The 991,491-nt window shown below is 38.8% G+C and overlaps 5 protein-coding genes, 2 long non-coding RNA genes, 2 other non-coding genes and 1 pseudogene across 23 annotated transcripts; 6 read left to right on the top strand and 4 right to left on the bottom strand.

Moving 5' to 3' along the window:
- Window positions 1–35,298: 35,298 nt before the first annotated feature.
- On the top strand, window positions 35,299–116,991 carry LPIN2 (lipin 2). 3 transcript variants are annotated; one of them, XM_067015756.1, is made up of 22 exons: window positions 36,976–37,066; window positions 38,230–38,423; window positions 38,523–38,663; window positions 77,347–77,547; window positions 85,615–85,710; window positions 87,962–88,263; window positions 95,097–95,204; window positions 95,832–95,955; window positions 96,457–96,769; window positions 100,058–100,157; window positions 103,134–103,321; window positions 105,291–105,384; window positions 107,424–107,493; window positions 108,441–108,530; window positions 110,784–110,866; window positions 111,764–111,908; window positions 112,815–112,963; window positions 113,813–113,899; window positions 114,870–115,022; window positions 115,327–115,441; window positions 116,053–116,156; window positions 116,457–116,991. In XM_067015756.1, the coding sequence occupies exons 4-22, from the start codon at window positions 77,356–77,358 to the stop codon at window positions 116,599–116,601; spliced, it is 2,658 nt and encodes an 885-aa protein (XP_066871857.1). In that variant the 5' UTR covers window positions 36,976–37,066; window positions 38,230–38,423; window positions 38,523–38,663; window positions 77,347–77,355; the 3' UTR covers window positions 116,602–116,991. The 3 variants fall into 3 exon arrangements, with proteins under 3 accessions (XP_066871858.1, XP_066871857.1, XP_066871856.1); XM_067015757.1 differs by lacking the exons at window positions 36,976–37,066; window positions 38,230–38,423; window positions 38,523–38,663 and adding an exon at window positions 35,299–35,409; XM_067015755.1 differs by lacking the exons at window positions 38,230–38,423; window positions 38,523–38,663.
- A 5,028-nt stretch (window positions 116,992–122,019) lies between these two features.
- EMILIN2 (elastin microfibril interfacer 2) lies at window positions 122,020–174,491 on the bottom strand. 2 transcript variants are annotated; one of them, XM_059039404.2, is made up of 8 exons: window positions 174,053–174,491; window positions 173,390–173,512; window positions 149,604–149,779; window positions 141,297–143,207; window positions 126,835–127,221; window positions 125,465–125,497; window positions 124,829–124,957; window positions 122,020–123,047 (listed from the first exon to the last, which is right to left on the bottom strand). In XM_059039404.2, exons 1-8 carry the CDS (start codon window positions 174,184–174,186, stop codon window positions 122,710–122,712), a joined length of 3,231 nt encoding a protein of 1,076 aa, XP_058895387.1. In that variant the 5' UTR covers window positions 174,187–174,491; the 3' UTR covers window positions 122,020–122,709. The 2 variants fall into 2 exon arrangements, with proteins under 2 accessions (XP_058895387.1, XP_066871855.1); XM_067015754.1 differs by lacking the exon at window positions 124,829–124,957 and having other exon boundaries at window positions 174,053–174,439.
- On the top strand, window positions 147,301–147,407 carry LOC131742985 (U6 spliceosomal RNA). The gene has a single exon (XR_009331643.1). It is a non-coding gene; the product is annotated as a U6 spliceosomal RNA (small nuclear RNA).
- Window positions 174,492–195,580: 21,089 nt separating the features above from the next.
- SMCHD1 (structural maintenance of chromosomes flexible hinge domain containing 1) lies at window positions 195,581–322,190 on the bottom strand. Of its 2 annotated transcripts, XM_059039426.2 has the most exons (48): window positions 321,590–322,190; window positions 311,323–311,398; window positions 310,502–310,663; window positions 305,985–306,067; window positions 305,193–305,323; window positions 292,592–292,706; window positions 292,351–292,470; window positions 287,779–287,945; window positions 285,749–285,839; window positions 284,842–285,052; window positions 282,353–282,473; window positions 282,091–282,274; window positions 279,926–280,120; window positions 278,010–278,123; window positions 277,327–277,433; window positions 276,517–276,599; window positions 276,218–276,331; window positions 271,138–271,215; window positions 270,939–271,058; window positions 267,148–267,292; window positions 261,822–261,918; window positions 260,406–260,478; window positions 257,818–257,957; window positions 257,048–257,182; window positions 254,855–255,082; window positions 251,844–251,992; window positions 250,832–250,920; window positions 250,109–250,227; window positions 246,688–246,855; window positions 243,297–243,422; window positions 241,077–241,156; window positions 240,685–240,842; window positions 238,439–238,554; window positions 237,096–237,160; window positions 231,871–231,958; window positions 231,117–231,248; window positions 230,069–230,218; window positions 225,905–226,031; window positions 225,615–225,734; window positions 224,551–224,636; window positions 223,829–223,951; window positions 222,539–222,729; window positions 220,629–220,738; window positions 220,172–220,242; window positions 211,343–211,514; window positions 203,381–203,539; window positions 202,976–203,078; window positions 195,581–196,634 (listed from the first exon to the last, which is right to left on the bottom strand). In XM_059039426.2, exons 1-48 carry the CDS (start codon window positions 321,764–321,766, stop codon window positions 196,610–196,612), a joined length of 5,994 nt encoding a protein of 1,997 aa, XP_058895409.1. In that variant the 5' UTR covers window positions 321,767–322,190; the 3' UTR covers window positions 195,581–196,609. The 2 variants fall into 2 exon arrangements, with proteins under 2 accessions (XP_058895409.1, XP_066871975.1); XM_067015874.1 differs by lacking the exons at window positions 195,581–196,634; window positions 202,976–203,078; window positions 203,381–203,539; window positions 211,343–211,514 and adding an exon at window positions 218,104–218,244 and having other exon boundaries at window positions 321,590–322,187.
- A 3,108-nt stretch (window positions 322,191–325,298) lies between these two features.
- On the top strand, window positions 325,299–325,812 carry LOC131742163 (chromobox protein homolog 3 pseudogene; annotated as a pseudogene).
- A 23,737-nt stretch (window positions 325,813–349,549) lies between these two features.
- Window positions 349,550–412,582, bottom strand: NDC80 (NDC80 kinetochore complex component). The gene is made up of 17 exons (XM_059039428.2): window positions 412,423–412,582; window positions 410,977–411,086; window positions 409,291–409,368; window positions 406,091–406,214; window positions 405,814–405,986; window positions 404,801–404,903; window positions 385,741–385,830; window positions 383,485–383,578; window positions 381,914–382,020; window positions 381,013–381,157; window positions 378,385–378,590; window positions 375,386–375,538; window positions 372,369–372,458; window positions 365,064–365,156; window positions 364,404–364,534; window positions 363,488–363,590; window positions 349,550–351,558 (listed from the first exon to the last, which is right to left on the bottom strand). Exons 2-17 carry the CDS (start codon window positions 411,075–411,077, stop codon window positions 351,421–351,423), a joined length of 1,929 nt encoding a protein of 642 aa, XP_058895411.1. The 5' UTR covers window positions 411,078–411,086; window positions 412,423–412,582; the 3' UTR covers window positions 349,550–351,420.
- Window positions 412,583–412,586: 4 nt separating this feature from the next.
- METTL4 (methyltransferase 4, N6-adenosine) lies at window positions 412,587–931,345 on the top strand. Of its 10 annotated transcripts, none has more exons than XR_010837044.1 (18): window positions 412,621–412,968; window positions 413,422–413,818; window positions 415,306–415,368; window positions 424,024–424,393; window positions 426,535–426,604; window positions 430,725–430,899; window positions 433,312–433,418; window positions 433,805–433,896; window positions 537,102–537,178; window positions 745,925–745,974; window positions 874,359–874,478; window positions 912,261–912,356; window positions 918,299–918,429; window positions 919,666–919,738; window positions 921,856–921,892; window positions 922,259–922,378; window positions 924,000–924,079; window positions 931,327–931,345. XR_010837044.1 is itself a non-coding variant. In XM_067015869.1 (10 exons), exons 2-9 carry the CDS (start codon window positions 413,429–413,431, stop codon window positions 468,851–468,853), a joined length of 1,317 nt encoding a protein of 438 aa, XP_066871970.1. In that variant the 5' UTR covers window positions 412,621–412,968; window positions 413,422–413,428; the 3' UTR covers window positions 468,854–468,868; window positions 478,807–478,836. The 10 variants fall into 10 exon arrangements, 5 of the variants coding, with proteins under 5 accessions (XP_058895412.1, XP_066871970.1, XP_066871971.1 ...); XR_010837043.1 differs by lacking the exon at window positions 931,327–931,345 and adding an exon at window positions 924,451–924,513; XR_010837045.1 differs by lacking the exon at window positions 931,327–931,345 and adding an exon at window positions 924,451–924,513 and having other exon boundaries at window positions 922,205–922,378.
- Window positions 545,504–545,576, bottom strand: TRNAW-CCA (transfer RNA tryptophan (anticodon CCA)). Its single transcript has one exon. It is a non-coding gene; the product is annotated as a tRNA-Trp (tRNA).
- A 2-nt stretch (window positions 931,346–931,347) lies between the features above and the next one.
- LOC136792743 (uncharacterized) lies at window positions 931,348–946,149 on the top strand. Its single transcript, XR_010837048.1, has 5 exons — window positions 931,348–931,436; window positions 935,974–936,034; window positions 937,088–937,238; window positions 945,437–945,572; window positions 946,007–946,149. It is a non-coding gene; the product is annotated as an uncharacterized lncRNA (long non-coding RNA).
- Window positions 946,150–951,042: 4,893 nt separating this feature from the next.
- Window positions 951,043–964,061, top strand: LOC136792671 (uncharacterized). Of its 2 annotated transcripts, none has more exons than XR_010836805.1 (3): window positions 951,043–951,241; window positions 951,618–951,920; window positions 963,868–964,061. It is a non-coding gene; the product is annotated as an uncharacterized lncRNA (long non-coding RNA). The 2 variants fall into 2 exon arrangements; XR_010836806.1 differs by lacking the exon at window positions 963,868–964,061 and adding an exon at window positions 956,480–956,545.
- Window positions 964,062–991,491: the final 27,430 nt, after the last annotated feature.

Here is a 991,491-nt window from a genome sequence, read left to right as displayed (position 1 = left end):
TTACTTTTGTTTCTTATCTAGGCCACATTATGCTTGTTAACATTTCAAAAAAATTGCTGTGCTCTCCTAATGCTGTATTAAAGGAGGTCATTGCCTTAAAATACAAGGCACCAAAGAAAGATAAAAGCTGTAAGTAAAAATATAACGATAAACCATTTAGCTTGAGTAATAGAAAAATGTTATTTGTGTTTTAAAACAGGCTCATGCTAAAATCACTCTATCCTATAAAATAGAGAGACTTGGATGTCCCCAGTTCTGCTAGAATCTGAGTCAATGACATTTGAACCACTTTTATGAAGTGGAAGCAGATTGATCTCCGACACAGCAGAGATGTAGAGGCATCTGGTTCCATTTCCACCCTAATAATACAAAACGAAAATAAAGGGCAAGGTTTACCTCCGCAAGGCTGAAGTAAGTGTTCAGGCCTCTGCTGATAGATAATTTAAAGCAAAATAAATCAAGACACTAGGCGAAGTTAAAAAAAACCCCGATAAACAAAAACCAAAACATTACTTGATATGCTTATTACAGCGGTATAGTATAGTGATATAGTTGTATATTATTATTATTGTATTATTTGTATATTATATATTTATATTTAGAGATATGGTTGTATATTATTATTGTATTATAGTTGTATATCATCAAGATACACCCATGATTAAAAATTAGGGGACTTGAACTCTCAGAAAATTGCATAAAGACCTTAAAATAGTAAGACATTTGGAACGGGGCCTCATTACTATGGTAGCCACAGCTACAGAAATGCAATGCGTTCCTTGTCAACAAAGGAAGTTTGTTACAAAGACATGATTCAAAAGAAGAGTCGAACTCTGGAAACTCCCTTTAAAATGAAATGGGGGAAAAAAATCAGAGTGTTTACTTCTCTAAACTTTAAAGTATTTTATGCAGAAATTAGACAAGTCACTGCAAAAGAAAAAAATCTAATCCAATTCACTTCTACTGTGGATGAGTCCTTGAGGATTTCACACCACAACTGCATGACCTTCTCTCTTGCTAAACGTAGCTCTCAGCCTGTACAAAGGTACACCTTAATTTCATGCCTCTTCCACCCAGGCTTTCAAAGTGCCCACCTTGAGTATGTGGCAAAAGTTGTGCTAAGCAGGTAAGGTCTTCAAATGAGTCAAATATTGATCAGAGGTTTTGGGAGAACTTCTCAATACTTGACTCCATATTATGACATAGAGGTCAGTCTGGCTGTTATTTTTATTACTCATTTATTCCTTCAACACGTATTTATTGAGCACAGACTGTGAAGATACAAAGATGAACCAGCAGGAGATTTGCCCTCAGGATGCTTACTTCTAACTGATGCAGTGACAGGAACGTGAAAAGCCATAATATGCGCCACAAGTTCATGAGGTAAGTACAGACAACATGCTATTGTTATCCGAGTTCAGAGGAGGAATGCAATACTTGCTGTAGCGTGAGGTGAGCATAGGGAGAAGGTGAGATACCGGATTCAGAAAAGGCTTTGTAGAAGTAGAAGCTTTTTATCTGAGCTTTGATGAGCAGGTGGGTTTAGCCATTTTGAGACTGATTAGAAATCACTCAGCACTGTGAAGGCATCCCAGAAGGAGACAAGTCTGCACAGAAGTGAGCTGGAATACATGCTCCCAGAGGAAGAAGATGTCCAGCAGAGTTCATCCTGTCCTTATTACAAGCTGAATTGTGTCCCCTAAAATTTATTTGTTGAAGTCCAAAGCCCCAGTACCTCAGAATGTGACTGCCTTTGGAGACAGGGCCATTAAAGAGGCAATTAAGTTAAAATAGGTCATTGGGGTGAGTCCTCATCCAATGTAACTGGTGCTATGTTTTTCTTTTTTAATATTTTTATTTATTTTATTTATTTATGCTGTGCCAGGTCTTAGTTGAGGCATGCAGGATCTAGTTCCCCGACCAGGGATCAAACCCGGACCCCCTGCATTGGGAGTGCAGAGTCCTACCCACTGGACCTCCAGGGAAGTCCCATAACTGGTGGTCTTTTCAGAAGGGATTAGGACACAGACAGGTACAGAGGGAAGACCGTGTAAAGACACAGGGAGGAGACAAGCCATCTACAAGCCTAGAAGAAAGGCCTCAGAAGAAACCGTCACTACTAATACCTTGATCTTGGATTTCCAGCCTCCAGAACTGTGAGGAAATAAATGTCTGTTGTTTAAGCCACCCAGTCTATGGTACTTTGCTGGCAGCCCCAACAAACTAATACAGTCCCCATAGAGGCTTTAGATATCCCCTGGTTTGGACCTGTAAGCAGATAGGGTGGGGGGTTGGCACAGCAAAAGAACCAAATGTAACTTTGGACAGAAGAGAAGCCATTTTAGGCCTAAGCCATTTTGTGATCTAAGCCCGGCCACAGTGCTTGCCCTTGAACATGTCTCAGTAATAATGCTCTCAAGGGGACAAAAGAACAAAGACTGTTATAGTAGCAAAGATAATAAATCAGTTGTAAAGACTCTCAGTTCTGAATGATAAAGATTAGCCTGAAGCACTTTCTGAGCTGTTTTGCAGAATTTAAACCCCTTTCAAGGGCTCAAATCATCAGATCAACTGGAACCCAAGGGATGATGTTGACTTTTTCTCACCTTCATGATTTCAATCAACTAAAGTTTGGACTCTGCCAACCTTTGCCCTAATTCTATGCTGAATTCTCCTTGGCTCAAGTCCTTCATGAATATGCATGTACCCTTAGCTTAAAACTTCTCCAGTTTTGCTGTTTGGGGAGACGCTGCTTTGGGAAAGATCCCCGGTGTTCTCCTTACTCGCTGCAGGTAATGAATCCTTCCTTCTCCCACTCTTTGGCTTGGTTGTGTCTTTTGGCTCCATACCCACCAAGAAGTGAACCCAGTTTTTGGGTAACTGACCGGGTTTGGTTTCTGGGCTCCCTACCTTGCTCCAGCTTACAACTCAGCCCAGCCATACCGGTGACTGAATCTCACCAGCGTGCCCTGGCCCATGAGGCATGCAGATGGTGGAAAGCAAAATACAACAAACAGGCAACAATAAAGATCTCTTGAAGACCTACTAGTCACAGAGCACTGGGTTTAGCTCTGGATCACTGTATTCGCCTTCTCAGGCTGCCATAACAAGACACCACTGACTGGGCAGCATAAACAGAGGATATTTATTTTCTCACAATTCTGGAGGCTGGAAGTCCCGGGTCAAGGTTGCAGCTGATTCAATTTCTTTTGAGAGCTTTCTTCCTGGCTTGCAGATGGCTGCCTGATCACCATGTGCTCACATGGCCCTTCTTTGGTGTGTGTGTGTGTGTGTACACACACACATACACAAACACACACACACACACACACACACAGAGAAAGAGAGACTATCTTCCTCTTTTTATAAGGCCATCAATCCTATTGGATTAGGATCCCACCCTTATGATCCTTCATTACCTCCTAAAAGCTCTATCTCCAAATACAGTCACATTGGGGGATTAGGGCTTAAACATGTGAATTTGGAGGGGAACACAATTCAATCCATATTAGTCCATGATGTTTGTATTGTAGCTACCAATTAATAAGTACTTACAACATGTCAGAAACTGTTCCAAGCACTTTACACATTGAATCCTCCCAATAAGCATATAAGGAAAATACTATTATTGGACTTCTTTTCCAGATGAGCAAACTGAAGCCCCAGGAGAAATTTCTGCCCAAGGCCACATAACTAGTAAGAGGTTAAGTTGGTTTTTTTTTTTTTTTTTTTTTTTTTTTTTGTGTTATGAGGGCCTCTCACTGTCGCGGCCTCTCCCGTTGCGGAGCACAGGCTCCGGACGCGCAGGCCCAGCGGCCACAGCCCACAGGCCCAGCCGCTCCGCGGCACGAACCCGCGCCCCCTGCATCGGCAGACGGACTCTCAACCCCTGCGCCACCAGTGAAGCCCAAGTTGGGTTTTGAATGTAGGTATTTAAGCTCCAAAGTCCATGTTTTTAATTGTTAATTATACTCAGCTGCCTCTCAGGTTAAATGTGGCTAGAGATATTTCCACTGTCTTCAAAGTAGGCTAGAAGCCTCACCATCCTCTCACCTTTGCAGGGGCACAGGTAGGAGAGGGGTGGCACCTGGGCATTCCAGCAGGATGACCTGCTACAGAAAGACACCCTCCCCACACCACCCCATAGACACACACACTCCAGACACAAGGAAATGATGGATAAAATGTAACAAAAATGTTTTTTAATACATTTAGAGCATGGGAGAAGAAAGAGAAATCTCTGGAATGTAAAATCCTTGAAGACAAAGACATTATTTTCTTCATTTCTGATTCTCTAGGGTTTAGAATGGTGCCTGGCACACTCGATAAATATCTGTTGAATGAAAAAAAGATTTTAGGGGCTGGAAATGAACAGAAAACTCAAAGCCAAAGTAGTGTGCAAGAGTAAAACTGAATGGATAAAGGAGGTCCTGGAACCTGACACAAGCTTTAGGATTTGGGAGCCAGGGTTTTGATGTTCATACATCCGATGTTCATTGATCAAACCTGTGATGTTCACACATGTCAAAAGATGAAGCCACTAACCTCTGTAAGAAGGACTCCCTGTATAAGGCTGAGGGGTTGTCCCATCTGTAAAACAGAGACCAGAATACTCCAACTGGGCAACCAGTCTTGAGAAGCCACAGGAGGCTGACCTGCTCTCTCTGTAATTTGTCTACAAAACCCAAGGAAGGTGGACTCTCATGGAAAACAACACCCACCTCAGATGAGCTCACAGGTGAAAATTACAAACCACCAGGAAATGAACTACCCCAGGGAAGAATCACAAAAGAGATAATTCCCATCCAAGAACTAGAGGCAACAGAAGAATCTGAAAGAATCTTTAAAAAAAATTGATTTTGAAATGTTGAAAGAGGTAAAGGAAGAAATATAACATATAAGAAGGAACAGGATATTATGGGAAAAAGAACAAATGAATTTAGGAAAGAACAAATAGAAATCCTACACATGAAAAGTAGATTACCTATTGGAACTATAAAAAAAAAAACCTCAGTTAACTAAAAAGAGAATTAATGAAGTGGAAGAAATACTTCAGAATTCAGGCTAGAGCTGTAAGGAAGAAAACCATAAAAATCATTTAAGAGACCTAGAGACTAAAATGAGAAATACCAAATACATTGAACTAGAGTTCCAGAGAAGAGAGTAAGAAGAACACAAAATAACATTATTGAAAAAGGATGGAAATTTTTTCCATAACTAGAGATATGTGATGAAGCTCCCTGTATCATGAGCAAAATAAGTAAAAAATAAATCCACACCTAGACCTCTGAGAATAAAATGCAGAATATCAAAGACAAAGGGAAAATATTAGAACTACATGTGTGAATAAAACCAGGCTATTGAGAAAATGGCAGTAGGTGTAGAGAGCAGGTAAGTGGCCAGTCTATGCTTCATTCTTGCCCATTCTTCATGAATTTTCATTTCAGTGGGCGAAGAGGACCCTGCTTTGACAGGGGAATCAGAGCTCTGCCTTGTCAACAGTGGGAGGTGGATAGATTAGGAGGAAGACAGTTCAATTGCCATTTTATTACAGTCTCAGAAACTATCTCAAATATAGTGTTTAAAAGGACGGACTCTGAAGTGATGCCAGTATATTATTTGTAATTCAATTCACATTTCTCTCAACTTTAGCCTGTTCAGTTTTGGATACATGCCCAAGCATGTTCTTTATCAAAGGTATATTAAAGAATAAATCAATCAGTGAACAAGTTTTACTGAGCAGCATGAGTTGTTTATTCCAAAAAAAAAAATATTATCTACTAAGAGTAAGATACTTTGTTAGAAATTTTAATTAAGAATTATGAAAAAAAGAAAAGAAAAAATGAGCCATGAAGACATACAACAGGACAATGAATAATGGGTTTAAACTGGTTTAGATATGATGATCCAGGCAGAGGGTTCAGCAAGTGCAAAGGCCCTGGGGCAGGTTGGCACTTACCATATTTGAATAACAGAAAGTATGCCAGTGTTCCTGGAACACAGTGATTGAGGAGAAGGGTAGTATAAGGTCAGTAAGGGAAGCAGGAATCAGGCCATATAGAGTGGGGTTAGGAGTTTGGACTTTATTCTTAATCCAATCAGCATAGTTGTGCAACTTGTGCAATATTCAGTTGCACAAGTGTAGTTATGATGGAGCAGCTTCGCCCAGTGAGTAAACAGAGAAAGAATGGAGACGGAGGTGTGGGGGTTCACAGGAAGTGATCAAGTTGGACCATGGAGCCCAAGGCTGGGCAAGAAGGGTGAGAAGAACATTTGGAAAATGGTGTTCAATGGACAGCAGATCCCAGTGAGATAGAACCATTTGGATTTGAAGCATTTTAGTAAGTAGGCCAGAGGACAACACATTATTCAGAGAGTGAAATCCTTAAATCTGGGATTTCAAAGACTGGTTTTTTTTCCCCCTAACCTCCCCTTGTGAGTAGACAGAATAGATAACAATCTGTGAAATGAGATTCCAGAATTAAGAAAGTTTTGTTGTGCTCACCTTGCCCAGAATGTATCCCCTCACTTGCTCAGAGTTGTCTAAAATCACGCAAGTAGAAAGCCATTACTCCATCATCAAGGGCCTTCCTATTAAAATGTAAACCCTATGGGAAAGATGATTTATTCCAAGCCAGGCAGGGACACCTCATCCTCATCTCTCTCCATAAATGTGTAGTGAGCACCTCTCAGCCAAGGGCCCCGTGCGGCCAACCCACCAGTGCACAGCATGGGACAAGACCAGCACTGTTCCCAACTTTATGCAACTGAGGTCCTCGCAAACTTCATCCTCAGGTGAGAATTAATTTTTCATATTATTTCCAGAGAACAGGTTTTTATGTGGGAAAGAGCAGAAGAGCAGACATATTGAGCACCCAAAATAGAAGGTTTGGTCCTTCAGAGTTTGCCTGGGCCTGGCATTGTTTCCCTAAAGTTATAGCATAACTGAAAGTTTTGTAAAAAAGGAATAAAAAGCAGAACTACAGGTTGAAAATCTTTCAAATGCATATAACCTTAGACACAGAAATTCAACAATTTGTCAAAAGGAAATAGAGATGATGTACTAAGATGTTTGAGTTAAGAATGTGCATCACAATATTATTTATAATATCAAAACATGAAGAAGCACTGTTAATACTAAAAATTGGAGATCAGTTAAGAAAACTATAGTAATCCACTGAGGGAACCCTTTGTGGCAATATTGATTGATATATTGCCTAATTGGAAAAACAAACGCACCTTCCTTTTTTATCTTCTTTTTTTAAATTTAAAATCATACAAACAAATTGCAGAGGAAAAAAGATAAAAGACATATATCAAACTGTTAATGGATTTTGGGTGAGTCTTAGTTTGTATTGTTTTTTGCCTTTGTGATTTACTGTGTTTTTGTATAAAAGCAAAAATAAATGTGAGCGTATTTAATCATCAAAGGAAATGACCAACTTGATTTTATTTCCTAATGTGCGAGATATATATATATATATATATATATATATATATATCAAACAGCCTCAAAATTCTATCGTAAGACTTAATTAACTTTAACAAAGCTTTTAATTCACAATATTTATTCTGATAGCATCTATCACAAAGAAGCAGTTGATGCAAACTGAATTACCTGATTGTAAAAAAAGAAATGATTCTTGTCAGAAAATAACGATACCTATGAATAGACAAGAAGCCACAACATTCTTTTCCTAATGTATGTTTTTTCTGATAACTAAATTATCCTACTTTGGAAAATGTCATTAATGCAGGCTGACCTTGAGGACATGCAGTATTGTAAGGCTTGGCAAACATAGCTCTGGCGTCTTCCTGGAGTCAGAGTGGGAGGAAATGCCAAGTGACAACTGCAATGACTGCCATCCATCCTGCTGGACTCAGGAATCAGCAGGCTGCCTGTGCTGTGCTGCCTTTTATCCCGTTTCCTGGGCTTCCACTTTAGACTCACAACAGACCAAGAAAGGAAAAGATGGAGAGAAAGGTGGGCAATGAATCCGAAGGTGGAAAAGTAGAGAAGATTTTAAAAGAAAGAAAAACAGGAGGTAGAGAGGTGAGACCATCTCACTTATTGTATCCCCTCTGGAATAAAGGAGGGAGGGTGATTACATTTATTTTAATGAGACATTCATTTATTCATTCATCCTCTCAGCAAACACTGATTAGGCCCCCACAATGGCCCAGGCCCCATGTTATGACAAGAAAGAAAGGCATCTTTTTAATCTCAGGGAACACAACCAGACCAGTAGTCTAGAATGTGCTTTCAGTTAATCCTCTGCTCAAGAACCTCATGACCTTGGCGCATTATCTAGATCCATGAGCTTGGCTGCCGATTTCCCGACCCCTGAAATCACTGTTTCCTCCATGTTCCCTAGCCAATCTGAATTGTTCTTTGCTGTTGATCTCTTCCATGAAGTAATCCTTAACTTTTCTCTCCAGGCCATGTGGCTATTTCTTCCTTGAACTCCTATTTCATTTATAATGGTACTATGTTTACATGTTAGAAGAAATCATTCTCTTTTGTTGTGTGTTTTCTACTCAGTTTGTAAGGTGGATCTTGTGGGTTCCTCACGCTAATTAACACTGAAATTGACATATGGTCAATACTGATTGATAAATACCATTATAATAAACATTTAGCTTGTCCTTTGGTAGCTGAGAAATAACACAGAGCAGGTTATGATCACTTGGTTATAGCAAGGATTTATAGAAATGTGCTGATTTATTATCATTTATTCATTCATTTATTTATTCATTCAATAAATATTTATTAAACATTCAATCATTAGGAAGATACAGTCCCTAGTTTTCTGGTTGTTTTGCTTTTAACCAAAAGAGGGGAGTGAAATTCCGAATGGAATAGACAAAGATCAAGCAAGTAAGCTGATGAATACTTGGGTAAAGCCACCCTTGACTATGAATGGCACCTTCTGCACAAAAACACATATTTTGGGTGTATATTTATTTAGGCAAATTGCAAGAAGTACCTTAAGTGCCTGGAGGGGAGGGGAGCTAGAAAGGACAAGGTATCTTTTTCTTTTCAGATTCTAACACAGGAAAAATATCCCACAGGTACTGATATTTCAAAACTAAAGCTAACCATCATCAGGCTCATCCATGTCAACACCAAACACGTATTTAGCATCTCTGTGAACTGTGAACTGGGCTACATGTGAAGAGTGGAACATCCACCCTGCCCAGGAAGAGCTCAGGTGGAGAGAGATAAGAATGTCACCTGCAAGTTTGCTGGCAGTGTCCAGAGGGTTGTGCAGGTGACCATCACCAAGAGAAGACAATCTTACCAGTAACCCAACGCAAACACACCCTGCTCTAGAGACTACAGAAAGGTGTCTTCATTTTCCCATTCAGTCATCCTGCAGTTCACACAGAGCCCATTCCATTCAGGTGTTCACTACGAGTCCCTTCAACTTCTAGTTTCTCGCCCCCTTTTCTTCTTCCTTTACATCTCTGAGGTCTTTCCTACCCCTTTGCCCCCTTCTGCAGGATCCCTGAAACCCTGGACATTGTCCCAGGTTCCATGGTGCCAGGACAGCCATAGGCCCCCACTGGCAAACAGACCTTGCTCTTGCTAATATTGACACCATCTCTGTAATCTGTGACGAAGGTAGTAAGGGGGGGGGGGTGACAAAGGAGGAGAAACGTCCTGTCCTGCAGTATATCCACAGCTAAATAGAATTCAAAGAAGAAATGTTACTGAAAAAGTGGTGTTTGTTAGCAATAATGCTGGCTCTGAAAAATAAAAACCAAAAATAACAGTGACTTAAACAAAATAGAGTCCTATTTCCCTCTTGCATAAAATTCCACAGGAAGGAGTCCAGTCCAGGAGCTACTTCATGAAATTCCCAGGAACCCAGCTCCTTCCAGCTCATTGCTCTGTCGTTTCTAGGATGTGACCATAATCTTCATGATCCAAGATAGCCACTAGAGCTCCTGCCATCAGGTCCCCATTCCAGACAGCATGAGAGAAGTCAGGGCAAAAAGAAGAGACAAGGAATATAGGTCGGTTGTCTTTTGAGGAAGTTTCCCAGAACAACAGTACAGTCATGATTACAACTCCTTAGTGAGAGGAGTTGTAATCACGTGGTTACTCCAAGCCATAAACAAGCCTAGAAAATGGAATCTTTCCTGAGTGACCATGAGCCCAGCTAAAAATTGAGGGTCTTTCTATGAAAGAAGGAGAGAACAGATATTGTAGGAGAACTAGCTTCTCAGCCACAAATAGCAAACAAGACGCTTTAGGAGTAGAGTAGAGAAAGATCAATCTAAAAGTAGGAGAATTGTAGGTTACTTCATAGAAGATAGGTGGCTCTTGAAAGTTGTAGTATTTGGACTTGTGGAAACAAAGAGGACGTAACAGATGGAGTGAATAGAATGAACAAATGCACAGAAGTGGGAAAATGTACATCCATTCATTCTTCCTGGGTTTTTTTTTTTTTTTTTTTTTTTTTTGCGATATGCGGGCCTCTCACTGTTGTGGCCTCTCCCATTGCGGAGCGCAGGCTCCGGACGCGCAGGCTCAGCGGCCATGGCTCACGGGCCCAGCCACTCCACAGCATGTGGGATCCTCCTGCACCGGGGCACGAACCTGTGTCCCCTGCATCGGCAGGCGGACTCTCAACCACTGCGCCACCAGGGAAGCCCCATCCATTCATTCTTTCATTTCTTTATTCGTTAACTTTTTAAAATGTTTATTATGGAGCTTTTCAATCATACATAAATGTAGAGAGAGTAATATAATGGACCTTAAAGCCTCATCAACAATTTCAACAATTATCAATATCTAAAAATTATCAATAAACATTTACAAAGTGGGCTTTCAACTAAGAATACTAAATGACTAAAATGAAATGACTCAAATGCAAGGGCCCCTAGAGGTTGTGGAGAAAAGGGAACTCTTGTGCACTGTCGGTAGGAAAGTAAACTGGTGCAGCTACTGTGGAAAACAGTATGGAGGTTCCTCAAAAAACTAAAAATAGGGCTTCCCTGGTGGCGCAGTGGTTGGGAGTCCGCCTGCCGATGCAGGGGACGCGGGTTCGTGCCCCGGTCCGGGAGGATCCCGCGTGCCGCGGAGCGGCTGGGCCCGTGGGCCGTGGCCGCTGGGCCTGTGCGTCCGGAGCCTGTGCTCCGCGGCGGGAGGGGCCGCAGCAGTGAGAGGCCCGCGTACCACAAAAAAAAAAAAAAAAAAAAAAAAAAAAAACTAAAAATAGAACTGCCATATGACTCAGCAATTCCACTCTTGGTATATATCCGAAAAAAACAAAAACAGTAATTCGAAAAGATACATGCACCCCAATATTCATAGCAGCACAATTTACAATTGCCAAGATAAGGAAGCAACCTAAATATCCATTAACAGATGAATGGATAAAGAAGATGTGGTATATGTGTGTGTGTGTGTGTGTGTATATATAATATACATATATATGTATATATATATATATATCCTATAAAAAGAATGAAATGTTGCCATTTGCAGCAACATGATGGACTTGGAGGGCATTATGCTAAGTGAAATAAGTCAGACAGAGAAAGACAAATACTGTATGATATCACTTACATGTTGAATCTAAAAAAGTCAACAAACTAGTGAATATAACAAAAAAGAAGGAGACTCACAGATAAGGAGAACAAACTAGTGGTTACCAGTGGGGAGATGGGGGAGGGGCAATTTAGGGATGGGGGAGGGGAAGGCACAAACTACTGGGTGTAAGATGGGCTCAAGGATGTATTGTACAACACAGGGAATACAGCCAATATTTTGTAATAACTGTAAATAGAAAGTACCCTTTAAAAATTGTATAAAAATATTTTTAATGGTTTTAAAAACTGAAAAATAAAAATGTAAAAATAAATAAATAAGAAATAAATGCAGTGGCCCTGGGAGCTTATGGTATAGTGGGTACATCCAAGGGGGTAATTCATTAAAGGAAATGAATGAACACTCAGTGAAGATGGGTGGGAATGTAGCAGCAGATGTAATTACTATACAGGGCTACCTGTATAGTAATTCTCTACTGTGTTCCAGTCATTGAGTTGGAGAAATTTGGATGAAAAGTTCCATCTCAGTTCTGTGGATGTTTACAGTCCTGCAGAAGTGCTCACAGTCTAACGGAAATAAATAGGTGCAGTTACGGAAGGCCTGGGCTATCGTACCATGAGGTATGAATGTTACTCAGGCAATAGGGAAACCAGAAAATGCCACAGTATTAAACAGGATTTTCAGATGAAAATCAGTGCTGGTATGAAGGATGGATTGCAAGGAGGAAAAAAAATAGGGAAATGGTTAAAAGTGAATTTCAAAACAACCTGAGTAAAGAGAAAAAGAGAAAAGAATGAATGTATTTTGACATCTCATTGTGCCACACACTGTACTAGAGGTGGCTGACCTGGGCTTGGTTGGTAGGTTGCACACAGTGAGATCAGAATTCAAATCTGTTCTGCTGGCCTCTTAGGCCTCTGCACTTGCACCTACACCACTGTGCCACCAAGTCCTGACCTACAGGAGTAACAGAAGGAAAAGGGAAGAGGGCGCAGATGTGAGGATGCTCCCCCAGATCAGAATTTGGTGAGTAATTGAGGCGGGGGGGGGGGAGCGGGGGGGGGAAGGTGAATGGAGGAAGCGAAGTCGGCTGGAGCTTCACGTCTGAATGGTGGGAAGATGGTGGTGTGTTTATCTGAGATGTGCATGACAGAAGAAATGGAGTTTGGGGAACAGATAAGGCATTTGATTTTGGATGTGTTGAAGCAGAATTGCTGTCTAGCAAGCAATTGTAAACCTGGGTCTGAAACTGAGGAAAACATCACGCCCCTATATACACGTTTAGGAGACACTGGTGCGGGTGTGCCAGCAGGAGTGCAGAATGTGCAAGGCCTCCCGGAAGAAGGGACCTGTAAGAAGAAACAAGCACCAGACTCAGAACCTTAGTTAATGCCCATATTTCCTGGATGGAAAGCGGAGCCAGGGCAGCACCTAGAAAAGACTGTCCGAAAACGGAAGGAGAAACAGGAACAGCGCCGTGTCCCAGAAATCGTAGGTGACAACCCCAAGATGCACAGGTGGGTGAGCGGCGACTGTCGCAGAGCTGGGAGGGTCATCAGCGGCGGCACGGATGCACCCTCTTGCATCAAGAAATTCTCGCTTGAAAAGAGGGAAGAGCTAGAATAGAAGCCGGAGAGGAGATGCAAGGTGGGAGGAAAGCTGCTCTTTTCAGCATGAAGGGTATGGGTCAGTCTGCGAGCAGAGAGAAAGGTGCCGTCAAAGAAGGCACAGTTTTTCCTCTGGGACCGGAGGGGAGGGAAAGAGGCCAGAGGGGAAGGAGAGAGAAAGCATGAAGACAATTGCATTTCCTGATGTGCTTGGGCGGGATTCCAGGAAGTGGAGAGATAGGTCAAGTGACAGGCGGGACAGAAGCAGGGCGGGGGTGGGGGTGTGTGCTTACAGCTGGAAGAGCCTGGGAGGGTCTGGAACAGGATGCGGGAGCATCGTCAGGGGAGGCTGCCCGGTGCAGACTGCGGTGGGAGCAGCCGAGTGCAGAGCTGAGGCCCAGGCGCCGTGGGCTCAGCACTGCTTGTACCCCGGCGTGGAAACCTAGGGCTTTCCGGCGGTGGGGGCGGGGGGGCGAGGGGGAGGGTGTCCAGCGTGGTAGGAGGAGCTGAGCTGAAAACAAAGACTGTGGGCCCGGACACCACAGAGGGCCCAGCGGAACCTGGCAGGGCTGGCAAGTTCCTTGAGGCCAGAAACTGCCTCTGATGACTCATTACAGCTGCCGACTCTTGGCCCATAGGAGCTTCTCCATAAGTGTTTTGTTATAAATGAATGAGCGGAGTATAAGGCAGTAGGCATGTCTTGATGCTTTATTATGCTTTATTACTATTATTATCTGTCAGCTACACAGACAGATTCAGGAAAGAGAGGGCCCTCAGGAGGTCGGAGCAGTTGAGAGAATCCTTTGCAGACTTACTATTGGTTTACTTCCCCCATCAGTGTTGTTGGTCCTTCTGTCTTTTCTTTTGTGACTTTATTAGTTATTTCATCCCTCCTCTTTGCACCCGGCACTGTCTTGCACAGAGCAGACATTCGATGCCTGTTTACCGAATTGAATGCAAACCAAGCCGCAACAGGTACATTGCTGTTGTTGTTTATCCATCAGAGTACAAAACCAACTGAATATAGGAATTGCTGCTTCTGCTTCCTGACACCGTCCATCCCTTGGCCTCATCATGAGATCATCTTGTTCATTTAAAAAAAAAATAAATTTATTTATTTTTGGCTGTGTTGGGTCTTCGTGACTGTGTGAGGGCTTTCTCCAGTTGCAGCGAACGGGGTCCACTCTTCATCGCGGTGCGCGGGCCTCTCACTGTCATGGCCTCTCCCGTTGTGGAGCACAGGTTCCAGACGCACAGGCTCAGTAGTTGTGGCTCGCGGGCTTAGTTGCTCCGCGGCATGTGGGATCCCCCCAGACCAGGACTCGAACCCGTGTCCCCTGCACTGGCAGGCAGATTCTTGGGTTTTTTTTGCGTTACGCGGGCCTCTCACTGTTGTGGGCCCTCCCGTTGCGGAGCACAGGCTCCGGACGCGCAGGCTCAGCGGCCATGGCCCACGGGCCCAGCCGCTCCGCGGCATGTGGGATCCTCCCGGACCAGGACATGAACCCGCGTCCCCTGCATCGGCAGGTGGACTCTCAACCACTGTGCCACCAGGGAAGCCCAGGAATACATTTTTGTGGAATTTTCTCACGTAGTTTGCCCAAGTGCCTAAACACTTCACTGACACTATTTTATTTTTGTATGAAATATGTTAAGTGCTTCCTGGTTGGGGTGGCACTTTAGCGTACATGAAGTAATACGTCAGCCTGTGGAGCAGTGCAGGGTCAGGCTATTGTCCTCATTTTACAGATGAGCAAACTAACACTCAGGGAGGTGAAGTGCTTCGCTCAAGGTCATGTGACAAGTATGTCCGGGAAGTGGGGAACCCAGGTCTCTCAACACCCTGCCCCAGTTTCTTTCTCTCCCCAGCTGCACTGAGGTACTAGTCTCCCAAAGTCCAAGGGGCCCAAAGGTGGAAATACACCTTTGTTAGATGAGTTTGTGACCTTGCTGCTAGAGTATTAGGGGAACAATGTCCTTGACTGGGACGATGGGTAGAAATGTCAGCTGCCCCAAACACCTAGGATTTCCTCTATTTTGCTCCCTTGGAAAATCTCAACTTCCCAGGATCCTCCTGGAAAGTCTAGCACTATTTCTCTCGCACTCTCTATTGAGATGAGTGAAAGCTTTGCCTCGGAAAGAACAGAGGGACAGTGGGAGGGGATGAGACAGAAGATAAGCATCAGGGCAAGAGTCTTGTTCTTAAGGAGGTTTTCATGATTTCATGGAGACAGATGGTAGCCGTCTATAAAATATGCTTGCAAGTCCTACTTCCTTCCTCATTTTGGTTTGTTGTGACAACTGAATTTAAGCTTTAGGCAAATAAATATATAGGATCATATTTTTCACTCCAAGTATTGGAATAATTAAAGCAATGGGATGCCTCACAAATTTCTCCCTTCGCTTTATACAAGAAAACATCTTCCTGCGAAGTGAGTTTTACTCTGTTTTCCTGGGTTGTGATGAGGAGGTGGGGGGAGAACATTATGATCCAGTTCTCTGATGGTAACAGCTTCTAGTATCAAGTCACTAATCAGTTAGCCGGGATCTGTCGTTCAAGCAGGGGGATCATCCTTATTCTTCTTCAACACCATGCTCTTGTGAATTCCGCTCGGAGCCTATTCACTGGCCACTGGTTCCTGGCCCCTCAGTCAGGCTTGTCTCCCTCCACAGCCTCCTATCCCAAGAACCAGCCCCCGTCCTGATGTCCCATCCTGAGCTTCATTTCCTCACTGTCCTCCAAACAGAGTAATGGGACTCCTAGTGGAAAACTCTAATTCCTTTTGGAAAACACATTTTATTTTAACAAAGGCCCCCAGTGCTAAATCTGGGGTTCACAGTAGGGACCATGTTTTAGGGGAGCAGGGTCTTTCAGGATCCCTGACAGGCTGCCCCTGCAGAGCCAGCTGATTGATGGTAAAGGGTGGTAAGGATCCCGCCCAAATACTGACACACAGATCGTCTCACTTTGCCAGTTGTCAAGAGAGCATCTTTCCATGTGACTCAGACGAGCACCTCCAGGAAAAAAACAGAAACAAAATCGCTGCACAACATGAGTGGCTGACATTCAATGCAGCGAGAACTGAGTAGCCAGGGTCAGAAGGGAAACTTGGCACAAGATTAGGAGTCAGAAAGAGACCTGTGAGGACAGGTAACAAAAGGAGATGACGTGAAAACATGCAGAAATACACTTCATGGAAGGAAACTCTGGACAAGGAATGTCAGGTGCAATTAGGAGCAAGAAGGAAATAAAGCGAGATGCTTCAGAGTGGTTGCTCTGTGGTGTGATGAGCATAATCTGACTTGATTAGACTCTCCAGGTTCTGATTTACAGAATGCAGGGATAGATGCCCAGTAGTGACCTATTTAACGTTTACCTTTGAAAAGCCCTATGCTTTTTTGTCTTATTTGAAATTCAGACTTGGTGGGTCCTTTCATTTTTGTGATGTCAGTTTGTTTCTTTACGGTATTTTGAGATGTTAAAAACTGACTTAGGAGACTATTGCCTCCTGAGAAATTAAAAATTACCTTTATGGTTGAAAGGTGGAAGACATTAGCTGACTTAGCAATGCCCCTCTTGGACCTTAAGCAGGTTTAAAAATATTCTCTCTCTCTCTTTCTTTCTCTTTCTCTCTCATGCCTTTTCCATGATTTCTTCTATTTACACTGATTTATACACATATTAAAAGTTTCCTATTTCTGGACTCCTAATGATTGAGATGACATTGTTTTCCTGCTTTATAATATTTTAGTGGGTCAGGGCAGAAAACAATGTAAGGGAAAAACTAAATTTTTTGAAGATATTATATAAAGTTGACCTCACGATGGTCCATTTCTTATATGTGCTAATTGGGCTTATCTATCGTGGCTGCTGACAATCTAGGCCTGGGAGCCCGCCAGCCTGGGGCCAATAACCGCCTGCTAGTTATGTGACCCAAAGCAAGTTGCTTAATATTTGAAGCATCAGCTTTTCACCTGTAACATGGAGGTAATAATAATGCCTACCTCTAAGAGCTGTTGTGAGGATGGAGTTAATATACATGTAAAGCACTTATTAAGACTATGCTTTCACTATTATCCAATAAATTACTCAGAGAAGCCTCAGAAGTTAGAGGTTATGCCCATTTGAATACTTAGATGAAATCATTTAGGTAAAACTGTGATTAAATATATATCTAAATGCTCTTTACTACTGTGTTTAAAAAAAAATCAATTTCTTTTGCAAGTTACTTGAAAAAAATCCAAATACAAAATGCTAAACAACATGGTTGAGAAAGAGACTTTATTTGGCTTAGTCAATAGCTAGAACTAACGTATATTTAGCATGATCGTCTAATAAAGGGCAATTTTTTTTTTTTTTTCCGGTACGCGGGCCTCTCAGTGATGTGGCCTCTCCCGTTGCGGAGCACAGGCTCCGGACGCGCAGGCTCAGCGGCCATGGCTCACGGGCCCAGCCGCTCTGCGGCATGTGGGATCTTCCCTGACCGGGGCACGAACCCGTGTGCCCTGCATCGGCAGGCGGACTCTCAACCACTGCGCCACTAGGGAAGCTCTAAAGAGCAATTTTTAAGAAGAGCCTGTTTGTTTTCATAAGTTCTGCTTAAAGTTTTGGCCTGGTGATAAGCATTTGCCATCTGGTAGCTGCACAACGTCCAAACCCCTTTCTTATGTTCAAGGAACACCCCACTGTCTGAGTCTTGGTGGGGAAAGCCATGCCTATTTCTCTCTGTGTTGTGCCATGTTCAGAACCTTCCCAGGTGTACAATGTATATTGGTTAAATTGAAAATGTAAACAGGAAGAACAGTTTTGCAACCCTGAATGGCTACACAGTGAATCAGGGGCTCATGCCCTGTTTCCCACTAGCTCCACCAAAATTAACCGACTGTCTTTGGGCAAGTCACACAACTTGCCCAGTTAGCTTCTACTTTCTGCATCAGTGCATATGAAGTGCAAATGAACCCAGTGACCTAACTGGAGTGATGGAAGGATTAATCAATGCATGAAAATTAACTGGGGATATGTATATAAAAGTGTAGTTCTATTATATACTAAACAATAGAATATCTTTAACTCACAAATACTTTTCCCATTCTAAGTGTTTTTAGGATAATTTAGTGAACTCCCAGAAATTTCTATACTATATATTATTACAAACTTTAATTTATTCTTCAAACAATTATGAAAGTAAAATAAATTTTCTATCCTGTGTCCAAATTCCAGTTTCTGGGCATTTAGGAAATATTTCTTCCTCAACCTTCCCTTTTAATTATTGGAAATTGATTTAATAGTTACCAGCTTTTTTTTTTTTTTGCGGTATGCAGGCCTCTCACTGTTGTGGCCTCTCCCGTTGCGGAGCACAGGCTCCGGACACGCAGGCCTAGCGGCCATGGCTCACAGGCTTAGTTGCTCCGCGGCATGTGGAATCTTCCCGGACCAGGGCACGAACCCGTGTCTCCTGCATTGGCAGGCGGATTCTCAACCACTGAGCCACCAGGGAAGCCCAGTTACCAGCTTTTAAAGCTTTAATTAAATTGTATACTTCTACTCTATTATTCCATATTCTTTTCTCTCCTTTAAGGGGCTTCTATAAATTAAGCCCCCATATTTTTCTTAAATAGATGCATTGCTTACTGAATTGAGAAATGTGAAATAAAAATTTCCCATGACTCCTGTGATTACTCTTTCAGTTGCCTCCAAATGTTTCAACCCAGCTCTCCTAAAATATGTGATCCAAGGTTGAATAATCAACTTTATCTTTTAACACACATTTGCACACAACACCATGATTGGAACACACACATCCATACACAGACACTTCTCTGCTTTATGCTTTTCCTCTCATTTTCATCAACCTCTGAGGTTTTTGCAAAGAGTAAATCATAGCCACTAAGTACAAACAGATCAAATCCCCCTTCCCACCATGTGTGGGATTTATGATGCTAAGTTTAAAAGAAATATCACTGCTGTTCATTGTTCTGCCCAGCCATTTAATAGCTGTTCCCAGTGAAATGAGACAGGAAAACATTTAATTAGAAGTGCATTAAATTTGGAAGACATGAGTGTTTAGCAATCTTTGCAAATTTAATACTGCATATGTGGGAGAGATACAGATGTACTTCTCATCATGTAATATTGTCGCCATGCTCCTGAGAATTTGAACATGAAAGGAATTTTTTTAAGTGAAGCTTAATTCTTTTTAAAATCTGTCCTGAATCTTTTTATAAAACAAAGCTTCCTTCTGAGCAATAAGCCTCTATTCTATCTTTATCAGCATGGAAGTTAGCCTAGAACTAAAAATGCATTGAACTTTTAGAAGTTTGTTTATTGAGTCAACAAATATTGAGCACTGTCTTGGTTCTGGCTGCTATAGCAGAATACCATAGACTGGGTGGGTTAAACAACAGACATTTATTTCTCATAGTTCTGGAGGCTGGGAGTCTAAGATCAGGGTGCCAGCATGGTCAAGTTCTGGTGAGAACCTCCTTCCTGGTTTCAGACAGTCATCTTCTTGCTGTGTCTCTACCTGGCAGGGAGAGAGAACGACCCTCCATTCAGTCCATTATAAGCACCTACTAAGTGCCAAGCACAGTGCTGTCCGCTAGGGGCACAATGGTAAACGAAATAGACAAGGTCCTGCTCAAATGAAGTATACAGTCCAGCAGGGGAGAGAAATGACAAACAAACCAGCAGACGGTTACAGAGGAAGACAAGCAGGATGATGAGGGGGGAGAGAAATGGGGGAAGCAAGTCTAGAAAAGGTCATCAGGGAGAGCTGCTCTGAGGAGGGGCCCTTTGAGCTGAGGTTGAAAGGCTGAGGATGAATCAGCATGTGAAGAGCTGGGGAAGGGCATTCAGGTGTGACATGGTGCAGGAGTGAAGTAAGGCTCCAAGGAGGGCTTCTTGTGGGGCCTGGGTTTGTCTGGTGGCCCTAGAGGAGAAGGTTAGAGGTAGGTGGAGGCCAACGTCTCAGCTCAACATTCTAGTTCTATTGCTTTAAAAAAGATGTTGTTTATGATGGCATCTTTAAAGTAGGGTAGTTGTGTGGACTGAATGTTTATGTCCCCCCAAATTTATATCTTAAAGCCTTACCTTTCATGGTGATGGTAGTAGGAGGTGGGGCCTTTGGGAGGTGATTAGGTCATGGGGGTGGAGCCCTGGTGATGGGATTAGTGCCCTTAGAAGTCTGCGTCTATAAGCCAGAGAAGGGTCCATGGCCATGCCAGCATCCTGATCTCCAACTTCCAGCCTCCAGAACCGTAAGAAATAAATTTGTGTTGTCTATAAGCCACCTAGTTTATTGTAGTTTGTTATGGCAGCCTGAGCAGACTAAGGTTGTAGTATATCTTCAGAAATTCACAGGTTGGGAATTCCCTGGTTGTCCAGTGGTTAGGACTCCGTACTTTCACTGCTAAGGTTGTGGGTTCAATCCCTTAGTTGGGGAGCTAAGGTACTGCAAGCCAAACGGTGCAGCCAAAAAAAAAGAAGAAGAAAAAAGAAAAGCATAGGTTAATTTAAAAAAAAAAAAAAAAGATGTATTTCTTCCGTTATGAAGCTCAACTGCCATAGTGTGGGAGCTGGGGGAAAAGAGGATGTAATGGAGGTATATTTTAAAGTAGTAATAATAACAGCATCCACCTGGTGAGGGCTTACTCTGGGAGATTCTAAGGGATTTACATTATTATCTCGTTTACCCTTATAACAAACCAGTGAAATAGTACATTAGAAATGTGATCAGCTGCAAGTAATAGTAAACCTCAAAGACAGTGGCTTAAATAGGTAGATACTGAGGGTATTTTTCACATAGAAAAAAAGTATTAAGGTGTACAGTCCTGGGCAAGGAGAGCTGCTAAATGATGCTGTCAAAGACCGAAAATCTGGTTACTGGTGAAAACTGTGACCCACTGCCAATCCTAGCTGTAAGAGCGGCAGCATCCTCAAAGCAGCATCAGGAAAAAGGATATGGACCTTAGTGACTATCTGTTATTGTCATTATTACCAAAAATATTTATAACCAAAACTTCTAAATGACAGGGCTGCAAACAATTAAAGGACACATTTTTGGTTCTTGAGGGAGTTACAAATGAGTTGGTTGAGCCAGACTTCAATATAAAAAGATAAATAACAATGCAGTTTGCTGCAGTTTAAGGGATGCAACAATATAGGTGCTAGAAGTTCCAGGATTGGAAAGATTAGTATCGTAAAATGTCTAACCAGAAAGAACTTTAAGACTGCGTCATCCAAGGACTCATTTTATAGATGATGAATGGTCAAAAAGGATGAAACAAATTGCCCAGCTGATAGCTGAGCAGAAACTAGAATCCAGGGGTGGTGAATCTTCATCTGTTGCCCTTTCATCAGAGCATGCTGGTACTGTTATTGGAAAACTGGGTTTGCCTCTTCGTGGGTGTCGAGCTAAAAGACACAACCAAGCCAAAGTGTGGGAGAAGGAAGGATTCACTACCTGCAGCTAGTAAGGAGAACATCAGGGATCTTTCCCAAAGCACTGTCTCCCCTTCACTTAAAACTGGGGAAGTTTTGGGACTTCCCTGGTGGCGCAGTGGTTAAGAGTCTGCCTGCCAATGTGGGGGACACGGGTTCAAGCCCTGGCCCAGGAAGATCCCACATGCTGTGAAGCAGCTAAGCCCCTGCGCCACAACTGCTGAGCAACCCCCGCTCTCCACAACTAGAGAAAGCCCGCACACAACAACAAAGGCCCAATGCAGCCAAAAATTAAAAAATTTTAAAAAAAACTGGGGAAGCTTTAAGCTAAGGGTACATGCATATTCATGAAGGGGCTTGAGCAGAGGAAAATTCAGCCTAGAATTAGGGCAAAGGTCGATAGAGCCAAGCTTTAGTTGTTTGAAATCAGGAGAGTTAGAAGAAGTTCCAGTTGATCTGGTGGTTTGAACCCTTGAAGGGGGGTTTAAATGCTGCAAAACAGCTCAGAAAGTGCTTCAGGCTAATCATTACCGTTGAAACAGAACGGAGAGTCTTTACAACTGATTTATTACCTGCTATTGTTACTTTCCTTGCCTTTAATAGCCTTTGTTCTTCTGTTCCCTTGAGATCATTATTACTGAGACCTGTTCAAGGGCAAGCATTGTGGCCGGGCTTAGATCACAAAATGGCTTTGGTCTAAAATGGTTCCTCTTATGTCAAAAGTTACATCTGGTTCTTTTCCTCTGGGGGCCCCTACCTTATCTGCTTACACTACCAAGGGCTAACCTGGTCAAGGAAAGCTTCTTGGATTGGGGGGGGGTACTTTAAACTGAGCCTGGAAAGGAGGGCAAGACTTAGACAATTAGAAGCAGTAGAGTAGGGCATTTCGGGTAGGAAGAAAGTCATAATAAAAGCTTCAGACGGAGAAATGAGCCTGACATTTTCCAGCAGTGATGAGGAGATGAGCTTGGCTGGCAGGGAGAGGCCAGGGGAGGGGAACAAAGTTTGAAATTGGTGGAGGCAAGGGCAGTGGGCTTTGTGTTCTAGCTGGGGACACTGCTCGTTGTCTCTCATAGGACGTCAGCTGTATGGCACGATCCGCCACTGAGTAGATGCAGCTTTGCTCTTACTCAAGGCCACATTCATCATTTGTGCATCAGATATTTATTAAGCTTTTTTCTGCAATGAGTTAGACACACTGTTAGGTATTACTGAAGCAATGATAACAAACTAGCTATGGATCAGGCAGTCAACTAGAAAATGATCCAGAAAGAGAGATTGGATTTACTTATAAATAATCACAATGCGGGACCTTGTGTGAGATACCAATAAACTGCTTTGTCATTCAATAAAATGAAAAGAAAAATTACATCCAACTAATGAAATTAGAGATGACTATTGGAAAGGCAGCACAGAACCTGGAAGAATAAGCAGAATCAAGGGAACAAGAGAACATTCCAGAAAGAGGGAGCAACTTGAGCAAAGTTGGAAGGACGTAAATGGGAGGACAGGGGTGTGTCTGGTTAACAGATGGACCAGAGGATGGATAAAAGGAGTGGGGGCAATTAGAGGGAGTGATGTGTGTCACCAAAACCATCCCTTTAGGGCTTCATTTGTCTGGTGGAGGCGGGACCATACAGGTGATGTTGCTACTGTGAATATCTCCAGGTTGCTGGGTTTTCTTTTTTTTTAAATTTTTATTGGCATATAGTTGATTTACAATGTTGTGTTAGTTTCAGGTGTACAGCAAAGTGAATCAGTTATACGTATAAATGTACCCACTCTTTTTTATATTCTTTTCCCATATAGATCATTACAGAGTATTGAGTAGAGTTCCCTGTGCTATAGAGTAGGTCTTTATTTGTTATCTATTTTATATATAGTAGTGTATACACATCAATCCCAATCTCCCAATTTGTCCTTCCCATCCCTTTCCCCTCTGGTAACCATAAGCTTGTTTTCTACATCTGTGACTCTATTTCTGTTTTGTAAATAAGTTCATTTGTACCTTTTAAAAAAAATATTATACATACAAGCGATATCATATGATATTTGTCTTTCTCTGACTTACTTCACTCAGTATGACAATCTCTAGGTCCATCCATGTTGCTGCAAATGGCATTATTTCATTCTTTTTTATGGCTGAGTAATATTCCATTGTATATATGTACCACATCTTCTTTATCTACTCCTCTGTCAATGGACATTTAGGTTGTTTCCATGTCTTTTCTCTTAAAACTAGCCCAGGCATTCAAAGGCCTAGACTAGCATTGGTAATCTATAGAAACTTTACATTGGGGAATAGTTGGTTCACAACACCAAGTCAGTTAACATCCAAACAAACATACTTCAGGTCCCACTATCTAATAGTGGTCTGGAAAAACATTTCAGCAAATGTTAATAGGAGGTTTCCCTGAGTACACCCAGAGGCAAGTTGATAAGACTCTAAAGCCAAGGGGGCTGGCTTTCTGGGGTGCTTCTATCTCCAAAACAGAAACAATGTAAAACTGCCTCTCTGAGGCTAAACTAGAAGAGGTAAAGGGATGTGAGCCTGGCAGGACAAGCTTTTCAGGCCTGGTCATGCTCTTCCATACTGTAATCTAAATGTAGACTCAAATGTGAGAACAGGAAGACAGATTAAATGTCTGTTTCCATTGTAAATTCAACATTCCCAGTTTGAATTTCCTTTAGTACCTTATAGGATCCTTTCAAAGTCCCCCCTATCTGCACTGGCGTCCGACTGTAGGTACACAGAGCTGTGGTTTCTGGCATAGGATCACAAGAAAATTCCAGAAAGTTTGAGCAGATGTGAAATCTGGAAAGGAAGGTGGTTATTTGCTGGTGATAACATCAGGTCTGGGGAAGATTTTCTCCAAGGCCACTCCACCTCCACCCATGAAGTGCTCCTGTTTCTGTTTGTGGGACAGTCGGTTATTAAAGCTAACTTCTTTTCTTTTCTTTTTTTTTTTTTTTTGATAAATTTATTTATTTATTTATTATTATTTTTGGCTGCATTGGGTCTTCATTGCTGCACTCAGGCTTTCTCTAGTTGCTGTGAGTGGTGGCTTCTCTTGTTGTGGAGCATGGGTTCTAGGCACGCGGGCTTCAGTAGTTGTGGCCCGAGAGCTCTAGAGCGCAGGCTCAGTAGTTGTGGCGCACGGGCCTAGTTGCTCCATGGCACGTGGGATGTGGGATCTTCCTGGACCAGGGCTCAAACCCGTGTCCCCTGCATTGGCAGGGGGATTCTTAACCACTGCGCTACTAGGGAAGTCCCTAAAGCTGACTTCTAATTATGTGCAGGGTCCTGGGCTTCTTATCGTTTTCATCCTTGCCACTCCCCTGTTTGTACCTTTCCTTTATCTTTTCCTTTTGGCCCAAACAGAAAGTCCCAGCCGTGTGAGGGGAGGATGGAGTGGGGGTGGGCTGTGTTGGCTGAGGTCGGTTGGGAATAGCAGACGTTCCAACAGTGAAACATTGGCGAGTCCCTGTTCCATGCCGGCTGAACCTTGCCTTTCCTTCTGTGTTCTTGGAGACAAGCACTGTTTCTTTCTCCACCCAGAAGATAATACTCACAAACCAGGCCATCCCCGAATTTAAAAGCAGTTCCTTCCTCATACAAGTCTGTGGAGGGTACACAGTAACTCACTGGCTCCAGGAGAGGCTCTGTAGATTAGCTAGTTAATTAATAAGGATATAACATTCTAAACTTGCTGAGCATTTATTTCATATATTCTGGGGATTGTTACTTAATGATAAAAGACACTCCTAGTGAGAATAGTAAAACTCAATTTCTAACAAGAAAACAATCTACAAAGCTATACACCTTCCCCTGATTTTTCTAACATTGGAAGAAATTTCTCTAACGTTAGTAATCCTTTTAGAGAAATACGAAAGAAAGGGGAAAAAAAGAAAATGAATTTAGTGAGAAGAGCTTTCATGAGGGAGAAAATGGGGAGGACGAGAGAAGGTAAAGGGTTGATGTGGCAACAGGGATCCTTAGGGAGAACCAACACCCAAGACGGAGGAGGAAGATTCTCAAGTCTTCCGGAGAAGTTTAAGGAGAGCAGGCGTCCTCAGCAAACGGCAAACACACATTTTCGAAGAACAGTTCGGGGTCATCCAGACATTCCATTCAAATTAGTGGCTGTTCTGGAAAAAAACAGACAGTAGCTGCTGAAACAAGCAATCTGGAAGTGCAAGGAAGTTAATGTTCACAAATGGAAAGTTTTCCAGGCTGGTCTCCAAGTCATTGCTGTAAGGCGGTCTCTGTGAATTGCTGTGGCTTTCCAACAGGCTTGGGGCAGAGCCCTTCCAAGGAGAGTTAAAATCCTCCCACCTCCCAGAGCTTCTAAATTTAGTATTATTGTTAACATTATTTGTACAGTTATAATGTAAAATACGTGCTGCTGAAAGCTTAGCTCTACAAGGAAGCAGAATAATCTTAAGCTGCTGGTAATCAAATCCTTCTCACACAGAATTTACAGAACACATTTTCTCTATGCTGCTCAGCTACAGAAGGTGATGGGTATTCCAGTGAGATAATGATTTTTGGAGAGATTCCATCTCCTAGGTGACATCGAGTGACCTCAGGAAGGTCTCCCATAGATAGCTCTGCCGACCTAGGAGGGCAATAGACCCAACTGCCCAATGGACAGAGTGCCCCCAATGTAAATAACTGCCCCCCACTGGAAGGATTCAAGCTGAGACTGGACAACTTGTCCAAGGGGATTTCTGCTCTAGTAGCAGGACATATGGGCCTCCGAGGTCCCTGGTTTTATGACCCTAGCAGCACAGGGCCAGTGAAAATAAGAAAGTTGTTAGATGGCTTTGTTCTCCGGACTTAGAATTATAACCACTGACTAAAAGAATGCAAAAAAAAAAAAAAAAAAATGAGGTCCAGTGGTTAGAACTCTGTGCTTTCACTGCCAGGGGTGCGGGTTCGATCCCTGGTTGGGGAGCTAAGATCCTACAAGCCACACAGCACGACCAAAAATTTAAAAAAAAATAAAATAAAAGAATACAAACAAACTTAATGAGATGATTTGGAGGTAGGTATATTGTGAGTGATTTCTTAGAAGAGCTTTCATGCTTCCTTTTGCACTTCTGGTCTGCTTTATATAACTTTTCTTCCTCATCAGCTAGGATTTATTACAAAACAGACTGAGACACACTGTTGAAAACAAACCATTTCTTGCAGCTTCTTTGGAAAGTGGTAAGACGTACTAAGTTTGTCTTATAAGTGCTGAAGGTAAACTTACAAAGCTTGCAGGCACATAATAACATTTAAAAAATACAGAGATGTATTCATTTATTAATTCATTTTCATTTGTCCTTCATTAAAAAATTTTTTTTCTTGTGAAATAAAGATACACACAAACACCTATATACAAATCACCCGAGCCAGGAAATAGCACATCACCTGACCTAAGACCCTCTGCATGCCCCTCCCAAACTGCACCTGTCTGCTCTATCAAAGTCAAGTCTATCCTGAAATTTCTGTTACTCTCTTCACTGTTTTTCTCTATAATTTTTATTACCTGTGCTTTTATCCTTATTGTTTAAGAGTTGCCTGTTTATGAAATGGAATAAATAGAATCATATTTTAATCTTTCATTGCTTCTTTGCTTAACATTTTATTTTTGAGATTCATTCATGTTGATGTAATTGTGTAGTATTTCATTGTATGATTATACCACAATTTAATGATCCAGTCCACCTTTGGTGAACATTTGCATTGTTTCTTGCTTTTTGCAACTATGAACAATGCTGCCATTGATTCCTGTATGTGTCTTTGAGTCTACTTGTGCAAGGGTTTTTCTAGGATACATACCTACATTGGAATTACTGAGTCTTTGTATATGTGCACATTCAACTTTCTAGGTAATACCAACCTGTTTTTCTAAAGTTATTATACATTTGAATTCCAACCTGCAGTGTGTCTGAGTTCTGGTTGGTCACTCCACATCAACAGCTGGCATTGAACAACTTTTTATGTTAGCCGTTTTGATGAGTGTGTGGTGTTATCTCATTGTAGTTTCAATTTACATTTCCCTGATTACCAATGAAACTCAATGTCGTTTGATAAGTTTATGAACCATTTACACTTGTTCTTTTGTGAAATTCCTCTTCATTTATTTTGCTTGCTTTTCTATTGATTGCTAGATTTTTATTTATTGATTTATATGAATTCTCTGTATCTTTTAGATTCAAATATTTGTTTGATTATATGTGTCACGAATATATTCTTGCTTTAGAAATACTTCCTTACCCAGAATTTGTTAACATATTCTCCTACATTGTCTCCTAAAAGTTTTGTATCATATATCATTGAATCTTAAGTTGCCACTGATAATAAGAAAAATCACAATTTCAGAAATGGTAAAATGTGAAAAAAGTGGATCCTTGAAATGATGACAGCAATGCAATTTTGCTTTTCTTATATAGGTCTTTAATCCAACTAAAGCTGATTTGGTGAAATGGTGTAGAGTGGGGTCCACATCTATTTTTTGCTATATGGATAATCAACTGCCTCTTCATCATTTATTGAAAAGTTTATCTTTCCCACAATGATCTGAGCTACCATCTCTACCATACACTGAGTTTCTGTATATGCCAGAGGTGTTTCTGGGCTCTAATTTTTGTTTGATTGGTCTGTCTCTCCCTGAACCTATACCACCCTTACTGATTACTATAGGTTTGGTATATAGAAGGGTAATTCCTCCCTCTATGTTCTTCTTTAAGAGCCTCTTGAAGAAGAGACCTCTGTTGGGATTTCAAATGGAAATGCATTGAAGTTATAGATCAATTTGTGGAGAATTAATATTTTTATGAGATTGGGTCTTTTTTTTTTTTTGCGGTACGCGGGCCTCTCACTGTTGTTGTCTCTCCCGTTGCGGAGCACAGGCTCCGGAAGCACAGGCTCAGCGGCCATGGCTCACGGGCCCCGCCGCTCCGCGGCATGTGGGATCTTCCCGGACCAGGGCACGAACCCGTGTCCCCTGCATCGGCAGGCGGACTCTCAACCACTGCACCACCAGGGAAACCCGAGATTGGGTCTTTTTTATCCATAAATATATTTCTCTAATTAGGTCTTCTTCATAGCCTTTCAATGAAGTTTTATAATTCTCTTTGTAAAGGTCTTACACATATTTTATTAGATCCATTCCTAAGTATCTTGTTTTTTGATACTGTGGGGGAGGGAAAAGTTTTCCTTGACCATATTAGGGCCCCTGACTGGGTCTGAAAATGAAATTGACAAAGACAGATTCACAGGAGAAAAGCATACAAATTTAGACTCAGGAGCCTTGGTAAGAAAATGATGACCTGAAGAAACAGTTAAGACTATGTATTTTTTTTTGAATTTTATTTATTTTTTATACAGCAGTTTCTTATTAATTATCTATTTTATACATAGTAGTGTATACATGTCAATCCCAATCTCCCAATTCATCCCACCACCCCCACCACCCCCGCTTCCCCGCCTTGGTGTCCATACGTTTGTTCTCTGCATCTGTGTGTCTATTTCTGCCTTGCAGACCGGTTCATCTGTACTATTTTTCTAGATTCCACATATATGTGTTAATATACGATATTTGTTTTTCTCTTTCTGACTGACTTCACTCTGCATGACAGTCTCTAGGTCCATCCACGTCTCTGCAAATGACCCAATTTCGTTCCTTTTTATGGCTCAGTAATATTCTATTGTATATGTGTACCACATCTTCTTTATCCATTCTTCTTAGACTGTGTATTTTAATGCTGAGTTTGATTTTTAAAAAAGGGCAGTAGTATAGAAATATGATAAGGAGTATAATTATAGTAAACATTGTATGGCATCTTTCAAAAAGTTTCATTTCTGTTTATTGCTGGTATATGGATGCTAATGATTTTTGTGTATTGATTTTTGTACCCAGAAACATTGCCAAACTCTCATATTCATCTCAACAGGCTCTGTACACATTCTTTTGAATTTCCTACATATACTATGTCATTGTGATTTCTTCCTTTCTTTTTCTTGCCTTACTCCACTATTTAGGACCTTAAGTATAATACTGAATAGAAGTGGAGATGGCAACACACTTATCATGTTCCCCATTTTAAAGGGACTGGTTACATATAATGTTTGCTGTAGGTTTTTGTAAATACCTTTTATCAAGGAAAATATTGCTAGTTTTCTATGAATTTCATCTGAGTGGATATTGAACTTTATCAAAGAATTTGTCTGCATCTAGTGAGGTCATTATATGATTCTTCTCCTTTAATCCTTTAATGTGGTGAATTACATTAATTGATTTTTCTCATTTGAAATTAACCTTGTATTCTTGGGTAAACCAGTATGGTTCTGATTATCATCTTGCTGGATTTAAATTGCTAAAATTTTGCCTGTGACTTTTCTGTCTATATTTATGTGTGAGATTGACCTGAAATTTTTTGTTTCTTACATACTCCTCATCAGATTTTAGTATAAGTTTATGCCAGCCCCATAAAATGATTTGAGAAATAATACATCTTTTTCCATACTCTAGAATAGCTTGTGAGACACTGGAATTACTTGAATGTCTGGTAGAAGTCACTGGTAAAACTGTTTCAGCCTGGATTTTTCTTTGCAGAAAATATTTCACAACAGATTCAAGTTCTTGAATGGTTATGAGTCTATTCTGGTTTTCTATTTCAGTTTTTTTTTAAATTTATTTATTTTTGGCTGCATTGGGTCTTCATTGCTGCACGCGGGCTTTCTCTAGTTGTAGCGAGTGGGGGCTACTCTTTGTTGTGGTGTGTGGGCCTCACACCACAGTGGCTTCTCTTGTTGCGGAGCACAGACTCTAGGCACGCGGGCTTCGGTAGTTATGGCTTGCAGGCTCTAGAGCGCAGGCTCAATAGTTGTGGTGCACGGGCCTAGTTGCTCCGTGGCATGTGGGATCTTCCTGGACCAGGGCTCGAACCAGTGTCCCCTGCATTGGCAGATGGATTCTTAACCACTGCGCCACCAGGGAAGCCCTATTTCAGTTTTATTAACATATTTCTTGGAATTTTCCCACTTCATCTAAGTTTTCAAATTAATTGGCATAAAAATGTTCACAAATATGTCCTTGTAATTTTTGCATCATGTGTGATTATAAAGTATATAGGAATATAGTTTATTCCTCACATTGTTTGTACCTTTTCTTTTTCCCTTGATCAGTTTTCACCAGAAGTTTGTAAAATGTATTAGTCTCTCATAAATCCAGTGTTTGGCTTAATTGGTTCTTTCTGTTGTATGTTTGTTTCCAATTTTATTTTCTTATTTTATCTTATTTCCTTTCTTCTGTTTTATTGAGCTTTATTTTGCTGTTCTTTTCCTAACTTTTTTGCTCTTTACACTTCCAACTATTTTCTAATATAAGCTTTTAGGTCTAAATTTCCCTTTAACTATTTGTCTAGGTTTCCTCTCTTTTGCTTCCACATGTAGTATCGAATATTTGTTACACAGCATTTAAATACTGTCCCATTTTCATAAGTATTTGTTCTTTGACCCAAATGTTTCCAAACAAATGGGTTTTTCTAGTTTTTTTTTTTTTTTTAAAACTGATTCTTGACTTAATTGCATTGTGGTCAGAGAATATGCTCTGTATGATATGAAATTTTCAAAATTTGTTGAGACTTGCTTTATGGCTCGATCTATGACCAATTAGTAAGGTTTCTGGGTGGGTTCAAAATTAATTTTTTCCTTACTCTATGATTTTGCACTTGGGGTCCCACCTTTATTAGGTCTCCCATGAAACTCTCCGCTTAAAGCAGACCCTATGCTTTTACTTTTGTCCCCAAGACTCCCAAGGCTGCAAAAACCAATATTCAGATTCACTAGATTCAGCAAATACCTTCCAGGCAAAAGCTGACTTTGGCCTCTGCTTACCTCTCCTGGGTTCTGGCCTCTACTCTGTCCTAGGACTATTTCATAACTTCTTGCCAGTTTTTGGATACCTTCCAGAATATATTTTTAATATTTTACCCAGTATTTTTGTTGTTCTTTTCAGTGGAAGAGTTAGTCCAGACACCCAGCCGAGCATATCACTAGAAATGGAAATCCTCTTTTATTTTTCATCATATATTTATTGGACACCTACTATATTTGGAATAAGCACTATAGTTGTGATCTGTACAAGGTGGACTGGTAGCGTGAGAAAAAGAGATGCTGACTGGGGTAGGACAGTAGAGGAAACTAACAGAAGATGGCAGAAAGGTGATTAAAAACAAGCAGGCCTGGGGATGAAGCCCAGGATCTCAGCTTACTAGCTGTGAGGCCTGAGGCAAGTCACTTAACCTCTCTGTGCCTTCATCAATAAATTGGTATTAACAATAGCAGCTACCTCATAGCTTTGTAGTTAGAATTACTAGGAAGCTGAGGAGTGATGGCTCAGAAAATGCTATCTAGCCTGTGTTCTCATAGAAGAGATGCAAAAACTAGGAACAACAAAGTTATTTCTCTACGACTTAATCCCCTCCCCTGGGAGCTGCCAGACAGAGGCATAGGACCACCTCCCTTACAACTCCAGGCTTGGGAGACTGGATTCTTATTCCAGGGAAAATCCTTCACTCTTCCGGATTCCCTCAAAGAAACCCCTTCTCACCAGCCCTCTCCCTCCTGACTTAGAGAGGGGGGGCGGGGAGAGAGGGGAGGAAATGTATGGAGAAAAATGGAAGTTCGTATTTTAAAAACTAGCCCGGGGCTTCCCTGGTGGCACAGTGGTTAAAAATCCACCTGCCAATGCAGGGGACACGGGTTTGAGCCCTGGTCCAGGAAGATCCCACATGCCGTGGAGCAACTAGGCCCGTGCACCACAACTACTGAGTCTGTGCTCTAGAGCCCACGAGCCACAACTACTAAGCCCTTGTGCCACAACTACTGAAGCCCATGTGCCTAGAGCCTGTGCAGTGCAACAAGAGAAGCCACCGCAATGAGAAGCCTGCGCACCTCAACTAGAGAAAGCCTGTGTGCAGCAACAAAGACCCGGTGCAGCCAAAAAAAAAAAAAACCAACAACAAAAAACCCTAGCCTGGTTCAAAAGGGATGGCTAACGCACACCAGCTAGAAGGAGCAGGACAGAAGAATGGAGAGGAGAAGAGCACCCTAGATGCCCTGCTAGGGAACTTGGGCTTTTTCCCCTAGGCAGTGGATTGCCGATAACTGGTGCCACGGTCAGATCTGCAATTCAGGGTGGAGGGTGTTAGAACTGCTCAGGAACTGAGCAGAGAGACCAACTTGAATATGCCCCCAGTGGACCCTCAGAGATGTGGTGAGGGTGGGCCTGATGGCTAGAGGATGAGGCCTCATGCTGTGGAGCTGTGGATGCCCTTGAAGGCGGCCAACATGGTAGCTCTGCAGAGGGCTTTGGAGAGTAGAAATGACAAGACGTGGTGGACACGGCAGGGGAGAGGAAGGAAATGAGACTCCTTCCTAGGTTTCTGGCAAAGATGAGTACATGGATGATGGTGCAATTAGCCAACATAGGAGATTCAGGAGGAGCAGGTTTGAAGAAGCAAACACAATGGACCTGAATTTGGGGTCAACACGGGCCATGCTGGTGGAGGTGTCTAAAGCCTCTGAACACAGGCATGGGGCCCTCTGGGTTCTTGCTGATGTGAGGAGGAGGGAGTTTCCAGAAGAAATCGTGGTCAATAGCATCTTATTCTAGAGATTGTGAGGGAGGGCCTGAAAGGGTCCACAGCATTTGGCAACCAGAAGTTTGTTGGTGACGCTGGCCTGAGGAGTGTCAGGGGCAGAGGAGAAATGAAGGCTGTGAAGAAATGAAAAAGGGGAGCCTCCTCTTTCCAGGGAACTTGGCTGGGGAGCGAAGCTGGCAGAAAAATTGATGGCCTAGGGACAACAAGGTCTGCTACTTCTTCTCCTGCTTCTCCTCCACCCCGTGCCCCTCGCTGCTCCCTGGTGGGAGACGCCTGAGCCTGCTAACTGAGGGGTGAGTCCAGAGTTGAGGGAAGGGACAACTGGCAGGTGAGGTTCCTCCCACAGAGCGGAAGGGGGTGTGGTCACCACAGGTGAAGGAAGAGCTTCCTTCCCCCTACATTCCAGTGGACTCAGTGGGAATCCGGGGCTCCCCACACACTTCTTAGGTGTCAGGGGAAGGAAGTGAAGGCCTATCGTGCAACACGTATTTCATGAGTCTTTTTTGCTTAGGGGGTCGTGTAAAGCAGGTAGACACCAGAGAATTTGGAAATCGTAGACACCTGAACCAATCATTCAGATGAGGGATCAAATCTCAGATGGGTTTGGAGGAAGGGAGGATGTCTAAGGCTTCCTGAATGATGAAAGGAAGGAAGGAAGCCTAGCAGAATAGTTCCTTCCCAAGGCAGGAGGTAGTGAAAATAGCCTGAAAGAAACAGGAAAAATCCAAGTGGGAAAAATGGAAAGAAAAAAAAAAAAAAAAAAGCAAACAGCAACAGCACGCTTGGGTCCCAGACGCTAAGCTAAATTAGGCACTTTACATGTAATGGTGTGCAGTCCTCAAGACAATCTCGTGGGAAAGTCATTACTGTTTCCATTCTATTGACGTAGAAACTGAGGATCCAGCTATTTTTCTCGCTTTAATGCCACTTCTCCAGAGCAGAGTGAAATGCTCTGAAATGTGGAGGGGAAAGTCCAGTCCTTGTCTTCTCGTGAAGCCAGGTGAAAGGCACCGAAGAGGAAAATTCTACTAGTGACCTTGGGCCGAGGAAACCACCTTCGTTTCCCCTGGGCCTTGGTTAAGGATGGGGCAAAGCTTGGCTGAATGCTTGAGAAAGGCAGAAGGAACTTGGATGAGGAAGTGGTTGCCTGGGTTCCTTCTGCAGAACCAGCCCAGGGGCCCCTATAACAGGGCGCTGGTCCCCCTGTCGCAGCACAGCCCAGTCACACCACAGTCCATCTCTGGGAAGAGACTGTGCTGCGGCTGACTCGGCACGCAGGAGCTTTATATAAATGCCTATTTTTCAGTATCCCGAAAGGCATCATCCACAGGACGCGTATTGAGAAATTAATGGCATTTGGAAGGAACACATGTACTTCCATCCGTAAGTTTCAATAGCGGAAAAGGCAGCAAAGAGATCAAAACCAGTGTGCAACAATATACAGCCCTGGCAATACATTTCTTTAAACAGTATATTTTTTAAAGGGGATGTGTAGTAGGATTTGGGGTGGGGGAGAGAAAGTAAGCAAAGAAGCAGATGCGCTACTGGTGATCAAAAGTGGATTATAAAACATTCATGCCGTGAACATTTTTTGCACTTTAATATTTATTCTTTTTCCGTAATTGGGCTCTAAGTTCCACGTGACCCGCCGCCGGGTTGCCATGGGGACCAGAAGAAACTTGATTGTGGAAAAGTAACGTTCGGGTTGCCGCAAGCCCGCGAAAGGCCGGGGCCTTCCCGGGAGCGCAGGAGATGGGCAGCGCGGCGGCGCGCGGGGCGGCTGAGCAGGAGGGAGTCCGTCGCGCGGCGCGCGGCAGGGAGCTGGCGGCGGAGCGCGGCGTCACGTGGCGGGGAGGGGCCTGCGCACCGCCCGCCCGCTGCCGCCGCCGCCACCGCCGTCACCGCCGCGCCGCGCCGTGTCCCATTCATGAGGGCCGCCCGGCTCGTCTGCGGCCCAAGCGGCTCCCGAGGCAGCGGCGGCGGCGGGCGCCCGGGCCCCGCGCGCGCCCCCGGCCGGCCCCGCCTCCTCGGCTGCCCGCGAGCGCGCCCAGCCGGGCAGGTCCTCATCGTCGCCGTTCGGCCGCTGCTTGCCCTCGGCCGCCTGCGGGCGCCGGCGCGGGGCGGGAGCAGAGTCGCTGCAGGTAAGCGGGGTCGCCGGGTCGGGGTCCTCGGCGGCGGGGTCTCCAGCGCGGCGCGGGTGCCGGGCCACCCGGCAGAGGCCGGGACCCTCGGGCCCGCGCGGGCCGAGCCCCCTGCCCGCGCCCCGCCGCCGGCGTCATCTAGAAACACGGACTCGCGGGGCGGGCTCGGGGGTCGCGGCGGGCGGGGAGACTCTGAAAAATTTGGTGCCCCCGCCGCGCGAGCGGAGGGTCACTTCGGACCCCCTCTTCCCGGCTCTGCGGCGCTGAAGCTGGAGCTGCGGCCCCGGAGACTCTCGGCCCAGCGGGTCCCGGCGAGGAAAGCGCCGCCGGAGGCCGCGTTTCCATCCAGCCCCCGGGCCTGGGGGAGGGGGCCCGGCACGTGATACGCTTCGCGGCGGGGCCCCGGGAAGTTGCAGTTATTTCTCTGCGGCCGTTCGTTTGCCCGGCGTCTCCGCCTCAGGGCTGTAGACCGGATCCCCAGTGTGAGTAGTTTTTATCCTCCCAAACCCCCTCCCCTCAGCACATCTTCATCTGTGTCGAACGTGTTAAGGTACAGTTGATGTTGAGGGCTGCTCTCTCAACTTCTATCCCCGCGGGTCATCGTTTCTCCCCGCGCCCGGACAAACGGAGACTGTTCTCAATTGAAAACTAGGGATGTCGTTTGGAAGGCACACTTAAGAAAAACAGGACCAGAAAGATCATCCTTCCTTTCAGAAAGTGTTGGAACTCTGAATATTTGGAAATGTTAAGAATTACTTAACAAACCTCTAGGCTAATTTAAAATGTACGTTTGGGGAGTATTTTTCCATACTTTTTTTTTTTCTTCCTTTTCCCTAATGAAAAAGCGTCTCTTGCCTTGGTGTCACGCCAGGCCCTGTTAAAGATGCTTGGTAAACGCTACTGGTTATTAAAACTTGGCCTGGCTAGTTTGTAATGCTTTGAACAACACAGAGTCAGTTTTGAAATATATTTTGAAGAATTTACAAGTTAGTTAGTGACCCCCTAATGACTTATATGTTGATGGTTTGATACTGATGGTTCTCAGCTGTTTCAGATTGAAAAGTGTGGCAGGTGTAGCAGAGGTGGGAGGGGCGGGGGAAGGATTCGAGTAATGTAGCCCTCGGCGTCTGGTCCCCCAGTGCAGCATCCTCTTTGCCTGAAGGGCAGTTACCCTCAGGCCATACTCAGCCAGAGTTTGAGAAGCAGGCCCAAGGCCACGTGTGGAAGAGCATTGGATGGTGTGGGTGGCTGCTTCCCTCCACTTAGATGTGGTCGTGATGTATCAGGTATCTCCAGGCCCAGATGTGGGTGGTGATGGCTGTCGAATGAGACGGTCGGTTCTATTGTTTGATGGCATGGTTGAGAACCAACAGAGAAGCTTTGTTTTGGAGGAACAGGAAATGGGAGCATTGGAGAGCTCTCCAAAACTGTAGTGAAGCCACTGGTAAGAAGCAAATAATAGGGTCAGCTGGGGCTCCGTGTCCTTCATTGTTACATTGCCATAAAAGGTACTCATCACTTGGATTGTCATGTTTCGGTTACTGACTGTGTTGTCTCCTGCGCTAGACCGAGTCCTTGAAGGCCAGACTCGTAGCTGCCGGCACCAGCGCAGAGCCAGCTTTTAGAAGAGACCCCTGCGGAGGTCTGTAGAATGAAGGTAGGAAGCAGCAGGCAGTGTGACCTGAGAGCCAGTTCACTCAGCTGTCCTGAATTGTGAGCTCTGGATGAATAATCCTGGCATTACCACTCACTAGAGGTGGTAAAAGGTTAAATTAAGCTGACGAGCATTACAGTGAACATTTTGCAATGTTTAGTTTAAATATTAATATCGAGTTTAAATATAGCTTGGTTCTCTGTGTGGACAGCTATTTCTCCTGGGTGTGCATCTTCATGTACTCATTTCCTCATATGTGACAGCGCGGGGACACCGGGCTGGAAGCTTTGTCTTGTTAGGAGGCAGAATGAGCTGCCTCCCGTGGGTGCTTAGCAACCTGTCCGGAAGTTTCCCTATAAGTCTGAGTTAAGTCTGCCTGTCTTTAATTTAAATCCTTTCCTTTTTGATGTTACCCCAGCGGCTGTCACTGCGTGTGTATGTGTGTACATATTGACTTTCTCATCAATCGCTGGGCAGTGGTTTGGGACCTTTATTTTGAAAGCCTGTTTTGATCTGTCTTATTCCCTTCATTTAGAAGTAAGTTTTCTTTCTGGCTGAGCCCCAGAGTTCTCTGACCTCTCATTTGCATTCTTTATGATGAGACAGCTCACAGGTTGGCAAGCAGAGCCATCAGTTGGCAGAATCCTATATAAATGATGTCTTACTAAAACTTTGAGGATAGTTCCCACAGGCTGGAGCAGTAAGCTTTATTGCTATATTTTGGTAATATGGTTTTTTTTTTTGATACGCGGGCTTCTCGCTGTTGTGGCCTCTCCCGTTGAGGAGCACAGGCTCCGGACGCGCAGGCTCAGCGGCCATGGCTCATGGGCCCAGCTGCTCCACGGCATGTGGGATCTTCCTGGACCGGGGCACGAACCCATGTCCCCTGCATCGGCAGGCGGATTCTCAACCACTGCGCCACCAGGGAAGCCCGATAATATGGTATTTGAATAAGAAGTCGTCTTGGTGACTTTGCTGGCTATTAGCTCTGATTTTTGGAATCCACCTTCCCTGCCTTGGGCTTGATTCTTTATTTTAGTAACACACTGTTACTACCACTAAACACTTTGCATGTGTGGGGTCCTGTAGTCTAGGATAATAATGGAGAAGTTGCTCACCCCCGGGTCCAGATGAAATCACTTGGTGTCTCTGTGCGTCTGTGGCAGCCTGTGCTGTGTGGCCGCTCCAGCCTCTGCGGTGCCCCTCTCAGCCGCCCTGACTGACAATAGGAAGCTGGGCCCAGGTGATCTGGCCCTGCTGTGGAACCCTGGGACTGGAGGATTCTGCCCGAAGTTTCCATTCTATCAAGAGGGAAGGAGAAGGAAAAAAGAATCCACTGGGAGATAAACCGTGCTGCCATGTAAGATAAAGCCCTTAGTGTGACTTTGGGATTAGAATGATGATATAGTACACATTTTTTCTTATTTGATTCACTGATTAGAATCTTTTCCCTTTAAAGGCTTTGAATGCTAAGTTTCGGTGCTGCTGTTTGTCAGTTAGATTGGTGTTAAAATTGCTACAAAGAAATAAGGAGAAAGGAGCCAGAGATCATTTTCCCTTGTAAAGTGTGGCGCTGCGGTTGCAGCATCAGATCCTGCAGGTCTGTACAAGGAGGGCGTGGCCAAAAGGCAAGGGGTTTATGTGTTGTTAGCAGTGGGACCTTTGAAAATTATTTTTAGATTATTTAGGTCAAATGTATAATTTGGGAGACTACATAAATGTATGGGGGGAACTAGAAAGTGATCTTTTAAAAAGCCATTTGGAATGTGCTGCCTGTTTTTGTAATCTCAGAATTTAGAACTTTATTATGCCGTGTTTGTGTCGATCTGCAGTGTCATATATTTTAAAAATGAACTATCCAAGTAAGGCTTTCCTACTTCTTTGGAGGAGAAACATTGGCTTACAGAAAAGCACTCCTTATAGTGTCTGGGTAGCTGGTGGATTGCCTTTATCTGACTTTTTGGCATATTTGGACAGTTTCGAAAGTCTTTACTTTTATAGTTAACTTTATGAACAGTAACTGCGTTTGTTGCCTTTATTTCATTTCATATCCTTATTTACTTTTTGTACCAATTCCCTTAACTTTATTGTTTAGTTATAGGTAAATTTGTCTGAACCGTTTCAACTTTTTTTTTTTCAACCAGGCAGAGTATAAGTACAATTCAAAGTGGTCCACAAATTCTAAGTTGTTTTCAACTTCAAGCATCTTTTTCATCTTTCCTGTTCATGAATCTTCAATGGTCTGTTCTCGCCTATTTTAGCAAATTTGAGTTTCTCTGTGCTCTCAGTTCAGTTTTTTCCCAACCGTGTCCACCTGTATTTAATCCTCAAGACTCACTTCCCTTGATCAACTGCAGGAGGCAAACCCTTCACACGTGTTGATATGGTTGCTGTTTTGCTTGTTCTGTGCTACATTGTGTTTGCTCTCAGGTCACCTGTGGCTTTCCTCTAGCCTTAACCAGGATTAGAGGAAATAACGGCTGTCTCCTTAATTTTCAGACACTCCCTGCGGCCACTTTGCCTCCTTCGCTCTGTAAATGTTCAACCGAGGGCGGGAGTAGGAGAGAGAGATAGTGTTGGGTGGAATAAGAAGCCAGCCTTAAAGGTTTGTCAGATTCCAGTAGAGAAAGGACAGCTTGAGTAGGCGGAGGAACATTTAAACATGGGCACTGTTGGGGGACGGTTGTGGGGACTGATCTGTAGATTTAAAAGTCCCCTTGAAGGGGAAAGAGGGGAAGGGTCGGGCCCTCCCAGGTCGATGAGCAGGAGGAATCGGAGGGAGCCCAAGTGGCTGTGCAGACCTGGTACTTGCAGGGCACTGGGGGCTTTGAAGATCTGTTGTGCTTTCTCCTATTGTTTTGATTTTTAACTTTTTGGTCATTTGTTAATTTAGTTGTTGTACGTTTTCTGTAACAATATAGGGAGTATAAAGGAACATGGATTTGAAAAGTTTAAGAAACATGATCGAAGTCCCTAATATTTCAAAGAGAAGAGGTACCATTATCTAGGTTTAAAAATTATTTGGTTTTGGTGGTTATAATTAAGTAGTTATAGACAAAGAGGAGAAGCTGAGGATGAGGAAAGCATCCTTCAGAAACTCTAAGGCTGGAACTAGTGACTTTCCTGCAAGAAGGAAGATAGGTGTATGGTACCAAGTTACACCTTTAGTGACTCATTGAATTTCTGCATTTACCTATTTCTGAAATATAATGGAAGGGAGGGTTTATCCCATCTGTTTTTAAATCTATAGTAAGATGTTTTCTTTTTTATAGGAAAAGTATCATAATTATAAACAAAAAAGTTCATTGGTTAATCTGGAATTGAAATCTACCTAAAAGCCTTTTTTCTACCTCTGAATAAACAAACAGGAGTTGTACAATGGCCAGGATGGTTCTCATCTGTTCAGTTCATGATGATGTGACATTTCTGGCTCCCGGCAAGATAGGTGTGTCCTGCTGTACTAGAGACGTGCTGTTTCATTCATTCTAAAAGAGAGGCCCTTGAAAGGTAGGAGCTATTCAATATAAGTCATCTGTTAATTTTATTGTGTGATTTTGTATTGTTATCAACTGTGAGACAGCAGAACCATCAGGCAGTTCATGTGAATTAAGAAATCTGAGTTGCTGCTCCCTGATGTGATATGGTACTTCCCCCAAAGGTTGGAGTCGTAGGTCTGTGATCCTTGTAAAGTGATGCGTCTTTTTCTGAACCAGCATAAGTCAGGGAATGCTTGGGCTTACAGCAGACCCGTAGGGAATATACTTTTTGTTTCCTTTAAGATTCTGTGTGAATATACTTTTTGCTTCTTTAGGATTCTACGTGTAATTATTTTTTTCTTTGTAAAACATTCCAAAGCATCTGCCCACATATTGTATTTCTTTAAAATTTCAACAGTTTTTTGGATGAATTTCGAATAACGTTAATAGTCATAACATCTCTACATACAAACTACACAGAAACAGGCCTTATTCAGGGAAGTATCACTTAAGAGAGAAAGCTCTCTGTTTTATAATTTAAAATGTGTATTAAACAAACACCTTTTGAGAAAGGACTGATCTTTTGTTGTAGGGTTTTCTAACTGGCTCAACCAATTAAAAAAACTTGCCTAAGTAATGTTATTTGAAAAGTAAGAATTTGGAATTTGGGGGTCTTTAAAAGATGGCTACTGAGACTCTTCCTCTGTAAAATGGTGCTGATGCCTACTTTTTAGGAACACTACATTTCTAGGAGGTGTTTAATGTTTGTGAAAAGGTTGTCATTACTGTTGCAGTTACATGATTGAACACTTTCTTTGGGTGAGGCCTTGTGGTTTACACAAATTATCTCAAGAGCCACAATGACCCTGCAAGATGGAGATAGTAGTCCCATTTTCTAGGTGATGCCGGTGGGGCTGAAAGAGCTTTGCTGAAGGCTCACAGCTTTGCGGTGGCATTGCCCTGGCTCCATCACCACCAAGCTGCCCAAGGACCGTAAGAATTCTCCTGCGTCTGCTTGACATCAATTTTAGGGTTTTGTTTTGACTTGATTAGGTGGACCTGGAGAACTTACTCTTAATGTCAGCATCTATAAATTCCTAGAAAGATAGCACCTGCTGTATAGGAGGCTTGGGTTTCTCTGAATCATTTATATGTGCAAAACGAACTGCCAGGGCGAGAAAAGCCAGCGGAGAGAACAGTGGAGGTGGTGCTCCCCCTGCGCCCCGCCCCCCGCCCCGGGCAGCTCTGGAACGAGCTGGATGATGTGAAGCTGATTTCCCTCTACCCGCTTCCACAGCGTGATCACATCGCTATGATAAGTCAGGACAGAGGGTTTAAAACGGGGCCCCTAAACGCTGGCTAAATATTGCTGTCAGCTGAGTCTGAGAGGAAGGTGGTTCTGCTTAGTGTTGAGAAGGAGAACTGGGCTCAGCGACATAGTTTGTCAGAATCCAAACCCACCCCCTCTTGAAGGATCTTCCCAGGTACCTTTGACTGCTGATTTGAGGAGCATCCTCTGTGACTCCTGGTTACCTGGGACTGGACCACGCGTAGCAGCACCGAGGTCCAACATTCCAGACTTGGACGGAGCTTCCAGCCTCCTCCTCCGTATAGGAGCCTTGTTCCCCCCTCCACCCACCCATGGGGGCAGCTGGCTGAAACCCCTAATGTTGTTGAGTACCTGAGTTTGAGTTTTTGTGAACTGGTGCTCTTGTCACTGTATCGTTTGACTCACTTGCCAACTACGTCTGCAGAAAGATCCTAATGGAGGTTTTGTTTTGTTTTGTTTGGCTGCGGTGGGTTGTCGTTGCTGCACATGGGCTTTCTGTAGTTGAGCAAGCGGGGGCTACTCTTCGTTGCGGGCTTCTCTCATTGCAGTGGCTTCTCGTTGCAGAGCATGGGCTCTAGGTACACAGGCTTCAGTAGTTGTGGCACACAGGCTTAGTAGTTGTGGCACATGAGCTCTAGAGCGCAGGCTCCGTAGTTGTGGCGCACGGGCTTAGTTGCTCTGCAGCGTGTGGGATCTTCCCGGACCAGGGATCTAACCTTTGGCCCCTACGTTGACAGGCAGATTCTTCACCACTGCGCCACCAGGGAAGTCCTCTAATGGAGCTTTAATGGTGTTTTATTTACTGTGAATAAATTAATGACTTGGGATTTATCAGTTGCTAAGTGCAGGGGAACTTCCCATTAAAACAGAAATACATTCATAGACCTTCAGGAATTTTCCAAGTCCTTGAACACACTTTTGGTGTTCAGTTTACTCAGTTGTCTCGTTTGTAATGTGGAGACCACAGCAGTACCTTCTGCTGGGCTGATTCTGAGGATTAGAGGAGGTTGTGTGGTAAACCAGAGCCTCAAGCCACCCTGAGGAACAGAGGCAGGGTGGCAGGCTGGGAGCTCTAACTGGACAAGGGACACCAGTGTCTAGAGGCTCAGGGCAAAGGGCAGAAAGGTGAGTAGAACAGCCAGCCGCCTTGCCCTGAAGTAGCTTGTATTCTTGTAGGGGTATGCTGATATTCTTGCCATAGAATGGAAAAGGGGCTTTTGTGTTAGGACATTTTGCTGCTCCAAGCTGTGCGGGGAGGGATTGAGAAAGGAGTACTGTACATGGGGATTGAAAGGAAGCAAAGGAAGCATCTGGGAGAGAGCTTCTGTGCTTACATTTTTAGCATGAGAATATGACATTCAGTTGAAAGATGTTTATGTCTCAAAAATATTGCTTTCTGTACTTGAAACTTCTTCCTTGACCCAGAACGTTTATCTTCATGGTGTCAAAATAGGAAATATATTTTCGTAATTTAGCAGTTTTGTATGTGTCTTAGGCACTATGTATGTTTACAGATTTAAGCCTTGTGATTTTTGCTGTCATTTTATCTCTGGCTGTATAAGTTTTGTTGTCCAGGGCTGCAGGTAGAGCCTTATTTTTGTAGTATCTAGAAAACAGAGCTGTCTTATATACCTGGTATATATAGTGCAGGTGAACACTTAACTAAAAGAAAAAAATTCTCTTGCTGACTAGTTTATAACGTGTCTAAGTAGTTGACATTTTTCTGCAAGCTCTAATCATTTTCATTAAAATTTCCTTAGATTATAAAGCTACATGAAATTTTATCCTCTACTAGTTGAAAAATACTAATAGACCTGTATTGTTATGGTAGCTGATCTTTTTTTTCATCTGCTGAATGTCATCCTTTTAAATGTTGGCTAAATCTTTTGCTGATATCCTTGCAATAGAATGGAAAAGTGCTTTTGTGTTGGGACATTTCCCTGCTTCAAGTGAATCAACTAGATAACTTGATAGGAACTTTGCTGTATTTATTTATTTAATAAATTTATTATTTATTTATTTATTTATTTATGGTTGCGTTGGGTCTTCGTTGCTGCACGCAGGCTTTCTCCAGTTGTGGTGAGCTGGGGCTCCTCTTTGTTGCGGTGCTCAGGCTTCTCATTGCGGTGGTTTCTCTTGTGGAGCACAGGCTCTAGGCACGCGGGCTTCAGTAGTTGTGGCACATGGGCTCAGTAGTTGTGGCTCGCGGGCTCTAGCGTGCAGGCCCAGTAATTGTGGTGCATGGACTTAGTTGCTCCGTGACATATGGGATCTTCCCAGATCAGGGCTTGAACACATGTCCCCTGTCTTGGCAGGCAGATTGTTTACTGCTGTGCCACCAGGGAAGTCCGAACTTTGCTATACTTAAATTTCCTGGTTCATTTGTTTTGTCTTGTTAATGAGAGATACCTAAATCTCAAATGGACCACAGGGGCTGATGTTGAGAGTTGGAAAAGAGCTTTTCCTCATTAAAAGCAGAACAAAACAAAGCCCCACAGTGCTCATATTTGTTTGGTGTTTATTTTTCTTTTCTTTAGTAGTTTTCATTCCTGTGAATAAGATTCATTTTATAAGGCTGCATCACATAGTAATGCTTTTCATCTTAAAACATTTTAAAGTTTTTTTTTTTTTAATGTAAAGTTTAAAAATTCACATGGGACTTTGAGGTATGCAGTGAAAAGCACCAGAGTCTCTTCCTTAGGGCTGTTGACTGCTTCTTAGAAGCAACTCCTTCAACTCTTTTACCTGTTTCTTGTGGGGCTGGATTCCATGCTTGTTAGTTGTTGTGTTGGCTTGTGTGTCAGGCCCCCGATTTCCGATTACCGACAGAGCTCCAGACCCCTCGCCTGGTCTCTGTGACCCTCGCCTGCCTTGGGTCCCTGTGTCGGGTCTGTTTCCCACTTCTCCTTCTGCCTCCTGGTCCCGCTGGGCGTGGAGGAAGGCTTCACTGGAGGGCGAGTCCATAAGGTTTACGCATCTGGAAATGTGTTCTAGCCTCGTCCTTCATCGGGAGGCTGGCTGTAGAATGCTAGAGTGGAAATACTTTTCCTTTAGAATTTTGAATTGTTACTGTTGCAGAGTCCCAAACTTTTAAATGCCCCTGTCTCCCCCTCCCCACCCCTCTTCCTGTCCTCTCCCCTATCCGGGTGCTCTCGCCTGCTCTTTCTCCTCGGTAAGCCTCCAGGGAGCTGCTTGCTTCATGATCCCAGCCCTGGTGGTGGCCACGCTGGGATGGGTGTGATGGGGATCCGGGGCCCCGCCCTGGTGGCTTGCGAGCGGGTCTGTCCGCTGGTCTCGGTGGGTCAGAGGCCAGGAGGACACGCAGGGTGGTGGGCGCCCCTTGGCCTGTGTGGCTTCATCCCCGCAGAGCTCCCTGCAGCCACACATCCTCTGCCCAAGCCCTGCACGGTGTCTCTGAACCTTTCCCTCTGGGACACAGCGGGGCCCTGGACACCGTCCACGGCTCCTCCCATCGTGACCGCCTTCTGCGGAGCTCAGCAGGGCGGCTGCCGCTTCTCCGCTGTGCTGGGCCTCGTGGGAACGTTCAATTTGGAAAATTGTGGCTTTGACTCAGAAATTTTCTTAGAGTTGTCATGGTTTTTGACATCTCTCCACGCAGGAGGGCTTTTGAACACTTCCTGTCTAGTCCTCCTTTTTTTCTCCATCCGTCTTTCATCTTTAAAAAACTTGACCTCTTCCATTTCCTCTAAACTTTCTCCTTGTACTTAACAGTTACTCCTGTTTACATTTCTTTCCTGTTGTGTTGGTGAGTGGATTCGTTCGCTATGGCCACCATCACAAAGTGCCACAAACGGATGGATTAAATAACAGAAATGTGTTGTCTCAAAGTTCTGGAGGCGGCAAGTCTGAGATCGAGGTGTCAGTGGGGTTGGTTCCTTGAGGGCCACTCTCGGTTAGCTGGCGACATTGGGCATTCCTTGTAGGTGGCAGCACCTTGAGCACTATCTCATGTTCTCGCAGCGTTCTCCCCGTGTGTGTGTGTGTGTGTGTGTGTGTCTGTCTGTCTGTCTGTCTTTGTCCAGATATCCCCTTTTTATAAGGGAGCCAGTCATTCGTTTAGGGCCCACCCTAATGACCTCATTTAAACTCAGTTACCTCTGTAAAGATCCTATTTTCAAATAAGGTCGCATGCTGAGGCATTGAGGGTGAGAACTTCAACTTACTCTGGGGGCACAGTTCAGCTCCTAACGGTGAGTTTCAAGAGGGAATGAAGATAAAGTGTGTAACATCCTCTGTGTCAACAGAATGTCTAGTTATTATAACATTTTAAAAGATGCTTTTAGCCCCATCTGTCTTCACCAAAGATCAGAAAGCAACTCTCAGGAGGCAATTTTTAGATTACAACTGGAGATTTTTGTTCAGACTGTGTGACTGCTAAAATTTCCACTGGTTTCCTGAATGTTTTATAACATAGTATCTGAGTCACCTCATTTTCTACTCTGGCTTTGTTTCTAAAGTAATTTGCAGGTTGGCAAAATGCCTAAAGAAAGAACAGCAGCAGTGTCTTGTGAGAACATGAATCCTGAGTCTGCCCCGGCGTAGTTAAGTGAACACCATCAGCCAGGTCCTGATGCGCTGGTTCCCATGTTAGCTGTGCTCTGTTTCTTTTCCAGGTGTGGCTTTTACCTGAAGTCACCCCTCCTGCCCTTCCTCCCATATACTCTTTCACTTCCTTCATGATAGTTATCCCAGTCTAGAATTGTGTTTTTCATTTGTTGCCTCTTTCTCTCCTTAGAATTAGAATCTAAGTGCTGGGAGGGGAGGTACCTTGTCAGCCAAGTTCATGGCTTGATCCCAGCTCAGAATCGAACAGTGAACAGCACATCAGAGTAGATGCTGCTTTTAAACAGATCGATGTTTGAAACGGGCTTTATTTTCCAACATTACAAATGTTGCCTCACTGACTCGCTGTTGCTCTTGGAAGTCCTTCTCTATCATTTTGCAGGAGCTCGTGTGCAGGTCAGCTCGTGAGCCCCCGCCGGCGCAGCCTAACCTGGTGTCTGTTTGCGGAGCTGTGTGACACTAGGGCACCACTCAGTGATGTGCGTGTCGGGTGGTGCTGGCAGCAGCGACACAGCTGCTCCCGTATCCTTTATCCACCCAAGTGTCCACCCAGAGCCCCGAGAGGGATGTCCCCCTCCTAACACGTCTGAAAACTACTGGGGCCCCGGGAGGCACTGTGCACGGTCCAGCATGAAGTTGGAGCTGTGTGTGTTTTCACTGTCATTGCTGGAAGACTTGCCCAGGTCCACAGCCTCGCCCAGGCCCCTGGGCCCCTCTGCAGCCGTGGTCTGGGATGCGCGGAGCTGGGTGGCCACCTGGGAGGGAGTTCACGTCCCTGCCTCCCAAACTTGTGGTCGCCACGTGCTTTCTAACTGAGACAGGTAGTCCCAGGCAGTTCCAGAAAGAAGAGTAGAAAGCGGTGGATTTGTGCTTCCTGATCTAGAAGACTTCCCTCTGAGAAACTGGGGGCTGCATTCCTGAGAGTTAAATGCAAGGGAGCCTAGAGTTTGGCTGTGCAATGCTCCCATGCACAGTTTGGAACTGTGTGTTACAGGAGCTGAGGAATTCTCCTGGTCACTTCTATGACATCAGTTAAGTAAGCTGATGGGTTGGTGCTTGTTTTTTTTCTTGTTTGTTTAATTAGTGTGCTGCTAGTAATGAGGGAAGTCCCTCCTCTCTGCTACTGGAGTTAAGAGGTGATCGATGCAGTGGGAGAGGCTGGTCGAACTGTTATGCGGCAGAAGTCACCTCTTAACTAGAACTGAGGCACCATGGCCCCTGATCCCATTGCAGCTCCCTGACACCAAGTGAGAGCTGTTCTGGCACAGGGCTTCACACTCGGATAGTGTCTCGAAGGCGAGGGCTGAGCTTTGACCTCACTAACACTCCTTTGAAGTTGAGTTAAGTTTACAGAAATACAAGCCTCCAAAATCCAAGTGTGCGTATTCATGAAGTATTGAATCTGACACCTCTTACGCAGAGGTTTACAATCAGCCTTGGAGGTCCTGGCAAATGTAGAGAACTTGGTGCCGGTGGAAAGGTCTCTGTAAAACCAAGTGGTGGGGAGGGGGAATGGGGTGTGATTCTGTTGTTCTGGGGTGTGTGTGCGTGATTCTTGCTGAATAGATACATGCATATGTACATACTGTTCTGGGATGTGAGCAAATAGTCATTTCTTTTCTGCAGTCTCATGCTGCCTGCTGAGGTGGGAGTGATGGATGGTGATAATTGATGGACATTATTCATGATGAAAAATACTGCTGTTTAAATTACAGATGCTTCTGTTATTAATAAGTCTGAAGTTTACCCCTAAGATCTAATTTACCTTAAGTTCTTCAGTTTTGTACTCCATTACAAATGGGTAATAAGGAATCTGTTCGTACTCCTATAAAAAAATGTCTCTCTGAAGGAATATGACTAAAAACGTATGCAATCAAATTGTACTTTGCCCACTTCAGTGGCAATATATGCATTTCAGTGACGCTGTTATTATGAAAAACATTTTGAACACTCCTTCCTTTTTAAATTGCTTCAGTCTTGAAATATATCCTTTTATGCTCAATGGTGGAAGATCTTTACCCTTCAAGGTAGGTTAGGTTTTTGGAAATAGCCAGAAGTCATTCAGAGTAACATCAGGCATGTCAGAGAAATGAATCATACTTTTGTACTGTTTAAGAGTTGTGGCTGCATAGTAATGATTCTGGGTTTTATCCTGTGTAGCACTTAAATTTAATTTAAAGGTAGGTCTTTCAGAAAAAAAGAAGAGTTCTAATAATATGCTGGACGGTGGTACAAAAATGGGATTGTTCATTGTGTAGCCTCAGCAGTGATTAAAGAATAGCATTCACATTGAGTAGAATTAGGTAGCGTGGGGAAGATGCCTTCCTTGTCTCTTGGGGAGGGCAGTCTGCTTTGGACACAGGGTCAGGGAGTAGCTGGATCTAGTAGTTTTTACCTGAAGACCCTTCCCTATACCTCTAGGGCTCTTCTCACCCATGTCAGTCCTAATTTGGCTCTTTGAGGCTGGAATATGAATTAGACTCATACTATTTGCATAAATAGGCTGAAGGGTAGACCTCATTTGGATGGGCCTTAGGGAGCGGGGAAATGGTTTGGGAAGCTAAAACAAAGAGCTAAAAAGAGCTGCTGATTGAAGTGGGAATTAGGTCATAAGTCATTTGTTTACTTTCCTGTGTCCCTCACTAAATAATGGGCTCCTTGATGGCAGGGATCCTAGCCTAACAGTCACCCATTAGGCACCTATGTGGCATAGGTCTCAGAGCTTTTCAATACAGATCTTCCTCGGCTTACGATGGGGTTACATCCTGATGAACCCATCCTAATTTGGAAAGATCCTAAATCGAAAACGCATTTAATACACCTCACCTACCAAATATCATAGCTTAGCCTAGCCTACCTTAAACGTGCTCAGACACTTCAGTAGCCTACAGTTGGGCAGGATCATCTAACAAAGCCTATTTTATATGAAGTGTTGACTCTCTCGTGTGACTGATTGAATACTGCACTGAAAGTGGAAAACAGAATGGTTGTCTGGGTGCAGAATGGCTGTAAGTGCATCGGTTATTTGCCCCCAGGAGCTGGGGCTGCCTCTGCTCAGCATCACAAGAGGGGATCGTAGGGCAGGCCTATCACTCGCCGGGAAAGGATCAAAATTCAAAATGTGAAGGAGGATTTCTACTGAATGCTTGTTGCTTTCACACCATTATAAAGTAAAAAATTCACAGGCCAAACCATTGTAAGCTGGGGGTCATCTGTACATTGTTTTCTAATGAAAGAAGGAAGGGATCTAATATCTGTGAAGTACCTAGTAGTTTCCAGGTGCTACTGCTACTGAACCAAACTTGGGTCCACTCGCCCACACGCAGTAAAGCCCATCTACTGACACTGGGTCGTGGTGAAGGCAAGTGCAGCGTTTATTTCAGGGCGCCAAGCAGGGAGTCCAGGGCAGCTTGTTCTCAAAACACCCAAACTCCCCATGGCTTTCGGCGAAGCATCTTTAAAGGCAAGATGAGGGAGGGGTGTCCCAGCTCATGCACAAAATTCTCTGATGGCTGATGGTGAGGTAACTTGGTTGATGGTAAAGTAACAGGGTGTGTCACATTATCAATCCTTAGATGCCTGTAGGTCTCATGGTCATCAAATTGTTAATTTCTTCCATTTGGTGGGGGTTTTAGCGTCTGTAAAAACAACTCAGGAAATGTGCATCAGATACCATTCTCTAGGTACTTCAGAGAGGGGCTACAGCTGAGGACGTGGGGAGGGGTCTGTCACGGGAAGGCCCCGTAGGGTCCTGCTTGGTTACACCACTTCCTTGAACTGTGGAAGTGGTCCTCTCTGGCCACCGCTGTGACCCTGGGGAGGGGTCGGCTCTATGGAGGGGTTGTATGAGGCTCAGGTCAAACTGAAGCTTAGGACGGTTACGGGTTAGGGTACCTGGTAAGTGGTGGAACGGTAATGTAAAACTCAGTCTGTCTAAATTCGGAGCCCAAGCTGTGTGTGTGCCTGCCTGGCCCACCTCCAACCAGAACCAGTGTATAAATACAGGGCCACACGCTATCTAGATAAACACGTGGTTCACAACTGGAAGAATTTTGCTCCCAGGGGACACTCAGAAGCAGTGGAGGCATTTTTGATTGTCACAGCTGCAGAAACTGCCACTGACATTGAGTGAGGAGGTAAGGGGTGCTGCACCCTCCACACACTGGAAAGGTTTTTCTCCATCCTCAACACTTTTCTATTTGGTTTTTTAAAAAAATAGCCATCTGTGAGTATGAAGTGGTATTTCATTGTGGTTTTGATCTGCATTTCTTTGACGATTAATGATATAGAGCAATCTTTTCATGTACTTATTGGCCATTTGTATATTTTCTTCAGAGAGATACTTACTCAAGTCTTTTGCCCGTATTTTAATTGGGTTGCCTTCTGTTTTGAGTTGTAAAAGTTCTTTACATATTATGGACATGAAACTCTTATTAGATATATGATTTGCAGATCCTTTCTCCCATTCCATAGGTTGTTTTTTCACTTTCTTGATAAGGTCCTTTGATGAAGGAACTAAGTTTTAGGGAGTTCCCTGGTTGCTTAGCGGTTAGGATTCTGGGCTTTTACTGCCATGGCCCGGGTTCAATCCCTGGTCAGGGAACTGAGATCCTGCAAGCCGCATGGTGTGGCCAAAAAAAAGGAAAAAAAGTTTTAAATATTGATGCAATCCAGTTTATCTTTCATTACTCATGTTTTTGGTGTTATATCTAAGAATCATTAAGTTTTATGGTTTTACCTCTTATTTAGGTCTTTGATGCATTTTGAGTTAATTATTCTATATATAGTGTCTTATACATTGGGTATTTTGTATGTGTGAATTAAACACCAACGGTATGGTTAATTGGAAAGGCTCTGGAGTCAGAGTTGTCTCTGAACCATATGTGGAAGAGACTGTTCTTTCCCCATTGAATGGACTTGGCACCCTTGTCAAAAAACAATTGGCCATATATATTTGGGTTTATTTCTAGACTGTGGAATCTGTTCCATTGGTGTATATGTCTATCTTTATGCCAGTACCACATTGTTTTGATTACCATAGCTTTATAATAAGTTTTGGAATCAGGAACTTTGTTCTTTTTCAAGGTTGTTTTGGCCCCTTGCAATTCCATGTCAATTTGAGGATTGACTTTCTGTATCTGCAAAAAAAAAAAAAAAAAAAAAAATCTGTTGGGATTTTGATAGGGATTGCATTGAATCTGTAGATTGCTTTGGGTAGTATTGACATCTCAACAATATTAAGACTTTGTATCCATGAACACAAGATATATATTTATTTTAGTCATTTTAAATTTAGCAATGTTTTGTAATTTTAAATATGTAAATGTTCAGCTCTGGCTAATTTCATTTCTAGATATTTTATTCTTTTAGATTTATTGTATTTGAGATTTTAAATTATTTATTTATTTATTTATTTTTGGCCATGTTGGGTCTTCGTACTGCGCGCAGGCTTTCTCTAGTTGTGGTGAGTGGGGGCTACTCTTTGCTGTGGTGCACGGGCTTCTCACAGCAGTGGCTTCTCTTGCTGTGGAGCATGGGCTCTAGGAGTGCGGGCTTCAGTAGTTGAGGCACACAGGCTCAGTTGTTGTGGCTCACGGGCTTAGTTGCTCTGCAGCAGGTGGGATCTTCCTGGACCAGGGATCGAACCCGTGTCCCCTGCATTGGCAGGCGGACTCTCAACCACTTCGCCACCAGGGAAGCCCGGGAACTTTATATTGAAGTAGGCAGATTCAGCCTCTGAAAGGCAGTAATCTAACAATTCTGATTTTTTGGTTTTAATTTAACTTTCACTAGTTAAGTAAAATCTGGTAACAGACTTAAATGTAGCACTAGAATCTTCCAATTGTAAGAGTAAATTCCTTAAGTTATTCTCGTAGCAACGTGGTTTAGTTATGTTTGCTGTTCATTTGCCAAAGAACACAGTGACCTGCATACAGGAATTTGAGATGCTGAATATTCTGATGGGAGGGAAGGGTGATGAGAATGCAGTCAGGTTGAGAAACATGGAAGTTGGAAAAAGAAACAGAAAATGGGAGAGCAGGCTGACCACAGAAACCAAGCAGGGTTTCCAGGCTCCATTGGATGCCCATTTAAGGCTACAGACCATCTGTCCTGTGGGGTGGCTCTTAGCCGCACTCATGATGATTCTTTATTAAAATGATAGTCCCAACTGCTTGGGTGGTATTTTCTTTAAGCCTGCTAACATGATAGCAAGCAAGTTGTGAATTAAACACTAACAACATGGTTAAAAGCAGAGGCTCTGGAGTCAAGCAGTCCTTGGTGTACATCTTGGCTTCTCCATGTAAGATGTGAAAAGGTTCTTGATGTTGCTGATAGTTTGTCCTTTGTATACGTGTCTTTTGAAATCCTAGTATACTTATTATTATTTGTATGAATTTTATATATGCTAGAATTTTTACATTCTCCCCAAGAAACTGCATATCCAAGAGATTATTGCTGAGTTCTTGGCTTCTGAATACTTACTCAGCATTACCGTAGCAATTTGTTTATCCAGATGGAAGACGGCAGGAAGGAGAGTACCAGCTAATTACCAATATTTTTAAAATAGAGAAAATTGTAAGCAATTTTTTCGAGATGAAATCACAGCAGCAAAATAATTAAAACCACCATCACCAGTTTTTCAAATGGTCCAGAAAATCTTTAGTGAAAAATGTTGTGCAGAACCAGCTATAGAAGTGGATATGCCTCTTAAGAATCGAGGAATGTGAATGTGACTGACACGGGTCCCTACAGGATGCTGATCTCACAATCTGTGACATTTTCTCCTGTTCTTCTGCGGATTGTGTTAATAATCTCATCTGTCCTTGATTACTTCGTTTGTTGTAATTTCCTTTGGTGTGCTGTGAGTCATCTCCCGTGGACCCAGAGTGGGGAACCCCAGCCCTGTGTCTCCTGATGTTACCTGTACTTGGTGTCACTCCTGTTGTGATGCGCTGTGTGCTTCTGCTAGGTGTGAGTTTATAGCAGAGAATTTGTTGCTAAAAGGTTAAAGCACCACACTTTTAAAATTATATACTGTTTTTGAATTTGATAATAAAACGACTTATGTTTCAACAGGATTTCTAGAGTGTGAGCAAAGTGGGGTGACACAGCCCTCATAGAGAAAATTGCTTATTTTCTTAGAGTGTTGTCCCTGAGTGTCACCCTGGGTACAGGACCATTGCAAACTGCTCTTCAGAGGGTGAAATGAGAGAAGAAATAGACAAACATTTAAAAGGAAACAGTTGTGATTAACATGACACAGACACCCCACCCCCACCCCAGTGAGGCTGCTGCCCTGGGGGTTCTGAGCAGGGCAGAGGGTTTCCCACTTGGCTTTATTTTATTGGAAGTGTTGTCCAGAATGTGGGACCCAAGTCGAGCCATGATTCTTCTGATCCTTAATTGGGCTGTTTAAGCTTCGCTCTTAACGATCCCACACTTGACTGCTGCTTGACTGCTGCGGACAACCCAGTATTGTCTCTCTGGTCTCAAAATATGAGGTGAAAGTTTGACCTAAAACATTAGAGTCAGAGAAATAGAGCTCAGAGATTGTTTAGTCCCAGACTCCTTAAATTGGGATGAGTACACTGAGGATATTCTAGGCCATTTGTACAGTGAACATGGTACATTAACCCTGGAACTTGGTAGAAGAAAACTTTGACCAGTTAGCCTTTTTTTTTCTTCATATTTTAAAAAATGGATGTTTCAAAGTAGAATGCAAAACGTGTTGAATTTTAAAGGTAAAATGTAAGCCTTCAAGAAGATTATTGTTGGTAGAGTCACTTTAAGCTGGGCCTTCTGACCTCAGGAGACTCTTCCTGTTTTTTCTCCTCTGATCCTAGAACGACCTGTTTGTGTTTGATCATTCATTCATTCACAGCTGAAATGAAATTGTCACTAACTATGCTGTTTAGAGTTTTGGTGGTTGTATGAGGACATAATGAAATACTGCAACTTGAGTAGATGGGGTGGCCATTCTCCAATAAGCGGCTATACTACAGAAGTTTGGAAAACCTCAGAGTAGTATCAAGAAGAATTTCTCTTGGTTTTGAAGAAAACGTATCTGTTCCTTTTGGGTTGTTTTCATAGGCAAACATTAATTACAAGTAATTCCAGATATGGAAAGAAAAATTTTATATGCATTAGTGTAGGCTCTGGTCCTTTTCTTTTCTTTTTTTCTTTTTTTTTTTTTTGCAGTACACGGGCCTCTCACTGTTGTGGCCTCTCCCATTGCGGAGCACAGGCTCCGGACGCACAGGCTCAGTGGCCATGGCTCACGGGGCCCAGCCGCACCGCGGCATGTGGGATCTTCCCAGACCGGGGCACGAACCCGTGTCCCTGCATCGGCAGGTGGACTGCGCCACCAGGGAAGCCCTCTGGTCCTTTTCTGTGTGGGTCTCTGCCATGAGTGGCCTTGAAAATGCAGCAATGCGCCTGAGTTAATTCCTTCATTGTAGAATAATTTTGGTGGAGATTATGAATTCTTTGTAACTGAGGCTTTAAAAAATATTTTCATCATAATTTTTTACTAATGAAAACGTCTTAGTTTTCTCACCACTGCATTGGTAATTCAGTAGAAGTATGTTGCTATTCCACATTATGACCACTGGGAGGGAGTAGATTATGTATCAATATTTTCATGTTTTGCAGTAAAAACAGAGTATAACTTGTGGCATAAAGGTATTTCTGTTTAACCAATTAGCCCAATTTAATTAGCAAATTTCATGTTAGGAAATTATAAATTCTTACATTTTGTTAAGAAGCCCTTTATACTTAGTCTCATACATTTATGGGATTAGTGGTGGAAAAAAATAAAGAAGGTATATGTTTTACAAGCATCATCAGCTGTGGAATCGGAAAAACATTCTGACTCTCCTGGCCAGCATTTAAGTTTAGTGTCCCTGAGCAGGCTCAGCGGCCATGGCTCACGGGCCCAGCCACTCCAAGGCATGTGGGATCTTCCTGGACCGGGGCACGAACCCATGTTCTCTGCATCGGCAGGCGGACTCTCAACCACTGCGCCACCAGGGAAGCCCTGTTTTTTTTTTTTTTTTTTAAGATTATTGAAGATGCTATGCAAAAATAAAAAGTAGGTATTTTTTGATGCATAACCATTCATTCTTATCTTTGCCTGTAGAGAAAAAGTCTTGACAATACAGTAGAATTTTTCTTTGAAAAAAAATCATAGGGATGATGAAGAATTGTTGGTTGTGATTTTTAAATTTTATTGACCAAGTCTGAAAAGCGCCACCACCAACTTAGAGAAGCGGTAGGTCCCAGCCTGGGGGCAGGCGGTGCCCAGATGCAGCAGGAGGTACGAGCCCTGGTGCGGAATCGGTGTTGGGAGAGTGAGCTCACCCTCTGTCTGGGTCCATGGTCCATGCTTCTTGCCGTCAGAGCATCTGAGAGTCATGGATCCAAACCACACCACATAGTGAGACAGCACCCAGGCTCGCCGGAAGCCCAGGTGGCTGGCCTGGAGCCTGCTCATTGTGTAAGAGGCAGTGAGATCAAGGTTGCCCGACAGCCTCTGCCCTCCTGGCTCAGGCCTCGCTCCCCTTCCCCCAGCACTTCCGCTCGGGGCCTCAACCTGGCAGCATGTGCCCACTGAGCGGGTGGCCTTGGGCTAATTGCGTGACCTCCCTGGGCCTCAGTTTCCTCACATTTAAAATGGGTCAGGTTTTTCGCATTTTTCTTTTCCCTGTGTCTTCGCTCTCCACCCACCATCCTACTTAGTTTCCCCTCTCCTGTCGTTCCACTGGCATATTTTCTTGTCTCTTCAAACTTCTATTTACTCTGCTTTTCCCTCTTCCCCATCTTCCTTGTAGCTTCTCTGGAACCCCCTTTCTCCGTCTCTCCTCACTTCGCCTTCTCCCTGACTTCCCACTTCTCCATTCTTTCCCATGGGCAGCACCCCACTGTGGGTTTTTATTACCATATGATGCTGAGGATCTGGGACTGCAGGGGGACATGGCGGAAGGAAGAGGTTTAAAGTTTTATACACTGTGTAATAGACCAAAAAAATCACTTCCCTTGTTGTGAAAGGGGGAATTTGTGTACATGCTGTGTATTGACTTGTATTACAAGCGCCCGTTGGCCCTTCACGTTAATGTGTGGGTAGAAGGCAGTATAATGCTTTGAATGCAGGATACATTTTCCCATTTCTAATTTTGGTGAAATTTGTTTTAAATTTTGCCATTTAACATTTTTATTATGTGTATCTTGGTGGTATATTGCTGTAGTAAACATTACCAACAACCCCTTGGTCAAATATTTGGAAGGTTTTTTTTTTTTTGCGATGTTTAGACATAGAGAAAAAGTTTAATAATGTGAACATTGTTAAATATCTGAGGATCAGTTAGTATATTGATGAATTTAACTACTTCTTTGGAATGATGAAAACTCCTGTCACCCTCAGCTCTTCATTAATGGAACTCTGGCTGAATGTTCCTTTCCGCCCTTGTTCTCAAGATTGTCTCAGGACCATAAAGTTGTGCTCCCGTAGAAATATAAGGGGAGCCACATTGTCATTTAAAAATTTCTAGTAACATTAAAAAATAAAAAAAGCAGGTAAAATTAATTTTAAGAATATATCTTATTTAACTTAGTATATCCAAAGTATTTTCATTTCAACAAGTAACCTTATATATATATATATAAAATTATGAAATTATTTCACGTTCTGCTTTCATTCTATGTGTTTTATGCTCACAGCACATATCATTTGGCACTAGCCACATTGCAAATGTAGCCATGTGGATAATGGCTATTTTTAACAGACAGCACAGTCCTAGACACTGGCTTGCAAAAAATAGTGTATTTTAATTTAAAAATTGATGTTTTGTCTCTGTTAGTGTGTTTTAGGTTTTTAGAAAAATTCACTTGAAGTTTCTGTATGTTGACTTACTAACAGCTGGAAAGGAAATACCAGGATGTTTGAATTTTAGTGTTGTATTGTCATACTCTTGAAGTTAAATTGTTTGTTATTATGAAATGTTACTATTACAACATTAATATAACTAATGCTATGTTAACATACAGTAACAAATTGTTATTATAATTTGTTCATTATTTACAGTGCTGAGCAGGTTAGCTCCCATTCAGAATTGTGAAAATATATTGGGTCATGGCAATATGACAAAGCAAAACATTTCAGTGATTTGAGTTCTATAAAGCATGTGTCACCTGGCTGTCTTTGGAAAGCTCACTGATGCTTAGAAAGTATATGTAGACTGTGTTCCCTTACATGATTAATTTATTGAAGATTACTTCTTCAAATGTGTAGTTGCTTTGATTTCTAAAAATGAGGATGTAATTGATTTAGGGCAATTTAGGGAATCATTAACTCAATTCGTGTCCTGTGTGATGGAAGCACAGTGAGGCTCCTGTGCTTGGGCAGGACTTGGTACCTATCAGTGTAAACACGCACTACAGCCCATCCCATGCCGCCGCTGCTTATCTGCTTCAGAGGGACAGGGTTGAGGCTTTCAGCAAATCTTACTGGTAAAGTCATGCATGTATAGCTTTTTTTTTTTTTTTTTTAAGGCATTTCCTTTCAGTTTTAACCATATTACTGTATCTGCAAACAGTTTGCCCAGCAGAACAGCTTTCTGTTTTGATATCTTAGAAGTGTGCCTGCATCTCTGAAAAAAAGACATTCTGATGAACTAGTTCAGTTTTAAGATGTTTTACTTGGAAGATGATAGTGAAGATGAGGAGAAGGTTGCTGAAGGTGTTTACGGTGGAAGGGCCCCTGCTGGCATCTTGGTGAGTTACATCCACCAGCTCCTGCCTCGCGGCTTACTCCACCTGGGATATGCTGTGAGGAGGGGGTGGGAAGACCGCCAGGGAGATCGGCTGATGCCTTTTCCTTGGAAAATGTAGCATCAGAGTGAATTTTATTAACTTTTAAACGTATTCAACAGAAATCTTTGGCTACCTGCTCTCCCTTCTTCACTCTACACCATTTTTCTACCCTTTTCTATTTATTATTTAACAAATAATAACTTTCTGCCTAGAAAAAAATGAAGTTGCTGCTTTAAACTGAGAATTTCTTTGAAACTAGGTTTCCCAGGAAATGTATCTCGTTTTACTTTCTCTTTGCATCTAAGTGTAGTAGTTGAGAAATAAAAACCATTGAAAAGGTTTATGGGTTTTTTTCCCCCCGTCTTCCAGATTTTTTGACTGCCTTCATCCAGTTCCCCATCCCCCAGCCCCAGCCTGCCTCTGGTGGCCATAAATCTGATCTCTCTTATGAGTTTGTTTGTTTTATGATTTTTGTTGTCCTAGCCAAATATTTGTGAAAACTAAACTAATGTTTTGAAACTGGCATCTTATTCTGATATGTGATAGGGAAGAGTGACAGCAGTCTTTTTTCTCCTGTGGTGGCAAACAAAATTTCTAATATTGAAATATGTGGGGAAAAATGCAGATTGTCTGAGTTTTTTATCTAGAGTTTCCTCTCTTATGAGACATAAAATAAAACAGGTCGCATGAAAGTGTAAGTTTTCGAAGTCTGCATTAAGGAAACAATTAGGTGAATTAAGGACAGTATAATTTAACTTTACCTATGGAAGCCTTTTCTGTAAAAATGATTTGAAGTAAATGCAATGAGGTGAAGGTAGTTTTTAGAAAATGAGGGGTGTACATTTTTATGAAAACAAGTGTAAAATAAACAAGACAAAAATTATACAGTTTCTAAAATCTGTGGCTCATAATCAGGTTGATTGTAGTTTTAAAGTTGTGCAAATTTTGTCTCCTTTAAAAATGTTACACATCTGTGTGCTTTTTGCTTTTGGACCTGTTGGCAAAAATGTACTCGCTGGGGATCTCGGGAACTGGTGGAACTAGACATAGTTTGACTAGGAATGGAAGTCAGGGGCTACGGAGAGAAGTCATTTACTTTTGAAATTTCATTTTAATAGTACAGAGTATAGGTATATACGGATTCCTGCGCATTTGTTGTAAAGATCAGGAGGGAGAATGGTGAACACAGCTGGCTATGAAATAGTTTAAAAATTCATTTAGTGAGTAGCACCAGCAAACGCAGACCACTCATCACAGGAAGACGTTTGCTTCCTGCTGCTGGTGTCTTCTAGAGCGAGGGCAACCTGTGTTTGGGCTGCATTTTATAACATTTCTTTTTGTGTTAACAGTAGAACATTGAAGTTCCATGAGTCACCTCCCAGCTCCAAGAGAAACTTGGGTTTTCTGAATGGCTGGTGTTCAGGACACGGGATTTGCTATCTGCTTAATGAGCTGTGCTGATTGTGTAGGAGACCTTGTAACCTGGGTGTGGGCAGTGAGGGGGAATCTCAGGGTCCAGGCCCTCAGTGACCCCGACGCACCTTGCTGGTCGTATGCTGTTTGCGCACACCTCCTGTTGGAACGTGAAAGTCTCCATCATAAAGGAGATGATTTTATGTGTTTGGAATGTAAATGTAAAAATCTCATAATTTAAAAAGCCATGAGGAAACTTCTGGGCTTTATTAGAAATGGGAAATTTTTTTTAAAAATCGTATTTCTATAATTTTTAAACAAAAGAATATAATTCCTTTATTTGGCAAGGGAAAGGCCAAGTTATTTCATATTCAAATAACCTTGAAGTTACAAAATAAACTGCTGGCCTGATTTTCCCCCACTTATTTTAAATTACTTTGCGTTTTTTAAATTAGGGCAGAATGTACTACAGGAGTTCTGAGCCAAAGTTGTAATCCTAAGAAATGCTCCTAGGATCGAGTCTTTCTGTGGGTTAGAGCTGGAAGGGGCCCTGGAGGGCATCTGGCCGTTCTTACTAGAGGTGAGAACCCCTGCACGTCTTCGCTCCTCTGTGCTCTTTATCAAAGGGCTTGCTCGAGTATAAAAAGCTCCCCTTTTTCAGAGAGAACTTTGTCTGTTTATATTACTTGCTGTGCGATGCAGTAACATAAACAGAGGTGGAAGACAGCAAGTCACCCTGTAGGCGGGGCAAGTGCCTTATGCTGAGTTGGGTGCAGAAGTGGCTGCCCCCAGCTTGGTGCATCTGATATCACCCCCTGCTTCACGGAATCCTGGAACCACACTGGTGAAGGGGTCCAAAACCAAATGCTTTCCTCTAGGTGGACAGTGGTCACAACACTAATGAAATATTTAGTTGCACAGAATTTCATTTCCTCACAGAAATGTGGTGATGTTGCCAGTCAGGCATTTTGGGGGAGCACATTGTCCAAGAATCTTTGTTTTTACAACTTGATTGCCTGTTAATCCTGATATCTCAGATGAGCTCAGGAATTTGGGGGAGGGTAGCTTAGAGGCTGTGGCCAGAAGTGTGTACAGGCTGTTTGAAAGTTATTTATTATCCATTTTTGTTTTTATGCTCCATCTGTTTTCAGGAGAGACTTAGTGGTGGTCCACAGTTAAAGCACACACTGCTCTGCACTGCTGTGTGGTGTGTGACTGAACCACCAGCTCAAAACAAAATTCTCTTTGTTCAGCAAATATTTATCGTGCCACACTGAATCCACTAGGTGCTCATTTAAAAAATAAATTTATTTAATCTCTTTCTGGCTGCATTGGGTCTTCGTTGCTGTGTGCAGGCTTTCTCTAGCTGTAGCAAGCGTGGGCTACTCTTCCTTGAGTGGGCTTCTCATTGTGGTGGCTTCTCTTGTTGCGGAGCATGGGCTCTAGGCATGCGGGCTTCAGTAGTTGTGGCACATGGGCTCAGTAGTTGTGGCTCACAGGCTCTAGAGTGCAGGCTCAGTAGTTGTGGTACACGGGCTTAGTTGCTCCACTGCATGTGACATCTTCCTGGACCAGGGCTCGACCCTGTGTCCCCTGCATTGACAGGCGGATTCTTAACCACTGCGCCACCAGGGAAGCCCCCACATATACTTTTGTTTGCAGTAACTAATCTGTCTGGATTATTTGCTGCTCTGAGTTTGTGAGTAGCACAGCTGGATAGATTTCCACCAGATGGCCGTGTGACGAGCACCTCATTTAGTTTGCCTGGATGCTCAGTCCTGGGAGCCCGGCTGTTGGCCCCGTGGACCTGGGTGAGCCCAGGACTGCAGGTCTGGTATGGGGCCGCTTTGTGTGTAGGATTTGAATTCCATCCCGTGTCTCTAGCTGTCTCGACCAGGTGTCGGTCCAGTCTAGAGGGATTGGACACAACTCCCTGAAGGGATCTGAACAAAAACGTTAACCTCGGGACTTCTCTGGTAGCGCAGTGGTTAAGAATCCACGTGCCAATGCAGAGGAGACGGGTTCGAGCCCTAGCCCTGGAAGATCCCACATGCCGGGGAGCAACTAAGCCCATGTGCCACAACTACTGAACCTGCGCCTTAGAGCCCACGAGCCACAACTGCTGAAGCCTGTGTGCCTAGAGCCTGTGCTCCGCAACAAGAGAAGCCACCGCAGTGAGAAGCCTGAGCACCACAAGGAAGAGTAGCCCCCAGCTCGCCGCAATTAGAGAAAGCCTGCACACAGCAACGAAGGCCCAATGCAGCCAAAAATAAAATAAAACAAATAAATAAATATATATAAAAAACCCCGTTAACCTCTCTCAGCAAAACTCTTACCGTTATATATAATTTGTGTTTTATATTCATATCTTAGTTATTAAATTCAAAACCAACTCAGTTCTTCTGAAGAAAAGATTAGACACCATTTCTAGAGTCATTCTTGCATAGGTACTGTACGTTGTCTCATTGAAAGTAGGGAAAATGTTTATTTGATACTTTTGCTGTTTTGCTGCTTGTTCTAAAAAATATGTATATCTTTTGTATTTGTCTCTTCTTTGAAGCCTGTTGCGTAAACTAGAATCATCTTTGCTTAATTTAAGACATTTAGGAAGGGTATTTTTCAATGGGTGGAAATAACAATATGCTGATCTTATTTTGTTGGATATCGTTTCAACTCTGACGAAATCATCTCAGAACTGTGTGTGCCCTTGGTGTAGCATCTCGGCCTCAGCCCGGATCTGTGTGGAAAAGACCTTCGTCAGAAACGTGCCTGAAGCCGGTTCTGGGAAGGCTGGAGGGGAGGTGTGTTATACTAGAGTGTCAGTCACTTGTGGAGATGCGGCTGAACTCCACTTGACCTGCACGTAGAGAGGCTGCATTCAGTCAGGTCAAGGGGCAGTAGCTGAGATTGTAAAAGCCTTTGGTCTTTGTTTTACATTCTAACAAAGCTTGAAGTCGTAACTGCGTAACTGTAACCATAATAGACGGGCACTCAGAAGGTTGCAGTTACATTGGAATCGTCATTCCTTCAAGGGAAGCAGGGCAGGACAGGCACACCCCTGGGTTCTGTCCCTCCCCGAACGCTGACCCACTTGCCTGCGGTCATCAGACACAGCTTGACAAGCTGCCGTTTGGGGTCAGTTGTCCCTGTCACTTGGGGTGGTCTGGCCATCGGGATTCCTCAGGCCTCCTCGGTGATTCCTGAGGTCACCAGAGCCCCTGCTGAGCTTTAAGTGTAAAATATAGATTTCCCAGACAGACAGAGTCAGAATTGAGGAGGCAGTGGAGCCCGGGAATTGTTGTCTTTAAAACTGCAGACTTCGTTTAGATTTTTCCTGCTAAAGGCCTTTTTTATTTGAGGATCCAGCCTGGATTTGCGTTTAGTTGGTCACGTCTGTCATCTTCCAGTCACTGACTGCCCTCAGGCTTCCCTTTTGTGACATTAACTGCTGAGGTGAGTGCTGGTCAGTTACTCTGTGGAGCTCCCCTCAGCTGGAGTTTGTCTGTGGTGTCTCCTAATTAGATGGAGGTCGTGTGTTTGTGGCAGGAACAGCACAGCGGTTATGTGCTCTTGTCAGTGAATCATGAGGGGTCCCTGGTGTTGGTTCTCTTGTTACTCTGGAGTTTCCCTACTTATCATTAAGGCGGTTTCTGCCAGATTTCTCTCCTGTGAAGTTACTTTTTCCTTTGATAATGAGTTTATATCTTGGGGGAGATAATTTGAGAATATACAAACACCTTGTTTCTCTTCAAACTTTCATCCTCTATTTTTAACATCCTATGACCGCCACAGGTACTGTGGTGTTCTAGTAGTGGTCTTTTATTTCCCTCATTCTTTATTCATTGGAATTCATCTTTAAGAGAAATCTGTCCCTTCTCACTACTTACTTTATGATTTATATCAGTGTGGCCTCAAGAATATTCTGTAGGTTATAATCTGTCATTATTTTGTTGCTCAGTTTGTTCTGGGCACTGTTTCACATTGGCTTCTGTGTTCCTTTAAAATGCCCCTAATCCTTTGATTTTGAGCACAGGATTCCTACTTTCTGGCACTGTGAGATGTCCCAGCCCTGGGACCTTTTACTGGAGGATGGTATTTATTTATTTATTTTTAAATTTGTTTTGGCCATGCCATGTGGCATGCGGTATCTTAGCTCCCTGACCAGGGACTGAACCCAGTCCCCCTACAGTGAGTGGAAGCACGGAGTCTGAACCACTGGACCGCCGGGGAAGTCCCTGGAGGATGGTATTTAGAAACTAGGATCTGGGCTCTAGGTGTGCATGCTGCTTCTAGTGTCCTTGATTCTCGATCGTGGCAGAGGGAGTAGGGATATTAAACATGTGTTCTAGCCCAGGTGTAAGAACATCTGTACTTGTGCATCCGTCCGTGGAGACTTCCGATGCCTCGCCAGCACCACAGGGTTCATGTTAGCCCTCCTTCTAGGAAATTGTATTTTTAGAAGCTTCCCAGGTGTTGGGATTACTCAGACTTGGGGATACGAATCTGGACCCAAAAGGCTCTTGTGGCTTTGAGTACTCACTACTGATGGATGGTCTCTGACTCGGTGAATCATCATTTCCATTCTGGCTTAGTCGTCACTTCTTCTGACACTGAAAAGAATTACTTATTTATTTATTTTTAAAATTTTATTTATTTATTTTTATATTTGGCTATTTTGGGTCTTCATTGCTGCGTGCAGGTTTTCTTTGGTTGTGTCCAGCAGGGGCTACTCTTTGTTGCAGTGTGCAGGCTTCTCGTTGCAGTGGCTTCTCTTGTTGTGGAGCACGGGCTGTAGGCGTACAGGCTCAGTAGTTGTGGCACACGGGCTTAGTTGCTCTGTGGCATGTGGAATCTTCCTGGTCCAGAGCTCGAACCCGTGTCCCCTGCATTGGCAGGCAGATTCTTAACCACTGTGCCACCAGGGAAGTCCTGAAAAGAATTTTTATGTCACTCTTAGCCCTTGTAACTAAGGGATCTCAGCCTCCTAGGAGTAAAAGTCCCCCGGTCTTTGTAGTGGAGTAGAAACCCATCCATTTTCATGGCTAGCATTCTTACAAAACTTTTTCAGAGAAACTGAGCACACCTGAGGAAATGTCTAGTGGCTTGAATGCAGAGGAAGGCCGTGTGTATATTAATAAACACACTGTCCATGCAAACAAGTGACACACCAGTTGCCCTAAATTTCACTAAAACCAAATTTATCTTAATCCTTGCTTTTCTTTTTGATAAGGCAGTATGCATTTTTTTCCCCTAAAGTGTAGCTTGCTTTCTAAAGTAGGTATTTTCTCTTACCAGACATCAAGAGGATAAACCCTTTAGCCTTGGTTGTTGAGGATGTTTGGTTTGTGAACTTTAGGCTTCCATGTGCTTGTTAGGTTAGCAGCTGTGAAGTTAGTTCAAGTAGTTGCAATGAGTGGCCTTCAAATCCTACTGGATTGTTCATCTGGCTTGTTTCTACCTGAACTTAACCAGGTACCATGTGATGCAAGTGGAGAGCCTTTCAACCCAGGGAATTAACACATTGGGACAAGTTGAAAATTTGAACTTAATTTATCTGTGATATTAACTAAGGTTCTTTGAGGGCATGAGAGGGAGACAGATTAAGTTTAACATGTCTTTCTGTAGACCTGCAAACTCCAAGAATATGTCCATTTGTTCCCATCTCACAGCTGTAATTTCAATTGCAAAAGAGTCATGATGTCAATTCCTGACTTCTAGGTCAGTGAGTAAATGGAAAGAACTTCAAATAAAGTCATATGTTTCAAAGGAAATTGTATCCTACCAGTGTCTGGACTAAAGTGATAGTTATCACTGAAAATACTACATATGGTTTACATAGAAACTTGCTGAGATTATGTGCCTTTCATGTGTGAAAGTGAGCCAATCAGATTTCCTGTTTTATTTTCAGTTGCTTATAGTTATCAGTGATCACCACCAAAATAGATTAGCCACAGGTTCTTATCCAAGAAAGTTTAAGATGAGAACATGTTCCTTAAAACATACATTTATGATCATAATGTAATCACATCATCTTTTTTTTTGCGGTACGCGGGCCTCTCACTGTTGTGGCCTCTCCCGTTGCGGAGCACAGGCTCCAGACGCGCAGGCTCAGCGGCCATGGCTCACGGGCCCAGCCGCTCCGCGGCATGTGGGATCCTCCCGGACCGGGGCACGAACCCGTGTCCCCTGCATCGGCAGGCGGACTCTCAACCACTGCACCACCGGGGAAGCCCCTGTAATCACATCTTGAAGGCTACTCCTAATGAAAAGCTTTAACATTTTTCATGTGTGGTAGCATGCGGCAGAATCGTGGCCTTCTAAAAGCACTTACGAAATTCCTCCTCATTCGTAGTCCTGAAAATTACAAAAACCTGGCATTGGTGTGTTTAGGAGCTTGTGGCCCCAGGATACAGAAGGAGCCCGGGCGTTTGAGGCAGACATATCTGAGCTTTTCTTTGTGCTTGTCACTGTTTAACCATCTGACTCCTGTTATGTTGCCTGTTTTCTCTGAGCCCCAATTTTCTTGCTTGTTCAATGTATCTAAGCTAACATTACCTCACCTAACCGTGAGGATTCAGTGAGATGAGATGTGTACAGTGGCGTTTACTCCATCACTGCCCCACGTTAGAGTACTAAATTGTAGCTTAGGTTACATGTGGTTTCTCAAGGCTGCACATAGTTTCAAATGTTAGGACGTGAGTAAATGAAGAGTTTGAATTGTCACCAGTATAAGTGGACCTATTTTAAGAAGCTTGCATATATGAAAATCCAAGCTCATAAAACAGTTAAATTATTACCATTTTGTACAATGATTTAAGGAGGGATTTATCTTAATAACAAACCCTTCTGAGTGCACTGAAGACATCTTTAAAACAATACTACTCCTAAGTGTTTACCCAAATGAAGTGCAATTATGTTCTCACTAAAGCCTGTACACAGGTATTTTTAGTAGCTTCATTTGTAGTCTCCCCAAACTGGAAGCAACCCAGGTGTCTATCAACTGGTGGATGGATAAACAAACTTTGTCCATACAGTGGGATACTACTTAACAACACCAAGGAACAAATTGCTGATAGCTGCAAGAATATTGGTTAATCTCAAATGCATGATGCTAAGTGAAAGAAGCCATATTCCAAAGGGTACGTACTCTGACTCCATTGATAAGGCATTCTGGAAAAGGCAAGACTATCGGGACAGAGAACAGGTCAGTGGTTGGCTTGTGATGAGGAAAAAGGATAGACTACAAAAGGGCATAGGGGCATTTGGGGAGGCAGTCTAGTTCTGTGTCTTGATTATGTTGATTATGGTGCTCGTTACGTGGTTGCATGGTTAAAACTATGAAAGGGTTAATTTTACTCCATGTAAAGTACACCTCATTTTAAAAAATCTGTCTTGAACAGTTCAAGGTACAGCTATTTGAAATCTTAAAATTACATTTCGTAGCAGAGTTGGCATGAACATTTAGCTGGTTTTTATGTGTTGATAGGTATAACCATTACAGAAAGGTTGACTAATGTCTTTCATGATTAATTATAAAGTCTTTTTTTTTTTTTTTTTTTTTTTTTTTGCTGTACTCGGGCCTCTCACTGTTGCGGCCCCTCCTGTTAAGGAGCACAGGCTCCGGACGTGCAGGCTCAGTAGTTGTGGCTCACGGGCCCAGGCGCTCCGCGGCATGTGGGATCTTCCCGGACCGGGGCACGAACGCGTGTCCCCTGCATCGGCAGGTGGACTCTCAACCACTGTGCTGCCAGGGAAACCCTAAACAGAGTCTTAAACTCAGTACAATTTCTTAATGATTTTTCTTCCACGTTTCTCTCTAGTCTCTGGTGAGGTTAACCGTTCCCTGTAACATTCTGATCTGTCACCTCAGGTACAGGTAGATTAGAACTGGGCATGTTTTGCACCATGACAAGAAGAGATAAGAACTAAATTGCTAAAAGCTTCGTTACTCTGCAGTTTGGGAACTGAAGGGAAAAGCAGTGAAGCGTAATACAGGGATGAGAACCATTGAGTTTCATAGAGCTGACTCCGGGTTTGGAGCAGATTTGGTCATGGGAGTGATGTGAGGGCTGAGGAAAGTCCTTGGGGCCTCCTCCTCGTGTGCTGCTTGCCACACATTTTAATATGTGTAATGACATCTAAAGGTAGGCGTCAGATTGAGCCTTTAGCTCCCCTTGCTCTGTTACAATTCTGTTGAAGAAAATGAATGTCCAGGTACGTTGCTGAGCTTTAGGAAACTGAAACTATTGCGACCAGCCATTTACTGTGAAGGCTGTGCCTTGTGGTGTTGGGCGTTTTCCTATAAGTAGACTGGCTGCTAGAAAACGATGACCTGAGTGTGTCCTGTGTCATCTGTTTATCGTGACCGTCTTGCCCGGCCCCTGACTTCCCCCCAGGCCCCCGCTCATCTGACACAGCGGCTGCGGGCAACCTGCGTGGATGTCCTTTGTTCTCACAGGGATATTTTTAGATTTACCCATCGGAGGTGGGTGTCATTCTTAACTGTCACCCACGTAGACTAGATTTATGTAGGTTTTTTTGTGAGATCTTCAGGAGCATCTGGAGAAAAGCATTAAGTTCTGAATATCTGAGCATTGATTTTGGAACGTCGGGTTGGTCTCCTCTGTTGGCATTTAAAATATATATATACATATGTTACATACATATACATTTAAAAATACATACACACACAGTCTCTTCATCTACCTCTGATTTCTTTCGTTAGGTTACAGTGCAGCACATAGTGTGTGTTCCTCCTTCTCCTTGCTGTTCTGTTCATCAGACCTCGCGTTCATCACTCCATCCATTCTTTGATCCAAAAATGCTCCTTAAGGACTTCCTCCTGCAGGGCACTGTGCCAGGCTCTGGGGCGACAGTGAAACGGTGACACTTCTCCTTCCTTGGTCAGAACCGAGGGTCCGGAGGTGGGATGGACAGTGACCATGTGTGCCATGCTGTGCGGGGAGGGCGGGCGCCCTGGGCCCACCCAGCCCTGCGCTGCCTCCTGCTTTCTTCCTGACTGTCTTGCCCATCTCTTTCTGACCTTCTTTTCCATTGTGCTCTGGATGTTCACAGTCTATTGTGGACAGGCTTTATTTGTTCCCATCTCCCCCTCGAATAAAATATTAGATTGACAGCCAAAGTAGTTGATGGGTGGAGAAGAAAACTGGTGTTGGATTTTGAAGGGTTGTCTTGAAAGTTATTGGAACGGGGACTGTGGTGGAGGGTGGGGAATTGATGGTTTTTGAAGATGAAATAGGTGACACGTTCTTCCTTTAGTTGTATCTGTTGAAAAGCTGGAGCAAATAGTTGATAAAACTTAGGCCTCCCCTCAGGAAAGAACACATATTGCTGTGGTGACAAAGTGTCTTCCCTGTGTTGAACATTACTCAGCCTGAGATAATCATTCATCTACTTTGTAGATAGTGTGGTGACCTCATAGAGTAGTGAGCCCAGTGAGCAGAAGTCTGTGCTTCCAAACTTCCTTAAAGAAAATGTGTTGTGACATTCAGGGTCTGAATTTATCAACTGACCAGCCTTGACAGCTTAGCTTAAGGCAGCTTCATGTCCTTTCGTTTAAAAGAAAAACAATAGAGTCCAGATGCCAGCTCAGGAAGAGTTCCAGAACTCCCGTCTTCCCAGCACCCAGGGCTTTAAGCCTTTGCAGAGACCTTTTTACGAGAGTGATTTTGGAAGCAGCAAGAATAGGCATGGAATTTTATCAGAGGGGCTCTTTTACATGGAGCTCTGCTTCCCTAATCTGGCTCATCTTCATAATTAATTATTAAACTTTTTTTAAAATTCAAGAAAATTTGCATTTTTAAAAACTGTTCAGGACGGTTTTCATGTACGAAAAATTTTGAACCAGTATAGTAAGTAAAATTCTTGAAGTTCAACCTTACTGGGAAGTTCCTCACCAAATCTGCCCTTTTTGCTTCCCTAAGTTGATTTCGTCCCTCATTTAAACAATATTTGCTGAATCCCAGCTAGGTGCCAGGTGTGTTTCTAGCTCCGCCTAGAACTTGTGGCTGGATCCTGACCGTGCTTTCCCCTCCCTCACACCTGCCCTGGGTCAGTCACAGGTCCTGCTGCCTCAGTCCCCTCTGCGCCTCTTCTGCTCTTGGAGCTGTGCTGTCTCTTGCTGGAATTGGTTGTAAGAGCTTTGGAGATGGTCTCTGCCTCTAGCCTCCTCTTCCCCAGTTTGTCCTCCCCACCCCCTTGCCGACCAACGGTGCCCCAGCCTGCTCCTGGCTGGTTGCCCTGATGCCCTGAGGGTGAGTCCAAGGCCTTGCATCATCTCACCCTTGCCTCAGGCTCCACCACCCTTCCCCGTCCCTGTCCTCCAGGAACCTCCATTGTTTGGCCTGCTTAACCCTGCCATTTTCGCCCCTAGAACAAATATAAATATGTTCTGCTTCCTGAAGCGTTTCTTGACTCTCCCATGCAGGTTTTTTTCTCCCTTTGTCTAGTCTTCCTAAGTCACCAAAATAGCATCATCACAAGGTATTATGTAAATTAAGACAGTATTTATGCCTCTTTCTCTTGTTAGACCCAGGACTTCTGAGGGAAAGAGGGCAGAGTTTTATATCGTAGGGACTTACTGTGGTGCCTGGCAAGAAGCAGGTACTCAGTTTTGCTTGACTCTTAAGAAAATCGTCTCAGACACAGCCTGGGATGATGGCTGTTTTGATAGGTGGATTACACATCCTCTGTTGTGTTTTCCTTGAAGGAGTCGCGCAGTCCTGCGTGATTGTTTCTAAATTCAGTCTGCAGAGGTATTCCTTTGAGGGGCCTTCCCTGGATAACGCTTTCACAGCCCTCCTTTTCCATCCCGACAGGAAGGCCATATGGAGAACTTGGTGTGTGCAGGCAGTTTGCCGGGGGACCCTGGGTGTTGGTCTGTGGACTCGCGCACGGGGCCTTGTGGTCTGGGGATGGCGGAGCCCACTGCCCTGCGGGGCCCTGACCCCGTGCTCTGGACAGGACACTGGGGGCAGTGCATGTGGGTGCACGGCTGGCAGCGTTCCTCATGGACCTGGGGCTCCAGAAGGTCCGAGGGGCTCACGGACCGTCTGTTTGTGGGGCCCTGAGCCTGAGGGCCTCTCCTCGTTGAGGGTGAGGGACATTCCCGGTGCTGCTGTTTCCTGTTCTGATTTTATAAAGCAAGAATTAAAGGCAGCTACTATAAAATAAGAAAAATTAAACACATTGGCATTCTGCTCTGATGGCGAAAGAGACAAAACAAAACGGAGGGGTATTGCCTTGAGTCTCGGCGGGAACCTGTCCCCGGGGCATCTCCTGGGCCCTGGGACGTGTCTTGATTGAGTTAAGCCCCCAGGGGACAGGCAAGTCCCCTGGGCCCCTGCCCTCCTGGGGAAGTGACTGAAGATCTGCGCCAGCAGGGGGTGGGGGGAGGCAGGCATGTGAAAGGAGACTCCTTTTGAAGGTCAAGTGAGGTATGTTTGAGAAAGTTCTTGAAAGAGCTACTCAAATGCAGAATGTAAGCTTGGTTGCCTGGAGCATAGGTGGGAGCCAGATAGTGCAGGTCACCGTGTGCTAGTGTTTGTTTCCTGAAGTTTATAGAAGTCTGTTCCCTTAGCACATTCGTCAGGTCTGTGAGACGGTTGGAATGTTGAGGGCAAGTTCTTTGATAAAAGCTGTTCTTCTCTGTCCCTTGTGATCTCTCAGGACGTCCACTTTGCGGGGGTCCAGCAGCAGGCTGGTGGCCAACCCCTGCAAGGAGGCAGGAGGGCGGGTGTGGCTTTTTTTGGAGCCTGTAATCACTTCACATTTGTGTGGCCAAGTAGCATTATGTGAAAGTAATGCTCCTGTTGCTGAAAGCAGCAAGATATCTGGGGACTTCATCAAGGCTTTTATCATCATTGCTTAGAACATTTCTGTCACTTAGAGATGCAGTTAAGGACATAGGCTCCAGTATCAGACTTGAATTTGAATATTGACTTTACCACTAAGTGTAGTGACCTTGGACAATTCTGAGCCTCCCTTCCCTCCTGTAAATGGGAATATTGATACCAAAGTCCTGGGTGGTTCTGAAGATTACATGAGATAATGTACAGGTTAACACAGCACCTGACATGTGATGGACGTGTAACAGCTGTAGTTGTGTTTGTTCGTGGTAGTAACTAGTAGTACCAGCTAACTAGTAGTAGCCAGCATTAAGAAGGTAAAGTTAAAACTTATGAAACAGACTTTGATTATATATAAGTGTGGTTAACAATGTATGCATTTTTGTATTGATAACAATTTAGAAATCATAATATTTTAATAGCTACCTATGTCTCTGTGGTTACTCTTCCCTAATAAAAGTGTTTTTTGATTGAACATATCACCTTTAAATAGTTTGGGGGCAGTTTTTATCAGAGGGGGGTTTGTATTTGAACCCACTTACTGATGCATTCCATTTATAAATCTCTACTGCATATCATGATGATTGACTTTAGTTTCTCTGATGCTCAGGAACAGCTGCTAAGCAAATCTTTAAACCTTTGGTAGATAATTGAATCTTGAAAGCTGCCCATCTATTCCAGATACTAGTGTATGTTTACTTTAAAATGTTTGATAAGAAAAGTCTGATAGTGGGTACCACTGAATTTCATGCATGAAAGGACTATTTGGTCTATTGAATTTTGTGTGTGAAGGGCCATTTGGCCTCTATTAAGTATTTTAGTCGGTTACTGTCTACTGATTCTTTCCGTTGTCAGTTTAGAGATCTGTAAGTGCCTCCCTGTTTGGGGAGCTCCCAACATGTTAGCCGGCTCGTGTGCATTGTGCTCTCAGCATGTAAGCCTGGCCCCAGACACACACTGTGCACTGAGTGGATTGGGCATTGGTCAGGCCTGTCTGTGCCATAGTGTCTAGTTTGGGATCTTCCATTTAAAGGAAGTCAGTTCTCTAGTTTGTCATAAAAGTGAAAGTAAACTCAGTCATTTCAGCTATTTTAAGGACTAAGAATGCTTAACTCAGAATAGATGAGACCCAGTTGGGTTGTACAGTAAACGCTTTGGTGTGTGGTGGTGTCCTTTAGAAGAGGGTGGTGCATATGCAGTGGGATTTCTGGTGGACATAGTAACCAGGGCTGTCTGTCTGGTATTGGGATAAGCCTCCTCATGAAAGGGGGTGAGTCTCTGTCTACTGGAAGTATCCCAGAATTGAAAAGCGGTATAGCACATGATGCTTAAGAAGATACTTGTCTTCGGCAGCTCAGGCTGCTATAACAGAATACCACAGACTGGGTGGTTTAAACAAAAAGGATTTATTTCTCACGGTTTTAGAGGTGGGGAAGACCAAGATCAAGGTACTGGCCAATTCAGCTCCCGGTAAGGGCCCTCTCCCTGGCTTGCAGACAGCCGCCTTCTAACTGTGTCCCCACGTGGTGAGGACCATGCTCTTGTCTCCCCCTCTCTTTATTAAGGGCATCGATCCCATTATGCAGCCCCACCCTCATGATCTTGTCTAAGCCTAATTTCCTCCCAAACGTCCCACCTCCAAATACTGTCGCACTGGGGGTTAGAGCTTCAACATAGGAATTTGGTAGGGGTGGGGTACACACTCAGTCCATAACAATACTTAGCCTTTCCAGGCCTCAGTTTCATTATCTTAAACATATACCTGAAACCACCTGTAAAATGGTCCTGAGATGATAATGCATGTGTAAGCTTGAGAATTTGGTACATAGTGAGGTCTCAAAAAATTGTGATGATTGTTAACTTTACCGTATTTCAGAGATGTGATAAAAGCGTTTTTGGTATTTGTTGAAAGACAGGACTGGATAAATTTTTCCAGTTCTGAGAATCAGTAAGTGCATTTTAATACTTTCCTTTGTGCCTTTGAGCCTGGGGACAGGGATGCGGCTCTGTGGGCATCCTTCAGGCACACTTCGCTCCTTCTGTGTGTGCATCTTTACATTAGTTGCTGTCTTTGTCTTGTCTCTGAATTTTCATGTGTCTTGTGTCACTCTGTTCTTGAATTCATTTCCCCCTCTTTTTTTTTTCCCTCGTCATTCACTCATCATAAAATGTGACGAATAGTTTATGATATATATTATTTTGCTGTATTTTTAAATCTTTATTTCAAAAACCAGCATCTTCAGTGGGGGTGTCCCCCACATGTTAGTGGGTTACTTCATCCTCTGTCTTTTCTGCCCCTGTTCAGAGTCCCGCTTCGCTAGGTGTTGACGGGGACAGACTGGTGTCAGGGGCCTGACTTTTTTTCTCACTGGGCTCTATCGTGGCTGCTGCTGGGCTGGGCGTGTAGAAGTAAAGAGTTAGGTGCAAGAATTGGCTTAAAGAGGAAGCTGTTTACTCAGTTCTTTCCCCAGCCTGGATGGGGTGCCCCTCGTCCCCACTGTGGAGGCACCAGGCCTCCCTTTACTTTGTTTTCCCAGCCTTCGTGATATGAGCAGGGTTGTTTTATATCTGCTGAGAAAAAAACCAATGATTTGATAGCCTGCGTTTTTCTACATTTAGCAACTGGCATTTACACAATAGACTTTCTTGTATAGCAGCATATCCTTTGACCATGGTAATTAAAATCATCTCAAATAGATGTAGTTACACTTAATTATGGATTCTGTTCTCTAGTTGATGTAAGCTTATGACACATTTAGTTTATAAGACTGTTGTTTATGGCTGAATGTAGATGCTTAAGTTATCATTTTTCAGTTTCTTTTAAGAAAAGGCCTATATAATTGGTTATGAATTTTTTTTTAGATTCGTAACAAAACTCATTTTAAAATTGCTGCCATCATCAGTCAAGCATAATACAAAGCTTGATTACGTGGGTGTTGTTTGCCATGACAGGCAAAAAGGGTGTTGTGAACACATGTTACTTACAGAATATGAAAATTCTGATGGACTGTTCTAGGTTGCTGAAAAATACTAAAAGAGAGTGAAAAGATGAACTACTTAGGACTAAATCTCATTTCACTTCTGTTTTTGGAGACATTCTTAACATATAAAAATTGTACACCATGACCCCAAAAATAAGGAACAAAAAGATGTTTATTCCCTTTTCCTCTAAGTTAGTTGTAGTGCTCTTTTATAAAACAAAATTTAATTTTCCGCACCATTAGCCATTACGTAAATGCAAATTAAAACCAGTATCACTACATACCTGTCATCATGGCTATAATAAAAAATAGTAACAATGCCAAGTGCTGGCAGGGATGCAGAGACACTGTTACCTCTCAGTCATTGCTGGTCGGTGTGGAGAATGGTACAGCAACTCTGGTGGCAGTGTTTTTAAAAACTAAGCATGCGATTCCCATTCAGCCCAGCAGTCACATTCCTGGGCATTTTACCCTAGTCAACTGAAAACTTATTTTCACACAAAAACCTGTACATGAATGCTTATAGCAGTTTTCTTTGTGATAGCCAAAAAATCTGAAATAGCTCAACTGTTCCCCACAAGTGAATGGTTAAACTATGGTATATCCACACCATGAAGTACTAGGCATCAATAAAGGGGAACAAACTGTTGATACATGCACCAACCTGGATGAATCTCCATAGAAATATGAGTGGGAAAAGGCTGTCCCAAAAGGTTAGATACTGTGTGATTCCATTTATATAAATTCCTTAAAAATGGCAGAAATCTCAGAAATGAAGAACAGATTAGTGGTTGCCAGGGATTAAGGGGGGAGAGCAGACAGAAGGCAAGTAGGTGTGTGTGACTATAAAAGGCCAATAAGACAGATCTTTGTGACGATGGAAATGTTCTGAATCTTAACTGAATCATTGTTGATACCCAATTGTGATACTGCACTAGAATTTTGCCAGATGTTACCATTGGGGGAAACTGGGTAAAGTATACTTGGGATCTCTTTGTATTATTAGTTACAACTACATGTATGTGAATCCACAGTTATCACAATACAAGATTAATTTTTAGAATGTGAGATGTAATACGAATATTCTGATAAAACACTACCGCACGTTTCCTTTTTTCTCTTTTGCTGATGGTTCGTTTGACCATTCATTCTATGAATATTTAAGAAATCATTATTGAGCGCTTGATACGTGCTTAATTTGGCCTTACTATAGAGTTCAAATCAATTATTGTAGACCTGAAATCATACCAACTTGTAACTGTTTTAGACTTTACCTCATAAAGGACGCCTGCCACTGTATTCTGCTGTTTATTGGTAAGTTTTGCAGCTGGTTTACATCCTCAAAGCCAGCTCCTTCTGTAGGTGCATTTTGGAGCCTTGGTAGCATTAGCTTTAAAATATTCAAAATGTTTTCCAGGGTAAAGTTACTGTGGCTCTGCTCCATGGCATTAAACTGATGGGCCTTGATTACTGTGTACAAGAGCAGGAAATCCGGGCACTGCCCGTGGGTGCTGGCTCTCCTGTGAAGAGCAGTGGGTTTTTCTGCAGCAGGGGAGCTGGCAGGCCCCTGGGTTGTCCCGTGGATGGTATTCTTCTAGTTCAGCTTTGGACTTACCTGACAGCGTAGAATGTGCTCTCTGGGGACTTTTCTGAGCATGTAACTTTGAACTCCAGGCAGGTCAAAGGCTTTTGATCTGGGTTTAGAAAGACAGCTGTGCTTATGGTGAATACCCTGCAGAATAGGCTGTCGGGTGTCTGGTTGGGTGGAAGTCGGCTTCCAGATGAGCAGAGCTGTGGAGGGTCTCTGGTTTCATCTGCATCCCTCCTGTCCTCAGGAGAATGAGTTTTGCTCAGTTGTGCTTTAACACTCTGCCAGGAGAGCCAGTGTCTAATGAGTGAACTGTGGTCATATGGATAACTGGGAATAAAATTTGACAACCTTAGGACTAAAGTAGTGTGGCTATTTTTTTCCTAACGGATGAATTATTGGGGGCACAGCCCCCATCCTGTGGCCAGATGAAGCATGTGGTGGCCCTGCGCCCCAGTCGGGTACCCTTGCCACCTTTTTGACACTTTCTGGAGGACCCTTTACAGTCTGGTGATCCTGATTTGAATAGTGCATTGCAGTTAAGGTCTAAGATTAAAACCCTTTTCTGTGTTTTCAACTTTGTGGGACATGAATATATGTTCTAGTGAGTTGTGTTGAAGCACTGAAGGGATTTTCCTTCAAAGTACTGTTATAAATTGGTTAGACCCAGCCTAGCTCACCAGTTTGTTTGTTTAATCTAGCATGTCTCTGAACCATAGTCGATTGATTCCGTAGAAAACCCATCTCTCATAGCTTCCAGCAGGAACAGCGTGATTTCAGGTTCCTCTTGGGGGTGATCTTCAGTCACTTCTTGGCTTAGCTGCGTGGTCGGAGTGGATGCACTTTCCCCAGGTCCCCAGTTGTCTTGGGCAGGAGGGCTGTGTGGCAGTCGGGGCTCTTCGGGGGTCTGTGTGGGTTCTGAACTTTTGGGGGAACGCCTAGTGGCAGCAGGCTCGATCCGCGATGCTGGAAAGGGAAAGGGGACTTCTGCATGCCCAGCTGGGCTGCCTGTCAGCAGCAAGGTGGATGGGCGGTGTGGGGCTGCCCACGCGTGGAAGTGTGTAGCGGCCATATTAGCCTGACACGCAGGGGCCCAGCGTCTGCAGGGCTAATCATAGTCTGAAGTACGTACGAGCCATGTAGTTTTAGGCCCTGCGGTTTTTTTCTCTCTCACTGTCATTAGACCCACAAACTCAGCGTTAACATCTCTTGCACTTTTTTTATTGTCTTCTATAGTCTCAAACCATGAATTACGTGGGGCAGCTGGCCGGGCAGGTGATTGTCACCGTGAAGGAGCTCTACAAGGGCATTAACCAGGCCACACTGTCCGGCTGCATCGATGTTGTGGTGGTGCGGCAGCAGGATGGCTCCTACCAGTGCTCACCCTTCCACGTGCGCTTCGGGAAGCTGGGCGTCCTGCGGTCCAAAGAGAAAGTGGTGAGTGCGGGCGCGTCCTGTCCTCCAGGAGGATGAGACGCTGGGTGGCAGAGTAAATCGTTCCTGTGAGCTCTCAGGACCTCTGTGTGTGTGTTTCTGTTTTGAAAACCTATATGCTTTTGAAGACAGCAGTATGGGAAGTCCATCTTTTGTACTGTTTTTGAAGTTGCTTCTAAATTCAAAAAGCCCTGCTACAGGAAGTCTAGGGGGAAAAGAGGTGAACATCATCTTAATAATCCTATGTGTTGCAACTCAGAAAATCAAAACAGAAACTAGAATATATAAATGGGGAAATCAAGTGTATTTAGAAAAAGTTCCTTTACCTTTTACAGCACTTTAAAATATTTAATGTAATGCCTTCAGACCAGTTGTGAATGGAATAGATAGGCATGCTCAATAGTACATGTGTTTAAATGAAATACATTAATGCCAAATTTGTGCATTTATTTTGACAAAGCTGTAGAATCTTACTTGTAATCTAAAGTTTATTGTAAATACCAGGACTTTTTCCCAAATCTGACTGAAATGAAAATCCACAGGCTTTTATTTATTTTAGGGAAGATTCTTTCAGAAAGAAGGTATTTGTGTTGGTTTTCCTTTCTTTTCTTTTTTTTTTTTTTTTTTTTTACATCCTCTTTCCTTCAGGTTATGGAGCACTTGGAAAGTCTGTTAGTATATCTGATCTGATATCAATCATGTTAGAAAAAGCTGAGCTAACAGTAAACTTCACGGGTACATAGTGGTATTTTTCTTTCTACTCCTGTCCCACAGTATCTACTTAAACAGCATAAGGAGATTTTGTCAGGATTTTCAAGCACAATGAAAGAATCCACACCATTTTGTAGCACAGAAGTATGTGTTAGAGGACCGTTGTCCTAAGTTGAAAACATCTGTTTTCAGATTTCGGCTAATAACATAGCTGATCCTATTCTTTTTTTTTTTTTTTGGCTGCGTTGGGTCTTCGTTGCTGTGCGCGTGCTTTCGCTAGTTGCAGCGAGCGGGGGCTACTCTTCGTTGCAGTGCGCAGCCTTCTCATCACGGTGGCTTCTCTTGTTGCGGAGCACGGGCACTAGGTGCGTGGGCTTCAGTAGTTGTGGCACACGGGCTTAGTTGCTCTGCAGCATGTGGGATCTTCCCAGACCAGGGCTTGAACCTGTGTCCCCTGCATTGGCAGGCGGATTCTTAACCACCGGGCCACAAGGGAAGTCCCTGATCTTATTCTTTTTTTTTTTTTTTTTTTTTTTTTTTTTTTTTTTTTTTTTGTGGTATGCGGGCCTCTCACTGCTGTGGCCTCTCCCGTTGCGGAGCACAGGCTCCGGACGCGCAGGCCTAGCGGCCATGGCTCACGGGCTTAGTTGCTCCGCAGCATGTGGGATCTTCCCGGACCAGGGCACAAACCCGTGACCCCTGCATCGGCAGGCGGATTCTCAACCACTGCGCCACCAGGGAAGCCCCCTGATCTTATTCTTTAAAATAGAAATTCCCCTCTATTTTAATTGAACTTATGTTGTTTTAAAAGTGACTGGAGAGCCATGTTTCAGGGTGGCAGGGCTTGTGTGGTCCGGCCTCTGTTCAGAGTCACTTTGGAAACCAAAAGCAGTGGTGATGTACTGAGTGGCTTGGAAACTTTCCATTGCGAAACAGTGTTCAGCCACAGTTTAGCTTCTCCGAATTTTTTCTTTCTTCTGGTAACACTAACCTGTAGTACTTTAGACTGCATCTGCTTTGGAAGCATCAGCAACAAACTGTTTATACACTGAAATGTCCCATTAATTGTGCCAGGATCTATTTGTAAAGTGGCTTACAAACCTTCCCCACCCCCCTGCCCCTTTCCCATCTGTGATCTGGGTTTTTGATCAGCAGATTGGATAAGTCTTCTGGCCTTCAAACTGGAATCCGCAGGCTGATGTATATAAGCATTTGTGCATCTGTAAATGGGACTGGGCAGATAAGAGCTCTCTTTCTGCATGCGGTATGCTTCTAATTAAGAAAGTAGATGGTTTCTGTATGAGGCTACGCAAATCATTCTGCTCAATATCTTGTCAAACCCTTAACTTTTAGTAGAAGTCTATCCAGTGAGACCCAGGAAAAGAGAAAAGTTCTTTCCCTTGGTAGCCCAGAGACCCAAAGGATATATTTGGGAGGAAATTTGCCTATTTGAACCAAAGCATAGCATTCCTGTGACAGTAAAACCAAAACCATGTCTGCCCTGAGACACTCTGGCAATTTGGATGAACTATTTGTGTTATTTTAGGTCATTCTGGATTAGGGAAAGCTCTCCATTGATTTTAAATTAAGAACCCAGTTTTCAAATATGGGGACACCTATGAAGTGGACTTGAAATCATAACCACCGTAAAACTTCTGGTTAGAAAGATGCAATATAATAATTTTCCCACTGCCATTGCTATGTTCTTGTTTGATAGAACACAGTACTCCCTGTATATTTCATAACTCAGGAGTTAAATTTCAGAAGGTAAACCTGCACTTGATATATTTAAATATTAATTTTGTTAATTTAGCACAACTGATGATTTAATTACTTATCAAAGTTAAATAACCCAGTGTATTAGGACAGTTTCCATTGTGGATGACAAAAATCCACCTCACACTAGCTTAGGCAAAAAAGGAATTAAATTGGCTTGTGTAAGTAAAGTATGCGAGTATTTGAATGAGTCAGGGCTTTACTTAGGGCCTCTGAAGATGTTGTCAGGATTGTCTCCCCTCACCTCTCAGCTCTGCTTCCTTTGGTGTCTGTCTGTCTCATGCAAGATGGCTGCCAGTATCTTCAGGCTGACTTCCACTGACTTCCCAGAGGGAAGACAGCGTCTCCTGCCTACAGAAGGACCAGTGTTAGCTGCCCTGTCAGCCTTGGGTCGCGTGTCTCGGGAACTAGTTACCGTAGGTGTGGGTGGAATATGCTGACTGGCCTGGCTTGGGCAGCAGCCCCACTGCCGCTCTCTGCAGCTGCACCGGAAATAGATGGTCTGGAATAGAGGAGATCAGACCCTAAAGGAGACCAGAGACATTCTTACCTGAAGGATGGCTTGCCAAGACAAGTGTCTGCTACAGCCAGCATTTCTCAAAATCAGTTCTGTTTCAACATCTGTCACATATGTTGAGCAAAATTAAGGCACAGTGTAGGAAGTATGACTATATGGAAATGAGTGTTTTAGAAACCAGTTTACTAGAAGTAGTAACATCAAAATGAGTGTCCTCTTTACAATAGTCACCTAGGGAAGCAGTTATTCCAACTTGGTGCCATCTCTCAAAATATTTTTAGTATTTTTCCTTTGTGACCTAAAGAACTCATGGCATACATATTCCTTTAAGTATGCTCCATATTGGCACATATGATGTTAGGTTTAATTTTTGGAGAGAACCAAACTCCATTTAGAGTCAGATCAAGAGACTAAAGTAGTCGTATGAAGAAATGTCGTATTTGATCCCTAAAAATATGGGCTATAAATATAAACCAAAGGGTTAACAACTTTTCTAAAATAGTTTTAAAATAGACTGAATTTGCATCCTAAAGAAGCGTCATTCCCGTTTTCCCAGCTACATTAGATAAATGGGTAACCTGCAAAGGTGAAAATTTTGAAGGACGATATTAGTTTGAATCTGTTATTTTTTATTAAAGATAAAATAACTTTAAATATTTCATTTGTACTGTTTAACTTTAAAATTTCATATAACAGCAAATCAACGAACATGGTTATTTAAATTATTTTATATGTCTAACTTGTAGTTGAATAAATTTAATTAAGTCATCCTGAGAAACTTGAAATCTGGCATTATGGAGTGAATTTAGTTTTTCTCTATCTTCTTGCCTATAGTCCAGAAAAAAATTTTTTTTCATTACTCTTTCTGTTCTCACATAACTTTTTCAGTTAGAAGCATTCTTCCTATGATTGTGGAAGAAGCTGCTATTATTACAGCCGCTTTAGAAGCCTTAGATGATGCGAGATGCTTATGTGACTTCAGCTAGTTAATTATGAAAAAAAAACTTAAACACTTACCTGAAAGCATGTTTTTCTTTAGCCCGGGAATTTGTTGCCGTACTTTGTTGTAGAAGAGTTAAGAGTTCATACCATATGCAACTTTTTTAGCAGTAAATGTTCCCAGTAATAGAAAACACTAAGAAGGCTGGCTGGGAAATGAGTTAGGGTTAGTGTTTGTCCTATGGAAACTGCTTCATGCAGCCCTTTCTTTTAAAAAGTAGAAGAAAAATGAGTTTTTTGTAAAATAATTTTATTAACATTTCTGATATTACTTAGGGATTTTTTAGTATAGGATTTTTAACTTATTTTGTATTCAATTCTTAGTTGCCTGTTTTTCTGATTTCCTTTTATAGTGTTATCTTTTTTTTTTACAGCTTTATTTTATAATTAACACACAATAAACTGCACATTTTCAAAGGATATATTTGGTAAGTTTAAACATATGTGTGCACCCATGAAACCATCACCACCATCAAGATACGGAGTGTTTCGTTGTCCTGTCTTCTTAGTCTCCTCCACTCCGTGACAGTTCCTCAGTCTTTGTTTTTTATGATTTTCACATTTTTTTAGCTTATATTAATTTTAGATGTACAGACAAGTTGCAAATGCAGTTTTAAAAGTTTCCATATATCCTTCACCCAACTTCTAACCCTAATGTTCACGTTTCATGAAACCATAGTTACAATTATCAGAACCAGGAAATTAACATCAGTATAAACTATTAGCAAAAGACCTTATTACGATTTCACCAGTTTTTCCACTACTGTCTTCTGTTTTGGGATCCCATGTTGCTCTCACCCTGTGTTCTCTAACATATGACCTTGACTTCTGAAGAGTACAGAACAGTTACAGTGTAGATTATTGTCCCTCAGTGTGAATTTGTCTGGTATTTTCTCCTTTTGGTGAGAATAACACCGCACGGGGATGTGCCCTTCCTGGTGCCTCGGCTGAGGAGCCCCACCCTGCTGCTGTCTCCTTACTGGTGATGTTAACTCTGATCACTTGCTGAATGGTGTCTGTGAGGTTTCTTGGCTGTGAGTTTACTTGTGGGAAGAAGCTTTGAGACTGTGCGCATACCCTATTTCTTGTCGTGCTTACACGGTGGACTTTGTGGCGGCTATTGCTGTGGTGTTTCCCAAATGGTGACTTTCTATTTCCATTCTTCCTCCTCCATTTATTAATTGAAATTGTACTTTGTCGAAGAGCTTTTCTTCTCTTATTTACTGAATTATTCAGTTATTTAATTAGATCAGTATGGACTCATGGATATTAATTTTACCCTGTGGGTTATAGTCATTATTTCTGTAGTTGCTAAGATTGTCCCAGATTTGGCTGTTGGACGCTCCTTCAAGTTGAGTCCTTTCGAAATGCTCCCATCAATTTTTTAGTACTTCCTTACTCTCTGGCACCGTAAGATATTCCAGGAGACTCTACTTTCCCTGCCTCAGCCCCAGAATTATTTTTATTTCTCCAAGGATCCTTGGTTCCTGTTACTGGAGAATAGTATCTGGAAACAAAGACTTGGTCACTGGGTGTGCTCATTAGTCTGAGGTATAATTGCTTGTAGGCCCTCTCAGCCAGCAGAGCTAGAAAGTCCATGCATGTATACACATACACGTGCCCACACCTGCATCTCCGTCCATCTGTGAAAATCAGGAGTTCACCGGGATTCCTCCCTCTCCAGCCGATCGCCACAGGGTTCTTCCTCATCTCCATATTTGTAGCTTCTTTCTCTGACGGTGAGAAACATGCTTCTCATTATTCACAGTATGTTTACATATTTGTTCAGTACTAGAATACACATAAAGTAGTTTCAGAATTGCTGACCCATGTTTGTGATTTAAAAAATATTACCAACTACAGTACAATATTTGTTTATAGTTCTTTTTGTCTTCAGACTTAGAATTCTGTAGTCAACATACTGTTTTTCAAAGTTACCTCGTTTTCTTCTTCTTCCCTTCAATGTGGTTATGTTATTCATACGTAGAATTTTTAAAACAAGCATTGACAACATATGTTAACTAATATTTTTTAATATGATGTTACTTATCCCATCATTCCGTGGCTCCTGGGAAGATGGAGCTGCCTTCCATGACTGGATGTGAACCAGGGCTCGGTCTCTGGTCAGAAGCGGTCGTTGGTCTTCCTTGGGACACACCCAGCAGACCGTACAGTTGTTCCCACCACAAGGGCCATGCAGAGCTAAGGACACTGAGGTTATGGACTGTTCTACTTCTGTCTATATTATGCCTTTGTGTGTTCATCTTTATATCCCCTGAACAGTCTAAAACCAGAGTTTACAAGTTATCCATAAGAGTTTTGAAAGCTGGTATTTATTTTTGTAAAATATTTAAAAGTATTTATTCACAGCTTACAGATAAGCAGTTACATTATTTTTAAGTGATATGGTAGTACCTGATATATACGTGTGTGTGTGTGTGTGTGTGTGTATATATATATATGTATATGTGTGTGTGTGTGTGTGTGTGTATATAAAAACATTCCTCACTTTGCATAGTAGTACAGACCATAAAAATGGGCAAGCTGAAACCCTGAAAAAGGAAGCTTAGTCGACGAGGGACATTAGGATTCTTCCATGACCTCTGTAAGCTTTGGTCAAAACTTCAAAAAACTCCTACTATCAGTTATAAATGTATAAGAAAATGTAAAATAGTAAAATAGTGTTTGGTGCACTGCAATTTGAAACATTAGAAACAATGAGAACTAAATTTCTTTGTAAAAAACTCATCAGGAGTAGTTTGAACAGGGCTTACCTTCTTGATGCAACACGCTATGAAACAAGCATCTTTTATTTGTCTTGGTAAATTGTCCTACTCCTTTCTAAGTCTACATCAGCTTCTAGCTTTTCATCATTTGAAATTCCCATGTCATGAAGCATCTCTGGGAGTTGCTTCAACCTGCAGGTTTCTGCCTGTGTCCCTTCCTGTGGGTCTTCACATCCTTTCATCTCAGCCATGTTCCTCCTTTCTGGTATAAACTCACCTCCAGGTTCCTCTGGCAGCTCATCCTGAGTCCCCTGTTCGCAAGGTCAGCTCTTCTATAACTGCTGACGTTCAGTTTGATTTTACTTCCAGCACTAGTACTGTTTGTTGACTGCTCTTTGATCTTGGCCAGTTGCCTCTTTCAATTATCCATTTTATAAAATGTCAACTGGCTTTATCACTGGGAGACCAGGAGGCAACACAACCACATGCTTTGCCACCTTTGCCTGAGCTGAGTAACAGATGTGCCGGGACTAGTCACCGACAGACTTTGAAAAAGTAACGTGATGAGTTACTGATCATGAGGGGCATCTGTTATGTACGTGCAGTCGCTCTTCTATATCCATGGGTTCTGCATCCAAGGATTCACCCAACCTCGGATCAAAAATATTTGGAAAAAATTTTTTCCAGGAAATTCCCAAAGCAAAACTTAAATTCGCTGCACGCTGGCAAGTATTTACATAACATTTATGTTGTATTATGTATTATAAGTAATCTAGAGATGATTTAAAGTACACAGGAGGATGTGTGGAGGTTATATGCAAATGCTACATACACCCTTTTATATGTAAGGGACTTGGGCATGAGTGGATTTGAGTATCTGAGGAGGGTCCTGGAGCCAACCCCCTGCGGACAGTGCAGGACGGCTGTGGTGACCCGTGGATGGAAGAGCTGGTGGTGAAACGTGTGCCTCTCCTGCAGTTACGCAGTCAACATACTGTGGTAACTGAGATTTGTGCTGATCTAAGCCTCGCACAGTAAGGCCTGGCTGTGCTGTAACCTCCAAACGGGCTCAAGTGTGTGTTGACGATGACATGTCCCCCATTTTATGACATTTGAGAAATTAAATATATTTTTAAAATTTGTCATGAAAGTAGGTGATGAAACATTTTCTTTCAGTCTGGTGGTGTAAGGGTGGGACGTGGGGAAGGAGGTGGGGTCTCTCCGGGGCCGTCACCCTGGGAGCCTCAGTACTAAGTTTGGCCTGAGAGCCCAGAATCTAGGCTTAGTTGAGCTTGAATGACAGGCTCTTAATGCCAAGTCACACTTTGTTTTTCCTCTTAGATTGACATAGAAATCAATGGCGATGCAGTGGATCTTCACATGAAATTGGGTGACAATGGGGAGGCGTTCTTTGTGGAGGAGACCGAAGAGGAATATGTAAGTTATGGTGGGTCACGTCCACTTCATACGTTGTGTTCAGGCCCACGGTGCACATCCCAGAACAGAACGTTTAGTTTTCATGGTGAGTTGTGTGGACGATTGTTGCTGGTTAGACAAGCTTTAGTTTTAGGTTGAAGAACTTGGCTGTCAGAAAGGAGCTGGAGGGGCAGGAAGTTTCCCCGCACGAGTTCCAGGCTGCAGGGTGTGCTGAAGGCCTTGGCACTTACCCCTCTTGTGAGCTTCCAGTGACTTTATTAGGTGGTGTCTGTACAGTTTATACCTTGACCTGAATATACTCAATTCCACCTGAGTAATCACGGTATATCTCTTCAGGCTGTGTCTGCGTGTGTACACGTGTGACCTTTAAATTTGGGAAAAATGTTTTGACATTTTCATTAGGGACATTACATCCCAAACCTTGAAGAGTCAGATGCATTAGTTTATTACAGTCTCAAGAGATTGAAATTAATTGGCCTCTGCCCTTTATGAAGGATTATTGCACATTTGGCCTCTTTCAGCAAGAGAGCACGATTTGCCCCACTCCCCTCACGTATCCACTGATGTGAATGTTCCTGAGCTGTTCTTGATTGATTTAAAGTGGATCTTTTTAAAACTTCTTACAAGGGGACTTCCCTGGGGGCACAGTGGTTGAGAATCCGCCTGCCAATGCAGGGGACATGGGTTCGATCCCTGGTCCGGGAAGGTCCCACATGCTGCAGAGCAACTAAGCCCGTGTGCCACAACTACTGAGCCTGCGCTCTAGAGCCTGTGAGCCACAACTACTGAGCCTGCATGCCACAACTACGGAAGCCCGCGTGCCTAGAGCCCGTGCTCCACAACAAGAGAAGCCACCGCATTGAGGAGCCCGCGCACCGCAACGAAGAGCAGCCTCCGCTCACTGCAACTAGAGAAAGCCTGCAAGCAGCAACAAAGACCCAACGCAGCCAAAACTAAATAAATAAAACAATTAAAGTAAAAAAAAAAATTCTTAGAAGGCATCGTTAATCTTTCATCATAAAGAATATAATCTCAGATGGCTAAAACAATAAGCTTCAAGTTGTTAAGGGCACGGAGCTACTTTTTTGGTTTTGAAGATGAATTGCCAGTTTGATGTCATAAGTTCACAAAGAAAAGATAAACAATAGCAGAATGAGATTGTTTCCCAGTTTTTACTTTAGCCTGGAAGCCAGCCGCGTCAAGTAATGTTCTGTAAATAGTAGCAAAGAAACAGTGTTTATGAAGGGGAACCTACCAGACCAGTATTCTTCCTAGTATCTTAATTATTTGTTTTTATATTATGTTATTTGCATTTACTTGGCCTAGAGAAAAATTTTCCTCATCAGAGACAGAGGCAAAAGGCAGAATGAAACAGTAAGCGAGCTATCATAAGAATAAAACATTTTTGATGTAACCTGTCACACTGATTAGGCTCTGAATAAATCAGCAGATGCAGTCAGTGAGAGGACTAGGTTCCTGAGAGTCTGTTGCCTGCTTCTCACGTCAGTTCTCATGATTCTGTTTAAAACTGTGCTTAGCAAGGTCAACCTGGAGAGTGTCAGCTTTCCAGCCTTTTTTTTTTCCTATTCCATGTATGACCAAATTGACTAGATTTTCTTTACTATAATGTGCTTTTTAAAAAAATTTAAAAATTTAATTCATTCAACAACCCTGGAATTACTGCTCTCTGCTACAGAGCATGAAGACAAGTCCCTCTCTCCAGGGGCTCACAGTTTAAAGGGGGATAAACATTACCCGAACCCATCTGACTTCCAGTTACTGACCTTTGGTTTCTCTCACTGTCGTCGTTTAACTGTATGTCATCAGCCAAGTCAGAAGCTCTAGGTGGAACTTTGTCCTTTTACTAGCTGCGCGGTAGTCCCTAGTGTGGATGTACCACAGCACCGTTCCTCGAACCGTGCGCGCACTGATGGACATCGAGCTCATCCACCCCCGCAGCAAGTGCATTGGCTGAGCTTCCGCGTGCTCCGTGCTGACTCGGCATGTCGATTCCTCCGCTGTGTTCAGCGATGTGGACCCACATGAGCTGACGCTAAGCCCTGCAGGGGGGTGGAGACCTATCTAGGTAGGGTGGGCAGTGCCTGAGCTTAGTGTGACATTCTTACCTTCAGGAACTAGGTAGGTATTCTTTCTACCACTGTGAAATTTAGATCCACCAAAAATGGTGGTGGTTTTGATGCACTGTACCGTTTGTCACTGACAACTTTTCTTTCTCCGTATTCTCTTTAAGGAAGAGCTTCCTGCCTACCTTGCCACCTCACCAATCCCTACTGAAGATCAGTTCTTTACAGATATTGACTCCCCTTTGGTGAAACCAGGTGGAAGTGAAAGACCATCTCAGAGTTCAGACGTCTCCCACATCCTGGAAACAGAGACAGTTTTCACCCCCAGTTCTGTGAAAAAGAAAAAACGAAGGAGGAAGAAATGCAAACAGGACAGTAAGAAGGAGGAGCAGGCAGCTTCCCCTGCTGCAGAAGACACCGTGGGTGTGGAGCTGAGCTCGGATGACGACAAGGCGGCCCAGTCGGCAAGGTAGGGTGGGGTGGGGTGTGTGTGGGGGTCTCCTTGCGCAGGTGCCGTGGGCAGAGCTCGGCTGCAGCGGGTGCTGGTGCTTCTCCCTTGGGTCTACAGTCTGAGGTTTGGACTTGTTTTTCTCCTGTTGGCAGTTTATCGCGGAATAAGCGGGAGAGGCGTTTTTCTTTTTTCCTTTCTGCAGCTGTACAAAATGTGCTGTTAGACACCTTGCTGTGGCACTGAAATATCACTTGAAGCCAACTGGCAGTGTGTCTCATTTTACCCAGTAAGTTTCCAAAAACCAAGGAAATCATACATCATGTAGAAGATCTGAACTAGTGCCTGGCGGGCAGATGGGACACCGGGGGTGTTTCCCTACCCTGTGGTTGATGCTCTGTGTCTGTCTGTTCCTGAGTTCAAGGTGGTGGTTTTGAGTTTATCATCAACATCCTAGTAAGTTGAGGAGGAAGGAGGGTTTTGTTTTTGTTTTGAAGTGAGAAATCTTGATCACTGCTTATTTACCAGCTCAGTAGGAGAACTCAAAATAGATGCCAGTTTTCAAGTCAGCGCTGTCTGGGGTGTAAAAGGTAACAGTTTGGGGTAAACTATACTTTTTCATTCAGTACTCGACTTTCATAAGACTCTTCCCCTCTTCCACTGGGTGGCGTCCCCGGCGCTGGACGGACCATGGGTGTGGCAGCAGGGTGGTTCTTTCCCTTGGTGACTGCTTGACAAGTGATCCTGAATGTCCACACCCTGATTGAATTGGGGTGCAGGCAGGGTGGCCTTATGAGGTCGACACTGTCACTGTATGCTCTCACTTCGGCTGCTGGAAGGAGAGATTGTGCCCTCCTTGCTGGGAAGGTTACTGCTGTTAAGGTTCTCTTCATCATGGAGAAGAGGAGAAGTAACCAAATGTATACCAAGCATAAACTCTACCTTGACGTCTAGTGTTTTATTTACCAAGCTTTTATTTTAAATAGTCAAGTCAAGAAAAAAACTTACTAATATGTTGTTGTTATAATTATGCTGTTAGTGAATAAGGTAGTAGAATAATCCCTTTTTGGCAAAACTGTTAACTTGTTTTCTAAAATTTTTTTTTTTTTTTTTTTTTTTTGCGGTACGCGGGCTTCTCACTGTTGTGGCCTCTCCCGTTGCGGAGCACAGGCTCCGGACGCGCAGGCTCAGCGGCCATGGCTCACTGGCTTAGTTGCTCCGCGGCATGTGGGATCTTCCCGGACCAGGGCACGAACCCGTGTCTCCTGCATCGGCAGGCGGATTCTCAACCACTGCGCCACCAGGGAAGCCCTGTTTTCTAAAATTTTTAAATCTGGATTGTAAATCCCAGAACAGATTCCTACATTTAATAATAATCTTTCATACGTGAAATTGTTTCCTACTCATCAGCTGTCACATGGTGATTCACTCCCCCCGCAATGAACATATGAGACCTGGGTTTCTATTCTGATCGAAGGCAGAATTCCTGTTAGAACCAGACAACAGCAGGCCATAGTGGGACAGTACTTTAGACTCTGCAAAGCAGTGTAAACCGTTTATACATACAAAACTTTAAAGTCTGCAATAACAAATTTGTGTGCCCTTTTTTTTCAGTATCAAAATGCTAGGTGGGAAGAGCTTAATTTTGAAAGTTCTGAACTCTACTTTTATATCATTGATTCCCAAAAGAATTTTCAGCTGATGAAAAAAAGTTGCACAGTTTCTTTTTATTTTATTTTTTTTTTGCGCTACGCGGGCCTCTCACTGTTGTGGCCTCTCCCGTTGCGGAGCACAGGCTCCGGACGCGCAGGCTCAGTGGCCATGGCTCACTGGCCCAGCCGATCCGCGGCATGTGGGATCTTCCCGGACCGGGGCACGAACCCGCGTCCCCTGCATCGGCAGGCGGACTCTCAACCACTGCGCCACCAGGGAAGGAAGCCCTCTTTTTATTTATATATGTTTTTTTCTTATTCATTCATTCATTTATGGCCTCATTGGGTCTTTGTTGCCGCGCTCAGGCTTTCTCCAGTTGCAGTGAGCAGGGGCTACTCTTCGTTGTGGTGCGCAAGCTGCTTATTGCGGTGGCTTCTCGTTGCAGAGCACGGGCTCTAGATGCACGGGCTTCAGTAGTTGTGGTTCGCGGGCTCTAGAGCACAGATTCAGCAGCTGTGGCGCATGGGCTTAGTTGCTCCATGGCATGTGGGATCCTCACGGACCAGGGCTCGAACCCATGTCCCCTGCATTGGCAGGAGGATTCTTAACCACTGTGCCACCAGGAAGTCCCACAATTTCTTAAAAAGACACTCTTCCCATCCTTTTCTTCCGGCTTTCAATTTTTTAAGGGTTCTTTCTCCTTTGCTTCCCTAGGAGTACAAACTAAGAGACCCTTTCAGACCTTCCATTCCTTGATTTCAGTGCTATTAAGAAGAGTGTCTGGACTCCCCTGGTGGTCCAGTGGTTAGGACTCCGCGCGTCCACTGCAGGGGCAGGGTTGGATCCCTGGTTGGGGAATTGAGACCCCACATGCTGTGCGGCACTACCCCCCCAAAAAGAAAACAGAACAAAACTGTGAACTACAAGGAGAATGTAAGCAGTTCCTTTAAAAATTTTGGCTTATTTGTAATGTGTAGGTAGGCAGGAAACATGTTCTTTTGAGAAAAACTTGAAATACACGCACCTGGAAATTTTATTTGGGGTAGCACTGTAATACTCCCTTAAGCACCTTAATTCCTGGAAATATTTTTGCTAACTAAAATTCTTCCAGGATCTACCAGAAAAGACGCTGAAGTAACGTTTTGCCTCTAAAGGGTTGTTGACACGTGTCCTTTGTTATAATAGAGCAACGTTTAGAACTCCTAAACAACCTGCAGCTTCAATTTAGGAAGGTGAAACATTTCTAAAACGTGCAGTCATGTGCTAAATGCACAAGTCATTGTTCTAAAGGAATTTTGTAAGTGAATGCACTGCAGAAGTGTTAGTGTACGTCTTCCTTTTGCAGATTGTACGAAAGGCTGTATCAACCAAATCTGTAGGAGTGCTGGTCTGGTCGGCAGTGACAAATGCAAGACAAAATGTAACGGTCGTGCAGGTGTCGGCCTGAAATTCATGCTGAGCCGATAAGGGAGAGGATGAGGCCATTACATGTCTGATTGTGGTCACTCTGGCCTTCGTTTCTTAGTCTGTGAAATCCGAGGACTGAACTGCATGGCTTTGCCAGGCCCCTTCCCGCTCAGCATCCAGATTCTAAAATCAGAAATTTGGAGGAAGATATTCAGGGTCAAAAGTATTAACAGCATGTTAAATAGCACATTAAAGAATCTGAGAGAGGGCTTCCCTGGTGACGCAGTGGTTGAGAGTTCGCCTGCTGATGCAGGGGACGCGGGTTCGTGCCCCGGTCCGGGAGGATCCCGCGTGCCGCGGAGCGGCTGGGCCTGAGCCATGGCTGCTGAGCCTGAGCGTCCGGAGCCTGTGCTCCGCAACGGGAGAGACCACAACAGTGGGAGGCCCGCGTACTGCAAAAAAAAAAAAAGAATCTGAGAGAAAAAGACTAGGAAGTCAACTGCTTTTGCAGTTACGAGATCCACAGATTATGGGGATTTGGGGAATTTGTAGCTTTTAAATACCTTCCCCTCCTCAACCCCTACCATGTGGGAAAGAAATTTTGTTTTCAGAGAAGTTACCTAAAATTGGTTTTATTTCTATTTTGATAAATAGTATTCTATTTAAACTCCTTACTTTTCAAGAATTTCATTGATAATAGAATTAATGTTAATTTAGGCTCCTTGAAGGAGGCAGCAGAAAGATGAAATTACTCTTGGAAGCAGGTTGGTGTCGTGCAGCCAGAGGAAATCACTTTGTGGGAGCTGGAGAGGTCTAACCCGCACAGGGCTTTTTGTGAGCTGTGCCTGATGAGTCTCCCCTCCTGAAGGTGGACTTCTGGCTTGAGTATATCATGGGAGCCTTGTCCATCATTCCAGAGGACAGATGGATGGATGTACAAGTGTACATCCAACTGGGCACTTGTAGCCTCTGGGAAGGAGGAGACTTTTCACGTGGGATGATGCTATATCACAGTCTTGAGTGCAAATACATAAAACACTCAGCCACTGGAAATGCAGTAACCGCAATGGAGGGTTACAACTAGGCCGTCAGAAAGGAATCGACTTCTAATCCACCAGAGCAGACACACTTACAGAGTTAGATCTGGGGGCTGAGTGTCAGGGGCCTGGGACCACGTGTTCCCCTCTCCATCATTCTGATCCAGGAGACACATTGCCCAGCTCTCTTCTGTCCTGTTGTGGGGTATCTTTTGTGGGAAATGTCCTATATCCTAAAGCAAACTTGGATCATTAGTCACGGTGAGATTGATTGATCCGGCACTGAGGGTGAGGGTCAGCGCGGTGTTAACGGTGAACTTTGAACTTTGGTGGTGTTAACGGTGAACTTTGAACTTTGGTCGTGGTAGTTAGCAGCCTGCTTTATCTTTTACATACTTGCTGCCAGCTATGTAGACTAAAACTTATCTAGTCCTTCTGATTTATCCCACATAAATAATTCAGGCTACTGATTTTGACTTTGTCTTGGTTTTTGTCCCTGTTCTTTAAAAACTGAGGTATAACTTAGATACAATAATATTCATGGATCTAAGTGTGCAGTTCAGTGAATTTTGATAGTTGTATACGTCATATAACTTCTGGCTTTTGAATGAGAAAAATAATCATTTTACAAAATGAAGCTGAGCTTGGAGTCGCGGTGCTGAGGCGTCTGTGAAGGCTGAAGTCCTCTAGACGCACTTCTCATGAACTTCAGCTGAACCTCCACCAACCACCCTGACCCAGCCTTAGATCATCTGCTCGGCCGCGGATCCTCTGCTGTTCACCATTAATGTAGCTATTGGTCCTGTATTTCAACGTAAATAGAGTCAGTGTTCATACTGTTTCTCCACGTTCTAATCTATACTCTCCCTTATTACATCCTCGTGTCACATACTTAAAGTGACCCCGTTGTGCTTGGCCTCGCTGGCTGCCTGTCCTCAGCCACGTGTGCCATTTTGATTGTGCTCGGCAGGTTTTCAGTGAATCACAGGACTGAAAGGAACCTCAACATCAGCAACCTTTTCTATCACTCTGATGGGTCTAAGCTAATGGGCTCTATTTTTGTCCAGATCCACCCAGAGAAGACCATGTCCTGCCTTCCTGGGCTTGTAAATTCGTAAATGGTGCCTGGTCTCTCTCTCTCTCTCTTTTTTTCAATATTTTATTAAATGGAGTTTGCTTTGCTGTATTCTTCTTGGCTTACCTTTTATACTGTGGTGAAATACGTTCCAAAAACAAAATATGTTTAACAAAAAATTTTCTACGGCATTTACATTGCTCTTTTCAAACCACTTTCAAATATATGAACAGTAGTGGGCCAAGCTGTACTATCCTTTCAGATTTGGCAAATAAGGACTGTTCGTAGCATCCAATTTTCCTTTTTTGCTTCTGTACCATTTGAATTTCCTCTTTTAATCTATGGAGTATTTTTACCTGGATTTCAGCCTTTTTTCAAGTATATGTGTCTTTTCCTCTTGAATGAGGTGGTATGCCAGAGCTTAATCCTTCTGAGAGAAAGAAGATTAGGGTTAGGTAAACCTTAAATTAGGAAATGCAGCTACTTGGAAAAATAGTTACGTGTCAGAGTTAGTGGTAAATCAGAGCATGTTAAATTAAGGTGTAAAGAGAGAAGAGAGATAATACAAATTAATAAAATGGTTTCTATCCCTATTTTTAGTCTAGCAGATTAAGCGATAGATCGTCTCATCATTTCACATCTCATATCTGTCCTGGTAGAACATTGAATTTTCTGTAAGAAGCTCTTAAATTTGTTTTATATAGTGTTTTACACTTTTTAGAGTTTCTTTTTTTCTACTTTTCTGTATACTTTTCAGGGCTTTCACCACGACACACCACATAAATCTCACATTGACTCATCAAATAGACAGGACAAGAGAAAAATTTCCAACTTAAAGGTGAAAAACTGGGGCCCACAGTGCTTCTGAGGGGTGTTTTCAAGGTTATATGGCAAGTTAGTTATATTAATTTTGCAAATTCAAGGAAAACAGGGTAAATTAATTAAAACTTTACTAGCATTAGTTAAGTCTCCTACAGTTCCAAGGTCTGTGAATGAATTTTAAAAGCATTTATCATACTTCTGTGTCATCTTCCTCGCATCCCTACATCACATAGATTCTAAGAGAAAGTTCTCAAGTAATGCTTGGGCCCAACCAAGAAGAAAATAAGTTATGGGGTTTTAAGAGTTTTTAGGGTGTTTTTGAATTTTTGAGCCATAGCTTTTGTGTTCAGTTGTTTGCTTGCTTACATTTTCTGTAATATGCAGGAGAGTGCAGTGGGAAAGAACAAAGGCTTGCTTGATTTGCATCCAACTACTTAGGAGCTTTTTTACTTTGGGCAAATTACTAAACTCCCGTAGATCCTTGATTACCTAATACCTAAAATAAGACTTTACTACATCAGATTCGTAAGAATTGGATGCAATATATGTAAAGCCTTAGTTTTCTTCTTGTAGGCTCTGAATCAAATACCCCTAACAGATGTAAAAAGGAGTTTTTAATCCCATCTTCTTTTCTGTTCCTCCTCTTTATCCCATGTTTAAATGGTGATTGCAGTGGTGTCCGGTGTGTAGCAACAGTGAACCTTCTTCTCCTTCATATTTTCCTTTTAAGACAGTTATTAATCATTTGACTTTCTTCATATGTATAATTTAGAACAGTGTGTCAGTTAGAGTTGGGGGATATTTTAAAGCTGACATAGATGTCATTGTTTTGTCTGTCTCTCCCCCCCACCAATTCACAGAGGATCTTCAAATGCTTCCTTAAAGGAAGAAGAATATAAGGAGCCTCTGCTTTTCCATTCCAGAGACCACTACCCCTTATCTGATGGAGATTGGTCCCCCTTAGACAAGTAAGTATTCTTGAAATTTCTCCATTTCTTAAAGGAAGTATACACTGATAGCTTTTCTGTTATTCGACTTGATGATATTTCCACTTCTCTCATACAGAAGAGGAACTAAATGTGTGCTTTTAACACAAATATAGACCTTTCCCCTCAATAATTACTTTGTTCCTAAACTTGATCTGACTTATTCTCAGAGTTGGCCAGTGTAGACCTGTATCATCAGCATAGAATTTGACCCTCTACAATTCTTTTTCGTGTCAATTACTAACTGTAACTGTGGTTAATACTGTGAAGAAACGTGCAGTCACACTTTGTGTTCAAATCCAGTTTCTCTCTGTATTATGTTAACCCATCTTTCCATGCATTTTCTCTGCTATAAATTACCTTTCTCATTGATTTCTTGTGAGAATCAAGTGGCATAATGCATATTATTGAGGACCCGGCAAGTCCACAATAAATGCTAGTTGGCACTGTTTTTTTTATTATTAAAGACCTCAAGTGGAAAAGTAGCCTTTATATCTGCGGGTGAAATTGATATATTCAAACTTATATTTCTTTTCATCTGTTGAGCTTGGCAAGAATGAGGTTCCTGACTTACTAGAGTCATCACATTTCTTTGTCCTGTGTTTGCAGCCCCTACTCCCCGGCGGCCTGTCCTAAGAGCGACTCAGAGCTGGAGGTGAAACCCACGGGGAGCCTGCTCAGATCCGAGTCCCACATGGAGTGGACGTGGGGAGGATTTCCAGAGTCCACCAAGGTAGAGGGTTCGCCGGCCTGCGGAGTTGAGGATGAGGTCACAGGAATATAAGTGGTGGTGGTGCCCTCGTGTGGTCACATAAGCGAAGCCGGGTTAACATCTCTGATGACGTTTGTGCTATATTTATAGCGGAGGAAATCCAGCATTATTTTGTGTGTTCCTGTTTCATAAATAATGTTGATTATTAACATTTTAATCAGGAAAATTTTTAAGTTCTGAAAGGAAACTAAAATTTCCACTGAAATTTTAAAATAGGAAATTGATTACAAAAGCTTTTTTGCCAGCTCAGGGTGAAAGAAGAAAGAATTGGAAAGATGCATTTCCTGAGAGGAAAAAAAAATATTACACCCTCTAGTTTTTTTAAAAATACACATTTTTCTTATTTATGTGATTGCATTGAGATTTGACTGCCCACAGTAAGAAACTGCCCACAATGTTCCTTACGTTGTTAACAAACACCTTTGACAGTAGTTTAATTTCTAAACAATTCACCTGTTTCAGGTCAGCAAAAGAGAGAGATCTAGGACAGCTATGATTACTCCATCGGAAAATACCCATTTTCGGGTAATTCCCAGCGAGGACAACCTCCTAAGTGAAGTTGAGAAGGATGCTTCTGTGGGGGAGACGGTCTTTACCATCGTGAAGCCGAAGCCCCGGGCCCCAGGGAAGCTGAGGAGTGGAGCAGCCTTGGCATCAGGGCCTCGGGAGGCCCCCGAGGGGTCAGATGCCCACCACCCTCCTCCCCCGTCCTTTGCCGAGCCACCCTCAGTAGCTAAACCAGCCACTAAAGTCGACTCACCCTCAAAGAAAAGAGGTAATTGGTGGTTTGATTTGTCATCGGCTGCGCTAAATCTAGGTGGTAAATTTCTCCAGGGTTTCAGGTAATACTCTGGGGCTGCCATTGTGTCTGTGCTCCTGACTGGGACCTGCCACACTCGGGGGGTCAGGCGCCCCTGGAGGCAACTCTGACCTCCTCCCTCTCCCGGCCGTGGCTGCTCAGGCCCCTGAGAAGCATTTATTGAAAAACTTATGAAAGCATTAAAATCAGTTAATGACTAAAGTTAACCCCTTTAATGACTAGGTGTGTCAATAACGTGAAGTAGAATCCTAAACAGTTATGTTTAACAGAAAAAATTAGACTAGAGAAATGCTTACACCTGAAACATCTGGTTAGTTGAGGCCAAACTAAGTACTTTTGTTGCAATAATATGGGCCCTAAATAAATGCACACCAGTTACTAGTGTGTGTTCTCCTCTTTTGACTATTGATTGGAATCCTCTAACAGTTAGAAGACAGGGTGCAGCTCCTGGCTCAGCAGCTCTCACTTTTGGAAAGCAGTTGACATCCATCAGAACATTCTTACTGTTGAAAAAAAGTTATCCATTGATACTGGATACAGTATATCTGAACACTGGCTTTGGGCCTATTTTTAGGGAAGTAAAACCTTCCCTAAAAATACTCAATTGTCACATAGAGCCAAATACCTACTTCACTTTTCAAAAAATGCCAGCACCATAAGTTAGATGATCACAAACTGACTTAATGGCCACTACAGGTATGGACCTTCAAGGTCACTCAGAAACAGTTTATTTAAAATAAAAGAGTATGACTGTCAGGGGTGTTTGTGGCCACATGTGCTCACCCGGCTGGTGAGGAACTCGGTACCTGCTTCTTCCTAGCTCAGCCCATCTTCTCAAACCACGTGTGCTACTCTTAAGAACTGCTAAGGGGGCATCCCATGTTCCGGTTTTAGTCCAGGGAATAATGACCCCTGTTCTCGGCACTCAAGGCAGGAACTGACTGGAGATAGAACACCGAGTGGTGGTTTCCACCGTGGATTTGGCCTCATTCTTTCTTCCCCCCAACTTTTTATTATAAAAAGTTTAATCCACATTTGCTTTGTCTCTCCACTCACACACAGTTTATTTTAAGCCGTTTGAAAACAAGTTGCAGGCGTGATGACATTTCGCACTCAAGACATACCTTCTAAGGATAAAACATCCTCTGCATAACCACAATTCCACTGTCATCTTGAATTCATATTCATGTTCCCCAAATGTACCTAGAATAGCTTTTTTTTTTTTTTTTTTTTTTTAATTTTATTTTTATTTTTTGTGGTACGCAGGCCTCTCACTCTTGTGGCCTCTCCCGCTGCGGAGCATAGGCTCCGACGCGCAGGCTCAGCGGCCATGGCTCACGGGCCCAGCCGCTTTGTGGCATGTGGGATCTTCCCAGACCAGGGCATGAACCCGTGTCCCCTGCATCGGCAGGTGGACTCCCAACCACTGCACCACCAGGGAAGCTCTTGTGTTTCGGTTTTTTTTTGTTTGTTTGTTTAACATCATTGTTCTTTGGATATATATAAACTAAAACCAGAATGACCAAAATAAAAATAGTAGTGCCATCAAATGTTGGTGAGGAAGCAGAGGCATTGTATCATAATTCTGGGAAAATATACCAGACAAGTGAAAATTATGTTCACACAAAAACCTGTACGGTAATTTTAATAGCAATTTTATACTTAATAGTCTCAAACTAAAAACAACCCAGATGTCCTTTGAATGGTGAATGGATAAGCAACCTGTAATAAGTACTTCATACCATGAAATACTAAGGGGAAAAAAGGAACAAACTAGTGATAATACACAAGAACTTGGATGAATCTGAGGAAATTATGATGAGTAAAGAAAGCAAGAACAAGAAAGAAAAAAAGAAAGCAAGCAAGCCAGTGTCAAAAAGTTACATGTTGTATGATTCTATTTATATAACATGCTTGAAGTTACCAAGTTAGAGAAAGGAAGAACAGATTAGCGGCCGCCGGGGGTTAGCAGTGGGGTGGGGGAGGGAACAAGAGAGATGTGGGTAGAGATGTAAATGGTCGCAGCAGGATCTGTGTGGTGACAGTATTTTATATTGACTGTGATGGTAGACTCATGAAGTGCACGTGTTGAAATAGCATAGAATTAAAGAAACACGCACACACTTCTCACGTTTTACAGACCTCACTCACATTAGGTCAGGTCACGTGCACAGCAGCCACGTGTGGCAGTGATGAGTGGGCAGCACAGCTCTAGAGGTGTGATTGGATTTGGGTTAAATATTCTTTATTTATTATTATTATTATTTTTTGCGGTATGCGGGCCTCTCACTGTTGTGGCTTCTCCCGTTGCGGAGCACAGGCTCCGGATGCGCAGACTCAGCGGCCACGGCTCACAGGCGTAGCCTCTCTGCGGCATGTGAGATCTTCCTGGACCGGGGCACGAACCCGTGTCCCCTGCATCGGCAGGCAGACTCTCAACCACTGCGCCACCAGGGAAGCACTCTTTATTTTTTGAATTGAAGATGCTCCCTACTGCATCTCATCATGTCCCACTATGAGATGCTAACCGTGATCCTGTGTCGAAGGCATTGACTGCCAGGTTTGCCCATGGTGAGGGGTCCTGCCCTCCACAGGCACCGAGTGCACCCTGTTCCCCGCAAGCCTACCCTCATGGCTTTAGAATGATGGCCTCTTTCTCGATGCTGGTGGTCATGTCAGGTTCTGGTTCGGTCTCCTTTGTTTGTGCTGTAAATATAGTAAACGTTAACCTTCAAGTGTAAACGATTTAGGGCCCAGGATTATTCACGTGAGAGCAGGTGAAAGAATGTGTGACTCAGCGTGTGTTCATTGGGTGGCTGTCAGGAGTGCGACCCTAACGCCCTCTTCCATTCTCATGGATGATGAGAACCCACACAGGGAAAGAGGTTAGTTGACACCTTTAAAAATACAATGCAAGGGCTTCCCTGTTGGCGCAGTGGTTGAGAGTCCGCCTGCCGATGCAGGGGACACGGGTTTGTGCCCCGGTCTGGGAAGATCCCACATGCCACGGAGTGGCTGGGCCCGTGAGCCGTGGCCGCTGAGCCTGTGTGTCCGGAGCCTGTGCTCCGCAACGGGAGAGACCACAACAGTGAGAGGCCTGTGTACTGCAAAAAAAAAAAAAAAAAAAAAAAAACGCAATTCCAATCACGGTCTGTTTTATTAATTGCAAACCTTTGTTTTCTTGCAGAGTTGTAGATGAAGAATAACCAAGTTCTCCAATTTTTTTTTTTTAAACAAAAACAGGTGTCCACAAGAGAAGCCAACACCAGGGACCTGATGATATTTACCTGGATGACCTAAAGGCGCTAGAACCTGAGGTTGCAGCTCTCTATTTCCCCAAAAGGTACTGGATTTTATATTGAAGAGTGGGCAGCTCTGAAATATTCTCGATGTTTCTAGAGCAAAGCATTCTGTCTGAGAAAAAGGAGCAAGGGGGTGGTATCCTTTAGCTAAGTTGGATGATTGCTTCAGATTTTGGAAAATTCAGAAATTGTGCATGTGTTGTTTTGACTATAGTGATTTGAAATTAATAATTTACCTATTTATGAAAAAATTTTCAATACAGTAAGAAGGTAAGGTGCACTAGTGAAGCCTACATAAGGGCCTAACAGTGGACGTGACTTCAGTTTAGCACCTCCTGTTCATTAGCATTTGTTTCCTTTAGTATGTGTTTTAAAGGTAAAATATCTTTTGTCAGAGATGCTTTACAAAGGAGGCCTCCACTCTTCAGTGAGTCTCCGCTTGCAGTCCTGGGTCTGGTGGGGCCCCTTCAAGAGCCTGTGCACCCCTGGAGCTCAGCTCTCAGCACCTCCTGGCACCCCCTCCCCCTTCTCCTCCGTGACTCTCACCTTGAAAATAACACTGAGATGTCAGCAGAGATAGACTTGTGCTAGTTTCCCAATGTCACTTCCATTCTTGGGGAAATTCCATGATAATACTCTATCTATGATTATAAAAAACAATTTACTTTTCTCGTGAGAAGTATGGCTTCAATATACTGAGCCATAGTCACGCGTAATTAAACACTTTTAGGTAAATTATTGAAAAGCATGTCTTAAGTTTTTATTTAAAATAGAAAGATGGGATTGAGAAGAAGATACTTACATTTTTACAGATATTTTTGGAATATCCTTAAAACTCCTTCCTAGCTTTCTGCCCTACATTTGTCTCCAAGTATCCACTTCTTTTGAAGTAATAGCTGGGGTTTTAAGGTGACAGAACTGAAAACTGGTCCTTTTTTTTTTTTTTTTCCCCAATAAGAAAGTTAAAATATAAGCTGTCTTAAAATTATCTCTTTGTTTCCAGTCTCCCAGTCCTTAATCATTTATTTACACTGGGATTCCTAAGACAGATTTCTTAGTTTCCCTTTTACAGAACGGGGAAGCGTGACTACTGCAGTGGGGCCTCCCTGTGCTGTTATAACTTCACCGTCTGGGACTGTTGCCATTCACCAAGCAGGCCTCTTACCTCAGAAGCTGGTTGTTTCTTGAGACATTCATAAACATTTAGAGACAGTGAGATTATTGAAATGCTCGTAAGCATTTGTTTTATCTTCGTGACCATTGCTGTCTTGACTGAATAGCCAGTATTTGTAATTAGAGCTCAACTTTAACCTAAATCACATCAGTCTCATGGGTTTGGCGGCCTGTTGAGTCAGGTGGGTCCTCTATGTATTTAAGTGGTGGCGTCGGTGAGGGTCACACCAGCTGCTCTGACTGATAAAACTCAAGACCTTGGTGGCTTGACCACAGCAATTTATTTCTTGCTCACATGATGCTGTTCTCGTGCTGGTGTTTGGTGGGAGGCCTTGCACACAGGGGCTCAGGAACGCAAGCTCCTTCCATCCTGAGACTCCACCATGCCCTCCGGGGCCTCAGTGGGGAAAGGAGAGGATCACACAGGGCAGTTTATTCAGGGGCCCAGCTTGGGAAGGACACAGCACACACCTTCTGTCCACATGGACAGCTCAGTCATCTGATCAAGTGGCCACACGTGACTGCAGGGGGACCTAGCCGTGTGCCCAGGAGGTTGAAGACAAGGGTGTTTGTGTTTTACCCCGGGGTCGGCCTGCACTGGGACCCCAGCATAACAGCAGGTTTTGCTGCTTTAGGTGGCTTTGGCTTTTTCACCATTTCCAGTGAGGAACACATTCTGTTGATCCGATTGATCTCAATATTGTGATATGTGTGTACATTGCTCTTAGGAGAGAGAATTCCCAAAAACCTAAAGTTTTCTTCAAAGGCTCAAATACAAAACATGATCGTGTTTGAAACCGCTTTCTATTTATGACATATCTATACTCTGCTGCCACCTACTGCTCAAATTTCAAATTTTTTCCTAAAGATCATATAACTTCACTGGATAGCATACATTCATATACTGGCTTTTTTTTTTTTTTTTTTTTTTTGCGGTATGCGGGCCTCTCACTGTTGTGGCCTCTCCCGTTGCAGAGCACAGGCTCTGGACGCACAGGCTCAGCGGCCATGGCTCACGGGCTTAGTTGCTCCGCGGCATGTGGGATCTTCCCGGACCAGGGCACGAACCCGTGTCTCCTGCATCGGCAGGCGGATTCTCAACCACTGCGCCACCAGGGAAGCCCTATACTGGCTTTTAAAAAAAAAAAAAAAAAAAAAAGTAAAAGAATTTGAAAATTCCAGAACAGTATTTCAGTGTGACTTTGAAATAGGGCAGTAAACATTTATGACTAAGAGACTTACGGCACCATTTCCTTGTGTTTTTTTTTTTTCTCAAACTTATGCTCCATTACAGAAAGTTTCCTTTAGGATCAGCTTCTAAAACCTAGCTTCTGTGCCTTATTTAGAAAAGTGAAAATATTGAATATCCTCGACTTTGGTTCTGGCGCTCACTAGTTGTAAGAACAGCTTATTTCTAGTTTCTCAGTACATTTCTTTCTTGAGGTGTGTCTAGGCTCCTGAGAATTTTCACTTGGTTAATTTCTTCTATTTTGTGAAGTAACAGATGATTTAGAAAAAATTACTCTGTCATTTTCATCATACAGAGGTAAATAAATGCTTATAACTCTTTTACCCCTTTAAGTCAGAATGGCCATCTTTGAAAAGTTTTCATTATTGTGAATGACAGTAGTGATGTTTGTGGTATGTTCACTGTATTCAGTTAATTTCTCAGCAGTGCTATTAGGTTATTTTAGTGTCATCTATGATAGGATTCTCAACACTCCCTAAGGAAAGCTGTGGCCGATGGCAGGTCACTGCTCCTATTGAAAGTGCCGAGGGAGCCCTGTGGTTGGAAAGCTGGGAACGCGGGCAGTTGTGTGAAAGCCCGTGCTTTTCTCCTGCAGCGAGTCGGAGCCCGGATCCAGGCAGTGGCCCGAGTCCGACACGCTCTCTGGCTCCCAGTCCCCACAGTCTGTGGGCAGCGCGGCCGCCGACAGTGGCACCGAGTGCCTCTCGGACTCTGCCATGGACTTGCCCGACGTCACCCTGTCCCTCTGCGGGGGCCTCAGTGAAAACGGAGAGATTTCTAAAGGTAGGCCAGCAGCCACGCCTGCCCCCCTGAGAAAGCAGCCTCGAGCCGTTATGGGAATCCAGCTCGCGGGGTCTTGTGCAGGTAACCAGGGTCCCCCTTTGCTGTCGGACTCTTGGCCCTTCACTTAGGTACCTCGTGTTGGGGTGACTCCACAGGTAAGTGGGTGGGAGAGGACACGTGTCTGGGGCCGAGGTCTCTGGCGGCCCGCTTGCTGGGCGGCCGGGGTCATTGCAGCTCTGGCCACCTTCTCTTCTGTAAGGTTGTTGGAAGAATAGTTGTGGGACTGGGGCCTGGCTGCCCCGAGCCTGGGACAGGAGAGGAGGGCCTGGGGCTGCCAAAATTGATTATCTTCTGAGTAGATGGATGTTTCTGGCTAAAGGTAGAAGGGATTACTTTCTGTCTCATCTTGAGAGTTGGCGCAGGAGAGTAAAGTTGCTCAAGACAAGACAAGGGAACTGCGTAGCGGGGCCGGTTCAGATGACTCTGCTGTGGCTTGAGCAGCCGTGTGTACGTCTGTCCCAAGTTATTTGGCCTTTCTGGTTTTCCCTCCTTTTGTAAACTGAACTCTTCTTAATGTTTTCTCAGTTTGGCTAGTGGCCCTTGATTGACTTTCCTCTAAGGAAAGATTTTCTTTTTACAACTAACATCATCCTTCATCTTCTGCATGTGGTAGGCCAGGCACCCTGAGCCTCACGTCTGTGCTTCCCTGAATCTTCTTTTTCTTAGCATCACAGGGTGATCACTGTGCCTCTTTTCCACCTCTTAATTCTTTGTGTGTGTGTGTGTGTGTGTGTGTGTGTGGTACGCGGGCCTCTCACTGTTGTGGCCTCTCCCGTTGCGGAGCCCAGGCTCCGGACGCGCAGGCTCAGCAGCCATGGCTCACGGGCCCAGCCACTCCACAGCATGTGGGATCTTCCCGGACCGGGGCACGAACCCGCGTCCCCTGCATCGGCAGGCGGATTCTCAACCACTGCGCCACCAGGGAAGCCCTTAATTCTATTTGTTTAACTTTTTGCTAGAAATTAAGAGCGTGTTATTATGGCCAGTGGTTCCTTCTAGGGACAAAGTTAAGTAGGTCACATTTTAATTATAATCCTCCTAAGCCTTCACTTTAAAAAATATAGGCGGAGGAGGGGATATACAATTTATGTAAACTATAAAATTTATGCTTAAAAAGAATATTGTTCACTTAAGTAGAGTTTGTCAGTGGGGGAGGCAGAAATGGCAAGTAAAAGTAATAAATATACAGATTGCCAGGAGGAACAACCCCAGGGAGAATTGTCTCTGTTGGCCTGCATTAGAGCGCAGCGTTGCGATCAGCATACAGAAATTCATGCACAGTTCTCGTTTATTCTACAAGAGCTTGGGATTTATTTCTTGACGAGACCCTACGCCAAATTCTGGCGTGTGTTTGGTGTTTTTCCTCCAAGCCTTGTAAAATGTTTTGATTGTGTTTTCTAACGTAGCTTGTACTTGTGCACTTAACGCTGTAAGACCCCCACGAGTGTTCCCCAGTTATGCAGTCTCTCCTGCTTATAAGAACGAAGCTCACAGTTTTCCCTGGTTATGGAGTGGAGTGTGTGCACATCTGTGCCTTCGTATCTTCCTCCCTCTCGCCACATCTGTAATCTATTTTCCTAGGAGTCCTGGTTTATCCCTTTCTCCCATTTTTCTTTGTTTGGTTGGTTGGTTTTGGGTTTTGTTTTTTCCCATCTGCAGGAGGAGTGGTAGCAGAGGGGGAGTAGAAAAGAAGTGCTCTTTCTTGTCCTGGGAGAAAACAACCTCAAGTGTCTGACGTTTGCTTTTGATGCATATAGAAAAGTTAGTTGTTGGGTTTTTTGTTTGTTTCTTTTAAAGGACTTTTAAAATCTTATAGTCCCTTCAATGTAGGGAGTATTGTGATGATCTCATATGGGTATTTATTTATGTAATCTCTAACCAAATGGATAATTATTGTTTTACACTGCAGAGAAATTTATGGAGCATATCATTACTTACCATGAATTTGCAGAAAACCCTGGACTTATAGACAATCCCAACCTTGTAATACGGATATATAACCGGTAAATACTCTTGCTTTTGTAATTATTAAATACTCTTGCAGGTTTTTTTTCCCCAAGTGCTGTTTTTAACCATTACAGTCTTTCTCGCTATAAAATATGAGATTTCATATAAACGAGCTAATATGGGCAGTGAGTGACTTTGAAGTGAAGGTAAAGCCTCAGCTTTATTTTCAAATGAGGTGTTGAAATGCTAGTCTGTTTATATTGGGTGGGCCAAAAAGTGCCTTCGGTTTTTTAAGTAAAATGCACATTTTTCATTTTCACCAAGAACTTTATTGAACAACGTATTCACCCTCTCGTTCCACTACCTTCTGCCATTTTTCGGGCAACTTCATAATTCCATCTTCCCAAATCTTTTAATCTTTTTTGAGCAAAGAACTGTTCCAGGTGCCTTTTACAGTCTTCCCGGGAATTGAAATTTTCTTCCATTAAGAGAATTTTGTAAAGACCTAAATAAATGGAAATCCGAAGGTGCAGTGTCTGGTGAATATGGCAGATGAATCAGAACTTTCCAGCCAAGCTGTAACAGTTTTTGCCAGTCATCAAAGAAACATGCGGTCTTGGGTTATCCTGATGGAAGATTACGTGTTTTCTGTTGACTGATTCTGGTTATCCTGATGGAAGATTATGCGTTTTCTGTTGACTAATTCTGGTTGCTTTTCTTCAAGTGCCGCTTTCATTGGTCTAATTGGGAGAGGTACTTGTTGGAATTAATCATTTGGTTTTCCGGAAGGAGCTCATAATAGAGGACTCCCTTCCAACCCCACCACATACACATCGTCTTCTTTGGATGAAGACTGGCCTTTGGTGTGGTTGGTGGTGGTTCATTTCGCTTGCCCCACACTCTCTTCCGTTCCACATTGTTGTACAGTATCCACTTTTCATCGCCCAGCACAATTTGCTTTAAAAACAGAACGTTTTCATTACATTTCAGTAGAGAATCACATGCAGAAATATGGTCAAGAAGGTGTTTTTCCCTTAACTTATGTGGAACCCAAACATCAAAGCGATTCACATAACCAGGCTGGTGCAAACGATTTTCATACTCATGTTTTGAGTATGTCAGCTATCTCCCATGTGCTATAACGTTGATTGTTCTCAATTACGGTTTTGGTTTGATCGCTGTCAACTTCAGCTGGTCTACCCTGACTGTGGAGCATCATCCAGTGAAAATCTCCAGCACGAAACTTCACAAACCACTTTTGAAACCTTCAGTCAGTCACAGCACCTTCTCCATCCATACACTGCACAAATCTTTTTGTGCGTTTCAGTTGCATTTTTACCTTTCTTGAAATCATAAAGCATAATTTGCTGAAAATGTTGCTTTTTTCTTCCATCTTCAGTGTTAAAATGGCTACACAAAAACTCACCAGTTTTGATGTCTTTCTTTCTTTCTTTTAAATTTATTTATTTATTTTTGGTTGCATTGGGTCTTCGTTGCTGCGCGCGGGCTTTCTCTAGTTGTGGCGAGTGGGGGCTACTCTTCATTGTGGTGTGTGGGCTTCTCATTGTGGTGGCTTCTCTTGTTGCAGAGCACGGGCTCTAGGTGCGTGGGCTTCAGTAGTTGTGGTGCACAGTCTCCGTAGTTGTGGCGCACGGGCTCAGTAGTTGTGGCACATGGACTTAGTTGCTCTGCAGCATGTGGGATCTTCCTGGACCAGGGATCAAACCCGTGTCCCCTGCATTGGCAGGTGGCTGCTTAACCACTGCGCCACTAGGGAAGCCCCATAAGTCTTTTTTTTAATGTATGCTGTCACATGTCACAATACAATCTAACAAAATTGTTTCAAATGAAGTTAAAGACAACTGAGTGCTACTAGAGCCATCCTACGGAAAAAAACGAGCAAACGTTTTGGCCCACCCAGTACATTGTGCTGCTTCTCTGCTCAGAGAAGTTTGGCTTGAAGCAAAGATTACTTATGTGGCAAGCAACTGAGCTGATCATCTTTTTATTGAAGAGAATAAGGCATTTTATGTGGTATTTGTCCCTCCTGCCCTCTCCTCTCGTGTGACGGTCTTGCACGGTTTTACTCTCACAGTTACTACAACTGGGCGTTGGCGGCTCCCATGATCCTCAGCCTGCAGGTCTTCCAGAAGAGCTTACCTAAGGTGAGATCCTCCGCTATTTGTTGCCCCCTCAGAGGTATCTACAGCATGTAGTGCTTTGAAAAATCCAGATGTGCATATTTCTAAACTGGGTACTGTGCAGTGTTATTTAATATTCTAAAATTAATATTATCACTCAGATTATCTCATACCCCAGAGTGTAGGAAATTAGCTGGGCCGCCATATCTTTGCCATTTTTACTAGATATTTATACCGGTTTTTGATGGTATATGAAGGTTGAGAGATTTTACTAATTGTTAGTTAAATATAGAATAAATGAAAACATTTCTTCCCATTAATATGGAAAGAAGCAGCAAGAAGAGGGTGATGTGGCCACCAGAAGTGTGGCATTGGTGTGGTTCATTCAGCTCGTGGTTTAAAAGCCTGTTATGGGGCTTCCTTGGTGGCACTGTGGTTGAGAATCCACCTACCGATGCAGGGGACACGGGTTCGTGCCCCCGGTCCGGGAAGATCCCACATGCCGCGGAGCGGCTGGGCCCGTGAGGCATGGCCGCTGAGCCTGCGTGTCCGCAGCCTGTGCTCCGCAACGGGAGAGGCCACAAAAGTGAGAGGCCCACGTACCGCAAAAAAAAAAAAAAAAAAAAAAAAAAAAAGTCTGTTATGTAGAACATGAAGCTTTGCTTTGAATCTGTCCACCAAGACGACATCATCAGCCTAGCTGGTCCTCATAACTCATGAGAACCACATTTCCCAACGGTAGAGAAATGAGAGCAGGCTGCCTGCCAGCCCCTAAGAGGGCTGCTCCTATGTAGCCAGACCACCCAATCTCATTCCACAGAACTGCCACAGAAGAGGACACTGTCCATCTTTCAGAGGAGTCTGGGAGGTGTGGAAAGCGTTGCTCACCATCCTATACGTTAATGGTTGAAAGGAGTCAAGTGCCTTGTGACTGACAGATGGCTACACTCACCTGTGTTGATTGTTTTCAGGCCACAGTTGAGTCCTGGGTCAAAGATAAGATGCCAAAGAAATCTGGTCGCTGGTGGTTTTGGCGTAAGAGAGAGAGCATAACCAAACAGGTAACTGAGCTGGAGGTAATCCTTTCCATGAGCTGAAAAGAAGTGAGTCTCTAGTTTATTCAAAAAAAACCCTTTTTGCCAAGCACAAGTCAAGTTGGGCCACGTAATACTCTTTTAATATTAGTAGTCACCATGTTTGAACAGTTTCGTGTGCAAGTCTGATGCTAGGTGCTTCACATGCATTATCTCTCACCTTTACCACAGCCCAACAGTATAGGTGTTTGGATTCCTGTTTTACAGGTGAGGAAACTGGAGCACGAGGAGGTGATGTAGCTTGACCGAGGGCACATAACTGGTGAGGGCTGGAGCTGGGGTGTGACCTTAAGTCTACCCCCAGAGCTTATGCCATTTCCACCGCGCTGCGTCACTGGATGGAAGCCAGAGCTTGCCACCTTTCCCCACTGGAGGGAGGGGCATCAGCCCCCTCTGCTCTGCAGGTCCAGCATCCTGCTGTGGACCTGGTTGTATTACACTGTGTGACTGAGCTGGTGTTCTCAGCAATTCCTGCCCCTGACTTTGTGGTGGCAGCTTTTTGCACAAACAACATATGACTTCTGTCTCAAGTTTCTGTCCTTTTGGCTCAAACTAGAGGAAGTTTGTTTCGTAAGCGTTTTTTTTTTTTAAACATCTTTATTTGAGTATAACTGTTTTACAATAGTGTGTTAGTTTCTCCTTTACAACAAAGTGAATCAGTTATACATATACATATCTTCCCATATCTCTTCCCTCTTGCATCACCCTCCCTCCCACCCTCCCTATCCCACCCCTCTAGGTGGTCTCAAAGCACAGAGGTGAACTCCCTGTGCTATGCGGCAGCTTCCCACTAGCTATCTAATTTACTTTTGGTAGTGTGTATATGTCCCTGCCACTCTCTCACATCGTCACAGCTTACCCTTCCCCCTCCCCATATCCTCAAGTTCATGCTCTAGTAGGTCTGTGTTTTATTCCAGTCCTACCACTAATCTCTTCATGACATTTTTTTTTCTTAGATTCCATATATATGTGTTAGCATACAGTATTTGTTTTTCTCCTTCTGACTTACTTCACTCTGTATGACAGACTCCAGGTCTATCCACCTCATTACAAATAACTCAGTTTCATTTCTTTTTATGGCTGAGTAATATTCCATTGTATATATGTACCACATCTTCTTTATCCATTCATCTGTTGATGGACACTTAGGTTGCTTCCATGTCCTGGCTATCGTAAATAGAGCTGCAATAAACATTTTGGTACATGACTCTTTTTGAATTATGGTTTTCTCAGGGTATATGCCTAGTAGTGGGATTGCGGGGTCATATATGGTAGTTCTATTTGTAGTTTTTTAAGGAATCTCCATAGTGGCTATATCAATTGACATTCCCACCAGCAGTGCAAGAGGGTTCCCTTTTCTCCACACCCTCTCCAGCATTTATTGTTTCTAGAGTTTTTGATGATGGCCAATCTGACCAGTGTGAGGTGATATCTCATTGTAGTTTTGATTTGCATTTCTCTAATGATTAATGATGTTGAGCATTCTTTCATGTGTTTGTTGGCAATCTGTATATCTTCTTTGGAGAAATGTCTATTTAGTTCTTCTGCCCATTTTTGGATTGGGTTGTTTGTTTTTTTGTTATTGAGCTGCATGAGTTGCTTATAAATTTTGGAGATTAATCCTTTGTCAGTTGCTTCATTTGCAAATATTTTCTCCCATTTTGAGGGTTGTCTTTTGGTCTTGTTTATGGTTTCCTTTGCTGTGCAAAAGCTTTTAAGTTTCATTAGATCCCATTTGTTTATTTTTGTTTTTATTTCCATTTCTCTAGGAGATGGGTCAAAAAGGATCTTGCTGTGGTTTATGTCATAGAGTGTCCTGCCTATGTTTTCCTCTAAGAGTTTGATAGTGTCTGGCCTTACATTTAGGTCTTTAATCCATTTTGAGTTTATTTTTGTGTGTGGTGTTAGGGAGTGTTCTAATTTCATACTTCTACGGGTAGCTGTCCAGTTTTCCCAGCACCACTTATTGAAGAGGCTGTCTTTTCTCCACTGTATATCCTTCCCTCCTTTATCAAAGGTAAGGTGACCATATGTGTGTGGGTGTATCTCTGGGCTTTCTATCCTGTTCCATTGATCTATTTTTCTGTTTTTGTGCCAGTACCATACTAAGTTGCGGATTCAGAAAGCGGTTTTGCTCGTTCCTGGAGAGAGCTACTGATGAATTTTTGCTTGTCCGTAGGGGGAGAACTGCACGTTGTCATTGTTATCTTGCCGTTCCAGCTGCCAGAGGCCAAGGAAGGGAAGTCAGAGGTGCCCCCGCCCATGGACCAGCCATCGAGCGCGAAGGAGACGGCCAGTGGCAGGTGGGGGCCCCCGGTCTCTCCAGGCTCCCCCGCCTCGGCCCTTGCATTCAAGCTGATGTTGGCCGTTTTAATTCTTAGTCAGAAATGTCTTTGTCCTGAGGACGTGCATGACTGTCAGTGGCTTCCTTCTGCTGCTCAGTTAGCAGATGGTAACTTCCGCTTTGCTTTAAAAAGTATCATCAGCTTCAGGACTTCCCCGGCGGTCCAGTGTTAGGACTCAGCACTCTCACTGCTGGGGCCGTGGACTCGGATGCCCTGAAATGCAGGCCTTTGGGAAGCAGATCTTGTGGAATTGTGAGATGTGCTGTCCCTGGTTCCCTGCTCCCTGGCTGTCAGGCACAGCAGGGGAGACGTAACAAGATCTGAGTTGGGCGTGGGTCCCTTTCATTTCTTGGAAGGAGTAGAACCGCCTTGGACATGTGGATTGGCTGCCCCGAGGGGAGGTGCCACGACATACCCCATTCTTGTTTCTGCCACCCTGTTTCTTCCTCCATCAGGTTCTTTTCTCTTCCCGTTCTCTAAACACTTGGGTTTATCTATCTTCTTGCTCTTTACCCTCTTCTTTTGAAAGAACTATATAAAATCTTGTTAGTTTCTTAAATCACTAAGAAAGATTCTAAAGATTTGTATCTTTAGAAACATACATATCCTTTTCAATAAGAATCAGCGGACCTAGTAGCATTCACTGGTTGTAGCAGAAAATGGCCAGTCACAGTGGGCGAGTAACCGCTGGTCAGTTGTAGAGGGAGGAGGAATACGCAGGTGTGGACCCTGGGTCTGGGGAACGGCTCCTCTTAGAATGGATTTGGGATCTCTTTCTCTTCTTGATCCTAAATGAAAAGCTGTCGTCTGTAAAACGTCCTGCTGCCTCTTCAGTAACGGGGTTGTGTTGAACAGGCGGGCTGAGGAAGACTCATCAAGTGACGAGGGGTCCCAGGAGCTGGAAGAATCCATCCAAGTGGACCCCATTCCTACGGAGCCGCTGAGCTACAGCAGCACCACCTCCTATAAGAAGTCTCTTCGTCTGTCCTCAGACCAGATTGTGAGTTGCATGTGGTCTGGGTGGATCCAAGTCACATGAGCTCAGTAACTGTTTAACTTGACGGGTCTCCTCTCCTGTCCACCTGGCCCCAAGCCTTACACACGCGGCACAGTGTGTGGTTGTGGAAACGCTCACCTACGTCCGGGAGAGCAGCGTCCCTCACACCGGGACCACCTGAGGACATGCAGCACACTTCCTCCTCCTCCACCCCCGGGCCTCCCACCTCCATGTCTGGGAGTAAACCAGGGCATCTGTGTTCTCAGCCTGTTTCCAGGATGAATCTTATACATTTGACCCGGCACTGGGCCACACACTGTCTTTTAGAAGCCACAACCATAGGGAAATGACATTTTCTTACTTAGATGCAGTTTCCCCCTTCCTGTTTATTTCCCACTCCCTGACTTCCACCCATTTTCAATATGAAATTGTCCTGTTGTGCTCCAGGGCAGTCCTGGGTACGTAGGAAAAGGTTGGCGGGGGGCGGGGTGGATTGCGATCAGAAAAGTGCCTGGCACCTAACACATGGTTCAGGCAGTGGCTCGTGTGAGCCACGGGCACAGCCCTGGGCCATCCTTCTTGAGCTGGGGTCCCAAAACGCTGCTGCTGGTTTGGGGAATGTTCAGATTCTGTTCCAAAACTCTTTTCTGCTGATTTTCTTTGCTTTTTTTTTTTTTTTAACAGTTACTATGTCTTGTGTATTTCCGTCCATTCTTTCTGTGTTCACACACATTTATATATTTAAGAGGCTGGGATCCTTTTTCACATAACATTGTGTCATAAGCAATTTCTCTGACCACGTATTCCTGGAAAGTATGACTTAATTGTTGCATGTAATTCCATCAAAGTGATGTGCCATTAATTTTCAAAACTCTCTGATTTTGTTTATTCTTATACTTTTTATAAAAGGCAAAACTGAAGCTCCAAGACGGCCCAAATGACGTCGTGTTTAGCATTACAACCCAGTATCAAGGCACCTGCCGCTGTGCGGGGACCATTTACCTGTGGGACTGGAATGACAAGGTCATCATTTCTGACATCGACGGGACGATAACCAAGTAAGCAGGAGCCTTGGGGTGACAGGGAAGGGCGCCCAGCTCAGTGTGTGGTGGACAGGGTGAGTCCCTCACCTGGGCAACGAGCCACCATCAGGAGTGTTTTTTGTTTGTTTGTTTTGCGGTACGCGGGCCTCTCAACTGCTGTGGCCTCTCCCGTTGCGGAGCACAGGCTCCGGACGCGCAGGCTCAGCGGCCATGGCTCGCGGGCCCAGCTGCTCCGCGGCATGTGGGATCTTCCCGGACCGGGGCACGAACCCGTGTACCCTGCATCGGCAGGCGGACTCTCAACCACTGCGCCACCAGGGAAGCCCAGGAGAGTTTTTAAACTGTACACACTGAGACGTCCTGAGTGCGGTCCCCACAGAGTCATCTTATGGAGGGAGGAAATAGGTGGGACCGTACAGACGTAACGTCAAAAATAACTCTTGGGGAATTCCCTGGAGGCCCAGTGGTTACGAGTACGGTGGCCCAGGTTCTGTCCCTGGTGGGGGAGCTGAGATCCCGCAAGCCATGCAGAGCAGCCAAAAAATAATAATAATAATGATAATTTCGGGGAGGATTTAGTCTTTTGGTCTCCAAATTCTGTATGAGGGGGAAGAAGAAGCTGTTGAGATTAGGGAGGAGAAAAACATGATGTGTGGTGGTCAATTCCCACATGTCTGATCACTCTTCTGGAAGCTTGTGGGGTCCTTGTCTCCTGTGCACAGGCCAAGGAAACCGCCTTTAGGGATTGTCCCTCCACCCCTCCCCCATCCGGCAGCTGCTGGCAGCTGGTATTTAACTAAATAGGTAAACACTTGGCTTTATATGCTTGATTCCTGATACCTTTTTCTGTTTCTGCCCTCTTAGGTCTGATGCTTTAGGACAGATCCTTCCACAGCTGGGTAAAGACTGGACTCATCAGGGTATCGCAAAGCTCTACCATTCCATCAATGAGTAGGTATCCCGACCCACGTGTCTGGTGAGCTAGAATTTTGCTTGAACTATAGAAAAAGAGTGTCCATCATCAGCCAGTCCACAGAAATCTTGTTCATGATCCAGCTATTCCCGCTCTCCTTTCCCACCCCTTCCTAGAGCCACACGCAGGGGAAACTGTGAGCCACCATCTGGGGGATAGGAGCTCTGTGCCTGGCATGGTATGCGTTGTTACGCATGTTAACCTTGTCATCTTGTTTTCACAGGGCTGTGGGTTGTAGGCACTACCTGTGTCTATAATCATAGCTGTACTTGGGGGTTTTAGCTGTAATTTAACAAGAGAGCCAATTTTCAGTTTTGGTTTTTTGAGTATTTTTAATTGTATTTCTTTAAGTAGGTAATACATGCATGCATGGGGTAATCAATTTACCATGGGGTCCTCTCTGTCAGGGTACTTTTTTTGTGAGAAAATAGTGCTGTGGCCTTTGTGGGATCCCAATACCTATGAGTTAAGTTGATCTGCGGAATTACAGTGTCTTAAGCACAAGTTGAAAATGTCATAATATGAAAATTATGAGTATGTCAGTTACCCAGGTAAAGTTTTGCTTCTTGTTTTTTAGAATGACTTGCATTCTGGAAATTGCCTATATAAGTAAAATCCTTTGTATCTTTCATCTATAGCAGATTGTTTAAAGATAACCTCAGATTTTTGTCTGTTTTGTAATTTGGCTTCCATGGACCAGATGCTGAAGCTATATCATTACTTGTAAATTTAGTGTAATCCCTAGTTGCATGTACTTCCATTTTCCCCCCATGGTGTTTTTGATGGAATGGTGAGATCTTTATAATCCTAACAATTTTTCTATTAAATTTAAGAATTTGATTTTCATAGTAAACGAGAGGAACTTTATTTGGACCTTTAAAAAGAAAAACGCACTTTTTCCCCCTTTAGCCAAAGCACACAGGCTAAACAGGACGCGTTCTCTTTCAGGAATGGCTACAAGTTCCTATACTGCTCCGCCCGCGCCATTGGCATGGCCGACATGACCCGCGGCTACCTGCACTGGGTCAACGACAAGGGCACGATCCTGCCCCGCGGCCCCCTGATGCTGTCCCCCAGCAGCCTGTTCTCCGCTTTCCACAGGTGCCTCTGTGTGCGTGTGCGTGTGCGTGTGCGTGCACCTGCGCGCACACGGGGGCCTGACGAGACTGGATCTGTTGCAGAGCTTCTGCATCTCAGTTCTGTATTGTTCTAACTCACACATAGCTCACCTGGTCTGTGTCAGACACGGTTGAGAAGTCAGGTTGGCAAAGAAGGAGAAAGATACCGCTTATGAAGGATTTAAAAAATGGGTGGTTGTGAGCACTCTAAAATCTTTTTAGGACCACATACGAAGAAAAACTACCATTTTGGATTTGGTGATTATATTTGTATTTTCTTCTTCTAGGGAAGTAATAGAAAAGAAACCAGAGAAGTTCAAAATTGAGTGTCTAAATGATATCAAGAATCTCTTTGCCCCGTCTAAGCAGCCCTTCTATGCGGCCTTTGGAAACCGTCCAAATGTAAGTGTGTCTTCTGGGCTACACGTTCGGATGTGGTGTGTGAAACTCAGAGGAGTGTACTTTTAGGGTATAGCCCTGTGTTAATTCTCAGACCAGTTGTATAGGCACACTGAGTGTCTGTTCTGCTGAGTAGGCTTTCACTTTATCTTGTAAATTTTCTCCAGCAGTTGGGAAGGGCCTGTCGGTGGCGATGTGCCCCAGAATGTAGGTGTGTGACAAAGGGCATGCCCTCTGTCTCTGTGGCTTCAATTCCATTTCCTCACTCAGTTCCAACTCATGTTCTGAGTGATTCTAAGCCGAGTCTTGGATTCGCCCCAGAACCAGGTCTCGAGGGCCCCCCTTGATTACCGCTTCCCCTCTCCTGCTCTGGGGCCCCTGGCGTCCGTGGCACCCAAGTTTTCTGGCTTCCCGAGCGCCCTCTGCGGTGGCTCCGCTCTTTAGTTTGTGTTTGTCTAAAGCTCGGCTCCAGTGGCAAAGCTGCGCCGCACCAGCTCCACGTGATTTCCATACACAGTCTCCTGTCGAGGTGATTTTCTGGCTCACAGGAACCGCAGGATCATCTCCTCATTTCTTCTCTCTGTAATCACCCTGCCCCTTCTTTTCTGCTGCAGGATGTCTACGCTTACACACAAGTTGGAGTTCCAGACTGCAGAATCTTCACCGTGAACCCCAAGGGTGAGCTGATACAAGAAAGGACCAAAGGAAACAAGTCATCGTAAGTGCGTTCCCGCTTCTCGGCCTGGAGCCCTGCAGCCAGGGGCCAAGAATCAGAACTGCACGTGCCTTTGGAGGCTTTCCCCTCTGCCAGGGTATCTTCTCCTATGCCGTAGCTATTGGGGGGGTTGCTGAGGGGCCTAGACTTTGAAGAGGGCGGCGATGCCCTGAGAAGGAGGCCTGTCTGGGATCCTTGCCATCTGCGGAATCTGAGTGACTGGCTGCACAACCGACAGTCTGTGCGCTCAGGTCAACTGACGACTAACAGTTGCTGTGTTTCCTCCCTGCTGCCTTCCGCCAGGTACCACAGGCTGAGCGAGCTGGTGGAGCACGTATTCCCGCTTCTGAGCAAGGAGCAGAGCTCTGCCTTTCCGTGCCCGGAGTTCAGCTCCTTCTGCCACTGGCGAGACCCGCTCCCTCAGGTGGACCTGGATGACCTGGCCTGAGGCGCGCCTCCAGCCGACGCCCCTGTCACCCGCCTCGCAGCTGGGGCAGGTGACCGGCCCTTCCGGTGGACAGAGGACGTGGGGTCCCCTCCCGGCCTCAGGTGTGGGACAAGACGTGCCGACAGCCGGGCACCAGCAGGGACGGGAAAGCTGCTGGGGCTGGAACCGCCTCCCCGCTTCCCCCTCCCAGGCCCCGAGGGGCTGCTGCTGGGCACTACGGAGGGGAGCTCGGGCCTCAGGCCAGAGGCCTGGGCTCCTGTCGCTGGCCGGTCCTCCCCCACGCTCTGGGTTGTGTGCTGGGTGCTCCTTTAATTGCTTGATTTAAAAAGAAGAAAAAAGAAGCTAAGAGGGGACCAAAACGTTGCACAAAGTAAAGTGTTCTAATTTCCACTGGGCAGTTGAGAGTGTTTCTCTCTAAAAAGGAGGGCTTTCTTCAGGGGATCAGGGTCCAGTTGGTGATGTTGGTCCAAATCACCTGTGCACATTTCTTCTGTGGGCTCCTCCCTCCCTGCTCCACGGAAACGGGACGCTTGCTCGGGCCCCCAGGATGACAAACGTGGGCTTCGGAGGAACATAAGGTCCTTATATCATTGCCTTCTCACCTGTGACTATTCCACGGTGGGGACCTGAACTGAGGTGTCGTGTCTCGGACCGGCAGGAAGGAGCAGGTCTTGCAGGATGTATGTGATGCCCGTAAGAGCCGTCCTAGCAGCCGAAGTTGGTAAAACAGCAAGGAACAGCTCTGTTCTCAGGGAGGCCTTGGAAATGCAGATGGGCACTTGTGACGGGTCCTGGGAAGGGTCCTTTCTCCGTCCCCCAGCCTGGTTGTGACGAGCTCTTGTCGGACCCGAGCAGGCCGCCCCAGGGAAGGGGGGTTCTGTCCACAAGCCTCTGCAGAGCTGTGAGCACGAGCCTGCAGAGGTGAGGCTGGGTGTGGATGGTCCGACCTTGGTGTTAAAATCGAGAGAACTGTTAGCCAGGAGCTCTCCTGGGACCAGCAGGGCCCACACAGCCCTTCGTTGGGTGAGAGAGCAGTGGGCAGGTTCCAGAGCGGAGGGCGGGTGGCCGATGGGAACACTGCAGAGCAGTGCAGGCACGGCCCCCGGCCCCCACGGTTTCCTATTCCACCTGTGCTTTCCTTGTGCTGGTCTGGCAGGGGGCACTCCTCCTTGTAGTTTGCTCTACCGAAATAATAACTGATCTAGAGCTGGAGAAGTGGGGGCAGTTATTTTCCAGATTGGAGAGTTGAAAGTCCCTGACTCGGTTGAGCCGTGTTTCCCAGTGCTGTTGGGTGCAGGGACGATGGCATGGTCCCCGGAACGCAGCTCTCAGTGGCAGAGGCTGGTGGAGCCACACACGCTTCCTCCGGTGCAAACCGTCCCACCGTAAATAGCTCAAGAACTCATCATTTAAAGAATTTATTTATGTACAGTAGGTCAGGGAAAGTAGGTTGTGTTTGTATGAAGTTCTGCCCAGTTAGTGAAATCAATTCCTCGTACGGTGGCCCTGCAGTTACTTCATCTCATAGATGCCATCGGCCTGTTGCCCCACGTTTGCTTTAGGCAGTTACCCTGAGCTTCGTAGGGCTTTGCTATGTGTGGTACAGAAATCTTGATAACACACCTTCTGTTGTCCTTTGTTGGCTGTCCTTTAAAGAGTTTCTGACTAGACACTTTCTTTTTCTCGATAAGCTCTTCTCTCTGGACACGGGCATCTTAGAGGGTCAAACCTGGGAACCCAGGTCTCCCAGCCCTGCACTGAGGGGGGCTGACCCCTCTGCCCGGGGGCCATCAGCACTAGACTTTGTCATTTTGTCACCGCAGATTGATCCAGTGGGTACATATGCTAATTAACCTGAGTCTTTTTCCTTATTTAAAGGAGTCCCTCTTGCTCAAAGTAGATGATTACTATTACTATAGTGTTAAGAAAGTATTAAGTTTGTGCTGAAAATCCATTGCCATTTGGTACAAATGACATTTGTTCTTTCTGTGAAAGATGCCCTCGAGTGTGTTTGTACACAGACCCTTCTCATGGGAGCTAATGAAGGAGCAGCAGCCTCTCGCTGCTTTCGGGGACGGGCGACATGACGGCGGTGGGGGGGGTGCCGAGGTGGACTGGGCTCTTCTAATCACTCTGTCCGCTGCTCCGCTGTTGAAATGGCCGTGGCCCCTTTCCCTCTTTCCAGTCCAACCAGACTTGAATATCTATCTGCCTTGGTGTCCGCGTGCTGAAGCTTGTATGGCTGTAGTGTTGACGTCTGTATCTCTGCAGGGCTTACGAAGTGCACGCGTGGGCCCAGAGCATGCAGACTTGGCCCACGTGTCAGTATCATGTTTGCTGTGCTTTAAAACATCTGCATAGTTTTCAACTGGAAAGAAAAAACTTACTAGTGTAATGTCATGAAATGAAAGCTGTTGACAATCTAGGAACAAGAGCCAGCTAAGCAGCCGGAAAGTACTCGTGCCTTTGGCTGCACATGGCCCTTCTGGAGTGTGTCCTTGAAGCTGCAGGCAAGACCTGAAGAAATGGGCAGAGAGTGAACTCTCATGTTTCGCAAGTTGGTGAAAACAGACTCTCCCAGGGAATTTTATCATCTTTTCAAGTATCACCATAGTTACTCTGGGAAGCCTTGTTTTAGAGAATGCTGGGTTTAATGAAACTGGTTAAAGACTGAGTTTTTGTTTAAAGTAAGTGCTCTTTCCAGGTGAAAACAACTTTTTTGGTTTGTTTTAAAGGTAAGGGAAGGGAAAACTTCACTCTTAATTTAATCATTACATTCAGTCTGTGATGACATTTGATTATTAGGCACAGCAGTGCCACTAACAAGTTTTTTAAGTTGTCAGAAATTAATTGTAAACATCAGTTCAGTACTTAGTTTATGGCGAAGACAACTGTCTTAAGATAAATGGCTCATATTTTGGTGCAGTGTTTGATGTTCAAAACAAAATGTTACAACAATAAACAAACGTAAACTGAATGCATCTGACTGTCTCCTTCAGAGGACATTAAATCCTCTTCTCTAAACTCTTGCCAGAAATGGATAATTTCCATAAATTAGCATTTTGATCTTTGCTGACACTTATATTTGTGTATAGAAAGGACTTCTTTTTTGGTGCTTGTTTTTATAAAACCTGACTCCAGAGTGAGGCTACACCCACAGGAACTAACCTCTCTTGCTTTGTAGGTTCTGCCAGGCAGTGATCCATTCATACATATGTGATTTCTAGGGGAGTCTCCCTGGCACCCTCCAGGCTGCTTCCCCCGCCCCTCAGCCCTTCAGGGGTCCCCTGAGCGCCTTGCATTAAACCCTTCCTCTGGGTGAATACTACTTAGCCGTCCTGATGTTTTCATCAGCTGTTAGGAGAGTCAAAGTGATCTTGGATCAAAAACCACGTCCCCCGTGTTATGTTATTTGAGCATCTTTATCCCCCAGACGGCTAAGCACATACTGAGCCTGCCGGCTCTCACTGGCCGCTCGAGAGTGCGCCTCCGCCTCCACGTGAGGAAGCTGCCGCTTTCTGCGAAGCAACAGAGTGGGCTGGGCGAGGGGTGGTGGGGGGTGGGGAGGGAGCCGCGGCTCTGTGGGGTGTGCTCCGCGAGAGAGGGAAGAGCTCAGACAGGGAGGTTCACGATCAGGAACCGGCTGCCAGCGCTTGGGCAGGAGCGCCGAGAGCCGGCTCCACCGTGGCCCGCCGCGCTGCCAGACTGCGCTGTCCTTCCCCGTTGATGGGATGGGACAGGGACAGCACGCGCGGGTGTTCAGGAAGTGGGTGTGGATGCATGGAAAGCCACGTTTCACATGCCTCTGATCACAAATCCGTCTTTCGAACTGCAGATTGTGAGAAATAAGATAATAGGGTCACTGAGAAAGGTTAATGCACTAACACGGGAATGATGTAAAACGAAGTTTGCACTGATTTGTGGTCTTCACCGCTGGTCGTCTTTCGTTGTTTTTCACCATTTCAGCGTGAGGCCATTTGCTGATGTTAGATGTGGGGGCAGAACATCCCGGTACTGTCTCTGCTTCTCTCGGGGGGCGCCCTGACCTTCTCAACAACCCCTTGTTTCAGAAGTTGTAGCCTTGTGCCTGATCAGAGTCCAGGGGCCTGGTCCACACGTCTCACTCCCAGGCTCACAGCGCTGGGCCGCTGATGTCTTGAGGAGCTGCTCTGAGCCTCCCAGCCTGAGCTCAGCCCAGCTCGCTTCTCTCTGTGCAAGAGGACAGCCTTTCCCTTCTACAGACGCTGACTCCTGTGAACCACGGTCTAGCTTTCATCCCATTGAAGTCAACGCAGGACCTGCTGCAGTCGTGGATAGAGAGCGGAACTTCTCCGTTGTCAATAAATGAGTCAGGATGCACCGGCAGATGGGGTGTTTCAGTTGCTGCTCTAAGCACCGTCTGTGGAGTGGAGGAAAGTAATTCTCTACCTTCTGTCTGCTCCCTGCCTTTCTGGCTATTGAGCATTTGTCCCCTTTGGCACCAGGTAAGGTCTTTAAAGGGGGTGTGAGGTGGAGAGAGCAGAAGCATGTGCCCACTGGGTTTTCCTGAAAATGCTCCACTGCAGTGGGGTTTTTCCCATGAGTCATTTCTTGGAAGCCACTGCTAGCCAATTCTCCAGCTGTAGAAATGGGGCAAGCGTGCTGGCCCACCCCCATGCCCCGGACAGAGAGGCCCCGCCTTCCGTTCTTGGCCCCTTCACCCTAGCTGGTGGAGGGGGTGAGGGAGAAGGCTGGCCTCTCTGTCCACTGGCTGCCCTGGACTCTCATTTGCAAGCAGTCCTGGAAAAAGCATTCTTACAAGATACGAGTACCTTGGTGGCTTGATGTCGGCCAAGGAAACTGGTTTCTATTGTCCACATCTTTTCCCTGGGGCTCTGGGGGGACTTTCCTCCCCACAGTGGCACGTGGTTGGCCAACAGGTCTCACCAACCTGATTAGCAAAGACCACGCGGAGCTAAGGGTTTGGTGTGGCTGCCGGTACAGGAGTGAGGGGCCTGGGCTTCCCGGGAACAGAGCGTGCTCTCCACAGGAGGAGTCCTGCTTTCCTCAGATGACCTCGGTGTTCAGTGTGGTCGGTTTTGTGTTGGGCCTCTTGTTGCCTGGGAGCTCGGGAGTCCTTATAGCTGCATCTGCTGTGAGCTGGGCAGCTGCGGGTTCAATGTGAATGTTCAGCACCCCCTGGAGAAGCCCCCTTTTCAGCTGTGGGGCTCACATGGGGACTCTGACCTCCAAGCACATCTAGTCTGTCTGTCTTTACAAGCCAAGAACAACCCCCAAGTGCATGGCATGGATGCTGAGGGATAACAGTTGCATGGTTGAGATGAATTTACTCAAGCTTACTTTCTGCAGCCGTTAAAGTCATTTACTGTAGTTTGCTTTTCAGCAGCAACTCTCAATCCAGAAGGCATCAGACTGAACTGGAAGTGTTTTACATCTTTATTGACACTCCCTGTCTTTGCACTTAAGTCGTACATGTCATTCAAGGAGCCCAACAAGCCACATGACAGTCTCTCCTGTGTCCCTCTCAGTCAGGCAAACCCGGGGTGGGGGGAGGGAGCGGGGTGGCGAGCCAAACCTGGGACAGCCCACTGTCCACCCTAGGTCTGTGGTGGCATGTGCCACTTCAGTGTTTAAACTTTTCTCCCACATGCAGGATAAGTGAAGACAGAAGCAGCTGGCGACAGCTCTGCTCCAGTAAAGTCTGGCCACTGGTGCCAGTTCTGCCTCCTCTCAGCGGCTCGTCCTTCCCCAGCAGCAGGGCATGATCCCACCGGGCAGCAGTTGCAGCCTCCGCGGTCAGCACCCTGTAGGCCCAGCACAGGCCCCTCGGAGAGAGCTCAGGCCACGGCGGAGCCAGAGGTGGGAGCTGGGAGACGCAGGGGGAGGAGCTGGCGTGCAGGCAGGGGCGCTTCTGACTCTTAGGTGCCATGGCCACGTTAGCCCGTGGTTTACTCCTCACTGCCTTGGCAGCCAGGCGTGGCCTTTACCTGGGGGAGGTGGTGGGGTGTCTGCAGGAAACTAGACCAGTTCTCCAGTTACACACACACGCTGAATGCATTAAAGCTGCCGAGTTCCTACAACTCTTTCCCCTTCCCTTGCCCGGCCACCTCAGAGGTGGGACAGGAAAGGATATAAGAAAACCCCACTAAACGTGGAGTACATTTCGTCAAAGTCTGTGTGAGCCAACCTGCCCCCGGTCACCACGATGTTGACGCCGTCCCCTGCCTTCAAGTGCACGATAAGGTGGAACGCCCCTGGGCCCCCACAAGTGTGCACAGCCCCCTGGGGCCGGTGGTATTCCAGGAATTCTCTCTTGTAGCCGGCCGTGTGCAGCTGTGCCACACTGGCGTTGGCGACCGAAAGGACGGCTTCCACGTACGTGTCCCTCTCGGGGGTGAGCGTGGCCGAGATCAGGTAGCGCCCGTCGTACGGAGCTGTGAAGACCCCTGGGAGGAGGAAAGCAGACACCAGTGTTCACGTGACACCACCACAGCCTTTTGCGACAAGCTGACAGTTAACCCAGATGAAGGCAGACCAGCCTCTGGGTTTGCCCTGGGTGGCCTGGGTTTGAACTCAAAAGTCCTGCTCAGCCTCCCCACGGGAGGCAGGCGCACTCAGGGGCGCAGCCCCTCCGCACACTAAACCCACCCAACGACAGTGACAGTCCCCCTTGGCCCACACTGCTCTCTGCACTGACCTGGTCCTCACTGCAGACCCAGCAGCAGCCTGAGGGAAAACTGGCCCTTTACTGTGCACACTGGCCTGTTCCCCCTCACACAGGTTTTATCGGTAGGAAGCGGCCACACCGATCCTGGCTGCCTCTGGGGAGTTTTCTCTGTCACTGAAAGCACCTTGAGGCCAACTTAGTATCGACCTCACGGGAACAATTGCCACAAAACACCTTAGCTGCCTTCTGGGGAGGCAGGACCAAAAAATCCCCACAAGGTCGGTCATTAACGCAGGAAGAAGAGACACCGAGCCAGAGATGCAGCCACAGCCAGCCCTCCTCCGGTGGAAGAGCCAGGCTCCCTTCTGGACCAGTACCCAGGTGGCATCCACGCGCAGCCAGAAGCGAGCTGGTATTTAGACACACCCTCTGGGGCTGGGGAGGCAGGGGAAGGGCTGGTCGGAGGTGGGGGGATAAGGTTTGCAGATGTTGCCCATTTGCAAAGCAGCGGCACATGGGCCCACAGCCAGACCTAGTGCTGGCAGGAGTGGCCACTGCCCCAAGGGCTCCGGGGAGGGGGCCGGACATAGACCACGGGCTTAGAGTTGAGAAGGAATCTAAGGGGCCTGAGTCTTCAACCTGCCCTGCAACGTGCCAGGCCGCCCAGCTCCCTTCCCCAGCTCTTCTTAGTAATTTAGAGCCTGGGGACAGACGGGCCCCAGCACTCCAGGCACATGGCCGGCGTCTGCTCAGGGTCACGCAGAACTCCCTTTACTGAAGACCCGCTGGAGAGAGTATGGTTCTGGGCATCCTGGGAACAGGAGAGAAATGTAGGTCACGGTCCCTGTGTGCCGAGAGCACGTGGCCTGTTGGCGTGGATAAGCTGTCCCCATAGCTGAGGCTGCGTGGAGTGAGGGCCCTGGGGGAAGCCCGACTTGAGCACAAAGCAAGCAGCCTTGTCACACCCCCGCCTCCAAGCCCGTTAAAAACAAGAGTGTGATGCCGAGCTTCACGCCTATGGGCCTGGAGGCCATGAGCCCCGGTTTTCCACGCTCTGCAGTTCATTCACTCTGATGCTAGCTAAAACCCGAGGCCCAGGGTCCTGAGACCCGGGGCCAGGGCGGCAACTCACATCTCTGCCTGCAGAGAGCCGATTCCCTCCCAGGGGCCACGCAGAGCTCCGGCCACCGCACACACGCGACACCCCAGTCCGCTGGTGCCCATGGGTGGGGGGACAGCGGCGGACTAGGGGGTCCTGGCTCTCCTTCGGCAGGCGAGATGCCCGCGGCCCCGAGGACAGCAGCCCAGGCACCAGGGTGGCCTCCCGTCCCCGCTGTTCTCGGGGGCTGGAGATCACATGGACCGAACCCCCGGAAGGGCGAGCGGTTCTGCCCCAAAGCAGGCGCCCCGTGCTGCTGCTGACCCACTTGGGCCTCAGAAACCAGGGATCCTGCAGGCGGCGTTATGGGCACAACTGTCGTGGCAGCCGGGAGGGACCTTCCTTACAGCTTCCCGGCTGGGAGAGTCCTCCCGAGCGGCCGTGTAGGCGGGCGGACTCACCGGTGCTGGGGTCGTACACGTCCCCGTCGTTCACCAGCACTTTGTTAAAGAGGACGACGCCCGCATCGCTGGGGAAAGGCTTCCGGGTGAGCCCCGCGGAGAAGGACACCAGAGACGGCGCCGGGAACCCTGGGCGGAGGGAGGATGCGCCTGCCGTCAGGCGTCAGGCCCCGAGCTGAGGCCTGCGCGCCGTCCCGAGGGGCAGCCTGGGCCTTGCATTTCGCCTCAAAGTGGGCACACCCCCTCCTCACACCCTGGGCCCGACAGTGCCCTTGTCAGAGGGGCAGGCAGTTACTGGGAGTGCGCATGCGTGGACTGCGTTGGACGCTGCGTGAGCTGGGAGGCTTCGCGCATGCGTGGGCCTTGTGCATGATGTCTGGGGTGGGGGAGCTGAGGCCACACAAGGTGCTTCTGTGTGAGCTCTTGTGATGAGAGCTGTGAGGCTGTGCAAGCATGCGCGATGCTATGGCGCGTGCGTGCGTTTGTGTGCACACAAGCAAGTGAGCTGAGGAGAGCTGCACCCGTGCTAACGGCCCAGAGGGAGGAGACAGGACCCGCAGTGGGGTGGGGGTGGAGGTGGGGGGACGGAGGCTGCCCAGAACCGCCCGCCTCGGCCTCCTGTCCTGGCTAACGTACCTGGGGAGGCTACAGGCGGTGACTTGGGGTACCCTGAAAAACAAAACGCAGATGCAGTGTCAAAGCCCTAACAGCGCACCTCATTTTCCCGAGCCCCTCCTTTTCTGCCTGTTCCTCACACTGTGTAAGTAGACATTAAGAGCACCCACTCCCAGCTGCCTGCACAGAGAAGACAGCCCTGAGGATGAACTGGCTGGGAGAATAGGAAGAAGATGGACTGGAGCCTTGGGGCCCAAGCCAGCGAGCAGGCTACAGACTGACATGTCCACTCCCACGCCTGCCCTCCAGGAGCAGGGACTGTTCACTAGCTTTGCCCCCAGGTAGACTGGATGCAGTGTTTGTCGTATGGATGTGTGGAAGGAAGGACAGACGTACAAATGAACAAATTGCCCAAAAGAACAGAAGCATCCAGGATACGTGGAACTAACAGAAGGAAAACTGTCATCTTAGAAAAGGCACCACACCTGCCTAAGAGAGAGCTGGGATCACTGGAGCCTGGGGTGGCTGAGAGGGAACATCAGTGACCCCACCTACCCAGCAGCCACGGTGCTTCATTCAGGCAGGCTGTCCTTACCCGTGGCTGAGTGCCTCCAACTGTCAGTTTGGTTTAACTCTGAGGCGACTGGTTGGTACTATCCTGGGACAGCTGACGTGATCTACCCCAAGCAGCATCACGTGTTTATATGTCAGAGCCCAGAGCCTCAGTTTCCTCATCTCTCAGTAGACTATCAGTAGAATATCAACTTCACAGTGCTGTAGGGAAAGCTGTAGATCCAGCACCTAGTTCAGTCCCTGGCATGCAGTGGGTGTCCCATAAATGCTCGCTCCCTTTTCCTTCTCCCTCCTGCCTTTACCTGACTTCACCTCCTCCACCGCCAACACCTCCTTCACCACCACGGTGCTGACCTTCCAACTCACATGTAGCACTTAACTGGCCAAGCACTGACCTAGGCTTTTCTCCATCCTCACAATAACTCTCTGAAGTCCTATTATCACCCTCCCTTTGCCATTGACAGAGCTAAGCCTTGCAATGACATAGCTAGGGTTGGAGCCAGAACCTTCCAGCCTACCCACTTTGATGTGTGCTCATCTTTGTGGCTACGCAAGCTCCCAGTATCCTCTTGGTTTCCCCGGTACGCTTCCTGCTAGGGAGATCAAGGAGCTGCCTGTGTGGTCCAGGTATTACAGCCCATGGCACAAATATAAGTATGATGTACTATCCCCAGGGTACCACAGAACCTTTGGAGAGCCAAGTTTTGGACCTTGTACCCTGAAGGCTGCACCCAAGACCCACAGAGACCCTGCAGCAGCCCCCTCTGTGCATCCTCACCTTCTGTAGCTCAGATGGCCCAGCAGTGGGGGACCCTTACCTGGTGCTCCCGCGTAGCCTTCGGCCCTGGGGATGGGCCCTTGCCCAGTCTGGCCGTCCACGCCCCGGGGCAGTCCACGCCCCGACATGCCCATCCTTCCCGGGGGCCCGGCCTCTCCAGTCTCCATAATGACCCCGGTGGAGCCAGGCAAGAAGGGCAGCCCCGTCCAGCCGGGCCGCAGCAGCGGGGGCAGTGGCCGGGGGCGTCTCTTGGGCAGGACAAGCTGCTGGCCTGTGTACGGCTGCTGTCCAGGGTCCTTGGGTGGCGGGGGAGCACTGGACGGTGGTGGAGGGGTCAGTGCTGGAGCAGATGACTTGGTGGGGGCCTCTGCCGGGTGCGGGGCCTTCCCTTGGGGCAGAGGCTGAGGTGCTGCTGAGGGCTCCTCGGCTGAGCATTTGGAAAGTGGAAAAAAATACACAGGGTTCAAAACCTCAGACTTGACTGCTCGACCACAGGCCCCTCTGTGAGACTCTGTGGGCAAGGCTCCCTGGAAGCTGTGTGCTTGGGGGGCTGGCCTGTGGCTTCTGTGGGGTCTCTGGGCTGGGCCCACCAGCAAACACAAGAGCAGCCACCACAGAGTGGGGACAGCCTGCTTGGACCCCCTGCCCAGGGGAGGGGGATCTTCACCCTCTTTCTTCATGATGGTCGCACTCTCCAAAACAGCACCCAAAACTCCCTGATTTCACTACATGGTGATACCACAGGGGTATCTGCCTGCCTGCTGCCACCCATGGCCTTGCATTCTCTCAGACAAGCTAGTCTTACGGTCACAGTGGACAGCCTCACAAGCCAAGGGCCTGCTGGGTGCAGACATCACAGGACCCAGGCAGGTGTCAGGGAGCTCGGGCTGCCTCTGCAGCAGGCACAGCTCCCAGAGGAGGAGCAGCAGTGCCCCCCACCTCTCACCACAGCCTTAAGATCACCAATTGAGGAAATTTCCACTGCAGAAAAGTCCTGACTCACATTTCCCTGCCCTCTTGGGATGGCGCTATGACAAGCGGGAAGCTGCCACCCTTTCCTCCTATGAATACATTCCTGGAACTAACCTTCCAGGAAGCCCTTCCTGAAGGCCTGTAAGATATCTAAAAATAACCAGGACTGGTCACAATCCCATCCTCAAAAGCCAAACCCCACCCACCTCCTCAATCTGTATTATGCTTGCAATGGCCCAGCTTCCAAGGCTACAAAATTATGACCAAGCAAAATCAGTAACTGCATTGTGCCCCACTGCCTAGTTTTAAAATTCACAAAGCTAATTATGGAAGATCGAACCCATGCTCCTCCTCCACTCACAGGTTGCTAGCCTACCTTCAGCCCCAAAGGGAGACTATTTCTCAAATAGCCTTTCCCACCCAGTACTCCTTGAGAGGATTAATCCCTAAGGAAAATGATTTGAATGAAGGGATCACTTTCTAATTTCCCCCATGGATGGTACAGAACTAATACCATTCTAGATGCACTGAAGATAAGTTAATTCACACCATACAGTGGAAAGGCATCAGGCCTTAATTCTCTTCAGGACTCTGGTGGGAAGAGTTGGGTTGGGCATAGAAACTGAGGCAGAGCAATTCCCGACATGGGGACACCACCAGCCACAGTGAAGGACAAGAGTGAGAAAGGAAACCAATGAACAAAAAGGAACTTTAAAGAGATAATACAAGAAAATAAACATGTAATAAGGCGTGCTCCTCACTAGCGAGGATGCCCACAGGCTTCTCCAAGTGTGTAACTTTAGCTTCTGCCCTAAATAAACCGCTTCATTGCATGCTCTCCCACACGTACTGTGCTTCTAATAAACGCTGTGCCTGCTTTAAACAAAATCAAAAGTAATAATCTCAGAAACAGAAGACACTGCATCCAAAGCATAAGAATAGATTAGTATTGAGAGGCCTAACCAGAGAATAAAGATGAGTCTTTGCTGATTAAAAATATACTTGCCAAAATAAGAAAAATCAATGAAACAGTTAGACAAAATCAAGGTGCTCTTTCAGAAGGTAGACCAGGAAGAGAAAATAATGGACAATAGGAGAGAAACCAGAGGAAAATTAGACTCTCTCCTGAAAAGAAAGATCAGAAAAACGGGTGTAGGGATGATGAGGTAGTAAGGAGAAACTCAAATACACAATTTCTCAGAACTAAGAAAGATCCCAGCACAATTATTGAATGAAAGACCCAAACCAAAGCATATTCAGAACACTGAGGATAAAGAGAAGACCACACAAACTGTCAGGGGAAAACTAAAAAGTGACCTCAAACCAGAAGGGTGGCATCAGGCTTAACAACAGTACTGGAAACCAGAAGACAAAAGAACACCTTCAGATTTTGAGGGACTATCATTGCTAACCTTGAATTCTATACCCAGCTAAAATATCTGCCAGTTGTGAAACTAGAATAAAGACATTTCCAGGCATGCACTATTTAAAGACAGACAAACAAGCAAAACTGTCAAGCACCCTTTCTTAGAAAGCTGTTGGAAAATGTACTCCACTGAAACAAGGGAGTAAACCATGAAAGAAAGAGATGCAGAGTAAAGAAAAGTGTCTAAGACAGGAGAGAGGTTCAAGAAATTTCTAGGATGGTAGTGAAGGAAGTTTCAGATTGAAAGCCTTAGAGCAAGTCCAGAGAATAAGCAGTCCAGACTGGGTCAGGAAGAGAGAACTGGAGAAAGGTCACTAATTTAAAAAATGGACCTGACAAATGATCTGATACTTTTTATGGTAATAATTTTTATGAGAGGGTATCAGAGGGTGAGAAGAATCCAAAACAGATATGTAAAATCTAGCAAATAATAATGCAGCACTACTACTAATTCAGAGGAAAGCAAAACAAAAAGCAACATGATCATATTTGGCCATTACTGAGCTGTTTAGCTCCTCATAGCATAAATACTGACTTGATTTTTGTGGCATAACTCCACTGGCAGCTGGGAGGAGGAGAAGCAGGAGGAGACACGAGAGAGCCTAATACATAGGCTAATGTCTACAGCTGATAAGTAATACATATAATGTCAAATAATACCCATATAGAAATATCTAAAACTAATAAATTGATGGTAAATATCAGGGAGAGAAAACAGCTGAAAGAGTGGCCACCTCTAGGGTGAGAAGGGTAACAGGGAAAAGGGGGCAGGAAAGCTGGTTTTCATTATAAACTTCTCAGAACTATTTCATTTTTATAAGACATAATTATGGAAGACACCCAGGGCCTGTCTCTAAACTCTTCCCTCCAGTCCAAGCTCAGGTCCTTCCTTGTCTGTCTCCCCTCCCTCCTCACGCTGTTTCCAGGCTCACAAGCTGGCCTCCCTCCCAGGGGCGCAGGCTCCTGCCCTTGCCCCACCTCCCTTCTCTGCTGGAGATGCTCCTCCAGCATCACCCCTCTCTCCTCCGTCTCTTTCCTTCCACCCCACCAGCTCCTTCCCTTTAGCCCACGTTTATGTGTCTCCACCCCAAATTTAAAAACAAGTACTTTTCCTCAGTCCTACAACCCTCAATGAATTACAGTTGACAAAGCACCTAAAAATAGCCAAGTACAAGCCCTTCTACCGGGTCCTTATTTTCGTACCTATCCCCCACAAACCCTTCAAGCCAGCCCCCTTTCTCTGAAGCCCCCTGTCTGTCGCTTGCCCCATCACCTAGCCCAGGTGCTCTCGCTTATCTCTCTCTCTCTCTCTCTCTCTCTCTCTCTCTCTCTCTCTCTCTCACACACACACACACACACACACACACACACACACACACACGATCTGGGCTAAGTCCAGCTGATTGTAATTTTAAATCGTCCTTTGGGTCCTTCCTCCACACCTTTCTCAGAATGCTCTTAGAACGCATCCTAGTCATCTTCCCTGCTCAGAAATCTCCGGTTGTCCTCCACTGCTCATAAAATCCAACAGAATCTTCTCTGTCATCCGTGTCCCCACCCCCTGCCCCATCGCCTCCTGCCACCTTCAGTACCCCCACTGGTGCCCGGCTCTGAGCATCCCTGCCTTTGTGCTTTGCTGTTCGCACTCCCTAAAATGCCTCTTCAGGTGCCCTCACCGAAACACACCTCTTCCTGCAGTCCCGGTTCAGATATCCCCTCCTCGTGAAGCTGTCATGAATCTGCCCAGTAGGGCTTGAACATCCTGCCTCCGAACCATGAACCACTTTGGCCTCTCAGGGGTCTCTTCAGTTTTTTACATCTCTCCTTTCTTGCTGGATGATGACCACTTGAGGACACATTTTAATGATCTTTTATCCCCAGGGCCTGGCATGTGACATTGAGACATCCAAGTATTTGGTGAATGAAGGAAGGCTGGAAGTATACAGCAGGTACCATGGGCTGCACCCTCACTCCTGCCAACCATTAAATTAGGCGCCCTAATTTTGCCGACGATAATCATTCTGGGGTCCTATAAGGCCAATGCCAGTACCTAGAGTCAGTGATGGTTCTCTTTTATGTTCATCACTCCCTCAACACCCAGGCTTGTCATAGCAAGTGGAAGGTAGAGGGAAACAAATAAACGACCTGCTTGGGCCAAATATCCTCCACCGATCTCCATGGGGAGTCCGTGCAGCACACTGCGCAGGACAGGCGGCTCCAAACACCACTCACATCACAGCAAAGACGGTCAGGAGAAAGCTGCCCTGGATCCAGACTGCTCCCCAGCCCTGGCCCCCAGCACAGGCTCAGCCCAGTGCATCACGTGGTGTTTCTAAGGCACACATTCATTACATGGTTGTAACAAAGACTGGACAGCATCTTGCTCATTCTGGAAAGATGACTCTGGCAGTAAACGTCTTTCCAAAGCGAACATATGTTCCTAATCCAGAGAGTGACCATTTGTACTGAGTTCCTCATAAGAGCCAACTGTTGCTGCCCATGTTTCACGTGCGAGGAATGAGGAGGAAGGATCAGCCATACGTGTGCTTGCTTTTGTTCCAGAACTTGCCCCAAGACATTGGTCCTGATGCCACAGTGTGGCCTTGTGCCACTGTGTGCGGGATGGGCAGGGCCACAGCCTTACCAAGGATGGACCTGACACCATGTAGGAAAGGCCACCCCGTCTCCATTAAAGTTCTTATTAAAAGCCAATTTCAACTTTGCTAAGACAAAGACCTGCCTAAGGAAATCCCCAAGAGTCCACGAGACTGACATGCCTTCCTCCGCTGTCAGGAGCCTGGGTGGTCTGGCTCCTCCTGCAGCCGCCAGAGAACCCTGCAGAGTGGCAGCTAAATCGCCAAAGTTCCGGCCCCGTGGCTGTGCCTGGTAACTTGTCACAGAGCAGGGATGCGGGGACAGACACGGGCCTTGGACGTTAGAGTCTTGTTGGTGGCGTGGCTGAGGGAAAGCCACAGAAACCTCCTGAGTTATCAGCTCAGCCATCACTCGGGCTAAACCGGCAAAGCCTCCTGACAAGCAGGCGGAATCGGTGCCAATCAGATGAAGTGGTGGATGCGGGGACACGTCCCTGACTGCAGAACACTGTGCAGACGTCAAGGGCAGTTCCCAGCTGGGGGGAAGCTAAGCTGCCAGGCATCCCAAGGGTGTGTCTGCTGACCAAACCCTGCAACTCCGGGGGACTATTTTAAAGATGTCAATCAAGCCTTCTGACTTCATATTTTCTTTTTTTAAAAAAAAAAATCTATTTTTTGGCCACGCCCCACAGCTTGCAGGATCTTAGTTCCTCGACCAGGGACTGAACCTGTGCCCTCAGCAGTGACAGCGTGGAGTCCTAACCACTGGACTTCCAGGGAATTCCCAAAACTTCTGACTTAAAAAAAAAAAAAAAACCCATCCACATGCTGACATACAGCAGGCTAAGTGGACGGAGGGCCACACTGCCCGGCAAAGCTCAGTTCTTGGGAAGGGCCTGAGAAACGCGAGGCTCAACAGGAGGTTCCGCGGGACTGCGGTGCCCTCACTGACCGGCACAGGGCGGGCACGAGGCAGGGGTTTCCGAGGAGACGCTTGCCGGTCTCCCTGCAGAAAGGCCGAGGGAAGACAGGCCGTGGAGGCATGTGAAGGACTCTCAGGACTGGGAAGACAACCCACAGAAACCCTGCACCGCTCCGCTGACAGCAGAGGAAGGGAAACCATGCGTTTGCAGGAATGGTCCTACTCTGAGCAAATGGCAGTCAAAATGCTGCTTTGGACTTTGGTTGGAATGAAGAGGAAAAGCATTCAAGCTCGTCCAAGGGGCGCTGTGGTTCCATCACAGAAGGACCCGGACCGACTCTTCCTCTAGAGGACAGAGCCCACTGGCCCAGCCGAGAAAGGAGTCCAGGCGTGATCACACGGAAGCCCGTGGAATCAGCCTCAACAAGGGAAACAGGTCGACATTTCTGAAAAGTACAACCTAGAGAACACTGACACAGAGAGACGGCTCCGGCCACTTCTGTTGACATCGGGGGCAGCTCATTTGAGACAGAGAGTCGTTTGATGTCACTGAATCCCAGAGAGGTCGACCCAAGCGTCAGCATCACTGGGGGATTTTTTTGGGTAGAAATTCACAAGCTGATTCTAAGTTGTATATGGAAATGCAGAGAGAGGATCTACCTGATTTTCAGACTCACTATAAAGCTGTAGTAGTCAAGGCCTAAGGAGACACATCAACAGCGAAGAGCAGAGTCCCTCAGTGGACACGCACGTCACGGTTGGAGCTTGCGTGGGTGGCGCTGGGTCAAGTCCGGGATTTTATCCTCTCTCCTCACCGCCCTCCCGCCCCCGCTTCTCTTCTTCCTTGGCACGGCAGCCCCGGTGCTGCCTCTGAGGGGGCCTGCCTTCCACTTCTGGGACCAGAATTAGGGGGTTCTTTGTTTTAATTACAAATTTAATTACAAATTCCTGGATCTGACCTCATCCCTGCTGAGGCGGAATCTCCCGAGTGAGCCCAGAGTCCTTATTTTTGTAAAGCTCACAGAGGATTCTGCACGCAGCTGTGGGAGAGCCCTCCCAGAACATGGCAGTTCTAAAGTCAACGTTAAGATGGAGAAAAGCAGCTGCAACTTTCACCAACTAAACAGCTTTACAACAACCAGATGCTCACAGGGCAAAAGGGCAGGTATCGTCTGGAGTTGGTGTGGTCTGAGTGTGGGCAGTTTGTTTAGCCTTTAGGTATTTATAAAACTCTGACCTACTCCATCATAATATCTTGGACCTACACTGGCCCCAAACTCAGCCAATTTCAAGTTGAGGGCCAAAACCGTCATAACACTGGCATCAGGCCACACTTCCCCTGGCCATGCTTTACGGTTAAATACTTATTTGAAAAATCTGTGCTTTTTCATTCTTACAGCACAGCTTAGGCTAAGCAACTGGATAAAGACGGGATTCTTTTTTTTTTTTTTTTTTTTTTTTTTTTTTTTGCGGTACGCGGGCCTCTCACTGTTGTGGTCTCTCCCGTTGCAGAGCACAGGCTCCAGACGCGCAGGCTCAGCGGCCATGGCTCACGGGCCCAGCCGCTCCGCGGCATGTGGGATCCTCCCAGACCGGGGCACAAACCTGTGTCCCCTGCATAGGCAGGTGAACTCTCAACCACTGCGCCACCAGGGAAGCCCTGGGATTCTTAAATCTGTAATACCCCTGAATGAAACGTTATTAATATAATTCAAAACTAAAAATAGAACTACCATATGATCCAGCAATCCCACTCTTGGGCATCTATCTGGAGAAAACCATCATCTGAAAGGATGCATGCACCCCAATGTTCACTGCAGCACTATTTACAATAGCCAAGACATGGAAGCAACCTAAATGTCCACTGACAGAGGAATGGATAAAGATGATGTGGTACATACACACAATGGAATACTATTCAGCCATAAAATAGAATGAAATAATGCCATTTGCAATAACTTGGATGGACCTAGAGATTATCACACTAAGTGAAGTAAGTCAGACAAAGACAAATATCATATGCTGTCACTCATGTGGAATCAAATTTTGTAAAAATGAAACAAACGAACTTATTTACAAAACAGAATCAGACTTACAGATATCAAAAACAAACTTATGGTTACCAAAGGGGAAATGTCAGGGGGAGAGGGATAAATCAGGAGCTTGGGATGAACACACACTACTGTATATGATAGGTAACCAACAAGGACCTACTTTATAGCACAGGGAACTCTACTCAGTATTCTGGGATCACCTATATGAGGAAAGAATCTATAAAAAAGAATGAATATATGTATATGTATAACTGAATCACTTTGCTGTACACCTGAAACTAACAGAACATTGTAAATCAACTATACTCCAACAAAATTAAAATTTAAAAGAAGAGAGGAAAAAACGTATGTATGAGAAATTGCCATAAGACATTTGCATCAAGGGCATCTTTGGATTCAGGAGCTAACCAGGCTCTTCCTTGGGGGCAGGGGGAGATTCTGACTCTTAATCTGTATTGTGAGAAAACCCCAGCAGCTTCCATGATATTAAATCCAGGTCTGCAGTGAAAAAAAAAAAGATTAGATTAGAAAGAGGAAGCAGTGCCACTGTCACTGGAGTGTGCTGAAACAGTGCTGCGATGTCCGGCAGGCGTGGCCCTTCTTGGAACCGTGACGCAGGGGAGGAGAGCGTCCCTGACGCACAGACTATTCCTCTGCCCCATCTTGGCTTGGGTGGGAGCCCCAGGTTTCTCAGCAACAGGAACTCCCCTTATGTCCCCCAACTGGAAGGGGAACAGCAGAAACGTCACAGTCTGGTCCCGGGGCCCCAGCAGAAAGCAGACTCTGGCTTTCAGCCACGCTGGGGGCAGACCCTGGAGCTGCCAGCGACAGAGCGACCCCTACCTGACAATTTCAGTCAACTTGGGGACAGGTTGCAGCTAAAGGAAAGGGACAGGGTGCTGGGGAGATGGTGTGAAGAACCAACAATGAAAACAGGAGCCAGTGTGACGGGGCACAGAAGGCCAAAGCCTAGTGCCACATCCACAGAAGAACAAAGGACTTCCCCATCTCCTTGCCCTTCAGAAGCTAATTTATTTGAACATGAATCCTGAATGCTAGGAAGGGGAGATTTCTAGGCTTTTTACACTTTCTACCTGACTCCCAGTTTAGAAGAGAAGAAAAGGAAAGGGAAAGAAGGAAAAAAACAAAACCCTCTGGCTTTCTAGAAACATTTGACAGAGCAGCCAGGAGCCCCACACCCAGGGCTCTCATCCCATGTCTGCGGTGTGGACAAGCCTGCTCTCACTCCTCCGAGGCTGCAGGCCTGGGGACTGGTAGGAAGAGAAAGAGAGAACTTCACCCAAGAGCAGAATGAACATCCACCATAGGGGACAGAGGGTCGACATCACAGCTGGTATTTATTGAGGGATTACCAGGTGCCAGGCGCTATTTAATACTCCACTACTTAGGAATATTAATCCTCATACTAACTTTTTGAAGTATTATTATTATCATGATACTCTCCAGTTAACAGGTATAGAAAGTGAGGCATTAAGTAGATAAATAACTTGCCCAAAGTCACAAAGAATGTGTAGAGTAGCTGGGATTGCAAACCTGGGAAATAATAATCACTTCCTGGCTCTAAATTCTCCAAGACTTTCTCATGATGCTTAAAATCCAAATCCATTATCACAGCCTATAAAATCCCACCTCATCTGATTCCTACTCCCTGACCTCACTGCCTATGACTTTCCCCCTTGCTCACAGACCTGGTCAAACTGGCATTCTGAGTCCTCAATCAGGACAAACACATTCCTGCCTCAGGGCCTTTGAACATGCTTTTCCCTCTGCCGGGAACACAGATCTCTGCAGGGCTCGCTCCCTCGTCTTATTCATGTCTCTGCTCAAATGTCATCTCCACTGAGCAACCCTGCCCGACCTCTGATCTAAAATACAAAGTCCCCCGTCCTCTATCACCTTCTCTGTTGGATCTTTCCCCACACACTGATCGCCAGCTGAAATCAGATCTTCATTTTCTGGGCTGTGCATTACGTGTCTTACACACTAGAGTGTAAGGTCCTTCAGGGCTGAAACGCCAGCTCTAGGACATGACTCAGTAAGTATCTGTTGAATGAATGACTATATAAATGAAGGGGTGGGGCATATGGGGCCCAGGAGAGCGGTGTCACACCCATGTCACAGAGCGTAAGGTGAGACAGTCATGAAAATACAGTGGTTCTTCACGCTTTAGAAGTTAGGCAGTGCTGGGCTTCCCTGGTGGTGCAGTGGTTAAGAATCTGCCTGCCAATGCAGGGGACACGGGTTCGAGCCCTGGTGCGGGAAGATCCCACATGCCACGGAGCAACTAAGACCGTGAGTCACAACTACTGAGCCCACATGCCACAACTACTGAAGCCTGCACGCCTAGAGCCCGTGCTCTGCAAACGAGAAGCCACCACAGTGAGAAACCCATGCGCCGCAACGAAGAGTAATCCCTGCTCGCCGCAACTAGAGAAAGCTGAACACAGCAACGAAAAACCAAAGCAGCCAAAAATAAATTAATTAATTAACCAAAAAAAAAAAAAAAGAAGAAGTTAGGCAGTGCTCTGAGTCCTAGATGACAGGCACGGACCTTTCATCCAAAAAAGTAACCAAACATTTTTGTTTGGTATATAATCTCAAGAATCAGAGGGATAAATTGGGAGATTGGGATTGACATATACACACTAAATAGATAAGTAATAAGAACCTACTGTGTAGCACAGGGAATTCTATTCAATACTCTGTAATGACCTATCTGGAAAAGAATCTAAAAAAGAGTGGATATGTGGATATGTACAACTGATTCACTTTGCTGTACAGCAGAAACTAACATTGTAAATCAACTCTACTCCAATAAAAATTAATTTAAAAAGAATCTCAAGAATCTCTTTTGGGGCTTCCCTGGTGGCGCAGTGGTTGGGGGTCCGCCTGACGATGCAAGGGACACGGGTTCGTGCCCCGGTCTGGGAAGATCCCACGTGCCGCGGAGCGGCTGGGCCCGTGAGCCATGGCCGCTGATCCTGCGCGTCCGGAGCCTGTGCTCCGCAACGGGAGAGGCCACAACAGTGAGAGGCCCGCGTAACAACAACAACAACAAAATCTCTTTTAAACCCCAGGGAAGAACATCTGCATCAACGATGCGGGGGGTGGCAGGTAACAAAGAGACTCGGGTCTATCTGAGAGTCAGCTGAAGCCCCTTCTGCTCCCCCGGCTGCCTCGTGGGTAGTTCCGCCCCCTCCGGGTGCTTCTAAAGAAAAGAATGGGGTCTGTGAACAGGGCAGTAGGAACAGCAGAGTGCGAGTCCCTGGCCCAGCAATGTGGCTTCTGGCGCCTACATCCTGCATTCTCAGCTCTGGACCTCGGCTCGCAGTGGGAGAGATGATGACCATCGCTAATACTCCCTCGTTCCGACACCCACCAGCCGCATCACCTTGCCTTGACCAATGGAACGTGGCAGAAGGGACACCATGCCAGCTCCGGGCCTCGCCTGGAAGAGGCTTCTTCCGCTTTCACCATGTGATAAGTCTGACTACCCAAGACCACCTGCTGTGAGGAGGCCCAAGTCAGCCACACGAAGAGACAGAAGATGGCCGTGTGGAGGGACCCCTGCGGCACCGGACACACGACCCGTCTGCCTGGACCTTCCAGCCCAGCCGGGCCCACCAGCCCCCTGACTGCAGCTGAGTGAGTGACTCACGCTGACACCAAATGGAACAGAACTGCCAAGCCGGTTTCCTGACCCGCAGAATAATGGAAAATGGTACAGCTTTGTTGCTTTAAGCCACCAACATTTGGGGTAGGCTGTCACACAGCAGTAAATAACGGGCCCATTCACACAACTCCTCAGCAGGTATGTCCTCCCCTCCTGCTTTGCGGAAGCCTACCCACCCCTCAGTATGAGCTCCAGTAACGCCTCCTTCCAGAAGCTTCTCTCATCACTCCACCTCACCCTTCACCCCACCAGCCTCTGAACTCTCAACCTCCTCATCCTTGGAGGCTCCCTCCTCCAAGAAGCCCTCCCTGACTTCCACAGTGGCCATGTGCCTGTGCCCGTGACCATCTCTGTCTGCCTGTTTCCCCTCAGAATGTCACTGTCACACACACTATCACACATCCATATACTCCACAGACATAGCTCATTACTCCCACAAAGTACGGGTTCAGTAAGATCCAATGAACTAAAAGGATAAACCCTGACACCACTCACTGGGCCTTGACACACCACCTCATTCATCCCCTCTGCAGACCGGTGCATGTCGTTACCCCCGTGACTGAAAACGCCTGGAGGGTGAGGGTCATGCTACTCACCTCTGCACCCCTCACAGAGCCCTGCACTTGGTACGTGCTCAATAAATGTACTGTTGACTCTTTTTTTTTTTTGGCTGTGTTGGGTCTTCGTTGCTGCACCCAGGCTTTCTCTCGTTGTGGTGAGCGGGGGCTACTCTTCGTTGCAATGTAACGAAGGGGTAGTCATTGTGGTGGCTTCTCTTGTGGAGCATGGGCTCTAGGCGCGCGGGCTTCAGTAGTTGTGGTGCAGCATTTGGGATCTTCCCAGACTGGGGCTTGAACCCGTGTCCCCTGCACTGGCAGGCGGATTCTTAACCACTGCGCCACCAGGGAAGCCCCTGTACTGTTGACTCTTAACTGGTCCATGTGACCTGAACTCCAGATTCACCCACAGACCTCTCATGCTCAGGTTCTCCTAGACCTGGATGCACTGCAAGGATGGATAGACTCTGCCTTTTCAATCAATGAAATTCTCGGAAATCCATGCTTTCTACACTCACAACAATGAATTCATTCCAAAAGGATCATCTTTTGGAAGCCACATTCTCTTTAAAGGCACTCACTCCCGACCCCTTTCACAGCCAAGCGTGAAGGAGTTAACACAGCTTCCCACACTGCCTGGGAGCTGCAAATCAACTGGAAATATCTGGTTCAATCTGTTGTTATAAAGCGCAGTCCAGACAGAACTGTCACCATGAGGGACAATCATTCTATGAATACACACATAGTCCTGTGACCTTTACCCGACATTCCAGAGATAGGGGAGCTGCGAGGGCCTGTGGGGAGGGGAGGGGGAGGGCTATAAATATCGGGACTGCCTGGGTAATTCCTTATCTACAAACTCCTTATCTCTGGGAAGGTTCAAAGCACTCCCCCCCAACCACCGGAGACCCCCGCCTCCTGGGGACCAGGCCCTGGCTCTCCCCGGCCAGGCCAGGGCTCCTCTTCTTCTCCTACTCCAGCCTCCCCTTCTCAGGCTGCAAGTCTCATCTGGGACCCGATCCTAAAATTCTGTAAGCTCACACCAGGCCAGGCACTTGCATCAACAGGTAAGGGCCTTTGTCACCTGGAGCTGAGCAAGGTGGAAAGGTGATAAAGGCCAACAAAGAAGACAGGACTGGTCAGGAAGTGGGGTCCTTTCGGGCACATGGCTGACCCTCCCCAAGTCCTCATGGACCCAGTAAGTGTGCGTTCATCTCTGGGAGACATTGGGGAGATGTGTGCAGGCCTGGAGGACAGCGCCTGGGGTCCTCACCCCACCTCCACCAACTTCCCAGCTGTGCGACCTTGGAACACATCCCTGAGGGGACTCGGCCAGTGCTGATTCAAATAAAAAGCGCTCAATAAATGTGAGCTCCCCGCTCATCCGTCCCGCGTCCATTAGAAAAGGCTGGCTCAGTACTGAGGCTACTGAATCCAGGTACAAGGGATGCTCTATCCTTCAGGGATGATTGCTGAACCCCCAAATAACAGAAATTAACTTGAATATATCACTCAATACTATTAAGGGACCATTCATTCGTTCAATTCATTCATTCATTCAACAAACATTTGTCGAGTGTGTCACGTGCAGCCAGCATTGCTCTAAGCACAACTTATAAGCGTCCTTGTTCTGGACACTATGGGGCTTTAAACAGTTACTGCCCCTAAAGTGCTTTTGTCCACGGTCCTGTCTCTGTCTTTGGAAAGGAATACAACGCATTCTACCTGCCATCATGTAGGCCCTAGATTTTAGGGAACAAGAGGATGCTCTGTCATGATAATGACAGAGATTATAATGACACCAGCAAACAAAAGCGATGCCCACACAGAGGTGAATGGATACACACACAGGAGACTCCCTGAGTAGAAAACAAGACAACATATCCACTGCCCCAAACTGTTATGCCACAAATCTGACCCCGACTCTAAGCTCACAGACATGATAGTATAGATCAACCGTCTACCACCTACCTGTGGGGAAGGACCAGTTTTCCTTTTGTATTTCCAATTTGTTGTCGGCTGACAAATTGCAAAATGCACAGATAGATAGTGTGCTTGAATGCTACGGTGATGTCAAATTATGTTAACAGTTTCTACATACTTTCTCTCACTGTTGGTATTTGCCTTAATTTTCCCCAGCACCAAACGATTCACAAACTGGCCCCCGTCTATGAAGCACACTTTGGTTAGCAGTGACGTAGTTAATTCCACAAACCATCCCAAATCTAGCATAATACGTGTTGCGAACAATTACAAGAAATGGAATTGTAAAGGTCCACTTACTTGCCGATGGTTGAAATCTGATCAGATCTTGCAAGTCAGTAGAAATCTGGAAAACATGGCTATAGAACTGCTGGACTGAATTCTTCAGGCCAGAGATGTCTCTGGAATGTGCCCGGAGCGTCCCATTCATCTGCCTGACACAACTCCAGAGGCTGCTGACATGCTTGTTGAGCCCTTCCTTGATTTTCTGAAGACTTCCTGAGATGGAGTCCAGTTTGCTACAGGTTTTCTCCATATGAGACACCCTGTCCTCCACCATGGAGACCCCCCTCTGGACCCCGTGTGTCTTCTCCTTACAAGTGTCCAGCTCGGCGAGGACCCGGCCCTGCAGCTGCTGCCACCTCCCCTCCAGCTGGTCGCAGCAATGCACCGAGGCGGCCGGGGGAGACGGGAGGGGCTCACCCCCCTTAGAAGACCCACGCCCTGCAGTCTTTTTACCTTCTCTACCACTGCTCAGCTCATTATGAAGATGACTCACATGGTCTTCTGTGTGGTTTAGTCGAGAATAAAGAAAACGAAAATCCTGTTGAAGTCTTTGGATGCTACGCTCGGTTTCTTGAAACTTCCTATGCATTGTATCATTTAGAGATTTCAAAAGGCTCAAAGTGTCACCTGCTGAGGGGTCGTCTCCGTTTCGCAAAGTATCTTCTCTCCCACGAGGCTCTCCCTGGAAGTTCTGTAGGCACATATCCTCCACCACTTGCACTTTGTCCTTCAGGTGGTTTAACTCCACCACGACCTGTTCATTCCCAGCCCCCGACCCACCAGGCAGGGCTGACGCTGGGGGAGCAAGTTCCGCCTCCGAGCCGTTGGCCATCGCCAGGAGCGCGCTCCCCAGCCGTTCCTGCAGAGACTGTATTTTCTGATCAAGAAGCTGCTTCAAGTCATTTACCTCCCCACTGATGGTCCCCCGGAGGGTTTCTTCAATGTAAAAGCAGTGTTCCTCCGCGTTCTTCTCTGTCACGTTGATCCTTGCATCCAGTTCATCCCACCTGGCATCAAAGTCCACATCCGGCTCTGGAACTACGAGGCGGTCAAACTCATTGTCTAGTCGTCCGTTCAGCATTCTGGTCGCTTCAGCAACTCTTTCAATTTTCTGGTCTAACATCTTGATCTGTTGCCCAAAGTCACCATTCTCGGCACCGTCACAGCAATTTGCCCTGGTTGAAGGCTCTTGGACCCGGGCTCGAAGGTCACTGATTTCTTTTCTCAGGTTGGTTTCCTTCTCTCCTATAAGCTCGATCACTCCCAGGTAGCTGCTCCCATAGTCATCACAGTGCTGCTGGAGACCAATTAGCTTATACTCACACGAGTTCTTCAGATCAGCCAGCTTCCTGTCCATTCCCTCCATGAGCTCCTCTCTCAGGGCATCAATCTGACTATCGACATACGCTTGGTAGAGCTCATTGGTCGTCATGGTGACCGTAGGGCCCTGGGCCGCCTCCTGGAGCTGTCTGAGCTGCCCTTCATAGCCCTTCACTTTCCCATCCAGCTCTTCCAGCTTGTTACTCTTGGTCTTCAGAGCATCCTTGACTTCAGCCAATTCAGACTTGATGTCCTTCATACCAGATTCCTTATTGTTGAGGACACCAGGAAGCTGGACCGTTTCTGGTTCTCCACCAACAGCACCGTCAGGCACTGGCTGGGGGTGCAGGTTATTGAGCCATGATGCCAGCATTTTGCTGGCATCATCCTGAATGGAGTGTTTGAGGTTTTCATTCACTCCAGCAATGGAAGACTGGAGATCAAGAACCGTCCTCGTGAGTCGGAGAACCTTCTCCTCAAGCACCTGGATTTTCTTTTCCTGAAGCTCTAGGGGCCCCTGTTTTGGATCTGCGATCAGACTTAGTTCTGCTGCAGGAGTTGGTGACAAAGTCTTCTCAGGCTCTGAGACTCGGCTTGGCTCATTGTCTGTTACAAAGAAAGAGTTGGACATGACTTAACATTTTCTACCTTTACCCAGTTTCTGTGAAGACAATAAACAGGGTATTCATGGGATTCATTTACAGCTCCCTTGTCACCGCAAGTAATTATTGTCCTAGAGTAGAAAAGACTATGGGCTTTAAGTAAAATAGACCTCCAGGGGCATTCTGGCTCTGCAGTTTACAGTCTGCCCTCCAACAAGTTAACTCGCTTCTGTGAACTATAATCCCTTCATCTATGAAGCAGAGGTACTATCTTCCCTCTTGGGTTGTTAAGAGGATATTTACATGGCACATAATAGAGACTTAATGGCCTCTTTCACCCTGAAGGGAAAATTCTTTATTTGCGTTATCATATGAACACACATCATTCCCACATTAGTAACTGCACCCACACCCTGGTGGTTGACTGTATTTTGTAAAACCACAAGAACCCACTTGAGATCCACCCATTAGCAGTTGGGTGGTATGATATCACACGAGCAACAAGTTATCCTCCAAGCAACCCCTAAATATTTGCTTACTTTTAATAGCATCCTCGTGCTAAAAGACTCTCATAGACATTGTTCAGTGCTGTCAGGCAGCTGGGGAAACTAACAGCAAACGAGAGATAAAGCAACAGAGTCTACTGGCATCTCCCAATAACAGAGCTACATGGCCCTAAGTAGAGAGAGTCACTAAGTCAAAGAATACAAACATTGAATATTTTTGGGCCAAGCCTCACGTGGCTTGCTGGATCCTAGTTCCAGGACCAGGGATCCAACCCATGCCCCGTGCAGTGGAAGCACAGAGTCCTAACCACTGGACCACCAAGGAATTCCCCAAACATTCAATTTTTGATAATCCTACTTTAAGAAATGTACCCTGCAAGGAAACAGTCCAAAAGAAAAAAATTATTATAAAATAATTGTGATGAGTCATAAAATGAAAATAAACTAACGTACAGAGAGAGAGATAAATTAAACAAAATGCAGGTTATCAGAATCTGAGGCACTGGACTTCCCTGGTGGTGCAGTGGTTAAGAATCTGCCTGCCAATGCAGGGAACACAGGTTCGAGCCCTGGTCCGGGAAGATCCCACACTCCATGGAGCAACTAAGCCCGTGTACCACAACTACTGAACCTGTGCTCCAGAGCCTGCGAGCCACAACTGCTGAGCCCGTGTGCCACAACTACTGAAGCTCACGTGCCTAGAGCCCATGCTCTGCAACAAGAGAAGCCACTGCAATGAGAAGCCCACACACTGCAACAAAGAGTAGCCCCCGCTCACCACAACTAGAGAAAGCCCTCACGCAGCAACGAAGACCCAATGCAGCCAAAAATAAATTAATTAATTAATTTAAAAAAAAAATCTGAGGCACTAGGAGAATAAGCAGCAAACCACGCCCTTGAACACAGAATACAAGGAATACTAGAATACCATCGACAAGCCTACAGACGATACTGAGACCTATTGTGTAAAGTGGAAAAAGTCACACACAACATAGATTACAATGAAATAAAATGTATTAATGTACGCTGACAAACACTGGAAGTAAATTTAGAATGTTGTCGATATTTGAGCTTAATGTTCACTGTTTTTTCCTCCTCTAAACTTTTGCAGACAATCATATCAAGTTATTATTCATTAAAATCAACACAGTGTTAAAACCAAGACTGGAATTCAGATGTCTACATTCCCAAGGAGAAAACTAGAAAGAACACCTTGTTTTCCATACTGAAAAATGTATTCTATCTCAGGACACCAGAAATAAAATTCATTGAATCACATACAAATGAAATGCTGTTCTGAGCAAAGGAAATTTTTTTCAAAGGGCTGGAGAAGCGAGGGAGGATCAGGATGTAAGCAGATGTTTTTTTCATATACTACAGGTGACTATAAGAACTGCTACAACTTTCTGGAAGGATAATTTGGCAAATGTATCAAAATACTCAGAATCCTTTTGACTCTGCAATTACACTTCTAGAAATTTATTCTAGTAGATAATAAGGATGAATCCAAAAATTTAACAGGAAAAAATACTTATTCAAATACTACCTATAATGATGAAAAATTGCAAACAGTCTAAGTGACCAACGGTACAGGATTATGTCCAAACAATCACACTCTATGAAGCCATGAGATGATATTATAGTATATTTAATGACATGGATGTTTTTTCATTAAGTTAAAAAATAAGTTCCGGGCTTCCCTGGTGGCGCAGTGGTTGAGAGTCCGCCTGCCGATGAAGGGGACACGGGTTCGTGCCCCGGTCCAGGAAGATCCCACATGCTGTGGAGCAGCTGGGCCCGTGAGCCATGGCCGCTGAGCCTGCACGTCCAGAGCCTGTGCTCTGCAACGGGAGAGGCCACAACAGTGAGAGGCCCGCATACCACAGGAAAAAAAAAAAGAAAAGTTCCAAAAACAGTATGTTCATTATAATGATAGTGGATTAAGGATAAGCACTTCCTTTCATTCTCTTCTGAAATCCCACTAAAATGGCAAAAAACAAAACAAGCAAAACAAACCCCAACCAAGTCACATATAAAAAATTGGGAATCAGAATGGTTTTGGACTTTTTCACAGTGCACTGGAAACTAGAAGAAAAAACATTTTTAATTGAAGTACAGTTGATTTCCAATGTTGTGTTAGTTTCAGGTGTACAGCAAAGTGATTCAGATATATATATATATATATATATATGTATATATATATATATATATATATATATATATATATATATGTATATATATTCTTTTTCAGGTTCTTTTCCCACATAGGTTATTTCAAAATATTGAGTATAGTTCCATGTGCTATACAGTAGGTCCTTGTTGTTTATCTATTTTATATATAGTAGTGTGTACATATTAATCCCAAATTCCCAATTTATCCCTCCCCCCCAGTTTTCCTCTTTGGTAACCGTAAGTTTGTTTTCTACGTCTGTGAGTCTCTTTCTGTTTTTCAAATAAGTTCATTTGTATCATTTTTTTAGACTTCACATATGTGATATCATATGATATTTGTCTCTGTCTGACTTACTTCACTTAGTATGATAATCTATAGATCTATCCATGTTGCTGCAAATGGCATTATTTCATTCTTTTTATGGCTGAGTAATATCCCATTGTATATATACACACACCACATCTTCTTTATCCATTCACCTGTCAATGGACACTTAGGTTGCTTCCATGTCTTGGCTACTGTAAATAGTGCTGCAATGCACATTGGGGTGCATGTATCTTTTCAAATTATAGTTTTATCTGGATATATGACCCAAAGTGTGATCGCTAGATCATACGGTAGCTGTATTTTTAGTTTTTTAAGGAACCTCCATATTGTTCTCCATAGTGGCCGCGCCAATTTACATTCCCACCAACAGTGTAGGAGCGTTCCTTTTTGGAAACTAGAAGAAAATTGAATGATGCTTTCAAAATTCTAAAGGAAAATTATTTCCAACCTAGAATTCTGAAGCTGGAGTAAAAATATTTTCAGAATATCAAAAAGCTTACCTCCCATGCAATCCTCTCATGAAACTACTAGAAGATGTGCTCTACCAAAACAAGGGAATAAACTGAGAAAGAGCAAGCAGGGGGTACAGGAAGCAGGGAATGGATGGGAGAGAAGTCAGTTAAGGTCACAGGGTGGTGGCAGCTGTGAACAAGGACAAGCAAATGACCAGTCCAGGTGGGGCAGGTGAGAAGGCTCTAGGAGAGATTTCTTCAAGGAGCTGAAACCAATGTGTCTGAACATAACACGGGACATATAGATAACCAGTGGAGAGTCTGGGTTGAAATAGGGATAAAAATATAGAAAACCAAGCAAAGGAAAACATACTTATTAACTCTAGAGAAATCCAAAAACAGTGTAGGAAAGGCAGCATGTTCATAGTACACTACAGAGCTCAGCTGTAAACATTATATAACTACTACAATGTAACCAATGAATACTGAAGAGATAAAAACACAGTATAACTGAATGGAAAGGATGGCAGTATAGGAGCCCCATGTTAGATGAAAGGGACTTAAATCCTCACCTTCCATAATGAGAAGCCAAGGGGTGTGGAGGTAAATTCCAAAAGACCATCTAAAGAGTTTAAAGTAATGATCACTTCAGCAGCACATTTACTAAAATTGCAACGATACAAAGAAGATTAGCATGATCCCTGCACAAGGATGACAGGTAAATTTGTGAAGGATTCCATATTTTTTTTTTTTTTTTTTTAAGGATTCCATATTTTTAAGCAACCTAAGTGTCCATCAATAGATGAATGGATAAAGAAGATGTGGTATATATACACAATGGGATATTGCTCAGCCATAAAAAAGAATGAAACAATGCCATTTGCAACAGTATGGGTGGATCTGAAGGGCTTTATGCTTAGAGAAATAAAAGTCAGACAAAGAAAGACAAATACTGTGTGTTATCATTTATATGTGGAATCTAAAAAATAAAACAAATAGATGTATATAACAAAACAGAAACAAACTCACAGATACAGAGAACAAACTGGCAGTTACCAGTGGGGAGAAGGAAGGGGGAGGGGCAAGACAGAGGTAGAGGATTAAGAGGTACAAACTATGTAGAAAATAAATAAGAAACAGGGACAACACAGGGAAATATAGCCATTATTTTGCTGTAACTTTAAATGAAGTATAATCTATAAAAATACTGAATCACTATGTTGTACACCTGTAATTAATATAGTATTATAAATCTATACTTCAATTTTTTTTAATTTTTAAAGAGTTTAATTACCCCTGAGAAGGGATAAAACAGTGTAGGAAAGGCAGCATATTCTGAGAAGGGAAAGTGGGAGAGAAAGGGAATCAGTGCTTTTCCTAATAGTCCTTATAAAGCTACTGAACTCATTAAACTACATGTATGTTTAAATTTTTATAAAATAAAAAGTAAAACTAAACAAAATGAAATAAACTGTCCGCTATGATCCAACACGCCCCCTCACTACCTGTCTAGTGTCTACCTTCCATGCGTTTAGGGACTGTGTCTGCCTTGATTTTCTCTTTATCTAAGAACCTAGTATAGAGCCTGCAGATATAGAAGCTCAATAAATATTTGTGGGATGAATGAATTTTTCTTTAACAAAATGTATGCACAGAAGTAGAAAAGAGAATAGTGTTCTATAGTAAAATGTTAACAGTAGTTGTCATTTGGTGGTGAGATTATGTGTACTTAAATATTTTCCTATAAACATCCTGTAATAGATATGCATTACTTTTATAATAAAAATTATTTTAAAATCTGTTTTACGGACAATATTGGGAAACACGACTAGTTTCAAAACCAAAAATACAGGACTTCCCTGGTGGCACAGTGGTCAAGAATCCACCTGCCAATGCAGGGGACACAGGCTCAAGCCCTGGTCCGGGAAGATCCCACATGCCGCAGAGCAACTAAGCCCGTGGACCACAGCTACTGAGCCTGCGCTCTGGAGCCCACGAGCCACAACTACTGAGCCTGTGGGCCGCAACTACTGAAGCCCAAGCGCGTAGAGCCCGTGCTTTGCAACAAGAGAAGCCACCACAGTGAGAAGCCCACAACCCGCGACGAAGAGTAGCCCCCACTCACCACAACTAGAGAAAGCCTGCGCACAGCAATGAAGACCCAATGCAGACAAAAAAAAAAAACCAAAACAAACTGAAAACACCTCATGGGAAAATATAATCATTTAAAGACGACTCAAACATTTAACTCATAAGAAAATCTAGGTTTTTCTCACTGAACTTTAAAAAAGAAGAAAGATAAAGTGATGTAGAATAAAATGTCAAAATATTTTTATCCATAAAAGTCAGTTTTTAATGTTACACTTAAATGCCAAGGTGAAAATTATCATTGCTTTCTAAGCTATTCATTGAGTTTGTGCTACTTCATTTAAAAAAAAAAAATCAAAAGCAAATTTAAGAACAGCCTCATTGGACACTTCTAACTTGGGGCTTAGCTTTGCAAATATCTTACCCCAAACAGAATGAGAATGATTCTATTTACCTTTTTTTTTTTGAAAAAGAAACAATTTTAGTTTCTTCAAATTCAGGTTTATGGGAGCTTGTACATGAAAAGTAAAGTAAAAAACAACCCAAGCATCATTACCTCGTTACATTTGACTCTCTTCTGTGCCTCAGGCCATATAAGGCTGAGACCAGCAGCATCTCCCACTCTAAGGCCTTGGCTTTCACAACCAGTTGGCCCTAACAAAGCAATTTACTGTTTAAAAGTCTGTCTTCCGATCGCTAATGCCTCTGCAAATAAATTTGTGTGCCATGTGTCTACTGCAGGCATATATGCGTGTTTTGGGAAGACCTTGGAAAGCTCCACACTGTAACTCATAAATCCTCTAGTTTGAAGGAGCAGTGGCGGCCTGCAAAGCAGAGCACAAGTCAGAAGTTACCTGTGGCTTTCTTCACGCTGTTTCTCGGCTGAGCGGGTGTGGGGCGGGGAGTCTTCATGGGGTCTCTGGGACCTTCTTGGCAGTCTCCTCCCCTGAAGCCAGGGCAGCACCTCCATTCCAGCTGTGTCACCGTCTTGTACCTGGTGACATATCTGGGTCTGACATTCACACGGTAACTGCCGAAGAAAAAGGTGGCATCTCTCTTTACTGGCTGCTGTTGCAAACACCCCTGGACCCCTGGCTGAACCCGAATGAAGACGCTCCAGGTCACTGCTCTCTCTAGGCTGACCCAGCGGGGATCACTGGTCTCCTCTAGTCCAGCCCTGCTCCCCCCAGCTTCCTCCAGCTCTTGCATCCACCTGCCCCCAGCTCCCCTCCCACTAAAGGCTGGAGAAAGAGAAACTCAGAAAAACCTGGCCCATGAATCTCATTGGATGTGGACATTGTTCACAACCTGGGCTTTTATTTCACCAAAAAACTTATACAATTTGCTGCTTTGTGGAGGTTTTTCCAAGGTAGGTCAGGGCCATTTGGTTTGTGTTTAAGAGAAACACCCCGGGTGCCCTCGCCTCCCATGGCCCCCTGTGTATTCATCTCGACACCCTCTTTCCCAACACCAGCAAAGGGAACAGCGAGCCTCTGGAGACCCACCTCACGCTATTTGTGTTCAGATCTTTTTAAAAAGATGCCCCAGTCCACACGGCTAATGACAGAAATAAGGAAGCAGAATTGGAACCATTCAAAAATCCCATTTACGGTGCACTTGTGTATCACATAGAGACCCTGGCAACAAGCTGGAAAGTCCTATAGACCCAGGGCTGGACCTCAGCCCAGAACAGACAGCGACAATCTAGAGCCCCTGGGCGCTCAGAGGGACCAACGAGGAGCTCACCCCCCAGGGGCCCTCCTTGCTCACAGCACAGAGGCAAGCCGGCTCCTGGTTCACCCCGGCTTCTCTTTCTGACTGGGAACGACAGCTCTCTTGAACCTCGTCACTTTCTCTTGATTTCCAACAGCAGCACAAGCAGCTAGCCCCCTTTTGGAACCGATTCCCAGAAAGAAATGGGCTTTGCATCACGTCCTCAGGGTTGCCGTGTGCTGCTTCGGGGGGCCTGGTGCCAGCCTAGTGACTCCATCAGGCCCCGGCCTTGTGGCAGGTAGAATTCAAAGTTACATTCCTGAGAAAATTACAAATGGCTAAATGTAATGGACTTCTGGCATCCTCCCTGAGGGTCCAAACCATGACACCCAAAACCTCACACGCCAGGAACTACCTCACGTGCCAGGACAGGCTAGGCAACCCTTCGGAATTCCAGGAGGGCCCGCCGACAGCACTGCCCCAGCGGGAGTGTCCCAACACCTCACCGACCCGTCTCACCTGGTCTTGTAGGGCAGTGGTTCTCAACCTTGGCCGTGTTTTAGAATTACCAGGGACCTGTGAAAAACTACCCGTGCCTGGGTCCCACCCTCAGAGGCTCTGATTTAATCGGTCTGCAGTGCAGCCTGGGTGTGCAGATTTTGAGACGCTTGGGTGGGAGGCTTTTTAAGGAAAACTGATGAGAAAGGCCAATAAGTAAAACAGAAAAGAAGGGCTGCTCAAGGGGTCAGGGGCAAAGCAGGTGCAAGACCTCCCTTTCCGGTTCTTCATTCTCTCATTCCCGCCACGGCCCCCATCAAGGCCCCACTATATACATTATTCCTTTTTCACAAATGAGAAAACAGAGGCTCGTAGAGGTTAAGTGACTTCTCCCAGTTCCAATGATCAGGAAGGGCCAGGACTGGACTTTAAAGCTGTGTGCTCGCCTGTACCCTGCAGGGCCCTCCTAGCACACAGAAGCAGCCAGTCTCGCTGGCAACTGCCTTCAATTTGAAGCAACCACACCCACTCAGACATGCTCCAAAAGGGCCCACAAGCTGGGTAAGAAGGCAGCCTGAGCACTTAATTTGGTCCAGGTCCACACTAGCCCTCAGCCCCCTAGCACCCCACCTACCCCAAGCATCCTCTGTGTGGTCCCAGAAAGTACAGGAAAAGAAAGAAAAATTCCACTTCATTGTTTTGCAGGCTCAAGCACAGCATAATGCTGGAAAAATGTGTAATCTCAGAAAAACTTGGTTCCTCTGAGCATTTAGGATTGAATGTGAAAATGTGTCTGCTCTGGGGTTTTCTCCGTGTGCCGGGAGATGACAGCCCTCATTAAACCCTTCTGGCCGTGGCTGAGCCGGGCCGAGGGGCCCAAACCCCGCAGCTTCGATGCCGAGGGACGAGGAAGGACCCCCGACCCCACCCGGGGAACTTAGCCCCTCACCGCCCAGCTGAGTGCAAGAAAGTTCTTGCTTTTCCAACACACTTCATTCTTTTCGCTGAAGGCAGTGATGATTTCGGAGCTAGCGCATAACTTAGGAAAGCTCCCTGGAGCACCCTTCTTCCTCTCCGCCCACCCTACCCCTACCCCCTACCCCTACCCCTCACCCCCACCCCCCACCCTCCACCCTACTCCTCACCCCCACCCCTGTCTCACCCCTCACCCCCACCCCTCCCCTACCCCTCACCTCTACCCCTCAACCCCTTCCTCTACTTCTCACCCCTACCCCTCACCCCCACCCCCATCTCTCACCCCTCACCCTCCACCCCTATTCCTCACCCCACCCCTATGTCTCACCCTTCACCCCACCCCTCCCCCTTCCCCCCCACCCCTACCCCATCCCTCACCCCTACCTCTACCCCTCACCCCTATTGCTCTAGGTTTCTGGTTTCAGTGGACTTTAGGTTGACCGCATCTCCAACCAAGTTTCCAGCCCTTCGTGTGAAAGCAGTGACAGCTAGAAGCCACTGGGGGCCACCTGAGGTCACGGCCACATCTCTGTGCACGAGGACACGATCCCTGAGGCACCGGCAGGTCCCCAGGACTCATTTCAGGGGGGTGTGATGGGGGGAGGCGGGGGTGTCCAGCCCCACAGCCCTACTGGGATATCCCAGCAGAAACCGGGCTGCTGCTTCCACGGGGGCAGCCAGGGGGCCCCCCAGAGGATGGGGAGGCAACAGTTAGGACTCCCAGGCCGGACTCCCAGGCCTGCCCCCATGCCCTGGATCCGCGGGATAGTATCCTGGCCAGGGGGCCTTAAAAAAATGCCTAGGCCTTTACCCTCAAAATTCTAATTTCATTGGTGTGGGGCGGGGAGACCCAGGTGTCTGTACCTTTCAAAAACTCCCCACGTAATCGCCAAGCGCAGCCAGAGTTGAGAAGCGCACCCCAGACCCAGGCACCCAGGGGGCCGACAACCAGGCAGCAGCCCAAGCATCACCCCAGGGCCCCTGGGCAGTGGGTGTTTGGAAGATGCTCCGTGGACATTTACTAAATCAGCAAACTGCACCCAGCTGGGGGCAGCCAAGGAAGGGCCCGCAGCCAATGGGACAGAGTCACTGCCCGGCAGGGCTGGAGCCCGGGGGCTGACTGGGCTACAGCCTTGGTCCCCATCCCAGCCTCGGGTCAGGTCTGTAACAGCATCCTTTCCAGGGGTAGCCCCGATCAGCTGCCTCAGGCACCCCTGGGGGCGGGCAGTGAGCTGCCCCACAGCCCTGTCCACTCTCCCCAACTCTCCCCTCCCCTCCTCTCCTCTGAAGCCCTTTTGGGGGGTGAGACAAGGGCTCACCATTTTTACAAGTTCAGTCACCATGTCAAGGCACCAGATGGGCCCAGGAGATGCTAATGAGAAGGAAGTTGGAAGAAAAGGACTGGAAGAGTTGAATCAGAGCTCAGGGACCACATGACAAAGTGTCCCTGTGAAAACAGAATGGGACAAAGTGCATCCATTTGACGTCACCCCCACCAAGACTCCTTCCCACTGGTGGGTGGTGAGACCTCGCCTCACCTGATTCCATTCACACTTGTATTTGCTCATCCAGAGTTCATCCTCCCCGGCAACCGCGGGGCCCTTGAGGGCAAGAGCGCCTGTTGGCTCTGTTCTCTACAACATCCCCACTTTTCAACACAGTGTCTGTCCTATTGTGCATAATAAATAACTGAGTATTAATCGTTAATCAGTAACTGATTGATCAAACAATTAATTAATGACACTAGGCCTACTCTTGACAAGGTTTGGGGGAGTCCAGTGTCCATAATAACAACCCCAGAGCGACCCTCAGGTCTAACCCAGCTGAACCCAGGACGTTCAGTCCTCCCAGAACCCAGTCGAGCCCCAGGGTCCACAGTCATGTGAACAGGACAAGAATCAAACACCAGAAGGTGAGCCAGTGCTGGGCTTTCCAAGAAGACAGCCATTAACCGGGGGCGGCTGTTTAAATGTAAACTGATTAAAATTAAATAAAATTGAACATCTACTTCCTCAGTCACACTATCCACATTTCATGAGCTTTATAGCCACAGTAACTATGGTATTAAATAAACAAAGTGAATATCTCCAACATCACAGAAAGTTCTGTCGGACAGGACTGGGCGAGAGCGTCGCAGGATTGTCAAGGGAAGAGCAACGTGCTCACGTCTATCTGTTCATCTGATTTCTCCTCCCATCTCCCCAGCACTGCAAGTAGAACATTGCTCTGAAATAAGCACACATCACTGGCACAGGACCCTCTAGACAGTGGTTCCACAAGGTAAGGATCTTTTCCCTGCATTTAGTGTTTACCTGTATGTTATTTTAACACTCTGCACAAACTGAAAACCCAGAGGCCCCCTGGGGGCACTCATTTGACTGGGATTTCTCCCAAGAATGGACTTGAGAGTAAACTCCTCTCCCCTCCTCCAGTCACTGGCTTGCCCCCCAAAACCTGGAGTCAACTCTTGTTGCTTCATTCCGTGTGTGTAGCTCCACCCAGTATCAATCAGAACAGGACAGAGGATGGAAAAGAGGCGCCTCCCCTCCCTGGTAGGGAGCACCCAGGAAATAACCACCTCCCCAGGGACAAGGAAAATCCACAGGAAAAGGTGAGAAATCATCTCCCCGAGTTTCCAAATGTGCACCCAGGGCAGACTTGGGTGTCTGGCATTCAGCTACTGCTCCAAGTTTTCCATAGAGCAGTTCACTCCAGCCACAGCAATTCCATTTCTTAAAAACTGCAGTACAGTAATGTAAGTATGGAAATACACATTACATAAACTGTACCAGCTTAACCATTTTTAACAGTACAGTTCAGTAGCACTAAGTACATTCACAGTGTTGTGCAAACACCACCACCACCCATCTCCATAACTTTTTCATCACCCCAAACTGAAACTCCACACCCATATTAAACACTAACTCCCCATTCCCCGCCCCAGCCCCTGGGAACCAGCATTCGACTTCCTGTCTCTATGAATCTGACTATTCTAGGCACCTCATATAGGTAGAATCATACAGTATTTGTCCTTTTGTGACTGGCTTATGTCACTTAGCATAATGTCCTTGTAGGTGAGGAAAAGACTTTTCCTGTACCCTCTTAGATTTGTTCCTGGAGTCTGTGAATTAAACTGACAAAAGACAGATTAACAGGAGAAAAAGACATACAAATGTTATTGATATGAATATTTTTATGTGCATGGGGGCTTCAGGAAAGAAGTGAAAACTCAAAGTAGCAGTTAGACTCAGAGGCTTATGTACCATTTTAACAAAGGATGATAAAATGTGGAGAAGGAATCAGACAAAGGAAAGGGAGTTTGGGCTTCCAGGGGCAATAAGTTGTGGCAGTGTGGGTAGGACACTAATGGGTGATAACGGCTATTTTAGTAAGGTTTGTTTACACAGACTCCTCTCTGTGCTGGCTCTCTGTCTCTGGTGATTAGGGTCACTCCCCTCATCCTGGCATAGGAGAGGCAGGAAACTCACACCCCACTTTTGGGAATAAATGGGAAAGGCAGAAAGGTCTTGTCTCTGAGGTTTCTCAATGGCCTTCAGCTCAAAATAATCAATATGGAAAAGTGGCATGTTTTGAGGTGGTCTGTCCTGATCCCCTTCATCTCAGCCTCATCCATATTATAGCATGAATCAAGATTTCCTTTTTAAGGGGACTTCCCTGGTGGCTCAGTGCTTAAGAATCCGCCTGCCACTGCAGGGGACGCGGGTTTGAGCCCTGGTCCAGGAAGATCACATGTGCCGCGGAGCAACTAGGCCCGTGCGCCACAACTACTGAGCCCACGTGCCACAACTACTGGAGCCTGTGCGCCTAGAGCCCGTGCTCCACAACAAGAGAAGCCACCGCAATGAGAAGCCCGCGCACCACAACGAAGAGTAGCCCCTGCTCGCAACAACTAGAGAAAGCCCGTGCAGCAACGAAGACCCAAAACAGCCAAAAATAAATGAATACATTTATTTTTAAAAATTTCCTTTTTTACACAGAAATTCACTTTTACAAAGTTTGGTCTCAGTGTTCTAATTTAGAAATTGCTAAGACAGTGGACTGCTTTTCGAGGAACTGCTTGTGACAAATGGATTTGCTTTCTCTTTTGTTGTCGTTCTACCAATCAATGCATAAATAAGTGAACTTTTTATTGAAGTAACACTTTGCCAAAAGTAAATACAGCAGTGGCTATAAAGTTTGAAACAGAAGGGATTTCAGAACTACATGAAGGAAAAGTGGTTCTGCACTAGCAGAAGAGACACTTCCATCTGAATCCACTGTGTCTACTGACGATCAAAAAATTGGCCGTTTGAGGGGCTTCCCTGGTGGCACAGTGGTTAAGAATCCACCTGCCAATGCAGGGAACACAGGTTCAAGCCCTGGTCCGGGATGATCACATGTACCACGGAGCAACTAAGCCCATGAGCCATAACTACTGAGCCTGTGCTCTAGAGCCCATGAGCCACAACTACTGAGCCCATGGAACACAACTACTGAGCCCTCATGCCACAACTACTGAACCCACGCACTGCAACTACTGAAGCCTGTGAGCCTACAGCCTGTGCTCCACAACGAGAAGCCACTGCAATGAGAAGCCCATGCACTGCAACAAAGAGTAGTCCTTGCTCGCTGCAACTAAAGAAAGCCCACGTGCAGCAACAAAGACCCAATGCAGCCAAAAATAAATAAATAAATTTGTAAAAATGAAATTGGCCACTTGAAACCATGTGCAAGACAATCTGAGGTGGTGACTCAGATCCCCATTCTGAAAAAGTCTCCCCCCACGAGAGAGTGAAGAAACCAGATAGCCTTCTTCCAGGTTAAAGCACGTCACTCACACAAATCACAGTTCTCATCTTATCTTTTTCTGCTACATTGCACATTTTTAATTAGATCCCTGTCTGGAGAAATTAATAATGTGGAAGGAAAGAAATGCTCAATATTTTGCTTGACTCCTTAGGACAAAACATTTAAGTTTTAAAAGTCAGAAGGCTTGGGCAAATATATTTCTGAAATACAAAATGCATCTAATGAATCTCTAAGTCATATTGATGCGCCCTAATTAAAATCAGATTACAATACAGCTTTGTACATTTCTTTTTTTTTTTTCTTTTGGCTGCGCTGGGTCTTCACTGCTGCATGTGGGCTTTCTCTAGTTGTGGTGAGTGGGGGCTACTCTTCGTTGTGGAGCACAGGCTCTAGGTGCACGGGCTTCAGTAGTTGCAGCATGTGGGCTCAAAGGTTGTGGCACACAGGCTCAGTAGTTGTGGCTTGCGGGCTCTAGAGCATGGGCTCAGTAGTTGTGGTGCATGGGCTTAATTGCCCCGTGGCATGTGAGATCTTCCCCGACCAGGGATCGAACCCATGTCCGCTGCATTGGCAGGCGGATTCTTAACCACTAGACCACCAGTGAAGTCCCTGCTTTGTACATTTCTTAAATCACAGACCCTAGACCAAGGCAATGTGCTCAGAATGAAAGTGTACGTATAGCGGATTGTTTCCCAGTGCAAAGAAGATACTTGTTGGAGAAACCACAATTGTAAGCTGTTTCTTTTTCCAATTTCTTCTTGAATTAATTTCCTTCCGTACTTAGAGCGGCAAGTTAGATTCCAAACCCTAAAATCCTCTTTATTTCTCAGCCATTTTCTCTGATCATACAGCATAATGAGTAGAATAAGTTTTCCCCACGACGGATCACCCTTCTTAAACCTGAGGACAGAAGAAATTCTACAGTCCTGAAAGAAAGGTGATTGAAGGAAAGCCCAGCGGCTCAACTGAGAGGCTGTCCCAACTCGGCTGCAACAGACAGTGAAGTGTCATTTTCAGATTTACCATAAGAGCGGCCAGTACCTTCCTTCGGAGCAAACTTGCATTGCTAAAAATGACATCATCTCCAAGCGCGGGGCGCGCCCAGCAGCATGAAATACAGTTTACGCGTGTGTGCCATGGAGTCCGCATTCTTAGTTTTAACTTCCTCCCTTAGGGAAATACATGACAGAGCTCGAGTCTGCAGTGGGGGAAGGGCGAGCGAGCGTGGAGGCCTCCAGGGCCCGAGCACCACCCCGGCTTTCTGGCGGCTGAATAATCCAACACTAACGAAGGCCCACGTTCCCCTAACAATTCTTTTGGGGAAGGGCCATCGCCGCTGCAGGCTGCTTTCCCCAACTCCAGTGTACAGGATTCCATTTCTCTAACTCACATCCCATCTCCTCATTCCCAGAGTCAGGATCACAGGGCACCCTCCGCCCCAATCGCGCCCGGATGCGCTCATTCCCCATGTTCCCACGGTGTGGCCTGGAAAACAGCTGCGGCCTCAGCCTTTGGCGTGATGCTCACCCCAAGGGTGGCTTTCTGTGGTTTGGGAATCCAAATCTTTCTTCTCAGAGCCAATGAATAACTCTTGATCATTTCCTCTTTTTTTAAGAGGAAAAATGATTTCCTCAAATTCTCCTACTGAAGTCACAATAATTTCAAAAGCCCTTTTCCTGTGTGTCCCCTGCCTCGGTTTGCAACATTCCTCCCCCCTCAGGCTCCAGTCACTCTGTGCTTTCTCTTCTCTCTCAACTTCCATATCCTCCAGCCACCCTTCAGCTTGCAGCTGCCCACCTGGCATTCTCAGTACAAGTGGCCCTCCGGATCGGCGGTTCTGCATCTGCAGGTTCAACCTACAGCAGACTGAAAATATTCATGCAAAAAAAAAAAAAAATTCTGGAAAATTCCAAAGAGCAAAACGAATTTGTCATGCACCCAGCCACTATGTATTTATATAGCATTTACATTGTATTGGGTATTATAAGTTATCCAGAGGTGATTGAAAGTATACAGGAGGATGTGCATAAGTTATATGCAAATATTATGCCATTTTATATAAGGGACTTGAGCATCCGTGGATTTTGGTATCCGTGGGAGGTCCTGAAACCAATCCCCTATGGAGCCCAAGGGACAACTGTACTGCTTTTCCAAACAAAAAGGGAACTGGCTATGATACCCCATCTGTAATCAATTTTGGACCTTTGGGTGGTGACCATGGATGGTGGCAAGCTCTTAAACAGGCCTCACCTGGAACTTGGTGGCAGTCATACTTAGAAGCTTAGAAGATCCTAAGACAGTAGGAGTTTCTCTGCAGATATAAATACAACATTTTCTTGTTTGGGGCCAATTCATTCTCATTAAAAAAAAAATCTGGGAATTGAAAACACAGGAACACTTATATTTCTTTTCTAATTTATATCACACTGGGGGAAAAAAGGACCAAAACGTTATAACCTTGTTTCATATTTCTCACACTGTCCAGGCAAAACCAGTATTACTTTCTGTCTTTTAAATCCACACTTAACAAAGTAGAGACATTTACATTCGCCTGCCCTCTGCTTAGAAGGAGCATGGCTTTTCTTTGGAAGATGCTACCACAACCCAGCCCACCTCCAGGCCTGAAGGTGTAGACAAGGAGAGGGGGAGGGGCAAGATAAGAAGAATTTTTCTTCTTTGCTTTTTTTTTTTCGGTACGCGGGCCTCTCATTGTTGTGGCCTCTCCCATTGTGGAGCACAGGCTCCGGACGCGAAGGCTCAGCAGCCGTGGCTCACGGGCCCGGCCGCTCCACGACATGTGGGATCCTCCCGGACCGGGGCACAAACCCGTGTCCCCTGCATCAGCAGGCAGACTCTCAACCACTGCGCCACCAGGGAAGCCCTCTTCTTTGCTTTTAAATAGAAAGGGGTGATGGAGGCCGTGGAGGAGAAAGAAGTGAGGAGGAGCTTTCCTCCAAGGAGACTTGGTGTGGCCAACGGATTTTTGAGGTTGGTAACACCTGCCATGTCCGTTAAGCCATTTGTGTTGCTACAGTATTCACTGAGCCCTCGCGCTGATGCCGGTTTATGGAACTGGATTTTTCTTAAGAACTTGAGGGTGTGGTGTCCCATACCTCGGCCAGACCCATGTGGTTCCGAGAACCACCCCCCTCGCCGGAACCCAGGTACTCAGGGACTGCAAGACAATAGCGTGTGGGAAATGTCCCAACCTAGAGGGAAGCTTCCAGGCATCACAGTTCTTGTAAATTGAAGGGAAGTGAGACAAATATACAGACTTGGAGGTGAAGAGGAGCTGTGGCTTGCTTTCCTCTCTTTCAAATCATTTTTTAAGAAAACTTACATAGATTGCATTATCTTGTTTTGTTTATTTAAAAACCACTAAGATCTGTGGTTTGCCAGCAGCTCTCATCCTCCTCCTAAGCTGGGGCCTAAGCTGTCCCATTACCCAAAATCTTCACTACAATTTACTTCAGTGAATCTTTGCAAATAAAATATACAAGCAAATATGGTATTTTCAAAGAAGTCTCAAAAATAATCTTTAAAATAATTCCCTATATTTTCAGTATTTAACTTTCTCAAAATGCACGTTTCTTTTTTTAACATCTTTATTGGAGTATAATTGCTTTACAATGGTGTGTTAGTTTCTGCTGTGTAACAAAGTGAATCAGCTATACATATACATATATCCCCATATCTTCTCCCTCTTGCGTCTCCCTCCCACCCTCCCTATCCCACCCCTCTAGGTGGACACAAAGCACCGAGCTGATCTCCCTGTGCTATGCGTCCCATTAGCTATCTATTTTACATTTGGTAGTGTATATATGTCCATGCCACTCTCTCACTTCATCCCAGCTTACCCTTCCCTCTCCCTGTGTCCTCAAGTCCATTCTCTACATCTGTGTCTTTATTCCTGTTCTGCCCCTAGGTTCTTCAGAACCATTTTTTTTAAAGATTCCATATATGTGTGTTAGCATACGGTATTTGTTTTCTGCTTTCTGACTTACTTCATTCTGTATGACAGACTCTAGGTCCACCCACCTCACTACAAATAACTCAATTTCGTTTCTTTTTATGGCTGAGTAATATTCCATTGTATATATGTGCCAAATCTTCTTTATCCGTTCATCTGTCTATGGACACTTAGGTTGCTTCCATGTCCTGGCTATTGTAAATAGAGCTGCAATGGACATTTTGGTACATGACTCTTTTTGAATTATGGTTTTCTCAGGGTATATGCCCAGTAGTGGGATTGCTGGGTCATATGGTAGTTCTAGTTTTCAAAATGCACTTCTATCTTTGGTCACTGTATCCTCCCAATTACACCAAGCCATTTCTTAGAGCTGTGTAACATGAACCCTCCCCAAATCAAAGCTGTATCATACTTCACCCAGAGAGTCAATGTATGCTTACAACTTGGTAAAAAAGCTTTCCAAGGTCACAATGAGATGACCAGTTCAGGAATCTAAATGACAGTGTACATCACTACTTTGCTTGATTTAACTGGAGTGTATCACATCACAAATCCTCATTTTAGCTGCAAGCCACTGTTTTTTCATTCATCATGAACAATCATTTCAAAGACTATACGTATGTCACAATTTCCATTTTAAAAACACAGCCATGGACAGTTGTTCAAACTTATGGTCTCCAGGCCTGAAACCTGAAAACCAAACTCAGCACATATGACTCTTAACAATGGGAGGAAAAACAAGCTAAAACCTTTCTCTCCCAAGAATGAACGCTAATGCAAACTATGGGCTCTGGTTGATGATGTGTCAGTGTAGGTTCATCAGCTGTTAAGAAATGCACTGGGGCTTCCCTGGTGGCGCAGTGGTTGAGAGTCCGCCTGCCGATGCAGGGGACGCGGGTTCGTGCCCCGGTCCGGGAAGATCCCACGTGCCGCGGAGCGGCTGGGCCCGTGAGCCATGGCCACTGAGCCTGCCCGTCCCGAGCCTGTGCTCCGCAACGGGAGAGGCCACGGCAGTGAGAGGCCCGCGTACCACAAAAAAAAAAAAAAAAAAAAAAAAAAGAAATGCACTGCACTGGTGGGGATGTCGATAGTGTGGGAAGCTGTGCATGTGTGGGGACAGGGTTTTATGAGAAATCTCTGTACCTTCCCCTTGGTTTGCTGTGAACCTTGAACTACTCCAAAAAAATATAGTCTTAATAAAAAAAAATTCACATGCTTTCTCTTTCCTCCATTCATTCAGTAAACATCCTTTGGGTGCCCACAAGGACCACACTATGGCTTTCCTTGGGCCACCAGTATCTACTACGGAAGAATCATACTTAGCTGGAGCCCATATACTCCTATTATCCATAACAGTCACCGTTCTAGTGCCAACTCAGTCAAAGACCAGTTACATCAGATAGGACGTATATAATTATTTTTACCATAAGGCAAAAATTTACAATAAGACTAAAACTATGGGCTGCTTCTATAAGAACAGACCCAATTGCCCACATGCAGGATTAGAGTTGATTCCTGATCATCAAAGGTGGTGAATAATGAGGTCCTGATCGTTCTGTGGATAAAGGCAATACTGCCATAACCTCCAAACAACAGTCCATGAACAAATTCACCTTCTTTCACAAGGTATGGTCCTTTTTACCCACACTGTTGACAACGGACTAACAGATGCTCAGAGATCCTAAATCTCAGCAGGGCTACTGTGCGCGACACACAGTGAAGTGGTCACCTGGCCGTTCCAACTCCATCACTGCTCATCCCTCCATGGCCAGACCCACTTCTCCTGCCACATCTGCCTCAGCACCGCCCACCAGGGACCCCGGCCAGGCTCCCGACAGGGCCCCTCCTGCCGTCCCCCCGACCCATCCATCCTCTCCCCTCTCAAACCCATTTTGCACAAACTGCCAGATTAACATTCAGAAGCTCTGCTGGTGTCCCTGATCTAAAACCTTCCATGACTCCCCTTTGCCTAAACGATAAAGCCCAAACTCCCAACCCTGGGTTATGGCTTGAATTCTCTGTCGCCCCCAAAACATGTTGGAGTCCAAATCCCAGTACCTGGGAATGTGGCCTTATTTGGAGGTAGGGTCCTATAGGGGTAAGCAAGTTACCATGAGAGCATCTGGGTGGGCCCTAGCCCTCATAAATAAGGGGAATTTGGACAGAGACATACAGGGAGACGATGACCATCTACAAGCCAAGGGGAGAGGCGGGGAACAGACGCCCCTGCACAGCCCTCAGAGGGACCAGCCCTGCGGACACCGAGACTTACTCCTCCCTTCACCCCCTCCTCCAGGCCCTGGCTGACGTCCTCTCTTGGCCTCTGCTGGTATCCTCTCCCATATGCATATATTTTCAACTGGAACCTACCTTCAAAGCCCTGCTAGGATGTCACCACCTACAAACAAGTTCTCAGATTCCTCCTGGCTGGAAACAGTTTCCTCCACCTCTGAACATCCTCAGCTGTTTGTGCTTCTCTCATTGCAATTCTCTTGCCTACCTTTTACTTTGAAATTATTTCTGTTTATGTCCCATTTCACCTACTGGACATGAACTTCTGGAGGGCAAGAGAGAGGTCGGGTTCCTTGCTGTGTCCCCATGGGGCCTAGTTCTGGGCCAGACAGAGGCCGTGCCCCAAAATATTTGTTTAATGAAACCAAGGAAGCAAGACTCTTCAAATAATAAGTCTACTTTAACCCTACTGAGCTTTGTGCCAATTCAAAATGGTGTATGCTAATTACGCAGCCTCAATCCAACATTTCCTGGGGCGAAAATGTGCAATGTGTTTTTCTTACTCCATTATGTTTTATCCAGTGTTCTACATCTGTTATGTATTTACCATCTCAATGGGTCTTCGGAAAAATCAGAGCAGTAACCTTACTATCAGTATAAATGAGTTTCCACACTGTATTTCACCAGAAGTCCTCAGCTATAAAACAACTGTATACAAATGGTGGTGGACACATACAAAGGAACGCTACTGAACAATAAAAAGTAGTCAGCTATCGTTCCATAGTACAACATGGATGCACCTTAACATAACCATGCTGAATGAAAAAACCTAACGTGATACTACAGACTGTATGACTCGACATAAATCTCTAGAAAATGCAAACTCATCTGCGGTGATGGAAAACAGATCATCAGTTACCTGAGGAGGGAATGTGTGTGGGCAACTGGAGGAAAGGATTACAAAGGGGTGTGAGGACACTCTTGGGGGTAATGGAGATGCTCCATATCCTGGTGTGATGTTGGTTTCACAGGTACAGACACATGTTAAATTATACAACTTTCAATATGTACAGTTTATGTAAATTATACCTCCATAAAGCTGTTTTATATATATATATATATGTTTTGTATATAATATACGTATTTTATATATAAACATATATTTTATATATAATATACACCTTATATATTTTTATGCATTCAGGTACTTTAAAATCTCATCAGGGACTTCCCTGGTGGCACAGTGGTTAAGAATCCGCCTGCCACTGCAGGAGACACAGGTTCAAGCCCTGGTCAGGGAAGATCCCACGTGCCGCGGAGCAACTAAGCCCGTGTGCCACAACTACTGAGGCTGCACTCTAAAGCCTGCGCGCCACAACTACTGATGCCCACGAGCCACAATTACTGACGCCCACGTGCCACAATTACTGACGCCCACGTGCCACAACTAATGAGCCTGCGCACCTAGAGCTTGTGATCCCAACAAGAGAAGCCGCTGCAATGCGAAGCCCGTGCACCGCAACGAAGAGTAGCCCCCGCTCGCTACAACCAGAGAAAAGCCTGTGCACACAGCAACGAAGACCCAACACAGCCAAAAATAAAATAAAATACATTTAAAAACAAAAAAAATCTCATCAGAACTGCAAAAGCAAAGTGCTAGATAGTCTTGACTATCTGATTATATATCTCAGTGAAGAGAAAATCCAAACCAGCATTAAGCCTTTTTCAGAGTTTCAAAATGAGGATTTAACTAAAGTTTTGTTGTTTTTGTTTTTTAAAATGTATCAGATTACTATTCAGACACACAACCAATTGTTTTATCTACTGGGAGCTCAGGCCTAATATTTATTTTTGTACTTTTGAAGGTATGGACCGATGATTAAGGAAAATAAAACAGAATTTTCCTTTTTATAGCCACCTTCAAATTGCCATTTTGTGTAAAATAACACAAAACGTCAAAGATGTAGATGAACATTTTAGACATATGACGAAGAATGACTCCTCACCGGGATGGTTATTTCCCACCGTCGATTCTGCTAAGAAGGGCTTAGAGGGCACTGTGCAAATTGGTTCAGGAAACAAGCCATAAATGGTATTTCTGCCTTCCCTCCCTCCTGAACCGTCAGTGAGCAGGGGATCTGGGTTACATCTTGCTAGTTGTTTTCTGCAGTGATGCAACAGAACGACTCCCAAATACCTTGAGAGTGGCCAGAAGATGATGCAACATCTTCTGGCACAACTTCTGTTCTTCCCAACATCATGTTGGGATGAGAACAGGCACATCGTTTATCACGACGGAGCCAGGGCCCTGACGCTGCACCGTGGTCCTGGAAAGCTGCCGCCCGAGCAGACAGCAGCTGGGGAATCTCCAAGGTGGGCCACCTGATGTATAAACCAGGCCTGAGCACCATCAGGGCCACGGCCGGCCTAGAGATTCTGTAATGTTCAAAATATCCAGAAAGGCTCGCGATGCCTCCCTGCGCAAGGCCGTCATCCCCCCAGCATGTGAGAGCTCTTGGGATTGAAACCAATGAGAGCCAGAGAATCACTTTATTGGTGAAAAGATCTCTAGTGAAGGGCTGGATTGTGAAACTCGTCCCCGCCCTGAGCTCTGTTGCAACCACCACCACAGCTTTCGGGCTCCGCTTTCAAGATCCACGGAAAAGCTTCAGTTAGCAGAACACAAGTGGCATTTTCACCACCATGGTTTAGGGAAAAAAAAAAAAAAGTCTAGGTCCTTCTGTCACAATCCTTTAACAGCATGCAGGCTGGGCAGATGCAGGGAAGCAGCTTTCAGCAAGAGGGAAATCTCTAGTACCTCGTAATGGATTGTGAGCAAATCTCAGAAAAGATAATCTAGTAAGCCCACACATTCGGCAGACCCTAATGATCACAAACGTGGATAAAGATGGGAGAGGTCAGGGAAAAGCTGAGAAGTCTCACGGCAAAGTCCCTTACATCGGAAGATCAGCTTGAGAAGACTTCATCTAAACGACTTGTCTCAAATTTCTTTGAACCAAATGCTCAGCAAAATACACTGTCCTGAAAGGCTGATGCTGCAAAGAATAACTTTTAGGCGTATTCATTAATCTTCTAATATTTTTTTAGGTGGGAAAAAAAAAAAAAGAGCAGCTGGGTCCTGACACACCCAGAAAAGTTTGCTTCCACAGCATTTTCAAACCAGGAATTTGGTTAGTTTGAAACCTCCCTACTTTTTTTCAGCACCCATCACCACTTTAAAACAGGAAGGAAAGAAGAAAACTTATTGGTGAACTTCGTTTTAATCATTTCATTATTTTTTCTCCAGTGTGAACTGCTGTCATACTGAAAACTACGCTGTTCCTCTCTTGATCCTCGCAGGAAAATCGTTCCTCGGGCAAAGTCACGCTCATGTCGTTTTATCAAGTGGGTCATTGTTATTTTTAAGTCCAGAAAACTGCTTCATCAAGCACAGAAGCAGTTAATTCTGAGTAGTGAAACAGTCATGTAACCAACAATAAATCAGAACATTTGAGTGACAGTCTGGAAGTAATCTGAACACTGGCAGTCTGTCAGTTTTAGGTTTTAAAAAACAGTATGTAAAACACTGGATAACTGTCATACACAGTACCTGCCTCATTATTCATACTCAGTAAACATGAATAACATCTTAATGTTCCCAGCACAAGGAAGAGGAGTTTTTCCAAGAGCAAAGAATTAAAACAGCGTGTTCTTGGCTGGATGCAAGATGGCCTGGGCCTCAGCAAAGGCATCCTTGAACATCCAGCTGACCTCACTCTACGGCCCTGCCATGGACACCCAAACACCTGCAGAACCAGGAACCAAGGTTCCCACGGCAACCAGAGCACTTATTTAAATCGACCATAACCACTTACGTGCTTTCCCCAAAGAAACTCTACGGCTGGCTTTGCTTCCAAAACAACCTCTGAGTTTAACTTCACATTGAAAAGTCGATTTCAATCATTTAATTTTCTTAATTATTATCTTGGGTCACTGAATGTATTTATTTCATTCTTAAGCACCTCAGCCGTTCTCTAACTTGGCAGGAAAGTCAAAGCCTTCAAGGCGGAGACCACTGGAGAAGCAACAAATCCAAACAGCGAGAACAAGGAATGTTCGTTACACATGGCTGGTGAGCGTACCTTACAGCTCTGTCACCTCGCCCGTAATGTAGAGATGCGGAAAACACACCTCAGAGAGGCTGAGTGACTAGCCTGAAGTCACACAGCTCCACAGTGGTAGAGGTCAGGCCAGAAGCCGCATTTTCCATCTCCTCTTCCAGACACATTGGCCACACCAGCCAGCCTTGAGGGACTATCTCAGGGGACACCTGCCCCCTGAACTTCCCCCACCACCTCCCCTTTTCTCTCTGTCTCAGAACTTTAATTCAGTGACCAAGTGCCAAAATGGTGGACTCACAGATCGTTGGAGGAAGACCAGATAATGGGAATAACACGAGGTTTCACAAAGACAAACTCTTTTCCTTAAGGCCATAACCGCTATGTGAATCCTATTCATTCTTCTCCAAGATAAGAAAGGTAGAAAGTATAGCCCATAAGCATAAAGTTCTTTTTCCAAGACCTCAATCTCTGCCCTACCTAATCTCCTGGCTGAGCTTGTGATGAGAATAAAATAAAATAATGAACATGAAAATGTTCTGGAAACACCAAAGCGCTCTACAGACACAGCATCTTATCTACTGGGACCCTAGGAAGAGGGAAGTAGCAAAAAAAGCAAAAGAGCAAAGCAACTTGAAAGGAAGGTCTGGGGAGCCCAGGGAAGCAGAAAAGGCTGGTAAGGACAGGGACCCAAAGAGGGGGAGGCAGCAGGGCCCTGAGCAGCTCTAGGCGCCTCTGTGCAGGTGCTCCTTCCCCAGGGCTTGATTTGGGGTCCCTCGGTACCAAGGAGCAAGGCTCGTCACAGCCAACAAATCGCAAGATGTTGGCTAAAAAACAGAAGGAAGAAACACTCTCTCAAAGCTATACACACAAAAGGCACATCTTGAATGGAGAGGAATTCTATTTCTGGAGACATAAAAAACGTAGAATTGGCTCTAGAAGATGTAAGCCCTCATTTTTTCCCCCTAGTCTCAAGTGTTTTTCTCTTTTTAAGCTTTTCCTGGCTGAGACTGCTCCCTAATAGAAAATGTTTCTTCCAAATGAATGACCATCTGCTCCCCCTAGAATCTAAGGATTAGAGGAGTTTTGGAAACTCGGCACTCAGAGCTCACACCTGCTGCAAATTCACAAATTCTCCCTCTGTGTTATCACAGCAGCACAGGCTCCTCGAGTGGGCCTCACCCAGCTCCCCTGCCTGACTGATGAGATTTTTTTTTTTTTTTTTTAAGAGCTATTAGGAAAAATTTCACCAAGATGCTACACACCCAAGAAAGGGGGTGGGGGCTGGGCTGGGTGGATGCTGATGAACCCCAGTGAGTTTGCAGTATCAGAGGGAAGTGAATACAGGGGAATAACCCTGCCTTACATTTGGGGTCCTCCATGTTCTTACCAGTGAGGCAGCTGCTCTGCACACTGGACGCCCCCAAACGCCTCAAATACTAACAGCAGTCAGCTGGCCCAAGCTGAGTGGGAGGTTTGGAACTATCTGGAATTACAGCCATGAGGCATGAATGATGCATGAAAGGAACAATGCCTAGTCCAGGAAGGAGAAGAAAGACAGTGCTGTTTTCCACCAGCGGTGCATCCAAGCATGGCCAGCCCACATGGAGGGGGGCTCTAAGGGAGCTTAGGCCCTCCCCTCCCCTCCCATCACCCCAGGGCTGTCAGTGCCACAGCATCACACATGGTCACTTGCACACACACATCCCCTCGGGCCACTCCTCACAGGGTGTGGGTTTAGACAGCAAGGAGGTGCAGGGGTGTGGGGTGGGAAGAACCTAAAGCTTAGAAATAACAGACCTGGATTTGGGTCCAGGCTCTGCTACTTCCTGACTACATGACCTCCTGTAAAATGGGGATAAAGCCCCAAGGTTGCTGTAAAGATGGAAGATAATGAACATAAAGGGGCTCATCATGTTACGAGGATGTGCTCTGGGGAGAGATTCTCACCAAGTCAGCCCTGGACACTGTATCAAGCCTCCCAAGAACATCAACCTGCCCAATTCCCACCCCACAGAAAGAATTCTAAGTCGCCCAGATCCCCATGTCTCCCCAAACATGTCCCTAAAACCAGCCCATGACCAAGACAGACCCTCTCCATGCTCAGGTGCCGCTACGGAGACCCCAGACTCAGGTGTGGATCCCCAGGGACCATCCCAAGTGCTACATGGTGGGTGGGTGGGGGCAGTGTGGCAGTGACAGTCTACCAAGTGGGCGGAACTGCCAGAGGTTTTTTTTTTTTTTTTTTTTTTAAACAATGAATCAGAAAAACTCTTCAATGAGATGAAATTTTAAAAGATTTATGCCTTTCTTTTTTTTTTTTTTTTTTTTTTTGCGGTATGCGGGCCTCTCACTGTTGTGGCGTCTCCCGTTGCGGAGCACAGGCTCCGGACGCGCAGGCTCAGCGGCCATGGCTCACGGGCTTAGTTGCTCCGCGGCATGTGGGATCTTCCCGGACCAGGGCACGAACCCGTGTCTCCTGCATCGGCAGGCGGATTCTCAACCACTGCGCCACCAGGGAAGCCCCGTAGAAAGAATGTAACAATTTTTTTTTTTTTTTTTTTTTTTTTTTTTTTTTTTTTTTGTGGTATGCGGGCCTCACTGTTGTGGCCTCTCCCGTTGCGGAGCACAGGCTCCGGACGCGCAGGCTCAGCGGCCATGGCTCACGGGCCCAGCTGCTCCGCGGCATGTGGGATCTTCCCGGACCGGGGCACGAACCCGTGTCCCCTGCATCGGCAGGCGGATTCTCAGCCACTGCGCCACCAGGGAAGCCCTATGCCTTTCTTAACGTGGAAGCGTAAGGTGAAACAATGATCTCAGAGGGAGAAAAAAATCCTTAGACCCATCTTAAGAATTAGGAGTAAATGGTAAATCACGACCAACTTTATGCTACTTTAGAATCTACAGCAGCTGCCCTTCCTCCTCAGAAGATAATTATCACCAGATAATTCCCCTTATCTTCTCTTCAGGTCCGATCAGCCACCCTCAGGAATTAGCTGAGGGAAGACAATCCTTGGGGATCCAGACCGCTCCTCACATCTAGTGCGCAAGAGACACAGACCGACAGAGAGAGCCCTAATTTTAAATTCCTAGTGACAGAAAAGTCTTCATAAGAATTAAGAATCCTCTGCACACAAGAGTGGTATCGCTACCTCACAAGCATCAGGACACGAGCTTTGAATGGTTTTTCCGGAAGCATACTTTTACCTCCATCCCCCGGTGACGAGTTTCAAGGTGGTGGCTCAGCCGGGGGGCACAGGTGTGGCTTCCCCAATGTCTCAAGCTCCACCACTCCAGCCTCCCTAAGAGCATCCTTTAAACAACCAGCCTAACAACCCAAACAAAGAAAGCAAATCCGCCAGTGTTTTCATAACATAAGAAACTGCACAGCATGGTGGACAGTGTGAAAAACGATGTGGTCCACTGCATCCTCACAAATGACCCCCGGGAAAGAGAGTGAAGCACACGGGCGTGAACACACGTGCACATGCTTGCACACAGACCAACGGTGCTTACTCACTTTTTTTTTTTTTTTTTTTTTTTTTTTGCGGTACGCGGGCCTCTCACTGCTGTGGCCTCTCCCGTTGCTGCAGAGCACAGGCTCCGGATGCGCAGGCCCAGCCGCCATGGCTCTCGGGCCCAGCTGCCCCGCGGCATGTGGGATCTTCCCGGACCGGGGCACGAACCCGCGTCCCCTGCATCGGCAGGCGGACTCTCAACCACTGCGCCACCAGGGAAGCCCCACTCACTCACTTTTATATGGGAATTGCCTTCCATGAAAGAAGGTGGAAATATTCCTAGTAGTTGAGTAGTGTGCTAGCGACAGAAGGCACACACTCAGACACACACACATACACACACTCTCTCTCTCTGTGTCTTGTCTGTCTCTCTCTATTGTTACAGGGACAGAGGCCGGTCCACAAAGGCCAGGTTTGGAGGCAGCTCTGCCACTTACCTGTCATGCGACCACAGGAAAGGCAGGGAACGTCTTGCCTTGTTTATTCATTGGTAAAATGGGGACAGTGGTATTCATCTTGAAGGGATGTTGCAAGAATTAAACTAACGTATGGAATGAACAGCCCTAACACAGTGCCTGACACACAGAAGGTTCTTTACAGCTTCAGTAAAGTGATTACTCAAAATGTCCACAGATCACACAGAAACCCTCTCTGCTCCCAGTTTCACATGACGACACCCAAATTCACAGTCTGGAATCTAAGTCTCTCCATATATGCAAACGGAGCATCGTCTAAACCTTCTGGAAGCATACCCGTGCTGGGTCCCCACAGCCCATGGCGGCTGAGTGCCCAACGCCTCGCCAGGCTCGGAATTTCTCCTCTTGCTGCAGGACTTCCCCCATCGAACCCCTCGTTTCCCTGACGATTTCCCCTCAGTCTCAGAGCATATTCAGTCTCTCGCTTTGGTTTTTTCACTTGTCTTAATACATGCCGAGTTTTCTAATTCTTCACCTGCTCAACTCCTTTTTTCCACCAAAACCTTTGCAACACATTTGATTCCTGGTCAAGGGGTTTCCTCACGACCCACACCCTGAATCTCACACAAGTTACAAGGCCTATACCCCCCACTGACCTGAAATTGTCTCCTTCTGCATAAGCAAATCTTCCTGCTGCCTAAAAGCCCTGGCCTTTCTGGACCCCTCAGCCTTCTGGGCTTCTCCTCCCGGGGTCTGTAAGATGGAGCTCCCTCCTCTGAAGTCGTGGCTTTGCTCTCTTTCCTCTCCTGGCTTCTCTTCCTCCGTTCCCTCCACCGCCCCTAACAATTCAGCTCTGCTCCGACTCTGTGAAGTTCTCACGGGCTCCTACCTGCTCCTCCCAGACACTCGACTGTCACCAGCGGCTAAACTTCACTCCTCACTCAAGCGTCTTGCCAGCCTCCATGCCTGCACGTCCCACACCCGGGAAGGATCCCTCAGCAACTCCAGGCTGTTTCCCAAGAACCTTCACTTCCACAGGTCTCAGGTTCTAAGGATCAAATAATGAAAACCTGACAACACCTGTGAATTGAGAGGAGTTACTCAGGCTCCTGGACTCATCAGAAACACCTGGGAAATTCCGTGTTGAATGCCCCTTCCAACTAGAGACACAGGCAGTATGACGGCACTGCGCCCTCTGACAGGTTATACAACTCAATGTGACGGACAGCAATTCAATTTCGAACTCATGCTCTGCGTACAGCAAGTGGGGAATCTCTTCTAAGTTTCTGTTTGTTTTGTTGGGAAGGGGGGTTGTTTGTTTGTTTTTGCTTAACAGGAATTATCCCTTCTCCATTTCAGTTCTCACCCCAGCCCATGTGAAATGATCCAGGGACCACTACCACCTTATAGGCCTGAAGGCTCATCCACTGCCTTCTGGAAAAAGGTTTCCTGCAGCACAAGTTCCAGTCTGTCCCTCTGCTTTGCCAAGGACAGATCCTCCTGCTGGCTATTCTTTGCTGTAAAGACAACTGTGCTCTAAGACAAACAGTTTATTCTTGGGCGAAAACAATTAATTTCAGCCTCACATGCGTTCCCCAACAGCCATTGATTCACATCAGCTCATCCTCTGATATCTGGCTTACACAAAAACACAAAGACCTGCCAGATGACAACTGAATGAACGTGATATATGTAACAAAATCTGTACTCTGCTGCTTCGCTTCCTCTTTTTTTTTTTTTTTTTTTTTTTTTTAAGACAGTGAAACCTTTATAAGGAAAAAGATTCTTCCCCTGGTCTTTAAGGACCATTCTCTCCTGACAACCACTTAGCTGAATCCCCCAAATCTAACTTGAAAAAACAACAATCGCACACTTTCAAGCAAGTTGTTCATGGGGACTTTAGAAATCTACAACACCTACAACTGAAGAGGTCAGTTTTATGGGGACATTTGGACAAAACTCGCCTGTTCTAGAACACTGTCTAGAGCAAACCTCTCAGCTAATCCTACATGTAAGTTTTTAGCAGTATACATTTTGGAATCTTCTCTGTGCCCCAGAACACACAATATGGATCTAATTAGGTCCAGCTGCCTTATGTTAGTAATAAAATTGAAAGAAAAAGAGAGGGAGAGAAGTGGGGGTCGGTGGCTTTGTTCGTCCCCTCCTATGCCCGGCGATCGCCAGGCGAGTGCATCCTCAACGCTGACTCCAGGCAACACACGCTCCTTAAATACCCCAGCGAGCCTGGTACCCTGCTCAGCGCTCAAACTTTTCAGCTGCTGAGTTTTTCACCCGCTGGAAGAGATTTACTGAGCGGCTGGAGCCCCGCGCTCTGACCCCACCCCCGCGGACCCGGCGCGCCCCGCCCGCCCCTCGGCTCCCGGGACTTACACGAGCGCGGACGGACAGGGCATCTGGTTCCAGGCACAGTTGTACTGAGCCTGAATAAAACTCTCACTTCCTTCCAGCACCGAGCAGCTCACGTTCTTGTTCACGATGTAGGCGCACCAGTTCCTGGGGTGGAGAGAGAAGGAGAAGGGCACGGTATAAACCGGGAGAACAATGAGGCTGGGGGAGAGGGGACGAGCCGACCCGGCGGCTGACCGCGCGAGGGTCGGGGAGCCCGTCGTCCCCGCGGAGGCGGGAGCACGACCAGCAGATTTTCGGACGGTGCGCGGGTGCGTCTTTGGAGAGAGTGCACCTTTATCCCACAAAAGACAGACGGGAAGAGCCCCCACGGTCCCAGGGGGCCCAGTAATTCCCGGGGGGGGGGGAGTTTCCTGATCGCCCTGCTCTGCGGGACACTCCCCGCGCCCCACGGCCCCGGAGGCAGCACTGCTGGAGGCGAGGGCGAGGTTGCCCGGGACACCCCGCGCCGGCCACGGAGCGCGCGGCCACCGCGGAAGAGGCGCCGCCCCGGCAGCCCGAGGGGAACCCCGGCTGCGGCTCCTCGCCTCGGCAGGGCGGCTTCGGGGCCGGCGGCCGGTCAGGGAAGGGCAGGAGGGGGCGCACGGCTCTGGGCCGTCCTGGGGCAAAGAGAGGCCGCGCACTTACTTGTTCCTGGCGCTGTGCCGCGCGGGGTGCCTGGGCTGAGGGCCGGCGTGGCACAGCCCTGCGCCTCCCAGGGCCAGCAGCACCAGCGCCCAGAGCCAGGGCGCGCGGGGTCGGGGCCGTGTCCGCTGCCACATTCTGTGCGCTGCGGGCGCGACCCGCCGGCCGGATCCGGAGCGCGGGTCGGGCGAGCGCCGGGAGGCTGCGGGCTGCCCGGGCGCGGCCGAAGGCAGGAGGTTCGGGCGCTGCGCGGCGCCCCCACCCGCGCTCCGCGGCCGCCCCCTGCGGCTTCTCGCTCCCACTTCTCCTTTTCCGCCCCGTGCGCCCGCGCTTCTCCCCCTCAGTGACGCACAGGTCCCCCCGGGTGCCGCCCTCTTTATTTCACTTCCCTCTCCGGAACGTGACTCTCGCTCCGCCACGTCTGTCTCCAGTCTTCTTGCTTCTCGGCAGGGGGTTGGGGGGGTGAAAGGGCTGTAGGGTTTGGGAGAAGGGTCTCTGTTACAGAATTTCCAATTACTCATTCCTTTGGTCTCATCCCAGGAGCGGGGCAACTCCGCCTCCCACCTTCCAGCAGGCGCGCCCGGCCCCTCGGGAAGGGCCGCCGTCAGCGAGTCTGGCGGTCCACAGGTCGGGCCTGGGTGCCGGCTTCCCAGGGCGAAGGAGGAACATCTTTATCAGTCCTTTATCGGACTTGGATTTCCTCCTCTGGCAAGACGCAGCCATTCCTCCACATTTGAACTTGAGAGTTTAGGGGAAATGAACGTAGGTCCCCTTCTCTTTCTTTCCCTTACGCATCCATTAAATAGTTTCTAAGTCAACGTACGGGGCAGCAGGGGACACTGGAAGCCACAGCCCCACAACTTCCCAGCAGATTCTGAAGCACAGCATCAGGCTCTAGTATACAGATCATCTCGCAGCCTCTGCTTCTGATGTCCTATTTCTGAACTTTCTTTTTCTATCAATATTAAAGACATTTACTCCACAACAATCGCCTTTGCTTCTAAACAGTTCAGACACTGCTGGACATTTGTCTTTTCATTTGCTTGCATATTTTCTGCCTATTTTGGGGGGCAGTTTTCAATCCTGTTATTTAATATGATTACATAATGAGCCATAATTATAATTTACCATAGATCTTAAATTTTCCTTTAAAAATACTGCTTAATGGCTGAATAATATTCCATTTTATTTCTGCCTATTTTTGAGTTACACTAATCTCTACCAATTTCTTTTGGGGATGAAGCGACTCTGCAGAAGAATGTTACACAAGATCCCCACCGGAGTGTTGTTGTGTTCTTGGGGTGAGGAGAGAACTCTATATTGATATTTGAGGTAACTTACTGTATCTAATGAACCGGAGTGGGGTTATTTGTAGACTGCATAGATTAACTGCAATACCTGTGAGTTGACGGGATACTGTTGGCTGTGAACTGTGATGTGGACCATAACACTTTGCTATGTTCCCTACTGTAACTAGATGAAACTAGTGTTCCATTTTACTTGATATGCTTTGATGATGTTGTAGGGCCTTTTGTTTTTTTTGTTTGTTTTGGGGTTTTTTTTTTGCGGTACGCGGGCCTCTCACTGCTGTAGCCTCTCCCACTGCGGAGCACAGGCTCCGGATGCGCAGGTCCAGCGGCCATGGCTCACGGGACCAGCCGCTCCGCGGCATGTGGGATCTTCCCGGACCGGGGCACGAACCCATGTCCCCTGCATCGGCAGGTGGAATCTTAACCACTGTGCCACCAGGGAAGCCCTGTAGGGCCTTTTGATTGGCAAATAGAAGAAAATTCCCTAAGTAGAAACTTCACAAGAGCCAAGCAGAAAAATATACCATGTAAGGACATAGTCTGTCCATGAACTCTCTAAATGAAAGATCATGCAAATAATGGACTGAGGTCATCCCAGCCTTCGAAAGAGCCACCCTGAGGGGGAAGTAACAGAAAAGGATAAAAAGCTGTCTTGCATAACCCGATCTCTATCTTTCTGTGTGGCTTCCCTATCCTTCCCATCGTAACACCATTTTTGTCCATGAAGTGTCATAGGGAAGAAGCAGAGCACAGACATGAAGGAGAGGGACAGAAGGGAAAAAGTGGAGGAAACACACAAGTTGTGTATGTCTATAGCTGACAGCTAACAAACCACAACTTCTCTTAAATACAGGTAATTCTCAAACTTGGGAGTGAGTCAGACTGATCAAATCACATCTAGTTTTTTCATTGACTCAAAGTTATACCAGGAAGCTGTCTTCCAGTCCAAGACTTGGAGGACCAACTTTTTGTTGAGATGACCACGACACCAAATTTAATCAGTAAATAAATGTTATTCTGAGCATCTGTTACATGCGAGGCACCTTGCAAAAATAGTAAGTCATGGGTGAGTGAACATGGACTGAGGGCGGCTCTGTGTTTACAGAGCTCCCAGGCCTTCCTGTGCAACGAACCGTGTGACGTTTCCGATGTGCAGTCAGATAAGTTAGACAATATTTGTCCCATGCGTCTCTCTAGACACATCTCCCCGGGTACCCACTGTGGGACTGCTCTGGGAAGATGGAAGACTTGAGGCCAAGATCTCAAAAGACCCTTTTCTTTTTCTCTTCTCTAGCCAGAGGAAGGGACCCTTCAGACTCAGGAAACAGAGAGCCTTCCAGAAGAAGCAAAGCAGGAGATGCTTCCTGAGGAGGGAGTGGAAGCACCTCAAGAAACAGTCTAACTGGGCAGATCATCTGGTCCCAGTCATAAGCAATAAAGTGGAAATGATTGGCAGAATGCTGCCAGTGTGAATTCTTTATAAGCCACCCACTTCCTCAGATAAGCACTTGAAAGCTGTCAGTTTCCTGTAACAATCCAAAGTAATTTCTTTCTCTTTTAAAACAAACATGCCCCATAGTGATTTATATTCTTGATTGTGTCACCAACTTACTGAACCGAACTTGGGTCTGCTCGCCCAATGAGCAGCAAAGCCAATCTACTGATACCGGGTTGTGGTGAAGGAAAATACAGCATTTATTGCAGGTCACCAAGCAAGGAAAACAGGCAGCTCATGCTCAAAAGACCCGAACTCCCCTTTGGCTTTCAGGGAAGGGTTTTAAAGCCAACATCTGGGGTGAGGGTCGCAGGGTGTGTGATCAGCTCGTGGACTTTCTTTTGATTGGTTGGTGGGGAGGTAACAGAGTGATGCGGCCGGAACCTTAAGCATCAGTCCTCTGGTTCCACGTGCGTATGGTCAGCATCCTCCACCTGGGTTGGCGGGGGGGGGGGGGGGGGGGGGGGGGGGTGTCTTAGTTCCTGCAGAACAACTCAAAAAAATGTGTCAGATTGTTGTGTACATCCCTTGAGGAGGAACTAGGACTCTGTTTTATCGCTCAACTATTGTTTAAGCTACCATTACTTTTCTTGCTTGACTGCTTTTCCTTTGTTTCTGAATTCCCTCACTTCTCTAATTAGTAACTGCTTGAGTCTGCTCTTTGGAACACAGGCAAGGCCTGAGAGACTAAAGCCTTTTTCTCTACAAAGAAGAAACAGGGAACACAGAGGGTCTTTTGTACCCAGGGAGGAATCACAGGGTCCTGCTAGGTTTCAATCTCCACTTTTCTTTTTTTAATAAATTTTATTTATTTATTTATTTATTTTTGGCTGTGTTGGGTCTTCGTTGCTGGGCGCGGGCTTTCTCTAGTTGCGGCGAGCGGGGGCTACTCTCCGTTGTGGTGCACGGGCTTCTCATTGCGGTGGCTTCTCTTGTTGCGGAGCACAGGCTCTAGGCACACAGGCTTCAGTAGTTGTGGCTTGCGGGCTCAGTAGTTGTGGCTCACAGGCTCTAGAGCGCAGGCTCAGTAGTTGTGGCACACGGGCTTAGTTGCTCTGCAGCATGTGGGATCTTCCAGGACCAGGGCTCAAACCCATGTCCCCTGCATTGGCAGGCGGATTCTTAACCACTGCGCCAACAAGGAAGCCCTCCACTTTTCTTGATATGCCTCAGTCTTGAGGGGAACAGGGGCTGGACAAGAAAGGGAATAAGGTTTTGTTTATTTGTTTTTGGCTGCACGCGGGCTTTCTCTAGTTGCGGTGTGCGGGTTTCTCATTGCAGTGGCTTCTCTTGTTGCAGAGCATGGGCTCTAGGCACACAGGCTTCAGTAGTTGTGGCACATGGGCTCAGTAGTTGTGGTTTGCAGGCTCTAGAGTGCAGGCTCAGTAGTTGTGGTGCATGGGCTTAGTTGCTCCGTGGCATGTGGGATCCTCCAGGACCAGAGCTTGAAGCTTCAGGGAAGTCCCAAGAAAGGGAATAAGGTTTTGGATAGAGAGGATAATCATAAACTCAGTAGGAGAACTCGGATTTAGGGGGACTCAGTCCCATTAACTAAAGCAAAAATGCAAAGTAGAACTATTTCATAAAATCCATTCCTTCACTATTGGTCATGATAAAAGAGCTTACTTATCAGGCTGTGTACTTGGGGGGTACTTCTCGTGAAGCAGTGAGCCTGCTGGACCCCTACCACACCCAGAATCCCTTCAGCTGCCTGGAGTAGGAGAATGGGCGATCATTACAGAGGTGGCAGGCGGGTTCATTGCCTCCACCCCACCACCAGTCATCTGGGCACAAGACATTTGATCAAGATGAACCGATCTGCATCTAGGATGTGGTCAAGAGTCATACGACTTGGCCTGGGTGTCCCAACCTACTCATTCCTCATCTTTTGTTTTCTAGAACTCAAAAAAATGTCTCCCCTGATTTCTAGCTGTAATTTTAGGTGTCTTAACTTCTTTGTGCTGTTTACTAATGATGAAAAATGAAAGTCCTTGAAGATTAGATATCTTGCATAAATTTTGATTGCAAAGCATTTCTAACATAATACACCCTAAGAAAATGTCTTACACATTCTTAAGTTAGTGATAAGATGCCCTTCATCTTTGTTTGTTTGTTTTTGTTTTTTTAAGTGCGGTTGGGTAGGGAAGGAGAGACAGAAATGTCTCCAAGGAAAATAAACTGGCTGCACCATGTAGCTTGGTCTCTGCTTTCTAATGCCAAGATTTGGTTGATACAATTTTGTGTAGCTCCATTCGCCATAGGCACAGCATTTGACAAGGCACCTTTGGAAGGAAGTCAGTGAGTCCGCAGACTTCAAAATTTACAAACAAGAGCTACTTTCCCATCTTGTCAAAGGCTTTGCTCAAATAGACCCAAACTGAACAAAGAACAGTTGCTCTCTTCATTTTTTCCTAACTGTATATTTGCAAATATCCCATCAGCTGTACAGAGCTAAAGATTCAAAATCTCTTTATCTTCTGAACCCAAGACTGATCTTATTTATCAAATGATTGATTTGATAGCATTTTGAAGGATTATGGCCATTACATTAATTATCTTTCTTGAGAGATGCCAGGAGCATACCTCCCTTTATTGGTCAGGGGTGTGTGCCTTAATACATGCTAAACTATCACCTGAGACCTTCAAAACTGGGAAAAGTTGAAATTATGCCTGAAATCACACGTGAAAAAAATGTTTAGGAGCTCATGCAATGGACTTAGCATACTGTTCAAAACTGGGTACCCTTACCTCCTGAGCAGAACGACGGGGACAAATCAAAAGCCTCCCAATCCTCCATTTCCTCCTCTGGAAAGGGGATGCCTCATGTAGCTGTTGGGAGGGTGCATTGCGTTACCACATGTACACTGCTTAGCACAGTGCCTGGCACATGGTAAGTGGAGGATAAATTTTCACTACTGTTATTGTTACCACTTTGGTACTGCAACAAATTTGCAGTCAGGTCCAGGAGCTTTGTCATCTTTTTGTTGTGTCCACTGATGTGGGAAGCTGACCATCTACTGCAGTTCTTCTTTCCAAATAAGAAATATATATCAAGAGGGCACGTGCACAACTCAATCAGAATGACTCTAAGTGTGATCATCGGAACAGAACACTGGGTTCTTGACTTCGAGCTCAGTTTTCTTTCTACTGCTCTCCAAGAGAAAATGTATAGCTCAGCTGATTGTTTAGGAGATTTCATCCTCTACTTTGCAAAGGAATTTATTTTAGGACAATTCAATGAAATCTTTGGGAGGATTAATAACTCTACAAAAATAAACTCAGATTATCAGGCAATTCAATAGTAAGTTTCTTCTTCCTCAAAAAGATGAAATTAGTAACTAATTCCATTTCCTTTAATTTTGTTCAGATGTTGCTTAGATCTAAAAATGCTTCCTATAGCTAACTGTGGGCCATATACTGCATTTGAGAATTCAGTGCTGTCACACTGATGGTGTGGTTTTGAACACATTTTTTTCTTCATAAGAAATATGGCAAAAATAGGCTCTTGGAATTTTGTTTGTTTCCAAGAGAATTATAATAGCTTAGGCAATAATGCTTTCATATATATGAGTCACATCAAACTATGTTGTATAGTTCATCATTTATTTATGGAATGAGAGTCAATTGTTCTGGAAACAACAGAGTATTTTAAATAGGCAGAATGTGTTTGATGATTGTAAAATAAATTGTTAAATTTTAGGACAATCTTGGTCAATACTCATTAGAATAGTATTCATGAGCAAATGAACTCTTTCTAGTATTTCAGGTTGTGCAGTTCTAAACCATGTTTCAAGTATTTAAGTATAGTCAGCTTTCATTATTTGGTATCGTATGTTCTATTAAGTTGCTGCAAACACTGAATTTGTGAATACTGAACAATTGCTTGCAGAGGAAATACAGGAGTAAGAAACCTCTGGTCAAAATGTTTTTGTCAACCAATCAATACATAACCTTCTTTTCTGTGTGTTTCTATTTGAAGACACCTTCTTTGATATTTATTATTGATTCATTGACAGTGAACTCACAGCCAACCCCACTGTAACTTGTGCCTGAACTAAGCTTATCTCAAACACATGTGTTCTCCAGAAGGCACATCACAACCTTCTTGCGCTAAGGAACACAAGACAGCGCTTCAGCACTGCGCTTGGCGGCCATTTTAAACAACGAAATCACCAACAAAAAGCACAACAATGCAAAAAGCATAGAATTCAATTTTCCGTGAAAAGGACACTTCTTTACAGTATGAGACCTAAAACAAGAAGGCAGAGCACTGCCTTGCTGGACCTCAGCTGGAAATGTGCACAGTTGGGCAAGTCAACTTTTTTGCCACTCTGCTCAGGTCCACCAATGGCCACGAAAGTGCTGCAAGTATTGCTTTTGTAGTTAAAAATAAATTCCGTGAAGAGGCAACTTCACAAAATATAGAATCTGTGAATAATAAAGATTGACTGTATTTCAACTTAAGTCTGGGAACAGTAAGAAAATATTACATCTGGGGGGAAAAGGCAAAGTTCTGGAATTTTGTGGCCATCAAAAGATTTGTTTCATCAGTAAGCATATTGAGGAAGTTCTGCGTATGGAACACTGCCAGGCAATATGTGAGCCAGAGAAAAAACGATTTAGTTTTTTATCATCTTAATTGGCTGGAAAGCAAAACAGACATGTATGAAATGACCTAACACATACAAAGTTACATTCAGTAAATAAAATATTGTATAGTAAAAACACTGTACCTAGGTTATGATAAAGAAACAGAGCTTGAGGCAATCAGAAAAGTTCAGCATTAATTAGGAAAGACTGTGGAGAAGTGTGGGTTTGAGTTGAGTATTTCATTTTTTGTTTTGTTTTGCTTTGCTTTAAATCAGCTATAATATCAAAACCAAATGTGATTTGCAAGAGAGGAAGGAGCAATTAATGTGACCTTGTACACTGTATGTGTTTAGTAAATAAAGACAGGGGCCAGCTTGTAGATTAGCTAAGCCAAAGTGTGTGGCCTTAGAAGTTGCCAGGAGGTTGCAGCAACATGAATGGACCTAGAGGGTATCAAACTAAGTGAAGTCAGTCAGACAGAGAAAGACAAATACGATATCACTTATATGTGAAATGTTAAAAAAAAAATGATGCAAATGAATTTACTTACAAAACAGAAACAAACTCACAGAGATAGAAAACAAACTTATGGTTACCAAAGGGGAAAAGGAGGAGAGGGATAAACTGGGAATTTGGGATTAACAGATACACACTACTATACATAAAATAGATAAACAAGGACCTACTGTAGAGCACAGGGAACTATATTCAATATCTTATAATAACCTATAATGGAGAAGAATCTGAAAGAATATATATATTTTATTTATATATAACTAAATCACTTTGCTGTACCCTTGAAACATTGTAAATAAACTATATTTCAATTTAAACAATTTAATTAAGTTAAAAAAAAAGTAGCCAGGAGATAGGTAAGGTGGGGAGGCCAGTTGGGATTGAGGGGTAATGAACACGAGGAAAGGCTGAGGACGTGTCACTGTCAAAAAGTACAATATAGGCTGGTGGAAAAAACAAACCTCTAGTTCTTTTTCCCCCTCATCTAAAGAGAGGTAGGGTGACCAGATGTCCTGATTTGCCTGAGCCAGTCCCAGGTTACTCCTGTCGTGGATCAGTTGACACTGTTAATTATCCTTAGTGTCTCCTTTCATCTTCAAACGTGCCTGGGTTTGGACAATAAATTATACGGTCACTCTAAGGACCTAAAATGAACTGAAAATCACAACTCTGTTTAACACCAACATAGTGTTTATAAAAGCTGAATAAAACATTAGTAAATATCAATGCAAATGACAAAATCAGAAAATAGGAATGAATTGGACTGCTGTAAGTCATAACTTTACTCAGGGCAAGTGCTTCTGTTCTGTTATTGCCTCATGCATTTTATTTATTTATTTATTGGCTGCGTTTGGTCTTCGTTGCTGTGCATGGGCTTTCTCTAGTTGCGGCGAGCAGGGGCTACTCGTCGTGGCGGTGTGCGGGCTTCTCATTGTCGTGGCTTCTCTTTGTTGCGGGGCATAGGCTCTAGGCACGCGGGCTTCAGTAGTTGTGGCTCGCGGGTTCTAGAGCAGAAGCTCAGTAGTTGTGGCGCACGGGCTTAGTTGCTCCGCAGCATGTAGGATCTTCCTGGGCCAGAGCTCGAACCCGTGTCCCCGGCATTGGCAGGCAGAATCTTAACCACTGCGCCACCAGAGAAGTCCCTGCTTCATGCATTTTGGTGACGTATTATATTTTAGAAAGTCGATTAGGCACTGGAGACTTGGTTTGTTTAGTTGGTTGTTGATGAAGCTGGTTATTTGCATGAACTTTCCTTGGCTCTGTCTTCTCAGACGTAATCACTTTAAAACTCATCCCCAAGAGCTACGGAAGAAGAACACAGTGCCGTGGCTGCATTCTGCTTAAATGCTCCGGCCCAGCCATAGCGCTTTTAAATAGTGCAGACCCTACTCAAGGGCAGCTCACAATCTAAACCTGCTGACCTCTTTGAACACTTATTGGTTGAAGAGACTAAAACAACATAAATAATCAGCCATGAGCAGATAAAAGTTGCTAATGTCTTTTAACTAACGGTAACTACAATGTGAGACCAGAGTTTCACATTCAGAGAATGTTGAGGGGTCAAGGAAGAAACTGCCTTCGTTTTTTATTGCATTTTCACATGTTTTTCCCTATCTTTTCAAAATATAAAAACAAAATACAGGACTTCCCTGCTGGTCCAGTGGTGAAGACTCCGCACTCCCAATACAGGGGGCCTGGGTTCGATCCCTGGTCGGGGAACTAGATCTGGCATGCCGCAAATAAAGATCCCGCACTCTGCAACAAGATCCTGCATGCAACAACAAAGACCTCGCATGCTGCAACTAAGAACCGGCGCAGCCAAACAAACAAACAAATAATAACATCTAATTAAAAAAAAAAAACAAACTTTATTCCCTGAGTATTCTGAGGTTATGCTTTCCAAAATGCTGTTTGGGGGCAAAGTGGTGCCAGGATTCCTGGGAGAAATAGGAAGGACATTAGAAAACAGGCACCAGAATTTAGTTCCTATGTTTTTCAACCCTGAAAGAATCTTTACTTTCCTGCTGGGGATTCCAATTTCATAAAGGTTTTCAAAAAATAAATATTTGTAGATTGTGGTTTTCTAATGTAAATTTTATCAAAGGATAGCATTCTTGCCAACAAGTGCATAAAATGTGATCAGCTCACTGAATTTTTCACAAAGTGAAGGCAGCCACTGTAAGCAGCACCCAGATCCTGAAGCAAAACATGCCTTCAGGGCCTCTCACAGTCCTTGCAATCATTAACCCTTCCTTCCCCAAAGTCACATCAATTCTGACCTCCAACACCATCACTTAAAGATCTGTTGAAGAAAAACTACTGATTTGTCTTATTTTGTCCATAATAACTGGCACAGTGCCTGACACATAATACTTGTTTAATAACTTGTTTAATACTTGTTGAATGAATGGAAGAAAGCAAACAGGTACCTACCTTTTATAAGACAGTGGATCAAATTAACATACATAATATACTAGGGGGAAAGGGGCATTACATTGCCTGAGAACTGTGATCTGGGGATGCTAACTTGGACAAAAGTTGAAAACTCAAACTGCGAACAGAAGAGTACATTTCAGTTTTACCTTTTAACAAATCTAAACAATTTGAATAAATCGAATCCTCTGCAATTTTCCTTGGGCTTTAATCAACTCCGCTCACATCACATTCACTGTAACTGGTGAGGCCAACCTCCGGAGATCTTGTTTCTCTTTCTCACTTGTAAATGGACCCATGCAGCCAAGAAATTACTATTTTCAGCCCTTCTCCACCCGACTCTGAGGCCCGGTCAGTCAGAAAACAAAATAAGAGTCACCCTCTTCCTCGGCCAAAGCATGTGATCTCTGGCCAGAGCCCTTCCCGCCCTAATGAATGAAGTAATGAGGGGCCAAATAAGGTTTCATATGTATGTCGCCTCAGAATTACAGTTTATCTTCACTGTGCTTTTAAAAAGCTGGAATTAAGAACCTAGCGCTGCCAAATCACAGCTTAGAGAGATCTGTCAACTCTAGAGATTACAAATAAAAGGAAAATCCATTTCAAGCGTTGAACTGCTGCTCCTAAATGATTCCCAGGGAAACACAAATAAATTACATCTTCAGAGGACAGATTCATTATGAAAAACCTCATTAAGTTGGGGTTTCAAATATTTCTTTAAGATACTTCCAACCTTTAAAGGAAGTGAGTCTGGAAATGGAAACTATTTTGCTTAGAGGATGAAACCCTCCCATTTACACCACCACCACCACCGCCCCTGATATGTCATGCTTTATCACAGATGAACCTTCAAAGGCAAGGTGCAGAGATAAAGGCCAGACTGGAGAAACACACAAATCCACCAAATCCATTTAGTCTACATTAAAACTAGCTTTCAAAAACAGGAGTGTTAGATCCAGAAACAAATCTAATTTGCCTGAGGAGGAAGAGCAGGTCTTTTCCCTTTTTAACTTTTTTTCTAGTTATGTTTGATTGGAGGCCCATAAGCAAATATAATCTTTGCATAAACTGTTCTCTGTGTGGAATTTTCTCCACGCCTGGAGAACTTCAACTTCACCTATGAGACCCTGGCAGTCATTCGTTCTCTGAAGCTTTCCAGGTGCCTCCAAGCCCTCTCACATGTTGCAACATATAACTGATAAAGAATTGATAGAGGAATTGATTTAACAAATGAACAAATCAACAAGAAAAATAATCCAGGGACTTCCCTGGTGGTGCAATGGTTGAGAATCCGCCTGCAACTGCAGGGGACACAGGTTTGAACCCTGGTCCGGGAAGATCCCACATGCCGTGGAGCAACTAAGCCCGTGCGCCACAACTACTGAGCCTGCGCTCTGGAGCCCTCGAGCCACAACTACTGAAGCCCGTGTGCCTAAGAGCCCGAGATTCACAACAAGAGAAGCCACTGCAATGAGAAGCCCATGCACCACAAGGAAGAGTAGCCCCAGCTCACGGCAACTAGAGAAAGTCCGCATGCAGAAATGAAGACCCAACAACAAAGACCCAATGCAGCCAAAAATAAATAAATACATACATTAAAAAAAATAATAAATAAGTTCCCTCTGAGGAAGTGACATTAAAAAAAAAAAAGAAAAAGAATCCAGTAGAAAAATGGGCAATCTGCCCTTCACAGAAGAGGAAACACAAACGGCCAATGAAAAATATGTTCAGCCTCATTAATAATCATAGATGTGCAGTTATAACTAAGTAATTAATATCGAATGCAAATAGATACCACTATGTACTACCAGATTAAAATTTAGAAGCCTGACAATACCAAGTGCTAGTGTGAATGTGGAGAGAAACTCTCCCTCACTGCTAATGGGAGTGTAAACTGGTACAACTGCTTTGGAAAACAGTTCTGGCGCTTCCCTTGTGGCGCAGTGGTTAAGAATCCTCCTGCCAGAAGGAGAAAAACAAATACCGTATGCTAACACATATATATGGACTCTAAGGGAAAAAAATGTCATGAAGAGATTAGTGGTAGGACGGGAATAAAACACAGACTTACTCGAGCATGGACTTGAGGATATGGGGAGGGGGAAGGGTGGGCTGAGACGAAGTGAGAGAGTGGCAGGGACATATACACACTATCAAATGTAATTAGATAGCTAGTGGGAAGCTGCTGCATAGCACAGGGAGATCACCTCTGTGCTTTGTGACCACCTAGAGGGGTGGGATAGGGAGGGTGGGAGAGAGGGTGATGCAAGAGGGAAGAGATATGGGAACATATGTATATGTATAACTGATTCAGTTTGTTGTAAAGGAAAAACTAACACACTATTGTAAAACAATTATACTCCAATAAAGATGTTAAAAAAAAAAAAAAAAAAAAGAATCCTCCTGCCAATGCAGGGGACATGGGTTCGAGCCCTGGTCCGGGAAGATGCCATATGCTGCGGAGCAACTAAGCCCGTGCACCACAACTACTGAGCCTGCTCTCTAGAGCCTGTGAGCCACAACTACTGAAGCCCACATGCCACAGCTACTGAAGCCTGCGTGCCTAGAGGCTGTGCTCCCCAACAAGAAAAGCCATCGCAATGAGAAGCCTGAGCACACAATGAAGAGTAGCCTCTGCTTGCCGCAACTAGAGAAAGTCCATGCGCAGCAACAGACCCAATGCAGCCAAAAATCAATCAACTAATCAATTAAAAAAAAAACAGTTCTGCACTACTTTTTACTTTTGAACAGTCACATACCCTAAAACCCATCAACTGCACCCCTAGATGCATAACCTAGAGATGGATGAAAAAATTGGGGCTGCCAAGGGGAGAGCCTCACCACTATTCTTTTCATCTCAACAAGCCCAGAGTAAGCAGCAAACCTTATGCCATAGTGATGGTTCTATCTCTGTGCACAATTACTATTGTTCTTTTCAATGAATTAAAACAGTTTCACAGAGTTGTGATTAGAAATAATGGAATATGTTTAGCACAGTTTCTAGGAATTTGTCTATTTCATCTAGATTATCCAACTTTTTGGCATACAATTGTTCATAGCAGACTCTTATAACCCCTTTTATTTCTCTAGAATCATTAGTAAAGTCCTCACTTTCATTTCTTTTTTTTTTTTTTTGCGTTACGTGGGATCTCACTGTTGTGGCCTCTCCCGTTGCGGAGCACAGGCTCCGAATGCGCAGGCTCAGCGGCCATGGCTCACGGACCCAGCCGCTCTGAGGCATGTGGGATCCTCCCGGACCGGGGCACGAACCCGTGTCCCCTGCATCGGCAGGCGGACTCTCAACCACTGCGCCACCAGGGAAGCCCTTCATTTCTGATATTAGTAATTTGTATCTTTTTTCTGTAGTCCATCTAGCTGAAGATTTTCAATTTTGAACCAATTTTTGATATCATTAATTTTCTTTTTTTATACTCTATTTTACTTATCTCTACTCTGGTCTTTATCATTTCCTTCCTTCTACTAGCTTTGGGTTTCATTTGTTCTTTTTCTAGATCTTCCAGTTGTAAAGCAAGAGTGTTGATTTCAATCTTCTTGTTTTTTAATATGACCATTTATAGCTATAAATTTCTCCCCTCAGCAGTGCTTTCATTGTGTTCCATGTGTTTTGGTATATTATGTTTTCATTTTCATTAGTCTCTAAGTATTTTCTGATTTCCCTTGTGATTTTTTCCTGATTCACTGGTTGTTTAAAAATGTGTTGTTCAATTTACACAAATTTATGAATTTTTAGTCTTCTATTTCATTTATTTTTAAAATTGAAATATAATTCACATCCTATACAACTGACCCATTTAAAGTTTACAATGCAGTGGGTTTAGTACATTTACAAACATGTGCAACCATTACCACAGTCATTTTTGGAAACTTTTTATCATCTCATGTAGAAACCCTATATTCCTTAGCTATCACCTCTGGTAGTAGTTTCCTAGGGTTGCCATTATAAAGTACCATAAACCAGGTGGCTTGAAACAACATAAATTGTCTTGGTTTTGGAGGCTACAAGTCTGAAATAAAGGTTTTGGCAGTGCCGTGCTCTAAGAATCTTCTGTTTTAGTCTCCTTAGGTTGCTATAAGAGAATACCACATACTGGGTGGCTCATAAATGAATGAATTTATTTCTCACAGTTCTGGAAGCTGGGAAGTCCAAGATCAAGGTGCGGGCAGATTTGGCGTCTGGTGAGAACCTGCTTCTTGGTTCACAGAAGGCCGTCTTTTTGTTATGTCCTCACATGGTAGAAGGGGTAAGGGATCGCTTTGATGTCCCTTTTATAAAGGCACTAATCCCATCCATGTGGGCTCAACCCTCATGACCTTATCATTGTCCCGAAGTCCCACCTCCAAACACCCTCACATTTGTGAATAGGTTTCAACATGTGAATTTGAGAAAGACACAAACATTCAGTCTGTAACACCTTCGTCGCCTCTTCTAGCTTCTAGTTCTTTGGTTTGTAGATGCATCATTCTCATCACATGGCCATCTTTTGCCCATGTGTCTCCACACGATCTTCTCTCTGTTAGTGTCTGTGTCCAAAGTTTCCCTTTTCATAAGAACATGTTACATTGGGTTAGAGCCCACCTTAATGATCTCATTTTCACTTGATTACCTCTGTAAAGACCCTATTTCCAAACAAGACCAAATTCTGAGGTACTAGGGTTTGAACTTCAGGATCTTTGGGGGGCATACAATTCAATCCATAAGGTTAACTCTGTATCCTTTGGCTATCAGAACCCTACTCCTAGACACCCCCCACCCCACCACTAAGCAACCACTAATCTTTGTTTCTATAGATTTTGCTAAATTTTCATAGGAGTGGAATCATACAGTATGTGGTCTTTTGTGACTGGCTTCTTTCACTTAATGTTTTTGTAGTTCATCCATGTTGTAACACGTATAGGTACTTTCTTCATTTTTATGGCCAAATAGTATTTCACTGTGTGGATGTTAAAAATTTTGTTAATTCCTTGATGGACACCTTTTAGTTATTATGAGTAATGCTGTTATAACATTCATGTACAAGTTTCTGTGTGGGCAAATGATTTCATTGCTCTTGGGCATATACCAGGAATGGAATTACTGGGTCATGTGGTAATACTATGATTAATCATTTGAGAAACCACCTGATTCAGATTGTTCTCCAAAGTGGCTGGATCATTTTACATTCCCACCAGCAATGCATGAAGCTTCTAATTTCTACACCTTGACAAAATTTGCTGTTATCTGACTTTTTGATTATAGCCATCCTAGTGGATGTGAGGTGGTGTCTCATAGTGGTTTTGTGTTTCCCTGATGAATAATGAGGTTGCACATCTTTTCATGTGCTTGTTTGGCGTTTGTGTGTCTTCTTTGGAGAAATGTCTATTCATATCTTTTGCCATTTTAAAATTGGGTCATCATGGGGCTTCCCTGGTGGCGCAGTGGTTGAGAATCCGCCTGCCGATGCAGGGGATACGGGTTCGTGCCCCGGTCCGGGAAGATCCCACATGCCGCGGAGCGGCTGGGCCCGTGAGCCATGGCCGCTGAGCCTGCGCGTCCGGAGCCTGTGCCCCGCAACGGGAGAGGCCACAACAGTGAGAGGCCCACGTACCACAAAAAAAAAAAAAAAAAAAATTGGGTCATTTATATTTTTATTATTCAGTTAAAAGGGTTCTTTATATATTCTAGGTATGTCCCTTAGCAGGTATATGATTTGTAAATATCTTCTGCTGTGTTGTCATTTCATGTTGATAGTATGCTTTGAAGCAAAATTGTCTAATCTTGATGAAATCCATATCTCATTTCCTTTTGTTGCTCTTGATTTTGGTGTCATATGTAAGAATTTTTTGCCAAATCCAAGGTCATGAAGATTTACCTCTATGTTTTCTTCTAGGAGTTTAAAATTTTTGCTCTTCTATTTAGGTCTTTGATACTTTTTGAGGTGATTTTTGTACATGGTGTGACGTGGGATCCAACTTAATTTTTGCTTGTGACTGTCCAGTTGTCTCAGCACCATTTGTCAAAAAGACGATTGTTTACCCTTTGGTTGATTCTTGACACCCTTGCTGAAAATCAATTGACCATAGAAGCATAGGTTTATTTCTGAATTCTCTTTGTCTGGATAACTGTTGCTTTCTAGTAAATTGTGAAACTGAAAAATACATCTGCCTACTTAATTGTTGCACATTTTCTCTTAGCCTCTGCTCATTTTTCTTCATTCTTTTTTCTCTGTTCAACCTGCATAATCTCTATCAATCTATCTTCAAGTTCACTAATTCTCTCTTCTGCCAGTTTAAATCTACTGTTGTCACTCTAGTGAATTGCTTATTTGTTATTGTACTTTTCAACTCCAGAATTTCCATATAGTTAACATTTTTCTTTTTATTGATATACTTAATTTGATAAGACATTGTCATTGCACCTTTAATTCCTTAATCAAGTTTTCCTTTAGTTCTGTGAACATATTGATAATGGGTAATTCAAAATTTTTTTCTGTTAAATCTGACAACTAGTAACTCTCACAGGCAGTTTCTGCTGCCTTCATTATTTTCAGTGTAGAAGTCATACTTTCCAATTTCTTTGCATCTTCTATTTTTTTTTGTTGGAAATGGCACATTTTAGATAACATATTGTAGCAACTTTGGGTACTGGTTCACCATCCTCTGGAGCTTATTTCCTTACTTAGTGACTGGCTGGATTATTTTAGTGAAATCTGTGCCCCACCCCATCCCCTAGTGTTAAATAAGTTGGATGCTCCTCTTCAGCGAGGCACAGCTCTAGGTGTGCCCCAGTCACTCTGGGAGAACAGTGGTGGTGTTAGGGCTCTCTTCTCTTTCCTCAACCCTACAACCAGCTGTCAAACTCCATTAATAGCTGGTTGACTGCTCTATTATTTGTATCAATACCCGGAGCAAAAATTCCTGCACAAACTAATTTAATCAAAGTATGGTTTTTTTGATGGGGATGGAAGTTTCTGAGGTGTTTGATATTTGTTCTAACCCAAGGTGGGCTTCTTCCAGGTGTTATATTGCTCCGTTCTCTCCTGAAAACTAGCCAGCCTATAGACTATATCTTCATTAGTTCCATGGACCTCTTCCCAATTCCCTATACAACCTCCACTGTTTTTGAGAATGCTCTTAGGTTTAGATTTCTCCATGTTGTGAACGAAGCCAGTTCCTTTGCGAAGTGATTAGGAGCTATTTGTTTGACATGTTTATCTCCCCCTCTCCCTCCCAAACAAAATCTCGGAGCCAGGGCTCTGGAGCGGGAATGATGGCAAATTTCTGAGTAACACTTGTGCCCTAGGAGCTAAACGTGGTAGAGGCGGCAGTAGCCCAAGATCCTCTTGGCTTGCTTCTCCTGGGGTGGAACCACCACCTCATGAGCTAGAGGAAAGGGTATCAAGGCTCCACTATCCTCAGCATGCCCGGTCCAAGGCGGAGCCTCCACCCCACAAGTGGGGCTGGGGAGGAAGGAGACAGCCCACACCACTTGACCACACTGACCTGGGACTTACCTTTCAGCAAAATGCAGTTGTGGGCATGGTAAGAAACCACTGAAGTCTTGCTCCTCCTGGAAAGAAAGCCCTCTGGCTGGGAGATGGAGGGTCAAGGGAGCACAGGGTTCTTGGCTGCAGCAGTCTGGACTGGGATCTCTGTCTTACTGAGCTGGAAGGTCGGAGGAGGACAATGAGGTTTGGTTTAAAATGCCACAGATCCTAAACTTTCTTACAGAATTTTCATAGATTTTCTTGAATAGATATTTCTTCATTTACTGTTTGTCCTTAGGACCATTCCAAGAGGTTTTAAATGGCTGCTTTTAATACTTCTCACCAGCTACCGGGGAGCAGGGTCAGCAAAGCTCCTCAGGCTGTCTTAGCAGAAGTTGATCTCCTTCCACATTTTTTTTTTTAAACATTATCATGGAATTAATTTTCTTTATTGACCACACCGTGCAGCATGCAGGATCTTAGTTCCCTGCAGGGATTGAACCCCCCGTGCCCCCTGCAGTGGAAGCACCAAGTCCTAACCACTGACTGGAAGGGAATTCCACTTTTAAAAAATTTAATTAATTTACTTTTGGTTGCATTGGGTCTTAGTTGCTGCATGCAGGCTTTCTCTAGTTGTGGTGAGTGGGGGCTACTCTTCATTGCAGTGTGAGGGTTTCTTATTACGGTAGCTTCTCTTGTTGCAGAGAACGGACTCCAGATTCGAGGGCTCAGTACTTGTGACTTGCAGGGTCTAGAGCGCAGGCTCAGTAGCTGTGGTGCACTGGCTGTTGCTCTGCAGCATGTGCGATCTTCCTGGACCAGGGCTCGAACCCGTATCCCCTGCATTGGCAGGCGGATACGGGTTGGCACCGGGCCACCAGGGACCCCCCTCCCCCCCACCCTCCACTTAATTCTTAAAGCATAGGTTTGATTAGGACTGCTGGAAAACTTGTAGTTACTTGTACTGATTCAGTATTTCCTTAAAAGCCCAAAGCTTTAGAGGTCTGCTCCCAAATTAGATGTATTTCCCATTGCACTGGAGTCAGACTGAGCTGAGCTCCTTCCAAAGACATGCTCTTTTGCCTCATTGTCTTCACTTATAGTGTCCTTTCAGTTCCTCCCTCCTTCCCCAAACTGCAGCATACATAAATCCTACATACCCATCAAGGCCCAGTTTCAGTGTCACATGCTCTGTCATCTCTCTGCAATTCACACCTCTAGTCAGATTTAGTGATCATATCATCTGTCCCTGTAATTGCCTAACAAAGGGAAGAAAGTGATATCCATTGGGAAACTCACCAAATGCCAGACCCTATACTAACCATTCAACTAACCTTACAAAATAAGTACAATTATCCTCATTTTAAAGATGAGAAAAACTGAGATACAGACAGGTTAAATAATTTGTCCTAGTCATAAAGCGGGTAAGTGTTAAAGCTTAGATTAGCATAGGCAGAGCTTACACAATGCTTCTTTAGCTTGGGGATCAAACATGTATGAAAAGAATATATGTAAATGTTTTACTTGGCATATAGAAGCTATTATCTCCTTCCACAGGTCAGATACACTGGTTTGCAAAAAGCACAAATATGTATTTGCTAAATTAATGAATTTATGAATGTTCCAATAAAAACCATTCTGTATTTCAAACTAAGGACAACTACTTTTTAATTTTACATTTTGAAACATCCCAATAATCATATTTATAAATGTCTTACGAAACTGGCACTCCATTCTAACCAACAGAATAATCTATATTCTATTATAAAAACATCAATCAGCACATGAACATTTAACACAAACGTAGCCAAAGCTCAATGTATTACTTTTAAACACATATGATTGTTTTTTTAAACGATTATTTTGACTTTTCATTAACATTTGATACAGGGATCACTGTTGAACTGTCAGCAGTTCTTTTTTTTTCTTTTTGTTTTTTTTTGGCCACACCCCACAGCTTGCAGAATCTCAGTTCCCCGACCAGGGATTGAACCCAGGCCACAGCTGTGAAAGCCCAGAATCCTAACCACTAGGCCACCAGGGAACTCCCAGCAATTCTTCGTACAAGAGATTCACCCTGCAAAACTACTGAAGAAGAGAACTATGCAATATGCTTAACAAATCAAGACATAATTCTAGTCTACGAAAACATGGAAGTAAATTTTTTCACTAAATTTGGTAGTCATTTATCAATATATCACAGAACTAGTGAAATCAGAGGAAATACAAAGTAAAAGATTCCTCTTTTAAATATCATCCTATAATTTCTAGCCCAACATAACAAATGGTCTTGTATAAAGTATAAAAGTGGATTCCAATTATGTTTAATTATACCTAATAAAAAATTCAAATCTCCACCACTGGACTATCAAATAAATAGGTCAAGGTACATAATTTTTTATTTCCACTAAAATGAAAACATAGAAAAATGAAATGCTATGTTCCACTTCCACCAAGAATTTAACAAGAGGTTAAGAATAACTGAGGAGAAACACAAGTGAAAAAGCAAATTTCACTGTAAGCAAATTCTATTAGTAAGATTTAAATATGGTACTACACAAAGATATAAATATTTTCTAGTCTATTTTATTTGTTTTACTGAAGTGTGGTCTAAGAATCAGAATACTAGGAATTTATATTATCAGACATTATTTTACTTTGAAATTAGGGTTCCTAACATTAAAAAAATACAACTAATGTTTCTTTATTGCTTGTCACTTAGGATAGTGATTCTTTAACACCAATTTGATCTCTCTCCAAAATACTTAAATAGTATTTTCAGATACTCAAGTTATTGATAAATTCATAAATGAAATAACTGCCTACATAAGGTGAGATGTGGAGAAACTTTACCTTATATTTAAAATAATTAATATTTTAAGGCCAAGTGTCCTACCATGAATTTTAATGTTGCTAACCTATCCCTAAACATATACCTGCTAAAAAGAAGCAACCTCTTTTTTTTTTTTTTTTTTGCGGTATGCGGGACTCTCACTGTTGTGGCCTCTCCCGCTGCAGAGCACAGGCTCCGGACGCGCAGGCTCAGCGGCCATGGCTCACAGGCCCAGCCGCTCCGTGACATATGGGATCCTCCCGGACTGGGGCACGAACCATGTCCCCTGCATCGGCAGGCGGACCCCCAATCTCTGCGCCACCAGGGAAGCCCAAGAAGCAACCTCCTTTTGAAGTCAAAAGAGGTGTACTATGTGTTCAAAAAAAAAGAGAAATAATATGAAATTAACATGTACAAAAGTAAATTTGTAAATATAATTACATAACCACGAAGAGATGATACCATGAAAATGTTTAGCAGATATAACTGAAAAGACATTATGACAGTAGAAAGATGATAGAAATTAAAACTTTTTTTTACTAAAAAGTATGTGAAAGTTACATACTAAAAATATTAATCCTACCCATTTCATAATGACTGTAAGTAACCAAGTCATAACCTCAAGAAGTTAAAAAACTCAGCAGGTGAAACTTACCCTTCTGGCACTAATATTTAACAGTTAATAAGTAGTTGTTTTACTTACAAGGAATCCAATCTTTCTTTTAGTTAATTCTTATTTCTGCCATTTTGTTTCTTTCTTCAACAAAACAGTTAAATGACTTCCAATTATAAAGAGAGGTTAAATATCATAATATTTTACCAAGGTAACTTTTATGGAGCTTTAGATTTTAAAAAAGGAAAACACACCTATTCAACAGGGAAGAAACAATCTTCTTTATTAACCTCACTGTATAGTCAGAAAGGATTAAAAAACACACACATTTCCTGGGCCACAAAACTGTACCAAAAGTATTTCCTTATAAAATAACTTCACAATCCAATAGTCCTGGACTGACACAAAGACATATATTGACATAAAATAGCATGAATTAATAACAATTCAAATGTTTTTGCAGCAACTTTCTAGTAGACCCTTATTCCCTTAATGAGGGAGTGTACAACTTCTTTAACCCTTAAAAATAGTAATAAAAAATTACAAAATAACAAACATAGAATTAAGGCTGAGACTATATAATCTAGTATTAATAAAGTCAAACAATACTTATAAAATTGCTGCTGCTGCATATTATACATATATACACATATATATATACAGGATAAGTCTTTAGAAATTTAAAATGCTACTGCTGTCACAAGTCTACCCATCACTTTAATGTTTTTCCATATATCTTAACATCTGAATTCCCAGATACCTGTGCTTATCTACGTTTATTCTGAATTCTTAAAAGTTTCCTTGCATATTTACAATTAAATACCTAACCTCTAGAACTTTCCTTAAACATAACAGACATAACAGTTATGTTAAATAAATTCACACAAAAGTAATAAAAAGGTTTGCTTTTAAGAAATAGTTCTAGCATATTCATGATAAACATACTGAAAAATAGTACATACACTTTTCTTCAGGATTAATAAATGCATGTGTCAGTTTTGCGGTCATTACCATAGTTGCATATCTCTGACACACCTGCAAGATAATGACAACCAAAGGGCATGATGACTGGAAGAATTCCAGTAAACTCATATTGTTTGGTGAGATTCACAAAACTGAATGGTTGCTTCCAGCGCCATCTGGCTAGACATGGAAATACATGTCTAGATACTTGTTATCATCCCCAGAAGTATACGTCTGTAAGTCACCCTCTTGGTCTTCTGAAACAGAGCTGCAGAAGGCAAGGCATTCTTAGTGAGACCAATGGCCGCCTCCTCTGTCACCTCTCACACATCTGTTTTGGTTATAATCCTGATCAAAATGGAAAAAAAACACAGTTAATTTTATGTACCAAAGTTTTCCTTTCCTGTAACTCCCTCATCAGACCTGGATGGTTAAATATCCAGTGGAACTATGTTCTACTAATTATCATAATTCTTGGTATAAACAGACAATTAAATCCTTGTATATAACCACTTCTTTCACATGTATGCAAGAAACAAACAAAAGCTTAACATAAAAACAGTAGTTAACATATACAGAGGAAGGGATAAGTAATTTGTAGCACAGCTCTCTGGAATGGTGTATCCCAGACACAAATTCTGCAGATTTTTGCCTATTTTCCCCTTTCCTAAAATGAAATGACCATTTAAAAAATTAACAAGAATTACAATGCTCATTAGAGAAAAGTCACAAAACAAAGAAAAGCAAAAGGAAAAACACTTAAAAATACCCACAATTCCATTCACGTAGAGATGAACAGAATGAACATTTTAGTATATATTTATGCAGATATTTCCTTATTCAGATATACTTTATTTTTTAATAATAGTTCCCTGAACTGCCATCTCTAAATAGAAGACACACAATTTTGATAAAGAGCTATTTTATAATCTTTATTAGTAGAAAATCATTTAGAAAACTGAAGCCTCTACTGAAGAAAATGAGTCTATTGCATAGTATATATTGTTAAGTATATTTTGTTGATTCTAAAATCCACATTTTTCCACATTTAACATCTCTGAAATTTACCTTATAATGTCATGAGTTAATTTGCAGTGTTTTCTTTTAATGTTTCATGAAAAATGGTGTTTCTAATAATTACTGACATCCTACAGTTGATGAAATATGGTATATAATCCCTATAAAAGCTAACAATATATAAATAGGTAATAGCCACTTACTAATATAACTAATAACATATAAACACACACACATTATGTTACTATTTCCTACTACTGCATTTGTTTCCAATTGTATGGATGAAATATATCACTACTTCAGTACTGTTAAAGATACTTTAATTTCAAGTGCTCTAACATTTTTGATATGGTGTGATTTATGGAGAACAGGCAGAGACTGGGACAGATGCTGGGGATGAGGAGATTACTAATTAAACAGTGACTTAAATTTTAAACTGAAATTTAAAGTGATTTTAAATTTCCCAAAGGTAAGCAGGATGCAAAAGGGAAGCCATAGGCTAGAACACACCAAATTTGCAACCTAAATCTTCTCACCTGCCACCACAAAGCTAGACGTTGTTTTCTGTATGCCAAAAGCTGTACTGACAATACGGTCTCTCTCTCTCTATGAAAACATTTACACTCCTCCTCCTTTTCTTGATATTCTACAGTTTTGCTATGAATTATCTTGGTATATCTTTTGTTAGTCATTCCGCTGGGCGTTCAATGGACCCTTGCATCCCTGGGAATTTTCTTCCACGTGATTTTTCTTCTCGATTTTCTTCTTTCTAGGATTCCTGATAGTCTCAGTTGGTTCTCTACATCTCCTCTCCTTTCTCTTCACATATTTTCCCTATTTTTCTGGGAAGTTTCCTTTAACTTTGGTCCTTTTAATTTTTTTTCCCCCTCCTCACCTGGCTTCCTCCACCCTTAGTCCTTTAAATTTTTAAATTTCAGCAACAGTATTTGTAATCTGTAATATTGTCCTGGCTGTTTTTTTCTCCTAATACCCTCTTAGTTTCATGAATATAACTCCTTCTGCAATCTAATCAGGAATTATGTACAGTTTTTAAAAGAGTTCGGTTGAATCATCTTCCAGGGTTGGTTCTGCTATTTATCTTGGATCTCCCCTCACATGTTGTTGACTCCCCTCATATGTGTGATGTCTCTTGGTTGTACGATTACATTTAAGAAAGAGGACTGTGCTGCTGGCCTGGATTTCTTCTGCTGTTATAAAAATACAACAGTTTTCCCATTAAGGCTCCTCTCTGAGTGGAAATTTTAAGGGATAGTGGGAGCAGGGGCGTGGACAAACAGGCTTTGCTTTAAGGGTGTGGCTGGAGAGCCAACTAGTAGGTTGCTAGTGCCTAGATGCTGGCAATAGACAAGCCTCTAGGGTGCCATCAAGTACACCAGAAGCCAATATACCAATATTTAACTAATTACCATCATTATCTAACTTCTTGGTGGGAGCTTTAATACCTGGAACAAGGGAACAAAGCTCTCAAAGTTAGGGGTTGAAAATTTGGCATGTTCTAGGCTAGGTGTCCTCTCCTTTTTCATTCTGCTCCCATCCTTCCTGTTTTGGGCTGGACTTCTCTGACTGAGTCCAGGGTTCCACCAGGCACTGTGTCCCACTGTCTCTCGACTATTCCCAGTACCTTCTCCTTTAGTATATTTCAGCCTTGTTTCTATCCTGTAATTCCCAGAAAACCTCAATCAAATGTGAAGGCAGAAGGAAGACTGTTTCAGACATGCAAGGGCTCCCAGTTTCTTTCTATACACTTTTCATAAGGAAGTTATGAGAGAAAGAAAGACAAGGAATCCAAGAAACAATGGATTCAACCCAAGAGAGCAGCCAAGGAGGACCCAGAAGGCCTACATGGTTACTAGTTACTAAAGCAGGTGGAAGAATACATGATCAAGTTACACAGTGAAGGAAAAAAGAAAATTAGAAACTCCACAGACGTTAACAACATCCAAGAAACAGTCTAAATAAGAACTGGACTAAAATTTAACATGATTTTAAGAACTGATACAGTATAGAAGATTTATTTGACTTTCATGCTTGGAACACTGACTGGTGGCCTAAGTAAGGGTCATGATGTTAGAACCTTACAGAGAGGGAAATATAATCCTAGCACACACTTTGCCTACACTAAATATTTACATAGCCATAATTAATATATGTTGTTTATCACCTTCTACCTTTGAAAAAAGCATGGAGGATTGGGTTGATGGTTACAGGAGAGAATATAACTAAATGATCACGAGAAAGGGTAAGTTCTAAAATAATTCAGAACAATTTAGTCCAAAAGTCACGAGGTGGGCCAGGCAAGACAGACCTCCACACCAAGGTGTTGGGTGGGCTGTGCTGTCTGAAAGCTGATAAAACAAGACCGACATAATGTATACAAAAAATGGAGGCAACACAGAATAACCAGAACAGTTAAAACAAAGGTTGCCTCTGGGAAACGGGACGGGGTAAGGATACACAGGAGCAAGATTTCATCATCATAAGCTCTTTCAATACCTGTGCTGTCCAATCTGGTAGCCACTAGCCTTGTGTGGCTCCAGAGCACTTGCAATGTAGCTAATCCTAATAGAGATTTGCTGTCTTCTGAATTTTGAAGACTTTGTATGAAAAAAAGAATTTAAAATATCTCATTAATAATTTATTATTTGCAGTATGCTGCAAAGATAGTATTTTGTACACTGTGTTCAATAAAATATACTATTAAAATTAACCTTGCTGTTTCTTTTAAAATGGCTCCTAGAAAATTTTAAATTACATGTGTGGTTCACATTTTACAGTACAACACTAAATCTATACACCATTTATATACATGTATTACTTTAACTAAAATGATACTATTACTAATAACTTAAATATAAACTAAAACTAAAAAAGAAACTTTAGCCCATACCACCTCTGAATTGCTACAAAACCTTAATTAACAAGATCCAAATTAATGACATCATTTGTAGTTCTGTAGAACTGTAAGGTCCTAGGCTAATTCAGTGCTGAGGCTGCAGGGTAGCCTCAAGAATATGTACTTTAAAACTGCATGACAGGAATTTCCTCACTTGGTCTTTTAAAAAACTGGAAAAATGTTTCCCATGTTCCATAAAACACTTCTTTAAAAATTATGGCAAACCTACAGAAAAGCAGAAGAAATAATATAATAACATTTTGCCCACTCTTATTTTGATTTGCTGTCACTTTTTTTTTTCATCCTATAGTGTTTTAGAGTATATCCCAGACATCATGTTATTCAACTGGTAAACACCTCGGTACACATTTCTAACTGTATAGTTATCTTACTATAAGCTCTATGATGCTGTTATACACAAAATGCACAATTCCTTAATATATCTAATATCCACGTGATTTAAAAATTTCTCCAAATTTTTTCAAAATTGCATTTTAAAGATTCAAATCCATATCCAAACAAGGTCTACAATTTGTATTTGATTGTTATACCTTTCAGTTACTTTTATTCTATAACAAACAGTTCACCCTTCTCCCTATGCTTCTTTTATGTCATTAATTTATTAACAAAACCAGTCACTTGTCCTGTACAATGTTACATTCTTGACATTCTAGATTTGGCTAACTGCTTCCTGGTGGCATCATTTAACTTGTTCCTAAATTTCCCTTATTTCCTGTACACCTGGAGTTAAATTGAAGGTCCTTCTCAAATTCGTGAGAGATTTAAGCTTTAATACCTTAAGGTATCTATTATATGCAATGAATTAACCTCCTTCCTGCGCATCTAGAATGTTAGATGAAGTATCCTGGGGAAAAGTCACCCAGTTTTCTGCAGTGCTTATTTCCTGCACAGAACCCCAGCTGAGAAAGGCTGACTGGAAACTTCATTAGATTCAGGTTATTTCTCTACTGAATCACATAATAGCAAATATCCTGCTTTTTAATCAGTGGGTTCAGGAATCTCCATCTGATCTTTCCATTATTATCATTACTATTATTATTTTTCAGGCAAGGCTTTACTGGGGCCCCTCTTACAGCAGGGGGGCCATTATTCTTAAGTTTTCCCCTCAACTTTTTACCTAATCATTTGGGTATCCATTGATTATTATTTCCTAAACCTATTATTTTATTAGGAGTGACCAAAATGTGTTTTAATTTTATCATGCTTCTTATACTTTATTCTTATATAAAGAACTTTATAAAGAAGACCTTCTATAAAAAACTTTCTCCAATTATTTGGTTACCCTGTAAGTTCATATAACAAAGAATGAACATGTCTTTTCTATATGAATATGTCAATGAGCTGGTATCATTATCTCACAATTTTTTTGCAAGATATTATTTTGGGGAGGGGCATATTATGGCTTCAGTCTACCTTTCCAACCACGTCTTGGGACTTTCTCCCTCTTACCCACTATATTTTAGACTCACAAGCATCTTTTCAGTTCCTCAAATATGCCAGGCTTGTTATTTTCTCAGAGCTTTCATACCTATTCTCCCTCTGAATGAAACCAATTCCTACATGGCTGTTAAAATGCATCTTTCCCGACAACCAACATCGTTTTCCCATTATCCTACATCACTTCATCCTTTGTTCTTTTTTTAAAAAAAATTATTTTTGGCTGTGTTGGGGTCTTTGTTGCTGTGCACGGGCTTTCCCTAATTGTGATAAGTGGGGGCTACTCTTCGTTGCGGTGTGCGGGCTTCTCATTGAGATGGCTTCTCTTGTTGCAGAGCACAGGCTCTAGGCATGTGGGCTTCAAGAGTTGTGGCACACAGGCTCAGTAGTTGTGGCGCATGGGCCTAGTTGCTCCACTGCATGTGGGATCTTCCCGGACCAGGGCTTGAACCCATGTCCCCTGCACTGGCAGACGGATTCTTAACCACTGTGCCACCAGGGAAGTCCTATCCTTTGTTCTTTTGTAAAACTTAACATTATTCTATATTTTTACATATAGAAAAAGGTTTACTTTTTTGAATTGTCTTTCTTCTGCACAGGATTGCAGACCTCCTATGGGGGCAAGAACCACGTCACTTTTATTCACCCAGCAACATACAACACAAAATAATCAAATGGTTACTGAATAAATGTAGAATATATAAATGGATAGGGAATAGAATACCAATTATATCAAGATCTCAAAGGAACTCCTCAAAGGTCAATATGAGAAACTTATTCAGGCAGAGTCTATATTTGAACCTTCTGAAATAATGTATAATAAATCCCAGTACTGTGGTATCTTTCTGTGGGATTGCCTTACTAGCATCTATTCTGAAACAGACAATTTTCTTCACTGAGTGAGGATGCAGACGGCTTTGTTGGCTTCTTGGTGAGCTATATAAATGGTATATGATTTTCCAAACCACATATCATAAGCAACTTTTATATGAGTAATGTACAAATGATTCTGCATATTCTATATTCTATACTTAAGCTGCTGATCCTATGAAGCAGAATGCAGTGTATTAGAAAGTTTCCAAATAATTTCCAGAAATCATTTAGAAAACTGGAGCATCCTAGGAGAAAATAATGATTACATCTTAACTTCATTATCCATCATCACTCAGTTCAGTTAAAAAGAAACAAAATTAATTCTGGTTCAAGGTGGGTAAAATACCCTCATGCTATATTTAAAGTATAAAGAGCCAAAATCTTGACAAACTAAGCAATCATAACTTTTGGGTCATAGTAGACTCACCTATTTTGTCTTGTAGCTTCTCTTCTCATTCTCTTAGGAGGAACTGGACAGTCTGTCATTGGATGACGCAGTGAGTCATTACACTTACGTGTGGGAGTCATACCTGTAAAGACAGAAAATGTAGAAAATTAACCTTTAAAAGACTGGAATTATTATAAGCAATAAAAGTGAATGTCTTAATTTATAGAAGAGTAATTAATAAATAATACTGAGAATGCTTCTTACTACTCTTGCTGACTGAACAGCTTACAAACAGCTTACAAACATGTGTCAGTTCACTTGGAGGTCAGAGTGTCTATAATTTAAGTTCTGGATCATTCGCATTCTTTCTTCTTGTAGCTGAACTCTCTCTAATCATGAACGCTATCTTCATGCAGAGAAAGATATTAACAGAAAGTACAATACCTAGTTTTTGCTCTATCAGTTTGAGATTCTTCTCTTGTTCATCAAGTTCCTGTTTTTTCTTCTTCATATCTGGAGTGTGAAGGTATTCCAACTGCCCGTTAAGGTCCTTGTTCACATTGCCCAACCTGCACACAGCAGTGCGGTACTGCTGAAGAAGATCTGCAAAGAAACCAAAGACATTCGATTAAAAGTACTGATATTATATCAAAGCAGTGTTTTAGGAAAGAATAATCAGCAACACTGACTGTTGTTATAGTAACGTGGGAACTACTTTTAACGTTCAGTGTAAACAAATAAAATAAAAAAGCACAGTTTAGACCCCAGCACAAGACTGGTGCTTGTTAAGTATTAATTTTCTTCAGCTGCTTGACTTTAATAAATTTCTGTGTCAGGAAAGAGTTTTCCACATAAAAGCACTCTGAATTAAATCACTCTCTGTGTTTACATCCTGTTTAATACTCAGTATTCAATCTAACTCCACACAAATTTGTGAGAAGGGGAAGAATGCACTAAATATAGCATTTTTAGAAAATCCCTGCTTCCCAGTACTGAGGAACCTAGTGGCAGGGCAGGAATAAAGATGCAGACGTAGAGAACATACTTGAGGGCACGGGGGGGAAGGGGAAGTTGGGATGAAGTGAGAGAGTAGATGGCATACATACACTACCAAATGTAAAATGGATAGCTAGCAGGAAGCTGCTACATAGCACAAGGAGATAAACTTGATGCTCTGTGACTATCTAGAGGGATGGGATAGGGAGGGTGGGAGGGAGGCTCAAGAGGGAGGGGATATGGGGATATATATATACATATAGCTGATTCACTTTGTTGTACAGCAGAAACTAACATTGTAACAACACTGTAAAGCATTTATATTCCAATAAAGATGTGAAAGAAAAAAAACAGAAAATCACTGCTTCCAACAGACATGATCATTACCTTAAACACAGCTTTCAAAAGCACTCTTGGATACTTAATTTTCAGAAAGCTTAACTGCCATTATTTTGTTTAAAAACGTATTACATTGGTCAAGTTTGAGACTATTTATTGCCTGTTTGTATGATTTATTAGACACCAAAAATTAAATACATTGACTACACTATAGTCCAGGGGTCAGCAAACTATGTAGTCTGTGGGCCAAGAATGGTTTATACAGTTTTAAATGATTACATTCTAAATGGTTATATAAATATGTTCATAACACCCTCAATTTTGCCTCCTGGCTCACAGAGCTTAAAATATTTACTATCTGACCCTCTGAGACTCTAGTCACACAAAGATTATCAATATTCATGGGAGTGGGCATACAAACACCCAAATGTTTAATAAATATACACAGTGGGTTTACATATGAAACTGTAGAAGAAATTATTTGAGTCAGGGTACACAAGATATGAGATATTCTATACTTTAAGGGTCAATAACAGTATTTTTAAAAAACTATCAAGCATTCTGGGATGAGTGAACAAACACACCTGTGAACACTTATGAGAATATTCATATATTTAAATATGAATTCCATATGTGTAACTGAGTGATGACAAGGTCCTTATGTTTCTTAATTCTTTATGATTTATTGGGAACTCAAAGGTAACTAAAAATGTCTGGTTTTCTGGTTTGACAGTATTTCTAATTTCATGTTAAAGTTATGTTTTCTATATGCATAAAATTACATTTACTTTGTATGTGAATGAGTTACAAAATTATGTTCAGATCCATATGTCAGGGATGCTGCCTAATTCAGACGATGATACACAAAAATTTCAAGTCGCTAACGGTTGAAATCCTACTGCTTAACATAATAAGTTATGAGGTTCTTTTACCTTTTAAATACTCAAGAAAAAGTATGTTCAAAAGCTTTAACAGAACATTAAGTCAACTTGTTATTTATAAACAAAGATGGATTATTAAATACTTCCCATTAAATGGAGCACTAATATTAAGTTCGTATTTTATGCATAAGGTGGACAGAAGCAACTTAATTTAATATGCCTTAGCAATTCCCATTTTTCTGGTATATGAAATGTAATTTCTATTTACCATAGTGTCTATAAAAGTCTTTTCTAAGTCATTAATAAAATTTTGCCAAAGAGAAAAACTAAAAATTCATATGTAATTCTGTTTATAAATGATTTTAGAGCTCTAACATTATATATTGTCTGAAAATTTTACTTATCTAGGAAAAAAACTAATGATGCTTTACTGTGAAAATAGCAAAATACTTTGAAATAAAAAATTAGGGACTTCCAGGGTGGTCCAGTGGGTAAGAATCCGCGCTCCCAATACAGGGGGCTGGGGTGCAATCCCTGGTCAGGGAACTAGATCCCACATGCATGCCGCAACTACGAGTTCGCATGCCACAACAAAGACCCTGTGTGCCGCAACTAAAACACAGCTCAGCCTAAATAAATACATAAATATTAAAAAAAAAAAAGTTAGTGTAGCTTAAAATAAAATAAAATTAAATTAAAAATTAGTTCATGTAAAGGGACAAAAGCTCAAATTACAAGTGTATTTATTTCTCTATGCTATGTACTAAGAAAGATATATAGATTATTTCAATGTATCCAGGCGTAGACTCTTCGGGAACAAATAAGAGCAGAAGTTCTCGTAAATTTTGTCACCTAATTTTTAGGTGACACATTGTTCACTGATGCAGATCTGGAAAAACATATAGAAAAGGATAACGGAGAAGTAAATTATCTCAATTATGTAATTCAGGAAAAAAAACATTTTTCTTTCTACTCTTTTGTGCACTGTGCAAATGAACACATACTGTCCTGAACTTGGCAAAGTTATCTAACTTTTTTTTTTAAACATCTTTATTGGAGTATAATTGCCTTACATATCTAACATTTTTGAGGTTGAAATTCCTCATCTGTAAAATGAGGAGAACAGCAGTTCTCCTGAAATAATTCAAGTGACAACCTTAACAATGTATGTGGGACATAATTAGCCCTCAAATAGTAACTATTATTATTCTCTTGAAAATTGCTTATTCATGTTATGCACCCATTTTTCTATTAGTCTTTGTCTTTTTTCTTGATTTTTAAAGGTTGCTTTTAATAATAAGACTATAATACCTTTGTCTACCATATATGCAATTTTCCCCAGTTTGTCATTTGCCCTTCCAATTTCTTCAAGGTGCTTTAAAATTTTTATGTAAACTTAAAAATAAACTATAAAATGTTTTCTCACATATGCCAGTATGTGTCTGTCAAAAAGCCCTTCTCTCCAAGGTGGGTGTTTCTATTTTAGATAGGCTGATCAGGGAAGTCCCTGAAGGTGTGACATTAAAGTATAGAACTGGAAAGAAAAGAATCAAGCAATGAACATATCTGAGGCAAAACCATTGTAGATAAGGGAACATTAAAATAAAGTGTTTCTTTCAAGATTAAACTTTCTTATTTCTATTCAACTGTGCTAAGAACTTCCTGAACACAGCTGAAGAATGGTGGTACTGTAAGTTTTCTTTGCCTGTGCCATTTTGGGAAATAGGTTTGTTATTATTTTCATAAGATGCCCTGAGTGATCTCCATATTCACTTATGAAAAACCTATAGGATGGAGTTAACTTTTTGAACACTTCTTCAGGCAATGGTCTCTGTAAGTTTTCTTCCTTATTTAAATCAATTTTGTTCATTTGCAATTTTCCAGAATTTAGTCCACTTTATTTGGACATGCTAAATGTATTTATAATATTATGAAAACCTAAGAAATTTCTATATCTGAATGCATCCTTTGAGCCATTACTCCTATTGTATTTATTTTTGCCCAAAGACCGTCTTTACAAATTATATATTCAATACAAGGGTTTTCTTTTTTTGCAATCCATTTGGTTGTACTTGTTTCTTGAGATGTATTTTTTTCCCTCTCATTTGAGTTGAATGGTTAATTTGTTTTTCTCATTTAATAATAAAAGTGTTAAGCCTGTAGGTTTACAGCTGTCTTCATATCTCCTATGTATAATGTGTAATATTCTCATTCTTTTTAATATTTAAACTTTTTTTTTTTTTTTTTTTTTTTTTGTGGTACGCGGGCCTCTCACTGTTGTGGCCTCTCCCATCGCGGAACACAGGCTCCAGATGCACAGGCTCAGTGGCCATGGCTCACGGGCCCAGCCGCTCCACAGCATGTGGGATCTTCCCGGACCGGGGCACGAACCCGTGTCCCCTGCATCGGCAGGCGGATTCTCAACCACTGCGCCACCAGGGAAGCCCAATATTTACACTTTTTTTTGACAAAATAGTTGTTTCTAAATATCCACTATTTGAGCTTACTTTGGGAGGAAAGGAATGAGTATACTAAGTAAATTTTGCTTTTTGTAATTTGTTGTCTCATTGTAGCTGAGTAGCAATTTGATCAACTGAATTTATGGCCATTTTTTGTGACATATTACCTTCTTACCTAAGAAGGTACTGGTATTACAACTTATTAGGTAGAAAATTCCTTGTTTTTTGACTAACGACCTGTAATGGGTTAATGGTTTCTCATAACAATATTTCTGTCTCTGTATAATCAACACTTTTAAGAAATTTGATTATGTAATTTATTGCATCAAGTTAATTAACTTTTGGACCTCTAGTATGGAATAGATCTGTTATCAAAATGAATCTATCTTTGTCCTTTTAGTGCCACTGCCTTGAAGTTAACTTTGACACTAATACTGTTACTTGTGATTTCGTCTATTCAATGTTTACATTTCATCTTTGTTAATTCTTTAATTTTACACTGTATTGGTGTAGAAGGGAGTTTCTTATAAAAGATATAAAGCAGTGTCATGGAGAGAAAAGCCTGCAGGTACAGCTGGCTCTGGGTTTGAGTTCTGTTCTATGGCTTACTGACCATGTGGCTTCTCATGTCATTTAAATTTCCACACTTCTCTTTTTACTCACTTTATTTAACTCTACTTCCTGGCACATGTTAAGCACTCAATAAATGGCAGCTATTTTTAATATACCCTGGTACTAGATTTTTAAAATCTGAATGTCTTTAAATGAAAGAACTTCATGTATTCACATGTTATTCAAGGTCTTATTTCTAATCATCTTATTTTACAACATGTAAATACTCATTTTTTTCTTCTGTTTTATGCTTTAAATTTATTTGCTCTTATTTCATTATCTCATATCAAATGCTATAATGCAAGACACGGTCTAAGCAAAATTAGAAGACACTCTGCGCTTTTAATTGTGCTAGTAAGCAGGCAATTTTTGTGGTGGTAGTCTAGTTCAAAATTACTTTTTCTCTGCAAACAATCCCATGATACACAAGGAAGAGTTTCCTCAAAGCTCTGTTCTATCAGATCCTTACTATGGCTGGCTGATTCCAGAGGGAACTTCTCTCTCCTAGGAGTTGCGGGCTCTGAGTCATGTTAAGAGATGCCCTTCTAGGTGAAGATGCAAGGAGCTCAGGCTGTTGAATGTCCCAGAGCCATCCTTGTTTTTGTCTTGGCTGTTTCCAATCTCCTCTGAATGTGATTTCCTCCACTTTCTTTCCAATACATTCCTGTTTCACTTAAAAGTGGTCAGGCCTGGTTGCTATCACTTAAAATCAAAAGTACCTTATACATACATATCCAGTAATCTTAAATTGTCTCATTTGATTTTTCAAACCGTTTGTCTTTTGAGTGCTTATTGTTGAATCATTAGTCTGTATATAAATTAGTCTGTATATAAATATCTTTGAAGATATTTATCAAGAAGAAAAAGTAACTGTTATATTTTTTAAGTCCTTGCATTATCTGTTAACTTTACATGTTTGACAAACCAACAGGGCACAGAAACCTTTAATTATAATCTTTTCATCCCAAAGATCTACAGATAAGGCCTTACTGTTATACTGACAGTCAGATGCCCAGGTAAACTAGAAATTCTGTCAAAAATACCTGTGCATTTTTAAAGTTCCACAGGTAATTCCTTTTAGTTTGGGATCCACTGCCATAAACTGTAGTGCTGGAGAGATAAGGGTTGAGCGTTTTTATGCTGATTCACTGCCTCTGACTAAATTGTTTTCTCTTATTTCTTATCAGTTTGTTTAGATGTTCACTTATTTCTATAGAGAAGATTTTTTTCATGCATTCACTGCCATCATTAACAGAAGTATGAAACTCTGTATTGTTTATAATTTAAACTTTCTGTATATTACGATGTTTTGACATCTTAAAAAGCCTTTCTGGCTGGTGAGAGATTGCCTCGCCTGGGATGAGCCAATTCTTAGAGATAGCTAAGGGTCTAGCATGCCTTTGACACACAAACTAACCAATCCAGAGCCAAGCTTCCTCTATCTCGCACCTGCACCTCAAGGAGTAACATTCCTCTGCCTTAATCATCTCAGAGCCAGGTACCAGGCAACTAGCTAGAAACCACGCCTAGAGCCGAAAGACCACTGAAATTATTCAAGCTAGTCAACCCTAAACTGTTGACCTTGTCATCCCTTTGTTGCAGAGACTCCAGTAAAGGCTGTGGCTGTAGCACTCTCCTTGCTCTTGTCTTCTGCCTCCTGACCACCCTGGTGTTCTTCCATGTGGCTCCTGTGTGGCAGGCTGTGCCTCCTGTCCCTAGGACCTGTGAGTATAATAAACTTTGTTTTCCTGAGCCTCTCTTGTGTCTCCTCTTGCAGCTGCACCTGACTATCTCATAAAAGAAAATATGAGATATCCTACCATCTTTCTCAATTACTATTTTAAACATTGCTGGGGGCTGAAGTAATAACACCAAACTAGATACTACCCAAATTCCTCAACAGCAGAATAATAAATAAATAAATTGTGGTATATGTACACAGCGGGTTACTATCCTGAATTAAAATGAACTACATACAGTGTTGAACAAAGCCAGACACACAAAAAAGCATGGATTGCATAATTCCATCTATATAAAGTACAAAAAAGGGAAAAACCAATCTATGCTCTTTTAAGTCAAGAAGGTGGTTATCCTTTGGAGAGGGGGTTGGGCTGTCACTCAAAGAGCCCTGAGAAGTCTTTTGTGGGGCTGATAATGTTCTATTTCTTAATACAGAAGCAGTGTTCATTTTGTGAAAAACTTGTATATTTATGAAATGTGCACTTTTCTCTATGTATATTACACTTAAAAAAATTAACAACAAAATGTGGTGTATACATACAATGGAATACTATTCAGTCTTAAAAAGAAATTCTGACACATAACTATAACACTGAAGCGCCTGGAGGACATTATGCTAAGTGACGTAAGCCAGTCACAGAAGGGCTAAGACTCTGATTCCACATACATGAGGTGCCTACAGGAGTCAATTCACAGAGACAGAAACCTGGGCAGTTGCCAGGGTCGGAAAAAGATTTCTGAAGATTGGCGGCAGAAGACTGTGAATGTACTTAACACTAGTGAACTGTACATGTAAAAATAATTACGATGATAAACTTTGTTATATGTATTTTATTACAATTTACTATATATTTTTAAAGTTAACAAAATACTTTTTGCTGGAAAACTAGATATCCAAGTGTATCAGAACTATATAAAATTAAGAGCAAACAGGCTCTTAGATGATGGTCTGCAGGGGACCCTCCTGTAAAGTATAAACACTTCAGAGCACAGACGAACAGACAATTACATCGGCCAACTAGAAACAAGGGGACACAGCCTGCAGAAGGGAAAATGGGGGAGGGAGGTCACATGTCACACACACTAAAAAAGATATATCTAGACAGCTACCAACTTTGATATAAAAAGAAGTATTATGATATACTGGTTTCCTCAACAAGGAAATCTTTTATTTCAAGATAAGAATGAAAATATGAAGGAAAACCTACTTCCTATATACGTTATTTCAAAACTATTTGGTGTAAGAAAGCTGGAAGTACTGGACAAAAACATCTTATTCATATCTGTTACTGGTTACATTTTGATGTCAGAGTCTCGGTAAACAAGGTCCAAATAAAGGGTTTAAATCAAATGAGAAATTAAGTACTTATTTAACCTACCTATTTGTTCCCCTAAGATCAGGCACTGTTTTGGTACTGGAGCTCCAAAGACCATTCCCCGAAGTTTATCCATTGGAGGAGCTTTATTCTGAAGGCCCCCAAACTTTCCATTACTTCGAATGCGATCTCCATCTCTGGTCAGCAGTGTAGGACAGTGTGTAATTTTAACAACCTATTGTAAGTAAATGGATATTAATTAGCGAGTCTATGAAACTTATTTCAACTGCTCTAAGAAAAGAGAAATCACTTAAGGGTTCTGAGATAAGAAATGACATGATCATGGTAGTATTTTCACAAAATTAATTACCTAGTGATGTGTAAGATGACTGGGGGAAAAAAACCAGAGGCAGGGAGATGAATTAGACTACCTGTCAAGTATTAGCCTAAACTAGAATAGTGACAACACAAATGGAAAAAAAGTGAAATTGACGACCTGATTGATGGCTTGATTGATAAGAGGAAGGAAGAGAGAGGGACAAGCGGAGACCAGTGTGCTTCTGAAACCCAAGGCAGTACCCAGCCTGTATCACCAGCTCAGTTTCCTTCTGTTAGACAGAAGTTTTCCAGATGACCAAAGGCTAGCAAAAAGGATATTATATTAGACTGAAGAGAATACAAACTCAAAAGCAAAGGGACAAATCTTCAGAGGATAATACTATAAGTTCAGTTGTAGGAGGAAAAAGAGCTAGTGAGTTGAGAACTGGGGAAACTAGAATTATATAGTAAAACCTAAGTCATGGAAAGGGAAGTAGAAAGTGTTATAGTCAAGAACTAAATTCTTCAGAGAAGTCAGAGAACAAAAGAAAAACACTAGATTTAGTATTTTATGATCTTCAAGAATATTCTTTCAAATAAAGGTCTAGGATATACAAAAATAAAACATTCAACTTCACTGGTAACCAGAAGTGGAACTGAAATAATGTGAAGTGGAATTCAAATGAGATATTTTCACTACTCAAAAATGTTAAAATACACACACACACACACACACACATATACACACACACCACAGAATGTTGGAGAAAGGGTCTTCTTGTACTAATCTGCTCTGGGACAGCCCTTCTCAGAGCAAATGTGACAAGTGCTTAAAAGCTTAACAGTTAGGGACTTCCCTGGTGGCACAGTGCTTAAGAATCCGCCTGCCAATTCAGGGGACACGGGTTCGAGCCCTGGTCCGGGAAGATCCCACATGCCTCAGAGCAACTAAGTCCGTGCGCCACAACTACTGAGCCTGCACTCTAGAGCCCGAGAGCCACAACTACTGAAGCCTGCGTGCCTAGAGCCTGTGCTCCCCAGCAAACAGAAGCCACGTCAATGAGAAGCCCATGCACCACAACAAAGAGTAGCCCCCGTTCGCCACAACTAAAGAAAGCCCACGCACAGCAATAAAGACCCAACGCAACCAAAAATAAATAAAATATATTTTTTTTAAAAAAAGCTTAACATTTTGCATGACCCAGCAATTCCACTCCTAAGAACATTCTGGAAAAAATCATCACAGATGTGAACAATGTGCACTGAAACATTGTTTTAATAATGAAAAATATGAAACTTGCACATTTCAATAAGTTACATAAATAAATTATGGCACATCCACATAATGAAACAATGCATAGATTAAAAAAATGACTAAAGAAAAATAATTTAATAACATGTAAAAACACCTAATCCGGGCTTCCCTGGTGGCGCAGTGGTTGAGAGTCCGCCTGCTGATGCGGGAGACACGGGTTCGTGCCCCGGTCTGGGAAGATCCCACATGCCGCGGAGCAACTAAGCCCGTGAGCCATGGCTGCTAGGCCTGCACGTCCGGAGCCTGTGCTCCGCAAAGGGAGAGGCCACAACAGTGAGAGGCCCGCAAACCGCAAAAACAACAACAACAACAACAACAACAACTACAACAACAAAAACACCTAATCCAATCTACTACTGTGGATTAAGTAGCTTCTGAATTATAAAAGATTAAATAAAATATAATTTTAAAAAATGAAAAGCAATAGGACATGTAATAGAAAATCATGACTAGTATTTATTCTTTTAATATAATTCCAAGGTAATTTACAGGTATTTTCCCATCAAACTGTATACTTTCTATAAAATTTAAAGGCAACAGAAAGTCTATTTCAAGAAAATCTGTGGTGAATTTTTTGGTGAAATGAATCTTTTAGTAAAACAAACTATCACACCTTACTTTCTTCTTTTTTTTTTTTGCGGTATGCGGGCCTCTCACTGTTGTGGCCTCTCCCGTTGCGGAGCACAGGCTCTGAACGCGCAGGCCTAGCGGCCATGGCTCACGGGCTTAGTTGCTCCGCGGCATGTGGGATCTTCCCGGACCAGGGCACGAACCCGTGTCTCCTGCATCGGCAGGCGGATTCTCAACCACTGCGCCACCAGGGAAGCCCCACACCTTACTTTCTTAGTTTTGGTTTGGATTTGTATGTTTCCTAAAAGTGAACATTAAAAATACAGACTGAATTAATGTACTATTACCATATTATTATTATTAAATTATATAATATATAGTAAATTAAATTATTCCTATTAAATTATCAAATTTCAAGCAATGTTTTTACAGATTTAGTACCATCTTAAATAACAAACACACTCAAATTTCTTGTCTATTTTCTTGTTAACACACTCACTGAGAGTATGAGTTACAGGCCTCTGGCAGAAGGGACAGTTTTTCAATTCTCAAATGGCATGGAAGAAAGGCGAAATGACAAGTTGCTATTTAATGGGTACAGAGTTTCAGTTTTACAAAAAGAAGATGAGTTCTGCAGATTGGTTGTACAACAATGTGAATGTAATTAACACTACTGAATGGTACACTTAAAAATGGTTTAGATGGTACATTTTGTTATATGTATTTTACTATAATTTACCATTAAAAGAAACTTCAGTCCTCACTAGGAACTGTATTAGGACAAAAAAGATCATGACAGCTTTTACAAATTCAGTGAGTGAACAAGTGCTACAGTTCTGGGCAATACTTATTCACAACTGCTGTAAGGATTAGCGAGGAATGGAATCAACAAGGTGTTGAAGTAGTATAAATGGCTTGAAGAATTTAGGAAGAGAAAATGATAACAAAGACTACTGAAACCTAACAAAATCACCAAGAGATGTCATAACAGCCTTTTTTTTTTTTTTTTTGCGGTATGTGGTCTTCTCACTGTTGTGGCCTCTCGCGTTGCAGAGCACAGGCTCCGGACGTGCAGGCTCAGCGGCCATGGCTCACGGGCCCAGCCGCTCAGCGGCATGTGGGATCTTCCCCGACCGGGGCACGAACCCGCGTCCCCTGCATCGGCAGGCGGACTCTCAACCACTGCGCCACCAGGGAAGCCCAGCCTTTTCTTAGAAGAGCTTTAAAACAGTATTTAATAGGTGGAGTGACCTCATTAAAAACTTTGGAAGCTAAGATATCAGTATGTGCTGTTCCAGGTGTCCCCAACCCCCAGGCAGCACAGCAGAAGGTGAGCAGCGGGCAAGTGAGCAAAGCTTCCTCTGCCGCTCCCCATCACTCACATTACCGCCTGCACCATCCCCTCCCTCCCACCCCATCCTTAGAAAAACTGTCTTCCACAAAACCGGTCCCTGATGCCAAAAAGGTTGGGGACTGCTGTGCTATACCAATTATGAGGAACAAATGCTGTCCCCGCTTTTGTCACATATGCTCTAACTTAAAAATAATTTTTTTTTTGATGTGGACCATTTTTAAAGTCTTTATTGAATTTGCTACAGTATTGCTTCTGTTTTTGGTGGGGTTTTTTTGGCCACGAGGCATGTGGGATCTTAGCTCCCTGACCAGGGACTGAACCCACACCCCTGCATTGGAAGGTGAAATCTTTTTTTTTTTTTTTTTTGGCTACATCAGGCAGGTCTTAGTTGCAGCATGTGGGCTTCTCTCTCGCTGTGGTGCGCAGGTTTCTCTCTGGTCGTGGCGTGCGGGTTTTCTCTCTCTAGTTGTGACACAGGCTCCAGAGCGTGGACTCTGTAGTTTGCAGCACGCAGGCTCTCTAGTTGAGGCGTGCGGGCTTAGCTGCCCCGCAGCATGTGGGATCTTAGTTCCTCGACCAGGGATCGAACAAGTGTCCTCTGCATTGGAAGGCATATTCTTTACCACTGGACCAGGCAGTCCCTGAAACGTGAAATCTTAACCACTGGACTGCCAGGCAAGTCCCTCTTACTTTTTTTTGAAGCTAGGGATTGGAGTCTTTCACCAGTTCTTAAAAGTTTTCAGCCATTAGTTCTTCAGATATTACCTGTGATCCTTTTACCATCCTCTTCTTGGCACTCTGATTAGACTTTTAAAAAAGATTTTCTCATTCTATCCTTAGTGACTACTCAGCCTCTTTCTCTTACATTCCTTCTCTCTGGGCTGCAGTCTGGATAATTTTTCTGATCTATCTTCCAATTCACTAAATTCTCTATTAAGCTGTTAAGTCTGCCCAGTACTTAATTTTTATTATATTTTTTATTTTTAGATGCTCTTTTTCAAGTCTACTTGCTCTTATCTTCTTTTCAACACTTTCATTTCTTAAAATATATTATAAAATATAATACATATTTCAATAAATAATTAATATTTCTTAAATATTAATATTTATATATTTTAAATATACTTTAAAATATTTGCTCTTATGTTCAATATGAAAATTATTTCAGTTTTAAGATAAAGGTGAATATGAAAATTATTTCAGTTTTAAGATAAAGGTGAATTTTTTTAGAATTTGTGTTTGCTCTGATCAGATATCTAAGGGATACTATCAGGCCAGCCCAGATGAAATCAAACGTTTACCTTGAAGTTTTTCAGACCATTCAAATATTATGAATGCAGGTTGCAAACATACACGACAGCCGATTTGTTTATTAATGCATTCTCTAGGAAAATAGTTCTTTTTCTTTTCCACTTAGTGCTGAAGTTCAAGAAGGGCAATTTTCTTACAGTCTCTAGAAGCACTTGGAGTTGAGATGGAGGGGGCAACTTTATTTCTTTTGTTCAGTCTTATACTAAGGGGTTTAGCCCTTTGGGGGGTTCCAGTTTGTTGGGAAAGAGGTCTTTGATCAGATTCCCTACTTTGGTATGTCTTACCCTCTGAGCCTTTCAAGGGAGTGCAAATTGATGCTCAAGTTCCATTAGTTTGACAAATGTTCTTAAAGCAAAATCTGGCTTCACTGTTATGTTTATCTCTCTGGGTTCTCACCTTCACTTAGAATTCTTACTTTCTTGCCAGTTCATACAGTAAGATATATATCTTAATGATATATAGCCAGAACTAGCTTTCTGAAATGGCCTTTTAGTTTACCTCTGCTAGAACTTCCTTTGGCTACCCTAGTTGTCTAGTCCATCTCTGCATAACCCTCAGTGCCTAGTGCTGTGCCTAGTGATATGCTGGAGCCAGCATTTACTGGTCATGAGAACCAGGTCTCCTGAACGGCTCACTCAATGACCACAGGTAGGCAGCTGGAAGTCAGCTATGATATGAGTATTCACACTATGGGGGCTGGCAAAAGCTACAAATTAGGGTCCCACCACTCCACTCTCCAGAGCCAGTTGTTCAACACTTAATAGCACCCCACTGTGTCTCACATGCACTAAGTGTCCAAATAACGGACTGAACTAACTAGAATCTTCCAGTTATTACCCAACTTGTTAATTCTATGCTCACTAGTAAGCTTCTCATCTTCTCCTAATAGATTCTATGTTGTCATAACACTTAATGGGTATGCTTTCTAGCCTATAATTCAGGACATACAAGCATGCTAATCACCACCTGAATACAGCAGCTCCTCCACCCACAACTGTTTTCCGGTATAGTAAAGTAGAGCCATTATTAGGTTCATAAGGAACCATTCGTGAAGATGCCACATACTTTTACACAATTAGTTGTTTAATTTTCAATAATCTCACTAATTTTGCTCTCCTAAATTCAAGACACTTTTTATTTCTTCTTAACTGGGCCCAAAGAAAAACTGTTCTGACTAGTTCTATTTCTGCCATGAATTAGGACTATGACTTGATAAAGAACCATTATTTGTTCTGAACTTAAAGTTTCTCATCTAGAAAGTGAGAGTATATGATTTTTAAGGTATCCATGACTTTAGAATACACTATTTATTGGTACTGGATCATATTTTAAACTGACCTCTGTTTTCTCTTAAGTAACTGCATTCTTACTCACTTTCAGCTATAATAATTTGCAAGCCTATAGTGTTTACATACATGTTTATCACCTGCTATTTCCAAGTCCCTAACACCATATTTATTAAATTTAATACTTCTTCTGTATCAAAGAATTCAAAGACCTCTGGATTTCAGATCAAAGAGACCATTCCTCTACTGAAATTTTATTCTATTACTTATTTTATTTAATCTTTACAACAGCCCTCTGAAAGGTGTTTCTTCACAGTAGATTGCCTTTCTTTTCTCATTAAGTAAAACTCAGAAGTAATATAGGAGGGATAATCTTTCTTAATATATACAACAGTATACAATATATTCTCCCATCTTGTTTAAATTACATAAGCTTATTTTTAAAAGGGCATCATCTTATACATTATCATTTGGCAACTTTTCAACAAAACAATATATTTTGTATGTCTGCATTGTTAGGACATACCAATCTGCTTTATGTCTTTTTCTTTAATTTTATTTTAAAAATTTACTTATTTATTTTATATTTTATTTTTGGCTGTATTGGGTCTTCATTTCTGTGCGAGGGCTTTCTCCAGTTGCGGCAAGTGGGAGCCACTCTTCATCGCAGTGCGCGGGCCTCTCGCTGTCATGGCCTCTCCCGTTGCAGAGCACAGGCTCCAGACGTGCAGGCTCAGTAGTTGTGGCTCACGGGCCTAGCTGCTCCGCGGCATGTGGGATCTTCCCGGACCGGGGAACGAACCCGTGTCCCCTGCATTGGCAGGCGGATTCTTAACCACTGCGCCACAAGGGAAGCCCAGCTTTATGTCTTTTTAACAGCTACATACTACTCTACTGTATAAATTACTGTAGTAGAGTTGTGCAATCCCAACTGATGGACTTCACACTGCTTCCAAAGTATCTTAAAAATTCTTAAATATTCTAATGAATATTCTTTTTAAAAAACATCTTTATTGGAATATAACTGCTTTACATCTAATGAATATTCTTGTACATATCTTTATATACTTGTGGGATCATGTCTGTAAGATACATTGTGATGGTACAAAGATGGCGGCAACTTCTTTGCCCCTCCCATGGAGAGGAAAGAGTCTATTTCAAACTCCCCACTCGCCGATGTGGGTCTGGGCTGGCCAGATTCTGAACTGAATATACTTCCCGATGCTGGGACTTAAGAGACCTGCAACTTCTGCCATCGCTGCTCTAACTTCCCTTCTTAGGTCCCAGATGCCATTTGAAAAAGTCGCAGCAGCCACAAGAAGAGGTTTGCATAGAGAGATCTAAGTCTGCCAGCCTACCAAGTGCCTATCCAGTAGCCAGTATCAACTAGCCAGTACAGGTGGGAGATAAACTAAGTAGGAACTAATTCATTTTCAAAAATAATTTCAAGGAAATACTTCCAACCCAGAACTTGCTGGGTTGGACTGTTTTTCCTCCTCAGCCTGTTCAGCTAACAAAATGTTATTGAAAAAGAAATGGAAAGCCTCAGGGCTAAGATCAAATCCAGGGTACAGCCAGTAAAATGTGGTCTCTAAGTCAAAAATCAAGTGAAGGATGCCCCTATGTTAAGACCTCAGAAGGATTTAAGGCACTGCTCCAGATCCTCTTAGCTAGAAAAAGGTTTCTAAAAGCCTTAATGGCATTATCTCACATACCCGTGAGTGGGGGGTGATAACAATGACTCCAGCAGACAGCACCAGCTGAGCCTCTGGCTAACTCCAGCTGAATCCCAGATGGCTACCAGCAACAACCGCCAGCTAAGTGAGTGGAGGCATTTTGGAGCTTTCACCATCTCAGTGCAACTAGCTAACATTACTGGGAGAAACCCACAAAGAAATGAGTACTGATATGTTGTTACTGTTTAAAGCCACTAACTTCTGAAGTGTTTGTTATGTAGCAAGAGATAATGGAAACATTTACATTGCCAAACTGCTCTCCAAAAGTATTAAGGGTTGAATTGTGTCCCTCAAAATTCCTATGTTGATGTCCTAACCCCCAGTTCCTCATAAATGTGACCTTATTTGAAGACTGGGTCTCTACAGAGGTAATCAAGTTAAAATGAGGTCATAACAGTGGGCTCTAAGCCAATGAGTAGTCTCCTTATACAAAAGGGAAATTTGGACACAGATATGCATAGCTGTGAACAGATACAGGGAGAAGATGACCATCTACAAACCAAGGAGAAAGGCATGGAACAGACCCTCCCCTCATAAGCCCTGGAAAGAATTGACCCTTCTCACACCTTGAATTTCGGTTTTAAGCCTGCAGAACTGTGAGACAATACATTTCTACTGTTTAAGCTACCCAGTCTGTGGCGCTTTGTTACAGCAGCCCTAACAACTAATAAACAAGGGCTATGTCAAATTACATTTCCAACAACATTATCTGAGTGTACTCTTTTTCAATACCACCATCAATAACAGATATTGATTTTGAGTCTTAGGACAATTTCATAAACATCTCATTTTAATTTGCATCTTGGCAAATTCATTCCTATATTTTGCCCACTTTTATGCTGCTTATCAATCTATAGGATTTACATTGGTTTTGACAAGGTTACTTAGTCATTTGCACATGTATCCTAAAATAAAATTATTTCTATACAGAGTTATATATTAAATTTTTAAAGTACACATTAAAATTGGAGCTACAAATTAAAAAAGAATTCAAATACATACCTCTTTTCTATAATGATTGGCAGCATCCAAATTATCCAAAATAATGGTGTCTCCTAACAGCATACCAAATACTAAAAAGTTCAATTAACAAATTATTAAAATTATGACATCTTTTTGATCATATTAAAATATTAACACAAACTTCTGGTGGTGAGCATGCTGTTGTGTACTCAGAAATTGAAATATAATGATTGTGCACATGAAACTTTTATTTTTAAAAAACTGAGATATTTTTAAAAATCTTAACATATATTACAAAGTTTTATTAGAAATAATGCTAATAACATAAGAATTTTATTCAATATTTTCCTCTAACAGGAAAAATGAGAGAAGTAAATATTAATAAAACTATCACTTATAAACTAAATAAGAACATAATTTTCCATAGTCAGTAATTTATGTATCTGGATCATAAATGTAACATCTGTATTAAAAAAGCCATCATAATTTCCTTTACCTGTTTCACAATGTTCTATGTTATCTGGAAATGTTAACAAATCTCGGGCAAAGATGGGATCTCCAATGGGTTTAAAATACAATTTTCCATTTCGGTAATGAGGCAGAGGTCTGAATTTTAAAAAATTTTAAACAAAACATGTAACTTTTAATCAAAAAAATATATATACTATGAAAAACATATGAATATAATGATTATTTTTGTGATCATTTAATCAACTCCCTATGTACAGGTAATACTGCTAAATTATTATTAACCGTCATGCCTTTAGAAATGAAAATATTTACCATATAAAAATATCTTAGTTTTATCTGTACTACTATCGTCAATTAGTTTGTAAAATCAATATAAACTAACCTTTGTTTAGTTTCACAAGGAAAGGAGAGAAGCAGCCTCTCAAGCTGGCCCTAAACGAGAATGCCAATGATATGACTGTCTCATGTGGAGAGTGGCCCTAGAATAGACGGGGGGAAGGGGCAAGGCCCAAGACTGAGCATACAAGAGGGAAACAGCCCAGTACTCTGGCCGCCGGTCCTCTGACACACTGTACAGAACGAGCAACTGAAGTTCAGGGATAACAATGAGATTCAAGAGATGGAGGCTGACTGGGGTGTCCGGGCTTTCCCCTTCCACATATGGTAGCTTTTCTCAAATCTTATAGGTAGGAGTAGAGGTTGGGGTGGCTTTAAGAGCTAGTTAACTCTATCCCAATAACAGGCACAATACCAGAAAAAGAGAATAACTAGCTTTTCGAGCAAGCATTAGCCTTAAATAACAGATTCATACTTTCCCTAAATCAAGAATTCTTAACTTTGTCCTCAGGGATTATGAAAAAAAAGAGAGGACCCTCCTGGAGGTAAAATTACTTTTACAAAAACGATTACCCTTATAAACACAGTCACTATGATTTGACAGGATTTCCCATGTTGTTTAAAATGGGTGCTGACTGGTAGCAGAGTAGGAGATTTTAGAAGCAGATAGATTTGAGTTCAAATTCCAGCTGTTTCCTGAATCTATTTTTAGATTACAAAGTGAAATAAAATGTCAGTTTAATGACACAGTAAGCTCTTAATATTAGTTTCCATTCTCCTTCAAGTCCCCATACCTACACAACTGTATACCTTGCAAACCTTGTTTAGGAATCTGAGAAAATTATTGGTCAATAACTCTGTTATATATTTTAATTTTTTTGTTTTGTTACCACCATTTCATTTTAGTCTTTTAAGGTAGATTTTTAAAAATAGCCAAAAATTAGAGAACACATAAAATATTTTAATTTTTAGATTAAAAATGCCTAACTGGTTTGCATGGTTATTTCCTAAAAACATATTTTGAAAAGAAAATGGGAAAACACTTAAAGAAACCAGATTTATATTAAAACAAAGATGTAACACCCTTAAAAAAAAAAAAAAGGTGTAACATCCTAAGTAGATGGTCTCTTACATTTCAACTTTGCTAATGGCAGTTCCAATAGAGAAACCTTCTCTACCTAAATGATGGCTGCTTATTTTCATATGACTTATATAAATAGGACAAAAGACATGTATCTATACTCTTACTCCAAATAAAGGTGTTCTATATTCTGTTACGGATAATGACATCTTACCATCCTTCCTGTTGTAAAGGCCAAAAATTCGCTTTGGGTTTGTGTGTTTGTATGTGTATCTCTCATACATACAAATAACATTTAATTGGCACATTAAACTTGGCCAGCATATATATATCAAATACACTGCAATACTGATCTTAACGAAGATCATATTTGTGATGAAGACAAAAATAATGCAGATACTCTGAGTCACTTCTCTGTTTTTTAAGCATCTTTTAGAGAAATTTTAAAATTCGGCAATTTGATAAAAAATAGAAAAGAAATTTCTGAAAAAAAATCATTACTTTCACTTTTTTCTAACCTTTTCCAATCTGGAAGAGTCTTCTTATAAATAGAATCAAGGGGCAACACCTGCTGACGACCTTGGGTTTCATCATAGATACGACGTGCAGCATCAGTGGTCAGGGTGACCACACAGTCCATGTCACTTGCCAGATGCCAAGAAATAACCATTGCGGCTCTATCATCTTCAATTTGTGCCAGGTGTGCAATCTATAACCCATTTAAAAAATCAAGTAAACAAGTTTTAAATATATATAAATTTGACATTAAGTATTTTAAAAGCCCAAGTATAAAACAAAAACACTTGTTTTGAAACACTCACAAAAATTAACAAAGAAAATCACAAACTGTAAAAGTTTACTGGCTTAAACACATTAAACTGTCTCTTCTGCTATTTAATTTAAAAAAACTGTTCCACAGATTAAACTACAGTAAATTTTGCAAGTAACCAAATAAAAATATTTGGAATATTATCAGCTAGGTGATGTACTTTTTCCCCACATTTAATATCTCTACTATTAGGGTGTGTCAACTGAGAAAATAATAATAAAATACACTTAAACCTAAATATAGTTATATACTATACCCTTCTAAGTAGATTTTTTACTCAGATGATTTTTCAGAAAACAAATCTAAACATCACCGATAAGAATCATTTCTTCTGCTTATATACACACTTTAGAGCTTAGAATTAACAGCCACTCTCCTATTTACAAATACAGTTGACCCTTGAACAATGTGGAGGTTAGGGCCACTGACCCTCCAAGCAGTCGAAAATCTGCATATAACTTCACAGTCGGTCCTCCATACCCACAGTTTCACATCCGAGGATTCAACCGTCAGGCAGTACTGTAGTTGGTATTCAGTTCAAAAAAAACCAACTGTGTATAAGTGGACCCTCACAGTTCAAACCCATGTTGTTTAAGGGTCAACTGTATAGCAGTCCATCAGTATCCATAGAGGACTGGTTCCAGGAACCCCCTCAGATACTAAAATCTGTGGATACTTAAACCCTTTATATAAAATGTCAATAGTATCTGCATATACCATCTTGTACACTTTAAATCATTTCTAAATTACTTATAATACCTGATACAATGTAAACAATGTAAATTTCAGAAATAAACAATTCATAGGTTTTAAACTACATACCATCTCAGTAGTGTGATAAAATCCCACTCTGTCCTGCCTGGGATCCCCAAATATCATTATCATCATAGCTCCATGATCTAGGATCATCCAAAGCAGATAGAAAACAAGATAATAAAATATAATGCCTCTTAAAAGGCTTAGAGGCTTAAACACAAACCTTTCCCAAAACATCTCCACTGCCTTTAGTATAGTTTGGAAGAGTACATGATCTTCTGGGTTTTTTCTTTAGTTCTTCCTGTTCTGATATCTTTCTCTTCAAAAGTGCTTCAATGTGTGGCATCTGTAATTTAAAAAGAAAAATTAACTGCAAGGCCAATTACAGTTACTCTTATACCAGGCAGAGAAAATAGCAGAGAAAAACCAATAACTTAGACAACTCGAGAATATAAAGTTACAACTCAAGAACATGAAAGTTACTAAGCAGCCATTCCTTTCTTTTAAGAATATGATCATAGTAAAGAGTCAACCTGATTTTTTTCTTAGTTAAGAAATACATAATGTATAATAAGACTTATAATGTAAGCTATAAAAAAATCTATTTTCTTTTGTTACTTTCTCTCATTTTCTTTGCCACCACATATACTGATTATCACTTAGTCCTCTTCAATGCAAGTTCTCAAGTTGGTGTATCATTAATTTAATTTACTGGTGTCATTAGATTAGAAACACAAACTGCAATTTCTTTGAAAAGAGCACTCCATCATTGTTAGCCCATTTTAATGTCTAGTAAGTGACTAGGTTATAATCCACATATGGCTTAGTACCCCAAAACAACAGTGTACATAACATTCCTAATAAAATATGTATGGTAAAAAAAAAAATTATAGGTTAGAATTTAATTAAAAAGAAAAAACTTTCACATATACTTGGAAACTGTACCTGTTGTGTTGTAGGAATGTCAATATTGTGTGTTTTTAGTTCATTTCGCAACTGGGCCTCTTTTAATTTTGCTTCTTCAACTTGGCCTAAAATTAAAAACAAACAAACAAAAACTATCAATTTGTGATAGCCCCCAAAATACAGTTTTTGAAGAATGTTTTCAATCTCTTGTTTTTTTCCTTTTAATGACTGATGTTAAAATGAAAAATGAAGATTACAGAAATTTTAAACTAAACTAAAATCTAAAATTAAAGTTCATTTCTAATACACAAAAATAAAAAACAAAATTAATGTGGCTAAGGGAGGTATTATATGTTGCAAACCACAAGTAATCTTGGAAAAGCTATTTAATTCTAATCCACCTGACTATACATAATTTATACATAATTACATAAAGTTATTCTAAGAAACAAATAGGACTTTTTAAAAACAAATTTTTAGTGCTACAAATTGTATATTATTTCATTACTCTACTTAGTTCCTATTATCCTCTAAATATCCTTGACCTGTGAAAAATATCCGACAAATAGAGCACAACTCAGCAAATGCCTTGTCTTAAACAGTATACAAACATTATTAAAAACTGTAGCAAATATTCCATGATTTATTAAAAAATAAATTACATATTTCTCTGCTGCAGATTTTTTTTTTTTGCTGCAGATACTTTTAAATTGAACTACACACAGTCGCATGGCTCAAACTAAAACTTAAATTACATATCACTCTTTCAGTGATATTGTCATCCAATGTCTTTTGCCAAATGCTAGAGCTAGATATAAACCTTATTACTGTTATGTCAAAACCTTTAAATTTCTATAGATTCAGATTTCTAGTAAAAGTTTCAAATTTTTGTAGGTAAACAAGGTATACATTTATTTAAAATGCAGGAATACTTCATCTTAAGAAGATCGAATGATGAGTAATATAAACTATCACTACCACCTTTCTGCTGTGTCCTGCAGTTTACTTCTAAGTTCAGGAAATTAGACAATGTTTGTGTCTCATGGCCTCAACCTTCTACCTCACCATTCCTCAAAGCATCATTTAAACACAAAATGACTTACACTTCATCTCATCAAGAAGCTGTTTGCTGGCATCAAATAAACTTCTATACATTATAATAGACTTAGATAACTGGTCCTTTTCTTTTGTAAGTGCTGCCATTTGTTGCTGCTTCTTAACATCTAAGAAAAAATATTCAGATAATTTACTTCAATTTTTAAATTGTGACTTTTCCAAAATGTCATAACATGATTAGATAACTAGTAAGCACCATGTTAATGGAAAGCAAAACAAAGTTATATAAAGTACCACAAACTTAAAGAGTTTATCCTCTATTTTCCTAGAAACTTACCATTGTAAAACATAAATGGTAGGATATATGATTCTAATGTTCTTGATAAGCCTGGTAGCCGAGGCTCAAACACAATAAAATACTCAGTGCTATCCCTTCCAGGACTATTTTCTGCCAGAACGAGACTCTGTAAAAGAAAAAAGCAGTACGGAAAAATGAGATTTAAATAGGTATTTGTAAATGTATAAATGTTATATATCTCATTGTATTCTGTTTTCTAGTAAGTGGTAAATTTTAAAGGCAAAAGGCAAAATTGACTGACCTGTGAGATTCATTAAGCATTCATTAAAACAGCAGCACCATCCAAGACCTAGAACTCTTTACCTTTTGTTATTGGTTTGAAAGTCAAATTATCTTATCAATAAATAGCTTATGAAAAAATTATATACAATGGAAAACTATAAGAAAAAGTATCTTTCCAGGCCAGAAATACCAATGGCCACTTATATCCTGACTAGAAATATCTTCTGATTCCAACCTTTAAGTTCAAGCAGTGTGAAACAGCTGACAGTGTGAAAGTTATAAAAATAATCACAAAGAAATGCACAAAGCCCAATGCTGAGTTTAAGTTATAGCTGTTACCATGGAAGTAGACCCACCAGTCCCAGGTGACCAAACAAAAGGTCCTGAAAAGCCCTAGCCTTGTTTTTTTGTCTTTTTTAATGTATTTTTCTTCATTAATGAGTACACACACACACACACACACACACACACATGCACACACAAACTTCTGATATACTTTGAGACCATAACATATAACTAGTAAATAATGCAATATAAATATTTATATCCTAAGTAACTTTTTCAGTCTTACAAGGAAACAATAGGTACTAGTTGTTTAGTTTTTTTAGACCACAATGAAATTCAGGTGTAAAATTTTAAAAAATCTACATTGATAGAACACTGTAAAACAATCCACGAAATAATAAAATTATAAGTCCATCATTAAACCAATACCCAATCCCACCACTTGGTTTCTGAAAGCTGTTTTTAATGTATTTATATATGAATATAAACAAAAATAAAACTGTTTACACTTTAAAAATAACATACACTTTATACTGTAGCAATTTGCTTTCAGCACTCATTTTGATCTATCAATTCAAGTGAATGTTTAAATACCAATTTTTTACATTTATGCATAATATAGATACAATACACTACAATATCCTTTCACTGGGTGATGAACATTTCATTTAAAATTTTTTAGATATTATTTATAATACAGCAAAGAAAGTAGCTTTCAGTACTTCTTGGTGTATTCTCTAGAATAGAGAAATATAATGACTTTTTCCCCCATAAATTTATCTATCTATCTATGGCTGTGTTGGTTTTTCACTGCTGTGAGCGGGCTTTCTCTAGTTGAGGTGAGTGGGGACTACTCTTCTTTGCGGTGTGTGGGCTTTCTCATCGCAGTGGCTACTCTTGTTGTGGAGCACAGGCTCTAGGCACGTGGGCTTCGGTAGTTGTGGCACACAGGCTTAGTTGCTCCACGGCATGTGGGATCTTCCCAGACCAGGGATTGAACCTGTGTCCCCTGCATTGGCAGGTGGATTCTTAACCACTGAACCACCAGGGAAGTCCCTATAGTGACTTATTAAAAGTTCATTTTAATAGGTAGTATCAAATTTCCCTTCAAAAAGGCTACATCAATTTATCCTCTGTATAAGAATATCCAGTTCGGGCTTCCCTGTGGCGCAGTGGTTGAGAGTCCACCTGCCAATGCAGGGGACACGGGTTCATGCCCCGGTCCGGGAAGATCCCACATGCAGCGGAGCAGCTGGGCCCGTGAGCCATGGCCGCTGAGCCTGCGCGTCCGGAGCCTGTGCTCCGCAACGGGAGAGGCTACAACAGTGAGAGGCCCACGTACCGCAAAAAAAAAAAAAAAAAAAAAAAAAAAAGTGTTTTATACCAGTGTTTCCTAAATGTCCCTAATGATAAGAATCACCTGCACAAATCAGATTCCTCAGCCCTGCCCCAGACCTACTAAATTAATATATGGGTCAAGAGCCAAGTAGGACCTGAGAGATTTCTGCTTAGTCAGTGTGATATTAGGAACCTCTAGTGGAAATTCATATGCATGACATGAGGCTGAGATTCCCATATGCAGCTGTGGGGGAATAGCTTAAGTCACCGTCTTAGCCTCAGAAATGTGTACAGCAGGGTAATTTCAAATGCTTGTGGCAGGGCCAAGGAAATAGGACAGAGGTAACCAGGATATAGGTAGTGGGCTACACGTGTTCTTCCAATACAAACCGACCCTGCATGTTCAACATGTCTTACCCACCCTTCTTTGTTTTTCAACCTGTGGTTTTCATTACCTAATTTTTGTTAGGGTACAAGAAAATTTCACTTTACCCTCCACTATGATAAAAATAAAAGAACAAGTGTAAATGTAAGTAGCAACTGACACTTGCTTTCAATGTCAAGAGATGAAAAGAAGTAGCATGGATGCAGCTGACTGGAAAATCCTGCTGCTTTAAGAGATCTTGGCCCTGTACTGCCAAGTCTTTAGAATTCTCCAAATAAATCAGGAATGCAAATCTCTTTGTGAAAACTCCAGAATTTTTAAAATGTTGAGAACTAATTAAAATGGAAATGCTATAATGTTCGGTTACTGCCAGACCAACCAACAAGTTGAACTTTAGGCCAGGTACAAGTCGGAAGTCTCCCCAATTGTAAGCCTAATATTGCTAAAACAATGTGATTTTAGCACTGGATTGGATAAAAAGATAAACACTGACAACAACAAAAAAATACAGAAAAGGTGAAATTTCATATTTATTGGTACGGGAAGAATTATTCAATAAATGATACCCCAAAATTCAGTTAATAAATTTGAATAAAAGGTAAAAATAAAATCAAGACCAATAAAAAAATTAAAGGCCTAAGAATACAAGAGCTATCACTGTGAATACAACCCTTCCTCCTGCCCTAATATAAACAAAGCTAAAATGTAAAAGACAAACTCAGGAAAAAGCTACTTACACACAAGAGAGCACTAACATCTTTAATATAAAATTAAGAAGAAAATGATGAATCTCCCAGAAGAAAAAGAGTTAAGGCAATTATATTCCAATAAAAATGTTTAAAAAAAAAAAAAAGTTAAGGGACAATCCTACAAAGGTCAAAACCATGAAAAATGTTCAAACCTTCCTAGTAACAAAGAAAATATTTAACAACAGGAAGAGTGGTTGAATTTTAAAAACCATTCTGTTCAGGGTTGGTAATATGAGAATGTACACGTATTTCTAGTGGGAATATAAACTGAAAGGCAATTGGCAATAACTACCAAAAGGCTAAAAATGTACACTCCCTATCTCCAATTCTATTTCTAGCAATTTCTTAAGGAAATAGATTTGTGCAAAGGATATACATAGAAGAAAGCTGACGGAAGCACTGTTGATAAAACTTTGGAAAGAAACTAAATTTTCACTTAGGATTGATCAAATAAATTATGATCATCAATACAATGATGTAGGTTTATACTTGCTGGTAAAGAAATGTATCAAGGATGTGTTAAATAAGAAAAGAAGATTTTCATGAAAGCAGAGTTCTATTATATTAATGAAATTTTACACCCTCCTCCATGTCTATATAAATCATACTCAGGACATCCATGCACTGTCAGTGTATACACAGAAAAGTGTGGAAGGTTATACACTGAATTGCTAATCATCAATATCTCTGAAGGGTGATAATATAGTGATTATTTTTGATGTTCTTGCACTGTGTATTTTTTATATAAGTAAAGCTATTTCCATTTTAGAAAAAAAATGAATAACAAAGGTAAGCTGGTTTTACTAAACTTTCCCAGATATATGTACATTTTACCTGGGCTATGTTTGATTCTATTTCTATCCACAGAATGGTAGCTTTTCAATGAAACATGAATATCAAATTGTCACTGAAGTTAAAATCACTCCAGTTACAGAAAACAGTCATCCACAGGGGAAAAGAGGGTCTTTCTAATAGTAACAATGATCATGGGTTCACTGTGTAATAGCTTAGAGCAAAATCTCAAAATATTTTAGCTGACTTTCCAATTTAATGCTATAATTAGAACATCTTCATAGCTATACATACAAAAGAACAGGTATTGTAATACTGTGGTTTAAAATATTAAATATAGAAACCTTATCTACCGGAAGACAAAAATATTACCGTGATTTCAGCTGAACCTTTCACAAAGGGAAATTCAAGTGTTCTAACTTTCCCAATAAAGAGTGGGGTGTCATCTTCCTCATTAGAACCTTTGATGGTAGCCATTACAGTGCCAACCAAATCAATTCCAGTATGATTGTTGTAGTCATCCTTAAAGCAAACAACAAAAAGTAACTAATTAGAAGAAGTAGAAAAAGATTAATCCCAGAGAAGGGCATGGACAAATCAGAAATATGACCTATTTATAAAGTCCCAAATATTAAATCATCCTGATCCTTCTTACTCCAAACACAAAATTCAGTTCTCAGAGTAAGCGCTCCACAGGCAGGAAATAATCCTAGAAACCATAAAAGAACCATCTAATACAATGGGTTCCATCTAACACAATGGCTCCCAACTCTATTAAAAGGACTCCCATTTAAAAATTTGTTATGTACTATACCTTCAGCATCTATATATGATCTAAGGAAGACCAGTTTAAGAATGACTCGTGTCTAAAACAAGAAAATACACTGAAGGAGTTAAGTACTCTATCAGCCAAACTTTTCATAAAAATGAAGTGCCTCTAGTGTGTCTTACATGTTTTTGTTAATATTCTTAGCAGCACTATTGCTGCTTACCCTCTGGGTAACTGGAAGCTTTGAGAAGCTCATTATGATCAGCCATGAGAGCAGATCTCTTCAAAATAAATACTTTAACTACTTCCTGCCCCTCAGTGAAATGGACATTGAAGAATCAACTTACTGCACACATTCATAATGCATACATAAAATAGTGGATTAAAGATATATTAGGAAAGGTAGGCAGATTTCTGCATTTTTGAGTAATTTCTACTTAGTATATCTGGATTTTATGTATAATGTTAAACATTCTCTATCTGTATTCAAGTATAAAGATATTGATAAGTATTTCATTCATCTGCACAAAGTTTTCCTATAAATTTAAACTGAATAATCCAGATATGATTCTATAATAACTATCTTGCACCCTAAAACTAGGAATAATTTTTCTTGTTACCCTTTATAATTTAGAAGTAAATAAACCTTACCGTGATACGAAGATATAAATCTTTGACCAAGGTCCTACTGGCAACTGAGCGAACATTTGAAACAGCTGGTGTAGCTGGCTGAATTTCAGGAACTAACTTCACAGGTTGATTAGGTAGAACATCCACTATAATCTAACAAAAGAAGCATTCTGATTAACAATACATTAATGGTTTAGTATTAAAGATGAAGAGAAGAACTAGAGAGCATATACTAAATGAAATGAAATATTACCTTCTAAAACGTATTTCCATTAAATTCTTAAAACTAATCAACTTGTAAAAATTGAGGATAAAAGGCATATAAGATTAATTTTTGAATGCTAACCATCTAAAAACAAATTTAGAAACAAAAATATATGTAACTCTTAAAAATTTAGTGCAGTAACAAAAATGAAGATAATGTATGTTAAACTACCTTAAACTTCATTATCTAGAATCCCAGTACCTGAAATGTTATTAACTGAAACATTTTCATGTACAATTGATAGGAGCAACCTTACCATGATATAGATTAAAATGTTTACTAACTGAGTCCTCGATACAAAGAGAGAGGGAAAAGTAACTTCTGCATCAGGTCAAATTTAATCAACATAATTTAAGCATGTACTATGCTAAAATTCCTGAAGATGGCATTATTTATACCTTTCAACCAATAATTAACCCACTTGTAAACAAAACAACACACTCCTCAACCAAGCAAGAAAATGTGAAGCTAACTAAAGCTAACTGCCATACATAAAAAGAAAAAACAAACCTGCTCACTGTTAAGGATATTTGCTTTATCCATCATAAAACCAAACTGGATACAATATGTCCCCACTTTGTTAGGAATTGCTTTATCCCTAAGTTAAAAAGAAAGAGATAAGATCACTGAAACCTTTTAAATAAAAGGGGAAGAAATTCAAAACATTAACATTTCTTTTCCTTCCACAAAAAGTAAATGAGTAACAGGAGAGTTACTATTACTACATTCACCTTCATTCACCAAATATTTCCTGCAATATCAGGCTTAATTCCAGATCCCTCTTACCTGGACATTCCATCACAAAACATCTAGAACACAAACTCTGGGTGTGGCAAAAAAATGAAAGAATAGGAATACAAAGTTGACAAAGTAAACACAAAAAATGTGGAATTATATATCAAGTGAATTTTGCTTCATTTCTACACAAATTTCCTAGTCAGTTTTATATTGTGAATTTATAGATTATCCAGCTGATCTTTTTTATGTTGCTTTGTTTTCCATTTATATATTCTAAATATATAACTATATATATAGAATATACTGTTACTTAATTATCAATAAAGAACTCAGTACCTAATAAGAGGTAGACTTACTATTTTGGTCACAGACACAATGAATATATAAATAACAGTCTACGGTATACCTTGCCTGATATGTGCAATGTGGTTCATGACCTCTAAGTTGGCTCTGCCACATCATTCATATTCTCAAAATATTGGCATAATGTAGTAAACAAAGGCTGTGAACACACATCTGAATTGAAATTCTGCACTATAACATATACACCACCTTGGAGAAAATTATGTAACCTTTCTCTAGGTTGTATTTTCTCTGAGCATAAATCCTAATAGAGTTCCAGTAAGAATGAAACAAGACTTCTGCTTCCAAATGGCAGACCAACACTTCCTGATGAAGGTAACCATATTAAAAAAGACATCTGCTTGAAAATGTTTGAGAGATAATAAGCAAAAGTGAAAAAAATGACTAAGCAGGATACAAGATAGCATGGAGAGCCTGGGAAGTGAGTTTCATATTTAAGGTTGCTTGACTCCTGGGAGAATATCCTAGGAGTAGAGGTGGACCTAAAGCAGACAGGCTCCCAAGGGAAAAGCAACTGAGCTTAGAATTATCTCAATCTCTGAAAATGGACCAAAATGATAATAGACTGCCAGTGTCTATCCCAGACAATGGACAGAAGCAAATGTAAACTCCATCTGGAGAAAGAGAACATCTTAGACTTCAAATTATTTCTATAAATATGCATAAATAAAAAGTATGGTTAAAAAAAAAACCAAATAAATAGGTACATGAAGAGGCAAGAGAATCAGAATGAAAATCAACAGAAACAAGAGACAATCAAAACAGACCAAAACGAAATCCAGACAGATTTCAATAAACTCTGATTACTGCTCAAGGTAATAAAAGACAAGACTGAAAATTCCAACAGAGAACTGGATCTTAAAAAAAAACCTGAAAAATACCAAACAGAAATTGATAATTCAAAGATGAATTTAATAGCAATTAGATACCACTGAACAGAGAGAGATTAGTTAATTGAAGGTAGCTGAGAAGAATGTATCTAGAATGAAGAAAGACAAAAATATGGCAAATAGAGAAAAGAGGGTAAGAGAGAATACTATACGGAGTAAGTGCATGTAAATAAGAGTGTAAGGAGAAGAGGGAAAGAATGAGGCAGAAGCAGTATTTGATGAAATAATGGCTGACAATTTTAAAAAACTGAACAAAGACCACAAAATCAAAGCCTATGAATACCAAACAGGATAAATTTCAAAAAAATCCAAACATAGGCACATCACAGTAAAACTGCTGAAAACAAAATTCAAAGCAACCAAAAAGGAGGGTAAATGATGACTTTTCAAAGTAACAACAGTTAAGACTGATCGTTAACTTCTCAACAGAAATGATGGGACAGTGAAAGATGGCTTGAAAGTACTGCAAGAAAGAAACGGCCAACCTAGAAAATCATGTCCAGAAAAATATTTTTCAAGCATGAAGATGGAATATATTTTTAGGTAAAAATCAGATAATTTGTCACTAGCAGCTGTGCACTCGAAAATATTAAAGGAACTTCCTCAGATGAAAAATGATCCCAGGGCTTCCCTGGTGGCGCAGTGGTTGAGAGTCCGCCTGCCGATGCAGGGGACACGGGTTCGTGCCCCGGTCCGGGAAGATCCCACATGCCGCCGAGCGGCTGGGTCCGTGAGCCATGGCCGCTGAGCCTGCGCATCTGGAGCCTGTGCTCCGCAATGGGAGAGGCCACAACAGTGAGAGGCCCGCGTATCACAAAAAAAAAAAAAAAAAAAGAAAAATGATCCCAGATGGAAGCCCTGAGTTGAAGATTAACAGAAAGGATAAATGAATTAGTTTAAGTCAAATGAACACTGACTATATAAAATAATAATGCCATGTAAGATTTAGTATACACAACAACAAAGGCATGTTAAGTTGGGAGAGAGAAAATGGAACTTAAGTGTTCTAAGATTCATGCACTGACCAAAAAGAGGGTACAAAATGTAAATTGCCATTTAGACACTGATATGTCAACTATGCATGCTGTAATCCCTAAATTAATTAATTTAAAAAATAAACAGAATTACTTAGAAAATAGTAAAAAATTGCATAACTACCAAGTTAATGAGGAATAGAAAATGAAAATAAAAACAAATTTTTTTTAAAAAAGAAAGGAACAAAGAATAGTTGGATCAATAAAAAACAGTAAGATATAGACTCAAAAAGCAAGCATTGGATCGTTCTCAATGGTGAAAAACTGAAACCATTTCCAATAAGATCAGGAACAAGGTTGCCCACTCTCACCACTATTATTCAACATAGTTTTGGAAGTTTTAGCCACAGCAATCAGAGAAGAAAAAGAAATAAAAGGAATCCATATCGGAAAAGAAGAAGTAAAACTGTCACTATTTGCAGATGACATGACACTATACATAGAGAATCCTAAAGATGCTACCAGAGAACTACTAGAGCTAATCAATGAATCTGGTAAAGTAGCAGGATACAAAAATTAATGCACAGAAATCTCTTGCATTCCTATACACTAATGATGAAAAATCTGAAAGAGAAAGTAAGGAAATGATCTAGCTTAAGGAACTAAAAAGGGTTGTTTATAGATGTTGATTTCAATGTTATTTATAAAAATGGAAATCATCTAATTAGCCCAAAATATGTGAATAGTTAAGTAAATTATGATGTATTTTTAAAATAAAATAATCTCTGTATTAAAAAAAAAAAAAGCAAGCATTGGACTTCCCTGGTGGTGTAGTGGTTAAGAATCCGCCTGCCAACGCAGGGGACACAGGTTCGATCCCTGGTCCGGGAAGATCCCACGTGCCACAAAGCAACTAAGCCTGTGTGCCGCAACTACTGAGCCTGTGCTCTAGAGCCCGTGAGCCACAACTACTGAGCCCATGTGCCACAACTACTGAAGCCCACACACCTAGAGCCTGTACTCCACAACAAGAGAAGCCACTGCAATGAGAAGCCCATGCCCCGTGACGAAGGGGCACTGTCTTGACCCCTGCAAGCCGCCAAGTAGAGAAAGCCTGCACATGGCAACAAAGACCCCCCAAAATAAATTAACTAATTTTAAAAAAAGGCAAGCATTTTTGAAATATGTAATATCTAAACTTTTCAATTAAAAATTATTATCATTATTATTATTTTTTGGCTGCATTGGGTCTTTGTTGCTGTACGCAGGCTTTATCAATAGAGAAAAAACTTAAAAGGAAACCAAAAACAAATTCTGCAGCTGAAAAGTACAGTAACTGAAGTGAAAATTTCACTACAGGTATTCAAAGGCAGATTTGAGTAGGTAGAAGAATTAGCAAACTTGAAGATAAGACAGTGGAAATGACAGAGTCTGTGGAACAGAAAGAAAAATGATTGAAGGAAAGTGAACAGAGCCTAAGGGACCTGAGATGCCATCAAGTGGACCAACATACACATTGTGGGAGTTCAAGGAGAAAAGAGTTTTCGAAAAAGCAGAGACCATGTTTGAAGAATGGAGGAAAACTTCCCTAGTTTGATGAAAGACATGAATATAAGTATCCAAGATGCTCAAGGAATTCCAAGTAAGATAAACTCAGAGACCCACACCAAGACACATTATTACAAACTTTCAAAGGACAAAGAAAAAGAGAATATTAAGAGCAGCGAGAGAAGAGCAAATCATTACATACAAGGGATCCTCAATAAGATGATGAGATTTCTCATCAGTATGTTTGGAAGCTAGAAGGCAGTGGGCCAATGTTTTCAAAGTGCTAAAAGAAAGAAACTGTCAACCAAGAATCCTACATCCAGCAACTGTTCCTCAAAAGTGAGGGAGAAATTAAGACATTCTCAGATAGGAATTCCCTGCAGTCCAGTGGTTAGGACTCTGCATCTCCACTGCAGGGGGCACGGGTTCAATCCCTGGTCAGGGAACTAATAAGATCCTGCATGCCACATAGTGCAGCGACATTCTCAGATAAACAAAAGCTAAGGGAGTTCATTACCACTACACCTGGCCCGGAAGAAATGTTCATGAGAGTCCTACAAGGTAAAATGAAAGAACAATAGACAGTAACTTGAAGCCACATGGAAAAATAAATACCTCAACAAAGATAAATACACAGGTAATTGTAAATGCTGGTATTATTGTAACAATGATTTATATCTATACTTGTACCTTTTGCTTTCTATATGGCTTAATAAACTATACACTTAAATAAAACAAAGCAATTATTAGTCTAAAAGGAAAGAAACATTTCTAATAAATAAAAGAAACCTTATACACCATCTCTCCAAAACCATTTTCAGATTTCAAAGTACAGGTCCAGACTAAAGAAGCAATACTCAAAGTCACATAGTTAAACAATAAAAACCTAGTTCAGCTTTTTTACTTCATAAGATCTTAAGTTTAGAATTACAGAAATGTCCTATACAATAAAATATAAAGTGCTCTGACAACAGAATTCTTGTGATGTTTTTGATAGTTTTGAAAACAAATATATCTATCACAACAATCTTTCCCCAAACCATTTCACAAAGTTTGCAAACAAAATATTTTCTCAAAAAACTTCCTGACCAAAAAATTAAGAAAATAACATTTTCTATTCAATCATAAATTATTTCTCCCTAGCTGAGCAGGCAAATGTTGCCAAGGCTGATTAACTTCATAACAAAATATGCATTAAAATATGAAACAATTTGACAAATACCTGAAGTAGAAGCAGCCATCTTCCTTGTCATTATCCTTTATTTTATTACAACTAAATGTTTCTGCCTAGAAGGAAAAGTAGGAAAGAAGGGGGAGAGGGAGAAATCACAAACATTAAACACAGTGTATTTATGATGAAAATTTATTTTTCCTTTCACCAAGTGTGAACCCAGATCACATCTGGATTGATAAATACACACAAACACACCCCTACATGTATATATATTTACCATGCATATATGACACAAAAGTGAGATTAGTCACAATGGAAAGATATACCATTAATTATTAAAGAGCACAAAACAGATCTTAAACGTGGTGACATAATTTTAAGGTAATAGCAGCTTGATGGGACTGATGGTATAAATTAAGGAAGCTAGTTTTCTAAACAGATGACTAAACTGAACCATAAATCCTGAAAGATGTCATTAAATCAGGACCCCTGATATAGCTTGGTTTAGTTTCCAATTTGAGATTTATTTTAGATTGGCACTGTCTGGTATGGCAGCCAGTAACTACATGTGACTACTGAGCACTTGAAATGTGACTGGTCCAAACTGAGGTGTTGTAAGCCTAAAATACATACCAAACTTCAAAGACTTGGAAAGATACAAGAATGTAAAATATCATTATTAAATTTTAAAAGATTGAGTTCATGGTGAAATGGTAATTTTTTGTATATTAGTTTAAAATGTTTAAAACTATATTAAAATTAATTTTACTTTTTACTTTTTATTTATTTATTTATTTTTGCGGTATGCGGGCCTCTCACTGCTGTGGCCTCTCCCGTTGCGGAGCACAGGCTCCGGACACACAGGCCTAGCGGCCATGGCTCACGGGCTTAGTTGCTCCGCGGCATGTGGGATCTTCCCGGACCAGGGCACGAACCCATGTCTCCTGCATCGGCAGGCGGATTCTCAACCACTGCGCCACCAGGGAAGCCCGACTTTTTATTTTTTAATGTGGCTACTAGCAGAATTCAGAATTTGAGTATCACGTGTGGCTGGTATTATATTTCTATTGGACTGTGCGTCTTCGGACTCTCAAACTGTTCTCTCCACTCTACCCCCTTCTTTAATTTACTCTGTAGTTTATCAATCACATCTCCTTCTCTCACTTTCTGTATTATCTCTTAGTGATATTTAGTTTTTACCTTGTGCTACTGTTCTTTAGACTTAATTATGAAACATACTCTGATGCATCTTTTAAAAATCCTAAGTGATGGAATGGGTTACTTTCTAGTTCTCCAGGATATACACACTGCATTTTTATATTAAATTACATTTAATTTTATGTTAAATGTAAGAGCTACTTTTTATTTCTCAAATGCTTTCAATGACTCACATTTGCTGGTGGTCGGTTCCCACTGTTTGACAGTTTCCACATTTTCATGGAAATACGTGCTGGATTAATATTTTTAATGATACTGTCATCTTCAGAAATAACAGTAATCATAAAATCTGTAATGATGAACATTAAAAAATTATTTTCTTTCTAGTTCAGTTAGTGGATTTGGCTAAATAACTGTATGTCTTAAAGCATACATCTTGTTTAATAAGTGTTAATAATAAAATTCTGATGAAGAAATAAAACTATTCTTTAATTAGTCTTCCCCAACAATTTGTCTACAGAACTTATTCAATCATAACAGGTAACTCTCCAGTGCTAAATCTCCCACAGAAAGCTAATAAATACATATTTGCTATTAAAAATTCTTTGTCTTATTTTCACAGTCTGCCAAGCAAGACCAAAAAGTTTAGACTGTGTTATTTGTAGCACAAGGAAATATATTCAATCTTGTGATACTATTGGGCATATACCCTGAGAAAACCATAATTCAAAAAGAGACATGTACCACAATGTTCACTACAGCAGTATTTACAATAGCCAGGACATGGAAGCAACCCAAGTGTCCATCAACAGATGAATGGATAAAGAAGATGTGGCACATATATACAATGGAGTATTACTCTGCCATAAAAAGAAATGGAATTGAGTTATTTATAGTGAGGTAGATGGACCTAGAGTCTGTCATACAGAGTGAAGTAAGTCAGAAAGAGAAAAACAAATACCATATGCTAACACATATATATGGAATCTAAAAAAAAAAAAAAAAAAAGGTTCTGATGAACCTAGGGGCAGAACAGGCATAAAGACGCAGACACAGAGAATGGACTTGAGGACACGGAGAGGGGGAAGGGTAAGCTGTGACAAAGTGAGAGAGTGACATGGACATATATACACTACCAAATGTAAAATAGATAGCTAGTGGGAAGCAGCTGTATAGCACAGGGAGATCAGCTCAGTGCTTTGTGACCACCTAGATGGGTGGGATAGGGAGGGTGGGAGGGAGGCACAAGAGGGAGGGGATATGGGGATATATGTATACATATAGCTGATTCACTTTGTTATACAGCAGAAACTAACACAACATTGTAAAGCAATTATACTCCAATAAAGATGTTAAGAAAATACATCCTGTGATAAACCATCATGGGAAAGAACATGAAAAATAATGTATTTATATGTATAACTGAGTCACTCTGCTGTACAGCAGTAATTATCACAACATTGTAATTCAACTATACTTCAATAAAAAATAAATTTAAAACAAAGGTTAGCCTACAGATACTCAGCAATCTAGAATAGGCCAAATGGTTACAAATCTATATGCTTTATGTAGTCTGAGAATACAATGTTTACTTTCTTTTATGATTTTCAATAGCATACAGTAGCTAAACTATTATTACTTGTAATATTCCCTTATATTTATCACCTGTAATATTCACTTGTCACCTATTACAGTTTTTAATCACAGGAAATAGGTCTGTCTCATCTCCCCTAACAGATTTCAAAGGCTATAATTATTTAAAATTGTTAATATTTCAATCTAAATATTTCTGGTCTGCTTCTTTCACTGCTTGTGACTATGAACAGGAATTCATCCTCTCAAGAAAACCGAAGTCTTCAAGAAAATTACCTATACAAAGCAAATACAATTTCCTATTGACTTGGCTCCTACCATATTACACTGAAATCATTTGCTTACTTGATTGTCTCCTACATTAGACTGAACTCATTGAAAACGGTCATGTTCATTACTGGAATTAGGAGTCTAGCATAGTGGATGGACATAGCAGGTGTTCAGTAAATGTTTCTTGTTCTGAAATATCTTTAATCATAAATTATGATGTGATGCATTTCCATCCAAATTAAATTGAACAGTCCTGGTTCTGTCTGGTTTAACAGTGCAACATATTTAATAGAACATACCCCCACAGTTTTGCCAATTTGCAGTTCATACTTCTTTTGCAGAATCTCACAATTCAGCGACTGAACAAACACAAACTGATTATCTTAAGCTATCAGTTTATATATGAACTTCTGGTTCACTCTCGACCATTAAAGGAATGTAGGATAAAGGGGAGAGGGAAGACATAGCTAAGTCAAATGTACTTTCTTTACCATTTGAAAGGCCACAAAATGCTTGCTTTTTTATCATGCTGAACACCGAGGATAAATAATTTATTCTACTAATGTAAGAGGCAAATTAATACTACAAATTTATTTTAAAACTGTGAATTACTTACCAGTGAAAATACCCCCTGCTAAAAAGGAAGCATCTTTGTCATATTTAACATTGAGACGAATGGGTTTTTCAGGGTCTGGAAGAATCATTAACTTAATTACGGGTCCTTCTATGGTATTCTTGTTATAAATGGCTTTAACCTGCATAATATGTTCTCCTCTAAAAAGAAAAAAGGGGAAGGGGGAAAGGGGGTTCAAACTTCATTAGTTATAACTAAAAATTCTGAGACAATTTATACAAAGTTTAACTCATTTAGGAAACCTCTCTACTCCTGTTCCATTCCAACTCCTGACTATCACTGAATAGAAGGCTAGTTATTACTCTTAACTTAATCAAGTAATAACAAAAATCAATCTCTATAATACCAATAACTATCAAACTTTCAGTTCTTACCTAGGGGCATAAACACTGAACACTCCCAAATTAGCCCTGCCCCTTTCATCGGTTTTATGCTGTTGGTTTGAAGGAGTGAGCTAAAAACAAAACAAAACGGTTAATTAGAAAATTCGAGGAATCAAATTCTTTTCCTCTATTACTATTTAAAAAGCTACATTTGCACACAGTCTAAAATCTAAAATTGTCTAATTTGAACTAGCTGAAATGATATAATACATAATCATATAATCCAAAGGATAATAATCACACTGATCAATTAAACTAGAATTCTGTGTATTTCAATTATTAAGTTGCAGAATTCAATGTTCAGTTTCAATAACACTGATATATCAAGTGAAGTTTGGTCACACAAACACTGAAGGTATATTCCAAAACTGGGGGGTTGTGAGAGTCAGCACAGGAAAAATAAACATAAATACACATACATAATTTCAAGTCAAGGCATAATACCATGTCCATCATTAGTTACTTCATCTTTCTCTTAATATTTACTCAGATGTGCTTCTTAAATCTTTGTTGCAATACTACTTCTGCATTGATAAACAAGCTTTTACTTTTAAGTGATTAAGAATCAGTGGCCACATTTCCTAATCAGTGGTTAGAAGAGGCTTTCAGTCTTTTGCAGATGCTTCTCCAAAAAACTAGGATCATACTCTTACTACCAGTAGAAAATAATCACTATTTAACGCTCTTGGAAGCAAATATTAAGAACAAAAGTAAATGTGAAGACTGCAGAAGCAGGAAAATCAGACTCTCTCCTAAATCCTAATACCTAATTTCTGTTTAACGGAACCTGAAGATTAGGTAATTATGGTACATGCAGACAAAAAAAAAAAAGCAATAGTTGGTGAGACAAAAGTGACAAACAGTAATTGAACTGCTAGAATAAAACCCTATATTTGCACCTGTCTCATTTACTCTCTAATCCATCTTCTCTCAACCTATCTTTCTCAAAGTCTTTCTTTCATCTGGGTCCTAAATCTTTGCTGCTAAGCCAGAGAAGTAAGTCTTCTATTTCAGGCTACACAGCAGCAATACTGTAGTCTTTTTTGACAGGCTAAGACCTCTGACCTTTTTCACTTTACTTTGAAAATAAGTTCATGTGGATCACAAGTCATTCTTGACACTTTAATCTCCTGTATAGCTTTTATTTATTTATTTACATTTATTGTCTCTTGGCCGCGCACATGGCATGCAAGATCTTAGTTCCCCGACAAGGGATCAAACCCGTGCCCCCTGCAATGGAAGCACGTAGTCCCAACCACTGGACCGCCAGGGAATTCCCTCCTGTATAGCTTTTAAGATAAACTTGTTGAGTCCTACAAAATCCCCACTGGGATTCTTAATGAACTAATGGATTAATTTCAAGTGAACTGTGTATTTACATAATACCAATTTTTTGCATCCACTAAAATTATAAAATTTATAGACGGATACTCAAGCCTGGCTAAATATAACTCCAAGAACTCTCTTCTGTGTTGCCTGGCAACAACCTGGCTGGGACAAATGAATTCCCTTCAACCAACAGGAGAGACTTGTGAAAATATAACTTTGCAAGGGACTGGCAGCTTCTTCCCCTCCCCCTTGCAGGAGGGCATAAACTTTGTGCCAGGCATCCGAAGTCCCCCCTACATCCTGGTTACCCCACTACTAATGTAAATACTTGGTACCTAATCTTGTACTTCCTGGTATCCAAGCACTATGTCTGTGCCCAAACATTATGGGGCCATGTTCATGCTTGCCGAATTCCCTAGAACACAAGCCAGTATAGGTCCAACAGCTATGCCCAGGCCCTGGTAGCTCTCCAAAAGGTAGGTGGAGTACAGCTACTCGCATGACTCTTTTCCTTCAACCCTTAGGGCTTGTAAGTTTCCCCAATAATACCTGTTTCGTAACCTATACCGCAGGTCATTGTATCTGCCATCATTCACCTTTGTCAGCATTATCTATTCTTAATCTGAAATCCAAATATTATTAATATTGTGTAATAAACACTTAGACATAACTGTAGAATGTTGCCCCTTGTTACACTGTTTGCAAGATATAAACTATACTTCCTCAAAATAACTATTAAAAATTTTAGGTTAACTTAAACTAAGCAATAATGAAGATTATTTAAGACTATTAAAAAAAAATGTGACACCTAAAGACATGATCCTGAGGATGAAAGCCAGAATTTTAAGTAAGTGAAAATATTTAAGAATGTTTAAAACTTACCTTTAAATTGTTAGCTTTTATAAGGCTTATTTTAACCTGTGGCACAAGTGCTGGATTATCCCATTGATCACAAAGTTGAACAATGAGAGGATTCTGTAATTCTCTTCCGTTAATCACTGGAATGGACTAAAACAGATATAATGATTTTAAGAAGCACTAAAACATATATACCAAACAATATGATTACTATTTAAGTGAAACAATCACTTAATGTATCTGTTTTATTCACAAATAGCTCCTTTCATCAATTAAAATAAACTTCTGAAAGTCAATTATGTTGTCACAAATGATCCTCTTCTTACAGAAATGACTGAAAATGTGATAAATGGGAAAATATCATTTGACATTACTGGCTTCTAGAGCCAGTCAAGAATTCTAAAAATTACATATTAGAAGGGCTTCCTTGGAAATAGAAGCTTATCTTAGGTTCTCATCTTTAGCACTGTCATCTACAGTTTAACTCCTCCATCAATTGTCAGCACTCTTGCCAGTCTACACGAAGCAATAATGCACAGCTTTCCAGCTCTTGGTTAAATAGGACTAGTCGATGATAATCTACACTGTCTTGTTGGCTTAAGATGTTTCTTGCTTTTGCATTACTTCATGTAAGGCCTGTGTAACTCTGCGAATTTGTGTGCCAACCTATTAATACTGGATATATCAAAGGAAAACACATTGTCAAGCAAGAAACCTGTGAAAGTCCAATCTCTCCTACTAATAATGTTCCCTCCGCTTCCTCCACCCCTCACCTTACTTGAGGAAGTTGTTTACCAAATTTCGTTAGGAGGCTGCTAAAAGTGGGAGAAAAATTAATAATGTGTTAGAGTTAGAACTTTTTTTAAAAAAAGATACCCTTGAAGCTGTTTTAGTTTAAATGCTTGACTACCAAAAGATTTTCATGGATAGACTGTATTTTATCTGCAAAAGTTTATAAAAAGCTTGAATATATAAAAAGTGCTAATGTTTCCAAATGTAAAAACTACAGGGTCTTTATTCCTAATTACATAATTGTCTATCCATCAAATAGTAACTACTTTTAAAGAATATCTTTCAGTAAATGACTTGTAGCAAAAGCTTTTAGTTGAACATTTTTCTGGGTAGTAGTGGGGAAAGAAAATATCCAAAATTGAATGTTCATGAATACAAATCTGCCCTTTGCCTCTTTTTAATATTGTCGTGTAATATAATATTTCAGAATTTGTTTCCTATTTATAAAGAATGATAATACATCATAATGTTACTGAAGATTAAATGAGAGAATATATGTGTATATTTACATATTTTTTCTATTTATCATGCTTAGATGTTAAATCAGTTCCCCTTTTCTATTAAAGATCCTGTAGGGGGACAGTAGGTCAAAAATTAAATTAGGAAATTCTAGGAAAACCACATATTCAACAACTATGTTTTCAAGCTTACCTACATATAATGTATCTCTTAACAGAATGAGAAATTCGTTTTAGGTTTTATTTTTAAAACTTTTGGATTTCAATGGTATCTGCAAATAAATCTTGTAGTAAGTTTTTGAATTAACAAGCTGTCAGTATTTTTTATATTCCCCTCCTACAAAATCATATAAAAACATGAACATGTAAAGATTTTTTTCCACCTCAAATGTACACAATTATTCCATGATACAGTCAACAAATCCTTTATTGACATCATCAGGCACAAAGAATGTATTGATTTAAGCAATACACGTGCTTCCAGATAAAAATAAGTACACTCGTTTTTCAGTGAAATCCTTCAGTCAACACAGTATTACAAAAAAAATTGTTTTTAAAGCACATTCATACACTAGTTTATCTGTTTTTTTAAACTCACAAATCAAAAAAGGGCAATCTCAAACTAGGGAGCAGATATGTAAGCTTTTCTTAGATGATCAGTTCATTTACAGGATAATTTCATTTACTACCATGGTCATGTGAGATCATTTCCCATTAGAATAAAATAAGCTTTCAGACCAACAGATAAGGCCCTGCCACACCATAAATGAACACCAGAATGTGAACATTTTAAAACCAGAATTCTAAAAATTGAATGAAAATTGAAAGGTAACAGATTTGACAGACATTTGCAAAATTAGTATTTAAGTATTAGTAATTAGTATTTAATTCAAAAAGAGTCATGTACCACAATGTTCGTTGCAGCTCTATTTACAACAGCCAGGACATGGAAGCAACCTAAGTGTCCATCGACAGATGAATGGATAAAGAAGATGTGGCACATATATACAATGGAATATTACTCAGCTATAAAAAGAAACGAAACTGAGTTATTTGTAGTGAGGTGGATGGACCTAGAGTCCATCCATACAGAGTGAAGTAAGTCAGAAAGAGAAAAACAAATACCGTATGCTAATACATATATATATGGAATCTAAAAAAAAAAAAGGTTCTGAAGAAGCTAGGGGCAGGACAGGAATAAAGAAGCAGACATAGAGAGTGGACCTAAGGACACCGGGAGGGGGAAGAGTAAGCTGGGATGAAGTGAGAGAGTAGCATTGACATATATATACTACCAAGTGTAAAACAGATAGCTAGTGGGAAGCAGCCACATAGCACAGGGAGATCAGCTCAGTGCTTTGTGACCACCTGAGGGGTGGGATAGGGAGGGTGGGAGGGAGGGAGATTCAAGAGGGAGGGGATGGGGGATATATGTATACACGTATAGCTGATTCACTTTGTTATAAATTAGAAACTAACACACCATTGTAAAGCAATTATACTCCAATAAAGATGTTAAAAAAAAAGATTTAACTATTTGCACAGGAAGGTAAACTGAAGTTTTTTATGGATATAATGAATGACTTGATATCTGGTATGCTTTTAAAAATTCCAGCAAAGGGGCTTCCCTGGTGGTGCAGTGGTTGAGAGTCTGCCTGCCGATGCAGGGGACACGGGTTCGTGCCCCGGTCCGGGAAGATCCCACATGCCGCGGAGCGGCTGGGCCCGTGAGCCATGGCCGCTGAGCCTGTGCGTCCGGAGCCTGTGTTCCGCAACGGGAGAGGCCCGCATACCACCAAAAAAAAAAATCCAGCAAAAACCTTTTTTTAATAAGTCAGTGAGAGAGAACAATGAAATAAAATTGGGCAAAAATCAGTAACTGTTGAAACTGGGGGTTCATTATACTTTTTAAAATTTTTATGCATATTTTTAAATTTCTATTATAATAAAGTACTTAGAATTTGAAGGATTACACTTTTTTAAACAAATGGGGGCACAGTGATGAATTAAATAATGAAGTATTAAAATTCATATTACTTTGTCCTTTTGTTACTATTGTTATTATTACTTCAACAACAAAATGTAACTATTCTCATCTATTGACATTTTGAAGCAATAAGTCATGTGATATTAAATTCTGTCAATCAAGGCAGGAAGGTACTTACCTCCTTTAACTCTGGCCAGTCTACAAGGAGAAGTTTAGCTGGTGGCCCAGAAATTAGCTGCACTCGAATAAAGTCAGAAAACTCACGCCAAGTAAAACAAAGATCCTTATTTCCAGGGGGACCTGGAATAAATCTGATGCCTCTCACACTTATACTTTGTGTATTTTCCTAGTGAGGAAAAGCACATTGAAAAGAAACAGGCAGATAATGTTTAGTTTTCAGAATAATGAAAGAAAGTGTTGTCACCACCCATGTGCATACAGATGTGTTTCTGGCATAACAACAGCAAGTAACTTACACATATGCCAATACTGGAGTTCTTGAATTTCTCTCTTTGAGAGGAGAAACTGAAATTCTTTTTTGTGAGGGAGAAATCTAGAAGGTTCAAGCTATGTCCTTTTTCCTGATATTTTCCTAATTTCCCTCTTATTTACACTTGCATTGTCTCCTTTCTGTTCCCCAAATAGCCATGCACATGCTTGCCCAACACCCTTTGCACTTGCTCCTTCCCTGTGATTGCAACGTTTTTTTTACCTACATGGCTTTTCTTCAGGTTTTTGCTCACAGAATACCTTAACCAGAGGGGTTTTCTGTAACTACCCTATATGATGGTGCCCTATTCCCACAGCCTACTTTAATTTTCTTCCTTTCACTCATTTCCTACTTGTTACATGCCCTCCCATTACAAGGTAATCTCCGAGAAGGTAGGGGCTTTGACTTGTCACAACCCCATCGCTGGTACTTAGAAAGGCTAACATCTGTTAATGGGAATCAATGACACTAGCCTATAATCTTTGCCAAGTCACTGAAGTAGATAAACTGATTCCATACTGGCATGAGCAATGTAGTATTTGCATTTTAATAGTGACCCTTAATGATTTCATCATCTTAAATTTCCATTAAGTACAAATATATTCCAGCAGATTTTAAAAATCAGAGTTAAAATGTCATGTTTTATGATCAGAAACAACTGTTTGTAGAACATTTTCTGTAAAAAGACATTGCAAAACAATAAAAATTAATCTCCCCCAAAAGTCCACTGAGTGCAGGGGAGTTTTTTCATTATTTGGAAAACAAATTAAGCATTCATTAGTACAACATACTGAAAAGTTCAAAATACGTGAAGTCTATAGAATCCCACATTTAACAGTGAAACACCAAATGCCCTTTTGAAGAGGTGATGTCTTAAGTAATCTTGAAAGTTATTCTGGTTTTACTTACCTTAAAAATAAAATTTGCATGTGCATTAACAAATTGTAGATGAGTACAAATAGAATTAAACACAAAATTCTGAAAGGCACTCTCTAAGGTCTAATGTTGATATTATCAAGGGAATGTACTTCAGAAGAGCAGTACATTTTATGAAGATGTAGAAATGATTTTAAGAAACAATGGCATATTAAAACCAGTTTTTTTATTTTTAAAAAAACTTTAAAAATAGTGGGGTTTTTTTGTTTTGTTTTGTTTTTTTGCAGTACGCGGGCCTCTCACTGTTGTGGCCTCTCCCATTGCGGAGCACAGGTTCTGGACGTGCAGGCCCAGCGGCCACGGCTCACGGGCCCAGCCGCTCCACGGCATGTGGGATCCTCCCGGACTGGGGCACGAACCCGTATCCCCTGCATCGGCAGGAGGACTCTCAACCACTGCGCCACCAGGGAAGCCCCCAAAATAGTGTTTTTTAAAACAACTTTGGTTGAAAAAAAATACCAGAGGCTCCTTTTTTTCTGTAGAGACTAGGGGTAGACTCCTGTTGTTTGTTTGAAAGTGAGTCAAGATAGTATACATCAGTTGTAAAATGACAGCAGAAAAAAAGAAAGTCAATTTGACTGGAGAATGAGCCATAGGAGGAGACAGGTGTGCTGCAGTGCAATACTATGGAGTACTTTAGGCCACCCTAAGGAGATGGAGTCTAACTTTATAGTATAAAATGCTGATCGGTGGCATAAGATGGGAACTGAAAATTGACACTAGATTTGGTCAGGTGGCACAGGGCAGAAAAACAGCGACAGTGGCTTGCCTGGGAATGATGGTGAAGAATGTGAAAACAGAGAGTATATACAACTCTTCCAAGGAGCTGTACTGTAAAAAGGAGGAGAGAAAAAGGGCCGTACAAGGAAGCTGTGAGGGTTTTTTTATTATAGCATGTCTATATGCTGATGGAAATCTAAAAGACGGGGAAAAAAAGATGTAGGAAGATAGGTTACAATTTAGGAATAATTAGTGAAAGAGGATGGGAGTCTGTGCATAAAGTGACAGGAAGCAGAGATAGTTCATGTATAACAGCAGTTATTATCTGACTTCATCTACACAGAGGGTGAAGCTAGACAAGAGAAGAACCTGAAAGTCGAAGATCAAACCTTATCTTTGTTATTTTTAGTTTTTTTTTGCGGTACGCGGGCCTCTCACTGTTGTGGCTTCTTCCGTTGCGGAGCACAGGCTCCGGACGCACAGGCTCAGCAGCCATGGCGCAAGGACCCAGCCACTCCGTGGCATGTGGAATCTTCCCGGACTGGGGCACGAACCCGTGTCCCCTGCATCGGCAGGCGGACTCTCAACCACTGCGCCACCAGGGAAGCCCCAAACCTTATCTTTTACAGTAAACAAAACACCATTAAAAGTTCCTCAGCACTGCTGAGATATAGTGAAAGTGGTGTTCTGAAAACTAGAAAATAATAGCCCAGCAGATTAGTGGAAACAGAAATTCTAGGTGGGAGGGGCAACAAGGAGGCTATTATGATCATTCTGTCAGGTAAAAGGTATAATGGAGACTCCAAAAGGAAGAAGTTTTAAAAACCATTAAATGCCCTAAATGGGTTCAACTTTACTTGGGCCTTAGAATTCCTTCTTTTGACCTACTTGAGCCTGATAGGTTCCTTGAAGGCTCGACTCCAACATCTTTTCTCGAAAACTGTCTTTAATCTCTCCAAGAAGAATACATTGTGTTTTCTTGCTTGTTTTAAACTGAAATAATTCCAACAGGGTTCTTATTTTTCAAGCTAATCTCAATTAACTGCACAGCTGCAAACTTTCACCACTAGTTTTCTCCCAGGCATTCTATTTAATGCAGGGACTGAGCACCAAGAAATTTTACTCAAATAGCTACATGAAAAACTATCTTTATATACATATCAAAATATTTAAGGATGAAATGATATGATGTATGGAATTTGCTTCAAAGTGATAGATAAGGGGGAAGTGATGAATGTTGAAGTTGACTGATGGGATCATGGGAATTACTTATACTATTTATTCTATTTTTGCATATGTTCAAAATTTTTCATTATAAAACTTATTTTAATACCTTTTATAATTTTTCATTGTAAACACTGAAATCAAGTCTCTCTTATTTTTGTTTTTCCCAAAATTTTTGTTATATATAAACTGAATGGAATAAGCCAACTGTTATGGAAAACAGCCATACCTGAAAAGTAGTTTTCAAATGTGAGTTATCAAGTCCAATCCCAGCAATTCCCAAGGCAGATAGAGAACTTGGTGAAAATGCTTGAATCTGATTTCCATACTGATCTGTAACTATTATAACTATAAAAGGGGGAGGAAGTTTAATTTTAAAGTATCAATAAAATACACAAATATCCATAAATACACTTATACACTTAATTAAAATTATACTTAGAAACTCATTCTAACTTTGTTCTTGTGTATTTTTTTGGTAAAAATTATAATCACTTCTTTTATAATCACTATACAAATAATAAGAATATACATAAGTACACATTTACATATTTAACATGATGCTGTTGTTAATCAAGTTTTTTACCATGAACACATGAAGGAAATAATTTAGTATTATATAATATTCTAGATATAAGAAAAATACAGGATACATATGAACCCACTAATATATTTACTTTTCACTCTTAATATTAACTATTATCATTTCTAACAAAAGTCAACATTCTTTTCAACAAACTATTTTGGACAAACTGATTTCACAGTTAGGTCAGCATAGGCAAAGACAGGGAAAATGCTTCAAACTTTCCAACAATGGAATTTAAACCATAAACCATATATAAATCCCAAGTTTTCCTTTCAGATTATATATGCCAAAACATGAACATTAAGGACATATTATAGAAAGAATAGGACATATTATAGAAATATAATAAAAGCAGGCCATACTAACCTATTTCTCCTTGAAGCTCTTGGCCCATCTGTACTGTTTTTCCTCCTTTTAATTCACATTTTAGATGTTTAGGTTCATCAGGAAGTGGTCTGCAATTGATTAACAAGTTAAAGGCCTTACTTGCACCATTAATTGTAGAAAAAAATTAGTTTAAATATGTTAAAGAGTAACAAATACAACACTCATTTTCTAAAACTTAAATAAAGCAACACCCCTCTAAATACCTCCATTTATATAACATAACTATTAACCCAAAAGGAAATAGAGAAGAGGTAGCTTGCAAAGAGAGTAGAGAATACTGACCAAAAAAAAAAAACAAAACACATGTGTTAGATCAGTTATCTATGCTGGATTAAAAGGAACTTATGCCATGAGAGCACTGAGAAAGAAGACAGATGGGTCTGTAAGAATGACTCATCAAGAGATCTGTCTCTGGCTGAAGAGCTGTACATCTTATAGTTTTATCTCAAACATGGAGCTATTCTAAGTGTTGGAATAGTATGGAAATGTGTAGAGGAATTAAAGTGAAAAAGGTTATTAAAAAAGAGGCACCTGAGGAACTGACAGGCCAGGGTGAAGGACAGGTTTTCAATATAGTTACTTAAATCTTCCCCTTTTCTATCAGGCGGACTCAGCTTTAAAAATCATCACTAACCAATGAATGCATTCTTCCTTCTGAACAACACACTGCTGATCACACTGTATCTTTTGGACTTTTCATGTCTGTCATTCTGCAGGAGTTTTCACTGTTGCTTGTCCTAGGAGGGCTTTCCTTTATCAAAAGTTCTAGTTCTGACAGATACTAGAGGGTCAATTAAGCAGAAGCTTGTAACAATATTAAGAACTAATCACTATCTTCAGTGAAGCTTTATTCCGAAGACAACCTATTACCAAAAAATTGCGAAAATTTCTATATTAAAAAACAACTTTGGCATGTGTGCTTTGGAGAAAAGCACTTTTGTCGCCATATGCTGAATTTTGAAATACCTCAAAATATAATATGCCCACAAACCTTACTGTAAATGCACTTTCCAAAGACACATGATCATCTTGGAATGAAACCTGGCAATAGCGCATATCTTTTACAGATGTTGGTACTTGTACATCAGGAAGCAGACCCTGTAGTAAGTGCTCTTTGTTAATTTCAGGAGTCCAATTAACCTAGAAGAAAAATTATATATTTAAGAATATAAAGCTTAATCTAATGCCTTCCAACTGCCACTTATCTTACCAAAGACTCTTAAAATTATAACCCATCCTCCCCACCTCTAAGGAAGAAGCCCCTTATGACCAGAAATGATGGTTGTTCATAATTACTATAAGATAAAAAGATTTTTTTAAAAAAGTAAAAGTAAAAGTATCTTCCTCACTGTCTTTCCTGATAATGTTGCCATATCTTTCAATGCAATAAAATAAATATTCCTAAGTCATTTCTTTAGCTTTTGCCACAAGATTATCATTGTGGTCATTATAGTTTTAAAAAAACCATGTCAATCAAATCATGTGATCAATTCTGAGAAGTTAACAATCTTTTTTTTTGAAAAGAATCTTATTAATACAGGCTTTAAATGAGATGTAAGTGGACCTGATTCAGCAAGGTGAGAAAACAAGTTAAATCCACTAATGTAATTACTATCTTGGCCACATCTTGATCTTAATCCACTCTGGAATGTTTTCAGCTCTAACTTTATATCTCTTAAATTCCATATTTTGTTACCTGATCCATTTTTTAAGTTGATTACCCTATGCTAACCTTTTAAACTTCCAATCCTTTCTATTTAGGCATTTTTACCTCAACTTTATGCTTTTAGCTTTCTATAGCTGTAATTCTTAAATCACTGATATTCTAATATTTTAATCCTAGTTTATGCTGTTCTTTCTTAGTTACCTTTTTTTTTAAAAAATAAATTTATTTATTTTTGGCTGCGTTGGGTCTTCACTGCTGCGTGCAGGCTTTCTCTAGTCGCGGCGGGCAGGGACTACTCTTCGTTGTGGTGCACAGGCTTCTTGTTGCAGTGGCTTCTCCTGTTGTGGAGCACGGGCACTAGGCGCATGGGCTTCAGTAGTTGTCACTCGCGGGCTCTAGCGTGCAGGCTCAGCAGTTGTGGCGCACAGGTTTAGCTGCTCCACGGCATGTGGGATCTTCCAGGACCAAGGCTCGAACCCATGTCCCCTGCATTGGCAGGCGGATTCTTAACCACTGCACCACCAGGGAAGTCCTCTTAGTTACCTTTTTATCTTTTTAAACCGTCTTTTTATTCTTTATCATACCTTTTTTTCCTTTTTTTAAAATAATGGAAGCAGCAAGCATGAGTTACACAAAAAGGCTTTCTTCTCTCACCCTAGTTGTGCTCTCTTCAGTGAATTCCTAGGTCAGTTTGGGTTGACTTTCCTCAATACTGGAGAATTCTCTGAAGACTACAAAACCACTTTAAGCATATACATTTAGTAAAAGTATTTAATATCCTTTATTATCAATAAAGGTGCATTTAAAATCTATAGAACCCAAGAAATATGTAACTACTAGAATTGAGGCAAAATGTGTCAAAAGCTGGCCATGAGCTTAGAGAATGGCAAAAAGAAGGTTATATACAGAAAAAGGCTCTATAGTCAATGTTTCTCCTTACCCTTAACATGAAAGTAAACTGTGGAAACATTATGAGAAAGCAAGGAAGCAGTTCAGAAGCTAGGTTGCTGGTACCACTTTTAAACTACTTGCCTTCAAATCTGCTGACAGAGATAAAAATGGCTTGCCTCCCTTCCAAGCAGGATAAGGATTATTTATCTCGAAATCCTCCCTTCTCTCATTATGGAGAGGAAAATAAACTGGCTGGAGCAAGGGTTATTCCAAATAAGATTTTAAAACTAATGTCAGCTGAATCCTGGTAAACAATTCTTTTAAAATATCAGATCCTATATTTGGAGACTCAGGATGGCTACAGAATACAGCAGTGCAAAAGAGCGGAATTCCCTGGTGGTCCAGTGGTTAGGACTCTACACTTTCACTGCCGAGGGCCTAGGTTCGATCCCTGGTCAAGGAACTAAGATCCCACGAGACACACGGCATGGCCAAAAATAAATAAATAAATAAAATAAATTAATTTTAAAAAAATCTAACTATTTTGATTTGGTTCTGTTAAGTGAGCTGTTAAAGTTTCAACATACAAATTTACCCTATCAAGATATAAATGATACATTTAGATGGCAGGTCTATGAGGACCATCTGAAGCTACTGAGAACTGACAAAAGCATTGTCTAAGGATCACACTTTTAGAGATTGGTACAACAATTTCAAATGGCCAAATCAGGACTCTGTAGTTAACAATAATACTGTTTTACCATTTTCCTTTAACAAACTTTTTATTTAGTGCCTTCAGAATAGCTACAAAAACACTGCTTTGGTTGGGGACTTCCCTGGTGGCACAGTAGTTAAGAATCTACCTGCCAATGCAGGGGACACAGGTTTGATCCCTGGTCCAGGAAGATCCCACATGACATAGAGCAACTAAGCCCGTGCACCACAACTACTGAGCCTGCGCTCTAGATCCTGCAAGCCACGACTACTGAAGCCCGTGCTCCGCAACGAAGACAAGCCACCACAATGAGAAGCCCGTGCACCGCAACAAAGAGTAGCCCCCGCTCACCGCAACCAGAGAAAGCCCGTGTGTAGCAGCGAAGACCCAACGCAGCCATAAATAAATAAAATTTTAAAAACAGACAAACACTGCTTTGGTCAAGTGGTGATCTTGATTGTGAGTATAGAAATACAGTTCATCAGGACTGGAATTTTGTTTAGGTGTCAAAATCATTTTTCTAAGCATGAATTTGTCACACATGACTCATTCAACATTTCAATCTAGCGCATGAAAAAATATCTTATTTAGCCCGGGATTTTATATAACAGTACTATTTTTCTGTGATAAGCTTCTTCTTAGAGGATAGCCTATAAAACTTGTGCAGAGTCTTCCAAGCAAAAAAATGAACAGAATTCTTGCAAATAAACAATCTGTTTGAGATACTTACTTTAATTTTCTCTGCTAAAGCTGATGTTATATGGATTTCTCTTTCTCCTTCATCATACATTTGAAAAATAAGGTTATGCATAATATCTCCTGCTATCCAATTAACCTCATCCTGATGTTTGATCTGGATTGCCTTTTGTCCTTCTACACTGAGTATCTGTAATCTTGCAACATGGCTACTGGGAAGCAACTTAATAGTCTTCTCCACAGGTGCCACATCTTTACAACTCTAGGAAGAGAGGAAAACACAAATATATACTGAATGACATCTGTACTGAAAACACAGTTTTTGGCTTTAATGGTGAATCTTCCATATTGAAGAATTTATTTCCAATGTTATGGGAGATCATCTTATATACTGTTAACATTCATAGATTTTCTCATTAAGAGGATACTATAGTATTAATAATTCCATATTTTATACCATCAAGTTATAAATAATGACAGTGGCCACATTCTTACAATCAAAAACTAGCATATTTGGACTTAAAAGAACTTCCTTCCCCTTTATTTGTAAATTTACTTAAAAGTGTTGCAAACTTGTGAAATTTTAATCATATGACACAGATTTGGTGACCAGCATTTATTAATAAAAATAAAGGTGTAATAAATTAAGAATTCTCCATAAATTAAAGATAAATATTGCCATAAAATACGTTATTTCATGAGCTTCTAGAGCTTTTTCGATTCATTTTACATTGGGGTGAGTGGACAGAGTTGTTTGTAGCTAGATGAGGACTCTAGATGCCCCTAAAGGTTGAGCTGGCATAGTTATAATTTGTTATGGGCACATCAGTGTTCCAAAGATCAGCAAAGATGAGCTGGTGTGCTACAAAAATTGATTTTAGGCACACAAAATTAAAACATTACATAATTATTTCAGAATCTAGGTATAGTGCATTCCACAGGATACAAAAAATTCATGTAAGTCTAAGCTTAAAATACCTCTATAATCCTACTTCACTCATGTCTCCTTCCTCATCCAGTTGCAGTCATTTTACTGAGGCCCATTCACATGAACAATGACATATTCAAAATTCCTACCTCACAGAGTTATCAGGCAAATAATCTATCCCCTATTATAAGCACATCTATTTGCCTGGCTCAAACTTAAGAGTCACTGCTTTTGGATAATATGCTCTAACTGCAGGTTACAAGATATACCTTGGTCTTTGTCTTAACTGACAAGGACTCTTGGTGTTCTGCCTGTTGCTGCTCTACAGTATTTACATAATTATATGTAAATGTTCTCTTGCTCTCAAGCCCAGATTTCTCCCTAACTCCAAGTCTTTTTCCTGAATCTTCTGATCTTTTGCAAGATGGTATGCTCAAAAATATGTTGCCCACATTATTGAAAAAAGGAAATGCATAACAAATATTTGAAGATTATTAAATATAACCAGCTTCAAAAGAGAAGAATTAGAATAAAGTCAAATCATTTCATTCTAATGTAAAAAAATAAAAGCTTCTACACTTTTGAGGCTCAAGATATGTTAGCTGATATGTACTTAGTAGGAAAAACACTGGTTAATCAACTGATCAGGTAATTTATCATCTACTAACCATATCAGTTATGAAGAAATCACATTTAGGTATTTTACTTATATAAGTATTTGCTATCCCATTTAGCAATCGTAGGAAACCAAATGCTTATATCAACTGCCTGCCCTTCTCTAGGCTGGTTTCACCTTCAGCCATGATGTATATCCAATAACCAGTATCCTACTGGCACATTAACACAGCAATCTCTTTATAGGAAAATACTAATGAAAAACTGTGTATTTATTTTGTTAATTATACACACATATTAAATGTTCATATATCCTTCAGTGGTGGTTCCATAGGGACATTTACCAAACTTTCTAACAAACAAGTATAAACTGTAAGAAACAAGAGAATAAAATAAAACTGATAACTGTCACATTTTAATATAGGAAAAAAATCAATTTTAGGAACATGTAATCAATAATAGCTATAGATATTAGAAAAGGTTTGATCAAGAAAATTACTAATATTTGATACAAAATGTTATTTACTATACCTTTTCATTTTTGCCTTTTCTTTCCTCTGGCTAAAAGAATCACAAATATCTCATTTTAAAAAGTCAAACAACTTTACATAAAATATTATAAAGCTGTTAAAGAATATTTGTATAGAGACAATATAATACCAATGAATAACAGTAACAACTTACAGGTATTTCAATTTTTGCTTTAAGCATCTGGTCTTTTTTGATATTCTGAACTTGAATTGCTGGTCCTGACAAAATACTGGTTCCAGAACTACTGCAATCCACAATGTAGAGTGGAAGGTTTGGAGCACCTGAAAACTATTGGAAGCATACAAAATAATTTAAGACCTCAATCAAATGTAACTTATTATTCAATAACTGTTATTTAAATTTTCAAACAATTTAGTACAGCTACTATTTCCAGCTATAAATTAGAAAACTATAAATATAATTCACTAATATTCTAGACAATTTCTGAATGAAAAGAGTAAGTTTCTACAATTCTAGGTAAAATTTGTTGATTTTGGAAGAAAAACCAACTTCCTCAACCATTATTCTTTCTTTTTCTAAGTCCACTTATTTGGGTTTTCCTTTCCTTTTTGTGCTCTTTTACTCACATTCATTTATCCATCCATCCCCAATTCTAAAGGATATTTCCAGCATCCTACTCATAAATTAAATACTTCATCTGAAATGAGGAGGATGGACTAAGGAAGGAGGGGGAGGAACCTGTAGTCCAATACTTGGCACAGCTGGCATAATTACGGGCTTAGAGATGCTGAAAACTATTGACAATGAGATAGCCCACAAATTTCTCCATGGAATAATCATTACACAATCTAGATACAATATAAGGCTTACTTTGAAGGAGCCAAAAGATACAATGATTTAGTGACTTCCATTTAGTACCATGGGACTCAAAATCTACATATTCTTATCTTATAACAGCTTACCTTACAATGAACAATCAATTTTGGTTGTGCTGTTATATTGTCTGATTCATCCAAAACTTCTACCTGAAATGGGAAAGCTGTTCCATTTTCTATAACTAAAATTTCAGAATCAGGTTTCACTTTCAATCGATGCGGGGGACCTACCAGAAAATTATATAATAAAATAGAGATTCAAGTTTCTAAGACTGAAATGTTAAAATAGCAAAAGAAACAGCTTTTAACATTTCAAGTTTTAATATCTTTAAATAACACCAAAAGAGAAAAAAAGAAATATCCATGTTTAATCATTTCTATCCCCCAAATGCATATATTCTATACATCACGAGAGTGTTCTCAATTATATTAAAATGTTTGATGTCTAGACTTAGTTTTATGTAATAAGCTAAGACATGGTGATAACTCATGTTAGAAATCACCCAGGGCTTCCCTGGTGGCGCAGTGGTTGAGAGTCCGCCTGCTGATGCAGGGGATGCAGGTTCATGCCCCGGTCCGGGAGGATCCCACATGCCGCGGAGCAGCTGGGCCCGCGAGCCATGGCCGCTGAGCCTGCGCGTCCGGAGGCTGTGCTCCGCAATGGGAGAGACCACAGCAGTGAGAGGCCCGCGTACCGCAGAAAAAAAAAAAAAAAAAAAAAAAAAAAAGAAAGAAAGAAAGAAATCACCCAAACAGGTGAAATACTAGATCCTGGAAAAAAGTATTCAAGAATAAAAGTAAAAGTTTATTAAACTACTTTTTAATTTACTACTTTTAACTTTACACAATGAGACTGATTTCTCAGCCACACTACATACCTGTCTCAGGTACTTTTGTTCAAAGGATCAGTTCATATAATGACATAACCAGATAGCTTACTTGTTAGACTGCCCACAACACTTTGATATCCTAAGCAAGCTGCACCACAAGTTTCCTCTAAACTAATAAAAGAGGGTTTATACTTTTGCAGCAAGATGACCTGATGTGCCCTATAAACACTGATATTTTAAAATACAATTTATGCTAAATACTGGGAATACAAGTTTACAAAGAACAGTAGTATCAGTTAATATTTGTGTTTTTACCATATGCCAACTCTGTTCTCAGAATCCTTACAATGGTTTTGATCAAGAAGGTAATATTATTATCCCCATTTTATGGATGAGGAAACCGGGACCCAGAGAGATTAAGTATTCTGTCCAGGTCACATGGCTACTAAATGGCAGACTCAAGCTAGATCCTAATTTTGTAATTTGAAACCTCTTGATCATTATCACTACACAGTCCCACTTCCTACTTTACCACCTTCACTCTCAAATTCTAAAAAAATACAGAACTATCTGGTTAACAAGAATTTCCTTTGAGTAGATTTGAGTAATCCATAAGTTTTAGCTAACCTCTTAAAATAAAAGCATTGTAAGTAAGTATTAACATGTAACAATTTTTTTCTTATACTTCTACCAATGGGCCAATCTTTACTTCTAAATCAATTCATGCCTCAGGGAAAGCTCAAACTACAGGAATTTGTGAAAGAAAATAACTATTTTGTTTCTTTTCATTAAAACCAGTACAAAAGATCATATATGGACAAAGATATGATCACAGGGGCTTCCCTGGTGGCGCAGTGGTTGAGAATCCGCCTGCCGATGCAGGGGACACGGGTTCGTGCCCCGGTCTGGGAAGATCCCACATGCCGCGGAGCGGCTGGGCCCGTGAGCCATGGCCGCTGAGCCTGCGCGTCCGGAGCCTGTGCTCCGCAATGGGAGAGGCCACAACAGTGAGGCCCGCATACCACCAAAAAAAAAAAAAAAAAAAAAGATATGATCACAGTATTGTTAATATCAGAGCTAAAACTTTCATAACAAGTCCTGTTCTAGATGTTGTACAGCATATGCACTTCTCACTCTGCACAGTACTGTGTTAATGAGAACTCATGCATATTGGAAGTGTATCCTCCACTCAGTTACCACCGAAACCATGCAAAGTAAGGGCTACCCATATTAACTCATTTAATCCTCACAAAAACCCTGTGAATTACATATTATCTCATTTTACACATCAGAAAACCGAGGCACAGAACAAGTGTACCTCACTGGTGAGTGTCAGAGCTTAGATTCAAATGCAGAAGGGCCGATGCCAGAACCTCCACAATAGACTGATTCTCAAATTAGCTGGCTTTTTCTACCCTAACTTTACTGCAACTTCATTTTCAAGTTGATAAATCATTATTCAAATTAACAACATAAAAGCATAAGAAACTTTTCTTCTTAAAATACTAAATATTTAGTTATATCAGAAAAAGTAAAGGACAGATCCAGTTCTAACCTAAGTCTAATTACTATATCCTTAAGAATAGTTCCCCAATATAGTTTCAATATTCACATTTTTTTCCCAAGATTATTTTTAGAACTTCACTCAAGTCTTTCTAAATGTTTTCTTGTCTTTTATTTTTAACTGGTCATTTCTGTTAGCACTATTGTCATTCAAATGTATTTTCAAGACTTGTACCATAACCAAACCAAAAAACACTTCACCTTTATAAGTGTCATTATATTTTATCATAAGAATATTATTTAAAAGGTAAATATTAGGAATATTTCTTAAAGTAATATTACCTGGCAGTAATCTAATTTTCAAAATCTGTGAGTCTTCTTTTAAACCCGGAAGAATAACCTTCAGATTAAAATTCTGTTGAAAAAATTATTTTAATTAAATTCAAGCCCTAAATAAATACTTAAGTAATTTACTACCTCAATTCTGATTTACTTTTTGCTTTTCATTTTCATACCATTATAGAAATCTACTCAGCAAATTTATATTGACTAAAATTATCATATATATGTATGAAAGAGATGCAGGTGAAAAAACTGATTTATATTGCTTCTTTATAGATAATACTCTTTGAATTCAAAAGGCATAACCTCTGAATAATTATCAGAATTAGGATGGGCACTATAAAAAATGTGGAAACTAGTGAAATGGAAAGAACCCAATATCTAGACATATCTACATACAACGTAGTGTTCTAGATTAGATCCTGGAATAGAAAAATAATAGTGGAAAAACTGGGGAAATGTTAAAACCCGGAGTTTTGTTAATAGTATTATATCAATGTTAACTTCTTAGTTTGGATAAATATATAATAGTTGTATAAGATGTTAGTAGAGGAAGCTGGGTGAAGAGTATATGTGAACTCTCTATACCATCTCTGAAACTCTTCTGTAAAACAATTATTTCAAAATAAGGTTTCTTTTTAGCAAGTTTATCTTACTAAAGTCAAATTTTCCATGCATTTCAAGTTCTTTTTTCCAGAAAAAGCTTAATTCAGAAAGATGTACAGAACTTGCTCTTTAATTTGATTTGGTTATACAATGCAGTATAGTATACAGTACTTAAACTCACATGCTCTATTTTAAAGATTATTTTGATAGGGAAAATTTTTTAAATATATATCGAAAGTAATGATACAATGGAAAAAAAGTAACATAATACTTAAGTTATTAGCCACAGTGTTCACATTAGTCATATTAATCTATTAGCTACTTTATATACTTAACTGAAAAATTACCTTATTAGTTTGTCTTTACTATCTCTAACCTTATTCCTCCCCAAACATTTCCATTATCCAAATACCAAACCCAATACTTTTAAAGAAGTGAGCTAAAGTTTCTCTTATTTTTGTTCCTATTCTAAGAAAAATATTGAAAAATGGAAAAACTTACAGAGAAAAAAGCAACATAGTAGTAGATAACTGTTGTAAATGGCTTTGAATGCAAAAAGACTGGAATGAAAATGAAGACAGGTGAAAATACTTAATTCATAAACATTTAACAAACAACAGCAGCAAATATGCTGGTCTTCTCAGAGATGTAAATGGTAATGGTATGTCGGGTGACATCCTGATTAATTCCTAAGAACCTGACATTACTGTCATCTTGTCACAAAAACAGGTTATTCAATTTTAAATTTCCAATTTCATTTTTACCATACAAGAAATAACATTCAATATAACATGTATGTACAATGCTTACCTTGCCTTGACAAGAGTTTACAGGGCCCTTAGCTGTAACACCTCGAATGACACAATTTGGTCCATTGGTTATTTCTTCATAATGTAAAGATAAACCACTGGAAAAAATAAATTATTTTTTAACTTTCCCTCCATTACCTACACATAAGCTGCAAATGTTCTTTTCTCTTTTCTTTCTTTTTTTTTTTCTAGCTGTGCCACATGGCTTGCAGGATCTTAGTTCCCTGACCAGGGATTGAACCCGGGCCCTCAGCAGTGAGAGCACAGAGTCCTAACCACTGGACCGCCAGGGAATTCCCGCTGCAAATGTGTTTGTCTTCTCATATGACATTCTCATTTTTAATTCATTTTTCTAATAAAATTGTATTTTTTTAAAAGAGAGAAATAAATGAACAGAAGCAAATTCCCATGAGATTTTTACAAAGAAAAATGATCCAACAAGTATTAATAAGTGATACCATTCGTGCAGTGAGTAAAGATACAAGGTAGGAAACAATCAAATGCTAAACCATATCTACAGGCCAAAGAAAATGAAACATCCAAATCGGTCAGGCTTAAGGATGTCTTCAGACTTTGCCCTGGATTCTTTCAAATCCTTCACCCACAGGGATTTTAGAAACTTTCTGGCACCTATTAAACTGAATGGCAATTTTAGATAAAGTCCAAATAATTAAGTACAGCCTTGTGCTAATGTAACCTTGCTAGAATGTATACTGAGACCCTCTAATCTACTATCATGAGCAACGTGATTCCTAAACCACCTCTGACAACCTGTAGATCCTTACAGTGTCAACATTTTACTCTGTAAGGGGTAAGGTGGTAAAAAAGGAGAAAAGATATACCATGATGGAGAAAAGATGTAATTTTTCTGAAGAATGAAATTAAATATTTAGATATTATCTGAGTAAGTTGTAAAAATTAAATAACATGGCTTGTTTGAAAAAAGCTATAAGGAGGCATGTAAGGTAAAATAAACTCCCTGAGAAAGATGGACATTAACCACAGACATCTACTTTCACTATCTCTTAAAGCCTCACTAATATAAGAATGAAGGAATTCCTTTTATTTACTTTTAAAGGCAAAGATATAAGGAGGTATGGAAGAAGAGACAAGGACAATAGAACTTATCTGCTAGAAAAAAGGATAGACAAGTGGCAAATGACCTAGTATAGTCCCAAGAAAACTGAACTGTGAAACAGCAATGGAAGAAGCTCAAAACCAATATATACTACAGAATTCCCAGGTACCATTAAGGAACTGGTATTACTAGGTACCCCTAGAAGCAGGGCCAAAAAAGAAAGGCCAAAAAAAAAGAGGGGGGGTGATTAAAATTTCGATCCCTAGACCTCCCCTCCCCACCTCTGGCAAATGACTGGAAAATTATTCTCTGAAAAGGTTTAAGCAGAGAATCTGTGAACCTGGGCACAAAAAGTAAGTTGCAGGAAATGGTAAAATACTAAAAAGATTACAAGGGTAATCCTGAATGGACTGCATATGGATACTGAGACCTTTTCATTCCCATTCCTACCCTAATCTTGCTCCTGGACTGGCTAGGAACTTGGACAGCCAAATTATTCCCCTCCAGGCAAGAGACTAAAGATTGTTCTTTGAGCAAACTACCCAGCCCAAGAAAAAGACCTCAAGATACAACAGGATTTCCCCCAACAAAATGTTACAGACAGATCATCCTGTAGTGGAGTTCACACTCAACAACCTCTCCCAAACTCTCAGGATCTCCTATGTGCATTTTAGTTCTCCATCAGATATAAAAGCAGATGACCAAAGATTAACCAGATATATGAAGAAAGAGATCAAAATCCAACAAACAAAAAGCAACTAACTTGGAGACAATAAAGATTATCAGTGTAGGTAACTTTTTAAAAAAACTACCATTTATTTATCAGCAAAAAAAAAAAAGTATTACATTCATAAAACAAGAACAGAATCTACAAAAGAACATTCGGAGAACCAGGAAGAACACTTGGAAATTAAAAATACAGCAAAAGGAAAAACTCAATGGAAAGAGATAAACATAAAATTGAGAAAGTCTGTCCAAAAGTAAAACAAAAACACAGAAACATTAAGAAAAATGGAAAAATTAGGAAAATCAGAGAACCAGTCCCAAAGGTACATCATCAAATAAATAAGGATTCCCCCCCCCCAAAAAAGAGAAAACCGTGATGATGGAAGGTAGAAAATGAAGTACTTCAAATAATGAAAAGACCTATACAAAGATGTACCATTATAAAATTTTGCCCTGTTGAGAATTAAAAGTGGGTCCTATAAGCTTCCAGACAGAATACGTAGGAAATGTAAAAAGGAAAATTAATCAGAACAAGTTTAAATTTATTAGCAACAGTAGAAGCTAAAAGGCAAAAGTGGAGCAATGTTTTTATAATTTTGATGGGAAGTACTGTCCAACTTTCAATTCAATCAATCAAGCAGAATAGAGACATTTTCAGAGCAATAATTTTATCTTACATGTAAATCCTTTCTTAGGAAACCAGTGAATAATGTGCTCCAGCAGAAGGTGAGGGACAAGGGATTCTTTCAAAATTGGAGACCCAGGGAAGGTTAACTGCTAAATAAGCTACTTAACAATCTCACAAATACAGGAATGTTTCCTCAAAGACCTGAGAAACAACTCTACTAAATGTAGTCATCAATAAAGGTAAACCCCTATCTCCCAGTTTCCTGGGTTTAACTTCTGATCAATAGACTCCAAATTGCAAACTCTACTCCCAGTCATAAAGATACTTAGCAATTTTTCTTGAAAACATTAATGTGATAGATTATATTCACTTACCCATGTAACAGAGTAAGATTTCCCTCCTTGCAATCTCTATCAGATTGTGGTAAGAATCACATTCTGGTTTACTGATTATTCAGTCATAAAATTGTTTTCTTTCTCTTCTACCTTTGTGAAGAAGTTTTCTAGCTTGACAGTAGGTTTTGTTTTTACGATATTTCCCCAACACAAAAGACAAAGGGAATTCCCAGGATGAAGGTAAAGGAAGCTCACAGAAGGACAAATGTAACAAGCATAAGAACAACTGATCCAGACCAGAGCACATGGCAAAGTTCCAAGAAAGATGTCTACAAGAATATGAAACTGAGGGACTTTGCTGGTGGTACAGTGGTTAATAATCTGCCTGCCAATGCAGGGGATGTGGGTTCAAGCTCTGGTCTGGGAAGATCCCACATGTCACAGAGAAACTAAGCCCGTGTGCTACAACTCTGAGCCTGCACTCTAGAGCCCGTGAGTCTCAACTACTGAGCCTGCGTACCACAACTACAGAAGCTCACGCGCCTACAGCCTATACTCCACAACAAGAGAAGCCACCACAATAAGAAGCCCACGCACAAAAACGAAGAGTAGCCCCCACTCGCCGCAACTAGAGAAAGCCCACGCATAGCAACGAAGACCCAATGCAGCCAAAAATAAATAAACAGAGAAAAAAATATGAAACTGATAGGTTATCTACCAAGCATCTTGAGAAGAGACCAGACAACTGGCAGAGAGTTACTTAGCAAAGAAAAAAAAGAACAGTTGTGCAATGAAGAAAGTAATTAACACTTACATAATTATAATAAAGCAAGCACTAAAGCCAGAATACAACTTTATTGAAGAATGGGGGAATAGGAAGATTTGTAATGTAAGTGGCAACAAGAGAGTGTGTCCTCATCTTCCATAAGTCAAGAGATAATGCTTAAAACTGAAGAATCAAGAAGTAACAATATAAAAGTTACTTAGATATGTGGCAATAGGTACCAAAACATTCAAGTAAGAAAGCTGAAAATGGTTCAGAGAAGTCGATTGTGGGTGGGGTGGAGAGGGCAGAGGAACTACTCTTTTTTTTATATAAGCCTCATCCAACTATTTGATTCTTTAGGCTATATGTGTGAATGACTTTTTGTTTAATTTAGTTAACACTGAGAAAAAAACAAACAAACCCACTCAGACAATGATCTTACTTTACTGAAGGTAAATTCACATAGCCAGGCCACCAAGATATATTTTTTAAGCCCCAAATCTTAATTACCAGTATGTATGTGTGATAGAGACTTTGTGTGTAAGAATGCCCTATCAAGGATAAGAAGGAAGTTATAATTGAAAACAGGGGTCAACTAACGCACAAGTATTTTCCATTTGTGACTAGACATTACTTTTAGTGTTTTCTATTGAGCACACAGATGCTTAAGTATTCAACTCTTCCATTATGGTTTAATATTCAAATGAATATAATATGTCAAAATCACTTTTTGCACAAGAACCACTTTTTGCAACTTAAGAGAACATTTAGAGAAACTCATTTTCAATATTTTTTGTAACTGTTTTGTTTTTCAGGAACTTAACCATGGTATAAATCTGGACACTAAACTAGTCTGTGAGCTTCTAGAAGGCAAATACTATGCTCTTATTCACTTCTATATCTCCAGCTGGCAAATGCCTGGAATACAGTACATAGTCAAATGATTAAAAGAGTAAACGATTATACCAACAGGGGAAAAAAGTACACAGCAATAGCAAAACAAAGCATACATTAAAACGTGGGCCCAGGGACTTCCCCAGCAGTCTAGTGGTTAAGACTGTGCTCCCGTTGCAGGGAGCACGGGGTTCAATCCCTGGTTAGGGTATGATCCTGCATGCCATGCGGCGCGGCCAAAAACAAAAAAGTGTCTCCAAAAAGACAAATTTGGCAGAAATTTGAAAAACAAGAATTTCTTCCTAGGCACCTCAAAAAAAGGTAATGAAAAACAATGAACATCCTCAATTATATAACTGGACACACTTTTTTCAGGGCTATTTTTTTACTATAAGCCAATCATATCACTCTATAGAGCTATTAAGTAAAGGCAAATTCTAAGGAAGGACCAAATTTCCATGGAAAGTGTAAACTTTATTTTTATGGTTTTAAAAGCAAACCAAAATAAAATTTATTAGTAGGTTAAAAACCTACCAGTAGGTAACCACTAAGTTTAAATGGCCATCATTTCTAAGCAAACAACGAAATAAACATGGTATGGTTTATAGAATTTCCAGAAGTCATATCATACTTGCAAAAAGAAATGGACTAAGACAGAACTATATCAGTCTCACCCAAACAATTGTAACAGTAAATTCAGTCAAAATAAACTTTATTGAGGTAATGTATGTATGACACTACAGCCACAGAGAACAGACTGGGACTAAACAAATTCCCCAGGTATCATAAAATATCCACTAAGCATTTTAAATAATAAATCTGAAGATAACCGAACATAAATAATTTCAGCTAAAAAAAGAAAAAAAGTGAATACTCAGCAAATATGAAAATTCAGATTACCTTGCTTCAAAAACTGGCTGAATATCAGTTGATAGTTGACTAGTATGACCAAATTCATCCTGAAACTCCAGAGGGATATTGAATGGGACTCCAACACGAAAAGGAGGATCCAAAAGACCAAATGAAAATTTCTCTGGTTTACCCTCTTAATAAAAAAAAATAAACACGAAAAGAAAATTCATCGGTCAGAAGATTCATTGTAGGTAGAAACATCCATTATACATATGGAAGATTAGACTACAATTAAGATGGCATTTTAAATCTGCAAAGTTTATATAAATTATATCTATAATCCACCTGTGAAAATAAAAGTTAGAACTTTATCTCACACCATGTATAAAAGTCTACAGATAGAGATAAATGTGTTTTTAAACTATGAAATTTTCAAATATAATAAACGAATATGTTTATAATTTTATTGTAAGAAAAACTAAGGCAAAACACAATACTCAATAGCTATACAACAATGTATTTGATAAAGTTTAAAATATTTTATTAGATACAAAGTTAATAGAGAAGCTCTATATGAGAAACTACTTGCAACATATGCAATAACGGATTAAAATCCACAATACATTAAAACTTCCTATAAAGATAACAGTTTCAAGTCATCCCCTGGGAAATTATTAGAAATGCAAATTCGAGGGCTCACATCATCCTACTGAGTCAGAAACTCCAGGAGTGAGGCCCACCAGTCTGCATTTTAATAAGCCCAGCAGGTGATTCAGGTAAAACTTAAATTTGAAACTACAGCTTTACACTATTAAAATAGGCATAGTAGGCACTTCCCTGGTGGTGCAGTGGTTAAGAATCCGCCTGCCAATGGAGGGGACACGGGTTTGATCCCTGGTCTGGGAAGATCCCACATGCTGCAGAGCAACTAAGTCCGTGTGCCACAACTACTGAGCCTGCGCTCTAGAGCCTGTGAGCCATGACTGCTGAGTCCAAGTGCCACAACTACTGAAGCCGGCACGCCTAAAGCCCGTGCTCCACAACAAGAGAAGCCACTGCAATGAGAAGCCCGCACACCACAATGAAGAGTAGCCCTTGCTCGCTGCAACTAGAGAAAGCCCATGCGCAGCAGCAGCAAAGACCCAGCACAGCCAAAAGTAAATAAAATAAATTTTTAAAAATTAAAAATTAAATGAAATAGGCATAGTAAAGGAACAGACTTTCACAGATGACAATGTCCAATAAAGGCTAGAAGAGGTACACAACGTAATAAATAATTTAACCACCAACTAGGCTAAATATTACAATATAGGTTAGCCAGGAATGAGCATAGGGAAACAGGAACCCTCAGTCTGTTGGTGAGGGTACAAAACCTTCTGGGAGGGCAACTTGACAGTAAATATATATAAAATGTTAAAGCACACACATTTCAGCTTGGCAATTCTACTTCTTGGTATCCACTCTAGAGATATTCAAGCACTTGTACACAAAGCATCATAATTTTTTTCCGTATAGAAATGTGATTTGTAACAGCCAAAAACTTGGAAACATCTGAAACGTTCATCAAAGAAAACTGCTAAACTACAGCATGTCCATACTGTAGAATGTTCCACAGGTATATTTAAAGAACATGTGTACAAAAAGGAACACTCCCCAAGGTGGCCGTCATCACAGGCACTTAAATCAGCTCTCTAAAACCCCATAAAAATGTGGCACTACAGAGATTTTTTTAAAGAGACCTAAACCTACAAAAACAATGAACAAGAAAAAAGACACAGTAACAGAATTTGAAAGCTGGAGAATATATGGGCAAGAATATATGGGCAATATATAACTGACTTAGCAGAAAGACGCAAGAAATCAAATCCTCAATCATCAACAAAGCAAGCAGGGAGCCAATTTAATTCACACTATATAACACTCAAAAGTCTCAAGAATGGCTCTATCAAGTAGGAGTGAAATTGAAATAAAAAAGGAAGACTCGTTCAAGTTTGTTTGAGAAACAGTTCCTCAGATCCCCACCCCTCAACACACAGAGCCAGTCAACTGCCTTCCTCATTTTCAGCAACATCTGGAAGGTTTCTTTTCCAGGAAAGGTTAAGAGTAGGTCCAAGGAGTAAGGGACACAGTACTACTGAAAGCATTACAGTTTACTGAAAATAGGAAAATCAAATGAAAGATCAATACTGAATATGAGCAATCCCACTACTGGGCATGTACCCTAAGAAAACCATAATTCAAAAAGAGTCACGTACCACAATGTTCACTGCAGCTCTATTTAAAATAGCCAGGACATGGAAGCAACCTAAGTGTCCATTGACAGAGGAATGGATAAAGAAGATGTGGCACATATATACAATGGAATATTACTCAGCCATAAAAAGAAACGAAATTGAGTTATTTGTCGTGAGGTGGATGGACCTAGAGTCTGTCATACAGAATGAAGTAAGTCAGAAAGAGAAAAACAAATACCATATGCTAACACATATATATGGAATCTTAAAAAAAAAAAAAAGGTTCTGAAGAAGCTAGGGGAAGGACACGAATAAAGACACAGACATAGAGAATGGACTTGAGTACACAGGGAGGGGGAAGGGTAAGCTGGGACAAAGTGAGTGACATGGACATATATACACTACCAAATGTAAAATAGATAGCTAGTGGGAAGCAGGGGCATAGCACAGGGGGATCAGCTCAGTGCTTTGTGTCCAACTAGACGGGTGGGACTGGGAGGGTGGGAGGGAGATGCAAGAGGGAGGAGATATGAGGATATATGTATACGTACAGCTGATTCACTTTGTTATACAGCAGAAACTAACACACCACTGTAATGCAATTATACTCCAATAAACATGTTTTAAAAAAAATGCTGAATATGAAACCTCTAACAGTCTTCCCCAGCCTAGCTCCCCAAATGTTGGCACCCAGGTGTTTACACTCCACTCTGGGGAATCTGAACAGCCAAAGAGAAAAAAACCTAAAATTCTCTTATCATAATCTCCCCAAATGAAATAAACACTCTCGAATGTTCTACTCTTAAATGTGTGCAAATAACTAGTAATGTAAGAGAGCATCTAATAGGAAGGACCCAGAGCAGGCGTGAAAAAAAGCAACATGGAGGAAACAAGCTATGAATAAAGTTTGAAAGCATCAAGAAAAAATGCCACTATTATTAATAGCCTCAGAGAATTAATAAAGATACTGAATCCATGAAGTCGGAGAAAATACTTTGAAAAGGGAATAACCAGACAATATTTCAGAAACTAAAAAAATTGTAGCAGAAAGGAAAAATTCAACAGAAATTGTCGAACATCATGTTAAAGAAGTCTCTTGTAAAGTACAGAAATAAAACCAAGAGATGTAAAGCAGAAAAAACTATTAGTACACCAGTCAAGAGGTCCAACGTCTTAACACTAGATGTTGCAGAAAGAAAAAACAGAGTAGGAAATCAAAGTAACTCAAGAAAAATCCCTAGAATTTAAAATTTCAGAAATTGGGACCCCCCCCCGCCAGCCACCACACACAAAAAATTATCCAAACTTCTGGGGATTGCGGAAGAGAGAGGATAGGGGCGGTTGGATTGGGAGTGGATGGTGTTTAACATGTAAAAGTTAGGAATCAGAATAACTTTAGACTCTACCAGTAACAAGGGAAGCTAGAAAACAATGATGCTTTCAAAAGTTTATAAGGAATATGATTATCAAGCAGAATTATAAAGCCATTCTAAGACCAAGGTGGTTATACAATTGGTCAAACATCTTTTATTAAATTACCTATTTTCCTCTTGATTTAAAATGCCACCTTTAGCATACAGAGTTACATATTGGTGTTTTGCTTACCTCTGACAGAAAATTTAATTGCTTTAGATGGTAGTGGTCTTCCTGCATAAGTGTCTGCATTACTTTCATTCAGTACAACTTGTAATTTCAATGTATAATTCCCCAACTTTTGAATATTTTCTGGACAAATTAAGAAGAAATTAAAATTCAAATAAATGTAATACTGATATAATTTTTAACATTCAGAATAATAACTCACCCATTTTTTTAAACCAGTAAGGCCATTTTCCTCCATGTTGACTAATATGTGAAATGATTTCTTTATTTCCACTTGGAGCTTAAGAAAAAACATTTATATTTTGAGAAATTAAATATAGAACATGAATAAGAAATGTCACACTGGCATCAAATGTCTACCTGCTATACACTTTTAAAGGTAGTTTTGAAACCTCGAAAAATCTAAAGCTATCCTATTCAAGTCAATAGCATAATGAAAATTTACTCATTCAGCTGATTAAAATTCCTTTATTTCAATTCTTAAAAATGTATCTGTAAATAAGCTTAACTGGCACAAACAAAAGAATATAGAGATAATTTTCTTTTGATATTGAAAATCATTTCTTTAAGTTTTCTTCAAGAGGAAAATAGCATACCTTATTTACATAGAGTAATCTCTCTAAGACCTAGTGCTCTATTAAGAGAAAAAAGCAAGACCTAAAGTAGAAGAAAGAAAACAAATAGAAGGATATCACTTCTCTGAAATATTCCTTGTTATTTATTTTTGACTTTGGAATTACATGACTTAAAATTAAAATATTCACAAAACAGAACTGAAATAAAGCAATTCATAAGCAAAACCAAAATGTAGGTAGGCAATATGACCACATTAAAAAATTTTTAAAAATTATTTCAACTGACTTCAACTTTAGAATACATAAAAACTTTAAGGACAAACAGCGCTTCAAATAAGTCAAATTTAATCTAATAGTACTATTAGTAATTTTATAAGTATCACTATTTTGAAACTATATTATAGGATAAAGCAGTAAGTAACTGTTAATGTTGTTAAGAATCAAGATTTTCAACAGAAAAGAAATGAAATAAAAGGATAAAATCAAAGTGGTTAAATAAAAACTGAGAATCTTGATATTAATTCATTTTTTTTCTTTTCCACAAATATTCATGTTTACCTATCAATTGAAAAAGTTTAGAAACAATTTCACCCAGTTGCCACGAGCAATCCTAACACTCAGGCCTCTAAATGCCATTCCCCACTGAAAGGAGCTGGGACAAAGTTAAGAGAGTGGCATGTACATATATACACTACCAAATGTAAAACCAACAGCTAGTGGGAAGCAGCCACACAGCACAGGGAGATCAGCTCGGTGCTTTGTGACCACTTAGAGGGGTGGGATAAGGAGGGTGGGGGGGAGACGCAAGAGGGAGGAGATATGGGGATATATGTATATGTATAGCTGATTTACTTTGTTATAAAGCAGAAACTAACACACCACTGTAAAGCAATTATACTCCAATAAAGATGTTAAAAAAAAAAAAAGAGTAATGGGTGAATCGAGGTTTAGGGTAAACATGTACAAGAAGATTCTAGGATGTCTTGAGCCAGAAAGGAAGAAAGCTCATATCAAAGACAAAAAGGGTCTTATCTAGAGGACAGAGGAGCAAATATGAAGGCACATCAAAATCAAGGAAGCATGTCAAATCTATAAAACCCCATACATTCACAAAAACACATTTATGAAAATTAAAAAAAAACAGTCTCTGAGCACCAAAGTACTGTACCAATTCCTGACTGGTAATTTGCAATTAAAGAAAAAGGATTAAGCCTTTACACTGCCTTTCCTATAAAAGCTGTGTTTCAGAGTAAACCAATGACCCCAACTGAAATTTATTACTAATAAACTAGAAGGAAAATAAACTGGGATAATAAATTAGGAAGAAATAAAGAATGGGGGGATCACCATTTTGCATACCAAATAACTAAGCAAAAATCATAATGGATGAAACCACTACATCATGGATGACAGGAGAACTTTATAATCACATTAGCCAAGTGAATTCAATAATCCATTTTAGCAGCACTAAAAGTAGGACAATTAATTACAGTCATCAAATGCCTCTTGATGTAATACCCTAAGAAACACAGATTCGCGGCCTTCCCTGGTGGCGCAGTGGTTGAGAATCCGCCTGCCGATGCAGGAGACACGGGTTCGTGCCCTGGTCCGGGAAGATCCCACATGCCGCGGAGCAACTAAGCCCATGAGCCATGGCCGCTAGGCCTGCGCGTCCGGAGCCTGTGCTCCGCAACAGGAGAGGCCACAACAGTGAGAGGCCCGCATTACCGCAAAAAAAAGAAAAAAAAAAAAGAAACACAGATTCGCTATGCAGTATGGATTCTTGCTTTAGGGTGGAAAAAATGGTGAACCTAAATCTGTTTAAACTTTTGGGGTAATTTCCAGTCTTCAGGAAATAGAACAAACAATGGAACAAGTTAAATGACATTCCAAAGAAACAAATATGTGAAACACTCTACAGTAAAGTGTATTTAAAAAATAATTGAAATCTGTTATATATACTTTAACAAAAAAAAAATCTTCTAATTAAAATATATATATATATACAGGCAGACCTTAGAGATATTGCAGGTTTAGCTTCAGACCACCACCACAAAACAAGTATCGCAATAAAGCAAATCACATAAATTTTTTTGTTTCCCAGTGCATATAAAAGTTATGTTTAGGGCTTCCCTGGTGGCGTAGTGTTTGAGAGTCCGCCTGCCGATGCAGCGGACACGGGTTCGAGCCCTGGTCTGGGAAGATCCCACGTGCCGCGGAGCAACTAGGCCCGTGAGCCACAACTACTGAGCCTGCGCATCTGGAGCCTGTGCTCCACAACAAGAAAGGCCGCGATAGTGAGAGGCCCGTGCACCGCGATGAAGAGTGGTCCCCACTTGCCACAGCTAGAGAAAGCCCTCACACAGAAACGAAGACTCAACACAGCAAAAATAAATAAATAAAATTAATAAACTCCTACCCCCAACATCTTCTAAAAAAAAAAAAAAGTTATGTTTATACTATACTGTAGTCTACTGAATGTGCAAGAGCATTTTTTCTTTAAAAAAATAAAATGTTCATATCTCAATTAAAAAGTACTTTATTGCTAAAAAATGCTAACCTTCATCAGAGCCTTCAGCAAGTCATAGTAATAACATCAAAGATCACTAATCACAGATCACCGTAACAAATATAATAATTAAAAAGTTTGAAATGTTGCCAGAATGACCAAAATGTGACAGAGACATTAAGTGAGCAAATACCATTGGGAAAATGGCATTAATAGACTTGCTCAACACAGAGTTTCCATAAACCTTCAATTTGTAAAAAATGCAGTATGTGCAAATGGCAATAAAGCAAGAGGAGGGGCTTCCCTGGTGGCGCAGTGGTTGAGAATCCGCCTGCCGATGCAGGAGACACGGGTTCGTGCCCTGGTCCGGGAAGATCCCACATGCCACGGAGCAACTAAGCCCGTGAGCCATGGCTGCTAGGCCTGCGCGTCCGGAGCCTGTGCTCCGCAACGGGAGAGGCCACAACAGTGAGAGGCCTGCATACCGCAAAAAAAAAAAAAAAGCAAGAGGAAATTAAACGAGGTATGCCTGTGTGTATTTTTGGTTTTGTTTTTAAATAAGACAGAGGCAGGAGGGTCAGAGTCACAGAGAGGCTGGAAGATGCTACACTGCTGGCTTTGAAGATGGAAGAAGGGGCCACAAGCCAAGGAATGTGGGTGGCTTCTAGAAGTGGAAAAGGCAAGCCTTCCCTAGAACCTCCAGAAGGAACACTATCCTGCTGACACTTTGATTTTAGCACAGTGAAGTCCACCTGGGACGGATGACCTAGAGAACTGTAAGATAATAAACATATGTTGTTTTAAGCCATCAAAAAAAGTTGGAGAAATATAAAATAGAGTGTCACAGAGGCCAAAAATAAGAGTACTGCAGTAAAATTAGTCAAACAGTTCAATGCTGCCAAGGCTAATAAGACATTTATACAATGAAAGTATACATAACCACTGACTAGTTTATAAATGTTGGAAATAAATGCATAGTGAATAAAACATCTTTAAACATCTTTAAAATCCATGGACCAGACATGCAATATATAGTGATAGAACAGATTATTGAAAATATAAACTCAAAACACTTTCAGGCAGTCAAGACAAAAACAAAAGACAAAGAAAACTGTAATTCAAAGAGTCATGTACCACAATGTTCATTGCAGCTGTATTTACAATAGCCAGGACATGGAAGCAACCTAAGTGTCCATCGACAGATGAATGGATAAAGAAGATGTGGCACATATATACAATGGAATATTACTCAGCCATAAAAAGAACAAAATTGAGTCATTTGTAGTGAGGTTGATGGACCCAAAGTCTGTCATACAGAGTAAAGTAGTAAGTCAGAAAGAGAAAAACAAATACCATATGCTAACACATATATATGGAATCTTAAAAAAAAAAAAAAAAGGTTCTGAAGAAGCTAGGGGCAGGACAGGAATAAAGACACAGACATAGAGAATGGACCTGAGTACACAAGGAGTGGGAAGGGTAAGCTGGGACAAAGTGAGAGAGTGGCATGGACATATATACACTACCAAACGTAAAATAGATAGCTAGTGGGAAGCAGGGGCATAGCACAGGCAGATCAGCTCAGTGCTTTGTGACCACCTAGAGGGTGGGATACGGAGGAGATAATGGGGATATATGTATATGTATAGCTGATTCACTTTGTTATAAAGCAGAAACTAACACACAATTGTAAAGCAATTATATGCCAATAAAGATGTTAAAAAAACCAAAAAACAACAGACAAGAAAGTTAACAAACAAGGTGATTCAAGTTAGGAAAATACAAGATGAGCAATAATATGCAGTTCTTTTCCTTTACCAAAGAGTGGGTCAGGACTCTCATCTGAAACAAGAACTTCTGGCCCATAGGTTCAGAGAGATAGTATTTTTGATTTAGAAGGGATGTTAAGGATTATCCAATATAAATTCCTATTCAGTACAAACTACTATATGTATGCACATCATATCTTTATTTTAGCCCATAGCTACCTACACAGGAAAATTCAGAATAAAATGTAAAAAAAAAACCAAAACCCTCAGAAAACAATTGATTTTTTTAATGAATTATTCACACTTTTGAAACTCCTAACTTTAAACAAATGCACTATCAGATTGCTAGCTCATAATTACACAAAGATATTAAAACATGTTATATATTTAACAACAACAATAAAGATCCAAATTAGCTGGTATACTTACAGTGTAGTATAACTTTGAGCTCAACCAGGAGTTTCTTTGACCCTCCATGACTTGTTCCTGGAAGCTTTTGCATTGCTTCCCCTTTTTTATTCAATATTTCAATTCTTAACGCACCTATCAGTCCAAAATTAAAAATAAGAATGTCTTGAGTTACACCCAAAGAATCTGATGAATCTGCTAGGTCTTCACACAGCACTTTAATTTTTCATGGTCTTTTACTATGAAATGTAAGATGTAAGAAAAGCATTTTTTCAGTATTTAAAAACAAACAAACAAACACAAAAAACCCCAAAACATACCAATGGGGGTTCCAGCAGGCCTAATCTCATTTGGCAATAATTCATCTCCTTCAGGCCAAGTTACTGACAATCTATCAGGGAGCCTATTATGAAAACAGCATATTAATGATTCATGAACTGTGTTACTTATGGTCTTATTTTTAAAAATATAAGTTACTAGAAATTTTAATATTTATTTCTATTTTTTTTGACAGGTTAAATCTGAAATCCTGTATGATTAATACTGTAAACATTTCCTTCTCCTCAACCACTGTTGTGGCTACAGAGTAAGACAAAATCTCCTGGTGTTAACAGCCAGCAACTGTGCTTTTTTTGAGATTTATCTATTCATTTATAGTACAAGCTACCTTTGGGAGACAGGATAAACTCTACAAATAAAAGAATTACCAGTGAGATTCAGTAGGAATCAAAATGACTGCATCATTAGCTATACAAGAGCCACAAACCGTTTTGTTTTTCGACTTCCTTTTACTTCTTTTGTAGTAATCTTTACCTCTCAGCAGTTACTACCATTTTCTTCTAGCTACAGGCCAAAGTTGTTTCTTTCTTTAACAAACTTAATCCTAGTGCTGATAACAGTGACACTGTAGATATGAGATTTCCTCATTTTTCTATGAAATATAGGATTCTGTTTTTATAACAGAGCTCTCAGGTTTTTTTTAACAGCAAGAAGTTTGTCACAATACACACATCTAAGACTACAAGTGCCCAAATAGAAGAGCATAATGACACACTCAATAACTGCTAAAAGGACAATTCCTCTTGATTTTTCTTGTTATTTTTTACCATGCATCTTGAAATGCAAATTACCTTGCCATTTCATCTTCTACGTATTTTTTCACAGCTTTCTCAGCAACTGTCCTATCCAGCTTTGCAATTGGCACAGTTTTTATTTCATCATACAGTGCTTGAGGTTCCTAAATAAATAAAATTTATACCAACATTTCAAAAAAACTATTTAAATTTAGCTGCAACAAGATAATTTCTTACAAAGAAACACATTTTTACCTTAATTAAGTATATAAATCATAACAGCTATTATTACATTATACCACAGTGTTTACTTCCATTTTTCATGTAAACTCCTTAGGCCTAATTAAATAGGCCTTAGGCCATTCAAATTTTAACAAGAGCATAGTATAAGGATAAAACCAGGTCTAGTTTTGAAGTTTTTCATTCTTAAGATAGAAGTCTGGCTCCAATGTTTATGTTCGGGGGCCTTGGATGAAATGTGCACTTTACAAAATTACCGTGTTAACTAGCAATAATATATGTAACATTTATTAAACACTAGGCACACAGATGTTAAGTTCTATAGATTATTAAAAACATCAAATATGAAACATAAAAATTCATGCTACCACTACTTTAACCAATGGAAAAGCCAAATACAAGGCAAAATAGAATACCATATCTTTATTTCAACAATTAAGCAAAAGAAAGTAATACCAAGAGACTTTGAAGAAATATTTTTTGTTATTTGGGGGTCTTACCATTGCAATTTGAACCTCTCCTCCTGTAGCATATACTTCTCCATCATGATCACCATAAAGAAAAAATTTTACAATGCTTCCATAAAAGAGAGGAAGTGTCTTGATTGTCTTGACCTAATATTTAGTTTTAAAACAAGGATTTAGTATTAATATTTACTTTTAGAAAAAAAGGTTTAATAATTACTTAACAGAACTACTTTATGCAAGGGGAAAACTCAGCATCTATCGTTAGAAAAATTAACAAAAAAAAGCATTCTAATAAAGTTATATTTGTGAAGTTCTCCACTTATTTGTAACATATCTTTGAAAAGACACAGTGGCTTCTCCATACAAAAATGTCATAGTGGGGCTTCCCTGGTGGCGCAGTGGTTGAGAATCTGCCTGCTAATGCAGGGGACACGGGTTCGAGCCCTGGTCTGGGAGGATCCCACATGCCATGGAGCAACTGGGCCCATGAGCCACAACTACTGAGCCTGTGCTCCGTGATCAGAGAGGCTGCGATAGTGAGAGGCCCATGCACAGCGATGAAGAGTGGCTCCCACGTGCCACAACTAGAGAAAGCCCTCGCACAGAAACGAAGACCCAACACAGCAAAAATAAATAAATTAGTAAATTCCTACCCCCAACATCATCTTAAAAAAAAAATGTAATAGCTATGCATGTGTCTAAAATGCCCAAAGCCTTCAAAGTCAATTATTATTAATGCAAGTTATCTCAAACCCCCATAAATGTTGCTTGCAGACTGTGAGCGGTGACTTACAAAGTTATCATTTCTTTCAAATAAATTAGCTCAAAACTTGCCTATAATGTATTTCTTCTCCATACTTGGCTTGAAAAATCTAAGGGTAATTTCCATTAGTCCAATTCAAAACTTCCCAACTACAAGGACAACAAAAATTTACACCCAACCTACCTTCCAGTCTCATTTCATTTCTGAACTATTTCTCCTCACACACACAATAGGTTGCAGCAACCCAACTTTGTTGCTTGCAGTTTCCCTGCATTTACCTGTCTTTGTCTGTGCTCAGATTATCTTCTCTGAGAAAGCGTTTCACTTGACTACCACACAGAATTTGACAAAACTGATCACTCCCTCCTTGTAACTCTTCACAAATACCTTATTCTCCTGGTTTCCTTCTATCTCACTATCTTATCCCTTTCAATTCTCCTTCGTCAGCTCCTCTAGAAAAGCAAGCTGTAGCTACACACACTACTTCGAGGTGACCACATCTGATTCCAAAGCTTTCGATATATGATGATGAGAGTGTCACATTTTTGCATTTATTACCTTCATAATTACCTCTGCAAACCTGAGCCTTTACCTCTTTCAAGTTCCATACAAATGTCACTTCATGCACAAAGAATTGCATGATTTACCCTCTTCTCCCAGGCCAATCCAAAGTCAGAAAATTCTCTCCTTCTAAACTATGAGCACTATTCATTCTCTCTTTTCATAGCACTTACCCCCTTCTTACCTATGATTATTCTGCTTAGGTTATCTCTGTTTTCAGGCTGTAACAGCCTGAAGGACAAAGGACATCCCCTAGATCTCTGCATTCTCCACAATGCAGTCAATACCACAGTAACTCATGAGTAGCACTCAATAAAAATTTGCTGAAAAATCATTTCTCCATATCACAATTTAAAAAAAATGGAATTCTCCATTTGAGTAATGTTTAGTGCAAGACACAATAAAAACCTTGTTAATTGATAATTGAGCCTTTGGCAAAAATCAAGTTTTTTATAAAATGTCCTGTTAAATTATGTAATTAAAATCCGTTTGGCCTTTTCGTTCTTTTCTGGCTCCTGAGGAGCCAAGAGTAAATATATTATTTTTGGTTGTTGATAAATTCTAATACATCTAATTTAGTTTCAAATTCTACTAAAAATTAAATCTAAAAATAAGTTAAACTTACCAGCTGTCCTGCTTTGTATATTTTTCCATCCCATTCTATTGCTGAGTAAGTTGCCCAGGGGCCCTGCTTTTTAGAAGGAAGATCAGGACGTGTAATTATTCCTTTAAAAAGTGTAAATTTTATCTGTTTGTCATACTTTTCATGACAGTCCTTCAGCCATAAAGCAAATTCTCTGTCAATTTTCATTCGCTGCTCCTGTGAAATTTTAAAATGTTCTATGAAATATAGCTATAAGTCAACAAATACAACCACAGACACTTCTCATTCATTTCATTTTTCCTTCCACATACCTGACCACCCCAGAAAACCTAATAAAAAACTAAAATATTTTGCTGGATCCTTCTCCCATACAAATTTAGATTTCTGTCAAACACATTACTAAAGAAAGAAAAATCTTTGCTACATCCTTGGGTCCAAGGTCTCAATGGTCAATATCAACAAAGACTTGCTTCCCTGTTTTAAATCCTAGGATATACCAAAAAATGACAAACACTGGCTGCCTAGGATAAGGAGAACTAGCTGATTAGGGGAAAAGGGTAAGTGGAAGCCTTCTTACTGTGAACAATGCACATTCTCAATAGGGCAATAAAAATATCTTTTTATGTATCAGGCACAGATTTAAATACATATAGTACTCGGGCGGGGGGGGAACAACAACAAAAAATACATATAGTACTTAAACATATATATGGTATATCTATGGTATTAAAATGTCATTGGGGGAGTGATTAGGGGGAGAAAAGGTCATAAAAGCTCTTTTATAAAGTGATAGTGAAAAAAAGGTTGAGAAACATTACTATGCAAAACACATCTTTCCTTTTAATTATGTATTATATATTCATATTTATTCAGAAAATAAATAATAAAATAAAAATTGTTTTCTAATAATATATAAGAAGAAAATGTGCTATTGCTTATCATTCTTCACCCTGATGGGAGACAGTATAGAGATTTACATTCCAGCATAAGGTGCTATATACTTGTTTAATGCCTATCTTTAGGAGAATGAATAGGGAACATAATCTCTACATCACATGCTTTCACAGAAGACTTTGCATAAAGTTATAGAAGTTCATTTCCCCCTATATACTTTATTCCACAATATACCATTTCCAAATGAAAACGGGGCAAAACTAAAACTGATTTCAGCTTAAGTTTTTGCAGCTTATAGTCAAAGGCCCAGTATGTTAATCATTAAAAAAAAAAAACTTTTGGTTTTAAAAAGTTATTTGAATAAGGAGTAACATGTACATGGTAAACACTCAAAAATGGCATATATCTTCAAGGAAATATTCCCCCTAATCTGTTCCCAGGTACCAACTCCTTCCTGAATCAGTAAATTACTGTTGTCATTTTGTCAACTTGACAAGAATATTAAAATTATTAACTAGGAATGGGACAGTCTGCCTACCAAATTTTTATGCTGTATTTTAGTGTACAGCCCTTGTTTTGATAAAACTATATAAGATTCAGTATCTTTTTATTAAGAGCAAAATGAATTTCAACATGTTGTAGGGATGACTGACTATAAATACTGTGTATCATGTATTGTGCTTATTGCTTAAGCAATTTTAAGTTCAGAATAAATGCATCCATCTCTTGGCAACTTAACATTAAACTACTGAAAAAGTAGTATCAAGTAAAAGTTTCTGAGGTGCTTAGGTAGAATAAAAGTACACTAGCTCTATCCTACTTTTAAAAAAATTTATCATTCTTTTTCTATTGATTACTGCAGATTTTAATACTGATAAATCTCACAGCACCTTTTAGCCTAAAGTATTTCATAGTTCTACCTCAATTTTACTCCCAAGATTAGATTAAAATTGCATATTTAGGTTATTAATATATAAACACAGCTTTTGTATTAGATAAAATTGTTCTTATATGCTCTTATCAAATGGACATGGTTCTGTAGCTTCTATTTACTATGTCAAGGTACTGATGAAGATCTGATAAAAGATCTGTAAATTTTACCTGAACAAGATTTAATCAGTTTGAAATCTTTGAGTGAACACATAAATGCTCATGAATGAAAATTTATACTCCTGATTAAATAAAATGAAAAGTATGCAAATTGTCAGTACAAATCTACACTACTAGTGATTTTTGTTGTACTTAAAATAGAACACTTGCAAATATTCAGAACTTGATACTTAAAACCATACCTGTCCATTTAAAATCCTTGTAAAAAGAGTGTTCTTATCTTTCAATTTTAGCTCAAGATCCATAAAGGTCAGTTTATTTGTGCTGACCTGGAATTTGTCATTAGTGAATAATGCACCAGATATCCTATTGTAGCACTCAATCGGTGCAAGCCCTCTCTTCTTAGGAGGAGTACACCAGTCAAAGCTTGAAAAGAACAAAGTATTAGTTAGTAAAAAGATTAGATCACAAAACAATATAATTTCAGCAAAAATCAGAACTTACTCTTCGACAGATGTATATGGTATTAGTCGTCCATTCCAAAAACATTCAAAAATAGGTCTTTTCCCTCTTGCTGCTTTCTCAAGTATGAAACAGTCATCATCATCATCTTCATCTTTTAATTCTAGAACAAAGGAATATTGGAACAAAATGTTTATTGCTATAAAGTATATGCAATTTTTACCACTGAGAAACCAATTTCTGTAAGTGAAATGTTAAAGCTACTTCAGAGAAATGGTAACAAAAATTCTTATGATCTTTAACATTGCATTCGATAAAACCTAAAGGTAGCTTTATTCTGTTTGCCCTCAAAAAGGCAGATTTTCAAAGTGGTTCCACATTACCAATAGTGTTTCTCATTACAAAGTCAATAATTACTTACATACTAACCAATCTGTGTTAGGAGTACTATACTAGCTACTGAGCCTGCAATCTTTAAAACCTATTTATAAATACGGGAGCTTGAATCCTGTACCTAAGCCACAAGCTTCACAACTCTGTCAGAACCAGTTTACTTACATAAAAATCACCTGGAAAATCTACAGTATCTAGCAACAGCAAGTTTGCCTAGCTTGGACAAATTAATAACACCGAATGTAAGTTTACTGTATGATACAGCTAGAATTATAACCTATGTTATAAAGCACAACTGTCTACATTTTTATGTTTGTTAGTAATACATTTTCATAAATTCAGTTAAATTAGATTCAAACATTATGATCCTGACATAGTAATAACTCAGTCTGGCATTAAGTCATTCCCCCCCACCCCCAATAAAGCCTTCTTCTCCCAAAAAAACCCTCACAAGTCCATCACAAGTAAATATTCCTTTCTATCACACCATTTCATTTGCTCTTAGAGAATCCCTCTGATCTCATTCAACTTACTGGCTATTATTTTAAGACATCATTTGAAGAACTTTATCTTTTTGTCTATAAGCATGCAAAAATTACAAATGGCAAATGAAAAACATGCTAGAGACTTCACAGGAGGGAAGGCCACTGAGTAATAATATGTATGAGCACTTACTAAACAAAGTCGGGCACTATTCTGAGAACTTGAAGCAGTTTCTTATTCAACCCTCACAACATGTCTATGAGGCAAGAATTATTACCCCCCCATTTCACAGATACTGAGGCAGGCAGGACTTTGCAAAGTTTACACGAAGTGGCAAAGATAGGATTCAAATCAGGAAATCTGGTCCCAAAACCCACAATACTAAGGCTATACTAAAGAATTATTCTGAATGAGAAAATTTAATATTGTTAATCTATGAAAATTCAATGCAATCTCAATAATACCACTAGGATTATTTTAAAGTGAAAGTACAGTACAAAGTGATTCCAAAGTTTACCCAGAAGAGCAAAAGATTAAGCATTAAGAATTTTCTCAAAAAAGAACAATAGTGTCTTGCCCTATAGATAATATACAGTATAAAGAACAAGAGAGTATCATTACTCACGTATAAAAACACAAAATACGGACTTCCCTGGTGGCACAGTGGTTAAGAATCCACCTGCCAATGCAGGGCACACAGGTTCGAGCCCCGGTCCAGGAAGATCCCACATGCCATGGAGCAACTAAGCCCGTGCGCCACAACTATTGAGCCTGTGCTCTAGAGCCCGTGAGCCACAACTACTGAGCCCACATGCCACAACTACTGAAGCCCGTGCACCTAGAGCCCATGCTCCACAACAAGAGAAGCCACCACAATGAGAAGCCTGCACACTGCAATGAAGAGTAGCCCCTGCTCACAGCAACAAAGACCCAACACAGCCATAAATAAATAAACAAATAAATAAATTTATAATAAATAAATAAAAACAAACTAGATCAATTCCTTACAGTAAAAAATCCAGATCTATGCACTTATGGGAACTTTATATTATTATGAAAGTGATATTTAAACTGTTACAAAAATCATAATGTTCAATAATTGGTGCTAGGAAACTGGAAACCCACATGGAAAATATTAAGTTAACCCACACACACAAAAGATTAGAGATGTGTTAAACATGTAAACATAAAATGATTAAGAAAAAAAACCACAGGATCTTTTTTATAATCTTGAGGTATAAGATACCTTTCTATAGCAAGGCAAAAATCAGAAAGCATAAAGAAAAAACTAGTATGACTAAGTAAAGTTTAAAACTATAAATACCTACAAAGATAACAGGAAGACAACATGGAGAATATATAAAGGATTACTATGCAGTACATAGCTAAAAGTTCAGTTCAGGAAAAGATCTATGATAAAAGAATATATAATCTTTCTTAAAGCCACTGCTTTATTCATCTGGAAATGAATATATACAAAAATTAAGAATTATAGAAATTATAAATACTTTAATGACTTAAGATTTGCATGAGGGAAAAAAGTTTTTAAATTTATCTAACCTCAACAGCCCAACTAATAATTATTATTAAGAAAACAAATCACTACCCTAAATCACAACTTCACATTTTGTAGCTAAGATAACAGATTAACATACTTGATGGAAAGCATGGATCATCAGGGTACGTTTCTCTATCATATAAAAAAGGGTGATATCGGATAATCCCTTCCACTACACCATCTCCTTCAACATGAGCCTTGAACTCAAAACTATCGGCTGCTGTATTTATATACAACGTCTGCATGTCATCTTGTATCTCCCTTAGGTTGATAATCTTAGGTGTCTTCCCCTTTTCAAACATAGAAATCTAAAATAAAAATAAAACAAAAACAATTAAATTCTATAGTGACTTTACTTTTGTTCTCAGCTATGATCCAACAACAGAACAGGCAAAAACTACTTTTATTTGTACAAGTAATCATCTAGCTTATTGAAACACATATATATTTTTATTTGGATTAAATAGCTCTAAGTAGCATCTCAAAAAAAAATATACTACAAAAAACTGAAAATAAACAAAGAAAGAGCTGAAGGATATATTAAGTGATGAGTACATTTAATTCCAGGTTCCCTGCTAGAGGTAGGAAGTGGGATAAAGATGTGCATGAAATTCTTCCTGACGTGTGGGCAAGGATACTGAGAACTCAACACTCAAATATTCTTTTCTTCTAAATCTTACTTTACAGTTATGACTTCTGTGAACAAAAGAGAAACTATTTATTTCTTTTCTTCCCTGCTTTTGAGACATGATATTCAGTAACAGCTCATATCTCTAGAGAAGACAGAGAAAGGAAAAACCATATACTATAGTAAACAAAGGTTCCACAAAAATACATCTAGGAATAATCTCTTTACTTGGATATCAAATTAGGGAAGTGTTTTGGTAAAAGACAAGGACAGAGAAGTTGCCTATTTACTGACTGAGTGTTCTTGTCCAGAGTAACCTGGAACTAGAACAGATATCTAATAATTCACAATACTTTAAGAAAGAATTTTTTCTTACTTCAATATCAATGTTGTTGAAAGGTCCAACTTCTTTTGATGTACGTTTTTCATTCCCTTTTGGGCCATGAATATAGTAATGATAAATATGCCTAAAACATAGAAGAATAACTTTACACTTTTAATTCATATAAAATTACAGTTCATCTAATCTTCTACCAAAAAATATTCTATAACTACTATTTGGCAGTACCAACTAGGTGCCAGGCACTATATTAAGCATTTTTAAACAGAGTAAACCATTTAATGGTAAAAACAATCCTGAGATTCAGATATTATTACCCTTCATTTTATATAGAAATTAGAATGCAAGAAACGTATATAATTTAATTTACTTAAGGTCACAGAATTATAGAGTTGGAGGGGGGCTTCAATCCAAGTCTTTCCAACTTCAAGGCCCAAATACTTTAAGTATAGTTTATAAGAAAAACTAAAACTAGAAGTTAAGAGGCTATAATTCTACTTGTTAGGGATGTTCTACAAAGGACTCAAATATCAGGGAGTATACAGGATTGCATATCTTTAACTTATGTCCCCAACATGAGAGTATCATTCTGTAATTCTCATCTTTCTTCTCCTTTCACACTGAAACAATCTTATGCCAATACTCCTAAAACTAATAAATTCAACATTATCCCATCAAAAACCACCACTTCAGAAATCTTTGTTATTTTATTTTGGCAAATGTTTCAAAAGATTATATTTGGGGGAGATTACTCACCTCTCCCCATATCCCGTATCACATGTGTAATTATTCCTCAAGCAGGAATTTAAAATATTCCTTCCTATGAATTTTAACTTTTTAAAATTACATTAATTGTCCTAGTTTAAAACACTACTAAGATAAAAGGAAATCACTGAAAGTCAGATCTTTCTTCACATCTCAAAAGTGTTAACATCATAGTCAACAATATGTTTACAACCACACATTAAGAAAGAGTGCTATAAATAGCTTAGCAAGTGTCTATTTCAAAGAATGGTTAAAGTTATACGTCATTCTTTTTAAAAGCAAGAGTTAAGTTATAATTATGTCATTAAAGTACACTGAATTCCTTTGGTTAAGAGAAATAATAAAATAATAAAAGATGTTCTTAGAGAAGAAACATTCCAAAGTCATATTTAAATCTCTTGTGTTACAGAGCCAATAAACATCAATATTCAAGAAAAAAGGCATTCCTAAAATCAAATTAATTTCCCCCCAAAATTTTAATTGATAATATATATGTATAAAATAGAGAATCTCAAAGTAAGTACAACAGCCCTTTGAATAAATAAGAAAAGATACTTTCTTTAAAAACATGAATTTTGTACAGTATACCCATTTTTGCAAGACTAATTAATTCAGGCTAATACAAATTACGGAAACAATCCAGTCAAAGGTCTATACTGTGTAACTACAAAAGAAAAAACTTAAGAGCCATTAAATATATACACTTCTGATTTGATCTAATAGAATATATACTCCCTAAAAGTTTTCCTGGAATAGATACAAAACAGTTATTTTCAGTATTACTCATGTCATACAGGCACATACAGATTTTTTTTATTTTAATAGACTCAATACATTCATTCAGTAAACTTTTATTGAGCTTCTATTATGTAACAGGAAACACTGGGATACAGCAATGCATAAAAAACGACAGACATTCCAAGGTAGAAGGCAGACAAAAGAATAACTGTGTGGTATGGAAGATTATAATACATGCTACACAGCAAAAGCACAAAAGGGGGATCTGGGAGTGATGAGCTGAATTGGATGAACTAAAGTTTATTTTAAATGTTATCACAGTTGTCAAAAAGCATGGGCCTCGTATTTGTATTTGTAATGACCAATACATTACCGGTGATCGGTACATTTACAGAATACAGAACCATTTTAACACTAACATCAGAGTAATGGTTACTGTACTGAAGGGAAGGAAATGGGATAGGAGTAAAGCAGACAGCCAAGAGGCTTCAATATGTCTGTAATATTTTCTATCTTAAGAAAGATAAAAAGAAACATGTTCTGAATCAAATGTAAATACTTACGCTAACTGTCTTGTCCAAAGAAGGAAATAATTTTTCAAGTACTGTATGTGTTCTGGTTGTACCCCTGTGATAACCACAGCAGTAAAGCTATCTTTTTCCTTCTCCTCTGAGATAAGATGATGTAGAAATCTTTCATCATCATTTGTAATGTGAACAGAATCAGACGGCTACAAGAGTGAACATAAAGTACAACACATTACATGTACCTTAATTGTAATTAACAAACAACGTTTACATCAACCTTTAATGTGATTCACTTGGATAATTTCAAATACAAGCTTCAAAAATCTTTTGGAGGGGGCTTCCCTGGTGGCGCAGTGGTTGAGAATCCGCCTGCCGATGCAGGGGACACGGGTTCATGCCCCGGTCCGGGAAGATCCCACATGCCGCGGAGCGGCTGGGCCTGTGAGCCATGGCTGCTGAGCCTGAGCGTCCGGAGCCTGTGCTCCGCAACGGGAGAGGCCACAACAGTGAGAGGCCCGCATAACGCAAAAAAAAAAAAAAAAAAATCTTTTGGAGGAAAATGGCCAATTGCAAATCAGCTGAGTGTGTGACAACAATGCTGTGAGGAGAGGGAAACTTTTACATAGATTGCTAAACTCGCATACATCAAGGAGAATGCTACACCATAATGCTACACAAATTGGAGAATCATAAAGAAAAAGGTGAAGAAAAATAAATACTGAGTTTAAAAATGCGCCCCAAAATTGAGAACACTTACCCTAAGGTGGAATGAGTCCTTGCTTGGGGTACCTACCACTTAACTTGGTCAGGACCAATGCCCAGCTAGCCCTCCAAGTTCAGGAAAACTAGGATGCAGCCTGAACCCAGCTGGCTTAGCCCAAAGGCACTCTGTTTAAAAGGGAGTAAAATCATCCTGGGCCCCAGTCCACTTTCAGAGAATATCTACAGTTTGCAGAGGGAAGTGGGGAGGGGGGAGGGGGAGAATGTTTGAGGATAAGAATTACAAACTTCTCAGTTTTTTACTATGAGTCTGTATGTTAAAAATTGCATGCATAGGGCTTCCCTGGTGGCGCAGTGGTTGAGAGTCCGCCTGCCAATGCAGGGGACACGGGTTTGTGCCCCGGTCTGGGAAGATTCCACATGCCATGGAGCGGCTGGGCCCGTGAGCCATGGCCGCTGAGCCTGTGCGTCCAGAGCCTGTGCTCCGCAACGGGAGAGGCCACAACAGTGAGAGGCCCCCGTACCGCAAAAAAATAAAATAAAATAAAATAAAATTGCATGCATATATATACTATATAAGTTGTACACATAAAAACTTATAAGGATAAAGATACACACTGAAGTATTATGTCTAGGAAACTGGTTTTCTTTTTTTAGTAAGTTTGTATTATTACTTTTGTGTATTATTACTTTCTTAATAAAAAATAAAAAGCAACCCTCCAATACGATTCCAATGCATCCCTACATACTAAATTACTAATATTATAGCTACAATACATAATATAGAAGTAACATTTTATACAGTTTGAGAGTTGGTAGATTAGCTTGGGTTTACTGATGATGCAGGTTCATTATCCAAATATTTGGATAGCACCTTCTAAGCCCTATGACTCAACTTGGGCATGAAGAAAATAGGTTTCAAGATAAAAGAAAGAGAGCATCCTTCCTTCGTAAAAGTTCCATCTAATAGATGAGAAACAAATGATTATAAAACAGTGTGCCATTAGAAAGCTGTAAGCCAAGAACTACAGTTAAAAAAATAAAAATGGGGTGACATTCACCCAGCAGATGACTTAATAAAAACATCCCAGACCAATGAGAACATGAAGGATTTGAGACTATAAGGGATACAAGGTAGTTTAGAATATATTTTAAACATATGATGAAGGACGTGGCTGGAAAGGCTGAATCAAGCAGTGGAAATGAGTAGAAGAGAGGATAAATGAAAGGAACTATTTTAAAAGAATTAAATGTGGTGAATCATTAACAACAAGGATTACAATTACTACTATACTGTTAATAGTTGGAGGAAAGGGGAAGAAAATAAGAAACGCTTATAGATATTTGATTTCAGATGTACCAAAAGGGAGTTATTTACAGAACCCCTGGAGAGCGACATCTAACTGAAACTGGAAATGCGTGTGCTAGATAGGATCAATTGGTATTCAGCTGCCATTTGTACCACCTTATGTTTTCCCCTCCCGGGCTGCAGAGGATGGAAAGAAATCCAAAAACGTCTATTTCTCAGACTCTTAAATTTTTGCTTGTGGATGCAAATTAGGTTTCACCAATTAGATGTACTAGGCAAAGATTTAGAAGGGAAAGATGAGGCAAAGGCCATCTCCTGAGGTTTTTAAAAAGTTTTCTGTTACCATGCAAGGTACTGAAAGACCAGTATCCAGGTTCCAGCTTAAGCATCAGCACTGATACAGCACTAGTAATGGCCAGAAATTCTGTGTCCATTGTTGGAACAATTGTGGCAGCAAGACTTTTCCAACTCCTGGATCAGAGATAAGGTACTGTGTTTCTGAATTCCAGATCCAGCTGTGGTCCACTAGCTACATGATTACAGATGTTGAAGCATCCCCAGAAGGTCAGTTTGGAATATCCTGGCATCATTCTACAAGACTCAGCCTAAAGATCATTCCTTCAGCCCTTCCAATAATCATCTAAGCATCTAATTCCCTTTATGAAATCCTTTTCTGTTTAAAATGGCCAGAATGGCTTCTTCCCTTTAAGGAGTCCAGCCTGATTCAATGTTTCAATCTTAAGAAGAAAGTCTTGACAAGAAATACATATTTGAGAACTGTTGGTATTAAGTGGTATATATAAGAATGAATATATATATATATATATATATATGGGTGGGGCGCGTGCATGCTAGCCCCCATAGATCAAGAACCATCAACCCCACGCACACTGTAGTAACTGATAACAGCTTAGGAATAGAGGAGGAGCCCCCAAAAAGTAGGCTGGAAAGGACAGGTCAGAAAAAGAAAAGGACTAGGGACCTACTGATACCCATGAAATGTTTGCTGGGATGAACTAAGCACAAAACACAGGAAAAACTGGAAGAAATGATGACCCAAGAGACCTCAGTACTATCCAAGCTTTATCATATCTATACAGTTCTGAAAAAAAATCACTTAAATTCTCTATTTCTATTTTTCACCAGTTTTAAAGTGGCAAATAATATTTCCACCAATATATAGGGCTTTGTGATTTTAAGATAACATAGAAAAGATCAGACAGAATATTATTATATAAACAATATATTTAGGTATGTACATTGTTAAATAAATGCAATAAATTTAAAGAGGAAAAGGTGGAATGAGCAAAATGAAGAAATTTCTCAGACAGAGGATAATGTTCAGTTATAAAGAAAGTAAAAGTAGCTAATAAACATGAAAAAAATTCAGCCCACTAGTATGAAAGAAAAGGTATTATTTTCACTTATCAAACCACTATCATTCTGCTATCATTCTTCCCTCCCTGCTTTGTTCTTTTGAAAAATAAGGAAATGATCCAACAGGCACTTCCAATATACCTTTGTTGGGAGTGTATTTGATTTGGGTTCAACCTTTCAGAAAAGCGACTTTGTAATATACATCATAAATACTTCTAAGTTCAAATTCTTTATAACGGTTATAAAAATTCTAACAATTTATATGAAGAAAAAACTGCAATTCAGGCAAAATGTTATGCAAAGATACTAATGGCAGTGTCTTTATAATTATAATAAAATCCTTCAAGTAAGCTAAATGCTTAACAGAATAGTCAAATTACTGTACATTTAGCCAAAGATACTATGAAGCTATTAAAAGTGTGTTGTGTACCAAAATACTTTCTAAAATGAAGAAATACTCAAAATATTAATAAATCAGAGCTCAAATCATAAGTATATGATAAAGTTTAAACTAGAAGAAAATTCAACTAAATATATCATAAGTACTTTTTTCTGGTATTTGAGACTATTTTTATTTTCTTTATAAAGTTTTTTACAATTTGTTTTATAAGCAGAAAAGAATTTTTAAAATCTTGCTTTTAAAAAAGGTTTTAAAAAATTTAAAAATTCTAAAATGTTTCAGACAGAGAAAAGTTGAATGAGTAATACAACAAATACCATGTGCTCACCACCAAGATTCAAATTTGTGAACACTCTGCTTATTAAAATGAGCGTTTGAATGCAAATTTATAACAGAAATAAGTTTCTCGTTTACTTATTTCTCTGGAGCTCAGATTTCTTAAAAGTCTATTAGCCTATCACTGTTTTCTACCCTGCTTCTATGATTATTATACAACAAATATTTAAAAACTCAAACTCAGTGCAAGGAAAAAAGTTTACAATCTTATGAACAATTTCCAGAAAGCTTACTTGGCTTTATGAGAAAATCTGTTTTCTGAAGACTTCAGCCTGAGAAAGCACATAAATGATCACTTTTGCTATTCACATAATTAAAAGAAAAAGAATGAAAATTTAATTTGAAAATTCCATATCTTCAAGTTTTTAAAATGACATTAGTATCTTCAAAAATGAAAAAAATGTTCTTGTCCTATCATCCATCCAAAGTAATGAATCTACAATTACTGAGTTAAAATGTATTGTACCTTTCTGTTTCTAATATATCCGCTATATATTGCCTCTTTATTTTTCTCCTTCTTCTCAAAATCTTCTTTAGAAAGTACAAGTTCATGAACATCCTGGGAATCTGCAGGTTTGCTTATCATCTGTTAAATATTAAAAAGAGTACTTTATAAATTCCCACAATTTAAACTGGATAACACATTTAGAAAGTCAACCTCAAAATATTTTGATCAACTTTCACTTTTAAGAAATATTTTTACTTACTCTGGCTGATTGTCCAACAAAGAAAACAGCCTGCTTGCCCCCAACACCAAAATAGGAAATATCACTATTTAAACTGCGTGGCACTGGTAGTGGTCGAACATATCCTGAATGATCACTAAAATAAAACATTACATTAATGCAATGATGTTAAACAAACTACTCAGGTGCTAAAGGAAATTGTTATAGCAGTTTTATTAAGTGTTAATAAAATGATCCCTGAGCCAGATAACACCCCTATTCAAATGTAAAAGAAATCAAAGCCAAAAGCCAAAACATCATCTAGTCCAATGGCTCTCTAAGTTTATTACCCAGACCAGCTGCATCAGCAACACCTGGAAACGCTAAGAAATGCAAATTCTTGGGCCCACCCTGATAAATCAGAAAATCTCAAATATCTGTATAACTCTACAATCTTCCCTTCAAAATTGTTTACTCCTTCAAAACTCATTAAAATATTGCCTCAATACTAATGGGAATTACAGCAAAGAGATTATTTCCATGTATCATGACAAACGAAGAGCTCTGATTGAACCTCCCACTGCAACATAACACTCTGGAGAGTAGGCATCCCTGGTCTCTCGAAATATAGGCAAGATCGCTAGGGACACCATTTCCCAATATGAGAAATAAACAGAATTGGGGATGAGGCTGGAACCACTATTACACCAAATGGAAAGGTTAGAGAGCAGATGCGGCATAGCTGGAAAGATTTAGAGAACACAAAGATACATTCAAAAACACCCATAAGAAGCAAAGAAAAAAAGGAATGAAAAATATCAAAGTGGGACTAAAAACATGAAAGAATGAAGGATAATATCTCACACAAGTTTAAATGCACTTGGAGAAAGAGAGGAGAGAAAAGATAAAAGCTGCAAATATTCTCAAACCACTAAAAAGGCATAGCTCCACAGATTCAGACCAAAAGAGCCCAAACAGGATACATAAAAAGAAATACGGGGCTTCCCTGGTGGTGCAGTGATTGACAGTCCACCTGCCAATGCAGGGGACACGGGTTCGTGCCCCGGTACGGGAAGATCCCACATGCTGCAGAGCGGCTGGGCCCGTGAGCCATGGCCATTGAGCCTGCGCATCCGGAGCCTGTGCTCCGCAACGGGAGAGGCCACAACAGTGAGAGGCCCACGTACCGCAAAAAAAAAAAAAAAAAGAAAGAAAGATACTATGGATTTAAACAAAGGAATGAAGACCACCAGAAATGGTAAATATGTGGGTAAACATAAACTGACTCAGGGACTCAAACTAATACTTGTATATGAATGTTCATAGCAGCATTATTCACAATATACAAAAAAGGTAGAAATAAGACAACCTTCCATTAACCTATGAATGAAAAAATGTAGTATAGCTGCATAATTCAGCCATAAAAAGGGGTGAAGTTCTGATACAATCTACAACATGGATGAACCCTGAAAACATTATGCTAAGTGAAATAAACCAGAAACAAAATGACAAATGTTGTATGATTCCTCTTAAATGAAGTACCTAGAATAGGCAAATGCATTGAAACAGAAAGTAGAACTGTGGTTACCAGCAGCTGGAGGTGCGGAGAATACAGTTATCTTTTAACGGTTACAAAGTTTCAGTTTGGGAAAGCCAAAAATCTTTGAAAATACATAATGGTAATGGTTGTAAAACACTGTGAATATAATTAATGCTACCAAATTATACACTTTAATTTAATGTTATACTTTTTTTAAACCACATTTTTAAGAAAACAACTGTTAAAAAGAGAAACTCATAGAAACAGACAGTAGAAAAGTGGTTGACAGGGACTGGGGAGTGTGGGAAATAGGTAGAGGTTGGTAAAAGGGTACAAACAAACTTTCATCAATAAGACGAATAAGGTCTGAAGAGCTAATGTATAACATCGTTAAGTACAGTCAATAACACTATTGTGTAACTGAAATCTGCTGAGAGTAGAACTGTGATAAATTAAAGATGTATACTATGAACCTTAGTTGCCAGTAAAACAACAGAACAGAGTAGCAGCTAATAAGTCAATGAAGGAAACAGTGGAAGCACACATACACACACACACTCGATTTGAAATAAGGCAGAAAAAAGGGAAATGTGGGGAAAAAGGGAAAAATAAACAAGCAGCAAAGATGGTAACCAAGCATACTGGTAATCACATTAAATGTAATTGGTCTAAACATCGCAATTAAAAGGCAGAGATCATCAATTTTAATACATAACCAAATGCTGCTTAAAAGAAACACTCTTTAAATATAATGAGACAGTAGGTTAAAAGGTTGGAAAACGAGTTACCATTTCAATACTAATGAAAACAAAGCTGGAGGAGATATATTAATATTGTACAAAGTTAATAAAAGAATATTACCTAGGAATAAAGAGTGAAACAAATATGCACATAAATAGACTACCTTTCTCTGCTTGAGTTTTTAAAATTACGTTAGACTGTTGAAATAAAAATAACACAGTCTGATATGGTTCTCAATATGTGCAGAGGTAACACTTAAAACTAAATTGTAAATGGGAGAGAGTTAAAATACCTAAATAATTTGGTGAGATTTCTGTAATTCACTTTAATTGGCAAAATGTCCATACTAACACACTGTACTACAGTATTCCCTGGAGCAGTCATTTTAAAATAAATAAATAAATAAAAGATATACTCGAAAACCACTATAAAGAAAACAGTGTAGTAAAATATGTTCATGTAAACCACAAAAAGGCCAGAAAAGACAAATGCAAAACAAAGGGAACAAATAGAAAAGTTAAAACAGGACATATTTGAGTCCTAATGTATCAATAATTAAAAATAAGTAAATGTACTAATACAAATACACAAAATAAAACTGACAAGAGTGAATTAAAAACTGACCAAACTAGGGACTTCACTAGTGATCCAGTGTTTAAGAATCCACCTTCCAATGCAGGGGACGTGGGTTCGATCCCTGGTCAGAGAACTAGGATCCCATGCACCACAGGGCAACTAAGCCTGCAAGCTGCAACTACTGAACCCATGCAGTCTGGAGCCTGCACGCCACAACTACAGAGCCCACGAGCTCTGGAGCCTGCATGCCACAGCTAGAGAGAAACCCGTGCACCACAACTACTGAGCCTGCGTGCCACAATGAAGATCCCACGTGCCACAACTAAGACCTGACACAGCCAAAAAAAAAAAAAAAAATTCTAAAAAGACTATAGTCAAAAAAAATTTTTTAATAAATTAAAAAATTAAAAAAAAATAAAAAATGACCCAACCATACGCTGTCTACAAGAAACTCATTTTAAATATAATGATATAGGTACCTTAAAAGAAAATGGATAAGAAAAGATATACCATACAAACATAAACAAAAAGAAAGCTGGAGTGGCTACAGTATCAAATAAAATACACTTCAGAGCAAGAAATTATCAGGGACAGAAGCATTATGGGAACTTCCCTGGTGGCACAGTGGTTAAGAATCCACCTGCCAATGCAGGGCACAAGGGTTTGAGCCCTGGTCTGGGAAGATCCCACGTGCTGCAGAGCAACTAAGCCAGTGAGCCACAACTACTGAGCCTGTGTGCTAAGACTACTGAAGCCCACGCACCTAGAGCCTGTGTTCCGCAAGAGAAGCCACCGCAATGAGAAGCCCACGCACCGCAATGAGAAGCCCAGGCACCACAATGAGAAGCCCACGCACCGCAATGAAGGGTGGCCCCCGCTCTCCACAACTAAAGAAAGCCCGTGCGCAGCAAACAAAGACCCAACGCAGACAAAAATAAATAAATTAATTAAATTTTTTTAAAAAAGGCATTATGATGAAAGGGTCAGTTCACTGAAAAGTCCTAACAATCTCAATTATGCATACAAAAAATAACACAAGTTAAAAATACACAGAGCAAAAATTCAGAGAACTGAGAAGATCAGCAAACCTGCAAATAAGTGGAGCACTTCAATACTCCTCTCTTAGTTACTGCTACACAGAAAATCAGCAAGGATAAGAAAGAACTGAAAAATATTATCAACAGATGGAATCTAATTGAGATTTACAGAACACTCCTCCCAGCAAAAGCAAAATACACATTCTTTTCAAGGACACAGAAAATTCACCAAAATATAGATCATATCCTAGGTCATAAAACAAATCTCAACATATTTAAAAGAACTGAAACCATATAGAGTATGTTCTCTGAATATAATAAAGTCAAACTAGAAATCAACATAAAGACAAGAAAATCTATTGGGAACATTTGGAAATTGAACAACACATTCCAAAAACAATCCATGGATCAAAAAGCAAGTTGCAAGGGAAATAAAAGTTACACTGAACTGAATGAAAGTGAAATTACAGCATATTAAAACTTGTGGGAGGGCTTCCCTGGTGGCACAGTGGTTGAGAGTCCGCCTGCTGATGCAGGGGACATGGGTTCATGCCCCGGTCCGGGAAGATCCCACATGCCGCGGAGCGGCTGGGCCCGTGAGCCATGGCCACTGAGCCTGTGCTCCGCAACAGGAGAGGCCACAACAGTGAGAGGCCCGTGTATCGCAAAAAAAAAAAAAAAAACCACAAAACTTGTGGGATACAGCAAAAGTAGTCCTGAGAAGAAAATTTATAACACAAAATATTCATCTTAGAAAAGAAGTAAAAAAAAATCTGTAAGATTCCACATCAAGATACTACAAAAAGAGCAAATAAACCCAAAGTAAGAAGGGCATAAATAATAAAGAGCAGAATTAAAAGAATTTGAAAACAGGAAATTTATCAAAGCAAGCACTGGTTCTTTACAAAAATTACCAACAACTATATGCCAATAAAATTGAAAATTTAATGAAATGGACTAATTCCTAGTAAAATATAACTTACCAAAGCTAAATCAGTAAGAAATAGAAAGCCAAAATATTCTTATAACTCTATAAAGAAATCAAAGCAACAGTTAAAAATTCCTCCTGAAAAAAACATACCACACCCAAATGGTTTCCCAAGTGAGTTTTATCAAACTTTCATAAGTGGTTAAAGTATAAATTAATACGATCACTTTGGAAAATAATTCGCCATTACCTTGTTAAGTTGGAACATTCATTTTTATATCCTACAAATTCCCTCCTAGGCATATACCTAAAACTTATGTAGATTTGGACCAGGAAACATATATAACAGAATACTACACACACACCCCGTATATAAGATAGTACAGCTAACAACTGCTAAAACTTGGGGGAAAAAGCCAAATGCCCACTGACTGGAGACTGGATAAATACACTGTGATTCCTTTTTGGTATATACTAAAGATTACATGGTTATGAAAATGAATGTACCACAGACCCACACAAATTTGCAATCTTAGTAACCTAATATTAAATGAAAATTCAAGTCCCTTGTAGATCAACATATAGTATGATTACACTTTTTTATATTATCAAAAACAAGCAAAATTAGATATATGCATCTAAAAAAAGGAAATAGCTAACACATATATATGGAATCTAAAAAAAAAAATGGTTCTGAAGAACCTAGGGGCAGGACAGGAATAAAGACGCAGACGTAGAGAGTGGACTTGAGGACACAGGGAGGGGGAAGGGTAAGCTGGGTCGAAGTGAGACAATGGCATTGAAATATATACACTACCAAACGTAAAATAGCTAGCTAGTGGGAAGCAGCCACATAGCACAGGGAGATCAGCGTGGTGCTTTGTGACCACCTAGAGTGGTGGGATAGGGAGGGTGGGAGGGAGGCACAAGAGGGAGGGGATATGGGGATATATGTAAACGTACAGCTGATTCACTTTGTTATATAGCAGAAACTAACACACAATGTAAAGCAATTATTCTCTAATAAAGATGTTTAAAAGAAAAAAAGTAAACAGAAAAACAATTCAAGATACTTGTTAACTTTGGTGGCAGGGATGAGGAGGACACAGATGTAAGTTAAAGTATATTCTACTTACTGGATTGGGTGGCAAATTCTGGTTATTCAGCTTATTAAACTTTTCAATAAATAAACTTTAAAAGGGCATGTCCTGCATTGATACATTGTCATAAACCAAGAATTAATTAAATTCTATGAACAAAATGTCTATTAAGAAAAATAAAGAGTAAATAGGTTCTAAGACTTTAATTACTATGACAATACTTCTAGGAAATAAGCTGAAAATACCCTCCCCTAAATATTCTCCTTAAAACACATATGGGGAAGTATATTAAAAGTATGGGAGGGCAGAACTCAGAGATAAAACAATATATACATACTTAATCTGATTCAAAACTAAGAATTCTGTTCACTGATTAGGAATGGACATACTTAATGACCAGGCAGTAAGTTTCCTTTTACAACCTTTTTTTCCTAAGTTTCCTTTTCCATTCATGAAAGCCTAACCTAAACAAAAACCCTAATACAGCAAATAAGGCTGAAAATACTAATTTCCTGTAGGTTTTAGACTTGTGTAAATGAGTTCAGAAAATTCCTATATCCACACTCACGGGCTATATACATCTCCCTTCATGAAGATATCTTAAGAAACAATTTTGCATCACAGGAGTCCTCTGGAGGATTTAGAAAGTCGCCTCCCTCAAAATAAATTTCTATCACAGTCTAAAAAAGTTTCAGAAACTATGAGGACACTGTATCTTTGTGAAACAATAGTATTTATTAGAAAAGAGAAGCAAAATCTGCATGAAAATGTATGATAAAAGATGTAGAAGGTAAGAAAAAGGAACAGGAGAGACGATCAAATTAGTAAAAAGAAACAATGTAAGTGACTGCCAGGAAATATGGTAGAGAGACTAAGTATATATATTTAGATCTCACCATCTCCAATCTACCACAGGGAAAAAAATCAGCCACAATGAAGAAAGTGACAAATGGCCATAGGTAACTAACTGAGCTTCTGGAATACACATCTCCATACGAGCTTCTGGAATACACGTGTCTCATCTTGATACAGATGTGTCTCATCTGTGAGACACATGGAAATAACCAAATTAAAGTAGGATGCCTAAATCTTACATTCTCTAAATTCAAGTAAGTACAGATATCTACTTGAAAGTTCATCTTAATTGCAGAAAAATACTATAGACAACTGAGCTTTTTCTTTAGGAAAATTAGGGAAAATCCTGTTGGGAGTCCATTTCTACAACCTAAAAGTGGCATGGGAAATGGGCCATGTGGCATTCTATTTTTATTTTCCCAAAAACGGCTGACTGAGTTGAGAGCTTTTTAACTGCTGAGCAAGTTTAAAGTGCAGAAAGTAGCATTGATCCAACACACATCTGAATTATGGCCACCCAGCTGGCCTAACTGATGTCACCCTTTCTTTCTTCCACAAAATAATTAAATGAACACATAGCATTACAACAAGGTTCTAGGTTATCTAATTTAACTTATGATTTTAACAGTGCCTCAGTCATGAGCAAATTTCCTAGGTCCAGGTAATGTTCTTTATCTTAAGGGTTTGGATTAGACCAGTGTATGCAACTTGTCAAAACTCAGTTAATTGAGTGATCACTTCCAGAATGGCCAAGTAAGAACCTATGAAAATCCACTCGTTGATAAACACAAAAACAACACCCGAAAAAACTGTCAAAATCAACTTTTTCAGAACTGCAAAAATTAACTTAAGTCTTGCAACAATCCAAGGAGTGTTTATTTAAGACACATTGATGAGTTTAGGTAAAAACTGCAAGCTCTGTTACGTTTTAACATACCCTCTCCCATTCCCCTCTCACCAGCTCCACAGAAGCCTTGAAAACCAACAGCCCTGCAATCATGTTGAAAACTAACAGCTTAGGAGTCACTGGAATGTGTTTGGAGTTCCCCAAAAGCTCCTTCCCCATAGAATTGCCATTATTGGATCTGACAGTTCCATAGAAACTTGCACTTGCAGGGTTTGTCTTTATTTGACCTAACTCAGAACTTGCTCACTGTGAAAAGCATTTTCCTTGGGTCATTTGTCAAAAACAATCAGTGGCAGATGTTTACTATCAAAGCTGACTAAGGCAATGAAAACAGTTGGGAAAAAACAAGAATCTGGGCAAAAACTTAGAAGAAAAAGCTGGGGAATGAGAGGTCCATAGTGGTTTTTAAAAGCTCCAACGTAGTCATGAGAATCAAGGTCACACTCATGTGCAGGATTGTATACATACTCAAGAAACAACTGAGAAGGCTCTAATCTCTTATTTCTGGTTGACTTTGAGGTCTGGTGCAACCAAGAGTTAAAGGCTAAGGCAGCGCTGTAAACGTCCTGCTGGAACAATAAAAACAGCCCAGCATGCACACAGAACCCCTTGGCAAAAGCTGTAAGACTGTGTGGTTCCAGACAGTCAAGGAAATATCTGATCATTAGCTGACCACCAAATTAACTGAGCAGAGACTTAAGGGGCAACACAAGATAAAGAATACAGGTTTTACAGAATTAGTTTAGGGAAGTCACTACACAAACAACAAAAAGACAAAAGCAACAATAAGCCCTGGGAAGAGAGATAAATCTGATTTCCAGATATGCCACACTATATAATTTTAAATGTCCTCCTATTTTAGGGACTTCCCTGGTGGTCCAGTGGTTAAGACTCTGCACTTCCAATGCAAGGGGCATGGGTTTGATCCCTGGTAGGGGAACTAAGATCCCACATGCCAGGTATGGACAAAAAATAAATAAAATAAAATGTCCTGTTCTAAACAAAAAAACTATGTGCCGCACCAAGAAATATTAAAGTCTGGCCTACACACAGGGAAAATAGCACTCAGTAGAAACTGTCCCAGAGAAAGCCCAGGGATTAATTAGACTTACCAGACAAAGATTTAAGTCAGCTTTTTTTTTTTTTTTTTTTTGGTGCAGTACGCGGGCCTCTCACTGTTGTGGTCTCTCCCATTGCAGAGCACAGGCTCCGGATGCGCAGGCTCAGCGGCCATGGCTCACAGACCCAGCTGCTCCATGGCATGTGGGATCTTCCCGGACCAGGGCACGAACCCGTGTCCCCTGCATCAGCAGGCGGGCTCTCAACCACTGCGCCACCAGGGAAGCCCTAAGTCAGCTTTTTTATAACAAATGCTGGAGAAGGTGTGGAGGACAGGGAACCCTCCTATACTGTTGGTGGGAACGTAAGTTGGTGCAGCCACTATGGAAAACAGTATGGAGGTTCCTCAAAAAACTAAAACCAGAGTTGCCATATGATCCAGTCATCCCACTCCTGGGCATATCTCTGGATAAAAATATAATTCAAAAAGATACATGCACCCCTATGTTCACAGCAGCGCTACTCACAATAGCCAAGATGTGTAAACAACCTAAGTGTCCATCAACAGATGAATAGATGATGAAGATGTATACACACACACACACACACACACACAATGGAATACTACTCAGCCATAAAAAAAATGAAATCATGCCATTTGCAGTAATATGGATGGAACTAGAGATTATCATACTAATTGAAGTCAGAAAGACAATTACCATATATCACTTATATGTGGAATCTAAAATATGACACAAATGAACTCATCAACAAAACAGAAACACTCACAGACATAGAGAACAGACTTGTGATTGCCAAGGGTGGGGGTGGGAGAGGGATGGAGTGAGAGTTTGGGGTTAGCAGGTGCAAACAAGTATATATAGGACAGATAAACAACAAAGTCCTACAGTACAGCACAGGGAGCTATATTCAATATTCTGTGATAAACCATAACGGAAAAGAATTTTTTAAAAAAGGAATGTTATATAATGTATAACTGAATCACTTTGCTATGCAGCAGAAATTAACACATTATAAATCAATTATATTTCCATTAAAATTTTTTTAAAATAAATCAGCTATTTTAAATACATTCAGTGAACGAATAGAAATGATGTCTAATGAAGTAAAGGAAAGTATGAAAACAGTATTTTACCAAACAGAGAATATCAGTAGAAACAGAAACTACAAACAAAGAACCAAACAAATTCTGGAATTGAAAAAAAAACAATTGAAATGAAAAATTCAGTTAGGTGGCTCATGAGCAGATATGAATTGGCAGAAGAAATAAACAGTGAATTTTAAGGCAGGTTGATTTTCAGCCTGAGAAACAAAACGAAGAAAAGAACCCCATCAATGGAGGGGATAAGATGAGCCACAGAAGGACAGGAGAGGAAGAATATTTGAATAATGGCCAAAAACTTCCCAAATTTGATGAAAACATTAATCTAGACATCCAAGAAGCTCAACAAACACCAAATGGTATGAACTCAAAAACTAGACACACCACAAACCATTAAAAGCCAGAGAAAAAAGAGAATCTTGAAAGCAGAAAGAGAGAAGTGACTAGTCACATACAGGGGATAAACAGACAGAAGATAACAAATGTGGCAAAATGTTAACATAAATCTAGGTGAAGGATATATGAGTGCTAATACCGCTCTCTCAACTTATTTGCTGGCTTTTTATTTGAAGTTTTTTCAACTTATTTGTTGGTTTATTTGAAATTTTCAAAATAAAAGTGGAGGGAAAGGTAGTACCAAGGTGGGTGAGAGTTATAAAGAATATTGCCAAATTAGAACTCCAACCTCATCTCCCTCTACCCTCCCCTTCATATGCACTTAACCACACTGGTCTCCTTTCCGCCTCTCAAATGAAACAAGCTGATCACAGGGTCTTTGTATTTGCTGATGTTCCTTCAACTTGGAATACTCTTGGCCTAGATTTTCGCTTGGGTGTTGTTTTCTAATCATTCAAGCCTCAACTCAAATGTAACCTCAAAGAGGCTGCCCTCTTTTCTAGTCACCGTACCTAAAGGAGATGGCCATCAGGCTCTAACATATTACTCAATATTTTCTTAACAATCAGTAACTGAAGTGCTTATACATTTTTTGGTTTACTTTTGGCTTTTCCTCTACTACAACATTAAAAGTCTAGGGACTTCCCTGGTTGGTCAGTGGTTAAGAATCAGCCTGCTAATGCAGGAGACATGGGTTCGAGCCCTGGTCCGGGAAGATCCCACATGCCGCGGAGCAACTAAGCCCATGTGCCACAACTACTGAGCCTGTGCTCTGGAGCCCACGTGCCACAACTACTGAGCCCACAAGCCACAACTAGAGAAAGCCCGCATACAGCAACGAAGACCCAACGCAACCAAAAATAAATATAAAATAATAAATTTTTTTAAAAGTCTGTGTTGTGCTAAAATCTAGAGAAATCTTAATAAACTGTAGGCTCTACTTCTTTCTACTCTTCCACTTGATTTAACTAACCTTTTTCTGACCTTTTTGCCCCAATCTACCATCTGTTCTTTCATTTCTACCTAATATTCCTATCTTATGCTAAATTCTATCTTTAGACTATGAAAGACGTGATCTTTGCCTTCTTTATGGCTATTTTATAAATCCTTGAAGTGGCACGTATTCAAGAAAATAGTGGAAAAGAATAGTTGCAGAAAAATCTGAAGCCACGAATGAAAAGTAATAACTACAATGATAGCTTGTATTTATTGACTGCTTATCATCTGCCAGGCTCTAAGGATTTTACATGTACTAACTCACTTAGTTTTCACAAAACCTTATGAGGTATTATTAACCCCATTTTACAGACATGTAAACTGAGATAAAGAGACGTAAACTACCTTGACCAGTGTCATACAACTAGTAAAGCTAGAATTCAAATGAGATCAAATGATTCCAGAGTCCTTGTTCTTCACTTATTGCTGCTTCTCACCATGGCATTGTCAGTCTTTACAATTTTGATGAAAATTCTGAGTGGTGAAATTTCAGAAGTGAGAAGGCAAATGTGTTAACCATATTAATTTTACACATTATTGAGAATGGTCCTTAAATTTGGGTGACTTTCCTTGACACAGCAGAGAGAAAAACAGGACACGAACAAATACTAACTACTTAATAAGAATGTCAACTGATTCTTCCCAAATGTGTTTCCCGAAATACACAACATAGCTGCCATAACTATTGTATTCAGAGCCATGAGGTTGGATGGAATCACCAAGTGAGGAATTAGGAGAAGATAAGTGACCAAGGACTAAGCCCTGAGGCACTGAAACGTTAAGAAGATGGGGAGACTTCCCTGGTGGAGTGGTGGTTAAGAATCCACCTGCTAATGCAGGGGACATGGGTTCGAGCCCTGGTCCAGGAAGATCCCACATGCCATGGAGCAACTAAGCCTGTGTGCCACAATTACTGAGCCTGCGCTCTAGAGCCCGCAAGTCACAACTACTGAGCCCACGTGCCACAACTATTGAAGCCCACGCACCTAGAGCCCATGCTCTGCAACAAAGCCAAGCCACCACAATGAGAAGCCCGCACACCTCAACAAAGATTAGCTCCCACTCGCCGCAACTAGAGAAAGTCTGCATGCAGCAACGAAGACCCAACGCAGTCAAAAATAAATAAAAATTAATTTTAAAAAACAACCTCCTATATACCTCAGGAAATGCAAAAAGAATCATTCAATGGAAGGGCGCAATATGATTTATGCAGTTTTGACTATTTCTAAGTATTGGTCATAAAAACTTTATTATAAAAATCTAAATAAATACGCTGATAACATCAAAACCTCCAATGTATCATGTATAACTAAAGAAATATAAGAGTTCTTATCCTTATTAAAATACCCAGCTGCCCATAAAAAAAGTGAGTAAGGTTTTCTAACCTTTCAAAGTCACCTTGCCTTGTAAATTTTGACAACCTATACACGGCCCAGTTGTTAAGCTGTTTAGAGGTCATTCCTCTTCCATTATCTATCACTGCAACGGCAGGTTTTCCTTGTGTTTCATCAAAATGCTATGAAATAAAATAAGTTCAAAAAGATAGGAAAAGTCAAATCAATATTAAAAACATGAAAAGTTAATATAAAAAAAGTAATTCATTGGGCTCACTCATACATTGCTGGAGGAAGTGTATATTAATACAACTTTCTGAAAGGCACTTCAGCGGTATGAATCAAAGGCCTTAGAATTCTTCATGTCCTTTAACCCAGAAATTCCATTTCTCAGAATTTAGCTTGAGAAACTAATCAGAGATATGTACAAAAATCTATGAGGATACTCATCATGCCAGCACTGCTTACAATGGCAAAAATATAGGAAAAAAATCTAAAAGTTCAACAACAGTAGACTGATTACATAATTTATATTATAGTCAATAAATCAAACTGCAGCAGTGGTATATTATATTGCAGAATATTCATGATATGGCAGTGTTTACAATGTACTATTAAGGGAAAATAAAAGATCACAAATAACAAAATGTACACTATGATCACACATACACGTATACATATATGCATAGAAAAAGGGCACATGAAAAAATTTTAATGACTGAAGAGACATCAGATAATTATTTCTACGTTTAGTTTATCTTTATTTTCTAATTTTTCTCCAATGAACCTGTAGTACTTCTATAAAAGGACAAGTTAAATTGCTTTAGAGTATTACTTCCTTACCAATTTGATCTGTATTCTTCTAACACCAGTGTTACGAGAAGTGGCAGACAATGAATTATCAATTAATTCTGCAAGAGCAAATGCTGGAAGAGAATGAGAAAACGTTATTGCTTAAGTTTTCCCTCCTAAATACTTCATATAAAAGTTCAAAGTAGAAGAAACTATGAAGTACCTTAAGCCATCACTTTTATTTTCCAAAGAGCTAGAATTAAAGTATTACCCTGATCCTAATGACACAAACATAATAAAGGTATCACCAATCACCACCAGCATAAAAGAGCAGTCACCAACCAGTACTTGCATGGCACTACACAGCATGAGTCAGCCAGCCATGATTCCTGGCTTCAAGGAGTTTATAATCTAAAGACAGACATACACACACAAGAGACAAACAGACGACCATAACCATAAAATCAGATAGTAGTCTGTGGTACGTAATTTCATCATGCACAAGTCAAACGTAAGCACATTTTGAGATATAAGGACAACTATAAAGCAACTATAAAAGTGTCTGTTGAGAGCTAATTTAAATATAGATATCTCACAACAGCAACTTGTGAAATGGCAGAATGTATCTGCTTAACTGCCACAAAACTGCTCTTAATTTCCTACTACACAACCAGCCTGACCTTCAGTTTATCACTGGCTCGGCATTGTTCCTAACATTCTCCTTTCTCCAGGGTCAGTACCCAAACTACTTCTCACTTTTATTCCCTTAATTAAATAAAAGAGGGAACATACTAAATTAATGTCTCTTCCCCTGAAGCTTAACCCAACTTAAGCGTAATTAACCCACAGAGTAGCACTCCAGCAAGCACTTCCACACTCTCAACACTCAGGGGATGTCTATGCTTATAAGCTAGTTAGAAAGAAGTTACCACAAATCAGATATGTATAAAAGACCTGACAAAGGGTATTAACTAGGAAATGGAGAAATAGGGACACTGTAGGAAATGCGAGGAAAAGAGTTAAGAGAAATCTCAAAGAAAGAAATGAGAAGAATTTAGTATATGATTAGATATATAGGGAGATAGAAAAAGAAATCCAAGGTGGTTTTGAGTACTTGCTGTAGAAGACTGAATAAATGGTAGTATTTTCCATAAAATTTAGAAGGAGAAAAAAAAAATTCAGTTTTAGATGTGATGCCCTATCACTCTATCAAGCTCAATGAGTAGAGGTGTTCCACAGAGAGCTGGAACAGACTATGCTTAATAGAGAGAGTAAAGACAGCCAGAGATAAATGCTTCATTGACACAGAATAGTTTAGGCTTGGGTAAGTTCACTTCAAGTATAGAAAGATCAACATGACTTAAAGAATTATCCACCATACAGTCAACAATAACCAGAAGTAACATCAAAGGCACAGGAAACAGAGGCAGGGAAAGACCCAGGAATTTAATGTGAAGTCACAGAAATCAAAACAGGAGCTTAAACAATGATATTCTCTGCCTATTCATATAATGACAGTAGGAATGAAAACCCATATAACCAATCTGAAAGGTAATTAATCTATATCAAAAGTCTTAAAAATGAATGTATCTACTGACTCCATGATTATACATTTAAAAACTTATCCCCAGAGAAAGAATTAAAGATTCATTCAATATGCAGATATTTAAACCCTTTCACCTAGATTCACATGTTGTTAACATTTTGCCACATGGCTCCTATGCATTTTTTAAATTTAATTTTTATTTTATATTAAAGTATAGTTAATTTACAATGGTGTGTTAGTTTCAAGTGTATAACAAAGTGATTCAGTTATACATATATATAAATATATTTTTTAACATTCTCTTCCATTATAGATTATAAGATATTGAGTATAGTTCCCTGTGCTATATAGTACGTCCTTGTTGGTTATCTATTTTATATATAGTAGGGTGTGTATTTTAATCCCAAACTTCTAATTTACCCCCCACCAAATGCATTTCTGACTTAGAATATTTCCAACTTACATGGGTTTATCTGGTATAGAGACACAGAGGAAACATAGTTTGCAATTTTAAATAGGGTGAACAAGATAAGTTTTGTTGAGAAGGTAATAGATAAACAAGACTTGAATGAGGTGAGGGACTGAGACAGGGGCTATCAGGCAGAGGGCCCTAAGCTGAGAATAAAGCTGGGAGTGAAGAGGAATGAACAAGCAAGAAGAGTTGTGGAAACAAAGTCAGAGAGGTACAAGGCACAGCTTCTAAGACCATGCATGTAATTGCAAAGACTTCGGCGTTTACCCTTAGTGAAACAATTCTGACTTCTCAAACCTTACATGTACAGGCATGAAAAGAGAGAGATGAGACCACTGTATAATCTTGGTAATCGATGATGGTGCCTCAGACCTAGTGTTACCAACAGAAGTAAAGAGAAATGCTCATTTTAAGATAAACACTGAAGATAGCGCCAAAAGGATTTTCTGAAAGATTGAATGAGACAAAGAAGAATCAATTGGATTTTTGGCTTAAGCAACTAGAAAAAAACAAAATTAATTTGGATGGAAAACTATGTGTAGTATATTCCCATCTTAGATATCCTAGTAGAGATGCCACATGGGCAAGTGTATAGACAAAATTGGGATTCAGAAGGTAAGTCTGGCATTATTTTCAATATTTAACAAAAAATGACCATTTCTCACTACCTGCATTTGGGAGTCACTTCCATTACTACGGTATTTAGAGCCATGAGATTGGATGGAATCACCAATTGAAGAATTAGGAGAAGATAAGGGACCAAGGACTAAGCCCTGAAGCACTGACACATTAAGAAGATGGGGGGACTTCCCTGGTGGCGCAGTGGTTAAGAATCCACCTGTCAATGCAGGGGACGCGGGTTCAAGCCCTGGTCTGGGAAGATCCCACATGCCACAGAGCAACTAAGGCTGTGCGCCACAACCACTGAGCCTGAGCTCTAGAGCCTGCGAGCCACAACTACTGAAGCCTGCATGCCTAGAGACCGTGCTCTGCAACGAAGAGTAGCCCCTGATCGCCGCAACTAGAGAAAGCCCACACGCAGCAACGAAGACCCAATGCAGCCAAAAATAATAAATAAATAAATAAATTTATTTTAAAAAAAGAATTAGTCACAAGAACATTCAGTCCTTTGTAACAATTTTTTAAAAAATGGAAATAACCTGAATGTCTAATAACAACAGTACACTGTTCAAATAAATTATGTTATCTAAATACTGTGTAACCCCTATAACAAATATATATTGACATGCATATTAAAGATGTTCATTACATTTTAAATAAAAAGGTAGGTTAAAAGAGTATGCATCAAGGGGCTTCCCTGGTGGCTCAGTGGTTGAGAGTCCGCCTGCAAATGCAGGGGACACGGGTTCGTGCCCTGGTCCAGGAGGATCCCACACGGCTGGGCCCGGGAGCCACGGCCGCTGAGCCTGCACGTCCAGAGCCTGTGCTCCGCAATGGGAGAGGCCACTACAGTGAGAGGCCTGCATAACGCAAAAAAAAAAAAAGCATGCATGCATCGGGAATTCCCTGGTGGTCCAGTGGTTAGGACTCTGTGCGTTCACTGCTGAGGGCCCGAGTTCAATCCATGGTCAGGGAACTAACTAAGATCCCACAAGCCACGCGGCACAGCCGGGAAAAAAAAAAAAAAAAAAAAAAAAAAAGGATGCATCATACAAAACCATTAAAAAGGAAAAAAAAAATCAAACAATATGAAGAGATCTGAAATGATAAACACTGAAGTGTTGGTGGTAGTTACATCTGGGTGGTAGAGATAGGGATGTTCTTTATGCTCTTTTTGCTTATGTATGTTTTCTAATTTTCTACCAACTCTAACGCATATACAATGAAAAAACTTTTTAATAAGAAAGTTTATAGGGAGTTCCCTGGTGGCCTAGTGGCTAGGATTCCTGGCTTTCACTGCCAAGGCCCAGGTTCAATTCCTGGTTCCTGGTTGGGGAACTGAGATCCCACAAGCCACAGCACAGCCAAAAAAAAAAAGAGAAAGTTTATAATGAACATCTAAATAGTATTAAACACTTTGGCAGGGTCCAGATAGAAAAGATTCTCTAAATCAACTAGCAAACAATCCAAAGGTAGGATAAAAACTGGCAAGCAGTAAAGGTGGAAGGAAATGATAAAGAACACAAACCACCTACTTGTGCTGTTCAGCTATAAAAAATGTGCAAGGTAAAACAAATATGTTCTCAACTGGGAGAGGTGTATAGGAGGCCAGGAAGAATAAATCAGGAAAGGAAAGTGTACAGGAGATAGATTTTTAAGCACAAGACCTCTTAGGAGTTGAAAAGGAATGAATTCTCATTCTACATTAGTTTTAAAGGAGAGGTATCTTTATTCTGAAGTAAGATGACTTAGGTAGAAAAAGAAATACACTGTGATGAAGAGACGAAGTAAGGACACTCACAAAAACTGATCACAGTCTGCAAATAAAGTAGAATGAGAGATCTTTTTTAAAGTGAAGGACTAGGATGTGTGATCAGAGGATAAAGGTGAGTGATAGTTTATCAAAATTAGTATAAATGGAATACTTACGTAAAGGATTTTGTCCTTCACTTGCATAATATTCATACATGCCACTTTTAACCAATGTGTCATAGTGAGGTAGGAAGTCAATTCGTTCTTTTGTAGCTGTTAGTAGTAACTGATTGACTGACTGTAGCAGGTACAGAGTGACTCCATCTTTAACAGTTTCATCTGTAATCAAGAGGTAACATCTTAAGTGCTAAGCTAGCATCTGAAACACAATGAATTTATAATTTTAAATATACAAACTGTATCAATGAAATGACTTTTAAAATTGTACAGGCAAATCCCCAAACAATGGATCCATCTATAAATTCAGTTGTTGTGTTTTGTTAAGAATATCAGTGGAATAGGTTCAAATACTTCCACTCATCTGAAACACTCAATTCTTAAGTTAAGCTGTCACAGAAAATCAGATGAGGAACTATATTAAAATGGTATCAATATGAATGGAGAAGAATGATTAAATCCAAAAAGGAATCAGGCATGAAAATTGGCAAGTCTTAGAACATAACTGGGTAAAAAAAGATAATGAAGAATCCAAGTTGGTCAGAAGAATTAGCTTCTTAAGGGCCCAAGTAGAAGATCTGCGGCTAGGTGTTGTGCTGAGCAAGGTCTCATCTTCTGTAGCCATAAATGATATCAACTCTTTGCCTATAATCTTGCTTGAAAAATATGACCTCTGCACAAACTGGATGCATACAGCTAGTTTCCCTCCCCCATCCCCCAAACATCAGTTTTTTGATGCTTATCTATCTCATAAAATAGTCATTGCTCTGTGATACACTAGAACATATTAAATATAAAAGCATAAACATAACATTGCTTACCAAAGTTATCACAGGTAATTTCTTTCCTACTTGTTGTTGTAATAACAAATTTTTCTTCAGGTGAAATGCCAAGTGTCTGTCCAAAATAATAGAATAAAATCAATTATTATACAAAGGAAATAAATGTACTATTCAAGTTTACAAACATATGAAAATATTGATACGGATATTATAATCTTCTAACAGTGCTACATTTATTTGAGAAATATGTCTTAATGTTTTTATATTTTGCCTTTGCATAATTAGCCACAAATCTATCTACAAATTACCTAGATTTTTCTGCTATGATATGTCACCTAGGAACATAAGTGATTAATTGAACATTTTTAAAGGGTTTAACATCAGCAGGGCTCTCTTAGACAAAAAACATATAATTTTATGTCAATATGTAAGTAAACTTATTTGGAGCAAAATATTAACATAACACTTATGTTCATATATGTTGAATATTTAAATATGCAAAAACAAAAGTACTAGAACAAAATAGAGGTTAATATTTTATAACACTGAGGTAAGTACAGCCACACTATGCAGGGTATATGCATAAAGAATCTTTATTATAACCCCTTCCAAAAGTATAACTTTAAAAAATTAAGGCAACATAAATTATGGGGGAAAACTACAACAGGAAACAAAGTGTTAGCATGCTTACTTCTGTTTCAGGTAATGATGAACTAGTTAATCTAGACCAACCTTACACAGAAGATTACTAAAAAAAATCTAGACTAATGATATTCAAGTCTTCAATACTGATACTAAAAACCCTATTGGTCACTACTGATACTAACTGAGGCACTAACGCCTTACTCTGAACACTGACAAATTGAAGGGAAAGAATAAAACATTTATCCTGCTTTCTTGTACCAATTAGATTTCAGGGTAACCATATATCTCTAATTGATGAGGCGAAGTTGTTCTTTTGCCTCATTGATTAGAGAGGCAAAGAATTCCTGCTAAAAAATACAGGAGGAATGGCAATCAGAATAGCACCATCAATGAAAGAACCTTAAATTAAAACTTGTTTATAGAGGAATCCTGCTGAAACCACCTGAATCCCACTAATTCAATCTTAGCATTTCTAAGAGTGGGTGAAATAGCCTTACGTTATGTGCCTCCTGATGTGATGTAATACGAAGTACCAGCACCACCTATGAAGAATTTTTAGATTCCCTACACCAAAGAAGCTGAACCTAAATCTTAATTATAAGCCTTTAAAAATAACTTCTAGTTTATAGGATATGTTGAGTTAGAACAAGCTAAATTACACCATAAAGGAGCACAGACAAATCCAGAATGTGGAATACGAGAGACAAACCAGCTTGATTTCGTCAACAAGTCAATCTCAGGAAAAACAAAAAAGACTGGGGGAAGGTACTTTGCTCAAATGCTCTAGATTTTAAAAGAATTAAGAAACATAAAAAAACAAGTTCAATATAAGGACCCTGATTTAAACAAACCAACTATAAAAAAACATTTCTCAGATAAATCTGAATATGGACTGAACAATACTATTAAAAATGTTAATTTTGATGATGTGATAGTAGAAGTGCATGCTGAGTATACAGGAGTGAAGTAAACTAAGGCCTGGAATATGCTTCAAAAGGCAAAAATGAAGCTAGCGTGGTAAATACTTGGAAACTGTTGAATGTGGATGATTATAGGAGGTTTCATTATACTATTATCTCTTTGTGCATGTTTGAAACTTGTAATGAGAAGAATTTCTAACTTAAAATATACTATTATAGACCAGTGGAAGAGAATAGGGAACCCTGAAACAGACCCACGCATACGTACACAGGGAGCTTGGCAAATAGGGGAATGACGTTACAGATTGATGAGAAAAGAATAAACTATTCAATGAATATTACTGAGACAACTACTTAATTGTACAGAAATAGATTTTTAAAATCCCCATCTCAACATACACAAAAATAAGTTCCAAGAGAACTAAAGCAGCTACATTTTAATCCAAAATGAGGAAAAATAGGGAAATCATTCTGAGAGGAGAGAGAAAGGATTTCTGAAAATACACAAGAAGTGCAAGCCATAAAGAAAAAAACTGGAAAACACGAAAAGATGCTCATCCTAGTTATCAGAGAAAATTAAAACTTTGATTATCATTCCCACAAGGCTGACAAAAAATTTAAGTCCTGATAATATAAAGTATAGGCCTCCATTAAAAGAATCACACATGATGAAGTGGAATTTAACCCAGGGATGAAAGAATTTTTCAGTATCAATGTGATACACCACATCAACAAACTGAAGAATAAAAACCATATGATCTCAATAGATGCAGAAAAAGCTTTTGATAAAATCCAAAATTGATTTATGATAAAAACTCTCCAGAAAGTGGGCACAAAGGGAACATACCTCAACACAATAAAATCTGTATATGACAAACTCACAGCTAACATCATACTCAACGGCAAAGAGTGGAAACATTTCCTCTCAGGATCAGGAACAAGACAAGGATGCCCACTCACACCACTTTTATTCAACATAGTTTTGAAAGTCCTAGCCACAGCAATCAATGAAGAAAAAGAAATGAAAGGAATCCAAATTGGAAAGAAAGAAGTAAAATTGTCACTGTTTGCAGATGACATGATACTATACATAAAAAATACTAAAGATGCCACCAGAAAACTACTATAGCTCATCAATTAATTCAGTAAAGTCGCAGAATACAAAATTAATATACATGAATCTGGTGCATTTCTATACACTAACAACAAACTATCAGAAAGACAAATTAAGGAGACAATCCCATTTACCATTGCATCAAAAAACAAAACAAAACAAAACAACCAAGGAATAAACCTACCTAAGGAGGCAAAACACCTGTACTCTGAAAACTATAAGACACTGATGAAAGAAACTGAAGATGAACAAACAGATGGAAAGGTATACCCTGTTCTTGGATTGGAAGAATCAATTTTGTTAAAATGACCACACTACCCAAAGCAATCTACAGGTGCAGTGAAATCCCTATCAAATTACCAATGGGATTCTTCACAGTACTAGAACAAATAATTTTAAAAACTGTATGCAAATACAAAAGATCCTAAATAGCTAAAACAATCTTGAGAAAGAAGAACAGAGTTTAAGATTCACACTTCCTGACTTCAGACTATACTACAAAGCTACAGTAATCAAAACAGTATGGTACTGACACAAAAACAGAAACATAGCTCAATGGAACAGGATGAAAGCCCAGAAATAAATCCACACATTTTGGTCAATTAACCTGAGACAAAGAAGGCAAGAATATACAGTGGACAAAAGACAGTCTCCTCAATAAGTGGTGCTGGAAAAACTGGACAGCTACATGTAAAAGAATGAAATTAGGGCTTCCCTGGTGGCGCAGTGGTTGAGAATCCGCCTGCCGATGCAGGGGACGTGGGTTTGTGCCCCGGTCCGGGAAGATCCCACATGCTGCGGAGCTGCTGGGCCCGTGAGCCATGGCCGCTGAGCCTGCGCGTCCGGAGCCTGTGCTCCGCAACGGGAGAGGTCACAACAGTGAGAGGCCCACGTACCACAAAAAAAAAAAAAAAAAAGAATGAAATTAGAAGACTCTCTAACACCATATACAAAAATAAACTCAAAATGGTTTAAAGACCTAAATGTAAGACCAGATACTATAAAACTCCTAGAGGAAAACATATGCAGAACACCCTGACATAAATCACAGCAATACTCTTTTTGGCTCTGTCTCCTAAAGTAATGGAAACAAAAGCAAAAATAAACAAATGGGGCCTAATTAAACTTAAAAGCCTTTGAACTGCAAAGGAAACCATAAACAAACCAAAAAGACAACCTATGGAATGGGAGAAAATATTTGCAAATGAAGCAACCAACAAGGGCTTAATTTCCAAAATATACAAGTAGCTCATACACCTCAATAAAAAAATAAAATTAAAAATGGGCAGAAGACCTAAATAGACATTTCTCCAAAGACAGACAGACAGACAGTCAACAGTCACACGAAAAGATGCTCAACAGCACTAATCACCAGAGAAATGCAAATCAAAACTAGAATGAGGGACTTCCCTGATGGTGCAGTGGTTAAGAATCCGCCTGCCAATGCAGGGGACACAGGTTCGAGCCCTGGTCTGGGAAGACCCCACATGCCGCAGAGCAACTAAGCCCATGTGCCACAACTACTGAGTCTGCACTCTAGAGCCCGCGAACCACAACTACTGAGCCCGCGTGCCACAACTACTGAAGCCTGCACACCTAGAGCCTGTGCTCCACACAAGAGAAGCCACTGCAATGAGAAGCCCATGCACTGCAACGAAGAGTAGCCCCCACTCGCCACAAGTAGATAAAGCCCAAATGCAACAACAAAGACCCAATTTAGCCCCCTAAAATAAATAATAATAATAATAAATTAATTTAAAAAAATAACCACCAGAATAAGGTATCCTCTCACACTGGTCAGAATGGCCATCATCAAAAAGTCTACAAATGTTGATGCTGGAGAGGGTGTGAAGAGAAGGGAACCCTCCTACACTGTTGGTGGGAATGTAAACTGGTACAGCTCCTACGGAGAAGAGTATGGAGGTTCCTTTAAAAATTAAAAAGAGTTACCATAAGATCCAGCAATCCCAATCCCACTCCTGGGAATATACCTGGAAAAGACAAACTCTCTAATTTGAAAAGATACACACACCCCAATGTTCACTCCAGCACTATTTACCATAGCCAAGACATGGAAGCAACCTAAATGTCCATCAACAGATGAATGGATAAAGAAGATAGTGAGTGTGTGTGTGTGTGTGTGTGTGCACACACACACACACACACACACAAAATGGAATAGTACTCAGACATAAAAAAGAATGAAATAATGCCATTTGCAGCAACATGGATGGACCTAGAGATTATCATACGAAGTGAAGTAAGTCAGACAAAGACAAATATCATATATCACTTACATGTGGAATCTAAAAAAAAAGATACAAATGAACTTATTTACAAAACAGAAACAGACTCACAAACATAGGAAACAAACTTGGGGTTACCAAAGGGGAAAGCAGGGCAGGGGAGATAAATTAGGAGTTTGGGATTAAAAGATACACACTACTAGGGAATTCCCTGGCGGTCCAGTGGTTAGGATTTGGCACTTTCAGTGTGGTGGCTCAGGTTCAATCCCTGGTTAGGGAACTACCCACAAGACGCATAGCCAAAAAAACAAAACAAACCCACACAAAACAGATACACCCTACTGTATATAAAACAGATAAACAACAAGAACCTACTGTATAGCACAGGGAACTATATTCAATATCTTGTAATAACCTACAATGGAAAAGAATCTAAAAAAGTGTGTGTGTGGGTGTGTATATACATCTGAGTCAGTTTGCTCTACACCTGAAACTAACACTGTAAATCAACTATACTTCAATTTTTTAAAAAGTTCTACTAAAGGGCTTCCCTGGTGGCGCAGTGGTTGAGAGTCCGCCTGCCGATGCAGGGGACACGGGTTCGTGGCCCGGTCCGGGAGGATCCCACGTGCCGCAAAGCGGCTGGGCCCATGAGCCATGGCCGCTGAGTCTGCGCGTCCGGAGCCTGTGCTCCGCGATGGGAGAGGCCGCAACAGTGAGAGGCCCGCGTACCACAAAAAAAAAAAAAAAAAAAAAAAGTTCTACTAAAAATACAGCTATATTTTGAGGGATATAAAAATAAAGTATAGGCCTCCATATAGGGAAGGTGGACCTTACACATTTCGGATAGGCCCGAAAGTCAGTACAACCATATTGAAAAGCAATTTGGTATGCTTTAGTAAAATTAAAAATACTCATATCCTATGCAATTCCACCCAAGAGAAATGAAGCTACAGACATAAACTGATGGGGAAAAGATTCTATTTGTTTACAGAAATAAAAATTGTCTTCACAGATCTTAGGCTTTTGTATAATCAAGACAGTCTTTATTTCAGTTCTTTACTACTTTATTTCTACAATGTCCCAACTGTTAGATCATGTGGTTACATAGCCTGTAGAAAAAAAATACATATTTTTACAATTAAATAGAATTTTTAAGATCTATGTACATCTGAAAAGTATTTATATTTCATACAATCTCTCCATAAGCTATCTTTATTCTCTGCTTTATCTATAATCCTTTATGAAAATTATTTCTCAATTTCATAACTTCTCTAAATATTTTATAGCTCTGGTATTAGAAAAACATAAATATTTTTACATTATTCATTATGCTTTTATTCAAGATGTCATACTCGTCTCTCTCCAATTTTTGGTCTAAAAATCTACCTTACCAGACATAAACTAAAGTCTTTCGTGTATCTGTACTCACCTGGCCTTGAATACAGACACATTTCCTCTGCCTTTCTCTACATGAAAGCAGGATGACATTCTATTTGGGCAAGAGTCATGACTGGGCTTTTTCATTTTTATAAGAGCACTTCAATTCCACCATTTTCTGGGTTAATGTTAAAGCATATGGATCTTCCAAAGTACCAGCCCTACATGTCTTTAGGTTAGCTTCAAACTATCTGCTGCCCAACTTCTCTCAAAAGCCAATTTTAAGAAATATTTATGAAGGGCTAACTAACTTGTAGTCCATAAAATCCTGAATACTTTAAACTTCATCAATGGATTAGGTCACTCAGAAGTTACATAGTTCAATGCATCTGTCTGAACAAAAAGCTAGCCTTTAATGATGTGCTTTGGTATTATATCCAATTGCTCTGTCCCTGAACCACACCAAAACCAGGAACACCCATATTGCACTTGAGTGAGAAATCTCTACAAAAATTTGGGTGGTAACTGCTTAAAGCAAGCTGCAATACCCTAAACAACACATAGCGTACCTTGCATTAAAAGACAAGAGAAGAATGCATTAAAAGACAAGATAAGAAGAGCCTCTCCTATCTCTAAGAATGTTGTCCATCTTATCAGGATTTGTGAGGAATCTAGGGAGAAATTTTTCTCAAATCAAAGGTTTGCATCTTAGCAGCTGGGATGTTTTTATTTTATAGACATTGTGGATTACCTTTCCTTCTTTGTTTTGACCCCCAAGAAACTCAAAGTTGATTTCATGGCTCAGCATTGGTATATGCTTTAATCAAATGAACTTCCATTTATTAGTTCTCCTCAGGTTACTATTCTACTCTTTCCTAGATCTACCTTCTTTTACGTTGTTTCTTTTCATCTTTTGGAATTTTTAACATAATATACCCTACGTGCAAATTTTTTTGAAGGAACAGATTGATTCATTTAAGTAAACAGCTATAAACCAACTATTAGGTAAGGCTCCTACCCTCAAGAAGCAGATACTATTTTTTAAGTATGATGGTATAACAAGTGCTATAGAAGGGTGACAAAGAATAGTTGAACCACACAAGAGAAGAAGTAGGCATTTCCTCAAAATTAGGGGTGGAGAGGAGGGTTTGCACATATGGGACTTAATGCCTGGGCATATTAAGAACTAGCCAAATAAGTTATTTTCTAATCTTTGATTCTGCAAGGTCACAAGGGCTCAAGTGAGTCAATAACTGCTTATCACAGGTGTAAGGGCTTCTGCCAAATCCACCTTTTCCTCTTCCTTCTTCTTGATTGCTCCCCTTTTCTACAAAGTGCGCTTCCCCAAATAAGTTTAGGACCCATAATACTTTCTAGCACTACAAACACTTATTTGTTTGTTTTCAGTTTTAATGAAAAACTTTAATTTAGTGCACTATCTGCCTCTTCCCCTAAAAAGGAAAATGAAGGCTTTAGTAAATAGTGCGGATATTGTGGAGATTGTTTTTAAAAAATACAAGCTTTAGAATCAAACAGACCTAGATTCCAATCCAAGTTTCATTGCTCATGAACTGTATAAACTCAGACTTCATTCAGTAACTTATTTCAGTTCTTCATGTCTGTAATGGGGACAAAGTTATGGGATTAGGTGGCAAAATCTAATGATGTTTTAAACTCTCAAAAAAAAAAAAAAGGTTAGCCTTCCTTTTTTTTTACTAGTTCTTCCCTCCCACTTCTAATCAAATTTAACCTTCTCTGTTCCAGCAGGAAAAAGTGGAAAGGAGAGGAAAAGAATTAGTCAAAGAAAATATTTTCCTTGTTAAAATATTGAAGGAATGGAATGAATATATCTGTTCCCTATAACACAGAACATCACTTGAGGCTGAGTGGAATAACAAAAAGAACTTGGCTCCTGGGTTTGAATTCTAATTTTTGTACTATCTGTTTGACTTAAGTGAGTCACCATCTCCAAAAGTGAGTTTCCACTTCCGTAATAAGAGGTTAATACACTTCCCCTATATATGTAACAGACTTACTGACACTTCTCACATGGGAGAATTATTTCTAGAGGGAGGGTAAATTAGTACAACCTTTCTGAAAAACAATTTAAAAATACGTATCAAGAGCTTTAAAAATATTCCTGACCTTTGATCCAGTAATTTCACTTCTAAGATTCTAAACCAAAGAAAAATAAAGACATAAAAGACTATGCATATAAGGGGAAAGAATTTTTAAAAGAATATATATATGTAACTGAATCACTGCTGTACACCTGAAACTAACACATGACACTGTAAATCAACTATACTTAAATGTTTTTTTAAAAGGAGGAAAAAAAGTTTAAACTAAAAAATAAAAACGAAATAAAATAAATCTCCGATAAAAAGACTATGCATTCAAACATGTTTATCATGGCATTGCTTAAAATTGAAAGTAATGTAAATGTCAACAAAAAGAGAGATCTGGTTATGTAAACAGTGGTACAAAACAGACCACTTCGATTATGAAGACTTGCGTCAAAACAGAAAAATACTGACAATATTAAGTGAAAAAAATGGAATATAGAAATGTATTACGGTTATTTAAAAATGGGGGGTGAGGGTAAGGATACGAAGAAATAACTCCAAGTGCTAACAGTGGTTAAAAATTTCACAGTGAGTAAAAGGTTTACTTTTTTCCCTCTGGTTCCTTATTTTCTTTAATGTGCTGATAGTTTAAAATCAGTTTTATATGTCATGACTTTAAATCATTTACATATAATCAATATAAATATTTTATATAATCAATTACAAATAATAAACATGAAGAGTTTCCTTTCCCTGATGAATATAAAACATTCATCAAAAAAAAGAGCATTCATTCATTCACTTTTCAAAGACATGGGACTCTGCTATATCCATACACAGAATGAACTTTTAAGTTTATAAAATTTTGTCTCCATTCTAATTTGGCCATTTACTACGTGCCAGGAACAATTCCAGACGCTGGGAATACAGAACAAATCAAAGTCCTTCCTCTCAAGTCATTTTTTCCCCTGAGTCTTGATTTCTATTATTTCAGCAACTAGTATACAGAGTTAATAGCACTAAAAACATCAGCCTGCTCAAGTTAAAACACTGCTTCACACCAAGTCCTTTTTCCTTGGAAGCTAAGTGTTCTCTATCGCTTAAAAAGAGCCCCAAGTGGTTAATGCAGCTCACGACAATACCCCTTCTTAGAAGCTCGAGCACCAGCAACACCTCAGATCTAGAAAAGACTTCCCAATTTAAAGTAGGACTTTGCCTACATAGTCATTAACTTTTAAAGCAAACTAGTACAGGGAGTATATAGGTCCTTTGGTGTTCCGCAGATACCCTCGGACACCATTTGAGTGGTTCAGGAACTCCCAGGGGGCTGGGGGGTGCAGGAAACCAGAAGGGCAGCTCCACCTGAGCTCTCTAGGTCAAGTGCTTCCACTACGGAAGGAGCGGGCCAGGGCGGGCCTGCAAGCCTTCTTGACAGAACGACCCAGGAAATTACTGCATCAATAAACGAACCTGAGGAAAATCGACTCCAGGAATTTAACAACTTCTATCACAACACTCCTAAAAGAGCCATTGGGGAGAACTCCGCTCTCTTCTTTAAAACAAAACAAAACAAAAGTTCCACCCGAAAGAGACACAAGTGGCTTTCCCGACTGGAAGAAAAGCTGCACGGCCTCAGAGCGCTAAGTTCGCCCCGGGCCCATGAAACCCGCGGTACCAAAGCCTGGGCGGCGCGACCCCCAGAACAGGGCCGGGGCAGAGGCAGGCCCACCGACCGCCGGCTCCGCACTCCAAGGCCGGCGCCCGGACCGGCCCCAGGCTTCCCCGCCCCCCTCGGGCATGGCGGGCACCCGGGAGGGAGAAGCCAAAGCCGCGGGACCAGGGCCGGGTGACAGTTTTATTGCCCCCGGTGAGCAACTTGGGCTTCTCGTCACCCTCCCAACCTCAACTATACCCGCGCATCCCTCCTTAGCGTACCTGACACACTGAGGCGCGGAACGCCGCGAAGTCCGAGCGCTCCGTGACCTGCAGCGCCCGGTCCCCGAGCTCCGACTCCTTCTCGCGCCGGTCAAACAAGTACACCGTCCGGAAGCCGTCGTCTCCGCCGCTCTCTCCGGTCTCCACCGAGGGCCCGCCGCCGCCCGCCGCTGCCATATTGGGGAAGAGGAGAAAAAACAGCAGCGCCGGCTTCTGCGGCCGTCGCGCTGAAGGCCGAGGTACGGGCTCCGTGCGGCGCCTTCAGCTCCAGCCCCCGGGGCGGCACAAGGCCTCTACCCCGGCGCACTCAGCTCCTCCCTCGGCGGCGGAGGCGGCGGCCGACCAGCCGCAGGCGCGAGGATCACCCGGGAACCGATTCGAACGAGCTCCTACCCGTACACCACGTCACTTCCGCGGCCCGCCGCTCCCGCAGAGGAGGGGGCGCGCGGCGCGCTCCTCGCAGGGACGGGACCCGCGCCCGCTGCCGCCCAGGCGAGGTCGCAGCGTTAGCCGCAACCAGGCCCGCCGCCTATAGCTGTGGCGCAGGAGGAAGAGGGGCCGCCGGCGGCGCGCACGGGGCGGGGCGAATCCGGAAGGCCGCGCGGGCCTTGGGCGGGGCTTCGGAGCCCGCTGCCCAGGGCCCGCCCCTTTCGCCCTCGCCAAGCTGGAGGGAAGCGCGCGGTCCCTAGCGGGCGGCGGCCCTTTGAGGGAAGGGCCTGGTATCCGAGGCGGGAGAGCCTGTCCCGCGAGCGGCGGGTGGAGTCTTCCGAGAGACTGTTTTCTCCCGGCCCAGAGGGTCCTGGTACCTTCCCGCCTCTCCATAACCCCGACCTAGCCTATCCGGCTTCGAGCTCCTGGCGTCGCGGCCACGGCTGCGACCTCAGGACCAGGTCGCGTGAACGCGGCGGTGGGAAGCGCCAGGCCCGCGGGCCTCGCGGTGTGGACCTGCCCCCGCCACGAGCACGTGGGTCCCCACGCGGCAAAAAACGACGCCGAGACACCCTGAGCCGTTTTTTGAGTCCCATTTCCTAGTGGTTATGTGTGGGCCGCTGCATTGACCTCCGAAACAAAGCGGGGCCCGGAGAACCTCCCCACCGAGCTTCTGTGACGTCACCACGTCCTCCAAGGGTCCTGGCGACCGTATCTACCCGGTGTACACGCCTACCCAACGCCGCCGCCACCACGCGTCTGGGAATTGTGCACAAGCACCCCTATGCCACAGAGTTGTTAGGAATAAGTTAAATAATGTTCGCAAAGGGCTTTTTTTTTTTAATACAGGAGGTTCTATTAATCTGTTTTATACATATTAGTGTATACATGTCAATCCCAATCTCCCAGTTCATCCTACCACCACCAACCCCCGCCACCCCTCGCATGTCACCCCTTGGTGTCCATATGTTCTCTATATCTGTCTCTATTTCTGCCTTGCAAACCGGCTCATCTGTACCATTTTTCTAGATTAACGCATATATGCGTTAATATATGATATTTGTTTTTCTCTTTATGACTTACTGCACTCTGTATGACAGTCTCTAGGTCCATCCACGTCTCTACAAATGACCCAATTTTGTTCCTTTTTATGGATGATTAATATTACATCGTATATATATGCCACATCTTTATCCATTCATCTTTCGATGGACACTTAGGTTACTTCCATGACCTGGTTATTGTAAATAGTGCTGCAATGAACATTGGGGTGCATGTCTCTTTTTGAATTATGGTTTTCTCCGAGTGTATGCCCAATAGTGGGATTGCTGGGTGTATGGTAGTTCTATTTTTAGTTTTTTAAGGAACCTCCATACTGTTCTCCACAGTGGCTGTATCTATTTACATTCCCACCAACAGTGCAAGAGGGCTCCCTTTTCTCCAAACCCTCTCCAGCATTTGTTGTTTGTAGATTTTCTGATGATGCCCATTCTGACCAGTGTGATGTGATACCTCATTATAGTTCTGATTTGCATTTCTCTAATAATTAGTGATGTTTCGCAGCTTTTCATGTAATGCACATGCTTCCCCTCCGCCTCTGACAACACGCGGCTGAGAATCGTGCCCGAGGACGCCTATGCCACAGGGTTGTTAGGAATAAGTTAAATGATGTTCGCAAAGGGCTTTAATATGCACTACGCTTTCAGTAACAGACTTTATTGCGCTTCATTAAATATCCTTATCGTGGCCGGTAGTGCCCTAACTCAACAACAAATAATATTGTCATTGTTAGACGACTAGGTTTAGTCATTTACTCTCCAGGTCTTAAAATATTTAGTGAATATTTTGTGCTTGAGAGTGACACATAAATTCACTAAGACTGGGGGATTTTTCTGATTCTTCAAAAGTTTGGGTGATAAAGTATATTATCCATTTTACTAGGTTTGCCAAAACCTTCATGGTTAATTACGTGGATAGACCAATCATTGGTGTATGTTAGAAACCTAGATTTGCTTGTCCAAATGAAGATGCTCCAGAATCGTAGGGTGTGTGTGTGTGTGTGTGTGTGTGCGCACGCGCACGTGTTTGGCTAGACATATAAGGTATTAAAGGTGGAACACACAGTTGGAACAAAAGTGTGAAGGCATGTGTTTGGGAGGAGCATAAATAATAAGGGCTGGAAGTGGGGAGAATGGAAGAGTAGATGGTGGAAGATAAAACTGGGAAGAGGCCAGATGTGGCCAAATGCCATTCATGTTCCTGAAGGAAGATATGAGGGAAAGCTGAGACCAAAGTAACCCCGACTCCTATGGGATTTCTTTGACCTCTCACATTTTACCTTTCAAATTCAAGTGAACTTTTTGTTATAGTCCATTATATAATGGTGTTTGATTTAAATGACAAAAAAAGTTTTTCATATCTTAATGAGTGAAATGAATTGTTTATTTCATCAAATTGGGACTAGAGCTAGAAGTTCATCATCAGGACAATTTCTCATTTCTCTATAATACTAAATTATGCAAACGCATGGGTACAAACAGAAACTCTTTGTATGTCTTTAGAAGGGATTTAAAGATAATCTCACTGAGGAGAGATCCAAAATGCTGCCAGAGAAGTGTACTACAATATTACAGGCAACAATTGGTGGAAACACAGATATGTATCTTGTTGAGAGGTCAACTCTGAATCACTGTCTTCTGTGGCAGTTTGGCAGTCTGAAACATCTGCCAGTCAACTTTTGTTCTCAGAGAGAAACTCCCCAGATAACTTTTTCAGCAAAGAAAGATGATGTTTGTTTTTTGTTTTTTCTTTAATTAAAGTATAGTTGATTTACAATGTTGTGTTAGTTTCAGGTGTACAGCGAAGTGATTCAGTTATACGTATTGATATATACATATTCTTTTTCAGATTTTTTTCCATTATAGGTTATTTCAATATATTGAATATAGTTCTCCATGCTATACGGTAGGACCTTGGTTTTTTTAATCGATGATGTTTGTTCTTTAATTTTCATCACAAATAAATAAGAATTTGAAATGACCCAGTGCCACAATTAGTTCTCTTTAATTGACTAGAAATTTTTATTTTCATTAGCCATCTTATCGTATAGATCATAAATATTTAAGTATCCCTGTATCATTTATCTCTTGCTGCAAAACAACATACCCCCAAATTTAGTGACCTCTTGTACAACTCCTCACGGCCCTCCTCCTGGGAGAGAGTGAATAACAGCTCTTCAACTCCACAATTTAAAAACTCCTCCCATAATAATGTGTTGCAAAAAATGGGAAAGAAACAGAATAGAAAAGAGTAAAATGAGTCAAAGAGGTAGAGCCTGAAGGTTTTGTGATGGAAGAAATATTGGACTGATGTGTAATGAATGGGAAGGTGGTGTATATCCTTCAGCGGAAGAGATTTACAGGTGCTAACAATACTTGAAAACTGGAAGAAAATTCAGATCGTCCAAAGTTAAAGTATTTCTTAATTCTGAAAAAGCTGGTAAAGAAAAAATGGCACAAAAGTAAAATCTTTATCTGACAGTGAATCTGATGACAGGAAATCAAAGAAGAAAAGAGATTCTGCTTTGCCAAGATGCTTTGCCAGTGGTCTTGATCCTGAGCAAATAACTGTGTTACATATAGCAGTGGATAATTTATATTTCTCATGAAATGGAAAGATGCAGATGAAGCAGACTCGGTGCTGTAGAAGAGGCAAACATGAAGTGTCATCAAATTTTAATTGTTTTTTAAAAAGGGAGACAAACTTGGCATTCTTGTCCAGAAGATGATCAATAATTGTTTACATATATACAAAAATCTGGTCTTGGTTTATGACTTATTAGTATGAAAAATAACTACATTCTAATGAAAATCAAGTTTGATGTGTTCATTTGAGTAGTATTAAGGGAATTGTTGAGTTGTTCTTGTTTTTATTTTTTTACTATCAAAAGCACTGGTTACTTTGAATAAATAAAACTTTCTGTAGTTGCTTCATTTATCAGAACAGAATGTTTGATACCATGGTTTATTATTTTCTCTGCATTAGAGAACAGCTTTTCTAAAATGTTAGAAAAAATTTCCATAGTCATTACTCAATCAGAATTTACATTTATTATTTTTAACCTATAATGCCCAAGGACCATGCTGGGTTTATTTGTTTTTGTCTTTATACATAAATACATACATAAATGCTTGTTGTTGGGTTTTGGGGTTTTTTTTTTTTTTACATTCACCAAAACAAAAAAGGCATTTTTTCACAACCGTGAGTAAGTCTGTGTTGTTTCTGGGATGCCATCATTCTGAGCAACCTAGGAAATAGATCACCTCAAGCTAAACTGAAAATTTTCCTGAAGCCATAACCTTTCAAATCAAATAGATGTCCCTAACACCATACACAAAAATAAACTCAAAATGGATTTGAGACCTAAATGTAAGACTGGACACTATAAAACTCTTAGAGGAAAACATAGGAAGAACACTCTTTGACATAAATCACAGCAAGATCTTTTTTGATCCCCCTCCTAGAGAAATGGAAATAAAAACAAAAATAAACAAATGGGACCTAATGAAACTTCAAAGGAAACTATAAACAAGATGAAAAGACAACCCTCAGAATGGGAGAAAATATTTGCAAACGAATCAACGGACAAAGGATTAATCTCCAAAATATATAGACAGCTCACGCAGCTCAATATTAAAGAAGCAAACTACCCAATCCAAAAATGGGCAGAAGAGCTAAATAGACATTTCTCCAAAGAAGACATACAGATGGCCAAGAAGCACATGAAAAGCTGCTCAACATCACTAATTATTAGAGAAATGCAAATCAAAACTACAATGAGGTATCACTTCACACCAGTTAGAATGGGCATCATCAGAAAATCTACAAACAACAAATGCTGGAGAGGGTGTGGAGAAAGGGAACCCTCTTGCACTGTTGATGGGAATGTAAATTGATACAGCCACTATGGAGAACAGTATGGAGGTTCCTTAAAAAACTAAAAATAGAATTACCATATGACCCAGCAATCCCACTCCTGGGCACATACCCAGAGAAAACCATAATTCAAAAAGAGACATGCACCCCAATGTTCATTGCAGCCCTATTTACAATAGCCAGGTCATGGAAGCAACCTAAATGCCCATTGACAGATTAATGAATAAAGAAGGTGAGGTACATATATACAATGGAATATTACTCAGCCATAAAAAGGAACAAAATTGAGTCATTTGTTGAGACGTGGATGGATCTAGAGACTGTCATACAGAGTGAAGTAAGTCAGAAAGAGAGAAACAAATATTGTATATTGACGCATGTATGTGGAACCTGGAAAAATGGAACAGATGAACTGGTTTGCAGGGCAGAAGTTGAGACTCAGATGTAGAGAACAAACGTATGGATGCCAAGGGGGGAAAACCGCGGTGGGGTGGGGATGTTGGTGTGCTGAACTGGGCGATTGGGATTGACATGTATACACTGATGTGTATAAAATTGATGACTAATAAGAACCTGCAGTATAAAAAAAAAAACAAACAAAAAAACAACTAATACTAAACTTTCTTTGGGTTATTTGTATGGAAATATGTTAATATAAATGTTTCAGACATTACATGGAATTTCTAAAAATCTTATATGTTCTGGTATAATGTTATAAGTCATAATTCTAGTTATTACTTTAAAATGTATATCTCAGAAATAATTAAATTTCCTTGTCAATTGCAATATTATGAACTTTCATCAAATCTTTAACCGTGGTCATTTTTAAGTCTTTTGTCATTTGCAGACAGTTCTGGGTGTACTCTGATGCTTCTTCAAATTATTCCTATAAAAGGGTTTCATCTTCAAGGAATTCATGGAAAAGACTCTGACAAGTACAGGTTTCTGGTAACTGACTATACTGCTGAACTGAATGAATAAGCATTTTCAGAACTCTAATGGAAAACTGATGAATTCATAAAAGTGCTAACAAAAGATCAAGATAAAAAAATTAATTACATGGGACTGAGTGAACTGATGAGGATGATTATAATTTTTGTGACTTTCAGTTTGAATAAAAAAAAAAATCCCACAAGGACTCAGAGGCAAAAAATATACAAATCAATTTTCACTGCAAAGTAAAGGAGCTGTTGCAGTGGAGGATTACTGGACTGAATGTCAATATTATGACATAGTATGAGTGTGTTTCGTGTTTGGTAATTGCAATCATTGTTGCTTTTGTTGTGGTCATCCATTTACAATGCTTGGTGTCAGTTTATCTCTTGTAAAAATAAAATACAGTGTGTGTGTGAAAGAAAAATTAATGTGTACTTATGGAAAGGAAACAAGCCTTTCCTAAAAGAATATGTTGCTTGAGGGCTTCCCTGGTGGCGCAGTGGTTGAGAGTCCGCGGGCCGATGCAGGGGACATGGGTTCGTGCCCTGGTCCGGGAAGATCCCACATGCCGCAGAGCGGCTGGGCCCGTGAGCCATGGCCGCTGAGCCTGCGCGTCCGGAGCCTGTGCTCTGCAACGGGAGGGGCCACAACAGTGAGAGGCCCGCGTACCACAAAAGAGAAAAAAAAAAAAAAAAAGAATATGTTGGTTGAAATGATGGTCCACCAAAGGTGATGAAACCAAAAAAAAAAAAGTCAAATAGATGATTCTGTAATTAGTTGGCCAATTTAAATATAAACAATTTAAATTGCACAATTTAAAGCAGTCTTATCAGAATTCCTATCTATATCTATAGTCATATAAATGCAACAGTTTATTTGCAAAACTCCCTGAAAGGAAAAATTTTATCACTACCAACAACCTCCCCACTGCTTAGGAAACAAAACAAATACTGGTGTGTTTAATTAGCCAAACAAGGCTTTAATGGGCATTTAAAGTTCCTTCTAGAGAACCATTCCTTTATGAAAATTTGAAATCCTTATGTTACATTAACTAAAAGATCATGAGTCATGGACTGTCTGTTTGCTCATGAAACTAATCAGATGATTAGAGATGTTGGACCCAGTAGGATAAATGAGTGACAAACTTTTGCAATCTCAACTAGTCATCTGCATGTTTTTTCTTTACCCAGCCATTTCTTACATGTAGGCTCATTCTTTTCTGTTTATGTGTTACTGGTTCAGCAGAAATCAGGAAAAACTAACTTTGTAGTAATCAGAATGTTATCCAACTGTATATTGCTTATTATATTGTAAATATTGGTGGACAGTGGTCAGTAAATAGTTTCACATTTTAAAAAAACTTAGTACAATAGCTTCAAATAGGAACCATTTATTTGCTCAGGTTTCTGTAACTTGGGCTGAGCAAGAACTTGGGCAGTTCTGCTGTGCTCACTTAAGATCACAAGCAGCAGTCACCTGGCAGCTTGACTGGGGCTGCATGGTTCGTGATGGTCTCACTCACATGGCTGGCAGTTAGCTGAGGCTGTTGAGAAGTGAAGCTCATGTTCCTCTATTAGGCATCTCTCATAGGATTGCTTGGTTTCCTACTTAGCTGTCACAGAACTTCAATAGAAAAAGCTCCAATATGCAAGTGCCTATCAAAGTTCCACTTGCATCATGTTTACTGATCTCATTGGCCAAAACTAGACACATGGTCAAGCCCCTGAGTGGTTCCCTCCCATAACAAAGGGAAGCTTACAGAAATCCCTGCTGATCTGGAGGATAGCATTGCTATATGTATACTGTGATGAAACCAGTTTGAAAAAGTATTACAGATATAACATAGTTGGCAGAAAGTAGAGGGAGGAGAAGAAATCTTGTTAAGATTTGCTGATGAGACTAAATTCCCCCAAAATAAAAATAAAGGGCATGGAAAGTGAGTTTTTAAATACTCCTATTTTCTCAAATTTATTTTAAAATTGTATTTCTTTCTGAAAATGTAAGGACAATTTTAGTGACATGAGTTCAGACTTTGCAAGCTAAAACACTTACTTTCTGTAATACAGTTTATGACTCTGAGCCCCAATCTACCAGACTGGTAGAGAACATTTAGGGGCTCCTTCTGTTTCCAGTTTTTTTGTTTGTTTGGCCGCTCCACAGGGCATGCGGTATCTTAGTTCCCCATCCAGGGGTCAAACCCGTGCCCCTGCAGTGGAAGCGTAGAGTCTTAACCACTAGACTGCCAGGGAAGTCCCTGTTTCCAGTTTGAACAAGTTCCAAGCTCTGGGTGGTGGCGGAAGAGGCTCACCCTTGTCTGTATACCCTCTTTAGATCTGGTGGCTTCCTGTTGCTTTTGTGCCACTTGGGATGGGGGAATCACTTGCAAGCCTTCTTTTGATCCTAACTCTCTAAATGTACTGTATAGCTATTTAGGGGAGTAGGGAGGACCATCTCTTCTTACTAGCCTAAAGGAATCTTTTTTAATCTGGAGAAAATTCTTCTCTCTTCATCATTCTTCAAGGTAATTTATCAATGCCTCTAAGTCCTTTTCTCATCTCCAAAGTCCTTTTCCCTATCCCCTCTCCAAAACCCTCTGCATTCGCCTAAGAATTTAAGTTTTTAGGAAAAAAAGAAAAATCCCCAGGGATAAGTATCCTTTCTACTCTGCATCCTGTTTCAGTTATCCATTGCTGTATAACAAATTACCTGAAAACCCAGTGGCTTAAAACAGTCATTCTCTTTATTTGCTCACGATTTGGGCAGGGCTTGGTGGAACCTGGTCCACATGGTATCAGCCTGGGCAGTTTTTAGAGGAGTCACTTCCCAGACGTCTTACTCACAGGTCTGGCAATTTGGTGCTGGTTGCTGGCCAGGAGCTCTGGTGGGGCTGTTGCCTCTGTCCCATGGCTCTCCTCATGGCTAGGTTGGGATTCTCACAGCGGGGTAGTCAGACTTCTTACGTGGGGGCTGGCTTCCTCTAGAGCACAAACAAAAGTGGAAGCTTGTAGACCTTAAATGTTAGGACTTGAATTGGAACAGCATTCCTTCTTCCATACTCTGTTGGTTAAGGCAGGTCACAGGGCCATCCTGGATTGAAGCGGAAGGACTATGGCACAAGGTGGAATATGGGAAACTTGGTCCTTTGGGGGCTACCAGAGTAATAGTCTGTATCAAAGTTCTCCTGGGGCAAGAAAGCACAGAGCCTGCTATTTTCTTGAATTAATGTAGGGAGTTGGTTGTGGTTGGTTAAAGGAAAATCAAAGAAGAAAAAAAACAAGTTAAAATATGTTAATATCTCGAGATATACCTCTAGCCATATAGGCCTTTACCAACTTTCTCCTGATGCATTAACTTTAATTTCCATGTCATCTAAGGAACTAACTTTGAATAAAACAACTTAAATTTTAAAAATTAACTGTTTGTGTTTTTACTTTTTGGTTATAAAACGCTGATTATTTTTCCTTCAAAAATCCATGCAATTGAATTTTTTCTTTATATACAAAAAATAATACTTAACACTTATTGAGCTCTTTAACTGCCAGTACTTCTACAAGGACTTTACATTTTCTTGTTCAATCTGGCGGCATGTGGGATCTTCCCAGACCAGGGATCAAACCTGTGTCCCCTGCATTGGCAGGCAGATTCTTAACCACTGCACCACCAGGGAAGTTCTATATTTTTATATTTACTTCATATATATAAAAGAGTATATATAATCTAGATGTCTGCTAAAAGACAAACACACGTGTAGCCACCACCCAACTTAAGAAAAAGAGTATTCCTGCTACTTTGAAGGCCCCGGTGTACCCCTCCCAAAATGTTATCTCTCTACTACTGAGGTAATCTCTATTCTGAAATGTGTAGGTATTTTTTTCCTTGTGTTTATAATAGATTCTTTGGTTTTTTAATGTTTTTGAATTTATATAACATAAAAGAAAAAAAATATACTCCTGCTGTGTGTGTCCTCTGCTCTCAATATTCTTTTTATTTTATTTTATTTATTTATTTTTGGCCGAGCCACACAACAAGTGGGATCTTAGTTCCCTGACCAGGGATTGAACCCGCTCCCCCTGCATTGGAAGCACAGAGCCTTAACCACTGGACCTCCAGGGAAGTCCCTGCTCTCAGTATTCTACCACAACACTATCTCACTTCTGACCACAGATGTGTAGGTTTTCCACACATCAAACAATCTGTGACACCAGGTGGGCATCCTACAGTTTAATTCAATTCTGACACTATCTACCTAGAGAAAGTGTCAGATCCCACAGGTTAAGGGTTCAGTCCTACAGAACTGCCCCCTTCCCTACTTCAGGTGCCCAATCACAAGTCCAGGTTGTTACCTGTGCTTCTAACCCAATGGCTATAAGTCAGAGGGTCCCATGACCCTCTTTGCAGTTTCAATCAATCCTTTAGAGAAGCTCACAGAACTCAGGAACACAATTTACTTACTAGTTTACAGGTTTATTAGAAAAGGTACAAATCAGGAAGAGTTAGATGGAAGAGATGCATCGTGTGAGGTATGGGGAATGGCTGTGGAGCTTCCCTTTTCTCTTTGGGCTTCTGCTCTCCCAGAACCTCTATGTGTTCATCAACACAGAAGCTCTCCAAATCCTGCCTTTTGGGGTTTTCTTGGAGGCTTCACTATGTAGGCAAGATTGATTAAATAAATCTCTGGCCATTGGTGACTGATTCAACATCCAGCTCCTCTGCCCTCCTGGGAGGTACAGTGGAGGACTGAAAGTTCCAACCTTCTAATTCCAGTTTGTTCCCTCGGCAACGAGCCCCCATCCTTTGAGGCTTTCCAAAAATCCCCTCATTAATATAAACTCAGATGTAGTTGAAAGGGGCTTGTTATAAATAACAAAAAACACCAGTATCATTCTTATCACTTAAGAAATTCCAAGGTTTTGGGGACTATGTGCCAGGAACAGTGGACAAAGACTAAATAATATATATTCCATATTATAAATTAAAATATTGCATATACATTTATACATTCTTCTGCAACTCTTTTTTTGCTCAACGTATTTGTGAGATTCAGTCATGTTGATGTGTGTAGCTGTGTTTCGTTCTTCTTTTTACTGCTATATAGCATTTCTTGATATGAATACACCACAGTTTTTCCATTTTCCTACCAATGGACATTTAAATTATTTCCAGGATTTGGGTTTCTTGTTTGCTTGTTTTTGCCTCTTTTAAAAAAAATTTTGTTTTTGTTTTTGCCTTTTAAAAACCAGGCTCCTATGAATATTTGTGTGTGTATTCTGATGTTCTTATGCAATGGATATACAGCACAGCATATATGTCAAGTGTCATAGAGTATGTGTATTTACAAATTTACCCGATAATGCTGAATTATTTCCCAGTAGGATAGAAGAGTTACTGATGCTCCACTTTCTTGTCAACACTTTGGAGTGTTTTTTTACTTTAAAAAATTTGTCAGTCTGGTGGATGTAAATTAGTATTTCATTGTGGTCATAATTTGCAGTTCCCTCCTTATAAATGTGATTGAGCATCCTTCCATATGTTTACTTCCTAATTGTGTTTCCTCTTCTGTGAAAAATGCCTGTTCATGCTCTGTGCTTATTTTTCTATGGGTTTATTTTTTTCCTATTGATTACTAGGAGTTCTTTATATATCATGGCTACCAAACTTTGGTTGGTTATATGTCTTATTAACAACTTTCCCTCGTTTGTGGCTTGTATTTACTCTTTCTGTGATCTTTCAGTGAGCAGTAGTACTTGATCTTAATGTGATTAACTTTATCAATCATTTCCATTATCGTTTGTCTGTTTTTAAGAATTCCTGGGAATTCTCTGGCAGTCCAGTGGTTAGGACTCTGCACTTTCACTGCAGGGGGCATGGGTTCTATCCCTTCTGGTTGGGGAACTAAGATTCTGCATGCCACATGGAAAGAAAAAAAAAAGAATTCCTCAACTACCAAGGTTTTCTCAAATTTTATTCTTCAAGTTTAAATTTTTTCCATTAAAAAATTTGTCTTTATTTCGTATGGAGCTGATTTCTATGCATGATACTGAAAAGGGATCCAATTTCTTTTTTTAATGAATAATTGTCCAAGCATCATTTATTGAACAGGTATTTCATCTTTTCCCTGCTATAACCTGTGTAACTTTTGTCACATACCAAGTTTCTGTAAATGCATGCTTCTGTTCTTGGATTTTCTAGTCTGTTCTATTGGTTAATTCCCCCCCCCCCGCTAATATTGCACTGTCTTAATTATCTAGCTTTATTATGTTTTGAGATCCTATTGAGAAAACCACACCACCTTATTCTTCTTCAGGAGTGTCATGTAGTTTGTTCTTAAGTGTCACTGCAAGAACGATGACTTTCTTCTCTTCTTACTCAGTGTTTTCTCACTTTAGAGACACTTGATACTGTGGTTAACTGCATTTCCATGGAAGCAAAACCCATGGCTCAATAAGGAACTGAGTACATTATAAGCTTTTTAAACTGACTGTATTGCTTACTGTTAAGGACTTAGCTGTGCTCGTTATGAGATGCCACAAACACTTTTTCATCTTGTTCTTAAGTACGCTGTGCATTCTGATTCAATTACAGCACTAATACCAGGTTCCGTAACAGCACAGAAGGATCAAATTTTCTAATCACTCACTGCTTACATAAAAATTTCTCCTTCTTGGGTTTTCATGATTTTCACCCAACTGAACTAAATGGGTAAACATGATTCTGCTAATTCTTTGTATATATACGTGCATGTGGCAATACTTTTTGTTGCTGTTGTTGTGCGTTACGTGGGCCTCTCACTGTTGTGGCCTCTCCCGTTGCGGAGCACAGGCTCCGGACGCGCAGGCTCAGTGGCCATGGCTCACGGGACCAGCCGCTCCGCGGCATGTGGGATCTTCCCGGACCGGGGCACGAACCCGTGTCCCCTGCATCGGCAGGTGGACTGTCAACCACTGCGCCACCAGGGAAGCCCCTTTTTTAATTAAAAAAAATTTTTTTTCGCTATGCCAGGCAGCATACGGGAGTTTTAGTTCCTCAACCAGGGATCGAACCCAGGTCCCCTCTATTGGGAGCATGTGGTTTTAACCACTGGACCACCAGGGAAGTTCCTGTTTCTGTTTTTAAAAGAGCCATGGATAGTTTCTTTTCCTTGTAAATAAAAACCCCAGTTGATATATTAGGGATTAATAATCCTAGTATGAATGTTATCGTATTAATAGCTGCCATTCATTAAGTGATTGAGGCACTAATATCAATTAATTCTGCTAGATAAGTATTATTCCTATATTAGAATTGAGGAAACTGAGACATAAAGGATAAATCACTTGCCCAAGGTCATATGCCTAGTAATTGACAGAGCCAGGACTAAAATCCAAATTTATCTGACTCCAAAGCTTGAACACTTATACACTACAGATAAGTTCATTTGGGGTTCATATAATATTGTGAACTATCATTTTTCCATTAATTGAGCCCTCTGTATAACCTCTATGTATATTCACAAGTGTTAAATTTCCTTGAAATCCTGAAGTGCTGAAATAGTAAAATGTGTCATTGTTTTGAAAACTTATCATAGTCTGGTGAAAACCATTGATCTAATTCAAAATAAACACTAATGTTTGTTAGTTTTGTTTGAAATATGGGCAAACTTTTCTGAAAGTTTCAGTTTTAATAGATCTTGTTTTGATCAGTAAGAATTTGGAGGTTAAGTTCTATATTGGCAAATACACCAAGCTCTTTTTCAGATGGCATCTATTACCACTGAGACATTGTAGTATGAGAGCTGACATTAAGTACTATAGCAGACTCAAAAGCACACACTTTTTGTGCTCTTTTTAATAAATTAGCTAAAATATCTATAGTTACCTAAAATACAGGGTTGGCTGATGGTTTTGAATATTTGAAACTCACTGCTTAAAAAAAAAAATGTTGCTTACTAATAAGAGGAGTGACTAAAAAGGAACGAAACTGGATTGTCAGAAAAGAAATTGTGGTTTGTGAGCCTCTGAGAAGCACTCAGAGGAGGAGCACGTTATAATAAACATCTTGTTTTAATGGTACAGCATTAAAGAAGTGATGTGGTGCTAGGGGCATGAAAACTGAGCTAGAAGTGAGAACACTTGCTCCCAAGAGCCAAACTTACCCCCTCTCTAAGCTATGCAACTCAGGGCAATTCCACAAATACTGAGCACAAGATTAACAAGGCAGAGGTGAATAAAACAGACAAGAAACATAGAAAACTGTTATGCCTTATTAGAAGAGTTCACTCATTTATTCATTAATCCATTTAGTATTTGTTGCCAATTACATGCCTATCGTGTGTCAGGTGCTGGGGTTTCAAAGATGAACAAGTAAAAGCCCTCCCTGCTCCCCACCTCTGTCCTCCCAAGGAGCCAGTGGACCAGGAAATAATGACCAGCCTTGCTGTGGCACTGACATTCTACTCCGCCCTCCCACAGATTTCCGTGGCCCTTCCCAGCTCTTCCTTTTGCTACCAGCCACCTCCCCACACCCTTAGTTTAGCTCACTGGACTCATTTTAGACCTTAATCCCCCAAGTAAGACTTTCCTGCCCCCGGGGGGGCTGCCTCTCCCTCCCGAACCCCTCCTGGGCCAAAATGATCTTTAGACACCTCAAGCTCTGAAAATATGACTGTTTCCCACTCCATAGATAAAAATACAAACAATACAAAACTATAATAAGGAAAACTATATATCATTAATCTGCTCTTCCAGATATTCTAAACCTTGGAAAGTCGAATGCAATTTATCATTACACTGGACATGTCCGAGAACATACCAACTTTTGCATACATATTCATGGGGTTCTTTGATTTTCTGAGGTCCATCATGGTTCCCAGAGGATACTAAAATACTGTTTATTCCAGAATTAAGAAAGGAGTCAGATCCTTAAAGGCCTGGACTCACCAGAAGATTCTGTACTCTGTCAGGATGACAGTGGGAGCAAGGAGCTATTGAAGGTTTTTAATCTCAGATGGGGCGTGCTTACATTTGCACTTCAGCAAGTTCTCTCGAGCTGTAGTATAGGGAATGGATTACAAGGGCTTACCTAATAACTTGTTGGAGGCTGTTATAGAAACCCAGGCAAGAGATTACGGTTAACTGCTAAAGGGTACTGGTTTCTTTTGTGGCGGAGGTGATAAGAAAAATATCTAAAATTAGATGGTGGCAGTGGTTGTGCAACTCCATGAATATACATAAAATCATCACTTGTATCCATTAAAGGAGTGAATTTTATGGTATGGGAATTATAGCTCAATAAAGATGTTTTCAAAAAAGCAACAGATTAAAAAAATAAAAACTCTCACACCTAAACAAATAAATGAGTAAATAAGTAAATAAAAGAAGTCATGGTTGGGTTATAGACCTATATGAAAGACTTTCAGAAGGTAAGAGAAGGGAGTGAGGAGAGGTAGGAATCAAGGATGACTCCAGGTTTTGGGTTTAGGCCACTGGGTAGATGAGGAGGAGGAGACATGTAAGTGATCTTGATGCAGTGGAAGGGATTCTGGAGGGAACAATACAAAAGACTGGAATTGCCCCAGGAAGACTCCAGAGACTTATTTATTTTTGGCTGTGTTAGGTCGTCGTTGCTGTGCGTGGGCTTTCTCTAGTTGTGGTGAGTGGGGGCTACTCTTCATTGCGGTGCACAGGCTTCTCACTGCGTGGTTTCTCTTGATGCAGAGCACGTGCTTTAGGCACGTGGGCTTCCGTAGTTGTGGCTCGAGGGCTCTAGAGTGCAGGCTCAGTAGTTGTGCACGGGCTTAATTGCTCCGCGGCATGTGGGATCTTCCTGGATCAGGGCTCAAACCCATGTCCCCTGCATTGGCAGGCGGATTCTTAACCACTGCACCACCAGGGAAGTTCCTAGAGACTGTTGCCTTGAAGAAAGAAAGGACATATTTACTTGCCCTCAGTGCAAGTGTGTCAGACTTCTTTCTGAAGAAGCCAGAAAGACTGGCTCACCAAATTCAAAACACAAATATTTAAAGGGGAAAAAAAGGCAAAACTATCAAGGGTACCAAGTTTTCATTAGTCTGTTCATGGTGGGGAAAAAAAACACACAGCAACTCTCTCACACAACCACCATATTTATAAAAGTCACTTGTGCTTTCAGACACCAGCATAACAAAGATCAGGGATAACATTGTCTTAAGAGTCCAGGTTAGGTAGGAAAATTTTCAGGGTTTATTATTCTGGAGACCAGAACCAGTCAGGATGACCCTACTATTTTCAGTTTATCTAGGAGTGCAAAATGGTTTTATCATGTTCCTAAATGTAGTATATGACGTGCTTAATCATTTTGGAAGCTGAACAAAGTGCCAGTTTTGCTTCTATAGGAGATTAGTAACAGGATAAAGCATGCAGAAGAAAAGAAAGGGTGCAGCAAGGATAGGACTGATAGCACATAAGCATGGAGTTAGTGGGTTGGGCATGGCAGGTGTCTGAGACAAGGAGGAAGTGTTATAGGGGGAAGTAGTCACTGTTACTGGGGCTCCCGTCAGCCCTGTGTGGTCACTCAGGTGCATCGTAGGGCCTGTGAAGACACATAGCAGTCAGGTCAAGTAGTTTCTAACCTTTGACTCGGGCTCCAAGTAAAATGTTGGATAATTGGAAGTATACAACATTGTAGATACCTGGAAGTATCCAAGATTGTAGTACTTGGGGAAAATGGAACTGAACACCCAAGGGGGATCCTACTCAAATGGTTGCAGAAAGATGTTGCCTGCCTCAAAGAGTGTTACCTTCTTAAGGATTTAACAGCAGCCCAACTTCGACGCCTCAGGCTTCATCTGGTGGCAAATAATAAATAAGGTATTTCTAGGCTTCTTTAGAAAGAAAGACTCAAAGCTTACAGGAACTCATCACCTCCTGCAATAACAAACAAAAGGCTCCACATTTGGCAACAGAAGGCAAATTTATACACAGGCTCTATAGGATAGAAGATGTCAAAGCTCCAAACTTCCCCTGGGGAATCTCTTTCTGCTGCTGCCATCACTAGCTCCTCTTTAAGACTCTAACACCTTCATGAACATAGATCCCCTCTTTAATTCCTGGCAGCACAGCTGAGATTCTGCTGGGGTATTCAGTCTGTATTATGCATAAGAAAAACCTGTAAGGGGTGTTTAAGACACAGATTCATAGCTTCCATACCTAGATATTTTATTTTATTTATTTTTAAAAATAAATTTATTTATTTTTGGCTGCGTTGGGTCTTTGTTGCTGCGCACGGGCTTTCTCTAGCTGCAGCAAGCAGGGGCTACTCTTCGTTGCAGTGCACGGGCTTCTCATTGGGGTGGCTTGTCTTTGTTGAGGAGCACGGGCTCTAGGCATGCAAGCTTCAGTATTTGTGGCATGTGGCCTCAGTAGTTGTGGCTCACAGGCTCTAGAGCACAGGCTCAGTAGTTGTGGTGCACGGGCTTAGTTGCTCTGCGGCATGTGGGATCTTTCCGGACCAGGGTTCGAACCCGGTCCCCTGCATTGGCAGGCAGATTCTTAACCACAGCGCCACAAGGGAAGTCTCTTATTTTACTTTTAATATTTATTTATTTATTTGGCTGTGCTGGGTCTTAGTTGCGGCATGCGGGACCTTTAGTTGCAGCATACAAACTCTTAGTTGTGGCATGTGGGATCTAGTTCTCCGCCAGGGATGGAACCCGGGCCCCCTGCATTGGGATAGTGGAGTCTAAGCCACTGGACCACCAGGGAAGTCCTCATACACAGATATTTAAAATCTATCAAGTATGGGACTAGGAATTTTTATTTTTGACAATTTCCAGGTGATTCTAACAGAGGTAGTCCAAATATGACATTTTGAGAAATACTGGACGAAAGAAGACAAAAAGGGTGATGAATATATAAAAGACTATATAGTCTGATTTACAAAATGCAGCTGAATCATTTGCAGTGTATAGCACCTGCCTTCAAATGGGCAGAGAAATCTTCCTCTAACAATTGGTAGTTCCCAGAACATGTCTACATACATATAGCTGATTCGCTTCATTGTACAGCAGAAACTAACACAACGTTGTAAAGCAATTTTACTCCAATTAAAAAAAAAAGTATATAGGGGCTTCCCTGGAGGCACAGTGGTTAAGAATCCTCCTGCTAATGCAGGAGACACAGGTTTGAGCCCTGGTCCAGGAAGATCCCACATGCCGTGGAGCAACTAAGCCCGTGTGCCACAACTACTGAAGCCCGCATGCCTAGTCCATGCTCAGCAACAAGAGAAGCCACCGCAATGAGAAGACTGCACATTGCAACGAAGTGCAGCCCCCGCTCGCCACAACTAGAGAAAACCCGTGCACAGCAGTGAAGACCCAACACAGCCAAAAATAAATAAATTAATTAATTAATTTTAAAAAATGTAGTCCCCAAACAAAGCCCAGAGAGAAAACACAGGTTTCCCCCATGGACAGTTTCTATTTTCTATCTAGGTTTCACTTTCCTGAAAGAGATCTAAGCTCTTTCCTAAAAACTGGATATTTCTCATCCTCCCCCTACAGGGCAGTTGGCCTGTTGCAGAGTTAGAACGTAGCATCCCCACAAGAGATACATAAGTATTATAGCAAATAACTCATTTACTTTTACATAACCATATAAATTATGAAAAACAAGGATGGCTTGTACTTTTCACATTTCTTGTCTTTTTTTTTCTTTAGTTCTAAACACTCTCATCAATAGTTCAATTCAAGTTGACCTTTGCCAAGCCCAGGCCAGTTCCTCTTTAAAGATCCTCCCCCAGCTTGAAGTGAACATCACTCTTATAATTGCCCCACTGCTGTCCCATAGGACTTAGCTCCTAATAATTCTGGAATGTAATCTAGAGAAGAAATATTCTCCAAAGCAAACAGTAAGTTTGTAGAAATAAAACTGCATAAACCACACTGGATTCATTGCACATCACATTTCCACTCCCAATCATACATAGATGAAGCCTGGACTTTTTCAAAGAAGTTTAGTTGGAGCAAAATATGCAAAAAATACTCTCAGTTTTCATGTTTTTGTTCTTCAGTTTTAGAGTAGATGTTTCCTGCTTCTACAGATGTTGGGTGTGTCCTTCCTCCTGTTCCTGTGCTCTAAATCTAAAAAAAAAAAAAGTCTTCTCAAAAAAGAAGAAAGAACTCAAGCAGAATCACACGTATACACACATGTGCACGTGACACGTGCATGTGCACATATACACACAGGGTCCCATGAACGTTTTAGACTTTCAGATTCATAGCATCTCAACCCTTTCCATTTTCGAGAACGTTTTTGCCTTAGTTGCAAAACTAAATCTGTTCAACCCTGTTGCTTTTTCAGAACAAAGGGAAGTTTATACCAAATAGTGTATTGTCTCCAGCTTTGCTAGCCTGAGACAGAAACTGCTTGCTACTCAAAGCCAAATTCCTCAAGGTGTTCTAACTCAAAGCCAGCCACAACAGGAAAGGGAAGTACAGTACATGCTCAGTATAATTTTGCTGTTCTTTCCCCATGTGCCTAAGTCTTCTCACAGAGTAGAACACCCGTAGAAGTGCAGGAAACAGCTTCTGGGTATCTGAGGTGAGGTTCACCTTGGATATTCCAACAACTGCTGAGTTGCATCTTATCTCCACGTAAGCTAAATTCCCCATTTTCCTCTGCTCAGCTGAATTTTTCCTTGAGTGCTCTTCTAGAACCACAACCCTACTGAGGCTTTTCCATGGCTTTCTAGTCAGCCAAATTACTTTCCCCAACCAGGACCTCTAACTCTAATTAGGACCTGAGAAAGAGCAAAGCCACTCTGCTAGCAGTCAGACTGTGATAGACAATGTTTTCAACAGGATGCAGTCAGGCCAACAAGACAGTGTCTCTAACCAAACATAACTAAGGCTATGCTGCAGTTGCAAAAATGACTAACAAGCTATCCTTTCTTAGAGTCAACCGGCATGAGCCCGAACCCCACTCTGTCTTACTGAGACATCCCATGATTACTTCTTCCTCACTGCAGCGAGTTCAATAAACCCAACGTTTTTCTATAGGTGTGGCCTGGTCGTCTTTTCTTTGGTTGGTGGCTTTAACTGGCTTTTGCTGGCTCTGGTGGCTTCTTCAGCTCTGAGTGCTGTCTCATAGAATTGGAGTTGCCCAACTCTCCCTCCCCCTAGAAGCCCCCTTACTACCTTCCTGCTCAAAGTGTCAGAGCCACTTCAGCCTCGCCCCCTTCTCCATGGCCAACTGGCCTGATTCATTTCCACAGCTTTCCGTGCTTGGCTGAGAATGGACAATTTCAAATAATCAGCTGTTTTACCTCTCTAAATTCCTCTTCCAAGAGGTGAGGCATGAGGGTGTAGGTATACGAGCAAATCTGGGATGTGATATACCACATCTGGGTATAAGAGCACATCTGGGATTCCTTTTCTAGGGTCCAAATAACTTGAACCTTGACCCTCCTGGTGCCTTGAAATCCAAGTCTCTCAAACAGACCTAACCTCATCTCCCCTACTGCAAAGCTGGCAGGTACCTAGGGAATCAGTTTGACAACCATTCCACTTCTCTCCCAGCATGCTGGTGGAGTTTTGCATTCTCTACTCTCATGAGCAAAGGACCTAAGGGCCTTCTCTTAAGACCACTGGATATTCTCTAATTTGTAGAGAACAGATACTCTACTTCTGAGGCTGAAAGATAAGCAGGGAGTAATTTTTCCCTATAATGACATTGCTCTGTTTGTATCCTCTTTTAGACATGATTCCCAAAGGCTTCCCTAAGACAGACCCATTTCTACCGGTGAACAGACTAGCTTCTTGAGCACAGATATCTTTCTCCTTTCTTAGTTGAAAAGACCTGCCAGTGGAGAGCAATTCATCACCCCGACCTCCACCACAGTGGCGCTGTCACCTCCCTTTCATGGGCAAACAACTCAGGACCTTCCCTCCTTGTATCTTACCCCTGCACTTGTCTGGTGGTTGGACTCTTCTGCCCCAGAACTGATAATCGTTTCCCCAGTCAGAGGTTGGAAGGTCTGCAAGGGATAAAATATCCCACTCTCATAACCCTCTTACAGACTGTTGGTGAAGCGTGTCCCCCACTTGATCAGTTGCTTGATATTAGCCACTTACCATGCCCAGTTTGACTGACCCCATGCACCCTGACCCTAACATTTACATGTAACATTTACATTTACATCCCCTAAATGTAATGTTACATTTTGTACAATCACTGAGCTTCCCGGAGAATAACCTGACTTCCCAGATACTTTTCTAAATTGCTTCACAAACTTCTGTGCCTTTTTTATTGGTTCCATGTTGTTCCCCTGGGAGATCTCTCTTCCTCCTACTAAATTGTTTAACTCCCAAGTGATAACACACAGAGAAAAATCTAATGAATGCCCACAGAAGTCAGGTGGTATAATAGTTCAGAGCTGAGGTTCTGAAATCGTACTGCCTGAATTCTGTTTTGCCATTGACTAAAGAACTTTTCCATTTACTATTGAGAACTTGGCAAAATCACTTAACCTTTCTTTTTCTCAATCTGTGAGAGATCAAGTAAATAAAAATAAGTAAATTATGGGAAACTTAGTAATATAATTGATAATGTATAATATATAATTATATATAATATAATTGATAAGGTAGATCTGATTAGTGATATATCAAATAATACGTCCTAAAAAAGAGAATATGCTTTCCTTTCAATTGCCCATGAATGTTCACAAAAACTGCTAGGCCACAAAGGAAAACCTCAGCAAAGTGCAAACAATAAATAGTAAAGATAGCATTCCCTGGTCACCATGCAATATAAATAGAAATTAATACAAGTTAGGGCAACAAAGCTCCTTTTATGTGGAAATTTCAACCCATTTTAAACAATTCTCTGAACAAAAAGAAACCACTAACTGAAAGTGTAGACGATGCAAACACAGCATCTAAGAACCTAGGGGACTTCCCTGCTGGTCCAGGGGCTAAGACTCCATGCTCCCAATGCAGGGGGCCTGGGTTCCATCCCTGGCCAGGGAACTACATCCCACATGCTGCAACGAAAGATCCCGCATGCTGCAACTAAGACCTCGCACAGTCAAATAAATAACCAAATTAAAAAAAAAAAAAAAAGAACCCGGGGAGGCCTTGCTTCAGCCAGTTCAGCTCCGAGGGCTCCTGCGCTCAGCCTCTCCCTCCTTCGTTCCCAACCTCGGAGGATCCAAGGTAGGAGGAAATCGCTGTGCTTGTCATCCACCATGGCTTTGGCATGTGCAATGCTGGCTTTGCTGGAGATAATGCCCCCAAGCTGTGTTCCCATCCATCCTCGGGCGCCTCAACACCAGGGTTTCATGGTGGGTGTGGGCCAGAAGGACAGCTACCTGGAGGACAGGACCCAAAGCAGGCACAGCATCCAGATCCTGAAGTACCTCGTAGAGCAGGGCATCATCACCGGCCAGGACGATGTGGGGAAGATCTGGCACCACCACAATTTCTACCAGGAGAATGTGTCTCTTATAGGAGCAGGAGCTTCAACCTTGCAGCTCGGGGCATGGGACACACACAGTCCTCAATGGGTGACTGGGAGGGACGGCAGGTGGAATAACGTTGGCTTCCACCCCTTGATTCCCGGTCCCATGGAGCCTTCCTACTGGCGACACGGCTCCACACAGAGCTCTCTGATTTAATAGGTATGTTGTATCTTTTTTTTTTTTTTTTTGGCTGTGCTCCATGGCTTGCGGGATCTTAGTTCCCCCACCAGGGATCAAACTTCAGCCACCGCAGTGGAAGGGCTGAGTCCTAACCACTGGACCACCAGGGAATTCCCATAAATATGTCATATCTTAAAGGATGGGGACCTATCCCTTCAGAGTGTTTCCTCTAAGCTTGCATCTCAGTTGTACATTTAGAAGAATAGTCCCCAGGATTGTCCAGTACAAGATAGACCATTGTGTCCCGTGGTCATAAGCTCAATCCTCTATTTCCTTCATTGATCAGATGCTAAGTGTATGGAACTCCATGCCTATGAGTCAAGCATTCCAAAAGCCCCAGATAGTGATGTGGTTGATGCTCCACAGGCAGGAAAGGCAAACTCTATTTTTTTAAAAAAATTAATTAATCTATTTACTTTTGGCTGCGTTCGGTCTTCATTGAGGTGAGCAGGGGCTACTCTTTGTTGAGGTGCCTGGGGTTCTCATTGCTGTGGCTTCTCTTGTTGCGGAACACAGTCTCTTGGCACACGGGCTTCAGTAGTAGCTCATGGGCTCTAGAGCACAGGCTCAGTAGTTGTGGTGCATGTGCTTACTTGCTCTACGGCATGTGGGATCTTCCTGGACCAGGGCTCAAACCCATGTCCCCTGCATTGGCAGGCAGATTCTTAACCACTGTGCCACCAGGGAAGTCCCAGGAAAGGGGAACTCTTACTCAGAGTAGGTGTTGATCCTGGTGAGGATGAAGTGCTGCCTTTCCAGGATGGACAGGGCTTCATGTGGTCAATTTGCCACCTAGTGGCCAGTTGGTCTCCTCCAAGGATAGTGCTGTATCAGGGGCTCAGCGTTGGTCTCTGTGGCTGAAAGGTGGACATTCACAGGCAGCAGTAACTAGATCAGTCTTGGTAAGTGGGAGTCTCTGCCACTGGACCTACACAGAACTTCCATCTCTGACAGCATGACCATTTCCCTCAGGTACCCATCACACCACTTCTGTTTAACAACTGGCCGAGTGATTTTGTCTGTGCCTATTCTTTGTGTGTGTGTGTGGTTTATTATTAATTTATTTTTATTGAAGCTTAACTGATTTACAGTATCTCAGGTGTACAGCAAAGTGATTCAATCATATATATAATATATATAAAAGAATCTGGGGAGAAGTCAAGATGGCAGTGCGGGAAGACCCGGAGTTAGTGTCTCCCTACAACTAGGGCACCTGCCAGCCGCTGTGGGGGACTGTAACCCCCAAGGAGATGGGAGGAACCCCAGAGTGAACCGGTAGGACGTAGGCGGACTGAGGGGGGAGGAGAAGTGGAGGCCAGACAAGATTGGTGCCCCTGAGGCCGGGGAGATCAGGAGGGGCAGGTGGGAGGGAGTCTCCGGGAAGAACGGGAGGGGAGCAGAGGGTGATCTGCTGGGGCCGGGAAGCCTGCTGAGCTCCCAAGATGGTTCCCCACCCCACCCCCATGGTGGTTATAGTTTATAATACTATATTGTATATTTGAAGGTTTCTAAGAGTAGATATTAAAAGTTCTCATCACAAGAAAAAAAAATTGTAACTACTTGTGGTGACAGATGTTAACTAGACTCGTGAAGGTCATTTTGCAATATATACAAATATCCAATCATTATGTTGTACAACTGAAACATCATATGTCAATAATATCTCTAAAAAAAAAAAATCACTCTTTGGCAACATAGTGATAATTCATTCAAGACACACAGGTGTTGAAACTAGTAGGTGAAAACTTGATGAAAAACATTATATTTGCATAGTCCTCCCCAGTTCCTTTTTTTTGGCTGTGCAGCACGTGGGATCCTAGTTCCCTGACCAGGGATCGAACCCATGCCCCCTGCATTGGAAGCACAGAGTCTCAACCACTGGACCGCCAAGGAAGTCCCATATCCTTAATTACAAAGGGGAAAAGAGTAATCTTGCGGACCACCCAAACCAAGTGATTAAAGTTAACATTAATGGAACCATAAATATCACATACCTTTTGATGCAATGTACTGAAAAGAATGTAACATCAGTTCTGTTGTGTCCGTCAAGGAATACGTATCTTATCTAATCATGAGAACACGTTAAGCAAAAATTGAAGGCCAGTCTATAAATCACTGGACACTTAAAAAATGTCTAGGTCATGAAAGTCAAAGACAGAATAAGGAACTCTATCAGTGTAAAAGAGATTAAATAGATTTGACAACTAAATGCAATGTGTGATTCTGAATTGGATCCTGGACCAGGAGAAAAAAAAATCCTAATAAAGGACATTATTGGGACAACTGGCAAAATATGAGTAAGTTCTGTAGATTAGGTAATAACATACCAATATTAATTTCCTGATTTTGAAATTGTCTTACGGTTATACGAGATTGTCATTGTTTTTAGGAAATATACACTGAAGTATTTATGTGTTAAGGGGTATCATGTCTGCAACTTTCAAGTGAGTCAAGATACAGAGCTAGGGCTTCCCTGGTGGCGCAGTGGTTGAGAATCCGCCTGCGATGCAGGGGACACGGGTTCGTGCCCAGGTCTGGGAAGATCCCACATGCCGCGGAGCGGCTGGGCCCGTGAGCCGTGGCCGCTGAGCCTGCGCATCCGGAGCCTGTGCTCTGCAACGGGAGAGACCACAACAGTGAGAAGCCTGCTTAGCACACACACACACACAAAAGATACAGAGCTAGCTAGCTAGCTAAATAAATAAAAAAATAGGGAGGCAGGGGGAGAGAATGATAAAAAAGTGTAGTAAAATATTAGCTAGGGGATTTGTGTGAAGGGGGTTATTTGTATTAGTCTTACAACTTTTTAAAAGTCAAATTATTTCAAAGTTAATAAAGAAAAGAGGGTTTCCCTGGTGGCGCAGTGGTTGGGAGTCCGCCTGCCGATGCGGGGGACGCGGGTTCGTGCCCCGGTCTGGGAGGATCCCACATGCCGTGGAGCGGCTGGGCCCGTGAGCCATGGCCGCTGAGCCTGCGCGTCCGGAGCCTGTGCTCCGCAACGGGAGGGACCACAACAGTGAGAGGCCCGCGTACCAAAAAAAAAAAAAAAAAAAAAAAAAATGATTAAAAAAGAAAAGAAAAATATTTCCATAGAGGAAAGGCTTAAAAGAGTAACATTGAAAACAAGGTAAAATAACAGAGATCAAAGCAATTCGGGAAATACTGAGTTAATTAAACACAGGATCAAACATACGATAAACAATAATAGGCAATTGATGCCCCTAAGTGGAACTGGAAACTATGACAACCCTACTGTTCTATGACAAAAAGTTGTAACTGGAAGAAGTTACATAAAGGCAGATTTTGGTCCAATATAAGACAGAACTTTCAGGTAAGCAGTGATGCTTTAGCCATCAAATGCTTCGAAGTAATGAGCCATTTGGAAGCAGTCCTATCACCGAAGTATTCAGAAGAGGGCCAGGTAACCATCTACAAAAATGCTGTGGGAAGTGTTCCTCATTGATTGGAAGGTTGAATTGCATGATATCTAAAGGTTTTTCTGACTCTAGGATTCTTGGAACTTGTAACTGGAACATCTATTGTACTTTAATGGTGTTAGTTCTGGAGATAAGTGTGTGCTTAGGAATTCAGAAGAAAGCGCGTAGAGTGAGGTAAAAAACGTGAAGTGAAAAGTGCAAGTACATTGATCACTTCTGTCTCCTGAGCACGTCCCAAGTTGTGCCCAAGGTTATCACTTTGGTTAAACTTAGTATAATTTTTCTGTCATTCCTAGAGTCACTATTAAATAGTATCACATTATGGATAATATTTAACTAGTGGTGACTTTTTCTTTTAAAGCAGTGAACCTCAAATTTTAACGTACATACAACTCAGGTAACTTTTTTTAACAGTAATTAAAAAAAATATTTTATTTTTGGCTGCATTGGGTCTTCGTTGCTGCGTGCGGGCTTTCTCTAGTTGCGGCGCGCCGGCTTTTCATTGCGGTGGCTTCTTTTGTTGCGAAGCACGGGCTCTAGGTGCACGGGCTTCAGTGGTTGCAGCACATGGGCTCAGTAGTTGTGGCTCACAGGCTCTAGAGATCAGGCTCAGTAGTTGTGGCACACGGGCTTAGCTGCTCCGTGGCATGTGGGACTTTCCCAGACCAGGGCTCAAACCCGTGTCCCCTGCATCGGCAGGCAGATTCTTAATCACTGTGCCACCAGGGAAGCCTCCGGAAAGCCCCCTCGGAGACCTTTTTAAATGCACATTTGGGCTTCCCTGGTGGCGCAGTGGTTAAGAATCCGCCTGTCGATGCAGGGGACGCAGGTTCGTGCCCCGGTCCGGGAGGATCCCACATGCCTCGGAGAGGCTGGGCCCGTGAACCATGGCTGCTGAGCCTGTGCGTCCGGAGCCTGTGCTCCGCAACGGGAGAGGCCACAACAGTGAGAGGTCCGCGTACCACACACACACACACACACACACACACACACACACAAAATGCACATTTGACTTCTGATTTTGATTTAGTAGTCAAAACTATAAGATTTCTAGAATAAAACATAGGTGTAAATAACAGTGATGCTGGCAAAGATTCCTTAAATACTACACAAAATGCAGAAAGTATTTTTTTAAAAAGTGATAAATTGGGTCTCATCAAAATTTAAAACTTTTGTTCTTCAAAAGACACTATTAAGAAAATGAGAAGGCAAATCACAGACTGGGAGGATATATATATATATATATATATATATATATATAAAACATATATGGTTAAAAAAAAGCACATGAAATGATGCTTAACATCTTTGGTCATTAGGGAAATGCAAATTAATATCACAGTAGATAGAACCACACACCCTTAGGATGGCTAAACTAAAACCATACAAGTGTGGTTAAGGACGTGAGCAACTCATAAGCTGCAGATAGGAACGTATGATACAACCACTTTAGGAAACATTTTCTAAGTTTAATGGAAGTTAAATATGCATCTACCATACATGAACTAGCCATTCTAGTCCTAGGTGTTTACCCAAGAGAAATGAAAAGGATATGTCCATGCAAACATCTGTAAATGAACGTTCATAATGACTTTATTTATAATAGCCCCAAACTGTAAACAACCCAAATGTCCATCAACAGGTACATGGATAAACAAACTCGATATATACACACAATGGAACACTACTCAGCAATGAAAAGGTATGAACTACTGATATACAGTGCAACATGGACCTCACAATTTTCTGAAAGAAGCCATACAAATGTACATACTATATGATTCTATTTATAGAAAATTCTAGAAAATGCAAACTAATCTATAGTAACATAGGGGAGATCAGTGCTTGCCTGGGGATGGGTGTCAGGCAGGTGTCAGGTAGGGGCAAGAGAAAGTATTGCAAAGGGCAATGAGGAAACTTTTAGAGGTGATAGATATATTCATTAGCTTGACTTTGATTTTATGGGAGTGTATATGTATGTCGGAACTTCATGAAAAGTTTAAATATGTACAGTCTATGTCAATACACTGTAAAAGGTGCAGATTCTGATTCAGTAGGTTTGGGGTGGGGCCAAAGGTCTGCATTTTTAACAAGCTCCAAGGGGATGCTGATGCTATTTCCAAACCATGTTCTGAGTGGCAAAGCTCTGAATCTTTGTCATGCATATATATTGCTTGAGTACACAATAGATTCATATAGCAGGTATCATACAGGATAGTGCAGACAGAATATTTCCAACATTGAAGAAAGTTCTATTGGATGTTGGAGTCAAGATTGTTGAATACGTTGGTAACCATTCATCTTGCCATACCTGTTAATTATCTCCCAGCAACGACCTGTCTTTGTTTCCACGCTGTCAGGCTGAATGCCCTCTCTTCATAAAATGTTGCTGGAATCCTGTTCTGTATATTGCTTACATTTCATTTCACCATGTTCTTCATTCTGACTTATATTAGAGTTGGAATAAAGTTAAAAGAATAGAAAATTCAACTGGAGGCAGATTTTAGTTCAATTTAAGGAGGAGCTTCCTAACAACTTAGACCTGTCTAAAAATCCCACTTTCTAACATGACTCCCTCACCATTCAGAACATTCATGTTTCAGGGCTCCTGTGGTACTCAGGATTGCACACAGGTTCAAGAAGCTCAGGGTGGCCTCTGCCACTAAGACGCATGACATGAGTAAATCAGAACTTCTCTAGGAATATACGTTCATCTCTAAAATGAAGGGGTTAAACAAGATTATTTCTTCTGATTCTCGCATTCCATATTCTTCTACTTACTTCAGAGTAAAGATGGCATGAAGCCAGAAAGAACTTTAGCTTCTTAGCTCTGGATAAGGAGTGGGTCTCTGTGTCCAAAGTGATTAGGAGAGTTTTTTAGTCAGTCAGTGCCAACCTTTGTATGGTTTATCCCAGGGATTGGCAAACTTTCTGTAAAGGGCCAGATAGTACACATTTTTGTCTTTTCAGGCCACATGATCTCTGGCACACATACTTAACTCTGCTCTTATAATGGGAAAGCAGTCATAGATGATATGTAAGCGAATGGGTGTGATTAGATTTGGCCCACAGTTAGTTTGTTGACTCCTGGTTTAATTCAAAATACCTATTTTTTTAACCATCTCGAGTTAGGCAGAGAGATCATGGGAAAAACACACCTTATTGATGTAAGTTTATTAACTCCAGGTACATCATATAATTGGCCTTTCATATCTAAAGATAACAATCTAACCAGTTATCATAATTTCAGGTTATACATACCTTAAGTTAATGAACTAATTTATAAAAGATATAAAAATATTTCATGGACTTGGGAAGATGTGGTCATGAGACTTCATTGTAAGGAGGGATATAGGATATGCTAGAGATTTTTCAAACCTACAAAGGACATTTCAAAATTTCCACTGTTAATAAAGTTCTCGCTTAATCAACATTTTATCTTCATTCATCAGAAGCCTTAAGTAGAGCAGCTTTCTTCTTATACTTGTCTCCAATCTCTCTAATATTGTCCAAGAGATCTTCAGACGTGTATTCTTCATACTCTCTATCAGCTTTAGCAATCTGCTCCTCAAGATGTTTCTAGTGGAAACAATTGTTAATGTAAAAACATTAATTTCTTTTAAAGTGTTTTAATTGTGAAATCTACAAATAAGAGCATAACATTTGTAAGAACATGAATAAAAAGAATACTCTTGCATCCACCTAGCAGGCTCCTTTTGTGCCCTTTCCTAATCTTATACCCTCTTTTCTCCCAGACACAACCATTCTCCTGAAAGGTACTTTTCTTTATACTTTTACTACACACACACAGATTAAATATATAAACGATATACTAGTTTAGTGGTACCTGGTTTTAACCTTCATGTTTATTGAACGATATTAAATGTAATGTGCTATGACTTGGTTTTTTTTCCACACAGAATTTTGAGATTCATTCATGTTAATGCATATAGCTATAGTTTATTCATATACTGCTATATAACATTCTGTTGAATGAATATACCAACATTTACTTATCCATTTTACTGTTAATGAATTTTTGTTTGTTCCCAGGTGTGGTAGGCTGACTCCTCAAAGGTGTCCATGTCCTGATCACCAGAACCTGTGAATATGCTATCTTACGTGGTAAATGGAACTTTGAAGATGTGACTGAGTAAAGGATTTTGAGAAAAGGAGATTATTCTGCATTATCCTGGTGGGTCCAATGTACAACGGTCTTTGTAAGAGGGATCGACAGTGTGGGAGGCAGAGAGAGAAGACATAAGGACAAAAGAGAGCTCAGAAAGGACAGACGATGCTGTGCTGCTGGCTTTGAAGATGGAGGAAGAGGCTGCAACCCAAGGATTGCAGGTGACCTCTGGAAGGTGGAAAAGGCAAGGAACTGGATTCCTCCCTAGACCCTCTATAAGGAGTGCAGCCTGGAGGGACCACTTTAGACTTCTGACCTCCAGAAATGTAATCACTCAAATCATTTTCTGGTCTGTGGTTCAGATGAACAATACTTGTTAAAAAAGGATGCATGAAAGGTTACAGAGTCACTAAGTGGTTGAACTAGGAAGAAGTGGGTAGAACCTAGGTTTTCTGATGTAGTATTTATTCCAGGATGCTTTTCTTAGTTCTTACCACTAAGCAGAGAAAAGTACTGGCAAGCAAGCAGCAGTTCATGTCATTCAGGAGAGATGAGGGAATATAAGATCAAATGTTCTGTTTTCAAATAAATGCAAGCCTATTAATGTGATATTATGAGCTTTTTTTCTCCTTAAACAATTCACAACTGGGAATATATTATCTCCTAATAAATTACCAAGGAATTTTAGATTTAGCAATTTATTTTATTTTATTATTATTATTATTTTTGTGGTACGCAGGCCTCTCACTGTTGTGGCCTCTCCTGTTGCGGAGCACAGGCTCCGGACGCGCAGGCCCAGCGTCCATGGCTCACGGGCCTAGCAGCTCCACGGCACGTGGGATCTTCCCGGACCGGGGCATGAACCCGTGTCCCCTGCATCGGCAGGTAGACACTCAACCACTGCACCACCAGGGATAGAAATTTATTTTAGTTTTTGGGCTCTGTACAGCAGGTTGGAGGAATAGTTTTATTGTTAAACTTTCAAGGTATATGAAAGGTGGAGCTAAGGTAAACTTCATGTTTCTGAAATACTTTTTTCTGTGTTTATATGAAATTAACAGACAGGAATGTTAAAAAGAAACAACCGGGACTTCCCTGGTGGTGCAGTGGTTAAGAATCCGCCTGCCAATGCAGGGGACACAGGTTCATTCCCTGGTCTGGGAAGATCCCACATGTTGCGTAGCAACTAAGCCTGTGTGCCATGAATACTGAGCCTGTGCTCCGTAACAAGAGAAGCCACTGCAACAAGAAGCCCGCACACTGCAATGAAGAGTAGCCCCTGCTCGCTGCAACTAGAGAAAGCCTGCACAGCAACGAAGACCCAACACAGCCAAAAATAAATAAATCAATAAATAAAAAGTCCATAAATATATTTAAAAAACTTATAAAAAAACAAACAACAGGCTCTAAATGGAGTCCCTTGAGCTAAGCCTATGTCACTAAAAGGGACTTAATACCTAACCTAATTGCAGTTTCAACCTTCCCCAGGAACATAATCTTTACTGGTCCGTTTGGAATTTCCTGGTCAGCATCAGTGAGGTAATCTGCCTAATAAAAACCTTGTATTCCATAAAGGGAGGTGACCTTGCCACCTTGCCTGAAATAATCCTTTTTAAATTTATGACTTCTTTGTCCCCCACCAACCCCTACCCTGCCTTTAAAAACCTTTTCTTTTCTGTAGCTCCTTGGAGCTCTTTTCTATTTGCTAGATAGGATGCTGCCCTAAACATGAATCACTGAACAAAGCCAATTTGATCCTCGGATTTACTCAGTTGAATTTTTCTAAGAGTTTTGGTTGCAGCAACGGGATCCGAAGTGAACTTCTGATAGGGTCTCAGGGACAATGAGAAATGCAGGTGTGGTACCCGTGAAGCCTTTGGTTCACACTGTCTTTCTCACCGTTTCTGAGGGCCGTGGGTAAGTTCCTCTCAGTTCTGAACTCTGCTCTATTTGTGTCAAGGCTCCAGATATAATTGGCTTTCCACACGTTTCCTATTTGACTGGAAACTCCAGCCCTTGATTTTGCCCCAAGAATCTATTCACATGGGAACTATTAGTGGCAGTTCCAAGTTCCCATTTATGTGGAGCCCCTGTCTGCAATCCCATTTGTTGAGGTTTGCTGGCTCAATCCTTTTCCCACCTCCCAGGTGACACACTGGAAACTGTTAGTGTTACCAGCTGGAGTAGGACATGGTCCAACTTAGGAAGCAACTGGTTCTGGAATCGGACTGGGTCTGATTGTCTGATTTAGGTGGACTGGGTCCAGCGTGAGGCCTCAGATGAATACAATTTTGTTTTAAGCAAAGGCTATTACTTACAATGGTGATCTTGGAAGAACTGCCCCCCCCCCAAAAAAAAACCCCTACAAAAACAAATAAGAATCCCAAACAAAATACCCCTCAAAACTTAAACTAACAAATAAAAAACCAAATAAACAGAAATAAAAATAAAATCCTTAAAATCAAAAGAGTTAAGTACACTACCTTCAGGCATACCTGCTTATGGTCTCAGAAGCTATAAATATCTACAAAGATGGCCAAAATTTTACTGAAGACAACCTGGAATTTTGTGTCTTGAGGACTTGGCTTGGTAACCATCAGATTGCAAGCCCCAAAATATGGCCTGCCCGACAGAAATGTGGGCTGAACTGCATTTGTGGCCAGGGTCCTACCAAACTGCCACCAGACCTTGAGGAAAGTACACTGGCCACCATGAGGAAAGTTCCAATTAGATAGATAATTTAAGAAGTGCACTTAAAAAGTACGCAAAAGCCTCTAAAAAGCTTCAAAATCGCAAAATAGTTCATTGAAAGATTTGTTACAAAAGGCTAATGAAAAAGACATAAGAGGCACCTAAAACAAAAGACTAGAAGACTGACATAACTCCTGCTGCTGCCCTTTATCCTCCTTTACTTGAGTATTCATTTAGTAATCCTCTCTCTTTCTACTCTGAAGACTTATAAAACCATAAACAAAAGTCGCCAAGTGAATGGCCCTACAGATGCAACCACGTCTGTCTTCAAGAGAGGGCCCCCATATGGGCCCCTCCCAGAGCTGACAGAAGTCAGGGATTTTCTGGTAAACTGCTACATTATTTCCTTGAACAGCCAAGGGAAATGAAAATACTTTAAAACCCTACTCCGAGTCTGCAGATGAGATCCTGGGGAAATCGGCAGAAGCTTCCTAAGGGTAAGAATTCTTACTATAGTCAGATCTCCTGGACCTCTGTCTGTAGTACCCAGTAGAGGGAGAAATATAAAATATCTTTTGCACCTTTTTGGGGGATGCCTCTTAATTACAAAATTAATATACAGAAATCTATTGCATTTCTATACACTAATAATGAACTATCACAAAGAGAAATTTGGCAAACAATCCCATTTACCATTGCATTAAAAAGAATAAAATAGTTAGGGATAAGCCTACCTAAGGAGGTAAAAGACCTATACTCAGAAAACTATTAGACACTGATGAAAGAAACTGAAGATGACACAAATAGTTGGAAAGATATACCATTTTCTTGGATTAGAAGAATATTGTTAAAATGACCATATTACTCAAGGCAATCTACAGATTCAGTGCAATCCCTATCAGACTATCAATTGCGTTTTTCACAGACCTAGAACAAATAATTTAAAAATTTGTATAGAAACACAAAAGACCTCAAATAGCCAAAAAAAATCTTGAGAAAGAACAGAGCTGTATTATGTTCCCTGACATCAGATTACACTACAAAGATACAGTAATCAAAACAGTATGGTACTAGCACAAGAACAGACACATAGCTCAATGGAACAGATAGAGAGCCCAGAAATAAACCCATGTACTTATGGTCAATTAATCTATGACAAAGGAAGTAAGAATATAGACTGGAGAAAAGATGGTCTCTTCATTAAGTGGTGCTGGGAAAACTGGGCAGCTACATGTAAAAGAATGATATTAGAACATTTTAATACCATATATTCAATACAAAAATAAACTCAAAATGGGATTAAAGACCTAAATGGATGACTGGAAACCATAAAACTCCTAGAAGAAAACATAACCAGTACACTCTTTGACATTGGTCTTAGTAATATTTTTTTGGATCTGTCTTCTCAGGCAAGGAAAACAAAAGCAAAAATAAACAAATGGGGCCCAATTAAACTTAAAAGATTTTGCACAGCAAAGGAAACCATTAACAAAACAAAAAGACAACCTACTGAATGGGAGAAAATATTTCCAAATGATATGGCCAATAAGGGGTTAATACCCAACACAGATAAACAGCTCATACAACTAACTCAACATTCAAAAACAAAAAAACCCCAAAAACCCTGATTTAAAAATGCGCAGAAGACTGGGATAGACAGAAGTCCAAAGAAGACATGCAGATGGCCAACAGGCACATGAAAAGATCCTCAACATCGCTAATTATCAGATAAATGCAAATCGAAACCAGAATGAGATATCATCTCACACCTGTCAGAATGGCTATCATCAAAAAGACCACAAATGACAAATGTTGGTGAGGATGTGGAGAAAAGAGAAACCTTGAACACCGCTGGTGAGAATGAAAATTGGTACAGCTACTGTGGAAACAGTATGGAGGTTCCTCAAAAAACTAAAAATAAAACTACCCTGCAATGCAGCAATTCCATTACTGGGTATATATGTGAAGAAAACAAAAACACTGATTTGAAAAGATACACGCAACCCAATTTTTGTAGCAGCATTATCTAAAATAGTCAAGATATGGACACAACCTAGGTGTTCATCAACATATGAATGGATAAAAAAGATATTTACACACACACACACACACACACACACACACACACACACACCAGAATACTACTCACTCATAAAAAGAAATGAAATTTTGCCATTTGCAACAACATGGATGGACTTGGATGGTATTATGCTTAGTGAAATGTCAGACAGAAAAAGACAAATACTATATGATATCACTTATATGTGGAACCTAAAAAATAAAACAAACTGGTGAATCTAACAAAAAAAAGAAACAGACTTACAGATATAGAGAACAAACTACTGGTTACCAGTGGGGAGAGGGACAAGATGGGGTAGGGGATTTAGAGGTACATACTACTATATATAAATTAAATAAGCTGCAAGGATATATTATACAGTACAGGGAATACTGCCAATATTTTATAATAACTATAAGTGAAGTACAACCTTTAAAAATTGTGAATCACTATGTTGTACACCTGAAACATATAATAAATCAACTATATCTCAATTGAAAAAAAAAGAAAAACCTTGTTAAAGAATTTATCGGTGGATCCTTTGATGTCATTTAAGTTGCAACCCAATTCCTTGAGGAATTTGAGAGCAACTGTCCTAATCATACAAATCTTTGCAAAAGTAGAAATGCAGCTCTAGGGGCAGTTCAAAGTTCACCTGTTCCTTTTTACCAATCCCCTAACCTCCCCTATTTATCTTCAAAGGCTTGTTAGTTGCATTCTTTCCTTGTGCCTTTGAGATGTAAATGTTAAAATACAAAGTTCAGGGAGGTAATTTTTTTTTTTTTTTTGCGGTGCACGGGCTTCTCATTGCTGTGGCCTCTCCCGTTGTGGAGCACAGGCCCCGGATGTGCAGGCTCAGTGGCCATGGCTCACAGGCCCAGCCGCTCCATGGCATCTGGGATCCTCCTGGACCAGGGCACAAACCCGTGTCCCCTGCATCGGCAGGCGGACTCTCAACCACTGTGCCACCAGGGAAGCCCGGTAATTCTTTTTTAATTAAAAAAAAAAAAAATTTTCTTTGGCCATGCTGAGCAGCATGCAGGATTTTAGTTCCCGCACCAGGGATCGAACCCATGTCCCTGCAGTGGAAGCTCGAGGTCTTAACCACTGGACCACCAGGGAAGTCCCCTCTAATGACGTTTTTGGATGAACTTTTAAAATAGTTCCCCAAATCTTTTTGGTAACCTGAAATTTTAAAATTTTGTTAAGTTAAATGATGAATTAAGTTGAACTTATTGAATATCCAGATCATTTCCAAATAGGATAAAATACTGGAAAATTAATTACTGAACATAGATTTATCTACTGTTGGCTTCATTTTGTAAGCAGATAAAGTAGGGGGTCCCCAGAGAAAGAAAATCAGGCATGGCTTTCTTGACATAAGAGAAACCATTTCTGGCTGAAGTCATTTTGTGATCGAAGCCTGGCCACAATGCTTGCCCTTGACCAGGTCTCAGTAATTAATGATCTTAAGGGAACAAAAGAATGCAGAAACAAATTGTTATCAGACAAGAGAAATAACAATAGCAAAGGTATTTTATCTGTTGCAAAGACTTCCAGTTCTGTTTCATTGTGGAACATTGGCCTGAAGTGCTCAACCTCCAGATCAACTGGAACCTAAGGGACAATGATGTTGACCTTTTCTGACACTTGTGGCTTGAAGCAAGTAAAGCCTGGACTCTGTGGACTGCCCAAGCCCCTTCATGAATATGTACGTACCCTTAGCTTAAAACTTCCCCAATTTTGCTGTTTGGGGAGACACTGCTTTGGGAAAGATCACTGGTGTTCTCCTTACTTGTTGCAAGTAATCATAAATCCTTCCTTCCCCCAGTCTTGGGCTTGGTTTTGTCTTCTGGCTCAACACCCACCAACAGGCAAACCCAATTTTGAGGTAACACTTTAACAGAAAAACTAAAGATATTTGGGTCTATTGGTAAACATGTCCAGTGCCACACATAGAGAAATTTACTATGAGAAAATATGCATTTTTAGAAATTATAAAAAGCATTTATAAATTTTCCAAGCCACAGAATACCAGTGTGAGTCCACAACTGCTTACTTCTTAGTTTCCACCAGCAGTTAAGGTTTTTAAGGGTTAAAAATTCTAATATATATGTAATTAAAGTTACTAGAAATAAAAAGATAGATGTAGAAGGTTTATAGAAAAGGAATCTCATGAAAGGAATTTATGCATGATCAAACTGGGAAAGACTGATTGAATTTATTATAAGGATTTAAAAAATAAGCTTTAAAATCAGTGGTGTACTTATGTAAAATTAAAACTTAAATTTCTGGGGCTTCCCTGGTGGTGCAGTGGTTAAGAGTCTGCCTGACAATGCAGGGGACATGGGTTCAAGCCCTGGTCCAGGAAGATCCCACATGCCGTGGAGCAACTAAGTCCATGTGCCACAACTACTGAGCCTGTGTGCCACAACTACTTAAGCCCATGTGCCTAGAGCCTGTGCTCTGCAACAAGAGAAGTCACTGCGATGAGAAGCCCATGCACCACAACGAAGAGTAGCCCCCGCTCACTGCAACCAGAGAAAGCCCGTGCGCAGCAGCGAAGACCCAACGTAGCCAAAAATAAAATAAATAAAATTAAACAAAACAAAACAAAACAAAACCCCTTAAATTTCTTTCATCTGTTAAAAGAACAAAAATTTCTTGGACTATTGGTCTGCTTCTAGTAAGTGATTCAAAGGTTTTTCTTGATCTTTTAAGCAATCTGCCAAGAAAAGAAAGATTTTGTGTCTTGTCAAAATAATTTTCTGTGTTTCATGTTTTTTAAATCAGTTCTTTGATTACTTAAGAAAACTGAGTCTTCCTTATAAAACAGCTATGGTTTTGTTTGTTTGTTTGTTTTGGCAACTATTTAACTTTCTGCATTTGTCTTCTAAGACTCTGTCACTATGGTTAGATAAATAACTTAAGTATTGTTTCACAGTGACCTGTCTGACAAAGTATTTTAAAACCTTTTGATAAGGAAATTTCCTTGTCAATTCCATTATAATAAACTCTTATTAAATCTTTAACAATGGGCATTTAAAAAACGTCTCTGTCATTTCAGACAGTTATTGTTTTCCTCAGATGCTTTTGTAAAAGTGTTCCTACAAAAGTGCTTCATCTTCAAGAAGATTCATGGAAAGGACTTTTGAGAAGTACAGGTTTCTGATAACTTTGAAGATCATAAAAATGAACTGTGTAAGAATTTCCAGAATTAATGGAAATACAAGATTTAAGCAGAACAAGAATTAATGACACAGGACTGAATGAACTGAGGAGGATGATTAAAATTTTTATGACTTTTTGTTTTAAAACATTGCTGGTTTCTTAATTTTTTTTTCCAGATTTAAAGAAACCTTTTCTCTTAAGCCATTTATGACTTACAGCAATTGTTAAAGTATACCTTTGTAAACTAAGATGAAACATTTACTTTTTCTCCCTACCTGAACACTCCAGAATTCAGAAACTCTTAAATATTCTTTTCATGGGAATGTAATTATTTGCATAAGGTCAATATGAATCTGTTCTTCTTGTAACAGGATACGACTAGAAACATTGGCTATGTTACCAAGGCTTTAACTGGATTTGTCTTATTTGACAGAGATGTACATAGACTCAGATGGGATGAGACAGTTTTAAGGAATTAAGTTTGACTTTATGGAGCCAATAAAGCCCCTTGAAAACTTGACCTGGTACGTTGCTTACAAGGTTCCAGCAAAGCAGTCTTAAAAAGAACTTACATGGTCAATCACTATTCTTGCTGTGCTTCTGTAAATAACCAAGCCAAATTTAATGCAGACAAATTAGTTTTACTGTGATTACCCATGGAAAAAATAAACAGGGATAATTGTAGAGAGAAAAGTTATGCCTGCACCTTTGTGGATATTAGATTCCAGTCCTGTTAATTGTCTTTGAGGTTTTGTCACATATCTGTAAATTGGACTGGATCCTAAATTCTTCTAGCTCCTCAAATTTTAGTTACAACCCTCCACACTAACATTTCCAAATTTCTCCTACACTTCTAATTTAGAATCAGTATTAACAAAGACTGCCTTGAATTTCCTTGGACGAGAATTATAACAGATCCTCCTCACTACCCAGATGGCAGCCAAATTTCAGGGACGTGAATCTCAGATATACATCTCCAGCTGAAGAAGGCTCCACCTGACATCTGGTCCTATATAAACGCTGGAGACCTCCAAATCAAATTGATAGGAAGAGAAGCAGATGACACTGAGGTAGAATGCTTCCTCCCAAGATGCTGGATCAAGGTTCATGCTTTAACTAAACATGAAACCCTTTCTTCTCTTTCTTTCCTTTATTCTGGAATTGGCCTGAAAAGATAATGCCATTATCTGTATCTCCCAGGTCACTGCTCAGGGGGGTAACATTTCAAACTGCTGGATTGATCATTAAAAAAACAAAACACTCTGATAGGTTCATGATGCAAGAGACCCCTGGTCTGTTTCTTCATTTCTGGTTAACAACCCCAAACTTGGGGAATTTGGTGTCCAGGCTCTATACAAAGTGACACAAGGCGAGGGTGACCAGAATAAAGCTGACTGTGTGTTCTACAGATCCTTAAAATTTTACTGGTCTCAATGGCTGTCACATTTCCAGTACTGAGCCACAGATTCAAATGGGAATTACCAGGAGGGATTCATGACTCTGGATTTGATTCCTCTGAGAGAACCCTACCTTCCTTGGGTAGGAGTAACTGCAATTGAGGCTATAATCAGGAACCTCTTGTTAATTCTTGAAAGCATTATGGAATTTGCCGCTAAAGCAACTGCCCAACATAAATCCTTAGACTCTTTGGCTGAAGTTCTTGATAACAGGATAGTCCTTGATTATATTTTAGCTGAGCCAGGAACTGTTTGCTGTGGCCAACACTACCTGCTACACCTGGATTACCACTTCTGCGGAAGTTGAAACTCAGTTAACATAAGATCACTGAGCAAGCCACTTGGCTTAAAAAGGCGACTCCTTCAGTGGGGTCTTTCTTTGACTTATTTGGTTTGGATTGGTTTGGGTTTTGGGGACCATGGCTCCAAAGTGCACTTCAAACACTGGGGATTATCTTGCTTATTATAATCATAATGGTCTCCCCAGTGCGTTGCATTCTCTTAAAAGCTTTAAATGCATGTTTGCAGCTGCTAACCAACAAGCAAATGATTTCCCTAAGACTGGAAAATCAGTAAAGAAGCAAAGAGAATGACCAAATCAAGAACTGTGAACTTGGAGCTGGGATCTGTGAATATTACATGGCTTAAGCAAGAACAACATGACCTATGAATACCACACAAAGCATCAACAAAAACTGCAAGCAATAGTTGAAAGTGGTGCTAACGCCTTAAACTTTGATCATGTCTGTCTTAGACAAGCTGAGAGTGTGATCAAAAGGGGGGAACTGTTAAAAAGAAACAACAGGCCCCAAATGGAGTCACTCGTGCTAAGTCCATGTCACCAAACTAGGACTCATACCTAACCTAATTGCGGTTTCAACCTACCCCAGGACTGTAACCTTAACTGGTCCTTCTGGAATTTCCTGGTCAGCACCAGTGAGGTAATCTGTCTAATAGAATCTTTGTCCCACAAAGGGAGGTGACCTTGCCACCTTGCCTGAAATAATCCTTTTTAAATTTATGAATTCTTTGTCCCACTTCACCTCTGCCTTTGAAAACCTTTTCCTTTCTGTACTCCTTGGAGCTCCTTTCTATTTGATAGATGGGATGCTGCCCCACACATGAATCACTGAATAAAGCCAATTTGATCTTCAAATTTATTCAGTTGAATCTTGCTTTGTAACAGGAAAAATATTTACTAACACATGCTCTTTCATCTTAATCATAATTAAATCTTAAACGTACTAATATGTTATCAATATGTAGAATATGGCCTGGCACAACATCATTATATACTGTTGATGTAATAAATATCATTGTATGTTGTTTATGCAAATAAAACAGATTATTTTTTATTAAGGGCTTGTACCTTAAGCAACAAGAAGAGTAACTTAATAATTAAGTGAAAGAGTTGCACAACCCTCACCACAATCTTTGTGCCCATCTGCCCTTATTCTCACCCCAGCTCCTGGCAACCACAAATCTACTTTCCACCTCTGTGGATTTGCCTTTTCGGAACATTTTACATTATTTAGTCATAAATATGTAGACTTTCACATCTTTCACTGAGCATAATGTTTTTGACGTTGTTCATGTTGTAGCATGTGTAAGTGCTTCTTTCCTTTTATTGCTGAATCATATTCCAATATATGGGTATATCATACACCAGTTAATAAATATTTGGGTTGTTTCCACTTTTTGGCTATTATGAATAATGTGGCTATGAACATTTGTCTACAAGTCTTTGTATGGACATATATTTTCATTCCTTTTGGTGGGTTGATACCTAGGAGTGGAACTGCTGGGTTGTATAGCAAACCTATATAAAACAGATCACTTTACAAAATGCACACTGCTATACAAAATTCTTCTGATAAATTTTTACTAGATCATATTTTCCACAGAAATAAAATTTATTTAATTTCTGTAGAAACAAAACAGAAATATATAAAAGTTTTAAAAAGCTTTCTTAGAATGTAGGAAAGACCTTCACACACTTACCTCTACAGACCCTACGTGTGTAGCAACCATCTCTAAAAGACGCTGCAGGTTATTTCCCACTTTTCGCCTTTCTTCAGTTGTGGTCTGCACAACTAGTTGGCATCTGTAGGATAAAAACTCTTGCTTGAATTGTCTAGGACAAAACCTAATATATCAGTTCTAGCTAGCTCACTTCTTTTTATATTCAATAAAACCAGGCTGTGATTGGTATAGGTGCTGCTTGCCCAGTGTATCATTTACAAAGGTCCAGTTCACAATCATTAAAACAGAAATAAAAACATTTTCAAAGATCCCATGCAAGCAACAGCACAAAACAGCACCAAAACCTCATGCTTTAATATACAAAGCTTGGGAGCAAACTGTTTACCTGAGTCTCTAAAAGGATTGTAAACTTAATCAGGGACAAGACATTAAATACATATGAATGAGGAAATAGGAGTCCTAGGCATTCAAATTTAAATTAAAAACACAGACTATATGCTAAAGATACCTTCAACTGAGTTTTCTGTCCCTAGGCTACAAATAAGGAAACAAAGAGGTGTGATTTTCTTAAGGATTATACTTCCAACCTCAAAGAAAGATTATTTTGTAGTTTTTTTGAGGGCTCCTTAACACTTAAAAAAGAAAGTGTATTTTAATATAAATTAACATAGAGCCTATGGGTTAACTATTCAGTCCTCTTCTGACTGAAAAGATAATAGGGGGGCAATAGCTGTAACGGTAGCAGAATGTATTTATCTAGGGAAAGTATCTCAAGTGTCTTAAGCTGTTCTGCTTAAGTTCTACTCATCACTCCCTCTCCCCCAAATAGCTCTATAATATAAATTAAAGCAAATAAACTTAGGCCTAGTTTTATATAGATGTGAAGTAATTAAACTGAAAATAAACATTACAAATCTTGGCGAGATGAACTTACTCCCGCTGAATAGCATCTAACTCATTCATAGCTTCACTGAGGCCCTCGTTAACTGCACTCTCCAGCAGGTGCTTGTGTTTCTCCAAGGACTCCAGCTCATTGGCACATTTTTTGTCCTCTTCCTCAGCTTCCTATCAGGATAAAGTCACGGTTAAGTTTTTTCAGTATTCACATTCTATACACTCCAGGAGGATTTAAAAAAATTTATGTAAAGCATTAAAAAAAATCAGATTGCACCATCATTTGTATTCGCAGGATGCTTACTGCTTTACATTGTAAGAGACTTTTAAAACGGTCTTTTGGAAATTTTATACTGTAAACATAAATGTGACCTTTTCAATAGGCCTATACAGAATTTATTTAGCAGTAATTTCAAGTCTATACTCCAGGAAATATACTGAATCACAAATGCAAGTATAAAACATTAATGGAATACTAAACATGTTCTATGGTAAAATAGCTGAATTCCAGAAAAAAGTCCTTTAGAAAAACAAAATAAAATAAAATAACTCGTTAAAATAAACTTTGGATGACAAGATTAAACTAAAGACAAGTTATAGAATATAGTTTAAAAATTTCAGTTTGATGTCAGAATAGATGCCTAGTCGGTTAACCATGACATGGCTTTGGATAACCTAAACAAACTGGCAAAGTTCTTACCTTAACTTTTTGTTGGTGAAGATCATCCAGCTTTTGAACTTCTTCTTTCAGAGTTCGTACACTTCTCCTGCTTTCTGTGATCATTGTATTTAACTTGAGGAATAAAACTTTGGTTGAGAAATCATAACTATACATCAAAAAATTTTTAATAAGTTATATAAAACTTTTATGTTATCCATCAACTAACTGATCCATGTTATTTCTTCTAGTTCTCGTGGACTCTTACCTTTTATTTGTCCTATAAATTTATTATTTCCCAAAGAGAAGTTAATTTCAGGAAGACATGTTTTTTAATATATAATATTTAAATGCAGAGTGGTATAGTAGGGCATTAGTTAGGAATAAAAAAATCTGGCCTAATTCTCACTAAAATAAAGACACCAATATCTGTTTTTCCACCAGTAGCTGTGGGAGTACTTTTTAAGATCTCATATATATTATACAAGTATTACATATAATTAATATTCTTATGTTAACTTAATAAATATAAATTGTTTTGCTCTCTAGTCTTGAAGTCTCACTTTATTTTGATTTTATCTACTTGAGTTAGTTATCTAGCTTTCATTTGTGTGTTCACTTTCTGGGATGTTAAAGAGAACTATTTATATTGATTTTGTTTGATAATATTTGCTAATTGGTTATAGTCAATGCATTCTTCCAAAGAGTAATAAAGTAACTACATTTAATCTTGTTCAAGCTTGAGCTTTAAGATCTGCTGAAACCACAACTGGGGAAAAAAAAGAAAGTGTTTCAAAAAAAAAAAAAGTGTTTCTGAAGTTCATTTCCTGTTGACAAGTGCTGATTCCAGTTGATATTGGTAATTAATAGAGAATGTTTTTCAGCTAGATCAAGATGATAATATTTCCAACAGGAAACAGAAAATAGTTGACATCTTTCTTTAAAAGGATGATTCTACACATACATAAATTAAAAATATATATACGTTTTGGGAAAAATTTAGTGAAACTATTGTTATTTGGCAAAAGATAGGATGGTAAAATGACCAAACTTATTAAAGAAACATGCACATAGTACTTTTTTTTCCCCCCCTTTTCTTTTCTTGAATACAGTACTTCTCATTCAGTCATCCAAAGTCCCTTGTAAGGGACATTCCTTTCTTATTTACAAGAAGAGAAGAGTGGGCTGGAAAGAATGCTGTTTACTCAGGATCACACAACTAGCATACGCCCAGAACTCAAAACTAACTCCAAGGTCTTTTTCTAATACCACTTGTCTTTCACATTTTAAAGACCAGGGCTACTGCAGCTATAAACTTTGCTTCCAGTCTAAAGATAGGCTACTTCCGAAGTGAACAAACTGTTTCATTAAAATCATCTGCAATAAGACCAATCAACACCCAAATAATCAGAACTTTCACTAGGCCCTCCCGGTTGATCAAATGTGTAGTTTACTTTTATCTGAGCAGCTCTACTTTCTATGTCAGCTTTACTAAAGTTACATCAATTAATTAAACATTTTTTCCCACGACTACAAAAGTACACATTTCCACTGTGGTAAACAGGGGAAGCATTAAAGAAAATAACAATCACCAATAATTCCGTAATCCCTAAGACCTATTAAGATTTGGCTTCCTCCCTCCCTCCCTTCCTTCTTCCCTTCCTCTCTTTCCAAATTTCCTTCCCTCTTTCCCTCCCTCTCTTCTTTCTTAGCTCTCAAGTTGCTTATAAGCAAAGAAGATACCATTAATTAATTAGATAATTTTTTTTTTCTTCTATAATTGAGATGACAGAAGCCACTAGACTGCCTCCAATCAACCAGCCTACCAGCATGAGACCTTTCCTTCTTCCAGTCATTTTCAGGATGCAGGGCACACATTTTCTTCATGAAGAGAAGTAACCCCTCCAGTTCTTCTCTGGATCTCATGCCTTTTTATTTCTTCACAACCAGACTCAAATCCATCAATGCCTTTCGTTCCTAATTTTTAAAACTTTACCCTCTTTCCATGAACTCTCTCCCTCGTAGTTAAAACCAAACAAACCCCTCCCATAAACAAACAAACACACTACACACAAAAAAACAAAAATCTTTCCCACACACCACTTTCCAGCTACTGTTCCATCTCCCTTCCTTAGATTCAAACATTTGCAATGATTTGTAGTAGTCCCTGAAGAATTACCTTTTCGGATTATAGTATCTTCCTCTTTTACCATTCAAACTCCACCAGTAATATGCTTTCTGGCTCTTCTGGTTCATGAAGTTGCTCTTGCAAATGTCACAAGGAACATCTTTATGGCTAAAGCCAACACGCACCTTTCAGACTTAATCTGAGTAACATCTGTAGTTACTGATCACTCCCTACTGAAACCTTCTTGCTTGGTTTCTAAGACCATGGAAACTCCTGGTTTCCTCTTTAAGTCTTGGGAGGTCCTTCTAATTCTTTCTTATAGATTTCTCTTTCTCTGCTTGTACTTTGGATGTGGATGTTCTCCTAGTATTCTCACCTTGGCTGTATCCTCATTCGCTCACTTAGGAGAGCTCTCTCTCTTTCTCACACCTGGGGAATCTCCTGGCTGTAATTACATGTATGCTAAAAATATCTATCTGTATCTATATTACTTCCAAACCCCAACTGCTTACTGGACATTCTCTGCTTTGATGTCCCAGAGACCTGAAACAGCATATCCCAGCCTGAAATTCTCTGTTCTACAACCTTCTTTGTACTCTTTATCAAGGTTTTAGGACACCACCACTGACAAAGAATCTCTCTTTGACCAAACTACTCAGGATCTTCTGAACTCTCTTCTCAATTAAGCTGACTTTTGGGCGTTCATGTTTGTCTCTGTATTATCCAATTTTAAGCAAGAATCCTGCTAAGTCACTTTAAACCAGAATTTCCCATCCCGAATAACTGATCAGGTTCCTCAGCCTCTACCATGCCCCAGGTGATGACTGATCACCTTGGCCTGCCTTCAGCAAGAAACCTGCTAGGTTGGTTTAGCCAGAATCCCCCCTTACCCTGATATTTCCTCTCAGTAATTTTCCATCCACTGATCCCCACTCTGCTCCTTGGCTATAAATTCCCACTTTTCTTTGCTGTATTTGGAATGAGCCTAGCCTACTACAAAATCCCACTGTAACAGCCCCCCTTGAATAAAGTCTGCCTTACCACCACTAACAAGTGTCATAAATAATTTTTCTTTAATAGCCATATACCAAAGCTGGACACCTGGACATTCTTAATTTCTCACTCTTCCTTAACCTTCACATCCAAGTGGACCACTAAATTATGCTGTTTCAATTTTCATTTTTGGCCGCGCTGTGCAGCTTGTGGGATTTTTAGTTCCCCGACCAGGGATTGAACCCCGGGCCCTCAGCAGTGAGAGCGAGGAGTCCTAACCACTGGACCACCAGGGAATTCCCTGTTGTTTCAATCTTTAAATCTCTTTTCTCCATCCTTACTGCAATAGCGTTGGTTTGAATCCTTATGGCTCAGGATACTGTTAGATCTCTTGTGTGTCTCTAGTCTCATGCACCTCTAACCTGTTCTTCAAAATGTCAACACTGTGAGCTTACTACGATACACAGCTTTTATTCCCTTGTTTAAAAACCTTCAATGGTCCCTGCTACCTATAGAATAAAAATTCAACCAGTAAGCAAGAACAAGTAAGTCTCTTCAGAATTAGGTTTTTGTTTCTCCAGGCTTCTCCTCTATCCTATTGATACTTAAACTCATGGTAATTCTTTTTTTTTTTAATGGTAATTCTTTAACATGCCATGCTCTTTGGTCTCTGGGCCTTCAGCAGTAGGGATGTGTGTGTGTATCCTTTCATGTATCCACTGGCCAACTCCTTGTTATTCATCACTCAGCTCACCTACCACTTCCTTCAGAAAGAACCTTGTGCTTATCTTTGGTGTATTATAAGAATCCACAGCATGCTGTATTTACACTCCAAAAGTATTATGATGAAAGTGATTGTTTTCATGTCCACCTTTCCACACAAAATAAGAATTCACAAAGGCAGATATTATATCACCAACAATGATTACAGTACAGGCACGTATAGCAGACTCTTAAAAAAGTTTGCTAAACAAATTTCAATTGCTAATATTTAATTTAAACTTTACACTTTATTCATAAGTATGATTGGTTTAATATTCTTCTTTTGTGATAATCTTTGTTAGGTTGCGGTATGAGGGTTACACTAGCCTTATAAATTCCCTCTGTATTTATAGTGTATCCATTTCTCATTTTGTTTTTTCCTGCTTTTTCTTGAATGGTTTTGGCAATTATTTTAAAGTACTTATCAGATTGATTAGTTTTGTTATTTTAATCTATTAATTTCTGTTTAACCTTTACTATTTCAAATGCTATTTTACCTTATGCCATCTTAACTTGGTTAAACTACTTGTCAAATTAAAAAAAATAGTTTTAGTTTTTAGTCTCAAGCATATGATGTCACTGATCACTCCTGTTTTTCCAGTTTTACTGAGATATAATTGACGTATAACATTGCATAGGTTTAAGATGTACAGCAAGATGATTTGATATACGTATATATCGTGAAATATTTATCACAAAAAGATTAGTTAGAATCACTCCTTTGTTGAAAAGTCTTCCCTACTTTGCCTTTTATAGCATATCCTCTTCTGATTATTCTTCAATTATTCTGTCTACTTCTTCTAAGTGCTTTTCCTACAATTTCCTTCTTTGGCCAATCCTTTGCCACTTTCTTCTACAATTCTCTCTAAGAAATATCACCCACATCACTGGCTTCAACAATCACATATATACCAGAGACCCTAAAATCTGTACTTTCAGACCCAATATCCCTTTTATGTTCTGAATCTATTGCTTCAACTTCCTTTTGGTTTTCTGTGGCTTATGGACAGCAAGCTCATCTCCCAAGCTGTCCTGGCTACTCCCAGAACTAGGTTTTCCTCCTCTAAGTTGTCCACCACAGAAAAATGGAAATCACTGTTGATCCTTCTTTCTCTCCTAGCTTTCATTTTTTTAAACTTTTTGGCTTGGCTGCACAGCATATGGGATGTTAGTTCCCTGACCAGGGATCGAACCCGCGCCCCTTGCCGTGGAAGCGCAGAGTCTTAACCGCTGGACCGCCAGGGAAGTCCCCTCTCCTAGCTTTCATTCGGCCACGAAATGCTTGGGTCCTACCTCCTTAACATTTCTTAAACCTGTCCCCTTCTTCATTTTCTATTCTAATACTATGGTTTAACCTCTTAATTTCAGTTCCCCTCTACTAAGTCATTTTTTTCTATGCCCAAAGGAGTTTTGCAAAAAAAATTGCAACTCTGATTAGCATAATCGCATATATTGGTCTTCTCCAAGTGGGCTTTATATTTAATATAAACTTTAGTTATATTTATCTTTGGAATATTAATATGGGGTCTAGCCTATTGTAGGCATTTCATAATTACCTTCCCACCCTGCTCAAATTTTCCTGCCTATAGCCTTTAAAAAGTTTCAAGTCAGGGACTTCCCTGGTGGTGCAGTGTTTAAGAATCCACCTGTTGGGGCTTCCCTGGTGGCGCAGTGGTTAAGAATCTGCCTGCCAATGCAAGGGCCACAGGCTCGAGCCCTGGTCCAGGAAGATCCTACATGCCACAGAGCAACTAAGCCCATGTGCCACAACTACTGAACTCACGCACCACAATTACTGAAGCCCATGCACCTAGAGCCCATGCTCCGCAACAAGAAGCCACTGCAATGAGAAGCCCGCACACCGCAACTAAGAGTAGCCCCAACTTGCCGCAACTAGAGAAAGCCTGCAGGCAGCAATGAAGACCCAACGCAGCCAAAAATAAATTAAAAAAAAGAAAACAGGAAGCCATACAAGGCTAAATTCCTTTAAAAAGAATCCACCTGCCAATGCAGGGGACACGGGTTTGATCCCTGGATCCCTGGTCTGGGAAGATCCCATATGCCATGGAGCAATTAAACCTGTGTGCCACAACTACTGAGCCTGCGCTCTACAGCTCAAGAGCTACAACTACTGAGCCCACGTGCCACAACTACTGAAGCCCATGCACCTACAGCCCATGTGCCACAACTACTGAGGCCATGCACCTAGAGCCTGTGCTCCTCAACAAGAGAAGCCACCTCAACGAGAAGCCTGCGCACTGCAACGAAGAGCAGCCCCTGCTTGTCACAACTAGAGAAAGCCCGCGCGCAGCAATGAAGACCCAATGCAGCCAAAAAAAATAAAAAAGTTTCAAGTCAGTTGAAAATATGTTTCAGTCAAGAGGTTCCTATTGCTTGAAATTCACACCTTTCTGAGAGTCTTCAGGTTTATTGCCCATTCCAATCAGAGAGAAATTGAAGTGAAGCAGGCTAAAGGAAGACTTTACCTCAAATAACCATCACCCCTGGGGAACACCTGTTAAAGCAGTCCAAATTCCTATCTTCTTTCCATACTGTGATGTTACAAAACCCACAGATTTGTAGAAACCCCAAATTACTGTAACAATACTATCATGAAACTCTTCACTTATCTAACAACATTTTCTGTTTGTGGGAGGTGTGAAAAAATTCTTTCTAATACAAAATTGCTTTAAAAGTTATCTGTGAAACGCATAGATTTTATTTCCAGATGAGAGAAAATAAATATTTCTATTCTCAAAAAAGACAGGATTTCTTTCATATCTTGAAATCTGTTAGCCAGAACACAATAGTTTTCGAAAAGCTGAATTAGCTAGGGGTTTCCTTTAACTGTTTGGTGTTATATAAATAATACCTTTTGTTTGCATTTGAGAAGTTTTTAAAACTTTTCTTAATCAACTATAACAATGTTCACTCTAAAGGTTATTGAATATAATAGCAGTCTTTCTCAGGTATATTGGTGATATTATGTTGCAAGTATCTTAGAAGCAGGAATTTTCTGTAACTACTTTTGGAAGTAGACTTTTATAGGCATTTAAAGTTGAATCTCCCTGAATTCTATGGTCCTGAAAAATCTGGTAAATGGAAGTCTCTTAATGTATCATAGTGTTAGCTTCTAACTGCAAATGATAACATACTTACTTTTAAGGTAGCCTCCTCAATTCCCTTTTACTATAAAAAGGAATATTACTAAATTATCTTAAGTTAAAGGAGGCAATTCTCTGTTAGAAAAAAATCGAGCTTTACTGAGTTTCATATCACTTCATCATCAATGATATGGGAAGCTTAGAATGTTTAAGTAACTTAAAAAGTTACTTCAAGTGTTTCTAGGTCAAGGGTATACCTGACTCTCATTTTTCATAATATTTTATTAAAAATTCATTCCATATCAATCAGAAAACACAAAATGTTATATTTGTTTACAATGACTCTGTTTCATTACTTACTTGTTCTAAAGTATCCTCTAACCCCATCTTTTTATTTAGAGCTTTATTAGTTTCTTCTTCAGTTTGGTTCAAGAGTTCTTTGAGTGGTACCTATAAAATACATAGGAATGTGGGTTACATATGACATGTAATTACAAAATTTCTCTCATGAGGTATTTTTGGAGAAAAAAGTGAAGCCATGATATCTTTAATCTAACACACCATCAGTAAGGAAATAAAACAAAAAAATTTTTAATGCAATTTCTATAACTATAGAATGTAACTTGCTTTTGGTTTTGAATAATTGTAAAATCCTAGATTTGCTTCTCTACTCTGGAAATTCACCGTTATTATTTAAACATTCTATAAGTACACTTAGTTTAATTGAAGTACACTTGAAAACAACTTATATGTAGGTTTTATTTTTATGCTATGCTCTCTAGATGCATCATTTTTCTCTTAATCCTTTTCAATTATTTAGTTTTACAATTATCTGCTTATATTTCTTCTTTATTTTTACTTATTTATTCTTTTGGCCATGCCATGTGGCATGCAGGATCTTAGTTCCCTGGATTGAACCCATGCCCCCTGCAGTGGAAGCATGGAGTCTTAACCACTGGACTGCCAGGTAAGTCCCTCTTCTTTATTTTTTTGCTCCTCATTCTAACTCTGTTGTAATAGCAGAAGACTTGAAACATGGCAAATGTCCATCAGCAAGGACTGGTTGAATAAGCCACACAATATAGGACTGAGGCTACAAAAAGAACGAGGAAGATCTCGACACTGTCAGGGAGAGGGAAATTCCCCCTCTACCCTTCTTGAGTTCTTGTGGCAGGACTTATAACAAAACTGAGAGAAAAGGGACTCTCACCACTTTCCCTTCCACCAGATCCTGCAGTCAGAGACCCTGGAGGCTGACATGTCAAGAAATCTTACTTTTTGCCTGCTTTGGCAGATGTCCCAGGATCTCTCAGTGGCAGCAGTTTTCCAGCTGGTGATTTCTCCAGGCTGGCTTGCCAAAACTGCCTGGGAGAGGGAAACTTCCCCCTCCCCAACAACATACTACTGTTGAGAGATGTGGGGTGGGTTAATCTGTGAATAATGCAAGGTGGGTGTCCAGATATAACTCAGGGACAGCCAGATGGAAGAGATGCATAGGGCAAGGTATGTGGGAAGAGGTGCAGCGCTTCTATGCTCTCTGGGCATGCCACTCTCCCTGCAACTCCACATGTACACCAACAAGCTCTTATTTGCTTGCATTTCTTATATTTATCCTCTATTCTACTGATTTTGTTTGAACACAGTACTTCATTCCTTCCCTTTTTTTTATTGAGACGAAACTCACACTTTAAAATGGTTAAACTGAAATAATTAAGTTAAAATATTAATTTAACATAAAATTAACTCTTTTAAAGTACACAACTCAGTGGCATTTAGTACATACACAATGCACTCACATTCTAGAACAATTTCATCACTCCAAAAGAAAACCCTGTGCATTACTATGTTTTCAGTAGGTCTTTTGAAGTCACTGCTGAGTTTTAATTTTGGCTGTTCTTTTTTGAAAGATGCAATTGCCTCTTTAATCTCTTTGAGAACTTTTCTCCAAATACTACTTATAACAGTTGGGGCTGCATCTTCTTGATGCTATTTCTATTTTTATTGTCCTATTATTAAGTAAAACTATTTCCAGGGAGCCAAAAAAAAAATTTCCCTCTTTTCTGAGCATATGCATTCTTTTTGAACCAGGTAATCTTTTTTACAGCAATTTAATTCAGGAAATTGTTTTCCTGAACTAGCATGAAAAACTACTCAAAATAGAGGTGAGTAAACTCTATCTGCCTGCCTGCCTATCTATCTACCTACCTAGCTATTGCTTGAGAAACAATACAGTAAAAGATTAAATGTTTACTGGATGCATTTTTTCTATTAAAAATGAGTTTAGCTTTATTTAATCAAAGTCTGTCCACCAACAAACTGTAATTTGGGAAAGTAGGAACTGTATCTTTCTAGGTATATATATATATATATATATATATATATATATATATATATATATATATATATATATATTTATTTTTGGCCACGCTGCACAGCTTGTGGGATCTTAGTTCCCTGACCAGGGACTGAACCTGGGCCCAGCAGTAAAAGTGCCAAGTCCTAACTACTAGACTGCCAGGGAATTCCTCTTTCTGGGTATTTTATCTCCAGCATCTAGTTGGTATGGAATGTAGTATGTACTCAATAAATAATTTATGGGATAAATGAGTGATTCTAAAGGGGAAAAAATGCATGGCTTTAGACTCTGATTGACATGCTTCTATTAAAAACTATTTTGAAAACAAATTTTTGGGGGGCCACTAAAATACTAAAACCTGTGAATAACTGAGAAGTTGAAATTAAAATTTTTCTTCCCCATATTACACCTTTGACTATATTTGAAAATTATGTGCAGTTTTCTCATTATTGACTCCTGGTGTTACTTAGTGCTCTAGTATATCTCATGCCTTCATGAGTGTCCTTGTGCCTGAAACTTTTCCACAGACCACCCTCATAAACATCTCCTTTGAAGATTTCATTCCCGGTTCACCATCTCTGTGGGGACTTTTCTCTCAATTCTGAGGACTGATCTTGTTACCATACCTTGTAAAGGCTTCTAATAAAGCATGTATATAGCATTTATTTTTATGTCTTTCTCCCCTGAGGGGACTAGTAGCAACTTGAGACAAAGTATCAGGTCATTTTTGTCTTTATAATCCTGACGTCTATTTTATATGTAATCATATCTTTTATTGGATAGTTGAATAGGTAAAGTATGCAGAGAGGAAGACAAGGCTTTATAATTTGGAGAGTAAGGTACAATAGAGAGCAGATGTCTACTACCAAGAAAAAAGAAGAAAAAAAGTTTCAGTGCTGTATTTCTATGTTCAGTCCTGAGTTATGGACATGCTAAAGTTTAAACTCTTACTTATAAATATTATGAGCCAGCCATCAACCATATCATTTAAAAACCTTGTGAAGTACTCACGATTACGTACATAAACTTGAGCTCTGTATTTGACAAGGCAGTTGGCACCAGCTTCAGGATTAAACTTAATTTCAAAGTCATAACCTTTGGAATTTTCAGCACCCTTAGGGATAAGTTTTAATTTTCTAGCCAACTTATGATACTCTGCTAATTGTGTTTCAATCTGTAAGAAGAGAACACAAAAACAAACATTAAAAAAACCCAGAGCCCCATTCCATATGGTTTACAATTAGTATTTTTTGGCAGTTTTACACAAACTTATGTGTTTTTTAGTAGTTTATAATTTAGTATTTTTAGTAGTAAGAATGGCAGTTTTAAAATATGAAGAATGAAAGATTTTTTTCACATTAAATTGTAGGATAGTTTTAACACCATAATTAATTAGTAAGTGATATACTACTATTCCTCCATTTATCTGACAAAGAGTTTGGAATAAAAGTCCATGTTTAGGTATTAACTAAAATTTACTTTTTAAAGTACCAGAGAAATTATGAAACGAAAACAAACTTAGTTTTGTCAATGTACAAAATATTTCATTTATCCAAAATTAGAGAAATGTAGTCACTTAAGTCTCAAAATATTATTTCAACTGTTTTGATAAAAATATTTTACTAATATGTTCCACATTTCCTGGTCTCCTTCCCTTTGTTCAGGGCTCTGTTCAAATTACATCATCAGAAAGGTTTTCCCTCTAATATAACACCTCCAATTTCTCTACCCTCTTACTCTTCTTCATAGCACTTATTACTGCCTGACATGTATTATTTATTTGTTCATCTCCATTAATTGAAAGTATGCTCCATGAAAGTAGTTGCATCCCCAACACCTAGAACAGTACTTGGCATATAGTACCTAGTTTTTGATTAAATAAATGAATTTGCAGAGTCTAGGCAATTTATTTTCATACTGCTTCCTCCACTTAATACATATTTAGTTTCTCATTGCTGTTATCCATCCATAAAATTGAATACTTTGAAAGAATGAAATGGCAAAAGTATCTATTGGAATCTGATTAAATAATTTGCAATTTCCAAAAATTTATCAGCTCTCAAAAGCAATACTACTTATATGTTAAATTTAAGATTCCTTATTAATAAATAAGGAAATCATTTCAACCACTATAGTAGCTCTCTAGGGACAACTAAAGTATGTAGGTCTATTTGTCCTTACAGTAAATGATTGCAGTGGTAGTTTCTTCTGTTTTTCACTAGGATTTTATTTCTGTAATAAAACAGCTTTCTCAAGACCATGCACTTTATCACGCCTAACTGCATGGAGAGCAAACATGCGGCACATTTCTCCTTCCCACAGCTAATTCAGACAGTGAAAACTCATCACACTCTTTCCTGATGAGTCTAGATGCAGCCTCAATGTCTATCTCAACAAAGAGCTCCAGAAGGACACTACCAGTCAGAGGTGGCATGTGGAATAAAAATCAGTCTAGAAATAAAGGTAATGGGTGGAATGTTTATGTTGGCCTTTTGCATTCTGTTACCATTCTTTTAATATCTCTCCTACTCAGTACCCTAAGGCTTTCTTCTCACTGTCCATGGCCCTACTCTTGCCCCTCATAGGCCACTGCTTAGCCACTTCCCAGATAACTTTCTCCTTTCAGCCTGATCCTCCAAATCAAACATAGCATTCATACAGCTAGATTTAGCTAAACAGAGTTTGCCTAAGTCCAGAGACTCATAACTTCTCCTTTCCCACACAGTGCTTGAGAGAGAAAATATATTAATAACTGTTGAAGTAACATTTCAGGTTCCCGACCTAGTCTAACCACACTTTATTTTATAAATAAGGAAACTGAGGCTATGAGAAGTCAGAGGACACGCTGAGGTCACAGTAACATGTGGTGGCAAATCCAGGGCTAACACAGGTTTACCAAATTCTATGTTCAAAGACTTTTGGGATCACCACCACAGCCTATTTCTTATAAATGTATATTTTTCTCCTTAATACACAGGGACAGAGATTACCAGGCCAGGAGTATGAGGGAGCACAGATGAATCTACAATAGCATTACCTACAATTCAGCTTGTTATTTCTACCACCTTACTGCCACAGATCCTTATCTGACTGGTTTGCTCCCTTCTACTACCCATTTTTCACATTACCAAAAATGAGACCTTTCTGAAATGTGATCTTATCTGTTTAAAAATTTTAAAGGCTTCCTGGAGCTTTCAGGATAAAGTTCAAACTTCTAAACGTGAAAAGGATCTTCACCACTTGGTCTCTGTTTATCCTTGAGTCTCACCTTTTGCACATGCTCCCATCCCTTGCTATTAAGCTCCAGCCATACAAAAACCTTAGGGTACCAGAGTGCACCATGCTATTTTCTCCCTGAGCTTTCCTATAGACTTCTTTGTTTGCTGGCTCCCCTAGCCTTGCCATGCTAACTCTCCCTTACACTTCCCCATTCAGTTCAGGTGTACGTCTTCAAGGAAGTCTTTCTAAAATCTACCTCCATCCATCTCCCCACACCATGTGCACCAAAATCTTGGTTAGATGTATTATATGCTCCCTCGGTACACTGTGAAAACATCTATTGGAGGTCTGATCTCATGGTAGAAAAATATCAACTAGAATGGAAGTTTCTTAAGCTTCTATGTCTTTTTATCTCCCCTCTACGCCCAGCATGGTAAGTGGCACACAGCAGATGTTAAATAAATGTTTAAGTAGTGAGGAGGTAAATGAAGAAGTGACTCATATCCACTTCTGCAATAAAAGGCTTGGGATTTATGAAAATTATTTTCATGGCCTTAGAGACTTTTTTGCTCACTTCTTGGTTTACTATTGGAAAATACAGGCTACCTTAAAAATGACAGAGAAGTTGGGTTGTTACTGAATTGACATAAAGGTTTGAGCATGTTTTTAGTAAAATGTCAATGCTGAAAAATTTTACCTCCTTAGCTAATTTATTCTACCCACTCAGTTGTTCTTAACTGGGATAGACTTTTACAAACGTAAGTTTGAATGAGGTGCCACTCTGGGAATGGTATGACATACCGCCTCTTTGCCTCGGGCATATTTCAGTTCCTCATTCCACAACTGCTGTTGTTCAGCCTCCAGGTCCTTGGTTAATTTATTAATGGTCTGCTGCAATTCATTTCTTTCATGATTTATTCTCTCAATGTCTGCAACTGAGTACTTCTGGTTATCAACAATATTCTGTAGTCGAGAATTCTCCTGTTTCATTGTTTCACATTCTAGTTCTGCATTGAAAAAGAAAAAATTTGTTAAGTTCCTTCAATTCCTACAAATAAAGTGATGCCGTTATTTAATAGAGTTGACCCCCACACATAATGCTTACGATTAAGAATTGTTAGATTTAACAGACAGTCTGCTATTGTTCAGTTAAAATGCTTTTAATACTCCTACATGATTCTCTGCAAAAAGTCAGAAAAGCCACAAGTTTTTCACAAACAAAAAATATTTATATAAGCATACATCAGTTTATTCTTATTTCACTGATATTTTCAGTGGTTTCATAAGATATTAAGCAACCATAGTGGTTAGGTTCTTGCTTTAGCAAAATTTGTAATCATGAATGATGATATTGTACCAAGAGAAGATGTTACCTAAAAACAGCAAATTATCATGAAAGGGGAAGAAAAGTTATCAAATTTAAAATATTTGGTGTTCTATAGAACAGTGATGCCAACATTTTATGACTCATAGCTTATAAAAAATATGACAGTATTTTTAAGCAGGCTGGGATAAATGGATGAGGATGCTCATGACCAAAGGGATTACAGAAATCATCCTGAGGGCTGAGAGTATCAAAATCTCAGCTTTCTTATAACTCAGTCGTATTGTAGTACTGTAGTTGGGAAGCTCCACACCTGAGCTCAAAATGAATTAATGGTTGGTTTAAGTAAAACTTCATTTATTACAGGAATCGGCACAAAAAATCCACAATATACAATATCTATAGAGTTATATATGTCTCATTCACACTCTTGGCCATGAATGACTTTAAATAATCAAGAAAGTTAAAAAAATTCAGAATAAAATATTTTAGGTTAACAGTTATCAAATTATTGTCTCAAACTAAATCACTGTGCAATGGCAAATGATTGCTGAAGTATTTCTCTCTCTCCTACCCAGTGTGCAATTACTGGAAAAAAAAGTCTCACAAGAAAAGTGGGAAGGATAAAAATTCTCTAGATTAAATACCAATAAGGAAGATAAATTATTAATATTATAAAATATTGATTTAATTGCATTGCAAACATTGCTATAATAAAAAATTAGTTTATGGCTCCTTGTCGTCATGGAGAACAAACATTAGTGGTCAAGTTTAAACTATTTAAAGAGTTTGTTTACAGCAAAGCTAATATATGTAATCAGACTTATTTGGAAAGAAATAAAACAATTTAGCAAATACTCCAGATAATTATTGTCCTTGATTTTTGACAGATGATCAATATTCCATAGACTAAGAACTAAATCAAATATCCTAAGGACTATCTACATAATTCCTACATGACACAGATACAGCCTGTAAAACCCTAAAAGAATAAAACTGAAGCAGGCAGAGGCCTGGGAAAATAGTAATAGTAGGTCCATATAGTTATTTATTTATTTTGTAAACTGCCAGCTAATGGCTCTGTGATGTGTAGATATCTTTCTTCGATCTCCTTTTGGCACCATAGAAGCATCAATCAATTCATGTGTCACAGTATTTTCAGGGTTTTATGATTAAGATCCATATGTGTTTATGAAAACAAGGTTAGGAGCACACTGGATACAAACAAGCTTTTTAAAATTAGGCTTTTATAGTACTAGCATCTTTCCATCTTATTTTCAATCAACTTAAGCTGCTGAGTAGCTTAGGAGGTGGTGATAGAGGATAAGGCAAATATAGCAGACTGAGGCCAGCAGAGATTTAAAAATCTGGCTTATTAATTACAAGGTGGAATAGAAGATATATTTATATTCAGGCAGCTTGTGTTCTTAGATAAGGTCCCTCTTGGCTTTAAAAAGCTAGGTGTCTGAAAACATGTTAGAAGGTGTAGTAGGTTGAATAATGACCACCCAAAGATAGGAAGTCCTAATCCCTGGAATTTGTAAACATTACCATTTAGTAAAGGGGTCTTCACAGATATGATTAAGTATTTTGAGATGAGGCGATTACCCTGGATTATCGAGATGGGCCCTAAATGCCATCATAAATGTCCTTAAAAGATAAAGGCAGAGAGAAATTAACATAGGCGGAAGAGACACACACACACACACACACACACACACACAGAAGGCATTGTGAGGATGGAGGCAAAGACTGGAGTGACAGGGCCACAATCTCAGGAATGTCATCAGATACCAGAAGCTGGAAGAAGCAAGGAATGGATTCTCCCACATAGTCCTGGAAGGAAGTGTGGCCCTGCCGGATTTCCGACCTCTAGTCTTCTGTGAGTGAATAAATTTCCATTGTTTTAAGCCAATAAGTTTGTGGTAATTCGTTACAGCAGCCTCAGAAAACTAATACATAAGTCACTGAAAACTTGGTTGCCTGATACATTACCATTAGAGGCAAAAAAGATACAGATGACAAAGCTGTCTCTACATGTGATAAGTCCCACACAGGTCCCCATCCCAGTCTGAATGACCTTTTTCAGCATTAGTTGTGCTTACCTACTCTAGAAATTTCTTCATCGAGGCCATTCAATTTCTGGTCAAGAATGGCTGAATGAGACTCCAAATTGCTCATGTATGCCTGATATTTTTGAACATCTGCTTGTAAGGAAGCTTTCAGTTTTCTCAATGACTCTAGGCGATTCTTTAAAAGAAGAGAAAGTGTGATTAGTTATTCTCGTCAATAATGATGCCATACTTTACTTGAAAGTTGAAGCAATATTATTTAAATTCATCTTAGAGAAAGGTAAATTAGTTTCCTTTTCACTTTTAGAGAGAGTCAAAAGAACTAAAACGGTAGCTTACTGTTATTACCCAATTAAGAAGATGTATGTACTTTTTGGAAGTCAGTTTGGGACAGAAAAAGTCCAGGGCCAGAATGAAAAAGAACAAACATTTAAAACCTGTTATTTTACAGAACAGTCTAGGGGCTTCCACAATATAAAACACAAAATAAAATTAGATATCTGGATATTATCATTTAGCTTTTAGAAAGACCTCTGGGTACAATATATTATATAAACCCATTTATTACCATTCTCTTTCCACTAACTACAAAACTCAGGGCCTCTTGTAAGTAGTGTTCCCTAGAGGTATATAACATGCGGACCTTGTTCTAAAGATCTTTTTGGTCTTATGTAAATAGGTAAGACTCTTTCATCATATTCTGAACACTATTAGTCCAAGACTGATAGATCACAAGGGAAAACAAAGCTCTAGGGATACCAAACATGTTTTCATTAGGAGTTCTGTCCTATGTAAAAAAAATTAACTTTTAAGAAGCTAATTTTGTTAATGTATTTTTTAAAAAAATAGATAAAGAAACAGCTGGTGTTGTCCAAGGAGACCCAAGAGTATAAGTAAGTGTATAAGCCTGTTGAAGATAAGCATGTTTACTAACCGGTTCTTTTTCTCTTTCTTGTTCCAATCTTGCAATCTGTTCATTCAATGCTCTGTTTTTTGCTGCTAATGATTCCAGCTTGGAAGCATCTACATTAAATAAATCCTCTGGAGAAAAAACCCAGAAACTTCATAAGGTCTCAAATCTCCTAAAAAATCCTCCCCCAGGTTTTTACCATTGCTCTCTCCCTCACTTCTTCTAGTCTCTACTCAAAACATCCCACTGAAGGACATCCTACCACCTGTAAAACTGCAACCCTTTCCTTTGGTCCACTGCACTCTCTACCTCCCTATCCTACTTCATTTTCCTCTGGAGCACTTATCACCATTTGACTTACAGTTGTTCATTTGATTATTGTCTCTAATAGAAGGTAAGCTTATAAGGGCAGAGATTTTTACCTCTTATTCATTACTGTATCCTCGGTGCCTACAGGGTGGCTGGCATACAGTATGTATATAATAAATATTGCTTGAATAAATGAATATAATTTATATGCTTAATTATAACACAATATCAAAGCAAAGATGCTTTCAGTGTTAGATCACTATGAATTTTCCTCTTTAAAAAAACACATCATTTTCTTTACTCCCCTTCTCATGTGGACAAGCTGAAACTGTCCCGCTTCTTCCTTTTTAAAAAAATATTTATTTACTTATTTATTTGGTTGTGCTGGGTCTTAGTTGCGGCTCGTGGGCTCCTTAGTTGTGGCATGTGAACTCTTAGTTGCGGCATGCCTGTGGGATCTAGTTCCCTGACCAGGGATCAAACCCAGGCCCCCTGCATGGGGAGCACAGTCTTAACCAGTGCACCACCAGGGAAGTCCCTGTCCCGCTTATTCTTCAGGAAAGTATATCACATGGAAACAAAAGAGAATGCTTTCACTTTTTGTGCTAATAGTGACAGGGTGATCTCCTATTTTGTTTGATTCCATAATCTTTGGAGGATTGCTTTACACATCTTAAACTTACCTATTTTACCTACCACTCTGGCATTTCATATACAAGACTATTACAAAAAAGGAACAACAATGTAAAATAATACTCTGGAATATTTGAAAGTTAGCCAGTAAATACTGAATGTCACTAGATTAGCTAAATGGAAAAATAATTTCTTTCTTTGGAAATATCATGGCCCATTAACTATGTGACACAAATTTTGAAAGAGACCATAGATCTTTTGACTAACCAGTACTTTAATTTCTAAAATAATAAAGCAAGGATATCACAGGGATATCATCCCCCAAGAGGAATAACATTTGCTGATTATATTGTGTGCTCCGGGTAGCACATTTGACATTTTATAAACATGACCATCTAATCCTGCAAAACTTTGTTAGACAGGTTAAGTAGTTTGTTAATGTCACACAGCCACTAAGGGGTCATGCCTCAGGTCTGACTCCAACACCATTATTCTTTCTGCTTAACCTTTACTCCTCTCCACCAAAGAAACAGTTACGATAAAAATCAGGAGGCATCTAAACGCATTTACATTAGGCATAGTAAGATAGGCTACAATTCCTTGAGTGGAGTTAAATGACCCAAAGCAAGCACTCTAGGAATGAGAACACTTACTCAGCTTGGACTGCAACTCTGCATTCATCTCTTCAAAGCTGTCAGCACCAGTCATGAAACTCTCATAGCATTTTATGGTGTAGTCCAAAAACAACTGATTGGGTTAAGCAGATTTAAACACAAAGCCATGATTCTCTATTTAGTTTATTTCACTTTTCTAAGTAGAAATTTAAATTTGAATTAAAAAAATAAAAGTCAGGAACACTAAGTGGTTACATGAACTCCTGTAAATGAGATACAAACCTAGGAATATCATTAATTATGCTGCACAGATTTACTCAGTCTGCTACTTCTATAGTGAATAATAAGGATGAAAAGAATACTTCAATTTGGATAAAGGTGATACTTAGTAAATGGTAAAAAAAAAAAACCCCATATCTTCAGAATTTTGAGAAGGTTAGACAAGGAAGCTTATTAATAAATATAATTCAACATAAAATGCAAACTTGAGCATTTTTAGGGATAATCTAACTAATTAAAAATTTAAATGAATTGCTGATCATTTAAGTCTAATTAAACTGACAAGATCTAGTTGTGAAAACCAGAACATAATTAATAAAGGCTATAATTTACATTGTAACTTCACGCTAAAACATGGCATGGTTAGTAGAGATCTAAACAATAGACTATTAGTACTCTTAATATTTATCCAAGAGAAAATAATACTCTATTTTGCAATTCTGAGGTGTTTTGCTTACTGAAGATGTATACTTTGTTAGGAGGCAAGGATGGCTGATCAGAATTTTCCACAGCCAGATGAAGTACACATCCCTCAAGATAAACCAATTCCCTTTGTGCTGATTCTCTGCTTACTAAGCAATCTTCTTATTACTTGGTTGATACTGAAGGGGTGCCCTGAATAGGGAGTATGAGTATTTCTGTAACTGGAAAGATGTGTCACTGGTGGTAAATTAATACATTTTTATTCTTCTTCAGATGTGAATTTGGTAAGAGTGAACGTTTCCTTAAGTTTGGTCAATTTTGATTTTGCAGGTTAAAAAAAAATTGAATTTCTAGATCTACAAAGCTGAGGCTCAGAATCTGATGAAGTTGGATACTTCGGTAACTCTTTTTAATTAAATTAAAGTTAAAAAAATAAAAATAGCACTTTATAATTTCCCAAGTGTTTCTTTATATATCGTCATCTGAAATAACAGTTAAAATAGCAAGAATAACTTTTACTGTTTTAACATTTAGGATGAATATCAATAAATTTAATATTTAGTCATTTAGTAGGTATTATAATTTTATTTGGGTGAGAACTGAGGCACAAATAAACCTAGTCTAGTACACATATTGCAACATGGGAAGAGAATTCTCTCAAGAGGATCAAAGGCTTTCTAGTTGCTTCTCCAGCAAGGATCACTAATGAAGTAGTAACGGGGTATGATATTCTTTGTTTGTAAAAAAAAAAAAAAAAAAAAAAAGCAACACTACCATGCCAGTCAGTTGATACACCTTTCTATTTGAACTATTTCCCAGGTAGTAATTAAAAATGAAGCTGAGGTTATTTCCACTTTCTTTTTATGACAAATGCTCCAAAGAGTGAAGAACAGAGAATTTTTTTTTTTTAATCTTTAGGGTCCTACATAGTACCTGGTCTTTTATATATGCTAGGGGGCATTAATGTTTAATCTCAAAACTATAAATTTATTCCTTGGAGTTGGTGTTTGCTCCCTTTGGATATATAAATTTACGTATTTTAGGAAATAGGGTAGGGTTAGTTACATAGTTAAGGCTCTAATACAGGATGGTTTGGGAACCAATTTAGACCATCTATTTACTTTTACCTCAATCACTTTTGGAAGTGGCAACTCTTACGTGCAATATGCCTAACTAAAAAGCCAAAACAAACAAAAAACCCACATGCCGTCTATTTAAAGACCCAGTCTTTCAGGCTTTGTGTTGACAAAATACTATATTACAATAATGATGCCAGCATTGATATCTTCATTATAAAAGATACGGGAGAAAGAGAAATATTACATCTGTACATATAACAACAACGTTATGACGTAATTCTAATTGCATTCCTTTTTAAACTTACTTAAAATTTACAAATTTCCGTTCCTAGTTACTTTTAGGAAACTACAATGTGATTTCAAGAGTAATTCCATTGACTAATATTTCCAAAAATCAGTTTTAGCAGATATTTCAGGAAGCAAAAAGCCAAGTTCTACAAAAGAATATATCAATTTCAATAATAACACATTTAGTTAATATTAAGATAATTCTGTTTACAGTAATGTAAGGTACCTTATTATGCATAATTCCATCTTCAGTTTCTTCTCCCCAAGGCTGTCCATCATCAAATAAAGGTGAGCTTTCTTTCATGGCATTATGTAACTATTTAGTACACAAGCAAAATATTAAGTTGATTAAGTTTCTGAGGAAAACACATAGCTTTCATGTTTTGTCAAATTTGTTTTCAGTGTCATTTTTAGGAGCATTCACATTACTGCCTGACAAAGTCTCGTGAGAGGTTATTCTTTTAAACCTTAAAATATAATCCTTTTGATATTTTAGTAACTAAATCCCTTAGGATTAAAAAAGTATGAGCTCCATGTTTAGTTCTATTCTATAGCGAAAGGTATGCTCATCTTTTTTATCCACTTATTGAGAACATATACACATATTTAAAACAAATTTTATTTATTTATTTTTGGCTCTGTTGGGTCTTTGTTGCTGTGCACGGGCTTTCTCTAGCTGTGGCGAGCAGGGGCTACTCTTCGTTGAGGTGCACAGGTTTCTCATGGCGGTGGCTTCTCTTGCTGCGGAGCATGGGCTCTAGGCCCACGGGCTTCAGTAGTTGTGGCACGTGGGCTCAGTAGCTGTGGTGCATGGGCTTAGATGCTCTGTGGCACGTGGGATCTTCCCAGATCAGGGCTCAAATCTGTGTCCCCTGTGTTGGCAGGCAGATTCTTAACCACTGCATCACCAGAGAAGCCCTACACACGTTTTAATGCAATTCTGAGAATCCAAAACAGAACTGCCACAAAAGGTAAGCCAAAAGTAATTATTTCTCTTTTATATAAACTCAGTTTTGGTGCTCAAATGTTATCTACTGACTCCTTCAGACTGTATGAGCATGCACTTTAGATTGAATTTTACAATATAAAAATCTTCAGAAATACAAATATTTAAACTTGAAAGTGATAATAAATTATAGCAAACACTCAGATGTTATAATTAACAAGCTAAAAGGAAAATGCCTAAAGGTTTTTAAGGCACATAAATTCCATTTTGGAACACTTGTTTTTATAACTTGTTTTAGAAATATAACCTTTCAAAAATAAAAGAAAATTAGAAAATTTAATGCTATAAATGCTATAATGCTATTTAATGCTATAAAATGTAAAGATATCAACGTATATCTAGTATAATGAAGACTAAACTCTAAAAAAAATGGACTATGCATTAGGAGTGTAAAAGAAGAATGTGGTTTCTGCTGAAAATATTTCATTACATTTTCTTACCCTAGTATTCATATATAGATAGGACTGCTGAGTGGGGGATACTGTCCTCAGTCTAGAGTAGCTTGTCCTATCTGCTCCTTTCCTATTCCAAAGGTGCTCATTAGACCTTTTGTATATCTAGGGTGGATGCAGGCAAGCTCTATCAACTCATCCTTTACTTCTTCTTCCCTTGACAAGGCCTCAAGTGACAATCAGATTTAATGAAGTCTTAAAGACATGTAAGGCAGAGCCCAAGATGAAGAATAGAATCTCGTATCTTATCATCAGGGTAGGTAAAGACAGAGTTTCTGTTGCCTTGTCAAAGGTCCTTGTGAAAACTCTTGCTACTCTGCAAGGTTTAAGGAGAGCCTTACAAGGGACAAACAGATCCCCAGGAACTATAGGAAAGACTCTTACTACAATAACTAGAAGTTCTTCTGTACTGAGAAGATTTGGTTGAAAAAGTTTCAACCTGAAATTGGATAGAGATAACCAGAAATATGGACTCAAGTAATCTTTTTTTACCCAGAGGTGGCATTTATCAATAAAATACTACTCCATATTATAAAAGGATATTATAAGAAAAGAAAAGGACTCAGAGGGATCTGAGATGAGTAATGCTCTAGCCCACTTTGGTTATTAACCAAAAGGCTAATCACAGAGCTAGTGGAGCATATGCACCCTCCTATTCATGCTCCTTGGTAGAGGGGAGACAGGGCAATTTTGGCAAAACTCCTATCAATCAAACACTGTGATAAGGATGTGCTTATAAGCTCTGTGCTAAGAGGCATAGTGAGAGTGAGAGAAGAAATAAAACTTTACTTATAAAACATTAACAAACTGAATTCAGGAGTATAGTAAAGGAATAAACAACAATGAACAAACAGCGACTATCAGGGAACCAATATCTTATTATGTCATACCAACAGGTTGAGAAAAACAATCATCTCAATAGATCCTGTAAAAGCATACAATAAGGTTCAATGATTATTCTTGATAAAAATTAGAAAGAGGCAGATAAGCTTCAACATGAAAAACAATTATCTTCTATCTGGAAACATCACAACTAAATGATAAAACAGAAGAATTTTTGTTTGAAAACAGTGGTACCAACAGAAATCAATCAAGAACAGTAGTAATTAGGCAATTCAGTAAGAGCAGACAACTACAGGCCAATATCCCTGATGAGAATATAGAGGCAAACATTTTCAATAAAATATTAGCAAATCAAATTCAGTAGCACTTTGAAAAGGTCATTCAACATGATTAAGTGGGATTTATTGTGGGATGCAAGTATGGGTAAATGAATGCAAATCAATAAGTGTGATACATCACATTAATAGAATAAAAAAACCAAAATCATATAATAACTCAATAGAGAAAAAGTATTTGACAACATTCAACATCATTTCATAATAAAAACTCTCAAACTGTGTATACAGGAAATGTACCTCTACATAATAAAACCCATATATGACAAGCCCACAGCTAACATTATACTCAATGGTAAAGAACTGAAAGCTGTTACTCTAAGATCAGGAAAAAGTTAAGGATGCTCACTGTTGCCACTTTTATCCAACATAGTACTGGAAATCCTAGCCAGAGCAATCAGGCAAGAAAAATAAAAGGTATCAGAATTGAAAAGGAATAAGTAGAATTATCCCTATTTGCAGATGACATGGTTTTATATACAGAGAATCCTAAAGCCCCCTCAAAACAAACAAACAAAAAAATACCTGTTAGATCTAATCAACAAATTCAGTAAATTTGCAGGATACAAAATTAAAATACAAAAATCAGTAGTGTTTCTATATACTAATGACAAATTATCTGAAAAAAAAGGAAAATGATACCATTTACAATAGCATCAAAGCAATAAAGGAGTAAGTTTAACCAAAGAGGTGAAAGATCTCTACACTGAAAAGTACAAGACACTGATGAAAGAAACTGAAGACAAAAATAAATGGAAAGATATCCTGTGTTCATTGCTTGGAAGAATCAATATTGTTATAATGTCCATCCTATGTAAAACCATCTATAGATCAATACAATGCCTATCAAGATTCCAATGGCATTTTTTAAGTTGACTAAAGAAAACAATTTAAAAATCTATATGGAACCATAGAAGACCACGAGTGGCCAAAGCAATCCTGAAAAAGAACAACAAACTAGGAGGCATCACACTTCCTGAATTCAAGCTATATTATAAAGATACAGCAACCAAAACAGTTACGGTACTAGCATAAAAACAGACACATGGACCAATGGAACAGAACAGAGAGCCCAGAAATAAACCCATGTATATACATCAACGAATATTTGAGAAGGGAGCCAAGAATACTCAATGGTGAAAAGACAGTCTCTTCAATAAATGGTGATGGGAAAACTGGATATTCACATGTAAAAAAGATTAAAGCCAGAACACTGTCTCACACCATTCAAAATAATTAACTTGAATTGGACTTGACTTAAATGTAAGACCTGAAACTATAAAACTCCTAGAAGAGGAGGTGTCAGTGCAGCCATTTCTCACTAGGCACTCTGATCTGAAGTTCCAGGTGTGAGGCCTCTGCATGAAGCACCCTGTGAACAAGTGAAACTAGATGAAGCACAGAGGAAAAGAAGAAAAAAAAGCAAGCTGATAACCCTATGAAAAAAATGCCTCTGCGACCAGCCCATCCCATAGGGAAACTTGCACAATCCTCTTAGATAGCCTCAACCACCAGAGGGCAGACAGCAGAAGCAAGAAGAACTATAATGCTGCAGCCTGTGGAACAAAAACCACATTCACAGAAAGATAGACAAGATGAAAAGGCAGAGGGCTATGTACCAGATGAAGGAACAAGATAAAACCCCAGAAACACAACTAAATGAAATCAAAGAGGAAATCAATAAACAACTAGGCAACCTTCCAGAAAAAGAATTCAGAATCATTATAGTGAAGATGATCAAGGACCTTGGAAAAAGAATGGAGGCAAAGATGGAGAAGATGCAAACAATGTTAAACAAAGATCTAGAAGAATTAAAGAACAAACAAACAGAGATGAACAATACAATAACTGAAATGAAAACTACACTAGAAGGAATCAATAGCAGAATAACTGAGGCAGAAGAACGGATAAGTGACCTGGAACACAGAATGGTGAAATTCACTGCTGCAGAACAGAATAAAGAAAAAAGAATGAAAAGAAATGAAGACAGCTTAAGAGACCTCTGGGAAAACATTAAACACAACAACATTCACATTACAGGTGTCCCAGAAGAAGAGAGAGAGAAAGGACCCAAGAAAATACCTGAAGAGATTACAGTCGAAAATTTCCCTAACATGGGAAAGGAAATAGCCACCCAAGTCCAGGAAGTGCAGAGAGCCCCATACAGGATAAACCAAGGAGAAACACGCTGAGACACATAGAAATCAAATTGGCAAAAATTAAAGACAAAGAAAAATTATTGAAAGCAGCAAGGGAAAAATGACAAATAACATACAAGGGAACTCCCATAAGGTTAACAGTTGATTTCTCAGCAGAAACTCTACAAGCCAGAAGGGAGTGGCATGATATACTTAAAGTGATGAAAGGGAAGAAGCTACAACCAAGATCACTCTACACGGCAAGGATCTCATTCAGATTCAATGGGGAAATCAAAAGCTTTAGAGACAAGCAAAAGCTAAGAGAATTCAGCACCACCAAACCAGCTTTACAACAAATGCTAAAGGAACTAGAGTTCTCTAGGCAGGAAGAGAAGCATAAGACTTACAAACACAAACCCAAAACAATTAAGAAAATGGTAATAGGAACATACATATCGATAATTACCTTAAACATGAATGGATTAAATGCTCCAACCAAAGGACACAGGCTTGCTGAGTGGATACAAAAACAAGACCCATATATATACTGTCTACAAGAGACCCACTTCAGATCTAGGGACACACTCAGATGGGAAGTGAGGAGATGGAAAAAGATATTCCATGCAAATGGAAATCAAAAGAAAGCTGGAGTAGCAATACTCATATCAGTTAAGATAGACTTTAAAATAAAGAATGTTACAAGAGACAAGGAAGGACACTACAAAATGATCAAGGGATCAATCCAAGAAGAAGATATAACAATTATAAATAAAAATGCACCCAACATAGGAGCACCTAAATACATAAGGCAACTGCTAGCAGCTATGAAAGAGGAAATCGACAGTAACAAAATAATAGTGAGGGACTTTTAAAACCTCACTTACACCAATGAACAGATCATCCAAACAGAAAATTAATAAGGAAACACAAGCTTTAAATGACACAACAGACCAGACAGATTTAATTGATATTTATAGGCCATTCCATCCCAAAACAGCAGATTACACTTTCTTCTCAAGTGAGCATGGAACATTCTCCAGGATAGATCACATCTTGGGTCACAAATCAAACCTCAGTAAACTTGAGAAAATTGAAATCATATCAAGTATCTTTTCTGACCACAACGCTATGAGATTAGAAATCAATTACAGGGGACAAAACGTAAGAAACACAAACACATGGAAGCTAAACAATACGTTACTAAATAACCAAGAGATCACTGAAGAAATCAAAGAGGAAATCAAAAACTACCTAGAGACAAATGACAATGAAAACACGACAATCCAAAATCTACGGGAAGCAGCAAAAGCAGTTCTAAGAGGGAAGTTTAAAGCTATACAAGCCTACCTCAATAAACAAGAAAAATCTCAAATAAACAATCTAACCTTACACCTAATGGACAAAGAGAAAGAACAAACAAAACCCAACATTAGCAGAAGGAAATAAATCATAAAGATCAGAGCAGAAATAAATGAAATAGAAACAAAGAAAACAATAGCAAAGATCAATAAAACTAAAAGCTGGCTCTTTGACAAGATAAACAAAATTGATAAACCATTAGCCAGACTCATCAAGAAAATGAAGGAGAGGACTCAAATCAATACAATGAGAAATGAAAAAGGAGAAGTTACAACAGACACCGCAGAAATACAAAGCATCCTAAGAGACTACAAGAACCTCTATGCCAATAAAATGGACAACCTGGAAGAAATGGACAAATTCTTAGAAAGGTATAACCTTCCAAGACTGAACCAGGAAGAAATAGAAAATATGAACAGACCAATCACAAGTAATGAAATTGAAACTGTGATGAAAAATCTTCCAACAGACCAAAGTTCAGGACCAGATGCCTTCACAGGTGAATTCTACCAAACATTTAGAGAAGAGTTAACACCAATCCTTCTCAAAATCTTCCAAAAAATTGCAGAGGAAGGAACACTCCCAAACTCATTCTATGAGGTCACCATCACTCTGATACGAAAACCAGACAAAGACCCTACAAAAAAAGAAAATTACAGACCAATATCACTGATGAATATAGATGCAAAAATCTTCAACAAAATACTAGCAAACAGAATCCAACAACACATTAAAAGGATCATACACCATGATCAAGTGGGATTTATCCCAGGGATGCAACGATTCTTCAATATATGCAAATCAATCAATGTGATAAAACATATTAACAAATGAAGAATAAAAACCATATGATCATCTCAACAGATGGAGAAAAAGCTTTTGACAAAATTCAACACCCATTTATGATAATAACTCTCCAGAAAGTGGGCATAGAGGGAACCTACCTCAACATAATTAAGGCCATATACAACAAACCCACAGCAAACATTATTCTCAATGGTGAAAAAGTGAAAGCATTTCCCCTAAGATCAGCAACAAGACAAGGATGTCCACTTTCACCACTATTACTCAACATAGTTTTGGAAGTCCTAGCCATGGCAATCAGAGAAGAAAAAGAAATAAAAGGAATACAAATTGGAAAAGAAGAAGTAAAACTGTCACTGTTTGCAGATGACTTGATACTATACATAGAGAAGCCTAAAAATGCCACCAGAAAACTAGTAGAGCTAATCAATGAATCTGGTAAAGTTTCAGGATACAAAATTAATGCACAGAAATATCTTGTATTCTTATACACTGATGATGAAAAACCTGAAAGAGAAATTAAGGAAACACTCCCATTTACCATTGCAACAAAAAGAATAAAATACCTAGGAATAAACCTACCTAGGGAGACAAAAGACCTGTATGCAGAAAACTATAAGACACTGATGAAAGAAATTAAAGATCATACCAACGGATGGAGAGATATACCATGTTCTTGGATTGGAAGAATCAATATTGTGAAAATGACTATACTACCCAAAGCAATCTACAGATTCAATTCAACCTCTGTCAAATTACCAATGGCATTTTTTACAGAACTAGAACAAAAAATCTTAAAATCTGTGTGGAGACACAAAAGGCCCCGAACAGCCAAAGCAGTCTTGAGGGAAAAAAACGGAGCTGGAGGAATCAGACTCACTGACTTCAGACTACACTACAAGGTTACAGTAATCAAGACAATTAGGTACTGGAACAAAAACAGAAATACAGATCAATGGAACATGACAGAAAGCCCAGAGATAAACCCATGCACCTATGGTCAACTAATTTATGACAAAGGAGGCAAGGATATACAATGGAGAAAAGGCAGTCTCTTCAATAAGTGGTGCTGGGAAAACGGGACAGCTACATGTAAAACAGTGAAATTATAGAACACTCCCTAATACCATACACAAAAATAAACTCCAAACAGATTAGAGACCTAAATGTAAGACTAGACACTATAAAACTCTTAGAGGAAAACATAGGAAGAACACTCTTTGACATAAATCATAGCAAGATCTTTTTTGATCCACTTCCTAGAGTCATGGAAATAAAACCAAAAATAAACAAATGGGACCTAATGAAGCATAAAAGCTTTTGCAAAGCAAAGGAAACTAAAAACAAGACAAAAAGACAACCCTCAGAATGGGAGAAAATATTTGCAAACGAATCAATGGACAAAGGATTGAAAGCCAAAATATATAACAGCTCATGCAACTCAATATTAAAATGAAAAAATGGGCAGAAGACCTAAATAGACATTTCTCCAAAGAAGACATACAGATGGCCAAGAAGCACATGAAAAGCTGCTCAACATCACTAATTATCAGAGAAATGCAAATCAAAACTACAATAAGGTATCACCTCACACCAGTCAGAATGGCCATCATCAGAAAATCTACAAACAGCAAATGCTAGAGAGGGTGTGGAGAAAAGGGAACCCTCTTGTGCGCTGGTGGGAATGTAAATTGATACAGCCACTATGGAGAACAGTATGGAGGTTCCTTAAAAAACTAAAAATAGAATTACCATATGACCCAGCAATCCCACTCCTGGGCACGTACCCAGAGAAAACCATAATTCAAAAAGACACACGCACCCCAATGTTCACTGCAGCACTATTTACAATAGCCAGGACATGGAAGCAACCTAAATGCCCAGTGACAGACGAATGGATAAAGAAGATGTGGTACATATATATAATAGAATATTATTCAGCCATAAAAAGGAACGAAATTGGGTCATTTGTAGAGACGTGGATGAATCTAGAGACTGTAACACAGAGTGAAGTAAGTCAGAAAGAGAAAAACAAATACTGTATATTAACGCATATATGTGGAACCCAGGAAAATGGTACAGATGAACCAGTTTGCAGGGTCAAAATTGAGACACAGATGTAGAGAACAAATGTATGGACACCAAGGGGGGAAAGCAGTGGTGGGTGGTGGTGGTGGTGTGATGAACTGGAAGATTGGGATTGACACGTATACACTGATGTGTATAAAATTTGTGACTAATAAAAAGACCTGCTGTATAAAATAATAAATTAAAAAAAAAATGACTCTACACCTCTAGTTCTTGCGGAGGTTGGCATCTTCAGTGAAGTCTTCTATTGCAGGAGGACCTTCAAGATGGCACAGGAGTAAGATGTAGAGATCACCTTCCTCCCCACAAATACATCAGAAATACATCTACAGGGCTTCCCTGGTGGCACAGTGGTTAAGAATCTGCCTGCCAATGTAGGGGACATGGGTTCAAGCCCTGGTCTGGGAAGATCCCACATGCCGCAGAGCGACGAAGCCCGTGCAGAACAGCTACTAAGCCTGCGCTCTAGAGCCCACAAGCCACAACTACTGAGCCCATGAGCCACAACTACTGAAGCCCATGCAACTAGAGCCCGTGCTCTGCAGCAAGAGAAGACACTGTGATGAAAAGCCCGCGCACCACAATGAAGAGTAGCCCTTGCTCGCTGAGACTAGAGAAAGCCTGCGCAACAATGAAGACCCTACACAGCCAAAAATAAAAAAATTTATAAGAAGAAAAAAGTACATCTACATGTGGAACAAGTCCTACAGAACACCCACTGAATGCTGGCAGAAGACCTCATACTTCCCAAAAGGCAAGAAAATCCCTACGTACATGGCCGCATGGCTGACAGGGTCTTGGTGCTCCAGCCTGGTGTCAGGCCTGAACCCCTGAGGTGGAAGAGACAAGTTCAGGACACTGGACCACCAGAGACCTCCGGCCCCAAGTAATCAATTGGCGACAGCTCTCCCATAGATATCCGTCTCAACGCTAAAACCCAGCTCCACCCAATGGCAAGCAAGCTCCAGTTCTGGGCACCCCATGAGAAACAACTAGCAAGACAGTAATACAACCCCACCCATTAGCAGAGAGGCTGCCTAAAATCATAATAAGGTCACAGACACCCCAAAACACACCACCGGACACAGTCCTGCCCACCAGAAAGACAACGTCCAGCTTCATCCACCAGAACACAGGCACTAGTCCTGTCCACCAGGAAGCCTACACAACCCACTGAACCTATGTTACCTGCTGGGGGCAGACACCAAAAACCACGGGAATTACGAACCTGCAGCCTTCAAAAAGGAGACCCCAAATACAGTAAGTTAAGCAAAATGAGAAGACAGAGAAATACAGAGCACGTGAAGGGGCAAGGTAAAAACCCATCAGACTAAACAAATGAAGAGGAAATAGACAGCCTACCTGAAAAAGAATTCAGAGTAATGATAGTAAAGATATCCAAAGTCTTGGAGATAGAATGGAGAAAATACAAGAAACGTTTAACAAAGGCCTAGAAGAACTAAAGAGCAAACAAACAATGATGAACAACACAATAAATAAAATTAAAAATTCTCTAGAAGGAATCAAAAGCAGAATAACTGAGGCAGAAGAACGGATAAGTGACCTGTAAGATAAAATAGTGGAAATAACTATCGCAGAGCAGAATAAAGAAAAAAGAATGAAAAGAAGTGAGGACAGTCTCACAGACCTCTGGGACAACATTAAAGGCACCAACATTCGAATTATAGGGGTCCCAGAAGAAAAAGAGAAAAAGAAAGGGACTGTGAAAATATCTGAAGAGATTATAGTTGAAAACTTCCCTAATATGGGAAAAGAAATAGTCAATCAAGTCCAGGAAGCACAGAGAGTTCCATACAGTATAAATCTAAGGAGAAACAAGCCAAGACACATATTAATCAAAGCATCAAAAATTAAATACAAAGAAAAAATCTTAAAAGCAGCAAGGGAAAAGCAACAAGTAACATACAAGGGAATCCCCATAAAGTTAACAGGTGATCTTTCAGCAGAAACTCTGCAAGCCAGAAGGGAGTGGCAGGACATATTTAAAGCGATGAAAAGGAAAAGCCTACAACCAAGATTACTATACCAAAGAAGGATCTCATTCAGAATTTCTTTTTAAATAAAAGAGATTTCCCTTTTTATTTTTTTAATTAATTAATTAATTAATGTCTGTTTTGGGTCTTCGTTGTTGTGCGCGGGCTTCTCATTGTGGTGGCTTCTCTTGTTGCGGAGCACGGGCTCTAGGCATGTGGGCTTCAGTAGCTGTGGCACGAAGGCTCTAGCGCTCAGGCTCAGTAGTTGTGGTGCACAGGCTTAGCTGCTCCGCGGCATGTGGACTCTTCCCAGACCAGGGCTTGAACCCGTGTCCCTTGCATTGGCAGGCAGATTCTTAACCACTGCGCCACCAGGGAAGCCCCTCATTCAGACTTGAATGGAGAAATTAAAATGTTACAGATAAGCAAAAGTTAATAGAATTCAGCACCACCAAACCAGCTTTACAACAAATGCTAAAGCAACTTCTCTAGGCAGGAAACACAAGAGAAGAAAAAGACCTACAAAAACAAACCCAAAACAATAAAGAAAATGGTAATAGAAACATACATATCAATAATTACCTTAAATGTAAAAGGATTAAATGCTCCAATCAGAATACACAGACTGGCTGAATGGATACAAAAACAAGACCTGTATATATGCTGTCTACAAGAGACCCACTTCAGACCTAGGGACACATACAGACTGAAAGTGAGGGGATGCAAAAAGATATTCAATGCAAATGGAAATCAAAAGAAAGCTGGAGTAGCAATTCTCAAACCAGATAAAATAGACTTTAAAATAAAAACTGTTACAAGACACAAGGAAGGACACTGCATAATGATAAAGGGATCTATCCACAAAAATATAACAATTGTAAATATTTATGCACCCAACATAGGAGCACCTCAATACATAAGGCAAATGCTAAGAGCCATAAAAGGGGAAATTGACAATAACACAATCATCCATAAAAGGGGAAATCAACAGTAACACAATCATAGTAGGGGACTTTAACACCCCAATTTCACCAATGGACAGATCATCCAAAATGAAAATAAATAAGGAAACACAAGCTTTAAATGACAGATTAGACAAGATGGACTTAATAGGTATTTATAGGACATTCCATCCAAAAACAGCAGAATACACTGTGTTTTCAGGTACTCATGGAACATGAGTACTTTTCAAGTACTCATTTTCAATTACTAATGGAACATAGGATAGATCATATCTTGGGTCACAAATCAAGCCTTGGTAAATTAAAAGAAAAATGAAATCGTATCAAGTATCTTTTCTTACCACAACACTATGAGACTAGATATAAATTACAGGAAAAAAACTGTAAAAAATAAAAACATATGGAGGCTAAACAATACCCTACTAAATAACTAAGAGATCACTGAAGAAATTAAAGAGGAAATCAAAAAATACCTAGAAACAAATGACAATGAAAACACGATGCCACAAACTTATGGGATGCAACAAAAGCAGATCTAACAGAAGTTTATAGCAATACAATCCTACCTCGAGGAACAAGAAACATCTCAAATAAACAACCTAACCTTACACCTAAAGCAATTAGAGAAACAAGAACAAAAAAACCCCAAAGTTAGCAGAAAGAAAGAAATAATAAAGATCAGATCAGAAATAAATGAAAAAGAAATCAAACGATAGCAAAGATCAATAAAACTATAAGCTGCTTCTTTGAGAAGATAAAGAAAATTGATAAACCATTAGCCAGACTCACCAAGAAAAAAAGGGAGAAGACTCACATCAACAGAATTAGAAATGAAAAAGGAGAAGTAACAACTGACACTGCAGAAATACAAAGGATCGTGAGAGATTACTACAAGCAACTGTATACCACTAAAATGGAAAACCTGGAAGAAATGGACAAATTCTTAGAAAAGCACAACCTTCTGTGACTGAATCAGGAAAAAATAGAAAATATCAACAGACCAATCACAAGCACTGAAATTGAAACTGATTAGAAATCTTCCAACAAGCAAAAGCCCAGGACCAGATGGCTTCACAGGTGAGTTCTGTCTAACATTTAGAGAAGAGCTAACACCTATCCTTCTCAAACTCTTCTAAAACATAGCAGAGAGCTCATTCTACGAGGCCACCATCACACTGATGCCAAAACCAGACAAAGAGGTCACAAGAACAGAAAACTACAGGCCAATATCACTGATGAGCATAGATGCAAAAATCCTCAACAAAATACTAGCAAACAGAATCCAACAGCACATTAAAAGGATCAAACAACATGATCGAGTGTGGTTTATCCCAGGCATGTGAATATTCTTCAATATATGCAAATCAGTCAATGTGATAAACCATATCAACAAATTGAAGGATAAAAACCATATGATCATCTGAATAGATGCAGAAAATGCTTTTGACAAAATTCAACACCAATTTAAGATAAAAACTCTCCAGAAAGTAGGCAGAGATGAAACCTACCTCAACATAATAAAGGCCATATGAGAAACCCACAGCCAACATCATTCTCAATGGTGAAAAACTGAAACCATTTTCTCTAAGATCAGGAAGAAGACAAGGTTGCCCACTCTCAACACTATTATTCAACACAGTTTTGGAAGTTTTCGTCATGGCAATCAGAGAAGAAAAAGAAATAAAAGGAATCCAAATTGGAAAAGAAGTAAAACTGTCACTGTTTGCAGATGACATGATACTATACATAAAGAATCCTAAAGATGCTAACAGAAAACTACTAGAGCTAATCAATGTATTTGGTAAAGTAGTAGGATACAAAATTAATGCACAGAAATCTCTTGCATTCCGATACACTAATGATGAAAAATTTGAGAGAGAAATTAAGGAAACACTCTGCTTTACCATTGCAACCTAGGAATAAATATACCTAAGGAGACAAAAGATCTGTATGTAGAAAACTATAGGACACTGTTGAAAGAAATTAAAGATGATACAAACAGATGGAGAGATATAGCATGTACTTGGATTGGAAGAACCAACATTGTGTAAATGACTATACTATCCAAAGCAATCTACAGATTCAATGCAATCCCCATCAAACTACCAATGACATTTTTTACAGAACTAGAACAAAAATTTCACAATTTGTATGGAAACACAAAAGACCTTGAATAGCCAAAGCAATCGTGAGAAAGAAAAACAGAGCTGGAGGAATCAGGCTCCCTGACTTCAGACTATACTGCAAAGCTACAGTAATCAAGACAGTATGGTACTGGTACAAAAACAGAAATACAGGTCAATGGAATAGGATAGAAAGCCTAGACATAAACCCATGCACATAGGGTCACCTTATCTTTGATAAAGGAGGCAAGAATAGAAAAAGGAGAAAAGACAGCCTCTTCAATAAGTGGTGCTGGGAAAACTGGACAGCTACATGTAAAAGAATGAATTTAGAACACTTCCTAATACCATACATAAAAATAAACTCAAAATGGATTAAAGACCTAAATGTAAGGCCAGGCACTATAAAACTCTTAGAGGAAAATACAGGCAGAACACTCTATGACATAAATCACAGCAAGATCTTTTTTGACCCACCTCCTAGAAAAATGGAAATAAAACCAAAAATAAACAAATGGGACCTAATGAAACTTAAAAGCTTTTGCACAGCAAAGGAAACCATATACAAGATGAAAAGACAACCCTCATAATGGGAGAAAATATTTGCAAATGAAGCAACTGACAATCAGTATCAATCTCCAAAATATACAAGCAGCTCACGTAGCTCAATATCCAAAAACAAACAACTCAATCGAAAAATGGGCAGAAGAGCTAAATAGACATTTCTCCAAAGAAGATATACAGATTGCCAACAAATACATGAAAGGATGCTCAACATCACTAATCATGAGAGAAATGTAAATCAAAACTACAATGAGGTATCACCTCACACTGGCCAGAATGGCCATCATGAAAAAATCTACAAACAATAAATGCTGGAGAGGGTGTGGAGAAAACCCTCTTGCACTGTTGGTGGGAACATAAATTGATACAGCCACTATGGAGAACAGTATGGAGGTTCCTTAAAAAACTAAAAATAGAACTACCATATGACCCAGCAATCCCACTACTGGGCATATACCCTGAGAAAATGATAATTTAAAAACAGACATGTACCACAATGTTCACTGCAGCAGTATATGCAATAGCCAGGACATGAAAGCAACCTGTGTCCATCAACAGATGAATGGATAAAGAAGATGTGGCACATATATACAATGAAATGTTACTCAGCCATAAAAGGAAATGAAATTGAACTATTTGTAGTGAGGTGGATGGACTTACAGTCTGTCATACAGAGTGATGTAAGTCAGAAAGAGAAAAATACCATATGCTAACACATATATATGGAATCTATATATATATTAAAAAAAAGGTTCTGATGAACCTAGGGGCAGGACAGGAATGGAAGACGTAGGGAATGGACTTGAGGACATGGGCAGGGAGGAAGGGTATGCTGAGACGAAGTGAGAGAGTAGCACTGACATATACACTACCAAATGTAAAGTAGATAGCTAGTGGGAAGCAGCTGCATAGCACAGGGAGATCAGGTTGGTACTTTGATACCACCTAGAAGGATGGGATAGGGAGGGTGGAGGGAGATGCAAGAGGGAGGGGATATGGGAATATATGTACACTTATAGCTAATTCACTTTGTTATACAGCAGAAACTAACACACCATTGTAAAGCAATTACATTCCAATAAAGATGTTAAAAACAAAAGAAAACAAAGTCCTAGAAGAAAACATAGGCAGTAAGCTCCCTGACAGTGGTCTTGGCAATGATTTTTTGGGATTTGAGACCAAAAGCAAAGGCAACAAAAGCAAAAATAAACACGTGGGACTATATCAAACTAAAAGACTTCTGCACAGCAAAAAAAATGATCAACAACATGAAAAGGTAACCTATGGAATGGGAAAAAATATTTGCAAAGCATTTATCTGATAAGGTGTCACTATCCAATATCCATAAAGAAGTAATACAACAGTAGCCGAGAAATAAATAATGAAATTTTAAAAATGGGTGAAGGACCTGAGTGTACATTTTTACTAAGATATTCAAATGGACAACAGGTACTCAACATCATGAATCATTAGGGAAATGCAAATCAAAACCACAGTGAAACCCTCATGCCTTTGAGAATGGCGCTTACATAGAAAAGACAAGAGATAAATGCTGGTAAGAATGTGGTGAAAAGGGATCCCTTGTGCACTGTTAGTGTAGTTGTGCATTTGTACAACTACCACAGAAAACACTGGTTTCCATGGAGGTTCCTAAAGAAATAACTAGAACTACCACATGATGCAACAATTCCACTCTAAGTATGTATTTGAAGGAAACAAAATCACTATGCTGAAGAGATTTCTGTACCCATATGTTCACTGCAGCATTATTTACAACATGGAAACAGCCTAAGCATCTACTGACAGATAAATGGATAAAGAAAATGTGGTATATGTGTATATATATACACACATACACATATGTACACACGATGGAATACTATTCAGCCATAAAAAGAAGGAAATCCTGCCGTTTGTGACAACATGGATGGACCTTGAGAGCAGTACTCTAAATGAAATAAGTCAGACAGAGAAAGACAAATATTACATGATCTCACTTACAGGTGGAATTTTGAAAAAACAAGCCAACAAAAAGATCATATTTGTGGTTACCAGAGGCAGGGGGTTAGGGAGTGGGAGAACTGGATAGAGGTCAAAAGGTACAAACTTACAGCTATAAGATAAATAAGTCCTGGGAATGTAATATACAACATGTGTATATACCAAACACTACTGTTTGATATATCTGAAAGTTGCTGAGAGAGTAGATCCTAAAAGATCCCATCACGTGGAAAAAAACCATTTTTCCTCCTTTTTCTTTTTGGCATCTATATGAGATATGGATTTTAACTAAAGTTACTGTGGTAATCATTTGGCAATGTAAGTCAAGTCATTAAACTGTACACCTTAAATTTACAGTTCTGTATATCAATTATATCTCAACAAAAGAAAAAAAAAACAAGGGGAAAAGCTGGGTTATCCAATAGAAGGTATTGAGATATATGAGTAAGCCATTTAAAAAATAAAATTTCCTTTTCTTTAATGTTAAAATAAATTGCAGATTGTTTAAGACTTAAACACAATACAAAGAAGCCATAAAAATACTAGGGAAAAAAGCGAAAGCACTTTTTAAAAAACATGGGAGTAATGGAGACCATCCTAAGTGTGGCTAATTACCTAGGATTCTGTTAAGTGGGAAAGAAAGCATAAGAAACCTATGAATGCTCTCTCATTGATTCTTACATTGCTATAGTGTTCAGTTGCACTACCTCAAGCAAATTAAGATAGGAAGGAGGGGATTTCAACCTATGCCTCCAGGTCTACGTAATGGACTTGGAGGCATCTCAAGACGTCCCTCCCCGATAGAAGCCAAAGCAGGTACTCCATACAGAAGCTTCTGTATCACTGTGGAAATGCTATCTCCTTAAAACATAACAATGACCTAAGCTGCTTAGGCAAACAAGGGTAAGGTGTTCTAATGACAACAGGAGTATTTGGAGGGAAGAGCAGAGAGGTGGTTACCCAATGTCCACGTGTGTCTCTGAAGAGAGGCAAACTGAATGCATAAAAGTTATACATAAAGTTCAAAGAAATTTAAGTTCTATTAATGGACTATGGTAGTGGATTTCTACTTCTCTCTTGAAAATTGGTGGTGCTGAATGTACCAGTATATTTCCTGGGTCAAAATCCATCCCCAGTGCCTCCTACATTTAGTTGTGGGCTTGCTGATGGCCAAGAGAATGTCAGGGGACAGTATTAGTTCTAAGGATTCCAGCACTAAGTAGGACAGGAAACTCAGAAGCTATAGAAGGAAGAGACTGCATTAGACTAGGTAAAAATGTACATATTTACGTTTGCAACCAATTAAAATACAGCACATAAATCAAAAGGATAATGAGGGAAAAACATTTGCACCATATACATAAGAGCTTATTTACCCAATTCAACTCTTTTTGACATACAAAATGGCGATCTTGCAAATAAACAAGATAAAAAAGTCAAAAGACATGAATACGCAGTTATAATGTGTGAATATTCAAGTTTAAAAACAAAAATTGCAAATACAAAAAAAATTATCTTTTGCTTGTCATGTTGTCAATTATTAAAAACATCAATAAGCTTAATATGTAAGGAGTTCAATATATAAAGGCTTATAGTAATACCAGAAAGAAATAAAGAAATATAAAATAAGCCAAAAAAGCACATATAAGCAAGTTATAAGAAATAGCAATGATAATGATAAATCATACAAAAACATAATCACTTTAATAATATATTAAAACAAGCTACATTTCCACCTCCCAAATGGGTAAAGACTTTAAAACAATAATGCCTATCATGTGGGAAAATGGGTATTCTCAGACATTGTTGAGGACTTTTTAACTGGTGCAATTTTTCTGGAGGGAAATTTGTCAATATGTATCAAAAGCTGAAAAAATACACATAATTTGCATAGCAAAAATGCACCTTTAAAACTATATCCTAAGGAAATGTTTTAAGTTGTTGCCTCTCAGTTGTGGGATTATGAGTATACCAATTTCTGTGTACGCGTTTCTGTATTTCTGTATTTTCCAGAACTTTTGCAAAGAATATGGATTTTATTTATTTATTTATTAATTATTTAATTAATTAATTTTTTTTTTTTTTTGCGGTATGCGGGCCTCTCACTGCTGTGGCCTCTCCCGCTGCGGAGCACAGGCTCCGGACACCCAGGCCCAGTGGCCATGGCTCACGGGCCCAGCCGCTCCGCGGCATGTGGGATCTTCCCAGACCGGGGCACGAACCCGCGTCCCCTGCATCGGCAGGCAGACTCTCAACCACTGTGCCACCAGGGAAGCCCAAGAATATGGATTTTAAATAAAAAGGGGAAGAAAACCAAATTCATGTTATTGGGGAAATTCCTACTGACTTATTTTGCTGTGTTTTTTTTTTTTTCTGTTTGTTTGTTTGTTTGTTTTTGAGCTGTAAAACCTCATGAAAACAAATGATCTCCTTGTCATTGTGATATTTCCTTTTCTCACCTCTGGAATCATATATTAACATTTGGAAGAACTTAAAGTCAAACATGCTTTGAAAACTGAAAACTGTTGGTAAAAGCACGATTGGGAGAGAAATAGAAATACCCTGAGGAAAAAATAAATCTTTCCTATATATATAATTAAAATGAGAAATCAAATACCTTGATGCAGTCTATTAGCCAAACCAAGGCTGCCACAATGTGAGGCCATGTATGAGGGGCCCCCACTGTATACATGGAGCTTTTTGATAATGCGAAAGGATACCTATGAAAAATCAGAAAACATAAGCCAGTATGTTAATTTTGTAAAAATAATGGCTAAATTAAGCTAGAAATTACATTAAAAAAATTTCACATATATACCACCAGTCTCGACTTGTTTAGAAGGAAGATACTTGTTGAGATTCTCTCCTTTGTCTTCTTACCCTCCAATGGTTTTGTGTATTTTGTTTTTTTTCTCTGCAGATTACTTTGTACATATATCCCCTAAGCTGCAGAACTTGATTTACAACCAACATGCTGGACTTCTCCCCTGAACGACTGTTCCCTCAAATCCAATGTACTCCAAATAAACCACATGTATGTATTTCTCCTCCTCAAATCCATTTCTCTCTGTGTTTATTCTACACAGGCTTTTCTGGACTTTCTTACTCCATTTTCACCAGGCCTTCAATCCCATCTTTTCTGTTTCTATAAAATCTGCAGTATCTAGCCTATTCTATCTATTCCTCGTCACATCGGTAGTTGAGGGCTTTATGATCTATCATCTGTAGTTCAGTAATAATCTCCAAAAAGTTGTTTTTTTTTGCCTTTTCAATTTATCTTGCATATGTGGCCCATAGTGACCATCTTAAAATATATTATTTCTCCAACTCAAAATCTTTACACACTTATTTTTTTTTTTTTTGCGGTACACGGGCCTGTCACTGTTGTGGCCTCTCCCGTTGTGGAGCACAGGCTCCGGACGCGCAGGCTCAGCGGCCATGGCTCACGGGCCCAGCCGCTCCGTGGCATGTGGGATCTTCCCGGACCGGGGCACGAACCCGTGTCCCCTGCATTGGCAGGCAGACTCTCAACCACTGCACCACCAGGGAAACCCTACACACTTATTGAGTTTCATTCTTTTCTGTGTTCCAACAATCTCTCTAGGCTAATAAGAAATATAACATACAAACCCAAGATCTTTAAAGATTCTTGGAACCTCTTCTTCAAACTTTGTGTCAGGAAGTTCATACGAAGGGCACAGGAAGCCATAAAGAAAAGTGAAGATCTTTAGGAAGTCTTTAACAGAAGGAGCTTGTAGAGATTTCATGGATACGCTATATGCATAACCGTTTTCTGAAAGAAACTATAATAATTTTTATGAAATGTCAAACATTTTACAATAGGAAAATTATTGAAAAATACTTAAGAAAACACTAACAATTTTGAATAGTTAAGATTATAAAATACCTCACAGAGCTGTCGAATACATTGCTGAATGAATGCTTTGTCATTAAGTGGTCTTGGGTCCTTGATTTTTTCAGAAGTGGAAAATATACCAAATTGACTATTCCGGGATCCAGGTCCACTAGTTCTGCAAACATATTTTTAAAAGTCAGTCAAAATTATTTCCTTCTATGGTCAAGCCTAAATTATTTCAAGGCAATTTTATATTTTAACATCAGCATCAAACATTAAAGTTCAATTCTTTGGTTTTTATTTAGCTAAGATTTCTCTTACACAAAGCAGAGAAAAAAAGAGCAAATAATGAAGATTAAAGTATAAAATGAGGTGGGAAGAAAAATACACTTCTGGTGCTCTGCATTACTAACACATACATCATCCTCTAAAACTGTGCATTTTGAGTCCACTAGGTCTTCTGCACCAACTGTTCTGCAGGTCTTTTCAATAACCCAGATTCTTTCAACATCCTACTTGCCCCTCCATGATTGCTCCTTCACTTCCAACCCCTTTATTTGCCATTATGTATTGCGAAAAATTTGAGATGTTGAAACAGATTGTGCTTGTTTTCATGAACGTTATTGTGTCGTGCAATATTATGTATCTGATTGTTATTTACAATAAATATATGTTGCTACTTTTTAGTCATTAATAGTTATAGCAAATATGCTCCATCTTAAGCCCCTCCTCTCAAAACAAAACATCATTTGTTTAAATCTTTATAATGGTTTCTTTTGCTTCTCTTTGTGGCCCAATTTACCTAACCATTGTAGTTTATTAAATATCCTTGGGACAATAATTTTCCTTTCTGGACAGATGTCACAAAACTGAGTTACAATGAACACTGCTGTAATGTCTGAACTCTGTTCATCAAAACAATTTCTCCCTGCATGTTTGCTTGCTGCTTTCAAGTTCTCTCCTGACCAGGTTCTAAAAGTTCTTTAGCTTGGGCTCTCTGATGCCACTGCTCTGATTAACTAGCTAGTTAGCTAATTCTTTCCCTAAGAATTTGCTATTTGAGATCCACTTTTCTACATACTGCTATTACTTAATCTTTAATATTTTTTTACTAGGAAAGAATACATGTATAGACAGCTATTATTCTACACAAAACTGTACTAATAGAGAGCTTTTTAAATTACAAAAGAATTTCCCAACCAATCAAAATACTGTATCATTCAACTTATAGTTTAAGAGAATAGGGTCTAGAACCAGAGTCTGGTTAAAAATTCTGTCTCTGTTACTAGTTGTATGACCTTGGGTAAACTATTTAACCTCTGTGCTTTAATTTCCTAATGTCTAAAATGAAGACAATAACAGTATCTACACATAGGGCAGTTTTGAGGATTGATAAAAAGAGATATAAAATAGCACTTTTCTGGCTTACAAAAATGCTCAGCAAAAGTTAGATTCTATAATCATTATCATCAGTATCTCTGACATTCAGCTCTGAGATGAAAGTTACATTACAAAAATGCCTTAAGATTTTTTATCATCTAGAATAAACACCAGAAACAGTTTAACTTGGGTTCATGACAAAGACTTTTCATAAGGTAACAAATATGTCATCTCTAAATATTTTCAAAATAATTAAATAAACATTTGTTTTAAAACAAAGTTATATTTTGTTTTTGGTGAGATGAACAGTTTCTCTATTTTGGAGTTGGAAATTTCTTTAAAAAATTAACTTTATTGAGGTATAATTGCTTAGAATAAAATGCACCTGTTTAAATACAATTTGATGAGGTTTGACAATATTTACACCTGTGTAATCTCTACCACAATCAAGATATTAAACATTTCTATCATCCCAAATCTTATCCCCCTTACCAGTCAATCCTTACCCTACTCCCAGCCTAGGCAACTACTGATGTACTCTAGACAGTGGTTCTCAAAGTATGCCCTAAGGGATCGAGAAATCAAAACTATTTTCACAATAAAATTAAGATTTTTTTCACACCTTTCATTCTCATTCTTTCGTTGAGTGTACAGTGGAGTTTTCCAGAGGCTGGCTACATGATGTCAGATATTATAACAGACTGAATTCAGAAGCAGATATGAGAATTTAGCTATCTTCTATTAAGCCAGACATTAAAGAGATTTGCAAAAATATAAATGTCATTCTTACTGAAATAGTTTTGTTTTTAAAAAATTAAAGCATGTTATTTGTATTAACATGTAATGGGTTACTGTTATTTTATTTTACTTTAAAAAAATATTTACTTATTTAATTAATTTATTTATTTGGCTGCTTCGGGTCTTAGTTTTGGCACACAGGATCTTCGTCGAAGCATGTGGGATCTTTTGTTGCGACGTGCGGGCTCTTCATTGCAGCACGCAGGCTTCTCTCTAGCTGTGGCGTGTGGGTTTTCTCTTCTCTAGTGGAGGTGCGTGAGCTCAGTGGTTGTGGCGCGTGGGCTTAGTTGTCCTGTCGCGTGTGGGATCTTAGTTCCCTGACCAGGGATAGAACCCATGTCCCCTGCATTGGAAGGCGGATTCTTTATCACTGGATCACAAGCGCAGTCTTGGGTTATTGTTATTTTAAAATGAATTAATACGTACTAATTTTTTTCTCAGTTTCATCTTCTAATATAGTTAATATCAATAGATATAGCCCACAAGATAAAAGCTCTTTGGAATCCTTAATTTTTTTTTTTTTTTTTTTGTGGTACGTGGGCCTCTCACTATTGTGGCCTCTCCTGTTGCGGAGCACAGGCTCCGGACGCGCAGGCTCAGCGGCCATGGCTCACGGGCCCAGCCGCTCCGCGGCATGTGGGATCTTCCCGGACAGGGGCATGAACCTGTGTCCCCTGCATCGGCAGGCAGACTCTCAACCACTGCACCACCAGGGAAGCCCTGGAGTCCTTAATATTTGAGTATAAAAAAGTCTTTGGCTAAAATGTTGAACTAGATGGTGGTTCCTAATTTTAAAATGCTATGATTCCATAGTATGTGAAAGCTATGTGTAGAATTTTCAATCAAGTATTCACTCGTAACAATGAAATAGTGGTCTAAATGTGCTGATATATCTCAGCACAACCTAAAGCCAAATATAACCATTTTAACCATTTAAAACAGAGGAAAACTAGATTATAACTTTCTCTTGAAAGGGACCATGCTATCTAATTTTTTGTATTTTGACAGCATCTAGCTCAATGCATGGCTAGATGAATCCCTTCCATTAGAATTAATTTAAAAAAAATCATTACCTTTTACCAAATACAGAGGCTTTTCTTTCAGATGTGGGTTTGTTTATATTCAATTTTCCAAAGGTTGATTTCTCTTTGCTTTAAGAAAAGAAGAAAAACAAACTCTTTAAATAAGTGGAAAAATATTAGTTCAAGAAACTTTTGTAAATACATTGGAACCAACCCCTCTTCCTCATTACCTATAAGAATAATTCAAAATCACGAATTTTTTTTTTTGCGGTACGCGGGCCTCTCACTGTTGCGGCCTCTCCCATTGTGGAGCACAGGCTGCGGCCGCGCAGGCTCAGCAGCCATGGCTCACGGGCCCAGCCGCTCCGCGGCATGTGGGATCTTCCCAGACCGGGGCACGAACCCGTGTGCCCTGCATCGGCAGGCGGACTCTCAACCACTGCGCCACCAGGGAAGCCCAAAATCATGAAAATTTTTAGCAGCAATCATAGTTATCAAAAATAGGATAGGCTTACAACACAGTATGAGCATTAACACTAAAACGTTCAGAAAAAAGGAGGAAAAAACCCCTTATCTACATTGTAATTTTAATTATCCTAAAATATGTACATTTATGGATAACAACTTCAAAGGAAAAGAAATGACTTAAAATAGATATTTTCAATCATAGAATGATTGCCACATTTAACATTTTTTCTTTTGAGGCTCACTCTTTATTAGACTGCAGCTACAATTAAGAACATACATTGCATCAATTACAGACCAGAAACAAAGGCAGCCTTTTAGCCTTGAATTGCATTCAAGGCACAAATCTTTTGGAGTAGTGATGTGCAACATTACAAAACATTTCTCTTATTTCAGAAGAAAAATATATATAAATATTTCAGATTTCTAAAAGTAGCAGAGGCTCATACTATGTAAACCCAAGTAACTTAAGAACACTTAGCAAGTAACTTTTACCTTGGTAATAGAGAAGGACTGATAGCACTCAACATGGTTACACATAGTCTTCTCTTAATTGTAAGAAATTCATTCATAGGGAAAAATTAGTTTATGATTTTAAGTTCTTTTTTTCCCTCATTTTATTTTTTATTAAAAAAATTTAAAAAAATTGAAGTCATTTGATTTACAATGTTTCAGGGGTATAGCAAAGTGACTGAAATACACACACACACACACACACACACACACACACACACACACACTTTTCCGGATTCTTTTCAATTACAGATCATTACAGGATATTGACTATAGTGATAGCAAGTTCTTTGAGGCACCTTTTTTTTTCCCAGTGAATCCTGAGGAAATAGTTTGGAGAAGTGGTGTTCTGTAGGCTGCTACTAAACTGCAGCTAATTGTCAGGGCAAATAATACCTTTCATTGAGAACTGTGCTAGCTGGATACACCTCAGTAAATAGAAGTTACAGCACAGAACCTGCTCAAACAAGCAGCTCTAAATCTAAAGTAAAGGAGGAAAATAAAAGAGTGAAAGAGTGCTGAAAAGGAATTAGCAGTCCCTCAGGGATTGCCTAGCAAAAGATGTGGCTTTGGAGATTTAACTATCAAATGAGATAAAACACAACACCTAGTAACACGCCCACTTTTAGCCTTCACTGACTCCAAATTAGGTACCACTGAGAACAGATAAGATTCATCACAGTATCACTCATACTACATCTTGGTATTAACCTCCTTTACAGATTTCTTTGCCAAAGACAATAAGGCATAGGTACTCACGTTTGAGGGGTATGGAGGCCTGGTTTATTTAAGTCCTGGGATCTTAATTCCTGCATAGAGAGGCGCCCAGCACCACCGGTGGAAAATGAACTGCGTTTCATGTTTATGACCTGCATTCACGAATTTGGTAATGAACAAGTCTTTCCAGACACAGATGGTACATTAAGAAACAACTATTATCTTTACTCTCAAACAGAAAGGCAGCCAAGTTTCAGTTTTTTCAAGATAATCTTTCCCGGTCTATCTTTGCTTGTTCATGTAAGGTGAAGTCCTCATTTGCAGGGAACATCTATCTATTTAATTCCATTAAAAAATATTCAATACACATAAACACTTACTAACTGCCTACCATGTACAAGGGAGTGTGCAAGCAATGCAAACAATACAAAGGTGAATAAGGTATGATTCCTACCTTCACAGGGTATTTATGGTAGTTAAACTCCTAAATCCTAACTCAGACCACATCACCACTGTTGGCTGTGCCTATTTCAATGGGAAGTCAGAGGCTACTGACAAGAACTACCTGATGTTTCCTTTTCTTTGGTCTTGGAACAGAGCTACTCAGTTTTCTTTTCCTAATGTCCATCTCTCCTGCTCTCTCCTTAACCTACTGTTTCCCATTTACATTATTCAATTACTGCCCCTCGTCAATTACTGCCCCTCGTGCTTCAATCTCCCTCTCAACAAGGATAAATGATCTGGTCTACAGACTGCTTCCATTTTCTCAGGCCACATTCACATCTCATTCCCTTCCCATCTACTGAAACGGTTGCCTCCTGAGATACTCATGACTGACAAATCTTTTGATCCTATCTTAACTCTGAGGCATTAGACACTATACACCTCGCCCTTCCAGGTCCTGCCCTGGTTTCCAAGAAAGTGGACATCTGTGGTTATCCTTGTACTTCTTGGGGCTCTCCTTTGTCTCTTAAACTGATTACACTCTTTCCTTCTTTGTTTGGCTATTTCTTCTTCAGTATACGCTTCTGATCTATTAAACTTTTCCACTCTCACCTATATGTCCACTCCCAATCTCCACTTAAAATGTACTCTTAAAATCTGAGGTTAAGACTTTCAGATGTACTCCTTACACGGCCACCAGGATGTTACACTGGTATCTCAAACGCACCATAGCAAACAGTTATTCATCTCGTCCTTCCTCGCCCTGCTCCCATCCATTCTTCCCCTTTTCCTCTCTCCATGTTCTCTTCACCCCACCAGTGTCACCTTGGCCTTCCCCTTCTCCCTTGGAAAATCACTGCCATAAGAAATTTATTGGACTCCGGGAAACTAGCGCCTCGCACAGATGGGGCCCGGGGGCCGGTTACAACAGCAAACACCAAAACGTCGTTCCTCAGGGCCCGTGAATCTAACTTTTTGGCGCCCTGGCGTTCTCCCTTTAGCCCAGTGCTGCCGGAACAAAATTAACCCAAAGTCATTAGTCACCTTTCTTCCAGCTTCCCGATACGACGCAGGGACCGAACTGCTGTAAACCGTGCTATTGCCCGCTAGACAGGACGTCAGCCGCCAAAACACGACCTCCTTCCTCCACCCGCCAGCGCCGTTCGAATTTTAAAATCTCCGGCGGCGCTGACGTCATCGCGCACGACATGCGCGCGCGTGCGCAGCTCTCGCGCGCCGCTCGTCGCCGGAACTCTGCGTGTTGGTGAAGTGCTGCCGCCTCACGGGGGCGCTCGGGCGTCTCCCGGCAGCTGTAAGCGTCCTATGCGAAGTCTGGTGCGACCCTTAAATTTAGCTGTGAACACCCGAGCGCTTTATGTCCCTGAGTAGCGAGCAGAGCGCTCTAAGCAGCCCTGGAAACGTTCTTTCCGTACAGCAACATGGCGGCTCCTGTTGACTGTTAGAAAAGGAGATTTTTTTTTCCTTTGCCCTGAGAGGAGTGTCTTTCAGGACCACTGTTTAGATGGGTGCTGTTTCATGAAGCAAGTCTGGGAAGGCGGCGTGCACTTTTCTGACAAGGGAGGCGGCGAGGTAAGGAGATAGTGACGGCCGAGAGTGGGCGCAGTCGGCCCCAGGGTCGCGCTGCTGAGGCCGCCTCCAGGGTTCGGGCTCAGACCTTGAGTGCTCTCTGGGGTTCCAGGTGCTCTAGCGGTGGCCTGCGGAAAGCTGGATGATCCAGTGTGGAGCTGAGAATTAGGAGAGAAAAGTGACCTGAGCACAGTAGGTTACTTTGCTAAAATATGACATCCCCGCTTCCCTGCGTTTGAACTCTGAGGCAAACACAGCCCCAAACTTGGAGAGTGGTGGGTTGCGGGAGGGCAGCTCAGAGCCGAAGTTTGGATACCTGGGTCTTGTAGCAATTGTGCCACCAACCAGTTATAATTTTGGGCACGTCACCTTTCCTGTCTGAGTTTAGAACTTAATCAGGAAAGTTGGGTTTTACTTCTACTGTCTAATTCTCAGAGGTGTGTGTTTGTTTTAAAGGAAGAGAATGTCTGTGGTGCATGAGCTATCACCAGGATGGTTACTGGATCATCTTTCTTTCATTAACAAGATAAGTTATGAACTTCACCAGCATCATGAACCTTGTTGCAGTAAAAATGAGCCTACTTCTTCTGTTCACCTTGATACTCTTCACATGGATTCTATGTCCTCTTTTGGAGCCTCTGCTACCTGTATTGCTTCTACCACTAAGCCAGAAAATGATGATGGAGGAAATTGTGAAATGTTCATACAAAAATATGTTTTTCGATCTGAACTGTTTGATGTCACCAAACCTTATATAACTTCTGCTATTCACAAAGAATGCCAACAAAGTAATGAAAAGGAGGAGCTAGTAAATGATGTTAAGAAAGAAATCTCCATTTCTGTTAATGGGAAGGTAATAAGTTTAAGAAATTTAAATTTTTCTACAGAGAACACAAATTTATTATTCCAGCATCTCATATATCTTGTGATTTACTAAGTATAAAGAATAGTCAATAAAGCATAATAAGACTTTAGCATATCCAGAGTGATTTTAAACTTTTTGCTAACATTCTACCATTCTTAGAAGGCCAAATTTGCGTATTTCAGAAGTAAGCAAAGTTGATTCAAAAGTGAATGCTCTGTAAATTAAACAAACAAAACTAAGTAACAAAAAAAGAAACCCTGTCTGCCTAGGTTTTTGTATTAATTGCATGTTTTTACACCTATTTTTGCTCAAAAATATGTTTCTTTCTCTGTAAAATTCTAAAGTAGTATATAGCAGTATAAAGGGGGAATTTTAGAGATTTATCCTTTGGGGATAAGCTTGTATAATAAATGTTTGGAAGAAGGGTGATATTTTTGTAAAGTTTCTAGTGATAAAGCTAGACAGCTACTATGGAAAATATATATTCTTAAAGTATATATATTTGTATACACATTGGTGCAATCAGAAGTTTTGAGAATGCCATATAGAGTCAGATTAATTATGCTTGAATACTTTTTATGTATTTGAAGAGCTCAGAGGTGATTACACAAAATACATTTCAGATAGATTATATTAACATTTTCTTTGTTAGAGATAGGAATTACATTCATTATTCACCCAATAAATGTTTGAGATCTTTCTATGTGCTATTGTACAAAGATTGATGAAATAAGATAAATAAAATCTCTGCCTTTTTTAGATCTTACAATTGAGTGGGGAAGAAAGATACTAAATAAGAAAGCATGTTGAGAATTAGAATAAGGGAAGTAATAGAGAGTCCATGTATTTATTAAACACAAGAACTTTTGTTGTTAGCCTGCTAGGAGTTTGCCACCATGTAGGCACTGAGATTTCAGCAATGAAAAGTAACAAAGTCCCTGCTCTATATTGCAGTCTTACATGTTCTCTGCTATGGAGTTGTTAGATGTAGAACAGTGTTAATATATCTTATTTATACCTAATCCTCAGATTACACATACAGATCTATTAAAAGTATATTGCAAATTGTTTTTGTTATAGAAATTCAGAAAGTTCAGAATAATTATACCATATATCAACTGATAGATGACTCTTGGTGTCTCTTATACAGTGTCACAGTTTCCTTGTGTTCTATGGATGTCAGTGCCATTTTATTACATTGTACTAGTTCTTACTAATAGTAGATAACGCCTACATGGCCTTTTATCACCCATTAAGTTTGAAGTAATAATAATAATTATTATTATGTGGGAAATCTTACCTCCCCAGTCCACACTCTTTGCACTTATTTTGACCTCAGTAGTTAATTATTACCTCTTAAAGAATGAGATATACAATATGGAAAATGTGATAAAAAAGAAGTACTAATATATTTCAAAATATCATTATTTTGATGGATGGCCACATAATTTTTTTCCCTGTAATTTACTCTTTAGAAGCGTAAGAGATGTGTTGTTTTCAATCAAGGTGAATTGGATGCTATGGAATACCATACAAAGGTACGTTGTAAAATATTCATTGATGACTTTGGAAGGTTAATGTGAACTAGTATAAATAAATGGACAACGTAAATAAGGATGTTCTTAAATATCAATCAGTCATTTTTATTTATTTGTTTATTTTTTGCGGTACGTGGGCCTCTCACTGCTGTGGCCTCTCCCGTTGCGGAGCACAGGCTCCGGACGCACAGGATCAGTGGCCATGGATAACGGGCCCAGCCGCGGAGCCCCGGACCAGGGCACGAACCCATGTCCCCTGCATCGGCAGGCGGACTCTCAACCACTGCACCACCAGGGAAGCCCAATCAGTCATTTTTTAAAACATTATTATTTATTTATTTATATTTACTTTTGGCTGCGTTGGGTTTTAATTGCTGCTGCCGGGCTTTCTCTAGTTGTGGCGAGCTGGGGCTACTCTTCATTATGGTGCACAGGCTTCTCATTGCAGTGGCTTCTCTTGTTGTGGAACACGGGCTCTAGGTGTGCGGGCTTCAGTAGTTGTGGCTCGCGGGCTCAGTAGTTGTGGCTTGTGGGCTCAGTAGTTGTGGCTTGCGGGCTCTAGAGCGCAGGCTCAGTAGTTGTGGCGCACAGACTTAGTTGCTCTGTGGCATGTGGGATCTTCCTGGACCAGGGCTTGAACCCGTGTTCCCTGCATTGGCAGGCGAATTCTTAACCACTGTGCCACCAGGGAAGTCCCTCAAGCAATCATTTTGATCAAGGTTAGAATTTAACAGTGGAGTGATTTATCATTACTTTTATTGTAATGAACAATTTAAACCGATTTTTATTAAAATCTCATATACTTCTAATTTACATATTTAACATAAGTAAACTTATGCTATATTGGTTAAGTCCAGAAATTTTCTGAGTTATAAAAGCCTACTGTCAGTAGGTAAAACAACTTAAGATAGTGGCAGAAGAAAGTGAATAAGATGAAGGATGTATTTCTAGAACTCAGAGGTTATTGAGATCTGGGAGTTAAAGAAATGAGAGGAAACAGAGGGTACAAATTGTTTTAGATCTCAGTGTCTTTCCTACTTTTATTTACTTAATCTTTAATTGCTGACATTTAGGTATAGTATGCACATGTCATTTTCTATATATATATATATATTTTTTGCGGTACGCGGGCCTCTCACCGCTGCGGCCTCTCCAGCTGCGGAGCACAGGCTCCGGACGCGCAGGCTCAGCGGCCATGGTTCACGGGCCCAGCCTTTCCGCGGCATGTGGGATCTTCCCGGATCGGGGCACGAACCCATGTCCCCTGCATCAGCAGGCGGACTCCCAACCACTGCGCCACCAGGGAAGCCCCATTTTCTATATTTATGTGTGGTATCTGCAGGATAAATTTCGTCTTTTTTTTTTTTTTGGTACACGGGCCTCTCACTGTTGTGGCCTCTCCCTTTGCGGAGCGCAGGCTCTGGATGCACAGGCTCAGTGGCCATGGCTCACGGTCCCAGCCGCTCCGCGGTATGTGGGATCTTCCCAGACCGGGGCACGAACCCGTGTCCCCTGCATCGGCAGGCGGATTCTCAACCACTGCGCCACCAGGGAAGACCCTGCAGGATAAATTTCGACAGTCTGGGTCAGAGGGTTGGAACATTTTGATAGATACTGCCAAATTGCTGCTGTGGAGATTGTATCATCTTATTAGCACACTAGAAATGTATAATTTTGCCTGTTTTCGCACATCCTCACCATTACAGTATATTATCGGGTTTTTTTTGCGGTATGCGGACCTCTCACTGTTGTGGCCTCTCCCATTGCGGAGCACAGGCTCCGGACGCACAGGCTCAGCGGCCATGGCTCATGGGCCTGGCTGCTTCACGGCATGTGGGATCCTCCCGGACCAGGGCACGAACCCGTGTCCACTGCATTGGCAGGCGGACTCTCAACCACTGCGCCACCAGGGAAGCCCTCTGTGTATTCTTACTTACTGAGTGTTATTATCAAATGTGGTTACTGAATTTTATAAAATTTTTTTTTTTTTTGCGGTACGCGGGCCTCTCACCGTTGTGGAGCACAGGCTCCGGACGTGCAAGCTCAGTGGCCATGGCTCACGGGCCCAACCACTCGGCATGTGGGATCTTCCTGGACCGGGGCACGAACCCATGTCCCCTGCATCGGCAGGCGGACTCTCAACCACTGCGCCACCAGGGAAGCCCTTATCAAATGTTTTTTAAGCGTCTATGGAGCTTGAATGGATCTTTCTCCTGATATTTTCCTTTGATTTTTAATCATATGTAACCACCTTACATTTGTAGTATATATTCAAATGACCATGATGTATTATTTTTAAAATGTTCTGCTGTATTTTGTTTGCTACTATTTTATTTGGAACAGTCGTAAGTGAGATTGGTTTGAAATATTTAATTTTTTGTTATATATATATAATTATATACAGATATTTACATATTTCAGTGTTGGAAGTTGGAAGTTTTTCTTTTTTTCTCCCCAATTCTCTGAAGTAATCTCTTCTTTAAAAGTTTGGTAGAGCTCCCCTTTGCATCCATCTCAGTATGTTGCTTTTTTGTGGGGATACTTCTTTGACAGCTTTTCCTTTTTCCTCTTTGGAAATCAATTTTAGATTAAAAAAATTCTTTTGTAGTCAATCTTGGTAAATTATGTTATCTTAGAATAGTATCTATTTCATCTAATTTTTCAAATTTGTTCATGCATAGTCTGCTTCTGTGGTTATTTTGCCTTCACTATTTATGTTGTATATTTACTCCCTTTTCCTTGATAGATTAGCTAATGGTTTGCCTAATTTATTAGTTGTTTTTCAAATTAATTTACCTTAAAAATGTCTGACTTACTTCTGCTTTAATCCATTTTAATGTATTCCTTCTGTTTTTTTCTTTTTTTGACTTTCTGAGTTGTCTTATTTCATTTTTTTTCTTCTTTTTTTTTTGGATGGAAGTATTCAATGTTATGATTTTTTTTTCTCGGGGCACTGCAGCATACCATAGGTTCTGATATGTTGTGTTGTAATTGTCATGATGTGAAATTTCATTGATATATCATGGTTTTCTAGAGATTTGCTTAAGAGTTGTTTGTAATAGAGTTTTAAATTTCCATGCTGGAATGGTATTTTTGATTTGATAGTTAATGTTATATTTATCTCCATAAAAAAATGCCAGATTGCTTTCCAAAGTAGTTGTAGTGTTTTGCATTTCCCACCAGCAAAGTGTGAGAGCTCTCTTTGCTTCATATCCTCACTAGCATTGATATCATCAGATTTTTGATTTTAGGAATTCTTTTAAGTGTGTAGTGGTATTTTATTGAGGTTTTAACTTGCATTTCCTTAATGACTAATAATGTTGAGAATCTTTTCATTTGCTATACATCCATATACATCCATCTGCTATACATTCTTTGTTGAAGTTTTCATAGGATCAGTGTTTTTTCATCCTTGAATATTTGAAGTAATTCACCAGTGAAATTATCTAGACCTGGAGTTTCCTTTTGGGGAAGGTTTTTAGGAACAATATAAGGTTCTTTAATAGATAACAGGGATTTTCAGATTTTCTGCTTTTGCTTATGTCAGTTTTGGCGAGTTGTATTTTCTAAGAAATTTGTGTTTCATCCAACTTGTCAAATTTATTGTCATGAAGTTGTTCATAATATTCTCTTATCATGTTTTTAATGTCTGTAGGATTTGTGAAGATAAGTGATACCCCTTTTCATTCCTGATGTTGGTGATTTGTATTCTTTCCTTTTCTTGCTAGGGGCTTGTTACTTTGTTGTTGTTGTTTTTTCAAAGAACCAGCTTTTTTTTTTTTTTACTGTGGCAAAATATACATAAAATAAAATTTACCACTTTAACCGTTTTTAGGTGTACAATTCAGTTGTATTGAGTACATTCACATTGTTTTGTAACCATCGCCATTATTTATCTCCTAAATGATTTTTTTTTCCCCAACAGGGAAGTGCCTATTTATTTTTTTGTTAGTGGACATTTGGGATGTTTCCACCTTTTAGCCATTGTGAATAATGCTGCTATGAACATGAGTGTACAAATATCAGTTCCAGTCCCTGCTTTCAATTTTTGGGGGAATATACCCAGAAGTGGAATTATTGGATCATATGATAATTCTAATTTTTTGAGGAACTGCCTTATTGTCTTACACAGTGGTTGTACCATTTTACATTCCCACCAGCAATGCATCAGGGTTTCCAGTTTCTCCATATCCATGTCAGCACTTATTTTCTGTTTTTGTTTTTTTAACAGCCATCCTAATGGGTGTGAGTGGTGTTTCACTGTGGTTTTGATTTGCATTTTTCTGATGATTTATGATGTTGAGCATATTTTTATGTGCTGTTGGCCGTTTGTATGTCTTTTTTGGAGAAATGTCTGTTCATGTCCCTATTCATGTCCTTCACTCATTTTTAAATTGGGTTTTTGTTGTTGTTATTGAGTTTTAGGAGTTTTGTTCTTTTTTCTGGCCATGCTGCACGGCTTTTGGGATCTTAGTTCCCTGACCAGGGATCGAACTTGCACGAAAGCCTGGAGTCCTAACCACTGGACCGCCAGGGAATTCCCTAGGCGTTCTTTTATATTCTGGATATCAATCCCTTATCAGACACATGAATTGATGTTAAGTATATTCAAAGAACCAGCATTTAACTTAGTTAATTTTCTTTACTGTCTATCTATTTTCTATTTTGTTGATATCTGTTCTCTATTATTTTCTTCTTTTTGGTTTACTTTGCTCTTTTTCTAACTTCTTAAAGTAGAAGCTTTTGTCAGTGAATTTAGATTTTTTTAATATAAACACTTAAAGCTATAAGTTTGCCTTGAATCATTGCTTTAGTTGAATTCCACATATTTTGATATTTTGTATTTTCACTTTCATTCACTTCAAAATATTTTCTCATTTCCTCTGTGATTTTATCTTTGACCTATATGAATTATTTACAGGTCTGCTGTTTTGTTCCCAGATATTTGGGGTTTATCTCGATATCTTCTTGTTATTGATTTCTAACTTAAATCCGTTGGGGTATAAGAATATACTCTGATGATTTCAATCCTTTTAAATTTATTGAGCTTTGCTTTACAGTCCAGCATATGAATTATCTTTGTGACTGTATTGTGTGCTATTTTAAATGTATTTTTGAATACGTATTCTATAGTTGTTGGATGCAGTGTTCTATGAATGTCAGGTTAAGTTGGTAGTGTTGTTCAGAACTTCTGTGTCTTTAGAGATTTTTTGTTTAATTAGTCTATCAACTATTGGGTAGATTTTTCTTAGGTGAGTTTAGAATGATGTTTTTAGAGTAAGGCTGATTATTCCTTTTTACTGACACAAAATCCCTGTCAAGAACTGGGATGAACTGTCTTGAGATTTTACTCTATTTGGAAGCTAACAAGTTATCAAGTTTAGGTCTCAGATTTTATTAAAATAGATTTAGACCAAGATTTTATTAAAATAAGGAGTTTATTGCTCTCTGCATAGCAGGAAGCATATGCTTTTTGTTCACTAACTTCCCTTGTATTCAATGGGGATGATGCCAAGGAGCCTCAGTGTATGCTCTGCATGCAGTAGATTTGGTTCATAGCTGAAGAACCACAAGGTTAGGGAACCCCAGTTTTTAAAAATAGGTTGCAAACAAACCTGTCCAACCTTTTGTCCCAGAGTGAGGCTTTATTAACCTTGACAGCAAACAGATCTGCCTTCTGGCTTGGAGGGAGACATGGTCTCCGTCTTCCATGCTATATGAATATCCTTGTGTTGGAGGAACTGATCTTGAGGATATGACCACTGATTGACCTGGACACTTGGAGGCTCCTCACCCCTCCTTTGTCTTTGGACTGTACACTCTGCCCACCGTTCCCACAGTGGGAGCTGTTTTCAAGGACATAGCCTTGAGAGAGTAAGCTGTTGTTGAGATGACCTGGACTGTGTTTGTGACTGAACCCAGTTAAGAGCTGTGTATAAACTTTTAGGATTCTGGGCAACAGGTACAGAGATCTACTTGTCTTGCAGCCTCCCAAGACAAGTGTCGTTTGTAAGTTCTCTTGTTGTTAAACCTGCCATCTTCCCATCTAGAGTGGTCTGCCTCTTTTCTTTGGTCTCTCCTTGCCCTCTGTGTATGGGGGCCAGTTTCAGATTTCACCTGGGAAGCTCTTAAGGTTACAAACCAACACCTTGAAAATTTATTCTGGAACAAAAGCTATCAGTGCCTCTGTTCACACAGAGAGACGCATGGTGAAATGTCCTCCAATTGCCCTGTGAATCATGTTTTCTGGTCTGAGTGTTGGAAACAGGTACTATTCTTGGGCCTGTGAGAGCTCAAGACACTTTCTTTTAGTCCTCTTGGGTGGTTCTTTTCTTGGCCTTGGATAGTTCCCCCACACACTTGGAGTGATCAGTATTTAGGGGAATTTCACCAGTGTGACTACCTGCAGATCTACAGAGTTCTCTCTGTACAGCTCTTTCCTCTCTGATACTCTTCCTGGGTACTCTGTCTTGGCCTCCCCATATTCTCAGCTCTGTCTCCTCAACTATGGATTTCTTCTAGACTCTGCCCAGATTCTTCCTGTGCCTTGGAAAATCTCTGGGCAGTTAGGTGGGGCAGTCATATGGCTTACCTATGATTTCTTTCACTCTCCTTTGTTGCCTGATGTCCAGTGTCTTGAAAGCTTTTGTCCCTATTACTCCATCTTGGAAGTGGAAGTCTCTGGCTGCTTTGAGCGTTTTCAGCAATTTAATTGTGATGTTCCTTAATGTAGTTTTCTCTTCCTCCTCTTCCTCCTCCTCCTCCATTTGTTGATCTTCTTGGATCTGTGAATACATAGTCTTCAGCAAATTTAAAAATTTTTGGCTGTTATCTCCTCAAATATTTTTTCTGTCCCCTTCATTTTGGGCGTTTTTATTGCGTTGTTTTCAAGTGCATTAACCTTTTCTTCTTCAGTGTCTAATCTGCTGTAATTCCAATGTAGTGTATTTTTCACTTGTGCATCGTAGTTTTTAATCTCCAGACACTCAATTTGGTCTTTTCTTATAGTTTCCCTATCTCTTCTTAACAGGTTCATTTTTTCTTTACATTTTTGAACATATGAATATGATTATAATGAGTGCCTTAATTTCCCTTTCTACTTTTTTCCCCCTAATCTTTAAAAATGGGCTGCACAAGCCCTGTGTGAACTCTGGGGATTTCTCCCTCTGATCATTTTATCTGGTTCTTTCCCTGACCTTGGGTATTTCATCACATACATGTGCTGATCACTACTCAGCTGGAGACTTGACCCTTTGCAGCTCTCAAGAGCTCTCTGTCTATGCAGCTGTCTCCTCTCTGGTATCCTGCCCTGAAAACTCTAGCTTCCTTGGCCTTTGCAGACTCCCAGCTCTATCTCCTTAACTCAGAGAGACTGTTGGACTCTGAATGGGTCTCTTTCCTGTACTGCTACCTAGAAACTTTCTCAAGGCAGTAAGCTGGAGCAATTGGTTTCTCCTTTTTTAGGGACTACTGTTCTACATTGCTTGACATCCATCCAAGGTCTGAAAACTGTTTTTTAAAAATAATTTTTGGGCTTCCCTGGTGGCGCAGTGGTTGAGAGTCCGCCTGCCGTTGCAGGGGACATGGGTTCGTGCCCCGGTCCAGGAGGATCCCGTGTGCCGCGGAGCGGCTGGGCCCGTGAGCCATGGCCACTGAGCCTGCGTGTCCGGAGCCTGTGCTCCGCAACGGGAGAGGCTGCAACAGTGAGAGGCCCACATAACGCAGAAAAAAAAAAATTTTTTTTTAAGTAATTTCAGATTAAAGGTACTTCATCTTGTCCAGAAGCAGAACTTGGCTTTTAATTTTATAATTATTTTGGTTGTATTATTGAAAACCTTTGTTTATATATTCATTTTATAGAGTTAATTTTTATCTTTTTTTTTTTTTTTACAGTTCAAGCTATATTTTATAAAATCAAAAATATATTTATTTTAAAATTAAATTACTAGGGGGACTTCCCTGGTGGTCCAGTGGCTAGGTCTCCACGCTCCCAATGCAGGGGGCCTGGGTTCAATCCCTGGTCAGGTAACTAGATCCCACATGCTGTAACTAAAGATCTCGCATGCTGCAATGAAGATCCTGCGTGCTACAACTAAGACCCGCCGCAGCCAAATAAGTAAATAAATAAATATGTAAAAAATTAAGTTACTAGAAAAATTTAAGATTAAATGTGATTTAAACTTAATTCTTTTTTTTTTTTGGCCACACTGCACAGCTTGTGGGATCTTAGTTCCCTGACCAGGGATTGAACCCGTGCCCTTGGCAGTGAAAGCATGGAGACCTAACCACTGGACTGCCAGGGAATTCCCTTAATTCTTTTTATAAATTAGAAATTCCACTTTCTTTTAGAAACATTATCAAATTTATCTTATAAAGTTTTAAGGATACATTTTCTCCGTATTCAATATGTTTGGTTAGTTAATTTTCAGTGAGTTTATGAGATTTGTTTCATTCCACAGTTAAGAAATAGCATTTCAAAGGTGTATTCACACTTTCTAACTTTTTTTGTAGTATAAAGTTATTTTCCTGTAGGCATTAAGAATGTTGATTTTAATCCAAGCGTTGAAATATTCAAAGCATAGTAGGAACTTTATTATTTAGAAAATTGTTTTAATGTCAGTGACTTTTTAATGTACTTAAAAAATTCTCTTACAGATCAGGGGGCTGATTTTGGATGGATCTTCACAGTTAATCCAAGAAGGTCTCAAAAGTGGCTTTCTTCATACACTTTATGAAAAACGGGACAAGTATAGTGATCCCATTACTTTACCACTTGATACCTGCAATTTGTCAGAATTATGTGAAATGGCAAAGCATTTGCCTTCTCTGAATGAAATGGAACTTCAGACATTACAATTGATGGAAGATGATATATCTGTTACGGAGCAGGATTTATTTTTACGGATTGTTGAAAACAACTCTAGCTTTACAAAAATGATTACTTTAATGGGACAGAAATACCTGCTGCCACCAAAAAGCAGTTTTCTTTTGTCTGACATTTCTTGTATGCACCCGCTTCTGAACTGTAAGTAATTATTATGTTTATTATTAGAAAAAGATAATTTATTTGTGGCCTCAGAAGTCAAGAACAAGTCTGGATGTTGAATGAGCACCAGCATTTTGTGATAGGGTAAACACTTAATTTTCTCAGTGTATTTTTTCTTTTAAATTCAATTTTAAAGTGCTGACTTCTGTCTTAAAAATTAAAAAAATTCTTATTACAAAGGGTCAAAAATTTAACTAGTCCCCAAGAGAGTAAACATAGTTACTGTTCTGTACTTAGGAGTTCAGAGTACAGTTGGGGTTGACCAAATAACTTTATTTAGCTTTTATTCATAGCAAAGTAGAAACACTTCATATATGAATGTTAATTCCCAAACCATTCCTAGCCTTTTAGGTTACATTTTAAGCTACTGTTCGAGTTTATTATCTAAAGTTTCTCAAAGTATTTTCCTGTATAAAGTTAAAAAATTAGATATTTATGTCCAGAGTCATATACACCTGAATTTGAATTTAGATTCTGAAGCTTAACTATGAGTCTTTAGGCACTTCACAAAACTGAGCTTCAGTTTCCTAGTCTATAAAATGGATATGATAATACCTACTCCAAGGATAATTTTGGGGATTAGATGAGATAATCTGCATCATGAGCTTAGCTCAGTGATTTATATGTTTCTAACAAATTATAACTTATAATATTCTAAGGGATGATGTAGGTAAGAGGTATATTGATGAAATTGAATTTAATCTGTTTAATGTTATTTGGACATTTTTTAGCAAAATTTTACATTATTAACATAACATAGCTTATTAATGAAAAGCTTATTTTAATTACTTTCAAACCATCTTATAAATGATTGGTTATTCATGTCACAGTATCATAAATTCTTCAGGGTAAATGACAAAATAACAAATTAATGAGAAATTCATGCTATATTTGAACATTTTTCCCCCATTCTTTCTGATCTTTGTTACTCTAATAGTTTAAAAACCATCACCTTCTTATTTTAATTTGCATTCTTTTGATCACTTATGAGATTGTACATTTACAAAAATATACCTCTGTTTATAAAAGGAAAAGGGACAGCTCTTCCTTACAGTAACATTCCAATTAATAAATGTAGATAGAATGATATAACTAGAAAATTTCCATTTGGCACACATCATAGGATTTGGGTGTCAAAATAGTGGATGAAAAGATGAGATGCAGGATATTTGCACAGTCTTAAAATATCTCCCTGCAAAATACTTATTAATTACAAAGGTAAAACTGGAGAAACCTGGCTGACAGCATTTTAACCAAATGATCAAAGGTAGTATCACTAATAATGAGACATTTTGACACTGTGTTTCCTGATAATGTTGCTCTAATAAGGGCATGGTGGTACTCTTGCCAAAAATAAAGAACCTAAATTTAATCACGAGGAAATACCAAACCCAAACTTGAGGGACATTCTATAAAATGACTAGCCAGTAGTCTTCAAAAGTATCAAGGTCATACAAGACAAAGAAAGACTGAGGAACTTTTCCAGATTGGAGGAAAGTTAGGAGACATGCAACTGAATGCAATGTGTGATCGTGGTCCAGAGAAAAGGACACGAGTAGACAATTGGGGACATTTTGTTGTGGTCAGTATATCAGTTAAAAGAAAAGTTTTATTTCATGTAAAAAGTTGAAAAACAAAAGCAAAAAAACGATACCCACCCTATCTAGGCTTGAAATGACCATGTTAATATGGCTACCAAGACTTACAGGACATTTATAAATCATTGATGTCTAGCTAAGGGAGCTGTAGTTATTTTTAGGAAGTCTCTGCAATAGGTGAAATTATGGTAAAATCCCAGAGGTACTAAATTATAAGGGGAATCTCTTAATTTTTTTAGATAAATTATTTGAATAAATGCCGCAAATCCTTTTCTTGCATTCCAGTATATTTGTGTCTGTAGTGAATGCACTTCATTGTTGAAGAACATGTTTAGTTTTTTTTTTTTTTTTGCCATGTGACATGTGGGATCTTTGTTCCCCAACTAAGGATGGAACCCATGCCCCCTGCAGTGGAAGTGCAGAGTCCCAACCACTGTACCGCCAGGGAAGTCTCAGAACATGTTTAGTTTTTAAAGTGATACAAATAGAAGATATTTTCTGAAATTGTCTCTTTGTTTTCAGGTAAGAAAACATATGATGTAATTGTGATAGATCCACCATGGCAGAACAAATCAGTTAAAAGAAGTAACAGGTAAGTATAAATAATTTATCTATTAGATATGTTTTCTCAAAGCTATTGTCCTTTGTACATTCTAGTTACATATGCTAAAAGCATTACTTTATGATAACAGATTGTCTGAAACTACTAAAACACTTTTGTTTTAAGATTTTAATTCCCTTAAGTAGATAATTCTCTTGAACTAGAACTATATGTAGGTGTAGGTTAAGAATGTTAAAAGTAATATATTTATTAATGATTAAGGTTACTAACTGTCCAGTTCAGGAATGTTTCTATAACACCAAAAGGCAACATTTTTGCCTTCTTTGATATCAAATTCTAAAGTTTAGAAATATGTGCCAAAATACAGTATTCCTTAATACTGCTATGAATGAATTGGTCTACTTCATTCTGAAATTTGTATTTATTTATGCCACCATTTAGTTCATGTAACCTTTTAGAGTGATGAGTTCAATTAGTTAGTAAGATGACATTTCCTTTTAATAGCTTTTTAAAAAACTAAATTTTTCCCTCTAGTTCTAGTGAATGTCTTCAGTTGTATTTCCTCTCACTCTTTGATTTTCTAGACTGAACAGTTCCTATTACCTTGACTTAAACTTCATATGACATTTCTTCTCCACAATTATCTTGTTTTCTTATGCTTTTTGTTTATGAGCTGTACCAATAATTGGACTTTTTTCTCTTAAAGTTTCAAGGATCATACAAAGAATTCCTGTAGCTATTCTCTATATGTGTGTATTTGTGCATGTGTGTAGATATCTATGTATATATATTTGTATATATATGTATATATGTATATATATATATGTATATATATTTTTCCTTTATTAGTCAGAATCATATAGGGAGATACTGTGATATATGTAAATATATCTGTGGTAGGTAGAATACTGTTGTCCCCCCTCCCCCCACACCCGCCTCCATGTCCTTGTCCTAATCCCTGGAATTTGTGAATATGTTAGGTTACATGCAAAAGGGGAATTAAAATTCCAAATGGAATTAAGGCTGCAAAGAAAAGCAGATTACTATGCATTATCTGGATAGGCCAGTCCTTAGCTGAGCTGTAGACTGTAGACCTAACTGAGGGTATTTCTCCCTTTTTTCTTTTCTGTTATTTTTTCTTCTCTTCTTTTCTTTCTCCCTCTTCTCCACCCTCCCCCCGCCCAAGTCTTCTCTCCTCTTTTTTCCTTTAAAAGTATATAGTATATAGAAAAACTAACCAAAAAAAAGAAAAAAAAGAAAAGAAAGTAAAAGTGTATAGTATAAGCATATTTATAGGGTGATGGTAAGGAACTACTAGAGAGGTTGAAAATACAGAAGGAGGGGAGTAATTAGCATCACTAATAGACTAGAAGATGGGAATAAGAGAACACAGCTGGAGGGATAAGCTTTTTTAAAAAAATTAATTAATTAATTTATTTATTTTTGGCTGTGTTGAATCTTTGTTTCTGTGTGAGAGCTTTCTCCAGTTGTGGCGAGTGGGGGCCACTCTTCATCGCAGTGCACGGGCCTCTCACTGTCACGGCCTCTCCCATTGCGGAGCACAGGCTCCAGACGCGCAGGCTCAGTAGTTGTGGCTCACGGGCTTAGTTGCTCCGCAGCATGTGGGATCTTCCCCAACCAGGGCTCAAACCCGTGTCCTCTGCATTGGCAGGCAGATTCTTAACCACTGAGCAACCAGGGAAGTCCTGGAGGGATAAGCTTTTAAATATATGAAGCCATGCTATCCTTTAAGAGGAAATGTATAGCAATGGGTAAGTGAAAGCGTATAACCAGGCAGGAGAGGGTTAGGTAGTTGAAGCAGTCCGATGGCTTTTTTTTTTCTAATTGATATATGCGTTAACTTCATCTGCCAAGAGTGAGTTTGGGCAAGAGACTTGAAAAGAGATGAAGGTTTGTAGTAGTTGACCAAGGATAAGTAAAAGAATTGATGAGTAGTTTCGAGAACCTGAGAATGGACTTAACTGAGCCAATTCTTCAGTTTAGCATTTTTCTCCACCTGATTTTTTCCATATGAAGAAGTTGAATTGAATTGTGTTGAAATTGAATTGAATTTAAGATTGGAGGTTTGCAGGAGTTAAGGGGTGAAGGAGTAAAGGGGAGATTGGAGTTGGGGGTGCTAGTGAGAAGGCAGTGAAGTGATTGGTGGTTGGTAGTATGTGAGGAAGAGGAGAAAGTGTGGGCAGGAAGAAACTGATAGACTCAGTAAAGTGGAAGAATGGGGCACTGACTGAATGCTTTCATAAAGTCAAAAAATCGGTGATGGAGAAGAGGTAGTGGCCAATCATCAGAAAATCTAGAAACAGTAAATACTGGAGAGGGTGTGGAGAAAAGGGAACCCTCCTGCGCTGTTGGTGGGAATGTAAATTGATACAGCCACTATGGAGAACAGTATGGAGGTTCCTTAAAAAACTAAAAATAGAACTGCCATATGACCCAGCAATCTCACTACTGGGCATATACCCTGAGAAAACCCTAATTCAAAAAGATACATGTACCACAGTGTTCATTGCAGCACTGTTTACAATTGCCAGGACATGGAAGCAACTGAAATGTCCATCGACAGATGAATGGATAAAGAAGATGTGGTACATATATACAATGGAGTATTACTCAACCATAAAAAGGAACAAAATTGAGTTATTTGTAGTGAGGTGGATGGACCTAGAGTCTGTCATACAGAGTGAAGTAAGTCAGAAAGAGAAAAGCAAATACCGTATGCTAATGCATGTATATGGAATCTAGAAAAACAGCAGGGCAGGAATAAAGACGCATAGAGAATGGACTTTAGGACATGGCAGGGGGAAGGGGAAGCTGGGACGAAGTGAGAGAGTAGCATTAACATACACATACACTACCAAATGTAAAATAGATAGCTAGTGGGAAGCAGCCGCATAGCACAGGGAGATCAGCTCTATGCTTTGTGACCACCTAGAGGGGTGGGATAAGGAGGATGGGAGGGAGGCTCAAGAGGGAGGGGATATGGGGATATATGTATACATATAGCTGATTCACTTTGTTGTATAGCAGAAACTAACACAACATTGTAAAGCAATTATACACCAATAAAGATGTAAAAAAAGAAAGTAATGACCAGAGATCAGTGTATATGGTTTCAGAAATGGAGCAAGTTTGAGTGATGCCAAGGTTCATGTTTGGGCCACTTGAATGGATTATTGAAGTGGGGTGAATGCAATTGTGTTTATTTAGGGGAAGAATAGGTGAGTGTGTACATTATTTAGCTTGTGCTTTGAAATTGCCCAGGATACTGGCAAGATTTATGTTGGTGAGGTAGAAGGATCTCAGAACTTAAATCCTCATTGCATATGGAGAGTGAGGATGTAATAGGTTCGATAAGGAACATTGGAGGCTAGATAGTGTACTTCTCAAAGAGAAGGGGATTTTACACAAAGGTAGATGACTGATAGCCTGGAACTATCATACTATAGTATGATATACCATACTATTATGGTAGTAGTTAACTACCATAACTATAGCCTGGCAATAGGAGAGCTAGGAGAATACTGACCTCTCCTCTCTCTCTTGTGTGTGTTGGGTGCTGGAGAAAGGGCCACATTGGTTTGATGGGGTATTGTAGAGCAAGTAGTGTTTTAGCAAGAGAAACTAGACTTCATACTACTGATGACCAGGAGGTGCAAGACTGTAGAATTTTCTTTTGTAATGAAAGCATGAGAGTTTCAGAGAGCCCAGTAGAACTGATTGGGAAGGATGAAAGAAACAGGATGATAGATTGAAGATGTTGGTGGGATATTGAGACAGTAGTTTCAAGACTGTTAATGGGGTCCCTTTGTAATGTGCAGATTATCAAACCATAATATTTGCTTAATTTTGAATGTTAGAAAAGCATATAGATAATATTAGTAATTACTGAAATGTAATACATTTAGAAATGATAAAGAAATATGGCTTCATCATTTTAAATTAGTAAAAACTAAAAATATTATTTCCGACTTGCGTGTAATAATGTGTCCACTGGGTGTCAGTGTGGCTTCATATTTAGTTGCACAAATAACTAGGAGCTTTGTGTTTGTGGAGTCAATGTTATACAGGTCTCTCCCTGCTTATTTTTCTTTTTTGCAGCAAATTGTGCTAATATTTTTTTTATTTTTAGATATAGTTATTTATCACCACTGCAAATCAAGCAGATACCTATCCCTAAGCTGGCTGCTCCAAACTGTCTTGTTGTTACCTGGGTGACGAATAGACAGAAACACCTGCGTTTTGTTAAGGAAGAGCTTTACCCTTCTTGGTCTGTGGAGATAGTTGCTGAATGGCACTGGGTAAAAGTAAGTTTAGAAGTTAACGTATTTGTTAACTTTATTTGTTACTAAGGTGTGACATACATTGTCACTTAAAAGTAGCATCTACTTTTTAATGCTTAACATGTCACTGCTCTACTCCTTCAACATGGTCTAATTAAAATGTTTACTTTGCTGCTAAATACCTTTGTCTTCTTATTCTCAAGACTTTTTACCTATTTGTTCTGTATATTTTTGTAGTAGAATCCCAAACTGCTGGCCTTCAGAAATCACTCAGAGCTATCAGGATGACATTTTAAAAAGCTCTGATGTCTGTAGTTTAAGAAACAACAAACAAAAACTTTGGGGGATTTGTCCATCACTAAACATAGAAATTGTCTTACTGTTCATCTTCTTCCTCTTTACTCAGCCAAAATTTCAGCTGCCCTTTGTGACTTCTGTCCTTCTTTCTTTTTTCTTCTTCCTCCCTTCCTTCCTCCCTCCCTCCCTCCCTCCCTTCCTTCCTTCCTTCCTTCCTTCTTTCTTTTTTTCTTATGTTTCTGGGGATAAGAGGGAGATAGCAAAGAAACCTACCGTGGAAGAGTTGGGGAAATGCTAGAAGCAAGGACCTTTTATACTTTAAATCTTAACTTAGTTCCTCAGTGCCTGTTTTTGAAAGAAATGATTCTAACTCTTGGATTGGTTGAATGATCTTTAATATCTTTGCTTGGTATAAAAATACCAAAAAATACAAAAATATAAGGCATCAGTTCAGCATTCATTGGACATCCTTTTAAAGATACATTGTCTACCAGGTGAATTCCACAAAAGCCCTCCTAAATTTTAAAAAGGTAAACCAGGTTATTATGGGTTGAATGTTTAACATTTATATAATATTTATATAACTGTATATTCATTTTAGACACAGGTTCTATTTTTATGTGCTTTGTGCACTTTGTAGTGTACTGGAATATCTTCTAAAAGCTGTGTACATTATTTATTTGCACCTATTTTGTGAGACTTGGCAAACAAACACTTATAGTTGTGTCTTTGCATTTACAGTTGTGCTTTGGGCTTGGCTTTGGTTGATTTGCTGTAGGACCATAACAGGAATATAAAACTCCATTCTGCTCTGTCTATTATGGCAGTTCTTTTATAATCAGAGACTGAGGCCAAAGTCACGAAAAGGTTACCTTCTGAAATTAAAACCAGTAAAATGTTAATACATGAAAACTAAGACTGTTCATTTCTGGTAGTAATCAGTTCTATGAGATGGTATGATACGACTATAGCTTAAAACAAAAATATGTTTTATGAAATACTTATTAGGTAATTGAAGATTGTTATATCAGAAGGAGTAATCTGCATTGAGTATAAAGGATATCCAAAAAATAAGAATTTGCCAGTGTTTATACAGTGCTGTGTGGAATAGATGCTGTTTCTCGTGGGCCCTAGAGGTGATAAAAGGACTTTACTGATTTGGTTTTTTAGGTACCTCAATATAGGGTAAAGGGTTCCGCAGAGAATAGATATGAATATTCTGATAGTGAAAATATTTTCTTCCTTGCTTAATGAATTGATATTGTTATTATAAACTGTGTTTTGAGTTTGATTAGCTAAGGTGAGTCTTTGGGAGTCTGATCACTCCAGGATGAAATGATAAGATTGAATTTCTGGATTTATAATGCCAAGAAATTGGACCACATATTGTCTATTTCATCAATCCCTGAGCTTCTTTCATTATTAATTTTAGCTCTGACAGTATTTAATGCCATTGTTACCTATATAAGTAAAGGAAAATACTTTATTGTAATCGACTTAGTCACATTGCCAGTAATAGGTAAATATTATTTGAACAAATAAATGAATTAATGATGGCATGGTTTCCAATAATAAATTTTAATGAAAAATAGAGGTTTTTGTGTGCAAGATGATAAAATGATACTTAAAATTTTTTAGTCCTTCATAGCTGCCTTGTCCATTATGGTAGTCACTAGCAGTATGTAGCTCTTCAGCACTTGAAATGTGGCTAGTCCAAATTGAGATGTGGTGCTAAATGTAAAATATAAGTGTTTTGGATTTAAAAGACTTAGTATGAAAGAAAGAATATAACATACCTCAATAATTTTTTGAATTGATTACATATTGAAATGGTAATATTTTAGATATGTTAGGTTAAATTAAAAATAATTAAAAATTATTTAAAACTTAAAATACAATTAAAATTAATTTTGCCTCATTCTTTTTGCTTTTTTAAATGTTGGTACTAGAAAATCTAAATTACATGTGTGGCTTAAATTTGTGGCCCACATTATATTTTTATTGGACTGCAGTAACCTTGAGGTTTAATACTTCTTTTTCTTTGGTGGAAATTGTATAGTGGTAGGAAAAAAACCCCAATCCTTTTCCTGCATATTTACAGATGTATGGGTTTTTTTGTTTTTGACTCCTTTTTATCAGATCACCAGTTCGGGAGAGTTTGTGTTCCCATTAGATTCTCCACACAAAAAGCCTTACGAAGGTCTTATACTGGGAAGAGTTCAAGAAAAAGCTGCTTTACCATTAAGGTAGGAAAGGTGATTTTTCAAAATTGTATAAATGTATTAATTTTAAGGCTTTTAAAAGTTATTAATGCAGTGATCATTAGTTTTTGTTAATTTTTACATTTTTGAAAATCTGAAAATGGCCAAGATGAGAAAAGTGTGAATGGTATGGCACATGAAATTTTATATTATCTTTTGCTTTATCTAATGTGTAAGAGTCATTATTGTAAAAAAGGAAACTATCTGAAATTTCTTAATACTTAGGTTGTTGATTTCCATTATTTCTATTCTTAAATTTATTTTAAATTCAGATACTATTGGAAAGGTGAAAAAAAATCAAGGCAACTGTGGCTTATATGTAAAAAATTGTCCTTTAAAATATAATTTACGTTTTTGTTCTGTTTTAATAGGAATGCAGATGTAAAAGAGCTCCCCATTCCAGATCACAAGTTAATTGTCAGTGTGCCCTGTATGCTTCACTCACATAAGCCACCTCTTGCTGGTATGTTTTTTTTTTTTTTTTTTTTGGTGGTACGCGGGCCTCTCACTGCTGTGGCCTCTCCCTTTGCGGAGCACAGGCTCCGGACACGCAGGCTCAGTGGCCATGGCTCATGGGCCCAGCCACTCCACGGCATGTGGGATCTTCCCAGACCGGGGCACGAACCCGTGTCCCCTGCATCCGCAGGCATTCTCAACCACTGCGCCACCAGGGAAGCCCGCTGGTATGTTTTTATAAAATAGTTATGACGTCTGTGAAATTGACAAAAGGGTTGAATGTATTGATAGTATTTGAATAGTCTAGAAATTTGGAAATTAAATCAGATATATGTTATTTTAATTAATATTCTAAAATCATATAGCAGAATTTATGAAATAGAGAATAGATTTTTTTTTTGCTACAGAAAGCTTTATTGTTTCCAACTGGTCCATAGCTTGGGAGAGGGCTCCAGGCGGTTACGTAGCTGCCTAGTGACAGCAGGGAGAGGCTCAGGCAGAGGCCCTGAGACCAGGAGGTGGCGACGGGCCCTCAAGGGCTGCTGGGCTCGAAGGCTACTGGTCCTAAGTGCTCGCCCAGCCCTGGATGGGGGCCGGCTAGCCTGTGGAGGTTGGTTAGGAGGTCACCCATCTTCTTGAGTCTCACCTCCTCATCCAGGAGGTGGCTCCCCAGGAAGGCACAGATATGGTCTGTGTGGGCAGAACCCAGGGCATGCAAACCCAAAAGGGCCTGGTTCAGGTTCTTCTCCAGGCCCATGGCAGCTTCTGTGGTGTCCAGGCTTTGCCCCACTCATCTTGGGGCGGCTTCGGCGTGTCCCGGAAGAGGGTGCTGCTGCCATGCTGGTTTTGCATCTTGGAGAGGTGCTGGGCCAACTTGCTGAAGGAGGCAGGGCCCTGGCCCTCGAGAGCCATGTTGTGGCACTCGGAGCAGAAGCCCAGAAAGAGGTAGGTGTAGTAGGGCCGCGGATGCAGGTCCACCAGGCGGGTGACCGCACCCTCCACTTGGGTGGAATAATTCTCACGAATCTGAGAGGTCATCGTGGGTGGCACTAAGGAGCTGACGGCAAAAGCAGTGTTGCCTGGTCCCGGAGGTCGCAACTGGAAAGGAGTCTGGAGGGTGGTTGGTGGTTGGAGAAAGGGTCTGTTATGTTAAAACGCTGTTGAAGTGGAGACCGAGCCGCGTGACCACCCAGCGCACCCGTGCAGATTAGTTTTACATTACCTCAGCCTTTCCTCTTCGCCATTTTTTACGTTCCCCTTACTAACCGGGTTGTTATCCCATCACTGCCCTCAGCAGAATGAAGACTGATGGTGCATGTGAGGACTGCTAGGTGCTTTATTGTGCTGTCAGGGTTCTATCCCTTGCTGGTTCTAAAGCCAAGAGCGCAGAAAGCAGTCAGAGAGATGGTTAGAATTCCCTTGATAGTTGGTAGATACTCTCAGTTTTATGTTGAGGTGGTGTTGCTTTTCTGAACCATTGGAAAGGTAATTGCTGCAGCCTGCAATTCTTACTAGTCTTAATGCTTTAGTATAATGTCCATCATTTAATGAAACTAAGCAGCAAGGAATAGTGGAAAGCTTTAGCTTTTCAGATTGACTAACATGAGTTTGAATCCTGGTTCTGCTACTCGAGCAAGTTACTAGAATAATTTTCCACCTCAAAGTTGATATTTGAAGGGGGAGTAATGATATTTAATCTTTCAGAGTTGTGAGGATTGGTTATATTTGAAATTCTGTAGCACATAGTAGAACAGTAAATGCTAAATTTTTCAAGTGAAAGAATAAATAGGAATGTAATAGGAATAGGAATATGAGAGATACTGAATTTGACATTCAAAATTTACTATTAAAATTTTTTCTTTAGAAATATATATTTTATTAATTTGGTGGTCCTGGCTTAAATAAATCAAAACTTTCAAGCTGCCACTCAGGAAGACTATAGGCTCTCAGCTTATCACCTGATTTTGCAGAATGTGGGATAGTTCATGAGCTAGGATACATAGGAAGGTGAATTCAAATTCCCAAGAGAATGCTTATTGGTAGCATTTAAGATTTCTATTATCTTAAATTGCTTATACAGAGAGTCTTTAGTGTTAATTCATTTGAGAAATGTTCAGATGTCTACCTGTTGATCCATTCTTTGACTTAGAGGGATTCTCAGTGAATAATTGCCTGTTAACTTTGGACTGTTATAGATTCTTTAATGCATTAAACATTTGACTTAAATGAAAAGTGAAGCTGTACTGTTCTTTGATAAAAAAGTTATGTTTGCCACCAGTTATACTCATTGGAGGAAATCTAATTTGTATTCTTCTCATTTGAATTTTCTTTATCATTTGGTGAGTACCAAAGCTTAATTTAGGGTTTGTCTTAGGGCTTATTTTTTTACTTTTAAAAATTCAAGAGCCAGACCCAAAAAACCTTTCATTCTCAAATGATGGTTAAACTATTTCTTAATTCATTTACATAGATTATGTTTAAAGAGTAGTCTTAAGATATAAGGTTTTATAAAATAGTGATGAAAATTAGTCTTTTATTAATACTAATAAAAATTAATACATATTATGGCCTGTAGTTACGAAGTGCAGTTCTGCTGTATTCCCAGTAGAGAGCAGCACAAACACATTTTTAGCATTGAGAATATTTTAAAAGTTAGATTTTGGGGGGAGGGGAATTTTGTGTGACTCAATATATGTTATTCTTATGTTTTGGTTAAGTACTGGTAGACAAGAAGTATTTATAATCCTTTATTTTTGAGTTCATGTTACTGGATAGCAAGTGCCTGTATTTTGGATACAGAGCCACACAAAGCCATCAGAAAGCAACTTTCAGATTTCTGCAGTATATTTTACTCTGAAGTGAGAGAGTAGCATGGACATATATACACTACCAAATGTAAAATAGATAGCTAGTGGGAAGCAGCTGCATAGCACAGAGAGATCAGCTCAGTGCTTTGTGTCCACCTAGAGGGGTGGAATAGAGAGGCTGGGAGGGAGGTACCAGAGGGAGGGGATATTGGGATATATGTATACACGTAGCTGATTCACTTTGTGATACAGCAGAAACTAACACACCATTATAAAGCAATTATACTCCAATAAAGATGTTAAAAAGTAAACAAATAAAAATAAATAAAATAGTATTTTACTCTGAATCATAACCCTAGGATTTGGGATAATATATGTTATCTATATAATGCTTAGAACTTTTACATGTAAATGTTCTTAAACTGCTTTATGCCAATTCACAAAATGAAATGTTCTCTCTTTTGCTTCCAGAAACACTGTTTTTTTTTCTTTTAACAAGTTTTAATTTGTTATTTCTACTGCAAAATGTAAAAAACACCAAATTGGAAGCATATTCTGTTTCAAAATGAGACATTTACTCTTTTTAGTTTTAAAATTTCTTCCTATAGACTGAAACATAAGCCAACAATAGCTATGGCTTACAACCTAACATAAATGTATAATATTTTAAGTTTAAAGATTTAAGGTAGGAAAATCATGAAATAAAAGTATTTGAATGAAAATTTTGCTTTTCATATTGTACCTTAGAGGAATTTCTACTCCTTTTTACTACTTTACTTGCAACAATTTGTATCTGAACAGTTAAATATAGTTTGATGAGATTCTATGCACTGACATTTGAGCCGCTTTTCCTCCAGCCATGCCCTTTGCTCCCAAGCAGAAGGGGAATGACGGGCTATGTATTAATTACTTCCTGTCCATTGGTTACAAGTATGTTTTACTGATGCCAGACGTTATATAATTATTTATATATATGTCATACTCATACTTAAATTTATACATTTGAATTTGCTTTTTAAAAATTGAGATAATTGACATATAACATTGTATTAGTTTCAGGTGTACAACATAATGATTCAAGATATATATACATATTCAGTGATCACAATAAGCTTATACATAGTTACAAAATTTTTTTCCTGTGATAAGAACTTTTAAGATCTTGCATTTTCTTTTAAATTGATATTTAAAATTAGTAAGAATAAAATATTTCCATTAATTTGCCTCTATTTCTTTTGCTTTATTTCGAAATTAAACATATGTGGTTAACATTACAAAAACATTACTCCTTGATTTTCTGTGTTTCTCAACTAGAAAGGAAAAAAGCCATGCAGAAATGTGTTCCATTGGTAAAGTAGAAGGTGATAAATGGGTTTAGGTTTTATGTATTTTTCCACTCCAAGTACCTGGCCATCTTTTTCTATTAGCTTGTGAACTCTTAGAAGACACGGATATCTATTTCTTTTGTTAAGTCCCATAGCGCTTATGATGGGTGCTCAGAAATAGTAAACATTAAAAAAAATTTATTTATCTAGGGTGTGCCAGGTCTTAGTTGTGGCATGCAGGCTTCTTAGTTGCGGCATGCATGCAGGATCTAGTTCAGCGACCAGAGATCAAAACTGGGCTCCCTGCATTGGGAGCACAGAGTCTTACCCACTGGACCACCAGGGAAGTCCCTCAGAAATAGTAAACATTATTGACTGGCTGATTCCAGTTTAGACTCCAGTTTAAAATTCCAAAATAGAGTTGCTAACATCTTTGTACCAAAGAACTGAACAAGCAGAAACAAGAAAACAAAACCTTGCCTTCAGTATAACCTTAGACCACATTAAAAGCGAATTGAGGCCAGTAAGGCATTGAATTCATGGGGCAAAAATGGAAAAGTGACATAAAAGTTTATTGTTCTAAGACTCTGGGGAAATTTTTCTCACTCAAGTTTAATAGCATTTAATTATATACTTATGAAAGGACTAGAAGTCTCATGTAAGCATCACCTAGAAGCTGTCAAAGCCCAGATTTGAGTTTGGTGAGTTACAGACAATGAATACTTTAGATTCTTTGATTTTTGATAATCAGGACGAGTGCTTTCAGAAAAGTGAACAATTATTTTGCTGTGAGAGCATCTGAAGAACATGAAATATACATTTAAAAATATATTATCTTTTACATCTAACCTATATCAAGTATTTCTGAGGAACCCTTATCATTGCTAAAGGGAATTTGATGGGTTTCTTCCATCAAATTGCTCCATCTTATATAGCAATTAAGAACTATATTTTGCTAGTTCCAGTGACTTTTCAACCCTGACTCGTGATTTTCATACTCAGTTCCTATTGTAAAATACACATATATCAAAAAAATATAGCTAACCAGCAACGTGATCGAGGTTAAATTGCTTTAAATATTTGTCATTCAAATGAGCATGTGCTTTAAAAAAAAGCTTCTATGGTATTCTCTTTTTTTCTTTTAGTGTAGATCACAGCTGTTTAGCCAAGGTATAGATGAGATGCCATTTTCCTAACAAAATATAATTTTTAGTAGTTATGAATACATTGAATACGGAATACTTAACTGTGGAAATAATATGGTGAAATTTTAGATAAAGAAAGATCTGTAATTTGGAAGTGAAGGAGTGTTCTCAGTACTACCAAGTTATAGCTGAGGAGGTAGAGTTATTTGTTAGATATATGTTCTGAATATTTCTCTGTGTTTCCAACTCTTACACTAAAGTATGTTTTTGCAGAGACTTATGTTTTATCTTAGTTTTTAAAGTGGGTTGTCTTTATTGTTCCTATAGACTTTTTTTCATGCATGGATTACATTTATTAAAAAATAAGTTAGTACTCAGGAGCTATGTCAGTATTATTGGAAGACTGAAAAGTTACCAGTGTGGGTGTTAAAATCCTCATTTCTTATCTACAAATGAAAACTGATAAATCAGGACTATTGAAAGTTCTGATGGTATTGTTCCCAATCTCAAGGGTGTTTATTTCAAATGACTTTCTAACTATAAATAGTAAAGCCTGTGATGAAATCCTTGAAATTAAGTTGCCTTTTTCTTTTTTAAGGAAACATCCCTGCTTTTCTACTCTTTACTGCTAAAGGAAATTGATTCCTTCCTTAATAATAATTTTTGTGTTTTTTTCTCTTTTTTTTTCTGGACAGAGGTTCTAAAAGACTATGTCAAGCCAGAGGGGGAATGTTTGGAATTGTTTGCTCGAAATTTACAGCCAGGTTGGACTAGTTGGGGCAATGAAGTTCTCAAATTTCAACATGTGGATTATTTTGTTGCTCTGGAGTCTAAAAGTTGACTATGTCCTTAAAATTGTGTTTTTCTTCAGTTTTTCCTCACTCCTTCTCCCTTCATTCTAATAGATTTTTCCTTTTATTACCGACCAATACGCGTAGAGATGTAAACAGGACTTGGTTTTTCAGCAAAATGATGAGAAGTGACTATCTGTCATATAATTTTGAGATGAATTTTACTTCAGTTGCACTAGTATTTCACATTATTCTGGGCTCTGCAAATAAAGAGGTAAGCAGTTAGAATGATGGCAAGACTTTGTTACTGATAAAGTTCAGGAAGCATGCACTATGGACCTGAGGTCACAATTCTATGTATGGGTGTGTTTTGTTTGGGCCATATGGTGTTGTAAAAAAAATTGGAGCCATCATTCTAAAAAATCAGGAAATTTCACATAATAAGTCCATATTTCTGCCTTTCTTTAAACATCAGAAACTCTGGCTACACTGCGGCCTGTGTTCTTTCCTGGCATCAGTCTGTGGGACCCAGTGGTGGCAGCTCATTTGGGAAGGGCCTTGTACTCTTCAGTTTATCACAGTAACCTTGTCCCATGCCAGTCACTTATATTGTCTACCTGACCCCTGTACAACCTGAATTTAGAATGTCTAGTATACTGCTACATTCTGGAAAATGTATTCAAAGACCTGCTGAGTACTGCATCATTGTACTGAGTTCATGAAACATTTTTTGGAGGGTTTTAAATTTCATTCAGGGTCACTTTTCAATTACTTTTTAGTTTTGCTTGTTTTTCTAGAAGAAAAATAAATTCTTAATAATGTCAGAAAGTAAACACTGTTTGGACTTAATTGATATTTATAGAACATTCCATCCAAAAGCAGCAGAATACACATTCTTCTCAAGTGCACATGGAACATTCTTCAGGATAGATCACATGCTGGGCCACAAAGCAAACCTTGGTAAATTTAAGAAAATTGAAATCATATCAAGCATCTTCTCCAACCACACCGCTATGAGATTAGAAATCAACTACAAGGAAAAAACTGTAGAAAACACAAACATGGGACTTCCCTGGTGGTGCAGTGGTTAAGAACCTGCCTGCCAACGCAGGGGACATGGGTTCAAGCCCTGGTCCGGGAAGATACCACATGCTGTGGAGCAACTAAGCCCATGTGACACAACTACTGAGCCTGCATTCTAGAGCCCATGAGCTGCAACTACTGAGCCTGTGTGCCACAACTACTGAAGCCCAATCGCCTAGAGCCAGTGCTCTGCAACAAGAGAAGCCACCACAATGAGAAGCCTGTGCACTGCAATGAAGAGTAGCCCCTGCTCACCGCAACTAGAGAAAGCCTGCATGAAACAACGAATACTCAACACAGCCAAAAATAAATAAATAAATATTTGGAAAAAAAAAAAAAACCACAAACATGTGGAGGTTGAACAATGTTACTAAACAACCAATGGATCACCTAAGAAAGAGGAAATAAAAAAATACTTAGAGACAAATGAAAACAAAAACACGACAATACAAAACCTTTGGGATACAGCAGAAGCAATTCCAAGAGGGAAGTTTATAGCAATACAATCTTACCTCAGGAAACGAAAAATCTCAACTAAACAACATAACCTTAACCTAAAGCAAGTAGAGAAAAAAGAACAAACAAAACGCAAAGTTAGTAGAAGGAAAGAAATCAAAGATCAGAGCAGAAATAAATAGAGATGAACAAAACAATAGAAAAGATAAGTGAAACTAAAAGCTTGTTCTTTGAAAAGATAAACAAAATTGATAAACCTTTAGATTCATCAAGAAAAAAGGGAAAGGGCTCAAATCAATAAAATTAGAAGTGAAAAAGAAGTTACAACTGACACCACAGAAATACAAAGGAATCATAAGAGACTACTACAAGCAACTATATGCCAATGAAATGGACAACCTAGAAGAAATGGACAAATTCTTAGAAAGGTACAGTCTTTCAAGACTAAACCATGAAGAACAGACCAATCACAGACCAATATGAACAGACCAATCACAAGTACTGAAATTGAAACTGTGATTAAAATACTTCCAACATACAAAAGTGCAGGACCAGATGAATTCTATCTATCACAGGTGAATTCTGTCAAACACTTAGAAAGGAGTTAACACTTATCCTTCTGAAACTATTCCAAAAAATTACAGAGGCAGGAAAACTCCCAAACTCATTCTGTGAGGCCACCATCACCCTGATACCAAAACCAGACAAAGATACTACAAAAAAAGAAAATTACAGGTCAATATCACTGATGAACATAGATACAAAAATCCTCAACAAAATACTGGCAAACCTAATCCAACAATACAAAGGGTTCATACACCATGGTCAAGTGGGTTTTATCCTAGGGATGCAAGGATTTTTCAATATCCTCAAATCAATTAGTGTGGTACACCGCATCAACAAATTGCAGAATAAAAACCACGTGATCATCTCATTAGATGCAGAAAAAGCTTTCAACAAAATTCGATACCCATTTATGATAAAAACTCTCCAGAAAGTGGGCATAGAGGGAACCTACCTCAACATAATACAGGCCATATATGACTGACCCACAGCTAACATCATACTTGTGATGATAAGCTGACAGCATTTCCTCTAAGATCAGTGAGATCAGGCTGACAGCATTTCCTCTAAGATCTGGAACAAGACAAGGATGTTCACTCTCACCACTTTTATTCAACATAGTTTTGGAAGTCCTAGCCATGGCAGTCAGAGAAGAAAAAAAACCCCAAAACCAAAGAAATCCAAATTGGAAAAGAAGTGAAACTGTCACTGTTTGCAGAAAATCCTAAAGATGCTACCAGAAAACTACTAGAGTTCCTCAATGAATTTGGTAAGGTTGCAGGATACAAAATTAATACACAGAAATCTCTTGCATTTCTATACACTAACAATGAAATATTGGAAAGAGAAATTAAGGAAACAATCCCATTTGCCATTGTATCAAAATAATAAAATACCTAGGAGACAAAAGGCCTGTGCTCTGCAAACTATAAGATGCTGATGAAAGAAATGGAATATGATACAAACAGATGGAAAGATGTACTGTGTTCTTGGATTGGAAAATCAGTATTGTCAAAATGACTATACTGCCCAAGGCAACAACAGATTCAATGCAATCCCTATCAAATTACCAATGGAATTTTTCATGGAACTAGAACAAAAATTTAAAAATTTATATGGAAACACAAAAGTCCCCTAATACCCAAAGTAATTCTGAGAAAGAAAAATGGAGCTGGAGGAACCAGGCTCCCTGACTTCAAACTGTACTACAAAGCTGCAGTAATCAAAACAGTATGGTGCTGGCACAAAAACAGAAATATAGATTAATGGAACAAGATAGAATACCTAGAAATAAACCCATGCACCTATGGTCAATTGATCTATGATAAAGCAGGCAAGAATATACAATGGAGAAAAGACAGTCTCTTCAATAACCGGTGCTGGGAAAACAGCTACATGTAAAAGAATGAAATTAGAACATTCTCTAACACTATACATAAAAATAAACTCAAAATGGATTAAAGGCCTAAATGTAAGACCAGATACTATAAAATGCTTAGAGGAAAACATAGGCAGAACACTCTGACATAAATTATAGAAATATCTTTTTGTATCCACCTCCTAGAGTAATGAAAATAAAAACAAAAATACACAAATGGGGCCTAATTAAACTTAAAAGCTTTTTCACAGCAAAGGAAACCATAAATGAAATGAAAAGACAGGGCTTCCCTGGTGGCGCAGTGGTTGAGAGTCCGCCTGCCGATGCAGGGGACACAGGTTTGTGCCCCGGTCTGGGAAGATCCCACATGCCGTGGAGTGGCTGGGCCTGTGAGCCATGGCCGCTGAGCCTGCGCATTCGGAGTCTGTGCTCTGCAACGGGAGAGGCCACAACAGTGAGAGGCCCGCGTACCGTGAAAAAAAAAAAAAAGAAAAGACAACCCACAGAAAGGGAGAATGTATTTGCAAACGAAGTGACTGACAAGGGATTAATCGCCAGAATATACAAACAGCTCTTGCAGCTGAATATCAAAAAAACCAAAAACAACCCAATCAAAAAATTGGCAGAAGATCTAAATAGACATTTCTCCAAAGAAGACATACAGATGGCCAAAAAACACATAAAAAGATGCCCAAATTTGCTAATTATTAGAGAAACGCAAATAAAAGCTACAATGAGGTGTCACCTCACACTGGTCAGAATGGCCATCATCAAAAAGTCTACAAACAATAAGTGCTGGAGAGGGTGTGGAGAAAAGGGAACCCTCCTATGCTGTTGGCAGGAATGTAAATTGGTACAACCACTATGGAGGACAGTGTGGAAGTTTCCTTAAAAAACTAAAAAAATTAATAGAACTATCATATGATCCAGCAATCCCACTCCTGGGCATATATCTGGAGAAAACCGTAATTCAAAAAGATACATGCACCCCAGTGTTCATTGCAGCACTGTTTACAATAGCAAAGACATGGAAGCAGCCTAAATGTCCATCGACAGAGGAATGGATAAAGAAGATGTGGTACATATATACAGTGGAATGTTCCTCAGCCATAAAAAGGAATGAGATAATGCCATTTGCAGCAACATGGATGGACCTAGAGATTATCATACTAAGTGAAGTAAATTGGACAGAGAAAGACAAATATCATATGATATCACTTATACGTGGACTCTAAAAAGATGATACAAATGAACTTATTTACAAAATAGACCCATTGTTTTCAAAAACAAATTTATGGTTACCAAAGGAGAAAGGTGGGGGGAGGGATAAATTAGGAATTTGGGATTAAGAGATACACACTACTATATATAAAATAGATAATCAACAAGGACCTACTGTCTAGCACAGGGGACTATACTCAGTGTTCTGTAATAATCTATATGGGAAAAGAATATGAAAAAGAAAGGATATATGTACATATATAACTGAACCACTTTGCTATACACCTGAAACTAATACAACATTGTAAATCAACTATACCCCAATATAAAATAAAAATTAAATTAGAAAATGAAAAAAAAGAACTGCTTATGATTGTGAAAAAAATTTTAATATTATTTCCAGATTTTCTACAAATAAATATTTGTTTACTAAGTAAAATATTTTTACTGAAATGGTCCTTTGAAAAGCATGCTGATTTATAATATATAAGCCTTAAAATTTTTTTTTAGGTATACTTTTCACATAATAAAATTGTCTAATTATCAGTGTCGAATTCAATGAGTTTTGAAAGCATACATATATATCTACCACCATAATCATGATATAGAACATTTCCTTCATCCCCCAAAATTGATATGTCCCTTTGCAGTCAATCCCATCCTCCCACCCTTGGCCCTTGGCAAATGATTTGTATCATTAGTTTTGCTTTCTTAGAATTTCATATAAATGGAATCATAGAATATGTAATCTATTGTGTTTTGCCTTTCACTTAGCATTTTGAGAAAAGAGTATATTTACAGATTTTCTACAAATATTTACTAAGTAAAATGTTAGATTGAAATGATTATCTGTCAAGTTTGCCAATTTATCTACTGATTTTGCCAAATAAAATGGTTATTATTGAAGTTTGTTCATTCTTTGAGTATGTGAATATCAGAGGCTTAACTTTGAGCCTTGCTTTAGTTGCTGCTTTTGCTCTATCCTCACTGTAGGCTCTATCTACCTTGTCCTGTTCTAGTCATCCAAATTCTATGGCTCAAACTCACTCTTACCAGAAAACTGTAGGCCCCCAAATCTTACCTTTTCAGGCTTGGTACTCTAGAGACATATATTTAGTGAATTTGTGTTTTCAGCTTCAGTGAGACATTGGATTTTGTACTGATTGTGATTCAGAGGAGGATTATAATCACCTTCAATGGCTTTCCCTTCCTTGAAGGTGCTGCTCAATTTACCTCATTTGACATATCATGTACCGTTGGCTTACCACATGCTGGGAAGCATCACAGCACTGTTGGCATAGTTTTCTGGTTATCAGAGTTCTTTTACTTCAATTATATCACTTTATTCTCAAAGCAGTCTTATGAAGTTGTAGTTATAATGAGAGAACATGTTCATAGAGGCGAGCTGACATGGCTAATAAGTGAACCAAGTCTTGAATTCTATTCTGTTTCCTAAATTAAGACACTTTATGTTGTACCATGTCTGCTAATGAACCTGAGACCTTAATAGGCTCATCAGCTACTAATCAGAGGATCCACTGTTCGGCCTGAAGCAAATTTAGGATGGTTCATATGTAGTCATATAAACATACCTTTCTCAATATGTGATATCATCAGTCTTGGATTATTAACACAATATTTTTTGTTAGAGATTTTGATGACATTAGTTGAACTGATAGCCTGAGTGCAACTCAGAATCACACAGAATCAGATAGCCTGCTAAACCCTTTGACATAAGCTGTTAGCACATTTACCATGCAATTGTATTTACCTCAATCAGATTAGCCATTTTAAATTTACATTTTTAAGGAAGCTCTTCTGCAAGATACAGACTTGGACTGGAAGGTAGTTGTTCAAATTGTTAGATTAAGTAACGTAAGTACAGGTGTAAATTATTTAATGCACCATGGTTATCTGCTATCAGGGTATAGACCAACCCCAGACTCCATTGAGGGTCTTAATTAAATACATGGCTCTATTTTTAAAAACTTTATATTTATTTATTTTTGGCTGTGTTGGGTCTTGTTTCTGCACGTGGGCTTTCTCTCTAGTTGCCACGAGTGGGGACTGCTCTTCGTTGCAGTGCGTGGGCTTTTCATTGCGGTGGCTTCTCTTTGTTGCGGAGCACAGGCTCTGGGCATGCGGGCTTCAGTAGTTGTGGCACACGGGCTCAGTAGTTGTGGCTCGTGGGCTCTAGAGCGCAGGCTCAGTAGTTGTGGCTCACGGGCTTAGTCGCTCTGTGGCATGTGGTATCTTCCTGGACCAGGGCTTGAACCTGTGTTCCCTGCATTGGCAGGTAGATTCCTAGCCACTGTGCCACCAGGGAAGTCCAAATTCATGGCTCTATTGACCAGTCTGCTCCAGCTTGAAAGCAAATCAATAACAGAATACCATGATAATTATACTAAATATTTTCCTCTAAATATTCCTAGGAGTTAACCTAGGTTTTCTGGGCCTTCTGTGAACTTGAGTGAACTTGGACTTTTTCAGTATCAGTCTAAATTCTTGGGGCTATATAAAAACAAACTGATCTCCAGGAGTGGAGACCATGAGGGAAATTTTTTTTCATCAACTTTTTCTGATTAGACTTTGTACTAATTATCAGATAACTGTGACACAACAGTGGGATAACTTTGGATGACTAAGGCAAATGAATTGTCATTTGCAGTGTTAAAATCATTTTTGGTCAATATCTTTAAGGAAAAACATATGGTACTTAGCTTGATTTTTAGCTGCTTCTCCCAACATTCCCATATATGCCTTAAATGTTAGTCTTACTGGATATTTGCTATTACCTGAATTTAGGACTCTGCTTTTGCTCATGGACCTTCCTTTGTCAGGAAAAAACTAGGCTGGATCAGCTGGATCTATATATTGAGTCTTAATATTTAGCCTCTGAGTGAATTTGAATAATTATCTAAACTATGTTTTCCTGTTTTGTTTCCTTTTTTGAGGTTAAGAGGCCTAATCTTTGGACCTTGTAGGATTATTATGAGGATGAAGTGAAATAACATGTGACGTGCCTAGCGTAGTGCCTGGTACCTAGAAGGTATTCAATATATATGCTTATTTCTCTTTATTCACAGTCTTCCCGGCAGCACCTCTTATTTTGTGATCCACCTTTTTTTGTCTCCTAAAGGAAAGCCTTTATTCTTGCTTTTAGAGCCACTTTTCACATACATGGATTATCTAGCTAGGTTTTTCCTCACATTTATCATGAAATCAGAAAGTGGTTTATTCTGTAGGTGGCTCCCCCCCCCCTTTTTTTTAAACAATAGATTTTACATCTTCCCTCTCAGTAGATTATGGGAGGTAGGACAATTTTAAATTTATGTTTCTCTTATCAGCATATCTAGAACTGCCAATATTTAATGAATGAATGAATGGACTCTTGGCCTTCAGGTATCTTTGAATTCAATGGAATAGACAAGACTCCTGCAAGAAACCATGAGAGCTTAACAAACCACAGTATACAGTAAACACTAAGCTGGGGAACAGATGGAAAGTGATGCAGAAGTTTAGAGAAGCACATCACTTCGAGATCACTGAGCAATGTGAGAAATGGAGAGCAAGAAGCACATGCTGGTTAAATTTTGGTTTATTTTCTAACTCTAGGTAGTGGCTGTAATGATGTTACTAGACAGTCAGCAGCTAAAATGTGCAAGTTCAGAAGAGTTACAAAGGAAGCATTTTGTTCTTTGTAGATTGTAAGCTTTAAACATTGTTTTTTATAGAAATATAGAAGATAGTGCACACAATTTATTTTTTAACTGGAGGCTAAATTAACAGGACTAAAAAAATCTGCTTCTCTGCATTTTCTACCTTTTGAATGAAAATGTTATTTGGGCATCTTTTCTACAGTTGTCTAGGAGGCTTACTTTTAACATTTTTACGGCTGTATTGAGGTATAATGATATAAATTGCAAATTTTATAACATACAGTTTTATGAGCTTTGACTTATGTGTACACTTGTGAATCCACCATCAGAAATAAGATAATGAACACAGTCATCATCTCCTAATATTTTCTCATGGCCCCTTGTAATCCACCTTCCTTAACCACCCTTCCCCATCCTATCCCCAGGCAATCACTGATCTGTTTTCTGCATCATAGAGTTGTGTGCATTTTCTAGAATTGTACATAGATGAAATCATACAGTGTGTACTCTTATTTATTTTTACCTAGCTTCCTTCACTCAGCGTCATTATTTTGAGATCCTTCCATTTTTTTGTGTGTATTGATAATTCATCGTTTTTTATTACTGAGTTGTATTCAGTTGTATGGACATATACCACGTGTTACCTATTCATGTACTAGTTTTCTGTTGCTGCCATAACAAATTACCACACTCATAATGGCTTGAAACAACACTGATTATTAGCTTATAGTTTTGTAGGACAGAAGTCTGAGCAATCTCAGCTGGGTTCACTGCTCAGGATCTCAGAAGGCCAAAAACAAGGTGTTGGCTGGGCTCAGCTCTTATCTGGAAGCTCTAGGGGAAAAATCCATTTTCTTTCTTTCACTTTTTTTTTTTTTTAACCTTTTGGACACTCCGTGTGGTTTGCAATATCTCAGTTCCCCCACCAGGGATTGAACCTGGGCCATGGCAGTGAAAGCACTGAATCCTAACCACTAGACCACCAGGGAACTCCTGGGAAGGATCCATTATCAAGGTTGTTCAGTTTGATAGCAGAATTCAGTTCTGTTTCTTTGCTGGCTGTTGGCTAGGAGTCAAATCAACTGCTAGAGGCTGCTCTCTGGTCCTTGCCCATGATTCCCTCCATCTTTAAGGTCGCAGTAGCACACTGAGTTCTTCTTATCCTTTGACTCTGACTTTGCCTTGTACTGCCATCTAGAGAAAATTCTCTGTTTTTAAAGAGCTTTTGTGATTAGATTGGACCCACCTGGATAATCTCCCTTTTGTCATATAATGTAACCTAATCTTGGGAGTGATAGTTCATCATGTCACAGGTTCCCACCAAACTCAAAGTGGAGGTTATACAAGTGAGAAGGTCATTGGGAGTCATTCTTAGAATTTTGCCTAATATGACCCAACCTCTGGCCCACTATGATCCAAACCTGTCCCACAAGTGAAATACATTCAACCTATCCTAAGGTTCGAAATGGTATCATTCCATCATATAAATTCTACTGGCTTAAAAGTCCCAAATCTCATCATCTAAATCTAAATCAGGTTAGAACAGGCTCTGGTGTAATCCGTTAAGTACAGCTCCTGGGCAAAATTCTCTCCATCTGTGGATGTGTGGAACTAAAGTAAAAAGTGATCTGTCTCCAACACTCCCACAGTAGTTGGATGGGCATAGCGTAAGATTTATAGCTATTCCAGTTGAAAAATAGGGGAGGATAGAAAAAAATAACAATTTTCCTTGTCCAAAGCAGTTAAAAAATCCAGCCAGGTAAATTCCAGGCAGAGTTCTTTGATTAAAGCTTCAAGGCCTAGCAATAATGGGTGGTTCCGAGCTCTGCACTTTGGGTTCTTGGCTCCATCCTCTGAGCTCTGATTCTGCTCTCTAGGCTTTTGTTTTCATCTTTTGATTCATTCTTTTCTTTCTTTTTTAAAAAAGTTGAAATATAGTTGATGTACAGTAATATTATATAAGTTACAGGTGTACAACACAGTGATTCACAATTTTTAAAGGTTATACCACATTTATAGTTATTATAAAATATTGGCTATATTCCCCATGTTGTACAATAGATCCTTGTAGCTTATTTTATACCTAATAGTTTGAATCATCCTTTTCTATGAAAGGTAGCATGTGTTTACAGCTGAAGTGTTTTATCAGCCTCCTACTGTCAGTAGAATTAGGGGGACTTGACAGCCTTTTTTTTCACTTTATACTCTCTCCCGTTCAGTCCACACTGGTACTGTGTCTGCTGATATAAAATTTTCAAAAACCTATGGATCTTGTTTGGAATTCAAGGGGATTCACTCCCATCAGACAAGAGCCAAATCCACAAATCTTTTGAAAATCTCTGTGTTTTGGCTGAGGGGCAGTGCACTTAAACTATCTCAAGTCCCTCTTGATTGACTGAGAAGATCTGTTAGGAACACGCTTAATCACTTGGAAGGATCTTTTGTGTGGCTGAATACTCTGACCCTTTGATCTTTCCAGGGTTTCAGCAAAGGGTTGTATGGTTACATGCCCAGCCTGTTCTTAATGCCATGATTTCAGAAGCAATCTCTTACTTTTAGCATCTCTTTCCGTCTGGATCGGCCGAGAATTTCCCAAATCAGCAAGTCCTGATTCCTTAGCAGTTCTTTCCTCAATTTATCTCCCCTTATATTGTACTATAAGTAGCAAGAAGAAAACAGGAAACACCTTCAACACTTGGCTTGGAATGTCCTAAGTATTCAAGTTCATCACTTTTGAATTTTCCTTTCTCCTATATAACTGTAGGATATAATTTTGCTAAGTGTTCTGTCTCTACAACACAAGGATTTCCTTTCTTCTAGTTTTCAAATGCATGTTCCTCTGAGTTCCACTCAGTTCTTTCTGGGTCCTCAACAGCAGTATCTTTAAAGTCCATATTTCTACTAACAGTCTGTTCAAGATTTCCACCATGCTCCTCAAAATCTTCCAGTCTCTCTCTGCCCATTGCCCAATTTCAAAGTCACATTTTAGGTGTTTATCATCATGACACACCACTTCCAGGTACCAAAATATGTATCAGTTTTCTATTGTTGTGTAACAAATTACCACACAGTAGTTTAAAACAACACTATTTTTTAAAAATTAATTTCACAAACTGTAGGTAAGAATACCAGGCAGGCTAAACCGGATTCTTTTCATAGAGTCTCAGGAGGCCAAAGCAAGGAATTGTTGGTCAATCTGGACACTTATCTGGGGGCTGTAGGGAATAGACTGCTTCCAAGCTCATTCAGATTGTTGACAAAATTCAGTTCCATGTGGTTGTAGGACTGAGGTCTCTGTTTCCTTGCTGGCTAATAGCAGAGGTGGCTCTCAGCTCCTAGAGGCTGTACTCCCTCCATCTTCAGAGCCAGCAACAGTATGTCAAATTCTTCCTGTGTTTCCTGTCTCACTGACTTCACCTTCTGCCATCAGCCAGAGAAAACACTCAGCTTTTAAAGGGTTTTGTGATTAATTGGTTCACCTGGTTAATCTCCATTTTGCCACAGGTAACATAATCATATTCATAGGTTCAGCTCATAATCAGAGAAGAAGAGAGTATATTAGGATGAGGGTTATTGGGGGTCATTCTTAGAATTTTCTTACTATAATTCTTCTGTCGATGGACATTTGTGTTGTTTTTAGTCTGGGGCTATTATAAAGTTTATATGAACATTCCTGTGTGCGTTTTTTATAGAGGTAAAGGTCAATGTTCGTTTTTTCTCAAATGTATAACCAGTTGTTTACAGCACTAATTGCTGATAAATCTTTCTTTTCCACTATTGAGTTGCCTTGGCACCTTTGTTGAAAACAATTGACAAAGATATAATGTGTCTGTTTCTGGATTCTCAGTTTTGTTCCATTGAATTATGTCTTTATTTATGTCAGTTCCACACTATCATGATTACTGTAGGCTTGAAATCAAATAAGATCAGTTCACAACCTTTATTCTTCTTTCTTACTTTTGGTCATCACTTAAGAGATATTATCTTTGTATGTAAATTTACATTTAAATATTAGTGAAATCAAACAGTTAAGAGTGTTTGACCATTTATATTTCTTTCATGGATCATCAGTAGTTCCTTCTGATTATCCATTTTTCTGATGAGACATTCATATTTTAAAATTAATTTTTCTAAGGTTTATATTATAGAAATTTCAAATACATGCAAAATAGAGACAATGATGTAATGAATCTCTGTGTATCCATCATCCAACTTCAGTAATTATCAACCTATGGCCAGTTTTGATTAATTCATACCCCTGCCCACTCCTACCTGGATTGTTAAAAAGAAAATCTCAGACATCATATTATTCCTCCTGTGGTGTTCTCATTTTACACATGAACAAAGTGAGATTCAGAGAGTTTAAATGATTTGGCCAAGGTCACATGGCTAGTAAGTGGCAAAACTGGGAACCGAACCCCAGTCTGTTTCACTCCAAAATCAATCAATCTTTCCTTCCTCCCTCCCTCCCTCCCTCTCTCTCTCTCTCTCTCTCTCTCTTTCTTTCTCTCTCCCTTTCTTTCTTTCTTTCTTTCTTCTTTCTATTTTTAAACCACTTCATTGAGGTATGAGTGGCATGTACAAAGCTGTACATATTTAATGAATACAACTTGATGAGTTTGGGGATAAGCATATACCCATAAAACCATTACTACCATCAAGGCCATAAACATGTCCATCACCTTCCCAAAATTTTCTCCCACTTCTATTATTGTTATTATTTTGTGTGTGCCTTTGTGTGTGTATTAAGAACACCTAAGATCTACCTACTTAGCAGATTTTAAGTATACAATCAGTATTGTTAGCTCTAGGCACTATGCTGTATAGCAGATCTCAAGAACTTACTTATCTTGCACAACTGAAATTTGGTGCCCTTTGACCATCACCTTCCCATTTCCCCCTCCCTTTTCTGGTAATTGCCAGTCTACTCTCTGCTTCTATGAGTTTGATTATTTTAGATTTCACATATAAGTAAGATCATAGAATATTTTCTTTCTGTCTGGCTTATTTCACCTAACATGATGTTGTTTTGGCTACTCTAGGTACTTTGAATTACTGTATAAATTTTAGAATCAGGATAACAATTTCTAGAAAAATACCTACTGGGTTTTGGTTGGAGATAAGTTGAAGCTCTTAATCAATCTGGAGACACTTGCCAATATTTCTTTGTGCAGGTGGGACCCTACCCCCACTTTCTGCAGCCCATTCATTCTTGGGCATGGTTGAGAAAGCTGAAATTATGCCTCCATGTGGCTCCCTCACTCACTCCTTCACATCCCACATCCTGGACACCAGTAGGCGTGCTGCCAAGATGCTTCACATGTCCTCTTCTCACCTCCATACTTCTGCCTGTCATTAATTCTTCTACCCCAGTAAAGGAAAATGGAAAGGGAAAATGGGAAAAGACGGGAAGATGGCAAAGGAAAGGGATCTGGGAAAGGAAGGTAACAAGATTGAAATTTCTGAAACCAAGTAAAGAAAATACTTAAACAAGCAGTTGGTAATCAACTGCATCAATGATGCATATGTTTGGAATAACATGAATGTGCACCAGATTGGTCATCTTAACACAGGTGATTTTAATGGAGTAGCAGGCTAAAAGTCTAACTGGAGTGAATTCAACCAGGTTGATACATGTATCAGTGGTCTGCTCCTTTGTATTACTGAGCAGTATTCTATGTATCCCAGTTTAACTATTCACCTGTTGATGGACATCTGGATTGTTTCAGCTTTGAACTATTACAAAAAAAGCTGCTATAAAAAAAAAAAGATAACAGAGGGAAGGAAGATGGTGAGAATTCATATAAATCATTCTGTTAAGGAATTTTGTTATATAGAATGAGCAGAAAAATGGGCAGTAACTGGAAGCAGCTTTTAATTTAAATGTCTTATTATTTTATTACAAAAAAAACATTGTCATTCCCAGGACTTACAGGAATGAGTATTTCTTCTAGCTGGGTTTAGGTCATCTGGGGATAGAATAATCTTGTCCAGTAGAGAGCTATACTTTTTTAAAATCTAACTTTAAAAAGTTTTTTTTATCTATTTATTAATTTATTATTATTATTTTTGGCGGCATGGCATGTGGGATCCCAGTTCCCTGACCAGGGATCAAATCCGTGCCCCCTGCATTGGGAGTGTGGCGTCTCAATCACTGGACTGCCAGGGGAGTCCCTAGAGTGCTATACTTGAAAGAATCAGCACTTACATTTTCACAGAGAATATAGGAAGAATTGTACTAAGAATCAGAAGAACTGGACTGAAGCTGACACAACTTGTTATTGATCCTGGTAAAATCTACTGACATCTATGGCCTCACCAGCTCACCTCATATGGTGGTTTTTTTTTTTTTTTTGTGGTACGCGGGCATCTCACTGTTGTGGCCCCTCCCGTTGCGGAGCACAGGCCCCGGACGCGCAGGCTCAGCGGTCATGGCTCACGGGCCCAGCCGCTCCGCGGCATGTGGGATCTTCCCGGACCGGGGCACAAACCCGTGTCCCCTGCATCGGCAGGCGGACTCTCAACCACTGCGCCACCAGGGAAGCCCCATATGGTGGTTTTGAGTACCAAAAAGAGACTATGTATGTGAAGATATACTGTCTACTTAAACAATAATTTGGTTTTTGTTGTATCCTTAGTGCCTAGAGCAGTGGTGACACCTAGTAGGTATTCAATAAATATTTGTTGAACAAATAAATGAATATATTTTATTGTATGTTATTTGTACATTAAAGTGAATAAAGCACTATTGCATATTAAATGATTAATGGAAGTTAACACAAATCTCTTAATTTCAAGTGAGATATTCTTGCCATTACTAAAAATTGCATTGCTAAATTTACTTTGCTAGAAAGGCAATGTACTATTGCTATTATTATCTTCATAAGAGTGAATTGGTCAATGTAAGTGTTTCACTAAATAGTGTGAATATTTTCTCAATGTATTCACTAAATATTTTCCAGATATGGAAAAGTTGATGCTTTTATTGATTAAAAAGAACCATTCCATAAATTGTGCATTTTTTCCTTATATTTCCTTGAGATAGACCAGCTTAGGAGTTATTATATGGACTATGTAGTTGAGAAGATTAGAATTTGGAGAAGTTAAGTCATTGACCATAGCTTATGGAGCTAACAAGTAATGAAGCCTGAATTACAGACTTTCAATCCTTTGATTACTTCACTTTCAGCTACATCATCAAACTTCTCTTGAAAGGAAGGGGCATCTAATGGTAGAAGTGAAAGGAGATGCACTAAACATTTTAGGGATGAATTTGCTTTGAAACGACACAACTGAGATTATCTTAGCCTAAAACAGAAGTAACCTATTTCAACATGAACAAGTATGAATGCCATTTTTTCCTCCTAAGTACTGTTCAACTGTCTTCCTGCCATGAGAATATTTTATGTTGATAAAGAAAACTAGTTTAAAAATAAGAGATACACTACCTACATAATTATTTCTAGGTCTCACAGCAATCCTGAAAGGCAGCTATTGTTATTGCTGTTTTACAGATAATGAAAGGGAGATCCAAGGTCTCACAGCTAGTAAATGGAAGAACTAGGACTCACTAGGACTCAAGGCCAATTAGTCAAGATTGTAAACCCTTTAATGTCCACTGTGCACAGGCATTATGCCAGTTGCTGTAAGTAATGCCAGAATATGCTGCTTTTAGCACAAAGGTTTCTTCTTTCTGGTTCAAATATGGAAATTAATCAGCACGTACCCATTTTTTCTGGTCTCTAGAGTGAAATGGTATATCCTGTCATTGAAATGCCAACCTACAGATATCATAAACTTAGAATGTTGAGAAATATGGTATATTTCTTGAGACCAATGAGAGCTGGAAGTATCATCTGTCCTGATGAAAGAGACAGGTGGGTAAAATAATTCAGTTAGTTTTCTTTTAAGCTACAGTAAAAAACATTATTTAAGGATCAATAAAATGATAACTGAATATCCAGAATATACCTCTAATTCATTACATGAAATTCCCAAAATGAATGTAGCTTTCATTGTAAAGTTTTATCTTATCTCTATGACATCTGTAAGTAATTTTCAACCTTTATTCATTTTCTCATTCTCTGTACTTGAGCTGTTGCATTTTGTATTGATAGTTGCTTATTATTCTTCCTCATTTGCCATATAATCTGAATGGCTTTTTTTTTGAGTACCTTAGATTGATGGAAACATTAAAGGGAAATTTCAATTATATGATACAGTATTATCAACTACAGTCACCATTTATACATTAGATCCTTAGACCTTATTTATTTTATAGATGAAAATTTGTATCCTTTACCAGACTTTCCCCATTTTCCTCACCCCCCTTAATCCCCAGACCCTGGCCATCACTGTTCTGTTTTGTTTCTATAAGTTGACTTTTTTTTTTTAAAGGTTCTGCATATAAGTGATACCATGCAGTGTTTGTCTTTCTCTGATATATATATCACATATGTTATATATATAACATTTTCTTTATCCATTCATTCGTCAGTGGACATTTAGGTTGTTTCTGTACCTTAGCCATTGTGAATAATGCTGCAATGAACATGGGAATACAGATGTTTCTTCAAGATAGTGATTTCACTTCCTTTGTATATATACCTAGAGTGGGGTTGCTGGATCATATGGTAGTTCTAGTTTTAATTTCTAGAGGAAACTCCATGCTGTTGTCCATAGTGGTTGTATCAGTTTACATTCCCACCAACAGTGCACAAGGGTTCCTTTTTATCCACATCCTTGCCAGCATTTGTTATCTCTTAGCTTTTTGGTAATTATCATCCTAAAAGGTGTGAGGTGATACATCGCTGTGGGCTTTTTTTTTTTTGGCTGCGCCACGTGGCTTACAGGATCTTAGTTCCCCAACCAGGGATCGAACCTGGGCTCCTGACGGTGAAAGCCTGGAATCCTAATCACTGGACCACCAGGGGGTTCTCTCATTGTGGTTTTGATTTGCATTTCCCTGATGATTAGTGATGTTGAGCATCTTTTCATATACCTATGCCCATTTGTAGGTTTTCTTTGGAAGAAGGTCAATTCAGGTTCTTTGCCTGTTTTTAAATTTGGTTGCTTTTTGGCTCTTGAACTGTATGAGTTCCTTGTATATTTTGGTTATTAAACCCTTATTAGACATGTGGTTTGCAAGTATTTTCTCCCATTCCATAGGTTGCCTTTTCTTTTTCTTTTTTTTTTTTTGATATTAGATGGATATTTTATTTTATTTTGTTTATTTTTAAAATTGGAGTATAATTGCTTTGCAATATTGTGTTAGAACAATACAAGGTGAATCAGCTATATGTAAACATATATCCCCTCCCTCTTGAGCCTCCTTCCCACTGCCCCCTCCGCCCCCACCAATCCACCCCTCTAGGTCATCACAGAGCACGAGCTGAGCTCCCTGTGCTATACAGCAGCTTCCCACTAGCTATCTATTTTACACATGGTAGTGTATATATGTTAATGCTACTCTCTCAATTCTTCCCATCCTCTCCTTCTCCCCGTGTCCACAAGTCCATTCTCTACGTCTGCGTTTGTTTTCCTGCCTTGCAAATAGGTTCATCAGTACCGTTTTTCTAGAGTCCATATATATATGCGTTAATATATGATATTTGTTTTTCTTTTTCTGATTTACTTCACTAGCCTTTTCATTTTGTTTATGGCTTCCTTTGCTGTGCAGAAGTTCTTTAGTTTAATGTAGTCCCTCTGTTTATTTTTGCTTCTGTTGCCTTTGCTTTTGGTGTCAGGTTAAAAAAAATCATTGCCAAGACCATTGTCAAGGAGGTTACCCCCTCTATTTTCTTCTAGGAGTTTTATTGGTTTAGGTCTTACGTTCAAGTCTTCGATCCATTTTGAGTTGATTTTTGTGTATGGTGTAAGATAGGGGTCCATTTTCATTCTTTTGCATGTGGCTTTCTAGTTTTCCCAACAACATTTATTAAAGAGACTGTATTTTCCCATTGTATAGTCTTTGTTTTTTTGTCATAAATTAATTGTGTATGTATGAGTTTACTTCTGGACTCTCTATTCTGTTCTGTTTATTTATGTGTCTGTTTTTGTGCCAATACCATACTGTTTTGATTACTCTAGCTTTGAAATAATATACTTTGAAATCAGGAAATCAGCTTTGTTCTTCCTTCTCAAGATTACTTTGGCTATTCAGAGTCTTTTGTGGTGCCACATACGTTTTAAGATTGTACTTCTATTTCTGTGAAAAAAGCCATTGGAATTTTGATAGGGATTTCAGTGAATCTGTATATTGCTTTAGGTAATATGGACTATATAACAGTATTAATTCTTCTAATCCATTAGCATGGGATATCTTTCCATTTGTGTATTCTTCAATTTCTTTCATCAATGTCTTATAGTTTTCAGCATACAAAATTTTTACCTTCTTAGTGAAATTTATTCCTAAGTATTTTATTCTTGATGCTATTATAAATGGGACTATTTTCTTAATTTTTCTTTCCAATAGTTTGTTATTATTGTATAAAAATGCAAATGATCTTTGTGTGTTGATTATGTATCCTGCAACTCTACTGAATTTGTTTATTAGTTCTAACAGTTTTTTTTGATGGAGTCTTTATGGTTATATATATAATCTTATAACCACTAAGGTGCATAGGAAATCTGCCCTACATACTTTAATAAGAACATTACTTAAAATGGGCATTTCCATATTGTAATACCAGATCATAATTCTGACTGTTTTTTTAAAAATAAATTTATTTATTTATTTGTTTTTATTTTTGGCTATGTTGGGTCTTCGTTGCTGTGTATGGGCTTTCTCTAGTTGAGGCAAGCGAGGGCTACTCTTCATTGCAGTGTGCGGGCTTCTCATTGTCGTGGCTTACATGTTGCAGAGCATGGGCTCTAGAGTGCAGGCTCAGTAGTTGTGGTGAATGGGCTTAGTTGCTCCGCGGCATGGCATGTGAGATCTTCCCGGACCAGGGATTGAACCTGTGTCCCCTGCATTGGCAGGCAGATTCTTAACCACTGTGCCACCAGGGAAGCCCCTGACTGTGTTTTTTAAAAAAGTATTAAGTAATGGCTATTTCCTTGTTTAGTAAGAAAGGTAACTGTGATATTTGTTAAGAGTTCCAGCAAGAAAAGCAAAGGTGCTAAGCTTTATGTTTACCTTTAAGTAATACTTAGTAATGTCAGGAAATGAGGACTTGCTGTAAAATTCCCAGGTCCCCTTCTTTCTGTCTTTAATATCATTTTTATCTTAGAGTCCTTCTTTTTCATTTTAAGATGCTCTTGATGCTAAAAGAACTAATTTATCTTTTACTATTCTCCCAAAGAATTTCTGAAGCAATTTGACTTATCTTGGGACCAGGCCCAACATTAAACTGAAATCTTTCTAATGGTAATATTATTATTATTTTTTTTAACATCTTTATTGGAGTATAATTGCTTTACAATGGTAATATTATTTTCTCAAATGTTTTATGGTCCTTTAGAGTATTGTCAAAAAGGTATGTAACCTTCAAATAAATCTTACTCTAGGAATTTCCTCTTAAATTATAAAAAACCAGCTCTACTTTGTGGATTGATTTTGTGGAGAATGCTTAATAATAAAGTATCAATATAGAGTTCCTAGATTCCTCACCTAACCCTATTAAATAAAAACTTGACAATGTTATTTCCATTTTTTATTTGCTTCATATGAAAATTATATTTAGGAAAGATATTAGCAATGAGTTGAACAATCATTTTTCCCATATATAAACTTTCTTCTTGAACATGACTGACTCTGTGTTCCATTGTGACAGGATAAATTCCAACGTTTATGTATGACATACAATTGAACTCTTAGCTAAATAGAAGAAAGTGGGTAGTGAAATGTGCATCTTGCCCTATTCTTTTTTGAAAGGGATTATAATACTGAATTGAAGTGATTAACGTCTCTTGGTGGCATTTGTGACACACGAATCAAGTGCTGTTTTGTTTAGGCGTGCTGAGATACTGTCGACACCATTCCTTTCCAATAGAACTTTCTGCAGCAGTGGCACTGGAACTGTTCTATGTCTGTGCTGTCAACAGAGTAGTCATGTGGAGCCCTCGAGTGCTTGAAATATGGCTAGTGGACTGAGGAACTGGAATTTTCATTTTATTTCATTTTAATTAATTAAAATTTAAGTAGCCACATGTGACTAATGGTTACTTTATCAACTCAGACTCTCAATTTGATTTTTTTCATAAGTAGTATTTTGTAAACAACAAAAAGAAAGGAATTTGAGTTACCAAAAAAATATGTTAAGTGTGCACATCTTCTCTCTGTCTCTGTGTAGTGGATTCTGTTAAATTGTTTTTGGAGAGGAGGCAGTATAGTATCACGGAATGGGAAGACCTGTGTTCTGAACTGGCTATGCCATTAAGCAGCTTGGACAAATTATCTCCCTGGACTGTTACTTACTTATAAAATGAGGGATCTTTTGTTTTTCAGGTTTATATTTAACAATGGAAACATATCTTTCTCAAAAGAAAGATAGAGGTGAAAGTTAGATGTGGGATGAGAAGGGGAAGCAGAGTCCTGTGCATTAAACTATCCCTTTATCTCTCAGTAATTCCCAAGCTTCTCCACTACAGTACAAAACCCATTTCACAAAGCACTCGGGTCGATGAAATCCAGGGTTCCTTTCAGCTCTAACAAAGTATGGTTTCAGTAGGATTACATGTGGAGTTTTCTTTCTATTGATATCATCTTGGTAGCAATTATTCTCCAAAGGCCTATTTTTACATGTACTTTGACCCAATTCAGCTCATTAAAGTTGAGTTTGAGAGGCACTCAGGCCATTTGATGGGGAAAGGTTTGTGTCCTCTTAGCTCACCAAAAATGAAGCTAAAAATAAGAGCTTAATAGACATAGCAGATATGGGCAGGTCCAAATAAAATTTGCATGCAAAGTTAAAAGAAAACACTTAAATTTCCTCCATTGGGAATGGTTTTTATCATTTTGACATATTCAAGACTGAGTTTCATAAAAGAAAACATGATTGAAATGGTTAAATTGATAATGTAGACTTACTCTTTACTCTGTGTGGGCTCATGGAACCACGCTTTCTCATCCCTGCCTTCTAGGGAAAAGTAACTGAGAAATTTAATGGAGTTCTCAGGTGCATACAGCTAGACTGTGGGGGTGGAAATTGGCATAAAGGGGAAAGTTTCAGAGGGAAGTATAAGGAGGTTAAAAGTGCTTTTTTCTGCATGATTTTTTGGGGGAGTGGGCATCTATTTTGGATCTCTTCCTCTCCCTTTTCCTTCCCTTCCTTTTCATTGCCCTTCTTTTCTCTCCAATATGATGGTAAGAAGGGCTCAGGTCTACCTCCCCTTTCACTTTCATCCTTTGAAAGCCTAGCAGGCACTAGGGTAAAGTACAGAGGATGAGTGGAGAGTACAGTTCTAGCCTTGGGAGGAGTCTTTGCATTACTCATGGTCCGTCCAAGCTCACCTGGGTAGGAGAGGTCTCAGGGGCTTAGGACTAGGAACATGCTCCCAAGGATCTCTGATGAGGTTAGGCAGTCAGTGGAGGAATCAGGAACTTGAGAGATTTTGTCAACCTTTCCATCTGTTAAGACTAAGAAATATAGTATTTTTGTTATTACATCACGCTATGATTTTAAACGTATTGATGGGAAGGATGGTTCATTGTTTCCAAGGGTACAGTGTTCTATAGTAAGTTCAGCTCTGAAAGCTTTTAATTAAAAAAATATATTTTTCCTTTTTTGGCATTCTTGAAATTTAGCAAGTGAACGAAAGTAAAGAAAGGAAAACAAGAAAAAAAGCTTAGGTTAAAAAAATGTCAAGCATTTTGATTATGCTTGTATACAACATGTCTCAAGGTTGTTCTATTCTATTAAATACAATGGGACAGCTGAGCCCATACGATTTTCTCCTTCCTCTTGACTATTCCTTTTTGGATCTTTAGTTCTTCTCACAGTGCTTTATTACATGGTAGGAACTCAATAAGTGTATGTTTAATGCTGGATTGGAGATGTTGGCATTAAAGTTGAAGGTGAATGGAGGGAAGAGAGAGCTTTGACAGAGTGAGCAGAAATTTTACTTGCCAAATATAATACATTAATGTGTCTCTATAACTTTACAGTTTACCAAGGAGTGCTACCTACAGGGTTTTATTTTCCTCACAACAATCCTATAGGATATTGGTATTCCTCTTTTACTTATGCAGCACTGAGTGGTTAAGTGACTTGTTATACCTACAGGCAGAATTAGGTCTCAAACCCAGTTCTCCTTTCTCTCCAAATGGAAGAGAGAAAGTTTTTCAGAAGGAGGGGATTAGCAGAGGATTCAGAGCTGTAGAAATATTAAGGAAGATATAATTTTTCAATAACCTTCATGGCTTTCCTGAGAAAAGATATTTCAGTGGGACAGAAAAATTGGAAGGCCTGAGGATGGGCAGATTACTGTAAGAGTGGACGCTCTTGCTTTCTTCATGGGGGAAAATCCTTTCCAAGTAAAATTGTCTTCTTACATATTTACTAACTGGGGAAAGTTAATGATTTGAATAACTCCACAAGCTGTTCTATAATATTAGCTCAATTGTAAATGTATAGTTTACAAACAATTTAAAGTTGCTAAAGTAAGTAACTTACAATAGTAGGGGAGTATTAGTCAATTTGTTTTGTACTTAGAAGTAATTATTTTCTGAAATATTTAAGGGCTACAAATCTGTACCCCATTTCTCTAAGGTATTCATAAACATTTGCTAAAAGACATATTGGTAAGAATTGTTATTATGCAAAATATACTTTACGATTTTACTGAATTTCTTATATCACCATTCAAATTTTTCATGTCATTTTTTTGAATGTTTCATAGTTTATTGCTGAAATATCTGTGGAACTTAATATTTTAGAAAACTTTCTTCTATAAATGTCAAGACATTTCTGTGTAAAATTATACAACTGCTGCTGTTCTGATAGTTATGTACCACCCACTTCCCACTACTACCCCCTATCTAAATATAGCAGAGCATGCATTCACCTGATGGAGGTGAAGTGTCCATAGGGAAATTAATATCTGGAACTTGTACCCACATCAGTGAAACCTAGAAGATTTCATGTATTGATATACTTTATTTTTATAATATTCTAAGTATACTACTTGTAATTTCAATTGTTACAATTTGCTTTAAGTCCTTAATCTGTGACATAATAGTTTCGCTCATACCCAAGAAAAAGGGCCTAAAAAATGACATGAGAAAATATTTTAGATGTTTTCTCTTGACTTTTTTCAGTACATCTTGAAAAAGTGGGAGATATGATGATAGAGTGCTTGACACTTGGGTCAACAATGTAATTAATTTATTAGTTCAAATATTTATTATATACCTACCTATCAGGGACCGTGCTGGGGTTATGGTATGGAACAAGCAGACCCAGTCCTTGGCCTCCTGGGCTTATAGTTTATAAGTGCCAGATTTATAGAGTATAGAATAGAAGCAAATTGATTGAAAAATTATGTGTAAAGATAAAAGTAGAACAGGAGTCCTGTGAGTTTGAGTGTGAGGACAGAGCATCACCTTGATGTCATTTTACTCTGCTACCCTAAAAGGTCACCAGAATTCTGGTTACTTCCACTGTGATATGGGCCTCACCCTCACCTGGCAACTCAGTCTACTAGGAGCTATAATTCACTAAAGCATAATTTTTTTTTAAAAACCAGTATTCAATTCAGAGCCCAGATCAGATCAATCCTCTGTAGGTTAGAGATTTCTGCCTTTAGTAAAGGCAACACACAATACTCTTCTGTCTCAGCACAGGAACTTGTGATGCATCCCAGTCAGATTGATGACTAGTTAATCTCACTTTGCCTCTCAGCTCTGTCATCTTTTATGTCCCTGAAATGTCAGCCCCTTTAGGCCTGTGCCCTTTCCAGTGTGGGTTTTCCAGCGTGGCTCTGTGCTGCAACTCTTTCCTCTCAAACTATCCCTTCACTGCTCTCTTTGCCAGCTTTTCCACTTGCCATTTGGACCTCCTACATGCTGAATCATCCAGATTAACAGGGCTGCCTATCATGGAAAAGGATTCCATAGTTTCAAAACTGAGTTTGTTGAAGTTCAACGTATTAATTATCATAATCAGTCAGATGTAATTTTACTGCTGTGGGAGTGAAGCTGAATCCAAGATGTGAGAGTCCAAGGTGTAGAGACAAAGTGATTTTATATGGATTGGAAGAACCTCAGGACAGTTTCCTCCATGAGACCTGATGCCTGTGAAATAATTTTTCCTTCTCATGGGAAGCAGATGGTAGACTAGAGAGTGACCATGCCTTCTGTGTGTAGGTGAGGTGACCCTTGTCTTTGTGCCCTTCCCAGAGATGGGCTATGTAATCATCACAAGAAAACACGGAAGTTCTACTCATCTGCTAAAAACCCTTCAGTTAGCAATCGTGGTTGTTTGCCTTATATATGTTTCTTTCAGTAGCCCATGTAAGGTGAAGGAAAATTATAACTAGATATGCAGTTGTAACTGCATATCTAGTAACTTCTTGCCTGAGTGAAACAATTAATGGGATGGGAGCATTATCCTCTCCCTACTTCTCCCTCCATCCTCTGCTCTGCCTTGATAAGACTGTAGACACACCCATGGAAGCTTAACTGTCAAGGTCAAAGACCATCCCTCTGTCACTCGACCAAGAAGCTCATTGCCAAGGGAGTTTCACCATCTCTAAAACCCAGGAATGTCTACCTGGTTGTGGAATCTCACCTTCAGGCAGAGGGTAGGAACTGTGCAGGCTGCAGTACTACAAGACCCTGCATTTAATAAGAAACAGAGACTAAAATCTTTTGCCAAGTTTTGTCTCATATAATTTCTTTCTATGGGGATCAAAACAACCAACGCACAGTCTTGACTAGAGAAGGGAGATATTCCTAATTTTGGAAAGCCCAGGACACCTTGACATTTTCTTGTGTACTCTTTCAGTTTACCTTTTAATTTTAGCTATAGTATATTCTGACATAGAAATATTTTAATTTTCATTTTGTTACATCACTTTTCTCCTTTGGACTTTTGCTTTTATGTCTAGAAACTCTGTGACACTTCTAATATTACCATTTATGGGTCCTAAGAGAGCCAGGGACTTTAGCATAGTACAGCCTTCATTCTGTCTCTGAAAGTACTTGTTACCCTTACCATTAGAGTTGCTTGGTAGCAAACAACAGAAACCAACTTCAGTTAACTTAAGAAGAAAAGGAATTCATTGCAAAGATATCCAGTAATGGGAAGGATTGAGAACCAGTCTCAGAAAATGGGCATGTATGCAGATAGGGTGGTGGGTCCCTGGAGGAAATGAACCAGACATAACTTTCTTGACAAGAAAAGCCATTTTAGGCCTAAGCCATTTTGTGATCTAAGCCTGGCCATAGTGCTTGCCCTTGCAGAAGAATAAGTCTCAGTAGTTAATGATTTTAAGGGAACAAATCAATGTAAGAACAAACAGCCATTACCAGGCCAGGGAAATGACTTAACCATATTGGAGACAATAAATCAATTGTAAAGACTTCCAGTCCTGTTTAAAAGGTAAAGGTTAGCCTGAAGCATATTCTTGAGCTTTTTTGGTAAGATCTAAACCTGCTCTTGCACTCAACCACCAGACTAATTGGAACCTAAGGAATGATGATGTTGACCTTTGCTGACCCTTGTGACTTCAGTCAACTAGAGCCTGGACTCTGTCAACCTTTGCCCCATTACTATGCTGAATTCTACTCTGCTCAAGCCCCTTCATGGATATGCATGTACCCTTAGCTTAAAATTTCCCCAGTTTTGCTATTTGGGGAGACACTACTTTGGGAAATATCCCTGATGTTCTCCTTACTTGCTGCAAGTGATAAATCCTTCCTTCTCCCACTCTTTGTCTTGGTTGTGTCTTTTGGCTCTACACCCACCAAGAGGCAAACCCAGTTTTCAGGTAACAGGCAGGAGCCAAGGGGAACTGGACAGCTACAGCTGGAATCACAGGCACTGGGTCAGTTTGTTTAGGGGGCTGCCACTGGGTCACAACCTCCATCACTGTTACCACTGGACTCTCAGCCATCCATACTCTCAAGCTAATAATAAAATATATGTGGAAATTAATATTTTAGAGTTAAAAAATACCAAGACATTTTATGTTTACAGTTATACCAGCTGTTGTTTTTCAAATTGTCATACCTCTCCATTCCCCGCCACCCCCCTCACCCAAACTGTCAAATTAGAGCAGACAACAGAATACATTCACATGATAGACGATGGTGCCTTTAGGTATGAAGTGAGTATTGGAAATCCTTTTCTACCCATTGATGCTTAGGGGATATCATATGTTAGAATACTTAATGTTTACAATATGCCTCACATACTACTTTTTATTTAAACTGCTATCTGTGTCTCCCTGATTTCAGACTATATACAAAGCCACAATCATCAAAACAGTATGGTACTGGCACAAAAATAGACACATAGATCAATGGAACAGAATGTAAATTGGTATAGCCACTGTGGAAAACAGTATGGAGGTTTCTTAAAAAACAAAAAATAGAACTGCCCTATGACACAGCAATTCCACTCTTGGGTGTATACCTGAAAAAAACAAAAACACTAATTCAGAAAGACACATGCACCCCAATGTTCATAGCAACATTATTTACAATTGCCAAGATATGGAAACAACCTAAGTATCTATCAACAGATGAATGGATAAAGAAAGATGTGGTGTATATATACATATATAAAATACTACTCAGGCATTTTTCCATTTGCATCAAAATGAATGGACTTGGAGGGCATTATGCTAAGTGAAATAAGTCAGACAGAGAAAGACAAATACTGTGATGATATCACTTATATGTGGAACCTGAAAAATACAACAAATTAGTAAATATAATGAAAAAGAAGCATACTTATAGATATAGAGAACAAATTAGTGTTTACCAGTGGGGAGGAGGGAAGGGGCAATATAGGGTAGGGGATTAAGATGTACAAACTATTAGATATAAAATAAGCTACAAGGATGTATTGTACAACATGGGGAATATAGCCAATATTTTATAATAACTATAGATAGAGTATAACCTTAAAAAAAAGTTAGGACTTTCCTAAAAAAAACAAAACAAAACAAAACAAAAAAAACCCACCACCAACAAAAAACCCCTGCTACCTGTGCTGTGAAGAATTTCTCAGGTTGGCTGCATGCTTACGTGACCGCCTCCAGGGGGACTGTGGGCCATGGAATTGGCTGAACCTGGGTCACAAACCCTCTTTTCAGGGGCCAGGGGGAAGAAGAGACTGCTTCTTCTTTGGCTTCTTTTCTTTTTTCCTCCTAAGGCCAAGCCCTGGTTTGGATACTGGAGAGCCAAAAAGAAAGCAATCTAAACTAGATCACCTGGCTTTCCCCCAGAGTTCCCACTTCCTTAGCATCTTGGCCAAGTGACCACACTCCTCTTCAGTGCTACAAACCACAGATCTGGGAAGGGGTGAGGCGGGGTCAGCATCCATTTGTCCTCACTAACCACTTCAAAGATCTTTGTTTCTCCTCTCACGCTGGACCTCCTTTGGGGCTCATGCCATGAGGTAGAATACCTTTTACACCATTCTGGTTGGGATTACATACTAAACGCTCCTCAACTCCATATTTATTAAAAATATATGGCTCCCCATCCTGCTCACTGCTCCTAGTCTGCCTTTGTCCTGAGAAGTGACTTTAATGTAGTTATGCACTAATTATCTAACACAATTGACTTCACAATTAAAGTTGATCTTTCAGCTGAATGTATAGTATGAATTGATCTCCATTTTGATCCTATAGATAACTCTAATTTAATATGTTAAACTGAATTTATAATCTACTCCTTCCAAATCTACCTCTATTCCTGAATTCTCTTAGTGAATAGCATCACTTTCTTCCAAGTTTCCCAAGCCAGAAATCATTGAGTCATTCTGTATCCTCTCCCTTTCTGAATACTCCGTATACAATTTAGTTTGATGTTGATATCACCTCCTTAAAATCTCTTGAGTCCATTGCCTGTTTTTGTTTTACTATTGCCTTAGTATAAGTTTAGATGTCTTTTCATGTGGATAGCTACAATATCTTTCTAACTGGTTTCTATTTTTAAAATGCATTCTGTTCACTCTATTCCCACATGCCAAAGTAATTTTCCTAAAACAAATCTGATCATCTCATTCTTCTGCTGAAATCCTTTTGTGGCCCTCTTAGCTCTCAGAATAAAAATCAAGTTCATCCCTTTAAGATAAAAGTCTGTTCTTGATATGACCTTTGACTATTTCTGTAATTCAACTACAGTATCTCCTATAACGTGTATTTTGTTCCAGACAAACATAGAGTTCTCCAGATTGGTCTTTTAGTCTATCTAGTTCTTTCCTATGTCCAGTCCTGTTAATATTTTGAAACACAGTTTGGTTGTCAAGTGATATACTTTTTTATAGATAATATTTTGAGATTTTTAACATGGGCTTGTGATCCATTTCAGGTCAATCAGAGTCATTGTCTGGGACTTTTCTGGAGGAGCAGGAAAGATGATCTTTTGCCTTTCGGGTAAGGTTTCTGCAAAGATGCGAAGTGGGGCTCCTGTCACTTGGAGGATACTCATTGACAGAGAGAAGGAGACCAACATCTAGAGGGAAGCAGAGCTCAGAATGGGAGCAAGGGAGTATGAGACAGAGTGAGAAAGCAGGTCTTGGTGACATTGTTTGGGCCCTGGATCTAGTGTGGGTAATACTGGATCTATTACGGTCCTTTGCAGTTATTAGCTGATAAATCCACTCTCCCTTTTTCTTTCACTTAAATTAGATTGATTTAGCTTTTATCACTTCAGACCAAAAGTGTCCATGGAGTTACAATAGAATTAAAGAGTTAATTAACATTATTTATAAACTTAGTCTTTACAGTTTTGGCTGTAGCTACACATAGCATAATTTTGACAGATGGTTTTCAAGAGAAACCTACAGGTTTATGTGTGCGTGTATGTTGATTTTTAATTCCATATAATGCAGGCTCTACTCAAAGGGCAGTTCAGACTTAACCTGAATTAGCACCGGAAGTAGACAGAGAGAAAATGTATGAATTTTTTTTTTTTTAAGAAATCTTATTTGTAATCTTGTATCATTTAACCTAATGGTTCTCAACTCTGGCTGTACATTAAAATCATCTGAGTAACTTTTAAAACTACAGATGCCTGGAACTCTCCCAGACAAAGTAAATTGGAATCTCTGGGGCTGGGGCCCAAGCATTGGTAATTTTTAGAAGCTTGTGGGGGGGTTTCAACTTTCAGCGAGGGGTAAGGACCAGTGATCTGACCTAATATTTATCCTCTGTTCCTTGAGGAATTCAAATTACTTACTCATGACTTTTTGTTAATCTCTTTTCCTCATTGTAATTTTCTCTGTAATGAACAAAACATGAAAAATCAAGTTGCTGACTTTTGTGCTGCCCTCTAGGTTGGGATTTCTGCAAAAGTAGCCAGGGATTTAGGATTAGGCACTGCTGATCTTTAATTCTGAGTTTAATAATGTGGCTGTAAAGGCCGGTCTCTATAAATTAAGTTACAAGTTATCTTGCTTAGATTTATATTTTCTCAGACTTATTGAAATAAAAGATTTCTTTAAGGAAGTGACTCTAGATGTAAGAAGATAACTTTCAATAGTAAAATTAATATAAAAGGAAACCATTAGAATGATATATTAAAATAAACACAACTTGTGTTATTAGGAGTTTAATATGTAGGACAAAAAAATTTCCTTATATTCAGATGTGCATTTTGGTTTATTTATTCTAAGAGCTCACCAACATTCCCATGCTAAAAGCAGTTGCTGTTCAAGATTAAAAGTATATTTAGTTTTTGATGATGTATCTGATTAAAGGTAGACATATTTTCCTTAATTTTATGACATCTGCCAGTTGCCTTTAGGTATTATATACACTCACACACATATTTATTTTGTTTTACTTTAATTACATTTAAATAAAACAACAAAAAATAATAGATGGCAAGAAAACAATGTTAGAGAAATGTAGGGATTAATTAAATTTGCTTAATTAGTTAATCATATAAGAATTTAGCAGGATGGCTTCTTGGTGCCTAGTGTTGCCCAAAGGGCTGAGAAGAGTACAGCCCCAATCATCTGGAATTTACAATCTAATTGGAGAGATAAGACAAAGCAGAAAAATTAAATAAACTTGCTGGGAGTATGTGAGTCAATGCCAGTCTGAAGAGCAATGACAATAAGTACTGCATCTCAGGAAGGGAGAGATGTACATGAAATAAGCTTCCTAAAAGATGAGAAAGATTTTTTTGATTTTTCTCTGTATATTTCAATGCCCTGTGATGGGTTTTTAGTTTCATATTTTTATTTTTTTAAAAAATTAATTAATTTATTTATTTTTTGGCTGTGCTGTGCAGCTTCCCCGACCAGGAATTGAACCGGGCTCTGGCGGTGAAATTGCTGGGTCCTAACCACTGGACCACCAGGGAATTCCCTAGTCTCATATTTTTTAACCAGATCCAAATCACAAGCAAGCTCCCTGGGTGGCCAACTTTTTGTTTTCACAATCTATTCTTTAGAAAGTATTTTTTTTTTTTTTTTTTTTTGTGGTATGCGGGCCTCTCAGTGCCGCGGTCTCTCCCGTTGCGGAGCACAGGCTCCGGACGCGCAGGCTCAGCGGCCATGGCTCACGGGCCCAGCTGCTCCGCGACATGTGGGATCTTCCCAGACCGGGGCACGAACCCGTGTCCCCTGCATCGGCAGGCAGGCTCCCAACCACTGCGCCACCAGGGAAGCCCTATAGAGTATTTTTAAGAAAATTCTATGTTGGTTGGTAGGGTGAGGGGTAGTTGTGAGCTTATAGGTTCTCAAAGGTTTCCAAAATTTAAAATTCATAGGTTGTAATTTTAAAAATTCGGATTGGATTTTATTCATTCTAATTTCCTACCTTCAAAATAGAAGGCAGTGTGACTTCCGTAGAGATGGCTTGACTCCTGGTGTGGAGGACTGGTCATGAGTGACGGGACTCAGATCCAGAGAGTCTTTCAACCTGTGGGCTCCCATGAGCTTGTTGACAAGTGGACAGATATTTTGGCCTTCTCTAGGAATTTCCAGTTGCCCTTCCTAATTTGTCTTACTCTCTGCTCAGGTATGGTAACAGCCTGAGGTGTCTAAATCATAAGGTATATTCCAAGTAATGAATAATTTAACTTTCCCCACACATTAGTGTACTTATCCCCAAAAGACGGTACAGTCGCACATTAACAATTCTAGAGTTGTAGAGAGAAGGATGAAATATGGTGAAAAATTGCATGTTTAATATCCTAGTTTTTTTTGTGTGTGTGCTTGTGGGGGATATGTCTTAAATGGAAACATCATTTGATCATCTGTCAAGTGTCTTGGAAAAAAGGATACAAAACAATTGCTCTAGTATAAGGGCAGAGCTATATCTCTCTGGTCTCATCTTTCCTTATTGGGAGAGAAAGTTTTTTTGTTTTTCTTTTATCTGGGTCTCAAAACCACTTTTTGGTGGCTGGTCATAATTGCTTTCCTTTCAGCCACTTGAATGCCAGTTCAATTAGACCCTCTCTCCTCTGGGCACCTAACCCTTATTTTAAAAAATCACCTACGATGTCCTCAGTGTTTAACACCACCATCCAATTCTAACAAGTTCTTACTTTTGTTTTTCTCCTGAAGTTCTCTAGCTTTCTTTACTAGTTTGCCTCTTTATTTTCACAATCTATGGCTTTTTATTTTAAGCTCCTCATCTGAGAATCAACTTCAGGTCCATTGTCTCAAATAAATATTAGTGTTTCTACCAACTAATTACAATTCAGTCTCTCTAGCCTCAGGTAGCTTGGGATTTCTTGAATCTCTTCTGATTTGGGAAAAGGGTTTTTTTTTTAATGTTTCCACTGCAATTATTTAATGATTCAATATTCATAGAAACTCAGACTTTAGAAGAGCAAATAACCTCAACATAATCTAATTAAGCTCATGTTACACTAGTGAAGTAGGGAGAATAAGTAAGCAGGGAAGCTGTAATCATTTCCTCCGAAGCCTGCTTAAAAACAAAGTTTTAAGAAATGTTAAACTGGTGCTAATCTGCGTGTTTGCTTCAGGTTTCATTTGAGAAAGAATTGTGGCTGCTAATATTATCACTAAAATATGTGAATCTATTTCCATAATCAGAGCCCTGTGGGATGGTGCATAGATTTAATGTGGCTTTGGTGCCTGTGTGTTTTCCAGTGCATTGATTAATACTATCCTCTCAAGTGGAACCCAATCAGGGGTAACCTGCCAGAGGACTGTTTTCTATAAATTTCAGCTGAACTAATATCTGCAGAAATCTTAAGACTAAAGGAGAGTTGATGAATATACCACAATTAAACTTGCCTTGCGAATTGAAGAATGGGGCAGAGGATAATGAACATGTTGAAATGATTCCACATGTTTTATGCATGACACATTTGTAATTAAAACAGATCCTGAAGGTAAGTTTGTATATACTAATATAATGATTTCAAGAAAGCAGAATGTGTTATTAAATATCTACAGGGCATATTTCCCAAGCAGAGAATGTGAAAATTTGGCTCCTTTTGCTTCCTCAACAGTTGTTTATCAGAAACTAGAGATGGAGTGCACCAGCAAACCACACTTGTTAGGAAATTTGTTTATATTAATTAAATATATGCTGATTGTATAAATCTGTCAGTTCACCCTCAATATATTAGTTTTCTAAACAATGTTTTATTAGTAACTTTAATTTCAGTTATTCAACTAAACATTAACGTTTGTCAAAATTCCTCCATCTTCCAGGAGCCTTTGAGACCTTTAACAATTCAACAGTGACTGTTCATAGCAGCTCAAGGGTGCATGGCTATTGCAGCCAGGGCCATTTTAGGATTTAATAATAATAAGTTATGTCTGCAAACTATATCAACCCCATTGCAGTTTATAAAATATTATTACAACCTTTTTTATCATTTGATCCTCAAAGTAATCTTGCGAGGTAGAAGAAATATTGTTACTGTTTTACAAATGAGGAAAATGGAGGCAAGTGATATGTTCTTTAGACTTTCATTTTTAGGTTATGAGTAAGAGCTAATTACCAATAATCTATTAAATGAGTTATTAAAGTTGACTAAATTTTGGCCTTCATAAAGGAGAATTACCAGGTAACTAGAGGACTCTCATTCAGTACATTTGTGGCTAAAGAGTCTGGCTACTATGTAGTTCTTGGCAAGTTTACAAAATTCCTGTTGCACTTACCTGTGGATAGTTGCAAGGAGGAAGTTATCCCTATGTCATCCCTGTATTATATCATCTTGAGTGTGGTATGGTTTTTAGTTGGTGCTGTTTTGTTTTGCAATTATAAATGACTGTAGAGTGTTGTGAGTTGTTTGGTTAACCTTACAGTGTAGAGTGTTGCTTATCTGCAACAAATTTATTCTTGGTCCTTACTTTTCATTTTAAGCAGACTTTAAGGTAAATAACCATCTTAAGGTAATATATATATATATATACATGTACGTATACATGTATATGTATATATATACACACACACACGTTAGTATATACGAGCTTACCTTAAGGTAAATACATATAATATGTATTATTACATAAATATATGTATTATATATACATTATATATATATTTGTGTATGCCAACCACTAAGTTGTATATGCAGCACTGAGTTGAGTATGCACAGATACAAACCAGCATACTTCTATATTGAATGAAGCAGATGTACATTACAGTGAGAATGGGTGAGGTGGATGGGTCTAGGGGTCTTTGACATTCCTTAACTGGGCTGCGTTAAAAAGTGAGAACTACCTGCCTTCAGCAGTCCTGAGTTGGACAGTCCAGGCACCTGCTGGTTTGACATGTGGTTACAGGGGCTCTGCATGGATACTTCCAGTTTCCATAAAGACCATGTTGATGCCATGTGTTTGTAGAAGAGATTGGGACTGTTTGCATAGAATCTGGGCTTTTGCTATGTAATCATGAAGAAATGAATCACAATTGTGTTGGCCAGAGCCACCATTAAGCTTTATATGTGAAATGCAGAAAAGTATTATTCTATTTTTTCCTTGAGGCTATGATTTCTTACATGTGCCTAAAAGTCTACAATTAGAGGGAACCTTAGAGATTTGCCACTCTAACTTCCTTAGTCTTTGAAGGGAAAAATGAGCCACAGAGGAGATGACTTAAGATCACAGGGACTGAGATGGAACCAGTGATCAGAGCTCTGGATGCTCAGCCTAGGGTGTTTTTTTTAAATATAAATTTTACTCATTTGTGTAGGAAATACATCCACAGGATTAAAAAATTCAAAAATTACAAAAGGGCTTCCATTCCATTCCTCCACCATCCAATTCTTTGTTTTGGAAGCAAACAATACTATCAGTTTTTAAATATACTCCCAGAAGTATTTTATGCATATGTAAATAAATATATATGTAGATATTCCCCTCCCCTGATATACACGGTAGTATAGACTTCACACGATTTTGCACTGTGTGGTTTTTTTAGACTCAACATTTGAAAGCATTCCATATTGTTACAGAAAGAGAATCCTCATTAATTTTTATAGCTGCAGCATATTTCATTGGATGGATATACCACAATTTATTTAACCAGTCACCTATTGATGAACATGTGGGTTTCCAGTCTTTGCTATATCAAACAATGTTGTCATAGAATCTCTTGTACATATGTTATTTTGCACATGTTTGAATATGTCTATAGGATAAATTCTTTGGAATTTATTTCAAAGAAATTTCAAAGGAATTTTTTTTTGTTTAAGAGTAGATTACCTGATTGGTTGCATCATTTGCAAATATTTTTTCCCATTCTGTAGGTTGTCTTTTCATTTTGTTTATGGTTTCCTTTGCTGTGCAAAAGCTTATATGTTTGATTAGGTCCCATTTGTTTATTTTTGCTTTTATTTCTTTTGCCTTGGGAGACTGACCTAAGAAAACATTGCTACACTTTATGTCAGAAAATGTTTGCCTATGTTCTCTTCTAGGAGTTTTATGGTGTCAAGTCTTATATTTAAATCTTAAAGCCATTTTGAGTTGACTTTTGTGTAGATGTGAGGGAGTGTTCTAACTAATAATTTACACATGGCTGTCTAGCTTCCCCAGCACCACTTGCTGAAGAGACTGTCTTTTCTCCATTGCATATTCTTACCTCCTTTGTCAAAGATTAATTGACTATAGGTGTGTGGGTTTAATTCTGGGCTCTCTATCTGTTCCATTGATCCATATGTCTGTTTTTGTGCCAGTACCATGCTGTTTCGATTACTGTAGCTTTGTAGTATAGTCTGAAGTCTGGAAGGGTTATGCCTCCAGCTTTGTTCCTTTTCCTCAGGATCGCTTTGGCAATTGCTTCTGGGTCTTTCTTGGTTCAGTATAAAATTTAGGTTTATTCTAGTTCTGTACCCATCAAATGTCATGGGTAATTTGATGGGGATCACATTAAATCTGTTGATTGTTTTAGGTAGTATGGCTATTTTAACTATATTAATTCTTCCAATCCAAGAGCATGGGATATCTTTCCATATCTTTGAATTATCTTAAATTTCTTTTATCAATGTCTTATAGTTCTCAGCATATAAATCTTTCACTTCCTTGGTCAGGTTTATTCCTAGGGGCTTAATTTCCAAAAATCCAAACAGCTGATACAGCTCTCTCTCTCTCTCTCTCTCTCTGTATATATATATATATATATATATATATATATATACACAAAACAGAACAAAAGCCCAATCAAAAAATGGGCAGAAGACCTAAATAGACATTTTTCCAAAGAGGAAATGCAGATGGCCAACAGGCATATGAAAAGTTGCTTAACATTTCTAATCATTGGGGAAATGCAAATCAATACCACAATGAGATATCACCTCACATCTGTCAGAATGGCTATCATCAAAAAGAACACAAATAACAGATATTGTTGAGGATGTGGGGAAAAGGGAATGTAAATTGGTGCAGCCACTGTGGAAAACAGTATGGAAATTTCTCAAAAAAATAAAACTAGAATTACCATATGACCCAGCTATTCCACTCCTGAGTAGATATCAGAAAAAACCAAAAACACTAATTCAAAAAGATACATGCACCCCAGTGTTCATAGCAGCACTATTTACAGTAGCCAAGACATGGAAGTAACCTAAATGTCCATTGACAGATGAATGGATAGAGAAGATGTGATATATTGATATATATATATACACACAATGGAATATTACTCAGCCATAAAAACAAATGAACTAATGCCATTTGCAGCAGTATGAATGGACTTAGAGATTATCATGCTAAGTGAAGTAAGTCAAAGACAAATATCATATGATATCACTCTTAAGTGGAATCTAAAAAAAATACTACAAATGAACTTATTTACAAAACAGAAACAGACTCACAGACATAAAAAACAAACTTATGGCTACCAAAGGGGAAAGAGGGTGGGAGGGGTAATTAGGAGTTGGGGATTAACAGATGCATACTGCTATATATAAAATAAACAACAAGGACCTAATGTATAGCACAAGGAACTATATTGACCATCTTGTAATAATCTAGAATGGAAAAGGATCTGAAAATGAATATGTGTATATATATAACTGAATTACTTTATTGTACATGTGAAACTAACATAACATTGTAAATCAACTGTACTTCAATTAAAAAAAAAAAGGAACCTGCTCTAGGGACTCAAAAAAAAAGAGTGGATTACTTGATATATGTTGCAAAATTGCACTTCATAGAAGTTGAATCAATTTTCATTCCCACCAGCCATATATGATACTGCCTATTTCCCCACACACTTACCAACACAGTGTGTTAAACTTTTTGGTCATTTCCTATCTAATAGTTGACAAATGATGGCTGAGTGTTGTTTTAATTTGCACTTCTCTTATTTTGAGGAAAGTTGTACATTACTTCATATGCTCCAGAGCCATTCTGTCTTTCATATTCTGTAAACTGTTCATATGTTTTGGCCATTTTCCTACTAGTTTTTTGGTCTTTTCCTTATCAATTTTTAATTTTTTTATTATTGTTATTTTTTGCGGTACGCAGGCCTCTCACCGTTGTGGCCTCTCCCGTTGCGGAGCACAGGCTCCAGACATGCAGGCTCAGTGGCCGTGGCTCACAGGCCCAGCCGCTCCGCAGCATGTGGGATCTTCCCAGACCAGGGCATGAACCCGTGTCCCCTGCATCGGCAGGCGGACTCTCAACCACTGTGCCACCAGGGAAGCCCTATTTCTTTTGTATATATTATTTTATCCCCAGACACATAATTGTCTTCAAGAAATATTTATTGAATGACTAAATGTATGAATAAGTTCATTCAAGTTACAGTTACTCTAAATAATTTGTTATAATTTTGGTGAAAAAAGAAACTGTGGTTTAAGTTATAAATATGGTAATTTTTAAAAGTTTATGTAAATATTATTTAGTGTAGGTACTATGCATCCTAATCTCCTGCAATGAATTATCTTATATACTAATATAAGTACCCTGTGAAAAATCAAACTAATATTTATGCCATTTATAATATTTATAGGTATTGATTTACTAGTTTATTTTTTTTTTTATTTTTTATTTTTTTTTTTTTTTTTGCGGTATGCGGGCCTCTCACTGTTGTGGCCTCTCCCGTTGCGGAGCACAGGCTCCGGACGCACAGGCCCAGCGGCCATGGCTCACGGGCTTAGTCGCTCCGCGGCATGTGGGATCTTCCCGGACCAGGGCACGAACCCGTGTCTCCTGCATCGGCAGGCGGACTCTCAACCACTGCGCCACCAGGGAAGCCCAATTTACTAGTTTATTGATAGTCCATTGTTTTCAGTGGTTTCTAGAATATGCTCTTCTATTATGTTGGCTACTTATAGTACGATACATTCATAATAAAAGATCAAAGTGTTGAATTGGAGATTTGATGATGAAAACTGAGATATATTTTGGTATCTATAGTATCAGTAGTGCAATACTCTGTAGTATAGAAAAATCCAATACTCATACTGGTACAGTATCAGTCTGGATCCTATTGGATTATTGGGCTTTTACTGAAGTTATCTAATGGTGGGCATCTAGCAGGTGACAGAACCCAGATTGGAGGGTCAATCAATCTGGTCAGCCAAGGTTATTTTACTATTTTGTACAGTTTTCCTATTTGAATATGGCTCCTTAGGTTATTGAATAACTGTGCTGATGAATAAAAACTATGAAAGAAAAGATACTATTTTGGGAGAACAAAGTACAATACTGTAATATATGATATAAAGCAAGTAAAATATATAATTTTTTTATAGTTATCAGAATGTGGTTCTTATAGCCAAGAGTCCAATTGTCCTTTATTCTTTTAAAGTGGTGTTTTGAGAGTACTTTACTTCCTTTAAATTAGTTTATTGTATTATTGGTAAAATAATGAATTTTGTTCTTCTTCCTCATTCAGAGCCTGAGTCATGATCATGTTTTCTCTTCCAGTGTGATTACTGCAGGACCAAGGCCAGATGAATGTCAGGAAAAACAGGGCTTCAATAAATAGAATCTCTAGAATCTTACATCAAGGAGTTACTGGATGGGTTTTAAAGAAAATATGAGTATATGGGTTGAGGTACAGAAGGGTGGATGGTTGGAGAGAGGAGTGAACTGAGAAGATGGAAGGGTGGGATGAGCATAAAGTCCTCTTTCTGCTTTCTTCTTCTGGACTCTGATCAGAATTTGATCGTCACTGCTCTTTTCTGGTCACTGACTCTTGCTAGGCAGAAGGGGAGAGGGAGAGATTTCATGAGCCATGTCTTTATAAAGTTCTTTACCAAAAGTGTGTCTTTGTCTAAGCCTGTGAGCAGAGTCTGAGATAAGAATTTGTGTGTGGGTGAGGGAAGGAGGGAAAGCTGATCCATCATCTGGCTGTTTACCACTGTGAGAGCTAAAGCTGCTGGACTGTCCTAGAAGCCATGTAGATTGACCTATTAATTGTCCACCTGAGTGACAGAGGAGGGTGGCACTTATTCACGGGCCCCCATCCTCAGGAAACACTGAGATATTCATTTCAAATATAAAATTCAATAAAACAGCTTTAATTATTACATGATCATACATACAAAATCTTGTTTAAGACTGTGACTTTGTGTATACATAAAAAGTAGAAGACAGGAGAAGACAGTAGAAGACAGGAGAAGACAGTAGAAGACAAGGAGTCTGGACTCCTTGGTTCTGTATTTCAGAAACCTAACTTGCACAAATTTTATCAAAAATAGGGAATTAATTGGTTCAGTTAACTGACTATGAAGAGGGTAGGAGAGAGCTATCTCAAGGATGACTGGACTAAGATAATCAAAAATTTCAAAGTGCTCTTTCCATCCTTTGGTCTTGATTCCCTCTAATTGTTTACTTAATTTTCTCGTACTTCGCACCAGCTTTTCCCATTTATGAGGGCACAGAGCCTTGGCTAACTCTGGGGTTGAAGCCTTACAGCATCCCAGCTCAAGAGGAGGAGAATCTTCTAGACTGAATTCAGTTAGAAATTTCCAGGTGACAATGGGAACCTGTCGTGGGTCACATGCCTGTTCCTTAGACCAGTTACTGAGGCCAGGTAGTGGTTGATCCAGCACAAGTCACAAGCTCCTGGGGGTGAGGAGGGCAGAGTCGTTAACACAGTAGGAGCGCCACACAGGCATGTGGAGCCTGCAGTGACAACCTGCCAGGGGATCAGTGAGGTCTGGCTGTGTGTGAGGTGCATACCAGACAAGGAACGCCAGACCTCTCAGCTGACGTTTCTGATATGGGTCTCTGCTTTCATCTGAGCCTTGGGAAGACTTTCTTAAGGAAGGAATTCAGCTCTGTCACCCTTTCTACTATGTGAGGACAAAGCAAGAAGGCACTGGCTATGAACCACGAAGAGGACACTCACCAAAGACCATGCTGGGGCCTTGATCTTGGACTTCCAGTCTCCAGAACTGTGAGAGATAAATTTCTGTTGTTCATAAGCCACCCAGTCTGAGGTGTTTTGTTACAGCAACCCGAACAGACTAAGATAATAAACTTTGAGGGGATTACTTTCAAAATGACTAAACACAAATTCTTCAGCGCTCTCCAGAGGAAAGATTCTGGCAGGAGGGGCAGTGACATCAGGGATTCTGGCCCATGTCTCTGAGTTCTGGTCACCTCCTTGGTGTTTCTTACAGACATCCAATCCTAAAGTCATAGCTGAAGGAAACTCAGTAGAATGATGGAGTAAAATTTCCAATAAGAAAGCAGGAAGTCTAGCCTTGAAGACAGTACAGAGAAGTGGAAGCAGAGTTGTGTCTGGAACCACTCAGGTTTATGATAAACATGTTCATGAATAAAACTTTATTTTCTTCAACTTATAGACATTTTTTGTATTTAAAGAGGTGTCTTAACGAGGAAGCAGGTAGTAGATTATATGCAAGGAAAGCTGCCTAAAACTGCTCCTTCAACAAAGTTTAGGGAAAAGTTGAGTGGTATGGAATTAAAAGGTGATATTTGCCTTTATTGCTTTTCTGAACAGAGGTGAACTAAATTTTGGTGGATATTTAGTGTTACATGGTCAACATAACTGGACAGTGGACTACATCTAGATGTCCTGGTGTTTTTTAGCCACAAGTTGTATATTTGAGCGAGTGAATGGGAAAAAGCAATAAAGCCTCAGTGAAGAGAAGTAAACAAGTCTCATGATTGATTCAAAGCTAGAAATAAAAACCTTGCCTTGTTTATACATATAGTGGAACACATTTCTTTTGGAGAGGAAGAGTCCCAAAGCCTTCTGAAAGTGTATTTTTTTATTTAGAGAAAATAGTAGATGTTCTTATATATTTCTCTGCTGTTAAAAAATATTTATGATAGGGCTTCCCTGGTGGCACAGTGGTTGAGAGTCCGCCTGCCGATGCAGGGGACACGGGTTCGTGCCCTGGTCTGGGAAGATCCCACGTGCCGCGGAGCGGCTGGGCTCATGAACCATAGCCGCTGGGCCTGCACATCTGGAGCCTGTGCTTCGCAACGGGAGAGGCCACAGCGGTGAGAGGCCCGCGTACTGCAAAAAAAAAAAAAAAAAAAAAAAATTATGATAAAAGCATTGCTTCCAAATGTGTTTTCTTTCAAAGATGGTCTTTTCATTTTGAAGTCTCGGTCTTTAAAGCTTTTCTGGTTTAACTGTTCTTAGAAATAATGGGTGTGACACCCATGGTACCCCATTAGGTAAATCACTACAAGACATGAGAAGTAGGAATAATGAGGCTTACATTTTCCTACCTGAGTATCAGTGCTGCTGAACCACTATACTGACTTTTACAGAGACATTTAATGGGATCTTTAAAGGAGGGTCATAAACAAATGGCCCCCAAATAAAAAATGAACAAGCAGTACACATTATAGAGTGCTTATTGTAATCCTTTAGCATTTTCATTATTCACAACACCGAGGAATCAGACAACTAATTTTCTGGAGTTGCCCTAGAGCCTGTGATTTTGGGGGAATGAACAGAACAGAATACTTCTGAGAGTCAGAACACTAATCCAATCATACTTTGTCTCACTCAGTAGACATCTTCCTGAAAAAATTGTGTTTAAATCAAATCACATAAAATGTGCTAAATTTAGTCCATTACAGGTGTTAGGTACATAAGTGTTTATTTTGTTATTTTCAGTACTTTTCTGAAGTAGAAAAACTTCAAACTAAAAAAGGAGAAAAATGCTCTAAGGGAATTCATTATTTAATGGAATTACTTTGTTAAGCAAATAATCGCTTCCTAATTTATACTTTTTGTATAAAAATTAGTGTTTTAATCCAGGTCCTCCCAGAGGCAGGCACCAAGATGGGATTAACTGTGCAGGGATTTCATAGGAAAGTGCCTGTGTAGAAGGAAGCAGACAGGGAGCAGGGGAGGGCTGGGAGGAAGCATGGTCAGGCCATGATGCCAGGCTGGGCTGAGCAAAGATGTAAGAAAACCTGGTCTCATCTTGAGGATGAAGGTCACATGGAGGAGGTCCAGCACCCAGGCTCCAGACCTCTCAGTGAGATCATCTTGAATCTCCCAGCTATTCCTGCTACCATTTGATGGCAACTGCAAGAATGAGTTAGGTTAGAAAATAGTAATCATTGTTGCTTTAAGCCACAAAGTTCTGGGTAGTTGTTATGATACAGTGGTAGATAACGGATGCACAGAGTCAAGGTAAGAGGGACAAGAGTTCTTACTTTCTTTGTTATGAGCAGAAATTTTCCTAGTGCACCTCTCACTGAGGGTGTTGACCTTTGAGAGTTCTGGCTTGATGTGAAGGTCTCAGTTTCAATATCTTGCCTTGTCTGAGCCCAGGGTCTTACTTTCTGTCTCCATATGGTCGTTAAAACTCGTGACCTTAATTTATTGAAATGTACTCACATGTCCACTCCAGGGTATAGGTAAAACTCAGCATACTTGAACTACCTTGATTTTTTTTTTTTTTTTTAGCTTTGGGGGATTCTCTTACTGTCTTGTTCTCTCAGGAATACATTTAAGAGGGTATGAGTATATTGAAGTCAACATTTATAGTTTTTCAGTTTGTCTAGTCTGCCACCTTGTTTGATATGGAAGTTTCCATCTGGTATTTTTGAGTCTTCCCTAGAGATAGTATTTTAATTTTTCACCCCACAAGTCACTTGACTGTCCTGTCAGGGATTTGGAGAAGGAACTTTACACTTGACCTTGTTGTGGAAGGAGTGGGTTGTAGTAGTGAGCTCCACTGCTTTGTTCCAGCTTTTAATGTACTGGAACTGCATAGACAATGTGTATTTTTAAATGACCATATGGCAATGAATATTTGTACATTAATAAAAGTATACGTTAGAAAGAGTAGCAAACCAATTTTGCTTAGTAATAGTGTGATCCTAAAATGTGGCATGTAAATTGCATAATTTCAAAATTCTTTTTTTTTAACATCTTTATTGGAGTATAATTGCTTTACAATGGTGTGTTAGTTTCTGCTTTATAACAAAGGGAATCAGTTATACATATACATATGTCCCCATATCTCTTCCCTCTTGTGTCTCCCTCCCACCCTCTCTATCCCACCCCTCTAGGTGGTCACAAAGCACCGAGCTGATCTCTCTGTGCTATGCGGCTGCTTCCCACTAGCTATCTATTTTATGTTTGGTAGTGTATATATGTCCATGCCACTCTCTCACTTTGTCACAGCTTACCCTTCCACCTCCCCATATCCTCAAGTCCATTCTCTAGTAGGTCTGTGTCTTTATTCCTGTCTTGCCTGTAGGTTCTTCATGACCATTTTTTTTTTAGATTCCATATATATGTGTTAGCATATGGTATTTGTTTTTCTCTCTTTGACTTACTTCACTCTGTATGACAGACTCTAGGTCCATCCACCTCACTACAAATAACTCAATTTCATTTCTTTTTATGGCTGACTAATATTCCATTGTATATGTGTGCCACATCTTCTTTATCCATTCATCTGTTGATGGACACATAGGTTGCTTCCATGTCTTGTGAATTTTACAGTGAACAGATTTGTAAAATAAACAAGGTTTCCATAATTTATAGATTTTGTAATGTATTTTTTTTTTTTTTTTTTTGGTGGTACACAGGCCTCTCACTGTTGTGGCCTCTCCTGTTGTGGAGCACAGGCTCTGGACGCACAGGCTCAGCAGCCATGGCTCACGGGCCTAGCCCCTCCGCGGCATGTGGGATCTTCCCGGACCGGGGCACGAACCCATGTCCCCTGCATCGGCAGGCGGACTCTCAACCACTGCACCACCAGGGAAGCCTGTAATGTATTTTTTAATGCCTTCATTAGTGGGCCTGTAATTGTTCAACAATAAATGTGAAGAGTGGGGATGTTTGACAGAAAGAAATCCTAAAGTGATTTTTATTTTGAGTAATAAGAAAAGAGACCTTGAGGTAGCACTTAGCCCAGAAGTTGTTTAATTCTCACCAGTGGTGGAAGGAGTAGTGGTCTTTTACATCACCTGCATGAGGGATGAGTTAGAAACAAGCCGTGTTACAGGCTGTTGCATAAAGGCTGTAACAGTTTAGAAGTTTATGAATCTGAACTTTGGGCAATTTCAGACAGAGTAAAATTCATCAGCTTTGGTGAAAGGAAGTGACCAAAGCAGATAGAACATGTTTCTATGTGGCCATAAAAGAGAATTAACAAATTATGTACATTGGACAGTGAAAGAAAAAAGGATCTGTACAGAACCAGAACAGGCATGGTTCCCTCAGCTGCCCCCGGCTAGCACTTTTACCAGTGCCTCAGTAGAGAGGTGCTGGGGGTGAACACCAGTATGACTCTGCTATATTTGTGGTGTGGGGTCTGTGTATGCTGGGTTTATGTCTCTCTGTATTCCTGTATTCTCTTTCTTTCTTTCTTTCTTTCTTTCTTTCTTTCTTTCTTTCTTTCTTTCTTTCTTTCTTTCTTTCTTTCTTTCTTTCTTTCCTTCCTTCCTTCTTTCTCTCTTTTTTTCTTTCAATATCTTTATTGGAGTATAATTGCTTTACAATGTTTGTTAGTTTCTGCTGTACAACAAAGTGAATCAGCTATACGTATACATATATCCCCATATCCCCTCCCTCTTGAGCCTCCCTCCCATCCTCCCTATCCCACCCCTCTAGGTTGTCACAAAGCACCGAGCTGATTTCCCTGTGCTATGCAGCAGCTTCCCGCTAGCCATCCATTTTACATTTGGTAGTGTATATATGTCAGTGCTACTCTCGTACTTTGTCCCAGCTTTCCTGTCCCCCACTGTGTCCTCAAGTCAATTTTCCATGTCTGCATCTTTATTCCTGCCCTGCCACTAGGTTCATCAGTACCACTTTTTAGATTCCATATATGTGCATTAGCATATGGTATTTGTTTTTCTCTTCTGACTTACTTCACTCTGTATGACAGACTCTGGGTCCATTCACCTCATTTCAAATAACTCAATTTCATTTCTTTTTATGGCTGAGTAATATTCCACTGTATGTACATGCCACATCTTCTTTATCCATTCATCTGTCAATGGACATTTAAGTTGCTTTCATGTCCTGGCAATTGTAAATAGTGCTGCAGTGAACATTGTATCTTTTTGAATTAGGGTTTTCTCAGGGTATATGCTGAGGAGTGGGATTGCTGGGTTGTATGGCAGTATGGCAGTTCTATTTTTTTTCTATTTTAGTTCTATTTTTAGTTTTTTACGGAACCTCCATACTGTTCCTCAGAGTGGCTGTATCAGTTTACATTTCCACCAACAGTGCAGGAGGATTCACTTTTCTCCATACCCTCTCCAGCATTGTTTGTAGATTTTTTGATGATGGCCATTCTGACTGGTGTGAGGTGATACCTCATTGTGGTTTTGATTTGCATTTCTGTAATGATTAGTGATGTTGAGCATCTTTTCATGTGTTTATTGGAAATCTGTATGTCTTTGGAGAAATGCCTATTTAGGTCTTCCACCCATTTTTGATTGGGTTGTTTGGTTTTTTAATATTGAGCTGCATGAGCTGCTTGTATATTTTGGAGATTAAACCTTTGTCAGTTGCTTCATTTGCAACTATTTTCTCCCATTCTGAGGGTTGTCTTTTCGTCTTGTTTGTGGTTTCCTTTGCTGTGCAAAAGCTTTTAAGTTTCATTAGGTCCCATTTATTTATTTTTGTTTTTATTTCCATTACTCTAGAAGGTGGGTCAAAAAAGATCTTGCTGTGATTTATGTCATAGAGTGTTCTACCTATGTTTTCCTCTAAGAGTTTTATAGTGTCTGGCCTTACATTTAGGTCTTTAATCCATTTTGAGTTTCTTTTTGTGTATGGTGTTAGGGAGTATTCTAAATTCATTCTTTTACATGTAGCTGTCCAGTTTTCCCAGCTCCACTTATTGAAGAAGCTGTCTTTTCTCCATTATATATTCTTGCCTCCTTTGTCAAAGATAAAGTGACCATATGTGCATGGGTTTATCTCTGTGCTTTCTATCCTGTACCATTGATCTGTATTTATGTTTTTGTGCCAGTACCATACTGTCTTGATTACTGTAGCTTTGTAGTAGAGTCTGAAGTCAGGGAGCCTGATTCCTCCAGCACCATTTTTCTTTCTCAAGATTGCTTTGGCTATTTGGGGTCTTTTGTGTTTCCATACTAATTGTAAATTTTTTGTTCTAGTTCTGTGAAAAGTGCCATTGGTAGTTTGATAGGGATTGCATTGAATCTGTAGATTGCTTTGGGTAGTATAGTCACAATGTTGATTCTTCCAATCCAAGAACATGGTATATCTTTCCATCTGTTTGTATTGTCTTTGATTTCTTTCATTTGTGTCTTTGTGTGTGTGTGTGTGTATGGTACGCGGGCCTCTCACTGTTGTGGTCTCTCCCATTGCAGAGCACAGGCTCCAGACGCGCAGGCTCAGCGGCTATGGCTCACAGGCCCAGCCGCTCTGTGGCGTGTGGGGTCTTCCCAGACTGGGGCACAAACCCACGTCCCCTGCATCAGCAGGCGAACTCTCAACCACTGCGCCACCAGGGAAGCCCCATCAGTGTCTTATAGTTTTCTGTACACAGGTCTTTTGCCTCCTTAGGTAGGTTTATTCCTAGGCATTTTATTCTTTTTGTTGCAATAGTAAATGGGAGTGTTTCCTTGACTTCTCTTTCTGAAATTTTGTTGTTAGTCATAGGAATGCAAGATTTCTGTGCATTAATTTTGTATCCTGCTAATTTACCAAATTCATTGATTAGCTCTAGTAGTTTTCTGGTGGCATCTTTAGGATTTTCTATGTATAGTATCATGTCATCCACAAACAGTCACAGTTTTACTTCATCTTTTCTGATTTGGATTCCTTTTATTTATTTTTCTTCTATGATTGCCATAGCTAAAAATTCCAAAACTATGTTGAATAATAATGTTGAGAGTGTGCAACCTTGTCTTGTTCCTGATTGTAGAGGAACTGCTTACAGTTTTTCACCATTGAGAATGATGTTGACTGTGGGTTCGTGATATACGGCTTTTATTATGTTGAGGTAGGTTCCCTGTATGCCCACTTTCTGGAGATTTTATCATAAATGGGTGTTAAATTTTTCAAAAAGCTTTTTCTGCATCTATTGAGATTATTATATAGTTTCTATCCTTCAGTTTGTTAATATGGTGTATCACATTGATTTATTTGCATATATTGAAGAATCCTTGCATTCCTGGGATAAACCCCACTTGATCGTAGTGTATGATCCGTTTAATGTGCTGTTGGATTCTGTTTGCTAGTATTTTGTTGAGGATTTTTGCATCTATGTTCATCAGTGATACTGGCCTGTAATTTTCTTTTATTATGATAGCTTTGTCTGGTTTTGGTATCAGGATGATGGTGGCCTCATAGAATGAGTTTGAGAGTGTTCTTCCCTCTGCTACATTTTGGAAGAATTTGAGAAAGATAGTGTTAGCTCTTCTCTAAATGTTTTATAGAATTTGCCTGTGAAGCCATCTGACCCTGGGCTTTTGTTTGTTGGGAGATTTTTAATCACAGTTTCAATTTCAGTACTTGTGATTGATCTGTTCATGTTTTCTTCTTCTTCCTGGTTCAGTCTTGGAAGGTTGTGCTTTTCTAAGAATTTGTCCATTTCTTCCAGGTTGTCCATTTTATTGGCATAGAGTTGCTTGTAGTAGTCTCTCATGATCCTTTGTATTTCTGCAGTGTCAGTCGTTACTTCTCCTTTTTCATTTCTAATTCTATTGATTTGAGTTTTCTCCCTTTTTTTCTTGGTGAGTCTGGCTAATGGTTTATCAATTTTCTTTATTTTCTCAAAGAATCAGCTTTTAGTTTTATTGATCTTTGCTGTCATTTCCTTCATTTCTTTTTCATTTATTTCTGATCTGATGTTTATGATTTCTTTCCTTCTGCTAACTTAGGGTTTTTTTTTTTTTGTTGTTGTTGTTCTTTCTTTCTTTAGGTGTAAGGTTAAGTTGTTTGAGATGTTTCTTGTATTGTGAGGTAGGATTGTATTGCTATAAACATCCCTCTTAGAACTGCTTTTGCTGCATCCCATAGGTTTTGGGTTGTCGTGTTTTCATTGTCATTTGTTTCTAGGTTTTTTTGATTTCCTCTTTGATTTTTCAGTGATCTTTTGGTTATTTAGTAACGTATTGTTTAGCCTCCATTGTTTGTATTTTTTACATTGTTTTTTCCTGTAATTGATATCTAGTCTCATAGCGTTGTGGTTGGAAAAGACACTACATACAATTTCAATTTTTAAAAATTTACGAAAGCTTGATTTGTGACCCAAGATATGATCTATCCTGGAGAATGTTCCATGAAAACTTGAGAAGAATGTGTATTCTGTTGTTTTTGGATGGAATGTCCTATAAATATCAATTAAATCCATCTTGTTTAATGTGTCATTTAAAGCTGTGTTTACTTATTTATTTTCAGATTGGATGATCTGTCCATTGGTGAAAGTGGGGTGTTAAAGTCCCTTACTATGATTGTGTTACTGTCGGTTTACCATTTTATGGCTTTTAGCATTTGCCTTATGTATTGAGGTGCTCCTATATTGGGTGCATAGATATTTATGATTGTTATATCTTCTTCTTGGATTGATCTCTTGGTCATTATATAGTGTCCTTCCTTGTCTCTTGTAATAGTCTTTATTTTAAAGTCTATTTTGTCTGATATGAGTATTACTACTCCAGCTATCTTTTGATTTCCATTTGCATTGAATGTCTTTTTCCATCCCCTCACTTTCAGTCTGTATGTGTCCCTAGGTCTGAAGTGGGTTTCTTATAGAAAGCATATACTTGGGTCTTGTTTTTGTATCCATTCAGCCAGTCTGTGTCTTTTGGTTGCGACACCTAATTCATTTACATTTAAGGTAATTATGGATATGTATGTTCCAGTTACCATTTTCTTAATTGTTTTGTGTTTGTGTTTGTAAGTCTTGTCCTTCTCTTGTGTTTCCTGCCTAGAGAAATTCCTTTAGCATTTGTTGTAAAGCTGGTTTGGTTGTGATGAATTCTCTTAACTTTTACTTGTCTGTAAAGCTTTTGATTTTCCCATCGAATCTGAATGGGATCCTTGCTGGGTAGAGTAATCTTGGTTGTAGGTTTTTCCCTTTCATCACTTAAAATATATCTTGCCACTCCCTTCTGGCCTGTAGAGTTTCTGCTGAAAGATCAGCTGTTAACCTTATGGAGATTCCCTTGTATGTTATTTGTTGCTTTTCCCTTGCTACTTTTAATATTTTTTCTTTGTGTTTAATTTTGTTAGTTTGATTAATACGTGTCTCAGCGTGTTTCTTCTTGGGTTTATCCTTATGGGACTCTCTATGCCTGGACTTGATTGACTATTTCCTTTCCCATGTTGGGGAAGCTTTCAACTATAATCTCTTCAAATATTTTCTCAGACCCTTTCTTTTGTTCTTCTTTTTCTCGGATGCCTATAATTTGAATGTTGGTGTGCTTAATGTTGTCCCAGATGTCTGTGAGACTGTCCTCCATTCTTTTCATTCTTTTTTCTTTATTCTGCTCTGTGACAGTTATTTCCACCATTCTGTCTTCCGGCTCACTTATCCGTTCTTCTGCCTCAGTTATTCTGCTATTGATCCTATCTAGAGTATTTTTAATTTCATTTATTGTTGTTCATCATTGCTTTTTTTGTCTTTAGTTCTTCTAGGTCCTTGTTAAATGTTTCTTGTATTTTCTGTATTCTATTTCCAAGATTTTTGATAATCTTTACTCTCATTACTCTGAATTCTTTTTCAGGTAGTTTGCCTATTTCCTCTTCATTTATTTGGTCTTGTGGGTTTTTATCTTGCTCCTTTGCCTGTAAGATATTTCTCTGTCTACTCATTTTATCTAATTTACAGTATTTGAGGTTTCCTTTTCCTAGGCTGCAGGGTCGTAGTTCCTCTTCCTTCTGTTCTGTGCCCCTGGTGGTGGGGTTGGTCCAGTGTCTTGTGTAGGCTTCCTGATGGGAGGGACTGGTGCCTGTGTTCTGGTCAGTGGAGCTGAGTCCTTTCCCTCTGATGAGCAGGGCCATGTCAGGTTGTATGTTTTGGGGTGAATGTGAGCGGACTATGACTTTAGGAAGTCTGTGTGCTGATGGGTGGGTTTGTGTTTCTGTCTTGTTTGGTGTTTGCTGTGAGGTGTCCAGCACTGGGAGCTGCTGGTAGCTGGGTGGAACCAGGTCTTGGATTCAGATAGAGGACTCCTTGAGAGCTCTCGGCGATTAAGCTTCCCTGGGGCCAGGAATTCTCCACTGGTCCAGCATCCTGGACTCAGTGCTCCTACTCCAGAACCTCAGGCCTGACTTCTGGTTGAGGGATAAAGACCACAGAAGTCACTCATCCTGACAATAAAGGGGATAAAAAAAAAAAAAAGACTAACAAAACAGCATACAAATGGTAAAAAGTAACATCAAAGAAACAGAAACAAGGAAACATGCATGCACACAAAAGAAACAAAAACATAACCAAATAAATCAACTAGCAAGAGACCAAGCAGACAAAAAGAACCCAATAACGAAATCAAGCAATTAAAAAGAAAGCTGGGCTTCCCTGGTGGCGCAGTGGTTGAGAATCCGCCTGCCAATGCAGGGGACGCAGGTTCGTGCCCTGGTCCGGGAAGATCCCACATGCCGCGGAGCAGCTGGGCCCGTGAGCCATGGCCGCTGAGCCTGCTCGTCCGCAGCCTGTGCTCCGCAACGGGAGAGGCCACAACAGTGAGAGGCCTGCATACCGCAAAAAAAAAAAAAAAAAAAGCTGACAAAAACCCCAAACCAAAAAAGAAAACCAAAGCAGAGTGCCAACTGAAGAATGAAGCAAAGAAACAAAACAAGCTGACAAAAATGTTAAAAAAAAAAAAAAAGGAAAGAAAAAGAGAAAGGGGTAAGAAGAGAGAACAACAGAAAAGCAACATAGAAACAGAAATATATATAAAAAATGAAAATATATTAAAGAAAAAAAAAGACAAACAAAACCCTGGGGAAATGGTAAAAACAAAATCAAACAAAAAAACAGAAATAAGGAAACAGACACACATGTGAAAGAAACAAAACCTGAGCCAAATAAAACAAAAAGCAAGAGAACAACCAGAGAAATAGAACTCAAAAATGAAAGCAATTAGGATTAAAAGTAACAAAAACACATAACGTAAAAACAAAATGAAAGCAATGTGCCAACTGAAGAATAAAGAAAGGAAACAGAACAAACCGATAAAAATGATTAAAAAAAATAATAATAAAATAGAAAGGGAAAAAGTACAAGACAACAGAAAAGCAAAGTAGAAATGGAAATATATATATATATATATATATATATATAAATATATTAAAGAAAAAGAGGAAGAAGAAATAAGGGAAAATAACACAGAACAATAGAAAAGCAAAGTAAAAATAGAAATGTATAAAAAAATAAAAATATGTTATAAAGCACGGAGATCCAAAAAGACTAAAATAAACCCACTAAAACAACAAACAAAGAAAAATAAACAAACAAAAAAAGCTAGAACCAACAACACTGAATCAAAACAATAAAATTAATAGTCATAATTATGTTTCCCTGGGGTGTCTGCTATAAGTGTCCTTGCACACGCCGTGAGTCACAGCCCACCTCTGCCTCCCCAAGAGGGTCTCCTCTGCCTCTGGGCTGGTCTCTGGACCTGCTGTGGGCCCTGTGGGGACAGCTCAGACTCTGATCTGGCCCAATTCCTGTGTGTGCTGACCCCAAAGTCCATAGCTGCCAGAGCTAGACCGTTTTCATTTGTGCTAACACTCATTGTCTACTCAGATATTCCATAGATGCAGGGTCTACCTAGCTGATCATGGGGATTTAATCTGCAGCTTGTACAGCTGATGGAAAGATTTTCAATCATCTTCCTTAGTCACCCCATTCCTGGGATTCAGCCTTGGTTTTATCCCCACCTTTGTGTGTGGTCCACCCACAGGAGTCTGGTCCTGAGGCTGCCTTGGAGCTCTTGTGTCTGCCCCTGTGAGGACCGGGCACAGAGGTGGTCTGACTGCTTGGATTGAGGGAGCCCTGGTGGCTCCAAATGCACAGGGAAGCTGGTGGCCACAGGCGCAAGACATATGGCCCTAGTGAGGGGCTTTTCTGGCACCTGGTGTAAGGTACATGAGGGCCATCCCTAAGAGGGCTTTTTTTTTTTTTTTTTTTGCCCTTCAGCTGGCGCATGAGGAGAGGGGTTACAATAGTGGCTCCTCCTCCTACATGTGACTCAGCAATAGCACCCTGCATCCATGGCAGTCCAGTCTTCCTCCATAGGCATTTCCTGCTGCAGATTTCCTCTCTCCTGTCCCTTCAGTCTGTCTCCCCACAGCCCACAGCAGTTCTCACTCTGGGCCTGTTCTCCAATCCCCATGCTCCCAGCCTCCTTGCACACCTGTGAACACACGTCCAGTCTGGGGCATGTAGGGCTGTGGTACAGATGGACCATCTGTATATTTCTCACTTTGTCCTGTCTGCCACAGATTGGTGGCTTCACTCTGTTCTGACAGCCTCAAATGCTTCCCTTCTGTCCCAATCAATTTCCCCATAGGAGAGGGGGTTTCCCCATCGGAGAGAGGGTTTCCCTGAATTTGGGAATCTCTCCTCTGCTTCAGCTCCTTCACCCCAGGGTTCAGGTCCCTTCCTGCCTCCTCTCCTCCTCCTTCTCCCTTCTTTTTTCAGTCCTACCCAGTTATGCAGGGATCTTTATAGTCCTTTCTGGTGTCCAAGGTCTTCTGCTAGTTTTCAGCTAGTGTTCTGTGAGAATTTTTGCATCTATAGATGTATTCCTGATGCATCCATGGAGAGAGATGAACTCCATGTCCACCTACTCCTCCGCCATCTTGAATCTTTCCTGTATTCTTTATAATACATTCCAATAGGCATGTTCAGTCAACATTGCTTATACTTGTATTTTTAAGATGCTGAGCCAACAAACTGATCAATTAGCCAACAACAAATAGTCAAACAAAAACTCCTAAGCCTTTTGAGATTATTCAGGAGAAATACCTGAATTGGGTCAATTCCTCTGGCTGACATTTGCATTTATCCAGGTGCGCAGAATAGGTATGCAGCCCCCTCCAGGGAGGACTCTGCTTAGGCCTATTTCTACCTCATGTGCCATGTAATTTTGCTTGGATCAGCAATGTGAGTTATTTTTTTTTTAATAACAAGTAGAATACAAGTGACTAGGGTACAAAGCTCCTTTAACTGCTGATAGGACTCTATTTTAGGTAGTACACCTTCTGTTTAAAATCAACTCTGGACAACTACTACTTGATCACCTGGTGTGAAAAGAGTGGCAGGCTTATCTGAAGCAATCATCCCCTTGAAAAGGATAAGAAAAGATGAGCCTGGGTGTGATTACTCCTGCTCAAAACATATCTAAACAGTCTCTCTTTCTCTGCAGTAAGCTTATTTCCTCTTTGGTCTCCTGTGTTATCCTCCTGCACAGACATCTAACAAGGCATGGAAAAGAGGGCCTTTTCTGATAGGGAGAGTATATAAGAAAGTAGCTGCATGCTTTCTCTCCTTCCTGGTAATTTACCAGCAATGAAAACCCCAGCAGTGGCCCTGTGCTTTCTATTCTAAGCAATGAGATCTTTATGGTCACGAACTACCCAGAAGTCATAGCTGACTCTTTCTTCCCTCACTGGAAAATATGGTTTTTGGTAGTGAAGCTGCTTCCTGACAGAAGTGAATGCCCTGAGGTATGTAGCATGTATAGTGAGAAGATGGACAGTTACCTTTATAATGTGACAGTTATTGTTACATACAAAGCTCACCATCTAAAGATGGATATTGATTGGTTTTGCTTCCTTTTCATATTTAGCTGCCCCAAAGTATTACTGCTTTCTATTTTAAGATCAAAATAAGCAAGAAAGACTTGGAGACAGTAACCTAGATAAAACCTAAAGGGTTTGATTTCATACCATACATGAGAGAAATTTGCTAATAGACAAAACAGCTATACTTCAGTTCCAATTTTCTTTAATTGCATAACAGATACAAGGTTCCTGCCCTTTTGTGTTTCATGTATGTGTAATTAAATTTTTCTTTAATATTTCCTTTGAACATTTGTGTGTATGAATGATATCACAGAAATATATGTATGCATTTATATATTAAGGCCTAATGGGACTAGAAAAAAGTTAATGTGAGAAATTGTCTTTTGATTTACTGTGTTTAACATATCCTAACCCTAGTCTGTTGCCACCTGCTAAGGACCTCTTCTTGAAAAAACAGAAAGCAGAAATGACACAATATTCTACTTGATGACTAAAGAAAAAGTGCTTAGTATATGGTTTAAACTGTTTCTCACATTAAAAGTAATTCAGTATTTGGCTTTGTAGCACCAAATGTTGGTGACTATTTCTCACTCGTGAACCAGCTGGCATGTAGACCTAGACCCTTCAGTACTTTCCATGTAAAGTCTTGACTAGACATTTACTGTTTTGTGTGTCAAAACTCCTCCCTTTTTTCGGACCAGCACCTCCACTGTCATGCAATGGAAGCTGTGATCTTTTTGGCCACAGTGATGGTCTAGGGGTGGACATCGGACCTATGCTGGGCCCGTGATAGGATCGCCTCTGGCCTCAGTGGAGTGGTGAAGCTGTGGGATGTGGGGCTTGGAGCAGCTGAGACTCATAGTCCATGACTCTGGCAAGGAGACAGGGTGAGGCTGGCATCCAGAGATGGTGAGATGAGAGATGGAGAGAGTTAATGTGCTCCAGTCCCTGGTTCCAGCCCCATACCCTTCCTCCCACCCCTCCCCCATTGCCTAAACTAGTTAGGATTATTTTTTCCACTTGCAACCTAAAGAGTCTGTAAAGGAAGAAAATTCAGGCACATGCAGCATTTTATGGATTTTGGTAGACTTTGCTTTTTGTTGGGGAGAGGGGGTAGTTACACTCAACATTTCCCATAAAATATCTCTCTCCAGCATTTTATTGCCCCAGAGTCTCTCCTTCCCTTGAACCCAGTGTCTTTCTTTAGACTCCCCTCCGCTATCAGCATTGGGCAACCTTGGGTTTTCCTCTCTTCCACTCACTCAAGTGAAACATTTGTCTGTCTCTCTTTTTTAATGCTAACTGCCTTCTCTCTTTCTCAAGAAACCAAAGCCCAGCCAATTTGTTTCTATTGCAAAGGGGCTTCTTCTTAATAAAGGTGATGCTCTCCCTACAAAGGAATTTTTGTATTGACTGCTAAGAGAATACAAATTTCTCCATATTAGAACACACACAATGTTTTTAGATTGTTCTCCTCATTAACTAAGCTCCATATGGTAATTTTCAAGGCCTGGTATCAGCACATTTTATTCTAAATAGCTAATGTATATCTATTACTCTTCTTTTTCCACCCAATATTCTACGCAAACTTATATACACCTATCATCAGAATCTAGCATTTACTTCCCAAGTTGACTGATATAATCTAAATATTCAGTTTTTTCCATTGAAGACCTTTTGAAATTCTACCATCTCCTAATATTTTATGATTTAATTGAGTGAAATGTTTGAAATGACTTGTTTTTAAATTCAAAATAAATGCATATACTATACATAGCAATCCCTCCCTAACTCTCACCTTTCTCTGATTCCCCCAACTGTTCTTGGCAACCACTTTGCTGTAAAATGGGGGTGTGTCTGAGAGGGCAGGATGTTAAGCATCCTGAAAGGAAGAAAGAACAATTTTATGGAGTTATTTCCAATGTTACCGAGAAGGGGGATTCTGGGATAAGATGATTAATATAGCTCCAGCCTGGGACATAATTCTCTCTCTGAAAGTTTAATAAGAACATTTGAAGATGTCGGGATAGTGTTTAAGGAGACTTCTTTTTGCTTTCAACAAGCGAAGCATTGATAGTTCCTCAGTTACCTTGATTGTGTTGGATTAAAATATGGCTGTAAATTATCTGTAGCCCCTCCTAACAAGAGATGGAGTCTCTTCTCCTCTCTTTTAACCTGGACTGGCTTTGTAGCTTGCTTCGGGCACTACAATGCAGTGATAGTGATGTGTGACTTCTTAGCAAGGTCTTAAGATGTCTTGCAGTTTCTGCTCACTCCCTCTTGGAATGCTTCACCATTTTACTAGAAATTGGAGCCATCCTGCTGGAAAGGCCATGTGGAAGAGAACTGAGACACCCCGGTCAACTGTCTGAGCTAACTACTAGACAGGGGAGTTTGGTCATGCTAGACCTCAGCTCTAGGTGACCTGCCAGGTGAGTGCAGCCACATGAGTGACTGAACCCAGCCTAAATTGCAGAATCATGAACAAGTGCACATGTATCTCCAGTAGAAAGGGAACATGGATGAATCAAGGCAGTGATAGACAATTGCAGAAGCGATGTTCTGGAGTAGGAAAGAAGTAATGAACTAGATGCATGGGAAAGTTCACCTTCCAGAACAGAAGGGAAGACAGGATGCATGGGTACACTTGAAGACAAGAGGGCAGTTTTTGTGGGGAGTGCTTCAACGTTCTCTTGTGATTGCTTCAGTTTCCTTAGTGTGAAGATATGAAGGTGGTAGGGAGTCACAGAGTTTGAGGCTAAAGGAGAAGGTGTGATTTGAAGAGTGGGAGGGAAATTGACTATGGAAGTTCACTAGGATCACAGGGAAACACCAGAAGCCCCTTGAGGTTAGTGTTTCTACACTTAACTGAGACCTGTCAGCTGTGTGCTTTTCTCCAGACATTTTCAGATGCTGAGGTACAAATGTGGAGTAGCTAAAAGGTGGATTTAATCATGCTTGGGGCTTAGAGTATGACAGTGAGTGAGGGTCAAGATAATTGAGCATACGTGGAAGAGAGTGGTTATAGTGGTGCCCGTGGAATATAAGCTTATAAAGCAGGAGGTGAGGGCATGAGATAGGTTAGGGTTTTGGGAAAGGGATAAAATAAATGGACTGAATACAGACTTGGGAGGGAAGGTACCAACTGTGTTATTGTTTAGCACCTGATTCTGGTATGCATTGTGATCTTGGGAAAATTATTTAAATTTACTGATTTATACAATCAGGGGTTGTATTAAGATAAACTCTAAGATTTCTTTGCAGCTCTAACAACCTGCCGTTCTATGATTCCACATAAAAGTAGCACATAACATAGACACTAATGTGGAATAGATTGTTTTCTAAATAAGCTAATGGCATAACCTCTGCTAAAGTTTCTCCTGACATCTGAAGGTTAATTAGCTACTTAATTATTTCTATCACTTATTTGTTGCATTTTTTTTGGATGGCTGCTGCACAGATAAGGATTTTTGGACTATGTATTAAGAAAGATAATGGAACGTATTTGGAATCACTGGAGGTATGGGCTAGTGGACAGAAGTACACATTGGGAGGTGAGAATGCTGGTGTCTGCCTGGGTTCTGACTCTGTTCTGTTTTGTGTAAGTCATGTTTATCGCTTTTACTTTGGGTTATTAAATGTTGTGAGAGACTGTGATATGTGCTTCACTTAAGTATTTGACCAAATCAGAGCTAGACACAGAGTCCTGCAATAGAAGAGGTTTGATTGTATTGTTTTCACTTTTCTTTCAGAATCTGGACTAGTTAATAAAGGTCATGATGGCATTTGGGGAGATGTGAAAGTGAATGAAACTTTCTAACATCCTTGTCAAAGGCTTTTCATTTTAATTGAAAAGAAACTTCTGACACCCATGCTGTTGTCCTTGTTGGCAATTACTACCACCAATGTACCTGACTTTGACTATTGAAATTTTCTCAAATTTGTCTCCTTTCTTTGCTTGTCTCCTATTCCAGTTTATTCTCTATGTAGAAGCCAGGAGTAATCTTTTAAAAATGTAATTCAGGTAATTTTATTGCCCTCTTTGAAGTCTTCCGTTGACTTCCCATTAGATTTAGAATAACATCCAGACTCTTCATTATTGTCTCTAGGATCTTATAGGAACTGGCCTGTACTTTTCTCTCTGACCTTATCCTGAACCAATTTCCTCTTCATACATTGTGCTCTAGACCCACTGGCCTTTTCCTCTTCCAAAAACACGTAGAATTCTTCCCTATCTCAGGACTTGGCATCAGTGGGTTCCTTTACTTGGAAAGCTGTTTTGGACCTGAATTTATGCTTTTTGTTTACTTTTTGGTTTTCTGTCTCTCCTTGAACTAGACAGAAATATTTGATATGCACTTATCTGTCTCATTGGCTGGGTGTGCCTAGGAGAGCACTGGGTAGGTGCTCAAGAAACATTTTTTTTCATGGAAAAAAGAGGGACCTCAAAATTAGATGGCATAGAAGGTAGTTTGTCTAGGGTTAGTTGAAAGGGCATGAGGCTGGCTGCTCTATTCCAAATGATTGACCCAGGACTATTAAAGCTTTACTTCTTTGAGTCTTGAAAGATTCATAGCCTTCAAGATTCCTCTCTTAAAATGCAGATAACCTTGTGAGTTCATTTCTCAAATCAGTATCTACTAATATTTTGGTTCTTAGTGACCGCCTAGGCAGAAATAGGATATAGGATGTACAAATGACAGAGTGTCAGGAGTGGGGGAATTAGAAAACAGAGCCAAAAATCAAAGGGCCAACAGAGAGGAAAAATAAGGATAAAGAGATGAAGGGTAGTGGGAGGAGAATTACATCAGAATTTTGCCTAGAGTGGAAACATTTTTGTTTCCCAATATACAAGACAGTGGCACAGTTGACAACTGGTATTATATATTTCCAAGTATTATAAAATTTTTTAAAAAGCAGATTCTTGATAGGTTTTCATGGTTACAAATAAATTGAGGAAGAAGGGAAAGCTGTGCATTCTCGGTTAAAAAAATAAAACGTGGAAGCAACTATTACATAAGACAATGTATGCTGCTCAGCATGAGAATTTCAGGGAGAGATCTGGTGTCTTGTAATGTTGCAGTTACTATGGTGACAATGCATTTTTAATGGTACCAGTAAACGGTAGTATAACTACTTGTAACTAAGGAGTGCTGAATAGTCACAGCTGTGATGTTTGGAGTTTATGTTTCTTTTCTCCAGGATGGTTTTTAGTGACTTCAGAATAAAAGTGTTGTATAATAGAACATTTTGGTATAAAATATATGTTCTTTTTAGAATTAAAAAAGACTTTATAGAGTAATTCTCCCCACTACACCTTACAGACACACATGTGAGCGAACACACATATATGTGCATACTTTATGGATGAAGATCTGGAGACAAAGGTTAAGTAGCTTTTCCCAGCTCATTTAGCTAGTGACAGAATTAGGATAAAAGCTCAGGTTTTCTGACCCCCTAAGACAGTTTCTTCCTACCATTGCACACTGCCTTTCCCCAAGACAAAGTATACACAACGAATTCTACATTCTTTTCACACAGCAAAATTGGTAAGAGGTTGCAATGAGTTTATATCACCCTGGAGGGTCTGTAAGGTGGTTAAGACCAGATGAAAGAGTAATGAGCAAATATTGTAATTAAAAGAGTCTATAGATGGAATTCCAGAGATCCATAAGCCCTTTAAAATTGTTTGCAGATGTGTGTGCATATGTTCATTTTTCTAATGAGAGACTTCATCAGATTATTGAGTTGGTGACCTCTTCCCAGATAAATGATGAATTATGGCTCTTTCCCCATTTAGGTTATCAAAATATGATAAACAAAATGAAAAAATAAATGGCATATTGAGAAAAATATTTCTTATGATATGATAAAAGATTAATACCCTTAATTTACAAAGAGCACATACACATCAAGCAAAGCATCAAGACCCAGTTGAAATTAGAGTGAAGTAAATGAATGCAAATATGCAGACAGGAAGTACAGATAGCTAATAGAAATGAAAATTATTCATCCTCACTAGTCATCAATGAAATGCAAATTAAAACAATAAAAATTTTACTAGTTTCACCCAACAAATTAGCACAGATTAAAAAGCAGCCATGATAATATTCTATGTGGTGAAAAGGTAGTGGGATAAGCAGATTTCTCTGCTGTTACTAGGAATATAAATTGGGACAAAGATTTTGGAAATCAAATTAATAATTTAAGGGCCTTAAAAATGTTCATAACTTGGGGCTTCCCTGGTGGCGCAGTGGTTGAGAGTCCGCCTGCTGATGCAGGAGACGCGGGTTCGTGCCCTGGTCCGGGAAGATCCCACGTGCCGCGGAGCGGCTGGGCCCGTGAGCCATGGCCGCTGAGCCTGTGCGTCCGGAGCCTGTGCTCCGCAACGGGAGAGGCCACAACAGTGAGAGGCCCGCATACCGCAAAAAAAAAAAAAAAAAAAAAAAAAATGTTCATAACTAGTAATTCAAATTCTAAGGACATAGTTATATTCTAAGGCAATAATAAGTGCTCACTATGATTTGAGTATAAAAGTATTTCTCCCAGTGTTATTTAAAATAGTAAAAAAATACGGAAGAGTACACCTATCCAATATATGGAAAAACTAAATAATTTACAGTATTTCTATGAATTTGGTAAATTATCTTAAAAATTTTGTTAATAATATGGAAAACTCTTATATAAGAGTGATAGAATATAAACACCCAGACTTCTAAAATGGTTGTAGAATATAATTCCAATCTTGCAAACAAATTACAAAATACTAGAAGGAAATACACTAACATGTAAAATGGCTATCTTTTGGGTTATAGGATTAGTAATTATTTCTTTTTCTTTTTCGTACTGTTATGTATTTTCTCAGATTTCTATAGTGAATTTATATATTACCAGAAATGTAATAAAAGTTATTTTAAAAGTTTTGCTGAACTTACTTCTGATATCACTTCATTTGTTCTGACATGGCAAAAATCTGTTGTCCTAAAGAATGATAGAAACTAGAAATTATCTTTTGAAAAAAAATCTTACTAAAATGAAATAAAATTTAACTTTTTTCTTTCATTTAAAATTTATCTATGTAATCTATTTGGGTCAGTTGCTGGGGAAACACACGAATAAGGTGTTCCTGTCACCTAAAGTTTGTGATCTACTAGGAAAGACAGGCATGTAATAACATACTAAAACAGCTCATGGGTCCCTTGTAATATGGCAACATGAAGGAGGAATGATGAAGTCTTCTTGAGGAAGTGGAGGTTTGTGACGTTTGACTCTGGTCTCTAGTGATGGGTCATGAGGTGGGCAGAAGTGAAGACCTTCTCCATAAAGGGAAGGGGATGTGTTAATATGGGGACATGAAAGGGCAGTACAATTTAGAGAACAGGTCCCCTCGATTTGGCTAGAAAGGTAGAGCAAGGTCAGCTGCTGAAAGACCTTTGTAAGATGCCTGGACCTTATCTTGTAGGTAAAAGGAGTAATGAAAGTTACTGAAAGAGTCGTATAAGTAAATGATCAGATTTGATCAGGTGATGAACATGTGAAGGAATAATGTCTACCACAGTAACAGAAATTATTACTCAATAATGGTTGAGATATTTTAATGGAAGCAATGCTCAATATGGTAGAATTTTAAGAATTTTTTTTAACTTTAAGATGTATCTTGCACTGCATCATGCCACAGAGAATGTTTGACATTTGATATTGGGGATGCATTGGTTGGACATACCTTGGTATTAATGAGGCTAAAACCACAGTCTCCTTGTTAATTTAGTTGGCAGAAAAAACTTTGTTTTGTGGCTGACAGATCAATGAGGAAGTTTGTAACTGCCTCTGCTATTTAAAAAGGGTCTTTACATGGTAGAAGAGTTGGCATGCATCTGTACCAAATCTTAACTTTAAATTGATCAAAATGCAACAGAGCTCTCCATGTATTTCATTTCAGCAGCCCAATGAAGCCCAGTAGTGATCCTTATGATAAGAAGGTTATCAGGTGGTCTCAGAACACTCTGGCCATCTTTGCTTGGCCCAAGTATTATTCTTGAACTTTCTTTTTTTAAATAAAAGGGTTTAGGGCCGTCGTTTTGCTGTTTATTTATTTTAAAAATTGAGATAAAATTGACAAATAATAAAGTATTGTTTTAGGTGTACAACATGATAATTTGATATGTGTGTACATTGTGAAATGATTACCACAATAAGTTTAGTTAACATCCATTACCACACATAGTTGAACATTTTTTTCTTATAATGAGAACTTTTAAGATCTCCTTCCTTAGCCACTTTCAATTATACAATATAGTACTATTAACTATAGTCACCATGCTGTACGTTACAGCCCCAGGGCTTATTTATCTTATTATTGGATGTTTGTGCCATTTGACTACCTTCACCCATTTTGCCCACCTCCCTACTCCTTGCCTCTGGCAACCAAGAATCTGTTTTCTATATCTATGATATCTATATCTATATATTTTTTAGATTCCACATATGAGTGATTTTATGCACATTTATCTTTCTCTGTCTGACATTTTACTTAGCATAATGCCCTCAAGGTCCATCCATGTTGTCTCAAATAGCAGGATTTCCTTTTTTTTATGATGGAATATATGTCACATTTTCTTTATCCATTCATCCATGGATGGACATTTAGGTTATTTCTGTATCTGGGCTATTGTGAATAATGCTGCTATGGACACTGTGATGTGGATATCTTTTTGAGATGGTGATTTTGTTTCCTTTGGATAAAAATCCAGAGTGGAATTGCTGGATCATATGATAGTTCTATTTTTAATTTTTTGAGAAACCTCCATATTGTTTTCCATAGTGGCTGCATCAAGTCACATTCCCACCAGCAGTGCACAAGAGTTCCCTTTGCTCCACATCCTCACCAACACTTGTTACTTGTTGTCTTTTTGATAGTAGCCATTCTAACAGGTGTGAAGTGGCCTGAACTTCCTATATTCATGAATTACAACATGAATGTACCTGTCCTTCACAGTTTTAGATGCCAGTGTTTTTCAGAAGGATTGCTTTTTTGGGGGGACTGTTGCTGAATTATTTCTGAATAGTGATGTTCTCCTGCCTCTTGGTTGTAATAGTAAATGAGTAATAATAGTAGTAGAGATAAATAAACAACCTCCAAATTAGCCTACCCATATACCCACATTCTTGGTTATCTTTTAAAACCATCTACAATAGTCCCCTCTTGTCCATGGTTTCACTCTCCATGGTTTCACTTACTCGAGGTCAACTGCGGTCTGAAAATATTAAATAAAAAGTTCCAAAAATAAATAATTCACATGTCTTAAACTGTGTGCCATTCTGAGTAGTGCAGTGAAATCTTGTGCCCTCCTCCATCTCTCCTGGGATGTGAATCATCCCTTTATCCAGTGTATCTCACCCTTTAGTCACTTAGTAGTCATCTCAGTTATCAGATAGACTGTCACAGTATTGCAGTGATTGTGTTCAAGTAACCCTTATTTTACTTAATAATGGTCCCAAAGTGCAAGAGTAATGATGCTGGAAATTCAGATATGCCAAAGAGAAGATGTAAAGGGCTTCCTTTAAGTGAAAAGGTGAAAGTTCTAAGCTTAATAAGGAAAGAAAAAAACCGTATGCTGAAGTTGCTAAGATCTAGGGTAAGAACAAATCTTCTCCCCGTGAAATTGTGAAGAAAGAAAAGAAATTCATGTTAGTTTTGCTGTCACACCTCAAACTGCAAAAGTTATGGTCATAGTGCATGATAAGTGCTTAGTTAAGATGGAAAAGGCATTAAATTTGTACCATAAGATATTTTGCGAGACCACATTTCCATAACTTACACTGTGAACAGTATATTGTTATAATTGTTCTGTTTTATTATTAGTTATTATTGTTAATCTCTTACTGTGCTTAATTTATAAATTAAACTTTACCATAGGTTTGTATGTGTAGGAATAAACATAGTGTATATAGGATTTGGTGGTATCTGTGGTTTCAGGCATCCGCTGGGGGCCTTGGAAATTATCCCCTACAGATAAGGTGGGACTACTGTATTAATTTAATTTATATTTAAGATATGTAGCACCAGACAAGAAGGTTTAGTTTTAGCTCCTGGATACTAGTAGTGATTATATATAAGTATTATTTAAGCATTTCTTGATATCCATCTTTCTCCTCTTTGCTGAGTGGTGGGAGAGCAAATGCATTAGATTCTTCTTTTTTTTTTCCTTTTACCGGTACGCGGGCCTCTCACTGTTGTGGCCTCTCCTGTTGCGGAGCACAGGCTCCGGACGCGCAGGCTCAGTGGCCATGGCTCACAGGCCCAGCCGCTCCGCGGCATGTGGGATCTTCCCGGACCGGGACACGAACCCATGTCCCCTGCATCGGCAGGCGGACTCTCAACCACTGAGCTACCAGGGAAGCCCGTAATTAACTTGTAATAACAACTCAATTGTTAGTACAAACAATGGCATTTATATGATGTAGTTACCAGGGGGTGAATAATGATACAAATTTTAAAAATTTGTATGAAACAAAATAAACTGGGAAAAATATAATAAACTTGTATCATGGACAAAAGGTTAATATATCCAATATATAAGAGCTTTTAAAAATAGAGAAGAAAAATACCAAAACTCTATAGAAAAATTAGCACAAGATTTGAACATGCAGTTAGTAGAAAAAGAAGTAAAAATATCCTACAACTTGTAAATAGATATTCAACCTTGCTCACCTTGAGAGACAAATCAAAATTATACTGAAACCTTTTCTTACCTATCAGAAGTAACTGCCCTTGTACATATTGTTTGATACTCATATTCTATTGGGGAGTCTAGGTAGAAATAGGCACTCTCACATTGCTGGTGGAATGCAAAGTTGTGTAACTCCCGTGGGAGTGGTTATGGTACTATCCAGCAAAATTACATATGCATTGCTTTTTGACCCAGCAATTCTACTTCTAGAATTTATTAAGATTCACTGGGAAAAACACAAAATGACTGATGTACAAGGTAATTTATTATGGCACCTTCTGTAATAGAAAAGATTGGAAACAACCCAATAGTTCATCAATAGAGGACTGGTGAATAAATATTGATGCAGTTACATGAGGGACTACTACTATGTAGATGTAAACAGAAATGAGGATGTCTGTATACTGCTGCAGAGAAGTCTCCAGGATATAGTAAGGTACAGGATGCTGCCTTTTTTAAAATAAATGAGGTGATAAGAATGTAATATATATATAATACTCACATATTATAAACAATATATAGTATGAAATAATATACAATGTATAATACATAATAATAAATACAGCTGTATTAGTCAAGGTCCTCCAGATATATAGAACAAATAGGATGTTATATATATAGCAAGAGACTTATTTTAAGGAATGGGTTCATGCAGTTATGGAGACTGGCAAGTCCAAAATCTGTAAGATGAGCCAGCAGCCTGGGGACCCAGGAATAGTCAATGCTGCAGTTCAAGTCTCAGTTTGCTGACAGAATTCCTTCTTGCTTGAGAGAGGTCAGTCTTTTGTTCTATTCAGGCCTTCATCTAAATGGATGAAGCCGGGCTTCCCTGGTGGCGCAGTGGTTGAGAATCCGCCTGCCGATGCAGGGGTCACGGGTTCGTGCCCTGGTCCAGGAAGATCCCACATGCCGCGGAGCAACTAAGCCCGTGAGCCATGGCCGCTGGGCCTGTGCGTCCGGAGCCTGTGCTCTGCAACGGGAGATGCCACAGCAGTGAGAGGCCCGCATACAGCAAAAAAAAAAAAAAAAATAAATGGATGAAGCCAACTCACATTATGGAAGGAAGTCTGCTTTACTCAATGTCTACAAATCTAAATGTAAATCTCATCCAAAAACACCCTCACAGAAACATCCAGAATGGTGTTTGCAAAAATCTGGGCACCGTGGCCCAACCAAGTTGACACATTAAATTAACCATCACAACTATAAAAAATATTATATGGAATATACTTGCTTATATTAAAAATCAATGAATAAAAAACCCCTCAAAACTGATTCTAAATAAAGTGGTTTTCTATAGAGGAATGGAAGGAACAGATATGAAAACTTGAATTCTCTGAATGTACTTTGATTTAGTTTTGACTTTGGAATTAGGTAAGTTTTTTGGTGATTCTAAAACAAAATTAAGTCAACATTAAAAAGTAATTCTCAATAACTGAAAGGAAAATGAAACAAATGAACTTGTGTATACAGTTGGTGGCTTACCTACATTGAGAAAAAATATTTCAAATGAATTTATGATGCATCAGTTTGAAACTTTGGTGAGATGTATCCTAAAGACAAATAGAAATCAAACTTTTTTTCAGGAGTCATACTGTTAGTAATAATACTGGTATTCTTATTTTGAAAATATACTATACATAGAGTTGGCTAAAATGAGTAATTTTGATAATGTCATGAAGAACCTTGTTTTTTTCAGTGTGAGGGAAAAGAGGTACAAATATAAAATCAAATAGTTATGTAAATCTAAATTTAAGTTGGAAATTTCAGTGTGAACTCATCATGTGTTTTCACATCTTCCCACAAAAAAGTCTAGAAACAATGATCAACCCGGTAGCTAGGAATACCTTGTTGCCTAGATTGTGGTCTATGAATATCTCCTAAAAGTCCATGTCTCCTAAAAGGAACCAAGATTCCTTGGATGAGGAGCTAATTTCAGGACTTGGGGAGAAAATGTGCAAGATGACCTGAAACATTTTGTATTAAAAAGCAAGGCAGCTAGCATAGACAACTGGGGTCATGTCAAAACGACTCAAGAGCTCATTTGGCAGGCTTTCCACTAACTAATGATGGACAATTTGAATATCAGAAAGAATAATTACTACAATAGACTGAAACATATAAAATATGTTTAAAAACCCATGAGTACATGAGGATAATTATTTTAAAAAGCACTTATTGGTCATCATCTTATTATTCTGAAAACAGGTGAATAAAGAGGAAGACTCAAACTTCTGCAAACTATTGCCTGAGCAGCACTATTTCAGGGTAATGGAATAGTTCATGTGGGAAATAATTTTTTAAAAATAATATTGGCTAACAAAATGAAATATTGGCTAACAAATGAAAAAACAGAATATTGGCTAAAAAAGGAGTAACACAATTAAACTATCTTCATTTTGCACCCCTAATTTAATTATGTGATGGATCTAGGCAATGCTCACTACTGGCTGCTAAAATCATTAGCTTTAGAGAAAGTCTGGTCGGGACTGTGTCAGGTGTCTCTGAAGCTCATGCAGCATCCTCATGGACCACCTCTGATTTTAGCCTCAGCTATGGTGGACAGATCTGTTTCACTCAGATTCCTCTCCCACTATCAGCATCCCTCAATGCACATGGAGTCTTTTTATTAATACTTCCTGCTCCAGGGCCTTGTCTGTTACCCCTCAAGCTTCCCTGGCTTCAGCTTTCAGGCGGCTCTGAGTGTGGAAGAGTTAATGTCTCTAGAAGCAACCCTCATCCAAGAGATGGGAGCTAAAGGACAAATGCTCTTGCCTCCTGTTTTCCAGATGGACCATTCTTGGAAGTCTTCTGCATGCGCCTCAGTGGAATTGCTAATGCACACTTTCATTGCTTTTTCCTTCCTTTCCTGTCACTGGTCCTGCTTGCTCCCTGCTGCTTCTTGAGATCACCTCCCAAATAAACCTACTGCATCCAAGTTCTCACTCCAAACTCTACTTGGGGGAAGAAATAGTAGGGCAGAAACTCTATCATGATCAGGCTGACAGCATATGAGCTCACTGGTTCATGTCATTGTCACAGAAAGACAATCAGACGGTGTGTTTCCAGCACCATTTGTAAAGTATTCCTTTCAAGTATTGAGCTTGAATCTAATCATGCCTTTATATTTAACTGCCAGTTCACAGGAACATGTTAAACTATTCCTTAGGGATGTAATAAGTAATCCAGAATGTGGGAAATTCTGCAAAACAAATGGCCCAATTTCTGCCACAACTAAATGATACGAGAAAAAAGTGGGAGGAGAAAACTGTGAATTAAAAGACACTTAAGAGAGCTATTAAACAAATCTAATGGTTTAGTTAAAAATGATAAACTATACAAGTTATAAGTTGGGGAGTTTGTTGATATTAAGGAGCTGCTATTAATTTTAAGTGTGGTATTTGATTAAGTGTCCTGTCTTGTAGAGATACTGAACTACTGAAGTATGTGTAAATGAAATGATATGTTTGGGATTTGTTTTAAAATAATCTAGTGGGTGGGGTATAGATGAAATGAGATAATCTCATGAAAATGACATGGAGGTGGGTTCTGGATACATGGGGGGTGGGGGGGGTTTGCTATACCCTTCTCTTTACTATTGAATATGTTTGAAAAAGTGTGTAATAAATGTTTTTTTAAGACAATATTTCTCAGGATACAGAAATGAGAAACTAATGTACTAGAACTTCCAAAACAGACATATGCTGTGACCTTATGCTGAGCCATTTGGCTTCTTTGTCCCTCTGGGATTGTTATTTGTGAAGCATGAGCACACGCAGATTAACACCGTGCTGTCTTGCAGGAAGTGCTGGGCTCCTATCACGCAGGGAATGCTCTTTGAGTAATCGTTTCGGTCACTCCTGGGAGTTGAAAGTGATGTTTTGGTGAAGTATGTGCACATGCTCAATGTACGATAATGAACCTACGGATTCATTCCCCCAGATGGTCTCAGTTTGATGATATCGCTGAACCTGTTCTCTCTGAAGCAAGGAATTTATTTTGTTAATTTTGTCTATCCCATAATATCCATCCCAGTATCTTCATTATGTGATGTTTCATTATACCTGATGGTGTGAACCGAAGGTCTTAGGTATTTTCTCATCTGATAGGAGAGGCTTAATCGGTGGTCTGTGAAGTCTGTCCTGGACCCTTTGTCTAGGTAGGTGACCCCGTCACTAACCTCGCGGGGCAATAAGAATGGAGTGTCTGTCCTCTGATTCCTGGAATTCTGCTGAGAGCCCGCATATTTTGTATGTCAGCACTATGCTGTATGCTTTGGACACGTGACCTCATTTCTTTATTTCCACTGGGGATGGAATGTTCCAGATGGCCCACCTGCCCCTGGAACCCTGCCTTCTTATCCGCTCTCCTAGATGTGATTTCAGATGTCTCTATATTAGTTTGTTAGAGCTGTGATGCCAAAGTTCCTCAGATTGAGTGGCTTAAACAACAGACATTTATTGTTTCACAGCCTGGAGGCTAGAAATCTAAGATCAAGGTGTTGGCAGGTTCCTTCCGAGCGCTGTGAGGGAAGATCGGTCCCAGGCTTCCCTCCGTGGTGTGTGGATGGCTGTTTTCACCCTATGCCTCCTCACATTGTTTTCCCTCTATGCACATCTCTGTGTCTAAATTTCCCATTTTTATTTATTTTATGTTTTAAAATTTTTATTTGTGGTTTAAAAAGACAGAGCATAAAATTTCCAAACTTCACTGTTTTTTTTAGTGTACAGTTCAGTAGTACTAAGTATATTCACTTTGTTGTGCAACAGATCTCCAGATCTCATTCCCCAGTGACCAACTCCCTGCTCCTCCCTCCCACAGCCCCCAACAACTTGCTCCTTTTATGAATTTGACTACTTTAGATGTCTCAAACAAGTGTAATAATGCAGTCAAATTTCCCATTTTAATTTTATTTTTTAACATATTTATTAGAGTATAATTGCTTTAATATGGTGTGTTAGTTTCTGCTTTATAACAAAGTGAATCAGTTATACATATACATATGTCCCCATATCTCTTCCCTATTGCATCTCCCTCCCTCCCACCCTCCCTATCCCATCCCTCTAGGTGGTCACAAAGCACTGAGCTGATCTCCCTGTGCTGTGCGACTGCTTCCCACTACCTATCTATTTTACATTTGGTAGTGTATATATGTCCATGCCACTCTCTCACTTTGTCACAGCTTACCCTTTCTCCTCCCCGTATCCTCAAGTTCATTCTCTAGTAGGTCTGCATTATTCTTGTCTTGCCCCTAGGTTCTTCTGACCATTTTTTTGTTTTTTTGTTTTTAGATTCCATATATATGTGTTAGCATACGGTATTTGTTTTTCTCTTTTTGACTTACTTCACTCTGTATGACAGACTCCAGGTCCATCCACCTCACCACAAATAACTCAGTTTCGTTTCTTTTTATGGATGAGTAATATTCCATTGTGTATATGTGCCACATCTTCTTTATCCATTCATCTGTTGATGGACACTTAGGTTGCTTCCATGTCCTGGCTATTGTAAATAGAGCTGCAATGAACATTTTGGTACATGACTCTTTTTTTTTTTTTTTTGTGGTACGAAAGCCTCTCATGGCTGTGGCCCCTCCCGTTGTGGAGCACAGGCTCCGGACGCACAGACTCAGTGGCCATAGCTCACGGGCCCGGCCGCTCTGTGGCATGTGATATCCTCCCGGACCGGGACACAAATCCATGTCCCCTGCATCGGCAGGCGGACTCCCAACTGCTGCGCCACCAGGGAAGCCCCTACATGACTCTTTTTGAATTATGGTTTTCTCAGGGTATATGCCCAGTAGTGGGAGTGCTGGGCCGTATGGAAGTTCTGTTTTTAGTTTTTTAAGGAAGCTCCATACTGTTCTCCATAGTGGCTGTATCAATTTACATTCCCACAAACAGAGCAAGAGGGTTCCCTTTTCTCTACACCCTTTCCAGCATTTATTGTTTGTAGATATCTTGATGATGGCCATTCTGATCGGTGTAAGATGATAGCTCATTGTAGTTTTGATTTGCATTTCTCTAATGATTAGTAATGTTGAGCATTCTTTCATGTGTTTGTTGGCAATCTGTATATCTTCTATGGAGAAATGTCTATTTAGGTCTTCTGCTCATTTTTGGATTGGGTTGTTTGTTTTTTTGATATTGAGCTGCATGAGTTGCTTGCATGTTTTGGAGATTAATCCTTTGTCAGTTGCTTCATTTGCAACTATTTTCTCCCATTCTGAGGGTTATCTTTTCATCTTGTTTATGATTTCCTTTGCTGTGCAAAAGCTTTTAAGTTTCATTAGGTCCCATTTGTTTATTTTTGTTTTTATTTCCATTTCTCTAGGAGGTGGGTCAAAAAGGATCTTGCTGTGATTTATGTCATAGAGTGTTCTGCCTGTGTTTTCCTCTAAGAGTTTGATGGTGTCTGGCCTTACATTTAGGTCTTTAATCCATTTTGAGTTTATTTTTGTGTATGGTGTTAGGGAGTATTCTAACTTCATTCTTTTACATGGAGCTGTCCAGTTTTCCCAGCACCACTTATTGAAGAGACTGTCTTTTCTCCACTCTATATTCTTGCCTTCTTTATCAAAGGTAAGGTGACTATATATGTGTGGGTTTATCTCTGGGCTTTCTATCCTGTTCCATTGATCTATATTTCTGTTTTTGTGCCAGGACCATACTGTTTTGATTACTGTAGCTTTGTACTGTAGTCTGAAGTCAGGGAGCCTGATTCCTCTAGCTCTGTTTTTCTTTCTCACGATTGCTTTGGCTATTTGGGGTCTTTTGTGTTTCCATATAAATTGTGAATTTTTTTGTTCTAGTTCTGTGAAAAAAATGCCATTGGTAGTTTGATAGGGATTGCATTGAATCTGTAGATTGCTTTGGGTAGTAGAGTCATTTTCACAATGTTGATTCTTCCAATCCAAGAACGTGGTATATCTCTCCATCTATTTGTATCGTCTTTAATTTCTTTCATCAGTGTCTTATAATTTTCTGCATATAGGTCTTTTGTCTCCTTAGGTAGGTTTACTCCTAGGTATTTTATTCTTTTTCTTTCAATGATAAATTGGAGTGTTTTCTTAATTTGACTTTCAGATTTTTCATCATTAGTGTATAGGAATGCAAGAGATTTCTGTGCATTAATTTTGTATCCTGCTACTTTATGAAATTCATTGATTAGCTCTAGTAGTTTTCTGGTAGCATCTTTAGGATTCTCTATGTATAGTATCATGTCATCTGCAAACAGAGAAAACTTTACTTCTTCTTTTCAATTTGGATTACTTTTGTTTCTTTTTCTTGTCTAATTGCTGTGGCTAAAACTTCCAAAACTATGTTGAATAATAGTGGTGAGAGTGGGCAGCCTTGTCTTGTTCCTGATCTTAGTGGAAATGGTTTGAGTTTTTCACCATTGAGGATGATGTCGGCTGTGGGTTTGTCATATATGACCTTTATTATGTTGAGGAAAGTTCCCTCTATGCCTACTTTCTTTCTTTCTTTTTTTTTTGCGCTACGCGAGCCTCTCACTGTTGTGGCCTCTCCTGTTGCAGAGCACAGGCTCCGGACGTGCAGGCTCAGTGGCCATGGCTCACAAGCCCAGCCACTCGTGTATGCCTACTTTCTGGAGGTTTTTTTTTTTTTTTTATCATAAATGGGTGTTGAATTTTGTCAAAAGCTTTCTCTGCATCTATTGAGATGATCATATGGTTTTTCTCCTTCAATTTGTGAATATGGTATATCACGTTGATTGATTTGTGTATATTGAAGAATCCTTGCATTCCTGGGATAAACCCCACTTGATCATAGTGTATGATCCTTTTAATGTGCTGTTGGATTCTGTTTGATAGTATTCTGTTGAGGATTTTTGCATCTATGTTCATTAGTGATATTGGCCTGTAGTTCTCTTTATTTGTGACATCTTTGTCTGGTTTTGGTATCAGAGTGATGGTGGCCTCGTAGAATGAGTTTGGGAGTGTTCCTCCCTCTGCTATAATTTGGAAGAGTTTGAGAATGATAGGTGTTAGCTCTTCTCTGTATGTTTCATAGAATTCGCCTGTGAAGCCATCTGGTCCTGGGCTTTTGTTTGTTGGAAGATTTTTAATCACAGTTTCAATTTCAGTGCTTGTGATTGGTCTGCTCACATTTTCTATTTCTTCCTGGTTCAGTCTCGGAATGTTGTGCATTTCTAAGAATTTGTCCATTTCTTCCAGGTTGTCTATTTTATTGGCATATGGTTGATTGTAGTAATCTCTAATAATCTTTTGTATTTCTGCAGTGTCAGTTGTTACTTCTCCTTTTTCATTTCTAATTCTATTGATTAGAAACTTCTCCCTTTTTTCTTGATAAGTCTGGCTAATGGTTTATCAATTTTGTTTGTCTTCTCAAAGAAGCAGCTTTTAGTTTTATTGATCTTTGCTATCATTTCCTTCATTTCTTTTTCATTTATTTCTGATTTGATCTTTATGATTTCTTTCCTTCTGCTAACTTTGGATTTTTTTGTTCTTTCTCTAATTGTTTTAGGTATAAGGTTCTGTTGTTTATTTGAGATGTTTCTTGTTTCTTAAGGTAGGATTGTATTGCTATAAACTTCCCTCTTAGAATTCCTTTTGCTGCATCCCATAGCTTTTGGGTCATCATGTCTTCACTGTCATTTTTTCCTAGTTATTTTTTGATTTCCTCTTTGATTTCTTCAGTGATCTCATGTTTATTAAGTAGTGTATTGTTTAGCCTCCATGTGTTTGTATTTTTTACAGATTTTTTCCTGTAATTGATATCTAGTCTCATAGCGTTGCAGTCAGAAAAGATACTTGATATGATTTCAATTTTCTTAAATTTACCAAGGCTTGATTTGTGACCCAAGATATGATCTATCCTGGAGAATGTTCCATGAGCACTTGAGACAAATGTATATTCTGTTGCTTTTGGATGGAATGTTCTATAAATATCAATTAGGTCCATCTTGTTTAATGTATCATTTAAAGCTTGTGTTTCCTTGTTTATTTTCATTTTGGATGATTTGTCCATTGGTGAAAGTGGGGTGTTAAAGTCACCTACTATGATTGTGTTACTGTTGATTTCCCCTTTCATGGCTGTTAGTATTTTCCTTATGTAATGTATTGAGGTGTTCCTATGTTGGGTGCATAAATATTTATAACTGTTATATCTTCTTCTTGGATTGATCCCTTGATCATTATGTAGTGTCCTTCTGTGTCTCTTGTAATAGTGTTTGTTTTGAAGTCTATTTTGTCTGATATGAGAATTGCTATTCCAGCTTTCTTCTGATTTCCATTTGCATGGAATATCTTTCTCCATCCCCTCACTTTCAGTCTGTATGTGTCCCTGAGTCTGAAATGGGTCTCTTGTAGACAGCATATATATGGGTCTTGTTTTTGTATCCATTCAGCCAGTCTATGTCTTTTGGTTGGAGCATTTAATCCATTTACATTTAAGGTAATTATCGATATGTATGTTCCTATTAACATTTTCTTAATTGCTTTGGGTTTATTATTGTAGGTCTTTTCCTTCTCTTGTGTTTCCTGCCTAGAGAAGTTTCTTTAGCATTTGTTGTAAAGCTGGTTTGGTGGTGCTGAATTCTCTTAGGTTTTCCTTGTCTGTAAAGCTTTTAATTTCTCCATTAACTCTGAATGAGATCCTTGCTGGGTAGAGAAATCTTGGTTGTAGGTTTTTCCCCCTCATCACTTTCAATATGTCCTGCCACTGCCTTCTGGCTTGCAGAGTTTCTGCTGAAAGTTCAGCTGTTAACCTTATTGGGATTCCCTTATGTGTTATTTGTTGTTTTTCTCTTGCTGCTTTTAATATTTGTTATTTGTTTTTAATTTTTGATAATTTGATTAATATGTGTCTTGGCATGTTTCTCCTTGGATTTATCCTGTATGGGACTCTCTGTGCTTCCTGGACTTGATTAATTATTTCTTTTCCCATATATTATATATATATAATTAATTAATATATGGTGTCCCCTATATTAATATATATATTATATATTCCCATATATAAAAATATTTCAAATATTTTCTCAGTCTCTTTTTGTTTCTCTTCTTCTTCTGGGACACCTATAATTTGAATGTTGGTGTGCTTATTATTATCCCAGAGGTCTGTGAGACTGCCCTCAATTCTTTTCATTTTTTCTTTCTTTCTTTTTTTTTTGAGGTACGTGGGCCTCTAACTGTTGTGGCCTCTCCTGTTGTGGAGCACAGGCTCCAGACATACAGGCTCAGTGGCCATGGCTCACGGGCCTAGCTGCTCCGCAGCACGTGCTACCTTCCCGGATTGGGGCACGAACCAGTGTCACCTGCATTGGCAGGCGGACTCTCAACCACTGTGCCACCAGGAAAGCCCCATTCTTTTTTCTTTATTCTGCTCTGCTGTAGTTATTTCTACTATTTTATCTTCCAGGTCACTTATCTGTTCTTCTACCTCAGTTAGTCTGCTATTGATCCCTTCTAGAAAATTTTTAATTTCATTTATTGTGTTGTTCATGATTGTTTGTTTGCTCTTTAGTTCTTCTAGGCCCTTGTTAAACGTTTCTTGTATTTTCTCCATTCTATTTCCAAGATTTTGGATCATCTTTACTATCGTTATTCTGAATTTTTTTTCTGGTAGATTGACTATTTCTTCTTCATTTATTAGGTCTGTTGGGTTTTTGCCTTGCTCCTTCATCTGCTGTGTGTTTCTCTGTCGTCTCATTTTGCTTAACTTGCTGTGTTTGGGGTCTCCTTTTCACAGGCTGCAGATTCATAGTTTCTGTTGTTTTTGGTGTCTGTCCCTAGTGGCTAAGGTTGGTTCAGTGGGTTGTGTAGGCATCCTGGTGGAGGGGACTAGTACCTGTGTTTGGGTAGATAAGTCTGGATCTTGTCTTTCTGGTGGGCAGGTCCACATATGGTGGGTGTTTTGGGGTTTCTGTGGCCTTATTATGATTTTAGGCAGCCTCTGTGCTAATGGATGGGGTTGTTTTCCTCTCTTGCTAGTTATTTGGCATACGGTGTCCTGCACTGTAGCTTGCTGCTTGTTGAATGGAGCTGCGTCTTGGCGTTGAGATGGAGAGCTCTGGGAGATTTTCAACGTTTGATATTACGTGGAGCTGGGAGGTGTCTTGTGGACCAGTGTCCTGAACTTGGCTCTCCCACTGCAGTGGCACAGCGCTGACACCTGGCTGGAGCACCAAGATCCTGTCCTCCACACAGCTCAGAATAAAAGGGAGAAAAAATAGAAAGAAGAAGATAAAATAAAATAAAGTTATTAAAATAAAAAATAATTAAGATAAAAAGATTTTTTAAAGTAAAAAAACCCCAAAAACAGAATCCTAGGATAAATGATAAAAGCAAAGCTATACAGACAAAATCACACACAGAAGCATACATATACACACTCACAAAAAGAGAAAAAGGGGAAAAAATATATATATCATTGCTCCCAAAGTCCACCTCCTCAATTTGGGATGATTCATTGTCTATTCAGGTATTTCACAGATGCAGGGTATATCAAGTTGATTGTGGAGATTTAATCCACTGCTCCTGAGGCTGCTGGGAGAGATTTCCCTTTCTTTTCTTTGTTCGCACAGCTCCCGGGGTTCAGCTTTGGATTTGGACCCCCCTCTGCGTGTAGGTCGCCTTAGGGCTTCTGTTTCTGCTCAGACAGGACGTGGTTAAAGGAGCAGCTGATTCGGGGGCTCTGGCTCACTCAGGCCGGGGGGAGGGAGGGGTACGGATGTGGGGCGAGCCTGCGGTGGCAGAGGCCAGCGTGACGTTGCACCAGCCTGAGGCATGCCGTGCGTTCTCCCGGGAAAGTTGTCCCTGGATCACGGGACCCTGGCAGTGGTGGGCTGCACATGCTCCCAGGAGCGGAGGTGTGGAGAGTGACCTGTGCTGGCACACAGTCTTCTTGGTGCTTGCAGCAGCAGCCTTAGCGTCTCACGGCTATCTCTGTCCGTGGTGATAGCGGCGGCTCGTGCCTGTCTCTGGAGCTCTGAATTCAGCACTCTGAATCCCCTCTCCTTGCGCACCAGGAAACAAAGAGGCAAGAAAAAGCCTCTTGTCTCTTCGGCAGCTCCAGACTTTCCCGGACTCCCTCCCGGCTAGCTGTGGCGCACTAGCCCCCTTCAGGCTGTGTTCACGCAGCCAACCCCAGTCCGCTTCCGGCATCCGACCTCCAAAGCCTGAGCCTCAGCTCCCAGCCCCCGCCCGTCCCGGCGGGTGAGCAGAGAAGCCTTTCGGGCTGGTGAATGCCAGTCGGCACCGATCCTCTGCGTGAATCTCTCTGCTTTGCCCTCCGCACCCCTGTGGCTGTGCTCTCCTCTGTGGCTCCGGAGCTTCCCCCGCTCCACCACCCTCAGTGTCTGCCCGCGAAGGGGCTTCTAGTGTGTGGAAACCTTTCCTCCTTCACAGCTGCCTCCCACTGGTGCAGGTCCTGTCCCTATTCTTTTTTCTCTGTTTTTCCTTTTTTCTTTTGCCCTACCCAGGTACGTGGGGAGTTTCTTGCCTTTTGGGAAGTCTGAGGTCTTCTGCCAGCGTTTGGTAGGTGTTCTGTAGGAGTTGTTCCACATGGAGGTGTATTTCTGATGTATTTGTGGGGAGTAAGGTGATATCTGCGTCTTACTCTTGCGCCATCTCGAAGTTCCTCCCAAATTTCCCATTTTTAAAAGGACATCAGTTGTACTGGATTATGGCCCACCCTTATGACTGCATTTTAACTTGATTATCTCTGTAAAGAACCTATTTCCAAATACAATCACAACATATAAATTTGGGGGGGGGGCACAATTTAACTTGTAAGTCTTCAAAAGGGACAATTCCTTGTGCTTCTAGAGTAGCTTACTGCTTTTGTGAAGATTTGTTTTGTTCCTTGCTCTAAAATGGGCACAAGTATGGAAATTTTAGGGATGGAAAAGGGTGAGAATATTGGAGTTGATGTTTTGGGAATTCTCAGACATAGACAAGCATGAGACTGCTGGCAAACTGTGAAGTACTTGATGTTATATGTGAATTACCATGCTTAAGATTCAAGGTAAGACTGATATGACCGTTCACAAGTAATTTGACCTCCTGGGTAGCTTTTCATTAGCTTTATCTCTGGTTCTGATCTTTCAGTAACAGACACTAAAAGGGTTGAAAGAGGCAGAGGCTTTGTACCTGGCAGAACCCTGGGACTTGCTGTGAGGGACGTGGTAAATGGAAAGGAGACAAAACCCTGTTGTACCCTTCTTCTGGCCACAAGAGTGTACCCTATTCTGCTTACAAAAATCTAGCTATGGAGAAAAATGGGGAAATAATTCCTGTAACAATAATTAGAACCAGAAAGGAAATAGCAGAGAGGGTGTAAGTAGAGATATTTCTGTTTACAAATCTCAGTGAAATCTGAGGAAAATGGTGAGGATAAACGGGCGAGAGAGTAGTTCTTGTATAGCTATGGGAAGGAAATAGTGAAAGGAGCATTTCTGGAAGTGAGTGCGCTGTAGGGTGTGGGATAGCCAGCTGCAGAAAGTTGCCCCATCCTGATATTCCTGTAGGGCCTGAGTCAGCTCCAGCCCCATGTGCTCATCCCATTCAGTTCTGTGCACCCAGCTGCACATTCACCCCAGTGCTCTGGGCTTCCTTGCTCTCTGATTCCCTGGCTCTAAACGTGGGCTGTCTGTTTGTGCTTCCCGATTTTACCACCCATGCAGTCCTCACTCCAATTGCTGTGCGAGTCTTTGCTGAGCAGGCTCCCTTGCTCTTAGAGACACTGTCAGCATTGGAGAAGAGAAAATCCCTCTGCTACTTCAGTAGTGCCACGGAACCCCAACCACAGGTTCTTGCTTCTCCTTCTTTTCTGGCTGAAGGAATGAATTTGTAGCTAGACTGATCAACCCCTCTTCTGCTCCCTAATTGCTTGAGGAGAATGAAATCAGAAAGCTGCTTATGCAAACTTCCTAGAGATGTAAAAATATGTACATTTTATAGTTTTAAGGACTATGCAGCTTAGGTGTATTTGCTCTGGGGATGAAAAGCAAATTCAGTGTGAAGTGGGGTGACTCACTAGTTGCTTTTATACATGGGTACTTCAGCCTGTCATGCCTTCTGGCTGGGATTTGACATATAAATTTCATTAGAAAATATTTCTTTGGGTTGTCAGAGGTTGGAAAGAGGAATGCTGAGACTGGAGGATCACAAAGACAGGATCTGAAGTGGGCAGTATGCTAAGAGGATGCTAAGGGAAAAGAGAAATGAGAAGGGACTTTGGTGTTATATATAAGCACTGGATTTGCTTCTTGCAGAGAGCGTAATTGTTGTGGTTTCTCTGATTTGTAGAGACTGGTTTGCAGAGGCAGGGACTGGAGCCTCCTGGAAGGCATTCTTTTTTCCCTTGACTTCCAAACTCCTTGTCCTTCTCTTCTCCTTGCCTGAAACCTCAATTTCTCTGCCTCTCCTTGCTCTCTACTCACTCCTTCCTGTCCCATGTCATTTTTGTAGTTGTCTCAACACTCCCACGGTTGCCAGACTACTTGTCTTTCTTTCTTTCTTTAGAAGGCCCCAGTACAAAGAGTATAAAGCTTTTTTTGGATTGGGAAGGAGGAAAGGCAGACTCTTAATGAAAAATAAGGACAACAGGCCTTGAAATTCTAGTGGAATTCATTGAACTTCTAGACATGATATTAGAGGAATGGTGTTTCTGTTTTGATTCTCGAACTACTGTTAAATGTCAGGTCAGGACACAAGCTTTCAGTATAATTCTTAACAGTTTCTCATCTTAAAATAAGGGAATAACATTGACTTCTCATGGTGGATGACAACAGTAACTCCTCTGGAGGAGGCTTTTCTTGGCACTTTGGTTATAAAAGGCTCTTTTATGATTACATCATATGGTGATAGAAGCTAACAATTTCTGCCCCTTCCTTCCTTCCTTCCTTCCTTCCTTCCTTCCTTCCTTCCTTCCTTCCTTCCTTCCTTCCTTCCTTCCTTCCTTCCTTCCTTTCTTTCTCTTTCTTTCTCTATCAAGAGTCAATCATGTGGTCTTATCTCCCTTGCTAGTTGACTTGGAGGTGGGCAGATGACCCAGTCCTGGCCAGTGGAACCCAAAGATCAATCTGCCTGGAGCTTCTGGGAAAGGTTTCTTTAACTCAAAAAGAAAACAACAACAAACAAGCAAAAACAGATACTCAGTATGGAATGCCCCTCTTCTTCACTGCATGTTGTCTGTCACCTGTGATGCTTAGAATTGCAGCCTTCTGGGACCATGAAGGGAGGCAATACTGATACATCAGAGTGGAAGAGTGAAAGAGCTTAGGTTCTAGCGATCATCCTACCAGTGGGTTTTTTGTTATGTTTGTTGTTTGTTTTGTCATGCCTCCTATTGGTTAAGCTATTTTTCAGTACAGCTTGATCTGAGAAGTTGGTTTATCGTTTACTAATATAATTCTTTCAAATATATCCTGGACAAATATGACATAAGTCTATAGACATAGAATGAAATATGAGCAGCTACAAAGAAGAAATACAGGGAGGGAGTTAAGAACATAGGCTCTGCAACCAGTTGCCTCAGTGTGCCTCTCTCTTCCATCTCTTAGTACCTTAGTACCTTAGGCTGAAGCTGGGGAAATTATTTAGCCTTTCTGTCTCTCAGTTGCCTGGTATCTAAAATGGGGATAATAATGGTACTTGCCTAGGGCTAAATGATTAATGGCGGCAAAGCACTGAGCACAATGTCTGGTACAGATTACATACCCGATAAATATTAGCTATTGTAGTTGTTGTATTTGAAATATCAACAAGAGTTCCAGAGAAGGTTTAAAAATTGTCAGATTTTGGTGAAAAAAAAGTATCTCAAAGATAAAAAATGTTATGACTGTTCATGATTTTCACTGCTAAATTACAAAAATTAAAAAAATGATCTGGTAATAAAGATGCATAGAATGTAGAATATTTTCAAAAATGAATATATAGATGTTTTGTTTTCACAGAAAATTTTAAGGTGATGTAAAAAAAAAAATCAAAGAGACATAATAGCACTACGCTGCACTAAGTTGAATATTATCATACAGAAAAGAGAGAATTGTGATTTAATAGCTAACCTGAGAGTGGTAGGAAATAGAAGAAAGGTTTAGGGACAGATTACCCAACATTTGTGTTTACCCCAAAGGTAATGCTTCCTTCAAGTAGCAGTGGATGGTTGGGATTTAAGTATTGACTAATATAAATTTGGACTTTATCTGTGAATCCTAATTACTCATATCAAGTCATTAGGGATAGTTGGGAGTTAGTTGCATCGCAGGATGGAATAACATGACTGGTTTAGATTGTTTTCAACTGAAACAAAGTGTCACATCCATCCCCAAGCTGAATACTTATTACCTCTTCAAACACACCATGGCATATTTACTCCCGATACATGTTTGTGTTGACCTTATGATGTGGAAGTGTTCAGTTGTAAAGTGTTTTGCTGGAAATAAATAGTGTGAGAGATCAGTTGACTTAAGAATGTGAAACTGACTTTTAGCTGTAGCTGCTAGAAAACCTTGGTAGTATCCTAGCATTCCCTGTGGAATTCTGTAATAGTTTAAGTGTCATGCAAAACATTTTGCCATTTATCATTATAATGTAATAGAGAGGTACCTTATGGGGATGAGGCTAGAAAAGGCTTTTTTATGATTACATCATATGGTGATAAATGCTAACAATTTGCAATTATAATGAGAACAGTTTTCTGAAGAGAATTCTTGATAAATTTTGCAGTTGCTCTTCCCTAGATGTATATAGATATAACATTTTATATCATAAATATAGATAACAAAGTTAGAAATAGGCAAGAGGAATTTAGAATTTGTCTGGATAGACCAGATAAGAATTTGTTCATGCTTGCTCCGGTTTCGTTTTGATTAAAGGATGACTGGGAAGAATGGGGAAAAAGAACAATTCTAAGAAAATATTTACTGGAATTATAATCCATGCCTTTGTAATCCATGACTTCTGGAATAAATTATTGAAGGGCACATAAGCAGAGGTCAAAAAGAATATTCCTTAGATATTTGAGTTGGAACAACACGTGGACTGAGAATTATTCGATATCCAGAGATCAGTATACCTGTATTCTTAAAGCTCAGATCACAAGATAAGTAAGAGGCCTTGTACTGCCCCTAGGAGTTTATTTTGGAGCTGCTGAGCTGAGGACATGTGTACTTCAGAAATGAAAGTGTCTTTCTGTCTCCAGTAACTTTAGGGCTAATGTTAGCAGGCTATGAAGAGCTCAAAGGCTCTGCTAGTACCCACCTGTTACTATATATCTGGAGGAAGGTAAAGTGTCCCTGTATTTTACTTGACTGGTTAATAAGTTAATGTCAGTCAACCAAAATTTAATGAATGTTTACTATAGACTTAGCATTGTGAAAGGTACTATGAAATGTCAGGAAAGCGTAATCCATGGCTCCTACTCACTAAATGCTATAATCAGGATTTATAACCAGGTCTACCTGACTCTAAATCCTACATATTTTACTATGCTATACCATTGGCTAGGCATTTCTCTTACATTATTTTATTTAATATTTACAGTAAGCTTGCAAAGAAATTATTATTATTTATAATTTATGCAAGAAACCTCAGCCATTACAGCAGAAGGAACTGAGTTAGGTATATAAGAAATGGAAAAGAATTTTTCAAAATCAAAGGAACTAAGCCAATTACACCCTATATACAGGCTCTTGCTTATGCAGCTGCGAAAGCATTATCATTCACATTTTATATGAGGAAACAGAGGTCCAGAAGAGGTAAATAAACTTCCTATGTTTTTTACTCTTGGAGCAGTATATGCAGAGCTCATATATAAATCCAAGCCTTTGAGTTTTCCCTATCTCATGCTGCTTTCCTTGAGACTGGGGATTTCAGCCTGGCCGTGGCAGACAGGATTTTTATGGACAGACAGGAAGAGCATATATAGGAATGATAACCACCCATCTCTTAAGGTGATTAGAGAGATGCCCATGTGACTCTAAACAAGGCCAACCCTCCTTGGAGGACTTTGCTTATAATAGGTACTTAATGCCCGTTAGTTGAATGAGTGAAGATCTGAAAATTTTGATCCAGGTTCTTAAACATGCCCTTAAAGGACTTTTTCATGAACCAAAACATTTGTCTTCAAAGGGTGTTCAACACACTATATTAGCCCAGTTTTCTTTTGACAGATGCTTGGTGATCACTAATTTTAAAACTACAGGAGATGAAGAAGACAATCTGAATTGGAACCCACCCTAGAACATTCAATGCATATGGGAATAGGTGCCCTTATCCCATCTGCTTCTGGAAGATGTAGAAGCCACAGGCCAACAGTAAGCATTTTCGTATTACCATTTATCAGGGCTCAGTGGTGCTTACCAGATGAGCTTTTATGAGCCGGTACAGTTGTTTCTCTTTCTACGGTAGCTTACCTACATCCTTTTTAAAATTGTAATTCGACTCTGAAGTACCAGAAAATGAACTGCTTGATGTAATCATTAATTTGAAAAGTTCACATATCACCCATTTTGTGCAAGTTGTATTTCAAGATTTTAAAAAAGTTCATTTAAAGGGTGAAAAAAAGTAGTGACAGCAGTCTTTCCCAAGAAACATCAGGGTTTCCATCGTTAATTAGTTAATGTAGTACTTGTAAAGTGCTTAGAAGATGAAAAGCACCATGTAATTAAGTGTCACCTTTCTTATCAGTACCAACAGACTTTAATCACATTATAAGTTCATAGCCTATCTATTTTGCTCCACTGGAGAGTTTTTTTTTCTTTTCTTATATTGTAGGTATTTCTTTAGAAGAATATAAGGAAAGAAATTATTCTCCCTGGGTTTCTGTCAATATTTTCTGCCCTTAAACCACTAGAGACTTCTGTGGTTTTTGTGGGTTTTGTAATCCAGTCATGGGTTCATAATGCTTGGGGTGTGGGGCTGGGGGACTGGAGGGGGTCTGGAGTGGCAATGAAATGTAAAACCTCTCTAATCCTGACCTCCATCCTCTTCTGAATATTCTACTTCTTGCAGCCTATTGGACAGCTGTCCTCAGATGTTTACTGACCCCCTAAAAGCAAAACATTATTTGAACAAAGCTTTCCACTCAGACTGTTGTCCCTAACTTTATGCTGATTTAAGCACTGCCATCCTTCTTTACTCTCAGGATTGTAAATTTGTAGTTACCATTGATCACTCCTCTCTTCAATCTTAGTTGTCTAGCCAGTTATTAAGTCCCAGGCTTATTGGATTTGTCTCCTCTTTACCAAGACCCCAGTGACAGCTTTGGTTTAGGTTTTCTGGCCACTTGTCACTTTTCTGCTTCCCGTTGTTTTATAATATAAGCACATTCTTAGATTTTGAAAGGGTCCTTGAGCATCCCAGATGAAAGTTTTTTTTCCTTTAAGCAAGGAATTCTATTTAAACTATGAAAAATAGCCTCATACACTGTGAATAGCATTTGTTATTATTACCTTGTGAGGTTAATACCTTAAAATTCTACCATAAGCAGAGGTCCTGCCTAGGAAAGTCCTAACAGTTTGTTGGGGGAGATAACTAAGTATATATTTTTTTCCATTAGTGAATTATTTCTTTTGCAATTAATCAAGGTTGTCATATTCTTTGAACTTTTATGTTGAAGACATAATTTAAACAACTTATTTGTTTATAATGCCAACACCCAACTATGTAGACAGAAACAAAGCAATGAATTCATAATCACATAGAATTACTTATGTAGGGGAGGAAGAATTCTCCTCTACCCTCTTGGGTGTCCCGCTGGGCCTAAGAATTACACTGACATAAGACAGATGAACAGGAGCAAAGCATACACATTTTATGGAAATTTTACATGTAAATGGGAGTCTTCACAAGAGAATGAAGACCTGAAGAAGTGACCAGAGCAGGAAGCTTTTATATCTTTTAGACAAAGGAATGAAAAATTTGTGAAGAATTCACAAGACAAAGGGGTTGGGACTATGGGTAGTAAATAGTGAACAAGTAACTAGAAAGATAAGGGTTAGCTTAACAGGTTTGTTTATATAGCCTCCTTGGCCCTAAATTCCCAGTGGTGATAAGGATGTCTTCTACCCTCCTGGTAGAGGGAGAATGTCTTTTCACATGTAGCCATAATCCCTATGGTTGTTTCAGCCTATGGTCTGTATTTACTTAAATAATTTCAAAGCTTCCCACTATCATCATTTTACCATAGCCTCCCTGTTTTGGAGTTCTTTGTTTTGATTCACCTTGTCTTTTTTTTAAAAAAATATCTTTATTGGAGTATAATTGCTTTACAATGGTGTGTTAGTTTCTGCTTTACAACAAAGTGAATCAGTTATACATATACATATGTTCCCATATCTCTTCCCTCTTGTGTCTCCCTCACTCCCACCTTCCCTATCCCACCCCTCCAGGTGGTCATAAACCACCTAGTTGATCTCCCTGTGCCATGGGGTTGCTTCCCACTAGCTATCCACCCTACGTTTGGTAGTGTATATATGTCCACGACATTCTCTCACTTCATCACAGCTTACCCTTCCCGCTCCCCATATCCTCAAGGCCATACTCTAGTAGGTCTGTGTTTTATTCCCATCCTACCCCTAGGCTCTTCATGACATTTTTTTTTCTTAGATTCCATATATATGTGTTAGCATACGGTATTTGTTTTTCTCCTTCTGACTTAACTTCACTCTGTATGATAGACTCCAGGTCCATCCACTGCACTACAAATAACTCAGTTTCGTTTCTTTTTATGGATGAGTAATATTCCATTGTATATATGTGCCACATCTTCTTTATCCATTCATCTGTTGATGGACACTTAGGTTGCTTCTATGTCCTGGCTATTGTCAATAGAGCTGCAATGAACATTTTGGTACATGACTCTTTTTGAATTATGGTTTTCTCAGGGTATATGCCCAGTAGTGGGATTGGTGGGTTGTATGGTAGTTCTAGTTGTAGTTTTCTAAGGAACCTCCATACTGTTCTCCATAGTGGCTGTATCAATTTACATTCCCACCAGCAGTGCAAGAGGGTTCCCTTTTCTCTACACCCTCTCCAGCATTTATTGTTTCTAGATTTTTTGATGATGGCCATTCTGACCGGTGTGAGATGATATCTCACAATGAGATGACATCTCATTGTATTTTTGATTTGCATTTCTTTAATGATTAATGATGTTGAGCATTCGTTCATGTGTTTGTTGGCAATCTGTATATCTTCTTTGGAGAAATGTCTATTTAGGTCTGCTCATTTTTGGATTGGGTTGTTTGTTTTTTTGTTATTGAGCTGCATGAGTTGCTTATAAATTTTGGAGATTAAACCTTTTTCAGTTGCTTCATTTGCAAATATTTTCTCCAATTCTGAGGGTTGTCTTTTCGTCTTGTTTATGGTATGCTTTGCTGTGCAAAAGCTTTTAAGTTTCATTAGGTCCCATTTGTTTATTTTTGTTTTTATTTCCATTTCTCTAGGAGATGGGTCAAAAAGGATCTTGCTGTGATTTATTTCATAGAGTATTCTGCCTGTGTTTTCATCTAAGAGTTTTATAGTGTCTGGCGTTACATTTAGGTCTTTAATTCATTTTGAGTTTACTTTTGTGTATGGTGTTAGGGAGTGTTCTAATTTCATACTTTTACATGTACCCGTCCAGTTTTCCCAGCTCTGCTGTCTTTTCTCCACTGTATATTCTTGCCTCCTTTATCAAAGATAAGGTGACCATATGTGTGTGGGTTTATCTCTGGGCTTTCTATCCTATACCATTGATCTATATATCTGTTTTTGTGCCAGTACCATAGTGTCTTGATTCCTGTAGCTTTGTAGTATAGTCTGAAATCAGGGAGCCTGATTCCTCCAGCTCCATTTTTCATTCTCAAGATTGCTTTGGCTATTCGGGGTCTTTTGTGTTTCCTTATAAATAATGACATTTTTTGTTCTATTTCTGTGAAAAATGCCAGTGGTAGTTTGCTAGGGATTGCATTGAAGCTGTAGATTGCTTTGGGTAATACAGTCATTTTCACATTGTTGATTCTTCCAATCCAAGAACATGGTATATCTCTCCATCTATTTTGTATCATCTTTAATTTCTTTCATCAGTGTCTTATAATTTTCTGCATACAGGTCTTTTGTCTCCTTAGGTAGTTTTATTCCTAGATTTTTTATTCTTTTTTTTTGCAGTGGTAAATGGGAGTGTTTTCTTAATTTCACTCTCTGATTTTTCATCATTAGTGTATAAGAATGTCAGAGATTTCTGTGCATTAATTTTGTATCCTGCTACTTTACCAAATTAATTGACTAGCTTTAGTAGTTTTCTGGTAGCATCTTTAGGATTCTCTATGTATAGTATCATGTCATCTGCAAATAGTGACAGCTTTACTTCTTTTCCAATTTCGATTCCTTTTATTTCTTTTTCTTCTCTGATTACTGTGGCTAGAACTTCCAAGACTATGTTGAATAATAGTGGTGAGAGTGGGCAGCCTTGTCTTGCTCCTGATCTTAGTGGAAATGGTTTCAGTTTTTCACCATTGAGGATGATGTTGTCTGTAGGTTTGTCATATATGGCCTTTATTATGTTGAGGAAAGTTCCCTCTATGACTACTTTCTGGAGGGTTTTTTTAAATCATAAATGGGTGTTGAATTTTTCCAAAGCTTTCTCTGCATCTATTGAGATGATCATATGGTTTTTCTCCTTCCGTTTGTAGATATGGTGTATCACGTTGATTGATTTGCGTATATTGAAGAATCCTTGCATTCCTGGAATAAACCCCACTTGATCATGGTGTATGATCCTTTTAGTGTGCTGTTGGATTCTGTTTGCTAGTATTTTGTTGAGGATTTTTGCATCTATGTTCATCAGTGATATTGGCCTGTAGTTTTCTTTCTTTGTGACGTCTTTGTCTGGTTTTGGTATCAGGGTGATGGTGGCCTCATAGAATGAGTTTGGGAGTGTTCCTCCCTCTGCTATCTTTTGGAAGAGTTTGAGAAGGATAGGTGTTAGCTCTTCTCTAAATGTTTGATAGAATTCGCCTGTGAAGCCATCTGGTCCTGGGCTTTTGTTTGTTGGAAGATTTTTAATCACAGTTTCAATTTCAGTGCTTGTGATTGGTCTGTTCATAGTTTCTATTTCTTCCTGGTTCAGTCTTGGGAGGTTGTGCATTTCTAAGAATTTGTCCATTTCTTCCAGGTTGTCCATTTTATTGGCATAGAGTTGCTTGTAGTAATCTCTCATAATCTTTTGTATTTCTGCAGTGTCTTTGGTTACTTCTCCTTTTTCATTTCTAATTCTATTGATTTGAGTCTTCTCCCTTTTTTTCTTGATGAGTCTGGCTAATGGTTTATGAATTTTGTTTATCTTCTCAAAGAACCAGCTTTTAGTTTTATTGATCTTTGCTATCATTTCCTTCATTCCTTTTTCATTTATTTCTGATCTGATCTTTATGATTTCTTTCCTTCTGCTAACTTAGGGTTTTTTTGTTCTTCCTTCTCTAATTGCCTTAGGTGCAAGTTAGGTTGTTTATTCGAGATGTTTCCTGTTTCTTAAGTTATGATTGTATTGCTATAAACTTCCCTCTTAGAACTGCTTTTGCTGTATCCCATAGGTTTTGGGTCGTCGTGTCTCCATTGTCATTTGTTTCTAAGTACTTTTTGATTTCCTCTTTGATTTCTTCAGTGATCACTTCGTTATTAAGTAGTGTATTGTTTAGCCTCCATGTGTTTGTATTTTTTACAGATCTTTTCCTGTAATTGATATCTAGTCTCATAGTGTTGTGGTCAGAAAAGATACTTGATACGATTTCAATTTTCTTAAATTTGCCAAGGCTAGATTTGTGACCCAAGATATGATCTATCCTGGAGAATGTTCCATGAGCCCTTGAGAAAAATGTGTATTGTGTTGTTTTTGGATGGAGTGTCCTATAAATATCAAGTAAATCCATCTTGTGTAATGTATCATTTAAAGCTTGTGTTATTTATTTTCATTTTGGATGTTCTGTCCATTGGTGACAGTGTGGTGTTAAAGTCCCCTACTATGATTGTGTTACTGTCGATTTCCCCTTTTAAGGCTGTTAGTATTTGCCTTATGTATTGAGGTGCTCCTATGTTGTGTGCATAAATATTTACAATTGTTATATCTTCTTCATGGATTGAACCCTTGATCATTATGTAGTGTCCTTCTTTGTCTCTTGTAATAGTTTTTATTTTAAAGTCTATTTTGTCTGATATGAGAATTGCTACTCCAGCTTTCTTCTGATTTCCATTTGCATGGAATATCTTTTTCCATCCCTTCACTTTCAGTCTGTATGTGTCCCTAGGTCTGAAATGGGTCTCTTGTAGACAGCATATATATGGGTCCTGTTTTTGTATCCATTCAGCCAGTCTGTGTCTTTTGGTGGTAGCATTTAATCCATTTACATTTAAGGTAATTATTGATATGTGTGTTCCTATTACCATTTACTTAATTGTTCCAGGTTGTTCGTGTAGGTCTTTTCCTTCTCTTGTGTTTCTTCCTTAGAGAAGTTCCTTTAGCATTTGTTGTAAAGCTGGCATGATGGTGCTGAACTCTCTCAGCTTTTGCTTGTTTGTAAAGGTTTTAATTTATCCATCAAATCTGAATGAGATCCTTGCTGGGTAGAGTAATCTTGGTTGTAGGTTTTTTTCCTTCATCACTTTAAATATGTCCTGCCCCTCCCTTCTGGCTTGTAGAGTTTCTGCTGAAAGATCAGATGTTAGCCTTATGGGGATTCCCTTGTGTTTTATTTGTTGTTTTTCCCTTGCTGCTTTTAATATGTTTTCTTTGTATTTAATTTTTGACAGTTTGATTATTATGTGTCTTGGCGTGTTTGTCCTTGGATTTATCCTGTATGGGACTCTCTGTGCTTCCTGGACTTGATTGACTATTTCCTTTCCTATATTAGGGAAGTTTTCAACTATAATCTCTTCAAATATTTTCTCAGTCCCTTTCTTTTTCGCTTCTTCTTTTGGGACCCCTATAATTCGAATGTTGGTGCATTTAATGTTGTCCCAGATGTCTCTGAGACTGTCCTCAGTTCTTTTCATTCTTTTTTCTTTCTTCTGCTCTGCAGTAGTTATTTCCACTATTTTATCTTCCAGGTCACTTATCCGTCCTTCTGCCTCAGTTATTCTGCTATTGATCCCATCTAGAGTATTTTTCATTTCATTTATTGTGTTGCTCATCGTTACTTGCTTCCTCTTTATTTCTTCTAGGTCCTTGTTAACTGTTTCTTGCAATTTGTCTATTCTATTTCCAAGATTTTGAATCATCTTTACTGTCATTATTCTGAAAAGTTTTTAAGGTAGACTGGCTATTACCTCTTCATTTGTTAGGTCTGGTGTGTTTTTATCTTGCTCCTTCATCTGCTGTGTGTTTTTCTGTCTTCTCATTTTGCTTATCTTACTGTGTTTGGGGTCTCCTTTTTGCAGGCTGCAGGTTTGTAGTTGCCTGTGTTTTTGGTGGCTGTCCCCAGTGGCTGAGGTTGGTTCAGTGGGTTGAGCAGGCTTCCTGGCTGGGGGGACTAGTGCCTCTGTTCTAGTGGATGAGGCTGGATCTTGCCTTTCTGGTGGGCAGGTCCACGTCTGGTGGTATGTATGGGGATATTGGTAGCCTTATTATGATTTTAGGCAGCCTCTCTGCTAATGGATGGGGCTGTAGACTTGTCTTGCTCTTTATTGGGCATAGGGTGTTCAGCACTGTTCGTTGCTGGTCCTTGAGTGAAGCTGGGTCTTGGTGTTGAGATGGAGATCTCTGGGAGATTTTCGCCGTTTGATATTACGTGGAGCTGGGAGGTCTCTTGTGGACCAGTGTCCTGTGGTTAGTTCTCCCACCTCAGAGACACAGCCTTTACACCTGGCTGGAGTGCCAAGAGCCTTTAATCCACACGGCTCAAAATAAAAGGGAGAAAAAAATAGAAAGGAAAGAAAGGAAGGAAGGAAGGAAGGAGGAAGGGAAAGGAGGAAAAGAAAGGAGGGAAGAAAGGAAGAAAGAAAGGGAGATGACAAAATAAAGTAGGATAAAATGTAGTTATTAAAATAAAAAATAATTATTAAGAAGAAAAATTTCTATTAAAGAAAACAAACAAACAAACAAAAAATCGGGTCAGTCTAACCCTAGGACAAATGGTGAAAACAAAGCTATACAGACAAAATCTCACACAGCAGCACACACATACACACTCACAAGAAGAAAAAAGGGGAAAATAATAGTATATCTTGCTCCCAAAGTCCACCTCCTCAACTTGGGATATTTCGCTGTCTATTCAGGTTTTCCACAGATGCAGGGCACTTCAAGTTGATTGTGGAGCTTTAATCCGCTGCTTCTGGGGTTGCTGGGAGAAACCTCCCCCTCTCCTATTTGTTCGCACAACTCCTGGGGTTCAGCTTTGGACTTGGCCCCGCCTCTGCGTGTAGGTCGTCCGAGGGCGTCTGCCCTTCGCTCAGACAGGACAGGGTTAAAGGAGCAGCTGATTCGGGGGCTCTGGAACAGGCCGGGGGGTGGGGAGGGAGGGGCACGGATGCGGGGCAACCCTGCGACGTCAGAGGCCGGCGTGACGCTGCACCGGCCCGAGGCGCACCGTGTGTTTTCCCGGGGAAGCTGTCCCTGGATCCTGGGACCCCGGCAGTGGCGGGCTGCACAGACTCCCGGGAGGGGCGGTGTGGAGAGTGACCTGTGCTCGCACACAGGCCTCTTGGTGGCGGCAGTAGCAACCCTTGCGTCCCACACCCGTCTTTGTTGTCTGTGCCGACAGCCGCGGCTCGCGCCCGTTTCTGGAGCTCCTTTACGCGGTGCCCTTAATCCCCTCTCCTCACGCCCCAGGAAGCGAAGAGGCAAGAAAAAGTGTCTTGTCTCTTCGGTAGCTCCACGCCCGTTTCTGGAGCTCCTTTAAGCAGTGCGCTTATACCCCTCTCCTCGAGCACCAGGAGGCAAAGAGGGAAGAAAAGGTCTCTTGCCTCTTCGGCAGCTCCAGACTTCAACTGGACTCCCTCCCGGCTAGCCGAGGTGCACTAACCCCTTCAGGCTGTTTTCCCTCTGCCAACTCCAGACCTTTCCCGACTGAAGCCCGAGGCTCAGCTCCCAGCCCTGCCCGTCCCGGCGGGTGAGCAGACAAGCCTCTCAGGCTGGTGAGTGCCGGCACCGATCCTCTGCGGGAATCTCTCCGCTTTGCCCTCCAAACCCTGTGGCTGCGCTCTCCTCTGCAGCTCCGGAGCTTCCCCCTCCGCCACCCGCAGTCTCCGCCCGCGAAGGGGCTTCTAGTGTGTGGGAACTTTTCCTCCTTCACGGCTCCCTCCCACTGGTGCAGGTCCCATCCCTATTCTTTGTCTCTGTTTATTCTTTTTTCTTTTGCCCTACCCAGGTACGTGGGGAGTTTCTTGCCTTTTGGGAGGTCTGAGGTCTTCTGCCAGCGTTCGGTGGGTGCTCTATAGGAGAAGTTCCACGTGTAGATGTATTTCTGATGTATCTGTGAGGAGGAAGGTGATCCCCGTGTCTTATTCTTCCACCATCTTCTCGCTCCCCCCCAGGTAAAATCTGTTATATCCTCTTCATGGATCGATCCCTTGATCATTATGTAGTGTCCTTCTGTGTCTCTTGTAGTAGTGTTTGTTTTGAAGTCTATTTTGTCTGATATGAGAATTGCTACTCCAGCTTTCTTCTGATTTCCATTTGCATGGAATATCTTTTTCCATCCCCTCACTTTCAGTCTGTGTGTGTCCCTGAGTCTGAAGTGGGTCTCTTGTAGACAGCATATATATGGGTCTTGTTTTTGTATCCATTCAGCCAGTCTGTGTCTTTTGGTGGAAGCATTTAATCCATTTACATTTAAGGTAATTATCGATATGTATGTTCCTATTACCATTTACTTAATTATTTTGGGTTTGTTCTTGTAGGTCTTTTCCTTCTCTTGTGTTTCTTGCCTAGAGAAGTTCCTTTAGCATTTGTTGTAAAGCTGGTTTGATGGTGCTGAACTCTCTCAGCTTTTGCTTGTCTGTAAAGGTTTTAATTTATCCATCAAATCTGAATGAGATCCTTGCTGGGTAGAGTAATCTTGGTTGTAGGGTTTTCTCCTTCAATCACGTTAAATATGTCCTGCCACTCCCTTCTTCTGTTTTTTTTTTTTTTTTTTTTTTTTTTTTTTTGGTGGTATGTGGGCCTCTCACTGTTGTGGCCTCTCCCGTTGTGGAGCACAGGCTCTGGATGCACAGGCTCAGTGACCATGGCTCACAGGTCCAGCCGCTCCGCAGCATGTGGAATCCTCCCAGACCAGGGCACGAACCCATGTCCCCTGCATTGGCAGGCGGATCCTCAACCACTGTGCCACCAGGGAAGCCCTGCCACTCCCTTCTGGCTTGCACAGTTTCTGCTGAAAGATCAGCTGTTAACCTTATGGGGATTCCCTTGTGTGTTATTTGTTGTTTTTCCCTTGCTGCTTTTAATATGTTTTCTTTGTTGCTTTTAATATGTTTTCTTTGTCGCTTTTAATATGTTTTCTTTGTATTTAATTTTTGATAGTTTGATTAATATGTGTCTTGGCATGTTTCTCCTTGGATTTATCCTGTATGGGACTCTCTGTGCTTCCTGGACTTGATTAACTATTTCCTTTCCCATATTAGGGAAGTTTTCAACTATAATCTCTTCAAATATTTTTCTCAGTCCCTTTCTTTTTCTCCTCCTCTTCTGGGACCCGTATAATTCGAATGTTGGTGCGTTTAATGTTGTCCCTGAGGTCTCTGAGACTGTCCTCCGTTCTTTTAATTCTTTTTTCTTTCTTCTGCTCTGCAGTAGTAATTTCCACTATTTTATCTTCCAGGTCACTTATCCGTTCTTCTGCCTCAGTTATTGTGCTATTGATGCCATCTAGAGTATTTTTAAATTTCATTTATTGTGTTGTTCATCGTTGCTTGCTTCCTCTTTAGTTCTTCTAAGTCTTTGTTAAATGTTTCTTGCATTTTCTCTATTCTATTTACAAGATTTTGGATCATCTTTACTATCATTATTCTGAAAACTTTTTAAGGTAGACTGCCTATTTCCTCTTCATTTGTTAGGTCTGGTGGGTTTTTACCTTGCTCCTTCATCTGCTGTGTGTTTTTCTGTCTTTTCATTTTGCTTATCTTACTGTGTTTGGGGTCTCCTTTTCGCAGGCTGCAGGTTCATAGTTCCCGTTGTTTTTGGTGTCTGTCCCCAGTGGCTAAAGTTGGTTCAGTGGGTTGAGCAGGTTTCCTGGTTGAGGGGACTAGTGCCTGTGTTCTGGTGGATGAGGCTGGATCTTGTTTTTCTGGTGGGTAGGTCCACTTCTGGTGGTGTGTTTTGGGGTGTCTGTAGCCTTATTATGATTTTAGGCAGCCTCTCTGCTAATGGATGTTCCTGTGTTGCTAGTTGTTTGGCATAGGGTGTCCAGCACTATAGCTTGCTGGTCATTGAGTGAAGCTGGGTCTTGGGGTTCAGATGGAGGTCTCTGGGAGATTTTTGCCGTTTGATACTACGTGGAGCTGGGAGGTCCCTTGTGGGCCAGTGTCCTGACGTTGGTTCTCCCACCTCAGAGGCACAGCCGTGACACCTGGCTGGAGCACCAAGAGCCTTTAATCCACATCGCTCAGAATAAAAGGGAGAAAAAATAGAAAGAAAGAAAGAAAGAGAGAGAAAGAGAGAGAGAGAGAGAGAGAGAGAGAGAGAGAGAGAGAGGGAGGGAGGAAGGAAGAAAGAAAGAAAGAGGATAAAATAAAATAAAGTTATTAAAATAAAAAATAAAAATATTAAGAAGAAAAATTTTAAAAAGAAAACGGGACTGTCAGAATCCTAGGACAAATGGTGAAAGCAAAGCTATACAGACAAAATCTCACACAGAACCATACACATACACATCACAAAAAGAGAAAAAGGGGAAAAAAACAATATATCATGTTCCCGAAGTCTACCTCCTCAATTTGGGATGATTCGTTGTCTATTCAGGTATTCCACAGATGCAGGGCACATCGAGTTGATTGTGGAGCTTTAATCTGCTGCTTCTGAGGCTGCTGGGAGAGATTTCCCTTTCTCTTCTTTGCTCGCACAGGTCCCGGGCTTCAGCTTTGGATTTGGCCCCGCCTCTGCATGTACGTCGCCTGAGGGCGTCTGCTCTTTGGTCAGACAGGACGTGGTTAAAGGAGCAGCTGATTCGGGGGCTCTGGCTCACTCAGGCCGGGGGGAGGGAGGGGCACGGAGTGTGGGGCGAGCCTGTGGCAGCAGAGGCCAGCGTGACGTTGCACCAGCGTGAGGCGCACCGTGCGTTCTCCTGGGGAAGTTGTCCCTGGATCACGGGACCCTGGCAGTGGCAGGCTGTACAGGCTCCCGGGAGGGGAGGTGTGGAGAGTGACCTGTGCTCGCACACAGGCTTCTTGGTGCTTGCAGCAGCGGCCTTAGCATCTCATGCCCGTCTCTGGGGTCCGCGCTGATAGCCGTGGCTCGCGCCCGTTTCTGGAGCTCCTTTCAGCGGTGCGCTTAATCCCCTCTCCTCACGCACCAGGAAACAGAGAGGCAAGAAAAAGTCTCTTGTCTCTTCAGCAGCTCCAGACTTCTCCTGGACTCCCTCCCGGCTAGCCGTGGTGCACTAGCCCCTTCAGGCTGTGTTCACGTAGCCAACTGCAGTTCTCTTCCGGCATCCCACCGAAGCCTGAGCCTCAGCTCCCAGCCGCCGCCCGTCCCGGAAGGTGAGCAGACAAGCCTCTCAGGCTGGTGAGTGCTGGTCGGCACCGATCCTCTGTGCGGGAATCTCTCCGCTTTGCCCTCCGCACCCTGTTACTGCGCTCTCCTCCGTGGCTCTGAAGCTTCCCCCTCTGCCACCCTAGTGTGTGGAAACTTTTCCTTCTTCACAGCTCCCTTCCACAGGTACAGGTCCCGTCCGTATTCTTTTGTCTCTGTTTTTCCTTTTTTCTTTTGCCCTACCTCAGGTATGTGGGGAGTTTCTTGCCTTTTGGGAACTCTGAGGTCTTCTGCCAGCGTTTGGTAGGTGTTCTGAAGGAGTTGTTCTGCATGTAGGTGTATTTCTGAAGTATTTGTGGGGAGGAAGGTGATCTCTACGTCTTACTCCTCTGCCATCTTGAAGGTCTCCCCCATTTTAAAAGTTTTTATTGTGCTTTATCATATGCACATATAATAGACACTTCAGTGTTGGAATTTCCTTAGAGGTTCTCTAGTCAACCTTGAACTCCATGAATTTTTTGGTCTTCTTACAATATCATTGAAAAATTTCCAACTCCTGCTTGAACTCTTCCACTGACATGGTGCTTGCTATTTTAGTTGAAGTTCTTTTGACTGTTGAAAATTCTTATATTGAATAGAAAGCTCTGTCATTGTCATTTCTGCTCATTAGCTGGTATAATGAAAGTATGCCTATCTCCTCTTCTTTGAGCTTCTTTCAACAATTTGAAGAATATGTCTAACCTAATTCTCCACTCACACTTTCCTCCTTTGTTATCTCTATTTTGAAGAAAGGTCTTCTGCAAAAATTTACCTGTAATCTTCCCTTCTTTTTAATTAACCCAATACCTTTTAAATTACTTTACTTCCTTTTTGAGAATTCTGTGCAAATATAGTTTATGAGTATGGATTGTTTTGTGAGTAAAATTATAAAGTAGCAAGTCATTTGCGTTAAGAATATACATGATGGGGCTTCTGTGGTGGCGCAGTGGTTGAGAGTCCTCCTGCTGATGCAGGGGATGTGGGTTTGTGCCCCGGTCCGGGAAGATCCCACATGCTGCGGAACGGCTGGGCCCGTGAGCCATGGCCGCTGAGCCTGCGCGTCCGGAGCCTGTGCTCCGCAACGGGAGAGGCCACAACAGTGAGAGGCCCGCGTACGGCAAAAAAAAAAAAAAAAAAAAAAAAAGAAAAAAGAATATACATGATGTCTGTATAGTACTGTATAGTATAAATTCATATCTACTAAGAGGATGACATCAATGCTTGTTCAATAAAAATATCATATACATATCGAGGACTGATCTTGTGTTCCCAAAACACACACAAAAATCTATGAGACCACATAAAAACTGTCCATTTAGGCAGGGGACCTAGAGTACAAGACATGGGGAATAGAGGTTCCCTCCACTGGGTGAGGGAAAGACAGCACAGGCTGCTCACTCCATGGAATGTAGGAGATAAAATCCTCTAAAAAGCCATTCTAGGATGGAGAAGCTTTGAAGATGGTTTTCATTTCCAATTTCTGTGGACATGTCTGACCTTTAATATTACTAAGTAAGTTAAGAACTAGAGGAAACATCAGTGCCCTTTCTCTCCCTCTTCTCCATTTCTTTCTCTCCCTCTTCTCCATTTCTTTCTCTTTTTTTATTTCAGAATAAATAGAAGATGGAGGAGAGACAGACTGCTGTTGTTGATTTCTCAGCAGGACTGGGGAAAAACTCTCTGGCAGAGTAAGTGATAAAAAACCTTAGAACATTTTTTGAAATGTAAATCTAAATATGCGTAGTGGTCAGTATTCCTCTTAATGACCTAGTGATAATTATCCAGAATGAAACCCAAACTATAGCACCATGAGCACACAGTATTTTCAAATTCTTGATCTGGACCACTTCTTTGACTGATGCATCTCGTTTTCATCATCCTATTTAGGCTGCTTTATACTGTTGGCTCATACTGATTTTATCCTTAAAGAAATTAGCAGGTAATTTTCATAAGAAATGTAGTTAAAGCAGATCTCCTTATGCTATATTTGTGCAATTAAAAATATCCCGAAAGTTAAATGTAAGATTTTACATTTATTCTTTTTTTTTTTTTTTTTTTTTTTTTGGCCGTACGCGGGCCTCTCACTGTTGTGGCCTCTCCTGTTGCAGAGCACAGGCTCCGGACACACAGGTTCAGTGGCCATGGCTCACGGGCGCAGCCGCTCCGCGGCATGTGGGATCTTCCTGGACCGGGGCACGAACCCGTGTCCCCTGCATGGGCAGGCAGACTCTCAACCACTGAGCCACCAGAGAAGCCCAAAGATTTTACATTTATTCTTGTCTAATTTTTTTGATGTAGTTTCAAACATCAAGATAATTTTGAATATTAGGTCCATGAGTCATCACATCAGTGCTTTATTTGGCTTTCTATGAGAACCTGATATCTTCATGTGTCTTCATTTAGATAAAAAATTACAAGGAGTTGAATAAAACAGGAGAAAGGTCAGGGTCCTGTGGCTTGGCACAAATATTCTAGGTGGATATGTGGCCATTAATCAATGTTCTGGACACTTCATGCAGATCAACTGGCCTTGAATCCATGCATCTCTTTTCCATGCAGCCAAAATTTCAGTGTTTTAGCCACGTGAACCAATAAGCTCACATTGTAATGGAGAAGATGTCTACAATTAAGATATATGGTATAGACAGCATTCTCCAATATAATATGCCATTCTTAAATATTTGATTTTTTCCCCAATTTCTTCTTTATTATTGATATTTTCATTTATGTTTAATTAAGCTATTTGGTCATTTTTTCCCCCAAAGTACTTCTTTAGCCATTTTCATTTTTCTGCTCTGTTATCACTTTGAGGCATTCTTAATGGAACACAGAAGTGCAGTTGTGCTGATACATAGATATATACCCAAAGGAAATGATATGCTTGGTTACTTACTTATTATTTATATGAGAATTAAGAATCATGTCTCTTTAGCATTAAACTTGAGTGGTTCTTAACATTTGAATATTAGCTTTCTAAAGAAACCAAAACAAAGCATTTTATCTTCAAAATATTGAGCTATAGAAATGGGGAAATTGTTTGATTTAATTTTCTCCCATCCAGATGTAACTTGTGGGATCTAGCCTACAGGTAAAATAATAAGAAAAGATCAGAGGCAAAGAGATGGCAGGATGCTAGAAATTTTAAATGGCTTCAATAAAATCTTATGATCTATCACATCAAGTGCTTTGAACTAGTTCCAGACAGAAAAAAAGATGAGTGAAAGACAAACACATAGGATATTTAATAATGAAGGATGAGTTTGGCAGATGGTAGGTTCCCTTCTCTGTTCCTAAGCAGGGGAGGATAAAGTAGACTCTCCTTTGTAGAAAAGGGAAAATAGCTCTTTTCCACCTTGATAGACACCTGCAGATCTGGGTATGTCCTCAATCTTTGTCTGATATCTCTGTAATATGATTCTGAAATAGAGCCTGTCTGGGATATATTGGCAGAGATTCTTTCTTCATACTTCAAATAACAATTGTGAAAAACTAGTTCTGAATCACTACATTAGAATTCTCTCATGATCACTTGCAATGAGTTGTCAGTATCAGAGAAATTAAAGGAATATATAAGAACATCACAACAGTTAGGCTACATAGTTAGAACTGTTTTATCTGTCAAGAGGCCAGTTATATAATTATAACATTTCTGAGTGTAAGAGTCTTTAAGATTGTTTAGTCCAACCCCCATATTTTTGGAGATCAATGATTTATTTGCTTTGGGGAAAGGATTTTCAAATTTAGAGATGGTTAGGATTACATTAAGGCTCTTTGTACCAAGATAAAACAATGAGTAAAGAGCGTCCACTACTTCCAGTATAATAACAACAATAAAAGTGAAATTTATTGAGTACCAGGTACCATTCTAAACACTTTGCATGTAGTAGCACATTTAATCCTTACAATCACCTTAGGAGATTGGTGTTATTTTTATACCTCATTTTTCTCTTGGAGAAGCAGAAGCACACAAAGGTAATTTTGCCTAAGAACTGAGATGTGGCAGAGCCCTGGATTTGAGCCCAAGAAATCTAGTTCTATAGCTTACAACACTTAACCACAATGCTGTCCTACCTGTCAGGATTATGGAGATAGAAAGCAACTACAAGTTTGAAGTCTGAACTACAGTATTTGCTCAAAGTCAGTTAATCAGTGGAATAGATAATCAAGGATGCTGTTGGTGGCAGTTCTAGATTGATAACATAAAACTGCTGGATTTGTCAAAGTTAAGTACTATCCCCAGTAGGTTTGGCGTTGTTTATAATAATTTTTCTGATCTTTGTCCCGGGTTCTTTCTTGGAGATTCTTAAACCCTTGGAACTTCCCGAGGGCTAGAAGTATCTTTGTTATTCATGAGCCCCTTGGATCACATCTGAGTTTATGCTAATGAGGGACTCATGGTGGGCCCCTAGATAGCTTCAGGTTGGGGGCTCGTTATCAGAAAGACCAACTGTATGATTACAGAATTGGAACTTTGAGGCAGCCTGACCTCTGAGGAGGGACAGAATGAATTAAATCATGTGGCCAGTGATTCAATCAGTCGTGCTTATGTAATGAAACCCAAATAAAAATTCTGGACACCTAACCTTAGTGATGCTTACTGATTGGTGACCACGTTGATGTGCCAGGAGGGTGATGTGCCTCAATTTCATGAAGATGGCACAGAAGCTCTGAGTTTGGGATCCTCTTAGACCTCACCCTGTGTGTCTCTTTATTTGGCTGTTCTTGAGTTGTATCATTTTAATAGAACTGTCATCATAAAGATAGAGTTTTCCTGAGTTCTATGGTTCATTCTAGTAAATTATCAAACATTAGGGGGCTTGTGGGAACCCCCCAAGTTTGTAGCTAGTTGGTCTGAAGTGAGGCAGTCTTTTTGTAGACTGGGCCCTTTAACTGGTGGGGTCTGTTAACCCCAGGTGGTTCATACCAGAATTGAGTTGAAGTACACCAGTTGGCGTTGAAACATATTGGGGTAAATAAAGATAAACACTAATCATTACTTCCTCATATTTGGTAGCAAAGCTAAGACTTCATTTCATTAAGTACTGCAGTCAAGGTTGTAGAGGGGTGCAGAAGATGATTGGTTTTGAGCTCCTCTTGAAGGATGTTTGTGTATATATAAATGCATGGTGTGAGTACGTATATAAAATTGGAACTTAAAAAAAAAATTGAAGTATAGTTGATTTACAGTGTTGTGTTATTTTCGGGTGTACAGCAAAGTGATTCAGTTTTTTATATACATATATATTCTTTTTCAGATTCTTTTCTATTATTGAATATAGGCCCTGTGCTATACAGTAGATCCTTGTTGTTTATTTTATATGTAGCAGTGTGTATCTGTTAATCCCAAACTCCTAATTTATCCCTTCCCCCTCACTTTCCCCTTTGGTAATCATAAGTTTGTTTACTATGTCTGTGAGTCTGTATCAGTTTTGTAAATAAGTTCATTTGTATTGTTTTTTTTAGATTCTACATATAAGTGATATCATATGATTTTTGTCTTTCTCTGTCTAACTTACTTCACTTAGTATGATAATGTCTATGTCCATCCATGTTGCTGCAAATGGCATTATTTCGTTCTTTGCAATGCCTGAGTAATATTCCATTGCATATGTATACCATATCTTCTTTATCCATTCATTTGGTGTTAGATACTTAGGTTACTTCCATATCTTGGCTATTGTAAAGAGTGCTGCTGCTATGAACATTGGGGTGCATGTATCTTTTCAAATTAGAGTTTTCATCTTTTCCAGATATATGCCCAGGAGTGGGATTGCTGGATCATATGATAACTCTAATTTTAGCTTTTTATGGAACCTCCATACTGTTCTCTATAGTGGCTGTACCAATTTACATTCCCACCAACAGTGCAGGAGTGTTCCTTTTTCTCAACACCCTCTCCAGCGTTTATTATTTGTAGATTTTCTTTTTTTTTTTTTTGTGGTATGCGGGCTTCTCACCATTGTGGCCTCTCCCATTGCGGAGCACAGGCTCCAGATGCACAGGCTCAGTGACCATGGCTCACAGGCACAGCCACTCCGCGGCATGTGGGATCTTCCCAGACTGGGGCACAAACCCGTGTCCCCTGCATTGGCAAGTGGATTCTCAACCACTGTGCCACCAGGGAAGCCCTATTTGTAGAGATTTTGGTGATGGCCATTCTGACTGGTGTGTGGTGATACCTCATTGTAGTTTTGATTTGCATTTTTCTAATAATTAGTAATGTTGAGCATCTTTTCATGTGCCTGTTTGACATCTGTATGTCTTCTTTGGAGAAATGTATATTTAGGTCTTCTGCCCATTTTTTTGACTGGGTTTTTTTTTTTTTTTTTGATATTGATATGCATGAGTCGTTTGTATATTTTGGAAATTAAGCCCTTGTTGGTTGCATCATTTGCAAATATTTTCTCCCAGTCAGTAGGTTGTTGTTTTGTTTATCGTTTCCTTTGCTGTGAAAAAGCTTTTAAGTTTAATTAGGTTCCATTTGTTTATTTTTGCTTTTGTTTCCATTACTCTAGGAGGCAGATCCAAAAAAATATTGCTGCAATTTATGTCAAAGTGTTCCACCTATGTTTTCCTCCAGGAGTTTTATAGTGTCTGGTCTTACATTTAGGTCTTTAATCCATTTTGAGTTTATTTTTGTACATGGCGTTAGAAAATGTTCTAATTTCATTCCTTTACATGTAGCTGTCCAGTTTTCCCAGCACCACTTATTGAAGAGACAGACTGTCTTTTCTCCATCGTGTATTCTTGCCTCCTTTGTGGTAGATTAATTGACCATAAGTGTGTGGGTTTTTTTCTGGGCTTTCCATCCTGTTCCATTGATCTATGTGTCTGTTTCTGTGCCAGTACCATACTGTTTTAATTACTGTAGCTTTGTAGTATAGTCTGAAGTCAGGAAGCATGATACCTCCAGCTCCATTCTTCTTTCACAAGATTGTTTTGGCTATTCGGGGTCTTTTGTATTTCCACACAAATTTAAAAATTATTTGTTCTAGTTCTGTGAAAAATGCCATTGGTAATTTGATAGGGATTGCATTGAATCTGTAGATTGCCTTGGGTAGTTTGGTCATTTTGAAATAATTGATTCTTCCAATCAATAAACATGATATATCTTTCTATCTGTTTGTGTTGTCTTCAATTTCTTTTATCAGCGTCTTATTGTTTTTGGAGTACAGGTCTTTTGCCTCCTTAGGTAGGTTTATTCCTAGGCATTTTATTCTTTTTGATATGACAGTAAATGGGATTGTTTCCTCAATTTCTCTTTCTAATAGTTCATTGTTAGTGTATAGAAATGCAACAGAGTTTTGTATTAAAATTGGAACATTTTGAACTATATGTTATTAAAAGCTTTGATTAGAGAAAACAAAAAAACTTACCAAGAAAACAGAAGCTGGAACAGTTTCCTTGACTTAGAATCTTCATTTTCATTGTAAATCTGTAAACACTTAGGCAGGAAGGGGCTCATGATATCATTGAATTCGATACCCTTATTGTACTGATAAGGACACTGAAGTCTGTCTCAGATTTCATAACTTGTTTAAGGTCACATGTCTAGTTAGGGTAGAGTTGGGACTAGATTCTAAATAGCTCTAAGGCTGGATGCAATCTAGCTTTGATATTTTCTAGCCTACAGCTCTATCCACTGAAGAAGAGGTTGTGCATAAACATCTATATTTTTGTACTCTTTATGTAAATTGGCAAGTAATATATAGATGTATTCTTACTGAAAGTTTCAACAACACAGAAATGTCTAGAATAAATATCAAAGTTCCTTTTTCCCACACCAATCACAATTCTCTCTCACAAGTTTTATCATTTGTTGAGTATTCCTCCAAACATTAAGAGTTCATGAATACATATTGCTCTTTAGCTTTCTTTTCACACACAATGAGGTATTAGTTGTATTTCTATGTCAGCATTATAGTTCTAATCCATTCTTCTAACACCTGCATGGATTGTACATACTCAATTGCATGTAAAAAAGTTAAAAAGAAGCCACATTCACATCCCCTGACTGAAAGAAAACTAAAGGAGTTTCAGTTTTACTTTTTGGACTTCCAGTGCTTTCCCTGTATTTTTGCTTCCTGTGTTGTCTTCGTTCCCTGAAACTAAACTGTTTTATCTAAATGTCTGTCATCTTTCTCTTTCCTGAAAAAATATACTTACAATAGTTGCATTTTACAACATTTTTCTAACTTTAGCTTATTTCAATCCTTCATCATGTAATTAACTGTAAATCTAAGTCTAACCCTTTAGGTACTGTGATGAGAAGGATTTACCATCATTACATAAGAAATTATTCATGAGTTGCAAATAAATGAAACAGAAGAAAATGGTGTATGCTTCAAGTATGTATAATTACGTAAAATGTTTTTCTATGTGCTTGATCTGGCATAGCATCAGACCTTCACTGCATTATTTATTAAATGTTCTTAGTACAAATTTACAATATTAAGTGGTTGTTCTCCCTAGGAAAGATTAGAAATTAAGGATGAGCTCAGTGACTGAAACACATTCACACACTTTCTTCTTGGTTTAATCATCTTTAAATTTTTTTGATGGAATGTGTCCCCTAATTCTTGTTTCCCATACTTGTTCAGTTCTGATGAAGACTGCCTAGAGCTCAATTTGGTTAAAAATGGAAAATTGTTTTTACTGATTGTGATAGGTAGCTTATCACATAAATAATGGTCTCTGAAGTTCATGTAGTAGATTGCATTAGTTCTTTTGTTTAGAGTTGAGAGACAAGCAATTTCACGTGGCTTGTCAATAGGATCAAAATAGAAGCAGTGTTTCCAGTATATAAGTTTGACATGAAATACAAATAAGCAAACATAATAGCACACACACGCACATACTCATATGCTTTCTAATTAGAAAAATTTTAATGTAAATGTTTATGTTACATAGGCCCTTGCATTTAGTCAGTTTACCAGTGACTAAGTAAATATTATTCATGTTGCTGAAGAAAAGTTTTGATGTGTATGAATCATCACCATACTTTCTCCATTCTTCATCATTGTCTATTTGAATATAGTATTATGCCAAGTTCAGCAATGCCCACATGTGAAATGGTCTGTCATGCCTGACAAGAACATAAAACAAAGTTTAAGAGCAAAACTAATCAAATTAATTGCTGAGGTAATACAGGTTTTTCCTAAAAATCTCAAGTTGGAATATTTCACTCCTGCATTTCCTCCTTCCTTCTGGTGTCTCCTTCACATGCAGTTTACTAGTTCCTCCTCATATCCTTATCCTCCAAATTTTGGAGTATCTCAGGTCTAAGTCCTTGGACTTCTTCATTTTTCTCTCCACGCTGTTCTCCTAAGTAATATTACCCAGTCTCATGGCTTTAAATATGATCTATGTCCTGATGATTCTAAAAGGTACCTCTGCAGCCTAGACTTCTTTCTCAAATTGTCTCCGCTTGAATATCCAATAGATATCTCAGACTTAACATATCCCAGAATGAGTTCCTGATTTTTTCCTCCAAACTTGCTCACCCCATTTTGTCCATCTTTTTCTCTGTTCTCTAAATATTTACAATAGTTATTTAAAAATCCAAGTCTGGGCTTCCCTGGTGGCGCAGTGGTTGAGAATCCGCCTGCCGATGCAGGGGTTACGGGTTCGTGCCCTGGTCCGGGAGAATCCCACATGCCGCGGAGCAACTAGGCCCGCGAGCCATGGCCGCTGAGCCTGCGCGTCCGGAGCCTGTGCTCCGCAACGGGAGAGGCCACAGCAGTGAGAGGCCCGCATACAGAAAAAAAAAAATAAAAAAAAAAAAAAAAAAAAAAAAAAAAAAAAAAAAAAATAAAAATCCAAGTCTGTTAATGACATCATCTTGATCAACTGTGGATCTGCTTCTGTGGCCTTTTTTTCTCCCTTGATTATAGGTCACCTTTTCTTTTAAAAAAATATTTATTTATTTATTTTGGTGCACCAGGTCTTAGTTGTGGCATGTGGGATCTTTAGTTGTAGCATGTATGCTCTCAGTTGTGGCATGTGGGATCTAGTTCCCTGACCAGGGATCGAACCTGGGCCCCCTGCATTGGGAGCATGGAATCTTAACCACTGGACCATCAGGGAAGTCCCTAGGTCAAATTTTCATACTTTGGCCCATGTCTCATAATTTTTTATTGTATGCTGGATATTGTATGCAAAAAACAGAAAAAGTTGAACTAGATTTTTTTTTTAAATAGAGGACATGCCTTTTCTTTTGTGAGGAAGCTAGGGTGAAGGGTTGATATTTTTTGTTTTGTTAGAGTTGAGCTGAGTCAGTACTAGGTTGAAACTTTAATTAATTTCAGGTCATCTCTGTTTTTAAATATCTTATGAGTGAGTTCAGTCCCATCTCTCGGGCAGGACTTTGTGACTCGGGAACTCAAAGTCTATATCTCTCTCTGCTTTTGACCCCTGGCCTCAGTTGCTACTTGAGTAATAAGATTGGGGAAGGACTTTGGATCAGGATGATTAGCATTACATTTAGGGCTCCTTCTAGATTTTACACTATCTTTCCAGATCATACAGTCATATAATTTTGTTTGGTTTTCTTCTTGTCCCAACAAATCATGCTTACGGCAGACCATCTCCTGCACCTGTTTCTATCTCCAGATGTGACATATCCCCAGGTATGAAAGCAGTCACCAGTCTTGAAGCACCTAGAAAGGGCTCATGCTCCTCTGTAAATCTGACTTCTTTGTATCTACTGTTCTTTGATGATTTTAAAGAAAAACATACTTTTTAGTTTATCTGGTGTTTTCTTGTTACGGCAGGAGCAATATTATTTACAATTTTCTACACTCTAAGTATAAGTGGAGTTGTAGAATTTAATTTGATACCTTTAATAATAAAAGAGGTTGATGAAAATCCTTCCTTAAAGGTACTTTGAAAATACTTACACTCAGGGTGCTATTCAAATCAGTGTAGTAGAGGACCAATTAAGATACACATTGGCTAGTACAGCCACTGGTGAGGGGATTGGCATATTTTAAAGTAGCACTGTTATGATAAAGAACATGAGTATAAGTAGGTTGATATGAAAGTCTTGTGAAATAGTGAATGAAATGAGCATTTAAAATTTTGCATTTCAAGTGAAAGTTTAATCAATACAATTCTCATTCTGAATGGTGTTTGCAATATCCAGTTCTAAGTAACAATTTTTTTTCCCGTACCTATTACCTGTCTAGTATTTGATAGAGGTCACACCATGAATCTACATTTCCTATCTTTTGACTAGTTATAGTCTAAACCAGTTAGAGGGGCCTTCTTGTTTAACCAGATAAAATTCTGCTTTTGAAAATCCTGTCAGTTGGCACTGTGTAAAATGAATGCCCTGGTGGAAAAAATAGAGGCTCAGCTTCCTTTATAGATCTTGTTCACAATGGGAGGCAAGGGCTGTGATCCCTATCCTGCTGGCAGCGCAGTGATATAAATCAGGCTCTTTCACTTCAGTCAACTTTACCCACAATGAATGAAATCCAGGTCTTTAAATAACATATGGCTGGGCTGTCGTTTCATTGCTCTGACAGAACGTGATCTAAGCTGTCAGTTTCTAATCTAAGGAAAGAGGGAAAATGAGGAAATGACAATGAAGCATTTCGTTTCTTTTGGAAAGAAGGCAGGATGTAATGCTCCAGTAAATGCATGAATAAATAAAATAACTACATTTGGGGGTTGATTTTAGAGTTCTTGCCTGTCTGGCCCTACCTAGAATCTCTGTGGTCCATTGGATTTTACTGTCTTTACCCTAAACTTTAAGATATTCAAGAGGAGAATGCAGTGCCTTTTTTTTTGACATTTTACATTCATGACAGTACATATTGCAAGACAGAACTTTGATCCTAATCTCACACTTGAGTGCATTTCTGAATCCATACTTTGAAAAAACATACTATATCTTCAAAAGAGGAACAAATAAGAGCAACTACCATTATATTAACTTTATCTATGCACTTACTAAGTGCCATGTCTGCCATAAACATACCAAGTAGTTCAAGAAAATGCTGGATGGAAATTTAACACCTTTGTACATATTGTAATAAATGGATTTATAAGACAAGAAAAACATTTTGTACTATTGGTAATCAGTAGAAATCAATAACAAAAATGATATTTTTTGAGTTGAAACAGTACTTTTTGAGGAAATATCTAAGCACTTAGATAAAAAGGACTGTTGAAGTATGGTCCTACAGGTAGGCAGATTTTAAATCTCCAAAAAGAGATAAAAGAAAGATGCTTTTAGCTCCAGTCTAACGATCCTGATGTGTGTGTTTATGGCCATCTGACACAAACTGTGAAGCCATCCCTAAATTCTAAAGACTTTCTAATGAATTCTAAATATTTTTTTCTAGCATAATTCCTGAAATGTTCATTTACAGTTTTACTGGATGTTTCACTTTGTCTGTACTTTCTCTGTACTTGTTTCCCCAGTGTTCTACAATTGCACTCATCTTTTAGATTTTCTGCTTCCTATGCTGGAGAAACACGGGGTTTTTAATAATCACTGTTTACTTAGAAATTTAAATGTAAACACAGGAAAATTTCTTCTTTTCAAGAGGAGGTGATAGAAAACATTTTAGACACTGGAAAATGGACAAAGGTAGTCTTTTCTAGGCGGAAAAGCTCAAATGAGTAACTCTGAGCTGATATTTTCTATTTGCCCCTCCAGATCCACTGTCCACCTTTCTTCACCTTGTTCTCTGCCCCAGCAGGTTGATCAGTATGGATCCCATTTCCTTGGTCTTCAGATGAGTCTTCAGGGTGGGGAGGCCTGGTAAAAGATCAGAGGGAGGGAGGAGAGTGCTGACTGGATATTCATTTCCCTGGATTCCTTACTGTGAGGTTGATTCTGTGCCTTTCAACAGAAGTCTCTGGTCCTCTCAAGGGGTGCTTCTTGACTTGACTCTCTCCCTCCAGATTCAGTAGCCACTGAACCCCTTATTCATTCTGGTACAGGAGTGGTCACAGTCAGGCTACTCCCAGCCCTGGGTGATTCTCCTGTATATTGTGGTTCCCCAAATAGCATTGCCTTTATAATTAATCCCTTCATAAATAAGTTCTCAAATTAGCCTATTTCAAGTGTGCCACCTGTTTCCTGTTGGGATTCTGACTGGTAAAAATTCTATTAATCCTCAAGAAAGCAAAGTTATTAAGGATCAGTATGTTAAGCACAGAATGTTGTTAGATTTACATTGGATCAGTATTTAATACTTAACCTCACAAAAAAGAAAAACAATATTATTTTCTATTACCTAGAAGAATATTAAATCAATACTGTTAGGATTTTAAAGACCATGTGACTATCATGCTTTTATGAATTTGTTCTTAAGGAAAATAAAATTTAGTGTATGCAGCCAGCAGCTTGGTTCTTGAGTACCAGCTTTTACTTGTTTTTCCTGGAGGTAAGTGTGCTTTCAAATCTTTCTTGATTCCTGTGAAGAGACAGCTTAAAAAAAAGCTAACCTATTTATTTCATGAAATATAATTTTGATTTAAATGGAAACACATTGATTTTGTACCATATTCTAGGAATACTTTTTTGACAGTGAGTTCTGCTTAACCGTGGAAGAGTTAAGTTAGAGATACTGTGGAATTTTATTCATGAAGGGAATCATAGTGAAAACAGAATGCATTTTTTTACTCCTGAAGTTGACTTGGGTAGGCTTAGAGCTAGGAAAGGATGAAGTCAGTGGCTTTTTTTCAAAGAATCTTCTTCCTAGATATTCAGGAGTCACCTCAAATCAATATGTCAATTTTAATTCAAGGGGTATTTAGTAAGCATCTAGAATGTGTTGGAGCCTGTACGTGGTGACAGAGACAGTGGTAAATGTGACATCGTGGTCCGGGACCTCTTGCAGATTGTAGGCTGGTAGTAAAGACATATGTGGCATTTCCAGGGTGATGCATGTTATGAAAAAAGCATGAGAATATCTAGAGCTCTTATCGGAAGGGATGGCAATTGTATCTTCCTAAACCATTACCACCTAGTTACCCAAGTTAGAGATCTGACTGTCATTCTTGAATTTTGACCGCCAAAAGTCACCAAATTGTACTTATTTTGTATCTTACACCTATTCCCATTTCTACATCCTTACAACTATTGCTCTAGTTGAAGTCCTCATCATTTCTCTCCTGATGTCCTATACCTTACCCTGCTTGCAGTCCTGCCCTTCAAATCCATCTTTCACATTATCATCAGAGTGTTCTATCTATAAGCCAAAACTGACCATTTTATAGTGTGCATAAAATTCCTCAGTGACCTTACAACATCTAAAAGATAAGGTACGAGGGTCTCTATGACCATGTACCATGATAAAGTACATGACTCTGCTTGTACCTTCCATTGTACCCCTCCCTTTGAAAGGCAGACACTAAACATTGAATGAATGAATTAAAAACATTTAAAATGGTTTCATTGACCAAAGATGAACATATAAAGGTGTTTTATGTAAAGGTGTTTTACTAAACTGCACAGAGATGTTGGGAATGGTTCTGTGCTAGTTAAGAGCCACCCCAATAAAAAACTTGATTCATTCACTTGATATTGATTTAATGCATGCATGTATTGGGCTTCAAAGGGATATATAAGAAATTATCTGCTGATGTGGAAGGAGTTCACAATTTCTCTGATAAGGTATTGCTCAGTTAGGCATTAATGCAAGGCAGGTTTTAATAAGGGCCAACATTTGCAATTTGAAATCACTTACTGTAGGAATTCATAGAAGGAGAAAATCCCCTGTGGGGCAGAGGTTGAGCTGCACTGGATGTGTAAGTGAGTTCTGCTGTTTAGTGGATCCCAGATGCCTGAGGGAGAGGTTAAGATGAGTCACTGAACATGAAGAACAGAACCAAGTCTGCTTTGTTTTTTGTGTTCTGGCAGTTGAAAATGTGAATTCAAATCTGACCTCTTCTCTGACCTGGGAATTATGCTACAGGATACTCTTTTTATATAAGAAGGCTTCATGATGGCATTTTATTGTCTCCCACTTTAAGAAAGAGATCCAGAACAGAACATCTCTGATAACGTCTTTTACCTTTGTCCCTTCTCTCCAAATGTGGTGTTTTTTTTGTTTTTTTTTGTGATACGTGGGCCTCTCACTGTTGTGGCCTCTCCTGTTGTGGAGCACAGGCTCCGGACGTGCAGGCTCAGCGGCCATGGCTCACGGGCCCAGCCGCTCCGCGGCATGTGGAATCCTCCCGGACCGTGGCACGAACCCGCGTCCCCTGCATCAGCAGGCGGACTCTCAACCACTGCGCCACCAGGGAAGCCTGTGGTGTATTCTTAAGGAGCCAAGGCAAACAATAATCCATAAAAAATTTTGTTTTTAATACTATATAAACCCAAATGCTGATGCATTTATTGTATAAAGAGCCTACCTCTGGAATTCTTTGTGTGGTTAACATTCTAGGGTTTGACCAAAATGTTGTGGTTTTTTTTTTTATAACTGCATGTTTTATTGATACCCATTTACTGAAATATGCTTTTAACAGCAGGATATGAAAAGGTAAGCTTCTGGTTCTGGAGAGAGTAACCTACCTGGAATATAGCAAAAAATCAGTTTCTCTCAATGTTAATTTCTGGTCTGAAAGGAAAGAAACTTTTGTTCTGAAATTTCTTGGTGATTTCAATAAAAATTGAAGTTCCTAGCGTGGCCCAAAGATTGCCATCAATAAAAAAATTAGGATTTCATTAGAAGCATACATTGAGGACTCAACTCGTCTGAAAGATATCATTAGGCCTATTTCATAGCCATTTAAAGTGTCACAAATATCCTATAAGAAGTAACGAATGGAACCTGACTGCTTTTGCACCTTCCCTTTTTTCTAGACCCTATGACCTATTCCTAATTTGTCAATTTTTTTTCTAGTGGTATTATACATGTTATAAGTAACTGATAGGCCTTATATCTTTATTCAAAAGGCTATTAATTTCATAAAATAGTATTATATTCCTAGAGATACATTTGTAAGCATTTTAAGGGTCAACTTGCTGGAGTAATAAAAGCTAAAACTTGGGAAGTGCTTATTATGTGTAAAGTACCATTCAAAGTGTTTTATATGCTGCAATTCACTCATTCCTTGGAACTATCTCATGAAGTAGGTATGATTATTATTCATTTTACAGCTTAGGAAACCAAGGCTGAGAGGGTTTAATTAACTTGCCTAAATTCTTATAGGTAGTAAATGATGTTTCTGAAATTTGATTCCAAATAATCTGACTTCAGGGTCAAGTTGCACTATACTGCACCTTCATAGAATATTTAAACTGATGTGTCATAGTAGAATGACCAGGTGATTTGGAAGGTCATGGAAGATCTTAAATCCACAGAAAATGCTTGAGGTTTTCATTTTATACTTCCTTATGTCATCACTTTGGAACTTTCTTTTAACATTTGAAATGAACTTATCAAACACTTACCGAGAACCCACTGTTCATGTGTGTATGTGTGTGTGTGTGTAATTTAAGAGGAGAGAACCAAATGTTCTTGCTTTTTCAGAGTACTGGGTGTGGCAGTGGGTGGTTAGGTCTCTCTCAGTAGTAAGATGCCATAAGAAATTGCATAAGATGGTAGGCAACGGAGAGGAAGAATGAGGAAGACGTCACATTGGAAGATAAGTCACACAGTTAGGACACCTTGACAATGAATTTGGCTCATTGTGTGTTCCATGGCCACCCCATGCCATGTGAAATGTTCAGGAATTCTTGCAATGCCTGAGTGAGATAGTATTTATAAGGAGTGAATGATGTTTAGATGTTGGCATTTGAGAGAGATTGTTCCAGAAGCTTTTTATAGAGTACATTGCAGCTGGAGATACAAGGTAGTGGCCCAGCTAAGAGGCTATCATTTTTTTCCAGACTGGATATAAAGCAAAGCAAAAATTCAAGAGATGCTGCAGAAAAGATATGTAAGATGGATATGGTGCTAAAATTAGAGATGCTAGTTTGTTGTAGGAGAATGAGGGTGATTCTAAAATTTAATTTGAGGATTGAAATATTCCACATATCACCAGCATATTAAGATAGAGATATCCAGTTGGCATCCGGACACAGAGCAGACTAACTGGAGATTTGGTTGTCAGGTGCACGAATGCAGCATGTTTTAGTCAGATCACTGCATGGCCTCCTGGCCAGTCTTACTGTTCCCATTCTTCTCCCTCTCTTGTTCATTCTCCGTTCAATAGCCAGAGTGATCTTTTAAGGGAGTAATTGGAACATATTGCTTCCTACTTAAATTTCTTTAATACACTAATTCTAAATGGGGAAGAAAGGGATGCTTAGAAGGCATTTTCAAAAGGAGAGGAGGTGTTTTGAGTTGTCACATTGAAGGTGGAGCTACTATTTATTGGGCATGAGTAAAGAATTTTCCATATCCTGAAATACTGCAATGCTTAAGCATTTATATGTGGAAATTCACATTGTTCCATTATAAATTATTATTTCCCCTTTATGATACTGTTAGGATATGATATTGATTTTTAAAAAATATGTATATGCAAATAAGTTATATATTATCTCTGGAATTCATTTCAGGGAAAGAAGGGAGTTTTATAAAATATTTCTTATGAAGTATTACTTTATAATTTTATTTATCACTTAAGGCAATTAAGTAAGAAATAATAAGTATTAGTTTGAAGGAATATATTGGGATTTGGAGAGACATTCTAAATGTAGATGAGTCTAAACTTAAACACAATTATTTTTAAGCCTTGAGTTCATCTCATTATTGCTAACAAGAACGAATGGTGGGCTTCCCTGGTGGCGCAGTGGTTGAGAGTCCGCCTGCCGATGCAGGGGACACGGGTTCGTGCCCCGGTCCGGGAAGATCCCACATGCCGCGGAGCGGCTGGGCCCGTGAGCCATGGCTGCTGAGCCTGCACGTCCAGAGCCTGTGCTCCGCAACGGGAGAGGCCACAATAGTGAGACGCCCACGTACTGAAAAAAAAAAAGAATGAATGGTGCCATCCTGAAGTAAATTGAAGTTAAGAACAGAAGAGCTGTCATCCTAGGTCAGGCCTGGGCCCCACATCCTGGAACACTACCTCGGAGAGTGGCACAGAGGGGTAGGTTGGAAACCTGCTGAGTGACAACTCTGACGTCTGCCTGGATGTTAGGTTGTAGCATTCCTAGTCTCCCTTGGTAATCTATGGTAAATATGCCATTCATAAATTTGTTCTGAGCTGCTTCTGAATCTATATTTTCATTCTATACCAAATTTTGGAAGAGAGCAAATTCTGTAAGTTTACTTCCAGATGTCCTGCACAGAGTGTTTTTGAGCTACGAGAGATGCTCCCTAGGAAAAATTTTCCAAAATTTAGTAAGTTGCAGTGATTCACAAGAGCAGTGGCTCCCCAGGAGGATCCATGCTGCACTAATCTGTCCTGTTACTCTATAAAATGCATTCTGTGGTAACATATACTTGGAAAACACTTTGAATTATACCCTTTTCTAGGAGAATCATGGTGCACATTAGTACACTGAAAATCCTGGAAGGAAAGGAAATGTGATCACAAAACTTCTCTGTGTGCAACACTCCGCAGAGCTAGTGCCCCATGGGGAAAGCTGTCCTAGCAGTATAGGAACAAACTATTAGAGTTTTTTATGTTTTTGTACTGACTAAGGGAAAGTTGTCAGATGGTGGCAAGCAGATCATTTTCTGCTCTCCTCACCCATTTCTTTCTTTTTTTGTTTTTTTCGGTACGGGGCCTCTCACTGCCGCGGCCTCTCCCGTTGCGGAGCACAGGCTCCGGACGCGCGGGCTCAGCGGCCATGGTTCAGGGGCCCAGCCACTCCGCGATCCTCCCAGACCGGGGCACAAACCCATGTCCCCTGCATCGGCAGGCGGACCCTCAACCACTGCGCCACCAGGGAAGACCTCCTCACCCATTTCTAATGCAAATTATTGACTCAGAGTGGTGAGACAGTGGGCCACCTGTCTAACGAGTCCGTCACCAATATCAGGGCAGCCAAACAACAAGGACAACGAACTCATGGAAAGAACATGAGCTTTGGAATAAGACATGAATTGGAGTCCCCGCTCAGTTATCACTTGCAGCCGTGCGATCTTGGGAGGGTCATTTTGTTCTCTGAGTTTCCTCATGTATGAAATGGGGATAATAGTAATAGCTATTTATTACTAGAATTACTTTGTGAATTGTATTTGCTAATGTGTGTGCAAACTTGGCAGAGTGTATTGGTTATTTTTTATATATTTAAAGTATTTAATAAATTCTAAATGAGAATGAATCCTGGTGTTCTAATTAGTGAATTGAATAATTAAACATGTAGTAGGTGATATTTTAGGTTTAAGGCTAAAATCATCTCTTGTGTACAAATGTGTAAAGGGAAGAGAAATCCATCCCTTCCTCTGCCAAAAAGAAAAAAAAAACTCAAGAGAGGTTATTAACTGTGCTCTTCCACTGTCCTGGTACAGACAGCCTCTTAGGTGGAAAAGGCAGCTGACCCCAGTTAGTGCACAGCACCTGTCTTTAGCTTTGCTCTGTTGCAGCTCGAAATGCAAAGAGTAGCTTCTGAAAAACTGGTTTTAATACCTTGTTAAGATAATATCCCCAAGAGTTTAGCTCCACAAATAAATAGCATCTTTCATTATTTGCTTTTATAGCAAAAAGGATTTCAGTCTGGATTTGTTAAAATGTCTTCTTACTTTCTGTAAAGGAAGCAAAAAAAAAAAAAAAAGCTACACATAGAACTCAGATTTTTCCCCTCCAAAGAATCACAGAGCCCTTTTATACTCAAGATCCAGAAACAGTTGAAGAAATACGTTAGCTTCCTGATATAGGTAATTTAAGGAAATATGCTTATGTCTTGAATGTATAATGGATGTGCAGTTAAGAATGAGTTCATAAGGCAACACTTATCAGCAGTGGTTTGGCCATTTCAAAACAATTATTTGAATCCACTCGCACTTAGAACCCACATATAAGTCATAGGCTACTGCTCAGAAATGAGTTATGACAACATCATCATCAAATGATGAGATGGGGCTTCCCTGGTGGCGCAGTGGTTGAGAATCCGCCTGCCGATGCAGGGGACACGGGTTCGTGCCCCGGTCCGGGAAGATCCCACATGCCGCAGAGCGGCTGGGCCCGTGAGCCATGGCCGCTGAGCCTGTGCGTCCGGAGCCTGCGCTCCGCAATGGGAGAGGCCACAACAGTGAGAGGCCCGCGTATCACAAAAAAAAAAAAAAAAAAAAAAAAATGATGAGATGATGCATCTCTTGGAGGTTGAGTCCCTCCTGTTATAGAACATGCTCAGGGTACAGCTCCGTGCTTCCAGGCAAAAAACAAGTTGCCCCTACATTGCAGAAGTTGGATTTGAATTAGGTTTGGAGAGGTAAATTTTGGAGATAATCTTAGGCATTATGAATGACCACCACAGGGAAAAGCATTAAAGATGGAAAGAAAGGACAGCCTTATTTTGTTTCATTTTTCCTGATGGCAGTGTTGGTGGTGTCGGTGTTGGTGGTGTGTGTGTGTAAGAAATCAAATGTGTGTTCTGTACCCTGAAGTCATGCCGAGCCTGTTGAAGATTGAAGAAAAACGTATAGTACAGTAAGTGTCAACAGCTCAAATGCACTTGGTGCAGCAGGTAAATTACAGGATGAAGAGGGCAGGATGAAGGCTATAAGGACTGGTGTGAGCTGTGATGTAATAAACATACATATCTCCTAAAGGCATTTAAAGTACATTTCTTTTTTGAAAACACCATGCAGCCCAAACCCAAACAGCTATACGTGCTCAAATCCATCTCCTGGTGGCCAGTTTGCAAATTCTGGGCAAAAGTTTAGAGTAGGGGCTCTGAAGTCAAACTGTCCAGGTTTAGTTCCTCTTAACCAGGCTAGCTAAGTTTGGCAAGTTATTTAACATCTGAAAGCCTCATTTTCCTTATCTCTAAAATGTGAATAATAATAGTGCTTATCTCATGTGATTATTATGAGAATATTGTGATAATATATATACATACATACTTAGAACGACTAGCACTAGTAAGCACTTAATAAATATTAACTGTGTTCACATACACACACACACATGAAATAGTTATCTGCGAAAGGTATACACTTTTAATGATGTCTTGTGGCATGTTCTTTTGAGTGTAATTGATGGCAGCAAATACTTTCAGAGAGTGGGCAGGGATTTGAGCTTTGGAAAGTATCATAAGTCCTTTGAAGTAAAGGCTGATGAGTAAGATAAATAATCAAACTGGGTCATACAATTTTTTTTTTTAGCAAAAGTAAGCTAATGAAAGGAAACAAGAATTTAGGCATAAAAGGGTGTGTAGAGGGGAGATAGGGATTCAGAGAGAATGCGTTGTAATTATTTTGTTGGGTTTCTACCTCCCTGATATTCTTTTCTAGCACATCATCTTGATGTGTACATGTGGGAGAAACCTGGGGCTCAGTAATTGAGCCTCTCCTCCCTCTAACCTCACTCTCCCTAGGTGATCTGATCGAGTCTCATGACTTTAATGCCTTCTTTTTGCTTAACTCCTAAATTTGTATCTTTAGCTAGGCTCTGTCCTCTGGACTCTAAGCTTATATACCCAACCACCCAGTTGACACCTCCACACAGATGTCAGATGAGCTCCTCAAACTTATGTCAGGAGTGGAGCTCCTGATATTCACTACTTCCTTTCCAAACCAGTGTCTCTTGTATTTTTCCTTGTCTCTGCTCATGGCAACTCTGTTATTCCAGTTGTCAGTGTGAAAACTTTGGCGTCATGCTTGACACCTCTCTTTTTCTCATCCTGCACATCTGGTCCATCAGCAAATTCTGTCCACTCTACCACTTTCAGTTCTACCATCCTGGCCCAAACCACCCTCATCTCTCCCCTGGATTATTACAATAATCCTTCCTGCTGCTATTCTTGTTCTCTTCCTAAACACATCACCATGGTGATTCTGTTAAAATGAAAATGTGATCATGATACTACTCCATGGCTTCCCATCTGACTCCTTGCTGTCCTTACCATGACCTGCAAAGCTTTCCATAAACTTGTCCCCTGTTGAACCTCTTGGACTTCCTTGACTTTCTCATCATTCACTCACACCTGCCACACCAGCCTCCTTTCTGTTCCTTGCACACACCAGGAGCCACTACCCCAAAACCTTCACTCTTGCTCTTCCCTCTATCTGGAATGCTTTTCTGGTATATATTTGCTTGGCTAATTTTCTCACTTCCTTCAGGTCTTTCCTTAAAAGTCACCTTCCCTGGCTACCTCATGTAGAAATTTTATTTCCTCCGCCATACTTTCCTTTGTTTATTTTCTCCTAGCAATTGTTTTTCTATCTCTTACTATCGAAGGTAAACTCCATGAAGACAGTGGCTTTTAAAAAAATATTTTAGGGCTTCCCTGGTGGTGCAGTGGTTGAGAGTCCGCCTGCCAATGCAGGCAACACGGGTTCGTGCCCCAGTCCGGGAAGATCCCACATGCCACAGAGCAGCTGGGCCTGTGAGCCATGGCTGCTGAGCCTGCGCATCCAGAGCCTGTGCTCCACAACGGGAGAGGCCACAACAGTGAGAGGCCCTCATACTGCACCAAAAAAAAAAAAAAAAATTTAAATTTTATATTGAAGTATAGTTGATTTACAGTGTTCTCTTAGTTTCAGGTGTACAGCAAAGTGATTCAGTTATACATATACACATATTTATTCTTTTTCAGATTCTTTTCCCATATAGGTTACTACAGAATATTGAGTAGAGTTCCCTGTGTTATAGGGTCCTTGTTGATCATCTATTTTATATATAGTAGTGTGTATATGTTAATCCCAAACTCCTAATTTATCCCTTCCCCCTCACATTCCCCTTTGGTAACCATAAGTTTGTTTTCTAAGTCTGTGAGTCTGTTTCTGTTTTGTAAATAAGTTTATTTGTATCATTTTTTAAGATTCCACATATAAGTGATATCATATATTTGTCCTTCTTTGTCTGACTTACTTCACTTAGTATGATAATCTCTAGGTACATCCATGTTGCTGCAGATGGCATTATTTCATTCTTTTTTATGGCTGAGTAGTATTCCATTGTATATATGTACCACATCTTCTTTATCCATTCCTCTGTTGATGGACATTTGGGTTGCTTCCATGTCTTGGCTATTATAAACAGGCTGCAATGAACATTGGGGTACATGTATATTTTTGAAGTATGGTTTTCTCCAGATACATACCTAGGAGTAGGATTGCTGGATCTTATGGTAGCTCTATTTTTAGTTTTTTAAGGAATCTCCATACTCTTCTCCATAATGGCTGCACAAATTCACATTCCCACCAACAGTGTAGGAGAGTTCCCTTTTCTATACACCCTCTCCAGCATTTATAGTTTGTAGATTTTTTGATGATGGCCATTCTGACTGGTGTGAGGTGATACCTCACTGTAGTTTTGGTTTGCATTTCTCTAATAATTAGTGATGTTGATCATATTTTCATGTACTTTTTGACTACCTGTATGTCTTTTTTGGAGAAATGTCTATTTAGACCTTCTGCCCATTTTTTGATTGGGCTGTTTTTGTTTTTTTGATATTGAGCTGCATGAGGTGTTTGTATATTTTGGAGATTAATCCCTTGTTGGTTGCATCATTTGCGAATATTTTCTCCCATTCTGTAGGTTGTCTTTTTGGTGTGTTTATGGTATCCTTTGCTGTGCAAAAGCTTTTAAGTTTCATTAGGTCCCATTTGTTTATTTTTGTTTTTATTTTCATTACTCTAAGAGGTGGATCCGAAAAGATATTGCTGTGATTTATGTCAAAGAGTGTTCTGCCTGTGTTTTCCTCTACGAGTTTTATAGTGTCTGGCCTTACATTTAGGTCTTTAATCCATTTTGATTTTATTTTTGTGTATGGCATTAGAGAATGTTCTAATTTCATTCTTTTACATGTAGCTGTCTAGTTTTCCCAGCACCACATATTGAAGAGACGAAGACAGTGACTCTTGACTGTTTTATTTACTGTTGTATCCCCAGTGCCTTCAATATGCCTGGTCCAAAATAAGGACTCAGTAAATTTTTGTTGAATAAGTGAATAAATGAATTCATCGCCCTTTCTGCTACCTAATTCAAAATGATGCAAGCACCATGGAAGAGGTAGGCCATGAGGTATAGTGGAGAAAGCATTGGCTCCAGGCACTCTATGTGTGCCACTAAGTAGCCATGTAGTTTTGGGACTGTTGCTTTACTTCCATAAGGCTTGATATCCTCATCTGCAAAATGAAGCAGTTAAATGAGATAGATAGACAGTTACTTGAATCTATGGGGTTATGTGACTCAGCTCTAACTAAGAAGATGCTTATAGCAACAAAGATCTGTGCTCTAAGACCAACTTAGAACTTTCTGTGATAGCCAGAAAGAGTGCGTTTCTGTGTCTCTCCTTTCAAAGGTTACCATTAATAATCCCTGTCTTTGAGGGAGGACCAAAGCCAGACAGTGGGTAGAGGAAGAGGTAATTCCCCAGTGTTGGTCCTCAGCTCACTTACTGGCTTAACACATTCCCTTACCAGGCAGGCAACTTATTTTGCACTACTTGCTGTAATGCTGATGCCATAATATCAAGTTATATTTTTTTCCTAACTATTTCTATGTGTACTGATTGTCATCACAACATCATCCTGCAGAATATGGATCAGGTTTTATTAATCTTCATATACAGAAGCTAAAAGCAGAGAACCAGAGGGTAATTAATTGACACTGTCATAGAGAAAGTTTGTAGCAAGTCAGGCCAGAACCTCATAACAGGAAGTGTTCTTTTTTAGGAACAGAGTGCCATCATAAGAAGCTGAAGTCAGAACTGGTAGCATACTTGCCAGTGTCTCCAAGTCTGGAGTGGTAAGTTATTTAGAAACACATATATAAATGTTTCTGCCACTCATGGAGTGCCAGGAACGCCACAACATTTTGTTGGAGACTTGAAGATTTTCAGTGCCCTGTGGAGTTGAAAGAACAGATCCTCTTGACCCTGGGCTTTGTAGGATAAGTGCCCCTTCCCTTCTTGCCTCTCAAATTAAATGAAGATAATGGTCCTACCTAGGTATTTTATCAGAGCAGCAATAGAATTCTGACCCCTGAATTTCTGGTTAAGAAAAGGGGAGTGTGTGCAGCAAGATGTGCTAAATTATTGAGCAACCCAATATATCTTTCAGTTGAAAGCAGAAGTGAGCAATGGCAGATATAACTATTCAGATAATTTTTAACCAGTGCAGAATTTTTAAAGACCTTAATTCAAAATTAAAGTTTGGCTAACTAGAAAGTTTATCACAGTTTAGAAAGCATAAAAAATTACAAAGACTTAGATATCCAGACTCAGTATTTAGAATACAATTGAGTTCATATATGTGGAACCTAGAAAAATGGTACAGATGAACCGGTTTGCAGGGCAGAAATAGAGACACGGATGTAGAGAACAAATGTATGGACACCAAGGGGGGAAAGTGGCGGGGTGGTGGTGGTGGCGGTGGTGGTGTGATGAATTGGGAGATTAGGATTGACATATATGTACTAATATGTATAAAATAAAGCACTAATAAGAAAATTCAAAAATTAAAAAAAAAAAAAAGAATAAAGTTGCCTTCAAGATCAGGTATCTTACTGAGATCAATTTGAATTAAGCCCATCCTGGGTAGATTTGGCTTCTGGTAAGATGGGACTTAGAGACTGAGGCAAGATTGCAACAGGTTTCCAAGATTGAGTATGTAGAAACTATAGGGTTGAACCTTACCTCTTTTCCTGAAAAAGCTGGAGAGTGGTTTCTAAAAGCTGGATTCCTTAGTTATACTTTTAAAATCAGTAAGTTTTGATAACAAGGTCAAATATATCACATTGAGGAGAAAATTGGGAAAACAATGTACTAAGTATAGTGTATACAGTATTGTCGTTGAGTTTTTACTCTTGGAGACAGAATGCTTAAGGCAGGAAGTGTCAAGGGCATATGCATTTTAGGTCTGTTTATAGCTGAAGCCCCAATACCCCAGAGACTCTTCCTGGCAAGGGAACAGATTAAACCTTCCTCTTGGCTCCAGTACCCCAGAGAGAATGCACCCGTTAGAGTAGAGACTTCAACACATGAAGTTTATGTTAGAGCTGCCTAAGCCAGCAGGCAAATAAAAACTATTCCAAGAGAAAACGAGTAAAGCAGACTGAAAGCATTTTGCAAAGCACATTAGTATGAAATGATATAAATCAACAGGTAAAGAAGAACTTTGAATATTTTCATATACCAATACTGATCATACTGAACGGAGATAGCATTAGTCCTAGGGCAGTATAGCACAGAGATATTCAGCAGATCTGGGGCCACCCAGAAAGATGATGGTCCCAGCTGAAACATCTGATGCTGTACTCTTAATCATACTAGCTACATGTGCTTGCCATTGTCTTCAGATGACCTGAAGTCAATTTCAGAACCTATTGCTTTATATATATATATATATATATTTGTCTTTAAGTGTGGACTGAGTCATTCCCAATGAGTACTTTGGGCCGACTCATGTTCTTCAGCTAAAAGAACCCCTATAGGGATTGTTATATTTAGATACCTGGATTGCGTGGACCCTGAATGTTACTGGTAATTGTGGGGATTCTGACATTCAATGAATGCCGTATTAGTAGGTCTGATTTCTGTTTCAGTAGCAATTTATAACTCACTGTTCTCTGAGAGATACTGGTTAGCGTCCTTTCCATACATTGCTTTTGGAATCATATGCTCTCAGAATTATAATATAAGCTTAGGTTTCACTGTAATCTTTGCCGCATAACTCAGAAAAGTATTTATGAACATTCTTATAGAGGTGGTTTTCCAGAAGCTCTTAGATATAGATTAATCTGTCTCTCTAGCACACACACACAAGAAACAAAATGAACTCTTTTGGACAAGAGACCACAGTAACACACAAGCTCATGTTCTGGAGAGTATATCTATAGACCTCTTTTCTCTTTATTAATACCTAACTAAAATCGTCACTGGGGCAGTTCTTCTACGCAGGTGACTCACTGTTCAGTGGGTAACAGATCTGACTATGCTGCTTTTTGGCATAAAGCCTTCATTGACTCCACATCACCTATGGGATCTAGCTCAAAGTCCATCATGGACCATACGACACTTCATCTTCTGCTGTCCCTGCTGTCTCTGTCACATTTCATGCTATAGTGGCAGCACACTGCTTCCAGCTCCTTGAACACATCACACTGTTCATTGCTTTTTTCCCTCGGTTTGTGCTCTTCCCTCTGGAATATCTTCATCTCATTTCCTTCTGACTATTCATACTAAAGATTTTTCAACTGTTTCCTCTTTTAGGAAGCCTTTTAAGATAATGTCTCCTCCTGTTCTTTTCCACCTCCATCAGGCCTTCTGTTCTCAGCTGGTTGGGTGACGTGCCCCTCGGAGTTACCACTGACCTCAGTGCAGATCACTGTGAAACACGTTTTATTTGTTTATTTGTCCGTCTCCTCCAGTAGACTCCAAGTTCCTTGAAGGCAGAGGGTTTATTTTTTATTAATCCTTGAGTTTCCAAAGATTAATATCTAATTATTTTGGATAATCTTTGGGATTATCTAGTTTACTGCTTGATATATAGCAGCTGAAGTAAATTTTTATTTATTTAATTGAAATGATATTATCATTGAAAAAATAGCAAACAATATTGAGAAGCCCAACAGAACTTGTTGTGACAGAACACATATTAAAGTCCAATTTTGAAGTCTAGCAAGAATGATAACTTAGATCTGGTTTCATCTCCACTTATTGGTGGTTTTACTACCAAATTGGCAAACAAGCAGTGCAAAGAAAGCAAGAAATAAGGAGTCAGGTGAATGAATGGTTCTGATATAGTTTCTCAGGTTCTCAATACCTCCTCAGATTCTGAATACCCCAGTAATCTCCTCAGTTCTTCAAGGAATTGTGCTCAAAGTTCACTGGTCAGGCTAGAAGCTAATGGGATCCTTGCCCTGGACAGCAGGAGGCTGAGGAAGAGGCCACATCAGCACACAGGGGTCTCTCTACCACCACAAATGGCAATTCTTTCTTTGCCATGGACATACATTTTGGGGTTTTATTTGTCAGTGTGGCCAAGGCCCAACCATCAACATATCTTTTCACATGCCAGCAGAAAGTAACATCAGTGTGTCATCAAGTTCCAGACCAAATAATATCTGAAAAGCAGTAATTATGTGCAAAGTCCTCTGTGGCTGTAGGTCTGCCACAAACCACACAAATTATTTACTAAAGATTTTCATAGCATTATTCATGAGATTTACCATGTATATAAAATTTGCTAAGATCACGTTCAAGTTACAAAAACCTAGAATTAAAATCACCTCCTAGATCCTAGCAACTAAGAGAACACTATAAAGGAAAATAAAAATCCCAAGAAAAAAATGAAAGTTCAGGTTGAGGTTGCAGAAAGTTTGTTTGGATTCTTTGTTAATAAAAGCTGTAGAAATATGAAGAAGAGCTGATAGATGGAATTTTCCACATGCTGCGAGAGAGGGAACATTTTACATTTAAGGAAATGGTATTGTGCTTTTTAAAATTATTATTATTTTTTTCTCAAAAGACATGTATATGTGTGTGTTTGGGAAGGAAAAGTGGTGACCTCTGATTAAAAATTTATGCTTTTTGAATATATAAATCATCCTTCCTTGGGCTACTTAAAATACACTGGAGTGCCTATTCTAGATGATGCAGAGTGATTCATGCTGTCTCATTAGAATGATACAGGCTTTTCCAGTTTTCAGGCATTTAGTTCTGGTCTAGCCACTCACTAGACCATTTGTAACTCTAGTTTGGACTTCTGGAAGGTTAGCAAGGTTGAACAGTTAGCTGCAGAATTAGGCTATAGGATTTAATGTGTATTTAAAAATCTATGTCATGATGTCTTGGAAGTTCAAATTTTCCCATCTGCCATCCTACCAGTTGTATTTCCTGTTCCTCCCCAACCAGTACCCTCTGCTCTACTGGGCTTCTTATTTTTTCCCCTCATTGTGCTGAGGACTTTCTGTGCTCATTTCTACCTATGTTCCTTTGCTCCTGCTCTTTCCCTGTAACTGGGATGTTGTTTTCCTTTCTGCTGTATATATTTAAGGTCTGGGAATTCTTCAGGTTGCAACTCATCTACTACCTCCTCTATCAGTCTTCAAGTTCTCAAACATATTTGTTTCTCTCTTTTTGAACTATTACAAAAACTGTTTTGTTTATTTTATCTGAGGTAGTTATCATTATTGTTTCAGACATAGGTGTTGGCCTTAACAAATCTTCATAGTAACTTCATCCTTGAGATCCTGACTCTAGATTGTCTCCTTAACCAAATAGTAAGCTCTATAAAGGGATTGATTTATTTTTTGGAATCACTTATAATATCTAGAACAGTACAAAGCACATAGATGCCTAATAAGTTTAGTATTAACTGCTGAAAAGAAATAAATTTGAGATTCAAAAAATGGAATAAGACATCTATTTTCAGGGAGAAGATGTAGATAGATGTGCAGAATGAAAACAGTTGTGCTCGGTTGATAAAACTGACATTGATTACCGAAATTTTTTGCTGATCTACCTATACTTTTTTAAAAAATTAATTAATTTATTTATTTTACTTTTTTGGCTATGTTGGGTCTTCATTGCTGCGTGCAGGCTTTCTCTAGTTGCGGCGAGTGGGGGCTACTCTTCATTGTGGTGCACTGGCTTCTCATTTCGCTGGCTTCTCTCGTGGAGCATGGGCTCTAGGCACGTGGGTTTCAGTAGTTGTGGCACGTGGGCTCAGTAGTTGTGGCTCACGGGCTCTAGAGCACAGCCTCAGTAGTTGTGGCACATGGGCTTAGTTGCTCCATGGCATGTGGGATTTTCTCGGACCAGGGATCGAACCCGTGTCCCCTGCATTGGCAGGCGGATTCTCAACCACTGCGCCACCAGGGAAACCCAAGTCTACCCTTTTAACTTTTATTTCCAGCTTTGCTTTAAAGTATTTTTTTATGTGTATTGAAGGAGAGTTCCAGACCAAGAGAGCCAATAGTAATGTTGCACTTAAAGAAAAAATAGCACTGAAGGAATGTGTATGGAAAATGTTTTAAATTTTAGAATCTAAAGTTTAAACATTTCAGGAAATCTGACTTTTTAAATGAAAAATGGAAGTAAGAGACATCTACATGGGAAATAGGAGGAAATAAAGATATTAATTTTTATCGAGCTAGAAGCTTTGCCTGTATTATCTCACTGAATTTTGATAACAATCAGTCTTCTGGGGGTAGGTGTGATTATTCCCATTGCACAGGTGACAAACTGAGGTTCAATTTCACTTTCAGGGCCAGCCAGTCAGTGAGTGGTCGAGCTAGAATACAAACACAGACCAGCTGATGCCAGAGCCCCTGATCTATTGGCTATGTCATGCTGTCTATCACTAACCTTTGTCAGAATTTAAGATTCTTATTTTTTCTTATTAGATGTCCTATTCTCATCACAAGGCAGCTGTGAATTTGCCAGCCTTTTACTTTCTATCATCGGGTCTTGGTTTTAGCATAAACTGGACTGGCTTGGAGAATTGGCATGAAAGAGTGAGAAGTAGGGCTTGGATACTGTAGTATTTAGGGTTCTCCAGAGAAACAGAACAAAATGAACCATCATAGATACTGCAGTCTCTGCCATTACTGGATGTTGGTTAGTAAACCAATGATGTCTTCATTGTGACCCTGAGTTTACTAATAAAGATAAGGATAATACTTGAAGTCATGCCTTCAAATTCTGGCTCTTGTTTTTCCTTTTGGTTTTAAGTTTGGTAGGAATATTCATGTAATTTTTGTTTTGATACAGTATAATATAAAGAACCATAGACCCATAAGTCATTGACAAAGCCACAGAGATATTTTGCCTGGAAAATCTATTCAATTATTCTGCTTTCTGAATGCTTGTTTTATAAATGTATTGTTATCAAAATATTCTTTACTGATGGAGTATCCAGTGACCACTGGTAAGCAAAGTGCTTTGTTTTCTAGGATGAGAGATGTCTCATATATTGGAAATGGTCTATATTTTGTAAAATCTCACAAGCAAACTAACACTGAGGTGCTGTTATTAAGAGTGTGTGTATATGTAAATGTCTTGACCTTGGGACAAAAATCAAGATATTCTTTTTTCCATTTTATTTTAACATATGTTTTTTACTCTTTTCGTATCTTTCTGTAGAAACTGCAAATATCATCATGCAGAAATTTCACTTCTTCAGTTTCCTGAGCTCATAGGTCACATTGCTTTTTTACTGGAATCTCTACCTGGCTTAGTAACCAAGGCAACAAATCCCTGGTTAATGATTCACTAGAAATTCACTGTGGAGGTGGCTTATTAAATTTTTTCCCCAAGAGTTGGGATAAAAAGCTTGCTTATGGTTTTTTTTCATCTATTTCTCCTTTCTCTTACTTGTGATCCTGACACCTTAAAGTGAATTTAATTAAAATCAATAGATAAAAATATCCAGTCTTTAAATGACTATTTTGGGACTTACAGTGTTTGTATATGTAAATATAAAATATTAATAAGTTTAAGAGTGTTTTATTTTATGACTCTTCTTTCAGTTTTCATTTTTGACATGTGGATAAAAGAACAGAAATAATTTTAAGATGGTGGCTTTCGGTGTAAGCATTACGTATCCTAGTCCTTTGAAGAGTTGTTGGAGAAGACATCTTTAAGAAGGTACTAACGTGCCTTAAGGGAAAGCAGACAGGACAGGTAAAAATCTGACAGAAGTTTGAACGGAAAAAAAGTCAGCTTTATGAAAAGGAGTAAGTGTGGGATGAAATTGACAAGAGGCAAACAACAACAACAACAACAACAAAACCCAACAAAAACTACACTGAAAAAACCCTTGGCATTGCTTAACAATCTCCCACAATGTGCAAAGATATGGTTTTAATGGATGAATAAATCCAATTACATTTTTGGAAATTTTTTTTTCTACTAAATTATTTAAAGGGAAGTAAGAGGGAGAGGAAATGATAGAATGACATTTGACATGTTTCTCAAGTGTTTACAAAAGAGAAAAAGGCAGTGACAGTGGTGAACACGGGTTACCTGGCTTGAAAGTGCTAAAAGGAATGGGCCTCTTAAGGAAGGCATCGAGGAACAAGGGAGAGACATTAACCACAGACTTTTAACACATTCCCTCTTGCCACAGGGAGCTTTTAGTGCCATGTTAAAAGGGTAAAAATAGCTAAAATCATAAGTCAAGACCTGTTAACTCAGGAATATCTTTTAGGACCCTATTAAGAATTGGAGATGATTAATACAAAAATATTAGACTTCATAAATTAATAGAAAGTATTTGTTTATGGTGTTATAGTTGTTCATATGCCAAAAAACAGACAATGAAAAAAACACACGTGATTTTGTTATATTGAGATCTTGAGAAGAGCACACTAAAGGACAGTGGAAGTCCAAGTACACTGTTAGTATCTGTTATTTTATGTTATACAAATTTAGAAATTGTTTCTGGGAGAACACATGAGAATTGCATTTGATAGTTCTGTAGAATGTGTTTGCCATTAGGGAACATCATGTTAGCATTATAAAGATCCCACAGAGGGCTACTATTCTGATGAAATTTATTGCTAAGAAAAATAATAACAAATTACCTGAAAATCAGAAGTGGATGCAGTACTGCAAGTGGCTATGGATTGGTTTTGTTCTGCTTTGTCCATGTTCCCCCTACCACAGTTTTGCCTGGAGGCCACTCTGCCTCCCCTCTTGGCCCACAAGCTTTGGGTTGGAGCTGCCTCTACCCGTGGGCTCCAGAGCTGGAGCCCTTACCAAAGCTGAGCCAGTCAGTACCACCAACCTGGCCAATCTCAACCAAGAAGACTTAATCCAGACTTTTGTTTGAGCTTTTGTTCGACTCTCCCTCTGGTTTGGGATTGCTGGTAGTAGGAGCCTGAAGTTGCAGGAACTACTGCATGGAGCCTGAGAAGGGAGTCACCTCAGAGGAAGCAAAGAACACTGGTGATATCATCTGAGTCCTGAATAAAGCCATCTCTGTAGTCTCTACTGGTATGACCTTTCATTTAAATGAACAGTATGTACATTTTTGTTTAAGCCAGTTTGAGATTTTTTTCCTACTTCCAACTGAACGATTTCTAACAGAAGCAGAAGTCTTGAAGCTATCCGTAGGTGCAGAACTTCCAGACTAGAACAGTAGGTAGGGGCTGAGTAAAGTAATTCTGTAAAAAAGGCAAGTGTCACTCATGCAGGGGATCTTCTTTTGGTTAATGACTGGAGTATCAGAAAAGAATTTAAAGACAGGTACTATTCTTTCAAGAAGGCTGTATCGTAGTTAAGGAAAAAGAACAGTAGCAAAAAACCAAAGAACTATTAGGCATTATGCTCTGCTATTCTGATTTAGTAAATGCACCAAGAATACACAGGAGGGAGGAGATGATTAATCATGGGAAGGCTTTCAGAAGGAGATGGGCAGCATGGCAAATAAAGAGAATAACTGAGTTAACTGCATATGATTCATGGGCCAAAATTTAAGTGTTTATTATGGCAGATAGTCTGGAAGTTTTAAAAAATATCTTATAGTTTATTCCACTGAGATTGTCTATACCAGTTAACATTTTAGTAGAAAGTAAATCACCAGGTCACTTTATGGTATGTGAACAAATGCTGAGAAGAAATATTTGTTTTTGGAACATAAATTAGGAACCAGGGTACCAAACTGAGAGAATATTTTAAATGCTTTTGTAGCAGATGTGAGCAACGTTTTTCATTAATAATGTGATTCTCCTTGAAAAAATGAATGCTCTAGTTTTAGCCACTCGGAATTGGTTCTATGCTTTCTAGACTTTTTTTTCTTTGCCTTGTGAGAACATACTGCAAACCTACTGTTCAGTTATAAGAAATGTTTATTTTCCAACTACTTTTTTCCTATTCTCAAAAGGTAACATTGGAATAAATTGAATATCAGTCAGAAATGATGTTTTGATATTTTCACACATTAGTACAGTTTCAGTACTTCTTTGTTTTAAATTTAATAGGTGGGCCCATAGGGCACTTGGGTGACAAAGAGAAGTCAACAAGTTAGTTAGAAAGGAGTATAGCGTCTTCTTACTGAAATACTGAGAGTATAAGAAATCCTAACATAATTACTGACCACCAGTGAAGAAAGGATGGATTGATTTTTCAGGGGTGATAATAAAAAATAAGTGAAACATAACTGAGAGACTGCTGGGGACGGTAAAAGAAGTATAACTACAGGGATTAAGTCTGAAATGCTGAATCTGTTGTGAGAAAGGATGGAATTCAATTTGTAAATTGAAAGAATAAAGAGAAGAGGTAAGAGAAAATATAGTGAGCAGAGTAGCATTTTTGTCAGAAATACTGATTTTACTGTGTCTATTTTATTCATTTCTCTTATAAAAAAGAACTCAGAACATTTTGGATACTTAGAGTTCTTTAGAATAGAGCAGACAACTCTGTAAATCAAGTCTGTTTTTGAACTTGCAACTTAAGTTAAATGGAAATATGACATAGTGGCAAAGTTCACAGGGTAGGATATTGAAGTCTGTTTTTTTGCAGCTGTCAAAAATGGTGAAATATCTTCCCTTTTCTCATAAAATAATTGATTCTCAGAAAATAAACAAAAATGAAATTGATGTCATCCTGCTGGTTTGTGTTACAAAGCATAAATCAGTGGTTCTTTTTTTTTTGTATGCGGGCCTCTCATTGTCGTGGCCTCTCCCGTTGCGGAGCACAGGGACCGTACGTGCAGGCTCAGCGGCCATGGCCCAGCCGCTCCGCGGCATGTGGGATCTTCCCGGACCAGGGCACGAACCCGTGTCCCTTGCATTAGCAGGCGGACTCTCAACCACTGCGCCACTAGGGAATCCCTAAATCAGTGGTTCTTATAGATACGGTATGTCACAGCTGAAGAACAGAATTAACAGACTGTCAGATTACCTCAATCTCATGGTATCATACATCTCCAAGAACTTTGCCAGAAATTTCTTCCCTAAGTCTTGAAATGGAAACAAAGAAGCAAACAAAACCCTATAAAGTAGCCCAACTCCCAGTCTAAGAAAAGAGAGGACTGGAATAGACTAGAGGCCAGTCTGGCCTTTTTTTTTTTTTTTTTTTTTGTGCTACGTGGGCCTCTCACTGTTGTGGCCTCTCCCGTTGCGGAGCACAGGCTCCGGATGCACAGGCTCAGTGGCCATGGCTCACAGGCCCAGCAGCTCCACGGCATGTGGGATCTTCCCGGACCGGGGCACGAACCCGTGTCCCCTGCATTGGCAGGCGGATTCTCAACCACTGCGCCACCAGGAAGCCCGCAGTCTGGCCTTTCTGAGATAAATTAGATGTTTCTTTTGATTATTGTTATGACCCATTTCTGATAGTTAAACCTAAGTGGTTAAATACCCACTGGGTAATAAATATTTTAATAAAAATAACAAGAAAATCTCTTAATGGGTTTAGGAGTTAAATGCCTTTCAAAGATATTGTGTCTTAAGGTAACATGAAAATCCTGACTGTGAAAGACTTTTAATCAGGGGTAATGAAAACACTATGCAATATTTAAAGTACTTGTTTCTTTGCATATACTCAGTCTGTAATCTGTTTTTATCTTTGGCCTATTACATGGTCTGCTTGCATCTACCATTGTCCCCCTCCAATTCATTTTCCATGTTGTAGCCTGGGTGGTCTTTATAAAATGAAGCTCTGCTTTGCTCCCTTTTCCCTCCCCAGTACCTTCTCCAAGACTGTGGTGGCCCTGTGAACACACCTCACAGATCTCCAACTACCAGATGTGTAGTTGAGCAGGGCCTAGTTGCTGCAGTCTGAACTCCATTACCACTTTTTCACCAAGGCCAGGTTTCCCAGAGCTGATCCCTGCTTATGGCTGAGAGCAGCAGGGTTCTACTAAGACGGGTCCTTCTGGGGGACGTGGGAGTACTTGAAGGGCCACTTTGGCTTGAAACCTCACTGATCGCCTTGCCAAACCCTTCTTAGACTGCATGGAGGTCTAGGGCACCCCCACCCAGCATGTGACCAACCTTCCCCATGTACCTGGAACTGTCCCACTTTTAATCTCATGTCCCAGGCAAGCCCTTCTCCCACCCAACCTTCCTTACCTCTCTCCTTCACTGTGGATCAGATTTAATCATGGTCTGACTGCTCTCCTAGCCTCCTTCCTGCCCCATTTTCTCTCATAGGAGTTTCTCCTAATAAAATCCTTGCATGTTTAACCCCAGTGTAATGTCTGTTCTCAGAGCACCTGGGCTTCCTCAAAGACTCTGCAAAGCCTTGCTATTTGTTTTCTCAGAGGAAAGACAGAAGTGTTGATCACTGTATATAAGATCTTGCCAACCTATATGGTCAGAATCTGACTTTGCAATCCACCTGCATTAACCTCCTCCAGTTCTCTTTAATATTGGTTTAGCCAAAAAGTTCGTTCGGATTTTTCATACCATCTTACAGGAAAAGCCGAACGAACTTTATGGCCAGCCCAATGTATCCACTTTCTTCTCATGGTTTGCAAATACAACAACTCAGGAAGGTTCACAGCAAAATATGGACATCTGTTAATAAAACGCAAGACAAAGCACCAAACCAAACCAAACCAAGCCAAACCAAACCAAGCCCAAAACAACAGAGGTGCAATTGGGAATGCGATTTACTTTTCCCTTCCCTCGCCTTCCCTTGCCTTCCCTCACCTTCCCTCCCCTCTCCTTCTCTCCCCTCTACACAACTTACCTCTCTTCTTTTCCTCAACTCCAATGGGATTTATCTAGTGAACACCCACTCATCAAGATCTTTGTTTGAATGTTATTTCTGGAGAAAACTTTCCCATTCTCCTCACTGGTCAGGTTTACTTGTTCTATACACTCTTAGCACCAAGAACTTTGCTTCTTAGAACATATCAGAGTTGATATTTTTATTCTTTGAATGAATATTTGGTTCAATAATGTCCCTTGGACTGGACATTGAGCTCTGTAAAGGCAGAAAACATGTCTTTTAAAATATCTTTGTCTCACTTCTGTATCCCCAACTTCTAGCACATCTATCACATAGATGTTCAGTAAATAACTGTTGAGTAAATTAATTCAAACATGTAATGCCTGTAAAAACCTCAAAGGATGTTAATTAATGTGAAACGTTTTCCAGTCACCAACGTTCATACTACATATTAAATGTTAATATTCTTCCCTAAACCTCTGCCTCTTACATTTTTGTTATTCTGAAAGAATGTGGTTAATGAAAAGCTTCCCAGGGCGCATGTTAAGGTAGAATTGGTTCAATACATTTGAAAAATTATTCTTTGCACTGTATCCTTTTTTATTTTTTAGTATCAATGTTAATCTGTGTATAGTTGTCAAATCGTTCCACAATGCTTATAATGAGGAATAACACTCACTATAACTCTGTTCTCCCTCATTTTCTGTTTCCTAGAGCTCAATGCTTTTTAGGTATTTCCTTTTTCATTTCCTTCATGTCTGTAAACAACATGATTGTGCTGCAACTTCTAGGTTTTTCACTTTCATGCGTATCTATTGACTTCCCACTCTAAAAGGTTAGACTTTACCTTTCTTTAATCCTTTTCCACTTGTTCTTATACCAAGCACTGTGCTGCATGTTTCCTATCCTTCTCATCCTCCTGAAAATTTTATACATTAACATTTTAATATTAATATTATTTCTGTTACTATGATTATATAAACGCACTTTTAACTGAGCCCAGTACTATTCTTAGACACTTGCAAAGGGGCCCCTTTCTTGCTCGCCCTTCTCCCTGGGAGAGGAACTCATGGGGAATTTAAGGAATTCATATGCAACAACATGGATGAACCTGGGGAAATTTTGCTAAGTGGAATAAGCCAGTCACAGAAGGACATATACTGCCTGATACCACTTATATGAGGTACCTGAAATAGTCAAGCCCATAGAAACCCATAGTGGAATGGTGGTTGCCAGGGACTGAGGGGAGGAGGAAATGAGGAGTTGCTAATCAACGGGTATCAAATTTCAGCCATGTAACATGAATAAGTTCTAGAGCTCTGCTGTACAACATCGCACCTATAGTTAACAATACTATAGTGTGCATTTAAAGATTTGTTAAGAGAGCAGAACAGTAAGTTCCCTACACATGAACGAGTTCTGTTCTGAGAGTGCATTCGTTAAGTCCAAATTGTTCATAAGTCCAACAAAGTTAGCCTAGGTACCCAATTAACGCAATCGGCTATACAGTACTGTACTGTAATAGGTTTATAATACTTTTCACACAAATAATACATAACAAACACAAAAAATAAAGAAAACATTTTTAATCTTATAGTACAGTACCTTGAAAAGTACAGAAGTACAGTACAACAGCTGGGATACAGGGGCTGGCATTGAGTGAACAGATAAGAAGAGTTACTGACTGGAGGAGGGGGGGAGATGGTAGAGCTGACGGATCGTCAGCAACAGGAGACGGAGGTCAAGCTGCAGTTTCACTCATGCCTGACATTGATGGCACAGGTTCTGGTTCCTTGATGGATTCAATTCTATTTACCCTCTTGCTTCTGGACATCCTGGGCTTGAAATAAAGATACTGTACTACTGTACTCTATACAGTACAGTACTGTACAGTAAGGTACACCAAAGCACAACCACTTGTAGAGGATGCATGTACGTGGCAGTGTGCGCCAGACATGTGATCTAACTCATGATTAGACATGTGAATGCACATTCGTATCTTTGAAAGCTTTCAACTTGAAGGTTCATATGTAGGGGACTTACTGTACTCACGTTGAATGTTCTTACTACAATAAAAAAGAAGAAATTCAAATAAAGATTTAAAAACTGATGTGTAAATGCCTTCTGAAGTACAGTTTATAGTGCTGAAAAACTGGAAACTAAATACCCCGAAATAAAAAAAAGGTAATAAAACTGTGGTTTATCTATACAATAAATATTATATTATAATTAAAAACATTTGCATAGCATTTCTAATAACATATTAAGGGATAAAAGTAGAATCCAAATTTAAATGTAGTAGTTTCCCAACTACAGAAAATGAATTTAAGGAATAGAAGGAAATGCACTAGAATATTCGAAACATTTGGTTTTGGATTGTGAGATAATGAATATTATTTTTTCTTCTATTAACTTTGATGCATTTTCTAAATGTTTTCAAGAGGTATCTTACATTGTAATTAGGAAAAATAAACCATAAAAACAATCACAACCCTTTTACCATGTAAAATTTGACTTGCTTACACTTTTAGTTTCTCTTTGACTTTTTCAGTAACATCCTACCTTTCTTTTTCTCCTTCTGAATAAAAATTAGTTTTCAAATATTTTTGATTTTTCATTTCTTCATCAACTTCAGTTTTCTTTCCCCTTTTCTTCTTTGTCATCTACCTACTTTTTTGTTCTTTTTTGTAATTCTGCATCTTTCTATCATCTTTGTTATGTTCCAGCTGGTCCTTTATTTCCTTTCTTATCTCAGTAAAATCTCTTCTGGAAGATTTCAATTTTATTGCCTCAAAACTGACTTTGTCACATTAGAAGTCCTTTTCTCTAGTTCATATCTGTTAAAGGCTCCACATTATATTAACAGTAAAAAAAGTCAAATGCAGTGACACATGCCTCTGTGTAATCAATTTTCTAGCAGCTTTAAAAAATTCACAGTTATGTTTTCTATTTTCAGTTATAATAGGGTATGAATGTAATTAATCCATATAATATGAGAATTGGGAAATATAAATCCTTCCTCAAATGTTGCATGATAGCATTGAGTTTATGGAGGGTGCTAAACAAACATTAAATATTAAACAGTAAGAGGTCTTGGTATTCACTTTTTTCTGGGTTTAGTAATATTTTATAGATGTATTTGAAAAGATGATTACAAATATATTTTCTTTTAGACATAACCTTCTCTCTTCCCCTGCTCACTCTCATTTCCAGTAAAATCTTCTTTGTTATTGCTTCCTCAACTCTACCTCATTCTTGGTGGTCATACTTTGAAGGCTGAAGAAACAAAATGAGTTTTCAAATTCTGCAAGTTTCCCCCTTTGTATTTTCCCCCTTTTGTATTTTGTCTCCATAAGGAAATAGCAAGTGGACCTAAGTAATCATTGATTGGGCCATCGGCTTTTGAAAAAGGAGATTCAGGCCTGCGGGTTTGAGAAGAGTGGCAAAGGCCACCCTGCAGCCTGGCTGGTGAGGGGAGTGTGGACATGTGCTACTTGGAGTGGAAACTTCCTGACACTTGACCCACATGCGTACACTTCAGCTCAAAGATAGAAACTCACCCTTGTGGTCCCCCTGGGGGTCCTTCAGGGCAGGTCCCTGGGACAGTGCAGGGCTAAGCACTGGTGAAATTAGTTTTTTTTCCTTCTCTGTTTGGATTTGTTAATTGGAGGCTGATGAAACAATAGGACATTTTCTAGCTTGGAATTTACTGAAACAGAGGCTATTTTCTTAGAAGGATATATATATAGGTTAGGGAAAAAATAATCTGAATTGAATTTATTTTGCTTCACATCTGCCAGTTTATAGCTACTGTTGTAAAAGAAAGCTTTGATAGATAATAGCCAGGGAAATTTCCTGTATCTTTGGGTCCTGCTTCCAGCTGGTCTCTTGAGGGAGAGCTGTTAATAAATCCTCATATGGGGTGGGGAGGAGAGGACAGTTTCCTGCCACATAAAATATTAATTTAAAAGTGGATCAAGGCAGTTCAGCAGCAAACCTGCTTTTTGTCTCCTGGAAAGTATGCCTCTGCTGCTGATTTCTTTCAGTCACAGAGAACTACAGTGGGACTGACAGAATTCTTTTTGTTTCTATTCAGCAAGGGTTCAAGCTTTAAAAAACTTGGAAATTCTGTCACCTATACCTTCTCATATACACGTCACCACAAAATTAAATTAAAAAAATCAAACCATTAAAAATAACCTGTGACCATCCAGCCTTAACGGGGATATGAAAGCTGCCTGGATTGGGGTTCCTGAGCTTTCTTCATTGTCAGACGTTCCTTAGGCTGACATGGCTGGTTGTGAAATGTTTATTTTCCACACCTTCCAGCCTCAAAAGCTTCCTGATCCCATGGGAGACGTCAGCTCTGAAAGAAGGAAAATGGTCTTTGGCTTTCTATCATTCATCCTCTTTTCTTTTTTCTCTCATTTCTCTTTCTTTGTCCTCCTGCACGTCTCTCCTCTACACAGATATACACACGCATACAGACACACAGACATCACACATGCACACAGACATACACACATTCACACACACACAGACACTTCACACACAATATGATGCACACACACACACACACACACACATACACTTGTAGACAGACATTACACTCACGGACGCAAACACCATGTACACACACACAGATACCATACACAGACATCATGCACATAGACGGACATTCCCCCTCCCAACATACACATGGGTAAACCTTAGATTTAGATTTCTGCTATATATTAATGGTTTTTAATGATATTTTTGTTTTTGTGTCTTTAACACAGTAATACTATTTGGCAATATTTGATATCATCTGAGAACCCCTATAGAGTTGTATCACACTGTTTTTTAAGACCTCTCTGGTTCTATATGACCTAATGCAAATTTCCCTTCTTTATTAGGCTCTTGTAATTAATCATGAGGTAGGATTAAAAACAGACAGGCATGTGGAAATAATGAGTAAGGAAGGACTGACTATATGGAGACTCTGACTAATGTCCAATAATCAGGGTTCTAGTGAATTTGCTATTTCTTTTTAGTTTACTTCAGTAGAGGAAAATATATGTTGACCCTGAATCTTTACTGAAAAATGCAAGATATGTGAGTATACAATTATTTGTGAAATTCAAATTGAGTGTTAACTGATTATCACAAATGACATTAATAAAGGAGGATCATTTCAATTCTAATGTTGTTATTTTTCTTTGTTAAGAAGGCTAAAAGGGAACCTGAGAAATGAATGTGTTGATTGCAGGTTATAAGAAGAGGTGGTTTAAAAAAACCCAGCTTCTTCTAGTAATAATAATAATTAGATTCCTCAACGGTAGGAAAAGGGTAAAATGCAATGTAAAAATGAGATTGGTATAAATATCAATATCAGAGAAGAAAAACAATATGTGAAATCAAGTATAAACCTTAGAAGAGCGAGAACTTGCTTGGGATTATTGTTAATTTGTACAAATAAAAGCAAATACAACTTTGTAAGTCATTTTTTTTTAATTGAATGGTAGTGGAATTTTGAAGAGTATTTCCAATCGGAATTAGGAAGACTTTCCTGGATTTTATCAAAAAACAGGAAGTAATCCTTTCATATAATATAAAATCCTCAAAGAAATGTGATGAATTATTTTTAAGAAAGAACTGGATATTTCAAATTCATTGAGTTTTTACAGTCTATAAATGTACAGTTTTCTAAACTTAAAAGCATATTACAGGAAGTCTTTTAAATTTTCTCTTTAAAACGCTGAAATGTTGGGGTTTTATTTTTAGTCTTGGACTGTGCAAAGAGGCTGTTGACCTTCACTGTCAATCCACAGAAATGTATGTAATTTTCCAAGTAGAATAATGATTGTCATTCAGATGATAATGTTGAGATTCTTCTATTTGATCACAATATTTTCAGAGTGAAAGAAGCATTCAACAATTGGAGATTCAAAGTTCTAAATGTGACCTGCAGTGAGATGGGTCTCATTTGCCTTCAGTGCATAAAGTCTTTCACTTGCTGGGTTTAGGTAGGTTTGAAAAAAGTAAAAAGAGAGTTTTAATTATGAAGCAAATTGAAAACAGAATTTTTTTTTATTATTAATGCACAAAGCTCTTTAAATCATACAACGGCAAAAACCATGAAGAAATGCCTATTCCGTATTGAACAGATTTGTCTGTATGAGTACAAAGGAGGAAATACTTCTTTGTTGTTGTATTCTTTTATTTTCAGGCTCTGGCTCCATGTTTAGGACTTTGAATTACAATTGATTCTATACTAAATTGAGGGAAGCGTGTGTAAGAACGGTGAATAAATTTTGTTATATGATGTCCAAAGCTGCCTTCACAGAACCTAGAAAATGTACTCCCACTTCTTTGGGAGTTTTCTTTCAAAAAGGATTGGAAAAAAGAAAAAAGAAAAAAATTTTCTGAAAGGGCTTTCACCGATTGAAGAGAAGTTTGAGGACTGAGGAGGAGGATAGTAAGTAGAACAGTGTGAATCATATACTGAATTGTGCATTAATGCAAAGGCATACAAAGCAGCTACCACAGATGTAGGCAATTCTTCAAGAAACTAGGAATGCTGTATCCAAATCTTAAATCCTCCCTTGAGCTTCTGGGGATATTTAAGAAGTAATCTAACCTTTCACAATCTGAGTTGGGGATAATAGTGTGGGTGTTGGAGTGAGGGTGATTTAACTGTGACATTTATTGCTTCATTGATCACCAGGGTTTATTTGGAAGATGTGACAAGACTTGGCAGCTGTTCACAGTGTACTATGTGCGAGTCCCTCAGAACAGGTTAACTTGCAAGAAGAATATGTACGTAGTCTCTTCACAGAGAGAGCGAATCAGTTTAGGTCATGTTCTGGTAGCAAACAATCCCAAATCACAGCATCCTAAAATGGCTCTAACACTGCTACTTGGGTTGAGAGTGATGCGCTGTTAAGTTCAGACAGAGGGGTAATAGGATAAATTAGTGGCTGCAGGAATTAAAGCAGCAAAGTGATAGTGTTTAGTGGGTACAGTTTTCTCCTAGTGTCATTGGGATGACATTTTGCTTCTTGCTGGTACTCACTAGTAGGATAAAAGAAATAATCCCAACCTTCATTATCATTTCCCCAAAATATTTTAGGGGGACAATGGAAATATAATAGTGATGACTAGAGAAGCTTGTTTATGACCTTTCATTTTCTATCTTTAAATTGAGACAAGGTGAATTACATCAGCTGTCTTGTAGGAGTTGGGTATTCTCTACCCTGAAGTGAAGGAGCTTTCTCAGTCATTAGACAGAGATTAATGATTTCATCCAAAGAACCCAGTGAAAGCCAGATTTTAGTTCTACCTCTTCCCCTTTTGTCTTTCTGTTCTATGAAGTAACTCCCTTTGTGATAATGTGAACTAAGCACAGATTACAGATATCTCAGACTGTCAAGGGTGTGAAATATCAAAAACCAAACTCTACATATTGAATAAAACAAAATAGAAAGATGAGTTTATTGCAAGGCTTTTGACTTGCAAGCTGGGAAACTCCAGGCTATGGGAGTTCTGAGCTGCTCACAGACTAAGGGGTCTTTATGGAGTAAATGGGGAAGTTATTTGGCTTTTTCAGCTGATTGGTTGCCTAGTGGTCTTCTTCCCTGTTTGGATCAAGGTAGCAAAGTCAGAGGAGCAAGCAAGTCCAGAGATGGCGTGAATGTACTTGGCATTTGGGCATGGGCTTGTGTCCTTTGCTGATTTCTGAGAAGAGCTGTATATTCCTGTAAGTTTAGGTTAAGTTTCCCTTATGCAGCTGTGCTGACTCTCTCCATTTTGTCCCTGACATAAGTGACTCCATTTTAGTTTGGTTCTGCAAATGTGACTAAGATCTTTACCAGAACATGTTATGCATAGACCCCCAAATTAGTTTATAACACGCATAATAAGAATATATTTGACTTATCTGGATTTTCTTTAATTAAAAAAACCACATTGCTAACATCCAGCGAATTCCTCCTTCCCCATGCATTTTTATGATGGATGGTACTCATCTGGCTCTAAGGTCTGTGACAGAGAATTTGAACAGGCTTGGAAAACTGCATCCCATGTTTTCTACTTAAGTGACATCTCTGTGCAGTCGTTTGTCTGAGCTGCAGCAATTTCTCCTTTGCATTCTAGAGGAGAAATAAATTTGAAGCATAAAAATAGTTCTTGGATGCCTAGCACATACTAGGCAATTTAATCAGAGTGAGGAAATGCCGTTTTCTAGTTGCTAGGAAATGGCATTTCTGTACATTTGACAAGAAGAAGGACCAGGAGTTGTGTCTGATACAAATACATATTTGAGTCAAATTAATTTGATTCTGACTACCATCCATAAAAGGTGAAATATTTGTCATATGGAGGCAGCTTTACACATATAATTTCCAAAGTTGTTTCTTGGATTTCAGTTGTTTTTAATCATCTATTAACTTGTACAGTTTTTTTTACTACAATTCATTTCAGTGTATAAAAACTTCAAAAATGGGCAGTCTGTTTCAGTAAGAGAAAATGATATATCATTTTAATGGTTGAATACACCAATTATTTAGTTTAGTTCTTACCAAAGGGAATAAATGAGGAAAACTATGTAATAGCCAACATACTACTTAGAGTAACTAGTAAAGTACATGTCTGGTTAATAATGGTCTTCAAAGAGTATTTAATGTTATTTTGTGATAATGTTAAACACATTCATAGAAACAGTTTTTCTTCTTTATTCTACTGACAGTAAATTTTTTCCAGTAGGCAACAATTTTTTTTTAAAGAGCTCTACTGAAGTATAATTTCTATTCCATAAAATTCAGTCATTGTAAATGTACAAGTCACATTCAAATCTGGTCTTAAGATGACTACTATCCTCTCAGAAAGTTCCCTTGTGCCCATTTGCAATCAATCACTGCTCCTATCTCTAACCACAAAAAAGTGCTGATGTGCTTTTGGTCTAATTTTTTAAAAAATGAAACCGTTGGGCTTCCCTGGTGGCGCAGTGGTTGAGAGTCCGCCTGCCGATGCAGGGGACGCGGGTTCGTTCCACGGTCCGGGAGGATCCCGCATGCCGAGGAGCGTCTGGGCCTGTGAGCCATGGCCGCTGAGTCTGCGCGTCCGGAGCCTGTGCTCCGCAACGGGAGAGGCCACAACAGTGAGAGGCCCGCGTACCGCAAAAAAAAAAAAAAGTGAGAGCATTAACTTTATGCTACAAGTGGAATCATACAACATGTAGTTTTTAGGGTCTGGTTTCTTTCAAAAACATAATATTTTCAAGGTTCATCTGTATTGCAGCACACACAGTAGTTTTTGACTTTTTATTTCTGAGTACTATTCCATTTGTTTATCCATGGGCTAGTTGATAGACATTTGGTTTGTTTCCATTTTTTGGCTATTATGAATAATGATGCTATGAATATTCATGTAAAAGTTTTTGTGGGAACAACTAGTTTTATTTCTTTTGAGTAGATACCTAAGAGTGGGATTTTTGGGTTATTTGGCATGCTTATGCTTAAAACTTTCTGAAGACACTACCAAATTGTTTTCTTAAGAGGTTGTGCCATTTTGCATTCTCACCAGTGATACATGAAGGTTCCAGCTTATCCACATCATTACCAACACTTGATATTGCCAGTTTTTCTGATCATAGCTATTCTGGCGTGTATATAATGGTATTTCCTTTGTGATTTTAATTTACATTTTTCTATGCAGTGACTAATGACGTTGAGCATTTTTTCATGTTTATTAGCTTCCATATGTCTTCTTTGGTGAATGTCTATTCACATCTTTTGCCCGTTAAAAGAAATTAGGTTATTTTCTTGTAATTGAGTTGTAAGATTTTTTTAAATCTATATATTCTGGATGTAAGTACTCTGTTGATATATGATTTGCAGTTATTTTCTCCTAGTCTGTAAATTGTGTTTTCATTTTCATAATGATGTCATTTGATGAGTGAGAGTTTTAAATTTGGATGAGATACAATTTTTCAGTTTTCAATTTTTTCTTTCGTAGATCATGTTTTTAGTGTTATACCTAAGACATTTTTGCTTAACTCAACCTGTGTTCTTCTAGTAGTTTTATAGTTTAGTTCTACATTTAGATCTATGGTTTATTTTAAGTTACTTTGGTTCATGGTGTGTGGGAGTGTGTGAAAAAAGGATATAGCATGAGGTGACTGTCTGAGTTCATTTATTTTGCACATAAATATCTTTTGTTCTTTTGAGTATTGCCATATTAACACTCTTGAGTCTTCAATCCATGTATATGGAACATTTTTCCATTTATTTAGGTCTTTTAAGATTTTTCTCAGCAATGTTTTATAGTTTTCAGAGCTCAGCCTTTTAAATTTATCCCTAAATATTTCATTTTTTGATGCTTTGATAAATGTAATTTTTTCGGTGTACAACATAATAATTTATGTATATGTTGTGAAATGATCACCCCAATAAGTTTAGTTAGCATCCTTTACCACACATAGTTACTATAGTTTTTCTTGTGATGAGAGCTTTTAAAACCTATTCTCTTAGCAGGTTTCAAATATACAGTACAGTTAATTGTAGCCACCATGCTGTACTTTACATTTCCAGGACTTATTTATCTTATAACTGAAAGTTTGTAGCTTTTGACAACCTTAACCTATTTTCCAACTCTCAACCCCAGACTCTGACAGCTGTCAATCTGTTCTCTGTGTTTGTGAGTTCAGTTCTTTTTTAAAATAAATATTTTACACATAAATGACATCATACATTATTTGTCTTTCTCTGGCTTATTTCACTTAGCATAATGCCCTCAAAGTTCATCCATGTCATTGCAAATGGCAGGATTTCTTTCTTTCTCATGGCTGAATAATATTCCATTGTGCATATATCCCACATTTTCTTTATCTACTCCTCCATTGATGGATATTTAGGTTGCTTCCATGTCTTGGCTATTGTAAATAATGCTGCAGTAAACATGGGGGTGCAGTTACCTTTTCTACATAGTGATTTTGTTTCCCTCAGGTAAATACCCAGACATGGAATTGCTGGGTCATATGATGGTTCTATTTTTAATTTTTTTGAGGAAACTCCATAACGTTTTCCACAGTGTTTGCACCAATTTACATTACCACCAACAGCGCACAAGGGTTCCTTTTTCTCCACATCCTCATCAACACCATATTTCTTGTCTTTTTGATAATAGCCATTCTAATAGTTGTGATGTGATTTCTCATTGTGGTTTTGATTTGCATTTCCCTGATGTTTAATGTTGTTGAACATCTTTTCATGTACCTGTTGTCCATTTATATGTCTTCTTTGGAAAACGTCTATTCAGATCCTCTATCCATTTTTAAATTGTATTATTATTATTTTTCTATTGAGTTGCATGAGGTCTTTATATATTTTTGTTATTAACCCCTTATCATATATATGATTTGAAAATTTTTTCTCCCATTCAGTAGTTTTCTTTTTCATTTTGTAGAGGGCTTACTTTGTTGTATAGAAGCTTTTTAGATTGCAGTCCCACTTGTTTATTTTTGCTTTTGTTGCCTTTTCCTTTGGTGTCAAATCTAAAAAAATCATTGCCAAGACCAGTGTCAGGGAGCTTCCCCTATGTTTTCTTCTAGAAGTTTTATGACATTAGGTTTTACATTCAAGTCTTTAATCATTTTGAGTAGATTTTTATGTGTGGTGTAAGTACTGGCCCAGTTTCATTCTTTTCATGTGGATATCCGTTTTTCTCAACACCATTTATTGAAGAGACTATCTTTTCCACATTTATTATTCTTGTCTTCTTTGTTTTAAATTAATTGATCATATATGTGTGGGTTTATTTCTGGGCTTTCTATTCTTTTTCATTGATTTATGTGTCTATTTTGTATGCAAGTACCGTGCATGGGCTTTCTTTAGTTGTGGCAAGCAGGGGCTACTCTTCATTGTGGTGAGCAGGCTTCTCATTGAGGTGTCTTCTCTTGTTGCAGAGCATGGGCTTTAGGCATGCAGGCTTAGTTGCTCCGTGGCATGTGGAATCTTCCCGGACCAGGTCTTGAACCTGTGTCCCCTGCATTGGCAGGTGTATTCTTAACCAATGTGCCACCAGGGAAGCCCACATATTATCTTTTTAAAGATAGTAATATGCTTTAAAATTATTTTTAAAGCTTTAAAAATAATTTTAAAGGTTCTTTATAGCTAGTAACATAACTGTTTTGGGGGAATAATTCTATAACTGTCACTTGGTTAGAATATACTTTGACAGCATGAAATTTATTTCACACAAAGGCCATAATGATTATCTTATGCTTCAAATGAAGAATGATAAAATTAATAAGTTCTTAGAATATTTTTTAAAGAAACAGAGATTGGGGCTTCCCTGGTGGCGCAGTGGTTGAGAGTCCGTCTGCCGATGCAGGGGACACGGGTTCATGCCCCGGTCTGGGAAGATCCCACATGCAGCGGAGCGGCTGGGCCCGTGAGCCGTGGCCGCTGAGCCTGCGCGTCCGGAGGCTGTGCTCCGCAACGGGAGAGGCCACAACAGTGAGAGGCCCACATACAGCAAAAAAAAAAAAAAAAAAAAAAAAAAAAAAAAAAAAAAAAGAAACAGAGATTGGAACCCTCTTTAGCATACATGATATGAAGAGAGGTGGCACATTCTTTTTCTTGATTATTCCCATTCATATTTTAGGAGAAATTTATCTGAATTCAGCTTAGAAATCTTAAAATTGAATGAACAGAAAACATAAGGGGGTATAAGAAGCTGCTGAGGAAGAGATGACAGTAATTTCCATGTACCCTAACTAAATAATAAAAATAAATGATGTGTATACACATTAAATTTAAGCCTAATTTGCTAATGGTCCAAACTATTAACATTTTCCCAAACTAGGCTACATGATTTATGAGTCAGTGTTAAAAAGGTAAAACACTTGTGAAAGTGAACCAGACAATAAAAAAGTCTGTCTAGTCATTAAAAAATAGATAAATAAAATACATATCTTATTTACTCGACTATAGAAATATGGTACAATGAATGCCATTTGTAATAAGAATCAAATTGTCCTGAAGTGTCTTTAGATGAATGTGTGCGTGTGTGTGTATGTGCATAGGACAAGGTAAGGCAGAGATGAATAATGGGGCAATTGCTCATACATACACACCCACATATCCTTGTGGGAAAAGAGAGAGATTTAAAAATAAAAAGTATAATTTTATCTCTTGTCCTTATTAGATTAATAAAAAAGTAATATTTTGAGTGATCCCTAGTGAGGTTTAATTGAGAACTTTATGGTACCCAAAGGATAGATAGCCTAATAATTCCTATTTTTCCTGAACTTAAACATCACTTACTACCTTATTATTACATGTCTAATTTTTCTGTAAGAAATGTATCAGTTCTTATGATTTGGGCAGTGATGTTTTTACTTTTAGAGAAATACCTAATTTACAAATGATTGATGGGAAGACTTTATATCATTTTCCAATATTTATTTTAGAAATATTATCTTCACAGAAACTTATTGCTCAACTCTATAGTTGGCATAACCTTTTTATATGACTTTATCAATTCAACTGTTGAATTCTTTCACCAGTATTCTCTGTCCATTGGTAAATGCTCAATCTTGCTTATTGAATAACTGATGAGTATTTGATTATATTTATTAGAAATAACTATATAAAATTGCCAGTATTTGACCATTTGGCCTACAAAAATGTCAATTTTGTAAAGTTAAACCCAGAACATATTAATTATGAACAAGCTCCAATCTTATTTGGGTCTTTAAGCTTTTCCCAGGACTCAGTCAAAGACTGGAATGTCCTTCATTGTCTTTGCTTACTTTTCATTGTCTCTTTCTCTCAAACTCCTATCTTTAACATGTAACTTATCTTAGACCTGCTACAAATACTCTTTGTTTCTTTAGGTATACATAGCCATAAATTAAATAATTTATCTACAATCTCAACAGGAAGTTCAAACCTTTACTTGAACATAATATTAATGTTTTAAAATAAATCTCCTGTGTGCATTTGCAAAGCATCTTATCTACTGAATTTCTTTTATAATTAAAAAAAAATCAGTGCTGTCTTAGATTTTACATTCTTTGAAAAGAGGTCCTCTTCTATTAACTCAAAATGCAATATGACTAGTGCAATTCACCAATATCCTTAAGGCTTGTGCACTATCCAGGAAGGTACTAGGGGAGTGTATGTAAAGTTGGCTGAGGCAGCTTAGTGGGGGCAGAGAAGGGACAAGCCTGGTCCTGTCTCAGTCCCTAGAGTTTAAACTTTGTATAATCTAGATGAGATAAAGTACACACACATGCAATGACATGAGAATTTAGAAGTCTTGACACCCATATAGGAGTCTTTTTGGATGAAAAACATTTTTGGAAATTTCTTAAGGGCTGAAAGTACTAGGAATATGAGTTAATTGGAAGGTCTGGAAAAGAAGAGGCAGTGTTTCTTTTACGAAAAACTCAGATTTCATGGAAAAGAAAGCTCCTTTTGTCTGGCAAGCTCACTGGCCACCATCTGGCTCTTTTCATTAAAGGAATAATCCAAGCAGAGGAACCTGCTACGTTGTGGCAAAGATTGTAGCCCAGTGGGTTTCAGGTACTTAGCAGGAGATAAGCAGTCACATTCCATGTTCCCAGACACTTGAGGTCAAAGATGGATGTGTTCTGTCAATATGCTCTGAAAGATGCCCGCAGCCATGGGATCAGACTAATAACCTTGGACATCTTTGATTTTCTTATAGAGAATCAAAATTTAAAAGAAGTTTGTAAAACAACAGCTTTGACTGTGAGAGGCAGAAGATCAATATCAAGATCTGATCTGGGGAAGTTAGGGTGTTCTTATTTTTATTATTTTTAAATTTGTAGGCGGGAACTTCATTCAGTATCTTGGTAGAAGAAATCATATCTATGTCTATATCTCTATATCTGTCTGTCTTTATCTATCTATTTACCATCAGTCTGTCATCTGTCTATCTAGATGTGTGTGATGTACTAGAAACAATAAATTTTGATTTGAATGATGAGCTTGAATTCTAGTTTCATTTTTTAGTAACTCTGCACTTTAGGTGTCAATAAATATCTCTGAACTTGAGTTTTCTACACCTTCGAAAGGCCTTATTTACTTCACAGAGTTGAGTGAGATCAAGTGAGATATTTATGTAAAAAGATTCTGTAAGCAATGAGAGGCACAAATGTTAGTTATCCTTAATACAATCTAGAGAATTTTACTAAAGATTTGTAGAAAGTAGAATAAATTATCTGTTACTGTGCTCAAAAGTGGATGGCAATATTTTTCAGTTGTATTATTATAATTCTTGGTGATATGAAAATGAAACTTTAGTTATCATAGGTCTGCTTAATTGGTTCATACTTTGATACTCCGCACTTCCCCAACAATATCCACTGGAAAATTATAGTGATAGAATAAGATATTTTCATATTAGTAATCGGAGAAGCACGTAACATTAATTTAGTCTGGTTCAAATCAACGTTTTTTGTTTCTAATATAGTGTCACAAGCTACACCATTAGTGAGTTAGCACCTTGAATTGAGACATTGTATATACAGGAGTCCAGTATTAAAATTCAAATAATGCATCTTTAGAATGAATAACAAAATAATCTGTAATTTGTTGATAATTAACATTGTATGGAAAAGAAATAAGATTCAAGTTGATACTGTCCTTGTAATTTAGAGGCATGTTTGTCATCCTGTTTAGCATTTATTAATCTAAGTCCTAGTTTTGAGTTTCAGGTTCATTAAAATAGAATGATAATTTGATATGATTCTAATATGATCACTTTGGGAACCAAGGAATAATACATAACATCTTAATATAATTGTATCTTAACAGGTATTAGAGAAAAGTGGATCAATAGCAGCAGTATCTAGAAAATATTTTATTAACTATAAAGAAAGGATGTTTCATTAAAGTTTTCAATCCAAAGGTCTAGTTCAAAACATTTTGCTGTACTTTTCTCATATATACTCTTAAAGTTTGTGATAAGATTTTATAAGACCAATAAGCCTCAGAGCAGTAATAAGTAAGAATCTGAAGGTGCTAGGAGAACAACCAAAATTAAATTTGGTATGATATTGACTGAATGTGATAAAACAAATTTTTGTCAACAATCTTAATAGAATATCACAGAAGAGAATTTCCACTTAATATGTTCTTATTCCAAATCTCCTTCTGTCAGCTTTACCTTTCTTCTCTCTCTTGACAGCAAAAATACTTAAAAAATTACCCACACCTATTTCTATCCTCACCTTTCACTTTCTCTTCAACCCTCTGCAATCTGGTTACTGTCTGCATTACACTTACATTTTTTGAATGATTAATATTTGGTAGGCATGGAGCTATTTTATATATTATTCTTTTCTTAAGAGCAATCTTGTGGATAGGCATTAGGAATTTCTTTTTTTAAAAAACATCTTTATTGGAGTATAATTGCTTTACAATGGTGTGTTAGTTTCTGCCGTATAACAAGTGAATCAGCTATAGATATACATATATCCCCATATCTCCTCCCTCTGGTGTCTCCCGCCCACCCTCCCTATCCCACCCCTCTAGGTGGACACAGAACACCGAGCGAATCTCCCTGTGCTATGTGGCTGCTTCCCACTAGCTATCTATTTTACATTTGGTAGTGTATATATGTCCATGTCACTCTCTTACTTCATCCCAGCTTAGCCTTTCCCCTCCCTGTGTCCTCAAGTCCATTCTCTACATCTGTGTCTTTATTCCTGTCCTGCCCCTAGGTTCTTCAGAACCATTTTTTTTTCTTTTCTTAGATTCCATATATATGTGTTAGTACATGGTATTTGTTTTTCTCTTTCTGACTTACTTCACTGTGTATGACAGAACCTAGGTCCATTCACCTCACTACAAATAACTCAATTTCGTTTCTTTTTATGGCTGAGTAATATTCCATTGTATATATGTGCCACATTTTTTTATCCATTCATCTGTGGATGGACACTTAGGTTGCTTCCATATCCTGGCTGTTGTAAATAGAGCTGCAATGAACATTGTGGTACATGGCTCTTTTTGAATTATGGGTTTTCTCAGTGTATATGCTAAGTAGTGGGATTGCTGGGTTGTGTGGTAGTTCTATTTTTAGTTTTTTAAGGAACCTCCATACAGTTCTCCATAAGGGCTGTATCAATTTACATTCCAACCAACAGTGCAAGAAAGTTGCCTTTTCTCCACTCTCTCTGCAGCATTTATTGTTTGTAGATGTTTTGATGATGGCCATTCTGACTGGTGTGAGGTGATACCTCATTGTAGTTTTGATGTGCATTTCTCTAATGATTAGTAATGTTGAGCATCCTTTCATGTGTTTGTTGGCAATCTGTATATCTTCTTTGGAGAAATGTCTATTTAGGTCTTCTGCCCATTTTTGGACTGGGTTGTTTGTTTTTTTAGTATTGAGCTGCATGAGCTGCTTGTATAATTTGGAGATTAATCCTTTGTCAGTTGCTTCGTTTGCAAATATTTTCTCCCATTCTGAGGGTTGTCTTTTTGTCTTGTTTATGGTTCCCTTTGCTGTGCAAAAGCTTATAAATTTCATTAGGTCCCATTTGTTTATTTTTGTTTTTATTTCCATTTCTCTAGGAGGTGGGTCAAAACGGATCTTTCTGTGATTTATGTCATAGAGTGTTCTGCCTATGTTTTCCTCTAAGAGTTTGATAGTGTCTGGCCTTACATTTAGGTGTTTAATCCATTTTGAGTTTATTTTTGTGTATGGTGTTAGGGAGTATTCTAATTTCATTCTTTTACATGCAGCTGTACAGTTTTCCCAGCACCACTTATTGGAGAGGCTGTCTTTTCTCCATTGTGTATTCTTGCCTCCTTTATCAAAGGTAAGGTGACCATATGTGCATGGGTTTATCTCTGGGCTTTCAATCCTGTTTCATTGATCCATACTTGTGTTTTTGTGCCAGTACCATCCTGTCTTGATTCCTGTAGCTTTGTAGTATAGTCTGAAGTCAGTGATCCTGATTCCTCCAGCTCCATTTTTCTTTCCCAAGATTGCTTTGGTTATTAGGGGTCTTTTGTGTGTCCATACAAATTGAGAACTCTTTTGTTCTTGTTCTGTGAAAAATGCCATTGGTAGTTTGATAGGGATTCCATTGACTCTGTAGATTGCTTTGCCAATCCAAGAACATGGTATATCTATCCATCTGTTTGTATCACCTTTAATTTATTTCATCAGTGTCTTATAATATTCTGCATACAGGTCTTTTGTCCCCTAGGTAGGTTTATTCCTAGGTATTTTATTCTTTTTGTTGCAGTGGTAAATGGGAGTGTTTCCTTAATTTCCCTTTCACATTTTTCATCATTAGTGTAGAGGAATGCAAGAAATTTCTGTGCATTAATTTGTATCCTGCTACCTTATCAAATCCATTGATTAGCTCTAGTAGCTTTCTGGTAGCATCTCTAGGATTCTCTATGTATAGTATTATGTCTACTGCAGACAGTAACAGTTTTACTTCTTATTTTCCGGCTTGGATTCCTTTTATTTCTTTTTCATCTCTGATTGCTGTGGCTAAACTTCCAAAACTGTGATGAATAATAGTGGTGAGTGTGGGCCACCCTGTCTTGTTCCTGATCTTAGTGGAAATGCTTTCAGTTTTTCACCATTGAGAACGATGTTGGCTGTGGGTTTGTCATATATGACCTTTATTATGTTGAGGTAAGTTCCCCCTATGCCTACTTTCTGGAGAGTTTTCTTTTTTTTATCATAAATGGGTGTTGAATTTTGTCAAAACCTTTTTCTGCATCTGTTGAGATGATCATGTGGGTTTTCTCCTTCAGTTTGTTCATATGGTGTATCACATTGATTTAAGTGCGTATGTTGAAGAATCGTATTCCTGGGATAAACCCCATTTGATCATGGTATATGAGCCTTTTAATGTGCTGCTGGATTCTGTTTAATAGTATTTAGTTGAGGATTTTTGCATCTATGTTCATCAGTGATACTGGCCTGTAGTTTTCTTCTTTTGCAACATCTTTGTCTGGTTTTCTTATCAGGGTGATGGTGGCCTCATAGAATGAGTTTGGGAGTGTTCCTCCCTTTGCTGTATGTTGGAAGGGTTTGAAAAGGATAGGTGTTAGCTCTTCTCTAAACGTTTGATAGAATTCTCTTGTGAATCCATCTGGTCCTGGGCTTTTGTGTGCTAGAAGATTTTTAATTACAGTTTCAATTTTAGTGCTTGTGATGTGCTTCAATTACATTTTCTATTTCTTCCTGCTTCAGTCTTGGGAGGTGCTTTTGTGAGAATTTGTCCATTTCTTCCAGGTTGTCCATTTTCTTGGCATATAGTTGCTTGTAGTAATCCCTCATGATCCTTTGTATTTATGCAGTGTCAGTTGTTACTTCTCCTTTTTCATTTCTAATTCTATTGATTTGAGTCTTCTCTCTTTTTTTTTTTTTTGATGAGTGTGGCTAATGGTTTATTAATCTTGTTTTTGTCCTCAGAGAACAAGTTTTTAGTTTTATTGATCTTTGCTATCGTTTCCTTCATTTATTTTTCATTTATTTCTGATCTGTTCTTTATGATTTCTTTCCTTCTGCTAAATTTGTTTTTTTGTTTTTCTTTCTCTAATTTTTAAATTTATTTTTATTTAAATTTAAAAAAAATTTTTAACATCTTTATTGGAGTATAATTGCTTTACAATGGTGTGTTAGTTTCTTCTTTAAAACAAAGTGAATCAGTTATACATATACATATGTTCCCATATCTCTTCCCTCTTGCATCTCCCTCCCTCCTACCCTCCCTATCCCACCCTTCTAGGGGTTCACAAACCATCTAGCTGATTTCCCTGTGCCATGTGGCTGCTTCCCACTAGCTATCCACCCTACGTTTGGTAGTGTATATATGTCCGTGCCACTCTCTCACTTCGTCACAGCTTGCCCTTCCCCCTCCCCATATCCTCAAGTCCATGCTCTAGTAGGTCTGTGTTTTATTTCTGTCCTACCCCTAGGCTGTTCATGACATACATTTTTTCTTAGATTCCATATATATGTGTTAGCATACGGTATTTGTTTTTCCCCTTTTGACTTACTTCACTCTGTATGACAGACTCCAGGTCCATCCACCTCACTACAAATAACTCAATTTCGTTTCTTTTTATGGTTGAGTAATATTGCATTGTATATATGCCACACCTTCTTTATCCATTCATCTGTCAGTGGACACTTAGGTTGCTTCCATGTCCTGGCTATTGTAAATAGAGCTGCAATGAACATTTGGGTACATGACTTTTTTTGAATTATGGTTTTCTCACAGTGTATGCCCAGTAGTGGGATTGGTGGGTCGTATGGTAGTTCTATTTTTAGTTTCTTAAGGAATCTCCATACTGTTCTCTATAGTGTCTGTATCAATTTACATTCCCACCAACAGTGCAAGAGAGTTCCCTTTTCTCCACACCCTCTCCTGCATTTATTGTTTCTAGATTTTTTGATGATGGCCATTCTGACTGGTGTGAGATGATATCTCATTGTATTTTTGATTTGCATTTTTCTAATGATTAATGATGTTGAGCATTCTTTCATGCGTTTTTTGGCAATCTGTATGTCTTCTTTGGAGAAATGTCTATTTAGATCTTCTGCCCATTTTTGGATTGGGTTGTTTGTTTTTTTGATATTGAGCTGCATGAGCTGCTTGTAAATTTTGGCAATTAATCTTTTGTCAGTTGCTTAATTTGCAAATATTTTGTCCTATTCTGAGGTCTGTCTTTTGATCTTGTTTATGGTTTCCTTTGCTGTGCCATAGCTTTTAAGTTTCATTAGGTCCCATTTGTATATTTTTGTTTTTATTTCCATTTCTCTAGGAGATGGGTCAAAAAAGATCTTGCTGTGATTTATGTCATAGAGTGTTCTGCCTATGTTTTCCTCTAAGAGTTTGATAGTTTCTGGCCTTACATTTAGGTCTTTAATCCATTTTGAGCTTATTTTTGTGTGTGGTGTTAAGGAGTGTTCTAATTTCATACTTTTACATGTAGCTGTCCAGTTTTCCCAGCACCACTTATTGAAGAGACTGTCTTTTCTCCACTGTATATTCTTGACTCCTTTATCAAAGATAAGGCAACCTTATGTGTGTGGGTTTATCTCTGGGCTTTCTATCCTGTTCCATTGATCTATATATCTGTTTTTGTGCCAGTACCATAGTGTCTTGATTCCTGTAGCTTTGTAGTATAGTCTGAAGTCAGGGAGCCTGATTCCTCCAGCTCCATTTTTTGTTCTCAAGATTGCTTTGGCTATTCGGGGTCTTGTGTCTCCATACGAATTGTGAAATTTTTTGTTCTTGTTCTGTGAAAAATGCCATTGGTAGTTTGATAGGGATTGCATTGAATCTGTAGATTGCATTGGGTAGTAAAGTCATTTTCACAATGTTGATTCTTCCAATCCAAGAGCATGGTATATCTCTCCATCTATTGGTATCATCTTTAATTTCTTTCATCAGTGTCTTATAATTTTCTGCATACAGGTCTTTTGTCTCCTTAGATACGTTTATTCCTAGATATTTTATTCTTTTTGTTGCAATGGTAAATGGGATCATTTACTTAATTTCTCTTTCAGATTTTTCATCATTAGTGTATAGGAATTCAAGAGATTTCTGTGCATTAATTTTGTATCCTGCTACTTTATCAAATTAATTGACTAGCTCTAGCATTTTTCTGGTAAAATCTTTAGGATTCTGTATGTATAGTATCATGTCATCTGCAAACAGTGACAGCTTTATTTCTTCGTGTCCAATTTGGATTCCTTTTTCTTCTCTGATTGCTGTGGCTAAAACTTCCAAAACTATGTTGAATAAGAGTGGTGAGAGTGGGCAACCTTGTCTTGTTCCTGATCTTAGTGGAAATGGTTTGAGTTTTTCACCATTGAGGATGATGTTGGCTGTGGGTTTATCATATATGGCCTTTATTATGTTGCAGAAAGTTCCCTTTATGCCTATTTTCTGCAGGGTTTTTATCATAAATGGGTGTTGAATTTTGTCGAAAGCCTTCTCTGCATCTATTGAGATGATCATATTGTTTTTCTCCTTCAGTTTGTTAATATGGTGTATCATGTTGATTGATTTGCATATATTGAAGAATCCTTGCATTCCTGGGATAAACCCCACTTGATCATGGGGTATGATCCTTTTAATGTTCTGTTGGATTCTGTTTGCTAGTATTTTGTTGAGGATTTTTGCATCTATGTTCATCAGTGATATTGGCTGTAGTTTTCTTTCTTTGTGACATCTTTGTCTGGTTTTGGTATCAGGGTGATGGTGGCCTCATAGAATGACTTTGGGATTGTTCCTCCCTCTACTATATTTTGGAAGAGTTTGAGAAGGATAGGTGTTAGCTCTTCTCTAAGTGTTTTATAGAATTCGCCTGTGAAGCCATCTGGTCCTGGGCTTTTGTTTGTTGGAAGATTTTTAATCACACTTTCAATTTCAGTGCTTGTGATTGGTCTGTTCATATTTTCTATTTCTTCCTGATTCCATCTCGGCAGGTTGTGCATTTCTAAGTATGTGTCCATTTCTTCCAGGTTGTCCATTTTATTGGCATAGAGTTGCTTGTAGTAATCTCTCATGATCTTTTGTATTTATGCAGTGTCAGTTGTTACTTCTCCTTTTTCATTTCTAATTCTATTGATTTGAGTCTTCTCCCTTTTTTTCTTGATGAGTCTGGCTAATGGTTTATGAATTTTGTTTATCTTCTCAAAGAACCGGCTTTTAGTTTTATTGATCTTTTCTATCGTTTCCTTCATTTCTTTTTCATTTATTTCTGATCTGATCTTTAGGATTTCTTTCCTTCTGCTAACTTTGGGTTTTTTTTGTTTTTCTTTCTCTAATTGCTTTAGGTGCAAGGTTAGGTTCTTTATGTGAGTTGTTTCTTGTTTCTTAAGGTAGGATTGTATTGCTATAAACTTCCCTCTTAGAACTGCTTTTACTGCATCCCATAGGTTTTGGGTTGTCATGTTTTTATCGTCATATGTTTCTAGGTATTTTTTGATTTCCTCTTTGATTTCTTCAGTGATCACTTCGTTATTAAGTAGTGTATTGTTTAGCCTCCATGTGTTTGTATTTTTTACAGGTCTTTTCCTATAATTGATATTTAGTGTCATAGCCTTGTGGTCGGAAAAGATACTTGATGTGATTTCAATCTTCTTAAATTTACCAAGTCTTGATTTGTGACCCAAGATATGATCTATCCTGGAGAATGTTCCATGAACACTTGAGAAGAAAGTGTATTCTGTTGTTTTTGGATGGAATGTCCTATAAATATCAATAAAGTTCATCTTGTTTAATGTATCATTTAAAGCTGTGTTTCCTTATTGATTTTCATCTTGGATGATCTGTCCATTCATGAAAGTGAGGTCTTAAAGTCCCCTACTATGATTCTGTGCCTGTCGATTTCAGCTTTTATGGCTGTTAACATTTGCCTTATGTATTGAGGTTCTCCTATGGTGGGTGCATAAATGTTTACCATTGTTATATCTTCTTCTTGGATTGATCCCTTGATCATTATGTAGTGTCCTTCTTTGTCTCTTGTAATAGTCTTTATTTTACAGTCTATTTTGTCTGATAGAACTGCTACTCCAGCTTTCTTTTGATTTCCATTTGCATGGAATATCTTTTTCCATCCCCTCACTTTCAGTCTGTGTGTGTCCTTAGGTTTGACAAGGGTCTATTGTAGACAGCATATATACAAGTCTTATTTTGTATCCATTCAGCCAGTCTTTGCCTTTTGGTTGGTACATTTAATCCATTTATATTTAAAGTAATTATCAAAATGTATGTTCCTATTACCATTTTCATAATTGTTTTGTGCTTGTTTTTGTAGGTCTTTTCCTTCTCTTGTGTTTACTGCCTAGTGAAGTTCCTTTAGCTTTCTTGTAATGCTGGTTTGGTGGTGCTTAATTCTCTTAGCTTTTGCTTATTTGTCAAGGTTTAAATTTCTCCATCAAATTTGAATGATATCCTTGCTGGGTAGAGTAATCTTGGTTGTAGGTTTTTCCCTTTGATCACTTTAAATATTTCCTCCCACTCCCTTCTGGCTTGCAGGGTTTCTCCCGAAAGATCAACTGATAACCTTATGGGGCTTCCCATGTGTGTTATTTTTTTCTTTTCCATTGCCGCTTTTAATATTTTTTCTTTGTATTTATTTATTTTTATTTTATTTTATTTTTTTTTGTGGTACACGGGCCTCTCACTGTTGTGGCCTCTCCTGTGGCAGAGCACAGGCTCCGGATGCACAGGCTCAGCGGCCATGGCTCACTGGCCCAGCCGCTCCATGGCATGTGTAATATTCCCGGACCGGGGCATGAACCCCTGTTCCCTGCATTGGCAGGTGGACCCTCAACCACTGCGCCACCAGGGAAGCCCTGTGTTTAATTTTGACATTTTGTTTAATATGCGTACTGGCATGTTTCTCCTTGGATTTATCCTGTATGGGACTCTTTGTACTTCTTGGACTTGATTGACTATTTCCTTTCCCATATTAGGGAAGTTTTCAACTATAATGTCTTCAAATATTTTCACAGTCCTTTTCTTTTTCTCTTTTTCTTCTGGGACCCCCATAATTCGAATGTTTGTGCATTTAATATTGTCCCAGAGGTCTCTGAGGCTGTCCTCAATTCTTTTTTCTTTTTTATGGTCTATGGTAGTTATTTCCACTACTTTATCTTCCAGGTCACTTATCTGTTCGTCTGCCTCTCTTATTCTGCTATTGATTCTGTCTAGAGAAATTTTAATTTCATTTATTGTGTTGTTCATCATTGTTTGTTTGCTGTTTGGTTCTTCGAAGTCTTTGTTAAACGTTTCGTGTATTTCCTTCATTCTATTTCCAAACATTTGGATGATGTTTACTATCATTACTCTGAATTCCTTTTCAGGTAGACTGCCTATTTTCTATTCATTTGTTTAGTCTGGTTTGTGTTTACCTTGCTCCTTCATCTGCTGTGTATTTCTCTGTCTTCTCATTTTGCTTGACTTACTGTGTTTGGGGTCTCCATTTCACAGCCTGCAGGTTTGTAATTCCCATTGTTTTTTGTGTCTGTCCCCAGTGGCTAAGTTTGTTTCAGTGGGTTGTGTAGGCTTCCTGGTGGAGGGGAGTGGTGCCTGTTTTTGGGTGGATGAGGCTGGATTTTGTATTTCTTGTGGGCAAGACTGTGTCTGGTGGTGTATTTTGGGGTGTCTGTGACCTTATGATTTTAGGCAGCCTCTCCGCTAATGGGTGGGGTTGTGTTCCTGTCTTGCTAGGTGTTTGGCATGGGGTGTCCAGTACTGGAACTTGCTGGTTGTTGAGTGTAGCTGGGTCTTAGCGATGAGATGGAGATCTCTGGGAGAGCTCTCACTGACTGATGTTACATGTCGCCAGGAGGTTTCTGTGGTCCAATGTCCTGAACTTGGCTCTCCCACCTCAGAGGCTCAGACCTGACACCTGGCCGGAGTACCAATACCTTGTCAGCCACACGGCTCAACTTGGTAGGATGGATGCTTGCCAGTGAATTAATGTGTGAAAAAGACACAAGGTATAAATACTATGTTCCAGGCCCTTTCCTCTGCTTTGATTTCCTTGTCCTCAGGGAGCACACAGTCCTGAAAGGTGTTGCATGTGGTGGTGCCAGCTCTGGTTCCAAGGAGAGTCCTGTAATGTTTCTTAAAGGAAGCAAAAGTTTAGGTTCACATATTTCACAACTGTCTTTATCATGTTATAGTATATTAATATTAATATTAATTTTGACTTCTGAATTATAAAGGTAAGTTGTTCCCTTTCGTTGTTACCATTAATGTCAACTGCCTCCACTTGTTAAGACACTTCTAGCATGTTGACATTATATAGCTTCTAATTTGGAGTAGAGACTACATCTCTTTTAAGTGAGATCTATCTTTCATTTATAAAGAAGGCTATATATAGGAAGTCCCTGATGGTCCAGTGGTTGGGAATCCCCGCTTCCACTGCAGGGGTCATGGGTTTGATCCCTATTCAGGGAACTAAGATCCTGCATGCCATGTGGCCAAAAAATAATAATAATAGAAGGCTATATAAGAAATGCTCATCCTTGGACATGTGCTATATATGGAAGGAAGTAGACAGTAAGACAGTAAGAGCCTTGTACCATATTAACATACACTGTATATGTATCTTGAGATCATTCTCTACTTTTTCCTTTTACTAGTCCTCAGCACTAGAATGAAAACTCTTTATGGGCAAAAGTTGTGCATTTTTCTTGTACTTCATACTTTAAAATTTTTTTAAATCACACTAGACAGTTATTTATTTGACATTTGATAAGTGCTTCTTGTATTGATGGTTTATCAATGGATCATTTTTAAAAATATCTTTATTGGAGTATAACTGCTTTACAATATTGTGTTAGTTTCTGGTGTATTACAAAGTGAATCAGCTATATGTATATATATATCTCCATATCCCCTCCCTCTTGTGTCTCCCTCCCACCCTCCCTATCGATGCATCATTGATATAGCAGCAAGAGCCCTGGGGCACAGCTTAGGTTTCCAGGCTCAACATTGCCAGTTGCTGGTAATGTGACCTTGGGCAGTACTTAACCTCTTTTTTGATTTTCTCATTTATAAAAAGATATGACAATTTCTGCCCTGCTTAATAAAGGATTGCTTGAAGAGTCAAATTGCTTGATATTGAATTGTAAAATATTATAAAGTATTAAGGAATAAAAGCATGGGCAGGTGATTTTTCATAATTTAATAATACCCCTTGAAACAATTAAGTTTAACCAGCGAAAATTGCATGTAACTGATGAAAAACAAATACAAACCAAAGCAACAAATAACTTAAACTTTGTTAAGCTTCTTTATTTTTTAATTTTTAATTTCTTTGAAATAATTAGGAATCTTACAGCAGGATGCTTCATCCTCTGATTTGATGAAGTACGTGCCTTTAAACCTTTCAGCATGAAAGTAATGAGAAGAATTCTTATCTTGGGTCATGATGGGATTAAATATAATGAAACCCTCTCCAATAGGAAAGCACTGAAATAGAGATAAATAAATATATATTTTTTGACAGCCTGGAATAAAATTCTTCCTAGTGTAAATATAGCCTCTACTGCAAGAGAGTTAGGAGATTAAAAGATTAACTTTAATCTTTATGAGCTAGTCTGAGTTCCTCTAGGAAAAGACATTTTATTTAGCAAGTTTACAATAATACATAAATTTTTATGGAGTAATTTTGGCTAAGAATTTGAACTTTGATATAGTTTACTAAGAAACCAATATAAATTATGAAGGCAGTTTTAAAAATGTCCATTTCCACTCCTAATCTTGTAAAACTCTAGTACTTCAAGGTAAGAGAGATATATTTACATATGCTTAAAGTTAGTTTTATGCTATTAATAAAATATAAAAGCAGAACATTACACTTCACTAGAGAACATCCAGAAGAAATGCTACCTTCTAAATGTAACTTTATATTTTTCTGTCCAAAGGTAAGGCACTGTGCCTTCTGTGGAAGTAAGATGGTTTGTCTAAAAAATGAAAGCCCATACAAAGAAGTATAAAAATTATATGGCAGTGAAATTATTATAGGAAGTGGGAATACTTTTATTTCTCTCACTATCTGTAACACTAAAATGAACTCATTTTGATCATGTTCTTAGTTTACTATCTGCAATAATGGGAAATGATAGTCTTTCCTCCAACAAAAGCTCTAGCTATTAAGAAATTTATAAAAAGAAAGCTCCCGCTCCAAGTGTTGAAAACAGGAACTCTGTTAATCCTTGGATTTGGGAATGGGATATTCTTATTAGTTGAAGTTTTGGGTTAGCTAAATTTGAAATTTTCGGCAAGGAAAATTACTTGTGCATTTTTGATAGAAGAAAAGAAGGAGGGAAGGAGGAGAGAGAGATTGATAAGACCTAACACTTAGCTGAGTATCCTGAGGTTAAATTTCCAGAGGTTTCTGTTTGTTACTCAGGCTTATCCTTCAACAAACCTAGGTTCCTTGTGATATGACAAAGACACTGCTTTTCAGTTTGTTCTTATCCTGTTGCTTCAGAAAGTCTTGATGCCCTTTATTCTCTGTTTTTTAAAAAATATAAGGTATATTAAGAAAATGTGGATGAGGTCAGAAATGTAGAATTAGACTGAAAAAACTGTGGTGCTATATGGAACCTGGAAGCCTAGTGATAAATGAATTTATTTGACTGTGTCATAAAGTATTAATTTTCCATTTTACTTTTAGGTATAGCAGAACCCAATCATTAAACAAAACGGTGTCCAGCACACATTAAATTCCTCCTACATAGATGTAGCAAGTTGATAAAAATTTGAACTCAAATGAGATTGATCAGGCATTAGGTCATGAAAACTGCAAATATCTCGAAAGTCTAAAATAAATCCTAAAACAAACAAACAAAACCAAATTAAGCTGTTGTTTTATCTTGTAGTACAAAGCATTCAGAATCTATGGACAACTAAAATAATTATTTTAAAAAAACTTTGAGGCTTAATGAAGGTAAAAGAACTGTGTATGAACCAGTGATGAAACAGTAGGGAAGGATTAGAAGTATTTTAGAATAATCTCTTGAGATCTCATTAGTGTTTAAAGAGTCTGAAAGTCCTCTGAGACTACAGAAATTATGTAACAGTTTGAAACAGCTTAACTGAGTCTAAAATATGTATTGTCAAAGCTTTAGGGGAATTGTTTTCTCTTTTATAGAAATATATTAAGAATGTTATATGTATTTACCTGGATCCAAAAGAGCACTTGCTATCTAATTGATCTTATTTGCTGAAAGGATGACCCAGAGAAAGAACTTTACATTTCATCATTTCAGAATAATGTCACATATCACAAATATTTTCTGCATGGTATGTATCATTACTGGTTAGTGCCCAGAGGGATTGCCATAGCATATGCAAATGTTTTGAGAAAGATTGTTAATAATTCATCTGTAGGGTGGAGGTGGGGGCCACTCAATACCTGGGGTTAGAAACCTCAGGTGGCAAGGAAAGTGAGGCTTCATCTGACATGTGTACATCGGTAGAAGTCTTGAATTTGGAGGAGGTGATATTTCAGAGTTCAATAGATAGACATCTGTAAACAGCACGCGCATGCGCGCATGCACACACACACACACACACACACACACACACACACACACACACTTCTTGTGGCTAACGTTTTCCAGCACTTCTCCTTTTAAATTGTTGTGCCATGGATTTCTTTGTTGCTTTCTGGAGGGAGAATTATTTTTCTCAAATACATGATTTTTGGTGTGAGCCAAGAATTATTTCCAGACCTTCTGGCAGTTAGGATGCAAAGATGGAAACGGCTCTCCTGATAATTCTGGAAAGGCTAGTCGAGCTATTAAATAGCGGCTCTGGGTCCTTGAAAATAATGTCTCTCTAAAGAGCTGTGTAAAACGAATGCATGTTTTTTTCCCCTTCCATAATGTTTCTGTTCTGTATCATCTAACATTGCCATCAGAATCATGCAACATTAACTTATTATGCTGTATTGAAATAGTGCGGTGACTTTGTGAAACCACCAGCCCCTGTTTTACTTTACAAAACTGTAGAGTCAGGAGAGACAAGAGTGAAATTTTATTTTTTTGAGCAAGTCTATTTTGTTTTTATGTTTTGTTATAATACATCCATTAAGATTTTTCAGGTTTTATTAATCTCTGCCTCAAGGCTTCTGCTGGATGTATTCTATCCTGGTTTAGATCCATATATGAAACACAAGGAAAGTTTGCTTCATTCTTTCTTTTTGCAGCCAGACAAATATTCAATGTGTCATGAAAGTACAATGAAAGAGGAAAACCAGTTACACATTTGTTCAGTATGGTCATAACCCTGCTTATGAAATGTTTGATGACTCAAATGTCTCAATATTATTTACAGTCAAGAAAAGAATTATAAGCCCCCCCTATTTTTTGCTTTTCAATTTGATGTTGGTTTTCTTCCATTTCTGATTCAATTTCCTTTAGTGCTTTCTAGGCTTTTGTAAGAAATTGCTTTAAATGTTTCTATATGGGAATAAAATGTCTTTTAAATTACATTTATGTTCCAATTGAAAAAGTAATACATTCTCATAATTTTGGAAAAAACAGAACTTTAAGAAGAAAATTATGATTGCACTCCTTCCACTAGCTAGAGATAATCTTTATAATATTTTACCCCCTAGTTTAAAAAATTCATATGTAAAAAGTAAATCTATGTGTAATATGCTTTTTTACTCACAGAACATGTATAAATATGTAGGAATATGACATCAGAGTTGAGTTTATATTGTTATATATATATATTTTTAAATCCTTTTTTGTTCACTTAATGTCATGTTGCTGGGGTTGATTAAAATGGTCACAGGTTCTTTGCTGCTTCTCCCACTGAGAGATGCAATCTATTTTCCCTTCCCTTGAAATGGAGACTGGCACTGGGACATGTTTTGACCAGTAAAATGCAGCAGAGGAGACACTGTAACTTCTGAAGCTAGGCCTTAGAGACCTGTAGCTTCCACTTATGATGCTTGGAACATTTCTCCTAAGATTCTAGTCCCCATTCTCTGAGGAAGTCCAAGGAACTCTACAGAGCGGGTCAAGTGGAGGGCTAGACTTATGAGAGAGGCTGCTTTGGCCCTTACAGCTGTCCCAGGATCCCAGCCAGATTTAACTCATAGAACTGTGAGAATTATAAACTATTGTTTTAAGACATTAAGTTTTGGGGTGGTTTGTTATATAGCAACCTAACCGAAATGATCATACATATTTTCATGTCTTTAAAAACTTTATAAGCATAATTGTGATGGCTCCATAATATTGCATCATATATGCACTACAGTTTACCATTTCCCTATTGCTACACATTTAAGGGATTATTATTCTTCTCTATTATAAGTGATGCTTTGAAATGATATTTTAATGCATAAATCTGAGGAAGCAATTGGGATTATTTCCTTGATCTGGATCTCTGGACAGGGAATTGTTACTTCAAATACAGATCTTCCTCAATCTGTATTGGAACATATTGGAACATATGTTCCAATAACCCCATCATAAGTTGAAAATATCATAAGCCAAAAATGCATTTAATCTCCTCACCTACCGAACATCATTGCTTAGCCTAGCCTACCTTAAATATGCTCAAAACACTTACATTAGCCTGTGATTGGGCAAAATCACCTAACACAAAGCCAATCTTATAATAAAGTGTTCAATATCTCACGTAATTTATTGAATAGTGTACTGAAAGTGAAAAAGAGAGTGGTTTCATGGGTACAAATGGTTGTAAGCATATGAATTTTTCACCCTTGTGATCACGTGACCAAGTGGGAGATGCGCTCCTGCTGCAGTCCCACATCACAAGAGCGTCCGTACTGCATATCAGTAGCCTGGGAAAGATCCAAATTCAGAATTCGGAGTACAGTTTCTACTGGACGTATATCACTTTTAAACCACTGTAAAGTCGAAAAATCATAATTTGAACCACCTTAAGTCAGAGACCGTCTATAATGTGAACATTTATAAAACCATCATTGAAGATTTCTAAGTTGTTTTCCCATAAACATTGAACAAATTGACATTGATTTAAACAGAGTGCTTAGAGTATGTCTTTCATTATACGTTATCAGCACTGAACACAAGCATTTAAGAAGCAAAACAATAAAAATAAAACAATTTAAAAATCGAGGATTTTTGCTAGTTTGATAGGCAAAAATGATATTTTGTTTTATAATTGCAATTCCTTCTTGATGAGGTTAAACCATTTAAATATTTAATAGTCCCTTTCAATTTACTTTATTGACTTGATATTAATATCATTTACCGTTAAAGTTGTAGTGTATTTCTCTCACCAATTTGTAACAGCTATTTAAGGATGTTAATTTTTTATGTTTCTGGCAAATATTTTTAAAGAGCTTATTGCTTGCCTTTTAATTTTGTTGAATTTTTTGATTTATGTAATTTTAAAATTTTATTTACTCATATTTATCCACTTCCTTTTATGTGACTTGCATTTCCTTTAAACTTAAATGTTACTTCTAGTACAACATTTTAATCCTTTAGGAAAATATGATTATATTCCACATGTTTGGATATTTAACAATTTCTGCTATTTCTTTCATTCCTTTTTCCTTCTTTTTTGTTTTTGTATCTCCTTCAGGAACTTGGTCTATATCATTTGTGCTGTGTGGGCTAAATTGAAGTTTTCTTTGTGGCCCAGTCATGATTCGCTTTAATAAACGTTTGATTTATAGAAGCATTTTCCATTTCTGGGGCCCAAACTTCAGCATATATTAATGTAACCTTGTTATATAGTTCAATTCTTCTATGCCCTTATTTATTTTTTATTAAATTGACTGGTCATAGATTGATAGTGGTGGGTTAAAATATCTCATGATTGCATGACTGTCATTTCTACTTTCATTTATAAAAGTTTTTACATTATATACTTTGATGTCATGTTATTTAGTGCAAAAGATTTGTGACTGTGTCTTATTCATTCAATATTTTTCAAGAGCTGGAGGTAAAAAGATAAATAAGATGTGGCCACTCCTCTCAGAGAACTCACAGAGTAGCAGATAAACACAGCAGGAGACACGACAACAATACAGTTAGAGAGGGTCGCAAGAGAGCTGAGGGGGGTTGGGAAGAAAACTAATCCAGACTGGATGGAGGGAGGATAGCTGGGCATCATTTAGTCAAATGAAGTGATCCTCTGCCTTGCTTAATGCTTTCATCTTGAATTCTCCTTCATTTCATAATTGTGCCATTCCTACATTTCCATTCTTTTGTAAGCTGCTATAATAGGACTTTCTTTTAAAATTCAATCTGAAAGTCTGACTTTTAGAAAAAGAGATACTGAATCTCTTTAACAGACATATATTGAGTTCCTACTATGTGCCAGGTACTGGGCTATGCCTGGGGATAAAATGGCAAAGGCAACCAATGCTCAAGGGGCTTGCAGTTCACTGCAGGAGTGGCAAATATATAAACTGAAAAAGCACTAACGGAGCCCACAGGAGGGGTTCCCAATCTAGATATAGTCTTGAGTCCTGAAAGATAGCTAAGAGTTATCTATTAGGAGAGGGAAACAGGGATGAGCATCTCAAACAGAAAATAACATGTGTAAAGGCTAGGGTCTGAGAGAGAGCATGATCCATTCTAGAAAGTGCAAGTAGTTGAGTATAGAATCGCTGAGGCTGGGGGGTGATAGAAATGGTGGGAGTTGTGAGAGGGGGAGCTAGAGAGACAGATGGGGCAGTCACGACAGATCCTATAAAGAGGTTCATCTCCATTAAGAAGATTCTCAAGAGCCATATTAAGCTGTTGAGTGATATGACTGGATCTGCTTTTGAGTGATTCCTTTGGTGATAGCGTGGGGGAATGGATGGGATCCGGGCTAGCCTAGAAGCAAAGGGACAAATTAGAGGTTGTTACAATATTTCAGTAGGAGAGAATGATGGAGTAGCATTTAAGATGAAAAACATTGGACAGATTCTAAAGATACCAATAAAGTAAAATCATCAGGACTTTATGATTGATTGGATACGGGAGACGAAGGAGACTGCATCCAGGCTAATACCAACTTCCTCTTTACTCACCCATTCCATTTTCCCAAATTTCGGGAAATGGAAGGATGATGGGTTCCATTCATTGACATGATAAATACTGTAGGAGAAACTGATTTTGGAAATTTTGGAGAGATTGCATTTGAAGCACTTGGAGGATATCTGGGTGGAGTTGTCTGACAGGCAATTAGCTATAGAGTCTGGAACACAGGATAGAACTCTGAGGAGGCACCATAGGGCTGCTGGTCAGTAACTCAGAACTTGGAGCTAAATTCTTGGAGGAGGAGGCAATCACCCAGGTGCAGAGAGAGAAAAGGGTCAAAAATTCTCAACCACCTCTGTTTTTGTCTTCTATCATCTTACTTTATATTATGTTTCCTTCCTAATTTTTTTTTCATATTTTTATATGGATATTTAATTTAAGATACTTTGGTTGCAAAGAGTAGAAGACCCTTCAAGTTGTCTCAAGTACCAGGAAGTTATTATTGGAATGAGGAAAAATGAGATTCTTAGCTATGTAGACAGCTTCCTGGGAAAAGAAGATCCAGCAAGGCCAGATGGAGTTTAGACCTGGATTCTGGGGCTTTTACAGACCCAAGGAGTAGAATATCCAGGATGGTCATTTGGACACAGTCGTTAATGGACTCAGCTACTATCATGGTTTCTGCATTTCCTTGTGTGTCTTCTTGCTTCTATTCCTTCTGTTAATTGGCTTCCTCACTGTCTGTATTTTGTAACTTCTCTTCTACCTAACAGCTCTGATTACTACTAGTTTCTCTCACTGCATAACTCAACTTAGTTTTAATTTTTGTTTGTTCAAAGCCTCTTTCAGTGCAGCTTCTCCCTTTAGTTACTGCTCCTAATTGCCTGAATATTTCTGTAATTTCAAATTGCAATTCCAGATATCAAGAATCAGATTAATTCAAATTGTTTTAATTAAAACAGAGCTTTTATCATTAGGATATCTCACAGGGCACCAGACATTCTCATGCATTCATGATGGTTTATATATACTGGCTCTCCATTTCCAATAACTTGCAAAATCTGTTACTGGATGCTCACCCCTGTGTTCATGACTCCTTAGGGGATATAGGAGAGAGAACATTAGGACATGTGGAATCTCAGGACATTTAACTAAAAGCTTTTGGAAGGTTAGTGATATTATGGAAACAGTCTATACCCCAAATTAAGTCTGACTAAGGAAACTTCCAAAATTTTTAACATGTTACTCTAATTATGGCTGTTATATCTTATCTCATGTCCTCCTAATTATCCCCTGTCTTCCCTACAACAATTACATTCCATAATGCACAGTTATATTTGAAATTGTCAAAATCAAAAGGCATAGGATGGGAAGACTCTGATGCTTGCTTTTCAGATGTCTTAGATTTTTTTTTCTTTCATCATCTTATAAGCATTATTTCACTAATTTAAGCAGTTAAATTCATGATGTCACCAACTATCTTGGATGTTAATCCAGACAACCTAGGACCTACCGGAACATATTACTTCTTACGTTATATATTGAGGAGTTATAAAATTGCTGAAATTTTGTATATCAAACAGGGTTAACTAAGCAATAATCAAGAGGACCTCAAAACACTACAGAGAAGCTGGGATGAAGTGAGAGAGTAGCATTGACATATATACACTACCAAATGTAAAATAGATAGCTAGTGGGAAGCAGCCACATAGCACAGGGAGATCAGCTTGGTGCTTTGTGACTGCCTAGAGGGGTGGGATAGGGAGGGTGGGAGGGAGATGCAAGAGGGAGGAGATATGGGGATATATGTATACATATAGCTGATTCAGTTTCTTATACAGCAGAAACTAACACAACATTGTAAAGTAATTATGCTCCAATAAAGATGGTAAAAAAAAAAAAACACTACAGAGGAAAAATGCAAAATTTAGTAAAGGGCATTATAAGACACTGAGCCTGAAAAATAAAAGGAGATCATTAGAGAAATTAAAGAAGACATCAACAAATAGAAACATATTCCATGTTCATAGATTGGAAGACAATATTATTACTACCCAAAGTGATCTACTGATTCGACGCAATCCTTATTGAAATCGTAATGATTTTTTTTTTTTTGCAGAAGTAGAAAAATCCATCGTAAAGTTCATATGGAGTCTCAAGGGACCCTAAGTAGCAGAAACAACCTTGGGAAAGACCAAAGTTGGAGATTTCACACTTCCTGATTTCAAAACTTACTGCAAATCTACAGTAATCAAAACAATATGACATATAGACATATAGACCAAAGAACTAAAATAGAGAGCCCAGAAATAAACCCTTGAATATATGGTCAAGTGATTTTTATAGGGATGCCAAAACTGTTCAATGGGGAAAATACAGTCTTTTCAACAACTGATATATGATCTAACAATCCCACTTCTGGGTATATACACAAAGGAATTGAAATCAGGAATTCTAAGAGGTATTTGTACACCCATGTTCATAGCAGCATTATTCTAATAAATGCAGCAACCACTTAATTTTTTTCCTTCATAGTTTTGCCTTTTCAAGAATGTCATATAGTTGGAATCATACAGTATGTAACATTTTAATATTGGCTTCTTTCACTTAATAATATGCATTTAAGGTTCTTCTGTGTCTTCCTATGTCTTGACATCTCACTTCTCTTTACTACTTAATAAATTCCAGTGTCTGGGTGTATTAATCCATTCAGTTGATCATCCATTCACTTACTGAAGAACATCTTGGTTGCTTCCAAGTTTAGGCAATTATGAATAAAGCTGCTATAAGCATCCCTGTTCAGGTCTCTGAGCAGATTTAAGATTTCAGCTTCTATGGGTAAATACCAAGGAGCACACTGCTGGATCATGTAGTAAAAGTATGTTTAGTTTTGTTTAAAAAAACTGCTAAAATGTCTTCTAAAATGCCTGTACCATTTTGCATTCCCACCAGCAATGAATGAAAGTTCTTGTCGCTCCACATCCTTACCAGCATTTAGTGTTATCAGTGTTTTGGATTTTGGAAATTCTAAAAGGTGTGTAGTGATGTCTTGTTTTAATTTGCAATTCCCTAATGATATATAATGTAGAATATCTTTTAAAATGCTTATTTGACATATATATATGTATACATATTCCCCTTTGGCAAGGTGTCTATTCAGATCTTTTTTGTCCATTTTTAAATTGAGTTTTTAAACATTGTTGAGTTTTAAGAGTTGTTTGTATATTTTGGATCACAGTCCTTTATCAAATACATCTTTTGCAAATATTTTCTCTCAGTATGTGTCTTGTTTTCTCATTCCATTGACAGTTTCTTTTACAGTATGTTTTGGAGCTATACTTTAAGACAGCCACAAGATAGAGTAAGTTTTCTGTACTTTTAGCCTTTCAAAGATTGATATTCTGTGTAAAGGATTAAGAGATGCCTGGTAGGTCTCCTCTGAGGAAGAGCTAAAGGAAGAGAGAATAGTGATACAGACTTTTACCTTTATGTCATGTAAGTGACATATATCTGGAACATATCTTTTTAGTACTTAGGATTGAGAAAGGAAGGCATGAGCCACTGGTATAGTTGGTTCAATCCCAGTGTTTACTGTGTGACTTTACCGTGTGACCTTACTGTGTAACCTTGAGCAAGTCACTTATCCTTTTTGAGCCACAACATCTTTATCTCTAAAATAGGTGGAATATTGCCTACTTGTAGGGTTTCTGTGAGGACTCAGTGACACAGCATAGCACCTAGTACACTGTCTTGTTTGTGATATGTGCTCCCCACATTAACCACTGCTCACCTTTCCTTCTTTCCTTAGCACTCCTTTTTTGTGGAGGGATTCAAGGCTACAAAATGAATAGCCATAAAAACAGTTTATGAGTGATCCAATACCAATTTTAAACATATATAGTGACTCTCAGTGACCATATATATTATACATTTGTGTGTCTTTATAAAAGAAAAATTCTACCATATGTCACTTCTATTAAATAGTGAGTAGAACAAAAGTCCCATTTGAAAACAACCACTGAGGATGCAGAACCTAGTTTTAATAAAATAAGATTCTGTAAGGTGAAAACCAAACTAATAGTTCCAAAGGTCATGATAAATGAATTAGGAAAGTAATCAAAATGGCTTAGCGAAGCAATGCTGTCATTCTTCATCTTAATGAATCTCTTAAAGAGTAAATAAAAGGTGAAAGATGAAAGCAATTATTGGCTGTGTACCTAGTTATTGGAGCTGTTGCTATCTCCAAGGGATACAGTTCATAAAGCTGAGGCTGTAGGTGAATATACATATATCACATAGCTGCCTCAGAGCTTGGGAGCTATATATCATGCTTACATAATGAATGCACAGATACTTGTCTTAATGAACATGTTATGTTGACCTCTATCCCTCTGTCACACCCTGCTAAATGTATAGGGCCAGTGTCTTGGGAGTTAGAAGGGCTACAGAGAACATGGCCATAGGAGGCAGAGGATTGAGCCAGCTCCCATTTCTGCCATTTCTTGCTGAACAGAGAAGACATTAAATTTCCTGGCCTGCCATCGAACAGCCAAAGAGATGGAGGAAACAAATTAGGGGAAAAGGCTTTTAGAGTTTCAATAAAGGAGGATGAATGATTCACAATGTTATTGCTATGAGAAATGTAATAAACACTCTTTCCATGTATATTGTATTAGAGGACCTTTTACTGATGCACTTTTATTTTCACCAACTCAATAGGACAGTATTAAAGCTGGGACATTCCTGTTCATTTGAATGGCTGATGAAGAATACAGATTAGTCTTGCCATTTTGTCATTTTGACTGACAGATATTACATCTTTTTCAGTAAGCTTTTACTCATTATTTAAAAATCATATTACTTTACACTTTAAATTTAAAGGCACTTATAAATTTTGTCATGAAAATGTTATAAAACCACTATGGAAATGTTATTCCATATTTTATACAAGAAGTGATTTATATATTAATATATGTATAAAAAATAGGTTATATAAAATAATTATATATATATGATTTTTAAAAAATGAAAAGATACATACTGCTTTGTTAATAGATTTATTTTACTTAGCAGTATACTATGAATAAGTTTCATGTTATTGCATATTCTTTCACATTATTCTTAAAGGTTGTATAGATTCTGGAATGTGGATATACCATAGTTTATTTAACCAAACTCTATAGTTGGCTGTTTAGGTCATTTCCATTCTTTTAATAACCCTGTTGTAAATGTATTTATAGCTGAATTTCTGTGCTCCTCTATGAGTCCTTCCTTAGAATGGAATCCTAGTAGTGAAATTGATGAGCGAAGAGTCACAACTTTAGGGCAGAAAAGTTTTGAATAAACCTGAAACTTTTAAAGAACTTGATTTTAGAAACAAGAATTAAGAAAAACAATGGAAACTCTCTTGAAGCAGGGAGAGCTCTAACGATCAGAGCTGGATATCACACCTCAGAGAAGGGCATTGTTAATACAACCCAGGGAATTACTCAATCAGGGTTACGGCTGTAAAGAGAGCTTTTAAAGAAATTCACTTCATATTAGGAGATGGATTTAAGATTAAAGAAAGGGTGTGCTTTTCCCTGTGATAAAGCAACTGAATGTAGTGTTCATGATGGACTGGAGGGCTGAAGAGGATGTGGTTTGGAAAGCTTCCTAAAAATCATGGGGCAATATTTTGCAGTTGTGGGTTATATGTTATCATAGTATAATGGTTCTGACTCATGTGGAAGCAACAGGAGGAGGTGGGTTTTCCTAGTAACTATGACTGTAAATTATTCTTTGGAGCAGAGATTTTAAGAGGCAAATACTTCAGACCTTGACCGCACAGTGTTATAGAATTGACCTTTTTCAGAATGATTCTGTTGTTGTTGTTGCTATAGGGGAGGATCATTTTAGGGTTAGTTTAGACTTAGTGTATCCTGATTGCAGTTGATTCAATTCTGTTCTCAAAATGTTAAGTTTTGGATTTACTGTTTTTCAGTTATATTTTTGTGTGTAGAAATAACCTAAATGGCAGACAGGAAGGGGCGCTGAAAATATCAGCTATATCTGCAAACCAAAAGGCAACCTGGGGCCACATATATGTCATTTTTATCATACTTACACAGAGGGTGTGTCAATCTCAGCTTCCCTAAGCACTGCTCAGCATCAAGCCCTAAAGAATTTCAGCTGGAAAAAGTAGCCACATTCAGTGTTTGTACCAATACTAACCAAATCTGTAAGGATATTTAACACTTTACCTTCTTTAGGGGGTGAGGTAAGGAATTAGTCTAATGTCTGCAGTTTGAATTCCTTGAGAAGCTATAGTCTTAGCACCCCCAGTATCCTCAACACCCCCAAGTATATCCACGCTGTATAACTGGGCTGGAACTTGAATTCTGTTTGACTGGGAGCCTAGGAACCTCCCCATGACAGACACTTCTCCTTATGCCAGATTTTTAGCTGTGGGTTGTGTCTTGCATCATCCTGGGCACATTACCTTTTAAACAGAACTTACCCCTTACAACCTGCTTCTTAGGTGTTGTATGGTCTCCTGCTGCTCTGATCTTCATTCATCATATTAGCCTTTTTGAATATTGACTTTTGCCTATATTGGACCCAGAGCACCAAGTTGATTTGTATCCGCTGAGAGACCATAAAGATGTTTACCGTTTCCTTCTGGCCTTTGCCCCACCCCTCCTAATATATTTTCATCTCTCCTGTTTGCTTTTAAGATCTTAACACACCCAATAGATGCAGAAAAAGCTCTTGACAAAATTCAACACCGATTTATGATAAAAAACTCTCCAGAAAGTGGGCATAGAGGGAACCTACCTCAACATAATAAAGGCCATATATGACAAACCCATAGCAAACATTCTCAGTAGTGAAAAACTGAAAGCATTTCCTCTAAGATCAGGAACAAGACAAGGATGTCAACTCTCACCATTATTACTCAACATAGTTTTCAAAGTCCTAGCCATGGCAATCAGAGAAGAAAAAGAAATAAAAGGACTATAAATTGGAAAAGAAGAAGTAAAACTGTCACTGTTTGCAGATGACATAATACTATACACAGAGAATCCTAAAGATGCTACCAGAAAACTATTAGAGCTAATCAATGAATTCGGGAAAGTTGCAGGATACAAAATTAATGCACAGAAATCTCTTGCATTCCTATACACTAACAACGAAAGATCAGAAAGAGAAATTAAGGAAACAATCCCATTCACCATTGCAACAAAAAGAATAAAATACCTAGGAATAAACCTACTAAGGAGGTAAAAGAACTGTACTCAGAAAACTATAAGACACTGATGAAAGAAATCAAAGATGACACAAAGAGGGCTTCCCTGGTGTCGCAGTGGTTGCAAGTCCGCCTGCAGATGCAGGGGACAGGGGTTTGTGCCCCGGTCCGGGAAGATCCCACATGCCACGGAGCAGCTGGGCCCATGAGCCATGGCTGCTGAGCCTGTGTGTCTGGAGCCTGTGCTCCACAACAGGAGAGGCCACAACAGTGAGAGGCCTGTGTACCACTAAAAAAAAAAAAAAAAAAAAAAAATGACACAAAGAGATGGAGAGATATACCATGTTCTTGGATTGGAAGAATCAGTATTGTGAAAATGAGTATACTACCCAAAGCAATCTAAAGATTCAATGCAATCCCTATCAAATAACCAGTGGCATTTTTTACAGAACTAGAACAAAAAGTCTTAAAATTTGTATGGAGACACAAAAGACTCCGAATAGCCAAAGCAGTCTTGAGGGAAAATACCAGAGTTGGAGGAATCAGGCTCCTTGACTTCAGACTATACTACAAAGCTACAGTAATCAAGACAATATGGTACTGGTACAAAAACAGAAATATAGATCAATGGAACAGAGTAGAAAGCCCAGAGATAAACGCATGCACCTATGGTCAACTAATGTATGACAAAGGAGGCAAGGATATACAATGGAGAAAAGACAGCCTCTTCAATAAGTGGTGCTGGGAAAACTTGACAGCTACATGTAAAAGAATGAAATTAGAACACTCCCTAACACCATGCACAAAAATAAACTCAAAATGGATTAGAGACCTGGACAGTATAAAACTCTTAGAGGAAAACATAGGAAGAACACTCTTTGACATAAATCACAGCAAGATTTTTTTGGATCCACCTCCTAGAGAAATGGAAATAAAACAAAAATAAACATATGGGACCTAGTGAAACTTAAAAGCTTTTGCAAAGCAAAGGAAACTACAAACAAGACAAAAAGACAACCCTCAGAATGAGAGAAAATATTTGCAAACGAATCAACAGACAAAGGATTAATCTCCAAAATATATAAACAGCTCATGCAGCTCAATATTAAAAAAAAACCAACCCAATCAAAAAATGGGCAGAAGACCTAAACAGACATTTCCCCAAAGAAGACATACAGATGGCCAAGCAGCACATGAAAATATGCTCAATGTCACTAATTATTAGAGAAATGCAAATCAGAACTACAATGAGGTATCCCCTCACACCTGTTAGAATGGGCATCATCAGAAAATCTACAAACAACAAATACTGGAGAGGGTGTGGAGAAAAGGGAACCCTCTTGCACTGTTGGTGGGAATGTAAATTGATACAGCCACTATGGAGAACAGTATGGAGGTTCCTTAAAAAACTAAAAATAGAATTACCATATGACCCAACAATCCCACTACTGGGCATATACTCAGAGAAAAACATAATTCAAAAAGAGACATGCACCCCAATGTTCATTGCAGCCCTATTTATAATAGCCAGGTCATGGAAGCAACCTAAATGCCCATCGACAGATGCATGGTTAAAGAAGATGTGGTACATATATACAATGGAATATTACTCAGCCATAAAAATGAAAGAAATTGGGTCATTTGTAGAGATGTGGATGGATCTAGAGACTGTCATACAGAGTGAAATAAGTCAGAAAGAGAAAAACAAATACCATATATCAACGCATACATGTGGAACCTAGAAAAATGGTACAGATGAACCGGTTTGCAGGGCAGAAATAGAGACACAGATGTAGAGAACAAGTGTATGGACACCAAGGGGGAAAAGTGGCAAATGTGGTGGTGGTGGGATGAATTGGGAGATAGGGATTGACATGTATACACTACTATGTATAAAATGGATAACAAATAAGAACCTGCTGTATAAAAAAATAAATAAAATTAAATAAAAAATAAAAGAGTGATCTTAACACACCTAGAGGCTGAGCAAGTTGTACTAATGATGATGAGGGCATACTGTAGGCAAAGTGCTGTATTTGTTACCCCATCTTTAAGTATGAAAATGAGCTTATTTATTGCAAATAATGTAATATTCAATTTTAATGACCACTTTTACTGCATTATTTTCTATCAACAGTTTCCCTTTTTGTCAATTTTGGAAACACAATGCAAGAATTTTTTTCCCCTGGGTTATAGTTCTTTACAACAACAGTCTGGAATTGCTAAAGGTATGGCAGTCTGGAAGCGCTAAATGTATGGCAGTGGAAAAAGCATGAACTGTGTTGAATTTTGTTTGCCGATATTTAGTGGAAGTGTTAATCAACATTTATAATCTTTAATAGATTTAATCAGAAGGTCTGAACAGTTACCATTGACTCACTGGAAGAGGCTTATATGAAAACAATTTATATTTCTTCCTTAAAATGATAGTCATGAAGATATATTAAAGGGAGGTATGCTATCCACTGGAGGTACCTGAATCTAGGAAGTGCTATTTAGACCAAGTTTGTTGGATTTGTACTTGTACATATTTTGCTATTCTATTCTATTTTAGTGGTAAAGTCTTTAAGATGAGGGACAGAGGAGGAAAGAGAACATGATTATAGTCTGTAATAATACATTTATTGTTGTCAAGTAAATTAAATGCCGATACTTAATTAGCATTGAATGATGAAAAACATATAGATTTTTAACTCTCAAATCAGTATTGTTAAATTTGTCCAGACATTCATATTTTGCAATTTGCAATTGAAATTGTTAATTTTAAGATAAACATAATGAAATTCTGACCATTTTCAATGAACCCTGTACACATTTATGTACACTGACACTCTGCATAGTAAGAGCAAGTTTGGTTTAGTGGAAGGGGTGCTGGTATTGAAGTTGGAATATTTGGGTTTGAATCCAGATGGCTCCACCTATTAACTGTGTAAACTTACATGGGGTAGATTATTTAATTTTTTCAGATCTCAGTATCCTCATCTGTAAAATAAGAACAATAATAGCTACCTCACCAGGTTATTATGGAGATGGCATTTGAAAGCCACTAGACTAGTGTTAATACATGGTAGGTACTCTGCACACATTTCTTTCTTTTTTCAGTTTCTAGAAATGTTTAAGCATAGACAGGACAATTCAGACCACGGGTGTAGTGGATGACTTCCAGGTGACCTTGAAAGTCATATCTAACCTTAGTTTCTCTGACCAATTGTTCATAAATGGACCTTTGTCATTGCAATGTTTTTCATTCAATTCATTTTTATTGGTATTTATTATGTGTTAGATACTCTATCGTGTCTTTGTAAGTATACAGGGGCATGGGAGCATATGGAGAATACATTTGCCTCTTTCCTGCCTTGCATTCTTGCCCCCACAGTGTACTAGCACCTCCTCATTATCTCATCTGGAGCTTGTCCCTTGTGTCTGTCTGCCGTGGTATATTCTCAGCATCCTGTATGCTTTTTCCATACTATGTATGGCTCATGCCGTAGCCTCTGAGGTAATACCGAGCTCAGAGGCTGCTGTGAGGGTAAATGAATTAATACATTAAAGCACTTAGAACAGTGCTTGGCATTAAGTGCTCAATAGATTTTAGTTACTGTTATCTGCCCATTCCCCATGGGCTGGGGCTTGTTCTACTGGGTCAGTCACCTTCTGTTCAGGTGCTTTCTGGACAAGAAGATCCCTTGCTGTCTGTGAGGAGTATGAGAAAGATCAGAGCAAGGATAAAACTCTTGGTACTAGGATTAAAAACAACATTGCAAATGACCTTTATTAGGTAAGAAACTACAAAGTTCTCCATAGAACAAGCATATTTTATGCAATAAAATATTGATAAGTGTTACCTACAATTTGTCAAAGGTTACATATGTTTTCTCATACTTTTCATGCTTTTAAGTTTTGTGATCAATTTGTATATATGTGTATAAGATATCAAAAACTGAGAAAAACTCCAGAGAAAAAGCATCCATGCACAATCACATCTTCATTCCCCAAACAACTGTTTATTTCTAACAAGACCGTTAGAAAGTTTACCATGGGAGAGTGACCTTTAAAGAAAAGACCTGACAATCAGATAAACTACGCACCATTTACAGAAGGATTCAGGGGAATTTACTTCATCTATTTCCCTGGCCTCTGGAGGAAATTATTCATTCTCGAAGGGCAAAGCTGATTGAGGAAGGAAGAGTCAGGTTGAAAACAGACAATGCTTTTAGCTGTGTTTGTGAGAAAGATTCTAGACCTCTGGGTTTTCACCTATAGAGCAAGATGGTTGGACTAGATCATTTTAAAGCTTTCCAGATCAAACAGGGTGAGCTCTACTGCGCTAAGCTATGCCATGTCTGTGCTGTTTAGGTAGAAATCATAAGCTCACTACCAGACTGCAAACACCTTGCTAGATGAGGAACTTCAGTTACTAGTCCTTGGATCCTCAGTATTAACCCAATGCCTGGCCAATATTCTAGGTTCTATCCATGTACCTGCAGAAAGAATCTGTAGCAGAGTTGTGGTGAGGGACAAGTAAGGTGATGTATTTACAAGTGCTTAGAGAGCTGCAAAGGTTTTTTTTTGTTTTTTGTGTGGGTTTTTTTTTTTAATGTGCAATGAAGTTGTAAGATGAAGGAACTAAGGATAGACTGAGAATATTTCTTTGGTTTTTGAGAACTTCAGAGCTGGAAGAAAATGTGACATCTAGTGCAACCAAGTCACTTACAATGGAGGAAGTGGGTTATACAGATAAAGTGAGTACTCAGTAAGGTTGCTGGTGTCTGAAAGATAACAGAAAGCAGTGTCATGAATTCATGAACCTACAGTTTTTGATTAGTTAATATTAAAATTTATAAAAGAGAATAAAGCAACATAAAGGAAAAAAGTTTATGTACACCAATATAACACTCTAATGGTGACCATTGCTATATTTGCCCTTCAAGATTTCAATAAGTAGTAGTCATTTTCCACAAGGACACTACATTGTAAATCAGGTGTCCCCCTAAACAGTAGAAATATGAGCCTAAATGTAGGAATAGCTTTACTCTTCTCATTTAGATGCTGACTTTTGCTTTTGCCTGGGAGACTTTGGGCAGAAGCTACATTTATTTACCCTCACCGAGTTAGTTTTCATATATGCAGAACATCTCTTGACTTGATAATAGTGGGCCAGGCCCTCAATTTGCCTCACATATCAATGTATATTTTCAGCTAATCAATGAGAAATTGAAGTGGAAACATATTTACTTGTTATAAATGCAGCTTTTAAGTGAAATGCTTGCAAATTTCTTAGTTCATAGGGCCCAGGAGAGATTCTATAAGCTCAGGAACATGCTATAAAGGTGTTCATGTTGTGTGTGGATATGTCTTTAGGATGATGTGAATTTTCAAAATTTACCATTTACCAACAGATGATTAGCACTGGTGTTCATTGTAACAAAGCAGTCTTTGCAGTGTGAATGGTGTGAGTGGGCGCTGACCATCAGGTGAGTTAGCAGATGAGTGCTCAGAGAGATTGGATAGAAATAGAAAAAAGAATTAAGCACACTTTTCACATATACCTTTAAAAATAATGGTTTTACAAGAAAAATATGCTCATTTTAGAACATTCAGAAGTTACCAATAACCACACAGAAAAAAAGGGACCCCCCCCCCCCCCCGCAATCCTGTTATTCAGAGATTAAAAACTACCAATTTAGTATGTAGCACTCCCTAGGCGGTTTTCTATATATTTAAATAATATGTATAAACAAACATAAAGTCTTCCTGTTTTATAATCTGTCTTTTCCACCTATAATACCATGAATATATTTTCAAGTAATTAAGTACAGCATGTTCTTTAAATCTAGTTTAATCTTTAAACTAGATTACTTAGGGTCACTGAAACCAAATATCACATATAAAAACTTGATTTGTAAAATACCTTAAACTTTTTAGTTCCTATCAAGATGCTCCTTTGGTGCCAGACACATAAGAGATTTTATGATGATGATATAACTGTAAAGTGGTACTATGAGAGACATTTTTGAGGATAGTGGTCTGGATTTTTACTTGGGACTTGTGATTTAAAATTCATAGCACTGGTTCTCAGGCATACTTACACTCACAACATAGAAGTAACAAATCTTTTACCCAGAAGCTTCTCCTATATTGTCCTTCCTTCATAAGATGAGGAGAAATAAGGATTTGAGAACTTCTGGACAATGTATTATATAAGGTAGTTTAATAAAGTTCTCTGGATTATGACATACAAGGCATATTGATTAGGGCATCTAACTCAGGAACTCCTTTAAGATGTCCCCTTATTGTTTGAGGAGCCATGAATGAGATGAACCAGCACTATACACACACCCGAAAACATTTCTATATTCAAGATGCTGTGACTGAGACAAACCATCACATTTTTTTTTACTGGAAGACCTAAATACCCCAAAGAAAGAAGATAAGCAATATGGCTTTAATTCTAATGCGTGACAAAGAACTATTTATATTTTTCTATGAGTTGGGAAAAATTTACTAGAATTCCTGCTAAATTAATAATAGAAAGCAATAATGTAAAGATTCAAAATAATTTTTAACAGTTGACTCATTCATGCATGTGTTCATTTATTTATCAAAAAAAAATTTATTCAATACTTAGCATATGTCAGACTCAGCTCAATCATTGGGTAACACACCTTGCAGGGAAATGGCCCTTCTGTTACTGTATTTTTATAACTCTTGTTAGAATATTGTGCTTATTGTATTTTTGCTTGGTATTTTGCTGATTGGTGTTGTGGAAGCTGTTCTCATCAGAGGGGTGAAATCTTTCATGGTGTCAACTACCTGGGGAAGAAGTGGTCTCTGTTTGGTTGATCTAAAGTGATCTGAGAAGGACAGTCCTTAATCTTGAAGAAAGTTGTAAGATTTCTAGGAGGGAGGGGAGCCAGTGAGTTGCATTTGCGGATGTGGTACACCAGCTTTGGCAAAGGCTAGAACTGTCCATGGTGCTGAAGACCTGTTAGAAGGCTTCCCTTTAGCATTTCTCAGTTACATTTACTGACTCAGTACTCACAACATAAAATAAATCACCACTAATCATTACAATTGGCCTGCAAAATAAGAGACATTTTATTTATTTTTACATGAGGAAACTGGATGTTAGAGACAGGAGACAACTTATGAAGGTTCATTTGCAAAGGACAGAAATTACTCAAGCTATTTTGAATGAAAAGGAATTTAATTGAAAAATTGTAGTGTTTAAAAAATTATGGAAAGTGGTGAAGCAGCAACCCCTACCCTGGGCCTCCTGGAATGACTCCCAGAACACCACCACAGAATTATCTGGCCAAAGGAACTTCTGTCTCTACTGCATTTGGGTAACGGGGAATCATGAAGCTTCATGCCAACTTCTGCTCCAAGACTACACTGTCTTGGCTATGATCTGGGGTTTAGATGCTGGCATCAGAACTAGGCACTCCAGTGCCACGCTGAGACTACAACAAATATGTAACAAAATGGATAATCTGCTTGCCTCTCATCATTCACTAAGCCAGTTCCTGGACACTCCTATCTTTGCTGATGCCGTTTTGGGAAAACCACATCCCCATAACCCCTGTATCCTTGCACACCAGCAGAAATAATAGGAGCTGCAGAAGTGGCTTCTGGAGACTTGTGTTTTCCAGATCTCCCATGAGTACTTCATATTAGTGGAACCTAAAACACATCCTGAACCTTAGTTGCAAGGGAACCTGGAGAAGTCAAACTGAAAAGAAGGTAGAACAAATGTGCATTAGATGACTTTACCTATCACCAGTGGGGAGCTATTATTTAGACTCAGAATTGTCTAAGTTTAGAGCCCTGGGTTCTTTCTGTACCACAGAAGTTGATTTGGAATCGATATGAAATTTACTCAGGTAACCCTGGGGATTATTTGTATTAATTTCTGGTATGTAAGAGGGGACTTAAAGAAAATTAATTAAATTAATTAATTAATTATTGGCTGCATTGAGTCTTTGTTGCTGTGTGTGGGCTTTCTCTAGTTGCGGTGAGGCAGGGGTTATTCTTGGTTGCGGTGCACAGGCTTCTCATTTTGGTGGCTTCTCTTGTTGTGGAGCACGGGCTCTAGGCACGTGGGCTTCAATAGTTGTGGCATGTGGCCTTCAGTAGTTGTGGCTCATGGGCTCGAGAGCGCAGGCTCAGTAGTTGTGGCACATGGGCTTAGTTGCTCTGCAGCATGTGGGATCTTCCTGGACCAGGGCTCAAACCCATATCACCTGCAATGGCAGGTGGATTCTTAACCACTGTGGTGCCAGGGAAGTCCCCAAGAGGGAACTTTTTGATCAGGAAGGACTTGAGTCAGAGTCAGAGAAAACTGTTATAGCTGTCTTCGAGTTAGAAGCCTGTGGGACTCTTCAGTTGGAATAGATTGAAAAGCCATGATCATGATCAGGCTGAATGAGAGAAATCATAACAAGAAGAGTTAGGATGTCTGTTTAGTCTCAAGGGGAAGTGCTAGTCTCAATCTAAATCACATTCATGGATATTCATGATAACAATAGTGAAAGTGATACTTGGTTGTTCATTTATCTATAGTTTTTCTAATCAGTTTAGTTCAGAAGTAAGTTGGGGCTTATATTTCAACTCCATACTATGTTCCTTTCCCTATATAAAGCTAAAAAAGAAAATTAAACATAAAATGGACAGAAGATAAAAAGAAGACTGTAAATAGCAGACATGAAGCTGGAAAGAGGGGAAAAAAAGATACAACAGCTCAGCTGTTGGGAAAAATTCATAGGAGGAGTAATCAACTCCATATATCAAAATCCCAGAGTACAAAGCATAGCACAATAATGAACGTTCATGATAATCCTTGATCCATCAAGAAAAATTAAATTATGTCCATCAAACTTACTTTTCTTTACCTAAGCTGGGGAAGAATGTGGAATATATTTTAGAAAGATTTATTCTTTTGATAAAGGAAATATCACTTATATTTGCTGGACTCTGTAAAGAATACTATTGTGAAAATACTTAAATATAGAAAAGCAGAAGGGATTGTTGAGGACAATTTCTTAAGTATACATTATCTTTAAAATTAAAGATTTTTACCACAGCATCTGCATTTTCCTATTCTGATTCAATATGCCTAATCAGGATTAATTTTTGAAGTTTTACATTAATTGGTAAAATCAGCTCTAAAGTGCCTGTTTTTAACATGTTTTTAAAGCAAAAGATGGAAAGTATCCATTTGGATTTAAATTAAGCTGAATCTTAACCTTCAGGCTCATCAGATTTATTTATTATAATATTTATTTATTATAATTTTTTAAAAACATCTTTATTGGAGTATAATTGCTTTACAATGTTGTGTTAGTTTCTGCTTTATAACAAAGTGAACCAGCTATACATATACATGTATCCCCGCATCTCCTCCCTCTTGCGTCTCCCTCCCACCCTCCCTATCCTACCCCTCTAGGTGGTCACAAAGCACCAAGCTGACCTCCCTGTGCTATGCAGCTGCTTCCCAATAGCTTTCTATTTACATTTGGTAGTATATATAAGTCCATGTCACTCTCCCACTTCGTCCCAGCTTACCCTCCCCGCCCCCCCATGTCTTCAAGTCCATTTTCTACGTCTGTGTCTTTATTCGTGTCCTACCCTTAGCTTCTTCAGAACCTTTTTTTTTTTTTTTAGATTCTATATATGTGTTAGCATACGGTATTTATTTTTCTCTCTTTCTGACTTCCTTCACTCTGTATGACAGACTCTGGGTCCATCTACCTCACTACAAATAACTCAATTTCGTTTCTTTTTATGGCTGAGTAATATTCCATTGTATATATGTGCCACATCTTTATCCAGTCATCTGTTGATGAACACTTAGATTGCTTCCATGTCCTGGCTATTGTAAATAGAGCTGCAGTGAACATTGTGGTACATGACTCTTTTTGAATTAAGGTTTTCTCTGGGTATATGCCCGGTAGTGGAATTGCTTGGTCGTATGGTTGTTCTATTTTTAGTTTTTTAAGAAACCTCCATACTGTTCTCCATAGTGGCTGTATCAATTTACATTCCCACCAACAGTGCAGGAGGGTTCCCTCTTCTCCACACCCTCTCCAGCATTTATTGTCTGTGGATATTTTGATGATGGCCATTCTGACTGGTGTGAGGTGATACCTCCTTGTAGTTTTGATTTGCATTTCTCTAGTGATTAATGATGTTGAGCATCCTTTCATGTGTTTGTTGGCAATCTGCATATCTTCTTTGGAGAAATGTCTATCTAGGTCTTCTGCCCATTTTTTGATTGTGTTGTTTGTTTTTTTGATATTGAGCTGCATGAGCTGCTTGTAAATTTTGGCAATTAATCCTTTGTCCAGTGCTTCATTTGCAAATATTTTCTCTCATTCTGAAGGTTATCATTTCATCTTGTTTCTGGTTTCCTTTGCTGTGCAAAAGCTTTTAAGTTTCATTAAGTCCCATTTGTTTATTTTTGTTTTTATTTCCATTTCTCTAGGAGGTGGGTCAAAAAGGATCTTGCTGTGAGTTATGTCATAGAGTGTTCTGCCTATGTTTTCCTCTAAGAGTTTTATAGTGTCTGGCTTTATATTTAGGTCTTTAATCCATTTTGAGTTTATTTTCGTGTATGGTGTTACGGAGTGTTCTAATTTCATTCTTTTACATGTAGCTGTCCAGTTTTCCCAGCACCAGTTATTGAAGAGGCTGTCTTTTCTCCATTCTATATTCTTGCCTCCTTTATCAAAAATAAGGTGACCATATATGGGTGGGTTTAACTCTGGGCTTTCTATCCTGTTCCATTAATCTATATATCTGTTTTTGTGCCAGTACCATACTGTCTTGATTACTGTAGCTTTGTAGTATAGTCTGAAGTCCAGGAACCTGATTCCTCCAGCTCTGTTTTTCTTTCTCAAGATTGCTTTGGCTATTCGGGGTCTTTTGTGTTTCCATACAAATTGTGAAATTTTTTGTTCTTGTTCTGTGAAAAATGCCATTGGCAGGTTGATAGGGATTGCATTGAATTTGTAGATTGCTTTGGGTAGTACACTCATTTTCACAATGTTGATTCTTCCAATCCAAGAACATGGTATATCTCTCCGTCTGTTTGTGTCATCTTTGATTTCTTTCATCAGTGTCTTATAGTTTTCTGCATACAGGTCTTCTGTATCCTTAGGTACGCTTATTCCTAGGCATTTTATTCTTTTTGTTGCAGTGGTAAATGGAAGTGTTTCCTTAATTTCTCTTTCAGATTTTTCATCATTAGTGTATAGGAATTCAAGAGATTTCTGTGCATTAATTTTGTATCCTGCTACTTTACCAAATTCATTGATTAGTTCTAGTAGTTTTCTGGTAGTGTTTTAGGATTCTGTATGTATAGTTTCATGTCATCTGCAAACAGTGAAAACTTTAATTCTTCTTTTCTGATTTGGATTCCTTTCACTTCTTTTCTTCTCTGATTGCTGTGGCTAAAACTTCCAAAACTATGTTGAATATTAGTGGTGAGAGTGGACAACCTTGCTTGTTCCTGATCTTAGAGAAAATGGTTACAGTTCTTAACCTTTGAGAATGATGTTGGCTATGGGTTTGTCATATATGGGCTCTATTATGTTGAGGTAAGTTCCCTATATGCCTACTTTCTGGAGGGTTATTATCATAAATGGGTCTTGAATGTTGTTAAAAGCTTTTTCTGCATCTATTGAGATGATCATATGGTTTTTCTCCTTCAGTTTGTTGATATGGTGTATCACATTGATTGATTTGCATATATTGAAGAATCCTTGCATTCCTGGAATAAACTCCACTTGATCATGGGGTATGATTCTTTTAATGTGCTCTTGGATTCTGTTTGCTAGGATTTTGTTGAGGATTTTTGCATGTATGTTCATCAATGATATTGGCCTGTAGTTTTCTTTCTTTGTGACATCTTTGTTTGGTTTTGGTTTCAGGGTGATGGTGGCCTCGTAGAATGAGTTTGGGAGTGTTCCTCCCTCTGCTATCTTTTGGAAGAGTTTGAGAAGGATAGGTGTTAGCTCTTCTCTAAATGTTTGATAGAATTCGGCTGTGAAGACATCTGGTCCTGGGCTTTTGTTTGTTGGAAGATTTTCAATCACAGTTTCAATTTCAGTGCTTTTGATTGGTCTGTTCATATTTTCTATTTCTTCCTGGTTCAGTCTCAGCAGGTTGTGCATTTCTAAGAATTTGTCCATTTCTTCCAGGTTGTCCATTTTTTTGGCATAGAGTTGCTTGTAGTAATCTCTCATAATCTTTTGTATTTCTGCAGTGTCTGTGGTTACTTCTCTTTTTTCATTTCTAATTCTATTGATTTGAGTCTTCTCCCTTTTTTTCTTGATGAGTCTGGCTAATGGTTTATCAATTTTGTTTATGTTCTCAAAGAACCAGCTTGTAGTTTGATTGATCTTTCTTATTGTTTCCTTTGTTTCTTTTTCATTTATTTCTGATCTGATCTTTATGATTTCTTTCCTTCTGCTAACTTTGGGGTTTTTTTGTTCTTCTTAGGTTGTTTTTTGAGATGTTTCTTGTTTCTTGAGGTAGGACTGTATTGCTTGAACTTCCCTCTTAGAATTGCTTTTGCTGCATCCCATAGATTTTGGGTCATTGTGTTTTCATTGTCATTTGTTTCTAGGTATTTTTTGATTTCCTATTTGATTTCTTCACTGATAACTTGGTTATTAAGTAGTGTATTGTTTAGCCTCCATGTGTTAGTATTTTTTTACAGATTTTCTCCTGTAATTGATATCTAGTCTCATAGCATTGTGGTCAGAAAAGATACTTGATATGATTTCAGTTTTTTAAAATTTACCAAGGCTTGGTTTGTGACCCAACATATGATTTATCTTGGAGACTGTTCCATGAGCCGTTGAGAAGAAAGTGTATTCTGTTGTTTTGGATGGAATGTTGTATAAATATCAATTTAGTCCATCTTATTTCATATATTATTTATTTAAAGCTTGTGTTTCCTTACTTATTTTCATTTTGGTTGACCTGTACATTGGTGAAAGTGGGTGTTAAAGTCCCCTACTATGATTGTGTTACTGTCAAATTCCCCTTTTATTGCTGTTACCATTTGCCTTATGTATCGAGGTGCTCTTATGTTGAGTGCATAAATATTTACAATTGTTATATCTTTTTCTTGGATTGATCCCCTGATCATTATGTAGTGTCCATCTTTGTCTTGTGTAATAGTCTTTATTTTGAAGTCTATTTTTTCTGATATAAGAATTGCTACTCTAGCTTCCTTTTGATTTCCATTTGCATGGAATATCTTTTTCCATCCCCTCAGTTTCAGTCTGTATGTGTCCCTAGGTCTGAAATGGGTCTCTTGTAGACAGCATATATACAGGTCTTGTTTTTGTACCCATTCAGCCAGTCTATGTCTTTTGTTTGGAGCATTTAATCCACTAACATTTAAGGTAATTATGGATATGTATGTTCCTATTATCATTTTCTTAATTGTTTTGGGTTTGTTATTGTAGGTCTTTTCCTTCTCTTGTGTTTCTTGCCTGGAGAATTTCCTTTAGCATTTGTTGTAAAGCTGGTTTGGTGGTGCTCAATTCTCTTAGCTTTTGCTTGTCTGTAAAAGCTTTAATTTCTCTGTTGGATCTGATTGAGATCCTTTCCGGGTAGAGCAATCTTGTTCGTAGGTTTTTCCCTTTCATCACTTTAAATATGTCCTGCTACTCCCTTCTGGCTTGTAGAGTTTCTGCTGAAAGACCAGCTGTTAACCTATGGGGATTCCCTTGTATGTTATTTGTTGTGTTTCCCTTGCTGCTTTTAATATTTTTTCTTTGTATTTATTTTTTCATAGTTTGATTAATATGTGTCTTGGCATGTTTCTCCTTGGGTTTATCCTATATAGGACTCTCTGTGCTTCCTGGGCTTGACTATTCCTTTCCCATATTAGGGAAGTTTTCAACTATAATCTCTTCAAATATTTTCTCCTTCCCTTTCTTTTTCTCCTGGAACCTCTATAACTTGAATGTTGGTACATCTAATGTTGTCCCAGAGGTCTCTAAGATTGCCCTCAATTCTTTTCATTCTGTTTTCTTTATTCTGCTCTGCAGTAGTTATTTCCACTACTTTATCTTCCAGGTCACTTTTCCGTTCTTCTGCTTCAGTTATTCTACTTTTGATTCCTTCTAGAGAATTTTAAATTTCATTTATTGTGTTGTTCATCTTTGTTTGCTCTTTAGTTCTTCTAGGTCCTTGTTAAACAATTGTTGGTTTTTCTCCATTCTATTTCCAAGTTTTTGGATCATCTTTACTATCATTACTCTGAATTCTTTTTCAGGTAGACTGCCTATTTCCTCTTCATTTGTTTGGTCTGGTGGGTTTTTACCTTGCTCCTTCATCTGCTGTGAGTTTCTCTGTGTTCTCATTTTGCTTAACTTACTGTTTTTGGGGTCTCCTTTTCACAGACTGCAGTTTCGTAGTTCCTTTTATTTTTGGTGTCTGCCCCCCCATGGCTAATGTTGGTTCAGTGGGTTGTGTAGGTTTCCTGGTGGAGGGGACTAGTGCCTGTGTTCTGGTAGATTAGGCTGGATCTTGTCTTTCTGGTGGGCAGGACCCCATCCTGTGGTGTGTTTTGCAGTGTCTGTGACCTTATTATGATTTTAGGCAACCTCTCTGCTAATGGGTGGGGTTGTGTTCCTGTCTTGCTAATTGTTTGGCATATGGTGTCCAGCACCATAGCTTGCTGGTTGTTGAGTGGAGTTGGGTCTTGGTGTTGAGATGGAGATCTCTGGGAGAGCTTTTGCCATTTGATATTACATGAAGCTGGGAGGGGTCTGGTGGACCAATGTCCTGAACTCGTCTCTCCCATGTCAGAGGCACAGGCCTGACAGCCGGCCAGAGCACCAAGACCCTCTCAGCCCCATGCCTCAGAAGAGAAGGGGGGAAAAAGAAAGAAAAAAATAGAATAAAAAGAAAAATATTAAAAAGTAATGTCAAAAAAAAGAAAGGAAAGAAAAAACGAAATGAGCAACCAAACCAAAAAACAAATGCACCAATTTTAACAAGTGCTAAAAACTATACTTAAAAAAGAGAGACAGACAGAACTCTAGGACAAATGGTAAAAGCAAAGCTATACAGAAAATTGTCACACAAAGAAACATACACATACACGCTCACAAAAAGCAAAGGGAAAAAAAATATATATCTTTTGGGAAGTCTGAGGTCTTCTGCCAGCATTCAGTAGGTTTTCTGTCTGTGTTGCTCTACATGTAGATGTATTTCTGATGTATTTTTGAGGAGGAAGGTGATCTCTATGTCTTACTCCTCTGCCATCTTGAAGGTCTCCCACTTCACAGTTTATTTGATGAGTTATTCACACACCAAATTTATAACACTGAAGTAGAATTTTTATGATTAAATTTATTTACTAATTTAAAAATATACATGCAATGTCAAATTTTAATTTTGGGACCAAATCTTTGTTTGTTTGTGAGAAAGATGGGAAGAGAGACATAAAGCCCTTAAAAATTAAATTGAGTAATTGCTGGAACAATCTTTACCAAGCCCAACCAATAAATTGTTATACTCTAAATACAACTTGTCATCTTATGACAAAATCCAATTTTGAGAATAAGTGAAAATCCATTTTAATTTTCAATTGTTTAGTATACTTGGAAACAGAAAATGTACGGTGGCACTTTCATATTTATTTTGTGTCAGGTGATAGGGAGTTATATCCTCTGTGTCCATAGAAGATGGTGAGATTGATGAATTGCTTATGCAGGCAGTCAGAATTCAGTTCAGATGCTGTTAAGTAATGAATTGTCTCCACTTACTTTAGCTTAACATGATTTCACCCCTAAGTCATTTCTGAGTATCACCCACAAAGAAATTTAATTCATTGACCTTATGCCTCAAAGAGTGATTCTATATGGTAGTTGTCTGGTAGTTAATATAATTCATGCCTGGTAATTGTTCTTATTGACTTATAGAAATTCTCAAAATAATTTGTGTTTTAGAGATTAAAATGCAACATTTAATTTCAATATAAGGAGTGAACAACATTTAAAGCCTGAGGTACAGGACAAAAGTATAATGAAGAGAAAAATTAAAAACATAAAGAGGGAATAACAATTTGTAACTGTTTCAAAAACATTCTCTTACTAATGCTTAGCTACAGCCAGCCAAGCAAAAATAAATCACCTTAATGTAGCCAAGTTAATGTAATCAAACTTTCAATTAAAAAAAAACCTAGGTGAATTTAATTTGTCCTTGCCAGTTGCCAATTCTTTCTAGGCATGCTTCCTTTTATAGATTGGAAAAGAAAAAATGTTTTGAAAATTTAGTCTTTTATAGACCCTAACTAAATAATTCTGTTTTTCACCAAATAAAATAAGTAGAATTTGATGGTGAGAGGTGGAAATATCTGCTTTTGTAGGAGAAAAAAATATTTCAGTACAGACATTCATCTTCTTGAGGGGTTAAGGGTAAACATATTTGAAAACCAGGGACAGAGATAATGCATCAGTTCTCAAACTGATCAGTTCTCAAAAGTCTATCCTCTTTTGTTTTTGCATTTAAAAAATTTAGGTATAATGTGCATGCTAGTAAAATGCTTGAATCTTAAGTATAACTACCAACCAGATCAAGATGAGATGAAGAGCATTTCCATTACTCCACAAGTTCCTTATTGCCCCTTTCTAAGTAATATGACTCTTCTAAGAGGTAACTATTTTTCTGACTTCTATCATGATAAATTAGCTTTACCTGTTCTTAAACTTGATATAAAGGTTTGTATAGTTCTGTGATTATTACTTTTTAAATCATGTCTATATCATCACTATAAATTTGTTTAGGTGTCACAATATACCAGACTTAGTGCTTCAAACTCATTACGTTCTCTCTCTCCAATATTGGGTTTCCTATCTGTATCATAATTAAAAGTGGATTACTTTTGCTTAAGTTAAATGATTCTGAATTTAAATGGAATGGGCATGAAGCAGTTCATTTTGGTGGAATAGAGCACCCTGGGAGATCTGGGGCATGAACTAGGCTAGCAGGTGGGCAGAGGGGCTTCCTGTGCTGGGGTGAGCAGAGTCATTGACACATTTCTGAGTCTAGATTTCTGGAACAGAGAATATATTAGGTTCTGTTTGTAGAAGTGGGGTGCATGGTGAGGCAGGGAGAATGTGATTCACCTCAGGATTGGGACCATACATCTGCCTGTATCCATTCCTTTTAGCAAATGTCAAGATTAATTCTTCTGCCTGTGATGGTTGACACCAGCCTGCAGATGGAAGTCAGGTGGCTCCATCCCCCAGTTCTGCAAGGTGACACATAGAAGTTAGGAAAAAGCAGGACCAGCCTTCTTACAGTATCTACAAGATAAAGACCTGGCTCACATTACCAGACCTGTGCTTTGGCTGGTTTCAGCTGCCAGCACTCTGCTAGAGGCACTCTTAAATTTCACGTGATCAGAGCTCTGTACGGACTGCTTCATCTGCCTGCATTGTCCTTCCTCCACTTACCAACTGGAATAAATAGCCATGGGCAGATAGGGAGAAAACAAGCTCAGAGAGCTGGCTTGTCTGAACTTTCATCTGAGCTCTATCTCTTACCAGCCTTGTGACTCTGGGCAAGTTACTTTACTTCTCCAAGTCTCAGTTTCTCTTTTCGCCAAAGAGAGATGTAATAGTACTTACCTCATGGAGTTAAATTATACAAACTCTAAGTGGCTGGTTGCCTAGTTGGTCACTATTTCCACTGCATGGTAAAGAACCTATTTAAACTGTAGACCCTCAAAATTCAATGAAAACCACTCTCTATTCAGAAGACTTCTCTGATTCTACCAGGAAGAGTAAAGTTTTACATAGCGCTCTGCTTCCCACACTTAAAAATAATAATTTCCTTTCTAACTCCTCCTCTGGACACTATACTATCTGAGGGTAGGGGCAGTGTCTTTCATGCTTATAGTTCTGGTGCCTCCATGGGGTCAGGCACACAGTGACATTCAGGAAGTATTTGTCACGTGCATTAATAAAGTCTGTTATTTGGCAAATGTGTGTTGCACCACATTTGTTTTTGTTAGTTTTCCTTCAGTGCAGGGTTCATGTTCAAGACAGTTTTGTAGGGAAGGTATGAGTTTCACTGAATCTTTCAAATATACCTGTCAAGCTACTGTACCTATCTTAAATTGGCTTGACAATCAACACCAACACAAAATTACTGTTTATGATCTGATTCTCTGTTGGAAGGCTCAGCAGTGACAGTGGAAATAGCTATAATTTAGCAATTCACTAGCATTTGCCTCAGTGAAGGAGTTAGTATAAATGATAACCGTCAGCTTCAACTGAAACCACAAAACCTGTGTCAGACTTCTGGGATGAAGATTTACATAGGAACCTCACTATTAATTTCACATTACACTTTCACTATTGTCATAATATATAAGTAAGTTTAGGTTCTGACTATAAGCCCCAAGACTTGAGAAATGAGACTAGCAAAACAGGAAACTTTCCCACCCACCAGAAATGTAACTACAAGATTCTTTTCATATTGGATTATTAATATTGTGACAAAATAGAGAAAGCTTCTCTGCCAGCCCACCAGCAAGGGAAGTAAGATGAAGGCCACAGGCAATTCCTGTGATGTTGCTAGCAGTCTGCGCTCTTCTCCCTGGCTCTTCCTAATCTTTTTCTAGGAAGAAACACACAAATGTCCTCTATATGCTATAGAACAGTTTACATTTAACTATAGGACAGTTTAAATTAAACAAACATCCCTAGTACTTATTTATCTTATAACTGGAAGATTATAACTTTTGACCACCTTAATCTAATTCCCCCTCCCCTATCCCATGTATCTGGTTGCCACAAATCTGATCTCTTTTTTGTATGAGTTTGTTTGTTTCCTTCTTCTAACTTTAGGTTGATTTTGTTATTTTTCTGGTTACTTGAGGTGTAAAGTTAGGTTGTTGATTTGATATCTTTTTCTTTTTTAATATTGGCATTTATTATTATATACTTCCTTCACAATACTGCTTTTGCTACATCCTATAAGTTTGGTATGTTGTGTTCTCATTTTCATTTCTCTGAAGATATTTTCTAATTTAATTTCCCTTGTGAATTATTCTCTGATGCATTGGTTGTTCAAGAGTGTGTTTTTTAATCTACATATTTGTGAATTTTCCTGCTTTCCCTTGCTATTAATTTCTAGTTTCATTCTATTGTGGTCAGAAAAGATTCTTTTTTTTTTTTTTTTTTGGTGGTACGTGGGCTTCTCACTGTTGTGGAGCACAGGCTCCGGATGCGCAGGCTCAGCAGACATGGCTCACAGGCCTAGCTTCTCCATGGCATGTGGGATCTTCCAGGACCGGGGCATGAACTCGTGTCCCCTGCATTGGCAGGCAGACTCTCAACCACTGCGCCACCCGGGAAGCCCTTCAGTAATTATTGATAGGGAAGGACATACTGTTGACATTAAAAATGTTTTCTGTATATCTTATAATTATTTTGTCCTCCTTTTCTTTGTTTGCTGCCTTCTTTGATTGATTTTTTTGTTGTGGCATGCCTTGATTCCTTTCTTTCTTTATTTATTTTTCTGTTGGGTCTTTGTTGCTGTGTGTGGGGGCTTTCTCTAGTTGTGGTGAGTGGGTGCTACTCTTCATTGTGGTGCGTGGGCTTCTCATTACGGTGGCTTGTCTTTGTTGTGGAGCATGGCCTTTAGCTGTGCAGGCTTCAGTAGTTGTGGCACATGAGCTCAGTAGTTGTGGCTTGTGGGCTCTAGAGCGCCGGCTCAGTAGTTGTGGTGCACAGGGTTTGTTGCTCCGCAGCATGTGAGATCTTTCCAGAACAGGGCTCGAACCCATGTCCTCTGCATTGCCAGGCAGATTCTTAACCACTGTGCCACTAGGGAAGTCCTCGATTCCTTTCTTATTTTCTTTTGTGTGTCTTCTATCAATATTTCCTATGTGGTTACCATAGAGGATTATTAAAACATCTTATAACAATCGATTTGAAACTGATAGCAAATTAACTTCAATTGCATAAAAAACTCTAGTGCTTTACATCCCCCCCACTTATGTTATCAGTGTCACAAAATATACCTTTTATATTTTGTGTACATTATCATAGTTTTATAATTATTTTTATGCTTTTATATCTTAAGTTCTATATTAGAATTAAAATAGATTACACACTACAATTACAGTATTTCCGAATTCTGTATTTTCCTATATATTTACCTGTACCAGAGAGCTTTATTTTCAGGTTCTGTCATCCTTTCATTACAGTTCTAAGGACTTTAGTATTTCTCATAAGGCAGGTCTAGTGGTGATGAAATCTCTCAGCTTTTGTTTATATGGGAAGGTCTTTATTTCTCCATCATTTTTGAAGGATAGTTTTGTCAGATAAAGTATTCTTGGTTGGCATTATTTTTTTCTTTCAGCACTTTGAATATATCATTCTACTCCCTTCTGACTTGTAATGTTTCTGCTGAGAAATCCATTGATAATCTTATGGGAGTGCCCTTGAATGTGATGAGTTGCGTTCTTGCTTCTTTCATAAATCCTCTCTTTGTCTTTGATTTTTGACAGTTTGATTATAATGTGTCTCAGTGTGGGTCACTTTGGGTTCATCCTAGTTGGAATCGTTTGAGTTTCTTAAATTTGGTTGTCCATTTTCTTCCTCAAATTTGGGAATATTTGGCCATCATTTCTTCAAGTACACTCTCTGCTTCTATCTCTCTCTCTTCTAGGACTTTCATAATGTGTATATTGGTCCACCTAGTCATGTCTCATTAGCCCCTAAGACTTTTTTCCCACTTATATTCATTCTTTTTCCTTTTTGTTTCACTGACTTGATAATTTCAAATGGCCTATCTTTGAGTTTGCTGATATTTCTTTGGGTTGATGAGAACTGTTGAACCCTGCTACTGTATTTTTCAATTTGGTTATTGTATTCTTCAGTTCCAGAAATTCTATTTTTTAAAATGTTATCTATCTCTTTGTTGATATTCTCATTTTGTTCATGTATAACTTTCCTGATCTCATTTGGTTGTCAGTTTTCTCTTAAAGTTCATTGAGCTTCTTTAAGATGATTATTTTGACTCTTTGTCATATAATTCTTAGGTCTCTATTTCATTAAGGTGTGTTTCTGTGCTGGCTTGGGGGAAGAACTATTGTGGGTGAAATGCAATGGCTTTTCTTATCCATTTCAATGAGGCTGGGCTTGGCTTTGCACTTGTCTGGGATACTGTGGTTTCTTAACTAGTGTCTGGAGTTCTCTTAAAGGCTTTTAGATGGTATATTGTTGTTAAGTTGGTGTTTCTATGGGAAACAAAGTCTGAGGCTTTTTATTTCACTATCTTGCTAAAGTCACCCTGTAGGAACATTTAAAAAGTATATCCATTTCCTTTATTTGTAATCTTTGCAATATGACTGGGAACTAATGTGCCTGAAGTAGTTATGCTAGCCATACTATTTTAAACATCTTAAGGAAATTTACAGACATTATGTTTATTCTTAGAAAGGCTTGCAGGAGAGACATTTTATTCTTATGTTCCAGTTTAGGAAACAGGTTTTCTAAGAAGTTAAACTTTCCCAAGGTTAACAGTAATTTGGGATTCAACCTCAGGCCTGCCTGGCTCCCAAGCCCCTGCTTTTCCTATTCCACCATTTTCTGCTGCGGAGTGGTCTATTGGGAAAGAACACACATTATTGAAATACAGTAGTCATGGAGAGGCTTGTTGTATATATTACTTCTGAAATATTATTGAATGTAACTACCAGTATAAATTGCTATGTTAGTAATGCTTTAGATATGAAGACTATATTGGTTGGGTTATTCCTTGAACTTTGCAACTTTTTCTTAACAAGGTTAATTTTGTTTTTAAAAATTTGGGTTACTTTAGATTTTTCTAGTAATCACAACATTGCCATAGGGTATTAACTTCAGTCAACACATCACTATTCTGTTATAGACTTCTCAGAAAAAAAAGATTTTCTTTAAAAATTAGTTATCTGCAGGCAATAAGCTTGACACATATCCAAATAAGAGCAAATTCTGACGATTGTAAATAAACGATTACCATGTAATTCCTCCAGCTTTACATTAAAAGAAACTAGAAATACTGTTACAGATTCACATCTATTCATAAGTAGTGATGGCAGAGAATTTCCTAATACTCTAAAAGTGGAGTCTTTTCCATACCTATTTAATATTTTTCTCAAGGAATCAAATATCTTGGAGGCATCCTATAATTAATCTTCACATATCTTGACATTTCTCTGTAATTCTGATTAATGTGAATTAACAGTGCATATTAATTATGCAGGTAAATGAAGTAGGCTGTGTACCTAATGGTTAAGAATCATTATGAGTTCCCAGCCTGGTTCCACCACTTACCACTGTGTGACCTTAGGCAAGATCATTAACTTTTCTCCATCTGTAAGATGGGTCTGGGAAACAATAGAATATATTTCCTTGCTGAGTATCAAGGTTTAAATACAATAAGAAGTGTTTGGAACATAGAGATAAATCAATGAATGTTAGTTATTATATTTTAGGGAAACCTGATACAGGTAGAAATGTTTCACCAGCTTATTTAGGGAGACAAATATATATTTGAATTCTTCTGAGGCATAGGATAAACTTTAAAGAGTCAGTAGGATATGTTACAAAATAAAATCAAATATTTATAAATGTGAAAACACTGAAGTGATTTTCAGCTTAGAAAGTATTGAGCCAATATATTTGAGCTATAAACATTTATCATCTATCCAGGTGTATTGGGGAAAACAAATCAAGCCTTTGCTCAGGCAATTATAATCTATCTAGTTAGGAAAGGCCAACATGTTTTGAGAAAAATAGAATATTAAGTATCAAAATGAGTGGAAACTTGCAGTAGGAATTCTGCAAAAGAGAGAGCATGGTGAGGGAGAGTGGTACAAGGCAGCCTCATGGAGAACAGTTCTGAGCTTGGGGAGTTTGATTAGAGAAGAGAAGGCCCTTTAAATGAGGAGACACTGTGGTACAAATAAGCAAAGAGCTTTACAGTGAATATACGGATCATCTTGCAGACTTGTTAAAATGTGGAGTCTGACTCAGATATAGAGAACAAACTAGTGGTTACCAGTGGGGAAAAGGAAGAGGGAAGGGGCAATATAGGATTAAGAGGTACAAACAATTAGGGATAAAATAAGCTACAAGGATATATTGTACAACAGGGCAATATAGCCAATATTTTCTAATAACTATAAATAGAGTATAACCTTTAAAAATTGTGAAACACTATATTGTACACCTGTAACTTATATACTATTACTATATATCAACTAAACTTCAATAAAAAAGTAGACTGCTTTTCTAAATATACCTTACCAAAAACTAAAATGCAGACAAAATACTGAAAAAAAATTTTTAACATGTATGAAAGAAAAAGGGCCAATAACTCTAAAATGCCATCATTATAATCATCATCAATGACAAATGCTAACCTCCATAGTAGGTTAAGAGTTCTAATTAACCAATTAAAAAAAGGCAATGACTACATAGAAAAATGAGATTAATAAAATTTTATAAGGGAGGAAATAAAAATTTAACAAAGAATAAGTTTGATAAATAAACCAGAAAATATTTTTACCCTCATACACAATGAACTGTAAGCTAAAAAACAAAACACCAGGGCTTCCCTGGTGGCGCAGTTGTTGAGAATCCGCCTGCCGATGCAGGGAACACGGGTTCGTGCCCCGGTCCGGGAAGATCCCACATGCCGCGGAGCGGCTGGGCCCGTGAGCCATGGCCGCTGAGCCTGCGCGCCCGGAGCCTGTGCTCCACAACGGGAGAGGCCACAACAGTGAGAGGCCCGCATATCACAAAAAAAAAAAAAAAAAAAAAAAACACCAGTTTTTAGCTACAATTTGAGAAAAAAAATTAGAGCTGTAAATTTATTACTTTAGGTGTATAAATGTGTACCATATTTCTGAAATTATTTGGCAATATGCACCAATTTTTTTTTAACGTATATATCCTCAGGTAATAGCCAAATGGTTGAGAAACATGTAGAGACTAATGTAGAGCCTATCTCAGGCCTTACCAAGTGGTTAGAAAAATATTTTGGACCCATGCAGGAAAATACATGAAGCCATCTGGTTAGTTTACAGTAATTTCCTACTATTGTTTTAGTCCAGGTTTTCTAATTGGTTAGATTTAACTGGATGGGACAAACTAAATGAGCGACAAAGATGCATCATTACTCTGGGAACCCTGCCTATATTACTATTTAATAATTTAATCTGTGGATTGTTAAATGGTTTAAATCCCAGGAAGTGTAGAAGGTTCTGACTTTTGCTTCCACTGAGCTTTTTAACCAAAGAATCAAATGAGAGTCTGTGAGACAAAAGATAGTGACTTTGTGAGTTCTTCTGGCATTTCAGCAAGGTATTAAGAGACCAGACGTTTCCTCAGTTTGCAGAGATCAAATATTAATAATAACAAGAAGGCCCATATTCTCTGATGTGGAAATGGACAGGAAGCCTATAAATCTTTCTATCCTTGCTCCATTTCTATTTCCTGACAAGCCGACTACTTAGAGGGCAATCCCTCCAGAGCAGCTATACTGACAAAATGAAAAAAAAAATTAGTTGCTTTCATTTATTTACTCATTTAGTCATGGAATTTCTTGCAAGCATGTATTATAATAACTTGATAAGCAAATTATTCTGTACATCTTATTTCATTTTTTTTCTAAAGAGGAGGTTTCCTTGTTATCCTACACTCTAAAATTGTAAAATGGTAAAACATTCATTTCTGGTAGCCTCCTTGCTTTTATTTTTTACAAGACAAAGACACTTTGTTCTGACAGATGTGACAAACCAACTAGTTGTAAACTAAATGGCCAGATGATATAATATGTTATTAAGTATTTATGAAGTAATCTGGGAGAATATGCAGCTGGTCCCCTGTTCCTTAACAGATGTAAGAATTCCCGGTGTATTTCCCTGATTGATTACATGAATTTCCTTATTACAGTGGTATATTAGAAAACAAGTCTTTAATCATCTGATTAAAGACTGTATCTGTATCATCTGTACAGATCATTTGTAGAGTCTTTTCTCTACAAGACTGTCTTCCTGGAATAAAAGGGGCATCTGTTTTCATACTAACAGCAGTAACAGCATTTGTCCAGAGAAATTCTAGATAGAAGTATTGATAGATTAAAATATAGATTGTATACTAGAATTACTTAATTGGAGTTGCTTAATTGTTTATTTGAAATGAATCATGTTGGCAGTAAGTCACTACATGTATGTTAAACATCCAGCTATTCCTGTATATGGGGAAACTATCTTTGGGTTTCTGCCCCAAAATATCAGGTTATTTCCCCTCACATACTATGTAAGCTCAAATGAATGAATAGAATCGCATAATGCTCTTCAGGTAAATTTGCTTTGAAGTTGTGAGTATGTCCAAAACATGTAAGTCCAAAACTAAACCATCTTGGAAAGTTCCAGTGACTATAAATAGAATTTCTAAATTCAAAATGTCATTTCAAGCTTCTCGACCTCACTGCTTGACTCTAATAATTGCTCTTGTTACCTTAATTTCCTTTAGTAAACTGTGACCATTTCCTAAGATTATTGGGTACTATGTGATATTTTTCACTTACATTCAGTAACATCATATGAAGATTATCTGATAGGGAAAGAAGCATAGTCATAATATAAACAACTTTGCATAGCTGACCTTTAAACCTGCTGGTTGTCTTTGTAAGATACCAACACTGCCAGCAGCAATTTTATTCTTGAAGCCACTTAAGGGTTCATTTCAGTGGTTGTTTTCCATTACACCCACTGTTGTAATCTATACAGCAGGGCAGTCTAAAACCATAATTATTAATTATTTTGATGTCCTGCTATGCAAATTTAAATATAGATATGGAATTCAGGACTTTGAATGAGACCATAAAAATAACCAAGTTAAATCATTTTGTTTAGAAAGAGCAAGTAAAGAGAAAAGACTTTCCCCAAACCACACAGCTGTGGAAGAACTGATTATAGAACAAGCGTCTCCTATTTCCAAGGTCAGCACTGGATGGAGCATAATTGATGGCTTTGGCTGACACTTATTGAATAAATTGTACTGGAAACATTCTGCTACCATGACTATAGAACTTTTTTTAATACTTTTCTTGAGTATATAACAAAAACAAACATACAAATTTTAAATCACAGAGAAACAAGAGTGGAAAATTCTCATTTTCATCATTTATTTCTTATCAGCTTATATTTTTATTATATAGATACAGAAATGTTTCACTAGTAATTTCTATAGACCAAGTAAACTGAAAAAACAAAGATTAAATGGCTAGTATTTAAGTCTGTTGCTATGTAGTTTAGAAATAAGAAATTAGGATTTTTGAGTTGAATAAAATAATTTCTTTGAAAAGTCTGCGCTTTATTACTCTACCTAGAGGTAAGAGGCCAGAGTGTCACATGTCTATGAAGAAAATAAAAATGCAAATTTACACAAGGATAAGATACATTTATCTCTTCTTCCCCACAACCATACCAGCCAATAAAGGGTTCCTTTTGGTAGATTTTAAAGAGTATTTAATGAACCTGCAGCATGAGAACAGAAGGACCAAGCAGATTCAAATAATTTATTCGGATAAAATCTGTGTGGCCATTAGATCTCAGCAATATCTACGTAGTTATTTATATTTCCATGTGCTCTAAGTTCACGTTAAGTAATACAATATGCACCTATTTATGATGGCTTCATTTCCTTTTTAATTCCCTAGTCCTCTGCTGTCAGGAAAAATGCCAGCTTTCAACTATCAGTTGAAATTAACTTCTCTTTTTCCTATATGTTAAAAGATGACTACACATTTAGTTTACTGCAAATATCAAAGGCAGCCAGCAATCTGTTCATCATCTCCCCAACTATGCAACTCAAAGTACATCTGTTTCCATCTGAAAATATGCTTGCTGCTTCCCAAGGCTAAATCCCACTGTCCTATAACGTATCTCTCTCTGTCTTCTCCTCCCATATCCAGCTTCAGTTCATTCAATAAATAGTCATCTTCGGTTACCCGATGGAATCTTTCTCCTTGACCCATAAACATGTTCTGGTTACTTCTAAATTGAACAAAATCTTTATTTGACCCTAATGCCTTTTCAGGTTCTTTTCCATCATTTTTCAGGCAAGCTGAGTTTATCCATTAAAAGGCATATTATAATAGAATGCTTAATATCATGGGGGAAATGTTTAAAATATATTTTAAACGTAAATACAAAACAGAATGGAGAGCATGATTCCAATTTTGTGAAAAAATATGTATGTTTGCATAGAAAAAGGTGTACAAGGCTGTACACACCCAGAGAGAGACACACATACACCCAGAGAGATAGAGACAGATACAGAGACAAAGACAGAGAGAGAGAGAGAGAGACAGATTTCTCTGGGTAATGAAGTTACATGTGATTTTTATTTTCTTCAAGCTTTTCTCTTTTTCTTTTCACTTTTTAAAATTGAAGTATAGTTGATTTACTATATTATATTAATTTCAGGTGTACAACATAGTGATTCAATTGACAAAACAAAAACACAACCTACTGAATGGGAGAAAATATTTGCAAATGATATGACCAATAATGGGTTAATATTCAAAATATATAAACAGCTCATACAACTCAATTAAAAAAAAACCAACCTGTTTGAAAAAGGTGCAGAAAACCTGAATAGACATTTTTCCAAGGAGGATATACAGATGACCAGCAGGCACGTAAAAAGATGCTCAGCATCACTAATCATCAGAGAAATGCAAATCAAAACCACAGTGGTATATCACCTCACACATGTCAGAATGGCTATCATAAAAAAGTCTATAAATAACAAATGTTGGCCAGGATGTGGAGAAAAGGGAACCCTAAAACACTGTTGGTGGGAATGTAAATTAGTGCAGACACTGTGGAAAACAGTATGGAAGTTCCTTTAAAAAATAGAACTACCATATGATCTTTATAGTTTTCTATATTTTCAAAATTTTCTTTAAATTTTTTAATTAATAAAATTTATTTCATTTGGAGAGTTTTAGGTTCTCAACAAAATTGAACAAAAAGTACAGATACAAGGGATATATAAATATCCCTTGTCCCTCCACAGCTTTGCCTACAATCAACATCCCACACCAAAGTGGTATATTTTTTACAGTTGATGAACCTATATTGACACATCATTAACACCCAAAGTTTCTAGTTTATATTACTGTTCACTTTTGGTGTTATATATTTTATGGGTTTGGAGAAATGTATAATGACATACAGCCATCATTACAATAATGTATAGAGCATTTACACTACCCTAAAAATCCTCTGTGCTCTACCTATTCATCACCCTCTACTTCCCTAACCCCTGGACAACACTGATCTTTTTTATTTTTAACGTTTTTATTGGAGTACAATTGCTTTACAATGGTGTGTTAGTTTCTGCTTTATAACAAAGTGAATCAGTTATACATATACATATATCCCCATATCTCTTCCCTCTTGCGTCTCCCTCCCTCCCCCCCTCATCCCACCCTTCTAGCTGGTCATAAAGCACAGGGCTGATCTCCCTGTGCTATGCAACTGCTTCCCACTAGCTATCTATTTTACATTTGGTAATGTGTATATATCCATATATACACTACCAATCTCTCACTTTTTCCCAGCTTAGCCTTCCCCCTCCCTGTGTCCTCAAGTCCATTCTCTAGTACGTCTGCATCTTTATTCCCATCTTGCCCCTAGGTTCTTCATGACCATTTTTTTTTAGATTCCATATATATGTGTTAGCATACGGTATTTGTTTTTCTCTTTCTGACTTACTTCACTCTGTATGACACACTCTAGGTCCATTCACTTCACTACAAATAACTCAATTTCGTTTCTTTTTATGGCTGAGTAATATTCCATTGTATATATGTGCCACATCTTCTTTATCCATTCACCTGTCTATGGACACTTAGGTTGCTTCCATTTCCTGGCTATTGTAAATAGAGCTGCAATGAACATTTTGGCGGCTTCCCTGGTGGCGCAGTGGTTGAGAATCCGCCTGCCAATGCAGGGGATACGGGTTCGTGCCCCGGTCCGGGAAGATCCCACATGCCGCAGAGCAGCTGGGCCCGTGAGCCATGGCTGCTGAGCCTGTGCGTCCGGAGCCTGTGCTCCGCAACGGGAGAGGCCACAACAGTGAGAGGCCCGCGTACCACAAAAAAAACACCAAAAAAACAAAAACAAACATTTTGGTACATGACTTTTTTTGAATTATGGTTTTCTCAGGGTATATGCCCAGTAGTGGGATTGCTGGGTCATATGGTAGTTCTAGTTGTAGTTCTTAAAGGAACCTCCATACTGTTCTCCATAGAGGCTGTATCAATTTACATTCCCACCAGCAGTGCAAGAGGGTTCCCTTTTCTCCACACCCTCTCCAGCACTTATTGTTTCTAGATTTTTTGATGATGGCCATTCTGACCAGTGTGAAATGATATCACATTGTAGTTTTGATTTGCATTTCTCTAATGATTAATGAATGATGTTATGCATTCTTTCATCTGTTTTTTGGCAATCTGTATATCTTCTTTGGAGAAATGTCTGTTTAGGTCTTCTGCCCATTTTTGGATTGGGTTGTTTGTTTTTTTGATATTGAGCTGCATGAGCTGCTTGTAAATTTTGGAGATTAATCCTTTGTCCATTGCTTCATTTGCAAATATTTTCTCCCATTCTGAGGGTGGTCTTTGGGTCTGGTTTCTGGTTTCCTTTGCTGTGCAAAAGCTTTTAAGCTTCATTAGGTCCCATTTGTTTATTTTTCTTTTTATTTCCATTTCTCTAGGAAATGAGTCAAAAAGGATCTTTCTGTGATTTATGTCATAGAGTGTTCTGCCTATGTTTTCCTCTAAGAGTTTGATACTTTCTGGCCTTACATTTAGGTCTTTAATCCATTTTGAGTTTATTTTTGTGTATGGTGTTACGGAGTGTTCTAATCTCATACTTTTACATGTACCTGTCCAGTTTTCCCAGCACCACTTATTGAAGAGGCTATCTTTTCTCCACTGTATATTCTTGCCTCCTTTATAAAGATAAGGTGACCATATGTGCGTGGGTTTATCTCTGGGCTTTCTATCATGTTGGATGGATCTATAGTTCTGTTTTTGTACCAGTACCATTCTGTCTTGATTACTGTAGCTTTGTAGTATAGTCTGAAGTCAGTGAGCCTGATTCCTCCAGCAACATTTTTCGTTCTCAGGATTGCTTTGGGTATTTGGGGTCTTTTGTGTTTCCATACAAATTGTGAAACTTTTTGTTCTAGTTCTGTGAAAAATGCCAGTGGTAGTTTGATAGGGATTGCATTGAATCTGTAGATTGCTTTGGGTAGTAGAGACATTTTCACAATGTTGATTCTTCCAATCCAAAAACATGGTATATCTCTCCATCTATTTGTATCATCTTTAATATCTTTCATCAGTGTCTTATAATTTTCTGCATACAGGTCTTTTGTCTCCTTAGGTAGGTTTATTCCTAGATATTTTATTCTTGTTGTTGCAATGGTAAATGGGAGTGTTTTCTTAATTTCAGTCTCAGATCTTTCATCATTAGTGTATCAGAATGCTAGAGATTTCTGTGCATTAATTTTGTATCCTGCTACCTTACCAAATTCATTGATTAACTCTAGTAGCTTTCTTGTAGCATCTTTAGGAATCTCTATGTATAGTATCATGTCATCTGCAAATAGTGACAGCTTTACTTCTTCTTTTCCGATTTGGATTCCTTTTATTTCTTTTTCTTCTCTGATTGCTGTGGCTAGAACTTCCAGAACTATGTGGGATAAGAGTGGTGAGAGTGGGCAACCTTGTCTTGTTCCTGATCTTAGTGGAAATGGTTTCAGTTTTTCACCATTGAGGATGATGTTGTCTGTGGGTTTGTCATATATGGCCTTTATTATGTTGAGGCAAGTTCCCTCTTTGCCTACTTTTTGCAGGGTTTTTATCATAAATGGGTGTTGAATTTTTTCAAAAGCTTTCTCTGCATCTATTGAGATGATCATATGGTTTTTCTCCTTCAGTTTGTTGATATGGTGTATCACATTGATTGATTTGCATATATTGAAGAATCCTTGCATTCCTGGAATAAACCCCACTTGATCATGGGGTATGATTCTTTTAATGTGCTGTTGGATTCTGTTTGCTAGGATTTTGTTGAGGATTTTTGCATGTATGTTCATCAGTGATATTGGCCTGTAGTTTTCTTTCTTTGTGACATCTTTGTTTGGTTTTGGTTTCAGGGTGATGGTGGCCTCGTAGAATGAGTTTGGGAGTGTTCCTCCCTCTGCTATCTTTTGGAAGAGTTTGAGAAGGATAGGTGTTAGCTCTTCTCTAAATGTTTGATAGAATTCGGCTGTGAAGACATCTGGTCCTGGGCTTTTGTTTGTTGGAAGATTTTCAATCACAGTTTCAATTTCAGTGCTTGTGATTGGTCTGTTCATAGTTTCTATTTCTTCCTGGTTCAGTCTTGGCAGGTTGTGCATTTCTAAGAATTTGTCCATTTCTTCCAGGTTGTCCATTTTATTGGCATTCAGTTGCTTGTAGTAATCTCTCATAATCTTTTGTATTTCTGCAGTGTCTGTGGTTACTTCTCCTTTTTCATTTCTAATTCTATTGATTTGAGTCTTCTCCCTTTTTTTCTTGATGAGTCTGGCTAATGGTTTATCAATTTTGTTTATCTTCTCAAAGAATCAGCTTTTAATTTTATTGATTTTGCTATCATTTCCTTCATTTCTTTTTCATTTATTTCTGATCTGATCTTTATGATTTCTTTCCTTCTGCTAAATTTAGGGGGGGTTTTGTTCTTCTTTCTCTAATTGCTTTAGGTGAAACGTTAGGTTGTTTTTTTTTTTTTTTTTTTTTTGTGGTACGCGGGCCTCTCACTGTTGTGGCCTCTCCCGTTGCGGAGCACAGGCTCCGGACGTGCAGGCTCAGCGGCCATGGCTCACGGGCCCAGCCGCTCCGCGGCATGTGGGATCTTCCCGGACCGGAGCACGAACCCGCGTCCCCTGCATCGGCAGGCGGATTCTCAACCACTGCGCCACCAGGGAAGCCCCATACGTTAGGTTGTTTATTCGAGATGTTTCTTGTTTCTTAAGGTAGGATTATATTGCTATAAACTTCCCTATTAGAACTGCTTTTGCTGCATCCATAGGTTTTGGGGTGTTGTGTCTCCATTGTCATTTGTTTCTAGGTATTTTTTGATTTCTTATTTGATTTCTTCAGTGATCACTTCGTTATTAAGTAGTGTATTGTTTAGCCTCCATGTGTTTGCATTTTTTACAGAGCTTTTCCTGTAATTGATATCTAGTCTCATAGCATTGTTGTTGGGAAAGATTCTTGATACAATTTCAATTTTCTTAAATTTAGGAAGGCTTGATTTGTGACCCAAAATATGATCTATCCTGGAGAATGTTCCATGAGCACTTGAGAAAAATGTATCTTCTGTTGTTTTTGGATGGAATGTCCTATGAATATCAATTAAGTCCATCTTGTTTAATGTACCATTTAAAGCTTGTGTTTCCTTATTGATTTTCATTTTGGATGATCTGTCCATTGGTGAAAGTGGGCTGTTAAAGTCCCCTACTATGAATGTGTTACTGTCGATTTCCCCTTTTATGGCTGTTAGTATTTGCCTTATGTATTGAGGTGCTCCTGTGTTGGGTGCATAAATATTTACAATTGTTATATCTTCTTGGATCGACCTGTTGATTATTATGTAGTGTCCTTTGTTTCTTATAATAGTCTTTATTTTAAAGTCTATTTTGTCTGATATGAGAATTGCTACTCCAGCTTTCTTTTGATTTCCATTTGCATGGAATATCTTTTTCCATCCCCTCACTTTCAGTCTGTATGTGTCTCTATGTGTGAAGTGGGTCTCTTGTAGACAGCATATATATGTGCCTTGCTTTTGTATCCATTCAGCCAGTCTGTGTCTTTTTGTGACAGCATTTAATCCATTTACATTTAAGGTAATTATCAATATGTATGTTCCTATTCCCATTTTCTTAATTGATTTGCATTTGTTATTGTAGGTCTTTTCCTTCTCTTATGTTTATTGCCTAGAGAAGTTCTTTTAGCATTTGTTGTAAAGCTGGTTTGGTGGTGCTGAACTCTCTCAGCTTTTCCTTGTCTGTAAAGGTTTTAATTTCTCCATCAAATCTGAATGAGATCCTTGCTGGGTAGAGTAATCTTGGTTGTAGGTTTTTTTCCTTCATCACTTTAAATATGTCCTGTCACTCCCTTCTGGTTTGTAGAGTTTCTGCTGAAAGATCAGCTGTTAACCTTATGGGTAGTCCCTTGTGTATTATTTGTTGTTTTTCCCTTGCTGCTTTTAATATGTTTTCATTGTATTTATTTTTTTATAGTTTGATTAATATGTGTCTTGGCGTGTTTCTCCTCGGATTTATTGTGTATGGGACTCCCTTTGTTTCCTGGACTTGATTAACTATTTCCTTTCCCAAATTCGGGAAGTTTTCCACTATAATCTCTTCAAATATTTTCTCAGTCCCTTTGTTTTTCTCTTCTTCTGGGACCCCTATAATTCGAATGTTGGTGCATTTAATGTTGTCCCAGAGGTCTCTGAGACTGTCCTCAGTTCTTTTCATTCTTTTTTCTTTATTCTGCTCTGCAGTAGTTTTTTCTACTATTTTATCTTCCAGGTCACTTATTCGTTCTTCTGCCTCAGTTTTTCTGCTATTGATTCAACCAAGAGTAATTCTAATTTCATTTATTGTGTTGTTCATCATTGCTTGTTTACTCTTTAGTTCTTCTAGGTCCTTGTTAAATGTTTCTTGCATTTTCTCTATTCTATTTCCAAGGTTTTGGATCATCTTTACTATCATTATTCTAAATTCTTTTTCAGGTAGACTGCCTATTTCCTCTTCATTTGTTAGGTCAGGTGGGTTTTTATCTTGCTCCTTCATCTGCTGTGTGTTTTTCTGTCTTCTCATTTTACTTATCTTACTGTGTTTGCAGTCTCCTTTTTGCAGGCTGCAGGTTTGTAGTTTCCATTGTTTTTGGTGTCTGTCCCCAGTGGCTAAAGTTGGTTCAGTGGGTTGTGTAGGCTTCCTGGTGGAGGGGACTAGTGCCTGTGTTCTGGTGGATTAGGCTGGATCTTGTCTTTCTAATGGGCAGGTCCACATCTGGTGGTGTGTTTTGGGGTGTCTGTAGCCTTATTATGATTTTAGGCAGCATCTGTGCTAATGGGTGTGGTTGTGTTCCTGTGTTGCTAGTTGTTTGGCATAGGGTGTCCAGCACTGTAGCTTGCTGGTTGTTTAATGAAGCTGGGTGTTGGTGTTGAGATGGAGATCTCTGGGAGATTTTTGCCATTTGATATTATGTGGAACTGGGATGTCTCTTGTGGACCAGTGTCCTGATGTTTGTTCTCCCACCTCAGAGGCACAGCACTGACTCATGGCTGCAGCACCAAGAGCCTTTCATCCACACGGCTCAGAATAAAAGGGAGAAAAAGTACAAAGAAAGAAAGAAAGAGAATAGAATAAAATAAAGTAAGATAAAATAAAATTATTAAAATAAAAAATAATTATTAAGAAAATAAATTTTATTAAGTTGAAGCAAAACAAAACGGATGGACAGAACCCTAGGACAAATGGTGAAAGCAAAGCTATACAGACGAAATCTCATACAGAAGCATGCACATAAATACTTACAAAAAGAGGAAAAGGGGAAAAAATTATATATCTTGCTCTCAAAGTCCACCTCCTCAATTTGGGATGATTTGTTGTCTCTTCAGGTTTTCCACAGATGCAGGGTACCTCAAGTTGATTGTGGAGATTTCATCCGCTGCTCCTGAGGCTGCTGGGAGAAATTTCCCTTTCTCTTCTTTTTTCGTATAGCTCCCGGGGTTCAGCTTTTGATTGGCCCCTCCTCTGCGTATAGGTCGCCTGAGGGTGTCTGTTCCCGCTCAGACAGGACGGGGTTAAAGGAGCAGCTGATTCGGGGGCTCTGGGTCACTCAGGCCGGGGGGAGTGAGGGGTACGGATGCGGAGTGATCCTGCAGGGCAGAGGCCAGTGTGACACTGCACCAGCCTGAGGTGCGCCGTGCATTCTACCAGGCAAGTTGTCCCTGGATCACGGGACCCTGGCAGTGGTGGGCTGCACAGGCTCCCGGGAGGGGAGGTGTGGATAGTGACCTGTGCTTGCACGCAGGCTTCTTTGTGGCTGCAGCAGCAGTCTTAGCGTTTCATGCCCGTCTCTGATGTCCGTACTGATAGCCGCGGCTCGCGCCCATCTCTGAAGCTTGTTTAGACAGTGTTCTGAATCTCCTCTACTCGCACACCCTGAAACAATGGTTTCTTGACTCTTAGGCAGGTCTAGACTTTTTCCCAGACTCCCTCCCAGCTAGCTGTGGCTCACTAGCCCCCTTCAGGCTGTGCTCACTCAGCCAACCCCAGTCCTCTCCCTGGGATCTGACCTCCGAAGCCTGAGCCTCAGTTCCCAGCCCCCACCGGCCCAGGCTGGTGAGTGCTGGTTGGCACCGATCCTCTGTGTGGGAATCTCTCCACGTTGTCCCCTGCACCCCTGTTGCTGCACTCTCCTCCGTGGCTCCAAAGCCTCCCCCCTCTGCCACCTGAAGTCTCCACCTGTGAAGGGGCTTCTAGTGTGTGGAAACTTTTCCTTCTTCACAGCTCCCTCCCACTGGTGCAGGTCCCATCCCTATTCTTTTGTCTCTGTTTTTTCTTTTTTCTTTTGCCCTACCCAGGTACGTGGGGAGTTTCTTGCCTTTTGGGAGGTCTGAGGTCTTCTGCCAGCGTTCAGTGGGTGTTCCGTAGGAGTTGTTCCATGTGTAGATGTATTTCTGATGTATCTGTGGGGAGTAAGGTGATCTCCGCGTCTTACTCTTCCACCATCTTCCCAGCTCTCGATCTGTTGCATTTTTAAAGGAAAGAAATATTGTGCCAAAGCTATAGAGACTTTGACGGAGCAGAGCATATATAATTTATGTCAAGGAGGGGTTGGTGAAACCACCTCTGGGACCAGTTGATTTTAATGTGTTTGAAAGCTCAGATTTTTAGAATGCAACTGCATAAGTGTTCTTTAGATTTGTGAGCTTGATCAATTTGCTTAGATGTTTTTGGATTGGAGAATTTTGCAAATGACTTCCATTTCAACAACACCAAAACAGAATCACAAGTGGGAGCATGTTGCTTTGAATTTTCCTCTTTTAGTGGAGATTAGAGAGGCAGCTGCAGTGTAGACAGGCCTGACTGCATCTCCTGGCAGGGTCTGTGCCTGACCCCGCATGCACACTTCCTGCATTGGGACTCTCCACAGAGAAAGGTGATTCAGAAACAGCCAAGGTGCTTTTCACATTCCTGCACCTGTGGTTCCAGTAGAAATGACTGCGAGCAGCACTGGGGGGATTATTTAGAGACTCTTGGATAGAAACTGAGCTGGGGGTGAGTGTGTGTGTGTGTGTGTGTGTGTGTGTGTGTGTGTGTGTGTGTTTAAGGGGATGGGGAGCTAAACATTTGCTCTCAGAGGTCATTTGCACTGAAGATGGAAGAGGTAAGATGAGGGAGGAACAATTACTGAGCACGTACTAAGAGAAAGGGCACTGTGTTTAAATGCACATTTTCATTTAATCCTCAGTATAACCCCTGGAGGTGATATCTTACTGTTTAAGAAGCTGAAGCCAGAGGGACTGAGTAGCTTGCTCATGGTCACACAGCTAGTAAATGGCAACACTAGATTCTGACTTGTAAGTCCTGCTCTTTCTGGGACAGTACCCCAGGGAGTTTTAGAGCTGCCCTTCTCTAATCCTGTGATACTTTCCAGGTACAAAGACAGGAACTGGGTCTCCTCTAACGCAGAGGAATGGGTCTTCCACTTCCAGTATTGTCACCAAGCACACAGTCTCCCTTATGATGGGTAAGGCACCTGTGGTGTGATACATGAGGATCTGAATTGCGATAATTGCTACAAGCAAACTTGCCATGCCACCTTCTTGCTCTTCCTCCTGGCTTTGTCCCTTCAAACCCAGAATATCATTTTTTATCTCCCCCTCTCTGGCAGACTAACCCTTCCTTCTTCTTCAGATCTCAGTTTAGATAGAAGTTCCTTGATCACTCCCATCCCCTACCCCAGGCTGGTTTAGGTACCTCTTCTATTGGTCTACCATTGTCACAGTCCCTCCTCATATTCTATTATAATTACTTGCTAATTACCATTATATAATATAATTATTTTATAATTACCTACATCTCCTGTTAGCTCATTGGAAGAGTAATAACGTCCTTGTTCACTGTTGTCCCAGAAACTAGGATGGATAGTGCATGATGTGTGGTAGACGTGCAGGGTATCTGAATGCAGGCAGAGCAGTGTCAAGGCTAGCTGGGAGAGGGGCGTTAAAACCCACTATGATCCCATCCATCCCAGTGATCATAAGACCTAAGGAGAAACAGTGTGTTTACACTGTAAACACAGCTTCAGGACAATTCCCCTAGTGCTCCTTCCCACCAGATGGCTGCCCTAAACTCAGGAAATGTTGACTGACACTGTGGTGTCACTGAGATGGACAGAGAGACAAAAGGATGGACTTTATCAATGAAAATACCTGAATTACTTCTCTTCACTTCGTTCCCTTTCTTTCTCGTCTCTTCTCTTTTCTTCACTCCTTCTCCCCCCTCTCTCTTTTTTTTTTAACAGAACATACCAAAAAGACACAGGAAAGAATTACTGCCCCTGGCTTGTGATTTATGAAATTTAACCTAGATATTATTTTTAAATATTTGAAGACAATGGTAAAAACCAATATTAATTCCAATATCCTAAAACGGATACAAATACATTTTTATTTGATGCAAATGACAGTTTCACTTGAACAGGGATGATGATTATTATCAACAAACTTACCCTCCCACTGAATATTGATCACCACTAATGCTAACAAAATAACTATTAAGAACTTAATTATTTGTGTATTAGAGCACATATCTTGGCTTTGATTCTAAGTGGTTCCAGTCATATGGCTCAAGATTCTGGGCACAGGTGGGATTCTTGGTCTTGTTAGAGGTAATGGTCTTGTCTCCTGTGTACAAATAATAGTTTACATTAAAAATTTATTCAATGATGAAATTGATAAACACAGTGTCTGTGTAACCCAATTATACATTACCTTATGTTAATTGGTTTTCCCTCCATGTGTCTGGGATATTATCTTTCTGCTTTCAACTTTAAACTTGTGAGGAGATCATTGTTACTTCCCAGCTCGGAGAGGTAGTTTACCTTCTGACAGTAGCAGAAATGCAGGAGTTAGTGCAGGGAAGGAATAGAAAGAATAGGAGAATCTAGAAACACACAATCTTTAGGTATTAAGATGCTACCATTTTTGAATGACAATTGAATTTCTGGAAAAAAAGCCTTTGGAGTATGAGGGACTGGATTTTATTACATTGCTAACACTGCCAATCACAGTTTTATAACACAACTTTAGGGTCCTGTTTAAAATTGTTATTCTTTTAATCTATAAAAGTATACCTATACTAGTGGGAAGCAGCCACATAGCACAGGGAGATCAGCTCGGTGCTTTGTGTCCACCTAGGGGGTTGGGATAGGGAGGGTGGGAGGAAGATGCAAGAGGGAGGAGATACGGGGATATATGTATAACTGATTCACTTTGTTATACAGCAGAAACTAACACACTCTTGTAAAGCAATTATACTCCAATAAAGATGTTTAAAAAAGTATACCTATAATATACATATAGATAAATAATATACATATATATCTTATATATAATATATATTGTATACATAAAATTTACATATATATGAAATTAATGTAACATAACATAATACACAATATTATATACTTATAAAAATAAATTTTGCCTTAAAGAGAATCCCATGAATTGAGTAACCACAAACATTCTCTTGCACTATATACTTGCCCTGAGGAAAGAATGCAGGCAGGGTACACATATCCCAGGGATTCCTAGAGGGTCTGGAGAGTCACTGAGCCACATTGTTCACTTGGCCAGGTTTTCTTTCCCTCCCACACCAGTGTTCCTTTCAGAGATGTCTGCAGGTACACTGATACTCAAAGTGTTAATACTCAGCAGGATATGGTAACTGGTGCATCTGTGGGTCTGGGTATTGAAATCTTTGACAACTGTTAATTGTTGATTAGGAAACCAACACAGGCCTCATTTCTAGAGATGTGGGGAAATGACATGAAGTTTTGCATGCCATCCAGAAATCCTCAGATTAAGGTTTCCCAAGACTTCCCCTTGGTCCACCACCAATCTTTCAGAACATAGTTTTCCTTCATTGATTTTGCCAACATATTTGCTTGAGTTTTATCTGGTAAAGATTTGGAACTGCAAATCAGGTGTTGGGTTTTTTTTTTTTTTTACAATATGTTGACTTTCATTTTCTCAGAAATAATTTCATCCCCAATGGCGTGCTTTAAGATTCATTCTGAATGACACAGCTGACGAATGGCATTCTCCTAGTCTTCCCTGGCATGACACAGCAGGGCACCCTATAAAATCCTAGAGGTCAGTGCTTTCCTAGTTCTCCACTCAACATGGGGCTGTCAGTTGAGGAACCTGTCTGCTACTTCACAGGCTGTGTGGTTTGGGGGTCAGCAACTTGTGCTTGGGGTTGCTGTATGTACATTGGTGTGACATTCCTGCTCTGTGAGTCTCCTTCCATCTGCCAGGGTGGGCTATGCACTGGGCTCTGGGACCAATCAGCTTAGGCTGTCCCCATGGTGGTAAATTTCTGTGGCTTACCACATCCATGGTTTATTTCCCACTCTCATTTTATGTTCATTTATGATCGGCTGCAGCTTTGCTTTCGAAGTCACCATTCCAAGACCCCAGCTGACAGACACCTCCTATGTGGGAGGTGGCAGGATCTTGGCAGAGGAGGAGAGGCTGGGGTTAAGCCATGTTGGCTTTCAAAGCATCTGCTCAGAAGTGGTTCGTGTTACTTTCCCTCATTTCAGAGGCCAAACTTGACTTGGTCAATGTGGGAAGAATTATGATCCTTCTGTACAGAAAGGATGATAGGGCAGCACATATTTGCACCATGAAACCAAGTACCACAGGATTTCTTTAGCCTTATCTGCCACCTCACTCTCATGTACTAGGCATTCCAGTCCCACATAGCTACTTGCATTTTGTGAGTGCACTGCGTTCTCACAAAGCTCCATCTACTTCTTCACTGCCCGGAACCTCGCTTCCCTCATTCATCTGGTGACTTTCTTCTCCTTTAAGTATCATCCCTCCAGGAACGTCTCTCCTAATCCTTGTAAGGAGTGGGAAGTACTCCTTCCGCTCTCTGCCATGGCTCCTGGTACACAATTCTGTCCTACTGCTTTGTAACCACCATGGATTTGTTTCCCTCAAGAGACTCTGAGACTCTTAAGAACTGGGTGTATGTCTTCATCTCTGATCCCCAGCACTAGCCCAGGGCCTGCCGTACATTCAGCACTCAACATTTTATTGGATATTAAATAAATGCAATAATGCGAAAACAGATGGAGAAAGCTGTTTTCTACCCTAGTCCTTGTTTAGACTAGCATTCTCAAAATATCTGTCATGAAGGACGATGTTTAAAATTTCTCATTTGATACAAATCAATAGTTTTGTAAAAGAGAATAAAGATAAAGTACTGGAAAAAGGATGAAGCACGTGTTAGATTTCTATCAAAGTTTCTAAATGCTTACTCTCAATTTCTGTATTTTTTCATCGCAGACCAGTAACAACACTTTGTGGTTGGTTGTCTACACTTTGGATAGCACTGTTTTAGATTCATTTAATTCATTCAAAGATATTTGCTGGGTTCCCTTGTATGCCAGGCAATGTTTGAGGTGCAGGGGACTCAGCAATGAAAAAGAGAGACAAATGTCCTGCTCTCAAAAAGCCTACCTTCTCGTGGGAGAAATGGGCAATAAATGAGCAGACAACTTGATAAATGATGTGATTTTGAATAATGATTAGTTAGTAGCTTTGAGGGAAGTGAAAGAAGGAAATGAGAGAGAGAGTGATTGGGTGGGAGTGGTATTTATGAGGGTGCTCAGAGATGCTTTGTCCAAGAAGGTGACATTTGAGCAAAGACCTGAGCATTCTAGGCAAAGAGAGCAGGAAATGTTAGGGTCCTGAAGGAGGAGCAAGGTTGGAGTAGCCAAGGAACTGAGAGAAGGCTGGTGTGACTGATGTTTAGTAAACATGGAGGATCGTGTCAGAGATGCAGCCTGAGAGTCAGGCCAAGGGCAGGTCCTACAGGACTTTGTAGGCAATAGTCAGATGTTCTGCTTTTATTAAATGTCATAAGGAAGCCATTGAAAGATTTTGAGCAGAGATACTTCATGGTCTGATTTACATCTCAAGCAAACTACTCTGCTCAACATCTCTAGTCATTAGGCAAATGCAAATCAAAACCACAAAGAGCTATCACCTCACACCTGTTAGCATGGCTGTCATCAAGTGGGATAGGGATGGTGGGAGGGAGGGAGATGCAAGACGGAAGAGATATGGGGACATATGTATATGTAAGCTTACTTTGTTATAAAGCAGAAACTGACACACCATTGTAAAGCAATTATACTCTAATAAAGATGTTAAAAAAAAAGACAAGAGAAAGCAAATGTTGTCAAGGGTGTGGAGAAAAGGGAACCTTTGTGACTGTTGGTGGAATGGAAATTGGTGCAGCCACTGTGGAGAACAGTATGGAGGCTCCTCAAAAAATTAAAAATACAGCTATCATACGATCTAGCAATCTCACTTCTGGTATATATCCAAAGGAAATGAAAACAGGATTTCGAAAAGATATCTGTACCCCCATGTTCATTGCAGCATTATTCACCATAGCCAAGATATGGAAACAACCTAAGTGTCCATCAATGGATGAATCCAATAAAGATGTGAGACACACACACACACACACACACACACAAACAGGATATATCAGCCACATCTTAAGCAAATTTCTCTGCTCAACATCAGCCACAAGAAAGAAGAAAATCCTGCCATTTGTGACAACATGAAAGAACATTGAGGGAATTAGGCTAAGTGAAGTAAGCCAGATATATACTGCATGGTATCACTTACATGTGGAATCTAAAAATAGTCTAACTCATAGAGAGAGTAGAAAAGTGGTTGCCAGGGGTTGGGGGTGGGTAGGGGAAATAGAGAGATATTGGTAAAAAGGTAGAAACTTTCAGCAATAAGATGAATAAGGTCTGATGATCTAATATATAATAGGATGACTATAGTTGATAACACTGTATTTTATAATTGAAATTTGCTAAGAGAGTAGAACTTAAATATTCTCACACACATAAAATAAAATAAATAAAATTAAGTATATGAAGTGATGGATGTGTTAATTAACTAGGTGGGAGAAATCCTTTCACAATGTGTACATATATCAAGACATCATGATGTACACTTTAAATATCTTCCAATTTTATTTGTCAGTAATACCTCTACAAAGCTGAAAAAAATAAAACAAATTATTCTTGATCTACATGAAAAGTGAATTGCATGGAGAAAAACAGACCAGTTATGAGGTTATTCCAGAAGTTTATATGAGAGATGGAGAAGGCTTATCTTGGGCAGTAGGTGTGGAGGTAGATAGACGTAAACAGATTCAGGATGTGTTTTGGAAAAATACAGTTAAGATGATAGCAGACATTCTGCCTAAAAATAAAAGAAATTCATGTAATGTTTCTTCATTAAATATGTATGCAGTAGGTTTATATAACATGACTTTTATCAAATTACAGAACTTTCATTTTATTTTCCTGGGTGATATTTTATGAACCATAAGTAGACGCTGAAGTTTATTAAAATTTTTTTTTTTTCTTCTGTACGCGGGCCTCTCACTGTTGGTCTCTCCAGTTGCGGAGCACAGGCTCTCGACTCGTAGGCTCAGCAGCCATGGCTCACGGGCCCAGCCGCTCAGCGGCATGTGGGATCCTTCCGGACCGGGGCATGAACGAACCCATGTCCCCTGCATCGGCGGGCAGACTCTCAACCACTGCGCCACCAGGGAAGCCCTATTAAATGTTTCTTATGAACTTCCTAAACAAATTATTTTTCTTTTCTTTAGACAAATTTTGGAGTACCTTGAACAATTTTCTCATGTTAAACCAACACTGTATTCCATGATAAACCCTCTTGGTCATGATATATTATAGCATGCTGTGCAAATAATTGGTGGATACACATTTAAACACATATAGAACTCATTTATGAAATTGACCTTGTTTTAGATAATAATTTTAAAGAATTACTATTATACCTTTTATGATGACAGTGCAATTGAATTTGAAATAAATAGTAAAATGATAAGAAACTTATGTTCACTTATGTTTGAAAATTAAGAAATGCTTACACACAATTTAAACAGAAATTAGGAAATAGTACAGAACAGAAATGAAAGTGCTACATATCAACATTTGTATGATGTTGTTAAATTGACATTTTTTGGAAAATGTATAGTCTTAAATGCTTTTATTACACTTATTAGCTTGTGGATTTTAGATTAAGTAGATATCAAAGATTTAGGCCTAAAAAATTTGTAACTGGTCTTACCATTTGCTATGGAGTCTAGGGGAAACCTTTAGTTTATTTATTTATGTGTCTGTTTATTTAAGCCTCTGTGGAGAGTTCGGCCTACATAGGTGAATTTACCTTGCTGTCTTCCTCTGGACTTTATTTTACCTTATTAATTTTCCATCTTACCTTTTCTTTTCTCTGAGAGAATATTCCATCCAAATATCAATTTTACCTGATATGGTCTCTAACCAGCCTTTATATAATTAGGGATCATACATATGTGTGTGTGTGTGTGTGTGTGTGTGTGTGTGTGTGTGTGTGTGTATACTCTTAAGATAGCTGGTGATTTCAATATTTATTTACTTCCTTGGACTGATGTTCTGCCTTTGTACTTGGCCTCATATTTTTTCTTTCATTTTTTGCAATCTCAAGCTTTTATTTAAAATGTTATTTTATTTTCAATATTTTCTTCCAAACATGTAAGAGTGTTTTGTAGCAGTAGGTGTCAATAATTCTCATCGGTCTCACTACCAGAAACTTCTGTCTATCCTACTATTCTTAATATATACTATCTTCCACTTCTAAATATTGTATTATTTCCATTATGATTTCTCCTTTAGTGTAGTTCACAGTGTGATGGCATTTTCAGCATGTGAGGATCTTCCACTGCCTTTTAAAAATTGCATTTCATTTTTATTGCATGGTGACAACATAATTTGGTTCATGTCAAATAGTCCCTTCAGTATTCATGGAAATGGTTTAAGCTAGTATGCTGTCAATTCTTATTAAAAAATTAATTACTCACTTAAAAACATGTATTTTCGAATTGTTAGGTATGGAATTATGTATGTGCAAAACTTGTTAATCATGTGCTCAAGTTTTTATATCTGTACTAATTTTTGTTGGCTTGATCTATCAGCGACATAGAGAGATGCATTAATATTTCCCTATATGATTGTGGATGTGTTTATATCTTTCATTAATCTGCCATGTTTTCATTTGTATATTTGAGGCTTTCTTTTTAGGTCTCCTACTGGGTTTTTGATAATTTTACTTGAAGGCAACTGCTGTTCCATTTCCTCTTCATTTCTGGCGTTATCTCTTAGAACCTCAGTTCATATATTTAAAGTGAATTTTTTACATTCTATCCAGTATTTCTGGACGTTTGAAGTGGGCGAGTTTTCAGATTCTATCTTGCCAGGGCTTGAAGTTGACAGATTTCATTTAACCTACAGAACTGGATGAGATCACCTGGGGAGAGAGAGTAAAATGAAAAGAAGCGAGTGGAGGGCTGATCCACAGGCAACTCCAATATTTAGAGGATGAATGAAAATGAGGAAAACCTGAGTATGGCTTCCTTCTATTATAGAATCTCTGCAAACTCTTCCCCTTAGAGGGTTCATGAATTTCCAAATATACCAAAAAACAAATTAAACATAGGTAATAAAACAGAGGTCAGTCTTCCACACATACTCTTTTGTATCTTAACCAAATATATATTGTGATAATAGGATCATTGGAAGATATTATGTATTTTGTGCTCTAAGACAGTTTGTTTTTTCTTGTGTATAGAGATGTACCAAAATCATTCTCCTTTTATTGAGTGTTAAATATAAGGAAAGCTTTTATTGCTGGCATTTTATAAAAGTAATGTGATGTCTACTTTTATTTGTTTTATATCGAGCCCTCTGGCAAAAGACAGCCTAGTCATTGTTTCCTGTCAATCTTCAGATAGAGAGGGGGAAAAGCCGAAGGATTTCGCGCTGGTATACTCTGAAAGAAAAAGCAATAGAGAAAATAGCAAAGACAGATAAAAGAAGAGGAGATTTACAATGTCAACTAAACTTTATGGATGAGAAAACATGAAAAGACCCATAGTAGAGCAAGATTAGGGTGATCCATAAAGTTCTGACAGATTTGAGAGACCTACCAAACTTCCTGGGCCAAAACAAATTGACTAGAAATGTTAAGATATTTTCTCTTACAATATCTCACATGCTTCTGCAGTTTCCAAGATATAAAACCACGTTGTGCAGAGATAAAAAATGATCTAAGGATACAGAGCCAGAGAACAATGATGAGTAAGTATTTGAACTTTGGGAAAGGGTGAGGAGCTGTAATGCTGTCATCAATACTTTTTCTAAATGGGAAAATATCTACACGCTGCTTCAAAAAAAATGAAGGGAACTTCTTTACAATGGCTGAGATTTCAGATGAACAAATCACTTCTTCAACATTCTTAAATATATTAGACCAAATTTCATTGATTAGTGTCAAATCAAATTATTGAATGATACTTAAAATGTTTAATTGGAATGTGTGAAAAAAGCAAAGTTAGAAAGCAAATAAAAACTAAAAATATGTGTATTTCTACCCAGTTATTATGCTCTACTACAGTCTCTGCTGAAAAGCAGTATCCTAAACTGTCTATTTTTCTTAGCTTGACCTCTGAGTTGACAGTATTTTACTATTAAAATATTTGCAGAAAATGTGTAGAATTCTGCACTTAGAATTATCACCTGGTTAGAATGATGATTTTCCTGACTCATAACTCTTTGATAGCTTAGTGAACTGAAATGAGATTACTAAACCATCAATGATGGAGGCCAGTTAACAGTCAGGTTGTTAGATGCAAAGCCTTTGTACATCCTGATTCCTCTACTAGGTTGCTTTTCCAGCCACCTCTCCTACTAACACCAACTCTTCCTTTGGCTCTAAGCTCAAATTTTTCTTCCCTAGATACCCTCTCACCCAGACAAAGCTTAGTTCTCTTTTCTTTTTTAAAAAAAATTTTATTGAAGTAGAGTTGATTTACAATGTTATGTTAATTTCTGCTGTACAACAAAGTGATTCAGTTATACAGATATATTCTTATTCTTTTCCATTATGATTTTCCACAGGATATTCTTTTCCATTATGGTTTATCACAGGATATTGAATATAGTTCCTTGCGCTATACAGTAGAACCTTGTTGGTTATCCATCCTATGTATAATAGTTTGGGATTAACAGATGCAAACTATTAGTTCTCTTTCTTATGCTATCACAGAAGCCTATACTTTTCCTTCATAGATCTTATTCCCATTTATGGTGTACATTCCTTCAATTATTTGATGTATGCCTCTCTCCATCAGTAGACTGTGAGCTCCATAAAGCCAGTGATGAATGCAATCATATCCCCAATCGCTAGTACCAAGGCTGCCACATAGTAAGTAGGTAAAAACATTAATTGAATGAAATGAATGAAATATGACCATTTACATTGGGTCATATAGGCTGTACCTCTAATCTCCTATTTCTTCTCTGTGACCCCTAACTCATCTTTTTCCCTTTTTCATCATCTACTGCCCCATATTTGGATGTCTCTGTAGGTCAGCTACTATACTACATCCTGAGTTAAATATTTCAAAAATTTGTGCTCAAAAGATGATCCATAATTTTCTCTTGCAAGCTTCTACTTAGTCTGTTACATTCATTTAGTCTCTTAAGGCTCTGGAGTATTTTTTCCCTATAGAGCAGATTCATCAAATTTTATTAGATTTGATTTTACAGGAGAAAACAGTTCTGTTTGGTTTGCAAGGAAGCCAGTAGACTCAGGTTGATTAAAAACCTCTTTTACAAAGTGCAGTAGCAAGAATGGAAAATGTAATAAAGCTGAAATCAGAGACATAACTTTATCCTTACTTTTTAGTATCACTGTAATTTCCCTCCTGGAGATTGCTTCATTGAAGAATAGTTTAATCTACTTTCTGTAACAACTGATTCAGGCCAAGATGGCTGACATGTTATTGCAACGATTTAGCGGAGTAGGAGCATGTTACTGACGGAAGCAAAATCACTCAGCTTCACTGGGTGGCAAAGGTAGTACTAGAACCCACAAGGCTGAGCACCAGATTGACACTGAAGGCTGTAGGCACTGCTCAAGTGATTAGCTTCTTGGCTGACCACAAACGTCTGAAAAAGCTTTTGTTTTTTCTATTTGCATGTGGAAAAGAACCTTAGTTATATAAGCCATCCTGAGCTGCTGAGAGTTGTGTCTACTGTAGGCAGAATAATGGTCCTCCAAAGATGCTAATCACTGTGCTGAATGTTTGTGTCCCCTCTAAACTCATATGTTGAAATCCTAACTCCCAATATGATAGTATTAGGAGGTGGGGCTTTTGGGAAGTGATTAGGTCATGAGGGTAGAGCCCTCATGAATGTGGTTACTGCCCTTACAAAAGAGACCTCAGAGAGCTCCCTCACCCTTCTGCCATATGAGGACACAGTGAGAAGATGGCCATCTATGAACCAGGAAGCAGGCTCTCACCAGACAACAAATCTGCTGGCACCTTGATCTTGGACTTCCCAGCCTACAAACTGTGAGAAACAAATATTTTTAAGTTTAAGCTGCCAAGTCTATGATATTTTTTTATAACAGTCTGAATGGAATAAGATACCCTGTGAATGTTACTTTATATGGCACACAGATTTTACAGATGTGATTAAATTAAGGACTTTAAGATGCTGAGTTTATCCTGGATTGACCAAGTGTAATCTCAAGAGTCATTAAATAAGAAACAGGGAGGCAGAAGGAGCATCACAATGATGTGGTGTGAGAAGGACTCAACTGGAAATTTCTTGTTTTGAAGATGGAGGAAGGGGGCCACAAGCCAAGGAATGTGAGCAGCCTCTAGAAGCAGGAAAAGGTGAGAAAACAGATTCTCCCCAGATCCTTCAGAAAGGAGCATAGCCATGCCAGGACCTTGATTTTAGCCCCATAAGATCCATTTTGGACTTCTGACCTTATAAACTGTAAACATAATGCATTCATGTTGTTTTAAGTCCCTAAACTTGTGATTTGCAACAGCAGCAATAGGAAACAAATATTGTGGCCAATCATCATAATTAAAAACAATCTGCTGAAGGTCTTTATGATTGTGCCTCTCCTTCTTACAGGCTCCATCTAAGACTTCCTGGACAGCTCAACCTTTACTCCCCAAATCTGAAGCTATAAACGTATTTATTAAAGACATTTGAAGAGCAAGCTAACTAATATCTTTTGAGCTCCTCAAGGTCATTTCTGCAGTGACTTATTGTTCTGGACAAGGTTGTTGATTAAGGCTTACTTGAGCGACAGAGACAGTCTAGGCCCCTGACATTACATTATGTTGAGGTGGAAAAAATCCTTGTAATCTTTGCTTCTTTCACTGGTTTGTTATAAGGTGAAATGTAGTCTATTATAAAACATTTTAAAGGCAGAGATTTATTCATACCTTTCTGTTTTAGACGAGGATAAGAAGGTAAGAATTTCTGGACTTATACTTGCAAAATGTGTGTAGTGGCAATTTAGAAATCAAATCTTGGTGGCCTGATATCTTATACCATTGTTTACAAAGCAATAATTTATTAAATGGGGACAGCTTAAGAAAGTTAATGCAAGCTCATATGTAGCTTAACTAGCTACCAGGCAGCTTCTGAGATAATCTGAATTCAGTACTGAATCCAGCCTGGTATAATAGCATGCACAATGTTAGCTTAATTTATAAGCCAATTGAAAAACACCAAAAATAACCATAATGGGATTAGTACTAAAGAAGTTCCAATCCTAACCCATCAATTCTAAGGGATAATTAAATACTAATGTAATAGCCTATTTTAAACATCTGCTTGTGTAATAAATCTTCTACATCTTATTCATTATTTGGTTCTCTTCCTCTGGGCTCACAGGAAGATGACAATTGCTCACCATCTCTTGCAGTTAGGCAGAGTCATATGACTGATTAAGGCTAATGGGTTGTGAGAAGAGGTGACATGGGTCCTTTCTGGGGAAAAGCACTTAATTGCCAGGGCATGACTGTTAATGGTTTCTTCCCCTGCTGTGGTCATCATGGAGATGTGTTGATATGGAGGTGCCAAAAGACTGAGGTAGCCTGGATTTCTAAGCCTGCATGTGGAGGGCAGCTGCAGTTAGCTGTTGCTGAATAAAAAATGCCCCCAAATTTAGTGGCTTATAATAGAAATTATTTATTACTTTTCATGAATATGGCTGGCTGGGTGGTCCTTCTGGTCCAGGCCAGCTCAGCTGGGACTGGACCGTCTAGTATGGCCTTACTCCTTATTGGGGGCTTCAGCTAGAACAGCTGTGGGCCCTCAACCTCTCTTTCCATGTCATGTCTCCTCCAGGAGGCTAATCTGAGCTTGTTCACATGGTGGCAGCGTTCCAAGAGAGCAAGAACAGAAGCTCTATGGCTTCTAGAGGCTTAGCTCAGAACTCGTACAGGTTTACTTCCACAGCCTGGTCAAAGCAAATCATGAGAACATCCTAGATTCAAGATTCAAGGGATGGGAAAGTAGATTCTGCTTCTTGATGGGAGAACCTATGAAAATTTTGTGGCCATTTTTAATCTATCACACTTGTTGATTTGTTCAGTCTTGCCACAGACTTTGAATATGTGAAAAATAATAAACCTTTGTTAGGTTAAGCTGTTGAGATTTGGGAGCATTTGTTACCATAGCCTAACCTCGTTACCCTGATACAGCTGGTAATCGGTTTGGTTAAATATGGAGGTAACAGTTCTTGCTCTATCTACTTACATAAAAAAGTTATTTTGAGGATTATCTGGTCAGAAGATGCCTTGAAAATTTCTTCACATACAACATACTGTATTTTAGAAAAAGGCATTGTATTTAGTTATTGTCTAAAACCACAGCCTGAGCATAAAAGAAAAGACCCTGATTATAAATGTTTTTGCTGTGCTACCTATAAACTCAGCTTGTGAATCTATGGAGCTTCCTAGTATGCTTGAACTGCTTTCAGAAAGTATCTGGAATAATCTGATTTAGTACTGAATTTGTCTTGGATTTTACAGTATGGGCAATAATGAGCAATAATTCAGCTGAATATAAAAGGTATACAATAATGAAGCAGATAAGTTTTGTTTCTGGAGACTCCAGCCACGCATTTTTTGCATTTTCTCCAGTCCTTGGATTCCTTTTCTCTCCTACTTCAAGTTTCCAATGTCTTCCTATGACTTTCAGTTTTCAGATAAGAACTTGTTCAAACTAATATGTAACCTTTCACAAATCTGAGTACATTTTAAGCCTTATTTCCAAGGATAGAGTACAAACATTTTTATCATATCTACCATGCTCAATATATAAAATTAACAAAAAAGGAAAATATCATACCTGAAACTAATATAATGTTGTATGTCAATTATACCTCAATAAAAAAAGAATACTATCATAATACCAATGTAACTGGATGCTATGACTACCTAAAAACAAGATTTTTGAGACCTTGAGAAATCTTAAAACCATTTTTCTAAATTATCTAAATGCCTTCCTAGTATTTTATAATTAAGAAAAGATGAATGCTTAAAATCATTTTTTATCACAATCATTGATTTTAAATGTTATTTTTGTCATAAGCTTTATTTCATTATGACGCTAAACTGTGTTTTCAGTCCTCACTGTTTTGTGTGTAGCATGGTTATCTGCTCATAGTTAACAAACATCACAGTTACTAGTTAATATGATAGGTTAATATTTATTTACTTTGGACGTAGTGCAGGAGGTTGGCTACTGACATCAGTCTCACCTGACCTGAGCATGATTGTGATTTATGGAGGGCACCTCCTGAAGAAGGAGGGGCATTTCATATTAAGGGGTCAGACTCTGGAATTGCATGGGCCTAGGGTTAAATCCTATATTGCCATTTATATGTGCTATGTGACCTTGGGCAACTTGATTCACTTTCTTAAGCCTATTTTTAAAAAATTTGTCAAATGGGATTAAAAATTGTACCAGCTTTATGGTTTTGATGGGAGGATTAAATAAAACAATGTGTTTGAAGTACTTAGCACAGAGAAAAAAATACATGCTGTCTATGATGTTGTGTGAAGATGACTGCATAGATAATGCTCATACAAAATAATGAGAGAAGCATGTGGCAGGAAGTGCTACATGCTTTCCAATATCCATTCCTCCCTTTAGACTAACAAGCCCTGGTTTTTAGCAGGCACATTGGCATTAAAAATTTCCCGACTTCCTTTGCACATAAGATAAGATAGATTTTTTAAGTAGAGGGAGGTAGAAGAGTATCCTTTATTCTCTTCTTTGTGCTGATTTGAAACACGTGTGTGATGGCTGGAATCGCCCCCCCCCCCCCCACCCCCGCCCACCTTCCGTATTGGGCTGTTAGGGCAAGGGCCACTCTTGGAGATAATAGCATGGGGATTTAGAAGCAACATGAACCTGGACCGCCTCAATCAGCCGCCACACCAACCCAGACTTAGAGAAGGAAATAAACTTCTAGATTATTTAAACCGCTATTAATTTATTTCCCCCCCACACCCTTTTTCTTATGTGCAGCTGAATGGAATCATAGGATATTATTACTCTTTAAACCAAAAGGCAGATTTTATTCCTTAAAGATTTTTTTCAAAGCTCCAGAAACATCTTTGTTTTAGAAACAGAAACCAATTATAGGAGGGCTAAAATCAGGTGTAGATGATTTTGAATGAGCTGGAAAGAATGAGTTTTCTAGGAAGGTAAATTCACTTCTAATGATGTGCTGGTGGAGTCCGTTTGCAGGTAACACTGGGGAGAGGCGGAAGGAGAAGGGAAAGCCCACGCAGGAAGCCTGGAGAGTGAGGAGGTAGCTACAGGTCAGGTGAGTCTTGGCAGGAACCCTGTAGAGTGTATGTCTGGTTAAAGGCACAAGTATTACTGTGTGCATTTCTTTCCTTCTTGCCATGGTGGGTTTGCCTTTATTTCTGGGGCTTAAGCGAAAGGCCTGGCGTCTATGTATTATTAGGCTCTAATAAAATAGGATGGCTCCTGTTTATTTTTCTTGCTGTTTATAGACTTATTGCGGCAACAGCTTATGGTATTGACAAAGGGCATATTAACATTTTTTCAAGTATCTTTAAGGGATCAGGGTGGATGAGCGGGAGGCAGCATAGGCAGGCAGTGCCACTAAGCATGAACTGCCTGTCAACTGGGGTCTGGTTATTTCGGAAATCAATTCCATAGAACGATCAGAAAAGCTTTAAAATTGAGAGACAATTGGAGGATTACTGTTATAAAATACTGGGTTTTATTTGGTTGGATATGGGGTGTAGGGACTGAGGAATGTGGAAAGTAGACCAACTCTCTTGTTTCTATTTGTTTTTTGTTTGTTTATTTTATTTTATTTTTTTAAATAATTAAGCTAAGCATTTAAACAAAGCAAAAGGAAAAACTAGCTGCAATACTGGGTTTCTCTGTCCTTTATTGACTGTACGCAAATCCGTTGACCTCAGTTGCACTGGCTGAGTCATAGTTCGGCCTTGTTTTTGAGCTATTTTGTGGACAAATAGAGTTATTTCCAGCTTCTCGGAAACAATATATACAGTAAAAACAGGCCAATGTTTTTTCTCTCTTCAACATTCCCTTCTTCCTACCCTCTAAAACCCTGTACATATAAAAATGATGTCTCTTCCTGTTATAATAGCATGGACTCTAGGTCAGTCTATCTGTGCTTTCTTTCAGAAGTGACTCCAGGAAGCTAAAATCCAAATTTTTGCACACACACTTGAACAATATTGATGGAGAAATCTAAGCAAGAATACAAGGGTATGTGGTCTTACAAGCTCTCAATGATAGTGTATCTCATTCAGATTTTTTAAAACCCAAGGGCTTGTTCCTTAGTTCCTTTTTCTTTTAAATGTCCTTATGTTTCAGCTTTCCCCAAGATAATGTTCATGGTTCCAGTTTCTCATTTTCAATTTTCTCTATTGTTTTATATAGTGAGTGTCAAAGTCCAGGGTGCTCTGTCAGCATGAACACATCTCAGAATCTCTGATTGTGTCTCCCTTTTTAAAAAATAGAACTTTTATTTGAGGACTAAAAGAAATCTTTTCATGTAGATATTGCATATATGGTTCTTTTGGTGCTTTGAAAAGCTGTACTTTGGGAAGTGGATTCAGGATGCATTATTTCTTTTGGAGAGTTCTGTTTGGAACCAAGAGTTAATGAACAAGAGGAACGACCAGCTTTGAGGAAAGTAGTCCCAGTTGTTATTTCATGTGAGGATTATTGCAGTGATGTTATCATCTGTGCCTTTCAAGGTTTAGAACAATACATATTTTAAAGCATCTTTACAGAAAATGAAACTATGGAACTTCCTATACTGCATCTGAGAGCTGATATGGCGCTTTATAAATGGGCATATGATATCTAAATTACTTGTAATATAAACTGAAAACATCCTCGGCTTTTATGCTGGTTGTATATGATCCAGAATTACAATTATGAATAATGCATTGAGTTTTGTTGTTCTCTGTGATTGCCTACTTTGTTATGCAGGGAGGGCTTTCCAATATAGTGTCCCAGATTTGAATTGTATAGTTTCTTTTTGTAGCAGCTGCCCCAGAATTATATGATCTCACTGAGAATATTCATAGAAAATAGAAATCCTCACTCTCTATGCTTCACAGAGATACAATCTCCGAACTTTCACCAAGGATTGGCTCAACAAGTATAATTTAACATGTATTATGAATGAACTGGATCTCCTGTTTTAGAACTTGTCAAACCACAAATCCTTGTATCCTTGAGACATTTGAATAAAGAATAAAATATTTTACTCATGATCTGGATATGAACAATGGTTGAATTTTCATAAAGATAGATAAAGCATACAAAAGGGCTAGGCCAACTATTTGTATAACCCAAACATAAGTTGTACAGTGTTTTAGCTTTCAGGGTTCTACAAGAAACCTGTGTTGCCTTCAGTCTTAGCTAGGTTCAGGGCAAAGGTTTGTTTCAAGAACTGTATAAAAATTCTTCAGACTTTGGAACCATAATTCTAGGTCAGGTGGTAGACTACATTAAGGATGGCTAATGGCATGATGCTTTATATTTTCCTTTATTTGTGGCTAAGTATGCTCCAGAATCTGGGCCAGTGCTAGGCTATAAGTAGAATTAAGTAGCTCTTGCCATGAGATTGCAGAAAAACAGGGCAGGAAAGTAGGCTGGTGGTGAAACTTGTTAGGATTTAGTATGGTTGTGGTGGTGGTGAATAAATAAATGGCTTCTTTGGTCCCCCACCCCCACCCTGCCCCCACCCCAAGTTGGGACCAAGTTGCAGGAATCAGGTACAAGTAAATCAAAGCATCAGATTTGTCAGTAACACTAAAAAGTACTTATATCAGGATCTATATACCAAACAACCCAGGTCATAATCTTAGCAACACTGGCTGAACTCAGTGAGGCCTGCACCAATCTGAATCCAGGTTAAATGAACCATGTGCCTTCTAAGAATCTTTGAAAGTTCTGAAATTCAGTTATTCTCTGAACCCTGTGAATTCCCTCAATGACAGAGAACTAGCACGGGTTGCCAGATCAAAGATTAACTTTCTGCTTTACATTTCCACATAGAGGTCTCATGGGCATCTCAAAATTAACATATAACCAGAACAGAATTCTTGATTTTTCCAATGCTCTCCAAAGCCCACTGCTTTCCCATCTTAATACACCACCAGCATCTATCCAATTTCTCAAGCCATTTCAGTCCCTATTGAGAATAAGACTATATGACATTTATCTTATTTGTTAACTGTACATTTGTAGTCGTCATGAAATGGGTCTGCCCTATGAAACCTGTATATTTGAGCCATTCCTCTCTATATAAATAATTAGCCAAATGTTTAATTGCTACTTACTATTTGCAAGATATTAGACTAAACATACTGCTCTTGAGAGCATTCAGACTTTAGTTAGATGCCTAAATAAGATTTGAGGAGTGAGAAGAGAGATAAAGATTATGAATCAACTATGAATGAAGTGTTGCTGTTAAACCTTCTGGGAAGATGCTTGCCCCCAGGGGGCCCAGGTGCTCCCCATCTTGTGCTGTCTATTTTATAGGGAAAACAGGACAAGCTAGTTGAAGAGCAAAACGGAGAGAACTTTTTTTTTTTCAATAAAGAGAAAATTCTGAGACATTTTAGTGTCAGAATGATGGCTGAATTAGAGAGAGATGAGCAATTCAAATGCTCTCCCTCATGAATCTCATTCAGAAGGGAAATATAAGACAGATAGTTTCACTTAGACTACACCAATCCTAAGAGACAGGACACATTGATACCAAAGTGACAGATGTAATTTCAGCTATAAGAAAGCTCTGTCATCTGCCAACTGAGCCAATGACTTGGCTAAAATGTAGGAAAGAGTAAAGAATTGAAATGAAAGCTCTACCAGAAAAAAAGAGGTTTGAATAACAAAATCTGAAGTTAGTTCAAGCAATAAAGTCTAGCAGTTTCTCCCTTAATTGTTTCTAAATTTAGAAACAGATATACCAAATTTGGTATAGCATATAATAGCATCTTGCCTTTTATACTGACTTATTGTCAAATAGCTACTTTCAGGTTAAAATAAGAAATTTTAAAAAAGGATGAAAAATATAGAAAAGTGTTGTAAAGTTATATTGTTTGCTTCTGAACAGGATTAATACATGACATTTAATCTCTATACTAGCTCAGTGTCACTGTAGGTCATTTATATCTGTCTTTATCAATAATACCTGTCTTAGGTTGAAAATTATATGTCAGAGATTTTGAGTCCTGGAAAATTGTGAAGCAGACAGTTTTTGTTGTTGTTGTCACCATTTCTTCCTCACCCTCTTTGGGTGCCAAGTTCCTCATTCATTCACTTATTTATTCAGTCATAAAAAATTATTGATTATGACTATATGAAAGGTACTGTGTTGATTGTAAAGGGAGATGCAAATTGAGTGAAGTAAATGGTATGATAGATGTTATACAGCAAGTGCAGGAAAGCATGAAGGAGGAAGAAACTAACTTGCCTATAATTCTCACAAAGTTGGTTTTCATTTGCACTTTGGTGTAATTCCATTCACTTCTCCTGACAATTGACAGAAAAATAGTCTAACAAAATGAGACAAAATGCAAATTGTCGGGGTTGCTGCTAATGGCCATTCTCGTTGTACTTTGTATGAGAATCCCCAGAAGATATTCCCATCTGCTCTTAATACCAAGAACAGTTGTACTTCTCCTGAATAATTGGCAAAATTTTATCTTATGGACAATGAAAATATGGTAACTGACACTGCTACCTTTTCTATTTAGCAAAAGCTGAGTAGAGTGTATAGGCAATTTGTATACCTGTCCATCTATCTATCATCTATCAGCTATCATCTATCTATATCTATGTTGATCTTGGCTCATTGAATACATTCACATTTGTTTGTCTTTTACTTTCACCTAAAGAGAGAGAGAGAGAGAAAGAGAGACAATTAGAGGATTACTGTTATAAAATACTGGGTGGGAAGGTTTTAATTACATATATAGTTTCTTTATTGGGTACGAAATTATTCAAATTTTCTTTTTCTTGTATCCATTATGTTGTATTTTTCTAGGAATTTGTCCAGTATATCTACAATTTTATGTATTGTCTTAGACTTTTCAGGCTGCTATGATAAAATACCAAAGACTGGGTAGCTTATAAACAACAGGAATTTATTTCTTGTGATTTTGGAGGATAGAAGTCTAAGGTCAGGGTGTCAACATGTTGGTGATGGAGGTAGGGTTGGCTCTGTTCCAGCCTGGATCTTTATATCCTCACACGGCAGAAGGGGAGAGTAATCTCTTGTATAAAGCACTAATCCCATTCATGAGCGCTCTACCCGCATGACTTATGCACCTCCCAAAGGCCCCACTTTCTAATACCATCATATTTGGGGGTTAGGATTTCAACATATAGGTTTTTGGGGTACACAGATATTCAGACCATAACTCATATATTGTATAATCCTTTTCTTATCTTTTCAATGTATTTAGGTTTCCTTTCTCTTATTGGTTTTTTATGTTTTTTTCTAATCTTTACTTTTAACTAATATTAGGAACTTATAAATTGTTTTATTCTTTTCAAAGAATCAAGTTTTTAGTTTGGTAATGTTCTCTGCTACAGAAAATGTCAAATATTTTCTGTAACAAAGTTAGATTATGGAAATGCAAAAGATCAAATCTAAAGTAAATAAGACAGTATAATATTGGCAGAAGGTTAGGCAAATGATACAATGGAACAAAATAGGGTACAGAAACAGATTCATAAACAAAAATAGTTTGATTTCTGACAAAGGTGTCATGGAAGTACATTTGGGAAAGGATGATTTCTTCCATAAAATATGCCATGTTAATTGGATGAAATGAAAAAAAAGTTGATAGTTACTTCTCACCACACAAAATATTCAATATGAGATAGAGTGTAGACATAATTTTTATAGCTATAACTATAAAAATTCTTGAATAAAACATGTAAAAATTTCTTCATCACCCTGGAGTAGGCAGTAATCTTTAAAGCAAAGCATCAAAAACATTAATGATAAAGGGAAAACATGATAAAATAAATTACATTAAAATAAGGAACCTCCTATATTAAAATTAACAACCTCAAAATACACCAAAAAGGAGATGGTGTTTGTAATGAATACATATGGATATTGGTAATCCCAAAACTTCTTTCTTGAGTATAAAGAAATCTTACAACTTAGTAAGAAAAAGAAAAAATTCAATTAATAAATTGACTTGAATGGGCACTTCACAAAAGAGAATATCCAATTTCAGATACACATATGAAAAGTGCTTTGCCTCACTAGTCAACCTTAAAAATCTAAATTAAAATTATGATGACATATCACTGAGATATGAGAATAAAAGAAAAAGATGGAAAACATCAAGTGTTTACAAAGATATGGAGCAACTGGAACTCTTGAACTCTGCTGGTTGGAATATAAACTGGTAAAATCATTTGGGAAAACTGGTAGTATCTCCTAAAGCTGGCTTCTATTTAAATAAAATTCAAAAATGGGCAAAGCTAACTATTGTGTTAGAAATCAGTGATCTTTGTGCTGGTAGTGATTTGGAGGGGGTATAAGGAAGGCTTTGAGCTATTGATAATATTCTAAGTCTTGATCTGGGTGCTGGCTATGAGTATCTTCACTTTGTGAAAAATCACTGGGTGGTTAAATTTAAAATTAGGTACTTTTGTTATGAATGTTGTACTTCAAGAAAAATATTTTTTAAATAGGTTATAAATAAATGCCATTTTAACAGAGAGAAATGGTTTCAATAAAGATTTGACAGTTGTTACAATTTGAAGAATCGTCTTGAGTTCTCCAGGCAGATTCTTCCAGGCAAAACTCAACATCGTTTTGCTGCTGCCACACCATATTGCTCCTCTTTCTCTGCCCCATTTCTGCACTCACCTGCCTTGCATATGTTTTCTTCAGAGACTGTCTACCACTAGATAGTTTAGTAAGTTTAATATGTTATCATTCACAGTTAGATTGAGTTATAGACTTAATACCTTATTCTAAAAAGTAATTGATATGGAAATTTCTGATATCTATGCAGGCAGGTGGGGAATTTTTTTTTTTTTTTTTTCTGACAAGAATCTCTTTAAAGTCACACCATATGGGGTATGGCCAGTTTAGTTTACAACATGGATGAATTCCTATAGTGCCAGGTATTTTTCCACACATAAACAGGCATTTCCAAATATTAAGATAGCATTTAACATCATTAGCTTTTTCTCCAGAAGGATTCCAACATATCCCTAATGAATCAATTTTACCATTAGCATCATCAAATGTTTACTTCACTTGCAATGACTTATTAATAAAATGCAGATTTCCCCAAGACAATTTTAAAAAGAAGTAAAGTAATAAAGCATATAGCTTTTGTTTAAAAATTGAAGAGGAGGATTAACATCATGTAATAGGAAAGATCCTATTACGGAACCTATTTATGGTTCTGAATTAACTTGATTTTATTAAGAATTAAAGAATTGATTCTGAGGAATGGAGAGAGAACAAATAGGATAGTTTTTTCCTCAGGTTGCTTTCTTTGCTTGGAAGTGAGGGTATAAGACAACTAGGTTCATGGTGTTAGAATTAAAGAATCAATGCTGGCAAGTGAATATTTAAATAAGGATCTATTTAAAGGGTGATTCATTTAAAATAACCTTCTTTAGAGGCATGTTTCATTCAGTGGAAATAACCTTAAGTGGGTTACAGGGGTTTGCAATATGTCTGCTTTTCTGTGCATACCTTCTACACTGTTTATTTTTCTTCCAAAGAATCCAGTTTTGCAGGGTGATTTGACCTGATGAGGGCAGTGTGTGCCTTTCTGTCTCAGAAGGAGTCTCAGTCTTTAACACGGGAGAAAAGTAAGTTGAAGTGAGAAACACGGGACAGTGCTTAGGAAAGGCTGCCAAAGGCTGCTGGTGACTTTACTGGCTCTGAAATGCTAGCTTGCTTATGAACAAAACAGAGAAGCGATCAAAATGAAAAGTCAAATTTTGTCAGGTTTTCCACAGTCCAGTACAAGAGCTGCTTATCAAAAGATTATTTTGTAAAGCTCTCTAATAGGCTTTCCCAAGCTCTTTCTTAATGCAGTCAAAACAGAGATAATGAAGTCTCCCCAAAGATCTGCCTTAAGAACAGCTAATGGAGTTTTAGGCCTTCCCCATTGTCATGATTTGCTTATTAGAAGTATACAGTTCTCTGCACATGTGCTTGTCTTTATCTCACTCCTTTGATTGGAATGTGAGCAGAAAACTCTCTGTTGCATTAACTGGGAAACTTTTGCTTTGCTGAGGAATATCACTGTCCAGCCAGGGCTATTCTGAGTATGTGCGGGAAGCTCTAATGATCAGTCTGGAAAGCTTGTTTTTGGCCTTTGTCTGAGACAAATATATTTTCTCTTTCAGCCTCTCTGGCATGAGGCAGAAAGAAAAATGGACTTTGTATAGGCAGCCCCTCCAGATGCCTCTGTGTCCTTATATTCCCTTCTCACAATGCCTTATTACCATGGCTCACATTAGTCGGAACTGCCCATTTAGAGTCCACTAATTCTATACTTTGTAGCAGAAAGGAGAAGCCATTTACTGAAATGGAATGCTGTCTCCTACTTTGATTTCTGTGTACTTTCTGAAGTGCTTCTAACTTCAAATGATTAGCACTATCAGGGCTCATTTGTTTATACTTCAACAGTATTTTTTTAAAAACTTTTTTGGTGTGAAATATAACAAACGTGCAAACAAACACACAATAAAAAGATATAAAGCATAATGGTTTATCACAAAGCAAACAACTAGGTTAAAAAAAAAGAGCATTATCCGTATCTTGTAAGTCTTCCTGGAGAGTGCATCTTCCAAATCACTGACTCCTACTCCTCCCCCAAATGTAACCAATACCTGTAACCAATATCCTAGCAACCACTGCCTTGCTCTTTTTCTTAGCTGTCCTTCCTAAGCATGCCCTTCCAGGGATCCTTGTCCTGTAATTCTTCCCAATCTTGCTGCTGTCCAATGCCTTTAGCAGATATCTTTAAAAAGTGTGCAAGTTTTCTTTAGTAGAAGGGTCAGTTTGTATTACCCAGCCCAACATTCCTGGAAATGGAGCCTCCTTTATTTTTCAATTCAACAAATATTTATGGAGTGCCTACCAGTCAGGTAGGTACTATGCTAAGAGCTAGGGATGCAATGGGAATAAGATAGATGCCCTTCCTGTTCTAGGAGAGGGTAGTGGTCCAGTTGGAGGGTTCAGACAAACATTACAACAGTCATCTTTGAAGCTCCTGCACAGTTACAAGATGACATTAAATAAATCATATCATGAAAATAAATAGTAGACAGTAGGTTAAAACATGTAATAAACATTAATTGTACAATAACACTTTCCTTTACAATAAGGTTCATAACAGAATTTCTTTACAAGCAAAGTAAAAGTATTTTAAAATTTTAAAAAGATATACTACACTACACTAGACATGAAGACACATGCACCCCTCAGGACTATTCAGAAATACCATTTGTAGTAATTCTATTGTTTCTTCAAATAAGTTTTCTGCCCCTTTCTCTCTCTCTTTTCCTTCTGAGGCCCCTATAATATGAATGTTACTATGCTTCATTTTGTCCCAGAAGTCTCTTAAACTATCCTCATTAAAAACATTTTTTTTTCTTTTTTCTGTTCCGCTTGGGTGATTTCCACTACTGTCTTCCCATTCACTGATTCATTCCTCTGTATAATCTGATTTAGTGTTGATTCTGTTTAGTATATTTAAAAATTTTGGTTATTGTATTCTTCAGCTCTGGTGCTTTCTTATATTTTCTAACTCTTTATTAAACTTCTCACTGTGTTCATCCATTCTTCTGAGTTCATTGAGCATCTGTATGATCAATTACCTTGAAGTCTTTATTGGGTAGATTGCTTATCTCTGCTTAGTTCTTCTTCTAGGGTTTTTTCTTGTTCTTTAGTTTGGGACATATTCCTCTCTCTCCTCATTTTGCCTGATTCTCTGTGTTTATTTCTATTTATTAGGTAGATTGGTTACATTTTCTGATCTTGGGGTAGTGGCCTTATGTAGGAGACATGCTATGGGGCCCAGCAGCATGCTGCCCTCGTGTTACCAAAAGCTCTAAGCACGCCCCATATGTGGGGTGCGTGGGCCCTTATGTTGTGGTGGCACTGACTACCGTGGGCCTACTGGTAGGTGGGGCTGACCCTGGCCCGGTTGGCTGCCAGGCCCTGCCACGTGTAATAGCTGTCAGCCTGCTGGTGGGCAGGCCCAGGTTGTGGCATGGCTGTCTACAGGGTCCGGGGGGTCCCAGGGCTGGTGCTGATATGCTGCTGTGTGTGGCTGGGCCCTGGTGTGGCTGACTGCTTGGCCCTAGGTGTCCCAGGACAGGTGGTAGCTCTCTGGTGGGCAGGTAAGCACACACCCACCCCCAGCCCCCGCTAATAGGCTGTAGGGAGGATTCCAAAATGGAACTTTGCACCAGTGTCCTCATTGTAGAACAAGCCACCTGCATCTGTGTCCCCAGGGGTGTCTCAGTTGTCTCCTGCCTCTGTGGAGGCTCTCCAAGATCAGCAAGTAGGTCTGACTGAGGCTTTTTTCAAATTACTGACTCTGCACTGAGACTCGGACCATGTGATTTTGCATGTGCCCTTTAAGAGTGAAGTCTCTGTTTCCAACAGGCCTTGGCTTTCCCTTATACAAGCCCTGATGGGGCTGGGGGCTAGTCCTCCGGTAGGTGCTGAATGTGTGGGCTGGGGAGCCAATGAGGGTTTTCTATCCTTTACTCCTTGGGGAGAATCTCTGCAATTATGATTGTCTTCTTGTTTGTGGGTTGCCTATGCTGGGGTGTGGGTCTTAACTATACCACATCTCTACCCCTCCCCACCATCTGTTTTTGGTTCCTTCATTATACCTTCAGTTGTGGAAAGTTTTTTTTTTCTGGTCTTCAGACCATTCTTATAGATGGTTTCTCTGTAAATTGTTGTAACTTTGTTGTGCCTGGGGGAGGAGGTGAGCTCAGGGACTTCCTACTCTGCCACACCTCCTCTTTCTTTTAGTTATCAAGTAAAAGTATTGTTTATTTTTGTGGAAAATATGAATTAAAAAATTTCATAAGCATACCCGAAATATAGCTAGAATACTGAAACAAGAAACTGTGCTTTAAGTTCTAAAGTTGTTGGCATCAAGGTAAGATGGCTTTGTAAGATGAGTTTGGAAGTATTCTCTCTTCTTCATTTTTTGGGGAAGAATTTGAGAAAGTTGGTATTAATTCTTTGAATGTTTGGTAGGATTAACCAGTGAAGCTGTCTGGTCCTGGACTTTTGTCTTTTGAAGGGCTGGGGTTTTTTTAATTACTGATGCAATCTTCTTACTAGTAATTGGTATGTTCAGATTTTCTATTTCTATGGTTCAGTCTTGATAGGTTGTATGTTTCTAAGAATTTATCTTTTTCTTTTAGGTAATCCAATTTGTTGGTATATAATTTCTCATAGTAGTCTCTTCTGATCCTTTTTATGTCATATTAGTTGAAATGTCTCCTCTTTCATTTCTAATTTTATTTATTTGATGGTAAGTTTAGCTAAGAGTTTGTCTATTTTGTTTTGTTTTCAAAAAGGCAGTTTTTAGTTTCATTGATCTTTTCTATTGTCTTTTAAATCTCTATTTCATTTATTTCAATTTTGATATTTATTTCTTTTCTTCTACTAAGTTTAGGGTTAGTTTGTTCTTTTTCTAGTTCCTTGAGGTGTAAAGTTATGTTATTTATTTGAGATCTTCCTAATTAAGTTATTTATTTGAGTTCTTCCTTGTTTCTTGATGTAGGCATTTATTGCTATGAACTTCCTTCTTGGAACTGCTTTTGCTGCATCCTGCAAGTTTTGGTATGTTGTGTTTTCATTTTCATTTGTATCACAATATTTTTTAATGTCTCTTTTGATTTCTTCTTTGACTCAGTGGTTGTTCACTAGTGTGTTGTTTAATCTTCATATATTTGTGAATTTCCAGTCTTCTTGTTATTGATTTCTTGATATGTAGTTGGAAATGATGCTTGATATGATTTCCATCTTCTTACATTTATTAAGACTTTTTTGTGGCCTAACATTTGATCTGTCCTGGAGAATGTTTCTTATGCACTTGAGAAGAATGCATATTCTGTAGCTGTTGGATGGAATGTATATGTCTCTTTGGTACAGCTGGTCTGTAGTGTTATTCATGTCTGCTGTTTCCTTATCATTTTCCTGTATGGATGGTCTCTCCATTTATGAAAGTGGAATATTAAATTCCTCTACTATTATTGTATTGCTGTCAATTTCTACCTTTTTGTCTATTAATATTTGCCTTTTATATTTAGGAGTTCCAATGTTGGATGCATGTATATTTACAATTATACCCTTTGGATGAATTAACACTTTTATCATGATATAATGACCTTATTTGTCTCTTGTTACAGTTTTCGACCTAAAGTCTATTTTTTTTCTAATATACGTATAATCACCACTGCATGGAGTATCTTTTCCCATCTTTTCTTTTTGGCCTACATGTATGCTTAAAGCTAAAGTAAGTGTCCTGTAGGTAGCATGTTGTAGGAGCTTCTTTTAAAGAAATTATTCTATTCAGCCACTCTTTGTCTTTTGATTGAAGAATTTCATCCATTTACATTTAAAGTAACTATTGACAGGTGAGGACTTATTTTTTTGTTGTTGTTACTTGTTTTCTATTTTGTAGTTCTTCTGTTCCTTTCAACCTCACTTGCTGTCTTCCTTCGTGGTGATGATTTTTTGTAGTGGTATGCTTTCATTCTTTTCACTTTATCTTTTTTTGTATCCACCTGATATTTTTTCTTTGTGGTTTCAATGAGGACTACATAAAAAATTTTATAGTTTTAAAGTCTATTTTAAACTTTTAACAACTTAACTTCAATCACATACAAAAAGTCAACACTCTTACTCCCCTCTGCATTTTATGTTATGTAGCAATTTACATTGTTTATTCATTAACAAATTATTATACCTATAGTTATTTTTAATACTTTTGTATTTTGATTTTTATATAATTAAAAGTTATTTATATACCATCAGTACAATATTAGAGTATTCTGAATTTGAGAATATACTTATGTTTTCCATTGAGTTTTACACTATCATATGTTTTCATGTTACTAATTAGCATCATTTCACATCAACTTGAAGAACTCCCTTTAATATTTCTTTTTTTTTTTCGAAACACGGGCCTCTCACTGTTTGTGGCCTCTCCCATTGCGGAGCACAGGCTCTGGATGCGCAGGCTCAGCAGCCATGGCTCACGGGCCCAGCTGCTCTGCGGCATGTGGGATCTTCCTGGACCAGGGCATGAACCCATGTCTTCTGCATCGGCAGGCGTATTCTCAACCACTGCGCCACCAGGGAAGCCCTTTAATATTTCTTTAAAGCAGTTCTAGTGATGATGAACTCCCTGAGATTTTGTCTGTCTGAGAAAATTTTTATTTCTCCTTTAATACTGAAGGATAGTTTTGTCAGGTATAGTATTCTTGGCCATTTTTTTTTAACTTTTAGCACATTGAATATATCATCAGAATTGTGAGATATATCATTCCCTCTTGACCAGCAGGGTTTCTGTGAGAAATTTCTTCCTGGCCTATGGGTGTTCCCTTGTATGTGATGAGTTGCTTTTGTTTTGTTGCTTTCAGAATTCTGTCTTTGACTTTTGAGAATTTGTTATAATGTGTCTTAGTGTAATCTTCTTTGGGTTGATCCTGTTTGGGGACCACTGAGCTTCATGTATCTAGATGTCCATATACCTTTGAAGATTGGGTAGTTTTCAGCCATTATTTCTTTAAATAAGTTTTCTGCCCCCTTTGCTTGAGACCAAAATCCTTAGGTCTCTCCATATACATTCATAGCTTTTGATGGCTTTTTGCTACTTATTTCTCTATTCCATATTATGATAATAGATTTTATTGTTTTTAACATAATTATGGAACACTTGACCAAATAATGTGTTTTACATTTTTATCTATTAAGTGGTATCCTTGTTGATTATAGTTGAACATAGGTCTATGCATCTGCTTCAGAAACAAAATCAAAACCAAAAATGAAAAGCTGCATAAATAAGGGATGGAGGTGATGTTGCTTAGCAGCAGCACATGAAGAAATGACTTAATGACTTTACTAGGCTCCCCAAAACTAGAATATCAAATATTTGCCAAAAATTTATGTCACCTTAGGATGTATTAACATCTAATACAAGGATGGCAGTTTGATTTTCTCTTTAGTGCCAACTCTGATCAGGTGGTAGTGGTGGCCTAGAAGGTTGTATTGATATTATTTTCACATGACTCTCATTTAAGCAGAGAGAATTCTAGGAGTGATTCGTTATATCTGCTATGGGGGTGGGAGAAATAGTATCTGGCCATGTGTCTGTGTTTGCTTCTTTGATTGAGAGTATAAGGGGTGGTAGTGAAAATTTACATTGTGACAGTCCAAGTGTCTATAGATTAGGCTTAAAACATGCTCATAAGAGAGAGCTGATCATGGTGAGAGGTCTCTGAATTCTGCCTGATGTGGAAAGATTGCATGAATTGGAACTGCTCAGTTTGGAGAAGCAAATGTTGAATGACTGTCATGTAAAAGAGAGATTAAATTTGTTGTTACATGTTGACTTATGGGGAAAGCTGTGTTCTGATGACATTCATGGATGGAAACAAAGAGTAGATAGAGTTCAGTTTAATATATAAGTAGAGCTTTCCCACAATTGGAGCTGTTTTGAGATGAAATAAGAGTACCTGAAGTGAGGCAAGTAACTGCCATTGGAGATTTAAAGAAAAACAATCCAGTGATCACTTTTTGAAGGTAGGGGCAGGTGTTGTGTGTGGTCTAGATGACTTTTATGTCCCTTTAGTTCAGATAATCTGTTAATGAATTAATTCATTCAAAAATACTTACTGAGTGCCTATTTGATGACAGACATTTTTTTCTAAGAAAAGGGGATACAGTGGGGGTATAATAGATAAAGTCCTTGTTCTCATAGGCTCCTGAAGTCTCATTGGGGTGGGGAGCCTGAAATGTAAACAAGTAAACAAACAAAATAATTTTAGATAAATGCTATGTAGAAAATTAAACAGCATGAATGAAAACAGAATGCTGAGTGCAGGAAGGAAGGATGCTTTAGGTGGGTGGTCCATGAAAGTATCTGTGAAGAAGCAGCAAGTGAATTGAGAATTGAATTATTATAAGTAGGCATTTCTATAGACTTCTGAGGGAAAACTTTAATATCTTAAAAAATCTTTAGTTTTTTTGCACAAATGAATGAAATTAGTTCATTGATCTGCTCTTGAGGAAACTCATGCTGGCTCCTTTAGTCTACAACTTTCCTCTGGTATAATAAACCATTCTAGAAGTGTCTTGGAAGTAAATCACTATCTCACCAAATTATATTTCCACAATTAATTTTATTCTCATTTTGAAAATGGCAATGAGTTTTGCCAGTCTTTTTTTCACCTTTCTCATTTTCCATGGTATGCAGTCAAATCTGCATGTTCTTTGAGGATGTTGGAACATATTTCATTTGGGCTAGAGGCAGAAGCTCCTTGAAAATAGCTATATGCTCTTCTATTCAATTCATTGTCTACCTTGGCTTTAATTCCCTCAGATTTTCTTTCTGTTTCTCAGTTTTAAGGTAATTTTCCATGTTAGAAATAATGAGAGAAATAGAATTTAAAATTTTAGAGAAAAAAATGGAAAGGAGACCTTCAAGATGGCAGAGGAGTAAGATGTAGAGATCACCTTCCTCCCCACAAATACATCAGAAATACATCTACATGTGGAACAACTCCCACAGAAAACCTGCTGAACGCTGGCAGAAGACCTCAGACCTCCCAAAAGGCAAGAAACTCCCCACGTACCTGGGTAGGGCAAAAGAAAAAAGAAAAAACAGAGACAAAAGAATAGGGACGGGACCTGCACCAGTGGGAGGGAGCTGTGAAGAAGGAAAAGTTTCCACACACTAGAAGCCCCTTCACAGGTGGAGACTTCAGGTGGTGGAGGGGGGAAGCTTCAGAGCCATGGAGGAGAGTGCAGCAACAGGGGTGCAGGAGACAAGGCAGAGAGATTCCTGCACAGAGGATCAGTGCTGACCAGCACTCACCAGCCTGGGCCGGTGGGGGCTGGGAGCTGAGGCTCAGGCTTCGGAGGTCAGATCCCAGGGAGAGGACTGGGGTTGGCTGAGTGAGCACAGCCTGAAGGGGGCTAGTGAGCCACAGCTAGCTGGGAGGGAGTCTGGGAAAAAGTCTGGACCTGCCTAAGAGTCAAGAAACCATTGTTTCAGAGTGTGCGAGGATACGAGATTCAGAACACTGCCTAAACAAGCTTCAGAGATGGGCGCGAGCCGCGGCTATCAGCACGGACCCCAGAGACGGGCATGAAACGCTAAGACTGCTGCTGCAGCCATGAAGAAGCCTGCGTGCAAGCACAGGTCACTATCCACACCTCCCCTCCCGGGAGCCTGTGCAGCCCGCCACTGCCAGGGTCCCGTGATCCAGGAACAACTTCTCCGGGAGAACACACGGTGCACACCTCAGGCTGTTGCAACCCCTCCCTCTCCCCACGCCCCCCCACCCAGCCTGAGTGAGCCAGAGACCCCGAATCAGCTGCTCCTTTAACCCCGTCCTGTCTGGGCAGGAACAGGACCCCTCAGGCAACCTACACGCAGAGGCAGGTCCAAATCCAAAGCTGAACCCCAGGAGCTGTGCGAACAAAGAGAAAGGGAAATCCCTCCCAGCAGCCTCAGGAGCAGAGGATTAAATCTCCACAATCAACTTGATGTACCCTGCATCTGTGGAATACCTGAACAGACAGTGAATCATCCCAAAATTGAGGCGGTGGACTTTGGGAGCAACTGTAGACTTGGGGTTTGTGGTATGCCACTGACTGGTTTCTGGTTTTATGTTTATCTTAGTTTAATAATTAGAGTTTACTATTATTGGTAGATTTGTTTATTGATTTGGTTGCTCTCTTCCCTTTTAAAAATATATATAGATATATATATTTTTTTCCTTTTTCTCTTTTTGTGAGTGTGTATGTGTATACTTCTTTGTGTGATTTTTGTCTGTATAGCTTTGATTTTACCATTTGTCCTAGGGTTCTGTCTTTTTTTTTTTTTTTTAGTATAGTTTTTAGTGCTTGTTATCATTGGTGGATTTTTTTTTTTTTTGGTGTGATTGCTCCTTTCTTTCTTTTTATTATGTTTTAATTTTTAATACTTTTTCTTATTTTTATTTTAATAACTTTCTTTTCTTTCTTTCTTTCCTTCTGTCTGTCTTTCCTTCTCTCTTTTGCTTTTTCTTTATCTCTTTCTCTTTCTTCCTTCCTTTCTTTTTCTTTCTTTCTTTCTTTCTTCCTCCCTTCCTTTCTTTACTTCTTTCTTTCTTTTCTTTTCTTTTCTTTTCTTTTCTTTTCTTTTCTTTTCTTTTCTTTTCTTTTCTTTTCTTTTCTTTTCTTTTCTTTTTTCTTCTGAGCTGTGTAGCTGACAGGGTTTTGGTGCTCCGGCCGGGTGTCAGGCCTGTGCCTCTGAGGTGGGAGAGGCAATTCAGGACATTCGTCCAGCAGAGACCTCCCAGCTCCATGTAATATCAAACGGTGAAAGCTCTCCCAGAGATCTCCATCTCAACGCTAAGACCCAGCTCCACTCAACGACCAGCAAGCTATAGTGCTGGACACTCTATGCCAAACAACTATCAAGACAGGAACACAACCACACCCATTAGCAGAGAGGATGTCTAAAATCATAAAAACACACAACCGGACACAGTCCTGCCACCAGAAAGACAAAATCCAGCCTCATCCACCAGAATACAGGTACTAGTCCCCTCCACCAGGAAGCCTACGCATCCCACTGAACCAACCTTAGCCACTGGGGGCAGACACAAAAAACAATGGGAACTACGAACCTGCAGCCTGCAAAAAGGAGACCTCAAATACAGTAAGTTAAGCAAAATAACAAGACAGAGAAACACACAGCAGATGAAGGAGCAAGGTAAAAACCCACCAGACCAAACAAATGAAGAGGAAATAGGCAGTCTACCTGAAAAAGAATTCATAGTAATGATAGTAAAGATGATCCAAAATCTTGGAAATAGAATGGAGAAAATACAAGAAATGTTTAACAAGGACCTAGAAGAACTAAAAGAGCAAACAAGCAATGATGAACAACACAATAAATGAAATTTTAAATTCTCTAGAAGGAATCAAAGCAGAATAACTGAGGCAGAAGAATGGATAAGTCACCTGGAAGATAAAATAGTGGATGCAAGAGGGAGGAGATATGGGGATATATGTATATGTACAGTTGATTCACTCTGCTATACAGCAGAAACTAATACAACATTGTAAAGCAATTATACTCCAATAAAGATTTTTTTTTAAAAAATGGAGAGTTTTGCCTTCTTTCTGCATCTGTTAACATTTTGCCATCTGCCCCAAGCACTGGTTCAATTCCTTCTTTGTTTTTCTTCAGTTTTGAACTTACTGCACATGCATTCCCCCCGCTCTTATTAGTACCAGGTTTTTCAAGACTTTGTTTATTCTACAGTTCCTCCTTCTTGAGTCATTTCAGAGATTTGTATTCTTCTTTTGTATTTTCCTTGGCTATGCAGACATCTTTCCATTAATTAGACAGCTTTCTTACAGACAAATTGATTTCAGTGGTTGCTTTTGCCCTTTTCTTCTTCTCCAGGATCATTTGTAATTGTATTGTTAAATTTATAGTTATCAGATCTTCTTAATTCATTTACACCTTCCTTTCTTTTTTAGTCTGTGTACATGGGCTTATATTAATCTTTTCTGTTTTTTATTGTTGCTTTGTTGTTGATAACTGCATAGATATTGCATAGAGAGTCCTTCCCATTATTGCGTCCTTAGTTTTTATGAATTTGAAGAGAACATGGCCACTTTTCTTAAAGATTTCTGTTGCTTCTGGTGTTAGGATTATGTAATGGTTCTTTCTTGCTGTCAGAATTCAATTCAGACTTTATATTTGAAATTCACCACTTTTGTAATTAAATCTTGCTTTTGTTCCATTTTCGTGATCATTTTCTCCATTTCTAGAATAGATCTACAGGTCTTTCTGAAGGATATATTAGAACATTAATAAAATGTCTCTGAACCCAGTTTCAACCTGTGCATGGGGTTTTTCCCACACCATGAACAAATACTGACCAGATACCAGCAATGTGTCTAAAAATTCAATTCAATTCTGACACTATCTATGTGGAGATAGTATTAGATTCCCCAGGTTAAGGGCTCAGTCCTATAAGATGTTAATTACAAGCCCAGGTTACCTGTACTTCTGACTGGAAATCCCCTCTTTGCTAGAGTGACTCACAAAACTCAAGGAACATTTAACTTACTAGGTTAGCAGTTTGTTATAAGAGAATATAACTTAGGAGCAGCCAGATGGAAGAGATGCATAAAACACAAGGTATGGGAAAGGATGAGGAGTTTCCATGCCCTCTCCAGGTGCACCACTCTCCCCAAATTTCCATGTGTTCACCAGTCCAGAAGTTCTCCAAACACCATCCTTTTGGGTTTTTGTGGAGGCTTCATTACATAGGCATGATTGAGTAAATCATTGGCCATTGGTGATTGAACTCAATCTCCAGGTCCTTTCTCCTCCCCAGGGGTCAGGGGTTGGAACTAGATATTCCAACTAACTCTCTAATCACAAGATTGGTTGTTCTGGCAACGAGCCCCCATCCTTAGGTGTTTTCCAAAAGTCTCTTCATTAGCATAAAGAATGAAAGCTTTATTGCTCTCATCAGTTAAATTCTGAGGGTTTTAGTAGCCCTGTGCCAGAAATGGGAATGAAGTCCAAATATATATTTATTATTGTAAATCATAATATCACAAGATATAAAAATAGAATCCAAGATAATTTATATCAGTCATGTAGATTGTTCATAAACTTCAAATCATAAATGAGGCCAGTTGATTGTGCTTTTTCTACATGGCAGTGTTCAGCATAGACCCATTAGCAAAATAAACTAGTCAAGTTGTTAAGCAGGCTTAGTTGTCCCTCATGTACTTCCAGCTCCTGTTCTGATGGCTTCATTGTCTTTAAATTTTATATTGGGAAACCTCATGCTCATGTTTGATTCTTAGGGCATCCCATCATGGTATTGCCTGACTTAAAATGAACTTTTCTGTGTTTTATTTACTCAGAGTTCTCTTCTTTCTTTGCTTATCTGAAAAAGAGATGGTATTACATGAATTCCTGGGTAACATACTTGCATTTTGATAGGATAATTATGGACAAAATGTTTTAAATCATATAAATTTTACCAGTATTTTTTGATAAATTATGGTAAGTCAGTGGGATGAGAGGTATTATAGAGAAAGAAAAATCTTTGAGAATCTTTGAAATTATCCTGTAACTTTCTCCATGTCTTTGTGAAGGTCTGAAATAGCCAAAGTGAGTTGTTCCAGTTGAGTAGGTGAACTCTGGCTAATGCTTGGTTTAAGTTTCCTGTCAAAATCCAGGGAAGAGTTTCTAACATGAAAAATTATTGACACAGGTAAATTCCATTCAGTACCCATAACCATATACCATGGAAAGCAATCTTTCTAACATTTGCATCCTTTCCCTTTTCCTTGGAAGGCACATAGGTCCATGAAGAGACTAAAAATTAGTCTGATGTTCATTCAACAAATGGAAAAGGAAATTATATTTCTATATGTAGTAATCATATTTCTTTCATTTTCATTTCCTTTATGATATTGGCAAATCCTGTTCTCTCCTTTTTACTTTCATTCTTGCTAGAGGTTCATCAATCTTATTGACCATTGCAAAGAACTAGCCGTTGGCCTCATTAATTTTTTCTTCTGCTTTCCTCTTTTCAATTTCATTGATTTTTTGCTCTTTATTATTTCCTGCAACTTAATTTGCTTTTATTTTGCTTTTCTTTTTCTTGTTTCTTAAGGTAGAATCTTATGCTGATTTGAGACATTTCTTCTTTTCTCTTATAAAAATATAATACTTTGTTCTAAAAGATATTTGCAGAATCTCACAAATTTTATTATGCTATTTTTCCATTCAGTAAAAAATATTTTCAAATTTCCCTTGAGAATTCTTTTTTGACCCATGGATTATTTAGAAGTGCTGTTTAATTTCCATGTGTTAGTAGCTTTTTCTGTTATCTCTCTGTTTTTGATTTTCAGTATAATTCTGTTATGGTCTGAGAATACATTTTCCATAATTTCAATTCTTTTAAATATCCTAAGGTTTGTTTTATGATCCAGGACATACCTTAGTGAAAGTTCTATGTACACTGGAAAAGACTGTGTTGCTGGGTGGAATGTTCTATTAATGTCTATTACATCCAATTGGTCAATGGCATTGTTCAGTTCTTATTTATCATTACTGAGTTCCTATCTACTAGTTCTATTGTTACTGAGAGAGGAATGTCAAATTCTCTAAACATAATCATGGATTTGCATGTATCTTTTTTCAGTTCTTTCAATTTTTGTTTTAAGTAATCTGAAACTCCAGTAATATGGATAAACACTTTGAATTGCTATGCCTTATTGTGAATTGATCCTTTTATCAAGAGGTGATATCCTTCTTTATCTTTGTGAACTTTCTTTGCTCTGAAGTTTACTTTGTTTGATATTAATGTGGCCACTACAACTTACCATTGATTAGTGCTTGTAAGCTACGTATATCATTACTACTATTATTATTATTTTTGGCCGTGCTGCATGGCATGTGGGATCTTTGTTCCATGACCAGGTATCAAACCCGTGTCCCCTGCATTAAAAGCACAGAGTCTTAACCACTGGACTACCAGGGAAGTCCCAGTATATCATTATATTTGAAGTGAGTTTACCATGGACAACCTAGAGTTGATTCATTGTTTTTTGACCATGGTGACAATCTGTCTTTTAATTCGTGTGCTTAGACCATTTACATTTAATGCATTTATTGATATGTTTGGATTTAAGTTTACCATTTTGTTGTTCATTTTATGCTTGTTCCCTTTGTTTTTGTTTGTTTGTTTGTTGGCTTCTTTCCCTCTTTGCCCCTTTCTGGACTTCTTTGGGTTATTTCAATATTTTTTAGTGTTCTGTGTTAATTTATCTATTGTGACTTTTTAGTATATCATTTTGTATAATTTTTTTTGGTGGTAGGTCTAGGGTTTCCAAAATGCATATTTCACTTTTAACAGTGTAATTCAATTAATATTTTGCCACTTCAATTGGAATGTAAAAGTCTCACTACTTTTTAGGTCCCTTTGCCCTCACCCTTCATGCTATAGTTGTCATATATATTATATCTACACTGTAAACCCCATCAATTTCAAATTAAAATTTTTGTTTTCAATCGTCAAACATATTTTAAAGAATTCAAGAAGAGAATGGTCTATTAAGTTTATCAAGGTATTTATCCTTTTTATCTAGTTATTCTTTTTTTCTTGTTGTTCCAAGTTTCCTTCTAGTGTCACTTTCCTTCTGTATGAGAGCTTCCTTTAGCATTTTTTTAAGCAAGATTTTATTTTATTTTATTTACTTACTTTTTAAACATCTTTATTGGAGTATAATTGCTTTACAATGGTAAAGCAATTTATAACATAGTGAAACTGCTTTATAACATAGTGAATCAGCTATACATTTACATATATCCCCATATCTCCTCCATCTTGTATCTCCCTCCACCCTCCCTATCCCACCCTTCTAGGTGGTCACAAAGCACCAAGCTGATCTCCTTGCACTATGCAGCTGCTTCTCACTAGCTATCTAGTTTACATTTGGTAGTATATATAAGTCCATGCCACTCCATTCTGCTTGATAAGATTTGTCTCAGTATTTCTTCATCTGAGAATGTCTTTATATCACCTTAATTTCTGAAAAATATTTTCACTAAATATAAAATTCAGTGTTTACAGTCATTCAGTACTGTAAAAATATTGTGCCTCTTCTTTCTGGCCTCTATGAGTCATTGTTTCTGTATAGTTAATGTGGTTTTTTTCCTCTGACTCGTTTCAAGAATTTTTACTTTACACCAGTTTGATTTTTCTGTGTGTGGGCATGTATTTTTTGAACTTATCCTCCTTGGGATTTGCTCTTGTATCTGTAGATTTATGTCTGTACCAAACTTGGGGAAATTTCAGCCATTATTTTTCAAATATTTTTTCAGCACCACACTTACTTTCCTGTCTCTGACACTCTGATGACATGACATGAGATCCTTGGCTACTGTCCTACTGGTCCCTGAGGCTCCATTAGTGTTTTTCCTTGGTTCTTTCTGTTGTTCAGATTGGATAATTTCTCTTGCTCCATCTTTAGATTCACTGACTGTTTGCTCTATCATATTGATTCTGCTATTGAGTCCATTCAATACATTTTTATATCAGTTAGTTTGTTTCTCAATTTGCTCTTCTTATATCTTGTATTTATTTGCCTAGATTTTTTTCTTAAGAAATATTGCAAAATTGCCTAATTCTCTCTCTTTTTTAACATCTTTATTAGAGTATAACTGCTTTACAATAGTGTGTTAGTTTCTGCTTTATATATAACAAAGTGAATCAGCTATACATATACATATATCCCTATAGCTCCTCCCTTTTGCGTCTCCCTCCCACACTCCCTATCCCACCCCTCTAGGTGGACACAAAGCACTGAGCTGATTTCCCTATGCTATGCACTGCTTCTAACTAGCTATCTATTTTACATTTTATAGTATATATAAGTCCATGCCACTCTCTCACTTCGTCCCAGCTTATACTTCTCCCTCCCTATGTCCTCAAGTCCATTCTCTACGTCTGCATCTTTATTCCTATCCTGCCCTTAGGTTTTCCATAACCTTTTTTTTTTTTTTAGATTCCATATGTATGTTAGCATATGGTATTTCTGTTTCTCTTTCTGACTTCACTCTGTATGACAGACTCTGTGTCCAATCACTTCACTACAAATAACACAATTTTGTTTCTTTTTACGGCAGAGTAATACTCCATTGTATATATGTGCCACATCTTTATCCATTCATCTCACGATGGACACTTAGGTTACTTCCATGTCCTGGCTATTGTAAATAGTGCTGCAATGAACATTGTGGTACATGATTCTTTTTGAATTATGGTTTTCTCTGGGTATATGCCCAGTAGTTGGATTACTGGGTTGTATGGTAGTTCTATTTTTAGTTTTTTCAGGAACCTCCATACTGTCCTCCATAGTGGCAGTATCAATTTACATTCCCACTAACAGTGCAAGAGGGTTCCCTTTTCTCTACACCCTCTCCAGCATTTATTTTTGTAAATATTTTGATGATGGCCATTCTGACAGGTGTGAGGTGATAACTCATTGTAGTTTTTTGTTTTTTGTTTTTTGTTTGTTTTTTGGTATACTGGCCTCTCACTGTTGTGGCCTCTCCCATTGAGGGGCACAGGCTCCGGACGCACAGGCTCAGCGGCCATGGCTCACAGGCCCAGCCACTCCACGGCATGTGGAATCTTCCTGGACTGGGGCACGAACCTGTGTTCCCTGCATTGGCAGGCGGATTCTCAACCACTGTGCCACCAGGGAAGCCCTCATTGTAGTTTTGATTTGCATTTCTCTAATGATTAGTGATGTTGAACATCCTTTAATGTGTTTGCTGGCAATCTGTATATCTTCTTTGGAGAAATGTCTGTTTAGGTCTTCTGCCCATTTTTGGAATGGGTTGTCTGTTTTTTTGATATTGAGCTACATGAGCTACTTGTAAATTTTGGAGATTAATCCTTCGTCCATTGCTTCGTGTGCAAATATTTTCTCCCATTCTGAGGGTGGTCTTTGGGTCTGGTTTCTGGTTTCCTTTGCTGTGCAAAAGCTTTTAAGCTTCATTAGGTCCCATTTGTTTCTTTTTGTTTTTATTTCCATTTCTCTAGGAGGTGAGTCAAAAAGGATCTTGCCGTGATTTATGTCATACTGTATTCTGCCTATGTTTTCCTCTAAGAGTTTGATAGTGTCTGGCCTTACATTTAGGTCTTTAATCCATTTTGAATTTATTTTTGTGTATGGTCTTAGGGAGTGTTCTAATTTCATTCTTTGACATGGAGCTATCTAGTTTTCCTAGCACCACTTATTGAAGAGGCTATCTTTTCTCCATTGTATATTCTTGCCTCCTTTATAAAAAATAGGTGACCATATGTGCATGGGTTTATCTCTGAGCTTTCTATCCTGTTGCATTGATCTATATTTATGTCTTTGTGCCAGTACCATATTGTCTTCATTACTGTAGCTTTGTAGTATAGTCTGAAGTCAGGGAGCCTGATTCCTACAGCTCTGTTTTTCTTTCTCAAGGTTGCTTTGGCTATTCGGGGTCTTTTGTGTTTCCATACAAATTGTGAAATTTTTTGTTCTAGTTCTGTGAAAAATGCCATTGGTAGTTTGATAGGAATTGCATTGAATCTGTAGATTGCTTAGGGTAGTAGGGTCATTTTCACAATGTTGATTTTTCTAATCCAAGAACATGGTATATGTCACCATCTGTTTGTAACATCTCTAATATCTTTCATCAGTGTCTTATACCTTTCTGCATACAGGTCTTTGTCTCCTTAGGTAGGTTTATTCCTAGATATTTTATTCTTTTTGTTGCAATGGTAAATGGGAGTGTTTCCTTGATTTCTATTTAAGATTTTTCATCATCACTGTATATAGAAGTGCAAGAGATTTCTGTGCATTAATTTTGTATCCTTTACCAAATTCATTGAATAGCTCTAGTAGTTTTCTGGTAGAGTCTTTAGGATTCTCTATGTATAGTATCATGTCATCTGCAAACAGTGACAGTTTTACTTTTTCGTTTCCTATTTGGATTCCTTTTATTTCTTTTTCAGCTCTGATTGCTGTAGCTAAAACTTCCAAAACTATGTTGAATAACAGGGGTGAGAGAGGGCAACCTTGTCTTGTTCCTGATCATAATGGAAATGGTGTCAGTTTTTCAGCATTGAGAAAGATGTTGGTTGTGGGTTTGTCATATATAGCTTTTATTTTGTTGAGTTAAGTTCCCTCTATGCCTACTTTCTGGAGAGTTTTTATCATAAGTGGATGTTGAATTTTGTCCAAAGCTTTTTTTGCATCTATTGAGATGATCATCTGGTTTTTATCCTTCAATTTGTTAATATGGTGTATCACATTGCTTGATTTGCATATATTTAAGAATCCTTGCATTCCTGGGATAAACCCCACTTGATCATGGTGTATGATCCTTTTAATGTGCTGTTGGATTCTGTTTGCTCGTACTTTGTTGAGAATTTTGCATCAATGTACATCAGTGCTATTGTCGTGTAGTTTTCTTTCTTTGTGATGTCTTTGTCCGGTTTTGGTATCAGGGTGATGGTGGCCTTGTAGAATGAGTTTGGGAGTGTTCCTCCCTCTTTTCTATTTTGGAAGAGTTTGAGAAGGATAAGCATTAGCTGTTCTCTAAATGATTGTTAGAATTTGTCTGTGAAGCCGTTTGGTCCTGGGCTTTTGTTTGTTGGAAGATTTTTAATCACAGTCTTAATTTCAGTGCTTGTGAATCGTCTGTTTATATTTTCTGTTTCTTCCTGGTTCAGTCTCGGGAGGTTGTGCTCTTCTAAGAATTTTTTCCATTTCTTCCAGGTTGTTCATTTTATTGGCATATACTTGCTTGTATTAATCTCTCATGATCCTTTGTATTTCTGCAGTGTTAGTTGTTACTCCTCCTTTTCACTTTATAATTCTGTTGAATTGAGTCTTGTCCCTTTTTTTCTTGATGAGTCTGGCTAATGGTTTATCAATTCTGTTTATCTTCTCAAAGAACCAACTTTTAGTTTTATTGATCTTTGCTATTATTTCTTCATTTCTTTTTCATTTATTTCTGATCTGATCTTTATTCTTTCCTTCTGCTAAATTTTGTGGCTTTTTATTCTTCTTTCTCTGATTGCTTTAGGTGTAAGGTTAGGTTGTTTCTTTGAGATGTTTTTTGTTTCTTCAAGCAGGATTTTATTGCTATAAACTTCCCTTTTAGAAGTGCTTTTGCTGCATCCCTTAGGTTTTGGGTCATCGTGTTTTCATTGTCATTTGTTTCTAGGTATTTTTTGATTTCCTATTTGATTTCTTCAGTGATCTCTTGGTTATTAAGTAGTGTATTTTTTAACCTCCATGTGTTTGTATTATTTTCAGTTTTCTTTCCTGTAATTGATATCTAGTCTCATAGCATTGTGGTCAGAAGAGATACTTGATATGATTTCAGTGTTCTTAAATTTACCAAGGTTTGATTTGTGACCCAAGATATGATCTATCCTGGAGAATGTTCCATGAGCACTTGAGAAGAAAGTGTATTCTATTGTTTTTGGATGGAATGTTGTATAAGTATCAATTAAGTCCATCTTGTTTAATGTATCATTTAAAGCTTGTGTTTCCTTATTGATTTTCATTTCAGATGATCTGTCCATTGGTGAAAGTGGGGTGTTAAAGTCCTCTACTATGATTGTGTTACTGTCGATTTCCCCTTTTATGGCTGTTAGCATTTGCCTTATGTATTGAGGTGCTCCTATGTTGAGTGCATAAATATTTACAATTGTTATATCTTCTTCATGGATCAATCTCTTGATCATTATGTAGTGTCCTTATTTTTCTCTTGTAATAGTTTTTTATTTAAAGTCTATTTTGTCTGATATGAGAATTGCTACTCCAGCTTTCTTTTGATTTCCATTTGCATGTAATATCTTTCTCCATCCCCTCACTTTCAGCTGTATGTGTCCCTAGGTCTGTAGTGGGTCTCTTATAAACAGCATATATATGGGTCTTGTTTTTATATGCATTCAGCCAGTCTATGTCTTTTGGTTGGAGCATTTACTCCATTTACATTTAAGGTAATTATCGATATGTATGTTCCTATTACCATTTTCTTAATTGTTTTGGATTTGGTATTGTAGGTCGTTTCCTTCTCTTGTGTTTTTTGCCTAGAGAAATTGCTTTAGCATTTGTTGTATAGCTTGTTTGGTGGTGCTGAATTCTCTTAGCTTTTGCTTGTCTGTAAAGGTTTTAATCTCTTCATGAAATGTGAATGAGATCCTTGATGTGTAGGGTAATCTTGGTTATAGGTTTTTCCCTTTCTTCACTTTAAATACGTCCTGCCACTCCCTTCTGGCTTGCTGAGTTTCTGCTGAAAGATCAGCTGTTATCCTTATGGGGATTCCCTTGTATGTTATTTGTTCCTTTTCCCTTGCTGCTTTTTTTTTTTTTTAACTTCTTTATTGGAGTATAACTGTTTTACAATAGTGTGTTAGTTTTTCCTTTACAACAAAGTGAATCAGTTATACATATACATATGTTCCCATATCTCTTCCCTCTTGCATCACCCTCTCTCCCACCCTCCCTATCCCACCCCTCTAGGTGGTCACAAAGCACAGAGGTGATCTCCCTGTGCTATGTGGCAGCTTCCCACTAGCTATCTAATTTACATTTGGTAGTGTATATATGTCCCTGCCACTCTTCCACGTCATCACAGCCCACCCTTCCCCCTCCCCATATCCTCAAGTCCATGCTCTAGTAAGTCTGTGTTTTATTCCTGTCCTACCACTAATCTCTTCATGACATTTTTTCCCCTTAGAGTCCATATATATGTGTTAGCATACGGTATTTGTTTTTCTCCTTCTGACTTACTTCACTCTGTATGACAGACTCCAGGTCCATCCACCTCATTATAAATAACTCAGTTTCATTTCTTTTTTATGGCTGAGTAATATTCCATTGTATATATGTGCCACATCTTTATCCATTCATCTGTTGATGGACACTTAGGTTGCTTCCATGTCCTGGCTATTGTAAATAGAGCTGAAATGAACATTTTGGTACATGAGTCTTTTTGAATTATGGTTTTCTCAGGGTATATGCCCAGTAGTGGGATTGCTGGGTCGTATGGTAGTTCTATTTGTAGTTTTTTAAGGAACCTCCATACTGTTCTCCATAGTGGCTGTATCAACTTACATTCCCACCAGCAGTGCAAGAGGGTTCCCTTTTCTCCACACCCTCTCCAGCATTTATTGTTTCTAGAGTTTTTGATGATGGCCAATCTTACCAGTGTGAGATGATATCTCATTGTAGTTTTGATTTGCATTTCTCTAATGATTAATGATGTTGAGCATTCTTTCATGTGTTTGTTAGCAATCTGTATATCTTCTTTGGAGAAATGTCTATTTAGTTCTTCTGCCCATTTTTGGATTGGGTTGTTTGTTTTTTTGTTATTGAGCTGCATGAGTTGCTTATAAATTTTGGAGATTAATCCTTTGTCAGTTGCTTCATTTGCAAATATTTTCTCCCATTTGTATATTTTTTCTTTGTATTTAATTTTTGATAGTTTGATTCATATGTATCTTGGTGTGTTTCTTCTTGGATTTATCCTTTATGGGACTCTCTGCACTTCCTGCAATTGATTAACTATTTCCTTTCCCATATTAGGTAAGTTTTCAGCTATAATCTCTTCAAGTATTTTCTCAGTCCCTTTCTTTTTCTCTTTTTCTTCTGGGACCCCTATAATTCGAATGCTGGTGCATTTAATGTTGTCCCAGAGGTCTCTGAGACTGTCCTCAGTGCTTTTCATTGTTTTTTTGTATATTCTGCTCTGTGGTAGTTATTTCCACTACTTTAAATTCCAGGTCACTTTTCCATTCTTCTGCCTCAGTTATTCTGCTATTGATTCCTTCTAGAGGATTTAAAATATCATTTATTGTGTTGCTCATCATTGGTTCTGTGCTCTTTAGTTCTCCTAGGTCCTTGTTAAATGTTTCTTGTATTTTCTCCATTCTATTTCCAAGATTTTGGATCATCTTTACTATCATTACTCTGAATTCTTCAGGTAGACTCCCTATTTCCTCTTCATTTGTTTGGTCTGGTGGATTTTTGCCTTGTTCCTTCATCTGCTATGTGTTTCTCTGTCTTGTTATTTTGCTTAACTTACTGTGGTTGCAGTCACCCTTTCACAGGCTGCAGGTTCATAGTTCGCATTGTTTTTGGTGTCTGCCCCCAGTGGCTTAGGTTGGTTCAGTGGGTTGTGTAGGCTTCCTGGTGGAGGGGACTAGTGTTTGTTTTTTGGTGCATTAAGCTGTATCTTGTCTTTCTGGTGGGCAGGACTGTGTCCAGTCGTGTGTTTTTGGGTGTCTGTGACCATATTATGATTTTAGGCAGCCTCTGTGCTAGTGGGTGTGGTTGTGTTCCTGTCTTGCTAGTTATTTGGCATAGGGTGTCCAGCACTGTAGCTTGCTGGTCGTTGCGTGAAGCTGATTCTTAGCATTGAGATGCAGATGTCTGGGAGAGCTTTTTCCGTTTGATATTATGTGGAGCTGGGAGGTCTCTGATGGATCAAGTCCTGAACTCGGCTCTCCCACCTCAGAGGCACAGGTCTGACACCCGGCTGTAGCACCAAGACCCTGTCAGCCACACGGTCGGAAGGAAGGAAGGAAGGAAGGAAGGAAGGAAGGAAGGAAGGAAGGAAGGAAGGGAGGGAGGGAGGAAGGGAGGGAGGAAGGAAGGAAGGAAAAGAAAGGAAGGAAGGAAGGAAGGAAGGAAGAAAGGAAGGAGGGAATGGACATTTTGAATATTACATTATGAGAGTCTGAGTCTTATTTAAATTCTATAGAGGATGTAACTATTTTTATTTCAGCAAGCAATTAATCCAGACAGTCCACAAATTCCTACCTACCTTCTATGGGTTATAATTTCAATATCTGTTCAGTTTTCAAAGCCTTTGTAATGCTCTTTGGCTATATCCTGGGTGAGTACCACTCAGCAGTCAGTCTGAGGCCTAGGCAGCGGTTTCTAGTTAGTTCAGTTCGCAAAGTCTTTGGTATACTAATTTGGATCAGAATCACACAGATGCAGGTCCAGAGTGAGCCCAGGAGTTCATAACCAAGTTTATGGAGTTGCTTTCCAAAGCCCTTCCATCTCAATCATTTCCTAGGTAAGAAACTCTTTGGTCCTCTGTCCAGACACTTGGGGCTTTAGTGATCCCTCTCTTGCACTGCTGTGTTTGGGCTTACATTCTAGAGAGAAAAAAAGCAATACGGTTTTGTCCTACCTTCTTTCAGCTCCAGCTTTGAGGATCAGGGAAGAGGGTTCCTTTCTCTAGGAATTTTGGTTCTTGCAGGATCTCATAACTATTACTGTCAATTCTGCCATGGGATTGCCTGGGGGCTGGGCCATGGCAGAAAAGAGAAAATAACCTTTTCCCCTTCCTGAACATTGAGTGTCCTTCCCTAGTTCTGAGGCAGGTCTAGAGTGCTCCTCCTGGAGTCTCTCTGAGCCACAGTGCTTACTTCTGGGTTTCGGGCTGCATTGGATTCAAGTCAGAGCCTACTGGTGATGAAGAATGGTAAATTCACTACTGATGCTGTGGTAATTCAAATTCTGGTGTCCTTCCTGATGTGCCTGCTGCTATTTAATTTTCAGACATTTCAAATAGTTACACCATGTATTCTTTCTGGGCTTTATAGTTGTGTTTAGTGTGAAAGAAAGGGTGAAGCATGCTTACTCCCTTTCACCTGGAATGACAACTGTGAGCTGAAGTTATAATTTTATTTATTTTTAATTAATTTAGATTTAAATAGTCACTATGGCTAATGGCTATCATATTGGATGGCACAGTTTTGGAATGAATGATGTAAAAGCACCTGTGTATTTCAAATTTATGATCTGAATTCTCTGGAAGTGCAGAATATGCTTAGTGGTTAAATTATTAATCAAATTCTACCAGAGATGATAGAAATTCTTTATAAAACAGATATAGAAGATCTAAAAGCATAAAACAAACTCCATGATTTTCATATCATATTTATAAATAGAGACACTAAAATCTCTGTTATTTTTAACTTTTAAGAGTATATAAACCATAGGAAAAAAGCAGGAAAGTTTGAATTATTCATTTGCATTAACAGAGAATAATGTTCATTTGGAAATTTGCTAATAAGGCAGTCATCTAAATGATTAGATTTTGATGTAACCTGGAGGAGAAGAAACCATTCAGTATTTTAATGGATAAGATTTCAGTAGTTTCCTGGTTGTTTCATCTGTTGCACAAATCTGTAAGTAAAAAATAAAATAGGCAGTGAGTTTTTATGTGCCCTAATTTTGAGCTTCAGCTGTGTTTCACATAGAAACTTTACTTACAGAGGGAATTGGTGATCAAATGCAGATGCTGTCACAATTCTGGCTCCTAAAACCATTTTTTTTTTTTTTTTTTTTTTTTGTGGTACGTGGGTCTCTCACTGTTGTGGCCTCTCCCGTTGTGGAGTGCAGGCTCTGGATGCACAGGCTCAGCAGCCATGGCTCACGGGCCTAGCTGCTCCACGGCATGTGAGATCTTCCGGGACTGGGGCATGAACCTGTTTCCCCTGCATCGGCAGGTGGACTCTCAACCACTGTGCCACCAGGGAAGCCCCCATATTTCTTATAAAATCATTATTTTCCCTAGCCAACTGTAAGATGACCAGAAAATATGATGGATGATGGAAATCATCTTTATTTTCAGGGTATCACTAAAATGCTTTTTCCAATATTATGTGTTAGAACCTTGCTACCATGTTATGTTGAAGATTAAGACTGAAGGATAACTCTTTTATAATGACTGTGGTATATTCTCAGTAGTTAACCTCCTTGGGAATTGATGGTAAACCCAATTAAGCTGAATTTCAGGTTATAATTCCAGGCATGCTGGGAGAGCTTTAGTATTATATTTATGGCTATATGTGTGTTCTTTAACTCTAGACATGTCTTATTGTCATATTTATTTTTCTGTTATCCAAATGGAATCAAATATGTATTTAAAGTTGGTGGTTTTCTTGCATTGTTGGTGGGAAAGTAAACTGATACAGCCACTGTGGAGAACAGTATGTAGCTTCCTCAAAAAAACTAAAAATAGAGCTACCATACGACCCAGCAATCCCACTACTGGGCATAAACCCTGAGAAAACCATAATTCAAAAAGAGTCATGTACCAAAATGTTCATTGCAGCTCTATTTACAATAGCCAGGACATGGAATCAACCTAAGTGTTCGTCGACAGAGGAATGGATAAAGAAGATGTGGCACATATATACAATGAAATATTACTCAGCCATAAAAAGAAATGAAATTAAGTTATTTGTAGCGAGGTAGATGGACCTAGAGACTGTCATACAGAGTGAAGTAAGTCAGAAGGAGAAAAACAAATACCGTATGCTAACACATATATATGGAATCTAAAAAAAAAAAAGGTTCTGAAGAACCTAGGGGCAGGATAGGAATAAAGACGCAGACATAGAGAATGGACTTGAGGACACGGGGAGGGGGAAGGGTAAACTGGGACTAAGTGAGAGAGTGACATGGACATATATACACTACCAAATGTAAAATAGATAACTAGTGGGAAGCAACCACATAGCCCAGGGAGATCAGCTTGGTGCTTTGTGACCACCTAGAGGGGTGGGATGGGGAGGGTGGGAAGGAGATGCAAGAGGGAGGAGATATGGGGATATATGTATACATATAGCTGATTCACTTTGTTATACAGCAGAAACTAATACACCATTGTAAAGCAATTACACTCCAATAAAGATGTTAAAAAATAAATGAAGTTGGTGGTTTTCAAATACAGTTTCCACTGTCACTGATTTAGGTAAATCTAGGAGGAATAAAAGTTGTCTCTTGGATATTCATTCATTTTGATATTGAAAACATGTTCCCATTTTCCTTTCCAGTTATCTAATTTAATTTTTATAGAGAGTTTGGTAGAAGTAATAAGAAAGCAGAGAACCTCAGATAAATGTTAATGTCTCTAGAAGTTTGGTTTCCTGGTAATTCTCTATTAATCAAAATTTATTTTGTTGTTATATAAGTGGTCTTGACAATTATGGAAACCCACATAATGTGCATAAAAGAATGTATTGAGACAAAGATGCTCCTGAGCAACGTAAGTCACACTCAGATACTTTTTTTGGTAATGTTTGTAGAACTGTCCAAGGTTTGGAGCTTTGCAAACCTGAAATCACCTGTAACCAAAATATGCCTATCTACCAAGAGCAGTATTCTTCTGTTCTACAAGTATTTACTGAGCGACTACTCTCTTGTAGACACTGGTAATATGGAAGTAAATAAAACCTGACAAAATTTTGTTTTCATGAAACTCACACTCTACTTTCTCTGCAATTTATGTCTTTGGGCATTCTGAGATTGATTGTTGAACCTGATTGGACTGGGTACCGTCAATACTAATGATGTGGGAAAAATTGCCACCCGTATTCGTTTATCACAGCTTTTGACAATTAAGCACCTGTTCCTTACTAAAATTTCTAGATCATCTTGATATAGATGTTGTAGAATATATTTTGTTTTATTTTATAACATATCACCTTACAAAATGACGCAATGTGATTCTTAGTCTCGAAAATAGTCAATGAGCTTTCTGTTGGTGATGAAGCTCATGAAAACCCATTCATAAGTTTTTAAATTTTTGCCTAATACTATACAAATACTGTATATATAAATACATAGATGCAGGACAAGAGAGGTCCTATTAATCAATATAAAATACTCAAGAAAATGGTTCCCAGAAATAAATCCAAAAGGATCAGAAAGGAGCATGAGATATTATACTACAATCATTTTGCTTTTTAATCCATCCAAAGGGTCATTCTGACCCCAGTGGCTAATGGGGAAGAGGTTTCACCACACATCCACTACTTCTCAGGACACCAGTTGGGTGTCCTGTATCAACTCAGTTCTGACACCATATACTTGGAGATACAATCAGATTCCACAGGTTAAGGGTTCAGTTTCACAAGACTGTTCCTCCCCCAACCCCACTTCAGATGCCAGTTGCAAGCCCAGGTTGTCACCTGTACTTCTGGCCAACTGGCTATAAATTAGAGGGTCCCACAACCTCCTCCTCAGGCTTGACTAATTTACTGGAACAGCCCACAACCCAAAGAAACATTTTACTTACTAGATCACCAGTTTATTATAAAAGATATAACTCAAGAACTTTTTATGGAGGCTCCATTTAGGCATGATTGATTAAATCATTGACCATAGGCCATTGCTTCATCTTCCAGCCCCTCCTCCATCCCCGGAGGTCAAGGGGTGGGTCAAAAGCTCCACCCTCCAATAACAGGGTTGGTTCCTCTTGCAACCAACCCCTATCCTTAGGTGACCTAGAGTCTTCCAAAAGTCACTTCCTTAACATAACAGAAATACTTATTTCTCTCACGACTTAGGAAATTCCAAGAGTTTTTAGAAGCTCTATGCTAGAAACAGGGATGAAGATGAAAATACATGTCTTATTATAAATCACAAAATCATACCATCTAGTGGTGATTGTTTACAGGCTCTCAGGACAATAACAGTCCCTAAAAATGCAAGGGCAATATGTTGTTCTGTCAGGATATCTATATTTTGAAGTCAGTTTATTCCTCTAGTATGAAAGTTGTGAATCACGTGAAGTTCGGAAGTTTGCCTCAATCACTAAATTCTGACATGGAAAGACAGCCTGCTGATATGTATACAGCCGTCCCTCCATATCCATGGGGGATTGGTTCTAGGACCACTGTGGATACCAAAACCTGTGGATGCTTAAGGCCTTAAATAAAATGGTGTAGTGTTTGCATATCCTACACACATCCTCCTGCATACCTTAAATCATCTGTAGATTACTTATAATACCTAATACAGTGTAAATGCTATGTAAATAGTTGTCGTACACAGCAAATCGAGTCTTGTTTTTTGGAACTTTCTTGAATTTGGCAGGAATATATTTATCTGAAGTTGGTTGAATCTGTGGATGTGGAACCCATGGGTATGGAGGGCTGACTGTACACAGAGAAGAGACTAGAAAGCTGGAGATGGTTTTATACCATGTGAGAGTGAAGATCTCTTCCACATTGCTATACTGCCTCTTTGATCTCAAGATTGAAAAGGCCCTGCAGTCCTCTTTTTATAATGGGGAAAAAATGAGCAGGTTAATATGGACGTTGACATTAGAGGGAGATTCAAGAAGACAGGAAGATCAGGTCTAGAAGCCTTGATGGCAAGTACCAGCAAGCTGCATGTGTGGTTTTGAGGACTAGGGTAGGATGGACATTTCTGGAAAGTCTTTGACCAAGGAAGGAAGGTAGGACCCTAATGTTGGACTTGCAGAGGTATTGGGCAAGAAAAGGAGACATAGACCTAGCACAGAATAACAAGATAATAACTTCTAGTAATCCAGCTACTAGAATAAAGGCATGATATTCCAAAAACATATTTTTAAGTGTCTATCTGGCTTTAGTTACTGAATAAGATAGGCAAAAAGATTGCCCACCTTGGAGCTGACCTTCCAGTGAAGAGAGTCAGAAGTTAAACAAGATGAATTTGTTTGGAGCATCATGGGAGAGATATATGTGCAACTTTCAATATTGTGGTTAGGGATGTCCTCACTGAGAAGTTGATGTTTGAGAAGGGTACAATGTTAGAGAGTGACCAGCCTTTAGGCAATCAAGCTGAGCTTCTTTGGGGGTTTTTAAGTGGTTCTAGCTTTGAAGATTAGGAACTCTGGTTCATGGAGTTGAGAAGTCCTATTTATATCTAGACAATAACCATGAAGAAGTCAAAGGACTTAGGAGTTCATTCGAGGCTCTGCACCTGGCCAGGTTGGGAGCTATCCCTCGGAACAGAAGGACTTGGAAAAAGGCTACACTACGCAGATCGGTAAGGTTAAATCAGCTACTGGGATGAGGAGATGGCTAAATCAGGATGCCAGAAGCAAAATGGGTAATAGGGCATCTGCAGGGATAGCTTCCTGTGCTGAACTTCTGAAATACTATCCAGGCTGATCTGTTGGCTCTACTCACTAGGTAGGACTTCTGGATGGTAAAATACTTACATATTTAAGGTAAATTTTGACATTCATGGGTTATATAATCTCCTCTCACGGCAGATCCACATGCTTGAGTCTGACCTGATTAGGGTTGCCAGATAAGGAACAGGGTGTCCTGAAAAACTTGGATTTCAGATAAACAATGAAAAGCCTTTTAGTATAAGTATATCCCCAATATTACTTGGGGTATACAATAATAAGTATACTTATACTAAATATATTCATTATTTTCTGAAATTCAAATTTAACTGAGCATTCTATGTTTTTATTTGCTAAATCTGGCAACCCTAGATTTGAAGCTCATCTGGAGGTTCAGATCCTTGATAGGCCAGGCTTTGGGGTGTATGATAGAAGCTGAGACCTCCTTCCTCTTTACCAGCATTTGTTGTTTAGAAATATTAGCATCCTCTATATCTGGGGTCCTAAAATGGATATTATGTACTTTTTAGAAAACTCTACTATTCACAGCAGTGGTGTGAATAACTGGCTAGTGATGAATTGTATGGCCCTAAAGCAGCATTTAACTTTTCACACCACAACATCGATATAGGAAGTATAAAATCAGAGCAGTGCTAGGAGTCTTGAACCACACCTACTGGGTCTCTCTATCTTCTGTGGTGGGTTCTAAAGCATGTCTGTGGAAACCTGGGACTGGTTGCTACCCATTTGGAAAACTGCTGCTTTAGTATCAAGAATTAGCTGAAAAGATCAGATGAGTCTTAAAAAAAACAAATCCCTCCCCACTGTGTTTGGGATTAAGCATTTTAAGTACTCGGTGGGTATGAGAGAATTTAAAGGTGTGAGACAATTTTTTCTAAAGAAATGAATATTAATGGGATATATTTCTAGCAGTGAGTGTCTGGGAAAAGTATATTAACTTGGCAAGGAGGGAGTCCTACATACCCCCTCCCCCCACCCTCCCCACTTTTATTTTGCTGTAACTCTCTCTATAATGCCCGTTATTTTTTTTTTCCATAGGGAATTAGACCCTATTTTATTCCCAGCACAAAAGATGTAGCATGCCTTTTTATTTGCTGTTTGATTAAATTCTCACCAGTTTTGAAGATCTGCAAATAATTACTCAGTCATAGGTCAGTTAAGAATACTGAAGTACAACCAGACAATACATATGGTATTTCAATTAATTTTCATGTGAATTTCTATCATTTCTTTTCTTTGCACTGTTGTCATTGTTGGATAATTTAACATCTGTATGAGCATACTTAATTATAGCTGGCTTCAGAGTGGGCAAGGTCACATGGAAAATGCCATCATGAGAGGCCAGATTTGTACTGTGATTCTCAGAATTCACTCTGAGAATCATCTGTTAAAATCAACTGTGCTCCCAAATGAGGGATACCATTTTTATTTCTGACTTATTTTCAAGTTAAGATGCTATGTAGATTTGATGTGTAATGTATTATCACAGAGTAGGTCTTGACAATCCTGATTCAGACAAAACTTGATGCTGGAGTCTCAAAACTTTGTCCTAGGCTTCCCCCACCATCATCCCTTCCCCCATGTCTTTCCTTCCTGTCCTGTCCCTTTCTTTTCCTTTCCTTCTTCCCCTTTCTCACTTGCTGCCTAAATGATCTTATCCATTTCTATAGACTGTCCTCTTTCCCTCCACCCAAGATAAATATCCCTGGTACTTGACTTTATTCTCTTTATTGGCAATTGGAGTGGGCAGGTGGGCTTGGCAAATAAGATGCTGGTGCCCAGGTTTGAACTGAAGGTTGGTGACCCAAAGAATCAGGGACAGTAGAGAGTTCATCTGGGTGGGAACAAGCAGCATCCAAGTCCATATCCTGGGGGCAGCCTGAACTGTGGTACCAGTGGCCACGTTCAGTCTCTCGGGCCAGCCATAGTGGCTGCCATGGCCTCAGCAGAGGAACAGTGGCATAATTTTCACTGTGTTCTTTGCTGACCAGTGTTCTGTGGTTTCTGCTTATTTTCTGAGTGTGTTTCTCCAAACTTCTTGGAAATTCTATGAGCTATCCAACATCTTTCCAATACATTTCTTTTAAACTTAAACTAACAAGAGTTATTCCTATTATTTGTTGATTGCCATGATGATGGGGTTCATAAAATTAGTCCAGACTTCTTTTCTGAGCTTTAAAATCAAATGCTAACTTAAACTTTCAACTTGGATATCTCACATTAGAGTCATCTCAAAATAATGTGTCAAAACTGAACTTGTGTTCTTATCCCAGGCCTGATACTTCCCCAGTCTTCCCTGCTCCATAACCTTGACTCAGTCCAGTCATCTAGCATCATGTTGGATTGTTGACCTGGTCTGGCTGCACCAGGCTGGAGACTAGCAAATAGCCAGAACAATTGAGTAGGAGAATAAAGACCCTCTGAGAAGGCCTCAAGGTTAACTTCTCAAAGGAGGTGCTTCACTTAGGTCTGATGTTGTGTCTGCATCCATATTATTACCTTGAGATGCCCATGCACACCCTTCCAGTCTGGCCTCATGCCAACTCCTGTCCTTGATGACTGTGGTCCAGATTCACTGGTCATCTTTCAAGTCCTTGAACATTACAGGCTCCTTCCATTCTCAGGCCCTTTGCACAGGCTGTTCACAGTGTTTGGAAAGCTCTTTCCTTCTCTTTACCTCACTAATTCCTTCCTGTGCTTTAGCATAAATAAAATTTCTTTGCCTTTTCTGACGTCCCGAGCTAAATTATATCTTCCTGTTTGTCTTTGCATTTTCCCCTATAGGTAGTAACTAGAACATTTGAAAGTCTATATTCCATTTGAAAGTCTATATTTATTTGCTTAACGTCTGCTAGGCTATATGCTTCCTCAGGGTACGGGCATCGTTCACTCTATTCATTGTCTCCTCAGCGCTTGCACAGTGTGAGGCATATGGTAGATGTTCAACAGATATTTGTTGTGAAAATGAGTAAATGAAAGAAAATCATAAATTTGGAGGAATGGAAGTGAGGAGGAGAGGATAATTACAAAGGAAGTACCATTGCTCCTGCCCTTTAGTTAATTTATCAAATTACATCCTTGGGCTTCCCTGGTGGCAAAGTGGTTGAGAGTCCGCCTGCCAAAGCAGGGAACATGGGTTCATGCCCTGGTCCGGGAAGATCCCACATGCTGCGGAGCGGCTGGGCCCGTGAGCCATGGCCACTGAGCCTGTGCGTCCGGAGCCTGTGCTCCACAGTGGGAGAGACCACAACAGTGAGAGGCCTGCGTACTGCAAAAAATAAATAAATAAATAAATAATTACATCCTTACCTCATGAAAAGAGTTCTTTTTAAGTGGCTGGCATTGCCAGCTCAAGGCAGATATGATCTGGCAGGTCTTTATGTAGAATATTCTAAGCCTCTTGCTCCTTTGGCCTTAGCCCTGCATATATGAGTACAACCAAGGAGCCTCCTCTTTAGGACCTGGGCAGCATTCATGATCTTCATTACTTACTCAGGGTGGTACTGAGTTCCCCATCTTTTTCACCATCTCTCTGCTGTTCCTGGGTGCTTATCTGTCTAACATTGCTGAAGGCAGGGCCTTGGTTAGATCAGCTGTGGGTTCCCCCTGCAACATCACCTGTACACCATTTGGTCTACCGCCGTTCATAGATGCTTTCCTTTCCAGGTTGCACTGGGGTTCATTTTCCACCATAATAAATGCTCCTCCTGATGTGGATCTTTCTAGAGATGCTAAGGACTCTTCTTATTTATTAGAAAAGAAAAGAATTCTGTTCATGGTATATAGGCACCTGGCTTCTGCTAGCTGTCTCCCTTTCTCAGGGTTATAATGGACTTAGAAGACAACCCACGAGTGTCATGGTCTTCCGATTTCCCACACTGGGTTATCCCCTTTGTCCATCTACTCTGGCAGGTGACAGCTAAGAGGAGCCACCTACCTGTGTAAAAAGACATGCAAAGAACAGTGTCCCCTAAATTCCCTGGCTCCCAAGCCTTCTCTGTGGGGAAAGACATCAGCCAAATTGTCTTTGGGCAACTGCTCTCCAGAAAGCCACAGTGTATACCCATTTTCCCTGTCATCTTAACAGCCTTGCCATTAGAAATAGGGAAATCCTCATTTCTGTTATGTTTAGCCCTGTCTTATGCTCTCAGGCTCCCAGGCATGGGTCACCAGAGGCCATTTGTAACACAGACCCCTCAGTCACTGAACAATGAGTTACAGGTATGGGATAGAGAGTTTAACTCATCAACTTCTTGGTAGCATTAATCCTTTTACAACATAACTCAATAACTCTTCTGATTTTTTTAATATGAAGAAATGAATTTTCTAATAAAGAACTTGTTAGGAATTGTCTGAAACCTTAGGAGATGGTAAGGCTGAAGAAATAGGTTCTTCTGAATTTGTAAGTTTGCAGATTGCTGGGCCAGAGTTCTCCCCTGAGGATGACACAACTCTTGGAGTCTTGATCATGTCTGGCTCTTAAAAATTGTAGTGATATACATTTTAATACTCAGAGTGATGATTTAAATAATTGTCTTGAACAGAAAGCACTTCTGAAGCATGACTGATTATGAATTCTAAGTCTTGAAGCTCTTAGAATTCAAAAAATATAATCATAACACATTTTATTTTAACTAATATTAATATTTTTATGGATTGTATTATCCTTTACTCACTTGGAAGTGGGTTTAAGTCTATAATACCAACACTGGGGAGGATAGATAGTAATATGGACAACCCAAAATATGAATTATTTTTAAATCAATGAGATGCTTTCTATCTTGTAATGTAGCAGACCTAACCTATTTATTTATGTTTTGGTTGGGCTAACATTAAGAGCAAGTTATAATCCTTGAACATATATTTATGAGTGCTAAGGTAAATGATGTGCAGGTGTTTTATATTCCTAATCCATGAGGGCCCCCTGCTTTTCCCTAAGTCTAGCTCCTTACTGTTTCCTCACCCTTCCCACAAGACCTTGACCATCAACCATCTTCTCATTGCTCTTGCATCTTCTTCGTCTACTTTCCATTGATTCTTTCTTCTAAGCCTATATTTTTGGGATATTGGGGGATATGTACACACACACACACAAATTCTTTTGAAACTGTTTTCTCTTCAGGTTGTCTCACACTCTTATTTGTTTAACTGACAACCTTTTTGAGATCATGATATATACTGTCTACCTTCACTTTATGTTTTACTCACTTTTCAAGCATTTAAAAATTGTTTATACCCTCACTTCTATATTAGTTTCCTATGACTGCTATAACAAATAACCACAAACTTGGTGATTTAAAACTATGTAAATTTATTCTCTTATAATTCTTGAGGCTGGCATTCAAATCAGGTTAACTGGGCTAAAACCAAGGGGTTGGCAGGACCGCACTCCCTCTGAGAATCCAGGGAAGAATCCGTTTCCTTGCCTTTTTCAGCTCCTAGTGGCCATCTGGCTCCTTCTTGCATCTTCAAAGCCCACATCGTATCATCTTCTGCTGAGGTCATCGTGTCACTTTCTGTGCCAACTCTCCTTCCGCCTCCCTTCTCTAGAGATACTTGTGATTGCATTTAGGGCCCACCCAAATGATCCAGGAGAATCTTCTCACCCCCAGATCCTTAACATAATCACACCTGGACTCTCTGGGAGTCATTACTCAGCCTTCATCACATTTCTGATCACAGACCTGAAGTCATTACTCATCCCTTTCTCTGCCTTTGTGCAGCATTTACAGAGACTGGCTTCTTGAAACACCCCTCTGTCTAACTTCTGTGTCATTACTTCTGTTTCTCTCACAAGCATGTTATGTCCTTCTCTTCTTCCTCTCACTTCTAAATGTAGGTTTTCTTCAGTATCCTCTCCTAAGTTTTATTTTTCTTGCTTTCTGGACTACCTTCCTTGACCGTCTCCTCCATATCCACACCTTCTCAATCTTCGTCTCCCGGGCAAACCCCCTTCAGGACTCCGGCTATGGTTTCTAGCTGCTTGCTAGACATCTTTCACACGGACAACCCTGAGTAATGAGACTGAACTCATTACCCACTTTCTAGACCTCTTCTGTCTCCTTAATCAGCATCACAGTTAATGACCCAACATTCAGAAGAATAATATAAGCTCTTTCTCTTTCTTTGTCATGGCCACTACCTTATTTCAAACCCTAAATGCCTCTGATATAAACTATATCAGTAATTTCCTAACAGATTTTCCTCTCTGTGATTCTTAGCCATCCCCTACTTTGTTTCGAGAATCAGCTTTCTAAAGCCTAGCTGTAACTGATAGAAATTTTGTATTCAGAATCCTCAGTGCCACTGCCCCCCTGCAACCTCGCCCCGCCCCAGCATGTTCTGATTAAAATCAGATTTGTGGCCTTCAAAGCTCTCTCCAACTTGATTTCAGGGGTAACTTATAGATTTATCTCCCACTGCTATACTCACTGTAGATTCTTTCCACAACCTGCCAAATGTGAAGAGTTCATGTCTCTGTTCCACTGCGTATTCTATTACACCCCCACCTCCCAGATATCTCTGGACTGCACCCGTCCATCCATCCATGCTGCCACTCCTAGATTCAGGTCCTTGCTATTTATTTCCTGCACTACTGAAACTGATCTCCCTGATTGTCTTCCTAACTCTAGTCTTATTTGCTAAATGAAGCCAAAGTGACTTTTCTAAAACACATATCTGATCATACCACTCCTCTGCTTAGAAACCTTCCATGGCTCACAGTTTTCTGATGGAAGTCCTTAGAATGTTGTCAAGGCTCCTCACCTTTGACCCCTGTCTGCAATTCTGGCATCACTGTACCCTCTTCGTAAGCATCCACTTTGCCTGCATATTGAGCTACTTGGCAGCCCCCTACATGTACCTCTTGTTTCTTTCCTCTGTGCCTTAGCACATGGTGTTCAAAAGTTAGAGATGATTAGAAAAAGGTATTCCAAATAGAGAATCCAGCAAAAGAGCAAAGGCACAGTGGACAGTCAGGGTAAACAATATTTAGGAAAGCATTTATACAGAGTGAAAGAAATAAAGAATCAAAAAATTGTGCATTTAAAACTACTGTAAGAAACAGCCAGTAGACCAGTTAGGGTAGGACATAGTTTCTACATGAGAGGGTTTGAAGAATGAGGGAATTGGGGAGGATAAAGGAAAATTATTGAAGGTTTTTGGAAAAGAGAGTGATGTGAGCAGAGTTGTTGGCTGGTTGTGTCATATAGATTGAGCTGCACAGAGAAAGGATTGGAAACAAGTTAATAGGTTAGGAGCCAGTTGGGATACTTTAGGGCCACTGATTAGAGGATAGACAGGGGCTCATCCTTAAAGATGGTAATGAAGTGTGTTTTCATATTCCACTGAATAAACTAATTATTTGAACTTTTCCCTTTTAAAGTGTATCAGTTTGAAAGCCTCCTACTGTTTATCCAGTATACATGTGTGGAAGTTATAAGCTGGATGGGAATTTATCACTTAATTTAAAATTGGTACATATTTAATCATATATTGTTTAATCTATACACATAATGTGCCCATTGTTTACAGTCATGAAGCATTAGGAATGTTGACATTGACATTTAAGAATCTAATGAAGAGGATGAAATTCTAATAAATCTCCAACTTAGTATAAAACTATTTCTGACAAATCTGTAATTTGGCAACCATCTAATGAAAATTCTTATATAGCAAAGCAAGATCTTATTAAAAAAAAAAAGATAGCAATGATCATATTCCTCTTATGATTTCCTTGGTTGGGAATGGAGCCTATTTCCAGCCAAAGTGTGTTCCTTGCCCATTGCATCCTGAGAATTTATCTTTCATCTTGTTATTTACAGTTAAAACTCAAAAATATAAAAGTAATCCAGCTGAATTTTATAAAGGCAAGGACTTCAAATAGTGAAAGCATTTTAGAATCCATTGTTAATATTGAAACACATAGTCAAATTTCAATGCAATTTTAATATATGCTCCCAACTGAAATGTTAGCAGGACTCCTAGAGATGAATGAGAAACTGACTTTTGATTCAGTTCCCCTGAACTGAGTTCAGAAATGCCCTTGGATCAGCCCATATTAGACTAGGTTGAGAGTACTTTATGTCCTGTGCTTTGTGGTCTTATGCGGTATATTGATAACCTTGAGAGAGATGCGGTCACTGTGGGCCAGGTTCACACTCAGTGAGTCTACCTGTGGTAGACTATGCTGCCAGCCTTGATCTTCCTGGAGGAAATAGTTATCTTCCAGAAGGTGTGATATGACTCTCAATCAAATATCGGCAAACCTGAGCTCCCAGGTGGGGACCCTACCCTATGCTAGGGGGTGTTGGTGATTACTCTACTGTATATCTTGACTGTCCTGGCTTCCTTCAATATCCTTTGCTATAGAAACCCTGTTTGACTTATCCATGTCGTAGCTGGGTCAAGCCTTTCTGTCAATCTTAGACTACTATCAACATAACCAGTATAGCGGTTGAGCATTATAATGTCATTTGAAAATGTTTGGGTTGAATCATGCTGTCTCCTAAAGAATTAGCTTAAAATAAATTTAGTGGTCATTTGTTAAATGGTAAGAAGTAAAAGTTTGTCTTCATATTTTGAAATTTTAAGTGCATTAAAATCAATATATTTATCTAAAATAAAACTATGCAAAGCAAAAGTGGTTATTTAAAGTTCTTATGGGGATAGACGAAATTATTTAGAATGTAAAGTGTTTATAATTCAGAAAGTTGGGAAATGCTGGCCCAAGAGAAAAGCAATCATATCCTGAACTAGGCTGTTCTTGATGGGAATTGAAAAGAGAACATGAGAGAAAGAGATCTTTCCATCACTTCCAAATGTCACAAGTACCTAATGGAACATCCAAGGGATGATTTCACACAGGTAATTAGCGAGACTCCAAAATTCTTCCATATGTTTTTTGTACAGAAGCAGTGCTAATTGCAAAATTGTCATTGTGTACTCAGCCCGATGCAGACAAAGCAAAATGCTGCTCTTACATAACCAATGTGCCTGCTGTCCTAAATATGATTTCAGTTTCAGGGTTTTGACAGGAAATACCAGCATTGATATAATATGCAATGTGCATTATAGTAAATTATTTGCACCAAGGCTAAATGTATATCCAACCTTCATGCTTTTATCCACTTTTAATACTTTATAAGAGTTTATGAAAAATTTGAAACCATCATTTTAAAATAAGAAAAAAGTAAAGATACCAGTTAACAAAAGAATATCTTGCAGGGCTTCCCTGGTGGCGCAGTGGTTGAGAGTCCGCCTGCCGATGCAGGGGACACGGGTTTGTGCCCCGGTCCGGGAGGATCCCACATGCCGCAGAGCGGCTGGGCCTGTGAGCCACGGCCGCTGAGCCTGCGCGTCCAGAGCCTGTGCTCCACAACGGGAGAGGCCCCAACAGTGAGAGGCCCGCGGACCGCTAAAAAAAAAAAAGAATATCTTGCAAAGTTAAACTTTATATATTTTAGGGTTGCATAGATTGGCCTTTCAGGGTAGAAAGATCAGAAATTGGTAGTTCCACCTCTGTGAGGACCTGAGAGTCTAATCAATAAATGTAAAAATTTCACACTTTTGCTTCACTTAGAACTAGAGATTCTATTTAAAATGCTCTTAGAAAAATTTTCTTTCTTTCTTTTTTTTTTCCTGGAAATAAGACCTAGGTTGTAGAAAACACTCCAGCTAATGTTCAGTCCCTGAAAGCAAAAACCTCTCACTAAGGACAGTGATATGAGATATATCATGTCTCCTGATGAACAAAAATCAGATTTTTACCTTTAGGATGGGAGAATAGGCAATGGGTACTCGTAATAGTGGAAAGAGGACAGCAGCTAATGACTAAGTATTTTAATGACAAAATGTACCTGTTAGAGCTGGACTGACAGCTGGACTCAGAAGTAACAAACCCTATAAAAGCCATTAGCCACTCAAAATTAACATCCCTTCTAAATCTTCGGAAGGGACTAGAAGAGTAAAAAGCCTGATTCCATCTTTCTAAATAGGATATTTCCCCTTAGAGGGGACTGAAAAATTCAGAATCAATCTGGGAACCAACCATGGCTTGTAGTTTCAGGGTGGAGGAGAGTAGAATGTGGAATGTTTGCAGTCCCTCCTGAAATTAAGTGGGATGAAACCCAGCCTCATCCTGTTGTGTCCGCACAAATGCTTCACGAAACTTTGCCACTTTATCTAATGTTCCACCTTGGCTGGAGAAATGCTACATTATCTCAGTCATTCATTCATGTTTCCTATGTCTCTGTTTTCACTTAAAAAGGATGTCTGACCCATTGGTAATTTTCCTATCTGGTTTCACAATGCTTCGCCACTTTAGAGTCATTCAGAAATCTTTATACATCAGATTGCTATAGCACTAATTGGACTTCTGATCAGTATAGCAGATTGATCTTACCTGATTCTGATTGCCCACACTAAAAAGAGAAATACTGGATGAAATATTTTAGAACATGTATTTAAGCCATAAATGACATAGAGAGGTTTAAAAGCAAGATAGGGAGATTTCTAGGCTCCAGAAATGAGATAGGACTCTAGTTTTGAAAGGAGTTGACTCTGCATGGTCCATGTATCAGGTGCGGGGATAGAATCTTTAAAGGAGACTGGAAGTCATTGCTCACCAGCTTGGCATTATGACTAAAGTGAGCTGTCCACTCTAGGCCAACAGAGTGAAAAAAAGACACTGAAACACCAGGACTTCCATGTGTGGATGTGAGGGCACATCTATGAATGTCTTATCATGACCCTTCTCTGGGGACTCCAGAGAGATTTGATCTTACAATCCCAACATCAGCTTCATAACAACTTCTAAAAATTTCATTTTCCCTCTATTCCCTGAGATGTGCCATTTCACATGTACCTTTCTGTCTTCAAACTTTTTAAAAAACCATGCAGCTCTAACCCTATCAAAACCTTTCCTTGGACAGTCTACGACCATTATAACTTCAAATGTTGTTTCTGCCCTGTTTTCTTCCCCTCTGGGCCTTCAGTCATATATATGATGGATTTTTTTTTTTAGTTAAAAAAGTCTGTATATCACTTATACCCTTTCCGGTATTTTTCATTGTCTTTGCTCTTTTTGTTCCTGCTTATGTATTTTCAACTGACCTATTTTCTTTTTCTTTTCTTTTTTTTTTAAAGAAACTACAATTATTTTTATTGAAAAATGTGAAAGTGAAACATATTTATTGCATTTTTTAAAAAACATCTTTATTGGAGTATAATTGCTTTACAATGTTGTGTTAGTTTCTGCTGTGTAACAAAGTGAATCATCTATAGGTATACCTTTATCCCCATATCCCCTCCCTCTTGTGTCTCCCTCCCACCCTCCCTGTCCCACCTCTTTAAGTGGTCACAAAGTGCCAAGCTGATCTCCCTGTGCTATGCAGCTGCTTCCCACTAGCTATCTATTTTACATTTGGTAGTGTATATATATCAATGCTACTCTCTCACTTTGTCCCATGTTACACTTCCCCCTCCCTGTGTCCTCAAGTCCATTCTCTATGCCTCTGTCTTTATTCCTGTCCTGCCCGCTAGGTTCATCTGAACCTTTTTTTTTTTTTTTAAGATTCCATATATATGTGTCAGCATACAGTATTTGTTTTTCTCTTTCTGACTTACTTCACTCTGTATGACAGACTCTAGGTCCATCCACCTCACTACAAATAGTTCAGTTTCATTTCTTTTTATGGCTGAGTAATATTCCATTGTATATATGTGCCACATCGTCTTTATCCATTCATCAGTTGATGGACATTTAGGTTGATTCCATGTCGTGGCTATTGTAAATAGAGCTGCAATGAACATTGTGGTACATGACTCTTTTTGAAATATGGTTTTCTCAGGGTATATGCCCAGTAGAGGGATTGCTGGGTCATATGGTAATTCTATTTTTAGTTTTTTATGGAACCTCCATACTGTTCTCCAGTATCAATTCCCATCAACAGTGCAAGAGAGTTCCCTTTTCTCCTCACCCTCTCCAACATTTATTGTTTGTATATTTTTTGATGGCCATCCTTACCGGTGTGAGGTGATAATTCATTGTAGTTTTGATTTGTATTTCTATAATGATTAGTGATGTTGAGCATTCTTTCATGTGTTTCTTGGCAATCTGTATATCTTCTTTGGAGAAATGTCTATTTAGTTCTTCTGCCCATTTTTGGATTGGGTTGTTTGTTTTTTTTGATATTAAGCTGCATGAGCTGCTTGTAAATTTCGGAGATTCATCCTTTGGCAGTTGCTTCATTTGCAAATAGTTTCTCTATTCTGAGGTTTGTCTTTTCATCTTTTTTATGGTTTCCTTCACTGTGCAAAAGCTTTTAACTTTCATTAGGTCCCATTTGTTTCTTTTTGGTTTTATTTCCATTTCTCTAGGAGGTGGGCCAAAAAGGATCTTTCTGTGATTTATGTCATAAAATGTTCTGCCTATGCTTTCCTCTAAGAGTTTGATAGTGTCTGGCCTTACATTTAGGTCTTTAATCCATTTTGAGTTTATTTTTGTGTATGGTGTTAGGGAGTGTTCTAATTTCATTCTTTGACATGTAGCTGTCCAGTATTCCCAGCACCATTTATTGAAGAGGCTGTCTTTTCTCCATTGTGTATTCTTGCCTCTTTTATCAAAGATAAGGTGACCATATGTGCATGGGTTTATCTCTGGGCTTTCTATCCTGTTGCATTCATCTATATTTCTGTTTTTGTGCCAATACCATACTGTCTTGATTACTGTGGCTTTGTAGTGTAGTCTGAAGTCAGGGAGCCTGATTCCTATAGCTCCATTTTTCTTTCTCAAGATTGCTTTGGCTATTCGGGATCTTTTGTGTTTCCATACAACTTGTGAAATTTTTTGTTTTAGTTCTGTGAAAAATGCAAGTGGTAGTTTGATAGGGATTGCACTGAATCTGTAGATTGCTTTGCCATCCAACAACCATCTGTTTGTAACATCCTTAATGTCTTTCATCAGTGTCTTATAGTTTTCTGCATACAGGTTTTCGGTCTCCTTAGGTAGGTTTATTCCTAGGTATTTTATTTTTTGTTGCAGTGGTAAATAGGAGTGTTTCCTTAATTTCTCTTTCAGATATTTCATGATTAGTGTATAGGAAATCAAGAGATTTCTATGCATCAATTTTGTATCCTGCTACTTTACCAAATTCATTGATTAGCTCTAGTAGTTTTCTCATAGCATCTTTAGGATTCTCTGTGTATATTATCATGTCATCTGCAAACAGTGACAGCTTTACTTCTTCTATGATTTGGATTCCTTTTGTTTATTTTTCTTCTCTGATTGCTGTGGCTAGAACTTCCCAAACTATGTTGAATAATAGTGGTGAGAGTGGGCAACCCTGTCTTGTTCCTGATCTCAGTGGAAATGGTTTCAGTATTTCACCATTGAGAACAATGTTGGCTGTGGGTTTGTCATATATGGCCTTTATTATTTTGAGGAAAGTTCCCTCTATGCCTACTTTCTGGAGGGTTTTTTTTTTTTTTTTTTATCATAAATGGGTGTAGAATTTTTCCAAAGCTTTTTCTGCATCTATTGAGATGAACATATGGTTTTTATCCTTCAATTTGTTAATATGCTGTACCACATTGATTGATTTGCCTATGTTGAAGAATCCTTACATTCCTGGAATAAACCCCACTTGATCATGGTGTATGATCCTTTTAGTGTGCTGTTGGATTCTGTTTGCTAGTATTTTGTTGAGGATTTTTGCATGTTTGTTCATCAGTGATACTGGCCTGTAGCTTTCTTTTTTTGTGACATCTTTGTCTGGTTTTGGTATCAGGGTGATTGATGATGGTCTCGTAGAATTAGTTTGGGAGTGTTCCTCCCTCTGCTATATTTTGGAAGAATTTGAGAAGCATAGGTGTTAGCTGTTCTCTAAATGTTAGAATTCATCTCTGAAGCCATCTGGTCCTGGGCTTTTGTTTGTTGGAAAATTTTTAATCACAGTCTTAATTTCAGTGCTTGTGAATTGGCTGTTTATATTTTCTGTTTCTTCCTGGTTCAGTCTCGGGGGGTTGTGCTCTTCTAAGAATTTGTCCGTTTCTTCCAGGTTGTCCATTTTATTGGCATATACTTTCTTGTAGTAATCTCTCATGATCCTTTGTATTTCTGCAGTGTTAGTTGTTACTCCTTTTCACTTTTTAATTCTGTTGATCTGAGTCTTCTCTCTTTTTTTCTTGATGAGTCTGGTTAATGGTTTATCAATTTTGTGTATCTTCTCAAAGAACCATATTTTCATTGTATTGATCTTTGCTACTGTTTCTTCATTTCTTTTTCATTTATTTCTGATCTGATCTTTATGATTTCTTCTGCTAGATTTGTTTTTTTGTTGTTGTTCTTCTTCTTTCTCTAATTGCTTTTGGCATAAGTTCAGGTTGTTTATTTGAGATGTTTTTTTTTTTTTCTTCAGGTGGGATTGTATTGCTATAAACTTCTCTCTTAGAACTGCTTTTGCTGAATTCCTTAGGTTTTGAGTCATCATATTTTCATTGTCATTTGTTTCTAGGTATTTTTTGATTTCCTATTTGATTTCTTCCATGATCTCTTGGTTATTAAGTAGTGCATTGTTTAACCTCTATGTGTTTGTATTTTTTACAGTTTTTTTCCTGTAATTGATATCTAGTCTCATAGTGTTGTGGTCGGAAAAGATACTTGATATGATTTCAATTTTATTAAATTACCAAGATTTGATTTGTGACCCAAGATATGATCTATCCTGGAGAATATTCCATGAGCACTTGAGAAGAAAGTGTATTTCATTTGTTTTTGGATGGAATGTTGTCTAAATATCAATTAAGCCCATCTTGTTTAATATATCATTTAAAGCTTGTGTTTCCTTATTTATTTTCACTTTGGTTGATCCTTCCATTGGTAAAAGTTGGGTGTTAAAGTCCCCTACTATGATTGTGTTACTGTTGATATCCCCTTTTATGGCTGTTAGCATTTGCCTTATGTATGAGGTGCTCCTATGTTGGGTGCATAAATTTTTATAATTGTAATATCTTCTTCTTGGATTGATCCCTTTATCATTATGTAGTGCCCTTCTTTATCTCTTGTAATAGTCTTTATTTTAAAGTCTATTTTGTCTGATATGAGAATTGCTACTCCAGCTTTCTTCTGATTTCCAGTTGCATGGAATATCTTTTTCCATTCCCCACACTTTCAGTCTGTATTTGTTCCTAGGTCTGAAGTGGGTCTCTTGTAAACCCTATATATGGGTCTTGTTTTTGTATCCATTCAGCCAATCCATATCTTTTGGTTGGAGCATTTAATCCATTTACATTTAAGGTAATTATTGATATGTATGTTCCTATTACCATTTTCTTAATTGTTTTGGGATCGTTTTTGTAGGTTTTTTCCTTCTCTTGCGTTTTCTGCCTAGAGAAGTTCCTTTAGCATTTGTTGTAAAGCTGGTTTGGTGGTGCTGAATTCTCTTAGCTTTTGCTTGTCTGTAAAGTTTTAATTTCTCTGTCAAATCTGAATGAGATCCTTGCTGGGTAGAATAATCTTGGTTCTAGGTTTTTCCTTTTCATCACTTTAAATATGTCCTGCCACTCCCTTCTGGCTTGCAGAGTTTCTGCTGAAAGATCAGCTGTTAACCTTATGGGGATTCCCTTGTATGTTATTTGTTGTTTTCCCTTGCTGCTTTTAATATTTTTATTTTTTCTTTGTGTTTAATTCTTAATAGTTTTATTAGTATGTGTTTTGACATGTTTCTCCTTGGTTTTATCCTGTATGGGGCTGTCTGTTCTTCCTGGACTTGATTAACTATTTCCTTTCCCATATTAGAGAAGTTTTCCACTATAATCTCTTCAAATATTTTCTCAGTACATTTCTTTTTCTCTTCCTCTTAGGGGACGCCTACAATTTGAATGTTGGTGTGTTTAATGTTGTCCCAGAGGTTTCTGAGACTTTCCTCAGTTCTTTTCCTTCTTTTTTCTTTATTCTGCTCTGCAGTAGTTATTTCCATTATTTTATCTTCCAGGTCACTTATCCGTTTTTCTGCCTCAGTTATTCTGCTTTTGATCCCTTCTAGAGAATTTTAAATTTCATTTATTGTGTTGTTCATCATTGTTTGTTTGCTCTTTAGTTTTACTAAGTCCTTGTTAAATGTTTCTTGTATTTTCTTCATTCTATTTCCAAGATTTTGGATCATCTTTACTATCATTACTCTGAATTCTTTTTCAGGTAGACTGCCTATTTCCTCTTCATTTGTTTGGTCTGGTGGGTTTCTACCTTGTTCCTTCATCTGCTGTGTGTTTCTCAGTCTTCTCAGTTTGCTTAACTTACTGTGTTTGTGGTATCCTTTTTGCAGGCTGCATGTTCGTAGTCTCCTTTTTTTTGGTGCCTGCACCCAGTAGCTAAGGTTGGTTCAGTGGGTTGTGTAAGCTTACTGGTAGTGTCTGTGTTCTGGTGGATGAGGCTGATTATTGTCTTAATGGGCAGGTCTGCATCCAGTGGTGTGCTTTCAGGTTTCTGTGACCTTATTATGATTTAGGCAGTCTCTCTACTAATGAGTGGGGTTGTGTTTCTGTGTTGCTAGTTGTTTGGCATAGGGTGTCCAGCACTGTACCTTGCTCGTCCTTGTGTGAAGCTGGTTCTTAGCATTGAGATGCAGATTTCTGGGAGAGCTTTCTCCGTTTGATATTACATGGATTTGGGAGGTCTCTGTTGGACCAATGTTGTGAACTCAGCTTTCCCATCTCAGAGCCACAGTTTTGACACCTGGTCAGAGCACCAAGACGCTGTTGGCCACATGTCTCAGAAGAAAAGGGAGAAAAAAAGAATGAAGGAAAGAAAAAGTAAAATAAAATAAAGTTATTAAAATAAAAAATAATTATTAAAAATAAAATTTAAAAGTAATAAAAAAAAGAAAGGAAAGAAAGAAGAGAGCCACCATATCAAAAAAACAAATTGACCAATGATAACAAGCACTAAAAACTATACTAAAAAAAGCAAAATACAAAATAGACATATTGCTAGGACAAATGGTGAAAACAAGGCTATACAGACAAAATCACAGAAAGAAGCATACACACACACACTCACAGAAAAGAGAAAAAGGAAAAAAGTATATATATATTGTTGCTCCCGAAGTCCACCACATCAATTTTGGGAGGATTTATTGTCTATTCAGGTATTCCACGGGTGCAGGGTACATCAAGTTGATTGTGGAGATTTAATCTTCTACTCCTGAGGCTGTTGGGAGGGATTTCCCCTTCTCTTTTTTGTTCACACAACTCCTGGGGTTCAGCTTTGGATTTGGCCCCGCCTCTGCCTGTAGGTCCCCCTCTGGCGTCTGTTCCTTGCCCAGACAAGACGGGGTTAAAGTAGCAGCAGATTCAAGGGCTCTGGCCCACTCAGGCCAGGAAGAGGGAGGGGTATGGAATGCAGGGCTAGCCTGCGGCGGCAGAAGCCAACATGATGTTGCACCAGCCTGAGATTCTCCATGTGTTTTCCCGGGGAAGTTGTCCCTGGATCATGGGACCCTGGCAATGGCGGGCTGCATAGGCTCCCGGGAGAGGAGGTGTGGATAGTGACCTGTGTTTGCTCACAGGCTTCTTGGTGGCTACAGCAGCATCCTTAGCATCCCATGCCCGTCTCTGGGGTCCATGCTGATAGCCATGGCTCGCGCCTGTCTCTGGAGCTCGTTTAGGCGGTGTTCTGAATCCCCTCTCCTCGTGCACCCTGAAACAATGGTCTCTTGCCTCTTAGGCTGGTCAGGACTCCCTCCCGGATAGCTGTTGTGCACTAGCCCCCTTCAGGCTGTGTTCACGCAGCCAACCCCAGTCCTCCCCCTGGTATCCAACTGAAGCCTGAGCCTCAGCTCTCAGCCCCCGCTCATCCCTGTGGGTGAGCAGACAAGCCTTTCAGGTTGGTGAGTGCTGCTGGTCGGCACTAATCCTTTGTGCAGGAATCTCTCCAATTTGCCCTCTGCACCCTTGTTGCAGCACTCTCCTCCGTGGCTCCCAAGCTTTCCCCCTGCCACCACCCGTCTCCCCAGTGAAGGGGCTTCCTAGTATGTGGAAACTTTTCCTCCTTCACAGCTAGCTCCCTGCGGTGCACGTCTCATCCCTATTCTTTTGTCTCTCTTTTTTCTTTTGCCCTACCCAGGTATGTGGGGAGTTTTTTGCCTTTTGGGAAGTCTGAGGTCTTCTGCCAGCATTCAGCAGGTGTTCTGTAGGAGTTGTTCCACACGTAGATGTATTTCTGATGTATTTGTGGGGAGGAAGTTGATCGCCAAGTCTTACTCCTCTGCCATCTTGAAGGTCTCTCTGATTTGCCATTTAGATGCATCTTTTCATTTTAACCCATGGCACCATCCTAGGTGCTTTGTCTTATTCACTTTGGTTGTTTGAAATGACTTCTAATTCATTGGTACAGTTGAACCTGAGCATTTTCAATATGCTGGATGTATTTCTAGGTACTGGTGATATGGTGGGGACATAGCAGTGAACCAAACAGACAATAGTCCCCATACTCACAAAACTTATACTAATTAAAGATCATTCTTAACAACTTGTGGTCACTGACCTTAAAGTACACTTCTGGATGTCGCCATTAGGTTAAATTCCCAATCTGGTCCAGCATCTCTTGTCTTGGTTTTGTATTACATATGTGTGATCTTCTGCTATCTGTGTTCTTAATGAGAAAATCTTCCATGTGTTCTAAGTCAGCATGGAGGTAACATCCAGAGCCCTCACAGGGTCAACAAACTACAGCCTAAGTAGCCACTTGTTTTTAAAAATAAAATTTGTAGGCCCACGGCCATGCCCATTTGTTTAGATCTTTTCTGTGACTGCTTTCAGGCTATACCAGTAGAGTTGAGTAGTTGCAACAGAGACCATAAGATCCACAAGCTTAAAATATTTACTATCTGTCCCTTTAGGAGAGTTTGTCAATCGCAGTCTATTCTAAATCATTGACTGCAGGCTTTTAAGTTCTGAGTTCTCACTCTGTGAGCCTGTATCTCCCTATTGGTTGTTCTGCTGTTAGAAGAGAACACTATTCCCCCCTCCTGATGTTTCATGAGCATGGAATAACTCCTAGATTTAATACCCCTGACTTCCCTGTCTCCTCTCTGCTCCTTCCCAGGGACAGTGAATGACCTCCCTGACTGGCAAGTGTGGAGGAAGCACCTGGACATGAGTGGCTTAGCCCCTTCCCTTTGCTTCTTTTGGATCTGCCTGCCTGTGGAGAGGTCATTCTTGACTGGCTCTTCACCCTGTAGGAAGCTTAGTGGAGAAGACACCGTTGCTGCAACAAAGGTCTGAAGTTTGGGGAGCAAGTTCAATCAAACTGGTGCATATGCATTCTCCAAAGGGCATTATGACTATGAATGGAGATAATTTAATCTTATCTGGCTGATCCCTTCATCTATCTCTCAACTAGTTCCAAGCTCACGTGGGGAAAAATCAAGCCTTAATAAAACCTCAAATTTTGATGCATCAGCTAGTAGCTTTGAGAACTAACACGGCAGCTTATGGAGGCTTTGTCAGGAAAGTGGCTGTTTCTTAATGGTGTGGAGTTTAGCAGGGCCCCTAACAAATGCTGTCAATCGGACATTTTGGTAAGCATGCAAACCTGAAGTAACATTTCAACTAAAGGGCAAAAAGAATCTTTCTGTAAATAGGCTTTTTGAGTATTAGGATACAGAACAAATTTTACTGCTTTTACTCAGTTTTTCAGCCAGATTTACAGGCCAGGATATTAAACTGAAAAACATACTTTACAGGTTGTGCTCAATCAGCTTCCAGGCTTGTAGCTGCCACCTTCCCTAGAGGACTGCCCTGGGGCTGCTCGGGCTGCCTTACCTGGAGGGGGAACTGGCAATGCCTGGGAGTTACAGAAGTCCACTTCCCAGTCCTCTTTTACCAAACACCAAGGTGCAATTTATATCTGCAAACTGTCTGAGGGTTCAGGCTGAGGCTGGAACTCTATCTGAAACTTTATCATATCTTTTCTTGGCCTTTTCCCCCTTCTCTATCCTACTTTCCTTATCCTCTCTGTCCTGGGAGCACTTGATTCATAAAGCACTTGTGTTCAAACACTTGACTCAGGATTTTTCTGGGATAATCTAACCTAAGACAATATATATATATATTTTTCGGTACGCGGGCCTCTCACTGTTGTGTCCTCTCCCGTTGCGGGGCACAGGCTCCAGACGCGCAGGCTCAGTGGCCACGGCTCACAGGCCTAGCTGCTCCGCGGCACGTGGGAACTTCCCGGACCGGGACACGAACCTGTGTCTCCTGCATCGGCAGGTGGACTCTCCACCACTGCACCACCAGGGAAGCCCCTAAGACAATATTTTTTTAAAAAACGAGAACAAAAACACAAACACAAAAGACCAAATGCCTGGACATGAAAGAAAAGGGAAGGTAAGAGAAAGGAGGCTCTTGGATCCAGAGAACAGTACAAGCCCCACATGTAGTAGAGACAGAAAGGGATTATCTGAACAGGAGGTGAAACTAAATCTACCTAAAAGAAGTTGCTGAATGAAGAAGACAAAACACTGGAGAAATATCCCACTACTGTGGAAAATATATAGTAAAAGAGAAATGCTATGCACAACCCAGAATATTCAATCCTGAGGGAGGGTGTTGATCACACTGCAGAACTGTGGATCCTCACAAGGCCCCTAGAAGCACTAGATTCAGAAACATCAATAGAGGTTTTGGTTCAGGAGTCTTCTAAGGGTGATTTTCCATTTGAAGTAAATGTGGGAATGAAAGTGAAACCTCCCCTAGGAGGTGTGTTTTGTAGGCCTGAGCGTCTCCATCATAAGAAGCCATGGAAGCAGCCTGAGTGGTGCAAAACTGAAAATACCTTTTCAAAAGACTTGGTAAAGTCCATTGTAAATACAGTACTCAGGTGCCAGGAACACCAGACTCAAAGGGGAACTGTGTTTTAAGAGGTTTTAAAAAATGGTAGATGGACAGATGATCACAAATATTCCTGGGAGAGTGGTGCTGCTAATATTGTAAATTTGCATAGTTTGCAAAAAAAAGCAGAGATGTCTTAATGAAGTGATCTGACAGAGGAGATTGCAGCCATAGGTGCATGTTCCTCCCAAATAAAGAAATCATGGCATCATCATAACCTCCTGCTAGCACTTTCTTCTAAGTGAGTTTGCCCTCAGCTCATGGATTCTAGAAAAGTCTGGCATCCTGGTGAAACTGAAAGGAGAAATGTTCTTCATTTACCTTCCTGCCCTCAGGTCCAATGAGTGTCAGCAGTGGGTTTTGCAACATCAAAGGTCGGGTTCTGGAAACATAATTCTGCCTGGGTTAACTACTCTCAGAGGGTAGAGATTGCTGTATTTTCTAAATTTAGTGGGTATTGTCTGTGGAGCATATAATCATCTATGTCTATCAACTTTTTGGATATTTTAAAAAGTGGGACACACAAGAAACTGATTTTAGGGGATTTTTTTTTTTTTTTTTTTTGTGGTACGCGGGCCTTTCACTGTTGTGGCCTCCCCCGCTGCGGAACACAGGCTCCAGACGCGCAGGCTCAGCGGCCATGGCTCACGGGCCCAGCTGCTCTGCGGCATGCGGGATCCTCCCGGACCGAGACACGAACCCGTGTCCCCTGCATCAGCAGGCGGACTCCCAACCACTGCGCCACCAGGGAAGCCCAAGAAACTGATTTTAATTCTGAGGTCCTAAGGAACTACACACATTCTCAAGGAAGATAATAACCCAGGCAGTAGCTGCTGAAGAAACCCAAATATACTCAGGCTCAGAATAAGACATCTCTATCTGCAACTGAGAAGGAGAAAAGCTTTTGAAATAATGATAATAATGATTACAGGGCTTTAACTTTAGAATTTTGGATTTTAGTTTCTTTGAACTTTTACTAGCAAGCACAAGAAAATTTTATTTTGTACTATAATGACTTTGGACATTAAACTCACAGACGCAAGGCAATTTGATTTTGGATTGAATTACTTTAGACTTTAAATCCTGTGGACTCGTAAGAGAATTTAATTTGGGGACATTAATGTCTCTTTAGGAAATTACAATGGAAGGTAATTTGTATTCAAATTTATGGCTCCTATATGTGTTGGCATTTTTTTAAATGGCATATCTTGATGTTGTTATTCAATTTTTTTGCAAAACCTTTAATGACCTATGTTGGATGTGGCCAGACATAACTCAGAATAAGAAATTTAGACATGGCCTTAGCATTAATTTAATTGGTGACTATTTTCAGAACCTTTCAGGGACAAATTCAGTGCTATTTGCCAGCATTATCTGGAGAATCCACAAAAAAACCATAGCTCTTATTAGGGGAGAGGGCTCATGAAGGTGGACCAGAACTGCCAAGACAAATTTCTGCTCTCCTGTCAGAAAGGAATAATACTCTCCTGGTTGACCATAAGCTTGATAGTGGGTTAACAGAACAAACAGCTCTGGATTATTAAGGGGAAACTGCTCAACTTCGTAGGTCTCATGTGGAGGGACTTCTCTAGGGTAACTCTCCTGAAATTTTGCCCCATGGAACAGGAGGGAGATTCCTGATAAGTGACTGACAATCATGGGTGTAACATTTTTTTTTTTTTTTTTTTTTTTTTTTTTGCGGTACGTGGGCCTCTCACTGTTGTGGCCTCTCCTGTTGCGGAGCACAGGCTCCGGACGTGCAGGCTCAGCAGCCATGGCTCACGGGCCCAGCCGCTCCGCGGCATGTGGGATCCTCCCGGACCGGGGCATGAACCTGTGTCCCCTGCATCAGCAGGCGGACTTCCAACCACTGCGCCACCAGGGAAGCCCCCTATGGGTGTAACATTTTTTTTTTTTTTAAACATCTTTATTGGAGTATAACTGTTTTACAATAGTGTGTTAGTTTTTCCTTTACAACAAAGTGAATCAGTTATACATATACATATGTTCCCATATCTCTTCCCTCTTGCGTCACCCTCTCTCCCACCCTCCCTATCCCACCCCTCTAGGTGGTCACAAAGCACAGAGATGATCTCCCTGTGCTATGCGGCAGCTTCCCTCTAGCTATCTTATTTACATTTGGTAGTGTATATATGTCCATGCCACTCTCTCACTTCGTCCCAGCTTACCCTTCCCCCTCCCCATATCCTCAAGTCCATGCTCTAGTAAGTCTGTGTTTTATTCCCATCCTACTACTAATCTCTTCATGACATTTTTTTTCCTTACATTCCATATATATGTGTTAGCATACGGTATTTGATTTTCTCCTTCTGACTTACTTCACTCTGTATGACAGAATCCAGGTCTATCCACCTCATTACAAATAACTCAGTTTCATTTCTTTTTATGACTGAGTAATATTCCATTGTATATATGTGCCACATCTTCTTTATCCATTCCTCTGTTGATGGACACTTAGGTTGCCTCCATGTCCTGGCTATCGTAAATAGAGCTGCAATGAACATTTTGGTACATGACTCTTTTTGAGTTATGGTTTTTCTCAGGGTATATGCCCAGTAGTGGGATTGCTGGGTCGTATGGTAGTTCTATTTGTAGTTTTTAAAGGAACCTCCATACTGTTCTCCATAGTGGCTGTATCAATTTACATTCCCACCAGCAGTGCAAGAGGGTTCCCTTTTCTCCACACCCTCTCCAGCATTTATTGTTTCTAGAGATTTTGATGATGGCCAATCTGACTAGTGTGAGGTGATATCTCATTGTACTTTTGATTTGCATTTCTCTAATGATTAATGATGTTGAGCATTCTTTCATGTGTTTGTTAGCAATCTGTATATCTTCTTTGGAGAAATGTCTATTTAGTTCTTCTGCCCATTTTTGGATTGGGTTGTTTGGTTTTTTGTTATTGAACTGCATGAGTTGCTTATAAATTTTGGAGATTAATCCTTTGTCAGTTGCTTCATTTGCAAATATTTTCTGCCATTCTGAGGGTTGTCTTTTCATCTTTTTTATGGTTTCCTTCGCTGTGCAAAAGCTTTTAAGTTTCATTAGGTCCCATTTGTTTATTTGTGTTTTTATTTCCATTTCTCTAGGAGATGGGTCAAAAAGGATCTTGCTGTGATTTATGTCATAGAGTGTCCTGCCTATGTTTTCCTCTAAGAGTTTGATAGTGTCTGGCCTTACATTTAGGTCTTTAACCCATTTTGAGTTTATTTTTGGGTGTGGTGTTAGGGAGTGTTCTAAATTCATACTTTTAAAGGTAGCTGTCCAGTTTTCCCAGCACCACTTATTGAAGAGGCTGTCTTTTCTCCAATGTATATCCTTCCCTCCTTTATCAAAGATAAGGTGACCATATGTGTGTGGGTTTATCTCTGGGCTTTCTATCCTGTTCCATTGATCTATATTTCTGTTTTTGTGCCAGTACCATACTGTCTTGATTACTGTAGCCATGTAGTATAGTCTGAAGTCACGGAGCCTGATTCCTCCAGATCCATTTTTCGTTCTCAGGATTGCTTTGGCTATTCGGGGTCTTTTGTGTTTCCATACAAATTGTGGAATTTTTTGTTCTAGTTCTGTAAAAAATGCCAGTGGTAATTTGATAGGGATAGCATTGAATCTGTAGATTGCTTTGGGTAGTAGAGTCATTTTCACAATGTTGATTCTTCCAATCCAAGAACATGGTATATTTCTCCACCTATTTGTATCATCTTTAATTTCTTTCATCAGTGTCTTATAGTTTTCTGCATACAAGTCTTTTGTCTCCTTAGGTAGGTTTATTCCTAGATATTTTATTCTTGTTGTTGCATTGGTAAATGGGAGTGTTTTCTTAATTTCAGTCTCAGATTTTTCATCATTAGTGTATAAGAATGCCAGAGATTTCTGTGCATTAATTTTGTATCTTGCAACTTTACCAAATTCATTGATTAGCTCTAGTAGTTTTCTGGTAGCATCCGTAGGATTCTCTATGTATAGTATCATGTCATCTGCAAACAGTGACAGCTTTACTTCTCCTTTTTCTGTTTGGATTCCTTTTATTTCTTTTTCTTCTCTGATTGCTGTGGCTAGAACTTCCAAAACTATGTTGAATAAGAGTGGTGAGAGTGGGCAACCTTGTCTTGTTCCTGATCTTAGTGGAAATGGTTTCAGTTTTTCACCATTGAGAATGATGCTGGCTGTGGGTTTGTCATATATGGCCTTTATTATATTGAGGAAAGTTCCATGTATGCCTACTTTCTGCAGGGTTTTCATCATAAATGAGTGTTGAATTTTTTCAAAAGCTTTCTCTGCATCTATTGAGATGATCATATGGTTTTTCTTCTTCAGTTTGTTGATATGGTGTATCACGTTGATTGATTTACGTATATTGAAGAATCCTTGCATTCCTGGAATAAACCCAACTTGATCCAGGTGTATGATCCTTTTAATGTGCTGTTGGATTCTGTTTGCTAATATTTTGTTGAGGATTTTTGCATCTGTGTTCATCAGTGATATTGGCCTGTAGTTTTCTTTCTTTGTGACGTCTTTGTCTGGTTTTGGTATCACGGTGATGGTGGCCTCATAGAATGAGTTTGGGAGTGTTCCTCACTCTGCTAACTTTTGGAAGAGTTTGAGAAGGATAGGTGTTAGCTCTTCTCTAAATGTTTGATAGAATTCGCCTGTGAAGCCATCTGGTCCTGGGCTTTTGTTTGTTGGAAGATTATAAATCACAGTTTCAATTTCAGTGCTTGTGATTGGTCTGTTCATATTTTCTATTTCTTCCTGGTTCAGTCTCAGCAGGTTGTGCATTTCTAAGAATTTGTCCATTTCTTCCAGGTTGTCCATTTTATTGGCATAGAGTTGCTTGTAGTAATCTCTAATAATCTTTTGTATTTCTGCAGTGTCCGTTGTTACATCTCCTTTTTCATTTCTAATGCTATTGATTTGAGTCTTCTCCCTTTTATTCTTGATGAGTCTGGCTAATGGTTTATCAATTTTATTTATCTTCTCAAAGAACCAACTTTTAGTTTTATTGATCTTTGCTATTGTTTCCTTCATTTCTTTTTCATTTATTTCTGATCTGATCTTTATGATTTCTCTCCTTCTGCTAAATTTGGGGTTTTTTTGTTCTTCTTTCTCTAATTGCCTTAGGTGCAAGTTAGGTTGTTTATTCGAGATGTTTCCTGTTTCTTAAGTTATGATTGTATTGCTATAAACTTCCCTCTTAGAACTGCTTTTTCTGTATCCCATAGGTTTTGGTCATCATGTCTCCATTGTCATTTGTTTCTAAGTACTTTTTGATTTCCTCTTTGATTTCTTCAGTGATCACTTCGTTATTAAGTAGTGTATTGTTTAGCCTCCATGTGTTTGTATTTTTTACAGTTTTTTTCCTGTAATTGATATCTAATCTCATAGCGTTGTGGTCAGAAAAGATACTTGATACGATTTCAATTTTCCTAAATTTGCCAAGGCTAGATTTGTGACCCAATATATGATCTATCCTGGAGAATGTTCCATGAGCACTTGAGAAAAATGTGTATTCTGTTGTTTTTGGATGGAATGTCCTATAAATATCAATTAAGTCCATCTTGTGTAATGTATCATTTAAAACTTGTGTTTCCTTATTTCCATTTTGGATGGTCTGTCCATTGGTGAAAGTGGGGTGTTAAAGTCCCCTACTATGATTGTGTTACTGTCGATTTCCCCTTTTATGGCTGTTAGTATTTGCCTTATGTATTGAGGTGCTCCTATGTTGGGTGCATAAATATTTACAATTGTTATATCTTCTTCATGGATCGATCCCTTGATCATTATGTAGTGTCCTTCTTTGTCTCTTGTAATAGTTTTTATTTTAAAGTCTATTTTGTCTGATATGAGAATTGCTACTCCAGCTTTCTTCTGATTTCCATTTGCATGGAATATCTTTTTCCATCCCCTTACTTTCAGTCCGTATGTGTCCCTAGGTTTGAAGTGGGTCTCTTGTAGACAGCATATATATGGGTCTTGTTTTTGTATCCATTCAGCCAGTCTGTGTCTTTTGGTGGGAGCATTTAATCCATTTACATTTAAGGTAATTATCAATATGTATGTTCCTATTACCATTTACTTAATTGTTTTGGGTTGTTCTTGTAGGTTTTTTTCCTTCTCTTGTGTTTCTTTCCTAGAGAAGTTCCTTTAGGATTTGTTGTAGAGCTGGTTTGGTGGTGCTGAACTCTCTCAGCTTTTGCTTGTCTGTAAAGGTTTTAATTTATCCATCAAATCTGAATGAGATCCTTGCTGGGTAGAGTAATATTGGTTGTAGGTTTTCTTCCTTCATTACTTTAAATATGTCCTGTCACTCCCTTCTGGTTTGTAGAGTTTCTGCTGAAAGATCAGATGTTAACCTTATGGGGATTCCCTTGTGTGTTATTTGTTGTTTTTCCCTTGCTGCTTTTAATATGTTTTCTTTGTATTTAATTTTTGGACAGTTTCATTATTATGTGTCTTGGCGTGTTTATCCTTGGGTTTATCCTGTATGGGATGCTCTGTGCTTCCTGGACTTGATTGACTATTTCCTTTCCTATATTAGGGAAGTTTTCAACTATAATCTCTTCAAATAGTTTCTCAGTCCCTTTCTTTTTCTCTTCTTCTTCTAGGACCCCTATAATTCGAATGTTGGTGCATTTAATGTTGTCCCAGATGTCTCTGAGACTGTCCTCAGTTCTTTTCATTCTTTTTTCTTTCTTCTGCTCTGCAGTAGTTATTTCCACTATTTTATCTTCCAGGTTACTTATCCGTCCTTCTGCCTCAGTTATTCTGCCATTGATCCCATCTAGAGTATTTTTCATTTCATTTATTGTGTTGCTCATTGTTGCTTGCTTCCTCTTTATTTCTTCTAGGTCCTTGTTAACTGTTTCTTGCAATTTGTCTATTCTATTTCCAAGATTTTGAATCATCTTTACTATCATTATTCTGAATTCTTTTTCAGGTAGACTGCCTATTTCCTCTTCATTTGTTAGGTCTGGTGTGTTTTTATCTTGCTCCTTCATCTGCTGTGTGTTTTTCTGTCTTCTCATTTTGCTTATCTTACTGTGTTTGGGGTCTCCTTTTTGCAGGCTGCAGGTTCGTAGTTCCCGTTGTTTTTGGTGTCTGTCCCCAGTGGCTAAGGTTGGTTCAGTGGGTTGAGTAGGTTTCCTGGTTGGGGGGACTAGTGCCTCTGTTCTCTTTGATGAGGCTGTATCTTGTCTTTCTGGTGGGCAGGTCCACGTCTGGTGGTGTGTTTGGGGATGTTGGTAGCCTTATTGTGATTTTAGGCAGCCTCTCTGCTAATGGATGGGGCTGTAGACCTGTCTTGCTCTTTGTTGGGGATAGGGTGTCCAGCACTCTTCGTTGCTGGTCCTTGAGTGAAGCTGTCTTGGTGTTGAGATGGAGATCTCTGGGAGATTTTCGCCGTTTGATATTGCGTGGAGTTGGGAGGTCTCTTGTGGACCAGTGTCCTGAGGTTGGTTTTCCCACCTCAGAGACACAGCCCTGGTGCCTGGCTGGGGTGCCAAGAGCCTTTAATCCACATGGCTCAAAATAAAAGGGAGAAAAAAATAGAAAGGAAAGCAAAGGAAGGAAGGAAAGAAGGAAGGAAGAGAGGAAGGAAGAAAGGAACAGAGGAAGGAAGGAAGAAATGAAGGAAGGAAGAAAGCAAGAAAGGAAGGAAGGAGGAGAGGAAGAAAGGGAGGAAGGAAGAGAGGAAGGGAGGAAGGAAGAGAGGAAGGGAGGAAAGAAGGGAGGAAGGAAGGAAAAAGGAGGGAAGGAGGGAAGAAAGGAAGGAAGAAAGGAAGAAAGAAAGAGAGAAGACAAAATAAAGTAGGATAAAATATAGTTATTAAAATAAAAATAATCATTAAGAAGAAGAATTTCTATTAAAAAAAAACAGAAAAACCGGTCCGTCTAACCCTAGGACAAATGGTGAAAGCAAAGCTATACAGACAAAATCTCACACAGCAGCACACACATACACACTCACAAAAAGAAAAAAAGGGGAAAATAATAGTATATCTTGTTTCCAAAGTCCACCTCCTCAACTTGGGATATTTCGCTGTCTATTCAGGTTTTCCACAGATGCAGGGCACTTCAAGTTGATTGTGGAGCTTTAATCCGCCGCTTTTGAGGCTGCTGGGCGGACCTCCCCCTCTCCTCTTTGTTCGTACCGCTCCTGGTTTTCAGCTTTGGACTTGGCCCCGCCTCTGCGTGTAGGTCGTCTGAGGGCGTCTGCCCTTCGCTCAGACAGGACGGGGTTAAAGGAGCAGCTGATTCCGGGGCTCTGGCACAGGCCGTGAGGGAGGGAGGGGCACGGATGCGGCGCGAACCTGTGACGTCAGAGGCTGGCGTGACGCTGCACCGGCCCGACGCGAGCCGCGCGTTCTCCTGGGGAAGCTGTCCCTGGATCCCGGGACCCCGACAGTGGTGGGCTGCATGGGCTCCCGGGAGGGCCGGTGTGGAGAGTGACCTGTGCTCGCACACAGGCCTCTTGGTGGCGGCAGCAGCAACCTTAGCGTCCCACACCCGTCTCTACTGTCCGTGCCGACAGCTGCGGCTCGCGCCCGTTTCTGGAGCTCCTTTATGCAGTGCTCTTAATCCCCTCTCCTCGTGCGCCTAGGAAGCAAAGAGGGAAGAAAAGGTCTCTTGCCTCTTCGGCAGCTCCAGACTTCAACCGGACTCCCTCCCGGCCAGCCGTGGTGCACTAACCCCTTCAGGCTGTTTTCACTCTGCCAACTCCAGACCTTTCCCTGGGATCCAACTGAAGCCCAAGCCTCAGCTCCCGCCCCCGCTCGCTCCGGCGGGGGAGCAGACAAGCCTCTCGCGCTGGTGAGTGCTGGTCGGCAACGATACTCTGCGGGAATCTCTCCGCTTTGCCCTCCGCACCCTGTGGCTGCGCTCTCCTCCTCGGCTCCGGAGCTTCCCCCTCCGCCACCCGCAGTCTCCGCCCGCGAAGTGGTTTCTAGTGTGTGGGAATCTTTCCTCCTTCATGGCTCCCTCCCACTGGTGTAGGTCCCGTCCCTATTCTTTGTCTCTGTTTATTCTTTTTTCTTTTGCCCTACCCAGGTACATGGGGAGTTTCTTGCCTTTTGGGAGGTATGAGGTCTTCTGCCAGTGTTCGGTGGGTGTTCTATAGGAGAAGTTCCACGTGTAGATGTATTTCTGATGTCTCTCTGAGGAGGAAGGAGCTCTCCGCGTCTTACTCTTCCGCCATCTTTAAGCCGTCTCCAGGTGTAACATTCTTGATTGGACACAGATGATCTGTTACTGTGGATTCTGTTTTCTCTTCTGTTTCTTCCCCAGTCTAGGCCTTTGTGATCTGTGCACCCAAACTTTCCACTCTAGTGGCTTTCACAGATTTTAGACTTGCAGAGAGTGTTGGCGAGGCATTTTTGTTCTCAGCCCTAAACCACATTCTCCAAATATTTGTGTCTGTGATAAAGGTGATATTTTGATTTGCATTTGTTTACATCTTAATGGGTTTAGAACTTGTGCAAGAAAGAGAGAGGTGTTATATATTGGACACATTGAGATGCCAACTTTAAACCTTGACTTTACTGAGCCCTGGTCTTCTGGCTTGATTTTCTAACCTGATCTACTGCCTGCAACTTGATCTTTTTTTTTCTACAGTATATCATCTGCCAGTTGTCCTTATAACCATCCTAGTATCAATAATGTAGACATGGCTGTACTCTTTTTATCTGAAATGCAATTTAGCAAAAATTACTTAGGAAGTATTAACAGTAAGGTGGAACAATGTATTTGGCTCATGTAAATGGATGAAACAAATTTTGATAGGATGGATTTGCAACCATTTAGGTATTAGACATTGTGTAGATAAAACATTTACCTGTTTGTTTCGCTTTTTATCCAAAAGTTTTGTGTCATATAGATGGAGTAAAGGAACATTGGATTAAATTCCAGCAACCGTGTAGTTGTTAATTCTTGTATCTCTAATCTAAACCCATCCTAGGAATCTGCCCACATGCTGAGGTTATTGCTTTTTAGTTTATTTTTGATCAACTTTTCTTACTTTAAAGGATGTCTGCATCCAAACTTTATAGATAACAAATTCCACATAAAATATATATGACTATAGTTCTTAACGCTCTTTTATAGCTTCTTGTTTCCTTTCAACAAGGAAACAAGAAAGCAGGTCATTGTTTTTCATATTGAAGAAAAATCACACCATTAGATTTTCATGTTCAAGAGAATTTAAAAAGTTGCTAAAAGGCACTTCTAATTCTCTCTCATTCACTACTCTTTGGGGGATACTGCAGTCTAAGATTGTATCCTCCCTCGAGCATATTTTTTAGGTATCACATTTCAGTATATTTTATAATTACCTATTTTCATGACCCCTAATTTATAATTTATTGCCTTTAAATGCAAGTGTAGGAATAGTCTTGTATTAATAAATAAATAAAAACTCATGAATTTATTTGATCCAGGTGAAAATAATGAAAAATAAATTTAAGTAAAATCTAGTGACCAAATATAAGTGGATATATTTTGTGTTTTTTTTCTATTGAAATTATGGACATCAGGTACCCAATTGCAGAAATATTTAATTTCTGAATTTTCTCTTTCAAATTTTTTAAAGTGTTTCTTTACATAGGGTGCAAGTAGTTTTTAAAATAATGTGTTTCATTACTCAGTTAACCACAGGCCTTTATCATTCTTGAAAGGGTGGCAAATAGACTTTACATCTTTTGAGGTATCTGTGCAGGATTTACTTTTAAAGATGGAAAAAATATTTCAAAGGCAAATATAATGCAAGAATTGATCAATCTAGTTCTCTACCCAAGGGAAATTAAAGCTTGACAAATCCTTTGTTAGCTAGTTACATTTTCAACTGAAAATAAGAAAATACAGATGAGAGAACTACGATTTCATACAAGTCATGAACAAAGTTACCATTTATTTGGGAAACATACTGTCTTGTTCAGGGCATGAATCTTATTAAGGTACATTTGTCTTTGTAAACATAGTGTCAATATATCTAAGAGCAAGAAATGATTTTGTGTCCACAGTCTCAGATGAACATCACCCTCTTGATTTTCTTCATTTTAATGGATTTTGAAATAATCAGTGGAAAGTGGATCACAGCTGTAACTGCTAAGATGCAATTTGGTCAAAGGGGCTGTTCAGCTTTCATCCTGTAATCAGAGCTGACAATCTAAGAAACATAAAGATCTCGTGTTTGCTGGATGAGTACTAATAAAAACCACCAGCAGAGTTCAAACATCCACTAATGCACGGGTCCATCTGGAGAACTATTCAAGACCAATTTATCAGGTGGTAGGTTAATAGTGAACATCATTAGACACACCCACACCCGTACACTAAGCATCTGTATTTTTTCTCCTTGAAGCAGTGACAATATTGCATCACTCTTTTACATTATTTTTGGAAATATTTGAAAACTGAAACACATTGGATTGCCTTACTGACCTCCCAATCTGAACAAATCAGTATGAGCATGCCCTCTGAGCTCTGCATCAGTGTGCAGAGAGATGAGGACTTTTGTTTTTAATCTACATGTTCATTTAAATGTAACATAGTAACAAAGAAGAATATAAATAGTAGATAACATTTAGAGGGCTGCTGAGACTAGAATGATAAACTTCTGAAAACAAGCAATCCTTTTAAATATAAATTAAAAAAATAAATCCTTTAAGAAATTTAATTCAGTGTTGGGGTAATGATGGCAATTAAAACAGAAGTGACTAGTTGATACTTTTGGGTCAAATAAATCTGAGTTCAAATCTAGGCTTATCTGACTACTAGCTGTGTGATACTTGAGTAAGCTACTTAACTTTCTTTCTTCACCTATAAAATAAAAATAGATTAAGTTAGTTTTTTCCCATCGTGGGAAAAAAGAACTAAGACAAGTGTACATAAACTTTTTAGCACTGTGCTTGGCACACAGCAAGAATTCAATATTAGCTAAAATGATATGAACAACAGTAATAAAAATACTAGTAATCATAAGTAACATAAAAGGGTTGGGAGGAGTACTTTGTTTTACAGTGCAGCAAGACTTATAGGGGTATCAAGGTACCAAGGTAAGATGGCTATTAGTGATTCAGGGAAATGAAATCTGGTGGGGAATTTGGGATTGGGTATCTTAGAACCTGGAATTTCACCCTTCATCACCATCCTGGGGATAGTGCATTTTGAGACAGAAGACAAGGTGGCTTGCTTCTGACAAATGGTGAAAGTGACAAGGATGGGACATGAGGAAGAATTACAAGGACTTAAGTCATTAACTGACAAGGGGAGAGTGTATTTTTATTTTTGTTATTATCATTTGTTTTTTAGCTTTAAACTTCTCAGAGTGATTTTTCAAACAAAAATGGATAAAAATGGAAATAAGTTTCAGGCTAAAAAAAGGAATAAGAATAGATTTTATTTATTTATAAAAAATAAATAGGTTATGTGTTGGAGGTGCTTTTCATGTAATACATGATATTTTAAGAGAATTTGGAATATAGCCATTAATTGCTTCAGCATTTCTACAGGCTTGTGGTGGAGCTCAGGAATATGGAATTTTACAAGCGCTGCAATAATTGTAACTCATATGTCCTTGGACCACACTCTGAGAAACACTGTCCTAGACTTTGCTACTTAAACTGTGGTCCGCGGACCAGCAGCCTCAGCCTCCCATGGCAGCTTGTTAGAAATGCAGAATCTCAGGCTCCATCTCAGACCTACTGAGCCAGAACCTGCATTTTAAAAATATCTCCAGTGGTTTGTACACACAGTAAAGGTTGGGAAGCTCTGCTCCAGATACTTCTCCACTCCTCAGGGACATTCTGCTGACATAGGGGCTACGACCCCCCAGCTGCAGAGCATCTGATGGCACCTGTGCAGGGAGAGCAGGCAGTTCATTTCCTTTCCTAGAAATGAAAGGTTTGATCAATGATCCGAGCCCTTCCAGCTCTGGAATTCTTAGATTTTAAAAGTTGTTCTAATATCAATTTCACCTAATACTGGTTCCTTTATCTTTCTTCAACTTACTTATTTTCCTAAGCATTTTTCATTGCTCTAGTGTCCTTCAGCTTATACCTACCTTCTTTTCAGAATAAAGCCTTAATTGCTGATTTGATACCTTTCTTTGCACACTGTGAGGACTAATTCCTTCATATTAACGCCATCCCTCTTGCAGTTCAGAGCTCATTTCTCCTTTTCAAATGTTCTTTCTTCAAATGTTCTCTGCCTATTTTACTATTTTATTCCTGTTTTCAAAAACGTTCATGAATATTTGAAAAACACTGAACAAATAAACCCAGATAATGACTAAACAAACATTTAACAAGTTTTTTTTCATAATATGATATAAGAAGAAGCCTAACAGAAATTGTATGCACTTACCAATGAATCATCACTAATGAGCTCAAATGTCCCCTTGTGCACAATGCCAAGGCTGGGCAAACACAGATAAGAAGACAATCCCCACTGGATTGCTCTGCTGGCATTCCAGTGGGGATTTCAGATGTATAAACTGTAAAATTCTTTTATTATATACAAGTAGAAATGCAGACCCTGAAAAATTAAAGTTCCAGGAAAATCTATCAAGCTATTTCAGCAAAACAGTCTCTTCTCTTCTCTCTCTCTGTTTTTGGTTTTATTTGCTCTCCTTTCCTCTTCTCTCTTTTTCTTTCTTTCTTTTCCTTTTCCATTTTCTCCTTTCCATTTCCTTTCTCTCTCTGCCTCTCTTTCCTTCTTTGTTTTTCATTTTTATCATACTCGGTTTTTCCTTTCTAAGTAAAAGCTGCAGAAGGCATAGCATAGGTACAACATAAAGCAACTAATGAATACTTCATCTTGGTTTTTAGGTGACTAATAACGATACTTTTATCGTTCAGCATACATAAAATCTGAATTGGGTGAAATCAATCCTGAGGACATTCCCAAAGAATGAATTTTGTATTTTGCATTTTTAAGTTCTGTGTATGATATTTCTGAGGATTAAGAGAAGGCTCTAAGGAGCAACCCACATTTCTGAACTGTAGCTGGTTTATCACACCCAAGGTTAATATTATCTCTGTACTCTTACTATTTTGGCAGCCATTTAAAAAACTTTTCTCAAAAGTATTTAAATAAGTTAAAATATTTAACTTAAAATGACACACATGTTATTTACCTTGTTGTTTTTACATAATAATCTCTTTGTTCAAAGAACAGAATGTGATATCTGTAAGGGGGTTTAGAATAATTGGGAACGTGGGGAACAACAACAAAAAAAGGAGAGAATAAGTTTCTTCAGGGAAAACAATACAGAAAATTAACAATAGTAGTTTCATAGAAACAGATGTAGCTAAATCCTTGTTTTATGCAGACACTGGAAAGGCAAATAGAATTCCCAGCTCTTAGGAGGTGAGGTAGGGAGCATGCTGGAACCTGGTAAACTGGGAAACTTACCATGTTTCATGATTCTAAAACACATTTCCCCTCCATATTTTATCATCTCTAAATTGGAATAGGTCTGACAACAGATGGTCTGTTATTGTTTAACTGGCAATATTTTCCCCTCTTTCCCAGCAGGACATAAAATAATGGTGTGGTTTACAGACAATGGTTGCTGAGATTCAGTGAAGTACAGGTGTAGTGGTGATTTCAGTGGTACCTAGATGTATTGTAGCCCCCGTCCAAAGTATTTGAGGGTTGCAGCTGCTTAGGTTACTGATGCCTAAAATTTCATTAATAGATCTTATTTACTTTGTAGCCTTTAACCAGGGGTGAGCACACACCAGGTTGTATCCCTCACCTACATCTTTCTTTGAACAGGTTTAGCAGAATTTCCGACCGTGGTGGTCATTAGACTTGCTAGTAGCAGTCATTGATATGTGCTAGTGCAGGCTAGTCAGTGGCTTATGTCCTCCACTGTTTCTGATCATTGACCCTCATCTTTTGGGAACAGAACTGCGTTTAGCTGCAAGACTCCTCTTAGTTAACAACAAAGCCATCTGAAGAATGAAAAATGCCCTAACCAGCAAATCTTTGCACTTATCAGAAACAAAGTATTCCACACATGCTTCTTGACCACAGATTTAGTTTGTTCTCATCATAAGACTCTTGAGAAGTCCTCATCTCAGGTCAAACCTGTACCCAAGTCACTCTCACCACATCTGAAACAGTAGAGACTGCTTGTCTCTTTAAGAGTGATGCTGAATATTGGCGAACCAAGTTGTTGCTTTAGAAGGTCCTCAACCTCAGTGCCCCTACCCTGGAAATTTTTACGTTAGAAGAACTCACTTTTATATCTTTGCAAGCAACCAGGAATATTGATGTAGTTTAAACTGGAATGCAGAAGATATATATATATATATATACCTAGGAGAGAAATTGCTGCATCTGGGTTATATGTACCTTCCATCTTAGTCGATATTGTCAAGATGTTTTCCATCATGGTTTACCAGCAGTATATGCGAAATTCATCTGCTCCACATCCCCTCAGTCTTTGGAATTGCCTATCCTTTTCTTTTTAGGCATTCTTTCGGGTTGTGGTAGTATCTCTTTGTGGTTTTAATTTGACTTTGGTTGATGACTAATGTACCTGTTTATATGCTTATTGGTCATTTGGATCTATCTTCTATCTATCTATTTATCTATTGTTATTCTCCCATTCAAGTCTTTTACTCATTTTTCATTTTTCTACTTGGCTGCTTCTTTTTATTGACTTATGGAAACTATTTATAGAATTATTTTTGTATTATATATGTTGCAGATATTTTCCCCCACCCTGTGGCTTGCCCTTTTACTCTCTTAGTGGCGCTTTTGATATAGCCCAATTTGTCAGTTTTCCCCTTTATGTTTAGTGATTTTTTTGGCATTTGGTTTGATAGAGGCCCTGGGAAATTACCTTTATTGCAGGGATTTATTTTGATGGTGCCTCTGAATCATCATTGTCTGTGCTAGCTCTATCCAGGCACTTAGTGCCACGTGGATAGAGGGTGATAGAATTGAATTTATGGGAATTACTCAATACAGATGACCTCATAAGCAATTGCCTTTAATTAGTCACTTGAAGTCAATAACACAGAGACATTTTGTAGCATTCAACAATTCTTAGGAATAAATTAGAGGTGTCTGAAAAGGAATCTTGGCCCCTTTCATGGTACTACCCATTCCATGAGCTCTGTAGACTCAACTTGTGATTTCATTTGATAGTGTGAGAAGAAAATCAAAGATCTATTGATGTTTTCAACAGACTTTGCTACCTGAGAGCCATTTTTAAAGTTTAGCAAATGTTAATTACCATATATTATATGCCAGGAGCATTATTTAGCCTTGGGGAGAGAGAGATGTCTAAGACGCATTCTCTTCACTCAAGAAGTTCATAGTGTAGTTTTACCCTTAGACAACTATAATGAGAGACAGGAGACCAAAAGCATACAAGGAGCATTTTGTGACATGGGGGTGTACTGACAGGCAAAGGTATATTAAGAACAACTTTGGTAAGATGTGCATCATTTGAAGGGACCCTAGAAAGGATCTCTTGCTCATGACTGATGCTTTAATGGATGCTGTCTTCTTATAGTGTTAAAAATGATTTCATTTGATTTTGCATATTTCCTTAAGAGTATATATTCCTGTATACCCAGACCATTTTATGGAACTTTATAAATCTCTGTCAAATCATGGGCTAAAGTCCCTTCAGCTTTTTGTATTCTGAGCCACCAATTTCTGCTTTAGAAGCTGTAAATTCTTTTGATTCTTTTCTGAGCTGTTTTAAGACCAGTGAATAACTTCCTTCAAGCAACAAACAGGTAGCTTTTTCTAAATATCCACAGTTACAATATTGATATGTCTCTACCATTGCTCAGAGGGATGCTTGGAGCTATTGATGTATATGTCAGGGCCTATAGTCTGTCAGTTGACTGTGCTTTCATCTTTCTTTTACATACTTACTTCTGGGTACAGTTCTCTCAGAGGTACTTTTGTGGCGGCTATCTCAGCCATGGTACTACTGGCACAGGCTTATGTCTTTGAACTTCAGACATCTGACAGCAAGAAAGTTCTTGTGATGCTCAACAAATGGCTCAGGGATTCTCTTCTGTATTTGTCCAAAAATTTTGAAACTTTTTTTTTGATAGTTAGCCTCTTCACACGTCAGGGAACATCACTGCTTTTCTTGATGCTTTGCACTTTACAATGTATTTTTAAAAATAGTTTAAGATATGAGTTCTTAGATACTTGACATATTATTCAGAACAAATTCGTTTGAAGGTGCATCAAGCCTTTACTATTAGAACCACTTTTTCATGTTGCCTTTGTTTCAGTTCATTCAATATCTGGGTTTTAGTCTAGAATTCATGGTATGTGCTCATCCTATTGGGGAAAAAATGTCTTTTGAAACATCATGCAAAGAAACTCAAAGGTTGCTCTCCCTTTTGGTAGCCTTCATATAAAGAACCTAGCTAATTGAGCCGTCTTGTAACTGTCACATGACCTGAAAACTGTCTGAACCTGTTCACAAATCGCCATACACTCTGCATCATTTGACCATCGCCACGAGCCAGGGCAAAGTGATACCTGAACATATTCATGGAATAGTGGCACCCATATCCCCAAAGGGTTAAAATATTTCATGGGACTCTTATTCCTGGAAATTATTTCCTAATCTGTAAAAATTATACTCAGTAATAATCTGGAATTTGGAATCTTCTTCAATTCTCTCTTTTGAAGATTTGAGTAGTATCTTTGACTGTCCAGGCTGCTGTCACAAAATACCACACGCTGGGCGGCTTAAACAGCAGACATTTATTTCTCATTGTTCTGGAGGCTGAAGTCCAAGATCAAGATGCCTGCAGATTCTGTGTCTGGTGAGAACCCCCTTCCTGTTGCAAATGGCTGCCTTCTTGCTGTGTCCTCACATGGCCTTTCCTCAGTGTGTGCTTGGGGCAGGGGGAGAGAGAGAGAGAGAGAGAGAGAGAGAGAGAGAGAGAGAGGCACTGTCGTGTCTCATCCTCTTTTTATAAGGGCATTCATCCATAATGAGGGTCCCAATTTCATGACTGAAGTTAACCCTAATCACCTTTAAAAGGCCCCACCTCCAAATACCATGCAATGGGGATTAGGGCTTTAAGATATGCATTTGGGAGTTGAGACACAAACATTCAATCCATAGCAACTAGAAACTAAAATGAAACAAAACAAAATGAGGTGGAGTGAGCACATGCAAAGTTCCTGAAAAAGTTGAATTGGACATGGTAGAAGGATGGAGTACAGGCTTTGTGGATGTTGGCATTGAAATAAATGTTAAGGAGTCAGACTCAAGCAATCTTCAACATATGTTTTGTTATGGCCCACCCTGGAGACAAGGCTTTCTACCTCAGGTATTATTTGCAGAATGATGTATCCAGAGAAGTACAACAACCAAAAAAAAAAAAAAGCTTCTGTACTGGCCTCTAGCCCGAGAGCTCAACCTGAGAGTCACGTTGGCAAATTGAAGCCATCAGCGTGACGTCAGAAAGCTTGTCTGCAAGAGGTGACTGTGGGAACAGTCACCAGGATCGTGACACTCGGTGAAGCCCCTTCTAGCTGACTTCCTGCGTGATAAAGGAAAGCTGGTGGAGGCTGGTTCTTTTCCCTTCAACAATGTGCCTGCCACCCGCTCAGAGCGCTGCTCCCTCACAATAGCACGTGTTCAAGATGAGCCCATACCCTGACTCTTTGCACCTCATTAAGCTCGTCCTCCTGTCTTCCAAGCAGGAGTTTATAAAAACTGTGCTAACTGCCTGAAATTTCATCACAGTCCACTGAATAAGTAAATGCAGTTTTTCAAAACATAGTCATTGCAGTACCACACGAGAAATTTTATAGCCATGTTTTGACTTTATTCCCAAGGCTTCAGTGGCGTAACCTGGCAGTAGCAGAGTTCAGTTCTCCCCACGTGTGTGTGTGTGTGTGTGTGTGTGTGTGTGTGTGTGTGTGTGTGTGTGCGCGCGCGTGCGCGCACGACAGAAACAAAGAAAGAAAGAGAGGGAGAGAGAGAGGCAGACCTGAAGCCTGGGAGTCATGGAAACATAGCATAGTTTGGCTTGCGAATTCTAACCTTGGTTTTGTCCCTTCCTATTTTGTGAACTTGGATAAGTCACTTGGGTGTTCTGATCTGGAATTTAGTTTCCTCATCTATAAAAAGCAGCTTGGATCAGATGAGGTCTCAGCTTCCTTCCAACCCCAGACTTGAGCATACTGTGACTGTACCATTAATGTCACAGACTTTAGAACAAACATGAATTGGGGAGTCAGATTAACTTGGGTTTTAATCCCCGCTCTGTTCCTTATTTTCTGTGTAACACTGAGGAACCTTTACCTTTCTGATGACCTATTTCTTCCTCTTTAAAATTGGAATTCTAGCTTCAGCTTGGTTGAGAGATCTAAAAATATGTCAGGTAGGTAGCATGGTACCCGGCACAGAGTAGGTGTTCACTGTTCAGGTTACGATTATTAATGTTATGAGAAAGATAACTGTTCTTTCAGTTTGGCGATGAGAATTAGGTGGAGCTGGGCTTGGAGCACGTGGTTGAATAAGGAGGTGATTTTTGAACAGGTCAGACGATCCTGATAACTTTGGTTTGTGATGACACCGGTGCTTGTAATGCATTTGGAATTGGAGACCCTGTGTGTTTTATTTTGTTCTTCTTGATTCCTTAAGAAGGTGTTTCAAACAGGGTCCTTCTGTCTATCTGCTCTCCTGTTCCCCAGCTGTCACAAAGATAAACTCAAAAATTGTATGAGAGCAATCAATCCAAGAAGCCACATAAATCTTATTTTTTTACCTCTTTGAGTAGCTCCATTTCTCACAACACCTAAGCTTCAAGTTTTGGATACCTTATTGTTGTTTTGTGATTTTGCTCCACTATTAATAAATACTAGTTTTCATTTGTTGGGCTGTAGCTGTGCCTGAAACTGGTGCTTTTATACAATGTACAAGTGTGTCTTCTGCTTTTCCATCTTCACAAAGTCCTCAGGTACTTTTGTTATTATGTTTCCCAGATGAAGAAACCAAGGCTTGAAAATGTTGAGTAGCTTTCCAAATGTTATTCAGCTTCGAAGTAGGAGGAAATTCATGACTGTTTCTAAAATTTGGGTTGTTCCTACTAAGATTTACTGAATCACATAGAATCAACCTATCAAAAATTTTTATGTTTTTTAAAAAAAATATTTATTTATTTATTTGGTTGCACTGGGTGTTAGTTGTGGCAGGCAGGCTCCTTAGTTGTGGCATGCGAACTTTTAGCTGTGGCATGCAAACTCTTAGTTGCAGCATGCATGTGGGAGCCAGTTCCCTGATGGGGGAATCCAACCTGGGCCCCCTGCATTGGGAGTGTGGAGTCTTATCTACTGTGCCACCAGGGAAGTCCCTAAAATTTTTATATGTTTTAATGCTTAAATCATAAATTAAATTGAACTAAAGATAGCTTTTTTTCCCAATATTTTGAGAGTTTTTCAACTACCTCTGAGATGTCTAAAAGCTGGCTCTAAAATAGCTTAAATATTGCTGACTGGAATGTTTTGCCAAATCAACTCATTGTAGAGATGAAAGAGCAAAATTTTAAGTATGATACAGTAGCAGAGGCTGAATAAGGATTCCAATTTTGGACTCTGAGTTTCCCATCTGTTTCTTAATTCCCAGGCTACCTGAGTCCTAATTTTATGTGGAATGTGAACCTATATTTGGAATAAAAATAAGAAAAAAAAAACAGCTTTAATGATGTCAGGGATTAGGACCTTAAGCTTTTTCTTTAACCTCAAAATGCTTTTAGTCAATTTTATACCTTCTTTGCCTAAAAATGTGGGTATTTTTCCATATTCAATTCATCACTAAACATCATGTATTTTTAATGCCAATCATATTCTTTATGGCTCTTCACAAATCTTAAAAAGCTTTACTTCAACGGTGAAGATGTAATGCAGCTGAAGTTTATGGGTACCATTTGAGCTGAGCATCCACACAAAAAAGGCTGTAATCATGACTATGACTAAATGCATTCAGGAAGAGAAAGATGCAGATAGGACCTTAGCCATATCAATTAATAGAAGAGAATGATCAGTACTAACCCTGGTAAGTAGCAGGAACAATAACCAATCCAAAGCGTCATAAAACTCTAGTGAGTTGTAAAATATGGACCTCTCCTTTTTTGAGATATTTCTAATATCTTTATTAGATTGAACATGAGTTTTAAAAACAGGATTCTGCTCTTATACTGTAGTTCACTGGCTAAAGCCCAATGGTTTATAACTCAGAACATACCTCAAGCAAGGTGTATCAGTCTGATTTAGCAGTAATGCAACCTAACAACCAAACCCTATAACTCATTGGTTTAAAATAACAGTGATTTATTTCTGGGTCATTGCTCTGCTGGTCAGCTAATGTGGTTCTGTCTCAGGCTGTGTGTTGAGCTCAAGTCGGCTGCAAAGGTCTTTTGTTTTGAGGTCAGTGGCTATCTGAAGCTTGTTGTTCTTGTGGAGGATACCATAAATTCACAGGGAAAAACAGAAACACGTGATGCTTGTAGCTGAGAATTGACATAGTTTTACTTCCACTCACATTCTCTCAGTGAAAGCAAGTCACATGGCCAAGCCCAACTGCACTGGGGCATTGTAGCATTTGCTGTGGTTTACCCAACAGTGAACCATGATAAGGATATGGAGGGGTGAAAACTTGAGCAAATAATGCAATCCAGCACATGTAGTGACTGAGAAGCTTTCTGAAGACACAAAGAAAGTGAAGCCACAAAGTTTATAACTGTACATCAGTGCTGTTTCTAGTGATACTGGGGTTTGGCTGTTGTTTGCTTAGTTCCCTGGAAATCCCAAGGAAAAGGGGTATAAGAAAGGAGAAGAAAGAATGGATATTCAATGAGAGAGTTCTAACTGGTGAAGAGACTTGCATTCATGGCAGCAGAGATGACTTACTGAGGTGTGATGCACAACCAGGTCAGCCCCAGACCTCTGGAGACTGTGAGCCTGATGCTATTCTGCTCATTAGCATATGTACTTCCCAAGTGCCTCTTAAGTTCACGACACTGGACCAGGTGCTTTGGAGAAGAGGGATGTAGTGGAGAAAATTAAGAGAGGTTTGAATAAATCCAGGTAAGAAAAGGTGGTGTTTTGTAAAGGCAAAGTGATGAGGGAATGGGTGGAGTAAAGAGCATTGATATTCAGGTGCTCAAGTTCCTGAGGAAGGAGGGAAGTTGGAGAATTGCCTGTGTGTATGTGTGGAAATATCTTTCCTTTACCCTTCTGAATTCTCGGCTGAGGCCCCTGATTAACAAGAAGAAAGCATACACTTTTATTTAATATAAGTTTTATGTGACCTGGAAGCCTTCATAAGGAAATGGGGAACCAAATAAGTCATTAAATCTGAGTGTTTTTGTGTGAGGTTTGATGAAGAGCTGTGGAAAAATGTGATGGGCTGAAAAAGGGTACGAGGTAAAGGCAGTGAACAGGGGGAATAGCAAGGCCTGTTTGTTCCGATTGCTCTTGGTGTCCCTCTGTCTCCAGAGATAAGGAGACTCCTTTCCTCTGGGTGTAGGGAAGGTACTTCTCACTTGAGGGTCTTATGACCTGCCTCAGGAGAAGGTCAGAGAATCCTTCCTGCACTGGTTGTTTCTCAAATTTTTTCAGCTTGAAATGTTCAATATGCCAAGGTGCCATATTTGGGGGCAGTTTGTCCTGAACCCTATCACCTGTGATGAGAATGGGAAGACAGTGGTACAGGATTCAGTGACTCATTCATTTAGCAAATATTTATGAGTATCTTCAATGTCTTAAGTCAGGAAATATATTATGTGTGAAGAATACAGAGGAGAAGAGGACACAGTCCTTACCTTCAAGTCATTGAGAGACTGAAGGAGGAGTCATACAGGTGAATAGACAATGATTAAGAGGTCTTTTAAGTGCAAAATAATGGTAAACATAAAATCCTTCAAGAATCCAATAAAGGTATCTAATTCAGAATGTGAGGAAAGATTTCTAGGGTCCACTGATTAAGCCAGGGTACAGAAGGACTTAAGATGACAAAATAGCCTTCAAAACAAGAAAAATAACAGTGATAGCAGAGGAACAGAGACTAGAAGTAGTGACAGTGAACAAGGAGGCTAGTGTCCTGAATCTAAATTGGTGATCGTGGAAGCAGAGAGAACAGGACATAAAAGTTGTGGTACCAGGTGTGGGGCCCAAACCCTCCGCTCCTCAGGGGGCAGCTGGGAGTGGGGAGTTCCCTCCCTGTTGTGTGTCTCCGTGCTGGGGTGAGGTTTGTGCAAGATTGTGTTTCAGCCCCTCCTATGTGTTTCAATGTGCGTTGTTTTCTCATTTGCCCCATGTGTAGATGACACTTAATGGGTTTTTCGATTTCTTTCAGAGGGAATTGTTCCATATGCAGCTGAAGATTCGGTGGGTCCGTGGGAGGAGGTAAGTTCACAAGTCTCCTATGTCACTATCTGAAACCAGACTCCTGTCACATTCGTCACATTCCTTTTAAAGGTTTTCATTTGCTACTTTTTAATTCAGTAACGATGTCATTAATTTATGCCCTGGCTCCTCAGGTACTTTGTATGTTCTTGAAGGACAGTGAGCTTGTGATGCATTGCTTTTACTATTTTTTTTTAAACATAATCCATAGTGAAGTGGTATTGAAATATATTGGAAATAAATGTAGGTGAATGTAAATAGTGAAATGGATGAAAAATGTGTAGGTTCTATTTGGTAAAATGTAGAATAGCGGGATGAGCAGAGATTTCTAAAGCAGAAAGAATTAAAAGGGAAGTTGAAACAGACATTTTTATGTTGATGGATGGTGAAGATTATATAAATGGAACTAAATAAAACAGATGCAATCGATACATAATATTGTAATACTAGTTCTAATGAATAAGCTTCTTATAGCAGTGATTCAATATATGGAAATCTCTTTACTATTAAGGTTTTCAGGGATTGGTTTTACACCCACATTAAACCTTCCATAGACTTGAATGTGATTGTTTTCAGGGATAACATGAATGTAAAATAAATAAATTTATAGAATAATTTCATTACAGTATTGATTTTTGTGGGACACAATCTCAAAGATATTCCAAGGAAAATAAGGTTGTATAAAGTAGGTGAAACAAATACAGAAAAGTTTAGTACTTTAAGTCAATATCAATCACTATATTGAAAACTGAATTGACTGAGAACACATTAAACATATTAAAGAACTGGTCATTAATTTAATGCTGGCATACCAGGAGGAATTAAAGATCTCATCAAATGATAGCCTTTTCTTATATCTTGAGCCCTCTATTATAATATTAGAGAAAAAAATTTCTGTATATGAACAAATAACCCAAAACCTCCTACCTACCCACCCAACCAATCAAATAAATAAACAACAAAACAAACAAGTAACTTTGTTGACTTTTTCTGTTTTATTTTACCATTGGGTTTTGAACATGGAAACTTAAAGGATATTTAGTAAATAAATAGGAAAAGGAGGAGGCAGTTAAAAAACAGGGAATAATGTGTGAAATTAGGGTTTGATAGAGATAATCTGTCTTAACATGGCTTTGACTTTCCTATGAACCAAGAAGACAAACTTCTCAGGTGAATTTTCAGACCTGTAATTTAAACCTCATCATATTAATATTTAACTATTTTCCTTCACATTTGGGCTGCTTTTACTTCCCTCTGACGGTGGATTGTTATGGCTTCGAGTTTGAAATATTGTAAATATTGCAGTTTTAGTGCTTTTAAGTTCCACATCTACAAGTTTGTTCAGAAGTGCTTTTTCATTATGGGATAAGTTTGTTGAGAATCTTCTGAATGCTTAATCATAGCTCAGGCAATTTAGGAGATTTTGAAAAAAAAAAAAAGAAAGAAATACATATAAGTCTGGATAAAGAGGGGGCATGGAATTAAAACTTTTAGGGACCAAAACCTTAATGAAAGGGGACATTTAATCTCAGATGATTTGGGGGAGACTCTAGAACCTTTATATTTTCAAGCAACAGATATTTTGGTGCACAGTGTTGTGAACTGGGGCAATCTGACAACATGGCCCTAGAATTTTAGGATGTTTCATGCCACCAACTCATTTCATAAGTGAGGAAATGTAAAGAGCCTGTTCAGAGTCACAGAACTATTAGTGTCAGGGCTCTCAATTCTCAGCCCAGTGCTCCGTTTTTTTGGCATAGAAATAATGTCCTTTCTCCTATCATAACTAGTTGAGTGAAAGATATCTGACTTGAGATATCTGTTCACATTCACCAAATATTTTTGTGGGGCCTTTTGGTAAGTTATTTCTGTCTACTGAAAAAATAAGCATAATGTGAATATGTTAAATTTTCTTTGGGGCAAAATGAGCAGTATAGCCAGGGGGACAGTATTTCAGAGAGCTCTGAGAAACTGCTCTAAAGAGGTAGGGGGGAAGGTCAGTATATATGTGATTTTGGTGAAGGGGGGTACATGCAATCAAGCACATATTTTTTTTGCAGAAAGTTTCTGCTTGTCTTGTGAAGGTTACTGCTAGTCACGAGGAGCCGATGTCTCCATCAATGATTTTTGTGCTTTTCTAGATATGAGAAGATGCAAGATTTGGGCTCATAAAATCGTTTCCTGAAAATATCTAACTATCTGGTGGCCTGTTCTGCCAGTTTTTCCCAGAGCACAGAGTGCCTCACTCCTGATCTCCACCCTGCACTCCTTTCAGGGAGTTTGAAGGTCAGCAGCCACAGTGGCTCATAATTTGATCCTTGTAGAGGTAGAAGGCAAGTGGCAGTTTGTAGGTGACACTTCCTATACGCTTGCCTTAATATTCTTTTCTGTAAAAATTGACATAATGTTTGCCTTCTAACAGTCTCTAAAAAACATTGTAAGGATTAATGGCTCCCCAATATACTGAATTTCCCATCTGCAAAATGAAGAGGTTGGTTGAACTAGATGATATCAAATGTTATTTCCAGCTCTAAAAGGGACCCACATTTACCAGATAAGATGAGACCCCCTCTTCTCCCTCACTTATCTTTACTGACTCAAGTTTGTCCTTTCAAACTCAGTGGGGTTGGCTCCTCTAATTACTCCCCGTTGGGGGTGGGTACAGCTGCTCTCTGCCCCTGTAGTCACCTATGCACACCACTATTATTTTCTTTACTAAGCATGTCTGTCTTCCTCCATTTGAAAGAGCTCTTTGATGTTGGATTCTATGTTTAATTTCTCTTGGTAAACCAAATACCTAGCACAGCATCTGGAACTGAGTGGAATCAAAGCAAATATTTGTCAAATCAATGAAAAACCTAAGATGCTCTCGGCTTCTGAGGATACTGGTGATGATGAGCTCACACTAAGGCATAAGTGGTCAGTGTTTGGGAGGCTCTGGATTATTTAGGTGCATTATAAGTGTAGGAAAACCTCTCTAATCCTAGAATTATTGCCATTTCATCCCCTGGCAAAAATGGTTTCTGTTTAAAATCACTCGCCACACTAATCAATTGTTTACATCTGGAAGTAAAAGGAGAACCATAAAGAGAAGGGAAACATGATTAAAGACAATAGAAGAAGAAAGGCAGGTGAACTCAGGGTAAGACTTTATATGAACTGAATCTGTAATCATCATTGCAGTGAATTTCACAGTAATTATTGTCATCAGAATGTTACTCACATTTTATATACACGTTATTGAGATATTCTTTTTTGTGGACACAAAGAAAACATTTATTCTTGAAAACATGTTAATGAAAGATCTGAATGGTACATATTTTAATCAGTTCTCTAATAAACAAGGAAATAAAACACATGCTTATTTGACTTAATTGCATTTCAAGATATTACAGACATTTTAAAAATAACCAGAAATTAATGCCCAGTGGAGAAAGGAGTTGAAGGAATTCAAAGTGAAAATTATGAAGTTTAAAAAATACGATTTTCTAGGGTTTAAATAAAACAAAGGTGATAAAGCCAATGCATAAAGTTGAAGATCTGATATAAATTGTAAAGACTTGGCTCTTCACTGATTATAAAAGTAATTTATTAGAACACAGATCAGACTGTACCACAGAGGAAGGAAAATTTTCGAGGCATCAGGTGGTAGTTGGACACGATCACCTTTATTGCCCCTTCTGACCCAGAGATTCTGTAAATGGATGAAAACCCAATAATGAGGAAAGTGCTAATGACACACCATAGTGCCCTCTGTTTTAAAAATGAATACTCTAAATGTCAATACTTTATTGGTTTTCAATGCCTCTAACTTTTATCATTAAAAATATCCATGTTACCATTTCTCAGTCAAACTCCTAATGATAGACTGTGACCTTTTTGTGAGTAAAAAAAGGCGGTCTGTCTGAATTCTTGTTACAAGGAAGCAATGCAAATGAAAGAGGTTCCAATTCCCCAGAGGCTGCTAAATGACACCCTCCAACTCTAACCCGCCATCTCCAGAGGGTAATTAAATTTCAGAAGGGGAATATATCTGTGATTTATTTTTAGGAGACCAGGTTGGAGAAAATAAAATACACCTGATCTTTAAGTTTTGGGGTTTGTAGAGGAATTATTAGTAAAGTTGGTTATGCCTTTAGATTTTCAGTGTGTGGTAGGAGGTTTCAATCAGTGACAGTGCAGTTTGCTCTAATGGATTCTTAATGGCAAATTAGAGAAATGTAGTAGAAACTACACTGAATTGCAACAATAGTTTGCTACACTAAGCACAGACGTTTTGGCCCATTTATGAGGTGTCCTTAAAAGTTTTAGTTATGTGTGTACATTGGCAAATAGCAGTAGGAAACTGATCAGGATAGAGGAAGTCATCCCAAACTTTGAAAATGGTCAGAGGAGAGCAATCCTATGTGAACTAGTTTCTATTACACTACTTCTTTTTCAGAAATTTTACTAAACTTGTGTTAGTGTAGAGATATTGCATACATTGGTGGATCTTTCAGAATAGTTTGAAATGTTTAAGAACTTGAAAATTTGGCATCTTCTCTCTTTTCGAGTGTAGATGGGAAAGTATTTGGTTAAGATGCCAGCTTTAGCTCATCAAATATGAAACCTTTATTACTTTTATCTTAGATGTGTGGGAAGATAGAATGTAAATTTGGAAGCAAGTGTTTATTTTACTAAATCCCTTAAATTTTTTCTCTACAAGTTGCCTAGGGGACATGAGGAAGGGGGGATTAAGAAGACAGGTGTTTACAATTTAAGGAAACAGCTTAAGGATAGCAGCTTGCAGAACTTTTAAGTGTGGGTGACTGCTTTGCAAGCTACAGGCTACCAATTCAAATATTGGCTTTGGGAAAGGGAATTGTGATTTTCCTTCCAGCAAATCTAAAAATGTTTAGATACATTTAGTCCAGGATAGATTTAAAAACTGAGCATTCTTCATTTTGAGTTTAAGAATAACAGAACTCTGCATGTGGAATTCTTTTTGTGGGAACGCTAAGTCAATTTGATAGTTATGTGTGGAATGTGAAAGAGAGGAGAAAGTTAGGAAAATCTTAGTTTGTGAGTCTTGTTTTTTGTAAATAAATAATGGGGATGAGTGAGAATTAAAATTTAATATTTAGTTACAGTCAGCGCAAGACAACCCAACTTAGCAGACCTGCACATTTCTGACCTGAGGTTAGAATCAGGAGGAAAGGGTCCATTATAGAAGATGGTGGCTCTAGGATGCTCCTAATTTAATGTCAAGTGTTCCTGATGGGGGAGAACTGAAATTGTCAGAATTGTGATAGATATATCAAAAATATACAAACTAAGCTACATAAATTGTGAAACGTATCAACTTACTCTGTGGTATGGTAAAAATGACAACTTTTCCATCTAGCTAATTGAGAGATCTACCTCTATCACATTAAATTATCTCTTCCTTCTCTTTCCCTTGCAATCTTTTTTCATGCTACATCTGTGTTCTCCTAAGTGTGAATGTCCAAATTAAGCTACTTTTGTTGTTACTGCTGCTTTTGCTGCTCTAGCTCCTACAAGGAGTTCAGCGCTTCCTGTGTTACAAGTGTGAACTAATGAATGCCTTGACATGAATTAAGTTCTTTGATTCTTGCAAAACTCCTGCGAAGTCAGTAGTTTCATTATTCTCCTTTTATAAATGAGGAAACCAAGGCTTAGAGGCAGTCAGTTCAACTGCTCAACCCACATCTTAATTACTGTTCTATAATATCTCAAATATTAATGACCCATTTGCCTTGAGGGTTTTAGAAGTTTAGAAGCCCCTTTCTCACCACCTTTGTCAAGGACCTTCTTTCATAGGATGTCATTTTGCCTGGCTTGTTCCATACATCATCTGATACCTGAGTTCGGAGCCCGGCTCTCATGAGCAGACTCTAACTTTATCTATGCTCTCCTCCTCCCAGGATGAACCCATAAATGTGTGTGGGCTAGCACTTATTATTATACTTTTTTACTTTTTAACATTGAAATATAATTGACTTGTAACATTATATCAGTTTCAGGTATACAACATAATGATTTGCTTTAGTTTAACAATTAATTAAACAACTATTTGCATGGCTTCTATTTAGGTACTAATTTTGGGGACACAAAAATGGGTAACAACCAGCCTTTGCCATAAAGAGAGGGAGGTGAGGGACAGGCCTATAATCAATAACAAAAGTGATTGTAATTGTTTAACCTCTTGTCTTCAAGGAGGACTTTGTTGGCATGACATCAGGCTTCCTGTATGTTCCAGGTGTTCTGTGTTAAGCTGCTTGTGCTTTCCTAGCTTGACTTTTTAATTTTTTACCTACGGATGTAGTATTACATCAAGATTCATTTATTTATTAAATGTACAAGGACTATTAGGAGTTTTAGGGGACTAATAAATAATGCTCCTTTTCCCCATCTGTGTTTGGAACCAACTGATATGGACATGGGGGTCTGGGTCTGATAGTGGGAGATAAAATAATGTTTTATAACAACTATAAAGTTATATGGAGACTGTGGCCAATGTCCGTCAAAGGAGTTTGCTAAGATACCAATACAACAGGCATCCCCAGGAAACTAGGTCTGAGCATGGCTGGTTTATTCTAACTCACCTGCCAGTCAAGAGCAGAGGGGTGAGGAGTGGTGGAGGGGGGCCAAGATTTGTCACTCTCGTGGATGTCCCCCTGCACGGACACATAGGAGCAAGGAACAATGGTTCTTGGCAACACATTAGACTAGATTACAAGATGTGGTTAAAAGATCTCAGTAAGATAGAAAGCTGCATACAGAAACATAGGGAGGATAGGTTTTTCCCCCAGTTTTATTGAGGTATAATTGACAAAATTGTAAGATATGTAAAATGTACAGTGTGATGATTTTATATTCATATACATTATGGAAGGATTTCCCCCATCAAGTTAACATGTGCCTCATCTTATTTATTTATGTATTTAGTAAGAACCTTTAGGTTCTAGTTTCAGCAAATTTCAACTATACAGTACAGTGTTATCAACTATAGTCACCATGTTATACATTAGATCCTTAGAGCTTATTCACCTTATAGCTGAAAGTTTGTACCCTTTTACTAACATCTCACCCCTGCCCAATCCCTTGGCAACCACTTTTCTACTCTCTGTTTCTGTGAGTTCTTTTTTTTTGATTCCACATGTAAGTGATACCATGTGGCATTTGTCGTTCTCTATCTGGCTTATTTTGACTTAGCATAATGCCCTTCGGGTTCATTCATGTTGTCAAAAATGACAGGATTTCCTTCTTTTTAAAGTCTAAGTAATATTCCATTGTGTATGCATACCACATCTTCTTTATCCATTCATCTGTTGATGAACACTTGGGTTGTTTCCATATCTTGGCAATTGTGAGTGATGCTGCAATGAATATGGGAGTGCAGATATCTTTTCAAGGTAACGATTTTGCTTCCTTTGGGTGTATACCCAGAGGTAGGATTGCTGGATCATGGGGGTAGTTCAATTCGTAACTTCTTGAGGAACCTCCATGCTGTTTTTCATATGTACTAGCTTGCATTTTAGGGAGGATAGGTTTATAATGCAGATCCGAGTGTTGTAGCTTGTGTCAGAGGTTGATTCCCAAAGGAGGTTACACTAGCTGACTCTTAAGGAAGGAGTAGGAGGTTGCCAGGGAAACAGCGCTCAGAGCAGTGCAAGCACATTCCAGCAGATTAACACATATACAGGTTCTGAGGCTTGATGTGCTTGGAGAATTACAACTGTTTTGATATTATCAGTGCAAACTGTCAAAGGTGAGATATGTCAGAATATGAGGCTGACTGGTAGATAAAATTGGTTGACTTCTTGGTTCCCTGGGTCTGTATTTGGGGACTTTGAATTTTTTCGCTTGGAGCTCTGCCCACCGACTGAACATTGTGCTGCCTGGTGAGAGAATCTCAAGGCACCTTTATTTTAAGCGTAGGTGGACTTCATGCTTTCATTCTTCATCTTTCTCAGCCTCACAGTCCTTGAGATTTCTTATACCCTTACCTTGTACTTCCAGGAAAGTCAGATGCAATTCTAAAAAAAAAGGTTGAAAATAGGAAGCAATTTCTACGTGAGGAATATTAGCTTTTTCCAATTTAGGCTCAGTTTTTATATTTTTATGGTAGGTTAGAAAATTCCAATGTTTTGACAGTCAACAGTGGTCACAAGCTCTGGGTCCAGATGGCTGGCTGTTTACTGTCAATGCTGCATTGATAAGCCTACTACCTAGGAGGAGGCTAATACCACAGCCTTTCGAATTCCAAGCCAGGCTGACTTCTGAGAGTGGGATGATAGCTTACTTCATCCCTTGAGTGTGCTCGTGGAATATCATCCTGCTCTTGGAGGGGTTCATCCATCACGGTGCCTGTCAGATGGTTTGGTGTGCTTAGTGTTTCAAATTTATGTAAACTGAAAGAATTGAAAGGTTTGGAGGGCACGTCCACATTTCTTAGTTTTCTCTGGCACATGAAAATGCTATGCCAGAGTAGCTGCAACTTGTATTTACCACCTTTATTTAATATGCAGCCTTTTTCATAAGGAATTGTTCTGCTTGATAGTCACTTATATTTATATAGTGTGTAATAGTTTACAAAAGGCTTTCCTATACATTAATTCTTTTATCTTGACAACAAATCAATAGTTATTTTCTCCTTTTTACAGCAGTGGAAACTGAGGCTTAGAGAAGTTGAGTTGTGACTGTTAGACCAGTGCTGTCCCATAGAAATGTAATTCAAACCACATATGTAATTTTAAATATTCTGGTTGCCACAGTAAACAAAGTAAAAAGAAACAGGTGAGATTAATTTTAACAATATATTTCATTTAACCCAATATGTCAAAATGTTATCATTTCTGCATGTAATTAATTTTAAAATTATTAATGAGATATTTAACATTCTACTTTCTTACTAAGCCTTCAAAATTCAGTGTGTAATTTACATCTCAGACTATGCACATTTCATATGCTTAATAGCCATTTCTGGTTAGTGACTACCATATTGGACAGTATAGACCTAAACCTGCACTGCCACCTTTTCTACTGTGCATTATATTGATGCACTATTAGTTTGGGTAATGGAGTGGGGTTGTATTCTCAAGAGTTGTGATGAATCTAAACAACTTCATATACACATGCTTTTCTTGTTTTCCCTGAGAACAACATCATATATCTTTGCAACACTTGATTATATCCCCACAGATGTGGTCTGTGATGCCTATAGGAACATTCCCTAATGGAGGGACTGAGCATAAACCCACAAATAATGAACAAGGAGCTGTGACCAACATTCATTTCTTAAGTAAACAGTTAGTAATGAGTAAGTTCAGCTTTATCTTAGGAATGAATGGGCATACCCAGTCATCTTAATTTTGTCTGAAAATGCTTATACAAATGCTTTTGCATAAGGAAAACTTTCTAAATGAAATTAAGAGTTTACAGCTAATCCTTCTCTAGTATCTTTTTTGCTTTGGCCCTATTTTCAGTCTGTGTAGGCCAAAATTTCATTCCTATCAATTGTTTAGTGTGGGTGGAATAGGTGGGTGGGCATTTTTATTGACTAAATGAAAGATATACTTCATGAGATTCATCATCTGTTTTTCTGAAATAGCAACTCTACATTTGCCAGGTAGCTAAAAGGAAAAATCTCAGTCCCTCTAGACAGCTGCTGCAGGATTTTATTTCCATAGCTGTTCAAAGGTCTAAAAATCTTCCCTCCATAATGGCAGAGAGCACATATACATGTACGCCTGATTCTAGGAGGCTCTACTCTTTCCCATCAAAAAAAAAAAAAAAAAAACACAAAAAACCAAAAAACTGAAATGAAAATAAAACAAACAAACCTCAAATACTTTTGTTGAAACAAACTTCCAGAGAGAGAGCTTTTGGAACTTCCAGATAAAATAAGAGCCTGTTGTTTCCCAGTCCTTTCAGACTAAGCTCCAAACTCTACTATCTCGAAGTGTTTACATGAGCTGGTCCTTTGTGCTCTCACCAACCATCTCTGGTCACCTGCTGAAACCGACCCATCAAGACAAGTTTTTAATCTTTCATGAATCTTCTCTAATTCCCCTAATTAGAATTAACATTTTCTTCTCCTGGTTCCTATAATACTTTGTTTGTCATTCTGTTATAAAAAAGAATTGCATTGTCCTCTAAGTTCTATTAGGTTGAACCAAATGTGATTGCTGGTTTTTTGTACATAAAAAAGTTCACTTTCAGATGCTTCAACTTACTATAATTAATTTATAAAATTCTGAATACACACTCATTCATGTACATCTGTGAAGTAGAATCTGTATTGGGTTAACTTCTGAATCTCTCACATCTTGGCCACAGTAGCTCTTCAATAAGGATTTATTGAATTGAACTGAATGCAATAAAAATGGAACGCATGTTGGAGAAACAGAATCATATAAGTCAACTCTCCTCCCCAGATAACTCACAGATTGCCTGTGTATTGCAGGTTTTGAATTTCAAAGAAATTGAGAGACTTTAATCTGGTGCTCTGATATGTTAAGTACAGGGTGTCAAGGTAGTTTGAAATAATTAAATTCCAGATTTTAGATAATGCTAACTAATTTTAAGCAGGGAAGCTATTGTATTGCCAGTGAGTGAGGGGTGTGTGTGTGTGTGTGTACTATTTTAATTTCTGTTTTTTCAGTAGATACAATTTGGGGTGAAATATTTAAATAAACTGATAGGAAGACAAAATCTTCTTGATGTCAAAACAATTGTTCTGATTGGTTTGGCAGACTAAGCTGACAATGAAAAATTTTTTTGTTTATTTGTTTATCTGTGATAAGGACACAATAGGAAAACTGGTATATTATCTTTATACCCTATTTTTATGTTGAGATTTAATGAAATTATGATAAAAACCAGGCAGTTAGGCAGTTTCAAAATCAATAAACTATTCTTTGAATTTGTTAATTTTTCAGTATAGACCTGTTCAGTAGATGCAACTGGATGTGACAATGATATTTCTGTTACATATCTGTGCCAAGGACAATTGCATTATGAATTCAGAAGGAAGGAAGGAAGGAAAGAGCATCTTATGGATTGGTGAATCTGACATAAATTTTTGATATGAAGCAACCTAGTCAGTTTGAAATTCAAGGTCTCCGAATTCTCAATTAGACCTTGGTCTCAAACTGTGGCTGAAGAGAATATGAGTCAAATTGTGTAAAATAAAGTTCAAACTTTGTCTTGGGCAGCTATGCATCACATCATGTGGCCATGGAAAGAATATTGCATTAAGTATAAAGAATGGTCTCTGGATAAGTTGCCCAAATTTTCCTTCAGGAATGAAGGACTTATTCCCCAGCTGCTGGAAGTGTTACCAGCAGATGCCTCTTAGCTCTCTTTGGGAAGTGCCTTGGCAGAGGACATCTGCCTGCCCTTGTCATGTCCTTTTCTGGAGAAGCCTGCATCCTGTGAATGTCAAGGCAGGGGCATAAAGACCTGGGTTTCTCATTTCAACTCAGGACAAGGGTCATTCCAGCTTCCAAGTTCCCTGGGGGATCAGCTGAGTTGACGTTGGCTTTGTTGAAGCCAACTTCTGCCTTCACCAAATCCTGCTTTGTTCCCTCCTATTCCCTTGAGCCAAATAATTTTCCCAATAAATTTCTTATATGTTTATGTTTGTCTCAGAGTCCATTTTCATGGAGCCCAATTTATGACAATAGCAAATTAGAAGAGAAGAGAGATGTTCTGAACTGATAGAGACTTGAACAAGACTTGAGCCTAAAGACAACTTGCAGATTACCAAGTCCTTCCTTACCATTGATGAAGAGGCCCAGGTGCCATCAGTAAATTGCCCATAGTTGCTAATACCACAGCAGGGACTTGACTTCATGGGCAGGGCCTTACTGTTTCGGCTGTAGAGTGGATTAGAAGTTCTGCCTGTCCTTTGTGTTCTTGTTTCTCTGGTTTCATTGTGAGGGTACCTAAATATCTGACCTGTAATTGCTCCGGCAAATCAATTTAATTGAGTGATTACCCAGATCCAGAAAGTTCTCAAGAAGTAATGTCCATATTTGAGCTTGAGGATATCCTGAGATATTCTGAGGTGGGCAGGAGTGGTTGTAGTTTGCTCTGGCCTTTGGAGTTTGTTACAAAAGACTTGAAATCTCAGTTATTCTAGAGTGTTCCTGGGAGGAATGTCTGAATAGGTTCAAAATCATACTTAGACCATTTCTTGCAGGCTGGAGTCCTCTGGATCCATCACTAGCAAGTTCCAGTTCCCTAGGCTTGTTTTTGTGGTTTGCCTCAAGATAATATATGGCCAACTGGACCATTGAAGGGTTCTTATATCCTGTAAAAAGGTGATTTGAATGACCCCCACATGATGTAGAGCAAGGATTCAAGGCCAGTTTTGTTCCCAAACCTACGTAAGGTAACAATGTACCTTTCATTGCCAACATCCCATTTTGAGCTCCCTCTCTTTTTCCTTTTCTCTGTTTTCATTTGAGTCTTTTATAATTGTCTTGGAATACTCTTATTAGTCGTTGCTTTAAAAATTAGTCCAGGGCATCCCTAGTGGCGCAGTGGTTGAGAGTCCGCCTGCCGATGCAGGGGACACGGGTTCGTGCCCCGGTCTGGGAGGATCCCACGTGCCGCGGAGCGGCTAGGCCCGTGAGCCATAGCCACTGAGCCTGCGCGTCCGGAGCCTGTGCTCCGCAACGGGAGAGGCCACAACAGTGAGAGGCCCGCGTACCACAAAAAACAAACAAAAAAAATTAGTCCACCTGTTCTGAATGAGCTAGCATTCCTACTGTGAGAAATTTAAGAGAATATTCAAGTTTATCTTAAATAGATCTAATTTACCATTGTCATTGCGAATTTGACCAGACTGATAAAAAGGAACTGAGAATGCTGGGTCCAGAAAGGTAAAGATATGGGGACTTGGAAGAACTTGGAGAAACATGGTAACTTCTCTACATTCTTTTTTTAGCTGTTATCTTTAGAAAGAGCAAATGTGTTTTTTCTGTGTTTCTCAAGAGAGCAGGAATAGGATTAATGGAAGTGGAAGTTAGAGGGAGGCAGAGGAAGCCTCTAATAAATATTAAATATAATTCTAATAAATATTGTCTCAAATTGAAGTGGTCTGTCTTGCTAGGTAATGAGTTCCACCTTATTAAAATGTTCAACAGTAACTGAGTATGTACTTAAGATACTTTCCCTTGGATGGAGAACTGGATGGGGTAGATTGCTACACTGGTGCTCCCCATCCAATGGGGGTAACACCACCCCTCCCGGTGTTTACACCCTATGCAATCATCTTGCTTTTTTAAAAAATTAATTTTTTTGGAGAATAGTTTCTTTATAATGTTGCATTAGCCTCTGCTGTACAGCAAAGTGAATCAGACACATGTATACACACATATCCCCTCTTTCCTGGATTTTCTTCCCATCTAGCTCACCACAGAGCACTGAGCAGCGTTTCCTGTGCTACACAGCAGGTTCTATTAGCTATCTATTTTATACATAGTAGTGTATATATGTCAATCCCAACCTCCCAATTCATCCCACCCCCCATTGGTATCCATATGTTTGTTCTCTACATCTGTGTCTTTATTTCCGCTTTGCAAATAAGTTCATCTATACCGTTTTTCTAGGTTCCACATATAAGAAATATTATGCAATATTTGTTTTTCTCTTTCTGACTTACATCACTCTGTATGACAGTCTCTAGGTCCCTCCATGGCTCTGCAAATGGCACTATTTCTTTCCTTTTTATGGCTGAGTAATATTCCATTGCACAGTATATAGGTACCACATCTTCTTTATCCAGTCCTCTGTTGATGGACATTTAGGTTGCTTCCATGTCCTGGCTACTGTAAATAGTGCTGCAATGAACATTGGGGTGCATATATCTTTTTGAATTATGGTTTTCTCTGGGTATATGTCCAGGAGTGGGATTCCTGGGTCATATGGTAGTTCTATTTTTAGTTTTTTAAGGAACCTCCATACTGTTCTCCATAGTGGCTGTATCAATTTACATTCCCACCAGCAGTGTAAGAGGGTTCCCTTTTCTCCACACCCTCTCTAGCATTTGTTGTTTGTAGATTTTTTGATGATGGCTATTTTGACCCATGTGAGGTGATACCTCATTGTAGTGTTGGCAGTCATCTTGCTGTTTGACACTGAGCTCAACCATGTGACTTGCTGCAGCCAATGATTCATTAGCAAGCATGACCCAAGTGGAGGCTTGATGAGTGCTTGTATGTTGGGAACTCTCCCTCTTGGAAGCAAGGTGTTGTGCTAAAAAGAAGCCTGGTCTAGACGACTCAATGATGACAGGCTATTGGAGAGAGGCTAAGCTTCCAGATGAATAAACCTTTTGAGTGACTTCAGCCATACCACAGAGAGCAGAGGAACTGCCCACATGAGCACAGAATCGGGAGCAAAATACATTGTTGTAAGCCACTGAATTTGAGGTGGTTTATTATGCAGTAGCACATAATGGACATACTGAATGATATCATCTCTGGGATCCTCCCCAATCTTTTGTTCTCCAGTTAATTGTAAGTAGTGGGGGGAAAGAACTTGAATAGGCGAGAAAGCATAAGGCAACAAACCACCCTCTGAAATAATGCTTTCACTTTGGGGAAATGCAATTTAAGCTATCTCTATTTCACGACAATCTGACAAGTACATAACTACCTCCCACCAAAAGAACACCTCATCCATCCTTCTGTGCTGACTAATCCTGACCGTCTGGCAGATTGTGTGCACATCCTGGCTCCAAGTTGAGATGAGAATGAAGATACCAAAATCTCCCTCAAATCTTCACATTTCTGAATCTTCAGCAGATGTTAAATGTAATTTAATCAACACTGATTGATTCAACACACTGTTTTCTCATATATCAAATGAGGTTTCCACAGTCGGTGGGGGAAACAAAGGCAAAGTTAAACAAAATATAAATCAATGTGTCCATTTAAAAACAAATTTGACTGGATTTTATACTTACCTTACTTTTTGTTTTGAAATAACTTTTGTTTGCTCTTCCTTTTCAAGAAATTCTTGCTAATCAAAGTTTATTTTTTGTCCTCCTCACTAGAGTAACAAACCATCAGTATAAGAGGAAGACACAGATCTTGTGTTTGATTTATTTTCCATGTTGGCAAATTCACAGATCAGAGCAGCAGTTTTATTCTAGCTTAGTCGTTAAGAAGATTTTTATGATGCTGATATATATGACCATGATAAATGTAAGATCCACACATTGCAATTCCCTTGTATAATGTACCTTCATTTATTTACTTTTGGGCTGTAGTGAGAAGATATATTTATTTTTGTTGTTATTTATTTGCCTAAGGTCAGGTGATTAGTACTTTCTCTAGCTCAGTTAGTCCGTGTTTTGGGGGTTCCTCGAAGGTTATGCTACAAACTGGCCTTAAAAATACTGATAAAAGTAGTGTCTGTGTTCAATTAACTCACAGCTGACATGGGCAAGGTCCTGAGTTCAGCCCTATGAGCAAGTCAGTGTCCACTGGTTCCTGACTCTCAGCTGGACCCATAACTCTAATCTCACCTCACACGTGGAGCACCTGTCATCTCAAAGGACACAAGATGAGTGACCAAGGATGTCTCAGACATAGTCGTCGCTGCTTCTGGATGGGTAACTAAATTCGTAGGCTGTTTCAAATTTGAAGGGCACTCCGTTGGGTAGACCGAAGAAGCACATTATAACGCATTTCAAGGGGAAGTGTGAGGAGAAATTGTTGAAATGAGACAAGAGGAAGCTGGCTTCTTTCCTCATATGTTAGTGAAGGACAGTGGTGACATTGTCCCATGCACTCAATATTGGCATCAAGAGACTCCAAGGGGTCACTAACAGAGCACAGGGGGTGGAGGTGTGGCCAAACTAGAAGGCCTGCAGCTGAAGATGTGTAGGACTGATCTGACAAAGGAGCAAGTGGGAAGGAAAGCGGTCTTGGCTTCGGTCCCAGTCTGCTGTAGGTGAGAAGGCTTGAGCGCTGGCCTCTCAGCTTCCCTGGTGCTTGGGCTCCATTCTGCTGCAGCGTGACATTGTTTGGATGTTCTTACAGAATCACTCAGGACCATGTAAAACTACATTTCCTATGGTACATCTATTCTTTCATAAGCTCACCTCCTGCAACCAAAGTGAGAACCCCATTACTAATAACAAAACACCATGGTCCTCATTTTCTTTCCTCCAACCCCTTTCCAACCGACCAAGAACCTTTGTTTGCCAACTCATTCCGGCGGTAGAGAGTGAAAAAGTATGGGACTTGGTGTGTGTGTGTTTGGGGGAATGGGGAACTTGACGGGGCAGTAGCCATTGTCATTCATTATAAAACTAGACAAAGTTTGTACATTTCCAAAAGAAATATCTGATGGCAGATTCTTTGCCATCACATATTTTTAAGTCCAGTTGATCTATGTCTAAGAGGAAAATGCTGTTTTAAATTCAGTGCCCATACTAAAGGAATATTAAAAATAGCTTGAAAACAATAAAACAGTGAATACTTATTGAATGCTAGTTGTTTTCCAGACTCTTTACTTTTATTAACTAAGTTTTCTAACAAATCTATGAGGTAGATCCTGTTATTATCCATATTAACAGTTGAGGAAATGGAGGTGTGGAGAAATCATAGAGCTGGTTGAAGGACACTCTGGCAGAGTAAAAATGTCCACAAATTCTGTGACACTCGCCCAGTGAAAGGAGTCAGCTCCCAGTAGGCCTGTCTACTTTGACTAATAGAATATGGCAGAAGTGATGCTTTGCCGGTGTTTGGATCCAGTCCTCAAGGGTTTGGCAACTTCCATTTCCTGTCTCTTAAAATGCTTGCTCTTAGAGCTCTGAGACACCTTGAGGTCATCATGCTGGGAGGAGGCTGAAGGGAGACAGGTGGAGGGCCCCCGTGTAGAAGGACTGATGCTCAGCGAGCCCCAGTTGTCATGGATCTAGCTAGCTCCCAGCTGTTCAGGTCACCTGGGCAAGGCCCCAGACATCATGTACAGAGATGAGCATTTTCTTCTGTACTGTCAGAATTCCTGATGCACAGATTCATGAGTGAAATAAATCATTATTGTTTTAAGCCACAGAGTGTTGGGGTAGTTTGTTATGCAGCAACAGATAAGCAGAACATTCACCCAGCTGTTACATGTACAACCCAATTGGATTTGACCCAAGTGTCCTGGCTCTGGAGTGATGTGTTTAGCAAGTGTTCTATACAATGTATATGTAACCCAGAACGTTGTGCTTAGTTCAAACAGCAACTCTCCCACACCTGTGACACACTCTGCATGGACTTTTCCTTCACTCTGCTTTATTTTCCTCCCAAGCCCTATAACCACCTGATGTGTTGTGTGCTGTGCCATGATTGTTTAGTGTCTATCTCCGCCCCCCAACCTCACACACTTGAATGGACCATACATAGGACCATACATATGTACACAGCTTGAGCTGTTCACAGCTACATTCCCAGTACCTAGAATAGTGTTTGGCATGAAGTAGACATGCAGTAGTTTGGAGTGACTGAGTAAATGATAGAAATGTTTCATTTTAAAGCTAGTGAAAAGGGAAATGCTTTTGCTTCAGTTACTTGAGATATTCTGTGTAGCTATTCTGGTTTACTCTTCAGGGAGGAGAAAGAGAAAGGTCAGAGAGGGTAATGCAAATAAAATTGATGATATATTAACCTCATAAGACAATTACCTGAGTTTAACCCAGACAAGGAAAAGCCAGAATGGCAAATGGTAAAAAAGCAATTGTGATGAGCTGCATGTTATTGAACAATATTTTTCCTGACTGAAAATCTGATAGTGAAGTCTGCAGATAGGCAGAGGAGTGCCATCTCACAGAGATGAGCTGGTCCCTGGGGGAGGCTCCAGTGTGATATGATACAACTTGGAAGAATTTGAATAATGACTGGATGGCCTCCAAGAGTTACACTGGTTGAAATAAGTAAATAGGTCAAAATAAATCACGAAAGAAAAGTTATTTTATTTAAAAATTTTTTTAAAAATTGAGTTATTTTTTCAATAAGAAAAATTATTTTGTTGGTTATAGTAGAAAGGTAAGGTATCTAGACCTTTCTAGGAACCCTAGAGCAAAGATTGACCTCTTCAGATGCTGGTGAGAGGTATTAAGGAAAATAAATCTATATAATAGTTAGCTATAGTACATAGTAAGTTGAAAGTATGACATAAAATGAGGTCCTGCTGTTATAGCATGACACCCCAAGAGATTTTGGAAGTGACTTAGAGGAAATGAACTGTTCCATAGGGAGATGGTGACTAGTTGGGAGATGCCTCCAAATATAGCCTCCTTTAGTCAAGCATTTGATGTCTGTTTTTTATATTAGTCATTCTGACTTCCAAAAGAAAGAGTTAAGCCTGGTTTATGTAACAGATTTAACACTTTAATGAACGGTACAAAGACTAAAAAGTGATATCACTGAGCAGTTATCAGCTTTGAAACTAGTTGAGGAGGCTGAAGTTAGACCCAAATGAAATCTATGCAGGTAGGTGTGCCGTGGTTGGGACTGGGAACTGCTCTCCAGATGGCGTGGGTGACTCTAAGCTTCCTCAGGAAATTTAAACAATTCTCCGTGGGCACATAACTCACGGTTCATGATGTGACTTTTAGAATTGTTTTCCAAAATTGGCACATAAAACTAAAGCTGTAACACGAGCCTAAAATAAAGAGAAGAATCACTCCCTCTAAACACAATAGCCAGTTCAACGTCCTGAGAAAAGGGAAGTTAAGTGCTATTCAACATCAAAAGGTTATGGTTAGCTTTACTTAATGAATTAAGTTAATTAAAAAAAATATACAAGTTATGTCAATTATGAAGCATAGTTCATAAGAAGCTCCACGTGTGTCACTACTGCTACAGTCTGGGTATGCACTAGTGAAATGTAAATGTTGGTGAATTGGGCCAAGAATTGGGAATTGATTTACCACATGGCCACTTTAGACATATTTGTTTATTTACTGTCCTCAGAGTGTCTTAAAAACCTTGATCTTCCTCCATTCATTGCATTTGTTTTATTTAACCTCCAAGAGACAGTGCAAATATTTAAAAAATGAAGATAGGAAAATCCTAACATAATTGTTATGCATATATTTCCAAAAATCTTTTAATATATTAGTGACTTGTGGTCCTTTCTATTTTACCAGGAGAAAATGGGCAAGTAAGTGAAATGACTTTTTCACAATCTTATATTCTATATTCCTTACTGATTACTGTCCAAAAAGGAAACAAAATGCCTATTTAAAAAGAAATCTGATACATTTGTGTTTCTATTATGAACAATCATAGCTCAGTTCATTGTGGATGTTACTTATTAATGTATTAAATTGTATAGTTTTTGTGACTGAGTGATGATAATAGTCAATATTGTGTGCTTGTAGGTGCTAGGCATCTTCCATTGCTTGCTTGTATTAATTCATTTGATCCTGTATCAGCTTACTCCCATTTCATAGATGAGAAAATAGAGGCACAGAGATGTTGGGTAACTTGGCTGAAGTCAGGACTAGTAAGTGGGAGTGGGCAGAGCTGGGATTGGAATACAGGTGGTCTGACTCCCCAGTCTGTGCTTGTAACCACTAGGCTATACTGCTTCTCAGTCACTGCCTGGAATGTGGCAATTTTGCATTTTGTCTCATAGTCATTTCAACTGAATTAGTACAGCAAAACTGAAATAGTATTGGTTCATCTATTAAAAAGTAAAGATACTTTCTTTCTGTTATGCTTTTGATGCGAAGAACACCAGAATGAAAATTTTATGGCTGGTTTAGAAGGTGTCTTGTAAGAAATAGATTTCTTTAGGTTACTATGAAGTCAGAGCTCTCTCTGTGTGTGTGATGGGGAGGATGGCAGCCTGTCAGAAAGAAAGTGATTCAAAGCAATGTTCTACAGCATTGCAGTACGATTCATATATGCTCCTGGCACCTGTAATAAGTGTTATGGAAAAGTAAGTAGGTCTGTTTTAGAGACCATATTGTTTTATGCAGCTGTAAGGAATATGGATAAAATAAAATATGACTGCGATTTCACAGATGGGGAAATTGAGGACTAGGACCTGCTTCAAGGTGTTCAGAGAAATCAGTGACCAAGCCAGTCTGAGGAACCAAAATCTAGAATTACATGCCATTAGCACTGGAGAGATCAGGAGAGACAGTACCTACTCATCTCATTTCACAAATGAGAAAAGGAGGCTAGGTGGTTTTATAAACTTTCTTTCTTTCTTTTGAATGTATGTATTTGTGTAGCTATATATACCTTACCTTGTTTCCTGAAACCCACAAACACAAGTACAGTATCTCAGGGCTTTTATCAGTGAGGAAATTATGGTGAAGAAAAAATAAAGGATGGAATGATTGGCTATAAGGACAGGTGAGTTTAGAACACACAATGCACGTCTGAGTTCCCACACACCGTTAGAGGACCACAGATGTGGGTCTCAGATTTCTAGCAGCTGACACTAAGAGGGAAGCATGAGCCACAGTGCCCATGAGGTGTAACACTGATTTTTCAAAACATGCACAATTACTCATAGTTGTGAGCCCTGAGAAAATTTATTCTAAAGGACCTCATAGTGAAGGGTCTGTTAATAAAATAAACAATATCTTCAACAAATATTACCACAAGCTTCATCTTTACCATCACTATGTGCAGGCTGTTGGTAGAACATACCTCATCAGCACAGTTGAGTAGGAGAATTATATGAGCAGCTGAAGCAATGCAGGCCAGGTGTGAGGGTGTCCTGTGGTCTTCTTAACTTAAGGATGAATCAAATTTTATAGGAGTAAATAGACAACATATAATTCAGGCAATTCTGTAAAATGTGTTTTTCTCTCAATTAAGCTTTTAACTGAAAGTGTCGAGTAGCAGTGAGTTTGACATTATCCTCTCAAATAAGTGTTTGGGGAAGCAGGTAGTCTGTGCTCTGGTTAAATGCAGACCTACACAACCATATTCATTGAAGTTCTCTGAACTGGGGAAAGGCTTGCCACACTTTTTGTGGGAGCTCTTGTATTTTCCTTTGCACGTGTTTTCTCCAGTCTAATAATTATACTTTGTCTTTTTCGATAATGTATTTTTCCATGTAGAATTATGTAGGAGGCCACTCCAGCTCCACAGAGTGATGGGCTGAGCAAGTACTGAGGAGTAAGCCAAGATTTTCCCTAAAAATAATTTCAAGTTTATTCCAGCACATGAACAGATGGGTGACCGAGGCCCCCAAAGCATGGCCACAAGAATTTTAGTTTGGAACAATTTCAAAGTGGGTGTTAACAAATGTCCACCATGGCCATAAAAATAAACCTCAGGAAGGGGTCCACAGAACATTGAACTCTAAGCAATGTAATTTCCTACAGAATGCTCCAAGGTAAAATGATTACAAAATAGTTCCTTAATGCCTGAATGAGGTGCAACCATATATAACCATGTATAGATCCATACGGGATGTACCTATGACGACTGTATGTCCTGGTGGCTTGGATAGTCCTAGATAATACCTGTTGTCATGGCATGATTGTTAATACTACCTCCTTTATTGTCATAAGTGTTCAGCTCATCTAATACCTTTTGGAAATATTTCTAATTGTAGAAGATGATTACTGAAAATGTTATGATAATGTTAAGTATTTTTTCCAGGCATTTTGCTTTCATGCTTTTTACTGGTTCTGCCTCTTGCATTTGAGGACATGAAGAAACAAATATGAACATTAAAAAAATCTTTAAAAATGATCCAAATTTTTAAAACATCTTTATTATAGTGTAATTGCTTTACAATGGTGTGTTAGTTTCTGCTTCATAACAAAGTGAATCAGTTATACATATACATATATCCCCATATCTCTTCCCTCTTGCATCTCCCTCCCTCCCACCCTCACTATCCCACCCCTCTAGGTGGTCACAAAGCACCGAGCTGATCTCCCTGTGCTATGCGGCTGATTCCAACTAGCTATCTATTTACGTTTTGTAGTGTATATATGTCCATACCACTCTCTCACTTTGTCCCAGCTTACTCTAACCGTATCCTCAAGTCCATTCTCTAGTAGATCTGCATCTTTATCCCCGTCTTGCCCCTAGGTTCTTAGGACAATTTTTTTTTCTTTTTTTAGATTCCATATATATGTGTTAGCATACGGGATTTGTTTTTCTCCTTCTGACTTACTTCACTCTGTATGACAGTCTCTAGGCCCATCCACCTCACTACAAATAACTCAGTTTTGTTCCTTTTTACGACTGAGTAATATTCCATTGCACATATGTGCCACATCTTCTTTATCCATTCTTCTGTTGATGGACATTTAGGTTGTTTCCATGTCCTGGCTATTGTAAATAGAGCTGCAGTGAACATTTTGGTACATGACTCTTTTTGAATTATGGTTTTCTCAGGGTATATGCACAGTAGTGGGATTGCTGGGTTGTATGGTATAGTTCTATTTTTAATTTTTTAAGGAACGTCCATACTATTCTCCATACTGGCTGTATCAATTTACATTCACACCAACAGTGCAAGAGGGTTCCCTGTTCTCCACACCCTCTCCAGCATTTATTATTTGTAGATTTTTTGATGATGGCCATTCTGACCAGTGTGAGATGATTATCTCATTGTAGTTTTGATTTGCATTCTCTAATGATTAATGATGTTGAGCATTCTTTCATGTGTTTGTTGCCAATCTGTATATCTTCTTTGGAGAAATGTCTATTTAGGTCTTCTGCCCATTTTTGGAATGGGTGGTTTGTTTTTTTGATATTGAGCTGATGAGCTGCTTGTATGTTTTGGAGATTAATCCTTTGCCAGTTGCTTCATTTGCAAATATTTTCTCCCATTCTGAGGGTTGTCTTTTTGTCTTGTTTATGGTTTCCTTTGCTGTGCAAAAGCTTTTAAGTTTCATTAGGTCCCACTTATTTATTTTTGTTTTTATTTCCATTTCTCTAGGGTGGGTCAGAAAGGGTCTTTCTGTGATTTATGTCATAAAGTGTTCTGCCTATGTTTTCCTCTAAGAGTTTGGTGGTGTCTGGCCTTACATTTAGGTGTTTAATCCATTTTGAGTTTATTTTTGTGTATGGTGTTAGGGAGAGTTCTAATTTCATTCTTTTACATGTAGCTGTCCAGTTTACTCAGCACCACTTATTGAAGAGGATGTCTTTTCTCCACTGTATATTCTTGCCTCCTTTATCAAAGATAAGGTGACCAAATGTGCGTGGGTTTATCTCTGGGCTTTCTATCCTGTTCCATTGATCTATATTTCTGTTTTTTTGCCAGTACCACACTGTCTTGATTACTGTAGCTTTTTAGTATAGTTTGAGGTCAGGGAGCCTGATTCCTCCAACATTTTTCGTTCTCAAGATTGATTTGGCTATTCGGTGTCTTTTGTGTTTCCATACAAATTGTGAAATTTTTTGTTCTAGTTCTGTGAAAAATGTCAGTGGTAGTTTGATAGGGATTGCATTGAATTTTTAGATTGCTTTGGGTAGTAGAGTCATTTTCACATTGTTGATTCTTCCAATCCAAGAACATGGTATATCTCTCCACTTATTTGTATCATCTTTAATTTCTTTCATCAGTGTCTTATAATTTACTGCATACAGGTCTTTTGTCTCCTTAGGTAGGTTTATTCCTAGATATTTTATTCTTTTCGTTGCAATGGTAAATGGGAGTGTTTTCTTAATTTCACTTTCAGATTTTTCATCATTAGTATATAAGAATGCCAGGTATTTCTGTGCATTAATTTTGTATCCTGCAACTTTACCAAATTCATTGATTAGCTCTAGTAGTTTTCTGGTAGCATCTTTAGGATTCTCTATGTATAGTATCATGTCATCTGCAAACAGTGACAGCTTTGCTTCTTCTTTTCTGATTTGGATTCCTTTTATTTCTTTTTCTTCTCTGATTGCTGTGGCTAGAACTTCCAAAACTATGTTGAATAAGAGTGGTGAGAGTGGGCAACTTTGTCTTGTTCCTGATCTTAGTGGAAATGGTTTCAGTTTTTCACCATTGAGGATGATGTTGGCTGTGGGTTTGTCGTATATGGCCTTTATTATGTTGAGGAAAGTTCCCTGTATGCCTACTTTCTGCAGGGTTTTAATCATAAATGGGTATTGAATTTTGTCGAAAGCTTTTTCTGTATCTATTGAGATGATCGTATTGTTTTTCTCTTTCAATATTTTAATATGGTGTATCACAGTTATTGATTTGCGTATATCGAAGAATCCTTGCATTCCTGGAATAAACCCCACTTCATTATGGTGTATGATCCTTTTAATGTACTGTTGGATTCTGTTTGCTAGGATTTTGTTGAAGATTTTTGCATCTATGTTCATCAGTGATTTTGGCCTGTAGTTTTCTTTCTTTGTGACATCTTTGTCTGGTTTTGGTATCAGTGTGATGGTGGCTTTGTAGAATGAGTTACAGAGTTCATTCCTCTGCTACATTTTGGAAGAGTTTGAGATGAATAGGTGTTAGCTCTTCTCTAAATGTTTGACAGAATTCACCTGTGAAGCCATCTGGTCCTGGGCTTTTGTTTGTTGGAAGATTTTTAACCACAGTTTCAACTTCAGTGCTTGTGATTGGTCTGTTCATATTTTCTATTTCTTCCTGGTTCAGTCTCAGCAGGTTGTGCATTTCTAAGAATTTGTCCATTTCTTCCAGGTTGTCCATTTTATTGGCATAGAGTTGCTTGTCGAATTTCTCATGATCCTTTGTATTTCTGCAGTGTCAGTTGTTACATCTCCTTTTTCACTTCTAATTCTATTGATTTGAGTCTTCTCCCTTTTTTTTTTGATGAGTCTGGCTAATGGTTTATCAATTTGGTTTATCTTCTCAAAGAACCAGCTTTTAGTTTTATTGATCTTTGCTATCATTTCCTTCATTTCTTTTTCATTTATTTCTAATCTGATCTTTATGATTTCTTTCCTTCTGCTAACTTTGAGGTTTTTTTTTTTGTTGTTGTTCTTCTTTCTCTATTGCTTTAGGTGCAAGGTTAGGTTGTTTATTTGAGATGTTTCCTGTATCTTAAGGTAGGATTGTATTGCTATAAACTTCCCTCTTAGAACTGCTTTTGCTGTATCCCATAGGTTTTGGGTTGTCGTGTCTCCATTGCCGTTTGTTTCTAGGTACTTTTTGATTTCCTCTTTGATTTCTTCAGTGATCACTTCGTTATTAAGTAGTGTATTGTTTAGCCTCCATGTGTTTGTATTTTTTACAGATCATTTCCTATAATTGATATGTTGTCTCATAGCGTTGTGGTCAGAAAAGATACTTGATACAATTTCAATTTTCTTAAATTTACCAAGGCTTGGTTTGTGACCCAAGATATGATCTATCCTGGAGAATATTCCATGAGCACTTGAGAAGAATGTGTATCCTGTTGGTTCTGGATTGAATGTCCTATAAATATCAACTAAGTACATATTTTTTAATGTATCATTTAGAGCTTGTGTTTCCTTGTTGATTTTCATTTTGGATGATCCGTCCATTGGTGAAAGTGGGGTGTTAAAGTCCCCTACTATGATTGTGTTACTGTCGATTTCCCCTTTTATGGCTGTTAGCATTTGCCTTATGTATTGAGGTGCTCCTATGGTGGGTGCATAAATATTTACAATTGTTACATCTTCTTCATGGATTGATCCCTTGATCATTATGTAGTGTCCTTCATTGTCTCTTATAATAGTCTTTGTTTTAAAGTCTATTTTGTCTGATATGAGAATTGCTACTCCAGCTTTCTTTTGATTTCCATTTGCATGGAATATCTTTTTCCATCCCCTCACTTTCAGTATGTAAGTGTCCCTAGGTCTGAAGTGGGTCTCTTTTAGACAGCATATATACGGGTCTTGTTTTTGTATCCATTCAGCCGGTCTGTGTCTTTTGATTGGAGCTTTTAATCCATTTACATTTAAGGTAATTATTGATATGTATGTTCCTATTCCATTTTCTCAATTGTTTTGGGTTTGTTATTGTAGGTCTTTTCCTTCTCTTGTGTTTCTTGCCTAGAGAAGTTCCTTCGGCATTTATTGTAAAGCTTGTTTGGTGGTGCTGAATTCTCTTAGCTTTTGCTGGTTTGTAAAGATTTCATTTTCTCTGTCACATCTGAATGATATCCTTGCTGGGTAGAGTAATCTTGGTTGTAGGTTTTTCCCTTTCTTCACTTTAAATATGTCCTGCCACTCCCTTCTGGCTTGCAGAGTTTCTGCTGAAACATCAGCTGTTAACCTTATTTGGATACCCTTAAGTGTTATTTATTGTTTTTCCCTTGCTGCTTTTAATATTTGTACTTTGTATTTAATTTTTGATACTTTGATTAATATGTGTCTTGGTGTGTTTCTCCTTGGATTTATCCTGTATGGGACTCTATATGCTTCCTGGAATTGATTAACTATTTCCTTTCCCATATTAGGGAAGTTTTCAACTATAATCTCTTCAAATATTTTCTCAGTCCCTTTCTTTCTCTCTTCTTCTTCTGGGACCCCTATAATTCGAACATTGGTGCATTTAATGTTGTCCCAGAGGTCTCTGATACTTTCCTCAATTCTTTTCATTCTTTTTTCTTTATTCTGCTCTGCAGTAGTTATTTCCACTATTTTATATTCCAGGTCACTTATCTGTTCTTCTGCCTCAGTTATTCTGCTATTGATCCCTTCTAGAGAATTTTTAATTTCATTTATTGTGTTGTTCATCATTGTTTGTTTGCTCTTTAGTTCTTCTAGGTCCTTGTTTAACGTTTCTTGTGTTTCCTCTATTCTATTTCCAGGATTTTGGATCATATTTACTATCATTATTCTGAATTCCTTTTCAGGTAGACTGCCTATTTCTTCTTCATTTATTAGGTCTGGTGGGGTTTTGCCTTGCTCCTTCATCTGCTGTGTGCTTCTCTGTCTTCTCATTTTGGTTTACTTACTGTGTTTGGGGTCTACTTTTTTCAGGCTGCAGGTCTGTAGTTCCCGTTGTTTTTGGTGTCTGTCCCCAGTGGCTAAGGTTACTTCAGTGGGTTGTGTAGGCTTCCTGGTGGAGGGGACTAGTGCCTTTGTTCTGTTGGATGAGGCTGGATCTTGTCTTTCTGGTGGGCAGGTCCATGTTTGGTGGTGTGTTTTGGGGTGTCTGTGGCCTTATTATGATTTTAGGCAGTCTTTGTGCTAATGGATGGGTTTGTTTTCCTGTCTTGCTAATTGTTTTGCATAGGGTGTCCAGCAGTGCATCTTGCTGGTCGTTGAGTGGATCCGGATTTTGCCATTTAGATGGAGATCTCTTGGAGATTTTCGCCGTTTGATATTACATGGAGCGGGAGGTCTCTTGTGGACCAGTGTCCTGAACTTGGCTCTCCCACCTCAGTGGCACAGCCCTGACACCTCAGTGGAGCACCAAGAGCCTGTCCAAAGCACCTGATGGATACCAAGAAATAGGTGAGGCTCAGGGCTTCCCTGGTGGCTCAGTGGTTGAGAATCTGCCTGCCAATTCAGGGGACATGGATTCAAGCCCTGGTCTGGGAAGATCCCATATGCTGCGGAGCAACTGGGCCTGTGAGCCACAACTACTGAGCCTGTGCGTCTGGAGCCTGCGCTCCGCAACAAGAGAGGCCGAGATAGTGAGAGACCTGCACGCCACGATGAAGAGTGGCCCCCGCTCACTGCAACTAGAGAAAGCCCTCGCACAGAAATGAAGACACAACACAGCCAAAAATAAATAAATAAATAAATAAATTTATTTAAAAAAAAAAAGAAATAGGTGAGGCCCAAAGGGTCCCTGCTTGTACCAAGCACTGGTTTGGGTTAGACTCCAGGTGTCTTCTGGTGGGTGTCTCTGATATCCTGCATACTGAATAGTAGGGAGTAAAGCACCAGGGGAGCATCCAGAAAAGCAAGGTTCTGTGCTATTTAAGAAAAAATCGTCCTGGACGAGCGCCCCACAGCCCCTCCTCAGACGTTGAGGTGCAGACCTGGAGTGCTTGTCTCTGGCATACGTGACGACATGCAGGCACTTGTGGTGCTTCCTCCATTGGTCCCGAAGGAAAAAAACCCAAATTTTAATTTTAACATGATGTTGAACATTTTAATGTATGTGTTTGCATGTGTTGCCTCAATTTTAAACTTTGATGGCATTTCAAAGTATTGTGTAGAGCCTTTGCCAGTGTTAAAGTCCTAGAATTGTCCATTTATTTCTGAAGGTGGAATCAAACCAAATAAAATATTTCCATGGGACGGCTTATATTGATAACTGTGTTAATCATCTAAATGTTAAGTAAAAGTATAACTTCTGGCACACACATACACAACAAAGTGTCCTGGTTTGAATGATAAATTATATGATCACACTACTCTTACCTGATTCTTTGGAGTCAATGCCAAGTAGTTGATATACTGTTTGTTGATACAAACAGTATATGATACAATCATATACTGTTTTTAATGATGGCCATTGGTAAACAGTGACGTGCTTGTGCCTTGTGTCAAATACTAACCTGAGAAACCAAGCTCCCAATTTATTGATGACACTTGCAATACATTTGAAATAACCATTATGTCCTTAATTTGTGGACAAAAGGGGTGGCTCTTTAAAACAATAAATTAGGGGCTTCCCTGGTGGCGCAGTGGTTGAGAATCCGCCTGCCGATGCAGGGGACACGGGTTCGTGCCCCGGTCCGGGAAGATCCCATATGCCGCAGAGTGGCTGGGCTCGTGAGCCATGGCCGCTGAGCCTGTGCGTCCAGAGCCTGCGCTCCACAATGGGAGAGGCCACAACAGTGAGAGGCCCGCGTACCACAAAAAAAAAAAAATAAATAATAATAATAAATTACATCCTGGGTACTGCTAGATCGTATATATATATGGGGACTATATGGGGAAAAATTTGAGCCTGTAGCTTGGAGTGTTCCTGGAACAATTATGAAGGAAAGAAATCTTCCTTCAGGAGCTTTATACAGATTGAACTTTTAAGAAATAATCAGTTATACAACGTGGGAAAGTAGTGTCCTGATACAATCATAGAGTTGGCTGGGATTCGCAAAGTTCAGAGCAATTGACCTTTGTTTGTCCAGCTGAGACAAGTATGCAGCTTAATTATCAACCTGAATCTGACTTTCCATGACCTCTTTCACCAATTTATACTCAAGTAACTCATTTAGGTCCTATTATTATATCTAGGGGGCCAGAGCCAGGCCCTTCCATAAGGATTTATTTACCCAAGTTTTTTCAAGGCATAGGGCTTTAAAATTACAGAGGCAGATCCTGACTCCAAGCATTGTGGGTCAGTTTCCTTGTCCAGATGCTAATATAATTGTGGATGTGCTAAAATGTGAAGCAATGCATTTGAGTTGAATTCTTTCCACTCATGGAGAAACCACTTGTAATCACTTTCCAAAGACCTTCAGAACTCCCCCAACCTTGGGTAGAATTGATCATCCCCCCTTTGTGTACTTGCTGACTCTTCTCTATGTGTCTATTATCTGTATCTGCCACCAGCACACATTCAAGTATTTGTTTATTTATCCATCACCCATCAACTTTGAATTCTACAGTAGCAAGGACAGTGCCTTATTTACTTGTGCAAAGGGTGTGTCTTGAATACAGGGGAAAATGTGTTTTATCCATTTACCTGACAATTTTTAAGTAGCAAACTTTCAAAAAGAAAAGTCCAAAAATGATATGACAGACATCTACTACTCGTATTTAATAAATATTAGTTTTTTATATTTGTTTCAGGTGATTTTATTTTTAAAGAATCAAAACTTTACAGCTATAACTAAGGCTGTCCCCTGCATCCCAATTCCTCTTACTCACTCCACAGAGATAACCACTATCCTGAAGTAGGTTGTGCTGTTCCTGACACATACTTTTACAACTATACTCACATGCCTGGGTGTACCCATAAAAATAACATTGTTCAAAATGATTTAAAATTTTATGTGTGAAAATCTTTAAGTCCTTTCACAACTTACTTCATTAATATTTTGTTTTCAGTATTCATCTCTATTGGTGCATGTGGATCTAATTCATTCATGTTCATTGCTGTATTCTATTGTGTGAGTCCCTCATGGCTCATCCATTCCATTACTGACAGACATATTAAGGTTGTTTTAAAATTTTCCCAGTTATGAATCAGGCAGCAGTAAACATCCTGGTACAAATCTTGTTGAGTACATATGTAAGTTTTTCTAGGATATATTAATATAAATGGGAATTTCTGGATTTTTTACATCTAATTATATCATTATTTCCCCAATGTGGTGTACAAGTTACACCACCACGAGCAGTGTATAACATTCTTATTTTTCCATCTCACCTAGTTTTGGTGTTGTCAGACTAAATTTTTGTCAATGTGACAGGTGTGAAACATCTTGTTGATAACTAGTGAGACTGAAAATATTTTCATTTGCTTATTATACATTCATGCTTCCTTCTCTGTGAATTGCCTGTTCATGACCTTTGTCCATTTTTCTATTGAGTTCTAGGTATTTATCTATTTATATATTCTTGATCCAAATCTATTGTCAGTTACATGAGTTGGAAACATATTTACCAGTCTGTAGTTTGTATTTTAGCTTTAATAGGTCTTTTGTCAGATAGAGACAATGTAGCTAAATTTCTCAGTGTTTTTCTTTACTCTGTAGGATTTTTGTGATTTAAGACAGTCTTTGACACTTCAGACACAGAGACACTGCATATTGTCTTCCAGAACTTTTAAAATTTTGCTTTTCATACTTGTGCCTTTTATTAATCTGAAACTAATTTTCAGCATGGAATGAAGTAAAGATCTACTTTAATTTTTTCCCATACAGATAACATTTTTTTAAACAATGCCATGCTCCTTTCACTAATTTGAAAGCCACATGTCATACACCAAGTTTCCATATAAATGGGGTTCTGATTTTCAGCTCTTGATTCAGTTCTGTTGGTTGATTTATAGATCTATCCAACAAAGGCTTTTTGTTTTTCAGTAATTTTAACTTTTCAATGTGTTATGCTATCTGGTAAGGCAAGTTTCCTTCCTTATCATCTTTAAAATTATCTTGACTATTCTTGGCATCTTATTTTTCATATGAATTTTAGGATTACCTTTTCAAAATCAATGAAACACCCTGCCATGATCTGTATAGGGATTATACTAATTTTATTATTTAATTCTGGAGGAATTATTATATCGAATCTTTGTACCTATGACCTTGGTTTATTTATCCATTTATTTATTTATTTATTTGTTTTTTTTCCCTTTAATAAAATTTTATAATATTTTTGTGTTCCATAAAGGTCTGGAATATCTTTTGTAGAATTTATTTGTAATTGTCTGGCAATATTTGTTAATAGTGGGAATTTTTAAAAATTATATTTTCCAATTACATGTCTCTATTATACCACAATTCTGTTTATTTTGGTGTGCTGATTTTTTAAAAATTGAGATGCAATTCACCAAACATAAAATTAACCATTTAAAAGTATACTTTCACAATGTTGTGCAAGCATTGCCTTTATTAAGTTCTAAAACATTTTCATTGCTCTGAAAGAAAACTCCATATCCATTAAGAAGTCACCCTCCATTTTCCCACCACCCCATGCCCTGGCAACCACATATCTGTTTTCTGTCTCTATGGGTTTACCAATTCTGGATATTTTATGTAAATAGAATCATACAATATGTGACTTTTTGTATTTTGCTGCTTTCACTTAACATATTTTTAGGTTCATCCATGTTGTAGCATGTATCAGCACTGTGTTTCTTTTTATGGCTGGGTAATATTCCTTTTTATATATATATATACCACACTTTGCTTGTCCACTCATCCCCTGATTGACATTTGGCATGTTTTCACCTTTTGGGTATTGTGAATAGTGATGCTATAAACCTTTGTGTGCGAGCATTTTTTTGAGATCCGTTTTCAGTTCTTTTGAGTGTATACCTAGGAGTGGAATTGCAGGGTCACATGATAATTCTATGTTTGACTTTTTGAGGAACTACCAAACTATTTTGAGCAGTGGCTACACTATTGTACATTTCTGACAGCAATGTAGGCAGCTTCCAATTTTGTTACGTTCTCATTAACACTTGTTAGTTTCCATTAAAAAAAATTCCACTGTACCTACTGGATGTAAAATGATATCTCATTGTGGTTTTGATTTGCATTTCCCTACTGGCTAATGATGTTGAGCATCTGTTCATGAGCTTGGCCATTTGTATATCTTTGGAGAAATGTCTTTTCAAGTTCTTTGCCCAGTTTTCATTTGGGTTGTTTGTCTTGATATATTCTGGATACTAGACCCTAATCAGATATATGATTTGCAAATATTTTCTCCCATTCTGTAGATTGTCTTTTCACTTCGTTAACAGTGTCCTTTGATGCACAAAGTTTTAAAATTTTGATGAAATACAGTTTACTGATTTGTGTTTGTTTCTTGCACTTTTGGTGTCATATCTAAGAATCTATTGTCAAATCCAAGATCATAAAGATTTACCCTAAATTTTCTTCTAAGAAGTTTATAGTTTTATCTCCTCTATGTAGGGCTCTCTTTAGGTATAGATTTATTAAATTTATTCTACCATGACTTGATGTGCTTTACCAATCTGATTCCTTTTAAGTAATATCTGCTGTTTAACCACTCTATTTAGTTTTAATGACAAATTTTCTAAAATCTATATACTTTTTAAAGAGCATGACCTCTTTAATTATATTTTGATTCTATCTTTAATGTCTTTATTTTATTTTATTATTTTTTTTGGTACGCTGGCCTGTCACTGCTGTGGCCTCTCCCATTGCGGAGCACAGGCTCCAGACGCGCAGGCTCAGCGGCCATGGCTCACGGGCCCAGCTGCTCTGTGGCACGTGGCATCCTCCTGGACCAGGGCATGAACATGTGTCCCCTGAATCGGCAGGCGGACTCTCAACCACTGTGCCACCAGGGAAGCCCTCATTATTTTATTTTAAACATAATTATTTTATAGTGTTTCCAAGATTAGTATATGATGTCAACTTCTTGGTTGTATTAATCCTCTTGTTTGTTGTATCTGCTAAGTCTCTCTCATAGTAAATCATTTTCTTGAGTAGGTTATGCATTGTGAATTTTCCAACTGGGGTTATTATTTTAATCAGATCCTGAAGGTTGTGAAAGTGTTTCTCCAGAGCAATCTTGTGTTTGCCCAGAGTCTTGGAAGAGTTTCATTTCTTTGGGTGATAGGGCTTTCTAGTCGCCTCTGAGGGGCTGGTTTTTTGGAGATACAGGCTTTTGGTGGAGGATATCAGTCACAGCTTATTTTATAGCTTCAAGGTAATTGTCTTCTTTTTTTAGTGTGGTGTTAAAAAGCCCACTAAGGCCTGTGTCATGGTCTGATATCCCTTCCAAGCTATCCAAGTTCTCTCTGATAACTTTACAACTCTGACTTTTAGTTACTCTTCATTTCTGGTACTTGGGGATTTTATTCACTTATTTAACAGATTTGTATTGATCACTTACAATACATCAGGTACTGTTCTTGGGTTATATCTATGAATAAGTAGACCAATATTTCCATCTTTAGCAGTTTATATTCCAGCAGCAGACAGATAAAAAGTAAATATATAATTTAAAAGTAAATTATGTAGAGTCCTAAAAAGCAATAAGTGATATGGGGTAGGGGGAGAAGAACCAAATAAAAGGATCAGGAATAGTGGAGGAAAGCAGGCAAGCTGGAGTATGAAGTAGTGTTTGCAGGATAAGCTTCATGGAAAGATGAAATCTGAGCAAAGGCTTAAAAGAAAGGAAGGTGTGAGCCAAGCAGCTTTCTAGGGGAAAAGTGTTGCAGACAGATAAAAAACAAAGAAAAGACTCCCATATGTGAATGTGCTTCATGCATCCTAGAAGTAGCAGGGAGGCCAGTATGGCTGGAGCTGACTACTTAAGGCCAGGGAGACAAAGGGAGAGGGTAGCTGTGAAGATTTTGGCTTTAGTCTGAGCTTTGAAGAGAGTAGTGACATCATCTGACCTATGTTCAAAAAGATCACTTTGGCCATGTGTTGAGAAGAGGCTGTGGGGAGATATGCTGGAAGGGTACTGTGGTAATCCAGGAACAGGATGATGGAACCCAGCCAGCATGGGGACAGTGGAAGAGGCAAGAAGGCATGGGCAGTGTGGTTTCCTGATGGGTTCGATATGGGCTATGAGAAAAAAATGAATTAAAGATAAGTCCTCTCTTCCTTTCAGCTCAGCTATGTGTGTATAATATTCATTATCATTATTTTCTTAAATCTAGTGTTTCTCTCTGATCTTAGGAGGAGTGTAGGTTTGTGTTAACTTCGAGTAACCATATTCCGAGACTGGAAGCCAATGAAATCAGTTTTAAAATGCTATCTTTTGTTAAAATGTATATTTAAAAGTTGTGTCGTTGTGCATCCTTAGACGTTTTGGAAAGTCCAAGCTCTTTAAAGAAAGTCTCTCAGAGAGCTGAATTGTTTGATCCTTTTGAGGAGCTGCTAAGGATATACTCAGCACAAATGGATCAGGACAACAGCGGGTAGGTATCTGATGAGAGGGATTCTTAAGTCCTCAGGCACTTCCTGGCAAAGATATAAGTATCTGGAAAAATATACAGGTGGGATTTTCATCTCAACTATTGGCATAACAGATATAGGGATTTTATTTTTCTTTTCTTTCAACAGAAGGAAAAAAATCTGAGTATTTTAAAAGACTTTCTTTCATTAGATAACAGAGTTCTTTCACATGAATCAGCAAAATGGCAACAAGGGCTTATTGTCTTTATTGTGATGTAATTGCTTGGAAACTGTCTGAGGAGACCAAGTGGTTTGGGTCAATAGACCATAACGAAGGCACTACCCAATATGGAAAAAAAACCTTCAAAATCTTTTGTAGCATTTGTCTTGAAAAATTCCAGACAACTGATACTTACAACCTAAGGTGGATATAGCAAGAAGATTATTACTCCCATGATATTCACTTCCTCTCTGTTTGAGTAAGCCATTTCAGTCATTGGCCAAAAATGTTAGCCGAGGAAAACTGTGGGCATGGTAGCAGATAGACACCTTCTATTCATGAGATGTGTGCAGTGTCCACCCTTTTCTCAAGACATTCAGGAAACATTGATTCTCGTAACCACATTTTCCAGGGCTTGCCCTCCAGTACCCAACTTCTGCTTCCCTATTGTACTTGAAATGGAAAGGGATCAGGACAGGGGGACTCCTTTTTCAGAGTGTTGCTTATTGCTAAGGGATGGCAAATAATATAACATTTACCCCAGATAGTTACTCTTCTCTAATCCCTGAGATTCACTAAAACCTATTGTTTGTTTACAGAAGTACTTTGATCCCTACAGTCTATAAATAACCTGTTACTATCCTCTTGTTTTCCCTTAAGGACAGTGCTTCCCAAACTTCACCTTGGGTCCACTCCCAGAGTTCTGATACAATAAGTTTGGAGTAGGGACTCTGATTTATATTTTTCATAAGTTCCCAGTATTTGTGGGTCCAGGAATAATCCTTTGACTGTGTAGACAATGGTTTTCAAACTTGACTGCACCTTCAACCACTTGGAGAACTTTCAGAAATCCCAAATAACTGACTGCATCCCAGACTAGTTAAATCACAATTCTGGAGGGTGGGACGTGGCATCAGAATTTTTAAAGCTTCCCAGGAGATTCTATTTAACAGCTAAATGCAAGAACCGCTGCCTTCAAGTCTTCTGACTGGCGGCTGGATGCACTTGGTACAATGATTGTGATAAGCTGCCTGGGCACTTGGGCTGGTTTCCACCAGATCTCCTTTAACCCCTTCCTGGAAGCAAACCCTTGCATGTGTGAAATGAGAAATAAACCACTGTGCACATATAGATCTCTCATCATCAAACTTTCAACAGACATTTTGATGCACGTGAGTTTAACAAAGAGTAGAAATTTCTCCATGTGTCACTTAATGCAAACCTAAAAATTAATTATTGGAGCTGAATTTGCACACTGGTACAACGAGGAAGTAAAAAACTACTCTTATTTTCAAAAATGTCTTTTTGGTTTATGCTGAAACATTATGATATGACCCAGGACCCCAAAATAAACTTCTGTGAATATTTAGATTATTTTATGGAGAACCGTGCTATCAATAGTATGGGCAAACTTGTTATATAACTTGAATTTATTTAAGTATCAGCACTCTGTTTCTATTTCTTTGTCTTTGTTGAAGTGATTAGAAGCTTTGTCATTAAAAAAACCCTTTGACAGTTATAATTATTGGCAGATAGTTTTAGTTTATAAAATTATAAAGAAAAAATATAGTTAGATGAAGCAATAGAAGCCTTAAAGACCATTCTGAATATAAGTTAGCCATGGGCTTATATGTTTTTTGATGACACAGGACTTGACTTTGAGAGAAGGCTGAGTTTACACACTTGCTGTTTGACCTTGGATAATTCATTTAAACTTTTTAATGCTGAGTTTTTTAAATCTCCAAATTGGGGTTAATACCACCTATAAATGCGTATTACTGGGAGGATGAAATGAGATACATGAAAATGCTTGCTAAGTTGCAAAATTCTATTCACAATAAGTGTATCATGTTCAGGTCAAGCCATATTAGGAGGATCATTATTTTTCAGTAATGCTAATAAATTTCAGTGACTGTTGAGTAGACTGTAAAACTTTTGAGGATAGGAGTTATGGTTTATTTATATTTGTATCTCCCCTATGTAGCACTGAGCTTGGGACACAGAAGAAGCTCAATCATGATTGCTGAATAAATCACCATCTAGATGTTTTATCTTAGTCCCCTTTATGACCAGTACCACAGATTTATGTGAAAATAAGGTGGTAAGCTAGAGAACAAAGCTTTCCTTTGTGTGAGTATAACTGATCTCTGAGGCTTAAAGTTCTGTATTTTCCCTCATTAGCACCAGAATCTATCCACTTCAGCTAACAGGATCAGACACAAATTTATATGTGTGTAAAGTTACATCTTTCCTTTTTATGCAGTGAGTACTCCTAATTTAAGAGCCAAATAACCAGTAGAGAAAAATAACTGTTTTATGTTATCAGAGGGGTTGGCAGTTGACATGTTTCACTTTTCCCCTGGCTTAAATTGTTCTTCTGTAAAAATTAGGTCTTTGGGTAGTGAATTACTACCGAAAGCAATCTTTTTAGGCCACTTGATGAAGTAAATGCACGAAATGAACATCTAAAAATTCAAATAGCTATTGATTCTTTGTAATGCTCTCATTTTCAGTAGCGCCTGGGAGATATTCAGGAGTCAGAGAGACCCTGGATTATTTTCACCTTGGGTGTTTATCTTTGTGATACTGAATGCACAAAATGCATTTAAGGAGGTAATTAAGGTTAAATGAGGTCATAAGGGTGGGACCCTAATCCCACAGGACTGGTATTCTTATAAGAGTGGTGCAAACAGAGATAAGGCCATGGGAGGACATTGTGAGGCTAGACATCTCAACAGAAACCAACTTTGCTGCCACCTTGATTTTGGACTTCTAGACTCCAGAACTATGGAAAAATAAATTTCTGTTGTTCAAACCACCCAGTCTGAACATTTTATTTTGGGAGCCCCAGCAGACTAATAAAAGGCTGTCTTGGTCCATTCAAACTGCTATAACAGAAGTATCACAGACTGGGTGGCTTAATTAGCAAGCATTTATTTCTCATAGTTCTGGGGACTGGGAACTCCAAAATCAAGGTATCAGTAGATTTGAAGTCTTACGAGGACTCGCTTCCTGGTTTATAGATGGCAGTCATCTTGCTGTGTCCTCATGTAACAGAAGGGATGAGAGGGCTCTCTGGGGTTTCTAATCCCATTCATGAGAACTCTACCCTTGTGATCTAATCACCTTCCAAGTGTCTCACTTCATAATACCATCACTTTGGGAGTTAGGATCTCAGCACATGAATTTTGGGGGGACACAAGCATTCATTTCATAACAAAGACTCTAACTGGTTTGTGATTAAAACCTAGAGAAAAAGGAGTTTTTGTAAAAGAAAAGAGCTATATTTACAGAAATCTTTAACATATGCTAACAAATGGGGTGTGAAGAATTACTCACTGTCTGGTCAGAGCAGCTTCGGAACCAAAAATGACCCCAAGGGTCAGTGGGGGGAGGGCACCAGGGGCAGCACCAGGGAATGGCACAGCATCATGTCTTGGTACATTGGAATCTCCTCCATGCACTTGAGCTTAGCACAGTGCATCTTCCGTTGGTACCAGCTGGAGATCAACCAGAACCAGTGGGATGGCTGCCACAGGGGAAGCCTTGGTTGTCACCATCAGAAACAGGAACCCAAACCCAAGAGAGAGGGGAGAACATCAGTCATGAAGAATTGATTACTCTTCCTGAACACATATGAGACACCTCCTGGAAACTCCCTAAAATAACTGGAAGATGAAGAATGTTTGAAATTATTTTGAAGCCCTATAATAGTGGATATGAGTTTATTTCATTAGCTTAATGGAACAATCTCATGGCACATACAAAATGGCAATATTAACATAAACGATGTAGAAATTGGGATCAGGCAGAAACTGACCTCTGTAGGGCACCTGTTACATGCTAGGCAGTGGGCTATTATCTGAATTATTTCTCATTTTCTGTATAACAACTCTTGAAACTAATATCGTTGCCCCTAATTTTTCAAATGAGGAAACTGGGCCTCAGAGATGTTATGGATTTGCCTGGGGTCACATAACTAGTGTCTCTGGAAACAGGAATACTAAGTAGATGTGTTTGACTTCTAAGTCTGTATTTAACACCCTGCTATACACAACCTATTAAAATTTCTGAGCTTTTTTTTTTTTTTCCCTGTTGTGTATAGAGGAGAAAACATCAATAATTGTTTTAATATAGACTATTTTTTTTTTTTTTTTTTTTGGCGGTATGCGGGCCTCTCACTGTTGTGGCCTCTCCCGTTGCGGAGCCCAGGCTCCGGACGCGCAGGCCTAGCGGCCATGGCTCACGGGCTTAGTTGCTCCGCAGCATGTGGGATCTTCCCGGACCAGGGCACGAACCCGTGTCTCCTGCATCGGCAGGCGGATTCTCAACCACTGCGCCACCAGGGAAGCCCAATATAGACTATTTTAATGCAAACTGTTTTCATGTTCCTTAAACTGTGTAAGTGGTTTGGCTACTCCCAGTGTCACTGACCATGTATCTAAACATCATTGCTATTCCTTCATTCATGGCATAATTGAGCATCTACTGTGTTCTAGGTACTGAAGATAAAACAATAAACAAAATAGACATAGCCTCTGCCTCAGAGAGCTTAGAGGTATTAAGCAAATTATCATAGCAATAAAACCTATAATTAAACATGGAGATAATTGTTCTAAAACAAAGTCAGGGAGGCATGAAAGGCTAACAGAGATGACATTTGGGTGGAGAGGAGGGGAAGTCTTCTTTATAATGTTGATATCTGAGCAAAGATGTGATGGATGAAGGGGGTCATAGCATAGAGGAAAGGTGAGGCTTCAGATGCAGTCGGACCATGTGATGCAGGGCCTTAGAAGCCCGTGTTAAGGATTTTATATGTTATTATAAATGTAATAGACATTGAAAGAACACTGTTGACTTTTGAGCCAGGGGAGTAGATGTAGTATATAATTACTCTGGCTGTTGTGTGGAGAATGAATTGGAATTGGGTAGCAAGCTAAAGAAGCAGAGATTGGCAGGGAAGATTGAGAAAGGGGTACCAGCAAGAGAAGAAGAAAATGCAGACTAAAGAAGTCAACTTCTGAACAAGGCAGGAGGGGCCTACTGCTGAAACGATGGAAGAAAGGGCAAGAAGGTGAGAGACTGAAAGGATGCCTGCCATCCACGCTGAATAAGGAGAGAAAGGAAGGCTGGAGGGGCTGCTGAGAGAAAGTGAAGGTGTCCATGTGGCTGAGGACTGCTGAGGGAGAGGCAGGAAAAAAAGAAAAAGGAGGCGCTGGTCAGACTATTCATTGTGGATGGGGTGTGGCTGTGATGAGTTCCTGTTGGGATTTTTCTTGCTGAGGTAAAGCAGAAGAACATGTAACTGGAAACAGAGGTCAAAGAATTGAGGTAAGAGTGTTAGGAATGTCATCTATGTGGACATGAATTTGCCTAGGATGATGGAAAGAGCTGAAGCCTTCAGTGAATGAGGGAGCATGGCCAGGAGCTCAATAAACTGCTTTGAAAACCAAGAGATGATGTTGCCAAATGGTGAGTTCAGTATTGCAGGGATTTTGCACTTGAGGGGGCGAGTAATGGTCTGGAAGAAGCAATGGGGAGAACAGGAGACACTGACTCCCCTCCCAATCATGAATGTGATGAGAAAAAGCAACCTCTGTTTCAGAAGGTATAGGGGAAGAAGTGTACCCAGGGACAGCTAAGATTTGATTAAGCCAAGAGGGAAGTGGGGAGGAGGTGGAAGATGTGAGGGATCGTTGGTCACATAGTAGATCTCAGAAGGGGAGAGAGTCTTGCACAGAGGAATAGAGAGGATGTACAGAGGTGCAGTCAGTGTAAAGCCAAGTGGTGACAAGGGTCAAGCAAGAAGCGCCCTTTGGTGAGTGAGTTTGTGGGTGTAAGTGTGTGTGTGTGTGTGTGTGTGTGTGTGTGTGTGTGTGTGTGTGTGAGAGAGAGAGAGAGAGAGAGAGAGAGAGAGAGAGAGAGAGAGAGAGAGAGAGTGAGAGAGAGAGAGAGAGAACTGTCCAGTGCTCTCCACTGAGTGCCAACCCCAAAGTTAGAGTGAATACACTTGTTGGCTTTAGTCATAACCCTAGTGTTCTTTAGCAGACCTGTCACTTGTTTGGGAGCTGGAGAAGTCAGCAAGAGTTGCTTCTGGTACGTGTCTGTTCTTTGAAAAATAACCTAAGTTCCTTCTCTTGGGCCCAAAGTGAAAGCTACATTTTATTAAATTTTTAGCATAAAGTAAGCAGAAAATCAAGGCAAAATAATGCTATTCTATTCAGAGCACTTACAGAGAAAGGAAATTAACTTTTTGAACTGTGAGATAATGCACTAGATAACTGAGCACATAATTAAAGGCATGGTGAGCCCTCGTTACAGTTCTCAAGTTCTTTCTACCAGTTCTTTTGTATCATAATTGTAAGAACATTTTGTTTCAGTGCAGGAGACAGCTATTATAGTCATCTCAATAGCATAAAATGTAGATTCCTTATGTTGCCATTTATACAAATATACACACTCCATTTAACTCAAAAGGAGTGTCAGAGTTTAGGAAATAATTTTCAGGAATGATTAGAAAATAGTCCTGGGGATACATAAGAACAAGTCTAAATAAACCTCAGAGTAATTCAGTGAACATTTCACTGCTGTGAAATTTTCCCACAAGCTGTTCTTTTATTGCCTAAAATAAGGGAATTACATGGAAAAGGCGAATTGCAATTTTCAAGGCAAGAGAAAATTTACCTTATCTATCACCACACCACCCTGCAGGAGGATTGGAACTCCAGATACTTTAGAATAATGGGCCAGAAATTGCATGGCATGTTCAGTGGACTAGAAGTCGTTTGGAGGATGAGAGCGGAAGTTCAGGCTGAGAGGAGGAGGTGGATGAGGGAATAGGCTGGATAAGTCCCAGGGTGGGGTGGGGGACATGATGATTACTTTATATTTCTTGCTGGGAAGTTTAGACTTATAAGAACCACGAGGCATAACTGATGGATACTAGACAGAGGCGCAGCATGACCAGAATACCTCTTAAAAAAAGATCTGTTTAGTAGCTTTGTGGAAGGTGGATTGGAGAGAGAGAGACTATGAAAAAGACCAGTCAAGATGTCATAACTGAGAAGAGAAACGATGAGGATCTAAACAAAGCAAGGGCAATGGCTGATGAACAGAAATTTGAAAGAGATTTGGTAGCCAAAGCAAGCGAGTAGAAAGAGGAGTCCAGCAGGACTCCAAGGATGGCCCCACCACTGGTCTAAGGACTAGAGACTCAGGTCAAGTGCAGAACAGGTTTGATCCCTGAGTCTTTCTTTTTATTACCTTTCTAAACCCCCTCTTCTTATACAGAACCCTGAGTATAATATCCTCATGCTTTTTGTATTTTTCCAGCAACTAGTTCCTTTGCTTTCTTTCCCCTAACACCTGTGAATACCATAGATATTCCCATTGACCCTGTGCAAGATTTGTGAGACCTAGAGGCCAATTTTTTTTCAAAGATGGGGTAAGATATTTCTAATTTTGCTGAAATTTTATGGGCAATAAAATTTTTCTGTAACATCCCTGGAAAAGTCTAAAAGTACTCAATCTATACCTTTCTACTGAGCTTGAAAACAAGTAGGAAAGGATAATAATAACTTTTATTATTTATAGGGTTTTATTTTTTATAAGGTTTTAAATATATTGACTTACTTGATCTTGAGCTGTCCTAACAATCCTATGAAATAAAACTATGGTAAACCCCATTGTACAAATGAGGAAATTGAGGCACAGAGAGGTTATGTAAATTACATAAGGTCACACAGGTGGTAAGTGGCAACCTGCCTAAGGTGAGTTCACAGGTAGCAGAACCAAGATTTAAACCCAGGCTGTGTGACTATGGGCCCAGACTTAACTACTCCACTGTGTCATCTCTCAATACTAGTAGCATACTGTAATAGCCAGGGAGGGTGAGTTTCTTATGCTAGAGAAATGACATGATGTTTTATCTACTAGTCAGAGATGAGAATAGCACTTGTAAGTCAGGGCCTTTGGAGACTGGTAATGTTCTACCTGTCATAACCATCAGAGGGCGGGGGGAGGGAAGTGATTTTTCTATGGTTGCCTTTATTCCTCCTTGTTCCCAGCCTCAAATCTTCTAAGGTTACTGGTATTGGGGAACTATTTCAGATAAAGTTACCCACGATTGTTGATGATGATAAACAACTGTGAGGATCTGATGGTGTTAACTTGTCACAAGAAGGTGGTTAATATAGGGAGGTTATCTATCTATCTATCTATCTATCTATCCATCTGTCCATTATTTATCTTTTAACCATCCATCCAACCATCCTTCCACTCCTATATATTCCCTGGCCTCTGTGTGCCATATACTTTATTTAACTCTTTCACATAATTAATTCTTAAAGGCTTGTAATACCACTACTTTACAGATGAAGAAACTGAGTCTAAGAAAGAGTTGGATTCAGGTTCTCAAACCTGAAGCCAAGATGTACAGTCAAATTTATCTGATCCCAAAGTATATATCCTTTCCCTTTACCACATAGTTCTTATGCTAAGTCTTTTACTTTGGGGCTAGATATTCTACTTATTAAACTAGGTTATTGCTGGTTTAAGGTTTTTTCAGATCATCCCTGTAATTATCTCTCCAGAATATTTGCAAGTTAATATTCGTCTTTTCCAATACTAGTTATGAGAAATGTGATACTAAGAAGAAAATCTACTCAGTACAGGCAAGTAAAGGTACATACCTTGCAGGAGATGCTAAAGATAAATTTTCCTCCTGTTTCAGATGGATTGTATAGTCACATGACCCTTTTCTTATTCTTATTCTGTGAGAGTTTTGAGAAAATCAGTGCAGATAAGTCTGGAGTAGCAATGCCTATTTTTCCATATACAGCATAATTAGCACATTAAACTAATTTTAATGATAATATGCTTACTCTAAAATCAGTTAAAGCTCCATTTCAGTAACATCCTCTTAGAAGAGTACCCAGGTGCTTTAGAAAGTAGGAGTGAAAGACTTAGGTAAGGTGTTTCACCTTTTTTTCTTGTACATTTACCTTATGTATCACTCAGAATGTCTGGTTACTGTGGCAATGGAAAGTACCAAAATTTCATCTTGATAAATAGATGCAGAGGAGTTAAAATATTTTAAGATGCATAACTTTTTTGTTTGAGGTTTATTTTCTTCTCAGGCTGATGATCAAACTAATTTTGCCCATAGTAACCAAGCAGGTAGTATTGTCTTTTTTCATGGCATCTATTAAGTATAAATTACCTTGCTAAAAATAAATAACAGTGCAAAATGAATAAAGCCAGTTACAATATACATCATACATAACAGGATCAAAATGAACAGCTAGTTTATTCCCTACCACGTTGCTTCCATAGATCTTAGCTGGGAAGACAGAGATTTTAGAAGAGTGCTCTTTCAAGGATTTCCACCTGTTTTGGGCTAAAAAATAGGGTTCACATAAACAATGTTTTTTATTTTCTTTCTTTCCTTTTGAGGAGGGCAGAGAATGAATTTCCCATTTAGTACATAGTAAGTTTCATCAAGTACCTACTCTTTAATATTAAAGGAAGTTAATGTCATTAATAGCTATGACCTTAAAATTTTGTTCCAGAGTATGGTATTTACTGAATTTAGATTGTAAATTCCAAATGTGTAAACATGTCTGAGATAGGGCTTTTATGTAACTGTATTCCTGCTCTGCTTGCTTATTGATATTTATGTCTGTTAATTGGTTAATGTTTGTAAAGTGCTCTTGAGATGAAAAGCTAACAATCACCTTACCGTAGGAGGGCGTGGGTGACTGCTCTGACAGCCTGCTGAGGTGTCTGCTGGGGTTTGACTGTGTGGGTGTGCCTGTGGCTCTGGGATAATGAGGAACCCCTGAAGAGTTCTATATCCTGCTCCCCAAAGACTTTTCCATTCCATTCTCCTGGCTTTGCTAAGTCAGTCTTTGGACATAATAAAAACCTGCAAAGCTATAAAAGGAAGATTCTTCAAAGACTTTTACCCACTTACCACTAGAGTTTGCTCTAATGCATTTAGACAGCATCTGTATTTCATTACAAAAGAAACAATAATAATAATAGAAATACATAAAAAGTCCAAAAATATGTTGCTCTTAAAAATTAGGGGCCTGTGTTTTATTATTTTATCTTTATTTTCTGTACTATAAGCTTAAAGGGAGCCACATTCTTATTTATATTCATGTATTGAATTGTAAGACATATATTTGTTAATAAGTTGGCTAAGAAAAATGTAATTGTGAACTGATGAAAATTTCCAGCCATAATCTACAACACACTTATATTCAAAGGGAAAAGAGTTTTTTTTAATGTTATTTATTTATTTATTTATTTAGCTAAAGTAGTTACTGAATTTTCTTTCACTGCATAGGAACAACATTTAGATTTTCAATGCATTATATGATTCTCATGCTGGAGATTTTTTTTGTTTTTAAATACTACATACTAAATAATATTAAATGATTATACTGATTTTCTTCTCATTGGCCTATGTGCCTGCTTTTTGTAAGATCTATTTCTTGCATTTCCTGGATCTCTTCTAATCTTTCATGTTAGCATTTCATAGTCACAACATTGGTTCACCTGCCTGGCATCACAGCTCCCCTGGGGGATCCCTCCTGGGGTATGTGCAGTTGGTCCTGCAGAGGGAAGTGGTGTCCAGGGAGACCCACGTCATTGCCAGATTCCCCTATGGAGACAAAAGATTTTCCAGCTGTTTATTTTTAATCAGCTGGTAATCACTGCACTACTTAGAGTGAGTTTCAGAAGTGACAAAGCAGATACAGGTCCTACAGCCCACAAATTGTTCCCTTTGCAAGGAGCTACTTTGATTTTTGTCCAGAATTGTATATTTCCATACTTGTTTAAATTAAGCCTTGTTTTGGAGATCTGCCATGTTTACCAAGGTTAACTTTTGAGTTCTCACAGGTTTTAAAGCTTGTAAAGTTAGAAAATCCTTCAGAGTAATCAGAAATACAGAAAAGCTACTAGAAAGACATTTTTAACATTGATTTTTTTCACAATCAAGAGAAATTAGAGAAGTTAAATGCTCCAAAATATAGACTGGCTGGTCAAATTACTGCACAACCATTCAGTGCAGGTTGTGCCACCATTACGACAACATGCAGAATGCTTGTGCTATTGTATTATGTAAACAAAAAACAGAATAGAAAAGTGATAATAATATATATTCTTAACTGTGTAAAAGAGTCATAGAAATTTCCTGGAAGGAAATATAGCAAAACACCAAGTGATCATTTTCTTCTTAATGGTTATTTCATGTACTTCCAAGTTTTTACCACTAGCAAGTGTTTTTCTTTTTCACTCACCTCTTTTTTTTTTTTTTTTTTTTTGCGGTACGCGGGCCTCTCACTGTTGTGGCCTCTCCCGTTGCGGAGCACAAGCCCCGGACGCACAGGCTCAGCGGCCATGGCTCACGGGCCCAGCCGCTCCGCGGCATGTGGGGTCTTCCCGGACCGGGGCACGAACCCGTGTTCGCTGCATCGGCAGGCGGACTCCCAACCACTGCGCCACCAGGAAAGCCCCTCACTTTCTCTTTAAAATAAATATTTAAAACATACAAAAGTATAGAGAATGATATAAAATAACAGATATTTTTGTATCTGTATGACACTTTGCATGCTTTTTGTCTCATTTGCTTAGATATTTTCAGTTATTCTTTGGAGGTAAAGCATTTGATTTCTCTTTTCCTGGATTACACATTGGAGAATCTCTCTAGGATAAACCTAGAAGTGGCATCACTGGCTTGAAGATATCTACATCTTTCATTTTACCAAATTATTCTCCAATTTAGACTCCCAACAGCTGAATACATGAATTACTATCTCCCTACATTCTTGTTAACACTTGATATTAGACTTTTAAATATTTGCCAAATTGGATAAATATTTTAAAAATCTTTTATATGTTTTTATTTGCTTTTCCCTGTTTATTAGACTTTAAGATTTACATTGATGTGAATTGTCACCTTGCCCATTATTCTGTTAGGTCATTTGCTCTTATCCTGTTGGTTTTTAAACTTCATGATATAGTTGGGATACCAATTCTTTGTCAGTTATATGCATTGCAAATGTATTTTTTCAGTCTGTAGATTGTCTTTATATTTTAAAAGTTTCTTGTGATGAACAGAGTTTTAAAATTTAGTGCAGTAAAATGTATTAACATTTTCTTTATAAGTTTATGTCTTTTGTGTCTTGTTTAAAATATATTTCACTATCCTGAGGTAATAGCTATATTCAATATTTTCTTTTAAAAGAATTTATTTTTTCATGCTGTGATGTAGAAATCTAAGTTTATTTATTCCTTGTATAGCTAACCATTATCCTGACATGATTTATTAAATGGTCCATTGCTTCCACACTATGTAATGCTCTCTCTATCTTAAGTCAACTTTTCAAATATGAGTGGGGTTTGTTTCTGGACCCTCTGTTTTATTTCTCTATTTGGTTATTCTTGTACTTCTACAACACTATCATAATGACTACAGCTTTATAATATGTTGGTATTTGTTACAGCAGGTCTGTTTATCTTAGTTTCCTTCTTAATAACTTTCTTGCCTGTAATGGGCATTTTGTTCTTCCACATACATTTTATTATCATCATATAAAGTTCTTTAAACAATGATTTTAGAATTTTGATTGGATTTTTATGGATTTTATAGATTAATTTTTGGGAGGATTGATATGTTTAAAATATTGAGTTTTTCCATCCAGGAATAGTTTACTTCATTATTTAATTAGGTCTTTTATGTCTTTAACATTTTATGATACTTTATACATCTTTTATTGGATTTTTCCTATTACTCTGTGTGTGTATGTGCTTAATACTGCTGTGAAACTACATTTTCTAGATGAAAGTGTCTGGTCTATAGGAACTCTTCATTTTTCTTTTGTCAATGTTCATCAACCTTGTTGATTTCTTTTACTAATTATAGGTTTACCTACAGATTCTCTTGGGTTTTCTTTGTAGAAAACCATGTCCTTGACAAATTATAACAAATATATTTCTTCTTTTGCACTTATACTTCTAATTTTCTTTTTGTTGTTGTTTATTGGTCTATTAGAAACTGCTATCTGCACACTGCATTCACCCCTTTTTTCTTAAAAGTAAGGATAGAATATTCCTAGTTAAAACACTACATTTTGCAGCCTATCTTGTATATAGGCATGACCATTGATATGTAAATAGAAGTAGTTAGGTTGGACTTCAAGAAAGCTCTTTAAGGGACAAAATGACTCCTGTTATAAGTGCATCCTTCTGCTTTTATCTTGTTTTCCTTTCTAATGCTTGGAAAATGGATATGATGTTTAAGGCTCCAGTCTCCATTTTGGGATCATGAAGTACCTCTGAGAATGCAAGCAAATGTTGAGAATGGTGGAACGGAATGAAAGGCGGAACTTGGGCTCTGATGTATTCATGGAATTGCAATTTTAGGTCAGCACTGATGACATCAGGATTTCTTTTAAGCAAGGGAAAAAAAAACTACTATCTTGTTTAAGACATTATTATTTATGTTTTCTGTAATACACAGTCAAATTTCATCATTTATATACATAGTACCATGTCTTCAGTACCATTTTGATAGAAGAAATAGTAGCAAGTATTGTCTTTTTCTTAAATTTAGGGGAAAATGCTTCCAGTTTTTACTATTAAGTTTGTTGTTTGCTATACGTCTTTTGTAGACACCTTTTTAAACATATGTGTTCTTTTTATTCCTAGTTATCTAAGCATTTTTATCATGAATGTTTGTTGAATTTTACTGACTGCTTTTTCTGTATTATATCAAATGATGAAATAGGTTATCTATCTCTTTATCTACTAATGTGGTGATTTACACTAATAAGTTTTCCTAATGTCTTATCTTTCTTTTTTTTTTTTTAACATCTTTATTGGAGTATAATTGTTTTACAATAGTGTGTTAGTTTTTCCTTTACAACAAACTGAATCAGTTATACATATACATATGTTCCCATATCTCTTCCCTCTTGCATCACCCTCTCTCCCACCCTCCCTATCCCACCCCTCTAGGTGGTCACAAAGCACAGAGGTGATCTCCCTGTGCTATGCAGCAGCTTCCCACTAGCTATCTAATTTACATTTGATAGTGTATATATGTCCCTGCCACTCTCTCACTTCGTCACAGCCCACCCTTCCCCCTCCCCATATCCTCAAGTCCATGCTTGAGTAAGTCTGTGTTTTATTCCCGTCCCACCACTAATCTCTTCATGACATTTTTTTCCCTTAGAGTCCATATATATGTGTTAGCATACGGTATTTGTTTTTCTCCTTCTGACTTACTTCACTCTGTATGACAGACTCCAGGTCCATCCACCTCATTATAAATAACTCAGTTTCATTTCTTTTTATGGCTGAGTAATATTCCATTGTATATATGTGCCACATCTTCTTTATCCATTCATCTGTTGATGGACACTTAGGTTGCTTCCATGTCCTGGCTATTGTAAATAGAGCTGCAATGAACATTTTGGTACATGAGTCTTTCTGAATTATGGTTTTCTCAGGGTATATGCCCAGTAGTGGGATTGCTGGGTCGTATGGTAGTTCTATTTGTAGTTTTTTAAGGAACCTCCATACTGTTCTCCATAGCGGCTGTATCAATTTACATTCCCACCAGCAGTGCAAGAGGGTTCCCTTTTCTCCACACCCTCTCCAGCATTTATTGTTTCTAGAGTTTTTGATGATGGCCAATCTGACCGGTGTGAGATGATATCTCAATGTAGTTTTGATTTGCATTTCTCTAATGATTAATGATGTTGAGCATTCTTTCATGTGTTTGTTAGCAATCTGTATATCTTCTTTGGAGAAATGTCTATTTAGTTCTTCTGCCCATCTTTGGATTGGGTTGTTTGTTTTTTTGTTATTGAGCTGCATGAGTTGCTTATAAATTTTGGAAATTAATCCTTTGTCAGTTGCTTCATTTGCAAATATTTTCTCCCATTCTGAGGGTTGTCTTTTGGTCTTGTTTATGGTATCCTTTGCTGTGCAAAAGCTTTTAACTTTCATTAGGTCCCATTTGTTTATTTGTGTTTTTATTTCCATTTCTCTAGGAGATGGGTCAAAAAGGATCTTGCTGTGATTTATGTCGTATAGTGTTCTGCCTATGTTTTCCTCTAAGACTTTGATAGTGTCTGGCCTTACATTTAGGTCTTTAACCCATTTTGAGTTTATTTTTGTGTGTGGTGTTAGGGATTGTTCTAATTTCATACTTTTACATGTAGCTGTCCAGTTTTCCCAGCACCACTTATTGAAGAGGCTGTCTTTTCTCCACTGTATATCCTTCCCCCCTTTATCAAAGATTTATTTATTTATTTATTTATTCTTCTTGCTTTAGGTTTAGTTTGCTCTTCTTTTGACAGTTTCTTAGGAAGGTTAGATCATTGATTTAAGACCTTTTTTTTAATATAATATGAACATTTCTTTCTAAGCACTAGCTTAGTTCGAGTCATCACATCTTGATATGCTATAATATCATTTAAAATTCTTTCAAAACATTTTATATTTTCCTTCTGATTGTTTTCTTAGATCCATGGGTTAGTTAAAAGCATGTTTCCAAACATTTATAAATTTTTGAGATATTATTCTGTTATTGATTTCAAGTTTTTTAATTCCATGTTTTCAGTGAGCCTACTTTGTATAACTTTAAATTTTAAAAATTTGTTGAAATTTGTTTTATGGCTTAAAGTATGGTTTATATTGGTGTGTGTACTTGCAAAAAATGTATACTCTGCTGTTGATTAGGAGATTATTAGGTAAAGTTGGATGATAATATTGCTCAGATCTACATTCATACTGAGTGTTTCTCCTATTTGTTCTATCACTTACTGAAAGAGGAATACTGAATTCTCCTTTTGTATTTGTGGATTTCTATGATTCCAGTTTATCTCCATTGCTAGCTTATTAGCCATCCCTTCTTTTTATTTTATTTAATGGTTGCTCTCGGGTTTTGATATACATCTTCAATGTTTAATAGTCTACTTTCAAATAGTATTCTACTACCTCACAGTTAGTGTGGGAAACTTATAGTTGTATATTTCCATTTCCTTCCTTCTATCCTTTGTATTATCATTGTCATATACTTTACCTCCACATGTTATTAATCCTGAAATGAACTTTTAGTTTTTTTGCTCTCAATTGTCAACTACCTTATAAAGAAATTTTTAAAAAAAGAAAAATAAATCTTTTCTGTTCACTCCCACTTTTACTATTCTGGCCCTCTTTATTTCTTTGTGTAGATCCAAATTTCCGTCGAAGGTTATACTCCTGTCTGAAGAAATTTCTTTAAACTTCCTTTTATTACAGATCTAAGCTTTTGCTGGTCTGTACATCTACTTTTAACCTTCATTTTTGAAATATATTTTTGCTTGGTGTAGAATTCTAGGCTGAAAATCTTCTTTTAGTCTTTTAAGGTGTCAGTGATTTGTCTTTTAGCTTGTATAATTTCTGTAGAAAAGTATTTTCTAAAACTTTTGTTTGTTTCCTTTCATGTACTGTTGTCCCTCACCTGATGGCTCTTTTCAAGATTTTCTCTTTGGTTTCAACAGTTTGATTATGATGTGTCTTGGAAAGTGTGTTTGTGCTTGCTCATGTGTACATTATTATTTATCCAGCTTATCTTCATTTGATAAGCTTATCCCAAATTTGTAGTTAATTTTCTCTGCTATTATCTTTCACTTATTTCTGCTGCTCTCTTTTCTCTTTTTTCTGTTTATGAATTTAAAATTATAATATGTTAGAGTATTTGATAGTCTCATGGCAGTTGTATATTCTATTCTGCTTTCTTCATTCTTTTTCTCACTTAATTCTTCAGGTTTTTATTTTGCATTACTATTTAAGTTAACTGAGTCTTGCTTCTGCTGTGTCTAATCTACTGATAAGTCCATCCAACAAATTCTTCATCTCTTTTATGATGGGTTTTTTTAGTTTTAAATTTGATTCTGTTTAATAATTTCTGTCTTTCCCCTCTGTTCATGCACATTGTCCGTCTTTCCCACTAGATCTTTTGACATATTTATCATCACCATTTTAACGTTTCTGTCTTCCAGTTCCAACATAGAGGTCATCTCTATGTCCATTTCTGTTGACTACCTTATGTCTTGACAGTGGGTCATTTTCTCTTCTTTTTTGTGTGTTCCTACATTTTGATTGGCTACTGGATATGGTGTGTGAGAAGAACAGCCTAAGGTGCTGGATGGATTTTCTCTGTGTTCTTTCAGCTCCATTGTTTCAATAGTTCTTAAATTCCTGAAAAACAGAGGAGGACTCTCCACACTCTCTCTTGCCCTTTGCCCAGCAATATCCTGATTTGCATGCTGCTCAGTATTGGGCTTGTCATGGAAGCAAGTAGATGCTTGTGATTCCCTTGTTCCAGCATTACCCTTAGGCAGGCTATGTGCTCCTTTGCTTCACACGTGAAAGTTTCTCAGTATTTCTGTGCTTCCTCACCATGACAATGACACCCTGCTTGTATCTATGGAGATGGGGGGGGGGATCTTGGTTTTAGGCAGGAAAGAGATTGAGCAAACCTCTGCAAGAACCTGGGCCCAAGCAGATTTCCCACCTCTTCCTTAGGAATAATGTGCTTTGCTTCTACTCTTCCCTCAGAAGCTATGTACCTTTGCTTGGGACAGGTGGCTGAAGAGTTTTCTGTTTCCCCATTGCTTTTGCTTGTAACCAGGTGCATGGCAGGTGGTGGGTGATGAGCTAGAGGATTTTCACCCTCTTTCCCCCACAAGAGGCAGATAGTTTTTGTTTCCATTTGTTTCCATTCCTTGACTAATTGCAGTTTACCTTTGCATGGGCCCTTGGAGTGGGAGAGTTTTCTGCCCTTCCTTCAGCAATTTAAAGCTATTAGCACCTAAGAAAGAAAGGTCTAGGAAAGAAGGTGGTGTTTTTTCTGTGCATCACCAGGAGATCTCTCTGCCTCTAATTTTTCTTGTGAGCATCAGTGGAGGCCAGAGGAAAAGAGCTTGCAGTGAGGGCGGTCTCAACTTGTGCCTGAGGATATGAGTGATGCTAGCCTGTGCTCAGTCTTTAAGAATTTGCTATAATTTTAGCTTTTTCTTCTAGCCTGCTCTGATGATGGCAGCTCACCTCTTGTGCACCACTTCATAATCTCGTCTCTCCTCACAGAGGCTCTTCACTCTGGAACTCAGTTTACCTCGTTTGCCCTGCAACGTCAGCTCTCTAATGGGCTGCAGTAAAGTTAATGATTTTATAGATTATCCAGCTTTTCCTTATTGTTGGTGTGTGTGAGCAATGCTGTCTTGTGACTTTCTCTAACTGATTTGGCTGTCCATAGTCTCTTCACATACATTAGGGTTTCCTACCTTTCTGTGTAGTCTTAGAAGAAAGTCCTGTAGAAATTCACCATTGGATTTTCAACATGGTGTCATTGGTGACTCAAGAAGTGCAGTTTCATTGGAATAATGGTAGCCAATGCTTGACTTGGGAGTGAGTACAAGAGAGAAAGAAGGGAGAAGAGAAGTTGGAGGCTGTGAGTTTAGATAACTCTTGAGGACTTTTCCCAGTAAAGGGCCAAAGGGTTGGGATGTAGTGCTCATGTGAAGGGACTGGCCTTTGCTTGGAGCATGGAGAATTTATCTCTAGAAACAGGAGGGAAAGCAGAGTGTAGAGGCACTGACACTGGAAGATGTGATGGTGGGAACTTGTGGAGGTTCTTTTGTGATTTGCTTTCATATTCTGAGTGCCTGCGGTAACCAGATATCATGTGAGAGTGAGAATGGGGGAAGAAGTGTTGAAGGTTTGAGAACAGCTACAAAGATATAAATGAGTAATCTAAGATATTAGGAATGAGAATGGACTAAAGTTTGAGAATAGATTATTTCCTACAATCGAAAGAGAAAACTAAGCAGAAACAACAGCAGCAAAACTTTTCCTTATTTCTTTGTGATCTTCCATGTGTTATCCTGGCACAGAAATATATTTCATTACTTTGCAGTCACTTCTTTTTATACTATGAAATACTTACCCAAGCAGTAGAAATGTTTAAGACAAAAGTAAATTATCTGCTTATTTGGCACCATAAAGAAAAAACTACAGAGATGTTCACGATTCTGGCTAATTTTATGTGGTGTTAAGTGTTGTCCTAGTATGACAAATTCCTCTGGCACCACTGGGAAATTTTATCTGATGAATAAAGAAGCAGGCAATGATTATGGTTCATTGGCTTGAATCTCTTCCTGGCACTTCCAAAAAATATACTTAACTACTGTTGTGGGAAATCCTTAGCAAATTCCTCAGATGGATTTGACACTTTCAGAACCACAATGTAGCAATTTTTTACTCTTATGGGAACCCAAGATTACGATAGATTTTAACCAGTTTTCTTAAGCAAAGTATGGCAAGATCAATGTGCCCTTTTCTAGTATACAAAAATGCACATCTACATTGAAGGAGAAGGAGTAACATCTGCATATTCTTTACTCAAAGGCCTTCTGTTTAGAAATTCTACTTGCTTATTCTAATTAGTTTTGGATCAAATGTCTCCAAGTAGATTGATCAGAGGAGTGGAATTTGTCCCTTTGATTCTTAGACAAGTGAATCCTATAATTGGATTTTACTATGGGCCCAAAACTTTGACCCAGAGAAAGTAATAAAAAAGATCAGAATACTCCCGGAACATTCACTTAGTGCTCCCTAAAGTTTTGAGCTGTGAGCTTGTGTGGGAACACTTCTCTATCATTCTCCTCCAAGGTATCAAGTGAACAATTCTGGCCATGGTTTGTACAATTAAAGATAACCATGTTCAAACAAATGCCTGGGTATTGCTTAACATTTTATTTGGTAGGGGAAAAGGGACTGAGAAAACTTTTGATTATTTCTTCCTCTTATTGACCTGGAATTTTCATCTTATGGCTTTGAAAAAGAAATCAAAGTCAGGTTTTTTACAGACAAGGTGAATGGATAATACCAAGTTTGACAAAACCTAGAACAATTGTACACAGCTCAACATATCAGTTCTTTTAACATGCAAACACTTTTGAAAAAATAATTTGTACAAAGAGTCAAAATTTTAAAACATCAGCAGACATTTGAATTATAGTGATCTTTGCATCATGACTGAGGTCCACCATGACTTAATCTAATGAACCCCTCAATGAGTAACACAGAACATCACTCTATAGACTGATCTCCACACCCCAACCTCATGCTAAATTTCTACATCTCATGCTCGTTATTTCTTCGCTGGTGGGCAGCTTAATTCAGCCACTTGTCTCCTAAAGTTACTTTTGGTGTTAGTAGTTTGTGTTCATACTTCATTACTCTTCAGGGTGGAGACTGTGGATTGAGTGTTTGGGTCTCTACAAAATTCATATTTTGTTTAAGCCCTAATATGATGGTATTTGGAGGTGGGGCCTTTGGGAGGTAATCAGTTCATGAGGGTAGAGCCCCCATGATGGAATAGTGTCTTACAAGAAGAGGAAGAGAGCTCTCTGTCTCTCTCTCTGCCGTATGAGAATACAACGAGAAGACGGCTGCCTGTAAACCAGGAAGAGGGTCTTCGCCAAGAATCCTGAGCATGCTGGCACCCTGATCTTGGACTTCTTGCCTCCAGAACTGTGAGAAGTAAATTGCTGTTTAAGCCCCCTAGTCTGTGGTATTCTCTAATAGCAGCCCAAACTAAGACAGTGGAGAGCTCTAAAACCTTTCCTTCTTGAAGCCCTTTCTACTTTTTAATATGATAATGCATATATCTCACATGCACGGTGTTTTCCTTTCTAACTTTCACTTTTACAGGAGGCCCCTGCCCAGTAGCCATACCGAATGAAAGATCACATTATAAAATTGATTTCTAGATCTACTGGTACTTAACGCTCACAAGTATGTCCTTGTCTTGGATAGAAAGTATCTAAACCATGAAATTATTATTATTTCTGCTAAAATGTACCAAAACCTTGTCCTTGGTCACCTCAGATCTTACCTTCTACACATTATAGTTGACTCCTTTCTTTGGCTTGGTCTCTATGCTCTGCCTGGCTCCTCTATGTCCCTATGGATTAGTCTTTGTTCAGCTGTTCAAATGCACATGTTACAACTCACCTCATCCTCTCACTCAATCTTTGACAAACTTAAGTCTCTTCATTCGTATTGGTCCAGCGTGGCTTTCTTTAGGTAGTACACCGACAACCTCTCCTAGAAGTTACATACCGAGAGGCATGACTACTAGGATTTTGAACGTGGGTACACAATTTCCTTCAGATTGGTATCCATAAATATTTAATCATATTAATTTCAAACACTTTAGATCCATACAGATCTGGGCTAAATTCTGAATCTGTCACTTACTAGCTATGTGACCTTAGGCAAGTTGCTAACATTCTCCGAGCCTCAATTTCATCTCCGGAAAACATTTTATTTGTGCATAAGATTGTTATGAGGATCAAGTAAGCTATTTACATAAAGTGCTCATCACAGTGTCTGGTACATAAGGCACACAGTAGCGCTCAGTAAGTATGTTAGCAATTATTATTATTTGTGTTATGGTAGTTTTTAATAAAGGATGTTATGATGATGATATTATGATAATGGGAATTAATGATGTAAATATTGTAACTATCAGAGTGTGGTAAACATTAGCACTATCCACTAATATTTGGTTCTCCTCTCATTCTGGGTGTACTGGAGGATTAATGTCCTCAGCCCCTTGGAGTTAAACATGTCCGTGATTTACTTTTAGTTAATGAAATATTTAAGTGCTGGTGTGTGACTCCTCCTTATTCTCCCGTCTCTTTCTCTCCCTGCCTTGGTTATTGCAGAATCATGTACTGATAAATGTGGGCCAACAGTCGGAGGACTGCTGAAAAGTTTAAGCCATTAAGATTTTGGTATTATTACCAAAGCATAATTATCTTACTGTGACTGATTCACAAACTCAGTGAAGGGAAAATTGGTATTGTAGGTGATTGTTTCTTCCATGAGTTTGCCTGCAAGGAAAGTTAGAATCTCAGCAGTGACCAGAGGAACTAACTCTAGGGGTGGGCAGTGAGTGGTTTCAATGTGGTATCCTAAGGGCTGTGGTAACCGCATACTTTGGCTGAGTTGGCTCTCATTAGCAAAGAGTGGCACAGAGGAAGGGTCAGGCAGAGCGACTGCCAGTTTTATCAGGAACACTATCCAGTCACTGACAGTGTAAAGAAGAGGTCCAGCTCCCGGAAAGGACAAGCCTTAAGATTTAACCACCTATAGAAAGGAATTTGACAAATAGGTTCATCCCCAGAGGGTGAACCAGAATGCATATTACAAAAATGAGGCAGAAACCCAGATATTTAACTTGATAAATATGGTAAGTTTGGGACAGAGGGGCAAAGTCTGATAGAATGGAAATAGGAGAAAATGCTGAATTGTGCTGTCATTTGGAATAAGATACTAAAAATGTTGCATTGTGTTTTAAAAACTTTAGACTCAAACTATCAGACAAATGAAACCCAAAGTCCCAGAGGAAGTAGTCATACAATTAAATAATCAAACATTAAATCTAGTATAGATTTCACTTCTGAAATTTCATTAGGGCTTAATAAAATTTTAGTAATTTAAAAATACTGTAAAGCAGTAATTAAACATGAAATAGTATAGCTTGAAGAAGGAAACTGAACTCTGCTAAGAAATGATCAGGTCACAAAAACTATTAATTTTATATTACAGTTATGCAGAAAGTTTGAAGGAAAAAAATCCTTATGTATTTTTACTTATCTGTCAGGAAGAATAAACTGATGGATGGAACCATGCCATTTAAAGGTTTAGTGAGCTGTAGCAAAAATATTACCAGTTAATAATGGCTACCTGCTAAGTGGGAATGCCAGCTGCCTTCAAATTTCTTACAAGTAGCTCCAGGTCTTGCTGCAATGTGGGGCCTGCTGCTTTTTCTCTTTTCTGCTCTAGTTCTTTATGACCAAATAAGACATCGATTTTTCTGATGTTTGCTGAAGAAATTTTTACTGCTGCGACTGCCCTTTGGTGTAATTGCTGATGTCTCCATGGGCCAGTGTTGGTGGGGTGAGTTTATAGCAGGTGCACAGAAGAGAAAAATCCCCAAATAAGAAAGCTGAAACAAGATACAGGTTTATTTCTCTCTCTCATAAAAGTAATCTAGGGCTGGTACAGTGGCTTCCTGGCCAATAGGGATCTAGCTTTCCTCTGGGGCTAAGCTCTGTCATTTTAGTCGGCCTCCATCTTCAAGGTCTTGTTGTTGTGGGCCATGAGCAGGAAGAAATGCAGAAAGACCAAAATAGGCTTCTCCTATTCCATTGGCTTCCATTAAAGAGGTTTCCAAGAGGCTGCATACAGCGTTTCTACTTACATTTCATTGGCGTAGACTTAGCCACATGGCTCTGCCCAACAAGGGGAGCCAGGAGATGCAGAACTTAATTCCAGGCAGCAGGCAGAGGACCCTCTACTACTCTGCTGCTAGCAAAGACAGAGAAAGGCGGTCAGAAGGCAAGTAGCTATCTTTATCATAACTACCAAAGCCACTGGCACAAGTGCTTCTGAGGATTTATGGTTTTCATGTCCAATTGAGGGTTTTTTCTTAAATGAAACAATATTTTTGTATTAAAAATATGCAGATTCATTGTACAGCTCATAGAATGTACAGTGACATAAAAAGAAGAACATTAAACATGTTCTCTAATTGCACTGTCCAGAAGTAACACTACTGACATTGGTATATATCCTCTTGGAATTTCACATGTATTTATGCCCTTATATATTTATATACAAAAATGAATAAATATATATATTGTATACTGTAGATAGGTACAAAAACACATTTACATAAAATATTTATTTAATTTGGACCATACTACAATATTGTTATATATATATTACTTGTTATTAACATTTCCTTATATCAATAATATTTTTTGGAAACAGTATAAAAATTTTTATTGCTATATAATATTCCATCATATCAAAGATTTACCTTGACTAATTTAAATGATATGCATAAGTAAATATACCTGAGTTTTCAATATTTTATGTGATGATGAACATTGTGTTTTTATTTATTTTTTTTAACATCTTTATTGGAGTATAATTGCTTTACAATGGTGTGTTAGTTTCTGCTTTATAACAAAGTGAATCAGTTATATATATACATATGTTCCCATATCTCTTCCCTCTTGCATCTCCCTCCCTCGCACCCTCCCTATCCTACCCCTCTAGGTAGTCACAAAGCACCGAGCTGATCTCCCTGTGCTATGCGGCTACTTCCTACTAGCTATCTGTTTTACGTTTGGTAGTGTATATATGTCCATGCCACTCTCTCACTTTGTCACAGCTTACCCTTCCCCCTCCCCATAGCCTCAAGTCCATGCTCTAGTAGGTCTATACCTTTATTCCCGTCTTACCCCTAGGTTCTTCATGACATTTTTTTTTCTCAGATTCCATATATATGTGTTAGCATACGGTATTTGTTTTTCTCTTTCTGACTTACTTCACTCTGTATGACAGACTCTAGGTCCATCCACCTCACTACAAATAACTCAATTTCGTTTCTTTTTATGGCTGAGTAATATTCCATTGTATATATGTGCCACATCTTCTTTATCCATTCATCTGTTGATGGACACTTAGGTTGCTTCCATGTCCTGGCTATCGTAAATAGAGCTGCAATGAACATTTTGGTACATGACTCTTTTTGAGTTATGGTTTTTCTCAGGGTATATGCCCAGTAGTGGGATTGCGGGGTCGTATGGTAGTTCTATTTGTACGTTTTAAGGAACCTCCATACTGTTCTTCATAGTGGCTGTATCAATTTACATTGTGTTTTTATTTGTCTGGGCTCAGTTTGGATTAATCTCTTAGTGTAATTGTTACAACAAGAAATATTTGGTCAAAGGTTTTATATTTTGATGATTCAATATTATGTATCTCACATATATATTTATATTTAGATAATTTTACAATTGAGAGTATTTAGTAAAACTAAATCTAAAGCAAACTCTAAATTGGGCAATATGTTGTGAAACTAAAGGAGTTTATACAGGCAATTTTTAAAGGCTACTTTAATTTTTATTATTATTTTTTTGGAGTATAATTGCTTTACAATGTTGTGTTAGTTTCTGCTGTACAATGAAGTGAATCAGCTGTATGTACACATATATAAAGGCTAGTTTAGAGTATTAGTGTTTATAAATTTGTCTTATAATACCACAATACCAACACTACCACCACACATACACACAGAATAAAAGATGACATGCAACAGACACTTCTAGCATCACTACCTTTCATAACATGTGTATTGAGGCCTGAATGCTGTCTGCTAATATTCCTTTTTGATGTTAGCATTAAATCAGACACTTTCTTTCATGCGAAAGGAATTATGGAATGTATTTATGTGTGTGCACAGCAGTAGGGAGGGTTCATTGGTAGGAAGACTTGAATATGTTCAATTCATGAGTCTTTGGTCCCATTGACCTAACTGACAATGGTGGCTTACCAGTAATGCTGCAGAAAGCATGGGGCACAAGTGTATGACTGTGTAGGGGAAAAAGACTCATTTGCTGGGCATTGTTTTTACCATGTGAGAAGACACCATTTTTCTGTCTTGAATTCAGACCTATAGGTGCCATTAGCTTCATGTTGAGTGCGTGAAGAATCTCAAAGCCCAGAACACCTCATTTATAACAATTCAGACTCTCTCTCTTAAGATACTTGAAAGCAAGACCAAACTTAGAAAAATCAGATCTTTCACAGTAGTGTACTTAAATAGTTTTTGGTATATCTTATACATTCTCTTAATTAACCACTTGGAGAAAGCTAATCACTCAGAGACCTTCAGAATAGTTTAACTGTTCATAGAAGGACTGAAGCCCTGAAGGTCTCTCTAAAAAGAGAATTCTGAACATGTATAGTTGACTAGCAAGGGTTTGAGGGAATTTTCTAAGATGTGGTTGTTAGTATGGACAAGGGGAGAAAAGGACATGGTCAATAATTATGATGAGAGATCTGCTTTTGGGAAGAAATCTTTAAAATTTGCTTAATATTTAACTTTGCTTGATTTTATCCCAAATGAGCAATTTAACAAGTCTCATTTTTGAAAAGTTAAACTCATTTTCATAGCTTGGAAAATAAAACCATTACTCCAGGAATCATCTCTAAATTTTTTTCAAACTTTGGAAGAAGTACTTTATAGCAAAATTTCACTTAGGCCATTTGCATTTAAAGACAGCTTACACTTTCTTTTTCTTAAGACACTACTGAGATAGGAGTTCTATTTATTGGATACATATTATGGATCAAATTCTTCATGTGTGTTGCTTCTTATTTTCACAGCAAATATGCAAGGGTGGAATTATTATTACTCCTTTATAAATGAGGAAACTGAGTCTCAGAGAGGGTGGACATTAGTATCAGGTCTCCTGGCTACTAAGTGTCAGAAGTAGGATTGGAGCTTAGGTCATATGGGCTAAAGTCACCACCACATGGGCCTAGGGTAGGCATTGGCTCTGGAATGGAGCAGACAAAAAATAAAAGGTGCAAATGCAGGGCTTCCCTGGTGGCGCAGTGGTTAAGAATCCGCCTGCCAAGGCAGGGGACACAGGTTCGAGCCCTGGTCCGGGAAGATCCCACATGCCGCAGAGCACCTAAGCCCATGCTCCACAACTACTGAGCCCACATGCTGCAACTACTGGAGCCTGCACGCCTACAGCCCATGCTCTGCAACAAGAGAAGCCATTGCAATAAGAAGACCACACGCCGCAATTAAGAGTAGCCCCAGCTCGATGCAACTAGAGAAAGCCTATGCACAGCAACGAAGACCCAATGCAGCTAAAAATAAATAAAATAAATTTGTAATAATAATTTAATTTTTTAAAAAAGGTGCAACTGCATTGAATGACAGTGAAAGTGGACATGAAGATTTAAAAAGTGATACTTCAAAGTATTCCCTCGGTTAAGTTTGTTTTTCATTATTTAAAATAAAAATCCAGTAAAAAGGGGGAAGGTTCAGAATAAAATATTCGTCAATCCATACACTATTATGATTGAAAAGGACACCCCGCATCTTGAATTTTTGGAAATTTTATAGTTTTGAGCATTTATACTTATTTGATCTATCTGTAAACAGAGGGAGAGATGTTTTGAGTTAACTAATGAAATAAGTGGTTCATTTTCTTCTGAGGGCCTCATTACTCTTCAATGATTATAGCAGTGTCAGCAGCACAGCATCAACCTAACACTTATTGAAGGCTACAAATGTATCGAATGGTAAGTAGGTAAGAACTTAGACGATTTAGGAAGGAACAGTTTGAGTGAGGTGGGAGTATAAACAGCACCACATTTTCCTGTAGGGCTCTTTATTCATCTGTAATGTTCAAATGCTAATTGTATATCCACAGTGCAAGGGAATGTTTAAGGAGTCTGACATGTTTTGCTCTTGAGAGGCAACATAGCTTACTGCTCATGAGCTCCCAAACAAGAGTTCCTGGGTGCAAATCCTGAAATCCTGAATCAACCACTTACCAGCTGTGTGTTCTTTATGGATAGTTTAATTCCTCTATATCTCAGTCTTTTCATCTTTACAATGAAGATAATAATAGTACCATTCTCACAGGCTTCTTATGAGGATCCCATGTGTGAATATTTGTAAAGCCTTTAGAACACTTTTTAATATATAGTGAGTGTTATGTAAGTGTTTGATACTTGTTTTAGGAAACACCATATAAAGCCGGATACTTGGGTGAACAACAGTTTTGCTCACAACACATATTATTTTGAGAATGCAATTCAGCAATTTCTTGAAATTCTTTAGTGCCAAGGAGGTGCCATGATAAGTTTCTGTGATGGTATCATTGTGTAAATCAGAAGCTAACTCATTCTAATACAATCTTGGAAAGGGGATTAGAAATTGTTAGGATTGTTTGAAGTTAGTTTTTAATCTCAGCTTGTGATTCTTATGCAATGAGGAGGTAAGTAGAATTCTATGCCCAGTAAACTCCGTACAGGCAGACCTATACCTTAGAGATACCTCATGTTCCATTCCAGAGCACCACAATAAAGTGAATATTGCAATAAAGTGAAGACACACAAATTTTTTGGTTCCCAGTGCATATAAAATTTATGTTTACACTATAGTAGTTTATGGAGTGTGCACTAGTATGGTGTCTTAAAAAACAATGTACCTGGGCTTACCTGGTGGCGCAGTGGTTGAGAGTCCACCTGCTAATGCAGGGCACACGGGTTCGTGCCCCGGTCCAGGAAAATCCCACATGCCACGGAGCGGCTGGGCCCATGAGCCATGGCCGCTGAGCCTGCGTGTCCAGGGCCTGTGCTCCACAACGGGAGAGGCCACAGCAGTGAGAGGCCCGCGTACCGCAAAAATAAGTAAGTAAATAAATAAATAAATAAATAAATAAAAACCAAAAAAAACACCAATGTACCTACCTTAACTAAAAAATACTTTATTGACAAAAAATGCTAACCATCATCTGAGCCTTTAGTGAGTCATAGTAGTAACATCAATGATCCCCAACAAATATAATAATAATGAAAAAGTCTAAAATATTGTGAGAATTACCGAAATGTGGCACAGGGATATGAAGTGAGCAAATGCTGTTGAAAAAATGGCGCCAACAGACTTGCTCAACGCAGGTTGCCACAAACCTTCAGTTTGTTAAAAACATTCAATATCTGCAAAGAACAATGAAGCAAAGCACAATAAAACGAGGTATTCTGTAATAAGATAACAACATTTTCAGGTAGTTAAAGACTTAAGTTTACCTTCCATACATTCTAAGTTGTACTTAAGAAGTTATTTAAAGATGGATAAGAGCAAAATAAGGAGCAAATCAAGAACAACATATGGCTGCCAGTGATCTCGCTCAGGAAGGTAATGAAGCACAGTCCCATGGTGACAGTGGGACTGTAGACCCTGAGAGCCATCAGTTCAGGCTGAGCAAGAGGACAGAGGACCAGAAGGGAAGAAACTAAGAAAAAGAGTTTAGAGAAGTTTGGTAATGCTCTTGAGAGACTGGATGTGTTAAGGCAGATGATATAAGGAAAAAGGAAAGGCAATTAGGAAAAACTTGAAAAACATACTCAGTGCCCTGTTGGTCCAAGGCCAACACTGGGTCTTTTTCTTGTCTATCAGTTCTCTCTTGATTATGTTGTCAACTTCTCTCTGGCACATTCTCTGAAATAAAGCTCTCCAGCTCTTCACTTTTGTGCGCTCTGGGAATGGGCTGGGGGCGCGTTGTTCATATCTATGTGCGTTGCCCCGCACTCAAACTGAGATGGGCCAAGGTCACTGTGTAGCAGCTGCAGCAGCTGACAGCCTGAGAGGTAAGACGAAACAAAAGTGACGGGATGGTGAAAAGAAATGCCAGTTAACAGGCAGTTACCAGTGACAAACTGGTTAATATTTGTTCCGGAAGGAGCAACGTTTATAACCCACACCAAGCAACTGTTTGCATCACGAAGGGCAGAATCTGTCATCATAACGAGGTGAGTCTTTTTTTAGACGAGTGTTTTTTCATGTGCTGTGTCTAGACAGGATATCATATCTCCTGCAACCAGCACACACTTCCACTATCACACTGTGATCTTGTTAGCCACATGCATTATTTTAAACCTGTAGTTTGATTAAATTTTCATTAAGCTCAAAATTTTGGACTATGTGTGTGCCAGTGTATTTGGGCTCTAAATAATGATAAAGTATTTTGTCATAAATGGAAAGTGAATCATCGTATCAAAGAACACATTCAATGTGGGATGCCAAAAGTGGAGCTCTCCACACAGGAACATCGTAGGGTCTAATGATGGCTCCTCCATTATCAGACAATCAATAATATATAACCTGTTTGAAGTCAGGAAGGTTCAGGAAAGATGGCTAGATATGCATAATCTGGGAACTTTAATTAGTATTTTCTTCATCATTGCCCGCTAAGTTATTTTGTCAGGTGATAACACCTTCTCTCAGATACGGGTTTCATTCTCTATATCTTAAACTTCCAAAGAAAAATGATATAATAATTCTTATGAAGTATATCAACTCTGACTTTGAGAAGGCTATTTTAAATCTGAAAGAAAAGGTTCAGGTAACTAGTTCATGAAGTATCAATTAGTTTATCCATTTTCTCCCTTTAAAGTGTTTGCATTACTTCTACTTGGTGCAGCCTAATAATTAATTTGGAATTATCTTTAAAGAATTGAGGAAAGATTAATATTTCAAATCTAAGTTAAAATGAGTGAGAGATATTTTGTATGAGAGAAAGAACTCTTCTATATTTACCTGATAGCCTCATTACTAGAGAAACCTGATCTCTGGCATAGTGATAATCTTATTTACTGAATGACTTTCATTAACAGGAACAACACTAATAAAAAACAGAGAAATAAACACCATATAGAAATTGAAAGCACATAAGAACAAACACACTATTACCCTTGTACAAAAGAAAATTGATGGCAGTGATATATTTAGGCCGAATGTCTATCAGTTATAAAAGGATGAGGGATCATATTTAGTCATCATTTAGCCGGAGACAGAAAGAGTAAATTGTTCCATATATTTCTTTTTAGAAATAAGATTTTTCTATGAGAGAAGAGTTTTCCTATTCAGCTGACAATTCTGCATATGTATAATGTGGTGTTTTTTCACCTTCTTCAAATAACCTTTGTAAATGCAATTAATGTGACAGAGACCCAATTAGAAGCAAATGAAGTAAAGTGAAGGTCAGAATCTATAGGACCTAGGATACATGGTTGATGAGAAAATAGAAGAGATTTGGAAGGATGAGTTATGGCTTTTATAAGCACCAATTTAGAGTTATCACACTGAAAGAGAAAAATAGACAAGATAAATCGCAAACTTTTGGGAATGACATCACAAACATTAATCTACTATTAATCTGGCTTTGTCTATACTCTAACTTCAACAGTAGCTCCATTAAATTGCATTTTAAGAGTCAGGTGGTCACTGTTTTCTGGTATAAATCTAAAAAGTAATTTAGTAATAAAGTAATTTATGGCCTGAAACCTATCAGATTGCTATCAGTTGAAACTTGATCTTACATTTACCTGGAATCAGCGGTGTAATGTTTAAAATAGTACTTCAATCAGCTTATGTCCTAAAATTATTACCATTAAATATTAAGATTTCTCTAAAGTAGAACTGTTATATTTTATGGTGTTTTATAGCAATTCACAAGGTTTATTTATTTTTTTAATCAAAATAGTATTGAAGTGAAAATGTTAGTGCTAGAAGTGACTTTAAAAATCCAAATCAATCTTCCAGTCATTTCATATTTCATAAGGTTAGAACTTTTGGAATAAAATAGATGGCTGTTTAATTTTTGCAATTATACTTTATATAATTCATTAATCCTTTTTTTGGCTTTAAATAGGGCTTTTTAATCCTTATCATATAAGATACTGTTGACTACCTACCTAGCATCCAATTCTCTCCTTCTTCCTGACAACCAAATATTGATTTTCTCAAATATTAACTCCTCAGAGAGGCATCCTATCTCTAGATCATAAATAAACCTTATTAGTCTAGTGATGATTTTACTATCTGTTTGCCATTGGTTGGTTTTGGAGTGGGCATAGGATCTAGTTTTGGCCAATGAAATAAGAAGGAATGTCTTATTGGAGCTTTCTAGGAAAGATCTCCTTATGGGATCCAGAAACTATGCCCAGGGGAAAAATAAAGTACATTCCCATAATGGTAGCTGTGCAGTAGTCTCAGAAAATGATTGGTATAAATTTGAGCAAGCGATGGAAGTCCATAGGGAGGAAACTAAGAAAAAAGATTTGAAGGAATTTGGTAATGTCCTTGAAAGATTGGTTGTATTAAGGCAAACAGTAGAAGAAAAAAGAAGGCAATTAGGAAGTACTTGAAAATTTTTCTTTGTTTAAGAGCTCAAGGACATCACTGGACAGCTATTCTGAATCACTTCCTTCTTGATTATGTTATCAGTTTCTATGTCACCCATTCCCTGAAATAAGTCTCTCTGGCTCCTCACTATTTTATATTCTGAGACACTAGAAGAGGTGATCTGTTTTTCTGTTCCTGGATATAGTCTGGCTGTGAGGTCAGGAGAAGCTGTGGCCATCTTGGTAGTTTCCCGAAGCCTAACTCAATGCTGGGGAGAGAGAGTAGAGGGAAGAGAAACATAGGGAGGCTGTGGTGAGCCCTGTTCCCTGCCCTGGGTCTGCTCTTCCTGTAGGTTTATTGTCATATGAGATAGTCCTCTTAACCTTTATTCCAATTTGAATCTAGACTTTCTGATACTGTGGCTAATGGATCCATCCACAAAAATCAAAAATCTCATTGAATCTTCACCCTGTGTTAAGATGCTCTATGGATGGGAGAATTAAAGTCATAAAGACAATCATTTAGGCATGCATCTGATCTCCTTTATCCCTGTTTCCCAGTCTTTGGGCTGGTTGGAAATCAGGATCCTTTCTCTGTTACAACAGCTTTTTCTAAGCTCCTCTTTTCTAATATACTTGTCACATCTTCTCAGGGCTCAGTTCCTGGGTCTCTTATTTTTACAATCTACCACTACTCTCCAGATAATTTCATGACTTTAAGTACTAACTATACACTGACAATTTCTAAATTTACATCTCCAGCCTGGAGATGAATTCCAGATCCTGTCTCCTAGAATCAGCTGATTTCCTGACGTCTCCACTTGGGCTTTTAATAGGCAGCTCACATTCAGTAAGTCCCAAACCAACTCTGACTCCCCCACCCCTCCAGAGAAATTTGTTCTGCAATAATCTTCATCTCAGTTAATACCACCTCTATCCTTCTAGCTGCTCAGACCAAAGACCCGAGAGCCATCTTTGACTCCTACTCACATCCAATCCATCAACTATCTTGTTGGCTCTTCTAAATATACCTATTACCATACTTCTCCTAACAACTTTCATATTACTGCTCTTGACCCTGGCTTAGACTTTTGCAAGTACAAGTGGCCTCACGTTCCCTCTCTGATCTGTTTTCTCCCCTCCCCTCCTCACTGCAGCCTAGCCATGTTGCATTCCTTACTATTCCTGGAACATGGAAAGGCAGGAAAGTTTCCACCTCCAGGATTTTGTACACACTCTTTCCTTTGCTTGTAGCTGTCTCCCTCCTCACCTCCCCTGGTCACCCTATTGCTCCCTTACTTCGTTAGGTTTCTGTTCAAATGTTAATGAGAAGTGAGGCTTTCCCTACTTTCTTTTCAAAATTATAACATCTTTTTCATCCTCAGACTCTATTTCTGTGCCTGTATGATTTTACTTCTTAACACTTATCACCATCTGGCATACTACATATTTTACAAATGTATTGCTTTATCATTTGTTTCCCCCTCCAGAATATAAGCTCCATGAGTGCAGAAATTTTTGTCTGTGTGGTTCACTACTGTATCTCCCATTGCCTGGAGTATTATTGGCACACTGTAGGCACTCAATATATTTATTTAAGTAATGAAATTATCCCTTCCTCTAGGCGATAACTAACTAATCTGATAAGTGAGTTCTTGCTAGTAGGTGCCAATGATAACATACTAAGATTTTAGTCTAAGAGATAGGCCTTAATATGCCTAAGTATTCAATTTAAACATGGGCTCTTTGAAGTCAATATTTTAACAAAAAGCAATGATTTTAATAGTGCATATTTCAGTAGTTGTGAGAAAACGTACCTAGCCTTAGACTTTCATATCTGATAGCATTCTTTCAGTTGTAACAGAAACCCAACTCAAATTAAATAATACAAAAAGTATTAGCTCACTTAATGGGATGTCTGGGTATAGGGTATTGATCAGGCTTACCATAATCTTGGCTTCATTTCTGTTTCCTGGAAGCCTCTTTTCTCAATTCTCCTCCAGGCTGGTAAAATGTCTGTAGACATCATGGCTTCCCAACTATGCACAGCAGTGGTCAGGAAGAGAGAGCAGAGGTTGTTTTAGAAAATGTCTTGAAGGGTCAGAATTTTCCTAGCAGATCCCTTTAAGCCACCCCTCAGGTACCACTTGTTCAATGTAAGTCACATCCCCATTCCTGACTAGATTATTGGCAAGAGGTCTGGAATTACCTGTAGCTATTAAACCCACTCAAGAGCTGGGGGAGAGGAGGCTTCTCCAGGGATGTGGATTTTCTGGGGAAAGGAGAAAGCTGAAGAGCTACAGGTGACTTTGGGCCTATGAGGAAGGAGGAAGTGGGAAGGCAACCAAGGTCAGCTGTTTCTTTATTTCCTATGGGCCAGTGATTTCTAGTCAATCAGTTTTAGGAACAAGTTTATCATTGTTAAGTTCATAGCTATAAAGTGTTTTCTTCTTTAGATTCTAAATGCACCTAAATTGCTGCTGCTTATTTAGGCAAAGAATTTAACTCTTTTTCTCCTAAATGAACTCAATGTCACTTAGAGGGGGAAGAAAACCCTTTATTTTTATCTTTGCAGATGCTTTGAATTGTGTAGCTAGTGCTATGTGAAAGGTGAAATGAACTCATTAGTTCCTAAAATTATACTTGCATTGTCATATACACTGTTGATATATTTTACTTTTATTATAATGATAAATATATTTATTAAGACTATAGGGACTTCCCTGGTGGCTCAGTGGTTAAGAATTCACTTGCAGTGCAGGGGACACAGGTTCAATCCCTGGTCTGAAAGATCCCACATGCTGCAGAGCATCTAAGCCCATGCGCCACAACTACTGAGCCTGCGCTCTAGAGCCTGGGAACCACAACTACTAAGCCTGTGCTCTAAAGCCTGTGAGCCACAACTGCTGAAACCCGCATGCCTAGAGCCCATGCTCCGCAACCAGAGAAGCCACCGCAATGAGAAGCCTGCACACCGCAATGAGGAGTAGGCCCGCTCCCCACAACTAGGGAAAGGCTGCGCACAGCAACAAAGACCCAATGCAGCCAAAAATAAATTTAAAAAAAAAGACTATAAAATGAAAATGAGACAAATGTTCTATGTCTTCTCATCCTGAAAATTATGCTAGGTACTCTTTTTAAAAGAATATATTGAAAATATGTATCAGGATCAGTTGAAGGACAATTGAAATAAAATAACACAAATCTGTTTTGTTTTGTTTTTTTGGCATCCTGAAATCTAGGACATAGAAAGAATTCCTAGAGAATTTGAAAGCATGTGATTTGGGTTTCCATTATAGATCTGAAACGAGACCCAGGTTTAATAGAAATGTTCCAGGTATTTATAAATCAGTTAACATCCCATGGACATTCAGCATTACTCGATTATATATGCACATAAATTTGACAAAATGTTTTCTTCTTGGTTTCACACTGAAAGTCCTAGAAAACTGGTCTGTGGGGAAAGACTTCTTCCTGACCACATTGTAGCTAAATCTGTGACAAGACCATTACCACACCAGGCAGTTGGGTCATTAGGACTAATTGTGAGGCACCCAGACTTTAGGAGGGCAGAAGGCTGTCATAATAGAGCAGAGTGCATTCCCCAGGCTCTCTCTGGAAGAGGGATTTACATACCCCATGAATCCTACCTTCAGTTTATTGGTGAGCTAGCCTCTTCTGTGCTATTTAGATTTCACTACAAAGACTCAAGCCTTTACGGTAGGGAAGCAGGGATTAGCTATCTTCAGTACAGTAGAAAATTCCTTTGCTGGATTTCTCTCTGTAAAATCCAAGAATAAGGCTTTTGCCTTTCTTTCTTTCTTTCTTTCTTTCTTTCTTTCTTTCTTTCTTTCTTTCTTTCTTTCTTCCTTCCTTCCTTCCTTCCTTCCTTCCTTCCTTCCTTCCTTCCTTCCTTCCTTCCTTCCTTCCTTCCTTCCTTCCTTCCTTCCTTCCTTCCTTCCTTCCTTCCTTCCTTCCTCTCCCTCTTTCTTTCTTTTTCTTTCTTTCTCTCTCTTTCTTTCTTTGTTTCTTTGTTTCTTTCCTTTCTTCCTTCCTTCCTTCCTTTCTTTCTTTATCTCTCCCTCTTTCTTTCTTTCTCTTTTTCTTTCTTTCTCTCTCTTTCTTTCTTTCTTTCTTTCCTTTTCTTTTTTAATTCAGCTCTGAAATATTAGATAGACCAGAGCTGATGAATAAGGTTCTGCCATTCAGCAAAAGAAGAGTAACTTCCACTCTAAGACTCATTCTTGAGGTGAGCCCAGTCAACCTAAACTTGGGTTTATTATCTGAGAAAAGAGATAGAAAGACCTGCCCTCTAAACAGAATTCTCATGAAATCATGTCTTTATATTAAAAGGATTTTTTTTTTAGCAAATAGTCTGAGAAAGTAGACTGCGTTTGCCCAATTAAGGACCAGCTGTTGTGTCTCCTAAGAATTCTCACTGAGGGCATTTGGAAAATTCATGAACAATTGTTAAAGTGAAATATTTGAAGGAGATCATCTTCTGTATCTTGTGGTGTAGGGGGCTGTTCACATAGCCTATGCAGTAGGCCTTCAGTAATGTTTTGTTGAAAGAAGTGACTGACTTGGATATGATAAATAGCTATAATTCATGAGGGATGAGATGATAGCATCATTCCAATAATTCAAATCGACTGATGCAAAAAGTGAATTTACTGTTACTCTTCAGGAGAATTTTGGCCTGTGGTACCACTGGATTGTGTAAGTATCAGGAAATCATCTTCTGAGTAAATGGAGGATCTTTGTAGAACAAATGGAGGGAAAATCCTTGCCTGATTAGGCCATGGATTATCTTCCCAAGGGATGGCCAAACACTACATGTTCTGTTCTGCAAAGGCAAATTAAAAAGGAGGTATATACTTCATAGATGGATAAATTGATGGCATAATAATATTTTACAGTTTGTCAATTCTTGAGTCTGCCAATCCTTTCAATCCCATGTTTTGGCTAGAACATATTTTGAATTTCTTACTTGCAAAGAGACTGATATCTTAGGATATTTAGAGACAGAAACAAAAGAGTTTTGCATGGTACTGATGAACCTAGTGGCAGAGCAGGAATAAAGACGCAGACGTAGAGAACGGACTTGAGGACACGGTGGGGATGGGGAAGCTGGGACAAAGTGAGAGAGTAGCATTGACATATATACACTACCAATGGCATGGGGAGATCAGCTCCATCCTTTGTGACCACCTAGAGGGGTGGGATAGGCAGGGTGGGAGGGAGGCTCAAGAGCGAGGGGATATGGGGATATATGTATACATATAGCTGATTCACTTTGTTGTACAGCAGAAACTAACACAACATTGTAAAACAATTATACTCCAATAAAGATATTAAAAATAATAATTTTAAAAGAGTTTTGCAAAACTTATAGTTCCTGTTAAATGTAATATCCTTTCCACTCCCATTGTAGTTATTATCTCTAAAGCTTCTAGCCTTCCTTATGCCTGATAAGGGCCCCAGAGCTGACATTACTTTTTTCATGGATTAAAAGGCAAATAGTAGAAGGGTTTTGTTCATACCCTTGAGCCAAACCTCTGTGAAGACTGTTGAGATACTTTTAAGACAAAAGATGGGGGATATACCTCAAGGGAAGGCTGTGTATCAATAAGGAAATCTGCTTATATCTTTCATTTGCCTTGAAGCCACTTCCAAATATGTTTATATGGACTGTGTCTTAAAAAACCAAGCCAATAGGATTCCTGAATAAAAGGTAATTAAGTAGGTGATATGTATGTGATTCTGAATTTTTCCCAATTTAAACATTGACCTTGACCTACCTTGCTTAAGCATAGTGATAAAAATCTATGAGTTTCGGGCTTCCCTGGTGGCGCAGTGGTTGAGAGTCCGCCTGCCGATGCAGGAGACACGGGTTCGTGCCCTGGTCCGGGAAGATCCCACATGCCGCGAAGCAACTAAGCCCGTGAGCCATGGCCGCTAGGCCTGCGCGTCCGGAGCCTGTGCTCCACAACGGGAGAGGCCACAACAGTGAGAGGCCCGCATACCGAAAAAAAAAAAAAAAAAAAAAAAAAAAATCTATGAGTTTCATTTTTTCCTGTGATAAGAAAAAAGGCAAATAAAGTAACAAAAGGCAATAAAATTAGTAGGAAAAAGATAGGGGATAAGAAAAATTCTAATCAATGAAATTAAACATGACATGAAATTGCTAGAGGGAGAATATAATTAAATAAACCAAATACAGACAAAGGTCAGACAGGTAAGTACTAGGATATAGTGCTGTGAGGCAGAGATTATATTCCTTTAGGTCACCATTGTATCCTTGATAGTTCAATAAAGATTTATGAATGTAAACAATGACATTAGTAAATAAAATCCAAATGGGCTAAAAGGGAAATATTAAATGTAGTGTCTTTACATAAATATAGCTCAGCCTCTTTTTTATTATTACCCTCCAAACCCAACCAAGGAGCCTTTTTAGACATTTTTTTCTATTTGTCCCCACCCCCCGTGAAGTCGTAAAACCACAGATATACTATATTCTGTTCATGTACTGTGACCCTTTGCAGGACCACGAACTACTGTAATAGCTAAGATATTTTTGCCTCCCAAACCAATTTTTGCCCCATTGGGGGAGATAGAGATTCTGTTAAAAATGCATGCTTTTGGAAAGCAGCATTTTATTTTATTTTATTTTATTTTATTTTGTTGTTGTTGTTGTTGTTGTTTTTTAAACATCTTTATTGGAGTATAACTGTTTTACAATAGTGTGTTAGTTTTTCCTTTACAACAAAGTGAATCAGTTATACATATACATATGTTCCCATACCTCTTCCCTCTTGTGTCACCCTCTCTCCCAACCTCCCTATCCCACCCCTCTAGGTGGTCACAAAGCACAGAGGTGATCTCCCTGTGCTATGCGGCAGCTTCCCACTAGCTGTCTAATTTACATTTGATAGTGTATATATGTCCCTGCCACTCTCTCACTTCGTCCCAGCTTACCCTTCCCCCTCCCCATATCCTCAAGTCCATGCTCTAGTAAGTCTGTGTTTTATTCCCGTCCTACCACTAATCTCTTCATAACATTTTTTTTTTCCTTAGAGACCATATACATGTGTTAGCATACGGTATTTGTTTTTCTCCTTCTGACTTACTTCACTCTGTATGACAGACTCCAGGTCCATCCACCTCATTATAAATAACTCAGTTTCATTTCTTTTTATGGCTGAGTAATATTCCATTGTATATATGTGCCACATCTTCTTTATCCATTCATCTGTCAATGGACACTTAGGTTGCTTCCATGTCCTGGCTATTGTAAATAGAGCTGCAATGAACATTTTGGTACATGACTCTTTTTGAGTTATGGTTTTCTCAGGGTATATGCCCAGTAGTGGGATTGCTGGGTTGTATGGTAGTTCTATTTGTAGTTTTTTAAGGAACCTCCATACTGTTCTCCATAGTGGCTGTATCAATTTACATTCCCACCAGCAGTGCAAGAGGGTTCCCTTTTCTCCACACCCTCTCCAGCATTTATTGTTTCTAGAGTTTTTGATGATGGCCAATCTGATCGGTGTGAGATGATATCTCATTGTAGTTTTGATTTGCATTTCTCTAATGATTAATGATGTTGAGCATTCTTTCATGTGTTTGTTAGCAATCTGTATATCTTCTTTGGAGAAATGTCTATTTAGTTCTTCTGCCCATTTTTGGATTGGGTTGTTTGTTTTTTTATTATTGAGCTGCATGAGTTGCTTATAAATTTTGGAGATTAATCCTTTGTCAGTTGCTTCATTTGCAAATATTTTCTGCCATTCTGAGGGTTGTCTTTTGGTCTTGTTTATGGTATCCTTTGCTGTGCAAAAGCTTTTAACTTTCATTAGGTCCCATTTGTTTATTTTTGTTTTTATTTCCATTTCTCTAGGAGATGGGTCAAAAAGGATCTTGCTGTGATTTATGTCATAGAGTGTTCTGCCTATGTTTTCCTCTAAGAGTTTGATAGTGTCTGGCCTTACATTTAGGTCTTTAACCCATTTTGAGTTTATTTTTGTGTGTGGTGTTAGGGAGTGTTCTAATTTCATACTTTTACATGTAGCTGTCCAGTTTTCCCAGCACCACTTATTGAAGAGGCTGTCTTTTCACCACTGTATATCCTTCCCTCCTTTATCAAAGATAAGGTGACAATATATGTGTGGGTTTATCTCTGGGCTTTCTATCCTGTTCCATTGATCTATATTTCTGTTTTTGTGCCAGTACCATACTGTCTTGATTACTGTGGCCTTGTAGTATAGTCTGAAGTCAGGGAGCCTGATTCCTCCAGCTCCATTTTTTGTTCTCAAGATTGCTTTGGCTATTCGGGGTCTTTTGTGTTTCCATACAAATTGTGAAATTTTTTGTCCTAGTTCTGTAAAAAATGCCGGTGGTAATTTGATAGGGATAGCATTGAATCTGTAGATTGCTTTGGGTAGTAGAGTCATTTTCACAATGTTGATTCTTCCAATCTAAGAACATGGTATATTTCTCCACCTATTTGTATCATCTTTAATTTCTTTCATCAGTGTCTTATAGTTTTCTGCATACAAGTCTTTTGTCTCCTTAGGTAGGTTTATTCCTAGATATTTTATTCTTTTTGTTGCAATGGTAAATGGGAGTGTTTTCTTAATTTCAGTCTCAGATTTTTCATCATTAGTGTATAAGAATGCCAGAGATTTCTGTGCATTAATTTTGTATCCTGCAGCTTTACCAAATTCATTGATTAGCTCTAGTAGCTTTCTGGTAGCATCCTTAGGATTCTCTATGTATAGTATCATGTCATCTGCAAACAGTGACAGCTTTGCTTCTTCTTTTCTGATTTGGATTCCTTTTATTTCTTTTTCTTCTCTGATTGCTGTGGCTAGAACTTCCAAAACTATGTTGAATAAGAGTGGTGAGAGTGGGCAACCTTGTCTTGTTCCTGATCTTAGTGGAAATGGTTTCAGTTTTTCACCATTGAGAATGATGCTGGCTGTGGGTTTGTCATATATGGCCTTTATTATGTTGAGGAAAGTTCCCTGTATGCCTACTTTCTGCAGGGTTTTTATCATAAATGAGTGTTGAATTTTGTCAAAAGCTTTCTCTGCATCTGTTGAGATGATCATATGGTTTTTCTCCTTCAGTTTGTTGATATGGTGTATCACGTTGATTGATTTACGTATATTGAAGAATCCTTGCATTCCTGGAATAAACCCCACTTGATCATGGTGTATGATCCTTTTAAGGTGCTGTTGGATTCTGTTTGCTAATATTTGTTGAGGATTTTTGCATCTATGTTCATCAGTGATATTGGCCTGTAGTTTTCTTTCTTTGTGACTTCTTTGTCTGGTTTTGGTATCAGGGTGATGGTGGCCTCATAGAATGAGTTTGGGAGTGTTCCTCCCTCTACTATCTTTTGGAAGAGTTTGAGAAGGATAGGTGTTAGCTCTTCTCTAAATGTTTGATAGAATTCGCCTGTGAAGCCATCTGGTCCTGGGCTTTTGTTTGTTGGAAGATTTTTAATCAGTTTCAATTTCAGTGCTTGTGATTGGTCTGTTCATATTTTCTATTTCTTCCTGGTTCAGTCTCAGCAGGTTGTGCATTTCTAAGAATTTGTCCATTTCTTCCAGGTTGTCCATTTTATTGGCATAGAGTTGCTTGTAGTAATCTCTAATAATCTTTTGTATTTCTGCAGTGTCCGTTGTTACATCTCCTTTTTCATTTCTAATGCTATTGATTTGAGTCTTCTCCCTTTTATTCTTGATGAGTCTGGCTAATGGTTTATCAATTTTATTTATCTTCTCAAAGAACCAGCTTTTAGTTTTATTGATCTTTGCTATTGTTTCCTTCATTTCTTTTTCATTTATTTCTGATCTGATCTTTATGATTTCTTTCCTTCTGCTAAATTTGGGGGTTTTTTGTTCTTCTTTCTCTAATTGCTTTAAGTGCAAAGTTAGGTTGTTTATTCGAGATGTTTCCTGTTTCTTAAGGTATGATTGCATTGCTATAAACTTCCCTCTTAGAACTGCTTTTGCTGTATCCCATAGGTTTTGGGGCGTCGTGTCTCCATTGCGATTTGTTTCTAGGTACTTTTTGATTTCCTCTTTGATTTCTTCAGTGATCACTTCGTTATTAAGTAGTGTATTGTTTAGCCTCCATGTGTTTGTATTTTTTACAGTTTTTTTCCTGTAATTGATATCTAGTCTTATAGCGTTGTGGTCGGAAAAGATACTTGATACTATTTCAATTTTCCTAAATTTGCCAAGGCTAGATTTGTGACCCAAGTTATGATTGATCCTGGAGAATGTTCCATGAGCACTTGAGAAAAATGTGTATTCTGTTGTTTCTGGATTGAATGTCCTATAAATATCAACTAAGTACATATTTTTTAATGTATCATTTAGAGCTTGTGTTTCCTTGTTGATTTTCATTTTGGATGATCTGTCCATTGGTGAAAGGGGGGTGTTAAAGTCCCCTACTATGATTGTGTTACTGTCGATTTCCCCTTTTATGGCTGTTAGTATTTGCCTTACGTATTGAGGTGCTCCTATGTTGGGTGCATAAATATTTACAATTGTTATATCTTCTTCATGGATCGATCCCTTGATCATTATGTAGTGTCCTTCTTTGTCTCTTGTAATAGTTTTTATTTTAAAGCCTATTTTGTCTGATATGAGAATTGCTACTCCAGCTTTCTTCTGATTTCCATTTGCATGGAATATCTTTTTCCATCCCCTTACTTTCAGTCCGTATGTGTCCCTAGGTTTGAAGTGGGTCTCTTGTAGACAGCATATATATGGGTCTTGTTTTTGTATCCATTCAGCCAGTCTGTGTCTTTTGGTGGGAGCATTTAATCCATTTACATTTAAGGTAATTATCGATATGTATGTTCCTATTACCATTTACTTAATTGTTTCGGGTTGTTCTTGTAGGTCTTTTCCTTCTCTTGTGTTTCTTGCCTAGATAAGTTCCTTTAGCATTTGTTGTAGAGCTGGTTTGGTGGTGCTGAACCCTCTCAGCTTTTACTTGTCTGTAAAGGTATTAATTTCTCCATCAAATCTGAATGAGATCTTTGCTGGGTAGAGTAATCTTGGTTGAAGGTTTTTTTCCTTCATCACTTTAAATATGTCCTGCCACTCCCTTCTGGCTTGTAGAGTTTCTGCTGAAAGATCAGATGTTAACCTTATGGGGATTCCCTTGTGTGTTATTTGTTGTTTTTCCCTTGCTGCTTTCAATATGTTTTCTTTGTATTTAATTTTTGACAGTTTCATTATTATGTGTCTTGGCGTTTTTCTCTTTGGGTTTATCCTGTATGGGACTCTCTGTGCTTCCTGGACTTGATTGACTATTTCCTTTCCTATATTAGGGAAGTTTTCAACTATAATCTCTTCAAATATTTTCTCAGTCCCTTTCTTTTTCTCTTCTTCTTCTGGGACCCCTATGATTCGAATGTTGGTGCGTTTAATGTTGTCCCAGAGGTCTCTGAGACTGTCCTCAGTTCTTTTCATTCTTTTTTCTTTCTTCTGCTCTGCAGTAGTTATTTCCACTATTTTATCTTCCAGGTCACTTATCCGTCCTTCTGCCTCAGTTGTTCTGCTATTGATCCCATCTAGAGTATTTTTCATTTCATTTATTGTGTTGCTCATCGTTGCTTGCTTCCTCTTTATTTCTTCTAGGTCCTTTTTAACTGTTTCTTGCAAATTGTCTATTCTATTTCCAAGATTTTGAATCATCTTTACTATCATTATTCTGAATTCTTTTTCAGGTAGACTGCCTATTTCCTCTTCATTTGTTAGGTCTGGTGTGTTTTTATCTTGCTCCTTCATCTGCTGTGTGTTTTTCTGTCTTCTCATTTTGCTTATCTTACTGTGTTTGGGGTCTCCTTTTTCAGGCTGCAGGTTCGTAGTTCCCGTTGTTTTTGGTGGCTGTCCCCAGTGGCTAAGGTTGGTTCAGTGGGTTGGGTAGGTTCCCTGGTTGGGGGGACTAGTGCCTCTGTTCTGGTGGATGAGGCTGGATCTTGTCTTTCTGGTGGGCAGGTCCATGTCTGGTGGTGTTTGGGGATGTTGCTAGCCTTATTATGATTTTAGGCAGCCTCTCTGCTAATGGATGGGGCTGTAGACCTGTCTTGCTCTTTGTTGGGGATAGGGTGTCCAGCACTGTTCGTTGCTGGTCCTTGAGTGAAGCTGGGTCTTGGTGTTGAGATGGAGATCTCTGGGAGATTTTCACCGTTTGATATTGCGTGGAGCTGGGAGGTCTCCTGTGGACTAGTGTCTTGAGGTTGGTTCTCCCACCTCAGAGACACAGCCCTGGTGCCTGGCTGGGGCTCCAAGAGCCTTTAATCCACACGGCTCAAAATAAAAGGGAGAAAAAATAGAAAGGAAAGAAAAGGAAGGAAGGAAGGAAGGAAGGAGGGAGGGAGGGAAGGAAGGAATAAAGGAAGGAAGAAATGAAGGAAGGGAGAAAGCAAGAAAGGAAGGAAGGAAGGAAGGTGGAGAGGAAGAAAGGGAGGAAGGAAGAGAGGAAGGGAGGAAAGAAGGGAGGAAGGAAGGAGGGAAGGAGGGAAGAAAGGAAGGAAGAAAGGAAGAAAGAAAGAAAGGGAGAAGACAAAATAAAGTAGGATAAAGTATAGTTATTAAAATAAAAAATAATTATTAAGAAGAAAAATTTCTATTAAAAAAACCAGAAAAACGGGTCGGTCTAACCCTAGGACAAATAGTGAAAGCAAAGCTATACAGACAAAATCTCACACAGCAGCACACACATACACACTCACAAAAAGAAAAAAAGGGGAAAATAATAGTATATCTTGTTCCCAAAGTCCACCTCCTCAACTTGGGATGATTCGTTGTCTATTCAGGTTTTCCACAGATGCAGGGCACTTCAAGTTGATTGTGGAGCTTTAATCCACCGCTTCTGAGGCAGCTGGGAGAGACCTCCCTCTCTCCTCTTTGTTTCCTACAGCTCCTGGTTTTCAGCTTTGGACTTGGCCCCGCCTCTGCGTGTAGGTCGTCTGAGGGCGTCTGCCCTTCGCTCAGACAGGACGGGGTTAAAGGAGCAGCTGATTCGGGAGCTCCGGCTCACTCAGGCTGGGGGGAGGGAGTGGCACGGGGGCGGGGCGAGTCCGCGGCGGCAGAGGCCGACATGATGCTGCATAGGCCGAAGGCGAGCCGCGCGTTCTCCCGGGGAAGCTGTCCCTGATTCCCGGGGCCCCGGCAGTGGCAGGCTGCACGGGCTCCTGGGAGGGCCGGTGTGGAGAGTGACCTGTGCTCGCACACAGGCCTCTTGGTGGCGGCAGCAGCAACCTTAGCGTCTCACACCCGTCTCTACTGTCCGTGCTGACAGCCGCGGCTCGCGCCCGTTTCTGGAGCTCCTTTAACGCGGTGCTCTTAATCCCCTCTCCTCGCGCCCAGGAAGCAAAGAGGGAAGAAAAGGTCTCTTGCCTCTTCGGCAGCTCCAGACTTCAACCGGACTCCCTCCCAGCCAGCCGTGGCGCACTAACCCCTTCAGGCTGTTTTCACTCTGCCAACTCCAGACCTTTCCCTGGGATCCGACTGAAGCCCGAGCCTCAGCTCCCGGCCCCCGCCCGCTCCGGCGGCGGAGCAGACAAGCCTCTCGCGCTGGTGAGTGCTGGTCGGCAACGATACTCTGCGGGAATCTCTCCGCTTTGCCCTCTGCACCCTGTGGCTGAGCTGTCCTCCGCGGCTCTGGAGCTTCCCCCTCCACCACCCGCAGTCTCTGCCCGCGAAGGGGCTTCTAGTGTTTGGGAGTCTTTCCTCCTTCACGGCTCCCTCCCACTGGTGTAGGTCCCGTCCCTATTCTTTGTCTCTGTTTATTCTTTTTTCTTTTGTCCTACCCAGGTATGTGGGGAGTTTCTTGCCTTTTGGGAGGTCTGAGGTCTTCTGCCAGCGTTCGGTGGGTGTTCTATAGGAGAAGTTCCACGTGTAGATGTATTTCTGATGTCTCTGGAAAGCAGCATTTTAGAGTGAATATGGCTTGAAAGCCATATAAGGCCTGAATCTGTTTCTGAGCATATGGGGAGGTTACTCAACCTCTCTGAATCCCAGGATAAGTTTAAGTTTATTGTCAATGGAAGTTTATTGTCATTGACTGGCATATGTATTGACATTTCATAAATCATAGTCTCTTACGCACTGTGGTGTTTTCAAGGAAGTGGTGAAAATATTTAGCAGATATGCCAACCAGTAGTCTTCTCTGAAGGATGGATGGTACTCCCCTGAGAAGACCCTTAAAGCATACATTGTAATAACCATGAGCTGAAGAGCAAGACCAAAACCTTTGCCTTCCTGCCTTTTGCCTTAAGCTCTGACCAGTCTAAATTGATGCACTATGTAGGTCCAGAGTGAAATATCTACAAAACACCTTTCTTTAATGAATGCACTGAAGCCTAATATGTAGCTCAGATTAGAGCTGAGAGATTGTGCCTGAATCTGGTTGAAATGTTTCACTTACCACTGCACACAGCAAAGGCAGTCCTCAAGACACTTCCTTAGAATCCCTACCGCTCCTTGGACCAAACTGGAAAACGATTACCTTATATAGTCCTTTCTAGTCTTCAGATTTAAGCATCGATTCATGGACAGTTCACATGTTGTATTGAATTTTTATTTGCTTTGATGTTCTTATACTTTAACGTGGTTGATACTTTTGAAAACAAATTAGAAATCAATGTAGTTGACTTGCTTTATGAACACAGAAATTAACCTATTGGACTTGCCTTTACCCAGTTTCTTGGTAAGTAGGAGCTTCAGTTGATAAACTTCACAACCTAGCAGCCAGTATAAATATTGAATCCAATAGTATAGGAGAGTTTGGGCTCTAAGTCAGGAAATATTTATTTCAATGATATTTTCTCTTTCTAATAAAAACTTAGAAATGTTCATGATTAATTTTTCTATTCTCACATAGCTGCAACAAATCATATGATGTGAAAAAGAGTGAAAATTGCAGGACAGTGGAGTGGAATAGATATTGAAGTTACAGCTGTTGGCAGGTGGGATAGACATGTACCACTCTGATGCTATCTTACCACTCATTATTTTCTGTGGCGAGCATTGCCCTCTGAGGAAGGCTCCATTAAGACCCTCATAAGCCTCAGGGCCCGATTGTACTCTCCTTGGGATGCATCCTGGACTTTATGGTATGAACGTAAAAAAGGAGATGGCCTTTGGCCAAATCGCTCCAGGGACCTGCTCAGTTACTGGGAGTCCCTGGTTGTTCCCTAAAGCTAGGAAAAGCAACCCTGGAGGGGAAATTGGTGCCTTTGAGAGAGAAGCTGAGAAGCCAATCAACCAGCTGATGCCGATAAGGCGTGACTAAGCCGAGAAGCCAATCAACCAGCTGATGCCGATAAGGCATGACTAAGCAAATTCCCTGCTTTAGGGGTATATATATATATGGCTATGCTTTGTTATTAAACTTGCCTTGCAACCATCAGTTGCTTGTGCCCTTCTGATCCCATACCTTGGTGCGTTCATTTCCCTACCCCCTCTCGTTGATTGTTGCTGCACTTTGAGGACCCACCGCGGCTGGCGGCAGTTTTCCATTTCTCACTCTGTGTTTTGTATAGATTCATGTGTGAAACTACTATACAGTGCGTACTATATAGGAAAGTACTTTTGTCATGATATATGGTAGAAAACAATCTTGATCACTAGTGATAAAATTATGCCATGGTCTTCATTAAGGATCATGTAATAAGTTAGAGGTCGCACAAATGAGTTTTTCTTTCTTATTTCTAAGTACTATTCACTCCAAGGCTTCCATGGATCTTTTAGGAAATGAATTCTAATAATAGTTAACTGAGTTTCACAGGAGTGCCAAGTGGCAGTAAAAAATTTTATGTAGGTATACAATTCCTTGAATGATTTGAAAAAACAAAAACATATCATAGATAATAGATACATGGCTAAATTCAGAGCATTCTGAATAATTAGTGGTGCGTGAGGAATGGCTTCGGATGCATAGACGTTACAGAGGTAAAGGGAGCTTGCTGTTGAAACATTTTTATTGGTATAAACAACAAATTGTCTCTTTCTTGTCCAAGGATGTACTAAGTATAAGCATGAACCAATGTATTACTTACTGTCTTTTAAAGCAAAACTTGTTTTTGGCAATTAACAATTTATATCCAGTTTCCAATTTGTGAAACACAATTTTTTGAATTCTGTAGAGCTTTTACGTTTCATGTTCAGAGTCTATGTGAATCCTTTAAGTTTGCTGAGGTCTTTATAATCTGAAAACCACAAAAAAGGTTTATTTATTTTAACATCATCAGGATGAAGAATTAGCTCCATTGTTCCAAAATGGCCTGCTTCTGTTCACACGAATCATGATAAGAAGACATGCCCCATGACTTCTAGGGAAAATGGACATTCCTCCTTGGACATCAAAGATAGATAAACTGGCAATAATAAGCCCAATTCTGCTTTCTTTTTACTCATTCTCTCTTGAATAGAAAGTGTGGTTTTTTTTAAGATGCTGGTGCTCCTAGCTTCTTGCAAGCTAGGAGCTTTCTGTAAATCAAGTTGCCATGGGAGGGACAGTGTGAAAATTTAGCAATTTGACATTTGGGTAGACTGACCAATAAAATAATCTAGAATCAGCATGGGCATCTAGACTTTTCTTCTGAGCTGTCTCTGCAGAAATGTTCAGAGCTTTATCTGTACATTTTAAATTGTAGATTTTAAATAAATGTTAATAGTGAAAGAGAGGATCAAGATCTAGGTAATAATGATGCTATGGCTCTAAATAGACTGGCAGTAAACTGAGACAGATGTTCTTGGGGTGGAAAAGGGAGCTGCTAATTACTTTTCATAAGCATATGGCATATGATCAGTTAGTAGAATACTTTTCCAATATTGCATGTGACATTGTAAATCCAGATTCCTGAACAAGAATGGGGAATAGAGAAATGGATAGGTTTTGTTTTGTTTTGTTTAAATGAGGAAGCTTTCCAAGAGAATATCTCAAAATTCAAGAAAAGTGTAAATTTCCACAAAAGTGTGAACGGAGGCATAAGTTCCATTTAGTGGATACATTAGGTTGATGATCTTATATGTGGAATGACTGTAAAAGTGGGAAAAGAGATAACTTACCCCAGGTGTCCTTGCTTTTTTCACATTGGCACTTCAGGATATTCACTGCAAATTCTCCAGGCTAGAAACTGGGATCTATTGAGGTAGAAAGTCCAGACATTGAAGGACACTTAAAACAATGAAGCCCTGGGAAATAGCCAGTATCCTACATGGAAATGAGTTGCTGTGGCACTAGTTTGAGCACATGCCAAAATGAATACCTGCAGGAGACAAGCAGCTGCTGTCTGGTGAGCTGGGATGGCAGGACTCTGAGAGGGCAGAGGAAGCAACATATGGACATAGTATAGCAGAACTCAAAACCAAATAAAACAGGGAAATAATAGCTTCAAACAGAAAAACAAGGTGTATGCCCCTGGCACAAGCCAAGTAGCCTTTGGGGACTTCAGCTTCATCCAGAATAAAGAACCATGTTCTTTATAACCTCATCTTGAAAACAAGCTGTTGATAAATTAGTACATAATAATAGATCCACAGCAAGGAGAAATTATGAAGTTTGGTGACTTCATCCTGTGTACCTTCTGACAGTCTTAGAGAAGTTCATTTCTGGAGTCTTTGATGAGACTCATGTCTACTGATCTAAAAAGTAAACTGGTAGCAAGTTGTATTTATTGTTAAACTAGTGCAGGAAACATGGATTAGAGCATGAGACTAGAAGTCACAAACTTGCATTCATTTTCTTGTTTTTATCACCTGGCAGGTAGGCTTGGGGCAACCACATTATCATGATCATCATCATCACCATCATCATCTTTGCCCCATGAATCGAGAACTTAGGTTTGTCAGTCTCTGATCTAACACTTGAAACATATTATTTCATTTAATTTTTGCAAATGACTATCTGGTAGTTATTGGTATTATAATCTCTGTTTTATAAATGAGGAGATTGAGACTCAGATTGAATAACTGCTTCAACTTCACTTAACCACTAAGTAGCAGAGCCAGCATTTGATCATCTGACTTCAAAAGTCCATGGTCTTAATCACTATCCTGTACTGTCACATGCCCTCTCTGAGCTTCATTTTATTCATCTGTTAAATGGAAAGCTGATCTAGACAATCTCTAAACAGCTTCTTTCAACTCCAAATTCTAATTCTTAAATTTCTTCCAACTTCCCCACCACTACCGCACAATACCCCTTAGGATATCTCAAACCCTGAAAATGACCACCATCCTTCCTCCCCATCCCCGTTCTTTTTAACAGGAGACATTTTAATTTTCTTGATATTCTTTTTCATACCAAATTACATAGGGCTCATTATAACTCATGTGACCACCTCCCCATCTCCAAGGAATTCACAATGAAACTAGGAGATATAAATAGTGTTAGGGCAGATCCTGGGAGCAAGTTGGGTTCCTTAGAGGCTGTGAAAGCTGATGTGCTAATCTGGCAAGTCCTCCAGAGGGTCAGACCTGGGGAGATGTGTGTCACCTACAGCTGCCTGATTTGCAGCCAGGATATTTGTAATGAAACTAAAATATTGAAAGAGCAGGTAACTCAGGTACAATGAGCTGAAGTCAAGGAAAGAATTATATGTTAAAGTAATAAATTTAGACATCAGGAAAGTGTATTAAAAAATCTAGAATAAGGTATTGGTTTTACAGTTTTACCAGTTTAGATGAGCTGCGTTCACAGCAGAAATCTCCTGAACAACAGTTTGACTTAATGCCATTTTTGCTGTGTAGACTTTACTTGGGGAGTCTGGACAGTGTCATTTGCACAGTTAATAAATGATTATGCTAAGAAATGGGAAATCTCTTGGGAAATTTTCTCTTGGGAAATCTCTTCTGTTCATTTCAAATTACCAAATGTCCTTAAAACATACAGTACTATGTAATTTCCTGATATTAGAATTGAAAAATACAGATGTGCTAGCCTATAAAATTTGCCTGGGAATAATGAACACAAATAATTGTAAAATAACGTTTCTTAATTATCACACTAGACTCTAAATTGAAGATTGATTTCACCAGTGACTTTTTAATGGTCTATACTAATCAGATAAGATTAGCTGGGAAGTGGTACCAAATACTCCAGTTTATAATCTGCAATACTATCCAATAGAAACTTTTGTGGTGAAATAAATGTTCTATATCCATTAGTCGCACATGGCTATTGAGCACTTGATATGTGATCAGTGTGACTAGGAACAGAATTTTAAATTTATTTAATTTTAATTAATTTATATTTAAGTAGCCACATTTAAATAGCTTACTAGCTACTGTATTGTACAGTGCAGAGCTAGAAAGTTGCTCATCATAAATGTATTTATGAACTATGTATTGTTTTCAAGTTGAGACAGCAATTCGTTATTTTATTGCAGAGATTACCCCATGGATAATATAAATAACAATCCTTAAAACAAACGAGAAAGCATAAGACCCTTTTGTGTCCAAGACTTAATTGCCTCTTGCCAAAATGGGGAGTCTATTTATTCACCTTCAAGTTGGTCTTAGAAAAGTCCATCTGTTCTCTGGAAAAAGCATGTGGTTAAAATAGTTGGTTGACAGAACTTTTCATGTTTCCACTTCTTTTGTTATGTGGAACTTAGAATGTTTTTTGGGGGAATTGTATTTATTTCAGACAGAGGTATAATAGTACTCTTGAAAATATTAGATACAGTCATCTCTTGGTATCTGAGGGAGATTTGTTCCAGGACACCTGTGATACTAAAATGGGTGCTCAAGTCCTTTATATAAAATGGTATAGTATTTGCATATAAGCTACACACATCCTCCTGTATAATTTAAATCATCTCTAGATTACTTATAATACCTAATACAATGTAAATGCTATGTAAAGGGTTGTAAACATAAATGATATGTAGATAGCTGCCTGTGCATGGCAAATTCAAGTTTTGCTTTCGGAAACTTTCTGGAATTTTTTTCCCAAATGTTTTCCATCTGAGGTTGGTCAAATCTGTGGATGCAGAACCCACAGATATGGAGGGCTGACTGTATTTAGGAAATCTAGCAAATGGCTAATATTTATTAAAGTTCTACCATTGTCTCAAGAACTGCAGTTTTCACAACCCTATGAGGTAAGGTTCTCCCCATTTGACAGATGAGGATGCCAAGGCCCAGAAAGAATAAATAACTTGTCAAAGGTCACAGGGCTATTAGTGGCAAAGACCAGGATTCTGAACTCAGGCAGTCTGGCTTCTGTGGCCAAGGTCTCAAGCACTAGCCTGTGATGCTTTTCATTACCCTGTGGCTGACTGCCCTCTTCCACCTCTGTTCTTATACCTCACCCATCCCTGAGCTCTTCAGGTAGAGAATGATGGAAATATGGCTGAATATTCTAGTTCTTACACTGAGCATTCACCAAGTAGGTGACCTTGAAGAAGACTATTTCTACCTTCTCTTACTTTTGTATATGACAATTACGATGTACTTGGGCCTATCCTGGGTACCAAGAAGCCACTTAGGATGTGCTCAGGGCTGTTCTGTCTACAATGCTGTAAGACAGGGGTATCATGTCTCCTTGCGGTGGATCTAGCTGAGCTGCTGTTAAGAGACACTGGGAGCAAGAGCTGCAGGGACCACAGGAGTGATAACTGGGCTGAGACAACCTTGGCTATGTTGAGCATCCAGGTTTCAGAAGCCAGGAGAAGCACAGAACTGTGGTTCTGCATAATGGCAACCTGCCCTTAGTGTCCAGGGAAGCTTCTGGAAAATCCCCACAAGAGTTTATGAGCACCAGCATCCTGAGACTGAAGATTATTCAATCAGCCATTTCACACACCGTATTCTGGTGAGTTATCATCCACCTTTTCTCATTCTAAACAAAAGAGAGTCATGTTCATAGAGGTCTGAGCCCACAGGCAGTATTAGTTGAATGGTAAGCTAGAAGATGTGTACTCCCCCTGTTATTTCTTAAAAATACTTGTATTTTTAAAAATAATATATTGAAGCAAGTCTATTAAAAAATTAAAATTCCACATTTATTAGAATGCATAAATTAGACTAAGGGAAGTAAGGCAACATTTTAAAGAACCTTTTAGTGTTATTAAATGGCTGGGATTCTGGAGGCATTGGGGGTTTGTTTCTTTACACATGTATTCATAGCATTTGTGATATATCTCTTATCATTTCACATCACTAATACATCTAGACCAATAACCTTGGGATATTCAGGAACATTTTTATCATCTCATTGCTTTATTTATGTTACTGACTGTCCCACTAGACTGTGAACTTTGTGAAGGCAGGGGCTTCATCTTATTCATTGATGCTTTCCATGTTGTCTGTCACAGGGTTTGAATGAATGACTGAAAGGATAGAGGACTGAGCAGAATAACACCAATGTTTCTGATGTTCATAGGGATTTTAGAAGGGGAGATCTGGTGACTGTGATAACAAAGGTGATGTTCCAGGAAAATTATTTGGAACATTTGTAGAAGAGTATATATACATAGGGACCATTACACTATTTAAAGAGATGAAACTAATATCCCCCAGTGCCTCCTCTGCTTTCATTGATTTGATTAAACGACCAGTTTTTGCATCCTGCAGCACTCTTTATAATGCCAAATGTGTCATAAACATAAAAATTTGTGCATAACTGTTGTAATGATAATCTGTACATCCTATTGGATAGTCTTTTGGTTAGTAGACACTCTTGTTTCCTGCTAAAATCACAGCCTGATTTCTTCCTTTTAAATCCTTACACCTCGTTTCTTTTCTTGTTCTACTGAAGTGTAGAAATGTCAGTACACTATTGAAAACAAATGGTGATGGTATGCATTCTTCACTGGTTCTGCATTATAATGGAAATGCTTCCAGTGTCTCCGTTTAAGATAATGTTTGCTGAGGGTTTGTTATGCTAAGGAAGTTTCCTTCTATTCTTAATTCATTAGATTTGTTTAGTGTCATGAATTGCTATTGAATTTTATAGGATGCATTTCTTGCATCTGGTGAGATTACAATTGACTTTCTAATCTGGAATTGACTATTGTGATATTCATTAGTTGATTTTTTCATGTTAAACCAACTTTGCATTTCTAGACAAACAAGTTATTCATGCTTTATTGGATATTTTTAATACATTGTTTTAATTTGCTAATAGTTATGGTATGTTTTGGCACATTAATTTATAAAAGTAAGCTTTGAAAATTCATATGTAAGAAAGTTTTCTAGTTTTTTTTCTTTTTTATTGATTTCTAATTTAATTGTATTGAGATGGTGCCTATCACTAATTTGTTGAGGCTTGTTTTCTGGCCTGACATTTGGTAAATTTTAATAAATAATTGACGTGTGCTTAGAAAAGAATTGTAGTCTCAGGGGCTTCCCTGGTGGTCCAGTGGGTGACTCTGAGCTCCCAATGCAGAGCGCCCAGTTTCAATGCCCAGTCAGGGAACTAGATCCCGCATGCATGCTGCAACTAAGAAGTCCACATGCTGCAACTGAAGATCCCACATGCCGCAAATAAGACCCGGCACAGCCAAATTAAATAAATAAAATAAATTTAAAAGAAAAGAATTGTACTCTCTATTTGTTGGATGTAATGTACTATATGTTTCTTAGAATAACGTTAGAGTAACGCTGTCCCTTGCTTGTAACTGTAAGTTATAGTGTTCAGCTGTTACAGATTTTACTGCTATTTTTTTGTCAGCCTAATCTAGCAATTCCTGAGATGTGTGTAACCATTTTCCGTTATGACATTGGAATTTGTCTCTCTCTTGCAGAGCTTTCAATTTGGAATGATATAGTTTGAGGTTTGTCATTAAATGCATAAAGATTTAGAATTGTTTTAAAATTTTTCCAAATGAATTGAGCTTTAAGCAGTTATTTTTCTTAGATCTAGTAATACTTTATATCAAAATCTATTTTATACAATATTTATAATGTGACACCAGGTTCTTTTGGTTTGAACCTGGTACATATATTTTCCATCCTTTTTTATATAAACTTTCTGTGTCTATATATATGTGTTTAACAGTATCCTTTGTAAATGACCAATAGCTAGATTTTTAAAAAACGTGGTGAAACATCTTTGTTTTTTAACAGAAAAGTTTATCTCTTTTGTAATTACTATTGATATATTTGGATCTTAAAGTACATCTTAATTTTTACTTTCCGTTATCTGACTTTTTTTGTTTCATGTTTTGCTTCCTTTCTTGTCTTCATTTGGTTTGTTTTATTTGCTTTTTAAAAAATTTGTTGCATTTTTGTTGATTTATTTTTCTCATAGGCTCTTCATTATTATACCCTCCTGTTGTGGAAATTACACTCTCTATTTTTTAAAAAAATGACTATCCTGGATACTTTCAAAGGCATATTTAAACAATGTCTGAAGTTGATTAATATCTTTATCCACTACTTGAAATATATTGGACCTTAAAATGCTTTAACTCAAATTACAACTCCTCCAATAAATTAAAATCTATTTTTGGCTATTGTTTTTACCTACTCTATGGTTTAATGGCATATATTAGACATTATCATTATTACTATTTTAAAAACAATGTTTTATAGATTTACCAAGACCACTGCCCACTGTTTCTTTTTTTTTTTTTTTTTTTTCCCGGTACGCAGGCCACTCACTGTTGTGGCCTCTCCCGTTGCGGAGCACAGGCTCCGGACGCGCAGGCTCAGTGGCCATGGCTCACGGGCCCAGCCGCCCCATGGCATGTGGGATCTTCCCTGACTGGGGCACGAACCCATGTCCCCTGCATCAGCAGGCGGACTCTCAACCACTGCGCCACCAGGGAAGCCTCTACCCACCGTTTCTTATTTGCATCTCAAGCTCTATGATAGTTTTCTTTTTGAGAGAAGCAGAACTTTTAGAATTTTGTTTAGTGAAAGTCTGTAGTAAACTTTCAGTTTTTGTTTAGCTGAAAACAAAATTTGATTATTATACTTGAAATATAGCTTTGCTTCTTTAAAATTCTAGATTAATACTTTTTTTTCTAATACTTATTAATACTTATTGAACAGAAGACATTCAATAATCTTCCATTGCTTCTGTTTTCTATTATAGCTTTCAGTTTAATTCAGGCTTCTTTATATATCACACTTGCATTTAGTGTTCTACAGTTTCATCAAAAATACTGATGACTAATTATATAAATATAGATTATATATGTATTTGTTATTTAAGATAACTAGTGGGTTTTGAGGATCTGAAGCTTTGTGTCTTTTTATAATTCAATAATATTGTTTGTTTTTATTCCTTTAATTATTGCCTTATTCTGATTTTTGTATCGGTATCTTTTTGGTTCTCTGATTAGACACATGTTAGACCTTCTTACTCCTTCCTAACCTCTTTTCTATTTTCTGTATTTTGTATCATTGGGCTGCTTTCAGGATAACATCTTTGTATCTCTATTCTAGTTTACTAAATTTTTCTTCAGCTGCCTCTAATTTTCCCTTCAGTCTATCAACCAATTTTTAAATTTAATTTAATTTTTCATTTGAAATTATATTTCATTTATTTCAATTCTTGCTGTTTAATTTATACACTCTCTTGTCCTTTGCTTATAACTTTAAGAAATGCTTTATTTATTCAAACATATGAAAAGTACTCATTTCATATTCTCTTTCTGATAAATTCCAATGTCTGAAATATTTGCTAATATCTTGTTTTTGCTGGCTGTCACTAATTTCACCTTATTTATTCACATAGTTCATGGCTGATCATGATGAGTTCATAGTCCTTAGAACTTCAGCTGTGGGAATTCTTTGAAGCCTGGATATGATTGCATTCTTCTGGAGCATTTTTGTTGGCTTCTGCTAGTTACTTGATATCATTGCCAATTTGGGACTACTTGAAAAGCTTTGTTGACCATATAGATAGCATGAATCCAGGCTGAAAAATGCAGATGTTTAGAGCAAAATTGTGCTTACAGATTATTAGGGAGACTTAGAGAAGCAGGCTTACTTGCTGACCCTTCAGTTTGGTAGATTTATTCCCGGTTACCCTCCAAAACTCAATTTTATGTGAGGATCTGCTATTAAACCATTCACTCTGGATAGTCCTTGATTTTGTTACCTACTTCCCATGGTCTCTACTGCTCAGAACAGAAACTGAAATTATCATGGTTAAGCAGATGCTTCCTGGAAAAAGCTGGCTTCAGGCCTTTATAAATTTCCTAATTGTCTTCTTTCTCTGTTTTCAGCTTCTGAATATTCTTTACTTTCTTGTTCTCCCAGGAAGTCACTTAAAAATATGTTTTCAATATATTATTAAGCATGTTAAGTTATTTTTATATTTTGGGTATATGGGCTGTTTGTCACTGGAATTGAAATTTCTTTTCTGAAGTCTCTGAGAGAAGTATTCTTTGACTAAGTGCCTTAGATACCACTCTGATATCCCATGAGAGGGTGAAGACAAAATGTTAACTTATTGGCTGATATTCTTGAAAATCAATTCAGTAGTGTTATAGATTTTTATTTAATTGGAGCAAAAATACCCTCAAGGAACACGTTATAAGACTGCAAGAGTGAAATGCTGCCATTGACAAGAAGATCATAGCCTCAATACAAATTGCTCAATCCGGTTTGTGGAACCACACCCTTTGCTGCTTTTAGTTTTGTTTTTTTAATACGAAAAATTATTTGAGTTAAAATATTATTTGTATACACATTTATTTATGGGTCATCAAAAAAAGATTTAACATGTAGTTTTCAGCCATGACTAGGCTTATATAATATTGCCCACACAGTATTTTCACACGAAACTAAAGCCCAAGAAAACTGGAGAGCTCACCCTACAAATTCCCAAACTCAAAGCTATAATGTTGTTTTGATACTATGGTTGTTGCTGTGGAGATTTCTGTTTTTGTTTTTGTTTTTTTTCAAAACTAAACGGTGAATTTTGAATGGGGTTGGGAAATAAGCAGCAGGTGCGTATGAGCTGCAAATATAAAAGATTTTCTTTCAATAGAGTTAGACTATTGCTACTCCCTCATTACCATGAGTCAAATGTGAATGTTGTGTCTGCCAAGGGAAATCTCCCTTTTCCTTGTTTACTCTCCTTAGGTTAATTATTTTCATACAGAGAATCTACAAGAGATTTTCTCTGGCAGCTCAAGGGGTCAGACCCAGCTATGGAGAGAAATATTCCCAGAAGACTGGTAAGCACTTTGGGAGGTTTGCTAGCTCTTTCATAATATCAGTGTTAGGACATTTTCTATGTTGATACATTGTTTTTCTATTGTGATAGCCATAGAAATATTCATTAACCTTCACATTTACATGTAGCATTGTTTGAGATTCCATTATATAATCACTATTGTTATTGTATCATTAATGCCTGGCCCTTAAATCTGTTTTGAAACTGGTAGGATAAAATTGTAAGTGAATATGCGTGATTTCTGTGGAAATACAATTACTGTTTCATGGCAATGTCAAATAATAGAAGTTTTCTCTAACTGGAAATAGTAACTCCATTGATTCCATGACTCAGTTCCAAGACTGCCATTTTCTTTGGGTGAATGGGAAATTTAAGGTGTGAAAAAATAGGTAGGCAGTGTGGAAATACCAGTGGAGTATAAAATACACTGTAGTGTAGAAAATCTGGGTTGTAATCCTGGTTCTGCAGTATGTTAATGGTACGATTTTGAATAAATCAGTTTCTCTCTCTAAGCTAAGGTTTCTTATCTCTAAAAATGGGGATAAATGTGGTAATTAAGAGCAAGAATTTGGGGAAGGTAAACATAGATTTGAGTACTGAATCTACTCTTAACGAACTGTGTAAATATGAACAAGTTGCTTAGCCTCAGTAGGACTCAGTGTTCTCATCTATGAAATGGAAATAGTACAGTGTCTGGATTAGCACTTGAAGTAATAAGGGATTTGTTTTTTTTTTTCCCTGTGCAAATACAAATTCATTTTTTAAATCACATCATTCTTCCTCCTAGATATTAGGCTTCCAGTGCCTCAGGGTAGAGTTGTTACAGCAGAAATGCAAAGAAAGAGAGAAAAGAGTCCATTTAGGCAGTGGTCCCTGAATTTACAGTAGCTTTGAAAGAAATTTTCTGAGCCAATATTCTCTACTCTTGTTCAGGATAGTTACCCATTTCCTGGCTTAGAAAAAAACAGAGGAAAGTCAGAGAGGTAGACATTTAAGTAGACACTGGTCAGTGTCCCAGAGAAGGGGATCTGCTCTCACCCCACCTTGGGTGGAGTTGGAGAAAATGAGATAACTCAAACATAGGTTTATTGATCTAAGATCACACAGGAGTCTTGTGTTACCTTCTAAGTGACAACTTGAAAATCGGGCTCCTTCACATATTAAAAACTCAGTAAGTGGTAACTTTCCTATCAGGTCATAAATTTGCTGAAGTCAGAGACGACGTCTTGCTTATTCACTCAATAAATAATTGTGGAATGCCTACTTTTCTATCACTGGCATAGAGCAATGAAGAGAGCAGCCAAGGTCATTGCTCAAATGGAATCTATACTGTAGGTTCTTTACTTTTATATTCTTTGTATTTTTTATAGTCTTTCCAGCAATGCTGGCTCATAAAACATACAAGATAAATATTTGTTGACTGAATTGAATGACTTTTTCTTGTACCCAGATAGAGTTAGTAAGTCTGGATACTTACTTATTCTTCTAGGATAATAGAAAGAATTACTCTATTTACATGAAAGTTAATCTAAGACAGCATGAAAAGCTTGAGAAGGAATTAACAAATTCTATTTCCTATTTCACTTCTACCTTCTAAATTGACTGTTTACTCCTCATTGGCACAGTCTGAGAATAGATATTCTATAAGACTTTTTATGAATGACCAATCCTTACACCATGGAAGACTTACGGCTATAAATAAAGATTGACTTCAAAATTACATCAGCAATTCAGGCATCTTATGGTGTACCAAAAAATAGATTAAAGTAATTATCATTGATGTGCCATTTTAAACGGTAAGAAAAATGGCCACACTGTCATTTTGATAAATAATGTTGGTGCAAGAGAATGTTCATGTTTTAATTTTATCCCTTGGAGTTGCAAACCCACATCCATTTAAAAGTAGTCCAGGATGATACAGCAAGCTTTTTTGTCAGGGGTAAAACCATTATCATCTCCTTTAATAAAAATGCTGTTGGCCATTTCTAAGTAACCCTTCTTCTTAAGTAACAGATCTGTAGCTTCAGCACAGGGTTATAATTGATTATTGCACTACACGGTCTAATTAGACAGAAAACAGTATTAAAAATAGTGCCAACATGTAGGTTTAAGATATATGGGAGATGATGCCTGCCCACAATAAATAGTCCTCATACTGGGAAATACCCCAAGCAAATTTTTAGGACCTTAATGCATTCTTGATCAAGACTGAAATGGCGTCTATTTCAAACTGTGCATCAATTTTAATATTGACATTAATTTTTGCCTGGAAAGAACTTTGAGACATCATCTAGTCTGTTCTTTTACTTCTATAAAGGATCACAGTCACCACTTTGGTAGCAGGAAATTAATTCTGTTTTTAAAGCATCAGAGAAAAAGAGATTTTACAATTTTCTGAATCTATAAATTACTGGACTGGATAAAACAAGATCATTCCATCTTAATCCTGGGGGCAGTGGTTCAGCAGAATGGAGAACCAGCAGACCTCCTCCTTGGAAGGCTCTCTCCCTCCAGAACTGGGAGGATGAGCTGCCCTTACCCAGGTCATGTCCTATTTTTTGCAACATCTCCAGACATGATACTGCTCTTGGCATATTGGATGTGCCTAGTAGATTTTAATAATAAATAAAATTTCTTCAGACCGCTCCTTCCGGAATGATGGTTGACATTGAATAATGTTGTTGGTTGGATTCTCTGCAAAATAGCCTCTAAGATTCAGAGATTTGCATTCAGGAAGTTTATTTGGGAGTTTGTTTATTGGAGTTAATACCTCTGAGAGATTAGGAAAGCATAATTGGACAGAGGGAGAAGGTGAACTGAGATGCAGTTGTAAACTGCATCTTAACTGATTCTCCAGGCTGCTCTGGAGCTGGCATGGGTCTTCAGCCTTGTCCTGAGTGCAGATAAGAAGTGATGCCAACTGCTCCTGGAAAGGAAGCAAATGTTGGGAAAGGCAGCTTCCTTCTGCAGAATTAGATTTCTGGACAGGTAATAGTTGTGAGTCCTCAGCTGCCAGCATTTCTGGAAGCTAAGGGAATGGGTGCCTAGGTGGCACACTACACTATCTACTGCAACCGAACATTTGTACCACAGCATCCACTACAAATAAACATTTGTTGAATGTATTAACTGTTACAACTTTTAAAAATTAATTAATTAATTAATTAATTTATGGCTGCAGTGGGTCATCATTGCTGTGCGTGGGCTTTCTCTAGTTGCGGCGATCGGAGGCTACTCTTTGTTCCGGTGCGCGGGCTTCTCATTGTGGTGGCTTCTCTTGTTGCAGAGCATGGGCTCCAGGCGCACGGGCTTCAGTAGTTGTGGCTCGCGGACTTTAGAGCACAGGCTCAGTAATTGTGGCGCACGGGCTTAGTTGCTCCATGGCATGTGGGATCATCCCAGACCAGGGCTTAAACCCTTATCCCCTGCATTGGCAGGCAGATTTTTAACCACTGTGCCACTAGGGAAGCCCTTAACTGTTACAATTTTTTTTTTTTTTTAAAGAAGATGTTGGGGTAGGAGTTTATTACTTAATTTATTTTTGCTGTGTTGGGTCTTGGTTTCTTCTGTGCGAGGGCTTTCTCTAGTTGTGGCAAGCGGGGACCACTCTTCATCTCTGTGCACGGGCCTCTCACTATCGCAGCCTCTCCCGTTGCGGAGCACAGGCTCCAGATGTGCAGGCTCAGTAGTTGTGGCTCATGGGCCTAGTTGCTCCGTGGCATTTGGGATCTTCCCAGACCAGGGCTCGAACCCGCGTCCCCTGCATTGGCAGGCAGATTCTCAACCACTGCGCCACCAGGGCAGGCCCACTGTTACAATTTTTAAAGAGAGTTGCTTCCAACAAAACAGGACAAGAAATAATGAAATACTAAAAAATATGGTTGGAAAATAGGGATAAGGATGAGGAAGCAGCTTGAGGATAATATGGAAGAGTTTGAATTTTCTGATATCCACGTAATTGACATCAGAGGAAGAAGCAAGAATTGTAGCAACAAGAAGGCAGGTAGGAGGGACTTGGGCAACCCTTCCAGTGCTCCAGACTCATTTTCTATTTATAAGACACAATGACATGATTTTTGTCCTTCCATCTCCATGTTGCACTGTGACTTCCTTTCTGACATTTGCTTTTCTGTATTCACACAACATTCTTCTTAACATCTACACTTTTGCTCCTGTAGCTTCTTTTGCTTACAATGTCTTCTCCATCCCTATGAATTTTCAAACATTTATTTATCATTAAATAAAGATTTAGATGAAGTGTTTGCCCTTAAAAATATTCCTGCTTACTTTCTTCCTGATGCTGGGTAGACCTTTTGGTGTTCTCCCTATTGTATATGCTCCAATAATTTCTCTGCTTCATGTTTGACCTTCCCGCCCAGACTCTAAACTCTTAAGAGCGAGCAGTCATGTATCTCTTTGAATAACTATCAACTGATATTATGTCTAGCAAGAGTGGTCACTCAAAACTGTCTTTTGGTTGCATTAATGAATTACATGATATTTAGGTAGGATTCCAATTGTTAGAAAGGATTCAGGGTATAATGTAATTTAGCAGAATGTAATACTCAAGGGCAAAGCAAAAGGAATATCTAAAAGCAATTTTAGAAAGTGGTTAGCAAGACTCCTAGCTGGGCCAGAGGGTTCACATAGGCTGAGGGGGAGTTAGATGATTGCCAGATTGGAAAGGATCTTGAATACCTGGAAAAGAAATACACACTTAGTATTTTAGTTAGTAATTTTATTATATGGGTAAATCCCCAAAGTTTCATTTAAAGACTAAAAAGATGATTTATAGGGTGTATTGAAGGAATGAGTGATCCAGGATATCAGACCAGTTAAGCAGTTATAACAATTACTTGGCATAAGGTGGAAGAGAACTCACCTCGAATAAGCAGTGTAACAGACAGTATCACAGACAGACAGTGTAGGGTTACGCTGATAATCTAGGTAGGTCAAACCCAGGGTGGGTCAGAAATGGAAGATGGCAGGGTGCAGCAGGCGACGTGGGAAGGTAACGAATAGGTGACATGTGATAGATGCATCATCTTGTGGTGATCCACCTACAGGCGATCCTACACGTCACCAGCTGGGAGGTCTGCTTTCAAGTGGATGGAACAAGAATTCAGAGAACTTGGAAGCAGATAATAGGTAGAGTTCAGCAAGCCACTGGCAGTAGAAAAATCTGGCAAAAGTAATGAGAAGCCAGCCATAATATCAGGATTTAGGAGATAGAATTCTGTCCTTGGGATACTGGAGAGAACAAGATAAGGGTGTAGTACTCTAAGACTCTAATACTGTGTAAGGCACCAAGACAGGGGGTCAGTTACCGAAATCAGTTTACAAGGTGTGAGTGTGATCATAGTAATAGGCGACATTAGATTGGAAAGTTTGTTTTTCTCCAGTGCAAGGAAGGAGACACATTCCGTAACCCCTGGCCATGGGGGCCTTCTTTTAAGGATAGATGGAGAGGAAAACAGGAATACAGCCATACCTTTACTAGGCTGACAGCAATACTAGGCACTCAATAAGAACTGTAATAATTGTTGCCTCAGGAAGGGCTGCTTCTTAGCTCTTCTGAATGCCTATGAAAGACTCCAGTTCGCACAGTCAATATTATAGAAAGTTGGCAGGACTGTCTGGTAAATACACTCAATGGGTCGATAACCTAGCTGTTCTTAGGTCAGATGCCATCACTAGTCCAGCCAGCGGTGGTCTTGGTGATTGGATTGGATTACTTAGTGATTGATGATTTCCCTTACCAAGGACAGTGAAGGTAGCAGACATTAAGAGGCATACTGGATTCCTCTAATACATTAACAGTGGAGCAGAAGACAAGACAGTAGCAACTGGAAGGCTGGTGGGATGTTGACCAAAGGTTCCAAAAATCCATACACGAGATGGCAGTGGCAGCCCACCAGGCAAGTGGTTTCAAAGTGCTATGTATGAGAAACATTATAAAGAAGACTTGATAGGGTTTGGTTGCTAAGTAATTTGGTTGAGTTTTCTCACCTCTTTCTTCCAGAAAAATCTCTGAACAGAGCCTTTTAAAAAGTTTTATGCATTCTAGAAATGAGAACTAAAAGAAAACTCTGAGAATTGAAGTTGACATGCTCTTCTATTCTGTACTATGTGAAAGCCGTGATAAACAAAAGTTTATGACAAAATAAATGTTCCTGGATAGACTGAGATGATGCCAAACTGGGGGAAGAAAGGACAACATCCATGCTCAATTTATAAGATTCTAAACAGTATTTAGTACAAAACCAAAAGTAAATATAAGTTTCATCTACATAAAATAAACCAAGAAGATTCTGAAATGCAAATATTCTATTTCAGAGTGAGCCAAGACAGGCAGATCTAAATCTACTTAATAGCACCTCAAAAATCCTATATATAGAGAAAGAATAGATATAGTACTGAAGCAAATGGAATATGTTAAATCTAAAAGGGCCAAACAAATGAACAGTTTTGACAAGACCTTTAATAAAAGTGGCAAAGGTTTTTTCCATTGTCCCCAAAGAACAAAACACCTAATTTCTCTACATCACTCTGTAATTTACAAAACTCTTTCCATTCTTTATCTTATATGATCTTTACCAAAACGTTTTGTGTGTAAGGAAACTGTGGGTCCAGAAAAGTTCATATGGCTACTAAGTGGCTAAGCCAGAATTTGAACTCAGAACATCTTGAGTTTGATTCACTGTCCCCCCTCCCCCCTATAAATCCTTTTCTTGTTCTCAGGAAGAGCTAGATAAAAGGAGAAATAAATGATAAATATCAATATTAGCAGTACATGAAATTGTTTCTAGTTCATTAGTATGTATCCCATTTAATAGGATTCAGGGATTTACTGTAAGTGAAATTGCATTTCTGTGTGCTCCCTGTATTGCACAGCAATTACATGACTTCTTTGGATTCTTTCTCAAGAGGACCAGGAATTCCAGCAATATCACCTAGATGCCAGCCTTGGATTACACTCATAGCAGTAATGATATTTCCTTAAAATATGTTTTGTAATTTACACAGACTTTCATACACACACCATTAAAACACAAACAAGCCCCTTCCTTATCCATACTCTCCTCCTACATGGTAGGTCTATTCATGCCAGTTTGAATAAATAAATAAGACTATACTGTGTACACATTGTCATTTAATACACTTTAAACCTTTTCATGATTACATAAATATATTCCTTTCAGATTCAACCTCATTATTTTCTGTCTTTGAAATTTTCATATTAAATACACACACTCAGACTATATTGAACTTTCAAAATGAGTTAGAATCACTGGGAATGTTAGAATGACCCAAGATTCAGTACATAGTTACTGAGTGACTCCTATGTGCCGGCTCTGTGCTGGGCAACGCAGACAGAAAATAATGAACAAGACAGACGTGCCTCTGTCCTCGAGCTTATGTTCTACTGGAGAAGTCAGACACTAAATGAGCAAATAATTTAAAAAATAGATTTCGAGTTATGAATGAAATAAACTGGTTTCTGTAATAGAAAATAAGGAGTTGATATTGGGTGCTCAGGGAACTTCCCTTTAAGTGGGTGGCAGTTAAGTTGGGGCCTGAAAGAAGGAATGTCAAAAGTTCTAGGAAAGAGATTCCAGGTGGAGAGAACAACAGTGTGAGACTCTGAGTCAGGCAAGGGCTGGCATCCAGAGAACAAAAGAAGCCAGCAGGTCAGGTACTTACTGGGAGTGGCAGGGAGGGGGCTTGAGAGGCCCACAGAGCCTTCTGAGCTGGGGTAAGACATTGGGTTTCAAGTGTGGTTGAATCTGTGGAAGCACTCATAGGATATTTAGAATCGTGGTGTTGATTATAGCCTGAGGTGAGCTCTCAGAAGCCCAGCAAGTTCCAGGAACTGGCACTGGGCTGGCCCAGGCTCTCCTCAAGTGCCTGGGGCTTTCTGGGTTTGCAGAATCCTTAGCAAGGTTGCCTGGCCGAGTGAGGTCTCCAGTCCTCTGCCACCACAGAATTCTGTGAGCTTGAGTCCAGTGCCCTCTGCTACCCCCTGCTGGGCATGGAGATCAAAGAAGGAACTTCATTCATTTGGTTCCAGCAAGGAATATATAAAAACTTTAACAATTAGCTGGCTTGTGGAAAGTCTCCTTCAGAATCTGTAGTGTCACTATAAGCAAAGCAACATTGATAAGAGCTAGGTGCTGAGTCAAATGGTATTAAAAATTATTCTGGTGTTTGTGAAAAGTATTTCTTCTGTGTTAACATCTGATTTGCTACACATTTCTGTTGTGATTTTTAATTAAAAATTATTCAGATATTAAAGGTGGTTTGGGAACAATGGCAGCAGCCACGACCTGCTAACCCTGAAGAAAGGCATTTCTTTTTCAGGTTGCCCATAATCATCCAGATTCCAGAATTGCTCACAATGTATACACCAGTGCAAAAACTCCCTTATGCATCAGTTTATTATGAACAGCTCAAGTAAAGATTTGTAACTATGGAAACCAAAATACAAAAATAATTAGTGGGTGTTTTAAAAAAGTAACTCAGGTATTATTCATGCTGACTTCAGGTGATTTACACACACAGTCTAACTGGCCAGGACACTGTATGGCTTTTTATAGTCTCTGATGAAAGGTCAATCAAACAGAATGACCATGAGTTTCTGTTAATGACCAGGTATATTCAGATTTATTTAGTACATGTCCAACTCTTAATAAGCTCTGTCAATAGACAAATGGAATGGCATGGATAAATGAATTAAAACCACAGCTTCACTCATCATTCAAATTCCCTTCCCTCCTGTTATTTCTTCCCATCCTCAAAACAAAGAACATAAGCAAAACCTCCAAACCTTTTGCCTTCTGCACAAACCAATCCTAGACTGGCTGATTCAAGCTTTCTTTTTTCTTTTTAAATTAATTTTAGTTGCTTTACAATGTTGTATTAGTTTCTACTATACAGCAAAGTGAATCAGCTATACGTATACATATATCCCCCTTTTTTTTTGATTTCCTTCCCATTTAGGTCACCACAGAGCATTGAGTAGAGTTCCCTGAGCTACAAAGTAGGTTTTCATTAGTTATCTATTTCACACATAGTATCAATAGTGTATATATGTCAATCCCAATCTCCCAATTCATATCCTGTCCCCCTTTCCTGCCTTGGTGTCCATACATTTGTTATCTACATCTGTGTCTCTATTTCTGCTTTGCAAGTAAGATAATCTACACCATTTTTCTAGATTCTACATATATGTTTTAATATATGTTATTTGTTTTCCTCTTTCTGACTTACTTTACTCTGTATGACAGTCTCATCCACGTCTCTGCAAATGACCCAATTTCGTTCCTTTTCATGGCTGAGTAATATTCCATTGTATATATGTACCAAATCTTCTTTATCCAGTCCTCTGTCGATGGACATTTAGGTTGCTTCCGTGTCCTGGCTATTGTAAATAGTGCTGTGAGGAACATTGGGGTGTATCTGTCTTTTTGAATTATGGTTTTCTCAGGGTATATGCCCAGTAGTGGGATTGCTGGGTCATATGGTAGTTCTATTTTTAGTTTTTTAAGGAACCTCCATACTATTCTCCCTGGTGGCTGTATCAATTTACATTCCCACCAACAGTGCAAGAGGGTTCCCTTTTCTCCACACCCTCTCCAGCATTTATTGTTTGTAGATTTTTTAATGATAGCCATTCTGACTGGTGTGAGGTGACACCTCATTGTAGATCTGATTTGCATTTCTCTAATGATTAGTGATGTTGAGCATCCTTTCATGTGTTTGTTGGCCATCTGTATGTCTTCTTTGGAGAAATGTTTATTTAGGTCTTCTGCCCATTTTTGGATTGTGTTGTTTGTTTTTTTGATATTGAGCTGCGTGAGCTATTTGTATATTTTTGCGATTAATCCTTTGTCAGTTGCTTCATTTGCAAAAATTTTCTCCCATTCTGAGGGTTGTCTTTTCGTCGTGTTTATGGTTTCCTTTGCTGTGCAAAAGCTTTTAAGTTTCATTAGGTCCCATTTGTTTATTTTTGTTTTTATTTCCATTTCATTAGGAGGTGGGACAAAAAGGATCTTGCTGTGATTTATGTCATAGAGTGTTCTGCTTATGTTTTCCTCTAGAGTTTTATATTGTCTGGTCTTACATTTAGGTCTTTAATCCATTTTAAGTTTATTTTTGTGTATGGTGTTAGAGAGTGTTCTAATTTCATTCTTTGACATGGAGCTGTGCAGTTTTCCCAGCACCAGTTATTGAAGAAGCTGTCTTTTCTCCATTGTATATTCTTGCCTCCTTTATCATAGATTAGGTGACCATAGTTGCGTAGATTTATCTCTGGGTTTTCTATCCTGTTCCATTGATCTATATTTCTGTTTTTGTGCCAGTACCATACTGTTTTGATTACTGAAGCTTTGTAGTATAGTCTGAAGTCAGGGAACCTGATTCCTCCAGCTCCGTTTTTCTTTCTCAAGATTGCTTTGGCTATTCGGGGTCTTTTGTGTTTCCATACAAATTGTAAAATTTTCTGTTCTAGTTCTCTGAAAAATGCCACTGGTAATTTGATAGGGACTGCATTGAATCTGTAGATTGCTTTGGGTAGTATAGTCATTTTCACAATATTGATTCTTCCAATCCAAGAACATGGTATCTCTCTCCATCTGTTTGTGTCTTCTTTGATTTCTTTCATCAGTATCTTAGTTTTCCGTGTACAGGTATTCCCAAGTGGTTTCAGTCAAGGTTTAAGCAGGCAATGAACCAACCTGTCATTTAGAAAGAAAAGAAACCAAAGATAAGGAAGCGGACCAGAAAGAGGGTCCTTGAGAGATGTGATAGGCAGCTTCTGGTGTGGCTCACAGTGATTCCCACCTCCTAGTACCCACATCTATGTGAACCCCTCCGCTTGGATGCAATCTGGACCAGCCCTGGCTGGCACCTTAATAGCCCTGAGAGAAACCTTTCAGGGCAACTACTCCTGAACCATGGGCTCATTAGTCTTCCTTGAGGGGCTCCTTTGTCCTTGAATTTGTTCCAGGATCCCCTCAGAGCTAGTTCCTTGGGGCTAGCTTTCTGGTACCAATCCTTCCTTTTAATTTCTGGTTTTGTGTACATGTGTTCACAGAGACTTGATGTTCAGCTTCCCTCACCTCCTTCACCTAGGTGATCCCACCAGGTCCCTTTTGCTGTTCACTCCCATCCCTGCTCCCTGCCAGGCCTAGTCCTGGCCTGCCTTCCAGCTACAGGGCAGAGCTGCTGTAAAGTGGAAAGTAAGACCTTTCCATTAACTAGCTGGCCAACTTGACCAATTCAGCAGAGAACAAGCATTTATTGCATGTCTTTAAACCAAATGGTTTATTTGTCTTTTAAAAAGATGGTGTATATTTTTAACTTCCTCATTTGGCCTGTAAACTTCTTTCAATCACATCTTATTCACATTTGTATCTCTCAGGGTACCCACCGTGGTGTTTTAATTGTGTAGTGCTTAATATATGTTTTTTGTTTTGTTTTGTTTTGTTTTTGTGGTACGTGAGCCTCTCACTGTTGTGGCCTCCCCCGCTGCGGAGCACAGGCTCCAGACACGCAGGCTCACGGGCCCAGCCGCTCCACAGCATGTGGGATCTTCCCAGACTGGGGCATGAACCCATGTCCCCTGCATCGGCAGGCAGACTCTCAACCACTACACCACCAGGGAAGCCCAATATATGTATTTCTTGAATGTGAGTAAGAGAAGGAAAAGAAATTGGCATTAATAGGATACTGTGTATTAGTATTTTTACATATATTATTTAATCAATGCTAACAGATATCCTTTTCTCTCATTTTATAGAGGAAGGGAATTTATCCAAGGCTAGGTACCTGGTATGGAACAGAGCAGAGATCAGACCCAAGGCTGTCTAACATAAAGCCTTTATACTTTTGTTTATAACATGCTGCCTCGTCATTGTGGCTTCACTGCTGCGATCATGCAAGCTTCTTCTTTCTGCAATTTTAAACAAACATTAAACCCTGTATGGACATCGCTGATTATGGGACAGTGGCAGTCTGAAGAAAATTGCTGAAAGGTTAAAAAGTAGATTTGTAAAAATTCAGTTGATAAAACAACACATGGGTTGTATTTTAAGTCACTCACTTTGCATCCTCTCAGTCTGTGATCCCTTGTTCACTTCATAAAGTATTCTCTGTCAAATTTTGGAAATAACACTGACAACATGTTAGTGTAAATAAGATGTAAGATATAATGACGCATCTGAGTAGAAGAATTTTGAGGATCTGGACAGATTCTCATCATTTTATTTAACATTCTCATGTAAAATAGTAGCATTTAAAATCTTATTACCCTTTTAGGAAAATCCAGTAAAAATAACCATTTTCCTTACTACAAGTGTAAGCTTTTTTATGAGGAATGCTGTTTAGATATAAATGAAACATACTAAAAAATGGCAAAAACATTGCTAAATAGTTAAATTTGGCATTACTGGATGAAAATGAAAATGTAAAATAGAAAGTAAACTACATTCTAAAAATGTTTTATAAATTATAAAAGCAATCCAAAGTCCAGAGTTACCAATACATTAACATTGGCTAAAATGTGAAGAAAAATAATTAAAATTCATGAAGTAATTGCCAAATGAGTGGAGCATGCATAACTGTTGAAGAAAAAGTTATAAATTTAAAAAACTGCCTGAAAAGTGAAAAAAAAAGAGTGCACAAATATTCCAATAACAAAGTAATAGAGTTTTTGAAAAAAAACCATGAAAATTCTTAAAACTGTAAACAAAGTTTAGAGACCATTTTATGGCACATGAAATTTACCAAACATAAAAAATCACTGAGTGAAAAATATCCATTTAAAATCTATCAATTATTTGGAACAGCTGGGGTGCATGGCTTTGTTCTTCTGTGGGATCTTCGAGTTTATAGAAGTGTCCTCTTCAAGCTGGGCTCATCTAAATGCCCAGGATCTGGTATTGCAAGTCAGGAGGGAATTATCCCTCCCTGGTTTTGTTCCCAATAGTTTACTATTTATTCCTTTTATATGCTTAAACTCCATTGCACAGTAATTATGATGGCATTAATTGTTCCTTCTAATCTTCTTATTAGGTACTTCTGTCTTCCCTGACTGTTTTGTGCATTTGGTTGGAATAGATAGACCTGGTCTTAGAACCTTCTCTCTACTCTCAGACATAATTCCATGTGACCAGTTCGTTTCCATCCTAGAAGGTTTCTTTCTGGTTGAATAACTCCTTGCTTTTTGCACCAATCCATTTTCTTTTTAAGGAGTCTTTCAAAATTCCTCACATCTTCTTCAGTAACACCTTACTTACAGACCAGGAAGCACAGAGAGGGAAAGAAATCATGGTGACTTTTATCAGATAACTGAATAAATTCCATCTGTAAACCATGATTTTCCCTCGTAACTCCCTAACAGCATGTGACTTCCATTTATAAAACTATTTTTGAAAAATTATGATTATTTTTACTGATGAATATTATAAAATGAATAGTTTAAAATGAAAGCTTAATTGCTCAACCTGATTTAAGCTGTATGGATTAAAATAAAGGTTATTGAGAGATGTGATGATGATACATACTTCTGGCGTAAACAACTTAAAGATGTAAAGTGTAGTGAGTAATGTCCCAAACAGCTCTATTTTCCTACTCATTCATGATAATAATGGAGTGAGGAATTTTTAAAAGAACTCTTGTAAGACTTCCCATTGTTAATATCCCCATGTAAATCTTATTGGAATAAGTATTAGAAACATTAGTAGAGGATGTGGAGGATGGAGAAAGAATAATTTGTCTTCCCTGCTTAAGAGGAAGAATTCATAAATAAAGCCTAATCTGCCCGAGAGGGAAAATAGAACTTACTGATGGTGCATGACAATTACATTATACTCTTTTGGTTTAAGTAATTTATGAGTCAACTTCATTCTGCTATCAAGTTATTAAAATAAATAACAAAGGGATGAATAATCAGGCCACTAATTTTAAAACATAACTCTAACCTGGTTATCATGTGACTTAAAATAGACATTGTATTGACATGCTTGAAAGCAGTCATTCCAGACATTACATAAGCTGGGTTGTAGCAACTCTTGGCCATTGAATTTTCAGAATATTTAGAAACAGTATTTAAGTAAATAAGTGGACATGGATAATTAGGTTAAATATCATACCCAAGTCTTTTTAAAACTCAATTAAAGCTTTGGGTAAAGTAAGTAAGATTATGCTTTGAGTTTATTATATAAGTACAATGTAAGTTCAGTTAGGTTAAAACTCCACCTTGTTTTATAGAGTACATGTTTCTAGAACCTGGAAAACAGTATGCAAAAATATTTTATCTGCTGTTTTTCATGTAGTCTACCTTGTCACTGCTTTCTTGCAGTGATAACCACACTTTAGGTTAATTTTTTGGGTGAATGTCTAACAGTAAAGATTCATTAATGGCTTTAAAATATAATATATTTATCAGGTATATAAAAACAAAAAGTGCAATTTTACCTGGCAAGGAGAGAATGCATTACATTAAACTGTAGTTAATTGAATTTATTTTAAAAGTATAATATTACATAATTTTTTTTACGGATTCTTTACCAACGTTCAAAATAATCTTGGTTGGCGCATCATTATTATTACTAAAGCTGGAAATTCAGACAACTCTTGGTTTCCTTTCACTGTAGACACTACCAAAGGAAAAAGTTATCTACTTAAATAAGAGATCTAGAAGCAGTATATATTGGAGGTATCTCTTAAGGAGAGGCTTGATCAGCAATTAGATGATTATCTTGGAAGAGTTATGGAATGTATCTGAAGATTTAACAAGGAGTAAATCTTGGTCCCAATTTTGGTCCCAATTTTCCACTTCCGGGGTACAAACACATAAAGGCTATTATTATGTCATAAAATTCAGAATACTTAGCTCTATCGGCTAAGATAGGTTAGGTTATGCTGATTTGGTTCCTTACTGGTCACTGCCACCACCGCAGGAGGATTGCCTGTTTGGCGGTGGGGAGACGGATGGACTGTGAAAGAATGGAAAAAGGGAGAGAGGAGTCAAAGGGGGATTTCTTTGTTGTCTCTGAGTTTTAGGAGTTCCCTGTTTTTGTTCTTCAAGCCAGAACTAGAGGGTTTCTCCTGGAGCTCCCTTTGTGACATGGTGCTTACTTCTGTCTTATCTAGGCTGGCTGGCATTGGAGGAAAAAAATGGTAGGTTCATTGTTAGTTTAATGGTACTTCAGATTCTTGTGTTTTACCCCAATGTGCCTGCTGCAGTTAACTTTACTGAGACCTCAAATAGCTGCTCCATGATTTCTGTATGGTTTTATAATTGTATCAGGTGTGGGAGCTGGGTGCAGCATGCTTACTCCATCTTACCTGCTACTGGATCTGATACTGGCTCTTAAAGCTTTTGCCCAGAAAAATCCACGTTACTTCTATTCACATTTTATTGGACAGAGGAAGTCAAATGGCCACACCTGTCTTCAAAGAGGAACACTACTATCTGCCTTGAGGGAGAATCAGAAGTATTTGGTAAACAGCACCCATGACTACCATACTGCAGTAGTTAATGGAAGTCTAGGATGAGCTTCATCTTGAACCAAACCCAGGCACCAATCTAAACTAGAGGAATTATGATACTCTTGAGGGCATAAGTTTGGGTTTCTATTACCATCAAAATGTATAGCTATCTTGGTGGGACCATCTATATTTTAATCTGCTTAAAAGAAGAATCAGTGATGATGTGCTTCACATATAATCTTGAACTCACTCATGGTACAAGGTAAAGATACAAGAATGTGTTTTAAAAAATCCAAAGATGGTACCAATAGGAAAAATATCTAGATGACTGAATGTTAACTAGAAATAAGTATAACTGACATGAGAAAGCAGGGTTTAGTACAAAAATCATTGAATTTGGAGTTATATAGATCTGTTGGTGCTTTGTTAAATTGGTCACTATTACAGTCTCATTAAAATAGATTCCAGAAACCTCCACATGAGTCTCTGAGACAGCTTACCCGTATTTCATATCAATCTTTACCTACCTCATTAAGATTCATTAACTTTCTCTATTTTTTCCCTAAAAAAAGTTATTTGCTCCCACAAAAGCAGAACTTTTATTGTATTTGACTTGAGGCACAGAGTTGAGTTCCAGAGTTCTGCACCACAGGAAAACAACTTAGAAAGTTGTTATAAAATCTCTCAACAGCCTGGGGAAGGTGCAGGACAAGGACTCAGGTGTAATTGCCAAGTAATGCAAAGGAAATATGTAATTCAGCAAGTAATTCTCAGTGAACTTATAGTAACATGACTCACAATGAGAAAATCATTTGATAAAATATGCTGAATGGGAAATGATTCAGTGAAAATATTATTCAGAACAAGCAATTACTGAGTGAAGGTATTACCCACAGCAGACAATTACTCAGTGAAAATATTACAGGGAGCAGGCAAATATTCAATCAAACATTTGACAAGGAAAGCAATTATTCAATAAACAATCATATAATTGTACCCAATGGAGCATGCTTGCCATATGGCATACAAATCACTTGCAGACACTCAGGGTGATGTTCTGACTGTTGGAAATGTCGATAATTTATGGTTCTCATTTGTCATTTTTGGGATAATTTCATTTCAGTTCTTCTTTCAAGTAAACAGCATGAAAAATGTGTACAACCATTGTAAAAGTCCATTTTTCAAGTAATCCTATCTCAGATTTTTTGTCTCCTCTCATATCATTTCCTTTTTCATCCTTTCTCCCCCTTTCCCTTATTTCCTCTTTCTCTGGTTGCATCTTCCTCTATCTCACTGTTTTCCTCTTTCTCTTAATATATTTTAAAGATAAGGCTGAATATTAAAAAGCCTATGTTTATTATTAAATCTTCTCTCTGTAAATTACTCATGAATATGTTTTCCAAGAAGAAAACATCACTAGCAGTTATTTACTATACATTGATAGGTTATAGGTATAGTCTGCAATGCTAGACTCAGGGAGAATGTAACTGTACCTTCACGAAGTTTATAGGCTAAAATGGCAACAGCAAATTAATCAATAGATACATATTTCAACCAGTGACACTAATGACTGCTTACTCCCTGTCAGTCATTGCTCTAAGAGATACATATGACAGTTCCTATTCTCAAGGATTGTGTGGACCTACGAACCAAAAATGTCAACAGCATAGGTAATCGCTGAGAGAGATTTGCATAAGGGGACAGGGAAGCAAAGAGATGAGTTCAAGATAAGCTACCTTGGGGTACTGGAACCTGAGCCAAGTGGAAGAAACAAGAATATTTAGCCAGGTAAAGAAAGGTGGGAGAGGAGTCCTTGGCCTCACCCCACACTTGGTGAGCATGCAGACTCCAGGCAGTTCGGTGTTGCCGTGTGTGACACGGCGTGGGCTCAGTGTCGGGAAAGGAGGCTGGAAAAATGGGCACATAGCAAGATCGATGTACCACAGATGAATACTCCTCCTGTAGTTGTATTTCAAGGGCTCTTGGTATATATCGTTTCCTTTTCCTTGTTTTCTAGTCTAAAGGAGGGTTTCACATAGAGGATGCTGCTTATCAACATTTAGTCACAGCGGGCATGGAAGAGTGGTGACTATTCAGGAAGGAAAGTGCTTGCTTCCACAAATACAGGAAAGCAGTTTCAGAATGCAGACAACACCGAACATGTATAGAAGAGGATCGAAACATAAGATTGTAGGAGCTTAGAGAACTGAGGACAAAGGAAGGTGAGATTAAAAACCAGATACAAGATACCCTTCAGGGGAAATATGGTCGGCAGGTACTATAGGAATCCTGAGACGTACTAGGCACTGCCATATTTTCTTAGGGTCCAACAAGGATGGCTATCATTAAACTTGCTTGATGAAACAAAAAGTTTGAAGAGGGCTCTGTTAGTGGTCACTGTTTGTGGCATCTAATATTCATTTACCCTTCTCTTAGTAACTGCATCCCCAGCGCCCCGCTGGGGTATCAACTCTCCCTCAGTTTTATCCATGTGATTTGGGCGGCACTGACTCCCATCCCCAGCTCTGGGGTCTTATGACAGTCAGCGTTTCTACTCTTCTGTCGTCTCCGTGACTTCTTTGCCCTATGGGAAACACACAACCCCATTAACGACCACATGAAGTTTTCACTTCTGGTTTGAGCGGAGTGACGGAGTGAGGCTGGATGTGCTGAGCTGTCTTTCTACAATAGGGTGGCTAGACTGAGAGGAAAGCCTACATGGGGCTTCCATGCACAGTTGGAGCACGTGGGTGCGAGGTATATTTTAATGCCTTGATTAAGCCATCAGAAAGCTTTCCTCTGTCCCTTGAGCTTTTCAGACTATGCCAGCCGTTATGTTTTCTTTTTTTCTGCTTAAGCTTGAATTGGGTTTTGTGTCTTTGAAAACCAGAACAGTCTTAACGTATGACCGAATATTTGAAATAGTTTGTTAGATGGCTGCTACTTATTTGCTTAGTTATGTAATAAACTAACTAAACTAAATAAATGAATAAGGTAAGCTATCAATAATGGCAGTTCCTTATCTGTGAATGGCTGTTTATAGTTGCAAAACCTATTTGCATGTACTATCTTGCTTAATCTTTATAATAAACATTGAAGTAGCTACTATTTAGACCCTTTATTTTTAAGGAATTAAGTGTTTTCAGAGTTATACAAAGCATGAATGTCTTGGATACAAACTGAAGCTTTCTGACTCCAACTTGAAGGCTTTTGCCAAGTACTTTTACATTTTCAACTACTATCAATACACTTCAAAGACTCACAGTATATTTTACATTTTTGTAGTTTTAAAGAGATGAGCAATAAGCAGTGTGTTCTTTCAGGATTCTTATGTATAAATGTGAAATTTAGAAATTAATGGAGTAGATAGGAAAGACAGGATTGCTTTAAAATGCTTCATGTTTTCTTTAAAGTAAAATTCTCAAAAATTGTCTTTTTTAAAGTGACTCTAGTCAATCTTAGATAAAAGATAGTTTATTAGAAATCAGAAATTCCTTTAGTAAATTTCATATTTACTTTTTGGTCTCACATCAAGGGTATAATAAGCCTTGGTGCTATTATGGCCTTGAATAAAGGCCTTGTTTTCTAGGTCACTGATGTCATGACTTTTGGATAGTGCAATTTATTTTTATTTTTTAAAATTTGAATCTCTTTGTCTTTTTTTTTTTTTTAGAGAAAGAAAACATCAGAAATAAATTAAGAAAACAAAACAAAGCAAAACAAATACATCCTTTTAGTGGAATTGCCAAATAAGTATTTGGAATTGTTGTTTTTATTGTTGCTGATTCTTTAAAATTGAGATATAATTGACATATAACATTGTATTAGTTTCAGGTCTACAACATAGTGATTTGACATTTGTGTACCTTGCAAAATGATCACCACAATAAATCTAATTACCACCCATATCCTATACATAGTTACAAAACTTTTTTTCTTGTGATGAGAACGTTTAAGATCTACAATTTTAGATGATTTCAAATATGCAATAGAGTGTCACTAATTATAGTCACCATTCTGTACATTACATCCCCAGGACATATTTATTTTATACCTGGAAGTTTATATATTTAAGATCATTTTTTTCTATTGCAGTGTTTGATTTTTCAATTCCAAATGTTTTTGATACAGTTCAGCTCATCAGGGAATTGTCACCCTCATGAGCTCTATTTGCTGTTTATAGACCCGATTTTCTCCCAGGAAGATCTGGTTGTAGTCATGACAAAGCTAGACAAGTCTGATTGGGATCTTCCCATGCTCAGTTCAAACTCTGGGTGTGTTTTTATTGAATTTGAAATCTTGGAGAAATAGTGCATGAGTCTTTGCAGTTAAAAAATAAATATTTCTCTTTTGAATAAAAGTGCAGTTGCTACACATTACTCTATGTTATTTAATTATACCCTTAGGGACTAGAGAGAAGTTCTTTGAAGCACCACTTCTGTCTTATGTCAGGAAATTAATAGCAGAATAAAATGCCCCTGTAGAAACGGAATAAGAAGAAGGACCTCTTTTCTCAGTTGAGCTTTATCTAAATGTATCAAATTACAACATACAATAGTTCAACTTGAACTTTAATAGTATCCTCTGTGAAATTTTTGATAATGTTTATTCACCCTTTGCCACGCCATTTAGTTACTCATTTATGTGTCCCCTCTCTTCCGGTTTAATTGTGACCTTGTTGAAGACAGAGATGATGCTTTTAAAAATATTATTATCCTATACCTCCCTTATGAATCCATAGACTAATCCGTCATATTAGTAGATGCTCAGTATATGTCTGTTGTCTATCTTGGAAGTAGATCTGTACCGTATTGGTCCAAAGCATTGCATTTGCAATTTGTTTCAAAGAGAAGTAATACAGATTTAGTTCTGATGAGATGATGGTGAAACAGGTAAACTCATATTACTAGGGAAAATGTAAGATAATGTGAACATTTTGTTCTCTCATTTATAGCAATATGGCTCTTTGTAAGGAATTTGGCTCTTATGCTGAGTGAAATGAAGATCTTTCAGGATCCATAAAAGTATTTAAGCTTTCTGGCCTTACTACTATTCTAATAAAAGTTTTATTCAAAGAAAATAGTTTCTCAACAGAAAATGCCATTCATTTATTCAATGAACAGTTATTGGGTACTTTCTATATGCTGGGCACTGATGTAGATGCTTGACCTATATTGCTGAACAAAAATTTTCTAAAAGAGAATGACAGGTTAATAATAAATATAGTAATTATAAATGATTAAATTATACAGGATATTAGGTGTATGAGTGCTTTGGAAAAATAAAGAAGAACAGAGTAAGGATTAAGAATATGGAATTCAGGTAAAAAAATTTAAATGGGGCTTTGAGGTAGACCTTATTGAGAAAGTCCTGTATAAGCATTGAAGAGAGAGAGTTACCACACGATTATCTGTGGGAGGATGATAGAGCAGCATATGCAATAGTCCTAAGGTAAGGAAGTGCTTAGCATGTTCTGGAAAGAGCTGAGAGGCCAGTTGGAGGTAGTGGAGTGAGCAAAGAAGAGAAGAGTGGAAGGTGAAGTTTGGTAGAAATGGGAGGCCAGATCATATAGAGCTCTGCTGACGTTGTAAGGAATTTGGCTCTTATGCTGAATGACATGAAGATCCATTGCAAGGTTCTGAAAAAAACTTATGGCATGATCTAACATTTAAAAGGATCATTCTTGTTGCTATGTTGAGCATAGCCCGTAAGGAGGAAATGATTGAGGTCAAGTGACCAGTTAGGAAGAGTGGTGGGCTGAATAATGACTCCCTCAAAGATCCTAATCCCTGAAACCTGCAAATGTTGCCTTGTATGGCAAAAACATACTGCAGATGTGATGAAATTATGCATCTTGTGATGGGGAGATTGTCTGGATTATTCTGGTGGGACATTTAAATGCAACCACATATATTCTTCTGAGAGGCAGGCAGGGGGAGACTTGACCACAGACAAGAAGAAGTCTATGTGATGGAAACAGAGTCAGAGAAAGATGCTACAACACTGGCTTCAAAGATGGAAGAAGAAGCCATGGGCTAAGGAATACAAGGAGTGCAACTCCAGTTGCTGGAAATGGCAAGGAAACAGGAAAGGTAAAGAAATGGGTTCTTCCCTACAGCCTCTGGAGAGAGTATGGCCCTACCAATGCCTTGATTTTGGCTAATTGATACTGATTTTGGACGAATGGCCTCCAGAACTATAAGAGAATGTGATCTCGGGTGGCCTCAGCCTGCAGCGGCTAGAAGCAGGGTTTTGGTTCCCAGCCAGTGATTGAGGTCGCGTTGTGGCGGTGAGAGCACTGAATCCTAGCCACTACGTCAGTGGTCAGTGACAAGGTCCTGGCCCTACAACTTTGCAGAAAAAAATTCCCACAAAGACGGAAAGTAGTGAAAGAAGTTAAGTATTTATTAGGAGAAAAAAGTAGTACAGTACGTGTGGATAGACACATGGGTGGGCTCAGAGAGAGAGTCGCACCCTCGTGGCAGTTTAAATCACTTATATGGGGCATTTCTTCTGTGTTTCCTTTGACCAAGCATTTTGATTTGCCTGGTTCAGAGTCCATATTTGGTGTATCTCAGGATTTTCCGATGTGTGCGCGCGTGTCTTAGCCAACATGGATTCTACCGAAGAGGCCTATGGGTAGGTTTGGCCACATGGCGTCACTCCCCTTTTGACCTCCAAGAAGGCTTTCTGCACATGTGTAGTTGGGAAGGTCTCCTGACTTTGAGAATGAGGAATATGTTTTCTCTTATCTTCTATCTGGGCAGGGCCCAACCTCCTCTCTCAACTGTCTCATTATTTTTGTCTCAGAGTATCAGTCCACAAGGAATGAACTCAAACCATTTGCCCTGGGGCCCCATCTGTCTGCTGCCTCAAATACACTTCTGTTGTTCTAAGCCACCAAGTTTGTGGTAATTTGTTACAGCAGACAGAGGAAACTAGTATAGGAAGCTATTGCTGTTATCCAGGAAAGAGATGATGTTAGTTCACATAAGGATGATAAAATGGAGATGGTAAGAAGAACTGCAATTTTGAATAGGTTTTAAAATGTAGAATAAATAGGATTTTTAGTCAGATCAAAAGTGGGATGTGAAATAAAGGAAAGAGTCAAGGATAGCTCCAAAACTGTTAATTGTCTCTAATTAATTAATTAATACAATTACAATTAACAATTAGACCAATTGTTAATTACGCACACTCAGTGTGCCTGAGTGGTACTGACATATTTGGTTTCATTTTCCAGCTTGAAGTAACTATAGCCCCAACAAATCTATCCAACAGCCTCTTTCTATGGTTGAAGCTAACACTTTTTATGGCATACATTATTTTTATTCCATTTCATACTCTATTAGAACAGTCTAATCCCTCAAAAATGTGATTTCAAAGCCCAATCTCAGAAACTACTGATATTTGTAGTTTTATTTCATTAGTAAGTTACTCATCTTATTAATTTACTCTAAACACAACAAAACATTTCTTACCAGGAAATTGGAGTAGGTGTCAGTTAAAAGTAAGACATAAAGAGGAAGTTTGAATGAGAGTGAATCAGCTGGTACTAAATATGCCAGCAAACATCATGTTGCTGAAGCTGCCACAATAAAAGAAGAGAGAAAGGACTCTTTGCATTTTCCTTCTTATGGCTCTGAGTTTAATGGGTCCTTGCATTTCAACTAGCTGGTGGGAGGACATATTTTACCTTTGTATTTTCTTACACTTGCACTTGTGAACTTTAAACTTATCTCACAAAAGGGCAGTAAAATTGTTTTCCAACTTATTATTGGATATATGCACTCCTGTCTCCATCCTCAAAGCTCAATGCATTAGTGGATGATAACTTAGGATCCATTATAAGCATGTAGATAGTCACAAGGAAGCATCTTTCGGGAGTTCATTCTGAATGCAGGGTAATTTACATTAAAATGAGGGGAGAAATAAAATATAATGAGCAGGAATTTCATTCCATACCAGTCATGTTGAGACTGGTACCAGCCTTCAGCTTCTCATCTGAGAGGAAGGGGTGGGGGTAGAGGGTCTACACTTCATAGCTGGAAATCCTGAATCTTATCTGGGATAAACCAGGCAGGTGATACCATTAGAACTAGACGGTTTCCATGGTTAGGTTAGCTTGTCCTGCAAACAGAACCATTTTAGCACAAATTAGGTCTTTCAGTGTGAAATCAGAATTTAAGATTGAGCATGAAGAAGCTGAGAATTCAAACTACATAGAACAAATGCTAATTTTCCTTTTATGGGACTCATAGAGTGATTTAAGATCAAAAGAAAATATTAAATTAAAATTAGTATATATAATTGGATTTCAGCAAGTTGTTCTAATAAAAGTGAATCAAGGAGACCTGGGTTTTAGTTCTGACTTTGCCTTTAACTGGTTATGTGTAACCTTTGGAAAGGTTACTTAACCTCCTACATTTCTCATCTGTAGAATAATTTGAGAATAAAATACAAGGTCTTTTAGGCTTAAAAAGATACAAATAAACACTGGAAACCCTTATAACACAATGAAAAATGTATAGGAATAGTCTTAGTGCCATAACTGATTGAGTTCTAGGAATTATTTTTTAACAGATCACATAAAAGTTCTGGAAAAAATTCTTTCATTTCCAATACCTGAATTATTGAAATATATTAAGAGCAGGTACAGAGAAATTATTTTAAATTTTTATATTTTCTTTATACTTTTTTTTTTTTTTTTTTAAATTTAAGTTCAAATTCTGCTTTTAAAGACATATGGCAGTGCAGGCTTTACCAACTTCCACTAAAATATCTCCAAATGAATAACCATAACAACAAAGTGAAAACACATAACCACACCTAGATAAAGGGCCCAAGTATAAGTTTATTGCACAATATGGACAAAATTCTTACTTTCTATGAAGCAGATAGGTCTGAACTGAACTGACTTGAGAAAAAAAGGAAAAAAAGCCAGCTTTCATCTGACAAGTCTGAGAACATCTGAGGAAAGGAAGAAAGGAAACTACTTTTAAAATCATAGAAGTGGGAAAATTGGGAGAAGATAGACAGTTATAGCCTGCACAGTAAAACCTTCATACATGAGACAGAGATAGCAATATTTTTGGTAGCTGTAAATGTGAAAATACCAGTTTTTTAGTTATTCTATATGTGGGGAGTATCAGTCAAAGCCAGGTAATGGGGAAGGAGGTGTACCCGCTTAGTGCAACACAGATGTAGAAGGTGAAAGCTTGTTAGAAAAAGAGAATTAGACTCATCCCTGTATCCATTTCATGCATGAGTGGGTCACACCAGGAATAGGGGTGGTCAGCACAGGGTGCAGACACCTCTTATCACCTGCATATCTGGTGCAGTCTGCTCCAACAGTCCTGGCTTTGGTTGCTAGATAATAATAATAGCTAACATTTTTTGAGTACTTACTATGTGCCAGGCATGGTTCTAAGTGTTTAGCATACATTATCTCACATCATCCTGTAAACAACCTTAGGTGTAGGGCCAATTATTATCTTCCTTTTACAGCTGAGGAAAGTGAGGCACACGTGCATTATGGAACTTACCCAGGACACACTACAGCATCTAGGACTCAGATCCACGCAATCTGACCCCAGACATGTTCTCAGAGCTGAGGTGTGAAACAATGATCCTACTATTCTATAAGTGGGCAAAGGGCAAGGCCAAAGTGTTCCAAAACCTCTGTGGAATAAGTGCCCTCTGTATCTAAATGAATCTTGCTTTGTTTGAGGCTAATTAAAGAAAACAATAGCAAAAACAAAGAAAGAAACATAGAGACTATGAAACAAAACAAAAGAGTGCAACCAAAGAATCTGGAAATACCATCTGGAAAACTCAAGAAGAATATACTCTTAAGAAGGATCTAATGAAGGATGAAGGGTTAAGGAAGCATTTCAGAAGACTGGTATCCTTCAAGATGTGAAAGAAGAAAATTAATGAAGATTAAAAACTTGAAAATGAGTTGGATGAAATAAAGAAGTATCAAAATGAAAACTAAAACCTCAAACTGGAATTTAAACCCTTATTTCAGTCAATTAGGAGCCTAATTGTTTCTGCAAAAAAATTGAATTAATGATGGAAGTTGGCAACTTCTTACAGAATCTACAGTGCTAGAATGGAATCAACAGTCTTAACTAAATACTGTGCTTTCAAGCATTACTTCCAGTGTGTATGATCCATAAAAAATAAAATTCCCTTTCTCTTATCAGTTCCTAAAATGGTTGAGACAGCTTAATTTTCTGGACAATTTTGATACTTTTTGGTAGTCAAATGTTTTGTTTTGTGGAACATTCATATTTCCAGATTGTACTTCATTGTACTGTTTACCAATGCTGGGAAACCTGCAATCCTAGAAAAAGTGAAATAAAGTTGTAAAATTTGCCAAACGATATGAAACCAATCATTCCATTTCCAGTTTCAGCTCCAACAGGTAGAGATCTTGAGTTCATCATGCCCATCCTCAAAACAAAGGAAAGCTGGAAAGATGGACAATGAATGTCTTTTCTTGGACCCATCAGAGAAGTGAATTTGCAGGACAAACCACTGCACTGAAATCTGGAGGGACAGGCATATCCAGTGAGACACATCTGTTTCCCTTGAGCAAAAGGTGATCCTCCTTGTTATAAATGGTAGAACCACTAGTTATTTGGACAACTGCTGGAGGCTGAGTGTGGACTTCTTGGAAAATGAGACACCACCAAAGACAATCCTGGGGGGACCTCACACTTTCATGTGCTTTTTTACCATGAAGGCTACCAGGTTCTCAGGCTGAGGATTCAAGAAAAAATCCCCTCATGGTCTTGGCACAAGGAAAGGAAAAGCAGCCACTGTGTAATATTCCCCATTTCTTCTCCATAACCAAGGCTTATTCTATAGGGAAAACTAATTCACCAGAGAGCAATACTGAAACTTTATCCCAGCTGGGGGAGTGTATAAGGGGAGAGATTACTGCCCTGCTGGAGGTGGTTCCAGACTTCTTGCCTCACCTAAGTGGTTACAACCAACATCAACAGGGTATAAGATTTCAAAGAAATAGATTTGGAACAGTGGTAACCAGGGAATGGAGAAGCAGGCCAGCAGGAAAGAGGTATAGTTCTACAGAGGGACAGAAACACTTGGAAAGGCCTCACTCTGAGACACAGGCCCACTTAAGTACTGAGACTTAATCAGATTATAGAAAACTTCCCTTCTGTTACACTCCACCACCATGCAAACCAGTCTCCAGTGTAATAACAGTGGAGTCTAGCTGAAAGACCTGCAAGACAAAGGCTCTCTGAGAGGAGTAGAATAAAGGGAAGCCCCACAGCCAATGTGGGAGGAAAAAAAAAAGGTCATTAGAGGAATTTCAAGCCTATAGTCAAACAAACATCAAACACAGCCCAATTCCTGACCGAATTAATTGAATCCTTACACAAAAGGCCTGTTTAACCTCAGTAGCTATTAAAGACACAAATGTCCTGCTTTCAGCAAAAAATTACAAAGGATTTCAAAAGGCAAGAAAAAAATACAATCTGAAGAGAAAAAGAAATCAAACAGACCTAGAAAGATGTTCGAATTATCAGTAGACTCAGGAAAGGATTGAAAATAGGTCAATAGAAACTTCTCGAACTATGAAATGCAAAGAGAAAAAGAGAAGGAAAAAAATTCCAGAACAAAACATTTAAGAATAGTGGGACATTATCAGATATATGTATATGAAACATACCTAATTGGGATACCAACAGGAGAAGAAAGAGAGAATTGGGCAGAAGAAATACTTGAGGTAATAAAAACTGAGAACTTTACAAATTAATGACACACATAAAACCACAAATCCAGGAAGATCAGGGAACAATAAGCAAGGTTAACACAAAAGAAAAATCCCCACCTTGGCATATCAGGTTCAAATTGTAGGGAATCAAAGATAAAGTCTTGAAGGAAGCAAAAGGGGAAAAATACCTTCTCTATAAGAACAAGGGTAAGGATTACAGCAGACTTCTCATCAGAAACCATGCAAGCAAGAGGAGTGGAGTAAAATCTTTAAAGTGTTGAAAGAAAAAAAACAAAAAACTTGCCAACCTAGAAATCTATGCCCAGTGATACTGTCTTTAAAAAGTAAAGGATAAATAAAGAGTTTCTCTGGCAAACAAATTCATTACTAGGAGACCAACCTTATGAGAAATGTTAAAAGAAGTTCTTCAGGCAGGAGATAAATAATATAGCTTGGAAACTTGACTATTTAAAAAAAGAGGAAGGGCATCAAAGAAGGAATTGATAAAGGTTAAAAATATTTTTATTCTTCTTAATTGGTCTAAAATATAGCAGTTTGTTTGCAATGACACTAGTAACAGTGCTTTAGGGATTAAAGCATGTGGATGAGTGAAGCAAACAAAAGCAGTATCACAAGAGACAGGAGGGAAGATTCCAGAATACTCCGTTTTTAAGGTAACCGTACCAAACAAGAAACTGTGGAGTGTACTTTGAAGGTACACTTAGATTATTTAATAATATATATTGTAAATCCTGTGGCAACCACTAAAAGAAACAAAAGAGTATACATGATATTCCAAGACAGGAAATTAATTAAATAGAACCATACAAAATATGAAACCAGTCATAACTCTTAGAAAAGAAGGAAAAGGAAACTTGAACTGGCTCTCCAGCTTGTATATGGCATACTGTCTTCCATTGTTGCTCTAGACTGCTACTGTTGTTGGGCTGGTTTTTTGTTTGTTTATTTTGTTTTGTTTTCCTTTTATTTATTTTTCTCTTTAGCTGGAGGACATAAAGCATAAAAATATACTATTATTTTGAATATTGACTGTGAGAAACTCTTTCACCCATATCTGTTCTGTATCTAATAAGATGATTCAATAAAACTAGAAGAGATGAACCATACTCAAGGATTTAATTGAACATCTCCCACACTCCCACCACCACAAAATAGAGGATAAAGAGAAAATATAATAATAACAGAAGATAAAAGGTAAGTAGGACAAAGAGCAGAGGCCCCCAGGAATGAATAAACTATATGTTCCTGCAAGAGAGCTCATAACAATTGAAATAGAGTCAATGTTCAAAGATATGTTGCAGTTCTTTGAATCTAAGACATTTTAATGTTTCTGGTATTTGGTTGCATCTTACAATCAATTTCTACAGAAATTTTCTAGTCAGAGAGAGGAGTGTGTTCCAACATAACTGTCATTACCTTCACAAATGCCACTTTAACTGTGCAAAGTCCTGATTAAATATCAGTTGGATTATCTGCACTGTTAGACCACATATGGTGAAATTTTAAATTAAATTTTATCTTTATTTTCAAAAAGTCTTAAAATTATACCAATGAGACTGCATAAAAATTAAAAGGTAATGCATTCCCAGAAAATTTTCTGTCACATGCCAAGGAAATCAATGAAGATTCAGAGATATTGCATAATCTCTTATAGATCTTCAAAGGTAGAAGTTGATCTATTCATAACACAGAAGGATTATTAGACAGATTCATAACATTTATCTATAAAAATTTCAAAGTGCCTCTTAATAATATCTGGTGTTTTATTTCCAGAAAGTAAAAAGAAATAAACAACAGCAGCAACAACAAAACCAGCTGTGAGTTTTAACCAAATGGCAAATGCAAGTGAAACTCTAATAATCTGTAATATGCTTAGGAATTTTGCTGTCTGTTCTAAGTGAGATGAAGAGGTAAAAATATGCACATGAGTTGTAATATTTTTCTGTCTCCATGCTTCTATGTGTAATTGCATAGTATCAAAATGATTTAGGTCTGTAGACCGGATATCAAGAAATATTGGATTCAGAATCTGACTGATTTACATCCAGCTGCTTCACTTGGATGGGTCTCTGCTTCTCTCTTAAGTCATTGGTCAGCTTTCCTGACTCCATAGGCAGCAGAGTCCAGGACTCCATCTCTTCTTGAACTTCTTTAGGTTTTGACATCTCTCCTTGCATCAGGGGCTAACTTTTCTGTGTTAGGGATATGACCCTTCCTTCCATAGGCAAATCACATAGAGTTTGGTTTATTTCCTTGCTTTTGAGTCAGTTAAGGTATTGGTGGGAAATCAAGTAAGAGAGAAAACTAGGTTCCACAAATTGGTACTATAAACTTGTCAATTATTTTTCTCCCCTAGTAGAGTGGATTAGATAGACTGCTTATGCTCACAGTGACCAAAATTTAAGAATGATATTTAAAACATCTTTTAAATGACAAGTAAAACATCTGTATAAATTTATCCATAAATGCCTCAAAATTTTATTTATTATCACGCATGTGTGTTAGAACCACATATAACAGCTAAAAATACTTTCTCTAAAAACATGGAACTGTACATTTTCAATAGGAATAGTGTTATTCTCAGGGTGGTAACAATTTTTTTTCATACAAAGGCAAAAAGAATACTTGCTCTTTTTATGTACAAAACACAGATATATGTACAGTACATAATAGGTATACAGCATACCTATGATATTAAAATTTCATTTCATGTTATGATTAGGGGAAGAAAATCAAAAAGTGCTCTATAGGGAGCCAATAATGAAGTAAAGGTTGGCAGAAGCTGTGTTACACCAAAGCCTCTTCCTCTCCTACCCACAAATGCATTGTATTCTTTGAATATGCAATAAGAAAAAAAGAACCTAAAGTTAGTTTAGTCAGTGCCAACATGTAAACACACCCAGATATTTGAGAAAGAAAAAATGTTAGTCAGTCATCCAGATGTTTTACTTTGACAGTGTCAAGTAGCATCAAGAGAGTAAGAAAGACAAGCCACAGACTGGAAGACAATATTTGCAAAAACATATCTGATAAAGGACTGCTATGAAATATATACAAAGAACTCTTAAAATTCAACATAAGAAAATGAACAACCTAACTAAAAAATGGGCAAAAGACCTGAACAGACACCTCACCAAAGAAGATACACAGATGGAAAAAAAAAAAAAAAATGAAAAAATGGTCCACATCGTATGTAATTCGGGAAATATAAATTAAAACAATGAGATGCCACTACACACCTATTAGAATGGCCAAAATCCAGAACACTGACACCACAGTGCTGGTAAGGATGGGGAACAACAGGAGCCCTTATTTATTGCTGGTGGGAATACAAAATGGTATGGCCACTTTGGAAGACAATTTGGTAGTTTTGTACAAAACCAATCATATTCTTATCATACTATTCAGCATATTCCTTGGTATTTATTCAAGTGAGTTGAAACTTAAGCCACTGAAGCCACTTTAAACCTCTACACAAATGTTTATAATTGCTTTATTCATAGTTCTTTATTCATAATTACCGAAACTTGGAAGCAACAAAGATGTCCTTCAGTAAATGAATGGATATATAAACTGATATCTCCAAACCATAGAATATTATTCAGCACACACAAAAAGAGCTATCAATCAATGAAAAGACATGGAGGAAACTTAAATACATGTTGCTAAGTGAAAGAAACCAATCTGAAAAGGTTACATACTGTGTGATTCCAACTATATGACATTCTGAAAAAGACAAAACTCTGGGGACAGTAAAAAGATCAGTGGTTTCCAGGGATTTCTGGGGAGGAAGGAGGGGGGACGAATAAGATGGAGCACAGAAGATTTTGGGGGCAGTGAAACTATTCTGTATGATACTATAATGGTGAATACATGTCATTATACATTTGTCAAAACCCATAGGCTGTATAGTACCCCAAGTAAACCCTCATGTAAACTGTGGCCTTTGGATGATAATGATGTGTTAGTAGTGTAGGTTCATCATTTTCTGGTGGGTGATGTTGATAACGGGGAAGGCTGTGCATATATGGACGCAGAGGGTGTATAGGGAATCGCTGTGCTCTCCTCTCAACGTTGCTGTGAACCTAAAACTTCTAAAAACTAAAACCTATTAAATACTGTTTATTAAGACAAAACAAGACAAAAAAATATCAAATAGCCAGATATTTGAGTACATTGTATGAAATAGTTGAGTGGTTAGCTAAAATTGTATTCTGAGCGTTTTGGTGTGGTGCCCCAGAATCCTGTCCCAATAGCCTCACAGCTTGACTTGTTTCCATGTGTATTTGAGCCCGTGCACTGCTCCTTGGACTCCTGCTGGCGGTATTCAAGGCATCGTTTCATAGTTTTTAATCCTTTATGCACACATTATTATTTCCTATCTCTTGGAAGAAAGAGACTATAAACATGTTTAGGACTATACCTAGTGGAGTTGGTATCTAACACTACCTTGTTCACTTCCAATTATAAATTATTTATGAAACAAACCATTTTGGTACTTGAGAAACTATTTTACTTACTGATCACAGAAAGATTCAGGACTAACAAACACTGATGAATTTTGTTTCTTTTAGCACTTCAAGTTTGCATTTCACTTAAAAATATTTCAATAATACATACAAAAAGATAGTGTGATATAATGTAGAGAATCAGAGCTAAAGAATACAAATGCTGATGTTCAGTCCTGGTTGCTCACTTTGGTACTGAGTGGTTTTGGTCAAATCACTGTAACATTTAAAGTTATCAGTATTGTTATTCATGAGTGAAATGTTACGTGCTATGGATTTTGCTCTCTTTCTATGACCCGATATTTGTGTACAAAAAGTGAAGAATATTATATTTTTTTACCAGGTGGTATAAGAGTTTCTCACAATGAGAAAATCACCCTTGTTAGGAAGATGACTTGATCAGTTCACTTGAAATAGCGTGGCTGTATGCTGGGGTCAAAGCTTTTGAGAAGAGCTTGAAAGAGTTGAGTTGGTCGGAGGTCCTGTGGTATTTGATGGGCTCCTACCCATAGTAATGTGTGTGAATAAATGGTAAAATTACTAAACCTTTAAAATATTTTATCCAAGTTTGTTTGTTTGGTAGAGAACAGTGAAGATTTGGTTCCCTGTTCAAGTTGATACGGGTAAAATTGAGACAGCACACATACGTGGAAGTTGGAGAGAGATGAGGAGAAAGCAAGTTGTGGGGACTTTGCAGAGAGTGTGTACAAGATGCAGCATATCCGTGGTATTGAAATTCCTTGGGGAGAGTTATGATTAGAGGAGTTACAATTAGGGGAGAATAATTCACAAGCTGTGTAATTGGGGGCTAAATGCAAGCAGGGGTTTGCTAATAATTGGGTTACATAAAAGGATACATATATACAAAAGTGATCATTTAAACATTTTGTATATGTGCATTTGTGTTTGTGTGTATATGTGTGTATTTTAACATAAACTCTGTAATTCCTAGGATTCTTGAAAAACCAAGTATAATATAGGTATAGCCTAAAATATTAGACCCTCCTTAAGAGAAAAAAATGACACCTTACTGGTTAACCTTGACAGGAAGGGTTGACATATCCTCTAGTTCTTGGATTACTTAATATAAAGTGGAGATATAGAGGATAATTATTTCAAATGAGAAAATAATTCTACTTTAGTCAAGCATGCCCAATAATTAGTTTTCTGAGACTTTTTAGTATTTCACATTAGTACTTTTGGGAGCTGGTGGTAGCTTTACAATTGGTTCTGGAAGCATGAATTTTGCCTTTTGTGATCTGGAAAAAATTTAGTTTTTCTAACACCCAAGAGAATAGAAAAGATTAACCAGATTGAATTCATGGTTCTGGTTTGATCCAGGTAGGCAGGCAAATGAAGCCACAAAACTACAAGAATATTTTTAGAATCTAGGAGAGGATTTATACTCTTTATTTTTCTTATTCAAAGTATTTGTGACTCTTGGCCCTCAGTCTACTGTATGTATTCCAGCATCAGTTTTCATGTTCCACAAGCAACCTTTCTGACATGTTGATTAGAATTACATTAATGTGGAGCGTTGATAAATGATGCCTATAATTTCAAAGTAGTAACAGCCGAAATGATTTTTTGATATGTAACAACAGGTATTTGACATTAACATAGCTAACTTTCTATTGTTGAAAAAACTCACAGGCATTGCTAACTGTACTCTGGTTATAAATGATGGAAAGGTTGTTAAGTTTTATTAGCAGTAAATTTTTCCCCTGTTCATGGACAACCCTGAATTCAAACCATGGACAACCTTAGGGTTAAGAGCCCCTGTTTGAACAGCCTATCTGTCTCTGATTCCCTTCTTTTGCCCTGCATTTCCCCTCTTGGGTTGAAGAAGAGACAACACAGAACTAAATCAGAGGTCTTTGACTTCAGAAATCCACATTAGCAATTTTCAAGTTGGGATTAATAACTTCTTCAAGAATTCAGAAGAAAATGATAAAGACATGAAATCATGAATAAAATGATAAAAGACTTGGAGAATAGAAAACTAAAATGCATATACAAATGTTTTATATACATACATTAAGATTTTTATATACATATAAAAAGAACAGGAGATCTAAAATACATGATATAAAGAGAAGATGATGAAATAATAAATGATGTGATGCAAAAAAGCAATGCTCAAATAAGTTATGCAAGAAAATTCTCAACAACTTAAGCTTTCACATTGAAGAGAATCCCCAAATATAAAGCTAAAATCATTAAAATATATTCACTGATTGACAATTTTACCATCCATCCATCCCTTAGGATTAAAAAAAACCCAAGAATATAGACAGAAATAAATAGCTTATTTACCATGGAAATATGAAAATTGGAGCATCATATTTCTCTGTTAAAATATATTTATATACATAATCAGATGAAGATGATACAATGTCTATACAATTTTTTAGGGCAAAAAATATTGTGAGAAAAATTTCTGCATATAGTAAAGCTATAAATTAGTGTGTAAAAATAGATAAATACATTTTTTCCCCCAGAACTTCTAGCAGGTAAGATCTTCAAGATTAATTAGCAGATCCAGATTTTTAAATTGAGACCTCTTGCTATATACTGGACCTCTGTCTTCATTCTTACAGTGTGTCTTCTTAGGTCTCCAGTTACATTGTTTTCCCCGAATTTATCAACCAATTCAAGTGATTGATTGTCTGATTTTTTCCCACTACACTAAATCAATACAGAGTCTAGACATTGTGAATTTCAGTTTAAGTTCTCTGTGGAAAACTTATGGTAGTTTGAATTGGCTCTGCAGATAGAATCTTTTGAAATTATGTTTTTAATGAAAGATTTATGGCGGTGTATATCCCCTCATCCTTCCCACAAATGTTAACAACAGTTGCCACCTATATAGACTCTAGGCCATTTGTGTCAGTTTGGGTTCCCCAGAATCAACCCTTGAGACAAAAATTTAAATTAAAGCATTTATCTGGCAGATAATCCCAAGACAGCTGTAGGGGACTGGGAAGTGAGCCAGGGAAGCTAGGGCAGCCAAAAAAGGTGCACTGACAAGTGAGGTTTTTTTTAGACAAAGACTCAAACAGGTATTTTATTTTATTTTATTTGGTCATGCCATGCGGCATGCAGGATCTTAGTTCCCCAACCAGGGATGGAACCCATGCCCCTTGCAATGGAAGCACAGAGCCCTAAATGGACAGCCAGGGAAGGCCCAGTACAACTGTTTTTTAATTGGAGCTTAATCCTATGGCAGAACTCTGGGATTCTGTGTGTAACATGTGCCTCAGTTTTTTCTCCATCCATGAAGTAGGGAGTTGGGATTTTTATACACCCATCTCCATCAAGTATTGTTGAGGGTTGTTCCTGAGTGGTGGAGGAAGCATAAATTTTCTGGCACTTCTCACTTACTCTGGAAAGGGGAAGAGAGCCCTCCTCTTCAAGGGAAAACACTTAGGCAGTTAAAAGACCTTTATGTAAGTCTCAAGGGGATGTAGATAAGGCATTAACAATATCTACTACAATGTATTTTGGGTGATTGGTGTGTGAACATATTAATTAAGTATATTAGGTGCCTCTAGCAAAATATGAATGTGAGTGTAAATTTAATCTTTCTATTAGCAGAGTACAATATTCAGGATACTGAAGATGGTGAGGGGAATAAAAACAATGGTATAACTACAGCCATGGTTTACAATGCCAAGGCCAGATAACATTTTGTTATAGTGGTGGATAAAGCTATTCAAAAATATCATATTAATTAATAATCAGATTATAATAATACTATAATAATTAGTTATCAAAAAGCCACCTCAGCTGACACTGTATATTATATACACAATAATTAATAATAATAATAATAATAAAACTTTATTTGGGAGGCTTAGAAAAAGGGAAAGCAATATTTTAATATGAGTCATTTAAATTAATTTTCAGGTATACAGAGGAAGAACAGAAGTGTGAACAAAATTCTGCCTACGAAGTTTATCATATCATTCACAGAGATGCAAATATGCGTACAGTGGTGAGAACTGGCTGAAAATTTATAATGTCAAGGTAGGACTGTTGGAAATGTCAGGTGACTTTTTATCCTTCTTTATTAAATTTATAGTCTTAATCATTGCAGATTGTAAGAATATATGACTTTTCATGGATCACTGACAGTGAAGGAAAAGGCTAGAAAATTCTTACAATGAATCAAAACTTGTGTATGGCAATTTAATTTAAGCAACTATTACTGTCAGTGGCTTTTTAGGGCCACATCTCTTAAGACATAGGGGTCCTGATTAGTAGTACTCACTTTATTATCGGCTGAAGAAAGAAGTAACTTTCTACAACTCCTCGGTGTTTGGGTCATAGATGGTTAGAGCCAAGAACATCATTCTTGGACCCTATGAGTGGAGATAAACTTGGATTCACTTCCCTTTAGATCATTTTATTCTGAAATTAAACATTCTTTTCTGGCAATAAGTTAAAAAGTTAATTAAAACTGGGGAGGCTGAAGCATTTGAAATTTAACAAACAACCCCAAAGAAGAAATTGTATACACATTAGTATCCTGTTGAAATCCAACTTGTGAATGGTATTCTCTGAGCTGTTAGGGTGACTGTACCATGGCTGAAAACTGAGATCTTTGTCATTTTCAAGCTGAATGTCATTATTTTACTGGGACTGTGAGTTTTGTCAAACCCGATAGACAGCTGACTTGGTCAAATGCAGGAATTTAATGTAACCTGAAGGCTACCGCAGCCATTGAGAGGAAGGACTGAGGTCAGGGGTGGGCCAGGTCTTTGGCTTTAGTTCAATTAATTTAACTAAAGCAAAGAATTAAAAGAATGAAATAGTCATCATTCTTTATATCTCCTACTGTATAGTGAGAATTTCTGTATACTTACTATTTCGTAGTATTTTTGCACTAGAGAACTGGTATAGATAGTTTTTCAGCATCCTAAATAGGAAGGGAAATTTGTAAGTGGGTGTCATTACCCTGAATGATTGAGGGTGTGGAAGAGGGAGAGAGGCCATTTTGTAAGGAAGAAACACAGTCCTGATTGTGACCTTGTGGCTGACGGCACGCAGACCTCTTCTGTCCTCCCTCCCCGTGGAGACATGTGTACTGGAGTGTGGCGAGGGCCTCTAGTTCTGCCCAGATGTGCAGAATAATCAGGGAATGAAACCACATAAGCAGAGGGCTGAGAAAACAATGTGGCCAATACCTGATTATTAGTCAATATTATCTTCAATTAAAAAAAAAAACTTTGTCAAAAACCCTGTGACAGGGCTTCCCTGGTGGCACAGTGGTTGAGAGTCCGCCTGCCGATGCAGGGACACGGGTTCGTGCCCTGGTCCGGGAAGATCCCACATGCCGCGGAGCGGCTGGGCCCGTGAGCCATGGCCGCTGAGCCTGTGTGTCCGGAGCCTGTGCTCCGCAACGGGAGAGGCCACGGCGGTGAGAGGCCTGCATACGGCAAAAACCCCTGTGACTCATGCTTAACTCTTCGAGTTTTTTTTTTTTTTTATTCCCTGCTTTTCAAAATTAACTAATCAATTTGGGGCCAGGAAGGAGAAGAACAACCCCTTTCCCTGATTTTTGGCCAAGAATTTCCCCTAAATGATGTGCAATGATAAAACTGTAGTCGTATCTGTAATGTATGTTCGTGCTTTCATTTCCCGTATCCTCCAATTTGCTGAGAACCTACTTAGAAAAACATTCTGCATGAATTATTTTATGCATGTTGTAAAAGCCTTTTGAAATAACTTACATGAAATATGGGCAATATTCTTGAGAAAAATTGAATGATACAGTTTCTAAGAATCCCACCTTGTTTTGGGGAAAAGCAATCAACTCTGCAGATACGTTGAAAACAACAGAAAAATATGAAACAAAGAGGAGTGCGTTTTCAGATAACAGCACATGCAAATGATGTGACAAATTTGCTTGAACTCAGTTAAAGACAGAGCAAAACAATGAGACTAAATGGATTACCAATAAAGAAACCATGACAAAACAAAAGTACTCTAAAATAGTACTTTCTTCTTAAAAATGAAGATTTTGTTTTTTGTTTTTTGTTTTGTTTTGTTTTTTTTGTGGTACGCGGGCCTCTCACTGTTGTGGCCTCTCCCATTGCGGAGCACAGGCTCCGGACGCACAGGCTCAGCGGCCATGGCTCACGGGCCCAGCCTCTCCGCGGCATGTGGGATCTTCCCGGACCGGGGCACGAACCCGTATCCCCTGCATCGGCAGGCGAATTCTCAACCACTGCGCCACCAGGGAAGCCCAAAAATGAAGATTTTTATGCTGTGTTAATCAGGGTTTTCCAGAGAAACAGAACCTATATATATATATATATATATATATATATGTATATATATTTATATATGACTTATTATAGGAATATATATATGTGTGTGACTAATTATAGGAATTGGCTCACATGGTTATGGAGGCTGAGAAGTCTCATGATGTGCTGTCTTCAGGAAAGTCAGTAGTGAAATTCAGTCTGAGTTGTAGGGCGTGAGAATGGGGGATGTGGGGAGACAGTTGTATAAGTCCTGAGTTGAGTCTGAAAGCCCGAGAGCCAGGAGCTCCCATGTATGAGGTTAGGAGAAGGTTGATGTCCCAGTTCAAGCGAGAGAGCAAATTCGTCCTTCCTCTGCCTTGTTTGTTCTATTTGGACCCTCAATGTACTGGATGATGCCCACCCACACTGCGGAAGGTGAGCTCCTTGACACAGTCTACTCAGTCAAATGCTAATCCCTCTGGAAACACCCACAGAGACCCACCCAGAAATAATGTTTTACCAGCAATCTGGGCATCCCCTCGCCCAGTCAGGTAGACACATAAAACTCACCATCACATCTGCAAAATCATTCTGAGATGAGAGTTGTAAAATACTGGATATAGAGAGACAATAATAGCTACTTTGGGAGTCTTCTGTTCATTACCTGTACTGGGAGCAGAAATACCCAATTCAAAGGTGTAACTAAAACATATCTGTGGTTATGGTGTTATTGGACGGAAACATAAGCAAGCAGAGTTACAATACAGTGGTACTTAGGAGGTGAAGGTGGGTGTTTTAAGAGGACAGTCTGACCAAAGGGACATTAGAGAATGAAGGGGGGCATACCCTCACTCAGACAGTTTTGTTTTACCTGGGGTGATTGGCCAAATAAAGGTCTGATTGATAAGAATAGTTCAGAGGCTGCTCCATCACCTGGAGCAGAAGCTTATACAGAATTCCAGACACTCTTCAGGACTTGGTTTCATTGGAAACTGCAGGGGGCTTATTTTTCCCTTGGACCTGGGGACACACCAATGACGTGGTGACTGGAGGGGGCCTTAGCCAGGCAGGCATTTGATTCTTCTCCCAGAAAGGGGAGACAGTTGTGCCCATAGACCCCTCACAAGCTGACATGTCTTACTTCTGCTTTTGGTCAAGCTGGATCTTGTCTGTTTCTAACTTGAGTTTAGATCTTCAAGTCTCTGACATTCTTCATCCTCCTTAGAAACTTGCACAGGAATCCTGAAGCAATAGGACAACTCAGAGTTTGTATGCCAATGAAGAGTAGCAGAATATGCCACTCCCAAATATGCTTCCCCTACACCCCAAACAGGCATACCAACATGGTCAGAATGCATGTTGGTTGCAGGAAAGGAGAATTTTCTGAAACCTCCAGTGCTTTCGAGATTACTTAGAAGTATTTTTGGTTGCCAATGACATAAATTCAGCTCAACCTAGCTTAAAAAACAAAGAGGAGTTTTTAGAGTGATAACAGGAGTATATTCTGTAATCCAGGTTCTAGGATGAGACCAAAAAAAGGAACTGAAGCAATGTGTGGGCCCAGGAATGGCTACTGCTGTCTACATCTTTTGGCTTAGTGCCTCACTGGTTATCAGTGTATCAACCTCTTTCAATATATATGATTTAGCTTATATTAACATTTTGTGATACTTGTCTAAAGCCCTTCTGCATCTCTATGTTGAATAATAACTATTCTGAATTTTTTTTGAAAACTTGCAAAAGTTATTTATTCAGAGCTTGCTAGGGAGTCAGCCTCCATCACTTGTGTTTTGTCAGAGACTCAAATGCAGGCAGAGCAGTAGGCAAACTTTATAGTGGAAAAAGAAAGAAAGTTTCAACCATGCTCTGATTGAAGGCTGTTGTCTGGGGAGGCTACATATATGCAGACTAACTAGAAGTGAGTATTCTATGTGATTAGTTAAGGGTGCAGAGTTGGCTCACTCTAGATGGTTCTAAGTTGGAAGCGAGATTGAATCCTTTCATATCATTTTTAATGTTCCTATCTGTATTGGGGGGAACTTAAATATTACATAAATTATATCATAGGATGCACATATTTTCAAATTTTCTATTTTATCCCCACTTGTAATTATTTTTGAGTCGTTTGTCGACATGCACAGCTATAGTTGATTCATTTTAAGTAATCTGTAGTATGTTGCAAGAATAAGTTGTAGTCCATATTCAGTTGTGTACTGTTTTCTGTGATTACAAAGATTGAGGCAAACATCTTTGTGCACCTGAGTGAGCATGTTTTCTGGAAATATTCTAGAATTGGAATTGTAAACACATAGATCTTGTGCCTCTCATCTTTGGCTTTACTAGGTATTTCAAAATTGTTCTTGAAAATGTTTGCATAAATTTACCTTTTCACCAGCTGTGTATGAATTTCTTCAGCTCCACATGCCACCCAAACTATTTTTTACCCATTAGAAGGAAATTAGATGATATTTCGTTTTTATTTTCTCCTTGATTTTGAGAGAAGTGGAACATCTTCATATATTTATGAAATAATTCATGGGTCAAAATGTACCACACTGTAAATTGGAAAATGTTAGAACTGATCACCAATGAAAGCATTAAAATATGTTGGACTTGGTGAAAGTACCAAAGAAAGATACCTTTTTTGCTTTAGCTCTGGGTCAACAAAGAGATTCTCCCCTGTGAATTCTACTCGCAGGTCTGTGCCTCACATGAATTCAAGTGCACAAGGATACCCACATGGTCCAGGAAGCCTGTAGTGTGCTGAATGTGGGGCTGGGATGGGGTGGTCTCCAGGAGAGTTTGGGATATTGTTTTCCTCCTCCTTGTATATATTTTTGTTGTCGGTGGTAGTGGTTTCCAGCTTTATTGGGATGTAATTGACATATAACATTGAATGAGTTTAAGGTGTATAATGTGTTGATTTGACACACTTGTACATTGCAAAATGAGTATGACCTTAGCGTTAGCTAACACCTTTATCCCATCACATAATTACCATTTCTTTTTTGTGGTGAGAAATCCTAAACAGCACATTATAAAACCCATTGCTCTCATCTTGGCCAAGAATCAAACATCAGATATCTAGACACCCCCAGAGATGAAGCTTGAGTTTTTCCCTCCAGGGGTCAGTCAGCTCTAACCCCACTCCTGGCATGTCCCCTGTTGGTGGAGTGGGTGGCCCATGTGGGGGAAACAGAAGAGGAGGAGATTCTGGGCACGCACACTAGGTGAACACTGACTTCCCAAATTAGGTTTATTCCTTGGTTTTCTACACCCAGTTTTGGGTTTTAAGAAGATGGAATCCAAAGGCCTGAAAAGAATTTTATATATGTAATGAGAAGAAATTCCTGTCATTTCTTTTTCTGTGCCAGAAAGACTAATAACTTCAAAAGGCAGCATCTGCCTCCCCCTGCATGCCTGTGTCCTATCTGTAATGGTTTATCAGAGTCTATACAGAGGCTTACAGAAAATGTAAAAGGAGGACGGCATTCCTGTGATGTCATGATCACCATCAGAAAGGCCCTGGGCCTGGAGTTCCTGGCCTGTTTCTGTAGCCCTTGGTTTGCTCTCTAGCTACTGGAAATAGCTTGTTTACCTTCTCCCTGTCCTCACAGACTATTTCTGTTGAGGTCTTTATTTCCCACCTCAGGCTTATTTTTAAATCAGAACAAAACTCTTAGAATACTGGTTATAGCCTGCTGTGTCCTTCAAGCTATTATATAACTACCTTGGCTTTTCAAAGCTTTTAAAGTTAGCTAAAAAAGCAAGAAAACAAGCTGGTGTGACACAAGAAGGAGGAGGTGTAGAATTTTGAATAGTTCGCAAAAAAAGACAAAGAACAGAACTGATACAGGGCTTGAATTTTAGTACCAGAGTAGAACAATTGATAATGACACCTGTAGCAGTGGAAAGAGTACAATTATTGATTAGCAGAGTGTAATAATTAATTGTTGGTAATGACCAGGGCAACAACAATAGCTGCCATCTATTATATATTTAGTATGAGTCAGGCATGGTCCTGTTTTAATACACCACTTCATTCTATCTTCACAATAATCTTTTGGTGCAGCTACTATTATAAGATGAGAAAACAGAGGCTGACTAAATTTAAGTCACTTGCTCAACATCATAGAGAAATTTTGCCATAAATATGGCAGCAAGGGATAGTAGCACATGTCACGCATTTGAGTTGATCTTTGAGTTTTAAATTTATTGCAAAAAGAGCTATATCTATTGCAGGGGTTGGCAAACTATAGCCAGTGAGCAAAATGTGGCCTGTTGTCTGATTTTGTAAAAAAAATTTTATTGGTCCACAGCCACACCCATTCACTTATATATTATCTGGAGTTGCTTTCCCATGGTGGAAGTGAGTAGTTGTGACAGAGACCTTGTGGCCTGCAAACACTAAAATATTTACTATTTAGCCCTTCTAGAAAGTTTGCCTAGCCCTGCCCTCCTGTCCTCTTCCTTTAGAGCCTTTTGGAGGAACTGAGCTTTTATTTCTTCCATTGCATTCTTTCATGTTGGATCCTAATATCCAGCCTATAGTTGGAGGTTGAATATTCTTCCTGGATGATTCTCCAGCTACTTTGAGAATCTCCATTCTGCTCAAGATAGTTCAAGTTTCACAGTTGCCCTCTTTCAATCTGCTTGATAAAGTCCCTGATACAGTCCTATAGTTTTTCCCTAAGGCTACAAACAGTATATTTTACTTTGCAGCCTCCCAACAGGGAATTCTTGTTGATTCCAGGGCCTCTGAAGGAGAAAATTTTTTAAAAACCTGAGTGTCCATCTGATTTTGCTTCTCGCTCACATCATTTTATAGCCCTTCCTCATTTTTTTTTTTTTTCATGGTGGGGACTTCAGGAATCAGTACTCAGGTCATGAAATTCTGCTTTCATCACTGTATTTAATCTGCCTTTCTCACATGTGTGTTTGGTGTCTACAGGGCATCTCTGTTTTGCTGTTTTGGCATGTGTATACAATTCCCAGGAAGAAAAGGGTGAGGAGAACATCCCTCCCCAGAGAAAGGTGTCACACTAGCTCTATGGGACATGACTTACTGCTCCTGGAGGTCAAAAACCTTAGCCATCTTATTCTTAGCTTATTCAGGGCCAGCAATTAGCAGCCTGGTTCACTAAGTGTTCAATGAATGAATAGAGGATGAGGAAATGAATAAATGAGTGTAAAGGAACACTCTGAGTATTGAGATGACTAAGTTGGTTTTTGCCTATGGTTCCACCAATTCCCAAACCTTCTGTTCAGCATCCCACCAGGTTTGGGGACCAATTGAATCTCTAGGTAGAAAAAATATATGGAGTGTTGGTTCTAGAGTTTGGCAACTTGGCATCATCTCAGTGTTGCTACTGGTAACACTTGAAGATTTCTAGGCAACCCTGCAACCAACAACCACCTTGAACCCTATTCTACCATATTTATAAGAACACAGATATACCCATTTATATTAGTTTCCCACTGCTGCTGTAGCAAATTATCACAAAGTTGATGGCTTAAAACAAGACAACTTATTATCTTATAGTTCTGGAGGTCAGAAGTCCAAAACAGATCTCAGTGGGCTAAAATCAAGATGTCAGATATCAGCAGGGTTGTGTTTCTTCTGAAGGCTCTAGGAGACAATCTGTTTGTTTCCTTGCCTTTTCCAACTTCTAGAGGCCACTTGTATTTCTTGGCTTATAGCCTCCTTCTTCCATCTTCAAAGCCAGCAGAGTCTAGCATGTTCAGATCAATCTCTCTCTCTCTCTCTTTTCCTCCCTCCCCCTCCATCCTCCCCTCTCCCCAACCCCCAACCTCTGCTTCCAGCATCACATATCCTCTGCCTCAAACCCTCCTTCCTTCCTCTGATAGAAACACTTGTGATTACATTGGGCCCACCAGCAAAATCCAGGCTAATCTTCTCATCTCCAGATCTTTAATTTAATGATGCCTGCAAATTTCCTTTTGCCAGGGAGGGTAGTATATTCATAGGTCCTGGGGATTTGGAGGTGGACCTCTTTGGGAGGAGCATTATTAAGCCTACCAACCATCTTCTCCTCCTTATCTGAATTGGTCCTTTGTTCCCTACCTGGTAACCTGATGCTCCCTAGAGAAAGGAGTAATCTCCTAAGGAGGCTGGACTGAGCATCTTTCTTCAACTACAACACTCCCCAAGACCTTCATCCATGTTCTGGACCTGCCTTTTGTCTACTGGTGGATCTCCCTGATGCCTGCCTGCCTCTCTGCTTGGAGTTTTGCGTGTTGTTGCTACTGAGATTACATCAAGTCTGCTGTGTACCATGCAAGGTGTGCTCCTAACTCTCCCCATTCTTGACCCTGACATGAGGCCTGGCAGTGGAGATAGGGAGCAATGATCCTCAGAGAGAGTTGCTGTAAAAGTGCTTGGATCAATCAAACTCATTAGGAATGGAGATAACAGAAAACAGTAGAAATCCTATCTGATGCAGTCCATGCTCCAATCTCCTTCCTCGTCTTCTCTTTGGTAATATCTGGATAGTCTCATTGTTTCCAGCTTGGGTTAACCTCTGGATGTTGGATTTCTGGCTTTCTCTCCATCCACAATGTAGTTTCCAAGATCCCAGATAAAGCATGGTTCCTGGATGTATGCAATCATTACCGACCTGGCTTGACCACAACTTCACTTACCTACTATCCAACTGCTTTACCCCAATCAAGCATGGGTTCCAGAGGAGCTGGGAAAATTGATACATGAATTCTTGGGACCTCAAGTATTAGTTACAATTCTCTTGTCTGCAAGTGTTAAAAAAGGGAAATGAAAATAAAACTGAAATTGAACTAAAGTCTTTTCAACATTTCATTTTAAAGAAAATTATCAGAGAAATCTTTGGCAGGTAGAGTAAGAAGTGAGATTGCTCACTTTGATCCCTAGATGACAAACAGAGCTTTCTACAGCTGGAAAACAAAGACCCGAACACGGGAACTTCTCATGTGTTCTGCTGATTCCTTCACCAAGTGATTCAAAGTTTGACCCATCATTAATTATTTTGTTGCTATCCATTGTTATTTTGACTTTATGTCATAACCTAAAAATATTTCAAAATCCTTGGAACTAATTAAAACAGAGGGAGTTTTGTTGAAGAAACTGAAGCTAATGATCTGAAGGCATGCACCGGGCTTTCTGGAAGAGTGTTCTTTAGGAGAAATGCATGGGAAGAAGTGTCTGCTTTTCTGATGCTCATTGTTTCCCAGACGGTGCACAGGGATCTAGCAGGGCCAGACGTCAGACCTTGGGAGAAGAATCCGACTAGGGGTGGATGATTGGAGAAGCAGCAGTTCCTCCCTGGTCTGATCAGGGGCTGAGTCCAGGTCTTGTGGTCCTAACCTCAGCAATCTTCCATGACTGCTGGCCTGCACATGGCTGTCACAGATTTCTCTGGATCTCTGCCAGATGCTGACTCCCTCTCTGGGTTGTCCACGTTCAGGAAATCAGAGAATCAGTTGGAACAAGTTGACGTTTACCTGTTAGTCCGCACCCCTGAGCTCAAGGAGCACATGGTGCAGGCTGGAAAATGTCCATCTGGCTGCGGGGCTGGCCAGGCGGTAGCAACAGAGTTCTGTGGACAAATTTGGCTCTGCAGCTGCAGTGTGAGGTCAGGAAAATGCACAACAGGGCAGAAGAATTATATGAGACAGGGTGAAGGTAATATTTTAAGCTCTGAACTTTTGGGCAATCAATTGCTACCCAGAAAAGAAAAGCCTGAAGATTGGAGTCCATCTACAAGCTGATGGACGGTGTGTTAAGATTCCCCAACTGCTGAGAACATCATAGTAAGGAAATAAAGAAAAGTGTGGAAGGGATATCTAGAATGAAGGATATTTCATTGGTTAATGGGCTGATGGATGGATATCCCAATAGTAAGTTTCATCATCCCTTTAACTCTTGAATTGTGCATTTTCAGTCAAAATGTCTTCCTTAACTGTCACCCCTGGGAAGTAATCCTGTACTGCCTGACCACTTTGCAACCTTGGTATCCTATGAAGAATATACAATTTTGTAATCTGGGTCCTCCTCACCCTAATCTTCTGGATATTATTTATCTTACACACTATGAGGTTAGTCTGTTTCTGTTTCCTCACTGGTCACGGAAAGCACCTCTCATATCCTCTCATTTTATTTTTTAATAAAACTGGGCTGAGGACATCATCAATCACGTTACATCTGACTTTTCATTTTAAAACCTGTGACCACATAAGCCTACAAGAGATGGTTCCTTGTGGAGGCTCACAAGATAGTTCTATCCGTTCTTTTTGTTCCCCTTGGCTATGATTTCCTTCCCAGGGAAAACAATTGTCACACGGAAAACATGTCTTAGCCTCTCACACTCTTTGCTCTACGTAACTGGGCAGGTAGTGATTCTGTGCCATCCTGAACTCACCATTCTGTCTCAGGAAGAGAGTCAGGGAAATGGCCTTACTTGGATAAAATCATCTAATATTTCTGTAAGGTGTTTGTTGTTCTGAGCTACTGTCTACTCTCCTGGGTGCTGGCTTATCTTCTCCCTTCGTGAAATCTGTCCCCTCCTGGGCAACTTTCTCCAAGCTTGTTAATAATCAGAGATATTTTCTCAGGTGACAGTCTCTTGTCCCATCTCCTTCCTCCAAGCCTCTTGTTCGTGGTGGATCCCTGAACAGCAGATCCTGAGGAATTTCATCAAGAATTCTCATTTTTTTCCTTTCTGTCAGAGAAGTTTTTCCCATCCTGGGGTATTCTTTCTAAGGCCACTGGTAACGGCCGCAGAGTGTGAGTGATCATTAAGAACAAGTGGAGAATTTTATTGTGGACTGGTGGCTGCGTGTGCCAACCCAACCGTGGATGTGATCTTCCATTTGGAAAATCTTGGAAGTGAGGTGGAAGGCATCCAGCTTCACTGTCCTTTCATTTCACATCCACTGTCAGCGAAGAAGATATCAGAAGTGACTCTAGTTCTTTGGAAGAGGGTTCTAGGTAATTGGAGGACAAGTTAATTTCCTTTTTCCATTTTTTGTTCTTAAATGAAGTAGCTTTTAGTTTAGTCTCTTTTTTTTTCTTCTTCTTTCCTCCTCCCTCCTTCCTTCTTTCTTCCTTCTTTCCTCCCTCCCTCTTTCTTTCTCTCTCTCTCTCTCTCTCTCTCTCTCTCTTTCTCTCTCTCTCTCTCTCTCTCTCTTTCTCCCTCTTTCTTTCCCTCCCTACCACCCTCCCTCTCTTCCTTCCTTCCTTCCTTCCTTTTCTTCTTTCTTTAACTGAAACTGAAGTTGGTGTCTAGGGAGAAAAAATGACTTTGCTAAGATCACATACCTTACTAGGAACATAACTGAAACTAGAATCCACATCTCTGACCTGTGACCTACTCTGCCTGGGCAGTGACCAGTAAGGTGATTGCAGAATTCTACCCATGACTTTGTTATAGATTCGAGTGGAAATTCGACAGTCCCTTCCTCATGCTGGCTCTACAACTTAGGAATCATGGAAACTTGGGAAAGCCACTTAGCCTTTCTAGATTTCAGCTTTTCACCAGTAAAATATATATATAATAATACCTTCCTGAAAAATAAAATCTAAAAATATTTGTGAAATGTTTCACATTTTTAAGGGCACTATAAAATGTAAGTTGTTGTTTGGTGGGGATACCAGGACCCAAAAGATACTTCTGTTGTCATAACTGGAGTTCCAGCCTAAATTTTATTTGAAAATACAAATTTAAGATTGTCTCAGAAATTTTATCCAAGGGCCTTATAGCTCACCTTCATTGTTGTCTCTTCTGAGATTTATTTTTCTCTTTGTATAACTTCCCTATTAATGGCTCAAAAATGCAAATGATTCTCTAATGAATCTGTATTCCCCTGTGTCTCAGGGAAGATGGTAGCTCATTACCAAGCTGGAGCTAATTTCCTCATGTTAATAAAGCCACATCACATGGGTTTACACATTTGTACTCATGAGAAGTGAACAGTTGACGGAACCTCAGGGCCCCGATGGCCTTCAATGGGCATTCACCCAAGGACCAAAGAAACTCTATTGGTGAAGATTTAAAAACACAAGTGAGGTTGTCTAACCATAAGCCTTATTAAAAGGTGTGGGTCCTAGAGGGGTGGGATAGGGAGGGTGGGAGAGAGGGAGACGCAAGAGGGAAGAGATATGGGAACATATGTATATGTATAACTGATTCACTTTGTTGGAGAAACTAACACACTATTGTAAAACAGTTATACTCCAATAAAGATGTTAAAAAAAAAAAAGGTGTGGATGAAATTCCTGAAAGAAATTCCACGCAACAGTCAAAGCTGACATAAAAAGAATAAGGTTCTGACTGGTCTGCTAAACCCAAGCCTATAGAGTCTTTCCCTAATACCTGGAGACTTCACCCAAAACTCCAGCCAGAGGCTGAGAATCAGCTTTACTCAGAGCCTTTAGGCCCTGCCTGCTCCTGAGCTACTGGTCACAGAAAGAGAGCCCCTACCTTTCTGGAGGGCAATTTGTTTACACTCTAATCTTATGTTTACTTGAGTCAAATGCCTTTTTTGTTTGTTTGTTTGTTTGTTTGTTTTGGTAAAATTAAACCACAGCATGTGACTATAAAAAAGAAAGCACAAAAGAAAACCAAGTGGCAACAGTCATGCAGATTACGGTTCAGACACAAGAGGGTCAAATGGCGAATCCAGAAGAATTAAACACTAAACGGGAGCAAACGCAGTGCTATTTCTGGGCTGTCAGGCATTGAGGGAAAAAACCAGTGTGCTTCCGGCTATATCCACTGAAGTTCCTGCTACCTCACTTCACCTCATTTTATTCATCTCACATCACTTCTGTTTCCTGACAAGTTGTTCCTCATATTTACCATTCACCTCAAGCCAACAGTTCCATCCTGTCTCTTACTAATCTTAGCAGATGTAAAATCCACTTCCACTGAGAAGCATCAGGCTACCTGAACGTCCTTCTCTCAGCTTCAAAATTTTTACTCCCACCTGCCTTCCCCACAAAGAACACTTTGGTCAGTATTCTTTCTTTTTAATCCCTTTTCCTTTTCAAGGTGAGTTCTACTCTCTGTGCTAGATCATAATCCATATTTTTTTGACCTCATCTAAATTTTGCTTCAGAAATTAATTTTCTCTCTTGTTTGCATATATGATAATTTCCTTTCAACTAAATTTTCTCTCTTTTTAAAAGTAAAACCTTAATTAAAAAGATAGCTTTAAGAAAATTCTTGGCCACTGCAAATCATTCACTCTCTCCCTTACTGCATTCTAAAACTTCACAGAACTGTGACCTATACACACTGCTTATGCTCCCTCATCCTCCACCCTAGACTCAGATCAAACTCATATTCCAGAATGAAAATGTTAAACCACATGCAAAAGGAGTAATGCAACTGAAATCTGAATTTTGCACAATTGATCTCTATCAACTTCTCCTTTGGTCTCTGCTAGACATCCACCTCTAGTCCCTGTGGTCTATTTTCCATATTGCTGCCTATGCTTGGCTGCATTTTAGCCTCTGAAATCCCAATTCTCTTCAGCATATTTCCCTTTCCTGTCACAGGACCTTGTCAGGTTACCTGTGCTGTAATCACTGGGCCAGTCTCAGAACCCACACCTGGCTTGACCAGTGTTGCCTGGAGTTCTGGGCTTTCCCCTCCCCCTCAAAGCACAGTTCATACAAAACTCTTTACTCAACAGTTAGCGATTATCTATTCATGAAATCTGATGGCTGTATTTTTCTCTATTCACCCTTCTTATCTTCTCTGCCTTATTGGATGTTATTGACTACCTGCTTCTTGACTTTTGCCTTCTCTCAAACTCCATGACTGTGATGCTTCTATTTTTCTGACTTCCCCATCATTGACTTCATCTCTACCTTCCCAACCTCCCCCCAAATTTCCCTCAACTTCCCTTTTCCAATCTTACTACATGTTTTCTCTAGAAGTTGTCATTTATCTGATTAGCTCCAACTATTACTCCAAAGAATTCAGGCCTCTGATTTTTTTTTTTTTCATATTCTCTCATTTTGGGCCTATGATCCTCCTCAATCAGTTTCTTATACCTCACTCCCCCATCCGTTCTTGCTGCCCAAGTCTAGTTCCGACTTTCCTCACTCCTCTTTGTAGTCCTGTTCCTAGAGGGTCATGTGACTTCTAATTGCTCTCCTCTTCAATTTGTCATGAAATGCAAATTAACTTCCCTAGATCTTGATTTTGATTCCAGAACCTTTTCCTAAAAAAAACAAAATAACTCACTGTTTTATATCAAACTCCTTAAACTTCCATTTAAAATCCCTCACACTCTAATACTGCCTACTCTACTATTTATTATTTCATAAATCCTCTGGCCAGTGGCCCTGCTCACTCCTGTTTCTTCACAGAAGAAATTTCATACATGTTGCCTAAATTAAATAGCTTCCCCTCATTTCTTGCTGTTGAAGCCCTATCCATTGTTTAAGTTCTAGGCCCAGTGCCACCTCTTTCATGACACTGTTTTTAAGCACTTAGACTAAAATTGGTGGCTTTCCCCTTTGAACTCCTATAGTTCTTTGAATTATTAAATGGTCATTTATTATAATGAATCTTGAATTACAACTTTAATGGACATATGAACTCTCTTTTATTCTTCCAAATCCTCTGCAAAGTCTATCAAACTAACTTGGAATTTGTAGGGAATGATAAATACTTCTTAGAGGAATAGTAACTCCTTATTTTGGAATGTTTGGGTCATGTCTTCTCCAGAGGTCAGATGCAGAAGGGAGAAAACATAAAAACTTTGTTATTAATTTTTTAAAATCTCCATTTCTGTGAATCAGCATTGATTTATACTGGTTACTATACTTGCTTTGTATTTGGTTGCAATTCAAGATGGCAGTTAAGACCTGAAATGCCCACATGTCTGACGCTGCTTACTTTTCCTGGGGTAGTTCTATTTAATCACTGCTTCCACCTGAGTCCTTATTTAAGGCACATCCTTCCTTCCTTCCTTCTTTTTGTTTGGCAGACATGGAGCTGGTGAAGAGCTTTCCCCTTTGCAGTATGTTTAACTATGTCATTTACATTCTGAAAAGTAGCCTGGATGTTCTTTGGCCTGACTTTGGATATGAGCTCAGAACTTTGCTCTCTGTTCACACACTGTGTCTTCGGTTCTGGTAATGAATGGTATTGTGATGCCCTGAAAGAGCACCCAAAGCATTTTGTAATCATGTCAGTGTTTGTTTGGCGAGTATTTATTATTCTCACATTCTTTCAATATAAGCTTAAGAAGCAGAATAAACCTCAGCAATCTTGTTCAAAAGTTCAAGTGTTACAAGTTAATAATTATAACTATATTGGGAATATGTGGAGCTAAGAGTTTTTGTTTATTTCTTTTTTGAACTTTAGTTTATTAATTTGTGCTGTTCTACAGTTTGCTGCTTTGTATAGAACTCAGAACCAGTCTTGAGGAATTAGCATTCATAGAAATAGAAGTTATTTGGGGTTCATCACATCTATAATCCTCATACAGTCTCCCACACAGGCAAGACTCCAGTGTGACTTAGTTACTACTTGTCCCTTCCTGTTTTCTATTGCTGTAGTTACACTTCTATATGTATACAATAGCAGTTGATTCATAGCATGTTGTCAGGAAGTTACTGCATGCTCATGACAGCAAGTAGGTGTTTGAGAGGGAATAAGACAGTGCACTTGGACATGGGCAAGGATAGCTTAGTGTCCTTATTAGCTGTTGCTTATTGTTGTTGTTCTTCTAAAATAAAACACCTTACTTCCAACTTCGTTTCAAAAGGTTGTTTCTTTTGCACTGAGAAGAATTTTCAAGACTAAACCATTCTGCCTATTGGATAGGCAGATTGATAACAAAGCATGTAAAATAATGGAGCATGTGGGAATCCTACCATATTTTTGTAAGTCATATATTTCATTTTATGAGTATTTTTTGTGATTAAAAAATCCTGCTTATTATAGGAAATTTTAAAAGGATATAGATAATAGATACATAAAATAAAAAATAACTCATTATTCACAATCTCAGTGTCCATCAATAGCCTTAGCCATAGTCATTGTTGGCATTTTGGTTATACTAATCAAATATACATAGATATATACATATACATATCTATATCTATATATCTATAGATATAGATAGATAGATAGACAGATAATGTGTATTTCTCCAAACTTCCCCAAGTCATCCCTGGCTAAGAGGTACAAGTAAGGTCATATTATCAGTTATGCTCAGTTTTGTGGCATCTCTCCCACCTGCAAAGCTTTAGGAACCAAGCCCTCTATCCAGCAAGTCTTCCCTTTCTAGTATGCTCTAAAGTTTCTAGAGCAGATTTCATGTGCTCTGAGTGATTCACTGCCCTCACTGCTCTGGATTATGCGTGGGAGTCTTTAGGTACACGTCCCCATATCATTATGCTCAACACCTTCAACTGTTGAAGGTACCATCATTCTGGAGAGGTCTCACAGCAGAGTTCTTTGCATTGCAATATATTACACAGGTGAGTCAACCCTCTTTATTTGTGGGAGAGGGAAGATTTGATAAATGACCTTTTCTTCCCCAGGACAGTGAGGCCAGCAGGTTGTTCCACTGGGAACAGAATCAATTAACAGCCATCACTTGAAACTCAAAATTTCTTCAGCCCTCTTGTCTACATGTGATTTTTATTTATATTATCTGAAATCTATTTGACATACTCTCTTAGTGGCCATAACCTTTATTTCCTGACATTTAGTTGCTTAGATGTGCCTCTGTTTCCACAGCCTAGATGCTTACTTCTTTGATTAACATTATGAATTCCTACATGAAGAAGCTCCTATTATGAAAGAAATATTAAGAAATTAGTGACAAACAAAGGCATCAGACAATGCTGGTTGAATGATAAAATTAACAAAATCGCATGTTTTCAGCAACTGGATAGAACTTTCTGTGCTCATTTTAATTGCCACAATCCTGTATAAACACATATATACATATTGGCTAGTAATAGTACTTGAGTAGGATTCAAAATTGATTGGATGACTAGGATGCTGTTGATGAGACCACTGCCAACTTAGAAGGAAATGTGTGCTGTGCTGAAGGACTCCATCACCTGCTGGTCCTGATTTTGTTCAAACTGAGAATAAAGATACCAGGGAACACTGGTCAAATTTGTATATGCCATGAAGCTTTGATGAGTGGTTGATCCATACCGAAAAGGATGTTGTCAGTAATCAAATAAATAAGCATAAATAATTGTCAAAGTCTAAGAGGATAACACTGGATAGGAATAAATTTCCTAGGCTATGCTCCAAAGGGCAATTACACAGACACAGGTCAGAAGAAGTATAGGTTACCAGCAGAGCTTGTGGAGAAAGCCTAGGGTTTTAGTTGGCTCAAATATCTGCGGAAATAAAATGCTGCACTCACTGTCGTGACACGATCTCATGTCATCAGTGAAAGTATTTTCACTTTCAATCTCAAAGGAGATTACAACCAAGTTCGTGATGGAATAGTTAGAATACTGTGCTCTGATCTGGGCACTACACTTCAAGTGGGATGATGAGAGGCCAAAGAGACCAGGATGATGAACTAGCTTAAAACCAAGATATTAGAAAAACAACGGATGGCTCTGAGCTTGCAATAGTGAAAAAAAATTAGCAAAGACATTATAGCTGTCTTCAAACATCAGTCCATGCTATGCTTATTCTGTATCGCTCCTGAGAGAACAGGGAGAGAGAATTAACATGTATTTAGTACCTACCATGTGCCCAATGTGAGTTAGTTTAATGTACATGTATACAATTTCATTAAAATTTCACAGTAACTTTATGAAGTAGAGTATCTTACAATTGAGAATCCTGAGATACAGAGAACTTTAGAAATTCTTCAAGGTAATATGCATAGTTAGGGAATACTGAGTTAGAGTTGTAGAATTCGGGTTCTGTGTCAGACACCCATGATTCTCTGAGGAAACAACTTCCTACCCTCCTCAATCCATGGGGTTTGGAAGCCTCTGAATTTCCTTCCTAAATTCAGGGGTGAGCATGTAGTCCTCTCTGGCTCAGTCAGAACATAGGGTCTCTGGTTCTCAATGACTCAATCCATGCATGTGGGATCAATTCTAGGGCCTTTGATGAAGACATTCGGGAAGAATCATTCTTATTTTTCAGTGGGATTCATAAAGACTAAGATGTAAAATGTAAGCTGCTGGCAGATTTTTCGCCACCACTCGGCAAAGAATGGTGCCTGACAGCAATCACCAACGCAAAGAAAGCACAACTCACGGTGGCCTGCTAAGCACCTGAAATATATTTTTAAATTTAATCTTTACCATGCATGTGAGGATGATTCCATTATTATCTTAATTTTTCAAGAGAAAAAAAACAGGGTTATTGACAATATTGATTCATAATAGCATTCATAATGCTATTCCTAGCAGGCCCAGGATTCGCACCCCACTTTGTCACATTTCTTAGAAATCATTTGAATACTGTTTCTGTTTTCACTTGAATTTTAAAAATAAAAATAAGTACATGATGATTCTGCAGCTCTTTACCTATCAAATCTGATGTTAATTATGGAATTTCATGTTTGTGAGGGTAGATTACTAACAAATTTAGGTGGGAATGCAAAGTTCAGTTACTCTTTAGAGGAGGTTTACATAAGAGTTCAAAGAGGCCATTTAAATCAACATTTTACTTTTTAATTTTACAGTCCTGCCTTCTTGTCTCTGTCGCTAAGAAAGCCAAAGAAAATTTCTTATTATTTGTTTGCTCTGCCTCTTGCAATGGAATGCATAACTGTTGGCTTTTTGATCATGACCTACTAGCAATTTATGAACACCTAAAGACTAACAACAGGTGTTGAACCATTGCGATTTGCTTGGGAATGAGAAAGAGTGCTAATTGTTCATAGATCAAAATGATTTCTGAAAGAAACTAACAACATTGTAAAGCAACTCTACTCCAAAAAAAATTGATTCGATAGAAAAGATTTCTGAGTTTCTTTTCTAAGTCATAGCTCTGTAGCTAAGAGATTCCACATAGACATGAAGAACTGTGTAAAATCCAGGTGAAAAGAGTTCAGGACTCTCTCCTCTTGTGCAAAACCATGTCTCTCTAGATCAAGCTGAAACCCCTGCTTAATGCTTTGGAATCTTCAACTACTAGCAAAAATGTACCCGAGGTCATTATATAGTAAATGCAAAATATTATTGACTCCACATGACACTAAAATCTAAATATCACTACTTTAGTAGCTTGTAATTTTGTCACATTTTACCAAGTCTGGTGTATTTCTCTTTAAAAAAATCAATATATTTTAATATTATGTGGTAGTGAGTTTCTGCATTGACAGTCCATTCATCTGCAAGTTAACTTTCCCGGCTTTTTCAACAGAGCAGTTGAAGTTGAATTCATTAAAAAATACCAATAATGAGAGCACATGAACCTTAAAGATAGATGATATTTAAATATATGACTTTATTATTCTATAGCTCTAGAAAAAATAGAAATATATTATGCACAGATAATTGATTTAGAACAGAAATATGCTATGATAATCTAGTTCTCATAATCATTACATTTACATTTCCTTCCCTCCTGCTCCTGCCAGATCCAATGCATAGGGGAGTATTGTCAATTGTCCAATCATATTTGAAGTATGACTACTTTTCCTAAATGCTTGTTGCCCTACTTCCAACACTCAGCAGCTAGGCTACTATCATAGTCTTTGAACTAGTCTCCTACCTTCTTCAATGGACCTCCTATGTTTCATTCTTCATACAGTAGCCAGAGAGATGTCAAAAAAATAAATCGGGTTATATTAAAACCCTGTTTAAAATCCTTTTGGGATCCCTATGGCACTTGTGATAAAATTCTAAGTCTCTTTACCCTGTCTCCAAGATCCTATGTGGTCTTGGCTCATTCTGACTCTTCAGCTACATGATGTGTTTCTCTTCTCCTTGCTCAGCATGTTCCAGCCATAATAGCTTTCTTTCTTCTCCTCAAACAGATGAAGTTCATTAATGCCTTGGGGCATTTCCATCTGCTGTCTCCTCTTTCTGGGATTCTCTTTTCTTAGATCTTTTCATGGTTGGCTCCTTATCACTCAGATCACAACTTCTATAGCATCTCATAAATGACAGCTTTCCTGACTGTCCAGCCAAAGCAGCCAATTCCAGTCTCAGCGCCCTGTTTAGTTTTAGAGCAATCATCACTTCCTGTATTTTCTCATTAATTTGTTTGTTGTTTGTCTTCCATCACTAGAATATAAGTTTCCCAACAATCTAGAAGACTGTCTGAAATATGAGGCTCTCAACATATGTTTGATAAGTGAAAGAGTTTAATTGTATTTCAGTTAGGAGAAAAATGCTTAGAAATACTACAAAAAGAAGCACAATATTAATATTATATATTATTTCAATGAGGCATACACTCCTAGAGTAATGGGGTCTGTTTCCCTTCTCCTTGAACCTGTGACTTTTTTGATGATGGAGTATGATAGAAGTGATACTATGCCAACTTCAAGCTTGCCTTTAACAGGACTGCAATGTCTTCCTTGTTATCTTGAGCTGCTGAGGCCATCATGTGCTAGTTATCTGTAGAGAACACATGGAGGAAAAGGAAGATCCCCAGCTATCACCAAGCTATTGCAGCCCCCAGTCACTCAAGTCATCCCAGATGACTCCCCATAAATCATGGAACAGAGAGAAGCACTGAATAAATTCCTGACTTACGAAATCAAGAGATAAAATAACAATAAATTGTTATTTAAAGAACTAAGCTTTGAGTGATGTGTTATGTAGCATTAGCTAAAGAGGTTAAGGTCCAGCCATGAATAATGATAGAGATACCATATAAACCCAAGCAATCTAACTTCAGTATATACTTATAAAACTGATCAATAGAAGTCCAAGAAGTCTAAGGAGAAAGAGAAAAAGGATAAAAGATGGGGAAGCATTGACAAAATTTATTCAAAATCATGAGAAAATCAACTTAAAGAAGTTTAAGGACCATCTAAGAAACAATATTAGGAAAGTGATCAAGAGGATTACCTTAAGTTTATTTACATCTTGCTATAGACAAAGGGGAAATTTTAAAGGTTTTCTTTTTTTTGAGAATTCTGGGTGATTGGATCATCTTTGTTATCTATAGCATCCCCCTCATTAAGAAAACTGGAAAATATTCGAAACTAGTAAAGAAAAGGTTTAAGTTATTTCTGGGTTAACCAGGAAGGGCAAATGTTGCATTCTTCTCTAAAGTCATTTTTGATGTTCAAGATATTTAATTAAATAGATGTGTGCAAGTGAAACAAAGAGAGATGAGTATGTCAAACCTACAGAACTTCAGGAAAAAAAACCAAAAAATATATATCAAGGACCTCAACTTCTATCTGAAAAAGGGAGGAAGATAAGAGTCAATTAAGCCCAAGAGAGGCAAAAAGAAATAACAAAGATGAGAGAAAAAATCAATGAAATATAAAATAGGAGGGAAAAAGCCAAAAAAGAGAAAACCAATGAAACCCAAAACTGGTTCTTTGAAAAGTTTGAATTGATAAACCTCTGCAAAGACCCCAGGCAGATGAGAGAGAAAGAGGGAGAGAGAGAGAGAGAGAGAGAGAGAGAGAGAGAGAGAGAGAGAGAGAGAGAGAGAGAGAGAGAGAAGGAAGAAGAAGAAGAAAAAGAAGAAGAAGAAGAAGAAGCAGAAGAAGAAGGAGAAGGAGAAGAAGGAGGAGGAAGGGGAGAAGGAGGGGGAACAGAAGAGGAAGGAGAAAAAGAAGAAGAAAAAGAAGAGGGGAAGAGGGAGGGAGGGAAGGAGGAGGGGAAGGGGGAGAAGGAGGAGGATGGGTAGGAAAAGGAGGAGGAGAAGAAGAGACAGAGGACAGAAGATGGGGGAGGGGGAGATGGAGAGAAAGGGAGAGGGAGAGGGAGGAGACAAATTCCCAAAATCAGAAATGAAAGAGGTGACATCAGTACAGATTCTACAGGTGTTAAAAGGATAGTAAAGGAATATTGTGAACAACTGTTTGTTGATAAATGCAATTAAACAACTTAGATGAACTACAGAAATTTACCAACATTAATTCAAGAAAAAATGAATAATCTTAGCTGCCCTGTACCTATTAATAGAATTGTTTATAGTTAAAATCCTTCCCACAAAAACAATCAAACAATCCTCTAGGCTCAGAAGACTTCATTAGTAAATCAAACATTCAAGTGAAAATAATATTAATTCTGCCCTAAGTCTTGCAGAAAATTAAGGAAGATGAAATACTTCTCAACTCATTCCATGAGGACAGAATTACCCTGATACCCAAACCATAAGGAGAGAGATTGGAAAAGAAAGCTACAGAACAATTTTCCTCATGAATATAGATGAAAAATTTCCTAACAAAAACTTAACAAATCAAATCCAACATTATATAAAGAATACATCATGACCAAATGGGTTTTATCCAGGATTGCAAGGTTAGTTTAACATTTGAAAATAAATCAGTGTAACTCAGCATAATGAGAAACTACAAAAGAAAATTAATATGATTATTTCATGTTGTTTTCTAAAATAATTTAACAAAATACAACATTTACTATGATCAAAAACTGTCAGGAAACTAGGAATAGAAGGGAACTTTCTCAGCCTGATAAAGAACATCTATGAAAACTTACAACTAACATTTCATTTAATGGGTAAAGTCCAAATGTTTTCTCTCTAAAATCAGAAAGAAGGTAAAGAAGTCCTCTCTCACCACTTTTATCCATCATTTTACTGGAGGTTCTAGCTAGTGCAAAAAATCAGGAAAAAAAATAATAAAAATTCATATTGTCACTGAGTCCAAGCTAGTACTGCTACGTGCACCACAGGCCAATAAATCGAAAGAAAAGTTGTTGGGAAAAGAAATAGTGACTTTATTTGGAAAGCCAGCAGACCAAGAAGATGGTGGACTAGTGTCTCAGAGAACCATCATACCTGAGTTAGAATTCAGGCACAGACAGCAGAGCACAAAGGTCAGAAGTAAAGGAATGGATTCAATATGGAGTCAGGTTTGTTTTTCTCTGTTACAATATTGGAAGGAAGAGGGAAAACTCTTTTTTATTCATAGATGACATGATCATCCATGTAGCAAATCCAATGGAATGTATAAAAAAAAATCCCAAGTACTTCAACTAAAAATAAGTGAGTTAACAAAGTTGCAGGATAAAGGATTGCTATATGAAAATTAATTGTATTTTACGTACAAGCAACAATCAAAAAATAAAATAAAATATATGATTTACCATTAAAAGATATGTAATACTTAAATACTGTAAAGTGTAAAGCATTGTTGAAAGAATCTGAGGAAGCCTAGATAAAAGGAAAGCTATAACATGATCATGGGTAGGAAGACTCAATTTTTAAAAAAAAGTCAAGTATCCCCCAGTTGATCTAAGGAATCAATACAATCCCAGTCAAAATCTTGGAAGCTATTTTTTTTTTTTTTAACTAGAAATTGACTTATAAAAGTCATATGGAAATGAAAAGGACCACTAATAGCCCAAATAATTTTGAAAAAGGGCAAAGTTGGAAGACTAAAACTATCTGATTTCAAGACTTATTAAAAAGCTACAATAATAATTTTTTTTTCACTGGGGCAAGTACCCCACACTAACTCCCTTCCTTCACCCTCCTGGGACCCTATTAGTTCCCAGCCCTTCGTTCCTGCTTTCAGTCCTAGGAATGAGTGAAGTAATGGTATAAAAATCAGTCAATCAATCAATGAAATAGAAAATCCAGTAATAGATTCACACACATGGACAGATGATCTTTGAAATAGTTACAAATGCAATTATAGAGAAAGGATACTCTTTCCAACAAATAGTGTTGGTACAATTGGATATCCATATGCAAATAGACAAACTTCGACCAGTGCCTCACATCATATTACAAAAAAATTAAAGATATGTTATAGAGTAAAAAAACACAAATTAATTAATTTTTTTTTTTTTTTTTTTTTTTTTTTTTTTTTTTTTTTTTTTTTTTTTGCGGTACGCGGGCCTCTCACTGTTGTGGCCTCTCCCGTTGCGGAGCACAGGCTCCGGACGCGCAGGCTCAGCGGCCATGGCTCACGGGCCCAGCCGCTCCGCGGCATGTGGGATCCTCCCGGACCAGGGCACGAACCCGTGCCCCCTGCATTGGCAGGCGGACTCTCAACCACTGCGCCACCAAGGAAGCCCCACAAATTAACTTTTCAATTGATGCAGAAAAAGCATTTGAGAAAATTCAACACCATTCATGATAAAAACACTCAACAAACTGGGAATAGATGGGAACTTTCTCAAAATAATAAAGGCCACGTGAATGATATAAGCATCATGACTGCACAAGACATCCCTCCTTTAATAATAAAGGACATATATAAAAATCCTATAGCTAACAGTATTCTTTTTTTTTTTTGGCCGCGCTGCGTGGCATGAGGAACCAGGGATTGAACCCATGCCCCCTGCAGTGGAAGTGCGGAGTCTTAACCACTGGACCGCCAAGGAAGTTCCACTAATATCATTCTTAGTGTTGAAACACTGAAAGCTTTTTCCCTAAGGTCAGGAACAAGACAAACATACCCAGTTTTACCACTTCCATTCAACACAGTATTGGAAGTTTTAGCCAGAGCACTTAGGTAAGAAAAAGAAACAAGAGACATCCAATTTGGAAAGAAAGAAGAAAACATTTTTTTGTTTACGTGTGACATACTCCTATACATAGAAAACCCTAAAGGTTCCACAAAAAATCCTGTGAAATTAATAACTAAATTAAGCAACATTAAAGGGCACAAAATCAACACTCAAACACAACCAGTTGTGTTTCTATGAAATAACTATGAATAATCCCCCCAAAATTTAAAAACCGGAAAATATCATGTATATGAATGTTCATAGCAGCTTTATTTTTAATGGCCAAAGACTAGAAATAATCCAAATGTCCACTCCTGCATTAAAAAAAAAATCTTTCTGAAATAGAAGCTCAATCTAATGTTAAGGAATCTTATTCATAATTTTGTGACTGTTTTGTAGATGCTCTTGTTGATACTTTTCGGATGCATGGGAAAGAAATGTATCCAAGAATCAATTTCTTACTTTGCTTTGGATAAAACTTCTTTCTATGCTTTGGATCCCAAGACAAATATCATATTTAGCTTCTAAGTTTTCCTTCCCAATTGCACTTGTAGGTGTGTAATTTTTTCTTTCCTCCCTGTAACAATATAATAAATTTATTCTTCTTAATAACATAATATTAATTAACTATAAATCAATTGTTCTACATCACTTCATTTTACAGTAATCACAGCTATTCATATAATTCAGTGTTAAATACTTGTTTTGAATGTAATTTTATAGTTTTCTATTCTAAAACAATATATTTTTATAGGAACAGCTATACATTTGAGAGTACTAATTTATCATGTACTAGTATACATGGGGCAAAGGGACCTTTCTTGCTTACTCTGTTCTCATTATGTGCCATGGTTAATTTTCTGATAAGACTGTTGAATATACAGTAAACAATGAGATTTTGATTAACTCATTCATTTTTAATCAGTTTCTTCTGCTTTGTGTTGAGTGCAGTATAGCCCTAGCAAAACAGACCACCTTTCTGTGTTTTTCTCCCCTTCCTTTTCTAGATAGAATGAATGATGTAGAGACTTGTACAATTTTATGACGTATTTTATTTTTTTTAAATGACTTTTATATGACAAAAAGGTGGATGGCTGAACTTTACCACCCAGTATGTTGGCTTTGAGGCTCATTAAAATCTGGTGGTTTCTGAATTAACTTGTGGGTCCCTACAGTGATGGAAATTGCTTCTTTCCAGTATTATTGACTGACAGAGCAGGTGAGAACTTGTTTGCATCCTTTGAACAAGTTCATTAGTTTCCTATAATGGCTGTTGCAGGTAAACACTCTACTGTTTAATTAGTAGACTCTCTTTGGTGAGCTTATAACAATTACAGGACCTTTTTTCTTCGGTTTGTGTTCAGGACACAAATTTTTTTATGGCCAATCTGACTCATCTTCAGTCAATAATAGTATGCCTGACAGCTACAATTAATAGCTATTAAAAAAATAAAGCAACTGCCTATATATTTTTCATGATCTAAAAATAATATTCCATCAATCTTCAAGGTTAACTGCCTGGGCTGCAAAAGTTTTAAGCCTCTTCAATCCAAGTCTTCAAGTTGATACCACTTTCTCTGAATCTTCCATGCCATTGCCTAATAAATTGAAGCAACATGTAAGTGTTGAAAATCTCTACTGAACACATACATGTGTTCCACTGACAATAACCTGGTGCTAGTGGACATTCAATTTTAACATATGTTGAGTACCTGCTATCAGCTTGTCCCAAGAGATACTAAAGACATAGTCTCTGACTTAAAATAATTCCCAGTGTAGTGGAGGAAATAGATAGGCATTCAACCATAGTACATTTTTTAAATTTCAAAATTAGTGTGATGAGACTCAGAGGAGTGAGGCTCAGAGTGATGTTGTACATTGGTTGGTGAGACTTTGAAGTAGTTCTTGTCTACTGCTTATAAAAGGAAGGATGCCAACGAAAGAGCCTCACAGCATTGAAAAGGGAGACTGAAGAAAGAAGATGGCAGTATTTAAAAGCAGTGCTTTGTATGAACCTCTAGTAAGATGGAGAGATATCTAAAGAGGATTTTAAGATAGTTTTACTTCATGAATGCTTCTTCCTTAAAAAATAGAATAAATATCTAAATTATTTTTTAAAGGCTTCTTGTGTTGGGCTTGTATTTCGTTTGAATGTTTCCTATGCTCAGATTGGCCTCTTTAGACTTAGCTCTAATTGGTGTTCATTTTAGGGAACACCATATTGGATTTTAGACATCAGGCAAAGACTCAGTGACATTTTAAATAAAATCATTACCCTAGAAACTGAGCTTGAAGCACACCTTTGCAATGGCCACTCAAATGTTGGAATTACAGTGCAAGAGGTTGGGTATTAACAGGATAAGAGGTGTAGTTAGTATTTGAAATAACCCAAACAAATGGAAATGACATAGGATTCTCTGGGATTAGAATTATAATATTGGAAGAATTTTCTCTTCAAGACTTGGTTGTCCTAGAGGCAGAACTAAATTTATTCATAATTGTATCAACTCACTAAATTAAGGGAGCCTAAGAAATTTATTTGTAAAGTTGTAAGTTGAAAAGTGTTTTTTATCCAATAATATTAGACACATTTCCTAGGAAATCAAGTCTTCCTGAACAAAGGGTAAAGGGCAGTGTTTCAGTTGAAGAGTTTTACTTGCTCAGCCATCAGTGTGTGAATCCTCAGGAGATGGCAACTCCTGGGAAATTCTAAGGCAAGCATGATTTGGAATTACTGGTATAGGTTGTTTGCTTGTGGAGAAAAACAAGACTGTGCTAAAGACCTCTAAAGCAGGGATCTCAAACTCAACACCAACACTGGCCAATGTCAGTTAACGTAGCAGGCAGGTGTTTCAAAAGATGGAACTGGAGAGCACAGGCCCTGCCCCTCCAAAGTGTTCAGCCACTATTTGGGCCTAGTGGATTTTACTGCCATACTGGAGCTGGGACCTAATTGTTGCCACATCCTCCAAATTTTAAAGAGCAGCTAAAATCCATCATTTAAAAAGTATTAAATCTCCAATTTTAAAATATATAAAGAGATTTATATATAAATATTTAAATATAAAAGTATTTAAACTAGTAAAGAATGTGATCTGTTTTTAGCATATTATAGATAATCATTATTAGGACCAACAAAAGACATCTGAAGACCAAATCTTGCAGACCATTAGTATATACAGTCTATCCTCATTGTTTGTGGAAATATTCCATACATTTCATATTTGATAATTCATTTACTTGCTAAAATTTATTTGTAACCTAAAATAAATACTGCAACACTTTCATGGTCATTTGTGAACATGCATAGCGTGGTGAAAAATTTGAGATGCCAGATGCATGCATCTGACAGGGCAATGCTCTGCCTTCATGCACACCTCTTCCCTCTTTTGAGCTGAGTCCTCTTCAGAGCCCAGTTTTCCTGTCATTCCAGTGGCCATAGTGGCTGTTTGGGAACATCTAAACAAGTGCTCCCACTGTTGTCCTTGTTATACTTCACACAACACATGGGATTTGCCTGTGACTATGAACTGGGTCAATTAACCCTGCAGTGCTTCTCATCTTGTCATGTTATGCTAGCAATAATTATTATTATTTAATTTCTGCAATGAATTCAGTTATAGTTGTCTTTATTTTTTCTATAAATTAAAAAAAACACATTTTATTTTTTGGTAGCACCGCGCAGCATGTGGGATCTTAGTTCCCCAACCAGGGATCCAACTTATGCCCCCTGCAGTGGAAGCATGGAGTCTTAACAAATGGACTGCCAGGGAAGTCCCTTTAGTTGTCTTTATACTATGTACTTCCTCCACTGCTATCTCCTTCCCATTTATATTTCCATTTTACTATGGCCTCTGTGATGAGCAAACCATTATAAATAAATACACTTATTTTCTTAGTCCTCCTCTGTCCTCTTTAACCCTTTGGCAGAAAGGAAATCCAATGCTCCCCCAAGGTAAAATCTCCTAGGGAGCCAGCACTCCTGAGTTCTGGTTTATTATTTCTCCCCATACTCTATGTACCACCAAGAGGCAGCCATTCTCTTAGCACTCCATCGTTGCTCTTAGGTTCTATACGTCCTCCTGTGTGCAAAATCTTATCCTCTTATGAGGCCCATGCCATGCGCCATACTTCCATCTTCCACTCTATTTTTGTTGTCTTCTGATTTAATGCCTACTTTCATAAATCATAGAGGCTTTGGGCCTTTGCTTCTTTGTCTTACTTCTTCTAGCCTTTTTCTCTACTCCATGTCCTCCATATATCCTGGGATATTTGAAAGTCCACGTGGAAGATCCTTCTAATGCTATAACTTCAACGTTTTGTGACCTTCTCAATATATGCTATGGTGTCCTGTTTAAGAAATCCATTTCTTTCCCAAGGTCACAGCATTTTTTCTAATATTATCTTATAATATTTTATAATTTTGCCTTTCATATTTAGATCTTCATTACACTGGAATTAAATTTTATCTATTTTGAGAGGTAGGAGTCTAATTTCATATTTCTCTATAGGTAGATTCCTAATCGCTGCTCCATTTATTGAAAAATAGATCTTTCCCCAAAGATCTGAAATTCCAGCTCTGCGATAAAGCACATTCCACTGACTATGGGTGAGTCTGTTTCTGGGATCTTTGTTTTATCCTATTGTTTATGCATATCTATGTTTGTATTAATACCACACTGTCTTAGTTATCATAGCCTATGGCACAGCATTATGTTGATATCTGTAAAGACAATTCTCACTACCTTGTTATTTTACAAACTTAAAAAAAAATTAGGCCCTTTATTCTACCATATCAATTTAAAAATCAACTTTCCAGACTTCATAAACAACCTGTTGAGATCTGTTGAGATTTTACTGGAATGGCATTGAAACTGTAGATCAATTTGGGGAGAGTTGACATCTTTATTATACTGAGACTATCAGTCTGTAAACATGGTATAGCTCTCCATTTAGGTTCTCTTAAATGCCTATCAATAAAGAGATTGGGATTGACATATATACACTAATATGTATAAAATAGATAACTGATAAGAACCTGAGGTATAAAAAATAAAATTAAAAAATAATTGTACTCTAATGTCTTTAATGTGATGTCTGAGTTATATTCCTCTTATATCTTAATAATTTTTTATTGTTCTGCCTCTTCTCTCTTTCTCCCTCTTTCAAGACTTGCCAAAGATTCAATTTTTTCTTTTTCTTTTTTTTTCTTTTTTGGTCTTTTTATAGAATTGACTTTTTGCTTTAGTAATTTTATTTATTCCATGCTTGTTTTCTTTTAATCTAATAAAGAGTGCAGAATACACAAGCACACATAGGACGTTCGTATCTTTACTTGCATTTTTATTTTTTTTATCAATGTACTTTCAAAGAGCAAATTTTTAAAAATTTAGATTCAGTTCAAGTTCCCAATTATTTTGAAGGTTTTGCTTCTTGTCACCTAGCTAAGGAATCTTTGCTTGCTCCAAGACTGAAGTATTTTCTCCTAGGTATTCTAAAAGTTTTGGAGTTTTAGCTTGTATGTTTAATGTATGTATAATGCATTGTGATGTAATTTTCTTATACAGTGTAAGATAAGAGTCAAGGTTAATTATTTTTTTCTATATGGATCATGTGTGGTACAAGGACTATCATTTCCCAATGCACAATTTCTAGTTTCTTTAGAGTGTTCATTGATTTAGATACTTATCTTCATAGCAATACTGTACAGTATTGATTGCTATAATTTTAAATTAAATTTTGAAGTCAGGATCGAACTTTGTTCCTCTTTTTCAAAGTTTATTTAGCTATTTTATGTTCTTTGCATTTCAATTTAAATTTTAGAATTAGCTTGTTAATCTCTATGAAAAGCTTCATGAAGTTTTGATTGGAATTGTGTGAAATCTATAGATCAATTTGGGGAAAATTGTGTAAGAGTGGAATTATTCATGATGCTTTTCCTATTATGCCTATTCCTTTAAATCATTAAATGTATTTAATATTACTGTTTTAAATTCCTGGTATTTGTTCTGTGTGCACAGATATACACAAATTCCTTGTATTTGGGCCTTGTGCTGTGTTTGCTACAGGGCTTGGTAAAAGCTACCGTGTTTGCTACTGGGCATTGTTAGAGAGTGAATGCTTAACTGTGGAACACCATGCAGTTGACCATGCAGCCTAAGTTTTCTGTCATGAACTGGATGTAAGCCATATAGGTGAGCATAAGCAGTAGCAATTTATCACCAACTGGAAAGGCTATATGAAAGGCAGTGAGCTCAGAACTACACTATGTGATGGGTGCCTCAGACTCCTTTAGTACCATTCCTGTTACATTGCCTCCTCTCTCTCAGTCTGTCATAGGAAGTAGCTTATGACCAGGTAACAGAAGAAGAAAATAGTATAGTTTGAAAATAAGTAGGTCTGCAAGAAATGCTGGTACCAACTGAAAGTGGGTGACTTCAGCATTATAGCTCGACTCAGACATGATGCTGAAGGATAGCAGTAAAGGAAACATTTTCTTATTGGCCAAAATTTGTTTGGTTAGATCATCTGGAGTGAGTTGCCAGAATATATATCTACAGTGTTTTGAGGGAAGTTGCTAAGAGTTTGACTGATGTCAACCAAAGTAAAACAAACAAACAAACAAAATACAGAAGGCTGCAAGTAAGAAAAGAATTTATTTGGAGTCTTAAGAATTACAATTTGGGAGACACAGATCCAGGTAAAACTGAAAAGGTGTTCCAGGGAAGAGATAGAGTCAGGGCTTGTAAACTGCAAAAACCAGGAGGCTCTACTCTGACACAAGAAAGGAAATATTTGTCCTTAGGGGATGGCTGTCCTGTGTTGTTTTGGGCAAAGGGGCTGATAAGTAGTAGATAAGCTACCTTGAGTTATTTTAGTATAAGTGTCCGATGAGTATCTTGACTTTCTGGAATATTGTGCAGATGTTCTGGATGCTTGCCATAAGAAGATAAGTGATCAGAAGATCAGATTCCATCCTACTGAGATGTGCATAAGTCACACTTCCTCAGTGGTCTCCAGGCTCCATTTCAGAGCATTCTCTTAGCATTTTGATTTTCCTTTTGCACTGGATGGTTGGGGACTTGGAAGGAACAGGATTGTAAGATGGTTAAAAAGGAAGTCTGGGGAGAAGCAGGTAGATAGATGTGTCACTTGGAGTTGGCACAGTGTGAAGATATTTGTGCCTCATGTGAGTACCAAAAAAGAGTATCTTAAGGAGGCTGTTAATAATTAAAAGGACGAAATGAAGCACTCTGAGGATGTCAGTCAACCACTTTCATCAGCCAACCCAATGTTTGCATAATAGGCTCATGAATGATGTGTCATGGTGGCAGTGATGCATGAGATCTACAGCATGGTCTTCCTTTAACTTTACCTGACCTGGCTACCACTACTGATGAGTGTCTAACTTGCTAACAGTAAATGCTATTGAGCCCCTAATATGGCACGTTCCCAGGGGTACCAGCCAGCCACCTGGTTGGTGATTGATTACACTGTTTCATCCTCACTGAGAGAGATGCATATCCTGCATGTGGATCTGTCTTCCCTGCCATAATGCTTCTGCTAGCACCACATCCATGTGCCCCCAGAAGGCCCTGGCCCCCATCCGACTGTTCCATAGAGTACTGCTGCTGATCAAGGGGTTTATATCATAGCAAAGAAAGTGCCAAGGGAATGTGTTACTACCTCAAATTACCTGGGCAAACAAACATAGGGAAAGATATTACATTTTATGTCTAGAAAGAACTTCTTTTTGTGACTCGCTTTGTCTCCTTTAAGGAATTCACTGAACCACTCTGGGGTCAATGTCTATTTATTTATACTCAAAATTAGGTAAATAATGCCTACACTCATGATAAATGAAATGTGCCTAGCACATAGGTACACAGTAGTTGCTGGCTGAGTAGAGAATGTAAGCTTTTAAACCTTCAGTTTATGACATTGACTATAACAGAGTATTTCCTGTGGGATCAATACGTTACTGATGTCAGATGCCATCCAGCTTGCTGTCCGAGCCTAGAAAACGCCTCCATCTGAACCATCACTGCTCTGTATTGTTTTCAGCATGTTGTAGGTCAGGTGACAGAGGAAACAACATTAGTTCCAAAATCGTCATCCTCTGATTGGCATATATTTTTTTATTCTGGAAAGAATTTTTCATATAATTGGTGCTAGACTGTACTTTGCAACTGGGATGTTGTGATTTATAACAAGAAAAATTTATACTTGGACTTTGACCCCATTCTATTTTAGAGCATAGAGCTCTAAAACCTTGTAATCTCCTGTGATGGGAGCCATAAAGGTATCTTATGTTGTTAATGAGGTGACTTGGAAAGCCCTTAGGTAACCTAAGAATGCTGCCTTGTTGCCAGGGGAACCAACCCTGTAATCAGACAGCTGGAACTTTCAGAATCCGCCCCCACCCCCGACCCCGCACATAATCTCTGGGAGGGAGAGAGGGGCTGAGGTGAAATCAATCACCAATGGCCAATGATTTAGTCAGTCATGACTCTGTAATAAACCCTCCATGAAAACCCAAAAGGATAGGGTTCAGAGATTCTGTGTTGGTGAACTCATGGAGATGCCAGGAGAGTGATGAGCCCTGGCAAGACAGGGAAGCTCCACACGCCTCCCCGCATACCTTGACCTACACATGTCTTCCATCTGGATGTTCATCTGTGTCCTTTATCATATTCCTTTTATTATAAACTGGTAAATGTAAGTAAATGCGTCCTTGAGTTTGAGTTGCTTTAGCTAATTAAATGAATCCAAAGCGGGAGGAGGTCATGGGAACCTCTGTTTTAGAGCCAGTTGGTCAGAAGTAGAGTTTAGAGCCTGGACTTGAAACTAGCATCTGAAATCCAAGGAGGGAGATTCTTGAAACCTTCGGTGTATAGCCGATTGGTCAGATGCACAGGTGTTAACTTAGGCTTGCAATTGGCCCCTGAGATAGAGGGTGATTTTGTGAGACTGAACACGTAACCTGTGGAACAGATGCTATTTCCTGGTAGATAGTGTCAGCACTATGTTGAATTGTAGGAAACCCAGCTGGTGTCCTAAGCATTTCTTGGTGGTGTGGGGGGAAAGCCACCCCCCACGCACATTGGAATTGGTCTCTGATCCATTTTAGCAACCAAAAGAATAATCAAACCACTCCTTTGCAAGCTAAATTCAGATATTCTCTGCTAGAGTTATCTTTGGACCTAGATGTAAATATTTCAAATAAACACTGAATACATATATGTGTGTGTAGGTGTATATGTATTTATATATAATTAATACATATTTGATCAATTATGTATTGATATATATTTGATCAATTGATAATATAATTGATAATTATAATTAATAATGTTATATATGTGCATATTTAAACATATTATATGTAATATATAGTTGATAATTGATCAATATAAGTATATGAAATCTCAAAGTACACAGTCAAACGTATTACTAGATGTGGACCTTTGGGGGCCTTAATGGTCTAGACTGGTAGCTGTTTTATACTGATCAAGTATATTTTGGCTTCTGACATTTCCCTTGGTAATGCGGAGACATTTTGTGCCTCTTACAGCTATAGATGAAAGCAAAAATACAAAACTCTCAATACACATGTTGTATTCATAAGGACCATAGAGACAAAAGAGCTATTATTTAGTAGTAGTGTTTGATACATAGAGCAGACAAAAGGTGTATTTGACATGACATTGGCCCTTTTTTAAAGCACTGATGTCTGTTAGGCAGGTAACACACCCTTAACTTGTGTGCATTAGGCTACATCTTTTAATTATTGATACAAATGTAAGCAAATTTGAGTTTCATGAACTTTTTCCCCTCATCTAAATGTCTGAAGTACTTTTCAAGTATGTGTCCTTTAATACGTTTTCAGGGGAGTACAAAACAGGAATAAGTATAAATATGTATACTGATAAATAAGTATAATATATAAATATAAATAAGTATACAGTAAGTATAAATATGTATAAGTTGAACTCTATAGAGCATAAATTAATTAAAATTATTTTAAAGTAGTTTGGCAAACTGGTAACTATAACAAATGATAATTTAAAAATAAAATGTTATTAAACGACAATTTTTAATAATATCAAATTTTTTCATATTTATTTTAAATCATACTTTATATAAAAATGAGAAAAAAAAGGCTTCCCTGGTGGCGCAGTGGTTGAGAGTCCGCCTGCCGATGCAGGGGACGTGGGTTCGTGCCCTGGTCCGGGAAGATGCCACATGCCGCGGAGCGGCTGGGCCCGTGAGCCATGGCCTCTGAGCCTGCGCGTCCGGAGCCTGTGCTCGCTCTGCAACGGAGAGGCCATCACAGTGAGAGGCCCGCGTACCGCAAAAAAAAAAAAAAAAAAGAGAGAGAGAGAAAATCATTCTTAGGAGGTGTCATTGCTACTTACCACAAATATTTCAAGGTTTGGTGATCTACCATAAGTATTGTGCTTCAGATATTTTTACCAACAGAAAAAGCTTTAGAATTGAATTTGGAGATTTATTTCTAATTCCAGGTTTATAGGGACACTTGGACAAATAAGAATCTTCCTGGACTTCTTTATCCTTATTTAAAAGCTGAAGGAGTTAATATTAAATGAGTTTTAAAGACCCATTTAGCTCTGAAAACGAAAATTATCTGATAAAAAAAGTATTTTGGAGTTATGTAGCTCAAGCTAGGAAAAATTGTTCTTAGGAAAATATTGTTTGCATATCTGAATCAATTACTTGCTTGTAAATTTCACTAGTGCAAGATTGTGACATATTTATCTAAATATGCCAGTGACAAACGTGATATTTTATATATATCTGATGTTCAGTAACTGTGGAATAAATAATTAATGTCATTGCAGGAAAATTAAAACCAGAAAATAATGTTTTTGGTTGTGCCTGTCTAAAAGCCTAATCATTTTATTTAAAAAGGAAACCTAGCTGAAAACACACACACACACACACACACACACACACACACACACACACACACACAAATTTTAAGACTTACAGGATAACGTGAAAAGTTTCAGATGGCAGTTGTTAAGTGAAATCTTAAAGGCTGTGACATTATAAGTGGTGCAAACATTCAATTAAAACTATAAAACCCCCAATTATAAGATCATGTGTAATATATTTAAAGTAGCAATGTCCTCTACCTTGATGAAGATTCTTCTTATATTATTAATGAGCTAGACCTTTAGAACCACTTGGCAAGACAGTTTTATTGTTTGCTAATTAGGCTCCACATTTTAAAGACACACTTTAATATAAAATAGAAAAACTTAACTTTTCAGGTATTGGAAAAACAAAGCTAAGTATTTGCCCATTTAGTTATCTTTTTATCCTCCCCACTGCAAGCTTGTTTTCTTGCAATTTCGAGATAATGCTGAAAATCAATTTTACCCAAATGTTTTCTTATAAAAAAGCTTTAATTTGGGCCTTTTGTTATGAATGTACATAGTCACCTTTCTTAATACTTCAGTGCTACTGAAATTATGTAATATACTTCCTGTTCTGTTGGAGAGTTGAAACACTAAACATTACATATTTTTTCAGGAAAATATGTCCCATGGTTTTAGGACCAATTTTGATTGGATACCTAATACCAATTAGGATTTGGTATTGCTGTCTTTCAGGCCCCATTTCCCATTATCGTGATTTAAAAGGTCTCTTCTCTCAGAGAACAATGGCATCTATTACATGTGGGTCTTCCCTGCTAACTTTAACCAAGTTGACTCATCAGCAGGTATTTCTACATTTTCCTGTCTCGCTGAAGTCACTGACTCTCTGATGGACTTGACAAGAGCACTTGGTATTATTTGGAAACAATCCCATCATGTATGCCAAGCAAACTACTATTCTCTCAAACCTTCTAAATTTCGATGACTTAAAAAATAGCCTGATACCTGAATGTGTTCAAAAATTTTTATGGATTTATTCTGATGGTATTTTGTCAAAAATTTAAAAAGGTTTTGTAAAATAAAAGCCTCTAAGTATTTGTTGGAAGATAATTATCCACAGATCTCTCTTGTTTCTACCCGGTTTATGAGCAAGGCACTAACTGCCTTTAATTATGGATTATTTTTTCAAGGATGTTTAGCTAACAGCCCTAGAAATTAGAAGTAGTGTCTCTCCCTCTAGAGCAATGGATAGGCATGCTTACTGTCTAATGCAATCAAGTTAATGATAATGTCTTCCTCTTACTACTATAAAACTTTGGTTTACCTAAGCTCCAGATTTCTTTCTTATAGCACAACCCACTGTGTGTGCAGATACCACCCACTCTCCCTCGTGTACCCTGGGAGAAATTGGAGCTTGCAAAATTGGTGGAAAAAATCATGTTATCTTGCTACTGAATAATAAAAGTTACTTCATCTCTGACTCAGGAAACCTGTATCTTCTCCTAGCATCCACAAAAGTGTGGCAGCATAACCCACAGTTCAGCTGCTCTGCCAGATTGATATCAGGGGAATCAAGAGATATCAGCCAATTTGATACCCAAAATTATCCATTTAGAGCTGGATCTGTGATTTAAAGTTTTACTCTCTTTTAGATTGTATGCAACATCTTTGTATGAAGTTTCTTCATTATTTCCAACTAAATATGGAAAATGTCTACAATCAAAAAATTTTAAACCTTCTAAGGCAGAACTAGAATCGATGATGAGCAGGGGAGGCCAGGAGGCACCACGAGATGAGAGAAACACAGAATTAGGAAGTAGGGACTAGTACAAAACGGACTTCGCTGGCATGACATTTTGCCCGTCTCCACAGAGAGCTTGGAGTCAAAGCCCATAGGAAAATGAATTTTCAGAAATAGCTAATACGAACTTGAGAATTTCTTGACTTAACAAATTTTGGTTAGTTTTGTTTGTTTGTTTGTTTTTGCTTCTGTAGAATTCAAGTGACATGAAACTATCATTGATTGCAGGCAGACGTGGTCAGCAATTTGATTGGGATCAGCTCATGGATTGCTTTATGGTTCAGAAGTTCTGGAAATGGATGCAGAGGAAATGTCAGACCACAGGTACAAATAAAAAATAAAAGCAACATCTATTAAGGACAAACAAAATAAATTGAAAAATGTTATCACTGCAGTTTGCAATGCCTATAAAAGTAAACTATTGAATTTGTCTCTAAGATGGAAGCTACGAAGGCTGATCTTTTATAAGAATGAGCAGGAGACATTTTTTATGGATGTCATTGTGACTTACACTTGCATCCATTTTTACCTGAGAATAATGTTGAGAGAAAGAAATTATGTATGAGACTAGAAACATTTAAATTTCTGGTAGAGGTTTCTATAAAGCAGATTTCATAAAGTATAATGGAACAGGATTTGTTATAATATTCTATAGTAAAAAATCAAATTTTGCTGCCTTTACCTTGGCTAAATAAAGACAGTTGGATCTGCGATCACAGAGACATTTTAAAGTCTAATTTGCAGGAGACTTGAGATAATGAATTGAGAAATGGAAAGAAAACTGTGGGGCTACTGACATTTTTTTCTTAGCTCTACCACCCTACCTCCAATGTCTCTACTTAATAAGAAGAGACTTTTTTAAAATGCAATGTGGGACTTCCCTGGTGGTGCAGTGGTTAAGAATCATCCTGCCAATGCAGGGCACACGTGTTCGAGCCCTGGTCCCAGAAGACCTCACATGCCGCGGAGCAACTAAGCCTGTGCACCACAACTACTGAGCCTGTGCTCTAGAGCCCACGAGCCACAACTACTGAAGCCTGCACACCTAGAGCCCGTGCTCCACAACAAGAGAAGCCACCACAATGAGAAGCCTGCTCACCGCAAAGAAGAGTAGCCCCCGCTCACTGCAACTAGAGAAAACCCCCTTGCAGCAATGAAGACACAATGCAGCCATAAATAAATAAGTAAATTTTTTTTTAAAAGAGCTTTAAAATATGCAATGCAGGAGATTGGCTGTTTTACCTGACTCTTGGTGATAACCACTTTTTCCTTCTTTTTTTGATCAAGTGTAATTTTTTGTTACGCTTTTACCTCAGCATGCCAAATTTCTAATTTAGTAAATTACATATGTTCTCATCCACAATTTCCTGATTCCAAACCTGTACAACAACAACAAAAAAAAAAAAGAAAAAAAGAAAAAATAAATAAAAGAAGAAGAAAGAAAAAAGCAAAGTAAACTCTGCCAAGATAGAATTAAGAAGGAGAGATGTTGGTCAAATTATGGATTCTGACCACTTCTTCTGGAAGGGAATTCAAAATGATCTGACCGAATTCCTCATTTCTCATTTGCTGTTTAGTTTGAGCTGTCATTAGTTTGAATATAATGTGTCTTTATGTGATCTTCTACATGTTTTTCCTGCTTGGTGTTAACTGGGTATCTTAAATTTTATATATGTGTATCAAAATTGGAAAATTTTCGCCATTGTTTATTCAATATATATGTATACTTTTTTTGGTCCATTCTATCTTTTATCTTACTCTTGGGCTTCAATTACTTATAGGTTAGACACTTTGATATTATCTATAATGGGTCCCTCAGGCTCATTTTTTCTCTGTTCTCCATATTATATATTTCTATTACTCTATCTTCAGATTCATTTACTCTTACCTCTGCTATCTCTAATCTGCTAAGTCTCTCCAGTTAATATTTTATTTCAAACATTGTATTTTTCATTTCTAGACTTTCCATTTGGTCTTTTAAAAATGATTTTTATTTAACTAAAGATATTTTATATCTTTTGATTCATCACAAGCCTTTATTTTTTTTACATCTTTGGGAATGGTTATAGTAGCTGTTTTAAAATCCTGTTAATTCCAATATATGAATCACTCAGACCATTGATTTTTATTTTCTGTATATCATTTTATTGATTTGTCAGCTGTCAACTAATTTTGAATTGCATCTTGGATATTATGATACTTAAGTTACGAGGACACTGGATTCTGTTATTTTTCTGTGATGAATGCTATTTCATTTGTCTTATCAGGCAATTATATTGATTAGACTTAAACTGTAAACTCTGCTTTTCAGATAGCAGCTCTGATCTGAGTTTAGATCTGTTGTTAGCTGGTGGCTTTGAGTTCACTCTGGACGTTTATAATTCTGGGGTCACTCATAGATTTAGGTAGATCAAATTTGGTGACCACAGTCTGGCTTTTTCCCTTTGGGGATTACTCTTTCTTGAATGCCCTTGTTTTCCTGGATTTATTCTTCTGGAACCCCAGTCAAGAATGACAGTATTTTTCCACCCATGCTCTCATTAGCCCACATGCCTGGAAAAAAAAAAAGTTGTGAATGCACAACATGGAACTTCTCTCCTTTATTTATGTACTCCTTACTAGAATTGTCCCTGATCCATTTAACTCTGCTGTGTCATCAGGAAGCTATCTTTCTATAATGACCAGGACTTATAGCTGTTATTTGAAAGAAGGTCTTTCCAGTAGGATCTTAACCATAACCAGAAGTGAAACTTCTATATATTTTAATATAATTTTCATGACCAGTATGTTAAAATTATTCTGTACTTTCTATTTTGATTTTCTATTTTACTCAAGATTTTTTAATAATCACATTTACCCCTTTAAGTAATTAAATTAGTCCTTCCTTTATCTTCCTACTTCCTTTTGATAACATCTAGTTTATTGTTCTGTTGTCAAAGAATACATTATGTACTATTCTACTTTTTGGAGCTTGTCCATGTGTTTGTGATATCAGATCAATTTCTTAAATTCTCACAATAATTGAAAAGAAGTTAATTTTTCTTATTAGTATACTTAGGTTGATATATATCATTATTTATTTTGTTTGTCTCTCAAAATCCTTATATTTTGGTTACTCAATCTCTTCTGACAGGTGTAACTGAATATTTTGATTTTACATAATATTTCTGTAGATTTCTATTATATTTTCTCATTGTTTCTATTTAAATATTCTCATTGATACATCATCCGTTATGTACATTTATGACAGATATCAAATATATTATTATTTTTAATATAACATTTGGAAATTGTCTTAAGTCCACTTTGGGTGCCTGGAAACTGCTGGGTGGCAGTGCTGTTTAAGAAGGGCTACCTGAGCCTGGTCCAGAATCCATGGGGGCCTCTAGTCCTGGTTTCTCCCTTGTGGCTCTTTCTTTCTCTCTTACCTTCTATCCCAGGCATGGGGTCCACCAGATACCCCGAGCAGATCTTAGCTCTGCATCTATAGCATTATTTTGGTCTTCCCATTTCCAGGAGGGCTCCCAAGCAAATGTATCTCTCCCAGTAGGCAGGACAATATTTATTTCCTGGGACATATGAGACTGGGCCACCAGAATGGTTCTGGCTTCTAGATTTGGGGTGACTCAAATTATGCATGTAGACAAGGGTACCAAGAAAGATGTTTGCCAGGTGCCCCAGTCACCCTAGGGGGCATCCAGCCCTTAAGCCCCTTGATTAACTGTCAATTGTATTGCCTTGAACATGAAGAGCATAAAAATTAGAAGGAAAAGATAAAGGCAATCTTTGACAATAAAACTTGCAATAGAAAACTACTTTTGTTCTTAAGGATTTAGCAATAAATTAAGTTCTTATTCTCTTAAGCTGAACAAGAAATTTGGCTTTCTTTTTTCTCCTGCAGGAGTGGAATGATGATTCATATATAGCAAGTCATCAGGACAAAGCTCGTGTCCTCCTAAATGGAAATCAATTCTGATAACAAAGTCATGTCAGTTTATCCAGAAAGATCCCCTTAGAAGGTATCAATCACAACATCTCGTCTTTATGGAAAAGTTTAATATTTCTTTGAGTTTATATTCTTCATATATAACCTTGTTTATGCGATTTTCCCCAACAGAGGTTTCCAAATGGATAAATTGTGAAGGATGAAACACATTATCAGAATGCACTACTTTTTCCCTGTGATAAATATATATATATATATATACATATATATATATATATACATATATATATATATATCCCTTAAGAGGTGATACACTCAAATCTTGGGAATCAAAAGGAATTTCTGGATGCATTTATCATAAATATCTGAGATTTCAAAAATTATCACAAAGAGTCACAAAAAGGGAAAATCTAGGATATCTAAAGCAGCTCTGCAGGAAGGATCAGACAAGATTCACTGCTCAGGAGAGGCAGGAATGGGTCTTGGTAGAAAGCGTTTCCTGACAGTTTTGTCAAAAGTCGAAGCTCGTTTTGCTCTTCAGGACCTTGGATCATGCCCACTGCTCTTAACTGAAAACAAAGCACAGAACTCTTCAAGTCTTCTTGTTTGGTGGGATATTCTTTTTTTCTTTTTTAATCTTTTTTTAAAAAAATTTTTATTGGAGTATAGTTGATTTACAATGTTGTGTTAGTTTCAGGCATACAGCAGTCAATCAGTTATACATATATCCACTTTTTTTTTTTAAGATTCTTTTCCCTCATAGTCCATTACAAAGTATTGAGTAGAGTCCCCTGTGCTATACAGTAAGTCCTTATTAGTTATCTGTTTTATACATAGTAGTTGTATATGTCAATCCCGACTGGTGGGATATTCTTAAATTCATCTGAACCAAATTGGAATCTCAGAAAGAGAGAAAGAGAGAAAGCAATAACCAGAAAAACATTATTGAAAGCATAATTTCATTTTTGTGTGGAAACTGCAAAAATCACCAGCATGCTTTTGCCAGCAATACCTGTCATAATTGTCCTTAATGTACTTAACTATCATGAAAGAATATGTAAATGAAAGTTCTCATTTTACATTTTAGTTTCTACCTTAGACCATCATGTCGAGTGCCATAATCCCCAAATAGCTGCTTCATAAGATAAATTAAAAATTTTAAAGATGAGTCTTCTGTGCCAAAAGTTTAATTATCTTCCAATCCCCCCTGTCATGAGCAATTAACCCTCTGAACGTATAAAAGCAAGGTTCTCCATACCCCTCTCTCCCTTCACCCTCTCTGTCTGTTGACATTGTCTGATAACCTCTTTTGTGATAGGGATTAACCACATAGTCCAATGGGGCTCCAGTGGTGGAAAAAGGAATACTTTTTTCCTCAATGACTCCTTTATCTTCCCTCAGGGGGACATTCAGTTGTCCAGTTCTCTACTTTTCCTTTGTTTTCATCCCTCATAATTTAGCTAGTTTTCCCTCAGGCAATCATCTTCTCACACAACAGCATCCTCTTGGACCCGTTCCTCATTTCCATCCCCCTCAAACTTCACTCAGGAGAATAAGCACAGAGTTTCTGATGCCCCGCTGTCTGTCCAGAATCTGTTGAGCCTGCTCTTGAGACAGAGAGCCCCCTGGAGACCAGAGGTGCCCTCTAGGACAGTACTGTCCAGAAGAACATTCTGTGATGAAGGATGTGTTCTTTAATATGTATGTGGCTATTGAGCATTTCAAGTAGGTTCATGTGGTGGAATAAATGAATTTTTAATTTTATTCCATTTTTAATTTAAGAAATAAGGACAATTTAATTTGTTTGAAATTTAATTTTGATTAAAGTTTAATTTTAATTAAAGTTGAAATTTAAATTAAAATAAGTAGCCACATGTGGCCTCGCTGCTATCGTATTGGACAGTGCGGCTTAGACTGTGGTCTAAATCCTGAGGGGCAGAAGAAGCTTGTTGTCAGAACTACTTCACGGTCTCATTCTTTACACTGATGATCCCAGGACTGTAGGGAAGTTAGGGCATCTCCCAGGGCAATGCCTTTCCTTTGCTCCTCTGCATCTCATCCACCAAATATTAGCACGGCCGCCACTCAACTGCAAAATGGAGTCAATTCTCTTTGGAGATTTATGCTTCTTTATGTAAACCTTTATCTCTTCTAAACTATTTTAGTCAACTTAGTATTAAGGAAACTTTCAGACACTCTGATCTTCAGTTTATCTTAATAGCTTTTTCTTCCCCCCATTGAAATGTCTAATTGTCACAGCTACCTTCCCCTCTGTTGAAAGGCTTTCTAATTCTCTTGACTTTTTTGTGTGTTTTCTAAGGTCTAGATACAACTGGAAATAACATCAGCAGCATTTGGGAGACCAGGCAACCACAGATGTGGACCTGTGACCTTGCCAGCTAGTGTATGCTCTTCTCTCGTATTTCCAACTTAAGCTACCCACAGCTGAAGGTGAGACCATTCCTAAAGGGTAAGGTTACTGATTTTTATTGACATTGAAAAATCCAAGTATGCATCTTTTATTCTTAAAGGTAACCAGATATACTGGCAAATGTGTATCTGTCATTCAGACTACAATTAGAGAGTCTACATTCTTCTCAAACACGCATTAATCAGTTGCCAAAAATGATAATATTAAGCCGTAGGATGAGTTGCAACATAGTTCAGTAAATCAAATATTATACCAACCACGTTATCTCAGTACAATGTTATTAAATTAGAGATCAACAAGGCAAAGATAACAAAAGAGTCCATATGTTTGGAAATTTGTAAATAGGCATCTCAATAACAGATCAAAGAAGAAATCATATTGGGAATTTTCTTTTTTTGCTAGCTCCAAATCTATTTTAGTTTCTGTCACATTTCCTCAAGTTTAAGGGCTTGCTTTTAAGCTTGGGAGGGCATTTCTAGCGTGGCCTCAGCGTTGCAAGCACAGCATACGTTTAAATATCCTCATGATGATTTCTAGAGCTTTCTTCCTGTGCAGCTGCCTAGACGCTTCTGCCAGCGGAACAGCCACCGACCTCTCTTTCCTCAGTTCTGGACGACAGCTCCCTCTCTGCTTGGGCTCCTGTCCTGTGCTCCCGCTGGAAAATGCCTCCTGGCAGAAAGCTATTCCTGGCTCAGCCGGTTTCTTTCTCTTCTTTTAGGGAACACAATCCTGTGTTACCTGTGGTAAAGTGGCTGAAAATAGTTGGTTTATATATTTGTGTTATTATGTTATAGATTTATTTTTATATAAAAATTCTGTATTTTATCCTGTTTTCTAGCAGTTTGTGTATCCAGTTGCATCACTGCCGAGGCCTTTCCACCTCGGCATGCTGCTCAGGGTCTAGGGCACCTTTCCTCTCACTCCCATCTTGTCCTCCTGTCTTCTCTCCTCCCATCCTGGGCAAGCTAACTAGCCTCCTCAAAGTGCTCAGTCTTTGACAAAAGGGAGAAAGCACCAAATTATTTCAAACTGTCCCTGCTCTCTGTCCAAAACATTGCTGAGTAAAGGTCTTTCAAAATTGCCCGTGTGTGTGTGTGTGTGTGTGTGTGTGTGTGTGTGTGTGTGTGTCTATTGGCAGAGGGCCATATAAAGGGAGAAAAATCTAAATTGAGATTTTAATAAAGTATTCTGGCTAAAAACTCTGTAATTACTGCATTAGTAATTTAATCTCTCTCTCTCTCTCTCTCTCAACACAGAACATTGTTGACTATTATGCGCCTGTCATAATTAATTTTATGTGTCAACTTGACTGTGCCGGAGGATGCCCAGGTATTTGTTTAAACATTATTCTGGGTGTGTCTGTGAGGGACTTTTCTGAATTAGATTAACATTTGAATCAGTAGACAATAAAGCAAATTGGCCTCCTCAATGTTGGGCACCACAGACAATTCATTGAAGGCCTTGATAGAACAGAAAGGCTGAGTCGGGGCAAATTTATTCTCTCTCTGCTTGACTGTCTTCCTGCGGGACATCAGGCATCTCCTGCCTTTGCACTCGGACTTGGAACCATACAATCAGCTCTCCTGGGTCTCCAGTGTGTTAACTGCAGGTCTTGGGACTCTCAGCCTCCATAATCATGTGAGCTAGTTCCTTATAAGAAATCTCTTTAAATATAAATATATAAAACTTCCTATTCCTATAGGTTCTGTTTCTCTGGAGAATTCAGACTGATAGTGTGTCTTATTAAGTGATTTCAATTCCATAAAGTCTTTTTGTCGAATTTACTGTATTCTTAATACTTTGCACAATCTTTTGGGGACTGCTCTGATTCCTTTACTTCACAGTAGAACAGCTGTTGGGAATTTGGGGCAAAGGAGAAGAAGGCAGTTATAAAGGGAGGAGAGCAAGGCTTACAGACTGTCATGTAGATGAGGACCAGGTTGTATCAGAATTGGGAATAGGACATATCACTTTTTCCACCAGTATATCCATCACTTCGGATGAAGAATACATTTCACCAATATCCAAAATCGTAGTCAATGGAGAGAAAAGGCACATGGTGGGAATTCAAACTTCATTCTAGCTACTCAAGAATTTTTGATAAATCACCTTTTCCTTACATGTGAGGTTTTAATACATTCTGTAAATACACGAGATAACATTTTGTGATCTTCATTCATAAATGTGTTAGCTTTCTGAGACATCTCTTTAATTTCCTGAGATGTTACCTGTCTTCACCTCTGTTTATCGAAATCATCTGAGGCTGATCTTAAGTTGTTCTTCCTCGTTGTAGCCAACTTGACTTTGAACTTCTATTTCCATTATAATGGTTGCTTTCCTGAGAATCAATTTTCCCTATAGGCATTTCATATGAGTATTTCTGTTGGTATATCGAGAGAATGTGAGACTGGAATGCAGTAGGGAGAAAAGAAAGGAAATTAGGAAAGAGAATACTTCTTGATATATAGGAGGATTGGGGGAAGAACACACTGGGCTTGTATTATGGGTTGAATGGTGTCCCCCAAAGTTCATTTGCTGAAGTCCTAACCCCTAGCCCTCCAGAATGTGACCTTATTTGGAAATAGGGTCATTGCAGATGTCATTAGTAAAGATGAGGTCAGACTGGAGTAGCGTGGATCCTCAATCCAATATGACTAGGGGGAAGTTTGGACACAGATACGCACACAGAGAGAACACCATGTTAACACGAAGGCAGAAGTCAGGATGAGGCATCTAAAAGCCAAGGAACATCAAAGATTGACAGCAAACCATCAGAAGCTAGGAGAGAGGCATTCTCCCTCACAGACCTCCGAAGGAACCCACTCTGCTGACACCTTGGTCTCAGACTTCTAGTCTCTGAAATTGTGAAACAATGCATTTCTGTTGTTTAAGCCACCAGTTTTTGGTACTTTGTTAGGACAGCCTCAGGAGACCAATATAATTAGAATTAAGAAAACCTTGATTTTTGTCTCAGCATTTCTACTAATTCTGTAATTTGGATAACGTGGATCATCATCTCTGTGTTTTTTTATAGTTTCCTCAGCGAAGAAGTGAAGGAATGTGTTGAATCAACATTTCTGTATTTTTTAAATATAGATACCTCTTTACACTCTTAAAAAGTATTGAAAACCCGCAAAAGTTTTTATGTGGTTTTACATATATCTACATTTGCTATATTAAAAATTAAACTAGGAAATTTAAACAAATATTTATTTATGAATTTATTTTAAAATAAAATCTACATTTAGTACAAGTTAAAATGAATAATATATTTACACTATATTTTTATGAGAACTATACTTTACCAAACAAATAAACTTAGAAGAGTGATATTGTTTTACATTTTTGCAAATCTCTACAATGTCTACCTTATAATACAGCTGAGTTCTTATATCTGCTTCAGCATTTAATCATTTGCAATATGTTGTTTTCATTTAATTTTACAGAGAAAATCCAGACTCACCCACACTTATAGTTGGAAAAGTGAGTATTTTAATGGTTTTTTTGAAAGGGTGTGAATATTCTTGGATTTTACACCAAAACTCATCTTCATTATTTTTTTCTTAAAGGAAAGGTGGGCTATGGAATCTGATATCTTATCAATGACATTTTTGTTCTCTGTTACATTAAAATCCCCTGAGTCATTTTATATGTTGAATGGCTCTCCTGCCTGTGTGAGATTTTGTGTCAAAGTGTTTTGGTCATTTGGAAAATCTTGGCTCACTAAGTTATGCATATGTTCTATAAGCTGACATATTTCACTATTTAATATTAAAAAATCACATTTGTAAATAGGATTTTTAGCTAATGGTATCCCAGAATACTAAAGGTTTCTAAATCATTCTGAAGAACAGTCAACTTCCAGCAGCAGTGACATTCAAAGATGGAAAGAGAGGGGCATGATTCCTCTGTGGAGAAAAGTTTGAAAACTGGACGCAGAATCACTACTAATATTTTGGGGCCCAGCAGGTAAGAGTACAGAGGCCCAGGCTTCTGATGTTTAAATATTTTAAAAATCATCTATCATGTTAGCAAACTGTATAGATCTGTTCTCATAAGTTGATAAATATACCTTCCCTATGAATTCATAAAAATATCTGTGAAAATCCATGGTTTGAATATAATTGAAAATCAGGAAATTATTAAAAAATTACTGAGTCTATTTACTCTGGCCCATGTCTAAAGTTTCTACAGAAAGGTGATTTAGGATGAGTAGTAAAATAAAAGTATACATAATTCATTAATGATTATACACTTATTTCCTGCAGTGGTTTTCCTTGACTATATTTCAGCAAAATGTGAAGAAACTGACCTGCTAAGATAGTAGCAACTGGAATTGTCAATAAGATTTTTAAAACAATTTTTAGGTTTGGAAATAAACCATTATTTTACATAGTTCAAAACATTGTAACAGGGTCAAACGTGTTATATCATCCTAACCAAAGAAATTACTACAAATTATTTTAATTTTATTGCATAAATTTCTATTACTTATGTTGTGATTTTTACTATTTTTAAAGCAATATATAGATCCACAAAGCATTCTTTAAGTTTTTATTCTTAAAAAAATTACAATGCTGAGATAATAAAAATAAAACAAAAATAGCATCTTGTAGCTTCACTTGTTCAAATCTTTTTTTAAAATTTAAATCTTTTTAAAAAATTGAAACTATATTTGTCTGTATAGCTGGAAAATAATCTTTATTGATTCCAAGTAAATTGCACATGTCTTTTACTTTATTGTTGTGAAAATTATTTTGTTTTATTTTTCTAATTTATTTAAATTTGATTGGGATGGCACTTTTGTTGCATAGTTATGTAGTCTCTTTACAGTTAGGAAATTTTTGTGTCAAAAACTTTTAACTAGTATTTAAAAAATCATATTAAAAGTTAGAGTAAAACTTGAATCTGCTCGGCTTTTTTTGGTTTGTTTTATAAACATATTAACAGCAAGAAATATTTTATAAAAATAACTCTGGATAACACACATTCAATCATTTCATTTTTGCCAAACTCCACAACTTTTCTTTTTTTGAGGATCTTCTATTATTTTGTAAAACTATTCTAATATATCTCACACCTTGTCTAAAATCTAATTGGTTTAATAGCACTTAATTGAGAATGATTATAAGGTCAATTTGACATGTGTTTTGTAAAGATGTTCTTATTTTTCTAAATTGTATTGGCTACTCTTTAACCTTTTAATTAAAATAAATTTTTGAATCGGAATGTAAATTTCCAAAAACAAAATAAAAAGCCTTTAGGAGTATTGATTTTGACTGTGTTAAATCTACAGAAAAACTTGGGAAGAATGAACATCTTTATAAACTATGAAAAAAGTATATTTATCCATTAATCTAGGTCTTCTTTACTTTATCTTAGTAACTTTATGTAGTTTTTTCTGTAAAGGTAATTCTCATCTTTTGTTAGATTTATTTCAAGGTATTTGACTTTTTGGATTCAACTGTAAATGGTATAATTTTAGTATTTATTTTTCTACTTATTTGTAGCTGGTAAATAAGAGTTTGATTTATTTTTGCATATGGAACTAATATCCAAGCATCCTTCCTAAACTCACCCCTTAATTCAGACAGTTTGAATGGAAGTCATGGTAGCAGACATCCTGATGGTCTTACTGATCACAGTGGAATGGTTTCAAAATTTCAATAGGTATGTTTTCCACAGTTTTCTTGGAAGATACTTACTGTCAGATTAGGGCTGTGCTCTTCTATTTTTAGTTTAGTAAAAGATTTTATAAGATTATTAATGAATGTTGAATTTGTCACATGTTTTCTATAAGCATATTGACATTATCATAAGATATTGATATTTTATTTTGTTAATGGCATAAATCACAGTGATTTTTGAATATTACCAGAAGTTTTCAGCCCTGGCCAAGGAAACAAACAAACCAAAACCAAAGTCGATCATTATATATGATCATTTTTATATTTAACTCTATTCTATTTGCTAGTGTTTTATTTAGAGAATTCTGAGTCCATGTTAAGAAGAGTTTGGCATGTGTTTTCCCTTTCTTGTAGTGTCTTTGTCAGACTTTGGCATCTGGGTAATACTGGCTTCATAACATGAGGTGGAAGGTATGTTCTCTTTATACAGTGCAGGAGATCTTGTGTTACATTGTGTTTTTTTCTTTCTTAAATATTTGGGAGAATTTACCAGTATCTGGGCCTGAGATTTTCTTTTTAAAGGTTGATTACAGGTTCAATATCTTTACTAGATATAAGACTCTTCTATTTTTACCTAGTGTCAGTTGAAAATATGTTTTACTATGATTTTTTCATATTTCATCTAAATTTTCAAATTTATTGACAGAACTTTTTCATAACTTCATATATATATGTATGTAGAATTTTAGAAAATATCTGTACAATCTTTAGTGATATTCTCTTTCTAAACGTTTGGTGTTGAATATTTGTGCCTTATTTTTTTCCCTTGATCAGTCCTGTGACCAGTTTATTAAGCCAATTATTGGCTCTGTTGATTTATTTTTTGTTGATTTCCATTTTATTGATTTATTGTATTTCTTTTGTTTTCCTTCTTAACTTTCTTTGGATAGAACTTTCCAATCTCTTTCTAGCTCCTTGAAATTAATTTTCAGATGGTTGATTTTCAGTTTTTGTTATTTAATACAATACATTTTTCTCTAAAGACAACATTAGCTTCATCCCACACATTTTGACTTGCTATATATTAATTTTCCCTAAGTCCAAACATTTGAAATTTCATTTTGATTTGTTCTCTGACCTATGGGTTATTTTGAATATATTACGTAATTTCCATACATTTGTGGGTTTTCTAGTTTCCTTTATACTATTAATTTTTAGCTTAAATCCACTGACATCAGAGATATGTTTTATTTCACTTCTTTGAAATTTATTGAGACTTGCTTTATAGTTTCATATATGAAAAGTTCCTGCAAGTGTTCCATGTGTGCTTGATAGTAATATATATTGTGCAGCTGTTGGGTTCTGTATAAATTATTTAATGTTTAAATATTCTATGTCTTTGTTGATATTTTTGCCTGTTCATTATATCAGTTACTGAGAAATCTGTGCCAAGATTCCCTTCTGTATTTGGCAATTTATCTTTACCTCTTTTAAAATGTTTGCTCTATGCAGTTGGATGCTACACATGTAGATGCACACAAACATTTATCTTCCTACAGAATAGACCATTTTACAAATTTCCTTTATCTGTCAAGGTCACACTGGTAGTTGTTGGCAGAACTGAGACTAGAAATACAATCGTTAAAAAAGAGGAAACAAAACAAAAAACAAAACAAAACAAACAAAAAAAGAGAGAGAAAAGAGGCCCCAAATGGAGTTACTTGTTCTAAGCCCCATGTAAGCAAACCAAGACTTAATACCCAAACTAATTGCATTTTCAACCTCTCCCAGGAATGTTTTCTTAAACCAGTTAATCTGAAATTTCCTAGTCAGGCATAGTGAGGCAATCTGCCTGATAGACTCTTTCTATCACCCAAAGGAAAATGAGATAGTCCACTGTTTCCTCATCACTGCCCACTTCTGACTATGAAACTCTCATATTTTGTACAGTTCTTTGGAGCTCCTTTCTATTTTCTACATGGGATGCTTCCCTATTCATGAATCATTGAAAAAAGCCAGTTAGATCCTCAAGTTTACTCAGTTGAATTTTACTTTTTAACATAATCCATAGCAATCATGAAGTATTTATTTAGCACTGTCTGTAGTAGCAGTGGGTCTGGTTCTGAGATCCAAGCTGATTCAAGCCTCTGTCAGATAACGTCTTAGCCTTAAGGAAGACCAATACCATCATTATAGGGCATCTTTTTTTGACAGGAATTTTTCCTAATCTTCATATCAAGGGGAGAAGATAGCCAAGATGAACTAATTAACAATTTAGACGAGATGAATTAGAAAGCCTTAGTTTAAAAGGTGTGCCTTTTCTGCTTATTGAATGAACTACTTACATTTATGTTTTCTCTTACTCTGGAAAAGTCAGAGTAATAAAAAAATAGAGCTTTGCATTAACAACTAGACAATACTGATGAGTTGTAAATATAGTTTCAAATATTAAACTGTAGATAAATTTTTACCCCAACTATAATTTTCTTTTTTCTATGGAAGGTATTATAAATATTTAATCCTTTGATAATTGCAAATTGTTTTGTGATAAAGCGTTTAGCCACTCATTCAAATATATCGAGCACCTACCTTGGGTGAAATTATCCTATGATCCCATTCTCTCCAGATATAAACAATCCTATTAACTTTATTTTAAGATCACAGAAAGGTTGCAGACTATATTTTACAGTTGTAAAAGATAAAAACACCCAGATATTATAAAACTGACTCGGCAAAAACTTCCTTCTTATGGAGACAAAAATAGTTAATTTCTCATCCCTGATGGAAAAAAAGTTATAGGTGTTTCCCAATTACATTTAGCCTCTTAGCTACTTGCATGAACATGAGTAGAAAATGAGAAGCATAGACTCAGCAAAACTAGTTATAATGAGAACACAACTAGAAATAGAACATTTTTTGGGGGGTGATAGCAAAAATATATAGAAATATGCAAAAAAATGCCTATAAAAAGTCTATATTTATTTAAAAATATAGAATCTCTAAATCATCTAATGACATAATAGCAAATATTGAGCAGAAGTAATATAAGAAAAATGGTAATTATTAATTTACAGATGGCCTTATCTCTAGTAGGCTGAGACCACCATGGCTTGGGAACAGGAGTGTAACTCCATATGCTGGAACCCATTCCAGATGGCACAGCGAAACTACCAGAGAATACATTTCAATAATCATTGATGCTGTAAGAATAACACTTCAAGAATTTGAGATTCACTTTCATTTCCATGCATCAGCATCATTCTCTCATAAGGCCTTTAAGGCATATCTAACAGCCAGGATTTAGAGAAACAAATTGCACTAGATTCTCTCTTCGAAATTAAATATTCAAGCATGAAGGCCGTAGAGTCATCTATGACCATGACTTAAAATGAACAAATATATGCAAGGCACATTTTTAGGCATCTTAGGAGAAAAATAAAGTTAAAATGCATGGCACATGTTGCTATATTCTGGTGGCCAAACATTACTAAAGAAAATGACATGGGCTTCCCTGGTGGCGCAGTGGTTAAGAATCCACCTGCCAATGCAGGGGACACGGGCTCAAGCCCTGGTCCAGGAAGATCCCACATGCTGCGGGGCAACTAGGCCTGTGCTCCACAACTACAGAGCCTGCACTCTAGAGCCCGCGAGCCACAACTACTGAGCCCATGTGCCACAACTACTGAAGCCCGTGCGCCTAGAGCCCATGGTGCTCTGCAACAAGAGAAGCCACTGCAATGAGAAGTCCACACACCACAACAAAGAGTAGCCCTGCTCACTGCAACTAGAGAAAGCCCACACACAGCAACGAAGACCCAATGCAGCCAAAAATAAATTAAAAAAAAAAAAAAAAGACATGACTGGGAAATTCCTTTGAGAAAAAAAAGAAAGAAAATGACATAACAGTACAGATATGTGTACAAATTTATGCTTTCCAATCTCGATCTGGTCCACCGTGCAACATGGCAGCCTTTTATAGATTTCTATTCCATTTGCTTTCTTTTTCCTACACGGACAATTCCTAATGTGTAACAATCCTTCACATGGTCCACAAATTGTTCCTATTCGTCTTACTATCAGGAGGTGACTATACCTTTTACATCATGGAGAAAATAGAGGGTCTGCCCACATTATCAAATTGCAATTTTATTTGTCTTTATATCATTTCCTTCCTTCTTGGTGAAAACATGTACCTTTCTTCCTATCGAGCTATCCTCTGCCCTGGTGTCTTGGATCCTCATACCTCTAATCTCTTATGCAACTTAAAATCATCTTCTCTTTCCTAAGGCATTAACTTCTTCACTGTCTTCTTCCCATTTTCTGTTGTAAAAGTACTCTCCCTCCAGCCACTACTCGTTCATAGCCGTGCTTCCTAAAAGCACCACCGATGTCCATTTTCTTCGGTTCCTTCATCCCACTGATTCCTTAACACAATACATTCTGTCAACATTATTCTACCAAAAACATCCCTGACTGTGTTCATTTTATCTTTCCTCTTTCTCACCTTTGGTCGTGTTGAGCCATTCTCCGTTCTTCAACCTTTTTACTCCCTTATAGTTATGGACTGTTCTTTCCAGTTTCTTTTCCCACTCCTCTGTTTAAGCCTGTGCAGGTTCCTCTTCTTGCATCTGCCTCTGAGTGATAGTGTTCCTCCAAGTGCCAAGCTTAACCTTGTCCTCCTCCTAATCTTTACTGGATTATCTCTTCTATCTTGATGGTTTTGAGAGCCATAGAGATATAACTGTGTACTTTCCTGAGACTCAAATGTCTCCAGCTTTCTAGGGATCTCCCGTGAATATTCTGTAAATTTCAAATTCAGTCTGGGAATTCATTATCTTGCAGCTGAGCCTCAAAATTGATCCTTCTTCTTAATAATATTAATAATGTAGTTAAGATCTCTTGAGGACTATCCTGCTTAATATACTTGATCACTATTAACTTCATTTTCTGAGCACAGTGAGACAGAAAAACGTTAAATAGTTTACCCAAGATTGTGTGGCTAGTAAGTGAATGTTTGACTCCTGGGCCCATGTTCTTAACCATAACACCCATGGCACAATAGTTCATGAGTCTCTCTGCCAATTTCTCAAACTAGAGTTTCATTTTTTCTCACCTGACCTAGTATAGTACCCTTCTAATTGGTCCTCTTAACTCTATATTCATCTCCTTCCAATCTATCCTCCACATGGCTACCAGAGTTATCTTTCTAGAAGACAAATAGGATCTCATTAAAATCTTTCAATGGCTTCTTATGACCTATGATAAAGTACCAGATATTTAACATGGGTTACAAGATCCTTCAAAATATGTCACTGACTGTCATGTCTTATCCTCAGCTGACAGCCCACCGATATTTGCTTCTGTTATTTTGCTTTTGTCGTTGTCTCTGTCTGAGTTGTCCTTCCTCTGGTGTGTCCACCTGGAGAGCATTTCCTTATTTTCGAAGACTTGCTTAAATATAAATTTCATGTTCTCCATACTGGATTATGCATTTCTTCTCTTGTATTTCCATAACACTTTGTACGTATTTTTATTGCAGTGTAAGCTAACTTGCTATACTTACTTGTTAACATGTCTCTCTTACACTAATCTGATAAACTCTGATTTGTTTGTGTGTAGGTTTTTTTTTGCACCTAGCATATTGCCTAGTATACAGCAGGTATTTAATGTGATTTTTATGTGTGGAAGGAAGAAAGGAAGGAAGGAAGAAGGGAAGGAAAGAATTGCATTCTGGAAATATAAAACAATGTTCTTAACGTTGAAATGGCAAACTTTTAGAGCAGGTTATTAAATACATGTTTCTAAATATTTTTAAATGGAAGTAAATAATAATTGGACTATAACATGAATTTATTAAAATAAATCAGAATAACACCTGCTGACATTTACTCTTTTAATAAAGTAAATGATTTCATAGAGCTACAAAATAAGTAGAGAGAATTGAGAGTTTTTTTTTTTTTTTTTTTTTGCGGTATGCGGGCCTCTCACTGTTGTGGCCTCTCCCGTTGCGGAGCACAGGCTCCGGACGCGCAGGCCTAGCGGCCATGGCTCACGGGCTTAGTTGCTCCGCGGCATGTGGGATCTTCCCGGACCAGGGCACGAACCCGTGTCTCCTACATCGGCAGGCGGATTCTCAACCACTGCGCCACCAGGGAAGCCCAATTGAGAGTCTTTAAAGCATTTGGCCAAGACTATTGCAAATAAGAAAGATAAAGCTGGATGAAATAATGCTAAGTGGATTCATAGATGATTCAATTCTCTATCCTGTGAAGATTTTGATTTCTACATTTTTTAAGCCTTGTAGGGAGTCTTTACTTGCATATTACCCTGATTTTATTTTACACTTTTATCTTTAATGAATAAAGTTATAGAAGACAAATGTGTCACATTTGTGGAGTGACATAAAGCTGTAGAAGGACTGTACGATACTGGAAAGAACAAAGACTTTAGAATCAGACACACCTGGGTTTAAATCTCATTGCAACATATCCCTGTTTTGTGAGAACTTAATCTGTCTGACTCTAGCTTCCCTTATATATAAAAAGGGAATAATAGTATCTGATTCATAGAGCGGTTGTAAGCGTTCATTAGATAAGACTTGTAATGCCTGAAAAATTGTAGACACATTAAAAGATATCTCTTAGTTATTATTAAGGATTATGATTTTAAAGAATTATAATCTTTAAAAAATGCTCAGTTAATCCTGAAACTAACAATATATAGGCAATTAACTCCTAAATCTTAGTTTAAATATCAACTGTCATGCACTGCTCTGACTTGTTAGCTATTTATATGAGATCAAGGGTTTTAAATGAGCCCGAACTCATTATGAGTCAACAATGTGGCATGATTGACATATAGAACAATAACACATTTAATGTTAGCCTATGTAAACATAAATATGGTGCCTACAGCAATTTGTGAGACATTTCCCCCCTTACCCTGTTATGTTAGTCAGTCCATAGCTGACATATTATGCTCTTTCATGGATGTCAGAGAAGCAGGGACTGGAAACCATGTCTTGGGGGAACCATTTAAAGATGCAGCGTTAATCCCCCCCCAGAGGCAGACTTTCAGAGGAATTAGCACTGTCTTTTGATTTTGAAAGGATCATTATGTGAAATAAGTACTCACTTTATTCAGTGTGTCTTGAGACTATGAAAGATAGACCTCTAACACAGGGAAATTTTTGCTCAATGTAGATTTTAAAACTTTCTTATGTTTGGGAATTTCCAAACATTGAATGACCTATTTTATAACTCAGTGTATTCTTTGCCTCTGTGCCCCCAGGAGTGTTCAGAGATTGGGCAACCACCAGTCAGGCCATCATGGAAGAGCTTATTGCACTGAATTGGAGGTGAAAAGGATGAGCTCTAAGGTCTAACATGTTTGGAGAGCCGGTAAATTTCGTAGTCCTATAGAACCTGCATACTTTTTTAAACGTCTTTTGTACATTAATAACAACAACAAAGATGAGTTAGGACATACATAACAAACCTCTAAGAAGTAGTTGTAATACAGAGAGAGGTTTGCCCTGGGTTTATAAGGCTTGGGTTTGATTCCCACCTCTGTCCCTTGCTAGTTGGTGACCTTGGTCAATTTATTAATCTCTCTGAATAGTTTCTCATTTGAAAAGGGAGAAGATATATAGGATATCTGGCAAGACTAAATCCAATAGAGTATTATTAATGAATATTTCTGGCACGTATTAGTTCTTAATACAGATCTTTGTTTTGCTTAGACCCTGGGTGTTGTTGGTGTATGTGACAATTACATTATAACATTGGAGAAAATTTCCTGCCAAATGATTCATTGACAGATGGCAAATCAGTATGAGTCTGTCACATACATTTTAATGACAGGTGGGCTGCTGGAGACAACTTTGTTTTTATGGCTAATATTATTGGCCTGGACAGAGAATCTGAATTCTCGGTTTATTTGGGGGCTGGCGTACCACTGACGTAGGTTGCATAAATTAGAGTCAATGCCACATTTTCACATATCATCCCAGCCTGGAGAGTGAACACAGAATAAGTCGGTGGAATAAATCAAGGCAAAAGCAGTAGAGGGATTTTTCCAATATTGTTGCTCACATTCAAGGACAGGTGTTGCTTAGGTAACTGCTCTGCCACTGACATATGCTGTGACAGAGTGCATGGCAGTAGTAACAATACTGCAAGTACCATCTCTGATGTGCTTGAAATGAAGACATCTGTTTTCCTTTGGAAAGTGTGAGACAATGTGGTTGATACAGAGGCACTATTTAAATCTAAGGCATACGCATTCTTGAGCTTACTCAAAATGGTACATGATAATTGGGAATTATTTTATTCTCTTCTCATGAGTCCTTTTCTAGACTCTAGAAAAGTGAGTCTGAGCAAGACTGAATGACTGGGAATAGTTGGCCCTTTATTTTTTCTAAGATAATAGAAAATTATATTATCCTTGTTGATTATATATTTTATATGTAGTAGTATGTATGTTAATCCCACCCCACCTTTCCCCTTTGGTAACCGTAAGTTTGTTTTCGATCTCTGTTAAGTCATTTCTGTTTTGCAAATATGTTCATTTGTATCATTTTTTTAGGTTCCACATATAAGTGATAACATATTTGTCTTTCTCTGTCTTCGCTCACTTAGTATGATAATCTCCAGTATATCCATGTTGCTTCAAATGGCTTTATTTCATTCTTTTATGGCTGAGTAATATTCCACTGTATATATGTACCACATCTTCTTTATCCATTTCTCTGTTGATGGACATTTAGGTGACTTCCATGTCTTGGCTATTGTAAATCCCCTGAGAGCCACGGCCTGGCCACCAGAGTTTTACTGCTCACAGAACAGACATATTGAAAATTCTCAGTCTGTTCTTTGTGCCAAGACAATACAGAAAGCCATGAATGATGCAAGGTTCTGAGTGATGTTGTCCCGTGACTTTTGTGTAGCTTCGAGTTTTCTGGTGTTTAATTTCTGCTGCTATGGAAACTGTCCTAAAGAGCACAGACTGTCAGTGGTTTCCTGCAGGCAGAGTGACAACATATCTAAGAAGAGTGGTACTGTCTCTATTACCGTCAATCAATATTTATTGGACTCCAGTGGCCCGTCTTGAGCCACATTACGGGGCCTGTGCTGAGATTTGCCCCTAGCTTACACATGGTTGAACTCAGACACAGGAGGTCAGATGGGTGAAGCAAGGCAGCTCCAGAAAACAGCCAAGAATTAAGGCTATACATTCTGTAGAATTAGGACTTTCGTGACTGAATCACTAGGGTCTTGGTGAATATTTTAAAGCACTCTAAATGTCAAAGTGCGAACCAAAGGAATTTAGGTTCCATCAGAAATAGTAACACTGGAATTATGTAATTTTAGAATATACATGTTTGCCAGACTCATTTTTCTTGATGTTCCTTATAGTCTTTTCTATATGATATTTAGATTCCTATTCTATTCCTATTCCTATACCCTTTTGCATTTCTGGAGTCTTTGTTATTTACCTAGTGTTTTGCAGAACCACTCGGCTTGAAGCATCTGTAAGTTAGGATAAAGTTTCTGGATCAACTCATTCTGTTGGGATTCATGTCTTAATTATTTTGTCTCTGTCGTAAGCAGTTTCCCCACCTCCTCACCCTCTATTTCTGTACGTGGCCAGTTTGCTAGACCAAAGTATCCCTAGGCAGCCTCAGATGGGCCCTTTAGTCTTTCCTTAAGTTACTCCTTTCTGAACTTATATCTTAGCTCCCACAGTTCACATCTCTTGGCTCTATTGCTTTTTCTGTTTCTTCTCCTACGAGCAAAGAAAAATTAAAACAGCATCAAAACTCAGTATCAGGATCTTCCCACACATTCCCTGCTCCTCTTGTCTAGAATTTTCTCCCCTTTACTAACTTTACCTTCTTGGTCCTGACTATTTTGATTCTGGAAGAGTTAAAATGCCTCATCTTCAGTGAAGCTTTACTTCATGTACTAACATCTAGTTATGAACTCCCTCTCCGTTTCCACTACACTTAAAACAATAATTCAGTTACAGTGTTTAACTCCTTATATTGTACCTACTTGTTTAAATGTCTGTCTCTGCACTTCCCTGAGAGTTCCTTGATTGAAGTGGCAACATCTCATTTATCCTGGCATCTTCTGCTTTAAGCTCAGAAGTTGGTATCAATACAGATAAGTTTATTAAAATGAATGAACAATAAGGCATAAGATTTAACAAAGAAACCACTCTTTATAACCTTACTGTTTTGTTCCTTTAGAGTAATGTACTAGTTTACATCTATAATCTACTAGAGGACAGGAGCTAGAGTTAAAAAATCTCCCTCTTGTTGACTCTATACATCAGCATAAGATACATACTGAACCGACGTTAGTTTATATTAAGTCAGTTTACATAACATTGAGTTAAAATTGTTACTCACTCACTAGATAATGCCCAGATCCACCAAATGGTTCAATGACTCCAATTATCAGCAGCCAATAGTGACATTTGCAGAAGCTGTGAAATACCACTGTTGCATCCAGAAAGCTTGATGACAAACATCATACTGCTGCATTCCAGTTTTTATGGAAAAATGGAAGTTTTGGAGGTGGAGTACAACAGTTAATGTTTGGGGGCATTCTGCTAGCATCTGAATGACAATACCCTTGGTTATTCTCCACAATTAGCTCATAGGTAGGTTTTTTAACCTCGTTATCTTTTTCATTTTTCCAATGGGGAAACTGAAGAGACAGGGATGTACATGTGTTCATCTGTAACAACTGTTATTAACATTTTTTTAAACATCTTTGTTGGAGTATAAATGCTTTACAATGGTGTGTTAGTTTCTGCTGTATAACAAAGTGAATCAGCTATACATAAACATACATCCCCATATCTCCTCCCTCTTGTGTCTCCCTCCCACCCTCCCTATCCCATATTCTCTATGATAAGTATTTTGCTGGTATCACCATTTCATTCCTTAGGAAAAACACTTAAAAACTTAAAAAAATAAATTTAAACATTAGGGACTTCCCTGGCGGTCCAGAGGTTAGGACTGCACGATTTCACTGCCGAGGGCCTGGGTTCAATCCATGGTCTGGGAACTGAGATCCCACAAGCCACGTGGTGCGGTCAAAAGTAAATAAATAAGTAAATAAATAAAAAATAAAGGAAAACACTTAATGGATGCATGATTGACATGTAAAGGGCTGTATGTATCTGTATGTATTTAACATATACAACTTGATGAGTCTGGGAGTAAGTATACACCCATAAAACTGTCACCATCAGGGTTATAGATGTATCTGTCACCTCCCCAAATTTCCTCCCACCTCCTTTATTATTACTATTATTATTATCGTGATTTGTGTGGGGGGGTGGTAAGAATATGACATAAGATCCACCTTCTTAGAAAATTTTAAGCATACAAAACAGTACAATTAGCTATGGCCACTATGCTGTATAGTAGATCTTTACAACTTATTTTGCGTAGCTGAAACTTTGTGCCCTTTGACCATCACCTCCTCATTTCCCGTCCCCCTGGTCCCTGGCACCCATCCACCACTGTAGTCTCCGCTACTATGGGTTTAACTGTTTCATATTCCCATGTAAGTGAGATCATCTAGTGTTTGTCTTTCTGTGTCTGGATTGTTTCAAATCAGCATGGCTTCCAGGTCCATTCATGTTGTTACAAACGGCAGTATTTCCTTCTTTTTTTTTAAAGGCTGAATAATATTCCATTGCAGGTATATACCACATTTAAAAAATCTGTTTATCTGTCTGTGGACATTTAAGTTGTTCCCACGTCTTGGCTGTAGTGAATAATGCTGCAGTGAACATGGGGGCCAGCTGTCTCTGTGAGACCCTGATTTTAATTCCTTTATCACCATTTTATTCTGACTAGAATATGAAAGGTAGAAACTTTGAAATATTTTCTCATTTTAAAATTATGTTTTCTTTCAGCTTGGGGGTGTTTGAACCAAAGAGCCAGACAACACAGAAAAAAGCAGCTTCTTCCATGCAGGTTGGTACTTAGTTGGATAGATGGTGCTGTTGCAGAGATGGGTTGAACTGGGTAGTAGAAAGAGAAAAACAGCTTTTCAAATGTCTTATGTGTAATTTCATCATGTATTTGTGAGGTGTTGCGATACTCTAAGATAGCAACTATATTCAGCTTATTCTGATGTAAAATTGAACAGTGTTCCATTTAAAAATTAAATATAATGAGAAGTTATTTGCTATTTTGGCTTGTTTGCACCATTTTTACTCTTCACCTGGATAAATTAATGTGACGTTATATAGTTTGCTGATAAGAAATAAAGCTAGGGCCCAGAAAAAAAATCAGAATTAAATGGTAAATCTGTTTCTAATCAGTGGCTTAGTTACTGAGCCATGCTGTTTCCACAGTATATTTGTATCACAATCATTAGCTCTGGCATTTACATTTGTAACCCTACCCTTGTTTTGGTCATTTTTTGTAATAGTGCTGAAATGTTCAAATCATAACATTAAGTGAAATGGTATCAAGCTCCTAAAAATTTTACCCTTTACTTAAAAAAATCCTAAAGTCATTAAAAAAAAAAAAAAACAAGGTTTCAGCAAAATTTACAAGTACACAAACAACTTTCCTCATTTCTTAAATCCTATGAAAGATAGTATTTAAAATATAGCTATTATTGTTGACTCACAAATGTAGTCTTTCAGATCATTATATTCTCCAGTTAAACATTTTCAAGCACTTTGAAACATATGTTTGTTGAGTGACCATATTTTTTAACATATTGAAAGCACTCGTCACCATATTTTATCAATAGGTTCCACTATGTTTTATTGCCATGAGGACCCAGCTGCTCTTTCTCTGAAACCTGCCAGAAGATTCATTATGGAGCCCTTTCTCTTAATGCCTTTGTCCCCTTTCTTTCAATTATATAATTCTTTATATAATAATTCTTTATATAATTCTTTAGCATGTACCATCTTCCTGTTGACACGAGGTGGTTTTAAGAATTTGATGATTTGAACAAAGGACTGTTTTCTTTTCTTTTTTCTTTCCCTCCTATCTCCCTGTTTTCTCAAGTGACTGCCAAGCCAGAATAGCTATGTCTTAGGAAGAAAGGAAAATTAATAAAAACTTATGATTAATCCCATAGGCCAAAGGGCCTATGAAAAACATATGAGAGCTGCACACAGAGGATACTCGGAAGTACAGCATCATCCAGCTATAACTGGTAAGCAATTGGTGTGACTGACAGAGGAGAAGAGAAAACTCTATCATATGAAATGGAAATTTTCCCATGGTTGGTTTTCAACTATAAAAATAAGAAAAATTAATACTATATATGTCACTAAAATCATGATAAATGACACTGAAACTTATCATAAGGTTATCAAAGTATCATAAAAATAATTTCAACCTAAGTAAAATGTATTCATAGTCCTTACTTCATTCAATTAACAAATGCCTAAGAATTCCTGCTATGTGTCAGAAATTGTCTTAGGTATTGAGTATAGAGTGCTGAGTTAGATGAACAAAGTCTCTGACTTTACAGAGCTTAGAGTACAGCTATGTTTGAGATTATATGTTGATTTCCATGCCTTTGTCAGTATTTAGGTTTCCAGAGTTGTATGTCTAAATATACCTGGAATCTAAGATTTAAAGGGAACATTGACCTGCATCTAATTTAATTATCTATGATTTTTCGATGATCTCTTGTGTTGATGAAAAATTAATCAGTTGATCTAAGAAAGATATGGACAATTTTATTCGAGCCAAATTTGAAGATTACAACCTAGGAAGAACATTTCAGAAAGCTCTGAGTCTTTTGTGTTACCATACAAGTTGTGAAAATTTTTGTTCTAGTTCTGTGAAAAATGCCAGTGGTAGTTTGATAGGGATTGCATTGAATCTGTAGATTGCTTTGGGTAGTAGAGACATTTTCACAATGTTGATTCTTCCAATCCAAGAACATGGTATATCCCTCCATCTATTTCTATCATCTTTAATTTCTTTCCTCAGTGACTTATAATTTTCTACATACAGGTCTTTTGTCTCCTTAGGTAGGTTTATTCCTAGATATTTTATTCTTTTTTTGCAGTGGTAAATGGGAGTGTTTTCTTAATTTCACTTTCAGATTTTTCATCATTAGTGTATAGGAATGCAAGAGATTTCTGTGCATTAATTTTGTATCCTGCTAGTTTACCGAATTCATTGATTAGCTCTAGGAGTTTTCTGGTAGATGCTTAGGATTCTCTATGTATAGTATCATGTCATCTCCAAACAGTGACAGCTTTACCTCTTCTTTTATGATTTGGATTCCTTTTATTTCTTTTCCTTCTCTGATTGCTGTGGCTAAAACTTCCAAAACTATGTTGAATAATAGTGGTGAGAGTGGTCAACCTTGTCTTGTTCCTGATCTTAGTGGAAATAGTTTCAGTTTTTCACCATTGAGGATGATGTTGGCTGTGGGTTTGTCATATATGGCATCTATTATGTTCAGGTATGTTCCCTCTATGCCTACTTTCCAGAGGGTTTTTATCATAAATGGGTGTTGAATTTTGTCGAAAGCTATTTCGGCATCTATTGAGATGGTCACATGGTTTTTCTTCTTCAATTTGTTAATATGGTTTATTACATTGATTGATTTGCATATATTGAAGAATCCTTGCATTCCTGGGATAAGCCCCACTTGATCATGGTGTATGATCCTTTTAACATACTGTTGGATTCTGTTTGCTAATATTTTGTTGAGGATTTTTGCATCTATGTTAATCAGTGATATTGGCCAGTAGTTTTCTTTCTTTGTGACATCTTTGTATGGTTTTGGTATCAGGGTGATGGTGGCCTCATAGAATGAGTTTGGGAGTGTTCCTCCCTCTGCTATATTTTGGAAGGTTTGAGAAGGATAAGTGTTACCTGTAGTGTAGTCTGAAGTCAGGGAGGAATCAGGCTCCCTGACTTCAAACTATACTACAAAGCCACAGTAATCAAGACAGTATGGTACTGGCACAAAAACAGAAATATAGATCAATGGAACAGGATAGAAAGCCCAGAGATGAATGCACACACATATGGTCACCTTATCTTTGATAAAGGAGGGAAGGATATACACTGGAGAAAAGACAGCCTCTTCAATAAGTGGTGCTGGGAAAACTGGACGGCTACATGTTAAAGAATGAAATTAGAACACTCCCTAACACCATACACAAAAATAAACTCAAAATGGATTAAAGACCTAAATGTAAGGCCAGACACTATCAAACTCTTAGAGGAAAATGTAGGCAGAACACTCTGTGACATAAATCACAGCAAGATCCTTTTTGACTCACCTCCTAGAGAAATGGAAATAAAACCAAAAATAAACAAATGAGACCTAATGAAACTTAAAAGCTTTTGCACAGCAAAGGAAACCATAAACAAGATGAAAAGACAACCCTCAGAATGGGAGAAAATATTTGCAAATGAAGCAATGACAAAGGATAAATCTCCAAAACTTACAAGTAGCCCATGCAGCTCAATATCAAAAAACAAACAACCCAATCCAAAAATGGCAGAAGACCTAAATAGACATTTCTCCAAAGAATATATACAGATTTCCAACAAACAAATTAAAGAACGCTCAACATCATTAATCATTAGAGAAATGCAAATCAAAACTACAATGAGGTATCACCTCACATGGGTCAGAATGGCCATCATCAAACAATAAATGCTGGAGAGGGTGTGGAGAAAAGGGAACCCTCTTGCACTGTTGGTGGGAATGTAAACTGATACAGCCACTATGGAGAACAGTATGGAAGTTCCTTAAAAAACAAAAAATAGAACTACCATACGACCCAGCAATCCCACTACTGGGCATATACCCTGAGAAAACCATAATTCAAAAAGAGTCATGTACCAAAATGTTCATTGCAGCTCTATTTACAATAGCCAGGACATGGAAGCAACCTAAGTGTCCATCGACAGATGAATGGATAAAGAAGATGTGGCACATATATATAATGGAATATTACTCAGGCATAAAAGGAAACGAAATTGAATTATTTGTAGTGAGGTGGATAGACCTAGAATCTGTCATACAAAGTGAAGTCAGAAAGCTCTGAGAACTGTTCCACCCATTAGAAGTCAAGGCACAGTTATAGAAGTTTTTTGAGACAGAGGGCTGTACATCAAATAGTTTACATAATCCAGATCTATGCACCATGTGACCCCTTACAAGATCAAGAATGACTGTTATCTTTAAGGAGTTGTCTTATGGATGCTAGGAGAATGTTGTTCTTTATGGTTGGGCAGGTATTTCTGCCCATGGGGGAGGTTTGGTCAATGCCTAATGCACATACACCATGCAGAGTGGGGACAGAGGAGGCCAAAGGGCAGAGAAAATTTTTTGTTTAAATTTTTCTTGTCTTGCCATAAAACATGAATTTTATTTCACACTTGTGATCCCCCTCCACACCAAGAGGGGTTTTCCTTTGTATTGTTCAGAAGAGTATTTCTTCTGGATCTGAGAAATTAGAAAAAAGTCTGCAGAAAAGAAGGAATAAGAAAAACCCAGTCATATTTACATTGAACTTAATAGCACGGTATGCTAATGATGAGTGTGTTTTCTTTGGCTTCTGCTTTAAATTTCTGATAATCAGGGCTACTGTTAAGACCTTTCTGAGAAAAAAGACACTACCTCCTAATTCTTGAGGATATGATTCTTTATCTTAGAGGGAACTTTGAGGTTGAGTCTAACACCAGTGCAAGATATCTGACAAAAGTCCATTTATGTTCAGTTTTTAAGTATCTCGTGTGATGAAAGACTGATTACTTTCCTCTTTTAGAACACTTTTTGAGTCTATATTTTTGAACAATGTTCCTCCTGCTGTGTAAATTGTTAAGGGAGTTTTTTAGGCAAATAAGCTAATAAATAACAAAAAATTATAATAATACCACACAGTTATCCATTAGTCTCATGATGTTCATTTCGATTACTCAGTAGAATAACAGAAGACATACCTGTCCTCAAGACATCCTTAATCTGCTGAGAGAACTGAGATATGGACGCTGTAAAGATATAAGACCTCAGATGTTCTGTGACAGTAGAAAGGATGATTAGTGCCAATTACATTGGGTTACTGTGGTCACGCGATAGCTCACTGAAGACATGAAATGTAACCTAACCTTTAAGGTCTGGGTAAGAATTAACCTGGTAGATTTTGAGGACGGTCAAGTTAGGGTAGAAATAGGGGAGTGAATATGCACAGTGAGAATGGTCTGGCATACGATGGAGTGGCAGGGCTTGGCAAGTAGTTTATAGACATCAATTTATAGGTGCTCTTGAACATAAACCTATAGATAATAGAGAACTGGTGAAAGCTGTTGAAAACAGAAGATAGATGATGAATGAAAGTGACTTTAGGTCTATAAGATAAATTATTATAGAGCTACACAAAAGGCTGGGTTGGAGGTAATAAATCTGGGGGAGCTGGAGTGCTGCTGAGAGAAATAGCAGACAGGCTTGAGACATTAGGAAGGAAGCAAAATGGATGTGGTGACTAAGCTGGTAAAGAATGAGATTTGAGACTGGTCAACTGAGCACAGTCAAGGAGTTTACTCAGTCAACTAGAGGGAAATAGAAAACCTGCAATGAACCATTATTTCCTCTTAATAGGATTTTAAGAATGGAATAATAGGAATAATATCATGGGACAATAAGCATGTTAATTAACATCTCTTCAGCCCTTTCCTGTTTTCTTTACACATTAGCTTTCTTTACCACTTGCTTCTTAACACAATTAGTAGGAATTGGGAAGCTCTGCTAAGATTAAGATTGTTCTTCTGACCTTAAACTGAACGTCATATTAGAAGTGTCTGTTCCAGCCCGTACAATGAGGCAGGTAGACAAACAAATGATTCTTGATGTTATTGTTCAAATGGCATACTCCATGGTTGTAAAGAATCATTAATTATCCATTCTGGAGACAGTCCTAACATTGTCTTCAAATAAAACACTCATATTTTAATTAATGTGCAAAATGGTTTCTGACATTTGGCCAAAGCTCTATTTAAGGGGACCACACTCGGCTGCAACTCAGCCAGTTGGGGAATGACACGGTCTCGTCTAATCAACATTTTAAACCATATATAAGCAGTGAAGACTCAACTGAGGCTTTAAATGGCTGTCATTTTATTTTGATCCCAAAATTTATTTGAAAACTCACTGTATACTCTCAATTATCTTACCAGGATGATGAGTGAAGAATACATTTTCTAAAATGCATAGCTAAGTCATATGGACAGTTTATGCAAAAACACTAGAAAACAGTGCCTTTCCCTATAGAATTGTGAAATAAGCAGTGTTAATTTTTTAAAAGTTGAGCAACATTTTGGTGTTTGAGTTGCCTCTGAAGAACAGTTCTGACATATTGCATATGCTGTAACTGATAGCATTTTATTTTATTTATTCAATTTTTTTTTTTTTTAAATTTTATTTATTTGGCTGTGCTGCACGGCATGCGGGATTTTAGTTCCCTGAGCAGGGATTGAACCCGTGCCCCCTGAAGTGGAAGTATAGAGTCTTAGCCACTGGACCACCAGGAAGTCCCCTTTTTTAAATAAAAGGGAAGGAATCATGTATAAACCTCTTAGAAAGTAAACCCATAATAAATTGTAGATTAAACTGTGAATAATGATAACATGTATGATAGGCTTTTTAATACTGTAAAAATTTCATTTCTTTAGGAAAAAAATCACCCTTTTGCTGATAATTTAAACAACAAAGCACTTCAATTGCAGAAATACTGGAAGATAATTTTTGATGATTGTCAAGAAAATGTTCTTTCTTATTGTTCTTCCTTATTAAACTCTGATATATTAAAAACATCCACACATTACCAATCCCCACTTATAAAATGAATGTTTACCTTTTATCAGTATAAAAGCCACACAGATTTTATGTGGTGTAAATATTAAACCTTAATTATATTGTACTTTATATAATAACAATGACCATTTCTAGCGTATTTACTATGCGTTAGATACTTTACATGCATTCTTTTTTTTAATCTTTACTATGATCCTGTGAGGCAGGTACCAACATTACCTCTATTTTATAGTTTAGGAAATTGATGTTGACAGAAACTAATAAAACTGCCAAAGGACACACATAAAATTGGAGAAGCAAATGTAGAGTCAAACTTCACTAGTCTGACTCTGAAGTTAATGCATTTAATATACTGAACTGTCCCCCTCATGATAGTGATACTTTTCTCAAATTCACATTCCACACTAATAAAGGAGTTAGCTTTAATATTCCCTTTGAAAAATATAGTTAAGGCATTTTTAAACTTGTCCACACTAATATTCCCTTTGAAAAAAAATAGTTAAGGCATTTTTAACCTCTTAAAGATCAGAGATGTATGAAGGCAAATGTAAAGGGCGTGCGTGTGTGTATGTGTGTGTGTGTGTGCGTGGGTGTGTGTATTTGTTGTGGTGAGCAGGTGGCTACTAAGTGTTAGAAGTTGTGCAGAGTTTTGCAAACTGTATCCAGTAACTCCACCACCCAATCTTCAAATGCTCTCACTTCCTTTTCAGCCTGTATTTAAAATTTCTTCCTTTGTATGAGCCAGCACATTATAGACTCTAACTCTGAGGCTTTTAACATCTACTATTTATGAGAATGTAATCCCAAAAGAAAGTATTTTGAAGAGTCAATTGCAACGTTTAAAATGGCAAAGGGAAATGTATATTTTTTAGGTGACTCTGAAATGACATTTAGTGCAAATTTAATTCAGAACACCATCTCTAAACTAGAATGAAGAATGATCTTGTTTGGTCATGTTCCCATGGAATTGGAATTTCCCCAGGTGAATTATTTTATAAAACAAATCCATGAGGAGTGAGGAATTATTCTGTCTTATAGTATTAAAAAAACAAAACAAAACCTAGCCATCTGAGAGGTATAAATAGAAATTCAGGTATGCGCCTTCATTTGTATTTCTTACATGGCCAAATTTTAGGGATTGAAATGTCCTTCGTTCTTTGTTTAAAACAAACAAACAAATATATTGATTGTGTATATAGATTTCCAACAATAAACAGAAAACTAAGGTAGTAAAAAATTAAATTAACTTGGATTCTCTCTCTCTATTCTGTGAGTTCACTCCCTTTTTTTTCCTGGAATGTTATCATAGAATTAAATTTGAATGTTCCTTCTAGATATGTCGGAAAATAAGAACATGATGAAGAAGGAACTCCCAGGACTGGTGTAACAGACGCACGTATATTCTAGGAGAAATGGTAGCCTGTAATCCACCTGGAAGGGTTAAAGGGTTGTGGAAAGGCCTCATGTCTTTCTGCAAAGCTAATGAACATGAGGGCTTTAAGGTTTTCTGCAAAGGTGGAATTAGCGGGACAGAGGACTTAGGTTATGTGCTTTTGGTGCATAGCATTAAGTGAAGATATATGTGGCTGGAGAAGGTTGGAACTTGTGCTCTGTCTGGCTTTTTGAGTTGGTTTTAGGCCCCACTGAGGAGAGCTGGTGTGTCCCAAAAGCTGGAGAAACTGTTTCAGGGGAAAGTTAGTGCTCCCCTGGGGCCAGACAACAATGTGGGCACAGACTTGACTCCACCCACTTCCCACTGGAATCTGGAGCCGTTCTCCACCCCCAAGTCTGTCCTCTCATGGAGGGTCTGGAAACAATGCCCCCTAAGGAGCTGTGCTGGCAACAGGTAAGTCTCTCAAGGAGCTTCCTGAGAACAGAATAGCATCAAGGTGAATCTGTAGCAGAAAAAACAAAAGGTGGATAGTGTGGTCACTTGAAATGACAGACTGAATTGATGCACTTTGATCACATATGAGGCCCCTGTGGGGTCTACATGTGAGAGGGGGTTCTCTTCACAGGAGTCTGAGGATTCCACATAAGCTGGTGGGAACTGGAACAGAAAAAGGATGTGCTAATTGTAATGTAAACTAATTGGGATAACGTATTCAGCTGTGGGTGCTGGGGAAGTTTGTGACACCTCTGGACTCCATAGATATGTGTTTCGAATTAAAATTTGACCATTTTGCATGCTATTTTTATTATTGGCATTTCCTATTATCATTATGTTTTCCAAAAGCATGATTTTTGCTGGTTACATAATACTCAATCGTATGGATGTACAGTTCTCTTAAGCTTGGTTATTAGATTTGATTTTGATTTCACTGTTTCCAGTTATATAAGTGACACTTATATATTTAATGACTTAAAAAGTGCTTTTTTGTTTATATCTATGTTATTTAAAGGTTAATGTCATCCTACCAAATACAGACATTTATTTTTTCCCTCTGACAAAACTGTGTCCAAAGCTTGCTGAAGTCTCACGGCTTGGCGAGCAGAGTTGATGCCGGAACCTATCTCTGGGCTGTGACTTGAGAGCTAACCATGTGTCTTCTCTTATGCAGATGAACTAAAAGCACATCTTTCTAAATGTGAGGAAACCATACTGGATACCTTCAAGGTCAGACAAATGATGGATATAAAGCTATAGGGGTGTTAACACTCCTAAAGGCACGGGAACGCAACTGAAAACACACACAGGTACACACACTCCACACACAATCCTGAGATACAATTTTAGTGTGATGATCTTGTCTTAATGCATAAACTTAAAATATACACTTATATCTCTCCCTTTATTTGGACTATTAAATTAACATAAATAAATCAACAGTTTAATTAAATGATTTTCCTCCAATTTTATAACAGGTACAGTTTAAGATTATAGAATTTTGTAAAGATACATTTGAAAATGGGTTTTCTGTGTTTTACAAATTATTTTTTATGAATTACTATGTAATAAACATTTCCATAATTAAAAAGTTATATAAGAAAAATTAGTTATATAGTTCTTTCTGTGTTCACTCTTAGGAATATTAGCTAGTTTAGGATGCAGTTGTGGTAATCATTTTATCTCAAATGTCTACAGGTATCTTCTTCCTCCAAGTTTAATATATCTGTCTGTTCTCTTATAGATATTTTTTAAAATTTTGGTGTTTTAAATTTTATTGAGACCTGGTTTTGGGCCTGTGTGTAGTCTAACTTGATGAATATTTTACTCAAAAAGAATGCATACTCTCCAGTCGTTGCGTTTACTGTATCAACCAAGACAACTGGGGTAAGTTGGTGGATATGTTGCTTCAGTCTTTTATATACTCACTGATTTTGTTTCCTTGTTTTATCAATTACTGAGAGAGAGTTGTTAAAGTCCCTAACTACCATTGTCGTTTTGTCTGTGTCTTCCTTTAATCCTACCAATTTTTGTTTTATGTATTTTGAAGCTCTTTTTAAAAATTATTTCTATTTTTTGGCCACACTGGGTCACACCATGGAGTCTTAACTACAGGATCACCAGGGAAGTCCTGAAGCTCTGTTTTTCATGCAAAAGCATTTGAGATTGTTACATTTTCTCAATTAATTGACCCCTCTACCATGATGAAATGTTCCTCTTTATTTCTTTGTTGTCTTTTTATTCCCTTTATTTCTAACAATTCTGGTACATCTATTTGGTCTGATACTAATATAGCCACACCAAATTCTTACGTGTAGTGTTTAAGTGGAAAATTTTTTTCCACCCTTTTATTTTCAACTTGTCAGTGCCTTATATTTATAGTGTTTTTTTTTAAAAACAGTGTATAGCTGAATGTAGCTTTTTATATCTAGTCTGAAAACTCTGCCTTAAATTGGAGCATTTGGTCTATTAACATTTAATATAATTATTTGTATATCTCAGTTTGTCACTGTATTTTTTGGTACCTCCTTTCCTGTCTTCTTTTATTTACTCTGCTGAAATTTTAGCTCTTATGCTTTGTGTTATTTTTTGGTGGTTGTCATAGAGATTACTATGTGTATATCTATAGCTTATCTGCAAATAATATTAGTTGAACAATGTAGCAAACTTCACAACAATATAATTCTCTTTACCCTCTACCTTCCTCTGTGTTCTTATTGTTATATATTTCACTTCTACTTATGCCATAAACCCATAATATATTATTATTATTGATTTACACAGTCAGGAGTCCTTTAAGGAAATTCAAGTGTGTGTGCATAGATAGATACTTTAAAAAAATGTTTTTAGTGCTCGACTACTCTGGCCACCCAAGAGAGCCAAGCATCTCACAAGACAGTGGTTGTCAACTCTGGTTGTACCTTATACTTACCTCTGTGGGTGGGACACTGACTTTGCCATTTTTAAAAGCTCCTTTGGTCTTTCTGTTGTGTGTCCAGAATTAACAACCATAAGGGACTTTTAAGGGTACCATCTTTGCTCTCTGAGTTTCCAGCAATCATTGACAAATTGTTCTCACAAGACTTGTCTAAAACTTTATACTTTGAAAATTCTCATAGTAAAATACTTATGATGGAAGGAATGGTTCTAAACATGTGATGATGCTTACCTTATAAACACCTAGAATTTTATTATTTCCTGCCCACCGTACTTCTTCCCTTTTCTTCTACAGATCCTGTGAGCCTTGCCGACGGCCCCTGCCTTCAGGTTGGAGCAACAACCCTGATTAGAGAAAGAAGTGTAGCAGGATATGCAGAGATACCCTCTGATGACTAAGAGTTGCTGCAAATCTGTCAGGTCTGACAAAGATGGGTTCTTGGGGGTGTTCGAATTGACTCTGAGTTTCAAGATTCTCAAATTCATAATCTTCTCAGGCTCACATATTCAAATCCACAGGTTTGCAATAAAGATGCATTTCCTCTCACTAGCTTCCTGATGCCCTGCTTAGTAAGGTAATCTTGACTTGAAGTCTAGCCTTCCAGAGAACCAATCCTGCCAAGAACTTGACCACCTACTGAGGGAATAAGGCCCAATTCTGCTCTTCGTAGCCTCCCCGCAACCCCTATCCCTAACCCTGACTCCCACAGGCCTTAGGGGGCAGGTGACCTACTGCCATCGGCCAATCAGAATGGCTGCCTGGCTTCCAGGATTACTGTTGCCCTTTACACCTCTTCCTTCGCTGCATCCTGCCCACTGGATCTCCTCTCTACATGGTCATGCTCTCTAAAACCATGTATAAGCTTGCCCAGTTCTTTGAATACCATGAATTATTGCATATCAAACTTCAGTGTACGTGCAGATCAATGGGAATTATGTTTGTTAAAATGAAGATTATAATTCCCTAAGGCCTACAGGAGGGGGCGGCAGGGGATGAGATTTTGCACATCTAACACACACTCGGTTAATAACTCTGCTGCTTGTCTATGGACCAGACTAGTAACCGTAACACATTAGCTTGCCCGATTGTCCTCTCCAGCCTGGTATCTAGCACCTGTCTCAGGTGCCTCTACCCTCCCAACCCCTTGGAGATGTGGAGCTGAGGACCTGGCCTCGACAAGGACAAAACCTAGGTATTGATGAATGCACAGCTTTACCTCACTGTTCCAAGATGGCCCCTACATTTGGCAGGAATTGGTGTTATCCATCTTTTCATTTGGCTAAGGAAAAATTTCTGCTCAATAGGAATTTCAAAAGTTACCTTATTTATCCCTTTCTTCCCACCAACGGCTACCTCCAAGCTGCCAGAATCTCATAGGAACAGGCTGTCACCTGCGACAGCCTTGGTGACAAGAACTGGGGCTTCCCTCTTCTTGTCCTGCTGCTCCTTCGTTTGTGAAAATTGTCGAGAGGCATTTCTCCATCTTCAGCACCTCACACCACCTGCACTCAGAGAAAGAAATTGTCACTGGCACATAAGAGAAGCCCAGTATTCCCCCTGTGGTTGCAGAAAAGTGTTATATTGGAACAATGAACCACTCTGTGGGGCTAGGGATCAGGGTGCAAGGAATTTTTGCACCCCGTGAGACCGACTGTCAGGGTCCCCAAAATCTATAGTTAGGGAAAACAGTGCTCACTTGCTTGCCAGCCACTGGTTACTCTAAAATCTCCAATGTTGTAAAAAGAAAGTGAGATAACTTGTGGGTTTATTCCCAGCTGACTTTTTTTCTCTCCTGAAAGGAAAAGCAGCAGACCCTAGTGGGTTAAGAAAACACTGGAGAACAGCAAGCCGTGCAACAGCTCAGGTGCCTTTCTCTGTGTGTACACGTTTCTCTTTTCCCAACAGCAGTGAGAGAACCATGCCATCTGAAATAAAGGCTTAGCTGAAATGGAGGATTAGAGCCCAGGTTTTAGAGAGGCCCCTGAGGCCGCCAAGAATTTGCCCAGTTAACAGCTCTGCGTTTGCAAGGGACCGTGACAAGACTGATAGAATCTATGACCGCTTTAGAAAAAATTCTCCAAGGAAAAATTATATTTCTGCTTTTATTCATGTTTGGTTCAAAAGAGTAAAAATGCTATTAACCATTTTTCTCCATACTGACCTTGACTAAATTCTTCCTCCTAGCCTTAACCTTACTGTTCAGACTAGTTTAAATACTTAAACTAGTTCTTGTTCTATTGCCTCCTGCAAACATATATATTTATATATACATGTTCTTTTACATTCTCTGATATTTCAGATGTTCAAAAACTTCAAATCCTTCCTAGGCATCCTAGACTATATTGAATAAGCCCCGGCTAGTGACATATCTCTACCACCTGAGAGCCATCCTTCCCCTCTGGGCATGTGTTTACAGTTAGACAGTGGAGGTCTGACAGAGCCCATCCCACTTTAGATGGATAAATCTAAATTACGTGGTTCACATCAACCAATTACACATTAAGCATTTATCAGGTGCCTTTTTGTCAGTCACTGTGCTAGGGGTGAAGATGGGGGAAGAGGGGCACAAAATTTAAAAAGACCTTATTTCATTCATGACTCTCATGAACTCACAATCTATTGCTGAAATCAATAGCCTAGTATCAAACAGCCTAGTATAAAGTTTAAGTCTTTCACATTTCTTGGCTGTTCTTTTTTATGTTGCTAACACTCATTTTCTTCATAGTTTATATCACTGTTTCATTTTACCATGCTTTTTCAGCTTTATTGTGGTATAATTGATAAATAAATTATGAGGTATTGTAAGTGTACAACAGGTGATCCTTTGAACACTATGGACACAGTTTTAATTTTTTTCTTAAATATCAATGAGATCTACTCATGACCCTGTATGTGCTGCAATTTCATTTACCCCTCATACATATATACATATATGTACACACTTATACATGTCTTCGAACATAAAAAAATCACTGTATCTCAAGATAGCATATATCATTAGAGTTATGCAAATATTTTATCTAACTTCTATCTGGCATTTAACATTAACTTGTATCTGGCATGAATTTTCGACGTTCAGTTCCACTGTGTGGCTTATAAGCTGTATCAACACCCACAGTGAAGGAAGTCGTGTGTGTAGGGGGTTGTGCAGTTGGTTGTTTTAAGAAATCAGCCGTACATAGAATAAGGTGAATAAATACATTCATGGAATGTCTTTCTCTTTGAAAATGAATGCTCTTCCAGGTGAGAAAGCATCCGAGAGTCCCTTCCACCAGCTTCAGAAGCGCTAGCAGTGTCGTCAAGGGGCCACACAGTGCAGGGAAGCACCCACCCTGGACTTGCATCAGTCCTGGCTGTGCTGCACTTCTCTGGAGCCTCAGTTTCTTCTCTCATTAAACGTGGACAGTAGGTATAACTTGCAAGGTTTTTGTACTGATTACGATGTTGAGCTGAATAAGAGTCTGGGAAGGTCTCCCTAGAAGTTTGAAAAGTGCTGAGCAGTCAGGATCTCCTAAAACTCATGAGATGTGCTTGTAACTGGGTGTGGGTTGTGCTGCCCTGGTCCTCAGGGTGCTGGGAGCCTGGAGAGAGTTTGACATGTGAACTGTGAACTAGAACCTGGACTCTCCATCCGCCACACAGATGGGGCTTCCGGGCAGTCCTTTCCCTCTCAGGGTGTGCCCGCCCTTCCCCTCTGCACCCTGTACTTCCGTGTTTGGATCATTTCCCCCCTGAGCTTTATTTCAGTCCCCAGGTTTGCTCAAATTTAGCTCATTCACTAATACAGCTATTTTCTAATTCGTAGTTTTCATATCCATCAACCCATACTTAAAAACAGGATAATCACAGCCCTCGTCAAACAGAAGAGGAATCATTGCAAATTGATAGAAAGAAAGCACATTGGTAGAAAAGGAGGGCTTGGCCGGGCTGAGAATTTTCTCTTTGGTGCTGACCTCTTGAATCGCTGCTGAAATCGCTTGCTGTAGGACGGTCCCTCCGATTCCCACACTCTGATGGCCTCAGGTCCCTGACGGCCACAAGGTAACCAGGGACACTGACCTAAGGCTGGGCTGAGTTTGACGTGGGCGGAGGGCAGGAAAGGATTCCTCCACATGCTTGCTCGCTATTCGCTACTCGACGGTAGAGAACGCATTCTCTCCCCGCTTCCCTCCTTCACTCTCTTCATTCCTTTCTCTGAAATTCTCATTTAAAAAAACCATAATCGAAGTGATATTAAGTCATTTCCTATCCCAAGAAACGAAAACATACACATAATGAGAAGGAAGCTAGTTAGAAGGTTGTACAAGCTGTGGCTTTACAGACAAAAATTTTAAACGCTGTTTTGCCCCTGCATAGAAAAATTAACCACATGGATGTGAAGACATGCTTTTCCCTCTCTCTCCCCAATCTTCTGCAGCCCCCCTCCTCACCCAGACCTTTAGAAAGAAAACATAATGGCAAGAGGTAGATAAGGAGGCTGTCAGCCTGGAATACAAGAATTTCTGGGGCTGCTGAAAGTGGGGCTCTGACATCACCGAATTCTCAAGAAAAACACCGCTGATGAGATTTTCCTCTAAGAAGGTGAGGGGGAGGAACCCAGCATATTCCAGCGGCCGGATGTCCTTATGTGCCCCTGTGTGCTCATAAGTGGACAGGATATGAAAGACAGAAAGGAGAAACCATGTGTTACCGGCATCACGATGGATAACATTTTCAGTCAGTAAGTACTATCATTTGAGAAATGCGATTTTCAAAACAAGACTATTAAAATTGAAGAAAATATTCTAAGTTGGGGTTTGTAAGTAAGTACTAAAGGCTAATTGGCAGTAGCATTTAAACTACATTTTTGTGGTGTACTTTTCATCTACACAAGAACCAGTGAAACTAATTGATGTCAGAAATTGAATCCACATTCATGTTTTAAAAGTCAAACACAATCATGCATATCTGAAATTAACTAAACAAAATTTGAGGTAGGATGAAGTGAATTTTTTTATAAAGGAAAAACACTTTTACTCAAAAATCCTAAAAATACTATATATATATATATATATATATATATATATATAGAGAGAGAGAGAGAGAGAGAGAGAGAGAGAGAGAGAGAGAGAGAGAGAGAGCACCAACCCAAAACAAACCTTAAGATATTGAACCATTTTCATATTGATGTAGAGGCATATGTGTATTTATTTGTTTATGTGACTTTTTAAAATCTGGATGAATGAAATCGTTAAACCTGTAGAGTTTATAACAATGCAATGCATTTGCAGTACCTGTTGCCATGGATACAATCATTGTCCCTGATGGGAACTGTAAAAATGGCCCAATCATGCTGAGAGACTATACACTGTTACCGACCACTACCTACCTATACAGTGTTTGTAATTTATACTGTTTCACATACATGATTTGGCTTTATGTAAAAATACTTTAAATTAAATAGCTAGGGGTTTCTATCACTCTGGCTTTTGTAATGTAGAATTTAAAAAATCTACCAAAAGCAGCCTTCTAAGCGTGTAATATTTGCTGAACTAGTCTTCATTTTGTTTGAATTTTGCTCATAGAATGGTGGTTTCAATGTATTTGTTTTATAAATGGCATTTCTTCTCAAGGAGATGACATCCTCTTAATGTTTGAAATGCTAAGTGTGTGATTTAGCCCAGTTATTACTGTGAATCAATATAGTTTTACCTGCAGAGTCTTAGACAAGTTACTTAGTCTCTGAGCCTACTTTACACAATACGTAAGGCAGGGATAATAACATTCCCAACTCATACATGTTTTGTGAGCATTAAATGAGATAATCCATGTGAGTGCTGAACACAGTCCCTGGCCCAGGGCAAAATTCAATAACTGCTAGCTATTAGTATGAAACGAACTGTTGGTAATCAACTCTGTAACACTTTCAGGCAAGCCAAGGAAATTCATCAGTGACTGCATATGAAATAGTAAGTCAGCCCTTGAAATAGAGATGTCTATGTTTATGGCCTTAAATATTAGTCATCTGACTTCAATATTTCTCCTGTCACTAATTAGTTAATTTTGGCTAATTAGCCATTCATTCTCAACAAAATATTTGGGGAAATTTTAGTAGTAGCACAATCTAAGTACACAGACTCCACTTTCTTTTCCTGTGGTGTCTGTGACCAAGACTAAAGTCATGATACCTGAAGGTTAGGGGCCCCTTCAGTCTTAGCATGAATTTAGTTAGTGCTATAAAAAACACAGAGTGAAAGGCAAAGAGCAGAAATGGACCTGGGTCTGTATCATGGCTCTGCTTCTCTCTCTCTCTGTGACCTTGGCCTGGAGAGTCACCCTTCCTAAAGTTCAGTTCACTTATCCATACAACGAAAATCATACCTCCCTTGCTTGTTGTGAAAATAAAGCTCCTAGCAAGTAGCAGATACTTTATTAACTCCATTTATTATTTTTAACACTTGAGAAAGCTGGGCTTAGTGTGCTCCTTATTCTTCTCTATGTAACACTCACTCTTCACACTCATATTTATAACTCAGATTGAATACTCGCTAACTGTGATCCAATTACATAAGAAGACCTGTAGACCTGATCTCAACCTTTCTGTGGCTGATGAGTGGCCACATCAGTTCTGATTCACTTCCCATTTTTTTTCCTAACGAGTCATTCCTTTTTCCCCAAGTACTGTATATATCTGCACCTCCTCTCATAATACGTCTCTAATAGGTACTAGGGACCATGTCTTCCCCAGGAGAAGGGAAAAACAGAGATGTATCAACATAAGAATTGAATTTGGTAGGTAGTGGGTTAGCAACTATTGATATGTCTACCCTTGAACAATACCATCTTATATACTCCCTCCATCTCTCTGGGCCATTGAGAACCATTGCTCTTACACAGAAGGAACCTTCACAGATAGATATGTGCTATTGGGAAGTTGGGTGGGAGGAAAGTACTTGATTGAATAGGCTCCTACAGCAGTGTGGAACCAAGACTTGAAGATCTCTTATGTCCAGGATGCTGTGCATTTCACAATAAGGCAAATGGTGTCTGGGAGAGGAAGTAATACAGAGGAGGGTTGCTCTTGGGATAGAGAGAAGTGGGAGATGGTGGAGACCTCAGAGACAGAATTCTCGTAAAGGAACCAGAGTACTAACTAGAGAACAGAATAATTTGGTGGAAAATTTGTGAATTATTAAACAAGGCTGAAACCATGAACGAAGAAGAAAGTATGTGACCATGTACAGTGTAGAATGTGTACTTAATTTAATAATTAGAGATGAGAAATGGACAGAAGATTATTGTATAAACAGGCGATAGTAAACTAAGTAGGTAGCCAATCCTTAGTGGAAAAGTATATGCCATGTTTTTACATTCATCCACTCATTCATGTATCATTATTATTATTATTATTTATTATTTAATTCCAGAGGCTATGAAGGAATAAGACATTCCTTACTCTGCATAAGCTATATGGTTGAGAAGAAATACAAAATTAACCTGTAGTCTGTGCTATGTTTTAGAAGTTGGAAACAGAAAATAGCTTCACAAAGAAGACATTTTAGTTTGGCTTAGACTTTCATGTTGGTTTATTTTATTTTTTTCAAGTGAGGATGGTGAGAAATGTTTTTGATGCCAAGAGAACAATATGATTAAAGTCACAAAGGTATGAAAGTATATGACATGCTCAGGAAACCACAAAATTCCAGCATGGCTGTGGAACAGAATTTATTGGAAAAGATAATGAGAGCTCGGTCTGGACATACAGGTTGGAACCAAATGGTGAAGGACATTATAGGACGTCCAAGAGATTCAGATGTTACCTTATGTAATAAGGGAGGCCTTTGAAGTTTCATTTGCTTGTTTTATGTTCATTTCGTTTTAACCCAAATCAAAATTGTTTTTTTCTAATGATTATGAGAGCAACTTACATGCATTATATCCCAGAAAGATAGCCACTGCTGATACAGTTTATACCCTCCCAGTATTTATATTAATTTATATAGAAAAATAGATAATGGTAGGTTCCAAGTTCCCCTCACTGAGAAGTGCAGCCTTGGTAGAACCACGTGGTCCCATTGCTTCCTATTTGTAATTGAGTAGATGGGGGTAAACACACACACACAAAGTCATATAACATATAAGGGATATATATAAAGTACACTTGTAGTTTTGAGGGAGGGAAATACTGCTTTGGGCTGGAGGAATCAGGGTAAGCTTTGTGGGGAGGGTAGCATGAAATATGGACTGATTCATAAAATTATTTATGCTGGGCTCATGCCAATATCTTTACTGTTGTTCCAGTTTCAGTACATGTGCTGAGGAAGTGAAGCCTTAATATCCAATGAATGGTCATGTCTGTCCTCTGCAGCGGATGTTCTAAAATTTAAGTAAGAAATAGGTCTCAAATCGTACCTACTTATCACTTACTCTTTAGAATTCACACTTATATGCCAACCAGTACAATCTCTCACCATTTATGAATGAGGAGTTAATGAGTTACTCAGGGTTACACAAGTAGTCAGAGATAGGACTAGGCTTGTATTATAGAATTCATGCCATCCTATCCATTTAGAGCCTCTTAAAAAAGTATTGCAAGACCCACTGAAATAGAAAGGGTAGTAAGTACAATGTAACTATTGTTAAAGCAAAATTTTTCCAAAGATTGAAAAACATAATTTTCATACAAATATAACATGAGCGTATGTCCAAGATTGTATTGAATTCATTACATTAATGAGCCTTTAAGATGGTTAAACCAGTCTAAAGAGCATTTGAGAAGCTTTTTAAGGGCAGATTAGGAAGGGAATGTTAAGACAGCTGAGTTTGATAGAACACAGGTTACAATAAACTATAATTTGGCGGTTTATCTGTCATACCAAAATGAAAATATTTGCCTTGCCACCAGACACAAATCTTCAAATTAACCTCTGCACCAGTGAAGTTGTAAAATAGTCCAGATAGTATAAAGTTAATTGAAGGTACAAGCCCCTCACTGAGAGAACACCTAGTAAACTTTCCCTATTTTCAAGTTCCAGATAATTTTTCTTACAGTGATTTATAAAGCTTCATAACTTTGACCTCAGATATCCTTTCTGAAAATTATATTAATATGTTCATTTATCTCTAGTACAAAACCTTTCAAATATAAATAGTCATCCTTCTGGAAACAAATACTATTGAAAGGCTACAGACTCGTGTTTTATTTTCTTGGATCTTAATGCTGCTATAAGAATCACAGCTCTAGCAAAATGTGTTTGAGAACTTGTTGGAATAAATTCCGTATTCTGCATTTATATTTAGTCAGAAGGCTGAAGACAGATCTCTAACAAACAACATAAGGAATAAGTTAGAACTAGTTGAGCTTCCTATCGACAAGAATTATTTGACTGTTTCTCAATGGACCAAAGAAGTGAGTGAGTATGAGTTCCTTGCAATGGAATATACACTTTTGAAACCTTCACCTCATTCATTCACCAGTATTTCTCTATCAAACATTTTTTTTAATTCCTAAGAGCTACTTGCTGTGGAAGATATTAACATTTATAAGAGATTTATCATTCCTTGATGAGAATGTCTTAAAATGGTTGCAAATGGTATTACTGTGCATTTGACACCTTCAGTTACCTACTTGGTGGCATTTCCATATTTTCGTTCCCTCAGCTTTCCTCAGAAGAAGATGAAACTATAGTCTCCTCAGATGTGGAACCACGTCAAAAGGGATAAGGAAATAGCTGGAGATGAGTTTTTTTGAACAGTAGTGTTGTTCCTGTGTAACTGATGTTCTAAAATTTAAGTAAGATATTAGTCTTAAATTCTACCTATAGGAAGCTACTTAGGACTTACACTTCAGAACATACTCTTACATAGCAATGAGTAGAATCTCACCATCTATGGATGGGAAGTTATGACTTACTTAGGGTCACATAAGAGATCACAGAATAAACTATAAAAGGATACCGTTCAAGCAAAAGACTATAAATGACTATAGTGTAAGCTCCGTGAGGGCATGGATTTTTGTCTTTTTTGTCCCCCGTCATATCCCTAACACCTAAACAAGAGTTATTTTACTGCTTCTCAAATGCACAGCACATAGTTAACACTCCAAAAATATTTTCAAAAATACATTACGTCACATCAAGACTAAGATTCATCCAACATGTGAAAATCAAAGTTAATATATACTAGGTCAATATGCAAAATATAGAATGATAAATGTCCATTCAGCCCCTGAAATCAAGCAATAGGCATCTAATTTCAGAATAGTATATGCATATTATGACATTTTATTTGAATGTAGTTAAATTAATATATTTACTACCATTTTAATGATTAGTGGCTCCATTGTAAATCATAGTAAATATATTTTGCTTGGGTTATTTCACAGTGATACTGAATGAATTGTTAGATTGCCAATCAATGCAGTTGACTGCAATTTCTTCATGACGCAGGATGCTCCAACAGAATATTTTCTTTTTTAATTGGCCAGAATGAAATATGTTAAAAAAAAAAATCACCTTGGAATCCCCCTGAGTGATGAACACGAGTTTTTCCAGAGACATTGAGTTTGCTTTCTTTCAGAGAGTCCTTTGGAAGCCCCACCTTCCAAGTAAGGGGGAAGTAATCAGAACCTTTATAGGTGATGCTTTAAGAGAGAAATGTTCTTGACCCCTAGTGGTGGATGTCTTGACAGGGAATCACATCCGAAACCAGCCCTGACTGGTAAGCTGCTAGAGGGCCACCCTGCAAGGTGGCAGCACATAAGGACTAGAGTTCAAGCATGGAGCCCTGTGGCCAAAATTAGCACCCAGAGAATGTAGGTTTGCTTTTACAGAGACATATTGTCATTAGTGCCAAGATTTGGATCGAAGAATGCCAGCCTTAGGAAAGGACAGTATGGGAAGGTGGGTGAACCAGTTCTTAGCAAATGCAGCTGGGTACCTACCTGTGTTCTCTTAGCTCAGACATGGAAGCTGAACGCATGTTGAGAGAACACCTTAGTCTCAGACTTCTTAAAAACTCAGGACCATGGAATCATCAAAAGAGAAAGTTAGAGACATTTTGGTTAATGAGGTAGGTGAAGTCTTGAGTCAATAATTGGAACTATTTTTCAAAAATTTAAGCATTTGCATCTTGTGTTTGTAGATTAGTGCATCCAGATTACACTTAGCCATAGTAGATATAGATTACAAAATACAAGACGCTATCAAGAGCAAATGTTAGACTAATACTTGAAAATGCAAGACAATAAATAACCAAGTTTATAATTTTCTAAATTGAAAGCATTTAGGTCAACTGAAATTCCATTTGATCACAAAGACTTTCATTGAACTCACATACGTGTTAAAATATTTTCTCTTTACATATTTTTTATTAGCAAATATTCTACCTGCTACTGTTCTCCACAGTACTGAAAAAGGGGTAGTCGTTCTACAGACTTACATGATAGTCAAATGACAATGGACAAGACAAAGGAGAAGGAATTTTAATTAAAACTGCTTTTTTGTATTTCCTCCCCATTTAGGTCACCACAGAGCAGTGAGTAAAAAGAGTGGATATATGTATAGGTATAACTGATTCACTTTGCTGAAACTAACACAACATTGTAAAGCAACTATACTCCAATAAAAAAAATGAATAAAAAATTTAAAAACTGCTTAACTTCAGAAGATTTTGATCTATGCTAATTTGAATGAGGAATTCATGACTATTTAGTACCAACCCGCCAACAGGTATCTGACTTTGATTTGGTAGGTGAAAAGGCTAGAACTATAGAAGGCATGAATTACTGAGGGTAACACAAGAACCCACAGTAAGTTAGCTTTCTTTAATATATCGATTTTCATGAGCTTGTTGGTCTAAATAATCCTTATTTCTAAGATTGATGTGAGTCATTCATCCCTGCTTAATTTTGCTCTAGTTTCCCATTTTATTTTGAACAGAACTTCTGTACCTTTTTTCTTTTTGACATATCCTTCAAATATCGCCGAACTCCAGAAATCCCAGCTGAGTACTGGCAGCTTTTTTCTGCTAAGAATGTTGGAGACTTGGACTCATCAGGCTGCTAGCAGTCAGGCACTCTTCCTTTCCCAGCTATTGTATTGTGCTCTCCGTGAGGTCTGTGACTCTGTCTCAGTGCTTCAGTTTATCATTAACACTTAGCCGGACAAAGAACAACACTTAACAATGACGTGTTGAGAAAATAGATTTATATTATACAAGAACTTTTGTATCTTTGCAAAGTCTTTCTCACTCTAAAAATTATCTTAATTATTTTTACTTGGAAAAGAGCAAAAAAATAAAATCCATGATTCATTCCTTCATTCATTCTCTCTCTCTCTGTCTCTTTGGTTTCCTTTGTAACTAATTTCCATTTTGATATTATTTCTTTTCTTTTATGCTTAGTTTGGGTTTAACTATTCTCTTCTTTTTCTAATTTACTAAGGTAGAAGCTGAGATCTATGATTTAAGACCTTCCTTCTTCTCTAATATAGATGATTAAAATTATAAATTTCTTTCTAAATTCTGACTTTAGTGGCATTCCACAAATTTTGATAAAAGAATGTTCATTTTCATTCAAGTCAAAATGAAATAACCCATGGGTCAAAGAAGAAATCAATAGAAATAAAATATTTTACATATTTCCTATATAGTTGGAGATTTTCCAGGGACATCTTTCTTATTTATTTTTAATTTAATTTCATTTTGGTCGGAGAACATATTATATATGACTTGAATCCTTTTAACTTTAATTAGACCTGTTTTCTGGCCTATATTGTGGCATATCTTGGTAAATATTCTATTATTTGTTCATTTTTTTCTTCAAACTTTTTTGTTCCCTCATCTCTCTCTTTTTCCTTGCAAAATCCAATTACATTCACATTAGGCCACTCCACATTTTCCCACAGTTCACTGATGTAATTTTGTTTCACTCTTTTGTTTTTTTTTGTCCTCTGTATTCATTTTGGATAGTTTCTAGAGTGATGTATTCAAGTTTACTAATCTTTTCTTCTATGTGTCTAATTTTCTGCTAATTCCTTTCAATGTACTTTTCATTTCATTGTAGTTTAAATGTCTAGACATTTTATTTGAGTCTTTGTTATATTTTACATGTCTATATTCAACTTTTTAAACATCTTGAACAGGTAAAATACTTTTTTAAATGTTTGTTAATTCTAATATTGGTGTCAGTACTGGGTCAGTTTTGACTGGTTGATTTTCCTCCTCATTATGGGTCTTTAGATGCCTGGCATCTTTGATTGGATGCCAGACACTGCAAATTTTACCTTTTTGGTTACTAGATATTTTTGAACTTCTCTAAATATTCTTAAGCTTATCAGATTAAACTTTTTCTAAGTGTAATTACTTAGAAAACAATTCCTGTCTTGCTTTTAAGGTTTGTTAGTGTGGCTCAGAGCAGCATTTAGTTTAGGGCTAATTTTTCCCTCCGGTTAAGGCAAGATCTTCCTGAATTATCTACTCAATACCTTGTGAATTATGAGGTTTTCCATTCTGTCTGGTGGGACTTGGTACTTTTTGAGGCACTGTATGGGTGCTGGGTACTTCCACCTCTAATCGCCTTAGGTGGTTTTTTCCTTAGCCTTAGTTTGTTTCTACACATGCATAGGCCCATCAGTACTCTGCTGAATATCAACGAGTACCTTCTGAAGAGCTCCAGAGTCACCTCTTTGTACAGGTCTTTCCTCTTCATTACTGTGGGTTGTAAACCATAGATGCCTTGGCCCCCTGTACTGTCGGGTTCACCTCCTTTAATCAGGGAGTCCACTGGGTTCTGCCTGGGTTCTTCCTCACTCTGTCATGGTCTACAGACTCCAGGCATTAAGCAGTAGCAATCATGCGGCTCACTTCCTTTGTTTCCCATCTTTCAGGGTTCACTGCCCTTTGTTGCCTAATGTTCAGTATCTTGAAAACCATTGGTTTGTATGTTTCTCTCCATCCCTCTATCTCTATCTCTTTCTCAGTCTCTCCCTACCTCTCTCTCTGGTTTGTTTTTAATAGGAGGAAAAATTCAGACTCTGTTATTCCATCTTGGCCACAGTAGAAATTTCTTTCTAAGCAAGCAGGACTTTTAAATAATATAAGGAAAGAAGATGGATTAAACAAGGAAAATGAGATCTTATGTAGCATGTTATTGTAAACAATAAATTTAGTCAGGCAATGGCCTCTTAAAGAGTCAGGAGGTTTACTGCTAATGTACTAGACAGAGTACTGCTGCTTCTGTAGACCATGAGAAAGTGGTGTAAATAGAGTTACTTAACATCAGTGGATGGATTATTTTATCAGCAAAGTGAAGGAATTAGGCCAATTGACCACTGAGTACTTTTTAATGTTTGCATCAATAAACGGTGTTCCTTATTGTGAGTCCATTTTGCCCAATTTCTTAGTATCACATAATTTCACAAAATATTTATTTTAAAATGTTAGAGGATATAAGAACTATTTCTTCACTGAACTTTACCATCATGTACTAAACAAAACTGGTATTAACTAATGATTGCTTAGTAATCTACCTTTTGTGTCTATGTGTTGAACACACACAATACTTAAAATTGAAATCAGATCATTTCAAATATAGAATTCTACAAACATGAACTATCTTGAGGCTGGCAGAAAAATAAATGCAAAAACCTCTCTTGGAGCCCAACTGACCTTTGCTGTTACTGATTTAACAAAATATTTCAGTGAAATTCAAGACTGACCTTTCTGTACCACATCTTATGACCGTTTTTCTGCTTAAGGAGTCAATCAGCTCAAGTTTCATTGTGCTGGGAACCTTGGAGAGGAAGAAAAGAAGAAAAGTTTTGTAGAGCAAATATTGAGGGACAGCACAGAATAAGAAAAAAAAAGTGTCAGAATCAGGCAAATGGCTATCTCAAAACAGATATTCTTATTAGAACCTTTTAAACATTCACCCCACCCAAACCTTTCTAACCTTTTTTCTCATCTAAAAGTGTGAGCATAGTGCTGGGGAGGTTACTTTGATATGCTTTTGAAGTCAGAAGAGAATGAAATGATCAAACTTGACAAAAAGGAAGTTGCAGAAAAGTTAATATTAAATAGCAGTGCAGGAAAGTTTTCAGTTAAAAAGTGAACATAAATAACAGTTTTTGGAAATGGAGAAATTGAATCATTTAAAACCATTCCTATGTAGCTCTCATTTCATTCTATTCTAATGATTCATGAGTAATAAACAAACAGAATAATTCATTATTCACCATAAGTAATGAATACTTTTTTTCTCCTTTTGGTCCTTGAGCACAACAGAACAGTGACCACATCGAATCCATCATGTGAACTGGTATGAGGATTAGTTAGTTACCTAATAATTCTCACAAATCATCAGACTTCCTGGGAGCACAGAAGTCCCATTGTTTTCCTACTTAGCCTTTCTTTGCTTCAAAACATTCACCAGCAAATACTCTGTCTTTTTTGTTTCAAATTATGTTTATTTATGTTGATGTTTGCACATTTTTATCACTCCATATTTCCTGATTTTAAATATTAAATGCTTGGATACATGATGAAACGGAAAAATGGTTTACTCTATGCAATCAGTTTAGACCACAAACATAATTTCACCTGAAAATTCCACAAACATCCATATAACTACTTACTTTTTTTTTTTTTTTTTGAGAATACAGAAATTTTCTTCTAATTGTAACCTCTTACTATCATTGCTTAGCCAGGATGGGAATTTGGAAGCTTACATGTATATGCTGTCCTGGCTTTTTTGGTGTTCTCTGTGTTAAAGTGAATAATCAATTAGTTAAATCTTTAATACACAAACGTGTCAGACCTCGCCCTAGGTGCTGGAATATGCAAAAAGAGCAATATACATTTCTTATCCATTAGGAAATGTTAGTCTGGTATTCAGTAATAATGATTAACATGAGTCTTAATTATTGAGTTACTTTTGCCTAATCATAACAAGATGGAGAGATTGGGAGGAGAGGGGCAGAGCCTCAGAAGGAAAGGACCTTTAATAACACACTAAAGAGTTAGGATTCTTGCCAGGTAGTAGAGAAGGGTCAGGGATAGAAGGAAATCAATTAGAATGAAGTCTAAAAATATTAATCCAGGGCTTCCCTGGTGGCGCAGTGGTTGAGAGCCCGCCTGCCGATGCAGGGGAAATGGGTTCATGCCCTGGTCCCGGAAGATCCCACATGCCGTGGAGAGGCTACGCCTGTGAGCCGTGGCCACTGGGCCTGCGAGTCCGGAGCCTGTGCTCCGCAACGGGAGAGGCCACGACAGTGAGAGGCCCACGTACCGCAAAAAAAAAAAAAAAAAAGGAGTAAAGAAAGAAGACAGTCATGATATCCAAAAAAAACCACTAGATGAACCAGAGAAGGTAATTAGTTCCTACAGCAGTGGGACAGGTGGGCAGTAGAAATAGGAGCATCCAATTTCAGCTGTAGCAGTGGAGGGCGACGCCTCTGGGGGGAAAGTATTCGGTAAGGAAAAGGAGGCGCTAGAATACACAAAACTATTGAAAACATGACGGAGTGTTGAACACATTATTAGTTGGAGGGTCAATAAATATATGACTGTTTTCCAACCTGACATTGTATGACACTGAATCTGTACAAAAGGTTGTAATATTTGTATACAAAGCTTGGCTCTGTGGTAAATTCATCATAAAAATGTAAACACTTTATTGTTTTTATTTTTAGAAACAACTTATAGTTAAATCACAAAATGCAGTGTTATCAACCATGACAAATCAAAGTAAAGGTACAGATAATGAGTTGGAAGAGCAAGAGATGGTGGAAGACAGGGAAGGAAGATTAGCAAATGGAAGATGCTCGCTCTCCAGAGGCGATGGAAAAATATATTGAGGTTTAATAAATTTTTTAAAAAACTGCAAGTTTCACTGGTGTTGAAAATAATAATTGTGATGGAATTTTACTAAAGATGGGGTTCAAAGAGCAAAGGTATAATGGTGTAAGTGATCTAGATCTTTATCTATCTCAGAAGCAAATCAGTAAATAATTTCTAAGTCTCACCCATATATACAAGTGCAAGCATAATATGGAAGATACGAAAATACCTACTGGAAAAATTAAAAACTAATGCTGAAAATCATTGTCTTTGGGACTTGGGACTAAGAGAGGAGAGGAGTAAGGCAGAGGACTATTTCTTATTATAAAATCTGCTGGTTTTTAATCAAGTGCATCTATTACTTTAATTTTAAAAGCTGTAAAATGTATATGTTAGTTGACAACAGCCCCAAAGGGGTCAGTTTTTGAAATTGTGTTAAATCTAATTTATTTAGTTGTTCCTTTACTATTCTACCGTTTATTCAACAGTTGCTACGTAGTAAGTATTTTAGGGGCTGAGAATATAGCAAAAATAAGACAGGTAAGGTTCCTGCTCCTGCAGGCTTTATGTTCTAGATACTATAAGCAAGAAGGTGGGGCGGGGGTGGGGGAGACAGGGAGAGGGAGAGACAGAGAGAGAGAGAGAGAGAGAGAGAGAGAGAGAAGGAAAAAGAAAATTTCAAATAATACATGCTATCAAGGAAACTAATTAAGATTAGCATGGTGAGGGTTTATTTTGGATTTGGTGATCAGAGAAGAACTCACTAAGGTAAGGATATGACTTCGGTGTTGAGATCTGAGAAGAACCCAGTGAAATGAAGACCAAGTAGCAGAACCCTATAAGAGTATGTGTATCTTCTTTTAACAAGAGATGAATATATACTCTTATCATGTGATATGTTTTTGTTATATAATCACTAAAAGAAGTGTGTTGTTTACCCCATAGTAATTCCAAATATACATAAATATATCTCTTTACATTTAGGTAGGTGATGATGTTCTTAACTGATAAAAGAAATCAATTAATGAAGTGATTGAATATGACATTGAAGAAAACCTACCTTTACAAAAAAAACCCAAAAAACCCACACACATCATGATGCAGCCTCATGGTCATACATAAAATGGGGAAAATAATTCTATTAATGGTTATTGATGTGTGAATGAGATGTAACATATTTAAATATGAGTCTTATGAAAATTTGCCCATGCTGTAAATATCCTTCCAGTGCTTTGAATTCCAGAATTGTTCTCTTAAAGTAAAAAGATATCTGCTTTACTATGACTGTCAGCCTGCCAAGAAATTGCAAGATGGTTTGGCAAGTTAACTAAATTAAAAGCAGATGTCAATATTTTATTTTGATCACTTAAAAAATGATCAAAAGCAAATTTTGTCTGAGTGTAGAATGAATGTAAAACATTTTAGATTGTTCTTTTCCTTTTTTCATATGATTATATTATTTTGGATTTGTATGATTTATTTGTTAGTTTTAACACTCAGATGTGGATTGTTGTGTTTATCAGCTCCTCAGTTTGTAGTACACTGTCATTAGTCTGTGTATCTCCTCTAGTTCTTATTTTGTGCATGTGTGCATGTATATTTGCTTATGAGTATGTGTATATGCACAAATATGTGAATGCATGGAAGTGTGCACAAATGTATTCCCTTTTATCCCCTTCACCAAGTCCATTCTTTTGCCTTCTATAGGCAACCACTGTAATATATTTGATATGTATTATTATTATGTATTATTGTGAAATTTGCATTGAACTTTTAAATGACTCTAATTCATGTGAATGTAATTGTGCTGTAGAGTTCATTGTTTTTCTTACTTAACTCAGGAATGTATCTGAAGATTTATATATATTGTATGTTTAGTACATTGCCTATAAAACCTACCCAGTTCTCCACAATAGCATCCACTAAGATGTACTTTTCTCCATTCACTAGTGATGGTAATGAGATTGCCTCCAACCCCTCACTGTGACAAACAACCCTTATCCCTTTCAACTGGTGTGAGAATATCTTGAGGATGTAAATTCAGGAGTGGAAAGCTACATCATAGAGTCTATGCATATTTAATATTCCTTTGGACTGTCAATGTTTGGCATTATAAAATGTCTTTTTCCCCAATCAGATGGTTGCAAACTAATAGCTCATTATTGTTTCAATTTACATTTCTCTAATTACTGTGTTTAAATATCATGTCTGTTCACCTTTGGGGGTTCAACATTTATGAATTGCCTATTGATATCATTTGCTTCTTTTGGGGGGGTTCTTGTCTTTACTTCTTGATTTCTATGTATTTCTTCTATATCCTAAATATTATTCCCTGTTTGTTTTATTGATGATAAATATCTTTTCTATCGTTTCTATTAAAATTTTGCCCATTGTATCACTTATTGAAAAGAAACTCCTAAATATTATGATTTTTAACCTTAGTCATTTTTGCCAAATGATTTGTCCTTTGGTGGTTTTTTTTGGCGGGAGGGAACTCCTGTGTTGAAAGATATTCCTCTATATGAGTCAATTAGGTCTTTAATCTGTCTGGATACACTTTTCTGTGCAGTGTAGTTAGGATGAAGTTTTATTTTTCTCCATGCAGGGAACCCACATTCCTAGCAACTTATACTCAAAATTATTTATTTCCCTACTGATTCAGATGCTATGCTTTTAATATATTAGATTCACATATACTTTTGTGGAATCTATTATGTTCCATTGGAATATGTGTCTGTTTTTCCCCAAGTATACAGTTTCATATTTACTGTGGCTTTGTTATTTGAGTTTTCTTCCATATAAATTTTAGCATGAGTTTCAAATATTGATGAAAAAATCAACATATTTTTATTTGGGGTTACATTTAATTTTCAGTTAATTTGGGGAATCCAATATTTTATTTATTAAATGGTTCCCATTCCAAAACATGTAATTTCTCTCAATGTATTCAGATATTTTTTAATCCATTAATAGAATTTAAATATTTTTTCACAGAAAGCTGAAGTGATTTTTGTTAAGTACATTCTTAGATATGCTACGGGTTTTGTTGCCATTATAAATGGTATATGTTTATTATCTAGATAGTTATTGTGATTATTGAAAAACTATTAATTTTTGTAAATTGATTTTATACCCTGTAAACTTACCTAATTTTTTGTGAGTTCTAATAATATTTATTATATCTATACAAGTAGAAATAATAATTTTTGGAGATAATTATAGTACTTATAAATACTGGTAGTTTTTCTTCTTTTTTTTTCTCATCCTTACATCTTTCATTTTTTCCCTTTCTTTCCTTATAGCATTGGATAGAAGCTCCAGCATTAGTGTTAGGGTAGACCTTCATCTTGCTCCAAAAGTTAAAGTGAATATTTCAAAAACTTCTTCATTAAAGATATGATTTGCTATAGATTTTTATTGTACAAGTAAAACTTGCTATAAGGTAATTTCTTTATATGTAGCTTAGACTTTATCAAATATTTTCTTTATTGAGGAAAATATGTGCAAATATTATCATTTTATATATTGGAAAAAAATGTGTCTGGTTTACCTAGGCTTTCATTATTAGCCTACTGTTACTTATAACACTTCTGTATTATTTATCATTTCACTGTTGTGAATTATTCCTATTTCATTCTGTATTTTGTTTACTTGGAAACTTTCTTTTCGTTTATGCTTACCCTTTGCCTAATAGAAAGTTTTAAAATTTCCAGGTGGAAATGTCTTTTATATTACTGTTTTAAAATAATTTATAGCTTTATTGCATTGTGATCTGAGGGACCACAATATTTGCAATATCAGTACACTATGGAAGTTACTGATGGTTTCTTTGTAATCTTACATAAAATCAATTTTTGAAAATATTCCCTTAGCACATGAGAAGATGTTAAATGCTCTATTACTATAGTATAAATTTTGATACATGTCTGTCTTTTTGATTACAGAAATGTTTTCCTCAACTTTCTTTTTTGTCCATTTGCTGTCTTGTATATTAGTGTTCTATTATCTCTTTGCCTTTCTTGTAGTTTTAGCGTCGTGGAGGTGGTTGATTGTTATTTTATGAATAGGCATTCATATATGTTGTATTTAATTTGAATTATGACTTTTAGCTTAAAAGCACCAGACGTGCACCTGCCCACCAGAAAGACAAGATCCAGCCTCATCCACCAGAACACAGGCACTAGTCCCCTCAACCAGGAAACCTACTCAACCCACTGAACCAACCTTAGCCACTGGGGACAGAAACCAAAAACAATGGGAACAAGGAACCTGCAGCCTGTGAAAGAAGACCCCAAACACAGTAAAATAAGCAAAATGAAAATACAGAAAAACACACAGCAGATGAAGGAGCAAGGTAAAAACACACCAGACCTAACAAATGAAGAGGAAATAGGCAGTCTACCTGAAAAAGAATTCAGAATAATGATAGTAAAGATGATCCAAAATCTTGGAAATAAAATGGAGAAAATACAAGAAATGTTTAATGAGGCCATAGAAGAATTAAAGAGCAAACAAACAATGATGAACAACACAATAAATGCAATTAAAAATTCTCTAGAAGGGCTCAATAGCAGAATAATTGAGGCAGAAGAACGAATAAGTGACCTGGAAGATAATATAGTGGAAATAACTACTGCAGAGCAGAATAAAGAAAAAAGAATGAAAAAAATTGAGGACAGTCTCAGAGACCTCTGGGACAACATTAAACACACCAACATTAGAAATATAGGGGTCCCAGAAGAAGAAGAGAAAAAGAAGGGACTGAGAAAATATTTGAAGAGATTATAGTTGAAAACTTCCCTAATACAAGAAAGGAAATAGTTAATCAAGTCCAGGAAGCACAGAGAGTCCCATACCGGATAAATCCAAGGAGAAACATGCCAAGACACATATTAATCAAACTGTCAAAAATTAAATACAAAGAAAACATATTAAAAGCAGCAAGGGAAAAACAACAAATAACACACAAGGGAATCCCCATAAGGTTAACAGCTGATCTTTCAGCAGAAACTCTGCAAGCTAGCAGGGACTGGCAGGGCATATTTAAAGTGATGAAGGAGAAAAACCTACAACCAAGACCACTCTATCCAGCAAGGATCTCATTCAGATTTGAGAGAGTAATTAAAACCTTTACAGAAAAGCAAAAGTAAGAGAATTCAGCACCACCAAACCAGCTTTACAACAAATGCTAAAGGAACTTCTCTAGGCAGGAAACACAAGAGAAGGAAGAGACCTACAATAACAAACCCAAAACAAGAAAACGGTAGAAGGAACATACATATCAATAACTACCTTAAATGTAAATGGATTAAATGCTCCAACCAAAAGACATAGACTGGCTGAATGGATACAAAAACAAGACTCGTTTATATGCTGTCTACAAGAGACGCACTTCAGACCTAGGGACACATACAGACTGAAAGTGTGGGGATGGAAAAAGATATTCCATGCAAAGGGAAATCAAAAGAAAGCTGGAATAGCAATTCTCATATCAGACAAAATAGACTTTAAAACAAAAACTATTACAAGAGACAAAGAAGGACACTACCTAATGCTCAAGGAATCAATCCAAGAAGAAGATATAACAATTGTAAATATTTACGCACCCAATATAGGAGCACCTCAATACATAAGGCAAATACTAACAGCCATAAAAGGGGAAATCGACAGTAACACATTCATAGTAGGGGACTTTAACACCCCACTTTCACCAATGGACAGATCATCCAAAATGAAAATCAATAAGGAAACACAAGCTTTACATGATACATTAAAGAAGATGGACTTAATTGATATTTATAGGACGTTCCATCCAAAAACAACAGAATACACGTTCTTCTCAAGTGCTCATGGAACATTCTCCAGGATAGATCATATCTTGGGTCACAAACCAAGCCTTGGTAAAGTTAAGAAAATTGAAATCATATCAAGTATCTTTTCCGACCACAATGCTATGAGACTAGATATCAATTACAGGGAAAATATCTGTAAAAAATACAAACACATGGAGGCTAAAGAATACACTACTTGATAACCAAGAGATTGCTGATGAAATCAAAGAGGAAATAAAAAAATACCAAGAAACAAATGACAATGAAAACACGACGACCCAAAACCTATGGGATGCAGCAAAAGCAGTTATAAGAGGGAAGTTTATAGAAATATAATCCTACCTTAAGAAACAAGAAACATCTCCAATGAACACCCTAACCTTACACCTAAAGCTATTAGAGAAAGAAGAACAAAAATCCCCAAAGTTAGCAGAAGGAAAGAAATCATAAAGTTCAGATCATAAATAAATGAAAAAGAAATGGAGGAAATGATAGCAAAGATCAATAAAACTAAAATATGGTTCTTCGAGAAGGTAAACAAAATTGATAAACCATTAGCCAGACTAATCAAGAAAAAAAGGGAGAAGACTCAAATCAATAGAGTTAGAAATGAAAAAGGAGAAGTAACAACTGACACTGCAGAAATACAAAGGATCATGAGAGATTACTACAAGCAACTATATGCCAATAAAATGGATAACCTGGAAGAAATGGACAAATTCTTAGAAAAGCACAACCTGCCGAGACTGAACCAGGAAGAAATAGAAACTATGAACAGACCAATCACAAGCACTGAAATTGAAACTGTGATTAAAAATCTTCCAACAAACAAAAGCCCAGGACCAGATGGCTTCACAGGCTATATATCCATCAAATATTTAAAGAAGAGCTAACACCCTATCCTTCTCAAACTCTTCCAAAATATAGCAGAGGTAGGAACACTCCCCAATTCATTCTACGAGGCCACCATCACCCTGATACCCAAAACAAAGATGTCACAAAGAAAGAAAATTACAGGACAATATCACTGATGAATACAGATGCAAAAATCCTCAACAAAATCCTAGCAAACAGAATCCAACAGTACAGTAAAAGGATCATACACCATGATCAAGTGGGGTTTATTCCAGGAATGCAAGGATTCTTCAATATACAAAAATCAATCAATGTGGTACAGCATATTAACAAATAGAAGGAGAAAAACCATATGATCATCTCAATAAATGCAGAGAAATTTTTGACAAAATTCAACACCCATTTATGATAAAAAACCATCCAGAAAGTAGGCAGAGAGGGAACTTTCCTCAACATAATAAAGGCCAGATATGACAAACCCACAGCCAACATCATCCTCAATGGTGAAAAACTGAAACCATTTCTACTAAGATCAGGAACAAGACAAGGTTGCCCACTCTCACCGCTATTATTTAACATAGTTTTGGAAGTTTTAGCCACAGCAATCAGAGAAGAAAAAGAAATAAAAGAAATCCAAATCAGAAACGAAGAAGTAAAGCTGTCACTGCTTGCAGATGACATGATACTATACGTAGAGAATGCTAAAGATGCTACCAGAAAACTCCTAGAGCTAATCAATGAATTCAGTAAAGTAGCACGATACAAAATTAATGCACAGAAATCTCTTGCATTCCTATACACTAAGGATGGAAAATCTGAAAGTGAAATTAAGGAAACACTTCCATTTACCACTGCAGCAAAAAGAATAAAATATGTAGGAATAAACCTACCTAAGGAGACAAAAGACCTTTATGCAGAACATTATAAGACACTGAAGAAAGAAATTAAAGATAATACAACTAGATGGAGAGATATACCATGTTCTTGGATTGGAAGAATCAACATTGTGGAAATGACTACACTACCCAAAGCAATCTACAGATTCAATGTAATCCCTATCAAACTACCACTGGCAGTTTTCACAGAACTAGAACAAAAAAATTCACAATTTGTATGGATATACAAAAGACCCCGATTGCCAAAGCAATCTTGAGAAAGAAAAATGGAGCTGGACAAATCAGGCTCCCGGACTTTAGACTATACTACAAAGCTACTGTAATCAAGACAGTATGGTACTGGCACAAAAATAGAAGTATAGATCAGTGGAACAGGATCGAAAGTCCAGAGATAAACCCACGTGCATATGGTCACCTTATCTTTGATAAAGGAGTCAAGAATATACAGTGGAGAAAAGACAGCCTCTTCAATAAGTGGTGCTGGGAAAACTGGACAGCTCTGTGTAAAAGAATGAAACTAGAACGCTCCCTAACCCCCATACACAAAAATAAACTCAAAATGGATTAAAGACCTAAATATAAGGCCAGACACTATAAAACTCTCAGGGGAAAACATAGGCAGAACACTCTATGACATAAATCACTGCGAGATCCTTTTTGACCTACCTTCTAGAGAAATGGAAATAAAAACAAAAAGAAATAAAGGGGACCTAATGAAATTTAAAAGCTTTTGCACAGCAAAGGAAACCATAAACAGGACGAAAAGACAACCCTCAGAATGGGAGAAAATATTTGCAAATGAAGCAACTGACAGAGGATTAATCTCCAAAATTTACAAGCAGCTCGTGCAGCTCAATATCAAAAAAACAAACAACCCAATCCAAAAATGGGCAGAAGACCTAAGTAGACATTTCTTCAAAGAAGATATACAAATTGACAACAAACACATGAAGGAATGCTCAACATCATTAATCATTAGAGAAATGCAAATCAAAACTACAATGAGATATCATATCACACCGGTCAGAATGGCCATCATCAAAAAAATCTATAAACAATAAATGCTGGAGAGGGTGTGGAGAAAAGGGGACCCTCTAGCACTGTTGGTGGGAATGTAAATTGATACAGCCACTATGGAGAGCAGTATGGAGGGTCCTTAAAAAACTAAAAATAGAACTACCATATGACCCAACAATCCCACTACTGTGCATATACCCTGTGAAAACCATAATTCAGAAAGACTCATGTACCAAAATGTTCATTGCAGCTCTATTTACAATAGCCAGGACATGGACACAACTTAAGTGTCCAACAGATGAATGGATAAAGAAGATGTGGCACATATATGCAATGGAATATTACTCAGCCATAAAAAGAAATGAAATTGAGTTATTTGTAGTGAGGTGGATGGACATAGAGTGTGTCATACAGAGTGAAGTAAGAAAGAGATAAACAAATACCATATGCTAAAACATATATATGGAATCTAAAAAACAAAAAAAGGTCATGAAGAACCTGGGGGCAAGACAGTAATAAAGACACAGACCTACTAGAGCATGGACTTGAGGATACTGGGAGGGTGAAGGGTAAGCTGGGACACAGTGAGAAAGTGGCATGGACATATATACACTTCCAAACATAAAATAGATAGCTAGTGGGAAATAGCCGCATAGCACAGGGAGATCAGCTAGGTGCTTTGTGACCACCTAGAGGGGTGTCATAAGGAGGGTGGTAGGGGAGGGAAAACCAAGAGAGAAGAAATATAGGGACATATGTATATGTATAACTGATTCACTTTGTTATAAAGTAGAAACTAACACACCATTGTAAAGCAATTATACTCCAATAAAGGTGTTTAAAAAACATTTCCCATGTTTTGATATGAAAATTCTTACAGAATAAAAATCTACCTTTTTAATCGTGGGGAGATGAACATATAGCGTATACAGCTCTCGATTTCCAGTATGAATTTTTTATATTGATGCACAAAATCAATCTTAAGGATTAAAGTTTGATGTTTTTTTATATCCTAATTTTTAAGCTTTTAAAATATAATTTATTTGCATTTTAAACCACTGTTTCCTCTATTATAAAAATGAACTCATCCTACTCTTAAAAAATCTATAGTGAGTCATCAGTAAATAAGAAGCATTGGGCTTTATTAATGGGATGGGTTTCTTAAGAAACCTGCAAGGTATATGAAAATAGAAAGTGGTATAAGAGCATAGAAGGTAAACCAGAAAGTCATGTATTTTTACCAATTCAAATATATTTTTTCTGGTATACTAAGTTTATGAAACAATCTCTCCAAATATGTAATGAAATCCACACAGTAAAACTCTTGTCTCACTGACCTAAGTCCAAAGTGGTTATTCCTGTTTCCTGAGTGTCTGTCTCCTCTGTGGTAATTCAGAGGAGTGGCAGTGATTACAGTAAGCCATAAGGCATGGGGGCGTGTTGGGAGCGGATAGTTGTTGGACGTGTAGTATCTGAATCCAAAGCTAATTTCTAACAAATCATATTCTATGAAAGGGGAAAACAGGTTTTGGTGGACAAGTAGACATTTGTGCTTCATCAAATGTTCTAATCTCTTGAAGGTGTTGTTTTTGGTTTTTAATTATTTTTGAGGAGACATCCTCCTCAAAAATTCTTCACAACATCCCTCATAAACTGTGTTCTTTCTCTTATATCTTTCAAACACACACACACACAGAATGGTTGTTAACCTCTCAAGCAAAGCAATAAAATGATGGAATATTTTCTTTTGGAATTGAAAAAAGTATAGCGTCTCAGTTATCGAATGCTACACTAGAAATTATACTCTCCCCCCAATTAGTGGCATAGCACAATAATTTATTGCGGTTATGGATTTGATGGGTCAAGAATGCAGAAAAGGGGGCTTCCCTGGTGGCGCAGGGGTTGAGAATCCGCCTGCCAATGCAGGAGACACGGGTTCGTGCCCGGGTCCGGGAAGATCCCACATGCCGCGGTGCGGCTCTGGGCCCGTGAGCCATGACCGCTGAGCCTGCGCGACCGGAGCCTGTGCTCCCCAACGGGGAGAGGGCACAACAGTGAGAGGCCCGCGTACCGCAAAAAAAAAAAAAAAAAAAAAAAGAATGCAGAAAAGGCACAGTGGGAATTTATTACTTGCAGTCCTCTTCAGCAATTGCAGTTAGATGTTAGCTGGAGCTGCACCATCTGAAGGCTTGAATGAGTCTGCAAGATCCACTTGTGAACTGCCTCACTCCTATGGCAGGCAAATTGGTCCTGGCTGTGAGAAGGGATATCAGCTCTTCTCCAGCTTGGTCCCTCCAAAGGACTGTTTCGGTTTCCTCATGGCCTCATAGCAGGCTGCCCCCAGCATGAGTGATCCAAGAGACCAAAGCAAAGCTACAATGTGATGCCTTTTATAACTTACTTTCAGAAACCACACATCTTCACTTATGCTGTATTCCATGGGTTACACAGAGGCTGAGACAACACTGATTCTATATGGCATTTGCCAGAGCATGAATCAACGGGGGCCACCTTGGGGGTTAGCTACTAGATGTAGGAAGAGGGCATTAATCATCTTTTGGGCTTAGCAACTCTCAGAAATACTGGGACCAATGTGTTTATGAACTTCATTTGAAACAAGGACTTCAGATATTAACAAAAAGTTTGTTTTTAAAAAGGACTCTTGAAGCATCAAATGTTGCAAAACATTTCTGGGCATCCTGAGAAATCTTACTGAGGGCATCATTGAAATGTCCTTGAGAGCAAAGATATCTCGTTTTATAAATAACAAAACTAGACGTTTTTCTTGAATGACTTAGGGGCTATAAATAGTAAGGTTTACTGACTTGTCATCATAAAAGTAAGGTTTAATCTGTTAAATCTTAATTTATCAAGATTTTGAGGATTTGTCCTGAAAATTTTAATTACTCTAGATAATTGGTGATTACCTTGAAATAAGAATAGAATTACTGTTTTCTCAGGTTTTTTCTTAAATTTTAAAAATTCAGGTCAGGCTCACTTTGCCTTATTCACAAACTTCTGTTCTACACCTAATTTGTGTCACTCAGAACATTTCTGTGATTGTTATTTCTTCCTTAACTTGTAAGCAACTGCCTCAAATTCCTTGTCTCAAATTGGACAATAGGAAATTTACAATTCAGTTGCATAAATTAAATATGGCACTCCCTCTGTTTCTTACACATTTGATGGGCCATAGTAAGGGTGATATGACACCATCATGTTGAATGGTGATGATGATGGTGATTGTGTTTTCATGTGATGGAAACAGTAATGGTAGTGATCTCAATACCACTGTGTAATATTTTTAGAATAAGTGTTCATATTGGTATTATCTCTTCATCATAGTTCTGTGAGATAGATATTCATCCCCATTTACATATGAAGAAAACAAAGTTCGAAAAGATTAAATAATTCACCCAGCTTCATACATGACTCAAATTTTTTAAAGGAAAATGTTTTGGGGGTGATTATTATGCATCACTGTAGGTTGGTCAGTTGTAATGAGTGTACTCCTCTGATTGGGGGGGCGTTGATAATAAGGGAGGCCATGCATGTGTGAGCTAAGGGGCTGTATGGCAACTGTCTGTACTGTCTTCTTAATTTTTCTGTGAACCTAAAATGCTCTAAAAAAATAAAGTCTTTAAAGATTAGTTTCTGGCTTTACATCACACTTAGAGAGTTTCCAAGCTGTCAACATTATGAATTATCTAAAAATGTTACTCCTACCATCACTTTACATTTCTTTATTGCTATTCCATTTTCAAAGTCTTTACATTTATATTCTCATTTTGATTGTCCAATAGAAGAGAGATTGGTATGATCACTATTTCAGTGGTAGAGATGAAGAAAGTGAAGCAAAGAGGAGAGAATTAAATCACTTGCTTAATGTCACTACATCCAATACCTTGCAAGTATAATTTAGTGTTCCATGAATTAGTAGTAGTGATAGTAATAAACCAGCTTCACATACTTTTTCATTGTAAGAATTGAGTCCTTTTGACATATAACTCAGTGGTTCAATTCCCACAGAATTCTGCTTAAGATTCTTGCCTACACAAATTTATCACACGGCAATAATTTAGTTTGTGTAACTGAAGAGATTGTTTAATAGCAATTTCCTAACTAATCACTTTCTAATGACAAATTACTTTAGTACAATAGATTATAATAATTCACCCGCTACCTTAAGCAATGAATAAATTACTATTTGCATATCACTTTTGAGTTTTTAGTGTTACTTTTCAGCTCTAAATATTTATAATTCTCAATAAAATTTTATGTGCTTAGAGTTATTGGGAGCACTATATTATAAAAGTGTTCCCAGATGATTTCATTGTTTATTGTTCAACAAAGATAGACCTTTCAGTGTTGATTTTTTTTTCGGTGTAATTGTGTTTCTGGTTGTTCAGTATTTAAGTACTCACTGCACCAAGGGATTAGAGAATCAACTATAGGTTGTTAGGATCATAAATCCTAGTGACACATTTTGATTAACAAGAGCAACAGAGACTGCAGTGTATGCTTGGTGCATTGGCCAAATTTCTCAGCTTTATCACTGAGGAATTTATTTCTCCAGCTGCAAGTTATGCTGCTGGCAACCCTCAGATCAGCAACCCTTGCTCTCAACCAAAGGAGCTTCCTTACCCAAGTCTATGCCTCTTCCTGGGGTAAGCTGCATCCCAAACTGGTCATTTTGAGAGTACCAAAGCCCAGAACCAGTCTCCATTCGAGACATTTCTGAAGGGCCTTCCCAGCTCCAGAGCTTGCAATGGTTGTTCTGAGGGCCCTCTTGTAACTGTATCACAATTCTCCCTCTGCTCCCCAAACCACATCTCAATAAATCTGTCCTTAGGAATGAGGCATGAATATTCCTTTCCCAGCCTGAAGGGTGGCACTGGAGCTCAGCTTCTCCAGGCTTCTTCTCCTGGCAAGGAGATCCAAGACTGTCTATAGTCTCCAAGATTCCTACTGGCTTCAAAGTCCCAGCTAGAGGACAGCGATCTTTCCTAGAAAACTCTATGAAGTGTTGGCATCCCGAATCCAGAAGTTGCTGTACCAAACACCCTATATATTTCTCCACTGATGAGGTCACTTCCTCATATTTTTAGAGGGAAGACACTCGATGGGGGTAGAGGGTTCTCCAAATCAGAACCTATTACAGACCTCCTGGCTGTGACATGAGGTAATGGAAAGACAGGGTAACTATGGGTGCCTTGCCTGGTGACCCTTGGTTATGTCAGCTAAACTTACCCTTATAAAAGCTATTCTCTAGCCCCCATGTCATGTAACATGGAATTGCACTGAGAGGACCCACCTGGCATGACCCTTACCTCATTGGGTTATTTTGAGAAATAAATGGTAAAATACATGGAAAAGTTCTTGGTATAAGGGCCTGCCACATATATTCAATATGTAGTTTCTATTATAATTGTTATCATTAATATTGAATATATTACCCTTTTATTTCTGATTGTGCCAGGTAATTATTTCAATTACTTAAAAGTTTAAACACTTCTAGGCTATAATAATGAATAAAACAGACAAAAATTCTTGTCTTTATGAAGCTTCTATTGTGTGGAGACAATATGTTAAATAAATATATAACATGATACATGAAGATAAGTTAAAATGTAAAAATGAAGTTTGGAAAGGTGAGAGTGCCTGGGCTTGGTAAAATCGGGGATAAAGTGTGTTTTTAAGTAGAGTTATTATGGAAAGACTCATTAATACTGTGATATTAGAGCAAAAACCTGAAGATGATGAGAGAGTAAGTTCTAGAATGCCTAATTAAAATAGATATACTCAGGAACTAGCAGAACTCCTGCAGTAGTTTTCTGACCTGTGGAGTTAGAGCTACAATGGTGTGGTGATTACCGCCAATCCCCACTCAACTCACTGATTTGGTCTGTCTAGAAAACATATACGTCTTGGAGAATGACATTGGATTATCATAAATTTAACTAGACGATGACTTTAATTGCAGTTTCTATTCCAAATGTGGTCTCATATCTTGAACAAATGAATACATACCCTGTACCTGTTACGCAGCTATTGATCTGGCAAAATAATTTTTCCTGATACTTGTTAGTAAAGACCACCAGGACAGCTTGCTTTCAACTGGCAAGGCCAGCAATGTAACCATCATCATGGGTAAGGGAACTTGATTATTTTTTCCCTTCCATAAGATCAACTACATTGATTATATTATATGGATTGGACCTAGTGAGCAAGAAGTAACTACTCTAGATTATTGGGAAGATATTTGTGTGTCAGAGGCTGGAAAACAAACAAAAAGTTGGGAAACTTCCACCTCAGTGAAATTTCTAGGGGCCCCGTGGTATAGAGCATGTAAAGATATTCCTTCTAAAGTGAAAGCAAGGAATTCCCTGGCTGTTGAGTGGTAAGTGGTACTGAGAAAACTGGACAGCTCCATGTAGAAGAATGAAATTAGAACACTCCATAACACCCTACACAAAAATAAATTCAAAATGGATTAAAGATCTAAATGTAAAGCTGGATACTTATAAAACTCTTAGAGGAAAACACAGGAAGAACACTCTCTGACATAAGTCGCAGCAAGATCTTTTCAGATCCACCTCCTAGAGTAATGAAAATAAAAACAAAAATAAACAAATGGGACCTAATTAAACTCAAAAGCTTTTTTACAGCAAAGGAAACTATAAACAAAACAAACAGACAACCCACAGAATGGGAGAAAATATTTGCAAACGATGCAATCAACAAGGGATTAATCTCCAAAATATACAAACAGCTCATGCAGCTCAATATCAAAAAAGAAAAATAAATCAAAAAATGGGTGGAATATCTAAATAGACATTTCTCCAAAAAGACAAACAGAAGGCCAAGAGGCACATGAAAAAATGTTCAACATCACTAATTATTAGAGAAATGCAAATCAAAACTACAATAAGGTTTCACTTCACACTGGTCAGAATGGCCATCATCAAAAAATCTACAAACAGTAAATGCTGGAGAGGGTGTGGAAAAAAGGGGACCGTCCTACACTGCTAGTGGAAATGTAAATTAGTACAACCATTATGGAGAACACTATGGAGGTTCCATAAAAAACTAAAAATAGAGCTACCATATGATCCAGTAATCCCACTCCTGGGCATATATCTGAAGAAAACCATAATTTGAAAAGACACATGCACCCCAATATTCATTGCAGAATTATTTACAATAGCCAGGACATGGAAGTAACCTAAATGTCCATTGACAGACGACTGGATAAAGAAGATGTAGTACATATATACAATAGAATATTACTCAGCCATTAAAAAAAGAACAAAATAATGCCATTTGCAGCAACAAGGATGGACCTAGAGATTTTCATATTGAGTGAAGTCAAACAGAGAAAGACAAGTACCATATGATATCGTTTATGTGTGGACACTAAAAAAATGGAACAAATGAACTTATTTACAAAACAGAAATAGAGTCACAGATGTAGAAAACAATCTTATGGTTACCAGGGGGGAAAGTGGGGAGGATAAATTGGTAGATTAGGATTGACATATACACACTACTATGTATAAAATAGGTAAAATAAGGACCTACTATATAGCACAGGGAACTCTACTCAATACTCTGTAATGACCTAAACGGGAAAAGAATATAAAAAAGAGTGGATATATGTATATGTATAACACATTCACTTTGCTGTACAGTAGAAACTAACACAACATTGTAAATCAACTATACTGCAATAAAAATTAAATGTATATAAAATAATATAATTCATTCACTACATATTAACATAAAAACACACTCTAAAAATTTAAAATATTGTACAAAATAAAATAAAATTTTGAGAACAGTAAAAAAATTAAATAAATAAGTGAAGTCAAAGTTGTAGTATCTGGCCCCGCACACAACATACAAAGAAAAAAAAATGGTCACAATGCCTAGTGGGGCTGTTTGGATTTTGGAGGTGACTTATTCCTTGTTGAGTGTCATATTCTGGCCCATTACCAAGTGATCCAAAAAGCTGCTAGTTTTGAGTGGAGTCCAGAACAAGAGAAGGCTCTGCCACGTGACCTAGTAGATTCAATGGTGCTTGAACTGTCAGTGGCACCTAGAGACAATATTTGGAGACTTTGACATGCCCCTAGAGGTGAATGACAGTGAAGACTTGAGATTTGGGAGCAAATCCCTGCTATTCCCTGTGGATAGCTACTCTTTTTAGAAAAAAACTTTTGGTTGCTTCTAGAACTTAGACTGAGCATTTAACAATGAGCCACCACAGTACCATGCAACCTGGTCTAGGGTAACCTCACTCCTAAATTCTCTAGTGTATAATCCAGCCACTTACATCTGTATTCCACAAAACCTGATTTCTCAGCATCAAGAGATGTGCTGATTCAATTTGTACAAAGAATTTGTAGGAATGGGTGATCTACAGATGGGAGAGTCATAATTGCCTGGCTCCCTAGAATGTGGGTGGGAATCTGAATGTCTCAGCCTTTTGTATATGAATTTTCAATCAGTTCCACTGGTTTTCTGGCACCTTTCTTCACCTCTTTTTTCAGGGATTCTGAGAACTTGATTTTCACTGGAAATCCCTGACATGGCCTTTAACTTCCTCTTCTCTCTGACATTTTGATGACTACTCTTCCTATTCTCTGTCTTCTGAAAATTATTCACAATCTTCCTGTGCTCTTGCCTCATCTCTCATTGTCTTTGTTCTGGGTAGCTGATTTTCTTTGTCATTCATTTATGCTATTTTAATGGGTTTATAGAAGAGGGAAGATAAATTCATATAGTCGTTCTATCTTATTTAACCATGTCTCTTCATTGGTTTTTCAAAATGAGATTCTAGTGTCATGTCTAAAGTTTCAAAAAAAATTTTTTTTATAATAGAATGTTTAAAAAGGAAGATAAATTTAAAAACTATTATATTTTTTGACTAGGACAGGCATCACTAAAATCAGTTAAGTAGGTGTTTTATAATATTTGGACAAAATTTTCTCTTGAAGTTAGGGATGTTTTGCTTCTCTTTCAGAATGAAAGCCTGATGTTTGCCTTCACAATCAATTCCTATTTCTTTCAATTTAGAGCTGTAAATCTTTACTGAAAATGGCAAATTAGGTCAAAAAACATCCCAGGAGACACATCTTCTGTCTTCTACCAGATGCTCTTTGACACTCAGGGGCCTGGTGAGACTAGTCAGGAGGGAGACAGTGAGGACAGGGTCACCACTTGCTAAAAGTTGTTTGGCTGTTTGGTTTACGATATTGGTGATTTATCATATCAGTCACTTGTTAGTTATAAATCTCTAGGAGTCCAAAAGAATAAATAGCCTTCTAGATAGAAGCCTAAATTCAGAGTCTACTCCTAGCCTGGAGTAGCGTTTCTATTCTATTACAAATTTCTGTTACTAAAACCGGTCCAGTTTTATGTTTTTATAAGTAAGTTAGAAAAAAATATGAGGCATGTTCAGGTAACATGGAAATAGAAACACTGATAAATATGCTGCAGGAGAGCATAAAAAAATCACAATATCCCGGGCTTCCCTGGTGGCTCAGTGGTTGAGAGTCCGCCTGCCGATGCAGCGAACACGGGTTCGTGCCCCGGTCCAGGAAGATCCCACATGCCGCGGAGCGGCTGGGCCGTGAGCCATGGCCGCTGAGCCTGCGCGTCCGGAGCCTGTGCTCCGCAACGGGAGAGGCCACAGCACTGTGAGGCCTGCGTAGCGCAAAAAAAAAAAAAAAAAAAAAAAAAAAAAATCACAATATCTCAATATGCTGAATTACGGGAATAATCTAAAAATAACAACAAACATGTGTTGTTCTTTACATTTTGAAAATTTATGTTAATAACAATATCTACCATTTATTGAGAGTAAAGGGTATCATGCTAATCCAAAGTAGAGTGCTAAGTACACACATAAAACATCTCTTTTAATCATAGTAACCCCCTCAACAGTTATTTACTTGCGCTTACTATAAACCAAGCTCTACACTATGTGCTTAAAATACATACGTGAACAAAACAGATAAACATCTTGGCCCTTATACAGGCCTAGAGGTGAGTATCGATACTGTCATTCCCATTTTTTGAATGGAGAGACAAAGAGATATTCTGTAAATCAAAGTTCTCAGAGCAAGGTAAGTGGCAGTAAATGGATTCAGACCATTTTCTCAGTATCATTCAAGTTAAATTTTAACAAAACAAAATAATGGCATAGAAAAGAAAAGAGGCAATGTACAACACTTGTGAAATAGACAAATATAATTGACAGCAAACTCAACAAGTGTCAATATTTTAATGAGGTTGCCAAGGATCTACAAAGATAATAACTATGAAATAATGGTTAAAGCACTAGGTTTGAGTTTAGACAAACTTGGTTTCAAATCTTGACATCACTGTTAACTAACTGTGTGACTTTTGGCATGTGCTTTGCTTCTGTGGTCTCAGTTTCTTCAATTGTAAAATAAATATACATGAAATCAGGTGAGGATTAAATGAGGTATTATGTAATATTCTTAGCACAGTTTCAAGCACATTTTAAGTGCACATACATGGTCGCTATTCATCCTTTTATTACACTGAAAAAGAACACTCTAATTTCCCTAAAAATCATTAAATCATCAAAAAATGTTTCAGTATGGCTCCAACTCTTTAAAATCATCTGCTGTCCCTTGTTCATTCAGATGACAGCTCCATATAAACTGTTACATAAACAAACACACAAAAAATACCCACAGATTGCAGCTGAATATGCATTTGCTTTCTTGTTTCTAGATTTCTTTTCTGTTATTTTAGCCCAACTCATGGCTGTGGAGGTCAACACCATCTGACTTTATACTAAAGTATTTTTTTGCTACATCCCTAGACTAATTTATAGAGGCCATCTGTTAAGTTCTGACACTAAAAAGTTAATGATTTAAAAATAAAACAACCAATTTTAAGTTCCAATGTGAAATTCCCAGGGCTCCTCATAGGCTGACTATCAATAGAAATAAATGACAGAAATTACATTAACGACCACCTGGTGTATTCTGGCCTTGCTTGATACCAGGGGCATATATTAGCAAACTAAGAGAAATAGAATTTAGTAGATGTGCCATCTCACAGTTGAAGCTTATTTGATCTTATTATGTTAGGAAAATATCTTCTTTAAAACCCTTTCTATTGATCAAATGTCATTGAGAGGGTTTCTAGAAATTACTCATCAGATAAGAAAGAACATCTTATTTCTCTTTATAAAGCATATTTTTTAAAAATTCTGTGATAAATTTCAGGGAAAGGAATGAAAATAAAGAAGAATACTACTCCTCTTACACAGATGTAACCTCAGCTATGATATTTCTGAACAGAAGGCAGTTTAACAGGAAACAATGAAATATCTACTTTCCAACTACTAATCTAGGTATATAATAGTATTTCCCAAACTACTTTTCCAGACCATAGTGGTCTCAAAGTATCTCCATCAACTATCTTCAGAGTTTAATTATCTTAAAGGAAATAGTATACTAGCCTAATAATAAGGCTGTTGAGTGGCATCAGATAATTGGACAGAAATTGATACTTAGAAGTGGGTTGCGGTCATAACTCATATGTAAACCATGTTCTTGTCTTGGAAAACAGCAGGAAGAAGAAGCTGAAGATGTTGGTGTAAAATGGAAGAAAAGGAGGTTATAATTTTTGGAGGCTGGCAAAAAAGCAATACTTGCTATGTTGTAATAGAAAGTTTGGCTACACCAACACCTGCAGATAACATGAAAAACTGAAAGAGATCATGGATCTGGCTAGAGATTTTCAGGCAGAATATTTAAAGTGCCAAATGCTTCCTCTAGATGTCTATGATTAAGCTCTGCATGCTGCCTTCTCTTGTCTGGAGCTGTAAGTAAGCACAACAAAAAAAACCTTGCTTTTCTTCTGAGTGTCTTTGTGCTGTGTCCTGTCATCAAAAGAATCCTTAAATCGTATGAAAATGGGGGTCAGTCTGGCTCCACCTGGGATGGCTAGTCTCTGTGCCATGTGGTCTAAACATTCTCCAGCAAGCTAGCCCAAACTTCTTGCTATTACAGTGGCGGGATTCTGAGAGTCATAGCTGTGTTGAAACTGTCATATTGCCTCTTCCATTGCTTTCTGTTGGTTAAAGATGTCATAACATCACTCCATCACAAGGGTTAGGGAAAAGAGTCCACATCTTGATGGGAGAAAGCTGCAAAGTCACGTTTCAAAGACCATGGATAAGGAAGAGTTGAAGAATTGCGGCAATTTTGCAATCAATCAACAAAAGAGGTTTTGATTTTAAAATTATCAAAACATCATTTAAAGGCATGTGTGATGAATAAGATAGCCCATCAATTTAGATAGTACCTTTCCAGGCTATAACCACAAACAAACAAATAAACTGTCTGTGATTATGGCTTATGTACTTACATTGCCCATAACTGAGACAATTCCAAACCCCAAATATGTTTTGAGACTTAGCTATCTTGGTTTTATGAAAAATTTTTCAAGAATCTATTTTGCTTGCTACTTGCATTTTTCATAAAACTTTTGCAGAAATGAATTGTCATTGGTGATATATCTCACTGAAAATTAAAAATTACAACAGAAATCAAAAACAATTGTTAATGTATTGACCTCCTATACTCTACCACATTACAAGGGGGTGATACTTTATCAATAAATCAACAAATTTTACTAAAAGCTTATTCTTTTAGTTCATTTTTCGTGTCTCTAATAACACTGAACACTTCGTGAAAAACTAATAGTTTATTGTTTTTTGTATGTGGAGGTGGAGCTAAGGTGCATGAAATTGAGTGAATCATTATCTGTTCAGGTCATACTAATGTCAGACTCTTTAGGGAATTATTTTATTATTTTTTATCCATTGTTCCCATCTCTTCCTATAATATAATATTGTGTGTGCATGTGCATGTGCATGTGTAGATAGATAGGTAGGTAGGTAGGTAGATATATCAATATTATATTCCTAGTGACGTTCTGGCTGTATATCTTTCAATTTATAAATATGACACTATAATATAAATTCTATTATGTTTCCTTCTTTTTTTACTCATCATTTTGTTTTTTGAGATCTAGTCATGTTTTTGTGTATAAATTTAACTCAAAAGTTCTGATACCTTACCCCAAACAATGCTGTGATGAGTAATCAACCTCACTCTTCTAATGGAGAGTGAAAATTTAACAGAAATGGATACCTAGGGCCATGATTGCTAGGTAGTGAGGTACATATGGGACAGTTACGTTCTCTTCTATTTTTCACTCTTGGTCTGCTCAGGCCACCATAATAAAATACCATAGACTGGATGGCTTAAACAAGAGAAATTTATCTCCTCACCATTCTGGAGATTGGAAGTCCAAAATCAAGGTGCTGGCAGAATTAGTGTCTGGTGAGAACTCTCCCTTTGGGTAGCACATATTTGCACATATTTGTTATAGCTACTTGCGAAAGACAGTAACTTTCTTTTAATAATCACAGAAGCAAAGCTAGACATCATGACTATGAAAGAACCACAATTAAACTACCTTGTGTTTTCCTCTATATACATTTTGGATTTTGAAACTTTGAATGAATCAGCAGAGGAGAGGTTAAAAATTGCTATGGTTTTAACTGCTTTCCTATTTTTTTCCTTTAACCAGATTGTCTGTTTATTAGAACTGATTGATTTGAATTGATGGGTTTTATTGATTTTTGCCATGCACAATTTAATTTAATCAAATTGCCTTGTTCCAAGATGTGAAAATGAACTTTATTTTCTAATCCAATTAGGGGGAGCTTATAGGATGTTGTTCACATAAGAACTGGAGAATAACTAATTTGCTTGGCAGTAGCTGAAGCCAACAATATATAGAATACTCATGGTGCAATCCCAAATGGTACAAATACCTGTGCCTAAAAGTTTCTGAAATAATGCTATTTTTAGGGAATGGTGAATCACAGAAAATGACCAGCCAAAGTTATATGCACTAAGGAATTTGCACTATCGTAGGGCCCAGGAATCTGAGTGGTGACTCAAGTTATAAGAGTCAGCAGTCTGAGCCTCAAAGTCATAAAATCAGCCCTAACATTCTTTTTTTTTTTTAAACAATTTATATTATTTTTATCAAGGTTGATTGAATCAGTGATATGGAAAAATCACTATAAAATTATAGGAGGATTTTTGACCATGCAAAGGGTCGGAGCCCCTAACCCTCTTGTTGTTCAGGGATCAACGTGTATATACACACAAGCACACACACACACACACACACACACACACACACAGCTGTATAGCAGAAACTAACACAACATTATAAACCAATTTTACTCTAATAAAGATGTTTAAAAAAAGTAGATATAGTTGTAGGTCATCATATATAAACCATGTGGTAACCATACTTTAAAAACCTACACTAGATACACAAAATTAGGGAGAAAGGAACACAAACAAGCCCTAATATTCTTAAGGCTTCCAAAGGCATAACCTGGAGGGAATGTCCTTTTCCTTTCCTCCCACTCTGTACTCCCATACAAATCCCTTTCTAAAGCTGACCACGTGTCTACTTTAATCTGATTTTACTCATAGAAAAATGCCAGGTATTGCAGTGCTTGTGAAAAACCCCATTATGATAAAATCTATTACAGGACCCATTTTTACCTAGAGATTACAAGGGGGCAATTCGCTGTATGATGTCAAATATTTCTGAAAATTTCTTTTCAGATTTTAGCTCAGCTTAGTTGTTGGGTAAAATATTGATTCACTATCAAACTGGTTTTGATTTATATGCTATTTTTAGTTAAACCCATACATAACTATGATCAATAAAGACAATTTTCCTAGGTTTTCTGTGAAGTCAATCTCACATAGTAGGTTAGTGAATCACAAGGAAACATCCTGAGTGTAAATATTTTTTCTCTAAATTAACAGATATTTATTATTCTGTAATAGTTTTTTCTTTATTTAATTTTCAAATGAAAGGACTCAGAAATTATAGTATCCATCTAATATTGTTATAGATATTAAATATAGATATTTACCATTTTGTTTAGCATTTCCTAAAAACTTCTCAAACACCTTAATTTGCCATTGTTTTTTGCATTTCTTTTATTTGTGAGTGGAGCTGAGCATCTTTTCATCTAGTTAAGGGCCACTTTTTTTTTCTGTGAGATGTCTATTTATAAATGGTATCCTTAAACTAATTCATTAATGTTAAATGTTTGTCAGGATATAGAAATACAATGATTTCAGTACACTGACTTTTTTAGCCATCAACCATGATAAACTTTATTTTTTTTCTCATAAGTAGTGTGTGGAGTCTCTAGAACTTTTGTATTGTCATTTGCAAACAATGACATTCTTGATTTTTTTGTTTTTCTGGTTTTCTTCCATTCCTTACAATTTTGATTTATTTCTTTTGTCTTATTATAGCAGAAGAAATTCCAGCAATATGGTTAATGGGAGTGGAAAAGAATAAACCAATCAAAAAATGATATTGTGGCAACCTGTTAGCATATGGAGAAGACTAGATGGAAACCTATTTTGCCATAAATTAATAATTAATTCCAGATGGATGAAAGAGCTAATTGTGAGAAAAGTGAAACTGATAGAAGAAAATACAGAACAATATCTTTAGGAACTTGGTCTAAGGAAGGTTTTTTTTTAAAGGATATTGGAAAATATAATCCACATGAAAGAGAAAGTTAACTTTTTATATTAAAATGTAGAATTTCTCTGTATCCATGCACAAGAGGCTCCATGAGAGAAACAAATGAGAAAAGGTACCTGCACACCAGATCCATACACAGAATTATTATTATTGAGTGTCTATTATGTGCCAGGCATATGCAGTGTTCTAGGTACAGAGAAGTTAACAAAAGGGACAAAAATTCTTGTCCTCATGGAGCTGACCTTCTAGTCCTATAGCTGGTATGATGTAAAATCAGGATTTGAACCTATTTCTGCCAACTCTAAAGGTCATGCCCTATGAAATAATAAATACACTGACATTCAACGTTTATACATTACTTTATAAATATTGTGAGCTTGGTTAATATGGGTTCATCCCTGACCATTGGATCCACACTAGTAGAACAAAATCTGAACTTACAAAGATCAAGCTCAGGCTATGATGAATTCTTTAAAATAAAAGTAATCTTGAAAGAAGTCAACCTTTCCAGAAAATAACCAATCTTGTAATATATAGAGATAGAAATGTATCAGAAACTCCTGTAAATCAGTAAGAAAAAAACAATAGAAAAATATGCAAACTACAGGAATAGGCAATTGACTTATAAAGTATAACTGATCATTAAATATACAACATACTTATCTCAATAGTAGTCAGGTAACTTGACATTCAAAGCAAAATGGGATATTAATTCTTATTCATTCAACTGGTAAAACATAAAGTCAGACAATTCAAACACTGGAGAAGATGTGGAGCCATATGAATTTTTACACACTGATGAGAGTGCAAATTACACGTCATGCTTGGGAGAGAGTAGATGGCTAATATCTAATAAAGCTGTAGCCACCTGTATCTTATGATCCAACACATCCAATTCTACATGTATAGCCTAGAGACATGTACATAAATGCTTATTGTAACATAATAGGAAAAACTGGAAAAAAGAGTGACTTAACTGTCCATTAAAAGAAAGATAGACAGTATGGTACTGGCACAAAAACAGAAATATAGATCAATGGAATAGGATAGAAAGCCCAGAGATAAACCCAGGCACATATGGTCACCTTATCTTTGAAAAAGGAGGCAAGAAAATACAATGGAGAAAAGACAGCTTCTTCAATAACTGGTGCTGGGAAAACTGGACAGCTACATGTAAAAGAATGAATTTAGAACACTCCCTAACACCATACACAAAAATAAACTCAAAATGGATTAAAGACCTAAATGTTAAGGCCAGACACTATCAAACTCTTAGAGGAAAACATAGGCAGAACACTCTATGACATAAATCACAGCAAGATCCTTTTTTGACCCATCTCCTAGAGAAAAGGAAATAAAACCAAAAATAAACAAATGGGACCTAATGAAACTTAAAAGCTTTTGCACAACAAAGGAAACCATAAACAAGACGAAAAGATACCCTTAGAATGGGAGAAAATATTTGCAAACAAAGCAAGTGACAAAGGATTAATCTCCAAAATATACAAGTAGCTCATCAGCTCAATATCAAAAAAACAACCCAATCTGTAAATGGGCAGAAGACCTAAACAGACATTTTTCCAAAGAAGATATATGGATTGCCAACAAACACATGAAAGGATACTCAACATCACTAATCATTAGAGAAATGCAAATCAAAACTACACTGAGGTATCACCTCACACCAGTCAGAATGGTCATCATCAAAAAATCTATAAATAATAAATGCTGGAGAGGGTGTGGAGAAAAGGGAACACTCTTGCACTGTTGGTGGGAATGTAAATTGATACAGCCACTATAGAGAACAGTATGGAGGTTCCTTAAAAAACAAAAAATAGAACTACCATATGACCCAGCATTTCTACTACTGGGCATTTACCCGGAGAAAACCAGAATTCAAAAAGAGTCATGTACCAAAATGTTCATTGCAGCTCTATTTACCATAGCCAGGACATGGAAGCCACCTAAATGTCCATTGACAGATGAAAGGATAAAGACGATGTGGCACATATATACAATGGAATATTACTCAGCCATAAAAAGAAATGAATCTGAGTTATTTGTAGTGAGGTGGATGGACCTAGAGACTGTCATACAGACTGAAGTAAGTCAGTAAGAGAAAAACAAATATTGTATGCTAACACATACATATGCAATCAAAAAAAAATTTTGTTCTGAATAATCTAGGGGCAGAACAGGAATAAAGACACAGAAGTAGAGAATGAACAAGTGGACATGGGGAGAGGGAAGGGTGAGCTAGGATGAAGTGAGAGAGTGGCATGGACATATATACACTACCAAATGTAAAATAGATAGCTAGTGGGAAGCAGCTGCATAGCACAGGGAGATCAGCTTGGTGCTTTGTGTCCACCCAGAGGGGTGGGATAGGGAGGGTGAGAGGGAGACAGAAGAGGGAGCGGATATGGGGATATATGTATACATATAGCTGATTCACTTTGTGATACAGCAGAAACTAACACAACATTGTAAAGCAATTATACTCCAATGAAGATGTTAGAAAAAAAAAGAAAGATAGATATATACATTATACTCAATTCATCTAATGAATAATAGGTAGCAATGATCATTGAATGGCCTGGCACTCTTTCTATCAACAAAGATAAATCTCACAAACATAATTTAGAACAAAGATATAAATTGGAAGAAGATGAATTCAGGGTTCTATTTTGTGAATTTAAAAACGTAAAACATTATATTGATTATGAATTCATACATATTTAGTAAATATAGAAAAATGTATGAGAAACTCCAAATTATGACAGTGTTTTCCTTTTGAAAGAGGAAAAGGTAAAAAGGAAAAAAGGAAAGGGGAAGGTAAATCCAATTGAAGTAGTGAGTTAAAGAGGTTTCATGTGATTTTTAAAATTTTGTTTCTTAATCTGAATAATAGGAATGTATATTTATACTTATATACATGTATAATTTATATCATTCTCTATGCATGTTGAATGTCTAAAATATGTCATGGTATTTTAAACTTATAAAATAGTGGATTTCCCCAAAATTTTGTTTTTCTTTTTCTTTTCTCTTCCTAATACAGGTGGATATTAATGTTGCCTTTGAAAAAAACCAGAACATGCCCAAGGTTGTCCAATGCAATATTCACTGCTCCCTTTCAAAATAAGCCATTTTAATCCAAAAGAGAATGTTTGTTCTGAAAGAATAATTTTATACCCATGCTATTAATCTCTAGCGTATAGCCAAA

This window comes from Kogia breviceps, chromosome 15 (genome assembly GCF_026419965.1).
Source record: "Kogia breviceps isolate mKogBre1 chromosome 15, mKogBre1 haplotype 1, whole genome shotgun sequence".
NCBI classification, from domain to species: Eukaryota; Metazoa; Chordata; class Mammalia; order Artiodactyla; family Physeteridae; genus Kogia; species Kogia breviceps.
Note: the sequence above shows the minus strand (reverse complement) of the source record. Positions and strands in the feature narration are given on the sequence as shown.

Coding starts and splice junctions, on each gene's coding strand:
- LPIN2 (XM_067015755.1), top strand. Junction 100,158..103,133: donor GCTCTCTATTTCCCCAAAAG/GTACTGGATTTT, acceptor TTTCTCCTGCAG/CGAGTCGGAGCCCGGATCCA. Junction 113,900..114,869: donor CTCTACCATTCCATCAATGA/GTAGGTATCCCG, acceptor GTTCTCTTTCAG/GAATGGCTACAAGTTCCTAT.
- EMILIN2 (XM_059039404.2), bottom strand. CDS start 174,186: ATGTGGCAGCGGACACGGCCCCGACCCCGCGCGCCCTGGCTCTGGGCG. Junction 173,513..174,052: donor CGGCACAGCGCCAGGAACAA/GTAAGTGCGCGG, acceptor TCTCCACCCCAG/GAACTGGTGCGCCTACATCG. Junction 125,498..126,834: donor AGGCTACGCGGGAGCACCAG/GTAAGGGTCCCC, acceptor TTTGTTTTTCAG/GGTACCCCAAGTCACCGCCT.
- SMCHD1 (XM_059039426.2), bottom strand. CDS start 321,766: ATGGCAGCGGCGGGCGGCGGCGGGCCCTCGGTGGAGACCGGAGAGAGC. Junction 261,919..267,147: donor CAGCCAGTTTTTGAAGCAAG/GTAATCTGAATT, acceptor TATTTTTTCCAG/TGGTTTATCTTTACATTATG. Junction 226,032..230,068: donor AAGGTTCAGCTGAAATCACG/GTAATATTTTTG, acceptor TTTCTTTTACAG/AGTCTCGTTCTGGCAGAAAA.
- NDC80 (XM_059039428.2), bottom strand. CDS start 411,077: ATGAAACGCAGTTCATTTTCCACCGGTGGTGCTGGGCGCCTCTCTATG. Junction 372,459..375,385: donor AATACAGAGCTCAAGTTTAT/GTACGTAATCGT, acceptor TGTATTTTATAG/GTACCACTCAAAGAACTCTT. Junction 365,157..372,368: donor TAGAGGATACTTTAGAACAA/GTAAGTAATGAA, acceptor TTATTCCTCAAG/TTAAATACAATGATCACAGA.
- METTL4 (XM_059039429.2), top strand. CDS start 413,429: ATGTCTGTGGTGCATGAGCTATCACCAGGATGGTTACTGGATCATCTT. Junction 424,394..426,534: donor TATGCACCCGCTTCTGAACT/GTAAGTAATTAT, acceptor CTTTGTTTTCAG/GTAAGAAAACATATGATGTA. Junction 430,900..433,311: donor CTGAATGGCACTGGGTAAAA/GTAAGTTTAGAA, acceptor CCTTTTTATCAG/ATCACCAGTTCGGGAGAGTT.